This window comes from Equus asinus, chromosome 13 (genome assembly GCF_041296235.1).
Source record: "Equus asinus isolate D_3611 breed Donkey chromosome 13, EquAss-T2T_v2, whole genome shotgun sequence".
NCBI classification, from domain to species: Eukaryota; Metazoa; Chordata; class Mammalia; order Perissodactyla; family Equidae; genus Equus; species Equus asinus.
In genome coordinates, this window is record NC_091802.1 from 41,044,687 (window position 1) to 42,155,853 (window position 1,111,167).

General features: G+C 49.9%; 58 protein-coding genes, 6 long non-coding RNA genes and 1 other non-coding gene across 155 annotated transcripts in view; 29 read left to right on the top strand and 36 right to left on the bottom strand.

The window, feature by feature from the left end:
• Positions 1–1,866: 1,866 nt before the first annotated feature.
• LOC106826300 (keratin, type I cytoskeletal 13) lies at positions 1,867–6,175 on the bottom strand. Its single transcript, XM_014833549.3, has 8 exons — positions 5,592–6,175; positions 4,413–4,495; positions 4,070–4,226; positions 3,724–3,885; positions 3,510–3,635; positions 3,197–3,417; positions 2,497–2,522; positions 1,867–2,200 (listed from the first exon to the last, which is right to left on the bottom strand). The coding sequence occupies exons 1-8, from the start codon at positions 6,108–6,110 to the stop codon at positions 2,139–2,141; spliced, it is 1,356 nt and encodes a 451-aa protein (XP_014689035.3). The 5' UTR covers positions 6,111–6,175; the 3' UTR covers positions 1,867–2,138.
• A 7,261-nt stretch (positions 6,176–13,436) lies between these two features.
• Positions 13,437–18,046, bottom strand: KRT15 (keratin 15). The gene is made up of 8 exons (XM_014833541.3): positions 17,353–18,046; positions 16,371–16,453; positions 16,099–16,255; positions 15,473–15,634; positions 15,261–15,386; positions 14,862–15,082; positions 14,378–14,403; positions 13,437–13,676 (listed from the first exon to the last, which is right to left on the bottom strand). Exons 1-8 carry the CDS (start codon positions 17,890–17,892, stop codon positions 13,582–13,584), a joined length of 1,410 nt encoding a protein of 469 aa, XP_014689027.3. The 5' UTR covers positions 17,893–18,046; the 3' UTR covers positions 13,437–13,581.
• A 5,185-nt stretch (positions 18,047–23,231) lies between these two features.
• KRT19 (keratin 19) lies at positions 23,232–46,680 on the bottom strand. The gene is made up of 7 exons (XM_014833547.3): positions 46,556–46,680; positions 26,802–27,373; positions 24,869–24,951; positions 24,473–24,629; positions 24,011–24,172; positions 23,771–23,896; positions 23,232–23,645 (listed from the first exon to the last, which is right to left on the bottom strand). Exons 1-7 carry the CDS (start codon positions 46,569–46,571, stop codon positions 23,358–23,360), a joined length of 1,404 nt encoding a protein of 467 aa, XP_014689033.2. The 5' UTR covers positions 46,572–46,680; the 3' UTR covers positions 23,232–23,357.
• An 11,295-nt stretch (positions 46,681–57,975) lies between these two features.
• Positions 57,976–64,169, bottom strand: LOC106826266 (keratin, type I cytoskeletal 9). The gene is given in 10 exon segments (XM_070483924.1): positions 57,976–57,989; positions 58,945–59,492; positions 59,898–60,121; positions 60,245–60,310; positions 60,313–60,369; positions 61,083–61,244; positions 61,526–61,682; positions 61,803–61,885; positions 63,470–63,616; positions 63,853–64,169. Coding segments are annotated over 10 exon segments (1,461 nt in total). The 5' UTR covers positions 63,856–64,169.
• Positions 64,170–73,433: 9,264 nt separating this feature from the next.
• KRT14 (keratin 14) lies at positions 73,434–79,394 on the bottom strand. Its single transcript, XM_014833540.3, has 8 exons — positions 77,295–79,394; positions 75,962–76,044; positions 75,252–75,408; positions 74,934–75,095; positions 74,715–74,840; positions 74,400–74,620; positions 74,259–74,305; positions 73,434–73,690 (listed from the first exon to the last, which is right to left on the bottom strand). The coding sequence occupies exons 1-8, from the start codon at positions 77,835–77,837 to the stop codon at positions 73,593–73,595; spliced, it is 1,437 nt and encodes a 478-aa protein (XP_014689026.2). The 5' UTR covers positions 77,838–79,394; the 3' UTR covers positions 73,434–73,592.
• A 25,497-nt stretch (positions 79,395–104,891) lies between these two features.
• KRT16 (keratin 16) lies at positions 104,892–108,029 on the bottom strand. The gene is made up of 8 exons (XM_014833542.3): positions 107,257–108,029; positions 106,701–106,783; positions 106,401–106,557; positions 106,126–106,287; positions 105,906–106,031; positions 105,395–105,615; positions 105,256–105,302; positions 104,892–105,143 (listed from the first exon to the last, which is right to left on the bottom strand). Exons 1-8 carry the CDS (start codon positions 107,764–107,766, stop codon positions 105,043–105,045), a joined length of 1,407 nt encoding a protein of 468 aa, XP_014689028.1. The 5' UTR covers positions 107,767–108,029; the 3' UTR covers positions 104,892–105,042.
• A 6,966-nt stretch (positions 108,030–114,995) lies between these two features.
• KRT17 (keratin 17) lies at positions 114,996–122,344 on the bottom strand. Of its 2 annotated transcripts, none has more exons than XM_014833552.3 (9): positions 122,288–122,344; positions 120,365–121,149; positions 119,207–119,289; positions 118,641–118,797; positions 117,873–118,034; positions 117,142–117,267; positions 116,829–117,049; positions 116,713–116,738; positions 114,996–115,246 (listed from the first exon to the last, which is right to left on the bottom strand). In XM_014833552.3, exons 2-9 carry the CDS (start codon positions 120,794–120,796, stop codon positions 115,152–115,154), a joined length of 1,302 nt encoding a protein of 433 aa, XP_014689038.3. In that variant the 5' UTR covers positions 120,797–121,149; positions 122,288–122,344; the 3' UTR covers positions 114,996–115,151. The 2 variants fall into 2 exon arrangements, with proteins under 2 accessions (XP_014689038.3, XP_070338150.1); XM_070482049.1 differs by lacking the exon at positions 122,288–122,344 and adding an exon at positions 121,400–121,534.
• A 390-nt stretch (positions 122,345–122,734) lies between these two features.
• Positions 122,735–152,868, bottom strand: LOC106826299 (keratin, type I cytoskeletal 42). Of its 2 annotated transcripts, XM_070482048.1 has the most exons (9): positions 152,392–152,868; positions 129,426–129,703; positions 126,989–127,071; positions 126,705–126,861; positions 125,403–125,564; positions 124,739–124,864; positions 124,254–124,474; positions 123,169–123,218; positions 122,737–123,056 (listed from the first exon to the last, which is right to left on the bottom strand). In XM_070482048.1, exons 1-9 carry the CDS (start codon positions 152,594–152,596, stop codon positions 122,959–122,961), a joined length of 1,380 nt encoding a protein of 459 aa, XP_070338149.1. In that variant the 5' UTR covers positions 152,597–152,868; the 3' UTR covers positions 122,737–122,958. The 2 variants fall into 2 exon arrangements, with proteins under 2 accessions (XP_014689034.1, XP_070338149.1); XM_014833548.3 differs by lacking the exon at positions 152,392–152,868 and having other exon boundaries at positions 122,735–123,056; positions 129,426–130,810.
• A 78-nt stretch (positions 152,869–152,946) lies between these two features.
• LOC123276193 (uncharacterized) lies at positions 152,947–155,196 on the bottom strand. Its single transcript, XR_006512473.2, has 3 exons — positions 155,065–155,196; positions 154,830–154,932; positions 152,947–153,074 (listed from the first exon to the last, which is right to left on the bottom strand). It is a non-coding gene; the product is annotated as an uncharacterized lncRNA (long non-coding RNA).
• Positions 155,197–179,805: 24,609 nt separating this feature from the next.
• Positions 179,806–182,529, top strand: EIF1 (eukaryotic translation initiation factor 1). Its single transcript, XM_014833771.3, has 4 exons — positions 179,806–180,068; positions 180,780–180,943; positions 181,087–181,188; positions 181,652–182,529. The coding sequence occupies exons 1-4, from the start codon at positions 180,038–180,040 to the stop codon at positions 181,694–181,696; spliced, it is 342 nt and encodes a 113-aa protein (XP_014689257.1). The 5' UTR covers positions 179,806–180,037; the 3' UTR covers positions 181,697–182,529.
• Positions 182,530–201,819: 19,290 nt separating this feature from the next.
• On the top strand, positions 201,820–202,504 carry GAST (gastrin). The gene is made up of 2 exons (XM_014833534.3): positions 201,820–202,211; positions 202,320–202,504. Exons 1-2 carry the CDS (start codon positions 201,992–201,994, stop codon positions 202,421–202,423), a joined length of 324 nt encoding a protein of 107 aa, XP_014689020.2. The 5' UTR covers positions 201,820–201,991; the 3' UTR covers positions 202,424–202,504.
• Positions 202,505–208,259: 5,755 nt separating this feature from the next.
• Positions 208,260–217,375, bottom strand: HAP1 (huntingtin associated protein 1). 8 transcript variants are annotated; one of them, XM_014833931.3, is made up of 14 exons: positions 216,837–217,337; positions 215,694–215,773; positions 215,182–215,298; positions 214,869–215,056; positions 214,556–214,661; positions 214,411–214,477; positions 212,935–213,065; positions 212,475–212,549; positions 212,031–212,165; positions 211,789–211,880; positions 211,456–211,494; positions 210,309–210,700; positions 209,721–209,928; positions 208,260–209,060 (listed from the first exon to the last, which is right to left on the bottom strand). In XM_014833931.3, the coding sequence occupies exons 1-14, from the start codon at positions 217,312–217,314 to the stop codon at positions 208,727–208,729; spliced, it is 2,442 nt and encodes an 813-aa protein (XP_014689417.3). In that variant the 5' UTR covers positions 217,315–217,337; the 3' UTR covers positions 208,260–208,726. The 8 variants fall into 8 exon arrangements, with proteins under 8 accessions (XP_014689417.3, XP_014689420.3, XP_070339348.1 ...); XM_014833934.3 differs by having other exon boundaries at positions 209,721–209,945; XM_070483247.1 differs by lacking the exon at positions 212,031–212,165 and having other exon boundaries at positions 209,721–209,945; positions 216,837–217,375.
• Positions 217,376–235,693: 18,318 nt separating this feature from the next.
• On the bottom strand, positions 235,694–258,180 carry JUP (junction plakoglobin). Of its 8 annotated transcripts, XM_070483250.1 has the most exons (15): positions 249,642–249,781; positions 249,306–249,467; positions 247,516–247,731; positions 245,559–245,818; positions 245,084–245,322; positions 244,118–244,319; positions 243,349–243,493; positions 243,119–243,222; positions 241,560–241,898; positions 239,877–240,032; positions 239,546–239,665; positions 238,101–238,251; positions 237,846–237,967; positions 237,224–237,263; positions 235,694–236,957 (listed from the first exon to the last, which is right to left on the bottom strand). In XM_070483250.1, the coding sequence occupies exons 3-15, from the start codon at positions 247,721–247,723 to the stop codon at positions 236,806–236,808; spliced, it is 2,238 nt and encodes a 745-aa protein (XP_070339351.1). In that variant the 5' UTR covers positions 247,724–247,731; positions 249,306–249,467; positions 249,642–249,781; the 3' UTR covers positions 235,694–236,805. The 8 variants fall into 8 exon arrangements, with proteins under 8 accessions (XP_070339351.1, XP_014689171.2, XP_014689172.1 ...); XM_014833685.3 differs by lacking the exons at positions 249,306–249,467; positions 249,642–249,781 and adding an exon at positions 257,881–258,180; XM_014833686.3 differs by lacking the exons at positions 249,306–249,467; positions 249,642–249,781 and adding an exon at positions 257,881–258,061 and having other exon boundaries at positions 247,516–247,728.
• Positions 258,181–258,202: 22 nt separating this feature from the next.
• Positions 258,203–268,045, top strand: LOC123276084 (uncharacterized). The gene is made up of 3 exons (XR_006512346.2): positions 258,203–258,380; positions 260,864–260,951; positions 267,911–268,045. It is a non-coding gene; the product is annotated as an uncharacterized lncRNA (long non-coding RNA).
• P3H4 (prolyl 3-hydroxylase family member 4 (inactive)) lies at positions 267,999–273,976 on the bottom strand. Its single transcript, XM_014833512.3, has 8 exons — positions 273,431–273,976; positions 273,183–273,335; positions 272,900–273,071; positions 272,022–272,150; positions 271,033–271,178; positions 270,293–270,376; positions 268,735–268,879; positions 267,999–268,434 (listed from the first exon to the last, which is right to left on the bottom strand). Exons 1-8 carry the CDS (start codon positions 273,908–273,910, stop codon positions 268,412–268,414), a joined length of 1,332 nt encoding a protein of 443 aa, XP_014688998.2. The 5' UTR covers positions 273,911–273,976; the 3' UTR covers positions 267,999–268,411.
• Positions 273,977–274,983: 1,007 nt separating this feature from the next.
• Positions 274,984–282,987, top strand: FKBP10 (FKBP prolyl isomerase 10). Its single transcript, XM_014833857.3, has 10 exons — positions 274,984–275,320; positions 277,732–277,877; positions 278,201–278,390; positions 278,508–278,653; positions 279,026–279,215; positions 279,371–279,516; positions 280,035–280,227; positions 280,712–280,854; positions 281,107–281,270; positions 281,618–282,987. The coding sequence occupies exons 1-10, from the start codon at positions 275,076–275,078 to the stop codon at positions 281,801–281,803; spliced, it is 1,749 nt and encodes a 582-aa protein (XP_014689343.1). The 5' UTR covers positions 274,984–275,075; the 3' UTR covers positions 281,804–282,987.
• A 1,370-nt stretch (positions 282,988–284,357) lies between these two features.
• On the bottom strand, positions 284,358–292,807 carry NT5C3B (5'-nucleotidase, cytosolic IIIB). Of its 5 annotated transcripts, none has more exons than XM_014833873.3 (9): positions 292,725–292,807; positions 292,423–292,521; positions 291,721–291,790; positions 291,588–291,653; positions 288,903–288,988; positions 287,948–288,037; positions 286,853–287,015; positions 285,786–285,986; positions 284,358–284,862 (listed from the first exon to the last, which is right to left on the bottom strand). In XM_014833873.3, the coding sequence occupies exons 3-9, from the start codon at positions 291,745–291,747 to the stop codon at positions 284,728–284,730; spliced, it is 768 nt and encodes a 255-aa protein (XP_014689359.1). In that variant the 5' UTR covers positions 291,748–291,790; positions 292,423–292,521; positions 292,725–292,807; the 3' UTR covers positions 284,358–284,727. The 5 variants fall into 5 exon arrangements, with proteins under 5 accessions (XP_014689359.1, XP_044600955.1, XP_070339359.1 ...); XM_044745020.2 differs by having other exon boundaries at positions 291,588–291,634; positions 292,725–292,786; XM_070483258.1 differs by having other exon boundaries at positions 291,588–291,634; positions 292,624–292,762.
• A 732-nt stretch (positions 292,808–293,539) lies between these two features.
• On the top strand, positions 293,540–299,258 carry KLHL10 (kelch like family member 10). The gene is made up of 5 exons (XM_044745018.2): positions 293,540–293,853; positions 296,327–296,816; positions 297,524–298,141; positions 298,453–298,602; positions 298,814–299,258. The coding sequence occupies exons 1-5, from the start codon at positions 293,660–293,662 to the stop codon at positions 299,186–299,188; spliced, it is 1,827 nt and encodes a 608-aa protein (XP_044600953.1). The 5' UTR covers positions 293,540–293,659; the 3' UTR covers positions 299,189–299,258.
• A 134-nt stretch (positions 299,259–299,392) lies between these two features.
• On the bottom strand, positions 299,393–310,752 carry KLHL11 (kelch like family member 11). Of its 3 annotated transcripts, none has more exons than XR_006512343.2 (3): positions 308,959–310,752; positions 303,199–304,861; positions 299,393–301,255 (listed from the first exon to the last, which is right to left on the bottom strand). XR_006512343.2 is itself a non-coding variant. In XM_014833840.3 (2 exons), the coding sequence occupies exons 1-2, from the start codon at positions 309,501–309,503 to the stop codon at positions 303,280–303,282; spliced, it is 2,127 nt and encodes a 708-aa protein (XP_014689326.1). In that variant the 5' UTR covers positions 309,504–310,752; the 3' UTR covers positions 299,393–303,279. The 3 variants fall into 3 exon arrangements, 1 of the variants encoding a protein (XP_014689326.1); XR_011493840.1 differs by having other exon boundaries at positions 299,393–301,258; XM_014833840.3 differs by having other exon boundaries at positions 299,393–304,861.
• Positions 310,752–351,358, bottom strand: ACLY (ATP citrate lyase). Of its 4 annotated transcripts, XM_044744342.2 has the most exons (30): positions 351,122–351,294; positions 350,110–350,176; positions 346,513–346,694; positions 345,213–345,335; positions 343,151–343,213; positions 342,481–342,671; positions 341,992–342,071; positions 340,748–340,878; positions 339,825–339,943; positions 338,837–338,973; positions 338,021–338,082; positions 336,251–336,368; positions 334,176–334,330; positions 333,603–333,693; positions 332,431–332,460; positions 329,678–329,819; positions 329,206–329,374; positions 327,279–327,383; positions 326,279–326,475; positions 324,207–324,288; positions 323,467–323,577; positions 319,761–319,888; positions 319,048–319,141; positions 316,785–316,939; positions 315,403–315,553; positions 315,059–315,202; positions 312,915–313,028; positions 312,499–312,581; positions 312,134–312,210; positions 310,752–311,743 (listed from the first exon to the last, which is right to left on the bottom strand). In XM_044744342.2, exons 3-30 carry the CDS (start codon positions 346,669–346,671, stop codon positions 311,649–311,651), a joined length of 3,306 nt encoding a protein of 1,101 aa, XP_044600277.1. In that variant the 5' UTR covers positions 346,672–346,694; positions 350,110–350,176; positions 351,122–351,294; the 3' UTR covers positions 310,752–311,648. The 4 variants fall into 4 exon arrangements, with proteins under 4 accessions (XP_044600277.1, XP_014689148.1, XP_070339358.1 ...); XM_014833662.3 differs by lacking the exon at positions 350,110–350,176 and having other exon boundaries at positions 351,122–351,358; XM_070483257.1 differs by lacking the exon at positions 332,431–332,460 and having other exon boundaries at positions 351,122–351,236.
• Positions 351,359–360,930: 9,572 nt separating this feature from the next.
• Positions 360,931–381,892, top strand: ODAD4 (outer dynein arm docking complex subunit 4). 7 transcript variants are annotated; one of them, XM_070483261.1, is made up of 13 exons: positions 360,976–361,173; positions 361,661–361,792; positions 362,850–362,981; positions 363,234–363,384; positions 364,070–364,131; positions 364,435–364,600; positions 365,927–366,151; positions 366,319–366,526; positions 370,857–370,943; positions 372,592–372,788; positions 375,938–376,038; positions 377,883–377,967; positions 380,312–381,892. In XM_070483261.1, the coding sequence occupies exons 3-13, from the start codon at positions 362,913–362,915 to the stop codon at positions 380,866–380,868; spliced, it is 1,908 nt and encodes a 635-aa protein (XP_070339362.1). In that variant the 5' UTR covers positions 360,976–361,173; positions 361,661–361,792; positions 362,850–362,912; the 3' UTR covers positions 380,869–381,892. The 7 variants fall into 7 exon arrangements, 6 of the variants coding, with proteins under 6 accessions (XP_070339361.1, XP_044600845.1, XP_014689373.2 ...); XM_014833887.3 differs by lacking the exon at positions 361,661–361,792 and having other exon boundaries at positions 360,933–361,173; XM_070483260.1 differs by lacking the exons at positions 361,661–361,792; positions 364,070–364,131 and having other exon boundaries at positions 360,931–361,173; positions 363,307–363,384.
• Positions 381,893–382,090: 198 nt separating this feature from the next.
• On the top strand, positions 382,091–389,330 carry CNP (2',3'-cyclic nucleotide 3' phosphodiesterase). Of its 2 annotated transcripts, none has more exons than XM_014833604.3 (4): positions 382,091–382,471; positions 383,742–384,411; positions 386,398–386,537; positions 387,823–389,330. In XM_014833604.3, exons 1-4 carry the CDS (start codon positions 382,469–382,471, stop codon positions 388,270–388,272), a joined length of 1,263 nt encoding a protein of 420 aa, XP_014689090.1. In that variant the 5' UTR covers positions 382,091–382,468; the 3' UTR covers positions 388,273–389,330. The 2 variants fall into 2 exon arrangements, with proteins under 2 accessions (XP_014689090.1, XP_014689091.1); XM_014833605.3 differs by lacking the exon at positions 382,091–382,471 and adding an exon at positions 382,521–382,651.
• Positions 389,331–390,465: 1,135 nt separating this feature from the next.
• Positions 390,466–417,403, bottom strand: DNAJC7 (DnaJ heat shock protein family (Hsp40) member C7). 3 transcript variants are annotated; one of them, XM_070483265.1, is made up of 15 exons: positions 416,596–416,851; positions 408,629–408,827; positions 405,836–405,924; positions 404,991–405,115; positions 404,485–404,598; positions 403,733–403,807; positions 400,187–400,305; positions 399,368–399,521; positions 398,677–398,841; positions 397,742–397,833; positions 394,244–394,317; positions 393,729–393,875; positions 393,345–393,497; positions 391,243–391,305; positions 390,466–390,800 (listed from the first exon to the last, which is right to left on the bottom strand). In XM_070483265.1, the coding sequence occupies exons 4-15, from the start codon at positions 405,111–405,113 to the stop codon at positions 390,763–390,765; spliced, it is 1,317 nt and encodes a 438-aa protein (XP_070339366.1). In that variant the 5' UTR covers positions 405,114–405,115; positions 405,836–405,924; positions 408,629–408,827; positions 416,596–416,851; the 3' UTR covers positions 390,466–390,762. The 3 variants fall into 3 exon arrangements, with proteins under 3 accessions (XP_070339366.1, XP_014689086.1, XP_014689087.1); XM_014833600.3 differs by having other exon boundaries at positions 408,789–408,827; positions 416,596–416,697; XM_014833601.3 differs by lacking the exon at positions 408,629–408,827 and having other exon boundaries at positions 416,596–417,403.
• A 1,802-nt stretch (positions 417,404–419,205) lies between these two features.
• Positions 419,206–423,445, top strand: NKIRAS2 (NFKB inhibitor interacting Ras like 2). The gene is made up of 4 exons (XM_014833702.3): positions 419,206–419,344; positions 420,344–420,451; positions 420,872–421,113; positions 421,731–423,445. The coding sequence occupies exons 2-4, from the start codon at positions 420,358–420,360 to the stop codon at positions 421,968–421,970; spliced, it is 576 nt and encodes a 191-aa protein (XP_014689188.1). The 5' UTR covers positions 419,206–419,344; positions 420,344–420,357; the 3' UTR covers positions 421,971–423,445.
• Positions 423,446–424,459: 1,014 nt separating this feature from the next.
• On the bottom strand, positions 424,460–474,773 carry ZNF385C (zinc finger protein 385C). 16 transcript variants are annotated; one of them, XM_070483270.1, is made up of 10 exons: positions 465,922–466,111; positions 465,000–465,185; positions 450,837–451,088; positions 431,954–432,102; positions 429,952–430,062; positions 428,399–428,564; positions 426,492–426,782; positions 425,763–425,959; positions 425,327–425,437; positions 424,460–424,914 (listed from the first exon to the last, which is right to left on the bottom strand). In XM_070483270.1, the coding sequence occupies exons 2-10, from the start codon at positions 465,130–465,132 to the stop codon at positions 424,591–424,593; spliced, it is 1,734 nt and encodes a 577-aa protein (XP_070339371.1). In that variant the 5' UTR covers positions 465,133–465,185; positions 465,922–466,111; the 3' UTR covers positions 424,460–424,590. The 16 variants fall into 16 exon arrangements, 14 of the variants coding, with proteins under 14 accessions (XP_070339371.1, XP_044600841.2, XP_014689186.2 ...); XR_011493842.1 differs by lacking the exons at positions 450,837–451,088; positions 465,000–465,185; positions 465,922–466,111 and adding exons at positions 433,746–435,050; positions 436,147–440,923 and having other exon boundaries at positions 424,460–424,827; positions 425,342–425,437; XR_006512308.2 differs by lacking the exons at positions 450,837–451,088; positions 465,000–465,185; positions 465,922–466,111 and adding exons at positions 433,746–435,050; positions 436,147–440,923 and having other exon boundaries at positions 424,460–424,827.
• Positions 474,774–476,381: 1,608 nt separating this feature from the next.
• Positions 476,382–484,952, bottom strand: DHX58 (DExH-box helicase 58). Its single transcript, XM_014833837.3, has 13 exons — positions 484,809–484,952; positions 484,423–484,591; positions 484,041–484,242; positions 483,488–483,678; positions 482,645–482,761; positions 481,944–482,070; positions 481,614–481,805; positions 480,635–480,885; positions 479,940–480,089; positions 479,688–479,849; positions 478,511–478,701; positions 477,355–477,451; positions 476,382–477,044 (listed from the first exon to the last, which is right to left on the bottom strand). Exons 2-13 carry the CDS (start codon positions 484,588–484,590, stop codon positions 476,859–476,861), a joined length of 2,034 nt encoding a protein of 677 aa, XP_014689323.3. The 5' UTR covers position 484,591; positions 484,809–484,952; the 3' UTR covers positions 476,382–476,858.
• A 390-nt stretch (positions 484,953–485,342) lies between these two features.
• On the bottom strand, positions 485,343–492,959 carry KAT2A (lysine acetyltransferase 2A). 2 transcript variants are annotated; one of them, XM_014833742.3, is made up of 18 exons: positions 492,478–492,959; positions 492,215–492,338; positions 491,724–491,869; positions 491,529–491,618; positions 491,057–491,238; positions 490,773–490,964; positions 489,783–489,889; positions 489,473–489,583; positions 489,244–489,380; positions 488,949–489,157; positions 488,608–488,734; positions 487,623–487,733; positions 487,046–487,189; positions 486,664–486,778; positions 486,535–486,571; positions 486,392–486,455; positions 486,171–486,255; positions 485,343–486,010 (listed from the first exon to the last, which is right to left on the bottom strand). In XM_014833742.3, the coding sequence occupies exons 1-18, from the start codon at positions 492,814–492,816 to the stop codon at positions 485,817–485,819; spliced, it is 2,514 nt and encodes an 837-aa protein (XP_014689228.1). In that variant the 5' UTR covers positions 492,817–492,959; the 3' UTR covers positions 485,343–485,816. The 2 variants fall into 2 exon arrangements, with proteins under 2 accessions (XP_014689228.1, XP_014689227.1); XM_014833741.3 differs by having other exon boundaries at positions 489,244–489,383.
• A 445-nt stretch (positions 492,960–493,404) lies between these two features.
• On the top strand, positions 493,405–495,460 carry HSPB9 (heat shock protein family B (small) member 9). Its single transcript, XM_014833745.3, has one exon. It carries the CDS (start codon positions 493,996–493,998, stop codon positions 494,641–494,643), a length of 648 nt encoding a protein of 215 aa, XP_014689231.1. The 5' UTR covers positions 493,405–493,995; the 3' UTR covers positions 494,644–495,460.
• A 27-nt stretch (positions 495,461–495,487) lies between these two features.
• Positions 495,488–517,116, bottom strand: RAB5C (RAB5C, member RAS oncogene family). 2 transcript variants are annotated; one of them, XM_014833743.3, is made up of 6 exons: positions 516,918–517,116; positions 499,910–500,163; positions 498,219–498,370; positions 497,886–498,008; positions 496,929–497,022; positions 495,488–496,385 (listed from the first exon to the last, which is right to left on the bottom strand). In XM_014833743.3, exons 2-6 carry the CDS (start codon positions 500,073–500,075, stop codon positions 496,270–496,272), a joined length of 651 nt encoding a protein of 216 aa, XP_014689229.1. In that variant the 5' UTR covers positions 500,076–500,163; positions 516,918–517,116; the 3' UTR covers positions 495,488–496,269. The 2 variants fall into 2 exon arrangements, with proteins under 2 accessions (XP_014689229.1, XP_070339378.1); XM_070483277.1 differs by lacking the exon at positions 516,918–517,116 and adding an exon at positions 512,739–512,837.
• A 1,538-nt stretch (positions 517,117–518,654) lies between these two features.
• On the bottom strand, positions 518,655–537,911 carry KCNH4 (potassium voltage-gated channel subfamily H member 4). Its single transcript, XM_014833970.3, has 17 exons — positions 536,691–537,911; positions 534,601–534,834; positions 534,139–534,285; positions 533,885–534,012; positions 532,813–533,056; positions 532,316–532,473; positions 529,009–529,216; positions 527,773–527,967; positions 527,119–527,318; positions 525,186–525,435; positions 524,346–524,590; positions 523,654–523,692; positions 523,108–523,460; positions 522,726–522,832; positions 521,779–521,852; positions 519,894–520,600; positions 518,655–518,857 (listed from the first exon to the last, which is right to left on the bottom strand). Exons 1-16 carry the CDS (start codon positions 536,764–536,766, stop codon positions 520,205–520,207), a joined length of 3,054 nt encoding a protein of 1,017 aa, XP_014689456.3. The 5' UTR covers positions 536,767–537,911; the 3' UTR covers positions 518,655–518,857; positions 519,894–520,204.
• A 1,540-nt stretch (positions 537,912–539,451) lies between these two features.
• On the bottom strand, positions 539,452–541,019 carry HCRT (hypocretin neuropeptide precursor). Of its 2 annotated transcripts, none has more exons than XM_014833533.3 (2): positions 540,733–541,019; positions 539,452–539,910 (listed from the first exon to the last, which is right to left on the bottom strand). In XM_014833533.3, the coding sequence occupies exons 1-2, from the start codon at positions 540,751–540,753 to the stop codon at positions 539,539–539,541; spliced, it is 393 nt and encodes a 130-aa protein (XP_014689019.1). In that variant the 5' UTR covers positions 540,754–541,019; the 3' UTR covers positions 539,452–539,538. The 2 variants fall into 2 exon arrangements, with proteins under 2 accessions (XP_014689019.1, XP_070338277.1); XM_070482176.1 differs by lacking the exon at positions 540,733–541,019 and adding an exon at positions 540,199–540,354.
• Positions 541,020–542,598: 1,579 nt separating this feature from the next.
• On the bottom strand, positions 542,599–547,033 carry GHDC (GH3 domain containing). 3 transcript variants are annotated; one of them, XM_014833890.3, is made up of 10 exons: positions 546,912–547,033; positions 546,643–546,726; positions 546,153–546,445; positions 545,741–545,862; positions 545,092–545,593; positions 544,487–544,679; positions 544,309–544,380; positions 544,094–544,227; positions 543,647–543,732; positions 542,599–543,387 (listed from the first exon to the last, which is right to left on the bottom strand). In XM_014833890.3, the coding sequence occupies exons 3-10, from the start codon at positions 546,430–546,432 to the stop codon at positions 543,169–543,171; spliced, it is 1,608 nt and encodes a 535-aa protein (XP_014689376.3). In that variant the 5' UTR covers positions 546,433–546,445; positions 546,643–546,726; positions 546,912–547,033; the 3' UTR covers positions 542,599–543,168. The 3 variants fall into 3 exon arrangements, with proteins under 3 accessions (XP_014689376.3, XP_014689375.3, XP_014689374.3); XM_014833889.3 differs by having other exon boundaries at positions 546,845–547,022; XM_014833888.3 differs by having other exon boundaries at positions 546,643–547,031.
• A 7,256-nt stretch (positions 547,034–554,289) lies between these two features.
• On the bottom strand, positions 554,290–621,723 carry STAT5B (signal transducer and activator of transcription 5B). Of its 3 annotated transcripts, none has more exons than XM_070483279.1 (19): positions 621,666–621,723; positions 578,281–578,418; positions 574,963–575,119; positions 573,741–573,830; positions 572,426–572,600; positions 569,554–569,684; positions 569,128–569,279; positions 568,485–568,640; positions 567,908–568,087; positions 567,444–567,531; positions 567,243–567,365; positions 566,324–566,416; positions 563,722–563,928; positions 562,443–562,537; positions 562,210–562,340; positions 561,185–561,355; positions 557,843–557,894; positions 557,414–557,521; positions 554,290–556,897 (listed from the first exon to the last, which is right to left on the bottom strand). In XM_070483279.1, exons 2-19 carry the CDS (start codon positions 578,406–578,408, stop codon positions 556,771–556,773), a joined length of 2,364 nt encoding a protein of 787 aa, XP_070339380.1. In that variant the 5' UTR covers positions 578,409–578,418; positions 621,666–621,723; the 3' UTR covers positions 554,290–556,770. The 3 variants fall into 3 exon arrangements, with proteins under 3 accessions (XP_070339380.1, XP_070339379.1, XP_070339381.1); XM_070483278.1 differs by lacking the exon at positions 621,666–621,723 and adding an exon at positions 611,984–612,198; XM_070483280.1 differs by lacking the exon at positions 621,666–621,723 and having other exon boundaries at positions 574,963–575,091.
• LOC106826425 (signal transducer and activator of transcription 5A) lies at positions 621,663–641,965 on the top strand. The gene is made up of 19 exons (XM_044746085.2): positions 621,663–621,800; positions 622,597–622,734; positions 623,076–623,232; positions 624,359–624,448; positions 627,612–627,786; positions 632,144–632,274; positions 632,549–632,700; positions 633,188–633,343; positions 633,742–633,921; positions 635,079–635,166; positions 635,265–635,387; positions 635,771–635,863; positions 636,607–636,813; positions 637,439–637,533; positions 637,628–637,758; positions 638,213–638,368; positions 639,041–639,092; positions 639,414–639,521; positions 640,576–641,965. The coding sequence occupies exons 2-19, from the start codon at positions 622,607–622,609 to the stop codon at positions 640,736–640,738; spliced, it is 2,385 nt and encodes a 794-aa protein (XP_044602020.1). The 5' UTR covers positions 621,663–621,800; positions 622,597–622,606; the 3' UTR covers positions 640,739–641,965.
• Positions 641,966–643,329: 1,364 nt separating this feature from the next.
• STAT3 (signal transducer and activator of transcription 3) lies at positions 643,330–706,967 on the bottom strand. Of its 4 annotated transcripts, none has more exons than XM_014833598.3 (24): positions 706,611–706,967; positions 673,760–673,910; positions 672,463–672,607; positions 671,754–671,852; positions 662,284–662,379; positions 662,035–662,116; positions 661,721–661,815; positions 661,399–661,550; positions 659,393–659,551; positions 659,149–659,241; positions 658,266–658,325; positions 654,911–654,940; positions 654,718–654,811; positions 654,570–654,617; positions 652,606–652,689; positions 651,761–651,859; positions 651,491–651,626; positions 650,707–650,759; positions 650,375–650,469; positions 650,112–650,251; positions 649,398–649,610; positions 646,410–646,452; positions 646,021–646,083; positions 643,330–645,384 (listed from the first exon to the last, which is right to left on the bottom strand). In XM_014833598.3, exons 2-23 carry the CDS (start codon positions 673,885–673,887, stop codon positions 646,059–646,061), a joined length of 2,169 nt encoding a protein of 722 aa, XP_014689084.1. In that variant the 5' UTR covers positions 673,888–673,910; positions 706,611–706,967; the 3' UTR covers positions 643,330–645,384; positions 646,021–646,058. The 4 variants fall into 4 exon arrangements, with proteins under 4 accessions (XP_014689084.1, XP_014689085.1, XP_014689083.1 ...); XM_014833599.3 differs by having other exon boundaries at positions 649,401–649,610; positions 706,611–706,869; XM_014833597.3 differs by having other exon boundaries at positions 646,021–646,133; positions 649,401–649,610; positions 706,611–706,869.
• A 326-nt stretch (positions 706,968–707,293) lies between these two features.
• On the top strand, positions 707,294–715,254 carry LOC139040052 (uncharacterized). The gene is made up of 3 exons (XR_011493846.1): positions 707,294–707,416; positions 708,180–708,244; positions 715,183–715,254. It is a non-coding gene; the product is annotated as an uncharacterized lncRNA (long non-coding RNA).
• A 1,478-nt stretch (positions 715,255–716,732) lies between these two features.
• Positions 716,733–730,324, bottom strand: CAVIN1 (caveolae associated protein 1). The gene is made up of 2 exons (XM_014833737.3): positions 729,283–730,324; positions 716,733–719,203 (listed from the first exon to the last, which is right to left on the bottom strand). Exons 1-2 carry the CDS (start codon positions 729,751–729,753, stop codon positions 718,502–718,504), a joined length of 1,173 nt encoding a protein of 390 aa, XP_014689223.3. The 5' UTR covers positions 729,754–730,324; the 3' UTR covers positions 716,733–718,501.
• A 19,613-nt stretch (positions 730,325–749,937) lies between these two features.
• Positions 749,938–803,227, top strand: ATP6V0A1 (ATPase H+ transporting V0 subunit a1). 11 transcript variants are annotated; one of them, XM_070483284.1, is made up of 24 exons: positions 750,063–750,191; positions 751,240–751,364; positions 752,390–752,553; positions 760,729–760,807; positions 761,963–762,060; positions 762,742–762,870; positions 768,769–768,872; positions 769,207–769,333; positions 771,974–772,056; positions 772,658–772,751; positions 775,748–775,960; positions 778,169–778,319; positions 779,211–779,350; positions 779,695–779,852; positions 780,305–780,395; positions 782,957–783,075; positions 783,624–783,840; positions 784,224–784,331; positions 785,141–785,215; positions 788,932–789,039; positions 789,981–789,998; positions 794,718–794,835; positions 795,148–795,319; positions 801,595–803,227. In XM_070483284.1, the coding sequence occupies exons 3-24, from the start codon at positions 752,437–752,439 to the stop codon at positions 801,686–801,688; spliced, it is 2,613 nt and encodes an 870-aa protein (XP_070339385.1). In that variant the 5' UTR covers positions 750,063–750,191; positions 751,240–751,364; positions 752,390–752,436; the 3' UTR covers positions 801,689–803,227. The 11 variants fall into 11 exon arrangements, 9 of the variants coding, with proteins under 9 accessions (XP_070339383.1, XP_014689093.1, XP_070339382.1 ...); XM_014833606.3 differs by lacking the exon at positions 785,141–785,215; XM_014833609.3 differs by lacking the exon at positions 785,141–785,215 and having other exon boundaries at positions 768,790–768,872.
• A 3,208-nt stretch (positions 803,228–806,435) lies between these two features.
• Positions 806,436–813,668, top strand: NAGLU (N-acetyl-alpha-glucosaminidase). 2 transcript variants are annotated; one of them, XM_070483285.1, is made up of 7 exons: positions 806,436–807,166; positions 808,013–808,160; positions 808,990–809,136; positions 809,313–809,398; positions 810,626–810,882; positions 811,856–813,044; positions 813,487–813,668. In XM_070483285.1, exons 1-7 carry the CDS (start codon positions 806,781–806,783, stop codon positions 813,527–813,529), a joined length of 2,256 nt encoding a protein of 751 aa, XP_070339386.1. In that variant the 5' UTR covers positions 806,436–806,780; the 3' UTR covers positions 813,530–813,668. The 2 variants fall into 2 exon arrangements, with proteins under 2 accessions (XP_070339386.1, XP_014689277.1); XM_014833791.3 differs by lacking the exon at positions 813,487–813,668 and having other exon boundaries at positions 811,856–813,307.
• Positions 813,536–815,973, top strand: HSD17B1 (hydroxysteroid 17-beta dehydrogenase 1). 4 transcript variants are annotated; one of them, XM_044745380.2, is made up of 7 exons: positions 813,536–813,602; positions 814,037–814,182; positions 814,291–814,458; positions 814,602–814,781; positions 814,914–815,007; positions 815,443–815,620; positions 815,710–815,973. In XM_044745380.2, the coding sequence occupies exons 1-7, from the start codon at positions 813,565–813,567 to the stop codon at positions 815,917–815,919; spliced, it is 1,014 nt and encodes a 337-aa protein (XP_044601315.1). In that variant the 5' UTR covers positions 813,536–813,564; the 3' UTR covers positions 815,920–815,973. The 4 variants fall into 4 exon arrangements, with proteins under 4 accessions (XP_044601315.1, XP_070339389.1, XP_070339387.1 ...); XM_070483286.1 differs by lacking the exon at positions 813,536–813,602 and having other exon boundaries at positions 813,952–814,182; positions 814,602–815,007; XM_070483287.1 differs by lacking the exon at positions 813,536–813,602 and having other exon boundaries at positions 813,952–814,182; positions 815,443–815,973.
• Positions 815,974–826,522: 10,549 nt separating this feature from the next.
• COASY (Coenzyme A synthase) lies at positions 826,523–830,523 on the top strand. 2 transcript variants are annotated; one of them, XM_014833522.3, is made up of 10 exons: positions 826,523–826,726; positions 826,848–827,567; positions 828,182–828,396; positions 828,651–828,782; positions 828,914–829,103; positions 829,188–829,252; positions 829,439–829,523; positions 829,702–829,799; positions 829,889–830,035; positions 830,137–830,523. In XM_014833522.3, the coding sequence occupies exons 1-10, from the start codon at positions 826,660–826,662 to the stop codon at positions 830,194–830,196; spliced, it is 1,779 nt and encodes a 592-aa protein (XP_014689008.3). In that variant the 5' UTR covers positions 826,523–826,659; the 3' UTR covers positions 830,197–830,523. The 2 variants fall into 2 exon arrangements, with proteins under 2 accessions (XP_014689008.3, XP_014689006.3); XM_014833520.3 differs by lacking the exon at positions 826,523–826,726 and having other exon boundaries at positions 826,868–827,567.
• A 455-nt stretch (positions 830,524–830,978) lies between these two features.
• MLX (MAX dimerization protein MLX) lies at positions 830,979–835,954 on the top strand. 8 transcript variants are annotated; one of them, XM_070483289.1, is made up of 8 exons: positions 830,993–831,480; positions 831,763–831,799; positions 832,295–832,384; positions 832,660–832,766; positions 833,028–833,127; positions 833,328–833,427; positions 833,777–833,978; positions 834,135–834,571. In XM_070483289.1, the coding sequence occupies exons 1-8, from the start codon at positions 831,028–831,030 to the stop codon at positions 834,150–834,152; spliced, it is 1,107 nt and encodes a 368-aa protein (XP_070339390.1). In that variant the 5' UTR covers positions 830,993–831,027; the 3' UTR covers positions 834,153–834,571. The 8 variants fall into 8 exon arrangements, with proteins under 8 accessions (XP_070339392.1, XP_070339390.1, XP_070339391.1 ...); XM_014833526.3 differs by lacking the exon at positions 834,135–834,571 and adding an exon at positions 834,784–835,954 and having other exon boundaries at positions 831,011–831,480; XM_014833528.3 differs by having other exon boundaries at positions 831,031–831,318.
• On the bottom strand, positions 835,949–841,071 carry PSMC3IP (PSMC3 interacting protein). Of its 2 annotated transcripts, XM_014833530.3 has the most exons (8): positions 839,992–841,071; positions 839,799–839,899; positions 839,519–839,608; positions 837,391–837,502; positions 836,692–836,837; positions 836,533–836,586; positions 836,339–836,398; positions 835,949–836,255 (listed from the first exon to the last, which is right to left on the bottom strand). In XM_014833530.3, the coding sequence occupies exons 1-8, from the start codon at positions 840,023–840,025 to the stop codon at positions 836,199–836,201; spliced, it is 654 nt and encodes a 217-aa protein (XP_014689016.1). In that variant the 5' UTR covers positions 840,026–841,071; the 3' UTR covers positions 835,949–836,198. The 2 variants fall into 2 exon arrangements, with proteins under 2 accessions (XP_014689016.1, XP_014689017.1); XM_014833531.3 differs by lacking the exon at positions 836,533–836,586 and having other exon boundaries at positions 839,992–840,232.
• A 404-nt stretch (positions 841,072–841,475) lies between these two features.
• Positions 841,476–862,175, bottom strand: RETREG3 (reticulophagy regulator family member 3). The gene is made up of 9 exons (XM_014833523.3): positions 861,716–862,175; positions 851,027–851,133; positions 849,021–849,051; positions 847,967–848,093; positions 847,235–847,319; positions 846,277–846,414; positions 845,111–845,193; positions 844,359–844,491; positions 841,476–843,670 (listed from the first exon to the last, which is right to left on the bottom strand). Exons 1-9 carry the CDS (start codon positions 861,952–861,954, stop codon positions 843,213–843,215), a joined length of 1,401 nt encoding a protein of 466 aa, XP_014689009.1. The 5' UTR covers positions 861,955–862,175; the 3' UTR covers positions 841,476–843,212.
• LOC123276532 (U2 spliceosomal RNA) lies at positions 852,554–852,744 on the bottom strand. The gene has a single exon (XR_006513037.1). It is a non-coding gene; the product is annotated as a U2 spliceosomal RNA (small nuclear RNA).
• On the top strand, positions 862,136–866,985 carry TUBG1 (tubulin gamma 1). Its single transcript, XM_014833524.3, has 11 exons — positions 862,136–862,377; positions 862,676–862,788; positions 862,972–863,139; positions 864,000–864,068; positions 864,342–864,421; positions 864,859–864,985; positions 865,220–865,306; positions 865,420–865,569; positions 866,001–866,153; positions 866,237–866,398; positions 866,585–866,985. Exons 1-11 carry the CDS (start codon positions 862,329–862,331, stop codon positions 866,780–866,782), a joined length of 1,356 nt encoding a protein of 451 aa, XP_014689010.1. The 5' UTR covers positions 862,136–862,328; the 3' UTR covers positions 866,783–866,985.
• Positions 866,986–871,752: 4,767 nt separating this feature from the next.
• On the bottom strand, positions 871,753–892,586 carry LOC106826283 (uncharacterized). 2 transcript variants are annotated; one of them, XR_011493848.1, is made up of 4 exons: positions 891,961–892,318; positions 888,164–888,316; positions 876,750–876,877; positions 871,753–872,637 (listed from the first exon to the last, which is right to left on the bottom strand). It is a non-coding gene; the product is annotated as an uncharacterized lncRNA (long non-coding RNA). The 2 variants fall into 2 exon arrangements; XR_011493849.1 differs by lacking the exons at positions 871,753–872,637; positions 876,750–876,877 and adding an exon at positions 883,506–884,101 and having other exon boundaries at positions 888,116–888,316; positions 891,961–892,586.
• Positions 892,587–894,851: 2,265 nt separating this feature from the next.
• On the top strand, positions 894,852–899,612 carry LOC106826279 (tubulin gamma-2 chain). Its single transcript, XM_014833525.3, has 11 exons — positions 894,852–895,183; positions 895,449–895,561; positions 895,745–895,912; positions 896,228–896,296; positions 896,647–896,726; positions 897,130–897,256; positions 897,913–897,999; positions 898,113–898,262; positions 898,694–898,846; positions 898,930–899,091; positions 899,218–899,612. The coding sequence occupies exons 1-11, from the start codon at positions 895,135–895,137 to the stop codon at positions 899,413–899,415; spliced, it is 1,356 nt and encodes a 451-aa protein (XP_014689011.1). The 5' UTR covers positions 894,852–895,134; the 3' UTR covers positions 899,416–899,612.
• Positions 899,613–900,492: 880 nt separating this feature from the next.
• Positions 900,493–909,391, bottom strand: PLEKHH3 (pleckstrin homology, MyTH4 and FERM domain containing H3). Of its 2 annotated transcripts, none has more exons than XM_070483294.1 (13): positions 908,770–909,391; positions 906,753–906,808; positions 906,318–906,397; positions 906,024–906,215; positions 905,780–905,937; positions 905,548–905,668; positions 904,459–904,765; positions 903,414–903,621; positions 903,052–903,179; positions 902,600–902,732; positions 901,935–902,393; positions 901,445–901,636; positions 900,493–900,878 (listed from the first exon to the last, which is right to left on the bottom strand). In XM_070483294.1, exons 1-13 carry the CDS (start codon positions 908,929–908,931, stop codon positions 900,702–900,704), a joined length of 2,373 nt encoding a protein of 790 aa, XP_070339395.1. In that variant the 5' UTR covers positions 908,932–909,391; the 3' UTR covers positions 900,493–900,701. The 2 variants fall into 2 exon arrangements, with proteins under 2 accessions (XP_070339395.1, XP_014689005.1); XM_014833519.3 differs by having other exon boundaries at positions 903,043–903,179; positions 908,770–909,119.
• Positions 909,392–911,439: 2,048 nt separating this feature from the next.
• On the bottom strand, positions 911,440–913,644 carry CCR10 (C-C motif chemokine receptor 10). The gene is made up of 2 exons (XM_014833878.3): positions 913,503–913,644; positions 911,440–912,671 (listed from the first exon to the last, which is right to left on the bottom strand). Exons 1-2 carry the CDS (start codon positions 913,524–913,526, stop codon positions 911,604–911,606), a joined length of 1,092 nt encoding a protein of 363 aa, XP_014689364.1. The 5' UTR covers positions 913,527–913,644; the 3' UTR covers positions 911,440–911,603.
• Positions 913,622–928,857, top strand: CNTNAP1 (contactin associated protein 1). Its single transcript, XM_014833876.3, has 25 exons — positions 913,622–913,761; positions 914,311–914,462; positions 915,317–915,418; positions 915,530–915,723; positions 916,193–916,340; positions 916,426–916,629; positions 917,254–917,438; positions 918,008–918,151; positions 918,811–919,072; positions 919,556–919,705; positions 919,964–920,135; positions 920,612–920,718; positions 920,868–920,987; positions 921,357–921,560; positions 921,762–921,918; positions 922,004–922,131; positions 922,432–922,617; positions 923,119–923,340; positions 923,600–923,839; positions 924,973–925,326; positions 925,487–925,614; positions 926,063–926,156; positions 926,337–926,582; positions 926,691–926,738; positions 927,508–928,857. Exons 1-25 carry the CDS (start codon positions 913,715–913,717, stop codon positions 927,804–927,806), a joined length of 4,293 nt encoding a protein of 1,430 aa, XP_014689362.3. The 5' UTR covers positions 913,622–913,714; the 3' UTR covers positions 927,807–928,857.
• Positions 928,858–929,126: 269 nt separating this feature from the next.
• EZH1 (enhancer of zeste 1 polycomb repressive complex 2 subunit) lies at positions 929,127–958,125 on the bottom strand. Its single transcript, XM_014833767.3, has 21 exons — positions 958,061–958,125; positions 949,247–949,338; positions 948,522–948,649; positions 948,270–948,398; positions 947,232–947,351; positions 945,770–945,890; positions 944,582–944,758; positions 943,506–943,608; positions 942,856–943,019; positions 942,378–942,469; positions 938,827–939,007; positions 938,375–938,571; positions 936,813–936,904; positions 935,812–935,852; positions 935,136–935,261; positions 933,939–934,117; positions 933,323–933,418; positions 932,823–932,904; positions 932,262–932,342; positions 931,762–931,846; positions 929,127–931,483 (listed from the first exon to the last, which is right to left on the bottom strand). Exons 3-21 carry the CDS (start codon positions 948,636–948,638, stop codon positions 931,423–931,425), a joined length of 2,244 nt encoding a protein of 747 aa, XP_014689253.1. The 5' UTR covers positions 948,639–948,649; positions 949,247–949,338; positions 958,061–958,125; the 3' UTR covers positions 929,127–931,422.
• A 10,830-nt stretch (positions 958,126–968,955) lies between these two features.
• On the top strand, positions 968,956–971,791 carry RAMP2 (receptor activity modifying protein 2). The gene is made up of 5 exons (XM_014833920.3): positions 968,956–969,084; positions 969,331–969,859; positions 970,319–970,384; positions 971,108–971,216; positions 971,346–971,791. Exons 2-5 carry the CDS (start codon positions 969,760–969,762, stop codon positions 971,599–971,601), a joined length of 531 nt encoding a protein of 176 aa, XP_014689406.1. The 5' UTR covers positions 968,956–969,084; positions 969,331–969,759; the 3' UTR covers positions 971,602–971,791.
• Positions 971,792–974,775: 2,984 nt separating this feature from the next.
• On the top strand, positions 974,776–980,002 carry VPS25 (vacuolar protein sorting 25 homolog). The gene is made up of 6 exons (XM_014833839.3): positions 974,776–975,343; positions 975,558–975,703; positions 976,632–976,685; positions 977,055–977,143; positions 977,912–977,987; positions 979,375–980,002. Exons 1-6 carry the CDS (start codon positions 975,291–975,293, stop codon positions 979,485–979,487), a joined length of 531 nt encoding a protein of 176 aa, XP_014689325.2. The 5' UTR covers positions 974,776–975,290; the 3' UTR covers positions 979,488–980,002.
• Positions 980,003–981,012: 1,010 nt separating this feature from the next.
• Positions 981,013–995,977, top strand: WNK4 (WNK lysine deficient protein kinase 4). Of its 4 annotated transcripts, none has more exons than XM_014833895.3 (19): positions 981,013–981,761; positions 983,190–983,362; positions 984,357–984,577; positions 984,895–985,052; positions 985,531–985,619; positions 985,707–985,923; positions 988,092–988,356; positions 988,593–988,714; positions 988,942–989,000; positions 989,099–989,216; positions 989,480–989,596; positions 992,838–992,975; positions 993,518–993,572; positions 993,679–994,301; positions 994,380–994,440; positions 994,540–994,948; positions 995,037–995,236; positions 995,402–995,499; positions 995,607–995,977. In XM_014833895.3, the coding sequence occupies exons 1-19, from the start codon at positions 981,150–981,152 to the stop codon at positions 995,607–995,609; spliced, it is 3,738 nt and encodes a 1,245-aa protein (XP_014689381.3). In that variant the 5' UTR covers positions 981,013–981,149; the 3' UTR covers positions 995,610–995,977. The 4 variants fall into 4 exon arrangements, with proteins under 4 accessions (XP_014689381.3, XP_014689378.3, XP_070339397.1 ...); XM_014833894.3 differs by having other exon boundaries at positions 981,072–981,761; positions 993,676–994,301; XM_014833892.3 differs by lacking the exon at positions 995,402–995,499 and having other exon boundaries at positions 981,018–981,761; positions 993,676–994,301; positions 995,607–995,974.
• Positions 995,978–996,527: 550 nt separating this feature from the next.
• COA3 (cytochrome c oxidase assembly factor 3) lies at positions 996,528–997,704 on the bottom strand. The gene is made up of 2 exons (XM_014833761.3): positions 997,409–997,704; positions 996,528–997,063 (listed from the first exon to the last, which is right to left on the bottom strand). The coding sequence occupies exons 1-2, from the start codon at positions 997,620–997,622 to the stop codon at positions 996,957–996,959; spliced, it is 321 nt and encodes a 106-aa protein (XP_014689247.1). The 5' UTR covers positions 997,623–997,704; the 3' UTR covers positions 996,528–996,956.
• A 198-nt stretch (positions 997,705–997,902) lies between these two features.
• Positions 997,903–1,005,575, top strand: CNTD1 (cyclin N-terminal domain containing 1). The gene is made up of 7 exons (XM_014833760.3): positions 997,903–998,174; positions 1,001,460–1,001,535; positions 1,001,763–1,001,931; positions 1,002,874–1,003,036; positions 1,003,519–1,003,663; positions 1,004,271–1,004,367; positions 1,004,933–1,005,575. Exons 1-7 carry the CDS (start codon positions 998,006–998,008, stop codon positions 1,005,101–1,005,103), a joined length of 990 nt encoding a protein of 329 aa, XP_014689246.1. The 5' UTR covers positions 997,903–998,005; the 3' UTR covers positions 1,005,104–1,005,575.
• Positions 1,005,576–1,005,720: 145 nt separating this feature from the next.
• BECN1 (beclin 1) lies at positions 1,005,721–1,015,378 on the bottom strand. The gene is made up of 12 exons (XM_014833757.3): positions 1,015,220–1,015,378; positions 1,014,825–1,014,953; positions 1,013,196–1,013,263; positions 1,012,246–1,012,304; positions 1,011,487–1,011,577; positions 1,011,245–1,011,381; positions 1,010,890–1,011,084; positions 1,009,838–1,009,984; positions 1,008,400–1,008,549; positions 1,007,828–1,007,888; positions 1,007,249–1,007,391; positions 1,005,721–1,006,512 (listed from the first exon to the last, which is right to left on the bottom strand). Exons 2-12 carry the CDS (start codon positions 1,014,949–1,014,951, stop codon positions 1,006,344–1,006,346), a joined length of 1,347 nt encoding a protein of 448 aa, XP_014689243.1. The 5' UTR covers positions 1,014,952–1,014,953; positions 1,015,220–1,015,378; the 3' UTR covers positions 1,005,721–1,006,343.
• An 8,367-nt stretch (positions 1,015,379–1,023,745) lies between these two features.
• Positions 1,023,746–1,031,154, top strand: PSME3 (proteasome activator subunit 3). Its single transcript, XM_014833656.3, has 11 exons — positions 1,023,746–1,024,265; positions 1,024,967–1,024,999; positions 1,025,119–1,025,181; positions 1,025,383–1,025,487; positions 1,026,649–1,026,697; positions 1,027,230–1,027,342; positions 1,027,574–1,027,642; positions 1,027,780–1,027,847; positions 1,027,942–1,027,996; positions 1,028,124–1,028,210; positions 1,028,860–1,031,154. The coding sequence occupies exons 1-11, from the start codon at positions 1,024,224–1,024,226 to the stop codon at positions 1,028,938–1,028,940; spliced, it is 765 nt and encodes a 254-aa protein (XP_014689142.1). The 5' UTR covers positions 1,023,746–1,024,223; the 3' UTR covers positions 1,028,941–1,031,154.
• A 675-nt stretch (positions 1,031,155–1,031,829) lies between these two features.
• On the top strand, positions 1,031,830–1,037,494 carry AOC2 (amine oxidase copper containing 2). Of its 3 annotated transcripts, none has more exons than XM_044746188.2 (4): positions 1,031,830–1,032,424; positions 1,035,607–1,035,892; positions 1,036,132–1,036,261; positions 1,036,605–1,037,494. In XM_044746188.2, exons 1-4 carry the CDS (start codon positions 1,031,977–1,031,979, stop codon positions 1,036,869–1,036,871), a joined length of 1,131 nt encoding a protein of 376 aa, XP_044602123.1. In that variant the 5' UTR covers positions 1,031,830–1,031,976; the 3' UTR covers positions 1,036,872–1,037,494. The 3 variants fall into 3 exon arrangements, with proteins under 3 accessions (XP_044602123.1, XP_014689139.3, XP_014689140.3); XM_014833653.3 differs by having other exon boundaries at positions 1,031,893–1,033,613; XM_014833654.3 differs by lacking the exon at positions 1,036,605–1,037,494 and having other exon boundaries at positions 1,031,893–1,033,613; positions 1,036,012–1,036,154.
• A 245-nt stretch (positions 1,037,495–1,037,739) lies between these two features.
• Positions 1,037,740–1,045,542, top strand: LOC123275624 (amine oxidase [copper-containing] 3). Its single transcript, XM_014833651.3, has 4 exons — positions 1,037,740–1,039,783; positions 1,041,297–1,041,582; positions 1,041,991–1,042,120; positions 1,043,700–1,045,542. Exons 1-4 carry the CDS (start codon positions 1,038,184–1,038,186, stop codon positions 1,043,973–1,043,975), a joined length of 2,292 nt encoding a protein of 763 aa, XP_014689137.3. The 5' UTR covers positions 1,037,740–1,038,183; the 3' UTR covers positions 1,043,976–1,045,542.
• A 7,924-nt stretch (positions 1,045,543–1,053,466) lies between these two features.
• Positions 1,053,467–1,060,552, top strand: LOC106826525 (amine oxidase [copper-containing] 3-like). Its single transcript, XM_014833902.3, has 4 exons — positions 1,053,467–1,055,225; positions 1,058,304–1,058,589; positions 1,059,296–1,059,425; positions 1,059,669–1,060,552. Exons 1-4 carry the CDS (start codon positions 1,053,590–1,053,592, stop codon positions 1,059,942–1,059,944), a joined length of 2,328 nt encoding a protein of 775 aa, XP_014689388.3. The 5' UTR covers positions 1,053,467–1,053,589; the 3' UTR covers positions 1,059,945–1,060,552.
• Positions 1,060,553–1,061,118: 566 nt separating this feature from the next.
• Positions 1,061,119–1,071,979, bottom strand: LOC123276488 (uncharacterized). The gene is made up of 5 exons (XR_011493850.1): positions 1,071,857–1,071,979; positions 1,071,246–1,071,371; positions 1,070,170–1,070,258; positions 1,066,519–1,066,700; positions 1,061,119–1,063,405 (listed from the first exon to the last, which is right to left on the bottom strand). It is a non-coding gene; the product is annotated as an uncharacterized lncRNA (long non-coding RNA).
• Positions 1,071,980–1,073,135: 1,156 nt separating this feature from the next.
• On the top strand, positions 1,073,136–1,081,522 carry G6PC1 (glucose-6-phosphatase catalytic subunit 1). 2 transcript variants are annotated; one of them, XM_014833904.3, is made up of 5 exons: positions 1,073,136–1,073,501; positions 1,075,824–1,075,933; positions 1,077,826–1,077,931; positions 1,078,543–1,078,658; positions 1,079,857–1,081,522. In XM_014833904.3, exons 1-5 carry the CDS (start codon positions 1,073,272–1,073,274, stop codon positions 1,080,366–1,080,368), a joined length of 1,074 nt encoding a protein of 357 aa, XP_014689390.1. In that variant the 5' UTR covers positions 1,073,136–1,073,271; the 3' UTR covers positions 1,080,369–1,081,522. The 2 variants fall into 2 exon arrangements, with proteins under 2 accessions (XP_014689390.1, XP_044602139.1); XM_044746204.2 differs by having other exon boundaries at positions 1,073,170–1,073,331.
• Positions 1,081,523–1,081,788: 266 nt separating this feature from the next.
• The window catches only part of LOC139040053 (uncharacterized), a 32,979-nt gene continuing 3,600 nt past the window's right edge, over positions 1,081,789–1,111,167 (top strand). Inside the window, exons 1-2 of the long non-coding RNA XR_011493851.1 lie at positions 1,081,789–1,082,141; positions 1,109,830–1,109,926. This is a non-coding gene — a long non-coding RNA (uncharacterized lncRNA). The remainder of the gene's footprint in view (positions 1,082,142–1,109,829; positions 1,109,927–1,111,167) is intronic.

The following is a 1,111,167-nucleotide window of genomic DNA, read 5'->3' on the forward strand; positions in this document are numbered from 1 at the left end:
AGAGAGGCTTAGGGTGGAGGAGGAGAAGGAAGACAATGAATGAGGGACTAAACTGTGCAGGGAGCTGGAGAGGGAGGGGAGGGTAAATGAGCAGGGAGCTGTTGGCACGTGGCAGAGCCCCGCTACCCTCTCGCCTAAAAGCTCATGACAAAAATCAAGTGGCATCTGAGAAGCATTCCCCAGTTCACACAGTCATCTCTTCCTTCCACAGGCATTGACAGCACCAGCAGGAGGCTGGGCCGCAGAGAGACAGACACAGCCCGCCCCTCCAAGTGCATGGTCGACACTGGTGCAGGCGGGCGCCGACATGCGAACACCTGAGGGCACCCCACACAATCCAGGTGCCACAGAGAAGGGGGTGTTCACCTCAGTCTGAATGTGGAATAAAAACCTGGTCATATCCAAAAAAACAAAGATGGGGGTGCAGAGAGAAAGAGGGAGAGAGGGGAGGAAGGTCAGATCAGACTGCGGTCACTCACTGAACAAGGGCCCAAGGCACCCGGCCACAAGCCTCAGTCACAGAGAGCAGTGTGGAGAGCAGGACCTCACAGCGGGCCAGGGCAAGGTAGAAGAGCAGGGGCTTGAGTAGAAACCAGGACAAGAGAGGCAGGAAGAGGCCAGCCAAGGTGGCCTCTTGGCCCGTGGGGAGTCTAAGCTTTCCTCTGTGGGGAGAACTCATGCAGCCTCTCTAAGAGGGAGGAAGACTTTCCATCTTCAGCTGTGGCCCCCACTGGAGGGTGGAGCATGGATGATGGGGAAGCTCAAACTGGAGGCAAGGAGGCCAGGGAGGAGGCTGTGGCAACACGCCCAGCAAGTAAAAACAGGGAGGTCGTGAAGACGTTCCAGCTAACAGCATCCACGGGATGGACTTGTGAAGGGGTGAGGGGGAGAGGAGGCCAAGAGGACTCCCAGGCTCCTGGCTTGGGTTTCCAGGTCCTCTGGGATAGGGGACCAGGAAGGCACAGATCTGGGAGAAGATGGGTGCTCCTTAGGAGGAAATGGATTTGAGGAGGCAATGGCCAGTGCAGTTGGGCATGTGACTCTGGAGAGGAGAAGAGAGCCCTCACTAGAGAGTCATCAGAATATATTGGTAATTGTGACCACGGACATGTCCCCAGGAACCAAAGGGGAGAGTAAAGAGGAAAAAGAGAAGAGCGCTTATGCCGGAATCCAGGGGACCAGCCAACATGGAAGGAACGAGCTGAGCAAGAGGAGGCTGCCAGTCTGAGCTGGGACATCCAGAGAGGCAGGGGGACAGGGATGCAGAGGGGGCGGGGAGGAAGGTCAGTGCAGACTGAGGTCACTCATTGAGTCATGACATGGCTGGTTCACTGGGTGATTTGGAATGGCAGGGCCTCGGGGTGGTGGGCACTGCCGTCTGGATGCCCATCATCTTGAAAGGCAGTGCTCTCTGCAGGAAGCAGGAGGCAGCAGGCTGGGGCTGGGGTAATTGTGCTATATCCCCTTCTCCCCCGCTCCCAGCCCCTCGCAGCCTGCCCCAGAGCACTCTGTACCTCTTCCCTCTGTCTCCCCTCACCTGACTCTACTAGAACCCCACTGCTGCCTTATTGCTAGACACCCTATAGGGTGTTGAGTTGAACTGGCTCGCTGCCCTGCGTGTCTCTGGTTGGCCCCATTTGCCCACGTTTGCTGGGTGCCATCATCTCTGAGCCACCTGTGTCCCTTGTGTTTGTCATTGCTGCACCTGAGTGCTGATGGTCAGCCCAGGTGCCTTGTGTCCTGGGAGGCCCCCAGGCCGGGCTTTGTCACGGTTGAGCCCCTCGACCCTGCTGCACCCACTCACCCACAACCCCAAATCAGGGTCTTGGCAGATGTCGCCCACAGAAACCAGGCCAGAATCAAAAATACATTTGCAAAAAGGCAAGAAACTTTATTGAGTTTTCTTTTCTTTTGAGTAGAGAAGCTGAGAGGTCAGAGGAGCTGGGTCAGGGGGAAGAGGAAGCCAAGCCAGAGGGAAGAGCATGGAGTGCCCGCTCTTGGGAGAGTGGGGGGCCGGGGTCCTGGGAGCAGAGGGACAGAACCTCGCGTCCTGCAGCCCCTCGCTCCCTCCTGCAGGGCACTGTCAGCTCTTTCCTCCTCTGGGCGCCGAAGACAAAGGCAGGGGATGCCGGGCATGTTCAAGGCTTACGGGTCTCCGAAGTGCGGCGAATGGAGGTGGTAGTTGTGGTGCTGGTGTTTCCTGGGAATGGAGGAAGTGAGAGACACTCAGGCTGGGGAAGACCCACCTCAGGAGGGCCCCAACCCCTAACTGCTCAGGTGGGGCTGAACTGCCAAAGGTGGCTTACTCCAGACAACCCAGGCTCCACTGGGCAGAACCATCTATTTTGAAAGAAAAACTAACAACTAACGAGCGAATGACCACTCCTGCCCCAGCCCCCTCCCTCCCTACACTGGGGGGCCCAGCCCTGCCCCCCACCCACCCCCCAGGGCAGTGAAAGGAGCCTGCCCACCTCTCACCCTGGGTGGTTTCCTTACCTGCTGAGGAGATGAAGCCGGTCATCCTGGGGGAGAGGAGAGAGGCAGCCATGAGCCGAGGGCAACTGGGACAGGTGCTTATCTGTCCTCCGGATGCAGTGACTCAGACCATCATCTGGAGCCCCTGGGTTGGGTGTTTTTACCTAGCTGTGTTCCCAGCCCAAGCGGCAGCAGCATCAGGTGCCTGCCAGGCCTGCCTGTCTGTCTGTCTGTCTGTCTGTGAGGCTTCGGGAGGAGATATTATTTGCCCCAAGATCCAGGACATTTGCCGGAAGTGTTGTCCTCCTCCTGGTTCGCTCAGCCTCCCCCTACCCCCCCACCCCTGGGCCCACAAGGATGGCCTGGTCTCTGCAAATGGCCTGAAGCAATTAAATCGCCATTTCAATAGCTTCGTTGGGCTGACTTGAACCAAGCGAATGTTGTTCCAATATGAGATGTCCTCTCCGTGGTCCCCACTCATGCCAGTCTAATCCAGAGGCTCAAACGAGAAAGTTTAAAGGTAGTGACTCTGCCTCCTGCTGAGGAAATGCCCCCACAGCCTGGTCCAAGGGGACAGCAGAGCTCTGGTCCTGGAACTTCATCCAGGCTGTTTAAGCCCAGACGGGTCCCTCCCCTCTGGGACATGAAGAGGCTCATCTCAAAGGCCCTTCCTGAGGGTCCTGCAGACACTTTCCCAAGAGAGAGGCCGGTGAGGACCTACTTGGCGTCCTGGCCCTCCAGCAGGCTGCGGTAGGTGGCGATCTCCTGCTCCAGCCGCGTCTTGATGTCCAGCAGCATCTTGTACTCCTGGTTCTGGCACTCCATCTCACTGCGGAGCTCGCTCAGCTGGTCCTCGATGCTGCTGATAAGCCCCTGGATCTGCTGCAGCTGCAGGGCGTAGCGGCACTCGGTCTCCGCCACCGTGCTCTCCAATCCGGCTTTCTGGTGAGGCAACGGAGAAGAAGTTATGAGGGGAGCCAGGCCATCAGGAGACCTAGAGGTGGTGGCCGCGGGGCAGGGGTCAGCAGGTGTACCATGCTAAGCTGGGACTGCAGCTCGATCTCCAGGCTCTGGAGAGTGCGCCTGAGCTCCGTGATCTCTGTCTTGCTGGTCTGAATCAAGGCAGTGCTGGTAGACACCTCTTTGTTGAGCTCTGCACTCTGAAATTCAAGCAGGAGGAGAGTGATGGAGGAGCCCGGCTGGAAGGCTCTGCAGCCCCTGGCTACGTAGGGTAAGACGGCCGGGTACCTTGCTGTGGAACCATTCCTCGGCATCCCGGCGGTTCTTCTCCGCCAAGGCCTCGTACTGCTCCCTCATCTCCGCCAGCACGCGGGTCAGGTCAATGCCCGGAGTGGCGTCCATCTCCACGTTGACCTGGCCTACCACCTGGTTGCTGAACTCCTTCATCTCCTGTGGGGATGGGAAGGGAAGATGTGTGAAGCCCCTCATCCTCCCTCTCCTTGGCTCTGAACGCTACTGGAGTGTTCCAGAAAGGGCTTCCAGGTCCCACAGTCCCTAAGTTTGGCTGCAGCAAAAGACTCCTCTTTCTCACTGGGGGTGACTCAGCCATGGCAGGCCCATGATCCCCTCTAACCTCCTCGTGGTTCTTCTTCATGTAGGCCAGCTCCTCGTTCAGGCTCTCGATCTGCATCTCCAGGTCGGTCTTGGACAAGGTCAGCTCGTCTAGCACCCGGCGCAGGCCGTTGATGTCGGCCTCCACGCTCTGGCGCAGGGTCAGCTCGTTCTCATACCTGAAGGATTTTTTTAGTTGAAAAAGCAACACAGAAATGATATTAGACCTTTCCCTTGCCCCTGCCCTGCACTCAGCTAGTTTTCCAAGACCTTTCACTCCTAGGATGCTCCAGTTTCATTGTTTAGATGAGCATTTGTATAAAACAAAAGACGCTGGGAAAGGTGAATGAGGCGAATAAACTCACTTGAGCCTGAAGTCGTCCGCAGCCAGCCTGGCATTGTCAATCTCCAGGATGACCCGGTTGTTGTCGATGGTGGCCGCCAGGATCTGCAAAATACAGAAGGTGGCTGCTGGAGTGGAGGGATCCACAAGCTTGGGGAGGAATCCACAAGCTTGGGGAGGAGGACCGAGAATACATGGGCAGGACTGGTTGTCGTCAGCCTCTGCCCCTTCGCTGTCCCCATGAGCTGGGCCTCGGTTCCTCTTCTGTCAAGTGAGGGGCGGGGCTGGAGCCCTTCCGTGTACTGTCACTCTAGCATTCTAGGTCTGGTGGTGATGGGGAAGACAGGGATTCACATTTCAAAGGAACAACCCCCCTGAGGACATCCTTGGCTACTCATGTCTCCACAGCCCCAGACTAGAACCTCTCCAGGCCACTGTCTTGAGAGCCTTCTCCTTCAGGTCGGGAGGGAGTCAGCCTTGCTCCACTGTTCATAATAACCTCACGGGAGCTGGCCTCCCAGCTGAGAAGAGGGGAAAACCAACAAATACTCCCATCCATTTGATTCCTTGTCTAAACTCTTATATTCCAAGGCACTTAAAATCCATCCCACATAGCTGGGACTCAGCCTAGGCAAGTGGACTTCTGTTCTAACAAGCTGGCATCACAGCGTGATGGACAGGCCCTGACGGAAGGAGTCTCCGTTTAGCGCTGCCTGAGCCCCCACCGCCATCTCCCCAACCTGGTCATAGCCGATTGAGAATATCGATTTAAATGGGGCCCCTACCAAACAAAATAGTATTCCCAGAGCCGTGCGTGAACATGTATCCCTTTCTCTGTTGATTTTAGACGTTCTTAGTGGCTTTTAAAACTGTCATGGTTTCCAAATAACTCAGGAGGTTAGGATTATAGGGATTGAGTCACTAATAACATAACTGTTTAGCAAGCAGTAAAAATGTTGACATGAGTAATAACAACAATAAAAATGAATAGCGAGAGGAAAGGCACTTAGGAAGTATGGGCAAGAGAAAGCCCATCAGAAGTAGAGATGCTCAGCAGTAAAAGGCTAGAACTTTCCCCAGCAGGAAGGGTGAGAATCCCATCCACACTGCCTCTTCTGGCCCCCTGGAATACTGTGTTGTCTCCTGGCCTTTGTGGCTCTGCCCTGCACAGAGGAGCCCTCCTTGACAACGAAGGTCTCACCTTGTCCCGCAGCTCCTCGATGGTCTTGAAGTAGGGGCTGTAGTCACGCTCCGGGCTGGCCGGGCTCTGCTTCTGGTACCAGTCTCGGATCTTCACCTCCAGGTCGGCATTGGCCTCCTCCAGGGCGCGCACCTTGTCCAGGTAGGAGGCCAGGCGGTCGTTGAGGTTCTGCATAGTGATCTTCTCGTTGCCGGAGAGGAGGCCACCATCGCCACCACGGAAGTCACCAAAGCCACCGCCAAAACCCCCACCACAGCCACCTCCAAAGCCACCTCCAAAGCCACCTCCAAAGCCACCTCCAAAGCCACCGCCGAAGCCACTGCCAAAACCACCGCCGAAACCACTACCAGCCCCTCCACCGAAGCCGCAGCTCACGCCACCCCCGTAGCCTCCAGCTGATCCCCCGGAGACACAGCGGGTTGAGCAGGTAGAGACACTGCGGCCCCCTCCCAGCTGGCAAGAGCCACCCCCGAAACCGCCCCCATAGCTGGCGGCAGAGCTCTGCAGGCGACTGGCCATGGTGATAGCAAGATGGAGAGCAGGAGTGGACACGAGCTTGGCTTGGCCTGGGCCGAGGACTGTGGCTCTGCCTAGAGCGGATGCCTTTTATACAGCCTCCACGGGGGGTTGGACAACTGCCCCATCTTCTCTCCTCCCTTCCCCACCCTCTGACTGGTGCCAACTGCATTTTTTTCTTTCCCACAAGCCCAGTCACCTCTGCTCTCCAGGGTGGGTTGTGCCTTTGGTGGGGTGGCTTTTTTTTTTAAGCCTTAACAAAAAGGATGATTCAGAGGGAACAGAGTTCTGCCTGAGACTCTCCTTTTGACAGGTGAATTCTGTTTCACCTCTCCACTTAGGGAACTCACTCCCACAGCCTCTCAGCCCAACCCAGTGTCCAAGGGGGATCGAGCTGCACGGGTCTGCCCAGGAGCCTCTCGAAGGAAGGGCTGGCTGCAAAGTGGCCCAGTGTTTGGCGAGGTCTCTGCAGCCCTCAGCCTCCCTTCTTTCTACTCCTAAAAGAAGACTGGAATGTTCTGCATCCTTCTTAGCATTTCGTCTACTCCACTGCTCCTAGAGACCCTGATGACAAATTTCACTTGGTCCTGTGGAATCAACTACCTTGAAAGTGTTTAGGCTGAGAAGAAAATGGCTCCAAGAACATCAGATAAAATCACAGTGGCAAGGAACCTTAGAGACCATCCAACACAGCTGGGGAAAATGAGGCATAGAAAGAGGAAACCCCCTGCACATTATAATAGCTATCCTCTCAGATGCCCCACTACAGGCAGACACTGGGCTCGAGCTTTACACGCACCATCTCACTTCATCTTTGCAGCAGCCCACTGGGGTCCTACTATCATCCCCATGTTACATGTAGAGAAACAGAGCCTTAAAGTATGGGACTGGAACCCAAGCCTGGTTCTGTCTGACACCAAGGCTCATGTTTTAGGTGTATGTTTCATACATGAAAATGTACAACTCACGTGTCCAGCTTAATGCATTGTACCTCTGCATGAAGTACTCAGCGTGTGTCCACCCATGAAACCACCACTGGGCACATTCCCAGCACCCATAAAGCTCCTTGTACCTTTCCCCAGTCAGTTACCCACACCCGAGGCCCCTAACATAACCCTGATTCCAACTTCTGTCACCACAGATCTATTCAGAGGCTCTCAGCCAGGGACTATTTTGCTCCCCAGGGGACATCTGACAATGTCTGGAGACACTTTGGTTGTCACAACGGGAGATGCTACTGGTATGTGGAGGATAGAGACCAGGGATGCCGCTTCACGTACTACCATGCACAGGACAGCCCCCAAAACAGGGAATTCTCTAGGCCGAAAGGTCAAGGATGCCCTGGTTGGGCAGCCCTGGATCAGCCTGACCTACGTGTGTAATCACCCCTCTACATCAGCTGCCTCAGAGGCACAGCAAGTCCAGAGAGAAAGTCTTGCAATACCTGAGCGGGGCCCCTTCTAGCCCCCAACCACATGACATCTGTCTTAGCTCATGCGTGTTTGACCAAGAGACCACGTAGGAGACTATGACCCAGGGTCTCTGCCGAGGAGCCTGGGACGTGGCTGAAACTCAGGCACTGCTCAGTAACCCTGCCAGAGGAGGCCTCAGCACTCAGGCAGGAAGAAAGGGGCCTAGAGGTGGCCTCTCAGAGCCCAGGATGGAAGGAGAAGTTTCCAGGGTTGAGAATGGGGGGCCTGGACTCAGGCTCCCAGTCTCCATTCACCAAGGGGGCCAGGGTTGCCATGAATGGCCTACCAGGAGCAGCCTTCTGGCCTAGAGCAGCCGTGAGGGTCCAGATGGGACCAGACCAGGGGCTGGGGTGAGGTGGCACAGGCTTGAGGTTATCCTAGAAACCACTTCACTGATTCAGCAAGCAAGACCCGAAAGGAGGGCTCTGAGTCAGGGCTTCCTTGTCCTTTGTTTTCCAAGGATAGAAAGCAGGCCTGTGCTTTGCCCCGCGGGTGTCAGCACCAGGACGAAAGCCAGGGCCTGCTGCGGGTGCTCAAGGACCACGGCGAGGCTGGGACTCGGGCTGACCCCGACCCTGCCCGGCCCTCCTGCTGCAAACTGATGGCTCAGCTCTCTCTCCAAAAAGCTGTGATTCAGCCCAAAGCAGGAGAGCTGTCTTTCAATAGAGGATCAAAACTGACAAGAATTGACAAGAATTTGATTGATGGAACCGGCCAGGCCTGGAGTGATGATCCTCCTGGGGCTGACGAGCAGGTTCAGGCCAACGCCTCTTAGAGGAACAATGCCACAGATCCTCTAAAGCCCCAGCAGTGCAAACACGGGTGGCCGTGACATGGCAGTACAAAACAGAGTGGCCGTGGCATGCTCCCCCTGGCGGGGTCAGGGCACGGCCCCTCCCCACCCCGCCCGAGCAGGGACTCGTGGTGCCTTGACACAGGAATGCCTTCCTCTGACCCAAGGTGAACCCCGGGGCCCACGGGGCTGGGGGACACATGCCAGGCCCCCTAGAGGGAGCTGGGTATAGACCGGACCTGGAGACCCAGTTCCCTTCCTCCGGCCCTGTCCCAATGGAGACAGGACAGAGGGCTGGGCCTGAGGCACCGCCGGCTCCTCCTGAGCTTCCTTCTTTGCTTTCTGGCAAAATCACGTCAAATGCAGTCCCCTCCACAATTTCCAGGGAAGGTGGGGGAAGCTGCACCCATGAGCACCCCCTGCAGAGGAGGCTGCGCTGAACACACTGTCGGCACCACAATGGAAGAGGGGGTTTGGGACCCATTGTATAGATGAGGCAGTTGAGGTTCGGAAAGGCCGAGTCACTTGCCCAAGATCACTGTGAAGTCGAGATTTAAACCCAGCCCCCAGCTCTCTCTTGCCCACCTGATGGTGTCTTGGAACCTTGCTGTGAATTCAGGGTACGATCTCTGAGCGTTCCCTCCTATATGTGCTAAATGATAAGAAAATAACCCTAGCTCACATTTCCTGAACACTGTGTTAAACGCTCTGCATGTGCTACTTCATTTGGTCCTCAAAACAACTCTACGGTTTTTATCATACCCTTTTTTCGGATGAGGAAACTGAGGCCCAGAGAAGTCAAATACATCGCCCAAACTCAATTGTGTCAGAGCCCAGATTCAGAACTCTGCGTCCGGGTCTGCGCCCTTACCTACTGCCCAGTAAATCCCGCTCAGGCCAGGGCTAGCACCATCCCCATCTGAGCAAGGGCGTCCTCTGTTGCCCTCTCCATTCTCAGGCCTCTTGTCACCACAGGCCTGGCCGATGGATGGTCCCGCTTCCCACAGTGGCTGGGTGTGCACAGCTGATGGCCTGACGGCTCAGCCTATCCACTGTCTGTCCTGGTGTTAGCTCCAAGTCTCGCGGGCTTGCCGGGGTACTCACTCAACACAGAACGTCAGAGCCGGAATCCTCGTAGAAATTCTCCCACCCAACCCTTTTATTTCCCATGTGGGGAAACTGAGCACAGAATGCCAAGGCCCAGGGCAGTGGGAAGCAAGGAGAAAGGCATGGATTTCTAGCTCTACCATCAACTCATCCTGGGCCTTGTGTTGAAATGACTTCTAAGTGTCCTTCAGCAATGCTTTTCTGAGTCGCTGCTTCTCAAAGATCTGTCCAGAGTCACCAGACTGTTCATCTGCGGAGCAGAGGCTTAGATCCTTGCCCCCAGCTCCTAACCCAGGGCTCCTCACTTGGATCTTGGATCAGGCTCCTCCCGCCTTCCCTCTCTACCTGGACCACAAGGGGCCTGGAGCCCAAGATGGCTGACCCACCTTTCAAAGGGTCTCAAAGCTCCCCCACAGGGGAGGGGCCTCTTGTGAAAGGCAGCACTCCCCAGACAGGGGATTCAGGCCCTCTGGGCAGCCCCCCACCCTCAGAGGCACCTGCTTGACACAGCTGTCCTCAGGAGCCTTCTCCAGAGCTGCCTCAGTGTCCCAGGTCCTTCCCTTCCCATAGTACCCAGCTTCCTAAAGTCTCTGTCATACCACCCGGGAGTCCTGAAACCCAGCAAGGTCAGCAAAGGCTTTGAATCAGGTGTTTCAACCCTACATATGCCATCGACTGGCTGTGTGACCTCGGGAAATTTACTCAACCTTTCAGTGCCCTGGTGGCAGCAACTGGGAAACAGGCACTAGATGAGTTGGTACTGGAAAAACACCTGACACACAGGAGCACGTGGCAGGTGGGAGGTTACTGTTCCCTCCCTTTTGCAGATGAGGAAATGCAAGCTCATCCTCGTTAAGGGGCCTGTCCAAGAATTCTTCTGGGCCTCCATCCTGTGCCAACTTGCCTTGCCTCCCTCTCTGGTCCCTGCAGCCGGCATGGTGCCCACAGCAAACAGACAAGTGACGAGTAGTGGTATTCCTATCTTATTTCCCCTACTCAGTTTTCCGCCCCCTGAAGACAGGGTCTTTATCTACCACCAAATACTGCTGCCGACAGAGGAGAGCTCTCCATGAATGCCGAGAAGCTACTCCAGGGTACTGTGTCTGCTGGCTCTGGGTGAGAAAGAATGGCAGACAAGAGTCATATCCAATGGGGTCGCCCCAGCTGCAAATCTCATGGGAAAAGCTGCCAACTCCTTATTTCCCCTTGTGCTGCTGGCTGCTCAGAGGGACAGGTGACCACCAGGAGGGCACTCGCCCAAGATGCTGGTGAACGTCCAGAGCTGTGCCTAGGGCAGGAAAAAGCAAAGGAGAAGTAAGTTCATGCATAATTCAACACATATTTACTTAGCTCCCAATCTGAGGACTCGGCAGCATGTGGAGTGACACAGCCCCTGCTGCCACAGATCTCAGGGCACAGGTTCCCCTCTGAGGTCCTGGAATACAGATGAACTCAGAGAGAACCTCGAGATCATCTCATCCAGCCAGATTCCTCAATTTAAAGATGGGGAAACTGAGACCCAGAGAAGCACAGGGACCAGCCAAAGTCCTCAGGGAGATGGCGGCAGGCAAGACCCATGCTTGCTCTGGGAAGCGCAGCCTGAGCAGAGGACACACCCAAGGCCCTAATCCCTAGTCCCAAAGCCACCCTCTCTCTGGGGCGAGAAGGGAGGCCTGCCCCTGCTTCCCGGATTGGCTGGAAACCAAGCCCGACCTCAGCCCAGGGGCAGGCAGAAGGCGGGCCTTCTCGGCCCAGAGACTATTTAACGGATCAGTCAGGTGTGAACTATTCCTGGGCGCAGGTTCCTCACTCCAGGGTCGGGAGGGGACAGGACTTGGCAAGTTCCAAGGACCTCTGTGCCTCTCTCACAGCCCCTGCCGGAAGCCCAGGAGAGCAGGAACAGGCACTCCTGAGAGAGAGCCGCTGCTCCCCCCTCCCCAGCCCCGGCTCCTGCCCTGCCTTCCGGCACCATTGCAGAGGTGGTTACTTTTGCAAACCGAAGCCTGAGAAAACCAACCTTTGTGGGCTGCTTAGAAGGCCTGAGACTCCTGGACAGAGGCCCGGAGGTCAGTGAGGCAGGAGCAGCGGCCAGGCCATTGGGTCCGAGAGTCTCAGGAAGGGGCCTAGCTGTTCCCAGGATGTCACCTGGTGCTTTGGGCCTCAGCAGGAGACACCAAGGCTAGATGTGCGGAGAGTCTTTCTGACTGTGATGGCCACATGATGTTTGTACAGGCTGCCCACACAGGTTAAGAAAAGGGTTTCCAATGAGCAAACCCTCGTAAGAAAGGTGTTGCCCGCTTCCGTCATCCTCATGACGTCGAGGGGAAGCACAGGCCCGGAGTCAGACACACTGATCCCAGACCTAGTCTCACTGTTCCCAGCTTGTGGCTCCATTCATATTATTTAACTTCCCGGGGACTCGTCTCCTCTTCTGGAAACGGGCGCTGGAGTCTTCACCCCAGTGCAGCTGCCTTCACAGAGCTGCAGGAGAGTAAACGAGATGCGGAGCGCTGAGTGCCCCGCCCGGAGCCTGGCAGACGTAAATCCGCTTCCTTCCTCCGGCCCCGGGGGAGTCTGGCTCCAAGTGTGGACTCAGGAGACGTGTTCTAGGTCAAATCTCCTCAGAAATAACGAGTGCCACCTTCTCTCCAACCAGGGCTGCTGGCAAGGAGTTTCACCCAGCGAGCGCCATGGGGGCCCTCTCAGAGGGCCCACTCTCCCTGCAAATGACCTCCTCCAGCCTGCTCTTCCCAGCAGGACTAAGAAACCGGTTTTCCCTCTCCCCTAGTCCTCACCCGAGCCCAGCCCAGCCACAGCACCCAGAGTTCTCCACTTCCTCCTTCCCTGCCCTCCGTCTGGGGCTGTGAATCCCAGAGGACTCAGCCCCAAACCAGGGGCCACCAATCAAGTGTGCATGGATGTGGCTGCTCCAGTGAGCCCGAGAGTGGAGAGGCAGGCGATGGGGAGCAGGAGCAGCATTTGGACTGAGGAGGCCAATAGGGGTTGGTGTTGCTTTGGATTTAAGCTTGGAGAAATCAGGGAGGGCTTCCTGAAGCTGGTGTCTTCCCCTCTGGGCACTTTAAGTGCCTTGTTGGGAGGAGATGGCAGCTTCGGGGGGATGGAGGCCAGCTTTGCAGGGATGGGAACAGGCTCCGCAACCCTGAAGTTCAGGTGTGCCCAGCTGGGAAGAAGGCAAGGTTCAAGGGGAACAGGTGGTGAGGGCCAGAGCAAGGAGGAGGGCCCTGGCAATGAACTGTGAAGGGCTAGGGCCTGGGGTCCTGGAACAAGCCCTGGTCTTGGAGTCATACAGCTGTGGGGCCCCGTCCCAGCCCTGCTGCTTACTATCCATCCATGAGGCCACTGGGCAAGTCACTCACCTCCCTGACGTTGTCATCTCCACGTTTCTTCATCTCCAAGATGAGTGTAATAAACCCTGACTGCCCACTGTCGTCAGTACTAAATGAGACCCATGGGGGGGTGTGCCGAGCCCGGTGCCGACCGTACAGTGGTGACCCAGCACCATCCATGTGGTCAGTCATTCGGTGAACAATTAGTCCACGTGTCAAGTTCTGTGCCAGGTGCGCCAAACTGCCTTAAGGAAATCCCCCGTCCCCTGCTCCCACGATCGCTGAACAGGGTTAGCCAGAGAGCAAGTCACCCGAGCAGCCTGGGTCTGTCCCAGCTGCCCGAGGCACCCCAAAGAATGAGTTATGACCACGCAGGGAAGGGGCCAAAGTCGGGGGAGACATCACGTGTGGGTTCTGGTCCTCCTCAGAGGGTGCCAACAAGATAAACGGGATGTACTACCAAGAGATATTTGCAAAAGGAAAAGCAATTCTTTATTGCATGGACAGACACGGTACAAATGAGCTTCTTACACGATACAGCTGCTTCCTTCACCTCCCTGCTCTAAAGGAAGCAGGAAGAGCTGGAGAGGGGAGGGAGGAAGAGTGGGAGAAGGAGGGACCCTCCTGAGCCTGACCGGGACACCCTCCGAGGGCGAGGGCGGGGACTGCAGCTTGCTCTCCCGCCCCTCTGGCCAGCTGTCGGCTCAGCCTGGGGAGGGTGGGGTGGTGAGGGACGTCTCTCCTGCCCTGGGTATTTAGACTTCTCTCTTGCGGGAAGAAACCACCTTTCCGTCCACTGACTCCTCAATGTTGATGCGGACTTTGCCGCCGCTGCCGCCTCCCAGGGAGACTGTAGAGAGAAGGAGCAAGCTTTAGAGTGGGGGACCCTCCCCATCCGCCCTCCCTCCCAGGGAGGCCAGGACCTTGGGTGAGTTCCAGGAGAACTGAACAGCATCCCTGAGAACGGCCATTGGCCAATCCTTCAAGAGCTGCCAGGAGGGCCGGTGTCGAATTACTCATCACAGAGATGGGTGCTGGCCGCGCAGGCAGCCCCGCAGTGAGCAAGAACCTCAGGGTTTTAACTGCACGCGAGCAGGCGGTAATTGTAGGCATCTGAGCATAAGTGCATGGAGGTGGGGCCTGTGGGGAGCGATGCCCCGGACAAAGCCTGCTCAGCCTGGAAGCTTCTCTATAAACCTTCAACCCCGGCTCTGCTGAAGCTGATAAGGAGCCCAATGGGGAAGAGGCATCGACTGGAATGGCCTGTCCCCGCCCTGCTGGGATGTTTAGCCTCTTTCTCCTTCCTCCTCTGAAGGCAGGGACTGCAGCTTGCTCTACCGGCCCCTCTGGCCAGCTGTCGGCTCAGCCTGGGGAGGGTAGGGTGGTGAGGGATGCCTCTCCTGACCTGGGCGTTTAGATTCTGTCTTGTGGGAAGAAACCACCTTTCTGTCCACTGAATCCTTGACATTGATGCGGACTTCCCAAGGGGAGTGGTGGCTTCATCAGCTCCGAAACGCGCCCCCCCCCCAAGAAAGAGTTAAGCTTTCCTACCTTCTCCAGTGCCAATGCCAGCCAACCTGAAAGAGAGGGGGAAGCAGATGTAAGCAAAGGGCAGAAACTCAGGCCTCTCAAGGGGAGAGCCCAGCGGCTGGCTAAGCGGTCCTCCCCAGCCTGCACACCATCATCACCCCCACATGTGACTTCTGTAGAGGCTGGGACATCCTGAGAGCCTGTCCTGACCGGCCACCCCGAGTAGGTAGATTCTGACCTACCTACAGTAACACCCTATCCATTTCATGCAGGGAAGGGAACCAGCATGAGCCCAACCACTGCCATTTACAGAAGAAACACAGGCCCAGAGAGGTGATGCGACCTGCCCAGGGTAACAGCCAAAGACAAGAGTGCAGGGTACAGAGCGCCTTCCTTCTTGCTCAGTTCTCTTCTCACTGTACCACACTGCCGTTCTCCTAAGATGACTCTCCATCCTGACAACACCGACCGCTCCCACCTTCCTCCCTCTGCTCCCTGCCCATACCTGGCATCCTGGCCCTCCAGCAGGCTGCGATAGGTGGCGATCTCCTGCTCCAGCCGCGTCTTGATGTCCAGCAGCGTCTTGTACTCCTGGTTCTGAGCTTCCATCTCACAGCGGAGCTCACTCAGCTGGGTCTCCAGGCCGCTGATGAGCCCCTGGATCTGCTGCAGCTGTGTGGCGTAGCGGCACTCAACCTCTGCCAGTGAGTTCTCCAGGCCAGCTTTCTGGTGGGGCAACAGACCAAGAGACACCACATCAGCTAGAAAGGAAGCCGCTGAGGGCATGAGGAGAGGCATTGAGTGGACGCAGGGAATCCCCTCTACAGGGGCTTGGGAACCCCAAGGCTTAACCAGCCATGGAGGATGGGAGAGGCTGAGGTGGGGGGTGTGCAGGTAGCCATACCATGCTGAGCTGGGACTGCAGCTCAATCTCCAGCCCCTGCATTGTGCGTCTTAGCTCTGTTATCTCCGTCTTGCTGGTCTGGATCATCTCTGTGTTGGAGGCCACCTCCTTGTTTAGCTCCTCCGTCTGTAGGACACACACAAGAGAAGTGAGCCCCACAGGCCTCCTGGGAGACCTGGGGAGCTGGGGCGGGGCTGGGAGGTCAGGCCCACCTTACTGAAGAACCAGGCTTCAGCATCCCGGCGGTTCTTCTCCGCCATACCCTCGTACTGCTCTCTCATCTCCGACAGCACGCGGGTCAGGTCCACGCCCGGTGCCGCATCCATCTCCACGTTGACCTGGCCGGCCAGCTGGCTGCTGAACTCCTTCATCTCCTGCAGGGTGGGTGGGGCCCAAACCAGTCAGAAAGCAGAAGAGAGAGCCGAGAGTCTGGGGCCCCACATGTCAATCCTGGCTCCATCCCTAACTCACTGCATGACCTGGGCTCTCCCCCGTACCCCTATGCCCAACCTCTGTTTCCCAGTGCACATGAACAGATTTGATCACATGGGCCCCTCGGCTCTGGGGGTCTCGCTTCCTCTCTAGGTCCTGCCAAGGGAGGACCTCAGACAGCAGGGCCCTTATGTGAGCTCATGTAGCAAATCGGGACAGCAGTTCACAGTGGCCACCTGGCTTGGCTATGGATCAGAGGACAGTACCCCTTCTTCCCCATGAGGCCCCCTGTTTTGGTGTGTGTATGCGCTGTGTTTCTGAACCACTAAGCCTTTCAGCCAACTCTGAGGAGACAGCAGCGGCCCCACTCTGCCTCCCACCACCCCAGGCCCTGCCCAGCTCTCACCTCCTCATGGTTCTTCTTCAGGTAGGCCAGCTCCTCGTTCAGGCTCTCGATCTGCATCTCCAGGTCGGTCTTGGACAAGGTCAGCTCGTCCAACACCCGGCGCAGGCCGTTGATGTCGGCCTCCACGCTCTGGCGCAGGGTCAGCTCATTCTCATACCTGGGAACAAAGAAAGAACTCAAAGTGAGGGAGGGTCAAGGGTCTGGGCAGCTTGAGGTGGGAGAGGGAGAAAAAGCCAAGAGAGAGGGGAATGCAGAAGAGGAGAGGAGCGCACTTGAGTCTGAAGTCATCTGCAGCCAGCCTGGCATTGTCGATCTCCAAGATGACCCGGGAGTTGTCAATGGTGGCCGCCAGGATCTGCAGGAGACAGGGAGTTAGTGCCTAGAGGACCCCTCTCTCTTCCCTGCTGCTCTCCCCACCTGTGCCCCGTCGGACCCCTCACCGACAATCCCCCAGCTGACACCACCAACGGAATCCTGTAGGGTCCCCAGGGCAGAGTCTAGCCTACCCTTGAGTGCCACTCCTTAATCTACCCCACACCACCCTCTCTGTTACCAGGGTGTGAAAAGCTCAGGAGCCAGGATTGCCTGGACTCCCCTGTTGGAACTGCCTGGCCAGGAGTGGCATGGGTGAGTTGTGAGGGTCTCTGATAATACCCCTCTGGGGGATACCCCCCCAGCCTCCCATGTGGACAGGTCGTGGTCACTGCACACTTGGACACAGCCATGAATCTACAGAACATTCCAGCCAGTAGGAACCTGGAGGGCAGCTGAGGAAGGCATTTAACAGCTGAGAAAACTGGTCCAGGTGAGTGAAAGGATGAATGAGTGTGTGGCAGAGCCTCTGACGAGTTCCAGGTATCCTAAGTTTCAGTAGTGATTTGGCACCAAAGACATGCTCAGACTTTGGCGAAGCAGGAGGTCCCCACACTCCGGGCGCCTGAGGCCACACTCACCATTCTTGCAAAATAAGCAGAGGAACACTTTAGGCAGAGCCCTGCAGGGTGTGTCAATTGCCCCCCTCGGCCCCCACGGGTCCCGACAGGACCAAATGCCCAGGATCCCCCGGCACCGCCAAGTCGAGCAGATGTCTGCCGGCCTCCGCACCTGGAAAGCATTGCCCACACTCCAAGTTTGCCGAGGTTACACCCCGACAGCCATCGCCTGGGCAGGAAAGGATTTCCTTGAGGCAGCAGGAACACTAACACTAGAGACGTGTGCAGGGCACCAGCCACCTGCTCCCCTCTCTCAGCTCACCTTGTCCCGCAGCTCCTCGATGGTCTTGAAGTAGGGGCTGTAGTCACGCTCCGGGCTGGCCGGGCTCTGCTTCTGGTACCAGTCTCGGATCTTCACCTCCAGGTCAGCGTTGGCCTCCTCCAGGGCGCGCACCTTGTCCAGGTAGGAGGCCAGGCGGTCGTTGAGGTTCTGCATGGTGGTCTTCTCATTGCCGGAGAGGAGGCCACCATCGCCACCACCAAAGTCACCAAAGCCACTGCCAAAACCCCCACCATAGCCACCTCCAAAGCCACCTCCGAAGCCACCTCCGAGGCCACCTCCCAGGCCTCCACTGAAACCACTACCAGCCCCTCCACGGAAGCCACAGCTCAAGCCACCCCTGTAGCCCCCTCCTGACCCCGAGGAGACAAACCTAGCAGAAGAAGCAGAGATGCTGCGGCTTCCACCTCCCCCATAGAGACTCCCACCACCAAGGCCGCCACCCCCAGCCCAGAGGGACCCCCCCCGGGTAGAGCCACCCCCAAAGGTGGAGGAAGAAGTCTGCAGAAAGGCGGTGCTCATGGCCAGGCAGCAGCTACGAGTCCTCAGTGAGCGCGAGAGAGGCCGGACAGAGGTGCGGGCTGGACAGAAACCACAGAGCTGCGCCTGTCACCCCCCAGCCTGAGGCTCCTTATATCCCCCTGGGAGGGTGTTGTGGGACCATGTCTCCTCCCCCAAAAGGAAGCCAACTCCTCTGCGTTCCTGACAAACCCTGTTGCCTGCACATCTTGACACGGCTGCTTTTTCTTTTCTTTCTTTTTTTTTTAATGCAACAAAAGAGATGATTCAGATGAACGGTGTTTTGCCCCAGGGCCATGATTTTAACACTTGGATTACGGGGTTCGTCTCTACCTTATGGGAGAACACAGAGAGCAGCAGGCAGCAGGCAGCAAACTGCATCACGCCCGGCTCCCAGGCCTCCACACGGTGCACTGGGGGAGCAGCTCCGGGCATCTCTGCCCTCGGCCGGGCTGCTCTGCTGCCCCCAGCCCAGGACCCCCCCCAAGGTGGCCAGCTCCCTGCTGTTAGTTTGGAAGTCTAATTCCCATCACTGCTCTGTGTGGGAGCCGCCATGTGTGAGCCTACAGGGCTCGGGGAGAGGGGCGGCCTCTGGGGATCAGTGGACAAAGAAACCTGGAGGGATGCAGGGCCGATGGGGACAAGCTGAGGACACGAGAGGGATCTTGAGTCAAGTTCCTGCTGAGGTGACACAAGAGGCCAGCATCTGTCAGCTCTCTGAACCTGCAAATGAACTCTCCTCCTCCATCCCTCCCCACTCCTCCCCGCTGCAGCCCCCTGCTTCTCCAGCTGCCCCCAGCCCCAGCCCCATTGCACTGGCACTCTCACAAAAGCCAGCAGGCTCAGGGCTGACAAGGAGTTGATTGATAATCCCGCCACCTGCCAACTGCACATGTCACCGAACCCTTCCTTGCTCCTGGAACACGTTGGGGCAGACTCTGCAGATAAAACCGGAGCGTGTTCCAGGAAGCCCCTGCCTTCTGCAGGGAGAGGCACGTCGCTGCACTGCAGGGCCACATTAACCCCACTCGTCCTGTCAAGCGATGCGGGGCTGGAGAGGGACCCAGCCCAGAAGGCTTTACGTGCCTGAGCATTGTGGGGAGGGAGGAGATAGGGAGGCCTGGTGGGCAGACTGGAACACACATCAGAGATCTTGAAGGCCAAGGCACCACGTCACAGAGTAGGATGCTGAGGCCAGAGAGGGGAATCGAACACTCAGGACAGCACTTTTCTCTGCCACCAGCTCAGGGGCCAGCTTTCCAAGGGTAGCTGGTACCTGTGGGCAGCGCCACATGGAGGCGTGAGGTTGGGGAGGTGAGCAAGATTGAGCTGGAGGTGGAGGAGGAGGACTCCCGGACCAGGGCTGCAGCACGGTGAAGCGGACAGGGCTCTGGAGTCTCAGGCCTGGGTTCGGATCCTGGCTCTGTCAGTCACTGCTTGTGAAACCTCGGACTTGTTACCTATACGTCTCAGCTTCCTTGTGGCAATGGGCACCCTCAGCTCTCACTTACGGAGAAGCCCTGAGGCCCAAGAGCCCCCAGCCTGCCTCCGCCTGGCTACCCATCTCTGAGGGGCTAGATAACGGGGTGCATGTCCAGGACCTGAGACTTCCAACTACCCTCACCAGGAGGGACTTTTGTCCTTAGGCATCAGAAGATGCCCTGTGAGCAACATTGTTCTTCCATAGTCTGCCACAGCTAGTACCCAGGTGGTTGTCATTATTGCTGTAATAACTAATCCCTTACTTCCACCCGCACTTCACAGTTTACAAAGCACTTTTGCATCCATTGCCTCCACTAATCTTCACCACACAGAAGATGATCCCAGCCCTTGTTTCAGAAGGAATGAAATTGGAGCTCAGAGAGGGGGAGCAATTTATGCAAGGTGGCACAGCTAGTAAGGGGCATCACCAGGGCCTCCAAAGGGTCCTCTGACCCCACTTCAAACAGGGTACAGAAAAAGAGGGTGCCTCCCACAGACCCTAGATTCCTGCGTCTGAGCTGGGGTGGTGGGAGGGGTCTGCAAGCCTAGGGGGCTGGGAGTGGACTCTTCCTCACCTAGCATCGCAGTGAACCGGGCCTCAGAGTGCTGGACCCAGACAGTGCTGTATTGTCTCATGGGTGGGAGGATATTGTGTTTTCCTCTGAAAGAAAAATAATCAAAGTCAGATCAGCCATAGCTCATTAAAGCCACTGTAGACATTACGGCCCCAGCAATTAACACGGAAAGAATTATGCCCATCACCCAGGAGTGAGGCAGGGCTGGACCCCAGCCAGCCCCTCTTCTGCACCCTGACTCCCCTCCAGAGGCCCCTCGAGGTGGCCCATGCCTGAGGCGGCAGCTGCCCCAGTCGCAAATCCCTGGCTTCCGTCCAAACAGTCCTGTGAGCTCAAGGCCTGGGCAGGGCTCCCGGACTGCTCATTAGCACCAGGTGGGGGCGGCTGCAAAGGCAGAGACCCAGCTCCGTTTGGCCCCAGCCTAGGCTGCAGGGCCTTCCTCTGGCAGCCTGCCCAGGAGGCTGTGCCAGTTTCTGTCCTTTGCCCGCTGCAGACAGACAGGCCATCCCCAGAGCCCGCCTTCTCTCCTTGGGATGGGACGATGCAGCCCAGTGGAAAGAGCCTGGGCTGGACCCCACCTCTGGGTTTGACAACCTCTCCGAGCCAGGTTCCCGACTTAAAAATTGCATCATTTTCCCACTTAGATAGGTACTTAGCGTAGTCAAACTCACAAAGACGGAAAGTGAAATGGCGGCTGCCAGGGCCTAGGAGAGGGAGTTACTGTTTAACAGGCAGAGTTTCACTTTGACACGATGGGGAGAGTTATGAGGATGGACAGAGGCGATGGTTGCACGACAACGTGAATGTTCTTAATGCCAACAGAACCGTACACTTAAAAACGATTGCACTGGTAAATTTTATGGTATATATTTTACCACAATTTGAAAAAAAGAAAAAAAACATGGTCACTAACACTGACCCCAGCTACAGGGCCACAATGAGCATTTGGTGGCACACGGGGAGGGTGTGTCCATAACGTGAGGATCCACCCTCCCCTCCCCCACTCCCCAGGGATGTGCTAGGGACAGAGAGAGGCCGGCCCCAGGGCCTGGAGAATTCCTCCTTTCTCATTTATTAGGTGTGGGTCCTCCCCTCTCTGAGCCTCAGTCTGCCAGTCCAGAAAATGGAAATAAGTCCTGCCCAGTGTGACTCACAGAGATGGAGCGAGATGCCGGACAGAAAATGCTTTGCAAACTGAAGCGGTCTCGATGACCAGCAAGGATGGAAAGACCTCACTCCCCAGTCCCCCCTCTCCTTTCCTCCCTCTCCCTTCCCTCTATCCCAGCTGCTTCTGTCAACAGAACACCCCTGGTTTCAGTCCTCAGACTGAGACAGGAAAGTGTCCTCGCCCCTACCCCACCCCCCGACCCACACACACACAAAGGAGGGCTTCATTCCTGACACCCAAACCTGGGACCCAGTCACCTGCCCCACCTGTGTGGCCCAGCGCCCGCCCCACAGCCACATTCCAGGAGCCTCTGGGGCAGAGGGGAGCGTTTCAGCTGTGACAACAGAGGCTTTCATGAACAGGGGACAAATATCCCTGGGCAGTCCCAGCCTGGCTGTGCGGCCGGGCCTCTGGCCTCCAGCTCCAAGGCCTCCTGAGAGGTTCAGTGGCAGAAGGAGGCTGTGGGTGCTGGAGGCCAGAGCACGACAGCTGGGGAGGTGGCAGAAGGGGCTCCGGCCCAGGGCTGCAGCGGGGAGAGGGCAGAGCTGGGCTCTAGGGTCACCCGTCTGATTTGGAGCAAGCTAATAAAGCTCTCCAAGGCCCGGGGAAACGGCAGAAAGAGCACCTCCTTCAGGACCAGCGTCACAGGCCTCCTTAGCACGGTGCTGGGCACACGCAGTGTGAGCGTCCATCTGTTCCCCTAGAGACCTTCTCAGGGCACGGGACAGTGTCCCTCACAGGGTCAGCCTGCTGTCACACACATCCGTGGGGCCTGAACAGACGCACTCAGACTGAACCTCTCAGGCAGGGGTAAGTAGGGCTTATTTACCTTTAATTGGCCTCAGTTCTTGGCAGCTGAGCTGTAAACCACAGGGGCAAGACCATACCCCCCAGGGCAGAGCTGTACCAGGAAGCTGGGACCGGGCCCAGGACCAGCCCCAGGCAGGCCAGTTTGGGGGTCTGTGTGGGAGGTCTGGGTCACAGCTGGGTCCCATTCCGGGCTCTGGGCCCAGGTGCGTAGGGGTTCACGCAGGGCTGCCAGGGTCGTGGATGACTGGTAGCGCACACACACAGACACACAGCGATGTGCTCCAGCCTTGCTCTGAACGGATGCCTGGCCCCCGGTTACAAGCTCTGACCCCAAAGCCCCAGTTTCTCCTTCAGTTAGGTGGAGAAACGTGTGAGGAAGAACTGCCTCAGGGGTTCCCAGTCCCAGATCTTCCCATGGAACAAGACTGGAAGGTACTGAGGACTGGCACAAGCAGTGTCCATCCAAGGAGACAGGGGTGCAGGTGGCACTGTGGGTTAAGAATCAGGAACCCTAGGGGCCAGCCCGGTGGCTCAGAGGTTAAGTTCACATATTCCACTTCATCGGCCCAGGGTTCGCCGGTTGGGATCCCAAGTGCAGACCTACACACCACTTGTCAAGCCATGCTGTGGCAGGCATCCCACATATAAGGTAGCGGAAGATGGGCACGGATGTTAGCTCAGGGCCAATCTTCCTCAGCAAAAAGAGGAGGATTGGCAGCAGATGTTAGCTCATGGCTAATATTCTCAAAAAAAGAAAGAATCAGGAACCCTAGATTCTGGTCCTGGCTCTGCCATACAGTCACTGTATGGCCTTGGACAAGTTGCTTAACCTCTCTGAGCCTGTTTCCTGCTCTCTAAGATGTAACTTGTACTATCTACTTTTTTGTGTTGATTAAATGGCACATAGTAGGTAGAGAGTAAACATTAATTTCAGACACACACAACACACCAACACTTGGGGGAACACAGTGTGAAGAAAACTAAATCTCGCAGTAAAAACCACAGCTTCAAATCCCACCTCTGCCGTGTGTTAGAACAGTTATACACACAACAAGCCACTTCACCTCTCCCACCTCAGTTTACCCCTCTGTAAAATGGAAGTGATGCTTATTTCGCAAGGTTGCTTTAGGGAACAGGTCAGATAAAGGAAGACTTCTGCCAACAGGAATTCCCCTAACAGTCAGAGTCTGTGAGCACACTCTCCTCCCTCTCCCGGGACAGGGTGGACTCTGGTACAAATGAAACCTGAACAGTGCCAAGGCCTGGCCCATCTCCATGGGCTGAAATAACAAAGCCAATGTCCTTCCTCCCTTGGGCCATAAAATTTTATTGGCAGATCAGGGGGAGAGCCAGGGTAAGGGTCCCTCCCCTCTATGCCCCTACCCATGGCCATCCTTCCACAGGAGGGCGGGAAGCCCAAGAGGCTGCTGGACTCAGTGGGCATTGGGGGGCGGTGGGTGGACGAAGCGGCCGTCCTTGTGCTCCAGCACGATTTGATGGGTGACGTCCTGGGCCTCCAGCAGGCTTCGGTAGGTGGCGATCTCCTGCTCCAGCCGAGTCTTGACGTCCAGGAGCAGCTGGTACTCCTGGTTCTGCCGCTCGGTGTCAGCACGCACGTCACTCAGCTGGGCTTCGATGCTACTGATCAGCGCCTGGATCTGTGCCAGCTGAGCTCCGAAGCGAGCCTCCGTTTCCGCCAGCGTGCCTTCCAGGGCGGCTTTCTGGGGGCAGGGAGAGGGAAGGAGACTCAGTGGAGCCTGGTTCCCAGAGGGGGCATGGGCACGCCACAACCCAGGCTGCCATGCAAGGACATGAGTGTGCATCCCACAGGACAGAGGGCACAGACCATGCTGAGCTGAGACTGCAGCTCGATCTCCAGGCCCTGGAGGGTGCGCCGCAGGTCGGTGATCTCCGTCTTGCTAATCTGCAGCTGCTCCGTGTGGCCAGCGACCTCCCGGTTCAGCTCCTCAGTCTGCAATAAGACATGAGGCAGAGGGAATGAGCCCTCAGCCACAACTTTGCCTGGGAGCATCAAGCCCTCCCTCCTTGCCACCTCCCCAAAGGGCACCTGCTTGCATCTTCATACCTTGGTGGTGAACCAGGCTTCAGCATCCTTCCTGTTCTTCTCAGCCATGACCTCATATTGGCTTCTCATGTCGCTCAGGATCTTGGCTAGGTCAATGCCTGGAGCGGAATCCACCTCCACAGTGACCTGGCCACCCACCTGGCCCCTCAAGACACTGATTTCCTGGAAAGATATAGCAGAGTGGGCATGTCAGAGCCCAGAGCCTGCTGGGTCTGGGCCAGGTCACTCCTCTGCCCCACATGCCAAAGGGGGCTGGTTTTTAGATACAGACCTAGGAGCCAGAACAGGGGGATAGACTGGGTTGCCACCATCCCCTGCTGGAACCCTGGGAGCCATGCTCCACACCCCAGGCCATGCCGAGGGTACAACAAGTGTGGCCACGGTCAGAGGACACAGGATAAAAAACATCGTCAGCCCTGGGAAGCCAGGGTGGAAAGGACAGAAGGCCCAGCTTGAACCCACCTCCTCGTGATTTTTCTTCAGGTAGGCCAGCTCCTCCTTCAGGCCTTCGATCTGCATCTCCAGGTCAGTCCTGGCCAGGGTCAGCTCATCTAGCACCCTGCGCAGGCCATTGATGTCGGCCTCCACACTCAAGCGCAGAGCCTGCTCAGTCTCGAACCTTTCAGAGGAAATGGTTGCAGTCAGGCCAGCATTTCCTCTGCACTTCTGAAGACTTCCCCACCTCCCCAGGGTTTAGGAGTTCCCGGGGTGGGGGGGAAGTTACTTCAGACCAGCTGGGGCGGGTGAGGGCAGAGTCCAGTCCCCCCGCTGCACTGAGCCCCAGAAGGGCTGGGATGGCCCCTCCCCCTGCCCTGCCCTGCCCTCACTTCTGCAGCCCTGCGGGGCACAGATGCTCACTTGGTTCGGAAATCGTCTGCAGCCAGACGGGCATTGTCGATCTGCAGAACAATCTTGGAGTTCTCAATGGTGGCCCCAAGAATCTGAAAGACAGGAGGCAGGTTTCTAGCACTGCCCACCCACTTTCTCCCCAGAAGAGGAGGGGAACAAATGAGTATGCCCTCGCTCCCTAGAGACCAAAGCCCCAGCTACCTCCAGGCTGCCCATCGGCCTGCTCCCTAAGAGGTCCTAGTGTCAGTCCATGCCCAGGGGCTGGAGCAGGAGGAAACACTGCCAGGGAGGCTGAGCCGGGGGTAGGGAATGGGCGAGGGAGGGCAGGGAGGTAAACAGGGGGAAAAGCCTCTGAGACATGTGCCCAGGAAGCTCTAAACGTCTTAAGAGAGGCGGCCTCAAAGTGGTCCGCAGACCCGATGCAGAGAAGTGTAGGGGTCGCCTTTGTCTATACCCCACTCAAAGCACACTCTGCCTCAGGGAAGGGAATGCCAGTCCATAGAATGTTGAGCATCTATTATGTGGGGGCACCCTGCACCTCATCTTTCATGCCAGGTCAGTGGGTGCCCGTGTTTTACAGAGGTGAGAACTCAAGTTCAGGATTTCTGGTCCCAGTTCACCCCAATCTGAGGTCCCTCTGACATGAGGGGCGTATTCACACCATTGATTAAGACACTTGGTTTAGTGTTTTCCGAAGAGCAGGTCATGACTCATTAGTCATTGTACTCCGTGGTGATTTGCATAGTTTTTTAATGAAACAGAACAGAATGTAAAATATCAGAAGGGATCGCACACAGGTAAAAATTGTTTCAAGCTTTTGCTTCCATTTTGTGTGTGTGTGTGTGCGTGTGTGTGTGTGTATGAGAGAATGTGTGAGGGTACATAGTAAAATGTGACTTATCGTAGGTCACAGTTTTAAAGGTGTGAAAGCAGTATCTTGGATGCTGGTTGTCATCTCTCGCTTGCTCTCCTTGTCTACAGGGTTCGGTTCCATCTATGCCCCCAACACCCAGCGCCATGCCAGGCACATGGGGGGCACAGGGCAATGTTATGGGGAGCTGTGTTTGGAGACCCAGCATGTGGGGACGTTAAATGTCCCACTGGCTTCTGTAACGGAGCTCCGAGCTGTTCCCTGTGGGTGGAGACCAAGTCCCCCCCTGCATGCGCCTTAGGGCCTCCCTCTAAGACCTATGGCTCAGCCCCAGGGTCTCCACCCACAGAGAACGCTGCTGCACCTGGTCCTCCGACGGAGATATTCACAGGCAAAGGACCCCCGGGGCCTCTGCCTAAGCCCCTCCTTTACCCGGCCAGGGGCCACGGCACATGCCCCTCTTTAACCGACCAGTGACACCGCTGGCCTCTCCCATTCTTCTTAGGGCTCCTCTTAAGTCTGGTGGGGCCTTCTGGGCGGGGGAGGAGGGGCTTCAGCCTGAGCGTGATGGAAACCAGACCTGCCCCGCCAGAGAGAAGGAATGCAGAGGGGTGCACGGCGGGGGCAGCAGGGGGCAGGCCTGGCCCAGATTCCTCCCAGGCCAAACTCTTGCATTTCACTGCTGCGACTGCGGCCCCCGGCCTAGACGGGTGGGCAGACCACAGCTGTGTCCCATCTCCGCCCACTCCTCCGGACCTCCTTCCCCCGATCTCCCCCGCCCTCCGTTCCCCAGCCTCCCAGCGCCGCCACCTGCCCCACCCCCTCGCCCGGGCCCCGCCCCCTACCTGCCCCCTTCCCGCCGCCCCGGCCTTCACTTCCTGCCCCATTGTCCTGCCCCTCCTCACCTGCCCCGCTCTCCGCCCCACCCTGCGGGCCTCCCGCGTCCCAGCCGGCTCGCCCCCGCCCGGGCCGGGAGGTGCCCGCCGCCCCCGCCTCGGCCTCGCCCTCGCCCGGCCCGCGGGGCTGGGTTTCCGCGGCAGGTGCACTTCCCGCGGCCAGGCCGCCGCCCACCTTGTCCCGCAGCTCCTCGATGGTCTTGAAGTAGTGGCTGTAGTCGCGGGCGGGCCCGGGCCCCTGCTTCAGGTACCAGTCGCGGATCTTCACCTCCAGGTCGCCGTTGGCCTGCTCCAGGGCGCGCACCTTGTCCAGGTAGGAGGCCAGGCGGTCGTTGAGGTTCTGCATGGTCTCCTTCTCGTTGCCCGCCAGCAGCCCGTCGGACCCGGCCAGGGTGCCCGCATAGCCACCGCCGTAGCTCCCGGAGGAGGACGAGGTCACGAAGCGGGCAGAGGACACCGACACGCCGCGGCCGCCCGAGCCCCCGTGGATGCTGGGCGCGCGGAAGGTGCCTCCGGCCCCGAAGCGCAGGGAGCCACTGCCCAGGCCCCCGAAGGACGAGGTGGCCGAGGACTGGCGATAGCTGTAGGAAGTCATGGCGAAGGAGGACGCGGCGACAAGGGTCGGAGGAGCTGCGGTTGGCAGGAGGAGTGGCGAGGCCCTCACCTGGCGCTTTTTATGCTTAAGGCGGGCAGGGGGCGGGGGCTGGTGTGGGGCGGACATCTGAGCCCCGAGGAATTTGCAGGCTCCTGAGTGCAAATACGGGCGCTTTCCCTATTGGTCAGTTCCTGGCAGTCCCGCTCCAACTCTCCGCTCCCTGGGGCCTGCAGAAAGCGGCCCCACCCCAGAACTCTCGGGAGCCGGGAGGCCCCCCCCCCCCATCACGCACTCAGACGCCCCCAATTCACATGCCTGTCCTCCCCCGTTCAGGTCTCCCAGAGTTTGACACCTCCGGAGATAGAGTCCCTCTGAGAGGACAGTCCACCCTCCTCCCGCAGTGATCTCTCTCTCAGAGCCGCCTCTGGAATCACTTTCGGAGCCCCTTCCTTGTGCCTATAATTAACACCCCCTAAGGCACATTCAGGAGATTTCTACTCCCCCTCAAATTACTGCCTCTCAGAGCCCGCCCCTTGAGGATCACCCACACCCTGACTCCCGCTAAGTCTGCCGGTGAGGGTGTTCTGAGCTGCACGCTTGCTGGCCTCCTGAGACAAAGCTGCCCACCGCCCTGCTGGGGCCACACAGTCCCAAGGTGACAATAGGCCCCTGGGAACAGCTGCTGGGAGCGGATCTGCAGCTGCACGACATACGGCACCTTCACAATCCCAAACTCAAGCCCGACCCCAACGTGGGGGCTGACCCCCCCCACCCCCACTGGGACAACCCCTACCCTCCAGCCCCCAAAGCGCATTCATTCAACATAGATTTATTGAAGTGTTTTAATGGTGGCCTGATCAGGCATCTGAGCCTGAGGGAGGCAAGTAACTTGCCCAGGAGACATTTGGCACCTGCCACCCGGAGACAAAAATGGGATGGCATCCCTCCCTCCTTGTAAGCGTCTTGAAGGAGGGTGTCAGAGGCTGAATCCTTGTGCCTCATGGTCCTGTACCGGATGAATGCGTTGCTGGGCAGGACTCCACAAAGTCCCCACGCACAAAGGGAAGAGTTTTGATAACAGAGGAAGGAGCCCCTCCTCCACACGCAGCCCCCAGCCCCGCTCTTCATCCAGCACAATTCCAGCTGCCTTTTTTGCTCACTTTAGAGGGCCAGGCCCCCTGCCAGACACCGCAGGGCACTGCAAACACCCGAGTTCCTGTCCCCTGGGCCCTCACTGCTCCTCAGAATCGTCCCCATGGTTCCTTCTTGTCCTTATGGCAGAACAGCCACCCACTCTGAGGACAGAGGCCTGTGTCCTTTTCAGAGGGTGTTAGGGAAATGGGCCAGTCACTCCCCATTGCCAGGACTCAGTTTACCCCCGTGAAATCTCAGCCCTCCTCTCTGCGTATTATCACGTAGGTCACCTGAGGCTAAATGAAGACTTGTCCCCAGCCTCTGAAATCTAAGTCCCAGTAAATTGTCTTCCAGCCACCAGCTTATCCAGTAACAGGGGCAGGAAACCACACACACACACCCCCCTAACCCACCAGGAGCAGCTCTGAGCCAGTAGGAAGGGCAGCTTGAGGCTGTTAAAACTAGTGAATCAGACCCACAAGCGGGCCAGGGGCCCCATAACGGGAAGAAGGCGTGACCCGAGGCAGGCTGTGAAAGGGGAGCGGCTAGGCCTTCACAAAGGTTGACATGAGTCACTCCCTTTATTTGGCCCTGAGGAGGAGGCTCGCTCCTTGTGGGGGAAGGGGGAGACTGGCCAGATAGTTGCTATGCACACAAGCCCCAGCCCGAATCTGGTTTTCTGACCCGACAGGAGGGTCTGGGAAGGGACATTGTGTTAGGAAACAAAGAACAGGATCAACAGTTCTCCCCCAAAGATTAAGGAGCTGTGAGCTCCCTAACATCAGAGGAACTTAGAGTCCCGCCCCCTCCCCCGGGGCCGTAGTCATAAGAACAATTGACTGTGGGGTAGGATGGTTTCAGATCTCAAAAGCCTTTTCAGATCTCACTGGGTCTTCACAGCAGCCTGGCAGAAAGGGTATTCTTATTCCCATTTTACAGATAAGGAAACAGAGGCTCCAAGAGGAGCAATGACTTGCCAGAGGTTCACAAACGGGAGTGTCCCATTCTGGCTTCCAGCCTCTTGACCCTCAGCCCCACGGTCTGGGTTCCTGAGTGTGACAGAGGCTCTGCTCTCCCTTCCAAGGAGCTCCCAGGTCCAGAACAACTTCTCTGAGTCCCTCCCCCCCAAATCTTGTGCTAACACCGAGGGCAGTCAGCCCCAGACCGAATGGCAGGCAGGGGTTGGGGAGAATCCCCAGCTCCCGCCCTCTGGCCAAAACAGTGCCTAGCACCTTCCGCCGTGAGCTGTGTGGCTTTTGACCACTTCTCTGGTACATCAAGAACTCAGAACAGTCTGTGCAGGCTGCCCTCCCCAGAGGTGGAACTGAGGGCTCAAGCTGCTGTTCCCACTCCCTAAACAGACTGCGCGCAAGCTGGAGGTTTCCTTCTGCCTCTGGCTGCACGAGGGCAGGACCTGACCCGAGGAGCTCCCTTCCTGAGGAGGATCCAGGTCTCCAGGGGAGGGGCACACGGGGCAGGAGGGACAGGAGGAAACCTTGGAGCACGACAGGATCCTAGAGAGGACTCTGCTCAGCCTTCCCCCAGCTCACATCTGCCCAGCACCACGAGATCCCTGGGAGAAAGGGGCTCTGTCATCCGATGAGATCAGAAACACGGCTTGTTCCTACTCCCTTGTGGAGAGTCACGATGCACAGTCCCAGAGGCTCCGAAGACCTCAGTCCCTCATTTGTAAAATACAGATACTAATAAAATGATAACCACAACCTATTTTGTGGAGTTGTTTCAAGGGGTAAATGAGATGGTGCTTATAAAGAGTTTATCGTGGTGCCTGGCAAATAGTGAGCACTCGTACAATACTACGATTTTATTGTGTAATGTCATTAGTGTTAAATATCGTGTTATTACTAGAACGATAAGTGTTATTTAACTTTGTTTAACCAACATGTCCCAAATACACTGGACCATGGAATCCTTTGTCGGGTAACACCTGTTAATAACCCATACCCTAAATTAACCCAATCCCTCTTACTGGATTTTAGATTGTTAGCAATTTTTCTACTATATGCTGTGCTAGGATGACCATCTTTATAGGTTAATTTTTCTTCACCTTTTAATATTTATTTTCCTATACAATAAATGTAAAATTCTTTTCCTAATATATGGATGTGGAATTACTCGGGGAAAAAAATAATCCTTATATTATAGGCCTATCCAGTCCAAGGAAGCTCAGAGAGGTCAAGTGACTTGCCTGAGGTCACATGGCTAACTGAGGCAGAGCCGGGGTTAGTTTCCAAGTCCTGAGGCCAAGGGCTCTCCCTGCAAGGTGGAGACCTTGACCTACACTAGAAGCCCCCCCCTTTTTTTTTCTCCCCGAAGCCCCAGTACACAGTTGTATATCTTAGTTGTAGGTACTTCTAGTTCTTCTGTGTGGGATGCTGCCACAGCAGGGCCTGATGAGTGGTGTGCAGGTCCAAACCCAGGATCCCAACTGACAAACCCCAGACCGCCGAAGCAGAGCGCACCATGGGGCCGGCTCCAGAAGCTTCTTACACTTAGCAAATGCAGCTTGCACTTCCCCGAGGGGAGAGGTTAAGAGTAGCGGAGTCTTTATCATCCTTGAGGAAATGACACAGGGGGTGGAGACCACGGCAAAGAAGCTGAGAGTGAGAGTCCTAGTCCCGGGATGGAATGAAGTGGTGCGATGATGCCGATGACGATAATGACAGAGATCATGATGACAAAGGCGATGATGATGATAGCCAACATCTACTCTGCCAGCCACCATGTTCAACACTTTGTATACTTTGTCTCAGTGATTCCTGTGAGTTATGTTATCATCCCCATTTTACAGACAAGGAAACTGAGGCTCAAAAAGGTTAATAACTTGACCAAGGTCACTCAAGTACGTGGTGGACCCGGGATTCAAGCCCAGATCTTTAACTCTCCAAAGCCACAGTCCCAACCACTAATGCCGTTCCTCCTCTCACGGGATGGGGGTCAAAGTGCCTTCCTCCATTGGCCTGGAGAAAGTCATCAAGTTGAGACAGGCATAGTGTCACCTACCACAGTCCTAATTTGTCCTCCCTGCTTGCACAAACAATTATTAATTTGGTCAGTCAGTGGGTCATTCAAGCAAGGCTCAGAGTTCAGCCCAGCAGAAGAGACAGACACAAGTATGTGAACAGAGCAGAATTCGTAAGCTGGAGGAGAGAAGGGTAAAAGTGTGCAGGACTTCATGAACTTGCTTGTCATGTACTGGGTAACCCCTACCTAGACACCATCCATCCCCTTCTCCAGGGCCCATCAACGCCAGATGCTCAAGGTACTTCCTCACCCGCTCCTCCACTAAGGGGCATGTACCAGCCCCTTCTCCTGGGGGCCGGGCCTGGTGCTGATGCTGGGGTCCAGAAGCAAATTCAAGCCCTTCTTGCTTCTAAGAGGCTGACGGTCTGCCAGGGTATTGTAGAGACATTCGTTTCAATGAAATATGGTAGATTGGATCCCCACATTAATTTTCGCTCCTTCCTAAAACCCTGTTATGCTGACTGTTAAGGAATACTTAAAGAGAATAAGAGACAACAGAAGATGAGAAATGTCCACAAAAATTTTAAAGCTCAAAAATGGCAACTAACGTCAGACGAGAGGAAGCTGAGACCTAGGGTAGAGAGGGGAGGGCAGGAAGCCACCACGAGCAAGCTGATTCTCAGCACAAACCCGGGAAGCTCAGGAACCAGGGCACCAGATACCCTGGGGGGAGAAGCAGAAGATGAGACTATGAACACAGCTGGCTGGAAGTTTCTACAAACAGCTCCAGTCTGCCCTGCCAGACCCCCAACTCAATCAAGGGCAGCCAGGAGAAGACGGGAGAGTCACTCGCCCCCATTAAATTGGCAAAATTACAAAGTTTGATAATGTCAAGCGTTGGGAAGCCATGGGTTGTAGGCGCCATCTGGCAGGGCGGTTTGGCAGTGTCTTCCGTAAAAAACCTTCACACACGCTATAAGCCCCTGCCCGCTCCTTCTTTCTTACCCCCGAAGAACCCCTTGCCCATATGTTCAGGGAGGCATAAAAAGGGTGCCCCTAAAGCTTTGTTTGTAATAGTGGAAAGATGGAAACAACCACTGGTGGGGGGACCGTTGAGTAAGCCATGTAATAGCCACATGATGAAGGGCTAGAAGCAGAAATCAAAGGAGCAATGTCAATATACGGTGACATGAAAACCCCTAAAGAATCAGTTGTTGGGTAAAATAAAAGCAGCAGGAGAGCAAAACACATAATACGATAAATTAGTGCCGACCTACACCTAAAAGGTGACTCATTTCTCCAGACACTGTGGCTGTGCAAGGAGACACACAGATGAGAAGGAACCAGCCCGGACAGACAGCAGAGATTTCCTTGGAGAGAAAGCTGATTGAAGGATAGTTGTCATGGGGACCCACGCTCCTCTCTGCTGTACTAGTTTTTACAAGAATGTATTTGTGTGTTACTTGTTAATTAAAACTAAATAATTTCTTAAGAAACACTACATGATGGACATTGAGAACTGGACGCACTTAACAGAGTGATTCCCCCTTCCTCTTCCTGCACACACCACCGACATCTTTGTCCCACTCACACACGCTCACCCTCCCGTCTTGAATTAGGAAAAGAAAGAGGATGTTGTAGAGAGGGGAGCGGCAGAGTGGAGAGAAGAGAGCCCCCCGAAAAGGTTTCCAGCCTCCTGCCCTAGCCCTGGGTCCTGTGCCCTCATTTTCCCTCTTGATGAAGTTTGCCCTCTTTATGAGGGAAGAGAAGGTGGCAAAACTTTTCCAGAGGGACTTGGAAAGAGTCTGGGTGCATGAAGGCTCCTTCAGCCCAATAACTTGGACCTGGGGGGAGAGCCTCTCCTGCTCTGATCCCCAAGGATTGGAAGCTTTAGGAGCATCCAGAGTTGGCCCTATTGGCACCAACATGGGCGTTCTCAGGACGGGCAGCGAGCGCCCCCAGGGTATACACAGGGACCAGAGTGGCTGGAGCAGGAGGGAGAGCAGAGTGTACCCCATGGTAGCCTGCAGCCAGCAGCCCCCTTGTCAGCACCTGGGAGGCATTCCCTGGGGACTTTCTGAAATAACTAGGGGATTTCTAAGGGTGCTGGAGCCAGTAGCCACTATGTGGACCACCATTCTACAATCACCAAGCCAGTAGGCGTATAGGCCTCAAACAACTCAGAATAATCAAGTGTGTAGGTACTGGGATTGTGTTTGCACAGGAGTAAGTGGGGGCAAACGGAGGGAGTGCTCAGTCCTGCCTGGAAGCATCCAGAGATGTTTCATAGAGGGTGTGACCCTCGAGCAGGAGGCTGAAAGGCCAGTAGGTGTTTATCAGGCAGGGGGGGCACAAAGAAAGGGACTGGAAGAGTAGAATTGAGGGACCGTTAGTCATTCAGGACAGCTGGGGCACGTGGGGGAGGGGCAGGGGCCAGGGAAGATGGTGTGGGGGCAGGGGGTGGTGGCTGTGAGCTCAGCCAAGGAGTTGGGCTCTATCCTGAAGAAAACTGAAAGTCATTTGCATCAGGGATGTGATGTGGTCAAATTTATATTTTAGAAATTGCCGTGGGTTCCGTGTGGGGAGTGGGTTGGTGGGACGAGAGAGGTGAGCATAGCGAGGGATCAGAGACCTGTTTAGGGTCTGCTGAAATAGCCCATCTTAGGGATAAAGAGGGTCTGAGCTTAGTCCTGGTAGTGAGGATGCGGAGTGAAGGACAGAGACAAGAAGTACTGGCCATGCTCTGAGCAGCTCATGGCCTTGCCCAGGTCGGGTGGGTGGTGTCATGGGGACCCAAAGCCAGCAGTGGGAGCTGGAGCTCCCCCCAGCCCAGGTCTGGCCCTCTCTGTGGCAGCAGGGATCCAGGAAAGGTGAGGCAGGGCTGGCTGGGTCAGGATGGCCACTGGTGTTCCTCTTGGAGTCCCCAGGGGAGGAAAAACCAGCCTGACGGGAACCAGGGCCAATCATTGGGGAGGGAGGGAGCACTGAGTCCTAGGCCACTGCCCCTTGTCCAGCCTGTGGGGGAAGGGAGAGGGTCAGCTTCCCCCACCCCCAGGGCCGCATTTCACACCAGGGAAGACAGGACTGGCCTCTGGCTCCCCCAGCCCTCCCTCAGCCCTCCCTCAGGGCTGAGCGTACGTGACCAGGCTCAGGCTCCTCTCCGTGCGGGGAGGGCCTGCTGGCCACCTAGCCAGAGGTGGCTCTCTCTGCCTCCACCCTGACCCTGGGCAATTTGGAGCCCATTCGAATCCCTGTGCCGAGCCTGGGCCAGCCGTACCACCTGGGCTGGGGCATAGGAGGGCCAGACACAGGACAGAGAGAAAGAAAAACGTCCCAGAGCCCGTCCTGATTGCCTAGAGCCCATCGTGGTCCCTGGGTGGTCCTTGCCCCCTTTCTAGCCAGCTAACTTCCCTCGCTCCAGGATCCTCAAGGGGAAACGGGGCTGCTTCCCTCAGAGACAAAGACTCTAGAACACCAGACTCTTCCCGCTGCATAACTCAGTCTGATCTGTGAGTCCACAGGTGAGCCCTGCAGAGCACTTACCAACTTCACCCTGCACGGTCCTTGTCCAGGACCTAAACATGTCTTCCTCAAAACCAGCCGTGGCTCCGGAACACTCGCCATCCCGACTGTTTTGCTGAATACCTACTGTGTGCCAAAGGCTGACCCATGACCATGAGGGCAACATCCCTGCCTTCCACAAGGAACCAGGCCCCTCCTCAGGCCTGCAGCATCCTCGCTCCTCACCTGCCTCCTCCCTTTACCTGGATGCCTGCAACTCCAGTTCCTCTTTGCGCCTCAGCTTGGGCCTCACCTCGGTACTCACCTCCTCGGGGATGTCCACCCTGATCCACTCAGGCTGGGCCAGTTTCCCCCACACACAGCCCCTGGACTTCCCTATCGCAGGCCACAGGTCTGTCTCCCCAACTAGACTTCAGCTTCACGGCTGTATCTAGCCCCAGGGCAGACTCCAGCACTGGGAAATGCTCAATCATTGCTGAGAAAGAGGAAGGAAAGAGAGAAGCCCTTTTGTTTCATTCAACAAGTAATTATGGACCACCCTCTATGTGCCAGGCACCTTTTAGATTCTGGGCTTCTAGAACAAACGGTCGAAAACTCCCTGCCCTCCTGAGCTATCATTCCAGGTGGGGCAGATGCAATGTAATTCTAGGCGTGAGAGGTGAAGGGGAACAGTGCAGGGAAGGGGTGAAGGGTGATCACCAGGGAGAGGCCTTTGAAGGAGAGCCAGGGAGGGCACCTGAGGAGGGGGCGCGTGGACAGAGACCTGAATGAGGCAAAGGAGCCTTCCAGCCCCTGGGGGATGCAGGCAGAGGACTCAGCAGAGGCAAAGTCCCTGAGGAAGAAGGAGCTTGGTGTGTTCCAGGAACACCCAGCAGCCCCAAGGCTGAGTGGGGTGTGCCAGGGCAGGGGTGCGCAGGGGAGGAGAGCTGGAGGAGGCCAGCCCAGAGCACATGGGTCTGCAGTCTTCCTAGGGAGCAGGCTCTATCCTGAGAGCACCAGGGCTTTGATGGAAGAACACTGGGGGCCTCTGGCCACTCTCTGGAGAATAGACTGGGGGCCAAGGGTGGCAGCTGGAGATCTGATAAGAGTTTTTGTAAAGTGCAGGCGAGAGACACTGGAGGCTCGTTCTGGGGAGATGTGAGGGGCCTCGGTGAGAAGCGGCCTGATGTGGGGTATGATCTGAAGGCAGAGCCAACACATCGAGCTGATGGAGTCACGCAGAGCACGAGGGCAGGAGCGGAATCCAGGGTGACTCCTAGCTTGAGGCCTGAGCCTGGCATTTGCACTGCATTCAGGGGACTGGTCTGGGGCTGTGATCCCTTCTGGAAGGATAGTGGTCACCCCCTGGGTCATCTCTGGATCTGCTTTGGAAGAAGTCCTGGCGGAATTAGGTTCTAATTGGGTTCTACTCACCAAGCACTCACTGTGCCCATGTCTGTTAGTGCTGATGCCCCCCAACGGAGGGGGAGGGACACAGGCTGTGTCCACCCACGCCTTACCCTCATGGAGCCCACAGGCGTGGGGGGAGTAGGAAGGTGACATCTGACTAGGACCTGTGTTTTCCAAATTTTCAACAAAGCAACAATGCACGTATGTCACCTCTATAACCGGGAGTGGAGGGTGTTTGTATATTTTCAATTCTGACTTGCCCCAGGCTGCACTAGTTTCAAACTGGCAAGTGGGGCCCAGTAAACTTGGGAGAGGGGTGGTCAGCTGAGCCGAGTTTTTGGAAAAGCTGCTTCTTCCTCAGAGAGGAAGGCAGGTAGAGGCTGGCCTGGAGGGGTGGGGGACATTCTTGAGTGCAGCTGGAATTCAGAGCTGCTCTGGAGACAGAATGCTGAGCCCCGGCCCCTCCTGGCTCCTCCTGGCTCCAACCGGCTGCAGGATAAACATTCATTAGGCAGAGACCGCAAAGAATCCCATAACAAGGTGGGCTGCCAGAAGCTGGGGACAGCAGGAGCACCCTGGGTCTGCAGTCTGATGGGGGAGATGCCCTTTACCCAGAGAAAGAGAAGCTGAGGCCCCACCCTCTGCCAGGGGCCTGGTATCCCAGGGGCATTCTGATAATGGGTGGTCGATTGGGAGGAAATACACACCCCGCCCTAGACACACACACACACACGTGCATGTGTGCACGCACACAGAGCATGAATGGAAGACAAAACCTTATTGGCTCCCCTGGGCACCTCATTGCCATTCCAGGCAGGACCTATCAGATGCCAGCCCCAGCCCTCCAGTGGGGGGTGGTACACGATTAGGGTGCCCGAGCACCAGTATGAGGCCTCCCAGATGTGCCAGCACCAGGGAGGGCTAGGAAATCAGCGATGGAGCCAGAGTGCCAGGAAGCCCTCCCTCCTCCCTGCCGGAGACCCAGCCCCCCTCCAGAGGAATGTGTGGGAGTTGGGGAGGGGGTACTTCCTCGCAGGCCTTGTCCAGGATTAGGGTGGGGGCCGCTGGAGACCAGAACAACCTAGCTCAGTAAACACAGAGCTAGGACTCGGCACACAGGAACCAAACAAACACCCTCAGACAGAGAGATCTGTATCTGGCATTTCAGAAGGAAGGGTCTGGGCTCAGCGAGGGGGAGGGGAGGCTTCAGGAACCCGAAACTTGCCATTCCTGCCAGGCCAATCCTACCTGTTCTTATCCTCCTCTTGACCACTAAGAAGCACAGTAAGCATCTACTCTAAGCCCAGCAGGATGAATCAGACAAAACGCCTACACTTGCAGGATGGGGGTGGAGAAAACTCCTTGCCCAGGGGTCTTCAAGCCTGGCCTGCCGGGTCCTCAGCAGAGAGGTACGAGGTGAGCAGACCTGCCGCTGGCCACCCACACGCACACACGCACACACTCACACGTGCACACACACACACACACACATATTCACACACTCCATCCAAAGCAGCTCTGCTCTCCTTGGCTTACATACCCAGCTTTCTGTAAGATTTCGCTGAAGCAGAGGGCTCTCCCTCTTTTAAAGCTCCGTCACTGGTGCTTTAGCCCCACTCTGCCAGTTTGTAGATCAGAAAACTGAGACAGAAGTGGGGACTCAGGCTGCCTGAGGTCACACAGCTGGTCTCCTGCTGAGCTGAGACCAGGAGGCAGGTGCGCTGAATCCTGGCTGTCTGCCCCCAGGGGAAGATCTGAGCTCACAGAAGAGAAAGAGGTGAACACTACAGGTTCCTGACAGAGCAGGTGGCAGGCCAGGGTCAGGGGAGGGACACGGAACTGAAGGCCAGAGCTCAGGGAAGGAGAGCACCCTGAGCGAGGCCTAGGGTGAGCAGGGAGGTCCTCCTGGAGGAGGAGGGCCTTGAGCAGAGCCCAGGGTGAGCTGCAATAAGTGGTGAAGGGAAGGAGGACATGGAGGTGGAAAGTTCCAGTAACAAAGGATCCTGTAAAAACAGTCCAAATGTATGGAGCCCTCACTGGATGCCTGGCTCTGTTCAAGTGTGTGGCATACACTAACTTGTTTCCATCATCAAAGCTCCCTGTGCTGGAGATACTGCTGCAGATAGCAATATCCCCATTTTACTGACTAGGAAACTGAGGGCAACTTGCTTAAGCTTAAAGTTTGGTAAGTGGCAGAGCTAGGATTTGAACCCAGGAGGTCTGGCCCTGTGCCTCATGGGTTAACCTCTGTGCCAAAGGAGAATCAGGGCAGCAGAGGCTGCAGAGCTGGCTAGACTCAGACAGGGAAGGCCTTGCAGGCCAGGACACTGGATTTGATTTTTTCTCCCCCCACTGCAGAAGCCAATGATGATTTTTGAGTCAGGAGGTGATACACACAAAGTGTCAGATGAGTCAGACAGCTCAGAGCGGAGTGCCCTGAAGCTGGGAACCCAGGGCAGTCATCCCAGCTGGGTGCCCCAATGCCCCCTTCATTCCTTCCCTCTGCCTCCCCCACAATACTGGCCTTATCGCTTCAAAACCAAACAACTTTGGTACCTCCCTCCCAGCCAATCTCCTGTGCTTTCTGAGCTCCAGGCTCATCCATCTCAAGCCAGCTTTCATCTCTCTGCTCACAAACCTTCAGTGACAGCCTGTTCTCCACAGCAGTGAATCTCAGCATGTGGAACACACTGTGGGACAGCATCACCCAGGGAGCTTGCTTAAGACTCTGATCCTTGGGTTCCACCCCAGGGTTACTGAATCAAATCTCTGTGGGTGAGACTACACTTTTGATGTCTGCATTTTCAATATGCTCCCCAGGTGTTTCTGGGGCTCACTAAAGTTTAAGAACCACTAGCCTAAGAATGAGATCTATCAAACTCCTGTGTTGAAACCATGCAGGAGGAGTGGGAGAGACACAAAGATAAATCAGCCTCAAGAAGCCTAGTCACAGGCAGCTTACCTGCTAGCAGGGGAAAGCTATGCTGACTTGGCCAAAACAACCTACACCTTTTATTAGCAGAAAGAAATTAGAACAGTCATCACCCTATATCCCTCAAGATTAAGGAATGAACACCAAAAAGGGGGTATTTGTGACCGCAGGCCCTCCAGGACCGGTTCAACTGACCCTATCTCTCATCGACAGAGTGATTAACAATTGTCTTTCAGAAAAACTGCAAAGTCACATCGCCAGGGCATGCGCAAAAGAAGAAATCATGACCTGAAATGACCTCCAAACCAAAGATCCTCCTCCTCACAGAACCCAAGGACCAGGACATGATCGGAACTTGAAAATCAGACTCTTATCACAAGTGAGGGATCCCTCGTTCAGGAAAATCTGGTGTTAAAGTTCCTTCTCTCATCAAAAATGTTTAGAACCCCATCATAAATGTTTAGAACCCTGTCGTAAATGTTTAGAACCTCACCATAAATGCTCAAAGCCCACCAATCAAAACCCATCCCACCACGTTTCCGTGTGCCAACCTGTTCTCCCTAACCTCTTAAATTTCACCCCAAATCCTGAATCAGGGAGACAGATCTGAGGGCACATGCCCCTGTCTCCCTGCAGATCAATCTCGCAGAATAAAAGCTGATTTCTCCCCACAAAGGCTGATGCCACAATTAATTAGCTTGTTTATGCACATTGGGCAGAGAACCCCAATTTTGCACAGTAACAAAAACTTGAGGTGCGAAGTAAGAGACCTAGTTTGAGGCCCAGTTTTGCTTCTTTCTATCTGGGTGACCTTGGGCTCAGGTGATCAAAGATTTTGCCCAGCTGCCAAACTGTCAAGAACTGTAAGGGTCTGAGATTTACTCTTTTTGCAAGCTAAGTTAGCCTGCCACAGTTTTATGGATGCTGGCAGAAGACCGGAGACCCCTGGGTCAGAGACAAAGGCCCTCACAACTCACAGGCACAGCAAGCAGCTCAAGCTTCCTGTTTGCATTGATTCCTCTTGGCCTCCCCCTCAAGTACTAAGGGGACATTGTAAAGCTGGACCCAGCTGGGAGCTACATATGCAATGGGTTTTGCATCACAGCTGAGAAACTCCAAGCTTTGGGAAACCAAATCTTCCATAATGAGCTGCAACAAAACCTATCTGATCTTTGCTCCAGGTGGAAGCATCATCATTATTATGCAGAACAGTAAAAAAAACAGCCTCTGCTCCAGAGGCAGACACTATCTTTCTCTTCCAATGCAGTTCACTACTAAAACACCCTCGAAAAGATAGACCAGAACAAAGCTGCCAGTGCCTCCGGTCAGAAGTGCAGAAATGCAAGACATCCGTGGAGAAGTCTGTCTCAACACAAATGAGAATATCAATATTCATCTTGCATGGAGGTGATAAGCTTTAAATAAGGTCACGGAGGGGAAGTTACTGGGAATATGGGGGGTAATAACAGAGGATTTACGACAAGCAGGCAAATATGTAGAGTGGAAGATGGCAGTGATCAGCAGGGAGCATTTTACAACAGAACTTGTGGCAACAAAAAGGGGAAAATATTTGCAACCTATATCATGGACCAAAGGCTAATAACCTTAACACCTATAGAGAGTTCCTATGAATAACGAAGTAAGAGACCAACAACCCAGGAGGAAAACGGGCAAAGAATATGAGCAAACAGTTTCCAGAAAAGGATATGCAAATTGCACTTAGACATATGAAAATGTTCAACCTCACTCAAAATAGGAGAAATGCAAATTTAGACTATCGTGAAATCTTGTGTTTTACGTGTCAGATTCGTAAAGACGAAAAGGGTTGATAACTTACTATTTGCTGGGAATACGGGGAACTGGGCAATCCGCACGTTGCTGGTAGCAGTAAAATCAATATAAAGTCTATGAATGGTGATTTCCAAGATCCAACAAAAGTTTAAATAGAATTCTTTCACCCACCAACTTCTCTTACAGGTATTTACCTTTCAGGTGTAACTGCACATGCGCAAAATGACGTGCTGTACGAGAATCTTCACTGCAGGGTGATTTATAATGGCAAAAGACTGGAAACACCTAAATACCCATTATAGGATTCCTCTGCACAATAGAATACTGTGCAGTCATCAAAAAGAATGAGGCAGTTCTATATGGGACTGATAGGAAAGATTTTCAAAATATTTTATTAAATGGAAAAGTAAGGTTGCAGAGGAATGTTAATAGTTTGCTACCATTTGTATGACTGCTCCAGGGAAGGCCGTGTACATGTGTACATTTACAAATGCACAGGATCTCTTTAGAAAACTACACAAGAACATGATAGCAAAGGATGCTCACTGGCAGGGGAGCTGGGAGACTGGAGTCCAAGGATGCAGCCAGATTGCTTTGTGGGGTGTCCTTTGTACTTTTAAATTTTGTACTGTATTATGGGCGTATTACCTCTTCCAAAAACTACATATAAAATACATTTGTAAGAAAAAAACCAAACTTGGGCATTCAGATCTGCCAAGAAATTTGGATGGACTGGGACCCCAAGCCTGAACCCAGCAGGGCCTCACAACCTGCTATATCTTGGTGGCTGCAGGTGGTGGCCCTGGGCACTTCCCCGCTTTGCCCAGAGCCATGCCCAGGCAGCATCGTTCATTCCCTCATTCACTCATCTGAGGCATGCTCTCAGAGCCAGGCCCTGTGACAGGTGCAGAATGCAGAGATAAAAGGGGCCCAGGCCCAGTCCGGAGCCAGCTCCCTGGACAGTGGGCAAGGTGGAGGTGGGGCAGCAGAAGATCCGTACAAACATCCACAAAACAGAGGCCAAGTGGCATAGTGTGGCAGTAAAGGTTAATGGGTGACCATGGAGTGAGAGGCCGATTGGCCTTTGAAACGAGCCACACCTCAGTTTGAGAGCCACTCATTAGCCTGGCCCAGTTATTTCACCTCCCCGAGCTTCGGTTTCCTCCCCTATAAAACGTGGCCTGGCTTTGATCCACGAATCCACTATCTATTTGAAAGCTGTGTCATTCAAGCCCAGTTAACCTCTCAGAGCTTCAGTTTCCTAATCTCTGAAATGGGGCTGATAACACCAACCTCCGAGGGTTTAGGAGGACAAATAAAAATCATCTGTAAAGAACAGTGCCTGGCCCTCAGTAGGTCTCCTCACCAACAGGATTTCGTGTGATGCGGCCACCATGCCCGCATGGGACTCAGCGGGTGCAGGTTTTCGTAGAAGCTCCCTTGGGAGCCTCTCACTGCCTCTGAGTTTGGTGGAGAGGAGGGAAGGGGGAGGCGTTCTTCCAAGAGCTCAGGATCAAAGGCTGAGGAGAGGGAGGGGGAGGCAGCGAATTTCTGGCCCAGAGAAAACTACATGTGAACGAATATGGGCACTCAGGAGCAGGGGGCGGTTTGTGTGGCTGGGGAGGAAAGATGGAGGGGAGAATGGGAGGCGTGGAGGCGGGGGGAGGCTGTGGAGGGGAGACGAGCCTAGGCCTGTGCCTCAGCAGGGGCGGGGGGCAGGGGGGGGCACCGACTCTGAGGCTGTCAGCAGAGGGGGTCGCGTGGAGCCAGGGCAGGGCTAGACGGAGGACACCACTGAGGAGACAATTACAAGGGCCAAGCCTGGCCAAGATGGAATACAGCAGCACAGTGAACGCTCAACAGGGATGCGTCCCGAATCCAGCAGGCCCCGCAGCCCCACCACCCCTCAGGGGCAACATTGGTTTGTTTGGCAATGGAGCAGCCCTGGCCTCTCAGCCTTCCCAGGCCTGTTCCCCAAAACCACACCTCCTGCAACCACACACCAGGTGCTAGCAGTGCCGCTTCTGTCCTCACAGCCTTGCCTCTGTGCCCTCCGGCTGCAGTGTCCTTACCCTCAGCCACCACATGTCGAAGCCCCACCCCATCTCCAGTGCCACCTGTGGGAGGCAGATAATGGCCCTCCAAAGACGTGAGTCCTAATCACCAGAACCTGGGAACATGCTCCTTCCAGGGCAGAAGGGACTCTGCATTTGTGGGTGGATTGAGTGAAGGCTCTTAAGACGGAGAGATTATCCTGGATTATCCAAAGGGGCTCAGTGTAATCACAAGGGTCCTCATAAGAGGGAGGAAGATGGTCAAAGTCAGAGAGAGAAGCCATGACCACACAACAGAGGCTGGAAGGAGGCACTTTGAAGGAGGAAGGGGCCACGAGCCGAGGAACGCAGGCGGCCTCTACAAGCTGGAAAAGAAGGAAACAGATTCCCCCCTAGAACTTCCAGAAGGAACACAGTTCTGCCAATGCCGTGACTTCAGCCCACAGGACCCATTTCAGACTTCTGATCTCTACAACTGTAAGATTCTAATATCATGTTGTTTTAAGCCCCTAAGTTTGGGGTGACTTGTTACAGCAGCCGTAGGAAACCAATACAGCACTTCTTCCCTAAAGCCTCTGTGACCCCTGCGCCCTCCCCTCCAACCCCTTCCCTCCTCTGAGCCTGTGCGGTGTTATCTGAAGCTCTCTGGGGCTGTCCTCTCCCCACCTCTGAGTTCTCTCTTATCTCCTCTACTAGACGGTGAGCTCCTGGAGGGCAAGGTCTGGCTATTTGTCTTGTGTCTCCATCACCCTAGTAATTCTTCTGGGTCCTTCCAGATCCATTCTCTACCATTCTCTGCCCTGCTCCGGGCCCTGGAGGCTGATCTCTGGCTGCCCCATTCAATCAGCCAATGGGAGGCAGCTGTGGGAGATGGGCGGAGGGTAGGGAGAGGCCGGCTGTCTATTCCCCCCCCCCACCCCCCCGCAGGGCAGCAGTCACTGCTCCTACCCAGCAGCCATCCCCGGCCACAGCCCTCACCAGCTGTGTCACCTGCTCCCTCCTCTGCTGTCCCTTCAGCTTCCCGTTGCTCCTCCCTGCATGCAACCCTATCCTTGCTCCTGTCCACACCTCCAAAAGCAATTCTTTCTCCAAAGTCCATTCAGTTGACCCTGAGAGTCCATCATATCCCATGGGGACCCAGGCCCATGCAGGTGTAGCTAAAGTGCGAGCGGATGGTCAGCTGCAATGGGCCTGGTACACGTGTGGACACTGCCTTGGTCTGTCTGTCTTAAAGGGTAACCCCACGCGGCCTGGGAGAGACTCAGGGAGCATTCTCCTCCACCCCTGGCCATACAGGGAGGAAGAAAGGCTTTAGCAAGGGGCAGGTGTGGTGCAGCAGGGGAAGATGACACGACAGGACCGCGGGGGGCAGACTGACCCTCACCCCCACCGGGTTCTCTGGATCCCACTCCCCACACAGACCCACACAGTGGAGGGTCCCAGGCCACATTTCTCCTTGGCCCCACCCCCGCTCCTGGAGCACACCTAGCAGGACTCCGGCTGTGTGGGGTTGGGGAGGCCACACCCTCTCCTCCCACAAGGCTGCCTCCCTACTGGGTATCTTGGTGCCTGGTGCCACCAGGCCTGGCCAGCCTCCGGCCCCCACACTCCTTGCCCTTCACTCCACAGCTTCTGAGCTGGTAAATGAGTCATCCCACATCCCTCACACCCTGCCCTGCCCCTGACCCCACCAGAACCGCCCCTCTCAGCTCTGTCTCTGCAGTGGCTCCAACAGCCTGAGCAATGCCCTCCTACACAGCTCACCCCACCTCAGGGAAGCACAGCAGGGCTCTGACATTCCCAGCCAGGACCCCGCAGCCCCCACATTTACAACACTCGCTACCCCAGACCAGGTGCCCAGACATAATCCTTTATGCCCATTTCTTACAACCACCTTCCAAGGGAGATGACTACCACCCATTTTGCAGATGAGGAGACTGAGAGGCAGAGAGGGTAAGTGACTTGCTTGAGGTCACATAGGCAGGTAGCGGTGGAGCTGACTCCAGACCACCCCCACCCCCAACTGCCTCAGGACACCTTCCCTTTTACGGGAGGCAGACCCAGGGGAGGCCGCCAGCGTGTGGACAAGGGTGCTGGGTGTAGAGTCAAAGCCCTGGATCGAGTCCGGTTCCATCCTTAGCAGCTGGCTGGCCTCCCCGAAACGTTTCCCAGCCCAGTACAGGGACAATGATCCTGCCTGCCCGCCTCCCCGCATCCCCGCCTCCCCGCCGTGCAGGGGCTCAGGGAGACGAGGCAGCGTCTGGAAAGTGTAGTTTCTCAGATCAGAGGCCAGGCATCCGAGGCACGGAAACAGGCGGTGCTGTCCGCTTGGAGCCAGCCACGGCTCTGGACCCAGCAGGTGCCACCCCGGGTCGGCCCTGCGCGCTCCGCAGGCCCGCTGCACGCGCACCCGCTGTCCGCGCACTGGGCTCGCTCGCCGTGCAGCGGCGCCACAGCGCCCCCTGGAGGCCGCACGGGGACTCGCTGCCCTGCCACCAGGCGGGCCCTTTGCCGCTGCCGCCCTCCTTTCTGTACCCCTGACCCCGCTCGATTCTGAGAGGAGAGGAAGGATCAGAGGGGGCCTGTCTGGGCAAGGGCAGGCCCTACACTCCAGACTACTCCCTGGCTTCCCTACAGACAGCCAAGGGGGTTGAGCTGAGAGTGATGCAGGAGAAAGAGCCCCAGGAGGGCTAGAAGTCCAAAGACCCGGATTCTAGCTGTGTGATCCTGGGCATGTGTCTTTCCCTCTCTGGACAACAAAGGAGTGGAGGTGGTCATCTCTCTATGGAAAGGTACTTCCCCTCCTAGCTCTAAAACTGTGATTTATCACTCACTTTCCTCCTGTGTAAAATGGCCACAAGGGGCCGCTGCAGCCACAGCTGTGAAGGGAGCTGGAGGCCTGCCCACACCTTCCCAGCCGAACTACCTGCCCCCGCCACGCCCCTGCGGGCGTTCCGCCAGCCTCCCTCCTCCCAGTACCAGGCCTGCTGGGATTGTAATGTAACCCAAATGTTTTAACACTTCCCGGAACAGGACAGTGCTCTCAATTCACAGTTCTATTGGGCGTGGAGTTTAGTGGGACCCTTGGAGATCGAGCTTTGGAAAGCTGGGCAGACGAGGAGCATCTATCCAGTGAGACCTAGAAACATCCCTAAATCTCTTGCAAGGTCCTGAGACGGGATGCCGAAAGGAAATCCCACCAGCCATGGAATCCCATGCATGTGGGCTCGAATCCAGGAAGGCAGAGAGACCTCCACTAGCTGTTGATCCTTAGACAAGTCACTGAGCCTCTCTGAACTTCAGTTTCCTGCTGGAACTCCCAGATGGTTGGGAACACTCTGAGGGATGGGTCAGTGTTTGGACTGCAGGCCATACAGCACCCTTCCTGGGTCCCACCTTTCCAGTATGACTTTCAAAACCCTTCATGATCCAGCCCAGCCTACCTCTCCAGCTCCACCCTCGGCACCCTCTCCCTCCCACCATTCCAAATTTCTTTCATTTCTTGAAAGTGCCCAGCTGGCTCTTACCTCCAGGTCTTGGCATGTGCCCTCTCCACCACCAACTCGGTCACCATTCCATTCCACCACCACCGGCACCTGCACTTTTCTCCTATCCCAGCTGCTTCTCCTTCAGCCTCTCCCTGATCCTCCCCCAAGTCCAGATTGTGTGTCCCTGCTCTGAGCTCCCTGGACTGTATGCCTCCCCCGTCACAGCCCTTAGCTCAGTGGACGTGGTTTCTGCTTACCTGTGTGTCCCTGATGGGGGTGAGGTCCATGGGGACAGGGACCATGTGCTCATAGAATACTGCTGGCTTCATGAATGACCTGGGAAGGGGACTAAGGGTGGGCTCGCTGGCAGGAGCAGCTTTGGAGACAGCAACTCTTTTTTTCCTTTATTTCTAGTCCCACAAGCTTCACTCAATCTCATGGGGTCTTACAGACTCTAAATACTCCTTGTTTATTTCCATAAAGTCTTCCCTGGGCTTGCCAAACTTTTCCTCTGGAAATGCCGAAGCCTCTCAGAGGTAACCAAGAAGAGAAGGGAAAGGAAGAAAACCAAGGGGAGAGAAAAGAGAACTTTGTTGTGTTAGTGTTTGGACCTAAGAGAAAGCTGGAACAGCTTTCCCCTGCGGCTGAGGGGAGCCGTGACACTGGAGAGAGACGAGAGGCCCCGCGGGGAGGGGAAAGCTTGAGGCATGCAGGTTTTCTCTGAGGCTGATGAGTCGGAATCATGAATCAGGAGAGCCAGAGGGTCCTCAGTGGTGGTCCTGGTTTTTCCATAGGTCACACTGGAACACTTGTGTTCATCAAGCACAGACCTCAGCCTCTCTGTAGGAGGGAAGGGGCTTGTTGAGAAGTTAGCACAGCTAGTTCTCGCCTGTCTGAACCTCCGTCATCTGAGAATTGATGGGAGGTCTTCTCTGCCACGCTGGAGCCAGGCCAGCCTCCCTATCCAATCCAGGCCCTGTCACTTACACACTGTGTGACCTTGGGCACGTCATTGAACCTCTAAGACTCAGGATCTTGAAACAGTAAGACCTTCCTCAAATTGTGGTTGTGAGCATTAGTGAAGCAGCATATCTGACGTGCCTGGGACCTTGCAGAAGCTCGACCAGTGGGAATCCTTAAACTCTGAATCTTCGTTATTAGTAGTACGGTTCTTGCAGCACACATTGCAAGGGAGAAGGTCTGCAGCCCAGGGGCATAATGCGCATGATGGTGAAGACATCAGTGAAAACAGGGTGTGATGAACTGGCACAGGCATCTGTTGGGACAGTGACAAGGCCCTGCCCTGAGAGTTGCTGGAGGTGGTCCTGGAGGCAGCAACTCTCCCTGCCATGCCTCGTGCTCCACTTCTCAGACCAGAAGAGAGACACACTCTGCTTTCCCTCCTCCCGTCTGCCCTGGGGCTGGAGCTTCTCAGAAACTCTGTGATGACCTCTGTCCATCTTCAGGGCCCCCCTCCCCCGAGAAGTTCTCTGCCCCGCTGAGGAAGGTGCGTCAGGGGGCCCCAGCCGCCGCGGCAGAGATCCCCAGCGCTCCCCACTGTGGATTCAGCAAATTGGTCAGGGAATTCTGGGGACTGTAGCCTCCTCTTGGAAACTCAGAAAGCACATTAAGAAAAGAAAGACTTTGAAAAGTCCTGCAAATAAAGAACATTGTTTGGCTTGTTTACTTCTCTGTTTCCCACTGGATTTGATCACAAGAGCTTTGGTTTTGAGAGACAGAAGAAAAAACCTAGGGAACCTATACTGGGAAATCCGGGGGCCCAAAGGATCCAGGAAGGCCTCCACTTAGGAGCTATTAAGAAAAAGAGGCTTTAGGCAAGCCCCCACACACTCACTCACACACACACACTTTTTTGTACCTCAAACATGATTATTTGCTGTGGATCTGGAATTGTTTGTGTGTTTCCTTTGCATTTACCACGGTGTCCAGCAGGGCTGACAGAAGTTCCCCTGGAAAACCCCAGCATGTCCTGGTCATGTCGAAGGGCATAGAGGGAAGGGGTTTGGTTTTGTTCGTGGGTGGGCCTGAGAGAAGGGAGAATGGTGTGGCCCTGAGGTTGAGGGGGCTGGTGACAGAAGAGGTGGATGTGAGACCCCAGAGGCAGACAAAATTCAGAGAGATTACGGATTTCCGTGGCTCAGAGAGTCCACGGAGACCGCCTACCCCAGCACCCTCATTCCTTCATTGTCACTCCATTTGTTCCACACACGGAGGACCTCAAGCAAGGAAACTGAGGCCCAGAGATAAGAAATAACTGGGATACGGACAAGTTCCTTCTGACAACCCTACACATGTCTTCGTCATGCTGAGGGGAGAGATGAAAGGGATCGTGTTTAGTGGGTTTGCTCAGAGTTGAGGTGAGAATGGCAGGTCCCTGCAGCTGGGGGTGCTCGTAGCAGCAAAGATGGATGGAAAGATTCCTGGGCAAGAGAGAGATTCTGGAAAGCTCAGGAAGATCAAGCCCCCTGAAGGTGTCTGAGTGTCCGAACCAGACAGCGCTGGGGCGGAGGGCTCCTAGGGACCGTGTGGTCCAAGGCCCTCATTCCTTCCTTAGTTGTTCCCTCATCCAACCCTCTAAGAAGCTCAAAGTGCCTTCATGGGGAAAGCAGAGGCCAGAGCTCACTCTTAGTTGTTTGCACGGTTGTCTCAAAACAGCTCTTCTCTGCTCTCAGAAGCCCGTCTCTGACCTTAGGAAGTGCTAACAGTTGTTAGAGGCCAGGTGGGTGGTGTTGGGAGGGCAAGATCTGGAGGCAGGACCACCCTGGTACGTGTGACTTGGGCAAGTCACTTCTTTTCTCTGGGTCTCAGTTTCCTCATCTGCCAATGGAATCAACAGTATCTACCTCTCACGGTTGTGAGAAATAAACAAGATGACATACGGCATCTGTCCCGTACCTGTCACTCCAGGAAGCCTCCACGGCCAAGTCAGGAGGCCCATAGGCTTTCCTGGCCCCCGTCCCCTCCTGTCACTGACAGCACTCACCACACTGTTCGACAATTACCAACATGCTTCTCTGCCTGCGGACTAGACCGTGAGCCCCATGGGGACAGACAACTCATCTGTTTTGTTCACAATTTTATTTATTTCCAATCCCTGACAGAGGAGGAAAGGCACCAATGAATATTTATTGAATGAATGAACAGATGAATGAATGATCTGAAGAAGGGATTAAAATAGATGGAGACTCCAGTTAGAGATTTTCGTCAAGAGGGGGTTTCAAGGACCCTCCACCCCCGCCTCTACTCTCCTTTAACCTCACATGGTACTGTTTCTCCTGGTGGTGGAGGTTCATTTCCTTGAACTTTCCTTTTGGTTTCATGAGGATCCCCGCAGATGGCCCCAGTGGCCTCAGTCTAGTAAGAGGAACATTTCTGAGCATGCTTTTTGCTCCTGTTTGGGCCTGAGAGAGGGAGAGAGCATCAGAGCCCCGGGGCCGAGAGGGCCAGCAGCAGCCTCGACACATCGGAGAGACTCGAAGGTGTGGCGAAACTCAGAGATCAAAGCGCTCCAGGTTTACGAGTGTTGGGATAATAAATATTGGAGCCAAAGGATTCTCAGAGACCATCCAGCTGTTACTGTCATGCCTCCACGTTCGCTCACTTGCCCATTCCTCCTTTTGACAAACACAGACCCAAGGCCTCTTGGGGGGAAATTAAGGTCCCAAAGAGTCTACATGTGTGACGTCACCTGTCTTTTTCTCAGCTCTTTGTAGAGTCAGCCTGGTACAGCACAGCTTCCCACCCAGGTCATGTCTGACAGGCCTCTGCTTATGGCAATTGCTTGTCTCGATTCAGTGGGGGCTCAATAATTGTTTGAGGTCAGAGAGGACAGGGAGGGCACCAGCTTTCAAGCCAGGCTGAGCTGGATTTGAATCTTTGCTTAGTCACTTATCAGCTGTGTCACCTCAGACAAGTTACTGAACCTCTCTGAGCTCGAGTCCTGTCATCTATAACAGGGGCATATTAACTCCTGCTTTGTTGGATCAGACTTCCTAGATTCAAACCCTGGCTTCACCGCTTAGGAACTGTGTGATCTTTTTGGCAAGTCATTTACTCCCTCTGAGCAAGTTGCCTCGTGTAGGAAATGAAAATATGAACAGCACTATATAAGGTTGCTGTGACAACTGCATAAGGTAATATTTATAAAGTGCTTCGCACCGTGCCTGGCACGTGGGAAGTACTCAGTAGATGTTTGTCCCTGCCCCTTCCTCTTGTGGCCAATTGTTCTTATTCTTGGTCACCCAGCTCCTTTGAAAAGGAGTTCTCCATCTGGTGGCTGTGCCTCCCCAGTGTAGAAGCCAGAGGTCAGCCTTCCAGCCTCCCCTGCGGCTGCAGCGCAGACTCGTGACCCCAACCACCCACGGCGCATGAACCGGCAAGCTGGGAGCTAGTGTCCTGGAGATGGACGTGCCCCATGGAACCCATTCTGGCAGGAGTGGCCACCGAGAACATGCAGCTTCTAGAAGCCGCAATGCCAGAGATCCATTTAAGACATCACGCAGCTGGTGCTGCCTCTCTGCTCGAAGCCCTGTGTGTCGGTCACGATCATCAACGCTGGCTCATCAATGTGACAACCTCAAAAACCTCAGGGGCCTAACACGATGACTTTGTTACTTGCTCACGTAAGGACTAGTGTGGTGGTTCCTGGCTGGGCAGCTCTCCTGACGGCCGCCCTCCAGGCAGTGAACTCAGGCATCTGGGCTCCTTCCTCCTCTGTCATCTGCCATCTTGGAGTCCTTCACTTTCAACTGCGCTTTCAGGGGCTCCCCATTTCACTGAGCGTAAAGGCAAGTTCCTTAGCGCCCCGCAAAGCCCTGTGCGATGTAGCCACTCCTCCCTCTCTGGCCTCATCTTCCACCACTTGGTTCCTCGCCCACTCTGCTCCGATGACACTGGCCTCCTTACTCGTCTTTGAACATTCCCAAGTGTTCCCACCTTAGGACCTTCACACACCCAAGCCCTGTGCCTGGGACCATCTCCCACACACACCTGCCTGACTTCCTCCCTCGCTCCGTCGGGTCATTGCTTATATTTCACCTTCTCGATGACCCCGACCTTGGCCACCATGTTTAACATTGCGGTCCCCCCACCCTGCCACAGCACTCTCGTTCCCCGATCACTCCCTACTTCTCTTTGCATTTATCACCTTCAAATATGTTATAATTTATTTAATTATTACACTTATTGTTTTCTCCTCCTCCTATCTAGAATGTAAGCTCCACATGGGCAGGAATCTTCATCTCTTTTGTTCATTGAATAGCGTCTGGTTAGAAAGAAATACATATTTATCCAATAAAGGTTGTTGTATGAGTGAATGACATGAGAATCAGAAGGGTTACCTGGCCTAAATGGGCCTGCAGGCAGCAGAAATATAGCTATTATTAAAATGTGGGATTCTAGAAGCCCATGGCATGCAGAGACAAAATAGGGGTTGTCTGCTTTCTTCTAACTGTGCTGGAGAGCTTACAGACAGAGTAGTATATTCAGAGTCCTCATTCTGGACTCTATGGGCAGACAGAGGACCAGGGACCTTGCATGATTATGCTAAAAAGAGGCCCTTATTTCTTGTACTTATAAGGCTGACGTAGCTAACAGTTCATCTCAAAGTTGAATTCTCCAGGCTGCCAAGTCACAGCATCAGCTGAAAGCGAAACCTTGCCATGTCCCTTACGTGAAAGTTAGACCGTTGATCAGGAAAGAGGGGCACCCACGGCGCTGGAGCAGAGCTATACGAGAGGATTTCATTGACTTATTGCACCCCCAAACTCCAAATTATCCTCACACGCCACCCTACCACCCATTATTGCCTCCAAAATTATAAATAAGTCAGATCCCTGGGAGAGGAGACTGATTACAAGATTGTAAGTCAAAGCTCAGAGAAGAAGGCCTCCACGCCAGGAGGAATTCAAGATGTTGCTAACCCGTATCAGCAGAAATGTGAAGACTGGGCTTGGGAGCGGCTTCTCATTTTTGATCAGGCTGAGTTAATCAATACAGAGGCATTCACCAGGGACCTGCAGTTCAGCCGGCGGCTGGAGTGTGTGGGAGTGGGCCTAAGTTTGTTCAGCTGGGTGGCAGAAACGGAACTCAGTGGTGGCCTGAACAAAATAAAGTTGAGTTTCCAGAAAATCCTTGTCGTAATAAAGAGGAAGGAATGCAACCAGCTAGGGAAGCAGGAATGTTGGAATAGAGTTATCGGGTGGAAGCCATTCAACCATTCCCCAGCTGCGAGAGCCCGGAAGACACTATCTAGACTCTGACAATTAAGAAATGCCTGACGAGGGGGAGCACGGCATCTTTGAGAAGCACAGCGGCAGTTGTTCTCTGGGGATGTGGATGGGAGATGCTACAGTTGATTTAGGCTCCCTGATTTCGGTAAACGTGGGCCCCAGGTGGCAGAGGACAAGCAGGGGCACTTCGATGCTAGAGGGCTAAAATAGTCAGCAGAATGATAAAATCTCTAGGGATCCGTGAGGGTGGTCAGTTGAGCGTGGGTCTCTAGGACCAAAACATATGAGCAGCACCCCCAGATCCTGATTCAGTCAGGATTCCATTCTAAGTAACAGAAACAAATCTCACTTTCTTAACAGAAAGGAATTTAATACAGAGCATTAGCTGCTTACAAAATCATTAGAAGGCCTGGGGAGCAGACTCTAAATTGGGCCTCTGGGAATAGCTCCCAGATTAATAGAACAGAACCAGGCCCAAGGGAACTCGTAGCTTGCCATGGTCAGAAAGTCCGGGAATCAGGAAGCCACTACCCAGCTGTTGGCCCCAGGACTTATAGTACCAGTAGATCAACACCAACAGAAACAATTCCCACTTCCAGAGGTCTCCCCACTCAACATCTGTCCCACAGAAGTGCATCTGCTTGGAAAAACCTGAATCACACCTAGACCCATGGCTGCAAGGGGGTCTGGAAAAGGTAGATTTAAGATTATTAGCCTCCAGAGCACAGGAAAGCTCACCAGAAGCGTGTGGAAACTGATACGAGTAAGTCAGTCTTCCATATCTGCCACAGTTCCCTACTCCACACCACATAAAGAAAACTTTAGGTCAGGAAGAGGCCTGTCTTAAGCCCTGTGATAGAGAATGTTAGGCTCTTATCCAATTCCAAAACCAGAATCAGCTCACGGACCCAGAGGACTTTGCATAAAGGGCAGTCCAGGTACCCTCGAGGAAGGACTCAGCAATAACATCTCGAGTGCATACTGTCCGTCTACCTCCTGACCTTCCCCGTAGAATCCTGTGGGAATTTACAAGAGTCACTGAGTACTGGGGAAAGGGAAATAGCCAGACCTTCAGGGATTATTGGATCCTAGCTCCAAATTAACTCTAATCTCTGAAACTTAGAGATTGGCCGAACAACACTGTGGCTCACCACTTAGACTGGAAGCTTATGTGGGTGTATGTTATATCTGCCGTTTTCACCACCATTCTTTCTTAGATAGGTCCCCAAACTATATTTCCCAGCCTCCTTTGCCACTAAGATGAACCATGTGATTTAGTTTCTACCAATCAGATGCACCATGTGAGACTTAATTTAGACAGGAGGTATGTGAGGAAGTGGACTCCATTTGGGGCATCCAGTTTGCTGGCATGGATGGCACAGACAGCGTGGTTCTCAAGTCCAAGCAGCAGAAGCTGTTTCTGAATCAGCAGGCCACATCCTGATGTGGAAAGTTCATAGTCTCAGCAGAGGCATCAGTTCCCTTGGCAGACCCATTCTGCAGTGTCATTCCAGGAGATGTTAGAAATTCAGCCTAGGTTTCATTTTTCTAGCCCTCCTAAGGATCTTTGAGTTATCTAGAACTTTTATGTATCCCTCACTTGTGAAAATAGCCAGAGTAGCTTGTGTTGGTTGCAACTCAGAATCTGAGCAATAAAGAGGAAGAAATGGCAAGTGGAGTTCTGACCTAAAGTCTGCCTCTCATGAGCCCCATAGTACCCGGGCCCCATCCTCTGGTTATTTCCCAGCATCCAAAATGGACCAGATATTGTCAATGAATGGCTCCCTGATCCATGGAGGAAAGATAGGTAAGAAGAGCCAACAACACTACATGTGGAAGAGAATGACAGAGATTAGCACCACGTAAAAGATCTGACAAATTCAGGTTGATGACTCTGAACAGTTCCCAATTAACTTGCTGTTTTTCCTGTGCAGAATACACAAGACGGTAGGGAATGATTATTTGACAAGTTAGCATGTGGTTATCCCAATAGCAACTACTGAGCCAAATTTGGTGTACTTACTAAAACAGATCACCATAATACCTGGCACCAGATGTGGAAAATTCTTTTTCCTCTATCCTGATAAGTGAAGACCACCAGAATATGTTTGCTTTCATCTACAGAGACGGAAGTACATCTTTTCCAGGATATGCAGAGAATCAGACTTGGGGGATATGCAAACAAAAACATTGCCCAAATCACACTAAAGCACTAATGCAGGAGGACCCCACTGCTGCCATTGCTGGCCACAGATATTACAGCTCAAACCGTTGGTGTTGGGTACTACCTATTCCTGCAGAACCACCACTACTGTTGCCTCAATAAACTGTGTGTCTCCACCCCAGCCCTGTTCCTGCCGTATTAATTCCCCTCACCACTTCCTTCACATCCAAATCAAAGTCTTGTGTGGGAGCACCTGATTGGCAGAGCTGTTCACATGCCCATGCCCTAGCTGCAAGGGATGCTGGGAAAGCAAGTTTCTGGCTTCTCCCTTGGTGAGCCTCAGACTCAAGATGGAGAATTCCCCAAATAGAGGTATAGAGAGGACACAGAGTAGTGGAAGGGGAAGACAGCTGGTAGCAGGAAGAGGACCAAAGAGAGTAGCCAGTTGTAGATTAAGGGTGGCACACTAGAGAAAGGATCACAAACTCTCACTGCTCAGGCATCGTGTTAGAGCCATCTTGGACCCAGAGACACCACCCAGCTTCCATCTCCGTAAATCCCAGGATCTTGGGTTTTCCTGAGTTTCTGTGTCACTTGATGTCCTAAGTTTACCCTTATGTAACCCCTCCCCCAATGATTTGGCCAATTCGTGGCAAATTGTGTTTTCCGAAGATCACTATATCCCGTTCCACGTGCTGTTCTTCAACATGACATTGACACTCCTCCATCTTGAGATGAGGTCTATATTTGTTTTCTATTTCTGCTTAACAAGTTACTGCAAATATAGCAGCTTAAAATAGCATCCAAGGGCTGACCCATGGCCTAGTGGTTAAGTTTGACGTGCTCCACTTCAGCAGCCCAGGTTCAGTTCCCAGGCGTGACCTATTCCACTCACTGGCAGCCATGCTGTGGCAGTGACCCACATACAAAATAGAAGAGAATTGGCACAGATCTTAGCTCAGGGCAAATCTTCCTCAGCAAAAAAAAACAAAAACAAAAACAAAAACAAAAACAAACCCAGCACCATGTATTAGCTCATGGTTCTTCAGGTGTGACTGGGTTCTCTGTGCAGGGTGTCACAAGGCTGAAACCAAGGTGTCAGCCAGACCAAGTTCTCATCTAGAGACTCTGGGGAAAAATCTGCTGCCAAACTCTTTCTTGTTCTTGGAAATAGTCAATTCTTTGCAGCTGGAGAACTGAGTTCCCCTTTTCCTTAGTGTCTGTCATCTCCTAGAGGCCACCCACATTCCTTGCCACATGCCCCCTTCCATCTTCAAGCCAGCAACGGCATCTCAAAATCTTCTCATGCTTCAGATCTCTGACCTCGTCTGTGACCAGCTAGAGAAAACCCTCTGCCTTTCAAGGACTCACATGATTATGTCAGGCCCACCAGATAATCTCCCTATCTTAAGATCAACACGTTTGAGACTTCAATTACTTCCCTAAAATCCCTTCACAGCAGCACCTAGCTTTGTGTTTGATCAAATAACCGGAATCATCTTAGAATTCTGCCTACTGCAAGGTGTGTTTCCTCCTCTTGAGTCCAGGCAGACCTATGACTGCAGCAGAAGTGACACTGCATGACTTCCTAGTCTAGGTAATACAGCAAAACAGCTTCTTCCTGCCTCTTCCTTACTTAGGATATATGTCTTAGGAGCTCTGAGGCGGCATGTGAGTAGTCTGGCTACCCTGAAGCTGCCCTGCTGGAGAGATCACACTCAGAGTCTTCATAGAGAGATGCCTCAGGAGCCCCTACAGGGCCAGCTCCCAGGTTTGAGTCCTTCCAGCCCAGGCACCAGACATGTGAGTGAGCGAGGCTTCGGATGACTCCAGCCCCAGCTTGTGAGGGGCAGTGACACCAAGTGGAGCAGAGGTGAGCTGTCTCCACCGAGCCCCCAAATCAAGGTTGTTATAAGCCTCTCAGCTTTGAGGAGGTTTCAAATGCAGCTGTAGTATCTGGAACACAGGCTGAGGGGCTGTCTGTCCCCAGTCCTAGCCCGGAGAAGGAATTTTGTCTAAGGCCCAATCAAATCCTTGGAGAACATTATTGGCTGCTGTCTTGTGGAATGTTCCTTCCTCTGCCTTGGAGCACTTTATTTGTGCCAGTATTTTTCACCATCTGTGAAGTCTTTCAAAGCAAAAACCACGTCAGTTTTGTCTTGTTTCCCTCTGTAGCTGACACATGACCTGCTAAGAGACTATGCCAGACTGTTTGCAAAAACTGGCCTCGATTATCATCCTCCCTATATTCACGTCCTTGCCAAGTGACTTGGCAGCTCCTCCATCAAGAGAAGGATCTATTCCCCCTGCTCTTGAATCTGGCCAGGGCTGTGGCTTGCTTTGGCCAATATGTTGCAGCCAAAGTGACTGCTCTGAGCCTAAACCTCATGAGGCCTTGCACGCTCGTGCCCATTGTCTTGGAACACTTGCCTGAACCAGCTAGCTGGAGGATGACAGTCATGTGGCCCCTTCACCCCCAGCCAGCACGCAGCCAAACCCCAGAGGCAGAGCCACCTAGCTGATGTGAGCTGACCACAGGGCCACAAAGGAACTGCCCAGTCTAAACTGCCAACTGCAGAATCTGAGCTAAAGAAATGGTTGTTATTTTAAGCCACTAAATTAAGGGTTGTTTTATTACACACAAAAGTTAACTGATAGAAAAGCTAACCCACACTTTTAGAGTGGATTCAATTGATTCTCCCTTCACCTCCTTTCTGTCCCTTCTTAATCCCAAAGAACAAATAAGTCAAAGTCCAATTTGGATTTGCAGTAGGAAGGCTTTATTAGGAAGTCGAGATAAGGCAGGGAGTGGGGTCACCCCCAGACCAGACAGAGGAAGAGAGGTCTCCCCAATCCTGCCTGAGGAGGGAGCCAATGGGCACCCAGAAGCACACCCCCCATCAGCCCAGTCCCAACTGGACCCTGGGGCTTGTGGACAGCTATTCCTGATGTCAGAATGCAACGAGCAGGCTTCATCCAGGGTCTGCCCATCTCGGGGATGCTTAGCTGGGGTGGGGCCAGGATAGTTGACAGGGGCTCTGGTATCACATCTGGTAGTCTGTGGAAAGATGGAAGGGAGGTGAGAGTGAGAAGAGAGGATTCAGAGCAGGAGACCAAGAGACTGGGACTTGGAGAAAGATGGGCAAACTGGGAGCAGGAAGACTGGAGCTCAAAGAGCTGGAGAATCCTGAGATGGAAGGACCCTGGGGTCCTAGTGGCCCCCATCCAATCCTGAAGCTCACCTGCAGCAGCCCTGGCCGATATGCTCCCATTTCTGAGGGAAATGGGGGCTCATGAGGCTGCACCCCTCTTCCATTCATCAGCTTTATTAGTAAATTCTTCAGATACTGAGGCAAAGATGGCCCCAGCCTCTCCCCCTAGATGCACATCCATGGCCCTGCACTGCTGCTTGACACAGTAAACAACACCAGATGCCCCGGAGGAGGACAGCTCCCAGGCCCCTCAAGGCTTCTCTGAGCTGAACATTCCCAGTCACATCACCCAGCCTTTGACCACAAGTTCATATTGAATTTTTGCTTCATAAAATTCAACCCGCACAAGGGGAAACTTCCTCTGACCTAGAGACGACTTCACCTGTGTGACTCTTTCTCTTACTTATCTTCTCTGAACCTCATTTTCCTTACCTCTAAAATGGGGATATAACAATACCCACCTCATAGGGTAAGGGGGGAAATATGTAAGATGATGCACAATTTCTGACCCATCTCCTATGCTATTGAGACTCAGGCCGTGTGTAGATTTGGTCCTAGCTTCACCCAAGGCTCTGTCAAAAACAACAACCAATCCAGAAACAAGGGCCATCCTATGGCACCTCACTAGAGGCCTCCCTAAAATCCAGTTCTGTTCAGAGAGGCTCAAAAATGCTTTAAAAGGGGTGGTGCCTTGACAAGTAACACCTGTGCCTCCCCTACCCCACAGCCTCAAGTTGTCCCTTACCGTGTGTGTCACCGCAGGCACCAGAGTTTGAGGAAGAGGACTGGGACTGGAATGACCTTCCACTTCCTCCTCCGTAGCTGCCTCCACTTCGCCCTCCACATCCTCTTCCTCCTCCGTAGCCGCTTCCACCTCCTCCTCCAGAACTGCTTCCTCCACCACAGCGCCCTCCACCTCCTCCCCTATAGCTGCCTCCACTCCCTCCCCCGGACCCACTTCCTCCACCACAGCCCCCTCCACCTCCTCCTTCATAGCTGCCTCCACTCCCTCCCCTGGATCCACTTCCTCCACCACAGCGCCCTCCACCTCCTCCCCCACAGCTGCCTCCACTCCCTCCCCTGGACCCACTTCCTCCACCGCAGCCCCCTCCACCTCCTCCCCCACAGCTGCCTCCACTCCCTCCCCTGGATCCACTTCCTCCACCACAGCCCCCTCCACTTCCTCCCCCATAGCTGCCTCCACTTCCTTCTCCAGAACCACTTCCTCCGCCACAGCTGCCTCCACTTCCTCTTCCGTGGCTACCCCCACTTCCTCCCCTGGATCCTCTTCCATGACTGCCTCCACTTCCACCTTGAGATCCACTTCCTGTGCCACCTCCAAAGCCAATCTGTCCAGCTCCACAAGATTCACTGAGAAGGGAAGAAAACACAGAGATAAAATGAGTGACTCCTCGTACATACACAAGGATGAATCTGGACAGAGTCAAGACCCAAATGTGATTCTCCCCAAGTTTTCCTTCCTGAAGAGCAGAGGACATAGACTGGGCTGGCGCCACAGCTGGGAGGGGAGAGCCTTCCTCTCCCTGGAGCAAGGAGCAGTCGCTTCTCTCATTATTACCGTCCTCCCTTCCCAAAGCCCAAACCTCCTGAGATTCCCCACAGGATGAACAAGTCCTCAACCCATCAGACCCTTGGGTTCAGGAACTTTCCCAGCTGCCTCTCTCCGGAGGGACAGAAGTAGTGTCAGGGGCTTAGGAATTCCTAGGGACTACACAGAGTCCCGGGGCACCTACAAGTCTTCCCGGCCTCCTTCAAGGAGGCTGCAGTAGGTCTCAATTTCCTGCTCCAGCCGTGTCTTGATGCCGAGCAGAAGGCTGTATTCCTGATTCTGGCACTCAGTCTCTGCCCAGGTCTCAGTGAGCTCGGCCTCCAGGGTACTGATCTGCTCCTGGACCTCCTTCAGCTGGCCATAGTAGCGGTTCTTGGTGTCTTCCAAGGACTTCTCCAGGCCTGATTTCTAGGGGCCGGGAGGAGGCTCTGAGAGGGACGCCACATCTTGGTTCCTCCCCTTCCCTCCCCTGGGGATCATGGCCAGCCTCCTGTGCCCCACCCTGGCAGAGTCTAGAGCAGGACTACCAACCGTGCTGAGCTGAGACTGCAGCTCCATCTCCAACTCCTGGATGCTGTGCCGGAGCTGGCTCATCTCCTGTTGTTGAGCTCCATTTCTTGGCTTCTATTCGTCACCTCCTGCTCGATCTGGCTCATCTACAAACCCAAAAGCTCAGTGAGGACCAGGCTTGGCCAGAGGCTGCAAAGGGCAAGGTTCTGCCCCACTCACCAGGACCTTCCCCTCCAGGGCCAAGACTGACCCAAAGACAAGTTGTTCTGACTTCTGGGTCCCTCCAGCCAGGCTGGGCTGTTCAGTTCTCTCAGCTTAATATTCCTTCTCAGCAGGGCTTCAGGACTCTTCACACTTTGTCCCTAAACCACCTTTCTCATCCTTTTTTGAACTGACCCCCAAAACACACACACACACACACACACTCACACACAGTACAGACCATGCCCTCACATGCCAGGCTCTACGCTAGGTGCTGGAGCCCCAGGCAGGAAGGGAGTCATCAAGGAGTTCAGTGTAGTGTGAGAAGCACACTGTTTCTCTACTAGAATCTGATAGCACATCACCTTGTGTAAGCTGTTCGTGCTCTGCCTTTGTTAACACTTGTGATAAACTGTGAGCTTCTCAAGGGCAGCAATCTTATTTGACTCATCTCTGAGACGTCAAGATTTCACCTAAAACCTGGCATTGAGAAGTTACTTAAGACTTACGTTTGTGGGCAATGAATGAATTGGAAGATGGATGACTGACAGCCGGCCTGAGAGATGGAGTGGTAAGAGAATAGAGAGGTGGGGTGGAGGAATGGAGGGACACATGGACAGAGGGAAAGAAGGTTGAATGGGCAGCCCACCCTGCTCACCTGACTCTCATATTGCAGCTCGATGTCCTCATGGCTCTTAGCACTGAGCTGCTCGTACTCCTGGCGCATGTCATTGAGGATCTTAGTTAGATCTTTGCCAGGAGCAGCGTTCATCTCCACACTGACATCCCCAGTGCTCTGACCAGTCTGCTGGCTCATCTCCTGCCAGGGAAGAAGGGGATATGTGGTCAGAGGAGTGGGATCCTCTCCACAACCTTTCAGCCCTCTCCCTCTGCTCCCCCCGGGGTACAAAAAAGGGACACAGTTATAGAGCCAAAGCCCAACCACCACCATAGGCCATGCTAAGGAGGTGCTGGGAGTGTCCTCAAGAGTAAAGGAGAGCATGCCTCCCAGACAATGCTCCATAGCCCCCCCATCCCCTGCTGTCTCTGCACTCCTGTTCCTCCCTCTCCCAAACAAGCCGTAAGTAGCCGGAACCCTACATCTTCATGATTCTTCTTGAGGGTTACCAGATCCTCCTGCAGAGACTCATACTGCATCTCCAGGTCAGACTTTTGCATGGTCAGGTCATCCAGCACACCACGCAAGCCATTGATGTCAGCATCCACGGCTTGTCGCAGGCTCTGCTCCATCTCAAACCTGCAGACCAGCCATGGGTAGGGAATGAGAAAGAGAGAACCAGTCCCTCGAGGGACCTCAAGAGCACTGGGGCATGGAGGAAGGATTGATGACAGGATAGGGAGAGAGAGCAAGACTCACTTCATCCTGAAGTCATCCAGTGTCATGCAAGTGTTGTCATCGTCCATGAGAGTTTTGCTGTTGCCCACTGTTGTGTCCATAACCTAAAAAAGAGGAAAGAGCATGGAATCTATGCTCCCCTGCTATGACCCACTGATGGAGGGCAAGGGGCCAAGCAAAGCCACAGGAAGTGAGGACTCAATCCAGGAAGATGCTCAAGAGGTAGGAAGAGCTTCCAACAACTGGTACATGATACAGACCCCTCACAGCCTTCAGCAAGGATTTTCAGTATGGCCTCCATGTTTGAAGATCCACTACACAGGACACTGTGGAGTTTAAAGGTCAATAAGGCACCGCTCCTCAAGGAGCCCACAGTTGACTACAACATCCAAAGCATACTAGACAAGTTCAAGGAAAGGAAAGATGATTTATGGCTATGGGAGTTCAAGAAAGACTTAAGGGAGCAGGTGGCAATTGAATTGGTTCCTGAAGGATGGCTAAGATTGCACTTGAATAAATAGATGAAAGAGGTTTTTGGTAGAAGAAACAGGATGTCCAAAGTCAGTTCACCAGAATGTGTGAAGGTAAGGAGAACAGGTGGGAACACTGAATTAGCTAGACTGTGAGCTCCTCAAGAGCAGAGACCAAGTCTGATATATCACTATGTCTGGTCAGAGCAACACTGAGGGTAGTCACTCATTAAACTCAGTGGATGAATAAATGGAAAGATGGAAACGTAGATGGATGGATGGATGGATGGATGGATGAGTGAATGGGTGGATGGGTGGGTGGGTGGATGGATGGATGGAGGGATGGAGGGAGGGGTGGGTGAATGGGAGGATTGGTAGGTGGATAGATCAGTGGATAGATGACTTCCATCCCCAGAATTCTAGATCCTCCCTATCATTTGAACAACTAGCATGTGTATCTGGGTCCAACAAAACTGAAAAGATCAAGATAGACCCCTATAGGAGCCCAGGAGAAGCAGGAAGGGAGAGATAGCATTTCTGGTTTTCTAAACTAGAAAACTCTGAAGTCCTAGTGGGTGAGAGGAGAGACAGGCATAGATGCTTTCCTCACCTGAGCCATATGATCCATCTGGTTTTGGCCCACCACACTCTCATCTGGTTTTGTTTTGTTTTTTTTTAATAAAATCACAGAAGTTTTAAACCAACAGTGACCTGAGAGCTAGTCTCCCTGTCCTCTGCATTAAATGGTTAGGAGAACAGGTCCAGAGAGGGCATCAGGTTTCCCAAGGTCACACAGTGAATTGGTGGCAGACCCGGGACCAGAATCCTGGCTCCCAAGAGAGCAATCCCCTCACTATGCTCCCTCCACACTGCCTCTGCATTCCTAACCTGAGGCCAGGCCAAGAGGAGGCTCCCACACCCAGTGCCAGGTCTGCCCATGTTAAGCCAGGCCTCTTCCCTGTTCTGCCTAGACTCTGAAAGTTGGGGATGTGGAAATGAAAGCCCAGAGCACAGGCCAAAGTCCCAGCGCTTGGACCATGAGGAGCCAAACATAAGTTTGTTTCTGATGGAAGTTTAAGGATTCTAAAAGATGGGTTCCCTGGCTATTGTCTAAGCCTGGAATCTAGCATCCTACCTTTTTATTAGATAAGGCACGTGAGTGCGTGTGTATGTGAGAGAGACAGAGACAGAGACCAAGATGGCAGTGCCCTCACCTACCCGGTTCTGGAGATCCTTGATAGTGTCGTAATAACAAGAGTAATCCTTGCGGAGGGTCCTGGGCCCCTGCCTGTCCTGCCACTCCCAGATCTTATCCTCCAGGGCCTTCACCTTATCCAAGAAGGACGCCAGTTGGGTGTTGAGGTCCTGCATGGTGGTCTTCTCATCAGCAGGCAGAATGCCACCATCCCCACCTCCAGCACCACCCCCGAAGCCCCCAGACCCACCGAAGCCTCCTCCAGCACCACCGCTGAAGCCCCCGGAAGCACCACCGAAGCTCCCGCCGAAACTACCAGCACTGAAACCACCCGCAGACCCTCTGCCGTAGCTGGAGCCAAAATTACTGCCGCCTCCCCACCCTCAGGCCCCAGAGCTCCCCTCACCATAGCTACCAGAAGAGCCGAATCGGTCCCCTCCTCCGGCAGCCCGTGAGGAGCTGAAGCGGCTGAAGGACGACCCCATGCTGTCCCCACTGCCCCCACCCGCCCCGCAGCTGCTGCGGCGCTGGTAGGACGCTGAAAACTGTCTGCAACTCACGGCGCTGCCCGCAGCTCGTCGGATGGGAAGCAATTGTAGGAGTGCTGCTGGCTCTGGAGTGCAGGATACAGAGCCATCCCCAGGGCTGCCTACTTATACCCCTACCTGCAGGTGGCACGCCTGGGTGTGCCCTCTATCTGTGCAGCCTCCCCCACAGACTCAAAGGAGGTCTGGGACACAGGAGGCGGCAGAGCCGCCCCAGGCTCAGAGTCCTTTGGTGACTGCCTGGAGACAGCCCGGCCTCTCCCCATTGTATGGAGTAATGTGATGATATCAGGCTGTCAGGGGCACCATAAATCAGCTCTGCTGCCAAGGGGGTGAACTAGATCCTGGGGTTTGGTCTCCTGCTGGCCCGACAGCAGGTCTGAGACTTAGCCATTCTGGGCTAGAAACTCCCAGGAGCAGTCACTCTCCCATTGATGATTATTACTGTCCACAACCCTCCCTGCTCCCGCCTCGTGCCCACTGTGGGCTGAGCTGGGACCGGGGTACCGAGGAGTTACTATAGACGATGAGGGATGCACAAGCCCTGCCCACAGGGAGCTGCCAATGCGGGTGGGAAACCCAGCCGCTGCCCTCGTGGAGCCGCACTCTGATGGGGAGCCCTGTCCTTGCTCTCAGATGCTCCAGTCTGATGGAGATGAGTGACATGGCAGAAAGACTGAGATGGTTACAAAGCAACGTGCCCACCAGCACACAGAAACAGCAAGCAGAGTCCACACGAAGAACTCAGGGAGAAAGTGGACTGAATAAATAAAGTGGCGCTAATACTGGCTGACCTTAGAGCAGGAACACAAGCAACTCGGCTGTCCTGGTCCTTCAGCAGCGCCCGGTGGTGGGTATGGAATTGACCTTGGTCAATTGCCTAGCCCGTCCGGACCCTGGGAGGGATACAGGGATGTGTGGTTTATCCTGCCCTCCTGGAAGTTAGAAGCCCCTTGCTCTTGGCAGAAACTCGGAACACATTCTAGTGAGCAAGGCCAGAAGAAAGTGGTAAAGAAGGCAGTGGGCTCTGGTGCCAGACTACCTGAGCTCCATCCCAGCTCCACACTCACTAGCTATGTGACTTTGGTAAGTTACTTAACTACTCTGTCCCTCTGTTCCCTCCTCTGTAAAAATGACGATATTAATAGTTTTGCCCATCTCCTATTAAGAGATGAGTGAGAAGCACTGGAGAAATGTTAGACCGCCTCTGATCATGCAACCCCCTGAGGCCCCTCTTGACTCTGCCCTCACCTGGACCACCAGCTCCTTGCTCTTCTCCCTGCCTCTCTCAGTCTTTCTCCACGCGAGAGGCGGAGTGGTCTTTCCAATCCATCTGACCATCACTCCACTGACTTCTTTTCACCCCCAAGTTAAGGTTACATTCCTGGCATTCAAGGCCCATCCCAGTCATTCCATCCTGGCCCCATCTCCCACCATTCCCCAGGCACCCTAACCCAATCATACAACGCTCCAGAACACCCTTCACACCTTGGAGAAGGCTCAGCGCTTGCAGTTCTCTCCACCTGAAAGGCCCCTGTTCATCTTTTCTTCCCAGAAAACCCCTGCTCATCTTGGCTGACCCCTCCATGCGCCCCCTCCTCCGTGAAGCCTTTCTGGGTTCTCTCCCTCTGAGTTTACACTTTGCTCCATTACAGTTTCTCAGATCATATCTCCACCCCCGCCCCCAACTCCATGTCCACACTGGGAGCCCCTCTGCCCCTGCGCCTGCTCATCTTGTACTCGCCTCAGTGCCCAACACCATGTCTGGTCCCAACACAGGGAGGATCCCGCCACAAATGGGATGAAGGAGAGAGAGCCAGCCATTCCAGTAGGAGATGCTAAGAGCCAAAAAAGAGCTACAGGTAAGAAGAGAGAGGCCAGAGTGGTCAACAACGACCGCTGGAAGGGGCAATGACCTCTGGGCTGAAGCTAAAGGATGTTTGGGCTTCATAAAGGACCAGTGTTTCCTCAGCTGCTTTTAGATGGTGCAAAGACTGTGTTAAATAATATTGAGTCACTTGGTGAGAAAAATATTTCCTTTCTCTGTTTTTCAATCTTCTGATCAGTCAAGGAGAAAATCTCAGTCAGACTCTGGAGCCTCTCCAGCGCCCCCCACACTGCCGATCACCCCACTTAACAAAACAGGAGCCCGTCTCGGGTTCAGAACTTTCAGGAAGCAACAGAATCTAGTTAGAAGTTAAGTATTTATTTATATCATTTCCCTCTATTTCTGGAAAATGGTTCTGATTTTCCTTTTTTGTTAGAAATAGTGTAATATGGGATTTCCTTCATAAATATATCTTTGTTGAAATGAAAGGTACACCAAACCGTGCTAAATAAATATTTAAACAGGTAGTACAACGTTTATGTTAAGTAAAAAATTAAACAGGTAATATGAAAAATACTGAAAGCATTTTGGGAATGCCTAACCCACGGAAAACTCTTGGACCAAGGTTGGCGGCAAGTATATTCGTTGTGAACCCTTCCCCAGGCTCCTGCTAGGCTAGGCGGGTGAGCCCAAAATCTGCCTGCGTGCTATTTGAGACCAGGGAAGCGTCAATCCTTCTCCTTCCCTGGCCCCCCAGTGCTGACGCTGCCACTCTGGGAGGTAAATCCGGGCCCTGGGTGTGTGTGCTGGAGAAGAAGTTGGCAGAGCCGCGGTAAGCCTGCAAGGGGGCAGCTGGCAGAGCAGCGTCTCTGGGGCCCCTCACGCGCCTTCTCTGCAAATGCATTCACGTGGGGGACCCTGAGGACCTGGGCCTGACTGCCTCAGGGCAGCTGAGACCTGCCTGCCTGACCAGAGCTCCCAGCTCGGGCATCCCTGCACCGCTGGCTGTCTGAGAGACGGCCCATTTCCAGCCCTGGTCCCAAGCCCTCCAACCCTGCCCTCAGCCACCTCCTCAACTTGCCCCCTCCGGGGCCTGCCCTGACTCTCGCTTAGCTCCCAACAGCAGGCTGCAGGCCTCAGAACTGCAGCTGCCCGGGATGGCTGAGGTGCCGGCGGGGCCCACTGCACGGCCGGCCCTCTCCCCAAACCTGCCTCCCGGGGGCCAGCGAGGTGAGAACTTGACAGTCCATGTGCTCCAGGTTGGTTGTCAAATCTGGCTCTCCCCTGAATTTTGGACTTGTCTGGCCCATTCTCCCCCTGGGTTGAGGGAACCCTGATCGCTGCCAGCTCCCCTCCCTTCTCTGAGTGCTAAGAAGGCACAGGCTTTTCTCCCCATATCTGCACATCTGCTCCAAAGCCTCATGGGGTCAGGGGCACAGTGGAGTGGAGAGAGAAGGGCTGCCTCCCAGCGCCCCCTCCCTGCCCCGGGGCCTTGATCTCAGTTTCCTCTTGAGAAGCCCCTTTGTGTGGAGCTGTCAGGGGCCGTAAAGATAGCGTGTGAGGTCTTGTCTGGAGCGGTCTCTGGATGGATGCCCCAGGCTCCCATGTGCGGCCGTGCTCCCCACATCTGCCAGTCCTCTCCACTCTGGCCCTGCTTCCAGTAGGAAGAAAAGCTTGCAGTGTCGGACGACTCCCACAGCCAGGTCTTACTCCAGTCGCACCTGGGTGCCATCCTTTCCCTTCCTCCAAGTTCTCTGTAGCACAGGGAAGACTGGGCAAGATGGGTTCAGAGATGAGAGGTCAATTTCTTCCAGGCCATGTGACACGGCTCCGTCTTCTGCCCTCTCAGGGCTCGTGGGCCTCCCTCTGAGCTGCGCCTCCAACACCTCCTGGGGGACCCCTGCAAAGCGTGAGTGAGGAACAGAGCGCTCTCTCCTGAGTGCGGAGAGCCAGCGCTGCCTCTCCGAGACCCACAGTGCCAGCATCCACCGTGCAGGCCCTGCCCGTGCAGGAGGGAGAAGTGGGAGAGAAGGTACCATGAGGACTCGGGCAGTCAGAGGAACACAGAGACATCTGAGATTCCACCCACGAGGTGTCCCCAAAGGGCAAGGGCACAGGGACGTGGCGGGTTAAGGACAGCCTTCCTCTGACCATGGAGTCCTGCTGCTTGCCTATAACCAGCTGCTCATCGCCCACCGCCCCGCACACCCCACCCCCTCGTGCTGTCCGTCATTGAGCCCCAGGTGGGGCCCTGGGAGGGTCCTGAGTCTTCATGTGACTGGCTGCTGGGGAAGGGAAGGCAGGTGTGGCGCGGGACCCACCCCTCCGTTAGCGATCTAGACAGATCTAGACAGTGCTGCCCACTGACTCAGGGCCGAGACGCCTGCCTCGCCTGTCGACACTGGTTCTTTCCTCACAGGATAGGCGCCTGCCACCACCCTACTGAGGCAGAGCCCACCAGACCAAGTGGCATGGGTGAGGGTGGGGGCTGAGGTGGGCCCTCAGGAGGCTCCTCCATGAGTCTGGACACCCCAGCCTTGTGTCTGCAAGGACACACCCAGCAGAGAGGTTCAGGGCACCTGCTTGGGAGCTAGACCCGTGTGAAACAAAAGCCAGGTTCTTCCATTTATTTGGGGAAGTTGCTTCCCCTCTCTGAACCTCAATTTCCTCACTTAAGTTTGGCTTCATCCTTTATTGAGCCCTACTATATGCCAGGCATGTACTGAGTGCTGGGGATAAAGTGACAAGCAAGCCAGACACAGCCCCTACCTTCCTGGACAGTTACGGGATAAAACAGACCCTCAAAAATAAATGTATAATTCAAAACCGGGGGTGAGCACTGTTGGTGGGAAAATGGGGGAGCATATAATGAAATTGTAGCCCAGTCTGGGAGATAAGGGAGGATCTCCCTGAGCAAGAGACACTGGAGTGAAAAGGGAGTAGGAGTGAGCCAGGAGAAGAGCATCTTGGGAGAGGAACAGCCAGCATGTGCAAATGTCCTGAGGTGGGAAGGAGCACGTGACTGCAAGGGCAGAAGGCCAGTGTGGCTAAAGGGCAGTCGGATGGGTGAAGCAAAGGATTTTAGTGGCAAAAAGTAGTTCTGACCTCACACGGTTGCTGTGAGGCTTGAAAGAGCTAATGTTGTAAAGTTGCTGGTGTGGGTCCAGCACACAGTGGGATGTTTTCCCAACTGTCCATGGCGTTGTGCCTGCCCCTGACTTCCTCTTGGACTGTGTGGACGACCTGGGTTCTCAGCCCTGTCACCTATGGTCAATCCACCCCTCGAGTCTGATGAGCCCCCATTAAGGTCGGGGACGGGTGCTCAATGGAGCTGGGGAGGAGGGCACAGAAAGGTGTGAGGACTATGGTTTCTTCCATCAAGGACCCTCCAGGGCTCCAGGCAAGACCCCCATTGCTTTGCCTGCTCTGTCGTATTTAGTCATCACAGTCATTTTATGAGGTAGGTACTAATTTTTAAATGAGCACTGAGGCTCAGAGAGGGTCGGTGTCTTGGCCACTGGCACAGAGGTAAACAAGCAAGAGGTGGAGTGGAGTTTGTCCTGCAGTGAGTGGGAGCGAAGACAGGCACGAGGCTTGGGGCATCGTCTCTCCACCCCCAGCCTCACACACTTTCTGGATCCCTCTCTGCTCCCCTCCTCCCTGTGTCTCTCTCCTTGTGGAGTCTGTCTCACTTCACCGCTAGGGTCCCCCACACCTAGAGCAGTTTGTTGTTGTTACTGCCATGGAGTCAATTCCGACTCCTAGCAACTCTGTGGACAGCAGAGCAGAACACTGCCCAGTCTTTTTGCGCCATCCTCTCCCCTTCCGGCACTGTAACAGACCATGCTTCGCTGCTATTCATGGGGCTTTCATGGCCAATTTTTTTGGAAGTGGGTGGGCAGAGTCCTTCCTCGTCTATCTTAGTCTGGAAGCCTTGCTAAAACCTGTCCGCCACGGGTGACCCTGCTGGTATTTGAAATACCAGTGGCATAGCTTTCAGCATCACAGTGACACTCAGCTGCCACAGCGTGACAACCAACAGACGGGTAGTGTGGTTCCCTGAGCAGGGAATGAACCCAGGCCGCGGCAGCGAGAGCGCCAAATCTTCACCACTAGACGACCAGCGCTGGGCACACCTAGAGCAGCGAGCTTCACTAAATATGTGAGAGTGGATAAACGAATGAAGGAATGAACGAACGGTCCTCACTGCCTAGTCCTAGCCCAGGGCCTTTACTCTCCTGTCTGTCTGTCTGTCTCTCTCTCTATCTAAATGCGTTTCTGTTTCCTCTCTCTCTCTCACCCTTTCTCCCGTGTGGAGTCACCCCAAAGCTCATCACAGTCCCTCAGAGGCAAAAAGCTTCCTTTCCAGCCCTGTCCCAACAGCTGATGGTGCCACACAGGAAGCCCCATCGGGAAAGTGCTGGTCCAGCACCTCATGCTGGTGCCTGTCCTGTGTCTGCCTGAGGCCAGGTCACCGCCCTGGAAGTCCCTGCCGTCCCCTTGTCCCCTTTGTGGCAACATCCAAGCTCAGTGAGGTGGACCCAGCCAGGACATCAGGACCTCCAGCCTCCTGGGTCAGCCCGCCTTGGGGCTGCCTCCTCTGACACCAGCCCGTGGGGCTAGTTGGCTACTTTACCCAAATCAGATCCTCCGTGGCTCTGGGGAAGAGCCATTCACCGGATCAGGTAACCACCGGGAAATATGCTGCTCTTGCCTATAGATCTCCCTGAACACCTTGGAGGTCCATTCACAATAAAAAGAGCCCCCAAAACTAAAGGGAACCAAGAATTTCATTGTGGGCCTCTTCCCATAAAACAAAAACATTGGAGTCAGCTAGGAAAAATTCATGTTGGTCCTGCTGGGCCCTCAGCTTCATCCTCAGAGAGAACAGCAGGAATGAAGCACAAGCCTCACCAGGCTGGGCTGGGCCACTTTCAGTCTGCATGTCCTGGAGCAGGCCCCGTGCCATAAGACGAGGAGGTTGCAGGAGGCGTCTCCACGGCTCTCCCAGCGCTGCTCTTCTGCGTCTGAGAGGGCGGGAGATGAGCACTCCTCCCAGATTGCACTGGGGCCAGTGGAGCCCCAGGGGCCCCATGACCTGCCCCAGGACTCTGACAGGCAACTTCTGCTCCCTCCACTAGACTGTGCTGTGGAGTCACTTTCCTGGTCTCCTATGGTGTAGAGCTGGGGTGGGGGTGGGGAGGCAGCGCTCAGTTGGGTGGTCGCTGTGCCAGGGCCTGTGGACGGGAGCACTGCTCAGCAGCAAGATCCAAGGTGTTGGCTCCACTCTTCTGAGTGGGGTGTGGAGTGGGGGTCCCCGAGGGGAGTAGACTCTATGTGGGACTCTGGGACAGCTGCCCTGTCTACTCTGTTCCTCTGGGGCCCAGGCACACACAGTGGGACCACCTCGAAGCCCACCCCTTGACTTCCTGCCCTCCCACTTCTGAGCCTGCTTTCAGCCAGGCGGCCCCTGGCAGCCATCTTTGCCCTCAAGCGAGCCCACTGTCCCTATGTTCCCTCCAAACAGTAATGGCAGCCACTTGAGCAGGGGAAGGCCACCTCACCACATCCAAGTCTAAGAAATCTCACCTTCCTATATTCCCCTAAAGCAGATCTCCTTTGCGGGTGGAGACTTATTCTGGCACCACCTACCAGGCAGAGCGACGCCTGGGGATTCTTCTGCAGTCCAGAGCATTCTAGGCTTCAGTCCTCACTAGTGACTCCTGACATGTTTCTCTGTCCTGGCCCATGTGGCCCCCCGAATGTGGACTGCCCAGATTCCACGCCACACTTGACCTCGTTGCCCAGCTGGGAACACTGGTCCCCAGGGTCCAGCATCCCTTGGGGTAACATGCAGACCCTCCCCACCAGGGTCCTATCACTCTGGGGCCACAAAACCATCCCTTCCCAGTGCCTGAGGAGCTCCTCTGACCTCCCGCCTCCCTGAGTTGTCCCCACAAACCTCCAAAACCCCAGTCATTCACCTCCAGAATGGCCCACCCTCACCCGGAGATCACCAGATCAACCCTCATTAATGCCTAAACTCAGATAAAAAGCCATCCTGGAGTTCTGGGGACACTAAGCAGGTCTCTCTTTCCTGGGGTGAAGACGGGGTCAAGAGGAACCAACATCATTTACTACTTTTCCTTACAACTCACCCTCTTACGCTGCCGTTTATAGAGCACAGCTATGTGCCAACACAATGCTAAACTCGTTGCCTGCATGAGATCATTTAATCCTCTGTTGGCCTACTGTAGTAAGGGTTTTTATTCCCCATTTTGTAAAAGAGGATCTTGCCCAAACTCTTAATGCCAGTTAGTGTAGGAGCCGGGACTCCAACCCAGGACGTCTGATTCCAAAGCCGAGGCTTTTGGCTCCCTTGTGCTCAAAGATTAAGTCATTCTTTACCCCAGTTCTACCCTTGACCCCCCACCCCCCCCCCACCCCCACAAGCTTCATTCATGCAGCCGAATGAATGAGCTGTTGAAACTGACACAGTGACTAGTCAACTCTTTCCTAGCTCGGGGCAGTGAGCCCTACCCACCTCTGGAATCTTCACTACTCACTCAGGTGAGTCCTCCCCTTCCTCCTCCTTCTCCAGCCCCCCAAAGAGAGGAGAAGATGCTCCCCATCAGAGGAGGCTCCTACCAGCCTGGTTCTCACTGTGCATTCACTCATTGGATTCCCATAGCAGCTCCAGGAAGTAGAGTTCACCACTCTTACTGGAAAAGTGGGGAAACTGAGACTCTCGAAGGTCACAAAACTAATTCAGAACAGAGCCAGAGTCAGAAACCAGTCAGTCTCTTTCCAAAACATCTGAAACCATCCTCATCACGGACGGAGAGTCACAAGAGGCAGCTCACCCAGGACGGCTCACACAGCCGCACCTGCGCCTGCGCCACCCCCACACCACGCCAGGGGCCTCACATGCGTTCTCCCCGTGAATCCTCACAGGAAGCCCGTGAGGGAGGTACTGTCAATATGCCCACTTTACAGATGTGGAAACTGAGGCTTGGAGGTGATAATCAGCTTGTCCTCGGTCAACTAAGAGCAGGAAGGATTCAGACCCAGACTGCTCTGGAGGCAAGAGCAGGTGAGCTGGAGGGAGACAAATCTCTCAATAAAGTGTGAGTTCCTACTGGGTCCATGGACCTCCACTGACGAGCTTTAGGGGGACTCATGAACCTCATGAATTGTATACAAATGTGTGTGTTTATTCAGGGGCAGAGGAGAGAATCTATAGCTTCTAATATATTCCCAAAGGAGTCCCCGATGACAAAAATGTTGAGACTCTTCACCTAGCACAGTGCCTGGCACAAAAGGCACTCCAGACTATCTGGCGAATGAAGGCAACAATGACTGAATAAATGAATGAGTGAGTGAAGGAATGAATGTGCCCCATGGCCTAGAAGTCACCACAGATGGCCTAGTACACACATCTATCTGTATCTTTTGAGATGGTGAAAGGCATCCCGGGACCTGAGCCCAGTCCACCTCCCAGCCCTTTCTCCCAGTCCCAGAGGCCACAGCCAGGTGCTATGACAAATTCCAAAGAATGCTTCCCAGGCTTTCTCCCCACCTCCACTCCTGACAATGACCAGGCAGAGGTAGGAGTTGTGCAACTCAGATAATGAAGCTTTATTGATTGCCAGGAGCGGGCAAGGGTGAGGCAGGGTTCAGGTATGAAGTGCTTGGGGGATGGGAGAGGGGATTCCCCAGTGACATGTGTGTCCACACGGGGGGCTTCCTAGGCCTGAGCAGTGCTGAGCAGCCTTAGTTCTTGGTGCGAAGGACCTGCTCGTGGGTAGACACCACCTTGCCATCGTGCACATCCATGACCTTGGTGCGGATCTGACGGCTGGTGGAGGTCACTGGGGAAGAGAGGAGAGAGGGCGTTACCAGTGGTGGACAAGCAATGGAGAAATCAGGACTGGGGAGGCCAAGGAATTGAGAGAACTTAAATGAACCGTCTTCCTACTGCCCTCTCCCCTAATGATCACTTCAATCCCTGCTGTTGCTCCAGCACTGATACCATCAGCATATTTCTTTCAGACTAAATCTCCCGAAGGTCAGGGGCAGAGTCTGTGTTCTCAGACTAGAGCCTCCTAAGAACTCAGATTGGACTAGTTCATCCAGATCAACCCAAATGGACTGGTCTTGGTGGGGAGAGCCATGTGGGGCCCTGTCCATGGTGCTGAGTGCCAGAACCATGGGGTCTGCCACATACACTGGGCGACAGAAGAAAAAGGTGGAGGCTGCCAGCTCCTAGCCCTAAGGAGGGTTTAGAAAATGGCTTCTTCTACCCAAAGACAGTTATAAGGGATCCTGGGTGAGAAAGCTCTAGCTCGACCCTTCCATACGTCCCTCTCCAACTCCCTAGACCTGCTAGGGGACCGGGGATGGTCCTGAGTTTAGCCTTGATGAGAAGGAAGGTCTTACCATCTCTGGACGACTGAGAGCCAGAAGAGAACTGGGAGGTGGAGAGGCTGCGAAGACAGAAAGGGGCAAGATCATTAAATGCATAGGGGGCCACAAGTGAACAGTAAGGGGATGGACTGGAAGGGTGGGTAGGGCACTCACTGGGCATCTTCTCCCTCCAGCAGGCGGCGGTAGGTTGCGATCTCCTGCTCCAGCCGCGTCTTCACGTCCAACAGTATCTTGTATTCCTGGTTCTGCTGCTCCATCTCGCAGCGCAGCTGGGCCAGCTGCTCCTCCACGCTGCTGATTAGCTCCTGGATCTGGGCCAGCTGCATGCAGTAGCGGCCTTTGGTCTCCTCTAAGCTGTTCTCCAGGGATGCTTTCTGTGAGGGAGGAGAAGAGGATCAGGGATCAATGAGGGTAGTCATACCCTCCCTTCTAGTCCTGGGTGCATCCCAAGCCTGGCGGTGCCCCTACCATGCTGAGCTGGGACTGCAGCTCGATCTCCAGGTTCTGCACAGTGCGCCGGAGCTCCGAGATCTCGCTCTTGCCGCTCTGCACCAGCTCGCTGTTGGTGGCCACCTCGCGGTTCAGTTCCTCTGTCTGCAGAAAAGAAAACATCATTCACACTGGAAGTTCCCAGGAGGCAGGTCTCCTGGGTCCTTTCTACCCAATGACACCACAAATGACACCCACCTTGGTGAAGAACCAGTCCTCGGCGTCCTTGCGGTTCTTCTCCGCCATCTTCTCGTACTGGTCGCGCATCTCGTTCAAGATGCGGCTCAGGTCCACGCCAGGGGCTGCATCCATCTCCACATTGACGTCTCCGCTCACCTGGCCTCTCAGGCTATTCATCTCCTGCACAACCAAAGAACAGTCCACAGTCAGGAGCCCCCCTATAGCAGCTGAGTGGGACTCCCTAGTTGGAGGTGTTCATGGCCCGAGCAATCCCATCTCAACTCCATCTCTTCTCCCAGCTAATCTTCTAAGCTGGCTTTTCCACTTAGCTCTCACCTCCTCATGGTTCTTCCTCAGGTAGGCCAGCTCCTCCTTCAGGCTCTCAATCTGCATCTCCAGGTCGGTCCTGGCCAGGGTCAGCTCGTCCAGCACCCTGCGCAGGCCGTTGATGTCAGCCTCCACACTCAAGCGCAGGTTCAGCTCCGTCTCGTACCTGCAATGACCCGAGAAAAAAGGAATGAGACACCCATCCCGGCCACAGTGAAGGCTTTGTTCTCTTCCCCCTGCAACTTCTTCCCGTAGCTGGCACCCTGTGGGCGGTTTAGGGAACCAATCTTGAAAATGGCATGGTTGGACACAGTGCCCATTGATGGCTCAGATCTGAACATTCCTGGGGGGTAGGGAATAAGGAAATTCATCATGCTACAGAATTCAGGGAGGGAAGATGCTTCCAGTCAGCCACCCAATAGCACACAAGACCTCCAAATACAACAACCTCCTGCACTTCAGGGCCAGGTGGGGAAGTGGGGAGCACAAAGCAGTGGCTCCCAAACCTGGCTGTGGATGAGAATCACCTGCGTAGCCTGTTGAAAATAACTGAATCAGAACTTCAAGGGTGGGGCTCAAGAATCTTGTACTTTTACAAGCACCCCAAGGGGTTTCCACATGGCCATCCCGGCACTCATCAGCCCTATTTAGGGAACGCTGTTCCAAAATTGCCCCACCCTGGGGACACTAGATGTTCTGGGCCACCACTGCAAACTCACTTGGTGCGGAAGTCATCAGCAGCCAGGCGGGCATTGTCGATCTGCAGGACAACATTAGCATTGTCCACGGTGGCCGTGAGGATCTGTGGATGGAAAGGGCACAGGTCACGGGTCAAATGGGCATCACTAGCCAGACTCCACTGCAGCCTGCATTAGGCCTTTGCTTTCAGGGGTCCCCTCTTCTCCCTTCAAGCCTTTGCCACAGCAGCCGAAAGGATAACCCCCAGTGGCCCAGCTTTGACCCAGGGCTTTGCTGTCTCATGGTCGACAGAGGGGGTAGAAAGAGCCCTGTCCTTAAAATCAAAAGTCCTTGAGTTCTGGTCCTGGATCCACCACTGACTTGCTGCAAAACCTGAGACCTGAGCCTCGGGGCCTTGGGTCCCCTGCCTACAGACCAGGGGCGCAACCTAAGGCTCTCTAGACCCCCTTCCTGATCTGAGCTCTCCTCTCTGCACAAGCCAGCCCTGCCGGTCCTCTGCAGGCACGTACATTCCTTTTCAACCCTGCAGAGCATGGGACCTCAGGTGGGGCTTTTCCAAAAGATGAGACTCAGCTGGCACACGGGATTAGAAAAGAGGAAGCCAAAGAAAAAGAAAATCCACTAAACCCTGAGCTGAGCTCGAGTTCCCATCTAATTTCCCTAATCCATGCAAAAGCATCAGAGCCAGACACCAAGGGAAGCAGGATCAGCAGGGAGGGCTTCCCGGGGTGACATGGAAGCAGGGAGCAGGGGGCACAGATGACACAGGCTCCCAGGCTCCCTCCCATTCAGGGCACATAAGGTAGGCCACCACTGATTATCTCTGTGGGTTTTCTGTGCCTGCCTGGCTGTGGGGAGGGGCGGGCCAGTGCCAGGCTCATGGGCGGCAGCCGCCACAGCCCAGACTAATGAGGTAATGAGCAGTTTGGGTGTCTAGCCTGGTCCCGTTACAGTCTTGCTCCTCCCCTGTGCTGAAGAACAGGTAGCTAGCTGCCTCCTGTACTGGCAGGTACAGCACAAGGGTTCTAGCCTCAGCTCTGCCATTAATTTGCTGTGTGACCTTGGGCAGGTCAAGGCACCTCTCAAAGCTTCAACTGCTTCCTCTGTAAAATGTGAGGGTAAGAATTCCTGGTCTCATATGGTCCAAGGATCTGCAGCACAGAAGGGCATGAGCAAGGCTAGGGAGGGAAGACCATCTTCCCACTGACCAGCTCTGTCGGGGCAACCCAGATCCCAGATCTGGGGTTGGAGTCTGTCCTGTCTAGGAATCTAAGGATGCCAGTGGCCTGGGGCATCTACTGCTCCCAGAGTGAGGTAGCTGGAATGGCACCTCCTGCTACCTGGTGCACACACCTTGTTCCTCAGGTCCTCGATGGTCTTGAAGTAGGGGCTGTAGTCCTTGGCCTCAGCGGGCCTCTGCCTCTGGTACCAGTCACGGATCTTCACCTCCAGGTCGGTGTTGGCCTCCTCCAGGGCACGCACCTTGTCCAGGTAGGAGGCCAGGCGGTCGTTGAGGTTCTGCATGGTCACCTTCTCACTGCCCACCAGGAGCCCATCACCGCCACCAAAGCCAGCACCAAAGCCAGCACCAAAGCCACCACCAAGGCCACCACCAAGGCCAGCACCAAGGCCACCACCATATCCTCCACCGAAGCCGCCACCCAGGCCCCCACCAAAGCTGCTGCTGCTGAAGCCGCCGCCATAGCCGCCCCCCAGCCCGCAGGCTCCCACGGAGGAGTAGCGGCTGGAGGAGACCGACAGGCCGCCCCCATAGGCGCTGGGGGCCCGGTAGGACCCTCCGGCCAGGACAGAGGACATGCGGCTGGAGCCACCACCGATGCCACAGGAGCCCTTCATGGAGCTGGAGGAGGTGAACTGGCGGCTGCAGGTGGTCATGGTGCCAAGGAGGGAGGCGAGTGAATGAGCGAGCCCACAGAGAGAAGAGAAAGGTGCTCAGGTGAGTTGGAAAGGATGCGGGTGCTTTATATTCCTGAGGAGGGGGCGGGCCTGGCATTTTCCATTCCCCTTGGCTTTCATCACCCACAGGCGGGTGCCAACTCCCAGTCAGATCCCTCCTCTCCTCCGCCTCATCATGTCTGTCATATTTTACTGGAAACTCATTGTTTGGGGTGTTTTTGGTTTCTTGTCCCGCCAGGCGTGATTCACACCAGGAGGTGTGGGCCTGCAGGCTACACTTTCCCGTGGGGCCCTGGGAACCGAGGCCCTCAGGAGCCCCCATGCTGAGCTCAGCCAGGTGGCAGGGATCAGGGCCACTCTGCACCTTAAACCTGGTGACCTGTTGCTTCCCTGTTAACTAGGTGGGCCTCTGACATCCACTTAAAGAAAGCCCACCACTTCAGGTGGCGCCTGGCTGGAGAAACACCAGCACAGCAAGGTCACGTCGAGCACGGGGATGCCCCCTCAGCATTACCATCTATAAAAGTGAGACGAGAGGGTCTCAGGACCCTCCCAGGACTGACCGACTGGGCTGAGCTAAGGAGTCTGTCACATCCCTGAAGCATGCCCAGCCAGCCCAGTGGCTCAGGTTTCCACCCTGACAGCGCCACTAAAGTGAGGTCCACGCAGCACTGCCTGACCCTGGGCACAGACCCTAAGATCCTCCACAGGCTTGTGGATAGACCCGTGGCATCGGCTGCTCAGTCTGGCCAAGGGCAGATGGCCTCACAGGCACAACCAGGGAAGTGGGGAAAGAGCATGGAGTCAGACTGAGTCTTGGCTCTGCTATTTACTCCTGCGAGACCCAGGCCCTGACACTTCCCTAAGCCTCAGTTTGCGCATCTGTTAAGTGGGAGTAAATACCATCCACCGTGCCTACTGCAGAGCCAGCCCTGAGAATGCAACGTTGGCGGAGTGTGTGAAAGGGTTCTGTAAGCCGAGTGTGGCACTAGTCTGCTTGGCCTTGTTGTAGCCCAGTCTGGGCCCCGAAAGAGGTGGAGCCACACGCCTGGAACAGGACTGAAGGGGCCTGTTGGCTTCCAGCCCCAGGCATCTTCTCAGGCCCCCAGGGCAACCTCAGAAGGAGAGGTTGGCACAAGCACCCTTATCTGGGCCTCTGTGGAGCCAGCTCAAGGGATTTTTTTTGAGGTGGGGGCGACCCTCGAGGATCCCAGACTCCTGAGGCCCCGAGGGTCAGGGGACATTTCCAGGGGTCCATTGTTTCTGCCTTGGAGGTTTGTGTATCGGGACCTCAGCAGTCCCACATCTCCCAGACAACTCCAAAGGCACCCCCTCCAGCCGCACCCCGCCCTCCTGCCGGCCCCTCAGCTCCACGGACCCCGGCAGGCATGTCGGGAGGAATGTGGTCGTGTCTGGGGCTGCCTGACACGTCCCATCGCCCCAGACAGGCCCCAACAGCCCCAGCTGGAGGCTCCAACGCTCTTCCTAGGATCAACTGCTCCCAGAAGGGAAGCGCAGCCTCCCTCTCCCCCTCCCCCAACCCCGCCCCGATTGCCACCAAAGCAGAAGTCTGGGAGCCGCCCCCACCTGGGGGGCTTAGGAGCCCAGAAGACAATGCTGAGACAGGCACTTGAGGCCGTGCGCTTCCCAAATCTGCCACGGGGAGCACTTGCAAGGATGTGAGTAAGCGAGGGCCCCGCCCCGCCCCGCCCCGCCCCGCCCCGCCCCCCACTGACAGACACTCCTAATCTTCCTCCAGAGGCTGGGCCCCCACCCAGGCCCAGCCCTACAATTTCCCCGGTGAGAGGCACCGCGAATTTTAGCTGAGGGACAGATGCTTTTGTTGGGAGGCATGTTGCTTTCCGCTGGGGTGGGGGGCAGCGGGTGCTCACCAGACAGAAAAGCAGCATTCAGAGGGACCCCCCCCCAGCAAGAGCTGGTGCAGAGCCCCATAGGGGCTCCCGCTGCGCCGCCCACCACCCTGTCTTCCTCCGCCACCGGGAACCTCCGATAAAGTCCCTGGAGCATAGGACTCGAGAACAGCTCTCCTTTCCCCTCACCTGATTCAGTGGAACCTCGAAAGAGGCTCCCTCCTTGCCCCTCCAAGGGGAATCCAAAAGATCAAGAGGGTAGGGAACCGATGACATAAACGCATGCACACAATCTAAGAGGACTTTGCCAGCCCTCCCTGCCCCCACGGACCATGGAACGCAGCGTGGAATACACGTCCGCCCCCGCCCCAAGATTGGAACCCCGGCTCAGATCCCGAAGCCAACTCCCTTCCCCCTGCAGACATGGAACTGGGCGCCAACGGCCCAGCCTGGTGCTCATGACATTTAGAGGAGAGGCAGCTTTCTGGGGCAGTGGGGTTAATGGGATGGGGGGTCGTCTGCTGGGGCCCAGAGTACCCCCCACTTCGGACTCCTAGGCACGTTTTGTGTGAGCGCCATTACCTGACCCTCGCTGCAGCTGCCTCAGGAAGGAGGGGGCGCAGGAGCAGCTTGGGCGGCGCTTCTTGTGGTCGGTGAGTCTCCCCGCCCTAGCCAGTGGGGGGGACCCACGCCAATGCAAACAGGTGAGGCAGCAGGGCCAGGCAGCCCCCCACAGAGCCCGTATTGTGTGCTGAGGACGGGGCGGGACCGCCCAGGTGATGGGATCCTAAGGAAGGAGGGGACCTCGGGGACAGCCCAGTCTGAGCCGCCCCCCCCCCCGCCCCCCGCACCCCGCTTAGAGCCCAGTCTAATGGAAGAGACTGTCCCTGTCTGTAGGAAGTCCGCAGCCCAAGAGGGAAGACAGGAGACACATCGAAATTACGTCAGAGGTGAGCAAACCTAAGAAGAGTGCAATCCATATGTATTAGTTTCCTGGGATGGCCATAACAAATTCCCACAAACCTGGGGGATTAAAACAGCAGAAAATTATTCTCTCACAGTTCTGGAGGCCAGAAGTCCAAAATCAAGGTGCCAGCAGAGCCACACTCCTTCTGAAGGCTCCAGGCCAGAATCTTGCCTTCCGTCTTCCAGCTTGTGGCAGCTCCTTGAGTTGGTTGCATTGTGGCTGCATCACTCCAGTCCCCCTGCCCCGGTCTTCACGTGGCCTTCAGCTCTGTGTGTCTCTGTGTGTCCTTTCCTGTCTCTCATCGGAACACTCCTTGGATTCAGTGCCCACCTAATCCAGTAGGATCTCATCTCAATTCTTACCATAATTACATCTGCAAAGACCCTATTTCCAAAGAAAGTCACATTCTGAGGCTCTGGTGGACATGAATTTGGGGGGGACGCTGTTCAACCTCCTACACCCTATAACAGACCAGGAGCTATCCATATTGCAGAGGGGATGGTGAAAACTTGGTGGGGAGATGGTTGTGATAAGATGTGGGCAGGGCCAATCTTGAAGGCTTCTGGGAGCAGCTTTTAGGTCAACCTGCTACCGGGGATCGGGCAGCAGGGAGGCACAGAATTCTCAGGTATCCGGACCACGCTTCCCACCACCCAGTTTCTCTGGCTCCTTCACAAACAGACAACTGCTCTGGGAGAGAGCTCTTTTCTTTTTTTTAACTTTTTATTTTGAAATAATTTAGACTTTCAGGAGAAAGTTGCAAAAATAGAACAGAGAGGGGCCAGCCTGGCACAGTGGTTAAGTGTGCACAGTCCACTTCAGCAGCCCGGGGTTCGCCGGTTCAGATCCTGGATGCAGACCTGCACACCACTTGTCAAGCCATGCTGTGGCAGGTCCCACATACAAAATAGAGGAAGACGGGCATGATGTTAGCTCAGGGCCAATCTTCCTCAGCAAAAAGAGGAGGATTGGCCGTGGATGTTAGCTCAGGGCTAATCTTCCTCAGAAAAATTAAAAAAAAAAAAATAGAACAGAGAGTTCATGTGCACCCCTCCCCCAGCTTCCCCTAATATGATCATGTTACATAAACATTATATAATTATCAAAACCAATAAATTTACATTGGCCCAATACTAGTAATTAACTACAGACTTGATTCGAATTTCACCAGTTTTCCCACTAATCTGCCTTTTCTGTTGCAGGACCCAATCCAGGATTCCACCTTCTATGAGTCGTGTGTCTCCTTTGTCTCCTTCAGTCTGTGACAGCTCCTCCGTCTTTCCTTGTCTTTCGTGACTGTGACATTTTTGAAGAGCACCGGTCAGTTATTTTGTAGACTATCCCTCAGTTTGGGTTTTTCTGATATTCTCTCATCATCAGATTAAGTTAAGCCTTTTGGCAACAAAAACAGAGAAATGCCGTGGTCTCCTTCTCAGTGCATCATCTCAGGTATATAAGACGTATGTCAATGTCTTATTGCTGGTGACGTTAACCTCGTCCATTAGCTAAGGCGGTGTTTGAGGATCTCTCCACTGTAAAGTTACTATTTTTTCCATTGAAATTAATAAAAACCTTGAGGAAGTTACCTTGAGACGAGGCAACTATCCTGTTTCCCCTTAAATTGTCACCCACTAGTTTTCCCATCTATCAGTGGAGGCAAAGAGCTCTGGACGCCCACCGGGCTCAAGAACCTCATTTGCCCCTTGAGGGCCTGTGGTTTTTAGGAGAGACTTTGGTGGCAGGAGTCCAGACCCAAGAAAGAACTCTTTCCTCCTATCTCGTCCAGCCCCAAAGCCAGCCCGGGCCTCCTCAAACCCTCTGCATGCCCTACAACTCTCCCATGCCGGCCTCCCTTGAACAGGGAAGTGCTTCTCTAATCATTGATGTCTAGAGTCTTTTCCTAGGCCCCCACCAGCCCTGGGGGAAAGGAGGGGACAGTCAGGATCCTCCTCCTGTCACAGGTAAGAGGTCTGAGGTCCAGAGAGACTCATAGTTAAGTGACCAGCTAGAACTCTCCTTGTGATTCTCAGACCCACAGGGTCTGCCCAGGGCTGGGCTTCTCTCCTCCTGGCAGAGTCCCGTATCTCCTGCCCTTCCTTCTCTGGCCCTCCACACTTGCCTCTGCCCAGCCCCTTCCCTGTGCCCATCCCTCTCCCCACCAAGTCCCAGCCACCTGTGTGTAGTGAGGATAAGGTCTCCCAGAGCTGAGGGCTGCCACTTATAGGAATGACAGGCAGGGGACTGAACTGAGCTGAACCTCAGCCTCTGCCACCAGAAAGGCAGGGCTGGCGTGGGAATTGGGAGCAGGCTGGCAGGCAAGATTGCAGGCACAGGAGGCAATCGGGAGCCTGGAGCACCTCCTTGAGGTCCGGGTCCCCTTTCCTCTAGAAAGCTCTGCCACCCGCTGGTTTCCCAGGCCAACCTGCCCATCTGGGCCAAACGTCCTTGTGAGAGCCTGGGCTGACACAACAGATGGGCTGAGCCAGGTGTTTCAGTGTCCATGGCCTTGTCTGAGCCCGCCAGCTGCTAAAGCTGTTGGAAAAGAGAGTGATCACCCTGCGTTATAGAAGCAGGTGCGAAGGAAACTTGAGGAAATTCCCAAGGTCCACAGCATGGAAGCTTCTCAGCAGGATTCAACCCCAGCTCTGCCTAGCTGCAAGCATCACTTTCCAATGACAGGTCCCCTCCTGCTAGAGGGTCCCCAAAAGTCAGAGCCAAAAAGGGCCTTGGGGGTCATCCAGACCAGCCTCTTAACTTTACTTATGGGGAAACTGAGACCCAGGGAGGGGACGGGTCATGTCCAAACTCATGCAGCAGAGCCTGCTTTGAAAGTGTAAAATGTTTTGTAACTGTCACCCAGGAATCTGAGCTAGGTAGGGTGAGGTTGTGTGGGATGAAAAGAGCTGTGCCTGCACCCCAGAATCACATTTGGGGTGTTAAGAACACAAATGGTTAGGTGGCCAAGGGCCAGCCACAGATGGGTTCACTAACTGTCTACTGGCTCCTTCTCAGAAAAGTAAAGATTAAGTTCTCCAGCCAGCTGATTTCCCATGATGCCCTCTGCAGACTGAGCTCCACCTCCAACAGCCCATCCCCTTGCTGACTCCTCCATACCCACCCATCTCCCAGCCTCTGCCTGGGTTTCTGCTTCTGTCCTCTGTTCCTACCCGAATCCCTCACGTTTTTTAAGGCTGAGCCTCAGTTTAACACACAGATTTAAGATATGATTTCTGCAGGCTGTGTGGCATAAAGTAGATGCTCAATGAAAGACAGACAATAGGAAGGGAGGGAGGAAGGGAGAAAGAGAGGAAAAGGAAGTTAGTAAGAGAATGTGGAAGGATGGATGGATGGATGGATGGATGGATGGATGGATGGGCAGGTGACTGGGCTGATGGATGGATAGATGGATGGAAGGATAATGGATAGGTAAATAGAGAGGAGAATGGAAGGAGGATGGATGGTGAGTGGGGAGGTAGGTAAAGGATAGATGGGACACAGAAAAAGGGCAGTCATCCCACCCATCCCAGGGTGGGCAAGCATCCTAGAGAAGTTCTCTTTTTTTGAGGAAGATTAGCCCTGAGCTAACATCTGCTGCTAATCCTCCTCTTTTTGCTGAGGAAGACTGACCTGAGCTAACATCCGTGCCCATCTTCCTCTACTTTATACGTGGGACGCCTACCACAGAATGGCTTGCCAAGCAGTGCCATGTCCGCACCCAGGATCCTAACCAATGAACCCGGGGCCGCCGAAGCGGAACGTGCAAACAACCACTGCACCACCAGGCCAGCCCCCCTAAAGGAGTTCTTAACTGAGCTGAATGTTGACAATGAGTAGGTGCTGAGGAAGCACAGACAGTGAGGATGGACATTCCATTTGCTCAGGGAAGCACCTGAGCAAAGCCGCAGAGGCGTGGAACACTGGTCTGACGGAAAACGCAAGCGCTGAAGCGCTGCTGGAGCACAGCTGGAGGCTGGATCTGCCTGATGGAACTGAGAGCAGAGGCCAGGTGGTGAAGGCCATGCTGAGGAGCTCAGACTTTATCCTGACAACACGGCGGGCACTGAAGGGTTCTAAGCAGGGGAGTGACACTGTCGGGTGTCTTTTATAATGGCCACTCTGGCATCCCTGTGGAACATATTTTGGGAGAGGGGACAGAAAAGGGAAACCCAGGGAGGAAGATGTTGCCATGTCATTCTGCAGGTAGGGATGGTGCTGGCTCAGCTCGCTCCGCTCCCAGGAAGTCCCACCCATCACCTCAGATCACCTGGCTTTCCCCTTCTCAGCCCTCCCACTGCCTCAATGATCTGTGCCCCACCCCTCATTATGGCTTACCCAGTGCCTTAGCGGGGCACCAAGTATTTCTCGAATAGTGGGTGCTCAGCATGTTAATTTACTGTGTCTGATGGGGAGACACAGCCCCTGCCCTTGGGGATGTCCAGTCTGATGGGGGAGGGCAAATGAGCCTAGAGTTTCCTCTGCTCTGTGGGCTGTGGGGAGCTGGGAACCGAGGAGCCACCAGGTGGGGTGGGTAGCACAGGGAAAATTTCTTGGAAAGGGTGTGTTTGACTCAGGTTTTCAAAGAAGGAAGAGCCCTGGGTGGGTGGAGTGGGGAGAGGGCATTCCCAGGCAGGGGCGTGGCTGTGCGAGTTCCAGCACCATGGTGAGTCGCAGGAAAGTCAGCACCTGGGAGTCACAATGGCTGTGTCAGGAGTCCTAAGCTATGGGGCCGGCAGGACAGAGGGAAAGGGAAAGAGGGGAGAGGGGTCCCCAGGTACTTCCAGCCTCGGCGGGGAGAAAGAAAAGGAGTGGTCAGAGGTTGGGGAGCAGAGACACTCCATAGGGTCCGGGAAGCTGCAGGGCCCCCCAAGTCCGTCAGACCAGGCTTCCAGTCTGGGCTCCCCAACTGACCGGCCACGTGACCTTGGACAAGTCACTGCAGCCCTCCAAGCCTGTCTCCTATCCAGTGGGCATAGAACAGTTCCTGCCTCGCAGCATTATTAAGAGGAATAGATAATTCATGGCAAGTGACCAGCATGGTGCTTGGCACAGAGTAACACTTGGTAAAAAGTTCCCTTAAGGGGCTGGCCCCGTGGCCGAGCGGTTAAGTTCGCGTGCTCCGCTGCAGGCGGCCCAGTGTTTCGTTGGTTCGAATCCTGGGCGCGGACATGACACTGCTCATCAAACCACGCTGAGGCAGTGTCCCACATGCCACAACTAGATGGACACATAACGAAGAATATACAACTATGTACCGGGGGCTTTGGGGAGAAAAAGGAAAAAATAGAATCTTAAAAAAAAAAAAAAAAAAATTTGCATGTTTTAAAAAAAAAAAAAGTTCCCTTAAATTAAGCCCTAGAGTTTGGCTAGTGGGGGCAGGGGATGAGCCCACATGCAGAACAGGTATTGAAAGTCAGGCAAAGACAGAGACAAAGAACAAAGAGGAGTCAGGACGGTGCTGGGGCGTTGGAGTGACAGGAAGAGGGCGGCCCCGGAGAGCTGCTGAGGCCAGCGGGCTGAGGCGATGAGCTGGTGCGTCCGTGACGGCCTGGCTGGGGTGGAGTCGACGGGAACTAGGCCCGGAAGCCTAGCTGAGGAGGAGTCAGCAGGAGGGTTTGGGTGTGAGGGGGGAAGACACGGGAGCTGCCAGTGGGGCCCACAACCTGAGGCGGGAGGCCCAGCACTGCTTCCCCCCCCCGCCTGGGAGTGAGGGATGGGGAGCAGCTGCTCTGGGTTCCGGTGAGGTCCTCAGGCTGGGGGAAGCCCCACCGGTCACTCAGCATCACCCAGCGCCTGGCTCTTCTCCTCCCAGCTCTGGCTGTCAGTACAGCGGGGGCAGCATCTGTACACACACACACTCTTACACACATGCATGCGTGCACACACACGCATGCACACATACACTTTCTATGCCACTCACTTCAAAGGAGTGGTTTGGGGCAGCTTATGATTAAAAAAACACGTGTACAATAAAACTAAAAATATCCAGCAAGGGTCCAATAAATTGAGGTTTAGGTAATAGGGTATATTGATGAACACGTTTTGGTTGCAAAAAACAGAAACCCAACTTGAATTCATTTCAAAAAGAGGTAATTCATTGATTTATTGTCCTGTTTCTCTCTCTCTCTTTCACACACACAGTCTCTATCTCTCTCTCTCTCTCTCTCTCTCTCTCTCTCACACACACACACACACACACACACACACACCCACCCTCAGCCTTGCTCTGCCTCCTGACTTCCTCCACAAGGCTGGAATCAGGCTGACGGCAGCCCTGAACTCATCCTTCAGCCTCATGGCCAGAGAGGATCAACTCGAATTTGAAAAACCCCAGGGAAGGCTTCTGCGTGGCCCGATAGGGGCCAGAATCCTATATGACCAACCCAGCATGTGCACACCCGCCACCGTGACCAACGAGGAAGAGTCTAGTATCAGAAGGAGGGGGCACAGCTTTGGCCCCAACATTTACGAACTAAGCGGTCACCCCAACGTGCGTCTACTGCAAAAGGGAGGTGGCAGTAACTATAGGAAGGAGGCTGCTATACCTGATATCTGGCCCTGGGTTTCCCAGCAGCCAAGACAAGAAGGGAAACGTGATGGAATATGAAACTCTCACTAACTAAGAAGGAGGTGATGCGGGGTCGGTGAGCCGAGGAGTCGAAAGAAAGATTTCTTAGACTCTCAAGATCTGGCAGTAGTGCTCTTTTATTTAGAGAATAGTATAGAATAGCATGGGGACAGGACCCATGGGCAGTCAGAGCTCCTGCTGCTGCCCCGAGTTGAGGGTTAGGGCTAAATTTAAGGCATAGGTATGTGAGTTATCTCTTTACAAGACAAAGAATATGTAAAAATGTTAAAATGGTATCAGTGCCCGTATGGTCTGGCCATTTGGCGGTCCCACAACTTTAGATAAGAATCAAACCGGATTGAGTAAATGGCAGAAGTCACCGCTTGAATTTTATCCTCGGCTAAAGACAAAGGAGGATTTGTGGGGGGGGGGGGGATCAGTTACATGAGGTTGCCAGACAGTAACCAACTTAAGTTCTTGCCTCTGGCATTGACCAAGAGCCTCTAGAGATAAGACCATCCCCCCCTCTTCCTGGCACAGAGAGGGAGGCATCTTCACAGATAGAGGTTTCCCTTAGAAATGTAAATGTTTCCCAACAAAGGGGCAAACAAATTCCACTCCTTGGAGCCTGAATCTCATCTGTAGTTTTAAAACTAACCAGCCTAAAAATCCTCATCATAAGCCATTTTAAAATTAAGCAGCCTAAAAATCCTCATCATAAACCCCCCCTGAACCCATTTTGGCCCCGAAATCTTTTGGGGATATGGACGATGGTCAGTCTTCTGTAACTACTTCCGGCTGTACAAGGGCGTAGAGCTGTCCCTAAATGGGGCCATGGGTACAGGTAGGAGGCTTAGCGGACCGGAAGGCTGCGCCCGTGGCGTCCAAGGCTGACAAGGTGTACAGATCCTCTGGCGATGAGAGAATCATTTGATGAGAGGTGGTCCAGGAGGTGAAACTTTGTTGACGTGTGGAAGACAAACAACGAAATAGACAACAAATTATAATAAGAAATACAAGCAAGATGATTAACCCAATGAATAAGATTTTGATAGTAGTCCAGAAACCTGGACCTGACCAAGAGTTCAACCAATCATTTAGAGATAGGGTAGGGTCAGACATGGACTTAACTTGGTGGCTTATATCAGATAGGAAGCCAGAGATATTTTGATGGTAGTCAGGAATATAAACACAACATTCAGTTTTTATAATGGCACAAGTACCCCCTTGCGCTGCTGTCAAGACATCCAGTGCCATTCGGTTTTGGAGGACTGCCTTACGCATTTGGGACACTTCTAAATCGAGCAGCGAAAGGCTATGTTGTGTATCATTTAAAGCTTTCATAGTAAGTTTGTTTAGAGCTTCCATGTGCCAGATGACACTTTCGATTCCTAATTGGGGAAGGAAAATTGAGGCAACATGGTCATACCAGTGGAAGACAGAGCGGGTCCAGCGCTGTTGCAGGTTGGGTAGGTTAGCAGGAGGAGATATAGTAAATGTAGTTCTACCTTGCATCCAGACGAAACCTAGGGTGCATCGTCCAATCCATCCAGGTGGCAGCCAAGGCCATAAGTTGGAGCCACATAACCAGTGAGTGCCATTAGGGGCTAGCCAACGTAGGCTGGGCTGTCTATCCCAGTCAGTCCCAAACCAATCAGTATTTTTTAAGCTTATGATATGAGAACACATATGACGGGGAATTTTTCCCATAGGTCGGGTGCTATTAGGCCACATATCACAGGTGTGATTGGTTTGTTCCCAACATAGAGTGGCCTTTTGACTGAGTTGAACACTAGTAGGAGTGAGCCAAATATATTTGTCCCAAATTTGATATAGTCCGTCCTGTGTGTATCCATAAGTTGGGGACTTTACCTTTGGAACTTGTTGTTTATGATCCACCTGTGACAAGGCAAATCTAGTTAGTATTTGGGCAGTAGTATTGAAGGAAAAGGTTTGATTGTGGCCAGGGTACTCCCAGGTGTCAGAGACAGATGGCCACAAGGAGACATTATGATTAGTAATAGATGAATCTTGTAGAGGAGAAGAGTCAGAATCTAATATCCATAAATGCGTACTATAGTTTCTAATGAAACATAATTTTTTCTCTCTAAAATCACCCTCATTTTCACAAAAAATAGCCAAATTAAGATAAACTGGTTTGCAAAATAAGTGTAGTTTCAATAAAACTTGGTCCAATTATTTACATAAGTGCAGCAAGAATGGCAATTGATTATACCGGCTTTTTAAATCTGCTTTGCTGGAATTTTTTTATGAGGAATCTCAGATTGAACTGTAAAGGCCTCGAGGCCAGAAAAGCCAAGCCAAGGACATGCTGTCAGATTTTGCCTGCAGTACCTCCAGATTTGGGTGAACTCCTCTCTCCTCGAGGTCCTCCAAAATATTCTGAGGTTCCTTGCACCTGCCAGATAAGCAAGCTTCCTTACTTACCGGGTAAGATTGCCAGAATCTCTGTAAACAAGGTACCAGGCCCATGATTCCAAGTGGCTGTATTCCAGAAAGTCCAATCTTTGTTCCTGAAAAGCTGTCTTGTCATATCTGAGCCTGTATGTTTCAAATATGACATTCCAGTCAAAGCCTTGGTAATATGTGTCCTGTTATAAGGAGAATAGGTTCTTATTGAACTTATGCAAATAACTATATTGCCATGAAATAACCATGCTCACTCACAAAGAGTTTCTAAATTCTGGAGGGATCAGGTAGGGAGAAAAAGAAATGTTTCAGTTTTGCTCATAAAGGTATAATTTCACCAAATTGCTATAAGTCATAGTTAGCATAAGATAAAAGAGAAAAAGATTTCCTTAAATATGAGAAAACAAAACACATCAAAACTCAAGAATATTTCAAACAGAAGTCATAAAAAATTATAATCATCCTCATCAGTTCACAGTCCTGTATAATCAATTCTTGAGCTTAATCTTCTGTTAGCAGATCTATGAGCTCAGTTACTGTTAGAATTCTGTAATTTCTTACCCAGTTCAGTTCTATAATCTGAAAGTTTATCAGAACCCTGTAGTTTAGAACCTTTGCGTCAGAATCCTTTCCAGGAATTTCTCTGAAGATGAAACATATTTGCAAAAGCAAAAAGTATCAGAGTAAAACAGCAACTATCAGTAAATGGACAAGACTCAAAAGGGCAATTGATAAAGAAACTTGACTACTTCCGTGACATACAACACTTCAAGAGAACAATTGGAATTATGACTGATAACCAGGACACATCAAAATTTTAGGAATGCTATAATTTTAAGACGCCTATATTAGTAGCATTTACCCACATAATAACACCTGACAAAGTTTATCATCACTTATTTGACAATGCTTCCCATGGAATTTAGTTTTTTCAAAAGAAACCCTTTTATTCAGGAATTGAATATTTTTGGGAGAAGCTTGTCAAAAATGTCAAAAGACTTTAAAACACTTGTTCAAACAACGCTCACTGTGAAATAATGCTCAGGTATCTATTCAAAGTGATAACATAAACAATCAAGATAAATCTTAAGAGTGACCTCAGTCATTTTAACAAAACAGATTTGTCTTTTAGGTAGAGTTAGAGCAGGCCAAAAGTTCAAGAAAATTATCCTTTGAGAGAAATCCAAATTTTAATTTCTGTACCAGCTTATTTTTAACATTAAAACTCATTCACTTAATTGAATTTACTTTAATCTTAGTCTGCTTCACCAGTCATAAAACTCCTTTCAGAATTTCTCCTCACGAACCTTCTACAACTTTCTTTTTGCCTTCAGAACTTGTCCCAAAGTCTTTCTTTTTCCTTTCTAGTACATTAGGACAAATTTATCTTTCTTAACCCATCAAACAAAAATACTTCCATTCTTTGTACCTTCTTTACTGAAAACATACGTTTTAACTTTCCTTGAATACAGAGCTGTTTTCCTTATTAATTCCCAGTAGCTTTAATTATATAGGTTACTTAGAACTTTTAACCCTTAACAGACCCTAGTAAACACTGAAAAGGTAAGCAATCTTTTATATCAGCATTCTAAACACTTCATAATTTCTAGAAACACGCCTCTTCATAATAAAACACAAGGCACACTTTTTAATAGACCCAAACGCTTTTAGCCTCTTTACAATAAGAAGCCAAAAGTAAATAACTTAGGTACGTTTAGCAATAATGTTTCAGTGTTCTATCCAATCCAAAAATGACCCAGATGCTCAGATTTTTATCATTTAACTTGGCAAAACTCAAGATTGTTACCAAAAAGAATTTCAAAGCTGTTTTTTTTCCAAGTATACAGACCATAAAACAGTTATTGTACCCACTTTTATCTATTTAAACCGTTTGTTTCCAACAATTATGTTCAGATTTACCTACGAAAACGTCATGAGACATTAGACAAAACTGGTCATCATTTAAAGCTATTATTTTGCTGACGAATTTAACAGACAACGTGAACTTTTTTGACTAGGAAACCCAGGCTGCATGCCTGTATCATATGCAAACACCGACAACTCTGACAACAAGACTGTTTTCAATCAAACCAACAAACTTAAATAAGCTTTCATTTGCCAAAGGTTAATACACATCACGTTAACTTAAAAGACATTGGATTAATTTCTACTACATTTAGAATTTATGTAAGCGCTTACTTTAAGCCAATTAAACAGAGCTCTTGATTTCTCAGAAACTGGCTTGTAACTCAAATTACATTCCAGGTTGATCTACCTATCCAGCTGCATCACAAAGGCACAGCGAAACCCCTCAAATTTTCTCCCAGATGGAGTTAGAATGCATCCACAGGGTGGGTCTCTGGGGATGCTCAGGGGCCTTCCCTGTGGCGGTAAAGCCAGTGTGTCTGACTGACAGCAGCTGGAGAAAGGGTGCAGAGGCCGATTGCGGGTGTTGACATAGCTATAAGATTTAGTCAAGTCCCGCTCAGCCTGGGCACTTTGTCTCCGAGCCAGCACAGTTGAGGCAGGGAAGCAGGAGAAAAAGGCCTGGAACTGGCTGGAGGCACTCCCAGTGCCAAGGTTGAGAGTTAAATCCCTCGCAAAAGGCTTAAGTTTTGATTTTACAGAAGGTCAAGGTTCTGCTCAGGTCCAGCCTGAACTTTAACCTCGACTTGGTGACAACAAAGGAGGTGATGAACAAGACAGACAAAAGAAAGGAAAAGAAGAGATCAGACCTCGCCCTCTTGGCCTCTTCCAGAGGGTTATCAAGATAAGAGTCACACAACAGTTCCTGTGCTGGGACACACTACCCTAGCACGACAGTTCACAGAATAAATCACAGGTCTCCTACCCTCATAACTGACTCAGTAGGTGACTAAAATACTCAATGAGTCAACCGTCAAGAGAGGGCACCCCCACTTAGGGTTGCTGGGGTGGTCAGGCCCAGAAACCCAAAGTTGGGGCTCCCAGGGGTGGAGCCTTTTACTCTTTAAAGATTTCTTTGTTTCCCAGTTGCAAAGCTCAAACGGAGACGAAAACGGCCATTGTAACTCTAAGAGAGACGAAAGAAACGGGTCCATTACCTTGAAAATCCCCCCTGAACCTAGGGCAGCGTCCTACCCGTCGTTCCTACTGTGGGGTTCCTATAGCAAGGGGTGATGGGGGCGTCCCCCGGCATTGCATCCCTTGTATACCTTCCCTGTTATGCCTGGCAGTAACAGGTGCCTGGTGGACATCTTTCCTATTCTGCCTGGCAGCATAGGCCTGGTGAATGGTCCCCGAGAGAAAAGGAGAGAGAAAGAAAAGGAGCCATTACCTTGAAAATCCCCCCATTGGGGTTCCTGTAGCAAGGGATGATGGGGGCATCCCTTGAACATCTTCCCTATTCTGCCTGGCAGGAATAGGTGCCTGGCGAATGGTCCCCAGGATAAAAGGACAAAGACAGTGAGAAAGAGAAAGACAGTGAGGAATTTTCCGCCAGTCTGGGGGACATTCTACCCAATTGCAGCCTGGAGCCATTCTCCCAAGAAGGGGTTCCCATACTCCACCAAAGGTTAGAGTTTGGTACTTTCCTTGAACTGGAGTCCTGAGTGGGACTTTTCTCCCAGTTCAGAGCATGGTCAGGTGCCAGAGGGAGGGATCCCAATCCAGCCTTAGGAAAAGAAACCTTCCACGGGAGTCTTGGAGATTGGCGGCCGTCCTAATGACTTAAGTGGCCGACCCGCGCCCACGTAAAATTTGTCTATTAGAGATAGAGTCAGGAAGGAATGGGTTAATTCATTCTTCATCACCCTGAGGCTTAAGGTACTGATTCTCTTCAAGCTGAATGCCACAGTTTGCCCCATAGAGTAGCCATGGGCAGCAAACGTGGATTCATACAGCCATCCAAGAAAGTTCCCGATGGAGAAGTGAATTTAGATCCATCCTCGAAAAAGAGAAAGGCACAAGGAAAGGAAAAAGGGCACTTACCAGAACTCGAGCTCACAAGCCGATGAAGCGAGATCCCCCTACGGAAGATCCCCTGAAGCAAGTTCCCCGTACGGGCCACCAGAAATGATGCGGGGTCGGTGAGCCGAGGAGTCGAAAGAAAGATTTCTTAGACTCTCAAGATCTGGCAGTAGTGCTCTTTTATTTAGAGAATAGTATAGAATAGCATGGGGACAGGACCCATGGGCAGTCAGAGCTTCTGCTGCCGCCGCTTCTGCTGCCCCCGCTGGCATGGGGACAGAGCCCAAGGGCAGGCAGAGCCACTGCTGCTGCCCCCGCTGGCATGGGGACAGGACCCATGGGCAGGCAGAGCTGGTGCATGGGGACAGGACCCACGGGCAGTCAGAGCTCCTGCTGCTGCCCCGAGTTGAGGGTTAGGGCTAAATTTAAGGCATAGGTATGTGAGTTATCTCTTTACAAGACAAAGAATATGTAAAAATGTTAAAATGGTATCAGTGCCCGTATGGTCTGGCCATTTGGCGGTCCCACAACTTTAGATAAGAATCAAACCGGATTGAGTAAATGGCAGAAGTCACCGCTTGAATTTTATCCTCGGCTAAAGACAAAGGAGGATTTGTGGGGGGGGGGGGGGGATCAGTTACATGAGGTTGCCAGACAGTAACCAACTTAAGTTCTTGCCTCTGGCATTGACCAAGAGCCTCTAGAGATAAGAGCATCCCCCCCTCTTCCTGGCACAGAGAGGGAGGCATCTTCACAGATAGAGGTTTCCCTTAGAAATGTAAATATTTCCCAACAAAGGGGCAAACAAATTCCACTCCTTGGAGCCTGAATCTCATCTGTAGTTTTAAAACTAACCAGCCTAAAAATCCTCATCATAAGCCATTTTAAAATTAAGCAGCCTAAAAATCCTCATCAGAGGCACATCTGACTGTCAAGAAAGACAAACATCTTCTAAGATCTGAGGTCTGAGAAGAGTCTGTCTTCATAGAATCTGAAGGACACTAAGAGCTTCAGTTTACCGAGCCCTGCTCTGTCAGGCTCTGTGCTAGGCACTGCCACAGATGTTCTCATTTAGTCCTAACAACCGCCTTGGGGAAGGTCTTATTGTGTCCCTGTTACAGACTTAGACAGGTAAAGGCAAGGAAACTCTCTGGGCCTCAGCCCCCAAGGGCTGAGCCCCTCCCAGCTGCCGCTGAATGTGCAGGTGTGGCAAAGGTGCCAAGGTACTCCAGAAAGCCAGGTCCCCTACCCCTGGTAGCATCATCATGGCTCGCCTCCTGTCACCACCAAGCTCTGGCCACCTCTCCTGGGCACTTACTGGCCAGGGTTCCAACTGTCAGCACCAGAGACTTTTGGCTGAGGACCTTCTCTGGCCACCAGAGCCTGGTCTGCCTGCACTGAGGGCAGGCTAGAGCACTGTGGAGTCAACGTGACTCCCCTGCCTGAGCACCCCTCCACCTGTGACTGATGGGGTCGGAGGGCACATATGCCAGCTCCCTCGTCGCTGGGAAGAACTCTGAGGTGCCTGATCTTCACCATCTGTTGGAGTTCCCGAGCAGGACTGAGCTACAGCTGACCGAGGTAATCACCTGCTTGATAACACACCCCCTGTGGGCTGCCTTCCCTTCTCTGTCTCACCTACCAGCTCCCTAATGACATTTCATGGGACACCGCCCAAAACACTGCTTGCGCTCGAATTTCTGTCTCAGAGTCTGCTTCTAGAGCCCAAACTGAGGCCCCTGAGTCTTTGAGTTTTAACTATATAAGCCAGTGATATACTGGTAAGTGTTTAACCACCAGCTATCCAGGCGGGAGAGGATATACATATTATATATACAATTTTATTATAAATTTTACTAATATAAGGGATGTATAGCGCTCAATTTACTAATCATAAGAAGTACTCTTTATTGTAAATTCCATATAATCAACTGATCTCATAGGATGCCTTCACTGTTTTTTGCCAAACTCTTGCAACCTGTAGCTGCAAGTAACAAACGAGTATAGTGCCGATGTGAATGCTAGTTGGAATTTGTGTTTACGGTAAGGAGTACGATAAAATGAAGCGACAAAGACCCATGCCCTAACTTCAGTCACTCATCGATGACGTGTGACTTCTTTCCAAATCAGATAGCAGATTTCGAATACTGAATGGATGTTTTCTTACGTTTTTTGCTATTTACAATGCAGTTACTACAGACATGACACACTTTTAAGTTTAATCTGCCTTATTTTTGACATTGTTTCTTCAAAGGTTGAAGTCTAGACAATCAAAGACAACAAATCAAGCCCCGATTTGTATCATTGTAAACGCCCCGCCACCCTCCCCAGGGGAGGAGGAGGGAAAGGGAGGCACCAGCCAAGGCCAGGCTGCAGAAACACCGCCCACCCTCCGCGCACTAGAGGCACCTAGAGGAGAAGCAGGACAGAGTGCCATTCTCTGAGCAGAGGCTACAAGTCCATGTCTCATATCAGGGTGGGGCAGCTCCTGGTTGATCACTGTAGCCCCGACCCTTTGCCCGCCCCCGAGCCCAGCACACCTGGCCCAGAGCAGCCTCTGAGGGGACGTGGGCTGAGTTCACTCGGCTCCTGCGGGAACTCGCCTTCTCTGCAGACCTGATCACGTCAAACAAGGCCAGCAGTCTGCCCATCTGGAAGATCTATATGCAGGTGGCATGAGGGGGGCCCATTCTGACACCCCAGTCGTGCACCCTCAGGCGAGTCACAGCCTCCCTGAGCCTCAGTTTCCTCACCTCTAAAATGGGATGAGGGCGGTATGGGGAGGTAGCGAGAGTCTTGGCAGAGAGCGGGCTGCGGGGAGGAGTTTGCCCCGGTTCAGCCTTAGCAGATGGACAGCCGCTTGTCCCAGCTTTGCTGCGAGAACCAAATGAGGTAATAACGGATCAGGCTGCTTTGAAAACTGTCAGAGGGAGAGGGAAGGAGCAAGCAAACATTTATTGGGTGTCTAGTTTGTACTTTGTCCAGCTTTTATCTTCTTTAATCCTCACAGGAACCCCTTCGGGTGGATACCAATACACTAAATTTACAGAAGAGGTAAGCGAGGTTCAGAGAGATGAAGGGACCAGCCCGAGGTCATGCTCAAAGTTCAACCTGGGCTGGCCTCTTGCCTCCTTCCACTATTCCGCATGACCTCTGCAAGGGACTACCATCTTACTTTAGCTTATTGTTTTTCTTTTGGTTATCACTTTTAATTTGTGTGGTCATATTATTATTTAAATACAAAGTGACTTAAAAATGTATTCTATGGTGTCACCTGCAACAACACGGAAGAACCTTGAGGACATTATGCTACGTGAAATAAGCTGGTCACGAAAAAGAGAAATACTGCGTGATTCCACTCATAAAAGTACCTGGAGTAGTCAAAATCACAGAAACAGAAAGTGGAAGGTTGGTTACCAAGGCCTGGTGGGGGGAGAAGAGGGAATTAGTGTTCAGTGGGTACAGAATTCAATGTCGCAAGACGAAAAAGTTCTAGATTTCTGTTGCACAGCCAAGGGAATATATTTAACACTACTGAACCGTACACTTAAAAATTATTAAGATGGTAAAAATATCTATTATATAGCGCTATAAAATTGACTGTCCAGAACATTAGGGTATGCAGTCTGTTTTTAACTAGGAATTTGATGCGATATTCAACAAAGTAACTGATTCTTTGGTTTTTACGATTTTTGCTTATTTTCTTTGCTCTTATACACACATACACAATTTTATGTATGTATGTAAAAATGCATGCACTCCTTTTTTCCTCTTTTGTTTTTCTTGGATCCCCTCTTCCTCTCTATTCTCCCTCCACCCACGTCAGCCTCCTGCCCTGCCCCCAAGGTAAGCCGTGCTGATAACTTCACAGGCACCCTTCCGTATCTTGGTGCTCACGTCATTATACATGCATGCACGTGTATTTACATAAATGAGGCACTGGGTTTTGTTTATTCACACCAGTGAGATCAATATGCTACATATGCTTTTCAGCATGATGCATTTCTTTTTCCCCGACACACTGAGGAATCTCTTCTTGTCATCTGACATAGCTCCGATTTATTGACTGTGATGGCTGCTTAATATTCCACAGTATGAGTGGATGCTAATTCCTCAACTGTATGCTACCAATGGTAGCCACTTTGTTTTCCATTTTCAGTCACTGTAATTAATGCAGCGATAAATACCCTTGCATATGTGTCCTTTTATACTGGCCTTTATTTCTATGAACTTATTCATTTCATAATGAAGTCCCTTAAATGTTTGAAAATCATCTTCGTCATGTACTCACACATGAGGCCAGAGAGGAGCCTGGGAGAATAAAATCCCTGGGGACAGAAAAACGGACAAATGTTTTTATTTTTTATACTTCCGTTTACATTGTCACACTATTCGTATGGCAGATAAAAGCTGGAACCAAACATATGTGTTTTATGTCTAACAATCTTATGATGTAGGAAAGAACGGGACCCTTGGACCCCAGCAATGAGTTCACAAGGACCCAAGTCAGAAGTGGACTCTCCTTCTAAATAGCTGCCATCTTTGCTTTAACATCCCGATCTGCTCAGAGCCTTTGAGGGGCCCCGGCTGGCTGGGGGGGTGGTCAGGCAGAGATACAGCTGCTCATGGTGGTGACCACACAAGCACGTCAGAGGAAGGCCAGACAAGGAGCTGCACTTGCTCTGTGCCTCAGCCCCATCCCTCCACGGCTTGAGAAGATGCTTGCTTCCTCTTCCGTGGCAGCTCCACTATGCCTACCCACGGCGGCTGCCTTGTACCAACGTGACCAAAGGCATGTGGAATTCAGAGAAGCCTGACCTCAACAAACTTGCTTCTGAGAAGCTTCCATGGAGACCAGAAAGAGCAGAGGCTTCTACACCAAACCCGTGGCCTTGACTTCACAAACCTTCACTGAGCGTCCGCTCCAGGCTGGGTGCTGGGGGTTGTTGGGGACGAGCAAAACCAGAAGCTTCCTTCATGTTTATGTTTCAGGGAGCTGTTAGAAGGTCTTCAACGACAAGCCACAGTGGTGAGAAGGCAAACAGGAGAAATTGCTTATCTCAGACGCCGGGAGGGACACTGCTCTTTTCATAGCTCTCAGAAACAATGGGCCCAAAGAAAGCAAACCCTTACGAGCTTACCACTAATTCATTTAGCTCAGCAGACACGCTTTATGGGCTATCATTAATTCTCACTCCAGCCATTGTTTTAGCACTTTATGCAATTATCTGAAACAGTATTTCACAAACTTTGACTCTAACTCAAGCTTAAAGAATCTGAGGGTGTGTTCAAGCAGACAAGTTACGAGGAACATTCCAGAACACTCAACCTCCTCATCTCAGGCGCCAGGATCTTAGGAAGTGGGAAAGGCCGCCAGGAGCAAAAAGCAGTCCAATCTGGGGCTTGAATCTTAGTTTGAGAGATCCAGGTGATGCGGGGTCGGTGAGCCGAGGAGTCGAAAGAAAGATTTCTTAGACTCTTAAGATCTGGCAGTAGTGCTCTTTTATTTAGAGAATAGTATAGAATAGCATGGGGACAGGACCCATGGGCAGTCAGAGCTTCTGCTGCCGCCGCTGGCGTGGAGACAGAGCCCATGGGCAGGCAGAGCCGCTGCTGCTGCCCCCGCTGGCATGGGGACAGGACCCATGGGCAGGCAGAGCTGGTGCGTGGGGACAGGACCCACGGGCAGTCAGAGCTCCTGCTGCTGCTGCTTCTGCTGCCCCCACTGGCATGGGGACAGGACCCATGGGCAGGCAGAGCTGGTGCATGGGGACAGGACCCACGGGCAGTCAGAGCTCCTGCTGCTGCCCCGAGTTGAGGGTTAGGGCTAAATTTAAGGCATAGGTATGTGAGTTATCTCTTTACAAGACAAAGAATATGTAAAAATGTTAAAATGGTATCAGTGGCCGTATGGTCTGGCCGTTTGGCGGTCCCACAACTTTTAGATAAGAATCAAACCGGATTGAGTAAATGGCAGAAGTCACCGCTTGAATTTTATCCTCAGCTAAAGACAAAGGAGGATTTGGGGGGGGGGGGGGTCAGTTACATGAGGTTGCCAGACAGTAACCAACTTAAGTTCTTGCCTCTGGCATTGATTAAGAGCTTCTAGAGATAAGACCATCCCCCCTTCTTCCTGGCACAGAGAGGGAAGCATCTTCATAGATAGAGGTTTCCCTTAGAAATGTAAATGTTTCCCAACAAAGGGGCAAACAAATTCCACTCCTTGGAGCCTGAATCTCATCTGTAGTTTTAAAACTAACCAGCCTAAAAATCCTCATCATAAGCCATTTTAAAATTAAGCAACCTAAAAATCCTCATCACAGGCAGCAAGGCGTTTTTGGGTAGAAAAGCTGATTCCCGTCCTGAAGGGGAAACTCACATTTCTGCTTTGATATTGTCCTTTTCTAAAGGGCTCTCATGCTTGGTTTCCACAGGATGCAGCCACGAACAGGACAAATGTGGTTTCTGCTCTCAGGGAGTTTTACTAACCAGCTGGGAGACCCTAAGAAATGATGCAGGGTCAGTGAGCCGAGGAGTCGAAAGAAAGATTTCTTGGACTCTCAAGATCTGGCAGTAGTGCTCTTTTATTTAGAGAATAGTGTGGAATAGCATGGGGATAGGACCCATGGGCAGTCAGAGCTGCTGCTGCTGCAAACATGGGTGGAGAGTAAGGCTAAATTTAAGGCGTAGGTATGTGAGTTATCTCTTTACAAGACAAAGGAAAGAATATGTAAAAAGAGTTAAAAATGGTATCAGTGCCAGTAGGGTCTGGTTATTGGGTGGTCCTATAACTTTTAGATAAGAATCAAACCAGATTAAGTAAATGGCAGAAGCCACCACTTAAAGACAAAGGAGGATGTTGGGGGGGAGGGTCAGTTACATGAGGTTGCCAGACAGTAAACAACTTAAGTTCTTGCCTTTGGCATTGATTAAGAGTTTCTAGAGATAAGGGCATCCCCCTTCTTCCTGGCACAGAGAGGGAGGCATCTTTACAGATGGAGATTTCCCTTACAAATGTAAATGATTCCCAACAAAGGACAAGCAAACTCTGCTCCTCAGAGTTGCTTTTATTAAAAGTAACCAGCCCCCTTCTCATCTGCAGTTTTAAAAGTAACCAGCCTAAAATAATCCTCATCAAGAAAGTTTTTGTTTTTTCCTTAATTAGTTGGGACCTCAGTTTCCCCATCTGTCAAATGGAGGCCTTTCTCAGGGAGCTTCCAGAGGGTCCACTGAGGGGCGTTAGGCCCTCTGAAGACAGTGGCACAGACAGCTTTGCTAAAATCACTCCCCACGCCCGGCGGGGGGTGGGGGGGGCGCTTCCAGGTGCTCTGGTCAGACATCTCTCACTGAACAGCTCAGGAGCATATGCCCCCATTCAGAGCTTTCGTCACCAAGGCCAGGACTCCATCTCTGTGTAAAGGTCCTTCCACACCTTCACTTTAAAAGTGACAGGTGAATCAATTTATAAAAGAGATTTTAAAAGATGATACTCAAAGTCGGTGAGCACGTTTTGAAATAGGCACTCCCATTCCCTGCTAGCAAACTATGCTAATTGGTACAACTTCTCTTTAAATCAATTTGGCAATCCAAATCAAGAGCCTTAAACCATTTGTTATTTTCTCACCTAGTAATTATACTTCTGGGAATCTGGCCTAAGGAAATAATGCAAAATATTTGTAAAAGCTTTATGGTGAAAGATGTTCATTGCTGCATTATTTCAAATGGCAACCCAAAAAACCAGTGGAAACAGCATTAAAAATGTATAACACTTTTAATAACCCAGGGAAGTGTTTCTCTTATGAAATTAATAAAAACTGAATATAAAACGGTATAGACATTCAGTGTGATTGTAGTTATATTTTATGTATATATAATTTGTAATATATATGCTTAAATATATGAAAGGAAGTCACCAAAATGTTACTGGTGGTTACCTTGGGGCATTGGGATTTAGGGTCAGTCTGAATACAAGCTCACCCCATGGCCCGGAGGACAGGATCAGTGGCCAGAAACAGGGAGACATGTATGCCAAACCACCAACAGTGGTCATGCGTTATAGAGTGATGGGTCAGCCTCAGCAGCCTGGAGGAATGAAAAATACTTTGCCATATAGGTCAGGGACTTCTGGTTAAACTAGCAGGTTACGTGGTTTATCTTCTCCCCCTAAACCCCACTAAAATTACTATAAGTGATAAAGCCCACATTGGACAAAGAGAACCGGAGAGGAGATGACAGTAATAAAATTTTGGAATCTGGAAAACAGACAAAAAGAAACCTAAGTGCTTTCCCAGGGAGAAGCAGAGAAGCCAGCAGATTCACACATCAGAACCCTGGAAAATCTCTGGAATGGGAGGCACCAAGCACCTCTGAGAGGGAGGTGCAGGCGGACTAGAAACGGGAGGATGGATGGGTTACAAGACTGTGTAAAGCAGGGGAGACCTCCATAGCTCCTCTCACGTCACCCACCCCTCCTTTACCCCAGGAGAAACTGGAACTTTACTCTGGAGGGTTTACCCAGAGGGACTCCAAACCCTGAGACACCGAGCACAGCCAAAGGTGGGATAATAAGTTGAAATAAGTCAGATTAACCGAGACTGAGACCCTCCCAGCCCCGCTTCTCCATGTAACTTCCCAAAAGCTGGCAGCTTTTTACACTTTTACAGAAAGGACATTAGAGGCATCCTCCCTGAGGAAAACTCTGCCCAAAAGAAAAAGCCCACAGATACTGACATTTGGGGTTCCCCAATGAAACAGTTTATTCTCCACCAGAATATTCTATATTGAGACTCACCAGGGGAAAAGCCCCCTTGCTGTACACACACACACACAAACACACACACACACACACATGTGCATGCGTTCCAATCAGTTTCTTAGTATTATTACCCTTAAATATTAGCAGACTACCAAGAACCACCAGACATTTGAGGAAAACCTCTGACATGGAGGATGGAGACAAAATAAATAGGAAAAAAGGAACCAAGAGGAAACTGAGACGATGGCAGAAACAGAAGAATTATTACATCCATGATTAATAGGCTCAAAGAGATAAGAGAAGATATTCCCTTGACACAGAACAAAAGACTATAAAAAAAGAGTTATAAGATATTTAAAATATATCAGATTTTTTTAAACTCAAAATAATAAGGTTAGATGGCAAATTTTAGGCAAATCTCAGAAAGTCAAAAAAAGACTTGAAAATAGAATGAAACACATAGGCAAAAGAGGAATTCAAAAAAGACAGAAAATAGAGGGGAGGAAATCATCAAATAAATAGCCAAGGAAATTTCCCAGAACTGAAGAACATGAGTTCCCACCTGAAAAATTCTGCTAAGTGCTCAATCCAACAGATGAAGACACAGCTACGTCAAAGCAGAACGTGTGATATTTCAGCCGGCCAGAGAGAAAGAGAAGAACCTAAAAGCTCCAGGGAAAGGGGTGGGGATAGGACAGTGCAAAGGATAGAGGATCAAAATAGCATGAGACTTCTCAGGGGCCACACTGAAAGTCAGAATGCAGAAAAGCAATACCTTCAAAATGCTGAGGGAAAATTCTTTCCAACCTAGAGTTCTGTACCCAGCCAAACTGTCGCTCAGGACTGAGGGTAGACTAACGATATTTTCAGACATGAAAGTCTCAAAAAACTTAACCCCTATGAATCCTTTCTCAGGAAACTACTAGAGGATGTGCTTCACTTAAATGGAGGGGAAAAAAGAAGAGGGAAAAAGAAAGAAAGAATGGGATCCAGGACACAAGGGCTGCAACAGAGAAAGAAGGGATGCCCAGGATGATGGTGAAGGGAGATTCCAGGAGGACAGCAGGCCTGGAGAGCACCCAGAACTGACCAGAACAGGAGGACAGAGGGCTCCAGGAGGGGCATCTCTACGAAGATGAAATTGATGGATGATATACAGTGTTTAACGTATAAAGACGAGATTTATACTTCTGGCAATGAATGAGGGAATAAATTAGTGGTAGGTACATAGAAAACAAGCAAATTGAAAAACAGATATTTATCCCAAGCATATTTAATATAGTATAAAATGTGACTCAACTGTGAATAACACTTAAATAGTCATAATTATTTCAGCCTTAAACATTTGTCTCATGAATATCTTGAGAGGGTGGGAAGAAGTGGGGAGGGGCTATGATGTATAAGAGAGCTAAATCCCTATCCTTCATGGCAGGAAGTCAAGTGGTTAAAAAATAAAACTGAAACAATCAAGAAATAGTATAAGCCTGTGATTTAGAAATAAGGAGAAAATACCAAAAGTAACAGCTAAAAGTTGAAAGTGGAAGGTGGGAATGGAGGAATGGGAGCCAGCCTAGGGATGGCTCTTTTTCATAAAAAGTCTTATTATTATGTTATACCTACATAACTTTGATTTTTTAAATTAAAATTTTAAAATATGGAAGGCACCCATGGCAAGGTGTGGGACGCTGCAATAGCCAGGGATGGTTGACTCGGGGAACAGGGCAGGGAAGGGCGGGAAGGCACCAAAGCGGGTTGAGACTGGGGCCAAGAGTCAGAGGGGAAAGGAAACATCTCGGGTGCTTAAGCAGAGGAGTCCTGATCATGGCTTTGATCTTGATCTTGACCAGATTCTTTTTAGGAAGATCCTTAGGCAAAAAAGGGAGTGGGAGAGATGGATGGCAAGGGGCTCTTGGTAGGCTGTGCCCATTTCTAGGGAGAGAGGACAGCTCTGAACATGGTGGTGGTTGTGGGAATGAGAGGAGCACGTGGGTGACCCAAAGAGGAGCCCAAAGGAAGAAGGCTCTCCCTTCCACCACCCAATACAAAAATCGTTGTGTTCAGATGTGAGGAGCCAAGAGGTAGAGTTAAGAGCTCAACCTTTGGAGCCTTTGGGTTAAAATATGGGTAGCTAGAGACCTGGGTGTGACCCTCTATCATGCCACTTACTAGCTGTATGACTTTGTGCAGGTTACTTGATCTCTCTGAATTCTGGGGGTTGTCTCAATTGCAAAATGGGCCTGACCACATCCATCTCACAGAGTTGCCCAGAGAATCTAAGGAAAGAACCTCTGTAAAATGCCTCTGCCAACACGTGTGAGCTCCCTCCTGTCCTGTGTCCCACCTTCCACTCCCACGATGGCATGAAAGTCTTCTAGGAAGACCCTACAAGCTCTTCTGAGCTTGATTTCCTGAATCCCTCAAGTGTGAGGCCCCAAAGGGTTCCTGGGAGGTACTGTCAACTCCCCTCCGATCAGCTCAAGAATAGAGACCACACATGTTTGCATCAACCAGAAAGTCAGCTTTATTAGCCCACCACCAGCGGAGGGGGAGGGGAGACAGCTGGGAGCCGCGCTGGGAGAACAAGGGCCCGACCCAGGCCTTCAGGAGGGGAGGCCAGCAGGTGGACAGGAGGCTCTGGGAGAGGCAACTCAGTGCTTGGAGTTCTGGCCCTGGCTGAAACTGGACGAGTCCATCTCCTTGAGGATGGACCGGGTCTGGCGACTGGAGGATGACGAGGAGGAGGAGATAACTGTGGGAGAGAGGAGAGGCGGTGAGAAGAGCTCTGAGAGCTAAGCAGACCCCATACATGGAGAAGGGGAGACTGGGGGCTCTGGAGCGCCCAGGAACCTCAGGAGCCTTACCATCGCGGGAAGAATAGGATTGGCTGGACATGTGCTGGGAGGAGAGGCTGTAGGGGAGAAGAGGCAGAGAGGTTAGATGTGCTGGGAGCAGTGGGGAGCTGAAAGGTCTATGGGGCAGGACTGGGGGCCGGGCACTCACTGGGCATCTTCTCCCTCCAGCAGGCGGCGGTAGGTGGCGATCTCCTGCTCCAGCCGTGTCTTCACATCCAGCAGGATCTGGTACTCTTGACTCTGCTGCTCCATCTCGCAGCGCAGCTGGGCCAGCTGCTCCTCCACGCTGCTGATCAGCCCCTGGATCTGGGCCAGCTGCATGCAGTAGCGGCCTTTGGTCTCCTCCAGGCTGTTCTCCAGGGATGCTTTCTGTGAGCAGGAGAGAGAGAAAAAAGAGTCAACAGTGGTGGTCACTCCTGTCCCTCCAAGTCTCTGGGTATGTTTCCTGAGAGGTGCATGGATTTTGACCCCAGCTGGGCTACTGAGGGGCCAGACAACATGGAGAAAAGTTACTCCACCATTATGGGCCTTAATTTGTCCATCTATATAATTTGTCCCACTCCTAGGAAAAGAGTGATGGAACTGTATCGTGGCAGTATTGAGGGGCTGGTGGCCATTACTGATGACTTGGGGGCTAGGGCTGGGCCAGGTCCTCATACCATGCTGAGCTGGGACTGCAGCTCGATCTCCAGGCCCTGGAACACCCTCCGCAGCTCAGTCACCTCGCTGCGGCTGGTCTGCACCAGCTCACTGTTGGAGGCCACTTCTTTGTTCAGCTCCTCTGTCTGGGATAGGAAAGAAGAGCAGAAGGTGTGAGGAACTGCAGAGATGCCCCCTGGCTGGGAAGCCCTGCAGGAGAGCTGATGGCCCAAGCCCCACCTTGCTCAGGAACCAGGCCTCGACGTCTCTGCGGTTCTTCTCTGCCATCTGCTCATACTGGTCGCGCATCTCGTTCAGGATGCGGCTCAGGTCCACACCAGGTGCAGCATCCATCTCCACGTTGACGTCCCCACCGGTCTGACCCCGCAGGGCAAGCATCTCCTAGAAAGGGATTCAGGGAGGTGGTCAGCTCAGTTGATGCCTTTCCTGTGCCCAGGCACATCTGCAACCCCACCGAATCAGCCTCCCACCCCCAACGCCAGCAGCAAACTCACCTCTTCGTGATTCTTCCTCATGTAGGCCAGCTCCTCCTTCAGGCTCTCGATCTGCATCTCCAGGTCCGTCCTGGCTAGGGTCAGCTCGTCCAGCACCCTGCGCAGGCCATTGATGTCGGCCTCCACGCTCTGGCGCAGGGTCAGCTCGTGCTCATACCTGGCAGGACAGACGTCAGGGCATCAGGTTCCATCTGTGAGGCTTCTGAGCCTCAAGACCTACTGGTCCACCCGGATGGACAGCCCCACTACCCGCCCCCTGCCTCTTCTCTCTGCCCTCAGCCCACCACAGCGGCTGCTCACTTGGTCCTGAAGTCATCCGCTGCCAGCCTGGCATTGTCGATCTGCAGAATGGGCTGAGCATTCTCAATGGTGGCCGCGATGATCTGCAGAGGGCGTGAGGGACAAGAGGCCTGGTTAGCCAAGACCCTGAGGTGAAGGAGAGCAGAGAGGGGAGAAAGGAGCCTCCCCAAACTTGAGTGCTGTCTGGCTGTCAGGTCAGGTCCTCTGCTCCCCCAGCCAGCCCGGGGTGCCTTCTCCACCCAACTCAGGGTGTGTAGGGAGGCACCCTACATCTCCCATCACCCCATCCTGGGCCAAGGCTGAGAGCTGAGGGTGCAGTGCAAGAACACTTGCAGGGAATTAGAGGTTCAGGGTTCCAGGCCCAGCTCAGACACGTAGATGCCGAAGAGGGACCCTCTGCCACCAATTCTGAGTGGACCTTGGCTGCTCCCCCAAGGCAGGCCTTGGTCTCCCTGTTTGTAAAGTGGAGATGCTAGCAAGCAGTTTTCTAAGAGCCACTGATGCCCTGGCATCTCTCAACATGCCACCCACCAGAGCAGCCCATCTGGCCACCCACCTTGTTCCTCAGGTCCTCAATGGTCCTGAAGTAGGGGCTGTAGTCCTTGGCCTCAGTGGGCCGCTGCCTCTGGTACCAGTCGCGGATCTTCACCTCCAGGTCGGTGTTGGCCTCCTCCAGGGCACGCACCTTGTCCAGGTAGGAGGCCAGGCGGTCGTTGAGGTTCTGCATCGTGATCTTCTCATTGCCAGAGAGGAGGCCACCATCACCACCACCAAAGCCAGCACCAAAGCCACCACCAAGGCCACCACCATATCCTCCACCGAAGCCGCCACCCAGAGCTCCACCAAAGCTGCTGCTGCTGAAGCCGCCGCCATAGCCGCCCCCCAGTCCGCAGGCTCCCATGGAGGAGTAGCGGCTGGAGGAGACCGACAGGCCGCCCCCGTAGGCGCTGGGGGCCCGGCAGGACCCTCCGGCCAGGACAGAGGACATGCGGCTGGAGCCACCACCGATGCCACAGGAGCCCTTCATGGAGCTGGAGGAGGTGAACTGGCGGCTGCAGGAGGTCATGGTGCCGAGGGAGGCGAGTGAGCGAGCGAGTTGGCGGAGAGAAGAGAAAGGTGCTCCAGGAGGCTGGGAGAATGCTGGGGCTGCCTCCAACCCCAGGAGCCTTTATATGCACCTGGGGAAGGCGGGGCCCTCCGAACTGCTGACTCCGGGTTCCCCTTTGGATTTCATCATTCCAGGTCCTGCCCAACTCCCCACTCCAGATTATTCAGCCCGGGGTGGACTCACTTTGCTGCATGCTGCTCGGAGTTCCCACCCAGCTTTGCGGGGTGTGGGGCCGAGAGAAAACATACAAGCGGGAGTCGGTCGTGACTCAGGCTGGGTGGTGGGGACCCAGCTCTGTTCCTGGAGCCCCAGGGACCAGTGGGGCCTTGGCACAGGCAGCTTCGTGGTGGCTGCATCCCCAGGCAGTGAGTCAGCCCATGGAAGGACTCCCTGCCCCACGGTGACAGCCTTGCTGAAATGGCCTCAGCGATGCCATCCCGGGGCTGTCTCGGGATGCAGCTGTGGGGATCCTAAATGCCTGGCTCTGCACAGGAGAGTTGGTTCTGTGGCCTCACTCTGCTTTGCTCACTGTGTGACTGAGGCCCCTCACAACCTCTCTGGGCCTCTGTTTCCCCTCAGTAAAGTGGCCTGGACTGGGTGATCTTGGAATCCTTTCTAGTTCTAAAACTTCTATGACTCTGTTTCCCTTATGGGATTTAATCCCAATGTCAGAGGCTGCCTTTGAGCCCCAGGACCTCCAGAAGTGGAGCGTGCCATGGACCCAGTACGCTCTGTGGAGCCAGACAGACTCAGCTTGAACCCCTGCTCTGCCACTTATAAGCTACATGGCATAGGCAGCCCTCTAGCCCCTCTGCGCCTCGGTTTTCTCATCTGTAAAAGGGGAGGACACACCACCAGCCACAAAGAACATGCATGAAGGACCCTGCCAGCCCTGCCCTTCAGCCTCCCCACCTTCCCTTTCCAGCCCAGCTGCCCCTCGCTTGCCTCCTCACGCCCACCTCTGTGCTCTGGCACCTCCCTACCACAACCCTGCCCTCTCCTCCGCACCCCGACACTCCCACCCCAACGCATTGCTACACCTCATCCCAGGCGCCCACTGTAAACTGTGGTGGGAGGGAGACCCGTCCTGCCACCAGGGCCGTGTGTGACCCCTGACTCAGCCATGGGCTACCCACACAGAAAACAGTCGTATCCAGTGCTCAAGTCCCCAACAGTTTCCTCTCACGTGTCCACAAATTCCAGGCTGGGCTTGGCAGCTTCATTCATGCAGTCCAGGAGAGGGAGAAGGCAGCTCTCTGGTCACGTGCCTCGCTCAGATACTGCAAGGAGTGCCCTGCTCATGCCACACGGCTCTGTGAGGGTCGTTATTCCTGCCACCAGTTCACAGGCGAGGGAGCTGGAAGAGTAAGTGGGCTTCCCTGGACAACAGTCACTGGGGAGCTGAGGTTTTGAACCCCTGTCTGTTGGCTCACCCAGCCCGGGCCCTTTCCACCATCCTGAACTGCCCTCTCTAGTGCCTCCAAAATATTATCATTGTCTTGAATTAACCCTGTGAAGGGGGGAGGGGAGAGGGAGAAACAGAGAGGGGGTGGTTCACCCAAAGTCACTTGGCTTTAAGCCATGAAGCCGGGACTAGAACCCAGAGCTCAGGCCATCTCCTCTCTCCCATGATGCCTTGCAGGCAAGTATGGACCAGGTATGTCCATTCTCATCTACCTCCCCACAGTGCCCAGGACAAGCTCCGCCCACAGTGGGCATGACCTTGGCCTGAGGGCTGGAGGCAGGATTAGGGGATGTGGACCTAAAAACGAGGCCTCCTCAGGGTTCTCTGGGGGTCACCCACATTCCTGGCTCCTGTCCTTGCTGTGAGGGGCCTCTGTGGAGGGGAGAGGAGCCAGGACAGGGCTTGCGTCAGCCTGAGCTCTGCCAGCCGATACCACCTGGAACCTCGGGCAAGAAATTCTCCATCTCAGCATAACCAGGGCTTTGTTACTGCTGCTCAGCATCCTGTCAGCTTGTAGGCACAGGGCCCAGAGGCATGAGCAGAACTGATGCCCAGCGACGCCTTCAGCGCCAGGCCTGGGAGAGAGAACTCGGCACTCCCTTCCTCCAACCCCCAAAGTGGGCAAAGGGGACTCTGGAATCTTGGACAAAAATCCCACCATCCCAGAGACCAGGATGGGCCTGGGGTTCAGGTCCAGTCACAGACTCATCACCCTCAGAACTGGAAATGACCTTTGAGGTCTCCAAAGGTCACCAAGCCCCAACCAGAGAGAGTGAAACACTTGTCCCGGGTTAAACAGCATGGAAGCAGAGGAGCAGAGACTCAACCCGGCTCCAACACCCTAACTGAGCTCCACGCCGACCCTCCCAGTGATCTCTGGGAGCTCCTTCTCTGTCCCCAGCACCCCCCGCCACTGGGATCACTGCCCCTCCTCCCGGTCCTGGAGGCGTCATGGGTGGGATTACACACAGGCCCAGCCCTGGAGGTCTAGGGGTCTGCCTGGGCTGAGAAGCTGCGGGAAGTTGCCAACCAAGCCATCAAACCACTCAGTCCACATGGCAGACCAAGCACCCACTGTGTGCCCAGCACTCGGGGTGTGGGGAGTTGGGGAGATAATGACAGAGTCTCTGACCTTGGAACTTATCACTTGACCCTGGAGGGAAAACTAAGGCTGGGAATACAGCACCACGTGGCAGGAAATGTGGGGGGCTTGGCCTGCAGGATGCAGCTGGGTAAGACTCTGAGCCTCAGCAGTGAAGGAGGGGGCTGCCCCTCAGATCCTCTTCAGAAGGGGCCTGGAGTAACCAGGAGAGGCTCCAGCGGGGCCTCAGAAGATCTGAATTGGCAGAGAAGGAGCAGGGGCAGCCTCCCACCAAGCTGGCACTCCTCCTCCAGGCGGTGGGTTCCTTCCCACACCTAGCCTCTTTCCTCTCTCCTTCGTCCCGCCCCGTCTCAGGTATGAGGTCATCTTGCCCCTGAGTTGGCTGGGAAATAGTATTGGCCAATGCCACGTCTCAACTTGCAGTGGTTCCCAAACCTGACCAAGCAGCAGAATCCCCATCCAGATTCCCGGGCTGTCAAACCCACTGCATCAGCATCGCACACAAGCCTGACTGTGGGGATGGTTTCCAAGCCCCCAGGGGATTCTGGTGACCAGCCAGGCTGGGAAGCAGAAGGCAGCTGGGGCAGGGAGGGCAGGGGAAGGAGGCCCCAGGGAGACTGAGGGGAGAGAGGGGGCTGCTGCAGGGCCCCGCCCCTGGTGGCAGCCGGAGCCACGGGCTTCGTGCAGGATGAAGAAAGAGAAGAGCCCGAAGGAGACAGGACAGAGCAGCCTGAAGCTGGGCAGGCGGGGCCAGAACTTGGGCAAGTCGTTCTTCTTCTCTGAGCCTCAGTTTCCTTCTCTGGGAAATGGGAATGTCAACACTGCTTCGCAGGCATGTTAGAGGATTAGAAGTAAAGTAAATGTAGTACCTGGCACAGACTGGTGGCTGCCATTGCATTTACTCACAGGTATTTATAAAGTACCTACTACATGCCACATGCTGTGCTGGGCCCTCAGATGCAGAGAAAGAGAAAGAGAATCCCCCAGGGCACAATGTCTGGTGGGGGAGACACGGTAATCCCAATACCGTGTGGTCAGGCCGCCATGGGGCCCAGGGGACCTGCAGGGAGGGGCCAGCTCCCTGGGAGTGAACGAATGTCCCCTGTCCAGGCTCTGGCCCCATGACCGCTCCCAGGATCTGGGTGAATCTGTGAGCACCAAGCCTGCCTTAGATGGTCCTCTCCCCTCCCCAGTGTTTGATGCCCCTCTTCTGAGGGTGGGGGCTGTCACAGCCCCTCGTACTGGTCTGCACAACCAGGGAGCCCTCAGGGGAGCCCGTGGCTGGGTCACGCTCGGTTACAGCCTCAGCCCTGTGCCTGGTGGCAGAACTGCCCCCCCTTTACCCCCTGTTCGCCTCAGCCCCCCACAGCCTGGGGTGGCACAGGAGACCCGCACTGCCTAAGGGCTGAGGGAGTGCCGCCAACCCCCCACTGTGTCCTGCTCACTGCCCCTACACTGGGGTTCCTCGGGGTCCCTGAGGGCCAGGGCCTGTGTCCCCTCCTCCCCCAGGGCCAGGTGCAGACCCAGGCACAGAGCAGTGCAATGCCGTGGACCATGCTGCTGCCGTGTCATCTCCCTGCAGGAAGCCCTGCCAAGCCACCCTTCCAGGGTGTGGGCGTGGTGGAGGAAGAGTCACAGGGGCTGGCTGCTGCTGGGCCAGGGCCTGGGCCTGGGAATCAGGTGTGTGTGTCCGTCATATGAGAGTGGGCGAGGCAGTGCCCAGGGCAGTTGCAGACCAGTCCGCTGATGGGGGTGAAACAGGCTGTGCGCTGGACGGGTGGGTGTGGACGAACTGCTGGAGAGTCCTACAGCTGGGTGCCCCAGTCCAGCCACAGGCACACGTCCCCAGCAGCCTGGGTCAGCTTGGGGTGCCTAGACAAAGCCACCAAATTTCCCCACACCATCCCGAGGGGGACCATGGGCCCCCACCCCTAGTCACTCCTCCCTGTGGATCCCACCTGCCAGGGCCTGGGCTGAGCCCTCCTGGAAAGGGTGGGGCTTTCCCTCTCTGGGCCCAAGACTATCCCCTGAGGACTCCCAATCCCAGCAGGCTGCCACCTCGCTTCTCCTCCATCATGGCCTCCTGAGCTGCCCACCCACTCTCTTTGTGGTCAGGGGCTGCTCCCAGAGCAGAGGGGCAAAGTCTGGGGCTGCTTCTGACCAGCCCCACACTCTGACCCCTCCTCACTCACCCCATCATAGGAGCGAACCTGCCTAAGAGCCGGGGGCGGGGCAGGGGGTGGGGCTCTCGACTCCTCTTCCCAGCACAGAGGTCTCCCTCCCACTCCTGCTCCACCCCTGACATGCCAGGCTCCAGACAAGGGCTGAGTCACTGCTCCTCGGAGCCTCAGTGTCCCCATCCGCACAATGGGGAGCTTCTTCCCAGACCCTCCCTGCTTCCTGGGACTGTTGTTCAGATAAATGAGATCAACTTGCAGGTGAGCCATCCTTGGCCCCCCGGGCTGGTTCTTCTGGTTGCAGCTGGATGTGCGGTGGGGGTCTGGTGGGTACAGTGCTTCCCTCCTGATTGCTGCCCAGGCAGCTGAGAGACGCCAGTCTCTGAGGGAGCCACCAGCCTCTGAGGGAGCTGAGCCCACACTCCCAGCCGGCTTTGAGTCTTGCAGTTGATGCTGCAGGCCCAGGCTCCTGGACTCCAGCCCGTGGTCCTGCCACAGAAGGGAACTCGCCATCCTCACCATCCCCATATCAGGGCCCGAAGGGCCGTTAGCTGGGGCTCCTCTCACCCCTCATTTTACCGCGGCTTCTGAGGTCGGAGAGGACTACGACCTGCACCAAGTGCCCACACCCAGCTGCCCACTCCAGCGACAGCGCTGGTGCCTCTGCCCCACCTGCCCCTCTCTGGCCTCTGCTAGTCCCAAGCCCGTCTCCGCACCAAGCCTGGGGCATGGGGGGCCTCCGGCTGCTCCTCCCCCTTCCTGGCCCGGGGCCCCACCCCCTGGTCTGATTCTGCAGCAGCAGACAGCCCCAGGCCTGTCCGTGAATTGGTGTGGGGGCTCCCCTCCTCTCACTAACCCCTTCCACCTGACAAATAAAAATGACAAGTAATAGGACATATTGGAATATATGAGGAAGCCATTTGGTGTAAACCTAATTCGGCCTGACTTTGTTTTTTCCAAAAGGGCCTGACTGGCCATTGAGCACGCATTGTATATCTGCTTAGACATTTTCTATGGCCAGAACAAAGGCTCTTGAGATAAAAGTGCAACTTCCCCCCACATTGGCATTTCCTGAGGGATAAGCATTTTTCCTTAGGCTAGGAACTGATTGCTGCACTCACCTTTGACCACCCAGCTCACCTGTGACCACTCAGCTGGAGACAACAGACTGCCACCCTGCTGTGGTCTCTGAGACAGAAGACCTACCTGCTGTTTCCATCAATCGCTGTGCAGACAGAGCAGTCTCGCGACTATTGTAAAAGGGACATTTCAATCATATGTGAAACACCCTCTTTGAGGGTATATAACCACCCTGTGTACCCCCACTTCTTTGGAGTGCCCTGTTCCTTTGTGGAAAGACTCTCCCGGGTTATAATCCTCAGATTTAAGCTCATAATAAACTCACCCAAATTTTCATTTATAGATTGGATATGGATTATTTTCGTCGACACACCCACCCCACTTCTTGGAGAAAACCAGGAAAGCAGGCCGGCCCCACCCAGTGGTTTCCGGATTTACTCAGAGGAAGACTTCCAGGTATCAGGGCTCCTCCCCAACTGGCTCATCACCCGCCCCGAGAGTGTAAGGGGCTGGGGCCCAGAGGGTCCTGGGCATGGCTGGGGCAGGACTGCCCCTCCCCACTCTCCCATCTCCAGGCTGCTGGAACGCAGAGGAGACAAACTGCCAGGAGGCTGGTGCCCCTCTTAACACCCCCATCCTGAGCAGCAGCTGACTATTTGAGGAAACACCCCTGAGAGAGGCCCCAGCCTTTCTCCCACTGCCCCCTGGGGTCCACAGTCTTCTCCAGAAGCACAGGCCTCCAGCTCATATTCCTGGAGTACCCCTGGGGGCCCACAAGCCCTCTTGGGGATTTCCTGAGACTCACTCAGGAACCTGGGCCCTGACTAGCCAGCCCGCCTCCCCTTCCCCACCCTCGTGCCTCTCCCAGAGGATCCTGCCTCCCCTCTCAGTCCTTGCTCACCCCCTGCCCCCTCTCAGAGGAGGGCACGGCCCCCAGGACCCTGAGAAGCACTCGGTTGGATGAGTCATCCCTCAGGGGTCTGGCTCCCACACCTGAGAACTTCTTGTCCATTTAGTCACAGGAAAAAGAGGCTTAGCAAGGGGGTGTGACTGCCCGAGGTCACAGACCTACTTATAGGGCAAGAAGAGGCCACCTAAGACCCCCTCTGATGTGGTGACCCCACCCTGGGTCTGGCACTGCCTGGACCACCTTGCCTTGGATCCCTGGGCCTTGGGAGATGCAAAGTGCCCCCTGCCCCCAGCTCTGCCCAGCCCTACTCTTTACTAAGATGGTCTGTGATGACCTGACCTCCAAGCCAACAATAGTGGGTGTCCATGGACTCCACCTCTGCCTCCTGTGCCCCCAGGTTCACCCATTTCTCACTGGGGCCCACCTCAGTGGCCACGATCAGGATGCATTCCGTGAGTGAGTCAACAAGCTTTATTGATCAGGCAGAGGAGTGTGGGAAGGGATCGAAGGGGTGGGGAGGGGGCTGTGGCTGGGGAGGCCAGTGGCTGCAGGGCTGACGGGGCTGCCGCCTCCCTGCCCCTGGGGGCTGGCTGGGGGAGAGCTGAGTCTTCAGTGGGTGGTCTGGTGGACCTGCTCTCGGGAGGAAATGACCCTGCCGTCCTGGACCTCTTCCACAATGGTGCGCACCTGGCGGGTGGTCACGGCTGCAAGAGACAGACATGGGAGGTGGGCAGGGGCCAAGAGACCTTCGCTCAACCCCCAGCCCCCAGATTGGAGCCTGCTTTCTCCCCCACAGCCGCTTGGTGTCCAGGCCTCTCCTGGCCCCTCAACATCACACTACACCTGTCCCTCCTGTCCTTGCCACTCATTCCCCACTTCTATCCTGTCCCTCTTCTGGTGTCCGGGAGTGAGTCCTGCCTCCAGATGAGTTGCTTGATGCTGACCCACTGAGTCCTTCTACAAGAGACGCACCAAGCAGCCTGGGCGCTACAGCAAACGGGGTCTACCTCCATTTCTCTGCAGTCCCGAGGGTGAGGACTGTGCTCCTGTCTCCCCCATCAGACTGCGATCTCCAAGACAAGAACCTGGTCCCCATCACCCCCAGTAGGCTAGACACCCCAGGGCTAAGATCTTATCCTCCCCCAGGCTGGGATCTGGAGGACAAGGACCTAGTCTCTTTCTCCCATCAGACTAGAGACCCCAGAGACAGGACTGCTTTGCTCATCTGTAGAGTCTCCAGTGATGAGGATTTTAGGCTGGTTAATTTTAAAACTGCACATGAGAAGCAGGCTCCGAGCAGTGGAATTTGCTTGCCCTTTGTTGGGAGGCATTTGCATTTGTGGGGAGAACCTCCATCTGTGGAGATGCCTCCCTCTCTGTGCCAGGGGGAAGGGGGATGGCCTTGTCTCTGGAAACTCTTAATGCAGAAGGCAAGAACTTAAGTTGGTTACTGTCTGGCAACCTCATGTAACTGATTTAGGGTGGTGGCTTCTGGCCTTTACTTAATCCGATTTGATTCTTATCTAAAAGTTGTGGGACCACCCGATGGCCAGACCCCACCTGCACTGATACCATTTTAACTTTTTTCCATGTTCTTTCCTTTGTCTTGTAAAGAGACGGCTCACATACCTATGCCTTAAATTTAGCCTTACTCTCCAGCCATGTTTGCAGCAGTAGCGGGAGCAGCAGCAGCAGCTCCTCCTGCCCGTGGGCCCTGTTCCCAAGCAGCAGCCTGACTGCCCGTGGGTCCTGTCCCCATGCTATTCCACACTATTCTCTAAATAAAAGAGCACTACTGCCAGATCTTGAGAGTCCAAGAAATCTTTCTTTCGACTCCTCAGCTCACCGACCCCACATCATCAAGAGCAAGGATCATGAGACTGTGTCCCTATCTCCCCATCAGAGGAGAGTCTCCAGAGCTAAGACGATGTCTCCCCTGTCAGACTAGGATCTCTAGGGTAAGGACCATCTCCCTGCCCCGCCCCCATCAAACTCCCTCATCTGGTTCCCCTGAGCATGGACCCTGAGCCCTAACGGGTCCCTTCCCCCCTCCCCACCCCTTTTGAGGATCAGCCATCATTTCCTGGAGCTCCTGGGGACCCTCCCCCAGCAATGTGCAGATGGATGGCCTGACCCATGCAGCCCCGCCCTCAGCTACCAAGATCCTTACGTTCTCTGGGCTTGTACTGAGTCAGGCTGCAAAAAAAACAGAGAGGAGATTAGATGTGGGTCTGAGAGCCCCACCCTTGCCCCTGGCCCCAGCCCTGGCCCAGGGCCCCCACTCACTGGGCATCCTCTCCCTCCAGCAGGCGGCGGTAGGTGGCGATCTCCTGCTCCAGCCGTGTCTTCACATCCAGCAGGATCTTGTATTCCTGGTTCTGCTGCTCCATCTCGCAGCGCAGCTGGGCCAGCTGCTCCTCCACACTGCCGATCAGCCCCTGGATCTGGGACAGCTGCATGCAGTAGCGGTTCTCTGTCTCTGCCAGGCTGCCCTCCAGGGATGCTTTCTACAGGAGGGTAGGAGGAGCAGAGGTGAGTGAGGGTGGTCAGGGCCCCCTCCAGGACGCTGGGCACACCCCACGCCTGGCTGCACCCCTACCATGCTGAGCTGGGACTGCAGCTCGATCTCCAAGGCCTGCACCGTGCGCCGGAGCTCCGAGATCTCGCTCTTGCCACTCTGCACCAGCTCGCTGTTGGTGGCCACCTCGCGGTTCAGCTCCTCTGTCTGCAGAAAAGACACAGGACAGTGCAGCATGAGCCTGGGATCCCTCTTCCAAGTCAGATGACTCCATGGTCTCCACATGCTCAGCCCCTTCTGTGCCCAGACCCAGCACTCCCCATAACACCCCTGACCATGGTCACCTTCCTGACCTCCCCTGGGCCCCTCAGGCCTCCTCCCAAACCTCACTGTGGGAGCCGTGCCTTCTCAGCAGCTTCCCACTTCCCAAAGCCCAGAAGCCTTTGAAATGATGTTGAGTTTTATCTTTCATCCCTACAAGTGGAAGGCACAAGAGTAGGAAACTCGAGAACCAGCCAGGACAGGGGCCCAGACCCTGGTGCTGGTTCCTGACTTCCTGACGGAGAGGCAGAAGCTCCCAGGGTCTTTACCCTTTGGCTTCATTCCTGAGGGGCTCCCCTCCCATCCCCCAGATCCAAGCTTTAGCCAGGCTCTAGGCTTGTAGATGCAGAGGGTGACACCAAAACCCCTGGGGTCCCTGCAGCTCCCTGAGGATAGGCCACCCCAAGATGCCAGGCGCTCGGCTGACTGTCAGGACTCAGTCCTTAAACCCCACACCCTGGGAGAGGACTCTGGCCTGCAGCAGCCCCCACCTTGCTGAAGAACCAGTCCTCGGCGTCCTTGCGGTTCTTCTCCGCCATCTTCTCGTACTGGTCGCGCATCTCGTTCAGGATGCGGCTCAGGTCCACGCCAGGGGCAGCGTCCATCTCCACGTTGATCTCACCGCCCACCTGTCCTCGCAGGGCGTTCATCTCCTGTGGGGGATGGAGATTGTGGGAGTGGGCATCTGGGCCTATCCTGACCTCTCACTCCCAACCCTTCCCACACAAGCTCTCCAGACCCCTCCCGAGGAGTCCTTCATTCTGCCTATCCTCTCCCCTCTGACCCTCCTAAAAACTTTCGTTGTCTGCTCTGTATGGGCTCTGCCTCCACCATCAGACTGGGAGCTCCCTGTGTCTCCCCCTTAGACTAAGGGCTCTCCAAAGATAAAATCTAATTCTTAGGTCTGTGCCCCCAAAATATCCCCTCTAATTTCCAAACTTCTACATAGGGCCCAGATTCGAGGATTTGAACTGAGACAAGGAGGAGACCACCTCGCTTATCCCCTGTCCTTGTGAGGGAGGCCAGATGGGCAGAAGAGGCGTTTGCAGGCCCCTGGGAGGTTCCCTGGATGCAGGGAAGCAAGGTGGCACATGCAGGAGGCTGCCCTGACTCTGGCTCTGCAGACAGGGCAGCCCTGTAAGGTGACCAGCTCTGGTGCACCTGCTCTGCTGTCTTCCCACGGCCTCAGCCTTGGCCCAGCCCCAGAGCCCTGCCACCCACTCCACAGCCTCTTTGACCTGCTGCCTGGGGTGCCTCACCTCCTCGTGGTTCTTCTTCATGTAGGCCAGCTCCTCCTTGAGGTTCTCAATCTGCATCTCCAGGTCGGCTCTGGCCAGGGTCAGCTCGTCCAGCACCCTGCGCAGGCCGTTGATGTCGGCCTCCACGCTCAAGCGCAGGGCCTGCTCCGTCTCGAACCTGCAAAGGGAACCAGAGACTTCAGACTAGATGCTTAGACTGGTAGAGCCAGGACCTGGCCCTCATCCCGCCTCCACCAGAGCTCTAAGGGCTTGTAAGGAATGATGAGGGGATGGAGTGGAAGCAAATTCTAGCCTGTCCCTGGGGCCCCTGGGACCCCGCAAAAGGCAAGGCCCCACACCCACCCGGCATCCTTGCTTCTCTCCTCTCTGCCTCCTGCCTCCCTCTCTTCCATCACCTGCCTAAGCCCAGCGACCATCAGAATTTGCTGCATCCTGGACTAAGAGGTAGGCTCTTAGCTCCTGGGACTTGCCCACCCCCAACTCCTGGACCTTGCCAGAAGCAACCGAGGAGTCCTGGGGTGGAGAGGGGTGCCCCAGCTCCTCCCTAGCCCACTGGTAGGGCTCACTTGGTGCGGAAGTCATCAGCAGCCAGACGGGCATTGTCGATCTGCAGGTGGATGCTAGCATTGTCCACGGTGGCCGTGAGGATCTGGAGAGAAGAGAGAGTAGTCAGGTCATTGGGTGTGGGCATCTCAGCCCAGACCAGGGTTCTGAGATGAGTCTTCCTGGCCCAGGGGCCAGGATGCAGCTGCCTTCTCCAAGAAGGTTCCCCTCCCCCCAAGCCTCTCCCCTTTACTGTGCTGCAGTGGTTGGCAGGGGCCAGGCCAGCAGGAGTCTGATGCCCTGAAACTTACCTCCCCTGCCCCCAGGACCTGTCTCCCCCGACACAGACCCCCAGGTCAGGCTCTGCCTTAAACAAGAGGAGGCAGTCGAGTGCCCAGCTGGGAATTCGGAGAGCCAGAGCGGAATGGGAGAATGGCCCCAGGGCAGAACCCCAGAAAGATGAGGAGATGTGGGCACCCCCTCCTTTTACAGTTGGGGAGATGGTACCTCTGAGAGGCTCCCCAAAAAGGAAGTTAAGGAGCCCTCACCAAAGAGCATTTCCAAATCAGAAGCCATGAGCCCCACTAAACCCTAACCCCGGGCCCCAGCAGGCAGCCCTGCCCCCCCCTCCCCCCCGAGGTTTGCTGAGCCCATTCTTGAGGAGGCAGCAGGAGGGATGGAGAAGCCAGAAATATCCCCAAATAAGGCACACAAGAGGCCTCCTGAGGGCCCGCCCCTTCTCTCCAGCCTCCTCCCAGCAGGTGTCATCAGGAGCTCACTCAGACCCTTCACCCCACCATCGCCCAGAATCCCCCTCTTACTCCAAGGAGAGAGGTGTCCACATATCTGGCCACCCCATGGGCCCCGCCTTCCACGTGCATTCACTCATCCTATAACCACACGAGGTGGCAAGAAGCTCTGTGATGAGGAAACTGAGCTCAAAGGAGCTCCTCAAAGCCTGCTTGTCCCTGGTCCAGGCTGCTGCCCACGAAAAAGGGAAATGTGGGCCACATAGTGCTGCCAAGGTGGACTCCCAGAGGCCAAGCTGGCGCCAAGCAGTCCTTGGCTCCCCAAGACCCTATTGCTGCCCCCAGGCTGGACTCTAGGCCTTGGTCAAGGGCAGGAGGTGAGGAAGGAGAAGTCCTGCCCCTCCCAGGCCCCCTCTCACCAGCAGGCCCTACCTTGTTCTTCAGGTCCTCGATGGTCTGGAAGTAGGGGCTGTAGTTGGGGGCGGGCCCCGGGGCCTGCTTCTGGTACCAGTCGCGGATCTTCACCTCCAGCTCGGTGTTGGCCTCCTCCAGGGCACGCACCTTGTCCAGGTAGGAGGCCAGGCGGTCGTTGAGGTTCTGCATGGTAGCCTTCTCACTCCCCGCCAGCAGCCCATCAACACCACCAAAGCTGCTGCCATAGCTACCGCCAGAGCCGAAGCTGTAGCAGCTGGAATAGCTGCTGCCCCCAAGGGCACTGCCCAGGCCACCAGCAGACCCCAGCCTGCAGGAGCCGGCACCCAGGCTGCCAGACAGCCGGCAGGAGGTGCGGGACGAGCCGCCTCCCAGGCCAGAGGAGCCCTTGATGGAGCTGGAGGAGGTGAACTGGCGGATGGTGGTGGTCATGCTGGCAACAGCAGGCGGCAGTCAGGCACGGAGCAGAGCAAGAGGGTTCGAGAGGAGAGAGGCCCAAGGCACAGGTTGCTGCTGGGGCTCGCCTGCCTCCTTTATAGGCCAACCAGTGGGCGTAGCGATTACGGCAGGCTCGCTCCTCTGTTTCCATTCCCCTGGGCTTTCATCACCGCTGGCTGCCAGCCAGCTCCCAGGTGGCTGTGGGCCCCCTCCCCTCCCACCATTAGGGCTTTGCCTCATTTCTCCGAAGCCCCGTGCTGGGCGTCTGCATGTGCATGTGCGTGTCTCTGGTCTCAGGCCCGTCACCTGTGATTCAGGCAGGCCCTCCAGCTACGCTTTCCCATGACCTAATACGGAGAAGAGAAGAAGGCAGGACGTCACCGTCACTGGGCCCTCCCAGGCAGCTGCCACCCCAGCCCAGCCCTCCTGGACCTTGTGTCTGATGGGGAAGCAGGTTACGGACCAGGCAGCCTCCAGGCTGAGGTTGCTCTCCTTCATCACACAGCACACCCCACACGGTGCTGGCCCTGGGCTGGGTGCTGGGGAGGCAGTGAGGACCAAGCCCCATCCTGCCTTGGAAACTGGCCCTAAACCCACCTGGCTCACCACATAACACCGTGACTCTGTCAAGTCTCAGATTACCACCCCATTTCACAAGTAAAGGAAATTGGGGCTCAGACAGGGTGGTGTCCCACGGCCCCACCTAACTCCAGAACTGAGCTGGCTGGCTACACCCTTTGTACCCCTGTGCCACAGCCCCCACAGCCCTCCCCCCGGGCCCTGGGCGCACCATCCCCTTCTGCAGAGCCCTGACCCAGACAAGCACTCCAGGGACTGTGAACCCATCTGGCCAGCTTTCTGACCCTGCCCCCATCCCTGGGACCACCGGTGACTCAGTCTCCTCTTCTAACCTTTCCCCAACCCCTCTTACAGGTGGGCGTCCTCGGCTAGGGTGGGCAAAGAGGAGCTTAGCTGTAGGTGGGGAAACGGCAGGCTGGGAGGGAAGCGTGGTGGTAAAAGGGGGCTGAAAGAGCTGTGAGGGGCACCCCCTTTCCACCCTTCCTACCCCTCCTGTACCCCAAAAGGCCTCAGGGCGAGGCGAGGGGCATACAGCTCAGGTCCCAGCCAGCTGGAAACTGCCCAAGAAGGGGGTCTTCCTGAGACCCCACCAGTAGTCCCCCTCCCCAGTAACCTCCCACAAAGCACACCCCCCCCCCCAGATCCCTGATGTGCCCCGCAGGACAGGTCGTGTGTCTGCCCACCACCCCCAGCCCAGCCCTGGGTCCCAGGGTCCCGGCAGGCCCACTGGGCAGAATGTAGTCGTGTCTCAGACTGCTGATGGCTTCCACTTCCCAGACAGGCCCAGACAGCCCCGGCCAGCAGCTGAGAGAGATTCTCCAATAGCCCAGCCGCTGCCAAGCCATCAAAGCAAACAGGACGCCCCCCACGCTCACAGGCACAGCAGCCACCCCGCCCCACACACACCTCGGAACCAGGCAGAGCCGGTCTGGTTTCCTGGGCTGGCTGTGCCGCTGCCACCCGCTCTCCTTGCCCTGGACCACTCCTTGAGAAAGCCCCCTGCCCAGCCCCTCTCCCTCTGATCTTGAATCTGGATCTGCCCCGGGACGAGGCACGGAGTGCTCTCTAACTGGCGTGGTTCCCCAGAAAATCTATGGGGCCCTCCCAGGGACCAGTCACAGGCCATGGGAACCCTGGGGACTGATTCTTAGAAACTTTCCCAGCCTGATGGCCTGTTCTAACCCTTCACCCTCAATCCTTCTGCCTCCTTCCCTCTGGGCCTCCCAGGAGCCCCAGGCCTGGAGGGGGTGGGCAGAACAGGGTGGCAGGTGACAAGCGCCACCCAAACACTCCACAGACCCCCCTCCCTCCAATCCCTCTGCCATATTGTCCCAAGCCAAGGACCAGACCAGAGCACACGAGGCATTGACCTTCTGGCAAAGCTTTAATAGCAGTCACTGGGGCAAATCCAGGAGGCCCCCTGGGTGAGGGGCTGCAGGAAGCAGGTACAGAAAGGCAACAGCTCTTGGGTGGGGGCCCAAACCGGTAGTTGGGGCACAGCAGTAGCACACTGGGAGCTGGAGGCGATGGCTGCCCCTTGACCTTCAAGGCTGGGGTGTTGCAGGTGAAAAGGGGCTTCAGTGGGTGGAGCGGTGGACCTGCTCGCGGGTGGAGACCACCTTGCCATCCTGGACTTCCTCCACGATGGTGCGCACCTGGCGGCTGGTGGCCGAGGCTGCGGGCCGTGGAGGAGGGGGCACAGGGAACCTCAGGCCAGAGCCCCTCCCGCAGTCTCCCACACTTAAGGGTCCTCAGCCTCTCCCCACTCCCTCTGGGCAGGCTCTTACCTTCCCGGGTGGGCTGTGAGGCCAGGGACGAGGAGTAATGGGTGGCCAGGCTGCAGGGAGAGGGGGACCTGTCAGCCAAGGGATGCCGGCAGGGAACCCAGCCCCTGGGAGCACTGCTGGGAGGAGGAGCAGCTGGGAGGCCAGGGGTGAGGGGAGAGAGGTCCCAGCAATCAGAGAGAAAGCACAGCTGGGAGAGCAGGGAAAAGCAGGGCAACCACAGGGTCAAAGGGCACAGGTCCAGCGCATAGGAGTAAGGAGAGAGCATCCCAACAGAAGACCGGAAGGCCGGGAGGCACTGCGGTTAACCAGGGATTTACAAGGAGAAGCTGAGCAAGTGGTTTTCCATATCCTGAAGGGCCCAACAAATAAACTCAATTAAAGCAGGAGATACTGTGTTTAGACTCTGGATGGACTTCACCATCATCAGGGAACAGAAGCTGGAATACGTGACTAAGCATGGAGACTCCAGGACATTCTCAGCCCCCTTACACTAGGGGCCCATCAAGCTTCCCAGCTCCAAACCAGATTACCACCCACTCTGTTCCTTATCCCTCCTGGGTGATAGCATCACCAACCACACAGTCATTGGAACCAGAAACCCAGGGTCAGCATCACCCACTGCATGTGCTCATCAACACTTACGGAGTCCTGCCCACGAGCCACGCTCGCCCCCACGCTCAAGCTTCCAGCCCTGCTGTTTTTAGCTATAACACAGCTTCTGCTGCCTCACCTCCCTTTCCTCGCCCTCCGCCCCCAGCCACAGCAGGACCTCTCTGGCCTGACGCTGCCACAGCCTCCTCACAAGTCTCCCTGACCCCGCCCTGGCCCTCTGATCCATTTCTCCCTCTAAGCCATCCTGAGGATCATAACCCTCCATGGCTCCCCATTGCCTACAAGCTCCAGTCCAGATGCTTTCATTTGGCCTTCAGTGCTCCTCACAGTCAGACCCCGCCAGGGTTCTCAGTTTCACCTCCTGCGAAACCCCACACCTCCTCCTGGCCTTGGTGGGTGCTGTCCCCTCAGCTCAAACATCTCTCCCTGGGTGAAGCGGCCCCCAGCCCACTGGAACAGGTGCCCCCACTCACTGGGCATCCTCTCCCTCCAGCAGCCGGCGGTAGGTGGTAATCTCCTGCTCCAGCCGTGTCTTCACGTCCAGCAGCACCTTGTACTCATGGTTCTGGCGTTCCATGTCACAGCGCAGCTCGCACAGCTGCTGCTCAATGCTGCTGATGAGCCCCTGCAGCTGGGCCAGCTGGGTCCCATAGCGGGCCTCAGTCTCTGCCAGGCTGCCCTCCAGCGATGATTTCTGTGGGCCAAGGCATAGGCAGCTGGCTGAGACTGAGCTCGGACCCTTCCTTCCCCACAGTGGAGCACCCATAGAGGGGCCCACCTGTGGGGTTGTGGGTTCTGCAGCGTGGCAGGGTCGTGACTGGGGCAGAGGGGGCCCCGAGCTGCCAAGTGTGAATGACACGCTGGGTGGGGACTCTCTGGTTCTCCCACTGGGGGGTCCAAGAGGCTGGGCCCATCCTGGGGTGACAGACTCAGGGCAGGGAGGGGACGGAGGCCCTACCATGCTGAGCTGGGACTGCAGCTCGATCTCCAGGTTCTGCACGGAGCGGCGGAGCTCCGTGATCTCCGTCCTGCTGCTCTGCAGGGCCTCGGTGCTGGTGGCCACCTCCCGGTTCAGCTCCTCCGTCTGCAAGGCAGGGTGGGCTGAGGGGGCTGGGGGAGGCGTGCAGAGGACAGGAGCCGCCCCTGAGCCCTCACCCCCCACAACTGCTGTCCCAGGACCTCCCTGGCCTCTGTGGGGCCCCACACACAGCGTGCCCCGCTGGACCTGAGCAGAATCACCTTGCTTCACCGTCATCTGCACCCCTTACTCCTGCCAAACTGCAGGCGCAGCTCAGAGCCAGGCGCCAGGCTTTACCCGTCCTGTGCCTATGACCATCCAGGACTGTAGATGCTCATGGGGAGTTTACTCAGGGCCGGAGTTATGCATCCAACACACACAGCCACACACAGCCAGCAAGGGGCCAGGAGACCTGACTCTGTTGCCCAGGCCCCAGTGAGGGTGTGTGACTTGAGGCCTCTGAGCCCCACAATCTGCCAGAAACACGAGAGATTGGTCCAACTGGCTTCCAAAGGTCCTTCCAGCTGGGACAGCCTGTGAGTCCACAAGTTTTCATTCAGCACACAGCACACGTGCGCACACCTGCTCACGCGTGGCCACCCACCTTGCTGAAGAACCAATCCTCCGCGTCCTTGCGGTTCTTCTCCGCCATCTTCTCGTACTGGTCGCGCATCTCGTTCAGGATGCGGCTGAGGTCCACGCCAGGAGCCGCGTCCATCTCCACGCTGACGTCCCCACCCACCTGGCCTCGAAGGGCGTTCATTTCCTGGGCAGAGAGGAGAGCGGGAGCTCACCCAGAGCCATCCTGGGGAGAGACCCTGGGGCCTGCCTTCTCTACCTCGGAGAGATGGGTGCAGATGACAGACAGACAGATACAGACAGACCAACAGCTCCTCACCCTGAAGGTGAGGCAGGTGTCATCATGTCCCAAACGTGCAGGCCTGTGGATATCAACGATCTCCCCAAAACACACTCAGGGTCCACCCCCAAGGTGTGCTGTGGCAGGAGAGATGGCAAATGCCCATCACGGTGGAGGACGAGCCAGGACAACCTCACTCACTGTCCTGACTGCCCACCTTGTCCCCCACCGCCAACCACACAGCACCAGCAGGGGAGCAGCCCTATGTCAGTATCGGCTGAGCCAGATCTCATCAAGAAATGATAAATTGCTGGGGGGATGCAATTCACATAACCGGCCTCAAAGCCAGGTGGAGACACTTTCTGGGCACCTGCTACTTAGGACTAGGCTCCCCCAGCTCAGGCCAGCCCAGAGGTCGACTGAGAAGGAAGCCACAAGGCTCATTGGTCCCCCTACAAGGTCTTGGATCCCTGTCATTGGGTTGAGCCTTGAGGTCCCTGGGAATCGGGCACAAGAGGTGGCAGACCTGGTGGAGTCAGACCTGGGTGTGTTTACGGGTCAGACAGATGGGAGGGAAGACCGCTGTGCAGCCTTGAATAAATCCCTTAACCTCTCTGATCGCCAGTTTCTTCTCTGGTAGACGTAGGAAAGAGCTCCCTTCTCCCAGTGCTGCTGCTGGTATCAGCTAAGATAATTGCTGTGAATCACTTGCAATGTGCTGGGCAGATGCTCCTTGTTGTTATGACTATCGCTATTATCATTCATTATAATAATTAGCATGCGTGTTCTTAGACTGATTCACTCATTAGATAGTTAACTGTCACCACGCAATGGACTGTGCCTCCAGGGACCAAAAAATGTATCTTTGTGGGGAAGAGGGCCCTCCAGGCCTCACCCAGGACCCTCTGGGGGTCTCCCAGGGTCAGACCAAGAGCCCACCAGAGACAGAAACTGGATTGAGAGCATGGCCCTGCCCAGGAAGTCTCGGGGGCCCCAGCCTTGCCTATTCCCGGGCGAGTTTCTCCTGCTTTCCCGAACTGGCCCCACCTCCTCGTGGTTCTTCCTCATGTAGGCCAGCTCCTCCTTGAGGTTCTCGATCTGCATCTCCAGGTCGGCTCTGGCCAGGGTCAGCTCGTCCAGCACCCTGCGCAGGCCGTTGATGTCGGCCTCCACGTTCATGCGCAGGGTCAGCTCCGTCTCGTACCTGGGCAGGAGGGAGGCGCGAGCCGTGGAGTGCCACGAGGACACCCCCTCGTGCACACAGAGGGCTCTGTGGTGTGCAGAGCCAGCCCCACTGCCAGCCCCCCAGGGCAGCCCCGAAGCCGACTCACTTGGTGCGGAAGTCGTCGGCTGCCAGGCGGGCATTGTCAATCTGCAGCACGAAGCTGGCATTGTCCATGGTGGCTGCCAGGATCTGGGGGACATGGTGGGCTCGGTGAGCAACACCCTCGGCAGCCCCGGGAAGGCCCTGCAACACCCCTCTCGCAGCCCTTTGGAGAACAGGCCCGAGTGAGGGAGATGCGGGTTCCTGGGGTCTCCTCCTCTGGGCACCCGGCTGGGGGGTTTCCCTGGGGGGCTCTCAGAGTGGTGAGGGCATGCTACCCAGGCACAGGAAACCATGATGCCAGGAGAGGGACCGATATGCACCCCTCTCCCACCATGGGGTCACTGCCTCAGCTGCCTGGACCTCACTCCCTCTTCCCCAACTAAATTCACCTCTGGGCTCAGTTGCCACCCCCTCCGGGAAGCCCTCCTCAATGCCCTGCCATACCTGCTCCCTGCCGGTCTCTCTTTCACAGCACTTCCCCCAGTGCAATATTTCTATTACTCTTTTGGCTATTTCATCCTCCACTGCACCCTGGGCTGCAGGGGGACAAGGACACGTCTGTCTCATTCTCCTCGGAATCCCCTGCCCTGGGCACAGTGCCTGGCCCAGAGTCAACCCCAAGGAAATATTCATTTAATTAAGAGCTTAATTAATTAATTAATGAGGTTGTGACTGGCCCCACCTCAAACCCAGGACAAAGTTTTCTTTTCCCACAGGGTCATCCAGGAGGTTAAATGGGAACACAGGAGACAGGCTCTGGAGGGAGCAGAAGATTGGTTATTATTATTGCTGCTGTTGTTATTATTGTGAGAAATGCCCAAGAGATGCTCCAATCTAGGGCCGCTGGGGGCGGAGGAGAGCGAGGCCCCTCCCCACTGCCCGGAGGGAACAGAGGGGAGGTCTCGGTGGAGGGGCAGATGAGCCGGGGAGAATCTGGAATTCTTGAGGGCCCAGGACTGAAATGTAGAAGGCAGAAGACGGGCAGCCCCAGGAGGCAGACGCAGCTCCAGTGGCTCCTCCTGGGCCTCAGAGCCCGCTCGAGGCCCTAAGTTCTGCGAAGTGACCCCGGGTCAGACCTTGTTGCCAGACTGAATCCGAGGGCCAATTTGTTATTGTCCTTGGGCCTCAGTGGGCCCATCTATGGCCTGCAAACCCGCCCCCACCCACCTGCCTGCTCAGGAGGCTCACTGGGCCCAGTGAGGGGCGGTTGTGCAAACTCCCGGGAGGAGGGGGGGGTGACTCAGAGGCGCAGAGGCCTGGTGCAAGTGCACGGGGCTTGGCAGTGAGGAGCTGGCTGACCCCGAAGCTGGAACGGTGACTCACCGGGGCTCCCCTGGGTTCCCCCCTGCCCAGACCCAGCCCCGTATCTGATCTGGCGCTCCCTGTGGCTCCGCTTCCGGGGGGAACCTGCAGGAATTCCCTGCCTGGTGGAGGCCCCGGGCAGGAGTAGGCAAGGCCCCTTGCAGGGCAGCACCAGGCCTGGTTCTGCACCAGGAAATAGCAGGCCTTGCTGTCTGGGGCCTCCCCAACCTTCTCCCAAGCCCGGCTCCCAGAGGTCCTTGACCTCTCACCTGCCTCTGGGGGCTGCAGCACTGTAGGACTCCCCCCCCACCAGGGGCAGGGTTTGTGCAGAAGACCCAGGTGCCACATTTACAGAACGCCAAGGCTGTGTTCTTAGAGGTCGTGTGCATGTGTGTATCCTGTCTTCTCCAGCAAACTAAGTTAGAGAAATTCCTTCCCTTGGGAGCTTCCAGTCTGAATGGGAAGACGCAGCTCCTTCCCTCAGGGATCCCCCCAGTCTGCAAGGGGAGACACAGCCCCTGCCCTCAAGAAGCCACAGAGTGACCATCGTGGAGCGAGGTGGAGGACCCACAACGAAAGCAGCCACGAGAAAATGCCAGACTATGAAACCAGCACAGTGAACAGGGTGGAGGCAGAACTTCAAAGTGTTGAAGGGACCCCAAGATCTGGGGATAAAGCCCAGTGCCATCCATCCAGGAGGACTGCCTGGAAGAGGTGAGGCAGGAAGGGGGGCAGACCCAGCAGTGAATGGAATAGTGAGAAGGAAATCTCCAGCCTCACCTCCCAGCAGCCACACCAAACTCTTTCCCACTTCTTTGCCTTTGCCCAGCTGTTCCAGACCTTCCAGGCCACCTGCAGCCTTGCCTGCCCACTCCTCCATCACCCACCCCACCCACACTCCCCCAGAAAGGGAGAACTAACTCCAAGTGACCTCCTTGCGTGGGATGTCCTCCAGGCCTGGGACCAGTGACTGGCCCGGGGCTGCGTTCCAGAGCAAGTGAGAGAGTGAATGGATGAATGAATGAATAAAGGATGGAGACCTGGGACGGGGGAGAAATGTTCGCAAAGGTCCAAAGTTGGGACAGGGTGAGTCAGAAGCAGGTACTAAGGACAGAGGGCAGAGGGCAGGAAGCTCCCACCTTGCTTCGCAGCTCCTCGATGATCTTGAAGTAGTGGCTGTAGTCGCGGGCGGGGCTGGGCCCCTGCTTCTTGTACCAGTCGCGGATCTTCACCTCCAGGTCGGCGTTGGCCTCCTCCAGGGCGCGCACCTTCTCCAGGTAGGAGGCCAGGCGGTCGTTGAGGTTCTGCATGGTCTCCTTCTCGCCGCCCCCCAGCAGGGCATCCCCCACGCCAAAGCTGGAGCCGAAGCCCCCGCCCAGGTTGCAGGTGTAGCCCCCACTGTAGCCGCCTCCCAAGCCTGCCGAGAAGCGGGACGAGGTGACCGACGTGTTGCCAAGGCTGCCAGTTCCCAGGAAGCTGGGCGCCCTGCAGGCACCCCCGACATGGACTGAGGACACCCGAGAGAAACCCCCGCTGGGCATACACAGGCCCTTGAGGGAGCCAGAGGTTGAGAACTGGCGGATGGTGGTGGTGGCAGCCATGGTGTGCACAAGTCAGGAGCAGGGTCCAGTCTGGACAGAGACCCCGGGCAGCCCTTTATAACTGGGCTAAAGGGGGGCTGGGCCCCTGGCCCTTGAAGTCAGAGCCAAAACTCCAGCTGTGTAATTTGCTTCTGTTCCAGCGCCCAGGGCCTGGGGCTCAGGCTGGACACACTGAGTGCATCCCCCAGGTCCCCTCCCATGCCCGAGCCTGGCCTGGGCCTGGTGGCCTCTTAGCTGCCCATTGTCTGTTCAGAAACAAAGGTGGTGTTGGAGCCACAGCCCTAGGGTGGGGTGATCCTCCATCCTTGGCCGCAATTAGGCGGCTGAGCTCACTCTTGGGGGGAGTCTGGGGAACCCAGCCCCAGGAGTCAGGAAGGGCCTGGAGCAAGCCTCCACAGGCCTAGAGCCCGGGGGCTGCTTTCGCCCCCCACCCAGCATTCCTGGGCCCCAGGGAGAAGGCGGAGAGATTCGACACCCTCCCCCAAGTACAATGTGGCCCTGAGGGAGCACCCCCCACCCTCAGCCTAGGGGAGAAAAATCAGTCTCTGACAGCAGGGACCCCCAGCCATCTTGGGATGAGTCCAGGACTGTGGGAGGAGACACAGCCCTGGCCTGGAGGGGGTCCCCGTATCTGAGGGGAGCAGACACAGGCACTGACCTGAGGGAGATTTGTTTCCAAGCCTTGCAGGAAGTTAATACACGAGCATCAGTTTCCCCATTTGTAAAGTGGGGGTAATTCCCGCCCCCCACGGTCTTTGAGGGGGTATGGAGAGACAGTGACATCAGTCAAGCTGGTGCCGAAGGGGAGGAAGAAGCAGCGGGTGGGGTGACCACTCCCACTCATGCCCCAGGGCTTGGGAAAAGCCGCCCCGAGGGGCCCCCAGATCTGTGTGGTGGGGTGCCCCTCCATGAGGGCAGTGCCCTGGGGGGCCACCCTGCGAGGGAGGGCGCCAGCCCCCATCCTGGCAGCTGGCACCCACCTCCCGACAACGAGATTACCAGCCTAATCTCCGCGGCGCTAATGACTTAGGTGCTGCCAAGATGTTGGTGTCTGCACCGGGCCTGTCTCAGTGCCGAGCTTCCAGCGGCGGCCACGGGCAGGGGAGGGCGAGCCTGGCCCGGGGCGGCAGGCGTGCGGGTGGCCCAGGCTCTGGAGAGGCCCACACACGGGGACAGGGAGGGAGTCAGACTTTCCATGTGGGCTGGAGCTCCCAGGCTGAGGCTAGACTGCCGGAATGACTTCCTGCCTAGCAAGTGGGTGGCCTCTCACCTGAAGGTGGCCCCTCGCTTGGAGAGTGGGGACAACATGATCTGTCTGGGAGAGAAGGGATGAGCCCCAACTTTATCCTGCTCCCACCCCAGCTGTGAAGTCTGGGGTTCCCAGAGCTGCTGGGAGTGGCGGGGCTCAAAGCCAAGGCTAGAGAGCCAGGGCAGACCACCAAGGCTCTTCCATGAGGTCAGATGTCAGGGAGGACTTCCGGGCACCCCAAGACCGTAGGAGAGGGAACCAATAGAACCTGGGGTCACCTGAGTGGGCCAGAGGCAGGCCCTGCCCCAGTCACCCACACAGGGAATGACAGGCGGTGAAGACCCTCACCATACCTGCCGGAGCCACATTCCCCGGAACCCTCTCCCCAGAAGCTGGCTGCCCTCCTCCACCAGGCAGGCCTCACTCGGCTCAGAGGGGATGGCCGGGCTTCCAGTGCTGAACCTGGCGCACAGTCAATTTAACCAAATTCAAATCTGGGCCTGGGAAGAGGGCCACCGCGCTCAGTGCCTCTCCCCAGAGCCCCCGCCTGCCCTCACCCCACCTCTAACTCCCTCAGACTTTAGTCTTGAGGCCCAGTTTGAAGGGGCAAAGAGCTTACGAGCCTGGCTTCCTCCCTCTAGAATCACCAAAGCCTCACCCTACGTCACCACCATCTGCCCCTCACCCCGGGCGTCAGGCTGCACACTGCCGGCTGGGCCTCAGTTTCCCCACACCAGTGACTCCCAGGCCTTGTGCCTCTGCTCTTTGGAGATGCTGCTGCCTGTGGACCCCTCTGCCCCTCAACCCAGAAAGGCCTCGCTTGCTGAAGGCCCGGCCCAGCTCAGCCCCCTCCCCAAGGGCAAGGGCAGGGTGAGGCCCTAGGAAGGCCTCCCCAGCTCCCCAGAGTGTGTGGCCATCTCTGGCAGGGCCGAAGAACACCTGGACTTTCCTCCTACACAGCTCGGGGACAGCTCTTGCCAGATCTTCCCAACCACGGTGGGAGGAAACCGAGGCCCGGTGCTCCTGGGCGGCGGCCAGGCAGCAGAGCAGGCTGGGGCCAGGCTCCCTGGGGGGGAGGAAGGCCTGGCAGGAGCAGCCAGAGGGCTGCACAGAGGTCCTCTCAGCCATGACTCCTCCTGCCCGGGCCTGTCCTCCACCCCCGGCAGGGAGAGGCCCCGGGCCCACAGCCCCCGCTGTCGTCAGCAGCTTGGCCCACATAGGGAACGAGAGGAAAAGGAGGAAGAGATCAGCCCCAGAGGTTTCTGGGAGCCAAGCACAGAAGGAGAGAAGACAACAGGAGGCCCCCAGGGAGACAGCGGGGATGGCTTCCAACATCCCCCGGGGTCCTCAGGCCAGCCCCAGGCTCAACCACCCCACAAGCCCTGGATATCCTCCAGAGGTTGCTGAGAAGCCCGTGTGCTGGAGCGTGGAGGGCGGACAGGCCCCACCTCAGAGCTGAGCAGGCCCAGGGAACTGGGGAGGGTCCCGGGACTACACCACCCCACAATGCTGACAGAAGGTGCAGGGTGAGGAGCAACCTGAGGTATACAGTGGATGTTCAACAGATGCATATTGACGTTGACACAGGTCATGACATATCTGCCCAGCTGACCTTGGCTCCTACAGATCCCCCAAGCATTGACCGTCCACCCCTGATCCCTTCCCAGAACCCAGGGCATGGCTTGTATGCAGCAGGCGCTCTGTAAGTGCTTGTTGAATTGTTAGAGACAGGGAGCCTGGGCCATGACTAGATGGCAACAGGGACCCAGGAAAGGAATACACTGCCACTTACCCTCCCCCCAAGGAAAAGGGTCCACATCAGGGGAGGTCAGGGAAAGCCAGAGTCCCAGGAGCCCAGAGGCAGGCTCCCAGCTTAGCTTGGCTTGGCTGATGAGAAGAGGACCCCAAATCCTTCAGGGGTCCCAAAGTCCCTCACTCCATCCCGGATCCCTGCCCCAGGGTGCCTGTCGGCTCCTTTCCATTCACCCCACAAACACGGAGCCCACTCTCACCTCTCACCTCTCACCTGCGGGCACCTTGCCCGGGATGGGAAAGGCAGGGCCAGCAAGGAACTCACAATGCCCTGCCGCCTACCTCATCCCAGAGCACTCCCCACCCCTGCCCAGCCATGCACCCTGCCCAGCCACACCTGCCCTCAGGGGGAATCTGCTTCTTCCTCTCTGCCGCCTGCCTAGATCCACCCACTAATGATTTGTGTCTGGCTCCAAAGGGGCCCCACCCTCCCCGGGGCAGCAGGAGATGCAGAACATTCCTGGGGCTCCCAGGAGCTTCCTCCAGAGTGGGAAGTCAGAGGCGGGGTCCCCCAGGGCCCCCTGCACACCCCAGGGGTTGCCAAGTGTGCCCTCCCCAGGGACAAGCAGACTCCAGCCACCTCCCTCTGACAGGTTTCCAGGAACCATCGGCTTGGGGTGGACACAAGACATCAGATACAGTCACCTGGGGTCACCCCACATCTCCAGGCAGGGCCATCAGCTGCCCCGGGCCCCTCTCCAAAAAGGACCCTCCCCTGATGGAACCCAGGTCAGGAGAGGGCAAGGGAGGGCGGGCAGGAAGCAGCGGGAATGGGCGGGGAGGAAGTCGGGGAGCCTGGGAAGGGGAAGCGAGCGCTGAGGGAGGCACCCGTGGGAACTCCTGCTGCTGCCCACAGGCTGGAAGACTCCAGCAGACAGGACTGCATTCCTCCCTCAGCGTCCCCTTCCTCTTCCCACTCCCCCCCTTCCTTGGCTTAAGGGGGTATGGGGGAGGGTGAGAGGCAGCAGCCCAGGTAGGGTCCTCTTTCAGGCTGGCACCCCCCCTTGGCCCTGCAGACCAGCTGAGGGGGCCCTGAGGGCGCCCCAGGATCCAGACCCTGCCTTCCGGACCCCGGCTTTCCAGGGTCCTCGGGCCAGCCCCACCTGCCGGCGCTGCTCTCTGCCCTCATGCCCTGCGAGGCTGGTGGCTCTGGCTCACTCACACTCATTGGGACCTGCTGTTTCTTCGGTGCCCTGGAGAGATTTCCTCCAGGGCAGCTGTGGCCCAGGTTCCCTGACAGAGGGGCTTGGTCTCTCCCCAGAGAGGATCCTTCCTCAGGGTAGCAGCTGTGCCTCCCCCTCACACTGGGAGCTCACTTGGGGTGGGGGCTGTGACTGCCCGTGTGAGCGTGGGGATGCTGAGCATGCCGGTCTCCCCTCCTTCACCTAACACAGCCGGCAGGAAGGGGGCTCTTGGCTCTTTGTCTCGGTGCATGACCACCCAGCCCACCACAGTGTGACCAAAAAGGGGGGAGGGCCAGAGGATGACCTGGGGACAGAGAATCAGAAGGAGGACCAGGGGAGGAGGATCAGGGGAAGGAGGATCAGAGGAGGGAGGATCAGGGGAGGAGGACTAGAGGAGGAGGACCAGGGGAGGGAGGACCAGGGGAGGAGGACTAGGGGAAGAGGATCAGGGGAAGGAGGATCAGGGGAGGAGGACCAAGGGAGGGAGGACTAAGGGAGGAGGACTAGGGGAGGAGGACCAGGGGAGGGTGGATCAGGGGAGGGAGGACCAGGGGAAGGAGGATTGGGGGGGAGAACCAGGGGAGGAGGACCAGGGAAGGAGGACCAGGGGAGGGAGGACTAGGGGAGGAGGACTAGGGGAGGAGGACCAGGGGAGGAGGACCAGGGGAGGGAGGACTAGGGGAGGAGGACCAGGGAAGGAGGACCAGGGGAGGGAGGACCAGGGGAAGGAGGATCGGGGGGGAGAACCAGGGGAGGAGGACCAGGGGAGGGAGGACCAGGGGAGGAGGACTAGGGGAGGGAGGACCAGGGGAGGGAGGACCACGGGAGGGTGGATCAGGGGAGGAGGACCAGGGGAGGGAGGACCGGGGAAGGAGAATCAGAGGAGGAGGACCAGGGGAGGAGGATTGTGGGAGGCAAGAGGAGGCAGAGTGGCCTGGATCCCAGTGTTCCCAGCTCAGGAAGTCCACACTGGGAAGGGAGTGATCCGTCCTTTCCAAGGGCAAAACAGGAGGCAGAGGCCTGGGCTTGGTGGCACACCTGCCCCAACACAGGCCCCCTTCCGGCTCCTCCCCTGGAGGCCTGCCTCCTCCTGAAGCTCCCAACCGGCCTCCAGGAGCAAGCTCCCTCCGCTACCCTGCCCAGTCCCCTCGTCCTACCTCTGCCTCAGAACCCGGGCCCTGGGGGTCGTAATCCAACCTTTCAGGTGAGGTAGCCTTTCCCCAGCAAGGCTGTGGGAGGAACCACAACTCCTTATCTCCCCCAGCCCCAGGTCAGGCACATCATCTGTGATCACGACCCTGCACCGCACGAGAAGAGCTCAGGTGCCTGGGGTCCATCTGGACCCTGCGTAGCCTGGGGCACATCACGTCCCTTCTCTCAGCCTCAGCTCCCTTGTCTGCAAAATGAGGCTACTAGACATCCATGCCAACTCTTCGTGAGGCTTAAACAAGAGAGCGTGTCACTGCGGCTGGCACCGTGCCTTGTATGTACAAGGGACTCCGTGAAGGCTCGGCGACTCCAGAGCTGGCTGGGCGAAGGCTCACGGGGCTGAGACACAGCCCTTCCCTCCCTGCACCAGGCAAGTAATGCCCCAACCACATCCACCTCCCAGCCCCCAGTACCCATGAAGGTGCACCTTACCCGGCAAAGGGAGCTTGAGGGTGTGATTACATTAAGGGACTTGCGATGGGGAGATCATCCTGGATTAGCTGGTGGAGCCCAATATAATCACAGGGGTCCTTATAAGAGGGAGGCAGGAGGGTCAGAGTCAGAGAAGGAGATGTGAGAACAGAAGCAGAGGTCAGAGTGGTGCAGCCATGAGCCAAGGAATGTGGGCAGACTCTGGAAGCTGGAAAAGACAAGGAAGAGATCCCCCCTCCAGAGGCTCCAAAAGGAGCACGGCCCTACTGACACCTTGATTTTAGCCTCGTAAGATGCATTTCAGACCTCTGACTTCAGAACTGTAAAATAATAAATGTGCAGCTTTAAGCCCTGAAGTTGTAATTTGTTACATCGGCAATAGAGAACTAATACATTCCACTGGCCCATTCTAGCATCAGTGAGTGCTAGCCATTCTCACTTGTGTTAGAATTATTCAGCGGTGGATCGGCTCCCCTTCCAGAATCATAATCCTTTGCAGCCAAAAGACGGCTTTCCATTCATCTCTGGGCCCACGATAAGGTCTCACTCAGTGCTTCGCACACAGTAAGTACCTGATTGATGCTTGGTGAGTGGACACAGGCAGGCAGGGCCCTAAGTTGGACACCATTCAGCAGCCATTCATTGCATCACTGTGTGACATTCCCCGGCTGGGTGCTGAGACTCCGGCACTGAGTCAGCCGAGCCCTGCCCTTAACAAGCGCAGGCCAGGGAGCGGGAGATGCACAAACAGTCCGTCACAGCACGGTGTTCTTTGTGCCGTGATAAAGGTATGTGTGTACAGCACCTGGGAGGAGCGGGAGGGAGCGACTCATTCAGACCAGGCCGCTGAGGACAGTTTCACAGGGAGAGACAACAAAGCTGGGTTTCGGAGCCAGGGTAGGGCTCTGCCAAGCCGAGAAGACAAGGTGAGAAATCACCCAGGCAGAGGCGGGGACACGCCTGGTGGGTTTGGGGAACCCAAGCCAGGAAACTTGTAGCTGGATCCATATTCCCAAGGGGGTGCAATAGGAATGCTAAGGAAAATGGATCCCAGAAAAAAATACATCCATTCGGCTACTGTTCATTGAGCGCCTACTCTGTGCAGGACACTGTCCTGGGCTCTGGGGACAAGGGGATGACCACAACAGACAACATCTTTGGATGGATGCATCTTTGGATGGAGCAGACACTCTAGCGGGAGAAATGGGCAATAACCAAACCAGAGAACCATACGTTCTCCATGGAAACATACAAGGGAACATGGGTGCCTCTGGGGGCCAGGGAAGAAAGGCCTCTCCTAGGCCACATTTATGGGGGAAACCAAATTAAGGAAGGAGCCAGTGAGATACAGGGAAGGGCATTCCAAGCTGAGGTAACAGCAAGTGCAAAGGCCCTGAGGCTGGACCAAGTACTCCTTTGCAGCAAACATAAAGAAGGGCCAGTGTGGCTGGGGTGGGTGAGCAAGGGAGAGAGGGGGCTACACAAGGGGAGATGGGGCAGAGCAGTGGCTCTCAGCCCTGCTGCACCAGAGCTGGGCCCAGGGGTGCTAAAGAGAGCCAGGCCCGAGGACAGTGCTCCAGAGCCTGGTAGGCCAGGGCAAGGCACCTCCTTGTCAGTTTTTGCTTGTTTCACTGCCTTTAACGAGCTAACGTGCACTGTGACTCTCCAAGGAGGGAACAAAGTGCTAAGCGTTTCCCAAACTTATTCACCCATGGAGCCACTTCCAGGATGAGCATGTGGACCTCGGGTTCCTTAGAACTCATCTTGGGAATCTCTGGGCCAATTCCTGTAAGTGGAAGAAACGGCCAGAATGAAGGTTGGAAAGGGAGACCGCCACGAAGGGCGTGCCGCAGGGTCTGGACTTTATCCTGTAGCAATGGAGTCAGCCAAGCGTTGCTGTGCAGTTTTGTTTTTAATGTGTCTGTTTATAGAGATTTTAATCATACAAAGGGATATTACTGAGCCTGTCAATGCCTCCGTGCCCCAGTTAATCATCTCTCTTGGAGAAGCACCTCATTCTTTTTAATCCATCATGACCATGAGCTATAATTTATTTACTCCTGTCCCTACCAACCACCTCTCTGGTCTCCAGGTTTTTCGGCTTTTACAAACAACTGCGTAATAAACGGCCCTGAACAGGGCGCCTGGGGAACTTTGCGAATACATCCTTAGGGAAATTTCAGCAGCGGGATTACGGGGCTAAAGGGTAAATCCATTTTTTACTTGGATAGCTATTGCCAAATTTTCTTCCAGAGCGAAATGAAATTATATCTTTGCTTTAAAATACTCTCATCTCCCCACAAAAGCAGGGGGAGAGAGAAGGAACAAGAATGGCAGCATGTTGACAATTATTGAAACTAGCAGTGGGCATACAGAAGTCCGTTTTGCTATTCTCTCTACTTTTGCGTATATTGGAAATTTTCCACAGTAAAAAAAAAAAAGTCTTCTTGAAAAGTTCTACAAATTTTTGCTCCCACCAACCGTAAATGAGAATAACTCTCCCCGGCACGTCCACCAGCACGGGTCTCGCCAAGGTTTGAAGGTTTGTCTGCTGTTCTCCAATTTTTGTTTCTGCTAGTTAAAAAAGGCTTCTCGGGGGCCGGCCCAGTGGCGCAGCGGTTAAGTTCGCACGTTCCACTTCGGCGGCCCAGGGTTTGCTGGTTCAGATCCTGGGTGCGGACATGGCACCACTTGGCAAGCCATGCTGTGGTAGGCGTCCCACATAGAAAGTGGAGGAAGATGGGCACGGATCTTAGCTCAGGGCCAGTCTTCCTCAGCAAAAAGAGGAGGATTGGCAGCAGTTAGCTCAGGGCTGATCTTCCTTTAAAAAAAAAAAAAGGCCTCTCTCTTGCTTCAGTTGTATTTCTTCAGTCACGAGTGAGATTGAAGCTCCTTCCTTAAATGTTTTGGGTCGCTTCTTGTTTTTTATGAACCAGCTGTTCCTCATCTTCACCTCTGTTTTCCGTGCGGTCTTCTCCTTCCTGTCTCGTGTGAGCTGTTGGTAAATGTGGGAAGAAGGCCTTTGGCACATGGGTTGCGAACGCATTTTCCCAGTTGGCCACCAGTCTTCCAACCTTGTTTATAGTCATTTTCCACATGGATGACCTCCCTTAGGTGACATTCGCTGATTTCTTCTTTCCTGCATCTGGGCGGCAGGTAGTTTGAAGAAGGGCTCGCTTTGGTAGCGATGTGAAAGCTGGATGGGCCCAGGGCTGGGCCCACGGCTGAAGCAATGGCCTGGGAGAGAGATGGTAGGACGGCACATGGTGGCCCGCTCAGAGGCGGGCCTGTGTGGCGGACACACCTGGATGACTCTGCATTTTTGGGGGTTGAGCAGGTGGCCGGGTAATGATGCTGCTGACTAGGATGGAGAAGCCAGAGGGGAAAGCAGGATTCCAAGGAAGAAAACAATTCATGGCTCTCAAAGCACTGAGTAGCCTGCGAGGTCACACCTGTTTGCCTGTCTCCTCCTCCAGACACGAGCAGGGACCCTGCCTCCTTCTTCTCTCATCCCCAGAAACAGACGTAGCCAATGGTGCTTGATAACAGTAGAAATGAATGAATAAGCGAACAACCTGAGTTGAGGGTGGCTCTGCCTGGGTGGAGATGTCAGGAGGCAGAAGGAGGAATTCACAGCAGAGGGGACTTTCTCCTCCCTACTTTTCCCCCAAGGAGTTGATGGTGTTGGCCCCACCTCGTCTGAGCCAGCCAGACCTGGCCGTGTCCACCAACCTGGGGCAGAAGACCCGGGTGTGTGTCTGGTCCCGAGAACTCTGGCATCCACCGGCTCCTAGGAGGTGGCAGCTGAGGGACCCTGCTGGACACCAGGTGAGGAAGTCTCCACCTAGAGGCGAGAGCGAGGGAAGCAGGGAGCCAGCGAGGTCAGGAGAGAGACTACAGAAGCAGAGCCCTAGGGCTAGAGCCCTGCAGAACTTTCTAGAAGGCCGGCTGGCCCCAGTAGACTACCGAGGCCCAGAGGAACACCTCCAGGGCAGGGCAGGCAGGCTGATCACATTTCTGGGGGGTAGTTTCCAGGTCACCACCTGGAGACGGGATGGAAACACTGACCAGACTGCTTGACCAGGGAGCAGGGGAGGGGGAGAAAGAGGACACCGGGGGGCTCCCCCCTCACGAGGTCGTCCCTCTCACCCCTAGGCTCCGTAGCTCCCAAGGGGGAAGCCAGAAAGCTTCCGCTCAGGACTGCAGGCCCCGGGGCTTTCCAAGAAGGATCCCCGTTTCCACCCGGACTCTCCAGCACGCCGGCTGGAGCCTCAAATTTGTACCAGGAGCGCCCTCTGCTGGCCACTCTGGGTCGCCGCCTCTGCTCTGCAGTCCGGGGAAGTGACTGCCTGGGGCTGGCGGAGGGACGAGGGGACTCAAGACGTCCTCCATCTCCGCTTCACACTGTCCCTCCTCCAGGGGCTTGGCTTCTCCTCACCATCTTCAGCTCCTCTCCCTCCAGTCCCATGACCTGCATAGCACCAGGGACCTAGGCTGGGCCATTGTGTCTTTTCCCCTGCCTCCAGGCCAATGGACACGAAAATCCTTTCTGAAGCTGGCTTGTGCATTACTCTCCCCTTATTCTCCATCTCAAAAAACCCTCCCCTGCCTCTGGCACAGAGCTCTCCTCCCCGCTCCCACCTTAGGTCGTTCTATTAAACTGCTCACCCCAAAGTCAACCTTCCTACTCAGCTTCTGCCAGCCCTGAGTGTGAGGGTCCCTGAGGCACTGTCCACTCCGTGGGGCCACCCTCTTCCTGCTGCAAACTCCTTACGGACTGCAGCTGCTCTTAGCTCGCTCTTGTCGGAGAGCCCCACGCAGAGTGTGGCACCCACTCCACTCCCAATAGATGGAACGTGTCTGTGTATAAGCCTTTGTGAGTGACCAGTGTGTGCATCTGTGTCCTGGCGTGCCCTGTGTGTGTGTGCACAGACAGGACAGTGCGTCCACCTCTAGGGGGTCTCTGTAGGATGACCCTGGTGGGACTCCTCGCCCAGGCTTCAGGCAGCTCTGAGCTGGAGGTAGGGGGTGTCCTGCGCCGCCAGAGGGCAGCACTGGGCCACTGCGGCATCGCTGGGCGACTTGACCCAGACGTACAGACGCCCATGAAGGCCTGGCGAGAATGACTTCAGAATAGCAACAAAAAATTAAAAATAGAAATACCATACGATCCAACTATCCCACTACTGGATATTTATCAAAGAACATGAAATCAATGATCCAAAGAGAGTTATGCACCCTTATGTTCATTGCAACATTATCCACAATAGCCAAGATTTGGAAGCAATCCAAGTGCCCATCAACTGAAAACTGGATAAAGAGGGTGTGGTGTAGATATACAAAGGAGTACTATTCAGCTATAAAAAAAAAAGACAAAATCGTCCCATTTGCAACAACATGGATGGACCTTGAGGGTATTATGTTAAGTGAAATAAGCCAGACAGAAACAAATATTGCACGATTTCACTCGTGTGTGGAAGATAAACACGTAGATATCAGAGAACAGATTAGTGGTTATCAGAGGTGGGGCAGGTGAAAAGGATAAAGGGGCACGTATGTATGATGATGGACAAAAATCAGACTACTGGGGGTGAGCACCAGGAAGTGTGTTCAGAAATTGATAAATAATAATGTACACCCGAAATTACACAATGTTATAAAACATTATGACCTCAATAAAATTACCGGGGGAAAAAAAAAGAATAACCCAAAATCCAGGTAGTGCTTTACAGTGCGTCCTGGGAAGGAGCGCTCCTCAGAGCTTCTGAAACCGGGCGGTGGGTTCACGGGTATTTGTTGTATCTTAATTCTCAAATCCTATGCAGATTTTGTAGATATTATTTTTATTATTATTTTATATCATATATAAATATAATATATATTATATTATATAAAATATTATATGTCTTATTATTATTATTATTTGTGGTATTACTTTTTTTTCTGGTAAAGAATGGCCTCCGAGCTCTCTCTAGGATGAGGAAAGACCACTCACCCCTATGAGTAAACTCTCCTGGGGCAGCACTGAGCCTCAGCGCCCTGGTCTCCCCAGAACTCCCGGGGAGGGCTCTGAGTTTCCCAGGGTTGACCGTGGCCTTGGGTCCTCGTCAGGCCTCTCCCCAATAAGCCACACAGCTCACACACATTCACACTCTCACACTTCAACAAATTCACACTCTCGCTCATTCATAGACTCCTACAAGCTCACACACATTTACATACACACTCCCAGGTTCACACATCCACAGCCTCCACACAGTCACACTCATAGACACACATTCACAATCACGGGCATACACATACTCACGCCCGCTCATAGATCCACACACACTCACATACATTACACACTCACAGACTCCCACACTAACACAATCAGCTCACGTGCACACTCATACAGACTTACACACATTCACACTCACAGACTGACAGACTTACACATACAGTCACAAACCCACACACACTCACACTCACTCACATCCATACTCTCACACATTCATACAGCCTTGCACAACCTCACACACTAGTACACATTCAAAGCCTCACACACTAATACACATTAACTGACACACTCATACTTTCACACATTCATGGACACACTGATGCACACACTCACACTTGTGCACATTTACAGGCCTCTCACTGTTCATACTTTACACACATTCACACACTCACACAAAGCAGCCATTACTACTCACACACTGGCCCATTAAACTTGAGTCTTCACAGGGGGAGAGAAGGAGCTTGTACCACCTTGATCCTAAAAGAGATTTCTGGAACCTTCCCAGGAGACCCCAATCCCAAGGTGGAGGGATGTCTCCTCAGACTGGAGGAAGCAGAAGCAGAGCTAGGATCATATGACAGCCTTTGCAAGTCCACAGGCCTCAGAGGAATGCCTCACACTTCCCGCACCCATTCGTTAGTTCATTCTGTCACTCCCTGAGCTCCGTGAGGGAGGGCCTGGGGCCATGACAGTGGACACACAGTCGACCCTGACCTTGGGGAGCTTTGTGTCCAGGAGACACACGTGGACCTCACAGGCTGACTGAGCAGGGCATCATGGAGGCCTGAGCAGGTGCGGCTGTGGGGGCACCTACGAGGGGTACAGGACAGCAGGGGACAGAGTCTGAACAGGGACCCGTACACAGAGGGGTCCCAGGTAGACCCTGGCTTTCCAGGCAAAGGCCGTGAGGCACAGGGGCCTGGTGCTTTCCGGGAGAGTGAGATGCTGTGCACAAGGCAAGTTGGCTGGGGACAGTGAGATGGAAGCTGGGCCTAGAGAGTCTGGCGGGAGCCCACCTGTGGATGGCCCTGTATGCCATACTAGGCATACTTTCTCTTGAAGGCCACAGGACACCCTGGTCAACTCTGCAGGACAGGAGACAAAGACACTCTGCAGAGGCCACCAGTGTGTGTCCAGAAGCTCCAGGACTGGCAGTTGCCCTCAGCCCCCCTCCTGGGAGCAGAGCTAGCCCAAAAACTCCATCCGCTGGTCCAGGGAACCCCCCAGGTGCAGCCATGTCCTTCCCTAACTCATCAGATTGAGTCCCCCATCAGTGACAGAGGGTCTGTCTGTGCAAAGGGTCAGAAACAAACACATGGCACCAAGAACCTAGGAATCTTCAGGAAAAGTTGCCAGCTCCTCCCAAACAGCCTGCCGCAGCCAGGAGGCTGGCTCTAGCCCAGCAAGGAGTGAGGGGGTGTGGGGTCCCCCACAGGAGGAGCAGGGGCTGGCAGGCATGGCAGAGCAGAGCTGGGAACAGCTGGGGGAGGGCACTGGGTCCTGGCTCCCCAGCTAGGGCCCATTCCTGGTTGGGGAAGGGTGGGGCTGCTCCAACCCACACATTCCAGCTGCAGCCGCACCCTTCCAGCCTGTTCTCACCTGTTCCCACGATTTCCCAGGCTGCCCTGGGCCAGGCTCTCAGGGCCAACTCCCAGAGTCCTTCCAGGGTTTGGAATCCAACTACAGGGACCCTGGTCCAAACATCCAGAAGCCCACTTCCACTGGGACAACTGCCTCCCCCCAGCATATACACACGAATGCACACATGCAAGCAGAGACATATACACACACACACACACACTGAACTAGCCTCAACCCCAGGACGCCAGGACACGGAGCAGGGCCTTCAAGGAGCTGAGGCACTTCCTTCCACTGCAAACAGCATCACCTCCCAGGACAAGGTGCTACCTTCCTGCCACAAGGCCCTGGACAGGGGAGGGGGGATGGCAGCCAAAGTCCCTAGAGGGTCCCCAGGAACAAGGTCACCCCAGAATGCCAGCCCTAGGGCTCAGTGAAAGGAAGGCTGGGGAGGAGGATGCTGAGGGTCCCTGCCCCAGCCTGACACACCCCAGGCCAGTCCTGCCCCCACTGCTCAGTGATGGGCAAGCTGGGGCGGGGGGCTGCACCCACTCTGCTACCCCTCTCCCCTGACTCAGGCCCCCTGGCTGCCTGGAGCTCAGGTGCTGCCCCTCACAGGTGCAGCATCAACATCTCGGCTCATCCCTCAGTCTCTCTCCCACAGCCCTGGTGTCACCCTTCCTGACCTTCCAGGCAGGACGGGATTCCCACGCCCACCCTGGGCCCAGGGCTGGGGCCGTTTGTTCCCACCAAGTGCTGGGAAGTGATTTCTGCAGCCCCAGCAGCCCAGGGCCCGCCCAAGAAACAGCCCTGCCCTGCCTGCTGCAGGGGCATGACGAGGACCAGCCCCGGCCCACGGGCTAAGCTCAAAACTGCTGAGGCTACAGAACAGGGTGAGGGGAGGCAAGGGCACCCTGCACCCATTCTACCGCAGACCTCAGAGGAAGGGGTGAACAGTGGGCAGGGTCCCCAAATCCCAGACTTGAGGGTACCTCCCCCTCCCCCAGCTGGGAGCCTGGCCTGAGCCACAGAGGCTGATGGGGAAGCTGTAGAGCTGCCATGGGCTGGGCTGGGGGTCCCCCAGTGGGGAAGGGGTGGGGTCTCAGCACAGCCCGTCTCAGTCCCAAAGCACTTCCTCAGTCTCCAGGTCACGTTCCCTCCACCAAGAGCCCAGGGGCCTTGGCAGGGCAGGGGCTTCTGTCCTCCTTTTACAGGAGAGGAAACTGAGGCCCCAGAGAGAGCAAGTGGACTGTGGGCAGAATTCCACCACAAGTGAGTAGTGGGGATGACCTGGACTGACACCCACGTAGGTCCCTCCCAGTCCCTGTGTCAATGCAGAAAGCCAGGGGTTGGGGGGTGGGGGAAGCAGGCCAGGGCCCACAGGCACAGGGCCCCACTCAGAGCCTCTGCCCCAGGACCCCACCCAGCACCCAGAGCTCCAGCTGGTGAGGATAAAGCCCTCCCTGAGAGACTGGGGGCAATGAGCAGGATGTGCCCCCTGAGGTTTCCCGGGCTTTGGGAGACGCTTGCCACCCCCAGCTCTCAGAACACCCTTCAGACTTCCACCAGAATTTGCTGAAAAGGAGCAAGTCCCAAACTACAGACTATCTTAAGCCTCAGCCTCCAGCTCCCTGAGTGCAGGGACCAAGGAGGGGCATGAGTAGGGGGTGAACAGGGGCACCCCAAATGCCCAGCCCATCGTGGGGCTGGGGCTCCAGCAGCCTGAAACCCCCACCAAGCAAGGACGTGCAAGGCAAGCACTTCCCACACCCCGTCCCAGGCAGCTGCCAGGCCCCGTCCTTACAAGGCAGTGGCGCTGAGCTGGCTGGGGCAAGCGGGGGGTCTGGGCGGGGCGCAGCACACCTGGCTTGGCCAAGCCCGGACGCACCCGCTTGTGAGGAATGTGGACGCCGCCCGGGCTGGCCTGGGAAAGCTGCCACCCCCTGGCTCCCGCCCGGCCCTGACTCAGCCTGGGTGGGCCGGGAAGCTGCAGCCTCAGCAGGACCAGTCTCTCCGCCCCACCCTCCCCATTGGCACCCAGGGATTGAAGCCTGTGACAGGGTGTGAGAGAGGGGCCACGGGCTGGGTCAGCGCCCACCGGGCCTCAGGACTTGGGGGCACAGCAGGGACACTGCTGGACTTGCCCTTCTCCTGCACAGCACGGGGTCTGCCCACAGCAGGTTCCCCCAAATGTCAGGATAGTGGGTGCTCCAAACACAGCGGTCTGCCCCATAGGACCTGAGCCCTCTAGCACAGGCCCCGTCCCTTCTCTGAGCCTCAGTTTCCTCATCTGTCAGAGGGGGCCGTGATGGCTCCTCCCGCAGTGCAGGACTCAAGTGGCTAGGAAGCGGCTGCTCAGCCTGCAAGCACTTGACAAGCAGTGGGAAATCAATGACAGCTTTGACCTGGCCTGGTGACTTTGGGAGGGAGGAGAAACGGAAAGACCCTCAGGTTCCTCCCCTCCCCAAGTTGCAGTGCCATCTGCCAAGCCCCAGGAGGCCCGGGTGATCCCGTGGGTCCTCTGTCTGTCCCCCAGTATGGATATCCCAGACTCCCCAGGACAGGGGCTACGTCTCCCTCCTCAGACTAGGAGCTCCCCGAAGGCTGGGGCCATGTTCCTCCCTCAGACAGAGGGCTTCCCAGGGACCGAGACGCCCCATCTTCCTTTCTCTGTCTCCCCACAATCCCAAGCCCTGGGCCAAGGAGACCAAAAGCCAGTGAGGGTCAGAAAAACTGTCCTTCCCTCCACAGTGCCACCCCCGCTTCCCCAGGCCTTGACATCCCTGCTGCTCACCCACCCAGCCAGTCCGCAGACCTGATGCTGGTGCTGACCCTGGGGGCTGGCGAACCTCCCATGCGTCCCCTGCTGTCCCCAGGCAGGACAGAGGGCCCCCTCCTGCCCTCCCTTCCCTGAACCCTCCCCACAGCTGGCCAGCCCGAGAGGGCTCTCTTCCTGGGACCCACACTTCTCTGCTGTGATTCAGGCACAGTGCCTCTCGCCGGCCGTCTCCTCTCCAGCCCCACCAAGACCAGAGGGGCTGGGAGCCGGGGCTGGGGTTGGGGGCCACACAGTCAAAGGGTGCTGGGACAACAGCTGGCTGGCCTGAGCTTACGAAGGGAGAGGACAGATCCCCAGGCCCACGGGGCCCTGCTGCCCCCTGCCCAGCTGCTCTCACTTGCAGCCAGGCTTCTCCTCAGCCGCCAGGGGTGCAGGCCCAGGTTGGGGTGTGGCGTTGGCAGGACAAACAGTCTCCAGTGTTGGGTGTTGCGCCTCGGTTACCAAGGAGGGAGGCTGGGGCTGGCTCCCTGCCGTGTTTGCGCCCCAGGCTGATTGAGTGGGTGCGGAGGGAAGGCGGAGGATTTGCGGTGTGGAGCACGGGCTTCCCACTCCCAGGGCCTGCAGGCAGGGAGAGCCAGCTGGGACTCGCAGCTCCCGAGCCGATTCAGACTTGCTCCCGCCCTCCCTTTGGCTCTGGGACACACCGGGCCAGGCTGAGTCTGCTGGGGGCAGGGCGGGCTCTCCTGCAGCTCAGATGGGGGCCTGGGGCCTGGGACCCCAACAAGGCAGCCACTGCTATGTCCTGACCCCCAGGACTGACCATACCACAGCCTGGCTCAGGCCACTTGGGAGAGGTTCCCAGGACACCAGCTCAAGTTACTGCCCCTCTCTGGGCCTCAGTTTCCCCATCAGTAAAGTGTCCCTGAGGAGCCTCCCTAGTTCTCTTCCCCCCATTGTGAGCTGAGAGGTGGAACAGCTGGGCTATGGTGGGGAACTGTGGCTGGCTGGGGACCCCTGGCCATGAGGGCTCCTTACACATCCCCACAGGCCCACTGCCCGGCCCGGGGCTGCCACCCATGAGATCCAAGGGATGGCTGAGTGCAGGAGCCCAGGGCTGTGGCCAGGAAGGGTGCTGGAGGGGAGGGGGCCTCCCTCCCTGCTGGTCCTGAGGGTGGGGGCTACTCTTTCCCCCTCCCCCAGCACTGGCTGAGCAATAGCCAAAAGACTCCCGGCCTGACCCCTGGTGACTTCTCACCAGGTCCCTGTCACGGCCCCAGCCCCTGCCTCTCAGACAAAAGCCAGCCTTCATTCATTAGACCATTTATTAAGCACCACCTGTGTGCCTGGCTCTGTGCTGGAGGCTGGGGAGGCAGGACCGGGGCCCTGACCCCACATCAGGGACACACAGCCCAGTGCAGGAGGCCATGGGCAGCACCATGGGGCCCCCACGAAGACAGGACAGGGAAGGCTTCCAGGACATGGAGAAGCTGGGTCTTGGGGGAGGGGGCTGGCAGGGGAAGAAAGGGAGAGGATTCAAGGATGTGGACAGCCATGCCACAAAAACCCCAATCAGTATGGGCATTTGCAAGTGGGGGCATGGAGGTGAGGCCAAGGGACAGGCATACAGGCAAGGTGCTGGTCTTTAAGGTCCTTGTCACCAGGCTGAGACACAGAATGGGGGTGATCGCAGGGGGAGGGGAAGGACCCGGCCCCGGGTGGGAGGGACCCAGCTCCCCACAAGCAGACACTGTCTCTGGCCCTGACCAAGCCTCTGGACACCCCTGGAAGCCCCAAGCCCTCGGCCTCTGCTTTGGATAAACACATGAGCTCATGGCAATCCAGTCCAGACCTGTCCTCTGAGGCCTCAGATAGGCAAAGCCAGAGGGAGGAGGCCTGTCCTTGCAGCTGCGCCAGCCACGGGGCCGCTCCGGGGGCCGAGCTGACGGGGCACAGAGGGTCCTGGGCAGGCATGGCCCCCTGGCTGGAGGGAAGCCAGCAGGCCACAGACTCAAATGCCTGCAGGGTCAAGCCCCCGGGGAGTGGACAGCAGGGAGGGCTGGGCCCCGGGGGAATGGAAGTCCCCTCCCCAGCAGCCACCCCAGGCTGCTGCCCACAAACGTGGGGGTCCCAAAGCCGCCTCACCTCCTCATGTCGCACTCAGGAAGCCAGACTCTGGATTTGCTGGGAAGCTGCCTAAGCTTTAAAATGTAGGTGCTGATTGCAAAATAACCCCCATGCAGGTCAAACAGCAGGGACAGGAGAGAGCCTCGGAGCTAGGGGCCTGAGGGACCATTGAACCCCATGGCCCCCTAGACAAGAGGGTAAACTGAGGCCCAGAGGGGGAATGGGCCTGCAGACAGTTAGGATCAAGTCAGGCCAAAACCCAGGCCCCTGACTCTCCTGTGCTCTCCGCAGCATCCTGTCCACCTCCCGAGGGATCCCCTGGAACAGTAGCACAGACCGGGCCCCCCCCCCCGTCACTGCCCCCACCGTGCAGACCCCAGCCCAGCTGACGGGGGCTGCGTGGCCCCTCACTCACCATCCTCCCCCCAGCAAGCCTTTGCTCCCTACACTTCTGGGTCCCAAGGTCTCCCATAGTCTCCAACTTGTCTGACCTCACAGCTGCCAGAATTGTTTTCCCACTCTACAGAAAAGGGAAACTGAGGCCAGAGAGGCCAGGCCATTGCCCAAAGCCCTTTGACGACAAGTTCCAGATGGTAGGGAGGGGCTCTGTGGTGCTTTGATGCCCCTGTAACTCGGGAGGTGGGGAGGCCCGACGCACAGGGCAGAGAACAGGGGTGAGTCAGGCGCAGGACTGGGCAGGCTCAGAGCAGCCCCAGCACAGGGCAAGTCCAGAGCAGCCAGACCTCAGCCTCCCCAGCCCGAGTCTGAAGGGGCCTCAGCAAAGGCCCAGGTGGCCTCAGGGTCAGGGGCGAACTCACAGGCAACAGGAGGTGCCCACCTGGGCTAGAGGGAGCAGCAGCGAGAGGCCAGGGGCTGAGGACCCAGATGTGGGCAGTCCCCCACACCCACACCCACGCCCATGCCCACCCAGGGACCCCTGAGTCCCACCCCTCTCCCCTGGCACCCTCTGCTGTCCCATCCCTTAGCCCTCTTCTAGCCCTGGACCGCAGCCAGGTGTTTCAGTGCTGGCCTTCTTGGGGGCTGGGTAGTAAGGAGAAACACTCCCTCAGGTTGTTTGGTACCCCAGGGCCTGTAGGGGGAAGACAGGATGAAGTCTAGCCAAAACTCAGGCCCCTGACTCACCTGAGCTCTCCACGGCACCCCTACCCACCTCCCAAGGGAACCCCTGGAACAGCAGCACCCACCAGTCCCACCCCGTCGCTGCCCCGACCCGCCCCACCCCATGCAGACCCCAGCCCAGCTGAACGGGGGCTGCGCGGCCCTCTCTCACCATCCCCCCTCCCCAGGAGGACTTTGCTCCCCAGGAGTCATCCATGTCTTCAGCATCTGTTCTGTGCCCGGTCCCATGTCAGGGGACACGGGATGAAGAGGACGTGAGCTTGCCCTCAGGGAGCCCAGTGGAGAGGAGGGCAAGTGAAACCAAAAATTACACGAGTGGAGCAGCCAGGGCCTTGAGAGCTGCAAAGGGCGGGCAGGAGGGAGAGAAGCAGCCAGGAAGGTCTCCTCACAGTGGAGTACGCAGAGGACTCTTCCCGAAATTTAAAGCGGATCTTTTTTCAACTTTTTGTTCATATACAGAAAAAAGCACCTATAATCCCTGTACAAGTGAACAAACTTTCACAGTGAACACACCGTATAACCGCACCCAGATCACAAAACAATCAGCCTCCCAGAGCCCCTGGTGCCCCTTCCAGGCACTAAGCCCCAGGGGACCATTACTTCTGGCAGCACAGATTCACACAACCTGCTTTCGTGCTTTCTATAACTGCACTCATATAATATGGCTTCCTTTACGTCTTCTTGCTCAGCATTACGTCTGCAAGGTTCTCTCACTGCTGTAGAGAAGAATCCTTCTGTGTGAACAGCACGTCCCAGGCAGGGGAACTCGGGGAGCCCGGCCCCAGCCTTGCTCCCAGAGCAAGTGTCCAGAGCTTGGAGGACCTAGCAGGTACACCCCTCACCCAAAAAGTGTCATCGCTTAACCCCAGACCTGCTCCCTGGATGGGCATCAGTGAGGGGCCAGGTCTAGGTGTGCAGCCCAAGGCATCCCCAACACTCCCAGCCCTCTGTCCTGTCCACTCTTTCCCCAAATCCAGCCCGCTCCCCAAATCCAGCCTGCTCTCCAAATCCAGCCCGCTCCTGCTCACGTAAGGGAGAAGAGGAAAAGAACCAGATAGATATGCTAATCGCATGCAAATGATATGCAGATGAACCCAGACTCTCTGAGTCAACTTGGACAGAGGCCAGAGTGAGTGGGGAGACAGATCTCAGGACTCCAAGTGGATAGACAAACCCCCGCCCCTCACCCCCCCAGCCAGCTGACCTCACTCCTCCCACCAGCTCCTAAGATACACAGCCCCGCTCCCGGAAGCTCTGGCCTCCTGCTCTTCCCTTCATCTACTAATTCAATTAGATTCCCTGGGGGCTGCAGGGTGGAGGCCCTGAGGTGGCTCAGCCCCTGCCCTCCAGGAGCTCACAGTCTGGGAGGGAAGAGGACACAATGCAGCCACCAGTCCCCAGTAAGAGACGGCCTCAGGACAGCGCTTCTCAGCCTTGAAATTACTAGGGGGCTTGGGGACTCAAGACTTCTTGGCGTAGCCTGAGACTCTGCATTTCTGGCCAGCTCCCAGGGCATGCGGACGCTGCTGGGCCCAGGCCATACCGTGAGCAGCCAGGAGGGCAGGAGCTGTGTGCACAAGGCCCCTGGGAACATGAAGGAGCGGGGGAGGCAGACAGGAGAGGGATGCCCTGGGAACCAGCAGGCCAGGATCAGATTGCAGCTCTGCCCCTGACTCACAGTCATGAGCTGGCAGGTGCCGGATGATAACACTGTCCCCATCTCACCAGGTTCTCAAGGCTTTGTAGTGACACAGAACTTGTCAAGCACCTCCGTGGAGCCTGGCACATTGCAAGCTCTGAATAATTGGGAGACATGTTGTTTTAAAGCCAAGGTTGACTAGGAAAGGGCACAAGGAAAGCTTTTGGGGTGAAGGAAATGTTCTGTATCTTGATTGTGGTGATGGTCCCATACATTTGTCAAAACTCATGAACTCTGTACTTAAAATAGGTAAATATCTCAATACCTCAATAAAGTTGAATTTTTACAAAGAGACCAATGAGACGGAGCCTTGGAGGAGGAAAAGGACAGGGGTGTCATTAGGAGGAGGGAACTGCCAAGGTAGAGACCTGGAGGTGTGAAAATGCAGCCAGATGCCAGGAGGAGAGGAGACAGGGGCCAACACTGGAAGGAGAGTGCCCTGCTGCACTCTCAGGGGGCGGAGACAGGGGCCCATGGAGCCACAGAGCGGGGCTGCGTGGGCCCCTGTCTCCGCCCCCAGATGGCTGACACCAGCTAGCACTCTGTGAGCGCCTAGCATACGCCAGGCCCCGGTTTGGGACTTCATCTAGATCAGGGGTCCCCCTGCCCAAGGGCTAAGAATGCTTGTTACCTTTTTAAGTAGTTTTTTTTTTTAAGTAAAAAAAAGAGCAATATTTCATGACACTTGAAAGTTGTATGAAACTCAAATTTCCACACCCACAAATAAAGACTTATGGGAACACAGCCACACGCATTTGTCCTGGGTTGTTTCCACTTCTAGGACACAGTTGAGTATTTGCAACAGAGACCATATGGCCAGCAAAACCTAAAATATTTACCTTCTGGCCCAATACAAAGAAAGTTTACCTATAAAGTAGAGGTTAAGACCGCACTGCACAAATGAGCAGGAACGAGGGTGCCACGCAGTCTTCCTCCCCTGCTGCGCCTTGGACCCACCCTACTCCTGGCCGGGCTGCTCCGGCTGCCTCGTCCAGCCGGTAAAACCCACCGAACTCACCTGCGCACCAGGTGGAGCAGCCGCGCCCCCTGCCGGCAGTCGGCGGCTGGCAGGCGCGCGCTGAGCCCCGACTCTTAGCTTCTGCCGTCACCTGCTGGCCTTCTCCGGAAACGCAGCCGGGAGCCCAGGACGGGTGGGGCCCGAGAGAGAGGGCAGGGCCGGTGCAGCCCGGGGTGGCAGTGGCCGAGACCAACGCGCAAACCATTCCAGGCAGGGATGGAAGCCTCAAGCTCGTGTCCACCGAAAACGTTTCCCCTCGTCCCTGTTCGTGATTTGATGGGGGAGAACACACGTGACAGTGTCTGGCCGGGTGCCAGGCACGTGTTAGATGCTGAACCAATGCTTGTTGACTGTGGCCCTGAGTCTCTAATTCCTGGGGAGTTGAGCAAAGAACGTCAGCTGTAGCCAGAGGGTGACGGGAGGGAACTTGCAGGTCTGCTGACCCCGGTCCCCCTGCCCGGGCATTTGGCTTTGCACGCTTCCTTCATTCTTTCTTGCCTTCATTCATCATTCACTCATTTTTCCAACAAAATTCTTGAGCACGGAGTGAGGCACAGCCCTGGCCTGCTGGACGCTGGAGAGATGCCAGAGAACAAGGCAATGCCAACCCGGCTGCACGGAGCTGACAGTCTAGAGGGAGAGGCTGTCACCCAATACTGTCAGGAAGGCACGACCAGGCACATCTAGGGGAGCAGAGAAGCCCAAATGAGCAGCACACAGGCCACCTGACCTTGTTAGGAGTGAGGGAAGACCTTGAGCAGCCTGAAGAATGGTGAGTTGGCCAGACAAAGAGGGAGTGTGCACGTGCAAAGGCCCAGAGGCAAGCAGTATGCCAGCAAGTTGCTGAAAGAAGGACGGAGAGGCAAGAACACAGAGGGGGCAAGACAAGGCCGGAGAGAGAAGGAGCCTGTGCCAGACAGAACCTCCAGCACTGGGGGAATGCCCCCGGCTCAGCAGGGAGCCACTGCCAAGTGTGGGGAGAGACACGGCACTTGTTGTCCTTGGACTCCTCCATTCTATGACTGGGCAACTCTGATTACTGGAAAGTTCTTCCTCATTCTGAGATGAAATCAGCTGCCCTGTAACCTCCCCTTTCCACAGGCTCCTGTCCTGGTGGAGTCGCCTCCTTGACCCCAGGGCAGGCCCTCATGCCATCGCAGCCTCACTGGCTGCTCCCTGGCAGAGGCAGTCTCACCGGGCAGGTGGGAGGGCACTCTGGAACCAGGCTCTGGGGGCAAATCCCAGCTCATCCCCTTACTGAATGTGTGGCCTTGGGCAGGTGACTTAACCTCTCTGAACCGATTCTCTCCTCTGCTAAAAAAGCATAACCCTGCTCACCCCAGGGTTGGTGCACGTGAGAGGGATGGTAGTGGGAAGTGCTCAACCCCTCCTCGGTGCTCCCCCAGCAGCCTGAGCTGGCCTCTGTCACCTGGATCACGTGACCCGGGTGTTGGTTATCAGGGCATGCTCCTGGCTTGCCACTTTACTCCGAGTACAGCGCTTGACACGAGCGGGGGTGCTTAGCAGTGTTAACTGAATGCATGATTGCTGGGGTGATTACAGGCAAACCCACGGTTGCCACTCGGGACACAGGCCAGCAATTACAAACGGCGACACGTCCCCAAATTAACCAGCATCGCATCCCCAGCGACCGCGCGCGCGGAGGCCTGCAGTTCGGGAAGACACGAGCTCGGACCGGAGCTGCCCGAGACCCAGGGCGGCCGGCGCGCTCGCGGCGCCCTCTGCTGGCCGGGCCCACGGCCGCGGGGAGGGAGGCTGAACCGCGCACCCCCTCTCCCAGGGATGACCCTCCTCGGACATCTTCGTCCTTCCTCTCTCCTCTCTCCTGCTCCCTCATCGAGCACATTTCAGGCATCCCTACGTCCCCACCATCCCTCCCCTGTTCTCTTGGTGGGTCTCAGGGTAAAGTTAGAATCGTCAGATGGGATTTTAATTATTAATGTTAGTATGAGTATTATTGCGGCTCCCACGGCCTGGACACTTGTGTTTGCCGGCCGTGTCACCCCACGACCTTCCACCCCCCAGGCAGCGCGCCCCTCCCTCTCCGGTGAGCGCGGCCACGGGTGTGGAGGAGCTCCCTCCGGGTCACAGGCCAGACTCTTAAGGAACATGACGTTTTTTTTCCTGCCTGGATGGGGCTTGTCCTGCCTCGATAAGGATGGACAAGTGGGCCTGGAGACGGAGGCAGGACCTTCTGGGGCCCCAGGGACCCCACCTTCTCCCTTTTCTCGGTCACACATAATCGCAGAAAGAGAGAGAAGGTGGGGAACGGCAGATGTCAGCGCGACCATCCATCATCGCGCCTTCGGGAAACCGGCAAGGGCCCGCGGAGGAGGACGGGGAGCGGAATCTTCACGGGCTGGAGCCAGGAGCTGGGCTCTGTGACGGCCCTTTCGTGGTACACAGACGACACTCACCCAAGGCCGCAGTGCAGACCCGGCGTCCAAACCTGCCGACTCCCTGCCCAGTGCTCCGTCCATCCACCCGGGTCTCTCTCGGAAACGGGACCTCAGAGTGGGCCTTGGTGAGGAGGGGGAAGGAGACACAGGCAGACACACTACAAGCCGCCAGCCCGCACCCCCACCCCAGACCTAACGCCCCCAGCCCTAGAGAGAGGCCCCTCCTCCACACACCCGGAGGGGACCGGGTTACCTCTTAGGGCTGCGGCCTCTGGGAAGGCGGGAGGAACTAGAGGCCTCGTCTGTCCCGAAGCGCGGTCTATGCTGCCATCTTGTGGCCACTGCAGGAAATGTGCCTATTCTGTGGCTCCGCGTTCGGCCTGAAATTCGAAGTAACACTTGGCTTGAAGGAAAGTGGGCGCTGTGCTGCGACTATCGGGGGATATAGAAAAGAACGCAGCACAGCTCAGCCCGTGTCCGGCAGGGTGGCCTCCAAATGACATGATCCAAAACTCAAGTCAGCACCAGACACCCACCAGAATAGAAGATCATGCACCAGGTTCCAGAAGACGGAGGGGGCGTGCCCGTAGAGCATACTCAGGAAAGGCTTCGGCTGCGGGTGATGCTGACGCCGGGCCTGACTTGGGGCAAGCAAAGATGCAGGAGGGCCCTCCAGGTAGAGGGGCCAGCCTAAGCAACGGCATGGAGGCGCAAAAACAGCGTTCTAAGGAATCCAGTTTGTCCCGAGCCTCCGTCACATGTAAAGCAGAGAAGGAAAGGTCATTCGGGAGCCTCGCGGGCAAGTCTGAACCCAGTCCAGGGAGTTTGTACGTAAATCTTACGCAATGGGGAGCCGGCAAAGGTCTTTGAGCAAGGGCGCAGCTTGACCAGGCATCTCTTCAAGAAGCAGCACCATAGCTGGAGGGGAGTGGACAGGGCAAATGGGAGACGTTTCGGGGAGAGGGAGAAGGTGCTGAGGAAAGAGAACAGAGGGAGGACAAGCAGTCTGATGGTGGCGCTACCCGCAGAGCTGGACAAGCCAGGGCCAAGCAGGAGACCCCGCCCTGGCTGGAGTCGCTATCAGGACATCCTGGGGAAGACGTCCTTCGGCCACTGGAAATAAACTATTAAAGTGGAAGCAAGAGCAATTGCTCACGTGTGTACAGACTTTGTCGTAAATAAAGCGCTTTAACTCACACACGCCTTTGACTTGTATTTACTGAGCCCGGACTCTGTGCCAGGCCCTGTGCTGGCTGGTTTGGGATACAGCAGTAAGTCGTGTTAGATGGCAGTGGGGGAGACAGACATTACGTAACAGCCCTAATAAGTAAATGACATGGCGTACTAGAAGGTACTATGGGAAAAAGGAGCGGTAACACAGGGAAAGGGGTGAGAGGCCTGGGCAGGGCCACCATTTAAAATCGGGTCAGGAAAGGCCTTGGGACAGAGGGGGCATTTAAGCAGAACCTTGAGATGGACCCGTAGCAGGACGTGCACCCCAAAATCCACTACTTTCCTGTGGTGATTATTTTGAGCTGTAGGCACTTGAAAAACAGCAAATGCGGGGAGAGGCTTTCTCTAAATTCCTCTTTTCTGCCTAAAGACAGGTTCTCCAGGAGGAACTCAGCTGTCATAAACCCCCTCCCGGGAGGGGGCCTCATCACCCACGAAGACTGACTCATCACGGGAGAGGAGAGTGGAAGTGACACCACAGCCAAACTTTGTCACAACCGTCACACCTCCCAGCTGTGCTTTCCTGAAAGTCATTTACTGTCCCCTAGGAGGCCTTTCTTTCCCCCTCCCTTTCCCTCTTATGGTGGATTTAAGCCTGAATTCTAAGCCGCCTCGAGGAGTCCCTCATTTGTCCTGAGTGTCCCCATGTTTCCATGAGGTATACATGTTAATAAACTTCTGTTTTTCTTTCTCTTGTCAATCTGTCTTTGATTGCAGCGGTCTCAGCTAAAAACTTAGAAGGGCAGAGGGAAAATTACGTTTTCTTTGCCTACAAAACTTTGGGAAAGAAAGCCATGCGAATATCTGGGGAGAAGCGTCCAGACCCCAAAGTGGGAGCATTTCTGGCATGTTCTAGGCCCAGCAAGACAGCTGGTGTGGCTGGATTAGAGATGAAGGATAGAGGAACAGAGGTGAGCTCAGAGAGGTAACGGATTCATCACGGAGGCCTCACAGAACACAGTGGAGACCGGCTTTCACCTTTGAGCAGAGGAGTGCCATGATGTGACTTACATTTCAATGCACTCCCTCGGCTGCTGTGTAGGGACCAGACGCCAGGGAGCTGGAGCCAAAGCCAGGAGACCCACCGCGGGCTATTGCAATAATCCAGGCCAGAGATGACGGTGGCTCGGACCTGGGTGGGAGCCAAGGAGGGGTGAGCCGTGGTCAGACTCTGGCTATATCGTGCAGAGAGACCCCTGGGGTTTCTAACCAATTGGATGTGGGGTGGAAGAGAAGAGAAGCGTCAAATGTTCTGTCTCCAGGGGATGGAGCTGCCATCAGCTGTGATGGGAAGGCTGAGGATGGGACAGTTTGGGCAGGGAGGGGACATTAGGGGCCCAGTCTAGGGCATGCTAAATTTGGGATGTTTCTTAAACACGTTGTTAACTTCATTCAACACACTTGGTATCTGTGTGTGTTTTATTGTGGCAAAATACACATACATAAAATTCACCATGTTAACCTTTTTTTTTTTTTTAAAGATTTTATTTTTTCCTTTTTCTCCCCAAAGCCCCCCAGTACATGGTTGTATATTCTTCGTTGTGGGTCCTTCTAGTTGTGGCATGTGGGACGCTGCCTCAGCGTGGTTTGATGAGCAGTGCCATGTTCGCGCCCAGGATTCGAACCAACGAAACACTGGGCCGCCTGCAGCGGAGCACGTGAACTTAACCACTCGGCCACGGGGCCAGCCCCCCACATTAACCATTTTTAAGTGTATAGTTCAAGTATATTCACATCGTTGTGCAACCATCACCACCACCCATGTCCTGAACTTTGCCCCAGAGATGTTTCTGCTTCCCTAGGCCACTGTGATTCTGACACCCGCTCCAGAGACAGACCTGGAAATAGAAACCCGTGAGAACTAAACTGAACCGAGGTACAAATTTAGGAGCTATCTTCATAGACCTGGTGGGGAATGAATTTGCCACAGAAGAAAAGAATGAGAGACCCAAGAGAGCAGGAAGCAGAAGTTTGGGACCATGGAGGAGTTCAGAGAAAGAAGGGGAGCCAGCAGAGAAGGCAAAGGGAGAGGTGCCCATTGATACAGCCAGTAGTTCCCAGGCCAGGTCCTCCATCAGGCAGCTATGTGAGCCAGTCACATCTTACTAGAGCTCTGTGAACTTGGGCTGGTTACTTGCCCTTTCTGAGCCTCCATCTCTACTAGAAAATGATGATAATAAAAGTACCTGCCTCGTTGGGTTAATGTGACAATTAAATATGATGAATGAGGATTTGTGAGGCCGACAGACGATCACGGAAGCCCAGGGAGAAAAGAGTATGAGAAGTCACTGGGAGAGAGGAGTAAGGACCTCCCTTTCCCGGGCTGCTGGAGGGAATGTGAACCAATTTGTCTCTGCAGGGCAGTTTGGCAAACACCTTAAAGATACACTTACCTGTTGACTCAGAAAATCCACTTAGAGGAATTTATCCTAAGAAATACTGAGAGACGTGCAAAACTGGGGGCCAACCTGCTTTAACTATACTCAGTTAGTTGTCTGTTTGCACAAGTAGTTAACGCATTACCAAAACCCACTCCACAGATAACGTCTCTGACACTTGGGTCACCATGGTAATGAGTGACTAAGTTTTTCAGGAACTGAGAGTTGACTCCTTGTGCAGTGCAGGCTGGTTAAGACCACTGACTCATCCACTGGGCCTGCGTGGATGACTGACAGGTGACCCTTTGACGTCAAGGAGCCAAAAACTCCACCCTCAGATCATGGTAACACCGCCATTTTATGAACGGGTCCTATGAAGAGCTGTGAAGTCTGACTACGCTTGTGCAGATTGTCAATTACCTCACTTCTCCTCATCTCCAATCATCTGTTCCCACACTTCAGACCACCCCACCCCTTTATCCCATAAATATCCCTTATCCCCATTTTTCAGGGAAGTGGGTTTGAGATTGGTTCTCCCATCTCCACGCTTGGCTGCCTTGTGAATAAACCTCTCTCTGCTGCAAACTCCTCGTCTCAGTAACTGGCATGACTGTGCATCAGGCAAAATGATCCTGGTTCAGTATCACTTACGTGTTGAATTATCCACAAGGATATTCATTCAGTGCTGTTGACGAGAACAGAAGATTGGAGCTGATTTAGATGCCCAACAAAAGGAGACTGGTTACGTTGTTTATGCTACATCAAGACAAAGGACAATTAGGTAGCCATTAAAAATGCGGTTGTAGAATTCTGTTTATCAGCACAGTAAGAGGCTCGAGACATACGTTTGTCACTCTTTTATTATAGAAATTTTAAAGCATGCATCAAAGTAGAAAAAATGATATAATAGACCCCCAGGCACCCATCACCCCAAAGTCAACAATTATGAACTCATGGATAGTCTCAATCTATCACCCCACCCCCTCCTCCCTCCTCCTACATATTGTTTTCAAACAAAGGCCAAGCATCACAGCATTTTATCCATAAATATTTCACTATGTGGCTAGCAGAGAAGAACTTTTCTTCTTTAGCATAACCACATCTAATTATCACAACTAAAATAATTAATAATAATTCCTTAATAAAAGAAAGTTGTTTCTCAACTCACAACCTTCTGACACCAAATGTGTGGGTTTTCCACACCAACCAGTTCTGACACAAACTACCCCAAAGTTAGCACAAACCCCAGGTTAAGGGCTCAGTCCCATAAGACTTGCCCCCACTTCAGACATCAGTCACAAGTCATGGGTCCCCAGGTTACCCACAGATCTGTCCAACTTGGCTGCAAATCAAGAGTTCCCACAACCCCTCCTCGGGCTTGGTCATTTGCTATCACGGCTCACAGAACTCAGAGAAGCACTTTACTTAGTATTACCAGTTAGTTCATTCTAAAGGATGTGATAAAGGATACAGGTGAGCAGTGAGATGACGAGGTACACAGTACAAGTTCTGGAAGGGTCCTAAGCTCAGGAGCTTCTGTCCCCGTGGAGGTGAGATGCACCACTCTCCCAGCAGACAAATGTGTTCACCAACGAGCACGCTCCCCTGAACCCCACTGTTTAAAGTTTTTATGAAGGTTCCATTATGTAGGTGTGGCTGATTAAATCACTGGCAGCTGGCGACTGACTCGATCTCCATCCTCTCTCCTCTCCCCGAGGAGGTCAGGGGGTGGGATGGCAAGTTCCAATCCTCTAACACACGGTTTGTTTCCTTAGCAACCAGCCCCCATCCTGAAGCTACCGAGGGGCTCCCAGCCTCCAGCCATCTCATTAGCATACAGAAGACACCGTCACTCCAGAGATTCCAAGAGTCTTAGAAGCTCTTGTGTCAGGAACGAGGGTCTAAGACCAAACATTATATAATAAAAGATGCTCCTAGCACCTCTGTCACTCAGGAAATTACAAGGATTTTAGAGGCTCTGTGCCAGGAACTGGGGGCAGAGACCACATATATTTCTTATTATATCACAATATCACACTTAATATAATCAAATATCTGGGCAGTGTTTAAATTTCAAAATCTTTTATAAATGATAATTATTTTTTTTTAATTCAAGATTCACACAAAGTCCACACAAAGTAATTAGTTGTATGTATCTTAAGTCTTTCAAACTACAGGTACCGCTTCCCTCTGTTTTCTTTCCCCTTCCAATTTATTTGTTGTAGAAAAGATCATTGGTCTTGTAGAGGTTCCAGTCTGGACTTGGCTGACTGCATTCCCATGGTGTAATTTAACATGTTCCTCTGTCCTCTGTATTGTCTGAAACCTGCTAGTGAGACCTAAAGTCTTGGCCAGATTCAGGGTTTCCTCCTCTTTCTCAGCAGGGGCAATTCATGTGTGGTGCTGGAGAGATGTGTTGTTTGTCTTTTGGTGACTTCAGTAGCCATTGATGATCAATGCCCGGATCCATTCATTGATTAGGGGTTGCAAAATGGTGATATTCTAAGTGTATCATTCCTTTTTTTTTTTTTAATTTTTTTGGTGAGGAAAATTGGCCCTGAGCTAACAGCTCTTGCCAATCTTGCTCTTTTTGCTTGAGAAAGATTGCCCCTGAGCTAACATCTGTGCCAGTCTCCCCCAGTTTGTACGTGGGATGGCACAGGATGGCTTGAGGAGCGGTGCGTAGGGGAACTAAACCTGCCAACCCTGGGAGGCTGAAGCAGAGCAAGCAAACTTAACCACTACACCACCGGGCAGGCCCCTGTATCATTCCTTCTTCATTCATTACCTGGAATATTTCTATAAAGAGAACCATGCCCCTCCCCAATACACACACACCTACAATTTGGTTCCACTGAGGCAAGTTCTTACAGGAAAGGTAAGGAAATAATTTCCTTTTATTTACCAGTTTTCAGTGTAAGGAGATGATTCTCTAGCATCCCGGAAAGACGACTAGTAAGGATTTTTTAAATTGTTATGAACTTGTGAATTCAAACGTATTTGATATAAGCATCTTTGATGTGTTTCAACCCATTGCAGTTATTACCCCTGTGATTATGTAAGATATTTACAGGAGTCCACTCTTATCTGCAGTTTCACTTTCCATGGTTTCAGTTATTCCTGGTCAACCACAGTCTAAAAATATTAAATAAAAGATTCCAGAAATAAACAACTCATAAGCTTTAAATTGTGCCGCATTCTGAGTAGCCTGGTTAAATCTCGCTCCTTCCTGTCTGGAACGTGAGTCATCCCTCCGTCCAGTGTACCCGCACTGTAACTGCTGCCTGCCCACGGTTGTCAGATCAGCTGTTGGGGCAGCGCAGCGCTTGTGCTCAGGTGACCTTTGTTTTACTTAATGATGGCCCCAAAGTGCAACAGTAGTGATGCTGGCAATTCAGATGTGCCAAAGAGGAAGTGCTTCCTGTAAGTGAAAAGCTGAAAGCTCTTGTCTTAATAAGGAAAGGGAAAAAAAAAAATCCATGCTGGGGCCAGCCCCGTGGCCGAGTGGTTAAGTTCACGAGCTCTGCTTTGGCGGCCCAGGGTTTTGCTGGTTCGGATCCCAGGCATAGACATGGCACCGCTCATCAGGCCATGCTGAGGCGGCATCCCACATGCCACAACCAGAAGGACCTACAGCTAGAATATACGACTACCTACTGAGGGGCTTTGAGGAGAAGAAGGAAAAAAAAGAAGACTGGTAACAGATGTTACCTCAGGGACAATCTTTAAAAAGAAAATCTATGTTGAGATAGCTCAGATCTATGATAACTTTTATTACAGTATATTGTTATAATTGTTCTATTTTATTATTATTGTTGTTAATCTCTCACTGTGCCTAATTTATAAATCAAACTTTATAACAGATATATCTGTAAAGGAAAAAACATAGTATGTATAGAATTCAGTACTATCCATGGTTACAAGCATCCACTGGGGGTCTTGGAAGGTATCCCCCACAGATACAGGGGGACTACTGTGCATGGTTCCAAAATCAAATCTGCAAAACAAGCCAAAGTCAAGAAAATTCAGTTTTTATCCCTGTCCTCTCCACCCTGTCTCCTCCTTCCCCTTACAGGTACCTTGTTGTTTTAGACTAAACACACACACACACACACACACACACACACACACACACACACACATATATATATCCCTTTTCTTATATAACAGGAGCATACTCCATTCTCTATTACATGACAAAAAGCAAGTCATGCACCAGTTTGTAGCATTTGATCCCAAACAAAATACACTGTTTAAGTGTGCAGTAATAGTAAAAACATTTTGATGTCTCTAACCGCATCTCTGCATCTCTGCTCCAGGGGTCCTACAAGCTGGCAGATCCCTTGTTGGCCCAGTGGAGATGGATCTGAAACTGAGGGTAAAGGACTCAAAATTTCCCTGGGTCAGGGTGAAACTGCCTTGTACCCACAAGGTTAACATGGGAAACAAAATAACCAAAGTTTCTGAGCTTGCCTTGCAGAACAGCAGGAGGACCACTGCTAAAAGAGGAACTTCCAGACGGCTCTCCCGCCTGACTCAGCATCTTGCAGGCACACTGAGAAGCTAAAATGACTGCTTGTAGATGTTAGACATCACAGACTAAAACTCCACCCCACGCAACACAAAGAACAGACAGTCACGCCTGTGCAGAGGACTCTTAGAACTGAAGCCCCCAAGGCCACATGCTACCCCTCCTCTACCTAAAACCCCCAAATAAAAACCCTTGCTTGTAGCTTTTTGGGGAGTTCCAGATTACAGCATTAGCTGCCCATTCTCCTTGCTCAGCACTTTGCAATAAAATTTCTACTTTCTCCCACTGCACCCAGTGTCATAGATTGGCTTGCTGCATGACAGGTGACCAAACTCGCTTCGGTTTAACACCAAATTTGGCAACCACGAAGGGACACAGTCCCAAGTGGACGTCTCATGTGTGGCACACCGGCCTCTGGCAGAGAGGCCTCTCTTGGAGGCTGTCCTGCAGCCCCCTGAGCCCTTTGTCTCAGGGACAGCCCCAAGCAACTGGCTGCTCAGCATACACGATTGGCCCACAGCACTATTGCTTTTGGTGGTGGAAGAAACTAGGTTCGGGCCTCGGGGAGACTTGATAAGTAGTGGGCAGTTTTTTGCTTTTATCTTTGCACCGACCTTTTCCAACAGCAGCGACTGGAAATAATGGGTCCTCAGAGTGCTATTACACCAGCCAGCCCTCTGGGCTCCATTTCTTTTGGTTTGCAATGGATGTCCTTTTGTTGAGTTTCCTTGTTAACTGACTGAAATCTTATTTTTCCTTTCGTTTGTTTGCCTCTGTTTCAAGGGTTTTATTCCAGGTACCTGGAGTTTGTTTGGGGGGGGAGGGTGCGGAGCTCGATTTGTTGAAAGGACTAGAAATTTTTAGCTCACAGAGGAACCCTTTGGCCCCATTTATTTTGATGTGTGTGTCTGTGTGTGTGCACACATGGGAGTGTGTATGTGTGGTGCCACAATGGGAAGCTCAGATTCAGTTCCCAGGGGCAGCCCTCTAGGTTGCATATTTGCAAAATCGGGATGTTTTCAGTTATAAACCTATGAAAAAGAAAAAGATGAAACTTAATCAAATTTGGGGTCTCAGCTTCCTCTCGTGATCTTAGAGATGCTAATGAAAACAAGTCAATAAAACAACAAGAAGAAGCTGAGAAAAAGAACAAAGGGATTCTTCTCAAAAAGTTGGAAATTTTTAAAGGTTTTAAAAAAAACTAAGGTAAATAAGACAAATATTAAAAGGGGGAAAAACAAAGAGGAATCAGAGAAGGGAAGAGTCACAGGGCTCATCTCAGCAGGATAGAAATCTTTAGCTCGTTATTAAAAAGAAAAAGTGGAATAAAGGTTAAAATGTTTGAGCTAATATTATATGAAGAGGTCATGTCGACTTTGCCTGAGGGTCTTTTGGGAACGGAGGTTGTGTCTAGCTGGGAATGCTTCCCCTACTCAGTATTATAAGACCAAGGCTTGCTAATGGACTCTTAATGGAAACTATCATTAGAGGTATAGGAGTTGGTAAAATTAAAATAAAATTTTGTAAAAAAAAATTAGTATATTTAAATGGGCTTTATGGGAAATGATTTCATCTGTTTTGCCTGATGGTATTATAGATTATGTTGTGGGGATAAGGACTGTGTCTCACTGGGGACCGTTTCCCCTGCCTGATGTTGTAAGAGCATAGAAATCCACCCTGTGGGCAGTGTTAGTTAAACACGCTAAAGGGAAGCTAACTTTACAATGGCCATTCTGGGGAACCGCTGTCTCGGATAAGTCCACTTTAAGGGTCACCCTTAAGAGAGCGAAATCAAAACCTCTCGCAGTAGAATGCTTTCTTTGATTAATACGCAGAAGCTTCTAAAAGACAAAATGACTCCAAAAACTGCTCTAAAAAGGATCCTTACAGCAAAAAGAAAGGAATTGATACTAAAAATCTTTGGCCATCTGAACAGGTTCATCTGCGAGAGCAACAGTTGGGATCCAACTCTTCCAGTTTTGTACCTGAGACATGGCTAAAACTTGGAAGATCTCTGTTTGTGTTTATCTGTATGTTTACATGTGCAAGGCTCTCTATGTATTTGTCTGCCTCTGAATGATATAATTTCTAAAGAACTCTATTAATCTGCTTGAAGTGCTCATATAAATTGTTTCTAAATGTAATAAAAACTAGCCCTGATGTCTTCAAGCTAACATGACATAAAATGAGCTTTGGTAAATAAGAGCTAGTTTAAATTTGTTGGTTTAACTGAAATAAACATGCTTTCACAATTGTCAACATCAGATATGATACAAACATGTTATCTCTATTACAAAATTTGTCAGCAAAAAATAGTAACTTAGAATAATAGCTGATTTGGTTTGATGTCTCATGAAGTTTCTGTAGGCCACCTAAACACAATTATTTAGAACAGGGAAACTAAATAGATGTAAAAAGGATGAAAGTTTTGGGGAGAACTTTTTAAGGTATAATGTGTTATGGTGTGTACATTTTAAACAACTTGTGATGGCTAACTGCTTTAATGTCACATGAAGTTTTTGTGAATAATCTAAACCTAATTTTGGGGAACAAATGATTTAGATAGATGAAAATCAGTAAAAGTTTTTGAGTACAGAGGCCAGCCCTGTGGTCAAGTGGTTAGGTTCACACACTCCACTTCGGTGGCCCAGGGTTTCACCAGTTCAGATTCTGGGTACGGACATGGCACCGCTCATCAAGCCATGCTGACATGGTGTCCCACAGGCCACAACTGGAAGGACCCACAACTAAAAATACACAACTATGTACTGGGGGGCTTTGGGAAGAAAAAGGAAAAATAAAGATCTTTAAAAAAAAAGTTTTTGAGTACCATAATTACGTTTTATTGTCTGTATACTTGAAAAACAACTTTCAAAATCTTTTTGGTAATTTGAAATTTTAGAATTTTGCCAAATTAAGTTAAATGATAGAAGTTTGAGTATCTACATCATTTTCACATAAGATAAAATATTAGAAATTGATTACTAAGCATAGATTTGTCTGCCTTTGGTTTTTTTATCTGAGAAACTAAAAGATGCTGAGGTTTACTGATAAACATGTTTTGTGCATGCTGGGGAATTTTCTACAAGAAAGCACATGTTTCTGTATACAAGGAAAGTAAAACGTATGTTTTCAGTAAAGAAAGTATAAAGAATGGAGATAGTTTTGTTTGTTTTGTAAAGAAAGATAAATTTGTCCACAAGTACTAGGAAGAAAAAAAGAAAAAAAACATGGGACAAATTCTGAGTGTAAAAAGTGAGTGACAGAAGGTTTGTGGAAGTAAAACCCTGAGGAGTTTTGTGCATGGTCAAGTTGCTGAGATTAAAATGAATCCAATTAAATTAATGAGTTTCAATATCAAAGGTAAGCTGGTGCAAAATTAGAATTTGTCTTTCTCTTGAAAGGGTGATCTTTTTGAACTTTTGGTCTGCTCGTGATAAAGAGATTACAGACAGTTTTTCTTTTTTCTTTTCTTTTTTTGAATAAGTCTGCCTAGGGGACAGAAAGTCTATGCTTTGTTAAAATAATTTCCCATGTTTGAAAAGACTGAGGTCTCTCTATTGAGGTTTCTTTTTACTGTTAAACTCTCTCTGTTTGCCTCTGACACCTTCTGTTGTCACCTTGATTGAATGGATAACTAAGCATTGTTTCCTGTTTTACCAAGTGTTTTAAACCCTTTTGATATTTTTGACAATCTTCCTCTAAGGTTTGAATCCTGGGTAAAGTCTTTCTTTTGACTTAAAAAGGAACTTTGAGAATTTCCAACGGGCCCTGGAACATCTCAAAGAATCTGTTCTCTTTTCATAGAGATATTAAACTAATTAGACTTATTTGGTATATTAAATTACATGGGAAGCATTGTCAAATAAATGATGATAAACCTTCCTAGGTTATATTGTGTGGGTAAACATTATTAATATGAGTGTTTTTAAAAAGTTATATAACATTCCTAAAATTCTTATCTGTCTTGGTTATCAATCATAATTCTGGTTATTATCTCAAAGTGCTGTACGTCACATAAATGGCCAAGTGTCTTTGTCAACTGCCATTTTTGAATGTTTTGTTATTTGCAGACAGTTGTTGTTTTACTCTGATGCTTTTGCAGATGTCTTTCATCTTTAGAGAGATTCATAGAAAGGACTCGCATGTGCTCTAGAATGCAGGTTTCTGATGAACTTTCAGATTATAAAACTGCGCAGGATATGAAATTACAGAACTCTAATGGAGAAACTGATGGCCTCATAAAACCACTAATAGACGATCAAGATCAAGAATTAATTATATGAGACTGAATAAATTGATGAGGATGTTTATAATTTTTGTGATTTTTCATTTGAAATATTGCCGATTTTCTTAATGTTTTGTTTTTCCAGATTTAAGGGAAACATTTTCTCTTTTCTCTGAAGAAACTACGACATTGCAATTTGTAATCAGAATTGAAGCATTTATCTTTTTCTCCTTATCTTATCCCTCTAGAATTTGAAAACTCTTGATGAGTGAGTATTCTTATTTTCATGGCAATATAGTTATTTGCATAAGTTCAATAACAATCTGTTCTTTTTATAGCAGAACACAATTGGAAACACTGGTTATATCACCAGGCTTTGACTGGAATGTCATATTTGAGAGAAACATGCATAAATTCAGATATGACCAAACAGCTTTAAGGGACAAGGATTGACTACATGGAACAAATAAAGCTACTTGGAAATATTGGCTTAGTACCTTGCTTACAGGTTTCCCAGCAACCTCAGCAAGTGATTAACAAAGGTCACTTCCCTGGCAAGTGCAAGAACCCCAGGATATTTTGGCAACCTCAAGAGAAGAGAGGAATTCACCCAAATCTGTAGGTATTGGAGGCAGAGTCTAATGACAAGTCCTTGGCTTGGCCTGGCCTCCAGAGGCCTATAAATTTCAATCTGAGATTCCTTATAAAAAGTTCCAGCAAAGCATATTTAAAAGAGCCTCTGTGATCAATTGCTATTCTTGCTGTACTTATGTAAATAATTGGGCCAAGTTTATTGAAACTAGACTTATTTTGCAAATCAATGAGTCCTCATTTGGCTATCTTTGGTGAAAATGATGGTGATTTTATTTATTTTTTTTTTGTGAGGAAGATTGTCTCTGAGGTAACATCTGTGCCAATCTTCCTCTTTTTTGTATGCGGGATGCCACCACAGCATGGCTTGATGAGTCGTACATAGGTGGGTGCCTGGGATCTGAACCCATGAACCCCAGGCCACCAAAGTGGAGTGTGCAAACTTAACCACTACACCACCAGGCCAGCCCCTGAGGGTGATTTTAGAGAAAAAAAATTATGCTTAAATGGAAACTATAATGCACATTTGTGGATATTGTATTCTGGTTCTTTTAATTGTCTTTGAGATTTTTGTTTTCTATCTGCAAACTGAAGCTGGACAACTTGATGTAAACTTAAGAGAGAACACCATGATAGCCCATGTTTAGACAATCTTTAAGCCTATTGCTGTATAAGCCACTCAAAAAGTTTACCTGAGCATCTGATGACATCAACAGAGACATTTCAAACTGCAAAAGATGCTTTGACCCTGACATTTAGAAATCTTCTTGAGGGGCCAGTCCCACGGCCAAGTGGTTAAGTTTGCATGTTCTGCTTTGTCGGCCCAGGGTTTCCCTGGTTTGGATCCTGGGTACAGACATGGCACCACTCATCAGGTCATGTTGAGGCAGCATCCCATATATCACAACCAGAGGCACTCAAAACTAGAATATACAACTAGGTACTGGGGAGTTTTGGGGAGAAGAAGAAAAAAACAAAGATTGGCAATGGATGTTAGTGCAGGTGCCAATCTTTAAAAAAAAAAAAGAAGGAAAGAAAGAAAGAAAAGAAATATTCTTGACTGGCTGTCCCCTAGGTTCAGGAATTGGTTTATAATTTGCTCCAACCATTAACTTTGTTTTCTTTTTGTTTCCCTAGAAATTCTTCTTATTAAATACCTGGTTACTTGCTTATACAATATAGGCCTAACTTTGGGGGACCTCCCTCTGTTCTAGAGATGATCCAAAAGATCCAGAGAGAACTCAAATTAGAGAACTAGACACTGTCAGATGTTCCTCTGCATCATCTTTGTTGTGGAGACTGGATCCTATTAAAATCCTGGAAACACAAGCACCCAGAAGATCAACTTCATCCCTGCTGGATGGGCCATACAAGAAGTGCCACAGGGAACAGGAAACATGCCACAGAAGTACATCACAACCAGGACCACCCAAACCATGGTTGGCTTCATACTCTAGACACAAACTTCTCCAAATGGACAAGTTAAACTCCAATAGACTTCAAGTTGCTGTATAGAAGACCATCTCCCTAAGATAATTAATGAATGACTCCCAGGTTCTTACCTTACTTGTTGGACTATCAGACAGCAGGCTAATTGGCTACATCAGATTTCACTTCAGATTCCAGGACCTAACCTTGATTGGTTTACAGGCCTCTTCTCCTGGATTCCCCAAGGATTAAGGTCCACTATAGAGGGGATACTAAAATTTGGGCTGTCTATTTTGCTAATATTTGTGGTGGGTCTGTGTAATTGTAAAACATAGACCTAAGTGTTGTTCCAAAGCCATTGATCAGGGTACTAAATATTAGTCATGCAGAATATACCTCACTCTCCCCCACCTGGCATTCAAGAATATTTTTAAATAAAGGTAGAACAATTTCATTCCTCTGAACTTGAACTTTGCCCTTTCACAGCAGGAAGCAACTAGAGCAGTCTTTGCCCCCATTCCTCAAGATTGGGCAATGATCAAAAGAGAGGAGGGATTGAAACTGAGGGTGAAGGAGTTAAAATTTCCCTGGGTCAGGGTGAAACTGCCTTGTACCCACAAGGTTAACGTGGGAAACAAAATAACCAAAGTTTCTGAGCTTGCCTTGCAGAACAGCAGGAGGACCAGTGATAATAGAGGAACTTCCAGACAGCACCCTCGCCTGACTAAGCATCTTGGAGGAGCATTGAGAAGCTAAAATGACTGCTTGTAGACGTTAGACATCACAGACTAAAACTCCACCCCATGCAACACATAGAACAGACATTCACGCCTGTGCAGAGGACTCTTAGAACTTTAGCCCCCAAGGCCACATGCTCCCCCTCCTCTGCCTAAAACCCCAAATAAAAACCCAGGGGCCAGCCCCGTGGCTGAGTGGGCTCTGCTTTCGCGCCCCAGGGTTTCACTGATTCGGATCCTGGGTGTGGACCTCACACTGCTGTCAGGCCATGCTGAGGTGGCATCCCACATAGCACAATCAGAAGGACCTGAAACTAGAATATACAACTACATACTGAGGGGCCTTTGGGAGAAGAAGAAGAAAAGAGGGGAAAAAAAGAAGATTGGCAACAGATCTTAGCTCAGGAGGCAATCTTTAAAAAAAACCCATGCTTGCAGTTTTTCACGGAGTTCAGGCACCCATTCTCCCTGCTCAGCGTTTCACAATAAAGTTCCTACTTTCTTCCATTACACCCAGTGTCATAGATTGGCTGCACAACGGTGATCGTTCACTTCAGGTTTGATATTAGATCTTGGCTGTACACTTTTGGGGAGGCATGGGGCAGAGCTGAACTGCAAAACTGAGGGGAGAAGAGTTTAAGGTCTGAAACTAGGATAGGATCAAAAGAGGAGATGAAGGAGCCGGGAAATGCAGATCCCAGAGGAGAAAGAGATGCCATCTGAGAGGTCAGGAGGGGTCTGAGCCTGCTAAGACTTTTGAGCTGTGTTGGGGGAGAGAGTTGTAAATGCCCTCCCCCACCTCCTTCTGGGGTCACTGGGTAAAGCTTACATCACTCACGCGTATTTAGTAAGAACGGACTCTTTGGGGAGAACTCGAAGCAGTGCTGAAGGCTGCGTACAGGCTAACATGGCACAAAGCAGTCGACAGCTTCATAAATATCCACATAAACAGAGGGAAGCACGCCAAAACAGGTTTTGGTCATCCCTAGGTGGTAACTGATTTAACCAGTGATTTTTTTTGGTCATTTTCATACTTTTTAAATTTTTATGCAATAAGAAGATATTATTTTACAATCGAGAGAAATATCGTTATTTTAAAATAAAATAAAAATAATATAATATAAAATAAATAAAACATAGAGATACCAAAAGATCTGAAGGAAGTGGGTTCACTCAAGGGCCACGCCAGGCCACCCTGCCCTGCGTGCCTCTACTAGCTCTGGGGAGAGAAGCCAGCAGTGACTCCGGGGTGCTGTGGGGCACACGGGCCAGGCACCGACAGCCCTCCAGGGCGGGTGCCTCTTCATGGTTACGAGCACAGGCTCTGGGCTTGAATCCAGCCCTGCAACTTACTAGCTATGATCTTGCAAAAATAATTCCACCACTCTAAGCTTCTGTATCCTTGTCTGTAAAAGAGAATAGCTATTCCCACTTGGTGCGGTGTTGGGAGGATTCAAAGAGGCAAATGGAAATTGCTTAACGCCGAGCCCGGCACTTGGAAGCAGATAATAAACAAGAGGTCTGCGACAAGCCATGGACTCCCTATAAACTAGCCAAGGTGTCACAGGGCCCCCATGAGCAGCCCTGGCCAGTCTTGATACAGAACTCCAAACCTCACTGTGTCCTTGAAAGAAAATCCTCTCCCCAAAAGCACCAGTGAGCTATCAATAATTTACTAAAGATTCGCAGGAGCAGTGAGGACGGGCAGATAGAACACAGCGCACAAGGTTTCCCTCCCTAAGACCCCGGAGATGTGTCGTTCCTCCCAGCTCCTCTGGCTGCTTCTGTCCCCATCAACTGCGGTGAGTTTCATCGCCCCCAGCCTCACTGGCTATGCCTCCTTCTCAGCTCAGGTCTCCCCCAGGGTCTCCAGCCTCCTCCAGCATCTTAGTTCTACCCAGGCTCTTCCCCAAGCCAGCTGAGGCCCCTCGGGGCACCTGAAGCAGCTCTCCTTAGAAGGGAGGCTGGGGGGTTACGGATAGTAAATCCAGTGGGTTTTCTCCTGATATATACAGGAAAGGAAACAGGCTCGGAGAGATTATCCAAGCTCCCTGAGGACACAGAGCAGACAACTAGCAGGAGAGCATCTCAAATGGTCCCTTGACTCAAAACCCCACTCACACCTGTAGGGCTCCCCTATAGGCTCCTGTAGGGACTGAGATGGTTCCCCTGGGCCTGGGCGGCTACGCAGGAAGTTCTCTGATCCTCGGGAGCATTTGGGAAGGAAGAAAGGAACACACACATGGTGCTGGCCCCATCAAGGAAATGGCTGACCCCTTACAAGGGCAGAATCACCCCAGAGGTGCCTCAGGGGAATCTGGTCGCTCCCGGGTGGCCATGCTGCCCAGCAGGAAGAGATCCACCACCACCCCAGCCCAAGTCCTGGTCCAAGCCGGCCGCCTCACCTGCAGAAGGGCTAAGGACCCTGCTTCGTCAGGATTCCGTGGGACCGGGGTGGGATATACCCCGCACAGGACCCAGCAAGCCGTGGGTGCTCAAGAAAATGAAAAAATCTTCCTGCCCCGAATTCCGCTCAAGAAGAGTCCCGGCTGCAGGAAAGAGGGGACGATCACTAAGCTGTTTGGGGCAAAGGATGAGGTCGGCGATATTCTTCAGTCCACAATCGTCTAGAGCAGCGCCGTCCAGTAGAAATAGAGTGCATGCCACCTATGCAGCTTTACATTTCCCAGGAGCCACGTTTTTTTAAAAAGTAAAAAGAAACAGGTGAAATTAACTTTAATATTTTATTTAATCCAATATACCCAAAATATTATTTAGTAATTTCTAAGAAAATTACTGAGCTATTTTACACTCTTTTCCATGCTAAGTCTTCAAAGCTCTGTGTGTATTTTACGCTTCCAGCCCACGGGCATTCTGACTAGCCTGAATTCCAGGGCTCGTGAGCCACGTGCGGCCCGTGGCTGCCACAGCCCTTTGGGAGCTGGATTTAATTTGCTGAAGGTGGGTGGAGGCAGGGAGAACAAAGGCCGCCCAGGGAGGCCCGGGCACCTCCAGGTGACATGGGCCTGCGGCCAGAGCTGCACAGGAAGGAGAACTGAGTGCTGGGGGCGGGTGCAGAGGTGTGGCTGAAGGGGGCCCAGAAGTGAAGAGGGGAGGGCACCCCACTGCGCGCTGTGAAAGCTCTGTGTCTCCTCTCCGGATCTTCAGTGCAAACCACCCTGCTCTCTCGAAGTTGGCAGGAGAGTTCTTCAGATCCACAGGAAGGACTTGAGCCTTGCTGCAGACTTGCTGCCGGGTGAACACAGAAGCCTTCCTGAAGATGGCCCTTAGGTGAGTTTACACTAGCTTTTAAAAAATAAAAATAAAATGAAAAGAGGTAGGGGCCAGCCCCATGGCGGAGTGGTTAAGTTCGCATGCTCTGCTTCGGCAGCCCAGGGTTTCGCCGGTTCGGATCCTGGGCGCAGACGTGGCACCACTCATCAAGCCATGCTGAGGAAGAGTCCCACATAGCACAACCAGAAGGACCTACAACTAAAAAATACACAACTGGGGCTGGCCTGGTGGCGCAGCAGTTAAGTGTGCCCATTCTGCTTCGGCGGCCCAGGGTTTGCTGGTTCGGATTCCAGGTGCAGACACGGCACCACTTGGTAGGCCATGCTGTGGTGGGCGTCCCACGTATAAAGTGGAGGAAGATGGGTACGGATGTTAGCTCAGGGCCAGTCTGCCTCAGTAAAAAGAGGAGGACTGGCAGCCGATGTTAGCTCAGGGCTGATCTTCCTCAAAATACATAAATACACTATTTACCCGGGTGCCTTGGGAAAAAAGGAAAAAAATTAAATCTTTAAAAAAAATGAAAAGAGTTTGAAGGAACTATGGTCTCAGTCTAAGGCAGATTGCCCTACCCAAACACACCTGTGAGCTTCTGCCGGGAGACGGCCGAGAACTGGGTCTGAACTGATTTCCACACAACACGTCCAGTGCTCTTCCCTCCGTCTGGAATGTCCACCCCTCCCCCGCCTAGGGAACTCCTACTCCAGGGCTGTCAGAATGCAGGGCCCTCTCTGCACCCGTGCCGGGCGCTTCCTCCATTCCTTCCGGGCTCCTGGTTCGTTGGGGCAGCGTCTCTGAGCTCCTCTGCTTCCTCCACGGGCCCAGGCTGCACTTTATCGTCGCACCCTCAGCAGCTGAGTCAGCACTTTGACCACCCAGGTGGCCCTGCCCCAGCGAGGGGAGCCAGGGGCTCTGACTTTTATCCCCCTTCCTAAACAAGGCCTCCTCCCCCTCATCCCATCTCCAGGGGCTCCTACAGGACTTCTCGGAGGAGGAGGAGGAGGAGGAGGATGCAGAAGAAGGGAAGGAGCAGAAAGCAGGATGGAGAGGGCAGACTCTCCGCCAGCAAAGGGGCGAAGGGGAACCGAGCAGGAGTACTGCTTCAGGTGGGCAGCGGTGAGTCCGCGGTGAGGGGATGAAGCAAAAAGAAAGCCTGGCTGTGCTGGGGGTGGAGAGAGGGGGCTGCAGATAGGTAAAGTATAACTAACAGATATGCGTAAAGCACACTAGCCTTAAGGGTCCAGCTTGATCAACTTCTATCACCTGGATCAAAACTGAGATCATTTCCAGCACCCAGAAAGTCTCCCCTGCGGCCTTTCCCAGTACACACCTTGCAAGGGGAGAGTGAAAGGGTGAGGTGTTGCCAGTAGAACCCCGGCTGATGCCTGACACGCACATCTCAGAATAACCCCACGCCATCGGGGTCAGAGCCCCAGCAAACCCAGGTCTGCCTCCGTTTCCACGGGGTAAGAATAGCAGCCTTCCACATGAAAAGATGTCCAACATCAGTAATTACTAGGGAAATGCAAATCAAAACTACACTGAGATATCACCTTACACCCATCACATAATTAACAAGATGAGAAATAACAAGTATTGGAGAGGATGTGGAGAAAAGGGAAGCCTCATACACTGCTGGTGGGAATGCAAACTGGTGCAGCCACTATGGAAAACAGTATGGCGATCTCTCAAAAAATTAAAAATGGAAATACCATACAACCCAGCTATCCCACTACTGGGTATTTATCCAAAGAACATGAAATCAACAATACAAAGAGATCTATGCACCCCTATGTTCATTGCAGGACTATTCACAACAGCCAAGACATGGAAGCAACCCAAGTGCCCATTAACTGATGACTGGACAAAGAAGATGTGTTATATACATACAACGGAATACTAATCAGGCATAAAAAAGACAAAATTGTCCCATTTGCAACAACATGGATGGACCTTGAGGGTATTATGTTAAGCGAAATAAGCCAGTGAAAGACAAACACCGTATGATTTCACTCACATGTGGAAGATAAACACACGGATAAAGAGAACAGGTTAGTGGTTCCCAGAGGGGAAGAGGGTTGAGGGGTGGGCAAAAGGGGTAAAGGGGCACATATATGGTGACAGATAAAAATTAGACTATTGGTGGTGAGCACGATGCAATCTATACAGAAACTGATAAATAATAATGTACACCTGAAATTACACAATGTTATAAACCATTATGACCTCAATAAAATAATTGAACAGAAAAAAAGAATAGCAGCCTTCAGTCGTGGGGGTGTGGCAGTGAAGGGGCTAGTATTCCAGTCATTTACATACCTGGGTGGTAGCTCCCAAATAAGGAATGCAAGAAATACCACATTTATTTGACTTTCTTTAAATCAGGTTAAATCCTGCGCCAGTTAACGTCTCACCTGGCTGCCCAGAAATCCGATCTTGGACGGGAAAGGGGCTCTAGCGCCCCCCAGGATCTCCTCTAGGTCACAGGGTTTTCTATAGCACCAGAGCTCCAGGGAGGCCCCTTGGACCAAATCATCCATCTGCCCTGGTTACCATGGAGATGCCTATTTCCCCAGAGGAATCTTCCTGGAGGGAGATTCTGCTGCTTCTGTGCCAAGTTTGGGGCCCTGGGGAATCTTACAGAGGCCGAAGGTCCCCAGGTGTCCCACACAGCCATGCCCTCACCACATCCCAAGGAGATCACCATGGAGAGGCGCCCACCTCTGTCCCATCCACCTTCTGAGGAGCTCACTCCTGTCCCCGGCTGCTCTCAGAGATTCTGGGAAGCTGACATAATCTATGTAGTGATTTAATGACTTTAGATTTGTATGCTGTCACACATGTTCTCCTCTTTAAATCCCCTCAAAAGCCTAAGAGAATGATATTATTATCCCGGTTGTACAGATGAGAAAATGAAGGCTGGGAGAAGCTGAGTCTCCCAGGCAGGAAGAGGTGGAGCTGGCACTCAGGTTCAGGTACCAGACCTGTGCTCTGTACCCTGCCCCTGGCTACCGGGACCAGAACCTCAGAACCGGGAGTACAGTCATGAATAAGCCAGCATTTAACAGCAGGCACAGATGGCACTTTCAGACAAATTCGTCCTGGCTCCATTGTTCCTCCATAAGCTCCCAGGGCTGAGACAACCTCCCACACTGGACAGTGGAGCCCTGCAGACCCTCCTTGGAAATGCTCCCAACCTAGGATACAGCTTCAGACTTTAGACCTGGCAAAGGCGTTAGAAATTACCCAGTCCTTCTTTTATGGGGGATAAAACAGAAGCCCTGAGAGGTGAACAGGGTGACCCAGGAAGCTGGTGGCAATCAAGAACCGGGTCCCCCATTTCCCTGGCCCCCCACCCCAAGCCTGCCCTCTCAGCTGCATCCCGCCCAGGGCAACGCCTGTGCATGTTTGTGGCAATAACTGTTTATAGTGCACTCAGGTCAGGTCTGGCACCGGGCACCAGGTCCCTGCAAGAGAAGATGGGGAATGTGGCTTCTCTAGGGCCACCCTCTGTGCTCTGCGGCAGGAGGCCAGGTCCAGTAGTGACCTTTGGAGCCCATAGTCAGACCTCTGAAAAGGATTTTTTCTCAATCCTCCACCCCAGGACTCTCTGAGAGGGTGGCAGAGGTTACAGCCTGGAGCCAGGGACCGGCCATTCCTAGGAACTGAGCACCTACAATGTATGTCCACATGTTCACCGGACAAGCACTGAGCTCCCGCGCTGGGCCAGGCCCCTACCGCACACACAGAGTAGAGGAGACAGGCCCGCACTCCGCTCTTTGAGCTCACAGCCTAGCAGGGAGACACACAGGGAAGGGCAGAGCCAGATTCTCAGACATGCAGCCGGTGTCAGTCACACAGCGCCCCGTGCTTAGAAGGGCCCTGTGCTTGGTTTAATGTGCTGCTGTGCTGTCTTGAAATTCTTAGCCATTTTGAACAAAAGGCCTCACGTTTTCATTTTGCACTAGGACCAGCAAATTATGTATGTCCAAAGAACAGGCAAGCAAAATGCAGTGTGCTACATGCCAAAATAGGGGAAGTGAGGGCACTGAGAAAGGCTCCAAACACAGGCTTCTCAGAAGGAGTCCTGAGGATGCGTGGCAACACCAAGTGAAGAAGAGGTGGGAAGAATGTACCAAGCAGAGTGAGAGCACGCACGGACACCCTGGGAGGGCAAAGTTAAGGGGCTTCACAGAACCCCATGGTGTGCCAAGTGGGGAGTGCTGACTTGTCATGAGGCTGAAAGGGGAACTAGCACCTTGATGAGCCAAGGAAATTCTGAAGAACAAAATGGCTCCTTCTATTGGACATCGAGACTTTTTGTAAAACTCATATAATTAAGAGAGTGTGGCTTAGGGATAAATAAACAGACCAGTGGAGCAGAATAGAGTCCAAAAACAAACCCACGCATAAATGGAAACACAATCATGATAGAGGAGGCACAAGCGTGTAAGGAGAAGATGTGTTACTCAATAAAGGGCGCTGGGAAAATTGGTTATCCACGGAGGAAAAAAAAAATAGCCCCCAGTCTCACACCACACACAAAAGTAAATTCCATGTAAAAAGCAAAGCTTTAAAGCTTTCAGAAGAAAATACAGAATATCTTGGAGCTGACTTAGTGGCGTAGCAGTTAAGTTCGCACGTTCCACTTCAGTGGCCCAGGGTTCGCCGATTTGGATCCAAGGCACAGACCTACCCACCACTTGGCAAGCCACGTGTGGCAGGTGTCCCACGTATAAAGAGGAGGAGGATGGGCACGGATAGTAACTCAGGGCCAGTCTTCCTCAGCAAAAAGAGGAGGATTTATGGCAGATGTTAGCTCAGGGTTAATCTTCCTCAAAAAAAAAAAAAAGAAAGAAAAAAGAAAATACAGGATATCTTTATAAACTTCGGGCAGACAAAGGGTTTCTTTAATACAACACGGAAAGGATCTTTTCCCAAAAAAGAAAGATCAATAAGCTGGACCACATTGTTATTTTAAAACTCAGTATAACAAAATGTGTGCACACTGGGAAGGATAGCTCTGACTCACCCACTGTCGCCCCAAACCCCTTTCAGGCAGAGCCAGGTCTGCAAGTGCCGAGGCTCCCAGGTGGAGGGCAGGAGGGCACTCAGCTTCGCAGACCGGGGGGATGTGAGACTGGGACGCCCATGTCATCGACGCCCATGTCCCCGCTTCCTGGAATCAACGAAGCCAAATTATTCATCAGAAGATTACTTAGTAAACACGGAATCAAACCAAACTACTGAGTCCACCTAGCTTCTCCTCCCTCAGGGTTTTCTATCGGACAGCCTCTCACCTTGCCCCACAGCAGGTTCTTTCCTACCCTCTAAATGACAGCTGGGATGTCAGCTCCTCAGAGGCCTTCTGAGGCCCCTATCATTCTCTCCCATCACTCTGTTTCCTTCTTTCTTGGTACCTCCCACAATCTGTCATTTTATTTGTTTACTGTCTCTCTCCCACTAGACTCCACGAGGCCAGTGACCCTGACTGCTAAAGGTCATAAACCAGCAGTCCATGGGGCCAACACACACTTTTTGGTTTGGCTTGCGCAGCGTTTTTCCAAAAATTCAATTTATTGGGAATATTTAAAAATCAAGAGATTTTATATAAAAACCTGGATTTCCAGGTTCCCTTGAAAAAGAAGATCTAGCGCAAGGGGCTGGAGGTGAGTAGCCGCTGCAGCCTCTAGCTCCAACCTAACACCCACCACACCCCATGACATCACACTTGGCTACGGTCTGCACTCCTTTACCTTACCTGCCTCGCCCCTGGAGGCCTGTGGCGTCTAAAACCACTCTTTTTACCCATGCAGCGGAGAACATTTCAATTAATAAATGCAAAGAACAAGAAAGGTTGACTGATTTGAAGGAAATATTCATCTACGCTCCGAGAAGGCTCCACCACACACGATTTGTAAGACACAAAGGACATCCTTCAGGCGCCTGAATTCTTCTCCGTCCCCCAGAACCAGCATTACTCTCTCTTGGCCTCGTGCTAATGAGCTAGGTGTCCTTTCCTTAGATTATCTAAATGGTAAATTTACAGACTAATCCATTTTTAGATTAGATTCATCTAAATGATAAATTAATCTAAATGCTAAAGTTAGGGTTTGGGTTATGTTATTCTAGGTTGATTAAATAAAGGTGCCGCCGTAAATCTGCAAAGAAAGTGGGAGTAAGCGTGTGACCCGGTGGGTAGGTGGGTGGGTATGAGATAGGGGGCATCTGTCATGTGCGGGACGCTCGGCATCTAAATCCCTTCTAAGGAGTGCCAATAACCCCCAGGAACAATCTTTCCTGGAGCAGGTAACGCCGCAACAGAGTCAAGAGGATGGAACGTGCCAGAGAACATAGTGCGCAGGCGCGCCCGAAACCTCCGCCAATTTTCTGCGCAGCCCAGACACCTTCCTCCCGCACTGCGCAGGCGCCTAGACTGACCAAGCTTTCCCTCCCCCTTCCAGCTCTCCGAGAGCCAGGAGGACGCCCTCCTGCAGCACTGAGCTCCTGCGCAAGCGCCGCGCCGCATCTCCGCCCCCGGACCAATTGGAAGAGGCGGCGCTTGGGCGCTCAGGGCACGACGCCGTGGGTGGGGCCGGGACGTGAGTGCAACGCGCTGGCGTCACAGGGGCGGCTATATAAGTGAATACAGGCGCCGCCCCTCCGCCCCAGTCACTGAGCCGCCGCCGAGGACTCAGCAACCTCCCCCTCGAGCCCCCTCGCTTCCCGACGCTCCGTCCCCCCCGCCCGCCTTCTCCCGCCGCCGCCTTCCGCAGGCCGTTTCCACCGAGGAAAAGGAATCGTATCGTATGTCCGCTATCCAGAACCTCCACTCTTTCGGTAAGCCGCGGGACGGACGGTCCGTGGGGGGAAGGCCCAGGTGGGCGGCGGAGCACTCTCGGCCCGGAGACGGGGCCCGGAAAGCTGCCGAGCGGCCCGGCCCTTCGTGAACTTGAGCAGAGAGAAGCTGTCCGGGTGCGCGGGCAGCGGGGCCGAGGCCTGGGTCCAGGAGTCGGCCCCAGAGCGCGACCGGAAGGAGCGGGCGGGAGGTCAGCCTTTGGGCGGGCCTGGTGGCTCGGGTGGCGCATTTACTAATGGCTCCCGGGCCGCCTCGGGCCACACCTGCCCCTCCTGCCACCCTTGCGTCACGTCCGTTACGTCACCGCTGTTGTCACGGCGCCGGGAGGGAGAGGCGGCGCCAGCCCTAAGTGACAAACGCGCACGCCAATGGGGCGGGAAGCTCGGCCCCGCCTCGGGGCTCGGGTTCCGGCCGGTTGCATCAGCCGGGAGGGGCGCTGTCTGCCACCCCCGGCTTCCCTGACACGTGATCGGTGTCCGAGGGCGGGCCCGGGGCAGGAGGCCCAGGCCTTCTCCGGGGCTGGGGAAGCCGGCCGTCCCGGATTGACCTGTTCCAGGAGAATCGAGAAAGGACATACCTGATCTAACTGGCGATTTCAGTATGAGTTTCTGCACCTGGAAAAGATCCAGTGGGAGGGTGGCAGTGGCAACAGAGCTACGACAGCTCCAAACGAGCTTGAACTTTCTTCCCAGACCCCTTTGCTGATGCAAGTAAGGGTGATGATCTGCTTCCTGCTGGCACTGAGGATTATATCCATATAAGAATTCAACAGAGAAACGGCAGGAAGACTCTTACTACTGTCCAAGGGATCGCTGATGATTACGATAAAAAGAAACTAGTGAAGGCGTTTAAGAAGGTGAGTCTTCGATGAGATCGTAGGGAACTCACATTTAACTTGCCCACGTGGCAGTGCTGTGTTGTGTTCTTTCCCAGAGAGGATCGTTGGCGCCTTGGTGCTGTTGCTTGACCTAATTTGCTTTGATTCCCTTGTGCTTGCAGAAATTTGCCTGCAATGGTACTGTAATTGAGCATCCAGAATATGGAGAAGTAATTCAACTACAGGGTGACCAGCGCAAGAACATATGCCAGTTCCTGGTAGAGGTAAGTTCAGTCGCTTTTTGATAATCCGTTTGTGCTCTGCCCTGGCTAATCTCAGATCCTGCCTAGTCTATTTCTGCTGGGGACATAGAAGCTCCTTTTGTACGACTATGCAGAAGAGTTGTTTGGAGGTATATAGACAAAGGTATTTCCAAAAACAGAAGGTACTTGTTTGCCTTAAGTTTACTGTTTTCATGGATCTACTTTAAAGATGCAAATTTAAATTGCACACAAATACTGAAATAAGATATCTAGTTGGCTGTTCCTAAGTGTTAGAATCTTGCTGCATTGGTTCTTAACTGCGTACCCTGAACTGAAAACCGTTGTGCTCGTGGTGGTGAGGTGTGCACTTGGCTCTTGGACTTGCCCGGTGTAGAAGCAGGAACACAGAATTGTCAGCATCAGAAATACAGGCTTTAACTCTCTCTGTCCCCTCTTTAAAACTTTGCCCTTTTTTTCTTTGCAGATTGGACTGGCTAAGGAGGACCAGCTGAAGGTTCATGGGTTTTAAGTGCTTTTGGCTCATTGAAGCTTAAGTGAGGATTTCCTTGCAATGAGTAGAATTTCCCTTCTGTCCCTTGTCACAAGTTTAAAAACCTCACAGCTTGTATAATGTAACCATTTGGGGTCTGCTTTTAACTTGGACTAGTGTAACTCCTTCATGCAATAAACTGAAAAGAGCCATGCTGTCTAGTCTTGAAGTCCCTCATTTAAACAGAGGTCAAGCAGTGGGCGCCTGGCAGTGTCCAGCCTGAAACAAAGCAATAATGTGATGTTTCGGCCAAGCCCAGAGCCCCAAGATCACAGACGGCTATGTCTGGCCAGAAGCTCCTCGGCTCTCCCTCTACAGAGTTCCCTGCCCTGAGAGAATGTCACCACCTGAGCAGCCCTTGGTGAAGCTGAGAGGAGAGGATGGGGTAAGGCAGCAACGGCAGCTGCACCACTAGGCGGGAGCCTTTGGTAGTCGAAGAGTGATGCCCTGGTGTCTCCAGCCTGCCCGGGTGCACAGAGCTTACAGTGGCCTCCTTCCCTCTAATGAGGTGATAGGACATCTGGCTTGCCAGCAAGGTCTTTTTGACCAGACATATCCTAGCTAATTGATGTCCAAACACCAGAATGTGAGGCCACCCTTCTAGCAGAGTTAAACTTTTGACAAGGGAACAAATCTCAAACTGATGTGTGTCAGTCACGTAGCCAGCTGTAGAACTTGCGGCTTGACTAGCAGCAGCTGCCCAATGCCATGTGAAGTAACAAACTGGTCGTTGGTTTTTTCCTTCCCTTCAGTTTTAATGTTATGTAATGTATTTAAACCCTTATTTAAATAAAACTTGGTTTTCAGAAACACCTGATTTGCAGATTCTATTTTTTTGTATAGCCGATCTTGTATGTGAAGAAACTGCAGAAATGGGCAGTGGCTGTTACGTCTACACCCGTAGCTTCTCAACTGGGGCCTGAATCTCTTGGCCAAGAAAACCTAGTGAGCTTGTCCCTTCCAAGTGCCCCATGGGTCAGCTGATTTGCGAGCATTTAGCCAGGGGTACACGATCCCATTAATCTGTCCTGAAAGACGGTGCTGCGTGGCTGATGGATGCTTGGCCAGTAGTCTGAGTGATCAGTGGTTACTGGGCTGTCACTGCTCTCAGTGGTTGTCGAGGAACTTGCCTTGTGAGGTGACAGAGCGGGTTGATTGGAAATCCCTGAGTTCCCTCAGTAAAGGGGCCATGGCTTAAAGCTGTAACAAAAGGGCAAACGTGGTGTGGGATTTGATCTAATCCACAAAGCCCTGGAAGAGATGCACAAGCGTGTACTTCTAGGGAATAGGTTTGCAGTATTAAAAAGTTCAGTGACTAAAGTGTTTGAGATGAAATTGAACGTTGGGAGGCCACCCCTTCACAAAGGATGATGAGTAGTAAGTATATAGAGGTCTATTCTTGGGGCCGTTGATTCTGTTACATAATAGAATTCTTCCAGCATGTGGATCACGAGAACTGGTACTAATTTCAGGTACAGAAATAAAGGCTTCAAACCGCTGAGAATGGTCATGAGGAATCAGCCCTTTTCGTGTTTGTTGCCAGCCCCTGTCTTGTAGATAAAGGCCAACCTGGAACCGGCTGAGGTGTGGGGGAGGGTGGGTGAAAGGCTGAGCCACCGGCATGTGCTCTGGAAATAGAAGATGATTCTAACCCCGGAGGTGGAAGCTTTATTAAGATAAGGTCCTACAAAACTGATCTAGTAAAAGGAAGAATTTACCACTTGACTCCAGACATAATCTTCAAACGTGTGGGTGATACTTTGAAATCAGTAAGATTTGACTGTAGACAAGAGTGCTTTTCTTGAGGCACTTGTGGAAGCAACCCTGGAGGCTGTCCCCACAGAAAACCACAAGCAGACGGTGGGAGGAAACAATCACAGGCTGTAGGTTGATGTGCAGGTCCTGTGCTGTGCTGTAGCTCAGCTTAACATCTTTTGCGCCTTTTAAGGACCTCCAATTCTCTAGAAGGATTATTCCAAGTTAAAGTAGCAACATCACTATTAAAATCAGCTGTCTGGAACCAAGCAAAACCAATTACCTGTGAACTAGGAGGTTTGTCGACACTGTAGTGCAGTTGATGTGACTTGGGTGTACCTCAGGGCTGAAATTAAGCGTAGTTCTCTCCACTTGATGATTGAGAAAACAGATGTGGGAATTTGCAAGGCTGGTAAGTGGTGGAACCTCATCTGGAACCCGGGACTCTCTGCTCTTCCGTCAGATGACGACATTCACAATCTTAGTAGCTCATTTGACAGATTGGTTGGTACGCGCAGTGCATCGTGGGGAATCAGCGCACAAAGGCGAGTCAAGCAGACACCCTGTGCTTGGGAAGCTGACAGCCTGAGAGGGCTGTCAAGACCAGCACAGAGCCTTGACGCGAGGCAGAAAGGGGCAATGCCACTACTGGTGTGGCCGAAGAGCCACAGGATCTCTGAGGATTAGGAAATCTTCCCCACCCTCATCTGTGCCAGGGAAGGCTTCATAAGGGAGGTGCCACTGAAGTGGGGCATTCCAGGTAACGTGGAACAGGAGTCAAGACCTAGAGGCGGAAGCACCCAGTGTGTATGAGGAATCTAAGCTAGGACCGTTTGGCTGGAACAAAGGGCCTGCATAGAGCAGAAAAATACAGTTCTGTTTCTCACTGTGTGCCAGGCGTGTGCCAAGGGCTTCAGGTGTACATCGACTCATTGATTTAGCAGTAGGGCCTCAGTCCCATGGTGACACTGAGACTCAGAGAGGTAACATAACTTAGCAAGTAGGTGGAGAGAAGGGAGTAGAGGAAAGTGAGGGCTGGAAGGTTGGTGTGAGATGAGAGCAGGCTAAGACCTTTAGATGTTTCTGTACAAAAGCATCTCTGACAAATGTCTCGCGGCTCTCTGCTCCCTCGTTCCTCTCCCCGACCTCCAGTCTCTTCTGTCTATGTCCTCATTCCCCTCTCTGTCCAACATTCACCCCTTCCCTCTTCTCCCGTTACCTCCCGTGTCTCCCCTCAGTCTGCCTGCCCCACCCCAGGCCTCAGCAGCCCTCCTGCCCCGGTGCCCACCCTCTGCAATAGGGACAAGCAGGGACAAACCGAAAATTCCTTACAATGGTGCTGTGAAGACAAAATGTGAACTGGTCAGCTAAAACTGAGCAGCAATCTACAAAAACTAAAGCCTATTCTAATTTTACCTAGAAATAGGTCAAAGAAACAGTATCTTCGGGAGCCACACATTCCATTCAGTAGCTCGACTTGACCCCGTCCTTGTTTACAAGCCGGAGTGGTGCCCTCTTGTGGCGTCAGTGTCGAAACACAGGTCACTCTTCACAAGAGCGAAATTAAGAGCTCCTTGACTAGTTTTTAACTTTTCAGGAAATACACATTATTTCAAAATTAACACAAAATCTGAGGCTTTGGTAATTTCTTCTCTTGCGCTCTCTTAAATCTTCCTAATTCAAATATTCATAAAATGCACTGTTCTTGGGGAGCTTGTTAAAAATTCCAGTTCTAGGCCCCACCCAGGACAGTCTGGCTCTCCTGGGTGTTAGCTGAACAATGCCCAGGTCCCACCCACTTCCCAAGGGCCTTCAAAAATGTCTACGAACTGAAAAGAAACGTATCTTCTCCAAAATTTGACCAAAAATCTGCAAAATCAGAATGAATAACGGGGACGCTTACAACAGGGAACATTGGCAGTAGCTGCAGCACAATTCTTACATAACTATATGGAAACGTAATAAGCGTTTTAGAGAAAGAACAATATTGACTATTTTTTTTTAAAGATTTTATTATTTCCTTTTTTCTCCCCAACACCCCCGGTACATAGTTGTACACTCTTCACTGTGGATTCTTCTAGTTGTGGCATGTGGGACGCCGCCTCAGCGTGGTTTGATGAGCAGTGCCATGTTCGCGCCCAGGATTCGAACCAACGAAACACTGGGCCGCCTGCAGCAGAGCGCGCAAACTTAACCACTCGGCCACGGGGCCAGCCCCAATATTGACTATTTTTAACAAAACTTAGATTTGTAAAATTTATCAACATCTTTTCAAAAATATTATGGAAAATACATAGTTGTTTGGCCCGTGGGTGCATTTTCTTCGTCTGGTACGAGATGTGACCGAGGCTCCAAGGGTCGAGTGCCCAGCCTACAAACTCCAGGGAATGGCCTGCCTTCAGGCAGAGATTCTGATCTGGAAGCTCTGATGTGGGGCCCAGGAACCGGCCTTTTTAACCAGCATCAGCCAGTTCCTCTGGGAGAGCCACAAACCACACCTGTGGAAACACTACTGTGGCTAATGGGGAGCTATCCCGGAAACTTGAGCAGGAGAGAAGCATCATCGAGCTAAACTTCCGGGAAAGTAATCAGGAGTATTATATTTAAGATGGTTTGACAAGGGGGCAGCCGAGGGTCAGAACTTGGTTACCAGCATCTGAGAAACCAACCCCTGAGAGTGAAATATCGTGTGTAATGTACGTGCGTGCATTTTCTTGGGAGACTGTCCATAGCAATAATCAGATTCTTTTTTTTTTTAAAGATTTTATTTTTTCCTTTTTCTCCCCAAAGCCCCCCGGTACATAGTTGTGTATTCTTCGTTGTGGGTTCTTCCAGTTGTGGCATGTGGGACGCCGCCTCAGCGTGGTCTGATGAGCAGCGCCATGTCCGCGCCCAGGATTCGAACCAACGAAACACTGGGCCGCCTGCAGCGGAGCGCGCGAACTTAACCACTCGGCGACGGGGCCAGCCCCAATAATCAGATTCTTAAAAGAGCCAACGACCCAAAACAGTTAAGAGTCACTGGTCCGTGGTTTCCTTCCGTGGCTTCCAGAGCCCCAGGGATTAACCAAGGTTTTCCAGGCACGTCATTGCAAGCAGTAACGGTGCATATTTCAATATCAATTTTTAAAATTAATAACTATTTAAAATATTTTTAAATATCTCCAAAACGGGGTGTGAGTCAGGCAGGAGCCATGCCTGACTCACTCGCTCCACAGCCACTGTCGCCAGCCGCCGTGCAGCTGCAGCAATCCGGGTCATTGCACAGTTTAAATTGTCTTTAATCTTAGTCCTTTATGGTTAATTTATATCCAGAAAGGACAATTGGTTAAAAACAGGAAGCACAGGGAACACAGAGGGTGAAAAATGTTAATATGGCAGTTAAAACATAAACACGACAGTCACTCTGTGTGTGTGTCAAGCCATTGATTCTCACTCCATTTCTGTGAGGCTGCGGGAAACAGGCGCAAGCCAGTGCTGAGACGTGGCTCGCCTGGTTCCGCGGTCCACCGTGGAGACAGAACTAAAGACTCGCTGCTCAGCATCGCCAGGGAGCTTGTTGGACGGGCAGAGCTTCCAGCCCCACCCCAAACCTACTAAATCAATCTTCACTTTAACAATCTTCATTTAACACAATTGGAGAAGCACTGGGTTGGACCATAAAATTAGCAGACCTCATAGTGTGATCTGCGAGCTGGTTAAAAAAAGACAGTAGCATTATGACTTTTAATGTTTTATAAGTACGTTTTCCATTTCAGTTTGAGATCTGCCCTGAAATGAACAAAAACAGGCTGTTGGAGTACGGAGGGCAACAGTTGTGAGCTGAATACGGACTGAGTAGGATTGCACCGGCTGAGAGGGGCAGAAACCTGGCTGTCCCGGGAATCAGCTGGGGAGCTCTTCAGTGGTACCAAGCCTGGGCTCAGTCCTCACATCCCCAGGCCAAAACCATTGGGGGTGGCCCTCGGGTGATGCTGACCTACCCATTCACCCCGGCGGAGCCCCACTAGACCTGCAGGTCCTGTTCATCCAATTAAGAGGTCTCCGAGGTGTCAAAAACCATGTTGAAGGAGAAAATATAGGGAGGGCTAGATCTAATTTGGCTTTTCATTCACTGGGACCAAAGAGAGCCTACATCTCTCACGTGCTATTTGCAGTGGGCTTGTGTGTGAGTAGCCTGGAACTCTCTTGTATCACCCTCTGGGAGAAATAATACAAAAGTATAACAAATGTAAGGGGATCTTAAGGAACTTTAGTTTGCAGGGGGTTTTCGTTTGCTTTTTGGTGCAGAAGATTGGCCCTGAGCTAACATCTGTTGCGAGTCTTCCTTTATTTTGCATGTGGGCTGCTGCCACAACGTGGCTTGATAAGTTGTGTGTAGCTCCATACCCGGGGTCCAAACCCACAAACCCCCTAAAACCCCAGGCTGCCGAAGCAGGGCACACAAACTTAACTACAGCACCCAGGAGGCCAGCCCTGAACTTTAGTTTTTTTAAAAATACATAATGAAATTTAAATCTGCATTTTAATATATATTCTTGTAACCAAACGTGATACAGTATCACTTTTTAATTTGTCGGAAGTCATGCTTTTTCTTCTAATTAAATATAAAAAGTATTGTGTTGCTTTTCTAATGGGGAAAGTCAATAATTATCTTTTTTTTTAAAGATTGGCGCCTGAGCTGTTGCCAATCTTCTTTTTCTTTTTCTTTCTCCCCAAAGCCCCCCAGTACATAGTTGTACATTCTAGTTGTAGGTCCTTCTGGCTCTGCTATGTGGGACACCGCCTCAGCATGGCCTGATGAGCAGTGCCATGTTGGCGCCCAGGATGGGAACCAGCAAAACCCTGGGCTGCTGAAGCAGAGCGCACAAACTTAACCACTTTGCCAGGGGCCGGCCCCCAGAAATTTGTCTTTAAATGGTATGATTATTACAGATTGTTTTTTTTTTTTTTTTGAGGAAGGTTAGCCCTGAGCTAACTGCTGCCAATCCTCCTCATTTCGCTGAGGAAGACTAGCCCTGAGCTAACATCCGTGCCCATCTTCCTCTACTTTCTATGTGGGACGCCTACCACAGCGTGGCTTGCCAAGTGGTGCTACATCCGCACCCGAGATCCGAACCAGCGAACCCCAGGGCACCAAGAAGTGGAACGTGCGAACTTAACTGCACCACTGGGCCAGCCCCAGATTGTATTTTAAATTAAACCTCAGAGAAGAACCTATCATAATTTGCCAACTTCCAATAAATTACCTTTTACTTAAAATGCCTGGTGTATCCCTGGTATATGTTGCAAATGATCTAAAATTCCCAAGTTGGTCCTCTAGATTCTTAACAGAAGAGAGAAAAGGATTGTTGAGGCCAAAAAAGTTGAGGCTCACTGAGAGAGATCTCAGCTGCTTTGCTGCTGGACGCAGGACAGAAGACATTCATGTGGGCAACTCTATGAGAAGCTGGCCCAGGCTTATGATAGTTCCCAGTGGGCTCAGGCAACCCAGGGTTTCTCACCCTCAGCATTATTGATGTTTGGGACCAGAGAGGTATTTGTTGGGGAGGAGGGGAGCTGTCCTGTGTATCATAGGATGTTTAGCAGCATCTCTGATCTCTACCCACTAGAGGCCAATAGCACCTCTTCCCTCACCCCCCGGACAACCAGAATTGTCTCCAGACATTGCCAAATGCACCTGGGGGACAAAAACCACACCCCCCTTTTGAGAATCACTGATTTAACCCACCTTTTCCCTCCCAGTCTACCAAATAGGATAACCCTGCTAATTTTAAACTTCTTATAGCATGAACCATGCATTCATTCAGTAAACATTTATTCTGAACATAGAATGTGCCAGACACCCTTTAAGGCACTGGGATGTAGCACCGAACAGAGATCCCCGCCCATGTGGAGCAAATGTTCCAGTGGAAGAAGACAAACAAAATCAACCTAACATAAATAAATAAGATTCTTGTCCAGACAGTGACTGCTGCGATGGAGAAACAGAGAGCCTCTCCCATCACACACCGAACGTGACCCCTTGCAGCAGGTGAAATAATTAGGTATTTCTACAGTGGTTGGTTTAGCATCTGACTCCCCAGCTGGAGTATAAACGCCATGAGAGAAAAGGTGTGGTTTGAACCCCCACACCTGGCACCATGCCTGCCCCGATTAAGTACTCCATAAATGTGAATGAATGCATGAATAAATGAATGAACACAGCAAAGAGGTGGCAATGGAGTCTGGACTTGGAAGAGGAGTTGTGGCTGGAGACAGCTTGAGGATCAAGAACACTGAAGGCGTAACCAAAGTCATGACAAAGGGAGGGACCACCAAGGGAGAGGGAAGGAGAGTCTGGACATCGTAGTAGCGTCTACATTTAGAGAGTGGAAGGAATGGAAGGATGAAGCAGGTAGAGAAGTACGTAGTAGGGGACCTTATCAGAGAAGCCCAGAGGGCTGGCCAACAGTGCCAACTGCTGCAGGAAACTATGGTGGGAAACTAAGAGAGATCCAGCGCCATTGGGTTGATGACCTTAAGGAGGGTCAGAAGCCCCACCCGGAGCAGTGAGCTGGGGATGAAGAGATGGAGGCTTGGGTGCACCCTGCTCTTCCTTAAAAAACATTTTATTTGACTAGGAAAATAATATACATTCACTGAAAAGAAATGGGAAAATAGCAAAATGTAGGAAAAAAGAAAATAGAAATCACCATAATCCACTATGTGAGAATTTCCCTGTGTCCTTAATTGTTCTTTGTAAACACCATTTTTAATGGCTGAATGATAGTCCGTCATTAAATCCTCTGGCCTTTAATCTTTATTAGAGGTAATTCTTTGATGACTCCTTCAATTTCTTCTTTAATTTTGAACTATTTGAGTTTTCTTCTTGATTTTGTAAATGTGTATTTTTCCCTTTTATTGAGAAAATTGTCCCTTTTATTGAGATGATCATGTTTATTAGCATAAAATAATGCATAGTATTTCTTATAATTTTAAAAATCTCTCTTTGTTAATTAAATCCTCTTTCTCACGTCTAACCACATGGGATTTCTGTTTTTTGAACAATTGGTCTTGCTAGATGTTTCTCTGTTTTATTGATTTTTCAAAAAAAAATCCATTCTCAGTCTTAACAACCCTATCATTTTTTTTGTTTTTCTCAATCATTGCTTTCCACTTTTTATCATTTTCTTTCCGCCCTCATTCCTTGGTTGACTTTGCAGTTCTTCTTCTAACTTCTTGAGTTTGAAGATTCACATGTTTATATTAATTCCTTAATGCTTTAACGCTCTAAATTGGATTTGGCCCCATCTCTTAGAATTCTCATGGCTATAATTTTCGAAGTACCCTATGGTTTTCATTTCCTTTTTAAGGGCTGTTTGAGAGAGTAGCTTTAAGTTTTGGATAATCGATGAGGAGAGAGAAGTTCTTATTTCTTAAGGTAATCTGTGTGCTGCCAGCTCTTTGAGCAGTTACTCACAAACCTCTTTTTCACTGGAGCTTTCATATGTGAATTTAAATTGGGCCATTTGAAATCACGTTTTAGGGCCCGGCCCCGTGGCCAAGTGGGTCAGTTCGTGCACTCCGCCTCAGTGGCCCAGGGTTTTGCTAGTTCAGATCCTGGGTGCGGACGTGGCACTGCCTGTCAGGCCATGCTGAGGTGGCGTCCCACATGCCACAACTAGAAGGACCCACAACTAAAATATACAACTATGCGCTGGGGGGATTTGGGGAGAAAACACAGAAAAGAATATTTAAAAAGAAAAGAAATCACGTTTTATAAAGGCCTGCTACTCCAAGTGTGATTGCAGACCAACGGCACTGGGCTAACATGGGAACTTGTTAGAAATACAGTCCCAGGGCCCATCTGAGCCGAACCCAATCAGAATCTGCCTCTTCACAAGACCTCCAGGGGACTCTGGTACGCCTGGAAAGTTGCAAAGCTGTTATAAAACACACTAATAAAACCTCACTCTACACATTACGTTTGAAATAACACAAATTCCCCCAAATTACAAATTGTCAGGAATCATCATATTTCAGTCTACTGATTTTCGACAAGGGTACCCAGACAATTCAATGGGGACAAATAGTCTTTTCAACAAATGATACTGGGACAAGGGGATATCCACATGCGAAAAAGTGAAAATGGACCCATACTTTCCACTGGATACAAAAGTTAACTCAAAGCGGATCGTAGACCTAAATAAAAGAGCTAAAAATACAGAACTCTTTTTGTGTGTGTGAGGAAGATTAGCCCTGAGCTAACTTCTGTGCCAATCTTCCTCTATTTTGTATGTGGGATGCCACCACAGCATAGCTGATGAGCAGGGTAGGTCTGCACCCGGGATCCAGACCCGTGAACCCTAGCTGCCTAACTGCAGTACAATGAACTTTAATCACTCAGCCACGGGGCCAGCCCCTAAAAATATAGAACTCATTTTTTTTTTTTTGAGGAAGATTAGCCCTGAGCTAATGTCTGCAGCCAATCCTCCTCTTTTTGCTGCTTGGTCCTGAGCTAACATTCATGCCCATCTTCCTCCACTTCACGTGTAGGACGTCTGCCACAGCATGTCTTGCCAAGTGATGCCATGTCCTCATCCGGGACTCGAACCAGCAAACCCCGGGCCACCGAGAAGCAGAACGTGTGAACTTAACTGCTGTGCCACCGGGCCGGCCCCTAAAACTATAGAACTCTTAAAAGAAAATAAAAGAATTAATCTTTATGACTTTCAATTAGGCAAAGTCTTCTTAGTTAGATAAGACACCAAAATTGCAAGTGACAAAAGAAAAATGGATGAATCAGACTTTATCAAATTTTAAAACTTTCATTTCAAAGGATGCTATCAAGAAAGTGATACTCAATAATAAAACTCAATAATAAAAAGGGAACACAATTGAAAAATGGGCAGGGGGTCTAAAGAGACATTTTTCCAAAGAAGACCTGCAAATGGCCAATAACCATATGAAAAGATGCTCAACATCGTTAGCCATCAGGGAAACGCAAATCAAAACCACAGTGAGGGGCCGGCCCTGTGGCCAAGTGGTTAAGTTTGCTTGCTCTGCTTTGGCGGCCCAGGGTTTCACTGGTTCGGATCCTGGGCGCAGACATGGCACCACCCGTCAGGCCATGCTGAGGCGACGTCCCACATGCCACAACTAGAAGGACCCACAACTAAAAATATACAACTATGTATCAGTGGGCTTTCGGGAGAAAAAGTGAAAATAAAATCTTAAAAAAAAAAACCCACAGTGAGATGCCGCTTCACACCCGCTGGGATGACTGTAGTCAAAAAGACAGACGATAATGTTTGGTAGAGGATGTGGAGAAGTGGGAACCCTCATACATTGCTGGTAGAAATGTAAAATGGTGCAGCCGCGGAGGAAAACAGTCCAGCAGTTCCTCAAAAAGTTAAACACAGGGTTTAACATAGAGAAGTGAACATATGAAGAGAGTTAAACATAGAGAGGTGAAGACATATGTTCAGGCAATGACTTGTACATAAATGTTCATAGCAGCATCGTTCATAACAACCAGAGTGGAAACAACCCAAATGTCCATCAACTGATAAATGAATAAATAAAATATAGTATATATGGGGCTGGCCCGGTGGTGCATCGGTTAAGTGCACACGTTCCGCTTGAGCAGCCCAGGGTTCACTGGTTCGGCTCCCGGGTGAGGACATGGCACCACTTGTCAAGCCATGCTGTGGTAGGCGTCCCACATATAAAGTAGAGAAATATGGGCATGGATGTTAGCTCAGGGCCAGTCTTCCTCAGCAAAAAGAGGTGGATTGGCAGCAGATGCTAGCTCAGGGCTAATCTTCCTCAAAAAAAAAAAATGTAGCATATCTATACAATGGAATATTTATTCAGCAAAAAATGGAGCAAAGTACTGTTACGTGCTTCAACATGAATGAATCTTGCAAACATTACACCAGGTGAAAGAAATCAGACACAGAACGCTACATATTGTATGATCCTGTTTATATGACATGTCCAGAATAGGCAAATCCATAGAGACAGAGAGTAGACTAGTGGTTGCCAGGAGCTGAGAGGAACGAGGAGTGACTGCAGACGGGTATGAGGTTTCCTTTTGGGATGACAAAAATGTTCTGGAATTAGATAATGGTAATGGTTGTGCAACTTTGTGAAGATACCAAAAGCCACTGGACTGTATACTTTAAAAGAGTGAATGGTGTGATACGTGAGCTATATCTCAATAAACCGGTTAGATGTGTATGTATACTTTTTTAATTACATCATTTCAAAGCTGGCTGGGTGGGCAAATTATGGGCAGGGTTTTTGCCCTTGCCGCATGGCAGCACCACTTTGGCCGGTGAATGAAAATGTCCTCTACCCTCTGCCAGGGAGAGTTTGGAATTAGGTGGGTTTATAAATGCAGAACTGCAGGAAAGCCTAAAGAAATGTGCTGCCCCTTCTCCCTTCCCTGAAATAGCTTTTTACAACAGTCAAGTGAGGTCAGCCACCAGAACCCCCCATTTCTCCCTGCCCCCACTGCCTGTCACTCCCACCAACCCCTGTCACTGGCTCGATAGACAGAGTGAAGGGAAGAGAAGATCTCTGTAGAGGAAGCAGAAATGCAGCAAGGAAAGACTGTTTTAATGTTCATAGAGTCCAACTGCCTAGGTTCCAGTCTCAGCTATGTGTCCAGTGAGCTGTGTCCTGGGCAAATCGCTGGGTTGAGTGTGGTATTTGATTTTACCTGACTTACAAGCCGATAAGTTATCCTAATACTGTTTCACCAATGCTGGCAGAAGACACAAGACTCCCGGGTCAGAGACAAAGAACTTTACTACTCACAACCCAACTAGCAGCATGATTTACATCAGTTCCCCTTGCCCCTGAGTTCCTTGGTGGTGACACAATATGGACCCACATGGATGCTATGTGGGCAGTAGTTGCTCGCAGATGAGGAACACTGAGCTTGGGGAATCTACTGCTCTTACAGCCAGTAGTAGCAAGCCTGCACTTTGTCCCATAGGGAGATATTACCTCATCCTTCAAGATTACTCACTTCAAACCCAACCCTGAGAAATGGCCGGGAGAAAGAGTGGTCATGACCTTGCATTTCTGGCAAACTCAGCAAGAACATTCAGGGATGCGCAAGGCCTGTGGTGGATTGCTTCATTGTTTCTCCCCAAAATCACCAACCTCTCTGTGCCTTAGTTTCCTTGGCTAAAGACTAGGGCCCATAGTGTTACCCTCCTCATGGGGTTGTGGTGAGGATTAGCAGACGTAATGCATGTAAAGTGCTTAGCAGGGGGACCTGCCCATGGAAGGGCCCCCTAAATTTTAATCAGTGTTATTCTGGTAAGGGGAGGTGAAAATGTTTTATAAACATCAGGCTTGCAGGTAGGAGAGCTTCAAGGTCCAGGGGGAAGGAGAAGTGTTCCCTGCCTACCTCCCCTCCCAACCATCCAGGGCACCTTAAGCTCATATCATACTCTCTCCCCTCCCAGAGAAAAGGAATGAAGACCCTGGTGACCAACATTGTGTCCCCAGAGTCAGCACAGTGCCTGACACAACGTGGGCACTTAGGAAATTTTTTGTTGAATAAATAGATGAATGAACGAATGAAAAAGTGAAGGCACATGGTCTCTAAGGAGGCAAGAGGGCTCTGCGATGAAGGGCCCTGGTGGAGAGGCTGACCTTGAACAGGGCTCCGCACCCTCCAGTGTTGGGGGAAAGGAGAAAAGGACGGAAGGTGGACTCAGACAACCGTGGTCATGGCGGGCAAAAGGGGGCTGACGTCAGACGACGCTAGGAGGGAGGGGAGAGATGAGTCACAAGGTTGCCAGGCAACAACGCAGCTGCAGAACACTAATCTGTAATTGAATCAACTGGTCACTTTCAGGAACTTTCCCGTTTGCAGGGAGAGGGAGACGGAGACAGGAGCTGAGGAAGGGGTGGCGGCGTCCTCTCCAGGAACGGGGGACCAGCCTGGCCGGTTCTGAAGCAGGACAGGGGCAGCAGTCTAGGTGCTGCACACGTACCTGAAATGACAAACTGTGAAGCCAGGCTGGGGAGGGAGGACCATGAGACCAGGAAGGGTGGGGAGGTTGTGGGGACTCGGGCAGGGGGAGGAACCAGAGGCTACCATGAAAGTAGATTCAGCGGGAGCTGGGCTTCTGCAGAGAGGGTGGGACACGAGGCTGTGGGCGAGGAGAGGCAGCAGTACAGGGAGTCCAAGAAATCCGACCAGGTTCACAGCTCAGCTCCCTCCTGGTCTACCTGCGGGCCTGGAGCAAGCAACTTAGGCGGGCTGGCCCTCCCCTCCTCACCTCTGAGCTGCGCCTGCGTACAGACTGCTCTCACATAGCCACTTTCAGGATTATTTTCCCACTTAAAACCACTATCAGATATTGCTACACAAAATAGTTTCTAATGTTTTATTATAAAAATGTTCAAACACACAGAAAAGTTGAATTTTAACGTGAACACTCATATGCCCATCACTAGATTCTGTAATTTACATTTTATTGTTCTCAACCTCATATCTATCCATCCGTCTGTCTTATTTTTCATGCATTTCAAAATAAATTCACAGTACAGTTTGCCCTAAACAATTCCTTAACTAGAGTTCAACATTTGTTACAGTTCTTTTCTTTTTGAGTAAAATTTACATACAATGGAATTCGTAAGGCTGAGTGTGCACTCTGTGGGTTTTGACAAAAGTGTGCATGCAATGGGTTTTGACGGTCTGCAAACAGGGTTCTGGGCTTGATTTTGAGTATTAAGCGAGATAATATGCCCTGGGAGGGCTCATTCAACAGTGCACAGGGTTATTGTTAAGATATGGGAGGGGACACCGTCCCAAGGAGGGAGGCCAGGATGTGACCAGGGCTGTGGGAAGCAGAAGGTAGGTGGACATGAGGAGCTAGTGTGAGGCCTGCACGAAGGAGGGGGCATTACCCTGTAGGGGAGGCCTCCAGGGACTATTGCAGGGATGAGTAGAGAGGAAAATAATCCAGGAAAGGGGCAGAATATCCTGGAAGTCAGCGGGATGCAGTAGCACGATGAAGTGCGGGTAAGACTGTGGTAAGGAAAATACCGAAAATAATAGCAGACTTTCACTTAGAATTTACCATGTTTCAGAGACCAGGTGAATGCTGCAGGTGTCTCATTTAACCCTTACCAGGACCCTCCGGTAAGTACCAGTATCATCCTCAAGTCTGTGACTTGCCTTAGGTGGCACATACAGTTAGGAAGTGCCAAAGCTCGGGTTCGAGCCCAGGATTGCAAAGCCTCCTGTCTTGTCCTGCACACAGACTCCAGTGATGCCTGGGTCTCGCTCCCCAGCTTCTGATTCCAGGGGACCTGGGTGTGACTTGGGCACAGGGGCCGGTTAGAGCTCCCCTGGTGACCCTAACTGCTCCAAAGGTACAGGTGGACTTCAGATGAGAAGGTGAGAGAGGAGGGCCTGGGAGAGCAGGCAGAGGCTGGAGTCGGGGGGTGCCCTCTGCTCTCTCCTAGACAGCCGGGCTGTCACCTGGCCCCTGAGGTTGGGGGGTGGCCTCGCCAGCTCAGCCTGGGAGCAGCTGTCCTCTGGGTCCTGCTAGCTTATCACTTGGGCAGCAGGTGAAGGCAGAAGTCACAAGTCCGCTCCCCCCTCCCCAGCCCCCTGCCCTGGGGGGGATGACCACTGGATACCCATACTGACTGGAACACCTCCCAGGTGTCACTGTTTGTCCCCGCACCTTCACTCCCTCCAAGGCCCAGTTGCCTGGGGCAGGGTGATTGAGTCCTTATCAGCTTCTCCCTTTTCCGCTATCAATAACCAATTAGGAAGCCAGCGTTTGCAGCTCTTCAGTGGCGATGTTTCCCAAGGCTGGCCTGGCAGGCAGGAGTGTGGTCAGGTGTGCAGAGTCGCCCCTGGGGAGTCTCCTCCCAGGGAACATTGTCCCCTTCACATCGTATTTTTTGTGTCCTCCACAGAGTCTGAACTCCATCAACGCAATGAGAGGGCCGATCACATTCACCTCCTATCCCCAGGGCCTCGTCCAGACCCTGGCTTCAGCAGGTGCTCAATAACTGGGGTGAAAGTGGACTAGACGCACGGCTGAATATCTCAACGAACACCTCTCTAAAAATTGCATTTGAAAAATCCCATGCGGACTCATGCAGGGCCATTCTTACTGACAGAAACCTTCAAAAGGCTGGAAACCCTTGTATTCGTTTTCCGTTGTCGTCGTAATAAATTACCACAAATTTACAAGCTTAAAACAACACAGATTCATTCTCTCGCAGTTCTGTAGGTCAGAAGTCCAGGTACAGCACGGCTCCCTGGCCGAAATTACCAGGCTGCCTTCCTTTCTGAAGATCCTGGGGCTGAATCACCTCCAAGCTCATCCACGTTGTTGGCCGAATTCAGTTCTTTGCAGTGGCGGGGCCTCAGCCCAGGGCCCCTCTCAGCTCCTTAAGGCCACATGCATTCCTTGGTCTGTCGCTCTCCCCGTCCCATCTTCAAACCAGCGAGGGCAGGTCGAGGCCTCCTCGTTCTTCAAATGTGTGGTTCATCCTTCAGCCACGTCTCTTCTACCTCTGGCTGAAGAATGTTCTCTGCTTTTAAGGGCTCATCTGATTAAATTGGGCCCACTCAGATAATCCAGGATAAGCTCCCCATTTTAAAGTCTATAACCTTAATTATATCTGCAAAGTCCCTTTTGCCGTGTGATGTCACATATTCACAGGTTTCGGAGACTAGGGCACAGACATCTTTGGGGGACTGCTATTCAGCCTACCACACCCCTCCTGGGATCCAGAAGCAGGAGGACAGAGACAAGTTTCAAGCTCAGCTCTCCTTCTTGGTCACGTGAATTCAGACAGGAATTGTGTCGCCTGTCTGAGCCTGTTTCCTCCTCTGTAAGATGGGGACATACTAGCACTTACATCCCAGGCTCATGGAGAAGAGTAGTTGCATTCACACGTACAAAGCGTTTTTGGGTGCCTGGCACCCAGAATTGTCATCGTTGTGGAGATAGTCAGGTCCACGGGGAAGCAGAGGGGCTGGGCCCCAGGGGCTGGGATCTGGTCTTCAACTTGATAGACCCAGAAACTGGACTTTCTGGTCACCCAGCTAGTCAAAGTGTTGCAGCCAGGATCCCACCCCAGCCTCACCAGTTCCAAAGCCCGCTGCACACCATTTGGTGCTGGCCTCTGAGAGGTCCAGCCTCCATAGGCTCCTCTTCCAACGGCAGCTCAGGGCAGGTGTCCCTCTGGGTCACGGCCAGCAGGGGGGAAAACCTTGGGTTCACAGACGATGGTTTTTAGGGAATTACCCTCCTTAATCCTTGGAGGAGGAGAAGCTCCCCATGTGTGCGAAGCATGTGCACAGACCTTGTCACAGTTCCCCTTCACTGCAGCCCTACGAGGTAGGAATAAATGATTCCCATTTCACAGAGGAGGCTAACTGAGGCCCAGAGAGGCCAAGGGGAGAAGGTGCAAACACAGTATGTACCCGCGAAGTTCTGGGCCCGGGCACAGCGCTCTGTGGACACCACATTCACAGGACTCCTCCCCAAGTTGTTTTCCTCATTTCCCGGAGGAGAAAAGAGCTCAGAGATGGCGAGAGATCTGCCCAAATCTCAACAGCTCCAAAGGGCAGCGCCGGAAACCTTCCGTTTTCCACCGGACAAGGTTCCCCATGAGGAGAACACGCAGTCCCTGTGGTTGTGTTCTCCTTGGGGCAAGGGCTGTCTCTCTCAGCTCTGAACACAGCCCTCCCGCGAGCCCGCCAGCGCCTACAGACAGCGGCGCCCCACCATTGCCTGTTGAATGGAAGTCCGCGCTTCTCTGATGCAGTCGGCCCCCTCGTGCAATCAGCCTGCGGAAGAACAGCTAAGGGGCCAGAAATCAAGTCTTGGGCTCCGGAAAAACCAGGGCTCTGCTGAAAGCTTATAATTTCCCGTTACCACGGCAACACGAAAGGCTCTGTCCCCCCAGGATGTGAGCAGAGCTGCTCCCCACCCCGCCCTTCCCCCAAGCCCCCTCCTAGTCCCTTCCATCTCTGAGATCCTGTGATTCAATTAATTATCACCACTGCCTGCGCTGTTTTTACCATTTTCATTTATCCCATCTGCCGAGTCACCGAGTCCTGCTCTGGATTAGAGTGGTTATTCACCAGAACATTCTGCCGCTGGTTGCCATGGACACCTCCCAGGCTGCTTCCCTCATCACCTGTTCATTCTCAGCAACACTGGCTGCGAGGGTGGGTACCACTGCCCCTTCTCCAGGACCCAAGGGGCATCAAAACTCCTCCAGACAGGGAGGGGCTCCGATGACGCAGAAACAAGAGCAGAATCTCTTGTCCTAGCTGAAAAATCAAAAACAGCCTGGAGCTGGTTACATCCATCCAAACGTGGTCGAGGCAGGAATTTACCAAATAAGTCAACAAGCACACCATTTGGTTTTCCGCTACGTCTTGGACAATTCTTTTAGTCTCTTTGCTAACCATTTTACAATGTATTTTTGTGTTGAAAAGTGGTGAACACATTATGCAGATTACTATCTCCCCTTGAGAACAAAATAAGGGAGGCTAGAAGTGCAGGAGCCTCAAGGAATTGGCTCTGGGCAGGAGGTTTGCAAGAGATGGAGGCTGAGGGGCAGACCTGGAGAGATGAGGGGTCTGCAAGCTAAAGCCAGCCCAGCACAGAGGGCATAAGGAGCGAGGGACGGTCAGGGTTTTCCAGGTGAGGGGATGTGAAGGGGGTTTAGAGGCAACCAGGATGCAGCCACTAGGCAGAGAGAACGGGGCCATCAGCCCACGGCTCATTGCTCCTGATAACTGCGACACGTCCTGTTTGCAGAGCCCGGCAGAGGGGACAGGGGGTCAATACATCACTCCACATTCACACACTCCCTGCTCTTCAAACATCAATGTGTCATGAAACACGCTTCTCTCAATCTAAGGTCATTTGGTCCATCTGCCTCACTTGCCCCCCAATGGGACGTGGTCCAAGGGATGAGCACCAGGCCTCTGACCCCAAGGACGTGGCGGGGGGCACTGCTCCTGACCCCAGGAGCCTGTCTCCTACCTGCCCTCATACTCAGCGGAAGAAATGCCCCACCTTGCTCCTGTCCCTCACTGCGGAGGTCAGCTCCCCTTCCCTTCCCCCACATCCGGATGACTGGTTGACTCCAAGTGACAGGGCGGGGCAGGGGCGATGGACCTGTGCCCACCCCATTCCTCTCGCTGTGGGCAGCCTGGCCTCATGGGGGAGGAGGGTTCTGGAGGGACCTTGAGAGCTTTATAAGGCAGGGCTGGAGCCCCAAGCAAAGCAGAGAACAGAGAGGCACCAGGCCAGCCGCAGCTTCTCCCACGTCCCAGCTCTGCAGGTGAGGCACCCACGAAGGGGGCAGAGGCTAGGAAGAGGGTTGACAGGACCCCTACCCCGGTCAAGGTACCAGGCTCACACCTCGGTGTCTCCAGGGCTGAGGCCCTCTCTTCAGCCCAAGGTCGGACTAGGCCTCAGCTCTGGGACCCACCCTGGCATTCCCAACCGTTGCCTTCCAGCTGACCTGCTCCTTCACCCAGGGCCCTGCCCTGCCCCTCTTACTCTAGGCTCACCTTAGCCCTGCAAGGTGAGAGGATGAAGGCTATTCTCCCATCTCGCAGGTGAGAAAACCGAGGCCCAGAGGGAGCTGTGACTTACCCAAAGTCATACAAATTATTGAGCAGGGCTGGGACTGGACCCCAGGGCTCCTGGATCCCATCTCAAGCACTTTCTTAGATGAGCACTGTCTAAAAGAACGTGCCACGATGATGGTGATGTTCTCTATCTGCACCGTCCACCACGGTATCCATCAGCCACGTGGGCACTGGAAATGCGGCAAGGCCAGGGAAGAAGTTTCACTTTAATTCTTTTAGACGTAAGGAGCCACACGTGGCTGGTGGCCACCATAGCGGACAGCATGGTCTATAGCACTGATTGCTCAGCTTTGTTTCTTTAGCAGCAAAACTCTTTCTCTCCCAAAAGAAATCTAACTGAGAACCCCACCACGAAAAACAGATCAAGGCAGCGTTTTATTCATACCAGTGTGTTCTGAGAAGGTAAAAATTCTTGTAATTTACTTTTGATAGAGCCAATCAGAACAACGAGGCTAGAAGAAGACAAAGGTGATGAATCCAGAGAACCGAAGTTTAGATTTGAATTTTCGGTTTGTGGGGTTTTACTATTGAAAAGTTCTTTAAATTACAAGACGTAAACATCTAAAGAGCCGCTCACACAACCTCAAATTCTGCAGGACAGTTTGGAAACCATTGCTCTAGGTTTTAAAATCCTCCGAGAGAAGCAGTTGCTGTAATTGGGGGAAGTAAGGAGGAAAGGCCCAGGCTCGGGAGCCGGGGAGCTGGCAGGAGCTGGAGGAGCTCCCTGGAGGGACAATCCGCAACCCAGCGCAGGACAGCAGACCTGTCAGCAAGGAGGGCCTGGAGGCCGTCCGTCCAGGGCCCCGCCTTCGGGTGCCTGGACAGCCCCACCTTTAAGGTCAGCCCCTCTCTCCTTTGCAGACAAGATGCGGCGACTGTGTGTGTATGTGCTGATCTTTGCGCTGGCTCTGGCCGCCTTCTCCGAAGCTTCTTGGAAGCCCTGCTCCCAGCTGCAGGACGCACCCTCAGGTCCAGGGGCCAATAAGGGCCTGGAGCCGCATTGGCCAGACCAGCTGGACAGGCTGGGCCCAGCCTCTCATCACCGAAGGCAGCTGGGGCTCCAGGGTTCCCCACACTTGGTAGCAGGTAAGAGCAGCTGACAGCCACCCCGGCCAGGTTTGGCCTTGGCCTCAGTCTCCAGAGGCCAGGCATCCTTCCTCCATCCTCACCTCCTCCCCCTCCTCTGACCGTCAGACCTGTCCAAGAAGCAAGGGCCATGGCTGGAGAAAGAAGAAGCAGCCTACGGATGGATGGACTTTGGCCGCCGCAGCGCTGAGGAAGGGGATCAAAGTCCTTAGAAAAAGCTTGGGAGCCCAGCTGGCTCCCACCCAGCCCAGCCCTGCCCTGTGAAAAACCAACCAAAATAAACTAGCTTCGGATGGATGACTCTGTGTCAAGTGTCGTGGGGCGTGGGAGGGGAGTTGGTTGGAGGCAAGACTGAAGCAGGGAGGAGAGTTGAGCACCCCTGGGGGCAGGGACCTGGCTAATTCTTCTCGGTGTCCCCAGAGCCTAACACTGAACAAGAATCTACATGGGTGAGTGGGAGAAGAGGTGGTGGGCTTGAAACTGGAGAAAGCTTTCTAAAAGACAAAGCAAATCATGCCACTCCAGCTTTTAACCCTCCAAAGCTTCCCATTGCACTTAGAATAAAACCTAAACTCCTGAGCGAACCCTAAGAGCCATCCTCAGGACAGGTGCCGCCGTGGGTACATTTCTTCCTCCTTTCTCCCCCTCCCCCTTACACAAATGCACCACGTTCTTTCCTGCTCAGAATCTTTGTCTTTGCTGTTCCCTGCACCTGGAATGCTTTTCCCTAGGCAGAAATGTGGCTGGCTTCCTTTTTCTCCTTGAGTTCTTGGTTGAAATGCTGCTTCCTGAGAGACCCGTCCTTTCTGCTCCTCACCCTCCACACACGGACCCCAATATCCTCTAATCACAGCCTAATATTTTCTATAGAGCACATTGCACACTCTGTAGTTGTTTGGTTTGCCAGTTTATTGTCTGCCTCCCTGGTGAGAAGGAAAACTCTGTAAGAATGGCGACCACGTGTCCCTCTTCCCTGCTGTATCCTCAGGGCCAAGAACAGGAGATACCCAATAAGTATTTGTCAAATGCACCAGCGAGTGGTGGCTGCAGGCCCTTGCTGTTTCGCCCATGGCCCCTCACCGTCTTTGTGCCTGTAGGCAGCCTCCCACCACAGGCACAGGCTACTCTCCACCTGAGGGCTTTCCGAGGGCAAAGCAGGCTGGGAATGCTGGGGAGTTAGCGCCTCCAGAAGCATCTCTCAGTCAATGACAGACAAGTGACAGGGAATAAATACCCCAGCTCCCTCACCCTTCGGGCAGGGTAACTCTGAGCTATATTCAATCCTGTCTCCCAGAGGTCCCAGCAGGACTGAGCTCATGGCCCATGGCAGAAACCTGCTCGATGACACCCTTTATTGGCTTCCTTCCCTTCCCTGTCTCACGCCCTCATGTTCCCACTGGTGTTTCTTGGGACCACCACCCGAAGAAACTACTAGCACTCAAATCTTTATCTCCGAGCCTGCCTCTGACTCCTTTCCCAGAGGACATAAGGAACACGTTAGTGAGGGGACATAGGCCTTGTTGAGAAGCTCGGCAGTGGTCGTCCTCTGTGGGCCAGAGTTGATGTAGGAGATGCTCCTATGGACCCAGGCTTCCTGGCACCAATGGAGATGATAGGGTTGCAGGACACAGGAGGCCAGGTGGCAGCACTTAACCATCAGAGGCAAGGTGGACATAATGAGGAGCAAGACCAAAACGGCAGCCAGGAAGCCTTGACCAACAGGATTTGCAGCAGCGGCTAATAGACCTTGGGGTTCCTAGACTTGAGATATATGGATGGCCAGTGAGGGTATTGTTTGACTTATGCCATCAGAACAGATCAAAAGCAGATGTGCCAAAGGCTGATGTCGGCTGCCAAAATGGAAAATCAGAATCCCTTGCCTGGTTTGCAAATTTGCATCAGTTCTCAGACTCGGCCATTTATCAGTGTAACTGTACACTGGGAAAAGAGGCAGACCCAGGTATTTCAAAAACTATTGTACACGGAGCCCAAGCTAACACATCAGGCCACTTGTATGGCCTACAAGTTAAGAATGGTTTTTATATTTTAAATGATTACAGGGCTTGCTAGGATTCTTCAGGTTTTGAGATGCTACCATACTTGGAAATACTGCCCTGAGTTTATCAAGTGAGTCAGGAGGCTGCCAGTGGGGCCCAGATCAAGAGAAAACTCTCTGGGCCAGCTCAGTGGCGCAGTGGTTAAGTGCGCACGTTCCACTTTGGCGGCCCAGGGTTTGCCAGTTAAGATCCCAGGTGCGGACATGGCACCGCTCAGCAAGCCATGCTGTAGCAGGTGTCCCACATATAAAGCAGAAGAAGATGGGCACGCATGTTAGCTCAGGGCCAGTCTTCCTCAAAAAAAAAAAAAAAGAGAGAGAGAGATAGAAAACTCTCTGACAGGTTCAGGCAGCCCTGCTGATTGGGCCATACAGCCTGGCAGCCCCCACAGTGCTAGAAGTATCCGTGGTGGACAAGGATACCATGTGAAGTCTCTGGTAAGTCCCAATAAGAGAATTCTAGTGCGGACGCTTAGGGCTGGCAAACTTTTCTTAAAGGGCCAGATAGACGATATTTTAGACTTTGCAGGCCAAGAGGAAAAATCAAGGATATCGTGTAGGTATTCAAATAACCATTTAAAGTGTAATCATTTAAAATATAAAAACCATTCTTAACTTGTAGGTCATAGAAAAACTGGCAATGGGCCATATTTGGCCCACAGGTCACAGTTTGCTGAGTCCTGTTCTCAAGCAAGGTCACGCCATCTGCAGAAGAGAATTATTTGCCGTTTTAAAAGCCACTCCTGGCATGCTACTGGGCCCCAGCAGGGAGTGAGCACTTGACCATTGGACAGCAAGTTACTACGTGACCTGAGTTGTCCATCAGGAGCTGCGTATTTTCAGACCCACCATGTCATAAGGTTGGGTGGGCCCAGCAGCAATTCAGTTTAGGATGGAAATGGCACATTTGAGATTGAGCCTGAGGAGGGCCAGAGAACACAAACAGGTTACTCAAACCAGCGCCCCTTGCTCAGCTCGTCCCTGTGGCCTCATTGGAGGTTCCCTATGGACAGCTCATGGAGGAGGAAAAACCAGGTCTGGTTCACAAGTGGGTAGGCTTGACATGTTGGTAAGAACTCAAAATGAGTGCTGCCGAACTACGGCCCACTCAGGGCTGGCCCTGAAAGACGGTGGTGAGAGGCAATCCTCCCAGTGAGCAGAGCTTCAAGCAGTAGACCTGGTTGTGAACTTGGCATGGAGGGAGAAGTGGTCAGGAGGAGGGATATACGCAGCCTTCGGGGCAGTGCAAATGGCTCACCTGATTGGTCAGGGGACTTGTAGGAGGAAGATTAGAAAATCAGAGACAAAGACTTCTAGGGAAGAGCAAGTAGATGGATCTACGGAGAGGGCACAAAGTGTGTGGATCTTTGCGTCTCATATCAATGCCCACCCAAGAGCGCCCACCTGAATAACCAGGCGGACAGGATTGTTTATCCAATGGAGGTGAACAGACAGTCTTCAGCCACTCCACACTTGCCCTGTGGATCCATGAATACAGTGACGATGGTCGAAGAGACAGAGGTTATGCATGGACCCAACAGCCAATCTCAGCAGCAGAGACCAACTGTGAGCCCTTAATATGGGACCATGCTCCCATATCAACAAGTCCAACAAGCTACTTACAGGTAAACTGATTGCATCAGACACCTTCCGCCCTAGAAAGTGACCCATCTTCTTGGGGATTGATACATGTTCTAAGTTTGCCTTCCTGCCCGCAGTGCCTCCGCCAGCACTACAGGACGACAGAGCGTCAAAGGACTTACAGTGTGTGAGTTGTCATCATGGATCCCATAAAACATGACCTCAGATAAGGGACCTACTTTACAGTGAAGGAGGTACAGCAATGAGCACACGACCATGGGATCTACTTGTCCTACCAAATACTGTGTCACCCAGAAACGGCAGGCCTGATAGGATGTTGGAATTAAATGTGAAGCCAAGGCATCAACTTGGGCATGCACCCTGGGGTTTGGAATGCAGTATATATTTTGAACCAGTGGTTACTATATGGTGCTGCGTCCCCGACAGACAGGACACGTGGGTCCAGGAACCCAGGGGTAGAGTGGGAGTGGGTCCTATCACCATCACTGCCAGGGGTCCACCTCAGGAGTTTGTGCTTCCTGTTCCCACAGTTCTAGACACCTCTGGACTAGAAATCCTGGTTGCTGGGGGAGGATGCTTTCAGCAGGGAATACGGTAAAGATTCCCCTAAACCTAAATTTACAGCTGCTGCCTGGCCATTTTGGCTCTTCCTGACATTAGACCAGCAGGCAAAGAAAGGTCAATTACTATCAGAGGTTATTACTTTGATTAGCATGAGGAGCCAGGATCACTGCCTCCTAGTGGGGGCAGGAAGGAGTACATGGGGTCTGGAACTTGGGGGGTTCACTGGGGTGCCTCTTGGCGCTTCCTATCTGATGAAAGCGAACAGGCAGATGCAGCAACAATGACCTGACAAGGACATGGTGATCAAGGACCTCTCAGCAATGAAGGCCTAGGTGATTTCACCAAGAAAACAACCTGGACCAGCTGAGTGCTGGCCAAAGATGAGGGCACATAGGATGGGGCTAGAGGAAGGAAATGAGAAATATCATTTAGGGCTTCAAGACCAACTGCAGCAGTGGGGACCACTCACCCTCCGGGCATAAGTTTATTGATTGACTGATTGATTTTAAGATATTGTGACAAGCCACCATGTTAAAGAAGCAATGCCATGGGGCCAGCCCTGTGGCTGAATGGTTAAGTTCACGCGCTCCACTTTGGTGGCCCAGGGTTTCGCTGGTTTGGATCCTGGGCGTGGACATGGCACCACTCGTCAGGCCATGCTGAGGCGGCATCCCACATGCCACAGCTAGAAAGACCCACAACTAAAAATATACAACTATGCACCGGGGGGCTGTGGAGAAAAAAAGGAAAAACAAAATCTTAAAAAAAAAAAAAAAAGAAGCAATGCCAGGCCAGACTGAAGTCCACATGGAGCTGGAGTGCATCTGAGGGGTGCAAGAGGTGGACCGTAGCAGACACGGTCAATGCCCTGCCCGCATCCTCGGCACTCACCATTCTATTATGTGCTGACCATGTTCTACTACAAGTACGGTTATTCTCTGCCAGGGACTTTTCCTCAGCCCATGCATGGGGAGGCCAGAGCGCCAATGAGTTAATGGCCCCAGGAGCAGCCCTCAGCCAAGGACGGATGGCAGTTGGAGGACGCATGCTCCAGCTTCCTCACCCCTGGGTGGGATAACCCAGATGGGTTCCATATTGGTGTCTCCATGCATGTGTATTGCCTGGGGACCTTGTTAACAGGCAGATTCCAGCTCTATAGGCCTGGGAAGGGACCTGAGATTCTGATAAACTCTGCGTTTCTGATAAACTCTCCAGGCAAGTCAATGATGCCGGTCCACAGACCACACTGTGAGTTGCAAGGGTCTACACTTCCTCCCAGAGTCCCCCAGTGGGACTGAGCCTCAGGTGTCTAAAACTCCCTTCCATTAGCTTCCTTCTGTTCTCAAGTCCCAACCCCTCAGGAGTGCTTCCTGGGATCCTCTCCCAAATAAACTACGTGTCTTCAAACATTGTTCCAGGCCTGCTTCTGGGGGACCTCTGCCCACAACAGTGGGTAACGCACTCCTGCCTTACCCTTCACAGCCGGGTACTGGGTCACAACGACTGGAGCATGAGGATCAGCGAAGGAAGCCTGTCCGAGCATGGGCTCTGCAGGCCCAAGGGCTTGGGTTCAAATCCAGCTCCTCCTTGGGAGGGTCACTTAACCTGCCTGGGCCTCAGTTTCCCCATTCGACAACCGTTTATCAGATCACTCACCACCCGGCTTATTGATATGATTATGTGTTTAATCAAAGCCCTTGGCACATCATTCAATATTGGAGCTCAAACTCTCTCTACAACTTTGCTCCACCAAAACACGCACACACACACGCACCAACACACACACACACATTCATGCTCCCTGAGACAGACGGCTGGAGGCTGGGCCAGGTAGCGCACAGGTCCTTTATTTCCTGCACTGGCAGGTACACAGGCTGACAAGCAACAGGACAGCGAGAAGCGCGGCGAGAAGCAGGGTGGTACCGATAGGGGTCCTGAGCCCCAGACTCCAGCTGTTTATGACGAAAGGGTGGGAAAGGGTGGGACATCTACAAGTACGAAACAAGGGGCACTGAAGGGGGGACAGTGGGAAGGAGGGGCTGGGCCTTAGGCGGGAGCCTGGACACTCACAGGCCACTAGGCACAGGGAGTCCTCACCCACGCGAGACACTTCCAGTTGCAAACAGTAATCAGAGACTGAGAAAAAGGGCCAAGAATTGGGGGAGGGGGCCAGGTCCCAGAAGTCAACAAGAACTTGGGAGCCACCTTGAACTTGGAGGGTGCCGGGGGGCATGTTGTTAGGAGAGTGCTCAGAACAACGTCCTATACCCAGCGCCAGAGCCCCGCCACCCTCTCAGAGCTGGGTCTGGTAGCTGGAGGGCCTCCCCCGGGGTTTTTCCCGCCCCCTGGGCCACCATGTGATCCAGGCCCAGCAGCCACAGCTTCTGCACCAGCTGCAGAATGAGGGCCGGGGTTCCTTCAACCTCTCCCAGAAGAGGGTCAAGGCTTGGGCCCTAAAGCTCCGGCCCAGAGTCATCAGGACAGAGGGAGGGCTGGTGACAGACAGGGAGTCCTGTTTCGGAGGATGGGAAGGAGGGTCTGGGGCAGGTGGGACTTGGCCAGGCAGCGGAAGGAGGGGCCTCAGGCTGTCTGTGGGGCCTCTGCAGGCTGCTGGGAAACAGCAAAGCCTGGAAGAGAAGGGGGCACGGACATGAACTGGGGGCCTGAGGACCACAGGCGTGGCCTGGGCAGCGGGCAGGGGCTGGGCCTGGTCAGCTATTTCAGAAAGAGACAGCCACCATTGGTGGTTATGCAGGCCGCCCACTGCCTGGCCATAGAGGTCACCATTCAGGTTACAAACTGCACAACCTTGCATGGCAGCCCTGAAGAGGGAAGCCACCCATTGGTGACCAAAGCGCCATCAGAGTGGGGGCGGCCACACACAATGATGAGGCTGGCAACAGGTTATCAACTGCATGGCTGACCCAGCAGGCCAGGCAGGCCCCAGGACAGGGTCAGAGGTGGGGATGGACCAGGAAAGTCTAATGGCATAGTAGTGAGGAGAAGAGGCTCAGGTCCACTCTAGCTGTGTGACCTTGAATGAGTTGCTTTCACTCTCTGAACCTCACCAAATAAATGGGGATGATCACACCTACCTATGGGGGGGTGAGGATTAAAGGAGATACTGCACGTCACTAAATCCTCTTTGATACTCCTGCAAGCTCCTTAAAAGCAGGGCTCACATGGCACTCAGCAGGTGCAGCTCCCCGGCCTTCAGGGTTTCAAGCTGGGGAGAGGAGACCCTGACCCACCACCCCCACCCTGTAGGAGCCCACCTTCAGACTCACCCAGGGGACTGGTCCGACCGTGGCCCTTGCTGGCGGAGGCCTTCGTCCCAATGGCCTGGGTGGCCCCAGAAGGCCCCTCTTCCTCCCAGGCCCTGGGAGGGTGGTTGACCCTGTCCTCCTCCAGCCTCCGAAAGTCCTGGGTGGGCACCCTGGGCTGCTGGTCCACGATCCCGCCCCCCATGTTTGTTTTGGCCCGCTGCTGCCACTGCTGCAGGGTTGGGGAGCCTTGGGGATGGGGGGAGGCAGGGGTGGGGGATAAGGGAAGGGAGTGGGCAGAGACAGGAAGCTGAAGTGCAGTGGGGGGCTGCAGCCCAGACCCCCAGCCCAGCCCCAGGGAGAAAAGGAGGTGGAGATCTGGAATCCTATGCAAATTCCATGTAAATTAGCACTGGGGTCATAGTTCCTGCTGAGGGGGACCTGAGGTGCCTATGCAAATGATATGCAAAGTCCATGCAAATCAGCACGCTGGGTGGGGCCAGCCTAGGGTAAGTGAGCACTTGGGGGGCTCACCTACCCTCACCTCTCATCGGCTTGACGATCTGCAGCTTGTCCGGCTGGCCGGAGGGAGGCCCCCACGGGAGCACTCACCTTTCTGGAGCATCTTCTGCCTCAGCTGCCGCCTGTAATGGGCGTCCTGCCAGCTGGCCAGTTGCTGGAGGACATACTTCATGTCCAGGTGCGCAGGGCCCAACCCGCTGGCCTCCAGGGCTGAGGTCACCACATTGGTCCGCCTTGTCTCATCCAGCTCCGGCTCCACCTCCTCCCAGGCCTCCGCCTCCTCTGACACAAGCTCTGCCTCTTCCGTCACCTCCTCCTCGGCTGGTACCACCTCCTCTGTGGCCCCCAGCTCTTCCTCAGGCACCAAGTCTTCCGCAGGCACGAAATTTTCCGCCGGCACAAAATCCTCTGCCGGCATCAGACCCTCCTCAGCCTCGAACTCCTGTTCTTGCTCCCGCACCTCACCGTAGCGCAGCTCGTACCTGGGCGAGGAGACGGGAAAGTCTTTGCATACCCCGGAAAGCCCACCCCAGCCAGGGCCCCCAGCCCCCTCTTCCGCTCCCCCTGGGACATCTCCAGCCCCTGGGACTGAGGAGCTCTCCTGCAATCTGCCCCAGTCTACACAGAGACCCTGGTGGTCACTCGCCAGTTCTGTCCCAGCCAGGGGAGAGGGGAGCTGGATACCAGCTGTGAGGCTTCCCACACCCATCCCACGCCCCTGGCGGGGAGAATGGTCACCAACTCTGCAGAGGCCCCGCCTTCCCAAAGTACACCTACCCTGCTGAACGGAAGAGACCAGCAAGGATAACATCCTCTCTGTCCCCTCCTTCACTGTTTAACCTTCACAACCCATCCCACAGCTAGCTGCCATAGGAACAAATCCATTTCAGTAAGGCTCAGACAGGTCAAGTGACTTGCCCAAGGACACACAGCCAGTAAAGGGGCCAAGCTGGGACTCAGACCCAGATGTTCCCAGCTCCTAGGCCAGTGCCCATTCGCCTCTCAGGCCCTGGTCAGGTGAAGGGAACGCTTTGGTCCCCATGTGGAGCAGCCTTAAATCAGACGGCCACCTATGGGGCAAGACTGGAATGAAAAGGGAGCAGCTCCTTCCCAGAACAACGTTCAGCCCAGCCAGCCCAGAGAGCGGGGCCGTCTCCAGAGTCATAGGGTCACAGAAGCTGCTGCAGGTGGTTATCTGGCTGCCGAAAGGTGAGGGAGAGCCCCTGGGCCAGCTTACCCCAGGTTGGACATCTCCTCTGTAGTCGTTTCATAATTCCTTCAACAGAGAAAAGGGCCTTTAGAGTCCCAAGGCAATGGAGGCTGAAAGTGCAAAGTCCCTGGGGCCCCCTCATGTAAAAAAATCCCAGGGAGAAATGACGGACCCAGACTGTGCGGATAGAAGAAAGGGTGGTGAGTGGAAGGGGCTGGGTGCTGGAGGAGGCAGGTGTAGGGAGGCAGGAAGAGGGCCTTAGGGGGAAGGAGGGTCAGAAGCAGGAAGGCAAACCCCCTCCCATGACAGGAAAGGCAAGAGTGAGGGGGTCAGGCAAGGGTCTGGGGTCCCGTTGCATACCTTTCCATAAAAAACACAGGGTCTGAGATAATTCTCCTTATAGACGTTCTGAGCTCCTCAGCCAGGGTCTCCTGGAAACTAGGAAGTGCCTCCTGCATTGGACATGGGGTGACATTAGCAGGGGACCCCCACAGCACCCCCGCCCACACTGCCAGGCACAGAAAGGGACTGAAGCTCGAAATCGGCCAGCAGGGCTGAGACACAGGGCACACGAGGCAGAGGCGGCAGCTGGGGGTCCTCACCAGAGGCACAGTGTATGTATAGTGGGTGACAGAGCCAGTGGACACCGGGGCTTGCTGGCGGAGGGTCTTCACCTCCTCCCGGGCCTCAATCAGCATGCCCCCACACTCCGTGTACTTCTCCCGCAGGTCCTGCAGCTGGGAACCCGCCCGCAGGCTCCGTTGGGACCCAGGTGCACCCAGCCCAGTATGCCCTGCCCACTCTCTCCCCAGGGGGCTGGGAAGCCAGATTCTGGATGCACCTAACAACATGCAGGGGACCCCGGGCACCACTCCACACAGACCCCAAAAGAACTGCCACCTGCCAGGCCCCGTGCCCGTCACTGAGGGCACGTTAAGGGACAGACCCAGGCCCTGCTGCAAGAAGCTTGTCCTCTCTGGCGATTCAGGTGGCCCCAGGGGCCTCGAGACCCCCAGCCTGGGGCGGGAACCCCTGGGGAGCCTCACCTCATCCTGGAGCTGCATCTGGATTTCTTTCTCCGAAGCCAGTTGCTGCTGCAACTTCTCAGTCTCAGCCCCGTACTGGAAGGACCCACAACCACTGAAGCCCCGCCCGAGGCCTCCCCACCCCGTGCACCCCCACTTCCCGCCAGTCCTCCCGGGCACATCAGAGAGTCTTTGGCAGGCCTTTAAGAAGTCACAGGAACTAAGGCCAAACAAGGAGGGGCAGTCACGCAGTCTAGTTCCTGGAAGACCCTGTGACCCTCTCTGGGCCTCGGTCCCTAACTTGGGGCAGTGAAGGGGGCAGAATGAGGGGCTCTCTGAGGTCTCCTCCAGCTCTGACTGATACAGGGAGGGGCCTTGGGCCTGGCTGAGCCGGGAGCTCCATGAGGTGGGGCAGGAGAAGGGGGCTTGAGTCCCACAGGCCGTGACAGGAGGAGGGAGCCCCGCACACAACCCGACGTACCAGCTGGCAGCGCTGCTGCAGCTTCATGACCTGCGTCCGCAGCTGGCTGACCTCCCTCTGCTGCTGGTCATGGTTCTCCATCCTGAGCGCCAGCACCTCCGACAGCTCAGCCATCTGCTGGCTGGCCTCAGCTGGGGACGAGTGGGGGTGAGAAGGTCAGCCCTGGCTCCCCCAGCCTTTGGGGAACAGTGTGCCCCTCCCAGATGCTTCTGTCTGTCCCCACCCCTCAGCTCCTGCAGAGTCCCCTTGATTCCACAGGGCTTGGCATTCCTCCCTCAGGTCTTCTTTTCAATAAATGTTCATTGACTGACACTGAGCAGGGCACTGGGTGAGCAGTCAACATGACCTGGTCCCAGCCCACACTGAACTCAAGTCTAGCGGGAGACTGATGGAAAAGGAAATCACAGTGGTGCACACTATGGGCTATGATGGGGCGCCTGTAAAGGGCGCATCGGAGGTCAAGTCTGCAACACACAACCCAGCCTTGCAAGGTCTGCGAAGCTAAGACCTCCACAGGGCAAGTAGGGCTCCACCAGGCAGAAGGACGGACGTGGCCCAGGCAGGGTGTGGAGAGGCCCAGAGGCATCAGGGGACCCTGGGAGGGGGCGTGGCTTGGGCACTGGGCAGGTGGCTGCTCATCCTTGGGCCAATGGGAAGCCATGTGGGGGTTTTAGGCAGAGGAGTGACATAGTCAGATCTGGTTTTAGAAAAATCATTTGGGCTGTGTGCAGAAGAGACTGGAAGGGCAGGAGGGAAGGCAGGAAGCCCAGTTAAGAGGGGGCCTGGGCCAGAGGCAGCCGGGGAAGGGAGGAGGAAGGACACTGAGGCTGTCCTAGGAGGTAGAAGGAACAGAACTCCAGGACTGGCTCCTCCTCCAGGCGCCTGGGGACCCATGGGGCCACTCAGGAAGCTGGGGAACCCCCAGGGAAGGAATGTCAGGTCTGGGGTGAGTGGAACAGCATGAGTTCAGCTGCCACCTTGAGTGGGCATCGCCCCAGCTAGACTTGAGCTCCTCAGGGACACTGTGCCTCGCTCACCTTCATAAATGCACAGTGCCAGGCACAGCCATCACCTAAAATACAACTCTGACCTGCCCCAACCCCAGTGCTCGGGGTACCTGGTCTCTGGCAGCTCACGGCTCCCTCCCTTCCTCGCTTGCAGCCCCCTTTCTCTTCCTGCCCCAAATAACAAAAGGAGACTGGCTGAGAGGAGATTCAAAGTTTCTGTATAGCTCTTTACAGTTTGCACAAAGTACATCTTCAGCTGTGCCCCTGGAGAGGTCAGTAGGACCGAGATTATCAATCCTCCTTCTAAAGATGAAGGTTCAGAGAGGTCAAGGAACTTGTCCAAGCTCACACAGCTAGGAAGTGCCGGAGCTGGGATTAGACTTGAACTCAGGCCTCCAGACCCCAAGACCTGAGTTCTTCCCTCTGCTCCTTGGGACAGCCCCCGACCCCAAGTTGCAATTTCACGTACAAAACTGCTCCACACAATCCAGAATAAGCATCTGCTCCTCCTCCTCAAGGGCGTCGAGCTGAGAGGCCTGGAGGAAGGGAGAGAGGAAGGGGCAGGGGAGTCAACACCCCCTGCCTGCGGGCGCACCCTCTTCCCCCATCCTCACCTCCTCTCTCAGCTGGTCGTTCTCCTCCTCCAGCAGCCTCAGCTGCTCCTGCAGGGCTTCCAGCTGCGGGCAGTGGTGCAGCGACTCTGACTCCGTCAGAGGTGTCCTAGGGGAGGGAGCAATGGGAGTCAGGGGTCAGGGAGTTGGGACCCAGGGCCCAGCACACCCTGGGCTCTCCCACCCAGGCTGAGTGTGGTGGTCTCAACTAGCCCCAGCAATCCTGCTGGTAGCGACACTGTCTGTGTCCCTGTTTGCAAAAAAGGAAACTGAGGCTCAGAGAAGGGAGCATCGGGTGCACAGGCAGAGCACTCACGGCTCGGGGGCTTCATAGGGAAGATCATGCTGCTGCTCTTCCTCCTCCTCCTCCTCCTCCTCTTCTTCCTCCTCCTCTTCCTCTTCTTCCTCTTCCTCATCCTCCTCCTCTTCCTCCTCATCATCAGAGTCTGAGTAGAGCTGGAGGAGGTCATCCCGCAGGCTCACCTGGTGTCTGAGGTGTAAAATCTGGCAGAGGGGAGAGGAGCCCTGGGTCAGGACACAGGCAGGGGCAGGCGCAGGTCCTGGCAGGAGGGGGAGGTAGGTAGGTCTGAGATGGCGTACCCCCCACCCCCTCCTCCCTGCCCAGTTACCTCCTCCCTGGCTGAGCCCAGCATGGCTTCCAGCTTGCTGTTCTCCTCCATCAGGACATTGTTCTGCTTCACAAGGGACTGGCCGATGCGAGCCGCCGTATTCAGGTCCCGCTCTCTCTACAGAGGGACCCCCCAACCATGGGAAATACTTCCCTGGTTTCTGAGATCTCCCAGCTAGGTGGGAGAAGCTAGGAAGTACACAGGGCTCAGGGGGAAACCCTCACCATCTCCCAGCTCTCCAGGGTACTAGACAAGAGTCTGCCATAACCCACTGTGGGGCCTGACTCAGTTTCCCCTTCCAGAAAAAGAACACATCAGACCAGATGGCTCTAAGAGCTCTTCCAGCTTGGATACCCCACATCTACCTGCCTTCCATAAGAGGGGCCCCCAGCTTGGCCCCCAAAGAGGCAGCCAGGCAGGAAACAGACAAGGCTCCTACTCCTACAGGACAGAATTAAAACAGGGGCCTGGCTCAGGCTCAGGCTGGCCCAGGGAGGGAAGTCAGCACACACCTCCTCCAGCAGATTTAACATCACTTTGACATCTTCTGGAGTGATCTTCTTGACTGGTGGGGGTCGGTCAGGACACAGCACTGCAAGAGAAAGCAGGGCCGCCAGTTCAGGAAAGAGGGGGCATACGGTCCCGGGCACCCCATTGATTCCGGCCCTATCCCCTGTTTTCCCCTAACAGCAGGAGTCAGCAACAAGGGAGGAGAAGACTGAGCTCCCTTCCTGCCCCCAACATCCTCTCCATACTACCGAGTACTCAGCACTCCTTTCCCTGCTCCCAGGGTCAACTGGACTCATTTTATTTCTAGAGGGGCCTGGGTAAACTAAGGAGATCACAATCTTCCCGGCTCAGGTGGAGCCGGGCTCTCAGGACGCCTGGGTCCCTGGAACCTAGGGGAATGGAGGCTGCGGGCGGAAGTACAGCTGCAGACTGACTCATCACCAGTTAGCCGGAGGGCAGCCTGGCCAGCTCACTGGAAGCCTCATGGGTCATAAAAACAGACGCAGTCACCCACCCTGCACCTGTTGCACGCGCAGAGGAGAAGAGTTAAGAGACTTCTCCAGCACTGGAAGAGGGGGGCACCTGAGCCTCCACACTCAATCCAGAGATGTCCCGAAACCCAGGAGAGGATGGGAGGGAAGAGGACCGGCTGATTCTGCCTGAGGCCCCGCCCACTCCCAGGCTCGGGGGAAAGCCCACCTTAACCCCCGCCCCCTAGAGGTTGGCAACCCTCCCTCCGCCCACCCACCTCCCCACCGCTGGCGCGGCGGCCCAGCGCAGGCTCAGAGCGCGCTGGGCAGCGCCCTCCCGCAGCCCCCCGCCCCCCTCCTGGCACTGCGGTAGACTGAGGAGGGGGCCCGGAGAGTGCTCAGATCTGCCGCAGCAACAGGCGCGCAGAGCCGGGAGGGGAAGCGCACAGGCCCCGGGACCTGGCCCACCCACAGAAATCGGGGAGCAAGAGAAGGGGAGGAGGAGACGGGGAAGAGGCGACCGGACTGGCACCGCAGACAGTGACATGGCGAGGGTGGGTGGGAGGGTGGGACTGAGTGTCAAGAGGGGGCAGGGCGCCTGGACCAGACGGGGCCCTCTCTTCCCTGGAGCTGTCCTAGTCCTTCCCGCTCCGGGGTCACGAGGACCCGGTTTACCTTCCTCCAGCTCCCGAATAAAGGCGGCGCGCTCGGGGCCCGACACCCCTGGCCGCCGGCCGATGTAGGCAGCTGGCGTCTTCCAGATGTCCGCAGCCTTTCCAGTACCCAGGCCAGTGGCCCGGGGACCAAAGGGTCCTTGAAATATGAAGCGGGTCCACGGTACATCCGAGTTGCCGGGCACGGACTGGGCATTCCCCTGGACTGCCGAGAATGCGGATCCGCGCTGGGCTCCTGCCTCTGATCCAGCCTCGGAGGCCGGGCGAACTCCGTCTGAGGGTCCCGAGACGGACGGGGATCCAGATCCCGCTCCTTGCTCAGCCGCCGGTGCCTGCGCAGGAGCGGGTCCAGGCTCGGCGGAGGGCTCTGGAGCGGGACCGGCTGCGGGCGGCAGTGCGGGGGTGACCGCTGCTGGATCCCCGGGTCCGGGTCCGGGCCGGTCCCCGGCGTAGCTCTGCCCGCACTCTTTCGGGCGCATCTTGGTCCGCAGTCGGCTGCCGCAGCCCAGCCTTTATAACCTGTGCCCGGAGCGCGCGCCCGCCGGGCCTTACCACGCGCGGGAGGGGCGGCCGAGGAGCAACTAGTGGTGCCCGGGACAGGGGGGCGCGCGGGAGGCGACCTAATAGTGGCGGGGCAGAGCGTAAAATCAAGAGAAGAGCAAGGAGAAGAGGCGAGTGCAGGTTCCAGCTGGTTCCGTGGGCTGGGTTCCGAGTGTAGCGTTTTCCGCCCCCTCTCCACCTCCGGAGAATGGTTCTGCCCAAAGCCGCCGCTTCTCGCGGATTCGGGTACCGCGATTCCGAGGTCCCTAACTGGGGGCACGCAGTCCCTCCGATCCCGCCTGGAGGTTTTTGGCTGCCCTCCCTGGGCATGATCCGGGGTGACCTGGGAGTCAGGGCAGTATCGTGTCTTTCCCCGTGGTCTGGGGGATCAATCCAAACTCCTGTACGGTTTCCGCGCGCCGCTCAGTCTGGCGCGTCACAGACTGATCCTCGCGCTCCCCCCGCCCCGTGTGGTCGAGCCACTCGACAGCTCTCTTTCTTGTTTCTTCATTTGTCTTATTGCCTCTTCTCGTGCTTCACCTCCAGCCCTCATTCACTTTGCCCACTTCCTTCCATCCAGGCGAACACCTGTTCTTCCGGCCGACACCGCTTAGATACCTCCCAAAAAAGACTCCTCGGACCCTGTCTCCCACGCCCCAGAGCATCCTTTATCCGCTGGCTGGCAGTGATCCGAGTGTGTCTGTCTCCAAGACCCGACTCCGCCCCTTCGGCTCGGGGAGCGTGTCCCTCCGAGCGCAGCACGGGACCGGACACCTACGAGCGTCGCGAATGAACTCTGGGCGGTGGCGGAGTCCACTGGCTGTTTCTGTGCCTTTGGACTGGAGGAACCTACAGGCCAAAAAGAGATGGCCGTGGCACTGATTCTTTTAAAGCCTTGGGATCATTCTCGGTGTCCCAGTTTCCTTCTCTTCAATACCCAATTAATCACCAAGTCTTGCTTAATTTACCTCCTAAATGTTTCTCAAATGTGCCCTCTCCTCTTCAGCCCTTCTGCTGGTGAGGCCTCATGCTCTCTTCTAGACCACTGTGATGCAATCCATCTCCAGTCCATCTCTCTCTCATACTGCTGTCTGAGCTAGGGAGCTCCAGGAGCCCCTTCCCCACAGCCACCACTCCAAGCCTGAGCCCAGGACAGGCTATTCACCAAGGTCTGCACCTAGGACAGAAGGTCCCAGTGCTGACAATGTGCCTTTAGGGCCAGATGTCCATGACACATCACGGAACAAGAGACACAGCCCAGGAAGGAGGACCAAGATGCCCCCTCCACCAGCTCTCCAGTGGAGAAGCATTATGATAAGAATGTTTCCTTCTATCCGGGTTCATTCCTTCATTTGACAAATATATGTTAAGTGCCTGCTCTATATCCCAGGCACTGTGCTAGACTCTCAGCTAGGGCAGGGAACAAGAGAAACCAGCTCCCCGCTGTCTGGAGTTTAGAGTCCAGAAGGGGAGGCAGATAAACAAGGAGACAAGTGAGATAATTACTGAGTATGGTGAGTCCTCTGAAAGAAACAAACAGGGAGCTTTGATTGAGAAAAATGGAAAGTACCCATCTGAGTGGTGTCTGAGTGGGATCTGAGTGGGAGGGCAGAAATCATTAATCGCTCAGGATTTTGCACCTCAACCCACATGCCCAGTCTGCAGTGTTTCTCATTCCTGAGTTGTGCCAATTCACTTCCCCGCCCCCAAATTCTCACACCTCCACCAGCCCTGCGGGGATTCATCTGTCTGTCAAAGGGGCAGTCCTCAGGAGCTATGTTGTTTCTGAAGCAGGGGCTCCAACTCCAGCCCTCTCATGGGCAGGGAAGCAAGAAGAGGCTCTCTGTGGGAGTCAGACCCTCCAACCCTCGCCCACCTGGCCCTGTCCCCTCTTCCTCTCCTGTCCTCCCATACAGACTCTGGGGCACTTCTGCCAAGTGGTTAAGGGTGGCTCAGGCCAGGGGCCTTGGATAAAAAGGTGGGACATCTAAGATCCACAGCTGCTCTCTATGCATTTCACATGCTGCCTTTTTTTATGGTTATAATGTTTAGCAGCCTTAATATTTGTTGGCTTCATTTCTTCTTTCATCTCAACTTTTCTCAGCCCCCTAAATTATCCTCCAATCATTATTCATTCAACAAACATTTATTAAGCACCTGGTGTCAGGCATTGTGGCAGGTGTTGGGGACACATCAGTGAACAAAACAAAGATCTTTGGCCTCATAGGGCCCATATGAATGGGAGCTGCAAATAATAAAGAAGTAAATCACATAGTATTAGAGGTAACAAATGCTATGGATTAAAAGAAAGCAGGGGGGCCAGCCTCATGGGGTAGCGGTTAAGTTTGTCCGCTTAGGTGGCCCCAGGGTTCGAAGGTCCAGATCCTGGGTGCAAACATATGCACTGCTCATCAAGCCATGCTGTGACAGGTGTCCCAGATATAAAGTAGAGAAAGGTGGGCACTGATGTTAGCTCAGGGCTGATCTTACTCAAAAAAATTAAAAATTGGGGCCGGCCCCGTGGCCAAGAGGTTAAGTTCGCACACTCCGCTTCAGCAGCCCAGGGTTTCTCTGGTTCGAATCATGGGCACAGACGTGGCACTGCTCATCAGGCCATGCTGAGGTGGCGTCCCACATGCCACAACTGGAAGGACCCACAACTGAAAATACACAACTATGTACTGGGGGGCTTTGGGAGAAAAGGGAAAAATTAAAAATAAAATCTTTAAAAAATAAATAAATAATAAAAGAAAGCACGGAGGAGGGACTGGGGGGGACTGTGGGTTGCAAGTTTAAATATTAGGGGGGTCAGCGGCTATCCCACTACTGGTTATCTACCCAAACAATTTGAAATCAACAGTCCAAAGTAACATATGCACCCCTATGTTCATTGCAGCACTATTCACAATAGCCAAGACATGGAAGCAACCCAAGTGCCCATCGACCAATGATTGGATAAAGAAGATGTGGGATATATATATATATATATATATATATATACAATGGAACACTACTCAGCCAGAAAAAAGACAAATTCATCCCATTTGCAGTAACATGGGAGGACCTAGAGGGAATTACGCTAAGCGAAATAAGCCAGACTGAGAAAGACAAACACCAGATGATTTCACTCATATGTGGAATATAAACAACCACATGGACAAAGAAAACGGTTCAGCGGGAACCAGGGGAAGGGGGATGGGGGGGCACAGGGGGTGAAGGGGAGCACTTATGTGATGACAGACAAGAAGTAACGTACAACTGAAATCTCACATTGATGTAAACTATTATGAACTCAATAAAAAAAGAGAACATGAAAAATGTTCAATTTCACCTGAAATCAAAGAAATACAAAAAAAATAGCAAAGATTAAAAGAAAAATTAGGGGGGTCAGGAAAGATCTCACTGAAAGTCCCTTAAGTCCAGAGCCGAGGGAGGGAGGGAGGGAGCAAGAGAGGATATTCACTGGGTGAGAAGCAACAGCAGATGCACAGACTTGAGGCCAGAGAAGGAGGTCAAAATGGCTAAAACGGAGCAAGCAAAGCTCCATTAGCAAAGTAGAGGATGGGGCGGGGAAGGTGGCAGCAGGGCTGATGGACCAGACCCTACCTGAGTCCCTGGAGGGCTTTTCCTCAGAGGAGTGACCTGACCTGACTTAAGTCTTAACAGGAAGGCTCTGGCTGTTTGACTGAGAATAGACAGACAGCAGGGGGCGGCTTAGTCCCTTCAGACTGCAGTAACAAAATACCACCAACAGAAATGTATTTCTCACGGCTCTGGAGGCTGGAAGTCCAAGATCCAGGTGCCAGCAGATTCGGTGTCTGGTGAGGACCTGCTTCCTGGTTCATAGGCTGTTGTCTTTTCTCCCTGTGTCCTCACATGGAGGAAGGGGCCCCCACCTCCTAATACCATCACATTGGGGGTTAGGATTCCAAAATATGAATGGGGGGGGGCACAAACATTTCGTCCATACAACTTTATAACTCTTTTTTGAAAATTAATAGCTTTATTGAGATATAATTCACATACCATAAAATTCACAATTTTAAAGTGTCCGATCAGCGGTTTTGGGTTTGTTCACAGAGTTGTGCAACCATCACCGCTATGTAATTTCAGATTTTCATCACCCCAGAATAAAACCCACATCCCCTGATAGTCATTCCCTATTCCTGTCTCCCCCGGGCCCCTGGCAACCTCTAATCTCCTTTCTATCGCGGTGGATTTGCCTATTCTGGACATTTCACATGAATGGAATCACACAATATGCGGCCTTTTGTGACGGGCTTCTTTCACTTAGCATAATGTTTTCAAGGTTCCTCCATGTTGTGGTGTACATCAATACTTCATTCCTTTTTTAAAAAACGGCTGTTTTGAGGAATAATTGACATTTATAAGTGTACATACCTAAAGTGTAAAATTTGATAAGTTTTTACATAATGCTCCTGACACTATCATCACAATCCAGATAATGAGCATTTCCATCACTCTCATATATTATCTTTTAAAAAAATTAAGCTTATATTTTAGAACAACTTTAGGATCATAGTAAAATCGAGCAAAAAGTGCAGAGAGTTCCCATGTACCCCCAGCCCCCGCACAGGCACAGCCTCCCTCATTGTCAACCTCCCCCACCAGAATGGTGCATTTGCTACAACCGATGAACCTACACCGACACCTCATTATCACCCAAAGTCCACATTTTACATTGGGGTTCACTCTTGGCGTTGTACATTCTATGGGTTTGGACAAATGTACAGTGACATGTATCCATCATTATAGTACCATACAGAGAATTTTCATTGCCCTAAAAATCCTCTGTGCCCCAACCATTCATCCCTCCCCACTCCCAACCCATGGCCACCACTGATCTTTTTACTGTCTCCTAGTTTCCCCTTTTCCAGAATGTCATATAGTTGGAATCATACGGTACATAGCTTTTTGGACTGGCTTCTTTCACTTAGTGATATGTATTTCAGGTTCCTCCATGTCTTTTCATGGCCTGATAGCCCGTTCCTTTTTAGCGCTGACTAATATTCCATCACCCGGATGTACCATGGTCTGTTAATCCATCACCCACTGATGTCCTTAGGTTTTTGAAAAAGGCCCTTATCTTTTAGCGATAGATACTGAACTTTTTGTATATGACGTGATGTCTGGGATTTGTTTCACAATAATGCAGGAGGCGGAAGCAGACGGGGACTTAGATGACACAAGGTTGGCCATAAATTAATAACTGTTGAAGTTGTGAGGTAAATACAGGGATCATAACACTGTTCTCTCTCTTGTGTATTTTTTAAGTTTTCCATAATAAAATGGTGTTTTTAAAGTAATAATACACAGACACACATTACCCCCCGATGACTCCCCATCCTCTGCAAGGATAGCTGAAAATCAGTTGTTGGCATCTCCCCTGCTTTGTCGCCCAAAACATTCCAATCTCACGTAGTTTTACTGTCATCGTGGCTAACAGGGGTCCAAGCTCTTGGCACCACATTCAAGCTCCTCCTGTTCAGGGCTCCCGTCTCACCCACCTGCACCTCTGCTATCCCCTGACGTACCCTCCACTCCAGCCACAGGGACTTCTCCGCACTCTTGGAACGGGTCATAGTTTCATTTATTCATTCAACATGTCTTTATGGAGCACTTACCTGGTACTGTTCTAGGCACTGGGGATACAGCAATGAGCAAGACAAGCCCCTGCCCTCAAGAGCTTCCACTCTAGGTAAACACCACCTATAATGTCATATGATGACACCACTTATAATATCCCATGGTGACAAACATGGGGGAGAAAGAGAGCCAGGTGAGGGGAACAAGGAGCAGGTGTTACTGCTTCAGACTGAGTGTTCTGGGAAGGTTTCCCTGAGGAGGTGACATCTGGGCAGAGACCTGAATGAATTAAGAGTGAGCCCTGCCCATATGGGGCAGAGCTGCTCAGGCAGAGAAACAGCAAGTGCAAAGACCTGGAGACAGGAGTCTGCTTGGATTCTCTTGGGATGGGATGCCCCTGAGGGTCTCCTAGCAGGCGAGTGACATGGTCTGACTTACTTTCGTAAAAAGATCATTCTGGCTGCTGGCTGGAGGATGGACTCTGGAGCAATGCTGTCCTGGAGAAAGAGAATGTGAGTCACAAACACAAGCCACACGTGTAATTTTAAATGTTCTATCTGCCATATTTTAAAAGCTTACTTTTTTTTTACCTAAAAAACAAGTGGAATTAGTTTTAATAATATATTTTACTTAACCTAATATCCCCAAAATATTATCACTTCAGCATGTAATCAGCATAAACATTTATTAATGAGAGTATATGTTAGATTTTTTATACTAAGTCCAGTGTGCATTTGTACTTACAGCACATCTTGCACCAGCACTCATTCTTGTCTTTATCTCCCTAAATGTAATCTGTCTTTTTTCCCTGCATGCTTTTAAATTTTCCTCTTCATCACCGGATTTCAGCAGTTTGATCATGCTGTGTCTTGGTGGGGTTTTCTTTTATCCTTCTTGGGGTTCACGGAGTTTCTTAGATTTGTGGGTGAACAGCTTTCATCAAAATTTGGACATTTTTCAGCTTTTATTTCTTTAAATATTTCTTTCCGAGCCCCCCTTCTGGAATTGGAATTAAGTGTACATTAGACTACTGGATATTGAACCACAAGGCACTGAGCTATGTTCCTTTTTTTTTTCAGCCTTTTTCTCTCTGCCCTTCAGTTTTAGTTGTTTCTATTGACTTATCTTCAAGTCCACTGATCTATTCTTTTAACCTCCTTTGAAGCGATCCAGTAACTTTTTCATGTCTGATCATGTGTTTTTCAGCTCTAAACATTCCATCTGGTCCTTGTTTGTATCTTTCATTTCTGCCCCCATTATACTCATATTTCTCATAATACTCCTATATTGTACTTAGCTATAATAGCTTTTTAGAAGTCCTTCTCCGCTGTCATCTTTGTCATTTGTGGGTCTGTTCCTGTGGACTAATTTTTCTCCTGTTCCTAGGTCACACCTTCTGCTTCTTTGTACGTCTAGTAATTTTTTGGATGCTGGACATTGTGAATGTTACATTGCTGAGCTGCTGCATTTTCTTATCTTCCTTTGAACAGTGTTGAGTTTTGTTTTCCCAGGCAATTAAGTTTATGGATCAGCTTGATCTCCTTCAGGCTTGGTTTTAAAGCTTGGTAGGGCAGATCTAGAAGGGTCTTTACTCTGGGGCTAGTTTAGCCCTATTACTAAAGAGTGATCCTTCTGGAGTCTCTACCAAGCGCCCCAAATGTTCAATGAGGACTCTCCTTGCAGGCTGGTCAGAACTTGAGTGTTTTCCTGCCCTGTGTGAGCGCTGGGAGTTCCTCACCTACAGCTTCCTGACAGTTTCTCTTTCTCCAGCAGATGTTCTCCCAGCCTGTGGCGTCTCATCCTGCACATGTAGAGCTCAGTATTCAACCAAAGACTCCAGAGGATCCCTCTGTGGATTTCTGGAACACATTCTCTGCATGGCTCCCTCCTCTTGGGAACAACCCTTCCACAAATTCCAGTCATCTCAGCCTCCCTGAACCCTGACCTTTATCTCTGTAAATCAGTGAGACAGCAGGGTCTGCTTGGGTTCCCCCTCCCTGAGTTACCCGTGGAAGTTGCCTCTGGACAGAAAGCTGGGTGATTGTAGGGTTAGTCTTGTTTGTTTCTCCCTGAGACCACAGTCCTGTGCTGCCTGTTGTCCAATGTCTTAAAACAGTTGTTTCACACATTTTTTCCAGTCTTCTAGCTGTTTTCAGCAGGAAGAGAGTTGTGGCACCAGTGACTCCATCTATTTGGATAGAGGCCAAATCAGAAGCATATTCCAAAGGTAAAGGCATAGGATTTACTGATGGATTGGATTAAGGATGTGAAGGAAAGGGAGAAATCAAGATGACTCTAATTGTTTGGGCTTTATAAAGCCCCTTCTCAGTCTCTCTCACCTCCACCTCTCCAGCGAGATCACTCTTGCCAAGGCTGTCCGTGACCGCCATCTTGCCAAGTTGAGTCTCTGTCCTCACGTTGCCTGATCTGGTAGCACTACTCAACACAGGGGCCACTCCCTCCTAGAAACAGTTTCTCTAGGACCCAACTCTCCTGCTTTCCCTGTCCTTCAGTGCCCCAATCATCTCAGTCTTCTTTGATGCTTCCTCCTTCTCTTCCTACCCTCTAAATGCCTGAGGGTTTAGCCCTGGGCCCTCTTATCTATCTACTCTCAGTCCCTCAGGGATTTCACCCAGTCCCATAGCTCTAAGTTATCATCACAGAGCAATGACTCCTAAATGTAAATCTCCAGCCCCCATCTCTCCCCTACCTTCAGATTTATATGTCTAATTGTCTACCCAACATGTCCACTTGAATACTTAATGAGCATCTCAAATTTAACTCATCTAAAACTAACTCTTGAATTTCCTTACCAAAAGTGATCTTTCCTCATTTTTCCCCATCTTGAGAAGGGGTGAGGAAATAATGGGAGGTGATGAAGTGAAGACAGAGAATATAGAAAACTCTGTTGAAGATGTTTGCAACAAAGGAGAGCTGAAAAAGGGAACAGCAGCTGAAAGATGACATGGGCACTAGAGAAGGTGTTTTGCCGATGGGAGATACCACAACAAGCTTACGTGCTGATGGAAATGTTCTAGCAGGGATGAGAAAACTGTTGCAGAAGACAGAACCCATCGCCCAGGAATGATTCTGGGAATGGAGGAACCCTGGCAACCAAATCCATTCTCTTCAGTGCTCAAAACGTGCATGTTTTCTATGGTTTCTTTGTCAGCAAAGTTTTAAGGAGACGCAACCCAACTGCAGAGTTTGCTGTGGACAGTGAGGTTGAACACCAGAAAAGGCAGTGACGGCATCAGCACGGCCCAGACTTCCTGAGGCTGCAGCTCTGGCGAGTGGCTCCCCCACCAGCCTCCAACTTCCCGGACAGTCTCACTGTGTCTTGGAATCTCTGCAGCTCCAACAGCAAGCACAGAACGGGACATCCAGTAGGGGCCCATTCAGTTCCTGCTGAACAGATGATTGTTGAATTGAATTATCCCTGCCCATGAGAAAGCAGCCGTTAGGCCCCTGTGAAGTTTGGGGTGAAGAAGAAGGAAGGGGGATGGAGAAGACAGAGACACGGGAACCCTGCAGGCTCCCAATTGACCCCACCCTCTGGGTCCTGGCTCCGGCGCCCAGCAACTCTCACAGCAGCCAGCAGAGGGCAGTGTTAGTCTACATACGCCTCCACCCACCACCCACCCCGCCCCCCCCCAAGCTAGCTCACCAGCAGGGAAACTCACCCCACAAAAGAGACAGTGTTTGGATAGTGACTCCACTCCATTTTACAGATGGGGAAACCAGGGCTCAGGCCCCCAGCGCCTCCACGGTAAGCATTCTGGCCTGGCTGATGAGGTCTGCAGCTGCCCAGGGCTGCCCAGAAGACCCAGCCGTGGTCTCCGGGCCAGGCCTTCAGTGTTTTGTTTGCCTCTCTCCTCTTGCTGCTGCTCCACCTCAGAGATCTGCAGAGCAGAGACCCTAGGCTCCCTGCCCTCCCTCCCGATATGCACCTTACGACCCTTACTGGACCAGAAAGAGGACAGGAGGGGGCACACCACCCACAGGCCATGAAGCCAGGCACACCCCCCCATGACAGCCATGAACCTGGGGCACAGTCACTCTGACACCCAGCCTTGAGCAGCACACAATCCGCTGAGGCCACTTCCCCTGGCTTGACCCTGGGAAAAGTCACCTGGGACAGTGTACCCCATGGAAAAAGGCCCTAAGGGTCGGGGCCAGAGATCCGGGCAGGGCCAGGCACCAGGACAACTTTCTGCACCTGACTGGGGAGCAAGACAGGGGGGCGGGGGGGGGGAGGGTGCTTTTTGTTTTACTCTGCCTCCCAGTACCCAGGCCAGACGCCTGGGGCACTGAGCTCTGAGCATTTCCCAGCCTGGGGTGAGGACACGGGGATGCACTGGGGGCCCCGTCTTCTGGTTTCTAGGCCCCCCTGCTGGTTTGGACAGGGAAGGGAGAGAAGGAAAGAGAGGGCAGAGGGGAAGTACCCCGGGTGATGACGAGGGGTTGGGGGCAGCCAGGATCCTGGGGAGAGAGCCATTTCCTCCACTCCGAACCCCAGCATGCTCTTTCCCGCCTGGGGCTCCCGTCTTCCTGGCATCCCCGCCCCGCAGCCTGCAGGCTCACTCCTGCTCATCTGTAGCTCTCCTTCTGAGGCTGGCCTCCTCCTCTGGGAAGCCCTCCCTGCTCCTTGTTCTGCCCCTCCTGACATCCCCTCCTGTCTCTCACTGTTCAGTCTAAGATTATGTTACTTAGGAGATGATTATTTCAATAACAATGAGGGTGGTGTCTGTTTTGCTGGGTTCAGCATCCTTAGGACTCTGATCGGAGTCGGCACTTGGTATTCGTTGAATGAACATGATGGATTCTCCGGCTGAGTCTGGGTGTGAGGGGAGTGACCCCAGAAGGCTCCAGAGAGGGCTGACTCGCCCAGGCAGGGCGAGAACCCAGGGCTCTGGACCCCCTGACAGTGCTCCACACTCCCATGCCTAGGGGAGCCCCACCAGGAAACCCCCTGGAGGCACCTGTTGGGAGAGGGAGAATTCCAGCAAGAATGGGAGCCACAGACGCTCTCTCACTTCTCACTTAGAGCCCCTCAGCCCAACCCCCAGTCACTTCCTTCAGGGAGCGGAGCTGGAGGCCTCAGCAGGATGCAGAGCTGTGTGCTGCCCGCTGGTAGGTCAGGGGGCGGCCCGACCAGGGAGGCTCTGTGAGAAGCAGCTGGGAGCGGGTTGGGGGAGACACAGCCCCCACCGTGAGGGAGGGTGGGCCGTCAGCGCTGTCCAGCCGGCTGGACCCACAGTGGGGACAAGCCCGGGAGCGTGATCTTTCACCCTTGGGCCTTTCCAGCAACTTCCCAGCTCAGGGACAAGACTGAGGAGCCCTTCACTCCCTGACCTCTGCACTGGGGGTCAGCAGCTCCATCTGATCCTTGGGCCCATGTCTAGACCCTGAGCCCTTGGGGGCAATTCGTGGGGTTAGGGGACAGCAAAGGAGGGAGAAAAACACATTCACTGAGCCCCAGATAGGTCTACACTTTGTGTGTAGACCTGGTTTTATTTCATTTTATCATCAATGGAGGGAAAAAAATTTACCATTTTATAGAGAGAAACAGGCCCAGAGAGGTCAAGAAACTTATCCAAGGCCACACAACCAGGAAGTATCATGTAGATCTGATCACAAAGGTTTGTCTTACCCAGAGCCCGTGTGCATCCACTGCCCCACACTGCCCCACACTGCCTCCTAGACTGGGGAGGGGGCTCAGGAATCTGGCCCTTCCCCTCCTTGGGGCTGGCTATGCTCATAGGACTTCCTTCCACATACAGTCATGCGCCACATAACAACGTTTCGCTCAACGACAGACAGCATATCTGACGGTGGTCCCATAAGATCGGTATCATATAGCCTAGGTGTGTAGTGGGCTACACCATCTAGGTTTGCGTAAGCACACTCTGTGATGTTCACACAATGATGAAATCGCCTCACAGCGCATTTCTCAGAATGTGTCCCCATCATTAAGCAATGCATGTAACAGTAGTTACAGGCCCACTGCTAGATCTTATAACTTGATCTATTAACAAAGACGCTCATCTATTACTAAACCACAAATTTCAACACACTTTGATCACTATATTTCAGTATAATAGGATGATATTATATATAATATAATAGGGCTCCTTTGCAATCTTACGTATTTTGTCTTAGGCACTTACACACATTAGTCTAAGAAGAGGCCCACAGGCTTCACCAGACTGCCAAAGGAACCTGGGCACAAAAATGGCTAAAGACCCCTGCGTTAGATTTTACAGGTGACATGACACAGTGTCTGATGTTTGCTTAAAGAGACAACAAAAGGAGGGTGGTAGACGAAAGAAGAATTGCAGAAGCTTAGGAGCCACTGAAGTGGGTGGTGGACCCATGGGAATTATTTGTTCTGTTCTCTCTGCTTTTATGTACTCTTGAAATTTTTCCTAATAGAAAGTTCTTTTGGATGTTTTCAGACATTTATAATATTCAATTCAATTTGAAGCAAGGTGATATTTCTTAAATGTAGATAAACAAGTTCTGAATCACCTGTAGCTCTCTGGTTACCCGGAGTAACCACCGTTGACTGTGCCAACGTGTGCTTGATGCCAACACACACTTTGAGTTTTGTTTGTAGTGTTTGTTTTGTGTGTGCCAATGTTTCCAGATTGATAAATGGATCTCTACCCTCACTTCAGTGCTCCCAGTGGTTGTGTAAATAAGTAAATAAATAAACAATGCCTTTGCAGATCTTGACCTAACTTAAAGACCCCCAGAAGGGGGCTTGGTCCCAGGACACCTCCCTCCAGGTAGCATGGACTGTTCTTGTCTCGGGGGTCACCTGTCCACTTCCTCTTTCCTCTTTGAGCAGCAGAGGCATCCACCGCTCCGGAAGCCAGAACCCCAAACAGCCCCAATGATGCCCACTCCCCCTGAGCCCTGAAACTCAGGCCCTGGGGAGGAGATGTGGGGGGTGGCCAGTGCGGTGGACGGGACCAAGTCCCTCAGCTCTCCCCAGCACACACTCCTGTGCCCTGACAGCCTGGAAGTCGGGGCCCGACACCCACATCGGCCCTCTGTCAATGAAAGGCCCCCGTCCCAGCTTCCACAGGGGGAGGTGGTGTCCACTCCTGCCCCGAGCTCTCAGCTCCCACTTAGCAAGGGATGTCACAGAGCCTTCCCAGAGAGTAAGATCTCTCTGAACCTCAGCGCCTCCATCTGTAAAACGGGGGTAACGAATCAAGCTTCTGCTCCGCAGACTTTGTGGCCAGTAGGCAGTAGGAAAAGCGAGTACTTGGCACGCTACACAGCAGGTGCTCTGCCAGGGGCCACAGGGCCGTCCCTCAAGGCCAGAACCAGATGGCTCTGGGGGAGCCAAGGGGCAAGGGATTCTCACCCCCTTCCCTCCAGGGGTGGAGAACAAGGAGCAGTGACATGGGCAGAGCCCACCAGGGGCAGGGGAGGGCCAGGCAGGCAGAACCTAGAGCCCCTCTCCGTGCTGGGGCAACCGAGGGCCCAGGCAGAGCAGAAACAGTGGGGCTGGTGGAGCCGGGAGGGCTGTGCTTGGGAGCCAGCGCTCTCCCCCGTCCTCCAATCCCACAGTTCCGCGATGGGAATTCGGCGGGTGTAATGGAAAGACCACGGACCAACCCAGGTTCTGATCCTAGCCTGCCACCTGCCACTTACTAGCTTCAACTTGAGCACACGACTCCTCCTGGCTAGGCTCAGTTTCTCCGTGTGTGAAACGGGAATAAGAGCTGCTCCCTCACTGGGTTGATTTGAGAACTAAAGCGATCACACAGGCAAAGCTCCATTTTGAGTGTTCCATTAACGGTGGTGACTGTCGCTGGTGGAGAAGACAGACCCAAACAGCCCTCCCAGCAAGGGCCCTGCTTGTGGGGTCCATGGTGTGCAGGACCAGGGTGGGGGGAGGTCCCCTTATCACAGGTGCCCCACTGCCTTCCATGGGGACCTTTGGCTGGAGACCAGTTGCTGCAGAATCTCTGCCATGACCTTGCACCAGGTGGCCCTCCAGGCTTTGCCTGAATCCCTCCAGGCATGGGGAGCTCAGGGGTCTGTGCCCTTCTAGACACCCTCATTCTAGAAAAGTCTTCCTCGAGACTTCTGCTTCAAGCAAAAATCTTCCTCTTTGTAATTCTCACCCCCACCTCCAATCCCATTTCTTGTGTCCAGTTATGTTCTCTGGGGGTCTTCCGAACGAGGCTGCACCCTCTTGTGCTCCAGGCAGGTCGGACAGGTCTTTTGCTAGTTTGCTCTTCTCCAGACCCCCCATCTTTGGCCAGGCATGACCTGCATCCCTCCTGATCTCATCGGGCTGCTCCGGGACAGCCCAGGGGTTACCAGTGGAGCCTAGGCTCGGGGGTCCCAACCTTGGGGGATGGGCAAAGAGCCCCAGGATTGAGAGTCAGGCATCCTGGATTCAAATCCCAGCCCTGGTGTTCACACGAGCTGTGCTGCCTTCAGCACATTTCCTAACCTCTCTGAGTCTCAGGAGCCTCACCTTGCATAATTTACCTTCATTGTGCACACCTCACAGGGCTGTGGGGATTAACTGAGGCTAGGCAGGAAAGCACTTAGGACCTACCGAGGGCTCAACAAATCATAACTGCTGTTGTTAATATTATTACTAAAAACTATTGCATTCCTAGGCAGGTCACTGGGGCTTTTTCGGCCTCAAAAGTAAAATGAGAGGCAAAGGTCTCCCACTCAAAGTCGTTGTGAGGAAATCGCTTAGCACAGGGTCCCACAGAAAGAAAGAGCTCCATCAGTGATGGGTCTGATCACTGACTGTCTCGAGGATGGCCTGTCCAAGAACGACCCCAGGGCAGAACCTCACCCTCCACGTGGGGTCACTGCTGCCTTTAGTTAAAACCTTTCACTGGCTGCTAGCCCCATCTTCTCCAGGATCAAGCTTCGGATTTTGCCTCTTTCCAGCCTGTTTCTCGCTGTATCGCCCCCTCCTCCCCTGGGCCGGGCATACCAACCCACTGTCATTTCTCGAACTCTCCACCCTGGTTCCCATCTCCATGTCTTTGCTGCCCCCACTGCCAGAAGGGCCATGCCCTCGTGATGCCCATCAAACACCTCCTCCTTATTCAAAATGTGGCTCAAACATCACCCACTCCCTCCTCTGGCTCCCGGGGACCCACCCAGACTCTAAGCACAAGGCTCTCTTCCACAGTCTCCCGCTAGTCTTGGTTTACGGTCCATTTTCCCACCGCAAGACGAGGGTGCCGGCCATCTCTATCCCCCCAGAACCTTGAACAAAGCCTGGCAAAGAGCAGGCCCTCAGGAAGCATTTGGTGAATGAATGAATGCACAAATGAATGAATTCAGCCAGTGCAGAGTGCCATCGCTTCCCTCCAGAGACATTACACTTTGACCAGGACAGACCAGGACAGACCAGGACAGCATTTGGAGCCCTTTTCCACAGCTTCATCGTACTAGCAATTTACTGTGAACTTGGGAGTCAAGCCAATTTCTCAAATTTTTCCCGCATGTCCTGGGCGTATGAATTTCCCCATACTTTCTATACATGAACAGAGGTTTTTCGATCAAAGTATAGGATTTAGGATTCCATCTAATTATTTCCTACCTATTACTTTGTCTTGATTATATCCTTTAAGCCAAGTTATATACTTTGGAAACCTCATGTAGACGTGTTTTAAAGTTTTTCTAGTGTAAGGCTTACTTGAATAACATTTTTTAGTTTTGAATAACTTTTTGGGTTTTTTAAATTGCCAGACTTTGAGAGTTTTAGGTTCACAGATGATCGCATTTTTAAGACTTAGCTCAACAACTTGATACTGAAACCCCACCTCGTTGGATTCTGCCTCTCATCCTGGCTTGTTGCCATTTCTGGGGAGCCGTGGTTCTGCCATCTTGTGAGTGACTCCCTCGCTGTCAGCGTGGCACGTGCTGTTGTGAATGGTGGCTCTGTCTCCATTGGTATTATTGATACCAAGGTAGACATGTTGACCATGGCAGGTGGCAGGGACCTTCCCCCAGACCTACAGGGCCAGGTTTCTTAGTCCTTGGTGTGGCTGCTCCGTCAGGTCTGCCCAGCTCACCTAAGCCCCCGTTTCCCTTTCTGGTCTGCTACTTAGTCAGCCCCTTTGCTGAAACCCAGACACTCAGCTCTTCTGCTGGCTCCCCTAAATAAGCCTACCTAAAAGGAAGAGGTTGGGGGACTGGCCCCGTGGAATAGCGGTTAAGTTTGTGCGCTCTGTTTTGGTGGCCCAGGGTTCACGGGTTCAGGTCCAGGTGCAGACCTATGCACCACTTGTCAAGCCATGCTGTGGCGGGCGTCCCACATATAAAGTAGAGGAAGATGGGCACGGATGTTAGCTCAGGGCCACTCTCCCTCAGCAAAAAGAGAAGGATTGGTGCCAGATGTTAGCTCAGGGCTAATCTTCCTCAAAAAATAAAATAAAAAATAAAAGGAAGAGGTTGGTCCAGGAGACTCATTCCTAGTCATGGCAGACACGGCTGGTGTCTACCCCACGTCGTCTATGTCTCTTTTCATTCTTACTATCAGAACCTGATTTTTATCAAGGGAGCACGTGTGAAGCTAAAATGTTCTCAATTTCCCAGCTGCGTTAGCAGTGAGGGAGGGTCATGTGACCGTTTCCAGCCAATGTCCAGATATGTCCCTGTGTGGATGGCCCCTCTGGAAAACAAAAAGGCACAGCCTCTGCAGGAAAAAGCCTTCTGCCCTTTCCCCCCTTTCCCGCCTGGAATCACTGTGCTTTCTCATTTCACTGTGTTTGGTAGGTGGAACAGGCATCGTCCCATCTTACAGATGAGAAAATTGAGGTTCAGAGAAGTGAACTGACTTTCTCAAGGCTACAGGGCTCAGACGGAACCCACACTAAAGCTGAAAAGGTAGCCAACTCACTCCTTTGAGATCAACTTGCCTTTAGTTCTCTTTCTGCCCAGGCTGCCAGGGAGCTCAGTATCTAACGTGAAGTCCAATCACAGCTAGTATTAACCCCTAACATGGGTGCTTTGCTGTCCCTTCCTTTCCCTTGTCCTCACTGCCTGTCACGAGGCTGGAGAGCAATTCCTTCCTGTAAGCCACCTCGGATCCTCTTTTGGGAAGACGGGGGCGGGGGAAGCGTGCTGAGCTAACTTTCATTGGCCTTTCCAGGTCTTCTCTCCACTCTGCCCTGGGAATGGGAGAGGACATGAATGGACCGCACTGATGGGCCCTCTGGTTTCCGGTTGGGTTTGGCCCACAGGGAGCACCTGTAGAAGGAGGGAGTCGAGGTCGCACCTCCCTCTGGGGCAGAAGGGGCCTCCCCTTGTCAGGAGCCTCAGGTCCTGTCCCCAGTAAGCACTCCCTCCCTTCGTGAGGCCACTGTCATTAGCCCAGGGTACCGCCTCGCCCTTGCTGTTTCCCATACCTGCCCACACCCTGGCAAACTGTCCCTTTACCAAATTCTTCTCAAATGACACGATTTGAGTGTTTCCTGCTAGGGCCTTGCTGTGGGCTGAATCTGTGTCCCCCTAAATTCACGTGCTGACGTCTTAGCCCCCAGTGTGATGATATTTGAGGTGGGGCTGTGTGAGCCGACAGCAGGATGGCAGCTCCCTACAAGTCAAGAAGTGGGCTCTTCCCAGACCCTATATTGGCTGGCATCTTGATCTTGGACTTCCAGACTCCAGAGCTGTGAGAAATAAACGTCTGTTAAGCCACTGTTTATAGTATGCTGTTCCAGCAGACTAAGACAGGCCCCGAACACAGGGTACAAATGAAGGGCATTGTTAAAAGACCGTGACCTCTGAAAACCCACCCTGAGCCTCCCCTCCTACAGTGCGTCAGCGTCAGCCCATCTTCTCTCGCCTGCGCCATCCAGCCGCCTCCTAATGGGGCTCCCTGCCCTGCCCCCAACATCACAGCCATCCCTGTGCCCTCGATCCTCTGTGAAGGAGGCCGTGGCCTCCCTCCACCACCGAGCTCCAGGCAGGTGTAGAAATGAGACAACGGGCCTGGTGAGAGCAGACCCACAGGTGCCATGTTTCAGGGGTGCTGTAACTAGCTCTCCCCAGGAAAAATTTGGGGACACAGGTGGGGGACCATAGATAAGCTGACAGTCGGAAACATGATGGGTGAAATGATAGCCATGCACAGGGACTATGTAGCAGAGAAGGGGCACCAGCTCAGCCTGGCCGGGACAGGTGGACGTCATGGAGGAAATGTTCCTGGAGTGAGGTCTGAGCTGGATCCCAGTGAGTGAGCAGGGACAGGCATTCCAGGCAGAGGGAATGGCAGGGACAAAGATCAGGAGGCAAGAAAGAGCATGGAGGATGCTGGCTGAGGGGACAGCGGGGGGGTGGGGGGACAGGGTCTGGGACGAACCACCACAGACCAATAAGGGGCCTGGACCCCAAGCTATAGGCCACGGGGAACGTGAAGCCCAGGAGAAAGCCGCTGAATCTGCATTCAGGCCGGACAGGGGCAGGGCAGGGCTGGGGGCTGAGAGGCCAGCAAGGAGGCTGCCCACTGGAGAGATGAGGAGGGCCTGGTGGCCCCGAAGATGGCGCTCCCTCCAGTTGTCTCTTCACCCCCCCAACCTCCTAAGACTCCCCTCTCTCTGTCTTTCCTACACACAAGGCGGCCGTGAGGACACGAGGGATCTGGCCAAGGAGGGCGCCGGGCTGCTAAGGGGTCTCCCCACCCCACTCCCCTAAACAGCCCCCACTGGATCTGTGTGTTAGTTTTATTTTCTTTGCTTTGGTCTATACAAAAAAACCAATAACCAAAAACATAAAGCGATAATAATAAAACTCTCCGCCGGGACCTCCCCAGCCCCCACCCCCATGTGCAGGAGGTGGTGGCGGGAGTCTGAAACAGGAAGGGGAAGAGAGCCCCTCACCGCACACCAGAGGGGTCAGCCAAGAGCACTTCTCAGGGGTCAGCTAGGGCAGTCGTGTGGGTCCACGGGCCCCCCCCCCCCAGGAGGGGGCCAAGCCAATCAGTGTCCTGGAAAGAGGCGGGCAGCATCCTGGAGCGAGCGGGGGACTCTCTCCACATCTCCACCCCATGTTCCCGCACGGTCCCTGAACTTTTCAGGAGAAGCTTTGGATTCTGGGACTTTGGGTCTTAACTTGGGTCCTGGAGACCCCACGGGGCTCAGGACTGTTGGTCAGGTGGAGTTCAGTGAAAAAAATCAGACCCAGAGCAGGAAACACAGCCCTGTGGAGACCGGGGCAGCCCAGAGGGCCAGCAGGGGACAACAGAGTGGGTGGTTTGAGTCTAAAGCTGTGGTGGCTAGGGCCACAGGACCCTCTGGAGCCCCCTGGAGGCGTGGGGCTTGGTAGGAAATCACGGCCCCACTGCCCCTGGCTCAGGCCCTTTTCTGTCTTGCCCCACCGCCTGCACATAGCCTCTCCGACAAGGAGCCGCACCTGGGGGGTGGGGCAGACGTAGCGGGGTCAGGGCAGGCCTATGTCCCCTACAGCTCATGCCACCCTGTGTCACCTGCCTGCTACCCACAGAAGGGGCAGGACTCCTTGCCACCAGCAAAGATAACAGAATAAGGCAGCCAAGGCACGCCTTGCCTTCCTCAGGGGAACTCACAGCAAAAGGCCCCATACTTGCTCCCCCCAAAAAGGAGCCAGGGTTTCAACAGAAACATGAGAGGGCCTCCATGAGAAGGAGGTTCTAGAAGGAAGAGAAGGCCTCCTAGAGAAGGAGGTTCTAGAAGGGAGGGCCTCCTAGAGCAGAAGATTCTAGAAGGACGGGAAAGCATGTCTCAGCAGCTCGCAGGCATGAGGGAGGGCTGCAAAGTGGAAGGCACCATACTGGGGCCAAGCGGCTAGGCCGGGATGTGGTCCGCCATGGTGTAGGGGGGCCGGAGGCCGTCGCTGTAGGTGTCAGTGGGATAGTCCCCGTCCACGTCCATGTGCATGTCCAGGCCATCCAGGGGCACGTCGCTCGAGTACATGGGGCGGTAGGTGGCATCCATGTCTGGGGAGGAGAAGGGGCTCCGTTCAAGGTCTGCAGGCCACGCTGCAGGGGGTCTGGACTCCTTAGCCTCCTCCTCTCCATCTGCCCACCCCCGGTGGGCCTGATCCCCCCAAACTCCCTTGTCAGGGGACCTAGAGGACATGGGGGTGCTGCATGGTGGTTGCCACTGGTCCTTTGGCCCTGGAGACGTGCCTCTCCCTCGCCCACAGCCACACAGCCCCTCCCACAGGGCTCTCCGGGGTCCTGAGGACTCGGCACACACTCACCATCTCCGTAGGGCTCATTGATGGGGATCATGCTCTGGGCCTGAGGAAGGAGACACAGAGAGACGTCAGGGAGGGGGAAAGGAGGAAAACGCAGGCTCTGGGCTGGGGGCAGCGCGAGCCGCTCCTGTAAAGAGGGCCGGGGCAAAGCAAAGAGCCGTGGAGGAGCTGAAGATAAGAGGGGTTACCCAGTGCCCTGATGAACTCCTGTCCTCAGGCACCTCCCTGAGGGTCGAGGGTCCCACTGCTCATGCTTGAGGGCACCCACAGAACTAGAGTATCGGTGGGAGGGGAGAGGACTGGAGAATGGGTGCCGGGAGCTGCCACACCCAGAGTCAGGGCAGCCACTGGCCTATACAGCACCTGTGCACAAGTTAGAAAAGAAACCCCAGCCTCAAACACTATATTACTTAGAACAAAATTAAATGGCCACTTCAGTAGGTCAAAAAGAGATACTACTACTACCCAGTCTACTACTTCCATCTGCTGGACATTGTCATAAATGATCCAATTATAAAATAAAAATCTATGAAGTTGACACGATTAGGAGCTCCCTTAAAAGTGTTGTCCTTATGCAGTGCGCAACTTGCACAACAATATGTTGCAGTCCAACCCAGGTACTCACAGCCTCCCAGGCAGCCGGGTCATGCTTGAAGAGGGAGTTGGTGAGTTCCACAGACACGCGCTTACGGTAATCTGGGTTCTTGTCCTCGGAGATGCGGAATAAGACGGCAGCGGCGTAGGTGGCTGAGCAGAGAGAAAAGGAAAAGCCAAGTCAGCACCTACCTCCACTCGGGCTGAGGGAACGAGGCCCAGCCTCCTCCCTTGATCCCTCGCCCCCTTGCCCCCTCGCCCCCTTGCCCCCAGCCCAGCCCCTCACCGGTGCCCTCGTTGTGTGAGTGCAGCAGCTCCATGAGTGGGGCCGACGCCCCCTCAGCATCAATGGCGTCGGCTGCCTCCTTGTCCTGGGCCAGCTCGCACAGTACCCCGGCGGCCACGCGCTGGATGTTCTCCACCGAGGAGTACAGGAGCTGGGGGAGGGGGCGCAGGGGGAGGAGGTGTAAGGCAGGCCGGCAGCGCACCTCACAGCCCTGCCCATCGCCACCTCCCCTTTCTAGACAACCCAAGCTCATATGAGAAAGTGTGGAAAGTCTAAGAAAAATATAAAGAAATGGAAAAGAAACCCAGCCACAACTCCCCACCCAGACACAGCTTCTGTCAACACACTGGCGTATTTCCATTGGATTTTCATCATAGTACAACATTAATTTTGATTCCTGTTTTTTTTCTCCTGACATTATAGCAGAAAGCATTTTCCTATATTACTAAAAAGCTTTTCTAAAAATCTTTGCGTTCATATTGATAAAAAACAAAGAATGCTAAAAAGCAAAACAACAACAAAGACAAAAAAACATCATGGATCACGATTGGCAGTGGCTATGGCACCAATCCCTCACTCTGAACTCTGGGACTTAAAGGGAAAAAAATTCAAAAGCCAAAAGTTCTTCAACATCATTGTATATAATGGATCATTCTTTGTTGAACCATTCCCTCATCACTGGACATCTTGTTTGTTTTCAATTATTATCAGTAACATGGAGATTGTTAGCTGTTTGCCCCTATTTTAAATTAAGCGATAGCATAAGGAGAGAGGTCCAGACGTGTTCTAATTGGTCAAAGCTTCCCTGCACAAATTGCAAACTTGCCTTCTGGAGAAGTTTTACGTCTTAGCTCCCATCAGCAGGGTATGAAACTGACTATTTCATTGCATCTTCACCAGCACAGGCCACTCCCATTTTTTTTTCTTTGCCAACTTGATAGTGGGAAATGGGCTCTCATGGGATGGTAGCAGGGTGGGGACATCATTTTTTTAAATTCCTGGATTTGAGCATTATTTGTTCAGGAGCCGCCTGGGGATTACTCCCAGCTCTGCCCATTAACTACGGGGTCTGGTATGAATGAGCTCTTTTATATGAAGGATATTAAACTCTTATCTGTTGTGATGCTCACAATTATTTTCCCAGTTTGCTGTTTACTTTTTAATACTTTTTAGGCTGTTTCTGACATACAAATGGCTTTAATGTTTATATGGTTGAATCTCAAGATTATTTTTTTCATTTGTGATCTCGTCCCTTGCTTTTGAGCTTGGAAAGCCATTTCCATGCGAGGTTTGCTAAGTGGTCACCCCTGGTGCGGCCATTTTTCTCCAAAGGTCTCTTGATGCCTGGTCCAGGCCCCTCAAGCTGTGGCTGCCAACCCTCCCCTGTCAGCAGTGGGGACAAGCAGGGGCGTGGGGCCCTCTCCTGCCCACCTAGCCAGACTCACCTGCACAAACAGGGGAATGGTGTTGAGTCGGAAGATCTCCATGCGGTTCATAGGATCCCGGGCGAGGATGTGCAGGGCTCCAGTGCAGCCCTCCACAATCTCCTCCATCCTCACGCCATCCTGCACGAGACGAGGCATTGGGGCATGACGACAGGTGGCTCCCTTAAACATGGCCACACGCCCCATGACACTCTGACAAACCTCGGTGGTCCCTGGAGTTGGCATCAGTTCCAACTCGCCTCTCTACTTACACACTCATGTGCACACACATTCACAAGGAGACACCCTGACCCCCAGGGAGAGCCGCCACAGGCACCAACAGCTCACTCACTGTGTAGGGCTGCTGTGTGCCTGCAGCCACATGGCGCTGGGCATCCTGGTGGGCCTTGACCAGCAGCTGGACGAGGCGGGGGATGACCGCGGCCTCCTGCAGTGGGGCGTGGTTGGCTGGGCATAGGGCCAGGTTCCTGATCAGGCCAATGGTAGCCTGGCAAGAAAAGGGACAACAAGCAGGGCGTTTCTTGGGCCTCCGGAGGATCCTAATTTCCCAGCATCATGTCCTCCCTCCCCTATCATCTCTCTGTCCCCGACGCCACACACAGACATGCTGGAAGATCTCCAGGGAGTCATTCTACTCCCAGCCCATGTCCCTGATTGCACAGCATCTGTGAGTCCTCATGTCTAATGGCCTCTGCTAAAATGATACCCCAGTCCAGAACATTCCACCAGCCCCCCCGCCCTGACCATCACCTCATCCCCTGTCTCAATTCCCCTTACAGATACCATAGTCTGGCTTGCTTCTCTGATACTCCCCAAACCCTGACTATCAGGGAGTGCTTGCTATGGTGACGCCCAAGCCTCCTGCTTTGGTGATGCTCATGTTGTCATCAGGCCCCAGCAGGGCAGCTCTGGGAAGAGGTCTCCTCCCCAGGTGCCCCGTCTCCCAGGAGCCACTCTGGCCTCCCAGGGTCCCTCAGGGTCTTGCAAAGCAATTGATCATTTCATTTGATCTTCAAAACAAGAAGCCAGGAGGGCAGGGGTGAAAATCCTGTGAGAGATGATGCCGAGGGAACAGAATATCTGACATGCCAAGGCCACTTATCGCTTAGGCACTGGGTCGGGATGCAAACCCTCCCCCACCGTGGGCTGGCAGCAGGGACCGAGCCCAAGGAGGGGCCACACGCTGCCCTTTTCCCCTCACTATGGATTTTGTTTTAATTCAATGTATATAATCACTTAGAGTCATTCTTATCTGCACTGTTAAATTGTCTACAACTCAGCCAACAGGAGCCCCTGCCAGCTGGCTCTCCTCTACCCAGGCAGCCTCCTGAGGAGAAGGCTTCACCCCTTCACCTCTGACCCCCCCATGGCAGACACTAATGTCCCCTAGAATCCCCTCTACCCTTTGCCTTTTTCATATCCCTCCTGAGTTTTAGCAGGACACACAGCCATCTGACACATAACACACTGCTGGATGTGGCCAAATGACCAGGCTCTGGGGTGTGGGCTGAGGTGATGTGTGCCTTTCTGGTCACTACGAGCCCCTTCCCCCTTCTCCGGGGCTAGAACGCATCTGTAGGGATGATACAGTCCCACCGCTTGCATGAGGACAAGCCTCTCGTCCAGACCCTCTGACACAAGAAGGATGCTCTCTGGACCAGCAGCATCACCTGGGAGCTTGTTAGAAATGCAGAGTCTCAGGCCCACCCCAGGCCCACTGAATCAGAACCTGCAGTTTAATGAGACCGCCCAGGGCGGTCACGTGCATATTACACTTGGAAGCTCCTCTCTGAGGGATGGCTGAGCTACAAGACGGAAAGACCCTGGGTCTCTCGAGCAGAGCCACTGTGGAGTTCTAAACCGTTATACAAGAGAGGAACCAACTGCCATCTTCTTGGAGCCACTGGATTTTAGCGCCTCTGCTACAATACTGTGCCTGTGCAGACACAGCTCCTAATCCTGCTGCAGAGGGCCCCTCCCCCTCCCCAACCCCCACCACAGCAGCAGTTGGTACCTTGACCAGCGGCCACTGGTTGGGCTGGTTGAGCAGCTTAACAATGGCCGGGATGCCGTAGTTGAGGCGCACAGAGTTCTGGGCCATCTCAGCCTCAGGGTGGCGGCTGGTGAGGTGGCGCAGGGCACAGACAGCTGGCTCCGTGATGTCGTCCTTGTCGCCGGCGCGCAGGATGGCGTGGATGAGCGCCTCCACGCCGCTGTTCTGCGTCACCAGCGTCTTGTTCTTGCTGTTGTTGCATGTCAGGTTGGACAGGGTGCCCGTGGCGCAGGTGAGGACGTTGACGTCGTCCACACTCAGCTGGTTCACCAGAATCTTCAGCACGCTCTCCAGGCCCTCCTAGGGTTGGGGGAGGCGGCGGAGAGTGAGGGAGACTCCCAACTCCAGGAAGTCTTCCCGGGTATGTCTGAGGCGAGCGAGATGGCCTAACGGGGTCTGAAGCCCACTCAGCTGATACTCGCTGGGGCCTCCCTGTGTGTGCCCGGGAACCTCCATCCCCGTGATCTTGCCATCCAGGAGGGGCAGCACCACCCTGTGGGGCAACTGAGGCTCAGAGAGGTTGAGGGGCTTGTCCCAGACCCATAGCTGGTGGGTGGATCTGAACCCAGGCCTGTGTCTAAGCTCCAGGCTCTTTCCTCCAACCCCTCCTGCCCCTCCTCTGCATCCTCAGATCCAGGCAGAGCCCTACTCAGGCCGAGGGAAGGCCCTGAGGCCAGGAGGAAGTTGTTGAGGAGGCCATGTGCCTCAGCGGCCGAGCTCACCCACTTTGACATGTTTCTCACTTTTCTGGGCCTTCACCACTGCCCCTCAGTATCCCCAGGCCAAACCTACTTTCAGGAAACATGCCTAATCCAGAAGCCTCATTTCTCCCAGGGGGTGCCAGTGGGCCTTGCGGTGGAACAGAAAAACCCTAGGGTCTGGGGTCAACAGTCCAGGGTTCAAATCCCAGCTCTGTCATTTACTAGCTGTGACCAAGGGCCATAACTTAACTCCCTGAGCCTCTGTTTCTTCATCTAACCAACAAGGCCCCAAACTCTACTTCCGCCTGTTGAAAGGGGTAAAGGAGCCCATGTCCGCAAGGGCCCAGCAGAGTCCAGCGCACGGTAGCTGCTCAATAAACAGTCTGCTGATGGGCGGCTCTTAGGAAAGGCAGTCAGGTTGGCAGGAGGGACCAGGAGCCTTGTCCTGAAACTGTATTTTTCCTTATATTGTGTTTTTACGTCACTGGGGCCCCCAAGTTGTCTCTTGGCACACGATAGCTCCCCACCCTAGGGTCTAGGTCAAAACTGCTTCCCTAGTACCACCTGAACTCCAGCTTAGTGACATCAGCCCCCTTCATCTAATCTTCTTCCCAAATCCCTAATAGGGAGTAGAGCCTTAAGCTAAAGCCATGAAGGTCTTCAGGGTACTTCCAGCCTCAGCCATGACAGGGCAAGACTGAGAGGTCCCAGGCCTCCTGTGGCACCTAAAGTCAGACTCCCGGACAGGAGGCTGGACGTGCTAAGACGGCAGGATGAGGCGGCTGAAGAGGCCAGCCCAGGCCAGAGCGTCTCCCTCACCTGCTTGGTGGCCACATCCGAGAGGTTGCGCAGGGTCCAGAGGCAGTTCTGCACGAGGCGGGGGCTGTTGCTCGTCAGATGTTTGCCCAGAGCCTGCATCCCACCTGGGGCAGGGGTCAGGGGTCAAGTCAGCCATAGGAGAACACAGTTAACGGAGCCTGGCCACTAGACAGGGACCCCATGCTGGCCCTCGCGGCCACATGGGCCACCTCACAGTCCATAATACTCACCGGCCTCCACAATGGCAGGCTTATTGCTGGGACACACGGACAGCACCTTGAGCACACGGCTGGTGGTCCAGAGCAGCTTCTCGTAACTGTAGTTGCGCATGATCTGCACGAGGACCTGGGGTCCTCCGTTGGCCAAGATGATGAGCTACGGGGAAGAGGGAGCATATGTGTAAGACGGACAGAGACTATGACAAGGGACAAGGAAGGGCGAGAGGGTCAACACAGCTGTCATTACTGAGCCTCAGCGAAAACCTGAATAGCTTTTGTGACTACTAAATAAGCCAAAATTTTGAAAAAAGGGTAATACACACTGCTGGCAGGGATGAGGTGAAACTGTCCTAACACACATCGCCACTGAGGGCACTGAAAACAATACAGTCCTTTTGGAAAGCAATCTGGTAATCGGGGTAAAGTCTAGAAGTATTAAAAACCCTTAGCCCTACAGATGAAAAATTTTCCACTCTTTGGGAAAAGCTGTGTACCCAAAGATGTTCATTACAGCATTGTTTACAAAGGTGGAACTGGGAGCAATCTAGATGCCCTCCCTCAGAATAAAGCCTGGGGCCTCCACTTAATGAAATGGGCCTTGCCATTACAGAGGGTGGTTTTGAGGACAATATAGCAAAAAAAGATTTTAAAAATATCGTCTAGAAAACAGATGCAAAGCTGTACATTTGCTATGGCCGCAGCTACATATAAATATGCCCGTGGATGGAAGGGGCCTTAATGGTGGGCTGCGGGTCCTGGTTGGGGGTGGGGAGGGGCCCACCTTGCTCTCCTGGTTGCCGTAGGCCAGCAGCTGCAGGCAGTCGGTGGTGATGGCCAGGAACTTGGGGTTGTTCTTGTTGAGCAGGGGCACCATCTTCTGCAGCCCATCGGCCAGGCGCACCGCCATCTTGGCGCCCTCCTGGTACAGCAGCAGGTTGTGCAGCGTGGTGATGGCATAGAACAGGACCGACTCCACAGGGGAGCTGGGACGGTGGCCAGGGGGTTAGTGTGAGTCGGGCCTGGCAAAAATGTGGGCCACCTCCCCCAGGAAGCCTTCCCCAATACTGATACCCCTATGGCAATAGCCCTTTGCTAAAATACTGTCCCTTGACCCAGCCCCGCTCTCATGCACAGAGCACACAGCACCTCTCCTCTCCCCCTGGGACCATGACTCCTCCTGATCCTCGGCTCCCAGCCCAGTGCTGAGCACATAGTAGGTCCCCTTGAACAGCAGTCCCTACTGAGCAAGTACCATGTGGAAGGCCACGTGCTAGCGAGGCCCTGCAAGGGGCTCAGAGGGGAGAGAGATCAGCATCTCCCCCTCAGGGAACTCGCAGCCTGGGATGGGGATGAGGAAAGAAGCTGCTCAACACTGCAGGGCTGGGAAAGATAAAGGTGGCAAGATACTTTGCACATGCTATTCCCTCTGCCTGGAAGGCTCTTCCCTTCATCTACGCTGGCTAAACTCCACTCATCTGCCAACTCCCTGCCATCAGAGTGAACAGCCTCTCAGCTCTGAGCAATCTCACACACCTCTGCCTTGGCCTACACCGTACCTGATAACTAACCTACTAATTACATGCCTGTCTCCCCTGCCAGGCTGTGAGCAGCTGAGCACCAGCACTGGGCGTGGTTCTGCACCTGGCACATGGTAGGGGCTCAATAAATGCATGGAAGCCCAGGGAAGGGAGGGGGGAAGCCCAAGCGGAGGAGGCCCCAGGCTCCCACAAGGAACAGGAGAGGGTACCTGAGCATGCGGACCAGGGCAGGAATGCCGCCTGACTTGAAGATGGCCAGCAGCCCCTCGCGGTGGTGGGAGAGGTTGTGCAGGATGCTGGTGGTGCAGCGGGCTGTGTCCAGGTCGCTGGTGTTCTGCATGGTACGCACGACGGCCGCCACCAGCTGCGGGGAGCCCATCAGTGCCCGCCGCGACGCCTCCTTCTTCGACAGCTGGTTGACAATCATGGCTGCCTTGGTCACCACCACCTTAGAGGGGAAGCAAGGATGAGAGGAAGTGAGCAGATGGGCTGGGCTGGCTGCCACTGTGAGAAGGGGGGGCCAGGAGACCCCCCCAAAGCTCAGGGGGACCCAAGTCAGACTCTTCCCACTGATGGGGCTCTAGGTCAACAACCTCTCTCCACCCCAGGGAGGGTCCTCCCCTGCAGACACTTGACCTCTCCCCTCCCTGCCCTGCCCCGACCCCAGCAGGGCCCCTCACAGACCGGGTCCTCATCGTTGAGCAGTTTGGTGAGCTCGGGGAGGGCACGGGTGGCCAGCTCAGCGTCGTCCTGGTAATTGATGAGATGTACGATGGCCGACTTGAGCAGCTGGGATGGCTCGGCCAGCCGCTGCAGGTTGGTGGTCTGCCCCTCCACCTGGGTGGCCAGCAGCAGCGAGTTCTCCTCACTCGGCACGCCAGGACACATGGCCTCCCGCACCCGCTTGGCTCTGGCCGTCGTGGACATCTGGTACTCCAGGTCACCTGGGGGCCAATAGGCAGAGACTGAGCAGCAGGAGGTGGACAGGGGATGCTGCAGGGCACGCCTTACAGACAGCCCACTTGGGTTCTCTGGGCTGCCTCCCGCCCCAGGACAACTCGCGGTTCTGCCTCTAATCAATGACCTTGGGGAGGTCACCATCACCTCAGTTACATCATCTGTAAACGGGGGAACACTTATTCTGTCCATCACAGGGAATTCTTATGAGAATTAAATGAGATAAGCGTTGTGAACTGCTCTGAAAAGAAAGGAAACACGAGCCTGGCACACATCACTACAAAAATGTTAGCGATTATTACTGTGAATAGGAAGAGCTGACATTTTCTGAGTACTTGTTATGTGCATAGCAGTGAATTAAGAGCTCTTCTTATATTTTCTCTTTTAATCTTACAACAACCCTATAAGGTAAGTACTATTATTACCTCCACTTTACAGATGGGAAAACTGAGGCACAGAGGTTAGAAGAACCCAAGCTGCGATCTGAACTCTGACAGCCTGACTCCAGAGCCCAAACCCCAACTCTCTGCCCCGCTCTTAACCATCAGGGGGATAGGAGGAGACAACCCAGGTCCCTTTCAACCCTGAAATTTCGTGATTATATATATTACACTCTCATCATCCCCAGAGGAAGCAACTCTCCCATTGTATGGGCAGGCACGTAGAGGCCCAGAGGGCTGCTCAGTATCAGAGGGAAAGCCAGGACTGTGGTTTCAGAAAGCAGGACCTGGGTGGGTCTGGGAGTCCCACAAACAGGTGCCCAGGCTGCCCTGCCCTGGCACCGATGCCCCAGGGGAGGGAGGCAGAGGGTCCACCCTGCAATTAGCCAGGAAGGAGGAGACATCCACATGGCTCTCCCACCTGGATGCTGCACTTGTAGCTACTGACACAATGCCCGGCCCTGCCAAGCCGAGAGGCTTCCACCTGCTGCCAGGGAGGAGCCCCCCGGGGTGCAGAGGTTGAGCCCATAGTGCCCCAGCCCACCCTGCACCTTCCCCAGCTCCCACAGCCCAACTGCTGCAGTGTTCAGGGCCCTGGAGGCATCTGTGGATGGCGTTGGGACCCAGATATGCCTCTCCCCCACAGGCGGGGTGCCCTGGGCTGGCGGGGCATCCCCATTCCTGACTAAGCCCCAGCACTGGGTCGGTCACCCCACTGCCTGGCCTTGGCCTATGCGCATGTCAGCATATGGTGGCCTAGTCTCCTCCCCACCCCCACCAGGAGCCCCCAGGCCTGAGAACTGCATCTCCTCTACCAGACTGGGGGCTCCCTGAGGGCTGGAGTTCTGCCTGCCCATCAAACTTGAGGCTCCTGGAGCAAAAGGACTGTGTCTTCCCCGCAGACCACGGTTCTCTAAGGGCAGTAGTAATGCCCCCTCGTCGTGCTGTAAGTTCATGGAAGGCAAGGACTGGGCCTCCTCCTTCAGACTGGAGGACAGGGTCGAGGCCTCCCCTCCACACCAGAGGCTCATGGAAGAGGAATCTGCCTCCCTCCCAGGTGGGGGGTCCTGAAGGAGCTGTGCCTCCTCCCTCAGACCGGGTGAATCTCTAAGAACAGGAGCTGTGCCTCCCCCCTCAGATTGGGAACCCCCTAAAGTCCGCCTTCTTTCTTTGGACCTCCCTCCAGAGCCCAGCCTGGTTTTCTGCTGGAATATTCCCATGGAACAGTCCCCAGGGATCCCGACCTTGGCTCTGGGGCACCCCCTGGGTGTAGGTGGTGGTCTTCTTGAGCGTGTACTGGCGCCCACAGGCCTCGTCCTCCTCCATCATGCCCTTGCTGCTGACTGAGGGCACGCAGGTGTTGGCGCCTGAGTGGATGCCCGAGTCGTAGGTGTACGTTTGCTGCCACTCGGTCACCTTGATGGGTTGTTCAATCAGGTTTATCATGTCCATGGTAGCTGCTGGGGACACAAAGGAGGGATGGGAAATCAGCCAGCCCCAGTGGGGCGTCCCACCGCCTGGCCCTGCCCCCAGCTTCAGCCCATCATCAGGCCCTGCCTGTCACCCCTTCCCCTACCACAGCCGTAAGGGCCCCAGTGGGCTGCCGTGGATGGAGGTGGGGGCAGAAGAGCACCAGGCCCAGGGAGAGACTGACCATCATGGGACACCCATGTGTGAGTCATGGGCTTGCGTCTCTGACCTCCTGCCAGGGTGGGGTGAACTCCATGGTGGGTGGGGCAGTAAAGGGCCAGATACCGCAACCCAGGCCTGGGCTCACTCACCTTGCAGTCCCTGCCCAACACTCCCAGAGCAGAAAGCACTCACGGCCTCCAGCAGCTTCTGGGGTCCCACAGACCCACCCCCACCCACTGGGTCTCCCTGGGAAAGGCTGTGGAGTGAGGCAGCTGCACCCCAGGCACTGGACAGGACACCAGGTCAGGCAGGGAAGCAGCCAGACAGGTTTCTCTGGGGAGGCGAGGAGCCTGCTGGAGTAGTGGAGGGCGCCCCAGGCTCTCTCAGAGACCCTAGGATCTCACTTTCCTGCAGATGGGGCAGCATCACCAGTGATCCCAGAGGCCCAGGCCCTAAGACCCCGGTCTCTCCAGCACCCCACCTCCTAGAAGCCCTTCCCAGAATTCTGGGTCCCACCGACCAGTTCAAATCTCAGCCACATGCTACTGGGACAATTCAGCTCTCCGGGGAGCCTCCGTCCACATCTGTATAGCGGGGTAGGACCACCTCCCTCGTAGGGTGTTGCGAGGACCATATTTGTAAGAACCCAGCACGGTGCCTGGCGCATAGTAGGTACTCCACAATGGTGGCCATGGCTGTGGCCACCAGTACTGCCTCTCCCCAAAGGCGTATTCTCCCCTCCTGGCCTCCTCGAAGCTGAGTGAGGGTATGGGGCGGGGCAGGCCTCAGCAGTGACTGCTCTTCAGGCGCCCCTCCCTCTCTCCCTGCAGGGACTGGGGGGACACTTGAGGTTAAGGAAGAGCTGGGCCTCACTCTGCACCAGGGAGGTGAATTCCCACTGGGTCTGTTCGGCTGCCCTGTCTCGGGAGCTGACCTCCGGCGTCCCACCCCTGGGAGGAGGGGCAGGGGAGCTGTGCTCCAGGGAGGGCCCTCCTTGTGCCAGACCTTTTACTAATGCTACCAGCCTCAAAAGCAGGTTTTGAGGCATGTGCTTGTTTCCCCATTTACAGATGGGGAAACTGAGGCTGCACCAGGTAAAGTAGCACAGTGGAGAAATGCCGGGCCCAGGCACAGGCACGAGTGACACCCACGTCTGTGGGCTTTGCACACCAGTGTGACCTCAGACAGCACGCAGACCCTAGGCTGGTCCAGCCATGAGGTGGCAGCCCCAAGCACCTCAAACCTGCTGTGTTGGGGGACGGGGTGAGGACAGGGGTGGGGTGGCCAGTGCAGCCTGGCCCCACCCCAGGAGCAAAGGTCACCAGGGATATGTCTTCCCAGTGCCACCCTCAAGGAGGAGGATGAAGGATTCTTCAGGTCTCCTCCCCTGCCGTGAGCATACCTGTAACAGGCCGAGGCAGGAGTCCGAGCAGCTCCAGCCATCACTTTCCTCCCCTCGCATCACCCCAATGACTCAGAGTTTCAGGCCGATAAACAGAAGCAGGCTCAGAACACCAGACAGCAGGTTCAGTGCCACCAGATGTGTCCAGCTGCTTCCCAAGCACTGGCCAAGTGTGGCTATTTCAGGAGGAGCTCCCCGCCCCCACCTTAACCACACACTGCCCAGCACCCCGCCTCCCTGGAGGGAGAGAGAGAATAGAGGAGAGTCTGGGAGGAGTAAGCCTGTCACAGAGCCGCCCAGGGAGGAGAGAACTCGCCCAGGGAGGAGAGAACTCACAGGAGGCTGGGACAGCCCAGCCGGGAGCAGGTGAAGCTGCCTCTGTAGTAAATACAGTTGCATTAACCCTTTAGATTCCACTTTGCCAGACGAAGTGGACGCTGTGCCTCAGTCTCCGGACGAACTGGACATCTGCAGCTCTGAGCAGGAAAAACACCCCGGGCAGGTCGTGCAAGTCGCAAGGCCCTCGCCAGGAAAGCCGGCTGCTACCCCCGGGGCTTCTCAGCCGCCAGAGGGGCGTGGGCCTGGCCTGGAACCTCAGGGATTATCTTCCCTCTGGCCCTGTGTCCAACATCCACCGAGTTCAAGGCTGGCCACAGGAGGGGCGTTGCCTCAGCAGGCCCCTCACCACCCCGCCCACCCAGGCCTGGAGCCAAGAGAAGCTGAGGGCTGGACAGCCGCCCAGGGGCGAGACAGAGGCCACAGGGAGGTCAAAGGGTCCACGGGGGAGGGGTGTCCGTGTGTTTACTGACAAATGAATCTCCTGCTTCCCCGGAAGCGACTCTGGCAGGCATTTGATTACCCCAATTTCTAGGTGAGGAACCTGAGGATCCACATGGAGAACATGGCGTCACTGCTCAAATCCAGGTCTGCTTCACTGTGTGAGGCAGGGCCGCCCCCTACTCCTCACTGGGGATCCAGGGAGAGAGGGATGCCCAGGGTCAGGGAGCGAGGGCCAGACACCCTGCTGCAGAGGAGAGCGAGGGGCAGGGTGGATGAGGGCATGGCTGGAGCTGAACCCCCTGGCCAAGGCGGGGCTGGAGAGGCCTACGGTGCTCACAGTGGGAGGCAGAGGAGGGGCCGGGAAATCAGGAGTCCCAGCTTCCAGTCCCAGCTCTGCCACAAACTTGCTGGGTGTCCTTGGGCAATTACTTTCCCTCTCTGTGCTTCACCTACAGAAAGGGTGGCTCAGGTGATCTCAGAGGAATGTTGATGTCTAAGACTCTAGGAATAAGGAAGCAGGATTCTCAGGATGGATAAGAGAAGGCGGAGGGTGGGCAAGGGCAGAGCAGGAAAGCAACTCAGAGAGGACACACACCAGAACTCTCCTTGAGGGAAGGACCATGGGGAGAGCTCTTCCTGCAACAAGAAGGCCAGAAGTTAGACCTCAGGCAGGACGGTCAACCAGCCCCACCTTTCTCCCCATCTACTCCCCAGGAGAACCAGGGAAATTCTCCCAGAAGAAACACAAGTGCTGTTTTTGCAGTTCCCAGGGTGGAGGGGGCCGCACCCAGTTTGGTCTCATCCCTCTCCACCCTGGACCTGAAGTAAGACCTGCCACAGTGTCCCTGGACAGAGCCAGGGTGGAAGCGGGTGAGACAGACGTGGGCCCTGCCCATGCACCCTGGCCAGGGACGGGCAGAGCCAGACACAGAGCGGTTGTCTGAGCTGAATGGGGGGCCTTTGTTTAGCACACGCTCTATTGTTGGCAACATGGAAGGAAGAAGCCAGTTCAAAGATCACAGGGTGGGGCGGAGAACAGCAAGGGACAGGAAGACAGAAGATGCGGACCTGGAGAGGGTGTGCAAAGGACCCTTCTTCCCCCAAAATGGTCCACACTGGGTAGGAATCTTCGAGCAAGCAACGAGGCATACCCTGCCCTTCATTCCTTCTTCCTCCCTGGCTCAGTCAACCAAGCGGGTTGGCGGTGGGCACCCTAAAGCCAAGACTGTCCCAGCAGAGTGTGGCCCAGCCCTAACGTTAAAAATAACTCCCACCAGAGCTACATCAGGCTCCTGCCCCCACCAGCACCCGCCGTCAGTGACGGGCACAGCTGGGCTGGGCTGCAGGGCGCCAAGTGTCAGTAAGACACCTGGAAATAGGGACAGGAATGGGCTGCCAAGAGGCATGCTGGACCCAGGCTCTGAAACCCTGCATTAGAGGATGAGAAGAGCAGGCAGGCCCAGGTCCCCCGAAGTTGCTTGGGCCAGAGGCCAGCACCCTGTGCAGACTTGGATCACCTGCTCAGACAGTGACAGGGGAAGGGAGCTATGGGCAGGGCGGGAGGGCATGGGAGTCAGAGAGGGGCTCCATCCAGGGCCATTACTCCCTGGCCCTGTGCCCTTGGGCAAGTCACTCAATTTCCTTATGGCTCGAACACACCCATGACCATGGGAGCCCTGTCACAGTAAAGGCCCAGGCAACCGTCTTTCTCTTAGAGAAGCAAAGAAATGACAGAGGAAGTGGCCGGCAGAGACAGGCCTGGCAAGGTGCCTGGCAGGCAGCCTGCTCTTTTGGGACCCAGGCCTCCTTTCCCTGACCTCAGACGAGGGCTAGGCGGGGAGCTGCCTCCGAGCCCTAGGCCCGAGTCCCTGGGGTGGGGTGGAGCATGGCTGGAGAGGAGGAGCTATGTCCGGGTCCTGGGAGGGGAGAGGAGGCCAGGTGGAGACACCGCACTGCCCTCACCCCAGTCATATGTGCTGCCTCCTGCAGCCAGGGGTGGTCAGGCCAGCCAGGCATGGACATTCCCCACATAGCAGCCCCCAGGGAGAGGCTGGCTCAACAGGGTCAGCCCCCACCCTTCCCCACTCTGTCTCTGGCTCCAGCTGAGATCTGGCCAGCGGTCCCAAGCACAGATGGAAACAGACTCTAGAAAAGTACAGAGACAGACGCCAGTTCTTCCCTTGGGAGCCCTGTCTCCCCCATCAGGCTGGAGCTTCCCAACTAGGCCTCTCCCCTCAGACCGGCGACTCCAGGAGGAAACTCCTGCACACTAGAGATTCCTTGGCAGAGACTGTGGTCTCACCCTCCCCGAGACTGGTCTTTCCAAGGGGGCAGAGACTAAATAAAGCAGGCGCCATGCATGGCCAGGGCCCTGGAGACAGTGAAGACAGAGGAGCCCATCCTGCACTTCCGGAGGAAAACCCTCAGTTCCGGTCTGGAGGACAGCCCAAGCTGTCCCCAGGACCGGCTGGGGGTGGGGGAGGCTCAGGTCAGGCTGACCCAGCTGCTGTTGGTTTTCTTCCTTCTGGGCTCCTTCCCAAAGCAAACAAACCAGGGTGGGAAAATGAAGGGGACCAGGAGGAGCGGAAATGTCCACCAGGTGGCTCGACCCCGGGAGCCTCTGGGCTCCCCTGGACAGGGCTCCAGCTGGAGCTCCATTACCAGCTGGTGACCCCGGGTGGGCAAAATCCCAAACCGGCAGATGACCCCAAACCAGGGCTCCCAGGAATGGAAAAACACTTCACCTAGTCTCGGGAAACAACAGCAAGGGGCTGACGTGTGTCAGTGACGTATCTCCAGCCACGAGTGCCCACTGTCCTCACCTGACCACCTCCAGGGAGCTTGGGCAGCCCTGACCCCAGCTGGCATCCACCCCCTAGCATGTGATTGCCCAGGGGTTCATCCTGCAGGGGTGGCTGCCTGGCCTTCTCCTGGAAGCGCAGAGAAGACCCGACTATTAGTTCCCTGTTCAGCATTTGCTGGAGAAAACTCGGATTTAGATAAAGGTTTGGATAGAATTTGTTACTGTATGCAGAGCATGAGATCATCGAGATCGAGGCTAAGAAACAAGAGGATGCTAAGAAAAGAGAAGGGAAAGAAATGTTAGCGGTAGTTGCCTCGACGGAGCGGCATCATGGGAGATGTTTTTTCTTCTCTCATAAACTTTTCTAAACTTCCCAACTGCTTTGTAAAATGATCAGATATTACTTTTTCAATCAAGAGAGAGGAGGAGTCGTGTAGTCCAACCCCTGTTCACCCTCAAATAAGCAGGTACCGATTGCCCAGCCCCGTTCCAACTCTCCTCCCCTCCCCGCCACTCACTGGAGACAATAAACCGCTGTCCCCATGGTGGGGACAGAAAGCAGGCCATGTAACCCACACGCAGGTCTCAGGGAGCTGACCTTCCAGCCCTGAGGGCCCCCAACGGCTGAGGTGCCAGGAGCAAAGATGAGTGGTCACAGAGCTTTCTCTTCAGGCTCGGCCAAGGAAATTGCTGGAAACTGGGGCAGTCCATGCCCCCAGACCTCCACAGCTTCAACTGCGTCCCAGGAGAGAGGCCTCACAGTGTCCCTTACAGGGACACAAACCCCAGTGAGCTGCCCCAGCCACACTGCTCTTTCTCTTCACAGGGGTCACTGGGCCAGCCTGCTCATGGACACCTGCCCCTCTCACTGCCCGGGCCCTCTTCTCCCAAAAGACACAACACTAAGAGTATCCCCAGGGACCCCAACAGACCTCAGACTCACCCCAAAGGGCACGGATCCCTGCCTGCCCTCTCTCCTGGGGCAGGATGGCCTCCCCAGCTCAGAGGGATGGTGCCCTCCTCATCCTCTTCAGAAAAGAGTCAGCTCTGAGCCTCCCTCTCTCCCCGGCTCTTCAATTCAAGATCTCCTCTCTCACAGGAGGGTCTTCCTCCTGTCTAGCCTCCGCTCCAACCACAGGAGCATCACTTCCAGATGTTCTTGTGGCCTCGGGGGGTGACAGAAAACTGCAAACCCATCAGCCTCTTGCAATCAGGGTGACAGCAATCAGCCAGACTGAGTTCATTCTCTTTCCTTCTCTGCCACATCAAGTCCTGCAGTCTTCTCTTCTCCAGGATCAATACTCCCCATGCCCGGGATCCCCCCCTGACTTCAAGGGACCCAGAAGCCCAGTGCTGATAGGCCCAGGACCCAGGTTGTGCCGACACAGACAGAACCCCGATTTTGGGGTCAGGTACCCCGTTGGCAGGTGCCAGAACCAAGCAGGTCAGAGAAGACAGTGACACCAGCCCCTCCCTCGAGGACCAAGGTTCTAGCTGACCCCATCCCCATCCCCAGAAAGGCCCCCCAGCAGTCGAAAACCCCTACTCCCAGCACAGAGTCCCCCAGGCTCCAAAGCAGAAGATGGCCGGCTCCCCGCCCAAGAGCAGCCTGGCAGCACTGGCTGGCACAATCCAGCGGGACGCTGGCCCCGTCCTAAATCTGACTCTCATTTCTCTCCGCTCCACCAGGAGCAGGCCCCCTTTATCTTGGCACAGCCTCAGACCCCAGCAAGGCAGACAACTCCCACTTCCCATACAGGGACAAGCCCAGAACAGCCCAGGGCTCTGCCCTACTCAAGCCAGGGAGCACCAGGAGCTTGGACCCCTGCCCTCTTCTCTGCGCCCCAACCTCCTCCTCCACAGCCCCTGGCCTTGGGGAAACAACTCCCTCCACCGAGCCCCAGGGGAGGTTTCAGAGTGCTGCAGGCCAGGACATGAGTCACCCTCACCTGACAAACCTGCTCCCACCTTCGCCACCCATACACACCTTCCTGGGCCCTTCTGAATTCTCTTCCACCAAACGCCCAAGCAGAGGCTCTTAAAAAGGGGTGGCAGAAAAATTCTTCACAGTGGGGGTGATACAGCAGGATGGGCTCTAGGTCTGGAGCCAAAGGACCCAAATGCAAGTCTTGACCCTGCTTGGGTCTCGCCGTGCAACCTTGGCCAAGTTACTTAACTTCCCTGAGTTTCAATTTCCTCATCTGTTGAATGGAGTTAGGATACCTGCCTCTAGGGACAGTCATAAGGATTCAGTGAGGACAGTTCATCAAAGTGTTTGGTATCTGAAAAGTCCCCCCCTTGCCTTTTAGGTAACCATGTGTCAAGTACCTACTGCATAGGTAGGTATTATTATTCCCATTTTGCCAAGGAGGTCACTGAGGCTCAGAGAGTTGAAGCGACTTGACCAAGGCCACATAGGTAATGAGTGACAGGGGTGGGATTCAAACCCAGCTCAACCCAAGCCCAAACAGCTCTTCTCAAAACTGCCTGACTATAATCTCTCTCTGAATAAACAGCCCTTCCCTCCTGCAGGTGAGCCAATTGCCTCTTCTCATTCTAAGGTAGCTCCTCTGCCCAACCCCTCCCAGGCCAGGGGAGACATCCCCTGCAGCCCCCATTTGTGCATCTACTCCCCGTGGCTGCCAAGCCTGGTCTGAATCTCCTCCATTCCTACACATTGCCTTCTCAAAGCCTCAGCCCCGGGGAAGCCCAAAGAGAGGTTCCAGAGGGAACAGGGTGGAGCTGGGGTGCGGGGCTGGGGCGGGGTGGAGGGGGTGGAGACGGCTCAAGGCACCCAAACTAGGGCTTGGTCCAGCAAGAAGTGACTAATTGGCCCCTGCCTTTTTTCCCTTCTCCCTCCTGTCCAGTAAGCAGCCAGTTTTCACCAGGCACCTCCTAGCAATACTTCCTCAGTATTATCTTTTCATCACAGCCACAAACCAGATTAGCTAAACTAATCATTGAACCAATGTAATTACAATGCCTTCCCCTCCTCCACTTTGGCAGAGAGGAGGGAAAACAGGTTATTTTTGCCCAAACTCCATACCCTTGTGGCTCCCCAGAGGTACCCCACCCACCAGAGCAGAAGAAGGATGGGGGTCCCTCCTCAGTCTCCCCCTAACCCAGGGCGGGGCCTGATCCCTGCCCAGGGGCACATGAGCAGGGAGGGTCTGACCCTCGCCCCCACTCTTCCATCTCCAACCACCCAAGAGGAGGTAGGGTCTTCCCAAGCGAGTCAGGGCAAGCAGCCCCGATTCCCCCTCAATTTTCCCTTCCCCCCAGGACTGAGGGAGAACCTGACACTTACATTCTCCCTCTGTTCCCCAAGGAGGCTGGGCTCCAAATCCCAGCAAAAAGACCACACTTCAGATTTTTTAAAACCTGTGTGAAAGCGGAGGGAGATCCCCAACTCTGGCCAGGAAAGGGGCTCTCAGGGAATGGGAGTGGGGTGACCAGTGCAACTCTGCCTGCAATATTCTCCCTAAAAGCCTTCCTCCTGTCCCAACGTTCCCCATCAAACTCTCCAGGAAAAGGGATGGGTGGGGGACGGACTGCAAAGCCTCCAGAAGGAAAGCACCTTGGGAATCCAGAAATCAAATGGAAATCAAGCCCCATTGCTCCTTGCTTTTGGGCCTCAACTGCCAGCCAGCTAAATAACGTGGGGGATGGGGTAGAGGAAGAAAAAGAACAATCGCTCCCCCCACCCTCGTCTGTTTGGCCCGGCCCTGCCCCACCCCCATTCCTGGGGAGGGGGGCAGAGCTGGGGAGAGAGCCACTCGCCGAGGCCTCAAGCGAGGGGGTGTGGTGGTCCCCGGAGGCCGGAAGAGAAGGAAGAAGCTGCTTCCCCTTTCGGCCCACCCCCCCCCACCCCATCCCGGCCCCCACCTCAGGCCTCAGGGGCCCAGCAAACAGGATGGAAGTGGGGGCGGGGAGGCAGGGTCAGAGCGCAGGCACTGGCCTCGGTTCAGCCAGGCTGGCTGGGGGAGGGGGCTTTGCTCAAGAAGGACCCCGTAAGCCTGGGGAAAGCCTTGGGCAAGGAGGCAGGAAAACCCCCAGAGAAAGCTGCCCTGAATACTTCCTACTGGAAAGTTTGTTTTGGGTGATTTTTCCGACAATAAGAGGAGAGAAGAAGGATGGGCTTGTTCCTACATCAACACTCTGGAAGTGGCATCTACTGGAAACTGGGCCAGTCAATTCTCTACCCATGCACGACCCCTCCGCTCAGACCCCCGTCCGAGCCACTGGTGCCAGACACCAGCTGGGCGTGGAGCCGGGCTCTGCGCCAGTCCCACTATCATCCCATCCCACCTCCCCTGGCGGAGCCCTGGCCCGGCACCCACCGGAGGGGAGGGAGGCGCCGCAGGCACAGAACCAACGAGGCTCCGGGAGTTGGGAGGGCAGAGCCTCTGGACTCCGTGTGCTCACCTGCTCGGCAGGTGGGGCCCGCGTCGCTGGGAAAATGTGCGCTCGGCCCCCACAGTTGGGCAAGCCGGGAGCAGACAATAGGGCCCCACCCAAGCCTGGGGGAGTAGGGAGGGAGGGAAAGAGAGGATGACGCGTGAGGTGGGGTGAGGGTGGCCCCAAAGAGACCAGCGGCAGCAAGTTTCCAAACAGTAAATTCCTGACTACAGAGTGAGCCCTGGGACGCAGGCGGAGCAGGTCAAAGTCTCCCCGCAGGACTCAGGGAGAGTCAGGGACGCGGCATCGGGCGAGCTCCGCGGCCCCGGGGGAGGCGCGACCCCGGAGACACCTGCCCTGATCCCTCTCCACCCTTCCCAGATCTCCGACTCACGGAGCCCCCAAGCGCACTCGGCCCGAAACCTCACGCCCCTTTAGTCGCCGCGCCCAGGACCCCAGCGCGCCCCCTGCCGCTGGTGCAGGGTGGCGCCCCCTGACGCCCGCCCTCACCTGCCCCAAGACGGCGGGGATCGGCCGCTCCGCCGCTCGCCGCCCTTCCCTCGCCCCAGCGCTACCTGCCCCGATCGTCCGCACCTGCGTGTGGAGCCTGGCCGGGCTGGGTAGGGGTCGGGCCGGGCTGGGAGCCGGCGCGGGCAGCGAACTGAGCTCGGCGCGCTCGGGCGGCGGCTGCTCCGGACTCTGGCCAAGGCAGCAACTCAGTAACCGAACAAAAGGCGAAGGGACCTGACAGCCAAGCCACGCCTCTCGCCCCCTCGAAGCTCCGCCCCTGAGGGAGACGCCCACCCGCTAATACCGGCTCACAGGCCGCCTCGCCTGACTGTCCCATCGAGGGGCGGAGCCTCGCGCCCAGTTCTCTTCCATCGCCACCTCTGTTTATCCGCTGGCCATTGGCCCCAGGGACTGCCAGTCGGCTCTGGGGACGGCCTCCAACTTGAGGTTTCCATCGTAACTCCGCACCTATTGGCAGATAGAAGGTTACCTCTTCCTGATTGGGCAAGGTGTTGTCAGTGAGACTAAGGAAAGAACCAATGGGAGGGACGGGGTGTGTCTTGCCCCACCCTAGCTCTGAGCAGGTAAGACTCACCACTCTCCCCTTCCCCCTACCTGTCCAACAGGTGAGTCAGGAGGCGCCATGGGAAAGGACAGACGCCTTCCCCAGCCAGCCAACTCAGCGTCAGGCATAATGCTTCTTTGGGCTTATTCACCCTTGCCACAAAGTGATAATAACATATTTGTATAGCACTTCATAGGCTGTTTGCTGGGTTGGGATTTTTTTCCCCAAAGAAGGAATGCTCATGAGATTTAGAATTAGAAGGCCTGGGTTTGGGTTCTGCCACTTAGCAGCTATATGATTTTAGGCAAGTTACTTCATCGTTCCCCCTGTTTCTCCTCATCTGTAAAATGGGTACATTGGCTCTCTCTCTCTCTCTCTCTCTTAACAGGGTGTGTGGGGATGACATGAAGTAAGGTTTGTGAAATCACTTGGACAATTGCTAAATGTTAGAATTTAATGATATGGTTTTTTTTTTTCATTCTCATGGTTGTTCTGAAAAATTGTTAGGACAACAAAATGATCCTCATTTCAAAGATGAGGAAACTGAGGTTCAGAGAGGTCACAAAACTAGAAAGTGGCACATCCTAAACTAGAACCCCTTTCTTCTAATTTCAAGGCTCACCAAACCACATGTTCTCCTGGTGGATTAACAGCACTGACATAAATGTCAGAGCAGTGGGGAGGAGCCAACAAAAAGGCAAAAACAAATTCCGGAAAGAGACAGGAGAGCAGGGATTTGGGACGAAGATAAAGTATTTGGTGGGTATGCAGAAAATCAGGCAGTAAGGAAATCAACACTGGCCTGAAAGAAATGGGGCAGCAGGCCCTTCAGTAGTGGAAGAGTCTGGGTTAGTTACCAGAAAGCCCTTCCCAACAGGCAGGTTAAGAAAACAACGGTCTGGGGCCAGCCCGGTGGCACAGCAGTTAAGTTTGCATGTTCTGCTTCTCAGCGGCCCGGGGTTTACCGGTTCGGATCCTAGGTGCGGACATGGCACCACTTGGCAAGCCATGCTGTCGTAGGCGTCCCACATATATAAAAAAAAAAAAAAGTGGAGGAAGATGGTGACAGATATTAGCTCAGGGCCAACATTCCTCAGCAAAAAAGAGGAGGATTGGCAGCAGATGTTAGCTCAGGGCTAATCTTCCTCAAAAAAAAAAAAAGAAGAAGAAGAAGACAAGGGTCTTTCCTTCCTGTAGTTGATGAAATGAGTGCTGCTGGTGGTTGTATTGTGTGTCAGGGGTCCTATAGACCTTCATTCATCAACACTTAAGTATCGAGCACCAACTGTATGCAAGGCACTGAGTTAGAGCCTGGTGACATGGAAAATCAAAATGATCCCAACTTTCAAAGGACTCCCAGAGGGCTAAGTGTAAACAGGTCACCTTAGCCAGTCTGTGTGTGTGCATGCGTGTAGGGGGAGGGGTTGTTCAGGAAAGGGTCCTCCCTCAAAGAAGCGTTAGAGTCCCAAAGCTAGCACATAGGTGAGCTGGGTGAAGGAAGCCCAGGAGCATCCTTGACCACTTTCCCCACCAGGAAAGATGGCTGAACAGTCACACTTCTGAGGGTTATGCCATCCAAGAGGTCTTCCTGGAGTGGGCCACCCCTGCCCACTCACCTACACCCCTGCTACACTGTGCAGTGACCAGCCCCCAGCTTGGGAGGAAAAGAGCTCACCCTCCTAGGCTGGGTTTCACTTCCTCCCTCTCCCACTTCCCACCTTCCCCTCCCTGTCCACTTCCCTCCTCCCCGCCACCCCCCAACACACACACACAGGCATATACCCTTCCCAGACCAGTGCCTGGCTCTACTCCTTCCTTTCTCCTGACTTCAGCATACAGGCAGGGTAGGGCTGGTTGGCTGCAGACGGGTTGGGGAGCCCGGGCTGGGTGGAGGGGCAGAAACAAGGCTTCAGAGTAAAGCCTGTGCGTGTGTGTGTCTCCCCAGAATGCTCCCTGTGTGTCAGCCTGGAACATGCTGCAACACACCAGCCCCAAGCTCAGCGCTCAGGCCAGCCCGGGGCTGGGCGGAGGCACGGCCACTGCAGCCGGAAAGGCTGGGATGAGAGCTGCGTCTCTCCTCCCAGGTCAAGGGGTTTTCTGCACATCTATTAAGCACCTACTACATGCCTGCCAGGTACTGAGGATTCATCTGTAGGATACAGAAAAGAATCAGAAAATGATGTTGACGAATCAGTTGTCCATATAGGGGATTTGGTCTCACAGGGCAGGAAGGTGCCTAGGGACAGGGATGAGAGTCACTGTGTGACAGTCTCCTCTGTAGCTAGAACTTGAAGGAAAGGCCACAAGACCATCTTACCCAGTCCCCTGCCTCCCAGCCTTTAAAGGCAGGGATTTCTCTGTTTGACAAATCTCCAGGAGAGGAGAGTCTCCAGCCTCCCTTACATGAATGTCCTTGTCTCCTTATTCTAACACTGGCAAGTTCCTTCTCATGTCTAGCCTCAATTCGTATTCCTGCAGTTTACACTCATTTCTCTTGTCCAGAGTTCAGTGGAAGCAGAGTCCTTGGGCCTCCAAGAACACATACAGTTAATTCAACACTGCAGCTTTCCGGGGCCTTGGAATAAAGAAGGTAAGGGCGCCCAGTGGCCCATTCCAAGCTGCCCCAGAGACAGAAGCTACTGGCAGACAGGGGTCCAAGGAGGGGCTGTTGGGAGGGAGGGGAGCTGGTGGCGGACGGGGAGGCGCTTCCCTGGGGGAAGGTGAACAACAGCCAAGTGCCCTCCCTACTTGATCTGGCTTCCCCTCCCCCCCAGGAGGCCTCTGGGCCATATAAGGAGGTGAGAGTTTCTGTTGTCTGTTCAAACTCAGCCCTTTCTCTGTGGGGCCCCTTCCCCAGACAGAGGCAGGCAGAGATTTAGATCTGCACAAGCCACACACAACCTTCTGTGCTCACACCTCAGGGATAACGCTCATGGGCACAGATTCAGATACACAAATGCCAGATGTGTTAGCGCTCTCTCCCCAACACACAAATACACACACACACACACACACACACACACCCACCCCTTCTTCCCTCCTCTTCGGCTGTGGTGGCCTCAGGGACACTCAGGGATGGCTACCTCTATCGAGAGAGACCAGGGTGAGGATCTGGGTTGCTAAACTTCAGGCTGAGGCTGGGCCCTTTCATCACACCGCAGCTCCCTCTCCCGTGGCGTTCCAGCAGAGGGAAAGGAAAGCCCACAAGCCGGGGTCCTTCCCAGGTGGCAGGCTGGAATCAGCTGGCAAGAAGAAAAGCGAGAAGCATCTTGAGCACAGGCCATCTCTGAGCCCGGGGGCAGAGCCATTGTAGATCCGGGAAAGGGGCCCCTGTGCTGAGTGGCGCCCCTCCAAAGGTCCCCTCTCCAGCCCTCCTTGGGTTGAGCCCTCCACACATGGCCAAAGGGATGAGCCTACACAGAGTTGATAGCTCTCCCCTTCAAGACCACACTCTGGGTACGGAAACTCTGCAATTCCTTGCCCAGCGCTGACGCGGCTTCTAGGGCTGCGGTCTCTCACTCCAGCCCTTCCTCCTGAGGACAGCAGCACCGTACGTAGTATGTGCACATTTAGGCAAAGTGGTGATGAGGGGCGGGGTGGACACAGCACAGACAAGCAAGCTGGGGTGTCCACACACATGTGCTGGAGGCCCTTTGTGGTGTCGGGGACCCCAGGGTTCAAAGGGAAGGGGAGATGGCCCAGGGGCTGGGGGCCAGGGGCCAGTGATCCTGGAGCTGCTGTGTTCTGAGGAGTCTGAGAATTCTCAGTTCCATCTTGGTCATTGCGGAGATGTACTTATCAAGCTATAGCTTATTTAACAGTTTGTTTGCTCGGTTTTATCTTTTTTGGACTACAGTGTGTGGACCTCCCTTTGCACTCCTGCCCCTGCCCCCTTGTGTTGCAGGGGACTTACTCGGGTGACCCCTTCAGGGCTGGGGAGGGGAGACTGGCTCCCAAACTCTTCTAGCGGGAGGGGCCCAAGCATCAGGGGAGCAGGAGCAGGGCAGGATGGTGCAAGGAGGAGGAGCGGGGAGGGGATGGTCCTGCCTTTTTTGCTGTCCTTTGTCCGGGGGAGGAGCCTGGAGGCCAGAGGCTGCCCACGGCCTGGTCCTGTGGGCGAGTGCCCAGCCAGCAGGCAGGGCCCTTAATTACAGAGGTAGCTCCAGCGACACTTCACTGCAAGGCGTGTGGGTGGGGATGGAATGTGGCAGGGAAAAGAGGGAGACAAGAAAACAGAGATAGGACAGGCCAGAAATAGCACAGGCCAGGGGGAGATACCAGGGGCCATGGTGGTGGAGGAAGCGGGTGGAGGAAAGTCAGGACTTCTTCAGAAAATGTCTATCCCGGGGTCACCCCCCCACCCCCACCCCCACCCACCCCAACCCCCTCAAGGTGCAATTCCAGGGCTTCAGGAGCCCAAGAGGGTGGGCTCCAAGCTTCAGGATTGTATTCTGGAGCTGGGTCTCCCTGGCTCTCTGAGCAACCCCCTCCCCCTCCTGAGTGGATTGGGGCAGGAGAGAGGGGGCGAGGCCCTGCCACCTGAGTCACCCCCCTTGCTGCTCCTGGCCTGGGCAACTCCACACACAGGCTGACACAGCTGGGGCCCCACCCACCCCGCCAGCCTGCCTGCCCCTCCCTCCCCCAGCAAGCCAGGAGAGATGCCTGCCCTGACAGGCGCCCTTCCCACTGAGGCCACCCCTTCCCACGCTCTCATGCACAAGCACACACACACACACACACACACACAGAGGGCAGGAATTTCTCCCTGACCTGTCGAGAGTCCTTGGGAAGAGGAAGAAGAAATGGTTGAATCAGAGCCCTACATGGGGAAACTGAGGCTGGAACCAGGAGAGCAACGTCCCTAGGGTTACACAACGAAATTCCTGGCAGAGCTGGGACTTGAACCTTTGTCACCTGCCCACCTGCCATTGGCCCACCACTCCCACAAATTTAGGTCTCTTTCCATCCCAACAAGATAAGGGCGGAGATGAGAACCAATTTTGTGGGAAGTCAGCTTGAGGTGTCACTCCAGGAAAACCTCGGGATTAGAGAGCCAGGGCTGGGGGAGGGGCGGCTGCGGCTGGCCAGCGTCCTCAGGGGTCTAAATCAATAACAACCTCCCCTCACTTCCTCTAACCCCCCTAGGCGAGCAAGGGCACCACCCAGAGCCACAGCAATCCAAGATGCAAAGAGACCCTTCCCCCACCTCCGCCCGCCCTCTCCGCCTCCCTGGTCCCCCTGCCTGGGTGGGGACTGGGGCCAGCACTTGGAGGCCCCCAGCCTGGTACATTAATCCCATCTTCCCCAGTGCCGTCCCTCGGCCACCAGGGAATTTGAGAGTTGAGATCCTTGAATATTTCATCAGCACTTCAGCCTCCAGTTGAAGAGGCAGCCAACTTACAGCTCATGGATAATTGATGGCCCCAGCAGAGAACCTGGAAGTGGTGAGGGGGAGGGGCAGGGAGCCTGGAGGCGGGTGAAGCCTGGACCCCACGTTTGATGAGGGTGCTGGAGAAAAGCCATCTCTGTCCAGAGTGTGTGTGTTGGGGGGCAGGTGAGGGACAGTGCCGTCTTTGAGGATGCCTATGTATTACCAAAGAAAACCAGGGTTATCGAAATAATTGTGCTAAGGTTAAAGTCACATGACAAGCATTTTCTGACTTCATTCCTGTCCCTGTGTCTCTGTAACTTGTACATAACCTCCTTTGGAGGTAACAAAAATTTTTAATAGGATGTCCTTCATGGCTGTGAGGCCTCCAAAAAGCCCCCTGCTCCCCACATCCACGAGGGTCTAGGAGAGAGGCCAGACTCTGCACTTAGATTAGCTGAACCTTGCTCCTTCCCAGCCTCCTCCTCCAGGAGGGCCACAAGGATTTAGCCAAGTGGTCAAGGGAAAAGGAAGGAATCTCGTGTGGCCTCCCTTCACTTTGCTCCGGGAACATAATGTCGCACTCTTCTTCTAAAAGGAAAAATGGAAAAGGTGACCCGAAATGGAAGATGTCAAGTTCTCTTGTCCTCTTCCTTGCGAGTGACCTAAGTTCTTCTGCCGATTCAGAGGATCAAGTACATGTGGAGGGGAGAGGGGTAAACAAGCAGGCACATCCTCCTTACCTCAGTTTCCCCACCTGAGTCATGGGCTCAGAGGCGCTCCACCCCAGGGGCTGTCTGGGGGACAGAGGAGATGCTATCCAGGCACCCTGGCGCCAGGTGGGACCCAGGCAGGTGATGATTATAGGGTGGCTTGTCCCCAGGTTGGCCTGGGGTCTGGGCTGGAGCTGGCTCTGGTGGGCAGCCCAGCCCGGCACACTCCCATCTAACCCCCCAGGCATCTTGGCGCTTGAGCGCGGGAAGGAGCCAGGCAGGGCTGCACCAGCCATGCTTAGAGTGACCCAGGCCCTGGGGCCCAATCCTGCCTCTCTGGACGTCAGTTTCCCCATCCATGAAATTGGAGCCACCTGCCAGAGCTGTCCTTGGAGAGAAGTTGCAGGAGAAGGCCTGGAGGAAAGTCCCAGGGTGGGGAAGCTGTGGGGGGCTTGGGCCCTGCGGCTGCCAGGACTTCCTCAGTCAGGTTACGCTGGTGGCCCCTGTGCCAGCTGGACACTGCCTTCTGACAGAGAAAGGGGTTGCTCTTTGTCCCCAGGGGAGACTCGACTCTTCCAGAGAAGGGGAACACGGCGGTGAGGCTTCAAAAACTATTTCTCAAACCTAAGGGGGGGAGTTTCTTCCATTGGAATTACCTGGAATTTGGGGGAGCCCATGGGATACCCCCCCTCACCTCCGTTGGCCATCACTTCTCAAGATTCAAGAAGAGGCTGGTCTAAGTGAGCCCAGCAAGTCTGACCCCAGGCCCCTAACATCCGGCCCAATCCCATGTTGCTGACAGTGGGGGTGGGACCAGGCCCTGGAATCAGGCCTGGCAGAGGGAGCCTGACTGACTGCCTGCTCTTCCTCCCCTTCCTTTCCCCCTCCCTTCCTCCCTACCCCTCACTCCTCCCCTCTCTCCCTTCTGGAACTCCTTGCCTCCCTCAGTGGGCTGGGCAGTGTGGGGTTTTGTCTCCACATCTGGCCCTCACCTTCTCTCCAGGCCCCAGCCGACAGCCTATAGGGACAAAGCCAACACCAGAGACCAGGGCACCTTCTCCTCTCTCTCCCTTCTCTGAGCAGCACTGATTTGGGGAGAAAAGGTTCAACCCCAGCTCAGCCCAGCCACCACCCGCCTTGAGGAACCTTGGGCAAGTTGTTTCTGATTCCCCAGCCTCACCTGTGGCAGTGGGGAATTGATACCTACAGTGCTGGACTCTTTGAGGGTGATGAGGAAACTGCTGAGTGCCCGGCACACAGTAGGTACTCAATACATTGTAGTCGTGATGTTCTCCTTAGGATGGGATCTTTCTGGGGCCAGGACACCTCTGGGGCATCTGAGTCTGGCCCTACTATGTGAGGCCTCCATCCCCAGTGCCCTTTGGCCATCCCTAACCTCACCTTCTACTCATTATCCTACAAATGCTACAAGGATGAGATGCTGGGTGGGGATGTTTGGGGCGGGGTAAGGAGGAGCCAAGTGAGACAGAGATGTGGAGGAAGCCAGGGCGTCTGGGCTGGGTGGGGTTGGGAGAATGGGCTGGAGGGCCCCAGAGGGCCCACGCTGGAACTCACTGGAACTCCGTCTCACCGGTTTGGGAAGCTGGCCTGGCAATGGGGAGACGCTAGCATCAGGGAGAGGCGGGAGGGGCTGGGAATGGGGTGCTGAGTAAGGACTGGAGGGGGAGGGCCTGGGCAACGGCCTGGATGGGGGGGTGAGTGCCCAGAGAGGGGCCAGCCTTCTGTTCCCAGGGGATACCGCCTCACACACACACACACACACACACACACACTCACCACCACACACTCGGAGATGCCACTCTCAGATGCACACTTGGACACACACATCAACACCCTTCTTAAGCTGCAACCCCTGTGCTCTTCCCCAGCTCTATTTTTCCATCTCACTTATCTAACATAAGCGGATAAGTTATTGATTATAAAATTTATTGTTTACTGCCAGTCTCCTGGCTGGGATGCAAGCTCCATGAAGGCAGGGTGCTCAGCCTGTTTTGCCCACTGCTGTATGCCCGGCTCTCACAGCGTGCCTGGCACATGCAGGTGCTCAGTAAATACATGCTGAGTGAGTGGACGAACCCCTCTAGAATCACCTTCACGGATGCATGCACACTTGGAGATGCACGTGCAGAGACACACTCAGACCCAAGACGCTGCCATGCCACACATTCTCAGACATGTGCACGTAGGCACACACTCACACCCAGACGAGCACACGTCCACACAACACACAAGCACACAGGCCTTCTCACTGCCGCACACAGGCACTTTCAGACTTACACCCAGCCGTCCAGATTCCAAAGCTCCTACTCACGGCAGGCACGCTGGAGCACATCCCCGCTCCCCACCCTCTGAAGTGCCAGCCCCAGGCAGCCCCTCCCAGAAACAGGGGCAGGGCCTCAGTGGAAGCTGTCTACACAGCAGCTTGAAAGGAGCAGGGTGGGGCAGGGCCACCCTGGCACCAGGGAGCTCTCTGCAGAAGCTACCACTGCAGACCCACCTATGGGAGAGAGGGAGAGTGAGGTCATCGATGCTCCCAGCCTGGATCCCGCCCGCGCCCCAGATTCAGACCCTGGCCTCCCCATCCTCATCATCACCAAAGGCCTAGGGGAGGGGCTTGGCATGGGGCAGGGAGTCCTCAAGGGCACAGAGATGGGCGGGGCCCAGGCCCAGTCACCTGGCACCTCCCGGGGGAGGGCAGGGGTGTGGACACTGAGACTGGGCTTCCCAGGTTCAGCTCCACTCTCCAGTAGGAAGAGAAGCCTCGTCCACTGCCGTCCCTGGCAGGCCAGAAAAGTGGGGAGTGAGGCAGAACTGTTACCTGGCTGGCCCTGGCCCAGGGTCCCTGCCCAGAGGGACCCCTTTTGCCCCCACCTCCCTGCTGTGGAACATGGTAGGGACACTGGTGAGTCACAGGGCTGGGTGGTAGCCGCTGGGCACCACCCTCACCCTCACACCTCCAGACTCTCTGCCTCCTGGAGCCGACGCAAGATTGGGCAAGCCGGTCTGGCAGTCCCACTACCACCATGAAGTCTCATGTTATCAAACCGTATCCCCAGGGTCCTCTGGCCACTGAGATGGGGCCCCAATCCCCGCCCACTGTGGAACAGAATGGGCAGAAAGGGCAGGGCATGCGCTCTAACTCTAAGGAACGTGGGTCAGTAAATGCCTGGAAAGTACAAACCGGAAGTAAGTGTCCTTGGCCCCCTCCCCACACTCCCACATTCCCTGAGGGAAGCGGTGCTGAACTAGGAAAATGCAGGACATCCCCTCTTAGAAATCCGAAACCACCGTCTTCCCAGCACTCGGGCGGGAACTGCGTCCTCACGCCCCCTGGCGGCAGGATGCGACTGCACGCTGTGCTCCTCGCTCTCACTCACAAACACCCAGGGTCCAGAGAGGGCAGCCCCGGCCCAAACTGTGCTCCCTCCCCCGCCTCCGCATTTACAGGTGAGGGGAGATGAACGCAGAGGGAGGGACGGAAGGGCCTGCGCCCTCACCACTCAGCCCAGAGGAGAACGGACCCCAGGCGCTGTGATTCATCCAACAAGAAATGTTTATTGAGCACCCACTGCTAGGAACCACTGGGCTTCTGGTCCAGTGCTCTTCATGACACCAGCTGCCCCTCTGCTGTCTGCAATTCAGGCTGAGACCTCATCTAGGAAGAGCTAGAATCTTCTCCTCCAGGAGACTGTCCAGGTGGGGAGAGCATGGAGAGGAGGATGGGCCGTCAGCAGCTGCAGCACCACCATCCTGTGGTCCAGAGACCCAGAGAGGAGGCACAAGGGGTCTGGGGAACAGCACCCACAGGTGGGATGGGATGGGGCCTGGTCAGCTATGTCCATTTTACATTTTTAATAAATAGTTCTTGCTGCTGCCCAGGCTGGTGAGGGTGGTGCCATTGGGCCAAGGTTTCGCAAGCTCTTGGGGAGTGCAGGGGTGGCCCTCTTCTCATGCTAGTTCAGGCTCCGGCTCTGAAAAGGAAAGGAGAGAGCATTGGGGTTAGCCCGCCACCCACTCTCAACAGGCATCTGGGTGCTGTCCTGGGGGGAGGTGGGGCAGGCCGGAGTGAGGCTCCCAGGAACGGGTCTCAGCTAGCCTCAGTTCCAGGAAGGATGCCATCCCCTCAACACAACAAGTGGGACAAGAGTTGCTAACAGGCTGGAAGCCCCCAGAGGAGAGTCCCAGCACCCACTGTGCATATTCTACGGCCCCTGCAGCCCAGGGCATGGGTCCTTCTATCCCCACCCTCCACCAGGACTCAAGCCACTGACCAGCCTCGGCCTCGTCACCCTTGGCTTCCGGCTCCTGCCACCAGTCAGCATACATGCCCTCCTCGTAGTCACCCTCCCCCTCAAACTCAGCATCGGACGGGGGCTCCTTGGGCTCCACAGGCAGTTCTGTCTCCTCCAGCTCCATCTAGAGGGGTCCCGGGGTGTGGGGAGAAACCAGGTCACAGTGGGCACAAACCAGGATCGGCTCCCTTCCTGGCCAAGGGCACCCCCCCCCCCCCCCGCCCCACCTCAGGCCCCTCCTTCCCCAGGCTCAAGATCTCACACAGGAATGATCTGAGGGCCTATTCCCAAACTGCCCCCTCCTTGAGCTGATCCCCGGCTCCACCAGCAGGGAGTCAGTGTTAGCATAAGCATCATCACCCTTTCCACAGCCCCTTTTAAGCATAAAGACCCCCGTGAATACTGCTAGTCCATGCCTACTGTCTGCTCATGAGCTTTCCCAGCCAGAAACGCCTCTGCTCCGCTGAGCGGGAGAGCTCCTGTTTGTCCCTCCCCCACCAGGCACCAGCTCCCGGATGCGGCCCTTCTGATGACCCCAGCGGGGTCTAGAGTCCTCCTCTGGTGCCCTGTGCTGATCCGTCCCACAGTGCAGCACTGTTGGGGCCTCCCCCACTAGCTGTGCACCTTTCATCAACTTAACCCCGCCCAACCACGGGGCCGGAGCACCTACTATGTGCCATCTCTACACTAAGTGCTTGACAGACTCAACCTCATTTCATTTTCACCACGATGATGTGAGAAGGCCACTCTTCTCCCCGTTTGATGGATGAAGAAATGGGAGTCCGAGGGCTACTTAAGACTTGCTGGGAGGCTGCCCAGCCGGGAAGTGGTGGAGCCAAGTCTAGCTGCACCAAAGCCCGGATGCTACTAGTGTAGACCCTGCCCCCGTGTGATGAGTGGGGGTCGGGGGGGCATCAGCAAAGGAGGGGATGAATAACTAAGCACTGAGCAGCAATATCTCGGAGAATTCAGGCTCTCAAACCCTCATTCAGAATCAATGTAACACGCCGTGGTCCTTCCCTCCTGGCGTCCTGCGTTCGTTCGTTCATTCCTTCATTCATTCACTGGTTTGTTCATACTCAGCTTCTGAGTGCCAGCTCTGTGCCAGGTTCAGTGGGAGAGCTGGGAATAACCTGGTCCCCCATCTTGGAGGACCCCACTCTAGGATAATGGCTGGAGAAGGGGACTGGGGGTGAAAAGGACCAGGGCTGCAAATAACTGTAGGTCCAGGGAGGCACGGAGAGTCAGAGTTGGCACCGCGAGCCCAGAAGACAGAGCCAGGGCATGCAGCAAGGGCTTTCTGGAGGAGGTGCCACTTGAGCTGGGCCCGGGAGAGCAAGATTCAGACATGCAGAGAAGGGGGGCACGAGAACACTGAGAGAGGAGAGAAGGCAGGCGTAGATAAGGGACAGGTGAATCTCCCCTGCCTCACAACAGCTGACTGCCAGGAGTTGGGGCTGAGCTTTGGCACAGCGGCCCCAGGAAAAGGACCAAGGTCCCCATCACTGCCCATCCTGGAGGGCAGGGTACCACTTACCTCGTCATCTGACTGCAGGTACATGTGCGCAAACTCCAGCAGCTCCCGCAGCTCAGCAGTCTGGTTGTGGTAGAGCATGGCCTCCTGGGAAAAGGGCAGGAAAGTGAGGTGAGCCAGACCCTGCTGCCAGACGGTGGTGGAGCCAGAGCTCCTAGGATCTGGGTTCTCTGGCTCTTTCCAGCTCAAGGAGCAGGGAACAGGTATCAGCTCACATGCTGATCCAAGGATCATAGCTGCCTGGAGTGCTGGGTTAGGAAGGATCCTGAGCTCTCAATGAGAAGGAGTTCCTCAATCAACTAGCAATGTCTGCCACTGACAGGGAAAGTGGCAGTGGCACCATGTGTCCCATATTTGCCAGGCTTGCCCTAGGGGCAAGACTTTCCAAGGGGTTTCCTCAGTTGGTCCAGACTAGGGGGTCCCTGAGGACGAAAGGCAAAGGCCAGCAGTGAGGGGGATGAGGGTGGGGCGAGGAGCAGGCAGAATGGACAGGTATTTTTGTATTTCCCACAGCCCAGGCACGGTGCTGTCAAGGTGGCAGCACCACCCCTATTTTGCAAGTGAGGCAACAGATCCAGAAAGAGTCGGTAATGTCCCCAGGCCCCTGCAGCTGGTGGGCCGGGTGTGAACCCAGGACTCCAACCACAAGCCATATTCCTTCTCACTTCCCCTCCTGCCTTCCCAGGAAGCCAGGATTCATCAAACCATGGGTCCCTGAGAGCGTCGCTGAAGGCGGTGCCCACCTCCCGGGGCTGGAAGTCATCCTCCTCCAGGCCCCAGCGAGCCCGGTGGAAGCGGTAGTACACCAGGTTCTGCTGCATGACACTGTCCTCGGGGTCGAAGAGCATGTAGCTGGCAGCGCTGCGGGCGGCCTGGCGCACATCGTTCACTGTGGGCAGGACAGGAGTGAGGAGCCCTGCACTCGCCCCAGCAGAGGGGTAATCCCCCAGCCCACCCCCGACCCCAATTCAGTCCACTGCCCCTGGCTCCCCAGCCACCTCCCGGAACATCTGTTGGGCGCCTCACCTGCCCCCTCAAGAATAATGCAAGCTAGAATGTACTGAGCACTTACCGTGTGCCAGGCCTGTGTAACTCATTAAGCCTCACTGTTACTGTCATCCCCATTTTACAGACATGAAATCCAAGGCACAGAGAGGTTAGGTAAGCTGCTCAAGCTCACACAGCTGAGCATAATGGTACTGCGGAATTAGAGGCTCGTGGCCTCGCCCTCAATCTCTTTGCCTAGTGAACCCATGAACGGTCTCCTGGCCCCTTGGTCCTCAGCCCCTCCACTCCAACTCCAGCGTCTGTCTGAATCTTGGCATCTCTGTATTGCAAGAACCCTGGAGATTGTTCGTCCCAGCCCCAGCTGATGCCAGGATCTCCCTCAAGCCAGGAGAGCCTCAGTTTCCTCATCTGAAAAATGGGTCCAGTAATGTCAGCTGCAGGGGGTTGGTAAGAGGATCAAGTGAGATAAACAGATGTGGCAGGGCTCTGTAAGCCGTCAGGCGCTGTGCAGTTGTTGGCTATCTAATCATTTACCCCAGAGACCCTCGAATTCTCCCCTGAGGCTGCTCTCTGTTCCCTCCTCTCACCTGGCCACCCCCAGCCTTCCCTCCCATCGCCCAGGGTCCTCGATTCCGATTCCGATTCCGAGGGACAGCTCCCCACGACTCTGCAATGCTGCCAGTGCAGCGCTCTCCCTGCCCCCCCGGCCCACCAGGAGGCTCACACTTGTAGTAGGCAAACTGCAAGTAGTGATACATGGTGGCCACGAACTTCTCCACGAAGTAGCCACCCACGTTGGGGGTCAGGTTGGCCTCACAGTCCACCTTGCACTGCAGGGACTCTGCAAAGAGATCTGCGGGGTGAGAGGCAGGGGTGAGGAGCTGGTGGCATGCTGAACAGCTCCATCCCACTGGTGCGGACCACGGAAAAGACCTCCAATCCCAGCTCTGCCCGCTGAGCCTGTTTCCTTGTCCGGAAAGTGCGTTGTGCGATCTCATGAGACAATGTGCGTAACGTGCTCGGTCAATGGTGAGGGATGCTGAGGAAGACTACCGGGGGCTGGGCTGACTTACCACCCCGACCCCAAAGCCACAGGGAGCTGACGTGAGGTGTGGACGTGTTTCTGAAGCCCAGAGAGAGCAGCTCAGGACAGCTCTTCTGCCCCAGCTGAGGGGACCCACAGTTAGGGATGCCAGGCCAGGTGTGATTTCTGCCCACAAAATGCTGGGCTGTTTCCCACCTGGGCACCTTGGCACCTGCATCGCCCTCTGCCTGGAGGGCCTGTGGACCCCACCTCCCAGACCCTTTGGGGATGTCGCCGCTTCTCTGTACGGATGCCCAGCACCTTGGTCAGTCCTGACTGCAGTGCAGTCCTCTACGGGAGCCTCAGGGGGTCCGTTAGCCTGTGTGACTCTCTCAGCCTACCGAAGGCTCCCCGGGGGCCACTGGGATAACACTTTACTCCTGTCTGCCTCCCAGGCCCTTAGCAGGCGCTCCATAAACGTGTGGTAAAGGAGTATTTGTGTTAAGGGGCCTTAGCAGTTCTGGGAAGCAGGGCCTGTGGGTGAAGGGGATGTCCGCAGGGTTCCGGGTGGGGGATACCTGCTATGGCTGGGTAGAAGTCCTTGAAGTCCACCTGCTCATGGGCCCCCTCGCAGCCCGCCAGACACCGCGCAAAGACGCCCAGGTACTCGGCCAGGGCCCGCTCCATGTCTTCGGTGCTGCTGCGGAAGTCCCCGCTGTTGTAGAGCTTCACGGCCCGGAGGAACACGGCCTGGAGGGGAGCGGGGCAGGGGGTGAGGGGGAGCCCAACGCCTCCCCTCCTCTACAGGCCTTACGGGGACACAGGGAGGGGCGTCGGGCCGGCCCTACCCCGCCACCCCACCTCGTAGGGCTGGGCCTCCAAGTCCGTCAGGGGCTCCTCCGCCGCGTCCAGCAGCCCCCGGTAGTAGCTGAGATACTTGGCCGTCAGCTCATGCTTCGGGTTCCTTTGGAGGAAAGTGTAGGCCGCGGCCACCGCCTTCTCCAGCCGGTTAGCCTGTGGGGTGGGGACGGAGCCGATCGGTGGTGCCCGAGCGCATCGCCCCTCCCGCCCCGACGACGGCTCGGCCTCGGAGGCAGGGCGGGGCCCACCTTGAAGAGCGCGTAGTGCAGGTACTGGTAGGGCAGGCGGCTCTGGAAGTCGCGCAGCAGCTGCCGCGGCGGGTAGGGCACCTGGAAGGCGGGCAGCGAGCGCTTGCAGCGCCGCAGGCAGGCAGCGCGCTCCAGGACGCGGCCGAAGAGCCGCAGCTCGCGGGCCCACTCGTCGCCGTGGCTGCCGTCGGGGCCGGGCGCGGGCCCGGGGGCCGCGGCGGCGGGCGGCGCGGGGCCGCTGCAGTTGGCGTGGCAGAAAGCCTCGCTGTCCCGCAGCAGCCGGTGCAGCCGCAGCGCCGCCTCGAGGTAGCGCGCGCTCTCGCGCCAGCTCTCGCCCTCGTACTGCTCCAGCGCGTGCCCGTAGGCCGCGGCCAGGGGCATCAGGTCCTCGGGCGGGAAGCCCCGGAAGCTGTACTTCTCGTACTGCGCCCCGGCGCTGCCCAGCAGCAGCCACAGCAGTCCCCACGCCGCCCGCCCCATGCCCCCGCCGCACCGCCGGCTCTCCCGGGAGGGGCTGCCGTCCCGGCCGGGCGGGCGGACCCGCGGGGGCGGGCGGCGCAGGGCAGGGCCGGCGCGCCCGCTGGGTCTTAGCGCCGGGCACTGGGGCAGCAGGGCTGGGCGGGGAGAGGTCTGGGTCAGGTCCCCCGAGGGCCAGAAGACTGCGTCTCCCCTCTTTTCAGAGGGCCCAGTGGTGTCCTGCGTCCCCTACTTTGGCAAGACCTCCTGCCTTTGGGGGCCTTCCCCTTGACAGATGGTGAGTGGGCCGGGAACGCTTCCCCAAGGATGGGGAGCCTGGAAAGCTCCTCTCCATACAAAGACAGTCCCCCGCGTTGAGATCGAGAAATTGAGGCAAGTGCCACCTCCTGCACCCTGCCCAGACCCTGGAAGCTGGTCTTCCTTCCACACAGCGCCCCTTCTGCACACTCCCCACCCCCAGCCCTGAAGAGGCCACTCCAAGTGCTCCCCCAGCCCGCGACGGGGAGGCGCGCACCTGGTGTGACCCTTCACACCCTCCACTTCCACCACCTCCCGCTCCATCTCCAGCCCCACGTCAGGAAGTCCTTCTGGCAGTTCGGCTTTCGTGGGACAAAGCAGCTCGTCCTTGAGGGGGCAGTCCCGGGAACGTAGGGTAGCGGGGAGCACTGAGATACCCCTTATTTTCTGGAGCCTCACCAGCCTCCTGAGAGGCCTTAGATTTGGGCGTACCAGCAAAAGAAGCCAGGGATGCCCCAGGCCGGCTTTAGGACCCGGAGGCTCTGGAAAAAAAAGACACTCAACTTTTTTTTTTTTTTTTTTGGAGTCTGCTCCGACTTCTCATCTTTCCCTAACCTCCCTCCCCCTCCGGGCCCCAGGTCTCTCAGCCTCGCGTGGGGTGGGGGGACGAGGGGGAATCTGGAGTTCTTTGCGGTGCATTCCTCGGCCTCTAACCCTCTCGGCCTCCCTCTCCTCCGATTCCACCCCACCTTCACCCGCCCCGCCAGCTCCGTCTCCCCACCCCCATTCCACGTGGACCAGCCAGGGCGGGGGTGGGGAAGGAGGACAGGAAGAGGGGGAGCCAGCTCGGGGAGGAGAGGGGTGGGGAGGAGGTTGGCCGCGGCGACTCTCTCCCTCGTCCTCACTGCCGGCCGTCGCAGCTCCAGGCACCATGTTCCGCGAGGGGCCCCCCAGCCACACCCTCCTTCGGCTCCCCCTGCTGCAGTTGCTGCTGCTGCTGGTACAGGCCGTGGGGAGGGGGCTGGGCCGCGCCAACCCGGCCGGGGGCCCCCTGGAAGATGTGGTCATCGAAAGGTACCACATCCCCAGGGCCTGTCCCCGGGAAGTGCAGAGGGGGGATTATGTGCGCTACCACTACAACGGCACTTTCGAGGATGGCAAGAAGTTTGACTCGAGGTAATGGGTTGGGTGCCCCCAGACTCGCCACTCCCCTTCCCTGAAGCTGGGGCCAGGCTCTTTTAGTCCTGGGGTTCGCTTGTTGCCTCATTTAAGCTGTGTGTGCATCCCTATACTTACTTGGTGGTCCTCTAACCCCAAACACGGCACCCTGGGTGGGGGGACGCCCACATATCCATCTCACAAAGACATCCCTGCCCTCAGCTTCAAACCTTCGCCCCTCCAAGGACCCCATTTTCTTGCACACAAGCTCCCCACATCCCCCAAAGTGCTTGAGAATCCAGGTGAACTGCTCTCTTTGCTTCCCGGTGCTTTATTTAAAGACCTGGGTTGGGGAACATTTTGGTCCACAGTGTTGGGGACAGGGCATATGAATCCTCCAGTCTCAGCCTGGGACCCCCCTACCTTCCTGCCACGCTGCCTCCCCTCTGGTTCCTGCCCCAGATTTAGTGCCTGTGAGGTGACAGAAGAGGGAGTAGGACCTTTTGTGGAGGGGTGGGGGTCATCCACAGCAGCCAGCAGGATAAAGCAGGGGGGCATTATAATAAGACAGCAGGGTGGATCGGGGCGTGTAGGGCCCAGCTCAGTGCAGGGACCCTGGCTGTCTACGTGTCACACGGTCAAACATGCCACCCTGGGCTCCTCGGAGGGTTCTTGTGCCTCTCTCTCCGGGTGTCCCTGCACCCCCACCTCCCTCCATCTTAGCTCTACCACGCCAGTGCTGCCGCCCATCTTGCCAGCCTTGGGGTTTGAGAGTCTGGCTTCTGGTCTGCTCCAGGCCTTTGGTCTGCTCCGGCAAGTCCGCTTTGCTTGGTGGGGGCAGAGCGGGGCTGCTCACCGGCCTCGGCTAAAGCTTGGGTCCCAGTCACACGCACAGACCCCCAGCCCACACCGCAGGCCGTCCATCCCTCTTAGACCCTTCCCCAAACACACAGCTCAGCCTGGGGAATCAGTGGCATGTTACCGGGTAAGAACGGGAAGTCCTGAGTCCGAGACCCGGGGTTCAGCCCCAGGCTGTGATCGATCACGGACAAGGAGTTTGGGCTCTTTAAGCTTCACTTTGCTTATCTGAAAAATGGAGATTAAAAATAATCTGAAAAACTGAGTCCCTACTTCCTAAGGCTGATGATAGGACCCAAGGTGATGAATGAAAGTGGACTCGGCACAGTGCGGGCATCTGTGAGCGGAGTCAATACACACTAGCCGGAGCCGCAGGCCCTGATGGTGTTGAGCTGGTAGAAACTTCGTGCATCGCTCAGGCTCCCACAACAGCACCGTGAAGGAAGCAGGCCAGACGTGAAGCCAGCTCAGTGGGCAGTAGCCAGGAGGACAGCCCTGAGCCCTGGACCGCCAGGAGTCGGGGAGGGGTCAGGAGTTGGGGTGCTTCCCTGGGGGGGACGCTGGGACCCGTTCCTGCAGGGCTGAGCTTGGAAAACTTTCACAACCCGTGGCCCCTTCAATCAAAAGCAGAATCTCCCAGCCTCCGTTAACTGCGGAAAACTTAAAATTAAAACTGGAACTAAAACCAAAAGTAAGCCCTGGCAATTTTAGAATAGGCCTTTTCAGAATTGAAAACTCGCCCTTAAAACCCCAGCCAGCTCGGCTTCTCCTTCCTTTCCTCGATGACGAATTGATGGTGCAGTGGCACAGACGTGGACTCTGGCGTTCCACAGGCCACGTTTTAGCTGTGTGACTTCGGGCAAGTCAGTCAATCTCTCAAGTCTCAATTTTTCTCATAAGAAACATGAAAACGGGGGCCGGCCCGGTGGTGCAGCGTTTAAGGGCACACGTTCTTCTTCAGGCGGCCTGGGGGTCCCCGGTTCGGATTCCGAGTGCGGACATGGCACGGCTTGACAAGCCGTGCTGTGGTAGGCGTCCCACATAGAAAGTAGAGGAAGATGGGCACAGATGTTAGCTCAGGGCCAGTCTTCCTCAGCAAAAAGAGGAGGAGGATTAGCAACAGATGTTAGCTCAGAGCTGATCTTCCTCAAAAAAAAAAAAAAAAAGAAAAGAAAAGAAACATGAAAACGATAATGCCCACCTCACAGGGGAGAAAACTAAATAAGACAACGAATGTAAAATGCTAAGCATTTAATCCGGCATATCGTAGGTCATTAATAAATGCTCCTTCTCCCATTTGTGCTGGACCTACCCCTCCTTTGCTGTGAGCAGATACTAGCAGCAGACAGACCGGCAAGCACCCCCCATCCCAGGCAAATAAAAACCCCTGGCCTCCTCAGGACTTCCCTTCTGTACCAGCCCATCCTGTTAAGGCGGGAGTCTGGCCCCCCCAGGAGGCTTGAAGGAGGGAAGGAGCACATGGCTCTACACGTGTGTACAGGGAGGGGCCTGTGCCTTTGTGTGCGCCGTGCATGTATGTGACCATAGGCGTCTGTGCCCTCCCCCCCCAGCTATGACCGCACCACCTTGGTGGCCATCGTGGTGGGCGTGGGGCGCCTCATCACCGGCATGGACCGAGGCCTCATGGGCATGTGTGTCAGCGAGCGCCGCCGCCTCATTGTGCCTCCCCACCTGGGCTACGGCAGCATCGGCGTGGGTGAGACGGCTGGGGCCCTGGCAGGGGATGCAGGAGACCAGCAGGCAGAAGCAAGGACCCCAAGGCCAGAAACCTGATGCTCAGAGAGGGAGAGGGACTCACCCAAGGTCACACTGCATATGCAGCGCAGGATGAATAGCGGCAGGTCTGGAACTAGAGTTTCGGTCTCCTGCCCCTGGGCTGGGAGGAAGGGAAATAACAGAGCCCTGGGTGGGATCCTAGCTTGATGAGGAAGAAGGGGAAATAGGGGTGGTGGAGGGCGAGGCCAAGCAGGAGGCTCAGACCTCCACTCCACCCCCACCCTGGCTGCCCGGCCCTCACAGCGGGGCTCATACCCCCGGATGCCACCCTCTACTTTGACGTGGTCCTGCTGGATGTGTGGAACAAGGCAGACACTGTGCAGGTGAGCACCTTGCTGCGTCCACCCCACTGCCCCCGCATGGTCCAGGACAGTGACTTTGTCCGCTACCACTACAATGGCACACTGCTGGACGGCACCGCCTTTGACACCAGGTAAGGGCTGGAAGGAGCCCTGGAGCGCTGGGGACTGTGGCATGGTTGGGGAGGGACTCCAGTGCCCATCCTGCCTCTCCCACTACAGCAGCATCACCTCTACCTCATTCTCTGCAGCTATAGTAGGGGTGGCACTTATGATACCTACGTTGGCTCTGGCTGGCTGATCAAGGGCATGGACCAGGGGCTGCTGGGCATGTGTCCTGGAGAGAGAAGGAAGATCATCATTCCTCCATTCCTGGCCTATGGCGAGAAAGGCTATGGTGAGGGCAGGCAGGGATTCAGGGGGATTCTCCACAAGTGGGTTGCCTCATGCAGTTGTTCAGGTTGTGCACTGCACAAGGGTACCCAGCCAAGGAGGCAAGTAGAGATGAATCTAGCCCTTGGTGATCATTTGTCTAAGAAGGAGTGCTTTATTTTGATCCACACAAAGGTTCAGTATGGACTGGTGGTGGGCCTGGGGAAAACTCACTGAGACCGCACAGGGGGAGCAAGAACCAGGGCTGCTCGGTGGCAGGGAACCGGGCTTTGGAGAGCAGGGTGGAGGTTTTGCACAGTGCACAAGGCCTTCCTGAGTCAAGAAGGAGCCCCTATCTGCTCTCCACTTGTATGGTTCAAGCCTGTCCCTTCCCCAGGGACCGTGATCCCCGCGCATGCCTCCCTGGTCTTCCACGTCCTACTGATTGACGTCCACAACCCGAAGGACACTGTCCAGCTGGAGACACTGGAGCTACCGCCCGGCTGTGTCCGGAGAGCCGTGGCTGGGGACTTCATGCGTTACCACTACAACGGCTCGCTGATGGACGGCACCCTCTTTGATTCCAGGTCAGGGTCCTGCAGAGGGGCGTGGGGGCTGGGCGGAGGCAGAAGCAGCTGAGGTGCGAAGGAAAGTACCAGGTGGTGGGGCGGCTCTGAGCAGCCGGGAGGGGCAGGGTCCCCTGACTCCCTGCTGCCCCCCCCCCCCCCCACCTGTATTGCAGCTACTCGCGAAACCACACCTACAATACCTACGTGGGGCAGGGCTACATCATCCCCGGGATGGACCAGGGGCTGCAGGGCGCATGCGTGGGCGAGCGCCGGAGGATCACCATCCCCCCTCACCTGGCCTATGGGGAGAACGGGACTGGTAGGCTCGTTCCCTGTCCCCAAGCCACCACCTCAGCTCCTCTCCTAAACTGCTCACTAACCTTCCCCTCAAGGGGGACTCCAGCCCACCCAGCTCCTGCCACACGGACTCCATCTTGTTCTCCCGGGGCAGTCCCCCAGCTCTCCCCTCCCACGCTGCCCTGCAGAGACTCCTGAGTCTGGGGAGGGAGGGTGGTTGTGGAAGAAAGAAACGGCATAGCTCTAGGAAGCAAAGGGACCTGGAGTTGAGACCCAGCCTCAGTGTCCTCACCTGTAGACTGGGACTGATCACACGGATCAGCGGGGTGAGTTCCTGGGAGGCTGCCAGACGGTCTGTGTGACGGCCTGTCTAATTAGCATGCGCCCCGCCCCCACCCCAACAAGACTGTGTTAGAGCTGACTGTGGACAAGCGTCCCGCCCCATCCCGTTCCGGGCAGGGAAGGTCTTGGGGCCTCCACGGAGACCCTGAGCAGCCCCTCCTAGACTGCGAGCTGATCCCCTCCCCCACTCTGGCCCAGGAGACAAGATCCCTGGCTCCGCTGTGCTGGTCTTCGACGTGCACGTCATCGACTTCCACAACCCTGCGGATCCCGTGGAAGTCACCACGCTGTCCCGGCCCCCTGAGCCCTGCAACGAGACCGCCCAGCCCGGGGACTTCGTGCGATACCACTACAACTGCTCTCTGCTGGATGGCACCAGGCTCTTCTCCTCGTGGGTCCGGGGCAGGGCCGGGGCTGGGCAGGTGGGTGGGCCCAGGCATGGGGAGTCCTCCTAACAGCACCCCCACTCTTGCTTACTCCCTAAGTTCCCATCTGAGCAAGTGTCGGGGAGGGGGAGCATGAGAAGCTGAAATTGTTCACTCTGCAGGCAGGCGGCAGGCGGAAGCTAGCAGTAGGGAGCTGCTGGCTCCCTTTTATGGAGGGAAACAAGCAAGGAGGGATGAGCCCTCAAGGCCACACTTCAAGGGCGGTGGCAAGAGAAGGGAGTCCCATCTCTGGACCGCTGGGCCCCTGCACTCTGCTGCGTGGGGCGGCGCCAGGAGTGACTCAGGAATTGAGGGCTTGTCCTGGGCCCGCCCGGGGCACAGTGGGTGGTGTGAACTGGGGTGTGTGGGGAGGAGTGGAGGGGGCACAGTGGGTGGTATGAACTGGGGCGAGGGCAGCGAGGACTGACCTGGGAATCTGCTCTCCCCCAGCCATGACTATGAGGTCCCCCAGGAGGCGACTCTGGGGGCCAACAAGGTGATTGAAGGCCTGGACAAGGGCCTGCAGGGCATGTGTGTGGGAGAGAGGCGGCAGCTCGTGGTGCCCCCGCACCTGGCACACGGGGAGAGCGGAGGTGAGGGCAGACTGGTCTGATTGGTGTTCTGTCCCCCTTGCCCCTGGCTGCCTTGGGCCTTGATGGCTGATGGGAGGAGTCCGGGAAGCCTTCTGGATGATTCTGTAAACATCCCATGCTCCACTCTCCAGCCCCCAACAGGGGAAACTGAGGCCCGTGGGCTGGGGAGCACCCTGGCCAGCCTTCGAAGTCAGGCCCAGACCCTGGCCTGACTAGGACTCTTCCCTTCTCTCCTCTTCTCCCTCCCTCCAGCCCGGGGGGTCCCTGGCAGTGCAGTGCTGCTGTTTGAGGTGGAGCTGGTGTCCCGAGAGGAGGGGCTGCCCGCAGGCTACCTGTTTGTGTGGCATGAGGACCCTCCTGCCAACCTGTTCGAAGACCTGGACCTTAACAAGGATGGCGAGGTCCCCCCAGAGGAGGTGGGTGAGGAGTTCAGCCCTTATAATAACCATTCCCACGCTGTCATCCAACAGGAGCCAGCTCGCATGGTGGCATGTGGCAAGAACGCCGTCCATGTCCACTGTCCTGTCTGTGGCCGTGCTCCTGCCCCTCTGCTGGTCACTGTGCCCGAGGTCCCTGTCTGCCTTTTCTTCGGGCGCACACGCAGCCCATTTCCCGCCGCGGACTGTCCCCAGCAGGCTCTCCACCCTGCTCTTCTCCCTCAGTCCTTACTGGCTGGTGTCCACCTGGGGGCCCTTCCTAAGGCCACCACAGCTGCTCAGGAGAGACCCTCACCCCCACCCTCCCCTTGGCTCTCCTTGCCCAGTTCTCCACCTTCATCAAGGCTCAAGTCAGTGAGGGCAAAGGACGCCTCATGCCTGGGCAGGACCCGGAGAAAATCATAGGGGACATGTTCCAGAACCAGGACCGCAACCAGGATGGCAAGATCACTGCCGAGGAACTCAAGCTGAAGTCGGACGAAGACCAGGAGCGGGTCCACGAGGAGCTCTGAAGGGCAGGGGCCTGGGCACAAACGCAAGGGCCCACTTCTGGGGGGACAGTGGGCAGTGGGGCTGACCTTCCAGCAGTCTCCCTACCCTCTGCTGGGATAGCGTCAGGGAGCGTCTAAAAAGTGGTCAGAGGAGACAACTCTGGTCTTCCCACAAGCCCGAGTAACATCCACAGCACAGACCTCTATTGGGCTTTCTCTTCCAACCCCAACCCCTTCTAACAGTTTGGAGTTACAGAGCCAATGTGGGCATTGGTGGAGCCTGGGGGTTGAATGAGCCATTGCTGGCCCCTCGCCCACACCTCCCCTCCATGTCACCAGACTCTGAGCAAGGCGACTTCACCACTTGTCTCCCCAAACTTCCCTTTATCTGTACTTCTCACCATCCCCAAACCCCCACCTCCAGCATCTTTCCTCTGTGGTGGCAGCTCCCCAGGAGCATGACCCAGGGCTGGCGGGACCCCAGCCTTCCTCCTGCAGCTCTGGCTGCTTCCTGGGAAGGGGGCAGCTCCAGGAGGGCAGCCCCACCTCACCTGTCCTGTCTCCCCTCACTGCATCCAGTGGCGGGTGAGGTGACCCCATGGTGCTACATTTAGGGCTGGACTTTGTGTCACCTTTCATCCTTAAAGAAAGCTGCTTGCTCTAAGGGACCGAGGAAGAGGAAGAAAGTGAGCAGAGGTGAGGAAACCTACTTCCATGGGCCTCAGGGCCACGAAATCCTTGGTTCAGGGCTGAGACAAACTTGGAAGAGGGGCTTACTGGGGGCTGAGGAGCAAGGGGGGGGGGGCGAGCTCTGCGTACTCAAAAGGCTAAACTGGTGCCAGATCCTCTTCTCCTTTGTGCCAAATAAAAGACAGCACCAACGGCTCAGGAACTGGTCTTTCTCGGGGGGAGGGCTTTAGACCCAAAGATTGGGAAGAAAGGGAACAAAGCAGGCTGTGTTCCTGCCTGTCACTCAAGACTCTGTGTCCCCAGGTCCTGGCCCCTTCCTCCAGGGGTTCCTGCCTCCCTGAGGCCCAACTCCGGGCCCTCACCACGGAAAGTGAGCCCCAGTCTGCTGGAGGGAGGATGGGGAGTGGGTGTCCACAGAGGAGTGGGGCCTGTCTCCTAACTCCCTGCTGAACGGAAAGACGAGGTCCCTGACCTCAAACACGACACGCGAAGCTCAAGGATTAAATTAAACCACACAGGGCGGTCCCACTCTTTCATGCCGATTTCCAGTGTTCCCACCTTCCCACCTCTCCCTGCTCCCGGCTACCAGCCATGACCACCTGCTCCATCCTTGTCCCTCTCATCAGAAGGAAAGGCAGTTGAGTTCAGGCCTCCAGTGTCTATGGGGAGGAGTTGCTTCAGCCACCACTCAGGCCATCTGCCCTCTGCTGCCTGGCTGGACTCTGGCCAGTGCAAAGATGACCTGAGCCATCAGAGGACGTCGGGGGGGAGGGGTGCTCAGGTTGGGACTGGACTCGCTGAACTGCCCCCACGAGCACCGATTTCATGCCTGGGACCCCCTGAGAGATGTGGCCTCTCCCCACAGCTGGTGACTGACACTCTCTGGTCCCAAAACATCCAGAAGACCCTGAGGGTCTGACAGTGGCCACAGACCCAGCCTCCAATGGTAATCATGCCCTGCCCAAAAGCCCACAGGACAGCCCTGAACCGAGCCCACATGGGGGCAGCGTGATGCGGAACAAGCAGGGCTCGGGTCAGAGACACCCAGACCCTGGCTCTAGCTCCTAGCTGTGGAGTTGGGACAAGTCCCGGTCCTTCCTGAGCCATCTGCAGATGGGACCTACACCCACTGTCAGGGTCACTGTGTCCATCCAGGTGCACACAGCAGGCATTCAGTCAACTCTCGCACTGCCTCTCCTTCAGCCGTGCAGCTAAACACAACCTCCCAACAGCCAGGCGGGCAGGAGGGTGAGAGAACGAATTCTCTGAGGGAGGGCAGGCGAAGAAAATGCCAGGTGAACTGGCTGGTCTATAGTTTTTTCTTCAATAGGTGCCCAAGAGAAAACTCAGTAGTTCCTGAGCACCCAAGTCAACAGGGAGGGGAGAAGGGAAAGGAAGTGAAGAAGCCCAAGACCGCCAGACGACAGCGGAAATCACCCCCAGTTCACTTTGCCACAGAGATCCTTCCCCCTCAGGTCCCCAGTCTCACCCCCTTCTTAAGGTCATCCATTTCAGTGGCCCTGGACCCACAGAAGGAGGAGGGAAAGGAGCCAAGGGCCCCAGGGAAGATATCCACCCAAACAGATCCCTCTGGGGATCCCAAAGTGGGGGCTCCACAGACAGGGCCAGCCAAACCCAAGTGAGCCCAGCTGAATTTCGAATTTAACAGCTGCATGGGAACAAAGGCAAACATTCCAGGTCAGAAACGCATCCTTCCCACCCCGCCTGCCCCCCTGATCCCCACAGACACACGGGGGCTGTGCTCGGGCTCTCCTGGGCTAATTCAGTGGTTTTCAAGCTGTGTTCCGTGGAGCCCTAGTGGCTTCTTGGAGGTTCCTGCGCCTTCGGGGCCGAGGGGTGCAGACTCCGGGAGCAGATCCGAAGAGCTGTTTGTTCCTTCTTTATTGTGATCTGTTTTGCACATTAGATCGGTTTGAAGGACAGCTTCCCATGTTTAAAAATTTTGCAAAAAGAATCCTGGACCAAATGACCCCTTGAGTGCCAACACCCTGCAGGTCCACAGTTCAGCTGGAACGGCTCTGGCTGCCCTCCCCCCAGGCAGGGCCGCCCTCGAGCCTTGGAGGACACCAACAGAAGGTGCTGGGGAAAGCAGGAGGGAGGGCGAGGGCCCAGCAGCTCGGGCGCCCTGGACTTTTCTCTGCACACACAGAGAAGAGCGGTGCTCCCAGCAGAGCGGCCCCTGCGAGGCCCCCTCCTCGTCAGGGCCTGCAGGGCCCAGCCCCACCCCCGTGCGCTCAGGAGCCCTGCATCTCCATCCAGTCCCTCTGGTGCAGGATGTGCTGCAGCAGACCGTTGACCACGTCCAGCGTCTCATCCTTCTCCAGCACGATGTCATAGGAGTCCATGTAGCGCTCCCGCCGCTCCTCCACCTGCCCGGAGGGAGGGGAGGCTGAGGGTCCCCCCAAGTCCCCAGCCCCCTGCCTCACCCACTGCCTCTGACTCTCTAGAACCCGGGGCTGTGGGATGAGGACATTCAAGCTGCAACTCGCCAGGAGTTGTTCAAGGTTCCCAGGACCTGCCCTTTGGAGACATGGATGGCAATGGGCATGGGCTGCCATAATTAACCCCTGGGTCAATGTCAAAAGGACAGTAAGAAAGATTAAATTTTAAAAACCAGATGCTACCTCTAATCTATCTGGATTGAATCTTCACAAGGCCCAAGCATCCTGTGGGACTTCAGCACCTGCTGACTGAGGATGCGGACTGGTGGCCTTCTAGCTTGATATCATACTGTGCCCCTTTACGACCACACTGCTTTCGCCCCTGGTCTGTTCTTGTATTTCTCTTCTCTAAATTATAAGCCCAACCCTGAATGCTGACACCTCCCATCTCAATCACGCCTTACAGGTATGATTTAGGATTTAGGATTTTGTCAGCCTCACCAATTCCTAAACTATGTCACCTTGGGCAAGTTACCTAACCAGCCCGACTCAGTTTCCTCAAGTGTAAATGGTGTAATGGTTACTCCTCAGAAGGCTGGTGTGAGGATTATATGGGTTAATGTGCCTGGCATGTGGTGGATACTCATTAAGTGTAGGCTCCAATTAAGTGCCTGGTGTTACCCCGTCTCTGAACTCCAGTGTCATGCCGTGTGGTGAGCACGCAGCCATAGTTACTGGTCTTGTTCTCCTATGAGAATATGGAATATTCTCCTGGAGAATATGGCTTGTGTCTTACTTCAGTACCTCTACTACTTAACACAGTGTCTAGCACATGGAAGGTGTTTGATAAGCATTTGTTAACAGGAATTGAGGGAGAAGCAAGCCACGAAGAGCCCTGGTCACCTACCTACCTTGTCATTTAGGAAGCCAATCTTGAGAATGTTCTCCACCCCAGGAACCCCATCGGCCATAGTGAGGTCTCCCATGGAGTCTCCCAGCAGGAGGATGTTGGTTTTGCCCTGAAGCTGCTGGAAGTAACCGGAGTTCTCGCACACGGAGCTGTTCTTGTTGTACGTGTGTATGAGCTGGCCCTTGAACCCCTGGAGGAAGCCCTGAATCATCAGGAGACAGACAGACGCGTTATGGGGACACTTCTAAGGCCAGTTTTCCATTGTCTCCGTCGCAGAGGAAAGGGAGTCCTGAAAGCCATAGATAATGCCAAAACTTCACTGTTTTCTCAACTAAAGGTTGGCAAGCTCAGGCCCATGGGCCAGAGTTGGCCACTTTCTGTAAATTAAGGTCTACTGGAACCCAGCCAGGCCCATTTGTTGATGTCTTGTCTGTGGCTGCTCTTTCGTGTGGCAGAGTGAGGAGCGGTGACAGAGATCATACAGCCCACAAAGCTCAAGACATTGATTACCTGGCCTCTTACAAAAAGTCTGCAACCTCTGGTCTAAACGAACAGGGACCATCCAATACGCTGATGCCCTGCTCTGGTGGAAGCATGAGGCCCATGGTACAAGCACTGTTCAGGCTACATGTGTCTTAAGCCTCAGCTGTGGGCCGCGTCCTGACCACAGGTCAAAGGGATGACAATTCCAGCCATTAGTTTTAAGGGCAAGAAGAGAGAACATGGGTGAGTTGGAGCAGCCCAACTCTGGTTCTAGAAAAACAAGTCAAAGTCTAAGCTCTTGAGTACCTGGGGTGGCACATGACCCATGACAGAGACGTGGGGCCTGGCTGACCCCTGAACTAGGGTCCCCCACAGCGAAGCCGACTATCGGCCAAACACCAAAGAGTAGGTCCTTCAAAAATAATGTCCTTAGCTGGCATAAAGAAATAAGTAAATGCCCGAGGGCAAAGAAGCGAGCATGTCCCCACCTCCCTCCCCGGGTTAGGGCTAATGTTTCGGGTGACGTGTCCTGGCTGGCAGTCCCCATGCCTCTTCCATTCCCAGCCCAAATGAGATCTGGCTTACATCTTCATCAAAATCCATGTAGTTGGACACAATATGGATGTTAGGGTGGAACACTTTCATCTGTTGGATAATTTCCTCCAGGATGTCACCGATGCCCGCGGAAAAGATGAAAAGGGGGACGTTGTTCTGGTAGAGGGTGTTGAAGAACGTCTTGTACCCCTCCCTGAAAAGAGAGGAAGAGGCTCTGAAATGGCTCGGCCTCTGCTACAGTTCTTCATAGTCTACTGGGGTTATATATTATTAAATTTTCTTTTTTTAAAATATTTTAAATTGATGTATAAAATGCATACAGCAAATGGTTAAAGTGCACTTATCTTACGCGTTCAGCTCATATTTACATATACATACACCCCTGCCATTACTAACCAGATCAAGGTTCCCGCATGTCCCCCCGTCAATGCCATCCCTCATTTCCACTTCACACCACCATTGGTTAGCTTTGCCTTTCCTTGAACTTCATATAAACGGACTCATTTTTGTTGTTGTTGTTTCTGGATTATTTAGCTCTAGCAAAACACAACCAGGCAGCTGTCCTGGGGCAGCTTCACTGAGGAACACCCCAACCCCGCTCCGGCATTCACTGGGTCTGCACATGTCTCTACTCTCTTGGCTTTTCACGAGCTAGCCTTTCTCCCCAGTTAGGACACATAATCCTTGCGGGCAGGCACCCACGTCGACCCCTTCCTCTATGTGTCCGCATCCCTTCTCCAGGAAAGAACACTCCAGCAGGGAGAGCTGTACGGTGAAGGCTGCCGATGATCAAGGGTCCCAGGCCAGCTGACACCCACGTCTGGATAAAGAACACCAGTCACCATGGGGCCGCACAAGTCTTTTTACCACTGGGAAAAATGATCTGGACGCTGTCTGCTCTAGGAGACAAAGTCCTGGTCACGTGCACGCTACGTCCACCACCAGCAGACTGCCTTAGCTGTATCGAGAGAGGAGAGCAAGACTTTCCACGTCAGCTGCTCACGGTGCTAAGCCTCTTCTGACTCTCCCAGCAACTAACTCCTTTCCACTCGTTCCCAGCCTCTTTTTTGCGAGCAAACTAGTTCCAAACAGTCTGGCAGAAACGTTTCCGAGCAGGAAGCTTACCTCAGCATCGCGTTGGACTCCCTGACCACCTGCGCTATCTGAGACTTCTGAATCTTCTGCTGACACAGGAGGTTGTGCGCCTTGGTCCACCTGGAAACAGACACCCCACAAAACCCTCAATTCAAATCGCTGAGTGAGTGGAGCACCCTGTCCCTTTGCAGGGCCATGTCCCCTCTGGAGGGATGACAATGGAGGGCTCATCCTTTTCCACAGAGCCATCTCCTGAAGGAGCTCCTTAAAAGGAGAAGGGTGAGAAAGCTACACAACAGGGAGACGAGTTGGGCACGAGGAGTGCTGACGTCAGGGTTCTTCAGGGGCCGGCTCCATGGCCGAGTGGTTAAGTTCATGCGCTCCGCAGCGGCAGCCCAGGGTTCAGATCCTGGGCGCAGACATGGCACCGCTCGTCAGGCCACGTTGAGGCGGCGTCCCACATCCCACAACTAGAAGGACGTGCAACTGAGATATATACAACTGTGTGCAGGGCGGGTTTGGGGAGATAAAGCAGAAAAAAAAAAATTGGCAACAGTTGTTAGCCCAGGTGCCAAAAAAAAAAAGGAAGATTGGCAACAGTTGTTAGCCCAGGTGCTAATCTTTAAACAAAAAAGAAAAAAAGGCTCTTCTGAATCCCTTCCCCCCGACCCGACTCTCGGGAGGACTGGGGCTCTGTCCAGTGACACTGGCTTCTGTAGGAGGGTTATCTCCCCAAAGCGCTATTCCCCCAAACCCAGGGGCTTCTCACTCGTTCCAAGGGTTCTTGGTGGGCACCCGCTCTGGCAGTAGCTATCAGTAGCCCCGGTGTGTCTGGACAATGGTTCTAATAACCGGGCCTGTGGCGTTCAGGTACACATCCAGTAAGGTAAGGGGGCTTGTCATCTCGTTAAGCTCAGAAAACAGACACCCCTCCCAGACCAATCCATCCTGAGGGCAGGAGCCTGTCACCGCCACCACCACTTACCATTCCACCATATGAGGCAACTTCTCTTTGATGGTCCGGTGTGGGTCAATCTCAATCGGGTAATAGTGGTGAAGGAGCATTTTGAGCTGGGACACCCAAATGAAGAGAAAAGCTGTTAGTCCACATGAGGTTTTCCCCAGCAAAGTCCTACAATTTAGGGGGAGAAGAAAATCACCCCGAAGACGCAACCTTGCGTGAGGAAGTGTGGGATCCGCAGAGCTGGTCACCCCTTGCACTCACCCTGAGAGAGCGAGCTCTGAGCATCAGGCACATAAAGAGCTTTTGCTATCACATAACCGGGTCACTAGGATTTTGTTGTTGTTGTTGCTGTTAATTAGCTCAGTCATCAGGCTTTAACCAGTAAGAACTGATTTAATGCCGTGTTCCCCAAAATGTGGTACACCTTCTCCGGCGGCAGGCAAGATAACTCTGAGGGTCACATGGATAAACACTTTTCGTTTTAGTAGTTTTTGATTCACCTTGACCATTAGAAATGTACATTAGAAGAAGAAAACTAGCACATCAAACTCGTGCTTTCACAAAGCTTTGTTTCTTTTCTAAGTTAATTGCATTTAGATTTTTAAAAGCAGGTCAATTTAAAGAAAATACTTAGTAAAAGTCATACACAGATATGGCAAAAAAAAAAAAAATCATGAAAGTGGAACTAGCAGACTGTAGTCTGGGACACAGCACGTCAGCGGACCACTCCCTCCCACGGCCAGCATCAGGTGAACCACCTCCCGAGCATCTCTATGAGCTCCTTGGACCAAGGTTTCCTTCCACATGCCAGGACCCTTGACCCTTTTGGGAGGCTGTGTTAGGGACTGTGTCACACAGGGTCAGTCAGTAACAGTGCCCAATAAAAATGGGAATTGACCTGGTAAAGAATCCTAATTTTAATATATGCATGGTCTTGGATATTATGAGATCAATGGAGTCCCTGACCATCGGTCCAAAGGAGGGTTAAATGCAAAGATCACACACGAATAAAGGCAGAAAGTGCCAGAAACGTATTAAGATTCTCAATGTGGGTGTTTTTTTGAGTGTGGTAAATTTTTCTAAAAGTATAGTAGAACTAGACAGAAAAGTATTATTTATTTATTTATTTATTTTGGTGAGGAAGATTGTCTCTGAGCTAACATCTGTGGCCATCTTTCTCTATTTTGTATGTGGGATGCCACCACAGCATGGCTTGACAAATGGTGTGTAGGTCTGCGCCCGAGATCTGATCTCATGAACCCACGGCCACTGAAGTGGAGTGTGCAAACTTAACTGCTAAGCCACTGGGTGGCCCCAGAAGAATATAATTTTTAAAAAAGAAAAAAAAGATTTTGAGCCAGCCCTGATAGCCTAATGGTTAAAGTTTGGTGCTCTCACTGCTTCAGCAGCCAGAGTTCCTTTCCTGATCGTGGAACCACACCACCCGTCTGTCAGTTGCCACGTTGTGGCGGCAGCTCACATAGAAGAACTAGAAGGACTTACAACTAGGATTTACAACCATGCGTGGGGCTTTGGGGAGAAAAAAAAAGAGAAAGACTGGCAACAGATGTTAGCTCAGGGCAAATCTTTCCCTGCAAAAAAAAAAAAAAAAAGAAAAGAAAAAAGATTGTATACATAAAATTGCTTTATTTATTTTTTGAGGAGCCCATCAACAGCAAGAATCTTAGTTTTCTCTAGCTTTTTTACACCAGAGAGGGCATCGAAAGCTACTGTCTGATTTGTGGATGCAACTTTCTGGAGGCTGATAAGATCAGGGACGTGAGGAACCACAAAAAGTGACTTGCCAAAGGCAATCAGTGGAGCCAGAACCTACCTTAAGCGAAAAGTGTCATCCCCAGAGAGAGAGGTTTTAGAAATATAAGCGCTACCCAGAATTCACCACCCAGCTCAGTAATGAGTAAGCCTGACAGAGGGTTAGAAGAGCTGACCAATATGACAGACCAACGACACCTAGGACGCAATTCAGTGAATTTCCTAACGAAGTGGAACTAAATGATGTAGTTATTCAGCAGAGAGAGCTCAGCAACCTGCAGAGAAACGCACGATGAGCACGGCTCTGCTCTGGCAAAGAGGCACTGACGGGAAGAACATGGAGCCAAGGAAAACGGACTCCAAGGCTACAGGGTTCCCTTTACAATATTTGCATGCATCTTACAGAAACGGGAGTCATCACACCTTGAGGTTAATTCAGAAGTTTTTCTTGATACCTGTAGCCTTGCCAAGGAAACGGTATTATCAAGGAAAGGGCATAAGGTAGTGGAAAGAGTTTAGGACAGAATCAGATTTATGGGAAAGCCAAGCTCTGTGCTTTGCCGTGTGACGTTGGGTAAGCTGCTCAACCTCTCCAAGCCTCTGTTTTCTCATCTGTTAAATGGAGACAATAATGGTTCTATCCGTCTCTCGGAGTTGCGGGAGGGTTAAACAACAAACACGAAGTCTCCTGTTAACTCTATAGCTAGTAGTGAACATAACTCCCATATTCCGACGATCAATCATCTTAAGTCTTGGCCAATAAGGGAAAGCTGCCTCAGTCTATTACGACTAGGGCCATCTGAGCACAACAACAACAGATTTTTAAAAAATTAATCTTCTCAGGTCTCTATCCCGGAATCTTCGGTCCTAACTGAGAAGCATTTGAAGCAGTATGTGAGAGCCGTTCCTGAGCAAGGCAGGGGAGCAACTCACCTCTTTCCGGCACTCCTCGCTGATGATCTTGCTGTCATCCAGAATATCTGCAAAAACATAAGACTCCTTTTACTTGCCCATTAGAAGCCTTCATCTTGTGGAGCCCAACAAAGCAAGCTAGTCTGTTACTCACTGTGAGAAGAAGGGCATCGCTTTCCATTGTATGCGAACCTGCTCAAGGTCATGTCAAAATCAGAAATGACCTAAAATGCAAGAGAGAGATGACGCCTAGACAGGCTCCTTCCTGCCCGGGGGGGGGGGGGGGGGGGGGGGGGGTGACTGGAAGTCAAAACAGGTCAGTGCCCAGCCCGTGGGCGAAGCCCTGGGAGAGTTAGGAAGGGCCCGAGAGGGAACGAAGAACCAATCCCAGCTAGTACACGTTTAACCGGACGCCCAGCCTCTTCGGGGTGGCGGTGGGGGCTGAACAATCAGGACCCCCTTGACTTTTTCAACTGCACCCATCTCAGTGCCCTGGGTCCTTCCTAAGGTGCTTCCACCTTTATGGCCCATCTCCACACCTGCACCTTCTTGGGGAGCGCGCTGACCGCGGCTGGTGTGGAGAAGAAGCCCCGGGGCCTGGTGTGGGGTGCCCTCTAACTAAAGAAAGCAGCATGACAGTATTGAGAATTTGAAATCCAGGTTTTCAGGCAGGTGGGCTCTTCCCAAGGCAAAACCGGCGAACCAACCCGCTTGCCCTCAGGCCGCTGGCCATTTCTAGAGGCTGGGGGCTTGTAGGTGTCCGCAGCAACGCGGGAAGGCTCAATGGGCAGACACCTCCCCAGGCCCCCCCAGAAACGCCCCCCGCCCCAGCCGGCGGCCTCACCCGGGTCAGTACCTGTAAGCGGTCTCCCCCGCCCCTGCGGAGGGCGCCCACGATCTCCTGCACCCGCCCGGGCTGCCGCATCAGGACCGTGGCCTTCATCAGGATGCTCACCTGTCCCGAGACCCGAGAGAACCGATGACCACGGCACCCCGTTGCGCCCAAGGGAGCCCGGGCTCGCTCGGAGCCCTGTGAAGACGGGCCGGGGGCACCTACTTGCTGGGGTGGAGCGGCGGGGCCGAGGCAACCCGCTGCGCGCCCCAGAGCGTCCCGGGGGTCGGGTCCCGCCCCACGCCGGACGCTTCCTCCCGCCTCACCTCCTCCGCCATGGCGCTCGCCGCCGGGTTGGCGGCGCGGGGACAACGACCGCCCCGCGGCCGCACTGCGCAGGCGCCGCCTCCCGCCGGGTCCCCCGCCAGCCTGGCGAGGCCGGGAAGATGCAGGCGCCGCCTTCAAGGGCTGCGGGGTCGGCTAGGAGGCCCTGGTTCAGGGCTCCGTGTTGAGGAGGGTGAGGGTCCCAAGGAGTTGGGGTTACTGGATGCCACTCTTTCTAGAGCAAAAACCTTGGCAAGAGTGGTCACTTCCAGACTTAACAGTTTGCACGACAAAATAGCGAACGGATGGGAGGGGGTGTGAAAGAGCCATAAAGTGAGTTCTGATAACATCCTGAAGGTGCTTCCTTAACTGCACCCACTCCTCATCCCAGAATAAAATGAGTGGCTGACTCTCAGTCCCGCGGGCAGGAAGGCCCTGGACAGCTGGGCCGGAATCAAATCTAATGAGCTTTCCTCTTGCCTTCTGCCTCCTCTGACTTGCTTTCCCTGAACTCAGTGTCTGGGGGCCAAGTGTGGAGAAGAAGACAGATGAATGCTGCAGAGATACGGAACTGGGCGACTGAAGTGGCCAACAGGAATCTGAGTTCATAAGAACTGACATGTGGTGTTGGTGGTCACAGTCCTGTTCCAGGTTCAAGGACACAGAAGGCGGTGTGGCGTGGTCTTCAGCCTGAGTGGTGTGGTGGGGGAGGGGAGAAGGAAGGAGGACAGGGACAGGAGAGAGTTCCAGAACCTGAGAACACAATCCCGAGAGTGATCTCACTGCGGGCCCAGGATTCTGGAACTTGGGCTGCCTGATGGGCCCTATATGAAAGATGTAGTAGGGAAAAGGAGCGACAGCTGGCTAAAGGGGCCCCCCCACAACCCTCCCCCATCACCCTAGGAGAGCAGCCTCTCTCCGCTGGTCCCAGGGTGCCATGGAGATGGAGAGCGCAGCGGCCTCCACACGTTTCCACCAGCCTCACATGGAGAGGAAGATGAGTGCGATGACCTGTGAGATCTTCAACGAGCTTAGGCTAGAGGGCAAGCTCTGCGACGTGGTCATCAAGGTCAATGGCTTTGAATTCAATGCCCACAAGAACATCCTCTGTAGCTGCAGTTCCTACTTTAGGTATAACAGGGTTGCTGAACTAAGCCGAAGGGGGAATTTGGCTCATTTTGCGATGTTTTGGTTCATTTCATCTTTCCCACCCCACCATCTTAAGTTTAGGGACACTGTCAAAGCTCTGGCTCCTGTCGCTTGGCTCCTTTGTCTTCTGAAGAGGCCGAGCTAGGGCCAGAGCCTCTTCTTTCTAGTTTTCAACCAACTGTTGGTGGGCCTGCTGCTTTTTTTCTTTGATTCTCACCCAAACCAACCTTTGGGAAGGTTGGACACCCGTACTGGATTTCCTACTTAAACCTAGATGACAGTGTCACTTCAGCCACCTCTTATGTCCCTATCCCGGTAGAGACTACAGGCATACCTCGTTTTGTTGCGCTTCGCAAATAGTGAGATTTTTACAAGACCCTCCACCAGCAAAAAAGATTACAACCCGCTGAAGGCTCAGATGACGGTTAGCAATTTTTAGCAATAAAGCATTTTTAAATTAAGGTATGTACATTGTTTTTTTAGAGATAATGCTATTGCACACTTAACGGACTACAGTATGGTGTAAACATAACTTTTATATGCATTGGGAAACCAAAAATTTGTGTCTCACTTTATTGCAATATTTGCTTTATTGTGGTGGTCTGGAACCGAACCCACTATATCTCCGAGGTATGCCTGCATCTCAAACGGGGTGATAAATTAACAAGGACTGAGGGGATGCAAAGGGGGATGAGGAGAAAGAACCAAGAAAATATTTATCAGATGAAAAAGGGAGTTTGGGCCAAAACCATTGTAACCCAGGAAGTGGAAGAGGGATTTTTGCTCATGAGCTGAAAATGTTTGAATGATCCGTTCCAGTGAAGATATGATAAACGCATCCCACCTGTGGCTAAAAATTCTCATTCATCTAGACCTATAGCAGAGTCTACAAAAAGACCAGACAGTGACTATTTTAAGCTTTGCAGGCCATACTGTGTCTGCTGCAACTCCTCCACTCTGCCTCTGTAGTGGGAAAGCAGCTGTAGAAGAGGCTGAAGGGCTTGTCTGTGTTCCAATACATTTATTCATGGACACTGAAATGTGAATTTATTATAACTACCAGGTGTAACAAAATCTTTTGATTTTTCCACCATTAAAAAATGTAAAAACGTTCTTAGTTCATGGGCAGTACAAAAACAAGAGGCAGGCCAAATCTGGCCCAGAGGCTGTCTGTGCAAATCTCTGCTCCAGGGAAGAATTTGATCTCTAAGCCTATATTCCCTTAAACTTCCTAGAAAAAGGAAGCAAAATATATTAGGGTAGGGACTTCCGTCTTGTTCAATATCTAGAAAAGTACTTAGCTACATAAGGGGACCCCAATAAATAGCTGTGGAATTGTAGTCACTCATTCTTTCAAAGATTATTTATTGAGTGCCTCTTTTGTGATAGGCACTATCCTGGGTACTGGAAATAAAACAATGAATAAAGAGATAAAAATTCCTGTTCTCATGAAGCTTACCTTCTAGTAAGAGGAGTAGGCATTAAGTAAATAAAATACATATCATAAGTGCTAGGGGAAAAAAGAAGATAGAGAACAGTGGGTGGCAATTTTAAATAGGATTATCACTTTGCTGACAAAGTGACATTTGAGCAAAGACAAAGACGTCAAGGGAATGAGGGAGTGAGAAATATGGAAGTATGGGGGAGCCTTCCAGGCAGAGAGGGAACAGCAAGTTCAAAGGACCAAAGATGGAAGCACCTCTGGTGTAGTCAAGGAAGAAAGCCTGGAGGGGCTGGAATGGAATGAGAGGGAAGGGGGAAGACGGGAGGAAGTATGGTCAGAGGGGTACTACTGGTCCAGATTTCAGAGGACTTTTGTAGCCCCTGGTAAGGACTCTGTATTTTACTGTAAGAAGGGAAGTCAGTGGAGGGTTTTGAGCGACAGATGAATACAAACTCATAAGGTGGCTGCGATAAGACTATAAACTCTGGAGGTGTCAAGGGCAGAAGCAGGAAGATCAGTTAGGAAGTTACTCCCAATAATCTGGGCAAGACATGGTTGTGGCTTGGACCAAGGAGATAGCAAGAAAAGAGGTGAGAAGTGATCCGATTCTGGATAGGTGTTGACTGAATAATACTTATTTAAAAAGTGTACTGCTCAAGTTTAATTTCCTTAAGCAAGGTAGAATTTGGTGGGCAATGGGTTGGGACAGAAGAGACCTGGGTCTTACTCCCAGCTCTCGATCTCGATCCCTCCATCCACAAAATGGGAAAAGGACCTAGTTATCCTGAGGATGATGAGAGTGACCGAAGTCAAGGTTCTTGGAAAGATTCTCTTGCTCAGTGTATAAAGTACAGTCTGCCCTCCCCCTCCCCACGCCAGTTTATTTCCAACATACTCGTTGTGCACTCCTTGGAAAATGTCCAAACTCTGCTCAACAAGAAGAGGTGGGGAAGAACAGGGGAAACTGGAGAGAAATGTTGCAGTGGCTGCTAGTTTCTTTCTTTTTTCCAGAGCTTTGTTTACAAGTGGCTGGAACAACACTGAAAAGAAGGTATACAACATTCCTGGCATTTCCCCCGACATGATGAAGCTCATTATTGAATATGCGTACACCCGGACCGTCCCTATCACCCCGGACAATGTGGAGAAGCTGCTGGCTGCTGCAGACCAGTTTAACATCATGGGTATTGTCAGGGGGTGCTGTGAGTTCCTCAAGTCGGAGCTGTGTTTGGATAATTGTATCGGCATCTGCAAGTTCACAGACTACTACTACTGCCCCGAGCTGAGGCAGAAGGCCTACATGTTCATATTGCACAACTTCGAGGAGATGGTGAAAGTCTCAGCAGAGTTTTTAGAGCTCTCAGTCACTGAACTTAAGGATATCATTGAGAAAGATGAGCTCAACGTCAAACAAGAAGATGCTGTATTTGAGGCAATTTTAAAATGGATCTCTCATGACCCCCAAAATAGGAAGCAGCATATTTCAGTTTTGCTTCCCAAGGTCAAGTTTAGTTGTTTTTTGTGGGATGCTTAATCGCTCACTTTTGATTCATTTATCCCAGAGGGATTGTCCTAAGAGCCATATTCAGATGTCTGAGAGTCCAGGGCTGTATTTACACATACTTATGCAGAAGGCATCTGCTACTATTCTCTGGAACTTTGCAGTTTTCTTTGCCCTTGCATTGCTAGTTCCTTCTACCCCAGTGACAGCCTTGACCAAAATTCTCCCTAGTAGTGGGAGGAAAGGGCAAGGTCTTCAAAAAAATTCTAAAGGTCTTCCTTTCCTATTTTCCATTTTGTGAGTCTCCCTAAACCCAAGATAGAAGTTGGACTAGAAACAAAACCACGAGTATTGCACTTGATTGTAGCCATTTGGTGCCAATTCATGTTATTTTACATAGAGAGAAACAGATACTCAATTACTGAACAATTACCACAGCTCCTTCTGGTCTAATAGTACATCCAGTGGCCAAGGGATGGGCTAGCTCTGTGACCACTCGAGGTACCTTCAATCTAGCTCATTCTCAGCCTCCAAATGTATACCACCTCCAAAAAACAAATATTTAAACTGTGAGTTTTAAATTTCAAAAACAAAACAAAATATAACCCTACTACAATTCAAAGGCAGACTATAAAACAGGCGGTTTGGGATATGGGTTTTCCAGGCGCCCTCAACTTCATCTGAATGACTCTGTATTTCCTTTTTAGGTTCGCCTGGCCCTAATGCATGCTGAGTACTTCATGAACAATGTTAAGATGAATGACTATGTCAAAGACAGCGAGGAATGCAAGCCAGTCATCATTAATGCCCTAAAGGCCATGTATGACCTAAACATGAATGGACCCTCTAATTCTGACTTCACCAACCCACTCACCAGGCCCCGCCTGCCCTATGCCATCCTATTTGCAATTGGTGGCTGGAGTGGTGGGAGCCCCACCAATGCCATTGAGGCATATGATGCTCGGGCAGACAGATGGGTGAATGTCACTTGTGAGGAAGAGAGTCCCCGTGCCTACCACGGGGCAGCCTATTTGAAAGGCTACGTTTATATCATTGGGGGGTTCGATAGCGTAGACTATTTCAATAGTGTTAAGCGTTTTGACCCAGTCAAGAAAACTTGGCACCAGGTGGCCCCGATGCACTCCAGACGTTGCTATGTCAGTGTGACAGTCCTCAGCAATTTTATTTATGCCATGGGAGGATTTGATGGCTACGTGCGTCTCAACACTGCTGAACGTTACGAGCCAGAGACCAATCAGTGGACACTCATTGCCCCCATGCACGAACAGAGGAGTGATGCCAGTGCCACTACACTCTATGGAAAGGTAAGAACGGGGTGGTGGGGGCAGTGGAAGCAAATATGCCCAGAAATAATGCTCTTCTTCGTTTTCTGGGGTGGATGGAAAACAGAAGTGGCAGTACTCACTGTGCAGTACTAACTCCTTCCTGAAAAGACTAAATGGCCCTTTGTAACTGTCTTTTCTTATTTTACTTAGTAAAAAGCAACGTGGAACAAAGAAACTCAGATTGTACAGGCTGGCATCAGAAGTGTCCCCCCACCGCTATATACATACCCTTTCTTTCTACTCCACAGAGGTAACAATTTTAACAATCTTGGAACTCTCTTTACACACAGGTCTACATATGTGGTGGGTTTAACGGAAACGAATGCCTGTTCACAGCAGAAGTGTACAACACTGAGAGCAATCAGTGGACAGTCATAGCACCCATGAGGAGCAGGAGGAGTGGAATAGGCGTAATTGCTTACGGAGAACACGTATATGCGGTGAGTTTATCTTGTACCACCACAAAAACCATACCCTTAGATTTTCAGCAGCAAATGGGTTTACACTACCATTGGGAAGCAGTTGAAACTTTTTTTCCCATAGAAGATAGTGGAAAAGGGATGTATGAAATCACTGGTCCCCTCGAAGAGGGCCTCCTGGTGCACAGAAGCAATGGCTAACGGCCAACCGTGTTTCCTTTGCCGTCTGCAGGTAGGCGGCTTTGATGGAGCCAATCGCCTTAGGAGCGCAGAAGCCTACAGCCCAGTGGCTAATACCTGGCGCACGATCCCCACTATGTTTAATCCTCGTAGCAATTTTGGCATCGAGGTGGTAGATGACCTCTTGTTTGTGGTGGGTGGCTTTAATGGCTTTACCACCACCTTTAATGTTGAGTGCTATGACGAAAAGACCGACGAGTGGTACGATGCTCACGACATGAGTATATACCGCAGTGCTCTGAGCTGCTGCGTGGTACCAGGGCTGGCCAATGTTGGGGAATATGCAGCTAGACGGGACAACTTCACAGGATTAGCACTGCGAGATGAAGTCAAGTACTCTGCTTCAACAAGCACCCTACCTGTATGAGCCTCTTCATTTAGCTAATAAAAAGTCTAAGCAATAAGAATTAATTCTTTTTTAAAATAAATGCAGTGTTTAAACCTGTAAGAGTACTGGAAAATGTTCAACTTAAGGGAGCCAAGGATTGGATGAATGAGGGAGTAAGAAGGAAGAAAGCAATTATATCTGACAGTGCAAATAAAAAGGAAAAATCACACAGTACAAACCAGCTCTAAAGAAATACGTTTATTTAAAACTTACACTGAGACAAGTAGTAGCTTTAACACAGAACAAGATAGCTTTAGGAACACAAAACAAGCTATTTTACAATGTAATGTCTCAAAGTGTCCTAAATTCTACATCTCCTCTGACTTCATAGGAGAGTCGAGATTTCACTTTCAGTGGAGTGGGGGCTCGGATAACACCAGCCAAAAACTCACTGGGTATCAGCTCCAACTAATAATTTATCTTACAGATAACTCGGCGAGCCCTAGTACGTGGATCCTAAGATCTTTAGACATCTAGCAAGCACTACTTCTCACGGGTGCGTTATGCAGGAGGATGAAGTTAACAAGCGCTCTAGTGTATGTGCTTCAGTATGACATTCGTAGTAATGGTCATACAGAGTAAGACAAAAGCCCTAACAAACATAATCGAGAAAGAGCAGTTATTCCGCTCCCCAGTTAAACTCCTTGAAGCAATATGACTACGACATCATGTTATTGTTATTGTATTGCATCACTCCACTGTGAGCGCTTTTGTTTCCAATCACCAGAACATGTTAGAATATAAGCATTATAACGAAAACAAAAATGGACTATTCTCAAGAATGTCACAAACCGCAGTGATGAACTGTGCCAAAACGTCTGACAGTTAAAAAAGGAAACTGAATGGTTTCTTAAATATTCTGCAGTTAATCAGCCATCTATAAGCACCCTACTTTTCTAGTGTAGGCAGAGAACTTGCCTCACACTTCTGTATACTTTCAAAAGACACAAAAGGTGGCCAATATACCCTTTTTATTTAAGCTTAATTTGAGGAAGTACAAAAAAAGTCCCTTTATTTATGCTTGATTAGGCCAAGTAACTAAAATATACAATTTAGCTTACCTAGCTATAGTATAGTGTTCATATTAGAGTTATGAAGCAGAGAATGAAGTATTTAAACATACAACATGCTACACTAGTCAAGAAACAGAGAGGGGAAAAAGTGTGCCCTGGAAACTGCCTTACCAGCAGCCCGAAGAGTTTAAAGTACAAAAGCACACAAGTCTTCCATAAACACTATCTTTCCAGCTTCAAACTTCTGTTCTATATTTTAAAAGTTAGTATTTTTACATTTTTTGGTCCCAGAAATACTATACGACACAAAGTGATCAAAACAAAACTGATGTCAATGAATTTTGAGATGTTTTTAGCAAAATATTTTTGAATTGGCACAGCAAAAGCAAAGTTGGATATCAAGATACACAAGACTAATCATGCAAACACCGCAAGTGAGACTTACACAGTGAGCTCATGACTGACATTCTCCAGAGACACTGATGTTTACTATAAACCGTGTGGGGTAGGTATAGTTAAAGGATATCCACTGTAAGATATAAGCAGCCTCACAAAAGATTATGTGCAGTTATTTTACTTTTTGGTATTATCAATTCCTCTCTTTTCCTTCCACAAAACAAAAACAAAACCAACAAAAAAGTTTGCTTGAATACACATTAAGCTGTCTTTTTAAAGCTGTATTTTTAACTGTTTAGATTACCAAACACAATCTTTAAGTTGTCATCAGAAAGGAAATTTCTTTCCTAAAGAGCCATCTTAGGCTGGTTATCATAATCAGAAACTTTCCAAATACTCTGGGAAGTTACTTCCAGTTCAGAATTTCAGAATGTCAGCCTTGAACAGATTTAAGCAAATCTGGTTTCTTTCTTTATTAACAAGTTAGTTAGGATATTTCAGAAACACAAGTTACTGATGTGAAATCACACATGTGAACTCCAATATGAAAATTAGAAATTCAGTAGTCAGGAAAACCTGCACACGTCATCATGCAAGGAAGGACTTACCCCTTCTTTTCAGCCATGGCCTAGGCTGCCTGCTGAGTCAAAAAACAACAGTTTCAGTCAAGTTTTCAAAACCAGATTATACCTAAATCTTATGAGTCATAATTTCTGCCACATGATGTGAAAAAAAGACAAGCCTACAAATAAATTGGTAATGATTGTCTCAGAAGACAACTCTGAGATACAAAACAACCCAAAACCTAACATCACGCCCTTGTGGAGAGAAACTGGTATCCTAGTGAGCTGCTAAATTATCACCACCACCAAGAAAAGGAAGTCTGCTAGCACAGAGAAACGAGAACTGTACTCAGTGGGTTTTTCTGTCTTACTTGCATAAACCTCTCACAACTAAGAATTAGCACTTCTCAGAACCCAAATGGCTGTTATTAAAATAACTAAAAGCAAATGGAAATTGAGAAAATGGTAGAGGTGGGGTAGGATATATATCCTCACATAGAAATATAACTTGCAGTTTCCCACCCCCACCCCAGGCTAAATTAAATTGTTTTAAAGCAGACTTTCAACACATTTTACTGAAAAACTTTGTCCCAGTCAGGAATACTAAGCTAGAAATTTCAGGAAAGTTCTTAGCATAGAGTCCAAGGGCTTAAACATTAATAGTCTTACAGCAAATTGAGAGCCAAAAATTCTGGTTGTGCTTTTTTTTTTTTGATGTTTGACACAACTAATAGGAAGGTAAACTATAATGGACTAGGAAAAAAAATAACTGCATTTGGAATTCAACTTCTAGAATGGCATACCGGAATGTCTAAGAAGGTAGAAACATTCTGAAAGAAACAAGAAAAATAGACTGGCCGCACATTGCAAACCATTAGAGCAGGAGTCTGTTCTGTTAACTGAATGCTAAGAGTCAACCTGAATGCTAATGTGTATAAAGCTTGGGAATACGTAAGAGAATCAGAAGGATGCATATGAATAAATAAACACTAACTACAGAAATATATTTTTAAGAGCCATAATTATGCACCCAAATTTGGTACTCTAGACTCAGGCAAAATTCCAAAGAAAGTCTAGGGCAACTGGATAAAACATTGTAACAATCAGGGCTGAGAAGTAAGAAGGCTTCTCTTTAGCAACATTTGTCTAAATTATTTCCTTTTCATTTTGAAAAAAGTTTCTTTTAAATTTAAAATTGAAGGCATTCAGTGTCGATTGTCATAGGCATTATTTACACTCATTAACTTATCCTCAAGTAAGCCTGCAACTCCCGAAAAAAGTGTTTTTAAATTTTTTAATGCCTTTGATTTCTTAGGCTACACTAATAATACTTTTCTTCTTAGAGAAACAAATTTCACATATATAACTTCCTCTGTATTCAGTCAGCTAAAGATCAATACTTTTGCCAGCGACATCATCTTGGAGTGATAGCTTGAAGTCTCTCACACAGTTGCAAAAGAAATGAAAATATTTAAAAATGCATGAGCCAATCACAAATTTCTCATCAGTCATCTCTTCTAGAAATAAAAATAGCATTTCTAGATAAACACATACAACAAAATATCAATGCAAACATTCTGAAATCTTGATGAAATATTGTGCTTTTTCCTTCAAATTTCAGTCTCACTATTGCACATACCTCCTGCGGATGAGGGCTCAGTGCATAAATTCTGATCTTGCCAAAACCAACCATTCAGGAAAAAATGAAAAGGAATATCAAAGTAAATGTGCAAATAAAATTGGTGCTTAAAGCATGTTCAAAACATAAGTCCCTAAAGACAAAGGAGTTAAAACTTGTTGGCAGAAAGACAGCCAAGTAACTACACCTGGTTTTTCCACTTGCCTTTAATAAGATCTTATTTAGCTAGCATACACACACAAACCAAAGTCAGAAAAACACCGCAAGTAACAAAAATTGCCACATATTGAATTGAGTTTCCCATTCTTCAGTTTTTACCTCTATTTCCTTTATATGGGGCAATAATTAGTTCAGGTAGAAAATAAGTTATCAACATACTTTTTCAAGTAACAGTCTGGGCATCTTCACCCTCACGAAACAGGTACGTATAACTGTTTTCAGCTGCGCGTATTAGAGAACCTAGCATTCGATCTGAGAGCTTGGCACTCGTCGCATGTTTAGGGCGTGCCGATGTATTTCTTGCATCTGTCTGATCCGGTCCTTCTGCCACATTAAGTTCTGAGGCATAGGATATCTCTGTGTGCCATGCAAGTACCGGTAGGGGATTCTCACGTGGCAAGCAGTGGCTCTACAACGAGGCTGCGGCATGGGAGGCAGAAGCATCCACCTCTTTCTTTCAGCGCAATATCGGTAGGCTTCTTTCCGATACTGTTTGTCAATATCATCACTGTTTTTCCAGCCTCCGATAATGAAAACGTCATCTTTGTAATAGCAAATAGCTGCTCCTTCAATGCTTAGGACTTCTGGGGGTAAGCTTTCAAGGATCTCATCAGAAACCTGGCTGGCGATTTTTCTTACCGCCTCTTCATTTTCTAAAGAATAACTCTTGGGACAGCATGATGCTGTCTGATAAAAGTTTGAATTGACCACAGACATTTGGAAAAAACAGTAATTGTCAATAAGTGGCAAAGATTCCACATCTTGCCACTGTCGAGTCTCCGTATCATAGCAAGTAATTACAGCCTTTAATCCATCTTCCGTGTCCCGGTCCACAGGGGTTCGGGCAGCAATGTACACAAACCGGTCTTCAATGGCTAGTGCTTTGACATCTCGAAGAATCTTTGGTGCCGATTCCAAGTTGTGCCATTTATCAATCTCGGGATTATAAACAGTGACATCCTTAAAGCCAGGACTAAAGTTGCCATGTCCTCCAATGCTGTAGAGCTTCCCTTTGACTTCTGTTAGCCCAAAAGAATGCTTCCTTGTCATCAGACTACAAACATGTTCCCACGTATTCAAATTTGGGTTATACTTTTCCACAGTCTTAGCAAATCCTGGTTCCATTGATCCAGCAACATACACGTAGGATTCTGTTACTGCAACAGCATGTCCATCAAGGTGATTATGAATATGGGGCAGGTTTACCCATCTGTCCTCATCGACGAAATATCCCACACATTCACTTAAATAGTCCCCTCCTTCTGACACCCCTCCAATAACCATGATCACGTCCATGTTTTGCCCATAACGAGGTAATAAGGAGACGTGAGAAGCGGGATGCTGGTATGTGCCAGACTGTATGTTCTCAGCTCTCAGAGCATGCCTCTCCACTGCATCGGCCACTAACTTGACGCAAACTTCATTACTGGCCACCAGCCTCTCTGGCTTGACATGCCGAGTAAGGTAAGTAGGTTTCATCTGGGACAACCTGAGCAATTTAAAAAGTTCTTCGAAGTATCTCTCTCTCTCTTCAGCATTTCTCTGAACCCACTTCAAAACTGTTTCAAAGAGAACCTCTTCAGAATCAACCGTAATTTCCAAGTCTGACAGCCAGTCTCGAATGAGATGGAAAGGTAAAGTATAAAATTCCTCATCCTGAATTACTTTGTGGAAATTTCTCCGGATCATATCGGCAGCTTTCAGAGCAAGCTGGCTCAGGGTATACATGTGAGCTAAGCTGTGAATGGCCACACAATTAGACAGGTGAAGTTTTTTCTTGAGAAATTCTCCACAAAATTCTTTTAAACGAATTAATAGGAACCTAAAACCAAAAGAAAGAGAAAAGATTAATTTTCAAAAGTGCATATTTTATGTGGGTGCATTTTGAGAGCATCTGAATTATACAAATTGAAATGGTAAGCTTTACCTCACTCGATGCACAGCATCTGAAGAAAAGCAAACGCTCTCAAATTGAGTGTGTTTAAAGGCATATATAAAATCATCTTTATAGATATTTTAAATTATTTTATATAGTTTATGCATAATCACATATCACACATAATATATATAACACACACACAATGGCGTTCTTAATTATTAAGGTTTTCCAGAACATATCCTTTACTAAAGTACAACAGTCCCATACTTTATTTTCACAAATCCCAGTCCGAACTTGTCCATGCCGTCCTACCCCAACCCCATGCCAGGCACCAGCCTCTTCTCAGCGAAGGGACTCTACTAAGCGTGGACTCCATGGCACAGGAACTGCGGCTCCTGGGACGCTCGGGGACTCAAACGTCAGAAGGAGCAGCAGTGGGGGCTTTGTGTCAGAGGCTTTAACCTCCTCTGCACCAGCTTTCTCCCTGGGCAGCCGGGGACGGGGGAAGGGCTGGTCCTTGGAGGCTGTGGCCTAAGTCAGTTCCCCTTAAGTAGGGTGGCAAGGCAAACTTACACATCTGAAGAAGCCAGGAAATAAAACGACAACAAGAAAAAACATGTGCAGGACAGTTCAGGTTGAAAAAGCGAAGAAGGGGGTTTGGCATGTGGCTGACTAGAAGTTGTCTGCTGACCTCAATTCATTTAAAGTTAAATTAAAACAAAACACCACAAGAGTTTCAGCCAAATCCATAACTCTGGCAGAATTCAGCCAGGGTGGCCAATTAGAGACCACTGCTTTAAAAAGAGAAGTCCCCAGAACTGAGAACCGTAAACAATATAAGGATGACTTCATCAGTGCGGGCCTCTCCCATTTCAGTAACCATTTGTTGTTATAGTTGTTGTGCTTAGTGTATAAAGATCAATGAGACAGGTTCCTTTCACCCTCTTCGGGGAACACAGCGTCTTAGAGATAAAACAAAGAAAAGGGGGAGTGGTAAGAGCTCTAGTGGCTCTCAGACATGTGTGGGTGCCAGAGTCACTGGATTCCCAGGCTGCCCCCACCCCCACCCAGAGGTCCTCTTTTTGGCAGGCACTCCAGGTAATTCTGACACACATTCCCTTGGACAGTGTTTGGAAACACTGCTCTATGAAAACAATAGCTATCACATCTAGGTATTTGCACGTGATGGGCATCGCACTGGGCGCTCCCTATGACTTCCTTACGTTGTAAGTGCCCTGCAAGGTGGGTGGCAGGGAGAGGGATCCTGCCTCAGAAGTGATGGTGAGATTTGATGTGATGGTTGCAGGGCACTTAGAAGAACACCTAAAAGTGCTGGGCAGCTGACAGATGGAGAGCAGTTAGAGTTTTACGTAAATTGCCTGGGGTGTTCTCTCCTCTCCTCGCCTGCAACTCTCCAATAAAGCAGGGACAAATCTAAAAACTCAAGCTCACAGGATGGAGGCCAGCACAGCTTGCCTAAGTGCAATGACTCTTTTCCATCCAGTTACATTCAACAAGCCTCCCTCCCTCAGCTCTACGCTCGCCCGGCCCCACACCACCCTCTTACAGGTGACCCAGCCTCATGCTTTGAGAAAACAGAAGCAATCAGGCAGAAACTTCATCTTCCCACCACCCAACATGCCTGCAGCTGTACCCTACACTCTGCCTTCCCCGTCCAACTTGTCCATTTTGTTGCTGTTGAAGAAGAGTCGCCCTGAGATAACATCTGTTGCCAATCTTCCTCTTTTTGTATGTGAGCCGCTGCTACCACAGCATGGCCACTGGTGAGTGGTGTAGGTCGGGGCCCAGGAACCAAACCTGGGTTCGGTTCCCTGGTTCCCCGGCCGCTGAAGCGGGGTGCACCGACCTTAACCACTAGGCCACCAAGGCTGGCCCCAGCTTTTCCATTTTTAACATAGATGGATTCTATCGCTTTCTTGGCTTCAAGGACTTTGCTCCTGCAAATATTCCCCTGCTCCTGTAACATCAATTTCCCTTCCACCGATTCATTTTTTACCAGCACACAAACATGCTCTATACAATCTTAGCGGGGGAGAGGAAGACAGACCTCCCTTGAGTCCTCCCCAAACATGTCCATGTGTATCATTTTTCTGATGCTCTTTATAGCAAGATAACTTAAATGGCTCTTGTCAATGTGCCATCAAAGACCTCTATTATCACCAAATCCAAAGATCACTTACCGTTGACAGAGTTGACATGATTGGTGACGCCCTCCCTGACACCCGTTCTTTCTAGGCTTCCTCTTTAACATTCTGGAGAACCCCAGGGCTCAGTCCTGCCCCTGCTCTTCTCGAGCTACCCTCTCTTCCTAAGTAACTTCATCCATCTCATGGCTTTAATTACCATCCCTAGGTTAATTTCCTCCCCATCTCTAGCTCCCAATGCTCTTATACCCAACTGCCTATTCAGACATCTCCTGGACCAAAACCAAACTCCTAAGCTTCCTCCCAAGCTTGCTTTCCTGCAGTTTTCCACATCTTAGTAAGTAACAACTCCATCTGACTGCTTGGGTCAAAAAACTAGCAGTCTTTTCCCTTATGCCTTACAGCAAATCCATCTCCTCTACCTTCAAAATATATCTAGAATTGGAGCACTTCTTATCACCTTTACGTCTCCCTCCTCAGCCCAAGCCTCCAGGACCATTGCAACAATCTCCTAAACTAGTCTCTGCTTCTGCCCTGCAGCCCCTTCCCCACTGCTCTGTCCTTTTTCCAACACAGCACAATTCTTCAAATCCGATTACACCATTCCTCTGCCCCAAACCCTTCCATCTCCTTCAGATCAAGGGCTCAAGTCCTTCCTCAGGCCTACCAGACCCGATGCCACCTGGATCCATCCCCATTACCACCCTGAGGCCTCTCCTTCTCCCCTCACCCTGCATCCCTTTGATGTAGCCACACTGAATTCCTGTTATTCTCTAACATCCAGACAAGCTCCACCTCAGGGCCTTTACACCAGGGTCCCCTGACCAAAACACTCTTTACCTCGCCTCCTTCAGTTCTTTGCAAAATGTCTTCTTGATGAGGCCTTCTCTATCCATCCAATTTTAAAAAGTTTCTCTCCACCAGCACTTTCTATATGCCCCACCATGCTTTATTTTTCATCATAGCTATAACAATCATCCAACACGCTACCCATTTCACTTATTTATTGTCCATCTACCAACAAAAATACAATGAGAAAAGGGATTTTGGTCTGTTTTGTTCACCAGTGAATCCCCAGCTCCTTAGAACCCAGTGTCTGATCTGATGCATAATAGGTACTCAATAAGTGTTTGTTAAAATGACACAGCCATAACATAATACTGCCAAAACAGACTCCTCCCCATCTCCATAAATGGCATTCACCTGCCTCCTAACCAGGCTCTGAAGCATCCATTCCTGCCCCCTACAATCCATTTTCCACAGTAGCCGAATCATCTTTTAAAATATTTAAGTCAGATAATTTCTTTACCCAGCTTCCCACCACCCAGTAAAATCCAACTCCTTATTCCAACGCATTTCACACACCTTCTCCCCTTCGCCCTACTGGATTTCTCTTTTAGTTCTTCTCTAAGCCAAGCTGAATCCTGCCTGAGGGCCGTTGCACTATCTGCCTGGAATGTTCGTTCCCTATCTTTGCACGGCCAGTTCTTCCTTGCCGTTTAGAGGTCGGTTTAAATGTCATCTCCTCAGAAACCTCTTTCCTCTACCCAATCACTATCTTTTCATCCCGTTTCAATGTCAACACAGCACTTATTACACGCAGGCTTTCTTTTTCACTGCCTTTGTCCCTCCACCTGGAATCTGAGCTCCCTCAGAGCAGGGCGCCTTCGCGGGACTGCCCGGGGGCGTCCTCAATGCGCGGCGCAGCGGCTGCCCCACAGCACCCGGTGGGCGCTCAGTTAAGTCTCCAGTGAAGGCAGTTTTTCAGGGCTCACTCGAGCCCACCCGTGGGCACTGCTCTCCCCGCCTTCTGCGCCCTCCCTGGAGCATCCGCATCTCCGCCTCCCGGCGCCGCGGCCCCCGCTCCCCGCCTACCTGTCGGCCAACTCCAGCACCTCGTGCACACTGCCCGTGCTGACGCGGATGCGCCCGGTGTACATGTACTCGATCACGGCTTCCACGGTGTCGGGTTCAGGCCCGGGCTCGGAGCTCCACTTGCGCATCTCCACCCGGCCCGAGCGGGACTCGGAGAACTGGCCCGAGAGCAGGGGCGTGAAGTACTCAGTGGCGGCGGCCAGCACCGAGCGATGCGCCCGGAACTCGCGGCCGCCGGCACCGCCGAAGCACAAGGTAATGTCGCAGAAGAGGCCCTGGCGCCGCTGCTCGTTCTGCCTCCACGACAGCTCCGAGCAGTGAGAGCTGCACTCGAAATCCTCAGCCTCCGGGCCCGGGTCGCCCCCGCTCGCCTCCATTGCAGACAAGCCGGGCCCAGGCCCGAAGTCCACCGTGCCGCTGCCTCTGACTTCGGCAGCCAGCCCCGCCGAGCCGGCGGCGGCCGTCTCCATGCTCTCCATCTCCAACACCTGCAGAGATGCGGCCGCCGCTGCCGCCGCCGCAGCCGCCACCGCCGCCGCCGCCATCTTGACGCCGCCGCGCCCGAGCGCCGTAGCCTCGGAACGATCCGGCCGTTCTGGTGCGACACAGAGGGATTCTGGGAATAAATAGTGGGCGCGGGGCGGAGCCGGCGGCCCCGGGTCTGCGCACGCGCCGCCGCGCCGGGCCCACCTTGGAAAAGGCTCGGTCGTACTGCTGGCCAGTTGTGATTGCGCCCCCCGAGGCCTCCCGCTAGGTGTCAGTGGAAGGATGGCTTGTTTCCTTCCCCTTAGTGGGTGGCATGCTCTTCGCGGTCGCCTTGTAAAGCAAAAGCCACCTTAGGCCATCACCCATTGTTGGTGTCTTGTATGGCAACATAGGATCTTTAAAGATTTACAGTGGCTTTGGAGTAAAATTTTAAAAAGAAAAAAAAAAAGACTTGAGACCGAGCCCCAGCTACGAGGATGAGGGTGATCAAGTTACTTATCATCTCTGAACGAATTTATCTTCTGAAAACGGGTATATTATCTGCGTTGGAAGATCGCTGTGAGGATTAAATGAGATGATGCTTGTCAAGTGTTTTGCATAGCGCTTGGTGCATAGTTACTGTTCCCCATATACTTGTTAAGATGACTAAAGCCACTTTTGGGTTTTGAGCAAGGAAGTGGCTCAATTAGATCTGTTTTGAAAAATATCACTGGTGGCTGCGTGGAAAATGGACTGTAAGGGTACAAGGTAGAACTAGGGGCAGAGTGAGCAGACCAGATAGGGACTTGGCGCCCAGATAGAGAAGTAGAGGGAAGGATGACTCCGGTGCCTTTGGTTTGAACATCCTGGTGGGCGGGGCTTTGGTTCCTGCTCACGGGGAAAGGGGAGGTGCAAATTTAGGGGAGAAGATAGAATGATTTCTGTTTTTTTGAAGATAGTGTTTTGTGTTTTTTTTAAGATTTTATTTTTTCCTTTTTCTCCCCAAAGCCCCCCGGTACAGAGTTGTGTATTCTTCGTTGTGGGTTCTTCTAGTTGTGGCATGTGGGACGCTGCCTCAGAGTGGTCTGATGAGCAGTGCCATGTCCGCGCCCAGGATTCGAACTAACGAAACACTGGGCCGCCTGCTGCGGAGTGCGCGAACTTAACCACTCGGCCACGGGGCCAGCCCCTTGAAGATAGTGTTTTGATTTTTTTTTTTTAAGAAGTGGATAAACATTTTAAAAACTACATGTAGTAAAACTATTAGAAAGTACAGTTCAAAGGAATGCAGATGAAAGGATATAGATGACACGAGACAGCAGTATGTCTTCACTGTTACTATATAGTTTATTTAAACCAAACTATGATAATATAGAGAAGAGACTGAGGTTGACAGCTGCCCAGAATCTTTGTGGATTACAGATGCAAACTGGCTGGAGCAGAGTCCTTAGACCCATATTTCAGTAACAGACAAATCAGTTGCATAAATACAGAGAACGTAAGACACAAGACATTTCACAGCTTTTTGCTTTGTGTTTCCATTTTAAAATATGTATGTTATAACTTTACATTTTAAATTACTAATCCACATATTTTGTGACAATGGCTAAGGATGCAATGGCCCCATCCATCCCACTGACATAGCAGACTTGGGTCTGCAACATGGAACATTTCAGCAGGATACCAAACAAATCTTTAACATATAACATACAAACATCCTAAAAAAAATAAGATTAATACAATGCTCTTCATGTTATATGGGGAGGAAGAGAGAAGTGGAAAAACAAGACATTAGGGGTGCTTTAAATGTATAGTATCTTGAGGTCTTAAAAGTTTCATTCTCTTCCTCCAAGGGAAGAAAAAAATTTAACTAAAGGAAAAAAGAAAGCAACATCATAACACCCTACAATGCGGAAAAACACTACCCTGACGTGCTTAGATACTTCCAGATAATAAATACAGCAGGGAGCAGAGCAAATGTCACAAGTATTGGCTTGGTTTTTATTTCTATGTGTATTAAAAAAAACCCCACAAAAAACATGAAGCTTCTTTGTGTGGAATGAACAGTGTTAGCCTGTGGATGTTGGTCCTCAGTTGCCTGTACACTGGTGGCTATTTACATCCAGGCTCATCCTATAGCAAACTCCAGGGCCAGCCATCTGAGCACTATTTCCAGGGGGAGGAGTTCTTGTCTTCACTTTACTGCAGGAGGATTCCTGTCTCAGTTACATGCTCATGTGTTCCGGAAGAACATATGAAATATCATCCCACGGGTGACGATACAGCCCCTGCTTCAGCCTCTTCTGATCAAGATAGTGTCCTAAAATGGAGCAAGTGCATCCTTTTGTTAAGAGTTGGTGAGTTTATTAAAGTTTGGTGAAGGAGAGAAGACAAAGAAGGGAAATCTTCCTGATGCAAAGGAATGGGGAAGTAAATCCAGATCCATTCCATAGGCAGCTGCCAGCCTTGGTAAAAGGAAACTGTTGAATTTGTTTTCTCAGGCTAGCAACTGAAGTCATTTCCAAAAACAAAGGGACAAAGATAAAGATAAGGGGGAAGTTAAAGGAAGGAAGGAAGGATTAGGAACAATGGTTAAGACAACGTGACATCTCTTTTGTAGAAACTCAACCACATGGGTAGTGGTACAGCTAAACCACGGGGTAAAAAAAAACCCCAAAAAACTCTTAAAACAACAACAACAACAACTCACCAATGAAGCCCATGCTCCTCCCCAGCACAAAGATGCCGTTGAGGGCTCCAATGTCAATATACTCATCAGCTTCTTCCCTGCAACACACCATCGACTTGTAGTTTTAAAATGGCTCACGCGACGGCCCTCCTGCCCACAGACAGTCTGACTTCCACCCGGGAACGAGAAGTTGGCTCTCTTTGGTTTCAAAGGAGAAAAAAGGGGTGTACCCAGTGGTGGGAGTAAAGGCAGTTTTCATTTTCTTCTTTCTGCCTCTCCCTATTTTCTAAATCCTCTATAATGAGCATGCAGGGCTTTTAGAGTTTGGAAGAAATAACAACAAAGTCAATCAATGTTCTGAAGAAGAAGAGGGTTGCAAAGCTCACCGAGTGAAGGACCCACAGTTTCTAAGCATGTCTACAAATGCGACTCCGATGAGGCCGTCTACATTCAGGATAAGATTTGGTTTCTGGGAAGGCAAAAAATTCAAGGCATTAACATGATTTGTCACTTTTTCCTTGTAATTTCCCACTATTACTACTACTATGATTACCACCAATTCTAACCACCATTTAAAAACCTCCCACCAAAACAACCCGGTTGATTAGGAGAGACCGTGTCTTACTCGCCTGGTTGACACTTCATATATGTCTGTTGAACTTAGTTATGCAACTGAAATAAAATTTACCAGAAAACCAGGTTTGATTTTAGCTGCACAATTAGAACATAACCTGGCTTTCATTTTCCCCAAGAAATTCACCCAAAACTGTGATTCGGGAACTAGGGACATTTTCTTTTTTACCTTCGAGGTGGTAATCTTCTCTACTTCCAGCGCGTAGTCGAGCAGGGGGGTGGCAGGGAAGTGCTGTCTGACGTAATCTTTGAGGATCTGCACTCGCATGTCTGGGTTGTTGATCTGGAAAGTGACCCAAAGTTACCAAGGAACCAACTCTAACACTGCTGTTAAGGGATGTGTTCATGGTCGTGTCGCAGGTGGACACTACTGTACGTAATGTATCCGGGAGGTGTGTCTCAGGGACCTGATCCACGTGCATGATTCCATGTGGCACAGATTATGACGCTGCTGTGGGGCTCAAGGTTTCTGAAGTCCTCTCATATCTCATTTGAGCCTCAGAACAACCTTTGTAGGTTCTCCCTTTTACGTTACAAGCAAGGAACTGAGACGTGGAGACATTACGTGAGTTAGCTGTGGGTCCTATGGTGCTAAGCAGCAGGGGGCTGGGGCTCACCCACTCTCCAGCCAGAAGTCTTAGGGTCTAGCAGTAGCCATGCTGCCCACCAACTCAGTAGTCAAGTTGAGCTGTAACAAAGTTCTCAGTGTTTTTTCCCTCCTCAAAGCCCCAGTGCACACTTATATATTCTAGTGGTAAGTCCTTCTAGTTCTTCCACATGAGCCACTGCCACAGCACGGCTACTGACAGACGGGTAGTATGGTTCTGTGACTGGGAACTGAACCCGGAGCGCCAAAGCAGTGAGAGCACCAAACTTTAACCCCTAGGCCATCAGGGCTGGCTCAAGCTCTCAGTTTTTAACTAAGCAAGCACATGGTGGCAGTGGGGCAGCAAAGCACCCCTGACATTTCAGGAAAAACTCTGGACCTGCATTGAATGGCAACGAACCATGTAAAGAAACCCACAGGAAGCAATAATCTGTCAGTGGGGGAGTGAGATGGTTTAAACACACGCCGAATCCCAATGCCACAGTGACCTCCCTTAGCAAAGAGACACGATCGGTCACAATGGACTCCAGAAAGGAGGGAGCCCAAAAGACTACGTGTGGCAGTGCAGGGCTGACGCTATCTCAGAAAGATGCCCTGCGCTGTGTGTGCACTGTCTGCTCTCGAGCTGGGGACGGCTGAGCAGAGTTCAGCAAAGCCAGGATGAAACGTCCCCCAGAACTAACCACGTGCCCTGGTTCTAATGCAGTCCTTGCTCATCAAGCAGACTCTGGAGGCCTACCCTGAGCTGGCCAGGCACTTGGATGCCTGGACGGGGGTGTCTCAGATCACATGCCTGGCCCTCTTCTATTAATGTGAGTCATACACCCTGCCTGGATCAGCGGAATGACTGACTGAATGAGGTTTCTGGAGCAACAGAACCAAGGACATCGAGGCTAAGGGACCTAGAAGGAGCTGTCCCTGTAAGGCCCTGAACAGCTGTACCTCTTCTCTTTCCCTTTGATTTCTAAACACAACTCATTCCCAGGACACACAGGGACTCCGTGCACTATGGGGGACTCTATTAGCCATTTAAAATATTCACCACGCCCCCACACCTTTCCCAATCAAGCTGACCCTGATATTATTGCTCTTCCTGCCCCAGTGATGGCATGCTTAACCATGTGACTTGCTGTGACCAATGAAATCTGAGCGAAAGTGAGCCATGCAACTTCCAAGCAGAAGCCGTCAGAGCTTTCATGGGGTTCTGCCATGGCTGTTGTCCTTCTGACATAAGGCAGCACATCCTGGATAGGGGCTGCTCCTTCAGCAGAGATGATGGAGAACAGAGCTGCAGCCAACCCACAGTGGATGTAGGGTGAATAAGAACCAAACCTTTGCTGTTGTAAGCCACTGAGATTTCTGGAGTAGTCTTACTGTAGCACACAACATCATCTAGCCTAAGGTGACCGATTTGTCCCTTTAACCCTGACCTTTGTCCTTTATCCTATAAGGTTCATTGGGCAGAAGCTAAGGTTACCAAATTGCCAGCTCATCATATTTTCACACCACAATTCAACAAGATAAAAACTGTTTAAGGGCAAGCTGTACTATCATGGAAAAAACAGCTGCTTTATATTTGGCATCTGTCAACACATCCAAACTTTTGCATGTTGGGACTCAAGAGCCTGGGTATTCCCAGCTAAGTCAATGCTCTCTCCTCACCATCTACCCTGTAGATCCAGTCCCGTAAGGGAGCAACAACCTACCGATTTCACTCGGTGACCGATGCCCATGATCAGTTTTCCTTCCTTCTTCATCTTGTTCACAAACTCCATGGGGATAATGCCACTGTCAAAGGCTTTGCTGAACATCTTGGCTGCGGCATCCAGGGCACCCCCGAACCGGTCCCCCTGAAGGAGAAGCAAGCCCATGTTACCCTGAGCTGTAAGAGTCTCCTTCAGCTTCACAGACCCACCTGGCAGGCCCCGAAGAGCCCCCAGCAATGGGGTTTTACACTCAGGGGTTCCTTGCAGGACCCTGCTGCAACCAAGTGGCATGATGCCAAAGCCCAGTGTCCCCGCTGTCCACCTCCCAGGATAACAGTACTCACAATGGTGAGCAGCCCCGAGGTGAGGCTGGAGACCAGGTCCTTCCCAGCCCGAGCACAGATGATGGTGTTGTGAGCCCCAGACACGGCTGGCCCATGATCAGCCGTCACCATCAGGCACATCTCAATGAACTGGCAGGAGTACTTGGGCAACCTGGAGGAGGGTGGGCAAAGGCGAGCTGCTGAACAGGAGGTTCACTGACAAGGCCATGCTTCTACTTTCTCCCATCTGTCCAGATAAGTCACTCAAAGTCAAGAAGGGCAGCATCTCCCAATCCAGGTCTAACACCCTCATATGACTCCAAGGCAAAAACCTCCTGATTCTGGAGCAGCTCTGGACTTTGCTAAAATTAAATTCTGCTTTAAAATAAGAGTTAGCAACCAGGGTTTGAAATCTCTTCTTTAGGCAGCAGTTTTCAGCATGAGTTGCTGCAACACGATTTGACCTCTATTTGTGGCTACCCTTCAGGTACCAGACAGAGAGGAGGTGAGGTCCCTGTCCCTTCCACAATGTAGGAGGCCCCAGGCATGGTCAGCCTCCCAACTGATAATTAAGAATAAAATCTGGAAGTGGTGCACCTACAACACGACTGACGAACAATAATGTACAACTGAAATTCACAAGATTGTAAACTATCATAATCTCAATAAAAATTAAAAAAAAAAAAAGAATAAAGTTTGGAGATGTGGGGACACAAAAGCAGAGTGAAACCTGCTCAGGTGTTACAGCCCATGAGCTCTTCCCAGGAAGGGCCCCAGACAGGACTGAGACCCACCTCTCTGCAGGTGAGGGCAGGACACAAAGCAAGATTTCAACCTGGCCTCTGCCCAGTGCCACCCCAAGCCAGGGCTCTGTGAATCATGTACTCGCTGGCCCCCCTGCCCAACTGTTGGTCCCAGGGGAGGGGTAAGCTTGGGAATTGAAAAAAAAACAGTTTTTTCTCACATTCAGGCTGACGAGACCCAAATTTGCAAAGGACACAGTACGATCAAGGTACTTTATGCCTGTTCAGCAACTCCACCAGGCCTGCACTCTCTGAGCTACCAGCTCCATCCATATCTCCCTGCTGACCCCTACCTTTCTCCCCAGAGGCCTGCATTTAAACTGTTCCATTTCTTTAAAAGTTCCCAGGGGAAAGGGGCTGATTCAGGATGTCTGATGAGGTCATTGCTTTCTACTTCTCTTGGCTGAGTCTGGCCTTGCTGTCTTGGGAAGACTTGGGAACAGCCTGTCTCTGTTCCTTCTGGCCTTTCAACTGATCTGAGGCCATAAAGACTGACCTTGGACATATTCCCCAAGGCTGCCCACCCCAACTCCCTTGTCAGGAGAAAATCATTAACTCCAAGTTGCAGGGCCCTACTATCTTCTGCCCTCCAGGCCTCACCTTCTCTGGAACCAGAGGAGGCCGAGGACCCCACCGATGCCCATCTCTTCCTTGAAGACCTCAGTGATGGGCATGCCCGCGTAGATGAGCTCCTGGCCTCGCTCGTCACAGATGCTGGTCATGAACGAGGCAGGTTTGCGGATCAAGCCCAGCTCCTGAGTAGAGGTGGGGACAGACAGAAGCAGTGCTATGGTGACCACAAAGATGTTTCCAGGCCTATCCCACTGTGCTCTCAGAACCAGTGTCACAAGGAATGTCTTAAATTCTGGCAGCCAACCAACAACTCTCAGACAAACACCTCCCAAGAAAGAGGCACAAAAGCCCTTTTCTTCGATGATTTCAGGCATAGAAAATAGGAGCACCATGCCCACGGCACTGGCTCAGCCTCAGCACCATTTCTGTTCAGTACTGAGCATTTGCGGAGCCAGGCAGTGCGCTAAACCCCTGACATCCATCAGCTCATTTTAACTCACAAAGGAGACTGATCCCTCGTGTTACAGCAGAGGAAACGAGACTCAAAGAGGCTCAGTCACCAGCCCAAGGCCACCTGGCTAAGAAACGGAAGAATGAATCCAAAGGGAGAATCTTAAGACACTCCACATCTGGCTGCCAACCCCACACCAAAATGTAATGAGGCCCATGGCTGTGGACATGGGGGCTCCCCCACTTTCCCCAGGCGAGGGGACCGAGCTCCTGAATTTCCTGTTTCCAGAGTTGGGGCACATGGGGGTATGTATCATCGGCCAACTCTGTCTAAGCCTATTTCTTCAGTTATCCGCTCTGAATCTTATAACCAAAAACATACCTTTTTTTTTTTTTTTTTTTAGGAAGATTGGCCCTGAGCTAACATCTGTGCCCACCTTCCTCTATTTTCTACGTGGGATGCCTATCACAGCGTGGCTTGATGAGCAGTGCATAGGTCTGCATCCAGGATCTGAACCAGTGAACCCTGGGTCGCCAAAGAGGAACACACAAACTTAACCGCTGCACCACTGGGCCGGCCCCAAAATATACTTTTAAATTAGATTTTAATTACAAAAGTAACATGAACAAATACACTCTCCTTTTTAAAAATCTATAAGAGAAGAGATAAAGTTATGTTGCCTTTGACCTCCACTCCATCTTGGTTTCCTGCCTTAGTGTTTGTTAGTTGAGTGGACACCTTTCTGGACCTTTCTTTTTCTACTTTTATTTACATACATCCATAGACACAGGGAGAACATACAACACTGTTCAGTGTGCATATCATAACAGATATACTGTCCCATAATACGCTGTTTACTCAGTGAATGTGGGCTCACTCCATAAATGTTGGCACACAGACAGATCTATTCATTCCTTTTAACCGCTGTATAGCATCCCACCACATGACAATACTACAAGTTAGCCATTCCTCCACTGATAACCGTCAACTAGAAAAATATGCTTCAATGTGTTTCTTTGTGTGTACGTGCATTTCTCTGAAGTAGCTTTCTAGACATGGAATTGCTGGGCCATGAGGTTTGAGCACTTTTAAATTTGACTGATGTGACCCAGCTGCCTTTCAGACAGGCTGTGCCAATTTCTACTCCCATCAACCACGAGTGAGCACAGCAGCTTCCTCACATCCGTACGAGTAGCATATCAAAGAATGTTTTTATTTTTGCTGACCTGATGGAGAAAATTGGTATCAAAGCTTTTACTCTGGTTCCATTTATAACGAGTGAGACTGAGCATTTTTTCATGCTGACAGTCTATTTCTTACCCATTTTTCTAATGGGTTGTGGGTCTTTTTAAAACTGTTTTCTAAGAGTTCTTGTAGATTAAGAAAATGAGCTCTTCATCTATGCCGTTCAGACAAGTAGGCAGAGTAGACTCTGCTTTACCCCTGAAATCCATTAGCGAGTGCAGACAACTCTAGGGCACAACGTCTGGCCTGGCCCGGTTCCCAGGTCAGGCCACACAGCTGTGAGAGATCCATGCTGTGCCTCGCCCTCCTCGGCCTTGTATCGGACCTACTGACCCACTGGTCAGAGGGGCCACCTTGCAAGCCCTGGCACACAAGGAAGGGGTGGGATCCAAGAGTCTGTCACGCAGTTCCTCTGAGGCCCTTGGGGAAGCCTCCGTCAGGGCGGGATCTGGAGCCCAGAGCTGGGGCTGTGTGGTTGCTCTGAGTAGTAGGGCCTGCCTGGTTTCTAGGGGTTCCAGCCAAATCAACTCAAAACTCCCCTCCTTAGCCCCCAGACCTCCCCTGCCCACACTCGGGGACACACACGGCACCTACCCTGGCCCAGGAGTAGTCCATCGGCACAGTCGGGGGCGGCACCTCCTGAGCAGGGACAATGACCCCTTTGGCCACAAGATCCTCGTACACAGACCTGGGAGGTGGGGGAGGGGCAGGAGAAAAGACATCCACGTGGATTTTATCCTTCTGGGCTCTTCTAAGCCATCCCAAGAACGCTCCTTCATCCAACCCAAACACTTCAGGTTTCTTCAGCTCTGTCCCCAGTCCTGTCAGAGGCTTATTCTCACTAGTGGGATTCCTGAGAACTAAATGAAGACAGGTTATGGCCAAGACCCCCCCACCCCGCTTCTCTGAACTAGGTTTTGCAGAAAGCCGAACCTGGAGGCCAGGCAAGGAGTGGGAAGTGGAGGAATGGGAAGAGACAACAGGAGATCCAGTCACTTCAACAATCACTCACAGGTGACCCTTTCTAAACGTTTCTATGCTCGTCTCTCGTTTGTGGCCAGGCAAGCAGATAAGCTCAGAAACTGAACGTGTTTTGACACCAGCCTAACAGCCTGTAACTATGCTTCTAGAAACAAAAAACAAAACAAAAGCCAAAGAGAAAGAAAGGATTTTGGACCATCGTACAGCTGCGCCAGACTCCCGAGAGGGAGGAGGAATCTCGACACACCCGTGTCGGCGAGGCTGCTGTCCTCAGGAGGGACAGAGTAAGGGAGGAGGAGGCTGGGTCCTGCCCAGGGTCCACTTACTGGATGATCTCTCCAAGCTCATCGAAGCTCCGGGGCACAAACACTCCTGCCTCCTTCAAAGCCTGGTTCTTGGCTACTGCAGTTTCAGACGCCTGGTTGGCACAAGCTCCGGCATGGCCAAACTGCACCTGGAGGGCGAAGGAGAGCACTTTACAGGACTTGTTAGCCCCCGGGACAAAGGCTCCTGGGACACGTCGGCACTGGCTATGGGCTGTACCCTGCTAAACGCTCTACATGCCCCAGTTCATTCAAGCCTCAAGCAGATTCACTCAATAGGTACAATGGATGACTCTCATTTACGGATGAGGAAACTGAGGCACTGAGCTGTTCAGGAGCTTACTCAGGGTCACACAGCTGGTGTACTGGAGCCAGGACACAATGTCTGACAGCCCAACTCCACAAAACCTTCATTCGGCCTCCCCTGGGTCAGTGGTCAGGGGATAGAGAATCGGGGTTGGTTTTGAGTAATCTGTGAGAAGGGAAGTTACAACCTGGCAACTTTAGGCTGAGCTGAGCTCACCGGCATGATCTGAATGTCCCACACATACTTTTTATAAAGTATGTACCAATATTTAAAAAACAAACAAACAGAAGATTTCATGTAAAGATACAAATTCCCAGCTTCTCTTAAAAAGCCAGATTTTGCACCAGTAGGCCTGCACTCCCACACAGCAACAACCACCTGCAGCCGTTAGCAACTGCCCCCTTACACCTGAGCGTGCACTGAGGTAAAATACCAATCCAGTGGAATGTGGGGCTTGACTGGCTATGGGAAGTGAGCGAGAGAGAAGAGAAAACCAATCAGAAGAGCTAAGTGTCAAGTGTCTTTGATCAAGCAAGGGGGAAAAGGAATTCACCTAATGAAACATCTGGGGCCCCGACCTACGGTGGGGTGTGGTGGGGCATCATAATGATACCAACCTTTTTAAATAACACTCACTACGTCCAGGCACTTTTCTAAGAGCTTTACTCATTTAATCTTTCAGTAGCTCTGCCTGTCCCCTATAAAAAAATGAAATGGAAGCACAGAGGGGTAAAGCAACTTGCCCAAGGCCACACAGGGTAGTATGCAGCAGCATTTGAACCTAGGGAATTTGACCTCTGTGCTCTCAATCACCATATATAACAAAAGGGGCCTTACGTGTTGAAAAGGTCAGGAACCACTGCTATGTTTAGCAACACTTGAAAACTCATGCCTCACAGTGGGTTCCCAATGCAGTCTCTGTAGGACATAATCGGGTGGATGGGGTGGGAAGAAGAGATTCTGCACTCGAATAACCTGAGATAACACTCGGTTCAAGGAAGTCAAACAAGTGTAACTCCGAGATTTCGCAAAACTAAAAGCAAAAATTTTAAAAGGGAAATAGATTATACTGCATGTTCATAATGCCTAGAAGTTCTCTTGTTTTCCTGTTTGTTCGGTTTGGGTTTTTCTGTTTTGTTTTGAGAACACTGCTACAGGACCAGTGTTTTGTGGAACACACTTCTGAAAAATACCACCTTACCGATACTCCCTTGTCTCTACTCCCATCCCCCAGTTCTTCATTCATTTTCCCCAGGAGCTGTCTCAGGTGGCCAATGAGTAGAGATTTAGTTGTGTACCTATCATATCTCCTCCAGGGGGCAGAAAGTCCTGCAAGGTCATGTGACCTGTTCAGAATTCAGAAATCACCCATTAGCTGAGGAGTTACCGTACTATTTGCATTTGTATCTAAGTATGCTTAAAATTTCATAAAGGAAGTTTTAAAAACTAATTAGAAAACAAAAACAGGGGCTGGCACAGTGGCGCAGCTGTTAAGTTCACACGCTCTGCTTCAGTGGCCCAGGCTTTGCCGGTTCAAATCCCAGGTGCGGACCTACGCACTATTCATCGAGCCATGCTAAGGCAGGTGTCCCACATATAAAGTACAGGAAGATGGGCACAGATGTTAGCTCAGGGCCAATCTTCCTCAGCAAAAAGAAGAGGCTTGGTGGTGGATGTTAGCTCAGGGCTAATCTCCCTCAAAAAACAAAACAAAACCACCTCTTGAGGACCTGCCCAACCCATGGGACAATCATGAGCACTCAGCCAGAAACAGAAGAGCAAGGTCGTTGCCCTCTTGGAGGTGATGTCCTCAGCGTGGTGGGGTGGGGAGGGGGAGGGCTGAGAAGGCACAGTTAGTTAAGAGAAACAATGGAGGGGGAGGAAGGAATTATTTTTGGCTGTCGGGGTAGAGGGGAAAGCAGTCAAGAAGAAAGAGAATCAGGAACAGCTTCATGGAACAAGTGGATTGAAGAATGGAAATGAAAAGTTGCCAAGACCTGTATGTGCTAGACCTTTACAATTACTTCCTTATTTAAGCCACACAACAACCCCACATCAGCCCATTTTACAGCCCAGGAAACTGAGGTAGAGAGAAGCTATGTGACTTGCCCTGGTCACACAGGATCACCAAGAGCTGATTCTCAAGCCTGTAAAAGCAGAGCTCATCTCTAAAGGATGGGCAGGACCCCATGACCCAGCCCCCCTCCCCTTTCACCTACTAGGAAAAAAAATACACACACATATACAGTTAACACTTACCAAAATGGATCATAATATAAGCATTTACTAGACCCCACCCTTTCTTAGATTTAATATACCTTAAACTCTTAATATACTGACATATCAAGATCCACCTCATTCTTCTCCTGCCTGCCTGGTTTTCTGTTACACGGCTGTGCCAGGGTGACAGTCCCCTCCTGACCGGCATTTAGGTTGTTTCCATTTTTGGCCATTACAACATTACAGTGAGGATCCTTGCACATATACTCTGAAATATTTTGTATGCATACCCATAGAGTAAATCTGTAGAAATGGAACTGCTGGTTTGGAGAGGTGTGTTTTACAACTGGACAAATATTGCCACTTAGAGGTGGGCAGGAAGCTGCAGGGGAAAGGGAAGCCTCCTAGGGAGAAAGAGCAGTGTGACGAGGCTCACTGGTAGGAAGAACTGAGGGTTTAAGCGCAGGGATTGTCATCGTTGCAGGAAGCCTTGAAGGCCAAGTTTTCCCTTCATAAATACACAGCATGAGGACAGGGCCTTCCACTCAGAGCCTGCTCAGCTACTGATGAACTGACTGGCGACAAGTGGTGGTTTCCTCGGTTTTCAAGGCAGAGGCTTCTCTAAGCCAGAGCACAGGGGCCAAAGTCTGGCTTACCAGACCCAGGTGGAGAGTGTGTGTATCTCCCATCTCTTACGTGCTGTACTTAGAATCTGCTGGCAGGCACTTCCACTGACGTCATATCACGTTAACACATCGAGAACAAAGCTCCCCTCCTTCTCCCCACACAGAACTTCTCACATGCCCCTCCCAGCTCTGTGCCTGGGGTGTGTCCTCTCCCCGCTCGGCCTCTTCACTCAGCAAACTCCTTCTCATCCCTTAAGACGCAGTTCAAGCATCACCCTCTCAGTGACGCCTCAACTCCTCCAGACAGTGGTTGCTCCCTACTCCGAGTAGGGGCTCAGGGCCTTGATCTAGCCTTAATCTGCTGATTAATTTGTCTCCTCCAACTCAATTTCAGCTCCTAGAGAGCAGGGCCCCAGCCGGACCTTGTAGCAACGATGCAAGTAACCAACATTTGTTGGAGGAACTAGCTGATAATATTAAGATGACCACACGGTTCACCTCAAATGCCCCTCTTGGCTTCTCAACCCCCGCCCAGGAGTGACCTGTCCCGGCGTACCTCGGAGGAGAACATGGTGGCACAGGTCCCGATGCACCAGCAGACCACCGGCTTGGTGATGCGGCCCTCCTGGATGCCCCGGCAGATCTTATACTCCTCAGTGCCCCCTATCTGCCGAGGAACAGGGACCGAGAAAGCCCACAGGTTAGTGGGGCCCATGCTGAGTGCTCCAAGAGCAGCAGTGCAGCAGGAAGGCCTGTCCCACATCGGGAGGGGCCAGAGTCAACAAGGGTCCTGAGTTACAACCTGGTTATAAACCAAGGGGACGTGGCTCTAGCAAATAATAGCCCGGGAGATTGAGATCAGATGGAAGGAAGACATGGGTATTCCAGGGGAGTCCCTGGGACCCCCCTTCCTGATCTCACAATTATTGAGGACTAGACCTGATCAGAGGCACAAGCAAGGGATGGGGTTATAGGACTCTCCCAAGTTTAAAAAAATGCACTTTTTACTCCAGCCAACTATGCACTGCCAGCCAGGCAGACCATGGCTAGCCAGTGCAAAGCTCCTCCTTTACTGGCACTAAATGTCCTGTGGCACTGGGAGGCACAATTCCTTTTTCAGGAACAAACAGAGCAGTGTTAACAGTGACAACCTCTAGGCCCCAGAGTCTAGGCGGTGTGATTACCAGGGACAGTCATTTTAAGTTATATACAACCAAAGTCCATGAATTTTTTAAAAAACTGAGGTCATACATTACTTTTGCAATCAGAAAAAAAAATTTTTTTTAAATAACTCACCTCTCCAAGAACCACAATCATTTTGACTCCTGGAGTGTCCTGGTAACGTAACACATGATCCATAAATGTCGAGCCGGGGTACCTGGGGAGAGCAGGGGGGCATATGGGATCAGGAGGAGATGTGGGGGTGTGTATACAGGTGTGGGAAGCACGCTTGTACTAGGAACACTGTGGGGTCTTCTTGGTGTGGATGCCCAGGGAGGGTCCAGAGATGCCTTAGGGATAACGGGGGGCGAGGAGGAGGCAGTAAATGGCGCACAAGGGAAGAGAAGGGTAGGGAGGGAAGAGGAGTCAGTAAGCCCAGAGAGGCTCGCTTGGAGTAAGAGGTCCTGGAGAGTGCATGTCCACAAATACTTTTTAAAAGGGAACCTCACACCTCTCCTCTTGAATATGGGTTGGATTTCATGCTTAGCTTCTAATATACAAAATGTGGCACAAATGATCCTGTGATATTGACTTCCAAGGTGGGGTTATGAAAACAACGCTTCTTTCTGGCACTCTCTCTGTATTGCTCACTCTGGGGGAAGCCAGCTGCTGAGTCCTTAGGACTCCAAGCAGCCTGTAGAGAAGCCCAGAGAAGAACCCTTGCCAGCCACGTGGAGCAGCCTCTTCCAGCTGAGTACGGCCCTGCTGACGGCTGACTGCAACCCCGAGGGTAGATATTTACTGTCATTTGAAGCTTTGTTGTGTTTTTTTTTTACACAGCAATAGATAATTAATACAATGTGCAAACTATGTTTTAGGAGGGCAGGCTATTGCTAGAAGGTTCATATATAGGTCTGTATATATATATTTTTTCCTACTGTCACATGAGTCTTTTTGTCTGCAAAAAGATTATTTAAGGCCATGCAAGCTTCTCTGCAGATCTTCATGTGCTTTTGATATGCTCAAGAGAAGTGGAATTAATGACTGACCACGCCTACATGAAGCCTCCATAAAAACCCCTCAGGTACGGGGGTTGGAGATCTTCGGGCGAGTGAACACACCAAGGTGCTGGGAGGGTAGTGTGCCCAGAGAAGGCATGGAAGCTCCCGGCACTGCCCCCCTCACCTGCCTTGTGCATCTCTTCCATCTGGCTGTTCCTGAGTTGTATCCTTTTATAGTAAACTGGTAAGCGAGTAAGTAAACTTTCCCTGAGTTCTGTGAGCCATTCTAGCAAAGGATCAAACCCGAGGGGGGGGGGGGGCGGGTCATGGAAATCACCGATTTATAACCAGTCGGTCAGAAGTACCAGAGGCCCAGACTGGTGACTGGCATCTGAAGCAGGGGCTAGGGAGGCAGCCTTGTGAGCCTCAGCCCTTAACCTGGAGGAACTGATGCTGGTCCAGGTGGATAGTGTCAGAGCTGAACTGAGTTGGAGGACAAGATTTGGTGTCTGCAGAGAACTGGAAAACGGCTTCATGTGGGAAAACTGCCTCCACATTTGGTGGCCAGAAATGTGAGTGTGCTGGCAGTAGAGAGTAAAGGAATAGAGCTTTTCCTTTCCCTATTACTAACTACACTAACACTTAGTGAGTACATACCAAGTGCCAGGCCCTGTGTTAGCCGCTTTGTATACATGACCTCATTTAATCCTCCCAACAACCCCATGAGGTGGGTGGGATTATTTTACCCATTTGATATGTGCAAATGATGGAGGTCTAGGGAGAGTAAGTCACCTGCCCAGGATGCACCCCTGGGTAAACAGGGAAACTCAGATTTCAACTCCTTTGGTCCCATCTCAGAACTGGTCCCGCTAACCACTGCACTCTGCTGCCTCCCTATGGCCACACCTCAGACAACAAACAGAATTACCCCCAAACCCCAAACACCTTTTAAAAGCATCTTTCCCTTTTAGCTAAGGGCCAATCTTCCTCACCAAAAAACCATACCTTAAAAAACAAAACATCTTTCCCTATATTTTCTGATTTTAGGCTCATGTCAATCCTGAGACAAAAGGAGAATTGCCCCACTTTATGGACTTCAGCAACATTCCCATGCGCTTGAAACCCAGCAGCAGCAAGCAGAGATTAGAGGACTCAGGGCCCTGTCTCCCAGCCTGCCACACTCGGTGTGGCCCCCTAGCTGATCACCTGTCCCCGCCAATGGCCACGCCCTCATAGACACCATCTGTGGTCCGAGAGATGATATTGTTGAGCTCGTTGGACATGCCCCCAGAACGCGAGACGTAGGCCACGCTGCCAGGGCGGTACAGCTTGGAGGCCAGGATGTTGTCCAGCATCCCACCTGTATTCCCAATCTTAAAGCACCCGGGCTTGATGCCTCCAACCTGCAGGGGCAGAAACAGCAGTCAGGGAGGAAGAGTGAGCTCCTGACTGACCACAGAATTCAGGGGAATCACAGAGCCCGGTGGGACCTGCCCAGCCCACGCCGGCCAGGCTGGGGAGAAAATGAACCAAGAAAGCTAATAGCTGCATTGGGTTTCTTGCTTAGGAAGAATCTCGTCTCCCCCGAGAGACATTACACAGGAAAAAGAGAGCCTTATTTGTAAAACACAGCTTACTGTTGCAGATTCAGATATGTGTACTCGGGGGTAAGGAGCCTCCTTTGCTCTAAAAGGGCGACAACTCCCAGGAAAGGCTTGTAACACAGGTGTGCACCTCTGCTCAAAACCAGGCCCTGCCTCTGAGATGAAGGGTCCCCTGGTTAGTTCAGAAATCGTAGCTTCACACAAATTTTTAATGCAACAACTGAATAGAAACACACAACAAAAAAGTATTCAGAGTGATTTCTTCTTACATGAAGACCTTTGGGTAAAAAAAGCCTCCACGTGGATTTTCCTTTGGTTTCTAGTCAGAGGAAGAATGGAAGACTACACTGTGGTTATATGAGGGGGGACAAACACTTAAAACTCGAATTCTTCTCATCAGCCGCTTGGAACCATGAAGGTGGTAAGGACTGAGCGGAGAACCCTTTAAAAAATTAACTGGAAATGGACAGACTGACTTTCAGCAGGTACTCTCAATCTTTTTAACCTAGGAGGGAGACAGAGGAGTCAACAAGGGGGCTTCCTGAGGACCAGACTTTATGAGAGAGCCTTAACGTAAAAGGCTTTCCAGAAGGCATGCTCACAGTGGCAGGTCCAATGATGGTCACGCCCTTCTGGTCCGCCTTCTTGATCAGCTTCCTCGTGAGGGCCTCAGGGATGCCTTCAGCTATGATGGCGATGGTCCGGATCTAAAGGATGACAGCAGTCCTTCCCCGTTAACTTTTTTCGCTTCAGGTGGGCAACAGGCAGCAACCATTCAAGAACCCACCCCCACCCCCTTCCCGGCTCTAAGGACAAAGTACTGCTAACGATAAGCACCCCCTTCTGCCCACAGGCCTCTGTTTCTATCCCGATCATGCCAACCCTCTCCCAAAAAGAGAGGCATGGACACCTGAAACCGATCTCCGTTGGTTAACACCGTGGTGACGCGGTGACCAATCAGGAGCCAATGTTCCGAAAACTTGCTACATACAGTCAAAGCTGCTATATTCTCTCCCATCCAAAAACTCATGAGACTCAGACCCACCTGTTCGCCCTCTGTCCTGGTGCCCGCTCACAAAGCATCTATCTACGGCTTTCTGCACTGTGCCCTCTGAGTGTCTGACTCTACATCCCCACAGGACCAGGCCAGTATATGACAGAAACAAGCTGCTTCCACACTCAGACCAGGGAGTGGGCTGGGGGAGGAAGCCAGAGCAGGTGGGGATGGAAGAGAAAGATCAGGGACCATCTCTGACTCTACACCAGGGGCCAGCAAACTTTTTCTAGGAAGGGCCAGATAGTATTTCAGGTTTGTTGGTCATGTGGTCTCTGTGACAACGACTGAACTTTGTCTTTGTAGCATGAAAGCAGCCATGGACAATCTGTAAATGAATGAGCACGGCTGTGTCCCAATAAGACTTTATTTACAAAAACAGGCAGAGGGCCAGGTTTGGTCTTTGGGCTGTGGTCTGCCAACCTCTGCTCTAGACTAAAAAAGCATCTCATTTTCAGCAGGTACACTTTTGTTTTTGCTTCATTTAGATGCCAAACAAGTTTATGTTTGCAGTCATAAACCAAACTAAGCCAGGCTGGGATCAGACAATAAGTTTGAACAGAAGAATCAGTATCTTAATCCATAAGGGCTCTTAGGAATTATTAAGAAAAAAGACAAGGAGAGGAGGCCAAGTCACAGAATACAAATGGCCAATAAATGTTTTTAAAAGCTCATCTTAGTTAGTAATCTAAGGGATGCAAATTACACAGAATGCCTATCATTTTGTCAAATCTGTTTTTAAAATCCAAACACTCAGCGTTGGGAAGGGTCCAGGGAAATGGGCATTCTCTCACTACTGATGGGCGTTTGCGTCCATACGACTTTTCTGGAGGGCACCTGGGCAAGATGGAGCAAAGCCTTGCAAATCTGCACATTCTGACGCAGCAGTCTGACTTCCAGACGTTTATGCTGGGGAAGTTATTAAGGATAGATGCAAATGTTAATCCAAGATGCTCAGCAGAAGACTTGAAAAAGCAAAAGTGATGTCGCCAATAAATACTTATTGACGTAGAAAGAGTAACTGAAGAAAATGGATCAGAAAATGGTTATATACGATATTATTCCATTTGTTCCAATCCAGGAAAAGGTGTGGAGAAGGATGCACTGAAACGTCGGCAGCCACGTTTCTGGGAAACGGGACTTGAGGTCTTTATACTTTTCATTTTACTTACCAGTATTTAAATTTCCTACAATAAATATGTAATAATTTTCTAATAAGGAATAAAGTGCTTTTGATTCTGTTTTTAAAGCCAGTCTCAGCAGGCTCAGAGAGGGTCTAGGGGGCACAGACAACCCTCAGCTGACTCTGCGTCAGCCCAGGTCAGCCCACCTGCCCTCGGTTACTACACTGCCTCCCGAAGGTCAAGTGTCTCCAACCACTTTCACCCTGATCACTGGCCAGTCCCGAGTCCCAGGCCCTTTGTCCAGTCAGGAGCTCTCCCTGCTCCCCCGCCCCCCAGGGCCCCAGGACCTACCTGCGCATAATTCATGGTCTCAATGGTACTGTCATAGGCAGAGCGGAGAGAGGCAAAGCTGATCAGCACGTCTACCTCTGGGTGTTTCTTCATGGCATCAGCCATGTTCTTGAAGACAGGGATCAGGATCTCCTTGTGACCCCAGTAAAACTTCTGCTTGTGGTCCCCGCTGTGAGAAAGGTGGAGGAGGAATCAGGACACCCTCAACCTGTCAGGGCTGGGGAGGGGAAGGCCAAGGGTACGAGCTTTCCCAGAGGGTGGAAAGGCAGGCCTCTGCCCTCTAAGAGATTCTATCTGTAGGAAAACACCCCCTGGAATACTGACTGCTCCCAGCAAATCCCAGCAACACTGATCTTTACCAGCAAAAGGGATAACCAGCTGCTCCCCGAGCTTAGGCTTAGTGAGGGAGGAGACTGATGGGGAAATCCCACCAGGCAGCTATCTCCAGCCTCCCTGCCGTAGTGTGACTCACGTGAAAGGGTAGACCATGGCAGCCACTGAGGGCTCATCTCGGGAGCACACGTAGTCAAAGTCCAGCATGCCCTGCACGGCCCGGGTCTGCATGCCCCACACGATGGCCTTGGTGTGGCGGCTGAAGAGGGTGGCGCTCTTTCCTGGTGGGCAGAGACACAGCGAGTGCACCCCGAACACACACCCCCTGGAGACCCACAGGGGCTACCTGCCAGACCCCTCCACACCCTGAGTCCAGGGAGGCTGGCTCATCAAAACTGCAAAGGAACGTCAAGAGAATGGAATCTGGAGAACCTGGGGGAGAGGTGCCTTGATTTCTCCTGGGAAGAGGTAGCAGGAGAGAAAAAAGAGCTCAGAAGACCTGCCTGGCTGGTAAATAGCTCAGCAATGAACAGAGAAGGGACTCCGTACACAGAGCATGGCCCACAGGCAGAGAATGCCTACAGGACCGCTCAGGTTCACAGGACGGCAGGTAATCAGCCTCCTGCTTACATGTGACTGGCGGCTTGATAAATTATTTTTAAAGTCACTGGAAAGAAACGTTAAGCTCTCCCAATTATGGTGGCCACAGGACTTTAATCAACTCCCCACCAATCCTTATAACCTGTAAATCTGGACATAAAACAGCTCGGGTCAGCATTTGAATTCTCATGACTGCAAGCCAGTGTAGGTCCAGGGAAGAGGTTTGCTGCAGCCTCATCTATAACTGAGGTTCTGGCCTGGGGTCAGGCAGGGGCAGGGGCAGCACGCTGGCCACTCCTCCTGTCCTCCTCCCTCTAATGGCCGGCTCCTTCCCGCTCAGAACCCAGCTCTTAGAGCTCTTCAGTGGCCCAGGAAGGCATTAAGGGAAGAAGGAGGGAACAAAAACAGCTGGCAGAAGTACACTCCTCCGCCTGGAGGGAAAGGCCCCTTCACTACTCTGCTGGGGAGACAGTGTACCCGCTTGGTGGCCTCTGGTACTAAAGAACCTACTGTACTAGTGCAGACTTCGCTAACCAAATTCGAGGTCCGATTAAACAAATTTAAGAGATAACTTTCCCAAGGTACGTAGGAGTCTCATCCCTCTGCGGGCTGGCCTCTTCCATCGCAGCCAAGAGCGTCTCATGACAGCAGGCTCCTGATGTTGCAAATACCTGAGATTTAGTGTCACCCAGACTCATCTGGATTCCAATGAGACATGAGATCACAGAACAAGAGAAGACACCTAATCCAGTTCCCTCACTTCCCGGTCCCAGGAGATTAACACCCAGAGATGCCAAATGATGGAGAGCCTAGGTCATCTAGCGTCAGAGCCAGGATCACACCCTAACCTTAAGATGCAACTCAATTGCAGCTGAGGAGGAGGAAGATAAGCCAATGTGGCACTCCCGCTCCCCACTCTCGAGGGAACCCACACCCGAGTCAGCATGGGCTTCTGTGCACACACACACCTCTGTCTACCCAAAAGGCTACAGAAATCAGAAAAGCCTGGAAGCTCTATAAATCCACCTGCACCTCCAGCATGAAAGGGGCAGACCTAGAGCGCTCACCACCTTGAGCACAGAGAAGCCAAAGCTGAAGGGGGCAACCCTCAGCCCAGCAGCAGCAGGGAGGCCTTACAGGGAGCCCCCGCTCCAGGGGCTAAGCACCTTAACCCAGCCTCCTCCTCCGGCCCTGCTGAGGGAGGCTCACCCCAGCAGTCTGTCTTCCCTCCCACTTCTCAGCCCAGCTCAGGGCCTGCGGGGAAGAATACCTCCTCCCGGGTTGGAAGAGCTCTCTGAGAGAGACTCGCCCCTGTTCTCTGCACAGGCCTCAGCCTCGTGTCTGGTCTTTTAGTAACAATGGATCTTACCAGAGGCAGAAAATGTAGGGATTAGAGGTAGATGGTCAGAGGGCTGCATTCTGGGCCTTTCTGGAGACATCAGCATGCTGCCTAGTTACTCATTCCCTCCCCTTAGCAAGGAGTCAAATGTCGTCATCAGAAGATTCCCCTGCCCCAGGGTGGAATTTCCCAAAGCTGCAAGTGTCAGAAGTTAAATGGAAGCCCTGATGCTTTGAAACGATGAATCTATTCAGCTCGGTCATTGGTGAATGTGTGTGCCTGTGCATGCAGGTGTGAGCATGCGTGAGCATACTCAGAAAACACCTGTCGTAAGCAGTGACCTCACACACCAGACAAAGCCCAGATCCCCTCTACAAACTGCACATCCTTCTGGGTTTCTCTCTCTCCTTCTCAAATCTGTCTTCCACCCAAACTCTAGAGAAATCTAAACTCGTCCCTGGTATTGGGAGTTCTGGGACGAAGTCGGCAGTGGTGAGGCTGAGGTGGTAAAAGTAAGCAAAGGAAGACATCATGAGACGGAGATGAGAATCGGGGTGGTCCATGACCCCCTCCTCGCCCACTGCACTCTGCCATGCCCCTTTCTGTTTCGATGGCTCCATCTTTCCCAGGACGATCCTCCCTCCTGGACACCACTCCACTCTCCGAGGCCGTGGGCCTGGCTCTGGCTCCTTCTGCACTCTCCACCCTCTTCCTATGTGGAGCCAGAGACAGCCTCATGGCCAGGAGAGCGCTGAGTCAGGGCTCACACTAAGCAGGGCTGGGAAGGGAGGGAGAGCGAAGACTAGGACTTGGGGGCAGGTAACACTGAGGCAGGCACAGAAAATATCCCAGACAACACTGCAACCCACTGGGGAGGGGAAACGAAGCACACGGTAGGACTGTAACCCGCTCACAAGCCGCACACAGGGCTGGGGCGGGCAGGGGCATCCTACCTTGCAGGGATCTTGGACTTGGGACTGAATCTGTCAAAGAAAATGACCAAGGCAACTGAGTGACCCGCTGATGGCTGGAGGTTTCAGAGGGACAGGGTGGGAATAGGGAAGGGTCCCACGGACAAGTCTTGTAAGGCTGACACCCTCACCATCTCCGTCTATTCCACAATAGACAGGAGTAAAGCCGACAGAAGAGGAGAGAGCACCGATCAGCAGAGCGGAAGCGAGAAAGGACCAAAGCGGGCAGAAAGGGGGCAGGGGGGCACAAAGGCTTGGAGGGTGTGCTGAACACCAAAGCCCCCCAGCCCCGTGGAGTGACAGCTGGCCCAGTCCCACCCTCCTAATGCCAATCTTGTTTTGTCCCCATGAAGCACAATAAGATGATTAGGCCAGCGTGGGGTTGGACCAGTCATTCTGTGCTATGGACAAAGCTGCTGGTTCAGGGGCCACAGGGCAGTGGCTTCCAATCCCAAGTGCCTGGAGCCAGTGGCACTATTTCACAAAATGCCTTAAGCCCGTCCTGTGTGTACCAGGAAGAGGTTGCACAAACCCAGCAGCCCAGGGCGGACTAACGCCAGTCGCCTAAGGCTGGCTGCAAGGGCCAGCTGCCAGGGATCACATCATTGATGAATCAGAGGACAGAGAGACCAAGGAGGCACAAATACAGAGGGGCTGGTAGACGCCGTGTGCTCTTATGGCAGGCTCGCAGGAAGGGAATGTCTTTGTAGGAGCCTCAGGATAATGGGGGTGGTGGTGGGGCGGCTCGGGAGCCACTGATATGGGTGCTTGCTCTCCCATCCAGAGCTCCGGGCTCCTGGCCTCCCCTTAAGAGGAGAGTCTGGGAGATCTTCCCATCTCCTGCTATTTCTGTAGCCCTGTCTCCCCCGCAGCCTCCCTGCCCAGCTCACACCCCCCCCCACAGGAAATAAGCAGGTGGCAGAGAAGGCAGTGGGGAGTGAGGTGGCCCAGGTGCAGCGTGGGTCCTCAGCACCGGGAGAGCCCTCGGGGAAGGCTTGAGTCATCACACCCACGTGATCTGTTCCCATCCCACGCCCCACACCCACTCTCACAGCAAAGCCCAAACTGCTTGCCATCCGCCTCTGCTGGCCCAGAAAGAGAAGGAGCCCAGAAAGGGAAGGGGCACAGGAAGGCCTGAAGCCGCTGGGAGTTACCTTGTGGCATGGCAGGCTTTGCCTTCTTTGCAGGTGCCACCTCATCAGCCCTAGACTCAGAAAAAGACGCTGTCCTGCTGGGGGCTGGAGTCTGGCGTGGGACAAGGAGAGAGAGAAAGAGTCACAGGTAGCAGCTGAGAAGAAAAGCCATTAGCCCTTAAGGCCTCAAAGAAATCAGGTTCCAAAAACTATGTACGGCACTGCTCTTTATAAGCTACTTCCAAAAGTACCATTCTAACCACCTCTTGAGACAGGAATTAGTATTGTCCCCACGCTATAGATGAGCAAACTGAGGCTCTGGGCAGGTACAATACCTGCCAAGGTCCCTCCCTCGCCAGGATTTGAACTCAAGTCTGATTTAAAAACTTATGGTCTTTTCATTATACATCTTGACTGGGGCAGAGGAAAACTGGCCAGAGATCCAGAAACCAGCCATGTAATACCTTCCCCCCAAATTTCCCCAAGGCCCTCAAATGGGTAGAGGAGGGACGTTCTGTCCTTGACAGGATGGGGGTGCAAGGGGCAGCACAGAGGGCATGGCATGCTTTAAGGCGGAGGACGGCCGGCACCTACCGATGTGCTCCCACTGGCGTTGAGGAGGAAGTTTGCAGTGTGGGCCGCCGTGGGCGGCTGATTGGGGATGGGCCGGTGGCCCAGGGCCATGCCCACAATGGCTGTCATGTGAGTCTCGGTGCCAAAAACATGGATGGGGATCCCAGTGGTCTTCCCTGTGAGGGAGGGAAAAGAATCATCATTCAGGTCTTCAAATAAGTGCCCAAGTTCCCAAGACTCTGCAAAGGTCCCTTTTGAGTCCTGCCCGATGTCTGGTACTTTCTGTGTCGACACTCTCAAGCAACCACAGGCATTATGAGAGTCTGCACTCCTTCCACACACAGCCTGGACCCTGGCTCCCAGACCAGGCCTCCTGGCCTGTAGTTGCCATGCTCCAGCCTTCTTGGCCTGGCCTCTGTTCCCAGACACTTGGGCTCATTTCCCCTGGGCTCTGACCCTGCTTCTTCCTCCGCATGCAGCTCTCAGCCCAGATCTTCACCCAGCTGCTCTCTTTCATCACTCAGCTCAACTCACCTGCCACCTCCAAGGAAGGCCTTCCTGACCTCAGCAGTCACTCTCCTCCCCATACAGATCCCTATCTGACAGCGTTTCCTCAGAGTCACTGTTTGTTTAAGGTCCCAGCCATGACTAATACTCATGTGTTGCCCCAAGGGCTGGACCCATGGCAGCTATGCAGTTTTAGAGGAAAACTAGGACTTTGTACCACTTCAAGTGATTTACATGGGTTAAGTGTTTGCCATGGATGCCAGATTTGGAAAAATGGAAAGACGGAAAAATGCTCAATCAGAGGACACGCTCACTGAGCAAGAGTGTCTTATGTTTGTCACCCCTGTGGCACTTCACGTGAAGCCCTGCTCCACACGCGACTGTTCTTTGCAATGGGGCCTGCACTTTTACTTAAGCCCAAAGCTGCTGGTCACGAAGTTCATGTGTTTCAAGTTCAATCAGGTCAACTTAGGGAGACCTGATTCTAGCCCTGACTGATGAGATGTGGTCCTAGACTTGAAAGCTCTGGTGTGAGGTCTCATGAACCTACAGGAGACACTCAAAATGCAGAAGGGAGAAGGGAAATCAAAAGGCATGCTGCACCCTCCCCCTCATCTCAGTGAGGGGCAGCCTTCTCCCATTCCACCAATTACCAGACCCTTCCCTGCTGATCCCCCACATCCAGGCCACCAGAGGTTGGGCCTGACCCCTTACCTCTGTCTCCCTCCACCTCTACCCTCAGTCCAGGCCACCACGCTGTCCTGGCCTGCTGTCACAGCCACCTAAGTGGTCTGCCTGCTTCTACCCTGGATGCCCTTGGGTCTCTTCTCCACCCTGAAGCCAAAATAACCCTTTCAACCCTAAGTCAAAGTGTGTCCCTCCCCTGCTTAAAGTCATCCAGCAGCTGCCAGCCCAGGGTCACAGCCAAGTGCTCCTGGGACCTGTACTTGCCCCACATGTCTGCTCCCACTGCCTCTCTGCCTCTGTCTCCCAACACCCTGCCCCTCGCTCCCTAGGCCCCAGTCCCAGGTCCTCCCCACTGGTCCTGCGCGCAGGCAGCTCCCACCTCGGGGCCCTGGAACTTGCACTCTCCTCTGCACACAGCCACCCCTGCCCTGCTCCCTCCTCTCCCCCAGGTCTTTGCTCAAATGTCACCTTTTTGGTCAACCACTCTGATTACTCCATTTAAAACTGCCCAGTCCCCTCCCACACATGCTATTTACCCTGCTCTTTGTCCTTCATGGCACTTAGCACTACAGAACAGTCAGTGTTCTCACCTGCACGAGGGCTTGCTGTCTGTCTGCTGTGCGTAACCCCAGTGCTTATGTAGCACAGAGCCCAGCACAGGGCAGGTGTGCCACAAATATTTGCTAAGAAAATAACTGAATGAAAATGTGTTCCTGCCTATTCTGAAGTTTAGGACAGGTGCTCTGTGTCAGAGGAGGGCAGAAAATGGAAGTAGAAGCAAGCTGGACATGCAGAAAGGGCAGCATGGGAGCACAGGTGTGCCCAAAGACGTGCTCCTTCAGGAATCCCAAGGAGGCAGGCCACCAAGACACAGGGTGGGAGGGAAAAGTCCCCCATCTTACCAACTTCTCCCATCACCCGTAAGCCCTCTTGATAGTTGGGGCCACCTCTTCGGACAAAGATCGTGACCTCGTGCTCCTTCAGGGGGCCCTGGTAATCTCGAATCGCTCTCACGATGCCCTGAGAGGGACAGAAAGGGGCAACAGACACGTGACTAAAAATAAAGCAGCCCTTTGGGCTGGCCTGGTTGCGTAGTGGTTAAGTTCACGTGCTCCGCTTTGGTGGCCCAGGGTTCGTAGGTTTGGATCCCAGGCATGGACCTAGCACAGCTCATCAAGCCATGCTGTGGCGGCATCTCATATACAAAATAGAGGAAGACTGGCACAGATGTTAGCTCAAGGCCAATCTTCCTCACAAAAAAAGTTAAAAGTAAGGCCGCCATAAATCAATTAATTATATCCCTGACAAAAGTACCAGGGACTGCTCCTCCTGAGGCGTGGCAGGCCCTGGCAGTCATAAATTTTACATGTGTGGACTGAACTGTGAACTAGCAACCCAAAGGCTAGGATATGTCATCACTTGTAAGGTTGCTGAGGTGAGAATTTGGAGTCCTGGGGAGTCACACGCCTCCATGGGGAGGTGCTGGGCCTCCAACGTGGGTGGGACTCTGGTCTCTCTCTTGTCCCATCTACAGTCATTCTTATCATCTGTTCTTGCAATTTAGGGGGAAAAATCTATGCCAGGCTCCTATGCAAGAGTTTTCAGATGTATCAGGACATGGGCTACTTAAATGTCAAAGTCCTACAAAAGCTCCTTCAAGCAGTTTAGGGGACTAGCCCTTGTAACGGGATCAACTTTGGAACCGCAGGAGAATGTACAGGTGTGCGCCAGTTCTGCCTCTCCAGACAGAGGGCTAGTTTACTGGGTCAGGAATCCAGCGCGCATCAGGCAAGGCATTTCACCCAGAGCTTGATACCCAGTTCCTGCTCCAGCCCTAGGAGGCCTTATCACCAGTGCTGCCTTTAGTACAGGATTGCTCAGAAATTAAAACAAATGTTGAGGTTGACCTGACTCAGATTTGTCTGTTGAATCAGGTCGAATTAGGGACACCGTGTTTTAAGCAGGACTGATGAGGCCTGGTCCCCCACTTCTGGAGAGCTTAGCCTTCCAAGGTTGACATTTATTTATTCATTATTCTCAAAAGTTATATGGAATGACCAGATGGAGCACATTCTTCTTAATAGCTTCAATGAGCATCTGACAGTGTGGAATAATAAACGGCCTCCTGAGGTGGCTGCCTTTTGAGACATGTCAGCTCTATCATCCTTCTTGATCCCTGACCTGTGCAGAGGGACCCAAGCACACGGGCCCCCGGCTGGATGAGCAGGAGCCCCAGATCATCAAAACACTGTCCTCACTCTGACCTTTTGGAGAAGGAGCTGCTGATGGAGAGACACAGTCTAGAAGCTGTAAAGAACCCAGAGAGTCTCACAACGGAGTGTTAAAAAGGAGGGTCAACTGAGCCAATTCTTCAAGACTTGGTCCTGAAAAGGAGGAAGGCAGAAATTCCCCTTGTCCTCACACTTCAGATGGGAGACTGATGGCCCAGCAAGCGTCAGCTACTTGCCCAGAGACACACAGCTTCTGATCCAGATCAGCCCCAGTGTCTTCTGCATCTCCACCAAGGGACCTTAGGGCAAGAGCCCCTACCCAGACTGGGTAACGCACGGGAACTTGCTTCTGTCTGAAACCTTGCTTGTGGGAACCTCCCTCCCCCGCTTCCCCTGAAACCACACTCCCCAGAAACTGCACTGTCCCCTGCTGCTGGTTACCTTGAATGTGGCAGCCACATTGGTGAAGTTTGCGATGCTGCCTCCAATGATGAGGATCTTGCCTGGGTTTGGAATAAGACAGAAGTCAAAAAAGGGTTAGTGCCACAACTAGAAGGACCCACAATAAAGAATATACAACTATGTACCAGGGGGCTTTGGGGAGAAAAAGGAAAAAAAATAAAATCTTTAAAAAAAAAAGGGTTAGGAAGGTAGACTTGAGCATCCTGCCAGAAATCAACCAGGAGAGTTCTCTTTCCTCTGAGCGAGGGTCCCCCAGCTGTTAGGAGGTATCAGTGCAGAGGCGAGGGGGAGAAGGCTGGTCTTTCCTGAGGTCTGCCAGCCTTATCAGCTCAACTCTCCATGACCTACACCACCGAGCAGGTGGTTAATTCAAACCCACAGACTCTCTACATCATTCCTACTGGCAACCCAGCCTGGTTTCTGGATACCCCTGGTGGGAATCTCTATCCAGCTTAAGGGAAGGGGAACTGGTATGTGTAGCCCCCAAATACTGGACAGGGAGTAAAGGGTGGCTGGACTCGCACAGCCCAGGTAACAAATGTCTAAGTGGGTCACGAAGAACGAAGCTTACAGCAGTCAGAGTAAGACGATGCTGCCACTGCCTCCCTTGCACCTGCTCATAGGGTGTCACATACACATCACCATTGTGCAGCCAGGCAAACTGAGGTCTAGAAGTTAAATGACTAGCCTAGATTGCAAAGGACCAGGACCACAACCTCAGTGCCTCCTAGCCCAAACCTCTTCCCACTGCAGGACGCTGGGCTGTCCTGGGGAAGGAGCATGTGTGCGTCTCACCATCTGGGTGCTTCTCGCGGGTCATGAGAGAGAGGATCGTCTTGGCATAGTCGTAGGTCTGCTGTTCGCTGGGGGCACCTGAGTACTCCCCGTAGTTGGCCAGCTCATTGACACCTCCTAGATCGCAGATGGTATCACTGCCGGGGAGACACGGAAGTCAGTGCTGGCTCTGACTCAAGCCGCAGAGGGTGGCAGCCTGGTGCCTGGGAGGACACGCAGACAACCCCGAAGCCCTGAAGTCAGGCTGTGGAACTGACCTCTCACCTCCCACCCTCCAGCCCCACATGCATCACCCTTGAAGGTTAACTGTGCTGCATCAGACTCTCCCGGGCAGTGCACTCTGCCTGCCCTGGGCCAGGGGAGGCCTTGGAGCGCCAATGGTAGGGAAAATGCACAAGGAGCACCTCCTGACAGAAAGGAAAAAACACACATTCCAGGAGTTGCTGCCAGGCTGCCCAATAGGGAAGGAAAACTGCTGCAGCCGAGGAAAGAGCCCAGCCAACCACGGGGGGACATGCCAGAAGCCAGCAGACGCTGACTGTGCCTCAGGTGAAAAACCCCCAACTACTACAGAGGGTGCAGAATATGATCCCAGTATTTCTATGAAGTGTGGAAGTATGAAGACTTATCCAGGCACTCAAACTCCTGGAAGGACACGGCAACGCAGCCACCGTGGTGCCCTGGTCGGGGAGGGATGGGGAACCGCCAGGCAACATTCACTTTGTCTCATTTTCTGTTTTTGCTGTACCTTTGCATGGAGAACACGTGACTAATTATAAGATCTAAAACTACTAACAATAACTTCATCTTGAAGTAAATAAGAAGGTGCAGGCCCTCACCAGCGCCCCTCAAACCCCCCTGGGATGCCCCACAAGTTCCTGCTCTGCACCAAGGTGGGAAACTAGAGACCTCCAGAAATGAAGCAACCTGACCCAGGTCACGTACGTGTGGACCTGGCTAGCACTCCTTCAGCAGCCCCCTCAGTCACCTGTACACGACAGAGGCACCACCTCCAGCCACCATGGTCCAGATCCTCCCCTTGGGGTTCAGCAAGGTCAGCTTCAAGCTTGCCCCACTTTTGGCATCCAAGTCTGCAATGTAGGCTTCCTAGGGACCACACAGCAACAGGTGGGTGCCCTGGGGACACCCCCTTCACCAGGTTCCAGATCCCAAGACCCTCTCCTCCCCTTTCCCTGGAGATGCACGAAGAGGTCATCAATTACCTTAATAAGGTCAGGGAGAAGGGGCTCTGCAGGGCCCTATGTGCCCGGAACATGACGGTGTCTTCAAGTACCAAAACCACCCACAGCCACAGTCACCGCTTGGGGACAAACTTCGCAACTCCTTTCTCTGACTTCAAGTCTTTGGCCCTCTGCCCAAGTCCTGGTCCTTGCAATATCACTCTGCTTCTATCAGGGCCCCCAGTCCTAGCATCTTCCTGCCTAGTTCATCACATACCCCTTCCCCCTCCCCAGACCCCACCCTGTCTCCTGGCCCAGCCCAGCCTCTTCTCTTGGCCTGGATTACATCACCCGGGTTTGATCCTGCTGTGAGGACCTCTCAGAGGACAGGGTGGGAAAGAGCAATTAAAATTCTCAGCAAGCGGCTGAGAGAACTACCTTCCCAACAGGATTGGGGGGGCCACTTGGAATTATTGAGAAGCAAGAAATCAAGTTAAGAGCCCAGGGAGGCTGATTGAGAGAGAAGTCTAAAAGGATTTCTGGCCAGGATTCAGAGGCTTGGCTGACTCCCACCCCATCCCCTTTGGGGTTTTAAGAAAATTAAATGGTTCTTGGCCTTCCTTTCCCTGCCAAATATACTGCCCGCAAGGGGGGGCCAGATGCTTATCTGAGATTAGTCACCCTCCCCCGGCCCCCATCAGTCTCCATCTTCTCCCCAAACCAGCCTTACCTCTGGGTAAGCCTCCCTCCCGAAGGGCGGAGGGAACTCTATATCGCCCCACTTCACTTTGCAGATGTAGTCGGCAGTGGCATCCACCTTGGCCGCCAAGTCAAGGACATAGACGCCATCTTTGGTCACGACTGAGAAAAGCAGAGGCAATCAGACACCGATCCACAGGCAGAAGTGACCACCAACATCCAAACCCCCAGACTTCCTCACACACCGCTCCCACGGGGTCCCACACAGGCCTAACAATTCCCTAGCTTGTCAAGAAACCAGAAGGGCCGTTATAGAGACAGAGCCTTCCCCCATTAAAGGGAAAACAAATCCTGTTAAGACCAGCTTCCCCTCCTTGACCTAAGGTAATATGATAGTAAAGTTTGTCTTAGTTGCCACAGCAATTTTTAAACATTTTTATAAAAGGCTACACTCCATGCCTTAAATATTCTAACCATTTACCCAGCCAGGGCCCTGCCGTTAAAAAAAAAGTATTTTGAAGACCCCCACTAGGTATGTACATCTGGGTTTCCTGGGGTCTGGCTAGGGGAAGCCTCATTGTCGAGGGTAGTAGGAAGCCATGGGTGCACTGGGCCCCCAGCCAGCAGGGTTCATTTACTGCCACCTCACTGGAATCCATCTTCCGCTTCCCCCAGGGCCATTTAGCTAATTAAGTTAGCACAGAACCATCTGGCCCATTAGCCCCAGCTGGAATCTAGAATGAGGACTTTGCCCTGAGAAGCCCCGGCCAGAACCAGCTCACGCCATCTGCCTCCTTCACAGCACACAAGGCTTGGACCAAGGTCCTCTCAGCCTTGGTTGTCAATGATTGACCAACTCCCAGAGGGGGAACTGCATGGGGGCCTCCGAGGACAGAGAGGTGAAAGAAGGGCCTGAAGGGTCAGACCAGTGCAGAGGCAGGCCCGCTCCTGGTAGAACAGGCTGACCCACTGGCAGGAACGGCCACAGAGCGCAAAATCAGATCAAAACCAGGAACTCCCCATCACAGAACCAATGAAGACCAAAAACAGGAGCTGGAGTTGGTTAAAGAGAGGAATAATCACTGTCTTCTGAGAACGCAGAACCAGGAGCCTGCACTCAAGGAGCCTGGAGAGGACTCTGCACACACGCCTGTCAGTACTGCCCTCTACAAGTGGGCGTCTGGTCCTCCGAAAGTCAAGGCCAGGGTTACTATAAGCACAGGGGCCCCATTATAACTGGCCCTTGCCCCAGCCCACCCCAGCAAAGCCAGTTACCAAGGGGGTTGATCTCGAGGTAGGTGAAGTACAGATCCTCATAGAAATTGAAGAGGCCAGAGATAAAACTTGCTAGAATTCTAAAGGCGGGGAGAGAAGGACAGTCAGTCTATCAGGGAAGCGGGCTGAGCAGCAATCACACTGCCACTGACAGCTCCACTTCCCAACACCTGCCAACCCCTCATTTTCTTCTGCAAACCCTGCTCCCTGGACATGGCTCTTCAGCCACTGAGGCAGAAAGAGCTGTCAGGCACAGGGCCAGACAAGGAGGTGCCAGACAGATAGGGGCAAGGAGGTGAGGGATGCTGACAGCATATTTCAGTTGGAGTGAGCCTCTCCCCTGTCCCCAGCTCCCCTCCTTGGGACAGGGAGGGGCTGTGCCTACTGCCTGCTCCCACCTCCCACCCTCTGCTTTCCCTGCTGTGCCCAGAGGCTGCTGGCCTTCCCTGTCCCCCTGCTGCCACCTCCCTACCAGCCCTCTCACTCAACTCTTTCTTGTCTTCAGGGGCGTGAACCAGCAGGTGCTTCTTGATGTCCTCAGGACTCAGCTTCTCATCCACAGCGACGAGCAGTTTCTGGGCTTTGGCATCCACATCACCCACATCCACACCCCCCTCATGGTGGAACAGGACGTAGTCCCCTTCTCGGGTAGCATAGATGCAAACGTAGAACTCCTCCGCCTTACAGGGGAAGAGAGCACCACACGGGTGAGGGGGACTGAACTGGGGATGAGTGGCCCAACTCCTGCGGTCTCATTTCTAAAACCCAGTAGAGAACATTCACGAGGGATGACCTGTTCACCAGCTTTCCCTCGGGAACAACAGGAGAAGAGAGGCCACTGCCTCGCCGGGGGACAGTCCAGACTGAGCCAGCACGACCTGATCTGGGGGATGGGGTCCTGCCTTCAAGCCTTTCTCATCCCAGCACTGGGAAGTCCCCTCTGTTACCAGCCCTGATTCCTCCCTGCTGCAAACTAAGCCCTCTCCTTCATCTCTGGACTCCCTGCTCCGTAGCATCCTCAGATCCTCAGCACAACTTCAGAAACTTTGGTCCCTTGACTTTGCTCCAGCAGCCTGATTTCTCCTCTCATCATTTTGGGGTCGAAAAACACAAAGATCCAGGAGGAAGAAAACCCAGCTTGGAGCCACCTCACATGTACCTGACTGTGGGGGACAAAGGGTTCGATCAGAAAGTTCTTGAGGAAGCCTCTGGCCTTGCCAACCTATGGAGATAAAGAGAGAGAAAGCTCAGATGGGCAGTGTTTCTCACCACCCAGGGCAGAAGGAGGGATGGCCCTGTGCTCCCTCTACCTCAGTGTCCCATCAGAGGTGCGACCCAAGCACTACCACAACACTCAGCAAAGAGATTTCTCCAGAAACCAGGGCAATGGGGTCACAGACCCCTAAGCCAAAGAAGTCCTCAGGAGAGCCCCTCTTCCATCTGCTTGCCCTTCTGCCAGCCACACTTCGACACGTACCGATCTTGCACATTCTTATTCTGCCTCCTCTGGAGGATGACAAATGAGCTGCAACACTGCCCTAACCCCAAAAGCAAAGATCAGGAGTCATCCCCCTGATGTCGTCACACAGACTAAAAAGCTCAGACGGGCTGGCCCTGTGGTGTAGCGGTTCAGTTCACACACTCCGCTTGGGCAGCCTGGGGTTCACAGGTTCGGATCCTGGGGGCGGACATGGCACCACTCATCAAGCCACGCTGTGGTGGCATCCCACATAAAACAGAGGAAGACTGGCACAGATATAAGCTCAGTGACAATCTTCCTCAGGGAAAAAAGAGGACGATTGGCAACAGATGTTAGTTCAGAGCCAATCTTCCTCAGAAAAAAAAAATGTTAAATTAAAATAAATAAATAAATAAAAAGCTCAGACAAATCAAGGCTATCTATCCCACAGCTCAGGCAAGGAGACCCAGCCCAAGGACACGAGTCCAGGCATGGGGAATTGGGGGCAGGGGGGAGCTGGACAGGGAAAACTTTTCCACGCAGACTTTCCTGACTGAGGACAACAGGCCTGCAGAGCTAATCAGTTTGATTGGATCCCTGGTGGCAGCCAAGGCCAAAGAGCCCTCATCCCAGCATGCCCTGAAGGCCCCACCCGCCCGTGCGTCATTGCTGAGTCAGGGACCAGACAGTGATCCATCAGAGGTAATGAGCCACTCCTGCCAGGGCGGACACTGCTGCCAGCTCAGATGTCCCCGACATCCCCCTCCCAACAGCCAGCTGAGGAAGAGGAAGCGTGATGACCTCCCTGGGGATACTGCTCAGCCCCCAACCCTGCTGCCTCTGCCCAAAGGCCCGGTAGCATGAAGGTCAAGACCCCTCTGCCCCTCGGCCCGTGTACAACTTCAAGGATCCCTCTTCACCCACGACAGCCAGAAACTGGGGAACTCACATAAAGAGCTGATTTGAGGAAGTTCAGTAAGAGATAAAGACAGCTCCACTGCCACCTTCATCCTACTTCTGGGGCAGCCAAGGAAGAGAACACCTCTCCCCTGGTCCCCGGTCACCCAGGATGGGACAAAGAACAGTGTGGATGGCACATCCTCCCCAGTGTAAGCCAAGCGGCAGCCCGTTCCCTCCCCTTCAGTCTCCAACTCCCTCTGGGAGTGAGAAGAAAAGGAAAGGCAACTTTATTTCTGAGCATCTCATAGCCTTCCTAAGCCATACTTCACTTCAGCTCTCTCATCTACAGAGTTGAAATTAATCACCGAGCCAGGAGAAGCCAGGAACTGGATTTACTCTTCAGTATTATTAACAGTCTCATCCTAGGTTCTTGGCTCAATAACATCTCTGCCTAAACGATTCTGCATCTCCCTTCTTCAACTTTTTTTACCCACCATCTTAGGTGTGCATGTCAGGACAAGCTACCATACGCTCTGCGGAAACTGGCAAGAAAGGAGTTCCCAGAATGGGCCTCAGAGTCCCACCTCCATGACAGTCATTAAAGAAACAGACCATTTCCACCTGGCTCTCAAACTGTGTTGGTGTTCCTTTTGCAGCACATCTTGCCATTTCCTGACAGGGAGAGCTGGCAATGAGCGCCAGGACCGGCCCTGCTGCCTCAGTCAGCTCTCAGCACTCCCACCTTTCCCAGGCTGCAATTTGATCGGTTGCGGGGGTGATCCACAGGGTAGCTGAACTGGAGGCGACCATGTTTGCTTCTGTTACCATAACACGTCCACCCCAACCCTATACCCAGACTCACGGTGGCCTCCTGTCCCAGCCGTGGCTTCAGCCAGGACTTGACCCCATCCAGAGTAAGGTTGACCCCAACTAGGCCCAGCTTTCCACGCCGTTTGATCAGCTGGTCTGGCTTGACCACCAAGCTCTGGAACGAGAGGAGGTTGTATTCAGAATGAGGAAAGAGAGGGTAGAGTAAGAGGTGATAGTCTGGGGACCCAAAGCACAGGACAGCCTGGGTGGCTTCCCATCCACTCTATTCGCAAAGCCAACCCCACCCGGCTCCCAGAAGCTTCTTCACCTATCCCAGCCTACATCTTCTGACAAGCAGAAATCTAGAGCCATCTGTGCCCAGGATGGACCTGGCACAAAGCAGGTGCTCACCAAATACCTGCTAAATGAATAAGTGATCCCCCACAATCCCTACATGGGATCTTAGCTCCATTAGACCATAAACTCCTCAGAACATGGACAGCGCCCGAGTTCCAAAAGGAAGAACAGAGAGACAGAGCGTTGGGGTGACAAAGGACCTTAGAGGTCATCTTGTCAACCCCATCCATGTCTGAAAACCATCTACAATCCTAAGCAGCCCCTAGCACTGATCATACACCTCCAGGGCCAGGAAATTCACTATCTCTGGAGGCAGCTTCGTTTGTGGTTGGGTTGCCTCATAGTGGGGGGAAATTTGCATCTCTGAAACCCCCACCATTGGTCCTAGTCCTGCTCTCTGGGACCTGCCAAAGATGTCTAAGCTTCCCAAGCCTTCCCAACAATGGCCCTGCAGGGATCTGAAGAGAGGAGCCTCTGCTCCAGGCTGGCCCTCTCAGGGCCATTAGCCATTCTACACAAAGTACAACGTCACACTTCCTCATGGCCCATTCCTGATATGCTCCACTTTGAAAGGGGGAGGGGGTACATACCTACTTTTTATTGAGCACCTACCAAGTGCCAGGCAGCATACTAAATGCTTTCCAGACATTCACTAATCTCTATGGCCCACAGGGTGAGTGTTATGAACATCTGACATCTGGGGAATCCAAAACTCAGAGGTGAAAGGCTTGCCGCAGGTCACATGGTTAATAGACAGAGCTGCAATGTGGACTCCAGTTTGTCTAGTTCCATGCTGGTGCTCTGTAAATCATGCCAGAGCGCCTCAAAATGCGGAGCCCAGAGCTGGACACAGAACTCTGCCCAGCTCATGCACTGCGCACTGATGCAGGGAGTCTGCTACCACGTGACCCACTCGGACATCTCCAACAAACTGACCCTTTCTCTTCCTCAGACTCCAGGCCTGGAAGAAGGGCCCAGGAGGTGGGAAGGCTCACCTGGCTGAGCAGCCAGGGGTGGTCCTGCAGCAGGTGGGCCCAGTCTGTGTCAGGGGTGACCCGGGCATACTTGAAGCGGTTCTGGATGGCTGAGGTGGTGCAAATATACTTGTAAAGGAGTTCTTTGCCCGTCTGCTCTGAGATCGTCTTGGCCGACATGGCTGCAGAGGCACCTGCTCTACCTGTCGGGGTAAGAGGAGCTGGTCAGAAGAGGCAGGGCAATAGAGACCCACGCCCAGCTGCCCCCAGACAGGAAAACAGATCTTAGCCCTTCTCAAGAGGGAGAAAAACAGCTGCCTCAGCAGGAGAGATAGAAGGGAGATCTCAAACAGCACTCTTGATAGCAAAGAAGGAGGATCAGGAAATGATGGGTGAGGGAAGATGGAGAAAAACAAAGGTGGTGTTTCCCCTGGGACTCTTCGCCTCAGCTGCCTCTAGGCAAACCAGTTCACCCATAACCACATTTGTCCTGGAGCAAAAGGTAGCTGGATGGGGACCAAGAATCCCAGTGGTGTGACCCAAACCTGAGTGTTGTCCCACCCAAGGCAGGCACACAGACACTGAAACACATCCTTTGCCTCTTACTGATGGGGAGCACAGCCAGAACTGTGCAATGCCAGCATTACTCCCCTCGACAGGTTTCATCCCCCCCACCCAGACTCACCCATTTCACATGCTTACACACACCACCAGTTGGAGGCCAGGCCAGCAATCTACTCAGCCTCAGGCAGAATCGAGCCCCCAGGAGCAAAGGGGAAGAGTCATCTCAGAGCTCATTTCTCCATAGACACTAGCCGTCCGGCCCTGACTTCAGAGTAGACACAAGGCTGGGCAACTGTGACCTTCAGTGCATCCCACCCTCCCCACTGAGTCACTTGGCTGCTAATTCAGAGCAAAACAGAGGCCTCTCTGGGGACGACTCTGTACCGGTCACTTTAAGTGAGCCAGGGCTGGGGGAGGAGGCAGAAACCATCCTCAGTCACATGTATACAGAAATTCATCTTGTGGGAGCCCTGGGAGGTACACTGAGATTCAGAACCCTATTTCTCAGATGAGAAATAAAAGCTCAGAGGGGTTAAAACAACTTGCCCACGAAGCCTAAGCAGGGGACTCAAGACTTGAATCCAAACCTTCTTATTCCTAGTCCCCAGAAAACTGCACACCTCAACCCAAGAGAAAAGACCATTTCTCCAAGAAATAGGCCATGTCCTCTCTTCAGCTCACAAAAGAGTCTATGATGACAATTTCTTCATCTTCCCTTCCCATTGCTTTGTCCTGACACACCCTTCTCCCACAGGTAGTGACAGGACAGTTGGGGAGAGGAATGAGGGAGGGGAAGGGAAAGGAAGCCCAGCAATTCATGCCAAGAGCTTGGCCAGATCAGGAAAAGTCAGTCCTGTCTCTCCCACAAACAAGTGAAGTTGTTCAATTTGCTGGGGGAGAAAAGTCAAGTGCAAATAAAGGAGGGTGGAATTAGGGAGCTGGCTAGTTTACACATGCAGGAAAGTTGGTGTCCATCCCCAGCTCAGGAAAGGCCAACATTCCAGATGCCACTCTGCACCTCCCTCTCAGTTGGCTAGGCTGGGACTCAGGTTCTAATGCTGGCTTGGCCAGCTCCCTCAGCCTCCCAGCTAGCCTTCAGCTGGGCACAAAGGGCACATTCAGTCTGGCGTCTGGCTCAAAGTAAGGTAGCTGGGAAGGGGCTCACAGATGTTCCCTTTTCTGGCTTTCCCCTGGGATGACTTCCAGCTGCTTCTGCACATGAGTTTCCAAAGGAGATACCTCCACCAGTGCCCGTGCCCCCAAAGTCCTCCACCCCCACTCACTTCAGCTCCATTTCCCAACCTTCTTGACTCAGACCAGAAAAACTGGTCTTGAAATCAGATGGGTATACCTCCCCCCACCCCACCCCCAAAAGAGAATGCAGCCCAGGGTGGATCAAGCAGAGAAAGGAGGGGGCAGCTTCTGACCACCCTCAGCAGTTTAGACACAGCAGGCACAAGTGATGACACACTCCAGGAGGCACGAAGCCCCTCAGATAAGCCTCTCCAGCAGAGAAGTCTAACAGACACTCCCAGAACAACAAACCCCCAAAACTGGCACCCCCCAAAAAAAACAGTCAAAGACCCAACTTTGGAAAGGACAAGGGTGACAAAAGGGATCTTCTGCAGCTGGAAAATCACAATTTTCTTGAGCCCCAGATGAAACCTTAGATCCAAGAGCTCATCTCCATAAGGTCCTCGGGAGAAGGGTGGGAGAAAAGACACAAGAGGGGGATGATACAGGATAGAAAAGATTTGCCAGTTTACCAAAACAACAGATTTGCCACTAGAGTACTTTGGCTTAGATGAGGAGGCCCTTATATGACAGAATAAAAGTTGGAAAAGAATTTCGGCTCTGCACATTCACCAATGTGGGCTAAGAAGGCTCCTGAACCCAAGGAGTGGACTTGGTGGAGAAAAATCGGAAGTTTAATTGTTCAGCAGGATCTTGAAGTCTCTTAGGGCAGTAGCTCTTGACCTATTTGAGGTGTCAGACTCTTTTGAGCATCTGAAAAAAAGCCCAGAAAAATGTGCACATACCTGACAGTGCCTTTCACTTCAAGGTGCTGATCTATGACTCTGAAGTAATGGCCCAAACCACCAGTTGAGAATATTTGCTCTAGGGGTGAGCCAGGTGGCACAGCAATTAAGTTTGCACACTCCGCTTCAGTGGCCCAGGGATCACCAGTTCAGACCCTGGGTGAGGATCTATGCACTGCTTGTCAAGCCATGCTGTGGTAGGCGTCCCACATATAAAGTAGAGGAAGATGGGCACGGATGTTAGCTCAAGGCCAGTTTTCCACAGCAAAAAAAAAAGGGGGGGGAGGATTGGCAGCAGATGTTAGCTCAGGGCTAATCTTCCTCAAAAAAAAACAAAGAAAAGAGTATTTGCTCTAGTGACAATGGGACTTAAAGTGTATACCAATCCGGGTTTGGGGAGCACCCCACTAAAGTCTTAGGAACTAAATGTACTGTCAAACTGGTGACAGATGTTTTCAGGGCACAGCTAAGACTCCGGGGGTCCACTTTGGGGCCCCAGGAACTGTTACCTAGTATCAGCTAAACGTGTAAACCATTTGGGGGAAATCATGCCAAAGAACCTGAAAATACACACATACACACTCCAAGGGAGGGACCTGATGAGCTAAACTGGGTCTTTTTTGCAGACAGGATAAGTGACCCAGGACTGAGTTCATCCACAGCAGCCACCAAGGGCAGAAGCAGCCCAAAGCTGAATAAAAGGAGCCTGTTTCCCAGGAACACACCCCTGGGACACAGCCAGTGGAGAGGAATCACTGGGGATGTTTCTTAGGGTCTCTCTCTCTGGGAAGCACAAAAAGCACTCATTTTAAGGTTGTATCTGTAGGACGGGGGTTTTCGAGAGAACAGGCATTCCCTGGAGTAGAGGAGAGGGGCAGAATTCTGTGAGTGTCCCCTACTGCAGCGAGCATGGTGTCAGAGTGAGGGTGGAGACACCAGTTGCCCGGTGTCTGAGGGGTCTTCCCATCACCGTCCCCCAAGTTGCTTAAAAAGCTCTCTAAGAGGTGATAATTACCCCTCTCGACAGCTGGGGTCTACCAGCTGTCCCTCACCCATTTCAGAAATCCAAGGAACTCAGCTGCCTGAAACAGAGAGCAAAGATAAAGGGCGGAGAGAGGAGTGGGCTGTGTGACCACACGGTGCTATGCACGGCTACCCACCATCCTCTCCAAAATCCTCTTCCCAGGCAGACTGCCGGGGACCACCTAATGGCAGAACACCTTGGTACTACACAGTATCTGCCAAGGTTGGAGAGGCCAGCAGGCGCTGGGACTGGCCCTCTGCCAGGCCCGACAGGAGGGCGGCGGCAGCATCCTCACGCTCCTTGAGGACCTTGCCTTAGCCAAGCTCGGCGTCAGGGATGAGGAGGGAGACGGGCACCCCGGTCATCTGTCGCTTGGAGGCCATCTCCAGAGCGAGCAGGGTCCTTCCAGCGCGGCCGTTCCACGGCCAGGTCTTCGCGGCGAGGCCAGGCCCCGGGCACCCTGGGGCAGCCCTGCCCGCATGGCCCGCCGGCCTCGCTCCCTCCACTTCCGCGGGCCTCAGTCGACTCCCCACAGAACTAAGAGGAAGGGCTTGAGCCCGGGTGGGGAGAGGCCAGAGTGGGGCGTGTGGCCACCGCTCTCGCTACTTCCCGGCCCCCGCATCCGGTGGGGGACCCGGATGAGGCAAGAAGTGGCGCGATGACCGCCCTCAGGTGGGGGTGAGGAGCGCCAGGACGGGGCAAATACAATTCAGCGGAGAGAGGAGAAGCAAGACACGGTGGCAAGCCCTATGCAAACTCCCAGGAACTGGAATGTGAGAAAGGGGGGTGGGGGGGACAGTCGACACGCGGCCACCGGCCGAGGTCCCGGGCGAAGGCTAATCTAAAGCAAAGCCCCCCAAAACTTCCAAGTAGGTGCAGGGAGGGGGGCGTGAGCACTAAGCCCGCGTCGGGAGAGGTGGTTCCGGGTTCGGGGCGGGGGGGAAGCAGGAAGCTCCTGGGGCAGGTGGGGGCCCTCCCGCGAAAGCAGCCGCCCCCCACTCACCTCTCCGCGAAAGTCCGTGCGCCGCGCTCCCTCCACAGGCCCTGACTCACGGCCCACTACCCGGAGCGCTCCAACCTCGCCAAGCAGCCCGGGATCCCGCTTTTGTCTGGGCTCTGAAGTGGGAGAAGGGGGGCTTCTCCCCGCCCCCATCGGCACACAGCGCGAGCCGCCCCGCGATTGGTCACACGCGTTCCCTAGCCTGAGCGCCAGGGCTCCTCTCAATTCGCTACTCGGTATGGCCCCGCCTTTGGGGGGGTGGCCCAGGGGCTGCTGGGACTTGTAGTCCAGCTGGCGCGTCCGTCCCTGATGGCGGGCGGGCACCTCCTCTCCCCAGTCCCCAAGGCCGGGGCGAGGTTGGGGGCGGGGCCTCTGATGGGGAGATGGGCCGGGCTACCGCGGGTGGAGAACGTACGAGGCTGGGGGCAGTGGTCTGATGTTTTAGGAGCTGCGTGGCCCGCCGCTCTGATGGGGGCTTTGTCGGGGTGAAGCGTTTGCCCGAACAGGCTGTGGCGCAGCTTTGGGGACCTGGACTCTCCTTCCTCTTTCGCCTTGGGAGAAACTGACGGCCGCATCCTGGCTGCCTGAAATCTGCCACCAGTTGCTTAGACTTGCTTTTTAAGCAGCCCTGGCAGACTGCTTTCCCATTTGCACATGAACCCTCTCCATTAAGTGGGTGGGGCCAGGCCGAGAGATTAGATCAGACCTCCCAATGTGGGATAGGGCGGGGGAAGGGGTGAGCTGGTGGGGTAGGAGAGTGCCAGGCACACCTCACAAGCGTTCCGGACCACACTTCAGGGAGGAGCTGAGAATTCAACGATAGATTCCAGCATAGGGCTGGGGCCATCTCTGCCAGTCTCCTGCTACCCCCGCCCTCCCGGCAATCCCACGCTTAGACACTGGAATGAATGAACTGCTGCCTCCCCTTTCTCCATTACTTGTGAGACAGACTATATTTTCCAAACCAAAAACTGGGACGGGACAACTCGGTCTGACAGGTGCTGGTAAACTCGCGGGGCAGAATATTTGAAATCAGACAGTCCTGGAAACCAGGACGTGTATTTACTGCTTTGACATTCTGGAGCTTCCTTACCTCTACCCCAGTCCTGTAGGTCTCTTAGCAGCTCCCTGACCCTAACAGCTGTCTAGCCCCAGGAAGAAGAATCATGGGCTGACCAGGTCAGGTGAAGGGGTCAGCCCACTGTGCAAAGAATCAGCACGCCTGTGTCCCTGCCAAGCACCAAGGGTCATACTTATACTGCAACAGTGTTTCAACATTCTTGTGGACAAAAACTTCCCCAAGCCCTCCTCCCCTCAATCCAGTTGTAGCAGTACAACTACCAGGAGTAGGGCAGCTAAACTTGCTGCTCATGCCTGAACCAAGTGATCCCTGATGATGTCACTTTCTGGTCCCTTCCCTCACAAGCATCCTTTTGAAATAGCAGTTCTTGGGGCCAGCCCGGTGGCACAGCAGTTACCTTCACACGTTCGGCTTCGCGGCCCGGGGTTCGCTGTCTCGGATCCCGGGTGCAGACATGGTACCGCTTGGCAAGCCATGCTGTGGTAGGCGTCCCACATATAAAGTAGAGGAAGATGGGCACGGATGTTAACTCAGGGCTAGTCTTCTTCAGCAAAAATAGGAGGATTGGCAGCAGATGTTAGCTCAGGGCTAATCTTCCTCAAAAAAGAAAGAAAAGGCAGTTCTTCACTCCTCTTTCCTCTCCTAGAAAATCTTCTCCCCCTTCATGGATTGGGCTCCACCCCTACCAAGAATCTCCCCAAACAGCACAATTTTGGAGAAAGGTCACCTCTCTGTAGGCAAAAAAAACATCTCCTAGAAGGTGCTCCATTTCTGGCCTTGGGGGACAGCAACTCAGGGTCTTCAAGGGTTAGCAGGGAGACGGTAGTCAGGAGGACTCACTTGAGCAGCAGTTTCTGCTTAGAAAGATGCACTCCGGCCGGCCCGGTGGCGCAGCGGTTAAGTTCACACGTTCCGCTTCGGCGGCCCCGGCTTCATTGGTTCGGATCCTGGGTGCGGACATGGCATCGCTTGGCAAGCCATTCTGTGGTAGGCGTCCCACGTATAAAGTAGAGGAAGATGGGCACGATGTTAGCTCAGGGCCAGGCTTCCTCAGCAAAAAGAGGAGGACTGGCAGTAGTTAGCTCAGGGCTAATCTTCCTCAAAAAAAAAAAAAGAAAAAGAAAAATATCATTTTAAAAAAGAAAAGAAAAAGAAAGATGCACTCATCGAGAAACAGGCGTCCGAATATAACAGAAACTGTAACAAACTCTTGGACACCAATTTGGCAATATCAGAAAAAAATTAAAATGCACGTGCCCTTTGCCTCATCAATTCCATTTCTAACAATTTATCCTTCAGATATACTTGCATGTATATGTGAAGATAGGGATCTTTTTCTGTTTTCTTCAACTGCTTTGTCTCCAGCACTTTGAATAGGTCCTGGTACATAGCAAATGCTCAATAAATATTTGCTGAGTGATTTGGTCCCCTATCTAGGTGTTGCTGGGCCCAAGTTTGACTAGTCCTGGGCAGGGGCAACAAGAAAGGAACTGTCCAGGGAGGGAGGGAGGGAGGAGACGTGCTGGCCAGAGGATCCATGAGCCAGCCGACCACTGAGATGTTTCAGTTTTCTCAGTGGTCCCATTCCAGGCCTCTACCTCTAACCCTCAACCGCCCCAGGAAAGACTCTCTCATTCCCCCACTGTGCCTCTACAAAGACTCCTCTGCTGTGAATTAACCGATCTGGGCCCCATCTTCTCATCTTTCCATTTTCTGACTTTAAAGTTCTAAACTCTTCTGTTTTCCCCCATTTGAACCACCTCCCCCCACCTCTAGACTGGGCCCATGTCACTGGACACAGAAGGATATAGGCACCATCTCTGTGCCCAGGCTTTGGGCATGCTACCTCAGTTTCAGAAGGCTTAGACTGCCTAATGAGTCCCTCCTGGATTATAATCCCTTTTAGCTAATATTCATTCAGCACCTACTATGTCAAAGGCCTGGATGCTAAATGCCTCACAGCAGTTTTTAAGAGAGTGAGGGTAGAGTTGGGAGTGACTTTGGGAAGAGGCCAACCCCTTGAACTTGGTGTCATCATCATTTTGCAGATGAGAAACTGACCCTCTGCCACCAGGTCCCTTGTCCTGTTCCCTAACACCTGCTGCAGGAGAGGAAGAGGGAAAGAAAATCACATCCAGGGGGTCTCCCACATTTGACTCTGAGCTCCTCAAGATCCAGGAGTATGCCTTGTTCATTTTGGCATTCCCAGTGTCTAGCACGGGGCCAGGTATATATTAGGCACTCACTGCATGCACGACTGAATAAACACTGAAATGAACATGTGAATGAAAAAGAAATTGTAAGGGAGGGAAAGGGGAGGAGGGTGGAGATTCAGGCAGGAGGAGGGTCTATCTGAGGGCGCTGTTCTAAATCCCCCCTCTCCTTGTGAGATCCAGAGGTAGGGGCTTATGGCAGAGACCCATCATGATCCACCCTATGAAGAACCAGGAGGGTTCTCACTTCTGCAACACTCACTGTTTGCCCAACACTGACCAGCCTCCAACTGGGGCCAAAGGGCCCGTGTGTCCTGGGGAAGCTCCCCAGGGAGGTGGGGTCACAGCCAGCATCTGTGCTTGGGGAAATATTCTCCAGCCAGACCAACTGGCTCCTGGCTGGCCTCTTCCCAAAGTCACCCAACTCTACCCTCACTCTGTTAAAAACTGCTGTGCCTCCTTCTGAAGAGGTATGTTCCTGTGAAATTCCTTGCTCTTTCATGAAGCCTTCCTTCCCCTAGGAAGGCAGTTGACCACTTCCTGTCCTAAGACAGAAGCTGCACAGCTCCTCCCCCACACACATCTCCTACCCTTGACTCTTACTTGACATGTAGAACCTTATCTCTGAATGAGGTTGGTTTTTCTGCTTCTTGTCTCTGTTCACCATGTTCTGTGTTTGAGAATTCTCTCAAGGGCAGGCAGAAGCAGAGGTCATGGTGTACAAATAAGCGTTGCTAGACTCCATCAGGGCCAAAGTCTCTCCCTCGACACCAATCTTAAGAGTTTAGGACAGTGCCCCACCTAGGACATTTGGAGGCCTCATCCCAAGCATGGGATGTGTTCACCTCTCTCCCTCATAACGTAGGTACTGCTTATTCAGGGCTCCTTGATCACAGATTCATACAACATTAGAGCCCAAACGGCCTCAGAAATCCCCTGGTCCAATTCTCTTATTTCACAAAGGAAATACAGGAGAAACCGAAAGAGGAGACCTTACTGCAGATGGGAGGGCCGACTGATGCAACCACTCGGGAAACAGTTTGGCATTGTCTCATAAAATGGAGAGACCCTGCGGCTCTACTCCTGGGTGTGTACCCCGGAGAACCTCACACACATGTGCCAGGAGACACATTCGAGATTGTCCAAAAACCAGACAGGACAGGGCCCAGACTTCAACAGTTGAATGGATGGATGGGTTGTGGTACATTCATACAATGAAAAACTTGACAGCAGGGTAAAATGAATGAATGACAGTTACGTAAAACAACATGAATGAATCTCAAAAACATAATGTTGAGCAAAAAAAAAGTGGAACATAAAAAAACAAATAGAGCATGATTCAATTTACATAGAGTTAAAAAAAGCAAAACTAAATTGCATTATTTGGAATGGGTACAGAGGTGGAAAAACTACAAAGAAAAGCAAGGAAACAATTATCACCAAAAAAATAGAGAGTGGTTCTTCCATTCACCACCTATTTACTGAATACCTGCAACGTGCCCTGTGCTATTCTGGGCACTGGAGCAATGACAGTGAATGAAACAAGCAAAGATGCTCACCCTTGTTAGCCCACATCTTATCAGGGGAAACAGCAACACGCAATCTATAAAATAAAGACAGAAGTTATATAGTATATCAGAAAGAGGTGCTGTGGAAAAAAGAAAACAGAGTAGGGGGTCGGGATTCCCGAATGGGATTGGGAGGGCAAATAGGTTGCAGTACTAAATAGGGTGGTCAGTGTAAGCCTCAACGCAAAGGACAGATTTGAGCAAATACCTGAAGGAGGGGAGAGAGTCAGTTAAGTGGCTGGGAGGGAGCGTTCCAGGCCAATTCAGGCCATCTGGGGCTGAGAGAACAGCCAGAGCAAAGGCCCTAAGCAAGGGGCATGTCTGGCATTTTCCTGTTCAAAGTCAGTAAGGAGGCCAGGTGGCTGGAGCACAGGGAGTGATGAGGAGGGTAGCTTTCATTCTGAGTGAAATGGGGGACTATTGCAGGGTCTTGAACAGAGTGACATGATCTGACTTGCTGTGTTGGGATGTTCTGACTGCTGTGTTGAGAAGGAAGGGGCAGGAGGTGAGGGTAGATTACAGAGACCTAGTTAGAAGGATACTGCAATAATCCAAGAGAGATGATAGGGGCTTACACCAGGGTGGCAATCAGAAAGATGGTGGTTACCTGGGGAGGGGTGGCGGTACAGGGATGGGGTCGTGGAGGGGAGGGGACGTAGAGAGAGCCTCCTGCTGGCAATATGTTTCTTGACTTACCTGTGTCGTGATTACATGGGTGTTCATCTTATAATTATTTATTAAACTGTACATGTATGTTTTATGTATGTTTCTGTACCTATGTTCTATTTCACAATAAAAGAAGTTATAAAGAGGTAACATGAGGAGCCCAGCTAGTAAATGGCTGGGACAGGTTGGGATACAATTCCCGTGCTTTTTACCCTACCAATCTAATCCAAGGCATGGATCCCAGCCCAACTCACCTACATCCTGGTGCTGTGGCTCGGGGTAAATCCTGTTACCTCTCTCAGCCTAAGTGTTTCATCTGTGAAACCAGGAAAATACTGCCTGGCTCCCTCCCTTACTTGGGTGCTGTGAAGATCACAAAGTGCTTTGCAAACTTTGTAAACCAAAGCACACAATATTATTGCTATTTTATTGTTTCTTTTAACAGCTTTATTGATATATAATTGACATACAATAAACTATATATATCAAAAGCGTACCATTTGATGAGTTTCAATATGTTTTCACACTGTGAAAACATTACCACAATCGAGATAATGAACATATCCTTCACCCTAGCGGCCCATCCTACCTCCATGTTCCCAAGAGGCATTGTTTTGCTTTGGGGGCTATACAGATTAAGTTTGCATTTTCTAGAATTTTATATAAATGGAAGCATATAGTCTTTTTCGTCTGACTTCTTTCACTCAGTGTAATTATTCTGAGATTTATCCATATTATATGTACATCACTAGTTCTTTCCTTTTTGTTGCTGAGTAGTTATTATATGGATAAACTACAATTTATTTATCCAGTTACCAGTCAACGGATATGTTTCCAGTTTGGGGCTATTAGAAATAAAGCTGCTATGAATGTTCGTGTACAGCTTTGGTTTCTCTTGAGTAAATTCCCAGGAGTGGAAGGGCAGGGTCATAAGGTAAGCATATGTTTAACTTGTTAAGAAGCTGCCAAACTGTTTTCCGACCATTTCACCATTTTACATTCCTACCAGCAGCACAGTTGCTCACATCCAGTTGCTCAACATCCTTGCCAACACCTGGTAAGGTCAGTCTTTTTTCTTTTAACCATTCTAAGTGGGTGAGTAGTGGTGTCTCACCGTGCTTTTTAATTTGTGTTTTCCTACTGACTAATGATGTTGAGCATCTTTTCATGTGCTAATTAGCCATCTGTATATCTTCTTTGATGAAGTAACTGTTCAAATCGATTGGTCAGTTTTTATTTATTTGTCTTATAGAGTTGTAAGAGTTCTTTATGTATTGTAAATACAAGTTCTTTGTCAGATATATGTTTAAATATTTTATCCCAGTCTGTGGCTTGCCTTTTAAATTTCTTAACAGTGTCTTTTGAAGAACAAAGGATTTTAATTTTTTTTTTTAGACAGATTAGCCCTGAGCTAACATCTGCTGCCAATCCTCCTCTTTTTGCTGAGGAAGACTGGCCCTGAGCTAACATCCGTGCCCATCTTCCTCTACTTTATATGTGGGATGCCTACCACAGCATGGCTTGACAAGCGGTGCCATGTCCTCAGCCCAGGATATGAACCAGTGAACCCTGGGCCACCAAAGCAGAACATGTGAACTTAACCACTGCACCACCCGGCCGGCCCTAGGATTTTAATTTTGATGATGTCAAATTTGTTTTTTCTTTTTCATGCTTTTTGTGCCCTATTATTTTCACTATTTTTTATAATTTTCCTCTTACATTTGTCTTTTGAATTAATTTTTGAATATGGTGTGAGCTAAGGGTCAAGTTTTGTTCTGTTTTGTTTTGGCATATGGCCATCCAGTTGTTCCAGCACTATGTGCTGAAAAGATTATCCTTTCCCCATTGAATTTGCTTGGCAACTTTGTTCAACATTAATTGATCATATTTGTGTGGATCTATTTACGGACTCTCTATTCTGTTCCATTGATCTATGTATCAATCTTTATGCTAATACCAGCACTGTAGCTTTAAAATAAGTCTTGAGGGGCCAACCTCGCGGTGCAGTGGTTAAGTTCATATGCTCTGCTTTGGTAGCCTAGGGTTCGAGGGTTTGGATTCCGGGCATGGACCTACACACTGCTCATCAAGCCATGCTGTGGTGGCATCACATATACAAAATAGAGGAAGACTGGTGCAGATGTTAACCCAGGGACAATTTTCCTTAGGCAAAAAGAGGAAGATTGGCAACAGATGTTAGCTCAGGGCCAGTCTTCCTCACCAAAAAAAAAAAAAAAAAAAAAGTCATGAAAGCAAAACAGAAGTTTCTTTTGTTCTTTTTCAAAATTGTTTTGGCTATTCTAGGTCCTTTGCATTTCCACAAAAATTTTAGAATCAGCTTGTCAATTACTAAAAAAAAGTCTCCTGGGATTTTGATTGGGAATGCATTGAATCTATCAATTTCCTCTTTGCAGGAGGTGGTTATGGGGTTTTTTTGTGCTTTCTTTGTGGGAGGTTTTTTCCCCCATTAACTGCTGGTGACTTCAGCAGCATTGTTCAACTTACCTATGTGCCTGTCTTAACAATCCAGAAGAGGATGAGTTTCCTTCCAGTGCATGGAGCTGCTGCTCCTTACACACCTTGTGAACTTACACACCTCTGGCCTTTGCTCACCTCCTTCCCCACTTAGGTCTCCCGGGCACCATCCCACTCCCCCTCAGCTCAAATGTTACCCCTTCTGTGAAGCTGTCTCTAATTCACCCCAGACCCTGACTGAATCCTCCATTTTTCTGGGCCTCACACCACTCTGTCCTCATCTCCCTCATAGGCACACGAGACTTGGAATAACTTAATATCACTTTGAGTAGCCATTATTGCTTATATGTCTGTCTCCCTGATTACATGGAACTCTTCCACGGAAGGGACTAGGTTCTTTTTCATCTTGGTATTCTTTTTTTAATCAAGCTTTTTATTTCGAGATAATTATAGATTCACATGCAGTTGTAAGAAATAATACAAAAAGTTCCCATGTACCCTTTACCCAGTTCCCTCCAACAGTAACATCTTGAAAAACTTTAGTACAATAACATAACCAGAAAACAGACACTGACACAAGCCACTGCTCTCATTCAGATCTCTGGTTTTACATATACTGATTTGTGTGTATGTGTGTGTAGTTAAGGATGTCTTTTTACTATTTAAACGTTAACAATGATTTACTTGGCTCCTACTGTATGCTAGATAGTTGAATTCTGGAAATACAAGGTTAAGACAAGGTCCCTGCCTTAGTGGAGGTCACAGTCTTGTTGGTGTTGGGAGTTGAAGTTCTAAAAGTAATGTATTAAGGGCGGGGTATTTGTTGGGACCTAGAACCTAGCTCACCTTTTTGGTGAGGAGAGTGAGGGAACGTGGAAGGATGTCAGGGAAAACCTTGGTCAAGGCCCGCCACTACTAAGTGCTGAATAAATGTGTTAAATTGAAGGTTGAACCCAACATTATTTTCCAAGTAGTCTCATGCAAATCCCCACACCTTGAAGGTTTTATTATCTTCACGTTCACTTCTCAGGCAGGAAATTTAAGGCTCAGAGCCTTTATGTGAGCGGTGCAGGGGTCACGCAGTCAGGAAGTGAAGACAGCCCAAGTACTCTGACTCCAAGCCTAGTGCTCTCTCCCCCTGATGGCGATATTCGGTACACAGCTCCTTGCACTATGCCTGTGAAGTGTGAAACAAAATGGAGTCATTCATGTCAATGGGTTTTAAAACGGAGCTGGGAGGCCATTAAGGAAATGAGCCTTATGCATATCCTCACAGAGTGAACCATGAACCTCTGAACTAGGCCAAACGCAAATAGTCCAAGTATGCTGCAAGAAAGTCTGCAGCTTGTTACAGTGATACCTTTTTGCTTAGCCATAGTCTTAGCAATCAATCATAATTAGCCACGATTAGCTTTCTGCCTCCGGGCCCAATTAAAATTCTTTGTAAGGACTTAAGCAAGCCTCCCCTCTTTTAAAAAAGGCTGATTTTCACTCCTTAGCGGGACACTGTTCAGGTTGCTACCTGAAGGATCTGTGGGCCCTGAATTGCAATTCTTTGATCCCAAACACTTCTGGTTCTATTTTTGCCTCCTAGATTTCTTTAGGTAGACATGCCTTATCGCTATTTGGAATTCTGCCCTTAATCCTCTTCCTGTTTTCCTGGCTGTAAATTCTGGACACGAGGCAGTCCCACAGAGAACCGATGGGGCGTGCAACAGCCAACACTATAGCGCCCCGCGCCCGCCACGCGCTCGTCACTCCCCGGCCTAGGGCGCGGCTGCTCCGGCGCATGCGCAGGCTGGCGGCTCGCAGGCGCGAGGGGCGGGGCCGGAAGTAACGCTCCGTCTCCCGGTTGCTAAGAGACGGGGCTTCCACAAGCCAGACGGTGGTTCTTCGGCTTCTTTTCCTCCTTTTTTCCACTTCAGCATCTCCGAATCCATGTCGGACCAAGAAACTGACGGCTTGCGAAGCACCTTTCCTTCTTACATGGCGGAGGGCGAGCGGCTCTATCTCTGCGGGGAGTTCTCTAAAGCCGCCCATAGCTTCAGCAACGTGAGTCGCTCTCTGAACCTCTCACTCACCCATGCCCGCTTTCGATTCCTGATAACACTGAGGTCCTGATGATGCCCGGAGGACCTCTTGTTTTTCTTATTCACTTGTTCCTGATTGACGCTCTGTGAATTCCCTGCTTCATCACCAATTCCCGCTTGCGACCTGATTGTTAATAACCATTCTCTGCATTAACAGTGACCTCTTCTGCTTTTTTACTTAAAAGTTTTGTGATTGACTGGCCACCTTCCACAGAGCAGCCTCAATTTCCCATCATTGGCCAAGAGATTGGCTAGGAGGCTGCGCGTAAAAGTGGTGAAATCTCTGGCACGTGATTGCTCACAGAAGATCAGTAAATAACATTATAATACAACCTTAGTATAAATTGCTCCATCCCACCCTAAGGGGATTGAGTGCTCTTTTACGATATCACACTGCTAAGCTCAGTACAAGCCTATGAGAGAGGTGCTGTTATTACTCCATTTTATAGATGAGAAAACACATAGGAGTTGAGTAACATGCCTGAGATCACTGGACTACCAAGTGGCAGAGGAAGGATTCAAACCCAGGCTCTCAGACTCCAGTGCTGAGGTGCTCACCACCATGCCATACTCCCTCACAAGTAAGCTATTAGATGTTCTTATGACAATTTCTTTTACAACAAATAGCCCACTTCTCATTTCAGATGCAGTGGTAGGCTAGCCCTCTAGCCAGTGCCAAGGCTCCCTCTAAAGTCAAACTTCTCAACTGCTGCCTAGAGTCTTTCGTCCCTTTTGATCACCAACCGCACCCTAAAACCAAAATGATCAACCAGATGGGCCAACAGTTGGGTTCAGGAGCCCTGTCCCCACCCATTCTCCTCTTTCTGGATCATATTCCATCCTACAGAAGCTCAGGCAGAGAGAAAAGAACACCCCGACGGAAGATAGCTTTGGGTGAGAAATGGCCTTTTTTCACAAAAGACAGTACCGACTTCCTCTTCCGGGAAGGGTAGAAAGGTCTTAGAAAGGGGCTGCAGTCTGATGCCTCAGGCAGGCAGTACCCCACAGGCTACAGTCATGATCTCAAACACAAGAAGACAGGATGGGAGTAGCAGAAGCTTTCTGCTCCCACTTTAGGGCCAAAATCACAGTTTCCGTTCTCCTGGCATTTTCATCTGAATGCCCTGAAATAGTGATGCATGCTTAGTAAGCTCTGTGAAAAGAGAAGGCTAGTGGAATGGGTAACTCAAGTTGTAGGTTTTCCTAAAATCCGTTTTGTCAGCCTTCCGAATGCTTAGCCTTTGAACTGTATTTTGAGCGTGTTGTGCAGCCCTTTCAGGTTTGTGGCTGAATTTGGTGTGTACCAAACATCCTAAGATTCCATTGCCTGAGTGGACTGGAGGAACCCCAGACATGGGGGGAAATTCAGTCTAGCCCCAGTGATATTCTTACATTTCAGCCAGTGGCTTCCACAGTAGCTTGTGATTTGACTTTGTTCAAGAAGAGCTGCATATGGATAATCAAGTTGACTGAGCAGAGATCAGTGTTGTGCTGCTTTTGGTCTGATAAGATCTGAAGACCTGTTTGCTGGCTTGAGGCCCCTTGAAATTCTGGCAGGAGAGTTTGGGCTGCTGTTTCCAGTCCAGCTTCTACCCTGCCCTGCTTGGGGCCTGTCAACCTGACTGCTTCCTCTCTCAGGCTCTTCACCTTCAGAATGGAGATAAGAATTGCCTGGTGGCCCGTTCAAAGTGCTTCCTGAAGATGGGAGAGTTGGAGAAGTCCCTGAAGGATGCTGAGGCTTCACTCCAGGGTGACCCGACTTTCTGCAAGGTGACTATGGGTGGGAGGGCTCAATCTTGCTTTCATCACTGCCATTGCCTGTAGCAGCCTCAGGCAGAAAGTGGTTGGAGAACCAGCCAGACTAGGTAGAGTTTGGTGTCATTTGCTTTTATAGATCAGTTGCCTAGCACCCTGCCCCTGTATCCCAACCTTGACCGTCAACCAAGGACGCTTCTGTTCCACAACACCTAAGTCCTGTAAGGCCTCATCTGTCCACTTCGATTTGACTCTCTCTCATTCCAGGGGATTTTACAAAAGGCCGAGACCCTGTACACTATGGGAGACTTTGAGTTTGCCTTGGTCTTCTTTCATCGAGGTTATAAGCTGCGGCCTGATCGGGAATTCAAAGTTGGAATTCAGAAAGCCCAGGAAGCCATCAACAACTCAGTGGGAAGTGAGTGACTATGGGGCCTATGCCCTTATCCAGGAAGGCTCTTGGAATCCTTAGATTTGAAGGAAGGCCTGAGGTGCATTGGGTGGGCAACCCTCACCAGGCCTAAAGGGGGTCCCATGCTTGCATTTGGCTGCTCTTGATTTTCTTGAGGGTTAGGAGCTGTCTACTGGGAGGACCAGTACCTCAAGCACTGTACTGAGCACCACAGCATCTGCTTCTCCTCAAAGCCGCCTGAGAATGGCTGTTTCACAGGCCAGTCTCTGGCCTGGTGTCATAGGGTAGAATGGGGTCCTGAGCCCAGCCTTCCCCAGTCCCTGGTTTCCTCCGTTACCATGTATGCACCATGGGCTCGCCCTTCCCATCAGCTTAGTGGCAGGAGGCGGAGGGAAGAAAGCAAGGCTTGCCACTGGGCAGCAGAGTGTGGAAATAGCATGGAATGGAGAGCTCACCTGGTGCCCAGGGCCTTCGTTTGTTTGGAAATCTGGCTGCCATGGCCTTGGGCTAGTGGGGGCTGCCTAGCTCCTAGAAGAGTGTTCTGTGAAATACCCTGTACCATTTGCCCTCTTGGCTGACTCAGAGCCAGTTCTGACACAACCTCCACATGCAGCCATTTCCACATAAAAATATGTGATAGGTTGTGCCCAGAGGCCCCTGCCGACCTGAGCCCCAGCTTCTATCCTTACAGGTCCTTCTTCAATTAAGCTAGAGAACAAAGGGGACCTTTGCTTCCTAACCAAGCAAGCTGAGGTAAGGGCCCTGGTTCTGACGCCACATCCCCCTGAGGGAAGAGGCCACATGTGGCTGCAGGGCACAGGTCAGAGCGGCCTCTTGCCTGGGAGCCATTAGCTCCTGCCCATCACGGACAGCCATGGGATTCTTCCCCAGCTCAAGAAGGGTCTTGGGAGTCCAGCTGTTCCTGCACCAGACACCATGGTCCTCGGCCGCAGAGAGGTCCTGGAGGAGGAGCCTGGGATTGTAGACCCTGGGGCTGTGACTGGGTAATCCGTGCCTCTTGTTGAGGCTCTGTTGGTTCTTGCTCTGTCTGCCTAGAGTATGAAAGCCCAGCAGAAGCCTCATCCCTCGAGACACCTCCTACATCACCCCAAGAGAGAGTCCAAGCGGAAGGGCTCACTCAAGAGTGAGAAGATTGTCCGCCAGCTCCTGGGCGAGCTCTATGTAGACAAGGAGTACCTGGAGAAGCTCCTACTGGACGAAGGTTTTGGACACTTTCTTTGAAACAGGGAACCTGTGGCAAAGGAAATCTGGGGTGAATGCTTAACGCATGAGCCAGGGGCAGAGCCTATCATATGATACTTGCCAACATGTTCCCATGGCCAGATTTCACTAGCATTCTCATTTTACAGAGGAGGGAACTGAGGCACAGAATGGTTAAGTAACTCACCTAAGGTCACATGTAGGCAAGCAGTGACATGGCTCTCAGACTGGAATCCAGGACATCCAATCTCAGAACCAGTGCTCTTGAGCACTGTGGTGCCCTGCAAGGGAACGCTGGAGCTCTGGGCTCCTCTACCACCCCATGCGGTCCCTGAGGGGTGTCCCCTGGGCCTTCAGTCTGTACAGAGGGCAAAGGAATCCTGCTGGGAGGAGCTAGAAGGGAACTCTTAGGATACGAGTACTAGAGTGTCCCGGAACCTCGTCTGGTCCAGTCCTTTGTTTATAGAAAAGGAAAGAGAGACCCTGAATGGGGAGTAACTTGTCCAAGGTGACAGCAATTTAGTGGTGGAGTTGACACCAGAGCCCAGGCCTCCTAACCTCCAGTCCAATGTTCTTTCTACCCCACTGTGCCAGCAGCGACAGGGAATAGGACAAAACCTTGAAACGAATGTCTCCCATAAACATCGGGGGTGGGAGGATTCCCCTTAGCTGATAAGCCTGAGCAGGGATCACCCTTGAATCCAATGCCTTTTCTCCAGGACTGACTTCCCAAGGGCGTCTGCAGGATCCCCTGCAGGTCAGGGTCACAGGTAGCTTTACTGCTGGCACATCTCCTCTGTAACAGGCCTGAATAAACACTGAAAAACTGTGGAGGGGAGGGGTGGCCTTGCAGCTTTGCTACCAGCTCTAACCTCTGGTCAGGGCGATGGGCAGGACTTGGTCATGCCACTCCACCTCCCAGCGTGCACTAGCCCACTTGGCACCTGGGGAATCACTTGGCGGTGGCAACCTGGGCCAGGTTGGGCATCTAGACTCAGTCTTCTCTGAGGACAGAACTTGAAATGGGGGAGCCCCGAGGCCTGGGGGCTCTCCTCCAGCCGCCCCTTTTGCCAGCTCCTCATATCTTGCCATAAGGGGCCTGTGCACTAAGCTCTTGCACCGTGGGAGTGCCTTAAAGGGGATCTGGCCTCATTTAGTCCCAGAGAGACACACCCTGCCACCCACATGCTCTCACTTTCCTCACTGTTTCTGCAACTCCAGGCAGAGATCCCCATAGGGGCCCCCGCAGCAGGGACCCCAAGCCAAGAGGAGGTGACTCCCTTAGACGTGTGTTCTAGTTGGTTCCTCCTCACCCCCTTCCCTACAGACCTGATCAAAGGCACCATCAAGCATGGCCTGACCGTGGAGGACCTCGTCATGACGGGCATTAACTACCTGGATACCCGCAGTGACTTCTGGAGACAGCAGAAGCCCATCTATGCCAGGGAGCGGGACCGGAAGCTGATGCAGGAGAAATGGCTGCGGGACCGCAAACGCCGTCCATCTCAGACAGCCCGTTACATCCTCAAGAGCCTCGAGGACATCGACATGTGTAGGTGTTGTTCTCAGAAGGGTGGGACCTTTGCCAGGTGGAGAGGGAGCAGCCCAGTAGCTGAGCCCCTGGATTCACTGGCCTGTGGATGGTGTCTGGGGGGTGGCTTCTCCCGTCAGCCATGAGGACGCTGCTCCTACCGCCACAGCCCCTCTTTCCCTTCCCAGTGCTGACCAGTGGCAGTGCTGAAGGGAGCCTTCAGAAGGCTGAGAAAGTGCTGAAGAAGGTGCTGGAATGGAACAAAGAGGAGGTGCCCAACAAGGATGAACTGGTTGGAAACCTGTACAGCTGCATCGGGAATGCCCAGATTGAGCTTGGGCAGATGGTAGCAGCCCTGCAGAGCCACAGAAAGGACCTGGAGATCGCCAAGGAATAGTGAGTGCCTGTGGAAGGCCAAGAGGCTGAGGCCGTGGGCCTGTGGGGGGGCTGGGGTCTGTCTCGGCCGTTTGCCAGGGCTGCTGGTTGCTGAGCTCCCATTTTCTGCCCTGCATGCCTGAGGTGGATTCCCCCAGACAGAGGAGCCACCTGCCCAGGACCGAGGGTAAGGGGAAGACCCAGACAGTCAGCGTTTTTTGCCACAAAGAGCAAGGCAGTGGCCTCAAACTCCCAAAAGCTGCCAATGGTTGGGCTCTTAGGGATATTTTTATTCTTACATCATCTCAACAAGCAGTCATCAACCCCAGACATGCCAGATGCGGCTAGCATTGGGAACACAATAGTGACCAGACGCCAGGGTCATTTTCCTGCAGATGTCAAATAAAAAGTGACATAGCTAATAAACTGCAATTGTGGTAAGTGTCAAGAAGAAAAAGTACAGAGCCCAGTGCTATGAGAAGTATATTCCAGGCAGACTTGACTGGGTGTTGGGGAACACACTTGGCCTGTGGGAAGGCCCTGAGGCAGGCAGGAGGGAGCTTAAGGCTGGAGAGCACAGAGTATTGCCAGAGGAAGAGTGGCCAAGAGGAGGCTGGACCACGTGGGTAGGGGTCGGGTCATGCAGGGCCTTGGAAACCACGGTGCTGACCAAGAGCATGGGCTCTGGAGTCGGGCCTCCCTGGGCTTCGGAATTGTTCCTCCTAGCTGTGGGACCTCAGGCAAGGCCCTTAGCCTCTCAGCCTCAGTGTGTCCTCTGTCAAATGGGCATAACAATAGCCCTGAGCTGATAGGGCAAAGGGAGCATGGCATGTGCAGGTACCTGGAAAGACCTCAGGATAGTGTCAGGTATCCACAGTAACAGTCATTTCAACTCTCGCAGGAACCAGCTCTTCCCGAGACTTGAGGGCCCCCTCTCAGAGGTACCATTGCTTTCTGGGAACCCTGGTTCTAACCTTGGGAGTCATTTGTGACTTTCTTCTGCCCAGTTTCCATTCACCCCACAGTTCTGAGTCTCCTATCATCCCGTTTCCACTCACAGGTTGGCCCCCAGCTCTCCCTGCCTCCACCTGCTCCCTCCTCACCTCCAGAGACACGCTGCTTTTCATCCACCCCCTCTCCTTCCCATACTGACAAACAGGGCTTGGCCCCTCATTGCCTGCATGTTAAAACCAAATGCCTTTGCTTGGCACTCAAGGTCCTCACAACCCCCTTCTGCGTGCGTCTCCTGAAGGCTGTCAGTCCTTCATTTGGGTCAAACTGTATTTCGCGAACACTCTTGCCTCCTGCCCTCTTCTCCTCACTCATCCGAGCCCACATGCCATCCATTCCCGGTTCATTTCTCACCCGCCTGCCCCGTGCTGAGCAGGAATGTCACATGCTGGCCACACAGCAGGAGAAACAAATAAGCCACCGCCAGCTGTGGAGACAGAGCTGTCTTGGGTTCCTGGCTCTGTCCTCGGAAGCTGTGTGGATTTGATTGAGTTGCTCACCTTCTCAGTCTCCTTACCTCTGACGAAGGCACACTGATACTGACTCACAGAGATTAAGAGGATTAAATAAAATATGTGTCTCCAGTACTTTGACTCCAGCCATGGCCCAGGCCTTAAAAATGTGAAAATCCTTACTTCGTACCACTCCTGCGTATCCACCTGATTCCAAGGCATTTCTACTTGGATGTCCCACAGGAACCCCAAATTTAACATGTCCAGAGTGGAATCCCTTATCTTCCTCCCAAGCCTCTTGCTCCAGCGTTCCCTGTCCATGAGGATGGCATTGTTGGCCACCCATCCCCAAGAAGAAGCCTGGGCAGCTTCCCAGACACCTGCCACCCCTCAGTGCGCAGGCCGGCGCACCCGTGTCCTGTCTATGCCTCCTCCTTCCTGTCTCCTGAGTGACTTCCCTTCTCTGTTTCCCTCCCACAGCTCAGGCCGGGCCTTCCTCACTTCTTGCCTATTTCCTCTGACCTGGGTTTCCCATAGCCCAGCTGGTCCTTCTGTGCAAAACAAATCCGGTGGTCGGGATAAAGTTCCAGCACCCTTCCTGACCTGACTTCTCCAGGCCCCTGTTGACCTGGCTCTCCCCGGGCCCCTAAGCATCCTGTGCCCCGGCCAGCACCCTGTGGCTCCTGTTAGTCCCTAAAGGGACTGCTTTCTCTTTCACTAGCACTTTTTTCATGAACCCCCCTCCTACCCATCATTCAAAATTGAAGTACTAAGTGTCTCCCTGCCGCTTCTGCTCCCTCGCGCGCCACCCCTGCCCTGTCTGCCTTCAGACTTCACACTTGGGAAGGAACTATTTTCTATTCCCTTTTTCTTGCCAGCACCTGCCACATAATGGGCGTGTGATCAATGTGTGCGAAGTGGCTGCATAAGGAAGCAGAGGTGTGCCCTCAGTTAGCTCCTTGTGAGTTGGGTGTGCTCCCTGGTGCTGTGCTTCCTCCTTCTAACCAGCCCCACCCCTCCCTGGCTGCCCCGCCAGCCTGCCATCTTCAAGGAGCAGCTCAAATCCCAACTGGTTTAAGCAGCTTCTTCCGTGACCCCAGCCTTCATTTCTTGGAATTCTCTGTGGATAATCTGACTATGTGCTTTCTCATTACTATTATGGTTGTTCCTTCTTATTGTTGTTACCTATTTTGTTATGAATGAATTAACTTATTACAACTTACTCCTTCATTCATCACACCACAGCAGAGCAGCCGCTCTAGAAGGGGAGGCCAACCCCAGAGGGGCTGGGAGCAGGAGCAAGGGATGGCCGACGGTCCAAGGAGAGAGGCAGGGCGAGCATTGCCGGGGGGCTGAGGCGGCCTCGGAGAGGATGGGCGGGTGCGGGGTGGGGGAAGGGCACCCTAGGCAGAGGGACGGGGCAGGGACGGAGGATTTGGGGAACTGCAGGTAGCGCGGCAGGGCCGGGGCCAGGACCTGTGGGAGCGGGAGGACCGGGTGCCATGGGGAGGAGGAAGGAGCTCCGCCTGAAGGTCCTGGGGGCCGACGAGGTTTGCTTCCACACGAGTACTGCAGTGTCCTGCTCGATTCAGAACTGTGTGGTGCTGAGAGCAGAACTTACAGGATTTCTAAAACAAAAGTAACTTGTTTCTGTGTTTTTTTAAAGAATGTGTCTCGGAAAGGGTCCCATTCTTTAAGTGGCTTCACGGGAAGGTCTTCAGCAGCAGAGGGGGTTATGTCACTCCACCCCTGTGGGCGTGGCCGCGGCGGGGGCGGGGGGACAGGAATGAGAGGAGGAGAGCTTCGCGGAAGAAGTGGAGCCCTGCTGGGCTGCCGGGGCTGGGGGTCCAGGAGGCGGGAGACGCTTGCCTGGGAGGAGGGAGTGAGAGGAGATGCTGGTGGCGGAGGTCTGGGATGGGGGGAGGGTTTTCTTGATTTATTTGCTGGGAAGGAGGTATTTTTTACCAGAGAGATCAGAATGTTCATATGGTAATGGTAAAGAACCGACATAGGAGGAGCAATTATCTTTTTCTTTATGGAAATATCTTAATCTTTTTTCTGATGACACGTGAATACTGCAAACAATTTAAATAATATGGATAAAATACAAGTTTCCCTCATTCTGTCATTTCCCCTGGGTAATCATCGATAATAGTTAATTCTCTCTGCTTCTTTTAAAAATGCCCACTTTTAGTTTATTTACTGAGTTTTTGGTGGCCTAAAACAACATACCTTTATTCTCTCACGGTCTGGAGGAGGGAAGTCCGCAGCGTCTCCCTGGGGCCACAGTCAAGGTGTTGGGGGCCTGCGCCCCCTCCCGAGGCTCGAGGGGAGCTCTCTTCCTGCCCTTTTCAGCTTCTAAGGGCTGCATTTGTCATGCTCCTTAGCTCGTGGCCCCTTCCTCCATTGTCAAAGCCAGGAGCACAGCATCGTGCATATTTATTTTAACACAAATAGGACAATACACATAGTATATGCACCTGTAATCTGACTTTTAAACTTAGCGTATCAGACTTTTTCTCATACACAAAAATTGCCGTGCCAGGGCACTGATGAGGTGTAGATTGTTTCCAGTGTTTATTGTTACAAACCATGCTTTAATGAGTGTTCTTGTCACATTATCTTCTTGAGTAAGTTCCTAGAAGAGGAATTGCTGGATCAAGGGGACATCTTTGTGAGCTGGTGACTGATTGCCCTCCAGAAAGGTCCCGATAAAAACACAGGGCACGAGACAGCCTGAGTGCCACAGCCTTGCCGGCCTGGGCACTGTCCCTCCACTGGACCCTGAGTCCCTGAGGCCAGGCCCTTTGCTCTGGCTTCTTTTCCTTCTGCACAGTGCCTACAAAAGCCGGTGTCTAGTGAACACTCTTCTTGCTTCTTCCCCACAGTGACCTTCCTGATGCCAAGTCGAGAGCCCTCGACAACATTGGCAGGGTTTTTGCCAGAGTTGGGAAATTCCAGCAAGCCATTGACACGTGAGTGACCAAGGACTGCCCCTCTCCCACACTGGGGCCAGCATGTCCCACCCTCACACCGGACTCCCTGCCTGGGGCCAGGATGCCAGGCAAAGAGGCACCAGAAGACCTGAGTTTGGCTCCTGGCTCTGCTAGGCGACCATGAGCAAGCCAGTTTGTAAACTCTGGGGCTCATTAGTTAAATTAGTTAACAGAATAGTATCAGCATTTTCTCAAAATTTCCCATTGATAAGAATCACCCAGAAGGGCTGTGAATTACTCTCCCCTGGGAATTCTGATTCTACAGCTTTGAGTTGGAGCTCAGGAATCTGTTTTTAACAAGCGCCCCAGGTAATCCTTACCTTTGGGCAAGTTCAGGAACTAGTAGACCGATTGACCCTGGGACCTCTCCTGAGGCTGTTCTGTGACTCTGTAAGGTCACGCAGGGTCACTGGGAACAGAGTCTGAGCTCGCCAGATGGCTCAGCTACTGGGCTCTTGGTGTCTAGCTCTGGGGCTGGTGATTGCTCCAGTGGAGTGACTCAGCCCCAGGGAGACTGGGGCGAGGGCCTGACCTCGAGACCGGCCTGCACTGGGAGAGCCGGCTCCTTGGGCCACTCGCTTAGCACAGAGGGGACTCATCCTTCAGGCCCCCATCGCTCGATTGAAATAGACTTGCTCACCAGTGGCCTTCTGCTACGGGCAGTTTGGTTTCCAGAATGGCCCCTGGTGTCTAAAAGACAGAGGAGTATGAGAGTTCACCCACCCTTAGTATCTTTTTATAGTAAAACATTTTATAGTAAGTGTGTGCTTATTGTTAAAATATTAATTTGGAAAATACAGAAAAGTAGAAGAAAAATTATTCAGTTGCATCACCCATCCTACTCTTTCTTATATTGATATTTTGTTCTTTTGTTCCAGTCTTTTTTGTTGATTTTCTCTTATATGTACTTAATAGTGTTTTTAAGCATTGTTTTTATGTTATTTCAAATGCTATTTTGTCAACATTATTTTCAACTGTTGTATCAAATTTGATCCAACAGATGTACCAAAATAGCTTTGGTAGTTCTTTTTTTTAAAGATTTTATTTTTCCTTTTTCTCCCCAAAGCCCCCTGGTACATAGTTGTGTTATTTTTAGTTGTGGGTCCTTCTAGTTGTGGCATGTGGGATGCCACCTCAGCATGGCTTGATGAGTGGTACCATGTCTGCGCCCAGGATTCGAATTGACAAAACCCCGGGCCGCTGAAGCAGAGTGTGCAAACTCAACCACTTGGCCACGGGGCTGGCCCCCCAGCTTTGGTAATTTTAAAATATATTAATGCTTATTAGCTCCACCCCTGTATCTAAAAGAACTGGTAGTTGAAGAACCTTTTTTTTTGATGAGGAAGATTGGCCCTGAGCTAACATCTGTGCCAACCTTCCTCTGTTTTTGTATGTGGGATGCTGCCACAGCATGGCTTGATGAGTGTAGGTGTGTAGGTCTGCACCTGGGATGCGAACTGCGAACCCTGGGCCACTGAAGTGGAGTGCGCAAACTTAACCTCTATGCCACCGAGCTGGCCCTTAGAAAACAATTTTTGTTCAACCACCCAGTAGGAAGCCTTGATCTCCTGTGGCCAAGTGCAGGGTTTGAGGTGATGAAGCTGACCCTGGTTCATCGCGTCCCCAGGTGGGAGGAGAAGATCCCTCTGGCAAAAACCACCCTCGAGAAGACCTGGCTCTTCCACGAGATTGGCCGCTGCTACTTGGAGCTGGACCAGCCCTGGCAGGCCCAGAATTACGGCGAGAAGTCCCAGCAGTGTGCCGAGGAAGAAGGGGACATCGAGTGGCAGCTGAATGCCAGTGTTCTGGTGGCGCAGGCACAAGGTATGAGCTCAGAGAGGATCACCTTGCCTTCCCCAACCCTCGGGCCCAGCTGCCACACTGGGGCTGGCCCTCCTGTGGGCCGGACTTACCATCCCAGTGTGTCCCTGCTCAGATTAGCTCTGAGTCTGAGAGTGGGGATAAACCCCTCCATTTTGAGCCGCACGAGGCAAGTTCCTACTTTAAGCTGAGCCAGTTAGGGCTTGGGCACCCCTGCCCTGAGGAGCTCAGCTGCAGACAGACCAGCATTGTGTGATCATCAAGTGGCCCCACTTCCTCTTGCCATGGTACTCTTTACACATGTGCCCTTGCATTTCACCGCTGCACAAGCCAGTGAGGTAGGCACTGTGGTCCTCTTGTGTCGATGGGGAAACTGAGGCACCAAGTGGTTCAGCAGATTGCCCCAGGGCATATGAGAGGACTTTTTAGAGTGATGGAAATGTTCTAAAATGTTCTAAAACTGGGTTGTGGTGATCACAACTCTATAAATTTACTAAAAATCGCTGAACTGTATACTTACAAATGGGTGCATTTTATAATATGTAAATTACATCTTAATAAAGTTGTAAAAAACAGCAGGGGGCCGGGGACAAGGAGGAAGAGATGAAGCAAGGTTGGTGATATTTTGATAATTATTGAAACTGGGTGATGAGAGTTCATTATGTTATTCCTTCTTCTTTTGTGTATATTTTAAATATTTCATAATACAAAGTTAAATAATACAAAGTTGAAAAAGAAGGCTGGGAAATGATGGAGCTGGGACTAGAACCCACTTTGCCCGACTCCTGCACTCCGGCTCTTAAACCCCGCACTGAGCTGCCCCCGCCCCGGGTGCACAGCGGACCCCAGAGAGGAGGAAGTGTGACAGGCGCTATAATCGGGCATAATCCTTCATTCATTCATTTGCACTACAAATACTTACTTGGGACCTTCTAGGCACCAAGTTGGTTGTAATTAGAGAGCAAAACTGATAAATATTTCCTGCCCTCACGTCTGAGGAAGTAACTTTTAAGCAGAAACTTTAGGGATGAGAAGGGGCCAGCTGTTCCAAGCTCTGAGGACGGAGCCTTGCAGCCAAAGGAACAGCGTTTAGGAGGCCGGGCAGGAGTTCGGCTTATTTAAGAAGCTGAAGGAGACCAGGGTCGGCTGGGCTCCTGGGGCCAGGGAGGTCTGGAGGGCGGAGGTTGAAGAGGGGCCGGATCTGCAGGGCCTCGGCCTCGTGGGCCCCATTACAAATTGTAGCTTCTTTCCTAAGAGCGTGGAGAAAACCACTGAAAACTAAGCTGGGGGGAGCCCTGATCCCTGAGGCCTTCCTTGGACCGCATTCCTGTTCTAGGGAGGGCACCAGATAAGCTGGAGGTGAGACAGGCTGCACCCTCAGGGTTGGTGTTGTCCTAGGCCTCTCTTGAGGACTTTTTAGGCCCTGAGGGCCCCTAGAGAACCAGGCCATTCCCTGTCAGTCTTAGTTTCCCTACTCTGGGGTTGAAAAGATCAAATGTGGTAGCCTGGGAGCCACTGGGCTGGCGAGGCCAAACAGCCTAGCTGGCAGAGCTTGCGCTCTGCACCATCCTGGCTTAGGGACCCTGGGCAGGTGCCAATCTGTGCCTGTCTCATCCTCTATAAGCAGAGATAATTATAGTACTTAGCTAGAGGGTTGGTGTGAAGAACTAAGGTAATACTTGAGTGCTTAAGCACTTAGAACAGGAACTGGCATATAGTGAGCGCTCGATATGTATTAATTTCTCTGCTCCTGCGCTCTCATCAACTTCCCATCAGTGTCTCTAACAGCGATGAGAAACAAGTACAGTCCTTGCAAAAGCCTATTTGTGGCTCAACAAAAATGTAGGTATAAATGTGTAGATTTGGGGATGCAGAAAGGAGGGAAAAGTAGAGGAAAACAGCTCCTAGACTCAAGATAACTTTGGGTTATGTACTCAGTTAAAAACGAGAGGAACAGTCTTTAATGTTTTACTCCCTTGAGTAAGTGTTATGACTCCTGCATAGACCTGCGTGTCAGAATGACACTGATGTTCGTTCACCGTGGTCTCTGCGTAAATACCGTGACTCCCCTTTTCAAATGTGTATTTGAAGAAAAGGTATATTTGACCTCATTTACTGTGATTCCACGTACTTTCAGAATTATTTGAATTGGTTTTCCAATAATAGCCTTTTGCAGTTTGGCTTACAGATACAAGGCCCTCCTTTCTCCACGGATCCCAACGCTTGGTGGGGAGTGGATCTTGTACTTAGTTATAGGAGAAAGTAGTGATGTGTGAAGTTTAGCCCTGAGCTAATATCTGTTGCCAATCTGCTTCTTTTCTTTCCTTTTGGTGAGGAAGATTGGGCCTGAGCTAACATCTGTTGCCAGTCTTCCTCTTTTCACTTGAGGAAGATCTGTGCCAATCTTCCTCTATTTTGTATGTGTGATGCCACCACAGCATGGCTTGATGAACAATGTGTAGGTCCATGCCCAGGCTCTGAACCTGTGAACCCTGGGCCACTGAAGTGGAGCATATGAACTTAACCATTATACCACTGGGCTGGCCCCAATCGGTCTCTTTTTTTGCTGAGGAAGATTAGCTCTGAGCTAAGATCTATGCCAGTCTTCCTCTATTTTGTATGTGGGTTGCTGCCACAGCATGGCTGACGAGTGATGTAGATCTGTGACTGGGATCTGAAACCACAAACCTGGGCTGCCAAAGCTTTTTTCCTCAAGCAAAAAAAAAAAGGAAAAAAATTTGAACATTTTAAAAATATGAATTTTCTCTTTTGGAACAATCTAAAGATGGGGCAAGATGGAGTTGTCCCCCTGCCCTGGAGACACATGATGTGTGCACAAGTCCCTGCCCCAGACCCTTTTCCCTTGCTGACCCGGTTGAATGGCCTGAGATCCAAGGCTCAGGTTGCCAGGTTCTGGTCCTTCGTGGCGAGATGGCCCAGGAATGTGCTGGAAAGGGTGGCGCTGGGCAGCTCAGGGATGCTGCCTGAGGCCTGGGCTTACTCCAGCTTGCACAGGCTTGTGACTGACCCTGGGAGTGGCTGAGCAGGCCAGGGGTTCCCAAGGGCCCCCAGCACCTTGAAGCCCCCTGCATTGTACTGTACAGCATCTAATGTAACAATCTGCCTGTGCCGTGCCTCCCCCTGCTCTCCAGTGAAGCTGAGAGACTTCGAGTCGGCCGTGAACAACTTTGAGAAGGCCCTGGAGAGAGCGAAGCTCGTCCATAACAACGAGGCACAGCAGGCCATCATCAGCGTGAGCCTCCCCACCCCGCTGGGCCCCGGCTGTGGGGAGCAGGGCGGCTGGGCCCTCAGCTCCTCAGCCTTCTCAGTTGGCCATTCCACACATCTTTATTACCCACCTGCCCTGTGGACGGCGGTGGCTTTCAAATGCTTGCTACTGCGGTCAGTTTATAGAGCAACCCCATACACATGTTTTTATTTCAAACGCAAAATAGAAACAAAAGTTTTACAAACATGCTTACCTTTACTAAGTAAGCTGATATTTCCTATTGTATCCTGTTTTATTTTTCATCTTCCTTTCTTTTACTCAATGCGAGTTGAGACCTTCTAAACTGATTTTAGGATTTGTCATTTGAAAAATGCTGCCTCCTCCAGGAGACAATGTGAAATACAGTGTGCCTGCGCTCCCTCGCACTTCTCAGTGAGGCGGCTGCCAGCCACAGGCAGCTATGTAGATTAAAATGAATTAAAAGTAAACAAAATTTAAAATTCAGCTTCTCAGTCACACTAGTCACATTTCAAGTGTCGATAGCCGCACGTGGCTTATGAGTGCCACCCAGTGCAGATCTGGAGGACTCCTATCACCGCAGAAACTTCTGTTGACCGGTGCTGGCCTCGACCGTAAGCTTCAGGAGGCAGAGAGCATGTCATGATGCACACATCGCTCCCAAGAGACCCCACCATGTGGCGGGTTCTGCCCTGCCTTCCCCCATCCCCCACTGAGGATCTTCCTCTGTCAAGGGGGTCAGCCTCCCGAGTGTGAACCCTGCCCCTAAGTCTGACGTCCAGGGGAAGCTCACGGTGTCTGCCTCGTGGAAGCCCTGCCTGCGCTCCTCGGTCCTCATGCCTGTCTCTCCCATTGAATCCTCTTCCACATGGTTGCCCTGCAAATATGTGGAGAGGATGGCATGGCAATTCAGTTCAGTAAATATTTGCTGACCACCGCTTGGCCTGGGCTGCCCAGCCCAAAGGTGACGACGTGGTCCTGGCCCTCAGGAAGCTTAGTGTCAGCAGGAAGGTTAAAACAAAAACCCCATGTTCACGACCAGTGCCATAGGGACCAGGGGATTCAGAGGGAGAGAGCCCCAGCGGGGAGGCACGGCTGGGCGCTTCCCATCAAGGAAGGTTGGAGGTCACCTTGAAGGCTGGGCAGGGTTTGGGAAGGTTGAGAGGTGGAGAGAAGTGCCTGTTGGGCAAGTAGCCCAGGGCCCTAAGCAACTCCTCCTGGGACCAGGTCCCTGACACTTAACCCCCTAGATTGGTGTCTCGAGGCAGGAAGTGTACCAGGGGGCAGACCAGCACTGCTCCAGGCCCCGTGGTCGTTTGGCAGGCGTCTCTCGAGTGCCTACTGGTGCTCTGCCCTGGGCAAGCTTCGGGACAGCAAGGAAGAAGGCAGAACCTGCCCCCAGGGGTCCCCCAGAGCCCCGGAAGCCCCTCCGAAGGCGGCCGGCCCCCGCAGCCTCACCCTGCAGTGTGTTTCTGAGCCCCGTCCATGACTTGCTGCCTTGCTGCTGCTTAGGGCCTTGAACTATCTCTTTACATTGGCTGAAGCAAAAGAAGCTTTAGGTAAAAATGTCGAAATTAGCACGCAGACACAACTCCCATTACACACCTGAGCCCAAGGGAAGTGAAGTCTGCGTTACCGCAGTCCTGTTTCTATATCTCTTACTGTGGGTAATTCCAGGTCCATAAGTATCAGTTAACCTCAGGACAGGAGCCTCCAGAGGAGCTGGGAGAAAACAGGGTGGCGGGGTTAGTACAGAGTCTGCCTTCTGGGGCTGGGGTTTGCATGGGGAAGGGAGAAGTGTAGGTGCTACATAGGGTTAAGAGAGGTCACCACTCCTCTTCTACCTGCAGGCCTTGGATGATGCCAACAAGGGCATCATTGAAGAGCTGAAGAAAACCAACTATAGAGAGATGCTCAAAGATAAGAAAGAGAAAGGTGAGCTCCTGGAGCCCCAAAGACAGCAGCTTCAGCATTCTCCCTCTGCTTTCTCTCCTGTTACTTCCAGCCACGCTTTCCTGCAGCTGCTCCCGTCGCGGGCTTGGCACTGCCCACCGAGCTTTCTGATTTCAGAGCCCCCAGCAGCCCCAGCCCGTCCCTGGGGCAGGAGAGGGAGACTTCTAGCCTGCTCTGGCTGGGGTCGGAACCCATGCGGCCTGCCTGGGAGCCCCCTCCTGTACTTCTGTTAATTCATCAAATATTTGTTGAGCATTTGTCACATGCCAGGAAGGTATGCGATGTAGGGGAGACAGAGGCCCGGCCCCTGCCCTGGAGGAGCCCCAGGCCCAGTGGCAAAGCCAGACAATTTGAGTTGTCAGCAGCTGGGTACCCTGCTCAGCGGGGGAGCCGAACGAGGGGGCTCTGATTGCCCGGGGGGAAACGGGGAAGGCTCAAAGAGGAAGAATCATCTGCTCCAGGCTCCAAAAGATGGTTCTCCAGGTGCGACGGGGAGGGGGCAGCATTTCCTGCATGAAGAGCAGGAGCCGACAGAGGCAGAGTGACAGTAACTTACCCTCTGGGGGCTCGGACTGCGTGCCAGACACAGGGTAAGCATGACAGAAGGATATCCCTTGGTCCTCACGCCCTAGGATGTGGGGACTGGTTTTGGGGCAGTGGAGGCTGAGTGGGGTTGAGTGATCTGCGCAGGTCACAGAGCAGTGTGACTTAGGGCCATGCTCGCCCACGCTGCATGGAATGGCCCTTGGGCCAGCAGTGGGTAGGGCAGGGGCCGGGCCTGGGGATACGAGGATGAGCTAAGGGGAAGGCGGCTCTGTGTCACAGCTGTGCTCCTGCTGGCCTTATCACAGTCTCTTCCAAGGCCTCCCGGAACTAAGGAGGCCTTTGACGCCCCAGCCCCGGCTCTTTGACTGGCTCCGCTGTGAAGGGAGTGAGGGAAGAGGAAGGGGCCAGGGCCATGTGAGAAGCTGCTCTCCACGCAGTGCTTCCTGTGCGCCAGGCGCTCTTCCAAGGGCCTTGTATGGACTGATCCTCTGAACCCTCCAAGAACTCTATGAAGTCAGTATTATTGGCTTGATTTTACGGATGAGGACACGGAGGCAGCATGGTTTTAGTCTCAGGCAGCCGGCTCTAGAACCCGGGCTTTTACCGTGGTTCTACACCGTTTCTGTCCAGCGCACTGTGCTGCCCTCACTCCAGCCAAGTCACAGCGAAGAGGCGCCAGGGCCAGGGCTCCATGCACCTGGGAGGACAGAGTCCCCTCCAGCCATCAAGGCTGAAGCCCTCCCTGACCCAAGCATGGCAGCGGGAATCTGGACGTGGGGTTTCTGGGCACCTGAGCAGCCACATGACATCTCTTTATTATCCACCGCCTGCCGTGTGGTGGCTGGGTCCCCTCAGAGAGGGATCTGCCTCTGCCCCCACGTGGCCTTGGAGCTGCTCTCAGCAGCCAGGGAGCAATAGACATGAAGAGAGCCAGGAGGGAAGCAGCGGGTGCTCCCAGCAGCCTCCCCTCCCCTCGGCAGGCGCTGTGCTGAGGAAGGTGAAAGTCCTGAAGACTCATCAAGCAGGCCCGGTGGCCGGTGGCGGCTGCCAGGCACTTCCCCCCTGGAACGGCAGGCGGCAGCATTGTATGTGTCTTCACCGCCAAATAGCAGCCTTTTCCCTGCTGTGAACCGAGAGCCCCTGTGGGCATCTTAGAGACCGGGGGCCTCCAGGAAGAGAATGTGGGGGAGACTGAGGCGAGGACTAGTGCCTTTTCTCTGTAGCTGGTAAAAGCAAGGAGCAAGGATCCCTTTGGCTGTAGAATAGCTCTCCAGCTGAACTTCCTGCTAGCAGTCTGCTCATATTTTTACAGGGAGCATCCCAACAAATGATGAGTCTGCTTCGCAGGGACAAAGAGAAATGCAGAACGAGGATGCTGGAGAAATGAACTCTTCTGTCCTCTCCCAGCACCTCTGCTGTTTCTTATAGGGAAAGAGAATGTGCTCTGGGGCAGACTGTCCAGGGTTCACATTCTGGCTCTGCTGTTTGTTTATTTGCAGTGTGACCATTGTGTGTGATTTTTCTTTTATCAATCTCAGGTCCCTTGCCTGCAAACTCGAATCAGTGACACTGTGCAATCTCATGATGGCCGAGTAGTGTGATCTGTGCAGCTCAGACGATGGCTGGAACAGGGCTGCTGCTCAGTAAATGATGATTTCCTTCCTTTCTTTCTGAAAAGCTGTGCCGTCTCTCAGAAGCACAGGCCCCCAGGCTGGGCTTCACCCCGGCCCAGAGGTGAACAGACTTTTACCTTTCTTCTCTCCTTTCTCTTGTTTTTCAGAAGAGGCTGCTGAGCTGGATGACACACCAGTGATGGCAAGGGAGAAGGAAACGACGAGAAGAGGGAGAGACGAACCTGAGAAGGTGATGAAGCAGTGGGAAAGAGAGCCAGTTGAGAATGACAGAGAGACAGAATACGAGTCGTCTAAGGAAGCCTTGAGGATCACAGTGAATGGACAAGAAGAAAACAGGTGGAGAGAAGTAGAAAAAGGCAGCTCCTTTAGGCAAATGGAACTGGGAGCGATGGGGAGAGATTCAGCAGACATTGCCAAGAGGCTGTCCGGAGAACTAGGCCTAAGGTCAGGAGAAGCAGGCAGGAAACTACCAGAACTGAGCAGAAGGGAATCAAGAGAAATTTACAGGAGGCCTTTAGAGCTGGATGAGAAACCCTCAGAAGAATTAAGCAGAAGGGAATGGGAGGGACCGGAGAGGAGACTTTCAGAAGCCGGCAGGAGAGAGTTAGAAGAATTGGGGAAAACAGCATTGGGAGAAACTGGAGAAATGAAAAAAACAGAAAATGGTGAAACAACGGAAAAAGACGAAAAGGAAGACGAATGAAGCCATCGCTAGCAGGCGCTAGCCTCACCAGGCTGGCGTTTGCAGGCACCGTGGGGATGGCAGGAGACCGGACTCTTAAGCTGAGATTTGTCTTTCATAGGAGAAAATGTGGCCCAGGCCCCACATGTCACCTCTGCCCCTTTCTGTCACTGTTCTCCCTCTAAATAGATCCATTTCACTCTCACAACCCCTGGGTCTGTCATTCTGCCTGCTCACCCCACCCATCTCCAGAAGAGCCTTAGAGGACGAAGGACCTGGCACCGGGCACCCCTTCCAGGCAGAACTCTGACCTCACCCTGGCTAGGGAGAAACACTGAGACCCCCAAACCAGGCTTTAGGGAAGAAATAATGATGGGACCACCTCAGCCATCACACAGAGAGGGAGACCTTCTTGTAAACCCCTAAGCCCTGAATGCAGAATGAAGTGGCAGCTGGCTTGGATAGGGCATCGTGCTCCAGCAGCCCACAGGAAGAAAGAAGTTTCCTGCCCGGAAACAGGGAGTGGCCTGGGAGAGGGAGCTGCGCCACCTCCAGGCAGTCCAGTCCCGTCAGTCAGGCTCCCCACGATGGTTTCCTCCTCTAGAATGGGCACATGCCTCAGGGCTGCTGCGAGGACCATATGAGGGCTCAGCACGGCACCTGGTCCACAGGAAGCTCTCGAAAATCCACCCGAGCTTCCAGTGGCTTTGCAGAGGTGTCGGCTGAGCAGCTGCCTCAGAGGATGAGTTAGGATTTCACTACATTCTTCATCTGTCCCTTTGGCCATTGCCATCCTGGTTCCTTCTCCACAGTTCCTGGAAAAGTCGAGGCTGAGGCTGACTTTAGGCTGGGACCCGGCTGGACTAAGCCGAGGCAAGGGAGGTATTTCAGGTGCAGCATTTCATGGGGCGCCAAAAACTCAGTAAGCAAGATAAACAGTATTTTAATGCAACATTGTAAAAAAAATTAATGCAAAAAACCCATGATGAATAAAATATCAAAATTTTAAATAAAGACAGGATCTGAGGGCCCTCCCAGTGGCCTAGTGGTTAAGTTCGCTGGCTGCTTCCCTGCTGGGCCTGGGTTTGCGGGTTCAGATCCTGGCGCGGACCTACACACCGCTCATCAAGCCATGCTGCCGTGGTGTCCCACATACAAAATAGAGGAAGCCTGGCACAGATGTTAGTTCAGCCACAATTTTCCTCACCAAAGGAAAAAAAAAAAAGGATCTGACTTTGCACTCGCAGGACCCTGCCTCCGTTGCCTCATCCTGATTCCGGCGCTGGGCCGGGAAAGGGCCCTGCTCCCCTCTTTAAAGAGGTCACCAACGCCTACGGGAAAAAAAAGAGACCAGTCGAGTCGCCAGCGGCCTGGCCCCCAGGGCACAAGTGAGCACACGGGTAGCCCGGGACTCGGCCGGCCCCGATGTCTGCTCGCCGCGCCTGCGCAGAGAGGACCCGGCCCGGCCCTCCCCCGCCCCCGCGCGCGCTCCGCCCCCGGGCTATGTAAGGCGGCCTGGCGGGGTCGCGCCACCGCTGGGCTCCGTGTCCCTCCGCGCAGGCGGGCGGCCCCGGAGAGCTGGTGCCTGCGAAGGCGGCCACGGCAGCGCCCCCTCCTCATCATGGTGAGCGGGCGCGGGAAGGCAAGGAGGGGAGGGGAGGGGAGGGGGCGGGCCGGGCTCGGGGTAGCACCCTAACGGACAAGGGGGGATTGGGGGATTTTCGGGAGGAAGTGGCATGCAAATGAGGACTCGCGTTTCCGGAATTGAGCTCAGGCTCGCTTGGCGGTGCGGTGCAGCTTGGAGGTAGGGGAGACGCGGGAAGAGGAGCAATGGAGAGGGCCGCTGGAGGAGGAGGGGGCTCCGGAGCTGCAGAAGCTGCTGTCCCCGCCAGACCCAGATGGCGTGTGGGCCGGGAACAGTGCGCCCGGGGCCGGTCCCCACTCCCCGCGGCCCGTGCTGGGCGGGCATTCTTCGCCTTCGCCTGCTCCGGGGCCTGGTCTGAGAAGACGCTGTGCCTGTTGAGCTCTCAGGGTGCTGAGGGAGGTGGAGCCAGTGTAGAGGAGAGAACGGTTTACTGTAAACGCTTGTCACTTGTGGCTTTTAGCAGGCAGGAAAACAAGTGGCTCACAGAGGTGCTGCTGACACACAGCAAAGTGTGGGCAGAGCTAGACCCTGAACACAGGTGGCCTGTGCCGCCCAGTCCTGGGGCAGGCACAAAGGCCACGACTCTGTGGGGGGCCGAGGGCAGAGGAGGTGGTGGCAGGCGAGTCAATGAGCCCCTTTGTCCAGCGCTCTCCTGCCCTGCCCCCCACCAGCCCTTCTGTGGGACCATTGTCCCCCCATCTCAGACAAGAGAGTATTATCTGTTGCTGCCATTGTTGGGGGAAGGGAGGCAGTCTTTGGGTAACCGTTCTCAGCCCAACCCTCTGCACTCAGAGCAGGACAGTTGTGGCTGTGCCCAGACATAGAGACTCCCACCTCCAAAGAGGTCATCCTTAATGGGTGCCAGAATATAAAGTTAGGGTCCACTCCTAGAACCACAGGCTTCAGGCCCTCCCCATGCAGGCACTTCCAGCACATTTTCCCTTTAGAGGTGGCAGCAGTGGGGTGATCCTTGCGGGTACAGCCCCAACTAGAGGAAAGTAAGAGTTTAGGAACCTCAGACAGGCATCCGTCTCCATCCTCCACAACCAGATGCTGATGGTACGCAAGGCCGGAGGAGAGACAGTCCACCACTCCACGGCTCTGGAAGGCGCCTTGCTTGGAATTCAGGGCTAGGGAGCCCCGAGCAGGGGTTCCTGGCTAGAACAAGGCCAGAGACAGAGACAGGAGGGCAAAGCTGGCTAGGTGGCCCCAAGTGACCTGGCTGACATCTGCTCTTCCCCCCTCACAGAATAGAGGCTTCTCGCGAAAGAGCCACACGTTCCTGCCCAAGATCTTTTTCCGCAAAATGTCATCCTCAGGGGCCAAGGACAAGCCTGAGCTGCAGTTTCCCTTCCTGCAGGATGAGGAGACGGTGTCCGCACTGCATGAGTGCAAGACACTCTTCATCCTGCGCGGCCTGCCAGGGAGTGGCAAGTCCACGCTGGCACAGGTCATCCTGGACAGGTACCGTGACGGCACCAAGGTGGTGTCTGCCGACAGTTACAAGATCACCCCTGGTGCTCGAGGAGCCTTTTCCGAGGAGTACAAGCGGCTGGATGAGGACCTGGCTGCCTACTGCCGCCGGGACACCCGAGTCCTTGTGCTGGATGACACCAACCATGAGCGGGAACGGCTGGAGCAGCTCTTTGAAATGGCCGACCAGTACCAGTACCAGGTGGTGCTGGTGGAGCCCAAGACGTCGTGGCGGCTGGACTGTACCCTGCTCAAGGAGAAGAACCAGTGGCAGCTGTCAGCTGATGAGCTGAAGAAGCTGAAACCTGGGCTGGAGAAGGACTTCCTGCCACTCTACTTCGGCTGGTTCCTGACCAAGAAGAGTTCTGAGAGCCTCCGCAAAGCTGGTCAGGCCTTCCTGGAGGAGCTGGGGAACCACAAGGCCTTCAAGAAGGAGCTGCGACAGTGTAGGTGGCAGGGTGGGCGGAGTGGGGGCACTTAGCCTCATTCATAAGCCCCCTTGCTGGGCACAAGGTGCTGCGCGCACAGGACCACTGTTGTTCTCAAAGCACTGGCAGTAAAGTGGGGAGGCAGGTGGCAGCTCAGTGGTATAGGCAGAGGCAGCCTTGGGTAGTGGAGGCACAGAGGGATACGGGAGAGGCGCTTCCCAGAGCACCTTCCCTCTCCCTGCTCCCTGCTCCCTTCCTTTCTGCCCTCTTCCTCCCACCTGCCCTCTCTGGCCTGGATCTTGACCACTGACCCTGGCTTAGAGGTGGGAAAACAAATTACTGTCATAACAGGAAATATGTCAGCATTTCATATAACCTTAGAGGGAGAATCTGGTCCAATGTTTTCAAACTCATTTTTAGCAGCAGAACCATTTTCTAAAATAAAATATTCCACGGAGTCCTAAGCTGCAAACAGATTTTAACTAGGACCACTGTGACTTCACTGGGCATGGTTCTCAGGCCTTCGGCTACTAAGTGCACCTCCTGTGGCATCCTGCCGCTCCAGAAGGCAATCTCACACCGAGTCCAAAGCCCTCATTTTGCAGATAGGAAGACAGGCCCAGAGGGATGTGCGGTTTGCCCAGAGCCAGTGAGAGCCTGGCCTCTGTGGACTCCAGCAAGGGCCTCCCCAAGGCTCCCTCCTGGAAAGGCCTGTGTGCTCCAATGAGAGGGTAGGTGTGGGATAAGGAAGGACCCTGGTGGCCCTCATTTTCCTACAGTGGCCTGTTGGGGATATGTCAGCTACTCATCCATCTGTTCCTTGAGTCCATTTCTAGTTCCCTCAGATTTTAGGTTGTCTTCATACTGAAGTATCCCCACCCATGTTTCTTCGTTGTTCAGAGGCAGGTAATCTGTGCCTATATATGTTCTCAGAGAACTCTTTTTCTCGGCTCCTAAAGCTCATATGCTGGGGGAACGGGACAGTGGTATCTGCAGAGATGCTGGCCAGTGTGAGCCCAGTCCCTGTGAATAGCTTGACAGGAAAGCACCCGAGAGGCAGGGCTCCTGGTTAGAGCTGGTGGCTGTGCCCTGGAGAGTGACTGCCTCTTGAAGCTGCTTTTACCATTAAAAACTGGAATCTTTTTCTGCCCAGGACGCAGCAGGAGAAATGTAATGGGCCAAAAACAAGGCCTGCTCTCAGAGTGGAGGCCTCCCTCTCCCATGGAGGGTGAGAGACATCCTCGCAGGGACTCAACTCTGGGAGTAAACAGGACAGACAGTGATTCCAAAGCTAGCTACAAGGCTTGGAGTCTGGAAATGGAAATCACAGATGCTCCAAGTCTCGAGACTACCAGCCACATAATGTCATCCCATTATATCCCTAGACCCTTCCTGCAGCAGGCCCTCCGCAGGCTCTCATCCACCACGCAAGCCTGCGAGGACTTAATATTATGGTGAGCAGGTAACTTCTCATCCCAGTGGGCCCGAGTGAAATGAGGCACTATTAACAGTTCCCCGGGTGGCTGTGGGAAAACTAGGGTATATGGTCACCCTAATTATTGTACTTGGTTGACAGATAAGGGTCAATCACTTGCCGAGGTCAAAGGGCTGGGAACTTAATTATGCTTTTTCTGGCTCCTTCCATTGTACCACATAGTTCCCAATCCCTTCTTTTCTTCCGCCCCTTTTTTCATGACCTGCTTCCCTCTCCTGGATGTGCAGCTGGGGAAGCTGATTCCTTTCGCCTATGCTCCCTACTCCTGGGTTCCAAGTGTCTTAGTTTTCAAGTCTGGGGAAGAGATGTAAAAGGCTACATAATGTAAAGCCCAGGAATTGAAGTGCTTGTTTATAGCTCTAAAGTTGCTCTTAGTTTGACCAACGAATGAATAAATTAACTATAGAGGATTGCTCAAGAGTTTATGCTTGAGGTCCGATTTTTTTCCTCTGGGCCTCCTGGTCTTGGTGACAGATGTTGGGATGGCCCCGCTCTCTCTCTCCCTGCAGTCGTCCCTGGGGATGAGCCCAGGGAGAAGATTGAACTGCTCACCTACTTTGGGAAGAGACCCCCAGGTGTGCTACACTGTACAACCAAGTTCTGCGACTACGGGAAAGCCGCCGGGGCAGAGGAGTACGCCCAGCAGGATGTGAGTCCTCCCTAGGGATGCCGCCGAGGTGGGGAGAGGGCAGGGTCTCCTGGAGGTGGGTGCCAGCTCAAGGCAGAACCAGAAGCCAGCCAGCCTCTCAGGAACAATGGCATCTCCTGCTCCAGCTCGCCTCCTGCAGGCTTGGTGGCACAGACCTCAGCTGCCCTTTCTAGGGAGTCTGTGAGTCTATGCATTCATCCCCAAGGCCTGCTCACCGGTGCCTTTCCTTCTGCGGACTCATGGAGAATGCTGGTCGGCAGCAGACTCCTGCTCTGGCCTAAGCCTGCATTCAGTCCCCAAACCAGGAGTCCCTTGCCCCCAGGGAGCCTGGTGCTCTGAGGTCGCTGTCCCTGGGTCTGAGGCCTGACCTTGCCCTGGAGTAGGGACGCTGAGAGATAGTGAGGCTTATTGGCTTAGGGGCACCAGACCCTTCCCCACCACAGAGCCCGTATCCTCCACCCACAGCCCCCCGCCACCACATGGTGATGCTTAAACATCAGGCATGTTGCCCAGATGCACATGGCTATCTCCAGCCTCCTTCAGGTCTCCTCAGCGAGGCCTTCCCTGACCCTCCGCCCGTCTCCCCCCTTCTCTGCCTAGGTTAGCACAGCCATTTGGCTCGGGTGCTCATTGGTCTCCTCCCACTCGAGTGGAAGCTCCTTGAGGGCGAGCATTTTTTACAGTTTAATTCAGCCCTGTATTCCTAGCACCTAGCAGAGCTGCATGAATGACTGTATAACACTTTCCACCACCGTCTCTAATCATTCATTCATTTAGCAATATTTATAAAGCAGCTGTTATGCAGGAGGCACAGGACAAGGGATTGTGAGCAAAAAAGAGCTTTTATGGTCGGATGGGTGAGATGGACTTTGAGAATCAGATACACCCAGGTGTGTTATCAAATGTTAATCCCCACACTGAGGTTGGTTCTGCATCATCCCCATTTTACAGGTGAATAAGCTAAGGCACAGAGATGCTAACTTGCTCAAGCTGTGCAAGCAGTAAGTGGGGGCGCCAGGTTCTGAGCTCAGGAGGTCTGGCTTTTAACCCTTGCTCTGTCCTGCGTCTCTGGCACCTTGGTTCTTTTCACATCAGCCTGAACTGTGTCAGTGGAGAGATGTCCTCCCACAACACACAGGCTGTGTGTGGCAGATGTTCGTGGATGACGCGCCTTTACCCAAAGGGCTCTGCTCAGTTGTGCTCACCTGTTACCCCACCCTTGGTCAGCTGTCCCTCTCTGGAGGCCACACCTCTAGCTCAGTCCTCTTGTTCTCACTCTCCGTAGGCAGTAAAGAAAGCTTACGGCAAGGCCTTCATGCTGACCATCTCTGCCCTCTTTGTGACACCGAAGACGACTGGAGCCCGGGTGGAGCTGAGTGAGCAGGAGCTGCTGTTGTGGCCAAATGACGTGGACAAGCTGTCACCCTCTGACAGCCTGCCCCGGGGGAGCCGTGCTCACATCACCCTGGGCTGTGCGGCTGACGTGGAGGCCGTGCAGACAGGCATTGACCTCCTAGAGATTGTGCGGCAGGAGAAGGGGGGCAACCGAGGTGAGGAGGTGGGTGAGCTAAACCGGGGCAAGCTCTACTCCTTGGGCAGTGGGCGCTGGATGCTGAACCTGGCCAAGAAGATGGAGGTCAGGGCCATCTTCACAGGGTACTACGGGAAGGGCAAACCTGTGCCCATACAAGGCAGCCGAAAGGGGGGTGCCTTTCAGTCTTGCACCATCATCTGAGGGCCCCTGACTCTACAAGGGAAGGGGGAGGAGAGGGAAACATGCCCTCTGCTTGATCTTTAAGATTCTTTTTTTTTTACTCAAAGTTAACTTTCCTATAACTTTTTAAAAACTTATAAAATAACTGCTCCTCTTTTCTTGCTGCCTCATCCCCTCTAACACTCAAGCTCTCAACACAAGGCGGGTGGGCAGACACCATTCAGGAACCTGGATCAAAGCTGATCAGGTTGGGCCTAGTTGGGCCTGGTCCAGCCGCAGCCACAATCTGGAACCCTGCTTCAGGCTGGTTCTCTCAGCCCCTGGCCCAGGTCCACTGCCCTGCCCAGAGCTGGTTAGTGGGGAGCGATACTTGAGAGCTGCATGTACCCACAGAGTGGTCACCATGGCCAGGGGAAACTAGTGGTGGATTTGCGAGGGGAAGATCCCTGGGCTTTGATCCCATTTCTTAATCAGTGTAGCCTTAGGAAGGCTGGGGCTGTTTACCAGGGTAGAAAAAGGGGTTTACCCACTTTTGGTCCTAAGCGCCTGTCCCCTCCTCCTTCACACTATAACTAGGTAACAGTTTGATAACTAGGGAAGAAAACAGAATAAGCAGCAGCCACATCCCAGCCTGGCTACTGGTCTCACCCCAGGAAGGGGATGGGCTGGCCATCCTTTCCAGTGGTATGGCTCTGCTGTGTGGATGGGGAGATCGAGGAAGACAGTACCTTGTGGGGAAGCTCCAGTCTTGCTGTCTTCCCAGCCCATCTTGCCTCCCCGGTGCCTCTGGAGGCCTCTGTGCCTCCTCTAAAGGGGGCTGGTGGGTACCAAGAGCCGATGGAGTGGACTCCTGGCTGGTAAGGGCCAAATCCCACATGGGGCCTCTGGGAAGGGGTTTTTAACACTGCTACATGTGCTTTGGTTCCTGGGGTACCCTCCACTGTTCTTTGCTCAGTAACAGGGCCTTGCTAATCAGGTTGTCACTCCACAAAAGTGCTTGGGATTTAAGTTCCCATCCTGGCTTTGCCCAACCTCAGCAACTTGTAAGACTGATAATGAAATAAATCATGTTAATCCTAGCTGTGTGCAGTCTCTCTCACCCTTCCGTGCCCAGCTCAGTCTTCCCTGGGGCGAGGGCTGGGTATATTAGGACTGGCTTTGTCCCACAGCTTGGGGCCATCGGTCCTGTCTCCCCTCTGCTGGCTGGTCACAGCTGTGGTGAGGTTGGGCAGCTGAACAGTGTTGGCTTTCATGAGGAGGCAGGAAGGAGAGAGGCTTGTCTTAGATGCACACAGAAAGTGGGGGTTGGCTGGGTCTGAGGGACATGGAGCAGAGCCTCTCGTCCCCCGTTAATTGTGGCAACACGTCACAGGTGTGCCCAGCCCAACCCAATCACAGAGACTTCTCAGCAAGACCCAAAGTGCTTGGTACGGGTTTCCCCCAGTTCTCTAGAGAAGGCCACCCTCCAGTCAGTGCTACTTCAAACACAAGGGAAGACCTGCCATTCAGGAGTCTCTTCCAGGCCAACAGGAGCCTGGACAGCTATATGGGGAACTTCCCAGGCCTAACTCAGTCCTGTCATTTCACCATGGCCTTGGCAGCAAAGGAGGAAGACTGGAAAGAAAGCAGGGGCCCCGAAGGAAGAGAAATCCAAGGTCTTTCCCCAGCCATGTCTACCATCGAAGCACCAAAAATCTAAGCTTCAGTAAAAGCCTCAAGTGTCCCTGCCTGGAACTCCTAAAAAGTTTACTCACCACAAACACTAAGCTTAACCGGAACAGCATGACACACGCCACTGCTGCCTTCCCCAGCCTGCCTCCCATACAAAATCAGGAAGGTGGGATTTTTGTCCTTGTCTGCCTTTCCCTCAAGCCTGCACTGGCAACAGGAACTGTGAGAGTCTGTATAGACCTCCTGTGTTTACGTTAGTCCAGCCTGACACTTAGCACCCACCCATGCTCTGTGTGAGCTTTGGACACGCAGCTTCTAGTGATTTCTGGTGGCTTCCACCATAAAATGAGCATGTTTTCTGAACTCACCTCCCCATGACTGACATCAGGCACTCACATGCTAAATAGGTTTGGGAGAGGCAGCCAGCATTCCACCTACCCCGGGCTCTGGGTGCCCACATCAGCATCAGTTCCATGGTGGAGGCTCAGCTTTGGCCCCCGACTCTGGAGTGACACAAAGCAGCTACCAGAGCAAAGTGCCAGAAAGGGTCAAAACATTTTATTCTCTTAATTTTTTTTCTTTTTTAATAAAGTTAAACAGTAAAACAAAACTTCACAAGCTGCCTCCCTGTCCACCCCCCGCCTCCCTCCCCTACCCGCAGTCTTCGGCGCTGGCTCCCTTTCCTTCACCCCACTCACGCAGACACAGGGTATCCAACTGAGAAAACAAAACTGCTCTAAGTACATGGAGACATGATGAAGGGAGGAGGTGAACTGTGTCCACATTCAAGGTGAAACTGAGCAAGTCTGCATTTTCTGGGTTCTAGGTGGTTTCCTTTCATTAGCCAAATTGAAAAAAGAAGTTTCCTGGCCCAGATGCTGTGAGGGAAAAGAAGAGCCTGTTAGTTGGCTCTGTGGGTTTTCAAGGGAAGATCACTTTGCTCTGATTACGGAAAAGTCTTCAACGGCTGCTTCAAACTCAGAGAAAAACATCTACAGGTATCAAACGGCCTGGGCGAGCATGGTGTGTGTGTGTGGCTTCTAACACCTTCACTCTTGCAGAGAAACCCTGGTACTAGGCCGCTTAGAGACGCCTCCCTGAGCCTGCAGAGGTGTGACGCTAATGGTCTCAAGGCAGGGTGTGCCTGGGAGCCTCCCTTCCTCCATCCTCAGCACCACCTGAGTGGACAGATGCCCTGCTAGCCGAGAATTCAGCTGCCTCCACTCCTGGGTCCCTCTGACTCTCAAAGGGCTGCCTAACTGGGGAGTCGCTGCATCTGCTTGTGATCTGGGAACTCCCAAGGGCACCAGGCATACCCACCTTCAAAGCTGAAGCCCCCAGGACCACCGAAGAATGCCTTGAAGATATTGTTTGCATCAAAATCTGTGGAGCAAGGCAAGAAACAGGGAAGGGACAAAAAGGTGAAAAAATTAGTGTTTGGAGGGGAACTTATCATGACACTGAGAATGGGTCTCCAAAGCTTCCCCAGATATTATCACTTCCCTCCTTTCCCAAAATTTCAGAGACTAGGAGTGAGCAAATCTGCCCCACGCTATGCGAAACTCGCTACTTGATCCCACTCCTAGGATATCTCCCTTCTCCTTCCAAGTGCCAAAGGAAAGCTTTCTTTGTCTCAGTGCACTTTGCTGGCCCTTCTTCTCAACCAATGCCATTTGTACTTAGTGACACACTTTCCCCACACTCTTGTTTCCCTACAATACTGGGGCTGCTACTGAAAAGGCTAAAATTTATCACTTAAATGCTACCAAGAATAAATACAAGAATAAGACCTATGATTTACTGTATTTGTTTGATTCCATGCTCTGTCTAGACTGTATGCCAGAAAAAAACCTATGGTTTATTAAAGCACCTACCAGGTGCAAACCCTGGTGCTGGGTACACAGCAGACATATCATTTCATCCTAATAACAGTTTGTCAGGGTAAGTGTTATTCGCAATTTATACTCAACAAAACATAAGTAGGGAGCTCAAGTAACTTGCCCAAGATCACATGGCCAGTAAAAGCAGAACTGAAAACTCCCAACTCCTGTGTGACCCCAGAGCTGTGCTCTTTCACCAGGCCACAGCAGGTCTGATGTACCCAGCTAGGCCTGACTTCCTAAGCTGCACAGAAAGATTGACCTCAACCACCTGATCCCATAAGCACATTGTGTCCAAAAGTGAATTCCTCCTTGCCTGCTGATCTGCTCATCTTCCTGGGTCTCCTAGCTCACTGAATGGCCCTATCGAGTCAGCTGTGCCAAAGCCACTCTCAACTTAGTCCTTTCCCTCTCCCAACATATTCAAGAGCCAACTCCTGCTGAGTCTATCAGTCTCCCAACTGTGCTCTCCAGTCCCTTCCTAGCAACTGTGTCTTCCCACCATCTCTATCCTCCTCCCCTTCCAAACCACCTCTCCTCACTGTCATCACAAATATATTTCTAGAGCCTAAATTTGGTCCATAGCTCCCCTACTTAAAACCCTTCAACAGCCTTCCACTAAGTATAGCTCTTCTCAACTGCTAGGCGTTTATTATTATAAACCTAAGTTTTTAAAACACACACACACACACACACACACACAACCCTTGAACTGGAGAGGTCAGGATTATCTATATAACATCATCAATCTTGTTTTAAATTTCAATAGATGTTCTTAGTGGAAGAGAATGGCTGGCATTAGAGACCGTGGCCTGAGAACTGTGGCTAGTTTAGGCCTCTTTCACCACAGACTGAGCTCACAGCGAGCAATGACACTGATAGTTGTGCTTTACTTCATCCTGAGTCTTTCGGGAAAACCGAGTATGCGAGGGCTTACAGGACCGTGTGATGCACATAAATATCGGTCAGCACACCCTCTGCACTGGGGGACAAAGGAACTTCCAGCCAATAGGAAAAAGTCCATATTCCTTCCTCTAGCCCCTAAGGCTTTCTGAGGTCTGACCCAGCTACTTTCTGGCCTTGTCTCTCACCACCCCCTGCCTTGAGCACCTCTCTCCTCCCAGACTAAGCCCCTTGCAGCTCCCCAGGTGCTGTGCTTTTCTGCACTGCCAGGCCTTCCCTCACTTGTGCTCACCTCCTTGGCGCCCACTTGGCACCCTGGGCACCTGCTGCGCTTGACTGCACTCACCGGATCCTCCATCCATTAGAGCAGGGGTCAGGTTTGGCCTGTCGGCTGGAGTTTGCAAACCCCTAGACTGTGGGTTCCCAGAGGTCAGGGAACCGGTCTGATTCATCTTTGTTATTTCCAGTGCCCAATACAAAGCCTCACACATTACAGGTATTCATCAATGTGCACTTCACAATCACTGCGCTGATTTGTCACTGGCTGATTACACAGACTCTCCCTTTGGAGTGTCTCTAGAAAAAACTCTAACATTCCACAGCTGCCAGATTTATCCCAGGCTGTCCCAACCGACTCACCACCCATATTCATGCCCTCCTCATCCAGGTCCTGTCCACTGTCATAGCGAGTCTTTTTCTTGGGATCAGAGAGGATGGTAAAAGCTTCTCCAACTTCCTTAAACTTTTTCTCCTCCTCCTTCTGAACTTCGGCACTGGCTCCACTGTGCCGATCTAAAGGGAGGAGAGTACAGGAGAACTCATCTCAGTCTCAAAGCAAAGTTTAAGAGGAAGACCACTTTATGTCTGATTTTAGAATTTGGCGCTTCCCCTAATTTGGAAACTATGGAACTTAGCAATGCCTTATCCCCAGCTGAAGAGCCTCCCTGGGCTTTCGTTCTGGACTGAGTTTGGCAGTGAGCCAGCGTGCTCTTCCCACAGAGTCCCCTCGCCTGCCCGCTCTACCTGGATGGTGCATCAAGGCCCGTTTCCGATAAGCTTTCTTGATCTCATCCTCAGAGGCATTCTTGTCCACTCCTAGAATCTTGTAGTAATCTTTCCTCTTACTCTTCTTCAGTTCCAGCTGTGCATTTTTTAGGAGTTGTTTGTGTTCTAGAGGAAGACATCAAGCATCAATGGAAAAATCTGATTCTAGCTTCCCTTCCCAGGTCCCACATCAGATGCCTTGGAGGAAGAAGCCTTGTTAACCAGACTAGGGAGTTTTACGGTGTTTTCTTCTGGGGATTAAAAAAAAAATCTACTCATACTTAGGTTCCTCACATCAGCCTCATCACACAAGAGGAAGTGAAAGTGACGGGGACCAGAAAACAGCAGCCTCATCCTGCACTCAGGATCTCTGTTCACTCCTTCCTGGCTGCTGATCACATAAGCTCCACGTACAACTCTGATCCCTCAAAGTACTGTGTCTAGTTTTAGGGCCTGCAAGTAACATCACATAGTTCCCTGAGAAATTCCTTTACCTTTTGTTTTCTCTGTCTGATACACTTTTTCATAGTCCCGCACTGCTTCTTCATACTGTTCTGTGTCCATGTAACTGAAAAGGAAATACAGGGCAATACAGCAACATAAATACCAATGGCCTTCAGTATCACTCTAGGGGAAGAGGAATGGCTCAAGCAAGAGACACACACTTTCGGTTGAGATGCTTCACGAAACAGGAGTCCTTAAGGTAGCCATGAGAAAAAATTAACTACCAGTTCCTCAAGGAAAAAAAAGAGAGAGGTCTCATGCCACTTGCACTCAACCAGCAAAGTGATACTCTGCTCTGAGCAGAAAGCAAACCAAAGGAGAAAGTTCCTTCTGATTTCACACAGCCACCAAGAGGCATCTGGCCTGCCTTAGGAAGGCACTTACTTGATGTCTTGGAATTGAAACACACAAGAGAAAAATTATCAAGTTTGATAAATGGATATGGAAGAGCTTTGAAATCTGCAGTGCCAGAAACATGCAGGGCCAGCTCCAGTCCAGAGAAGAAGTGGGATTAGTGAGCCACTAGAAGGATCAAGTTCAAGGTGGTGGCGGCTGGCAAATGCTTCCATTAAGACCAATCAATCTGAGAGATGTAGGTAAGTGAGATTAAAGGAGACTAAACACAGGCTTGCTCCTGTTTCGACAGTGCAGAAGAAAGGAGGGGCCCTGACTAAGACAGGAGGAATCTAGCTTGACAGGCTGATTGCCAGACCTTTTAAGGGTCTCTTCCACAGAAGCAAAGTGGCATTTTTCACATCTTACTAAGCTCACTGGTGCCAAGACTGGCCTACCGATTGAACAGGGCTTCCTAGGTGAGTCCATGCTTCGTCAAATACTCCACTATATTTCCCACTACAGGTGGAATGCCATTCTCAGTGAGCCCCTGCTGTTGAAGCTCTTGGAGACTGACTCCAAATAATTTTTTACAGGTAGAAAAGCTCTGCTTATTTAGTGGCACTGCCACTATCTCTTTCATGTCTTCTTTTCAGCCGAACTGCTGCAAGAAGGGGTTCCAGAGACAGACACCACTAGCTTGGCAGTGGGAAGTGAGCATGCTGTGCAGCTAACTGCTGCACAACGAAGATTCAGTTTACTTCACTGTTACAACACAAGCCCATCTTCACAAATGCCACAGAGAGGCCAGGGCAGGGGGACTGCTACTGATGTGGCTAGCAAAAGAGAAGCCCAACGTCTTAGGCATCTCTGATTTTCTGAACATCTTGACTTACGACTTAAAAAAAATGGTGACAAAACCTATGCCCTGCAGACACAGGGTACAAATGCTACTAGAAGCTCAGAGAACCCATTTACAGGATGAAGTATAATATAAACTGAAGTAAAAGAAAATTGATAACTGATAGCCCTGGGTGTAGAATGATCTGACAAACAAGCAATCCTGATGAACTTTCCAGGACCATATGTAATGTAAAAAGCTGATATTACATGATTTGCATTTTTACCTCTTTTTTTTTTCAAATTAAAGGACATTCTTACATTTAATTTTTTTTTTAAAGTTGAAGAAAAAGAAAAGTAGAGCTTTAAGGAAGATGGGAAACTCTAGCCCATGATGGGAGATGTAGCAAAGATCTGGCATCTCCCCAACTTGAGGGGTAGGTTGAGGCCGACTGGGGCAGCAGTCAGGCCTCTGGGAGGCTTTGGTCTGAGCTAATCTCCAGTACCTCTTGTCAACCCCAGCTGCTTACAGGGACTGCTGCCAAGTTCTCAGCCAACTGTGCCAAACAGTGCACGCTGTCCCCTGTGGTGGGATCTCAAAGGCAGACCCATTCAGAGGACAGTTCTCTTTCTACCACAAAGATAAGGAGCTGTCTGATCAAAGCAATTCTTGATTTTTGTTTATTGTACTTATACGATGAAAATAATCCTCCATCCCATTATCCTCCTAACAAATCAATTTTCTGTTCTCTCCTCATTCCCTGTTCAAACATTGCAGAGTATTCTGTTGAGTGATACAGTATCATGTAACTAGACATACAGGTGGATTCTCCTTTTTTGCTATTACAAATAAAACTGCAGTGAACACGTATAGAGCATTTTGTGTCTATTAAAATAAATCTTTGGCTGGGTCAAAGGTACTCTTTTGTTTTCCAAAGCTTCTACTTTTGTCTGCCAGTGGTTTGTGAAGATGAGATGACTAACAGTCTCACAGAATCTATAATATAATTCTGTGTATGTTTCTGTTTGACAGACTTAGTCATCTATTTAGAAATTCACTGACAAAAAAAAGTACTGCACACAGTAGCGATTATCCTATTTTTTTCTTCCTGAGAAAATATTCCCTGAGCTAACATCTGTTGCCAATCTTCCTCTTTTTGCTTGAGGAAGAATCACCCTGAGCTGACATCCGGGCCTATCTTCCTCTATTTTATATGTGGATCGCCACCACAGCATGGCTGCTGACAAGTGGCGTAGGTCCGCATCTGGGAACCAAACCCAGGCCACAGCAGCAGAGTGAGCCGAACTTAACCATTAGGCCATGGGGCTGGCCCCACAATTATCATATTTTTAAAAATGTGGACAATTTGGGGAAAACTAAATGGGAGGTAGGACACATTCTGCACCACTGACAAGACTGAGGAGCTTAAAGAACTACAGGCTCGTCAGGCATCAGTAACAGCACCTGTTCCTTAGATATGACATTTTATAATGTTACAGATCGAGTGTTAGAGATCGGTATACAACAAATAGGTCTTCCTTTAGGAACTTTAAAGACAGGAGGTTTTTCTCTGTCGGGGAAATAATCTGAAAAAAGAATGATGGATTTTTGAGAGGGGTCTCTCCTAGCCTTTGCTAATGTTCCTGTCTGGAGAAAGAGAGTCTAGTGGGTCCAAGAAAGAAGAAGTATGCTGGGGAGCACCTTGACTCTGAAGGCAAATCTGGGCACTAGAGGCAGGCATATCCTGGGGCTCAGAAATCACCTAGTGAGATGGGGGTACTGCAAAAGGGGGTTCTTTACACGGCTTGGAAGCTGAACCACATTAAATCTCTTCTAACCTCAAGGACTGTCTTTCCTAACCCAGAGCAAACTGGATAAGCACAAGTGTCTCCAAGAGATTTTATTTCTTCCTCTTCCAAGCGCCATACATTCATTCAACAAAACATTTATTGAGTGAGCACCTACTGTGTGCCAAGCACTGTGCCAAGTTAGAGCAAAGTGTACAACACAAAATAAAATCTCCAAAGGAAATGGATTTAAACTTTAACAAAAGGAATTTGGGTCAGGCATCAGAGGAAACTTACTGACCGTGAGGGGCGTAAGACACAGGCATGGGAGACTGAGGGAGCTTGTGCAATCTCCTCCGCTGGAGGTCTATAAAGATAGTCTAGGGCTGGAACAATCCCACCTAGAGGCAGGGGGAAGGACCAAATGACCTCACAACATCCCTGGGTCTGCTTCATCATCCATAATACAATTCCCCTGGCAGGCCAGCAGCAACTCCCTCTTCCCCCGACCCACCAGAGGCACTTACCACTGAGCTCTTCTCAAGTAGGCTTTTATGTAAGTGTCATCGAGCTTCACTGCATTTGTGCAGTCTTCTATTGCATCATCTAGTTTCCTAAGCTTCAGGAGAGAGAGAGCAGTCATACTTCACATCTTTGGTGATTGAGGGAGCCCAGAAGCTGTGAGCATGGCTTCAAAATTCTAAGAGGATCAGTCATGCTGGCCCCCTAACTATCACACTCATTCTTGGTCACTGGGGAGGCCAGTATCTCACAGGACTAAGGATATTAAATTTGAAACGGGTTTCCTGTCTAAGTGATGGAAGCCAGGCACACCTATCTGCAAGGATAAACCACCTCTACCACTCCAGGTCAGTGCCCAACCATGATACGGAAATAGTAAGGGTGGTTCCTGCCCTCCACTCTTCCAGAGGCCAACTAGAAGGATCAGAATTACTGTGATTTTTAACTATAGAACTCTGCAAGCGGGCAAGGAGCCTACTCTTTTGTTTCTTATGGTGTAAAGGACCACAAGGGCACACAGGCCACTTTCAACTGAGCATGGTGACAATCGGTTATGCTGGAGAAAAAAACTAAGCCTCCCTCATGCTCTCATTTCCTCCAAATCACTCCTAAAAAAGAAATAATCACTTGCTTAGACAAAAAGACTATTTGCTTAAAAAATTATCCCCAAAACTCTAGCTGTTCTCTTACTGGAGGAAAGGGACCTTGAGGTAGAATGAGTGGGAATATCTTTCCAAATTGTCCCCCAAGTGTCCCTAAATTCCATAGGAAAGATAAAAGTTTGACTCTCAGAAGGAAGTTCCTAACAAGCTGAGATATTAACCAAAACGACTTTTTCTCCTGTCTTCTGGTTTACCCTGATTGGGCAGCTTTCCCAAGACCTCTCTGATGTCTCTTAAAAATAGCTCCACAGGCCCCAAGACCCAGACCAAGTGCTTACCTTGGAATTAACCGTACCCCGATTACAGTAGAGTTTAGCATTTGTTTTTATATTGTTGGGGTCTATCCCCAGGGCTTCTGTGTACAGTTCATATGCTAGCTTGTAATTTCCTTCTTTAAAGGCTTTATTCCCATCTTCCTTCTTTGCTTTAAGTGCTTTGGCGTTCTACAGAGAAAAGCAAGGGAGGTCAGTTCACATCCAGAGCCTCAGACCACTGCACGGAGAGGCCAGAGGCTGTTTGCAATTTCTGAGATTCCAGTAGTTTAGCATCACACAGCCTCCCACCCCACCCCACCACCTAAGCTATTTGTTCCTCACTGGTGCTTCCTACAGAGTGGACAGGGGAAACCAAGATTTACAAAAGAATACCAGTGAGACCTGTGTTACCCAGAGTTTACCTCCACTCCCTAGGATAAGCATTACTATCTTTTCTTCACTGAAGGAAGAAAAAAAGAAAAGAAAACACACTTAGATATTAAAAAGAAAGATTTGACCCTATCTGATCACATTTACCTTTCAGGCAAATAAAAGTAGTCTTGAAATCATTTCTAAGGAAAGGACCGAGCATCCTGGCAAGGCAGGAAGAGGAGGCATCACGTTCCTTGTGATTCTAAAACCCTCCATTCTAACTCTCTTAAAGGCTCAAAAAGGAAGCTTTCTTTCCCACCCAGATCTGGTGCCTAGAACTTACTCTGCAAGCAACACAGGCCTTCTCGTGGTCAGGAGCCATCCTGAGAGCCTGTACAAAAAACTGAACCGCCTTCTCAATACAATCTTCATAATAAAGGCAAAGCCCTCGTACATACAGAGCATCTGCATTGGTGGAATCCATTCGTAAAATGTCACTGCAATAGCCAGAAAGGGGCACATTTAGCTGTGGGTTGATCTCCCCATCACTACTAACCTGTGGCCAGGTTTTTTCTTGACCATGTATCTAGTATGGAAAGTATCCAAAGGTAGAAAGATTCCCAAGAACTCTTCCCAAAATAAATCACCTATATTTAACATACTTCTTGTGTCTCACAATCTTCATTAGAACAGAGGTTGGCAAACTATAGCCGACAGGGCCAAATCCTGCCTGCCACCAGTTTCTGGAAATAAAATTTTAATGAAACCAAGCCACATTGTTAATATATCTATTATCTATGGCTGCTTTTGCACTATAATGGCAGAGTTGAATAGTTGCAACAGAGACCATATGGCCTGCAAAGCCAAAAATATTTACTATCTGGACCTTTACAGAGTTTGCAAACCCCTGGAATAGAAAGAAAAGGACATTTAAAAACAAAAAAACAAAATAATTCACACATCTGTTCTTTCACATACAGCTCAAGTTCCTACTATACTATACAAATCCAGTCTAACCTTTGGCTTTAAGTCCTAGGAAGGTCTATCAGCCCTACCTGGCCCACCTACAGGACATATGGTAGCTCTGGTTGTAGAGAGCCCCCAGACAGCATTCGTCCAGTGGTATCTGGCATTTCAATGCAGAACTGGCCTGACTTCATACCTGGCCACAGACTGTGCTTCTGGATAACGACCCAGCATTGCTAAACATTCTGCTTTGAGGATTTTGAAGCGATGGCAGGCAGGGGCAAATTCTAGGGCACGGTCCATGCAGAAAACAACCTATTTGAGGAAGAAAAGCAAATAAGGTTCTTCAGCCAGGATTCTAGAAACGTCTTTAGTTTGGTCACAGGTAAAAGAGGGATTCAAAGGAAAGTAAAATCAGAGTTTAAAAACATACCTAATTCATTTGATTAAACCACTGAAATGAGAGCAGTTGATCCAGATGAGAATGATGACAGCAAACATTTACTGAGTACTTTATGTATCAACCCATTCAATGCTCGTGACAATTTTATGACGTAGGTAATATTATTACCCTTCTTTTACTGATGAGAAAACTAAAGCACAGAGATCAAGTAATTTGTTCAAGGTCACCAAAAGTAGTAAGTAACAGAAACAGCAATTATCTTAGACGCTAAGACTCCAAGGCCTCTAACCTTAATCACCATGCTAAGCTGCCTCCACAGAGAATCATATCCATAGGAACTGTGATCAAAACTCACCCTGCTAGTGCAGAAATACTGCTATTTGCTACTTTGCATAATTCATCATGCTTAGCCTATTAAGACATGGAATACCAAAAATAACCTAGTATGAATCATTGCTCTCTATGTCACTCAAAGTGCTCACAGTTCCCTCCTTCCTGTGCCACAAGCCTCACATCTCACTGACTACCCTGCTGGCCATTCTTCCATTTCTGTTTTAGTACAGAAATATACCAATGAAATAGTTCATTTTAATGGGTTCTAAATAGACCGTATCAGATTACTATACCCAACATGTTGCTACACAAACCAAAAGCCAAGTATCTCTCTCTCTCTCTCACACACACAGTTGGGATTAGTTCAATCTTTCAGTTTCATAAAGGCTCTCCATATATTTCCATTTTCTCTTTTCAGAAGTTTGTTCTTTGAGCTCTCATTTTTGGTTTAGCTGCTATTTCTGGGAGATCCCTGCTGAATCATATTCTTCTCTAAGAATAACTAACTCAAAGGAGAAATATGGAGTTCAGGAACATCCATTCCCTCTGAGAATCTGGCCATGGCAATCAGAAAAAGAGAAAGTCTGAAAACTGAGAAGCAGTTTATAACTCAAATTCCATCAACAGGAGACTGGTTAGTTAAGGCAGACACTCACATAATGGATACTATGTGGCTCTAAAATAGAGGGAAGACGTTCTTCCAAGGTCTGTTAAATGGAAAAAAGCAAGGTACAAAACTACATATAGGATATTACCTTTCACGCAAAAAAAAAAAAAAAGAAAATTAAAAATCTATATTTGTATTTGCTTATATATGTAGAACAAAACTGTGGAAAGAAACAGAAGAAACACAAACGGTGGTTACCTTAGGCGCTAAGAACTAGGCAGATGAAGATCAAGTTTGGGGCAACACTTACCACTGAGTATTTGCTTATACTTTCTACCTTTTGAACCAGAAAAAGCACTTATTTGAACATTTAAATGTGAAAATATGAGGAAACAAGTAAACAGCATGAGCGGTTCTACTGGGAAGACTTTCTGCAGTCCCGACAGAGCAATGGGAGGGACGCCTCTCCTTCAACGGCACACGTTACTATCCTGGAAGTTCTAAGGACAACATGAAAATTCAGGTATAATGTAAAGTCAAGGTGCTAATTTTCCCCCTTAAATGGGAAAAGAAGGGGATGGGGGGGCAGCAGTCAGTCAAAATGTAAGCAGCCACACCCTGCTGCCTTCCCAGCATTCTGTACGGAGATGGTTCTGCTCAGCGTCGGGGGGTAGCAGTTGGAGGCTCAGTGCTTCACTTCCCACCCCCCACCTCCCCATGACTAGGGACAGCTGCAGGCAAAGAAGATCTTTGTTTCTTCCAAGTTCATCTGCTTCCCCTGCCAGGATCATAATTCTTCATTTGTGACATCACCATGAGCTACAGTGGGGGGGCTGGGATGTCACAAACAGAGGATTCTGTCACAAACTGGGGATTCTGGCTCCAGAGTGGGCAAGAGAGAAAAGAAACCCAAAAGACCGTCTTTGGAGACAAAGCTTTTGCCTGTGTAAACCTCAGAAAACAGGACAGGAGGCAGAATTGCTTTTCAAACACACACACACAAAAGAAACTTATGAATCACACTACAAAGACACTGTACTTATTAAAACCAATGGACAGAAGAGGGATGCTAATAAGTTAATGCTGGGACTCTGCATAAGCTAATCAGATATATTTATTACCAAATAAATGACCTTCACAGTGTGTGACTTCAGAATGATTTTTAATTACATCCTTTTATCAAACATTTATTGAGCACCTGCTACAGAAAGCACTGACCAAATTCCCACCTATGAAGTGACAACTCCATTCCCTGGATGGTACTCACAAACTTCTTTTAAATGATCCTAAATATCGATCCTAATCAGTGCTTTTTAGGGGCCATTCACCTCGCCTTTTGAAACTCTAGCGAAAGATACTTCCAAGTACCATCTAAAGAAAGGAGTTAGGAATTACAGAGATGAGGCATAACCACAAGATCTAGAAAGATACCTAGAACTTTTATACCTTTCTCATGTTTCAGATTTGTCAACCCTTTTGGCATGTAAATTTTCATGAACTATCACACAGCTCCATAAAGCAGAGTAGTAAGCTTCTGCAGAAAGGCCCAATATCAAAAGGGTAGGGACGAAAGGTTACATATGCTATTCAAAAACGTAAAAGGGGCCTCTCTCCATTTTAGATTTACAGCTCCATCCTGTATGCATAAAGCAGGAGTCAAAATTAGCTCTCGTTATTCAAATAAAAATGGATTATCCAAATCCAATATTTAATTCCAACTGGCTTTTTCTCTATTAACTGGCACACTTTTACACCACTATCTTACATTAAAAACAGGAACAAACTCAAGTAAACTCATTTTGCTTTTTTATCATAAAGTCAAATATAACTACGAAAATAAGTTAGCAAAAAAAATTTAAATGCTAGCAAGGATATAGAACAACAGGAACTCTCATTCACTGGTGGCGGGAATGCAAACTGGTACAGCCACTTTGGAAGACAGTTTGGCAGTTTCTTGCAAAACTAAACATACTCCCACCATATGGATCCATTAATCGCACTTCTTGGTATCTACCCAAAAGAGGTAAAAACTTACATCCACACAAAAACCTGCACATGAATGTTTATAGCAGTTTTATTCATAACTGCCAAAAACTTGGTTGTAACAAATGTACCTCTGGTGGGGCATGTTGACAAAGGAGGAGGCTAAGCATGTGTGGGGGCAGGGGATATATGGGAAATTTCTGTACCTTCCTCTCAATTTTGCTGTGAACCCAAAACTGTTCTAAAAAAGAAATTATACAGTCTTAAAAAAAAAGAGAGAAAGAACAGTCAAATTGAAGTGATAATTCACTAGTCTATTGCCCCTCTTAATTATCGTGTGTGCGCACACACACCCACCCAGAAAATAGGACTGTGTGAGAAAGGGTAGATGAGATTTCCTCATGGTCGTACTTTACCTTCCGAAAATCCCGCTTCTCAAAATCCGTCTCTGCTATTTTCTCATATTCTATGACTGCATTAGCATTCTTGAACTATACCAGAAAATCAGATAGGAAAAGTTTTAATAATAAAAAAAAAAAGTTGTAGATTCAACAACCACAAAAGTCAACAAGACTTCAGTGAATTTTTTACTTCAAGAAAATTAGAACCACAGACTTTTCACAAACCAAGTTGGTAAAGATGCAGTCAAGACTCCTTAACAGAAAGGTTAAGGCCCAGCTTTCACCCTCAGTTTGAACTTAAAGTCAGGAATACAAGCATCATACCTTGATATATACAAAATAAAGGTAAGGCACCATCAGGGATTGAACAGAAGTTTTAAGATTCTCACTAAAATGCATCCAGAGGTTAACTGGGTGTATATGGAGATGGAACTAAAACATGTTTTGCCTGCTACCAATTTAATCAGAATTTGAATTTACTTAAATTCTTTAACTTCATTTAAATCAGTTCCTTGAAGCATCTGCCTATCCACCCAGCCATCTCAGAAACCCTCCAGTTTTCACAGATTTCTAAAGCTATAAATCATATTCAAAACCCTTTTACAGATAAGGAAGCAGAGGCTCAGAGTCTATGAAACTTGCCTACACTCACCCAGGTGTGGCTTGCAGCAGAAGTGAGACCAGATCTCAGTTATGACTCTCAGGGCGCTATTCTTTCCCAATATACTACACTGCCTCTTTGGATACAAACAGGGTTAGACACATACCTCTTGTTGTGCCTGAGCATTTTTGTGATCCAGTTCTAGGGCTCTCTGGAAACTGCGACATGCTGCCATGGCATTCCCTAAAGATAGGTGGCATTTGCCCTCTCGTAGATGCCCCTATAAAAACAAACATGAAGAGGGAAGAAAAGGAGCATGATTGGCTAAGCAGAGAGAAATCAACAGCAGCCACAAACATCCACACAAAACCAACGTGGGAGGAAAACGACCAGAGCAATGGTTCTCAAGCAGGGCTGATTCTGCCTTCCGTGGGACAGTTAGCAATGTTAGAAACATTTCTGGTTGTCACAACTGACAAAGGAGGGGGTGCTACTGCTATCTAGTGGCTGAAGGCCAGGGATACTGCTAAACATCCTACAATGCACAGGATAGCCCCCCACAACAAAGAATTATCTAGCCCCAAATGTCAATAGCGTCACGATGGACACACCCTGGGCTAGAAGAACTCAACAGCAGCAACTGAGTCCTCCCCAAACAGCCCCATTACATACCCGGACGAAACTGTCATCCAACCTCACTGACTGCTGTGCATCTCCAAGAGCTTCCCGGAACCTTCCAAGCATCATCAAGGTGGCTGCCCGATTTCCATAATAGCTAGCATTTTTAGGACACATATCTACAGTAAAGGGAGAAGAATGTAAAACAAAGTTTAGCATGGGTCACTGCTTTAAAAACTCCAGGGCCATCTCCCTCAGAACTCTATCAAGGCAATCAAACTATAACAGGAATGCTGACACACTCTTCAAAATGCCATGGCTAAATTTTTGACTACCTGTGAAAATGGACAGCAGCAATGGTGCAACCAACTTAAAAAGAAAATAAGTTATTAAAAAATTATTTATACTTAGCTTTAAAGTACACTGATTATCTTTCGGGGGGGAGTCAGCACCCTTGTCTTAATGAATTGTGTTTTTATATAGTAAGATATGAAATGTATTTGCATTTGTTGATTTGGGGGGTGCGGAGCCCGTAAGCAAGTTAGGTGAGAAAAACGCTGACATGGGATTGAAATATCCTGGCAAATTGAGCATGGAGGTAACTAAGACTTGATAAAATTTACACAGACCATTTTCTAGGATAGTAAATGAATTGGAAATGGATTTAGGTGGGTATCTTTTTGCCATAACATCTAGAATTTCTGGAATTGCCTTTAATTTGCCAAAAGAAGAACTACCCACTTGGGCTAGAAAAGTAATTCCTCATGAAGTCATTAAGCCTGAAGGAGTTCACAGAGTAACAGTTATCAACCCACCAGGCAAAAGGCTACTTCTTAGAGAGGAGCTATTTATAATAGTATTTGGCAAATTATTTTCCAGCATAAGCACTAGGTCCTCACCTATGGCTTTTGTATAATAGTTATAAGCTTCATTGTAATCTTTCTTGGCATAGTATGCATTTCCTTGTTCCTTGAAAGACTCTGCTTCCCTGGAAAGGAAAGAGAAAGAGAATCATGTTACTTGACCTAGGGCACAACCTCTGTAATGTCATGGGAGCAATCTTTGGTCTAGAGCCCCTGGCACACTGAGCTAAAAGTTAGTGTGATACGTGAAAGAATTTATACATTTGTTCAATGGGCTGATGGACCAAAAGGAGGTTCTAATGAAAGAATCCAAGTTCTTCAGATGCTATTTTTTGTCACTTAGATATATTCAAACTAAAACAAGGAAACCTCTCTCATGCTGCCTGCCTTGCCATTCCCGCCTCTAGTCATTCCCCTTAGGACAGGCAAATTTACACATTCTCTCACAGAAACTAATCTTTATATTTATCTCCTTTCCATTGTGGCACAACTGCTGCCACTTTAGCAAACTTACAAAAAACTGGCTACAGGTAATTCCATTCAGGGACAACTGATTTCTCAATGTGAAATGGGTCACATTCTTAGAGTTTTGATGATTTATTCTCCTGAAAAGTGGCTCATGCATTTGTCACTGGAAGGACAAGCAGAGCAAAAGCAGGCAGCAAAGGAGTTAAAAGCACAGCATATTGGTGTTTAAGATGAAGGACAGGGTTGAGTGACAGCAGAGACCAAGAAGTTGAATGACAGGGACATACAAGGTATAGGCTGCCAGTGCCATGCTCTAAGAAGTACCCATCTACTGGTGTTCCCTCTGCCCATCAAGTCTAGGTGGGTACTTAACGCCCCCTCTGCCATCCCTGTAGTACCCTGTATAACCACCGAGAGGGTAATATCAGAATTTTTGTCCTACCCCAAGATCCATTTCTTGAAGCCGTGCCATTCAACAAATTATACTTTCCAAAAGGAACAATGTTATATAACTGAGAATTATATTCCTGACCAAAGAACTAGAATCAAAACAGACAAGGTTTTAAAAGAACAACAAACCAGTAACTTCTATCAAAGATATCCCAAATCATTCTTCTGACCAGCTTGAGTGACAAAGATAATTCTTTACCAAAATCAATACTGCAATGTATTTTTAATATAGGGAAGAATCTCTGTTTCTTTTCCTGTCCTCCACACATGCAAATAACCCAGTTCAAGGGCTCCCTGAAGTGAGGACAGAAGTACATAGTTCTTAACCTTGGCAATAGTATGGGAGTCTACAGCTTGATTCTATGGACATCAGCATTGGGGAGATTGGTGATTTATTTACTTACATATTTTAAACTACAAACCGGCAAAACCACCTTCCTTTTATTTAGGTGATCTCCCTTTCCACTTTTCATCACTGTCCTGACAAGCCCTACTAACACCAAAAGGCTGCTAGAAGAAAGGAGAAGGAAAATGGGAATAACCTATACATGGTGACAGATTTGAACTGTGATGGATATAAATCTGCTTGAGTAATTTTATTATACCAACTGTCACAATGCTGTAAACAGACCACCTGCTATTAGAAGTCCTCAAGAAGAATCCCTCAACTGCAAGACTTATGGGACCAACTGCAGTCTTTCTACATGGTGTACACCATCCTATAACTCTAAGCAAAGCATTATAAAACCCATGAGGAGCCTATCCTTTAAGAGTAGACGTGCCAAGAGATTTGAAGAAAGGGCTTCCCCAACACTGGATTTCAGAAGTTGAGTCAAATTCCTGTAAAGAAAAGGAGTAGTAAATTCAAAGGAAATAGCAGGCCCAAACGGCACCTGAGAAGATCTAGTCTTCTCTTGTTGGCTGGTGACTAAGAATACACAAATCCTTGAGGAAAACCAACAAACGCTGTCAGCAGCATAAGGCTTGTTAGTTAAAGGTGAAACGATCTGTAGAGCTACTGACAGGTGCCCTTTCTTTCCTGAAACACTAACCCCCAGGGAAGCAAGTGAGTTCAGCACTGGCTTCTAGCAAATATGCAAAGGATGATTTCTGTGGAAGATTAGTAATAATTATTGAGGCCAGGTACTTTCCATGCATTATCTTCTTACCAGGTGAGTTTCATGCTTGCCATTTTTCAAAGGAGGAAATTAAGGCATAGAGGTTAAAAACTGGCTTATGGTCAGGATGTTGACCCACACCTGTCGATTCCAAAGCTTCTTTACTTTCTACTCTGCTAAGTAAGCTTTCTAATGCTCACTTCTAGCTTTGCCTAAGACTTTAAAAATTAATCTGTACTGCTAGTAACAAGACATAGGCAATGAATATGAATTTCTTTAAACTAAGACACAAAACAGCCCCAGAATAAAATCCAACTCAAAAACGACAATCTGGATTTAAATAGCTATATGACATTCCTAACAATTAGTCATAGAGCAAGGCTCCTTTCTCTTTAAGATGCAAGACCTAGTGAACTGGACTTTGCCTCCCCCAAGAAATGCATTTCATTTAGTAAATGGTGAGTAGATTCCATTCTAGAGCAAACAAAGCGAGTAATGTAGAGTCAGCCCACAGCAGAAAGAACAAGAATTGTGTTGTGACAAGTTACCATGTTTTTAACCTCACTGCACAGCATCAGGCCAGAATTAGCTATTCCCACACAACTGCCTCATGAAAAAGGACTTATTTTCATAGAAACATGGTTGATTAACAGCTGCCTAAACAATGGGCACTTAGTGCTTTTAGAGTGAATGCTTATTTTTTGCCTCCAGGTCCAATGCCCAAAGTGGAGTCCCTCCTTCATTCTGAACCTCCCCACCAGATAGAAGACAAGCTTTAACCAATGGGCCTGACCCTGAGAGACCAGCCGAGGAAAGAGTGGATCTTTGGAATCCAGCATGGCAGCAGCAAGAACTGAACAAGGCTGCATCAGGAACAATTCCAGGGTCAAATCCATTCAAGTCCTGCCCTGGGAGTCTGAGAAAGGGCTGAAGCTTGTTCAAGTTGCCCTTACAGCAAAGGGACTGAAGGATGAGATGTCAAAGGCGTGGGACTGGAAAAGAAGGAGAAGAGCTGGTTAACACTGGAATTGAGGGCAATCTGGCGGTGGCATGTGTCACTCCACTCACTGCCAGGGTCAATTCATCTGATAACCAAGTGAGGTTATAACAGGTAGCTACTAAAACACATCAGTACTGAGAAAGGAAGAATTAGGATTAACTGGGTTCACCTGGACCACCTAAAAAAAGGAAAAGATTCCAAAATGGACTAAATTAAACGACAGATTATTTTCTATGACCATAAAATAAAATTCAGACTAAACCCTGAAATATAATACCACAGCAAAATATAGACTTGGCCATGACTGACTTGATGGGACTATTAACAGCTACACTCTAGTGCTTTTTCAGATTTTCAAAGCATTCCCCTTGAAGATCTCCACAATGCCCTTCTGAAGTGGTTATGGTGATACATGTCCTCGAACACAGGAAGAGTCAGTGAAGCACCCAAGGTGGCTGCACAGGTTTTCTAATTCCTAGAGTCCTATGTTTTTTTCCACTAGCTCCTGTTAGTGTTAAGCTTTTTAGATTAAAACTAATTTATCCAGTTTCCCACCCAATCCTTGAGTCAACTCTAAACAGAATAAGCTTTATCTCTCTGATTTACCAAGAGATGTTGGGAATGACTCCACCTCCACCAAACCAGCCCTTTCACTTTAATAGCAAGCAACAAATTCCTGTGAAAATAGCTACCTAAAAGTTTTCAAAAAACTCTGTTCTCTTTGGATGTATGATGGGAAGGTCTTCCACAACATGGTCAGTGCTGGAGGGCTGGCAGCAGCCTTCTCTCAGACAGAAGTAAGGAGAAGACATTCCCCTCCTGGTCTGCTTTGCTATTTTAAAATGTCTTTATTTTCAGAAATAACCTCATTAATCAGAAAACTGCAGCTCTGAAAATCTGGTCTTCTAGACTACGTGTTAAAAATCTATACATCCTCCAATCAGGGAGTTACATTCCCTCTCTCCTAATTTACTACTCATTCATCACAGACGCTAATTACTCCAACAAACACTGCTAAGGGAATCATTCGGTATCACACAGGTCTTAGCAGGGCTCAGCATCATGTGACCAAATCAGACAACCTGGGCTTAAGATCACCAGCCAACTTTGCACATTTACAGCTCAGCTAAATTAAAAACACATTAAAACACCACAGCTGACACCGCAATGTGCCCCAAATTAGATGCCCTATAAAAATTTCCATTTTCTCTCTAAAGACTTCCAAGTCGTACACTTGAGCAAGACCTTTGCCTTAGGCCAACTAGTCTATCTTTTAGCAATTACAGAGGTATTCAAAAACTTTAGTCAGCTTTCACTAATGCAGGACTTACTGGGTGGTAGTTTTTAAAACATGCTCAACATGGCTGGGTTCTCTGTGGAACTGCTTCACATATCACATATTTGCAGATTATTAAAATAGGGATGAGATGCTGCATTGTTTGTCAGTATCACTTTAAGCTTTATTCTACCTCAGTGCAGGAAAAATAAAGACCAGTATGGGTTCACTATTCTGCAACATTTGTAACCTAGGAAATGCTGATTAGGTTTTTCATGACAAAAAAACAAATACCACACTGCTTTTATTTATTTCAAGTATTTGGCTAGAATAATATATTTTTAATAAAGTTCAGCTCTTCCAATAGTATTAATAGTTTAAACCAAAACAGATGCAGCAGCTTGAATGAGGTCTTTTTTTCGTTTTCTTGATGCATTTTGCTACTTCTGTGTGGAAGACAAATCATCTAGCTTTGCTAAAATTACAAATCAGGATAAAATGATTTCTTTTGTTAGAGGAGAGGAGTGTTTAGGAGCCTCTGATTTTGGAGAATAATTTTATTGGCAAGAACTTCAGAAAAATAAATCTTTTCTTTTTTCACCCTCAGGCTATTAACAATAATACTTTATACTGCCAATGAGTTAAATATCCTTTATGCTTTCCTATTATTTTTACTACTTTCAAAATGTCATCCTTACTCTATGATTGTTGCACCTATTTCTTTTATTCAGTCAAATTTACTAGTTGCCCGTTGATCTAGAAATGTCCTCCACCCTTCAGAATTTAAGGGATCTTGGCCAGTTTCAGAGCAAAAATTCCTCCCTCCTTCCCACAGTCCAAGACCTCTTGTCCCCAAAGGCACGTCGCAGGGCCTGTTTCATGTGGTACCCTCTCTGACTTTCATGAGAGAATAAAGTAAAAGGTGCCCAGGAGCCTAACTTTTATTCTACCTTACCAAATACATATTATTCTTTTTTTCTTTTTTATCTTCTAACTAATCTAAGGATGAAATGACAATTTAAGTTTCACATAGATAGGTGGAAGCCATATATGACTTGGAACAATTCCACAGATTGAGTGCTTGCTAAATGCAAGGTACTGTATGCTGAGTGCAAATAAAGGCTTTATAATGGTCCAGAGAAAACAGAGGGTGGGCTCTGCTACCTGTTGGTAACGGTGGGCTACCCAGCTTCCTTTATCCAATTTCCTATATAACAGACAGCTGCACTTTCACATAAAGCACAACTGAAGCACCTGCTCTCTCCCCAAAAACAGGGAAGGCAAGGAAGATGAAAACTTACTAACATACCAGTTTGAATTGTTCTCTGGCTGGACATTCAGGGGGAAGCTCAACAGGGGTAGATCCCGAAGGGACTGAGAGGCACCAAGTGGAGTCACAGATACAGTCTACACAAGGCAGTAGCACTCTCTACTGCTCAAGGAGGGAAGGACACCAGGCAGCATGCTGGAACTGGCTACGTCTTTCTTACTCAATGGAGACAGCAAGCAAGCAAGCAACCAACCAATTTGGCCAGAAATCCCATCACTGCATGCAGAAAGATATTCACATGGAAATACCCACTTCAGCTGTGAGTTATAAACTTATGCTAGATCCTTAAATGGGAGGTGTCACAATCTGTGTTATCTACCTGACCTTCATTTACCCCTGGGGAGAAGACACCCAGCCACAAAGCTGCTCTGAGAGACAAGCTTCCGTGAAGCCACTCCGAGACACCAGTCACTGGCTTTTCAGCATGGGCCAGAGGCTTGTTTGCATAATGTATCCCCAGACTCACCATTTTCTGTGCCTTGGTTCCCCATTTTGTGAAATCTCCCACAACCCTTATGAGGATACTATAAAAAATCTAGCACCCATCAAAAATCTAGAACTGAGGAACTACAATTAAGAAAAAGGCTGCTTTCTGAGTGCTTTTTTGGGGGGAGGGGGGTGGAGATGAGAGCCAGAGTGGCGAGTCTGGATTGTCAACTGATATTTTGCTTCTAAAGTTCTCTTGAGTCCTTAGTTCAATGGGTGGTTGACTACCACCAGAGCAAGTTGTCCAAGGAAGAACTCTGAGGACAGAAACTCCGAGAATAAGAGAGGGTCTTGCTTGCCTCGCACTCCCTCCCCAAAAGTTTAATATTAGAATCAGAAGAGATGGTTAACACTTTGCTTATGACAGTATGGCCTTCTCACACAAGCTTTAAGTCACATGCCAATAGAATATTAGGTCTCAGAATCAGACTTTGAAAGTGAAATATTCCTCATCATATTACCATTCTCAAAAGCATCAACCTCATATCCCCGCCAATGGTGGGGTAAAACATAGTAACTGCCATTTTGATCTGGTTGGGGAAGAAAAAAATTGTCAATCCAATAAAACAAACAGGCTATTGGAACAACTAGCACTCTGAATCCTGCTCTCACTGCTGAAATTTGGACAGTTTAAAAGAATACCTGGAACGACCTCTAAGTAACTTCCACATCACTCAGCACTGGAGGAAGGGGACCAAACATTAGTGGAGTAAGGGAGAAATGGGCTCTCAGAGGGACTTTGCATCAGACCACAAGGCATCTAGGCAGCCGCTGGCCATTGTTCTCCAATCTTCTAAAGTCCTAGAGAAAGAAAGCAAAGGCAAGCGCCCAGTACTCAACTTTTAAAAACTTTTAAAATACTAGCTTGAATGGCTAAACTAATCCCTCATTGGCTGGAATGTACAATAAGGCTGGGCTTTAAGCCAATCAGAGCTCTGGTCGTTGGGAATGGACTAGACACTAGAGCAACTGCCACTCACTTGGCCCAACATTTTATTAACATTGCTCAATTTACCTCACTCTGGATAACACGTAGATCTGAATTAAAGCAGCAAAGAACAGAGAGACCCTTCTTCTATACTCTACCTTTCTCCAGTAATGATTATTTAACAATTTTGCCACTTAACATCAGGATTCAATTAATTTGCTGGTAGTCAGGATTCTGTATTCCTAGGTTTATTCCTTCCTTATCCGTGATTTTTCTGGCCCATCTCCCATTTCTTCATCTCTGACCCCACAGTTAAAGTATACCAAAATGAAAATGAAGGCTGAGAGCAGTGTTTCTCAATGATTTGGCCTTAAGGTCAAAGATGAATTTCCATTCAGCTTGCAGGCTTACTGAATGTCTAGATGCCTGCCCTGGAACTTTAAGAGAAAGTTCAGGGGGACAAATGCCTAAGAATTTAAAACAGGGTGAGGAAAAAGAGTGGGGAAAGCCATCTCCACAAGCTTTTCAATTAAGGCTACAAATTCCAAAGCTTCCCAAGAAGCTGCAGGAAACAAGTAGCAACTACAGCAGACCCTGGAACACAGATTCAGCGTTCAGTGCTACCCACCAACATGGATAGAGAAATAAAAGGCAAAATCCACAAAGAGTTTATAATAGCTAGGTACTAACAAAGGGCCTACTAATTACTGTTCTTGCTCACATCCATCAGGAAAACAGATATAGAGAAGTTAAGATTATCAGTCAAGGAATCGGATAAGGATGTCCTGGTTCCTTAGTCTATGGCTCCCATTGGTTCTTCAAGGCCTCATTGTCCAGTCATGCCAGCTATATGCTGTGACACAAGTGCTTCCTCTATTGATGAACAACTTGAAATCCTTCAATTTTACCATAAGAAAGACTACCTATGGAGACCAAGCTGCCCCCCAGCCCAGGAGAGTGACCAGAGAGCCTTCACTCAAGACAAGTATTCACATATTAGATAAAGCAATCAGCAACTTCCCGGGAAAATGTGAGGCCTTAAATTAGCTGATATGTAAAACTTCTGAAATTTAGCCCTCTGGCTCCCAAGTAGCTTTATCTGTTCTGGTGGGCAAAGAGAAATAATCTTCATGTACAGAACCCTGATCTATTTTGGAGTGCCAACTAATACATCTTTTATTTTAGCCTCTCAGCTGCTATGGGGGAAAAAGAACTTTGTCAAAGTGACAGGCAAAAAAAATTGAAGTCCATTTCTTTTCTCTCTAGAGATTCTAAAGCTAAGGAAATAAAACATGGAGCTATTTAAAATGCTGCAACCATGATGTCCAGTGTCTTGAAAGCTCCTCTCATTTTGCCTCCTGTGGGACTGTAACAATTTAGCAGCAGGAGCAGGATGTCCTTGAGCCAACATGCAAGGAAGGAAGGACTCCATGCTGGACTTCACAAAAACAACCCAAGAGACTCATCAACTCCCGTGTCCCCAAGTGAACTGGTAGTCGGACTGTAACAAGAGACATGAACTTGGCCAAATGACTAACCAAGGCAGAGAGTAAAGGGCACTTGTAAAGGATGTTCCTATCCCTGCCCTTTGCCACAGCTACATGGGAGGACCCCAAGATAAGTGTGAAATGTACCACCACCTTCCTCCAAGACTTTCAAATCCCCCACTCCATTTTCAGCATTGGAAAACTATAGGTAAACGAAGCTTTTCTTAGTAACAGATCCCAATGTTTACCCTCCTAAGGATGCCTTATATGGCAGAAAGTCAAACTGATTTTTATTTCACTACATTTTCCTTTTGCTTTGCTCACACCTAACTGGTAGATGATAAACATCTATGTTTTATTATGTCTAGAAGAGATCTGTATAAATATGTCTACATAATACGTCACATATAAATATGTCATATAAGTCTATTTGGTAACAATGCATTTTTTCAGTTAAATTTAGTTATTTTTTCTTGGTGGCAGACAAACAATTGTGCATTTTACAATCAATGACATCTTAAATTCCATGAAATAAGGCACTTAACATAAGTCAACACTCTCCTCCATTTTGTTGAACTGCTACCAAATACCATATATTTTTGTGTAACGTGCTCACACTACAGCATCACCTATTTTATGTTTTTTAATCTATCTTCAGGTTCATTTACTACAGTTCTATGATAAGAATATTCTCCAAGGCTGTAATTTTTTTTTTTTTAAGGAAAAGGATTTACTTTAAGATAGAGGGCTTTGAAGTGAAACTCAAATTAGGGACAGTCCTACTTCAGAGATTTATAACGGATGAGTTTTTTTTAAAAAATTACATATAGCCCAAGTCCCTATGTATAGCACAAAGAACCACAGAACTCCTTCCAAAGTAAATCCTTACAATTAATTTAAGCTCTGTGTTGAGATCTTTGTTTCCCATTCTGCAGTTCCTTAATGATGCTGATGACGTTAACTCTAAATACGTGGAAAGAACTAGGAATGATGTAAAAACTCAAAACTAAGAAGAGAGAGACTAGACTCTGATATCCTGACTTCTCTGATATCCCAGGGACCTATTACACTTTGTCCAGCCTCTCAGCTCCCAACAGGTCAAGGAACCTGGAACACTGGCTGCAGTCACTACCCTTAAGCTTGATAACCATTCATTCTGCTTCAATGAGTACCTCGTATTTCTGGCCTGAATAGTAAAAACCCTCAGAATCTTGATTTCAGATCTCATGTACTAATTCTACATCACCACCTCAATCACCCAGACTGAAGCCATAATTGGCTTGGTATAATGATACGAAATATATGGAAAGGAGACTGAGGAAATTGTAGTCAGTTACTTTGCAGTTGATAAAAAAAAAAAAAAAGGGCTCCAAGCTTCCAAAATCTGCTTGCTAATTCTGCTTCAGGATTAGAATAAGTATGACTACCCACAACTGTGTTCCAACCCCACTTCCAACAACCTGCCTTAGCTACAGCCAGAATCCAGAGTGTTCTCGAAAAACACTCACTCAGCAGCTCCCTTGGCTAGTCCGGACTGGCAAACTCGAGCCACTGCGGCTGCATAGCAGTGCCAACAGCGCCCAAGCAGCTGCCCTCCTCCTTGCTCCTCACTTAAGAAAGAACAGTCCTGGAAGAACGAGGAGCTTAGGAAGGAAGACGGAGGAAGGGTTTGACGTGTAGAGCATGAAACAAGCCCCTCACTCTTCCTTCTTTCTCTATCATCTTCGACTTCTGGCGTAACCGGGGGCGGGGAGGGCGACCAGGTCAATAATGGACACACAATCACCTCGGACCCAGACTAGTGCTCGCTGGGGTATAATTTCGGAGGGAAGGGGGTGAGGAGAGCACGGGCTTCGGAAACGTAAACTGCTGATAACAACGCACAGAAGTTAACAAGAGAGGGCGGGGGTCGGGGGCGATGTAAGGAAGTCGTCATCGTCGCCGCGCAGCCTCCCCCACCCCGCCACAGACCTCTCAGAGCCCCTCAGGGAACTAGCTTCCCTAGTCAGGACGACCTTCCTCTCTGCTGGGGAACAAGGCTGTGCCTCAGCTCCCCACCCAGGCGGAAGCGGGAGGGGAGGGCCGACCTCCGAGAGCGCCCCTTCAGGGGGTCCATCCGGACTTGATCTCAGATGGGGGGACGCGGAGGGCGGGGCATCGCCTCCACACCTAGGGGCTGTATCATGGCAGGGACGGGTTTCCCGGAGCCACGGAGCAGAAGCTAGCCCCTTCCACTACCCTACCACCCGTTACCTCTTCGCTTCTTCGTCGTGGAGAAGCTCTGGCTCGGTCGCCGCCATTACCACATCGCACCCCGCGGCAGCCGCCATCTTACCGCCGGGACCAGAGAGCCGAGTGGAAGGCAGACGGTGAAGAGCACTTCCGGTCGGAGCATCGAGCAGCTCAGCGGCGCTGCGCCCAGAGGGGCTCCCTCGAGCCCGTCTACCAACGAGAGGCTCCGCTTGGGGCCAGAGCGGCCTTCCGCCCCCGGAGGTCCACGGTGGTCTCCGCGCCGGGGCGGGGGCGCAGGGACGGTTCCTGTGCGTAGGGGGCGCCACTTTACCCGTGGGTCGGTACAGGGGGGATGTCGCCTCTCTAGGTTTTGGCTTTCCTCAGTATTTCAAGAGCTTCGTTGCCATAGCAACTTCCAATCCTAGAGAATCTCCTGTAAGGTTCAGGGGAGTCTGAGTTGGGTGGGGACCCAGTGACCCAGGACTCTGGAAGGAAAAAGCGCCCGGACTACTGCCTTCCCGACCTTGAAGTGTGTCCACAGCTTCCTCCCGGGAAAGGCAAGAAGAGACACTTTGAGCCCAGTTCCCCCGCGTCCATCGGCCCCTGGAAGCCCTGCCCAACCAAGCCAGGGGAACGCAGGGCGTCTTCATCCCGCGCCTTTCATCCCCTCCGGATCTCCAAGCACCAACTGGTTCATCACCCTAATGACGCTGACCCCTTTATGAGGCTGCTTTCATGTCAGCTGCCTGGGAGTGCCAACTCAGCATTAAGGCTAGGGAGGGTGGCACGGCGCCCCAGACCCTGCCCTGGAGTTTATAAGGCAGCTCACGGGGTGAGGTCCCTGCCCCAGTGTCCCTCGTTCTCCCATCCCTCGTATAAACTACCTGCTCAGCACGCTGGTCTTGCCGAATGCAGTCTGGATTGGGAACTCAGAGGGCAAGGACACAGCCTAACCGTTTTTGTAGTACTTCCCTCACCCAAACAATAATACTTGTGAACCTGAATTAAATTCGGGTTTTCTGAGGTTAAATTGGGCGGATTTGACGTTAAAATTTTAAAGCTAAGGGGAACTAAAATAAGAAGGGGGTGTGGGCACTTAAAAAGGATCTACCCTCTTCCTCTAGTAAAACAGAATGTGCCCTTGTCCGTAGGCTGCTTGCATGGTCCCTGCCTATCACAGGGCTAAGGGAACGAAAACACACCCAGCCCTGGGTAGGGGAAGGTGGGAGAGGCTCAGTGGGTTGGAGGAGAGGTCATTCATCCAGCCAGTCATTCAATAGCCCTCTTCAAAGTGCCCACTCCCCCTACTTCAGTGTGGGATGGCACAGACTCACAGATCACCTGCCCTGCCTGCCGATGGCTCACAGTCTACAGTCTAATGCAGGCAGTCTTTCACCATCTTCCCACTTTTTGCTCTCTGCATCTAAGGCAACTCATCTACTCTGACAGCTTTATCTGTCGATGACTCTCAACCCAGTTGACATCTCCAACCTAGACCTCTTTTTCTGAGTTCCAGATCTGTATAACCAACTATCTACTGGATAGCTCTTGGATGTTTCACAAATCCCCAAGGCTTAACATATTTAAACTGAACTTGTCATTCTCTCTCCACTCCTCAACAACAGAAAAACCAAATGCGGTACTTGATTCTCTTTTCCCGAATTCCTTATCTTGTTGATTGGATCACCATTCATCTGGTCACCAAATGAGAAAGACGGGAGACATCACGATCTCCTCCCTCTTTCTCACTCCTGACTCCTAACTTATCACCAAGTCTTGTTGATTCTCCTACCAAATGTCTCCCAAATCTATCTATCGCCTTTCCATCCCTTTCCAGGTTCTTGTAATTTTTTAAAAACTTGGAATACTACCGAAGTCTTCTAACTGACCCCCCAGTCTCATCTCTCTCCAATCTTCAGACTTCTGCCAGAGTGACCTTCTTAAAGCAAAAATTGATGTCACTTCACTGGCGTAAAACCTATCAATGGCTTTCCACTGCTATTAGGATACAGTTTGAACTTTTTGGCCAACCACCTAAGGCCTTTGGTTATTTGGCTCCTTTCCACCATTAATATTGAACTCACGTCTTTGTAGTTCCAGAAAATGCCATGACTCTTGCCATGCTTTCTCCACCCTTTCCTCCCAAGCCCTTCAAACCTCAACACAGACATGACCTCCAGGGAGTTCTCCATAATGCCCACTGCCTCCAAGTTAAATGCCCCTTTGCTGTGCTCCCATAGCACCTCTGTGATAGGTCTTGCCATGCTATACTGTAATTGTTGGTTTAGATGTCTGCCTCTTCTAGACGGTGACGTTCTCATGAGCAGCTACAGTGTCTAATTTGCTTTTTCTCAGCTTTTGGTCCTGTACGTGGCACAGAGTAGGTGCTCAGAAGACATCTGAGGAATAAACGATTGAATAAACGAAGTGTTACTGTATTATGGTACCCTTTAGAGACAGAACATTTCTCTATCTGGTGCATCAGACGCACCAGAACAGCACGCCGCGTCCGGCGAGCCTAGAACCGTGTGCACACAACCTCCGCCTCCAGGTCTCAGCCGTCACTTCCCCCGCCGGCCTCTGGGGGCGCTGTGAGGACGGCGCCCACTCCCCACCGCCGGAATTTGTCTTGCCGGACGAAGGCTGGGGGGCGGGGCCAGCGGAGCCTGGCTCGACACGGAAGGACGGAGCCCTTGCGACCGCCTTGCCCCGCCCGTGGTCCCCGCGCTCCTGGAGGGGCCCGGCTGGGGTGCTGCAAGGGCCCCGGGAGGTACGGAGCTGGCAGGCTGGGATCGGCCACTGCGTCTGGGCCGCTTTAGGTGGCAGGTTTCTGTCGCTTGTGATTCCCTCTTGGGGGTCCCGTCGTGGGGAAATCTGTGGCGGAGTCCCCACTGGGGGCTCCCTTGGGGTATCCCTTGATTGCAGGGCTCCCTACGTACATGGGGCCCCTTGCGGGGGGGGAGGAGGGTCTGACTCAGGAGTTTCCTCTGGAGAGGTTTCTGTTTAAGACCCTTGTGGGTGTGTTCTCTCTATCTCTGCTCTCCGGGGAATTCTTCGTCTGGGGCTCCTTCTGGGAAGCCTGTATTTGGGATGTTTTCGGGGAGATCTCTGGGGCCGCTTCGGAGAAGGAGTTTCTGTGTCTGAGCCTTCTCATCTGGGTCAGTCGAAGGGTAGCAAAAAATTATCTCCTTTCCGAAGCCTTTTTTCTTTAGATTCCTTCATTCCTTTCTTGTCTGTTGTTCTTAGCCATGGACTTGACTGGGAATTAGAGGTAATTGATTGTTGCCTAGGTAAGTCATACAGGAAAGCAAAATATCCTCCTTATTTGCTCATTCTCCCCAGGAAGAGTGGCTTAAGACAGATCCACACAAAGTAGTATTCCTGCTTATTTCTCCATGGAGTCGTCGTTAAAGAGAGGAAGCTGAGCCAGAGCTCCCTTCAGCAACTGGTCCTCCGCATCCTTTGCACAGAGAAGGACTGGCCAGTGGTTCCTTTAAACTAGCAATCCTCTTCCTCCTTTATGGCAACATATATTGAGCACCTGCTCTGTGTCACTTCCTGGCCAGATACTGAGAATGACAAAGATCAATAAGATACAGCTTCCTGTCCAGTAGTGGACACAGACAAATGACTTCAATACATCCTGACTAGAGTAGGGGACAGTGCTGAATCCCCGAGGCTGCGAATTCGGTTCAGAACTTGGGCTCTCAGTTATGGGAGGTCTGCCCTCTTTGACCCCACCTCACCCAGTGTGCTTCTGTTCTTCAAGGTTGAAGGCTAAGCATGGGGAAGAGCTGCAAGGTGGTCGTGTGTGGCCAGGCATCTGTGGGCAAAACTTCAATCCTGGAGCAGCTTCTGTATGGGAACCATGTAGTGGGTGAGTGTTGTTGGGGGCGGGGAAATGGTGGAAGAATTTGAAGAATGAGGAGTAGGATTTGATCACAGCACACAAAAGCTTTTAGCTGTTCCCAGTGGTTATTACATCCCAAAGAGTCACATCTACATCTTGACCCTCAACCCTACAACACTGAAGACATCTGAAGGAAGGAAACCCAATATCCTAGATAGGGAGGAAAAGCTCCCAAGTCACACTTTTGCTTAGGATGGTATGAGCATGACATTAATATCTGTTCCCTCAAATCATTCCAGTCCTGCCACTCAGTCTCTGGCTCCCTCTCCTCAGCCCCCCACATTTCTCTCTCTCCCTATCTGGTCAGGTTGTCAGGATATACTCATTCATTCAGGTTTCCCATCTCCCTCCTCCCTACAAACGAGTTTTCTCCTCATTTTATCCCAGGTTCTGAGATGATTGAGACGCAAGAGGATATCTATGTGGGCTCCATTGAGACTGACCGGGGGGTGCGGGAGCAGGTGCGTTTCTATGACACCCGGGGGCTCCGAGATGGGGCCGAGCTGCCCCGGCACTGCTTTTCCTGCACTGATGGCTACGTCCTGGTCTACAGCACGGACAGCCGAGAGTCCTTTCAGCGTGTGGAGCTGCTCAAGAAGGAAATCGACAAATCCAAGGACAAGAAGGAGGTGTGTATGGGATCCCCAGTGGTGAGAGAGCCTGGGCCCTGGGCTGCCTTGTGGTGGCTTGGCTAGGCTCTGTTTTTCATTCATTTGCCAGGACATGGGTTAGGAGCTAAAGGGGGATTGAAAGGCACTGAAAGGTGTCTTCACCCCCAGAGGTGGCCACATGTTGAGGCAGCTCAACCAAAGAGGTTGCTCTTCAGTTTAAGAGCTCCTTGACCTGAGGCATGAGCCCTACTTTCTTTATCATGATTCTGTTCTCTTAGCTATGAAGGCCCTGCTGTTCTCAAATCTCCCTTTAAGCCACAGGCATTCTGGGAGTGCTTCCTCACCAGTTGTTTAGCTAGAAACTGACTACTAGTAATGAATAAGCATGGGTAATATAGGGCTTATAATAAAACTCCTGGAGGGAGAGCCAGATAGAGGCCAAAATTTGGACAGAAAAAGAGAAAAGAGCAACCATCTCCCTCCCCCTAGTCTGTGATTTTTAATATAGGAAGAGATGAGACATCAGCCGTTGAGACTTTCCTTCTCCTAGGATTCCTAGGTGGTCACCAGCCCTCACACCCATTCTAGAGGTCCATGGTCCATCCACAGGCCTCTGCTCTGTCCCTCTTCCCTAGGTCACCATCGTGGTCCTTGGCAACAAGTGTGACCTGCAGGAGCAGCGACGTGTAGACCCAGATGTGGCTCAGCATTGGGCCAAGTCAGAGAAGGTGAAGCTGTGGGAGGTGTCAGTGGCTGACCGCCGCTCCCTGCTGGAACCCTTCGTCTATCTGGCCAGCAAGATGACCCAGCCCCAGAGCAAGTCCGCCTTCCCCCTCAGCCGCAAGAACAAGGGCAGCGGCTCCTTGGATGGCTGAATGGCTGCCATCCCTTCTTCACCTTCCCACCCCCATTCCAGCTGCTGGGGCTCTGGAAGATGGGTTGAGGGGAAAGGGGGGTTAGGCAAGCTGCCCTTCCCAAGCAGCAGGGGAGCCCCCCACTAGGACAGGCAGCTGAGCTGTCCCAGGATCAGGCTACTTTTGCTCCCTCCCAACTCTGAGAAGTGCACATAATCTAGGTTAGTGCCCCCAACCCCTACCCCCCACCCTCAGTTCTTATCCTGTCTGCCTTGCTGTGACCTGAGGCAGTTGTGGGTCAGTGTCCCTTCTACCTGTCCTGGACAGGAAGCAGAACTACCATGCAGAAGTGCCCAGTGTAGGGTCTGGTTCCAATCACAGGGGTCCCACGCCTCTGGGCTTCCTGCCAATGACACACACACACACACACACACACACACACACGGCACTGGCCTAGACTAAAGGGCATTCAGGTATTGTGTATGTGTGTACGTGTGCACACGTGTACACGTGTGTGCATGCTAGTGTTAGGGGTGCCCCTCATCCAGCGCCCTGACATTTCTGCTGTCCTTACCTTGGCTGGAAGAAGCCAGCCTCTCGGGAAGTGTAATTTTCTGTGTTACCTCTTGCCCCATTGTTTTGCTTCCTCTTCCTGCTCAGGGAGCAGATGGGCCTCATTGGGTGAGGTGGAAGCGAATGACTGGGCTGAGTCACCTACTGGCTTTGTGACTCAGCAAGGCCTTTCCCCTCTCCCGGCTTCAGTTTTCTCATCTGTGAGGTGATGGGTGTTGCTTAGATGACCTTCTAGATCCTCTCTAGCCCTGTGAGTTTATAATGCCCATGGCCTCCGGCTGGCTATGACTGTACCCTTCGCTTCTCCCTCTTCAAGGTGCTATGCCTACGCGTCCCGGAGGCTGGGACACTGCTCTCCACCAGCCACCAGGGGGCAGGAGCGCACTATCTGCTCTTGTTGCCAGAGTGGCTGCTCAGTGCCCAGTGGGGCACATCACACCCAGGGGGGCCGGTCTCCACCCCTTCCTATGGTTGTTTTCAGCTAATAGCTGGACTTGTATTTATAAATTACCTGTTTTAAATGAGCCTGCTGCCATGGTGAAGGCTGGACAAGGTGCTCCTCTGGCCCTTCCTTCTTACCTCAGATGCCTCAACAGAACAAGGCAAACCAGTAGCAGCTTCTCAGGAGCTGACAGATCTGTCGGGGCTCAGAAGGGTGGTGACACTCGCAACACGCTGCAAAGTGAGCTTATGACCCACAACTTCCTGTGCCCACTTCGTGCTTCTGCCACCATGCACACCTGGCACAGGTGAGACACTATAGCCAGGCAAGCTCCAGTACCCGTGCCTTCTCCCCGAGACGGGCGGTGAGCAGGGACAGGCGGCCAGGGCTGGGCGAGGCAAGTTAGGGCGCGTACAGACTGGCGCTTAAAGTTCGTTTATTGATGCATTGGATACAATAAAACCACAACCGTTATCAAAAAGTTTCCCTCCCCCACCCTTTTCTTGCTTTCCCATTGGAAATACCTAAAAAAAAGAAAAAAGATGATACAGGTGGATACTGGCAAAGTCCCATATTGTGGGGTTTGGGGGGCAGTGCTGGGCAGGATGGGGGTTGTGGCATTAACTTTGACGGCACGAAAATGGGTCTTGAGAGTGTATCAGACTGATTCCCACCGCTTAGCTTCACAGTGAGGGGGCTTGGGGTGGAGGTTGGAGGAAGGAAACCCCTTAAGTGCTAGGGACCAGTTTGGGGTGAGGAGCTGGAGGGGACAGCTCTTTGGGAGCCCTCGGGGGCGGGCGATCCGGTGTTAGCTGGGTCCATAGTCTGAGGGAGACCCAGTCCCCCCCTCCGAAGAGCTGGGGTTCAGGCAGAATCAGTGAAAGGCTAAGAGGCGAGTCCTTTTGTGGGATTCATCACTTCCTCTATTAAAACTCGGCCCAGCCAGAACATCCCCCTCACCTGCTCCTATCCTAGCCCCATCCTGTCAGAGCAGATGAAGCCCCCAAAGCTTTTGGCCCCACCTTAGCATTGCCCCCTTTCTCCTCCACAGACTTCCATCACGCCTCCACCGTCTCTGTCCAGATAGCCTTGCATCCACTCCAGCTTGAGACCTGTCCCTCATCTCCCGTGATTCTCCAGAGAAGCCAGTGAATGGGGAGGGCCTCCTTCCTGGGGCATGAGAGTAGAGGTCACAGCCTTGTACCCAGGCTAGAAGGAGTTTAGAGTCCTAGGGCCTCTGCTATGTGAGTATAGGTCTTGAGTAGGGGAAATGAGAGCACCGTGGGGCTGGGGCTAGGGTTTTGCATAGATCTTGGGGATTTCTCAGTTTGCTCCCCCTAAGCCAGGCTGGGAAGGACAGGGGAGGCCAAGACAAGCCCTGGAAGGCCAGGGAAAGGAGGGTGGGGATGGATGGTCCTTAGGTTGCGGGTGGGGAGGGGATTCGTTCAATCTCCAGACTCTGTGAAGGACAGCTGCCCTTAAAACTAGCCGGCTCCTCCTGGATCGGGCAGAACCCCTAGGCTGTAAAAGGGGGTCCCTAGTGGGATGTAGGAAACCGAGGCATCTCGCAGAGAGTTGGAAGGGGAGGGCGAATGCTGGGACATCAGCCCTCGCCTCCCCCAGGGGCTAATACGGGGCAAAGACGATGGGTCCTGTGGCAGGGCGGACAGCTCCTGTTGGGGTACGAAACAGAGCTGGGCCCAGGATCGGAGCCGGGAAGAGGGTGGTGGCTGCTGTAGGGGTAGGCCGGAGGGCCAGGGGCCCTGGCAGGGCACAGATGGCTGTGGCTGTGGTGGGGATCGGGCTGGGCAGGAAGCGGGCTGCCAGTGTCTTGGTCAGTTGTTTCTGCAAGGCCAGTTTAGACTGCAAAGAAGAGAGAGAGGAGTGGACACAGTCTCTGACCTCAGGAAAATCCTGCCCCCTCCCTGGGCTCCATCCTTGGGCTTTTTGCTGCAGGAAAAACGTGCCTTTTAGGGTTCCAAACCTAAATCCTCCTTTCCCACCCCCAAACATTCATTCCAGAGGGCTTGCTCCGCCACCTGTCTTCCTGCCCAGAGGAGGAGACTCTAAGGATGGGCGAAGGGAGGGGCTCTGGGGTGGGGTAGAGATGGTCTCCAGGAGACACACGCCCACCCTTGCTCTGGGCCCTGAGATTAGTACCCCAGCCCACCTCCCCGGAAATTCCTCTGGGCAGATGCCAAGACAGCCAAAGACTTAACCCCAGCTCTTTCCCTGCCCAGGCAGCCTCAGCGGGGTGGCTTCCTTCCTGCCCCACCCCTCAGCCCCCCAGCTGGCCCTCCCTTCCAGCCCACCCTCTCCGCTCTTGACCCGGGTCCCAGCTCTGTTGCCTGGAGACAGATACCTTGAGGATACTCACAGCCAGCGCTGCGTGCTTCTGCAGCTTGCTGTGCTGGCTGGAGGGCTTGGGGGGCTTCCCGGCCAGGCGATCTTTGTGCCTCCTGCTGCTCAGGTGCTAATGGACAGAAAGACAGACTGGGAACAAGGTGAGGAAGCCTGAGGACCCTCAAACTACCCTATCATCCTGGGCTAGCTCACCCTTCCTCTACCTACAATTCACACATCGAAGGCACATTTACTGGGTGTCACCCTGGAGTGGCCCTGGGAAGGGGAGGCAAGAACTGGCCTTTGCCCTCCAGGGGCCCACTGTCCCACTACCCTCGCTCCTCTCCACCCCCGACTCTGCTCTATCCACCTTCTGTCCTCAGGTTCCCTCCCTACTTGGCACTGGTCCCACCCCCTCACCCTGCTCCACCCCGCTCCATCCGCGCTTCCCCCACCTGCTTGAGTTGGGTCTCTGAATTGACCTGAAGCTGACAGAGTGCACAGTGAAAAGGGGGACTGGACCCCTGCTGGCCTCCCCGGCCCCCTGTCACTCTCTTGGCCTTGTGTCCGGCTCCTCCTCGGGGCACTGGGCGGCCCCGGCCTCTTCGGGGAGCCCCTCGCTGACCTTCCACCATCCACCGGTGCTTGGCTCCTGGAGGAAGGAAAGAAGACAGCCTGTCAGCACCTAAGAGGGGCTGCAAGGGCCATGGAGACCCCTCCAGACTGCGTCAGTTTGGTTGCCCCTTTAGCCTCAAGGCTGGTCAGCACATAGACTCCCCTCCAGCCCCAGGACATTTCTCTGTCTTATCTCTGAAAGGTCCTCCAAGCTTCTCTCATTCCATGCCAACCTCCCCCAAGGAAGGCCTTCTTGCAGGGTAACTGGGTGGCTTCCCTTTTGCTCTCAACAGACCTCTTCCTTCTGGGTCTGACCTAAGGACAGATGGAGGAGGTGGCTACCGTCTTCCCGGGAGTGATCTTCAGTTCTTGCGGCCTCAGACTTCTCTTCCCAATTCTCCCTCCTCAGGTGTTAGCAGGAGGACTCAAAATGCCCAATAACAGCTGAGTATAACGCCTCTGTCACCAAGCCGTTGAGCAAAGTGCCCAGAAACCCAGCCTGCCCAGACCTGGGGAGGGCAGCCTCCCTGCCCCCCTGCCCCGGACTCCAGCCGGTGGGGCACACGCACCTGTGTTGTGAGCCTGCAACTGGGAGGCGGAGTTCACTGTCACCTTACACGTGGGGCAGTAGAGGCGCCCCCTCTCGCTCCTGCCTTCCCCCCTCGCACCGCTGTCCACAGCAGCCGAAGGTGGCTCAGGCCCTGGTGCCTCTCTCCCAGGCTCTGGGGAGCAGGGTGGGCAGGAGGAAGAAGAGGAAGAGGAGGCAGCATCCAAGAGGTCTGAGTGGGCTGGCTCCCTGGGCGCAGGGTCTGGAGTCAGTGGTGGCTGGAGTTGGGGGCCAGGAGAAGGGGCTGCAGGAACTGTGGGGGAGATAGAAGGCTTCAGGTCTGCAATGATGAGGCCTGAGATGATTCTTTTTTTTTAATTAAAAAAAATTTTTTTTAAGATTGGCACCTGGGCTAACAACTGTCGCCAATCTTCTTTTCTTTTTTTTCCCCTGCTTTTCGAAACCCCAATCCTCCCTGTACATAGCTGTATATTTTTTTTAGTTGTGGGTCCTTCTAGTTGTGGCACATGGGACGCTGCCTCAATGTGGCCTGATGAGTGGTGCCATGTCCGTGCCCAGGATCCGAACCAGCGAAAGCCTGGGCTGCCGAAGGCGGAGCTCGCAAACTTAACTACTCGGCCACAGGGCCGGCCCCGAGATGATTCTTGAGACCATGATTTTAAGCACTGACATATTGAGGGTGGCCTGGCAATGTGGAAAGGTCCCTAGTGTAGGGATGACCAGCACTGAATTTGTTACCCCACTCTCCCACCAACTTACTGAGCAGACTTGGGCCTCTTTGGGCCTCAGTCTCCCCATCTGAAACCATAAAGTTGGACAGAGTGGTCTCAGAAAGCCCTCATAGCCCTGCTATTCTACAGTTATTAGCTAACTGTTAAATAAGTGGAAATCACCAGAAACTGTACTAGAATGTTCATAGAGCACTATTCACAATAGCATAAAACTGCAAACTATTCAAATATTCATCAACAGGAGAAAAGATTTTTAAAAAATTGTTGTATGGTCATGCAGTGGAACACTGCAAGGCAACGAAAAAGGGCAGACCACAGCTAGATGCAACAACACGGAAGAATCTTAGCGTGAATGCTGATGAATGTTCATGAAAGATGAACGTTCATGAAAGATGAACAAAAGCCAGACACAAAAACCTACATATTACATGGTTCACCAAAACCAGATGAAACTGATCTATTCTGAGAAAAGTCAAGACCGTAGATACCCTGGGGGAGGGGTGTAGGTGGTTGAATAGTGTCACCCCAAAATTCATGTCCATCTGGAACCTCAGACTGTGACCTTATTTGGAAATAGGACCTTTGCAGATGTAATTATTTAAGATGAAGTCACACTGGGTTGGGGTAGGCCCTGTTCCAGTGACTGGTGTCCTTCAAAGAGGACCACGTGAAGACACAGAGACCCACACAGGAGAACGAGATAGGAGGATGGAAGCAGAGCCTGGAGCAATGCATCTACAAGCTAAGGAACAGCCAGCATGGCCAGCCACCACCCGAAGTCAGAGTAGGGCTGGGCAGACTGGCCCTCTGAGTCCCCACCGAGGGACCGACCCTGTTGACACCTTGATCTCAAACTTCTAATTCCCAGAACTGTGAGAAAATAACTTTCTGTTGTTTTCAGCCACCCAGTTGGAGGTCATTCGTCACAGCACCCCTGGGGAGCTAACACAACAAGGTAGTGACCAGGGGGGACCCGAGGTAGGCTGCGGGTCTCTTGTGGCAAGTTTCTTGATCCCCGTACGTTCAGACGGAAAATTCATCGTGCTGAACATTGGGCGCCTTTTTCTGTATGTAGGAGAACTCCACCCAAGCAGAACCAGTAATGAGCAGAAATCGCTCAACCCCTCATCAGAAACCAGATTTGGAGTGGGGAGGGGGAGAAGAGTTCAGGACTGACCTTTGCTCTGTGGCTCTCCCGGGGTGTCGCTGCCTGGAGTCGGGGTTGGGGACACCAGCGTCCCCTCCTGGGACAGGGTTTGCGGCCTCTGCTTGCTCTTGGCGGCTTCAACAGCCTTGAGTTTTCTGGCGTGTTTGTGGCCTTTATAATGTGCTTCAGCCTGGTTCTGTGGAGGGGAGGGCACGGGGTCACCATTCATTTGCTGAGTCCACACATCCCATCCATGAGCTGGCGCTGGGCAGGGGGCAGGTCAGAGGGAGTCAGGGCTGGGGCCACACAAGGGAGGAATCCTTGTCATTGCTATCATCATCACAGTATGTGTGTGGCCCTAAGGTTTACAGAACACATCCCAGGCAAGCAGCCTCTGGCTTCAAATCCTGACTCAGCCACTTATTAGCTGTGCATCTGTGGGCAAGTCACCTCACCTCTCTGAGCCTCAGTTTCCTCGCTGGTAGACTTTGCGATGATAATGCTGGAGGGTGGTGGGAAGCTCACAGGATTGTGAGAATAAGTGAGAGCCTGAATGATAAGGGCCTAGTGCACACAGTAGGTGCTCAAGGAATGTTAGTTGCTAAGCTTATAAATGCACACATGGAGGACACAGAGTAGTCTCACACTTTGGGGTATGTGTACCCCAGAACATTCATCCCCTTGCTCATTTTTTTCAACAGAGTTCCCGAGCACTTGCTGTTTGCCAGGCACTGTGCCAGGGGCCTGGCATGAGGACACATCCCTCCCTCAGAGGGAAGCCTCCTTGTGCATCTCTTGCATGACTCATGGAACCTGAAAGCCTGGAGGGGACTCTCAAGTGTGGCCTGTCAGTGTCCTCCCTCCTTCAACCAGGGGTCCCTGCTTGTTGCTCCCAAACATCGGACAGACAGGCCCCCGTGGCCCCCCCGGGCCCTTTCATCAGAGGAGGTCTGAGAGAGCATCTCCCCAATCCCTAGAGTTGCCTGGACAGAAGGTTCGCCTTCCCTGGGAGGCCAGACTGAGGCTCCTCTGCTATCTAGGGGCAGGAGCCAGGCCTGGGTTCAAATCCCAGCTCTGCTACTTACCACCTGTATGGCCTCAGGCAAGTCACTTAACCTCTCTGAGGCTCAGTTTCCTCCTCTGACAAGTGGGGATGATAATAGTGCCTCTATCCACCTCACAGATGTATCATCAGAACCAATTAAGATGATGGGCATGAACATATTCTGTGAACTCTCGGGTGCTTTAACAAACTCAGGTCCAAACCAGGAGCTGATGGGGTGGCCCCTGGCGTACAGTGTGGCAAAGGGCAGTCTTCTCTCTTGCAGAAGGATCCAGAACACACGAGAGAGGCATAGGGGAGGGAAATGGAGTCCCAGGGGGACTAGAGAGGGAAGGGGCAGAGGAATCTGGAGAGAGGGGAGGAGGGGCTGGGTAAAGGACCAGGAGCACCTCTTCTTGCAACCAGGGACTGGAAATCCGGACCACAGTCCCTCTGCCACCCCATTCCTCCCAGAAGCCCAGTCTCCAGCTCTCTTCCTGCCCAGCCCCCTCCCCAGCCCATTCCCACTGCTCCCTCTCACCGCTGAGTTGAACCTCAGGTGACAGATGTTACAGGAAATGAAGAGCTTCTTCTTCAGAGGGGAGGGGACCCCAAACGTGTGGCTGATGACAGCTTTCTGGACCGGGTCCATCTGTGAAGGGAGTGGGAGGGCACAATGACTGGGGTGAGCTTGGAAGGGGCGGCAGTACAAAATGCCAGAAACTACTGCAGATTGTCGAGGAGGGCGGTGGTCCGTCCCTAGGAAGAGCTTTCCCATCCTTGTGGATGTCAGACACAGAGAAGGAAACAGCCTCTCCCCTGCCTGATTTTATCTGTCAGCCTGGGCTTCTGCTTGGAGGTGGGTGGCCAGGGTGACCTCTGTGATCCTGAGAAATAGAACCACGTCCTGGTGGTCACCTGGGCATCTCCTGCTGCTCCTCCAGTCTCTGTTTGTTTTTTTTTTTCTCATTCACAAGAATCACAACTCTTGGGACAGAGAGTTGGGGGCAGGGAGAGGCAGAGGAGGGACAAAGAGTCCCTCTGTTGGAATTTCCTCTCCCATAATCCAGCCTTGCGCTGATCTTATGAGCTCTGCCACTGTCACAGGGCCTGAGAGGGAGAGTAAGACCATGGTGGGGGGAGGAGGCGGGGGGGCTGCAGGAGTGGCAGGCGACAGCAGGTGGAGGCCAGAGGGTTCCCTGAGTAGTAGGATCATTTCTTTGGAATATTAATTTGTGTGGTTTTTTCTTTTCCTTATTTTAAACAATTTTTTTCTTCTATCAAACCAAGCCTTTATGTCCCCTTTCTCAGGGGCCTGGGTTGTTGGGCCCAAAGCAGAAGTTGTCTGGGCTTGCTTGTCAAGAGGAACTTTCCACACCTTCCTGAGGGAAGAGAACAGAGGCTTTGAGAGAAAAGCATGGTTTCAGAAACCTCCCTGAGAACAGAAGGCGGTCTTAACCCTCACAGCACGCAGGGCTGGTAGGACAGGCAGGGGACAGGACATCAGAGGATGGCCCCCAGGTCCCCAGTGATGGGGACAACGGTGACTCCCCTCACTCTTGAGGGGCCATGGGAGCTTGACTGAACAGTGGGCATGTCAGCAAGTGACAGTGGGAACCAAAGAGCTGACAACCCTCCTCAAATGTCTCAGGCTCCTGCGGACCTCTGTGCAACCCGGAGGGTGGAAGGGAGGGCGCCTAAGGGCGAGTGAAGCAGAATTTCCCACCATCTCGTCAGGATGGGGTGGGGCTCATCAACGATTACATTTGATTTTTCAAAATTTAAAAAGGCGGGTTATTCCTTCTAGTTCATGTAGTGAAGTAAAATTCATGCTCACTGCTTGTGGGTCACACACATACACACATAGATGACAGAGGCTAGTCTACAGACACAGAGGACATACGCTTACAGGCAGTTACCCATCACAGAGACGGGGAGAAAGATGCACTCTCACACATCGGCACTCAAACGGCACACAAGCACAGACAGCTCACTATCACCCAACCCACACAAGACACACACCTAGAGGTCAGGCACATGCCAAACACGTACATAATCGAGACAAAGACAAAAAAACCTCTCAAATGCAGAGGCACACACACATTTATTACATACCCAGACATGAAGAGTTGTTTACAAACACATACACACTGGACACCAACACACAAATTCACATCCACAAATAACACACAAAGACCTATAGAGACACAAACTAAAACAGAAAGGCACCCCTTAGTTGCACACAGACATACACGGACCATCCATAGAAGTCCCTATGCGAAAACTCAAGTGGAACCCATAGTTTAGAGCCTACAGGCCCTGTAGTTGTCATCCGGGGTGGAGGTGACAACATCGTCCTTTCTTAGCCCAGAGAGCTGGGCCCAGGGACCTCTATTTTGGGAACATCAAGTCACTAGTGGATGTTGGAGAATGAGCTTCTGGTTAGACCCAGTGCCTAAGAGCTGGTCCCTCTGAGCCCACCTTCCCTGCCCATCCCCAAGCTTGGCTGCATGCCCCCACCCACCAGCCAGCCCAGCCCGTACCGTGCTGAAGTTGGGGAAGAGACTGAGCGGGGTGGTGCCATTGAAGTGGAAGGCGAGCAAGTGCTTGAAGTCCAGCGTGGGCTGCAGAGGCCTGGCGGGCAAGGGCAAGGAGGCCAGCAGGGGGCTGGGGGCGCTGGAGGCTGGGCCAGCTGCAGGAGGAAGAAGGGCAGGGGCTGACATGGGGAGCCACAGGGCTCTCTCCTACCTCTGCAGCAGAACAAGAGGCTGATGGGCTTCTTGGCTGTGGAGCCAGGGAAGAAACTCCCGTCGCCAGCTTCACAAAGGAGCACTGGCCCAGCTGGGGCAATCACAGCCCGTTTCAGTGCCTCTCCTCTCCACAACTGGGGAGGCAGAAGCAGGAAGTCCACAGCGCAGGGTTCTCAGCCCAGAAGGGTGACCCTCGGCCCCTACAGAGGCAGAATGGCCCAAACGAACCCCCGAGGGGTGTCCAGCCAAGAGAGGAGCCGGAGGAGTCAGGGTAGGCTCCTGACACACACACACCACCATGGAGACTGCATGATGCACTGGGTTTCCACTTTATTGCAAATTAAACCCAAACCCAGGAGCTCTGGGGAAAGGCCTGCTGCCCCCTCCCCTCTCACTAACGACCCCTACTCCAGACTCCCACACCATTCACAGCAAGGGCTGACAGAAGGGACGGGAAACCCACTGGAATCTGAAGGGATATGTTGCCCAGCTCTGGAGAGGTCCCAAATGCTTCCCCCAGGAGGGCAGAAAGCCCTCGGACATCTCGGGGTCAGGCCTGAGGCCGGTGCTCACAGTCATGGCTCAGCATTTTGGTTTTCCAGTCTTTGGTCTTAAAAGTCTGAAGTGAGGGCAGGGGAGGGCTAGGCACCTGGGGAACAACCAGACTTCAAGGAAGAAAAATATTAGAAATAAATCCAGTCCATTTGGGACTTTTTTGGACCCTGTCATTGCAAAACTAAAAGAAGTCCTTTTAGATTTGCGTGTTAACATTATGAAGATAGATAGATTTATTTCACATTTGTAGATTTATGTGTCTATATACATGGTTATATACAGAAAAGCCTCAGGCAGCCTATTGGTGGGGAGGAGAGGGAGAAAACCACTACCCCCTTTGAACTGCTAGCTTGTAAACAGAGAGGGTGCTATGCTGTGTGTCAAAAACAAGGACAGTGCTCTTCTCTCCAGTCACATCTGGAGAAGAGATGCTGCCAGGAGAGTGGCTGAGAAAGAGTCAAGGACCCACTCTCCTTTCCCTCAACCCCTCAACCCAGTCTTCCTCCCTCCAACCAAGACCCCCCAAATTTTCTAGGGCAAAAACTTGGGCAAAGTCCAGAGGGAAAGGGTGAGCTGCTCCTCACCAAAGTCTGTAAAGGACAGGAGTGATATTTAGGGTGTCCCAGACCCTAGCATCTCTGCCCACTCGCGCAGGCTCCCATCGCCCCAGCCCCTCCTCCACAGCCTGCGGGGCGGGGCTGGTACTCAGCGTGGAGCGGAAGAAGCACCGGGATGGTGGGCGGGAGGCCACAGTTAGCGGGTCTTTTTGAGCGCAGCTCAGTCAGGTTCAGCTTGGCCCTGAGAGTGCCCAGGGCCCCAGGCTGGCTGGACCGAGAGGAGGAGGCCGCCCTCTTGTGAGCTGCGACCCCAGGAGCCCCTCCCCCCACCCACTCTCTAAGAACTCGGCGGCCAGCGCAAAGTCAAATTCGTGCAGCGGGGGCCCATCCACGGCGATCTTGACCGCGGGGCCGCCCCGGCCTTCCCCGGCCTCGCCCTGCCCCCACCCCCGCAGCTCCCGGCTGCGGCCGACCTTGTCCAGGAGGCCGGCGCCCACGGGCAGCGCCAGGGCTAGGGCGGCGAGGGCGGCGAAGTCGGGGAAGAGCTCATGCAGCTCGGAGCGCGCGCACGCCAGCCTGGCGCACAGCGCCCGCGGGCCGAGCCGCCCGAAGCTGCCCACCACGCGCTTGAAGAGCGCGAAGTCGCCCAGCGCCCGCTGGCGCACCACGGCCGGGGCGAAGGCGCGCAGTAGCACCCGCAGCGCCCCCTCGCCGTGCGCGCCCAGCTCCGCCTGCGCCTGCGGGTAGCGGCGCGGGTCGAAGATCGCCGCGAAGGCGGCCACGACGTCCAGCGAGGGCCCGGGGTACGAGTCCCGCAGCCCCCTCCGCATGGAGTCCAGGAAGGCCCCGCGCAGCCGCTCCAAGTCCCGGACCGCAGCCTCGGAGTAGCCGATCAGCTCCACGCCTCGGTAGGTGCAGCGCCCACCGCCCAAGTCGGGGCCAGAGGGCGCCAGTTCCTGCAGGAAGCCTTGGAGGCGCGCCCCACCCGAGCTGCGCTGCGCTTGGAGGGCGGCTGCAGCCGCCATCACCAGGGGCTGCAGCAAGGCCAAGTCCGGCTCCTCTGGCTGCAGGACAAGGGCGAGCTTCTGCAGGGAGGGCAGAGCGTCCAGGAGCAGGTGGGTAAAGGCCACGAAGGTGAACTGGCGCAGGGCCAGGGCCAGTGCCCTAGCTGTAGGCGAGGCGGGAGCAGAGGCCTCCAGGGCGCGCACCAGGCAAGGCCAAGCCTCAGCCACGGCTTCCACGACAGGCAGCAGGGAGGCCCAGGGCACTGGCCGTGGTCCTGCCAAGTCAACTGCTGCAAGGTCCAGTGCCGCCCGGAGCTCAGGGACCATGTGGGAACTGGGGCCACCGTGGAGGCGGAATAGGGCATCCAGGACACTTTCATATTCACCGAGGTAGGCAGGGGGCTTGGGATCTGTCCTGCCAGGGAGGCAGTGTAGCTCAGTGAGCAGTGGGCAGGCAGCCCGGAGCTGCCGGCCCACACTCCCCAGGAGGTCACTGGGGAGGCTGGAGCTGAGCCAGGCCAACTTGGGTGCAGACACGCCAAAAGCCTGCAGGATGTCTAGGAGTTGGCCAGCGGTGGCCTCGCCCTCCTGTAGCTCCACACTGCCCAGGAAGGTGGTGGCAGGCTGGCCATCGCAGGGGGACACCGAAGTGGCAAACAAGGCCAGACTGTGGGACTCAGGCCAGTCCCTGGTCTCGTCCAACACCAGTCCCACATAGGAGGATGCCTTCAGGCGCTGGCAGGCCTCTGTGTGCAAGACACTGGCAATAGCCACCTGGGACAGCCAGAGAGAGAAAGGGAAGGGGGACAAAGTTAGAACAGAGTTAGGCTTGTCCTGAGAAGGGGCAGCAGGCAGGAAGGGGTGATAGAAAGAGCACAGGCCTTAGAGTCAGACAGACTTAGGGACTAATCCTAGCTTTGCTACTTACTGGCTGTGTGACCTTGGGCAAGTAATTTCACCTCTCTGAGCCTGTTTCCTCAGCCCTAAAATCAGGCTAATACCTGCACCCAATCTCCTCAAAAAATTGTTGTGAATTATAAAAATTGTGCTTATAAATGTAAAAGTGCTTTATGAACCATAAAGATTCTCTAGCATTTTGTGTGTGTGTGTGTGTTTCTAGAGCATCGCCCCAGCCTGCCTTATTCCTGGGGGTCTCCCTCCGCTCCGCTGCTCAGGGATTAACTGAGACAAGTTCACTCTCAGCTCCCAACCAGTTATACAGGGCCCCAGTGGGGCGCTCTGTCTGTCTCTCATCTCCGTAGGATGAGCTCCACCTCCCCCACCCACACTAGCCCCCGGGACTCAACCAGCTAGTACCCAGGACAGAGCTGCAACCTGCATGCCCCCCGGGGCCACATGGAGGATCCTGAGCTTGAGTGGGCCAGGGATAAAGCAAGGGGAAAGGAGAAGCCCCCGCCCTGCTCTCCACCTCCACCACTTCATGCCCGAGAGCATCCGGACCTGGCTCCTCAGTGGAAGTCACAAATCCACATTTTTACACATAATCGCTCAGTATTTTTAACTTAGAAACTAATTTAAGTTTTTCAAAAACACTGTGAAAACTAACAAAACACATTTGTAGGCAATCAAGCCCGCAGGCCACCAGTTTGCAACGTCTGGCCTAGGTAGTGAGGGGAGTGACCCGGTCCCCCGAGGACAGGGCCTGGCTTGGCCTCTGCGCTGTCATGCCCCCAGCAGCTGGCCCAGGGCCTGGCATATAGTACTACGCCCTGGGTAAAGTTGTGATGCGTGAAGGTATGAATGAAGTGCTCTGGCTGCTGCCCGGGGGCCTGGCATGCTGGCGCTGTGCCCAGACAGCTCGATGTCCTCCCTCCTCATGCCCTCCCCCATACCTCTGGCTGCCACCCACCTGCATGTCCCTCACCCTCCTGGAGCTGTAGTAAGCGCCATGCTCCGTGCCCAGCAGCGCCTGGCACAGGTTGAACCTCTGCAGCTCGAGCAGGGCAGAGCAGCGGTCGTCAGGCACGTCTTCCTTGGCCATGCAGTACACCGTGGTCAGCACAGCCACTTTGGCCGGGTCCACCTCCACCTTGACGCCCCTGGAGGTGGGGGTGCTTGCCAGGCCTGGGTAGGCCCCTCCTCCCTCAGCCTGGCCCTCAAAAGTGGGCTGGCCCCGGTTGACGGCCAGAGCCTGGCGGTGGGCCCCCGAGGTCACATGGCGCAGCAGGGCATGGCGCTGGAAGTTGTCGGTGCCCACGGTGAAGGCGTTCTCAGCTTTGCCGTGCTTGTTCCGTACCAGGGCCTGGCGGCACTCGAGGCAAAACATCAGCTTCCGCTCGTAGTCAAAGTCCAGCCAGGGAAACTCCTCTTTCCAGTGCTCGTTAAAGTAACGCTTGCACTTCTTGTTGGAGTTGGAAGCCTCTCCAGCTGGTTTCTTCCCTGGGGGCACCATTCCTGCTCGAGGGGCAGGGCACCCCCAACCCCCACCCAAATGCTCGTGCCCCCCAGCCTCCCTCACACACAGAGGCACCTTCCTTGACAAGGGGAGCTGGCAGGGAGGCAGGAGGGGGCAGCCCGCCAGGCTAATGGGGACCATCCATCTAACTTAGCCAGGAAAGTTTATTCCTGCTCCGCCGACGGGAGACTGGAGATGAAAGAGACAAGGGAGAGGTGTTAGGGGGTCCATGGTGGGTTCACGCTGCCCACAGAGCACTCCCCAGTGGAGGGGTGGCCTGGACCCAATAGGGAAGGGCTACTGGGAGTGGGTGGGGTCATGCAAAGGGCCACAGAGTGTTATCCAAAGTGGGAGATATGTGGGCCCCAGCCCCCTCCCAGGGTCTCCCTCCATCCAGGACAAGAAGGCATGGATTGCTTTGACTGCTGAAGTATGTCAGAACTCAGAGCTGGAAGGACTGGCACTGTCTATGCAACCCCATTTTAGAGGGGTGGAATTGAGTCCTGGCGATAGACAGTAGTCCTCAGGGTCGTGAATAATTTGTGGCTGACCCAGGACTTAAATACCCAGACCTCCTGACTCCTTGCCCAAAGGGTAACTGGTCCTTCCAGCCCACAGGCATCTACTTCATCAGAAGGAAGTCAGCCCACAGCTGAGCTCCCGCAGCCACAGGACCGAGCAACGGGATTAGTTTTCTCTGGAGCTCCCTTCCCTGAACACACACGTGGGCACACTCACACGCATGCACACACACGCCGACAGTGTGGTCCTGGGAAGGGTAGCCCAGAGGTGGGGGCTGGGCCCCAGAAGGCAGCTAGCTGGTTGCCTCCCCCTCCCTCACTCTACCACCACCCCAGGCATGAGGTCAGGATGAGCAGTTCAGGACTAGAAGGCCATGTCCAGCTGATGGCCAAAACCTGCTAACTCTGTCTCCTAATTCTCTCAAACCTGTCCCCTGCTCTTGTGCCTGCTGATAACAACAGGGGCAACCACCATCGACAGAGTGTGAGCCAAGGAGTCAGGCCCCGTGCTAAGCACTTGGCAGTGACTCCACAGGGAGACCAAGGTTTCTCTTGCAAGAACTCTCCGAGGGTGGTATTACCCTCATTTGGGAGAGGAGGAAACTGAGGTTCGGGGACTTTAAGTGACTTGCCCAAGGTTTCACAAGCAGTAAGGGGCTCAGGCAGAATTAGAACCCAAGCCCTCCTACTCCCAGAGCCCACGCTGAGACCCTGGCCTGCACCTTCTCACCTGGATTATGAATTACCCCCCCAATTCATGCCTCATGCAGCAGCCAGAGAGCAAGGCCACACACAGATGCAGCTATGTCACTCCTTTGCATCCACCTCTCCAGTGGTGGCCCGTGCCTAAGTCTACATACTTCACAGGAGCCAGCGAGGCCCCCCCAAGCCTCTGGACCCCTCCCGAGTCTCTTACCACTCCTGGCTGCTTGCCAACTCCACAGGATTACCATCCCCCACACTGCTGTTACTTTTGCTCCCACCTTCATCCTCTGGGCCTGGAATTCCCTATCCCTCCTCTTTTCCCTGTCTAATTCCTATTCCTTCTTGGAGAGCAGCTCAGGCATCCCCTCTGCCACACTGATCCCCCCAACCTGGACTGGCACCTGTCCTCTAGTTTCCCGTAATTCCCCCGCCTGAGTCTCTGTGATACAGTGTGGGGAACGCAGGGATTCTCCATGCATCTCTGTGCTCGCTTCCTTGCATCCTGCATGTGGCCAAGATCACGTTTGTTCATTTTTCTATCTCTAAGTCCCTGTACGGGGCTGGGCATGTAGATGCCTCTCCAAAGAAGCTGGTTGTTTAAAAGAATGAAAGGATTTATTTTGATGGTATGAAAGACCTCACGGCTTCTGAGGCTGTTGGTTAGATGATTCTAAACTCTGAGAAAGCAGTGACTGTCTTATCTGCCTGACATTATACCCAGCACCCTGCACGGAATCTGGCACTTAGTGGGTGGGTAAAATAGGGGCAGATGAGTGGAATTCCAGGGCAGCCTGCTCAGTGTAAGGAAAGGCGCTCTGTGTTGCCTGATGAGGGTGAAACTCGTTGGTCCTCTTCCCCTGGACTCTCAGTGACATTTGGTACTGCTCGCCACCCCTCCTTGGAACATTCCAAGACCCCACATCATCCCCAGATTTTCCTTCCCCTCATCAGCCACTCCTCTGATGTCATCTCCTCCTTCTCTTCCCAACCTCAAATGGTTCAAAGAGTTCAGAGCCCTCTCTGCTGGCCACTCTGAAATATACCACCCAGCCCGGGCCACTCCTCTGGGCGCCACACCTCTCCACCCAACCGCCTTCCTGGCTTGTCTAAACAGAACTCTCCCTGAACTGTCTCTATAAAATACGCTCCTCGCCCAGTCGGCCCAGCTCAGGAAACAGGTACCCTGGCCAGAAACCTGCGCCTCCAATTTCGCTCTCTCCCATATCCAGGACCTGGTCCACCCACAGGTCCTGTTGATTCCACCTCCATAATCTACCTCTCCATGCTGCTGCCACTATCCTCATCCAGGCCACCTTCATCTTGCCTGGACTACAGCAGTCACTTCCTGACGGCACTCCGGGTTTCTACTCTAAACCCTCCCTCAGCCATTCAGACCCCCAGCAGCCAGAGGGGGCTTTTTAAAACATACTGCTTAAAACCCTTCCATGACTGCCTGTCGCTCTGAGGCCACTGCCAGAATCCCTTTCAAGGTCTGCCAAATGCCCAGCCATTGCTGACATCTCTGGCGGCCACTTATGCCTCCCTCCCCTTCCAGCTACACCAGCCTTCTTTTGGCTCCTCCAGGGTACCAAGTTCTCATCCCCAGGGCCTTTGCACATGCTTTGCCTTCTAGAATGTTCCCACTCTCCCTCCCAACAGTTGACCCATTCCACTTCCCCTCTGGTTCTATTGCTTGGCTCGCTTAGGCTCTCTCTCTTTCTCACATTCCCTGAGGGCAGGAAAGTTAACTAACTTGTTCACATCTGAACCCTAGAGAAGGGAACAGTGCCTGGCACCCATCAGGTGCTCCCCAAAATTTGGGGAATGAATGCATAAGGAAGCACGAGCTCTCAGGAAGAGAGAGTGATGGAGTGGGCCCTTGGGCACCTATTGGGTGGCTACACCAGCTGCCTTTGACATCCTTTCCTCCCAAGATCCCATGATTCTGTGACCTTGGCCAGCCCACCACCCCAAGGATCTTAAAATGGGGAGGAGGTGCCAGGCCAAGGTGATATCCTTCTGGAAGTTTGTCAGATCCTTTCCACGTCCCTAGAAGCTGGCTATCCTGCCCCATTCTGCAGAGGGATAAAATGACTATGAGACCTAGGATGTTTTTGATAAAAGAACAAGAGAGTAGGTAGGGAGGATGCACGGGAAGACGGAGATTCTGAAACTGCACTGTCCAATACGGCGGTAGCCACTAGCCACATGTGGCTGTTTAATCAGAATTAAACAGATTTTATAACTCAGTTCCTCAGTCGCACTAGCCACATTTCAAGTTCTCAATAGCCACATGTGCCTATGGCTATTGTATTGGACAGCCCAGATAGAGAACATTTACATCATCCCCAAAAGTTTCATTGGACAGCGCCACTCTAAAAAAAAATAGGCAAAAGCCATTGATATTCTCAACCTCAACTTGAAGGAACCAGGTAGGTGGGGCCGGCTGTAAATAAAACGGGACTGTGTGACCAAGACTGACCAGGAGGGCGTACCTATGGCAGACCCAGGTCCCTCCACCTCTCCACACCCTGGCCAGCTCGATGGGAGCCCGCACAGCTTAAAGGGCCCCTGGGGCGATTGTGTGTTCGTTCGTCTGCCACCCCCATTCCACCCGGCACGAAAGCCTCAAACACGGTGTTTATTTTGGTCCCAGATGGTGGTCCCAGCCTTCTCCTCAGGCTCCTTGGGTCCCTTCCTTTGGGGACCCCACTAAGAGGAGTCCAAGCTCCCGGCAAAGTAAGGCGGGGCGCCCCCTCCCCTGGCAGCCCGAGTGAGGTTGGGGCTCCCTGCATGCCCGGCCCATCCTCCCGGGGCCGGGACGCGGAGGGCTGGGGAACTTCCTCTGGAGGGCGCGCGGTGGAGGAGCCCTCGGAGGGGTCCCCCGGAGGCACCGGGCCTCCGCCCGCCCGCGCGGGCCCGCCCCGCAAGGCCCCCAGCCCCGTCGCCCGCCCCCTGCCCGGAAGCTCCGGGAGGGGGCGCCCCGCCGGGCCCGGGCACCCCGCCCGCACACACTCACGGAGCCACGGGAGCCACCATCTTGCGCGGTGGACGCTCTGGCCGCGGTCTCCTTGGGCTCCACTGAGCGACAGCAGCCACTAGCGGTAACCGGGGCGAAGAGGCGCCAGCCACCGGCGCGGGCCGGGGTGGCGGGCAGGGCAGTGGCACCCCCGGGGCTCACCTGGCCGCGCCCACCTGCCGCGGCTCCGGCCAGGCGCGCGCTGAGCCCGGCGTGGCCCTCGGCCTCCCCCGCCCGCTGCAGCAGGAGCGACAGAGGTTAGACCGTAGGAAGGATGTTCCCCGAGGGCGGGAGGGACAGGAGTCATTCATCCATCACCTGTAGCCCTCGGTTCCTAGAGGAGCTCACAGGTGAGAGCTCACGGGTGAGAGACAAACAGGTAGAGCCTCCGGAGGCTACCCTCTGGCAGGTGCTCCGAGAGTTCTGAACAGAATGCTTTGGGATCCCGGAGGAGCAGGAGCGGCGGTAAGCTGAAGGTCGCCTGGAGAGTCGATTAGGTTTCACAACAGGACGAGTGAAATGTACTAGGGGAAGGGCATTCCAGGGACTGGCAGGCATCGGGAAGTTGAAAGTTCAGCGGTGGCGCTGGTTCACAAAGGTCAAGGTAGAGTGCCGGTGTGCAGGTGGGGGAGCAGCGCTAGAAAGCTCTGCAGTGGCTGCTAGGGATTTTGACCTTCCAGGAACCTCAGGAGGGGTTTGAGCTGGGAGCTCAATGTTTTAATCTTATGAGTTATTTATAATGGGGATGCCAGAAATGGGTGTGGAGGGAGGAGGGACCTCTCAGATGCACAGGAGACCCTCACCCCTGTGTGGGTACCCCAGAGAGAGAGGGAGAGGGTGTGGGTTCCCTGTGGGAGGAATTCAGGGCTGTGGCAGCCCAACCCTCCCAGACCTGGAGTCCAGAGGCCTGCAGTGGAGCTCCAGAGATGTTGAACTCTGAGGCCTTGGGCTGGACACTTAGCAATGCGCCTCGGTTTCCTCATCTGTGAAGTGGGAATTACAGCCAGGTGAGGAGGAAAGGGCAGGACAGGAATGGGTTTGAGGACCAGATGAGGAGCTGGGTGTGGAGGCCATTTGAAGAGGGGGTGCTGGGGCTCTTGGTGACCCAGTCTCCCCTTCTAGTCAGCACAAAGTCGCCCAGAAATGCCTTCCAGCCCCCCATAATTGGGTACACTCCTCTCCCACTCCAGGCCTAGGGCACACGTTGATTTGAGGTCGGGGCCTCTGGGGTAGCTGCGGGAACGCCTCCCATCACCCTTCACAGGGCGCTCTGTGCCACCCACCATCTGCCTCTGACACTCACAGTGAACCCTGGCCGCCAGGGCCGCTGGGATGATGCATGAGTCATGGCACACACATGCGCACGTGTGACCACCTGGCTTGTGGGTACATTCAAGTGGAAGGAGACATGGCAGCCCCCAGACCTGCCCTAGGGTGGCACCATACAGCCCGACAGGCCTAAAATTCTCTGAAAGGGTTAGGTGTGGCGGGTCTTCTAGGATGGCATTTTGCAGCAGAACAGCCACCCTGGCTAAGTATGTCGGAGCAGTCCCTCCCCAACAATCCCCCTGGCTAGGGGTCCACAGCTGGGACCCACAGCTCATTGGACCGCTGCCTCAAGAGGGTGGGTTATTGCTCTGGTCAGACACGAGCAAACCAAATGGAATAGCAGAGAAGAGGCCACCTATAGGGGTCCACCTGAGGCTGGGGCAGGGGCAAAGAGCAGGTGTCTCATGAAATAACATCATCCTGTCTGCCACCCAAGGGAGAGGATCTGGGGAAACCACATCCTGCTGCTTTGCCATCACTGGGAAAGATACACACAGAAGAGCACAGGGGCACACACCCTGCGGTCCACAGGCACCCACACAGATGGTGACAGGCACAGATGCCAAGGCACACACTTACACGGATCTCCCCGTGATGAGACCTTCTACGCATGCTGATATGTGCGCATATGGAGGTGGTACCCATGCAGAGACAGACAGATACCCATGCTGGCCAAGAGGCAAAGGCAGGCACAGAGGCCACGCATGAGCATGCACGTACACACACAGGCAGGATCAACAAAGACCCCCCTCAGATCGCATACACCCAGAGAGACAGACACGTGAGGACACGCAGACCCCTACAGTGGCATATACAGACAATACAAAACAACAGGCCTACAGCGGCACATACCATCACAAAGAGATATACGTTCCCAAAGATCAGACACATTTCCGCAGAGATAGGTGTGTGCACAGACCCCCCCCCCTTACAAAATTAAATGCATCTGACTTACACACGAGTTCATGTAGCCAACCCCAGAATCTCTCTCTCTCTCTCTCTCTCCCTACCACAAGTCATAGGGGCAGATAGTAGGGTCCTCCCCGAAGCATACACACACACACACACACACACACCCCTCAAATAGTAAAGTTGCCGTTTCTATTACAGATAAATCCAGAACTCTGCAAAGAAAATGGGAGTCCAGGAGGGAGAGAGAGCCCAAGGGAGGTTGAACTCAGACCCCTGGCTTGCCCACTCCCTGTAGGATTAGGATTCCCACCACAGCCAGGGGGTCCCTCCACACATTCTCCAGAGCCCCCAACCCACTTCAAGGTTGGCTGGCATTCAAGATCTCCCGGACTGCCCCCTCCCCGCACTGGAGGAGGACCCCCAAGTCCAGTCATGATGGAACTCTGCCCCAGCCCACTGTCTCCAGGCCTTGCTGCCATGGAAGGGGTTCCCAAAAATGCCCCTTAAAGGATAGTGGATGTCTCCCTCAAAGAGGGCCAGGCGACCCCTGTGTGGAGAGGAGACCATGAATAAGGGGAGGCAGCATAGGTGTTGACCGCGGCGCAGTGGCTGGACCTCGGGTAGGAGTCCCCTGCTTTCTGCCTGTCTCCCTCTGCTCCTCTCTCTCTCTCTGTGGCTGTAACAACTCCCCCTTCAGCCCCCTCTCCTAACAGCCCTGGGGCCTCCGGGCAGCCCCTTAGAGGCAGTCGAAGGTCTGATCTGATGCAAGGAACCTTTGACACAGGCTCCCTGGACGCGCGTCTGCCCCAAAGTGCAGTGCACCTCATCCTGTAGGGGGGACCTGCAGGGTGGACCCCAGCTCCCCAACCATTCCTGCCACCCCCGCCCCACCTTTGTTCCCAGCCAGAGTCGGGACTCCCCTGCCCAGCCCTGGACATGAGAAAAGGTACCAAGAGTCAACTGGCTACCGTAGTCTCTGAAAGACAACTTTTGGGTATCGACAATAGCAGGAAAAGGATAGGGACCCACGCTCGTCTCTAGGCCCCCTCCCCACCCCCGTCCTCAGCACTCACCCAAGAGCATTCTCTGCCTTTGGAGGCTCTGCTGAGCGCAGAGTGAGGAGCAAATGAAACCCAGCCAGAGAGTGACAGAGGGAAGGGGTGGGGGTTGCCAGGGATAGGAGGGGAGGGCGAGAGGGAGGGACTCCTGCTCCAGCCTGGAAAGCAGCGGTTCCTGGGCCCTGTCTCCCCTGGCCAGGAAGGAGCTGCCTATTTCCTGGCTTCTCCCATCCCAACCATGGGTGGAAAGAACAGGGCACGTCCTTCCCCAAGGGCGGAGTACAGGGCAAATGCGGAGACTAGGGACACAGGGAGGCTGATGGGGGCATCCAATTCCTCGACTCCTGGAGAGTCCCTGCCCAGTGCCTCTTAGGCTGAAGCGAAGAGGTGACCTGCCCACAGAGACCTCCAGGAAAGGACATGCCCTGAGCACCTTCTCTGGCTGCCAGAAAGTACTTGCTGCTGAACTTTGAAGCCCTGCCTCAGGGCTTGCTGCTGCAGGAGCCCCCGTTCTCCTGTCCAGCTTTACTCATCCTCTGCCCATCATCATCCCCTTCTATTTACCTCTTTTTGCTGAAGGGGAAACTGAGGCTCAGAGAAGTGTTACCACTTGATCCCAGAGCATTGGCCATGGTGGGGGAAGGGGGCAGGGAGCCCAGATGCCCTCTTAGTCTAGTACCTGGACTATTGGACCTGCTGCCTGGGCAATGTGAGGGGTGGCCATCCGATCAGCTAGAACTTCTGACACCCCTCCCCTGCCTGCACCCTTCCTTCCACCCCTCCCCCCAGTCTTTTTTCTCCTCCTTTTGCTCCTTCGTCCCCTTCTCCCCCTCCGCTTCCTGAAAACAGGCAGGCTCTCTACTTACCTGAGCACCTGGTGGCTGGGAGGGGGTGGAACAGGGGAGAGGAGACAGCCAACCCACAGCTGGATCCAGTCTCGCATTCCAAGCCCGGGTCCCAGCGCTAGCCCCCCACCCCCGTCAGCATCCTGTCTCCACCAGACAATAACCTGTAATCTCTGGAGCAGCCAGTACCCGAGCCCAGCCGCAAAGACGGTCGGGGGGGGGGGGGGGGGGGGGGGGGGGGGGGGGGGGGGGGTTGGCAGCAGCAGCTCCTGAAAACAGGTTTGTTAAGAAGAGGCTCTAGGAGGAAGGACTTGCTGGGGTGGGGAGAGGAAGGGAACTCAAGCCCAGAGCTAATTAACCCACCCAGACACAGACAGAATCTTTGTCTTCCGTGGGGGCAGGGATCTGAGCTAAGCCCCCTAATTCTCCACCCAGAAGGCCTTGCCTTTCCTGGTGGTCCCTCGGGGGAGATGCTGATGGTCAGGTTCGCACTTGGGGGAGGGGGATGTGATGGCTGTCCAGGGAGAGCGAGAAGCAGTCCCATCATCTGCCACTTAAGGAGAACAGCAGCAGGAGGCACTGGTTAGATTTCAAAAACTTCTCAGTGCTCTTGCGGGAGCACAGTTTCTCTGAAACATGCACCCAAAGGCTTCAGGATGGGCTGGGGGGCACTGAGAAGGACCCAGCAACCCAGGGAGATTCTGAAGTGATAGGGGGACAGGCTGGAGGGCTTTCGGGCCTCCTGATGAGACTGAAATTAATCCATCTGTGGGGAGTGGGGGTGAGGAGCTCATCAAGCCGGTGACCCAGGTGTGACCTGAGCTCAAAGTCTTTGATCTCTGGGGCTCAGAACAGGCTTCTGCAGTCAAAGACTTGGAGAGGAGATGGGGGGACTGATTAGAACCAGAGCTAGGGGAGGTCTGAGGGTGCAGGGCAGGGGACAGCCTCCATTGCCACTCTGATCCCTCCCCGCCCCCAAAGGCATAGGGACGTCTGTCTGGTGCAGCTGCAGCCTCTTTGCCCTGAAATCCATTATACTCTGACTGCATCTCTGTTTTCCTGTCCCCCTTAGTGTCTACCCTGCACTCCCCACGCAAGTCGTCTTTGGCCATTTCAGTAAGCCAGGGCTTAAGTCATTTCTGAAATCCCCTTCTCTCCACTCTGGTGTCATGTTGCTGTGGATGGGGGGACAGTGGGGGTGGGAGGCTGAACTGGATGGCTGGGTCAGTCCTGCCAAAAGACAGGGGGGATCAGTTGACTTTAGGAGGCTCCCTACCCCCTCCCCAGCCAGCCTAGGCAGAGCAGGCCATGGCTGGCATCTCCCTATTTTTCAGTTGAGGACACCAAGGCACAGGGAGAGGAGAGGCCAGGGCCCTAAGCATTTGTGGAATCATGTGTCCTGGGAGCCAGGCTGCCTTCTCTGGGCCATCCCTCCTCCCCACTCTACAAACATTAAGACTCAGTGTCTCTTGATGTGGGCCGTTCTCCTCAGCAGCAGGAGTGGGGGGTGAAATAGGCTTTAGAGTCAGACACGCTGGCATCTGAGCCAGCTGTGTGGCTTTGGGTGTGTTGCTTAAAGTCTCTGAGCTCCAATATCCCAATCAGTAAAGTGAGGGCTGAATGCCATCATCTCTGCCTGGGATGGCTGTGGGAAGAGGGAAGGCCATGTGCATGTGGAAGTGCTTTGCCAACAGTTCAGCTCCCAAGCACTCAACTTGGTGCTGGGGGTAGGTCATAGCTCCTTGCCAAGGTGTCCCCCGTGTGCTGTGCGGGCCCAACATCCACACAAGAGGTTGGAGCTAGGAGGGTTGAGCTGGCAAACCTTTCTCTTTGCAGATGTTCAAGAACCACCGAAAATTATTGAGGAGGGTGTGTGTGTGACAGTCAGTAAGATCACTGAGTTCAGCCTTAGGGGGTGGGGGTTCTTGGTGCCCACAGCCCAATGGGAGGAGGGGCAGGGGGAGTGAAAGTTGGCTCAAGACACATTCTTGAAGAAGGAAAAGGCCTGCTGTGTGGGAGACAGAGACAGAGGGGGTGGAGGATGGGCAGGGAAAGGTGGGGAAGTGCCTGGAGGAGGGGGATGGGGAAATGTGGGGTACCTGCTGTGTCCCCATCCTGTGCCCCCTCCCAGGTGTTCCAGGCTCTCTCAGGCTGGCGGCTGAGTGTGGCTGAGGAAGGCAGCCTGTGACTCAGGCATTGGTGAGGAAGCTCAGAGCGGGAGAGCCACCCATGCGTCTGCCTCCCTCAGAAGGCCTCCAGGGCATGAGCAGGAGCGGGTCCCCGCCTCACTGCCTGTGATGGCCGGGCACTGTGCAAACCGCCAGCCCCACAGACCCCTAATCAAAGTGACAGCTCCAGGAGGCCTCCCAGAGAGGGAGCGTCCAAGTGTCTGCCTGGGCCTCCCACCCCGACACCGTCAGCACCCTCCCAGGTGCCACAGGAGCTGCCACAGGACCGAGGCCTCAAGAACAAAGCAGCAAGTGAAGCGCTCCTCATGCTTCTCCTCAAGCCTCCTGAAAGTAGAGGTGGCTCTCTGGTTCCGAGGCTGGAGGCTGCCCCAGCCAGCCGCACCCTAAGGGTCTCTGCCAGGCCTACCATAGGCTGGGAGAGACCTTCACCTGAGGTCCCCCACCCAGGGGCAGCTGCTAGCATCCTCATGCTGGGGGCTGCCTCTCCCACCCCCAGCTCTCAGAGGGCCAGGGAGACAGGAGAAATCCATCGGGGGCATGGCCTGGAGTAGGCTCAGAGATAACTAGGCCAGTGGACAGCAGGTTCTCCATCCGGAGCCCCAGAATTCCAGGGTTCCCAGAAATCCGAGGACACTTCCTCCTCACCCCAGGCACAACCACCACTTGCTATGCTCCCACAATGCCCTTGCTCCTGTCAGCATGGCAGTTGTAAAGGTCTGGCCCCAGGGCTGTCTCTCTGATGATGAGTGCCCACAGGGTAGGCACCAAGCACACTCAGGGCAGAGTCCTGGCATCCTGCACGGGGCCAGCACAGGGCTGGAGGGCTAGGCAATGGATGGACTGAAGGACAATGGAGGGACAGTGACTTACCAGGTCCCATTTAATAATCTGGAGAGGAGTACGAGGCATCGTGTCTCCTGGTGATCCCCCAAACCTACGCAGTACTTGGGGATGAGGACTGTGGGAAGAGGGAAGCCAGGTGAAGGGGGTCCTTATCCCTCTGGGCACCCTGTCCCTGGCCACAGGTATCTGGTGCTGTGGTCTTTCCTCCTCACACCCCACCTGCTCTCTCCACGTTGGCATGGTTGGGGGGGGCGAGTGCTTGTTCCCTGGGGACCACTGCCTGGAAGGAGTACCCAAAGAGGCCGTGTTAGGGGGAACAGGGTGGGATGCATCCTCAGGCCACAGGACTGGCCTTCCCCACCCAACACTCCCCTCCAGCCCTGCTTCCCTCTCGGCGGCCCCCTTACTAATAACGGAACTGCCCATCGCAACATCGCCTAATCTAGAGTCATCCTTGGCACCTCTCCCCCTTGGTCCCCACATCCCATCAGTCACTAAGTCCTGCGGGCCCTGCTACAGACAAGGCCCCAGAATCTGTTTCCTCTACCCCTCTCCCTTCCTTCTCATGTACCCCCAAGCCTCACCCTTACCCCTTGCCGGAGACCTCTAAAACCACTAACTACTCCTGCTCAAAAGCCTTCAGTGACACCCATCACCTCTGGGACAAGGCCAAACGCCCAGCACTGCCCGCTGCCCCTGGAAACCACAGCCTCAGGGCTCTGTGCATGCGCTCCAACTGGCTCCCAGCCTGGGACTCCCTTTCCCTCACCAAGATCCAACCTCAGTGTCATTTCTCTGAGGCTTTCCCTGACTTCTGTCTGTTCACCTCTCCCTCTGACTTCTCGAAGCACTCCGTACCCACCTCTACGAGGCCTGTTATTATCTCGGGCAAACTCGTCTGCACATGTAGTTCTTTAGACAGCTCTTTCCTGACAGGCAGCAAAATACGAATTCCAGACAAATACTGATATGTTCTTACTTATATGCAGAATCTAAAGAATGCTGAACTCATGGAACTCATGATGGTGGTTGCCAGGAGTTTGGGGGTGGGGGAAATGGGGAGATGTTGGTCAAAGGGTACAAACTCCCCCCTGTGAGATAAATAAGATCTGGGGGTGTGCTGCCCAGCATGGTGACTATAAGGAGCAATACTGTATTATATACTTGGAAGTTATGAGGAGAGTAGATCGTAGCTGTTATCACCACACACACACACAAAACGTGAGGGGATGGAGGTGGTAACTAACCTTATTGTGGTAATTATTTCAAACATCTACATGTATCTAATCATCACATTGTACGCCTTGAATTTACATATATGTCAATAATACTTCAGTAAAGCTGGAAAAAAATTAAAATATGAATCCCCAAAACAGCAGCTTGCACATAGTAGGTTGTCTCTGAATATTTGATGAATTAATGAGTGATTTTGAACTCAGACACAGATGCACATGTGCGCGTGCACACCCCCTGCCCCCCAGAAACATCCACACAGTCAGATACACTCATGCAGAGTCACACCCTTGGGGGCCAGCCCCAGTGCTCAGGTGGCAGAGCTGGTGCCAGCCATCAGAGCATGCCCTGCTTTGCTTATGCAGGGACCTCTGCCTGCCGTGTCCCTTCTTCCCTCACCCCTATTCCAAAGCTCTGTGCACCCCCCTTCTTCAGGAGGCCTTTTGTGCTGCCCCAGGTATAATTGCCCTTTCTCCTTTGTACCCCTGGGGGTATGTCCTGCATGGCACCCACAACACTCATCTGTTCTTTCTGTGTCTGTCTCAGCCCAAAAGATAGACTCAGTCTTGGGGGGACAGGGTGGTGAGGAGTGAGACTGGAATTTATTTGTCTCCAGGCCCCAGCACAGTGCCAGGAACACAATGGCTGCCCCACAAGTAGTCACCAAAAGAAGAGGCAGACGTCTAGGGGGTGTCTGAGTTCAAAGCATAGCCCTCTGGCAAAGCTACCAACCTGGGCTGCAAGGTAGGTTTCTGGTGGCCGCCCCCTAAGAACCAGGCAGAAGTTCCAGCCCTTCCCGCCTCCCACACTGCGCCTGGTTCTGAACCTGTTTCCCCTGCCAGCCAGCCTCCCGCCCCTCCTCACTTTGCTCATGGCCCCCATGTGCCTGTCAGCTGGAATCGCCCTCACGAATGCATTCACCCATTTCCTCCAGAAATCTGCCTTGCAGCCAGCGGCCCCCCTCCACGCTTGCAGCCAAACCTCTGCAAAGTCACCCCAGCCAGGGAGAGGCAGAAATCCTGGCCAGGAGTCCAGCAGCCAAAGGAAGAGGAACTTCCCCCTACCCTCCGGACCATCCCTCAGCCTGAGTGTCGTGCATCTTGCTGACTCCAGCCTTCAGAGACCAGAGGGGGTGCCTGGATACCCTGCAGCAGAGGCCCTTGTCTGAAAGACTATTCCTGCCAGGGGTCCAGAATGGAGAAATGCTACTTAGGGGTCCTGGTCCCAAAAGACCTCATCAGGAGAGCCCCCAGACCCAAAATGACCGCAAGAGGAGACCTCAAACCTAAAAACCCTCAGACCCTGAGAGAGGCCATAGAGGGTTGTCCAGATGCAAACACACAACTTGACAGCATCTGGGGCACTTCAGACCCTGAGACCCCATTGAGGGAACCCCATATCCAAAGACCGCACAGAGAGAGGCAAAGACCCAGAGCCTCTCTCAGGGGCCCAGAACCAAGTCTGTGGGAGCAGCGCCCCTGCGCACTGACCTGGCCCTGCGGGGGTCTTTCCCAGGCTGAGCTGCCGAAGCCGCCTCTGGTGGGCCCGCCCCCCACAGTGCACCTGGGCCTGGGCGGCCGAGTTCAGCTGAATGTTGCAGACGTCGCACAGCGTGTACGATGGCCGTTTTCTTTCTCGCTTGGGCTTAGGTGGTTCTGGGGGCCGAGGTGGGCACTCAGCAACTCCAGATACGGGGGGCTCCTTCTCACCTGGGGGAGATGGGCTCAGGGGCCGCTTCATACCTGAGCAGATAGAAGGAGACAAGGAAACAAAGGCCGTGTTGTGAACACATGGAAGGAGCAAGAGGGGTTCAAGACCCAGAGAAGCCTGAGCTGTGTGTCCTGGCCGAAACTCCTCTGCTTTCGGAGACCCCCCAATGCAAGGGTGGCAGAGGGGAACATAATGGGGTCAGTTTCAAACAAAGCAGCATTAGAATGCAGAGTTCCCGGAAGAGCGTCAGAAATGTCTGCACACTGGGCCACAGAGCAAAGTGCTCAGGGAGGGAGACCCGAGTCCAGGAAGCCAGGTGGGCACAGAGGGAGAGGCAGCAGCGAGCTTGGTGGAGTCACGTTCTGGGAAGCCAGAGTCCTGTTCTCAGCCCTGCAGCAGCGCTGACAATCCTGTGACTGGCAGGCCTGTGGCGCCTGCTGAAGACGCAGCAGCTGCTGGCCAGAGGGGTGACTGTAGAAATGCAACCTCCCTATGCCCAGCACCCGGCTGAGTGACATTCACAAACGGTGACAGTGTGTGGAGGCATCCCCACTCCTGCCCTGCATCCACCCCTGCCCCATGTGGCTCCAGATGCCCCCTGCTGTCTTGGCCGCCCAGGCTGTGCCAACAGTTGGTGTTTTCACTAGAGACCTGGGCCCTGCTGCCTGGGTCTGCTGAACACAGCCCCATCTCTCTCTCTCTCTCTGTCTCTCTCTCTCACACACACACACACCCCAGGCCCCGGAGAGCACACGAATCACCCCTCCAGCCCCTCATCTTCCGTAGACAGTCCTTCCTTTCCAGCTCACTTCTCTGCAACTTTCCTACCTGACTCCGCCTCTAACCAGGTCTATTCTGGGGCAGCCAAATGACCCTTCTCAGACTAAAGCGTGTTCATTTTCACTTCCTTCTTGAATCTATGTGCATGCTTCCTGCCTCTGCTTCAGACTGGGGACTTCCCAAGGGCAGGGCCTGTGTCCCCCCTCACCAGGACACGGAACTCCTGAGGTCAGGGACTGTGTCTCTTCCTCAGACTTCGGGACCCCCAAGCCTAGGGCCTCAATGAGGCATCACCAAGTCCATCTCTCTTGTTATGGGCTGAACTGTGTTCCCCCAAAATTCATATGCTGAAGTCCTAACCCCCAGTACCTCAGAATGTGATTGGATTTGGAGAGAGGGTCTTTAAGGAGGTAATTAAGTGACGTCATTAGGGTGGGCCCTGATCCAACATGACTGGTGTCATAAGAAGAGGAAATTCGGACACAGACAGTTCCAGAGGGAAGACCATGGGAAGACACAGGGAGAAGACGGCCACCTGTAAGCCAAGGAGAGAGGCCTCAGAAGAAACCAACCCTGCTGACACCTCGATCTGGGACTTTAAGCCTCCACAATCGTGAGAAAATACTTTTCTGGCGTTTAAGCCCCTCAGTCTGCGGCACTTTGGCAGCCTAGGCCCCACTAAGACACCCCCTAAAGGGCATTTCCTGTGTCTTCAGGCTCACGCTCATTTTACAAAATAGACCAAGTCAACTGAAGTGATGCCGTAATATTCTCATAAGGCCACACATCCAGTGGCGGAGCCCACCTCTGAACAGAGAACATGAATGTCTCAAGTCCACAGCCAAGAACCCTGCCTGCAGTCCCTGGACGCGGCCCCCTGCTCTCAGTAAGCTGCTTGTCCTTATTGTGGGCAATGGTCCCACATAAGTGTCTGCCATTACATGTGGGGACTGTGTGTGAACGGAACAGAGGGGCACAGCGGTTAAGAGCACTAACTCTGTATTGACTCATACCTGGTTTTAAATCCCAGCTCTGCCACTTCCTGGCTGTGTGACCTGAGCTTCAGTCCCCTCGTCTGTATATCTGTAAAATGGGGTGATAGTAACAGTTCCAAAGTCACAAGCTCACTGGGAGGATTAGATGAGCTGATCCATATAAAACACTTCTCAGCGTCCCATAAATGGCAGCTGTTACTAATCCGCAGTGTGTCTGTGTTTTGCAGCTTTGAGTAGAGTCACCTTGTCTGTCACCCTGTATGTCTGTCATGTGTACCTGGGTCTCTGTGAGTGTCTCTGTTACCCCATTGTTTGTTGAGGTGAATCTGTGTCACTCACTCTGTGTGCATGTCACAGTGCAGCTATGTCATGGTGTGAGTGTCATTGTGCCCATGTCATGTAACGAGACTCAGTGAACATCTGAGACTCAACATGTGTTGTGGGTTGAATTGTGTCTCCCTCAAAATTCATATGTTGAAACCCTAACCCCTAGTAGTTCGGAATATGAAATACGACCTTATTTGGAAATGGGGTCATTGCAGATGTTATTAAGATACAGGTGTTATTATGATTTCAAGATTTCTTATTTGGAAATAGGGTCGTTGCTGATGTTAGGTTAAGAGGAGGCCCTACCGGAGTAGGGTGGTCCCCTAATGCACTATGACTGTGTTCTTATAAAAGGGGGAAATTTGAACACAAGCATGCACGCAAGGAGAAGACCATGTCAAGATGAATGCAGAGGTGGGGGTGATGCTTCCACAAGCCAAGGATTGCAAAAGATGCCAGGGAACCGCCAGAAGCTGGGGGAGAGGCCTGGGACAGACTTCCTCACGGCCCTCAGAAGGACTCAACCCTGATCTTGGACTTCTAGCCTCCCAAACTGTGAGACAATACATTTCTATGGTTTAGGCCACCCGGTTTGTAGTGCTTTGTTATGGCAGCCCTAGAAAACTAGTACACCGTGGGTCCGATCTTTGTGTGGTCAGAGGTGCATGGTGACGTGACGGGCCCGTCGCTCTGCAGGTGGTGTAGCTGGGCTGCAGCACCAGAGATAACCTCCAGGTGGCGCAGCAAGCATCTTAGCGGGAAGACAAGAGGTGAAACTTGGTACCAATCGCTCGGGCGGACCCCACTCCTCCACACTCCCGGGGCAACTAGGCTGCCCCCGCGAGCCATGCCAAGCTCCTGGCTCCACGTATGGGGTCCAAGGCACAGCCCTGTCCACAGAGGGCACACTGGAATGTCACTCCACGGGGCTGGGTGCCCCTCACCAACATTCTGCACTCTCTCACGTCTAGATGGAGGGCATTATAGCTATCCTCTTGCCTTTATAAGTCTCCCCACCCTCCCAGAAGGAAGAAGGGGCAGGGAGAAAGTACTAGGGGTCGAGTGTTGGAGGGGGTTTTAACCGGCCAGCGGGGGGAGGCTTCAGGAGAATGAAATTTCCCCGACTTTACCAAGGAGAGCTGCCTGCCTCACCAGCAAGGGGACAGGGGTATTTTGAAATCTCGGTTCAATTTATGACAGGGAGGCTGAGGACATGGCCCAAGAGAGCAGACAAATATCTGCCACAGGGCTGATTAAACCTCTGTGATATACAGCCCCTGGGCTCACAGGGCCTGCTTGGATTCTGGGGCTAATTGTGTGCCCTCAGCCAGGCTGCTGGGCCTGCTGCAGCCTGTCCTGCCTGACCAGGCTTCCCAGCTGTCTCCTCAGGAGCCACACCACTCCAGCTAAGCCACGGCCCAGCCAGGAAAGGTGGAGGAGTGGGCAATTTTTAGGGCACACACAGGTCGGTCTAACCCCTGCCGTGAGCATCGGCAGGTCAGCACCCCCTGTGCTGGGTTCTGTTCACAACCAGCATGACTCATCGGAGCTGGACCTATCCTTGGACAGGACCTGGTCCACACGCTCTCCTTAACAGAAGAGGAAATTGAGTCCCAGAGCAGGGGAGTGCACTTACTTCAAAGCACATAGAAACACAGTGCAGGAGCTGCTTCTAGAAGTTTCCCTGCCTCCCTCTCTACCATCCAGCGCCCCAGGCCACCTCTTCTTTATAATTACAACCCCATTTATCAAGAGCTTACCGTGTGCCAGGTGCCTTACACACAGGCTCTCTTTTAAGCTTCACAACAACCCCATGAGGTGAGCACTATTATTAACCTATTATCCCACTTCATAGATTAGAGAACAGGCTTTGAGAGGACGATGGCCGGACCTGAACCTACACCTGTCTGACTCCAGAGCCCAAGTCCTTCACCACGGCCCTGTTCCACCTCTCCCCAGAGGCTGCCAAGCCCTGCTTTGAACTGCCGAGTGGTGAGGGGTTACAGATTCAGAGAAGGGCTCCCGCTGCCCAGCCCCGACAGACCAGGGTGCCAGGCAGGAAAGTGTCACACCTGGGCAGGAAGAGTGGAGGCCAGAGAGGCCGAGAGGAAGGCGTGTGAAGAAATGGGGAGAACTGCACTTAACTCTGGACAAAAAAGGTGAAAGCAGAGAAAAAGAGCACGCCCGTACCTGGTGTCTGTCTGTGACTTACACAGGAAGGGGCTAGAGCTCCCTCTGTTCTCACCTTCCCTGAGAGATGGGTTGAGGCTGCAGCAGGGAGGGCAGGGGTGGCACCACGGGAGGGACCCACCCACTTGAATACAGGCACGCAGCAGAGCTGGAGAGTTGATGGAGGCCATGGTTGCTGTCCGCCTGTCTGTCTGCATGTCCATCCATATGGAGCTGGAGGGGGCGGGGCGGGGCGGGAGCTCTCAGGCAGGGCCCCAGTGACGAATGGACTTCAGGGCCCCGGGTCTCAGCGGGGTCGTCGGCACTGCAGTGCGGTAGGATTCTCTGCCTACCTTATCCAGTGATGGAAAGGGACTTAGTACAGAGCAGAGAGTTGTTTCAGCTGCAGCCTGGGAAAGGCAGTCCTCGGGGAAGACTTTGGCCAAAGGGTTCACAGGAGATGAAGGTTCTAGGCCTGTCCCCAGCCTTTGGCAGGCATGAAGGGCTCCCTTACCAAACCCTTAATGAGCCCAATTACACTCTGGTATTTTCTCCCACATCTGCCAACATCTACCCTCCCACCTCCCCCAGCCGGGTCCCGGGCCCTGCCCCTGACAAGGGAGCCTGGCTGGCTGGCCAACCTTGGGCCGGTCCCTGCCCCTCTGGGCTTCAGTTTCCTGTCTTTAAAGAGGGGGTTGGGCTCGGCTAATCTCTTAGGTCCTTTGCAGCAACACAGAGCAGCTGCCTGTAAGGTGGGGGTAGGGGGAGGCCAAGTTGTATTTGTTTCTTTCAGCCGCTGCGCTGCCGCCGCCACCGCCAAGAGAGAAAGGCCGGGTGGGTATGGAGAAAGAACTGCCTGATGGTGAGTGCTGTTGCCTTCTGGTCACTGTAAAACATTGCCTCCGTCAACATCATAACAACCCTGTGAGGCTTACAAATGAGGAAACTGAGGCTGAGTCAAAAAGAGAGACAGGTGAATAGGGTCAGTTCTCTCCCATCCTATGATGCAGGGGCCGGGGTTGGAGACCCTGGTGAGTTCCCATCCCAGTCACTCACAGGGTCACAAGAAGGAGTGTGGGATCCCTCCCCTCCCCACCAACACAGCTGCAGAGAGGTGTCTGGAAGAAGAGAAGCCTCGTCTGTTCTTGTCCCAGTACAGTGTGAGCCCTACTGGGCTTGGCTGCCCCGTCAATGCCCCCGAGGAGCCACCACTGAGCATTTGGTCTCTTGTCCCTGCCACCTTCCCTCTCCCAAGGCTGACCCCTTTGCCGGGTGGGGAAGGGGAACAACCTAGTTCAGTGCATGGCCACCACAGACTGGCACCCATCCCAGTCATCCTGTGGGCCCAGAGAGCTGGAGTCAACCAGGGTCACACCCAAGACTCCCCAGATGAGCCAGAGACCCCCTAGCTATAGGAGTGGGATGGCCTGAGAGGGGCCAGCTGTGCCAACCCCCAGCCCACACATCTCTGCTTTGCCAGAGCAAGGGACCCTGGGACTGGGTAACAGCTGGTCCAGATGTCAGGGGACCCAGGAGGGGGGCCCACTGGGCAAACTAAGGCAGCCATGTCTATCTTCCCATCCAAAGTGATGACAGAGGAAGCCTGTCACCTTCTCCTGGGGACTGCTGGGTGCTGGGGATTTCAGGAGTGAGCTGACTAAGAGGTGCTGAAAGTCAACACTCCAGCTCCAAGGAAGGGCAAGAGAGGGCATGGGAGGTGAGGGAGAGCGATGGTCCAGAGATGAGGTCACCCACACTTCCCCTCCTCCAGTCTGTTCTGTCCTCACCCCCTATTGGAGGATATCCCAGAGGGCCTTCTCCCTTCCTGACACCCCCAAAGACAGAGACTGCCTCTCCTGGGCAGTGAGACTCCCCTAAAAGACCCTCAAGCCACCCTCAGGAAGGACGTCCTTCTTGCTATCTAAGCTGCATCTCTCCTTGAAGGGTCCACAGCGGCAACACAGAGCAGCTCCTCTAAGGTGGTGGTGGTGGGGTGTTAGCCTCACTAGCTCCTTTTCTAGCCTCTGCTACCAGGCAAGGCCTAGGAAACCTGACTTGTGCCACCCCCACCCCCCACGCCCCTCTTTTACACACACCAGGGCCCGGAATCTGGCACAGCTCAGCCTCATCCACGGCCTGCTCTCCAAGCCCAACTCCCCATAGGACTGAGCAGGAGCTCCCCCAAACCCCACTCCCTGCCACGATGGCCTCATCAGCACTTCCAAGTTGGGGCTGGGGGAATGAGTCCCGGGGACCAGAGGGAGGAGGCTGGCAGGTCCTGGGACTGTTTGCCAGCTGTGCCTCCTCCTCATGCCAGGAGGGCCAACCTCTGCCCATTGCTGGAGATGAGGCGGGCTGCTTGAAGGGGGCGGGGGCAGGACAGGAAGGCCTCCAATGACTGTGCATGAGGGAGGTGCAGGGGCCCCAGTGGCAAGTGTGCTCTTTGCACCCCCAAAAACACAATAGGAGATCTCCCCTTCCCCACCCCTTTCATTCTATTCTATCCCAGGGGCTGATAAGGATGGATTGATTTTTTGGATTCTCTGAACTCCGTAGGAAAAGAAGGTGGGTTATTTGGGCAAGGCCCCTGTCTGCAGAGAATGGTCCCCTCCCTAGGGTGAAGGTCTCACCCTCTCTGCCCAGCGGTCCCCAGCCTGCTTTCCCCTACCGGGAGCTGCGAGTCCTTCTTCCCATCACTCTTGTAGTCTCCACTCCCAACCTCGGTTTCTTAACCTCAGTAACTTAACCTCGGTTGTTACAGTTCTTGTCTCCCACCTTCCCCATACACAAGGCGGGGCAGGGTCCTGGCCGCTGCCCCCAGCCCTACAGAGGCACCCACCCCCGCACCCGCGCGCGGCCCCCTCGAGTGCTCAGCCCCGGCGGCGGTGTGTCGGTCCGCGATGGCGAGCCAGGAGGGCGGTCTCACAGCCGGCGCCCGCGCCTACCTGAAGGGCGCTCCCGACCCGAGCGGGGCCGCATCCAGCCGCCCGCGGCCACCCGGGGCGATCCGGATTCGCGGCTGCCGGAGGTGCGCGGCGAGTGAGTCCCGGGCCCGCGCGTCCCGGGGCAGCCACCGCGTCTCCCGAGCCCGCCCCTGGGCGGCCCGCGCGGAGCAGGTGCCAGGAGCCGCGCCGCCCCGAGCGGAGCGCGGGCGGGTGGCTGGGAGAGGGGCTGCGCGGCAGGGCGCCCCAGGAAGGGAGGCGAGGGGACACCCCAGGGCTCGCCCGGCGGAAGGGCTGGGCCCATTGGTGAGTATCCTCCATACCCCTGGCCAGGCAGGCCTGAGTGCCCGTGAGCTCCCGAGGGGTCCCAGAGCTCGGGGAAGGGACCCCAAAGTGGCTACCTCCCAGGGGCCTGCTGTGACCTCCTCCACCCCCTGCAACTGGTCCCACTTTGGGGGGGGGGCGGGGAAGCTCAGGGAGAAGGAGGACGCTGACATTCATGGAGCACCTACAGGGTGCCAGGAGGGATGGCATTCGATTTACAGGCCAGGAAACAAAAGATTGGGATGTTAAATAACTGGCCTAGTCACTCAGGAAGTGAGCACCAAATGGGAGACTCCAGACTGCTCCTAGGAACTGTTTCCGGAGGTCAGGGGAGACAGCCAGGGGGCCTGCCAGGGAACCGCCACCGGTGTGTGCGGCTGGGGTCCTTTCTGGTTCCTCCAGGGAGTCACTGCACAGGGTCTGGCCCACTGTGGGTGCACAAGGCAGGAGCGTGAAGCCAAGCAGGGGAGGGCAGGAGGCAGGGGCTGGCAGCGTGGTGTCCCACGAGCCCTGGCATCTTTCCATTATTGAGGAAACAGTAACAGGGTAAGAAAACAGAGGACTTTCTGTCCCCAAAGACAGGGGTCAGAAATGGCTCTTACATCCAAGGATGTAGCACTGTTGCTCACTTACCTCGTGCCTCACGTGGATCAGCCTTCTAGAGAGGAGGCCCCACTGTGAGCAGTCCTGGCCGCGCCTGCCCCACTGAGGCACGGTGCGGGGCCTGCCACTGGCCTCCCCGCGCGCCTCCCTGGTCCTCACACCCACCAACTGACACCTGTCTTGAGGCCTTTGCCCCTGCTTTTCCCTTAACCTGGAATGCTCCTCTGACCTTCACAGGGCTGTTTCCTTGTCACTCAGGCCTCAGCTCAAATGTCATTTCCCCAGGCCCGGTTTCCCCAGCCCCATTATTTTTTGTCCCAGCCCCTGGTAATTTCCCTCTTAGCACATCTCCCAAGATGTCATTGCTTTGTGTGGACACTCACCCATCTCCCCCATGAGGGCAGGGCCTTATTTCCCAGGGATCCGAAGCACCAGCACAAAGCTTGAGGCACACTTAATAGCTACCTGATAAATTGTTGTTGAATGAATGCATGAACTCATTTCCACTCTAAAAGTAAATCCACATCAAACTATACACTTTAAATGGGGGAATTGTATGGTGTGTGACTTATATCTCGAGAAAGCGGTTACCAAAACAAAAATAAATCCATGGTGGGGCCGACAGTCACGGTGCACCGTGTGTACCTCGCCGTCCCACAGCACACCCGTCCTCTAACTTGATCCAGTGACACCTCTCTCAGTCACAGTCCACATCCTGTGTCTGTCCGTGGAGAACTGCAGTTGCTCCAACTTGGAAGGGATCTGAGAGGTCATCCTGTCCCTTTTGTAATTCGTCCCTGACATGTTACCCTCTGGCCTCTGCTTGAACATGCCAGAGACAGGGAGCTCACTGCCTCAGGAGACAGCCCATTCCATTGTTGGGTAGTGCTCAGTGATAGAAATCACAGCAACCCGGGGGCTGAGAGCTGCTTCCGCGCAGTACCCATGCACGGGGGCTAGACCTGCTCCCTGGGAACGCAGAAAAAGCACATTTCACCTTCCACGGCCAGCTAAACATGGCCCGCAGCTTCTTCCTAAGAGGTCTCTTCTCCCAGTAAAGAGACGCATATCCCTCAACCATTCTTCCCCTGACATGGCCACCTCCGCCAGGAAGCCCCTCCTACGTGCTCCCAGGGCACCTTGTATGGGTCCCTAACACTGCGCTTACAATGTAATGAACTGTCTCCTCCAAGCCCTGCCCCGGCCACCCCACTGCACTGAGAAGAATAGTTCCGGGCCTGTATTCATTCCCTTCTGCCTGATACCCTGTATGGTGACCAACTGACCTGAACGAAGCGACTTCATAAAAGTTTCTTGACTAAATGGCCTCCAGGTGTTTTATTATCGCAATCACATCCCTCTAAATTTATTTAGGCTTTCAATGTCCTCCTTAGAACAGAACAAGGGGGAGAATCACCTCCCCCCATCCTCGACCCTGTCCTCTATTAATGCTGCCCACCCCCTAAGTTTTCTGTACTCTTGAGCAAGCTGTATATAGAGCTGAGGGTCCATGAAACCCCCCAGGTCTATTTTCATGTCATATGCTGGTGAGTTCAGCCTCCCCATCCAGTCTCCAAGAGAGCGATTTCTTGAACTGTGAGCATCAGACCTTCTATTTAGGCTTGCTGGCTCTCCCGGTCTGCCGAGCCTGCTGAAATCATTCAGCAGGACCACAGGTGCCAGCTTAGCACCACCAGAAAGACGTGGCTTCACCTAGATACCTAGGAACAACATGCCCCCAAATGCCAGCCCTGCACACAGACAAAACACTGCCATTAGTGGTGGGCTGTCTGTACTCCAGGCCCTTCCCACACTTTTATCCATCCATTTATCCTCCCGACAGCCCTGAAAGGCTGGTACTTCTCTCCGCACTTTGAAGACGGACGAGGAAAGAGAGGCTGTGAGAGGTTAATTTACCTGCCCAGGTTCACATGACTAGAAAGTGGGCATTGAACCCCACCTGGTTGACTCTAAACTCCAGGTTCCCGTTCCTCTGTGTCATGGTGCCCCTAAAGGCCTTATCCCAATGCGCCCCGTGACTTTTTTCCTATAAAAGTGGGGTGAGGAGGAAGAAAACACAGAAAACCTCTTCCTAGTAAGAGGGCTGGAGGTACCGCGGGTGCCGGTGCACCCTTGCCCAGCCACCGCTCGTCCAATGAGGGATTCAGGCCCCTGGTGATTGCCCTCTCCCCAGCCAGAAAATGACCCTTAGTCTAAATAAAGCCACTGAGTCTCTAGTTGGGCCATTCAGTTCTCACTGCTGCCCAGTCTCATCCTGTTATCTCCTCTTCCTCTGTTTTGTCTGTGATGAATCCCCAGCCCTAGAACATGCCTGGCACAGCGAAGGCAACCAATACATCTTGCTGGATTCGAGGAAGGAACCAGCTCTCGCTCTGGGTGCGAGAAGCGGAATGGGCTGTAGGGGCTTAGGCAAGTTACTCCCCGTCTCTGAGCTTCAGTTTCCTTACGTGTAAAAGGAGGCAATTAATAGACAACAACATCACAGAGGCTGCCTGCAGAGTGCCTGACGTCATATGTGCCAATTAATAAGATGGGCATCACCGATGGGGGGTTATGGTCCCTGTTTTGGAGCCAGGGACATGGAGGCTCAGAGAAGTGAAGGGACTTCACAACCCACATTACCAGCTTGGAAGGGGCCCATGCAGAACAGGAGCCGAGGTGAGCCTGGCCTTAAGGCTATGCCCTTTTTCCTGCCCCATGGCGCCTTCCCTGAGTGCTCAATAAATATAATCTCTGCCACAAAGATATGAGATGGTTCTACTAATGGTTCATACTAACAACACCAAGGGCCTGGCTGAAGCAAAGCCTGTAGGAAAGGAGCTCAGGCAAGGAGCCATAGACCTCTACCCAGCCAGCAGCTTCTATTCTGCTCATAGTCTGGACTGGGGTAGGGTGTGCGGCACAATTCTGGGCCCCTGGGTTCCAGGAGGATGGGTGAAGCCCTAACCTCAGGTCAGCCTGCCTGGTCCATCACAGGTCCTTTCTGTTCCCACTGAAAGGGCAGAATCACTAATGGCTAGAACAAGTCCACCGTGATCCCTTCCCCCTGTGAGGCCAGCCTTTTGCCTCCTAAAATAGCCCAGAGCCACCATGTGCCCAGGGCGGCTCCCCACTGCTTGCAAATCCCCCTGAAATTAAATCCCCATCCTGCCCCAAGCAGAACGGCACCACCTCCTGCCGCCTCTGGGCTCAGGGCTGGCCAGGCTCACCCCAATGGAAACAGGGACAGTCGTCCTTCACGGTGACCGAGACATAAATCCCCAAATAATGAGACAGGCGCTGGGAACACAGAGCCAGGCATGGTGCTAATTGGTTCACTTCTGGGCAGGCGTGATGTGGAGACAACAGCAATGGGCCTCGGTGTCCCAGCCAGTAAAATGGGGTGGGGGGACAACTTCCTGGGTCCCTGGCTGGGCTGATTTTCTGTGCCCTCTGATAGGCCTCACACCCAAACTCACAGCAGCCCCTTCCTAGAACTTAAATTCTCAGACGTCAAAGGGAAGGTTGGGGTTCCCCAATGGGTCTTGAAGTAGGGAGGCCTGAAACATCCCTACCATGACCTAGAAACACTTTCTTTCTACTGAAAAAACCCCAAAACAAACCAAGGCTCAGTCCCCTGAGGATGCATGAGGATGGGGCTGGGGAGGCCGGGAGGGCCTGGCGCAGTCTCCCTGCTCCTCTTGTGAGGCCAGTAATGGGTTCTTGGACGAGCCAGAGGACCTCAGTTTGCAGTAATCAGGATGAGATTATCACATTAAACTTTCAAAGTCTTTGCTCAAAAAGAAGCAGCAGCAGCTGACATCCTTGACTCCCCTGACTTTGCCATCATCGCCCTCTCCTGGACCATGGCCAGAAGAGCTCCAGATACCGGCCCCACGAAGGCCCCACCGCACTGGTGTGAAGCTGGGGGATGGCCAGGATGACCTCCAGGCCGGGCTGCTTCTGAGTTGCGGTGAGATGGAAGGGAGGAGCGGGGGACAGGGGTGAGCTGTGTCTGTGGGAGCAGTCATGCGCCACATAATGATGTTTTGGTCAATGATGGACCACATATACGACAGTCGCTCCATAACCGCATATCCTGGGTGTGTGGGAGGCTGTACCATCTCGCTTTGTGTAAGTGCACTCGATGATGTTCGCACAATGACGCATTTATCAGAATGTGTCCCCGTCGTTAAGCAGCACACGACTGTAATTTGGGTGGGCGGCAGCATGAGAACCCAAGTAACTTGGAATTGAGCAACATGAACTTACATTACGACTCTGCCACTTGCTAACCTGTGACTGGGAACACGCTCTTTTTCTCCACACCTCAGTTTCCCCAACTGTAAAATGGGGATACCAATAACAATAACTAATAATAACTCCCCTGACCCAAGGCTGACAGCTGAGAAGATTAGATAACACATAAAAAATATCCTGCCAGTTGTAAAGAGCCATTGTGATGTGGGGGATGACACTGCTACTTACAGCAGCAGAGACAGTGATGAGACTGCAGAAAGAACTTCCTCACAGCTGTGCATGGGAAACGGGGCAAAAAGAGGAAGACAAACGGGCCTGGGTGGAACCCCCAAAATCTCACCAACAATCCCCTCTCCCAACAGGGTGCCCATCCCCTTGTCCAGACTAAACCCCTCCCCTCCTGCCCATCATCTTGCCTCCCAAGGCTGCCGGTCGGTCCCCAATCTTTCCCAGCCCAGAGCTGTATCCAACTTATGTTTGTTGCCAATGCAATGGAAATTATTTCAACCTCCTCATCCAGCTCGGCAAAGCTACTGGGCTGTGTAGGAGAGGCCAGGGCTGGAGGAGAGGAGGCTGGGAACTGGGGTGCCCACAGCAGGGGTAGCCCCCTCCCCAGAATATTAGCTGCAATAGTAGCAGTCTAGAAGGTGGTCAGCTTACTGGGGGGACTGCCCCATACTGCCGTATAGAAGGGAAGGGGAAGGCTGAGGGCCCAGGGGTCCTCACTGGGACCTTGGCTACCTTCCCTTTTACTTAAAGAGCTGCATTCAGAAGAGCCCGGGAGAGGCCCTGACTGCCAGCCAGGATCAACCCTGTGGAAATTAAGCTCTTTGAGTCTCCCCAACCCACCTTCCATTTCCTGATGCTTTTACTTGGTTAGTTTGTCCAGCAGAATCCTCCCACCCCGGCCCACCCCACCGGACCTTGGGGTCCTTTCCCCCTTCCTCAGGATGAGAAACTGAACCTAACCCATCCTAACCTCTGAAGGTTGGAGGCAGGGGGAGGCTGCAGATGACCCTGAGAATCCCAGGTCACCTGGGGCAGGAGGGAGGGGAGAGCCTCCAAGCCCGCTGGCTGGGAGAGACGTAGGGTGGCCGTGGTCCACCTTGCTGGTCAGGGAGCAGCTGCCGACCACATCAAGGAGTCCTCCTCTCAAATTGGTCTGGCGGGTGGAAGCACATGGCCGTTGCAGGCCATGAAGGAGGCCTTTCAAAGACAGCCGAGAGCTTCCAAGAAACGCCCCGGGAATGGGCTGTGTCAACACGTCCTTTGCCCCCCAGGCCCTCTGTCCATCCTCCACGCTACTTCCCACAGCAGGGCTGCTCAAAAGCATTGGCGGGAGGCGGTACGGGGCCCAGGACAGAGTCCCAGGCTCTAGAACCGTCAGACCTTGGGCAAGTTGCTTCACCTCTCTGATCTGTAAAATGGGCCCAAGAGTATCTACCTGTTGGGATACTAACAGGCTGTTGGGAGAATTAAGAGATGATATAGGGAGAGTGTCTACCACTGTGCCTGGAACAGAGTAGGTGCTCAAGAAACTCACTCAGGGGCTGGCCCCGTGGCCGAATGGTTAAGTTCGCGCGCTCCGCTGTAGACGGCCCAGTGTTTCGTTGGTTCGAATCCTGGGTGCGGACATGGCACTGCTCATCAAACCACGCTGAGGCAGCGTCCCACATACCACAGCTAGAAGGACCCACAACGAAGAATATAGAACTATGTACTGGAGGGGCTTTGGGGAGAAAAAGGAAAAAATAAAATCTTTAAAAAAAAAAATCTCACTCAATAAACACCTATTAAACACTTAGGAAATGTCAGGCCCTCCATTCTACATCCAGGGGGTCCAGCAGTGAACAATGTCCTGAGGGGTCCTCAAGGAGCTTGCAATCTAGAGGGGATGGTCACAGTCAATAAGGAGACCAACACACAAGGTCGGGGGGACAAGCCACCAGCTAAGGCCTCTCTGAGGAGGGAATAGTTCAACCAGACCTGGCTGACCTGAGGGACAGGCCTGTCTGAGGGTCCTCAACAGAGTCACCTGGGCAGCTTTGAAAATTTCTGATGCCTGGGCACCCCCCCCCCCCCCAGGGACTCTCATGGACTGATCTGAGGTGCAGCCTGGAGCCCTGGACTTTTAAATTTGGCCCAGGTGATTCTGATGTGCAGCCAAGGGTGAGACCCCTCGCCCCGCTGTTTTCCCAAGTGCCTGGCCACGTGTGCATCACCTGGGGAGCCTGCCAGGCATCCTGGGCTGGGCCCCAACCCCCGAGGTTTGGATTCAGGGGCTGGGGGGAGGCCCTGCGTCTGCTTTTTTAACAAGCACCCAGGTGATTCTGAAGAGCAGACAGGTCTAGAGAGGCGTCTAGAAGAGCAAGTCTGAGCTCGGAGCATGGCACTCAGAGCCCTCCATGGCTGCCCCTACCATGCCCACACGGGACCACCTGCTGCTTCCATACACACTGACCCACCTCTTTGCCCTCCGGCGGGGAGGCCCCACCTCTTTTCTCAGCCACTAAACGCTGCGCATGCTCCGAGGCGTACCACGAAGCCTGAAGATTCCCACCGCTGTGGGCTGGGGCTTTGCTTCCCCACCGCTGGAAGACCCCATGCCGTTCTGTTCCACGTCCACGCTTCATGTCCAGCCAGACCGTGGGCTCCCGGGTGGAAGGCTGGCTCCTCCTACCACGTGGCACCCCAGAGGGAATGACTTGTCCCAGTTGAAGGAATACCAAATCTACCCCAGCCTCTGCTGGGCACAACTGCTCCCACAACTGGGCCAAAGGTAGCAGGGTTGTGACCTGCTCCTCGAGATCCCTGCTCCAACCTCTTCTCCTGCCCTGGGTCCCGGGACTCCTCTGCTGGAGTCTCACTTCTCTCCCTCCCGCTGCACTCTTAGCCCTACGCTAGGGGCCAGGCCCTGGGATGAGAGACATTGCACAGTTATGCCCTCCGAAGCAGAGATGCTCCAGAATACCGCCTCTATCCCTGCTGAAGAATCAGGGCCCCTCCTTAGCTGCCTGGCCTGAGGGACGCCCACCCCTTGCTTTTGGGAAGCAGCATAGTATAGCCATACTGTCTGGGTTCAGATCCTATCTCTGCCACTTCCTAGCTAGTGATTTTGGCCACCTCCATGCCTCAGTTTCCCCATCTGTAAAATAAGGATAAATAGTACCTCTCTTAAGGGTCGTTATGGGCATTAAATGAGTTAATATTTGTAAAGAGTTTAGTAAACACATACATGGTAATCACTACGTGTGGTTATTAAATAATCTTTAAAATTCATGATTCTAAGAAGGTGATGCTTTAATCAGTCAACAAAGTGGGCCCTGATGATGTGCTAGGTCTGGGAGGCTGGGATTAAGATTCCATTTTACAGGTGAGGAGACTGAGGACCAAGGAAAGGAAGTGACTTGCCCAGATGACACCCAAACCCTGGGTCTGTGTCACTTCAAGCCTCCTCTCCCCAAGCAGCCCCAGGCCCACTTTCCTCACTCCTCAGGCGCCTGGCCTGGCCCGGCCCAGGTGGGCTCCATGCCTCGCAACAACAGAGGGCCTTTTATACCCCTGCCCAGGGTCACACCCTGAGCTCGGAGCCACGGGCCGGACAAGCGCCCTGTGTCTGGGTCTGTTTCACTGCCAGGTCTGCGGTTGCCCTGGCTGCTCCAGCCACGTGCTCTGGGTGGGCAGACCCAAGAGCCACCCCCCACCTCTTGCAGTCTCCCACCCCAACCTCGGCAGGGCATCCCTGACTGTCCCTCAGCCCCATTCAGCCAGGAGATGGACCGGGAGGGAGCCCCAAGGAAAACACCCTGGTTCTTTGGCTCCATCCTGTGCAAACTCTGAGTGGCCAGACTTTGGGGTGTCTGGGGCCTCAGAGGAAGGGAGGGGCAGGAGCTGAGGGTGGGAGGTGACATCGAGGTCACTCTGGGCACATAGGGAGGACCATGCTGGGGTCCTTGGGAGTGGGACAGGACCCTAATCTTTCTTCAATCAGTTCACTTCTCTTTACCACCCAGATTAGTATCACAGCCTCCTCATCAGCGTCCCTGCCTCCACTTCTCCATTTCCAGCCCTTCCGGTCTGCTCTCCAATGGCCAGAGGAGTCTTTTAAAAAGGCAAATCTAATCGTGTCACTCTCCTGTTTAAAACCTCCTAAGGCTTCTCCTTCACTTTAGGAGGAGCCTTACCCCAGCCTGGAAGATCTGGCTGCTACCTGCCTCCCCAAAGTCCTTCTCTCCCGACTGGCCCCTCCACCTTCCCTCCCACAGATTAACTGAGATATAAACACAATCCTCCATCTAAGAACATCACTGGTAGAAGTAACACTGACGATGGCTAGAACTGGAAAAAAAAACTCATTATTCACTAAAATGGACAGAATTCAATCTTGACACACATCTTGTTTTAAATTTAAATGTTCCAGAATTGGATGCAATTGATTATCTGCCAATCAATCACAGAATGGCAGAGACTAGGGTCAGGAGCCTTGGATCGATCAATGAGTCAAATCTTGGCAGCAGAATTTATACAGAATTGATGCCAATGAAAATAATTTCTGTAAAATTAAAAGGGAATTTAAAAAAATGGAAATTTGTTTAACTGCACCATAGGGGAAAAACTGAAAAATCTGACTGCGGAATTCAGTTGGATGAATAGAGTTCGAACTGGAAAACACTTTCTAAAAAAGTCTTCAGTGTTGGTATGTTTTGGTTTAAAATGTTTGCATCCAAAACATTGTTGGGGTCAAAATGTCCAGGTCAACATATCCTATGCCCCTCCGATCTGTTTTCGAACTACTCCCTACCTTGCTTACATCCTCCAGCCACACTGGGCTCTTTCTCTCCCTGGAGCACAGCAAGCTCTCCCTCACCTCAGGGCCTTCCCTCGGCCTAGAGGGTGCTTTTCCTTCTGGCTCCAACCTCCCCTTCTCAGGATGATGCTGAAAGAGCCCCTCTGTGAGAGGCCTCCCCGGTTGCCCTCCTTAAAGTAGATTTCCTTCCTGCCTCCTCGTGTTCTCTCATATTCACCCTGTCTTCCTCCTCCTTGAATTCCCAGGGCAGGCCTAGCAAGTATAACACATAGGAGGTACTCAATAAATATCTGTTGAATGAATGAATGAGGCGGTGTCACTGGGTGAGGGGCAGGGGAATGGACTGGCGCTTACAAGGGCCCCTGGGAGAGAAAAGGGTCAGGCCAGAGACACATTCTTCTGTTTCTGCCTCCCCTTACTCGTGACACCAAGTTCCAGAGAAGCCCATTTCAGCAGGAGAGAAAAGTGGGACAATACCAGTCTTGCTCCATTTCTGCCCCTTGCCCAGCTTCCCAAGGTCCAGGTCCAAGTGCCAACTGGCCAGCTGCCCCCCAGCTGGGCTGCCCCCCTCCTCCCCCCACTTGGCTCCCACATTTGGCTGCTGGCCAGGCTATTTGGGGAAACTTCCTGATCTCCCCTCTGGCCTCTCCGCCCCCACACTTCATCCTGCAGCCCCGGAATAGCTGTCCCCAGCCTTAACCTAGGGACAGTCACATTCCCAATTAGCACCCAGATGGTTGAAACCATCTCTAAAAGGTTCTCGTGCCCCTCTCCCCTCAGGAAGCTGCTAACTAGCACAGCAGATCTTAGAACAAGGTCACAAGAATGTTACCTCTCCCTACACTTCCTCCCCAGCCGGAGACCCGGGAGGGAACCAGAGGTCTCCATGGCAGGCCTGTGAAGATGCAGGAGATGTGGGTGAGAGGGAGATGCAGGGAAAGCCAAGAAATGGCAAAAAAAAAAAAAAAAAAAAGGCTCCTTTTTGCCCAAGGAGCAGCTCTGGCTGGCCCGGGAGGAGGCCTGGCTGTGTGGAGTGGGGAGATGTGGGTTTAAGTCCAGACTCTGCCTGAATCGGGATTTCGTTCCCTCTCCAGGTGTTCATAGGGCAGGATGAGACAGTTCTGTGTACAGTACAGTACCACACAACATCGAATGGAAAGACCCTTGGGGTCCCAGGGAGATCATTCTGGGATGGATCCTGGGAGGGGCCCCAAACCCATCAGAGAATTATTCCTCTGCTGAAGTCTCACTCTATCACTGCCTCAAGGCTCAGCCACCGAGAGCCGGACAGGCAGGTGGGGAGACTTCTCCACATTCTGAAGACCACACCCCATGGGTTCCTCTTTGGGAATCCCCAGAGAAGCCAAGGGTTCCAGTTCCCAACACTTTCTCCCGTATATCCCCTCCACTAGGCAAAGGTTGGGGGGATGCAGGGCTATATCTTGTCTCTCCCGGTGCTGCCCGCCCAGTGGGAGGGGTCAGCTGGCATCAGATGTAGGAGTCAACAGACCTGAGATCAGGAGGGTTGAGAAATCAGGGACCTGAGGATGTTGAGAGGCACGTGGGGGGCTGGAGGGAGGGCAGCGAGGGCAGTGGGAGCATGGCGGGGCTGGCCTGGCCTCCTGCCGGGGCATCTGAAGTGGGGAAAAGGAGCTATGGAGTCGGTCCTCACCCCACCCAAGGAAACTTTAGTCAAATAAACAAACAGCCAACACAGCCGCTCCTGTGTGAGGAGCCATGGCAGTGAGGAGAGGCCCGTGGAGGTGGGGAGGCCTGGGAAGAGGGCAGGGAGGCTGCTGGAACAGGTCCGCAGCCCTGGGGCAGTTGGCGGAAATGTCTGGAACAGGGTGGGGAGCACGGCCGTGGTTTGGAGCAGGAAGCTGGGGCCTGGGCTGGGTGCGCCAAGCTCGGCTGCTTCGAGGAAAAAGAAAAGCGTCAAATTGCCCCACTCTGGTCAGTGCCTCTTCTGAAAGAGACTCACAGTCCCCAACACCCTTTGCTCGGCCCCAAGTCAATCAGGTCAACCACACAGACAAAGTGACCCCCCAGCCCTGCTCCCAGGCCTACGACCCCCGACCTTATCACTGAAGAACAACATTTCAGAGTCTGGAGTCAAAGTCCCCACATTCTCAAGTTCTCAGCAGAGGAGCTGGGGAGATGGGCCAACATCTGTCCTTGCCTGGAGTGGAGGGGCCCAGAAGTGGTGGCAGGCCCTGCGATGCTTTGTCCCCTTCTATGCACCCAGGGACATCTGGCTGTCCTATTCCCCTGGGGCACCTCACGAGAGTAAGACAGAGAGAGATCAGAGAGACACACTCAGACTTAGAGGCAGAGAGGGAGAGATAAGGACAGAAACAGATGCCACAGAATCAGAGACACAGAGAGACAAGGAGAGAGATTGAGAGTGAGGAGTGTGTGTGACAGAGAGACAGACACACAAGGGCAGAGACACACCCAGAAAAAGAGAGAGAGACAGAGACACACATCAGAGAAAGGAGAAAGAGAGAAAGACACACAGAAAAAGACAGACTCAGAGTCAGGGAGAGAGGAGAGACAGACAGAAAATGACAGGCACAGGGGCAGGGGAAGGACCAAGCAGAGAGCATGCACGGGACACAGAGACAGACACACTTACAGGATGAGAGGCAGAAAGAGGCTCAGAGAACTACACAGGGACAGACGGACTGAGAGACTCAGGACTGGAGACTCTCCTGTGGGACTTGGGGGAGCAGAGGTGCCAAATGTCGAGCCTGGCGGGGTTTGCGAGGAGTCCCAAGAGAGCGACGCTGCTACGTCCTGTCCCTAACACCGAACCAATGCAGGCATCTGGCCCCCAGCCACCCTCAAGTAAGCCAACCCCTGGCCACTGGAGCTGGCAGGTCACCCAAGGTGAATGAAAAGTCACTGACAGGGAGAGTGAGAGTGACGGTGGGGAAGGCGTGTGGTCAGCAGAGTGCATGTGTCAGGAGGGTGTGCAGGGGGCCCGTACCTGAGACTGCCCTTGAGGCAGCACTGAGGGGTATGCAACTGCGTACAGCAACATCTGTGAGTTAGTGTCAGCGGGCATGCACCCTGGGTGTGTGAGAGTGTCTGAGTGTGAGTGTGCGTGTGTGAGGGCATGCGTGAGTGTGTGTGTGTCCAGTTCCATCAAGCACTTCGCAGCACTAATGAGGCCAAGGTGGCAGGTGTGATCCTCAAACAGCCCAATCAGAATCCATGAGTGAGTCAGGGACAGCCACAAAAAGGCTGCGTGACTCTCTCTTCTGAACAGACGGTGTGTCCAGGTGCCACAGGGCACTCAACTATGGTTGAGACCGATATGCCATTCATTCCTGCCAGGGATGACTCCCACCATCTGGCCAGCTGGCCCCCACCCTCTTCCCCATCCAAAGCTCAAGATCCAAACTTACAGGAGGACCCACATTACAGACACATGGCCCCCTTCCTGGCGGCCGGCACAGCTCCTTCTGAGAAGGGCAGCTGGAGGGATGTGGGGTCCAGCCCTGATCCTCCCCCAGTCTAACTTCCATCTCTCCTGCTGCTGCAGCCCCATTTGGCTCCCTTGTTGCTCTCTGGGTCCAATGAGTGCCCACACCCTCCCCACACTCAGGAGATAAGCAAACTCTCTCCCCATCATCCCTTCCCCCTAAGCATCACAGGACATTTAAAACAATTGTCCCAATTTTGGGGTAGAGAATGAGGTCAGGAGGCCCAAGGGGGAACCGCTTGTTGGCGACAGCTGACAGTCTTCATTTCACCTTGAAACTCCTTCCTGGTCCAGGTGGGTGTGTCCTGAGACCAATTTTACAGGGGCGCTACTGTATCGGGGGACAGGGAGAGCAGGAAGGGAATGCACCAAATAGCAGCTTCGGTCACAGGTGCTGCCAGGACCACCCCTAACTGTGCAGGGACTGGGGCAAGAGGACAAATGGGGGCCCACATACATGTTTCTAAATATTTAAAAGTTATAAATCAAGTGAACAACCTGTTAATTAAAATATGTTCTAAGCTCCCACCTTGACAAATACAATTTCATAATGACCTGGAAGACCAGGTTCCAATTTAGAGTCCTCTGACTCCTGGGAGTTTTGCAGGAGAACAATGCTGTGTAGGGAGAGACACCTCCACTCCCACCCTGGCCCCGGCCAACAACCCCACTTCCTACTGCCAGCAACTTTCTGCACCCCAAGCGACTCATATCCACATATGTGTTCACCTGGCCTCACATCTGAGTTCCATCTTCATGCCTAGCAAACAGCTGCCCCTTAGCTGTCTTCAGTCGTCCCTCAAATCTAGGGGTGCAAGTACTAGTGGCATAACGTGCCCTGAGGAGAACAGGCCCAGGGAAGATGTTTGCATGGGCTGGGAGCAAGCTGGCCACCATCTGGGCAGGGAGCTCCAGAGTGACAGGTCTGGAGAATGTGGCCTTGAAGGGGATGCATAGCCTCATCCCCTTGGCCCTGCTTACTCCTCACCCTACAGGGAGAGGGATGGCCAGAGTGGAGCCCTTGAAAGCGCCCAGCTAGGGCACGGGCACGCCCTCCCTTGCCCAGGTTTAAGGGTGCTTACTAGACCCAGGCTTCCCTGGCAGCCTCCAGAGCTCGGGCCAGGGACTGAAGCTGTCTTTCCATTGGAGGGCAGCTTGGACAATCCCCAAACAGGACTTTCAGTCCCTTGCATTATTTATCTTCCTGGAAAAGTTTAGTGCAGCTCGACCCCAACTTGTGCGTTTCTGGACTGGGCAGGGCAGGGAGGTGATGACAACCAGGCATTTTTCTCGGTTGGGTCTCTAAGCCAGTTTGCTCCCCAGAGACACAGCCCCAAGTGGGCTCCTCCTGCCCCTGGTCCCTGCCCTGCTGGGGCCCCTCTGCTCACCCTGGAGACAAAAAAACAGGGCGATTAAGAGAGAAGGAGGCGAGGGGCCCTGGGCAGCCCAGATGGGTCCAGCAGAGAGCCAGGGACCAGCAGGGGGCAGGGGCTGGTGGGGTGATGTCGGTGAAGGGCATTGCTCTCTCTGGCCAAGTGAAAAAAAAACTTCCAACCACCACCACCACCCGCCGCAGACTGGCTTTGCTGTCCCACACATGAGGGGACACTTACACTGGCTGAGCCCTCACCCGGCGCCAGGCACTGGCTAAGCACTCTACGTGCATATTCTCATTTAATCCTTGCAGCCACCCTATGAGGCGGGTTCTATTATTATCCCCATTTTACAGGTGGGAAAGCGAGCTCGAAGAGGTTAAGTAACTTACCCAAAGTCACACAGTAGGTAGAGGAGACAGAACTCAAGTCTAATTGACCCCAAAGTCCCCACTCTTTCCACTATAGTGCATTGCCTCCCAGAAGCAAGAAGTTGGCATGGAAGCAGAAAGGATGAAGGGCAGAGCTGAGACAGAACTTACGATAGTGTGTGTGGTGGAGGGAGACAACAGAATGGGGGAACTAGATAGACAGAGCAAGCTCCCCGATCTGAGGTGGATCTTGGTCTGTCCGTAGGCTTGTGATGATCCCTAGGAGGTCCATGGATCCTGGATGAATCCAGATGGCAGCATACTGACTTCTCTCTGTTCTACAATCCGGGGCCCTCTGCTCTACCCAGACCCAGCACCCAGGCCCAAAGTCTGACTCTCCTTTGTGGCTCAGAGTTCTAAGTATCACATCTGAGCTGCCAGCCCAGGACCTCCTCTTCCAGGAAGCTTTTCTTGAGGTCCTAGGAGGCAGGACCCATTTCCTATAGCTCAAATCCCAACACAGAGGGTGCAAATGCACCCCACATCTACTATAAGGTCCGCTTCTGTGATCACCTCCCCCAGTTGGCTCTGGGACACGGACACAGAAAAAATCTACTCAGTCTCCAGGCTCTGTGGGTTCCCCAGGCCATCTGGACGATCCCCCTCTCCCTTACTCGCGCACATCTGTACCCAGGTGTAAATACAAGATGCAGGTGTCCTGGGGCTGACCAGGAAAGCCAGGCCCCAGCTCAGCTAGGCAGTGGCTCTTACCTCATTAACCCACAGCACAGAAGCCGTTTGGGCCACTTCATCACTCCCTAAGGGAGGCGGTAGGATGCTGCACTCGGATGAGGCACGGGGCACCGCCAGTCAATGAGGTTCCTTACCCAGCGGAGGACTGCAGTCACCACCCCCAATCTCTCCTCCAGAAAGCTGCGTGCCTGGGGCCCTGTCGCTTCCCATCCCTCAGAGCCCGCCCCGGCATCGGCGACAGCCAGCCGGGACCCTCTAAACTTCCCCAGAGTTTAGTCCCACCTGCTAGATGCCTAGCGTCGGTGCGCAGAGCCGAGAGAGATGTCCTTGCTGTCCTCTGGGGTCCCCCAGTTTTGAGACGAGGGCACAGGACAGGTGGAAGGGGCTGCCTTGTTCTCCTGCGCTGCCCTTGAGGTCCTCAGAGTGGACCAGCGCGCGTCGCTGACTTACCTGCGGTGCAGAGACCGAGCTCGCCGCGCCACCTGCTCTCGCCGCGCTTCGGAGCTCAGCGGCTTCGGGCTGGCGGGGGACGGGGCGGGGCCCTGCTCGGGGGCGGGGCCTGGGAGGGGGAGCCGCGGTCGAGCCCCTCCCTGAGTCTCAGCCGGGTGGGGTGGGCCAGTCCGTCCAGGTGGGCAGAAAGGGCGGAGCATCCGGGCCACGGGGGAGGGTCTGGAGCTCTGGCTTTTCTGAGGCTGGGAAGTTAGGATGCCTGGGTCCTGAGACCTCACGGAATCCCCTCTTTCGGGCAGCCTTGCCCAGAAGACCTGGAGGCAGTGGCTCCATGTGAAGATCCGTCATTGGAAAAAGAAAACCCAAGAACCTCTTCTTGCCTGAGTTCCCCCTTGCATCTGAACTCAAGAAAGCTCTCCCAGCCTGGCAAGGTGGGTGAGAGAGAGAATACTCCCTCTAAAGCGAGGGTCACGCATCCAGCGGTCAGCTGGCTATGTATGGGCTCAGGCCACTGAGGGGACCATTAGGTGCCCAGGTCACCTTTATCCTCAATCCATCTCTCTCCCTGCAACACAGCTGCCCGCTCTGCCCCCAACACCAGCTCAGGTCCCTCAGCTGTCACTGTTTAGCCCTGGAATGACAGGCGTCCGGACTCCGTGCGTCCAGCCGCATTCAAGGCCATTGAGCTTAGCACCCCTAGGCCCCTGCCCCCCTCCCTCTGCCCCCAGTCGCTAATTTTATTGAGCTGTAAAAGGCACGTTCCTGGCAGGGGAGATAACAAGTGAAGGCAAAGTGGGGAGCAGATGGGCAGAAGAAGGGGCCCCTGGAGGTGGAGATGGGACAGGAGGGAGGAGAAGGGTGACTCCTGGAGCCAGGGCCAAGGGACACCAGAGATCAGGAGGAAGAAGGGCCCTAGGGAAGAGGGGAACACTCTGGGGGTATGGAGACCCAAAAGACTGGAACTGGAACTTCAGCCCCTAGTCGGACACGAGGTGGACTGAAGAAAGAAGATGCTGGGGGAGGGAGAGTGCACTATTTCCCATCTACCCTGAGGCAGGACCACTGATGTAGCAGGAGGGAAGCAGGTTAGATGGCAGGAAGGACTGCCATCCTGCTCTCAGATCTCTGCCCTAGCCCCCTCTCTTCCTCTTGAAGGTGACTCCTGCCTGCTGGGCCTCTTACTACAGAAATAGCCTTTCCCTGAAGAATCAACCTAGATCTTGCCTGTCTTTTTCTCTTTCTTTCCTGTTAAAATGAGAACAGAAAATTTAGGCCTTTACAACTCCCTCCACCCCCATGCCTACCTGAGCCCCACCCCTCGAATCCTGGCTCTCAGCCTCTCCCCAGCCCGGGGGAGATGACCTGGGGATTAAGAGAAGGTAGACAGCAGGGCATTGGGGTTGGAGCCTATTATGGGGTGGAGGGGGCAGGAAGGCCTCATTCGTGATGGCTCTCAAATCTAGACTTTTGATGTTCTCTCCAAATAAGGTTACATGAGAGCCATAAAGTGGGGTGTTAAAAAAAACTTTTAACATTAAAAATATAGCACAAAGCAGATCAGTGGATGGGGGGTGGTGGGGTTACAATGGGAACAATGAAACTTTTGAGGGTGACAGCTATGTTCATTATCTTGACTGTGGAGGAGCATGCAAATGTTAAAACTTATCAAATTAGACACCATAAATATTTATGTACAGTTTATTTTATGTCAATTATACCTCAACAAATCTGTTTTTCAAATACCACATGTTGTCTACACCAATTTCCCACTTCTTTACTTTTAATTTATGGGGAGCCTCAAAAAATAGAAGTGGCCTTCGCAGGGAAGGAATATCGAGGGGCCGAGAGAAACTGGTGATTCCTCGTACAGTGTGGCCATTCTCCTGCCTCAGTCTCCCCTCCATCCAGTGCGTAGGAAAGGGTCTGTGTGGTGTGAGTGGGGTCTGGGGCTGAGATGTGGTCCTCCAGCTGCTTCACCAGGGTGGGGGCCCAAGCCCGCCTGGGCGCCCAGGGTTCCTCTGTACCTGGTCAGCATGGTGCCCCCAGCTGGTGACTCAGGCAGGAGGGGCCTGGACCCAGGCTTTGCCCAGGGGAAGATGGTGGCTGCTGCGGACTCTCCCGCCCCCTGCAGCCTGAGCTGAGCACTGCAGCGACAAGGTGGTCAGTCCAGGGAGAGGTCCGACAGGCTCTGGGCACAGTGCTGCAGGTAGTTGAAGTCAGGTACCGGGAAGGGCACGTGGGACCACTTCTTGGCCTGGACCCGCCCTCGCGGGGTCTCCAGCAGCATGCTGCGGACTTTGATCACTGGCAGCTTCACAGACTTGTAGATCATCTGCATACCCCAGGACTGGGGGTGGGACAGAGACGGCCGGGTGTGGGTCTCTGTCCTCAGACTGGGCTTCTCTCCTCAAGGTAGCGTCCATGAATGCAGGGCCTGTGCCTCCCACCTCAGACTGAGAGCTATCTCCCCCATCACACTGTGGGCTCCCTAAGACAGGGAGTTGGACCACTCTCCTCAGACTGGGGGCTCCTAGGGGAGGGCTGTCTCCCCCATGCCAGTGGGGGCATCCTGATGTCCTGATGGCAGAGGCTGCGCCTCCTCTCTCAGACCGAGTCTTCTGAAGACTGGAGCTAAGAGCCATGGCCCCAGCACTTACCTCCCCACAGTTCCTGCAGCTAACGGCGCCCCCAGGCTTCCAGTCCTTGAACTCTCTGTCGATGACCACAGCCTTCTGGGAGACTTTGTAGTAGATCCTGGAGAGGAACGGGAGTGGCCACAGCCCTCATGGACCCTCCGAGCCCCAGCTCTCATGCCTGCTTGCTGAGCCTCTGCCTGGGCCTTTCTACCTTTCAAGAGGCCCAGACACCTCCCAGGACCAGGAAATCTGATCTTCGAAAAGCTCTGCCTGCGCTGCCTCCATTGCACTCCCTTCTGCCCACGTTCAGGCCTCAGCACTACCCACCTGGGTGATTTCAACAGTCTCCCAAGAGATCTCCCTGCGCCATCCATCCTTCCATCCCATCTCATCCTTACTCCCAACCCCACGCCATCCTTCCGCCAGCTCATCTTCTAAAATGAGTGATCTTTTAGAGCGATCTCCTAAAAATGTAAATCTGGCCCTGACATTCCCTTGCTCAACATCCCTCCGGGAGCATTGAGTGCCTCCAGGACGAAGGCCCGACCTTCACGGTCCTCCACAGGCTCGGCTGTCTTCTTTCAGAATCTCATCCTTCACAGCCTTCTGCTCAGGTCAACCAGAATTATTCCTGTCGCATCAGCCCCGCCTATACTCATCTCACACTCCAGCCCGATCCACCATGCCAGACCTAGCCGAAATGCTGCCTCCTCAAATGTGAGCCTGTATGAAGATCCTGGGCACAGTGGCCTGCACAGAGTAGGTGCCTAATAAACACTGAACAAATGAATGCATGGAGGGAAGACAAGGGAAGCTTACCCTTTAGGGGACAGAGGAGGAGGGGGTGGCTCAGGGACAACTAGCCCCTCTTGATGTCTTCAGAGTAGGTAGGACCCAGGGGGCCAGCTTGTGGCCCCTCAGCATTTGGCTTCCTGAATTCCAGCTCTTGCTCAACCACATAGTTGCTGTGGGAGCTTGGGCAAGTCACTTAGCCTCTCTGAGCCTCTATTTCCTCATCTGTAAAATGCGATGGTGATAAAACCTGTCTGACCAGACTACTGTGAAAACGCTCTGTAAGTTCCCAAACCCTCCAAGCACCATCTGGATGGGAGGGATTCTTAGTCCCCCTGCACACCCCTCCCCCCGTCATCCAGACAGCCCCTTCCATAGGTCTCACGAGAAGTTGGGGTTCACGTTGACGTGGTGGGTGCCCTCCACCTTCCGCAGGTCACTCCCATAGCCCACAGCCACCATGCAGTTGATGCAGAGGAGCTGCACCTCGTCCGCCAGGAACTGCCGCCGCTGGCTCTCCCGCTGGGCCGCCTGGGCTGCCCGCTTGACCAGGGCTGCCCGCTGCAGATCCCGGATCTGGGGTGGGAGGGGACACTAGGCGTGATTGGGGCCCAAGAGACCCAACTCCAGGAATGCTCCCAGGGGACACAGAGCTCCCAAAGACCTCAGATCATTAGGACCCAGAAGAGACTTTCCTCGACCCTCCCTGGAGCTTTTAGAAACAGCTCTGGGGCTGGCCCCGAGTGTAGTGGTTAAATTCAGGCACCCGAATCGGCAGCCTGGGTTCGCAGGTTCCATTCCCGGGCGCGGACCTACACCACTCGTCAGCCATGTTGTGGCTGCAACCCACGTATAAAATAGAGAAAGATTGGCACAGATGTTAGCTCAGGGCTAACCTTCCTCAAGCAAAAAAAGAGGAAGATTGGCAACAGATGTTAGCTCAGGGCAAATGTTCCTCAACAACAACAAAAAAGGAAGCAACTCTGTGGAGAAAAATAATACAGGGGTGGGGCAAAGGTGGGGGCGGGGCAAGCTTTCTCATTGAATCTTTGGCCCTGCTTTGGAGGATTTTGTGCAAAGCTGATTCTTTGAGTCTAACACAAGGCATCATTAATAATTATGCTGGGACAACAGGAGTAAACAGGGACCATCCTGGGCAAGGGGACAATGGTGACCCTGCCTCACGGGAACTGATTCAAGTCCTGGTTCTGGGCTTATTTGTACATGTGTCTTGGTTTCCGCCCCCCCTCCACCCCCCGCCCCCCACCACCTGGCTCCAGAAAGGCTGTAAGGCGGCTCTCACAGATACACCAAGTATTTAGTAACAAGGATAAATTAAAAGCCCTGGACAAGGCCTGTTTCCAAGGCATCTGGAGAACAGCCATTGCCTTCCCTGGCAGCCCCACCCCTGGCCTCTACCCATCCATCCATTCACACCCTCCCCAGGTGGGCCAAGAGGGCCCTCAGAGGAAGAGGGGTGCGCATGTGTGTGCAATCAGAGAGCTTCCAGGCAGAGCATCCTAAGCCCCTCTCCCTGCAGGGCGCACAGGCTGCCCACAGACCTTGGCCTGGTACTCAGCCTCATCCATCTCCTGCACAGCAGCCACTGCCCGTTCCATCAGAGCCTCCAGCTCCTCATTGGTCAGCTCCCGCCGCAGCTCCCGACTGTCCTCAGTTGCCACAAATGAGTACACACTCTGACCAGCCCGGGCACGGCCCCTTGCCTGGAGAGAGAGAGAAGGGAGGGGCCTGAGTGGGGCTGGGGTCCCACCCAGGATCCTTTGAGGGCTGTTGAGAGCGGGGTGGTTGGGCACCTGGACCATGGAGATCTCGTTGGTCAGGAGCCCATAGCGCACCACCACATTGCACTGGGGGATGTCCAGGCCCTCTTCCGCCACACTCGTGGCCACCAGGAGGTTCAGGGTGCCAACCCGGAACTTACGGATCACTTCTTGCTGTTCCCTCTGGGGATGGGGGAGGAGAAAGAGGATGGTGCATGAGGTGGGGTCAGGCCCACCCTCCTGCCAGCCCAGCCTCTTCTGGTTCAGCCCTTTGACTCACAATCTTGGCCCTTTCCCTAAGGACCCTGTGTCTCCACCTCTATCTCCAAGTACACCCCATCCCCACCCCAAGATCTTGCCCGTTTTCCCAGGTGACCATCTAACCCCTCTCTCCCCTAGGGACTCCCTATGGGTCCCTGCCTCTCTATCCAGGAGCTCTCAGGACCTAGCCTTCTCCTGCAAGGGACCCCAGGCCCCTGATTCCCTGTCCCAAGGACATCATTCACCTCTTTTCCTGCAGCTCCCGAAGCCTCTGCTTTTCTGCCCCCAGGGAACCCCAGACTAGGGGGACCTTCAAAACTGGGGATTTCAGTGTCCATCTCTCTCCCCCAGCTCTCTGCCCTCTGCCTGGGGATAATCAGCCTCCTATCTCTCTGTGAAGACCCCGACCCATCCCCTTTTCCCCTAGGGAGTCCCCCAGCCTCAGCTCCTTTCCCCAAAGCCCACACCTGGGTCATATGGGTGCTCTGGCTGCTGTTCCCAGCCCCAATCAGTGTCTGGGCCTGGATGTCCACTGTCTGCAGGCCAGGCTGGTGCTGGAGCCAGAGCAGGAGGGAGCGAGCGCTCTGGCGGGTTCGGGTGAAGATGATGCCCCGGGGGCTCTCGTTCCTGAACTGCTTCTTAAGGATCTGTTCCAGCTTCTCCAGTTTAGGGTTCTCTGGGCCACAAGTTGCCAGGCGGGCCAGCTCATTCTTGTGCTCTGCCAGAAAAGCCCAAAACAGGGACAGGACTCAGGCCTGGAGATGAGATGAGATGGGATGGGGTGGGGTGGGGTGGGGTGGGGTGGGGTGGGCAGGGCAGGGCAGGGCAGGGCAGGGTGTGTGCTCACAGGGATAGGATTGCAGGAGTACAGAGGGGGACTGAGGATAACTGCTCCTGCCTAATTCCCCTTGAGCAGCACCAAGAGCACACTGAAGGACACCCTATGCCTGCGCAGCCTCAAGGCCAGCCAGCCTTACACCAGGGGCCTACCGTAGAGGACTTTTTGCCCACATACCTCAGGCCAACACTCCTCTTCCACCTAAGTACCAGGATGACCCTTGACCTTTTCATGTTGACCTCTGCTACCCAAGACTGACTCCACCTCAGGTCTCTTCAGAAAGATCCTTGCCCCCCCAAACCCCTTGTGCTAGGGCCTCTAGCCTTAAATTTCATCTCTGGCCACCTCATGTCCCAGTTCAAAGGTATCACACACCCCAGACTTTCAGGGACAGTCCCAATTAAATGGTTTAAAAAAAAATCTTTGTCAATAACATGAATTAGTTTTTACATCTATGCAAACCTTCACAAATAAGGGCATACATCTTTTGTCATATCCACAGCTTTGACTTTAGGTTAGAAAAATAGGGCGCCCGTACCCTCACTGGTACCTTCCAAATCCGTGTTGGCGCCCGGTTCTCACCCCTCCCGCCTCCCCGAGAGCCTCACCATCGAACAGCGCCAGCAGCCAGCGCTCGGCATCCAGGACCTGCGTCTTAGTGGCACGCTCCCAGTCGTAGAAATCCTGCAGCGTGGCCAGGGCGTCCACGGCGCGCACCGTGTCGTGGATGAGCAGCGCGTCGTTGTAGCGCCGCAGGTGCAGCGCGTACACCCGCCGTTGCTGGAGCCCCGCCGCAGCCGCTGCGGGCGGCAGGGGCGCAAGGGCTGAGTGGCCACGCCCCTCCAAGGTCCGCCCCCACCTAGGCTCCGCCCCCAGGCAGGCCCGGTCCACAGCGCCCCCACAGCCGCCTCGCCCTCCGCCCGGGCAGCCCCTCTCACCAGTCTGGCTCAGCTCCACCACCTGCTGCTCGTACATCTGCGTCCCGAAGTCCCGGCTCAACTCGGGCATCTCCAGATGGTCGTGGACTTGGTCCATGAGATTCTTCAGCTTGTCCCCAAATGGGTCCTGGAGAGAAGAGTGCAGGGATTCCCATACACCTCAGGGGAATGGGCACCCAGTGGGGGCGCTGATCTCCACGGGAAGCCGCGCCGCTACTGGCTACTGCCGTCACGTCGGTGTTGGAGAGCAGGGAGCTCCTGGCTGGAGGCAGGGGTCAGGTTCCTGTACCGCTCCTGCTCTGTCTGCACCTCCTATGTCCCCTTGACCTCTGGCCTGAGCACAGTGAGGTCTAGTCCTTGCCCAGCCCTGTCCTAGCAGACACCAGGCAGTGTTAGCATGGCAGGAGAGAGCTCCTAACAGCCTTGGCACAGAGAGCCCCAGCTTTATGGTTTGCAAAGCACTCTACAGTGTGCCCAGGGTTTTGACAGATGCTCACGGTGGCATCTGAGTCAAATCAAACAGAGGCTGTGGGCATGGGCTGCATGAGCCCCATTTCACAGAAAGGAGAAATGGAGGCTCAGATACATAAGCAAGTAACCTGAAGTCACAGAGCTCCTGAGGGTAGAGTCAGGGCTCAACCCTGGGGGCCCTAATTTCACACCAGACCCCACCTCCACCCCGTGCCCATCCCTTCACACACCTGGCTGCGCCTTTGGCAGACATCATACTGTTTGCAGGGCTGGGGGCTGTGTTCCTGCAGCTGGGGGTGGTGGTTCTGGGGTGACATGATGCGCCACGTGTCCAGATTGGCACAGAGCTGGGGCAACAGAGAGGGGCTCATTGGAATGGAGGGGGTCCCGTGGGGACAATGGGCAGAGCTCTGGGGCAGGATGGGTCCAGCTGAGGCAGGGCCATTGGGAGTGGGGATTCATATATTCAACAAATATTTATTGCCCGCCCTCTCTGTCCTGGTGCTGGTGTCTAGGTACTGGGGAGACAGAGCATCTTAGACTGGAGCTGGGGAGACAGAGGATAAACCATGAAGAGTAACAAGAGAATTTTAGTGTTAACGAGCTCTGAAAAGAATGAAATTGGATGGTACGATAGAGTGCAGGGGGGTGATCAGGGAAGATCAGGGAGAGGTGACATTTAAGCTGTTCCCTGAATAACAAGAAGGAGCCGGAAAGGTAAAGTGCAGGGGGAAGAGCATTCAGGGCAAAAGGAATGGCAAGTGGAAAGGGAGAACAGCCAGGCTGAGACGCTGGAGATAGAAGGCCAGTGTCATGGGAGTGAGGGCAAAGGGGGAAGAAGTGAGGCTGGAGAGGCAGGCAGGGGCGAGGTCACAGGGAACTTTGTAAGGCAGAGTAGAGAGCTGGCAGTTTATTCTAAGTACAGTGAGAAGCTACTGGAGCCTGGAGCTTAGGTGAGGAAGGGGCCCGTCCCTGCCTGAGGGAGCCTGGTAGGGCTGGTGGGCATGGGGTAGGGCAGGCCAGGGAGGTCCTAGGGGGTCAGGTTGGGGGAGGGTCGCAGGGACCAAGCTGACCTGCAGGATGTGGTCAATGGCCCCCTCGAGCTTGGAGGCCCCGCCAGTGCCTGGGGAAGCTGTGAGACCCAGCACCTGGGGCAAGGGCAGTGTCCTCTGGAGTTTATGCTCTAGGTACCGGCTCAGGATGATGTTGTAGACAGTGTCTTTGTGCGTGTGGTGACACTCGTCCACCACAAGCAGGGAGAAGGCTGGGAGCACAAGGGGAGAAGACTGTGACCCACAGACCCTTCCCCCCCCGATAAGTTTCGTTTCATGTATTCCCCACAACTCATCTACGAACTCCTTCCTCCTTTCACAACTTGCAGCCAGTCCCCAGAGAATGGGCCAGGCAGGGATAATTTATCTCCATTTTAGAGATTAGTAAACTGAGGCTCAGCTGGGGGACGGGACTCACCCAAGATCCTGCACTGTAGCCAGGTCTGTTTCTACTAGGGTGTATGCTGGAGTTTGGCAAATGGGGAACCCCTCACATCTCTACTACAAGTGCCCTGGGGGTGGCAGGCAGGGGAGCCTCAGGTGCACACCCTTTCCCCCTGCCCACAGCCCTCACCATTGAGCTCCACGTGCTCCTCTTCCTCAGAGCTTGTCAGCGCCATCTGCAGCAGCTCAGCTGTGCAGATGAGCAGGTCATGGTGCCGGGCCAGGTGGCCAAAGCCAGCTCGTGGCCCCATGTCCCCGCTCAGGGTTGTGATGGTCCAGCGTTTGTCCAGCATCCGGCTGAACTCCTCACAATGCTGGGTCACCAGGTGCACCTGGGGATGGAAAATGAGATGGGGAGAAGCAGCTGCATCAGAGGCAAGTGGGGTTGGGGGAGGCAAGGACCGGAATGGGTGAAGACAGGTGAGCTTAGAGTTGGCCACAGCAGCTCTGGAGTTCTGTCTTGAGGCACCCATGGAGCTAAGACCCCACTGAGGGGAGGGCAAACCACTCACCCTGTTGACCAATACGACCACCTTGGCTCCATCCACAGTCTCCAGATGCCTCTTGGCCACATAAGCAGCTGCCCGCGTCTTCCCAGCACCCGTGGGCAGCCATATGATGATATTCTTGCCCTCCAGGGCAGGCATAATCACCTCCCACTGGTAGGGTCGCAGCTCCATTCTGGGAATGGCAGGGGATTCAGACCTCCAGGCCCCACACCCCTCCCCACTCCCAGCCAGCCCAGTCTGGTACAGAGAGCTCTCTTTGCCCAGGACTCTATCCTGCCTGAGGGAGGTGGGGCAGGGCACCGCAGGGACCCACCAGGAACCTGATCTGGCCAAGAGGGGAGACAGGAGTAACAGAGACTACACCGGCCCCCTGCCCAGCCAGGTCTCACCTGCACCACCTGCGGAGGGCAGCCCCCCTGGGTTTGCTTGGTTTATTTAGCCCAGCCCGGATGCCGCTGGGCTCTGCTGAGATCGAAAATGGAAAGCGAAACTTAGGGGAGGAGCCAGCCCAGCCGGAGCTTGGCTTCAGGAATCTCCCTTCCCTGCCCCCCAGAAAAAACTCCTTGTGCACACTTTGGCAAGGGGACAGAAACACTGACAGTGAAGTCGAGTCTCCACACCCACACCCCTGCCCCTTCTGGAGTCAGCTGTAACCGTGTCCACCCAGGCAGAGGCAGCCAGGTAGAGATTCTGACCCCCGCCACCCTGGAACCTGGAGTAGGAGCAGGGACAAGCAGGGGTCTGCAGCCAGGCAGGTCCCATCACCCCAGGGGCCCAGGACTAGGCATGAGGCTTGCTGCACCGGGTTGAGGGGGGGTGTCCCAGCACCACCGGGGGCTTTACAGGCTCCAGCCTGCAGGAGGTACTGGTCAGGGTCAGCCTGCTATGTCCGAGGACTCTACCCAAGAAACAACTACACAGAAGAAAAAAAGAGCTTTATTGTTCCCTCCAAAGGATTAATGCCAGGAAATGAATGGTCCCCACGCCCCCCACCCCTGGGGGACAGACAGAACAGTGCAGGGGGGGGCAAGGAGTGGTCCCTCCAGTTCAGGTTGAACTTCCAACCTTGAAGCCCCCTCACTCAAACTAAAATTGGCAGTCCTGCCCCTGGGGAAACAGCGACCAGGGCCATGCCCTGGCCTCCCAGTCTCCACAGCTCCACAGGGACCAGGCCTGGGGACCACCAGCCACTCTAGCGGGGCTGGGTCTCACACCCAGGAGACCCCTCCCCAAGGTCAGACACAATGAAGGGTGGGACAGAGCTGCAGGCTTTGGGTGCCTGAGGGTCCCGAAAGGGCTGCAGGGCCCCTGGCTGGAACGTGTCAAGCTGAGAGGGCCCCGGGCGCCAGCTCAGAGCCCGAGGTGGAGATGTCCCAGTGAAGGTGGTCCAAAGTGGACTACTTGTCGATGAGCCCCCCCTCCTTGAGCTTGAAGTAGAAGAACTTCTCCAGGGCACTGGCGCAGCGGCAGTACTCGCTGTCCGGGGGGTTGTACTCGCGGCAGTTGGCGATGACCCGCTGCAGGTCAGCCACAAAGAGCTTCCGTGTCACATAGTAGCGGCTGCGCAGCCGCTCCGTCATGGTCTTCAGGTCTGGGCAGCAGGAGAGAACGGGCACGCCTTGAAGAGACTGAGGAGAGCGGGGCTGCCCGCCGGGGTGGGTCACCGGGGCCTGTGTGGCCCAGTGAAGGCAGGAGCAGGAGTCAATTTGGGGGCAGAAGTGGAAGGAGGGGATCGAATGGAGCGTCCTCACCGATGGGGAAGCGGATGACCTCGTAGTAGTCCGGGGCCTCCGACTTCTTCACGGGCTCCATGAAGGGCCAGGCACTGGGGTGTGACTGGAGAGGAGAGCCAAGCTGGGGCCAGGCCCACGCTGCCCCATGCCCAGCTCGTGACTGCCACCCACCCCACACTAGGCCATAAAGCCACAGCCACTGGCGCAGGGACCCCCAGAAGGGAACCTGGTCTCCCCACCTTGATCTGGGCCAGCAGGTTTTTGAGGGTTGTGTAGAGCTGGTCAGGGTCCTTCAGCTCCTTCCTGGGGTGAGAGATGCCACGTCTGCGGCTCCTGATCCCTCTGCCTCCCCCAACACCCTCTCCCGCCACACAACACTCACCCCTTCTCCTTCCCAAGCGGCTTCCAGCCCGTCTCTCCTGCAAAGCGGGCAGTGGGGAGAACATCCCTAAGAAAGCCTGATACACCCCAAGCAGCGCACCCTGCTCCCCCCACCAAAACCCCTGCTCACGGATGCCAGGGACGCTCTCCACAGGGATCTGCCTCACGCCTTCCTTGAAGCAGCTGAGCCCGGGATAGACCTTTCGGATCTGGGCCTGTTTGCGCTCAATCAGCTTCTTGATGATCTGAGGAAAGGAAGGGTCTGAGGGGGAACCCGGCCCCAGCCACAACCCTCCCAGGGCCACTGCCAGGTCCTGCCCCTCCCCTCCTAACTTCTCCAAGAGGCAGAGCAAGAAGCAAGGTCTTGGCCCGTCCCCACCTCACACACGCACATGTGGCACCCATCCACACGTGTGTTCACCCTGACTTGTACATTCACGAAAAGCCCCATGGACAAGTCCAAGAGTGTGCGCGCGCACACACACTCACACACACACACACACACACACAACCTCCTTCTGCTTCTTGATGATGTGGGACAGCTCCGTGTAGGGGATCCGAGGATTGAGCTCACACTCCATCAGTGTTGCACCCTCGTAGTCCTTGATATAACCCAGGTAGCGGCTCTTGGGCACCTTGATGTCCTTGGAGAAGCCCTAGGGAGGGGACAGTTATGGCCCAATCCATCAGCAAGGCTTTTCCAGCTTCAATGGGCCCCCCCGCAGGAGCACCTGAGGGGCAGGGCATGCCATGTCCCCTCTTCCCAATTCCTGGACCCCCTATGGTACCCAGCACAGAGCTCTGCACTGTGCAGCCTCGATTACTCTGTCCCTGGAAAGGTTCCAGGTCAGCTGCCCCTCCCGACTCACCCCTGGGAGCCTCCCGATTCTTCCCGCCTGCCCTACTGCCCGACAGGGCCCTGTGCTTCACTGGGGCAGCAGCAGCGGGAGGGAGACGGGCATGAAGGACTTCCCCACAGGTGCTGAATGGAACAGGGGACACGAAGGGACTCCCACTGCATCCACACCAGGGGGCTGGACAGAATGACCCACAGACCCTGGTAGAGGGCGGGGGCGGGCTGAGGGTCACCTGCTTTTTAAAGTAGCCGATGGCGTACTCGTCGGCGTAGGTGAGGAAGTAGAGAATGTTGTGTTTGATGTGATACTCCTTCAGGTGGTTCATGAGGTGAGTCCCATAGCCCTGGGGGGAGGGGAGCAGGGCTCAGCAGGGGGCGTGGGCCCAGCGCTGGAGGGGTCTCAGGAGGGCCCAGAGCAGAGGGGGCGGACTGGACGGGAGGTGGGGGGGGGGGGCAGCAGGTCCAGGGCAGCTAGGAGGAAAGGCGGCCAGAGGAGGAAGAGGAGCTTATGCGGAGAAGAGTGGAGGACCCCAGATTTCTAAGCGCCTCTTCTGGGCCAGGTGTGGTGCTTCACAGACCACTTCTCACATTACCCCAAGAGGCAGGTATCACTACCCCCACGCGACAGTAAAACCCAAAACTCAGCAATGTGGGAAATGGTCAGACGGCCAGCCACGGCAGGGCCAGGATCCAAACCCAACCAGGAAGCTCTTGTCCCCAGGCCACCGATTCCCAGTCCCTGAGCCTCAGAACTGGGGGAAAGGCCAAGGGGAACGACAAGGCCCTGCTCATCGCAGCGTCTGAACCCTGCAGAGACACTGTCTCCCACACACGCCAGGACCAGTGAGGCAGCAGCAGACCTGGATTAGGCTCAAAGGAGAACAAGGGACCCGACTAGTGAGTCCGTTGTGATGATTAAAGGGCAGAAACCAGGACTAGCACCCAGCGCAGGGCTACTATAAAAAGGACTAACTCCCCAACGTACGCGAAGGTTCTAGTGATGAAAGAAATGTGGGACCATTTGAGCGTGGCTGCTTCTTGGGCTCCATTCGCCAACAGGTGTTGCCTTAATCCAGTTACCAAACTACAACTGCCACCTGGTGGGGGTGTGAGGAACTGTCTGGCCATTAACAGGAGGTTTGAGGGCCTGCTGTTCTGACCTGATCCAAACTCAGAAGCAGGTGGTGGATGGGGCTAGGGCCACAGGCGTGCGCTCACCTTGACCTGCTCATTGGAGGTGACAGCACAGAAGACAATCTCCGTGAAGCCCTGGGTGGGAAACATGCGGAAGCAGATCCCACCAATGACCCGCCCGTCCTTGATCAAGGCCAGAGTCTTATGCTTCCTGAGGGGAGAGGGGACAGGTCACAGCCCTGACCTGTCCCCTAAATGCTCCCCAGTCCCCACGGCCCTGGGGGCCTGAGCTGTACTCAGTGCTGGGAACTGAGGAGCAAGAATTCCCAAAGGTTGGAGGAAGAGGCCAGGGAGAAATGGGGAGGCCAAGGAGGAGAGGCGCCTGGGTGTGGTGCCCTGGGGTTTGGGCTCTGCCAGGGACGCACGGGTCAAAGACGAGGCGGGCGATATACTCCTTGGGCATGCGCGGCAGCTGGTGGGAGAAGACATTCTGCAGCCCCACAAGCCAGAGCAACACCCGCCGGTTGGCCTTGGGCGTCAGCGAGTTGCCGATGACATGGAACTCGATGATGCCGCGGCGCTCCTCCAGGCGGGCTGTCTCGTCCCGGGCTGCGTTGGCTGACAGCAGGCTCGTCTGGATACCAGAGGAGGGGTGGTGAGCTAGGGTCTTGGTGGGTGAGGCCCCCTTCCCCGCATCAGTTAGCAAGCCAGGCCGCCCACCTCGGGCCCCAGCATGGCGGCAGGGTCAGTAATGGTGAGCATGACCTCGTTGACCAGCTCCATGGGAATGTCGCCCATCACACGGAGCCGCTTGGCATCCTCCAGGGTCAGGTTCTCTGGGAGCTTCCTCTTCTCGCCTGCTGGGGAGGTTGGCAAGGTCTCCCAAGGATGGGGAGAGAGGTCGGGGGAGGGGTGAATGAGGAGCAGATGTCAGGAGTCAAGTACCCACCTGGCATGGGCTCAGCCCCTCCAGAATCCAGACTCAAGGAGCTGTTGCTGCTCCCACCCATGGTGGGGCTGAAGATGGGGGCACTGGGAACAACAGCTGCGCTGACTGTAGCTGAGAGACAGAGAGAAAAATCAGCAGACGGGGTCAAAGGTGTTGGTGGGTCCTGAAAGGGATCCGGGCCCTCCAACCCCCAGGTGAGCCGTCCTGCACTTCCTCACTGCTACCACTCACAACCCGTCTTCCACAGCGGGGGCTGAGCTCAGTCAGGAAGGCCAAGCAGAGATCCTGCAGGGCCTGCTGTGGTACATACCTGGCCGGGGCACCAGCTGGGTCCCCTCTGAGGGCGGCATGGTGAAGCCCGACTCCCAGATCGGAGAGTTTGCCCCATAGATCTCCTCCTCCAGCATGGACAGGAATCTGTGGGGAGGGTAGGTCTGTCTCACAACTCTGTTCTCCAACCAAGGGAGCAGCCTGGGCCAGACACCAGAGGGACTGGAGGTGGGTCAAAGAGACAGACCCCGCTCTCAGAGAACTGGGAAGCTAAGAATGTAGACAGCCTCTGCCTTGAGACTAGGGGCAGGCACAGCCCCCTGCCTTCTAGGAGTCTGTAGTCACAGGTAGGACAGGACAATCCAGGACAGAGATCAGAGGACCAGTTTCCCACGGTGGACAGCACAGGGAGACAGGGTCTGAACTGACGCTGTCCTGTGCTGTGTGGTCAGGCAGGGCACCACGTCACCCTGGGTCTCAGAATCAAAATGGGGCTCAGAATCCACCCCTCCTGCCACCTCTTGTTCCCACCTGGTGGCAGAAGAGGAGCGCCAGAGGGCCAGGATTAGTCAGCACAGGCTTCTTGAACTGGGTAGCTACAAGCCAGGCTTAAAACGAAAGGAAGGTGTGGCAAAACAGAGGAAAATCTTACAGAAAGGACTAGAACAGGGATGGAAATAGGTTCCACCTCAAGTGTAAGCTCTGGTTTCTTGGAGTACTGTGGTGGGAAGGATTCTGAGGCTGTGTCCAGGCCCCGTGGGAAATAATTAGTAACATCTACCAGGGTGTGGGCAGGGGTAGTGTTAGCACTCAGGCCATGTACCTGCCATCCCCAGACTAGTACACGCAAAGGCAAATGCTAGCAAGGTGCGTCTGGGCCATGGGCAAGTCTGCCAGGTAGACGCCCAGATCCCAGAAGGCTCATGGAGGGAGAGGAGGGACCAATCCAGGAAGCCTTCCTGGAAAAAAGGGGACAACAGGGAGGATGTGAAGTTGGGGCAAAACCCTGATAGGCCAGAACGAGCCTTACTTGGGGAAGTGGGTGAGGATGAGGGTCCTCTTCTCGGGCACCAGCTTGTCTTTCTCCACCCGGAACTTCTCCAGCAGCTGCCGCCGGGTCACAGTGAAGATGGAGCGGAGAAGGCTTCGCCCAAAGACGTGAGTGGTCTCGTAGCGGGGGAGGCTATCGCAGCTCTGGGGCACATGGCAGTAACAGAGCCATCTGTGGGGAGTGGGGAGGTGGTGAGAGTGGAAACCACTGAACCCAGGTTATGCCTATGAGCCTCCCCCGCTGCTATCCCTGGCTGGGCCTACCTGGTATAGTTGACCTTGTAGGTAGCCACGTCCTCAGCCTGAGACCTCTGCCGAAACTGGGCAGGCGTCTCAAGCTTCCAGTAGTTAAGGCAGAGCAGGAACATCTTCGAGAGCTCGAACATCGTCTGCCGCTCCCGTGGAGCCAGGTGACTAAACTTGTACTGCACAAAGTTCAGCACACCCTGAGAAGGGGCAGGCAGAGACAAAACCAGGAAGGAGGGGTGAGCAGCCAGCTGGGTTCTTATCCAAAAACAGGTGTTTCCCAAGGGCAAGGGCCAGGCTCTCCGCTCACTCTGGGGCTCTCTGTGAAGAGAAACTGTGCCCTCTCCCCACTCCCATGCCCACCCTGAGGTTAGTGCAAAATGTCCTCTCTTCCTGAACCTCTCCCCTGTTCTCAGCTTGAGGATGGAGAACACAGGCTCCCCACTCTTCCAAGATGCCCCCAGTTCTCTTACCACCTTCCTCATCCCACCTGCTCAATATTAGGCTTCTCAAATGGGGGGCTGCCCAGGGAGCCCTCCACCACAGGCCGGGTCATCTGCAGGATGCATTTCCGCAGGAGCTGGAGGAAGAGGAACAGGGAGGAGCGGAGGTCAGCAGAACTCAGAGCTGCAGATGCCCCCAGCCTCGCCTCCTTCGCTCACTCACACTCCCGGAGGAAGCTCACCTTGAAGAGGTAGAAATAGACCTGTTTAGTGTCTGTGTCCTCCTCCTTGTGAACAGACATGAACAGATTCTCCACGTCCACCACCATCCCCAGAAGCCGGTTAATCTCATCCTCTGACACATTCTCCAGGTGGGACACATGGTCAGCTACAAGGACAGATGGCAGCATAGGGAAGAAGGAACAGAAGAGATCAACAGGGCTTCCTGCCTCCCTACATTGCCAGCCAAGATTCACCTTCAGTCCCTCCAACCAGGGTGACCAGCAACGAGACTGACTGCTCCTGCGTCAGCCCTTGGGTGGCCTCTTGTCTCTTCTGGGCTGGCAAATTTCCTTTCTCCTCCCTGGGGGATACACGCTCCCAACCCAATCCCTCCTTAGGAGGAATCTTTGGTTTTTCAGAGGTGAAGCTCTGTGACACTTAAGTCATCCTGTCCAAGCAGGACCCAGCACCTGCCCACCCTCCCCAGCTCCAAGGGCACTACCTGCCTTACCCAAGGGGTGTTCACAGCTGCGGCACAGCTCGCTGAGGTTGGCAGCTGGCTGCTGCAGGTCCATGCGAGGAGCAGTCGGGGGCTTGGGGTTTTTCCAGCCATTACACTTGCAGGTTTCATTGGCCTGGAGGCAGAAGGATCAGTCAATAACCCTGTATCCCGGGACGAGGAGCCGCTCCCCAGCCAGAGCTTTGCCACCCTTCCCACCCGAGCCCTAGGATGCCCCAAGCCCCGCCCCTTCTCAGCCCAGGCCCCGCCCCCACCTTGCAAGCCGAGAAGACCCCTAGCTTCTCAAGCTTCTTGGCGCGCGGCAGTCCCCGGACTTGCGCCTTCCTCTGGCTGGCGCGCTGCTGCTGGCTCAGGCCAGGTCGAGCCGGATCCCCCCCGCTCCCGGTCCCCCCACTTCCTACCCCGGGCCCCCCCGTCCCTGTGCTCCCGGCTGGGGCTGCAGCTGGGGCGGGGGCTGGTGCCGGAGTGGCAGCCGGAGTCGGGGCCGAAGCCGGGCTAGGGGCAGGAGTCGGAGTTGGGGCCGGGGCTGGAGACTGAAGGGTACGGGGCTGTACGGCCGGAGCCGGGGTCGACGCCTGGGAAGGTTCCGCCATGGCCTCCCCCGCAGCGGAGCGCAGCGCGGCGCGGCGCTCCCAGCCCTAGGGCCGCATGGGCAACGGGCGCACAGTGCGCAGGCGTCGCTGTCCCGGAGTATGATGGGAGTTGTAGTCTTCCACCGCCGGTCTCTTCGCCTCCAGCTTCCAGACTTTTCTGTCCTTTTGGTCCCAGACAACCAAGCAAGGCCCGAGTTAACACTCCAGATTGACCCCTCCTCACTTCTAGTCCCTCTTGAAGGCTTCCGACAGAGTCCAGATCGCTGTCTTCCTGGGGACAAGGAGAAGCGTCCCAGAAAACGGGCTTCTTTTTGGGGGAATCTTGGGTTCTGCCCACCTCCCGAGCCCGAGGGTGGAAGTGCAGGCCTGGGGCCTGAGGTGGCGTTAGCTCCTGTCACATCTCCCTCCCACTCCTACTCGACCCTGTCCCACATGTCCCCGGACACAGAATTGCAGCTACAGTGGAGATTAAGTAGCAACAGTTCTATTTCTTGACCTGTGAAGTGGTTTCACGGGTGTGCTCTTTTCGCGATAATTCAGCTGTACCCTTCTGTGCACTTTTCTGTATGTACATTGCATTTCAACAAAAAGGGTTTATTATAAAAGCCCTGAAAGCCAGAGGCTACCGAGGTGGGGTTGAGGTAGAGGCAGAGGAGGGCAGAAGCTTTCCTGCGTCTGGGAAGGCTCTCCTCCCACAGTGTGGGCACCACGAGGGCAGGGCCCGTCTTCATCTCTGTGGTCCCAGAACCCAGTCCTGAGCCTGGCACAGAAGGCCCAGGGTGGATGAATGAAGGAAACCGAGGAAGACGCATTCACTTCCCCATCCCCGTGTGTCACAGGATTGTGCATGGTCAGAGAACGGCATCACACTCGGATCGCTCTGTTCAGGGGACAATCCTTGCCCCCAGGCCTGATTCCTGGAAGAGCAAGAACAGGGAGACTCAATCTCATATCCGCTCTGTGCTGGTGACCACTCCAGGGTCGCGCTCACACACGTCCAGTCTCGTTTAGTCGGTCCAGTTGGGTCACGGCCCAGGGCCGCCTGGGCCCTCTGATGGAGAAGGGGGAGGGCCCGAGAAAGGGGCAGGATCCAGGATAAAAGCAGCAGCGGGCGCTCCAGGGCGGCTGACAACCTGACCCGTGCATAGCTGACGCCAAACTCTGCCAAAGCGAACCCTTATGGAAGCGAAGGAAGCCCGGCTGAACAAAGCCGAGCGGCGCAGGGGTCGCGCAGAGCCGAAGGGGAGCCGCGCGGGGCCACGTGAGGCCCCTCCTCTCCCGGTGTCCACGCCCCTGCCCGAGCGCACCGAGCCTCGCGCCTTTGAACAGCAGTTGCTCACTCGGATGCAACGGGTCGGTAGCGGTCTCCCCAATGGGAGCCAGGTGGCGTCCCGGCGTCCCAGCGTGGCCCTTGCCGAACAGAACCAGGTGGCCACACTGCCGGTGCGGCTGCTCCGGGACGATGTGGCAGCTGTGCCGGACGATGTCCATGCGAAGGATGGCTTCCAGATGAAGGTGGATGCCCGCGGCTTCACCCCCGAGGAGCTGATGGTGCAAGTGGACGGCAGATTCTTGATGGTGACGGGCCAGCGGCAACTGGAGGGCTGCAGCTCAAATGGCTACAGCTACCGCATGGCGCAGCAGGTGCACCAGCAAGTGCAACTACCGCCAGACCTGGATCCCACTGCCATGACCTGCTGCCTGACCCCCTCTGGCCAGCTGTGCTTCCGAAGCCAGTCCCCAGCGCTGCCTTCCCCTGAAGCCCAAACAGGACCGTCCCCAAAACTCAAGAGCCGCGGCTCTAAGAAGGGTTCCAACCTAGCCTGAGCCAGTAAACCACCACCGTAGTGTGCAGCAGCAACCTAGTGTCCGTGGTCTTTTCTCTGTGATGCGGTCAGAGGTAGAGATAGAACAAAGGTAGAGGGAGGCCAAGTGGTGGGCCCAGGGAGGCAGGAAAGGCACCTCAAGGTGGTGGTCCACCAAGAATCAGGGCTCTGTGGCCCTTGGAGGAAGCTGGGAGGGACAGTGTTGCCCTACTCAGCTCAGCTCACTGCCCCAGCCCTTGGCAGCTGAGAGCAGCAGCTCCAGCAGGGAGCAGCAGAGGGCCAGGAGGGCCCAAGCATCACCTGGCTCCAGAACCAGCAGAGGGCCGAGAGGCCAGGGACCAGATGACTGGACCTGGTATGGGGCTGCTGTCTTGGGCTTCTGACCAGTCCAAGGTTCTAGAGGTCATCGGTGTTCCTTCCTCTTCAGAGAAGAGGTTGAGAGGACTCAGTGCCTCATGGGCATGGTATAGACTAACCAAAAAACCCCAAAGATGTTGTTTTTGGTCTTTCAGAGACCAGCAATTTTCAAATGTAAACTGCACATCACCCCAATATAATCTGGAGGGGGTGGGGGAGAGGCAAATGCAGGACCCTCAACTGCAAACTTGGTGAGATTCAGGTCACTCTTACCTCCACTCCCACCCCATCAGAGCTGATAACAGTAAGGGCCTCTTTCTCTTGGTTACCATAACCACGAGCATCCCCTCATGGTGTGTGTGTGTGGGGGGGGGGGGGGGCTTTTGTTTAATAGGATTCAGTGGTTCATTTGAATTAACTTCAAGTAAGCCAGAGAGGATATGGTCTGATAAACTCTGCCAGAGAAAGACAAGGAAGACAAGCGGAAGGTCGATCGATCGGCTGACTATATTGACAAGATACTGATTGGTTACATGTTGAAGAAAACATACAATACAAAATACAGAAAAAGTTGGTTCCATCCCCTCCCACTCCCCCCTTACCCACCCACCCCCAAATACTCATCATCGTGATTTGGTCAGAACAGGGCTCAGAGCCAGAGGTCGGGGGCGAGGGGGTTGTGGGCAGTGGGTTCATGGCTGTCACAATAACGCTGTGGTAATGCTGTGGTTTCTCCCCCGGCTGAGTCAGGGGGTGAGAGGGGGCTACAGCCTGATGACAGCCAGCTGAGGGAAGAGCTGCCTCTCCCTTCTCTAGCCCCGGCACCTGCCCCACCACCCAGAACCAGCCCACTCCAAACACAGTAAGGATATGGATGCTCTTGCTGAGTCTGCTGATCAGCAAGAGGGAAAGAAGGGCAACTGCTCCAGCCCCTGCCTCCCCATATATAAGGGTAGGGGACGGGCACGTGGCTACTACCAGCAAAAGAAGAGTGGGAGAGCAGTAGAAAGGGCAGGAAGTGGGAAGAGCAGAAGATCATATATATTAAAAAAGTGACTAAGACTTAAAATTGAATTAGTATTTGTACAGAAAGGTGCAGGTGGAATAACTCACTCCAGCCTATGATCAAAATTATACGGAGAAATCATGGTGGACCCCTCCCCCTGCCCCCCCAGTGGTGGCCCGAGTTGTTAAGTGCGATTGGTTAGAGTGGATTCCAGTCGGGTCGTTCAGGCGGAGGAGGCGGGGGCAGCGGGCAGGCAAGGGGGGCTCAGTTGCTACAGCACTGGCTCCGGCTGGCTGGGTTGTTCTCCTGGAGGTCCACTCCTCGGTTCCGGCCTGGAGCACCAGCTGCATTCTGGGGCTCATTCTTGGGAAGCTTCTTAGCTGTTTGGGAGAGGAGGGAAAAATGCATTTGTGGGGGTACCCAGATACTCTCTCTCAAGTCCACTTGAGTAGACTCTGGCCTTTACCACCCAGTCAGTGACGACTAACATCCTGAGGGCTTCACTTCCAGGTACCAGGTGTGCTCTGAGTGTTTCAGGAAACTGAGGCAAAGAGAGGTTAAATAACTGGCCCAGGACCACAGAGTTACTAAGTGGTATAGTAAGGATTTGAACCTAGGCAGGATGACTCCAGAGTCAAATGAGCTAAAAGAATCCTAAGAAGTGGGCAAGGGGAGGGTGATGTGGGGTTTTCCGTGGGTGGTAAGCTAAAGGGTCAGGAAGTGAAATGCTGAGACTTTGGCCCAGGCTTTAGAAACATCCGGGCTAACTATCTACATCTGAGAGTCAGATGAAGACAAAATAATTTTATCAGAATATTAAAACTGGTGAAAGATCTGTCGGTGAAGGGACCCTACAGACCTCCTATGGAACAGCAGGCAGGCAGTGTACCCCTGGTGGGGGGAGGGGAGGAGAGGCATCTTACCTATTGCCATGAAAATTTCATTCACGTTCATTGCAGTCTTTGCCGATGTCTCCATGAACAGCAAACTGTTGTCGTCTGCATAGGCTTGTGCTTCCTGATTTGATGGAGGTGAGAAAGCAGAGGGGAGAGAAATGGTGACAGTTGGCAGGGGCCAGGGCCCAGCATAAACACCTTCCCTGATCCCGGTGCCTTATACACCAGAGAGACAACACGGGGGTTTTCCGGCCACAGGCTCTCCTGCTCTGAGTCCCCCTGAGACATCAGCACCATCCCCCCCAGCTCCCCACCTCATGCACAGCACCTCTCAGCTCACAAACATCGGTGCATGTCTTCCTCAGGTTTCCCTAAGAAGTTTTCCCTGCCTTCTTGCTCTTCAAGATCACTAGGCTAGAAAATACTTCTAGAAAGTTATCTTACAAATACACCCACACATTTGGACAAAAGCACAAAGAACGTGGTTATTGACTTCGGCATTGTTTCAGGCCTTTTGCTGTTACAAACCCCCTAAAGTCCGTCAGTTAGGGACTGGTAAAAACGAAACGAAATACACAGTATGTGGAGCATGCTCCCATCTGGGTGAAGAAAGGGAGTCATACACATGTGCAGGTTTCTGGAAAGACCAGAAACTGTGAGGAACTTGGGGGGAGATTGCGTTTCTAGAGTTAGAGACTTAAATTTCATTCTATATACCTTCTCTTATACTGTTTAAATTTTACTATGTGCATGTATTGCGTGAAAAAAAGTATTTCTTTTTCAATGAGTTTCATTAAGCAGTTTACAGAAAAAACAGGCAGAAGCTTCAGCTATCCACATGCACACATACCCTACTGCCAGCGACAGCAGGTAAAAGCTCCCCGGCTGCCTGCTATCGTGGGCCTTCCCAAGGCCCCAAGCAGCCTGGCGGAAGCCCAGGGGAGCTGGCTTGCTCGTTCCCGCAAGTCCTGTCCATGCCCCCACCTGGAATTCCACGGCTCTCTTGCTGGCCAGGTCCGCCTTGTTACCCGCGAGCGCAATGACAATGTTGGGGCTGGCCTGCCTCTGTAACTCTTTCACCCAGTTCTTGGCGCGTGCAAACGTATCCTGCGGAGACATGGCCAGAATGTCAAAGGGACAGAGGAGGCTTTCTGCCCAGGCCGCTCACTGGAGAAGCTTGAGCTGGCAGAGCCAAGCTGTCCAAGATGTCACCACCCTGGAGATTCTGGTGAGACACCCCCAAACAACAGAGGAAATCTGCCCACGCCCACACCCCATCCAGCAACAGAGAGCCAAGAAGCAAGAAAAAATCTTTACTGTGTTGGTGATGTCATAGACCACGATGGCAGCCTGGGCCCCCCGATAGTACATGGGGGCCAGGCTGTGATACCGCTCCTGTCCGGCTGTGTCCCAGATCTCAAACTTGACTGTTGTGTCGTCCAAGCAGACAGTCTGTGTGAGGAAGGCCGCTGTAAGAGGGAAGGTGGTGTTACCAGGCAGGAAGGAGCTGGAGAAGCCACCCCGCGTGTCTCCACTGCGGCATCCGAGCTCTGGCATTTACAAGCCTTTGGCTGAGATGGGCACAGAAAAGCCCCCGATCCAGGGGCCACAGCAGGTCCAGGCAGGGCAGGCGGAGTTTGTATTTTGCCTATGTGTCGAGGGGGCTGCGGACTGCACGGACTTTATGGCCCGACACTAGGCAAGGGCAGGAAGACAGGGAAGCCTGCGTGCGCTCGAGCCATTTCGGGAGCATTCTCTGAAGAGGAATGTGGCAAGGGGCAGGAGAGGGAAAGCCCAGGGGAACCCTGACTCCATGCTCAGAAGGGTGGGCCTGCCCACTCATCCGCCTCCCTCCCCTCAGAACAGTCCCACTGGAAACCACTAGTCCCTCAGTTTGTTCCAGCCCGGGGTGTCGCTGGCGTTGGGTTTCCTGAGGACACTCACACACTTAGCTACGCTGGGGATGCCCGTAAGTACATGCTGTTCCAACTGCCAGGCGGAGACTGGGTGGCTGGCTTCCCAAACACCCCTGCCACCTCCAGGCACACTGGCTAGCCACCACCCTCAGCTTTGACCTTGCGACACACTCCTGATTGGCCACCCTGTGGCTTGACCTTCAGGGAACACAGTGACCCTATCTTTGGCCTGAGGGGGCAGGGGAACCCAGAGTGCTTGTGCACATGCTTCCAGGAGGAGTCCCAGAACTGGGAGAGCAGGTGGGGACCCCTCTGCCCCAGGACCCAGCAGAGGATCCCCGAGGGCCCTGCGTAGACAGCTCGCTCTCCTTGTCTGCCCTCCCCCACGCCCTGAGGGGCCTAGGGTGCCGGCTCACTTCCCCCTCTGCAGCTCAGCAGCTGAGGAGGCAGCAGCAGACTGCTGACATGACCTGTTTTGTGTCCAGCTGCCTGGAAATCTCCTATCACCCAAGAGGGTAGAGAAAGGATGACTCAAGCCCAAGGTCGGCCCCAGCCCCTTAATGTTTACTGGCCACTGAGGCAGGAGGCTGAGTCCAGACCCTTATATCCCAAATGCTGACCACTGGGAAATCAATGACAGGCTCTGAGCTCAAGAAAGGATGACGGTCAGCTTCAGAAACGCCAGCCCACTCACAAGGCCATTTCCCCATTCTGGAAAGAGGGAGAGGCCAGGGCACACGCATTGCCTAGCACAGTAGGGAGGACCCTAGAGATTCAGACCCAGCATCTCCCTTCCCAGAGGCTGGGTGAGTGGAAGGGTCTTAGCCAAGGCCACACAAATAATAAAGAGGCAGGACCAGGAGGGAGGGCAAGCCAGTTTTTGACTCCCAGCTAATTCTTACCAGAGGCTTGTTGGGACTCTGGCATGGAGACCAGCTGTTGGAGTTGATTCCAGAGCCCAGATGAGGCAGAGGTGCTGCCACCTGCCCCAGGAGTGTTTAGTCTCTCTCAGCGGGCAGCTCCCTTCTCCTCAATGCCAAGGCATTTCTTTGCCCTACCAGAGGCCGCCCCTACTCCCTTGTGCTCGCTCACCTCCAATTGTGCTCTCCTGGTACTCGTGGAATTGTCCCTTGACAAAGCGGAGGACGAGGCTGGATTTGCCGACTGCGGACTCCCCCAGCAGGACCAGCTTAAATTGACAGATCTTGTTCCCAGCGGCTGGTCCGTTGGGTCGTGCTGCACCTCCCCGACCCGCCATGGCCCGTGCCGCTGTAGTGGTCCCAGTGAGCGTGGGGGTGGGGGCCGGTGCTATGTGAAGAGGCACTTAGTGGGGAGGGGGCCTCCAACTGCAAGGGAGAAATCAGAAGAACTAGGTCAGTCCAGAAACTCTTGCATAGTGAGCCCTTCTTCAAGCACAGGCCTCTCCCTCTGCCCTCTCTGATGGCCTGGCTGACTGCCTCCCCTCACCCTAACTCCCCGGCCCCACCCCAGAAGTTAGGAGAAGAGCCATAACCAGGCCTTACTACACGTCTGTTTGCTCTCCAACCATCTAAGTGATAAAGAGAAAAGTGGTCTCCCAACTTTAGGCTCATGCTTCTGAGCAAACACACTGACTTCCCAATCCTAAATATGTACATTCACATACAAATAAACACACACAGGAGAGGAATGGGCATATGCCATCCTGGTGACAGTCACGAACAGGCTCCTTAGGGTACCAAAATATCACCCAGGAAGACAGTAGGATCCAGCTCAACAAACAATGAACCTGCAGCGTGGTAGCTAAGATCACAGCCCTCTGAGCAAAAGCAGCATGGGAGGTAAGGCTGCCCGGGACACAGGGCGTCCCAGTAGAAAGCTCCTCAGACAAGGTGCTTGGCCAACCTCGTGGGGACTCCCGGACCAGGGCCTGGCCAGCGCAAGTTGTTATCAAAATAGCCATTTTGTCTCGTCATCTCCGGAGGACTGACCGACTTTCTCGGTCTGAGGCTGGACGGTGCACTGGAATCGAAGCCTCGTCTCACTGCCTCATCCTGAGCCTTTTCCCCCCAGTTCTCTCATTTTTGATGGGCCAGAAGTCTCACACACAAAACCAAACACACACAAAAAAGCAAAACACACACAAAACCAAACACACACCAAAGCCAGAGAGCTCTGCTGGCAGTCAGAACGGCTGCCAAATTTCCCTTTAGAGACCTCAGTTCCATTCTCTCGTGGCAGAGGCAGAGAACGACACACAGAAAGAACAAGGGGGAGGTATGGGAGGGCGGAGACACAGGGGACACCAAGACCTGTACTCCCAGCTGGTGTTCCAGCACTGACATCTTACTCATTTGGTCAGTGATAGCTTTGGAGGCGCAAACTTGCTTTTTTTTAAGGTTTGGAACTGCAAAGGAGAATGAGGAGCCTACCTCCAGAAGCCTCTAGAAGATTTATACTAAAAGATATCAGAACATACACAGAATGTTTTACAAATGAGTACTGCAAGTAGATATTACATCCTGAACACTCGGTACAGCGTTTGAAGCTAGGCTGGAAAGAAATGTTTGGTTAGACTGCCCTCTGTGTAACAGAGTCTTTGCAGGAGGGTCTTCAGAACAAGATGCCAGGGACAGCCCTGAGCTGCCCAAACAAGGGGAGTGCATCCCTGACGGTCAAAGGCAGGCGTGGAAGTGAAGAGACGGGTATCTGTGGGCAGCAGCGGCCTGTGCTCATGCTAGAAGCGGACAGCAAAGGGCTTGCTTTGTTCAACCTCAAAGTGTTCTTCACATCCAAGTTCTCCCAGCAACTTGTTTAAAAAGTGAGCTTCAGGAAGAATGATTCACTAACCAGGAACAACAGTTTCCGTTCTGGACAGCACCAAAGGAAAACAGGTTTGAAATGGAGGCCACCTCTTCCCCAAGAGTACACGGAAGGAAGCATGGGGGGAGGGTTTCAATTAGTGACAAGAAATGCCAGTTTTGAAATGTTTTATAGTTTAAGATGCTTTCTCTTTTCACCCCAGTCAATGATGTTTGCAAGAGTCTACAGACCTTGAAGCAAAGTCTGTGCTTTTGGCTTCTGAGATGCCTTCCTCGCAATGCTGATGTACACACTGGGAATGCAAAGCACGCTCACCAAATGAAATAACGTTCAGAGACAGCTAACATTTACAGAGCAACGCACAACCATTATCTCTTTTAAGCTTTAAAACAATCTTCCATTTTTCAGATAAACAGCCAGACGCTCAGGTGTTAAATGCCCTGCTCAAGGCCACCCAGCATACAGGTGACACAGCCTGGATGCAAACTTAGGCTGCCTGCATGCTCATTTGTCATCCTGCCATTCTCCCTGCTGTGGGAAGAAAGATGGAGGCAATGCCCACCCTCTGTGCTTGGTTTCAGGTTCCTGGGTGAATGACAGTCTCTTTTTGTTGCAGCAGCTTTACTGGCCCAGCAAGGTCTGGCGCCCACCGACAGGCACAGTGATCTTGCACTCCCTCAGTACTCCCAACAGTAGGAGGAGCCATCCAGTGCCAGGCAGGGTGACAGTGACAGAGGGAAACCACAACGGAATTACAAGTTGGTTATTACCACGAATCCATACGACACATAATCGTGGCAGGGCAACAGAGTGTGGCTGGGGCACCAGAGGAGGTATGAACGAGTGAGAAGAGAGGAAGAGAAGACGGAAGTCCCTAATTCCAAAAAAATCAAAGCAGCTGGAGCTAAGGGCTCCTGGGGCGGGGAGTCAGCAGCACCTCCAAGTCAAGAAAAACAGTAACATCTAAGTCTTGTCCCTATCCAACCAGTGGGCTTCCAAACCTGCCCAGATAGAATCTGATCTTTCAACAAGCCAGAAGGAGAGACAAATATGTCTTATTTGTGGTTCTCGACCCTGTCTGCACATCGAAATCACCTGTGCAGCCTGCCTCTCCGAACTGGATGAAGGTTTGGAGGAGGGTCGGGTATCTGTATTTGTTTAAAGAACTGTCGCTGCTCCGCCTGGCACCAACTGGCTGGTGATATGTTCTGCCTGGATGCTGGTCCTGCCTTCTAGAGACACCTGAGCAAGCAGACATGTGCTTTTTTTGTGAGGAAGATTGGCCCTGAGCTAACATCTGTGCCAATCTTCCTCTATTTTGTATGTGGGATGCCACCACAGCATGGCTTGATGAGTGGTGTGTAGGTCCACGCCCAGGATCCAAACCCAAGAACCCGGGGCCACCAAAGCAGAGCATGTGGACTTAACCACTACGCCACCAAGCTGGCCCCACACATGGCATTTTTCTTTTTTCTTTTTTTTTTTTTGAAGATTGGCACCTGAGCTAACATCTGTTGCCTTTTTTTTTCTTTTTTCTTCTTTGGGGACAAAGCCTCCCAGTACATAGTTGTATATTCTAGGTGCAGGTCCTTCTGGCTGTGCTTTGTGGGACTCTGCCTCAGCATCGCTTGAGGAGCGGTGCTAGGTCCACGCCCAGGATCCGAACCGGCAAAACCCTGGGGTGCCAAAGTGGAGCACGCGAACTTAACCAGTCAGCCAAGGGCCGGCCCCACATGGCACTTTTTGTAGCCTCTTGCCTCGTCGTTTCCCTGGCCCCATTTGGTATTCAGTGATCACATGAACAGAGGTGCCGAACCTCCTAGACAATAAAGCATGGAGGAAGCAGATTTTGCCACAAAGGGCACAGAGAGATATGGGGGTGTCTGAGACAGGTGAAGGCCACACCCAGAGCCCCAGGAAGCTTTATGCCCTCCCTCCCAAGACTGGGAAATGGAGCACATAGGCCAGTCAGGTGGTTAAGGTGAATTCATGCACCTGAATTCTGACCTGCCTGCCACCTCAGGGAGGGAATCTCACTGTGGGAGTCTTTCCTCCTGAAGCAAGAATCATCCACGGGTACAGTCAGGTGATGGAATTATAACCAAAAATGGCATAGCAAAAGTCTTTTTTCAGACAAAAATCAAATTCTCTTTAAGAGCTAAAGTTGTATAAGATACAGAATGAGCCAAAGATTTTTTTAATCAGTTTCCCCAGCACCAGGAAAAACACACAAGTAGGTTGAATTTCCTCCTGGATATTTTCATGAAGCTGCTGAAGTGGGTAGAGCTTCAGACCCACAGTCTCTCCTTGCTCTCCGTGCCATGACCTGCCCCCCCGCCCACCTTCCAAATCAGAACTCTGGTTTGTTCAAAGGCCGTCAAGAACGAGCACCAGTCCCAAACTCATGTCTTCACAGGAAATGGGAGAGGATGCAAGGACTTGGGGGCACCCTATGCATTTTCCCACAATGCACATGAAAGGGTGGAAGGGATCGAGCTCCTATACACTCTGGCCCCGGAGACAGGCATAATGGGCATATGCCCAGCCAGTTCTGGGGCCAAGAGTGGGAGACAAAGAAAAAGAAAAAGCAGGACACTGCTCTTCCTTGCTCTGGATTTCCTCTGCTCTGGACACCATATACAGGTGGGTCTCAAACTTTTTTCATCAGAATCACCCAAGGCGTTTAGAAAATAACCCTAACCAACTGAATCAGAAACTCCAGAGGTGGAGTCCTGCAATCACTGTTTGAAAAGTAAGTTCCCCAAGTAATTCTCGGCAGCTGATTTCAGTAAGCACAAGTGTTAGAGCTGACACAGGAAGGAGGGAGGAATACAAGGGACAGAAAGGCATCGCCCATCAGCGCCGTGGACAGCACAGGTGGATCAGATTGGCTTGGAACTGGTTCCTGGCTTCACTCAACAACCGATGCCTTCTCCAAGACACCAGAGGCTGCTGGAATCTTGCCCCTCCCCCTAGCCTCCACTCAAAAATTTCACCTTTCTCTTCTTTAATCCATGAAGTCACCCACTTGATATTTTTTGTCCTTTCTGGTAAAGTGTGAGCAATTCCAGTTGGTGGGTGTCTCTCATGCTTCCTGTTTGCTTCAGGGACTTCCTCTAGCTGACAGTCCCGACGCAGCCTGGATCAGTGAGCCGATTAGGGAAACCAATCAGAGGCTGGCCTAAGGCTCACTCAAGGTTAGCCCAGAGGCCCTGAGAACCAAGTGACCCTGGAGGTGGTTTTGGTGAGCTACACTTTACTCTGGAAAAAAACATTGCTGAACATTTACTACCACGAGAGTTGGGCAAGAGAAGATGACAGCGGGAGCAACTTGTTAGCTTAAAGAGAAGGAAACATGGGACACGGGAGGAGAGGTAATCAGGCTTAAAGGCTAGGTGGAAGACCTTCAAAAGCTCAGACCAGCCAGGGAGACGATTTACCCACAGACTCGAAAACACAGCTCTTCCTCAAAGGGGAACCCCCCACTACCGGCACACAGGACCAGAAGGCAGACTCAAGCAGGACTACCCAGACCTCTAGCTGGTGCAGACCCAGAGGGAAGACGAAGAATCTGAAGCAACACAAGCCATGAGCCACATGAGGTACCTGCTCGCCTTTTCTCAGCACGACTAGCAGGTTAGGACTTGGGAGACTGAACTGGGTTTGTTAAAGCCTGGCTCCACTGTTTATTAGCCAGGTGACCTTGGCCAAGCCAGACAAGTGACTGCTGTCAGCTTCCATCCCTTATCTATAAAGTGGTATTATTTAGTACTAATCACACAGAGTTGCTGTGAAGGTTAAATGAAACAATGCACAGCGTGCACAACACAGTGTAAGGCTAAAGGGAAGGTTCCAACAAGTGCCAGGTTTATTACACTAAAAGGTTAATGCCTTTTCACTCATTGGGCGTCAAAGCTCAAAAGGTCCTTGAAGACCTACTCCTTCTCTTCCCAATTACAGAGAAGGAGCTGAAGGTGAAGTGAGGAGACCTGCCCAGGGTCACAGGCAGGTGATGGCAAAGCCCATGCCCAGGACTCCTAACTCCAGCAAGGCTCCTCCAACAGAGACAGAAAACCCAAGAATATTAATAACGTCGTTATATCTACCAAGAATAACAGGGGCTACCACCTTCTATGGATGCTTCAATAAAATACGGCTTTTAACGATGGAAAAATGAGTTTATATCAAATTTAAAAACCACGCTGCTGGATGGAAAAGTTCTCTATCTTGCTTTGGGAGCTAGATACATGGATGTATACAAATGTAAAAATCCATCAAGGTGTCCACTTAAGATTTGTAAGCTTTACTATATGTAAGTTACATGTCAATAAAAAGGTAAAAAATGCTGCTGGTACAGAGTTTTACATACAATAATGAGTAATTAAAGCTTAGAAATGATATGAAACCAATCTAGCACCCCTGTATACAAAATATTTTCTACCTCCTCTTTAGTGTGTGAAAAAATTCAGAATAATAAAGACACTCAAAAAGATGATGCCTGACTTAGAAGAGGACGGAAAGAGAACAAAGATACCCAAACCAGCAAGGGGCAAGATAACAGGATTCAGCACAAATGCGATTGCTGCATATACATTAAGAAAACATTTACTGTTTGTAATTAACTGTGGGCTAAAGAATTTTTAAGTTGTTTAAAGCTTCATGATAATAACAAGAGAAGCTAAGATTTATGTCTTTTCAATGGAGAGAAAGGTTACAATGGTTTGATGGTCTGCACTCCCCAGCCAGCCCAGAGAATATCTGCCAAGGAAAAAGGGGTTTGGGGTGGCGGGGATGGACTCAAAGAGAGGGGTGTTTTCCTGTGTGACCAGGACTATGTGATCACTACACATCGGGCCTGTGTCTAACCTGGAGAGTATAACAGAGGAAGCTTGGCCTGGGAAGCAGGAAGCTTAACAGCTCAAGTTGAGACCTGGGGAGAATTCTGACCGGGTGTGTCAGGCCAGGGCTGGAGCTCCTCATCCCACCAGGAAGTAGGGGGCTTAGAGGAGATGGCAGCAGGAGAGGAAGGGGTGCTGCCTTTACCCAGCCACAGCAAGATGACTCCCTTTCCAGGGGAAGAGAGGGAAATCATCCCAGAGGGGGCCTCAGCATGGACTGGGTTCCCCACCATGGGGACAGCCTTGAAACTGCCCCAGCCCGCCCAGCTCCCTTAACTGGGATCAGTTTCATCTCACTCTCCTTTCAACAATAAGATTCTTCCGGGGCTGAGTGCCTAGATTTCTGCACCACAGTGAGGCCCAGCAAGAACACCGAGAAATCCCTCCCTGAACTCCAAGCTGCTTTCTCAGCTCTCGACAACAGATGGGTTCCCCGGAGAGGCCGAGAGAAGCGGAGTCAGCGCTAACTTTCACGGAGAGGGTGGAAACCTCCAGTCCCTGCTCCCTCTCTTCCTGTGCCCACAGGGAGGAGGACTGCTGGAGGGCGGGGGGCACATCTCTATGTATCTGCTGACACTGCTTGGTCAGTGTGGTCTGCCCATACTGTCCATGGAAGGGCCTCTAGGATTCTCATTCACTGTCCCTGCTGGCCAAGACAGGAGCCAGGCATTTGGGTGGCAGGGTGGTGAGGAAGGCCAGACAGACAGGGGATGGCCTGCAACTGCACCAGGCAAGGCTCATCCTGCCTACTGATTCTAACATGCACCAGGGGCCCCAGGCCATTCCTAACAGACTACTCTCCTTAAGAGAGCCTGGCCTCTGACTCAGAACTCCTCAGTCAGCAAAGTTGTGGCAGATCCTCTGGCCCCATATGAGGCAGCTCTCTAAAAAGCCTCAAGCAAAAGCTCAATTTGGAGTCTGGCACTTTCTTCAGCACAAATCCACGAACGTGTCTAGCTACAGGGCATGGTGGGGAAGGGACTGAGGCTGTGGGTGGCTCATGCCCCACCACTCTTCACCTGACAGTGCAAGGTGGGATGCAAAGAAGAGAGCCAGCCAAGGGACAGGCTCTTCCCTGGTGCCAACCTATACCGGCCGCAGTCCCAGGATGCAACTCGGGTCGCATGGAAGCCACTCAGGAAGGTGCAGAACACCAGCTGATCCACAAGTCTCACAACTACTCTGTATTTCATTTGCTCACACAGTTACTGTTTACTTAGGACTTCTAACTGGAATCTCATCAATGCAGGTCCATCTTCCCCTACATCTTGATACGGTCCAGGACAGCTGCCACTTCTTCCGCTGCCCCAGGCCGAGAAGGACTCCAAGAACCTCCGCTAAAAGTCAGGGTCATCAGCAGCACCTGTTCATCCAGCTACTCATACCAACAAGTACAACTGACACCTCTTACAAACTCTTCCTGTCTTTACAAAAAACAAAAGAAAGCCAATTTAATTCACTGCCCATTTTGTTTTGCCCTTAGCTCCCAATCAGAGGGAAGAGGTCATGTTTGAGAGGAGAGCAGGGGAAAAAGAGAATCAGATACTAGCAAACCAAATTCCTCTTGCTCAGACACCACGTACAGTGTGGTCAGAGGCTGCCCAACTAATGAGAAACAAGGTCAAAGTTCCCACTCTGGGATCTGAGGGATGACGGTTGCTCTCAGGAGCCTGGATGCCAAAGAACATTTTAGGTCAACTTTTTCTTTCTTAATTTTTGCTGAGCAAAATGTAGAAGGGTGCCATTCATCAGGCAATGAATGGGTCTCAACAAGTTTCAGTAAGTGAATCACACTTCCACTTCCAAGGCCCCAAATTTTCCTAAGACTGTTGCAGGTGGTAAGAGGTTGGAGAACTTGGGGCATGAAGGTTGGGAGTGAGAAAGCAAGAGAAACTACAGGCATTGTTGCAGATGATATGGGTTTCCTTTGTTTTTACAGCACATAACATCAAACCTGACAAACAGTAGGTGCTCATAAATGTGGTAAACTGAGCCTGCAATATAGGGACGGCCCGGTTGGGTTTGGAAAGTGAAGGGGGGCAGCTGAAGGCTTAAATACACACCCATCTGCAAGAGGCTCAGATCAGCTGACAGAACCATAGGCCAGCTGACGAGATGCCTCACCACCCCAGAGAGGGCCTCTTAGGTTCCTTCTGCACAGGGGTTAAGAGCACAAGTGCTAGAGCCAGAGAAACTTCAGTTCAAGTCCTGGAGCCACCACTTACTAGGGTGACTCTGTGTTGTGTCACTGAACCCATCTCCTTATGGGTAAAACGGAGAGACTAGCACCACCCATCTCCCAGGGCTGTTGGGAAAGGATGCAATGCAAGACTCTTAGCAAAGGGCCTGGCTCAGAGCCAACACTCAGTAAACGTCCTGAAGTCCCTACAAAGGAGGTGAATTCCTCAATCGGAAGGTTTAGACACTATTCGTGCATCGCTTTTGCTTCCAGTTTCCCTGGACCCCATTCTGCAGGGCCCTCATTTGGAGAGAATGCTGAATAGAACAACCGTTATGGCCTGAATGTGTCTCCCCAACACTGATATGTTGAAATCCTAAGCCCCAATGTGATGATGGCAGAGCCCTCATGACTGGGATGAGGCTCCAGAGAACTTCCTTGCCCCTTCCACCATGTGAGGACACAGCAAGAAATCAGCAGTCTACAACCAGAAGAGGGCCTCCACCAGAACCTGACTATGCTGGCACCCCGATCTTAGACTTCCAGCCTCCAGAACTCTAAGAAATAAATTCCCCCGTCTATAAGCCACCCAGTCTGCGGTATTTTGGTATAGCAGCTGGAAGAGGCTAAGACAACGACTTTCACCAGTGTTCTAGAAAAAGGACCGGCTCATACCTGATGTCCTGTGTCCTGTCAACAACCCTAACCTTGTATTCTCTGGAGACTGGCTTCTAAAGCCACAGGAACGGAGGGGGGAAACACCACCATCCAAAAAAATCAGCACTGAGTTAAAGCCCTCAACTGGCAAATCTTAATGCCTTAAAAAAAAAACCCACAACACGAAGCATCTTAAAGCCCAAATGCCCTTCCTTCCATCTCAAAGCCTCTTTCAGGAAAGGGAAGAAGTAGTTCAGTTGTGGAGAGGGGGAGGGGACAGGACTAGGACAGCTGACAAAGACACCAGAGTTCCTTTTAAAAAACCAGGCTGAAAATGCTAGAGGTTTGCAAAGTGGCGTCGTTAATCACCACAGCCTTCTGAGCAGTTCGGAGAGCAATTGGATGACTAGGAGAGCAGCCAGGGTTAGGGGCGCCACCCACGCCCTCCCCCACACCTGGGATGCTTCTGAGAGTCACCTGAAGGGGACACACATGAAGCTATGAATAGAAGGCAAGAGGTTTGTAAACTAACTCCTGTTAAGATCCCAAGTTAGTGTTTCCAGCAGAGCTCAGGTTACACATCTTCAGAAAGATGACAGTACAATGGAAGGATTTAAGTTATTCAATGATTCAGGATCGCAGCTCTAAGTGATAGCCTACCCTGAGCCCGCCTAGATCCATAAGCCCTCCAAAGGGGAGGCAGTGAAGAATGCCAACCTAGACCACATGGACTCTCTTATAAGACCTAGTGTCCTGGATGCTCTGGCTGGAGAACTTGGCACCTGAAATAGAGAACCATTATGTACCTCATCTTCCCGACTGGATAGTAAAGTCCAGAGTAAATACCAAATCTGACTATTTTGGGATCCGTCAGAGCATCAGGGAGGCATATGAGAAGTGTGAATGGGTGAGTGGAGAAGCAAGAGCCTGCTATCAGGGTCAACTGCCAGGATTCTTGCAGGGTGGATTTCCCAGGGGCATCTCCACCTCACCTAACTCTGGAGTCTTCAGTGACTATGACTAACCATCAAGAGAAGAAACAACTTGACCCCATCCACATAACTCCCCATCAACACACTGAAGAGGAAACGTTTGCTGCAAAGGCAGTGGCCCTGGAGAGACGGCTGATTCTAGGACGGGGACAGGAAATCCACAAGGTGAGCCTGGAGCATCTGAAAGAGCTCCCAATGACTGAAGCTGGAACAATTGGAGCAATAAAATCAACTAGTATTGGATTATAAACCAAAGTGTAAAATAAATATCCACGAGTCCATAGTAACATAAATAAGTAACTGAGTAAACAAACGGGGGAGAACAGACAAATCTCTCACGTACAAGAATTCCAAATACTTCATGTAGACAACCTGCCCTCGAGCAGAGCAGCGTAACTGCCTAATCCACGAGTGTGGACTACACAGAGTGACTTCCTTCCAAAGAGGACAACACGAAAAGGAGGAGGGGAGCAGCAATTTTACAAACATCGCCTCAGCCGAGTGACCAAGGATGGCATCAAGAGCCATAAGTCATGTTGATAGCGCGTCCCCTTGATATGATGTGATGAGAATGGCACTTCACCTCTGTGGTCTTCCCCCCAAAAACCCATAACCCCAGTGTAATCGTGAGAAAAACATCAGACAAATCCCAATTGAAAGACATGCCATAAAATACCTGGCCAGCACCCCTCAAAATTGTCCAGGCTATCAAAAACAAGGAAAGTCTAGGAAACTGTCACAGCCGAGAGGAGCCTAAGGAGACATGACAACTAAATATAATGTGGTGTCCTGCCTGGGATCTTGGAATAGAGAAAGGACATTAGATAAACACTAGGGAAATTGGAATAAAGGATGGACTTTATTTTTTTTTTTTCCTTTTTCTCCCCGAAGCCCCCTGGTACATAGTTGTATATTCTTAGTTGTGGGTCCTTCTAGTTGTGGCATGTGGGATGCCACCTCAGCAAGGCCTGATGACTGGTGCCATGTCTACGCCCAGGATTCGAATGGATGAAACCCTGGGCCACCGCAGCAGAGCGCACAAACTTAACCACTTGGACACTGGCCGGCCCCAAGGATGGACTTTAACTAATAACAATGTATCAAAATTGGTTCATTAACTGCGACAAATGTATAGTGCTAATGTAAGAGGTTAATCACAGTGGAAACCAGGTACAGGGGTTTGTGAGAAAATTGTACTACCCTCACAATTTTTCTGAAATAAAGTTTATTTTAAAAAAAGGCAGTGGCTCACCTTGTGACAAAATGAGATCCAAGGACTCCAGTTACCATAAACTCATGTTCGGAAAGACAAGTTAACTTTACATGGAGATGGGCCGAGGGGTGTGCGGGAAGGGGGCTGGTGGGAGCCACATCAACAGGCTCGAGATGAGCAGAGGATAATGCCCAAATTCCGCAGGCACGGGGCAGGCCTGTGGATTATACAAGGGAGGGCTGGCTCACTACTCACAGTCTCAACAGCTGCTGACCCAGCTTTCTTAAGCCCACCATCACTCAAGAATGAGCCTTGTGCCGACGTGCAAAGTAGCACCCATGGACCAGAGTTAGATTCACTTCCACTGATCCTTGCTGGTCCCAGCCTGGGGTCAGTGCTGCCTGACCACACACAGCTGCAGAAGGACGGCGACCAGACACACATGCTGTAGAAGCTGGTCAGCAGGGCTGTGGATGGCCAAAAGCATGGTCGTCTGTTCCTAGGAAACCCTTCACTGGGGGCCAGCCTGGTGGCATAGTGGTTAAGTTCACACCCTCCACTTCAGCAGCCTGGGGTTCACAGGTTCAGATCCTGAGTGCTGACCTACACACCACTCATCAAGTCACGCTGTGGCAGCATCCCACATACAAAAAGTAGAGGAAGATTGGCACAGATGTTAGCTCAGGGCCTATCTTCCTCAAACACACACAAAAAAAAGAGCAAAGGAAACCCTTTACTGGAAATGGAGATTCAGAAAGCTCCACCCTCTAGAAGTTTAGTTTGTGACCGTCCCTGACCCTTCTATGCTCCCTCTCTCATCGGTACTGTAACACTCATCCTGTTTACCTGTTTGCTCTCCCATCTGTGAGCAACTTTCTGGAGGATGGCCCAAAGAAATGGCCCAGGCTTTGGGATCAGATGGGTGTGAGTGTGAATGCCAGGTTCCCCACATCCAAGCTGTGTGAGCTTAGGGAGAGTGTGTTGAAGGAAATGGGCAGGCATTTCCTTCAGGGGCAGGTGAGAACATCTGCCCCTTCCTTTAAGAACCACAATGGGGGGCCAACCACCATGGCAGATACAGGACACGATCTGTGTCCCTACAGGACTCACACACTAGACACGGAGGAAGATAAGGAGAAATGAGCGGAAAGCGCAGGGAGGAGAGAAGCCCGCGGCCTACCTGGGGAATGGAAGGCTTCACTGAGGCGGCGATGTTCCAACTGAGCTTTGAGAGAAAGCAGGGAGATGTAGCTCCCAGGCAGGTGAGGTGGAGGAGAGCCTTCCATGCAAAGGGGAGAGCACACAGTTAGCCCAGAGATGGGGCAACGAGGCGCTGGGCTGCACAGGGATCTTTCGATTCTGTCCCCTGCTCTGCCACCTACTGCGGAGTTCCCCACCATACATGGGGATTAAAGGCAGTACCTTCCTCCTGGGGTTGTGGTGAGGATTAATGGAGTCAGTACACGCAAAGGGCTCAGGAGAGTGCCTGACACACGTAAGCAAAACTCAAAAAGTTTAGCTTTTACTTGTATTATTATTGCTATATATAGTAGATGAGGATATTTACTCTGAAAACTAACCTCATAATACAAACCATTAATGCAGAGCAGTCCTTAAGAAATATTCCAATTCTCCCCTGCCAAGGCTCTTGAAAGCATTATTACCTGGATTTGGGGACATCCTAGTTTATAACTCCTACCTGAAGCAGTGCTTCTCAAATGGCCTTAGCAACAGTCCCCTGATTCAAGTCAGGGAAGAGAAAATACAAAACCCCAGGAATTCAGCAATTGAACCCAAAGCAGCCTGTTGCAACTAAAATATTGTCCTCAAGTTTCCTGTCTTAGCTTAAATTCATGCAAACTTTGCATTCCAATCTATAACAGATCCAGGACTGTTTTTAACGTGAAAATGTTTACAACTGAGTAAGGCTGAAGTGCCTAGAAGATGCAAAGACCTCACCTAGTCTGTAGCTCTGAGTATCTACAGCACATGACCCCAGCAGGGCCTGAGAACCCCAGGGGGAGAAGCACAACCGTGGCCTTAGCATTCTCTTCTGTAAAATGGGAATACAGCCCACATCAATTCTGTTCAATATCTATGAAATGAGAGAATACGTGAAACCACTCAGCAGAGCACCAGGAATCACAGTGACACTTGGTACAAACGTTGAATCAGAATCCTAGGGATGAATTACGATGTACCTTCAAAAGCTCATGGACCCATAAAATGGCTATTTTGTGAGTATCTATTCTGTGCCAGGGACTGGACTAGCTGCTTTACCCTTTGTTTCTAATTCTGCAAGATATTTTGTATCCCCATTTTACTGGAAGAAACAGAAGTTCAGCAAGGTCAAGTAACAAGCCCCAGGCCATGCAACTGGTCCACGGCGGGGGTGGGGGTGGGGGGGGGGGAATCCAGATGACAATTCAGGTGTGGCTAACTCTAAAGCTCTCGTGCCTTCCACCCCACCACATCGCCTCTGTTTACTGGGCAAGGGTGTTAGAGGAAGATGTTTCTTTCTAAGAAGTACTTGCTTGGTGGGGTTGAATTTAAATTCATGACCCTGCTCTGTTTCCAGGTAAATTCTAGTGAAAGGAGCTCCTGGTGGAGTCACATCCTTCCTACCTGCAAACAGCAGGCAGCACCAAAGGGGAATCAGGCGGCTAAGCAGAGGCCGGCTCTGCTGCTTCCCTATGCCCTTAACCCTGCCCAGAGGGACCCCTGTGTCCACCCACTTTTACTTTCATTTTCTAGCCATCATGACTTTCAGGTTCCCAAGAAAATAATGGCATGCAGATGTCAGCAAATTCTTGGGCCCTGAAGAATACTGACTTGGGCCTCATAACGGTCATGGTCCCCAGAGGCGGAGGAGAAGGGGGTGAAGGAAGAGGATAGGAGGATGGGGTAACGGTGGGGAAGAAAATCAGAAGCAGAGGAGGAGTGTCAATGATGAGGAATGCTAAAAGGCCTGCACTTGGGCCACTGCTGGCTCACCCTGCATGTTCCCTGCTTTAAGAAACACACAAAGGAGGGCCCACTATTAGGGAAGATGAGGCACATCTAATCCCAAGTCCCAAGCCCCAGCTCCACCACTTTCTAACTGTATGATCTAAGGCAGGCTACTTAAATTCCTTCAGCATCATCTCTAAAGTAGAGATACAAATCCCACTATCTCCCACGACTCTCGGGAGGAACATGTAAAAAGATCTTTGCAACTTCAAAATGATTTATAAAAATCAGTTTTTGCCACCCTTCCACAGTACAAAGGCAGAAAAAGGCTCACCAGTTGTAAGAGGCAAGAGAGGGGAGGAAGTGCATCAGAGAGGAGGGGCTTATGTCCCACACAGAGCCTTCCCTCCTTCTGCCAAGCAGTGTCAGATCTCTGCTTGGACTCTATAATCTCTGGATGCCACAAGTGGCTGCCTAACCACCCGGGGCACTGGTGCTTTCCTGTCTCTCTGAAAGGGAGAGCTTGTCCTTCAAAAGCCTGTTTCAGAATCAGAGCTGGGAGAGCACGTCCAGACAAAGAAGGTCTGGCCAGCCTCGGAGAGCTGGCCAGCCTCATCCTGAGACTCCCAAAGAGTTCCAGAAACCACAGCCCACTACTGAGGCGGTAAGTTTGGTCAGAGACCAGTGGCTGGTGAGCAGTCAGGCCTCTCCGGCCCTGCTCCTCAGAGGCACAGGTTGACCAGATTAGAGAAGCTAGGTTGGCTGTAAAAGTCTCCAACAACCCTGCAGAGAAGTCCACACAGATAGAGAGCTTGTGATCTGACTGTTGGCCCTAATAAGGAAGGTTTTTTTTGTTATCCAGCAAAAAATGAAGTAAGTGCATCCCAGGTCTAGCTCAAAAGTTTGGAAGAGTCAGACACTGTTAACTGTGCAGAAGTAGTCAAAAAGATCTCAAGGCAAAACACCTTTAGCACTTGTAAGTAGCATCCAAGGGCAGTAAAGACGGCCCAGACCACTGAATAGCTACGGAAACTCCGAGAGATTGCATGGCCTTCCCTCCCTTCCTCCGCTGTAGATAGCAAGGGTCAGTCATGGCCTCAGAGTCAGGCTGCTCTCATTAAGGTAGTCTCTGGCCTGTACTTTGGCCACATAACAAAGAACTTCCCAGCTTGGTTTGAGACAGCAGCCATTTCACACACCTAAGTCCCAAGCAATAGACAAGGATCAGATGTCAGCACGGGCTGTCTTTTGGAAAGGCTTGGGGGAATCAGCACTTTCTGGCAAGTATGGGAATGCTGGGGGTTACAAAAATTAGCACACTAAGAACCCAGAGGTGCCATTGTGATCTCAACTTATTCCTCTGTGATCTAGAATTTATCTGAGCCCAGAAGGTCTTAGAGATAGACCCTGGGACTAGAAGTGGCATGGACCTGTTGATCAGGGAGGTGTGTATGTGTGTTTGGAGGTGTGAAAGGGATAGCCCAGGACCCTTCAATTCCAGTCTCCTCATTTTTGGTCTTTCTCTTCCTCCCTGAAGACCAGCAGACAGCAGTCCCAGGAGCAGCAGTCCTCTGAGGCAGCGCAAAAACCACTCACGTGCTCTAAGAGGACAGGACTGAGCCTGGAGCAAGGGGGAAGGAGGAGGGGAGACAGAAGATAATGAATGGGCAGATCCACCCTGATCTGTGATCTCTAGCTGGAATTGAGCAAACCTCAGCTAAATTTTTCAGAGGCAGGAAGAAAGATACACTCAAGAGAACAACACAACTAGAGAACAACATAACTAGAGGACAGGGCTGGGGGCGGAGGAGGGGACAAGACGAGGAGAATACAGCTCATTCCTAAAAAGTGACCCAGACTTTAAACTCTGCTGAGATCTTGGTTGGCTCTCTGGCTTCAGGAAAGAGAGGAAGTAAGGAGTTGTGGAAGCGTGTGCGTGTGGAACGGTCTCACCGAGGACCCCTCCACCCCCCCCCTCAGGAAATCGAGATAAAATTTCTCTAGGACTGGAGGGGACAACTGTTTTTGTGGGACGGGTGGAAGGAAAACGCCGACAGACAGCACTCCTGACCACGTCTAAAAGAGAAGGGGGACCGGCTCCTTCACATCTGGCAAAGATTCCTCCAATTCTGTGAGCGGAGGGAGCGGAACTTAGGGTCTTTCCCTCCCACAACTGGACTGGACAAGCCAGAGGAGAGCCACAGGGACTCCCCAAGGCTCACGAAGCACATGGAAGGGAAGGAAAGAAGGGGCCCCCGTTTGGCCCGACGCCTGAGGAGCCCCTTAAGAGGGGGCTACGGGTCGGGGGAGGGGTCAGTATCCCCTAAGCCGGGGTTGGGCGGGTGGAAGAGCTGCCCCGGAGAGGCTTCAACGCGAGCGAGACACTGGATCCCGAGACAGGCACACTCACAGCGGCTCCGGGGCGGCGGCGTTACTTGGGGCCGGGGCTCGGACAGGCTCCGCTCCTCTCCCCCCCGGCGGTGTCCCAGGCTCCGGCCTCCACTTCCGCCTTTCAGCCGCTCCGGATCCGGATCTCCACCTCCAACCCGCCCCTCAGCACTCCCAGGTGACTGACAGGGAGGAGAGACCAATGGGAGGCACTCTTGACTGACTCAAGAGAGACGCCGGTGGGGGGCGCGGGAGAGGCGGGAGAGCGCGCGCAAGGGTCGGCGGGACTTGTAGTTCTCAGATCTGGGAGGAGCCGGCGGCCGCCTGGGATTTGGGTTTAGGGTGGAGCCGGCTGCCGGCGAGGCGGAGCCCGACTGGGAACTTTTTAAGGCCGAGCCTGCCAACCGCGTCACCGCGGGTTGCAGGCGCCCCGAGGGGAGGCGGGTGGCGGAGCGTTGAAAGAGGGCAGAAGGCTGTGTGTGCAGAACTGGGGAAGGAAAAATATAGTGTGAATGAATATGCACATGAGGCCGCGTGGACCAGTCCTGAGCTCTCGCAAACCCAGAGAAGCCCCTGTCCGCGCTTTCGGGCCAAGTCAGCTCTGGGAACCTGACTGTTGGGGACATTCTTTGATGGGGAAGATGATGGAAGCACTGTGGGAAGGGTTCTCTGGAGGCTGCCGGATGAGATCAAAGGGAGACCTCTTGCCACTGCACAGCCTTAAAAAAGGACCCTCCTCCTTTGGCTCAACCCCAAAACACACCAGCACCACTTCTGCCTCTGCCTCCCCCGACCTCCAACCAGGACCAGCTCTTGTCTCTGATACCAGATGCAGAGCTGGGCCACGTCTGCACTGACTATTTGCCCCCACCTTGCCCTCCATATGGATGAGGACTATTTCTAGTTTTTCTGCTCCTCTCAATATGGATTAGGACCACTTCTGCTTCTGCCTACCCTCTACCCGCCAACACAGACCAGTATCTCCTCTGCTTCTGCAGCCCACCCCCTGAGATACTACTCAACACCTGTATGGAATTAAAGCTCCACCCCAGAGACAGCTGTGAACATTGTTCCTATGACACCAGCCAACACCAATCATACTCTGGAGCCTAAGCTGGAGAATCAACCTCTCTGGAACAATCTGCCACAAAACTGCCCACACCTAGTTCCATCTGGTCACCAGGGTGCCTCTTTCTAACGGCATCCACACACACACACCTCCCCCCACCCCCCACGCAGAGATCATCAGAGAAGTGAAAGCTGAGAGGCAAGAGAGGGTTTAGGTGAGCAAAGGGGATAGGGCAGAGAGGGATTCCTAGCAGGTTCTTGGCTGGTGACAGCTCTTCCCCAGACCCTGCTGTACCTAGCCTGCAACAGGTACAGGATGGGTTATACAGGATTGGTGGGGAGTCCTTTGGGCCACTTTTCCAGGACTGGAGGTGGGCCTGAGCCAGGACTTTGTCCCTCCCGCATACTGTGTCTGAACCTGTGGCTGTGACTGGGGTGGGGGGAGGAGAGGCTATAAGGGCCCATAGTGACTCATTAAGGTTTCTGCCTCATCCCTGGGGCCCCTGGTGGCGTGAATGTAGTGCCAAGTGGATTGGTTGGCGCCTTTGCCCTCTCGAGAGACAGCAACAGGGCCCTAGGGCATGGTGGGGGACTGACTGCTGTGCAGGCTCCTCCAAAGCCCTGGGGCTCTCAGACCAACCCCCAGAAATGTAAGAGCAAACAGCTACAAAAATAAAGAATTTATTTCCTATCCAAAAGTGAGCCCAGGTTGCTGGGTGGTGAAGGAAAGCTGGAAACCAGGGTGAGTTTGCAAGAAGTCAGGACCCTGAGTGAGACCATCTTGGAAGGAGGGAGAACAGGCTCGGCTGAGGTCTAGGGGCGGGGAGGGACAGGGAGTGCTGCTGGGACTGTTTCAAGTTGCTGACAGCAGAAGAGACCACCTTTGGTGACAGCCTGCAGAGAGATAGAGACAGAGATGTTGACAGGCCCAGGCCAGAGGTAGAAATATACACTGCAGGGCCCAAAAAGCACCCACTGGGGCACAGGAACCTGGGAGCCACTCTAAGGCAGGGATTGCAAACTCAAATACCCACAGAGATCAGACAAAGAATCCAAATGAGGGAAGCTAGGTGGGTGTCAAGAGATGATGGAGAAACATGGGGACTGCGAAGAAGTGGAGAGTACAGGCCCCATCTAAAGAAGACAGTGTGGGGCCGGCCTGATGGCGCACTGGTTAAGTGCGCACGTTCCGCTTCGGCGGTCTGGGTTTGCCAGTTTGGATCCTGGGTGCGGACATGGCACTGCTTGGCAAGCCATGCTGTGGTAGGTGTCTCATAGAAAGTAGAGGAAGATGGGCATGGATGTTAGCTCAGGGCCAGTCTTCCTCAGCAAAAAGAGGAGGATTGGCAGCAGATGTTAGCTCAGGGCTAATCTTCCTCAAAAAAAAATAAATAAATAAAGAGGACTGTGGCCATCCAACACCAGCTAAGTATTGCCACATGGGATGTTGGCCCAGGATTGCCAGATCTTCCAAATTTTTTTAGAGAAGTTGGAATATCTGGATTTTTATGTGAATTCTCCTGATTTTTAACATCAGCAATTCATTCATATTTTGAAAAGAAAAATGCTGTGAGAACCAAAGAACACATATCTGGGGGTCCTCAGTTTGTTTCCTGTGTGGACGGTGGGATGAGATGAGCCTCTCCAGCCTGGGCTGATAGTGGGAGGCCTAAGAAATCTTGAGTTGCTCCCATGCCAGTCAGGATCTCAAACCTACCGCTCTCAAGACAACAGCGCTTTAAGGTCTCCAGCAGAGACCCAGGGGCTAGGACAGAAGACCTCACAATATCACCGAGCAATCTCTGCAGTGGAATCTGCAATCTATCTCTCTTGCTCTAGACATCAAGAGCCTGCCTGCTCTTGCCTCAGTCTTCATTTCCCAGCCGGATCTGGGGCCCTTCCCCATCCCCTTGTCCTCCCCCATGTCTACCTGCCTCCAGGTCCTGGAGAGAAAGCAGGACATCTCGTCTGCCCAGCCCAATGGCCACCATGGTCCACCTCATGCCTGTTGAGTTCCACGGCCTCAGGTGCTTCCCCTCACAGAGGAGGAGGATAGGGGAAGGTTTGGAAAAGGGAACAGGGTCAGAAGTGACCAGGCTTTGTTAAAAAGTCCAGAGAATCCAGAGCCAACCAGGCCAGCTGGTGGCTGCTGACCCAAGGCAGAAGGCCAGGGGGCCCAGCCCCTCCCTGGATGGCAGGCGGCAATGCCTACCCCAGACAGGCCTGGGCCTGGGGCCGGGGTCAGTGGAAAGTGTCTGATCTGGACCGGAAGCTGTGCCTCCTGAGGCTTGGGGTCAGGGGTGAGGCCTCTGGCACTGGGGAGGGTACCAGAGGGTCAGGCTCTGAGGGGTAGGGGGACAGCACAGAAGGTCTCAGGTTGGGGGGTGCAGCCCCCGTCTCTGCTGTCCCCACACTGGCTGGGCAATGGACCTCGGCAAGAGTGGTATCCTGGAGGCTAGGCCGTGGTCCGGACAGACAGGGAGAGATGCATGGAGGCCTCAGCTGGGGGCAAGGAGGATCTGGGGGCCAAGCTGAGACTGTTGGGTGGCCTGGGGGACACAGCCTGGCCTGCAGCAGGCTCATCATGTGCCGAAGCTCCTGGCTAAGCTGAGACACTTCCTGGTTGAGACGGGAGATCTGTTGAAAACACATCAAATTGTTTCTCAGGTGCCACAACAATCACCACCCTCCTTGATGCACCCCCCTCTACAGTTTACAAAGCTCTTTCGCAACCACTCTCTGTTCATAGCCACCCTAAGAAGAAGGCAGGGTAGGGGTTATTTTTGTCTAGATGTAAATACCCCAGCCTCTTTCCAAAAAGGATTTGGGGCAGCAGCTATTACTATTTCCCCCTCATTTTTATAAGATGTAGAAAAATGTGCATTTTTCAAATTTCGGGGGAGTACAGAATCAAGTAAGAAAATTGTTAAAATGCAGATTTCTGGGCCCCACCCTACACATTCCAAATTCAGTGAGGCCCAGGAGTCTGCATTTTAACAGGTTCTCCAGTTGCTGATAGACGCTCAAGTTTGGGAACCACTGGCCTAGACAAAATGTGAGCAGAAGCAGGGACTGACCCCACCCCCAGCCCCAGGGCCCGCCCAGCCCAGGTCTGCCCCCGGGGATGCCTGATGTTTATCAGAACCCAGGGAAGGCCCTCCCCCAAGGGCTGGGCCTGGCTGTGCTGTGGCATATCTTTGAGATCCCTGAGGAAGCAGGAAAGCAGAGCCTCAGCGCACAGGATCTGGGCTCTTCCTGACCAGGAGTCAGACATTGGGGTCCAGGTTCCCCAGGCTCAAGGCCTCTCAGCCTCCCTGTCCTCAGCCCCACAGGTCTGCGTAGTGCTCATTTCCCAGGGCTGGGGTAAGGGAAAAGACTGGAGCATCCTGACTTGCTGAGGGGCCGGTCCCTGTAGGAGAGAATCCCATGGTGGTGGAGAGAGGAGAGCCCTTCTTTTCAGGCTGGACAAGCTGAGCAGCTAGGAAGGAGGGGAAAGCAATAGTCACTGAGCACTTACAGTGCGTCAGGGTACCAGAGGGTCAGGCTTTGAGGGGTAGGGTTAGGGACTGGGCCAGGCATGTGTGCACTCTCATTTCTTCCTCACAGCTCTGGGAAGAATGTATTATTTCCCCCATTTTTAGATGAGTAAATTGAAGTTCAGAGTGGTTGTAGGACTTGCCCAAGGTCACCCGCTAGTGTGAATATCTGAATTCAGGACTCTGGCTCTAAACCCTGAAGTGCTCTTATACGAGGCACAGCTCTGATCCCAACATGATATTCCCAATGCCGGAGGGGAGGATCCAGCCCCAACCCACCTCCTGGTTCAGCCTGCAGACCTTCTCCTTCACCTCCTCAGCCTCAGTGGTCAGTTCCCGGCTGGGCCTGGTCCCTGCAGGCAGAAGGGGGCGAAGGGATGCAGCGTGAGTGCAGGGAGCAGCTTAGGGTGGGCCCCTCCTGTCATGGGGCAGGCAGAGAGCAGGAGGAGAGGAAACTCCAGGGTCAGGATGATGGGAAACCCAAACCCCTCAGGCTGGTTTCAAGAGCCTATAACTTCCCCAGGCCCTCCCCCTGTCCCCCGCCCACCCCACCCAGTCCTAAGCACAGACCTTCTTTTTTTTTTTTTAAAGATTGGCACCCGAGCTAACAACTGTTGCCAATCTTTTTCTTTTTTCTTTTCTGCTTTATCTTCCCATACCCCCCTGTACATAGTTGTATATTTTTAGGTGCAGGTCCTTCTACTTGTGGGATGTGGGACGCCGCCTCAACGTGGCCTGACGAGCAGTGCCATGTCCGTGCCCAGGATCCAAACCCTGGACCACCGCAGGGAGCACGCAAACTTAATCACTCGGCCATGGAGCCGGCCCCAGCACAGAGCTTCTTTGGTATCTGAACACAAGGTACTCTTCTTGTCATGCCTCCATGCCTTTCTACAACTGCCTTGCCCCTCCCCTCAAACTCCTACCCACCCTTTAAGACCCACTCGAGTGTCGTCCCCTCTAAGAGGAAGAGTTAGGGGTGCCCTCTTCTACTTCAGAGCCCTGTTCTTGTCTTGGTCGTGGTACTTAGCCCCCTGTTCTGGAATGGTTTATCTGAGTACACAGGCATCTCCCCCACCTGATGGAGAGCTCACTAAGAGTGTGGGCCAGGTCTGGTTCATCTGTGTATTCCCAGCATAGCAGCTGGCACATGGTAGGCCCTTTCGACATGTGGGATGGATGGATGGATGGGTGACTGCAAGCTGAGGTCCACTGCGGGCCCTTACCTGTAGGAGGGGCCTGTGAACGGGGCCTAGGGTGCTCAGGCCGCCTGCTGAACCTGAATGTAGGGGCCTCTGCTGTGCTGCCAGAGTCCTCAATGCCATCCACTATCCTGGGACGGGGGCAGTGGTCATCAGTCCCATGGGGAGAGGGACAGGGCCAGAGCAGAGCAGCCGAGGGTGAACAGGGGCAGCAGCGCCAGGGAGCTGGGGAGGAGCAGCGGTCATAGAGGGTGGGGTTGCAAGCTGTGGCAGATCAGGAAGGGTGGGGTGGGCAGATGGGGCAGAGACAGGGAGAAGCACTGGCTGGAATGCTGGGGACAGAGCCCAGAGAAGGTTCTGGAAGCCAGCAGGGGTATGGGGAAGGCAGAGGAGGCTGGCGTCTCACCGGGGACTGAGGTCCGGAGGTCCAAAGGTTCCCAATGGGGGAATGAGAAGCTGGGGGGGCTTCCAGGCAGCAGAGCCCCTGGGGGGGCCAAGAGGGGAGGGGCTGTGGCCCTGGCCAGCCAGGGCAGGGGATGGGGACGGGGACAGAGAAGGGGAGGACACAAGGGCTGAGAATGGGGGCAGCTCCTCGCCCAGAAGGCTGACCAGAGAGCCCCGGAGCCGCGCTGGGCTGAGGTTGGGCAGCAGGATGGGCCGGCGGGGCCTGGAACTACCCCCGGGCTCTGCCCCAGCCTCAGCCTCTGTGATGGATGTCAGGGTCTTGTCAGAGGAGGAGCCGAGGCTTTCCGAGTGGGGCTGTGGGCAGAGGGGCAGCTGATGTTGCAGGACGGTGAATAACAGGCCTTTCATTAAGCGACGACCTTCACTGGTGGCTGCCGCTCCCCATCCCCTCTCCCTTTTCCCAGCAGCGGAGAAGCCAAGGAAAGGTGCCCCCACTCACGGCCTCTCCCCCATGCAACCTCAACCCCACCCAGGAAGGGAGTGTTACCTGGGAGAGACGAGGGGATCGGGAAAAGCGGCTGAGGCCCTGCGGGGACATAGGGGGTTCAAGCTGACTCACACCTCTGCACGCCCCTGGGACAGCACCTCCTAGTCCCACCCATCAGTGTTGCGGGGTTTGAGAATGTGGGGCCTTTCTGTGGACCTGAATCAGAGACACCTCCGACTCCGACTCAGAGAAATCCTGAGTGGTAAAGTCAGTCTGAAAAGCAGTAAAAGACAAAGGCCTAAGGTGTAAACTGCAGATCTGGCCCAGAGCCTAAACCAAAACAGGCTCAGGAAACACTTGGTGAGTGGAGAAGAGGAAGCCCCAGGAGATGGTGCCCGGTCTAGAGAGGGACTTCACGGAGGAGGGGCACACAAGGGAGATTGTTTCCAAAGGGAGGGTCCTTTGAGGTATCTGGAATGAGGCTGAGGTGTGGCCAACAGGAGATGGGTCAGTAGAGTTGGAAGTAGAGGTAGTGAGAGATGGTCCATGGGATTGGGTAATGGCCAATGGAGCAGAGTCAGTGGGGTTGAAAGATGTTAAGCATGGAAGGGGCAATGGAAGGGGGTGCCTGGGTTGACAGATGATGTTTTCAGGGTGGAAGGAGAAGCATGAGGCTCTCTCTGGGGCTAGGCGAGGTCTGCTTTGAAGGAGAGGACCTTGGAGGAGATGGAGGCCATGATGGGTCTACATACATTGGTGTCAGAGCCCTGGCGCAGGTTGAAGGTGAGGTCCCGGGGCAGGCCAGCCCGGAAGGCAGCCCCGTACTCAGGATAGAGCCTCAGGACCTCAGCCAGCCCTCGGCTGCTCAGCTGCTGCAGGCCACAGTAGGTCAGTGCCTTCACATCAGCGCTGGTCTTCAGCACGCAGCTTGGCCCTGCTCCTGACCCAGGCTCCTGCCCCGGCTCAGGGATATCTGCCCCAATCAGGTCCCCTTTCCCTGTGGATAAGGGATGGGGACAGTCAGCTTGGGCAGGGAACCAAGAGGATATCAGTGGGAGATGATTAATGGATTTGAGGGATGGCCAGTGTTTGGAGGATGGTTGAAGGTGGGTCAATCAATGGGACTGGGTGGAAATAATCAATGGGTTCAGAAAAGGTCAGTGAAGAATGACTGATGAAGTTGGGAGGCAGTCAGTGGGAGATGTCAGTAAGGCTGGACAAATGATCTATGGAATTAGATGATCAATAAAGAAGGGCCAGAGGGGTCAGTTAAAGAGTAAAGGTGAATGGAATTGAGGGTCCATGGAAAAAGGTCAATGGAATTGGGGGATGTGCAATGGGAAAGGATCAATTCAGTTGGGGGATAGTCACTGGGGAAGGGTTGATGGGTTAAGGGATGGCCAATGGGATTAGGGGATAGTCCCAGGGGAATGGTCAAAAGGGGGTGCTAGTAGGGTAAAGGGACCAGAAAGAGTACTCCTCAGTAGGAATTCCAGATATCCACTGGGGGTATCCCAGTCCCTGGATTCCTGGCCACTCCCAAGGCCTCTGGGGGAAGGTTCTGGGGTAGGTAGTGGTCAGGGGGTCCTCACCCAGGATAGCCAGCACCATGCTGTCACGGAGCACTTCAAGCGAGCCGGAGCAGACATAGTAATGTGCCTGCAGGGCATCCCCACGACGCAACAGGTACTCCCCAGGAGCGCAGAACGAAGTCTTGATGTGCAGGGAGAGGGCCCGCAGGCAGCCCCTGCTCGCTGCTCCAAACAGCGGCAGCTGCAGGATCTCCCGATTCAGGTGCATAGCAATGTCAGCTCTCAGCTCGTCTGGGAAGTCACGCAGTAACTGCATAAGGGGCATAGGTCATTCTGGCCATCCCCCTGCAGCTGCTACTTGAGTTCTACAAATGTGCTGAGCTGTCTCCAAGGCGAGAGCTCCAACTTGCCCTTTGCTTTGAAGTTACTCATTCCTGACCTTCAGGAGGACTTCTGTGTGTCTAACTTCAATTTTGCCTGTGTGTGGACCTCCCAACCCAAGTTCTGGGTCAGAGACTAGGTCTTCTGTCTGTCCACTGCCCATGGCTACACACACTGGTCTCTCACACACGTGTACTGGTTACTCAACCCCACACATGCAAGAACCATCCCTGGTGGGTCAGCCTTCCACAGGGAGTCAGGAGACTAGAAGTCAGTTCTGCTCTCAAAGCCCTGTGCACCTTGGGCAATCCATTTCCTCTCTCTAGGCCTCAGTATCCCTGCCTGTAAAATGCAGCATTACACTAGACTTTGAACATTACCAATGACCTCCTAGGGGCCAAACTTAGTGTTCACAGTTCCATCCTCATCTTATGGAGCCCCTGGGCCACTCTGGCACGTTGACCTCTCCCTCTGTTCTCCCACCTCTCTGACTGCTTCTTTCCCATTTCCTCCCCAGGCTCCTCTTCCTCAGTGTAGCCCTTGGCTCTCTTCTTACTTTCCCTACTCTCCCTGTATCATGGCAACCAGCTCCATGGCTTCCTTGCTCCCTGTGAGCCCAGAAGAGCCCTACATCTGGGTCCAGACCTGTATTTCAACTATCTAGGGCAACCCCACCTGGATCTCCCATGGCACCACCATCTCACCATGGCCCAACCCTGGACTCTCATTTTCACCGCTAAGTCCAATCTTTCTCCTGTAATGCCTCCATCCCTTTGCCCTTTGCCCAAGGCAGAAACCTGAGAGTCACTCCCAGCTCCTCTCTTGCAACAAGCTGATCACCCTGAGTCCCATGGCTCCTGCTCTCAAAAATACCTTCTAGATTCCCCAGGCCACTCCCCAGCCTAAAAATTTTGCAGGACAAACTCTAAATTCAAGACCATCCATGGGCTGGGCATGGCTGCCTCCCCAGCCCCATCTCTTGCACTCTTCTCGCCCTCCTCCCTCCACTGCGCTCACACACCAGTTCCTGAAGGCTCACTGAACTAACTTCAGTTCCCTGAATCTACTGTTTTGTGTCAACATTTCCAGACCTGTGTTCTCATTGCTCTTTCTGCCTGGAATGACCTTCCCGTAGCAGGCCGATTTCCTTCTTGTCTTTTCCTTCTCTTCCCCTCTGATGTGCCACTTTCCCTGACTCCTCTAGGCCTACACACAATGAGGACCCCACTGCACCAGCATCCCTCCAGTACAGTGGAATTCACTGCGTAATTGTTTACCTGTCTGCCTCCCTCACTAGGCTGGTGTCTTCCTGAGAGCAAGGGCTGAGTATGATCATCTCTGAGCAACCTTTGTCCAGCACAGAGGCTGGTCAAAAGCAGGTGCTCACAAAACGTGGGTTGCAGGGAGCATGGCACCAGCTAAGACCTGCGCTCCCTTTCAGCTCCCATATTCTAGTACGAGGGAAAAGGGATTTGGATTTGGGTGGGCTCCTGCCCTCGTGAACAGCACCTCACCTCCCTTGGTCCCATGTGCCCCATTTCAAACCCCGAGAGGTGGCGACCCTTTCCCCACTGTGCTGCCAGGCAGTAGACACAGGTGCCACGCGCCCTACCTCGTTGGCGTCGATGCCGCTGTTGACGGCCCACGTGGTCTGGAAGTACTCGAGCATGCGCTGCTTGAGCGTCCGCGGCAGGCGGTGCACGCGGATGAAGTCCTTGAGGTCCTTCATGCGGCTGTGGTAGAGCGAGCGGCGGGAGTACATGCGCTGGATGATGGCTGTCACGTTCCCGAACACCACTGCGTGCATCAGCGCTGCAGCGGCGGCAGCGGGCAGCTGGTCAGGGGTGGCCACCCCTCCCGCCTCCTCGCCCGCTTCCAAACCCACCCTGCCCTGGACGGGCCTCTGGGTTCCTGAGGAGGGCCAGGAGAGTCAGTGGGCTCCTGCGTGTCTACGTGGTACCAGAAGCTGGGTTGGGCCGGGGAATAGAGGGTGGTTCCGAGAGGGGTCAGAACTAATGCTCCTCTCATGCCCCCTACCCCGCAAATTAAGTCGTGAACTTGGGTTTCCCCACCCCTTTGCAAAAGGCCACGCCTGTTTGTGGCATCCCCCAGGGCCAGCATGTAGTAGGTGCTGAAAAAATATCTATGAATGAATGCACGACTGTCTGGACGTGGGTGGACACCTTGCCCTCCTAAGGCCTCAGTTTCCCTGTCTGCATGCGGGGCTTAGCAGAGCCACCCTGCGGCTTGGCAGGCCCGGCCTCACCGCCTATGAGCATAGTGCAGATGGAGAAGATCTTCTCCGCGTCGGTGTTGGCGCACACGTTGCCGAAGCCCACGCTGGTGAGGCTGCTCAGCGTGAAGTAGAGCGCAGCGATGTAGGCGCTGCGCCGCGACGGGCCGCCCGCCGAGCCATTGACGTAGGGCACCTCTAGCCGCTTGCCCAGCTCGTGCAACCAGCCTGCGGGTGGAGGAATGCAAGGAGCCCCAGCTGCGAGAGAGGTGGAGAATTGGGTTTCCCTGCACTGCCTGCGCTTAACCTTGGGCAAGTATTTAGAGAGGCAAGGGAGGTTTGCACAGGCTGGCACCGGAAAATCACGGTGAACTGGTTACAGTCGCAGTCCAAGAATTCCCTACACTGCCGACTGTTCAGGGGCCCCTTCAAGTCTCTAATAATTAGTTTATTGAGCACCTCTCGTGCACAGGGCGCTAGGACTTGACCCAGCCAGCCATTCTCCCTGCCCTGGTAAAATTACAACCGGAGGAGAAAGAGTTGTGAAATACATCATTACAGGTGGGAGACGAGCTACTAAAAGGGAGGTATAGCGTGTCCTAGGAGTCATCGTGTGTTAGGGTGAGCCAGCCCAGTGAGGGGTGGGGGTGGGGTGCTAGAATTCCTGAAGGGCTCCCTTAGGACAGAGCATTTCAGTTGAGACTACAAGGAATAGAAAAGTCGCCTAGGTGAAGAAGAGAGGGAAGACAAAAGGGAAAGGCTCCAGAAAGGAAAACATATTCAAGGGCCAAAGTGAGAAAGCAGCATCCCCGGGGTGCTGGAGGGAGGCCATTGTGGCTGTGCACTGGCAGCATGGGAGAAAGAGCAGCCAGGTGGCGACAGAGAGGGCTGCAGGATTATTTAGGGCGTGCACTGTGTGTGGACTTTATTTAGAGGGTGGTGGGGAGCCACCGGAAGGGTCTAGGTGGAGGTATCGCTCCCTCTTCCCAAAACACCCTCCTGACCATCAGTGTTTCCCATACTGTATTTTAATCGCCTGTTACTGGTTGTGCTCCCCTGCTAGGCTGTGAGGTCCCCCCAAGGCAGAGCCCTTGTCTTCAAATCAATATTCCCACGCCTGACCCGGAAGGAGCTCAGTGCATGTTTGCTGGATGAATGGTGGAATACGGGGTGGTGGGTGTGGCTCCTGGTGGAGGCATCTGCTTGGGGGCCTGAGTGGACAGGGCAGGTGGATGGGTGCTCAGTGAAAGCCTGGGGTCGGTGGCTCACCGATGTCCCAGAGCAGCGGGTCATTGGCCTCCATCTCCCGGCGCCCGATGACATACCAGACACAGGCCATCCAGTGGGCAAGGAGTGCAAAGACGGACATGAGCAGCGTGAGCACCACAGCGCTGCACTGGGAGTACCGCTCCAGCTTCTGCAGCAGCCGCAGGAGCCGCAGCAGCCGCACAGTCTTCAGCAAGTGCACCAGCGATGTCTGCAGGAGTGGAGTGGGGAGTTGTCAGCAGGCACACCTCCTGAGAGCCCTCACGGCCCCCATGTCCCCTCCCAGGGCCTGGCCACCAGATGCCCTGGAGCCAGGGGAAGCTGCAGCAGGAGAAACATCCCTGTTGTCCTGAGAAGGTGACCAAGAAATGCAGATGGGAGAGAATAATACTAACACTAATAATAGCTAACACTGAGTAAGTGCTTACTGTATGTGTCAGACCCTGGGCTAAGTATTTGTAGTCCTCATAAAATAATCTATCCTTCAGTCCAATTATCGTCATCATTCCCAGACTGCAGATGAGTAAGCTAAGGCTCAGAGAGGTCAGTGACTTGCTCAAGGTCACAGACCAAGGAAATGATGGAGCTGGGACTCAAATCAGGGCTGACAGGGCTGGCCCGGTGGCGCAGTGGTTAAGTGCGCACGTTCTGCTTCAGTGGCCCAGGGTTCACCCGTTTGGATCCCAGGTGCGGACATGGCACCGCTTGGCAAGCCACGCTGTGGTAGGTGTGCCACATATAAAGTGGAGGAAGATGGGCATGGATGTTAGCTCAAGGCCAGTCTTCCTCAGCAAAAACGAGGAGGATTGGCAGCAGATGTTAGCTCAGGGCTAATCTTCCTCAAAAAAAAAAAATCAGGGCTGAAAACAAAGTCTATTTGTTCTACTCTCTCTTAGCACAGTGAGCTGGTGGAGGTCAAAGGAGGGCAACAGGCTAAATGACCTCTGGCCCCACTCAAAGCCCTCAGGGCACGACTGGCAGTTGGATGAAAACTGGTTGTTAGAGATGACAGCAATTGTGATGGGAGTGGCCCCTTGAGGACTGGGGAAGGTTTAGGGACCTTTCCCCTTGTGGTCAGCTGCAGATGAGCAGGTCGTGCTGAAATGTTGAGGGAAGGAGAGTGGGGACCGAGGGAGCCTGGGCTGCGAGGTCTCAGACCTTGTGGGGTTAGGTGGGGATCAATGGGGCCAGTGGCACCCAGTAAGGGTCCTGCAAATGTTAGCTAATATTAACACTACAACTGTTTTCATTGTGGTTATTAATGCTTCAGTTAGCCCTTCCAATCTTGGAGATGAAGGGCAGGTGGAGGCTTATCTGCTCACTACTACGGGTGGGGGCAGCTTGAAGGCTAGGGCTGGGGGCTCTGGGGCAGCGCCTGGGGCACTTGGTATGAAGGTCCTTCACTGTCCTTCCAGGGGCCTCCCGGAGCATCCTCTGTAGCCCTAGCCCTACACGCCTCCTGAGCCACCTCATGCCATTTCCTCTAATTTTAGGTGAAGGAGCTGGACAGGAGGTGGTCCTGATTCCCCCACATGGACGCTCCCCAGGGCTTACTGCCTGCCTCCAGCTCCCAGAGCTCCTGACTCCAAATTTGAGTGCTTCAGGGCTTCCCCTAGTCACCTGCCCTTGGGCCCCACTCCCTTGGGGCCCTCCTCTCCTTCTCCTTGGACAGAATGTCCCCAGGGCGGGCTCCTTCAAGTCCACAGCTCTGCCAGTGCTCCCTCGTCCTCTGTCTTTGCTCTGCCTCCCTCCAGCCCCGGCATTGCTCCTCATCTTCCCTTATGGCTGACCATCCACTCAGGTACCCTGCTTTCCTGGGTATGTTGGAAGGAATACTAGGCTAGGAGTCTGGAGATCTGGTTTCGGTCTCCTGCCTTCCACTGCTAACTGTGTGACCTTCAGCAAGCCACTTAACCTCTCTGAGCCTCTGCATCTACCTCTGATAAAGAAGGATAAGAGAATCTGCCCTGAAGGGTTACTGTGAGGCTTCTTTGTGATGACATGTGTGAAAGAACTTACTTAGTAAATTGTAAAGTGCTCCTGAAGGTACCAGAGGAGGGGAACTGCCTGGGAGGTAGGAGAGGGGCTCTCTGCCACTCTCTCTCTCCCTCACGGACAGCTGTCTGCCTGGCTGACACAGCCTGGTGGGCACAGGGGTCTGGGGGCACTCACGGGGAGGGGTGGGGAGCTCTGCTGGGAATGGCTGGAGCCTCAGGGCAGACATACACACATGCACGTGTGTGGGAAAGTGCACACACGTGTACACAGGCAGGGGAAGAGGCCCACAGCCCGTTGGCGGCTAGTTAAATCCGGCTGCGTGTAGGTGGTTTCCCGCTATAGCTAAGTGTGGCAGAGAGCGAGCGCACAGGGAAACTGCTCTCCACCTCCCCACCCAAGAACCAAGGGGGCCTGGGGACACAGGGTGGCACTCTCTCACCCCGGACTTGAGAAGACCTACCATCTGCTGGCTGGGTGCAGAGCTGAGCACTCAGGGCACCTCTGGCAGCCCCAGGGAGCTGGGAGGACACAAGTCCTGGCCCTCTCTGCCTCCAAATCTACCTCACAGCCCCTACCTGCTTGTCTTGGCTTACTATGCTCCCCCAAATGCTCTCTCCTCATCCTGCCAGCCAAATCCTACTGTCTGTCTAAGGTCTGGCTCTGCTCTCTCCTCCCTCAGGAACGCTTCCCAGGCCACCTTAGCCTCTGCCTGACTGGGGTGGGTGCTCTGGCCTCCCAGGTGCTGGCCAAATTTCAGATCATTTTTGCGCATGCCCATGTTCCAGCCTGCAACTCCGAGGTCAGCTGCTTCGTGCCCAGCCCCCACGCAGCAATACCTGGACCCCATCTTCCACTCCATTTACCTCTTCTCTTTCTGCTGTGCCCTCCAGTAGTCCTGCCCCCTCACCAGCTTAGTGTTTGGCGGCTGAATCCTTGTGCCTTTTCCCCATAGTGACCATGCCCCACACAGTGCTTTGCAGACAGCTAAATGCTCATCAGTTGTTTGTTAAATAAAAATGTGAAAAGTACCACTCATTTGGCATCAGATCAACACCGCCTTGGTAGCCCTAGTTAGCTTTTCATTTGTCTCAGCTTCCCTCGGAGATTGGGAGCTGAGCTCCCCAAGAGCACAGACCCTCTCAGCTCCTTCTCAGCACCTCGCCTAGAGCTCTGCCCACAGCAGGTGCCTGACAAATATTCGCAGATGGATTGATGGGAAGGACTGAGTCTGGGTTTGAGGTCAGTCCCTTAATGGGAGACGCTGTGCTGAAGTTGGGAGGCTGGGCTGCATGGTGGGACACGAGTCACTCACCACCGTGATGTTGAAGACGTAAAGCAGGTCAAAAGGCAGAGCGGCAATGAGGTCAATGAAGAACCAGGTGGCCAGGTAGTGGAGGCCAATGGAACGAGGAGCAGAGACCACCTGGCCAGACTGGGACACATAGGTGGTACGGAAGTTCAGGATGATATCTGGGGGCACAAGAGGCTGTTACTAGGGGGCCTCAGCCTAAGAACTCCAAGGGGCAGAGGAACTGGGTAAGCCAGGAACCAGCCTTAGAGACCCAGAATGGAGCTGGAGGCAGAAATGGGGAAGACAGATTGGGCTTCTGGCTGGTCCTCAGGGAGAACAGGTCTAAAGGCTGAAGGCTTCAGGGTCAGGAATGAGGGCACATGGACCATTAGGACTTAAAGATCCAGGAATGGATGGGCTCTGAACACCTGGGTCCTCCAGGCCCAGCATGGAGCAAGGCTTGGGTGAGTGGGTCCCTCCAGCCCACCCACCAGGGTATGTAGGGCAGAGGGTCTGACCCAGGATGAAGAGCATCTCCACAACGATGTCGCTGACAAGGGTGTGTCGGGAAGTTATGGGGGTGTCATCATCATCCGAGAAGCAGACATTGTAGGGGACGGTGACAGCAACGTAGAAGGTGGCGAGGAGGATGAGGCCATCCCAGACAGCCTTGGGGACGCTGTAGTGGAGGAGGAGGCAGCGGGACCCCCCCACGGAGGCCACCTTGTACTCGGGCACTGATGGCTTTGGCTCAAACACGTTCTAAGGGGAGAGGGGTGGCGGTTGGGGACTCTTGGGGGAAAGAGGAGCCAAGGCTAGTGGGGAGGAGAGGCAGGGGATGGGGAAGGGGGGGTGGGCACTGCAAGCATGACCATGAGAGGAGGGAGAGGGTCAGGAGATGGTTCAGGGGCTGGCACCTGACACTTCCTTCCTCTGCCGAGCTACTGCTCAGGCCCCCTTCTGAATCAATCATGTTTTGTGGGGGGTATTTATAAGGCTTGACCTTCACCCTGCTTGAGAAGGAGATTATGACAAATCAGGCACACAGCCTAGCTTGAGAGGTCACTAACTTCTCCCTCAAGTTCCTTTTGGGTTCTGGGGGCCCAAGTAGAGGATGGGTATACCCCAGGAATAAGGGGAAGCTGGCACGGCACACCCCATTCCCTGTAGCCCTAACAGCCTCTACAGAGGGTTGGAGATGCGACCCTATGGCTTTATCAGGGTCCTAGGAATGGGACACAGGGCTGCATGCCACACTGCCAACAGGGGATTTCCCCCTAGGACCACTGCTTGTGATTTTACCCCCCATAATGTACCCTGACGACACAAAGGTAGGTGATGTAACTTCTGCTAGAACCCCACCCTTGCGACATCCTCAGAGCAGAGTAATGTCAATCACAAGGCAGCAAAGGAGACGGGTATGAAAGATGTGAGGGGACATGGGATAGAGCAGAGAGTTGTACGTGAGAAATGGGCAGACAGAGGAACAAGCCTCTGGAGGGAGACCAGACAAACAGGGAAACAGGGAGACAGTAGCAAGGGTGCCTCAGAATTAAGGCTGGGAGATGCTGGGGTAGAGATGGGACTCACATTACTGGTTTTCATGCTTCCCTGGCCCCGGCGGCCAAAGTGGCCAGTCAGTCGGCGTAGGACGGTACGGCTCTGCCTCCTGGCAGATCGAAGTCTCGAGCTGGCTCCCCTCCTGCCAAGGGAGTTTTCTGTTGGGAAGAAGGGTACAGAGATAAATGGGTGCTCATCTCATGAGGCTGGGTATGGAGAGGTCTTGTGTGACCTTGGGTGAAGACCTCTGACCATTCATGCCTTTTCCCCAGACTTGCAGTTACCATGATTACTGTCCCCATGGCCTCCTGGGGGACTAAGTCCTGGGCTTCCACTCTGAGAGATGTCCTTGAAGGAAAAGAGGAAAAGCACGATCTCCCCCATCTCATTCTTGATGGGCATCATATCCAGGAGGCACCAAAAGGCAGAGCCTGCAGGTGTGGGGAGATGGGGCAGAGGAGTGAGCAGCCTGTGGCATCCCTCTCTCATCCATCTTGGTTCCTGGCATAGTCTAAGGGCTCGGCAGAGGTTTAGAGCTGGACAGAACCCCCGAGATTATGTCAGCCAACTCCTTCACCTTCCAGATGGGAGAACCAAGGCTCAGAGAGGGTCAGGGATGCACTCAGTGTCACACAGACAGCTTGTGGCAGTGTGGAGACCAGCACCCAGGCTTCCACTGTGTTGGGTGGACTCTGGGTAAGGCATAGGGTCTGGGCAGGGCTGCAGGATGGGCCAGGCCCTCTCACCATCCTTTCGGTAGAAGCAGATCTCAGCCCGATGCTCCTGATGGCCCTCCAGGGCCTTATGCAGCCTCTGCAGGGCTGGCTCACTGGTCTCTGGACCATAGAGGAAACGGCAGCTGCAGGTTTTCTGCATGACCTCGGTGCGGCCGTAGCCTGTGAGCTCGCAGAAGCCGTCAGAGCAGTAGACTATGGGAAAGCCCTGTGGGCCCTGTGCGTTGGCCAGCAGGAAGTTGCTGTCTGTGGAAAGAAGAGGTAAAGGTCAGGTCAAGGCCAGGAGGAGAGCTCAGCCTCCAGGTGGGCAGTACCTCCCACGAGCTGTGGTCAGAGATCACAGAGACAGAAGCTTCCGAGGCTTCCACGTGATTCCTGGATCTCCCTTTTGTATATTCTGAAATGAGAGTAAGAAGAGATAGGCAAAAGGACAAGGACTTAAGGGTGGCCTGGAACTGGGACAGGGACTACTAGGAGCTTGGAGAAGGAATCCCAAGAGGTCGTGCTGTCTGTCCCCCTGCCTTCAAGCTAGTAGGAGGCAGCCTAGCATAGTGAGTAAGGGCATGGGCTCTAGCACCCCACCTCTGCCACTTACTTACTCTGTAACCTTGGGCAAGTTAATGAACTCGTCTGTGCCTCAGCTTCCTTATCTGCAAAGTGGGGGATAATGTATCTTTCTCACATGGTTGTTGTGAGGGTTACATGGGTTACCTGGGGAGAACAAGTCCTGGCACATAGCAAGTGCTACACTGAAAAAGAGAAATGATTCCCCTACATGAGCACAGCTTTCAAAGCACATCATAGCTGTTGTCCTGTCGTCCTATTAGAGAGTGGACAGGGCAGAGGTTCCAGTGATATCACACCCATTTTACTGATAGGAAACCAAAAGGCAGTGATTATCCAAACTCACAAATCTCCTTTGTTGGGGGAGGGAGACAGTGATGAGTAGCGTCCTCATTCCCTGCCTTCCAGGAAAGGTCTTCTTTTCAGCATTCCTTCAGCTAGTTTCAGGGGGTCTGTCCCCAGGACTCAAAGTCTAACAAGGTTGGGCAATGAAGTTGTGGCTCCAGTAACCCCAGCAGCAGAACCCAAGCTGGCTGTCTCCTGGGTAGGAGGCCACAGGGGGGCTCTGTGGGCCATCAGGGACAGAGTCTCAGCTGAGGGTAGGGCCCTGAGACACAACTAGTCCCTGGGCGCTAGGAGAGGTGAGTGTCTGGGGGTGCGGCAGCTGATGGGGACACCAAGGGTGCCTGAGAGGCGCTGGGCCCTGGGCAGCAGCCTCGTTCTTCCATCCCAGGGCCTGTTGCCCCGGTGATGGGCGCTATGGAAACAAGGGAGGTGTGGGGGGAAGGCGGGTAGGGCCCCGGGAGCTCGGTTTCCGCCCTCGGGTACCGCTCCCCCCACCTTCCAGATTCAGGGCACTGGCCCGAAGAGGGCAGGAGGAGATCTCTCGGCTCCAAAGTAGGAAAGGGAATGGCGAGAGAAGAGGCAGGGAAGGAGGAATGTGGCTGTCCAAGGTGCTGAACCTGGAACCCAAGCTAGGGTGGGCGAGCAAGGAGTTCCCTCCGTCACAAGGACCACCCCACTCCTCCTGCCTCACCTCTCTCTGACGTGGACGGGCCACGATTTGGGCTACGTGACCTTAAATTCAAGCTAGGTCCTGCCGAAGTCTGATCTTTTCTTTCTCTTTTTTTTTTCCGGGGGAAGGAGATGCTGGAGCCGTCTGGGAGTAGACCCCGGAGCGCCTGAGCCACTTACTCCCACCTCCGCGTCTCCGGAGACCCCCATACACGCCCCCAGCAGAGCTCTGTCTGGGAGTGGGCGGCTCCCAAGGCCTCTCCTCCGTTTTGCCGCACAAAGAGCCTTTCCTGCCTCCAGTCACACCCCCAACGTCAGTCCCCCGCACTCTTGGCCCTCTCCCCTCCTCCCCTCGCAGGGCGCTCCCAGTCCTGTGCCTCTACTGCAGCTTTGGGAGTTCCTAGCCCCTCAACTCCACTCTCTCTTCGCCTTAGGGTCTCACCACATGCAGAAGACCCGCGCCGGCGCCGAAGGAGACTTGGCCTCCAGTTCGGACCCCCAGTCCCAGCCTCCGCCCCACTCACGCGTGCCGTCGAAGCGGGTGGCGATGGTGTCCAGGAAGGTGTTTTGCGGGGCCAGCAACCCCTTCATGACCGGCATGGCCTCGGGGCTCGGGTTCGAGGCGTAGCGCCGGGGGCGTTCAGCGCGGCCAGGCCGGAGGAGGCGCGCTGCCGGCGGGGCCGGAGCGCCCCATGCGCCCGCCTGCCTCCTCCCCTCCCTCTCGGCGCCGCTGCCGCCGCCTCTCTGCTCCGAACCCCGCAGCTCTCGGCTCGGCTCGGCGCCGCCTCGGTCCCCCCCACCTCCCCACGGGCAGGGTTCTTTCCCCCGGGCTCGGCCCGCGCCCACCACGTGGCCCCGCACGGGAGGGGCAGCCAGCGACACCCTCACGCTTCTCCGCGGCCCTCCTCCGGGAGGGGAGCGGCCCACGCGTGTCTCTCCGGGAGAGAATTCGGGACACGCCCACCCGGAGCCGAGGCCTGAAGAGGTGGGGCGGGGCTTGAATGAGAGACACGCCCTCCTTCCAGGATGGCCACGCCCCCACGCGTGGTTCCCTGGCAGCTCCCGGTGGCTCCTCCCCGCGGGTTTCCCCGCGCGCCGCCTACGCTGGGCATGGTGTCGGGTTCACAGTGCCGCCTGCTGGAGTTCGGATATTTCGCAGCAACCCCGCTCTCTGTGCTCCGGTATGAGACAGCAAGGGTTAAAGAGGCTAGTTTTGCCAATGCGGGGATCTACGGGAAGACTAGGAACTCAATTTCCAGAAGGCACTCCTTCACCCTCGCCTGTGCCTCAGTTTGTGTAGGGCGCACTGGCGAACTCTGCCTCTGAGTACCGCAGGGTGGATGGAAAGAGCTTCGGAGTCCACCAGGTAGAATTCCAGCTCTGTCACTTGCTAATTGTGTGTCTTAGCCTCTCTGAGCCTCACTTTCCTCAACTGTAAAACAATTTTTACCCTCATGCGTTTGTGAGAATTTAATAGCACAATACATACCGTTGGCACACAAGTGCGTCGGATGGCATTTGTCTCCCCCAGTCTCCCCCTTCTTACCGTCTGGATTGAACTCTCCTTCTCTCTGCTGCCATTCAAGTGGAAGAGAGGCTGGAGGCAAGTTTGGCACCAAGAAAGATAGTTTAAAGGTGGGCAGGGTCAGTTTGCCAGTCTCCAAAATGGACTTTGATCTCCATCTTCTCCAAGACAGAACCAGTACAGCAGCAAGAAGAACCCAGGGGAGACCAGACATAGGACGTTTTCATTACGGAAGCAGAATATTACTGGGGCTGCTCACTGTGGCGGCTTAGGGTGGCTGCTTCCTGGAACAAAACAGCTGAAGGCAGTGAGATGGGCTGGGGAGAAGGCAGGCTGGTGCTCCTCACCCTCTCTCCCCATGTCCGAGCCCGACATTGTCTGTGATGTTAGATTGTGTAAAAGTGCCACATTTTTCTCTGCCTCTACTTTTGGGTGTTATATTAGTTTCCTAAGGCTGCTGTAACAAGGTAGCACAAACTGGACGGCTTCAACAACAGAAATTTGTCGTCTCAGTTCTGGAGACTGGAAATCTAAGATCAAGATGATGGCGGGCAGGTCGGCCGGCCCGGTGGCGCAGAGGTTAAGTTTGCACATTCCGCTTCTCGGCGGCCGCGGGGTTCACCGGTTCGAATCTCCCGGGGGCGGACATGGCACGGCTTGGCACACCATGCCGTGGTAGGCGTCCCACATAGAAAGCAGAGGAAGATGGGCACGGCCAGACTTCCTCAGGAAAAAGGAGGAAGACTGGCAGTAGTTAGTTCAGGGATAATCACTGGCCCCCGCCCCTGCCCCCGAAAAAAGATGACGGCAGGCTGGGTGGGTTCCTCCTGAAGGCTGTGAGGGAGAATCTGTTCCATGCCTTTCCCAGCTTCTGGTGGGTTGCTGGTAAACTTTGGGGTTCCTTGGCTTATAGATGCGTCTCCCTACCTCTGCCTTCATGTTCCCATGGGTTCTCCCTGTGTGTGTTTTTGTGTCCAAATTCCCCCTTTTTATAAGGACACTAGTCATACTGGATTAGAGGCCCACCCTACTCCAGTATGACCTCATCTTAACTAACTATATCTGCAACGACCCTATTTCCAAATAAGGTCACATTCTGAGGTGCTGGGCGTTAGGACTTCAACATATGAATTGGGGGCAGGGGTGGCACAATTCAACCAGTAACAGATGTGTTAGGCTAAAGTTGCAGGAACATTTTTCCCCATCCCTGCTTAAGAACTTCTCATGACTCCCAGCTACCTGCAGAATAAAGTGCAAAGCCTGGTGGTTTGTGAGGGCTTCCTCAATCCGGGGTGCAGGAACCTAACCGTCTCGCCTCCGACGCCTCACCGCTCCCCACCTGCAGCCACTCTAGACGATTCATGTTGAAACTCATATTCCCTGCCTTTTCGGCAGGCTTGGCTCCTACTTCTTCTCAGCCAGATTCTGCTCCTCTGTGTGCTTTCCTTGCTCTCCCTCCCCTCCTGTGTCTCTCCGTAAAGACCCTGATCCCGGACGACTAGTAGAGTATCGGAGGACATGTCTGTCCCGCATCCTCCCCTCCAAGCATGCACACGTGCGGTGCTCTCCGCACCCCAGAGCCTTGCACGGTTCCTTGCTCTGGGAGCTCCCTATCCAAGAGTGTCTCGGGTTCAACGACGCCCAAGCTGAGATGTCCTAGAGCCGGGCTGCTAGACCCTCCGGCTTTTTATAGTTCGCAAGACTCTCACGCCCTCTGGAGGGCAGGACGCAACCGCACAGGAACCGAGACCAGCCACGCTAACGGAGACTCGTCTTTATTGCCCTTTTTCTGGGGCTGACAACGGACGGGCAGAAGGGAGAGGGCAGCACAGGGCCCGAGCAAGGGCTTAGACCCCGGACCGCCCCTCAGGCGCGACAGACGAGGTGGCCGAGGCGGGACAACGGCGCCCGGTGCAGGGTCGCGGCGCTGGCTCTACGCCTGCGCGGCGGCCCATGGTCAGGATGCCGGCCGCGTGGTTGCCGCTGGCCTGCAGGAGGCGCTGCAGCCGGCCGTGGAGGCCCGGGGGCCCCGGCCGCCGCTTGCCCAGCGTGAGGATGCCGGCCGCGTGATTGCCCGCGCCGTGCAGCAGCTCGTAGAGGCGGCAGGAGCACGTCTTCTGGCGGCAGCAGTCGGGCAGGGGCTGCGCGGCCGCCCCGGGTGACAGCAGCGCGGGCGGCAGCAACAGCAGCAGCAGGAGCGTTATGGCGGCCCAGGGCACCTGGAGAGGCGGAGACAGGGCTCTGGGGGTCTTCCTGTCGCGCCCGCATCCAGCCCCTACGCCCAGACCCTGCCCCGCTGGCTCCGCGCTCCTCCCTCGCTGTCCCTTAGTTTTTGCTGCCTCTGCCCAGTGCTGTTTGAAGGGCTCCTGTCTGTCTCTTTTACCTGCTCATCCTTCAAGACCCAGCACAGCCTCTCCTCCAGGAAGCCCTTTGAGGCCCCCTGGGCGAAATGAATCCCTCTCTCCTCTGGGTACCCTTAGACCATTGTACCTCATTAGCGCGCTTACCACTCCACCCGAAAACAGGCTTGTGTGAGTCTGTCTGCGCCGCCAGTCTGTACCCTCAGGAGAACAGACGCCCTCGTTCGTCCCCTCCCCACAGCGGGCAAACACGTGCAAACCAAGGACTGGCAGGATCCGAGCTGTCATCTTGTCTGCCTGCTCCCTTTCGGGGGAAACCGAACTCTGGCTTTGGACCAGTTTCCTACCCTCTCAGGGGGCACAGCTTTCTCACCTTTAAACTGGGTATTAGATAATCCCTACTGTGCAAGCCTGCTGGGAGGATTAAACGAGAGGACAGGTGGAAACTCGGCACCTGATACCAGTAAGTTCGCAAAAAATACAAGATGGTAGGAGAACTGGACATAATCCAATGTTAGCCAAGGCAGAGTCTCCATCAAAGGTCCACCCGTCCCCTGCCTCAGAGCCATGCCAGAAAGGACCAAGAGCAGAGACACCTTCAGCCTTTCTTCCAGCCCCCTGAGCTAGCACTCTCATTACCCCCTGGTATGATGAGTCAGCCCTCCATCCCTGGGTCTTTACCTTCGTAGAGGGAGGGTTCATGGCTTCTGGAGCTCAGAGTAGGGAGCTGGGAAAGGTATTGTCTGCAGTGGTCCAAATACCCAGGAACTTTGAGGCCGTCGACTGCGACCCGCTACCAGGGGTCTGGGGTTTATAGTGCTCTGAGGTGGTGGGGGAGAGACGGACACTTGCGTCCACTCTGGGGCCAGACAAAGGCAGGTCTAAGATTAGCCTCCCACAGGGGGGCCGTCTCCAGGCTGGGCCCAAGGAATGGCCGCCAAGGCGCTCAGAGGCCGGAGCTGGATCTCTGTGCCCCTGGTCCCCGCCTTGTCTGTCTGCCTGCTCCCTGGAGATTGGGCGGTCTCCGGGCACTAATGAGGCCACCTTGCACCCAGGAATCTGGGAGCACAAAAGAGGCCTTGGCGGGGGCGCTGGCCTGGGACAATGCATGGGGGGCAGCTGCTAATTAGGGGCAGGAGAGGAGGCAGTCATGAGACCTGCTCTCCACAGGGTGTGTGTGTGGAGGGGGAGGGTGGCCAGGCAACAGGCCTCTCCCCCACTGCTCCTTGTCCCTGCCCCCGGGTCTGTCAGCCTTCAGGGCTTTCTTCCTTAATGGAAAAGCTTCTTAGCTGGCTCTCCATTCTCCTCAGCTCTCTCCTTCCCTCCGCCCCTTCCACCAACCTCCAAGATGGAAAATCTTGAAAACTGAACATGGGCAGGGGAAGGAAAGCAGCTGAACTTGGTGTTATCCTCTGACCTCCCAGCTTTCTCCCTGGTCAGGCTGCCTGGAGGGGAGGGATGGAGTCCCAGCCCACACCGGCAGGGAGTGAGCCACCCTGGGGTGAAGGAAACGTGCCATCTCTAGGCCTGCATCCCTCTCAGTCAGGGCACTGTCTATTGAGCACCTGCTCTGTGCCAGGCCCTGCACTGGGCACTGCAGTGACAGTGTCATGGGACATGGCCCAGTGTTCAAGGAGCCCTACAGTCCAGGTGGGGAGGTGACCCAGCAGAACGATAGCTCACTGGGAGAAAGGATTCTGAAAAGGTCTTGCATGAAAAGTGGATTTCCATCAGGTAAGGCGGAAGAAGGCACTCCACAGAAGGGACAACTTGAGCAAAGACCTGGAGGTGACAGTGCTGAGCTCACGTGGGATAGCGGGGTGTGGTCTTCATAGTCACGGCTCCCCTCAGGTCTAGGAGAGAGGTGGCTGGAGAGGTAAGTGAGAGCCAGGGTGGGTCAAAGGGTCTTATAGGCTAAGCTGGTCCATCTTGGTCCTGTGGGCACTGAGGAGCCGTGGGAGGATTTCAGCAGGAAGGACTCGTGGGCTGCTGTGGGGGCTGGGTGGGTGGGGGCGGGAGCCTGGATGTGGGGCATGGAATCAGAAGAAATTCAGAGGCAGAATCGGAGACTTAGCAACTCATCGGGAACAGGTGCCATGCTACTTAGGCGGAGCTGCAGGGCCGTGGGCAAGCCTCACAGCCTCCCGAAGCTGCACTTTCCTCACTGATAAGATGGAGAGTTAACCCTGATGGTCTGTGGGATTGCTTCCTGCTGTGATGCTTTATGATCTGCAGTACAGTCCTGCCCATGGAAGTGATTCGTGGGTGTTGGGCCAGGAAAGGGACCCGTGCTAGGCCAGGGCAAGGGAAGTTGGGAGCAGCCTCTCCACATTTAGGTTAAGTTTGGGATGGGGAGAGGTAGGAGGAGGGGACTCTATGTCTCTGGGTTGACCCAGGCAACGATAGGGGTCCCCGAGGGCCCAGAATGGAGCTTTGGGGGAAAGCCCTGATGTCTAGAGCTGGAGGGGAGGGGGAGCCCAGGATATGACAGGAGCAGAGTGAATGGGACCACTACAGTTTCCCCCAAAGCAGACCCTGAGGCAAGAATATGGGTGCAAGAGATTTATTTAGGAGGTCATCCTAGAAGGCACATAAGGGAGTGGGGACAGGAGGGAGGGGAGGAAAACCAGTAAAAACTGTATTAATGACAGGATTACTGCTGTGGGCAACTGGTGGGCATCCTCCAAGAGACGGTGCAGAACGCACTTCAGAACTGCGCCACTGAGGGACAATGAAGCTGAGGTCCACATTCACCAACTCCTGTTCCTTGCTGACTGAGGGCTGCTTCTGGGAGCATTAACTCCCAATGCTTCCAGCCTGCCCAGTGCACTGGGCTGAGACACGGGAGCCCAGAGTGTGTCCTGGAACTCCAGTATCCTCCGGGGCGGGGGCTGAAAGGGCTCCAGGCAGGCAGTGCTGGCATCTTCTGTAGCCCTGGAGTCAACTCCTCAGAAGTGGCCAACTAGGTCGGACCTCCCTAAAGCCCAGCAGCTCTGATGGGGAACTGTCAGGTGACACAGAGTCAGACCCTGGCCACAGGCTCCCCATCCAGAGAGGCCCCAGAGGAGAGAGTGAGGCAGCCTCTGGGGGTGGATGGGGCACTGGGCAGGCCTCGGCTCAGGACACCACCCTCTTCTGTAAGAGCTGGGCCAGGTGCCGGTGCCTGAGGACCCGGGGCATCTCAGGAGGGAACGGGGAGGAGGGGCAGGCAGCAAGGGCTGCTCGAAGGGCTCTGAAGGCCCCCTGCCCCACCAGGTGGACTCTGGCAGGGCCCACGCTGCCCCGGAACCGCAGGGACTTGTAGTGGGGAGAGGCTTCCTGAAGGCAGCGGTCAAGCTGGAAAGAGAAGAGCCTGAGTGAGGCTGGCGTGGGGCTGCATGGTGGGTGATGAGGTGCGCACGACTGCCCAGGCTATGTGTGGGTGGGAGTTCCGTGCATACACATGTGTCTGTGGGACTCATCCCTCCCTTCCCAGAGCTCCAGGAATGTTCTCCTCCCTGCCCCGTCCTCCCCACCCCTCCCCTGTGCCCCCAGCACCTGGGGACAAGCAGAGTAAAGGGGACATGCGGTCATATCCTGTCCCTGTGCCATTTACCTTGTCTCGATTTTCCTCCGACAGGTTCCTCAGTCCCCTCAGCTCCACAAACACCTCGTAGTGAGGAGCGGAGCCCTTGGAGGAATCTGCAGACAAACCCCACGCACACACACTTTTGTGCACAGGGAGACTTCCAAAGTCAATGCCCGCTGTCCCCACCTGTGCTTCCCCGCTCTGAAGGTTCATGGGGAAAAAGGAGTTTCTTGGTGGGAGTGGGGTAAATGGAGATGGAACCCAGAGCCTAATTCTAAATATGAAACAGGTCAGGAAAGGCAATGTCGAGACTGCAGCAGGAGGGATAGGGTTAGACATGGGGAAGGACTTTTGTTAGGAGCAGCAAAGGAGGCTGAGTCTTACCTCCTTCCTAGAGGTCTCCCAGCAGGATGGGTATGGACTGGTAGGCAGCCTACCCAAGAACTGGAGGCAGGAGCCGATGGAGATGCTTACCCAGAATGCTGTTCTCCACACAGCCATGGTCCAACAGCTTGGCCCCTGGCCACTGCCCCACTGCCCGGCCCAAGGCCTCAGAGAACATGTCCTCACCGATGTCTTCTCCTCGCACACTCAGCGTCTGGCCCAGCCTGGGGAGGAGAAGGGGGAAGGCAGAAGAGCCCAGGGTATAAGGATGGCCCCTCAGTGACCGGGAGGCGGGGGTCACCTACCTGTAGATGAACCTGACGACTGGACACTGATTGTGGGTACCAACCACCCGCACCACATCACCCAGGCGGCACCTGTCGGGGTGGGAGTAGGGGTGAGGTCCCATTAGCTGATGCTCCTGGCCCTCAACAGGATCCCGAAGGGCCTGAGGTGGCTGGGGCTGGGGGGGCAGGCGATTACCTGGAAAGGCTGGTGTGATCAGTCAGCACCAGCTCGTACTCCTTGCCCTCCTGGGCCTCAGCCAGCAGGACCGTGGAGGCAGCCTCTTCCTGAGCTCCTTCCTTGACTGGCAGCAGCTCAGTAAAGGGAGCTCCAGGGGGCAGGAGGTAGAGCCCGCGGGGCTGCTCTGGCCACAGGTTCAGGCCCACCAGCCCTGTGGGGAGCAAGCGGCCTCTTCATCTCACGGCCCCATTGCTTTCTGCTAGGCAATAGTCCCTCACCCGGACCCCAGGCTCCAATCCTGGGAGCATCTGATCCTACTGCTGCCCTTCCACTCCATCCTTGCTGGCTCCCCCAGGCTCAGCCCACTGCCTCTAAGGCCCTCATTGGGAAGAGGCAGTGGATCTGGAAGTGGCAGACCTGGCCCCGTGTGAATTTGTGCACAACTCTTAACCTCTATGAGCCTCAGTTTCTTTATCTGTAAGATGGAGCTGCTGGTGTTGGGGAGGATGTGCAGGGTGTTGGGGAGGATTGAATGAGATGATTATGTAGGGCTCACTACGTGGCAGCTAGCTCTGTGACGTCTGCCTCCTGCCCGCAGCTCACCGCCCTTCAGTCCTGCTGACCTCCAGAGGCAGCATAAGCAGGTGAGAAGAAGGCTAGCCCTTGGCACCACAAGGCCTCCAGGGCAGCCACCGCCTCCGCCTGGCCTCCTGCGTCCAGAGTCACCACCACCTGCAGCTTTGGCCAGAGCCGAAGGGCCAGTCCTCGGGGTCCCTGCTGTAGAGCCTCCCGCAGCTCTGCTGCCCGTCTCGGGAGAGGCGCTCCTGGGTTCCCGGCAGCTATGGCCTCAGCCAGCTCTTCGCCATTGGCCTCCAGGCCCAAGAAGACGTCCAGGAGTTCAACTGCTGTCCCCGCTTCCAGTGCCCGCAGCCCTGGGGACCTCAGTGCTGCCAGCAGCAGGGCCCCAGGGTCCTTGGCTCCACGGGGGCTAACATGGCCCAGGGCATGCCAAGGCCAGGGGAGGGGGCGGGGCCAGGGGGAGGTAGGGGTCACGCGAGCCGTGCCTCCTGGAGCCAGCACTTCTGGGTAGGCATTATTCAGGGCTGCCAGACCCAGCAAGGTGGCCTGGAAGAAGACAAGAGATGGGGTTGGCCCTGGGCCTGAGCCAGACCCTGAGCCCCCAGTTTGGGGGTTCTTTGCCCACCTTGATGGAAGGGTTTGGCTGCAAGTAGGGGTCTTTGGTGGGGCTGGGCTCCAACCTTCTCAGTTTACCTGCAGAGAGGCCTCCCCATGGTACTGTTTTGAGGTAGGGGGTGGGAGCTGCCCCCCACTTTCTTCCTCCTGGACCTGGCTGGCCTTGGTCAGAGGGAGATGATTCCGGAAGTCGCTCAAATCTATGAGACATCATTAACTCCTCATGACGCCACAGTTTCCCAAGAGTTTCAGGCAAGACTGGTGAGACCCTTGAGGAAGGAATCCAGACTAGGCCTGGGGGAAGAGGCTCTCAGGGCCAGGATGGGAAAATTCATCTTGAGCAATCCTGAGCCTGGGCGGGTCTCTGGGTCAGGCCCCTCTGTGTCGGCAGCAGAAAGTGGGGAGGGGAGGTCTTCAGATTCTGGAATCTGACTGTCCTTTGGGGTTTCTTTCTCTTTGGGACACCTCCCCCAGACCCTGGGAAACACACCTGTGCTCGCCCTGAGGGGACAGCAGGGACCCTGGGCTCTCTGCAGACACCAGCTCAGGGCCTGCTCCTGGCTCCGGCCCACGTGCAGTGTGCTCTGCTCCAGTCTCTGCTGCTGCCAGGCAGCTGCCCAGAACAGGGCCCTCCATGCCACACGGTACTGGAGGCTGGCAAGCCAGGACAGCCTGGCATCCTGGGGCTGCTGCTGCCGGAGCATGGCCAGTGGCGGCGGCAGCAGCAGCAGCAGCAGCAGCAGCAGGCACAGCAACAAGAACAGCAGCATCTCCAAGCAGCTCCTGGGAGGAGGAAGGGACCCGAGTGCTGGTATGGGGGGAGGAGGGGATAACCCACTTCCTGCCCCAGCCCACCCTAGCACGCACAGGAAAACCAAGGAAAAAGGAAGTTTGGGAAGAAGCCAGGACCCCTGTCAGGAAGGTGCTGTCAGGCAGGTGATTCGGAGGAGAGAACATCAGGGCTTCGGACTCACACTGACCTGAGTTCGGATCCTGGCTCTGCCACTTGATAGCTGTAGGACCCTGGGTAATTCAGCTAGCTACTCTGAGCTCCGGGCCTCTATCTGTAAAAGGGGAATAATAACAACCCCTCAGAAGGTACAGAAAGGGCTTGGCACAGTGCCTGGCACTCAGCGGCTGCTTAACGAATAACATGGCTTGCCCACTCCCGAGTGGCTCTACTTAGTCCCGGGATCCACACTGTTCCAGCTCCTGGGTCCCAGGCCATGGTTCCATGTCCCACATGCACCTGTCACAGCCCACTTGTGCCTTCTCCCAGCACCCAGGGCTCCCTTAGTGCTCAGGTCTCAGTACACAGCCGGCCAGAAAGATGGAGCCACGGCTTTAAAGGGCTGGGCCCGGATGGGGAAATGGGCCTCTGGGCCTGAGGGAGGAGCTTGGGGGTGCTCTTAAAGGGGCAGCTTGCCTAAGGGCCGACATGCCGGGTGTTGGCCCAAGCTGGCAGATGGGGGGAAGCTGGGGTGAGAGTAGCGAGAGTAGCATGGTCCTCAAACTTGTGCAGGTGAAGAAAGAGGAAGCTGAGTGTGGAAAAGAGCACCACAAAGTATCTTGAGCGGGGAGTGGGCTGCACCTCATCCCGGAGCAGGTTCAAGCTTGAGAACTGTTAAAAAACAAAATTTTCTCCCAGTCCAGAAATCCTCTCCTCAAAGGCAGTAGAGAGTGGGCGGGCCCCATGGCCGAGTGGTTAAGTTTGCATACTCGCGTCAGCGGTCCAGGGTTTCGCAGGTTTGGATCCCGGGCGCAGACATGGCACCACTCATCAGGCCATGCTGAGTTGGCGTCCCACGTAGCACAACCAGTGGCACTCAGAACCAGAATATACAACTATGTACTGGGCGGGGAGGGCTTTGGGGAGAAGGAAAAAAAAATGATTGGCAACAGTTGTTAGCTCAAGTGCCAATCTTTTTAAAAGAAAAAGGTAGTAGAGAAAGAAAACACTTTGATTATTGAATAAGCATTAAACCAGAACGTGATGCACATCACAGGAAGTCTACTACGAGACTGAGAGACAGGAAGACGCCTCACTCCCTTATGTAGCCGAGCAGATAGAACCCGTTACACACACGTTCTCAAGATAGACCACAACTAGTCCTCAAGTAAGAGGACTTGACAGCACCATTTGTCACATGCAGTTCCTCCTAACTTTCCCTGGTAATTGGGGTTACCATCTGGGTTAGCGGATCGGCTTTATCCCAAGGAAAAACAAATTTCTCCCATCTTTACGACAGGAGGTAGTTTTGCAACTTGGAGCCAGGTGGCCACCCAAGTTAGGCTCCTATCCTCCGACTGTAAAGTTTGAGAAGCTGTGCTCAAGAATGCGGTTCTCGGGGCCGCCCTGTGGCCGAGTCGTTGAGTTCATGTGCTCTGCTTTGGTGGCCCAGGGTTTCGCCGATTTGAATCCTGGGTGTGGACATGGCACCGCTCGTCAGGCCATGCTGAGGCGGCGTCCCACATGCCACAACTAGAAGGACCCACAACTAAGAATACACATCTATGTACCAGGAGACTTTGGGGAAAAAAGGGAAAAAAATAAAATCTTAAAAAAAAGGATGTGGTTCTTCTGCAGTCTGTGGCTAAGCCCTCCCTCCTCCTGTGCCCTTGACCCAGGCTCTTGGACACTAAAACCCCTCCCTTCAACCCCTCAGCCGCCTCTGGGTCTTGCAACATCTCTCCTCTTTTCACAGCGATGCTCTTTCACACAGGTCTGCTCTCACCATCTGGCTACACCACCTCATTTACACTCCTTTTCATTTCTAGTATAATCTTGCACTTGATTTGTTTTCAAATAACAGCTTTGTTAGATATAATTCACACACCATACAAATCACTCATTTAAAGTGTACAATTCAGTGGCTTCTAGGATATTCACAGATATGTGCAACACCAACAGTCAATTTTATTTATTTTTTATTTTTTTTGAGGAAGATTAGCCCTAAGCTAACACCTGCTGCCAATCCTCCTCTTTTTACTGAGGAAGACTGGCCCTGAGCTAACATCCGTGCCCATCTTCCTCTACTTTCTATGTGGGATGCCTACCACAGCATGGCTTGCCAAGTGGTGCCACGTCCGCACCCTGGGCCGCTGAAGTGGAACGTGTACACTTAACCGCTGCGCCACCGGGCCGGCCCCACCAACAGTCAATTTTATATTTTCATCACTTCAGAAGTAACCCCACACCCTTTAGCTGTCACCCCCTAATCCCTTCCCACCTCCCCACCCCCAGCCCTAAGCAACCACAAATCTACTGTCTCTCTCTATAGATTTGCCTATTCTGGACATTTCACGTAAATGGAATCTTACCACATGTGGTCTTTTGTGTCTGGCTTCTTTCATTTAGCATGTTTCCAAGGTTCGTCCATGTAGTACTGTGTATCAGTAGTTCATTCTTTTTATTGCCAAAGTAATATTTCATTGTATGGCTATACCACACCACATTTGTTTATCCATTCATCAGGTGATGGACATGTGGGTCTTTTCCACTCTTTGGCTATTATGTATAATGCTGTTGTGAACATTTGTGTACAGGTTTTTCTGTGGACATATGTTTTCATTTTTCTTACATAAAAATGGAATGCAAGGGATTCATTGCATTCCAATGAATGGAATGGCTGGGTCACATAGGAACTCTTTGATTAACTGTCTAAGGAACTGCTAAGCTGGTGTTCAAAGTGGCTGCACCATTTTACAACCCCAGCAGCAGTAAATGAGCATTCCAATTTTTCTATATCCTTGCCAACACTCATTAGTATCTGACCTTTTGATTATGGCCATCCTGGTGGGGTATGAAGTGGCTTGAGTCAGTTTTAATTTGCCTTTCCCTGATGACTAATGATGTCGAGCATCTTTTCATGCGTTTGGTGGACATTTGTATATCATCTTTGGAGAAATGTCTTCTCAGATCCTTTCTCAGTTTTTAATTGGTTTGTCTTTTTAATTATTAAATTGTAAGTGTTATGTATTTTACATACAAGTCTCCTATCAAATATATGATTTGCAAATATTTTCTCCCATTCTGAGTTGTTTATTCATTTTCTTGATAGTATCCTCTGAAGCACAATAATTTTTAATTTTGATGAAGTCCAATTATCTATTTTTTTTGTTGCTTGTGCTTTTGGTGTCATATCTAAGAATCTATTGTCAAATCCGAGGTCATGAAGATTTACCCCTATGTTTTCTTCTAATTGTTTTATAACCTTAGCTCTTATATTTAGGTCTTTGGTCCATTTTTTTATTGTGGTAAAATATACATAAGATTTACCATTTTAACCATATTTAGGTATCCACCTCAATGGGATTAAGTACATTCACCCTGTTGTGCAAACATCACCACCACCCATCTCCAGAAATTTTTCATCTTCCTAAACTGAAATTATGTACTCATTAATAACTCCCCATTCCTCATCCCTCCAGCCTCTGGCAACCACTATTCTATTTTCTGTCTTTATGAATTTGACTGCTCTAGGTACTGAATAAGGGGAGTCATACAATATTTGTCCTTTTGTGTCTGTCTGATTTCACTTAGCATCATGTCTTCAAGATTTATCCGTGTTGTAGCATGTGTCAGAATTTCCTTCCTTTTTAAGGCTGAATAATATTCCATTGTATGTGTATATCACATTTTGTTTATCCATTCATCCATTGATGGACATTTGTGTCTTTGTGTCTTTTCACCTTTTGACTATTGTGAATAATGCTGCTATGAACAGGGGTGTACAAATATCTGTTTGAGTCCTTGCTTTCAATTCTTTTGAGTATATACCCAGAAGTGGAAGTGCTGGATCATATGGTAAAACTATGTTTAATTTTTTGAAGAACCACCACACTGTTTTCACAGCAGCTGCACTATTTTACATGCTTACCTGCAGTGCACAAGGGTTCCAATTTTTCCACATCCCCTACAACAGTTATTGTTTTCTTTTTGTGTTGTTGGTTTTTTTTGGGTTTTTTTTGGTAATAGCCAGCTCAATGGGTAAGAAGTGGTATCTCACTGTGGTTTTGATTTGCATTTCCCTAATGATTGTGCATCTTTTTGTGTACTTACTGGCCACCTGCATATCTTCTTTGGAGTAATGTCTATTCATGTCCTTTGCACATTTTAAAATTTTTCTTGTTGTTGAGGAGTTCTTTATATATTTTGGATATTAATCCCTTATCAGACATATAATTTGCAAACATTTTCTCCCATTCTGTGGGTTGCCTTTTCACTCTGTTAATAGCTTCCTTTGATACACAGTTTTTTAATTTTGATTAAGTCCAATTTACCTTCTTTTGTTGTCTATGCTTTTGGTGTCATGGCCAAGAAATCATTGACAAATCCACTGTCATGAAGCTTTTTATGTTTCCTTCTGTATAGTTTTATAGTTTTAGCTCTTACATTGAGGTCTTTGACCCATTTTGAGTTAATTTTTGTATATGATGTACGGTGAGGTTCCAACTTCGTTCTTTTGCATGTAGGTTATCCAGTTGTCTCAGCACCATTTGTTGAAAACTATTCTTTCTCCATTGAATTGTCTTGGCACCCTTGTCAAAAATCAGTTGACCATACACACATAGGTTTCTTTCTGGACTTTGAATTCTATTCCACTGATCTATATATCTATCCTTATGCCAGTGCCACACTATGTTGATGATCTTGGCTTTGTAGTAGGTTTTGAAATTGGGAAGTATAGTTACTTCAACTTTATTCTCTTTCAATTGGTTATTCAGGAGTGTATTGTTTAATTTCCACATATTTGTGATTTTCCAGGGGTTATTGTCATTTACTTGCTTAGTGAGTGGCTGGATCATTTTAGTGAGTCTTGCTACTCCCCACTGCCCACTCCAACAGTGTGAAGCCTCTGATATTGCTCCTTAGAGGGGTGCAGACTGGAGTATGCCCAGTCACCCTGGTGTGACAGCGATTTTCACAGACCTTTTTTCCCTGACCACACCCAGCTGTTAACCTACACTAATTATTGGCCAATTGCTATGTTTTTTTTCAACCACGACCTGGGGAATAAATTGCTCCACAAACTGATCCAATCGAATTCAAGCTTCTTGGAAAGGACAGTTTCAAGATCAGTGTTTGAGATTTGTTCTGCCCCCAGAGAGCTCCTCCCAGCTCTTTTCTCATTTCTCTCTAGCACACTAGCCAGCACAGTTTAGCCTGTATCTCCAACGAAGCTATCTTTCTCCTGCTAATTGACTTTCACCACAACCTCTACTCTTTGTGAGAGCACCCTTAAGCTCGAACTTCTCTTGCAAATGAAGTCAGTTCCTTTGAGGAGAGATTCGAAGCTCTCTGTTTTACAACATGCCTCTCTCCTTTCTGGGGCAAAATCTCTGAGCTATGGCTCTGATGCTGGGGGAAGGGACAATGGCACACTTCTGAGTGATGTGCCCACTTAAAAAGCTGAGTGCTTGGTGGGTGTAGGGGGTGGGCAGTAGCCTCAGGTCTTCTTGGCTTGTCTCTCTCATTGTGGAACTACCACCTTACAGGCCTGGGCAAAGGTATAGGGCCCCAGGATTCTCAGTAGCACCAGGCCCAGGTAGAGCATCCATCCTACCAGTGGGGGCTGCGCAGAAGGGAGTCTGTCACCTTGCAGCGGCAACCACCCAGAACTTAGCCTCAGCAAGCAGTAGCTGGGGGCAGAATGAGAAATGCTGGCATCCTGCCTTTCCCAAGAAGACAATCCTCTGGTTGGGAGCTAGGGGCACAGGGAGCTCCGTGTTCTTGGCTGCACTGGTCTGAAATGGAGTTTCTGTCCTCCTGAGCTGGGAGACAGCAGCGAGGCAGTGGGTCTTAGCTCAAATACCACCCTCTCACTTTTCTTACTGAGTTTTAGATTTTCTTGAATAAGTGTTTCTTCATTTACTGTATGCCCTTAGGAGACTTTAAATGGTTGGCTTTAAAAAAAAATTTCATTAGTTTCATTGGGGGGTGGGTCTGCAGAGCTGCTCATGCTGTCACGCCAGAAGTGGAACTCCTTCCACTCTTCAGTGCTCTGCAACTCCACTGTGCGCCCCCCGCCCCACCCCATTCCAGACTGTTCTCATCAAGGTCATCAATAGCCCCTGAGTGCCAAACCCAGTGGGTGCTCCCCACTATTTTATTTGAGCTCTCTGTAGTTTCTGACACTGTTTGCCTTCCTTGGGCTTCTGTGATGCTGTACTCACTTGGTTTTCTTCCTCCTTCATCCATAATTCTTGTAACATCTTTCATAAGCTCATTCTCCTCTGCCTGACCCTTAAAATGAAGCACAGTATTTCCTCTGGTCCCTTCCTCAATTCTCTTTCTTTCTTCAAACGGTTGTTCACATCCATAGTTTCAATGCCACCTAGGCATGAACAGACTGCACGGCCAACTCTGCCCTGCCCCCATCTGTATCTCTCAGCCCTGATCATTGCCTTAGGCTTCACAACTACATGTCTACTTGGGCATCCCAGCTTACCCAGATTTGTACCCATAATCTTCCTCCTAACCTGACCCTACTCCTGTATCGCCCCCTCCCCATCTTACTGAGGAGCATCTCTATCCATCATTCCCCAAGCCAGAAACCTGGAATTACTCTAGACTCCAGTGCTGCCCCCTCACATTAGGCACTAAGTCTACAAACTATGCTCAGGGCCACTGCTTTGGCACCCTAGTCCAGACCCTCATCTACTCCTGGACCGCTGAAACAGCCTCCCAGCTGCTCCCTGACTTCCTGTTTCGCCTCCCTTCGATCCATTCTGCACTGTCGCTCCAGTATTTGTTAAATGAAAATCTGTCCATTCCCTTAAAGGTTTCATCACTTACCATCATGTTCTGGTGAAGTTCAAACTCTCAGCCTCGCACACTAGACCCTTGTGATCTACCCACTGCCCGCCCTTCCAGATCACCCACCACGGACCTTCTCCAAGTGCCGTCCTTGCACCAGCCTCGCCTGGGAACTTGTTAGAAATGCAAATTCTCAGGCTCCACCTCAGACCTACATACTCAGAAAATCTGGAGTGGGTCCAGCCATCTGTGCTTTACCAAGTCCTCCAGGAGATTCTGAGGCACGCTGGAGCTGAGAAGCACAAATCACCCTTGACTCCAGCCATATCCCACTTTGCTACATCACCAGGCCTCTACCCGTGGTAGCCCCTTTGGCTGAATGCCTTTTCCTTTCTTAACTCCTATTTGTTCTTTAAGAGTCAGCTTAAGCTGTTCAGTGCTCTTTTGTACTCGATAATGACCTCAGAACAGCTTTACTGCAGCATAAACCAAGATCTCCTCCTAAGTGATTGTTAGCTGCCTTTCCACTAACTGCAATCCTCTTGAGGGCAGGAATGTTTTCTCACCCCCCACACGCTGCCTGGCTCAGGGCAGGCACTCTAAATGTGCTGAATTTTAAGGATGAGTTTTCTAACAGGCAGAATGGGGAGTCAGGAGATAAAGACTATCATTCTAATTTTCAAAACATCACATGAACAGGAAGGTAAGAAATGCCCCCATCTGCCATCGAAGCTGATGACACACTCTCTGAGGCAGCCAACTCCCAACTAGTTCCCCTTTTCAGTCACGTTGATGATCTCAAACTTCTCCTTACGGAGGCCAGCCTCCCTTGCCGCCCAATGGAAGAGAATAAAAACAGGACTCAATATTGTCCCTTCAGAGGAAGGCTTTATTGTAACATAAAATACACAATTTTGTGGCTGCCCCAAATTTTACACAATATTTTTTTGGTGGCTATATACTAATCTGCCTCAACACTAAAATATGTATCTGAAATAATTTCACAAAGTTTTAAAAAGAAAAATTATAAAAAGTGTGCTTCCATTTTCAGTTAATATTCATTTTTACTCTCCCCCCGCCCCCGACAAAACCCTGCACATATCACACACTGAAACATTTTGATGACACGCGCGTGTGTATGTGTGTGTGTGTGTGTCTGGGAGGGAGCGAGAGGCTGAGGCAGTCAGGGCTTGCTCTTGCCTCTTGTGGTTAGGGAGAAGAGAGAAAACATAATGCAGATAGCAAGCGCACCTTTCCGTCAAAGCTCTCTCCCACTGACGGGCACAGCCTCAGGACGAGGAGGACAGCTCAGTAACTGTACAAGCACGGGGACCCAGGCTCAGGCAGCCACACTCTTCACACCTGTCCCCTCAAGCCCAATGCCAACTGTGAAGCGAGAGCTCTGCCCTCAGCCTACCCTGGGGCCAGTCCACTACCATCTGGAAGTGTGTCAATGCCCACAGGGGGTGCCACAGAGGCAGGCACTGGGGAAGCCTGAGTGACAGTAGGGAAGGACTCTAAGCGGGGCCCACAGCACACGGGCCTCCTCTTCGCCTGTCCCCAAAACTTCCATCCTCACGGGTAGAATTTAACCACATCTTGAGGGGTATGTAAGGGGCTCAGCAGCATCCTATGTCAACGCTGGTATCCGTGGCGGGGTCAGCCTGCTTCTCAGAGGCAGAGAGAGAGTCTACTGCCCGGCATAGAAAAATAAATCAGTGTATGAAACCAAGCCAGGGCAAACAGCAGCTTTTAAAAAGTCATCTTCCAATAAATAATTTACTACAGAGGAATATTTTCCTGTAACATCAAAACACTGATAAATTCAGAAGTTATTTTTGTAAAAAAAATATCTGTTTATTTACTCACATGTATAAAAATAAGGTTTTTAGGGCCATTCTCTCCAGGGTATGATCACGTCCTCCTTTTAAAGAGGGGGCCCAGGGGTGATCTTGTAGGCCTAACCCAAAAGCCACACCTGCGTACCCCTCTTCCACCCCACCCACCACAGCCCATTCCTTCCCTCTGGGGGAAAGCTACGGAAGAAACTGTGGACAAAATTATGCTGAGGCTTTTTTGTTTTGCTTTGTTTTCGCAGCTTCCCAAACTTCCCAGAAAACCTGCTGACTGCATTTCCCCAAATTAGCAAGGCCTGACACCCAGCACCCCGCACCAGGTGGGCAACGACACCCGCTGAGTACACTGGCCCTGGGTCCAGACCATACTCCCGCCACCCACTCCGCAGACAGCGTTGTGTGAACAGTGAAGGGAAACGAGGTGACCTGGGATGAATGACACAGGAAGAAAGAATTCTGATGTCAAATTCGGTGGGAAGAGGAAAACAAAAAAGTCCCAATTTGGAAGCAAAAACACTATTCAACATTGCAGAAAGCCGTTATCGGTAAGCCTTCGGAAAGCCTCGCTTGTGTCCCCACCAGCGCAGAGGAAGGACGGCAGACTGGACGGCAGCTTCCCTGGGTAACAAGCCAACACTCTCAGCGCCTGTGAGTCAGGACTGGGCATTCCACCCCAGCAGGAACACAAAGGACATCAACACAGAAAGCTTCGGCGCTGTGGCCCTCTTTTCTTTCCTCTAGTTCATCAAACGGGTCTGCACATGTGCACACACACAGGAACTGAGTGGCAATTCCACAGAGCGAGAGAAGGAGGGAGGAAGAGAGAAAGGAGGAAAGAGGAGGGAGGGAGAGAACATTTAGATGGGTTAAATGTTATCTAAAAAACCATTACCCATCTGAAAACCTAGGACTCCCCTTGCCCCTTTTCCCATGCCTTCCCAGGACAACAGGGGCGGGGAGAGGGAAGCAGGGAGGACTGGCTTTCTTTGTCAAAAGGCAGTTTCTACATTTCAGAAGAAAAGCAGACAATGATGGTTATATATCAATTGCTCGGCAGACACAGTGACAAAGACTGACCAGAGAGGAGGTGCTTCCCCGCCCTCTGTCCTTCTCTTGCTTGAACAGCCACCTGTCAGAGTTCAGCCACCCACAAGACACATGGCCAAGTTCCAGGGTTCATGGAACTAACTGCCTTTTTGCACAAGGTTAAAACAACCACAGTCTCTGCTTGTGGCCCCAGTGCTGCGAGCTCAACTCCGGACAGCAAGGGGGAGAAACACCACAACGTGCAAACTCACACGCACTCACACTCACACTCACACACTCACTCCCTTCATTGGTGCCACCATGCACAGAAACACTAAAGTCAAAACTAGTATTAACACTTCACATTATAAGTATTGTTTCCAAAGAGAAGCGATTCATGGAATTAAAACATCCACAAGAGTAACTCCTCTAGTGAGGATGAAGAAGCCGAAGATGGAGACGGGAGGTCACGACTGCGCATGAGGGATCCACTGACTGTCCATAGGTCGGCCTAAGAGTTCCTCCACCCGCCGCGCCACGTCCATGGTGTCGTCCAGATCGAAGTCCCCATCGGTGTCAAGGACAGGGTCAGGGCTTGGGAGGGAAAGAGAAGAGACGAACAGGAAGGGAAAGGTTGTCAGAGGCCAAGGATGAGGAGCAGAGACCACCCCACCAGGTGAGTGGCCCAAGACTGCCTGTCCCCTCAGCCTAGGCTCCGTGGGAAAAGAACCACTCCTGATCGGAACACTGGGGAGCAGAGTCCCCTGACAGCTAGTTGGACAGATACTCAGACTAAACTACCTACCCCAGCCGCCCCTAGCACTGACTGTCCCATCTCATCTAAATCCCACCTGGTCCTTCTACAGAGCAAGAAAAATCTCCACTTTGGGAGAGGCGAGCAGATGACAATTGTCCAACCCTACTCTAAACTGCCAATATCTTCTGGTCAAATCTCTCCCTTCCTCCCGCACCCCTACCAGAGCCCGGGCTGGGCTGGGTGGTCTCAGCCCTAGAGAAGCTCTGGGTTCCTTTGCCCACCAGCCCTCCAGGGGTCCAGCCTGAGGCCAAGTGCCCGTTCCTCCCCGCAGAGCCCAGGAGAACACAACCTACTTCTGTGGGTACATGTTATAATGAGCCTGGGGACACACGGCTGGGGAGGGGGCCTGGTCCATGTAGGTGGCGCTGCCCCCGGCAGAGTCTGCAGATGCGCTCACAAACCTGCGGGAGGAAGCAGAGCAGAGCCTCAGTGGCCTCAGGGCAGCAGCTGACTGGGGAGGGGCTAAGAGGGCATCTTCATGTCTTTTTTGGGTGTAAAAGGACAAAGCGCCCACTGGGCCTGGGACTCCGGCTGCAGGAGTGGGCCCCGGGTACTGGCCCCATCAGGACCAAGCCCAGTTCCCTCCTCAGGGCTGAGCCAGGTTTGGGGCGGGGAGGGAACGCTGGGCCCATGAACAGGAGGGGTTGGCAGGGAGGGGTGAGGAGAGCGGGGGGAGGAGAAAAGAGGCAGCAGGAGACCAGAGCTGGACCCTGGACACTTACTCAGGGACCACTTGCTTGATCTGTGGCTTCACGTATCCGTCCACTGCTTTAGCTGCCGAGGGGGGAACGGTGATGAGAACCAAAGTTCTCAAATGAAATAAAAACGCAATCTCCCTTAAGAGTCACATGTTCTCTTAGGATAGGACACAACCACCTAATTTTATCTTAGGATCTGATACAAGCACTTAATATTTCACCCTGTTAGGAGGACTGGGTAGAGGAGAAGCCTTAATACTAAAACTGCACGTTAAGCTATCTTCCAAGTTGGCATGCGTATGTCAATAAATTCTTCAAACCACAGAAAATGTATACTTCAACACGATCTAAATCAAGCATTCATTGCATACTAACTGTAAAACGAAAAAATATCTTAAAAAGTTTAAAGTCAAAAATACAGCAGAGGCACAGGATTTGCTCTGTCTCCCAGGAGACAAAATTAGGACCAACAGGACGAGGTTGGAAGGGGACAAATTCTCAGTCATATAAGGAAGAATGTCATCATCATCAGAACTGCCCCAAAAAAGCAATGGGCTGTCTTGGGAAGAACTGATTTCCTTGTCATGGGAGGTTTTCAAGCAGAAGGTGTACAAACGTTTGTCAGGGAGGCGCAGAAGAATCTAAGAAACAGAGAGGAATTAATTTGACTTGACAATCCGCAAAGTTACGCTGAGGATCGACTCTTTTCTACTTCTAGGAGATGGACTATGCCTCTGGCATCTGCATGCTCTTTGGTGCCCCTGGGGTTTCTGCATTTGGGGTAATGTGATGGTCGCTCCTGCCAGTGAGTGCTGTCTCTGCCCCACGGCTAGTTAAAAAGAATGCTGGCATTGTGTCTCTTTCTCTCGCCAAAGAACCCTCCCTGGGATGTGGAGGCTAGGGAATAAACCTGAAGTGATCTGGTCAGCCACAGTGACCTTTTTAAAGGCTGATTATGGAAGTCCAGTTAAGTACGTAGTACGAATGCGACAGCCTGAGGTCAGTAATGAAGTCTTGTTTCCTGGGTGTGAGTATGGGAATAAGTATAATCTTCACTGTATTAGACAATAAACATGACGCTAAGGTCAACAGGACGAAGAGCTTGTCACAGAAACACCCAAGGCAGTGAAATGTCACATGGTCACAAACTGCTTGTTACCCTAACCTGCTTCTCCTAGAGGCTTCAAATGTCAGGAGCTATATTTTCATAATATCTCATGCTTTTTGTGCTTTATAGACTACAGAGAACTTTACAGGTTGGCAGAAAAGATAAAAATCAAAGAAATGCTGTAAAAAATAGGATTTAAAAATCTAAATTATCTGTGCTAACCAAGAGAAGCAGGGACAGATTTAATCCAAAATACCACATCAATCTAAAAATATTTTGGCTTACTTTCCCACCTAGAAATAGAACTACAATCTTAGGGTGGGAAGGCATGATACAAAAGACAGAATCTATAAAGGAAGAAGGTTGATAGATTGGGCTATATAGAAAACATAAGTCTCTGCATTTCAGCAAAATAAACCTTAAATGTTAAAGGACACACTGAGAAAAATATTTGCTATATATAATAAAGGGTTTATTTACTATATAAAAATACTTACACATCATTAAGGAAAAAAGGAACTCCAAAAGAAAAATGAGCCAGGAATATGAATGCACTTCACAGGAAAAAATATAAATGGTCAATAATGTGGTGGTTAAAAAATACAGGCTCTGGAGCTAGACTGTTTGAGCTCAAATCCTGGCTTGGCCACTTCCTAGCTATGTGTCCTTTGCGAATTATTTTATATCTTTGTGAGTCAGTTCCTCATCTGTAAAATGGGGATGAGTAATAGTACCTACGTTACAGACGTGTTTTGAGGATTAAAGGAGATACTACATGAAAATGTGCTCAGAAAAGTGCCCAGCACCCAGTAAGCATCCAACAAATGTTATTACTCTATTTATTATTATTGTTATTATTAACACTACACGAAAAGATGTTTTGACCTTACCCAGAATCAAAGAAATGAAAATAAGAACTGAGATACCATTTTTATGTCAATCTTACTGGCAAACATGAGATGGATGAATACAGAATCTATGATTGGCAGGAGGAAGGAGAAGCAGATACTCCAACAGACAACCGTGGGAGTGAAAACGGACTCTGCTTTCTGGAAGGCAATTCTGGAAAGATGTGTCAAAATGCTTGAAAAGTATACACCCTTTGACACAAATTCTACTTTAGGAATTTATCCTAAGGAAATAGTTGAATAAGATGTATATACCAGGTTATCTCAAAATTAATCATAATAAAAAACTGAATAACTTAAATTGTAAGTATCTTAAATAACCGACATGGAATCATCATACAACAGAATTCTATGCAATCATTAAAATGATATTGTAAGATTATATTAACTGACCTGTGACTCTGCCTATGATATACGTTTAAGTGAAAAAAAAATCAGGTCACAGAAGATGATGGACAGCATGATCCAAACCTTTTACTAGACTCTGGCCCCTCCTACTGCTCTGCCCTCATCTCCCACCACTTTCTCCCCTGCTCATCCAGCTCTAGCCGCCCGGGGCCTTGTGAGGTTTTCCAAACAGGCCAATCTCACTCCCACTGCAGGGCTTCTGTACTTGTTCTCTTAGCCTAGAATGTTTCCTCTCCAGCTCTTTGTGTGGCTGGCCTCCTCACTTCATTCAGGTCTGTTCTGATGTCACCTGCTCAGAGAAGCCTTACCTGGCCACTCTAGTGAATGCTACTCCCCATCCTCCTCCTTGTCACTTCTCTATCCCCCTCCCTTGCTTACTTGTCTTCATAGCATCCACTACTAAATAAATACATTTATTTCTTTACTTGTTTATTGTCTTCCTTCTGCTACTAGGTTGTAACCGCCACACAGGAAGTACTTAATAAGCATCTGGTAACTGACTGACGGAAGAACACACACCTATATAGATGGGAAGAATATTCACCAAATTGTGATTAATCTGTAGATGAGAGATGTGTGATACCTAATTTCTTTTCTATCCTTTCTTGAAATTTAAAAATAAATACATAATACTTTTATGTTCAGAAAACAATAAAACCATCTGTTTTGAAAAATAAAATTTTACCTTCCTAATTTCGTTTCGTCTAAGCTCGTATTAAAAGCAATTTGTTCCCTTCAATTTGATATTTGAGGTTAGTGGCAGATGTGTTTTCTCTATGTCTGAAGACGACAGCCCAGGATTTACTTCTGCCCTGGATAAGGCTGAATAACTAAATGCTAATTGTGTAAGTTTTCATGCAAGACAGACACACGCACACTCACACAAAACTAAAACAAAACCCAAATCACAACAAAACCAAATCAGAATGCGAACATTGTTACCAGTGGCAGGCTCGCATGGAACCGGTGTGTAATATTTGGAGTACACTTCATCTTTTGGCCGATCAGGAAACACGTAGATAAGGTAATTTAGGTCCCCCAAGCGGTCAGCCAGGGACCGGATGGAGAAGTCTCTGGTGGTAAAAGGCATCAGATTCCAAAACATTCTCTCCTCTAGATCAATAAACAGAATAACCATATTCTAAACATGATTTCTGAACAGGAAGTCTTAAAACCAAAATATACTACAAATTAAAGCTCTCCATTAAAATAGTCCCAATAAAAATCTCCATTTAAAAATAACCACAGGTTGGCGATCCAGTAGTTTTTAAAAGCCAGGGGTGGATAAGCAGGTAAGGCATATACCACCTTCCTAGGGACCCCATTATCTCAGGTAGTTTCAAGTTCAGATGGTATTCGTCCCTCTCTAGAAGAAACAGTTCTTGCTGACCCTGTACAACAGTATATGGAGAGACAGGAAGCACATCCACAGCCAGGGGACGTGTGAGAGCTATTAAAAGCTACTAAAACCTTCAAGCCGCAAAAAAACTAGTAAGCTGCTCTTTTCTTATTGTGAGGGTCAGAAGAAAGAACTAACATTCTTAGATGGAAATGATCAATGGCAACATCCTTATGCTAATTAGAATAAAGGCATAATTAAAATAATATTACTTCCAGTCTAAATGACTGCAAATCATCAAAATAATTCTTCACTGAAAGAAGTTTAAGGTTGAGTAATAAGAAGGCAAACATTTCAAAAGGGAAGCAGCTGAGATTTTGGAGAGAATTATTACAGGTAGCCATGTCAGTGTGACACATTTGTGTTTCTCAAAATTAGTAACTGCGTTTCTCATGATAAGATTGTACACAGGCTGCGTATTATTAGCAGCTGTCTCACGGTTAGACATCTGTGTCCCTTAATCAGTACTGGCCCCATAACAAGTATTCAAACTGTTTGTTAAAGTAATTTTGCGACAAAAGCAGCTAACTAGAGCCAAGACATGTCTTAAAAAGGGAGGGGCACTCACGAGAGTCAAATTTCCAAGCAATGGTGATGCCGCCGATTTCAGAGTCACTGAATCTCAGCAGGAAAGTCCCATCGGGCTTGTTAATGAGTAGGTCGTGGGCCTGTTGCTTGTTCACGAAACCCAAAATAGCCCTGGATCACAAAGCCAAAGGAGCAGAAGCAGAGTGTGATGTTTTAACACCAGAAAGAAACCGTACATACTCTATCGCTGACTTAGGAAATGACTATTCTCACCCATCATTCCAATGCGGCTTGAGATGTTTTTTTAACACTTCCATCACACCATCAAACCACTGCCAGAAAGTGTAATTCCGTCCTGGTAAATTCTCCTGGTTGGAGATACAACAATGAACACAAGAAGGCAACAGTAACACTTGGAACATTATCTGTATATACTTTAACTGGAAAAATTAAACGGAAAACAAACATCTACGCTGTCAGAATCAGACAAATATACATGCCTGCCCGAGTTTTACCAAATGGTCCCACAACCAAAAAACCAGAGAGAAAAAGGGGGAATAAGGGAAAATACTACAGGGCAATTATACCCCCCCACATCCCCCCCACCACCAGTGGACCTTGCTACACACTTTCCCCTGGATCTGGGCTGATGAGTCCTTTGCTGTCATTGATATGTGGTCTGTGACCAGCAGCAGCACCTGGGAGCTTCTGAGAAATGCAAATTTCCAGGTCCCATCTCAGACATAGTGAATAAGAGCCTGCATCTTAACAAGATGCCCAGGTGATCTGTAAACCTGAACTGTATGAGATCACACGGTGAGGCCACAGAGATTGCTCCATCACACAGCTTTCACCAATAATTATCAGCAGAACTCGGTTATCTGATTCCATTGGAAGGCAGGAGCCTTAATGCAATGGCAAAGACAGACGGCCCAGGCCTCCTGCTTCCCGTCAAACAAACCTGTGACCACTAGCAAAGCTGCTGGCCAAGTGCTTAGCACACAACCGTTTAAAAGAGACTCAGAGACTATGAGATCTCTGAATTAGAGCACTTAAAATACTTGGGGGCGAGGGTGTAAGCAAAGATACAAAAAGTTAAATTTAAAATCAAAGATGTGCCAGGTGACATCTGAATTACCCGAGGCTGGAGGACAAGTTTCCTACATCAGCACCCCCTCTTGTGGGTTGAGGGTCCCATGGGAGCTGGCTTGCATTACACATCAGGGGACATCAGAGAGTCAGTGGGACAGAGCCATGGAGCTCTGATCATCACATAAGCTTGACTTCTCATGAGTTACGTTACCACCTGCTTTGCTCAGTTTCCTTTATAAAGGACGAAAATGCACTAGCTGTGCACAAAGCCCAATTTACTTCAATATTCAAAGATGTAATTTTCTCCATAAAAATGTAGTGGTCCACCTCTTCAAAGCTTCCTGTTACTCTGGGCACATTGTCTGAGAGACAGGAAGAACAAGGGCCTGGGGCAGGGAGCCTCCCGAGGCAGCTGGTTTGGAGGGACTGATCTAAGAGCAGCTGGCAGCGGGTCCCTCACCCTGTTGAACTGGGACCAGGACACGGACATGCTGTTGTAGTCCTCCAGGTGGCTGCTGCTGCTGTTGAACAGCTTCTGCGCCAGGAACACGAGGTTCTCCTTGGTCAGGCCTCGGTTGCTCTGCACTTCGGCCTTGAATTTCATGTTGAGGGCTTCACACAGCTGCGGCCACAGCACTTTGTCGGGCACGGCAAATGGCACCCTGCCCTGAGAGCGAGGGAAGCCAGAATTTAGGAGAAAATAGTCGCATGATTTATTCCCTCCACTCAAAGGAAAAACACTGATAGCTGGAAGTCGTTAAGACGTTTGTCTTGCTGAGCCTGAGGATAAATTCAAACTTTCTTGGGGTATGCAGTTGTGTGAAATTCAGAAGGTTCCACTTTGCCTTCTTCCCACATAACTTAGAAGGTAACCTCAGGCTATCTAGGGTGTTCTGTAAATAAGCTGCTGAACGTACCGTCCCATCCTGCGTTCTAACCAGCCACGAAAACAAAACATGACCACCGTCTGGCTCTTACACTGTCAACTCAATGGGAACAGAAAGCTAAAAGGCTGGCTCTCTAGGTACAGAGAGAGAGAATGTGTGCGTGCTCATACACGTGTGTGCACAAGCGCAATCCTCACCCTTGACACCTTCTGCCAAGACCTCTAGCTCAAAGGGAAACAACTTAGTATGGAAGAGTGGAAACTATGAGTTGGATGGCTTTATTGAGAAACAGGCTAGAATATGATTCTTTAATACTGCCTTTCACCCGTTCAGCCATAGCACTTCATTTTATTTATCATAAAAAATTTATTGAATAAGCGATCTCCTTAACAGGACATAAAATTTAAAGAGCAGAGAAGGGTATACAGTGAAGTCACTATCCTATCCTGTTCCCCCAGCAGCCCAAAGGCATGTAAGCTAGTTTCTTCTGTACACCTCCAAAGACTTCTATGCGTGCCAGCAAATAAATATAACTTTTCCTTTTTAAAAATATAAATAGGAGCATAAAATCCATATGTTCTGCATCTCTCTTTTTTCACTTAATGCTATATCTGGGAGACCTCACATCAGAACATAAGGAAATTCCTCATTTTCTTTTGTGGCTGCTAAATATTCTACAGTATGGAAGAACAAGAATATATTTAACTAGATCCCCACAGTCGGATATGTACGTATCAGCCTTCCAAACAACGCTGCAGTGTACTTATATGTTTGACACATAAGCTAACATATCTGTAAATTTCCACAAGTATATATTTATTTTAAAACAGCATAAGATGTACATTAGTCATTAAAATAACTAAAAATGTTAAAATGTTTATTTAGACAAGATACTTTAGCAATGACATGTTGCAGGATATGTCTAAGTTACATGGGGAGTGAGAACTGTGGATAGGCAGGGAAGGAAACGAGAGAAGATGATGCAATTCTATCCAGGAGGCTTATCAGGACATGATGTATGCAGATGTTTTTTAAAAGGAGTCTCAAACTCAGGGTTTGTAGCATAAGCATGGTAGAATTTCTGCTAAACATCTCACCTTTGCAGCAAAAATATTGTTCTCTAAAGAGGACTAGAGAATGCTAAGTAAGACTCTTTTTTTTTTTTTTTTTAAAGATTTTATTTTTTCCTTTTTCTCCCCAAAGCCCCCAGGTACACAGTTGTATATTCTTCCTTGTGGGTCCTTCTAGTTGTGGCATGTGGGACGCTGCCTCAGCTGGGTTTGATGAGCAGTGCCAAGTCCGCACCCAGGATTCGAACCAACGAAACACTGGGCCGCCTGCAGCAGAGCGCGAGAACTTAACCACTCGGCCACGGGGCCAGCCCCTAAGTAAGACTCTTAACATGAGAGTCACATTCAAGAAGGACATACTTTCATGTCCTGAATAAACAACTATAACCCTTTTATCACGCTTTTATGGACTAAGCTCTACTGGAAATACGCAACACGTAGAATTTCGCCTAGGGAAATGTTTAGAAAATGCCCATTAAGCAGCGCACTAGTGGTATTCAGATAGTATGCGGGTGCATAAACCCACAGGATCATATTTGCTCCTTTAGACAAAGCATCTCATTCTTCATGAGAGACCCGCGATGAATCACAAAATCTAAAATTTGGAAAAGACATTAAATGTCACCCTCATTTATTGTTAGGAAGAAGACAGGAAGCAACTTGTAAGCTAAAGTAACTTCCTGAGAGGTCTAACCTCTAAAAGGAAACTGGGAGTCCCAAATTCCATTCAGGGTTTCACCCAAGAATTTAAAATAATATTTACTATTGACTATGTGTCAAGCATTTCCCACGTTACCTAATTTAATCTTCCTAACACCACCACGGAGCATTATTATCCCTGTGTTGCAGACACTTCCGGGAAACTTAAGCTCAGACAGGTAAAGAGAATTTCCCATGGTCACAGAGTGAGGAAACGGTGGAGCTTGAATTCAGACCTTGGCCTGACTTTAAGGCCATGCTCTTTCCATTTTCCACATCCTCTTTATTCTGCCTCCTGCTAAGGAAAACAGCATTTTTTTCTATGCTTTTTTGGGGGATAACACATGAAAAAGATTCATGTTTACATCAAGTTCTTAAGACCCGCAGGCCCAAGGAATCCACTTACAGGCTCTGCAAAGGCATTGTCCCAGAGAACAGTGGCCGTTGCGTTGTTGTCCTGGCTGCCATGGACAATCACCACCACCGGGAGGGACAGGGTCTAGAAAGACACAGGAGAAGGGCTCAGTGTCCACAGCCACACTTTCTTCCCCTTTCCCTTTTTTTCTATCACAATACATTCATTCTCCCTTCAAGCTTCAGTAAATGTCACCCTCAGGTACAGAATCTGAAAGGCTCCAGGAATAACATGACTTTTCACATTGGCACACTCTTAGAAATTTTTGCTTGCTTGATTGATTCATTTTTGCTGAGGAAGATGCAACCTGAGCTAACATCTGTGCCAATCTTCCTCTTTTTGCTGAGGAAGGAGCATCCTGAGCTAACGTCTGTGCCAATTTGCCTCTGTTTTGTATGTAGGTCACTGCCACAGCATGGCTGAAGAGTGGTGCAGGTCTGTGCCCAGGATCCGAATCCACAAACCCAGGCTGCCAAAGCAGAGCATGCCAAACTTAACCACTACATCAAGAGGCGGGCTCAATTTTACATATTTTAAAAGAGATGTTGCTTAGATACTTCTGAAGGATGGAATAAGTTTCTGAAAGCTACATGGAGTACGAGAGAGAAAAGAGAAAGAGTATGGAGACATTTCTGGGAAAAAATAGCAAGTAACCAATGTCTAAAACTATAACCGTAACTCAAACTCATTTCTCTTGATTCCTTCTCCACCTGTATCTCCAACTATTCCAGTTTGTTATAATTTGTTCGTATCTTAAAGAGAATCTAAGAATCTAAGTTCTAAGGAGGAGGTCTCCTCACTTTCTGTTCATCAATAATCAAACAGAAGAGACTATGTGATCAAAACGATTCTTTTGTGACATAAAGTATGTACATACGTACACACACACACAACTGAGGGAGGCCTTTACCTTGACTTGAAAAACCAGCTCATTTCCACCAACACTGAACTGTGATTCAAACAGGATTGTAAATTTCTCTTCTGTCACTGACTCTGCTCCACGACGGTCAGACCTCTTAATTCGTTTCAGGGACTGCAAAGGAGAAAAATAAGACGAAGAACCCCTCAAACAACGGGGGAAAGTTTGTCTTTGCTCTTCTCCCATCCTCACCATGTTCCTGAAGTGGGCGCTGAGGGTGCCGGTGGCCTGGTGATACTCCATCACGCAGCAGTTGTTCAGGATCTCTCCACTGTAATCACTGCAAGTCAGAGAGACTCAGCTCTAATCCCACAGCGTCTCAGCCCCACAGGGAGAAAACATATTTGGGATAGAGGACGTAAGAAGGTTGTTAAAAACTTAGATCACTTACAGGAAATGTTAGTTACATAAAATATACAAGAAATAAATATACATAAAATACACAAGAAGTTTCCTTGGATGTATCCCTATTAAATGACACAAAATCATAACTGCTTCATAGAAAAACCCCTTTATAGTCTGAGAGCCAAAGAGGCCAGAAGGGCTAATGGGGTTCCCACACTGAAACAGCTGAGACCAGAAAGCTTCTTAGAGAATCTTTGTCTTTCTATGGCAAGGACGCGAAAAGAGGAGGGGGTGGGGGGAGGGGCACGTACTTGCGGGTGTTCTCGTTCTTGAGCAGTGACTTGGCCTGCTGCTCACTGATGATGGTGGCCTTCACCTGGGGGGGGTTCATGTGCACGTTCAGCTTCCCGCCCACCAGCAGGCGCACAGTGGCTGCGAACTTGGTCTGGGTCTTCAGGACCTGAGGGGGCTGCTTCTCGATGATGAATGTGCTGTGGGAACACAAGTGACCAGATGCTGCCTCAGGGGACTGCGCTCTGGTCCCTCTGCATGGGGAGGCTGCCTCAGCGGGTGACTTAGGAGCCCATGTCGCAGCCCCTGTTCCCAGGGAGGCTGCTGAGAGTCGGGGGAGATAGCGAGAGGGAGGCAGTGAAATGACCTCAGCAGCTGGCACGGGCTGCAGGGGACGAGGGCAGCCCTTGTAGTGTCCACAAGAGAAAATGGGCAAGGTCAACACCAAGAGGCCACAGCAGCTGGGGACGGAGGGGGTTGAGGGTGTGAGGCAGAGAGAGACAAGGACTCAAGCGAGAGTTCCCATCTGCAAAGCACCCCTCCCTCCCCCAGGCCAACCACATGGGGGGCTGGGTGTGGCCAAGACGCAGCCATCACCTGGTCACCAGGGCCGAGATGATGTCTGTGATGGTGGCGTTGACCTCGGCCAGCATCTCCTCCACGGGGCCGGGGATGGGCAGCTGCTGGCAGAGGTGCTCAGCTCTGCGGATCTGCTGCCGGTTCTGCCAGATGATCTCGGCCAACTTCTCACACCTGCACAGCAGCCCCAGGGCCAACGGGAGGACAATGGCTTCACCCCCATGTCCCACGCCAGAGGTGGGAGGCTCCCAGGCTGGGGAGAACCCCCAACACCCAGCTCCACCCTTCCCCAGGAAGACTCATGCCTTAGCCACCACTCTACCCACTGAGCGAGCAGACCTGCCCTGCCTTCTGGAGACACAGAGAAACACAGCAGGAGTCGCCCTGATTTGGGCCCCACCAGCACGCCCATCACTCTACACACCCAGCCCTGCCCTGCTCCCCAACACAGTGACTCCTTCCCAGGGGAGACGGTGTGATCTGGGGGCATCAAAGTCTGTATGAGGAACTGGAACCACTGGTGAAATAAGACCTGTCCCACGACAGAGCGAGCCCGCTGCACACGAAAATGCAGGAGGCAGAACAAGCAGCTGGTGGCACCACATTGAGCCCCTGCCCGGCCCCGCCTGCCCTCCCTGCCTGCCTCCCCCACACCCATTACCAGGACTGGAGCACGTCCAGGCTGCCCTCGGGGGGCCCTCCATTCCCAGCCAGCTGCTGCCGCCGCTTCCACTGGATCAGTTCGTCATCCAGAATGATGGTCTGCTGCTTCCGCAGCAGCTGCAGGGTCTTCTGGTGCTTCTCGGCAAGCTCCTGAGGGAGGTGGGGACAGCAGGCCCTTCTGGGCTCCCAGACAACAACCTGCAGGCCCTCACTAAGGAGGCGGGCCCGGGACCAGGCCCCAGGCACACGCTTTGCTCCGGCCCAGACCTGCTCTGCTGCACATGCCCCCACAGGAAAGAGAGATCTGGCCTCCTGTTCTCCCGGGTCCTGCTCTCTTCCTGGCTCTAGCCCCATTCCGGCCCCCTGGACAGCCCGGGATGTGGACCTCCGGGCCTGGGAGGAGAGGGACGCAGACCCCACTCACCACGCGGTACTGCTGCAGCGTCTGGGCCTCGCGCTGCAGCCAGGCCTCCAGGGACACCTGCTTCTGCTGGAGGGCCGTCTCCCGGCTCAGACGCTCCTGCGGGTTCAGCTGGGCCAGCTGGGCAAACTGAGCTGGAGGAGGGACAGGATACCCATGACCACGGCCTCCAGCCTCCAGCAAGAAGCCCAGAGGAACCACACACACCTGTTCTGGAGACAAGGCCTTCAAGGGGACACATCTGACCAGGGGCAAGTTGGGGTTCTAGCCGCCAAGGGTGCCCAGAGCTGAGTGGGCTCCGCTCCCTGGCCTCCCGGCTCTGAGCTCCCCTCCAGGGAGTGGGGAGACAGAAGCTTGGGGTACAGCCGAGGACAATCCTGCCCTGCGGCCTTCCGTCCCACCCGAGCCCACCCAGCTGGCTGCCCAGCCCTCCTCACGCCACACGGGGGTCTGGATGGGAGCCACGCTGCCTGGTTTGAAGTGTGCCCTCGCCGTTTACTAGATGGGTGATCTCGGGCACGTTGCTCTCCTGTGCCTCAGTTTCCCCATGTGAAAAACAGGAGAACCACAGCACCTGCTCAGTGAGTGCTGTGAGGAGTAAACAAGCGATGAGCCAGAAAATGCTCAAGAGAATGCCCGGCATGTGCAGCTCTGGGTGAGAGTCAGTCCTTCGCGGTTAATGGGTTACAGGACGGCATTAAAGGGTGACGGAGACGGCAGCTGCCCCGCCCCACCTCACACGGCAAAGCCTCAGCGGGAAGGCCCCGCTCCGCTGCTCCGTCCCATTTCCCGGAGCACACCAGCCCCTCCTCGGGGAAGAAGGCGTCTCTCCAGGTGCCGGCAGGGGCCTCACATGTCTGTCCAGGCTGGGCCCCCTCGAGGCCAGACGGCCAGCCAGGAGAGAGGGGAGACTCCGAGAGAGGGGGACAGAGTGTGCAGGGCCCACTGGGGACACAAAAGCAGCAAGATTCTCTCAGGAAAGGGAGCGGATTCCTTCCACAGGGGCTGACAGGAATCTCATCAACGGCAGGAACGGGGGTCAGTGCGGCCTCACCACCATTTTCAAAAAGTCCGTTATGACAAACTTCAGACACAGGGAGGTGGAAAGCATGATGCAGGACACCTGGGTACCAATAACCCAGCTGGAGGAGTCAAACATCTCCACAGCTAAAGCCACCTGTGCACCGTCTCCTGCTTGCAAACCATCCCTCCCTCCAACGGTAACACTGTCTTAAACGTGGGCTCACCACCTCTGCCAGGAGCCTTTCCAACCTCCCAGTGTCCTCACTCAGCTGCGTGAGAAGATGTGAGCGTCAGCATGTCTTGGTCGATCAAGTTCCTGGCAGGCCTCTGAGGGCCATGTCACACTGACGTAGGCCCTGCCCCACGGATGCACAAGCTGGGACAGACTAAAGCAACTCTGCACACCCAGGAAAAGCCCAGAACCAGAAGAGAACTGAGAAACAGGGTTCCAATCGCACCGCAGGGGACTGAGCAGGAAGAGAAGTGTCCAGGCATGGAACATGGCAGAGGAATCTGGACGGCCGCCTCGGGAATCCTGCCACCCACAGGGAGGTGGTGGTGAGCCCAACACCTGGGCCCAGCTTCCCCAGGCAAGTGACCCAATTAGTCTCTCCTGGCAATTTGCAGAAGCTTCTGGGAAGGATGCCAGCAGACGCGAGGCAACTGTCTGCTCCACTGGAGGGAGCTGAGCCTTTCCGTGCACAAACAGGTCAATAGTCTGGGTTTCTGATGGGTGAACTTGGATAAATGGGACTGAACTGACATTGCATAATGAGCACAAACCCAAACCGGAATCCAAACCCAAACTCATAAATAGGAAACAGAAAACCAAATATAGGATCAGAAGTACTGGCAACCAGTCCAAAGCCTTGGGTAGAACTAACAGGCTGAAATCTCCTGTTCCCGAATCTAGGAAGAGGGTCATCCTTTCTCTGGGGTCCATCTGGGGTGGATTCAGACGGAATACATGCTAGAACCATCCCACCAACATTCACTCAACACCTACTATGATTCAGGCAATGTGCTGGCCTCAGAGCACAGAGATAAAAGACACAGTCCCTTCTTAAAGAATTTATATTCTACTGGGGAAGACAGAGTTAATAAATAGTATCAATACAGTTCTAAGATCGAGCCCAAATGCACGGTATCAGAGGAGCAGGCGGTATGTGTTATGTGTATGTTTGTATGGAGGCTTCTCTGAGATTCTGTGGTGGAGGAAGGGAGAGGAAACCATCACACCGCCAACTTCCTACAAGGCCAATAGGGGGCGCTGGTGGTGCTCCACAGCCTCAAGACAGACTCTGAAGTTCTCTGTACCCAAGTACCAAGCAGGATTTACCCCAGGAAGGGGAGCCTTTGTCCATAGAGTGTAACTGAGGTGCATTAGTGTGCTCTGCCCCAGGACAGCCTCTCCGAATAACTGCACAAAACAACATTAAAAGTTTTTCACCACAAACACAGTCCCTTGGCCCTTATACTGTCCCTGCTTAGAGAGTTTAACATTTCAGTAAAGCAGCATTTATAAAATGCCTACTATATACAGAAGTACCATCTGGGACTGTTTACTTAGACTCTTTGCCCCTTCTCACAAGAGGAAACGTCCTCCCCAGCAGACCAGGAGCCACCTGGGTGCGGCACCCTGAATGGGACCCCACACTCCAGGGCAGGTGCTTGTCTTTCCCACTTAAGCCTCAGCCTCCCAGCACTGTCTTCAATGCAAGTGATTCCCTGCCGCTCCAGAGGAAGGGAAATGCCTTTGAATGGAAAAGTGGTTCTCTTCCAACCCAACCTGAGCTTCCTAGCCCTCACTCCCGTCCTCAAGACACACCCTGCCCACGCCGCAGGGCCTCACCCTGGATCCGCAGGCTCTCTTGATATTGGATGATGAAGTACTCCTGGGTCTGCTGCAGCTTCTTCAGTTCGTTCTCCGTGTCCTGTGTGACCAGTCGCAGCTCCTCAAATGTCTGGTTGATCTGAAGGTGTTTCTGGGACATGGCATCAGCAAGACTTCCAGCTGGGGACGTACCCTGGAGACAGATGGGTGAGAGTGCAGGCAGCGGTGGGCTGGGCAGTGAGGATGGGAGAAAGCCTCAGGCCTTAATCTCGAGAAAAAGCCAATGCCAGCACCTACAACTGAACTGAGACCCCCAGAAACTAAAGTTTGAGTCAGAGGAATTGCAAACATCATTTGTGAGAACTGGGGTAGAGTAGGAAAAGAGGAGAAACAAGTGACCTGACAGAAGCATAGTAGAAACTTTATTGCAGATCTTCCCTCCACCAGAGTTTCCCAGACGAGGTCCATCTGGATTCTCTTTGGAGAAACTAGAACTCAGCACATCCCAGGAGTTACCTGGGTTCTCCTACTTTGATGATGACCCCTCATTTCACATTCACTGACTGACCATCAGGTGATAGGGACACAGTGGGGAACAAGGCTGTGTGAACACACATCTTCTGTGTCCTCATCAAGACCTTCTTGTGACTAAAGGAAGAGAGAAGAGGCCGAACCTCTCCCATGTGGTGTCCTGGAGACTCCAAAATGAAGTTACAAGGGAGGCATCCACAAAGCCTTTATGGATCCAGCCATTTAAGTGATTTGGTCTGATCCAGTCATTCAAAACCTGGCTGGGAGGCAGCTAAGCAGAAGTCTTTCCTAAGTAATCTCACTGGAATATAAGGATGCCTTTACTCAAAAACTATTCAGTTGGGGGCTGGCCCTGTGGCCAAGTGGTTAAGTTCGCGGGCTCCGCTTCAGTGGCCCAGGGTTTCGCCAGTTCGGATCATGGGCACGGACATCGCATCGCTCATCTAAGCCATGCTGAGGCGGCGTCCCACATGCCACAACTAGAAGGACCCACAACTAAAAATACACAACATGTACCAGGGGGCTTTGGGGAGAAAAAGGAAAAATAAAACCTTAAAAAAGACCCAAAAAACTATTCAGTTGGGGTTAAACTATTTTGCACTTGTTTTGCGGTTGCAATCTCATCAAGGTTATAAATCAGTTAAGATCAATCTTCTATTTCTTTTGTGCCCCTTGGGACAATGCTCTGTTTATAGAGATACCAACAGATGCACACTGAGTCACCCTGACAAAGGTGGGTCCAGAGAGAGGTGGGCAAGAAAGGACTTCTCAACTCCACCCCCTATACCCACAGGACACTCACATTGTTGGCTTCTCGGACCAGCCTCTGTTCATTGTATAAGATGTGGCGGATGCAGCGGACCAGCTCCATGGGGCAGCGGTCATACGTGTTCTGAAAGAATCCAAGAGCAGACATCACTTTGCTCCACTCGGTGCCATGGGCCTGACCTACCTCAGAACAGCGCGAGATCTTACGATGGAGGAGACTCCTGCAGACACAATGCTGTAACCATGAGAAATGCCGCTCCTCCGATACCAATGGGGATAAGAAACACACACAGTAGGAAAGCCAATTACAGTAAAAGGGTTAGATTATTTGATTTCTTGCAACTTAATTTGCCTAAAGTACTAGGGCATCATGCTTGGAAACAGGATAAATAAATTTCAAAAAGGCCACATCAGAGAAGAAATTGGACACCACCTTGACTGGACAACGAAAGTTACTGCCACCAATGAGGGGAAGATGGATGTTGTATGTCTCCAGATGTGACACCCTGAGAAGGACACATCACTTATTCAGAACGCTGATCAGGCATATGTAACCTGAATCTAATCATGAGGAAACATCACACAAATCCAAAATGAGGTATATTTTATCCTTAAAAAATAGAGGAGCTGAACTACTTAAAAATGTCAACGTAATGAAAGACAAAGAAAGGCTCAGAAACAGTTCCATATTAAAGGAGAGTAAAGAGACATGCCAACTAGAAGCAATATGTCATCCTGGATTGCATTAAAAAAATGCCCTAAAGGACACTATTACGATGACAAAATGAAAATACAGATATAAGATTACCTAAAAGTGTTGTATCAATGTTAAATTTATTTAAGTTGATAACTATACCATATCTATGTAAGAAAAGGTTCATATTGTTAGAAAACACACACTGGAAGTATTCGGGGCAAAGGGACATGGTATATGCAACCTATTCTAATGTGATGAAAGAATGTGTGTAGAGAGAGAATATGATAAAGCAAATGTTAATAAGAGGTCAGTCTGGGCACATGTGGAGATTCTGTGTATCAAAATCTTGGAGATTTCTATAAATTTGAAACGATTTTCAAATAAAAAGTTAAAAAAGGTGGCTGCAATCACAAAACCAAACAGTACGAATTGATACACATAATACGGAACTCAACAATGCCGAGCTGAAGAAGAGAATGACAACCTCTACAGAAAGTACTGAACGAAGGAAGGGCCCCTCCTAGGGACGAGAATGCAGTGTGGCCCAGAGCACACCCACCTGCAGCTGCGTGGCATAGTGCCCCAGCTTGATCTTCAGCAAAAACCCATCTTCCCCCACTTGGTGCTCCGCCTTCTTCTGCAGCTCCTGCACCAGGCCCTCCAGGAGCTGGGTGGCCTTAATGTTCTCCTGTGGATTATCAAGATCTATTGAGTCCCTAGGGGAAAAAAATTACATACATATGTATACATACATGCACATGAGCCTGGACAAATGCAGCCTCAACGCATCACACCTCTCCTTTGGCTACACTGACTTCGTCATAATGCTCACTGCACATTTTCAGAAACAGTCCCATTCAGATTGACTAGATGCGTACATTCATCTATTCTGAATCCTACTAACTACCTTAGTGGACTGCACAGTAGCTTTTTTCTTTCTTCCTTCTTCCTTTTTTCCCTTTTTACAATGTACTCCCCTTTCTCCTTCCTCCTCCTGACTTGCTCTGGCACTTATGCTATCTGCTTCTAGGAATAAAAGGAAAAGGAAACTGCTTTGTGTACTGTGAAGGAAATAAGAACTCCGATAATTTCCTTTTTATAGTTACCCCCTCAAGAGTGTAAGGGGGCACCAGGTCAAGAATGTTCCACATGTTTTTTCCAGACTTGACTAGTTCTATGTATTACTAATTTCACATAGAATATTTCTTTTTTTTTTTTAATGTGTATTTTTGGCTTGATTATTTTTTTTAAAGAATTTTTTTTTCCTTTTTCTCCCCAAAGCCCCCCAGTACATAGTTGTATATTCTTCGTTGTGGGTCGTTCTAGTTGTGGCATGTGGAATGATGCCTCAGCGTGGTTTGATGAGCAGTGCCATGTCCGCAACCAGGATTCGAGCCAGCGAAACACTGGGCCACCTGCAGCGGAGTGCGCGAACTTAAGCACTCGGCCATGGGGCCAGCCCCCCACATAGAATATTTCTTAAGTAAAGACTGGTGAAGGAACATTTATTGCTATTTCTTTCTTTTTCTTTTTCTTTCTTTTTGGTGAGGAAGATTGGCCCTGAGCTAACATCGGTGTCAATCCTCCTCTACTTTGAGTATGGGATGCCACCATATCATGGCTTGATGAGCAGTGTGTAGGTCCACACACAGGATCTGAACCCATGAACCCCAGGCCACTGAAGCAGAGCTCATGAACTTAACCACTACAGCACTGGGCCGGCCCCATATTGCTATTTCTAAGGAGCCCTGGAAATGAGATACTAAGACAGAAGATGCCCACAAGTATTTACACAAGTCAGATATTTATATCACCAGGTGTAGATTTGGGACCTGTAGGAAACACTTTGTCTTTCAATGAACCAGAGAAACTGCTCTATGGACTTTGTATTAATTCATATCCATTTAACTGGTCACAGGGGTTGGATGGTCTCCCTCCTTCCAGTTCTCCCTTCCATCCTTCCTCCCTTTCGCCCATCCTTCTGTCCATCCATCCTTCCTTCCATCCTTCCATCCTTCTGTGCGCCCTTCCTCCCTCCCCTCCTTCTGCCCTCCCTCCCTTCCTTCTCCTAGTCTCCACCCCCCAACTCTCTTTCTTTTTTTAAACAACTTAGGCAACAATTGCTATTGGGCAGTGCTAAATTACTTAACTCGGCTCACTGAAGAAACCAAAGAGCTGTCAGATCGAAATAACATTCAATTACGGCTGACCGGGTCTGCAGCCAAAGAGGAGGTCTGGTGGAAGCTAAAAGCTCTGTCATCTCTAAACCCCTGAAGTCAGTCAGCAACTCACTTCAAGTGGAGGCCCGAACAGGTTGACCGAAACACTGATAACGTACTTCATCAAATAATATGCTCAAATAGGCACTTCGAGAAGGCAGCAGAGAAAGCCAAATTTTAAATACGTAAACGTTATGTATTAGATAAAAGCCTGGAAAGAGTGAAGCAGCCCTGCACCTCTGTTTCAACTGGCAGTTACGCTCCTCATCTAAAGAACGCACTCTTGAGAAGAACCAGTCTCTGAGCAAAACTCATGGAAATCAGGCACTGCTTCTTGTACTTGTAAACTTAATTTTCTGCTAAAAAAAAAAAAAAGCCTTTCTAAGCTTAAACATAAAGAACTGAAGATTTTTTAAATTAAGGTCGTCATATTCTTAAGAAAACCAAAACTAAGTAAATTCAGGTTTCCCTTAACATCAACACAAGTCTTTTCACATTTGTTCAGTAAGAAGAGTACATGGGAAATCTAAATGAATTTTAAACCAACAGAAACTTCCTGCTAATGTTTTTCTGAACCCTCCAAATCATTAAAACGGACAAGAAAATGAAAAGGAAATGGAAAAGCACTAAGCAAGGTGCAGGTGACATGCTCACATTTAGCTCCTTTTTTCCTCACTTAATTGCACGAGGCTGAGATTTTGGTAATTGCCTAGAAAATTGCTTTCCTTTGGTGCTCGCTAGTTTCTGAACAGAAATCTGCTACTGACACATGATTGCAATTATTCCAAGGTAACACAGCAGAGAGGCACACAGCCCTCCTCAAACGGTAGCAGACACGCTGGCTTCTTGCTGGCTCTGTCCAAGAGGAGCCCCCGGCCACAAGGGTGGAGGCCTGAGGTATCTGGGGAACATGTCAGATCAGACTGTAACCAGACGTAACATACATAACCAGCCAACACACTCCCAGGCCCTGAGCAGAGCAGTGACAGCCCGCTGCCCGTGTGCAATAACGTTGTCTACGAAAAAGCTTTATTGTCAGTCTACTGCATTGTACTAATTCTAAAAGAATTTAAAAACAATTTCCCTCCTGAGTATATAAATAGTAATTTGGAAAATAAGAAAAATAAACATGCTTGTTAAATCTGCCACCAAGACGTAATTATTGTTAATATTTTGGTGTACTGTCTTTTAGTCTTTATGTGTATGTTATGCAAATTAAAAAACGTCAATGTCTCCATCGTTAAATGTGTCAACAATACATTTTATTAAATTATATGCATACGCATAGCTTATCTGCCCCACTAAGCACTAAATTCTTTGTAGACAAAGGCTTTAATTTTTTCATATGAACTTTGCTGCCTACAACACAGCTAGGCACTGTACAGGCACTCAAAATATATTTGTTAACTGTTTTTGATCAGCAGCAATATTCCAAAGCTTTTAGCCAGAATTTACGATTAAAAGCAACAAGTCCCATTGTAAAAATCCTGAGTTATTCCATCTCCGTAAAATCTAAGATGGGGTTAAATATATTTTCATGGGTCACATATTTTTTTTAAATGTACAACTTTTAAAGTCTCCATCATATTATCTTTCCAATCAAACTTTAATATGCTTGTGCTTCATAAAATATGATAGAAAAAACCCTGTTCACTTACCAAGCTTGGCTTTCAATCCACTGGGATAAGTAATGCCGCACCTCAATGGGGAAATGCTGACCATACAACGCCTGCATCTGATGAAGGGCTTCGCCTTGGAGCTGCTGGGCTTGTATCCACACGGCCATGGTTCACAATCTGTCAAACAATCAGTGGTTTGGGGTGGATTTTTTTCCTTCCCCTTTTAAATCCACTAGAGTATAAAAGCTAGACACAAATGCTTTTAAGTTCTTCTGGTAAACTAAAGATCAGTATTCTTGAACTGAATTTCAGCTTTAAAATGTTTTCAAAATGCAAACATTCAGTGCGGCCGTGGAAAGGTCTATAACTGGGTCTAGGAAGGTCTGACTATAAAATGTACTGAAGTCCTGTAAGCAAAAGTGCAAAACCAGCACTGGGGAAGAGCGGCCTACAGCTCTGATATCATCGACGTATTCTTTACTCTTGTTCCAAACTTGAAGCAACAGTAAGCAGCATTTCAACAATAATGACAATCAGCACAGAGATTTTTTTAAAAATCAGTTGTTTTAGATGTGGTATTTTTGACTATATAGAAATGCAATAAACATACTGCCATCTTGAAAAAGACCCAGTAAAAGAAAAGTGAAAATATCTAAAACATGGATTGAATTCTATGTGTTCTAACTAGTTTCCTAAGCAGCAAGGCTTTGCACATAGAGGGCACAGATTTATCTGGAAAAATACCCCAAAGTTCACCTTCTGAGTTACTGCTAAGGAATTTAAGAAGCAATGTTCTGTTAAATTATAGCACTCAAAAATCTTTTAGACATAAAAACAATACATTCCAGCTAAGAGTTAGAAACAAGAACCATTGTATTCCAATAGTGGGTAGGTTTTTAAAACAGGCTCTTGCATTCAGAAACATGGGTTTATAAAACGACCGTGATGCCTTCTCAGACTCGCCTGAGGATTTCTAATTCCTATGGTAGAAACTCTGTAGGATTAACCAGATCGTGGCAGCAACAATATTTTCATGTACCCAGAGGGGACTAAAACTGAATCTTGGTCTAACAGTATGATCCATAACGTGGAATTTGGTATAAGGCAGGGCTATCTTGAATGCTATCTAAAAGGATTTGGCTACTGATTTGCACAATTCTCCTAAGAACTATGTTACAGTTAGGGTCTAGCGCGTTAGACCTTGATTTTGCTGAATACCAGAGACGACACATGTGTATTAGGAAACAAAAATCCCTCCTCTGTTGGTTGTAGTTGTCCGATCGCATAACACTGAGCTATTTATGGCACAAGTCAGTTAGCCAACAATCAAGCGCGGGGTGGGTGCCAGCTACCTATTTCAGACTTGCGCAATGCTATAGAACACTTCAGCGGTGTACAATTTTATTTAGAGCTTTGGGCATTAAGGTTGGGATCACTGTAAGATCACCCAAGACATCAAATTTCAATGGCTGAGAGTTTACTAGGAGAAAGACTTGGATAAAAGAGCTCCCTCCAAAAGGAATTCCATGTTACAATAAAAAATCTGGAAGACATTTAACTGTATAATTTTTAATCAAATTAATCACATACTAAGATTCTGGAAAACTGGAACAGATGTCAAAGCATGTTTTTCAGATAAAAGGTAAAGAGATGGATGAATGGATGAAGGTGCTTAGGCATTTAAGTGTATGGAAGAATGATAAAAGGAGGAAGGAAAGAATTCGGGTATTAATCCCTTTTAGTGGTAAGGAATTGGAAAGAAGAAGGACCCCACCATAGCTCTCTAAATGAATATGTGAACAATACCAAGGGACACAAAAATTATCTTGCATCCTGAATTCATTAACTGAATTGACTCAAGAGACAAAAGAAGGAAAACGCTGAGAAACCGTTTATCTCCTCAGAGACTCCTTCTCAGCCCACCCAAATAAAATAATATTCTGGTCACTCTCTGTCCTCTTTATATTTTGCTTCATCTCATTTATTACTTCCTGACATTTATCATATATTTGTTTACTGACTTCTCACTAGGGTGAAATCACCATGAACAAAATGGCTTTGTTTTGTTCCCAGCTCTTTTTCTTGGGGCTGGAATGGTGCATGGCACATGAGCATTCAGTAAATTTCTTTTGTTGCATAAATAAATGTATATACACAATTTGTTTGAATCTATCAACTCTTTTTAAAATTATTATGGAAGAAAATATCACTCTGAAATACAAAGGCAAGAAAACAAAACATTTTATAATTTGGACAGTCTATATTAATAATGGTCTATTTGATGCTTAATAACATATGCCACAATTTGTAATTTTTCCTTTTACTTTTTGTTAATTTGTTCTTGTCTCTCTTCCCTACTGAACTCTGAGAAGAGTCAATGAAGGGAGCACAGGCACTCACCACTGCGTTCCTGGTGCCTAGTACAGTGGCTTGCCATGGCGAGTAGTCAATGAATATTGGCTGAGTGAATAAATATATACCAAATACTTGGTAAATATTTCACATATCCTACTGGCTGAGCACATTACAGGAGTCTATTATTGTTTTAAGAAAGAAATACTATAGTGATATGCCACATATGTAGGGGTACTATATAAATGTCACACTATTTATTTTGTCTTAAGTTTTATATTAGTTCTTAGTTTTTACAAAAGAGTGGAATGTTGAGCTCTGAGAACTTGTCAGAATATTTTTTACAGTTCTAAATATGAACATGTCATAATAGTTTTTATTTTTTTGAGGAAGATTAGCCCTGAGCTAACTACTGCCAATCCTCCTCTTTTCGCTGAGGAAGACTGGCCCTGAGCTAACATCCATGCCCATCTTCCTCTGCTTTATATGTGGGATGCCTACCACAGCATGGCTTTTGCCAAGCAGTGCTGTGTCCGCACCCGGGATCTAAACTGGCGAACCCCAGGACGCTGAGAAGCGGAACGTGCGAACTTAACCACTATGCCACCGAGCTGGCCCACAATAGTTTTTTATAAAATGCCATTTGAAGAATAATAGCTGGTAAATATAAGGGGGTAAACACCTTATTTTGATAAATATACTTTAATTTCACTACGTAAAAATGCTCTGATAGAGCTGGAAAGTAGATTTTGCCTACTACTAGTTAAAAATGTAAAATAAAAGTACACTAACTAGTACAGAATCATTTTTATTTTGCTTTTTAACTAAGGGTTATATACACATGGAATATGAGACGACTTATTGAGATTATCATGTAACGATTTAAAATATGCAGTTGAGAAACCTCTTCCCCACACTGCATTAACAAACCTAGAATCCAAGCAGTGCTTTTCTTCATACCTGTCAATGCTCTTCACACCCATTACCACGCTACGCCCACACCTGGTGTAAGCGGACTCCCTGTCCCTTCTCACCAGGCTTTATCCGGCCATCAAACGCTGCTCCACACACGCAAGGGCCCGCCTGCCCCGCTGTCCTCCACACACGCCCTCTTCTGCTTATTTCCAGGCAGCTCCACCTTCAGTGCGTGCTGTTCTGACAAGGGAAGTGGTTTCTATCTTTGGTAAATCATCACAGGGGCTTCTCTAAAGACTGGGAAACGGATTCACAATCTGATTCTTAGCCAAAGACGAGAACTCTCTGAGCTCTGCTTAGTTGCACTCTTCGTGTTCATAAACATTCCAAACAACCTGAACCAGCCTTGGATGCAGAATAGGGTACTTTCTAAAAAGCATGAGGTATCTACATCGACCTCATATATCTGGATATATCCTAGGAGTTCCAAATAAAGTGGACCCTTAGGCACTTGTTTAAAAAAGGTTTCAAAGTCTAATAGCTCATAATGTTACAAGTTAAAGAAAAATCACAAAATGAATGTCCACTAACATAAATAAACGATATGAGTGGGTGGGATTTAGGGATAATTTTGTCTAAATAATAAATACCTTTTTATTAGAGGCTTCCCCTCACACCCCGTTTTTTATTTTGGCTGAGGAAGATTCGCCCTGAGCTAACATCCACTGTCAATCTTCCTCTTTTTTTGGATGTGAGCTGCTGCCACAGCATGGCCAATGACAAACAAGTGGTGTGGGTCCATGCCTGGGAACCAAACCTGGGCCACCAAAGAAGGTGTGCCAAACTTAACCACTAGGCCACTGGGGCTGGCCCTTGATGCTTTCCCTTTTAAAAGTAAAATATAAATTTTTGCAAAGAAAACATCTCTCTCCCTGAAGAATTCCAGAACCTTGTGGCCAAGGTCATGCCATAGCTAAACTGTAGGGGAAGAGAAGTATGGAGTACGTGACAACAGACGGCTCCCAACACATAAGCCTCGACTGAGAGAAAGAATTCCAGCTTGGAGGGGGTGGGAGGTTAAAATGTGTGCAGGGATTTGGTTTGCTGGATTCATGTGTATGGTTGAAAGCACTTGATAATTCCTATTCACCATCCCACCCAAGGGCTAAGGTCTTTAGATGTGGTTAAAGTTCTGGAGATAATGGGGAACTAACCTAAATAGAGTTCTACAAAAGGTTTAACCTCTTAACCCGCTCTGTGCCTCAGTTCCTTATCTGTAAAATGGGAATAACACCTCACGCATCCCTCAGGGGGTTGCTGTAAGAATGAAGGAGTATGTGTCAATGCTGAAAACAGTGCTTGGCTCATGGCAAGTGCTCAGCATTATTCTGACTTTTTACAACCTTAAACTTACAAAGGTGGCTTCCTTCTCCCCATCTCCAATTTTAACGCACTTCAATAATCTACCTTTCCAAAGTCAATCCTCTACAAAGAGCTCTTGCCATCCCTCTCCTGGACCAAAATCCTGCAGCATAAACTTTATCTGCCTTTTAAGAGACAGTATTCCCATTTCTTACTCAATTTCACTGGCGCCAGGACTTCTGTAGGTGAGAACTGACGGCTGGCCATGGTGGAGAGCCACTGGGAGGGCTGTTTTCTCACCTCTGAATGAAAGAAGAATGGGAGAATCAAGAATCCTGAAGGGCGGTGTAACAAGAGCAGGACCGCATAAGTATGCTAAACTCCAAAAAAAGGGAAGAGCACATCCATTCAGGTGTGCTTTTCTGACAGAGAAGGCTAAGCCAGCAGGGAACTGTGCCTTTTCCTACTCCTTTCAAGGACATATCTGACTCCTAGTCATGCAGGAATGAATTCTTAGCACCAAACATTTTGATTCATCTAATAAATTAAAATAAATTTCAGAAATACGATTGAAAAATGAATTCAAATAACATTAGTATTATTATCCACCATCCAGATTTATCATTTACTATCATTTATTGAACACTTATTACGTTATTTATAACAATAAGTGTTTTTATGAATCTACTCATTTAGTTCTCACAAAAACCCTAGGAGGCAGGCCCTCCTATTATCCTCACTTTATAGATGGGGCAATTGAGGCTCAGCAAATTAAACAGGATTGTAAAATGGTGTAACAACTTTGGAAAACAACCTGACAGTTCTTCACAAGTTTAAACATGTAGTTACTATATGATCCAGCAGTTCCACTCCTAGGTATATGCCTAGTATAACTGAAAACAAATGTCTGCAAAAATCTGTACACAAATGTTCATAGCAACACTATTCATAAGAGCCAAAAAGTGGAAACAACCCAAATGTCCATCAACAGACGAATGAATAATATGGACATGAATGGAAAAATAAAATGGAATATTATTCAGACATAAAAATGAATGAAGTGCTGATACATGCTATAATATGGATGAACCTTGACCAACATTATGCTAAGGGAAAGAAACCAGACACAAGGCCACATGTTGTAAATTCCCTTTATATGAAACGTCCAAAATAGGCAAACCCATAAAAATAAAGTAGATTGGTGGTTGTCAAGGGCTGGAATAATGGGGAGTGGCTGTTAATGAGTATAGGTTTCTTTATGGGGTGAAATCTTTGCCCTCGGTCCCACACTGCTGAGGGGCACCATTGGGGCTGCACCTGGGCAGTCTGGCCCCAGAGCCTGTATTTCTACCACTGCACCATGCTGCCTTTGTCCTGAGGACTTCGAGTCGTCTGTCATATTATTTTCTGTACTTTTCTGTATGTTTGTTATATTTCATAATTTAAAGAAAGAAAAAGAATAAGAAATTAGAGTAAGAAAACTAATATTGTGAGGCTCTGATTTGGGCAAAGGCTTGGGCTAGTTGGCAGATGAAACAGAAGGTGTATAAACATTGCTACTGATCTGAGAAGGATAACGAACCAGGATTCAAAACTGTTAACCAGATCAGCACTGAATGACTGAAGGACCTTGGATAGGATACACAGAGCAAGTTCCCTGGTTATGGTGACTGCTTTACTGTCAACACCCACGGCATTACATGTATTCCGTGGAAGCAGCTACCTAGTAGTAGGAACTTGGAAGGACAGAAAAATATTCAATAGTAGTAATAAAGAATTCAGACTTTGTCCATATTAAAATTGTCCTAACATCAAGTAAGAAGGTTAGAATAAAACTATCCCATCTAGAAGTAGGTCAATACCAGAGCCATCTGCTCTTTAAAAATACATTTCTAAACACTACTTTATAAGCAATCAGGAAGGCAATTCTCTAACAAAATCAGATTACTAAACAGATGGGAAGAGAACAGAAAAAATAAAAGTATTTGGCTTACAAAGAAACAAACAAGGAAAAATGTGCCCAGGCAACACAGAGATGATAATGTTCTGGGAAGACAACCAGTCCTAAATCTTTATGTCATTTATGTCAGCCAAATCATTACACATTACTTTGGGAAGAAGAGAGAGAGAAAAGGAGAGAGAAGGAGGGAGGGAGGGAAAGGAAGGAGGAAGGGAAGGTAGAGAGAGAAGGAGGGAGGGAAGGTAGAGGGAGGGAGGGAAGGTAGAGAGAGAGGGAAGGAGGGAAGGAGAGGGAGGGAGGGAAGAAAGGAGGGGGGAGGGAGGGAAGGTAGAGAGGGGAACGGGAGGGAAGAAGGGAGAGAGAGGGAAGAAGGGCAGAGAGAGCGATGAAGGGAAAGGGAGGAACTGACTCTAAGACCAAGTCCTAATTAGTGGGTTATCATATATTTAAACCTCTCACCTAAATATAAGATATCTTGGCCAAAAAAAACACAAGATGTCTTGGCCAAAAACACACAATCTCAAAATAAAGAGAGTAGACTCAGACAGGGAACACCACAGCAGCTAAAAGCCTTAGGTAATACTGTTCGGAACAGGATATTCACACAGTCTCAATGCATGACCTCACATATTACTTATTATTCACAAAGGGGAAAAGGTACATTTTCAGTGCAAAAGGCTGGGGGACAACACCTCAACCAAGTTAATTAAAAATCCCCAATCACGGAACAAACTGACATTACATGCCTCCAGATGTGACACACTGAAAAGAATACACAAACTAAATGTTTTACCTCTACTCACGAAGAAACAGACAAATCCAAATAGTGAGACTCATATAGAAGACAGAAAAACGTGGAACTGTTCTAGATTACAGGAGACTAAAGAGACACAACAACTAGAACACAATTTTTTTTAAAAAGCACAGCTCTAAAGGACATTACTGGGACAATTAAAAATTAAATTTTTAAAGTTAAATTTAAATACGGCCTATATATTGGATATTATTGTATCAATGTTAAATTTCTTGAGAGTGATAACAGCACTGAGCTTATATAGGAGAATGCTCTTTTTCTTAGTAGATACATACTCGAGTATTTAAGAGTAAAAGATCATGATGTCTGCAACTTACTTTCAAAGGGGAGGGGGGGCGGCTGTAAGGAGGGTGATAAAGAAATGTAACAATGGGTAACAACTGGTCAATCTGGGCAGTGTATGTATATGAACATTCAATGTTAAATTCTTTCAACTTTTCAGTAATTTAAAATTTTTTCAAAATCAAAATTAAGGGCAAAAATAAAATACAAAAAAAAAAGCAATGAGAGTCAAGGTTTGACTCTCATCTTGAAACTGTCCCTGGCAGTACACCACAATATGGATTTCTCAGACTTTGCACTGCCGCTGGTAGGATGCCATCACACAACTCGGGCTCCCTCGTGCCACACTGGCCCACAGCTTGAATGCACGTGCATTATCCTTATCTCTGTGTGGAAATCCATGAAGCAACTTGAACAACCCATCTGGGAAGAAGCTACATCAACACTATTTTCCAGATAAAGATAACTAAAAACATTTGCTGTAGCCTACAAATAACGATCATCTGCATTACAGAGAAGTAAGAAATGATCTCAGGCTGCCATACAGCCCTATGTTAGCCTCAGAACTTCCAAGGAAGGTTTCTATCCGTACCCATTTTTATCCTGTTAATCAAGACCAACTCATCTTAGAATGTGTCTCTCACCCAGTTTGAATTCTTTAGTTTAGGAAATAAAAATTCCTCAGCCACTACAATATACTGAGTTTCTGTACCATTTAGATGAAAGGTAATTCCTTCCCTCTTTTTCTGAAGTTAAAAAAAAAAAATGAGATTTATTCATAAATCTACAAGTGTTGCCAATATTTTCCTCACTAAAGTTCACAGCCTCCCTCTTACCACTGAGAATTACAATATTAAGTTTCCACTCAGCAAAATTTGATTTGAAGAGCACCTTGCATAGGTCAGCTCCCAGGGATAACCTGGTTAAGACAGCACCCTACACAATAGTGAGAAACTGGAAATAACCTAAATGTCCAAAACAGGAGAATGGTTAAACTATAAAATAGTAATCTGATGGAATACTGTACAACAATTTAAATGAAATATAAAGGTTATGTTGAAATATACAGCCATGTAACACATTTTTTTAAAGGATAAACAGAAGAATGTTAAATAAGAAGTGTACACAGTATGCATGCTCGAGGACAAATATCAGAGAAAGGTCAAGGAGAACCATAAACAGTTGTTGCATTTAGGTGGAGTTCTGGTACACTTTTTTGTAAAGTTTTTTTGCTGGGAAAGATTCACCCCTGAGCTAATATCTGTTGGCAATCTTCCTCTTTTTTTTTTTCTCCCCAAAGCCCCAGTGCATAGTTGTGTGAAGTCCTTCTAGTTCTTCTGTGTGAGCTGCCACCACTGCATGACAACTGACAGACAAGTGGTGGTTTTGAAACTCGGAACCGAACCTGGGCTGCCAAAGCGGAGCATGCTGAACGTAACCACTAGGCCATCAGGGCTGGGTCTAAAGTTTTTTGATTAAATTTTGCTTAAAATGTAAAACTTGAAATATAAATTTAATAATCATGGGCACTTGGTACCACGGACTATCCCACAGGAAGCAAGCATACAGAGACATGCAAAAGACATAGGAAGAAATATTTCCCAACACAACAGTATCCAGGTTAAGGCACTTTCTTACAAATTAGGTAGTCTTGATTTAAGTAGGACATGAAACAGTAAAAATTCAGAATTATAAAAAAATTTTGGGCCAGCCTGGTGGTGCAGAGGTTAAGTTCGCACGTTCTGCTTTGGTGGCATGGGGTTCACCGGTTCAGATTCCAGGTGTGGACATGGCACGGCTTGGCAAGCCATGCTGTGGCAGGTATCCCACATATATAAAAAAAAAAAAGTAGAGGAAGATGGGCACAGATGTTAGCTCAGGGACAGTCTTCCTCAGCGAAAAGAGGAGGATTGGCAGCAGTTACCTCAGGGCTAATTTTCCTCAAAAAAAAAAAAAAGTTAAGATTAATTTGTATGTTAACATCTATTGATAGATATTCATATTATTCTTTTGTTTTAAAAAACTCTTCTTTTAGAAGTAGTATAAAAATAAATGGCACAAAAATATATTTTGAAGCATTTTTTTTGAAGTCCAGAAGAAATAAAAAAGTGTATTATGTCGATAGTGGATGAAAAAAGATTAGCAAAATTTTGGTAATTTTTTCACTTGAGTGACGAATCTATGGAAATTCATTATATACTATTCTCTCTTTGCCTATGTTTGAAAATGTTCATACCAAAAAGTTTAGAATACCAAAAGAAAAAAAAAGGTAAACTAGAACGTAGACCAGTTTGAAGATGACTGAGCCCAGAGGTAGTGAAGTTTGAATTTAGGAGGTTTTACTGTGATTTCTGAAGGTAATGCGGAAAATAGAAAAAAAAAAAGAATATTTGGTAAAGTCATATTTCAAGACAAGAAATAATATACACTTAGATTCATATTTGGCTCTTTTTTCCTCTTTGATAGGACAAAGCAACTGGCCCTGCAGACTTGTACCAAGTGTAAATAGAGTAAAATACACAGCAAACCACTCGGAGCAGTGCAAGAACTCCTTCCCCCAGACTGCACTTCCCTTACCCCTAATGACGCACCTGAGCACAACGCCTAGGTGAACGCCCTCAACAGCTCAAGGGTAACAGCTCAAGGCCTCCAGAAGGCTATACTTACAAGATCAGACCCCAGAAAGCCTTAGCCATTGGTTCCTAACTTTGCTCCTATTCAAAGGCCAACAGAACTGGGGGGGAAATCTTCCTGTTTTTTTGTTGATAGCAACTTATTTGTGCCAAGAACCTATACCTAAAGCCAAGGCAAGGTTTGGTTTCCTCCCCCTAGGATCCTTCACTATCTAGGAAGCTTGAACAGATCAGAACAGTTTCCAAGAACAGAAAAGAAGACGGTAGGGCACTCTTGCTAAGGAAGCGCTGAGATAACTCTCCCAGGCTCCTCTCTACACTTTTTATGGACATCGACGCTAACGCTCACCCAATGACCTTTACCGCCAACAGTAAGTCTAGGAAAACGACCAATAATCCTTTGGAAAAGCACACTTACCCACCGAACCCAAACTAAATGCAGAAGAATATGGTATTTTGCCCCCTCTTTTTAGGTAGCCGTGTTCTCTGCATTTACGAATAATCATAATCTACTTCATCTTTGCTTAAGTCACTCGAATATAAATCCCTTCAAAAAACAAAATAAAAATGAACCTAAACGTGTTTTGGTTAAAACAATGGAAGACTACAATCTTCTCTTTTGAGAGAGAACTGCCTCATCGGCTGGTGCCTTTGTCTGCTTGCCGGACGGTATTCCATCTGCGAAGCCCGGGCGCAGCTGTCTGAAGATAACGCCATGTGTGGGGTATGATACTCACTGTGCTGAAGTAAAACAAGTCCCGCGGAAAAGGTGGGCCCAACAATGGGGAGCAGCTGTGTTAAGAAGCTAATTCTAATGCTAACCCATGCAAATAAGAGCTCATGTCTTAGAAAATCAAAATGTTTGGCCTGTCAGGAGAAAAGGTTACCCAGTATAAGAAGCAATATCGCTATCAGGACGTTCAATATTAAGATGAATTAAAATTGTGCACAAACTAATTGTCCATGTTTACCACAGCACCAACACTGGGACTTTCCAATAAAATACACCTACTTTTTTTAAAACAAACTACTTTTTCTGGAAGCAGATTCTCTCTCGCCATACGTCTCTGGGATAGTTACATACAACTCAGCACCGTGAACCCGAGTGTTGCTACAACACACAACAGGCGCACTGAAACAGGCCCACCTCCTAACTAACAGCTTATGCCCCAAGACATCAGCCAGGATAACGGCAGAAGCCTTCTGTGTATGTGTTCTTTCACAGGCTGAACTGTTACAGGAAGAAGCAAAGAGCAGCGATTTCCTTCCAAAAGGTCAGCTGCCTCAGACAGACCAAACAGAAAGCAGTTAATTCTTGCCAACTTCCCCTCCTGCTTCTGCAGCTAGTACGCAATAGCTTTTGGTTTCCAGTAAAGCTCCAAAGAAAAACAAAGCAAATGTGAGACTTAGAATCTATGCAATACAAAGTGTCTCACTTGACTAAACGAAAGACAATAAGAGCACATGGAGCTACATTCTTACACAGCAATGGAACTGTGTTAAAACGACCAGATTCAATGTGGACTTAAATATGAAGAAAAGGACAGGACTGGAACAATCACAGATTTTACACTAATGCTCCAGAAGTCTCCACCTAAAAATAAAATGGTATTTTGGCTATAATAAATGTGACAACATATAAGGGCCCTAGTTGAGTTGGATATAAAAATAAATCTTTAGGGGCTGGCCCCGTGGCCGAGTGGTTAAGTTCGCGCGCTCCGCTGCAGGCGGCCCAGTGTTTCGTTAGTTCGAATCCTGGGCGCGGACATGGCACTGCTCATCAGACCACGTTGAGGCAGCGTCCCACATGCCACAACTAGAGGAACCCACAACGAAGAATACACAACTATGTACCGGGGGGCTTTGGGGAGAAAAAGGAAAAAACAAAAATCTTTAAAAATAAATCTTTAGCTTTACTTTTCTCAAACTACATTGAGATCAGTCATCCAACTTGCTAAGGCACTGGCTGGGTTCAATGCCGACAATCAGTAGAAGCAGGTATATAATGAATATATAGTTTCTTAGATTAGACAAGGAGAAAAGACTGTACAACTAATAAAAAGGGAAAGAGGACAGAAAATATAATTTTAAATCTTCTTTAGGTAGTAACTCCAAATAGTTATAGAATAATAGTGAAGACACAAAGAAACAACACAGCATTCTTGCATAGACATCTTTAAGCAAGCATCTAGGTATTCAAACTTCCTAGAGGTAACAGAATTAGATGCCTTTGAGTATAAAAGTGAAGGAGAAGAAAGGAAAAATGAAGACTTTTGAAGTTTTCTCAGCCAGATCAGTTCCTCGCTTAGCTATCTATACACAACTTACAAGAAAATGTGATGGGTCCTTCGGAAGGGCTCCTACAGCAAGTCATGGGGCTATGTGGTTTCTAACTCGTTAGTTTCAGGTTGTGGTGGCAACAGAGACACGAAGCTTTTTGTGAGACAAGCTCTTGTTCTAAAGATTCTAGGCTTTGATGATGGAGAGTATGTAACCCTCTCTGAGACAACCTCCTTTGAAACGAAGACAGTTTGGGGTTCAAGGAAAAACTTAATAGTTTGTTATAGAAGCTAAATTACTGCTACCCACACTAGAAACTTTCATGTTGGAAACAAAACAAATGATTACATTTCCAAGCCTTTCCTATACTTAATCACCCAACCTTAAATAACAGCAGAGGAATTAGCACAGAAAAGGAGAAAGAGAGTACTAGCAGTAACAGTAATGGTGATAATAGTAATAATGCCATTCAAGGAGCTCTCACTACGTCATGCACTGTTGGTGCACTTTATATGCGCCCTCATTTAACCTCATGACAAACCTATGAGGCAGTACGATAACTATCCCCATTCTATAGATGAACAAACAAGCTTCAGAGTTAGGAAATTTGCCCAAAGCCCGCAGAAAGTAAGCAAAGGAGCTGGGATTAGCACCTAGGCTGTCCCCTTCAGGAGCACGCTCCTGCCCCCAGTGCTTTACTGACTAACAAACCCTCACGTAACCAAACGAGTTTTTCATGACAGTGCTACTTGTGGTTTAAGACTGCTTTATGATACAAGCTTCAGAGTGAATTAACACAAAATGCAACTCACAAATATATACAAAAAATTATTTGACAATCCAAAAATGCTTTAAATGGGATTCCCTACCCTAAAGGTCAGAGAACGTCAAGATGGCAAACCTTCCAACACAACCAAAGGAAGACATATTAGGGGTTTGCTGGCTCATCTTCATTCCCCTAAATCAATCAGAAATCATCTAAAAGCGTTAGGTTGTAAAAGGGAGTGGGAGGAGAATAACGAGAACCGCTCTGGGGGTGGGTAACTTTCCAAGAGGCCAAAACCTAGATCCTGACCACTTGTGGTCAGAATTAACACTGTGACATTTCCTATAAGAGGCAGAGTGGTTACATTTGTTATATTTGTTCCAAAATTCCTTGTTGGGTTTCTAGTAGATACACTATTATCCATCACCGACATTTACCAGGGATCATCCTAAACTCAGGTTTGTTGCAGACAGAAAACATTTCTCATTAAAGGGACAATAGCATTGCTACAAATGAGAAAACAACTTGTGAGATATCCTAGTGGGTAAGATTGGATAGTAAAGGATACTGAAGTCAGTTGTCATTGGATAAGTGTTCACATTTTATGAATAAGTGAACATCAGCTTACCTAATACTGATGTGCATATGAAGTTACAGACAACGTGTAAATGATAAATTCCTGCAATAATTGATAAACATTAATATGACAAATGTAGAAAGAACTGTTACTATGCACAGTGTACGTTAAATATTAGTTGAATGTTAGTAGATCATTCACCAAGCTAAGCCACTAAGAAGCAGTTACTCCATGTGGAAGACAACTTCTGAATTTAACAGTTTGTGCAACATGTCAAGGGAAAACTTGGGACAAGGACACCTGGGAAGTCCATACTCCTAAGAAAGGTGCCTCATACAATCTTTAACACCTTTAGCTAAAAAGAGAATCAACACAATACTTGTATCCTATGCCTTTTATCATTTTGATCATCTCATTTTTAAACAATGGAATGCTTTACCTCTCTAGAATTAGAATTTACCCTACACTCTGGGCATAAGAACCCAAGCAATTTTGAGTTATCTGTCATTCAACTACCAGACTGTAAGTTATCCCAGGGCAGGAACCATGTCTCCTTCATTTTGATTTCCTCAACACAGTACTCGGTACACGGTAGATATTCAATAATTGTATGTTAAAAAAAATACAATTGTGGTAGACCTCCATGTTACCAAAAGAAGCTAAATTGGGGGAAATGGATGGTAGGTTAGTGATTTCCTTTGAGATGTTATTTTTAACACTGTGGAAGTCATTAACTTGAATCCTTATTACAGGAATAATGGAACTGAATCATACTTTATAGAAACTGTGACGGACGTTTTGACTCATCATTGGTGCTAATCAAGGTAACTATAATCACAGTTGTACCATTCCATAAACAGTGAGACAAGTTTGTAAAATAGAGCTAACGCCTCATTTCAGCAATTTCAAAGAGGAGAATTACATGAAATATGATGATGCTAATATGAGCTGAAATTCCAAAGAAAGCTTCTTCTTTATGCAAACCAAACTGTTTCTTTCCTTTAATTATGTCTCAAGAAAGAAACTGAGTATAAATGGAAAGCACATTGTTTATCAACAATTCACTCCTTCAGTTACCATGTATACTACCAAATACAAACCAGAAAGATTTACTACTGTGCCAAAACAAGATGAGGAGGTTCTACAGCCAGAGTGTAGATGAACGTTAGAAGGATGACTCAGGATTAATGGCATCGGTCTGACAGACACTGAACCTATTTTTTATCTCTGGAGAGTTCTGCGACTACAGGACTGACTGAATGCCAACTCAGGAAGATATTTCAGTAAACACAGCCACCTTTGACTACAGACTATTTTTTATTCAAGATGTATTTCCATGTAGCAAAGCAAATTTAGCAAGTGAAAATATAGTCTTGAATTGCTATGGATGTCCCCTACCCTGCCAAAGATGACAAGCTGCTTGCTCAAAAGCTGTCACTAATTAGCAGCTGCTGCTGTAAAGAAAACCGAAGTAAGTGCCAATAAAAGCATATTGAACTGAAAGAGGGCCCTATGACAAGGAATGGGAAATGCAAGAATCTATTTGTGACTAGTAAACTTCATAAATACTGGCAATCTAAATTGGGTAGAAGTGGGGGCAGGGCAACAATGGTAATACATGTCCATTCATACTTAAACAGGAAGGACTGGAAGATTCTCCTGACACCCTGAAAGTCACAGAAATCCCGGGATACAGAGGTTACTGAATTCCATCACAACCATTTCCACCTTTCCATTAGGAGCCAATTTTGGTTTTGGACAATTTATCATTGTCAATACTTATATCTCTAGCATACTAACACCTGTATTTGTAGACATCATAAAGATTGAATTTTAAAAATACCTTTCATATTCTAACGGTTTCAGTCCAAACTCTTATGGTTGTGAATCTAATTGATGACACTTCATTTTACAGGTGGAGAAAATGGAGTCAAGGAAAGCAGAAGTGATCTGCCCAGTGAAAATGAGCAGGGATGTAGTGGTAGAAAATCTTTTTACTAGCCCCATGTTCAATGTTGAGTTTAAGAGACTCTAAAATAGTCCAAAGAGTAAAATCCTGCTTGAAGTCTCAACTCCACAGGTGACTTTTCGAATCTTTCTCCAAGGCTCTCCCTCTCTTTCTCTCTCCGTTTCTTTACCCATCAGGCCCCTCAGTATATTTCTCTTTTCCCTCAACAAGCTAGGTTCTGTCCTTTAAAAAAAAGATTAAGAATATTTCCCCCTTAGTTTTAGTTCTCTTACTTTCTTCTTCCCCTCTCCCTCCAGGCAGACTGAAAGAGAGGCATGACTATTTTATTTATATTTGGATCATAGGGTCAAGTTGTCTCTGTAGCAACTATTCAGAAAAATGAGAATGAAAAAGAAAGAAAAAAGGAAGGAAGGAAAGAAGAGAGGGAGGGAGGGATAGATAGACTGGAAGAGAGCGAAGGAAGGAGAAAGGTATAATGAGGATAGAAAAACAAGGAAAAGAAACAAGTAGGAGCATACAATTTCTTAATAGAGCAGCAATCAAAACCTCTTTTGTAGCTGTTGTCCCTTACGTGGAGTTTGTCTGAATGTCTGCACAAACAGTAACTTTCCAGTGCATAATCAGGCTATAGCAAGGAGAACAGTTTGCTTTATGAAACATGGCGAAAGGCTAACCTCTGATATTACTGTCAGTGCAGGTTTATCAGCAAGACTTGGAGGAGATAAACCTACAGACATACAGATTAGGAATCACACTGTCAAAGCTTTAATAACCCCCTAGTGGTATGCAACAAGCTGTGGAATTAACTTGTCTTTGGATACTTATTGTGTATGCATCATTGCCCAGGTCTAGGTACAAAACAAAAACTAGAAACCCAGGGGAAAGAAAAATTGTCAAGTCTCCAAGCAAAAGGGCCGTATTTAAAAAAAAGAGTAAGCCAGACACAAAGGGACAAATATTATATAATTTGTACCTTATATGAGGTACCCAGGGTAGTTAAATTTAGAGAGAGAGAAACTAGAATGGCAGTTGCCAGGGCCTGGGGTGGGGGGAGCGGGGAGTTACTGTTTAATGGGTACAGAGCTTCAGCTTAGGAAGACGAAAAGGTTCTGGAGATGGATGGTGGTGATAGTTGCACAACAATGTGAATATACTTAACGCCACTGAATTATTTATTGAAAAATGGCTAAAACGCTAAAAATATATATTAAATATATATAATAAATTATATATATAACTTTTTTAAATGGGGGGGGAAAGCAAGTTCTTGCCCAGTGAACTCACACTTCTTCCATCTTCAACTCTGAAATCCAAAGGAAACAAAGAGAATTGGCTTTCCTTTCTCTTTTCTTTTTTCCACAGTAAAATATTTTCAGCCCTTCTGAGGGTTGAAGTGGTCTCTGGATACACCCTCTATATTGAGATTAAAGAGGAATAAATGGAATTAAGGTATCTTCAACATCAACCAATGCTTATTATCAGAGATGAGCATCTGCCTACCATAAACAAATGGAAGTGGACCAATCCTCTAAAAGAAACAATTAGTATCTATTTAACAAGCACTTACTGAGCACCTGTTACACGCCAGGTTCTGTTCTAGGTACGAAGATACAGCAATGAATAACACAGACATGCCTTTTATGGAACTTAGATTCTAGGATCTAACATTAAATATTTTAAATAATAAAACCTATGCTATACTTTCTAATTTTTGCTTTTAATTTTCTTCTTTTCATTTCTGTTGGGGGAAAAGGATACCACCTGACTATTACAGAATCTTACAGGTAAACAACAAAGTCTGTGCATTCAAACCAATATTTGGAAAAAAGTTTTCAAAGCATCGCAACAAAATCAGACTAACGAAGGTGATGACTGGCATTTGTGAAAGGCTTGGCAATGTGAAAGCAATTTCTTCTGAAACCAGGACATCTGCTCATCCCTGCGGAAACTTGATCATCTTTATGAAGCTATGGTATGTGCAAAACAAATCGGCTCAAATCAAGGATTCCACAGTCGAGATCATTTCAGCGTGGTATTAGTCCAGCTTTTTTCCAGGATACACAGCTTTATTTAGAGGATAACTTTCATGCTCGCCACAATCAAATCAAATCATTTATCTTTCAAAGATGATTTGCAGATTCAATCTCCACAAGGTACCAAAAATAAAGAGCATGGAGTTAAAAATTCGCAATGAGACTGGAGTTTCTACCCATTAAGGCAGAGCCACATGAGGGGATAGGTGGCTAGGAAATGTTTAGTTTCTTCTTTTTCTCACAGAATAAAGATAGGTCTATTTCTACTAAAACAACAAATAGCATCACAGTGAAAACCTGGGTATAACAAAAATATTTTGAAACACTTGAAAATGCCCCACCTGTTTCTCAACGCACACAACAGTCTTTTATGGAATCAGTATAATGAATTTTAAAACAAAAGAATCAGACTCCTTGGAGCATAACAACTTTTGTATATGCTCTTAAATTTTCATCTTTAAGAAAACATGTTAACTATTCTAAGATAGGTTGTCTTATTCTATTTGGAAGAAAGAGATTTTCCCTTTTTGAAAATAATCCTTAATTTTATTGACGGATAATTTACATTCAATAAACTGTATCAAGATGTTTTAAGCATTACGATTAACCTATTTGAGGCACCATACTAAAACGGGGGGGGGGGGGTTCCTAAAGCCCACGCAGTAGTAAAAGCTACTGAGGGTTCAATTTAGCACTAAAAAGCCAACTAATTTGGCTTAGGTGTCAGGCAATGTTCAAAGCAACAGAGAAGTTCTATCTATTTCTTCACAGGTTCCTTCTAGAATCAGAGATCTAAAAAGACTATTAGGATAAACTAAGTAGGAAGGAGGCCTGAAGAATGGAGGGAAGTGGGGCTTAGGCATTACCAGGGTCCCAGAATTTCTACCAAGTTGGCCTTCTGAAGCTCTCTTCGCTCAGACTCCCACACACAGTTGGAGTTATCATCACCTCATCTAAGGAGAACTAAAAATTACTCTCCTCCCTTAGGTACCGCCTAAGGCTAAACTAACATGCGGGGGGGGGGGGGGGGGGGGGGGGGGGGGGGAGGAATCTTTCTTGAAAGGAAAAATTTCATCTGTAACTGGAAGATATCAAATTTGAAGCATCAACTTTATGTATACCATAAAAATGAATAGTAGCTAAGACCGAAAGATGAATAGCATTCTTTTCTAGGCAAACTCAAGTTTCAAAAACAAAACACACACTTGCACCCTGAAACAAAACAAAACACCAAAAAACACCACCTAAAAGTGATCTGATAGTTAGTTACACCTAAAACAGAATGGGTTGTTTTAGTTCCAGAGTGGTAAGCAAGGTGATATAGGTGACAAGAGACACTTTCGGCTGATGTCTCGAAATTCAACACTGAAGCCCCTATACCTTTCTATAACAAAAACAACAGGCAACCCTCAACCGCTTCCCAATCACCTTACAAATGCAATCACATCCCAAAATGTATCTGCACATTTGTTTGGAACATGGAACATCTTCCTGTAGAAACAAAGTCACAAAGAGATGAAAAATTCCTAGGTGAGCTCAAAAGCCTCAGTTGATCTACAATCCTACAAAACTGACTTACCTTTTGTAATTTTGTTTCTGAAGGGAATGATATTAGAATTCCTAGTCAGGAGTGCCATTAGTAACAAAATAATGCCTCCACCCGGGTCTGTTCCCATCCCACCTCCCACACAGCAGACTGCTTTTCTGCTCCTAAGAAAAGAGAAGCTCCTCCAAGGACGTGGATAATGCGGCAACCATGCCCTGGTGCCGCAGTCTCCAAAAAGGGAGTGCGTCCGTGTGTGTTTGGGGTGGGGGTGGGGGGTGTCTGGTGGGAGTCCCCGAGTAGCTGCTGCTCCCTTACAGAGCAGTGGCTTCAGTGCCCAGAGGGCAAGAGATCCTACTTGTATTTGAGTTGTTTGTAAACTAGATGTTAAAAAGAGACGGTCTGTATTTTATTTTATTTCTTTAGAAGGTCTTTAACTGCACTGTTCAATATGACAGCCACCAGTCACCCGCGTCATTGGGCACTTGAAAAGTGGCTAGTGTGAGTGAGGAAGTGAATTTTTTTTTCCCCTCCCCAAAGCCCCAGTGCATAGCTGTAAGTCTCTCTGGTTCTTCTACTTGGGATGCCACCACAGCACGGTTTGGTGAGCGGTGTGTAGGTCTGCGCCCAGGATCTGAATGGGTGAACCCCGGGCAACTGATGTGGAGTGGGCAAACCCAACTACATGGCCAGGGGGCCAGCCCCTGGATTTTTTACTTCAACTTAAATGTAAACTTAAAAACTGATGCTCAATTTAGTTATTTGGAACACTTTTAAGTATGTTTGGAACAACCTGGGTATGTGAATCTATTAACTAAAAGTTTTATAAAATCTGAACACAGTTCATGTATTTCTGGTGAAAATTTTGCATCCAAATTGAGACATGCTGTAAATGTAAAAAATAGACCAGATTTTGAAGACTTAGTACAAAAAAAAAAAGAATGTAAATTATCCCATTAATAGTTTTTATCCTGATTACATGTTGAAATGATAGTGTTTTGGATATACAGGGATAAAGAAAATATTAAAATTGATTTCACCTGTTTCTTTTTACTTTGTTTTCTAAGGTAGCTACTAGAAAATTACATTTATATATGTACTAGCTAGGACTCATTTATAATATAAATGTTTTACACGTTTCTATATAACTCTTGTTTACAGTTTTCTAGTTTATATATGTCCTATCTGTAACATTTATAACTGTCCTTCTATGTTTTGCTTAGGAGAAAATTTTGAAAGCAATCCTAAGCTTTTAAATTAAATTAAAAAAATATATATTGTCTTACTATATTACTGAAATGTTGGAATGAAATTACACTATTTTGAGTCAAAAGTATACAGAGTATTGTTTTTAAAAATTGCTATTCTGCTACATAATCTCTATAGAAAGATACATGTAAGACTAAATCTAGTGATTCTTTAATGCAACTACTGGTGATAATCTACCATCTGTTCAGAGAAGGTGAAATTCATTCTGAGTCACATTAAAAATCTATCCTAACGCATATTTCAAAGGAAGTCTATGCAAATTCTCAACTCTCTGACTTATTCTCTGAAAAAATTTTAATGACCCAAATAAAACATCCAATAATTAAAACAATGTAGCATATTCAGAGACACACTGATCTATGGAACAGAATAGACAAGAAGCAGATCTAGATCTGAACATATATGAGGACTTTGTACATGATAGACTTTCCTATCTGTGGGGAAAAGAGGGAGCTGGTGGGAAATGGTGGATTTTTTTGGATAACTGGTTAGCCCTTTGGAATTGATTTAGGCTAAAATTATTAATACATGTGAAACATTTAGCTCAGTGCTTGGCACACAAGTGAGTGATCAATAAATATTAACTGGGCCGGCCTGGTGGTATAGCGGTTAAGTGCACAACTCCGCTTCGGTGGCCCAGGGTTTGCTAGTTCGGATCCCGGGTGCGGACATGGCAGCGCTTGGGAAAAGCCATGCTGTGGCAGGCGTCCCACATATAAAGTAGAGGAAGATGGGCACAGATGTTAGCTCAGGGCCAGTCTTCCTCAGCAAAAAGAGGAGGATTGACAGCAGTTAGCTCAGGGCTAATCCTCCTCAGAAAAAAATTAAATAAATAAATATTAACTATTGTTATTTTTAGGAAAACAAAGCTACATTCCCACCTCACTCCTTACACACAGACAGATTCCAGATGGCTCGAGAGATGTAATGCAAAAAAACAGAACCATAAAATATTCTATAAGAAAATACAAATGAAAATTTTACAATCTTTGGGTAGGGATGGTTTTTCTAAGCATATCTTAATATCAGATCAGAGAAGAAAAGATTATTAAATTAGACTACATGAAAATTTAACATTTTTGTACTACAAAAAATAGTGTACAAAGTTGAACGCAAAAAAAAAAAACACCTGGAGGGAAATTACTTGTAATATGTAAGACAGAAAGATCCTTGGGAAAACTCAAAAACATCTATATAATAGAAAAACAGGCTAATTATATAAGAAGGCAAATCAAAAAGAGGAAACAAATGACCAATAAACATGTGAAGAAACGCCCAACTTTGCTAGAAATCAAAGAAATACGAAGAAATATGAGAGACTAGCAAAGATATAAAGGTTGTCCACTCTCAGTCATGGTCAATGTGGGGAAATGGCCATCCCCTTCGTGCAGTAGTTATTGGTGCGTGCGTAGACCGGGACAGCCTTTCTGGAGGGCAGTTTGGCATTATCTATGTAAATGACTCAGCAACTCCAGTTCTAGAATTCACACAAAGGAGATGGTCCAGTAAATGGCAAAAATTCACTCAACCTAAGAATCTGCACCAGGGTATTGTTTACACAAGTGAAAAACTGGAAACAGTTAAACATCCTTTGAAAGGTATTAACGGATTAACTAAACCATGGTAGGGTTATACAATGGAACACAGACCTAACAATGCTGAAGTAGACTGATATTTATTGAGTTCCCAGGGAAACAAGTTCCTGCTGAGCCCCCGGACAACAAGGTTTATTTGAACCTTAAATTTGGATTGCTACCTCTTCTCCATATTCACCCCCACCCCCACCCCACTCCCCACCCCCACCATTACCTGTGTTAATGAAGAGCTGGTAGTTTATATTAGGGGTTTGTAACCTGAGTCCATGAACCTCTTCAAATGTATGCAAAAATTTATGTGTATGTGTATTTTACTCAGAAGAGAATGGTTTCCCTTAGAGTCTCAAAAGGTCTCCTAATTCCCAAATGGTTAAGAACCACTAGCATATACAGTTTAACAAGTCAAACTGTTGTCTAACTTTGCCTTATAAAGCATACGTGATGGTACAGTCCATTCATTCACTAGTCAATAAATATTTACTTAAGTCTTATCTTGATTAGTAGCCCAATTACTACAAAACTTTGGCATAAACTTCTTTACTCGCCTTCGAAGTATTTTTAAACACACAAACACACAATCCCAAAAAGCCCTCTAGCAGCTAAGAGACAGAAAGCAGATTAAAGAGATTCAAATAAAATTAACTTTTTTTTCTTAAAGATTGGCACCTGGGCTAACATCTGTTACCAATCTTTTTCTTCTTCTTCTCCCCAAAGCCCCCCAGTACATGGTTGCATATTCTAGTTGTGAGTGCCTCTGGTTGTGCTGTGTGGGACGCCGCCTCAGCATGGCCTGATGAGCAGTGCCATGTCCGTGCCCAGGATCCGAACCAGTGAAACCCTGGGCCACTGAAGCGGAGCGTGCAAACTTAACCACTCGGCCACAGGGCCAGCCCCTATGTTAACTTTTAAAAGAAGTATTTTTTTTTTTTTTACAGTCATTTGAATCTTACATAAATTTGAGCTCCTTTAAGAGAGAACCTTAAGATTTATGGGCTTGGAAAAAGACATCTTTGTAAAGATAGCCAAGTTTCCAAAATCAAAGAAACACTAGAACACAATCAAGTAACTAGCTCTAAATGAAGAAAGCAATAAATCATTTTATATATTAATTTAAAAAATAAGTTCTGGGGGCTGGCCTGGTGGTGCAGCGGTTAGCTCAGGGATAATCCTCCTCAAAAAAATAAATTCTATAACTTACTGATGTCATATTATGAAACATATAATGCTAAATTTGAGGTCCCAAATTTACATGATTTCTAAAATGCCATGGTTTGGTGAAAATGATTCAGATATATAAGAGAAGACAGGATTATTTTAACTGGTCACAATAGTATCACAGTGATAAAGCAGATTACAGGAAAAATCGACAACTATAAATGAACTGAAACCAAAGGAAAGCATAATTGTGGATTAAATGAGATTATCACATTTTCAGGAGGCAGAGGAGGTAAGAAGTGATAAGAAAAAAAGAACCACAAAATCAACAGGATTTATTCATGAAGGTATATTGAGCAATATATGTTTATATATTTATATTTATTTACTGAGTTGAATTTTACATAAAATAACTAGGTCTTCTGCTGTGCTCAAAAATACATTATTTAAGATTGCTATTTTATTTGCTGCAAAGTGATAAGACCTACATAGCTGTGCTCCACAATTCTCCTAAAACATCAACTTGTAAATTTATTTTCATTTTTCTTCTTTAAACTCCTTAAAATGTTAAAATGCTTTTAAACACTAAATCCAGTTACAACAAAACTATTTAATGTGGATTTAATTAAGGCAGAATACAAGAGTCTTTTTATTAGCAATGACATATACCCAAGAGAAAGTATCTCTCGCTAGAGATTTCCTTTACCAGATAGTCCCAAACGAATACCATAATAAACACAGAGAAGTCATTAAGCATGACTAACGGAATTCCAAGAAAAAGAAATCCATAAACCTAGCAACCTTTGTAGGTATCATCATGAAAGAGAAGGCAGTACAAAAGTAAATGCAGAAAATATATTGAAACAATACAATATTTGGGGTTGCAAGAAATTAAAATAAACTAGACCAAATTTTTTTCAAAAGTTGGAAAAAACAAACTCATCTTCAATATGAAATGAATGGTAACTTAGCAGAGCACATACAGGAGTAAAACAATATAATTTCTTTATTATATTTATAAACAATATAATTCTCCATCAGCTTATATATAAAAATATGGAGCATTTCATCAAACATAGGAAATAACTCAGTCTTAAAATTCAAATTATCTTAACTCTGAAAACATTAAATACAGTTAGAATGATTTTAATAATTCTTCAACAAAAGATGTCATATAACCATACCAAATATTTAACAGACATCAAAAATTACTCATTTTTCTGCTCCTAAAAAGGAAACACTAACTGAAAACAAAAACAAGTTTCTTATTCTAAGATAAATCAATACATCACTTTAAAAATAACTTTTTTCCACAGCTTTACTGAGATATAATTGATATATAACATTGTGTAAGTTAAGGTATCAATGTAATGATTTGATAGAAGTATATATTGCGAAACGATTACCACAATAAGGTTAGTTAACACATCCATCAACTCACATAGTTACAATTTTTGTGTGTGTGGTAAGAACCTTTAAGATCTAATCTCATAGCAACTTTAAAATATACAATACACTATTGTTAACTACAGTCACCATGCTGTACATTACATCCCCAGGACTTATTCATCTTAACTGGAAGTTTCTACCCTTTGACCACTTTCACCCATTCCTCCCCCACTACCAACCCCTCCCCCCAACCAGCCCCAGCCCCTAGCAACCACCAATCTGCTCTGTTTCTACGAGTTTGTTTTTTTTAGATTCCACATATAAGTGAGATCACACAATATCAGTCTTTCTCTAACTGAAATTTCCTTTAGCATAATGCCCTTGAGGTTCATCCATGTTGTCGCAAATGGCACGATTTCCTTCTTTTTTATAGCTGAATAATGTTCCATTATATATCTCTCTCACATTTTCTTTATCCATTCATTAAAAATACCTTTTTTTCTTGACTACAAAATATTCCCTGTTCATTATTACCTGTTTATTACAGAGATACAGGAAGATACCAGAAAGAGCACACCCCCCCGCAGAATCCCCAAACCTAGAAGAAAAACATTCTTTTTTCCAAGCACAACTGTGATTATTTTGTAATTTGCCTTTCCATTTAGTAACATATTGTGGACTTTACCTAAGTCATTACATATTGTTTTATAACATGATTTGAAATGGCTGAATAGTATTCCACTGTACAGATATTCCTCCATTTAGCTCACTAGTTCTCTAATGCCAAACACTGAAGTTGTTTCTAATTTATTGCTGTTTTAAATAGCACTATGAGGAACATCCTTGTATAAAATCTTTGAAAATATTTAAGATTATGTCACCTAAATGGAACTGCTAAATCAAAGGGTATGCACATTTTTAAGGCTTTTAACACATATATCAAACTGCCCTTCAAAAAAAGCACCAATTTACATTCTGAAGAAGGAATATGAATGTGCCAGTTTCCCCACATTCCTAAGTAACACTTTTTATTTTTTCAATACTTTTAGTCTTTGTAAATCTGTTAACTGGACAAATTATGTCATTGTTTTTATCTGCATTTCTTGATTTCTAGTGCAGTTGAATATAATTTTATATGGTTATTGGCCATTTGTATTTCTTCTTTTGTTCATTTTCCCATTGGAAAAAAACATCTTTTTCTTGTTATTTGTATATACTCTTTATATATTAAGAACATTAACCAATAATCTTTTGTCACATATGTTAAAAATATTTTTCTTACTTTGTCATTTACCTTTGGTTTCTGGCATCTTGGGCATAAAGAAGTTTTAATATTTATGTATTCATATATATCAATATTTTCTGTTATGAGTTATTCCATAAGAGCCACTGTTTTTGTTTGTCATGTTCAAACGTCCCAATATAACTGGAATGTAATATTAAGTTCCATCCAAACTAGACTTCTCACACATAGTAATGAAAATTCAAAATCATACATTTTGACAATGTCACATTTCTGGGACAAAATTTAAAATGTATGCTTGAGGTAATAAGTTATCTTACTTATGGCCCATTCCTTTAAAATTACGTGCTCTGCTCTGGTGTTGCAAAATCAAGGGATCATGCTTCATCACCAACTCAGCATGTTAACTGTAGCCATGCCATTCGGGAAGCCAAATCTTTTCTATTTTGTTTTGATACCTTCAACAGTTGAGCAGGAAGGTCAATCTCTATACACATTACAATGAATTCAGTATTTTTACCTGATATTTAAACTCACTGCAAGATAAACGCATCTTTAAAATATGCTTAGGATATGCTTCAGGGTTTCCATATATCATTCCATAATTGAAACAATAACAACAGAATAAAAAGAAGGAATATTTGCATTGCATCCCTATATGTAAGACCTTCCATACCTTTTGGAGTAAGGCTTTACCATGTCCAAGTCTCACTACGATTCCCCCTCACTTTCCACCAAAAACAGATCACAAATCCTAAAAACATAAACTCACAGGGTGAACTGACTTCCATTTTGTAAAGAGCTGAACATTTCTGTAGATCTCTAGTTTGCTACTTTTCTCAAGCCTAAAAGATGACTAAAAGATTTTTAGAAACATGAAACAAAACAAAAAAATAGAATTAGCATTGTTTCTGAGAGAACATTTCACCTGGTTTAAACTATGAATGAATATCTGGTAGAATACTATATTACAAAGCTGGTAAATCCCAATTTTTAGCACTTTAGCAGATTAAGTGCTCAATGGTTTCTCTTTACAAACACTACAATGACATTTGTGAATGTAGCCTATTTAAAACATTTCACCCAGGTTTGATTTTTAAATCCCATTCTTTACAAAAACATGGTGATTTGCCACCAGCTACAGGCTCTGAATTTCAGACAACACAAGATAGTTTTTCGCAAACTTTCTAATTTACTCTCACCTAAAGGCTGGAAAACCCCAGTGAAGCCTTTTTCAACTAATCAGACACAGAAAAAAAAAAACAACAGCTTTAATTGTAGGATCTCACTGACACAAACATAAGGAAATTCTGAGTTATAGATACTTCACATTCAGCTTTTTCCACTGACATTGTAACTTCTGTCAACATTCAAAGAAAATTCAACCCTGGTCAAAGGTGACAGTTTGACAATCCTGGAAGCTAACATCCTCTGTTTATTTGAACAAGTTTATCCCCCCTGCTCAGGGAACTGAAGCTCTTCTTGTCCCTGACTTCATCTCTCAAATTCAAATCACTGCACTTAAAGGTTGTGAATTCTGTCTCCCAGATTTAACTTCACAATCCATCTCCAAGGCAAAGTGCTGGGAGAAAGGAAGCATCAGATACGAAAAGGGATACATTTCTGAGGCTAGTTTCCAAGGGCCTTTGCATAGCTCTAAACACAAAAATTAGTCCCCCCCCAATTAAAATGCTTAAGTCCTTCTATCTCAGAAATCATGATTAGTAGCTCTAAAAAGCTTCAATAAAACAAGAATAGGACCATAAGCCCCTTCAAAATAAAGTTGTGAATAACATGAGCTGGATACTTGCATGCTCAGTCAACAAACACATATGTTATACGCCCCACTGGCAAAAAAAGATTCTTTTGTTTATAAACAGAGGCCAAGGAGACAGCTTATAGGTCTTCTCCTATGATGCGTCTGGTAATGCTGGTAGAAGAATAACAAAGCACAACTTTTAGTGAAAATTAAGATGTTCTCTGTTTTAATATAATTTCCACTAGGAATATATATGTTAGTTGGAAAATACTTACCATCACCTTCATAAACTTAAAAACATTCCAAATACACATAAAAAATTTTCTATTAAAAACAAACAAGAACACAAATAAATGCCTTAAAGAAACCAGATATCTTATTGCAAAGCTGTAGTTGCCTGCTCCCCTTTGCAGTGCAGTGGTTAAAAAAGCAGCCTCTGGCATCAGTTTGGCCTGGGTCGGGATCCAGCCCTGCCATTACGAGCAAGGTGACCTTGGACAAGTTACTTAACTTGTCTGTGACCATTTCTTCATCTTTCATCTGAGGATAATACCCACCCCTTTAAGGATCATGAGTTTAAACACGGCAAGAGCTTATAACAGTGTCTGCTTGGCACACTGTAAGCGGACAGTATTAGGTATTAGTTTTATTATCTGTCTACTTTTAGGTTTGAGACATAATTTGAAGTACTTTTTAATTAATTTTCTGATCTGATCACTTTTTGAAAGATGGCCTAATAACTATCATACAGATAATGAGTACATCTTCCCAGATGAGCCCATGGTAAGCAGAACTACAGCCCAGAGTGGTAAACAGTTGTTTTTAATACAAATCATGGATGTGGCTATTACTGGTAAGTTTGGCTTGATTTCCCATACACAAAAAAATCCCCTACCAGGGAAAAACAAGCAGTATTAGAAAACACTTGGGTTTGCCCTGTCATCATTGCAGGGTAAAGTAAAGCCAAATTCACTCTTACTGGCCCGATGGGCATTGAAAATATTAGTCACCAAATTAATCCCAACAAATAAAAATAATTGATTGGCACATTGATGTATTTCCCCTTGTCTTCCCCAACCTTTCTCTAACTAGTCAGAAAGGAAAGTTTTCATATTTTCTGAGAATCTCATTACTGCTCTCAAACCATACTCTATATCTTAGTATAATTAAAAAAATGAGTCAGCACAAGCACCTCTAAAAACTAGCAGTGCATAGAATATGGAGATATTTCTCTTCATAATAGAGATCTGGAAAGATCTAAAAAAGAGTTAGAAGTTCCAGAGGCAAGGGAAGAATAAATGGAGAGAGTTAGAGCAGATTTCGCAAGCTAGCTTCCAAAAAATAAATGTTTTTTATCAATCAATATATGTATTTTTCATCTTAATAGGATTATAATACATGGGAAATGCATGTAATTATTATGAATAAATCCAAAGAAGAAAATACCCAGTATGTGACAGATTATAACTGCTCCTTCCTTGAATATTGGGGCGAAATGAGAGGTCAAGATACTCTATGTTTTAATCTCATTTGTAAATTGCATTATGCATAACTGTGCAGAATTCTGCATACCCGCGCAGTATTGTCTTTAGTAATGCGATCCAAAAGAAAATTTAGGAGAGAGAAACTGCCCTGAACTGCAAACATATCTGAATTCCAATTTAATTGGAGTCTATTTAGTCATTACACTTCTTAAAGTTAGGTGAAGGCCAGGAAAAGGCAACTTGCTTCAATCATGGAAACAATACTAAACATGCTCCTTTCGAGGATACACTTCTCAAGGATCCACAGAACTCAGACGCCAACGTCGACATTAAAAGTGACCTACCATGTAAAAATTATCCAGCACGGTCAAGGAAGAGTCTTCCGGCTGAGGGTGATTCCTCCAGAGTTCTACTACCATACCCTCAACTTCTCCTTGTTCTTACTTAACTCCTCCACCACATTCTGTATGGCCTTTAGGTGAAGGCAGAAAAACTGCTACAGCTACCGCTTACTACATGGGGTTCTATGTTATACAAACCCACAGCCATCTCCCTTTAAGGCTCTGACATTCAAGGCTCCGAATAACACGTTTCAACTCTATCTTAGAGGTACCTGGGAGGAAAGAGATAGCAGCAGGCCCATTTTTCTGTTAATTTCTCTGGTGTTGTTTTAAGATTCCTTCAAGGCTGCTAAACCTTGAAGAGAGTTGGGAAAAGATTCAGGAATGTCGTGCCTTCCCAATTGGGTATTCAGGCTGAACTCAGTAAAGCTGTCATGAAGCAGTACGACAGGTCAAAGACAAACCACATGACATCTGACGCTTGCGTTTATATGTTTAAATAAAAATGTGACACTACAAGAAGGTTAACATGTGGACCTAATTTTGAAAATACAAACAGGAAGCACCCCCACCCCAATATTACCATTTAAAAAAAAAGGAAACCAAACCTCAAAGATACCTTCCAAGGAAGTCATGGGTGTGACCAAAACTAACAAAAGTAATAAAACGTCATCTAAAACCCTGAAACCACCAAAACTGAGGGTCTCATTCAACCAACCAAAATTCAAACACCTGTAAATTACTCCTCCCTTTGATTAGTAAAAATAGCGTAGATTTAGAGATGTAAAGTCTTCAAACTGACAGGTTTTTCAGTAGTAAAGGATCATCATTAATAAGAAAACATGTCAATATTCTACTTAAAATAAGGACACGATAATAGAGTGACTGCAATTTTTCAAAAAAACCTTTTTATCACTTTGATGCTCGCGATTTAAATGTATAAAAAACTGTTTGATCAATGGAAACTAGATTGTTAAATCTGACTTTCTTATTCCCAGAAATAAGCATAAAACTGTTGTGTTTCCAACATTGCAGGGGAAAAAAATACTTCTGATTTTAGAACAGTTCTGTTAACAAAGCTCAGATTTAAAGAAAATTTTTTCCTTTAAACACCACACAAAATTGGGGACACTGATACTGCAGAGCTAACTTTTAAACATTATTTTTATTAAGAAGTTTCAGAGTCAAAGTATTTTGACACGTTATTATGCAGTAGAAGGATTTTCTTCTGAAGGGCTCAGTAACCTGGAATTGTCAGATAACTTTTTAAAAGAATAAGTTTCAAATGCTCAAGACAAATTAATAAAAACTGGAGGATTTTTGCTTCCTTTTGTAGGAATAACGTGGTGACCTACACTCTAAGAGAAGGGAAAAAATGTATCACTGGTAGTTAGAACTTCCAGAAATCTGTGAATACTTTATGAGAAGCGTACATGTTTGTAGGGCACTAGAATAATTAAGCTTCCTTTGACTACCTTCAACCTCACTTTAATCTTGAGCGTGTTATGTACCTATTTGTAACATCTCCCTTTTACAATAAGAAAAGCCTACCTGTATCACCTCCCTACACAAAAACAAGCCAAATGAGCCACCACAAGTGCATTCATAACTATAAACCTAACACAAATCACAAATAATTTGAATACAAACACTAATTAACTTGAAAAAATTGACGTAAGTACCAAAAGAGCAATAAATGATACCTTTTACTAGTTTTGCTATTGTTTTTTGCATACGTAAATTAAATTTTTAAAAATCAATTGAGAGCAAGAAAATGATGATGAAACGAGAAGTTGGGGCATAATAGGAAGTGCTGACCAAAATATTTATGTTGTAACACTCCAAACAATGAGAGCACTTCTTCCCCCCTTCTATCATATATATCACAAAGTACCCATTTAAGGACTATATCCACCTTAAATTTCTTAACACAATCCATACTAAGGTCCTGCTGGCAAAAATGTGAATACTGAAAAGGCGAGGACTCGTGAGAAGGTGGGATAATTTATTTAGCTGGGTAGATAGCAAAGATTTTGTGCAGTTTAGCTCTGGGTTATGCAATAACCAAACTACTGGTGATAGAAATCAACTTTTTTTCCCCCTGATGTTTTGCTTTTTTAAAACAAGATCTCTCCATTCCGTCCCTGTGTCTCAACAGGTGCTTGAAATTTTCATCTTCCAAAGGCTGGAGAAAACAAATAAGCTGCTAGATTACACTTACCTGACCACGGTGTGGTGGTATTTTAATTAAACATGACGGACATCACAAACTGTCACACATAGTAAATTTTTCTTAAAATCAGCAGCCCTGTCTCTCATTCACACTATCAGTTCTAACAACTCTGATCTTCCATGAGATGGAAATTGGTACCAAAACAAACAAAAAGCCCGAAGCTTTGAAATAAGGTCAATCAATAGGATTCCACCATTTGAAATGATCAGAACTATCCAGTTTTCATCGTGTTACAAAATGAAATGAGAGAGACATGAAAGGCACACTCAATAAAATATATCCTCTTCTAAGAACTATAGCCAAGGGATAGAAACAATATAATATAAACAAATGAACAACAGAAGAACGTTGAGGAAAGAAGGAAAGCTCTATTATCTTAATTGAACAATAACAAAATTATTTGAGAAAATACACCCAACAGCAGAAAGCTTAGTATGGCCCAGGAGGCTACGCAACCACTTTGGAAACCGAACCTACAAGCGACGACGAACACCATCTGAAGACTGAAAAAAATGACATGAGCTCCGTTTAATAATTTGGTGACACACCAGCCCTTTCAAGGGGCATTTCCCGAAGACATTCCAGAGGCAATTTACAGAATTCTATTTAGGCAAAGATCTACTGCTTCACTGAGCCTTGGGAAGGGCACCCATCGGACAGTCCTCAGACCGACATTTCACTCCCTGAACTACTAAAAAGCTGTGTGAACTGAGCAGGCCACTGACTCCATATATCTGGGCCTCAGTTTCCTCATTTTACAATAAAAGAAGGCAGCATAAACCCGGGTCCTTTCCAGCTCTAACATTCGAGGACCCACCTTCAGCACTATTTATTTGATACAAACGTATGACAGGCTCAGAGGGGACAAGAAGAAAAGGCCGTGGGCTATGGCTCTTTGGGAAAGAGGATCGGTATCTCTCTGCCTTTAAAATTCTTGTGGTTTTCATTAATCCCATCCTCCTAAACGCTGGCGCTTGTTTTTCTTCTTTGCCTTTTCCATCACTGCTGGCTACAAATGTTTGCAAACGCCTGTTGCCCCACACAAGTTCTGTCCTCTTTGATCACCCTGACCGTCTTGCCAGATTCCTTTAGCCTCAGACCAATTTTTGTGACACAACGACTCTCCTTCCGACTCTCCATATCTACCCCCGACACCAGGAGCACTTTTTTTTTCACTCTTTATCCCCGGCTAGAAAAAAAGAACACGCTGCATCCCCACTGCCACACGCACTAGCCGGGGCCTGGCAGGTCCTGATGTGGGATCCCGCACCCTGGAGCCTTATCGAAAGGTTCGTTTTGTTGTCTCGACTCCTTATAAGGCACTGTTCCTTGAAGCTTTGCTAATACCCCCTACCCCACCGGGCACCCCCGGGCACATCCCAGCCCCGGGAGTCGCAGATACCTCTTTCGAAAAAAGGAGGAAAAGCAAGGAGACGGTAGGAGCTGTTCGGCACTGCAACACAAGGTGAGAGGCGGCCGGCAGTGGCCCCCTCGGCTCGCGGGGGTCCGCGCAGGGGTCGCTCACACGCCCCCCCAGATCCACGCGCACGCACTCTCTCCACGCTCCGCGCCTCCCGCCTCGCCCCAGTCCCCGCACGGTGGGCCCCGCGCGCCCCCGCCGCCCCCTCCCCAGCGCGCAGCCCCCGCGCCGCCTCCGGCCCGGGGAGCGATGGCGGCGGCGCGGCCCTACCCGGCGGCTCGGCGGCCGGGGCGCGGGGCCCCGCCCGGGCGGGCTCCCCGGCCTCTGTCCCCCGGCCCCGAGTCCAGGGCTCGCCGCGCAGCTCCTACCTCGCTCGGCCCCTCGGGCGCCAGCGGCTGCCTCCCGCCCGCTCGCTCGCTCCCTCCCTCGCCGGGCCGCCGCGCCGAGTCGCCTGCGCAGGGTCCCCGCCCGGGGTGACGGCTCCGACCGCCGACTCTCCTCACGCCGGGGCCCACGGGGGCGCGCGCGCCTCTCCAGCGCGGAGGCCCGGCCGCGCGCGCCGCCCGCAGCCCGAGCGCGCCCCGCGCCGGCGCGCGCCGCTTCCTGGTTCCGCCCGGCGCGCGCCCGCGAGCCCCGCGCTCGCTCGCACCCCCTCCGCGGGCGCCCTGGAGGGACCCGGAACGCCCTCCGCGCGCCCGGGGTGGCGGCGCGCTCGGGGGCGCCGGCGCCGGGCGCAGCCCCGCTTTGCGCGGAGGTGAGGCGGCTCCCTGGCTCGGCTCCCCAGCCGGGCCTCGCGGGCCACGAGCACATGCCGCCTGGTTGGTGTAGGGTCGACCCCCGTGAGCAGGGCTCGGGCCGGACTGTTGTGGTCGTGTTGATTGGCCCCCCTCCGCGGCCCGCCCACCTTCCTTCCCCGGGCTGAGGCCCGCGTTCCGGGTCCTGTCTCAGGCCGAGGGCAGAAGTCCACCGCTGCCCCATCAATAATTATCCCGGGATTGCTCCCTGGAGGGCGTTTCGGCCAGGGCTCCTGCCCCTTACCACCCGGAGGGGCAGAGAGCCTGAATGGACACAGCAGGAGTTCATATTGGCCCATGCCGTCTGGATCCTTCCTCTGTTCCAGAGTGAATGTATGGGGACAGGGGCGTCTGAGACCATTTCCCTCCCTGGGGACTCTTGCTAGCTCCCACCAGTCAGAACTGCAGAAGGCACTGGCTCTCTCCAGAAAAACAAGAATAAGCAGCGTCACCTCTGTAAGATCCAGGGGGGAAAGGGCTCTCTGGGAGACTTTTCCTGTAATAGGGAGGGGGTGCGTGTCTGAGAAGGCAGCCAGAGTCACCCACTCTCCTCTGGCTACATCTCCTGAGCTGGCCAACGGTTTCCCTGGCAACCCTCCAAGGGCCAGCACCAAAGCAAGGCACGTCAGATCTCCAGAAACCCAGCGGCAGGGGCAGGCGGAGAAGGACCCTACTCATAGACATCTCTTCTGTACAGTCTGAAAATCGTCTCGTCCAGAGATGACCCAGAACTGCGGGAACCCTGGGTCTCCCACAATCCTCCTTTGGAAGCTCTTCCCAGCAGCCTTCCCTTCACCTCCAGAACAACACCAACCACAAAGATCTTTGTGTCTGTAGCCTGATCACAAAGTGCCTCTCCCCCACCTGGGCTATTGCTTCTCTCCCACACTCTGGGCCAACACCTGGCACGGGTGCACTTCGCATGGAGTAGATGCAGGGCGCTTTGAGGCCAGAGGAGGATAGGCTGGAGGAGGAAGCTGGATGGAAGCACCAGCCGCCCTGGGCTCTCTGGCAACCCCTCTGACGGTCACTGTTCATGATGGTTTCACACTTGGGCACACCACATTTCTCTTTCTTGTAAGTCTTTATGCCCGTACACATGCTGTTCCCTCTGCCTGCCCTCTAGGTGTCTACCTTTTGGTGACACTTGGTCCAGGCAGCATGAACCTTGCTCTCCCTGTTTCTCACCACACATCATTCATGCCTCTATTATGGCACCTCTCGTGTTGAAGGACAATTTCTTTTTCACATGTCTCTCTATCTCCAACACCATACAATATCCCATTTGCCTTTACGTCCCCCCACCCTGTGCCCAGCCCAGAGCAGACACCCAAGGAGCACAGACTCTAAAACCAAACTCACTGTCAACTCCTTGAGCCATGATCTTGAGCAAGTTTTCTGCCTCAATTTCCTCATTGTAATGTGGTGACAGAAATAGGACCTACCTCATAGCATTGTTGTGAGAATGAAGTGAGTTAATAGCGTAAAGTGCTTCGAATGCTATAAAGCGCTACAGGGCTGTTAACAATTACTTTGTTAGTTTTTAGTCACAGCTAAGATTTACACCCCACCTCCTAGGACTGGTCAGGTCTAGGACTCAATCTAGCTGCCTAGGCTGCTGGTGAGCAGCTGCTGCAGTGTGCTAGTGTGAATGCCCTGGAGGGTGGAACAGGTATGTCTCTTTGTTCTTGCATCTCATAGGACATCTCTCACTGACCACTAGGCACCAAGCTAGATCTGGCTGGCTGTGTGCACAGACAAGAAGGACGGAATGTTCTGGGTGACTACCTCAGCAAAACAAGAATGTTGTCAACCTGAGACAGGAAGGAAGGTCCAACACCTACCTCTCCTTACTTGCCAATTCAGATGAGGTGAGAGCCTCTGCTCCTGAGCCTCAGGGACATAGTCCCCCAAGCTGAGAAGACCCACACCGAGATATGACACCGAAGGAGTCCTAGAAAGAAAGAAACTGAATAGGAAGCTAGGATCCAGAAATACCCTGCAAAGAGCCCACACAGAAAGGTCCCAGAGACATACCTGCAGATGCAGAGATGTCCACTGGAGAGAGTTGGTGTCATCTCTTATCCCACGCTGGTCTGACCCAGGAGAGAAAGAAGCTTGAGGGGCAGCCTGGAAGTCTGGTGGGCAGCGCTTGTCCATCCATCCAGCCTCCTCTCAAGGAGAGACTGACTCCAGCCTCCTACCCTCACTCTCATGGACAGGCATGTAGCTACCACAGAGAACAATGCCCCCTCTTCACATCCTCCTTCAGCCCTGCCCAGCCACAGGGAGATCATGAGGCCATTTTCTGGAAACGTAATTGAAACCGCAACCACGATTCCCTCTAGCCAGAGATCCATGCTCATACGCTCATGTGGCTGCCCTCATCAGAACTCTCTGGACCCCGGGAATCAGGCTGGTTCCAGGGGACCACCAGCCACACAGTAGCCAAGGAAGGACACTTGCGGGAACTTCTCTTCTTCCATCGGGGGATGATTCTGCCCTGTGAAGTCAGTACAGGCTCTTGGCACCACAGGGAGGAGGCACCAGGCACTCAACAGGCAGGAAGGCAGAGACCCCAGATCTCCAGGGCCCCAGAATGGAGGATCGTCACAGCCAGTGGTTCAGGAGGGACTCTGTCCTTGCCAGGGCTTACTGCTGCCAGTGTGGGCAGTGAAAAGAGCCGAGATTTACCATTCGGTCTGCTTCCAAATCCCAGCTCTGCCACCTTACCAGCTGTGTGACCTTAGGTAAAGTACTTCACTTTTCTGAGGGCCTCAGTTTCCCCTCCTGTGTAAGTCGTAGGAGTAACATATAGCATATGTTCGTAAATGCATAGAATCTTTCTGGGAGTACACACCTCACCCTAGTATCTGTGGTTGCCCCTGCAGAGGGGACCTGGGGAACAGGAAAGGAGACAGACTAACTTTTCACCATATATCCTTTTGAAACTTCTGAGTTTTGTACCATGGGCTGTACTACCTATTAAAACATGAGGAAAATGAACACTTTTTAAAGGGAAAAAGAGAGAGAGAGAGTGTTTGTGAATAACTCAGCGTCATGCCTGGTTTATGGAAGGCAGTCGATAAATGAGCATTTTCTCTCTCTCTTTCCCTCACCCCAGCCTCAGCCAGTTTGCTGAGCCAGGAGGGGGCAGGCATGGTGGTGGAGGCTTGGGCGCGGGGAGTGGCGGGTGTGATGGATGTGCAGGTCCTGGCAGGACTGGCCACCTGGAGATTCTCCCACGCCTTCTATCCTGCTCCCACGTGCCTTACCTGCCCGGGCTCCCTTCCAACCAGAGCTAAAGGGGTGGCTCTCTGGAAAGCCTGAGGGGACTCTGTCTCTGGAACAGGGTCACTGTGCCCTCTCCACACAGAGTCCTAGGACGACGCTGCATTATCCAGAGGGCAGGAGTGACACGGAGGAGGGAGTAGAGTGCCCCTCCCAGCCATATCTTGCTGGCTTGCCAGGTGGGTTAAGAACTCAACAGTCAGGGGGCTGGCCCCGTGGCCGAGTGGTGAAGTTCGCGCGCTCCGCAGCAAGCGGCCCAGTGTTTCGTCGGTTCGAATCCTGGGCGCGGACATGGCACTGCTCATCAAACCATGCTGAGGCAGCGTCCCACATGCCACAACTAGAAGGACCCACAACGAAGAATATACAACTATGTTCTGGGGGGCTTTGGGGAGAAAAAGGAAAAAAAAATAAAATCTTAATTAAAAAAAAAAAAAGAACTCAACAGTCAGCCCAGCACCAGGCAAAGATGAGGCTGCTGCTGCTGCCATGGGCAGGAGAGCAAGTCAGTAGGACCAGAGCAGGCAGAGCCAGGGTGGCAGAGGAGAGAACCTTTTGGGTGCTGTGGGTCAGGTTGTATGAAAGAGAAACGAATCTGCACCAGTGCAAGGGAACCCCTGAACTGTCAGAGCTTGGAGAAGCCCTGTCCTCTTTAAGGGACCTTCATTAATCCAACAGATATTTATGAAGCCGCTATTAAGAGCCAAGCAGCAGCACACAGCCCTTTCTGCAACCAGTTACAGCCACAAGAAGAGGCCTGCAATACAGGATTGAGGGGCTGCAGGAGTGCAGAGGAGAAAACACCTAGTTCTGCTGGCCAAGGTTCCTGAACACCTACTATGTGCTAGGCACTGTGACTGAGTCTCCATAGCAATCCTGGGATGTGGGTCTTGCCGTTCTCCTTTTACACAGGAGGTCACTCAGTTCAGAGAGGCAGACTCACTTGCCCAAGGTCACACAGCAGAGCCAGGGTTGGCACCAGGTCCTTAGGACTCCAAAGCCTTTATGTTTTCCTCTATGCCACACTGACCCTATGAAAGATGAGGAAAATGTCAGCAGGTGGCCAAGGGAGGAATGGCATTCTAGGTAGGTGGAATAGGGGGGAAAAAACTTGCCATTGAGAGAGGTCAGCACACTGGCAGAACTGTATGGCTGAAGCATGGAGTGAACGGAAGGCCCACGCTTGGGGCTGATCAGAGCAGCAAATGAAGAACAGGCCAGTAGCCAGTGAGGAGGAGATGGGGCATTGGCCCTTCTTCATTTTGGTTTTATGTGCCCCACTGGCACCTGGAACTGGGGAGCCAGTTTTGGAGGTGGGGAGCAGGGGAGTGGACAGGGAAGATGTGGGCTTGTGCACGTGATAAACCAGGAAACAATGAGAAACAGAGACAGAGAGAAAGGAACCCCCTCCAGTCATAACAAAGGAAAGTGGCAGAGCAGTGGGGATGGCAGGAAGGAGCCCCACGGTCCTCTCCCACACAACCCCCAGAGGGCTTGAGGTTCGATACTGGGCTGGCTGAGGCACAAAAGATTTCTTGTTGGGCTGGAGAAGAAACTAGCTTAGCAGGAATAGGAGCCTTGTAGTCTCTATGGATGAGGATGGGAGCCAGACTGGACCCAGGGCTGCTCAGGACCTCAGTCAGTCCCACTCAGCTGCCCAGCTCTGGGCCTGTGGCCCCCCTCTCCTCTCCCTCACCAGGCCCAGCCCTGCGATGAGGAAGGTGGGCTCCTTCCTGCCCTCCTGACCCAGTAGGAAACATGCGCTCAGCACAGACGGTGCGCCCCTCCTCTCGGGGTCCTGCAAGCAGCTCTCCCAAGGCAGGTGGACAGGGCAGCTGGGCAGAAGAAGGCAGGATTTCCCCTCCCACTCACCGTCAGCCCTGCACTCCTCCCTCACCTGTTCCCAGAAACAGAGGACAGTGGCTATGCCTCAGGCTAGATGGCCTTGTGTTCTCTTGGTGACTTCACTGTAAATTGACTTCCCTGAAGAGTGGCAGAGGACAAGGGACAGAGGCAGATTGGGTGGACCGGCTTTACCTGGGAGCCAGCAGCTCCTTCCCCTCCCCCCAGTTCACACAGAATTCCTCACCATGCACACACACCCTCCCTGGGTCCTGCTCTGTCTTCACAGACAACAATGGGGGCAGCATTTCTAGAGGGAGGTACCAGGGTGAGGAGACTCCGGGAGAAGCAGGGACCGTGGTCCTGGGGTGCGGTATACGCTGAGCATAGACTTCTAGGAATCTTGGGGTTGGGGGCTGGAGTGGAAGTGGACAATCCCAGCAGAGGCAAGGTGGGGGTGAAGCAGGACATCTAAGAGCCCAAGGGCTTCAGCTCTCCTGGGCACAGGGCTACCTCCTGAATGCCTCCAGCTTGCTTGGGAAGGCTCTTCACCCCCACCCCACCTCCCCTCTGGCTCCCACACAACAGGAACTCTCCTTGAAGAAGGGACTTGGAGCAGAGGAAACAAAGGCATCTCTGTACCATCTTCCTCCGCCCCCCAGGGACAGTTAGGTCAAGGTGACCTCAATCTGTTCTCCCCAGGGTAGGGGCATCAGCAGGGCCTTCTCAGCTAACCCTGTCTCCAAGCGCAGGCCAGAAACCGGACCATTCCTCCATGAACTCGAACCCACCTTCGCATACCACACAGGTCACACTGCCTCATTCCGCAGAGCAAGGGTGTTGACTGGCATGCGGATGGAGGTGCCATGCTCCATGCCACAGAAAAATGGTGGCATGACCAGCCAAAGGAGGCATTTCCACTCTGCTGTGTGCTGGGGCTTCAGGAAGCCGAGAAAGTTATACAGTCATGCACCACATGATGTTTCATGTGAATGACATGTAGCCATATGTGAATGTGGTCACAGTGAATGACAGACCACATATAGGACAGTGGTCCCATAAGATTAGTACCATATAGCCTGGGAATGTAGTAGGCCATACCATCTAGGTTTGTGTAAGTACACTCTATGATGTTCGCACAACAACAAAAATCACTTAACAGCACATTTCTCAGGACTTATCCCTGTCATTAAGTGACACATGACTGACTGTACTGAGACCCGGCCCATAGCGCCAGGCGACTTGGATCCTGGTGCCAGTGGTGGACAGGTCCCTTTCCTGGACTAATTAAAGGGGATGATTCTGGCCCTGCTCTCCTTCAAGGCTGTCGCCAGGATGGGATGAGTTGCAAAGTACAACCATGTTTGCACACGAATGTGGCACAGTTCAGTTCAGGATACGTGCATGGTGTGCTAACTACAAACTAGGCTGGGAATTATTATTACTCTTAACAAAATATGGTCAGCCTTCTTTGGGGGAAGGTATTCCCATGAGATGTTTTTTAATCCTTCCTCACTCCACATGTAATGCTGTGACTTGGAATTGGGGATGAGGGGCAGTTAGGGGAGGCCAGCATGGGACCCCAGCTCAGTCCAGACACTAGACAGTTTCTGATCTTCCTGAACCCCATCCCCTATGCCTCAGTTTTCTCCTCTATAGTCTGGGCCCCTAAAACCACCACGGTGCTTTGTGGTGGGAAATAGCAGAGACCAAACCAGGGGACTGAAAGCAAAAAGAAACCCCAAATTTGACATTTCCGGGTAGTTGTGTTATCCGGAGCCACGACCACAGTCACCTCTGCCCCCAACCCAGCTCTGACACCTTTCCCTCCTCTGCTCCCTCGGGTGGCCTCTGCCCATCCCGGGAAAGCTTCAAGGCCCCTCTCCCTTCCCCTGCATCTCAAAGGGAGAACAGAGGCCCAAAGAAATGGAGAGAAACCCAGACAGAATCAGAACCAGAGAAACCTAGAGAGAAAGAATCAAAAGGAAGGAAAAAAGCAAAAAGCAAGAGGAGGAAACATGCAAGGAAGGACACAGGGCTTCAGGGCCTCCTGGATAGAGAGGCCAAATGGGGAGAGAGCCAGAGGTCGGCCGGGAAGAGCTGCTGGTACTGGACACAAGGAGGGGGCACATGAGGGCTCAGAAGGCACTGGGGCACATTCTTTTAGGCCGAACACTCCAGTTTTGGTCACCGGTACCTAGCTTTTTACGACGCAGGACTACTCCCCAGCCCAGCCCAGCCCCGCCCAGCCCAACCCAGCCAGATGTTTGGTGGGTGGGGCTGCCCGCTGGAGCAGCAGGCCTCTGCAGGCCCCGGGGAGGAGGCTGCCTGGAAGTGGGCAGGCAGGGCCCCTACTCTGGAGCCATCGCCCCCCCCCCCCCAGATGACCAGATATGGGTGCATGGCAAGGGTGGTCTTCTGCCCTCTAGACGTGGCTCAGAGGAAACCCAAGGAATCTGCTCCCACCGACTGACTTACCTGCTGGAAGTGAGAGGCTGGAGGGCACAGGTGCCAAGTTGGACCCACCCACCATGTGGCAGTGGGTTTGGATCCACCACTGACAGGCTGCATGACACTGGCCAAGTCACTTCCTCTCTCCAGCCTCTCTTTGCCCATTTGTAAAATCATCTTTATGGTCATTTCCAGCTCTGACACTTGACTCTCATTCCACGTGACCCCCAGCTCTGTGTGTCTGACCCTCCTCTGCCAAATTCCCTGCACAGAGTGGAGGAAGAAGGGAGGCAGGGAGAGCGTGTGCTTTCTCCTCCCTAGGGCTCCCCTGCAGAACATCTAACCTTGCTAAGGAGCAAGGTTTCTCCAGTCCTTCAAGAACCCCATTGTGGTTTTCAATTCCTTTCCTCATGATCCTGCCAACTAAGGGACTGAGACCACACGTGGCAGTGTGTGTGTGGGACCCAGACAGTCTAGCTTCTGCAGCTTTAAACTTCAGTTTTTCTCTGAAGTAAAAAGAATGAAAGTAGGGGAGGTAGTGGAGGGGCAAGAAAGTGGGGCAGTGGATTGGGGGAGGGAATGGAGAGAAAAGGGCAGATCCAAGAAGGCATTAGGGAGGGAGGGAAGAAGAAAATGATTCCCCCCCAGGACACATGGTCTTGGCCCAGCTGGGCCTTGACTGAGCAACCAGGCTGGCTCCTCTCTTGGTGCTGCCAATACCAGCTGCCAGGCAGAGGGGAGGCCCAGAGGAGAGGGAAGCTGGGCAAAGGGGATGGAAGGCTTCCAGTCTGGCCTTGCCCAACACCGCAGGCCCTGTAGGCACTCAGTGAGGGTGCTGTGACCCAGGCAAGTTTCAGGGAGGATGTTCCCTGCTCGGGCAAGGCCTGTAGGCAGTGGTGAGCTTGTGAGGATTCCAGACAGCCCTCCCTGGACCTTTGTGAGGGTAGGACCAGCCCCAAATGTGACTGGGCTAGGCGAACAGAGGGGCAGGATCATTTATGGATCATAGTCTGCCGACGAGGCCATGTGCCCACGGTGTGATTCTGGGCAAGCCCCTTCTCCTCTCTGCACTTCTGATTCTTATTTGCAAAAATTCAGGAGGTTGGGTGAGTGCGCGGTGGTGGGAGTACTGGAAGGAGCGGAGGGGAGGCCCTGGTGGTGAGCTGGCTTCTCTGGAATCCCCAGTCTTTCCCCTCCCAATGGCTTTGCCTCTGAGGTCACAAAAGCTGTGTCCCCAGCCCACATAAACACACACACGCGCGCACACACACACATTTACTTTTTTAATCTAGAGCCTCAAAAGATGACAAGCGCCAGAAGTGGAAGGCTCTCCAGCTAGTCCAGCCCTTCCCTCCTCCCTTTTTACAGATGAGAAAACTGAGGCCCTGGTTTGGGATTTCCAGAGCCTGGGATTTCCCGGCCCTTCCACCCCCGTCCTCCGGCCACTCCTGCGTCTCTGGCCCGCCACAGTCCCGCTGGGACTCCCGGGGGACCCCGCCGTCGGGGCAGCCCCACGCCCGGCGCCGCCCAGCCCGGCCGCCCCGGGGCCGGCCGCCGCGCACTCGCCGGGGAGCCAGCGACCGAGGGCGGAGGCGGGGAGGGAGCGACAGAGGCTGGGAGGGGTGTTGGCGAAAGCTCGCGCGCTGTGTATGGTCTATCGGAGGCAGCTGACCTTTGAGGAGGAAATCGCTGCTCTCTGCTCCTTCCTGTAGTAACAGCCGCCGCCGCCACCGCCAGAAGCCCGGGCCGGAGCGACAGCCGCGGGGCAGAGAGCCGGCCCCGCCGCCGGACGGCTCGGCGCCACCAGGTGGGGGGCCCGGCAGCGCGTCCCGGCGGCGCGTGCGGCGAGGGGCCCTCGATCCCGCCCCGGCTCCGCGCCCCGGGACCCGGAGCCCGACGGCCGGGCGGGGTGCAGGGAACCGTCCCGGGACCGAGAGGGAGTCTCGACGCAGCGTGCAGCGCGGACGAGGGACGAGGGACGAGGGACGCGGAGGGCGGGAGGGTGGGGGCCGAGGGTGGGCGCCGTCCTCGCCGGCGGTGGGCAGGGGGCGCTGTCGGGCTGGGCAGTGGGAGACCGTGGGGCACAGCTTGGGGGCGCAGACGAGGAGAGGGAGCGTCCGTCTTCCCAACCCTTTCTCCTTACAACCACGTGCCCTGGGGGACCGAGCCGTCCAGTGGAAGCCGTCGGTGGCGTTGCCCTAACTTTGGGCTGGGTTATCCGGCCTTCCCAGAAATTGGGGCTCGGAGTAGGGGGGATTCTTGCAGCCCTCCCCAGAGGGCCCGTGGGCCTCTGCCAGGTTTCTCTTTCAGTTTCTAGCTGTCCCCCCTCTGGGGAAGCCCCGGTGGGGCGAGGGGAGAGGAAGAGGAGGAGGGCACCTGACTTTCGAGAGCCCCTCCCCAAGCCTCAGCAGGTTCCTTGTTGGAGGGAAGGGCGGCCTTCCCCTCCTCACCGTCTTTCTTCCCGCACAGGAAAGCGTGTCTGTGGGAGGGGAGGGGCATGGCCTGACCGCGGTCCAGGGATGGATGGGCATGGCAGGGCCACGGGCAGGCCCAGGCCTCGCCTCTGCCGAGGAGGCGCCCGTTCAGCCCTCTCTTCGTCCTAGGTGAACGGACATGGCGGGCTGGATCCAGGCCCAGCAGCTGCAGGGAGATGCGCTGCGCCAGATGCAGGTGCTGTATGGGCAGCACTTCCCCATCGAGGTCCGGCATTACCTAGCGCAGTGGATCGAGAGCCAGCCATGGTAGGTGCTCCTGCCCTGTGCCTTCCTCTGCCCGTCCCTACCATCCAGGCCCCTTGGCCTTTAGGTCTCCTCTTTGTAGTTTGGTATGATTCTGGTTCTGTCTATCCTTCTCTGTCTGGAAGGGGCCGTGTCCTTGGGAAAGGGGAAGAGGAAAATGGGACCCTGGGAGGGGAGAGGGGATGTTTCTAGATTGTGATGCCTGTGGAGATGCCAAGAACAAGTCTTGTGGGCTCTGGAGCACCCTTAGTCAGGAGCCTGGGATTTCCATGTCCCTCGTGGTGCCTGACCTCCTTGCCCAAGGAGGCGCCACAGGAGGCTTCTCTCCCCTGTCTTGCCCCAAGGGATGCCATCGACCTGGACAATCCCCAGGACCAAGCCCAGGCCACCCAGCTCCTGGAGGGCCTGGTGCAGGAGCTGCAGAAGAAGGCGGAGCACCAAGTGGGGGAAGATGGGTTTTTGCTGAAGATCAAGCTGGGGCACTATGCCACGCAGCTGCAGGTGGGTGTGCTCTGGGCCATCTCCAGGGAACTTGTGTCCGCCTTCTCTTTCCAGCATCAGAACCCCTGGGTTTTTTCCTGACCTGGCCACTGACTCATCGTGTGACCCTGAGCTTATCGGCAACTTTTCTGTGCTTCAGTTTCCCCCACCCCCTCTTTTTAAATCAGACCTGTCAGATTCCTTTAGTATATTACAAAGCAAGGCGTGGGGCATGTTTGTCCCCAAGAGAAGGAGGGTGGGTGAAATGGCATTCTAGACAGATCAAGCAGAAGGGCTGGAGGTAGACTGAGTCAAGATTCCTTTGTTGGCGAAAGGAAGACTGACAGATTCTAGAAATGAGGGGATGAGGCAAACAGTCATCCCTCTTGGGGCTCTTTTAAAGGTAGGAGAGCTGCTGAAGTAGGGTGGGAGAAGGAGAAGAGGTGCCGTGGAGGCAGGAGCTGGATAAAAGAGCCTTGAATTCAGGGTTTGATGTAAGATTTAGCTTCTCCTTCACATGGAGGGCGAGGGGAAGGAGTACAGGGAGAGAGGAAGTTTTTGCGAAGCAGGAAAGGGGTGTGGGTGGTACTCATAGTCAAGCGCTTATTGGAACTCACTTGTATTTCTTAGAGAGCCCTTCTTCAATACAAGCAGCACAGTGCCAGGGAAATAAAGTCCATCCCAGAAGAAGGAGGAAGCAGGAGAAACCTGGGGGGAAGAGGGAAGCAAAATAAGAACCCAGGGCAGGAGTAGATGGGAAGTACCTTGACTTTGGCATTAGATGCCCTGAATCTTGAGTCGTCTGCTCACTCACTTGTTTGCCTCTGGACAAGTAAACCTCTCTGAGCATCAGTTTTCTCATCTGTGAATTGTGGATAATAGTTTCTGCTTATGTCGCAGGGTTTCGACGCTGTGAAACTCAAAGGAGATGGTAGATTGGCAGTGTTTCGTAAACTGTGGGTTTCTAATGCACTGAAAACCAAATATGAAGATCTGGGAGGGGAATTGAGTCAAGGAGGGATAGAGGCAGCTGGTGGTAGTTGCTGAGGCCTCCCGGGGAAAGCTGAGGCAGGGGCTGGAGGAGAGGACGGGGTGCGCATGGTGCTGCAGAGGGTGGCCACTGGTAGCTGCTGTTGGATTCTTTCAGAACACGTATGATCGCTGCCCCATGGACCTGGTCCGCTGCATCCGGCATATTCTGTACAATGAACAGAGGCTGGTCCAAGAAGCCAACAATGTGAGTGTCCCATAGGGATGGGGAGAGGCGTTGGGAAGTCCTTCCATATGCCTTTCTCTTCAGATGGAGCTGTGTTTCATTTATTTTTTTAATTTTTTTATCGTCTTTTTTTTTTTTTTTTTGAGGAAGATTAGCCTTGAGCTAACTACTGCCAATCCTCCTCTTTTTGCTGAGGAAGACTGGCCCTGAGCTAACATCCATGCCCATCTTCCTCTACCTTATACGTGGGACGCCTACCACAGCATGGCTTGCCAAGTGGTGCCATGTCTGCACCTGGGATTGGAACCAGCAAACCCCGGGGCCGCCAAGAAGCGGAACGTGCGCACTTAACCGCTGCGCCACTGGGCCGACCGCAGAGCTGTGTTTTATAAACACAGGCATGAGAGAGCACCAAAGAGATGAGAGATATGGGCAAGTGTAAGAGGCAATATTACATGCAGGTGTAGCGTGACCCCCTGGCTTCAGTCCCTGGCTCTACCACTTACTAACGGTGTGACTTGAGCAAGTTACTTAACCTCTCTGAGCCTCTGTTTTTTCTATTGTAAATGGGGATAGTAATAGTGTCTACCTTATGGGGTTATTGTAAGGATTAAATGAGATACTGTGTGGGCCGAGGATAGACAGACAAATGAAATGGAAGAGGAAGCCCTAAAAACACATATACACATCTAGAAATTCAATCTATGTCAGAGATGGCATTACAATCATTAGGGAAAAGTTTGTCATTCATTAAATGGGGCTGGGGCCAAAATAAGAAGTGTTCTGTGGGGGCTGGCCCGGTAGCATAGTGGTTAGGTTTGCATGCTCTGCTTTGGTGGCCCAGGGTTCACAGGTTCAGATCCTGGGCATGGACCTGTATACCCTTCATCAAGCCATGTGGTGGCAGGTGTTCCACATACAAAATAGAGGAAGGTTGGCACAGATGTTAGCTCAGTGGCAATCTCCCTCAAGCAAAAAGAGCAAGATTGGCAAGGGATGTTAGCTCAGGACCAATCTTCCTCCCGCCCCCCCAAAAACAAGGAAAAAGGAATATTCTGTGGACGGGTCTGTGAGGAAAATGGAGCCAAGGTCTGTGTCAGAAGAGCTAACAGTGGCACACTCAGAGAGGTGGAGCAGGGACCCATCTCCCAAGTTCTGATCATAAAGGCATTGAACATCTGCTTAGACAATGATACCAATGTTCTGTTATCTGCAATAAAGCAAAATGAATTTCATAAATTGATGTAACATAGGTAAAGACCACTGAATAGAGCCTGGAAAACACAGGTCGTATTTATTATTTATTTATTTATGTTGTGGACACTGATTAGGGCGATCGTATAGTTCATTCAGGGAACATTTCTTGAGGCCCTGCGGTACGTCTGATGCTGGGCTGGGGCTGGAGACACAGCTAAAGGCCTGGCACCCCACTAAAAGGGATTCAGGTGATGACAGATTCTCTAGGGGTGAGCCGAGTGCAGAAGAGGCATGTATGGACAAATAGCCAGCTCAGATTGCGGAGGCGGGCAGGGGGGTGTCCTGAGGAGAGGGATGTCTGAACTACGGGGGGGTTGGGGGGGAGGGTGGAGTTTTCCATTCAAAAGTACCAACAGTGCAGGGCTGGCTCCGTGGCCGAGTGGTTAAGTTCATGCGCTCCGCTGCAGGCGGCCCAGTGTTTCGTTGGTTCGAATCCTGGGCGCGGACATGGCACTGCTCATCAAACCACGCTGAGGCAGCGTCCCACATGCCACAACTAGAAGGACCCACAACGAAGAATATACAACTATGTTCTGGGGGGCTTTGGAGAGAAAAAGGAAAAAAATAAAATCTTTAAAAAAAGTACCAACAGTGCATGTGAGGGCAGGAAAGCATGAGCCATCTTATCACATTTGAAGACTTGCACGTAGTCAGTGCTACTGGTAAAGCCAGAGAGGAGGCAGAAGCTGGGTCCCAGAGGGTCTTCCAGGACAACCCTTGTGTCCCTTGACCTGTTGCAATCACAGAGCTATCTGTAAAAATACCAATAAACTTGGCCCCAATGAAGAAGTACATGTCTCTTGCACAGGTGTTGTCATGGTTGGGGGAAATCCTGCCTCCCCCAGCCAACAAGCTGTTCTGGAATGCCTCTGATGTCCTAGGGCTTGGGGCTTTTGTGATCCACAAGACAGTCCTGGGACTTAGGGAGCTCACATCCTAGTGCAGGGAGGCAGACAAGAAAGCAGTAAACAAATACAAGAACAAGACACTTTCAGATAAGAGTGGTGCTATTTTAAATTGGCCCATCAGAGAAGGCCACTCTGAAAAGGTGCCAGTTGAAGTGCCAGCCTCAGGAAGATTTGGTGCCAGAATGTTCCAGAGTGATGGAACAACAAGTGGAAAGGCAACAAGTGCCCCGAGGTAGGAAGATGCTTGTGTTTTCAAGGAACGAAACGTCGCTGGTGTGCTCGGCAGCAGCGGAGCTGGGGGCGGAGGAAGCAGAGGCTGTGTCCGCTAGGGCGGTGGAGCTGGGCGAAGGAGTTTGGATTGTATTCCGAGAACCATTCACTGGAAAGGCCCTGAAGACTTGGTCCCCTCTCAGCCAGGTGTTGAAGAATAAATCAGACCAGGTCACTTAAATGGCTGGATCCAAGGAGACCTGTGGATGCCTGTCCTCTGAGTTTGTTTTGGGGTCTCCAGCACACCGCCTGTGAGAGGTTAACCCTCTTCCCTCTTGTCTTAGTCACAAGAATGTCTTGAGTGAAGATGCAGACAAAGTGTGTTCACATAGCCTTGTTCCCCACTGTGTGCCCAGCACCGGGCACAGTCCATGGCGTCAGGTCATGTGGAACGTAGAATGAGGGGTCATCATATTTAGGAGGAAAACCCAGGTAACTCCTGAAATGTGTTGAGTTCCAGTTTCTCCAAAGAGAATTTAGATGGATCCTGTCTGGGAAACTCTGGTAGAGGGCAGATCTGCAATAAAGTTTCCACTATGCTTCTGTCAGGTCACTTGTTTTTCCTCTTTTTCCGCCTCCCCACCCCCCCAATTCTGGCAAATGACTGTCCGTCTGACTCAAATTGCCCTTCTGACTCTAGATCTGGAGTTTGGGGTACATAGTGTTAGCATTCACCGACGCCTGAGGCTTTCTCCCATCCTCACTGCCCAGCCCACCGCTGCCTGCACTCTCCCCCCATCTGTCTCCAGGGTACTTCCCCTGCTGGGATCCTGGTTGATGCCATGTCCCAGAAACACCTTCAGATCAACCAGACATTTGAGGAGCTGCGACTGGTCACACAGGACACGGAGAACGAACTAAAGAAGCTGCAGCAGACCCAGGAGTACTTCATCATCCAATATCAAGAGAGCCTGCGGATCCAGGGTGAGGCCCTGCGGCGTGGGCAGGGTGTGTCTTGAGGACGGGAGTGAGGACCACTTTGTGAGCTCCTGCTGGGTCGGGGCTAGGTCGGAATCTGTCTCCCCAGAGGCTTACCCAAAGCCTGGGAGGAGTAGTGACTCTCAGTGATTGAGCCCCTGCAGTGGGCCAGGCTCCAGGCGAAGGCTTTTGCATGCATTACTCAATTCAACCTTTACAACAGCCCTACAAAGTAGGTAGCTGTATTATGCCTGTTAAAACTGAGATTCAAAGAGAACAAGTAACTTGGCCTGGGCTCCTTGTATTAGTTGCAGAACTGGATCTCAACTAGAGATGCGTCATAAAACCCTTGTGCTTTACTAACCAACAGTCTCTCCCTAATGGTAGGTATTCAGTGAATATCTCAGTGAATGAATGGATGAATGAATGAATATGGACGAAGTATTCCCCAATCAGAGGGAGGACTCAGATTGGGAGTCCCCTGATTGAACCAGGCTAGGGAGAGGTGGAACTCCAGGAATGCCCCTTCTTAAGCCTCACTGATAGGAAGTGGAGCTGGAAGGAGGAGGTGACAGTGGAAAACTCCTGTTTCCTGGAACTGTAGTTGGCCAATGGCTGCCATGATAGAAGTGTGGGGGAAGAAAAATTAATTCAGAAGGAATTAACCCCAGGTACAATTTGAGGAGTCTTGAGACATCGCCCATCTTCCTCCCACTCACGACTGGCCCCAGAGCTGTGCCACCCCAGCCTAGTGAGAACAGGAGGTGTCAAGCTGCCTTTTCCTTTGCTCTTTTTTTTCCAGCTTCTTAAGGTAGACCCTTAGGTCATTGCTTTTAGACCTTTCTTCTTTTCAAACATAGATATACTCAGACCTATAAATTTCCCTCTAAGCAATGATTTAGCTGCATCTTATGATTTTGGATATGCTCTATATTCATTTTCATTCAGTTTGAAATATTTTCTAATTTCTCTTTTGGTTAATTCTTTTACCCATACATTAGTTAGAAGTATATTGTTTAATTTCCAAATATTTATTTTTTTCTACATGTCGTATGACTAGTGACTTCATTTTCATTTCGTTATAGAATGCTATTGTTGTCAGAGAACATACTCTGTATGATCTCAGTTCTTTTCCATTTATTGAGACTTGTTTTATGGACCAGCATATGCTCTGTCTTGGTGAATGTATCTTGTGGACTTGAAAAGAATATATGTTCTCCAGTTGTTTCATTCAAAAATAGCAACAATAAATTCAATAATGTTAACCTATATAGCATAATATATAATGTTTACATAATAAAGTGTTACCCAAAAAAACCCCAAATCAAAAAACCAATAACATCCATATTTTCCAAAACAAAATGTGGTGAGTAGAGTGGCATTGCTTTATATTTTTACAAATCTCTTTAATGTTAAACCTAATAGGAGACAGCTGGATCTTGCTTTCAATCTGTCGTAATATCTGATATCTTGTAGCCTCCAGAAAACTCTACTGTATACTTATAAGAGACTAAAAGAGAAAAGGGCAAATAAGGTCTTATAGCCTTAAGAAAATAGTTTTGACTTTGTGGACCCCCTGTTGGGGTCTTGGGAACCCTCGAGGGATCCCTGGTCCACACTTCAAGAACCACTGATCGGTGTCTTTATTGATTTTTTGCTTAATTGTTCTATCAGATGTTGAAAGAGAGGTATCAAAATTTCCTTATTATATTGTACAATTGTCTACTTCTCCAGTTATTTCTGTAAATATTTCCTCTATGTATTTGAAGCTTTATTAGATGCATATACATTTACGATTATGTCTTTCTGACTGACACCTTAATAATTATGAAATATCCTTCTTGATCCCTAGTAATACTCTTTGTCTTGAAGTATACTTTATCAGATATTAATATAACTATTTCAGCCTTCATATTCTATATTGACACAGCATATCTTTATCTATGCTTTTTTTTTAACTTAGCTGTACCTTGCATATAGTTGAGTCTTGCTTTTGTATTTATTCTGAAATGTCATTGGGGTTTTTTGTTTCTTTTTTTTGCTGAGGAAGATTTGTCCTGAGCTAACATCTGTGCCAATGTTCCTTTATTTTGTATGTGGGTCACGGCCACAGCATGGCCACTGAAGAGTAGTACAAGTCCACGCCTGGGAACTGAACCTGGGCCACTAAAGCAGGGTGCACTGAACTTAACCACTAGGCCACAAGACCAGCCCCAGAAATCTCTGCTTTTAATTGGAGTGTTTAGTCCATTAATATTTAATGTAATATTTAATACAGTTACATGAGGTCTACATGTAATATTTATTTTCTGTTTTATCCCTTTTCAGTTTTTGTTCCTCTGTTTCTCCGTTTTTGTTTTTTTATTATTTAAATTTTGTTAGAATTCTGTTTTTAACTAAGCTCTCCCTACTAAGCCAGCCCTGTCAGCAGTTTCTGTATCTATGACTAGCACATTGCCTGGATCATAGTAGGTGTTGAGTGAATGTTGGTGGGATGATTCTAGCATGTCTTCCGTCTGAATCCACCCCAGACTGACCCCAGAGAAAGGATGACCCTCTTCCTAGATTCAGGAACAGAAGATTTCAGCCTGTTAGTTCTACCCAAGGCTTTTGACTGGTTGCTAGTACTTCTGATCCTATATTTGGTTTTCTGTTTCCTATTTATGAGTTTGGGTTTGGATTCCGGTTTGGGTTTGTGCTCATTATGCAATGTCAGTTCAGTCCCATTTATCCAAGTTCACCCATCAGAAACCCAGACTATTGACCTGTTTGTGCACGGAAAGGCTCAGCTCCCTCCAGTGGAGCAGACAGTTGCCTCGCGTCTGCTGGCATCCTTCCCAGAAGCTTCTGCAAATTGCCAGGAGAGACTAATTGGGTCACTTGCCTGGGGAAGCTGGGCCCAGGTGTTGGGCTCACCACCACCTCCCTGTGGGTGGCAGGATTCCCGAGGCGGCCGTCCAGATTCCTCTGCCATGTTCCATGCCTGGACACTTCTCTTCCTGCTCAGTCCCCTGCGGTGCGATTGGAACCCTGTTTCTCAGTTCTCTTCTGGTTCTGGGCTTTTCCTGGGTGTGCAGAGTTGCTTTAGTCTGTCCCAGCTTGTGCATCCGTGGGGCAGGGCCTACGTCAGTGTGACATGGCCCTCAGAGGCCTGCCAGGAACTTGATCGACCAAGACATGCTGACTCTCACATCTTCTCACGCAGCTGAGTGAGGACACTGGGAGGTTGGAAAGGCTCCTGGCAGAGGTGGTGAGCCCACGTTTAAGACAGTGTTACCGTTGGAGGGAGGGATGGTTTGCAAGCAGGAGACGGTGCACAGGTGGCTTTAGCTGTGGAGATGTTTGACTCCTCCAGCTGGGTTATTGGTACCCAGGTGTCCTGCATCATGCTTTCCACCTCCCTGTGTCTGAAGTTTGTCATAACGGACTTTTTGAAAATGGTGGTAAGGCCGCACTGACCCCCGTTCCTGCCGTTGATGAGATTCCTGTCAGCCCCTGTGGAAGGAATCCGCTCCCTTTCCTGAGAGAATCTTGCTGCTTTTGTGTCCCCAGCGGGCCCTGCACACTCTGTCCCCCTCTCTCGGAGTCTCCCCTCTCTCCTGGCTGGCCGTCTGGCCTCGAGGGGGCCCAGCCTGGACAGACATGTGAGGCCCCTGCCGGCACCTGGAGAGACGCCTTCTTCCCCGAGGAGGGGCTGGTGTGCTCCGGGAAATGGGACGGAGCAGCGGAGCGGGGCCTTCCCGCTGAGGCTTTGCCGTGTGAGGTGGGGCGGGGCAGCTGCCGTCTCCGTCACCCTTTAATGCCGTCCTGTAACCCATTAACCGCGAAGGACTGACTCTCACCCAGAGCTGCACATGCCGGGCATTCTCTTGAGCATTTTCTGGCTCATCGCTTGTTTACTCCTCACAGCACTCACTGAGCAGGTGCTGTGGTTCTCCTGTTTTTCACATGGGGAAACTGAGGCACAGGAGAGCGACGTGCCCGAGATCACCCATCTAGTAAACGGCGAGGGCACACTTCAAACCAGGCAGCGTGGCTCCCATCCAGACCCCCGTGTGGCGTGAGGAGGGCTGGGCAGCCAGCTGGGTGGGCTCGGGTGGGACGGAAGGCCGCAGGGCAGGATTGTCCTCGGCTGTACCCCAAGCTTCTGTCTCCCCACTCCCTGGAGGGGAGCTCAGAGCCGGGAGGCCAGGGAGCGGAGCCCACTCAGCTCTGGGCACCCTTGGCGGCTAGAACCCCAACTTGCCCCTGGTCAGATGTGTCCCCTTGAAGGCCTTGTCTCCAGAACAGGTGTGTGTGGTTCCTCTGGGCTTCTTGCTGGAGGCTGGAGGCCGTGGTCATGGGTATCCTGTCCCTCCTCCAGCTCAGTTTGCCCAGCTGGCCCAGCTGAACCCGCAGGAGCGTCTGAGCCGGGAGACGGCCCTCCAGCAGAAGCAGGTGTCCCTGGAGGCCTGGCTGCAGCGCGAGGCCCAGACGCTGCAGCAGTACCGCGTGGTGAGTGGGGTCTGCGTCCCTCTCCTCCCAGGCCCGGAGGTCCACATCCCGGGCTGTCCAGGGGGCCGGAATGGGGCTAGAGCCAGGAAGAGAGCAGGACCCGGGAGAACAGGAGGCCAGATCTCTCTTTCCTGTGGGGGCATGTGCAGCAGAGCAGGTCTGGGCCGGAGCAAAGCGTGTGCCTGGGGCCTGGTCCCGGGCCCGCCTCCTTAGTGAGGGCCTGCAGGTTGTTGTCTGGGAGCCCAGAAGGGCCTGCTGTCCCCACCTCCCTCAGGAGCTGGCCGAGAAGCACCAGAAGACCCTGCAGCTGCTGCGGAAGCAGCAGACCATCATTCTGGATGACGAACTGATCCAGTGGAAGCGGCGGCAGCAGCTGGCTGGGAATGGAGGGCCCCCCGAGGGCAGCCTGGACGTGCTCCAGTCCTGGTAATGGGTGTGGGGGAGGCAGGCAGGGAGGGCAGGCGGGGCCGGGCAGGGGCTCAATGTGGTGCCACCAGCTGCTTGTTCTGCCTCCTGCATTTTCGTGTGCAGCGGGCTCGCTCTGTCGTGGGACAGGTCTTATTTCACCAGTGGTTCCAGTTCCTCATACAGACTTTGATGCCCCCAGATCACACCGTCTTCCCTGGGAAGGAATCACTGTGTTGGGGAGCAGGGCAGGGCTGGGTGTGTAGAGTGATGGGCATGCTGGTGGGGCCCAAATCAGGGCGACTCCTGCTGTGTTTCTCTGTGTCTCCAGAAGGCAGGGCAGGTCTGCTCGCTCAGTGGGTAGAGTGGTGGCTAAGGCATGAGTCTTCCTGGGGAAGGGTGGAGCTGGGTGTTGGGGGTTCTCCCCAGCCTGGGAGCCTCCCACCTCTGGCGTGGGACATGGGGGTGAAGCCATTGTCCTCCCGTTGGCCCTGGGGCTGCTGTGCAGGTGTGAGAAGTTGGCCGAGATCATCTGGCAGAACCGGCAGCAGATCCGCAGAGCTGAGCACCTCTGCCAGCAGCTGCCCATCCCCGGCCCCGTGGAGGAGATGCTGGCCGAGGTCAACGCCACCATCACAGACATCATCTCGGCCCTGGTGACCAGGTGATGGCTGCGTCTTGGCCACACCCAGCCCCCCATGTGGTTGGCCTGGGGGAGGGAGGGGTGCTTTGCAGATGGGAACTCTCGCTTGAGTCCTTGTCTCTCTCTGCCTCACACCCTCAACCCCCTCCGTCCCCAGCTGCTGTGGCCTCTTGGTGTTGACCTTGCCCATTTTCTCTTGTGGACACTACAAGGGCTGCCCTCGTCCCCTGCAGCCCGTGCCAGCTGCTGAGGTCATTTCACTGCCTCCCCTCTCGCCATCTCCCCCGACTCTCAGCAGCCTCCCTGGGAACAGGGGCTGCGACATGGGCTCCTAAGTCACCCGCTGAGGCAGCCTCCCCATGCAGAGGGACCAGAGCGCAGTCCCCTGAGGCAGCATCTGGTCACTTGTGTTCCCACAGCACATTCATCATCGAGAAGCAGCCCCCTCAGGTCCTGAAGACCCAGACCAAGTTCGCAGCCACTGTGCGCCTGCTGGTGGGCGGGAAGCTGAACGTGCACATGAACCCCCCCCAGGTGAAGGCCACCATCATCAGTGAGCAGCAGGCCAAGTCACTGCTCAAGAACGAGAACACCCGCAAGTACGTGCCCCTCCCTCCACCCTCTGCTTCTCCCTAACCCTGTCTGGGGCCCACTTCTATTCTACAGCTGGGGCCCTGCGTAATGGGGACAGCGTGGCCAGCCTCCCTGCAGCCTTTTGTTCTGGCATTGCAGATGTGGTCCAGTGTCTCTCCAGTTCACTGTGTCTGTCCTGGTGTACTCTTTGCTCCTTATGCTCAGAGGCCTTCCCCAGTCCCTGCCGTGCCTGGCACATAGTAGGTCCACAAGGACTGGGCTGCTGGGGTGTTCTAGGACATCTGCTAAGCACTGGGACACAACTGTGATTCAAATAGAGCTTGGTTCTGTCCTGGCCTAACCTCTTGATTTGCAGAGGCAAGCAGCAGACATGAGACACAATTGCTGGGATGTGACAAGGGAAATGTATAGGACACAGTGGAAGTGGGTCATGGTGGGGTGGAGCAGAATGACAAGTAGTCTCAGGTGGCAGGATGAATAGGAGGTGGCTACTGAAAGAGCGTGGAAAGGGAAGACTTTCAGGCAGAGAGAACATAGGCCTTGTCCTGAAGGAGGAGCATAGAAGTGTTTGTATAGAGGACCTGGGAGGGGAGGCAAGGTTCCAGGGGTCAGGGCAGGCCACCCGTGAAGAGTGTAGTGAATGAATGAATGAGGGAATGAAGAGTGAAGAGAGAGACTTGGTGTGTGTACTGAGTGCCTAGATCCATGAGTGTCTGGGGCTATAGGAAGGGCAAGTGCAAAAGTCCTGAGGTAGCACCAAGCTTGCATGCTCAGCAAACAGACAAGGCAGTGTGGCTCACTTGTCCTGAGTGAGGGGAGAGGAACCCAATGAGGCTAGGGAGGTGGGCAGGGGTTGATCATGGGGATCCTTATAGGATCAAGATTTTAAGTGTACTAGAAGCTGCTGCAGGCCCCCAAAGGCCCCCACGTCAATCTTGATGCCCGAGGAATTTTTAACCTAATGATAGAGACCCAGACCCCTTGAAGACTTTGCTTGGGTACTCTCAGGGTGTTGAGAAAGTAAGCCGAGAGACACACTGAGGGACAGTCTTAGGGGACAGGGCAGGGCCTTTCTGGAGTGAAGACCCCAGCCCAAGGTGCAGACAGGACCATGCTCCTGGCCTGGGGCCCGTGTGCAGATGGGGCTCCCTCTCCTTGGCAGCGAGTGCAGTGGAGAGATCCTGAACAACTGCTGCGTGATGGAGTATCACCAGGCCACCGGCACCCTCAGCGCCCACTTCAGGAACATGGTGAGGAAAGGGCCGGCCCTTCGAGGGAAGGTCTGCCCAGAGCTGAGTCCTTGTAACCAGACTCTGTCTCCCTGTCGCCCTTGGACCTCGCCCTATAGTCGCTAAAGAGGATCAAGCGCGCTGACCGGCGGGGTGCGGAGTCTGTGACGGAGGAGAAGTTCACGGTCCTGTTTGAGTCTCAGTTCAGTGTGGGCAGCAATGAGCTTGTGTTCCAGGTGAAGGTGAGGCCCCCTCTCCCATGCCCCGCGGATCACCCAGGACGGTGACGGCACCTGCCTGAGGCCCCCTGGCGGGTTGGGGAGCGCCAGAGCGCTGTGAATCCTCGCACAGTCTCGGGCCAGTTACTCCTTGATGCTGTCAGAAAACCTACTTTGGCTCCGCTGGTGCCCGTTTGCTAGGTTCTAATCTGGCACCAGCCCACAGAACTTAGGCAATGGGCCAAGAAGAAATGCGTTGTGTTTTTTTGTTTGTTTTTGCTTTCGTTTTGTTGGGAGGGGCTTGTGGTTGGGATTGTGGGTGAGGAATGAGGGTTGGGAGTCTTGCCTGAGTGGAGGGCAAGACGGCGGTCGTACGCCCTCAACTCTGCTTCCTCTGACTCCCACAGACCCTGTCCCTTCCTGTGGTTGTCATCGTTCACGGCAGCCAGGACCATAATGCAACTGCCACTGTGCTGTGGGACAATGCCTTCGCTGAGCCGGTGAGTCCCTATAGGACCCCCACCTTGGCACCCCCGGGCCCTCAGAGTCTCCCAGGGTCAGCCCCAATCCCTCGGGCCCTTGATGAGCTGTCCTCCCCGACCCCAGGACCAGACCAGAGCTGAGGTGAGGTGAGAGGGCAGCTGGGGTGAGCGCCCTGCCCTTGGCATGTCCTTGGGCTCTGTCTGGGCTCTGGGTCCCGGGACTGGGGTCTGCTAGGTTCGCGAGTTGGTCTTTGGGCTCTGGTCCCTGATCTTCCCGCGCCTGTGGCTCAGGTCCCTGGTCTCTGTCCTCAGTCCCCTGGTCTGGGTCCTTACCCCAGCATGCCCACCCCGCTGCCTCTGCCCCCCGTCTTTCTTTCCTTTGTGTTTGTATCTCCTTTTCCGGAGCTTTCTCAGTCCTCTCTGTCTCTCAGTACCTGTATGTCTATGTGTGTGTGTGTGTGTGTGTAAATATTTCCTACCCCTTCAATCTGCCTTTTTTTTTTTAAAGATTTTATTTTTTTTCCTTTTTCTCCCCAAAGCGCCCCGGTACATAGTTGTATATTCTTCGTTGTGGCTCCTTCTAGTTGTGGCATGTGGGACGGCGCGTCAGCGTGGTTTGATGAGCAGTGCTATGTCCGCGCCCAGGATTCGAACCAACGAAACACTGGGCCGCCTGCAGCGGAGCGCGCGAACTTAACCACTCGGCCACAGGGCCAGCCCCACAATCTGCCTTTTTTTCCCCTTTCATCCCTCACTCTCAGGGCAGGGTGCCATTTGCCGTGCCCGACAAAGTGCTGTGGCCGCAGCTGTGTGAAGCCCTCAACATGAAATTCAAGGCCGAAGTGCAGAGCAACCGAGGCCTGACCAAGGAGAACCTCGTGTTCCTGGCGCAGAAGCTGTTCAACAGCAGCAGCAGCCACCTGGAGGACTACAACAGCATGGCCGTGTCCTGGGCCCAGTTCAACAGGGTGAGGGACCCGCTGCCAGCTGCCCGCCTGGGACCACCTGCGTCCTGCCACCCCTCCCCCACCTCACAGACAGGTTACTGCCCAAGGTCAGCGCTCCGCCCTGTACCCCCAACCACCCTCTCCTACAATCAGGAGAAACAGGGGCTAGTGCCCCCAGGAATGCAGGCAGGGGCTGCAAGAAACTGCTCAACTACGAGAGCCAAAGCGGGACGATGGAAGGACCTGGAGCTGGCAGTCAGGATCCCTGGCTTCTTGTCCTAGATCTGTTAACTAGTTCTCCAGGCCCCTACCCTTCTCTGTGCCACGGTTTCCCCATCTGTGAAATGAAGGGGCTGGGCAGCAATGATTTGAGTGTCTCGTCCCGCTCGGACAAGGCTTTACCCCTCCTACCCCAGCCTGTGGGATGTCTTGGACTCGTGTCTGGGAGGGCAGGGCTGAGTTTACTCTGTGGTTCCCTAGGATGCAGGTTGGGGGCTGGGTCAGTTTGTGGACTTCTGGAGTGTGGGGCCCTCAGGGGGAGAATGGGAGGGGGTCTCGGTGAAGATGAGAGGGCACTGACTGTTCCCTGGGCCACCTGTGATGACTGGGACACAAGCCCTGACTTGGGTTTCTGGGGGGCTCGCAGGAAAACCTGCCTGGCTGGAACTACACCTTCTGGCAGTGGTTCGATGGGGTCATGGAGGTGCTGAAGAAGCATCACAAGCCCCATTGGAATGATGGGTGAGGAATGGGGGCCATGGGGGTTGGGAGGGCATGGGCTCAGGGGACAGTGGCTGCTGGCCCAGCAGTGACACCGTCTGCTCCGTGCACCCAGGGCCATCCTAGGTTTTGTGAATAAGCAACAGGCCCATGACCTGCTCATCAACAAGCCAGATGGGACCTTCTTGTTGCGCTTCAGCGACTCAGAAATTGGGGGCATCACCATCGCCTGGAAGTTTGACTCTCGTGAGCGCTCTGTTTTGCCCCCACTCCTGCCTCAGAAACCCTGTCTCGATCTCCTTGCTCCTGTTCTCCATCAGGCCTGCATCCTTAGAGGGTACCTGGTGGGAAAGGGAGGAACTGAGTATGGAGTCTGGGAGGAGTATTGCTCAGAAATGCATTCCCTTTCTATCATTTTCCATTTGGGAGAACCTAAAATCATGGCCCCATAGCCTCCAGAACTGCTGGGCGAGACCTTCCTACTCTGCTCTGACCCAGCCCAGTTGGTATCTACTCACCTAGTTTGCTGGGTAGAATGTTCTCGTGGTCACTTCCTTGCCCTATGCTGAGGAGCACACAGGGGGGTTGCAATGCAGGCTAGTAAAAGCCTGGGTGTTCCGCGAGCCTGCCCTAAAACCCCACACCCCCATCCTCCTCTTGGTGGCCATGGGTTGTGGAAATGAGATTGTCCTTTTCACAGCTGACCGCAACCTGTGGAACCTGAAGCCATTCACCACGCGGGATTTCTCCATCCGGTCCCTGGCCGACCGGCTGGGGGACCTGAACTATCTCATCTACGTGTTTCCTGACCGGCCTAAGGATGAGGTCTTCTCCAAGTACTACACTCCTGTGCTCGGTGCGTCCCGCCCTCATGCTCTGGGCAGACCCCATGGACAGAGCTCTCGGGGCTAGGCAGCAGGACTCCCCAGGAATAGCCCAGGGACCATTTCCCCTGTGGATTTTGGTTACTGGGATGATGCAAAGCACGTGCAGAGGATTTCAGGGCTCACAATTGAGAAGAGGGAAAATGAAGCCTCTGACCCGGCTTTCTTCTCTGCAAAGTGCAAAGCTGAGTGGACTCTCACTTCTGTGCCCTTGGAGGAAGAGGCTGCAGTTCCGGGGGAGCAGCCAGGATAGTTTAAGCCCACAGATACTGCACGGCTCCCGTCTGAATCAGCTGCTCTCACCACTCCCCACCCTCAAACCTGCCCCCAAGTTGAGTGTAGGAAGCAAAATGGACAGATTTTTCCTCCTCAACATGTCACCAGTCCATTGATTGGGTTTGCTCCTTGGCGTTTGGCAAGGGTGGGGGTGGGGAGAGAGACAGGAAATGGCCAGAAAAGGAAGCAGGAGGAGGAACGACACCGAAGCCAGGGTCTGAGTGGCCTCAGGCTGGACCTGTCAGCCAGTGTTTATTGGGAGTCTGTGGGACATCTCATCCCTGCTGAGGCCCCACGGCCATGGGGGGGAGGTGGACTGCTTGGGAGCTCCGGGAGACTGGTTCTCATCACCGTTCCCCCCTCGGCAGCTAAAGCAGTGGACGGATACGTGAAGCCACAGATCAAGCAAGTGGTCCCTGAGTAAGTGTCCAGGGTCCAGCTCTGGTCTCCTGCTGCCTCTTTTCTCCTCCCCCTGCTCTCCTCACCCCTCCCTGCCAACCCCTCCTGTTCATGGGCCCAGCGTTCCCTCCCCGCCCCAAACCTGGCTCAGCCCTGGGGAGGGAACTGGGCTTGGTCCTGATGGGGCCAGTACCCGGGGCCCACTCCTGCAGCCGGAGTCCCAGGCCCAGTGGGCGCTTTGTCCTTTTACACCCAAAAAAGACATGAAGATGCCCTCTTAGCCCCTCCCCAGTCAGCTGCTGCCCTGAGGCCACTGAGGCTCTGCTCTGCTTCCTCCCGCAGGTTTGTGAGCGCATCTGCAGACTCTGCCGGGGGCAGCGCCACCTACATGGACCAGGCCCCCTCCCCAGCCGTGTGTCCCCAGGCTCATTATAACATGTACCCACAGAAGTAGGTTGTGTTCTCCTGGGGCTCCGCGGGGAGGAACGGGCACTTGGCCTCAGGCTGGACCCCTGGAGGGCTGGTGGGCAAAGGAACTCAGAGCTTCTTTAGGGCTGAGACCACCCAGACCAGCCCGGGCTCTGGCAGGGGTGCGGGAGGAAGGGAGAGATCAACCAGTAAAAGCATAGAGCATTTTGAAGCTACACATAGCAGGGTCCTTGCTCTGGTGCCAACTAGCTGTGTGACCTTGGGAAAATTATTGAGCCTCTCTGATGCTCAGTATCCTCATCTGTAAAATGGAGGCAAGACTACCTACCACATGGGGTTGGGATTAGGATTAAGTGAGAGAGTGCAGCTAAAGCATTTAGCACGGCGAGGCTGTTGTAAGGGCTTGATACAGGGTGACCATGGAGGGGTGGTCCTTCTTAGGGAGGTGGGAACAGGGTATTAATTGCTCCTCTCTGGAGTTCCCAGGATAGAGAATTAATTCCCTCTGAGCTGAGGGTGCCCTGGGCTGGAAGTCTGGATGCCTGGGAGGCATAAACTGCAGTGGGTGACCACAGGCTTAGGAGTCACAAAGACTGGAATTCCAGTCCTGCCTCTGCCTGCCAGCCAGATGGTCCCGAGCGTGTTCCTAACATGGTCGAGCCCCAGTTTCCTCCTCTATAAAGTGGAATAAATGTCTACGTTACAGGTGGCTGTGAGGATTGCTGTGCTGTGGTTGAAAGGCCAGGCCCACTGTGGTGCCCAGTGAATGGTGCCTCTGGTTTAATGGAATGGTGTCGTAGGTGGACAGAGCTCACTGACCCAACCAGCTTGTTTTATGGATGAGGACAGGGACAGAGAAAATGAATTCCCTCAGATCACTCAGTGAAGTAGCAAGAGATGAGACGAGAACTTGGGTGTCCCCCATGGAGCCAGTGACTGGCGTATTCAACTTGGGGTTGGGGGGTGGGTCTGGCCACAGCTGGTCCAGTTCCCATGAGACTCGGGTCTGAGTGGGGAGCAGGTCAGGGGCTGTGAGTCATGCCACCTCCCTCTGACATCCCTCTCTCTCTACCAGCCCTGATCCCGTTCTCGACCAGGATGGAGAATTCGATCTGGATGAGACCATGGATGTAGCCCGGCACGTGGAGGAACTCTTACGGCGCCCGATGGACAGTCTGGACCCCCGCCTCTCCCCGCCTGCTGGCCTTTTCACCTCTGCCAGAGGCTCGCTCTCGTGAATGTTTGAATCCCACACTTTTCTTTGCAAACAGTACTCAATGCGAAGGGTTCATATGAATTGTGATTTTAGTATTGCTGTGCATCTTGATGCCTATGCAGGCAGCACATGTACGCGTGCATGTGTGTGTGTTTGTGCACAAGGTGTGCCTGCCTCGCCTTTGCCGTCCTGGGTATGTGGTTGCAGCAGCAGCAGCCGCCTTTTTCTTCAGATCAAGGTGTTCCAAGGGCCCACAGCTTCTGCCTCTGTTGTAGAAGAGACTGAGCTTCTTCTGTTGTCGCAGGTACTCAACGAGGGAAACCTATTCCTGCCTTTATCTGCTCAGCAGCTATTTGAATGAAATTATTCAGGAAGGGGAATGGAGACAGCTAACGTCTCTAAGCTGAAGTTTTACTCCTGAGCTAGAAGCTTCGCCTCCTGGACACACGTGTGCATTTATGCCTGTGAATCTGTTCTCAGGCACGTGTGTTGGTCTATCGAGTCTTTCCCTCAGGAGGGAGGCTGGGGTTCAGTTGAGTAGTATTTTATACTTTATCTGATGAATATGGACTTCAGACTTCTTGTGAAGTGAGAGCTTATCTAGACCCTGGCCATGTCCCTAACACAGCAGAAATGGGTCAGTTGGGCCTGTCAGAGCTGCTGTGTGTGGCCTCTTGGCCTGCAGCCAGGGGTCTTGGGCTTTGAGTCTATGATGCCGTTGCCCATGACCCTACTCCCTCTTTCCGCTCTATATCACCTTCCCTCCATCAGGCCCCAGGCTTCTTCCTTGCCTGTCTGTCTGCGAGCTTGCTTATGGGGGAGGCGGGAGCGGGGAAGGGACCGGTCTAGGACATAGTAGGTGAACAGGGGGCCTGGGACTTGCATAATTGATCCCCTCCCCTCCTGGAAAAAACTGCAGCCAGTGAGCGGCTTGCTGCATGCCTGTGGAATCTGGAGTGAGGGTAAGAGCTGATCTCGGTCCCCTCTGCTGGGAGGCGGAACCTGGAACAGGCCTCCACAGTTGCATAACTGCCTCTGGTCTCAGAAGGCCTCGCTCCCAAGCTCACATGCCCCTCCCTCTGAGGCCTATGACACACAGCCGGGGCCGCTGGTGGCAGAAGATCGCGAGTCTCAGGTTTAAACATCTCTGAAGGAAGGTGGGGATGAGAAGAGGGATTCTTTTGTACTTTGTACATACGCCACCCATTTGTGTAAACAGTGTTTTTGAATAAAATATTTTTTTCATAAATTTGCTGGTATGACTCCTGGTTTGGGGAGCCCTGGGCAATGGGGACCCCTGGAGTGGGAGTCACTTTGTTCCTTCCTCCTGTGTGGCTGACACTATAACGTGTAGTCTGAAGCTACAACTCTGCTCCTTTTCTGTGTTTTAAGGTGCCGACCACCCCTGGAATACTTTCAGTGATTCTCAGGCTAAAGCACGAGGACTCGAGGTCTGGGGAAAAGATGGGTCAGGAATTACTGGCGGTGGGGGCACAAGGAACGGGGAAGGACTGTGGTCCGGGTCTCTCCTTCTCAGCTGCTGCTCTAAGCAGTCTTGAAGCTGGCTGCTGAGGGTCAGAGCCACCAAGACTCTCAGCCCTTCTGGGCCAGGGGCAGCGCAAGCCTCAGTAGTCCCACCCACCCTGGCCTCTTCCCAGAGACCAGCAGGTGGCACCATCCCACTGCCACTGTGCTTTCTAATTGTTGGCCTGAGACTGGGAGGGCGGCTGAGGCCAAGAGGGGGACAGTCTCCCCATTTGGCCTCCCCTGGCACCAAGGTGCAGGTGCTGTCACTGGGGTCCTTGAGGGGTAGGGGGACATTCGGGAGCAAGGACCTGTTGTCGAGGTTTCTTCAGAGCTCAAAGCAAGGTTAGGGGGGCTTGCAGCATGCCCCAAGGAGCCGCAGGGGCCCAGAGCGGGGCTGGCGGGGGTGGGTGGGGAGGGAAAGCAAAGCAGCCGCCAGCCGCCACCGCCTGAGTGGCAGTAATCTGCCGTTCCATCTCTGCAGGGGAAGGCAGCTCATATCTCACACCCAGGCTCCGTCTCCATGGTACTCGGCACAAGGGGAGGGGTGGGGGGGAAGCCAGTGAGTGGGCGCACTGATGTCAGTGGATTATCACCACTGACTGCCCAGGGCACAGCAGCAGCCAGTTAATAACGTGTTTAAGTTCATCCCACTGGGGGAACTGAAGAGAAAGTGATAATGGAGCAACTGTGGAAGGGGAGGCCTCGGGGGTGGAGTGGGAGTATCTTCGCCCCAACCTCCCTTAGGTAGCTTATCTGACCCCAGACAGGACACAGCTTGCAAAGGCCCGGGCAGGGAGGAGGGAGGAAGGAAGAGGGAGAAGGGAGGCCTCCACGCAGACACCTTTGTACCGGACCCCTGGCTCCTCCAGTTACCCCCACTTGGAGGCTGCTGGCTAACGTAAGATGGGGGTGCTAGGAGGGCCTGCGTCAACTTGGGATGAGAGGCTAAGGCGACCAGCCGGGAGCAAGGGCAACCATCTCCTCTGAAGACTCAGACTCAGCCTGTGTGTCAGGCTGCCCTGAACTGAAGCAGGGGAAAAGGGAATCTCCACCAGCCAGACACAGAGCTGCCGCGCTATCAGACGGTTCCTATATAACTTTTATTTCTGGAAGTTAAAGTAGATACAGCAATATACAAAAAAAAAAAAAAAAACCCACAATAATATAAATTTTTACACTATGAAGTATACATTGGAATTTGATGCAGTGGCCAGGACAGCATCTTACAAACCGCCATACAGGCAGGTTAAGCCATCCATGGGAATCCCTGGGCTGGGCTGAGCTGGGGTTGGGCAGGTCCCGGAGGATTCGGTTCTTTAAGGGAGAGGCCAGGACAAGTCTCAGGTCCTCTCAGAACTTTTGTTACAATCAGAATTAAAAGCAGATACACACGCTACCTCAAAGCCGCAAACATTACAATACCTGCTCCAGAGAGCCTGGATCCTAGCGCCAGGTCCCTCTGATCTAAATCTTCTTTCAGTTTATGAGTTAAGCTTATTATGAACCAAAGAGTGTTGCTGGAGAAGGGAGAGCTCTGTAGCATCTATCAACCTTTCTAGGAAGGAGGACAGGCATGGCCAAGGGCAATCCCTGTTTGAATTGGAGAGAAGGGCCTCATCCCCTTACTTTAGAAACCGGAAAATTTGGGTATAACATACAGCATTCTGTAGCAATTGTGATCAGCTGAGACACGGTTTTGGCCCACCCAATCTAGCCATGCCTCTGGGTCAGAGGAGGCCCAAATATCAGAGACCACCTTGCAAGCTACTAAGTATTCAAAATGCACAGTAAATGTGAGTTGTTCTGCCTCATCTGCGGGGCCCCAGTGGGAGGAGATAGACACCAGCACTGGAGGGAGGCCGAGGTGTACACTCCCTCACGGGAAGGACAGGCCTCGAGTTTATCAGTGAGCCTTCGCCCCTGGGTCAACCAATGAAGAAGCGATTACAGGTGCCCCGGGAATCACCAAGAAACTGGGACAAGAACCATATTCCCTGAGCTCAACCAAACCCTTGGCTGGGGCCCCACTGTCTAAGTCACGTCCAACTTGTAACTTTCTCCCTCTTATTCCAAGAGGTCCTGAGACCAGGATTCCTAAAGCAAACAGGACAGGGAGCTTTAGACACTGGAAGGAGCCTCGCCACAAGGTGGGTCAGGGGGACGGGGAAGGACCCAAGGATCATCCCATCCCTTATAAGGCACCCACAGAAACAAGCCAGGCTCTGAAACAGGCGCGGAAGTCCAGGGAGAAACGGAGGACAGGCTGTCAGCGTCCCTCTGCCCAGCCCGACCTAGTAATGGGCCAACACATTAAAGGCAAAAATAAAAACTTTGTTTATAAAAAAAAGTCTAGAATGTTTAAGTTCTCCTTAAACTTTTCTATTTCAAAGCCAAAGGCCAAGCCACAGCTTCAGATGTCTTTGAAGAGTTGGATCTGAAGCCCATCTCAGGGTTTATATAAATTATCAGCCTGAAGAAAGCTGAATGCCTAAAGCACCAAGAAGGCTCTTAACTGAGTTTCCTACATACTGGAAAGGCTATGCCTGCACAGGGGTTTTGCCTTTTGAAATTTTTTTTTTTTAAGTTTAAAAAGAAACTTATGGGCTTTGAAAATCCTGTCTGCTATTTGGACATTAGCAAGGTTAAAAGTGCAACGCCAGGAGCATGCAGCCAGAGGTGGCCTGTGGCATCAGTGTACAGAAGAGGCAGAGGGATGCCACCGGCACCAGGAGGCACTTAGCCAACAACAACAACAACACAAAGCTGCTGAGAAAGGGGGCAGGGGAGCAAAAGAGACAAGATACTGCCTCTTTCTCCCTCTTGCCGCCCCTTCCACATCCCCTGATCACAGTCTCAGAGAATGTATTCTTACTTGCATTTAGATAAAAGCATATCACCCATATTCACTCATTTCTCTATTTTAAAAAGTGCCCAGATTGCTCAAAGATAGCAGAAGTAGGAGATTAAAAAAAATCTGGAACCACAAAGTTAGGAGTTCAGCTGCTCTGGGGTTTGGCTGTCTGAGGGGTGGTGAACACAGGTAGGCGCCTCCGGCATCTCGTGCTCGGCTTCCGTCCTTGGCTCCTCACATGGGGGAGGTAGCGCACTCCGAGGTCAACTCCATGTCGAATGTGAGGGACTCTGAGGAACAGGCAAGGACAGCGATTTCAGTTGCCTGAGCCCTACAGCTGGCAGGGCACACACCCTTAGCCCTTCAGGGGACAGAGGCTCAGACCACTGCTGCCATCCAGTCTCCTGCCCCTGTTGGCCAAAACAGGGTCGGATAATCCAGATTTACTCTCCTCCCTACAGGGTTTCGCCCTCTGGAAAGGCTCGGTCTCCTTCCTACCTTAACTCATTCCCAACTCTCCATGCTTAAAGGAGATCTAAGGCTGCCCTGTTGAATGCGGCAGCCTGGAGCCACAGGTGGCTACTGAGCACTTGAAGTGTGGCTCGTCCAGACTGAGATGTGCCGTAGCTGTAAGATACCCAGCAGATTTCAAAGACTTAGTATGAAAAAATCTCATGAAGTTTTTCTTACATGTTGAAATGCTAAATTTTGGATTTATTGGATTAAATAAAACATATTATTAAAATTAACCACACCTGTTTCTTTTTACTGTTTTTTTTTAACGTGGCTACTAGAAAATGTATACTTCCACCTGTGGCACACGTTCCGTTCCTACTGGAGGGCGCTGCTCTAGAACCTCCTTCTACCAATTCGTGTGACCAGCTCTTGGACACAAAGGGGACAAGGCCTGTCAACCAAATACTCACCAAACTGCCCTCCTGCTGAGGGCTCAGCACCTTCACCATTATTTCCAAACTGCATCAATGAATCTAAAGTGCGGGGGGACATCGGCAGGTCAATGGTATTACTGCAGGTCGTTCTGTAGGAAATGGGGAGCAGCGGGAGGGGAGAGGGCCGGGTTGACAAGACACAATGGAGAAAAAAAAAAAAGAACAAAACACACACACACAAGCCATCAAACTCTGGTCTCCAACAGAAAAGTAAAAGCTCAAGGTTTTAAACACACAGGTCACTCTGAATTCTAAACATCACCCAGGGACTTCCACCCTCACAGGGTGACTCTCACCCGTGTCCTCCTCCCGGGACGACTGAGGACACTCGAAATGAAGGCAAATTGGGAAAGGAAGCCACTTACGGTGTCACACAGATAAACTTGGTCTTCAGGTATGGGGCAGCACCTGGAAGAAGAAAACTGGGGCTCACTGATTGTGACCCCGAGCTGGGTCCAGGGCAGGAGGAAGCCGGCCACCTCCCCAGGGCTGGCTTGAAGCTCACTCCATCCTGAGCAGAGACTGCCTGGACGCCCAGGGCTGCCCTCCCGCACTGGGCACCAGGTGGCGTCCCAGGGCTGCCCTTGCACTCGGCACCAGCTGGTGTCCCAGGGGCCCACAGTGTGGAAGTCCAGTGCTTCCCATGAAGCTTTCCTGACCCACAGAGACGTCAGCACACCCTTGTCCCACCTGAGCCTGGACAAACGCCAGCCCTGTGCTCATTCTCTCCCTAGATCATGTAAACATTCAACTCCCTGAATGTGGTCTGAGGATTCTATTCTGGCTTGGTTGTATCTCTTCAATAACTTCTCTGCAGGAATGGGGCATATGCAGTCTGGGCTATCCTGCTTAGACACCAAAGTCACGGCAGCTTTAAGAGACTGCGGAAATGCTAATACAGTTCCAAGCAAGGGGTTATACCTTCTATTCTTATCAGCACTCATCTGCGTCGCTTACATTTTTAGGTGAGGGTATCAGTAACTCCCTGGCTGGATAACCACATCACACCCAAAGCAGCCTCGGTGTATAGGGAGGATGTCTTGTGGGGCGGTACAATTAACTCTGGACTGGAAGACAGGAGGCCTGGGCTTCCTTATGTCTTCAACAGTGAAGCGGCATGGGGCCAGGCACTTTGGCTCATGTGTAAAATAAGAGGGAGCAGGAGACAGAGGTGCCCATCTCTGTCATTTGTAATCCTTGTTCTACAGCTAGAAATGGTATGATTGGAATAAATGAATTTTAGGTGGTCAATGCTTATACCAAGAGGCCAAGGAACCTTGGAGACACTGGCGTGAACAAACCTCTTAGGAGGCATGGGGCAGGTGGGGTGGGCTGAGAGAAGTACAGTTAAAGCTTGGGGCTTACAGAGAAACTGAGGGATCAGAAAGTATGGAAATCAGAGAAAAGGCATCATCAAGGGGCCTAGACTGCCATCGGAGTTTATTTTCGGCCAAGAAATAGATTAATTCAGTACAGAATTCAAAGCAGCTACCAAGGCAGGCTTCTGGTGTCTTATAAATCCTTTTTGGCCTAGACCTGAGAGGAGCTGACACCCCAGGCAGAAAAGGATTTAATTCCCCAGTGATCAAAGAAGCTGAGAAAAATAGCTTCAGCCTGAGATGCAACAGCAGAAGCAAAGGAGAACTAAGACTAAAAGCCAATTTACGGCTCTGTACAAGAAAGTAAATGTACTTTATCCAATTTGTAAGGGAAGGGATTTGTCGTTTCTAAGAGGGGCCTCTCTCCCTCAAGCCATCAGGAAATACTGTGTGGGCTTCTGGTGGAGGAGTAAGGAGGAAGAGTCCTGGGAAGACGGTGTATCTCTGGGACACAATTAGACCTTCATGACGGAAAGAGAGGAAAGGGGCACAGACCTGTCTCCCCCAGGACTCCCACTCTAATACAGGGACTCCACACACCTCGCCAGGCCCTACACCCCTGACCCCAGCACCACGCTGACACCTCACCGAGCCCCTCAGAGCACACGGCTTACATGCGCCTCCCCAGGAGGCAGGCAGAGCACTCAAGTAATGAGGTCCTTTCTGGTGACCAGTGTCTTGCCCCTGAGGAAACACTGATGACTCCAGGCAGGAGAAGACCAGGCTCCCAGTCACACAGGAGGGTAATGGTAATGGAGGGCGCAGCCCAGACTGGGAACTTGGATCTCAAAAGCAAAATTAGTCTAAAGACCAGCACTTGAACCTAAAAGTCCTTTGCAGAAGGAACAAAGAGGAGTGTGACAGGGGCTGATAAACAGATCCCCCAACCGAAGCAGAACGTGGAAAGACAGATAAGGAGCAGACAGGAAGTGAGAGTTCACCTCTTCTAGAGGATGAGCAAAACTCAGTACCAGAACAAAGGAAAAGGGAAGGCCAATTGTCATTTAGCTCAAATTCCCTCTTCCACGTCCCATTCTTCCCATCCCAAGAAGCTCCTCAGAGGGGATTCCTAGGAAAAAGCGCGAGGGAAGCTGCTGGGTTTGTGTGTGTGAGTTATTTGCAGAAAAACAGGTTTTTTTCAAAAGCAACTGGGGCAGGGAAGCTAACCTCAAAGAATCGCTTTAAACCCCTTCTGCTCTTTGATTAAGTTAAATAAAAATGAAGACGGGCACATCACAGTCTCCTCACCAGGATCTGGACGAGGACCCAGAGAGTCCAAGCAACAAACGCTGATGGGAACAGACCAGCGGGCTCTGCGCCTCTGCGCTGATAACAGCGCTCGAGAGTACAGGCTGGACGTAAGAGAGTTTACACAGAACTTACATAAACACATATGCTCCTGCACATTAAAAAACATCTTATTTTCAACAGCTGCCCATTCTAAATTCTAATTCTGCACCCTCCCACCAGTTACTGTCTTCCCCTTCAATCACCACTCTCCCCGACTCTGGTCCAATGCTGCCAACCCTCGTTTCCCCCAGAAAGCCGTTCTTCATCCCACTTGACACTGCTTACATTGTTCAGTGACCGGGAGAGGAAACACGCTAGACTGAAGTCTGAGTCGCAAACCTTCTAGCATCTAATGTAAGAAGCACTGTGCTAGCTGGGTGTCCTGCTACTAAAGGATTCTGCTCTCGCTTTCTCTTCACAGCGTTGTAGGTATGTCTGGGGTGTGTGCGTGCTATTTCCCCCTTTAGACTGGTGTGTTCCCGGGGACAGAGACTGGCGACTCTGATTCCTCTCCTCTCTCCAACGCCATCAGCCACCTCGGAAGACATTCACTACCAAGTTCTTTCCCATAAAGAGGAATAAAGATCACCAGGTTCTTCAGGCAGTTACCTATCTGCGCTCCAAGGATCCTCCAGTTTCCCGCTTCTCCCTAGAATTAAGTGCCTGACGAGGAAAATCAACAACTACCTGGGTCGGCTTCAGGATGCTCCTGGCTCTCTGGCCGACAGTACTTTCCGAAGGCCTCCTCCTTTGGAATGTCGGGGTAGAGATAGACCAGCGGAGACACCAGGATATTGGTGGCATCCATGATCTTGTAGCCCATGATGATCTCAGCAAACGACATGTTGTTCAGCTGCTGCTTGGTATATGGTTCTACTGACTGGATCTGAGTCTTACCTGTCATGGGATATGGGAAGGGAAGATAATGGAACCGATGGCTAGGTAATCTCAGAGAAAACTACCTGATTTATTTTTCCTCAAAGGGTAAAGACTTATGCCAACCTAGTGCCTGAGAGCCTGAATATCCTGCCCTGTCTCCTGGCACTGTGGAAACGTTCAGCTGGCTTCTGGAGAGGCTATCCAGTCAGGTCACAGGTAATACACTTGAATAACTACTTGCAGGAGATTTATTAAGAGGGTAGGTAAGAAGGGAGATGAAGAATAAAATTTAAATTGCAAATTTCTAGGCAAATATTAGCCCCTGGAACAAGCAAAGCAAAATTGGCAGACCAATTCTCCAGCTGGTAGAATTTAGAGAAAAGAAGTCACTCAAATGTTTTACAAGTCTGAGCCAGGGGAGTGTGGAGCCATCTTTGACCACTAGGGGTCAGTAGGTGCTTGCAGCCAAGGCTGCAGCAGCAAGTGCCAGCACATGGGGTGGGAGAAAGCCAAGCCTACCGCTGATGTCCTTCTCCACCCAAGTGAAGGTGACGCCTCCTTCTTTGCTGCTTTCACTGAATCTCAGCAGGAAGGTGCCTGGGGGCTTGGTGCTCAAGATGGCCCGCTCCCGCTCCTTACTGATAAAGCCCATTATGTACCTGGAGCCAAAGAAAAGCAACGATAACGTTTGGCCTGATAGAGTACCCCACCAACAGCCTGCTGAGAGAGCAGGTGACTTGTTATACCTGTGCACTCGGCCAGACCCAAGAATTTCCACCTACCCTTCATTCCAGAGGGCCAGGATGTACTTTTTCACAAGATCAATGATATTGTCCAGCCAGACCCAGAAGGAGAAGCCCTTGCCAGCCATGTTTTCCTGGAAAAAAGAATAATGGGAAAGTCAAGCCTACCACCATCCCAGCTACTTCCTTCCTAGGGGCATGGTGCCACCAAAATCCTCAGGCCCATCTACACTCAGGCAGGCCCTACTGGCCACTGGACTAAGAGTCTAGGGCCTTCAGGCCCAGTGCCATCCACGACAACCTCACAGGTGAGCATTGCCTCCCACTCCCACTCCCAAGAGGTGGCCACAGGATTTAACAAGATCACTTACTTTGCAAAATTTAGCCCACGTGATCTGACACCCTGAATAGTTCACACCAGGTCCTGAAGGGAAAAAAAAAAGTAGTATAATTTTCAGCTTTGAATCAAGATCTTATTTCTTAAAACAGAACATACACTCAAACACATTTGTCCCACAATGGGCCATGAAACCACTGGTTTTCATGTATTTGAAGGGTGCCACTGCTGGATGTGTCCGTGTGCACATGTGCACAGACACACATACACCCAACCCCATCATTTGATCACCTGAGCTGTTGGTGGGCCCAGCAGAGGTGGCGGATGAGGTATCAAGTCCCCACTGCTCTTCCTAGCCTCGCGTGGTGGCTCAGGGACCAGCAGCACACACTAATAAGCTGACAGCTAGTGTTAGAGGGCCACATTTGGTGGCAGCACAGGACAAAACTACTTACAGTCCAGGCAGCACATAAAATATTCTACTAACATTTTTTTCCAGGGGAAAAATTTAAAAACAAGCCTACAGTTTATTGAAGAATGGACAGGGATGTCAAACCTCTAGCTCCGTCTCTGACGTGCACTTAAACCACCATCCTAAGGTTAGATAAAGCAGCGCCCTGGCGGGCGAGGGGACGGCCACCAGGAACAAGGAAATCTGCCTCCCACCTCCTACAATGGTCAACAGGAAGCCGACGTCTTCTGCGCCCTGCTTCTCCCCTACTGCAGCATATGTGTTCTGGCTCCGTGCTCAGTGAATTTTCCTGAATGAACGGCCCCTTTTCTGAGGACGGCAGGAGGGAGAAGAGGAAAGCACTGACCTAAGAGTTTCTCTGCCAGCGTGGTCAACTGCTCGATGCTCAGTCCCCGCTTGGTGGTGGAGGAGAACTGCCAGCTCAGCACCTCAGCCACTTGATCCCAGGTTCCAATTGGGGGCTTGGTGAAAAAGTTCACGTTCTATTGAAAAACGACACATTTGCTCACTTACACAGGAGGCGGTGCTCGATGACCTGCACTAGGTACCGCAATGACCTCCAGGCACGGAGAAGTCGGGGGCGGGGGAAAGGTGGTTTCAGAGGATGGGCACTCACCTTGGGGTTGTTGGTCAGCATGTTATACCACAAGATTGAGGCCCAGGCATTTGGCATCTGACAGATGTTGGAGATCACCACAACAGGCAGGGAGTGGGTCTGTGGAGTAAGTGGGAATGAGCCGGGAAGGCAGAGCGCCCTGAGGGCTTCAGAAATGTCTTGGCCTATATCTCCCAGGGTTCAGAATAAACAGACATGCCGAAAACCATAACCACGGCCGGCCTTCAGGGAGGAGTGTGACTGAGTCAGCTCAAGACCCAGAGTGGAATGAACACTCAACACGGGCCACGGGACCCAGGGTTGCTCTCTGAACACAACCAGGACCCTGTAAAACCTGACTTGCTCAAATCTGGACTCACAGTCCCCGGCTTTTCCATTTATAAAACCTGGCAGGCATTCTTCAAGAATTGAAGCTCTCTCTGCCCATTACACAGAGAGGTCCCAGAAATTAGACACTAGGATTCCTGTTTTTTAGGTATATCTTTTACTTAAAGATCAAGAAAGCTGGGAAAAGAGAATGTCAATCCCACGGTTTACTAAAAACACTGGCTATTTAAAGACTATTTTGCTCAAACTTTATAAAGTCAACTATAATCAATTTCTGAATACAGATTTTCACATCAAGTCAGCTGAAAGTTGAGTATACATATACCTTCTAAGCACTCAGGCAAGACTTTATTCTCGGATGGAATACTAAAGATTTTTTGGAGAAAAATAAGCCAAAATAAACACAGTGCTTAGCAAAGAGTCCTCGCTCCACCTCTTGTAGTAAAAATCCCAACTAGAAGCTCCTATCCTGAATCACCCTGCACGGAGCTCTACCCCAATTCTGCGGCAGCACCCACCTCAAGGTCAATCTTGAGGCCTTGGTGATACACTTCAGTCTCAAAGGTGATCAGGTGCAGCTCCTCGGTCACAATCAGGGAGGCCTACAATAACGAGAAGGACACTTCCTCAGGAAGAATGGCATTTGGCACTGACAGCCAGAGCTGAGGAGAGTGACAGCCACAGCCACACTGCAGGAAGAAAGGTAATGCACCAGGTGGCCACGGACAAACCGCCAGGGACACAGCCTAAGCACATGCTCGCTTCAACACTAAGACTCCAATGCTTTGATTCTCAACCTGATCTTTTACTGGCTTTATTCTAACATTACAGAGATCCAGTGGGTTATTTGTAAAATAGGTGAGACATAAAGCATAACGAAACAATGAACACGTGTGAACCCACCATCCAGTTTAAGGAAAAGATCATTTCCACTGAGATTCTCAGGGTGCCCTACCCCAGTCCCATCCCTGTCCTTCCTCCTTCAGACGTAACTGCTATTTTTGTCTTTTGGGTTTATCATTTCCTAGCTTTTCATTATGGTTTTACCATATTTATATCTCTAAACAATGTATGTATTGTTTAGTTCTGGATGCTCGTGAACTTTATACATATGGAATCACACCCTATATATTCTTTAGTGACTCACTTTCTGCACCCATGTGGCTGTGTGCATCTGCAATTTATTCATTTTCATAGCTGTAGAGTATTCCATCATATGACTATACCACAAATCATTTATCCATTCTAGTGTTGATGGGTATCTGGGTTGTATTTAGGACTTAGAATCAGGCTGTGACATTTGTACACGTGTCCTGGTACACACGTGCAAAGATTTCTCTCTTGTTAATCCTGGGAGTGGCACTGCTGATTTACAGGGTATGTTCATTTTTACAATGCCAAATTGTTTTCCAAAGCAACAATTTATACTTCTTCCAGCAATGTTACAACCGCATTTTGCATAAGAACGACCAGTTCTCAGAACTGAATTCTCAGAAACAGAATTCCAATTCATTTTCAAAACACTCTTTGTAATTACAAAAGTAATACATGTTCAGTTTAAAACACAAGTCCTACAGAGACAGTACAGAGTAGCCCTGGATACTGACAGCAGCATGAATACATAAGCACTGTTTGGTATATATTTCTCTGGAATTTTTTGATGTATATATGAATACACAAAAAAAAGTATAGTAAATTTTTTAAACAAATAAACTAATACCCTACTCAAACTGTTTTGCATCTTGCTTTTTCTAAACAAATATGCCGCATGTTTTTCTATATGATTGTATATCGACCACCCCACTGTTTAACTACTGTCAAATATTATAAATTCACTTTGTTTCTTCTTTTTAAAACATTTTAGAGAAGAGGGAAGGATGGCTCAGGGGACACTTACCAGAAAAAGAAAAGTGTCACAATTTTTTTAGAAGATTAAAAAACTAGTTTTTGGTCCCATTTACCATTTTTAATGTTTATTCTTGACACTAAAAGTGAATACTCTGAATCAATGGGAGGCAGAAAAGAAATAAGGGGGATAAACAACAAGATGGTTTTGTTCTTTCTCTTAAGTGTTTAACTCATATTTGTTACAACCTTCCATCCCACCTCAGAGAGAGACAGGTCACCAAAAATGGAGTCAAGCAGTGTCGGCTGGTAAAAGTTGGATGGGGAATTCGGAAAGCCCCGAGCAAGGTGGAAAGCTTCTCTTCTACTAAATGGGTGTGGTAACTTGGTGAGGGACTTTCCACTCCTCCTGAAAGATGAGCTCACTCCAGGGACAATCAAGGAAATACTCCAAGCCAGAGAACTTCATGGTGTCTGTGACCTGTGATCATGCCATTTTGGCCCACAGTGACTTTCCTGCATGACTCCAGCGGAACCAGCAGTTTGGTGTCTCTAATTCTGGGCAGTAAGAAGGCTCTTTCTCTCTCCCCCTCAAAGAAAACACTCCCACTTGGCGTTCATCCCCACCAAAACTTACGTCACAATTGGCTCGGCCCCCGTTCCCACATCTTTGCTCTCTCAGGGTCTGTAAGAAAAGCAAAGAGCACCTCTGTCACATGAGGCTGGCCTAACCTCTCCCTGTGCCAGAGGCTCTTGGAGAAGGGGTTCCGGGCTTCTCCACGTACCAAGTGTTTGAACTCTGCAGAGAGGCTGCCGTTGTTGGACTCTTCCATGTTCATCACTTTTGTGTTTGTGCCCAGAATGTTAAATTTCCGGGATCTGAATTACAGGAGAAAAACCAACCACACAGGTGACTGAGTGGCCAGAGGACAAATGTAGATTAAATAGAACAAATGGAAGCCTCTAGGCTGAACTCACCCTCTGAGAGCTGCAACGTCCCCGGAGTCTCTGTTAAGAACACAAACTGGTGTTAGACCCTGTGTTTCTTCAAAGTACTCTGATGGAAAAACTGCTGTATTCCCGGGAATTTCTTTAGACTATTCAAATACATTTTATATGCGAAATTTAACAACCTTGTACATGCTTAAGCAGTAAACACAGCTGGTTGCTTACTTAACATCTGCTCCCCCCTTCCTCACAGATCCTCAATTCTGCTCAGGTAGGCTTCCCATCCCCACCTCCAGGGGATCCTGATCATTAAGTCCATCTGAACATAGCATGCCCATGGTGCAGTGGTCCAGGGGTGAGGACCTCACCTATACTATCTCAATCAGACTGGGAAGAAATTATATCCCAGGTTCCCAGGTTGGAGATTTATATTCCACAGCTTCATCTGAACAGAAGCAAGGAAGCCTGTCGCCTTAACTACCACAAGCAACCATGCTGCAACCCAGAAGGGAATCAGGTGCATGCAATACTTATGATGGCAGAGAAGATTCTGGATCCTTGATGACATTCGTGAGTGACTGATCTCACTGTCCGGAACTTGCCCTAACTCTGCATTTCCAGTTATATTGGGTTGCAAATTTCTCACTATTTAAGCAACACTGGGTTTTCTGTAAAGGTTTACTGCTACCTGTAACTCAGAGCAACCCATCTGGTACAGCTGGAAATAGTCTTCCCATGTGTTCACTGTCTTTTAACTCTACGTGTTTGAATATATAGTTTTTCACATAGTCACATTTATCAGTCTTTTCTTTTCCTCTTTTATCATTTTAGTACTGTTTAGAAAGTCCTTCTCTATTGCTATATGTTCATTTATGATTTTAGAATAATAGCCACTATTTATTACATAGTGCATTCCATAGAAGTTTACAGATTAAAATGGATCAATTTTTAAACCATTCAGAACATATCTTTCCATATATCACATTTTAGAATTTAACAGTCTTCATCATCAGGAAGTTCTCTCTCATGTTTAACCTATCGTTCCTTTTTTTAGATTCCTTTTTTAATATTACAGCCTTGATATTTAATTGACAAACAATAAACTGCACTATTTAAAATGTACAATTTGATAAGGTTTGATATATGTACTATGCTATACACACCTGTGACTTCAGCCCAATCAAGACAGTGAACACATCCATCATGCCCAAAGTTTCGCTTGTCCATTTGTAACCTAATCCCCAATCCCACACTCCTCCCCACTCCTGTCCCCAGGAAAGCTTTGATCTGCTTTCAGTCACTATAGATTCATTTGCATTTCTAGAATTTTATATAAATGGAAACATAAAGTATGTACTCTTTTTTCTTGGTCTGGCTTCTTTCACTCAGCATAATTATTTTGAGATTTATTCATGTGTTGCAGGTATCAATAACTCACTCCTTTTTGTTGGTGTGTAATATTCCATTGTATGGATATACCATACAAATTGTTTATTCATTTACCTGTTAATGGACATCCATCTATTAATGGACATTCTTGTACAACCCTTTGTGTGGCATATGCTTTCATTTCTCTTGGATTAATACTTAGGAGTGGAACAGCTGGGTCATAGGGTAGTGATACGTTTTCAGGAAACTGCCAAACTGTTGTCCAAAGTGGTTGTACCATTTTGCCATTTTACCACCGTTACTACATTCACCTATGCTTTTAAGATACTTTTGTTTTAAATATGTAAATACATCTGGAATTTATTCTGATGGACAGTAAAAAGTAAAACTCTAACTTCTCACTCAAATCTTCCTAATACTAAGTTGTCCCAAAACCACTTCCTGAATAATCCATCCTTTCCTCATGGATTTGAGATATCATTTTAAACATACATTAATTCTTTATATAAACTTGAAGTCTATTTCTAGACTTAAGATTTTGTTTCAAAGATAAATCAGTTTATTCCTGCCCTAGTATAGTAACATACCATCTAATAACTGAAACTTTGTGATATATTTTCATGTTTGGCAGGGCAGCTTCCCATACCTCCCTCCATTATTTTTATTTACTAAAAAAATTTTTTTGCAAGTAGAATGGTGGTTGGCAAGGGCTAGGAGGAAAGGTAAACGGAGATTTGTTGTTCAATGGATACAGAGTTTTGGTTTTGCAAGATGAAAAAGTTCTGGAGATCTGCTGCACAACAGTGTGAACATAACCAACACTACCAAACTATAAGCTTAAAAATGGTCAAGGTGGCAAATTTTACATTAAATTTTTTTTAACCATAATTAAAAATAAATAAATCAATCCTTTTTTTAAAAAAGCTACCTTCGATTTTTTTTTTTCATCTAAGATACAACTTGAAAAGCCAAGTCAAGAGTTTAAAAAATCCTATTCACATTTTGGTTGATGCTGTATTAACCAGGAAGAATCAACATCTTTATAACAAAATAAAAAATCTACAGTTCAGGAACATGATTTCTCTCATCACTTTTTACAATATCCCTTCCTCACTAAAACTTCCTAGTTTTCTCCAAATAGAGCTTAAACATTTCTGTTATGTTTATCACGATGTATTTTTTACTTTTGTTGCTTATTGTGAGATCATTTTTCTATTATAATTTCTAACTGATTAATGCTAATATATGGTTGAAGTTATTAATTTTTGTTTATTTAATTATTAAACCTACCACTTTCCTCAAGTGCCTTATTCCATTAGTAATTATTTTCCAGCTCATTCTCATGAAGTTTCCAGATAAATATCACCTAAAAATAAGGATACATTTCTCTTTTCTAATCTCTTCAAAGGGTATGTGCATTTTATTTTATTTTATTTTGCTGAGGAAGGCTCAGGCTGAGCTAACATCTGTGCCTATCCTCCTCTATGTCGTATGTGGCTTGCCATCACAGTATGGCCTCCAACAAGTGGTGTAGGTCCACGCCTGAGAACCAAACCCTGGCCACCGAAGCAGAGTGCACCAAACTTAACCACTAGGCCATGGGGCCGGCCCCCATGTGCATTTTAATTTTTGAAAGGTAGTGTCAAATTTTGAAAAGTATTCCATTATGTGGTGAAGTGTGGAAAACCAAAAAAAAATCTATTTTCCCCATATATTCTAAGTTTTATATGCATAAATTACATTTACAAGTAAAAAATTAAAGAAAAAGAGGGACTCAAGGTCACAATAGCAATTGCAACTCAAATCTGTACCACTAGCTATGTGGTTTTGTTCAGGCACGTAAACGGCAACCCACTGCAAGGCTTTTGAAAACTTTTTGTTCAAAAAACGAAGATCTCTGAATGGAGATAAAGTCTCTAAGTTCACATGATGTCTGTCAAAGTTCTCATTTCTCTGTCTCCCATTTGAAAAAAAAACTAAGATAAGAAGTACTTACTTGTCAATGCACACTTTAATTTTAAGCTGATAATTTAATTCGGGAAATTTGACCAGCAATCTATGTCCAAAAAAGAAAAAAATAACAGTTTCTGAGCAGAGAAAAAGAAATCTAGTTTAAAAAAGAAGTCAGTAAGTTCCTCCAGCAACTTCTAGTTGAAGAAATATAAAACCACTAACTCTTCATTTCTAAGAAATGAATAAATCACAATCCCAAAATCTCTTCCTGCCAGTGCCATCTTTGATCCTAAATTGAGCATCACCCCTTCAGGCCAAAAAGCACTGAAAAAAGGCCTAAGAACTTGGATAAAGTTGTGAGAGACTCACAAAAGGATAATAAAAGCCATTTCATGAAAAATAGTACAGGAATACGCTCTCTGCACCTGGTATTCTTTCTGTTAAACCTGAAACCCAACACCATTCTGTTTCTGAAGAGGGAAATTTCTCTGCAGAAGGGCAAACCCCAGCATACCTATTCTGACTTGAGTGTGAAAGCAACACTCCACCCGCAGACCCACCACCCACCTGCCCTGTGGCCTCTTAGCTTCTAGACCACTAAGCCCTACTCTTTCCCTTACAATCCTCAGGGAAAAGTAGGCTCAAAGAAGAGAAAATAACTGGCATCATTTTGCCCCTTTTTCAGAGCAGAAGGAGACACGATGGCCTACAAATATGCCCAGGTAACCTCAAAAAGATTTCTGGTAGTTCTTTAGCTTTTGACAGAAGAATCAAAGAGCAAGTTGATATCATGCCAAGAAGTTCTATACCCACCAGAGTACTGCCTGTGATGCCTGTAAGGAACAACCCTGGCCACCAACTCTGCTCTTGTCCTAAGAGCATCCCTCAATAAAATATCCACCGGGAGTGGAAGTGCCATGGCCCACCTGACTTTAGTAGTAAACTGGACACCGGTCTTGATGACTAATGGCCGGTCGGGATGCATGGGCATGCAGGGCTGCCGCTCAACCACAAAGGCACTGAAAGGAGAGAGAAGGACAGCAGTTCATGCACTACACAGCACACTAGTCTGTCCCCGTGTCTCTGAAGTGGACTGATCTCTCATTTAAGGACATGATTTTTGGGTGGAGGTGGGGGGTAATGAGGGGAAGAGACAGGATTCTAAGCTACCTTTTCATTAAGTTTCTAAACAGCTCCACAATTCTCTCCTCGAGCATGGGCCGGTGCTGTACGATGGGGTCTCCTTTATAGGAAACTTTCTGCTGCAACTCCTCCAGTTTCTTAATTTGTTGGCGGGTCTGAAGTTGAGATTCTGCTAATGAGGTTATCCTGTCAATAAAATAAGACAGTTACCAGTTACCTACATGAGTGTACACGAGCAACTTGGAAGAGGGGAAGGAAATACCATAGATATAAACACGACTACACAGTCCCCTAAAATAAGAAAGGGGAATTTTTTTATTGTGGCAAAATATACATAACATAAAATTTACCATTTATAAGTATACAATTCAGTGGAATTAAATAAGAAAAGGGGAATTTATTTTGCCTTTTTTAAATAGTTCCTTCGCAAAATTTTACATTTCAAAGAGGGAACTAGCCATGAGGAAGAAGTGTCAAAACTTATACCATTAGGAGGCATTAACAGAGTGATGGTTGGAAAGTGACAAGCATTAGAACCCAGATGTGGAGAACATGAACTATGGAATTTGGTACTCACTCTCTTCATCCTAACGTGTCCTTGTACCAAAATGTGGGGACTAGGGAAACGCAGGAGATTAGACGGCCCAAGAAGACGGGTTTGAGTTAGCTCTGCCGCTGGCTATCTGTGCAACCTTGGCTGGGACCCTTCACCATCTGAGCCTTAATGTCTCCTTGCATGAGAGCAGGGATGAACTGCATGAACCCCATGAGCCCTGTCAACTTCAACCTTCAATGGATCAAAGGACATAACATCATGTTTCAAAATATTGATAACATGCATATAGAAAAAGTAGACATGGAGACAAAGGCCAATTAACTGTGTCCCCAGGAACAGAGAATATTAGTGTCTCTCCTTGATGGTCTGCCGCTAGTTTACTGAAGACTAAAGGCCTCAAAGAGAGAAGGGAGAAGACGCAGGCCCAGGGGAGGGGCAGGACAGCTGCCGGGACGTCGGAGCTCCCTGACCCCCTTTTCTGACACTTCGATTCTCCCCTTCCCAGAACTTAGGCTTTTTCGTTTCCTGATCAGAAAGCGTTTAAAACTGCTTTCAGTAAATCAGCAAAACTCAGAGTTAGTGAGGATATGAACAAGCATTCTCATGTAGAGTTGTCCCAAATTTCCAATTTCATGCTCTATGCTTCTGGGTTCCTCTTCATGTGAAGCTTCTCCTAGTTTAAGCTGGAGAAATATTCATTATTGAGCCTTGCGTGTCAAGGCTGCTCTATAAAGATTTGCTGGATGAATGAAAGTAAAAGAGCAGATTATAGAAAAGCATATAAAGAATGACCCCACCAAAGGGAAAATGTAGAGATTTCTATCTTTCTGTGTACACATACAATAACAGATGTCTAGATTGAGGGAGTCACCAAAACTTTAACTGTAAGCACCTCTGAAGGATTAGATTTTAAAAGACTTTTCTTCTCTTTATTTTCTGTTTTTGAACTTTTTTCCCTTACAAAGACAATGTGTCATTTTAAATTATTAAAATAACTAAAATGTAAAATTTAGTCTAGATGCTAAATACAGTTAAACCAAAAGCTTTATTTAAATTATTAAATAAAAAATATTCAAACTATAGTTAATATAAATACATTTTTACAGTCATGCACTGTATAATGACATTTTGCTCAACAACAGACCACATTTGCGACAGTGCTCCCATAAGATTAGTACCATGTAGCCTAGGTGTGTAGCAGGCCATACCACCTAGGTTTGTGTAAGTGCACTCTATGATGTTCACATAACAATGAAATCACCTAACAATGCATTTCTCAGAATGTATCCCCATCGTTAAGCAACAAAACTATACCAAAAAAATTGTCCAAATAAAGTAAAAGCCTTAACTCAGACTTAATTTGAGAATGCAGAAGTCCCCACCTTTGAGATCTAGTACAAACTCGTGCCTGCAATTATGACCATAATTTAGCACAGCTTTCTAGAAAGAAACGAAAAACTTCTCTTTCATCTTTTACCAGTTTTCTAGACGATCTAGGCAGATGTTGGGAGGGCCTCCGATGCAAGCAATCTGTTGCCGCCTCTTCCAGTCAGCCAGCTCTTCATCCGTGAGAGTCTTCTGCACATACTCCATAGCTGACAGAAGCCCCGCCAGCTCACTCACGATGCTCTGGTTGGAAACCAAAACAAAGTCAGAAAACATTTCCTCAGACTGTCTCTAACCACATTCTTTAGTCAATTCCAGAGAAGGAACTTATTAGAAACCAGGCAAGGTCTGCCACGAGATGCCGAAATCCCACAAGTGAGTGAGATGCAGGGGAAGGTGTCCCATGCTCTTACTCGCCGCATCTGGTCCAGCGCAGTAAGCATCTGTTCCAGCTGCTGCATCTTCTGCCTGGTCACTGACTGGTTGTTTCCATTCAGATCCTGCATGTCTGAGGAGGAAGGAAAAATTCCTTGACCTGAGGGAAGACTCCTATCCTTAATAACTAGGATCCCTAAAGCACCAGTAGTCCTGTGCCCCACTCCACACACACACACACACACACACACACACACGCAGTTTGAACAAAGAGTCAAAACAACCAACTCCTGAAACTCGAGTAACACAAACTCACTTTCTACAGATTTTAACATTTCTAATATGCACTTGCCTCCTTGACTCTTGAGGGTTTTATAGTTGAAATCAAAGTCATCCTGGAGATTCTCTACCACTTTCATTTTCTGTTCTAGATCCTATTTAAAACAAACAAAGAAACAAACAGAAGTAAAAAAGATTTCCTTGGGGAGAGGGAACAGAAAGTTTCTGAGAGAATTAAAATGAAGCCAAAACCTTAAGAAAGATCCACGCAGGACCCACAGGCAAGAGCCCCAAGAAAAGGCGTCCTGCCCAAGACGCTCACCTGTACTCGCTTCCGAACATCCTGCAGGTGCTGCTCCAGCATCTGCTGCTTCTCCGTCACCACGGCCGCGGTGGGGTGATTGGCCTGGCCCCCTTGCTGCCACAAAAGGGAGTCAACACACATGTGAATGCAGGAAATAGGTGAGAAAAATGCCTCCGTCCTGTCTCCATCCCACCACACTCCCCTTCCTTTTGGCCTGAGATGCTGCTGCCATGTGAGGGGAAGGGAAACAGAGGCAGTGTGCTGGGCACTGTAAAGGACAGTTACGCATCGGCCGGTGCTCTCCAGGTGCTATCAGTGCGGTGCCAAGGGAGCTCCGGCGGAGTTTTACCTGTGCCCTTGGTTTTTACCCCTAGGTCACACTATAAACCCACTCTGTGTATTGCATGAGGGGACCACATGTTGAGCTAAGACATGGTCCCTACCGTCAAAAAGCTCACTCTAGGTAAAGCATGTAAAAAAATCAGAACAATTTATGATAGTGGATTTTGGATGCCTATTTAAATGCACGTGGTGTTCAGCACATTTCTGCGGATAATAAAAAACCATTCTGTCCCCAAGGTGAAATATCACATGAGGAGATATTATCTCGGGCGGGGGGGGAGGGGAGGCTGCTGGTACCGTGAAAAGGTCAAATAGCACACAAAACTTCAAAGCACTAAGTTTTGTCAAAGTAATAGGACATCTTCTAACAGATAAAGACCATGTAAAAGCTGCAGTGATCCAGACAGAGGGCTACTGGTATAGGACAGAGATATCAATCAATGCAACAGAAGTGAGAGTCCAGGAAAGACATTATATACTCAGTTTTCCAAACTAGAAATGCTCAATTGTCTTTGATTTCACATTGAGTCACCAAGTCCTCCTAGCTCTATATTCGTCATGTTTCATCTCAATCTCTAGTGCCACTGGCTCAGTTCAAGCCCCAACTGTTGATCTCTTTGCCTCTAATCCCTCTCACTTCCAACCTGTTCTCCATACTGCTACCAGAAGTCTAAAAATAGATCTAAACATGCCAGTTTTAGAGGGAACCATTCTCTCCCTTTCCCATGGTCCCTATCCAAGCCCACAGAAAACAAACTTCCCTTGGAAGTTTCAGGAAGGCAACCTCCACCCCTGCTTATTCTTTTCATAGGAGGAGTGATTCATCAGATCAGTGAGATGAGAAAGACTGTGCACCCAGAGAGCTTCAAAGAACCCAGAACTCAAGCTGGTGTCTCTCTCCTCCTCTCTTGCCTTCCTGGGGCACACCAGGGGCAGAGCGAGGGCCTGGTTTCCAGAAGCAGTTCTAGAGGTCTAGTTTTCTGTCCCGTGGGTCTAGTCTATGATCTCGCAAGCTCCATAGGGATGGGTGGGGAAGTGCTGCTCTGCAGACCTGGTCTCTCCACTCCAAGATCCAACTCAGGGGTCAAGCAGCAGAAAACCACCATGGTTACCCGCCCAAGCCATGCTTTCCAGTCTTGTTTTACCAGCAATACAGCTGACATTGTACCTGTATTTGACTCCCATGTCTATTTCTCAATTGGTACGCACTTAAAGGGGGAAAAGAGATGTGATTAATTATGACCCGCAGAAACCTGCCTCTACTACCTTTGTAAAAATGACTGGCTCTCCAAACCGATTACAGCAATACATCAAAAAGATTATACACCATGATCAAGTGGGATTTATACCAGGGACACAGGGATGGTTCAACATCCGCAAGTCAATCAACGTGATACACTACATCAACAAAATGAAAAACAAAAACCACATGATCATCTCAATAGACGCAGAGAAAGCATTCGACAAGATCCAACACCCATTTATGATAAAAACCCTCAGTAAAATGGGTATAGAAGGAAAGTACCTCAACATAATAAAGGCCATATATGATAGACCCACAGCCAACATCATACTCAATGGACAAAAGCTGAAAGCCATCCCTCTGAGGACAGGAACAAGACAAGGGTGCCCACTTTCACCACTCCTATTCAACATAGTACTGGAGGTGCTGGCCAGAGCAATTCGGCAGGAAAAAAAAATAAAAGGAATCCAAATAGGTAACGAAGAAGTAAAACTCGCGTTGTTTGCAGACGACATGATCTTATACATAGAAAACCCCAAAGAATCCACAGAAAAACTATTAGAAATAATCAACAACTACAGCAAAGTAGCAGGGTATAAAATTAACGTGCATAAATCAGTAGCATTTCTATACACTAACAATAAACTAACAGAAAAAGAACTCAAGAACTCTATCCCATTCACAATCGCAACGAAAAGAATAAAATACCTTGGGATAAACTTAACCAAGGAAGTGAAGGATCTATACAATGAAAACTACAAGACTTTCTTGAAAGAAATTGACGATGACATAAAGAGATGGAAAGACATTCCTTGCACATGGATTGGAAGAATAAACATAGTTAAAATGTCCATACTACCCAAAGCAATATACAGATTCAATGCTATCCCAATCAGAATCCCAAGAACATTCTTCACAGAAATTCAACAAACAATCCTAAAACTCATATGGGGGAACAAAAGACCACGAATTGCTAAAGCAATCTTGAGCAAGAAAAACAAAGCCGGCGGAATCACAATCCCTGATTTCAAAACATACTACAAAGCTACAGTGATCAAAACAGCATGGTACTGGTACAAAAACAGGTCCACAGATCAATGGAACAGAATTGAAAGCCCAGAGATAAAACCACACATCTATGGACAGCTAATCTTCGACAAAGGAGCAGAGGGCCTACAATGGAGAAAAGAAAGTCTCTTCAACAAATGGTGCTGGGAAAACTGGACAGCCACATGCAAAAGATTGAAAATCGACCATTCTTTTTCACCACACACCAAAATAAACTCAAAATGGATCAAAGACCTAAAGATTAGGCCTGAGACAATAAGTCTTTTGGAAGAGAATATAGGTAGTACACTCTTTGACATCAGTTTCAAAAGAATCTTTTCGGACACTGTAACTCCTCAGTTGAGGGAAACAATAGAAAGAATAAACAAATGGGACTTCATCAGACTAAAGAGCTTCTTCAAGGCAAGGGAAAACAGAATTGAAACAAAAAAACAGCTCACTAATTGGGAAAAAATATTTACAAGCCACTTATCCGACAAAGGGTTAATCTCCATAATATACAAAGAACTCACACTGCTTAACAACAAAAAAACAAACAACCCGATCAAAAAATGGGCAGAGGACATGAACAGACATTTCTCAAAAGAAGATATGAATATGGCCAATAGACACATGAAAAGATGTTCATCATCGCTAATCATCAGGGAAATGCAAATCAAAACTACACTAAGATATCACCTTACCCCCGTTAGATTGGCAAAAACATCCAAAACCAAGAACGACAAATGTTGGAGAGGTTGTGGAGAAAGAGGAACCCTCATACACTGTTGGTGGGAATGCAAACTGGTACAGCCACTATGGAAAACAGTATGGAGATTTCTCAAAAAGTTAAAAATAGAAATACCCTATGACCCAGCCATCCCATTACTGGGTATCTATCCTAAGAACCTGATATCAGATATCTCAAGAGTCCGTTGCACCCCTATGTTCATCGCAGCATTATTTACAATAGCCAAGACGTGGAACCAGCCTACATGCCCAGAAACTGATGATTGGATAAAGAAGATGTGGTATATATACACAATGGAATACTACTCAGCCATAAAAAAAGACGAAATTGGCCCATTCACAACAATGTGGATGGACCTCGAGGGCATTATGTTAAGCGAAATAAGTCAGTCAGAGAAAGACGAACTCTATATGACTCCACTCATAGGTGGAAATTAGTATATTGAGAAGGAGATCTGATCGGTGGTTACCAGGGAAAAGGGGGGGTGGGGGGAGGGCACGGAGGGGGTAGTGGCGTACCCACAACATGACTAACAAAAATGTACAACTGAAATTTCACAAGCCTGTAATCCATCATAACATTAATAAAAAAAAAAAAAAAAAAAAAAAAAAAAAATGACTGGCTCTCCACCGCTTCCAGGTATAAACATCTCAGCCCAGCACAGACAGATGTTTCACACAGTCTGATGACAACTCAAACCTTCCCACCCCGTACTTCAGTCACCCCAAACTACCCACTCTTCCCCGCATAGAGCATGTTTTCACACTCGACCTCCCCACACGCTGTGCACTCAGCCTGGCACACGCTTCTGCCCAAGCACACCTGAACTCGTTCACCTTCAAACTCAGCACAACTGTTTGCTCTCCTGTGAAACCTTACTCAGCTGCCCTAGGCAAAATTACTCACATCCTCCTCCATGTTTTTCTCACTTTGAGTGTTTGTGGACCTACTATACTCCCAGTTAGACTGAGAGCCCTGGTAGCAGGGATCACCTCCGCTCAGCTTCCTATCTCCTGGTACTTCACCCATAAAAGACACTTATGAATATTGTCAGATGATGTAAACAGAGAAAATAACAGTGAGGCCTGGGCTGAGGCGTCAAATATCCAACTTGCAGCTCTGTATCAGGGGTTGCAAACTTTTTCTCTAAGGGCCAGGTGGTAAATACTTTTGGCTTTGTGGATCAGACAGTCTCTGTCATAAATACTCAGCCCCACAATTGTGGCAGGAAAGCAGCCACAGAGAATGCATACATGAATGTGTGTGGCTGCGTTCCAAAAAAGCATCATTTACAAAAACAGGCAGCAGACTGGATTTGGGCCATGGGCACAATTTGCCAACCCCTGATCTACGTGACAGGGAATATCCTTGGAACACCGACTGCTTTCCTACCTCTCATGGTAAAGTCAGAGCTTCTATCTAATTGATTTAAATTGAATATTGTTATCTTATGAAACAGGATGAAAACATAAGAGTCGTCCGCAACAGAAAACCCTAGTGACGCACAGACAAGTGCCTCTTTGCCAACCTCTCTGTCTCCAGGGTCTTGAGCAGTGAGTGTTATGTTACCCCTCACCCACATCTGAGCATATCAGTTATCCACTTAAAATTCTTCAGTGGGTCCCCATTTCTTACAGCAGTGGTGGTGATGATGATGATGATGATGATGACAGCAGCAGTGGAAAGCAGTTAACATTTATTTCACATTTATATGCCAGGTACTGACTGTTCTAAGCATTTTATACATAGGAATTAATCTAATTCTATGAAATAGGTACCATAATCATGCCATTGGAGGAAGAGAGTAAATGGTTTGCCTGAGGTTACACGGCAAGTGGCAGAGCTAAGGGGTTCAAACCCAGGCAGTCCAGCCCCTAGGCCCTTGTAGGTAGTAACTGCTCTTCCAAGGCCCAGATGGTAGGCACGACTAAAGAGATTTTCTTGATGTGGGCCTTGACTAGCTTATCTTCCCCTCCTCAGCCAGATGCTGGACTTTCCACACATCTCCCAAGAATATACGCATTTCTGTTTCCCTGCCTGAACACGATCTTTCTGCCTGGAGAGCTCTCTCATCACCTGCCTGATGCAGACGTAATCAGCCTTACATCTCAGCTCAGACACAACCTCTCCTTTCTCTGTGACTGACGCCTTCCCCAACTCCCTCACTTAGACTCAGACAGTCCTTCTTCTATATTCCTGCTACATTCTTGTCTTTTAAAAGAAAAAATTGTACACTCATGTTCATAGCAGCATTCTTCACAGTAGCAAAAAGGTGGAAGCCACCCGGGTCCATCACAGACAAATGGAGGGAACAAAATGTGGCATAGGGGCCAGTCCCATGGCCGAGTTGTTAAGTTCAATCGCTCTGCTGCGGCGGCCCAGGGTTTCACTGGTTCAAATCCTGGGTGTGGACATGGCACCACTCATCAAGCCAGGCTGAGGCGGCATCCTACATGCCACAACTAGAAGGACTCACAACTAAAAATACACAACCATGTACTGGGGGGCTTTGGGAAAAAAGGGAAAAATTTTAAAAATCTTAAAAAAGAATGTGGTATACATACACAATGGAATATCTGAAAGAGAAGAAATTCTGACACATGCTAAAACACGGATAAACCTAAAGGACATTATGCTAAGTGAAATAAGCCAGTCACAAAAAGACAAACACTGTAGATTCCACTCATATGAGGCTCCTAGAGTAGTTAAGTTTAAAGAGGCAGACAGAAGAATTGTGGCTGCCAGCGGCCATGGGGAATGGTGATTTGTAGTTTAATGGGTACAGAATTTTAATTTTGCAAGATGATAAGAGTTCTGGAGATTGGTTACACAACAATGAAAATGAACTTAACACTACTGAGCTATACACTTAAACATGACTAACATGGTAAATTTTGTGTTGTGTGTATTTTATCACAATTTTTTAAAAAGAGGGGAAAAAAGAAGAAAAACATTTCCCTGATTAGAGGATATTAAAAAAATAAAACCCCTCAGATAAAGTCAAAAAGTCTCCTTTAGCCAACCACTTTAATGATTTGGCATATATCCTTCTAGACATTTTATCATACATATCAATAATATATGCATATCATATACATTTGTTTTTACTATTATGAATCAGATCTTTTCTTCCATTATATCATCTAACAGGTTATTGCCGCTATTGTATAAAAGAACTGCTGATTCCGTTTTTTTTGCTGAGGAAGATTTGCCCTGAGCTAATATCTGCTGCCAATCTTCCTCTACTTTAGATGTGGGTTGCCACCTCAGCATGGCCACCGACAACTGGTGTAGGTCCATGCCCAGGAACCAAACCTGGGCCGCTGAAGCAGAGCACACCAAACTTAACCACTAGGCCACTGGGGGCTGGCCCCAAGAACTACTGATTCTTAAAAGATTTATTTTGAATACAATCGCCTTTCTGAACTCTTGTTAGCTCCAACAGTTTTTTATAAATTGCTTCTCTTGGATCTGGTAGGAAAACCTATCTATGTATAAATAATGACAATTTTGTCTCTTGCTTTCCAACATTTATACTCCTATTCCTTTTTGTCTTATTTCATTGGCTGGATCCTTTGGAAAAATATCAATGGCAGTAGGCATTTTCAATCTTGTAACTGTTTTCTTTGAAGAAGATTAGCCCTGAGCCAACATCCAATGCCAATCCTCCTCTTTTTGCTGAGGAAGATTAGCCTTGAGCTAACATCTGTGCCCCCCTTTCTCTACTTTATGTGTGGGACGCCTGCCACAGCATGGCTTGATAAGCGGTACATAGGTCCGTGCCCAGGATCTGAACCTGTGAACCCCAGCCCGCCACAGCAGAGCGTGCGACCTTAACTGCACTGCCACCAGCCCGCCCTTGCAACTGTTTTTTAATGAGAATACTTTAGTGTTTCATCATTGTGCATCATCTTTCCTTTGGTTTCTGACAAATATTCTTTATCGCATTAAGAAAATTCCTTATTTTTTATCTAGAATGGACACCAAATTTTGTCATTTAACAAAAATATGGTTTTTCTTCTTCAACTTACTAATTTAATGAACTACACAAATAGCATTCCTAATGTTGAGCCATCCTGGCATTCCTAGAATATAAACCATGCTTTGAACACTAAGCAGGATGCAAAAATCCTAACCATTTTCTTTACTTACACTGTGTTTTTCAGATTTTGTTCTTAGGATTATTCCAGTCTCATAAAATAAGCTGGAAACATCTCTTTTTTTCCATACACTTTGGAAGAGCTTAAATGATAAGGAAACAATCTGTACCACAAAAGTTTGTTAAAACAAAATTTATAAACCTTCGGGCCCATTGACTTTTTTGGTGAAACAGGGAGTGTAAATTTTTTAAAAGTCTGCCTCAATATATCTTTATTGTTATTGATCTACTTAATTTTCTTCTTTTTAATATATTTTAATAATTTGCATTTTATTGCATTATAAATTTATTTGATTTTCCACTTCTTCTAGGCTACAACTTCCTCTAAAGTAGAGGGTCATAATAACTAGCACATAGTAGGATACACACATACATACACACATAATAGATTATATGTTCTAGATATAGATAGATATGTCTATCATACATCAACATAAGTGATGAGACCAGGAGCACAGAACTGCTCCCGCAATGGGCTAGTTAGTGTCACATTATCTCTATTCCCTACATTGACTGTATCTCTAGCTCTAGTGAGGATATTCTCAAACTTAGCCACAAAAGAGAAATACACATGAACCTGAATGATTCAATCCCGAACCAGCTCCCAGGTGGCTCCCAGGAGTAGTACATTACCATATCCTTCTGGTGCAAATACAAACTGTTACAGCCTTTGCAGAAAGAAATCCAAAACTATCTATAATATAAAATATATACACCCTTTGACCTAGCAATTCCATGCCTGGAAACCTATCATAAAGAAATCAAAGCACAAATACATAAAGATAAATAGGGAGGTAATGCAGTAGTATTTATAATGGAGGGGAAAAAACCCAGAATGAAGTGAATGTCTATCGAAGGCGGGATAACTGAATAAATTACAGCAGATCTACACCACAAAATATTATGCAGTAAATAAAGAAAATGAGTTAGCTTTACACTACTTGACTTAGAAGGATTTACATGATATAATATTAAACGAAAAAAAGCAAGATACAGAGAAGTAACCCCATTTAAATAATGTGTGTGTGTGTGTGGCCAGCCTGGTGGCATAGTGGTTAAGTCCATGTGCTCCACTCTGGCAGCCCAGAGTTTGCAGGTTCAGATCCTGGGCGCGGACCTAGCACTGCTTGTGAAGCCATGCTGTGGCAGCATCCCACATAAAATAGAGGAAGATTGGCACAGATGTTACCTCAGCAATAATCTTCCTCAAACAAAAAGAGGAAGATTGGCAACAGATGTTAGCTCAGGGTGAACCCTCGCACACACACACACAACAATAATAATAATAATATGTGTGTGTGTCTATTTTCCACAGTTTATATGAGCCTGGACTGGAGAAATGTATGAAAGGATATATACCAGACTATTAATTTGGTTTCTTGGGAAGAGACAATAAAGAGAGGGATTGAGCAACATTTCAGATTTTTTTTAAAACTTTATTCCTTCTACTTTTCTGTAATGTTTTTGTTTTGTTTTGTTTTGTTTAAAGATTGGCACCTGAGCTAACATCTGTTGCCAATCTTTTTTTTTCTTCTTCTTCTCCCCAAAGCTCCCCCAGTACATAGTTGCTTTCTGGTTGTAGGCCTCCTGGTTGTGCTATGTGGGACGCCACCTCAGCATGGCTTGAACAGTGGTGCCATGTCTGCACCCAGGATCCAAACTGGCGAAAGCCTGGGCTGCTGAAGCGGAGCACACGAACTTATAACCACTTGGCCACAGGGCTGGCCCCAATAATGTGTTAATTAAAGTAAAAAAAAAAGTGAAGGCATTACATACTCAGGAAAAAAATTAAGTTATTTTTATTGTATAAAATAAAAAACCCCAAAACACCCACTTCTGTCCTGGCAGTCAGTGTACGTCCTAGCGACTGTAAAGAGCAAGCGCATCTTTGCACACAAGAAGGAAAGCTCATCCCCAACAGCACTGTGCTTCTTCCCAGGTCTCACCTGGGCTGCAGTGGCTGCAGTCTGGAGGAGGCGGGACTCTTCCCACAGGCATCGGGCCACAATTCGGGCAATCTCCATTGGCTTCTCGAGATACCTGCTCTGTAAGTAGGAGAGAAAGAGAATGAAAAGCTGCAGTACACTACGGAAATGTGGACCAAACTCTGCTAACTTCCTCATAAACTGAGGAAAGCATTACATTTACTACACAAAACAACAGAAGGAAGGCCTCAGAGTCTGGCTGCAATCGGTGGGAGACAAAGGGAAGAAGAGAAGAAAGGCAGTCATGATGAGCTGTACTTCTGGGAGAGAAGGCACGGCAGTCTGAGTCTCTGGATGATACGTTATCCTGGTCTTATAGGGAAGTCACCAGCTTTGTCAAGGGGCATCCAATTATGGTCAAACCTTTAACATTTAAGAATAAGAGTCTTCTTCCTATGAGGGGACCTAGTTATAATCATGTTATTAACATGCTAACATAATGATTAACATAACAATCATGTTCTTACTTCAACTCACCAAAGAAGTGAATCTCAGGTAATGATGCACACGGTGAGTACACAGAGATTTGAGAAAAGGATAATTATTTCTCCTTTGAGAATTACCAAATAAATTCTCATCACCCAAATGAGAAAAGAAATACTTCCAGGAAAGAAAGCTAAAACTCTAGTCTGCAGGTTCAGTTTCTCCTCCACTCAGTTTCTCATCCCACCTGAAGGAACTGCTTGATTCTTCGCAGATTGTGCTGATAGAGGACATTTGACTCTTGGAGGAAGCGGCTGTACTGCTGGTCAATCTCACCCAAGAGATTATGAAACACCAAAGTGGCATGTGATTCTTTGCTGGCCGCATACGCCCTAGGAAAAGGAAGACAGACAAAGAATGATTCTGAAACCCATACACACACACGCAGAGAAATCACCACCAAGAAGGAGGCAAGGCAAACCCAATGCTTTAACCTAGTCATCCTTCTAGAGTCATCGTGCTCAGCAACAATAAATATCATCAGTTTAATAGTTATTATCAATTATTCCAGATATTATTAGCCACTGTCATAGTCTATACTTATAAAATAATTTGAGTGAAATGGACAAATATGCTGTTTTGCTTTAAATTCTCAGTCAACTCTATGGTCAGATTATTAGTAGCCAATAAGCAATCCCAGGCTAGGATGGCCTATCTCCAATATCTCTGAATCATTTCCCTGGCTCACCAAATTCTGGCAAAACTAGGTCACAGGCCTGAATTAAACCAAAATTAATAGGTGGATCTGAATACATTAAAGTGAAGCAAGTATTTGTTGGAATTCTGTGTCATTATCTCCTCTATGAACGAGCCTATTTCTCTTATTCTGTGTCTCTTTCCTTTAATTAAAGGGGAATCAGAAGTATGGACCCAAACTTCTACCCATGACAGAATTCTCATTCAGACAAAAAATATTTATAGCACATCCCTGAAGTGTCAAAACACACAGAGGATCTCACCAAGGAAATGAAATCCAAATCAGCATTGAAAACATCTACCACCAAGAAGGCATTTCTTTTTTTTTTTTTTTGAGGAAGATCAGCCCTGAGCTAGCTACTGCCAGTCCTCCTCTTTTTGCTGAGGAAGCCTGGCCCTGAGCTAACATCCGTGCTCGTCTTCCTCTACTTTATATGTGGGACGCCTACCACAGCATGGCGTGCCAAGCCGTGCCATGTCCTCACCCAGGATCCAAACCGGCGAACCCTAGGCTGCCAAAGCAGAACATGCACACTTAACTACTAGCGCCACTGGGCTGGCCCTCAAGCAGGCATTTCAATGTGACAAAAGACAGCTGCACTCCTAATATAGAAAATGTTTATACAAGACTAAGAGTAGCTCTTTATCTCCTGATCTCTTTTACCCCATCACCGGTACCCATAAGTTTTTTGATGAAATAGTTAGCAAAGAGTTAAGCTAAGGCAGATCATGTCTCTTGACTTAAACCAAAACCTAACAATTTGTCGAGTTTCTCAGAAAGGACTTACCAATCTTGACTCTCAATCCAAGGGGCCAGAAATTGCCGCAGCTCCATCGGGAAGCTGTCACTGTACAGCTGATGGAGCTGCTCCAGGTACCGGGTGTCGAGCTGCTGCAGCTGATTCCATTGGGCCATCCTGCCGGAATCAGGGGTCCCAACTGTAAAGCAAAGTGTTTACAGGGTCACTACAAGCCCTGGTATGGGTAAACAATCTAGAAATACCCCATCTACCCAACACAGGCATCAGATGTGTGATCAGGGATAAAGATGCTTTGGAAAGGATCCAGTATGTTTTTTTCCAGTTTAGAACAATACATACACATTCACAAAATCTACCTCTGGAATCACATCACAGCTTCTTCTAAACTGGGATGACAACGCAGGCAAGATAACAAGTTCTAGAATCCATTATCAACCAGAGGTATGTGAAGAGGAAAAATGACTTAACTTCCAGATTTCCATGTCCTCATCTATAAAGTAGAGATCATAAGTGCCACCCCTCAAGGCTGCTGAGATGGTATTTCTAAAGCACCCAACTCACTGCCTAGCACACAACAGATGATCAACGGATGTCAGCTTCTTTCTTTCTACCCTACACCCCTTGTAGGTGAACTTGGATGTACATACAGTAAACCTGAACTAAAAGCAAAACATGAGATGTGGATGTTCAGGGAGAACAGACAGCGAATTCCAAGACTACAGATTTAAAAGTACAAGCAAGGATCTGCCTGGGATTCTCCTACTCAGTGAAAAGTAATTTTGTCTTTTAAATTTCTCAGTCTGGGATGAGAAAGAAGAGAAGGTAAACACTAAGCACAGAAGTTGTCCCCAAGTTCATGAACACCCCAGAGAAGTGCTCAGGTCTGAGAAACCAACCTGGCTAATCATCTTTAGTCCTCTTTCTGAATAGCTTGGGTCATGAAAATATCAATACAGACCAAGGAGTCTTAAGAAGTTGTAAAAATAACTACGAGTAATAGCCAAAGACTAAGATATGTACAGATCAAAGTATACTGAGATGGTTCTTTTTTTTTTAAATATTTATTTTTCCTTTTTCTCCCCAAAGCTCCCCAAAACTGAGGAAGACTGGCTCTGAGCTAACACCCGTGCTTATCTGCCTCTACTTTATATTGTGGGTCCTTCTAGTTGTGGTATGTGGGACGCCGCCTCAGCATGGCTTGATGAGCAATGCCATGTGCGCACCCAGGATCCGAACCGGTGAAACCCTGGGCCGCCGAAGCAGAGCGTGCGAACTTAACCACTCGGCCACGGGGCTGGCCCACTGAGATGGTTCTTTGGGATAGTGAGAACATTTCATGAAAGTTTGAATACACACAAACATATAGACTTAACTAGAGTTCTTGATTTATTTCTCAAAGAAGGCATGAAGAAGCACTTAATTACTGGCCCTTTGACAAAAATGGCTCAGCAAACTGGTGACAAAACCAACAGGTGTTCTACTCTCAAAGCAGCAAGTTTAATGGTGGCTAAGTGGTTCAGGATCAGGTTTTGTTACAGAACCTGAGAGGGCTGTGCTACAGCTGTCCCTCCCTCTTTTGGGGGAACAGACACAGAATACCCCCCTTGCTACTACAAAGATGGCATCAATTGGTCGGGCTCTCAAGCACATATTCAGGAAAGCACAGGTAGTACCTTCCCAGCAGTCTGTTACATTGAATAATTAACAATCCAAGGCAGCATTATCCATTAGAAATGTAATGCAAGCCACACACGTAATCCTAAATTTTCCAGTAGCCATATTAAAAAAGAAAAAAATACAGGTAAAATTAATTTTAATTATAAATTTCACGTAACCCAATATATCCAAAATGTTACCATCTCAACATGAAATCATACAAAAATTGTTAATGTGGGGCCAGCCCGGTGGCGCAGTGGTTAAGTTCACACGCTCTGCTTCTCAGCGGCCCAGGGTTCACCAGTTCGGATCCTGGGTGTGGATATGGCACTGCTTGGCACACCATGCTGTGGTAGGCATCCCACATATAAAGCAGAGGAAGATGGGCACGGATGTTAGCTCAGGGCCAGGCTTCCTCAGCAAAAAGAGGAGGACTGGCAGTAGCTAGCTCAGGGCTGATCTTCCTCAAAAAAAAAAAAAAAAAATTGTTAATGAGATGCTTTCCATTCTTCTTTTAGTACTAAGTTTTCTAAATCTGGTGTGTACTTTACACTTATAGCACAGATCTAAGGTATTTTCCCTCCTCAGGTAGCAAAGGCTTAAATTCCACTGGTAGAAAAGTTCAGTAAAGCAAAGAAATGAGATTGCCAGAATGAGGTATTTGCCCCATTATATGGAAGATCATGTTAATTTCCAATAACATTAGAGGAGGATAAGTAAGTTTCCTGGGTGCTTGGGATTTTCCTTTTTTTTTTTTTAACACTGCCTTCCTTCCTCTTAGGTACCTCCCAAACATTTCCAGCTACGATTTCTTTGTAGTTACCTGCCTCCTCCCCATCTCCCACCCCAAGACCAACCTGCCACACAACCAAGGCTGCTTGGGCAATGGTACAGGTACATTTTATTTTTTTTATTATTATTAATTTTTTTGAGGATTAGCCCTGAGCTGACATCCATGCCCATCTTCCTCTACTTTATATGTGGGACGCCTGCCACAGCATGGCTCTTTGCCAAGCAGCGCCATGTCTGCACCCGGGATCCGAACCAGTGAACCCCGGGCCGCCGAAGAGGAATTTGAAAACTTAACCGCTGCACCACTGGGCCCCAAACAGGTACATTTTAAACACTGGCTGGAATGAAAGCAATAGCTGAAGCGTGTGCTACAAGCTGGAGCATTGTAACCATGGCATGTATTATCCTCAATAAGAAATTAAAGGCCATTAGAACTCTGACAACATTCGCATTAAGGCCAAGTTAAAATCTCCCTCATAGGCTAAAAGCATCAGTCAGGATCTCAGGACCTGATGCATATAGAAATCTCTACAGTATGTCAATTTATATAGCTTCTACTGCTTGTGAATGTACTGAAACTCTAGACCTACCATACCATATTGAAACATGGCAGCCACTAGCCACACGGGGCTATTGCGCTGGAAATGTGGCTGGTTCAAACTGAGATATGCTGTAAGTGTAAAATATACACTGGATTTTGAAGACTTAGTACTAAAAAGAAGTAAAATATCTCATTAATATTGAAATAATAACATTTTAGATATATTGGGTTAAATAAAATACATTTTCAAAATTAGTTTCACTCATTTCTTTTTACTTTTAATGTGGCTACCAGAAACTTTAACGTTACATATGGACTTGCATTCTATTTTCATTGGACAGTACCACTATAGACTATGTAACCAAAAAGCTATGGTTCTTCTAATCAAGGATTCAAAGAAAAAGACACCCACTTTTCATAATAAACTCCAGTGCTATAAATTAATAAAAAATAGACTAATTATTTAATTGCTCATCTTACTGTAAGATACAAATGTAGAGCCATCACAGTCTTCTCCCTGAAGTTCCAAGTTAAAGCCATAAAGCAGCAACACACTAGACTCGGTGCTCAATTATAGGTTAACGCTGGGGTCATACATGAATATTTGTATTTTCAAATTAATGTACCATTAAAAATTACAAGTTGTTGGAAATTTTCCAATTCACTTCTAGTCTATAACTCACAAGGTGTTTTGTTGTTGTTGTTGTTTTGGTTTTAAATTGGGGTTTTAGTTAGTTTTAATAAGTAGTACAATAATTGTGCTATTTCTTAAACCAGAAACCAAATAGTGATCTCCTTACCCGCTGCTTAGCTACAAACCATATCCAACTAACAGGAGTCACAGGGCAATCAGGCCGGCTCTTCATAAGAACTGCATATCCTTAAGAGAGCCCCAGCCAAACTGTTTAGGGAAACCATTGCCAACTAGCTCTGTGGTAAGTGTTTCACTGGAAAAACATTTTAGAAGAGCCCACTTTATTTCACAATCTCAATTCTGGTTTTTCAAATTACAAATTAATGTGAAGAATTCCACTATGTTCCAAGTAAAGTATTTCTTATCTACAGAATAATTCTAAGGCTGCGACTCAACAGCCACTTTCACTGACCTCCAGAACACAGAAAGTGATTTGCGCAACAGTTTGAGTGCTGCGTACCATTCTGGCCCTCAACTCTGCACAGGAGAGAAGTCAGTTCATCCCACACAGCGGTGGGCTTAGGGCAGAACTCAGACCTTAATTCTCTCAAGGTGTTTACTACGTTTATGTTAGCAGATAGTGAATGAAAGGTAAGTATGATCCTGGTTTCTACAACTGAAGAGAAAAGAAAAATAAAAATGAAACAGCAACTCACCAAAGATTTTCTGGACTTTTCAAAACAGGAATTTCTCAACCCCTTGGGGATAATTTACCAACAACAAGTCATAAAGCAAACAACTATTGTCTGATGGGGAACTTATTACTGTAAAGATCACTAAAAAAGGTTGTTCAAAGTCACAGTTCTCATTTGTATACTTCAATCTAAAGAAACCAAGGGATGCTGAGAAACCCAAGTGAGGACCACTTATAGTGACCACTTACTCATTCCATCATTTCATAGAACTTCTTTTTAAATTAAGACGTATTTCACATCCTTGTACCAGTGGAGTTACGATAGGGGTGAGGGAGTGAAGGGCGAAAGTGAGGAGCGGGAAGAAAACCAGGTGCAAACAATAATCCAGAACAGAAAGTGATCTAAAGATACTTTCTGTTCCACTTTGCAAGGTGTCATAAGACTTTTCTTTGGGTGGCAGCCATAATCTATATTAGAAATACCTATGTTTTAAACAGAGCATACTTGTATTTTATCTGTTGCCCACATTAAAAGCTCCTCTTTGCTGTCAGGAAAGGTCCAGCAACTAAGGCCAATCAAACTAGAAAGTAACATAGAAATACATTTGCGCTAACTTCTATAGAAACCAGTTCTTTTAAGAAGACACTTTAAAAAGATTATAAAAGTAACAATGTTCACTGTGGAAAACTTGGGGGGGAAACCTCAAAAGATAAAATCACCCATATCCTACCATCCCACTCTCTAGCAAACACTTGACATATTGGTGTAATTCCTTTTAATCTATCTCAAGTGTATATATATATGTTTTATTACTTTGTAAAAGTTGGCATCATAGTATTTTTACAGCTTTGTATTCTCTTTTAAAAATTTATTATATAGTAAACATTTTTCTATACAAAGAGATTTTTGTTTAAAGCCCGAAAAGCAACTATTTGGTTTCTAGTAGCACTTTCAATATAATCCTGCTAATCCCATTGAGGGCCATAGAATTTATTTTTTTATATTTACAAGCTCCAATTTATTTGTGCCCACCATACCACATTTCAGAAATAATATGAGGTAGCTGCAAACTCCTTAAAGTAAATTAGGGAAGTGAGAAAATGAGAAAAAGTAAAAGTCAATAAATGGTAGACAAAGACTCTCAACCTTCATGAAATTTTCACTGTAGGATAAACGTGTATGAAGAGCAGGGAAGTCACATTTGACTATTACAGCTTTAACTATTTAACCAGTGATAATTTAACCATTCATAATTACTCTAGACATTAAGACTTTGGAATTTCAAATTTAAAAAAGGTAATTCAAAATAAGTACACTTGTATCATAAACATATAACTGCATTGCTTACAAACCCAAATAGTACCCTTATAAGGTTCAAGACCAGATGTTTGCCTTCTCAATAAGTCTATATATAAATCTAGTTTTGATTTCGTAAAAAGACAAAAAATTAACACTTGAGTGCCCAAACTATACTTATTGTAATATTCAAATATACTCAATTACAAATAATAGGATTTTCTTTAAAGTCAGAAACCAACTCTTCCTCGCAAAAATGGACATTGAGATATAAGAGAATTTGAATTACAGTTCCCTACTAAGGTGGCAAAATTGAATATATGAAAGAAGTACTAAATTACTGGGGCCTAGAGCTCAGAGAAATGAGGGAAAGAACAGATTTTAATGACACTCTGGAGTACTCTCAACCCAAAAAACTCTACTATCCCTCATTCTTCTGATCTCACTTTAATTCTTCTTGGAAGAGTTCAAGACTCTTGAGCCAAGCACATTATTTTTTCCATTCCAAATCCTAACATGCATATAAGGTCTTATCACTAGCACTACCTTTGTATAGTTATCTAATTTATATCCAGAAATATAGAGAACAAAATGTGTCAGATTTACAGTAAACTTTAAGAGGTGGAGACTACCAGGAATATGAACAGCAAAAATGAAAGAAAACCTAGTGCTCTGATCCATGAAGGGCAATCAGGATTTTTAGAAAAGAACTACCCCAAATCTAGTGCTCAACCAGCTATCTTTGAGAAAAAGATTCTGAAAACTATAAATTACCAAGACCTCTTACTATTTCAAATCTAATAATGTTAAGGAATTAAACAAACACACTGATGCTTTCTCTATACCTGATTTGGGACAGGCACCATATTTGAAGTATTTCAGATTAAAGGAGCAAGAACCAACAAACATAATTCCCTCTAAATTGAAAGTAACACAACCAGACATGTTTTGTCAATTACTGATTGCGCAGTTTATGGTTAAAGCCGCCTGAGAACAGGTCTGACTCTAGATAAAAACCACAAAACTGACCAAATTTGTGCGTCACACAGCCTCCCACTTTGTGATACTTCCACTCTCTCAACCAGACACACTCCTCTGAAGCAGGGTGGTGTGAGGCCAAGGACACAAGAGAGTTTACACTGGATGGGCCTGGGTGCAAACCCTGCCTGTCATTTATCAGCTATTTGTTTGGAGGACACTACTTGACTACTGAACAGGGTTCTTCTTCAGTAATATGGGGAAGTATTCCTCTTTTGAAGCATTGTTGTAAAAGTTAAAAAAATAATGGGTGTACAGCATCCGTCCCATACAGCACAGGGTATGCCTTACTGCTGTAATGCTCCTCCCCCTCCCCAACACCAGGCAACTCTTTCATCAACATTTCTTATCTAAATCCACTTCCTCAATGCCCTGGGAAACATAGATTAATTCATCAGATTAGTCATGTTAAATGATAATGCCAGCTTTCCCTGCTATGTAAAATGCATGCATTTTAATGGGCCTTTGTATCATATCCCAAGGGAGGGAGTTAGTAATGCTGGGATTTGGTGTTTGTGTGTACAGGGAGAAGAGGAGGACAGGAGGGTTGGGTGGTGCCCTGATCAAGTATCTCCATACATAGTTCACCTAAGGATAGCTCCAGGTCCTAGAAGGACTAAAGGTGAAAACACTAACTGATATCCAAAACAAAGAAAAGATGAAAAATAAGAACCTTGGTTTAAGAGCAGTCCAAATGATTATCACTAATGTTTATATAGCATTTACTGTGTGTCTGTTTTAAGCACTTGACATATATTTACTTACTCATTTCATCCTCACAACAACTCTACGAGATAGATACTATTTTTGTCCCTATTTAACAGAAGAAACTGAGGCATGGAATTTTAAGTGATTCACCCAAGGTCATACAGGTAATAAAGGCACGGTGCTGGAATCAATCCCAATAGCCTGTTTTCAGAATTCCTGCTCTTAACCACTATGCTAGAATGGGAGATTTTACTGATTTTTAAGTAACCCATGAGTCAACCATGATCCCAAGCCAATGTGATCTTACGGTACTTTAACAGACATATATAGTGTTGGAATTAAAGGATCTATTAGTCCTGCTGTAACTGGCCTACATCTAGAATGGTATTCTTATTGTACCACAATTTCAATGGTGCAATAAAACCCAAACACATTCAGGGTGGGGCAGTCAGGGTATGAGGAGTCCAAGAAGTTGAACGTTTTGCCCAGTAAGAAGACTTGAAGAACAGGAAGTGGGGTTAGGAGAGAAGAAGATAAATTACAGAAGAGTGGCTCTTCAGATAGTTGGAGATCTGGACATGAAAGGGGAAATCACTCCAGAACCAGAATCTGTTTCCCCACAACATCTATTCCCGAATTCTGCCCTCTGGAGTAATTCCCTCTGTATGCAGAGGTTCCCCACCCTGGCCGCGGATTAGAACCACAAGGGCAGATATTTAAAAATAAATAAACAAACAGAGATAAACAGAGATACTTGGCTCAGGGTGGGAACCAGGTTGTGATATTGAAAAGCTCCTAGGATGATGCTAATGTGCGGCCAGACTGAGAACCTCAGAATAAGAGCAGAGATCAGGGCTCAACTCTGAATGCACATCAGAATCACCTGAGGGGCTCTTAGATGCCAGATGCTGATTCTTACTCCAGATGTACTGAATATTAATCTCCAGAGATGGGGTCCAGGCAGCTGGAATGAAGCAGAACACTGTAGAGATGCATAAGGAGACTACAGCAGGAGATGAGGCTGGAGAAGGCTCTCATGTAAGCCATACTAAGAAATAGGAACTCTCATCCAAGGGCAATAAGGAGGTCTGAAAAGTTATGAGCAGACAAGTGACAAGTGACAATTTGATCTACATTTCAGAAAGATCCCTCAGGCTGCAATAATCAAGGTGAGAGACGGCAGTGGCCTGAACTTGGATAGCAGCGTCAGAAATGTTTTGAAGCTGACATCTTCCAGAGATATTAAAGAGGGAGATGTGACAGGGTTTGGTGACTTGCTGAAGGGCAAAAGAGGGGTAAGGGACAACCTCCCAGGTTCCTATTGCACTTGGTGCTCAAACAGAGGTTAAATGTTCACCCTGAGAAATGTCACAGGAGTAATTCCAGTATCGGTAGAACAACTGGGCCAGATGGCCTCTAAAGACTGTTCAGTCTATAAATTACAATCAGGCTCGATTCCCTCAAGACATTAAGGTTACTGCAATCCAAGAACAAATGCTGCAGTAATAGTAAATTGATATTTAACAAAAAAAGTCCAGGGTTACTAAAAAAGTCCAGGCTATTCCCCTACTTAAAACCCCAGTGATGACTTTGTATTGTTCTTAGGCTGAAAAACAAAATATGTAACATTAAGACAGAATAATGTGCTCAGAGCATGGGTCCTGGAGCCACAATCCCAGACTTGAATCTTGGCTCCACCACGTAGATGGATGTGAGCTAGTGCCAGGTTACTAGCCCCTTTGTGCTTCTGTTTCCTCATCTGGAGATGAGGAAGAAGGGGGGAAATAGGACTTACCTCACAGGGTCGCTGTAAGAACTAAACGAGTTAACATACACAATCTTAGTGTTGTCAATGTAAGTAGTGTCAATGTGACTGACAGCGCGGCTAGCCCTGTCTTTCTTGCCTCAGTTGGCCTCAGCCTGCTGGCTGAAGTCCCGACACTCAGTCTGCTCTTCTTTCAGTTGCTCAAAAATACCAAGGCCTCCCACCACAGGTGGTCCACATGCCTTCCTTCTATCACCATCACCATCGCTTGGACCCGAGCACCATGACTCCATAGCTTGCACTCCGCTGGATTGCCAGCTCCATGAGGGCAGGAAAAGCCTTGGCTTTTGCTCACTAGTGTGTCCTCCCTCTCCCCTGCCAGGATCCAGTAGAGAGCTCAGCTCATAATGGGTGCTCAAAAAATATGTATGGAATGAATAAACCGCAGGTATGAACTACAACTACACTGAGTGAGCCAGATTCTCCCAGGCGAGGACACTGCATCCACGAAGACGAGTCTGAGGAGCAGACTACCTCTTTTCGGTTTTGCTGTTAGAAAAATTCAAGGATGATTCAGTGACCTTCCAACAAGAGTAAAGCAGCACTCCCCCAGCTCAAAAACATACGCTAACTTCTCACTGTCCAATTCAAAAACTTTACCCCTGGCTGAGGCTCCCCAACTCAGTCAATTTTGGCCACCTCCAGCTCCTCTCTCCAGCCTCAAGATAACTTTAAAAAATATCCTGTCTTTCATCAAGTCAACTTATCTCCCGTCACCCCTGCCCCCCAAAGACTTTGCTTCTTTCTCACAGATGTCCTTGCCTAAAACATTTTTCCCCTTGGTGGCATTATATGTCCCTTTCCTTCTCTGTTGGAGAGGCTTTCCCTAACCACCGCTCTGGTCCAATCACTGCTTTAACTCTGAATGCCCACAGCCCTTACATATGAGGCTGAGGCTTTTTCTTGTTTTGATTCCATCTCCTCCATTTGAGGAGGAGCTCTCTGCTGGCAACCCTCTTTGCATCCTTCTGATCTAGAGCTTCCAACCAGATCTTAGATTTAGGACATCAAACCAACATTTCCTTTACTCACATTTGCACACACACATAAATACCACCTCCACGGCAAAAGTTGCTACTCAATAGTTACTTATGGTCATAGTACTTAAAAGCATTAAAAGCACGGCACTAATATGGCAACTGCATCTAGGAAAACAAGATTAGCTCTACCCTGCGTGATTGGTTACCTAGAATTTGGAGGTTTTTCTGGAGAGAAGCAAAGCATTCTCCCAATGAGCTGTGAATGCTAAGGGACTCGCCCTCATAGGAATCAGAGGTGGGCTGCCAATTTTTTAAAACAGAAGGAGTACAGCCCTTGAGAAACAATTGTAGGTTGGGCAAGCAAATCATCACATCAAAATTTCCAGGCTTGAAGGCAACTGAAGGGAGGAGAAATTCCTGGAAAAAGCCTGTGGGTACGGTTATCCTTGGCCAAAGCCCAAATAAAAGAGTCATAAAAGTATCCCCCAATCTAGAATGCTATGTAAGTTACTAATATTCTTTTAAGTCAGGCAACTGAAACAAAGCAGAGAAAGGGAACTTAAATTTCAGAATCTCGATGTCACAGACCCACGATATACTCCGCACTTATCGAAGAGAAAGAAGAACCTTTTCTCAAATTTATTCAGGTCACTTTCCTTATAAGAGATATTAAGGTAATCCTGGTCACATGCCATGCAGCTATGTATAATTGGGGCTAAGAATCCATATCCGTGGATCCTGTGTTGAACTCCTTCCTTCAAAGTAAATATGGTTTGGGCAGAACCTCAAATTCAAAGGGTACTTGTGGTGGTTGTAAAATGTGGCCCCAAATTCTTTGATACTCTTCCCATTGACAGAAGGGATCTTTGTTCCCTCCTCTTGAATCTGGCTAAGCCCGTGACTGCTCTCACCAACAGAGTATGAGGGAAGTGTTCATACGCAACTTCCAAGGCTATGTGCTTCCATATGATTCTCTTGGAAGGCTCATTCTCCAGAACCCAGCCAACATCCTGTGAGAAGCCCAAGAAAGAAGATGCCACGTGGAGGTATTTGGTCTACAGTCCCAGCTGAGATCAGCCTTTGACTCATCTCAGCCCAGGCTCAGCTATGTGAATGAAGCAGACTCCAGATGATGACTGCCCCCAGATGGTCAAGTCTTCCCAGATGAGGCCCCAGACACTGTGGAGCAAAGACCAGCCATCCCTGCTGTGCCTATCTGAATTCCAGCCCACAGAATCTGTGAGCACAATAAGATGGGTGCTGCTTTATGCCACCAAATTTGAGATGGTTCATTGCATTTGGTGACTGGAACATTTCTAACACAGTGATGAAATACTGTCTTTATAGAAAGTCCAACTTGTTTGAGAAAAGAATTCGTAGTTTTAAAGGAAAAGACTTTGCTGTTAAAACTTTTAATAATAGTAAACATCTTCTTTCCCTCTATGCACTCACATTCTGATTCATCCAGTCCCATTCTTTCAAAATAATATCTATACACTGACAGTCTCCACATTTCCATCTCCAGCCCCATCCTCTCACAAACTCCAGAGTGTATATCCAACAGCCTACTTGATATCCCTCCTTGGATATCTAACAAGCATCTCAAACTTCACATGCCCAAAATAACTCCTTCGTTAAAAACTTCTCCCAGACAGCTTCCTCTCCAATCTTCCCTATTTTAGCAAACGGTAACTCCATTCTAGCACCTACTCAAGCTAAAAACCTTGAAAATAAGTCTTGACTCCAGTCTCTCTCTCTCCTCCTTCTCCTTCCTCCCTCTCTCCTCCCACATCCAATCCATCAACAAATCCTGTTGGCTCCACTTTCAAAATGTCTCTAGAATGTGAGCACTTCTCCTCCCTTCTGCTGCTACAATCTTAATCCAAGCCACCATCATCTCTGACCCAGACCTACTGCACTGAACTCCGAACCAGTCTTGCTCTCCCCTTTGTCCCTCCACCATCAACTCTCCACGTTACAGATTGTTTCAAAACACAAGTCAGATCATTTCATTTCTCTGCTCAAAATCCACACAGAAAAAAAATCCAACTCCTGCCACAGCCCACAAGTAATCCATTTTGCCCCCGATGGCTCTCTGACCTCCTTTCCTGTGCACTCCCCTTTGCTCACACCTGTCTCCTTTCTGCTCCTGGAACCCACCATGCTCATTTCTGCTCCATGCCTCTTGCACTTTCTTCTCTGCCTAGAAAGCACTTCCCCTAGATAGCTACCTCTCTCACTTCATTCAGGTCTCTGCACAAATGTCCCTCGACACCACTCTATCTAAAACCACATATCTACCACTGCTGTATTTTTCTTCACCATACTCATCACCCTCCAGTATACCATATATTTCTTTCAAATCTCCTTCCTCCACCACCTGCTAGGGACGTAAGCACCATAAAAACAAAGACTTGTTTCTGCTCAGTGCTGCTTTCCCAGGACCTCTAGATGCCCAAATATGCAGTGAATAAATGAATGAAAAGCAAAAAGTTTAAAAAAAGAAATCTGTAACATGCTTTTAACATGGAGAAGACTGAATTACCTCGAGCTAACTGACTTCATACAATGGCAGAAACCGGTCTTTCTCAAACATGCAAATTTACTGTAAGTGACAAAGCAAATATACAAAGTTTCCCAATAGAATAATTTATATTAAAATGTAAACCTCATAATAAAAAATTTTAAAAATATACGGCTTTTCCTATAAAGCTAAATTGTTATATAGTAAACTTGTTTCTCCTTAAATTGCAACAATGAGACTTCAGCACCGTCTCGTCATCTAAAAGAAGACATTTCATGACATGTGCCTGTTGGGAGTATTTGAGAATCTAAGATATTATACCATAACTAAATATTGACATGTAGATGCTAAAATGAGGCATCTCATGAAATATAAAACCACTTGGATGAGTAAATTTATTCTGAGATATTCCCAAAGTGAAAGGTCTAAGACCCAACCTAGTTCAACAGCAAATCTTTTCACACAGTACTTCTATTGCCTACTTTGCAAGACACTTGGGCTCCAACTCAATAACAAAAAGCATTTTTGTTGTTGTCGTTTTTTTAAGAGCTCTTAAAACATATAAAATCCAACCTCCTCGTTTTACAGACATGGAAATAGACCACTGACATGAGCATCAGGAATGTCCAACAGGCAGCCTCTTGACTGAGTCTAGTGTTCTTTCCACCACAACATGACTTAAGAGGCAAAGAGTAGATCAAGTATCAACTTTACAATAGAAAAACATGGTTAGAGGGGAAAGTCTGACTACAAACAGAAAATCATCTATCCAGGCAGAAAAACAGGGTCATAGTTGTTATTCTCCTGAAGAGAAGTGTTTTGTTGTTGGGATTAAAAAAAAAAAGATGTTGGGCTGGCCTGGTGGCATAGTGGTTAAGTTTGTATGCTCCGCTTCACTAGCCCAGGGTTTGCAGGTCCAGATCTCGAGCGTAGACCTGCACACCACTCATCAAGCCACGCTGTGGCGGCATCCCACATACAAAATAGAGGAAGACTGGCACAGATGTTAGCTCAGGGACAATCTTCCTCAAGCAAAAAGAGGAGGATTGGCAAAAGATGTTGGCTCAGGGCCAATCGTCCTCACCACCCCCCCAAAAATGTTTCTCACATAACTGTGACCTCAGTAGATAAAAATGCACAGAAGTAAAATATATCATTTCTCAGAGGTTTCCTCTTGTTTTCTTTGCCCAGTTTTTTTTTTTTTTTAAAGATTTTATTTTTTCCTTTTTTCTCCCCAAAGACCCCCGGTACATAGTTGTGTATTCTTCGTTGTGGGTTCTTCTAGTTGTGGCATGTGGGACGCTGCCTCAGCGTGGTCTGATGAGCAGTGCCATGTCCGCGCCCAGGATTTGAACTAACGAAACACTGGGCCGCCTGCAGCGGAGCGTGCGAACTTAACCACTCGGCCACGGGGCCAGCCCCTCTTTGCCCAGTTTTTTTGAGATACAATTGACATATAACATTGTACTAGTTTTAGGTATATAACATAATGATTGATATATGTACTGTGAAATGATCATCATATTAAGTTTACTTAATATCCATCACTTCACATAGTTACAAACATTTTTTCTTGTGATGAGAACTTTCAAGATCTACTCTCTTAGAAACTTTCAAATATACAGTACCATGTTGGTAACTACAGTTACCATGCTGTACATTACATCCCCAACTCAGAGGTTTTTAACCAACCTGTGCCATTTAGGAGGCCGCGTGTAGAGGTGTCAATGGCTCATTGAACATTTGAGTGCCTCTTTACCAGCTGTTTTGCTATGCCCTGAGGAACACGGGGTCAGAGAACTCAGTCCCTACCAGGGCAAGAGGAATGCATGACTCCAGGAGGTACACAACTCCAAAATAAGGTGAATGGTGCTCCTGGGAGTTGTGCTATCTGGTCCCCACTGTCAAGGAAGATACAGTTTTGAAAGAAAGGGAGATATGTAACAAGATAATTACATGAAAACAGAACGGTGCTACACCAGAAGGCGTACTCTTTACAAGGTATAGTGGCTCTACAGGAGAGGTGGTAACTCTAGAGAGGGAGGGGCAACCAGTCTGCGTAGAGGGAACAGCATGTGCCAACACAGGGAAGCTCAAGAGAACATGACATAGATCTTCTGCTTAAAGATGACCCAAAAGCCTACTAAAGTGACAGTAAAGCAGGGGCAATGGGGACAAACTCACAGGGAATGGGAAATGAGACGACAGGGGACACAAGATGTCACTAAAATTCCGGAATCCAGAAAGTGGAGAGATGGTAACTGACCCAGCACAGCTGAGAACCCCAAACAGTTAATGTGTGCAGAAGGGGTCCCAGCCAGAAGCACACCGTGCACCCTCCAAGAGCTCCAGCTGGAGGCAGTAGGCATGGCTGAAGGCAGGAACAAAAGGTTTAGTTGAAAAGTCTGTATAAAGAGCATTTAGAGTCTCCAGATAACTACCTCCCTTTGGACCCAGCAGGACACAGAATGCTTATTCTCTGGAGAAAGCCAAGTCCGGACCTGAGGACACCAGCTGAGGTGAACTAAAGCACAGAGAGCAGGTGAGAAGCGACATCTATCAGCTCCCACAACCCTGGCAGCCAGGGCCTCCCTCAGTCACCCCACCGTGAAGCCCAACAAGCACAGAAGAACAACCAGCTTTTTACTCAACAGAACTAAGAACTATCACGCTTTTGAAGAAAACCTCCAATATGAGACAGAGAAATGAATACAAGAAAAAAGGAGTCAGAGAATACTAGGAGCAGACAAAAATTTGACAAAACTATACGGAATATCCTCAGAGAGACAAATTATACCCATTAAACAGGAATCAAATAAAAAATGAAGATGAATATGAAGATGGCAATGAAAAAGGGCTCTTGAAACTTAAAGTGAGAGCCAGAATTAAAAATTAATGGGGGGGGGGGGGCCGGCCCTGTGGACAAGTGGTTAAGTTCACACACTCTGCTTTGGTGGCCTGGGGTTCACTGGTTCACATCCTGGGTGCAGACCTACACACCACTCACCAAGTCATGCTGTGGTGGCATCCCACATAGAAGAACTAGAATGACTTACAACTAAGATATACGACTGCGTACTGGGGCTTTGACAAGGGGAAAAAAAAAAGGAAGATTGGCAACAGATGTTAGCTCAGGGCCAATCTTCCTCACCAAAAAGCATACTTTAAAAAAAAATTTTTTTTAAATAAATAAATAAAATAAAATTAATAGATGGGTTGAAAGATAGAGCCAAGGAAACCCCCTAGAATGTAATCCACAACAAAAAAGATGGAAAATAGAAGTGGAGAAGCAAAACAAAACACAACTTAGATGATCTGTCCAGAAGATTCTGTATGTGACAAAGAGGATTCACAAAGAGAAGGGAAAATGGTAAAGTGGGAATTATCAAAGAAATAATAAGAATTTTCCTTTCTAGATTTCCATCTAGTACCCAACCCAATGAATGCAAATAGACCCACATGAAGGCACATCCTATGAAATTTCAGAACAGTGGGAATAAAAAAAGTTATACAGGCTTCCGGAGAAAAGAAACAGAAACAGAAAAGGATCAGAAACCAGAACAGCATCAGATTTTCAACACAAATGCTGAAGGATTCAAAGACAATTGAGTCAACAGTGCTTTCAAAATGATGAGCAAACAATTCAATGCCCACCCAAATGATCATTCAAGGGTGAACAGAGAATAAAGACATTTCAGATAAGCTGCAACTCAAAAAAGTTACTTCCCATGCGTCTTTTCTTGACAGCATGTTACTAGAACATATGCTTCAGCAAATGAAGCGGTAAAGCCAGAAAGAGGAAGACACAGAATCTAAGGAAAAGGGAATCCTGTGTAGGAGAGTGGTAAAAGGAGGCCCAGGTTGCAGCAGAACCAGGGGACGTTGGCAAGAAAATAATGAGTCGATTGTCAATGCATTCAAGTATCTGAAGTAAACTGCCAGGCATTTGAGAAACCTGCTGGGACATTTGGGGAAAGTCAGCATAGGTATAAGAAAACTAAACAAGTTTTTAAAAATACAAATAGTAACTCCAGGAAAAAAATAAATATTTGTATGTGAAAGGAAACATAATCATAGTACACCACTTGGCTTATCAGTGAATATTTATTCAGTCAAAATAAAATGCACTAATTAGTGGTTTGACTAAGGTGGTTTAAAAATTATGATAATTGGGGCCGGCCCGGCGGCGCAGCGGTTAAGTGTGCACGTTCCGCTTCAGCAGCCCAGGGTTCGCTGGTTTGGACCCCGGGTGCAGACATGGCACTGCTTGATAAGCCATGATGTGGCAGGCGTCCCACATATAAAGTAGAGGAAGATGGGCACGGATGTTAGCTCAGGGCCAGTCTTCCTCAGCAAAAAGAGGATCGGCGGTAGTTAGCTCAGGGTTAATCTTCCAAAAAAAAAAAAGATTTAGGTAACATTCTATCTTCTCTCAGAAGAAACCTCCTTATTTATTCATTCAAAAAAGAAAACAGTCTAGGACCAAGGGCAGGGTACAGAGTGGTGAACAGGAAACAGGCCTCTGCCTCCTTGAGATGGAGGAAGACAGACAAATAGGAAGGTAATTACCACTTGTGATAAGAACAGTGCAGATGACAGGCTAGCAGTGACCGGGGTCAAGTTGGTGTACTTTAGATAGGGAAGGCATCCTGGAGGAAGTAACTATTTGCTCTGACTCCTAAAGGAAAACAGACCTTTTTATGTTCAAATCTCACTTTGGGATTTCCAGGACCAAAAAGATAGTGTAAATTCAAACATTAGAATGGGCAGGCCTAGGCTTAGGAATTCTTTTAGGAGACTTGCAGTTCCAACTTCTCACCGAAACAAGGCCTTGTCTCCTGCCTAGAGCAGCTGCGAAACTAAAAATCCTTAGCAACAGAGATAGGCATATGCTCCCACCTCCCTTCTTACAGGCTGGCTGCTTCGCCCTTTTTGGTGAGGTTCCATTTGATTTTTGCCTGGTGAGATTTCCCTAATTTTCTCGAGAGCCCAGAATACCCAGCATCTCTTGGTGTTTTGTACAGGAGGCTTTTCAGGGTATCTAGTCAGCCATAGATCAGATGTAGAAGTCAGGATGAGACAAGTAAAGGAATTTAAGAAACTTTAGAGGTAGAACCAACAGGACTTGCTGATGATTTGAAGAGAAGCAGAGGCATGCGAGAACAGGAGAATTAAGGATAGTCCTAGGTTTTTGGCTTGCACAATGGGGTGGGTGGTGATGACATTTACTTAGATGGGGAAAGCCGGGTGGGGAGAACAGCACAAGCTTGTGGTAAGAAACTTTCAGAGCTATGGCTTGGACAAGATAAACAGGAGACAACTACAAGCTGTCCAAGAGAAAAGTCAAGTAGGCAACAGAATACAGGAATTGTGAGCCCAGAGACCCTGGGCTGGAGATACACCCTTGGTAGTCACCAAGATGGAGATGACAGTTAAAGCCAAAGTAATGGATAAGCTAACCTAGGGAGAGAACATAGAAAAAGAGAAGAAAGGGAGCCGGCCCAGTGGCGCAGCGGTTAAGTTCACCTGTTCCGCTTCTCGGCAGCCCAGGGTTCACCGGTTCGGATCCCGGGTGCAGACATGCCACCACATGGCAAAAGCCATGCTGTGGTAGGCGTCCCACATATAAAATAGAGGAAGATGGGCACAGATGTTAGCTCAGGGCCAGTCTTCCTCAGCAAAAAGAGGAGGATTGGCAGTAGTTAGCTCAGGGTTAATCTTCCTCAAAAAAGAAAGAAAGAAAGAAAAAGAAACAGAGAAGAAAGAGAGCCCCAGACACAGGTCTGAGGCACTTCACTATTAGTGTTCACATAGAGGATGAACCAGGAAAGACCAGTAGGACTGAAGAAAAAACAGGGGAATATGTTGTCACAGAAGCCAAGAGAAGAGAGCCTTTTAAGAAAAAAGAGGTGTTCAACTATGTCTAATACCACTAAAAGGGTGAGCAAAATGGTGACAGAGTGGCATCTATTCAATTTGGTAATGCAGAGATCACTGGGGACACTCCAGCCCACCATTCCCATTCCTTCCTTCAGTCAGGTTAATGCTTCGGAATCCCAAGACAAATCAACCAAGAAGTCCACAAAGGCACTGAGCCACTCTTGTTACTTTTCTACCTAGGTAGGATTCATCACCTTAGAGGCTCTCAAGCCCCCCTGGAAAACTATCTTCTCACTTTTTTCCCTTAATCTGACAAAAAAAAAGTTATTAAAAAGGGTCCAAGAAGAACGACACCTAGAAAGAATGATTCTCCACCTTCAAAAGATTTAGAAATCTTCAGTATTTCTCCACTATTCCAATCCCCCTAGGTTCAGAAATGTTCAGAACCTAAGGAAGAGCCAATACTCGACCCAGCATATCATATGTAAGAGCAGAGAAACTACACATGAAGATCAACATCTAAGTCTGTACTCTGGACTGTGGCCCGCTGGCCAGCCTTATCTAGACCCAGAAGAGTTTGAAGATTAAACTTATGGGGGGAAAAGGTAAGCATTTCATTTCCTTGTCCCCAGTATACTAACCACAAGCATCCCAAAGTTTGTTCCTACATGAGCTTGAATTCTAGAAGAGAATTTTACGTCAGAGTAAAAAAGTTTTAATGAGAAAAAATTAAATATATCCAAAATATACAAAGAACTCTTAAAACTCTCTAAAAATAAGAAAACAAACAACCCAATTAAAAAATGGGCAGAAGATCTAAACAGGCACCTCACCAAAGATATACAGATGACAAATAAGCGTATGAAAAGATACTCAACATCATATGCCATTAGGAAATTGCAAATTAAAACAATAATGAGATACCACTACACACTTATTAGAATGGCCAAAATCCAAAATACTGACAACACCAAATACTGGTGAGGACGTGGAGCAAGAAGAACTCTCATTCATTGCTGGTGAGAATGCAAAATGGTGCAGCCGCTTTGGAAGATAGTTTGGCAGTTTCTTAAAACTAAGCATACTCTTAACATAAGATCTAGTGATCACACTCCTTGATATTTACCCAAATGAGTTGAAAACTTATGTCTACACAAAAACCTGCACACAAATATTTATAGCAGCTTTATTCATAATTGCCAAAACTTGGAAGCAATCAAGATGTCCTTCAGTGGGTGAATGGATAAACAAACTGTGGTACATACAGGCAGGCAACAAAAAGAAATACAGTATCAAGTCACAAAAAGACATGGAGGAATTTGAACAAATGTTGCTCAGTGAAAGAAGGCAATCGGAAATGGCTACACACTGTATGATTCCAACTAAATGATATTCTGGAAAAGATAAAACCATGGAGATAGTAAAAAAGATCAGTGGTTGCCAGAATTCAGGGAAGGGTGAACAGGTGGAGCCCAGAGAATTTTTAGGGCAGTGCATCTATTTTGTATGCTACTGTAATGGTGGATACATGGCATTATACATTTGTCAAAATCCACAGAATGCACAAGAGTGAACTCCAATGTAAACTACGGACTTTAGTTAATAATCAGGTATCAATATTGGCTCATCAATCGTAACAAATATACCACACCTAATGCAAGATGTTAATAACTGGAAAAACTGTGGGGGAGAGAGAGGAGGGGTACATGGGAATTCTCTGTACTTACTTTTTTTTTTTTAAGGATTGGCACCTGAGCTAACATCTGTTGCCAATCTTTTTATTTACTTATTTTATTTTATTTTTTTAATCTTCTTCTCCCCAAAGCCCCCCAGTACATGGTTGTGATTCTAGTTGTAGGTCTTTCTAGTTCAACTATGTGGGATGCCACCTCAGCATGGCCTGATGAGCGATGCCATGTCCACGCCCCGGATCCCAACCAGTGAAACCCTGGGCCACCGAAGCAGAGCTCTCGAACTTAACCACTCGGCCACAGGACTGGCCCCTCTCTGTACTTTCTGATTAATTTTTCTGTATACCTAAAACTGCTCTTAAAATATATCTAGGGGCCGGCCCCGTGGCCGAGTGGTTAAGTTTGCTCGCTCTGCTTTGGTGGCCCAGGGTTTCGCTGGTTCGGATACCAGGCGTGGACATGGCATCGCTAATCAGGCCATGGTGAGGCAGCGTCCCACATGCCACACTAGAAGGACACACAACTAAAAATACACAACTACGTACCAGGGGGCTTTGGGGAGAAAAAGGAAAAAAATAAAATCTTTAAAAAGAAAAAGAAAGGAAAATGAGAGAGCTTTACCTATTTTACATGTAATAAGTGAGAGTTTACATTATCATAAAGACATGTCTGAAATAGAACAATATTTCTTATAGAATTTAAAGACATTTCTTTGCCAGAACTGTCTTTAGAAAGCAATCCAAGCAGTCAGAAACTGTCTTAATATATTCATGGATAGTCTGTCAATAAAACCAGACTGAACATTAATTCAATAAAGTCACGACTCTCTTGATAGTCATAATCCATCTGTGACTAATATTTGGGTCCATAAATACCAAGAAGAATAAGAGAAATCTCCAAACCATTTTCCCTCAGTGGACTACATGTCTACTAGACCATTTACCTCCGTCTCCAAAACAGCAAGGATTTCTAAACTCTGTGGATGTGACTTCACTAATCCGAAGATGACTTTATAGCTTATGGTCCTTTAGAGCAGCATTTTTTTTTTCTTTTATTGAGGTAACATTGGTTACAATATTATATAAATTTCAGGTGTACATCAATATATTTTGATTTCTGTGTAGATTACATCACGTTCACCACCCAAAGATCATTATACACATGCCTAAACACCCCTCTCACCCTCCTCCCTCTCCTCTTGCCCTCTGGTAAGTACCAATTCCACCTCTGTCTCTATGTGTTTGTCTATTATTGTTTTTATCTTCTATTTATGGTGACACCAAACAGTATTTGACTTTCTCCCTCTCACTTATGTCACTTAGCATAATACCCTCAAGCTACATCCATGTTGTTGAAAATGGCAAGCTTTCATCTTTTTGTGGCTGCGTAGTATTCCATTGTCTATATATACCACATCTTCGGTACCCATTTGTCCCTTGATGGGCACCTAGGTTGCTTCCAAGTCTTGGCAATTGTGAATAATGCTGCAGTGAACATAGGGGTGCATACATCTTTACTCATTTGTGTTTTCATGTTCTTTGCATAAATACCCAGCAGTGGAATAGCTGGATCATATGGTAGTTACGTTCTTAATTTTTTGAGGAATCTCCATACTGTTTTCCATAGCGGCTACACTAGTTTGCACTCCCACAAGAATGCCTTTTTCTCCACATCCTCTCCAACACTTGTTATTTCTTGTCTTGTTAATTATAGCCATTCTGATGGGCATGAGTTGGTATCTCACTGTAGTTTTGATTTGCATTAGGAGACTCAGAGTCTCCTAATAATTGGTGACACTGAACATCTTTTCATATGCCTGTTGGCCATCTGTCTATCTTCTTTGGAAAAATGTCTGTTCAGATCTTTTGCCCATTTTTTAATTGGGCTGTTAGTTTTTTTGTTGTTGAGATGTATGAGTTCCTTATATATTTTGGACATTAACCCCTTAACAGATACAGAGTTTGCAAATATCTTCTCCCAACTGTTAGGTTGTCTTTTCATTTTATTGATGGTTTCCTCTGCTGCGCAGAAGCTTGTTAGTTTAATGTAGTCCCATATGTTTATTTTTTCTATTGTTTCCCTTAGAGTAGCATTTTTCAAACCAAGGTCCACCTGCTACAGAATACCTGCCTGCCTATCAAAATGACCCTAGATCTACTAACTCAGACTCTCTGGGGGCAGAACCATAGAATCTTTTCTTTTCTTTCTTAAACAGATACCCCAGTGTTTTCTTATGCTAAAGCCTTTAGACTAGCAGTTCTCAAACTTTTTACTTGCAGGACTCCTTTATATCCTTAAAAATTGAGGACCTCAAAGAGCTTTTGTTTATGGAGGTTATATCTATCAATATTTACTGTTTTAGAAATTAAAACTGAGAAATTTTTAAAATATTTATTAATTCATTTAAAAATAATAAACCTATTACATGTTAACATAAGTAACATTTCTATGAAAAATAATTATATTTTCCAAAACAAAAAACAATTAGTGAAAAGAGTGGCATTGTTAAGTGTTGGAAATTTCTCTCATGTCTGGCTTAATAGAAGACAGCTGGATTTCCTCATGTACTTTTGCACTCAATATGTTGCAGTACGTTGTTTGGGTTGAAGTATATGAAGAAAATTTGGTCTCATATCGATATACTAGTTGGAAAGGGCAGGGAGCATCATAATAGCCTCTTCAGATAATTTTGGATATTCTTCTTTAATACTACACCAAAACTTGACAAGTGGTAGTTTCTTAAAGGTGAGGCACAAAGTGGAATCTGAAACCATAACAATGAACTTTTCATACTCAGTTACAATAAGATCCATTAGTCTATCCCGTACTTTGAATACAATGTTTTCCCATACATGATTTTGTAATATCATGCACTGATCACTTAGAAGACAAACACTATTTCAGAGACATGCAGACCTTCCAAATGTCAACACACATCATTAGACACTATCAAAAACATCACATTTGTTACCATTAAAAAATTACATTCATTTATATTGGAAAGCTGTCAAACTCATCATGGTGGATACAAATTTTCTCACATTCTAATTTTCACTTGAAAGCTTAAATTTTATCATTGGCGACAAACATTGTCAGTTGTTTTCCTTGAAGAGACAGTTTCCCTTCTTTTAAGAAGTAATGTCTATCAGTATCCCAGCTGGCGTGTCATTCTTTCAAGTAAAAATGGTGTTCCATGAAAAAAGCAGCTAGCGTGAGACTGCACTTCAAATGTTCCACAATAGCTTTTCCTTGAGACAACCATCACACTTCTATACAAGTCCTTTATGCATGTCTCCCATTTCATTATAAAATATCAAAAGCCATATCCTTTGGGGCAGGCCTGGTGGTGTAGCAGTTAAGTTCACACGCTCCACTTCAGTGCCCTGGGGTTCACTGGTTTGGATCCTGGGCATAGGCCTACACACCGCTTATCAAGCCATGCTGTGGCAGGAGTCCCACATATAAAATAGAGGAAGATGGGCACAGATGTTAGCTCAGGGCCAATCTTCATCAAAAAAAAAAAAATCAAAAGACACATCCTCAAGAGTTAAGAGATAATGAAATTAATATCATTTACGATTTCATTATGGATATTCTTTTTTTTTTTTCCCTCCCCAAAGCCCCAGGACATAGCCGTATATCCTAGTTGTAGGTCCTTCTAGTTCTTCTTGTGTGGGATGCCACCTTAGCATGGTTTCATGAGCAGTGCTAGGTCCGTGCACAAGATCCAAACCAGCGAACCCTGGGTTGCCAAAGGGGAGCATGCAAACTCAACCACTACGCCACTGGGCCGGACCCTCAATGGACATTCTTTTTTTTTTTATTTTTACTTTTTCTCCCCAAAGCCCCGCAGTACACAGTTGTGTATCTTTAGTTGTGGGCCCTTCCAGTTGCGACATGTGGGACACCACCTCAGCATGGCCTGATGAGCGGTGCCATGTCCGCGCCCAGGATCCGAACCAGCGAAACCCCAGGCCCACGAAGCGGAGCACGAGAACTTAAGCACTCGGCCACGGGGCCGGCCCCTCAATGGATATTCTTAAGTGAAATCAGTTTTTTTTTCCTGTGAGTGCACTGAATACAATGAGTACCAGTGTAAGTGCAAATGCCAACTCACAAAAAGCACAAATAACGTCATGGAAATAGTTTTGATCTCAAAAACGCCCCCCCCCACAAAGGATCTCAGGGACCCCTAGGGGTCTGTGGACCACACTCTGAGAAGTGCTGCTATAGACAACTCAAAGAGAAGGATCAATGAGCAACCCACGCACGGGAACAATCCAGAAAACCAACAACAACCCCTGCCCACAAGTGCCAAAGGAGGAACAGAGCTTAACACCAAACAGTCTGTTGTGTTTTAGGGATGGAGTGGTTGAAATCAATGGAAGCTGGGCTTTTAGAAGTTGCACCAATTCCTACCTGCCCAAATGACAGACTCACACTGGGGTTTCACTTAATGAAGTAGCTAAACTTCTCCCCAGAATTAAAGTTTGAGGGGCAAAATGTGCACTATGTTAACCACAAAGCTACATTTCTAAATACTATGCATATTATGACTAAAATATTAAAAGCTGGGGGCCCGGTGGCACAGTGGTTAAGTTCACAGGTTCTGCTTTGACGGCCTGGGGTTCGCCAGTTCGGATCCTGGGTGTGAACATGGTACCACTTGGCACGCCATGCTGTGGCAGGCATCCCACATATAAAGTAGAGGAAGATGGGCACAGATGTTAGCTCATGGCCAGTCTTCCTCAGCAAAAGGAGGAAGATTGGCGGCAGATGTTAGCTCAGGGCTGATCTTCCTCAAAAAAAAAAATTAAAAGCCTATACGTACAGATTTATTCATATGTGCCCAAAGACAAATATGAGCATACTTACCATAACATTGTTTTCTGTCTTTAGATCTACAAACAATTTATGCCTATCATTAGCAGATTAATTAAATAAATTATGCCATCCACAGCCTGGACTACTACTATGAAGATCTTAAAAACATGAGACTGATATAAACATATTCCCATGGAGTGTTTTCTAAAGTAAACATAAAATGACAAAAAGCAAGATACAAAGTTATGTGTATAATTTGTTACTATCTGTGGAAGGAAAGAAAAGGAGAACAATATATTTGCATGTCTACATGCATTCACTCTGGAAAGATAAGTAAGAAATAGGTAACTAGCTGTCCTGGGAAAGCGAGTGCAGAGGATAAGGTAAAGAGAAGACGTTCCACTTACTACATAACTCTTTGTACTGATTAATTGAAATTTTTTTTCCTAAAATATTGCTTTTATAATAAAGAAAACGAGTCTGGAACTGAAAAACAAAACTGATACAGTCTCGCTGTAAATCTGTGGTTGAGACCAGCATTGATCTTGCCCAGGGAAAGGGGAAGCAGAGACTGCTCCAGTCTTTATCCTCCACCTCCAATCTCACTCTCCATTACTTGGAAAATATTCTCACTGGGTATAAAGGAATGGTACTCTCATTGCAAAGCTTCTACTGAGGCAGAAGTCTGGGGAACCACACAGCAGTATACACGGATGGCACTTCTGACCCAGGACACTGTGAATATTTCTGCAGCAAGGATTTTTTTTTTTAAATAAACTTTACTTTTTAGAGCAGTTTTAGGTTCAAGCCAAAACTGAAGGGAAAGCACACAGAGTTTCCATAAGCCCCCTGTTCCCCAACAGGCACAAGCTCCCCTACTATCAACATCTGGCACCACAGTGGTACACTTGAGAAACAGAACTCTTCAATGGCTCCACGAACCTAGGATTCTTCAACAGAGTAATTAGGACCCTAAGTGCCTCACACGCTTCTACCCACTTACGGTCACTCTTATTTATGCACTCAAATGGAAAGGGACAATTACACATGGAATTAAGAATAAATATTGAGGGGCCAGCCCCCTGGCTGAGGGGTTAAGTTTGCACGCTCTGCCTCGGCGGCCCAGGGCTTCGCCGATTCGGATCCTGGGCATGGACATGGCACCCCTCATTAGGCCATGCTGAGGCGGTATCCCACATGCCAGAGCTAGAAGGACCCACAACTAAAATATACAACTATGTACTGCGGGGCTTTGGGGAGAAAAAGGAAAAAGTGAAATCTTTAAAAAAATAATAATAATAAATAAATATTGATATTTGGCTTCAGAATGCTTCAATTATTCCACCCGCCCCTATGCATAACACAGTTACCATCCTAATTATGTCTTATTTTGGTTAATGTTTCAATAAATGTGCTTTCCCTAAACATACTGATAAAGAGAAGCCCATATACCAAACTGATTTGTCAGGCAAAGTCAGTCTGAGATTAAATATTTATTGTGTCTAAACCACAAGTATAAAAAAATTCAAAGGCCGACTATTTTAATGCTAACTCGATGCAACAGTGCACTTTGGTTGGTTTCTAGGAGAGGTAATTACACAGCTAGCATCTGGGCTCTGAGGTTTTGAGGATTACATTTAGGTGGATGAGGGGGAAAGGAGAAACAAGGAAAAGTCTAAGGCCCTTAGATTCTGTCAGAAAAAGTGTCTGCTAAACAGCAAAACAAAATTAACATTAGAAAAGATGTGAAAAGCATGCATTTTAGGAAGCTTTCACCTAAGCAGGTGTTCAAAATCAGACTCAAATCCTCCAGTTCTCATAATAAGAATGAGAGGTCAGGAGACCACAAACTAATAAAATCAATCAACAAAGCGGGAAAACAGGTGGTTAACACCAAACAAGGCAGGGTTTTCCTAAATTGGGCTCACCTTCGCTAATCTAAACCAGTTTTCAGAAATGGCTTCTACAAAAACTACCCAAACATCCCCCTAATAATTTGCACTCCTCCTCCACTATAGGGAAGCCATTTATTTACCAGAAGGTTTACTTTCTCTTTCAAGCTCTGCTGGCTTCCTCCTGCCCCACATACGGCCAAGAAACAACTGGAAGGCCTTTTCTTTCCTGCCTTCTCCAAACTGGAAAGCTGGTGTGCTGGGGTGAGAGAATCTGTTTCATGGAGAAGCTGAGTGGTTCTTAACCACAAGGCAATTTTCAATACAGATTAGCTTGCAAAGGAAAGTTACAGGACAGGAAGTAAAGCTCTACTCTTCCAATGAAAACACACACACTCATACACATACACACATGTGCACACACACAGATGTGAAGGGACAAATCACCTCCCAGCCTCATACAGATCATTCACTCCACTTGGGATGCGGCCTCATCCCCAAAGTGTATGCTGTCCCACGTTCCTTGTGAGACTCCTCCACCCCTCAAACCTTCAATATTATCTGTACTTTTTGAGTGTGAAGAACTCCAAGGGACTGTGCAAATTCCTAAGTGGTAATAAATTTTTAATATGTTGAATATTACTTAAAATAAATGGGCCGCAATCACAGGTTTTGGAATATGCAAACAGGCTTATCACAGGGCATTGGTGTAAACAGGAATTTATAGTTCGCCTTGCCTATTCCTTTCATGTGAGAGCCTCCATCTCCTCCACCACAGTGTAAATCCCCCTGGTCCCTATTCACTTAGTTTTTTCCTGTTAGGTTAGAATCTCCCAATCACTCCTTCTTTCCTTTGGGTCATTAATAGCTACCGTGAATCATAACGTGCCTGACTTTATAATTAGATACTGCAGTTTTGAATAATATTAATTAGCACTCAAATTTTAGCTATCTGCCAAGCACTGTGCAAAGTAATTCATATACATTATGTTGCTTAATCCTCACAACTCCCCTACAATCAGACTTGGTATCCACATTTTATGGGTAAAGAAACTGAAACCCAGAAAAGTTAAAGCAACTGACCCAAGGTCTAAGCAGTGGTGGATGTGGGATTAAAACCCAAGGAGCCTGACCTCATAGCCCATTCTTTTTAACTCCTACAGCAACTTAGGACCATGAAACCCTCAAAAACATCGCCCAAGCATTCTGACACCACAATAATAGCTACTTAGAAAAGCTCAAAATAGAAGCTCCTTGTCTGATGTAGATAAAAAGTCAAAGGTCAGGGAAAAGTTCAGTGATTAGTAAAGTCATTTATTCTTATGGATGGGGGTAGCAGAATGGAAAGCCAGATAATCCAAACCTTATTTTATTTTAGGGGTATATTTGCCTTCCTCATAATTCTTTTATTACGCTGTTAAAAGGAATTTGCAAGAAATATGTCCAAGACGAACTGCTAAGTAGAAAAAGCTGCAAAAAAAAATCTGGAGCACTAGACTATTCACAGGATATATATACTTAGTTTATATTTCTACAAATTTAAATCTTTTTTTACAATCGCATGTATTACTTTTGTAAACAGGACACAACAACTTCTTTTAATAACATTTGAACCCAATTATTAACAGAAGAGAAGGGATAAGTGATGTGGCAGCTTCCTTTCCTCTCAGTTTAGTTCTCCTACACTAAGAACCTCCACTTAGAGCTCCCCGAACACACCATGCTGTACTAAGCCTCTGCACACTCATGTTCCCTCCACCTTGAATGCAACTGTTCACTCCTCAACTTTGTCGGGAGAATTCCTATTCATTCTACAAAACCCTCTTCAGGTGTACCCTCTATGATAAAGCTTTTCCCTCACCCCTGAAGAGTTCATCTCTTTTCCTGGACATTTAATAGAACTTAGATTTATGGAGTTCTTACTGTATGCCAGACATTCTGCTAAGCATTTTACCTGCATTACCTCACCGAATCTTCAACAGCCCTAGGAGATAGGTACTATAACCCCTACAGATAAGAAACCTGAGGCTCAGATTCTGACTAGGAAGTGGTACAGCCAGGATCCACTTCCAAACCTGCTTGACTCCAGAGCCTGAGCCTTGAACCACTACCCTGTCATCTGCCTCGTCCTATGTCCACAGTGGCACGGCACACCCCATGGTCCCCACAACAACACCTCCAGTTCCCTGAAAACAAGGACCATACTTCATTATCCTTGTATCCCACCTAGCACAGTAATTGGCTCTCAATATGTAATGTTTGCTGATCTGAGCTGAGAGTTAGGATAATTCTAACATGATAAATGAGAACTGGCCATATAGAAATTCATTCTTCCATATGCTATTCCTTAAAAAAACTGGAAACATTTCAAACCATTTACCACCAAAGTACCATCTGCCCATCCCGACTAAAGGGCACCATAGTAAGCCAAGGTTTCTAGCAACAAATGTGTAACCACAGTATTAATTCTTTTCACCATAACCAACAACAGCACAGCAATGTCATCTTGCTGGATCTCACCAAGGCTGCTCCAGGACACCAGGAGCTCTTTAGGATTTGAGGATGTCCCTCAAGTGCTTTTGTGGTGGTTTTTATGAATGATCCAAAAGTTACAGTAAAATTTTTTAAGTATGAGAAACATAAAATGTGACTGGCCATTTGTAGCCAATTAAAAGTCCTCAAAAAACACTTCCGCACTTAAGCATGTCTGCTTTTTTCACCCAAAGCACCAAATCCGGTAAGTCAAGACACCCCTCTCTGGGTGCTGGCCCATGTTATAGGGTCAGCCTCAATGACAGCTCCCCTAGGGCAGGGACCATGTGCACTGATTTACTGTGTACAAACTAAGCAACACCAGGCACGTGCCTGACACAGAGTAGGCACTCCCTAATTAACACGAGTACTCAGCCTGAAAAACTTTTTTTTTTTTTAAGATTTTTTTTTCCTTTTTCTCCCCAAAGTCCCCCAGTACATAGTTGTGTATTTTCAGTTGTGAGTCCTTGTAGTTGCAGCATATGGGATGCCCCCTCAGCATGGCTTGAGGAGTGGTGCCATGTCCGTGCCCAGGATTTGAACTGGTGAAACCCTGGGCTGCCGAAGCAGAGCGTGTGAATATAACCACTTGGCCACGGGGCCGGCCCCTGAAAAATCTTTAAAAGCTTCCCCTACTAAAGGACAGAACTAAAATTCCTTGGTCTTGCATTCAAGGCCTCTTATAAGGAGGCCCTCCTTCTCCTCCACTTACCTCCCTAATCTACCAGGAATCTGTTAATCTTATATATCACCATACCTCCTCACCCAAATTCTTTATACCTATCAAATTCCAACCATTATTTGGGACCCAGATCAAATCTCTCCTTTGGCAAGAAGACTTCCTAGACAACTCCAGGGCTCATAATCTCTCCTTCCTCTGAAGACCTGTACCTCTTAATGCAGCACTGTCCCAAGAGAACTTTCTATGATAACAGAAATGTTCTATATCTATGCTATATGTTTTTAATACATAATAGCTACTTTGTTGGACAGCACAGACTTAACGTCTCCCCATCTCTTCGAGGACAACATGTTGCATTGTATGGATAAAGCAGTTATTAAGTCGTCTCAGCAGACTGCAAGTTCTGTGAACAAGGCGTCTTATTCTTCATAGCAACTTTCACAAAGTTGCAAAAAGTAAATATATGTTGATTTGTACACCACCTCTGAAAAAGCCCTAAGGTAAAAAGGTACTGGACTCAGTGGCTGGAATGATCGTCACTACCTCTGCCCCATTTCACATCTCAATGTCAAGACACGCAGAGGCAGGGAGAAGAAAGCAACTTTCAGGGGACACAAATGACCACTTATCAAGCCACAAGACACTTTGGTTTAAGTGACATTTAGTTCACGACTGTCCTTCACCTACAATCTTGCCTAAATAAATATCTCTTTCCATTAGCAAATAGCTAAATTCTGATGGTAAATTATGCTGCCTAAAAAGTTAGTTACTTACCAGTTAAGACAGACAGCAGTTAGATAAGAAAATAACCTTAAGCAAACCTGATTTGTACTCCTTTTTTCACCTGTTTATTAAATATCTCCCTTGGAGTCTTACAGCCTATTGGTAGTATTTCACTGTCTAGGTATATGTCAGAATTTCACTAACACTTTTCCCAGCAGGGCCTCACTCACCCTAAATCAACACCTAATACTTAAGCACAGACAGTTAAAGAACACAAAATATATAGAAGGTATGATTTCCACCACTATGGGTTTCCGCTACCTTGGGCAAGGGTCTTGTTCCTTTGTCTTCAATTCCCTTATCGACAAAATGGGGTTAACGTTACATTAATTCTACCTTTTGTGGGTCAAGTCATAACTGGATATTTCTAAATGGTTATTCTTCCCAAAAGAACTAGATATAAAAATACTCATGAATTTGCTCGTGGTTCTTTGTGGTAGATGTGCTAACAAATATAGAGACTCAGATCAACCCTCCAACATCTACAACAATGTTTTTTTATATTGCAGACTTCTTTCCCCCATCCCACTATACAAATATCTGTGCAAAAATTCTGCTAGTACTCCAGTCTGGCACGTGTAATAAGAAAATTTTACTTCCCTTTGACTCAGGGAATACACACGTTTAAGATAAAATAAAATAGAAAATTGGGTGAATCAGGTCATAACAGTCTAAATCCACATATAAAAGACTGAGATGATTTACTGTTCTGATTTCTTCAAATCAATGCTTTATCAACACAGCCGGCCAAAAGTTACAAGCCATACACAGAATAAATACCCACTTTGGATGCACACACAATAAAAACCAGCAGGTGCACGTTACATACATTTTTAATAAGAAAAAGTGTGTCAACACTATACCCCCATTTGATACAACACAGAGGGATGTGTACTAAACAAGGAAAAAGCAACTTGGATGACAGTGGGAATTTTGTTAACTTAAGCCCAACCACACCCCCCAAACACAGGTAAAGTTTGCACGAATGGCTTTGCCAAGGCCAGCCTGTCTTTGTTTCCCTTTCCTCTGCATTTGCCCAAGATCTTGGCTCTGAGACAGAAAACTCCCACTCTCGATTGGTTCATTCTGTCCCATGCAATTAAGCAACACCACAATCCAGTAAACGCAAGGGCTCAATTATTTATCTTCTGGCCGAATGTACCAGGTGTTTATAAAAGAACAATGTCAAGGAGGAGAGAGGTTTATTTCTCTCTAGAGCTGGCTTGATTGGGGTTTTGTTTTTTTAGAAGGGGGAGGAGGGCATCACGGTTTAACCTAGAAAAAGACGGGAGGGAATTTAGAAAGAGTTCGAGACTGTCAATTTCCCTACAGGAAACTCGATTCTTATGCAATAATCCTACGAACAACCAGCCAGCCCGCGAGGCTGTCGGGGAAGACACCTATTCCCACCTCCAGAGGGGCACAGCTGGCTCCCGAGGAGCGGGAACTGGGCAAGGCGGAGGAAGTGGCTCAGCCGGGAGCCGCCGGGGGACGGGAGGAGGCTCTTTCCAACTCCCCCCCCCGCCCCCCCCGCGGTGATCTCCGCGGCGTGACAGTCGCTCCTGGGGCCGGAACGTCCCCAGAGCCCCAGGGAGCAGGAAGTCGGCGGCTGTCCCTCACTCCTGCCACCCTCACCCTAGATGCCCCTCGAGTCCATTCTCTCTCTTCCTCGGCGTCCCCCCTTTCTCCGAAGAACGAAACTTCCTTCCAGAGGCCCGCTCCTGTCATCCTGGGGAGTTGTCCCTTCAGAGCGACCCTCCGTGTCCCCTCGTAACCTCCGCTCCCCTGAAGTTTCCATCCACAACTCCCCCAAACACCCCAAAGGCTCCCGGCCCCTGCGGCGCCCCCCGGGATCCCCAGGCCTGGGGGCCGTCGGGGGGCGGCCCCACCCTTCACCCCCTTCACCTGTTTCTCGGGCTGAGGCCCGACAGGCCGGGGCTGCGCTTGCGCCGGGGTTCGGGCCGCGGGGCTCCCTGAGGCCGGGGGCCTCTCCTAGCAGACGTGGAGAGAGACGGCCGTGCTGGGGCGCTCGGCAAGGATCCGGTTCGGGCTCGCTCCCTCCGCGGCAACGTCGGAACCCCAGGCTCCCCCTCCCCGTCTACGCCGCCGCAGCTCCGGAAACCGCTGAATTACAGCCCCTCCAGCCAATCCCCGCCCAGCCCCCGCCTGGCCACGACACGCCGGTCCTGCATAATTCATGAGACGGCCAGTTTTCTCGGCCACCCAGAGGCCCTAGTGCGTGCGGCGGACACCCAAAGCCCCACCCACCGACCAATGAGGAGAGCCTCTGGGAGAAGGGGCGGAGCCAAGGCAAGGCTGGGAACGCCCCCGTGCCGGCTGTTCCGAGGCTTCAGTGCTCCTCCCTCCGCAACAACAGGGAAGAGCAGAAGCCTTGGGCACAGAAGCCCGGGGGGAGGGAGGGAAGATGACCGGAATGTCCTGCTGAAAACTCAGCTGAGTTCCTGGCAGTGCGTGACGTCAAGGCACTTTAAATGCCCCTGGTGCGGCGCTCCTCTGCCTGCTCTCCCTTCTCCCGGCCCTTGGCACCACGTGGGGGCAAGGTTGGGAGCCACTTACCACGTGGGAATCAGCCAGTTAGACAGTCCCCAGGTATCGCCAGATACTCATGGGGCCCAACGCGTGAACTGGGTTTCTGGGGACAGCAAAAAGGACATGGGTGACTCCCGCCTGCTTTGAACTTCAGTTTCTGCGTGAGTCGGGACACACACACCCGGAAACATGACGTGGAAATAGAGTAATTACTAGAGTGCGTGGGGAGAGGGTAGTGGATTTAACCCTGTCCTCCGTTCCGTCGCTTCAAGCATCAAACGCCAACGGCTGGCACCTTGGCCAGTTCAGGAGAATGCCAAAAACAGTACATATGAAGATTGACACGTATACACATTATTTTTATGCGTCTGAGTTGAAATACTTGAAATTGCCTGGGTTTTTCTCTTTCGTCTCATCTACTTCAAATGCAAGTTTTACTGCATTGAAGTCAGTATCGGAAATGTAGACATTTTACCTTACATAATAGAGGATGTACTTTGCATAATGGAGTGATTTGTGTGTGTATGCTGATACTATCAGAGTTTAAAAAATAATAATAGCTATTACTATTTGTTGTGTTTGTTTAATACAAAGAGGTATAAAGATGAAATCTAGAATGAGCCTGCTATCTCACCACCCAGATAACCCCTGATGGCAGTCTTTTCAATGAAACTAACACATGTTGGTTGTTAGAAAAGTCAAACAGTGCAGAACAGTCGAAAATTACAAATGAAAATCTCCCTCCTTCCCCCACCAGTCTTTCTCCCCTAGGATAGCTATTCTTATTAACTTCTGATGAGAAAATCAATGACTCAATCTTCGGGGAGGTCACAGATCCTTCTGAGAGTCTGCTGGAGCCTGTGGATTCTAGCCTCAGAAATATACAGCATGAGCTTTTAATCACAAATTCTGATGGTTCCCCAGATACCTGAAGCCCCGCCAAAGACTCCAGAATTGGACCTTTGGACCACTTCATATGCAAGTGAAAGGTGAGAGTGTCTATAGGACAACTAGTAGGGTTGCTGTTGGTGGGATTAGGAGTTTCTAATTGCCCTCCTGTAGACCCAGCCCAGTGTAGAAAAGCCATATTTATCTGTAGTGTGTCTGTGTGTGTTTGGGTGTATTGATCGCTGTTTATCTTTATCTTCACTCCAGGACAGATATCCCCCACCTTCCACTTCACCTAAACTCTGCTTTAGCTATGCTATTCCATGTAGTTGACTGCGTCCCGAATAGCATAGGGCCTAATACTTGTTTGGTTATTTACTGCTTACAAAGCACTTACACACTCACTACCTCTCTTTCTCACAACAATTATGTGTAGCAGATAGGAAAGGCCGTATTATTTACCGATAGGAAACTGAGGCCAAAATAGTATGACAATCTCAAGATCATGGAGATACTCAGCAGTATCTCAGGTGAGTTCAGAGCCAGGTTTTTAGACTTTGAATCCCAATAACTTTGTTCCATCCACTTAAACCCTGTCCTCCTCCCCTGACTCCTCAGCAGCTGGCCTTTGTTTCCCTCACTGCCCTCACCCACATTCACACATACAGTCTACCCCTGAACCCATCTGTTCCACCTACAAAACCTCTCTCCAGTCCAGCCACTGGCCTTTCTCTACACTCTACCGAGTGTGGCTTAAAGACAGCAGTTTCTTGAGCTAGTATTTTGACCAGAACTCCCTTTTCCAGCCTTATCCCCTCCATCCCGCACACTTTATACTCCCACACTGAATTTATCACCTTCCTCCGAACATGTCAACACCTTCTGTAACTTCATGCCTTTGCAGATCTTCTTCCCTCCACCCAGAATATCTTCTCTTTTCTCATTCCCTACCCAAAAACTCTTACTCATTCTTCAAAGCCCAGTTCCAACATCATCTCCTCTGGGCTTTCCAAGATTCTTCCTGGCAAAGTTAATCTCTTCTGCTGGACTCATTTAGCAGGTTGCTTCTGCATCTAGTATAGCATTCTCCACCTTGTAATATATCCATTTATTAGGCTACTTCCTGATTAAATGAAATTAATAATTAACATTTGTTAAGTAATTACCATGTTCCAGGAACAGTGCTAAGCTTTTTACATGGATTATCTCTTTTGATCCTCACCAGAACTCAATGAGGTAGGCACTATTATAATTCTCATTTTCAACTGAGGAAATTATGGCTGAGAAAGTAAAAGACTGGTCCAAGGTCCAACAGCTAGAAACTATGGGCAAACTCGTAATGAGAATCTGCTCTGGCTGACTCCAAAGCCTGAGCTCTCTGCCCACAGGCTTGAAAACATCTCCCCCTAAGCTTTAGGTTCCTGGAAGCTTGAATCCCTTCGAGGTCATTTTCATAATCCCAGCATCTAGCCCAGAACTCACCAATGATCCAGTTAATTAAATATTAATAAACGTGTTGAGTAATCATATCAGCAATAAGTAACACTCGTTGAGTACTTACTATGTACTAGCCACTGTTCTAAGCATGTATTATGTAACTTGTCTATTAATTCATTTAGTCCTTACAATAACCCCATGAGGAGGATACTGTGATTTTACAGATGGAGAAGAGACTTGCCCAAGATTAAATGACTTAGCCAAGAACACAGAGCTGATAAATAAATAGCAGAACAAGGATTCAAATTCAAGTGTGTCTAGTTCGAGAGCCTGAATAGCTGCTCTTCCTTGGCTATATCTCTAGACGTAAGCTTCTTCTTGGATCTCCAAGGAAAGGTCTAAAGGAGGGGAAAAAGTGAGGTCCCCGCTCTCCACCCATCAAGTGAATAAAGGCAGAGAGCGGAAGCCCCGTGAGTTTATGGTGGTTTATAAACATGTCTACAAATTCTTTGACCAGCTAGAGGTAGTCTAATTCCACTCCCTGAGTGGCTCACTTCTAATAAATAGAATACAATGGAAATGACGCTATATGACTTCTGAAGTCAGGTCATAAAAGGCCATATGGCTTCCTACTGACTCTTTCTCTTGCAACACTCACCCTTGGAACTCAGCCACCATGTTGTGAGGAAGTCCAAGCTATATGTAGAGGTCATATGAAGGTGTTCTGGCCAACAGTCAAGCTAAGGTCCAGCTGACAGCAAGCATCAACTGTGAGTGAGCCAGCCTCCAGATGATTCCAGCCCCCAGCTTTCAAGCCACCCTAATGGAGGCCAAATGGAGCGAAGACAGCTATTTTTCTTGAGCCTTACCCAGATTACCAATTCATGAGCAAAATAAATGTCGTCATTGTTTTAAGCCACTAAGTTTTGAGGTGGTTTGTTACTCAGCAATGTATAACTGGAATAGCTTTCCATTTATCACCTCAGAGAGACTCAGGAACAATGGGTTAGATCAGGAACTAAGTCTCATCAGATTTTGTAAAGTTCTAGAAACTTTTTATTTACTCCCTCTACCCTGGAGGAATTAGCAGTAAAACTCTAAATCAAGAAGAAGGCATGACAAGGAAGAGAAGATTTGGAGAAGAACCTTGGTGGTGGTAAATGGGTAGCAAGTCCCTGCAGTGACCAGAAGAGGCAAAGGGCAACTTGTGTGGGTGATGGGACCCCCATGAGGGCAGAGCAACAGAAAGGCTCACACAGGGCTGCCCAGCTGCCCCTCACTAAAATCGCAGAGAAGAGCAGGTCTGTGCAACATGAACTCCTTGGACCTCTACTTTCTTTCTGCAAAAACTCACTTCTCAGGCTTCATCATGCATCTCTCTTTCCTCCTGTCTGAAGAACAGTCCTCCCTATTCAATATTTTCAAGGCTAAGCTCTTTTCCTATGCTGCTGAAAACATCATTCATACCATGACATTCTGTTCCTTCAGTGACTTCCCATGGGGCTTGGGATAAAGGAATTCTCCTTTTTCTTATCCCTTTCAAGGCCCTGCCTATCCCATGAACCTCCCTCCTGCCCACTAAATTCCACTATTTCCCACCTAAGGGCCTTTGCATATACCATTCGTCTTCCTTCTCCAGCTTTGGCATGGCTAGTTCCTTCTCACCCTTTTGGTCTCACCTGCTCCGAAAGGCCTTGTCTAACTACCCCACCTAAAGTTGCTCCCAGCCTGTTAATTTCTATCTCTATATGCTGTTTCCTGTGGAACTCTTGTCACGATTCTCATTTTATTTATCTGTTGACAGTTTCTTATCTGTCTGTCTTATTATACTGTCAGTTCCAGGAAAACAGAAACTGCCTGTCAGCTGCTGCCTTGTCTCCCCAGTGTGGGCACATGGCAGGTACTTAATAAATACTTATTCAGGGACTGGCCCCATAGCAAAGTGGTTAATTTTGCACTCTCCACTTTGGCAGCCAGGGGTTTCACCAGTTTGGATCCTGGGCATGGACCTAGCACTGCTCATCAAGCCATGCTGAGGCAGCATCCCACATAGCACAACCAGAAGGACCTACAGCTAGAATACACAACTAGGTACTGGGGGGAGGAAGAAGAAAAGAAAAAATCGGCAACAGATGTTAGCTCAGAGCCAATCTGTAAAATAAATAAATAAGTAAATACTTATTGGAGGGAGGGAAGTGCTCTTGGTCCCATCCTTGCCCTCTCTGACCTTCGTCAATTCTCCTCTCCCTCCTGACCTTCTCTACTTATTCCCTCTCTTCTGTCTCTGAAGATACTCCTTCCTTCCTATACGTTAGCTATTATTATCTTATGCAAAAAAAACAACAAGGGCGGGGTGGGGAAGACTTATTGGAAGGAAACTGAGGTCTCTCCCAAATTCCAATAAAGAGTTGAACAACCACACCTTGGGAAGGGCAGTTCCAGGAACCTCCCCGGAGGGAGTTTGTAGACAGTCCCACTAAGGCTCTGCCCTTCCCTTGTCATGACTTGACTTGGGGCTGCTACTGAAAATGTTCAGGCTCTGTGGTTGTCAGCTCAAATCTCTAAACTGCTGGCAAAGAGGATTTCATTGGCCCAGGTGGGACCAGATATCCATTCTTGACAAAGCAGCGGTGGACAAGGGTGGAGGGTCCTGGTCACCCATCAGAGACAAAGCCCTGGAGGGAGTGGGCAGGGGCTTTTCCGAGCAGAAGGACATCCAGTGCTTCAGAATTACCTGAGATAATGTTATTCAAAGTGCCCTGCCCCCAGCAAGATGTCCTTCTCCCTCTCTGACCATCCCACAGTCTGCTTTGCTGCTCTCCCCAACCCCCATCATCCCCGAAAGGTGAGCACTCCTGCCTTTAATTCTAAACTCCATCCTCTTCTCTCCCTAACTCCCTCCCTTGGCAGATTCACCTATTCCTGGCGCTTCAAGGGCCACCTCTCTTCTGATAACTCTTTTATGCTGAGTCTTATTAGGTGCAGATAAATTGTTTTCTCTCCCGAGTCCGCAGCAACTTCCTCTGTAAAATGACTCCTTTTGTTTCCTCATCTATAAAGCAAGACTCCTTTTAGTTCTAACATTCCATAATTCCATTAACTGTTCCTCAGCCATGGCTTCAGCGTTCCTGCTGCTTTGTTTTTTCGCACACTGTTCCCTTTGCCTGGAGAACTTTCCCTGTCCCACACCACTGCTTCCGATTAATTCATGTGCATCGAGGACCTACTATTTTAATAGATAGCTCTTGGGTCTCACCTGGCTGAAGTCCTCCTTTCCTGGGAATTGCTCCTCCCTTTTCCAATCATACACCAAAATAGATCCCTTCAGCCATGTCTCTATTACATGATCCCGGTCTCCTGGCCACAGATTATTAAATCCAGGGTGAACACTGATGTTAACTGGCTTAATCAGATTCTCTCTGCCAGGAATTTGGAAACTGAAACTGAGAGGCACAGAGCCTGGGAGCCCTTACAGCTGAGTACCACTAATGTCAGCACTTTAGAAAGGGCCGTCCATTAACTCCCTCTCAGAAGTCTCTGGAGATCCCCTGATTCCTACTCTTCCTAGCCTGGCTGCTCAGCAATTCCTTGGAGTCCATGGGATATCTTGGCAGCCTTCCAATATAAGTTTCTTTTTTCCTTTTGGCCAATGTCCTTTTCTTATACTTTCAACCAAAGAACGTTAACCAACACAATCATATTTGAGACACTGTTATGCTCTGGTGACACAAAAATCAAGTAAAATACTCTCTCTGCCCTGCAGTGACATCTATTTGAAATCCTACCCTGGCTTAGAATCACAACTTAAAAGCCCCCTTGCTCCATGAAATTTCCCATATTCCCCAAGGATTAATCCCTCACCAGTGCCTTGCCATTGCGTTTTGCTTCCCCTCTCTTACAGTCATCTCTTTGAGCTATTTTGAGCATCTGCCTCTCCCACTAATTGCAAACTCTTTAAAATCAAGAGCAGGATATGTTGTCTTTTTAGTCTCTTGGCTCCTAGCACAGTATCACAAACAGATCATTTGGAAAGAACATCTGTTGTTGTGTCTGCCCATCATCCTCTCCCCTTTCTATTGAGAACAGCAACCCAATTTTCCTTTGGGAAATCAGCCTTCCTTCACTCTCAGTTCCATTCTTCAGCTGGGTTCTAGAAGTGGTACACCACCTAGATTTGGTCAGAGGCACAGTGATTTGAGTATGTTGACCACTCAGGGCCAGTAGGCATCATATCTGAGATTCTGACTGGAAGAATTTGGAAAGAAACCCTCTTAACTGGGGTTCTTCAGTCATAAGCCTGCAGCTATGGATGGTCATCTTTGCCAACACATGGGGAAAACCTGATTAACAATGAAACAAACAGACTGGAAAAGAGAAAATAGAATAAGAGATAAATTCCTAATGATATTACATCAGAATTTGCTTCCAGACACCCCTGGACCTATTATTGGGAACTTTTTCAATTGCATTAATTCCCGCTGTGTTTCTTTTCAGCTTTGGTTGGTTTTGTTTTTTCTGCAAAAGCCAGTTTGAGATGAGTTTATAACACTTGCAATGGAAAGAATCTTGTAATTTATTCATTCTTTCAGTCGACAAATGTTTATTGACATCAAGTTCTATGGGAGCCCTTAGAAGGGAATGATGAGTGTGACTGGGGTAGAACTGGAGAAGAGGTTGGTTTAAGAGGGGCAGTGGAAAGGAAGAAGCCATTTCAGACAGAGGAAATACCCTGAGCGAAGGCCCACAGGGCTGAAAGTGTGTGCTCCATTTCTGGCCAGCAGATTCCCTACAGAGCATGTTGTAAGAACTGGGGCAAGGACCAGACTCTTAAGGGAGCTTGTGAGCCATGCCAAGGTTAACTCTTTGGTCAAAGAAAGGCAGTTAAACTGTAAAGTATATTTTCTTTAATATCTGTAACTATCTGCCAATAATGTGGGGAATGGCTTGGAAACAGATTATAAAGTCAGTTCAAATGCTCCAGGTGAGAGCAGATGAGGGTCTGGACCAGTATAAGACTAGCTGCAGGGGCTGGCCCCGTGGCCGAGTGGTTAAGTTCGCACGCTCCGCTGCAGGCGGCCCAGTGTTTCGTTGGTTCGAATCCTGGGCGCGGACAGGGCACTGCTCATCAGACCACGCTGAGACAGCGTCCCACATACCACAACTAGAAGAACCCACAACGAAGAATATACAACTATGTACCAGGGGGCTTTGGGGAGAAAAAGGAAATAATAAAATCTTTAAAAAAAAAGAAAAAAAAAAGACTAGCTGCAGCTGTCTCCTCCTGACCCCAATGGAAAGTTACCTCTTAGGGATCAGGACTTTGGGGGTACCATTTAGAGACCTGAAAATTCAATCTGAGGCCATAGAAGAACTTCCTTCGATCCCAGGTAACATTTGATGGGATCCTTTGAGAGACAATACCCCTAGTTTATTGTCTGATTCTAACCCACGGAAATAATGCTAACGATGGGTGGGCAAGTTCATGACTGGTTGGTGGAAAAGATGCTTTGTGACTGTGGGACCGTGGAATGCCCATCAAATCCTATTGGTAAGCAGTTGACTATTTCATCCATCCTGAGACCAGCCCTCCTTCTCCCCTCAGCTTCGAGAGAAGAGGAAAAGGAGTAATTTCTGATTCTGGGAGAGCTTCTAGAGCTGCGGCCCACACTGCAAGGTAAAGGAGCGATGCCATGGTGCAAAGGCCAGCAGAAAAGTGCCTATTCAGAGAATTAGGACCACTCTTAAGGTGGTACCAGAATAGAATTGAGTAGGAAAGATACAGCAAAGTAATTTGCCTGGTATTGAAAGTGTGGTGGACCAGTGTGGGGGGCACTTGTGCGAGGAAAGGGGGAGGGGCCAGGAGCCTTATTGCTGTGAGTAAGGGAAGTAAATGATGGCCTGGAATCCCAGGGCCTTTCCTGGTTTCCCTCGGGCTTATTTCTCTGCAGCTGGGGTCCTGATGTTGTTCCCTGCTTCTCACAGCTGTACGTCTGGATCCCAGAGGAAGAAAGATCTTTGGTATGTCTACCCTGGTGGGAGGCAAGTTTCCTGACTCCCAGGCTCTGAACTTTCAGCTTCAGTTTTCATTCCTTTGGGTGGGAAGCTGACGCTTTCTGGAGGATTTAGAACTCTAGAATCTGCTGTGCTTGCTGCTGGGGGCAGGGGCAAGGAAGTCAAGAGAAATGCATGACTCATGAGGAAGGACTCAAGCTTGTTTGAGGTAGTGGCAGGACGCTGGGATAGAGCCTCAGAAATGACATTATTTTCATTAGGGACACCCCTTTCCCAGGTGATTCCTTTTTTTTTTCTTTTTGCTGAGGAAGAGTCACCCTGAGCTAACATCTGTTGCCAATCTTCTTCCACGTGAGCCGCCGCCACAGCATGGCCACTGATAGACGAGTGGTGTAGGTCTGCACCCAGGAATGGAAGCCGGGCCACCAAAGTGGAGTGCGCTGACCTTAACTACTAGGCCACCAGGGCTGACCCCCCAGGTGATTCTGATGCAGGCAGAACCCACATGATGGTTTGAGTCCGTTGCTGTAGGAAACCCATAACTTGTGGCAGTTGGGGCAGGTTGCTCATGGGGAAGAGAGGCTGCACAATGAAACAGGTGCCCATCCCAGGGTCGTGGGGAGAATTAAATATGCTGTGTGGCTACAACTCGCATATATAACATGCACTGGAATCCTTTCTCTATGACATTCAGCCCTCTGAGTTGGGGCTTCTGACTTTTCCCCTCCCCTAGACTGACTGCCTCCTCTAGGCCCATGATTCCAAACTGTGTATCTGGGGAAGCTCAGGCTGAGAAGAGTAACTGGGCATGTCTGAAGGGCTAATGCCCTGACAGCAGGGAAGAGGTTCTAGACAGTACAGGGTTACAGACTAACAGTTAAACAGACTGTGGAGCCAGGCTGCCTGGCTTAGAATCCCAGCTGTGTCACCATCAGCTACCAGCTGTGTGACCTTATACAAGTCACTCTGTATTTCTTCATCTTTAAAATGGGGATAATAATCCCCCACCCCTATTCCCCACCCAGGCAAATGAGGCAAGTTTAAACCAACAGTCCTTTCTCTCTTTCTCCCCCTGGCTCCCTTCTGTCCTCTCTAACGCATCCTACACAACTGCCTTCGGAGAATACAATCCAACACAGATCCCTTTAGAAAAGCAGGTTTATTGGTCGGGCTGCTCACCAGGACACAGCAACATGAGAGGCTCCCCAGAGCCCACAGGAAACTGTATCTGCCCACAACTCAGGCCCCTTCAGCCCATCAGCACCAAGGGACCTCGTCCCACAATCCCCATCCTCCCTCAGCTGATGTGTCTCCAACCATTCAGAAGAGAGAAGGGAACCAAGAAAAGGGGAGGGGGGAGTGCAAAGCTTTGTATTGTAAAAAAGGTTTGTGTCCCCAGGCTCCCTCCCTCCACCCCTTAAAATAATTAGCTGCAATTCTAAAAAGCAGAGCAGGGAAGATGAGGCAGAGGAGGTGGGGGGAGAAAAAAGAAGGCCGCAGCCTTCCTCTTTCGACTGCGAATGGGGTGGGGGTGGGGGAGTTGGCCTTGCTTCTGACAAGCCGCCTTTACTAGCGAGGAACAGAGGGACTGAAGTGTCCTTAGGAGAACCTGGTCAGTGGACTACAGATCAGGCCTTCAGATTGTACGCAGCCCCCAAAGATTCAGGAGAGGAACCCACAAGGGCAGGAGGTCTCGGCAAGTTCTTCTGCTTCCTGACACTAGCTCTAGGGAAAGAGCTTGAGAAAAAAACTGCCAAGAGCGAGCCAAGGCTGCGTTGCTCTCTACACAGGCATACTATACTCTCCTCCCCTCCCCTCCAGCTCTCAGCTTGGTGGCCTGGCCATTAACACCTTGCTCTCTTTCCAGTCAGTCTTCCTCCTAATTCTCAGCTCTCCGCAGCCTGGTGCTGCCCCCTTCTGGGCCCCTAAGTATCTGGGCTTTGAGAAATGGGGTGTCCCTAGGGGCAGCCACCGTCCAGATCTCAGTTGAAGAAGGGGAGCTTTACCTCTCTCTTCTCTTTGGATCATCGCTTTCTCACACTGTCCTCCCTCCTTATCCTGAAAATGGTCCTGCTGTCCTCTGAGAACCCCAGTAAGACAGGATTCTTGTCCTGTTTCTCTTGCTGCTAATGAGGAGAATTCTCCTCTCTTCACCCATTTCCACCTTCTACTATTTCCCGTTCTCCTTCCCAAAGCCATGGCCATGAGCTCCTGTGTGCAGTTACATGAACATTTAAGAGTACCCTTCCTCCCACACGTATGTATTCATCATCGTGCTGCGCCCCCTCCCCTTTCCCCAGGGCTCTGCTTGGCTCCAGCCGTCCTTGTTGAGACCTTTTGCAAATACAGCCTGTGCTACACCCTCATCCAGGGTCACGGCTCACTCTGCCCTCTCTCCGCCATTGCCTCAGGTTCTCCCAAAAACCGCTTCCGAGTGCTTCCAGTATGCGGCCTCCCATGTGGGCAAGGGTAATTTTGGCCTTGAAGCTTCCGGGGATCAGGATGAGAAAAAAGAGCTCAGTGAGTAGGAATGACAGCAGCTGGGTGAGTGTAACGGGGAGACTGGGGGGAAGGCAGCCTGCCCCAAGGGGGGCCCAACCATGGAAATGACAGCAATTTCTTCTAGGATCCCCAACTTGGACAACCAGGACACAGATCACTCCCCTCTCCATTTCCACCCAGACTGTGCCCAAATTGGGTCTGTCCATTGTGGAAGCTGCCTCCCCATCCCGTCTTAACAGCTGTAAGACTTGGAGGGGTGCTGGGGGTGGGGGGCGACGGTGTGTGTTCTCAGTTTAGAAACATCTCAGCCCTTCTGGGGCCGAGAGAGAAGGCAAAAGAGAAAGTCTGGAGAGGCAAAGGAATCTGGGGCGGGGGCAGGGAGAGGCGGGGCGGGGCCTGCGTCCCGCTCAGTCGCTGTCGCTCTTGTCCACCAGCACGGCGTCCGACTCCTCGGTGATCTCCAGCAGCGTGTGCACGTCGGGGCTGCTCCCGCGCAGCAGGTCGGCGGCCTCGCCGCGCTCCGCGCCGCCCTCCTCGTCGTCGGGGGCCACCTCCACCATCTCGGTGGCCTTGAGCACCTCCACCTCGCCCTCGCGGATCTTCTTGACGTGGAAGGTGAAGGGTGGCACCTTGTAGACTGCCGTCTTGGAGCGCGCGTAGACCACGTGGTCGGGCGTGAAGGACTTGCGCAGCTTGTCTCGCGAGCTCTTGAGCTTCTCGCGCCGCTCTGCGGGGACTAGGCGCGTGCCCAGCTTGTTCATGCGCTTCTCCAGCGTGTGCCGCGTCTTCTCCAGGTTCTCCTTGGTCTTGAGGCGGGTCTTCTCCAGGTTCTCGCGGGTGCGCACCTTGGTCTTCTCCATCTTCTCCTTGGAGAAGGCCTTCTTGAAGTCGTCCACTCGCCGCAGGCCGCTGCGCTTGATGCGCTCGGCGCGCGACTCCTCGATGACCTCCTCCACCTCCACCGCCTCGTCCGATGACAGCTCGAGCGCCCCCGCGTCCTCCTCGGGCCGCTCGCCCTCGCCCAGCTCGTCGCCCTCCTTCTCGGGCAGTGCCTCAGACTCTTTCAGCGACTTGCTGATGCTCACTTTGGACGGCAGTTTCACTTCATCCTAAAAGGAAAGCAGAGCGAAGAGATAAGGGGGACAGAACCGGAGGGCTGAGCAGGGACGCTGGGAGAACCCAGCAGGGCGGTGGTGATCCTGGAGAGTGCGTGGTACCCGTGAAATTGGCCTTGATTTGTTCGCCGTTGTATCCCTAGCATCTGGCACAGAGGTGAACACCTCGTGGGCGCCCAAAAAATATGTGTTGAATGTACGGTAACTATATAGACAACGCAAGGAGGGAACCGAGCATCGGGTCGGAGATTGGGCGTGGTGTAATTGCACTTCGGTTAAATATCTCTGCTGCCCTCCAACCCTGTCCTTGGACCCTGCATCCACCCATCTTATATTAAAGCAGTTCTTACCCTTTGCGTCCCAGGGAACACAAGGTAACTTTGGAAATGAGCAGAGCGCCCTCTGGTGCACTAAGTCGCACACTGCCCGAACCAGGCCAAAAAGCGCTTAGGAGTTTGTTTAAGTTGAGGGGTTGGGGGTCGGGGAATTAGCTCACAGCCAATATCAGGCGACCCCCAAGTAGGGTAGCTTGAAGGCAAGGTAGAGGGAGTTCGTTTCCCAGACTTCAGACCGTTTCAGAACCAGTCTTAGGGAAGGAGAGCTGTGTCCCACGCCCCCACTACTTGACCTCCTCGTACTGTTTGGCTCCACCAGTGGTCATTCCCTCCTCTCTCCCCATGCAGAAATTGAGGGAGAAAAGAGGAAGAAGCTTGCTGGCAGCCAAGGGCATGTTTTCTTCCCAACATGAACGTTTCTTCTGGTTCTGACTTCCTTGCCTTGGAACAGAAGGGAGGGAATACTTTCCATTCTTGCTTTTTTCTCTAGGGAGTTCAAGGGACCAGGAGTAGGATGGTGGTCCCAGATTCCCCATGATCCTGGAGCTCAGAGCCAGTTCTTCCCTCTTCCCCTGGGAGGACCTAGCACCAGCACTGTTTTGCATTCTGGGAAGGTTTTCCAAGATCCTGACTGTGGGCCAACATTTCAGAAACTCAGGATCAGCCCCCACCAGAAGGTAGGGGAGGCTGAGCACAGAAAGGGAAAAGGGGCATAACCCAGAACATAAACAGGATCTTCTCTTTGGCCCAGACTCTCTTCAGGGATTTCAGACAAATGAATGAGAGACAATAGTTTTTCTAAAGGGTTTTCTGAAGATTGTTACCCAGAACTGTAAGAAAATCCCATCTGAGAAATATAAGGCAGGGCCGGCCCCATGGCCGAGTGGTTAAGTTCGCGCGTTTCGCTGCGGCGGCCCAGGGTTTCACCGGTTCGAATCCTGGGTGCGGACATGGCACTGCTCATCAGGCCACGCTGAGTGGCGTCCCACGTACCACAACTAGCAGGACCCACAACTAAAAATACACAACTATCTACCCGGGGGCTTTGGGAGAAAAAGGAAAAATAAGATCTTTAAAAATAAATAAATAAAAATAAAAAAGAAATATAAGGCAACATGAGCCAACCTCTCTCATAAACACACACGCGTACTATATATATTGGCCCCTTGGTATCTCTGCACCACCTGCTGCAGAAATTCCTTCCCCAGCCCCCAATCTCTTTCCTCTTCCCTCCCATCCACATCCCTGCAGAGTTTCCTGGTTTACATTGAAAACTAGGAACACCCCCTCCCAACTTCCTTCCCTCCCTGTCAATAGCATTAGCAGGGACAAAGAGGGAATGCTGGTTCCACCTCTTCTCCTGAACTGGGCACCAGCTCTACTGGGCACCAAGCCACCTCGAGCTCTCATTACTCAACTACACCTCCCAGCAGGCAAGGTGACCTGGGCACAGGGCATGCTGGGACTTGTAGTCTCCACCTGCCATAGCTGGCTTATACTATCATGGGCATCCTATGGTATTCTGTCCATCTTTATGCCTCTTATCATTCACAGAGGCATTGAAGGGATGTTTTTCTTGTTAGGAGTGTAAGAGGTCCCAGCCCCTCTTAGCATTCCCTTTGACTTCCAGTTGTATCCTTCGGGTATCCTTTTGTAATCACTTCTATCCGCCTCCTACTGGAGTCCTTTCTCTTACACACCATTTTAGGATTCGCTAGGGTCTAAACACTCCACTACCTCTTCATCCATCTCCACCCAGAATTAATCTGCAGGCCCAGTATCAAAAAAATTTCAGCTCTGATCTCTCCTTCACAGCCTCCCAAACTAAAAAAGCCACCCACCCTCCACCAAAGGGTAGAGGAGTAGCCCTCTTTTCACTAAGCTGAGACAATGTGGATGAGCTAGGGAGGGATTAAGAGTCATGGGCGGGGAATAGTCAGGAAGCAGTCCCAGCTGCTGTAAAACAAATCCACATTGTCTCCCTGCCCCACCCCCAGCATCCCTGATTCTCCCCCCTGTTCCACTCCACCCCCTAAAGGCTGAGCTGGTTGGTTTTCCTGGCCTCTGGCTTCCTAGATAAAGGTCTTTGCCTGCTGAGCTCGGAAGTGAACAGGGCTGGGGCAAGAGCTGCAGATTTCTTGTAGCCAATCCCATCTTCCTAGTGCCTGGTGAAAGGTCTCACATACATCAGGAAGCACTCCCAGTGAAGGGAGGTTTATTCTGGGATTTGGGGTCATCTTCACCAGTCCAGAAAATAACCCCATTGAGAATATAACCCTATTCATTGTAGGCTTCCCCAAGGGTGATGGCTTATACCAGAGGAGCTGGCCTCTTGGTGGAAGGTCAGGAGACAGAGGAAAAACAATTTGACTTAAGACCCTGGACAATGTCCAGTAGACTGGCTCTGGAGAGGGCATACCACTGTGACTTTAGCTTTTCCCCTCCATTAATGGATTTTCTATTTCCTCCCCCTTTTCAAGCCAGGTTTCCCCTATGACTCACAGCCTTGGAGTGCTGTCTTGGGCCCACCCAGTTGGCCTGTTGCTACAACCACCACCAATACAATCCCAAAGTACCTCCCCCTACCCTGGGCACATGGGCCAGGCACCCTTGTCCCACCTCTACTTCCCTGGCAGAGTTCCTAAACCAAAGGAGGGGCCTCACTTGTTTTCATGTTTTTATTAAACAAAACCACCACTCCCAAAAGGCTTGGTTTCCAGAGTTACCTTTAATGACCAGGTCTGAACAAAAGCATGCACAGCTTCCCCTGCCCTCCACCAAGCACACACAGCTCCCCAACCCAGGCAGGCACTAGTCCAGGATGAATTTAGAGGAGCCCCAGGGCAACTCCCAGCCCCTTCCGCTCCACTCCCCAACCCTTCTATATAAACTTACGATCCTCTGGCTTAGGAAGAAGATTTTTATATTATATTTTAATTGAGCACCAACTATGTGCCTGGTCCTTGGTCAGGCATTTCACATTTCTCAGGGAGAAGGGACAAGTATCATATGGCTCTGGGTAGGAGCCTCTCTTGACTTAGAGCTAACCAGCTCTGTCCCCAGCCACTGCCTGGGAATGGCCAGAGAAGACACCGGAGAGGAAATTCAGAGACCCAGGAGCCGCTCAGAGAGACGGTAGAAGAGGGTACAGCCTGAGGGAGAGGTGAAGAAGGAAGTCTTGAACACTCGGGGCCTCTACTTTAGGTCGCCAAGACAAGTGGGGAGAGACACCAAAGGCAGAAGGGTCCTTCTTTTCTGCTATAACACCATCCTCAACAGGGGTGACATTGCCTCCAAGAGGGCAGAAATCGATTCTCGCGGGAGGGAGAGGTCTTAGGTACTGCAATAGTTTGTGGTGCTCCAAAGAGTCCCAGTAGATAAACAGATATATAGTAAATCTGTAGTAGTAAAATTTCATGGGAGAGGGGACAATTAGGGGGAAAATGTCTAAAAGGACTCCTTAGGGGGATGATCAGCAAAAAAAAAAAGTTGAGAAATGTGCTATAGGGAGGCCAGACAATCCAAACCAGAGCCAGCTAAAACGTCCCTCCTTCTGGCCTCTCTGAGTTGGCAGCTTTTGGGTGCCCCGCCCAAGGCAGGATCTGGCAAACACAGGGGATCTCTTTGCAAAACATTTTCTAAAAAAACTGGAAAAAATAAGTGTAAATGTTTCCCCCAGCTACAGGGAGGGAGTGGAGAGGGCACAGAACCGACCCCAGGCCTTGGCCTCATGAGGGCCCTCTCCAAAGAGGCTTTCAGCCAAACTGGCCTGTCCCTGAGGAGGAGGCAGAAGGGAGAAGGGGCAGGAGAGTCAGAAGCCATGGCGCAGTTTCATGCAGGGCAGCACTGAGTGCAGCTCAAGTATGTGTCGGGAGCGTCTACCATTAAGAGAGAAACCAAGAAGTAGAGGAGGGCCCCTTCCCTTCACCTCCCACCCCACTGCACACACCACATTCCCCTGAACTCTGCATGATGCGAGTGTTTTCACAATACCCACACCCACTCACAAGCGGCAGTGGCTTGGAAGAGGCTGGTCATCTCAGTACTGACCACCACTAAGCAGTGAGCTGATGGTGGACGGAGCGACACCCCATGCCCACAGCCTCATGGGACCCAGAAGACCTTAAGCGCCCCCACCGGCTGTCGGCTTCACAGGGGTGGGCAGAGGCACAGGTTCTGGGTAATAGGGCAGTGCCCTAGGCGTCTGGTCAAAGGGTGGGAGCTCAGGCACTGTCTCAGGCTTCAGGTCAAAGGGCTCAGTCTCAGGCAGAAGGTCAAAAGGCACGATCTTGTGTGTGGCCAGGTCAGAGGGTGCATTCAGCTTCTTCTTGGGCTAAGATGAGGAAAAGGGGTTTAAATGGGACTTGGGATGGGTGCGGATGGGGTTGAGAGAAAGAGGCCTTGATGGGCACGCAGATTTGGGGCTGGTGAGTAGGGACGGGAAGGGAGTACACAATGCATTAGGATGGAAAGAAACCACATTTTAAATGCTTCATCAAGAGGGCCCTGGGGCTGAAAGGAGTGGAACAAACCCAGGCCCATGAATTAATAAACAATTTAAACGGAAACCCTCTCCTTTCCTCCCTCTAGAATCTTCCAAGTCTCATCCTTGGCCTCCTACCTTCTATCCCCACCCAGCTGTGGTTGTGGGATGATACTATTGGGGGTTTGGAGTGATGGGGAAAGAGGCTGCTGGGGGTAGAGGAAGAGTTTTCTAAGAGGGCAGTTGTTGGATTCCAACCAGAGAGGCTCTGATGAGTAAAAGAGAAGGCAAACAGCTTCACTGTCTTGAGCCAGATGCTGCTAATTCCAGTTCTCGTCATTCCCCCCAGGGAAGGTGGGCACTGGGTGCTTCCCAGGATAAGGAGAGGGACAGGCATGGAAGAGGGACATCCTGGCTATTTCCCTTTGGCCAAATCCCCACCTCCTGCCTCCCTTTCTACCCCTCCCTCCATCCACACTTGGGATATCAGACATCAAGATGCACAGAGAAATCAGGATCAAAAACCAAGCTGTTTTTATGATGGGTGGGCCTATGTCCTGGTGCACCAGCAACAGCTCCCAACTCTCCCTCTTGAGGAGCTGAGCTGCCACTCTTGCTTTGGACAATCAGGAGAAGTCAGGAGAGAGGGACAGTTGGGAGCACAACCAGACTTTGGCGACAACAGTGTTGAGTAAAGGCCTGCAGCCACAGAAACACAAAGCAGCAGGTGCCAACCTACCTTTGGGGTGTAGGGAGAAGATGGAAGTGGCAGGGAGGTTAAGGAGAAAGAAGCCAACGTGGTCCTCTCCTAGCCAGATGCGGAGTCCGTGCCAGGGGACACCCATGCTGGCCAGGGAGCTCCACTCCTTACACCCTGCACCTGCCTTCCCACTGTCGTTGGACCAGGTGACCACACGCTGCCTCTACTTCAGCACCTCTGAGGCTGAGCAGCTAATGGCCAGCAATCTTATGCACTCTCAGCCAACACTGCACACCCACCCACACACACACACAAAGCAGCCCCAGTGCCAGGACTGTGCAACCAGCTCCCTCAGAGAATGGAGGAGCCAGAACTAACCCTCCATTAGGGCTAGCCTCTACCCTGACTTCTGACGCAGAGCCTGGGATTGGAAGGAGGAGGCGGGGAGCAGACAGTGTAGCAGAAGAAGGGGTACACCTGGGTTCTGGCCCCAGCCACCTCCAATCACTTGAGTGACAATAGGCAAACGACTTCCCCTCTTTAGGTCTCAGCTTCCTCCAAAACAAAATGAAGGAGCTGAAGATGATTATCTCTAAAACACCTTCCAGCTCAAAAAGTCTATAATGAGCAAGTGATGAAATATTCACAATGGTATGGTTGAAAAAAACGGAACAAACCACCACTCATCTCTGAGGTTGGTTGCCTAGCAACCGTATTCCCGCTCCTCTGCCTATCAGTTGCCCACTCTGTGCCATCTCTTCCCTTTCTGATTTTGACCTTTACAATAGTCAGATTGTATTTACTAAAAAAGAGGAAAAAAAAAAACAGAGGGAGGAGCATGATTTCCTTTGATCTTAGGAATACCCCTAAAAATACCCTACCTGCTTTGGATCCAATGACCAAGAAAAACAACCCAAACTCAGTTTTTTGGAGGAAGGGCATGGCAAGCACTCTCTCTACTAGGCCACCAGGCTTAGGAGGTAAGAGGGACCAGAGCCCCAAGTTGGGAATATGTTGAGGCAAAGGTTTGGGGTTCTTCTGGAACAAGGTAGCCCTGACTTGCCTCAAGGAAGGAGCTATGGGTTGGGTTAGGATTTGGGGAGGAGAAGCTAGCAGGCCCTCCTTCCGGCCCTGGTGTCCTCCCCTTTAATGCCTATGAGCCACCTAATCCCTTAAGTGCTTCCTGGTCCTGTCCTCAAGCACTTGAAGCAGGTATGATGGGTCCATGTGTAGGTTACTAACTGCCTCAGCAAAACCGCTCCAGAGGGGCCAGCCTGGTGGCTGAGTGGCTAAGTTCGCACACTCTGCTTCGGCTGCCCGGAGTTCACAGGTTCAGATCCTGGGCACGGACCTAGCACCACTCATCAAGCCATGCTGAGGTCGGTTCCCACATACAAAATAGAGGAAGATTGGCACAGATGTTAGCTCAGTGACAATCTTCCTCCAGCAAAAAGAGGAAGATTGGCAACAGATGTTAGTCAGGGCCAATCTTCTTCACAAAAAAAACCCAAAGGAATAATAAATAAATAAACAAAGTGAATATCACAATAAAGCAAGTCACAGGAATTTAAAAAACAAACTAATAAAACTGCTCCAGAAAATGTTTATTTCCATTTTAGCCCCTCTTTCTGGATTCTAAAAGAACTCTAATAATATCCAAATCATTGACCACTGACCCCCAGCTACTAGTAGAACTCACTTCTCTCACTGACTGTCTGTTACTTAGTTAGGTGCTGCCTGACAGGGTGGTATGCCAAATTGCTAGTTTTTGTTTAGGAGACGGGAGGGAATGCCAGAGAAGGACAGTAATGATTCAGAAGTGAGCTCAAGGTGAGGGCTCTGATATCTTGGGGTAGGAGGTGCTGAATTTCGTGTGTGTGTGTGTGTGTGTGTGTATGGGGAAAGGGGGTCAAATGCAAACTTAACCTGTGAAATCATTATGTCTAGCAGCTCCCTGAATCTGGGGTGGGGCTGCACAAGGGATTCCCTCCCTTATTCCCCAGGAAGAAGATGTGGGAGGCCAGATGACCTGATCCCACAGCTGGGGCCTTCCCAGCCTTTCATTCTCCCCTCCACCCTGCCCCCCTTGCCACATCATCACCTCCCACATCTGCAGCGAGGAATATAGCATTCCCCACCCCCGCCCCATGCTGGAGAACTCACACCATCCCAGGAGGCCTTTCTCCAGATCTCTCTCTGCCTGGACACCCAAGCATCCTACCCCCCCAGCCGGACTTGACCATAAATGTTGCCGCCCCCAATCTTCCCTATTAGGTCTGCCAAGGCACAGAGCTATTTTTACTTCATTCTCTTCCCAGGCCTGCAGACCTCAGGGAGGAGCAGCCTCTGCTTTCCTCCAGCAGCTGAGTACCCCACCCCTCTGCCCCCACCTGGAACATCTGCTCTACAGCTCAGGGAAGTTCTGCTTCCCTGAGCCCCACCCCATTCTTGTAATCTTTTCCTTCCCTCTGAGCTCCTCTCCTCGTTAAGACCACTTCAGTTCTTAGTTATTTCCTCTGTGGTTTGGGGACTCAGGGTCCCCATCTTGAGCCATTCCTTCTACCTCAACCCTCTGTCCTCTATGCACCCTGGTTTAGTACAGATGCAGTCAAAGCCACCCTGTGATTAGACCCCCCCCTCCTGCAATGCACAATATACAGACACAGATCCCTGCCAACTGCCAAGAGGGAGTAACGGCGGGATGCCACTGGCCTCTGCATGGAAGTCTTTCTCCCTCCATACCCATCCTTCTCTCAGAATCTCCATCTTTGGTACAAGGAAGTTTACCTTGAGGCTGAGAACTTTCCCAGGTTCTGTGGTCTGGGACACTCATCCAAGCCCATGATAGCAACCCTCTACCTCACCAGGCTCTGGAGAACAGGCAGAGCTAGCTGGCTGTCCCAGACCCCTGTCTTGTTCTCCTTCCCTCCACGCACCCCAGGGCTAGGCAGATCTCTTTAAAAATCTCACTCACCCCCCCCCCCCTTTGCTCCCGCCCCCATCCAGCTTCCTCCACGCAGTTAGATTAAGTGGAAACAACTCTGGGCAAATATTTTCTGCCAGATAGTGCTGTATGGGGGGAAGCAAAGCTTCTTAAAGGCCAAATGCCTCTTGGGGGGAGTCCCTGGGCATTGGGGAGAGGGGGAGGGTGCCGCTTCTGTGCCACCACCGCCTCAGCTAAGTGCCAGCTCACCACCTCCCTGTGTCTACTGTCCTCAAACACTTGTCCCATTCTGCGTCTTTCTTAGCCTCCCCTGGAGAGACCAAGCCAGGGACCTCACTGCATCCCAGGTGGTCACTCAGAACCCAGCTTGACCAGGCCCCAGAGCAGTGAGTGAAACCACAGCTCGCTGTTAGGGGTCCTCTCACCTAGGGAGTGTGGGAAATCTACCTTCCTTTTCTTTCCATTCCCTTTGGTACGGAGTGGAAGGGGAAAATGGAGCATAGACTAACTCCTCCGCCCCCACAATCTCACCTTCTTGGGGTAGGAAGATCAACCAGACCTCCTGGAAGCAGAGAGGAGGCAAAGCCGGACAAAAGATCACCAAGCCCTTAGCTCAGACCTACCCTTAATGGGATTGGGAGAGGGAGTGGAGAGGAACAGAATTACTGAGATTCTCAGGTTCATTTGGGTTATGATACAAAAACTACATTTTTATCCAGGCAGGAGGACTGGGGAGAGGTACAAAGGAAGCAACAAGCGGCCTAGGTGGAGCCTGGGGCGCAGCAGCCTCCTCCTGGCGTGCGCCTGCTCCTGGGCCACCCCCGCAGGCGTGCAGGGTGATTCACTGCGCCCAGCCCGCGGGACCAGGCAGGGGCTGTCCACTCCCCTCCACTAGCCCCTCTTGCACGTCTCTCGCGGCCCCCAGACTGCCCCGCCTGCTTCCATCAGGCAGAGGGTACAAGCGCGCCACCGGCTAGGATGTCCCCAAGGGCCTGAAAGTGACGGGAGGCCAGGGGCAGAGCGCAGTGAGAGGACAGGGTAGGCAGCCGAGGCTGATGCGGGGGCGCGGGGTCTGGAGGGGTGTGCTGGCGGTCGCGTCCCTCGCCTGGCGCAGCCCCCGCCGGTGCGTGCCTGAGCCCTGAATCACCCGCTATATCGGGCGGGCAGTGCCGGAGGCCCCAAACCCGGGCCGCGCCGCCAGTGTCCGCTGACAGCAGGCCCCAACGGCCGCCAGGGACCCCCGGCTTTCCCCAAAACTTCCCCCAAGTAAGACTTTGACAGAGCCAAGTTGGGAGATGTCTGAAAGGGCCAGTGTCCCCGACTCTAGCCCTCTAACTCGGTTCCGCCAAGAGTTTGACGCCGGAGGGAGGGGGCTTGGTGAGGAGGTGCAGGTCGCAGAGCGCACCCCTCTGCGCGCTGCAAGAATGCGCCGTTCGCCCCACTCCACCCCACCCTACCCCAGCAGCGCTCGCAGGAAGGAGGGTGGGTCCTCCCAGCTAGGCCAGGCTGGCGGGAGAGGCGTGCCGCGGGCAGTACCCCCACCCCAAGCCCCGGGCCGGGGACAGTGGGCCGGGCGCGGAGCTCTGGGCGCTGTCCGCCCCGCCAGCTCACCTGATAGATCATGACTTTAAAGTTGCGGCGCCGCAGCAGCTCGGCCTCATTGACCTCCAGCTTCTTGATTTGGCCGGCCTGGCGCTCCAGGCTGCCGCGCACGGTCTTCACGTTGACGCTGACCTTGCGCACCTTCTCCAGCAACTTGCTCACGGTGTTGCTGGTGGTGGCGTGTGCCTTGCCCAGCTTGCTCAGCTCGCCCTGGATGCTCTGCACGGCACCCTCCATCTCTGCCTGCCGCTCCTCCAGCTGGGCTTGGGTCAGCTGGATCTGGTCGACGGCGCCGATGATTTTGTCCAGAAGGCTCAGCACCAGCACGCCATTCACCTGGTCGGACTTGATCAGCTCCTCAGAGCCGGCCCCCGACGGCTCCTCCGCCGCTGGCGCCCCCACGGGGGAGGACCCCGGGTCCCCGGCGTCGGGGTACCCGGGAAGCGGCTGCTCGATGATATGGAGCTGGGTGTCCTCCATGGCTACCCGGAGCCGTGCGGGGCCGGCCGGGTGGAGCTGGAGCTGGAGCTGGAGACTCGGAGAAGAGGAAGAGCGGGAGGGGCGAGAGCGAGAGAGAGCAGAGAACGGAGGAAACTCGAGCCACGTCCGTGCGCACCGGGACAGCGGCCAGAAATGTGGGGCGGGGGATCTGTGAGCTCCCCGGCTCCCAGGCCAAACCCCGGAGTCTCCTCGCCCATTGGCTGGCCCCACCCCAGAAAGGGAGGGACCGGGGCAGAAGGGGAGACCGATGATGGGGAAAGGGGGGGCAGCCGAGGGGGACCCAAGAGCCGAGTGCCCCACCCTTCCTAGGATGATTGGAATAGTTGGAGCGGGAGACTAGGGCCTCGGGTGGCAGCGGGGGCGGCGGGAGCGGGACTGGGGCGGAGGAATGTGAGCCGTGGAAGGGGAACAGGTCCTAGAATGTTAGAATGTTGCTCTACTTTTCCCTGTTGGGTTTTTTTTTTTTTTTTTTTTTTGCTCACCTGCCAACTCAGCCTTTTAAGTTCTAGAGCAGGGAATGAGGTGGAACATAACTGAAATTATATGCAAAATATTGTATTTGCCTCCGCTCAGTTTTTGAGAGGGAAAGGATTCATGACTTCCACAATCTTTTCAACGGGCCGCTAACGCCCCCCACTCCCGTACCCCCAAGTTAACAACCACAGTTATAAAACCTTGAGAGGTTGTTTGGAGAAGGGCAGGAAGAGAGAACTTAAGTTAGGGTCACAGTGGTGATGAGGGGCTGCCAAGCTGCTCTAGGTTCCTCTTAGAATTATCCTCACAGCATAAGATTAAGCTGGGCAATAAAACAGAAAGTCATGCCTTTTACCGGCCTCTCACCTCTCTCTGACAATCACCTTCGCCTCCCTGTACTTCCCCTGCCCTGGAGGCCTCACTGACACTAACCTCAGAGAGCAGGATGCAGGAGCACATCCATCTCTCTTGATCTCAGAGACTAGCGCTCAGCAATCAGATCATCAAATCCAGCCTCCTCATTTGATAGAGCAGAACAGGAGGGCCTGGAGAAGGCAAGCGACTTGCTGGAGGTTACCGGCAGGTTAACATTGGCTTGGCACTCAAACCAGGTCCCTGGCCTCCTCTGTTGCTCTTTCCACCTTAGCACTCTACCTTTCCTTAGGACCGGGAGGGGCAGATATGGCCACTCACATGTGCTGATTTTGAGCCTGCTGGCTTGAGGATTAGCTTCAGACATATTTTCAACCATGATGGAGCAGGCAGTTCCCAGCAGGAGTAAGGGGGATCCTTAGCTCAAAAGTCCAGGGAAAGAGAGGCTGCTGATGCTCCCCCATTTTGCTCTCTAGCACAGCACTGGAGCTGTGCTTCCCGGGAGACACACTATACCCCTTTCCCCCAGAAAAAGCTGCAAACCTTTCCCCTGGTTAGGAAACCAAGCTTGGGTTTCCCCACTTGGATAGATGTTGGCCTTGGCAAAAGGTCACTTCTAATCTGGCACACATTATCATTACAAAGAGTGAAAAACTGCTCTGTGGGAACCCTGAGCCCCGTCAATCCAGTCAAAACACCCTCCAATCCAGAAAGGAGCTGGAGAGCTCACTGTCTGGGATAGTCTGGGGTAGTCCCAACAACTATTGGATAAAATATTTCCCCTCATACTTCAGTAGCTGTTTCCTCAGAAACAAGCGGCTTTCTTGTTTGAGATTCAAATAGAGTGAACTGGTATATAAAATCATATATATATATGTATACATATATATACATATCTGCTAGAACTGACAGATTATCAATTTGTTTTAGAATTTAAGAGAAAATGTAGCAGTTTAAGTTCCTTCCATTGAGTATTGATAAAACTTCTAGAAAAAAGAAGAGTGACAAGGGGCTGGCCCCGTGGCCGAGTGGTTAAGTTCGCGCGCTCTGCTGCAGGCGGCCCAGTGTTTCGTTAGTTCGAATCCTGGGCGCGGACATGGCACTGCTCATCAGACCACGCTGAGGCAGCGTCCCACATGCCACAACTAGAAGAACCCACAACGAAGAATACACAACTATGTACCGGGGGGCTTTGGGGAGAAAAAGGGAAAAATAAAATCTTTTAAAAAAAAAAGAAGAGTGACAATAGAGAACCTTATTGGACATTCATAAGATTATTTTTTAAAATTTGATTAGATTATTTTTACAGGTGACATACAAGATACAAATTTCAAATAGCACACAGAGAAATACAGTGAGAAGTTTTCTTTCTACCCTAGTCTGTGGCAACTAATTTCTCTCCCAGGAGAAAAGAATTGTTTCTACTTTTTGTGGAAACTTCTATAGAAAGTCTCTGCACATATGGTCAAATATATATATATTGCTCAGAACTTCGCTTTTTTTCGGTTACTAATACTCGTGGGACTGTTTCATAACACTACCTGTAGAGCTGCCTTTTGTTCCAATGTATGGATGTACTGTATTTACTTAACCAGTTCTCTATCAGTGGACATTTAGAGATTACAACTTAAACATCACTTGGTGGGGAGGAATGCTGAAGAGGAGTTTTACTGGCTGACTTGTTTTTGCTAAAAGGAATTAAATCCATACTATTCTGGCTTTCTCATTAGGAAAGTTTTCCTATTCTTCAAAAAGGAATGTCAGTATTTGTGGATGAGTCAAATTATGTCCCAGGGATAGCTTAGTGAATACATCTCTGACTCATTTGATGCTTCCTGAACAGAATTTTGCAGAAAGCGCCCTCCCCTTGCCTACTGTGTCCAAGAAATATTTGTATCAACAAGTTTCTCTCCTGTTCCTTTTCTTACTAAATGCCAGCTAAGTCCAACAGGGGGCGTGCCGAGTCTTTGTGCCCTAGCTTTATGAAAACCGGCACCCAGAAATGGTGTCGAACAATCCTTCCCAGAGGACTTCATTCCGTTTCAGTGAAAATCAGCAGCTTCTCTTCATTTGGAATTGCATTCAGCATGCCATTGCTTGCTTTCAGGGTCGATGCTCTGCATTTTCCATTGCTCACTCTATTTGCTGAAAAGCACACTGTTCCATTGTGTGCTTTCAGCTGCTGAGGCAGTCTGTAAAAGGGCTAGAGAGGTGGAAACAAACAACACTTTGGCCCAGGGAAATAACACCAGGATACAACCATGTCAGCAGCTGGAATTTCACAGCGCTCTATCGTATTTCTCCATCCATCTATTCATTCAACCAAGTGTGTGACTCCTTACCATAAGCCTGCTACTGGGCTGTGACTTCAAGGAGGATGAACCAAAGCCCAGTGCCTCCTGTTGAGAAGCTTATAGAGCAGCAGAGACAGATGCATAGTTTCTGATACAATGTGGAAGTGGCTCCAGCAGCTCAGGAAAGGTTGTCACTACTTCCTGGGAGAGTGGGGAAGGGTTCACAGGTGGAGGGTCTCTAGGTGTAAGAGAGGAGGAGGGGTGCACCCTTTCCCCCTCCCCGCAGTAACATGAGGTGTGAAAGTGCTGAGGTGGGAGTGGAGATAGTCAGGCATTGCTCCTCTCTTATCTGGTTCTGCCATAAGTCCTCTCAGTTTACATTTAGGGACATCCAGCAAGATGTGAGGGGCACAGCATGCAATATGTTCCATTCAGTTTTGGATGTGTGCTGAGAGAGATCCTAGGGAGACAGCGTGTTTCGTTAATAATAAACAGTTAGGATGAATGATGTGTCTTCACATCAGAGAAACCATCTGGCACGGAAAACCAGTCCTCAGCAGCTGGCTCACAGCTGCCACAGACAGCAGTGAGGCTTTTCTGGCAGGATTTAGAAGCACTATTCTTGTCCCTCTGACATACATGAAAAGAGCCTATAGTATTTGTATAGTTCTCTTCTTCAAAAATTCCTTCCTTTCTTCTCCTTCAAACATTAATATGTAGGGTAACTTTCCTAAACCAGAAAAACAACCACAATCACTTATTAAGTACTAGTTTATGCACAGTGTGGTGCTAGAAACCATTCAAAGGACACAGCGAATTTGCTGTGGGGTGAGAGAGTCTCAGGGAAGCAGCAATTTGGGCTTAAAAACAGAAAACATTAAAAAATAAATTAATGAAAATGCCATAAAACGTCTCCTCCTCCTCTGCCTTCAAAATGCACTGGTCTCTTTCATCCTAAAAATAAAAACAGAAACAAGCACACAAACAAACAAGAAAAGCAGTCTTAATTGGTTGTACCTTCCTGTCTCCTCAAGGTTAAGTCCATCTGTTTTCTCCTGTCCAAATTTCACTGTTTTCTAGAGCTGCTGCCATACATCATCCCTCACCCTCCATTTAGTCCTTAAACTTCTGCAGTTTACCCAAAAAGGTGGCCTCCTCTCTACTGAAAGAGCACTTAAAAGTCACTAATAAACTCCACATTCCACCAGCGATCTCCTTTTCCAATTCTATTTGGACACTGCCAGATTTAGCACTGCTGACCGATTTGTCCCTAAGACTCTCCCCTCGTGGCCTTTTGGGGCTGTATTATTTTTATTTATTTCTTGTCCCATTTGATAGCTTACTTTTTCTTCCTTTCATTTTCTTTAAAAAAAAAATAGCCTTTAAAACTACTCAAAAAGAAAAACAAAAAAAGACCCAGCTCTATTGAGATGTAATTCACATGCCATATAATTTACCTATTTAAACTGCACAATTCAATGGTTTTAATATACTCACAGAGTTGGCAACCACAATCAATTTTAGAACATTTTCATCACCCCCAAATAAACACCTGCCAAATAAAAAATAAATCCAGACTTGGTGAAGAGACACTTGATTCGAAAGGATTGTTGTGCGGGAAGAAGGCGACTATTGCAGTCAGGGGAGTAATTGTAACAGAGAGAATGCTGTGACCACTGTGACCATAGGTCTGGAAGGGTCTCAAGGGCCAGGCAGAAAGGAGTTTTCTTTCACAGAGAGGAGTAAACGAAGCTAGAGAGAACCAGGCGCAGGGGATGGGACGAAAGCGTGGCTTGATCGGAGAGCAGATGAGAGAATGTTTTTTCCTGCAGCCAGTCTATCCTCAGGAGGGTTTGTGTGCTGGCTCAGGCCAAGAGTGGGCCAAAGATCAGGGGCCTGGAGGAAGGAGAGAAGCTTAAACAAAATTTGGTTAACAAGCATTTTGTTCTGTGTGATCAGTGGAGACAAGCAGTTCAGTTAATCATTTATGAGGCAAAGGACGGAAACATGGACAGTCTGGGTCTGTCTCTACCACAGGTAAACAAGAGGGGCAGCCATGAGTCATAGGGAGAAGGGTGGTTCTTTGCAGTAAGCTATTTTCCAGAACACAAAAGAGTAGGGAAATTCCTTTAAATTTCAATGTTTTCCAGGCACACAGAGCTCAGGTAAAATTCAACATTGTCACCCCATACCCACTAGCTGTCACTCCCCATTCCTCTCTTCTCTCAGCCCTTAACAATCACTAAACTACGGTCTATAGATTTGCCTATTCTGGACATTTCATATAAATGGAATCATACAATATGAGGCCTTTCGTGTCTGGCTTCTTTCACTTAGCATATTTTCCAAGTTGATCCATGTGGTAGCATATATCAGGACTTCGTTCCTCTTTTTTTTTTTTAATTTTAATTTTTCCTTCTTCTCCCCAAAGCCCCCCAGTACATAGTTGTATATTTTAGTTGTGGGTCCTTCTAGTTGTGGTATGTGGGACGCCGCATCAGTGTGGCTTGAAGATCAGTGCTAGGTCCTCACCCAGGATCTGAACGGGCAAAACCCTGGATGCTGAAGCAGAGTGTGCGAACTTAACCACTTGGCCATGGGGCTGGCCCCCAACTTCATTCCTCTTAATGGCTGAATAAAATTCTATTGTATAGATATGCTGTATGGTATTTATCTATTCATCAGTTGATGGAAATTTGGGTTGTTTCCATTTTTTAGCTATTATGAATAATTCTTCTATGAATATTCATGCTATTTTTCTTTTTCGGGTGTTTTTATTTTTGAGGAAGATTAGCCCTGAGCTAACATCTGTGCCCATCTTCCTCTATTTCATATGTGAGATGCCTGCCACAGCATGGCTAGATAAGTGGTACATAGGTCTGGCCCCGGATCTGGGCCGGCGAACCTGGGCTGCCAAAGCAGAGCACGAGAACTTAACTGCTATGCCACTGGTCTGGCCCGTCCTACTATCCTTTTACATTAAGCTCCTGCTACTCCAGTTTGCTTGATAGACCCTATTCTGAAGATATGTTATAAGCATCATCCCCTTTGCCATCTTCTGAGTTATTGTTTCTCTCTGTGCATGTTTGTTCTCTCCAACGAACTTCTTATAGGCCAGGATTTCTTTGAAACTGATTCGGCACCTGGGAGAGTTTGATATAGTCAAAAGGCACTCGGTTTAGAATTATGGCTTGAAATCAATGAATTATGGAATGTTAGATCAGTAAGGGACCCTAGTGTGCAATGTTCTTCCAAAATCATGTATCAGCTTAGGGACCATTAAGTGTTTTTCAGATGAGAAACTAAGGCCTAAAGAGGTGGGGCAAATAAATGGATACTTGATTCAATGCGAATCATTTTAGAAAATGAGTTAGTAGAGTTTAAATTCTGGAATAGTAAACCATTTTTAAAAGGAATTCAACTTCATTATTTCCTGTTGTGTATAGTCAGTCTGGTCACAAAAGTTTTCCTAGTAGAGATTATGCTTAATTTTCCTGTAATAAACAAATAAATGGAATTTGAAATGAGATTTATTTGCATACTAGCAATACTTAGCCCAAGTCCTCCTATTAAAGAAAGATTAAATTTTTGTAATGTTCCCAGTATAATCTATAGGCAGAACTGGTGGCAACAATGAGCTTCTCCTAAGTAACTTGGAAATATGGCTATCCTTTGAGAGTTTAACAATTTTAATTAACACATAATATGAATATTCACAACGTCTCTAGACCCAAGGAAATAATGACTTGCTTGAGTCTAATCAGAAATATTAGCAAGCTAAAGACCAAGATAGCAGGAAAACTTTATCCCAGTTCTAACTGAACTGTAATAAACAATCCATTTATCCAAAAAGATAGAGGAGGGTACCTGTTAATTTAATATTTGGTTAACTGACTGCATAATCTGATTAGAGTAGATTGTGCATAATCTATTAGAGTAGGAAAAATCCATTTTACACTAACCATCTGCTGAACAGAATGTTTATTCATGACTCTGTCTCCAAATTGCTGTATGATTTCAAGCAAACGACTTTCCTTCTCTTAGTTCTTCACTTCTCTCTTAGCTCTTAGTTTTTCCATCTGTAAATGAAGAAATAGGAGTAGATGATTTCTTTTTTCTTTTCTTTTTTTTTTTTTTTGAGGAAGATTAGCCCTGAGCTAACATCTGCTGCCAATCCTCCTCTTTTTGCTGAGGAAGACTGGCCCTGAGCTAACATCCATGCCCATCTTCCTCTACTTTATATGTGGGACACCTACCACAGCATGGCTTGCCAAGCAGTGCCATGTCTGCACCCAGGATCCGAACCGGTGAACCCCAGGCCACCGAAGTGGAATGTACGAACTTAACCACTGTGCCACCAGGCTGGCCCCAGGAGTAGATGATTTCTGAAGTTCTTTCCTTCTGACATTCTTTGACTCTATGATTCTAATCTTTGATAATTCAGAAAGCCCTCTGGGCTCTTACAGTACTTCAGAAAAATCATTTTGAACATCATTTATTCAAGCAAACATTTAACAGATAGTTATCAGGTGCCTATAAAGTGTTAGTCCTGGTGCTAGGAGATGGGGACCAAAGGGATGGTCCTTGCCATCAGGAGCTTATAGTCTAACATGGGAGCTGGACATGTACCACAACAGCTACAATTTAATGGGATGATGGCCATGAAAGGCAGCATATAGATGGAGCAATGGGAGCACTTGGGAAAGAGTGCTTACATTTACATAAGGGAGTTGGGACATTTCAAAGGAGTTGAGCTGAGGCTCGAAGAATGAATAAGCATTTGCCAAGCAGAAAAATGTAGTGAAGGGTCGGGATTCTAAGCAGAGGAAAGATCTTGGTAAAGGCAAAAGGATGTCTGAGCCCTCATGGCTATTTCGCATGGCAAATAGCTTGTTTACTGAGGCTGGAGTATAAGATGGTTGGAGGCAGAGAGACTAAAGGTGAGGCTAGGCAGGAGAAAGTCACCCAATGACGGAGCATCCTGGAAGTCAGGTTAAGAGGTCTGGACTTTATCCTAAAGGTTAAGGATTTTAACCAAAAGAGGGAGAGGAAGTGATTTGCATTTTAGAAAGAAAACTGATTTGAGGAAATGTAAATGATAGTTTGGAAGGGGTTGAGACTAGAAGCAGGGAGCTCTATCAGGAGGCCGCTAAAATAGTCCCAGCAGCAGAAGATGACCATCTAACTAAAGCAGTACAACGTACAGAGAGGGAAGAGAATTGACGGGAGAGCTCTATAGGAGGGAAAATCAATGGGGCTTGGTGGCTGATTACATGTAGACAATGAGGGAGAGTGAGGAGTCTAAAAGATTGCAATTTTCATTATCTAGGAGTACAGATGTAGAAACCATAGCAGATTAGATTAAATATATACTAATCCTATTCTATTCTCTGGACAATGCTTTTAAAAAGAAATTCCTGATGTTAGTTTATTTATTTATAATTGATCTCTTTCTTTATATAAGTAGAAAAGCATGCATAAAAAAGTATTGTTAATTTACTTTTCCAGCTGTTCGATTTCAGGTAATACACATCAAATATGTTTAAATCCATGAGTGCATCATGATACTAAACAAACAAAACACTCCTTGGAAATCACCTTTGGAAAATACTAGCGAACCAATTTATTATTCTGAAAATTGGAAATAAAGGGAAATAAGTAAGCATTTATCCTACCTTTCCTGTTTCAATTGTACCTCAGGGAGACCAAATAGTTGGTGTGGGAAGGTTCTTAATTATAGAATAATTTCAGCTCACAAATGAAGATGGAATGATAGAGTGAGAAAGTCATCCTTTTGTAGCCTCCAGTGAAATAATGATCTAGATAATGGTCATTAATCCCTGCTAAGACTATTAGGTGGAAACTGATGGGGATTCTACGATTGTTATAGCAGATTAACAACACTTAAACTTATTCATTAATCTTTTTGGGGGGAGGAGGAGAAACAGTCTATTCCTTCTTTTGTTTATTGAATGCAGATTCAAGACAATGTTTTGTTTTGTTTTTTCCCCCACTCATTAATCTTAATGTCACAAAAAGAGAGAGGATTGACGTTATGTGTCCGGGTGTGATAGGAAGTACACACCAACACCTACGAAGTATTCTTGACAAAAAACAACAACAAAACAATCAAACCTGAACCTGATCAAGTGTCCAGCTTAACTATCAGTTTATAGGAAATATAGGGGTCAGAGAAATATGTTAAACAACACTGTAGGAAAGCAATTAGTAAAATCTGGAGGTGGGAAATTCTACAAGACAAACAACCCAGTTTCCCCAACAAACAAATTGCAGAGAGAGAGAGAAGGGGGAAAGAGGAAGAGATGATGACGATGGGGGAAGTCACAAAATTAAAAGAGAATTTAAAAGGCATTAAAAAAAAAGCAGGGCCAGCCCCAGTGGCCTTAGTGGTTAAGTTTGACTTGCTCTGCTTCAGTGGCCTGGGTCCAGTTCCTGGGCACGGACCTACAGTACTTGTCTGTCAGTGGTCACGCTGAGGTGGTAGCCCACATATAAAAAGAGGAACATTGGCAGCGGATGTTAGCTCAGGGTGAATCTTCCTCAGCAAAAAAAAAAAAAGAAGAAGAAGAAGAAAAGAAAAAGAAAAAACCAGTCAACCAATTACAACATATGGATGTTATTTAGATCCTAATTCAAAAGAACAAATTGTAAACAAAAAAGGTTTATGAGGCAATCAGGGAAATTTGAATACTGATTACATATTTGCTGATGTCAAGGAATTAGTAATTTTTTTTTTTTGGTGAGGAAGATTGGCTCTGAGCCAATCTTCTTCTTTTTGCTTGAGGAAGATTGTCCTGAGCTAACATCTGTGGCAATCTTCCTCTATTTTATGTGGGATGCCACCACAGTGTGGCTTGATGAGTGGTACTAGTTCTGCACCCGGGATCCAAACCCGCAAACCCCAGGCCACTGAAGCAGAGTGTGTGAACTTAACCACTATGCCACCAGGTCTACCCCAGGAATTATTAAATTTTAAGGTGTGACAGGGGCAATGTGGTTATGCTTTAAAAATCATCCTTATATTTAAGAAATACAGGGGCTGGCCCAGTGGTGTAGTGGTTAAGTTTGCGTGCTCTGCTTCAGTAGTCCAGAGTTCGCTGGTTCAGATCCCAGGTGCGGACATATGCACCACTCCTTAAGCTGCAGTGTGGCGGCATCCCACATAAAGTAGAGGAAGATTGGCACAGATGTTAGCTCAGCAACAATCTTCCCCACAAAAAAGAAAGAAAGAAATACTGAAATATTTACAAATGAAATGATATCACATCTAGGATATGATTTTAAATAATCCTGAGGGAAGTGGATAGGGATAGAGATGAAACGAAGTTGGCCATGCTTTAAACATTGTTGAGGCAAGGTGATAGGTACATAGGGATTTACTATTTTGTCTACTTTTGTCTACAACTCAACTTATTCATAATAAAAAATACTAAGGTTGTTTTGAGGATGAAATGTATTCGTATGTGTAAATGGACATGTCAGAATGATTGACACACCATTGGTGGCAAGAAATGTGCATGACGCTTTTCTCTTTCATGCACTTGAACAAATCAAGAACTGGTATTTAAGAAGACTTTCTGTTAAACCCATTCTGTTGCACATGAGAGGACCGCCCCCCCCTCCCCCCCCTTCCTATCAACTTCCTGGTTAGAACCGAGACCAGATCTTTAAAACAAGACACTCTTAACAAGCATGGTAAGCGTGTTTCGCAGCTATGCACATTTAAGCAAAACCATTTCATTTGTGGAATCTGGCCCCTTTCCCAGGAACAATGTTTCCATTTCACAATGTAACAGAACAGGAAGAGTGTGAACTCTTGTTTGGATATAGATTCCGTGTGCTCCACTGGGATTTCCTAATTTCCATTGTGCTCTGGGTGTGAGAGTCCAGCTGTGCGTTGGTGGAGTGACTCATTTTTCCACCAAGACACATATTTCTATGAATCTCAGGGCCTGCTGACGGTGTGAAAGAGCAGGCAGCACGGACTTAGTTCCTGGATCCATCACATGACTTAAGAGAGATGATTTAAAGTTTTTCCATGGGCTTAAATTGAAAGAGGCAATTCAACCATTCAGATAATTCATACTCCAATACCTTTAGTGTTTTAAAGTGGTTATTAAGATTAGCTACTCGATAGCACAAAGGAATATAAAGGAAAGAGAAGCATAATCTATGTCCTTTGGGTGTTTAATAATCTCATTGAGGAAATAAATACAAGAATAAATACAAGAAATAGAAGGATTCCTAAATAAGTAAATGATATCGAATACAAATGTATGTAAAATACATCCATCAATGTTTAGGAGCCCTAGGATAATAGAGTGATCAAAATGGGAAGAGGCTATCTGGAAAAAATGTCATTTACAACATTTTAAAATTATTTACAGACAAGTTGTTTTTTAAGGCAAAAAAGATTATTTTTTCTCTGAACCATTTGAAAGTAAGTTGACAACCTGAGGTCTCATGATCCCCAAATACTTCAGTATGTATTTTCTACAAACAAGAACATTCTGATACATAACCACAATACAACCATCAAAATCAGAAGATTAACATAAATACATACCACCATCTGGTTTTCAGCAGCCTATCAAATTTCATCATTTGTCTCAGTAACGTCCGTTATAGTTTAATGATCCAATCTGAATTAAGTTGTCGCATCTCTTTAGTCTCCTTCAATCAAGGGAATAGTTCCTCATTCTTTCCTCGACTTTCATAACTTTGACATTTTTGAAAGTTACAGGACAGTTGTTATGTAGAATGTTGCTTGATTTGGGCTTGTCTGATGTTTCCTTGTGATTGGATGTAGGATATTTATCTTTGGCAGGAATAGCAGGAAAGGGATGTTGTGTTCTTCTCAACGTATCCTATCAGGTGGTCCACGATTCTGATTTGCCCATTGCTAGTGATGGTGATGTTAACCTTGATCACTTGGTTAAGGTGCTGTCTGTCAGAGTTTTCCAATGGGAAGTTGCCCATTGTATTTTTGTCATCCATAAGTATTTTGTAAGGTGGTATTTTGAGGCTAAATAAATATTTCATATTCCAATTTCTAAAAAAGCACAAACTACCACAACTCACCTAATATAAAACAGTTTAGATAGCTCTATAACTGTTAAAGAAATTTAATTTGTAATTTAAAAGTCTCAGAAAAGGAGATAGCCACATCTAGATGGTTTTAGTGGAGAATTCTACCAAACATTTAAAGAAGAATTAACACCAATTCTACATAATCTTTTCCAGAAAATAGAAGACAAAGGAAGCCTCATCAACCCATTTTATGAGATTAATATTACTGATATCAAAACCAGACAGACAGTACAAAAAAAGAAAGCTATAGACCAATATCCCTTATGAATATACATGCAAAAGTTCTTAACAAAATATTAGCAAACAGAATTCAGCAATATGTAAAAATAAATTATATACATGACCAAGTAGGGTTTATTCTAGGGCAAGGCTGTATTCAAAATTCAGTCAGTGTAATCCACCATATTAACAAGGTGAAGAAAAACCACATGATCATGTCAATTGATGCAGAAAGTGCATTTGGCAGAATTCAACACCTATCCATGATAATAACTCTCAGAAAACTGGGAATAGTGGAGAATTTTCTCAACTTGATAAAGAACATCTTCAGAAAAAACCCTACAGCTAGCATCATATTTAATGGTGAAAGACCACATTCTTTCTCTCTAAGATGGGAAACAAATAAAGGAGGTCTGTTCTTATCACTCTTATTCAATATAGTGCTGGAAGAACCAGCCAGCACAATAAAGAAAAGAAAACGAAAGGGAGACAGTTTGGAAAAGAAGAAATAAAACTGTGCCTTTGTGCAGATGGCATGATGATCTATGTAGAAAATCCTAAGGAATGTATTTTAAAAACTTTGAGAACTAAAACATGAGTTCAGCAAGGTTACAGGATATAAAATAAGCATGCAAAAATCAATTGTATTTCTACACCGTAACAGTGAACACGTGGATACTGAAATTAACAATATAATTCCATTTACAATTCCTCAAAAAGATGAAACACACATTAATCTAACAAAATGTAAAACAAAGTCAGTTTTGTTCATTAATAACTTTTTAAATAAAATCACCCAGTCTGTTAAAATTTTATTAACATTTAAATTTATAATTTTTCATGATATTTTCCTGTTTTACATTTCTTCAGTATTTGTCGTTAAAACCAATTCTCATTCTTACTATATATATAGTCTTTCTCTCCCTAACTTTGCCAGAAGTTTTCCTATTTTTATTGATATTTGAACAGAACTAGCTCTTATGTTTGTTATCCTTGAAGTCATGTTGACTTTATTAATTCTTTTTTTCTGCTGTGTCCAGGTTTATTTTGTTGTGTTTTTAAACCTGTTGAGTTATGTTTATTTAATTTACTTTAATTCTTTCTTGTTTGATAAACACATTTAAATCTATGATTATTTTTCTTGTTCTCTGAGTGCAACTTTCGTGATATCCCCTAAAATTTGACATGTAATGTTGTCTTTATTAAAAGATGGATCTTCAACTCAGTCTTAAAAGAAACAATTTGCAGGGGGGTTGGCAGAGTCACTCTCAGTGGACAAAGCAGGCAGAGAACGGACCAAGTTAGTCACGAGCACGAAAACACCTACTCATCCTTTAAAACTCAACTCAAATTTCATCCCACCTGTAAAGTTTCCAAAGTGCAGTTAGTAACGCCTTCATCAGTGCATTCACAGTACTATCTATATTGCCAAAAAAATCCTGATTGTACTATAGATTCTGAGTTTCTCGAAGTTGGGGCCCTTGCTTAATTTCCTACACCTAGGCCTGAGTCATATCAAGTACAAAACTTCGTATTGAATGAAAGAATAAAAGAGAAGCATGTAAAACTTGACTGGAAATCTCCTAAAATTTACTTAATTCACAGATTTTACTCAAATCTAGTCTTGTCAATAGCTATAAATATTGCTAAAAAATGTTAGGGTCTCAAAGTATATTTTTTAAGTAGAAATAATTTTTCACCTGCATTCATAATCTCTAAAACGCTAAGCGAAAAGAAACTTGTGATGATAATAGGGCTCAAGGCAGCATCCAACTGAAAGTTCCCTCTTGGATAACTTTCTGCTTCCCCTAGGAAAATGTTTCTTCTCTGAAAACCACGTATACTTTCCCTGTAAGTTTCCAGCAGGCTCCCTTCCTCACAACTCCCCCCTTAAAATACTACACAAGCCTGGTAAACTGCTTTTATAAAACAAAAACAACTCAACTGTTGTGCATAGCGATCCTCAGCCTTAAATAAGTTCGTGATTACAAATGCAAATAAGTCACATCAGTCTGTCACAAGTTAAGGAACTACATTTCCAGTTTTGTTTTCTTTCTTTTAAAAATATTTACTAAGTATTTGTTGAATGCCAGGCACTCAACTAGGTCATGGGAATACCACAGTTCAGGTTAGATCTATTCCTTGACCATCAACTAGATCCTCTCTACTGGAATTTTCCAATGTATTTCTTTACTCCAGGTCTCACCTCCTTTCTCCAAGTCACTAGAAACCCAATACAGAAACATTTGCCGGATTCTCTACTTCAGAAATTTCTTTGAACTAGTTTCTTGTTTTCCTGGGCAAATATTTCTGGTCTCATGCCACAGAGAGGCTTCTCTGCCCTGTGTCACTAAATCCTTTCCTTTATTCTCCTCTCAAATTTTCTCAATTTTAATTCTTTAAGAAGCCTCTTTCCACGGCTTTCTTAACTCCCACAAGTTAAGAGGCTCCTCGCCTCATGTGTTGGTCACAAGAATCTTGAGGGCTGCATAAATATCACATGCCTTAGGCTCATTCATATCTCCTTGGGGATGTAATCAGTAGCAGAGGTAAAGAAAGCTGACATTCCTTAAGCTTCAAAGGAAGCCTCAAAATCTATTATGACGAGATTTTTACTTTTTACCAAAAGACTTTTAAACATTGACAGGCTTTGAAAGTAAACGCAGTGTTATTTTGAGGAACTCAGAATGAACCCACAAAAGGGACTACTTCTACAGAAACAAACCACCAACCAATCTTTCAAGAACGAGGGTCAAGGTGATTATATGTCACCTAAAGTCTGTGGCAGGAAAATTCTCCCACACAACATTCAAAGCAGATCCTTGGCAGAATAGTTTAATAATTAGAGTTCGTTTTTATGCAAAAGGGAAAAACAAAAGAAATTATTTGACTAGACAACCATTAAACTGAGCTATCATCATCTTAAAGCATGCAGACAAGTGGAGGTAAAATTTTAAGTCAAAATTTTACAGTTTGATGCCAACTCCTTGCAGGTAAACCGTAGGAAAATTACGCAGAGCAAAATTTCCTTCTCAAAATTGGTAAGGGAAATGTACTGGGTTGAATAATTTCCTCAAAAATTCATATCCATCTGGAACCTGGGAATATGTTCTTATTGCAGAAGTGGTGTAGATGTCATCAAGTCAAGATGAGGTCATACTGGATTTAGGTGGGCCCTGCTCCAATGACCAGTGTCCTTATAAGAAGAGGGAAATTTGGACACACATACACACAGAGAAAAGAACACCGTGTGAAGATGAAGGTAGCAATTGGAGTGATGCATCCCCAAGCCAAGGAGGGCCAAAGACTGTAGACAACCACCAGAAGCTAGGTAGATGAGTGAAGGACCCTCCCTAGAGTCTTGAGAAATATCCTGTCCCTGTGGACACCTTGATTTCACACTTCTGTCCTCCAGAATTGTGAGAGAACAAACTTCTGTTGTTTTAATCCACCCAGTTTGTGGTAATTTGTTTGGTAGCACCAGGAAATTAATACAGGAAGCATATGGAAAAGAGAGACACTTGAACAAATATGTATTTCAAAACACTTGGTTTAACTTTAATACCCTCCTCTAGGCCCCATCTAGGAATCTAAGTTGGATGAGCAAACATCAGCTGACCTTTCACTGGTGGAAATTTGGACAATTGCTGTGTATTCATTCAAACTAAAAAATGAGAGGAAAAGGAGGAAAAAATTTTATTTTAATCATTCTGATACAGTGACAATTCTAATAACGTTTTGAGACTGCTAAATCACTGCCTCTGTTCTCTGCTTTGTCTTGGTAGTGAAGCACTAGTTTGTGTAGCCGTTGTTTAGACATTTTCATGGATGCTAGGAATGGCTCAGTTTAGAGACCCAGAGCTGTAGTGGTGGCTAAGCCTCACGTGGACCTGCTCACGTCTTCTGGGGCTGTGTGGTCAACAGCACTTTATACTTGATCCTGTTGGACATAGGCTGTACTTGTTCAAGTGACAGAATGGTTTTAGCACAACCTCGAAGATCCTTTTTGTCTTCTTTCTTTCCTAGAGAAGTATACAGGTAACTATAGATAAAACCGACATAAATGCCTGGGTATTCTGGATCAAAATATTTCAATCAGTGTTGGGCTAAGTTAGTGTTTTTGCTACCAGGAAGAGAACAAAATCTGATTTTAGTCTAATATTAGTACTATTTTTCTTCTATTTGATTAGCGTTTGTCTCCTTCTCCTCTGAACAAACCTCTACTCATTTTTCAACGCCCTTCTCAAATGTCAAGTCTTCTTAAAGCCTTCCCCAAGGTCAGACAGGATTAATAACTCTCTTCTTTGGGTTTCCATAGACTTCTGTTCTACTTGCTGCCATGTTATGTATATTATAGTATAGATAGTTGTTTGTCTCCCCAATAAACTGTGAGCTCCGTGCTCATCTTTGCATTTCCAGTTTCTAGCATTATGCCTGGTATAAAGCCTGTGCTTAGCAGATGTTCACTGAAGGAATGATGGAATTTTTGAGGACTGAAAGCTATTTATAAAAGTATTCTACACTGAATTTAAAGAGCATTTTCCTCATAGGTGTGTTCCAATTTAGAGTAACTTTGAGAACTGCAAATGGAATTCAAACATCAGCACTACTATTCTACTGAACTTGATGATCCTGCGAAGTTTTCACTGACTCCACACACATTTTCTGATTCTAGCTTCTGCTCTGACCCTTTCCCAGCTGTCCCCTCTTATCCCCGTTACAAGAATACAAGCATCTATCACGAGCTCTCTGCCCCACAGAGAACGAAGTCCAAAAAATGAACCAAGTAGAGAAAGGCAGGATGTGATCATATTCCCTTTTGTTTGATATCTGTGTTCTTTTGTTGATCGTAGATTTCTATTAGGAGGCCCCCATTTCTTTCAGGATCATCTATCTACTCCTTGATTCAAGAAATGGTACTTACTTCTGAATGAATAGGCCCAATGCTAGGGAGAAAAGGAGTTTATAGTTTGGTAATAGAAAAAAAAAGTCAAGAAGTACTGTGTTTTATAAAGGAGATACAGAAAAGTCCCATGAGAGTTCCAATGAGGAAAATGAAGCTCAAGGAGATAAACTAACTTCTCAAATTTACACACCTTGTAAACATTAGAGCTGAGATTTATTCTTTTTACACTTGATATCAGATGGAATAAATGGAGGAAATGAAATTCAAACCTAGTTCAGCATGGTACAAAAGCCCGTGGTCTTCTGCTACACTACACCATGCTGCCTCCCATAGGCTACTGCTTTAGCTGTCTGAGATAGGCAAACGGACCTGTACTAGGTTATCAGCAATGAAAATAAGAAGGATAAAGGGGTAGGGGCAAGAATTAAATGCAGGACACACAATTAGCACAAGATGGCAACTGACTAAATGTGGAAAAAAAGGGAAAGAATGGAATTGAAGATTGCTTAAACTTGGAGCTGGGGTAACTAGGAAAACAACCATGCCATTAGCAGTATTAAGCATTTCAAGGGAAGGAACAGCTTTTACTCAGTGGCAACTCTAATCCCTCAAAACTCCGCTCGCACATCACCTCCTTAATGTAACCTTTTCTGACATCCTCAAGTCCACTATACAGTATTTTGTATCTCAAGAATAATAATGATGATGATGATACCAATTTTTCAATGCAGACTGAGTGCCATACTTGTACTAAGTTCCTTTTATTCCTCACTATAACCACATGAAATAAGTACTATTATTAACTCCATTTTACAGAGGAGGAAACTGGGGCTTACAGAGTCCTAAGGTTGCAGATATTAAATGGCAGATCAAGATCTGAATTCAGGTTGGTCAGAAACAGCACTCTTAACAGAAGCAGAACAGCGCCATATTTAAGAACACGGGAAATGGGGCCAAACTGGCTGGGTTTGAATCCTGCCCTGCCATTTACTAGCTGAGTGACCTTCGGCAAATTATTTTGCCTCAATTTCACCATATCAGCTGTTAAACGGGGACTATAATAGTATCTGCCTCCTACTATTGTTGTGAGGCTTAAACGAGTTCATTTTTATAAAGCCCTTAGAAAACTGCCTGGCACAAAGAAGTATTAGTCATTGCACTCATCTCTCTCTCTCTGTCTCTTATAATTATTGGAACTTTATTTCTCACTGAACTGTGAGCTCCGCTAGGATAGGTAGTGTGTCTGTGTCATTTTCCTACCCTCAGCACCTAGCACCATATCTGCCACACAGCAGGCCCTCAGCAAACATTTGTTGCCTGAATAGCATTATTCATGCAGCTTGAAATTCCATCTCTGAGCTTCAGAGACGGGAGGTGGATGGAAAAATAGGTATGAGTCCCACACATAGACATTTAAGCCTGGCAATAGGCAGAACTGTCAAGGAAGAGAGCGTGGAGGGAAAAGAAATAGAACACTGGAGAAAGATTGATGGCAGGAGACGAAAGGAGACAGAAAAGGAGCTCAGAGAGGATATTCTTTCAAGGAAGGCATGAAAAAAGAGACTTCAAGGGAACTGATCTGAGTCCAGAGGAAAGGCTGTCTTAATGGTGGAGTATAAAAAATTAGTGGTTAGCAAGCAGCTGACTCTGAGGTTTAAGAAAAAAAATTTTAAGTCTGAAAGGAAGGAAATGATAGTCATTGTGTAATGGTTTTCTTAAACTTGGCAGGCTTTCAAATGTGGGTCCCTATCTTCCTTGCCCGGGCGGGGAGTTGAGAGAGCTGGGGAGCATTCAGATCATCGGCGAAAGGGAGGGTCTGGGCCTCAACTAAATGGGAACGAAGACAAGTTCCAGCTTCACGCACAACGTGAGATAGAAAAGTCAAATAAAACATTCACTTTGCCCTTTATTATTGCGTTTAGGCTGGTAAAGCAGGACTGATGAAGTTTTTGCCAGGTAGACAAAACTATCAGCATCAGGTTTTTATCTGAAATATCTCCCTCATTACACTTGGATCTGAGTAGGTTTCCACCACCCACGGAGACTGAATAACCGGCTTTCCGAGTTATTCCTGATAGAGTTCTCGTTATTACAAACGACTCGGGATCCCTACTCCGCCTCAAAAGAAGGGCAAGAAAAGGGAATCGGTATCAGTATTTCAGAAAGACGTTTTTATAAATAATCGGTAGGCATCACTTTTGCGCTTTAAAAAACTTGCTATTCTTTCAAAAATTCTGAGGAACGGAAAACCTGCAAGTGGTCAGATGGGCCCGCAGCAATCCACCAAACAAGGTAAAAATTTACTTTCACAACAGACGGCTTTACGGGGTCTTTTCCACTGTTAAATGGAGGAAAATAGATCCTGGACAGTGGCTGGAGGGACTGCACCAAGTCTCTTTTTAAAGAAGGGTTTGCCATTCTTAAGTGAACAAGCCGCTGTTCAAGGCCCTACTCCGGGATCTAGCACCTTCAGCAAGTCGCTCCCCACTCTGGGGAGCAAATTTTCTCTGTAAAATAAGGAAAAAGGGTGTGCGTGTGTATGCGTAGAGGAGACTGGACTGGAAGTGCTTTTAAATCAGGTCGTTTCCTAACGATTTCTCCCCTTCCTGTGCTAGTTCCCTCGAGGAGAAAAACCTGTGAATTAATTCTTTGGATATGAAAATAAAGCAGGCACCCTTGCCTCGAGGGTAAGTGTTAGAAAAAAGGAATCCGAACAGCTGAGGAACCTGACGCATCCAGCACCTGCACCTCCCGCCCCACAAACCCTCCCTCCACGCGAAGAGACCCAGGAGCAAAAACAAGATGGCGTCAGCGCGCAGGAGCCCGCCCGCGCCCCCGTGACTCCGCACTGCGGCAGCGGACGGAGGCCGCACCGCATTGGCCGCCTGCGATGAGGTCATCTTAGGGGCGGAGCCCGGCGGCGGCGCGGGGGCGGGGCCTTGTGGACGCACGCACGTCAAGGCGCTGCTAGCCGGAGCCGCAGAGGCTGCGGGCTTGGTCTGCGGCGGCTGCTGTGGCGGCGTCCCGGCCCGCGGCTCGAGGTGAGCGGGGGCTGTAGGTATGGCGCGACAGGAAGCAGCCTCCGAGGGGCACAGGAAATCCTTCTAACAGCCGCCTCGCTTGTCAAAGGAATTAGCAGGGATCTTAGTTCTTCCAGAGGGAATGGAGGTTTATCCCTCTTCGGGGACCCCTCCTGTGGGCAGGGGAACCAGAGGTTCACTCCCATTCGGAGGCCCTGCTCCCTTCCCCCATTTGAGGGGTAGGCGGAGGAACTGAAGGTTATTGGGTAGGCAGAAGAATCTGGGGGGCTTTTTAAAGGGGCTTCCAATGTGAGGGTTCCCCCCTTTTATTCCCTGCTCCAGGAGGTAGGTGTGCCTGGGCTCAGAGAATTCCTGATTTCTCACGTAGTAGACAGGAACTGAAGCAGGTGAATTTGAATACCTATTAGGAGGCGAGGACTGGATGACAGTGGTGAGGCAGGGCGGGGAGGCGCTTTATTTGGACACATCTTGTGTAGAATTACTGTTTCTTCATTTTCTTTTGTCACACCTCTCTCCCCAGAATCGCTTTGGCCTATTTAAGTTTTCTGTTTGGCTCCAGTGGGATAGAGATGTTCTAGGGAGATTTGTAGTCATTAAAGAACAGAAGGAAGGAGGTAGCTCGTTGCAGACTGTCATTACCGGCAGCCTCTGAACTATGCTGATCGGGCATGATTTCATGTGTTTAGAGATTGTGGAATCTGTCCTTGTCGGGGGGTATGAGGGGCGGCGTATGGGGAACTGGTAACTGCTGTTTTGGATGATTCAGGTATAGACAGTCTTAAAGTCAAGCTACATAACGTCTTGAGAAATCCTTGCTATACCTGAGTGTGCTGTTTTGCTGCCTTGAACATCAAGTACACAAAGGTTTTGTCATTCCAGTTTCTCAAAATGTCTCCCAGCCTTTCAGAAGAATAACTCTTCCTTTGACGCCCGTTCCACCTATCATTATGTGTGCCCTCATGATATGAAAAATACTGTGCGTTTTACTGACGTTGGATACTGTACAGTCTGTGCCTTACAATAGTTGATGGAGAATAAATAATTGCAGTTTCAGGACCACTGATAGCGCCAATTGTCTTCCATACCCGGCAACAAGCCAGCCCTAAAAGGAAACCTTCATTGGCGCATGCATGAGAAGCTTGAACAGATGGAAGAACGTAATTAGTCTGGAAGGTGAGGATAAGAAACAGAAAGCTGTGGAGGTGGAACGCTTGTTCTCTGTGGCTTGATAAAACTGCTTTGTCATTATCAATGTATTCCTGTTGTGCTTGACTTGAAATTGAGCTTAATATGCAAGATGGTTCTTCTTATTTTGTTGTTGTTGTTGCTGTTTTAGATAATGCTTAGTGTTTGGATTCCTTGGGGAGAAATGGTGTTTTCCGAGACGTTTGGAAGGTTAAACCCTTTAAGGTAGCCGTAGCTTTAGGGTAGTGCTGGGACTTTGGCTGTTAAAAATGGGCAGTAGTGGGGCCGGCCCGGTGGTGCATCGGTTAAGTGCACACATCCTGCTTCTCTGCGACCTGTGGTTCGCTGGTTCGGATCCCAGGTGTGGACATGGCACCGCTTGGCAAAAGCCATGCTGTGGTAGGCGTCCCACGTATAAAGTAGAGGAAGATGGGCACAGATGTTAGCTCAGGGCCAGTCTTCCTCAGCAAAAAGAGGAGGATTGGCAGCAGTGAGCTCAGGGCTAATCTTCCTCAAAAAAAAAAAAAAAAAGAGAAATGGGCAGTAGAGGGTAGAAAACTAGTTGGGACAGAGACATCCTTTATGAGAGTGTAATTAACGTAGGTCTCCTCTGTTTCCTGACACAATAAAAAAAAAAAAGAGCAGTGTGAATGTCACTGCCTCATAATATTGTGTCCAGGATATTTAAAGAGCTGTTTGGGATTCCCAGTTCCTGTTTTTAATCTGGACACATTCTTATGTATTGAGATGTCCCAAAATATTGTCATTCGATCCTCATGTTGACTGCAGAGGAAGTGACTTTTCATCAGACGCTCTGCAGGAGAGGATTCAATAACAGCCTTTGTAATGTCTCCTTTTCATCTTTCTAAGCAGGATGTCAAAACAGTTGTTGAAGACCTGTCAGCATGGGGTGGAAGATATGAAGGGAAAATGAAAGTGCCTTACTGGGGTGTTGTTTTTCTTAGCCCTCTTGGTATTTTCCAAGGTCATATAATTTTCTCTTTTTGCCTTAGATTGAAGAGAAATCCAGGTCCTCAGCTGACTGCTACTTTCTGCCACCATGGGGGAACTTTTCCGGAGTGAGGAGATGACACTGGCCCAGCTTTTTCTACAGTCAGAAGCTGCTTATTGTTGCGTCAGTGAATTAGGAGAACTCGGAAAGGTTCAGTTTCGTGATGTAAGTAGTTGTGGCTGCTTCTTGATTACTGCTGAACTCTATTTTTCTTGTCTTGGCCAATTGCCTTATGATGAATGTTTTACTTTTTATTTGCAAAAATAACATTGTACTACTGGCTTACTATTGGTAGAGTGTGCACTTTGAATTGTCTTTCTAGAGCTGAGAATGTTTTGTGCCAGTCCTTCCATGCTTTTATTAGCTCCCCCTTTGGGAATAATCCTAAGTATTTTCAAGGTAATTGCTTGAGATGCAAGTAGAGGACACCAAACTAACCTGTTCAAGGCTTGAACTTTGCTTTTTGGGCTCCTTAACACCCATAGCAGGGTATTAAAAAGAAATTGTCATAGCTCTTCCATACAATAGCACATATTTATTACAAAATTTGGAGCATCAGTTACAAATATATAGTGCATAAGTAAGCATATACTGGATACCCATTATTTTGAAGCATTATGCTGGGCACTTGGAGAAGATATCAAAAGAAAATGGAGTCTAACAGTAAAAAAGTATGCCCTATGGGGCTTACAATCTGATCAGGAAGGCACAATATAGGCTGCTGAAAGGAGGGGGAGTTAACAGTTCTCTGTACACATTCTCAAAGCACCATGTGCCTCTCATTGGTAGCACTCATTATAGTCGTGATTTTACATTCACCAGTGTGACTGGTTGATTAAAGTCTCTCTCTTCTACTGTGATCTAAGCACCATGAAGACAGACATTCATTGTTGTATCCTTAGTGCCCACATACAAGATATTCAGTCAGTATTTGTTGGAATGAATGAATGAATGGATGAAGTGGTCAGAAAGGAGTGAGATTAATCAATATTGGCTTCCTGGAATTGGCAAGCTTTCAGGAAGTTCTCAGTGTGAGCTGAAATTGCACAAATATAATCCAGCGATGTGGTCTTATTCCTCATTGTCTTTGAACATTTTTGTGCTGTCTCTCTTCTGATTTTCTCCTACCTGAGTCTGATTCTTTCTCTTACTTTTCTGAGAATTCATTTTTATTGTCCACGAGCCTCTCTTTTATCTTCCCCACCCCCTGCCCTCTGTGTCACTGTTGCCCAAGCTCCCTTCTCTGCCTCTCCAGATAGGCTTCTTAACACCCACATCTTCCTTTGTCATCTTTTCTGGTGATCTCATCTATTCTCAAGTCTTCCATCTTTATATAGTGAGTCCCAAATCAGTATCTCTGGCCCTGACCTCCCAAACACCATCCTTGAATTTACAGCTCTCTAACATTGTTGTCATGTCTGCTTCTCAAGTTCAGTATGCCTAAATTCCAACACCTTACCTTTTCACAAACTGTTTTTTCATGCTGACTTTCTAAATTTGTGCTAATGCATTGATATTCTACCAGTTTTCTAGACTTGAAACCTGTCACCCTTAATTTGCAATCCTTCATCTGGTGTTATAGTTTCTCTCTTCTTAACACCCATTGTGTCTATTCAGCATTCTTAACTTTTACTTATGATGTATTTCAATGATACAAAAAATTATAGGGAATAATATAGCGAATACCTCTGTTTCTACTATCTACTTAAGAGATAGGCATTCCACATACAATTGAAGGCTCCTGCGTATCCCTCCTCCATGCCGTTTCTCTCCCCTCCTCCCCAGAGGTAACTTCTGCAATGATTTTTGCTTTTAATCATTCCTGTGTGTTTTTATTTTTTACTTTTGCTATGCATGTATGTATCACTAAATAGTAATATAGAGTATAATTTTTTATGTTTTAAACATATATAGAGAGTATCATATAGTATGTATCCTTTAGCAGGTGCTTTTTAAATTCAGCATTTGTGCGATTTGATCATGTTGATGCAGGTAGTGCTAGTTCATTGCTTTAAATTGCTGTGTAGTTATTGTGAGAATATGCACAGTCTATCTGTACATTTTTTCTTTCTGATGAACATTTAGGTTGATTGCACCTCTTTGCTATTGCAGTGTTGCCATTGAAGATTCATATATATATTTGTCTCCTGGTATACGTGTGTGATAGTTCCTCCAGGAGAGCAGTTTTCAAACTTTGTGGCCTAAGGATCTCTTTACACTCTTAAAAAATTATTGAGGACCCAAAGGGCTTTTATATGAGTTATAGCTATCGATATTGTCTGTGTTGGAAATTAAAATTGATAAATACTTTAATTATTTATTTATTAAACATTTAATACTTGTAATAATGAACCCACTACATGTTGTCATAAATAACATTTTAATGAAAAAAATTATATTTCCCAAAACAAAAAAAACATCAGAAGAGTGGCATTTTAAAAAATTTTTTAATGTCTGAATTCATAGAAAACAGCTGGGTTCTCATATTTGCTTCCGCAGTCAGTCTGCTGTGATGGACATCATGAGCCTCTGGAAAGCTTTGCTGAACACTCATGAGGGAATGAGAATGAAAAAGGCAAATGGTGTCTTAGTGTTACTGTGAAAATAGTATTAATCTTGCTGACCTGCTGCTACTCCAGAGATTGTAACTAGGAGGGACATTGCTGAGTATCATGTGCATCTTTAACTGTTAGATGTTATCACAGTGTACTCACACAAATATACCTGTTTGTGCTCCCGTTGCTGGTTGAGCATTCCTCTTGTTCCACAATTGGGTCAACACCTCTGTGCTGAGACTTAAACAGATTTGCCAATATGCTGGGTGTGAAGTGATATCTGATTGTTGTTTTAATTTTCATTTTCTAGATTAGTACATTTGGTATCTTTTTATCTGTTAAAAGGGCATAATGGGTTTAATTTTCCATGAATATCTACCCATATCATCTGCCTGTTTTTCCGTGGGGTTTGCTTGTCTTTTGTTTATTGACTTACAGGATTTGTAAAAGTTCTTCATGTATTCTGGAAGCTAATCTTTTTCTAATCCTTTTCTGATAACCTTCTGCAGTCTGTGGCTTGTCTTTTCCTTTTGGCTACAATTATCATACAAAAAGCTTATTTTTCTTTTTTGAAAATAAGTATTTTCTTTTTTCCTAAATTTTTATTTAAAAAAACTTCAAGCCTGAAAACTCTTATGTAAATTCACTAGTTGTTAACATTTTGCTACATTTGATGTGAACTTTTTTTACTGTACCGTTAGAGAGTAAGCTGTTTCTTCCTTTGAAGTCCTTATCCTTTTCTTTCTTTTTCTTATTTTACCATACACATTGGGACCTTCATTAACATGCTGAAGAAGAGTAACAGCAAGCTAATACTGGTTAGGATTATGTTTAGCTATATGTAACGGAAAACCCAGGTGATAGTGATGTACTTTTCTCACATAACATGAAGTCCAGCTTCATGCTGCCATCAGTATGCTAGGATCATTCTGTATTTGTTTGGCCATCCTTGAGCATTTAGCTTTTGTCCTTACAGATGACCACCTCCACAGCTCCAGGAATTTCACTCGTGTTCTAGGCAGCAAGGAGGAAGTGCAAGGAGGAAGGAGAAGTACTTCTATCAGGATAAAAAAGACTTTCCCTAGACCAGCCCAGTGGCATAGTGGTTAAGTTTGCAGGCTCTGTTTCTGCAGCCCGGGGTTTGCGGGTTCAGATCCCGGATATGGACCTACACACCCCTTGTCAAGCCATTGTGGTGGCGTCCCATGTACAAAATAGAGGAAGATTGGCACAGATGTTAGCTCAGTGACAATGTTCCTCAAGCAAAAAAGAACAAAACCACCTTTCCCAGAAATCCTCAGCAGACTTTGCTCATTTATCATTGCCCAGAATTATGGCATACTCCAGCTGCAAGGGAGTCTGAGAAATGTAGTTTTTCAACTGAACAGTTGCTGCCCTGAACAGAATTGGGAAGTAGGGCAAAATGCTATGTATCTGTCACCTCGCATTTCCTGTCTTGCTCCTGACTTTAAGAGGAATCTTTTAATGTTTCACAATTTAAATAAGATATTTACTCTTAAGTTTTTGGAAAATTCTATTAGATTATGTAGATTCCTTTCAATTTCTGATTTCCTAAAGTTATTGTCACAAATGGTTGTAGAATTTTATTGAATGCCTTTTCTTCATCTGTTGAGGTTATCATGTTTTTTTCTCCTTTAATCTATTAATTTGGTGAATTACATATCCAGATTTTTTCCTACTATTTTTTTAAACAGCTCTACTGAGATATCATACAATTTTTCCATTTAAAGTGTACAATTCAGTGATTTTTAGTATACTCACAAAGTTGTACGACCATCACCACAATCAATTTTAGAAGATTTTCATTACCCACCAAGAAACCCTGTACCCATTAACAGTCACTCCTTGTTTCCTCCCAACCCCACTCCCTCCCTTCCAGCCCCTGGCAACCACCAGTCTACTTTCTGTTTCTGTGGATTTGTCTGTTCTGGACATTTCATGTGAATGGAATCATACAATATGTAGTCTTTTGTGACGGGCTTCTTTCATTTAGCATAATGTTTTCAAGGCTCATCCATGTTGTAGCATGTGTGTGTACTCTTTTTTGCATATTTTTAAAATATGAAAATATGCGACATATTAAAATGGGTGGTTTCAATGTAAGAAGTAGTTGTTATCTAGTGTCTCTGCAAAATATACCACTCTGGGTTTTAGAGCGACAATTGAGTAAGAGACGTTTCCTCACTCAACTTGTTCAAAATCTTCTGTGACTGATATGTCCCCTCATCCATTCTTCTCTACTCCTCAGTCCCTTACTGTCTAACACTTACAATCATAAAGACAATTTACATTTCTTAATAGGTGCCGTGCTGAGCACTGCACATTATTATTGCGGGTATCCTCACAACAGCCCTGAGAAGTAGAACCTACTTTGAAGAGTGGAACATAGTATTCTCATTTTACAGATTAGGAACCTGTGGCATAGATGAAAATAACTTGCCCAAGGACACACCGATTTGTACCCAGGATTGTCTGATTCCACTGCCTGTGTTCTTCTTTTTAATTGAGATATACCAAAACAGTCACCCTTTTACAGTGTACAATTCGGTGATTTTTAGTGTATTCACAAAGTTGTGTAACCATCACCACTAGCTAATTCCAGGACATTTCATCACCCCCCCCAAAGAAACCCTGTACCCATTAGCAGTCACTCCCTGTCTCCCCCTCCCCCTAGCCCTTGGCAACCACTTAATCTATCTCTGTCTCAATGATTTTTTTTATCATTCCATTCTAAATATTTTAAGATTTTTGTTATAATTTCTTCTTTGAGCTGTAAATTATTTAGAACTATTTTAGAATTTCCAAGTATGTTGTTTAACATGTATTTTTGATGTTGATTTCTAGCTTAATTGCATTGTACTCAGAGAACATTGTCTATATAGTACCAATTCTTTACTGAGACTTACTGTATGACCTGTTTTGTGGTAAGTTTTTATAAGTGAATTCTTCAAGAGAGAACTGTTGGATGTAGATACAGAAAATATACATGTGTGTATATTAGATTAAGCTCATTAATTATGTTCAAATTTTCTCTATCCTTATTGATATTTGGTAGATTTATGTGTCAGTAATTTAAAAGTTATATTAACTTTTCCCACTAAGTAGACAGATTTGTCTGTTTATCCTTGTAGTTCTGTTAATTTTTGTTTGAAATATTTCGAAGATGCCTTGCTGGAATATTTCAAGTCGCCTTTCCTGAAACAGGCTGTGGGGCGGCTTCAGTTGAACCTTGCCTCCGGATTATGAAACCAATAAAGTTAGCCGAAGTCTTGTAACTACTTTCACTTCAGAGTGTTGTGTTTATTGAAGTGGAAATTTCTGAATGAGAGGCCGAGATGCTGCCTGTTCAGTGGAAAAGAAAACCAACAACAAACATTTTATTATGGACCCACAAGTTTAGAATTGTCACATCTTCCTGGGAATTGTTCTTATTATGTAGTGATTCTCTTAATTTCTAGTAATGCATTCTGCCTTAGATTCCCTCTAATATTATTATACCAACAATTTCCTCACTAGTTTCTCTGTCAGCAGTTTCTCCCTCTTACAGTCATTCTTTACACACAATATTATTCTTAAAAACAGTAAATCTTTAAAGTATAAAAAAGGGACCGGCCCTGTGGCCGAGTGGTTAAGTTCTCACGCTCCGCTTCCGTGGCCCAGGGTTTCCCTGGTTCAGATCCTGGGCACGGACATGGCACCGCTCATCAGGCCATGCTGAAGCGGCGTCCCACATGCCACAACTAGAAGGACCCACACCTGAAATATACAACTATGTACTGGGTGGCTTTGGGGAGAAGAAGCAGAAAAATAAAAAGATTGGCAACAGTTGTTAGCTCAGGTGCCAATCTTTAAAAAGAAAAAGTATAAAAAAAATTCAGATCATTTGCTTCCCTATTGCCCATAGGACAAAGTCTTCTACTTCCTGTTCTTTATATACCCTTTCTCTTCAGCTATAGTAAATTTCTCCCCTTTTCTGAGTATGTGGTTTATTTCTGTTCCTGAGTCGCTCGCCATGATCTTACCGCTTTCATTCTTCCTACGTCTGCTGGGTGAACTCGGCCTTATCCCCACAGTCGCAGCTCAGGTGTTACCTTTGTACATCTTTTTTCTCTTTATCTCCAAGATAGAATTAGTTACTCCTTCTGTGTATGTTTGTTTGGGTTTTTTTTCACCCAGTTCTTTTTTATGGAGGTAAAATTTTTATTCAGTGAAATGCATAGACCTTAAGGGTACAGTTTGATAATTTTGGTATTTATATACCTTTGTAGCCATAACCCCAATCAAGATATAGAATACTTCCATCAGCCCAGAAAGTTACCTTGTGCCCACTTTTGGTCACTCCCCACCCGCTGAAGGTAATCACTGTTTTTATTTCTAGTATCATAGATTTCTTTTGCCTGTTCTTGAACTTTATGGAAATGGAATCATACATTATAAACTCTTACGTCTGACTTTTTTTCACTCAACCTAATGTTTTTGGGATTTATCTGGTTTTACATGAATCTGTAGTTGATTCTTTTTCATTGCTGAGAAGTATTCCATTGTATGAATATACTACAATGTCCTTATCCATTCTCCTGTTGATGGACATTTGGATCATTGCCAGTTTGGGGCTATTATGAATAAGGCTGCTATAAACATTTCATACCAGTCTCTGTGGGCATGTTTTCATCTCTCTTAAGCAAGTACCTAGTAGTGGAATGCTTAGTCATTAGGTGTATGTTTAACTGTGTAAGAAACTGCCAACAATACTTTACTTACTTTTTAATAGCTTTTATCACAACAAATTGTATTTATTGGTTTGTGTCTGTCTCTTCTGAGACTGGTAGCTCTTCAAATCTAGGACATATCTTATTCTTTGTATTTATAGTAGTGCCTAATACAGTGTCTAGCACATAAGTATTGAGTGAGTAACTTTCTTTAAGATTTTATTTTATTTTTTTTCCTTTTTTCTCCCCAAAGCCCCCTAGTACATAGTTGTATATTCTTAGTTGTGGGTCCTTCTAGTTGTGGCATATGGGATGCCCCCTCAGCATGGCCTGATGAGCAGTGCCATGTCCGTGCCCAGGATTCCAACTGGCAAAACTCTGGGCCACTGCAGCGGAGCATGCGAACTTAACCACTCAGCCATGGGCCTGGCCCCTATGAGTAACTTTCTTTTGTTATGTTACTTTTATGGAATTTATCACATGCTATCTTATTGGTTGTGTTCATCTTTCTTCTCTGCTAGATTGCAAGCTCCTTAATGAGTAGGAACTTGTTTTATTCTTGTTTCTATTTCCCAGAATATCTGTCACATTGCTTTGAAAATTACTCATGATGTGTGAATGAATAAACCAAGCTGTCCCCTAAAAGGTGAAGACTCTGGGACAGAAGAACAAGATAAGTTTGCCTTCTGTCTCTTCTGATTGGGAAGAAGGAAAGAAGGAAAACCAGGCAGAACTTCTGTTATATCCGTCACCCAAATTTTTGATGGGGGAAGCTCACTGAGACGTTTGGCCTGGGAAGAACATTTTACACCACAGTGCTTTGTCTGATTTGCCCCCATTCCACTAATATGTTGCAGCAGTAAGGGAGGGGTTTTTATCTTTAGTTGGTGTGACTGGCCCCAATGCAAATTGTGAGGATCAGTAGACACTTTTTATTGTTGTTACGTCTTACATTGACACAAAATTGGGTTTTCACTTTGCAGGATATGTTGCTTGTGAAACAAAGGAAATGGATGCAATATTCGAATGTTTGATATTCTGTTCTTATTTTGCAGTTAAATCCAGACGTGAATGTTTTCCAGCGGAAATTTGTGAATGAAGTTAGAAGATGTGAAGAAATGGATCGAAAGCTTCGTATGTGCATTTTGATTCTGTATGATGTTCCTATAATGAGTCATTTGTCTTAAATTAGAGACACTGGTCCTCTTAATAAAGAAAGAAAATTCTACAGGAGAAAAAAATCTTATAATCATGATGTTACAATGGTGTTTAGGCTAGGTGGTGCTTACTGGAAACCTTGTTTGAGATGACAGGGCTGCAAGCTGAAAACACTAGTTATTTTTTTGTGGGAAGGGTTTTATAGCAGTACTACATTATGGAATTCTGAGAGATAGGACCCAAACCACCATCAATTTTAGATGTCAGCATAGTCACCTTTTAATTTGAGCTATTTATGCAGGAAGAAACTAACGTTTACTAAGGTTCTATTGAGAGTTAGGGTGACCATATGTTTATTTCATTCATTCCCCACAACATTCCTTTAAGATGGGTGTTACCTCATTTAATAAATGAGGAAACCAAAGATCAGAGAGGTTAAGTGACTTGCCCAAGAACATAAGTGGTCGTGATGGAATCAGTATTTGAATCCAGGTTCTTCCGTCTGGCTCTAAAACCCGTGATCTTGCTACTATACCATGCCAGCTTTCCTTTAGCTGATAGGTGAATTTGGTTCCTGTCCTAAAAAAAGTCAGTGATTGTCACCTGAAACACTTTTCTCTTCTGGTGTTTTGGGGCCTTATTCTGTGTCTTGCTTTTTGGTTTTTGTTTTGTTTTGTTTCACTTAAAACTGACCTGATTGTTTTTAAATTTAATGATCCTTTTGATCTGAAGTTATCTTGTTAGTGTGCCAAGTCTCAAATGGAATTGTGTTCTTCTGTAGCTCTACTGTGCCAACCAGGTCTGTCACCAGAACCAGCGTACTTTGGGGTAGTAGTCACACAAGTGGAGAACTGAACGTAGATAAGGACCAGTTTTAAGGTCAGAAGAGGGAAAGAAGACAGCAGTGAGATGGTAACCCTTTTTAGGGTAGCTGTGCTTTAGAGAGTGTGGGGTAGGAGGAAAGGGAATGTGAAGAAAAAAGGATTTACATATTCTGCTTCTTTTACGTGAAAGTATCTTTCTTAGAATGGAGCCCTTTTTAGGCACGTTTTAGGTCCTATTATTATTTCCTCAAATATTGGTAATTCCAGGCATATGCTATCCATAAATGTTTTGATTCTGTTATTTTAGGATTTGTTGAGAAAGAGATAAGAAAAGCTAATATTCCAATTATGGACACTGGCGAGAACCCAGAGGTGCCCTTCCCTCGGGACATGATTGACTTAGAGGTAAGTAATCTTCTGAGGAAGTCGGTTAAGTCTCTCTCTGCCTAAGCGCAACAATCGCTTCCCGAGTGCATGGAGAGTAGAGGAACTCTTAGTGTCCTTGTAGGCATTGACTTAGAGGTAAGCAACTCTTCTGAGGAAGTCGGTTAAGTTCCTCTCTGCCTAAGCACAACAATCGCTTCCCGAGTACATGGAGAGGAGAGGAGTTCTTACTGGCCTTGTAGGCATTGTCTGTCGATTACAAGTTTCTTGTGGATGGGATTAAAATTAATTCTCTTTTTTATGGTATAGAACAGTACCTTGAACAGTACCACATGCCGCTAAATAAACTTTTATTGGTTTATTGGAACCTTATTGAATTAATGTCAATTTATCTAGTTTTTATTAATCTCATAGACTAAATGAATAGCCAGTAGACTTTTCAATAATTATTTTATCCATCCGAAGTCCCCTGAGAAATTTTACCAAGTGTGTAATAAAATATAAAGGCAAAGAAAGAGCATTTTAAGCAAAAATTTTGATAGAGAAAATAGCCCTGTTAAAAATGCAGTCCTTTCTGGGTAGATATAAGATATCTTTGAGCCATCAGGGTGGAAAGAATTCTGTGGGATGAATGAATTAATCTGTCTTTCAGAGCAAGCATACTGAGCTTAGTTTGAGTTAATAGTTTGATTTTTTCTGTAGGCCAATTTTGAGAAGATTGAAAATGAACTGAAGGAAATCAACACAAACCAGGAAGCTCTGAAGAGGAACTTCCTGGAACTGACGGAATTAAAATTTATACTTCGCAAAACTCAGCAGTTTTTCGATGAGGTCAGACTATTGTTTCTTTTAGTATTTGAGCAGCTGGTGTGATACCCGCACAAGTGGGCCATATTTTTCTTCCAATAATTATTTTAATTTGCTAGTTTGAAAGCAATACCATTTTTGCACCCTGTTTTAGTTGAACAAATATCAGATTATGTTCCATTTTTCATGCAGTACACAGCCAGCCATGGTTTTGTATATTTTTGCATTTTCTGCAATTTTTCATCTCAAGATGGGAAAAGGAATCCTAAAGGAGTTGTATAAACATAGTTAAAATTTTTACATTGTATTTTAAGGTAAGTAAATACTTAAGGTTAAAGTTGAAGCAACAAGAAACATTTGGTTATACATGAAATTATAACAAAGGCTAACTCTCCAAACCTTTTGTCATCAAATTTAAATTTTTATTTTCTGTTTGCTTATCAACCTTTGAGCACATTTTTAACTACTTCGGATAGCACATGTCACACTTTAATTTTTAAAGAGGTTTTCCTTATGTTGTATGGAAATATTGGTAGGAATTCTTGGATTTTCACATAAACACAACTGCATTACCTTATCGGGAAAAATGTTAATAAGCCCTTGGGTTGAAAATGTAGGTGACTAAGCTGCCAGTGACAGCTTGCTGAGGTGACCCCATGGAAAGGATTTGGAACAAGGCTTTTAGAAGGCTTCTTTCTCCTGATTAAACCTGGGGAGGAGTCTTACTCACCATTTTGGCCTGGATGTGCTTTTTCTGATAGCCTAGAATATGGATAACTCTCTTTTTTACAAATGTCTTTGCCGCCAGATTAGCAACATCAGGCACACCAAAGATTGTTCCAGTCACTGTTCGGTGTGCCTTTTCATAAAGTTCTTTATTTCCTTTGCTTGACAAAAAAATTGTGGCAAAGCTTTTAAAAAAATAGAAGGCCCTATTTAGTTAGCGTCTCATATGTTCTCAGTTCTACTTTTAATTTCTGTCTTTTGAGGAAAGAACAGCTCTCCATAGTACTCTAGACTGGAGCAGGGGTTTGCCAACCAGCAGCATTAGCCTCACCTGGGAACTTGTCAGAATGCAAATTATCGGTCCCCACCCCACACTTTTTATATCAGAAACTCTGAGAGTGGGCCCCAGCAATCTGTTTTTACAAGGTGATTCTGAGGCACCCTGGTTTGAGAAACACCGGGCTAGAGACAGCTGAAGATGTGCTACATTCCTCAGTAACTAAGGATTTGACTCAGAGAAGCCGTGATAATTAAAAAGATCTGCTGGGGAGAGGGAAAGGGGAGAAGCTCCTATGAATTTAATTGCCTGGTCCTCTTAAGAATCAGAATCTGGCTAAGTATCAAGAGAGGTTTGGTGTGAATATTCAGCTTGCTCACTGAGTTTTGAATTTTGAGACTGATGGTAACTTATTTGACCAGCCCCCAAAGTCACATTAGAGGGTGTGGGACAGTGTGATTAACTCTTTCGAAGTGTTTCAGGCCTTTTGCAACAGGCATGACCACTTATGCCATATGGTCTTAAGGAACAAATAATCTGGAATTCGAGTATGCTCACTGCCTAAACATTATTGTATTTATATTCCTTAATTCACTGAGCATTTGATGAACACCTACTCTTTGTGAGGCATAAGATGAGTAAGACGTGGTCCCCATGTTCAGGGAATATATCACTTAGTCATATCAGGAAATATCCCCGCACACAGTGCCTTCTTGTGCTCACAGATGGGTGCCTTTCTAAATGTGTCCAAGCTGCTGCCCACAATCCGGTGTAAACCTGGCCTCAAGATCAAAGCTTAGCTACTTTTTTTAACATCATGTGGGACTAAATTCTTTTGCTTTCTCCCGCTTTTTTCCCTTTTGATATAGCCTTTAGTTTACGGCTGGGATGTTGCTGACGTATATGAAAATGTCTTTCATAACCAACTGAGTTTAAGGATTGGACTGGCTTTGTATCTAGTTCATTCTGGGAGAAATTCTGAATAAAGACTAACAAATGGTCTCCCTTCAGGGAAATAGTTATTTAAATAGTTAATTTTAGAATTAAAAAAATAGTAAAAACAAGGGGAACCACTTGGAAAGATGATGTAAGGTTTTAAAATCGTAAGTTTTGGATTTAGGAATTTTCTTTGTGATTTTTAAGTCTAAACATGAAATGCCCATCCTGATAAGGTAGGCTTTACGTCTCCATGACCTTCTGTGCCCTGCCCTGGTGGGTTGTTTGCCCCTCCTACTCATGCAAAACTTTTGCTTTTTAATCTCCAGAAGTACTTTTGGACTAGAGGTCAGGCTGTGAGAGGTTCTGCTGCTGCTTTTGTCATCAGCCCCTCTCATTCCTAGCACCCTCACCACAGTGCAGAAAGTCTTCTGGCAAGAGCCACACTGCCTTGCTTTCCTCTTCTCTTCACTCTCACTGGCAAGAGTCCGTGTCTTGCCCTGCTTTTGCTGAACAGGAGACAAAGCCTCACAGAGCAGCATGTCTGCATGTGCAAGTGCGAGTGTTAAATAATGCAAAAGATAAGGAAACCTGGACTCTCAAATCTCAGGAACTTAGGTTTTTCATGAGATTTTCTTCCATGCCTGAAATTATGATATTTGCAAATGGCCTAAAACACTACCAATTTTAAATCCTTCTTTTTTATATGATTTGGTGAATATGATCACTAATTTCTAATAATGACTTAGCAGGAAAAGGCTAAATCAGAAAATGATTCTTTCCATCTTTAGGCATATGGGTTATGATTGGCAGGGTGTGTAGAAGGGGAAAAGTAAACATATGTTGAATATTCTTATGATTTAAGATGATTACAGATTCGACTTAGCCAATTCTTATCCAGAGCATTTCAAATGACTTGTTAATGATTATCCTTTTCTCAGTCTTCTTGCTTATGAAGAACTGTAAGAGCTGGAGAGATTTCTCTGCATCTTTTACCATAAGCACCATAGCATATGAGAACGTAAAGAAGACTGGAAAAGTAATGGTTAATGGCATGCAGATTCTTGCCTTACTTTCCCTCTGAGTTTTCCACCCATCTGCTTTCTTTACTTTTCTTTCCCATCTGCCATCTCCTTCCAGGCTTGGGTGAATACCGTAGGTGATGAAATGTAATTTCTGTCTAAAGTAGGTGGAAGTACAAGTGTTTGTTCTTGGTAATTAACGTAGCTTGAACTGGATGTGCTGCCTCTGCGTAAGTGTGGACATAGAGCTACTGAAGTTCTGCGACTTCCTTTTTCAAGGCATGGTTTCAGTATTCTGATGGGGGAAGGGGTAAGCCAAAGGGCATAGCAGGTAATTAGAGGAACAGTGGCAGTGTTGTTATTGTTATTAGAGGACCCAGATTAGGATTTAGATACTCGATGACGTGCTTTTAGAGATTGCTTTAAAGGCCCTCAGTTAGTGGCTCTGGTCATCTGAGTTTCCCATCAGGCACAATTATTTTATTTAAAAATTGTTTAACTTGGGGCTGGCCCCGTGGCCGAGTGGTTAAGTTTGCGCGCTCCGCTGCAGGCGGCCCAGTGTTTCGTTGGTTCGAATCCTGGGCGCGGACATGACACTGCTCGTCGAACCACGCTGAGGCAGCGTCCCACATACCACAACTAGAAGAACCCACAACAAAGAATATACAACTATGTACCGGGGGGCTTTGGGGAGAAAAAGGAAAAAATAAAATCTTTAAAAAAAAAAAAAATTGTTTAACTTTTTCTCTAAGATTTAGGGTTCTTAAGTATGAGGTAGTGAAATTAGTAATTAGAATATTATTGCAATTTATTTCTATTTAACTTTAATTCTGTTGGTTTTTTTATACCCAGAGAGTCCCAGATACAGTCTTTGGAGTAGTCTAGTTGCCAAGTGCTAGTTGCTGTTCCATCAGTTGTCCCCTTTAGAGCACATCTGTTTTGCACTGAGTCTGATCTTCAGGGTTTACTTAATCCAGGTCTTGTGAGCTGTGCACAGAAGGAGGCGGGGGTCTTGTGAGTAGCAGTCGGTTTCAGTGATTTGTGCCAAGGGATATCCCAAGAGCAAGTTGAAATGCTGTAGTCGTCTGCATCCTCAAAACTAGTTGCCTGTGGCTTGCGGTCAGATGATTCGATTTTAAGTAGAAACAAAAAGAGCCCCCTAAACTTCCATATGACAGCCAGTGGTAACCTGTGGCCCCATTATCTCTTCTTCAACTTTTCCAAATCTCATGATAGTATTTTTCTGCGTTTCTGGTGTATTCAGTGCCTGCCCTTCCCTTTTTTGTTTTTTTTTAAATCAATGTTGAGTCTGCTTCTAGAATTTGCTTCCCGAAACAATTGCTTTTCACTTTTTTAGGCTTTCAGACTTACCATCTGTTTGGTTGGTTGGTTGATTTACTTATTGAGGAAGATTAACCCTGAGCTAACAGTTGCTGCCAATCCTCCTCTTTTTGCTGAGGAAAATTGGCCCTGAGCTAATATCCATGCCCATCTTCCTCTGTTTTTTATATGTGGGATGCCTGCCACAGCATGGCTTGATTAGCGGTATGTAGGTCCCTGCCCAGGATCCGAACCAGTGAACCCTGGGCCAGCAAAGCAGAACATCCGAACTTAACTGCTGAGCCACCGGGCTGACCCCTACCTCTGGTTTATACTCAGTTTTTTCCTCCCTCTTCTACCGTTACATTAATGATTTTATCAAGTGAGTTTCCCAATATGGCACTTTTTGATAGCAGGGTTGACAGGAGTAGAATCAAATGGGAATTTGGAGTGAAAGTGATAGAAAAAAATTGTCCTAACTTTTTGTATAGTTTTGCTTTTGAAAAGGAAGATTGTTCTGGCTTACTTCTAGTCTTTGGTCAAACAAGGAGTGCGTTGGGTATTACAGTTGGCTAGATCAGGCAGTCGAGAAGTCAGTTGGCCTCTGTTTTGTTTCCTTTCTGCTGAAAATAAAAGGTGGTCAGATGTGTAGCTTAGAGGGAGACTAGAAATAGAGACCTACATCTGAGAAAGCCCCTCTCCTTCATTTCATTGTATAAACTGTCATGGTGGAAATCATTTTAAATCTAAACAAACCAGCCCGTGAGCTCTATATTGGCTTATTATCTGTTACTTTTCTTCACTTAACTTGTTTTAGATTGTTGCCTTAAGCTGTGTTCTCGAGAATCCTTAAACTGTAAAGCCTACATGAACATTTTAACGTTCTTAGATACGTTTTCACTTTTTCTTGCCTTTACGGATGCAGTGGAGGCCCAGGCCTGCTATTGTGTTTCTTATCCTTTTGGAGAAAGAAATACTCTTTAAATCTCATGATTTAGAGCATTTTGTATAGTGGCCATGCTGAAACTTGTCACGTTCTGAATTTTTAAGAGCGTCAAAAACCTAGGTGTCTGGAGATGCCCCTTTGGTCTTTCTCCAGATCACAGTGTGTTTAAGATGGTGATGGGGCCTTCCTTTCTTCCTTGGAAAGAGAGTCTCCATCTTTCACATTCTCACACAGGGAAAATTCTAGTTTGTAGCCACCTAGAAATTTGATGTTGAGAGTATTTGCAGAGCTGCCTTGTTTTTGCTCGGAAGGAAGGAACACTTCAGCTCATCCACATGCAGAAGTAGTTCCTGGTACTTTGATGGCTCATTCAGGGAAACCTATGAGGCAAAATGGCTTCCACCAAGTAACAGATTTATATATATCACCAGCATTTAAAGTTTTTTCTTTATTCCTTATTCCTTATTTCTAAAACCATTTCCCCAGATGCTTTACTGGGGCTGTTCTGCTTTCTTTACCTCTTGTTTCTTTCCTTTGTTTTCTTCTCCATTCTTATCTTTCTATTGTGGGTATGTCTTCTCTTTTGGTGTTTTTTTTCTTTTTTCATCTTTATTTTCTGAACTTATCTCCTGGTTCCTCGTTCCCTGCATGCCACTAACTATTTTCATTAGATATTAATTGATTTGTGAATTCAGGCTGAATTGCATCATCAGCAGATGGCGGATCCAGACCTGTTGGAAGAGTCCTCGTCCCTCTTGGAGCCAAGTGAGATGGGAAGAGGCACACCTTTAAGACTTGGGTAAGTACCACTTCTATCCCCTGTACACAGTGTGGTCATGCTCATTTTTGCTGTTCAAAAGAGCAGTGAGGCTGAGCATTCACTTGCTCCCAGGATACACTCTCTTCTTAGCCTGTTGAGAGGTGTTCCTAAGTCACTTTGGATTCAGTTCCTGAGTTGTTCTGTCAACCCTCTGCTGGGTTCAGGAATAAGACTTGACAGCCCTTTTGCCATAACAATGCATAGCCTCACATTTGTCATCTTTGCCCCCCTCCTCTCACTTGCCTTCTTTGTCTTAAAGCCTTCCATCCCATGGCATGGAATAGAGTTCCCTATCTGGCTCTTCTCCCCACAGCTTCGTGGCTGGTGTGATTAACCGGGAGCGCATCCCTACTTTTGAGCGCATGCTTTGGCGGGTGTGCCGGGGGAATGTATTCCTGCGACAGGCTGAAATCGAGAACCCCCTGGAGGATCCTGTGACTGTAAGACAAGGAAATTGCGTCCCATGGAGTAGGTCTTGTAAAGGGAGCTCAAAGCAGTAACACAACATGGTGCCACCTGAATCTGACCCTCCCACAGAGGAGCCGTTGTGTTTACCCCTGCTTTGACCTGTGAATTTGAAGGATTGTTCTTTCCCTCTTAACTTCTGTCATATGTGTACATATGATGTATATGTGACATATACGTTTTCAAGTCTTACTCATTAGGTATTATTTTGATTGGAAATATGTTTTTTCCAGTTATTTTAACTTTTATTTGGAAGCTTATTTTTAGCTTTATGTGTTTTCTGTTACTTATCTGGGACCAAAAGAAAATTAGCTTTCTATGAAAGTTAATTTAAAGCAAGACATCTGGTTCCAAGTTTGATAATATCCATGTGCAAAAAGAGGAGAGGGAGCCAACCCTGTGGCAGAGTGGTTAAGTTCGTACACTCCGCTTAGGCGGCCCAGAGCTTCGCAGGTTCAGATCCTGGGTGCAGACCTAGCACCACTCATGGAGTCACGCTGAGGCGGCGTCCCACACAGCAGAGCCAGAAGGACCTACAACTAGAATATACAGCTATGTACTGGGGGGCTTTGGGGAAAAGGAAAAAAAAGAAGATTGGCAACAGATGTTAACTCAGGTGCCAATCTTTTTTAAAAAAAAAGAAAGGAGAGATTTCCTAAACTGTGATCTTTATAAGTTGATGAAATTTTAGTTCTTAAGGCTTTTTGTCTACTTGTTTATTGGGAAATTTAGAGACTTAGTTTAAAAATATACATTGTGCAAGATAAGATGATCTTCCCCACCTGATGCTTTAGAAAAAAGGAATGGCTTAAAATCTTGGCATTTGACGTAAAGGGACAGAGTTCTTAACATAAACCTACGTTAAGTATGGTGAGTCCTGATTTCAGGAATCACAAGCAAAGAAGATTAAATGTTCTGCAAAAAATTTACTTCACTTTTTTTTTCCTTTTTAAGGACAATTAGCCCTGAGCTAACATCTGCTGCCAATCCTCCTCTTTTTGCTGAGGAAGATTGGCCCTGAGCTGATATTCGTACCCATCTTCCTCCATTTTTTATATGTGGGACGACTGCCACGGCATGGCTTGATAAGTGGTGCATAGGTCCGCGTCCAGGATCCAACCGGTGAACCCTGGGCCGCCAAAGTGGAACACATGAGCTTAACCGCCGTGCCACCAGGCCGGCCCCTACTTCACTTTTTTTATATTAGTATTATTTAGAAGCCTAGAGTTGGCTTTTTCTGTTTCAGATTATCTCTTGGATTTCTTAAATTAGTATTCTTTGCTCTACCTAAGAAGGAAGATTGAATTGTGAGACTTCTCAGAGTGGGTGGGTCATGCAGCTAAAAATGATGTGTCTGTATGGTTTTTATTCTCAGTCCTGAGCAGGAGTGTGGAAACACTTGGGTTACAGTGAGCCCCCTCACCGGAGGAGCACTTTTTCAGCCTTACTGAAAGCTGTCCTTGGGTGTAGAGACATTGCAGTCTGCAGTCACACCTCATGTGAAACTGTTCTCAGGAATATTCAGCCGAGTTTCTGGGCAACAGAAACATTATTTTATCAACAAATCAAGGAAAGAGGGAGTCTTGAGAGCTACAGCAGAACAGCTGCCCAAAGAATGTGCTCTAGTTTATTCCTAGACAATTTAGGAATTTAAGACTCTTCAGCCTTATTTTCTTTATTCTTTATCCCTTTTATCCCTCTAAAGTTTGTTTGTGACATCTTATTATAAATGCTCTATAGTAGTATGAGAAAATAAGGCAACTAGAGACAATCCTGATTAACACCCAGTGTAGCTTATTTTTCTGATCTTTCCATCTAGTCCTTGCACCAGACTTCAGGTGTAAACTTGGTATTCGAAATTGCCTTCCTCCTGTCGCCTAAAGTCTAAATTAGCGTGAATCATGATTCTGCGTCAGCATTCTTCCCAGCTACTCAGTTCCTTGTAGTTATTCAGTCCCCTTTATCTGGGAATTTCTAAGCATGCGACAGGCAGGAATGGCTTCCTTCTCCTTTCTGTCCTCTATACTTTTGTCATTCAGGCAACATAAGATTTGATGTTGAATTGGTAAATAGGGCCAAGTTGTGCTAAGAGGAGAATCATCTTAGCATCCATCTCAAGCTCCTCATTGAGTTTAAAAACAAATACAGGAAGATTTTTGTGAATTAGAGATCACAGGGCAAATGTTGTAGTGGAGCTTAAGAAATGGTTTGAGGATAGTGGTTAAAGTACAGGGTTGCCATATCCTTAAAGGATTTCTGTTGTTTGTGTATCACCAAGAAAGTTAAGTTATTTAAGAGGTTTTCGGGGGCTGGCCCAGTGGCGCAGTGGTTAAGTTCGAACATTCCACTTCTCTGCAGCCTGGGGTTCACCGGTTCAGATCCCGGGTGCAGACATGACACTGCTTGGCAAGCCGTGCTGTGGCAGGCGTCCCACATATAAAGTGGAGGAAGATGGGCACCGATGTTAGCTCAGGGCCAGTCTTCCTCAGCAAAAAGAAGAGGATTGGCAGCAGATGTTAGCTCATGGCTAATTGTCCTCAAAAACAAAGGAAAAAAAAATACAAGTTTTTTCCACATTAGAAGCCTGAACTCTCGGTTTTTGGTTTGGGGCCTAGGGTGACTACGTGCACAAATCTGTGTTCATCATTTTCTTCCAAGGTGATCAGCTGAAAAACAGAGTCAAGAAAATCTGTGAAGGGTAAGAGAAGCGTGCCTGCCCTGAGGGCACAGCCACGTACCTAACAGAATAGTGAAACACAAACCCTTTTCTTCTACCTGGACACAGTGAATAGATCTTTTAATAATGTTAGAGCTATTTTAAACAATTAGAAATAGCCTAAGTTCATTTTTTAAAAGTACCATCAAAACCACAGTTTCCTTTCCTTGGAAAAAAGTAATTAGGACTCATGGTTTATAAATACTATGTTGTTCTGGGACAGTGGGTCTGCACACCCAGCAGTGTGCGATAGGCACTGTTCTCTTAAGCTTTGCTGAAATTCTGCCCATAAGATCTTTTTTCCGTGCCATTTGTCTCCAATAATTTATGATATAACTTGTAATACTGGCTTTTTTTTTTTAATCTAAGGGAATTCGGTAGTTTCAGAGAATGTCAGCATAGTTCGAATTTTGCTGTTCTGTCTGTAGGCCACTTCCCATAAATAATGATTATTGATTAGTGCATCAGTCTGAACTAATCCTGTTTTGGTTCTTCTAGTAAATTAGGATTACTTTATGAGATTATTTAAATGGCATAGGTTAAGAAATTTCAGTGTTTCTCAGGCTGTGTCTGTACATTCCAGGTTCCGAGCCTCACTGTATCCCTGTCCTGAGACGCCACAGGAGAGGAAGGAAATGGCTTCTGGAGTTAATACCAGGATTGACGATCTCCAAATGGTACAGAGGGCTGGAGGGAATTTGTTGTTGTGAAATGCTACAACAGAAGACTGTTCCCCTTCCTTGAAACACTATCGCTTAGTCTATTAGGCACCTGTAGCAGCCCAGGGTACCAAGAAAAGAAATATCCATGGGTAATATGTCTATCTGGGAGCTGGGGAAAAGTTTCAGGGAATGACTGTTAAAAATAGCATTAATCAGGGCTGGCCTGGTTGTGCAGTGGTTGGGTGCGCACGCTCCACTTCGGTGGCCTGGGGTTCACTGGTTCAGATTCCGGGTGCGGACATGGCACCACTTGGCAAGCCATGCTTTGGTAGGCGTCCCACGTATGGAGTGGAGGAGGATGGGCACGGATGTTGGCTCAGGGCTGGTCTTCCTCAGCAGAAAGAAGGCTTGGCAGTAGATGTTAGCTCAGGGCTAATCTTCCTCAAAAAAAAAAAAAGGCATTAATCAGGGCCAGCCCTGGTAGCCTAGTGGTTAAGTTCAGTGTGCTCTGTTTCAGTGGCCTGGGTTCGGTTCCTGGGTGCAGACCTAGACCATTCATCTGTCAGTGGCCATGATCTGGTGGTGGCTCACGTACAGAAAGAGGAAGATTGGCACCGGATGTTAGCTCAGGGCAAAGCATTCTCAGCAAAAAAAAAAAAAAGCATTAATCATCCTCAAATGAGACAGAAATTCTATGCCTCTGAAATCATTGTTGACAGTATACAATTCCCCTCCTGGTGAATCTGAGATATTCTTTTTTTCCTTCTTTTTTTTTAAAGATTGTCACCTGAGCTAACATCTGTTGCCAATCTTCTTCTTCTTTTCCCCAAAGCCCCCCAGTACATAGCTGTATATTCTAATTGCGAGTGCCTCTGGTTGTGGCATGTGGGACGCCGCCTCAGCATGGCCTGATGAGCAGTGCCATGTCCACGCCCAGGATCCAAACTGGTGAAACCCTGGGCCACTGAAATGGAGCGCACGAACTTAACCACTCAGCCACGGGCCTGGCGCCTGAGATGTACTTTATAATTTAAAAAAATATGATTAGTTCAAAAAAAAATCAAGTAATACAGAAGTACATATAAAGTCAATTCTGCCCCCTCACACAGACTCTCCCCCTCCGGAGGCAGCCACTCCTAACAGCTTGGTGTGTATTCTTCTGGTCACCTTGGATCTTAACCACACAGGTTAGCCAAAGAGCCCTGGTGTAACTCTCGTACCCAAGAAGAGATTTCGTGCGATTTTTACCAGATCGCAGTGTGTGTGGCTTGCACGCACCATGGTTGTCACAGGGTTCTAAGGAGGGAATCATGATATATGTGTACATGGAAGGAAAAGGGTGGCCAGTTGGAGCTTTGATCCCTGTTGAAAGAATGTGATGATTGCCCCCTTGAAACAAAAATAAACATATTTAATCCCAAAGGCAGTTCTTTCCAGGAGTGGCAGAATTGTCAGAGATAGGTTGTAACTCCCATTTCAACTCCCTTTCTCATCTTTCCCTCGAACCTCTATTGTATGTGACCCACCGGCTTGACCTATTGCCAACTCCCTTAGATACATTTATCTGTTTAACCAAGGGAAGAGAGATTTTTAGAACTGCTGGTGGGTGATAGGCCATGTTAGTACATTCTGGCTTCTAGGGCTTTCTTATCCCTTCCCAGGCTATGGGTAGATTTTAAAGAGCATATGCAGTCGTCGTTATAAATGACCAGAATTTGACTTTTAAAACACCTAGCTGTGTGCACTGAAACTTTAAAAAGGAATTGAATACCAAGGAGTAAGATGTGGGGCTGGGAGACAGGGAAAGAGAAAAGCAAATAGAATGTTGCTTGCAAGTTTATTTAGCATCTTTCCAGAAGTTTTAATAGTAATTGTAAAATTGTCAGCCAGAAGGAGAGAAAGTAGCTTTGTTCCTTTATTCTCAAGTGATAGAAGAGTTTCCATAGCAGGCCGTGGCATTTTTTTCCCGCTATGGAAGTCACCTTCTACTGCCCAAGACAGTTTTTCAGGGAGTAGCTGCTGCTTTTTTTCTGTACTGACTTGAAGAGCCAGCTGTGATGAAGACTTAAGCTAAAATGATTAGCACATAGCTTTTTCCTCTTCAAAGAAATGTGGAGATTTAAGATAGATTCTCATGCAGAAGTGTGATTGGTGGGTTGCTTGCCCAGTGTTGGCTTAGCCCCTCTCCTGCTATTGAAATCTTTAATATTTAACGATAAATAAGGCAGTAGAATGTAAAATGTCCCTGCCCTTTCCTCCCACTCTAGTCTTGGCAGTGTGGTTCCTCTGCAGGAAATCTGTACTGCTTTCCAAAGGGTCAGCACTGAAACTTTTTCCATTTAAGAAACCTGACAGAAAGAGAAAGCCCTGTCCTCTCCGTGATGACAGTCTATGTGGCAGTCTACATCTCCTCTAGAGGCCATGGGTCCTCCTGACCCCGCAGTGTCTCCTCTCTCCTGTTCCCGGGCACGGAGTCTTTCTTCCTATCGGCAGACGATGGTGTTCAGCACTGCCTCTTTCCCACCGGTCTCTGATGCTGGCTAATGGTCAGGGGATTCTGCAGCTTCTGTTCTTACGTATGGATTTATTACTTTGTCAGTTCCTGGGCCGGTCAGTTCTGGGCTGACTTCTTCAAGTCTGAGTTACAGGCTCCATGTGGAAAGTCATCACTCTTTAATGATCCAAGTAAAAGCCAATGACCTACATTGTTGTGCCATGGATTTGGTGATAATAAATATAGAGAGAAAAGCTAAAAACCGTTTTCTCAGGTTTCTCTTCACCTTGAAGCTAAATGAAGATGAATGTTAATAGCTAGAACTCTAATTTCTTGTAATTTGGAAAAAAAAAAAGACAAAGAAAAAGAAAAAGCCCATTCTAGCCAGAGGAATTAAAAAACAGAAAACAGATCACTGGCAACCCTTTTCAGAAAGACGTGCCTCTTTGCCATTCATGTCCTGAGATCTAAGACTAATGTTAGAAGGATTCCTCCCTTGTTCTTTATCTCCCAAAAGGTTCTGAATCAAACAGAAGATCACCGCCAGAGGGTTCTGCAGGCAGCTGCTAAGAACATCCGTGTCTGGTTCATCAAAGTACGGAAGATGAAGGCCATCTATCATACTCTGAACCTCTGCAATATAGATGTTACCCAGAAGTGTCTGATTGCGGAGGTCTGGTGCCCCGTCACTGACCTCGACTCCATCCAGTTTGCACTCAGAAGGGGCACGGTGAGTCCCCCACAGCCAGCAGTGCAGCGTATGGCCAAGAAGAGAAGTTCCCATCAAGAGTAACATTAACCAGTTACATTTGTATGGCATTTTTACTTTCAGAAATATGCTCATCTTGTACTCATCTTGTATCCTGACATTACATTTCTTATATCCTTCTTTTCCAGATATGGAAACTGCAGTTAAAAAAAGTTTAAATGACTTCATCATCATATACCCGTAAATCTTCAGGGTAGCTCACAACCAGAACATCAGTTTCCTGATCCACTCTCTGTCCCTTAGACTACTTTTGTAATGTAACACTAGCAGTCCTGTTCAATAGTTAGAGCTGCTCTGTGCAGGGCACTGATCTAGGCACCAAGAGATACAGAGATGTAAAAAAATATGCCTTCAAGTGTCCTACGATTTACTTGCAGAGGCGGACATGCAGTTACAAGACAGTCTTTGCTAAGAGTGGTGTATGTGTGTGGAGGGAGGGTGCTAGCTTTTCCAACTAAGATGATCAGAAAAAGCTTCAAGAAGAAGGTGACGTTTAATTAGGGCTTTGAAGAACGAGTAAAATGTCCATTGGCAATGACAAGAAGAAAGCAATATGGACAAAGGCAGGAAGTACAGGGCAACTGTGCATGTTCGGGCAAGAACAGGAATTTTAATGGGTGAGCCGAAAGAGTAGGAGGTAAACCTGGATCAGGTAGATTGGAAGCTAACTATGAAGGGGTTTTAAGTACCAGGTTAGAAGTCTAAATTTTATTCTAGAGGAGGTAGAGAGGCGTTGAAGTTACTTAGCAGTGAAAGGACATGATCAAAGCGGAGTTTTAGAGGGATCATCCATTGATAGTGTCTAGGTTGGGTTGGGGATTAGAGAGTCAATAGGTGGGGGTTCACTTAGGAGGTTATTGTAAACGTAGAGTAGTAAGCGATAAGGACCCTAGGGTAAGACCTGACAATGGGGAAAAAAATAGTGATGAATTTGTGAGATATTCTGAAGGAAGTATCAATAGGTATACCTGGTTTCTAGCAACCTGCAGGAGAAATACAAGGAGAAAAATTTAAAATGTTTCTGAGGCATCAAAGCTGAGGTGCTGGTAGAATAATGGTTCCATTAATGGAAGTGAAAGTTAAGCAAGAGAAACTTATTGAGAGGGGAAAGATGGTAAGTTCGGTTCAATCACATTGAAGGGATGGATTGAAATTCACATGGTAGGGGCCGGCCCGGTGGCACAGTGATGAAGTTCGCACTTTCTGCTTCTTGGCGGCCCAGGGTTTGCTGGTTTGGATCCTGGGTGTGGACATGGCACCGCTTGGCAAAAAGCCATGCTGTGGTAGGCGTCCCACGTATAAAGTAGAGGAAGATGGGCACGGATGTTAGCTCAGGGCCAGTCTTCCTCAGGAAAAAGAGGAGGATTGGCAGTAGTTAGCTCAGGGCTAATCTTCCTCAGGAAAAAAAGAAAAGAAAAGAAAAGAAATCCACATGGTATTATCAAGAAGATAATGGGACGGGTTCTCAATAGAAAGGGCAAAATGAAAGAAGGGGGGTTCATGAGAGTGGGAGGGAGTGAGACCTCCAAGAGAGAAAGTAAGGAGGCTAAAGATAGAACCTTGGGAGCCCTACAGTGTTATAGGCAGAGGAGGAAGAGCCAGAAAAGGAGTAGTTAGTGAGCAGGAGGGGAACTCCTAAGGAAGACAGATTTTCACCAAAGAAGAGGAAGATTTCCAGTGTTGGGGCTTGTATATAGGAGAACAGACCTTTGGATCTGGTGATGAGCCAACCCCTTTCAATAAGCGTGCTCAGCTAGACTGCAGAAGTTTAGGGAGTTAAGTGTAGGTGGCGAAGGAGCAGAGTCAGAGAATAGCTTCGCTTCTCCCATAAGAGAAAGAGTGAACAAGGATATTTATAGAACAGCAAGTAAGGATGTCTCCCGAAAAGGAAGTACCACGTTTTCTTTGGTTAAACATTTTAGAATCAAATTTTTTTCATAGTAAGGAAATTCTTCCTAAGACTGCATTTAAATCTTTCATTGTAAATTTTGTACCTAGTTGCAGTTTCCCTAAAGACTGGGAAAGACTAAGATATAATTTACATAAAATGAAATACACGTATTTTATGTGTACAGTTTGATGAGTTTTGATAAATATATACACTTGTGTAATGACCGCCACAGTTAGGAGGATAAACTAATTTTGATATATGTGCTTAATGTTTCCCAGGAACACAGTGGCTCCACCGTGCCCTCCATTTTGAACAGGATGCAGACAAACCAGACTCCCCCAACCTATAACAAAACGAACAAGTTCACTTATGGCTTTCAGAACATAGTAGATGCTTATGGAATTGGAACTTACCGAGAGATAAATCCAGGTACAAAAGCTTGAATCTTTCCCTCTAGAGGTTTTGTTGTTTGTTGTTTCTTTTAATGCCTTACTTTAAATCCTATTGAACAACTGGATTAAAATTAAAGATGTTGTGAAGACCTCAGCTCCAGTGTAGTCCCTGTAAGAGGTGCCTGTTTGGACATGGAGAGTTGAGATTTCTCTTTGAGTGGCACTCCTGTAAGAGGAGGATTTATAGGAATTTTATAGGAGTGACCTCAGTACATTGGATTCTTCTGTGCACCCTCACTGCTAGGAAACACTTGGCCTTCTCTAGCACGCTGTTTGCAGGAACTGCTTTAAGCAGAAAGTTTTTTCCAAGATATCTGATATTTTAAGGTGGCTTCCCTGTTCCAGTTTGTACAGAGAAAATATAGCAGTTGTTGACTGTTTTAGGCACAAGGCAGATTTTTCCTCTGTTTGGAGAGTTAATCATTAAATCAAGAGTCTGGGAATTCATTTTCAGCTGGGCCTCCTGGGGGACCTGCTTTGCTCTTGGTTCTGGGCTTTCTCCCACTTAACCAGTAGCTTTATTCAGCTGGTTGCTGCACAGGAGAAGAAAGCTGGCCTGCCCCAGAGCAGTGTCCTGGGGGTTAGAAAAGAGGAAGAACCAACCACGCTGTTGCCAAGGCTCGAGACAGGACTTTCATTTCCTGTGTTCTTTGTTTGAAATGCCAGCAGTAGCTCAAATGCCGTCAGAGCTGCTTCGTGGGGGTATGCAGATCCTGCAGTGGAAGATTTTCTCGGGGGTCCGTCTGAACACCAGCTTGGGAATAGGTCACCTTATATTGATCTTAGAGTATGGAGGGGAATATGATCTGTGGGGGGTTGCTGCAGTTTTCTGTACCTTGTCTTTTTCTTTCTTTGTTTTTTTTTATAGCTCCGTACACCATCATCACTTTCCCTTTCCTGTTTGCTGTGATGTTTGGGGACTTTGGCCATGGCATTTTGATGACTCTTTTTGCTGTATGGATGGTGTTAAGGGAGAGCCGGATCCTCTCCCAAAAGAATGAGAATGAGGTAATGTTTAAGTTACATCTGAATAAGTTATGGACTGAAACTTTATAATTTCTCAAGCATTCATTATGAAAATTATGATCTGGAAGTCTTTTATCCATGAATCTATAGAGAAGGTATAGAGACTATTTAGAGAGTAGTGAAGTTATGTTCATTTTAAAACTAAAGAGGCCACACGCTGTGAAAGTGAATTTCTTGTTAAAGTTGTATTTTGGTCTTTATTTCAAGCTCTCTGACCCAGGATAGGATAAATTATGAGAGAAAGGGTCTGCTGTATTCTAAATAATATTGTCACAATGTGGGCTGTAGTGAGTTCATGTCATTGACTTCTTTCTTCTGGCTCCCAGATGTTTAGCACTGTGTTCAGCGGCCGATACATAATTCTATTGATGGGTGTGTTCTCTATCTACACTGGCCTGATCTACAATGATTGCTTTTCCAAGTCTCTTAATGTCTTCGGGTCATCCTGGAGTGTGCGGCCGATGTTCACTCTATATAATTGGACGTAAGTTGCAAAGAAGGTATAAGTCAAAGCTTAGTACTTTCATGTTAAGCTCTGATTTTCTGGACAAGAGGTAAAGCAACACTTCTTTAGGAAGGGGTTGACAGTGTCTCTGTTTTAGAAGAATGTAGTATCCCCTCTTATTTATACTCCAGCCTGGGAAGTTCTGTATGTTTTGTTCCGCAGTATCAAGGAACTGAGACTATAAATTAGGCACGTTGATTCTTTTTGTAAATTAAAAGCAGATTCCCCAAATTCCCTACTTGGTTGCGTATGTGTGTTTAATTTTTCTTTTTTGTTATCTCCAATCCCTTCTCATTCTCAGATGCCAGTCCCTTTTCTTTTATTGAAGAGACAAGATAGCTGTAGTAGTTCCTTTTGGCATCAGTTTCTGGATCCTAGAAATTTCCCTCTCTTGAAAAAAAATAAATGCAACTTTTCTCCTAACATGGTAGGGAGGAGACACTTCGGGGGAACCCTGTTCTCCAGCTGAACCCAGCTGTCCCTGGAGTTTTTGGTGGACCATACCCTTTTGGCATCGATCCAGTAAGAGCACTTCTTTTCTATATATCTAACACCAAATTTTTAAGCTGTAACTCTGAAGTGAGAGAGTTAAAGTGTAGGTGAATAGTTGTTTGGTTTTTAGTTAACATATTTTGGGGAAACCTTAGTACATCTGTCCAGACTACTTCACAGTCATAAGAGACCCAAGTGCCTTGGAAGCCAAATCATTTTCCCTGCACTCCTTATTTCTGAGGGAGCTAATAATATTGACTCTGGGAAGACTCATTTTTAAGACTCTTTCCCTTTATAATTTATTTCTCTTTAACTTAGTTTGGTTTTTATTTTTAGCAGATGTTTTAACAAAGCAGAAATAGCTCTTTCCTATGGGTTTTAGATTTTCATTCTTATCTTTATGTACTTGTAAAGACTTATCCCAGAGTTTAATTTTTTTTCAAATACTTAGGCAAATAAAGTGTGATCAAATCTTTTGTATGTATGCTTTAAAAGGTGGGGAGGGGAATTTAAGAATAAGCATTAGACAGTAAGGATTACAAAATTCCAGAGGAAAAGTGGATCATTATGGGGCTGGAAAGATTAAGGTTTCTTGTAAAAAATGGCAGTTACTCTGGCCTTTAAAAAAATTTTCAGGGGGGCCGGCCCTGAGGCCGAGTGGTTAAGTTTGCGTGCTCTGCTTCAGCACCCAGTGTTTTGCTGGTTCGGATCCTGAGCGTGGACACAGCACTGCTCGTCAGGCCATGCTGAGGTGGCGTCCCACATGCCACAACTAGAAGGACAACAACTACAATATACAACTCTGTACTGGGGGGATTTGGGGAGAAAAAGCAGAAAAAAAAAAAAGAAGATTGGCAACAGTTGTTAGCTAAGGTGCCAATCTTAGGGGAAAAAAAGTTCTTCAAACAAAAAAATTTCAAGGCCAGCCCTGTTGCGTGCGTAGTGGTTTAAGTTCAGTGCACTCGGCTGTGGTGGCCCAGGTTCAGTTCCTAGCCATGGACCTACACCACTTGTCAGCGACCAGGCTATGGCAGCAACCCACATACAAAATAGAGGAAGATTGGCATAGATGTTAGCTGAAGGTGAATCTTCCTCAAGCAAAAAGAGGAAAATTGGGAAGAGATGATAGCTCAGGGCAAATCTCCCTCAGGAAAAAAAAAAATTCAGATTGTTAGAGGTGAGGAATAGTGTATGCAAAACCATAGAGGTAGGGAAGTACAAAGTTAATTATTTTAATTATTGTAGAAGCTAATGTTATTGAAATGCTTACTATGGGCCAGGCACTGTACTGAGCCCTCAGCGTATCTGATTTATCCTCCAACAATTTTATCAGATAGCTACTGCTGTCCCTATAATACAGATAAGAAAACTGGGGCTTAGAGAGGTTTAATAACATTTCGCATGTGCCTTTAACAAATGTTCATTGAATCCCTATTGTCTGTAAGGCATAGTGCCTTCTGGGGGAAACACACAATTTTAAGACATAGCTCCTACCCTCGAGTATTTTGGAGTCTAATAATAATAATATTACTGCACATTTATATAGTGTTCTGTAGTTACAGAGGTTTTTTTTTCAGACATCCCATTTGATGCTTACAGGGTAAATGTTGAGTTTGAAGTGCCTGTGGGATATCATGCCCATCAGGCAGTTGGAGTTGTAGAACTGAATTTCAGGTGTGACTGGGGCAGGAGAGAGAACCAGTCACAGGTTTTCAGATTAGGGGTCTCTGAGGGTGAGCTCTTCATGAAGAGGCCAGTTCAGGAAAAAAGATGCTGGGCTCGATGGTGGAAGAGCTGGCTTATCAGGCTACCGAGTTTGCACCTTAGCACAGAGATGACAGTGGGGGTTCACGGGCAGTTTTGGCACAGGCAAATGACTGCATCAGTTAAGATTTCAGAAACATAATCTGATGGCCAAGTGGAGGCAGAAGAACTATCATGAAAATATTACAGGCATACAGGCCTTAGGTGACAAAGCTTAAGGCAATTAATGTTTAAATGGAACAACAACAGCACAGGGATACAATTGGCAAAACACAGGCTCTGAGAACATCTGTAAGAGGAGAGCTGGAGGGAGAACCTGTAGATCAGAGACTGAAGAGCTGCATCAGCACTCACAGAGCACAGGCCTTATCTGGGCCCGACTTTGAAAAAATGAATCACAAAGAAAAATTTGTAGACAATCAGGGAAATTCGAATCTTTCATGATATTAAAGAATCATTAATTCTTTGGGGTATGATAACTGTATTGTGGTCATGTTTTAAAAATGAGGCCTTACCTTTTAGAGATCTGTACAGGTAAAATGAAATATTTACAGGTAAAATGATAGGATATCTGGATTTTGCTTCAAAATCATTTGGAGGTGGGGAGTGGGTTGGGGGTATGATGAAACAAGATTGACCGTGAGTTGTAGGTTAATAGTAATTGTTGAAGCTTGGTGATAGCTCCATGAGCTTTTTAAATACTCTTCTCTTAAGTATATGTTTATAATGTTCCATAATTTTTAAAAAAACTAGTTTTTAGAATAAGTGAATATTTTTCCTTTTGAGAACTCTTTGTAATACCTTTTTGTTTTCTTGGGTTGTGACAGATTTGGAACATTGCTACCAATAAACTGACCTTCCTCAACTCCTTTAAGATGAAGATGTCCGTTATCCTAGGTATCATCCACATGATGTTTGGAGTCAGCCTGAGCCTCTTCAACCATATGTGAGTTGCTCTGTTTCTGTCATATGAATGCATAGTTTAGATAACGCTTTTGCCTAAAAAAATCATAACATCTTTGGGGGAGGGATTAACTCAGAACCCCGTTCTGCATTAAAGAAGTGCTTTTATAAAAATTTCATGTTCTTAAATGAGGTTTAATTAATATTAATCGCTTTACAATTTACAATTACAATTAAGATCTTTAAAAAAAAAAAGTGTAATTTTCATCAGAATGAGTGGGTTATTTTTTTCCTTGATGTGTAACTCACATAAAATTATGAACTGTGGTCTCAGAATGTACTAGACTTCCTATTCTCTTCTCATGGGAGAATGGTGGGGGTGGTCCTGGAGCTGTTTGAAGTCCTAAAGTTGGGAAGTCATAGTGAATCCTGCTTGTCTCTGTTGCCTCCAGGGCTTCTGGCCGTTGCTCCTTAGAGTGATAAAGAGAATTGAGGGAGCATTAGGTAGACAATCTAGTGAGTGCTTCACTTGGTGTAGGGGTGCCCCTGGGTCTGTGCTCCTTTAACACTTTTTTCTCTCTTCCTTTTTAGCTATTTCAAGAAGCCTCTGAATATCTACTTTGGATTTATTCCTGAAATCATCTTCATGACCTCTTTGTTTGGCTACTTGGTTATCCTTATTTTTTACAAGTGGACAGCCTATGACGCTCATACGTCTAAGAAAGCGCCAAGCCTTCTGATCCATTTCATAAACATGTTCCTCTTTTCCTACTCAGACTCTGGTAATTCGATGCTGTATTCTGGACAGGTGCGTCAACCCAGAGGTGGACTGTCTTAGGTGGTTATCCTAGGTCATGGGGCCAGATGTTTCTGTGACCCTAAAAAAGCCTTGAAAAATCCCTTTCTGTAGTATTTGGTTTTCAGTCTGTATATCCAGATCTAGATTCAGCCCATCCTCCTTATTTAGGAGGGTGTGCTATAATTTTTGTATCCAGAAAGGGTAGAATTTATAACTCTTATCCAAAGCTGACAATTCCTCAGCTTTGGCACAACATCTGCTAATTATTCTGAGAAACTGGCTAGTGTTATTCATAGATCAGTAAGAAAATACTGTTTTGGGGGAAATTGGTGCTGGAGTTAGAAACTACATGTTTGGTTAATGTGATGTGCCTTGTCCTTCTTACTTTGCAGGAAGGAATTCAGTGTTTCTTGGTAGTGGTTGCACTACTGTGTGTACCTTGGATGCTACTGTTTAAACCACTGGTCCTTCGCCATCAGTACTTGAGGAGGAAGCATTTGGTGAGTGTGTTTTTGTTGCTGAAAGTTACCAGATTTTTTTTAAAGATTAAGGCAGTTCCTTATTGGATATAATGAATTGTACATAAATCTATATGCTTTTAAAATGCATTTGTGTCATATCCCAGCATGAGCAGTGGACCTGCTGAAATCAAAAGAATATGTATGTGGTGATTGGACTCCTGGATTCAGCTTTGAGTAGCTGGGGTAGAGAGAACAAGTCACAAGTTTTTACCTTTCCTGGTCATGCTGTGCTCAGCAAGATCCAGGTCTGGGCCTGTCTAGCTGCAGCATCAATTAAGCAAGGCTGCGAGAGCCGCAGGTGGGTGAACCCACTCATGTGGTTTGCCTGGGCAACCACAGGGCTGACGCTGAGACATTTTCTTTTAAAATGAGACCATGATACTTTCACCAACCAAAACATCCGGGAAAAAGATTTGGTTTAAAGCTTATTGATTTTTTTTCTTTTTAGAAAGCAACATACATACTTGTGCTTACTTGGTGTGTGAGCGCATATGAAATCTACACGCACACGCATACACACACACACCCCTAAGTTGCCAAATGTTCCTTTCTGCTATGCAGTAATGCTTACTTATTACACTGCCTGGTAAAACCCAAAAGATCCTGTTGCATGACTGTCATACAGCTGTTAGACTATAATTCCTATTGGAGAGCAGCTGAGTTACAAGACCCTCCTTCTCCCTTTTCTGACCATCGTCATCCTTCCATGTACCCTCCATTCGTCTCCCCTTCACTCTCTCCCTCTTTTGTTTCTTTCTCCTGTTCTCTTTTCTTCCATTCACTATCAGGCAGGGCAACCTGTGGAGGCCCCAGTCAGCCCAACCCCAAGCCAACAGGGACTAGAGGCAGCAGCGGCTGCAACAGTGAGTGAATTAAACCCACAAACCATCATATGTTGTTTAAAGAGGTGGAAACAGTGCAGCAGAATTTTTTTTTAACTATATTGAGACCATGGGACATGTGTGCTCTCTTGGGAAGTATGTCCTTCTTACTCACTGAGATGATGACAGAAGAGGTTTCCACCTCTTATGAATAGATTCTGATTCCATCTTTACAACTGGTCTGCTAAGTCTCTATTCAAATATGTGAGGACATTCATGTCTATGGAAGTAGAGTGGCTGTTGTCCCCTCTCCGAGTCCCATCATCTTAATCCAAGATGGCAGCTCTTGGAGTCATCCACTTTCCTGTCTGTATTTTGTGACCATGTGTTGGATGATTTTTCAGCATGGAGCAAGAACATCTCTGTGACTTTTGAATTGATTTCCCTGTACTTTAAAGTTCTGCTCCAGAGCGATGCTTGGACATTTGGTCCGTTTTAGCTGTGACTTACTCTCTTTCCAGTGGAAGCTTATTCATGTCTACTTTTTTGTGAGAGACTCAGAAGCCCTCATGTCCTTAGTTGTTCCATTGAGACCTCCACGCTGGCCTGTGTCTTGTGTGTACCCTACATCTGGTGTAATAACCAAAGTCGTCTTTGTTTGGATCTTTCCTTCTTCTAATACTAACTCATGATTCAGTGACAGCACTTTGAATGTTAAGCATTTCAATATTTGTCCTTAAAAACATCTCTTAACCAAAGTCTTATAATGTGCCAATATCGAATTAGTCCAATCTATTCTAGGTCATGAATCTATGAGATTTTTTAAATCTCACCAATAGTGGTTACTCATGTACTGTTGTGTTCTAATAGCATCATACTCCTTTAAAAGAAAATGAAATGTTTAGATGGATAATCGTTTCCTTCATTAGGTGTTTCTGATCATTTTAAACTTAGAAAACTGCTATAACCATCCTTCTAGAATTAGTCTAAAAGGGCTGATATTTTGGGTCAGAAGATATTTTAATGTTGTCACTTAAAATTGTTTGCAAGTAGGGAATTACCCTCTCCTTTCCTATGAGAAATTAAAAAGAAAAACCGTTAAAACACATACTATCCATTTATTGACATTCTTTCCATGTGCTCTTCTTTCTGCAAATCTTAATATATTTAAGATGTGCTTCTGGTATGTCAATCTTGATGCTTTTAAATCTGGCATCCTCTTTTATAATACTATCCAAGTTAAAAGTCCCCAGTCTGGAAACCTGCACATTCTAGGGTCTTAGCCAACTGGCCAAACATCTGTTTCTAGAGAGCAGCCTGAAGGCTTGAGGATGATCATTCTACGACAAGGGCCCTGGATTCTCGACCCTAAGGCTGAGGATATGAAAACTCATGTGTCTTTGTTCTATTCTGTGTCCTCTTGGTTGTCTGTAAGTGGTGTATCAACAGTTTGATTTTTTCTTTTCTTTTTTCTGCTGATGTGTGTGTCTCATCCCTCTTCCTGTAACTCTCATTCCCTGTGTCTGAAGGGACACTTGTTAGTGTCTGGTTGGGAGGCGTAACCTGTCTGCATCTCACTTTATCTACTCTTTGGGGAAAGCTTCAGAAATGGCCTTCTGCTTTAGGAGTCTTGAAGCCTGAAGCCTGCCTTCTCTACCCTGTAACCTATCCCAGGATACGTTGGAGTCCTCTCCTATCAACAGTGCCTTTGTTACACTTTTGGTCTACCTTTAGAAGGTTGTCAGGTGTGATATTTGCATGACCTGGAGGTGCCAGGGCTTTAGTGGTTCCCAAGTCTGACTACACATCAGAATCACCTGGTGGACTTTAAATTTGTTTCTTAGGGTATTAGAACAAAACAGATAAATGGAAGAAGAAATAAAGATGGCCCAGAATTTCATGACTCAGACATCCCCTACAGACATTAAAAAATAAAATTAAAGCAATAGATGCAGTTGGTTAGAGAATGCAAATAGTACTGAAAGTGAGGCCTCCCTGTCTCCAGCACCCTTCTCCTCCACAAGAGTATTGTTATCAGATGGGAAATTTTGCCTCCAAATTTTCTGCATTTATCAACATATCTGTCATCTATTGATGTAAATATGTATATGTGTGTGTATGTATATATATTTAAAACACATTAGGGATTGTGTTTGAAACTGTAGTACTCTTCTGCCCCTTGATTTACTAGGTTTTTAAAAATTCAGTATATTTTGGAGATTGTTTCATAGTGATCCTCATTCTTTTATAGTTGCCTAGCATTCCACAGAAAGTTCTGTTGGATGTGCTAAAATGATGTACCCATTCTCTTGTTGGTGGCTGTGTTGGTTGTTCCCACTTCTTTGCTATAACTAATAACAATGCAGGGACATCCTTGTCCGTGTATCTTGATAAAATTTCACAAGCATAGACGTTCCCAGCAGTAGGATTGCTGAGTCTCAAAGGGTGCATGCATTTTTTATTTTGATAGACAATCAAAATGAACATACAGTTTGTACTTGGGGAAATATTTTCTTAAATACAGATCTCCTAGGCCTGACCTACTAAATTTCCAATTTCTGGGGTAGTATTTGAGAATTTCTATTTAATGAAATGCAGCTTTCAAGGTGATTCTGATGCAACTGGTTCTCTGCCCAGCATGTGAGAACCACTGCTAGAAGAAGAGGGAATTTGCCTAAACCCCGAGGCCTGATGGTTAGTGAGCTGTGTGTTGTGGTAAAAGGTGATCACCAGAATGTGAAGCTGTGACTGGGGACCTCAGGGCAGTTGGCCAGGCCTGCCGCATGTTGTTTGTGCTGCTGCCCAGAAGGCCACTGGCGGGAGAGCAGTCTTCAAGCTCTTGCCTTGTTTGGTCCTTGGACAAGAAAGTATAGGAAGTGGCTCTAAGGGCTGTTTCTTTAGCTCCTTTTCACTCTGTGGCAGGTTAGTGCTAATTGGTATCTGGGAGACTTAATGTGGTTCTGCCTGGTTTTTATACCCAAAGGGTCCTTTTGCCTCTATCAACCAAAGCTTTTCCAAATCAGGTTGATTTACACATTCTGGTTCTGGAGACCCTGCTGAAAACTATGCCTGGGAAGTGAGAAGGAGCAAACACCAGTCAGCATCTGCCACGTGCCTGTAAAAGAGTTGTTTTAATACTCCGGATCCTCCGTTGAACGAAAGGAGCCTCCTTTTCTTTTTAAACTCAGTATTTTGTAGCCACAAACTAATGTACATTGAATGTTTTTTCCTTCCCTGACTTAGGAGGTCCTTTGTTCGTGGTCCATTTCTGGGAGCGGTGGTTGGAACTCTAGGCTCCTGTTGAAAGCTTGTCAGACCAGGTTACGATCACCGTGCCATTTGGCTCCGCTCCCTCTTAGAAAGTCTAGTCTTTAGTTTCAGGAAAATTGGGGCCATTGAAGGCTTTACAGATAAAGCTACATTTGTTATGAGTCTGCTCGTGTTAAGCATTTCATTCACGCGGGAGTCTCAGGTGGCGTTGACCAAGGCGAGGTGGGCGTGTCTCGGTGCAGCAGACAGAGCTGCGTATTTCCTCCGTCAGGATGAGGTGGGGAATGTAGGTTGGGCCTGGGGTGGTGGTGGGTGGGGTGGGAACAGTGGTTTGTTTTTACTTAGCTGTTCCATCGCTGGGTTTTGTTTTTGTTGTTAGAATACATGCTTTTCTGAGGTTTGTATGTACTAACCATCGCCCTTCCCCACTTCACAGAATGTCACATTAAAGCCCAGGCAAATTCGACTCTTTCTGTTCATCTGTGTAGGGAACTCTCAACTTTGGTGGGATCAGGGTGGGCAACGGACCGACAGAGGAGGATGCTGAGATTATTCAGCATGACCAGCTCTCCACCCATTCAGAGGACGCAGAAGAGGTAAGATCCAGTGGTGTGGGCTTCCTCTCCTTCCACCTTGGGTCAGCCTACTCTTATGTACCTAAGTTGCCTCACTCTAGTCTTCTCGAAAAATGGAAATATGAATACTAAAGATCAGCCTGCCTTCCAGACCTCGGGCATCACATTGGGCCCCTGCTCTAAACTCCAGGTGCTACCTGCGTAGTCTGCTGCAGTTTTGTTCTGTTGTCCGACTTCTCGAGTTCCGAGTTGCCTGCAGTCCTCTGTGCGCAGATCTGTTACTAACCGCTCTCCTCGGGACCGAGCAGAGTCGGTCCCAGCTTCCAGCTCTTATTTTAGAAACATAGCCCACTTAGGGCAGCTTCGTCATCCCTTGCCCCTTCTAGGAATGTTCCACCTGGAACTGTAATCACTGGTACTTTGAAGTCCTGTCCCACTGATGTGCTCCTGTTGCAGATATTTTATTTGAGCCTTTTAAAAATGTTACTTGCCTGCTTTTTCCAGGGAGAGTGAAAAGTAGTAAGGCCAAGGTAGACTTTTCCTTAAACCGCCCCCTCCAAGCTCAGTTGTTTAAAATCCAGTCTCCTCGCCTGACCACTCATGCCACAGCACCTCTGGACTGAACTTTTGAATCTCATCTATTTATTATATTCTTTTTAAAGCAAATAGGAGTTGAGGACCCAAGTGACTAGACTTTTCAGTCTGACTGACCACCTCTACTATGTGTATGACTTTTTAAAAAGAAATTACGAGGGTTGGAGTGTCTTTTAAAAATATATATCTTAAGGCTGTAAATCCTACTGATTTGCTTTCCATGTATGCTGAGGAGGCCTGCCTCTAACATGTTAGACCCATTTACCATTAACAGTCCTCCCCAGGAAGCAATCAGTAGCCTTGTGCTCATGACTTGTGACCTTGTGTGTGACGTGACTTCCCACTAAGTGTAAATTTGTGTTTTCAAGCCTTCCGAGGACGAAGTGGTAAGAAACAAGCTGGCTTTGCCTTCATGTTTATCTGGGGCTTCTCTTCCCATCCTTGTGATCACTCTCCTGACCCTGCCGCATCCTGGGGACATGACACCTGCACATCCTGCATCTCACTGGCCGTTTCTAACCAGTTTGTGAACCCGTGTTCTGAAAAATCTCATCTCCATTAACTGCATCTCATGTTGATCACCTCTGTCTTTGTTTCATTGACTTTGCTGGTCTAATACCTCTGAGAATGGCTTTGAAAGGAGCTACAAGTAATGTCTGCATTGGCATTCTTGATGTGACTCCCCTTGGGGGTTCAATCCCATTGGCCTCCGCCTTCCTCTCCTGTGATGTTATGTATGGTCGCTCTGCCACTGGGAGTAGCTCTTTCCTCCCTGCTCCTCTGAGTGCTTATGAGTAAAGCTCACCCTTCCTCCCTGTCTGAGATGCAGCCAGCCTCTTCCTGCTTTCCTCATCAGCTTAATGATGCTTGAAGTGAGAATTGCTGGGCCCTTGCTTGGCGTCAGCTCTACCTCCATGTGACCCAGCGGGGAGGTAGACAGCTTTCAAAAGGAGGCTTTGCCTCTCAGATGCGTCTCAGAAAAAATAATCCATCTGCGTGAAAGGAGTTCATATTATACCAGCCACACAGAGAGAATAGAAAGAAAGTTGGCTAAATATTGAGCCACATCTGGAGTAGAAGGCCTTCCGACTCAGCAGTAATTCATTTAGCAACACACAAGCCTTGACTTGGGTTTTCAAAAGGCCTTGCTGCACTGTTTGCATCTTCCCCCAAAACTCTCTAAAATACCTAGACTCATGAACACTTCCTTTTCCTAACTCTCCTGGTCCTCTCTAAGGGGACAGTGGGGTGGGAATAGGGAAATCTTTGCTGTTCTGTGTAAAAACAGACAGTGCTCAGTCTTCCTGAAAGCTGGAGAGGCTCCTTTACTGGCATCCAGGAGCTTCTATGTTCCTCTGGACCGCTCATCTGTGCACAGTCGGTGGCAGAGCTACCTGGAAGGGCTGAGTGGGACTGTGTTTCATGTTATTGAAGATCCTAGCCCTCTCCCAGTAACACCACCTCTGACAATACAGCTCTTTCCAAGTGTCTTCCTAGTTGAGCACCCAATGCCGTGGTCATTGTCAGAGTGGCCCTTATTTGTAGCTGTGGCCCAGTGGAGCTGGACATCCAAACAAGATGGACTATAACTGAGCCTTCCCAATCTCTGGCCCCCCAGCTCCCTTGGGGGTTCAGCTTCCCATAGCTTCCTAAGTAATCATAACATTTTATCTTTATCAGGCACATACACATTCTAGTTCTCTACAGCCAAATTTAGATAACTGTCACATTATCTAAAGATTTCAAAGAAAACAGATTTTTATTTTTTAATCCAGCCTACTTTTCTAGAACTTTCCTATTTTGCTTGGCTGTGAAAACCTGTTTGCCCCTTGCAGGCCATTGCTCCAGCTTGGGGGAAGCAGCAGTCCCTCTCCCTGGGGTGGGGGTGGGGGGGCATCAGTCCAGGTACAAACCAGGGCCAGGCCAGTTGAATGTCTGGGAAGTCTTTGAAGGCTGTAACCATTCAGCAAGGCTCAATGGCACCTCTTCTTACTGTGTCATCTCGCCAGGTGTGTTATCCAACCCATCCAATTCATTCATTCCACCCATCCGTTCATTCAACCTCTATGTGCCAAGCACTCTGTTTAGTACTGCAGAAACTGAGAGAAGAAAAACATAGTCCTTGCCTTCAAGGAACTCCCAGACAAGTTGAGGAGACAGTCTGGGTGACAGATGCTGTGATCAAGGTGTGCCCAGGATGCTGTGGGAGTGAAGAAAGAGGGCAGCTGACAAACACTGGGGTCGGGGTGGGGAAGAGGAGAGCAGGAAACAATTCCCTAAGGGGTTATTGCTGAGCTTAGTCTGGTCAAGAGGAGTCTCTGTGGAGGGAGGGAGGGGATGCAGACCTATCAGTGTGTACAGGTATCATAAAGACAAAGAGACCTGCGGGCCCACTCCCTTTTGGGAGTAAGCAAATATTCAGCATGGCTGGAGCTCAGAGTCAGGAGTTGGGGAACGGGTGAGAGGCGAGAATGTTGGCAGAAACCGGCCGCAGCACAGTGTTCGGGTAACAAGGAGCCATCAGAGGGTGGTGAAGCTGGAGGTGACACAGCACGTGTGCATTGCTGAAATGCCCTAGTGGCCTGTTACTGGGTATGTTGGGTTGGAGAGGGGGCACAGTCTGGAGGCATGGAGACCAGCTAGTCCGATTTGAGTCAGGAAGGAATTGGGAGGCCTGAAGTGAAGTAAGGCATTTGCAGGGGGCGTTGGAAAGGAAGGGACCAATGTGAGATTAAGGGAGTAAAAGGTCCCAGGGCCTTAACGAGTGTAGGCAGCCAGAGTGAGTGAAGAGTCAAGATTGGCTTGCAACTTGGGTGCGTGGGGCACTAGCAGTGACACTCTGTTAGACATGGGACATGGAGTAGAAGCAGATCTCGGTGGGGTCAGAGGAGAGCAATTAATTAGTTTAGTTTGGGTAGTGTTGAGTTTGAAGCACCTGTGGTGCACCAGGAGGAGATGCAGCACAGCTAGTCAGAAGCAAGCAGTGCGGACGTGGAGGTGACCATCTGGGAGTCACTCTTAGAGGTGGCTGTTGAAGGCCTGAGTGGCAATGCTACAGGAGAAGTGTAAGGGCTGCAGCTGAAACGCCAGTATTTAAGGAAGAACCGAGATGGAGACTCAGGAACATCCAGACTGGTAGGAGGAAAGGCAAGGCGAGGTGTCTCAAGAGGGAGGAGGAAGGAAAAGGCCATGGTGACAGACACTGCAGAGGCTCAGTCAGGACACAGAACGTCTGTTAGGCCTCTTGACAGGGAGGTACGGGTGAGTGTGCCAGGAAGGGCCGGTTTATGGAGCAGAGAGGGTAGAATCCTGGGCGCAGTTGGTAAGGAGTGGATAGGCAGTGAGCAAGTGAGTAGAGTGTAGACAGGGAGTCTGCAGCGATTCAGGGTCAGTCATAGCTGACTCATGTTGGGGCAGTGACACACCCCTTCTCGGTGCTTGGCGGGGTTTCTCTAATTCTCGCCCTACCTTTACCTTCCCCCATTATAGATAAGAAAACTTGCCCAAGGTTACAAAGCAGGAAGTTAGGAGTGAAGGAGAGGAGAAAGCAAGGGTAATGCCTGAAAGGGAAGCTTCCTCCCCTTTCTCCTTTTTTTTTTTTTTTTATGGGAGAAACTCTAGGGGAATAAAAATGCCGAGAAGGGCTGGTTCTCAGGGAGCCCAGCAGTCGCTGCTTCCGTAGAGCCCTTAGGAGTAAAGACCTGCAGTCCTTGGAGCCGGGGACCTTTCCTTCCTCTGAGCATGGGCTTTGGGGCAACACCGGCAGTGGGGAAAAGAGCTCTTAACAGCATTGCTGGGATTGTGGTAACTAGGATTACCCTCGTTTTCAGGGTAACCAGGAGGCTTGAAGAGCCTAGTCCAGAAGAAGAGCCCAGAAATACTGAGTGTAGATAGTCAGAGGTGAGGGAAAATGAGGCTGTCACCCACCCAAAGATGGTGTGTTGGTGCTGGCCCCTCTCCCCACTGGCTGCACCTGTGAGGCCTCAGCTGTTAGCCCTTTTCTAGCCAGCCCCTTCTCTCGTCCTTCCCTCAGGCGATTTCCCAGGGCAGCTCTGGTATCCTTTGGGCGTGGAGTCGTGTGAGTCTCCAAAGAAACTGGTGGAAAATAGACTCTGACCTGAGGGCAGGGCAGGCTGGGGAGGCCCATTGGCCTCTGCTCCTGAGGTTCTGGTCTGGCTGTGTTGGGAGAGGCCCGGGAAGGGAAGCGCCTTCTGTTCTTCAGTGGCTGTTGATTGCTCACCAGGAGAGTGAGGCCGAGGAACATACCTGGTGCTTCTCCAGCATGCCTGTATTCCTCTCCAGCTGCTGGGAGCAGTCCTAAGAGCGAACTCCTGACAGCTTGTTCCAACCTTACCCCTTTATTCTGGAAATAAATTATGATGTTGAAAGGAAAACTGGGAGAAAAGGAGTGTGAGGAAAACAGAAACCAGTAGATGTTCTGTTTGGTCTTAATCAACTGTTTAAGTAGGAATTTGTAGAACTTTTGCCCAAATTTCCCTGTGTAATCTTTTCACAAGTCACAAAAGAAAAGCAGGTTATCTTGCTCCCAGCAGGTTGTGAAAATAGTAAGTGGAGTGGCTGTGAGGCGTCGCCTTCTCCAGGTAGTTCCCGGTGGTTAATAGCTTGTCTCCTGAAGCACAGTGCAGGGAGAGCCCTTCCTGCCTCGTGGCTTCCTCAGGGCGCTTCTCTCAGGCACCTTAAGGTGGCAGGCAGCCAGAGCGGGTCCAGCAGCAGCTCCTTAGAGTTACAGGTCCAGATAGTCATTTTCTCTGAGTGCTCTTAACTTGGCATACACTCCGCTCTTAAGCTCACAGCCTTGCAGGGAGAAAAAACAAACGTGTTAAGAAGAATCTCATTAAGATTTAGTTCATTAAAATGTAGTGTATTGAGAGGAATGGGGATGTCCCAGTTGGGGGCTAAGCCAGGCAGGATTTCTGGGGATGGCATAGTTGAAATCACTGCCTGACTTCAACACTGGGGGCTCCTGGCCCATGTAGCCGTTAGCATCAGCACTCATTCCAAGGCCCTAAGTGCCAAGTGGCCAGAGCTCACACTCCTGCATATTCCCCTCCTTATATCTTCCCTCTGGTTTCCTCCCATAACAGTTTGACTTTGGGGACACCATGGTCCACCAGGCCATCCACACCATCGAGTACTGCCTGGGCTGCATCTCCAACACTGCCTCCTACCTGCGGCTCTGGGCCCTCAGCCTCGCTCATGCACGTGAGTGTGTTTCTCTCAGATTGAAAACTGGTCTTCCCCTTCTCTGGGCGCTCTCCTGGGTAAGGGGCTTAAATAGAATGGAAATTACATAAAGGTTCTGGAATTATCCAGACTCCTGAATCCAGGGAGAATGATGTCCACATGGGAGGATGAGCACTTTTGCTAGGTTAGCTATGCCTGGTGGTCCCGCTAAGGTCGTGGGAAGCCAGGGCACAAGGAATACTGGAGGTGAGGGATGCCAGAGCAAAATGCAGGGCCCCCAGTACCTCTTGCAAAACTGAACTGGATGTCATGTCTCTCCCCGTTCCCCAGAGCTGTCTGAGGTGCTTTGGACCATGGTGATCCACATCGGCCTCAGCGTGAAGAGCTTGGCGGGAGGTTTGGCACTGTTCTTCATCTTCGCCGCCTTTGCCACCCTGACTGTGGCCATCCTTCTGATCATGGAGGGTCTCTCGGCCTTCCTGCACGCACTGCGGTTACACTGGTGAGGCGAGGGGCCAGGGGGTGGGGACATGTCCTTAGCTGCACTGAGGGTGGCTTTACTCTTATACAGAATCCAGAGACACTAGGAAGTGTCTGCTTTCACATCATTACACCCAAGGATCTGTCTTAGTAGTGAGCATCAGGAAGTGTCCACAGAAAAGCACAGCTCACTTTTCAGAGCCTCTGGGAGAATTCTCTGGTGGGTGTTGTCAAAGTCCCTCTCCCTGCCTTTAACATTCTTCAGTGCTCTTGATTATGGCTTAAAAGATCTCCTGAGGTTTTATTATTTGGTTTGTTGAGGTTGTTTTGCTGTGGCATATAATTTTCTCCTGTCTTCAGAGCAATGAAAGCAGCTCTGGAATAGATTCTAAGTCCAGGAAAGTGCTAGAGCACAGTGTACCCCAGTTTTATCCCCCTTGTTCTGTCATTGCCAGTGTCTTTGGGTAGGACTCTTGGCAGCTCCATGTGGGTAGGGGGATTCCTGGTCCCATAGTGTGGGCCCGGCCTGGTCGCGCAATGGTTAAGTTCGCACATTCTGCTTTGGCGGCCCGGGGATTGCTGGTTCAGATCCCGGGTGTGGACGTGGCACCGCTTGGCAAACCATGCTGTGGTAGGCGTCCCACATATAAAATAAAGGAAGATGTGCATGGATGTTAGCTCAGGGCCAGTCTTCCTCAGCAAAAAGAGGAGGATTGGCAGCAGTTAGCTCAGGGCTAATCTTCCTCAAAAAAAAAAAAAAAAAAACAATGAAAAAACCTGGTCCCATAGTATGAAGCTCAGTATACTGGAGCAGCTTCTTCCAGAAGGGTCGGTTTTGGACTTGTTTTCTTTAACATTGTTTGTGGCTGTTAATGGCTCTGCATGGAGAGAGAGAACTCGGTCCCAAGGAGTGGGAGAGCTGAGGTCTGCGCTGGGCTGACTCTGTGACCTCAAAGTAGGATTGCTAGATTTTGGCAAGTAAAATTATAAGACTCCCAGTTAAATTTAAATTGGAGATGAACAATCAATAATTTTTTTTTAGTTTAATTATTTCCCAAATGTGCATGGGACATACTTATGCTAAAAACTGAGCATCCTGTACTTTGTCTGGCCACCCTCTCTCAAACCCTACCTCTTCAAGTCTCCATTTCCCCTTTACATTATGACTTTCTCTTTTTGGGTCTCAACCCCAGTAGCTCTGGAAGCTCTGGACCTTCTTCCCCAGAGAAACACTGCCGCCTGCAATGTGTGCACACACAGTCTTACCAGTTGAGGGGTCAGAGACTCACCGACCCTACCTTTGGAACCCCTAGATGAGATGATCTGTGGTTAATCTCAAGGTCAGAAGAGGGCTTTGAATGTCTCTTTCCATCACTTCTCCAAACCCGATGAAAATCCAAAATCTGAACCCGAGACACCTCTTCCCCACTTCCCTTATCTTTGATTTTTCTCCTGGCCCAGTTACAGCCGAGCCTCCTCAAAGATTCTGCTGTTTGTTCTGAATTACAGAGGGGAAGAATGAGGCATGTCAGGGCGAGACGTGGCTTGGGCTTGCTCTTCCCTCAAAAGCTCCTTTAGAAGAGCGCCTGCTGCGTCAGGACACGGCGCTCTCTCTGGCCTGGCTTCCCTCCTCTTTGCCTGCTGCTCCTCCCCACCCAGCTGTTGTTTACTTGGAGCCTGGAGGTTAGGAGCGCTCTGTGGCTCAGACTGCTGGCACGCTACCCCGTTCTCGGCTTATCAGGCTTATCAGCCTCCTCTCTCCCCAGCACACTTCCTCCACCACTCCGTGTGAGGGAACGTCTCCGTTGCCAGCCCCTGGTGACTCACTTTTTCTTATCCTCTTGGCTTCCTTCCTTTCCTAGTCACTTCTTTGTCTCCTGGGCCTGGGCTAGAGGGAGCAGTTACCACCCCACCTTGATTCCAGCCCAAGCAGGGAGGCTGTTGCCTCCTCCGTGGGCCGGGTGGCGAGCGGTCAAGGTGCTAGACCAGAACTGTTGACAGAGCAGTGAGCCAGGCACACCACAACGTGAGGAACGTCGCCTGGGCTTGGGCCCAGTGAGCTGAGGCAGTTTGGGAGGTCGTGTTTTGTTGCCAGAAGGATTACTTCTTCCTCAGGCTCACGTGTGGCCTACCAGTGACGGTATCTTCCCATGTCCTAATGAATGAGCCCAAGGAAGTGATGCGTGACAAGAGAGCAGGCATCAGAGTCAGACCAACATGGGTTTGAATTCCAGTTCTGCTGGCACTGGCTGTGTGACCTTGAGCAAAGCACTTACCTCTCTGAACCTCACTGTCTCTCATATGAAAAGAGAGGATAATATCCACTTGGCAAGGTTGCTGCGATTAAATATGAAATAACACTCATACCAGTGACTGTCCCGGTGGCCTGGCACATCGTAAACCAATGTTCAAGTGCAGGTCACAGCTGCTTTTCTTAAAAGTGGGATGCCGCGTGGAGAGGGCATCTGGCTGTGGTCCCTTCTAAAGAAGCTGCATTTAGTCTGTTGAGAGAGAGGGGAGACCCCAGGGGGAGGCACATGATACCATCTGAATGCCTCTCAGATGTACTTTGCAAGGAACAGGCTCGTCAAACATTTTGTATTTATGGGGTTTTGGTTTTTTGGTAGTGGAGGTATTGGGTAGAAGAAAATAAAATGGTGAAAATTCCTTTGTGCAGCTTTCAGAATCCCATCACTGGAGGCATATTTGGAGGTCTCCCCCACCGCTAAAAGGGAGTGAATGAAATTGGTGTGCGTGCACCCCCTGCTGGCCGAGTGTGGATGTGCTTCAAGGATTCCTGGGTCTTCTCAGCCCGCTAAGGACTGCCGAAGTTCTAATTTGCAGCCTTCTTGTGAGGGGTGGGAACAGCTGGTCCTGCTGGAAATGGCTGCAGAGGTATTTCTGCTATTTTTCCCGGCATCCAGCCTGGGTGCCTTCATACCTGTCACTTTACCCCTGGTATTCAGCAGGGCTTTCCTGATTCTGACGCAAGAGCTGCCCTGTTATACAAGTTCTGGGTCTCTGGTGGAGATGAGAAGAAAAACATCTGATTTGATAACAAATATAAACCATTGGTCTGAGATTCATGTAGGGTCATAAGGAGGTGGTGACACGTTTGAAGACAACAGTGAGCAGGTTAATGTACCAACCTAATTCTGTCTCCTTCTGAGTTACATGTCTCTCTCTTTTCCTTCCACCGACCACGTGAGGTGTGCTTAGCTTTCTTTTCTTTTTTTTTTTTTCCGCGAAGAAGATTTTTTTGTGAGAAAACTATTACATCTGTTGCCAACCTCCTTTTGCTTGAGGAAGATAGTCGCTGAGCTAACATCTGTGCCAGTCTTCCTCTGTTTTATGTGGGATGCTGTCACAGCATGGCTTGTCGAGCAGTGCTGGGTCCACACCTAGGATGTGAACCTGTGAACCCTGGGCCACTGAAGCAGAGCACGTGAACTTAACCACTACACCACCGGGAAGTCCCCTTAGCTTTCTTGCCTGCCATAATTAGATGTCTTTTCTTCCTCAGACGAGGCAAAGGCAGGGATATGATTTGTAGTTATAACAGTGGACACCAAACTGAGAAGCAGAAAGACTGTTGCCCCATGGCCTACCTTCAAAGGAACCGAATCCCTTCGTACCTAGCAGATTTCACAAACATGTAGATGTGCACACTTGTACACACAGATTGGTTGATGGCTGAAAGGAGAGAACTGGAGACCAGCGTGTCATAAGGAATGCAGTGGTGCCACGGCAGGACACCATGAGATGGCTGCCCCAGGAGAAGGACACCTACAATGTAGTTCCATGTTGATGTGGTCACTCTGACATTGGGGCCATCCAAAACTGCCTTCCCTCAGTCACACGCCCGCCAGGAAAGGGAAGAGGCCTCGGAACTCCTTCCCCCTTCACTCACTCAAGGAAACAGAACGTTTCTGTTACATAGCAGAAGAGATCTCTCATGGACTCCCAGTTAGTCCTTCTGGGTCACAGGGTGGCCTTTGCTAGAGGCGGGAGCTGGAAGGGGTGACAGAAACCCATCGGACTGCCTGCGGCTCTCCCCACGACTGGAATTCTGAGGGGCATTTTGGTGGCTTGGGGCCTGGCAGGGCTCTGAAGGCTCCCTGAGCAGGGCCTAAAGAAGGAAGAACTTGTAGAGCAGCCGGCGCGCAGGCCTTCACATCTGCGCTTTCTCAGGAAGCACGCATTTCCCTCGCTGGGAAGGAGAAGAGGGCGGGGAGACTAACAGGGAAATTGCTTTCCAGCTTTGTGCTGGGGGCTTGGAGTGAGCACTGCTGAGAAGGGAGAAGTCAGGCTGACCCTGGCATACCCACGATGTCCCCAGTGGTGGCCACTCTAAGTCTCTCCCCTGCAGCAGCTGGTGGAAGAGGCGCTATCAGGCAGTGTGTCAGAGGGCCTGCCCGTCTGCTCACGCAGCAGAATTTATATGCCCCCATCCCAGGCATGGGTCCCCCCTTGCTGCCCACTGGTCCCCAGGGGTAGATGAGGCATGCCGAGGGATGCCAGGAGAAGGCTGGAGACTCCATGGGCATCTGAAAACTTCTGAAGCTTCTACTCCATTCGCCTAGTCTGGAATCAGAATTGTGTGATTAGCCAGCCAGGAGGTCAGAGTTCTGGATGCCTCATGGACCCAAGATGACTTGCCCAACTCTCTGGCTATATGTTGTTGAAGGAAAACGGGACAAGTCAGACTATTTTCAGTTGTTTAGAAATACCCTTGCCCTGTGCAAACACAGCCTACCTAACATGAAGAATTCAGACCTAACAGCAGTGGGAGAGAAGCAGGATCCTACCCCCATCTCCATTGCCTTCCCCAGAGGAGGCCTCAGTAGCTGTAGGGACTTCTTGGGGGTGCTGGGACGGGGGGTGAATCCAGGTCCCAGTTTGGAATTGCTCTCACTAGGAAGCCGTGACTGACTTCAGTTTGAAGCTCTCCCTCCTAGAGCCTTTTTTTTGCCTGAGGGGCTTGGCCCAGGCACTAATGGGAATCCTCCAGGGTCTGGGAGGCTTTGGGACCTTGGCCCAGCCCCTGTGGAATGTGAGGGAAGGTCACCTGTCCTTAAGCCCACACAGAAAATTCTGTTCACCTCTTCTCCCCAGGGGTGGAACTGGCAGCTCGCTATGCAGTCAGGGTCCTCAGCCAGCTCCCCAGGGCTGAAGAGGCGTCTGAGGACTTCTCCAGACAGTTATCAGTTATCCCTGTGATGATTTGCGGGCCACTTTCCACCCCCTTTTCGCCAATTCCTCCCCTCCAGGCTTGGAAGGAGGAGGATGCCCTCCCTGCCTCTGAGCCTTCCCTGAAGCCTGCCCTAGCCCCCAGCTCTGCCTGTTATTGCAGGGGTTTCGGTGCCCCCAGGGGTCACACGGCACTGAGTGGAAACTATTCCTCAGGGCAGCTCTCCTTGGCTTTTTTACCCTCTGAATCATGCATTTTTCTGCCCATATTTGGTGGTGATTTGGTTGCTGGGCAGCCATCCAGGCCAAGTTTGCAGCGGGAAGCACAGCCTGCAGGAGCGAAGCCTTCTTCCTGCCTCCTCAAGTTTGAAAGGGCCCCTGGGAGACCATCAGGAATGGATGCTCAACTGCCTGGGAGGGAGTTAAAGCTGTTCTTCCCTTCAGTCCCCAAGAGAAGAATTCTTTCTCAGACGTTTTTGTAGTTGGAGAATATTTTTGCCATGGCTTTGAGATGACTTCCCCTCCTAACTCCCCCTTCCTGAGAATTTCCTCCCCTAGATTGAAAGCCTCTAGCATCCACTTGCCACCCTCCCTTCACCTTCCTCCCCCGGAAAAGAAACAAACAAGAAAACCGTGGGCTTGCCAGGGTTCCTCACACTGAGCTCACAGCTGCGCAGGGCTTCCCTCAGAGGGCTGCTGGGAGGCCCTGCCAGGGTAGGGTGTTTGGGGATCTCTTCATTGTCATTAGAGACCCGAGCCCACTGAGCCTTTTTTGCACATGGCTGTCTGTGGAGAGTTGCATAAACACATTCTCTGCTCAGCAGGACAGAGCAGAAACTGAGGACAAACCAGTGCGTTGGTGTCTGCACTGTGGCTGAGGGCAGGCGCTGGGCTTCAAAAGCAGGAGCTTGTGTGTGCTGTGGGAAGTGGGCCGAAGCCTGGGCTTTGTGGGTGGGCGGGCAGGAGGCAGAGCCGCCTTCTCAAGCTCTTGTAGGAATGGGAAGCTTCGGGGAGTGTGGGTTTGGGGCATCTTTCTGACCCAACTGTGAAGTCCCAAAAGATTTCAGTTTTCTGTGGAATGATAACTTTCCTCATTCTTTCCCCCAGGGTTGAGTTCCAGAATAAATTCTACAGTGGAACCGGTTTCAAGTTCCTCCCCTTCTCCTTCGAGCATATTCGGGAGGGGAAGTTTGACGAGTGAGCCCTTGCGGGGCTGTGTGCCTGGCGCTCTGCCTGCTCCCTCCATGGTGATTAGCCGTGCTCCTCTTGCCTGTTGGTTGTGATCCCTGGGTATCGGGGCATTTGTGTCATCCCTGCCACCCCTCCACCAGCCGCCTGTGAGTCGTTTAGATAGATCCGGCCTCCCTGGGTCCCCCAGATTCCCAGCTGTGTGTGTAGTATAGTGATTTTCTCTAGAGAAGTTGGGCTCTGGTTGTCACTCACCCCTGGGCACCAGCCTTGCCCTCCTGGCCTCCCTCCAGTCAAAGACAGCCCCTTCTCTGCTTCCTGGTGGTGAACGGTTTGTGCATTTACACGTGAGCTCAAAGCCCATGGGAGGAGCGCCTTCGCCATCCACACCCAGACTTGGAGCCCCTGTTCTTGCCACTCTAGTCACTGTTTGGGGGTGGGGTGCTCTTTAACACACCCCACTCTTGGGTTAGCAGGGGCGGGTCCAGGAAGATGGTATTTCTGTCCTCTGCCCACCCGCCTCTGGTGTTCAGAGCACTTGTTAATCAGGAATTCAGCTGGACCCTGCTGTGCCATCATGCATGGCTTCTCCTTGTCACCCCTAAGGGTCCCTACTCAACACCACCTTCCTAATCCCCACCCAACACTCACACCCTCTCCTCCTCCCTCCCAGAATCCTCTTCCTTCCCCTTCCCGCATTTGCACCCAACTTAACATAGCATAGCTGGCAGTGACCCAAAACAGAGGTCCTGGCTGTGTCCTTTGGTTGGCACTTCTCAGTCCAAGCATGGGCCCTACCACAAGCCTGCCCTCTGGGCAGAGGGTTCACGTTGATATTCTTTGCTGGTGCAGACCCTGAGCCCTTCCCCCCCCCCCCCCGCCCCCCAATCATGAGTCTTCAGGGCAGGACTGTAGTCATCAAGGGGGTCCTGCCTGCAGGCCTGTCTTGCTCCTCCCCATGTCCATGCCGACCCCAAGTCAGACTGGGGTCCGGGCAGGGAAGGTCAGTGTCATTTACAGTTTGCTGACTGGAGGCAGCTGGCAGGGCTGCCAGTGCACGTGGTTGTGAGAGCTGCACAGCCCGGCCCTGTGGGCTGGTGGTGAGCCCCCCCAAGGGGCCCCTCCCCCGTCACCTCCATACTGGGCTTCGGATCTTCGGGCCTTTTAATCATGTGTTGGCGCAGTAGCCCTGGCTGCTTCAGCTAAATTGATCCCCGCCGCCTTCAGTGGTCAAGATAATCCCCTGAAATGGCCGGGCTCCTGCCCTCCTCCCACCCTGGTTTTCTCAGTGAGCTGCTTAGAGCTGCTCACTTGACTGTCCCGGGCTGGGCTGGCCCTGGGTGTGGGCCACTTGCCCCAGCTTCACTGTGTCCAGCCAGTGTGACCTGACCCAGACTTTGTGCAGAGCCCCCTCCCTCCTGGTCCCTGTGGTTTACATGATGATCTCTCCTCTGTTTACAGCGGGGTTTGAAGCAGAGTTCTTTGTCAGGAACCCTGCCCAAGGCCCTTCTGTTCAGACATTCCTGTGCTGAATAAAGTGTGTTTGACTCCACCAGGGAGGCTGCCAGTCTCTTCCCACAGCCCCTGTGTCACTCACCCGCTACCTCCTTCCTCCAGCATTTCTGTCTTTTTCTCTGATCAAGGGCAACAGCTGCGGTGGCCCTGGCCAGGCAGTTTGTGAAATTCTCACCTTCTCTCAAGTTTCCCAGGTGCCTTCCCACTCCCATGAGCCAAGGCAGCATTGCAGATGGTACCCATGGTGGGGAGGGGCCTTGGGGACCTGTCTTCATCTCCCCTTCTCACACTGCACCTCCAAACAGCCAAGGGAAGAGGGGGCCTGGGCACCGCCGCCCCCCTCCTCTCCCTCCTCTCCAAGCGTGCTCTCCAGGGCTCAGCAGCCTGGCTGTTTTGAGCCCTGATGCCCTTGGCCTTGGTGTTTGTGGAGGCTCAGCCTGGGGTTCCTCAGAGCAGCTGGAGAATGTGAAGTGCTGAGTAGGCAGGTGGCCAAAGAGCCAGCAGACTGGTCCAGGCAGGCAGGGTGGGCAGGGCAAGCACCTTCTCCCTCCTAGGTGCCATGTAAGGCATCCACATTCTTTCTCACTGCCCCACTCTCCCCTCCTCTCTCCTGGGGCCTCCAGGGCAGGGGCTGCACAGAAATGTGAGCAGCAGGCTGACAACTGCTGCCCCAGGAGGAGTGAGGAAGGGCAGGCTGCGCAATTCATGATCCTTATCCCCCAGCCTCGAACCCTGTCCCCTGTGACAGGCCACCTGCCTCAGAATAGGTGCCACACCCCCACTTGGCTCCTCAAATAAGAGCAGAGTGGAAATTCAGGTAAATGAGCTCTTTTAGCATCTGCTCTGTTATTGACTCAAAAAGGGAGGCCTAATAAGAACAGATACTTGAAATCAATGGAATAGAATTACACTGAGAGTCCAGAAATAAACTCTGACATTTATGGTCAACTGATTTCCCACAAAGGCACCAAGATAATTTAATGGAGAAAGAACAATCTTTTCAACAAATGGTATTAGTACAACTGGATTTCCACATGCAAAACAAATTTGGACTGTGACCCTGCCTCCTATATACAAAAATTAACTCAAAATGGATCACACACCTAAATGTAAGAGTTAAAACTAAAACTCTTAGGGGAAATCATAGGAGTACATCTCCGTAATCCTGGGTTAGGCGATGATTTTTAGATATGACACCAAAAGCACAAGCGATAAAAAAAGAAGATGAAAAAATAAGTTGGGCTTTAGCAAAATGAAAAACTTTTGTGCTTCAAAGGACAGAATCAAGACAACCCTCACACTTGGCAAAAATATTTGCAAATCGGGGCCGGCCCAGTGGCACAGTGGTTAAGTGCACTCATTCCACTTCAGTGGCCCGGGGTTCGCTGGTTCAGATCCCGGGTGCAGACATGGAAACACTTGGCAAGCCATGCTGTGGCAGGCGTCCCACATATAAAGTGGAGGAAGATAGGCACCGCTGTTAGCTCAGGGCCAGTCTTCCTCAGCAAAAAGAGGAGGATTGGCGGCAGATGTTAGCTCAGGGCTAATCTTCCAAAAAAAAAAAAAGGAGTGACTGCTAATGGGTACGGGGTTTCTTTTGGAGATGATGAAAATATAATTAGATTATAGTGATGGTTGCACAGCTCTGTGAATATACTAAAAACCACTGGATTGTGCACTTTATTTTTTTGTTTTTAATTTTTTTGGATCCGAACCAGTGAAACCCTGGGCCACCGAAGCGTGTGAACTTAACCGCTCGGCCACCGGGCCGGCCCCCATTTTCTTTTTTTTAATCTAATTTGCAGAACATTCTGAATCAGCACCAGCACGTCTTCCTCATTCTTTTTTTTTTTTTTTTAGCAAATGCTTATTTCATCCCCTTGATGTACCTTAATTTCTGTAACCAGCCCCCTGCTGTCCTCCAAGAGCTCTCAGCCTGGTGGGAAAGATGAGAAAAAAGACAGTGTGACATGCCCAGAGTAATCAGTGAAGCTCCTGCCCCAGCGTCCGTGAGCTCAGGCTCTGAATGTGCTACCAACCCCTGGATGCAGGTTCCTAACCTGCTGCCCCTGCCAGCAACCCCCCACCACTCTGGATGAATCCAGACCCCACAGAGAGGCTCCCTGAGCCTGACAGCGGACCTCCAGCCCAATTCCCCTGACCTATGTGTTCCCTAAGATCCAGAAACGCTGGTAAAACAGGTCCTAGGAGGAGGAGAGTCTGACAAACCTCACCTGGAGCAAGAGGTATTTGGAGGAGACATTGGAGGGGAGTGGAGATGGGCCTGGGGGCTACAGGATATAGCCCCATGAGGGTACATGTCTCTGGGCAGGTCTCGGAGCTGCTTCCTGGAAAGGCTGAGAACCTTCTGATCCTGGGAATGAACGGGGGCAGGGTCTGCACCTCCTTCTGGAGCTGCTTGCTGAGCCGGGAACAAGGTAGGGGACTGCAGCTTGTGTCTGCAGCTGGGGGCAGGCGCGAGGGCAGGGCAAGCTCATTGGACTCTCATGTTCTTTCAGTCCAGGCTCTGGATTGGCAATCCTCCTCTGACCCCTTCCCTATCTCTAAGCAGCTTCACACAGGCCTGACAATCTGCAAAAATCTACACCTGCCTCCAAAAAGACTAAGAATACTTTCAGAAAGCACAGTCTTTCTAAAGGGCCCACCACTCCCCGCCATCACACAGCCTCACTCAACCCCTCCCTGCGAGAAGCAGCCTGAAGCTGATATGGGGGAATAATGGCAAGGACGCTGACTGGGGGTCAGAGCGCCTGGCTCTAGGCCCAGACCTGCTTCCTACTTGATCTTGTCCAAGTCACTTCCTTTCTCTGACCCTCAGTTTCCTAGTATGTAAAATAAAGGTAACTCCTGTCCTCTTCTGCTGCTGCCACCCTTTAAAGATCACATGGAGAGCCCTTAACATGCCCACTGGACCTGCCTCATGGCCAGTCCAGGCTCACGTGGCCCATCCCTCCTTCAACTTCATGACCTTTTATTCCTCAAATCTGCCCAGCTCTTTCTTTACCCTTTTAGGGTCTTTGCCTGGAATGCTCTCCCCTTCCTCAACTCCTAGTCAATGCCAATTTAATTCAGATTAAATGTCACTTCCTTTTGGAAGCCTTTGGCTGGGTACCCTTGTATCTCTTCACAGCATCACTACTATCACGTAAATCTTTATTTAAAAGTATTTGGTTGTTTAGGGCTCCCCCATAGAGAAGTGGCAGTGCCTGATACAAAGTAAACTCCAAATAAATATTTATTGGATGGTTGGATGGATGGAAGGAAAGTGAATTGCACGTGAATGCGCGCTGTACCTGAAGGCGCTTGGGGAGGACAGTGGGTCACATCGGCCCTGGATTTTTAAGGTTACTGGGGTCACGCGCTCCCGGCACCACGTGTGATCAGAGGACACCCTCAGGGCGCTGGTCTGGGACCCGGAAACCGGTCTCCTGGGCGCAGACCTGTGCTTTAGCTTCAGTTCCACGTGACCTGAATTCCATAGCTGATTGGACGCGAGCCGTCCCGCCCCCTAGTCCCGAGGCCCGGATTGGTTGTCCGCGGGGCCGCCGCCAGGCTGAGATCGCTGGACCATGGAGGCGGTGGCGGTGGCTGCGGCTCTGGGGTTCCTGCTTCTGGCCGGGGCGGGCGGCTCGGCCGGGGACGAGGTCCGGGAGGCGGCGGCCGTGCGGGCTCTGCTGACCCGGCTGCTGGGGCCCGGGCCGGCCGCCGCCTTCTCGGTGTCGGTGGAGCGCGCCCTGGCGGCTGAGTCCGGCCTGGACACCTACCGCCTGAGCGGCGGCGGCGCCGGGGCGCGGGTGCAGTTGCTCGGCTCCACCGGCGTAGCCGCGGCCGCGGGGCTGCACCGCTACCTACGCGACTTCTGCGGCTGCCATGTGGCCTGGTCGGGCTCGCAGCTGCGCCTGCCGCAGCCGCTGCCCGCAGTGCCGGAGGTGCTGACCGAGGCCACGCCCAACAGGTATCGGGCCAGACCCACTCGTCCGGGCCCCACGCCCTCCCGCTTCCAGCCCACGGGGCGCCCACCCCTCACTGATGTCCCGCCCCACCCCAGCACCAGCCTGGTCGCTACCGAGCTGAGTAAGACTGCGAAGGAAGCGCTGGCCTGAGGGTCGCACAACTCTGGCTTCCAATCCTGCTCTGCCTCTAAAAGCCGTGTGTCCTTGAACAAGTCTGCCTCTCAGAGCTTCAGTTGGCCCATCTGAAAAATGGAAATAATGACATCTACCGTGCAGTGTTGGTTGTGAGGATCCGCAGGATGGGCGTAGACTTTGTGGTGCAGAATTGGTGACCAGTAAATGCTATTCCTTTCCTTCCCCGCCCTCTCTTCCAAGATGTTTCCTGAGGAATGACACTTGCCCTTTCACAGGCCTCTGTTCTAGCGCTTGCCCCACTGCATGGAGGTGATGTGTTCACACATCTGTCTCCCCATTAGACTGTGGAGAGAGGGACCCCCCTTCCAGGACAGGAACCAACTTTGCTGCATAGCACTTAAACACTGTGCAAAGAGTAGGGGCTCTGGAAGAGCAGAATGAAAATGGATTATGCTCTCCCAGATATCTGGGAGGCTAGGGGACCATCGACGAGGGCTAAGAGCAGGTGGGCTGGCCCTGCAGAAGCTCAGGTACTCTGCCTTAGCTCCACCTGGGTTGGATCCTGGAGTGAAGTGGTAGAGAGGCCGCGTTTGGAACCCTTTTCCTCTGGGCTAGATCTTGGGTGGGGCATGTTCCAGGGCAATGGACCCTTAGGGGTGGAGGACATCCTCTCTGTCCCAGAGACCAGCCCCAGCTCATGCCCCTGCCCACAGGTACCGCTATTACCAGAATGTGTGCACGCACAGCTACTCCTTCGTGTGGTGGGACTGGGCCCGCTGGGAACGGGAGATCGACTGGATGGCGTTGAACGGCATCAACCTGGCACTGGCCTGGAATGGCCAGGAGGCCATCTGGCAGCGGGTGCGTGCCCCCCCCACAGGCCACCCTAGGTGTCCCCACCTCTGCCGCATCTGCGTAGCATCTGGTGCACGAGAAAAAGGGCTCCAGAAGTGTTTGTGGTGTGCATGATGGCCCCCTACTCTGGAAACTAAAGCTTCCGTGGCCGAAACAAGCACATAGGGGTGCTTACCGTGGGCTGGACCCCAGCACCCCATTCTAAGGTTTAAGAAGCCAGGCTCCCCTCTCTCCCCACCTCCACCTCCGGCCAGTCAGCTGCTGCTGTGGATTCTATCTCATATCTAGCTCTTGGTCTGCCTTATCCTCTCCATCCCTATTCATGGCCCCAGTTCAGGCTCTTACTGCCTCTCCCTGGACCCCTGCAAGAACCTCTGAATGGGACTCCTGGCTCCCCGGGTTCCACCAGACTGTCCTTTTTGAAATGCACATGTGGTCCAGGAGCTCCCCATTGCCTTCAGGTTTTGTGCAGCCTGGGAGCTTCCCTCCCTGAGCCCTGAGGGCTCTGGCTGCACCTGGGGCTGGGCAAGCTCCCTTCAGAGTGTCCTCACCCATCTTTCTAGCCAGCCCTGCTCCATGAAGCCTTCTGAGGCCCCCTCCCCATCTTGGGGAGAGCCCCTTTGTGACTTACCTCACCCATGTGACAAGGGTGACATATTAGTAAACTCACCTGTTCACAGGTCTGTTTCTCTTGGACTGTAGGCTTCTTGCAGGCAGGGTAGCATTTTATCTTAGTAACCCTGGGGCACCGCACAGAGAGAGATGAATGGATGTTTGTTGAATGAATGGAGATGAATGTAATTATATGTATACAATGCATCGCCCTCCTCCTCAGGTGTACCTGGCCTTGGGCATGACCCAGTCAGAGATCGATGAGTACTTCACTGGTCCTGCCTTCCTGGCCTGGGGGCGCATGGGCAACCTCCACACCTGGGATGGCCCCTTGACCCGCTCCTGGCACCTCAAGCAGCTTTACCTGCAGGTGAAAGGTTGGGAAAGGGAACAGGCAAAAGGGACTGGACAGTCACCGGCCTGGGGAGGTGGTATTTGGCCTACTTCGGGGCTCTTAACTGGACCGTGGGGACTCTGTGGGCCGTGGGAGAGTGAGGGCCTCCTGCCTCAGTCCGTGCTCACCAGCTCCCCCTCCATTCCTACCAGCATCGGATCCTCGACCGGATGCGCTCCTTTGGCATGATCCCGGTATTGCCTGCCTTCGCTGGGCATGTCCCCAAGGCTATCACCAGGTGAGGTTTCCCTCTCACCTCCCACTTGGCTCAGAGAGGGAATTTACTTTCCCCTGAGGACGTGATTTAAAGGAAAACGGAAGCCCTGGATGTAGGCCTGCGCTTGAGTCTCAGCTCTGCCATTGCCTAGCCTTGTGACCTTGGACAGATTATGTGACTGCTCTGGGCCTCTATTTCCTCACTTGGAAAATGCATATGGCTTGGCACAGAGTCTTAGCAAATGGTAGCTCTTGTTAGTGGTAGTAGGGGTGCACTGGTCTCCTCTGTCCTTCCTGCTCCTCTGTGCTACCTACCCATCGTCTCCTGTGGCTTGGAACATTCTTTAAGGCCCAGCTGAGACCCTCCCCCTTCAGGAAGCCTTGCCCAGCATTGGTCACCACCTCCTTTATTCCCGTGAGCGCCTGGTTCCCGCACTCTCACAGTGCTCACACATGCTGCTGGCCTCACCGGCTGCCCCTTTGCCTCCCCCCGGCCCGGGTGGCAGGAGCCTCGTTCATACATTCGGTGAATGCTTGTCAGGCTGTCTGGGCTGCCAGCCCGGCTCTGTGCTGGGCCCTGGGGATGCAGCGACAAAGGAGCACTGAGTTCCCGCCCCTGGTGGGAGATTCGTTGGCAGGGGGGATGCAGTACAGTGATAAGGGTAGGAATATATTTGGGCCCACTTCTCCTCTGTCAAGGTCACTTCTGTGTGGGGAAGAGGGACAGCAAGGGCTCAGAGCAGAGCCAGTGCTGAGCCAGGTATTGAAAAACGAGTGTCACTTGTTTCAGCCAGTGGGAGGGGGAGAGACAGCAAAAGCTTTCCAGGTGAGGTGAAACTTAAAAGATGTCGAGGAGACATCCCACAACTAGAAGGACCTGCAACTAAGATATACAACTGTGTACAGGGGCGGTTTGGGGAGATAAAGCAGGAAAAAAAAAAAAAAGATTGGCAACAGTTGTTAGCCCAGGTGCCAATCCTTAAAAAAAAAAAAGGAAGATTGGCAACAGTTGTTAGCCCAGGTGCCAATCTTTAAAAAAAAAAAAAAGATGTCGAGGAGGAGTAACCAGCTGGAGAAGCAGGGAGGGAGGAGGAAAGCACTCCAGGAGCAGGGCACAGTGCGTGCAAAGGCACAGAGGCATGAGAGACCAGGATGAGTTCCAGGAACTGCAGATGAGTTAGGGAGGCTAGTGGTGAATAAGACTCTGTCAGCCTCCAATAAATGTCTGCACTGTCATCCCCCCCACTAGGGTGTTCCCTCAGGTCAATGTCACCCAGCTGGGCAGTTGGGGACACTTCAACTGCTCCTACTCCTGCTCCTTCCTCCTGGCTCCAGAAGACCCCCTATTCCCCGTTGTGGGGAGCCTCTTCCTGCGGGAGCTGACCAAAGAGTTTGGCACGGATCACATCTATGGGGCCGACACTTTCAACGAGATGCAGCCCCCTTCCTCGGAGCCCGCCTACCTCGCTGCAGCCACAGCTGCTGTCTACCAGGCCATGACTGCAGGTTCGCTGCTGGGGCAAGTGGGGCAGGGAAGCCCCCCAGACCCTCAGGGAGATGGGGTGGCCGAGGTCAGTGGGGGTGGGAGGAGGGTCTGGGAATAATAACACATGGCACTTTACAGTTTACCAAGCACTTGTAGACACACACTGTCTCATTCAGTCACACTGTGGTTGAGAGGTGAGCTCTGCAGCCAGACAAGCTGCTCAAACCCTGGCACTGCCACTTCCTGCCCATGTGACTTGCAACAAGTTACCTGTCTCCCAGTCCCTCAGTTGCTTCTTCTGTAAAATGGGCTACCTCATAAGTAGAATGATGCCCAGCCCAGAGTGAAGTGTCATTAAGTGCTGGCTATTGAAAATATTTTATTTGGTCTCTATCTCCATGCTAAGGTAGGTAACACAGGCTGGAGATTAGGGGATATGTCCAAAGCTGGAAGGTGCCCTTCCTGGTGCACAAATGGGCACCCAGCGCTCCTTCCTGCCACTTAAGGGCACGGGTAGAGAGGGGCCAGGTCTGGGATGGCGGGGCGAGGAGGCTTCTGGGTCAGCCAGGAAGGGAACAGATTGGCTCTGGCTCCCCTGAGCAGCACTGCTCCAAGTATGACAGGACCAGCAGCGTCAGCATCGCCCCGGATCTGTACATGTCAGATCTGCACATTCTCAGACCCCACCCCAGACTTCTGAATCAGGATGACCGGGGCTAGGCCCCAGGAATCCATGTTTTACCCAACCCTCTGGGTGATCGTGATGTTCCATAAAGCTTGACAACACTATCCTGGAGCTCCCAACTGGGAAGAGGAGATGGGAAGGGCATGTGTGATGGAATGCCCTGCTGGTTGGCATTACAGCAGGAGTGTCCTGCGATAGTCATTTAACTTCTCTGGACCTCTGTTTCCTCATCTGTAGAATGGGGTGAATGTCCCTCTGGCCCCTTCTCTCATCACCTCTCTTCTCTGTCCCCCCTGCCCTGACCACAGTGGACCCTGATGCTGTGTGGCTGCTCCAAGGCTGGCTCTTCCATCACCAGCGCACCTTCTGGGGGCCCGCCCAGGTCGGGGCTGTGCTGGGGGCGGTGCCCCGTGGCCGCCTCCTGGTTCTGGACCTGTTTGCAGAGAGCCAGCCCATGTATATCCGCACAGCCTCGTTCCAGGGCCAGCCCTTCATCTGGTGCATGCTGCATAACTTCGGGGGCAACCATGGCCTGTTCGGGGCCCTGGAGGCTGTGAATCGAGGCCCTGCGGCTGCCCGCCTCTTCCCCAACTCCACCATGGTAGGCACGGGCATGACCCCTGAGGGCATTGGCCAGAACGAAGTGGTCTATGCCCTCATGGCTGAGCTGGGCTGGCGGAAGGACCCAGTGGCAGATTTGGAGGCCTGGGTGACCAGCTTTGCAGCCCGGCGGTACGGGGTCTCCCACAAGGACGCAGAGACAGCATGGAAGCTGCTTCTCAGGAGTGTCTACAACTGCTCGGCCGAGGCCTACAGTGGGCACAATCAGAGCCCACTGGTCAAGCGGCCATCCCTGCAGATGGGTACCACTGTCTGGTACAACCGATCAGATGTGTTTGAGGCCTGGTGGCTGCTGCTGACAGCTGCTCCCGCCCTGGCCAGCAGCCCAGCCTTCCTCTACGACCTGGTGGATGTCACTCGCCAGGCAGCCCAGGAGCTGATCAGCTTGTATTATGAGGAGGCGAGGACCGCCTACCTGAACAAGGAGCTGGTTCCCCTGTTGAGGGCAGGAGGCATCCTGGCCTATGAGCTTCTGCCGGCACTGGACAAGGTGCTAGCTAGTGACAGCCGCTTCCTGCTGGGCAGCTGGCTGAAGCAGGCCCGGGAGATGGCGGTCAGTGAGGCTGAGGCCCATTTCTATGAACAGAACAGTCGCTACCAGCTGACCCTGTGGGGGCCCGAGGGCAACATCCTAGACTACGCCAACAAGCAGCTGGCGGGCCTGGTGGCTGACTACTACACGCCCCGCTGGCAGCTCTTTGTGGAGATGCTGGTTCAGAGCCTGGCCCAAGGCGTCCCCTTCCAACAGCAACAGTTTGACAAGAACGCCTTCGAGTTGGAGGAGACCTTTGTCCTCAGCACACGGAGATATCCTAGCCAGCCCCAAGGTGACACCGTGGACCTGGCCAAGAAGTTCTTTCTCAAATATTACCCCCGGTGGGTGGCTGGCTCTTTGTGACAGATTGACCACCCCTGGGCCATGTTCTCCCCAGACGCCAACTCCAGGCCTGGGCAGGTTCTCGGGGCCTAGAGCTGGACAGGCATCACAGAAGGTCCCAGGCCTAGGTGAAGGAACTCAAGACCTACTTGGTGGGATCCGGCATGGGTGGACCATGCGGAGGGAGATAAACTGCCCCCCCCCGGCAAAGTTTGGGATCAAAGTACTGTTTTAATACGCGTTAATAAACTGATGAATCACCTGGGTCTGTCTGTCAGAATGTCACTGCCACAATGCCTGGGAGGACTCAGGGCAATAGCGTGGACACTGGTGTGGGGCCAGTTTCCCCTGCCCCTTTGCCTCAGCCTCCCCATTTTTTTGATTGGCATCTGAGCTAACAACTGTTACCAATCTTTTTTTTCTGCTTTTTTCTCCCCAAAGCCTCCCGTACACGGTTGTATATTTTAGTTGTGGGTCCTTCTAGTTGTGGCATGTAGGACGCTGCCTCAACGTGGCCTGATGAGCGGTGCCATGTCCGTCCCCAGGATCCGAACCAGGTAAACCCTGGGCCGCGGAAGCAGAGCGCAAGAACTTAACCACTCCGCCGTAGGGCGGCCCCAGCCTCCCCATTTTTAATACTAACCCCTGGCCTTTGAACTGAGAATGCCCTCCGAAAGCATTTACTTTCACACCCTTCAAAAACTATAATTGTCCGTGTGAGACAGAGGCATGCTCAGGGGAAGAGCCATCCAGGGCACTCATTGCCCACAGGGGTGCCCACACCTTGCTTGCAAAGCTTTACCTTCCCTCTGACCAACTACTGAGGAGCCCGCAGGGTGCCAGCATTGGCCTCAGCTCTGCCTTGACCCAGAGCAGTGTCCGGAGATCAGGCCAGGGAGCAGCAGAAGGGCCTAGCCTTGAGATTGTGTGGCAGACACAACAAGGGGTGGGGACCCTGGAGGGCAGGGCGTGGTGAAGCACCTATATCCAGCCCAGAGACCAGAGCCCAGCACTCCCAGCCTCTCCTGGACCGCCGCCTCATGGACCGCACCATCGTGCTCATCACCGGCTGCTCTTCCGGCATCGGCCTGCACCTGGCCCTGCGTCTGGCATCTGACCCATCCCGGAGTTTCAAAGGTACGTGAGTGGACGGAGATGGAGAAAAGGGAGCAGCCCCGGGGCTAGCGGGGCCCAGGCAGGGGTGAGCAGGGAAGTCAGATCCTCGTCCTCTCCCCAAACCTCCAGTGTATGCCACGCTGCGGGACCTGACGGCGCAGGGCCCACTGTGGGAGATGGCCCGGGCCCGAGGGTGCCCTCCCGGCTCCCTGGAGACCTTGCAGTTGGACGTGAGAGACGCAGATTCCGTGGCCGCTGCCCGGGCACGTGTGACCGAGGGCCGCGTGGACGTGCTGGGTGAGTCTCCCCGCAACCTGTGTACAGGAGCCTTGCCCGCCCCGTGTCCAAAGCAAGATGTCCTGAGGTCCAGGGAACACCCAGGGCCCCCCCGGGGCAGAGGGCCGCGTGTGAGGTGGGCACAGCGGCCCCTCTCCCTGTAGTGTGTAATGCGGGCCGGGGCCTGCTCGGGCCGCTCGAGCTGCACCCGGCGGGCGCCGTGGCCTCTGTGCTGGACGCGAACGTGGCCGGGACGGTGCGGACGATTCAGGCCTTCCTGCCGGACATGAAGCGCCGCCGCTCGGGACGCATATTGGTGACCGGGAGCATGGGAGGCTTGATGGGTGAGTGGGAGCCGGTGGGACCCAGCGGGAGGGCCGGGCCTGGTGGGACCCCCCCCGGGCTGCGGGGGGTGCCGCGGGTTCTCCGCGGATCCCTGCCGCCACGCGCCTCAGCGGCCTCTTCTCCCCTCGAAGGGCTGCCCTTCAATGCCATTTACTGCGCCAGCAAGTTCGCGATCGAAGGTTTATGTGAGAGTCTGGCGGTTCTGCTGCAGCCCTTTGGGGTCCAGTGAGTCACCGCCCCGCCCCGTCCCCTCTGAACCCTGCCTTTGGGGACCCCAGCACCCCGTCTTGTTGGAGCCGCTCTCAGGCGTTCTCCCTGGCCCCTCCCTCCTGCGGCTCACATTTGTTGTGTGCCAGGCACTGTACTGGGCGCTTGGCACGCCTTATCTCGCTTCTCCTGCAACCTAGCTAGTGAGGTGTCGGTACTGCTGTTGGAGGCCCAGAGAGGTTAGGTGACTGGCCCAAGGTCACATAGCTGTAAGTGACGCAGCCAGGTTGGAATCCTGACTCCAGAGTGTCTCACGCCCTCAAAGGGATGTGGGAGCGCTTTTCGGGCAGTAACCCGCTTTTCAAACGCTCTGGTTATCCTGAGCGCCCTCTCTTCCCGGGTCGGCGGCGGTTCGCAGCCGCCCGCGCCCACTCGCCGCTCTCGGGCCCGCAGCGTGAGCCTCATCGAGTGCGGCCCGGTGCACACCGCCTTCCAGGAAAAGCTGGAGGGCGGCCCGGGCGGGGCGCTGGACGGCGCGGACGCCGACACCCGCGACCTCTTCTCCCGCTACCTGCGCCACTGCGAGCAGATGTACCGCGAGGCGGCACAGGACCCGGAGGCGGTGACGGAGGTGGGCGCCCGGCGGGGCTCCGGGAGCGGGCGCGGCACGCGGGTCCCCGCGCCGAGCCCCGGCCAGCGCGCCTCCTGCCGCCGCCGCAGGTCTTCCTCACCGCGCTGCGCGCCCCGCGGCCGGCCCTGCGCTACTTCAGCACCGAGCGCTTCCTGCCCCTGGTCCAGCTGCGCCTCTCCGACCCCAGCGGCCGCAGCTACGTCGCCGCCATGCACAGCGCGGTGTTCGCCGACGAGCCCGCCCAGGACCCCGACGGCGCCCGGGCCGAGGCCAGAGACGGAGAAGCCCGGGAGCCCTGAGCTTGGCGCTCGTCCTGCCGCCCCGCAATAATAAAGTCTTGGTCCACTGCCGTCTCCCACGCTCTCCTTTGCGCCCCCGGGGGTGTGCGGCTCAGGGATGGAGTGGGGCTCACTTGCGCGACAACTGGCCAGGGCCCTGGGTGGGTGATAAGGAAAGCTCCTGTTCTCTCCGGTAATGCGGTTTATACGTACTAGGTAACAAGCCTGGAAAGAGGAAGGAGCGAGCCCAGTGTCAGCCTGAAGTCCACCGCAGGGCCGGGAGGAGGGTGGTCCCTGGATTCTTGAAGGTTTTCTGCAGCAGTAGGAGTTAGGAGGACTTGGGTGGGGGGAGAGTTGGGCTGTGACTTGGCCCCCACTAGCCATGGGACCGCAGGCAAGGTTCTTACCCGCTCTGTTTTCTTATCTGTAAAATGGGTATAATACCTATGCCATGGATTGTAGCGATGAATAAATGAGAAGCAATAGGATATATTCGAGTATATGAGGAAGCCATTTGGTTTAAACTATTTCGGCCTGATCTTATCTTTCCAGAAAGACTGGACAGGGCCTGTTGAGCATGCATTGTAGATCTGCTTTAAATATTTACAATGTCTCAAAGCCAAAAATGCCCTTAACGATAGGCATGTTGCATTTCTTTAAGGATAAGTACTTCTTCCAAGAAACTAAGGATTTCTTGGATTTCCGACCTGCTGTGCTAGCAGAGACCTGCTGTACTCACCTTGTGACCATTGACCTGGTATCCCAGCTAAGCATCTCATGACAGTAGTAAAAGAGATATTCCTGTCATGTGTGACGTATACTCTTTGTTCCGAGACGGTATATAACCACTCTGTACACCCCACTTCTTCAGCGTACTTCCTTCCTTGGGGAAGGAGGGCCCCGGGAGATAGTCCTTAGACCGGGCTGGTATAATAAACTCACCCCAACTTTGATTTGTAGATTGATTACTGATTATTTGTGTGGACATTTCTCCACATAGTCGAGGCAGGATTTCAGAGAAACCGGTTGGAGACCACCTGGAATCTACACTGAATCGGTGTTCAGTACCAATAGGGGCCCACTGAGTGCCCCAGGGGTCACTGCATTCTTCAGGTGACCCCAGTGAGTTCTCCTGAAACCAGGACCTCCTTATTTTAAGTTGATGAGTTTATATGAGCTGTTTCAAGCCTTAAGAGTGGATGTCTTAAGGGAGTGATGATACATCCCCTAAATAAGAGGAACCTAAGGGGAATTCCTACGAAAGAGGAACCTACCGGGACTTCTCTAGGCCAGGGTTGCCTAGGGGGAACTTTGGAGTGGATGGGGCAGGCTGACCTTTTTAATTTGGCTTTAGGGGCCAGCCTAGTGGCGTAGTGGTTAAATGCCGCCTGGGGTTCACCGGTTTGGATCCTGGGCGCTAGCCTACACACTATTCATCGAGCCATGCTATGGCAGTGTCCACGTAGAAGAACTAGAAGGACTTACAACTAGGATATACAGCTATGTACTGGGGCTTTGGGGAGAAAAAAAAAGATTGGCAACAGATGTTAGCTCAGGGCCAATCTTCCTCACCAAAAAAAAGAAAAAAAGAGAAAAGCACACACCTTAAAAACATAATTTGGCTTTAAATTGGAAAGAATTGTGTTTATAAAGTCTGAACAAACTGCTTGACAGAGAAATGAGAGTCTGACTTGTTCAGCTCTGAAGAGAAGAGACGCCAGCTCCTTCCTGCCGAAAGTCTTCTCAGGTGACTGAGAACCACATGGACGTGTCCAAGGATCAACCCTCATGACTCCTAGTGGTCCCATAGGGAGCTCCATTATCATTCAGGTTAATTAATTAAAGGCTGGTAGGGGGATATGCAGATGAGGAGTGGTCTTCCAACGCTCCAAACCCCCACGGCAGTTTTAGACTGCCCATGGGAGAAACCGAGGTATGTAAGAGAATGTTTAAGACCTTTCTCTAGGGAGTAACACTCACAAGCAGCACATGTCTGACCCACTGCACTGTCCCCGGAAATTGTTCAGATTTTATAGTAAAATGAAACTAAAAGCAAAACGAGAAATCGAGCATCCAGAAGCCGGCTAGTTCCCAAATGGGCAGCCTCCCCTGGGAACTCTGGCTGGCTTCACGTGGAGACTTGCAAGTGCTTAATAAAATGAGGATAACTGTAAACGGCTAGCAAGACAACCTGGGATAATTTAAAATTACAGTGCCCACTTTGGGGCTCCTTTTTAAGAGCCAGATAATAGAGAAATTTTTTTTTAACATTATTTTATTGAAGTCATATTGGCTTACAACTTTGTGTAAATTTCAGGTGTACATCACTATATTTTGGGTTTTTTTTTAAAGATTTTATTTTTTTTCCTTTTTCTCCCCAAAGCCCCCTGGTACATAGTTGTATATTCTTCGTTGTGGGTCCTTGTTGTTGTGGCATGTGGGACGCTGCCTCAGCGTGGTTTGATGAGCAGTGCCATGTCCGCGCCCAGGATTCGAACCAATGAAACACTGGGCCGCCTGCGGCAGAGCGCACGAACTTAACCACTCGGCCACGGGGCCAGCCCCCTACATCACTATATTTCAATTTCTGTATAGACTGCCTCGTGTTCACCACCAACAGTCTAGTTTTTATCTATCACCATACATATTTGCCCTTTTACCCTTTTCGCCCTCCCCGAACTCGCACTCAAGAAATCTTTAAAGAGTCGAGCTCACCACCTTCTGGTACAATTGATCAAAAACTAAAGGTTCCAGGAGCTGTAGCTATTTACAAAGAATGGCAAAAATCTTACCAAGATTGTTTCATATCCTGAGGGCTTGACTTGAGAATCATCAGGTTGGTGTCCCAAAATAACAGTTGGACAAAAATGTGCTTTCACCCCATTTTGCAATCAGAGATAGCTGGACAAAAATGCAGGTTGCACTTCTTTTTGTGGTTAATGGTCCTGCCAAACTGCCACCAGCCTCAGGGGAATTACATTGGCCATTAGAAGGAACATTTGATTAGATAAGATTATTTGTAAGTGCATTTGAGAGCAAAAACTTCAGAATTCCAAAATAACCTTATTGAAAGTTTTATTGCAAAAAGCTAATAGAAAATTAAGTTACAAAATGTATCTAAAAGAAAAATATATTAGATCATGGCTTGACAGACACCCCCATAATCTACCTTCAAAGGAGGGCCCAACATAAAACCTCCTCCCAGAGTTAAGGAGACTCAGAGATTTTCTGGGAAATTGCTATGTTAAAGGTTAATCGAATTGTTCTGTACTGCCAAGTAAAGCTACTGTTTGTTCCAGCTGAAACCTGACAAGATATTTGAAAGGATTTAGCAACTTATGATCAGAAATTCAGCCAAACTGGAAGCTGATATTCAGAGCCTGATCAGAATTTTTTTTCCAGGCCTTCTTCCTTAAGTTAAAATAAAACTAAGCTCCCAGAGGGAAAGAAGCAAATTAGGGATGATGTAGTTGGACTGATAGATTGACCTATAATGCCATTTAAGTTGCAACCCAGATTTCTGAGGAATTAAGAGCAACTGTCCTCAACTTACAAACCTTTGCAACACTGAAAAGTAACTCTAGAGGCAGTTCAGATTCCAGGCATTTCTTGTATCTCAAAAAGGCTTATAGCCTCTCTGGGAACTGTTATTTGGCCCTTCACCAATTCCTAAGACTGAAGAAAAAACGAGAGAAGGAGCTTTGTATTACTGTACTTGATTCATGGCAGCAATTTTAAAACAATAGCTGTGGAGTCTCTGTGTATGTGTGTCTCTCTCTATATATGTGTGGTATTTTTTACCTCCAGATGTTATAATTCCTAAAAGAGCTCTATTTAATTGGTTTAAAGTAAGTGCTTATGTAAATGTAATGGAAACTAACCCAGATGTCTTTCAAGTTAACATGATATGAAACAATCTTTGGTGGGGCCGGCCCGGTGGCCGAGTGGTTAAGTTCGTGTGCTCCGCTTTGGCAGCGCAGGCTTTCACCAGTTCGAATCCTGGGTGCGGACATGGCACCACTCATCAAGTCATGCTGAGGCAGTGTCCCACATGCCACAACTAGAAGGACCCACAACTGAAAACATACAAATATGTACCATGGGGCTTTGGGAGAAAAAGGAAAAATAAAATCTTAAAAAAATCTTTGGTAAGTGAAAGTTTACTTAAGTTTGTTGGTTTGATTAAAATAAACATGTTTTCAGAGTTATCAACATTGGATATGATACAAACATGTTATCTCTGTTATGAAATTTGTCAGCAAATAACTTAGAATAACAGTCGATTTTGCCTAATGTCTCATGAAGTTTTGTAGGCAATCTAAATAATAATTGGGAACAAGTAAAGTAAATAGATGTGAAGAAGATCAAAGTGTTGGGTGAATTTTTTAAACAATAATTATGTCTTATGGCGTATGTACTTAAAATAACTTTGGAATTTTTTTTGCATATTTTGCATATTTGGAAGTCACTCTAGTCCATGCACTGTGATCACCCCTGGGTTATTGCAGTAGCTTTCTAACTGGTTTCCCTGATTCTACTCTTGTCCACCAATAGTCAAATTTCCCCAATTTCCCCACTGCAGCCAGAACGATTGTATAAAAATGAAAGTCCTATCGTTTCATGTCACTGCTCAAAATACCTCCTGTGGCTGGCGTCCTATCTTAGTCAAATCCAAGGTTTTCCCCTTCACGACCTTCTTTGACCCTCCTTTCTGACCTCATCTCTCACCACTCTCCATCATCTGATTCCACTCTACTGGTCTTCTGCCCCTGGGCCTTTGAACTGGCTCTGTCTGGTTCACATTCCCTAATCTTGATGTCATGTCTTCCTTCAGGTCTTTGCTGTTTTCCTGGATGACTCTGTCTAAAATAGCATTCTCTTCCCTCTGCTATAGTCCCCTTAGCCTGTTTTCTTTTTCTTCATAGCACTTCTCATCACTAGATGTGTATAGATTTATTTATTGACTTATTGACTTTATTGCTATAGATTTATTTCCAGTCTTCACCACTTCATCCCAAGACACACAGGAATCTAAGCTCCAGGAGGGTAGGGACTTTGTTTTGTTCACTGGTTGATCCCTTGTGCCTAGAACTATTCCTCATCATGGGAGGCACTAAATACACATTTACTGAGTAAAAGTGACTGTTGGTTTGCGACCTCAGCTCCCTGGGTGAAATCTGAAACTGGCCCCCGTACACGGACAAGGACCGATCGAAGAAAGAGGCAGCCCACTCCAGATGGGTAGGTGGCAGGTTTAATAAGCAAGGGGACTTACTCACGAGGCTTGTCTTGGGTGGTCACCATATGAGTAGATCTCCGCACCCACCCACCAGAATCTTAAAAGTTTACATAGAGGCCTTAATGGGGCTCAGTCATGCACACCATCCGGATGGTCTCAACTGCACATTGCTCTCTCAAGGCTGCGTCCTTGAAAACGTCCAGCTCAAGGGTCAACCAGGGGTCACGTCCTCTTGATGACCTCCTCCAACACGCCACCACTCGTGACCTGCACTTCCAGTCTTACAGGCCTCCTCTTCTGCAGTGAGCCCTGCGCAGTCAGCAGGGGGTTTCATGGAGCGGGCTCCTCTGGCGGCTGTCTGGCTGTGCTGGAGGCAGATATCACAGCAATAACAGGGGCACAGGTAAGAGAAAACACAGACTAAGATAATGATTACCAAAATAAGTACCAACTTTTTCCACCAACAGCCCCATGATTTGAACCACTGATTTATTAATCCCCTAGGCTGGGGGTGGGATCACTCAGGGCATGCACTTGTGTCCTCGTGTGATTTAATAAAGCTGATACATTAACAGACTCATCAGGTATGAATACACAACATTCTGCTTGGATAATGGCAGGTGCCTCCTTGCAAGGCAGTAATAATGTCCAAGGCCATCCTATTGTACAGGACAGCTTTTTTTTTTTTGCTAACATCTGCTGCCAATCCTCCTCTTTTTGCTGAGGAAGACTGGCCCTGAGCTAACATCTGCGCCCAGCTTCCTCTACTTTATATGTGGGACGCCTACGACAGCATGGCTTGCCAAGCGGTGCCATGTCCACACCCAGGATCTGAACCAGCAAACCCCGGGCCGCCAAAGCAGAATGTGCACACTTCACCACTGCACCACCAGGATGGCCCCCAAAGGACAACCTTTCTCATTAGAGACATTTCAGTGTTCAGTAAGGACAGGCTTTGCTGTGTCATTCAAGGTTTGCTGGGTGAATTTAGCAAGGGCTTGGATGTGTGCTATAACGTCATCCAGGCCAGTGAAGGGAACAAAGACAGCAGCCAAATGATCATACCAGCAGAAACCAGAACGTGCCCACCTGGCCTTGAGGAGATGGAGGTTGGCAGGTTTAGGAACTTGACCTGGTTGTGCATACTACCCATGTTGGCCAGGGGAGACAGCACGTCAGGCATGAAGAGATGGACTGGGCGCGTGATGTGCCAGACCAGGGCCCCCACCTTCTCCCCTCTTTCAATGGTGTGTGTTCCATTCTAGGTACCGTGTGTTTCCACAGGTCCGGCTTGCAGCAGGACAATGGGATCCCAGGGGAGACTGAATCGTTCCCCCTCACCCAGAGGTGCAAAGTAACTCACTCATCCTGGTGGGACGTCCTGTTGCAAATTCCAGTGGACAATGCCTTTCCCAGGTGTGATGGGATTTGGTGTTCTCAGCAGCATAGCCCGTTGATCCACAGTGACAGTCAGGGCACTGGCTGTTTCCCAGGACTTCCCTACCTTTACAGTACTGGGTTTCTCAGCAGGGGTCCCCAGTCTGGCACATGGGGCAACAAGCCCTGCTGGCTGATCATTCAAATGTGTTAATGCCTGGGATGGCACTTTAGTCCACGTGGCCAAGGTAGTTTGACCTGTTGGTAATTTAATCTGCTGTTTTAATACACCACTTTTTTCTACCAACCTTGCCGCTTGTGGGTTTCAGGGGAGATGCAACCTCCGTTCAATGTCACGTTCTTTTGCCCAGTCTTGTACATCATGATCTTTGAAATGTGACCCCTGATCACTGTCTACTCAACAAGGGTATCTGTACATGGTGCTCAGTTTCTCTAATCCCCTAATTGTGGCAGCCTGGTTTGCACGATGACAGGGGAAAGCTTGGAGTAGGCCAGACGCAGCGTCCACACAAACCAGGGTGTATTTACAACCCTCACTTGGAGGGAGGTGGCCCATACTATCAATTTTCCAATTCCTTACTGGTTGGGAACTCCAGTGGATGCCCCTAGACTCCTTTGGCAGTTGCCTTGGGCGTTGTTAAGAGCACACAGGACAGTAACTGCAGTAACAACATGTTATCTGACCCCTAAGAATGTGAAAGAGGTACAAGGCTTTGTAGGGATTTGGGGGTTTTAGAGGACTTTTATTCACACCTGGCATGGTGCCTCTGTCCCTTATACTGTCTGGTAAAGAAAGGGCTCATGTGAGACTGGGGGTCAGAGCAGCAAGCCGCCTTTGAGAAGGCAAAAATGCCAGTGAAGCAGATGAAAGCTCCTGGGCATCTCCCAAGCAGGGCTGCCATTTGAGGTAGATGTGTCTGTGACTCTGGAAGGTATGGGTTGGACGCTGTGGCAGAGACAACAGAAGGAGAGAATACCCCTAGGATTTTGGTCCCAGCTCTGGAAGGGGGCAGAAACCCGATATACTCCCGCTAGAGCAACAGCTCCTCGCACGCAGTGTGCACAGCGCTCCCCCAGGCAGAGACTCTCACAAAGGAACAGCATATCGTGGTAAGGACTTCCCTTCCTGTGGAGCACCTTGTCGACCAGCCCGCTGTCCCCAGAAATGCGGGTGCTACCAGGCCCTGTAAAGTACATAGATCCTCCAAATGCCCCCACCCCCGCTCCTGTGGCGGCCCCTGCAGCCTGTAGAGAGGAAGTGGGGCAGGTCTGAACTGTTGTTCAGGTTTTAAGGCTTTCCACAGGCCGACCAACACAGTGTTGGGTTGCCAGTCTGTCTGTTCAGGTGGGGTCCCAGCAGCAATGAGGTCAAACCACATTTACTTCCAGGTTACTTTTACCAGACCCTTTACAGCAGACTCGGGGAGCCTTTTGGCTTCCGGAGCTCCCTCTCTGTCTGGGCTCTTTTGCACAGCCAGCACCTGTTCCCGGGATTTGTCAGTGTCCCCTAGATCAGCGATAGATTGCCCAGGAGCATAAATGTCTTGTCCCACAGCTGGGCTCAGCATGGATACCAGCGTCCCATACCAGGTGCTCGGGGTGGCTTGGAGTATCTTGGCTCCAATGAGTGTGGCCCGATCAGGGCCTTCAAAGACAGGGGCGTGGATGGCCTGTCTCATTCCCAACTCCCTAAGAAGTTGTTGCACCTCCTGTATAGATTTCCAGGGTCCCATGTGCCCAGGAAATCCCCCTCATTGGGCCAAGCCTCCCCTCAGGATAGAATAATCCAGTCTCTAAGGGGGTGAGCATCTTGTACCCGACCCCTAGGGGGCCTTGCAGGTGCTGTCAGAGGGCAGGGTGTGTGGTGATGTTGCTCATTTTCTCTGCCTCCTGCCCACTGAGAGAAATGCCACTGCCCCCTACCCAACAGCCTGGATACTTTTCTTGGCCTTTTGCTGGAACTTGGCAGCAAGATCAATAAGCTCAGTGGGCATTTATTCTCTCATCATGAAGGTTTCCTGAATTGAGGGCTGCCCCACTGACCGCGGCTGTTGTTGCTGAGGTTTTGCTTTCCTTTGTATTAGGGGTCAGGTCAGATGGAGTGGGGTGCTTCATCTGTTTCACTGTCAGGCACCACGACATCCTCCCCTTTGCTCTCCTCACCTTCCCGGGCATTCCACCTCTTAGTGTCCCAATCAGGCTTTGTCATGAGCAGTCCAGCCTCAATCTGAGGCAGCTCGTGCCCTCCCAGCTTTGCAAAACAGCACACTGAGGTACAAACATTATCCCACTCCCCCACCTCGTCTGCCAGCCCTGAAGCTAGCAGAGTAGTGGACAACCACACGTCCTTTAACCTCAGCTCTTGCAACTTTCTTACTCAAGCTTTATAGCCTCTAGTTAAAGGTCAGTGGATGTACATTCCAAGCCAGGGTGGGGCTGAGGAGGCTCTAATTGCCCAGGTCCAGCTCAAGGGTTACATGCCCTCCATGACCTCCTCTACCAGTGTGACTCTGTGTAGGCATATGAGGCTGTGTGTCCAGATGCCTCAGGGCATTTCCTGACAGTCTTTGCAGTTTGCCTCTTCAAACTAGGTCCTCTCTTTAAAATCCAACTTAAGATGTCTCCTGCAAGAAGCGTGGCCTCAACGCCTTTGTGGCTCTATCTCTCCCATCCTTGACTCCAGGGGCAGATTCAGGTTCTGTGCGGCCACTTTTGGGGACCACTTTAAGAATACAAAAAACAGGGGCCAGTCCGGTGGCACAGTGGTTAAGTTGGCACGTTCTGCCTCAGCAGCCCAGATTCGCTGGTTTGGGTCTTGTGGGGACCTACACACTGCTTGTCAAGCCATGCTGTGGCAGGCGTCCCACATATAAAATAGAGGAAGATGGGCACGGATGTTAGCTCAGGGCCAGTCTTCCTCAGCAAAAAGAGGAGGATTGGCAGCAGATGTTAGCTCAGGGCTAATCTTCCTCAAAAAAAACAAAACACAATTAAGTATGAAAGTTAACGTTTATTTAGTTTGAGAAAATAAACCACAGCACATTACTGGAACCTAGGAGCTTGGTTCCCCTCCTTTTTGAGATCTCCGTGGGCAATTTACTCGAAATGTTTCCTGAGGGAAACCTGGCTTCCCCTCCCCAGACTACCCTTTCCAGCACTCGTTAGCTGCATGGTGAACCCTTGGCACTAGGTCTCCCGCCTTCGCCCCCTTTCCTCCTGTCCACACAGACCATCCTTTGGCAGCTCTACTGCGCTCACACGCAGAACTCTCCTCCTCCTCCTCCCTCCTGCAAACTGGCGCATCAGTGGCTCTGGGTGGTGTGGAGAGCATCCCATGGGAGCCCTGAGACACGGCCTCTTATTATCTCCCTACATGTCCTTGAAACATACAAGGCCTCAATTTTCCCATCTCTGAAATGGAGACTTGGACAGAGCTGTGCTGTGCCTTCTCACGTGAGGATCCTCGGCTCCACGAGGGCTCCGGGGACCCCCGGCCCTAATTGAAGCGCTACTCTGTGACCCTCACCTCCGTTCCCGTAATTAAGAAGGAAAGGCAGGTGTTAGTTCCGCCTCTGCCGCTGTCTCCCGGGTGATCTGGCTAAAGCCAGTCTCCTCTTTCAGGGTCTGAAAGGCATCTGTGGAAAGGGCTTTCAAGCCTGCCTTGCCCTCGTGCGCCCAGTCACCATACAGCCGGGATCTGGAAACAAGGATTCACTCACCTCTCAAGTCTCGGAGCCCAGGCCCGCCCCATCGGCAGGGCACACCCCACCCTTTGAAAGATCTCGCGAGAGTCCCACTTCGAACCAAAGTTGAGACGTTTGGCCTGTCTCAGTTTCCGTAGCTCGGAGTCGCAGTTGCTGAACTAGTGCTTCCGGTTCGCGGCGGGGACGCCTCCGCAGTGGTGCAAGCGGAACCAAAGCCCGGAGGTCTCAGTAAGTAGGGGACCGATCCGAGCCTGGGCGTCCCCCTTTGGTCCCCTCCTTCGATTCCTTGAAGACCCTGGTGCAGATTAGCAAGAGGGCCCAGGATTTCTGGATCCCCAGCCCTTTGACTCGCGGGCTCCTGTCCAGTTTCCCCCTCCCAGGATTTCGATTCAGTTCAGCGAATTCACCGCTCCGTCTGAGATGAGGAAACCGAGGCTTAGAGCGCAGCCCCGAGGCGCCGTTTACCAGGCCCCGTTCCCTCCCTCGGACTCCTCTCCATCAGCACTGAGACCCCGTCTCGGCCCCAGATCCCCTCTCTTCGGTCCAAGGCCCCGTACAGTCAGCCTCGGCCACATCCCCCTCGGTCACTCTCCCCTCGTCTCCCTGACTGTCTGCAGGCCTGGGCAGCATGGCCGTATTCCGGTCGGGCCTCCTGGTGCTGACGACGCCGTTGGCCTCCCTGGCCCCTCGCCTGGCCCCCATCCTGACCTCGGCGGCCCGGCTGGTAAATGATACGCTCTATGTGCACCTGCAGCCGGGCATGAGCCTGGAGGGCCCGGCGCAACCCCAGTCCAGCCCGGTGCAGGCCACGTTTGAGGTTCTCGATTTCATCACGCACCTGTACGCCGGCGCCAAAGTCCACAGGCACCTGGACGTCAGAATCCTGCTGACCAATGTCCGAACCAAGAGCGCCTTTCTCCCTCCCCTGCCCAGCTCAGTCCAGAACCTGGCCCATCCCCCGGAAGTGGTGCTGACTGACTTCCAGACCCTGGATGGAAGCCAGTACAACCCGGTAAAGCAACAACTAGAGCGTTATGCCACCAGTTGTTACAGCTGTTGTCCGCAATTGGCTTCGGTGCTGCTGTATCCCGATTATGGCTCTGGAGAGCTGCCTGTGGAGCCCCTGGACGTCCCCTTACCCTCCACCATCAGGCCAGCCTCCCCGGTCGCCAGGTCTCCAAAGCAGCCAGTGCGTGGCTACCACCGTGGGGCTGTAGGTGGCACATTTGACCGCCTGCACAATGCCCACAAGGTGTTGCTCAGTGTGGCGTGCATCCTGGCTCAGGAGCAGCTTGTGGTGGGAGTAGCAGACAAAGACCTGTTGAAGAGTGAGTGAGAGACACCCTGGATGAGGGCAGGGGAGGACCCCCAAAACTCCATGCCCTCCCTGCCACGCCAAGATTGAGGAAGGGTGGGGCCCTCCATTACTTTCCACTCTTCCCAAATGTCACAGTAACTAGCACTCAGTTGGTGCTAAGGCAATTTTGTTAAATGAATAAACGCAGCTTTCTCAGTGTATGCTCTAGTTACCACTCAATCAGAACCCCCTAACTGTGGAGCCAAGGAGACTGTGCTTTCAATAAGTTCTCCAGGTTATGAGCCCTAAGGTTTGAGACCCTGGGACTAAATGGATGCGTGAGTTACACATAGTAGTACTAGAGACAGTAGGAGGGGACTCGTGATGGCGTGGTTCTTGGAACTCTGACTCTGATGCCCACTGGCACTGCTAGTTCTCTAGACACGCGTCAGCCCTTGCCACCACTATTGTGCTTGCCTGCTGCCTCCTCCTCATAGCTCCTCTGTTACCACTTTCCAGTTTAGCTCTTTCTCCCTGCCACCCCCCTCTGCAGATAGGATGCTTAGGGACACTCTTCCTCAAACTGGCCCACACTCTTCCCCCTGAGTCAAAGGATCTCATTGTTCTTCTGGGCTCTTTCCCCAGGCAAGTTGCTCCCTGAGCTTCTCCAACCCTACGCAGAACGTGTAGCACATCTGAGTGAGTTCCTCGTGGACATCAAGCCCTCCTTGACTTTTGATATCATCCCCTTGCTGGACCCCTATGGGCCCGCTGGCTCGGACCCCTCCCTGGAGTTCCTGGTGGTCAGCGAGGAGACCTATCGTGGGGGGATGGCTGTCAACCGCTTCCGCCTTGAGAATGTAAACCCTGAGGGAGCCTGGCGGAGGGAGTGATGGGGACAAGGAAGGTCATTGTATGGGGCTGTTGGAAAAGTACTGTGACCCCAGAGGAGGGAAGAGGGCGCTCAGGCTGGTGGGAAGAGGCAAGGAGGAACTGGTTCCCCGCTGGCCTTCTGAAGTAAGCTCTCCCTCTGGGGCCGATAGGGTAGGAGAAGGGGGCAGGTTAGGTGTCAGTATTTGCCCTTCTTCATCTCACCTCTTCTCTTTTACCTCAGGGCTTGGAGGAGCTTGCCTTGTACCAGATCCAGCTGCTGAAGGACCCAAGCCATAAGGAAAACGAAGAGGACAAAGTCAGCTCCTCCAGCTTCCGCCAGCGAATGCTAGGAAACCTGCTTCGGCCTCCATATGTAAGCCCACCCTCCCTCTCTCCCCTCTGCTTGGGTGGGCTGGAAATGCTGGAGGGTAGAGACTGAAGGGTTCAGCCCACACGTGAGCCTGAGGACCCTAGTAACTGAGGTTCCTTCTCATCTACCCTCAGAAGAGGCCAGAGCTCCCCGCACATCTCTACGTGATTGGGCTGACGGGCATCAGTGGCTCTGGGAAGAGCTCAATAGCTCAGCGGCTGAAGGGCCTGGGGGCATTTGTCATCGACAGTGACCACCTGGGCCATCGGGCCTATGCTCCTGGTGGTCCTGCCTACCAGCCTGTCGTGGAAGCCTTTGGAACAGGTAATAACTGGAGAGGGCTGGAGGTGGCGTGAAGTGAGGAGACGGCGTGGCCTCCTTGCCGAGTCCTCTGTCTCTGTCATCCAGATATTCTCCATAAAGATGGCATTATCAACAGGAAGGTCCTAGGCAGCCGGGTGTTTGGGAACAAGGTAAACATACACCTCTCCAAGGGCTCCTCAGCTGCTACTAGACCCAGAGGTTGGGACCCAGTGGACCTCTCTGGTCTGGCCCAGAATGCCAATTTCCACTCATCTGTTCCTAACTCCCTCCACCCTTGGGCTGGCTCCATCTGTGAGGGACAGTAAACTGCCCACTTCCTCCATTCTTCTCCTCAGAAGCAGCTGAAGAAACTCACGGACATTGTGTGGCCAGTTATTGCAAAGCTGGCCCGAGAAGAGATGGATCAAGCTGTGGCTGAGGGTGAGTAGGAGGGATGATGGGAGCAGCCAAAGGGGACAGTTAAGCAGATTCTCTCCTGGGAGCTTCCCCACCTCAAGCCAGACCATCCACTTTCCCTGGATCTGCATTTCACTGGCTCTAATCTTCATTGGTAGCAAGTGGCAGGGTGCTGCTGGCAGTGACTGGGCTCTTCCCACAGGAAAGCATGTGTGCGTGATTGATGCCGCCATGCTGCTTGAAGCCGGCTGGCAGAACATGGTGCATGAGGTGTGGACTGTGGTCATCCCTGAGACTGAGGTATCTGGACCCCACCAACACCTCATCCCCAGTGTAGACTGCCTCCTGCTCTGAGCCAGTGGGTTGACACATGCCTCATCTGTGCCCAGGCTATACGACGCATTGTGGAGAGGGATGGCCTCAGTGAGTCTGCGGCTCAAAGCCGGCTGCAGAGCCAGATGAGTGGGCAGCAGCTTGTGGACCAGAGCCACGTGGTGCTGAGCACCTTGTGGGAGCCTCCTGTCACCCAGCTCCAGGTTGGTGCCCAGGGAAAGGCTGGGTTGTGAGGAGGGAGTCTCTAGTGGGTTCCTGTCTGACCGTGTCCTCTTTTCCTCCTAACATTCTGGCCTGCCCACAGGTGGAGAAAGCCTGGGACCTCCTGCAGAAGCGCATCCCCAAGATGCCATCAGGCCCATGAGTGACTCACTTCTCTGTGGGGCCAAGCAGGCCCCTGGAGCTGATGGGAGATCCAGTAGTGAGGAGGAGTGGGGCCTCTATGCTCACCCTAGCTTGGGCCTAGAGGGCTCTGAGCTAAGCTGGGCAGGGCAAGGCTGGGCCTGGTGGACACAGGAAGCCTACCCAGCTTGCTGGTGTTCAGCCAACACTGAGGATGTGGCTCGTCGGGGTGCAGGCCCCTCTGGCATTCCATCCCCACTCTTGCCCAAGGGTGTTTGATACCTATCCAAGGCTGCCTGGGGCCAGAGCAAACACTGGAACTTGACAGAATTAAAGGTGAAGGTTCCCAGGCGCTGCCTCCATGGTGTCTGCTTCCTGCTCCAATGCCCCTGGGTATCTCTGGGACCCTTGAGCCACAAGCGCAGAGCCCAGGCCTGAGCTGGAAGCTGGGAGGGCAGTGGTTAAGAGCATGGTTTTTGCAGCTAGCCAGACTCAGGCCAGCCTTGGCCCTACCACTGACTAGCTGTGTGCTTCTGGGTAAGCCGTGGACTGTCCAGGTACTTCAATTTCCTCATCTGTCAAGTAGCATAACTTGGCTAACAGGCTCTTTGAAAATGTTCATTCCCCAAGTATCCTGCCAGACGCCGAGCTGGGTGTTGGAGGACCATCCCTCAACAAGCCAGGCGGGGCCTCTGCCCTCACAGAGCCTGTGGCCCTGCGGGGCGGACGAGGTGGCCGCGACTGCCGGTCGGGTGGGGAGGACAGGCGCGTCCCTGGGAGGGCCCGGCAGTGCGCGTGCGCACTATCTGCGACACTACTCGGACAAGCTTTTTGAGGGACCTCATTTCACAGAATGTGCTTCGTGTCGCGGAGGCAGGGACCGACAGGGAGGACGTCCCTAAAGCCGCCAATGTTAGCCCAGCGCCAGGCCCGGCCTGCCCTCCGCCGTCGGGGGCCCCGGGCTGCGCACGCGCCGCACCCTCGCCCCGCCCTCCGCCTCTCGGCCGTGGGTTGGTGGGCTGGGGTCACGTGGGCGCGCCTCGCCTCGTCCTCGCGGCTGAGGGCCGGCCCGCGGGCTGGTTTCCGGTTCGGTGGGTCCGAGATGACGGAACCGGGCGCCTCTCCGGAGGACCCCTGGGTCAAGGCAAGCCCCGTGGGCGCGCACGCCGGCGAGGGGAGGGCGGGTGGCGCTCGTGCACGTAGGGGGGCCGGAGGACGAGGGAATTCCCTCCAGTCCCTAAAGTCCCCCCTGCTCTCCCGGCCTCGGGGCTGCAGAGAAGACAGCTCTCACCCCGCATGTGCCAAGGTGGGGAGACAACCGAGGCGTGTGTGCGCGAGTGAGGGGCCGGGGGCCGGGGAAGGGAGGAGGGCGGGCGGACGGGATCACGCTGGGGGGCGGTGCTCCACGGCCTATCCAGTCTGGGCTCTCCGGGGAATCCTTTAACCGCCTGCGCACCCCAGGGGTGTGTGTGTTTGCGTGTATGTGTGTGTGTATGTATATATGTGTAAACGCGCGCGCAGAGTGGACGGAGGCGCGTTCCTGCAGGGGCGGGGGTCTGACGGGCTTCTCCCTTGCTCGGTGCCACAGGTGGAGTATGCCTACAGCGATAACAGCCTGGACCCCGGTGAGTGCCTCCTCCACCGTCTTCAGCTCTGGAGAGACACTCCCACTCCAGACCTATAGATTCGCGTGGCCTTGCCAGCCACACCTGACCACAGTCCTCTGTCCCTGAGCCGAGTTCCTGGCCTGAGACAGCCAGGGAGGAGCTGGAGGACAGGGGCAGGAAGCATCCGAAGGTGACGCTTAGTTCCCTCTGCTCTGGATCAGGGAAGTGATGGAACTAGTGATAGCTGGTCACTCTCTCCCCATTATCACACCCAGATATCACTTTGTGAGCCAGGGGATATCACTGCAGGTCTGTGGAGCAGTGTAGACACTAGGGACAGGAGCATTGTGGCATAGCACTATAGCAAGTGGGTGGCCCAGTATGACTGGCTTTTGGGTTGAAGGGGTGAGGTCAGCATTTAAGAATCAGGAAGCCATTGTGCCCACAGGTGTCTGAGGGCCTAGCAGTGTCCCCCCACCCTACCCCTTAGTGACTGGGGCCTCTCTTTTCCAGGGCTTTTTGTAGAAAGCACCCGCAAGGGGAGTGTAGTGTCCAGAGCTAATAGCATCGGTTCCACCAGTGCTTCTTCCGTCCCCAACACAGGTAGGCAGCAACATTCCCCACCCAGGAAGACTCAGATATGCCATCATTTTAGTATCTTTCCTAGATAGGAAGCTCCAGCCATCCACAGAGGGGTGCTGGAGCCGTAGTGGTAGACACAGGGTCTCACCATCTTTCACCTCATCTAGGATATTAGGTCTTATGTCCATCTGCCATCTCTGGGCACCAGGTTCTTCTTCCTAGCTGGGGGAAGGTGGGCTAGCTGGGCCCCACTGGGCCCCAGGATGACCTCTTCCTGCCCCCAACTCTGAGCATAGATGATGAGGACAGCGATTACCACCAGGAGTCCTACAAGGAATCCTACAAGGACCGGCGGCGGCGAGCGCACACTCAGGCTGAGCAGAAGAGGAGGGACGCCATCAAGGTGATTGGGGAGGCCTGTGCCTCAGCCAGCACAGGAGGGCCCTGCAGTTTTCAGGTTCACTCTGCCCTGACCCCATGAGACAGTCCCAAGCAGCCTTGGGGGCAGCTAGTCTAGTCTCTGGACATGAACACCTCCCTCATTCCAGCCCCCTACCCCTTTGAGTTTGTGAGCATAGAACTTGGTTTGTGGAAGAAAAGGTTTGTGCTAGTCTGCCTTAACCCCTCAGAGATAAGGAACTCATTTCCTCTGCTGTCTCCACAGAGAGGCTATGACGACCTTCAGACCATCGTCCCCACCTGCCAGCAGCAGGACTTCTCCATTGGCTCCCAAAAGCTTAGCAAAGCCATCGTTCTACAGAAGAGTATGGCCGGGGAGAGCACTGGAGGGGTTGGAGCCAGGGGTCTGTGAAGAGGCCAGAGCCTCATCCCCACTTTTGGCGTGGCCCCGGTGGGGTGGTTGTCCTGGGAGAGTTGGGGTATGGAGGAAGGGGAAACAAAATCAGCTTTGTCCTTCTGTCGAGACTTCCTCTGTGCCCACCCCCTCTTCCCGCCTCCATCCCAGCCATTGACTACATCCAGTTTTTGCACAAGGAGAAGAAAAAGCAGGAAGAGGAGGTGTCCATACTACGCAAGGAAGTCACGGCCCTAAAGATTATGAAAGTGTAAGGGGGATGCTGAACTGGGGGAACTAGCGCTTCTGAGGGGACTCTGAAACTGACTTCAGCTCGTAACCGCCCCTTGTTCAAAGGCCACGTCAGATAATACAGTATAGATAATACTCTCACTCCCTCACGTGGCCACTGAGGCAGGACTCTGCACTCCAGCCGTCCCTAACACGTAGCGGATACGTAGCATTTCTCACCTAGCAGCAGTATCTAGCTGATGTTGACTGCGTCCCCAAAGCTGTCTGGGAATCCCTTTCCTGGGGGCGGGGGGTATGTAGGGTCACCCTATTCTTCCTGGGCTGCTAGAGCTGCTGCAGCACCTTAGCCCTGGCCTGCCCACTTTCAGGAACTATGAGCAGATTGTAAAGGCACACCAGGACAACCCCCATGAGGGGGAGGACCAGGTCTCTGACCAGGTCAAGTTCAACGTGTTTCAAGGCATCATGGACTCCCTGTTCCAGTCCTTCAATGCCTCCATCTCCGTGGCCAGTTTCCAGGAGCTGTCGGCCTGTGTCTTCAGCTGGATTGAGGAGCACTGTAAGCCTCAGGTATGGGGCAGCAGTGGTCACAGGGTCTGGGGTCTTCTTACCCTCAGGCAAAGTGGCCCAAGCCATTATTTGTTCCGAGAGGCAGGGTAGCAACTTTTAGATTTCTTGAGGTTGTTTCTATAACTTTCAATACTCATTTCCCCCTTTGCTTTCTAGCCCAGATTTTCCTCTTAGGGTTCTTGGCCGGAGGGACTGGAGCAGTCACTCCTGTGAGGCCTGGCTCTCGGCCTTGGCTTAGCCCACACGTGGCCGCCTCAGGCACTCCTCAGCTGCCCAGTATGTAAGCCCCCGTCACTTGGAGCAGAAGGACTTGGGGTTTTTGGAAAGATTCCTGGCCTCTTCCCCCCAAGTCCCGGAAGCAGTTTTCCCCAGGGCTTTTTTTTATTATCATTCATAAGGGTGTGGCGTGTTAATGGTATTGCGCTAATAATAAGTCTTCTGCTTTTTTAGGCCTGGTTGCTTTTTCTGAGGCTTGAACTTTATCTGAGATTCTTACTTTCTTTTTTGTTTCTTTCCCAACATTTTTATTGTGAGACACTTTAAATATACTCAACATTGAGAAAATTTCACAATAAACACTCATATACCCACCACCTAAATTCTACCATTAACATTTTCTGTATTTGCTTTATCACATAGCTGTCCCTCCCTCCATCCTGTTTTGGGGGTATTTCAAGGAAAACCGTAAACATCAGTGCTTCCCAGAGGCTTTTTTCACTGTACTCTAAGAGCACACCTGGTCTAGGCAGGTGTCAGAGACTGCTCTGTGCCCTGGCCTGAGCATCGTCTCTCTCTTCTCTGCCAGACCCTACGGGAGATCGTGATTGGTGTCCTGCACCAATTGAAGAACCAGCTTTACTGACTGGCTCTTGGAACCTTCGGAACATCCAACAAGAGGCTCTTGAGTCTCCTAATTGGCCATGGAGCTGCTGGGCTTATAAGATTGGACTGCAACACCGCACACTAGTCAGCTGGTTTCTCCTTAGTGTTTGGTTCCCTAGCTCCTCCCCCCGTCCTGTCAGTGGGGCTGGGGTGTTTATCTTGTGAAAGCTTCTGATTAATTTATTATATTGACCATAGAACTCAAACCTACCCAGTCTTCCCCTGACCCCATAAAAGTTCTTGGGATGGACGGGGGTCTGCTCTGGGTACCCCAAAGAGCTCCTGGCCTCTTCCCTTTTTCTAAGCCTCAGATTTCTGTTCATGAGCTGCACATATTTGGAAACTACTGTTTGCCTCTGTTTTGGTCTCTTGGGCAACATTTGGCCCAGGTTTGGCCATTTTGGCAATAGTTGGGTGGAAGGGAAGAAGTGAGAGAAATACTCGCACAGCCACGAAGGGCAAAAGGCCGCCTCGTGCCTGGGCTAAGGCTGCCTGCTCGGGCCAAGGTGAGGCCAGGGTTTTCTGGCCAGCTCAGGGCAGGGCTGCCCGGGTCCTGTGCTTGCCTCCTACTCTACCGCCTCTCCTTCCTCTCCTGCCCTGGCTGGTAGAGGGAAGCAACCTCCCCGCCTCCTCCTGCCCTCTGTCCCGAGAGGCAGTAAGCACTGCACAGCAAAGTCATGTGTGACACAGCACTACATATTAAAGATTTTTTATTTTTTAAACACCAACATGCAGTTTTGCTAAATTGACAATTTTGGAAAATTAACCGGGCCTCAAAACTACTCCCAGCCTTTCTGTCAGGTGTATCCGGGTCCACACCTCTGTGCTGCCTGCATTTCTCCCAGGACTTGGGGGTGGGGTGAAGGGGTAGAGAAGATATTCTAAAGGCCTCCTGGGGTCTCAAGCCCAGGAGAGTCCTGGGTGAGGCCTGGGGCTCCTTGAATGCTGTGTTTAGTAGCCTCTCTCTACCCTTGTCCCCCAAGCTCCCTTCTGCCTTCCTCAGGTTTGATATCTGGGAGGTTTGATTATCCAGAGGAAATTAAATATTTTTATATCGAATTATATTACAATAAATAGTGCTAAATGCTTTCCTTGAGCGTTGTTCCAAGTCTAAGTGGTAAGCTCAAGCAACTGAAATGTGGACAATGCAACGAACATGACAATCTACTCTGGCCCACCAGCGCTCACTCCCTCCACCCAACACTCTGGTTTATGCCCCTCTCCCAACGGCTCTGGTCAGAGGTGGAAAGCAGCAGGAGCAACAAAAAAACCCGACCTAAACAAGGCCGCCGGTCCAGGAATCTCTGTTCCCATCGCCCAGGCCTGCTAGAGGGCCTCTCAGGGGTCTGGGAGCTTGACGTTGTAATCTTCATCTGTCTCTATGCCGACTTCCTCCTGGGGGGCCGGGAGACAAGTGAATGAGACGTACCTGGACGAAGACCCAAGGGGAGCAAGGATGGGGGGAGAGAACTACTTACAAAGAACTGCTTCTTGCTCTTGGGGTAGCCTTCAAGGATTGCATCAGACAGCTCTGTGGCCTGACAAAAACCAAAACCACCCCTTTTGAGATGGGCAGTACTCAGCACTGCCTGATGGATCCATGATACTGGGCAGCAGTTTCTCAGGTGGCTGCCATTTTCCAGGCCCTGCCTTGGAGCTCCCATACCCTTACCATCCTCTTCCGCTTCCTCCACTCCTTACAGTATTTCTGCCTCTCTCTGTACACCTAGAAAGCGGAAAGAGGTTCCTCTAACCCCTCAGCCCCACAGCAGCCACTGGGGTCAACCCTCAGTCTCACTCTGGCCTTTGCTATCCCTCCCTCCCAGCTCACCTGCTCTTTCTCTTCTGGAGTCACATGGTTAGTGGCTGCTTTGATGTTCTTCAGTCTCTCTGTGTAGCCAGCACATTCCTTCTTTAACTCCTGGATCTCTTTCTGCATCTCCGGTGTGGTCATGGCACTAGTTAACTCCTTCAGCTCTGAAACCACATCTCCCTTAGCTCACTTGCCACCGCCTGAAGAAGGGGTTCCATCTTTCCCAGTGGGTGCCCCCTGAGGTAGGAGACCAGGCCTCCACCTTGCTCTGGGGGGTCTACACACAGGGTCCAGAATAAGTCCGATGTTCTGGAAGTGCTCAGGAGAGATTGAGGCTTACAGAATTATCAGTTTATCCTAGTTTTCTTTCCTCCTCCATCTACAGGTAGTGGTAGGATGCAAGGTTGAGCAGACTGTTAGCTATAGCCAGTTAAAGAAGCAGGAATAGGAGTGTGGGAGCAGGATACTGATAATCATGGTAGGGAAAGCAAATGTACATATGTCTGCTTGTATGGGGGACGTGTATATATGTCTTGTGCATTTGTATTCAAAAGCCATCACACATTTCTTCTAATGTAAAGCCTATGGCAGCCCCGCAAAGGGATCTGTACTGCAACAAGGTAACACTGCAGTCAACAAACCATTCACTTAGTAATTCCTGACCACTAGGCTGACCCTGATGCCAGGGGCACCTTCTGGGGGGCTGCCCAGTCCTACCAGCCTCCATGTGGCGACAGCTCTGCTGCAAGCTCTGCACGTTAGCAGTGAGGGCCACGATTTTGGCATCCAGGACTTGGAGGTCAGCATCACTCACCGTGTCAAACTGGTCCTGCCAGAGACAAAAGGAAAAACAAGTGGGCTGATGTGAGGCCCAGGATGGGAACACACATCTGGGAAAGCAACATTCATATCCACTAGAGAACCGAGGACTCCCCAACCCTCCAGAGGGCTTGGGAAAATAGCAGAGGGTACTTTTGAGAAATCATTCAGTTTGGTACTGGTCCCAACAAAAAAGTATAAAAGAAAAGTGGAAACCTGATGCCTGTCCTCAGGGGGCTTCTAGGTTGGCAGGATACTGAATGGGACAGAAATATCTTTCAGTTTAGTGGTAAAACCAGTCACCGGACTGAAAGAATAAAGGAACATTCTTTTCCAGGTGGTGATACCTAACTTATGGGTTTCTACAATAGGAAGAATCTGGACCGGTGAAGAGGCATGGTGGGAGGTATTTTGATAAAGGACTCCAATAGAAGTCTGAGGAGCCCCTGCTGGGAGAGACTGGCTGCTAGAAAAGGACTCTGTCGGGGCTCAGTGGGGGTCTTGTCAGTTGGGGATGGGAAGCAGGGTAGAAAGCATGTGAATGTCGGCCTGGGCAGTTTGGACTCTACGTTAAGGCAAGGTAGACGTTTAGAGCAGGGGCAGCAAACTATAGCCTGCAAGTCAAATCCTGCCAGATGCACGTTTTTTGAAAACAAAAATTTAGTAAAACCGGGCCACATCCATTCGTTTCCATACTGTCCGCTCCACCATGGGGGACGTGAGTAGTTGTGACAGCTGTGTAGCTGTGACAAGAGCCCATCTGCCCTCAAATCATAAAAATATTAATCATCTGGCCCTTTACAGAAAAAATCTGCCAACTTCTCCTTTAGGGGGGGTCTTCAACAGAGCAGTAACATAATGACTATTTTAGGAAAGTTAGCCCTGACAGTGGTTTTGTTCAGTTAAACGAGTATATAAAATGCTAGTCCAGGTGAGATACTGAGAGGCTGTTGAGTAAAGGAACATGAATGAGAAATCGGCTCTGCCCTAGAAGAGCTTCCGTTAAGTGAAGGAGACAAGAAAAAGACAACTGTAATACAGCATGCCTCAAAAGAGGCAAGCGCCTGAATTCAGAAGAGGCAATCAGAGCATTCAGGGAAGGTTTCTGGAGACGGTGATGCCTGAGTGAAACCCTGAAGGATGGTAGCTGGGCAAAGGTGCAGAGGAAGAAGGGACTAAAAAACTCCAGGCAGAGGGAGGGCAATGAGTAAAACATCTGAACAGTCCGGTATCGATGGACAGACAACTAGACAGGGGAGGCTGGAGGCAGGCGCGGCCTCTCCCAGGCCCTTTTACCTCTTCCAGGGAGCACGGGCGTTTTAAGTAGGTAAATGGTACGACTAGATTTCATGTCCATAGATCATTCTGGCTGCAATTTAAGGTATGTTTGGGGAAGCCAGGAGACCTGTTAGGAGGATATGGATGAGGAGTGCGTGAACTCGAGCAGTGATGGCATATGGAAAGGAGAGGAGGGATTCAAGGGGAAAATCAGCTGGACTTGATGGCTGACTAGATAGGTGAGGTAACGCAAGTCAAGAATGACTGCAAGTCTCTGGCGTGGGTGAAGAGTGATTCCTTAAGGGAGAAGAATTCGAGAGGAGCCGGCTTAGGGAGAGATAAGGCACTCTACGTTGGCAATACTGATGCTGAAGTGTCTGAAAGGCATCCAAGTGGAGACGTGGGCTGGAGATACTAAGCTGACATTGGGTGTGTCTAGGGAAGGGGATGGAGACACAAGGAAAGTCGTTTGGCAGGCGGTGGTGCTAATCCAGATGATTGGGAATCAGGGCTTCCAAGTGGAAATGGCTTTTCTGCCATTGTGTTTCAAATCTGGAGGTCTCATGCGGTGTGGATGACAGCAAGGGGGATACACACTTTGGTTTGAAGGATGTCTGAGGCCCTGTCATGGCATAAGACAGGAGACTTCCACAGGGTGCCTGAAGTCTCCCAAAGAGCTGACACTAGGGGTCGACTGACCTAACGTCGGGCTCCCACACGGGTGATAATCCGCGCAGATTCCCCTCACCTGGTTCGCAAAATAGATCTTCTGCTTGCCGTACGTCTTCTCTTTGATCTTGCCCTGCTGGGCCAGCTGCTCCAGCGCCTTCACCACCGCCTTGGGGGGGGGGGAGGGGGAGGACACAACCGGAGGCGTGACCCCGGGCTGGGGCGGGGGGATTTCAGCGACGGGGGCGCGCCCGACAAGCCTTAGGGAACCCAAGGCTAGAATGGCAGCCTCGAGAGGGCAGGACCCGAAGCGGGTTGGAGGGGTCCCAAGGAGAGGAATCCCAGGAGAGGGTCCTCACCGCCTTGCCCAGTCCGTGTTCCCGCTGCAGGTTCCCGAACACGTCCTGGGCGCTGTAGGGCCGGTTCTGCTCCTGCAGGTACCTCAGGAGAATGCCGGGGGCTACCGGGGGAGGAGGCAGGGCAGGCGTCACTCCGTCGACCCCTCACCCGCTCCCCGACCCCGGGTCTTCCCCGCGCGTACGGCCCCGTCACCTCCCGCTGCAGCTTCTGCCCGGCCTTTGCTCATTGTCTTTCCCGCCACCAAACTCCGACAGCCGGAGGTTGCGGTTGCTCGCGGCAACGGCTCCTTCCGGCGCCGGGAAGGGCGGGCTTCAGGCAGTGATTGGCGGAAAGGGAAGTCTTCGCGAGGAACGAAGCGACCCTCCCCGGCCGCCGTAGTTCATCTCGGCTCGGAGCTCGAGCGCCGGTCCGATTCCCTGCAGTCCTGGTGTGTGCGGAGGCGGCGGCGCGCTCGCTTCCAACCTCTCCCTTCCTGCCCGTGGAAACGAAGGCTGTCGTAAATCACGCCTTGAAGTTTCGAGACCCAGTTCCAGGGGCAGCTGAGCACTCGTGACAGTGAGCTGGGTCGTGTTCGAACGGGAAGAAACCGCAGAATTAACTTCCGCTGGGCAAGCGATTAGCTCAAGATCCCAGAGCTAGTTACCAACGGGGACGTGTCCTATCCCACGGTCCAGTGCGCTTTCCGTCGGTTAGTCTCATCATTTGTAAAATAGGAACAAGAAATGCAGAAGGGTGGTTGTGAGGCGTTAATAGCCTGCGCAGGCGCCCTGGAAAGAGCATAACGCCACCCTCCTTTGCCCGTTACCGGGCTTCGCACACAGGGGGCGCTCCACGCACGCTATGGTTTGAACACCAAGGAAGGGGAAGGTTGGGAGGGGGCTACTCTTAAGCCACAAAGCTTGTAGAAAAGTTTCCTGTTGGCCGAGTCACTCTTATGGCAACACCTGGCAGGTGCTTTCCACTTCTGCCCACAGTGGCCAATGGGACAAAGCCTGAAATAAGTATTTCTAGTTTCTGAGGTCAGCTGAAGGCCAAAGAGCAGCTGTCCCTACAGCTCAAACCATCCGGGAGGGGCATGGTGCTTTTTAAAGCCCTTTGTTACCGAAAACGTCTTTAGCCTTTGAAACATGTACTTGTCTTCACACGTTTAGGGGACACTATTAAGAACTAGAAATGATGGGGGGCCGGCCCAGTGATTAAGTTCCTGCGCTCCACTTTGGCGACCCTGCAGTTTGCTGGTTCAGATCCTGGTTGGGGACCAACACACTGCTCATCAAGCCATGCTGTGGCTGCATCCCACATAGCAGACCTGGAAGAACTTACAACTAGGATATACAACTATGTGCTGGGGCTTTGGGGAGAAAAAAGAAGAAAGGAGGAAGATTGGCAACAGATGTTAGCTCAAGGTCAATCTTCCTCACACACACACACAAAGAATTAGAAATGATGGAACTGCAAACTAGATGCTAGCCAAAAGTGCCACTTATGCTTATGCCTGGGCTCTCCTGGGGAAGGGAAGTGGCCTCACACCCTAAGGAAAAATAGGGATGGGCAAGTGGTCCCTCACACCTGGACTTCCTCTTCTGAGACTGTCACCTCCTCAAATTAATTTACATCTCAGATTAACAAGGAAGACCTATCAAGAGTAGGACACCATTCAACATCAGTCTCTTAAAGATTGTTCTCATACAAGATTTATTTCCCCAGTACGCCTCCCACTCGTATCCCCACCCCAGTTCACAGTGGAGGACTAAGGAGATGCAGAGCAGGATCCCCCAGGTACAAGAAACACCTTCCAAAGATTTTGCTCTCCTTCCTTCCCCCCCTCTTGCCAACTCCCAAGGCCTGAAGCTACACACACTCTTGCAAACACACAAAATCCCACTCACTTCCCACACCCTCCCTTTTTTTCCCACATCAGAGCTCACCTGTAAGACATCTGGGCTCTGAGGTGAGAGGTGTCCAAAGTCTGTTTGAGAATCCTAAAGTGGGGGATGCCATTACCCCTAACCTTCACACAAAGGTAAGTGACTATGAAACAGGCACCTAGCTCCTCTCCCTTCTCACTGGTAACTGTTTTCACTCCCTGACCTCTACCTTGTCCATCAGCCAAGAGCAAACATGTTAGCACATCCCACCTGCAGCACACGGAAACGGGCTCTGTCCAACATCCCTCACCCAGGCATGGGGATGTTGGGGGAGTGGTCCCTGAGGATCAGCAAAGGGTTAATGCAGAGGGAAAGAGGATAGAAGAGTGTAGTTTGAGCTCTGATTGGGGAGGTAGAGAGGGGCTGTAGGCTGGCATAGGTTTAGCGCTAATTACTATTTTCAGTTTTTGTCTCACATGATTTTACTAGGGGCAGTAGAACAGATACCCCTTAGAGGGGTCTCTGCAGATTACAGACACTTTCTCGCTAACTGGGCCCTGCCAAGTTGGGAAGCAGTTGAAAATAAAAGTGTTAAAGGAGCTGAACAGGAAGTGAGAATAGCTGGTGCAAGAAGAGCTGGTGGCTCCTGGGATGAATGCCACTGAGCCATTTGTAAAGTGCTACTTTGACATCCCCCATGGAATTATTGCTTCTCCAAGGGAGGAGCAGGGGAAGGAACAGGAATATGGAAACGGGTATGGTATGGTATTGCTTTGCTCATTGCTCAGGCTGATGGTCAAATGGAGCCAGGGGTTAACAGCACCAAAGATTACCAGGCAGCTCCAGAAGATTCAGTGAGACCATGAGATATAGAGACACTCACCCTCCCAGCCAGCTGTCCCCATGGCCCAAGGTAATGTAGATGAGGCCCACCCCCACATCGTGTTCACATTTCTTAAATTTCACAAGCAATATTTTGGAGCACTGGGGGTTAGGCCTGAAGAAATGAGGATGGGCTGGGGCAGAGGGAGCAAGCCTGCTCTGCAGAACCAAAGGACAAGCTTGCTTAGAAAAAGACAAATCAAATCATGGCTTAGCAAAAGAGGAGGAGGAGAGTGTAACTCTTCCAGCTGCTGCCTGACTTGGAGCTCTAGGGAGGTGAGGAAAGGAGGCAGAACAGAAAGGGCTCTTCTATCACTGAGGGCCCTCAAGCACCCATACCTAGAAGCAAACAGCAGCACCCCCTCAAAGGGGAACCAATAGCCCTGACTACTTTGTTCCCCAAAAGTACCATCCTGATGGAGAAAGCCTCCCTTGGGGGAGCACACTCTCACTTCAGTGACTGAGCTCAGAAATGGGTAGCCAGCTCGTAGCAGGGGAGTGAGTATCCTCTCTCAATAGGCCTCTGAGCATCAGCCAGGCCACCCAGCATACAAATATAACTCAGGGGATGGGACCTGGGTTCCTCCTTTACCCCTTCACCTTAAGTGGGATGGGCGGAAAAAAAATGCTAAACCACAGTGTCCCCCAAAAGGAGTCTTTGCCTCAGTGGCTCCTGGAACTGGCAGGGTCCAGCTGATTCAGCTCTGACTGGTCCAGGAGTTCAAAGTCATCCCCCTCAGCATCAGTGTCCAGGTCTGAACTGGGGGCCTGGAGTAAGCCTCTTGTTGCTCTCCGGGGAGGTGGGCCAGAAGGGCCTGGCTGGGAGGCCCCTGCCAGGGCCAGCTGGATCATGCCCTGGGAGACCAGGTTGGCAAGGTTGCTGGTGAGGTTGGATCCTGCAGGCAGGGCACCAAGCAGGAGCTCTGGCAGTGCAGCCTCCTCCCGGCTGGCAAGCGGTACCTGGGGCTCCTCAGCCCCTGGTGGGGAACGGTACATCAAGCTGGGCATCCCAATGCTGGTATCGTCCTCATCATCCAGGCCAGCAGGATCCACATTAATGGAAGGGAAGTCTGGAAGGTCTCTGGCAAAGGATTCCTCTGGATCACTGTGACCATCTAGGTCTGGGAGAATAGAGGGGTGTCTGAGACATGGCAACTGCCTGGCCCTCCTGTGCCCCAGCCCCATAAAGTCAGCCCCATGTAACCAGTTTTTCACCCTGGATTTATGAGGGTGAAGCAAAACCCGTGGGCCTGCCAGCTTTCCCCCTCCACTTAGAGATTGCTGCGATCTCTACTGGCCAGAGAACTCCCTGTCTTTTCCTCCACCATGCCCCCAGTGAGCCTAGAACTGAGGTTACTAAGGCACAGGTAAAATCCTTTCCTTGAGGATTTCAAGGAGAGCAGAGTGCCATCCTGGCTGTAGCCATTTCCCTAAGGCTGCTCTGCCACCTGATCCACGGCTCAAAAAACAGGAGAGGAGGGGAGCTGGCGCGGTGGTGCAGCGGTTAAGTTTGCACATTCTGCTTCTCGGCAGTCCGGGGTTCGCCAGTTCGGATCCCAGGTGCGGACATGGCACTGCTTGGCACGCCATGCTGTGGTAGGCGTCCCACATATAAAGTAGAGGAAGATGGGTACGGATGTTAACTCAGGGCCAGCCTTCCTCAGCAAAAAGAGGACTGGCAGTAGTTAGCTCAGGGCTAATCTTCCTCAAAAAAAAGAGAAAAAACAGGAGAGGGGCAGAATCCCCTCTGCCCGGGGAAGCTGAGAGGCAACAGTCAGAGCCATAACTCAAGTCCAAGGTTCCCCTCACCTTCAGAGCCTTCTGTTAGAGGTGTTTGGCCCCGTGAAAGATTGAATGTGCCATTGTCTGTACAGGAGACCTCAGCATCCGAGTGCTCAGAGTCTGTGATGGCCAATTCCCTGGCAACAGTAGAATCATCCAGCTTAGGAAAAGAAAAGACCAACAAGTCTGAAGAGATGATGCCATTAGGAATAGGTGCTATTCCCCATTTACAGCTTTACTAATTAGCAGGCCCTAAAGGCTACCCTAAGGCCATCAGCGGAATCAGACATGGATGAGGACTTTGTCAAAATCTTGACCCCTTTTAGGCTGCTCCCCTAAGGAAAACACTCTTATTCATCCATCTTGAGCACAGGAAGGAAGAAGTCTTCGGAGTTGACCAGCCACTTACTCTTAAACAAATAATTAATGGAGAGTATACTTTCACAGGTGGCCAGGACACACACATGGCCCGACCTAAGGTGGGCTGGGCTGTTTACAAGATGATCACACCAGTTCCAGAAGTTCTGCCATGATGGTAGGGGTTAAAAGGAGACATGCAAGAAAGTGTGCTGATCACCAGGCTCAAATTGAAATCTAGGTACAAAGTCCCAATATGACACTGGCTTCTCTCCTTGCTGCTCTGGTTGGGTAAGAGGGTGAGGCTTTAGAGAGCCCACAGTGAACTTGAAAACCTGGTTACTGCTTAAATGTGAGGTGCCAGATGGTTAAAAGGGAGCTAAAGAAAACTGGCCAGTGGTGCAGTTCCACAACCAAGATACCTGAGGACAGAAGGCAGCAAGCTCCTCTTCGCTGTCGCTGTGGTTGTCCATTGCACGTTCTGGGTGTAGGGCTCTGCGGCGCACTATGTGGAAAGAGCAGAAGGCCTTGATGCCTTCCCTTAAGGGAACTCCCCACCCGCTTTGGACTTCAAAGGCATAAGATCATAACATAAGAGACCGAACCCCTCTGACTATGGCCCTAAGCCTACATAACAATGCCTGAGGGCAGGGTTGCTGAGCCTAAGTGGCAAGGTAAGCTGGTAACACAGGAGAGAAAAATTTCTTCCAACATCCCTCCCTCCACCAGCCCCCCATCATTTTTTTCTGGTCATATGATCAACTACCAGGCTTGTCAACAACTCCCAGGATCAGCTAGGGGCAGACCGGATGTCAATGTAGAAAGTGGACACTATCATAGAGAGGGCAAAGGGAGATGGCCCCACCTTGGTTAAATCAGACTCTTAAGGACTGATACTATTCAACCAGCTGCCCCAGGGGAGGCTGGGCCTTAGTGACCAATGCAGGACTCTTTGCAGGCCATGGCTTAAGCAAACACCCAACCCAATCAGACCACAGAAGAGAGGAAAAAGTTCCCACGAGTGTTATTCGTGTGTTGGAGGATCTTGGGCTAGTAAGCGTCTGGCTTCTGAGGCAGCGGTTTTGAATTCCCTTTGGAAGGCAGCTTTCAGTAGAGAAAGACGTCTGGCTTAACAGTCTAAAAGACCTGCTCTGTCACTTACTGGCTGTGAGCTTCAATTTCCTCAACTGGAAAAGGAAGACAATAGCCCCCTCTTCTCAAGGTTGTTGTAAGGGTTAAATAAGATGATGTATGCAAGCAGCCAGCACAGTGCTTGGACACATGGACAGTGCTTCATAAAAAGCAGCAAACACTAGGGATGTATCTTCACTGTCTTTTGTTCAACTTGGGAGAACTTTTCTCAGATTTGTTTAAAATGGGAGTGTCTAGAATTCCAAATGGGAAACTCTGGTAAGCCTGCATAGATTTCCTTGGAATAGAATATCACTTTTACCTACTACCTCCTACACACCAACCAGCCCCCTACTTCTCCCACTTTCAAGGACCTACCCATTTTGTCAGACCTACAGGCTTCTCATTCTCTTCCCCAAATTGCCCAAGTGGAAGGAAGCCTCCCCTTGACACTTACATTGTCTCTCTCTCTGCTTGGACATCATGTAGCCACGGACACTGAAATCCAGCCGCTGCAGAGCTGGCTTCAGTCGTACATACGCTCGATCCCACAGTCGGTGGTACACAGCCAGGGGCCACATCATGACAGTGACAACTGAGGAATGGGAATAGTGGCAAATTGGAAAAGGGGCTGCAGGAAACAATCCTAACTGTCCCTCTATTATGTCCTTAGGGCCTGGACACTTAGTGAGGAACAGTTCTGTTTCATTCTGCTGGTCATCTTCACTAATCTCCCCTACTACCTGAGGGGGTTTTGGAGGGCAGAGACTTCTACAGCCACCTACAGGGATGTGCACAGCAGAGTGTGCTGCTGATATACTGAGGGAAGAAGCAGCAGTGTAGTACCTTGCATATGGGTGTCACTGAGCCATATACAAGGCCAAACGGTAACAATGCCTCAGAAACCACACAACAAATCATGTGAGTTTCTGATACATAATGGCCACAGCCATAACTACTCAGTACTTCCAGCCCCAAGCAAGCAGAGTTTATGCCAAGAGGACCTAACTAACTTTACAAAACTAGGCTCCAGGGTGAAAGAAAGTGATCCAGGGTACACAGAACCCAGTAGAGGATCCTCTAAGAGTTGTGTTCTTGTTATACAACACACTAACTCTAAGTTCCCTCCGTAAATAGGGACAGACAGCCCTTTATGGTGGGAATACAATATATGTTAGTGGACCCTCATCAGTTTCTAAAGCTGACACTATAAGAAAAGGACTGTATAAGTGGAGAGCCTGCTACACGTAAGAAGAAAGATATTTTCAAGATACTAAACAAGTCATGAAAATATAAAAAGGTCATTTCCTAGAGAATTGAAATATAAAAGTCCTCTCCCTAGACCCAGAGTTAGCTGTGGCTGGAAAAGCTACAAGTAGGGTAAACTCATCGAAGAACTTATATACCATACTTACGCATTAAGTAGGACAGCAGGAGCCCAGGGATGTAGCGGCCCAAGACGGCCAAAAAGGTCAATATCCCACAGCTTAGCAAGCAGAACTGGGGGAGTCAGGAAATAGTATTAAGTTTCTGCTACATGGCAGGGGACTAGGGTAGGGACAGAGGGTAAGATGGAGATGTGATTGAAATGATTCTTTATGACCTATGAGTAAAGCATGGACATGTCAGAATGACAAATGTACCTAGCCACTGTCACATCCAGTGGTGACTCTGGTAGGAAAAGGTGGATGTCCACTTCTATTCAAACTCCTTTTACATGGCCAAGCCCAGAGGGCTGCACCTTTCATGCTGGGAAATTGGTTTGAATAGGACTTAGCCAAAAATTCTCTCTGAAAGCAAGTGGTGGTGGTGGTTTTTTTTAGTCAAAGTAAAAAAATAATAAAAAACCCCAACAACCTATCACATATTTAATATGACGCAGAATGCACACAAGCAAGCTTTCTTTCCCATGCTGGGGCAGGAAGATGGCCTAATCTAAGTGGCAAGCACTCAAAGGAGGGGTCCTCAAGCGCTTGCCTTAGTCCTAGTGGCTGGTCAGAAGCCCCTTCCTACAACTTCCCTTTGTCTCTACAAACATCATGGTCTTTCCTTTCCTGAATGAGGATATGTAATAAAAGGGCTGTTTCAGTTTAGCATAAACTTAACTGAGAAGCCAGAAATGAAAGTGAGAAAGGGAAGATTCTTACCTTGCCCGGGTTTTGCTTTTTGAAAAGCAAAAGATTCCTTATGAAAATGGTCCCACTAACCCAGACTTCAGCTATGTGGTGGCAGAGCTCGGGCACGCTGAGCAACTGAGGGTGCACAAAGCCCCAGCTAAGGGAGAGAGAAGTGGGAGCTGTGAAAGGAGGGTGTTGAGGGTCCCCCCCATCTTGCTACGCAGGCAGTCAATCGTTCTGGGTTCCAACAGGGTCTGGGGAGTGGCTTGGCCTAGGTGCTCTGGAGGTGAAGCATGACTTTCTTCTTGGCTCACCAGGTTGAAACTTGAATTTAGCGACTAGGAGGGCAAACTTGTTCTGACAACTCCACCCTATATGCAAGCAGCCCCATCCACGTGTGTAAACCTGCCACCAGCTCTAAGGCCCTTTGTGCTTAGAAACATCTTCCGTGCACTCAGACCATTGCAATGCACTGTGATTGCAATCCACGGATGAAAGTAGTCTGACACCACTGCTGCTGAGAGGGAGGCAACAGTGGATGTGCCCCTCAGAGAAAAAATAAATAAAACAAAACCAAAATAAACCACAGCAGAGAAAATTCCTTGGATCAAACATATGGGATGAATGAACCGAGAAATGAAAGCAGGAGCTGTGACACACAAGAAGAATCTTTGGCTTGCTGCTGCCAGGAACCAATGTGTTTTCTGACCAGGAACTTTAAATAGCCAGAGGTCACAGAAAACACTAAATGACCTGGTATAAAAGCCAGGAGACAAAGGAAGTAACTTGCCTCTAAGTTTTCACACTAGGGCTGAATAAGGCAGCTAATTCCCTGGCATGTCAGGTTATGGGGCACTGTAATGCTTCTTTTTCATAAACTTCTCTTGTAAATATCAGAGGACACTAGCCATCTCAACACACTGCTGCCTGAACTTTAGGATTTGTTAAAATGATTATTTGGAACTGACTAGGTTCTCGGCTTATGCTTTGTGTCCAGAACATGGGGTTAACAACATGTAACCAGAATATTACAACAAGAGAATCAATCAGAGCAACAAAAAGGGATTTAATTAGTGTTCCATACCTCTCATTGTCTAATGCGTCGGCTCTTGGCACTACAATATTAAAACAAACACCAGCATTAGTTGGTAGGGAAAACTAAACATGAAAATGTTAGGCTGTTGGTCTGACAGCTCAAGTTTTAATAGGCTTGGGGAAAAGAAAACATAATAGCCAATAAAAAGGAGACGCCATGTTATATTGCCAGAGTTAGGGAACTGCAGACAAGGGAATGATGGCTGTTGCCTGCTCATTTTTCCAGCAGAGGTTGGGGGAAGGATCCAAATGGAGCATTAGGGTCCCTTCTAATTACTACAACTGAGAGCCAAGGTGCACACAAAAAATGGTCCATCCCACCCCTGAAGTGTGTCTGAGTTGCACCTACACATCAATATGTACCAGGTTACCAAGGCATGTCATAACTACACAACCCTAGAAATCTGCCTATTCTCTTTAAAAAGAGACCCATTAACTACAAGTAATGATGAAAGTCTTTTGATATTCACTAGCCATAAGACAGGTGTATGAACTACATGATTCCTTCAAGTCTTTGCAAAATAGGATGGGAATGTATTTAAAATCTGTATACTCTGATTTGAATATCCTGCCAACACTTCAAAATTAACATGTCCAAAACGTACATCAATTTTCCTTGCTCTCACTCCCCACCCAAACCGACGCCTGTGCCTGACATTGCCTGTATCTCCTAACTGTAATGCCATCTCTTACTCTCCTAGCTTTGAAATCCCAGAGTTGGCCTTTATCCCTTACTCTTCTAACCCCCTACATATCAGTCTTGAAGTGTCTTCCTTCTCCACAGCCCTCTAGGCCATCCATCATTTGTTTCCACCAACACCTCTCTAACTACTTCTCACACAGATACTGCCCTGGGCTCCTGTCAGGTCTCCCCCTTTCCTCTTTTTCTCCTTCCTTGTCATCTGTAAAATGCTATCAAATTAATCTTTTTTAAAGATTTTTTTTTCCTTTTTCTCCCCAAAGCCCCCCGGTACATAGTTGTATATTCTTCGTTGTGGGTCCTTCTAGTTGTGGCATGTGGGATGCTGCCTCAGCGTGGTTTGATGAGCAGTGCCATGTCCGCGCCCAGGATTTGAACCAACGAAACACTGGGCCACCTGCAGTGGAGCGTGCAAACTTAACCACTCAGCCATGGGGCCAGCCCCTATCAAATTAATCTTTAATATCATCTCAGCGTGTAGCTCTAATAAATAATCTTCAATGACCACCCATCACCTACAGTTTAAAGTCTAAATTTCTAAGCCTAACTTTAAAGCCTTATAAAATCTAATCCCAACATACTTTAAATCTTATTTCCTACCACTCCTTTTAATGACCTCTTCATTCCCAAGAAAATGATCAATTCCTTGCTCTCAGAAGATGCTCTGCAGTTTCTGGTTCCTCAGACTAATCAAGATACTGGCCCCTCTAGAAACACACTTTTCTCTCCACCTGTCCAAATCTTTTGCTTTGTTCAAGGCTTGAGCTTGGGCTGAAATACATGACAAACATACTGATCACATACTGCACCGTGACATCTCCAGTACTGTTCCATAACTGACATTTAACTTTTCTTATGCTTAAGTATGTATAATCTTTGAGAAGAGGAACCGTATCTTAGAGTACTTTATCTGAGTCATAATGCCTAGCTTAGTGCTTTGCAGATAAACAATTTAAAAGAAATTCCTAAGAGGCAAATTGATACCGCCTCTGAAAAGATGTAGCATCCAATGAGAATTATTTTTAAAAACCTAAGGACTACTTATTCCTCAGGCCAGTTACGAGGGTAAGAACATCTCAGGGGGTGGATACAGATTTCCTGAGCTTAGTAACAATGGGAAGGGCGGAACTACAGATGGAGTGCTAACTCTTCAAGTGTCTCCTAAAGCAAATAATTCAGACATCAAAAGACAGTCCCAGTTCCACATACTTCCTCATAAACTCCCAAAACTAAAGGTAAAAATTCTAGGAAAGACCATTTCCTGTTCAGATTGTTCTGAATACTACCAAACTCACCTTTTATTTCAGGCCAGATTTTGTTCTTCCATTGATCTATACACACAACGATCATTGAGCTGAACGCAAGTAAAAACACAAGACGAAGGGATGTCAGTGCAAAGAACCTATAGAGAAGGAAAACAGAAGAAAGATCATTATCCAGTTAAGCTAATTTCAGCAAAGACCATATGCATACTACAGGTTCTGTAGTATACAGACTTAAGTCCTAATTACATACCTTGGGAAAGTCACTTAAACTTTCTGAACTTCAGTTATTTTACCTATGGGGCAGAGAGAAGAATCTGCTTCTGTAAAGGCAGAGGACTAAACCAAATAAACTCTTAAAGCCTCTTTGAACTTTCAACTCTGTGATTCCATTAATTTCAGGGAGAAATTCAAGTTTGATAAGTTGTTATGATGAAAGCAAATATTTTTCTACCAAGTTAGACCCTAGTGTAGGGCTACAAACTGATAGAGATGAACTAAGGAGCATTTAATTCAATCGTTGGACAGATGAAGGAACTGTGGCCTAAAAAAGTAAAATGACTTGGTCAAGGTCACATAGAAAGTTAGCACTGAAGCTACGTCTAGAAGCCAGTACTTCAGAATTAACACCAATGCTTCTTAAACTCTTCCAAAAAATTCAAGAGGGAACCCTTCTTGATTCACTTTATGACACCGGCATTATTCTAACACTGAAGCCAGGTAAAGACACAAAGAAAACTACAGACCAATATCCCTTATGAATATAGATGCAAAAATCCTCAATAAAATACGAGCAAACTGAATTCAGCAACAGATTAAAAGGATTATACACCATGACCATTCTTCGGATTTATTCCAGGAACGCAAGGGTGGTTCAACATACAAAAATCAATAAATGTAATGTATCATATTAATAAAATGAAGGAAAAGCTAGTTACTGGAAAGAGTCAACCATAGATAGATATTTACACACAATCTGGAAAATCTGAACAGAAAGCATATCTGAAGATATGGAACTATTGTTAATTTTTTTAGGTGTGATAATGTTATAGAAGTTATGTTTTTAAAGAGTCTCTATCTTTTAGAAATACATACTAAAATATATAGGAATAAAATGATACGAAGTCTAAGATTTGTGTCAAAATAATACAGTTTGACAAGGGAAAGAGTATGAAAGATGATGAAATAAGACTGACCATGAGCTGATAATTGCTGAAGCTGGGTGATGAGTACATGGGATTCTTCATTTATACTATTCTACCTCTGTACATATTTAAATTCTTTCACAATAAAATGTTATAAAACAAAAAACTAGTTCTTCTAAGTGTTCATATTACACCACCCTAAAGCCCCTAAGGCAGTGCCTTGCAGAGTGTCTGTAGTCCAGAGCTGGCCCACAAGCTCATTTTACCAGTCTGTGGAGAAGTAAGTATAGAAATTGAAAGTAAGCATTTAGAAATTCTTACAGCAATCTGACCAAGTAATTTTTAATATAAGGATACATTTAGGCTTGCATATTCTACATCTTTAAATTTATTTTTATTTTTTTAAATGCCCCCAAGGGGGTGCACCGTTCCTGGAGGTACTGCAATACCAGGTCAATGCGCAGAGTGGACAGAGCAAGCTCCTATTCCATCTCCCTGCTCCAAAAATCCAGTTAATATATTGTCCTCGGATAGAAGACATATCAGATATTAAACGGGTAAGAACAGATACCACATTTGATCTTAGCCAAAAGGCCGAGAAGCAATACTATGCCTTTTAAAACTTATTTTTTCTAGTAATGCATTTATATTGTATTTTATAAAAGTATTGACTTGCAACAGATTGGGGAAAACAACACTAGTCCTCACCACAGATGGTTTGAGAAACACTGTTCTAAGATCTAGAGGGAAGCTGAATGCGTTAACCAGAGAGGTGGTTCCACAGGGCAGTAAGGCATGGCTTCTAAAGTTAGATTGGCTTGAGTTTGATTCTCTGAACAGCCACTTTTAGTCACGTGACCTTCAATAAATTAGCTTAACCTCTTCAAGCCTCAGTTTCCTCATCTTTAAGTGATGTTAACAATAACAAATCTTGCAAGATTGTTTGTAGGTATTAGAAACAACGCATAATCACCTATAAAAATATCACACTTGATCTTGCTAAAGAGACAAGAAAATACAAGGCACCTAATACATGCCTAACACATAGTTCTATTCAAGTTTACAATGTGGAAGTGTTACTAGCTATTATCACAGCAACTGATCAAATAAGGGTAGGGATGGGCCGGCCCAGTGGTGTAGTGGTTCAGTTAGTGCACTCTACTTCAGTGGCCTGAGGTTCGTGAGTTTGGATCCCAGGCATGGACCTACACACTGCTCATCAAGCCATGCTGTGGCAGCATCCCACACGGAAGATTGGCACAGAAGTTAGCTCAGGGACAATCTTCCTCACCAAGAAATGGATAAATACATAAATAAATGAAATATATAATTAAAAAAAAAAACAAGGGTAAGGATGATCAAGGGTTGGTTATAAATGATCTCTTCTCAACACGTGACCTAATGATTTGACATAATCACAGAATGATACTAAGAGTATAATCCTTATCATATTAAAAAAAAAAGCTTTATCTCTGTGTATGTACAAATACATATACACACACAGGGACTGGGAGAGGAACTTTAGTTTCTGTCTCTAGACATTTTTGTACTTTGTTTTTAATAAACATGAATCCATATTATAAATTTTAAAAACTATACAAACAATGAGGAATGGAAGTAAACAAGAACGTAGAAATCCAGTCCAATGACACCCTATTTCAATTTTTCCACTCAACCACTTAAAGGATACTGTAATTATATATGAGATTAAAGAGTGAAAGCAGTTTAACAGAATCAGCCTCTAGAGCTGTCCCAGGCCATTAATCTTCTCTCCAAAGTCAGTTCATCACCCCCCAAAACAAGCAAATTTAACAAGGCCAAGGATAAGGACTCCAGAGCTTCTTGCTCCCAAGTGCTGCTGCTTCCATGTCCCAGCAGCAGGATGTGGCACGACTGCTGCTTTCTCCAGAGCACTTGAAAGGGCTCTCTGGGGAGGCAATCCAGACTGTCTGCAATCTCCACTTCCCAGATCATGAATACTCACACAAAGAGAAACCAGGGTAAGGAAAGGATATTAACCTCTCCTAAGAAAGGTCAGCTTTTTAAAGATGATGGCAATAAAAATACTGTTTCTCCAAGACCTGGACTATTTTAGTAGCCTGTTATAGCCCCCAACTATGCTTCAACTCAATTTAATGAACACTTATTGATTGCCTATTATATGCCTAGGCCTTGTAGTAAGCAAACCAGTTACCGAAAAAAGACATGGACCTTACTCTCAAGTGTATTTACATGTCTGCATGTGTTTTCAATATAACACGACAAGGTAATGATAACAAAGAAAAGGACATCTAAGCTGGGATTTGAAAAATAAATAGTGAGAAAACAGGGCAAAAAAAAGCAGGCTGTGAGGAAGGAGAGGACATTCAGATAGGGAGAACAGTCAGCTGCCATGATATATTCAAGGAACTGACAAGTAGCTTGACAGAACTGAACCGTAAAAAACAGAGGGAGGGGATGAGCATGGGGAGAGAGGCAGGAGTCAGACCATGAAGAGCCTTTTATGACAAAGAGTACTTGTTTTATCCCGCAGATGAAGGTGGACCAGTAACGAGTTTTACAAAGAGTGTATTTTCTAGGGGCTGGCCCAGTGGCGCAGCGGTTAAGTTCACACGTTCGGCTTTGGTGGCCCAGGGTTCACTGGTTCGGATCCCAGGTGCGGACATGGCACCGATTGGCAAGTCATGCTGTGGCAGGTGTCCCACATATAAAGCAGAGGAAGATGAGCGTGGATGTTAGTTCAGGGCCAGTTTTCCTCAGCAAAAAGAGGAGGATTGGCAGCAGTAATCTTCTTCTTCAAAAGAATTTTTTTTTTAAAAAGTGTATTTTCTGGGTCATGAAGGCTAAAACAGTGAGTACCTTCTTGAACAAGATTAATCCTGGTCCATAAATCAATTTTAAGACCAGATTTAACCTTTTCTTGAACAGGCCAATGCAGGAAGTTGAAGAAGTTCCTGCAGAGGAAGAAGAGTTTTTCTGTGTGGTATAAAATAATATTTCTTGAGGGGCTGGGCTGGTGGCATAGCAAAGTTCATGTGCTCCTCTTTGGCAGCCTGGGGTTTGCAGGTCCAGATTCTGGGTGCAGACCTACATACTGATCATCAAGCCATGCTGTGGTGGTGTCTCACATACAAAAAACAGAGGAAGACTGGCACTGATGTTAGCTCAGGGACAATCTTCCTCAAGCAAAAAGAGGAAGATTGGCAATAGATGTTAGCTCAGGGCCAATCTTCCACACCAAAAAATATATATATTTCTTGGGGAAATAGCTTCTTTCATATAGACAAAAACTTAACTAATGAAAAGATTACTTCAAACCACTAGAGTTGACCCCTCCAAGGTAACTAGACAATTAATATCAGTGTTCTCTTAGGGGTCTATCAAATATATAAGAATATGGATAAGTGTGTGCTCCTTTCGTTCCAGGCCTTAATACTAAATTCCTGAACAAAAAGAGAATATCAATCTCAGATCGAAGTGTTTGGGATATACTGGGGTCACACTATGCTTGTCATTTTATGGAGGTCACCTGGAAACCCACCTGTAAAAAAACTCTGCAACTATGTGCAAGAACAAGACATAATTGAAGATAAAGTATTTTTGAGATTGGGATAGGTAAGGGGTGGGAGGAAAATAAGGCAGGATTTCTCTGGATTAATTTAGTCCTGCAATGTCTATTCATGCAGGCCCAAAAAATCACATGAAGCTGTAACAGTGTACAAGTTTGATGAGACAACATGCAAAACATTTTTCAGCAACTATAGTCAGCATGAGAACTTCCCAACTTAGCAAAAACAACAGAAAATGCAGTCAACTCTGGATATTCCCATGTGAATTATTCAATTTGGGGACTGCCCATAGCCTATTACTTCTTCTACCCATTGTGGGCTCATGATCAATTTTTTCTCAATTATCTTTTTTTTTTTTTTTCCTAAAGGTAAGCATGTTTATTTGGAGAAAGTTTAGAAAACATATGTAATAATTAAAAAAGAAAAGAAAAATGAAATTAGTACACCATCTATGAAACAGTCTTGCCAAAAAAAAATAAATTTTTTGAACCAGAATCTGATCAAGCCTCTAGATCCAACTACCAATTTACAGGAAATACAGTGCACCAGGGAATGTATTAAGCCATGGGGATGGAATCAGCAAAATCCAGTGTGTAGGACATTTTACAGGACAAACTGGTTTCTTCAACAAATAAACTGCAAAGAGAAAAAAAGATTAAAAGGGAACCAAAAGAGTAAAAGAGAAGTAAAAAAAGCAATCAGTCACAACATGTGAACTTCATTTGGATCCTAACCCAAACAATGTTTTAAAAACACAAAATGACATTTATGAGAAAACTGGAAATTTGAACATTAACTGGAATCATTAGTTTTTTACATGTGATAATGATAGTGTATTTTCTTAAGTCTTTATTTTTCAGAGACACACACTGATAAACTTACAGATTAAATGATATGACATCTGGGATTGCCTCAACACGATAAAGGATGAGATGGAAAAGAATTGGGGTATAGAAGACACAAAACTGGCCATGAATTGACAATCTTTAAAGCTGAGTATATGGTAGTACATAATATTATTTTGTCTATTTATCTGTTTTAAATTTTCCATAATAAAAAGTTTAAAAAATGACCCATTATTCATATACATACCCCAAAGTGTATACAGAAGTTATTCTCTTCATTAAAAAAATATCCACATACAAAAACTCCATGGAAGTATATGGCATACCTGGCTTAAAAACCTCCTTCTTCATTTAAGAATACATAAATGCCTTCCTGTATCACCAGAAAAGCATCAAAAACGAAAAATGATTCCATCATACATATATACAGTTAGTCTTTTACATCTTTCCCTAACTGAACTAAGACGTTTCCAACTTTTGATGTAATAAAGCTGAACCATGTATCACTGAGCATAAATTTTTGTCCTTACTTATGATTAATTATTTTAGGTGGAATTATTGAGTCAAAGGGCATTAACTTTTTCTTTTGTAACAGCATTATGGAGATACAGTTTGCATACCATAAAAGTCACCCTTTTAAATTATCTAATTCAATGGCTTTTAGTATATTCAGAGTTGTGCAACTAACACCATTATTTAATTTAGAAATTTTTCATTATCCCAAAGGGAAACCCATACCCATTAGCAATCACTCCCCATTTTCCCCTGCACCTGAAAAGGTATTAACTTTTTAAGCATCTTAATACATGTTACGAAATTACTTTCCAGAAAGGCTGCTGAATTTATATTCCTATCAACCATATGCCAGTTTTTCCTTATTTTCCCTAGAATTAAAATACTACCATTTAAAAAAACCTAATAAGCAGAAATCAGTAACTCATTACCATTTATATTAGAATTTTTTATTACTGATGAGTGAAATTTTATATATCCACTGATTTATTATTTTTTGGTTTCATCCTTTTGTAAACTGTCCATCCCCTTTATTAGTGGCTAAAATCCAATTAATTATCAGTCTAAATAAAATATCCCTTGGAAAAACACTCTGGTGTCCAGAAAAATCATGAGAAATTCGAAAACTAAACAATTTTTTGGAGGCTGACTATACCATGAATCCTCATTAACAGCATGGGTAAATTAGAATGTGCTATGAAGTTTACATTGTCATAAACAAAACAAAGATCACATGTCTATTTTCACAGCAGATACTGTTTCCGGGTTCCTTCGTTATTGCAGAGTAAGCTTGTCTCAGTGGTACTTCAGAACAAAGCACCCCATCCTACAGGGACAGAAAGCCCATTATTGTATCGAACTTGTGACTGTCTGGTTAATGAGCCAGTCACTGGTAAATTAGAATGAAAAAAAACCCAACCTTATAGTTGTTGCTTGCACAAAACCAGAAGTGAAACCAGCTAGCTGCTAATGACCTACCTTATGTTAACGGACAGAAAGCATCCAACCTTACAGTTAGGATAGACAAAAACTGTTTGCAAAAGAGAGGCAAAAAAAGTAAGCCAAGGCATCCTTTACCTTGATCCTTTGTCTTGATTCATTGCCAAGAGTCGTCTTGGCTACCAAAAGCAACAAGAACTCTCCAAAGACCATGATCAGAAACACCTGCTCAACAGATTGCATCTGAGATTTGATGTGTAGATTTTTTTCACAGAACACTACATCTCTACCTAAATGGGCCCTCCCCCTTCCTTTTCCTGTTCCTCACTGTTGTTTTTTACTCAAATTCTAACCTTTTAAATCAGAATTGTTGTATACCTTTAATCACTTCTCGGGTCATTTTTTTTATTTGGGGGGATTTTTGCGGCTAAGAGGGAAAACACCTTGTTTTTTTCAATCGTGAAAACAAGAAATTCCATAACATCCCCTAGAATATAGTATGGTTAACTCAGACTAATGACCGTAAAAGCAGATCCCAAAAGAGACCTCAACAGGGAATCAGTTTGTGGATTGCTCTAAATCAATATCCCTACTTTAAAGATCATCTAGAATCACAGAGGGTTAAAAACTGGACAGGAGCTCCACAGTCATCTAGCCCTCCTTGAACCATGTGCTCTTGGAAGCAGGACGGGCCTGGAGTTCACACACATTTCCAGGGCTCCTTTGTCCTTCCCCATCTCCTATGTATGAGTCAAACCAAAAAGTTACTCAAACCGGTTCGTTTCTGATCCTGTCAGGATACACTCTTGCTGACTCAGCTATTCTTCCCCAAATCACTCATTTACAGGTGGTGTTGAAGCTAATGAAAATACACGCTATTGGAAAGAAAGGCCTGACATTTCTGTTATTATCCTACAGATAATAACATATCAATGACTAGAAGCAATAAAAGTTGGAAGATCTCTGATATGATCACCATAATTTCTCTGGAACCTGAAAAAAAGAGCGTGAAAACCTTGAAATACTATAGTAGCAAGGCATCTACATCTATCTTTGTCTTTTATGTTGTTGTCTTTTTAAGATGTAAGAGGGCACATTCACAGGTACAGTTGACTAAGAATATAGGACACTGAAAGTTAAGAGCTACCTACCTGAATTCTGATGATTTTTTGTATTCCTATCCAATCTTCTAATACCTCAAAATACATAAAACACCTCAGTTAATGATTTATCATTATTCAAAACAAATCATGAAAGAAAAATAAAATACTTCAGATTTGATTTCTCTCAGACCTGAGCCAATGATCCTTCCATGTTTCCCAAACGTTTACAATGTCTGAGAACTAAACACTCTTCGACATTCCTAAATGAAACATCAACACCAATATTCAATATGATGCTACTGGAATGTGAAGTCTAACTTTCATTTTGAACCTCAAACTACCTTCCAAGGAAGCCCATTTCCTAAAACAATCCCATGAACTCCAATGTCAAAGTACCCTGGCCTCTGGGGCCCTAACACTATCAGTCACGCTGTACCCTTCACAGGTATGAGTCCTCTCCATAAATGGCACACCCAACTGCTCTTTCAATTTCAAGAGACATACTCTTCATTTTGCTGTCTCTCTCCCCACCTACTTCCAGTATGATGGGAATGTAACAAGAGTAACTGTGTTCTGGATACACAGCAGGCAAGCTACCAGAAAATGCCAGCGATAAAGACCAATCACAACAATGCTCCCAGAGACCCAGAGTAAGAAAAAGAGATCGGAGTGAGACTCTGAACATAGCATTTTAGTAAACTTAAGTAAACACTGTTGGGGGCCAGCAAATAAAACCTAACTGTAACATTTAAAGATGTATCTCACGCAGAGCTGCTCCTTATGTGCAGACCTCAACTCCACATTCCACTTCAAAAATCTCTCTCAAACAAGGAGCATGTGGAAAGTCCCCTCCTCAAAAATAACAACATACGTGCTACTGATCCATTTGCATTAATAAACCTTTGGTTTATCAGGATTCACTTAAATCCTAATAAAAGTTTTGTTTTGTTTTTTTTAAGGAAGATCAGCCCTGAGCTAACTGCTGCCAATCGTCCTCTTTTTGCTGAGGAAGACTGGCCCTGAGCTAACATCCATGCCCATCTTCCTCTCTGATAAACGTTTTTATATACCAGCCAGCCAAACTTTGATACAAACTGGTTTACTGAGAACCCACTTTTTGCTCTAGGACTACAATCCCATTGTAGGAAACGAAGTTTTGACTCGATGGTCCAGGGTTATGAGTTGGGATGGGGAGGTGGGAGGAAAGTAAGAAAAGGTCATTTTGGAAAACATTCCTGAATGAGGTGCTACAGTTAAGGGTCTCTGACAGAGAGCAACAGGAGGGAAGTAGGTAGGTACCTGGGGATCAAGGAAGAAGCACCACCAAAAACAAATGAAGAATGCTGTAGGAAAAATTCAGCATCAGGTTTGCTAAAGACTCTTGAAGAAACAAATGCCAGATACTGCTGTGACACCTTTCACCTGAGTTTCCTTCAAACTGTGAAAGGATTAACTTAATAGGCAAACATTGTGTCTTCCTGTCAATGAACTTGGAATTATTGGTTTTGCTCTAGCTCACTGAAAATCTTCTTTCAGACAAAGAATAATAAATGTTTTGGTTTTAAAACCAAGAATTTTAAGAGCAAAGCTATTTTCAGCAAAAACAATTTTTCTTGGAAACACACACTTTGTTCTGTTTCAGGCTTATCCAGGACAGTCTTATTTCATTCAGCTGTAGAAGCCCCCTGTACTTCAGCTCCCTTGGAATTTGATCAATAATACTTCCCTAGTTATGACTACATCCAAACTATGCTTGGCAGATCTTATCAAGACCCAAGTCCACTCCAGATGATGACAACTGAACGAAGCGGCAGTTCATTTTCACAGAGCATGACACATCCAGATTCTTAAAAGATATTTACAGCCCCACTTTTCCAGCTCAGGAAAACTCACACACTCTATTAGACATCCTCAATTTCCTTGCCTATAAACCGTGGCTGAGGATGCCTCGCTAATTCCTTGCAAGGAGGAGGAGGTGCAATGATAAGTGGCTTTGAAACGGGTGCAATCTCACAAATTTCCCCACTATTCTTCAAAAGCTTATAATCTTCTTCCAAGTTGCAGCTTTGGAGGCGCTTATTGACGCTCACACTTCACAAACTTTCTAGAGTGGAAGAAAGAAATACCTAACACGCTAATTGCGATCGTTAAGCCGGTTTTCTTATCCCACCTCTGGATACCTTTTCAAGACCTAACGCCTCACGCGTCTACCCCAATAATAACTACTAAAATCTAGGGACAGTCCTCAAACCACATTTGAGCAGACAAGAGAAGAGAGGCGATGGCCTTCAAGGGACACAGCTTTCCCTGGCTAACATGAGGCGCCCTCGCGCACTGCTAGCGGCTCAAGATGTAACCGGAGGCTCCCGCCTGGTGTGCGGGGCGAGGGCGCGGGAGCAGTAAAGCGGGGAAGACAACTGAAGGCCCTGGGGGCGAACTGCGGTGCCGAAGCCTGCAGGCGGGAAGGAGTGGAAGAAGGTGAGGCAAATGAGGCAGGTACAGGAAGGAGCCAGTGCAGCGAAGAAAACAGGGGAGGCGAGAGATAGAGCCCTAGAGAAACTTGACGAATCCGCGCCTCGGAGGGTTTCCGAGGGTCCAGTTCTCTCACCAGAACGCCGCGTTCAGCCCCAGGCACCACAGGGCGCTCCTGGCTGGCCGCTCCCACACCAGGGCTGCCTGCACCCGGCTCAGCAGAGGCTCGTAAGGCCCCAGCACCTCCACCAGGACCCGCTGCGCCGCCTCAACCTGCTGGTCCCGCTCCCAGGAGCCTGACATGGCGCGGCGGCCCCTGAAAGGTGGCCCCGAACTTGGGCCTGGGGCCGCGGCCACCACCTCTGCCTCCGCCATCTCCCCCCGGCAGCCACAACATCCGGGGCCGCGGCCCGACAGTCACAATAACACCAACTGCGCAGATGCGCGATTCGGCGGAGGAGGCCGCCTCCCTCCGCAGCGCGCCTGCGCACAGACTATAACTCGAGTCCATCCAGACAGAACGCTGCGTCAAAACACGTCTCGCGCCTGATCTGGAGCCGCGCACGCGCAGCCTGCATGACTGAAGCCAAAGGAATAAGGAAGTGTCGTCGCCAGCACTTAGTTCTCATTGGAGCGGAGAAAGTTCGTGGGCGGAGCGAGTTGTTTGGCGCCTGCGTCGTGCGGCGAGCGAGCTGGTGAGCGGCGGCTTTGCTGGCGGGAGCGGCTGCGACGCCGGTGCGTGAGGAGCGATGCCGAGGGAAATCATCACCCTACAGTTGGGCCAGTGCGGCAATCAGAGTGAGCAAACCTTCGGCCCCTCCCCTAGCCGGGTTCCACAGATTCTATGGGATCTCGCTGTGGGATCCTGGACTCCACCTCCAGGACATGCCTGACCCAGTGTCCAGTTGCCCAACGCCGAGGGGCCCTCCCCTGCCCAGTCGCGAGCATACAGCCCTTTTCTCTGACGCGGGAGACTCCTGAGGCTTGACTTCCTGTCCCTATACTCAGGCACTCAGTCCCCCAGCTCGTAGTTGGAACCTGCCCAGACCCAGATATTCTCTTTCTCCCCCGCCCATCTCTCCCCCACCCCGCCCAGTTGGGTTCGAGTTCTGGAAACAACTGTGCGCCGAGCATGGTATCAGCCCCGAGGGCATCGTGGAGGAGTTTGCCACCGAGGGCACTGACCGCAAGGACGTCTTTTTCTACCAGGTGCCCCCAGCGAATTGGCCAGGGGTCCTAAAGGGAAGGGCAGCGGCCTGGTACTGGGAAACCTGCTGGGCAGAGAAAGCAGGGCAGCTGGCTTGAGGAGGGAGGGCACGCAGGAGCCAGAGTTGGGAGGACGGAGGCCTTGGCCTTAGCTGATTTGGCCCCCTCCTGGACTCCCCTTGACAGGCAGACGATGAGCACTACATCCCCAGGGCGGTGCTGCTGGACCTGGAGCCCCGGGTGATCCACTCCATCCTCAACTCCCCCTATGCCAAGCTCTACAACCCAGAGAACATCTACCTGTCGGAGCATGGAGGAGGGGCTGGCAACAACTGGGCCAGCGGATTCTCCCAGGTCATTTGCTATTCCCCGGCAGGACCCACATCTCCCTTCCTGTGTTGGGACAGGCCCTATGACTTCCCAGAGAGAGATGAAACCATATCAAGGATGTATGAGTGCTAGAGAGAGATGGCTGAAGGGAGTTCTGTTTTCTAAGTCAACTATGTAATATTGTTAAGCGACTACACCAGCTAGTGCTGTGTGCCAGGCCATAGAAGTGCTTTACATATATTAACTTACATAAACCTCCCAACATCCCAGGAGCTGGGTACTGCAAGTCCACAGTCTCTTATCTGCCTTTCCGGAATCCCCAAAACTCTGAAACCAAAAGACAATTTATAACTCATTTAGCAGCAGTACCAAATCTCGGTAGAGACAGGCTATTTTATAATTTCTATCCAGCTTATTGTCATCACTCATACTTTTCACTGCAGAAATATTAATGTATTTGATTAGCACACTTCAGACCCCCAACTGATGTTTTACTTAGTATACATTATAGTTACCATATTACCTTTCTAGATTCTGAGATAGTTGAACTCTGAAACATAACTGGTCCTAAGAATTTGAGCTAAGGGCTGGTAGACCTGTATTATAACCTTCGTTATATAGTTGAGGGAACTGAGGTAGAGAGAGATTAAGTAACGTGCTCAGAATCACTCAGCTAAGAAGAACTAGGGCTAATATATGAACCCAGGCGGTCTGGATGTAGGGTGCTGGCCCGTAACCACGGTGCTGTACTGCTTCTCAATGCAGATAAAAAGCAGGGCCCCTGTGCTCCAAAAAAGGACTTTTAGGTGCTATAAGGAGAATTGAGGGTCAGAATCCTTGTCTCATGGTCCTGTCCCGCTCTGACCCTCCCCATGTCTGTACAGGGAGAGAAGATACATGAGGACATTTTTGACATCATAGACCGGGAGGCAGATGGCAGTGACAGTCTAGAGGTGAGTGTCTCTGGAATGGTAGTGGGAGCTGACATAGGGAAGGCTCAGCAACACCCTTTAGAAGCCTCTGTTGGGTACAAGACCCACCCATGTATGCTTTGCACTGGACATATGTCTTGCTGGAAACAAAGCAGAATCTCCTAGGCTGTATATGTTGGGAGGGAAGTGGAGGAGAGGGCTTGGGAAGATCAGAGTCCAAGAAATTGTGGGATGGTTCCAGTATGAAATCCTCACACTGGATACCTAGGTGCTGCCTGCCCCTTCCTCATGCAGGGCTTCGTGCTGTGTCACTCCATCGCTGGGGGGACAGGCTCTGGCCTGGGGTCCTACCTCTTAGAGCGGCTGAATGACAGGTAAGTCTGTTCTGAGGGGGCGGGAGGACTTGGTTTCCCAAGTGACTGGGAGGCCCTCCAGATATACCTTCCTATTCACTGGAGCAGGAAAGGGTCCTTCTGTTCCCTCCTGTAGTGAGGAAAGTCAAGATACAATGACTGAGAACCTGATCACACTCCCAGGGGTTGGAACTAGAGCCTAGAATCTGGGCTCTAGATGAAGAGACAAAGGTTCAGGGAGTATGACCAGTTTGGAGTTGGAACCCTAGATCCTGAGATGTCTTTCTGCCCTTCCTCCTTTGAGGTTACGGACTTTCAGAAGTCAAGTCTCCCTTCTCCCTGTGGCCCCATACCAATTTCCCCATCCAGAATTACTGCTTCCAGACAGTTGCTGGGAGCCCCATGTTCACCAGGCTGCCATTCTGTTGCCCTGACCCTCTTCTCCCAACCCCCACCAGGTACCCCAAGAAGCTGGTACAGACATACTCAGTGTTTCCCAACCAGGACGAGATGAGCGATGTGGTGGTCCAGCCCTACAACTCACTGCTCACACTCAAGAGGCTGACCCAGAATGCAGACTGTGTGGTGAGTCCTGGATTCTACCATTCCCTACCCCCAACCCCCTGTCTATTTCATCATTTTCACACATTTAAAAAGTCCATTTTGAGTCCTCCTGGGCCCCAGTCCTGTGCGAGTCTCTTCTGGATGGGTCTTTCTGGCTGTGAAGCTCAAGGGAAATTAAGCTTCAGAATCCAGGCTCAGGGAGAGCTCTTGTTCTTTCTATCTCCATAAGTCTGCCACCCTCTTCTGTCCCCCCAGGTGGTGCTGGACAACACAGCCCTGAACCGGATCGCCACAGACCGCCTGCACATCCAGAACCCCTCCTTCTCCCAGATCAACCAGCTGGTGAGCCCCCACTCCCGGACTCCTTTGGAATAGAACCCTTCCTTGCTGGGGTGCCATCTGGGGAAGGGAGGCCCCCCAGGCCAAGGCGCATGACATGGCACCCCTGTCCCCAGGTGTCCACCATCATGTCGGCCAGCACCACCACCCTGCGTTACCCCGGCTACATGAACAACGACCTCATCGGCCTCATTGCCTCGCTCATTCCCACACCGCGGCTCCACTTCCTCATGACCGGCTACACCCCCCTCACCACGGACCAGTCAGTAAGAGCAGCCCTCAGTGTGTCAGGCCAGGCTGGCCCTGGGCCCAGCAGGCCCTCAGCTGGCCTTTCTCTTCTCCCTGTGGCCCCAGGAACCGCCTTTTGCAGCCCCCAGAGGCTCTGCACTCAGGGACTGGCCCAGGCTGTAAGACTTCCTTGCTGACTTGCTCTCCCCTTCCCTCGGCCTTTGGCTCCCTGCAGGGCGTGGGCTGTACGGGGTCTGCTTCTGCTCCTGCACAGGGCCATGAGCTTGCTGAGCTGAGGAGGGCTAAGATTCCTGATCCCACAGCAGAGGCTCAGTATAGACCTGAATCGAAGGACACTCCCCAAAGAGACCATACTACCCTGAGTCTGGTGGGGGACTTGTGTTGTCTGCTTCTCTCTGGACTGTGCCCTGAGTGCTGGCCTTGCCCCTGTGGCCCACTCTCCCCTCAGGTGGCCAGCGTGAGGAAGACCACGGTCCTGGATGTCATGAGGCGGCTGCTGCAGCCCAAGAACGTGATGGTGTCCACAGGCCGAGATCGCCAGACCAACCACTGCTACATCGCCATCCTCAACATCATCCAGGGGGAGGTGGACCCCACCCAGGTAGGGGAGGCCCCTTCATTCCACCCCCGGAACCCACAGGGGCAGAGGGGAGGCTACTGTCATCGTGCCTGTGCCCTCCCCAGGTCCACAAGAGCCTGCAGAGGATCCGGGAACGGAAGTTGGCCAACTTCATCCCCTGGGGCCCAGCCAGCATCCAGGTGGCCCTGTCAAGGAAGTCTCCCTACCTGCCTTCAGCCCATCGAGTCAGTGGGCTCATGATGGCCAACCACACCAGCATCTCCTCGGTGAGTCTCACAGTTTGCACCTATTTTCCCATAATCATTTTCCTGGTTGTGCCTCACTTCTCTACGTTCCTGCTGCTCTGCTTCTGGCTTTTTACTGTGGAGACAGCCCAGCCTTGGTTCCCTGGCTCTCGGGGCCATATTGTTCCTGGAAGTTCTTTGTGACCCCTGCTTTCTGCACACCCCAAGCTCTTTGAGCGGACCTGTCGCCAGTATGACAAGCTGCGAAAGCGGGAGGCCTTCCTGGAGCAGTTCCGCAAGGAGGACATCTTCAAGGAGAACTTTGACGAGCTGGACACATCCAGAGAGATCGTGCAGCAGCTCATCGACGAGTATCATGCAGCCACACGGCCGGACTACATCTCCTGGGGCACCCAGGAGCAGTGAGTCCCCCAAGACAGGGACCCTCATCTGCCTTACTGGTTGGCCCAGGCCCTGCCTGACTGACCACTCCCTCAGAGCACAGATCAGGGACCTCACACATCTCTTTCTCATAAACACACACACACGTACTCTGTTGGCCTGGGGACGTGTTTACTTCTCCTCTTATGAGATTATTTATGTTTAATAAAGCACTGGATATAAATCAAGTCACTCATCTCTTTGAAGGCTTGGAGACCTGGGGAATGGGGATGCCTGTTCTTTCTCCATCACTCTGGCAGGGTCCTCCCCTACTTCCACATCTTCAACCTGAGCAAACAGCCTCCCCAGCTTTTCCTTTTCCTGCCTAGTTTTGGAGAACGTGGGTGCGGTTGAGCCACCTGAGAAATTCCTTACCAGTGTAAAAAGGCCCAAAGATTTGCTCTCTATCTGACATTCTGGGTCCCAGTTCCCACCCACCCCTCCCTGTATCAGGTCACCTTTCTGCCAGTTTCACATCCACATCAGAGTGTCCTGTTAGTCATCACAGCAGCTGGCCTGCGGCTACCACCCCCGCCACCAGACCCTGGGCAATAATAGAGTCAGCCCAAGTGCTTTTAATCTTGCAACTGGGGCAGTGCCAGAGAGCCAGGCCAGGAGAGCCACTGGTCAGGCAGCAGGGGTCTAGGACAGTCAAGTCAGGAGACCAAATCCACAGCCTAGCCAAAAGTGGGCCAGTAGCAAAGGTGCCATAATTCCATTCTCAGGTGGTCTCAGTTACTTAAAGGGCCAGTGCCTTCCACTTCTGGTGGAAGATTGCAAGGAAGTAGTAAATATGTAGGGGCCTAAATCTTCAGGATCAAAAGGGCAAAGCAGGTGATCCCTGACTGTGGTGGATTGTCAGGGCCCCTCTGAGGCCCTTATACCCCACAAAGGTGAGGACTGTAGTAGCAGCAGCTAACACGCCTGCAGACACCATGCTGATACTTCACAGTATTTTGTTTAATCCTCATGACAACCCTATGAGGTAGTAGACATTATTTTTTTTTTTTTAAAGATTTTATTTTTTTCCTTTTTCTCCTCAAAGCCCCCGGTACATAGTTGTATATTCTTCGTTGTGGGTCCTTCTAGTTGTGGCAAGTGGGACGCTGCCTCAGCGTCGTTTGATGAACAGTGCCATGTCCGCGCCCAGGATTCGAACCAACGAAACACTGGGCCGCCTGCAGCGGAGCGCGCAAACTTAACCACTCGGCCACGGGGCCAGCCCCAAGGTAGTAGACATTATTAACTCCATTTTGTAAATAAGGAAACTGAGGCCAGGAGTGGTTAATTTACCAAGTCACTCAGCTAGTAAATGGCAGAGTTGGAGTCAAACTCTGATTTGCCTGACTGGCATCCATGTTCCTAACCATTATACATCCTGCTTTTTGTGATACCTTACACAGCTGGTGTAGAATCGTCCTATCTCTGAGTCTTCTGGAGCCATTGGATGGGCCCATGGATTTGAGAGGATGTGGGACCTTGAACACCAGTGTAGATAGGGCAAGTGCAATCCCAGGGCAGGGAGATGTCAGCCTCACCTGGCTTCAGGTACACCTGCAAAGTGGTCCCATCACCCAGGTCAGGATAGCTGGGGACCTGCCTTCTTACCCTCACCACCCCAGGCTGCCTGGGGCCAAAGTCAGAGGGTCATGCCCAGTGTATGAGACAGATTTGGGCTGGCAGAGCTCAGCATGCAGGTGAAGCCCCAGCCCTAGAAATGTCCGCGGCTCCCCACAGCTGAAGGGTACCCAGGAACTTTGGGCCAATTAGGATTTTTTTCCTTTTTCTCACTGTTGGCCTGGGGACACACTTTTCCTTCCATGAATCTATTTGTCTTAATAAAGCTCTGGATGTGAACAGAGTGAGCAACATACAGGCCAGGCCTTTATGAACAAAGGGGACCCTTGCAAGATTGCTGGGCAGAGAACAGACAGAAGCCAGGCCCTGAGCTGCCTGAGGAGTGGCAGGGAGGCCACAAGCCTGTCACCACCACAGTCAAAGTATGAGCTTGTCAGTATCAGTTGCCAGGATCTGCAGGAGGCTGACTCAGGAGAGCCAGCCTGGTCAGTATCAACCAACTGCTTGTCCTCCCAGTATGGAGAAAGATGACTTCAGGGAAAACCAGTGTGCAACTGGTCCCTTCTCAGCTCCACCTCTGACCCCTGCACCACTGGGGACTTTGCCTTGTTCCTTCCCCTTTATCACCCTTGCCCCTGATGACCAACCTTTTGTCACTTGGGGCATCTGTACCAGTGGCTGGTGCTGAGTGGGGGGATCCTGAGCTGACAGATATGGTGGGGTTGCTATATTTGAGTGGCCGGCTGGCCTGGCTCCAGGCCACAAGTGATCCCAGGGCCCTCCTTTGCGGGATGCAGTTAGAATGTGGAGCCCCAGAAGAAGGGAACACCCAGGTAGTCCAGAGTAAACGTCTTATGTGGATAGTACTACGGTCACCACCCAGAGGGGTGAATACCCTGCACTGGTGTGCCTCCTGGGAAGGAGAACTGGATCTGGAAAGATAGCTCCTTTTTCCGACTGTAATAAGCGCAAACACCTCAATGCCAGCTTCAGAGCCAGGCCCCTCCCCCAGGGCTATTTCCAGATCCCCCATCACCCCACTGCGCAGCCCCTCCCTGTTCTTGGCCAGCAACAAACTCCAAAGTGTGTCAGCTAGAGGGCAGCCAGGAGGCCAGGTGGAAAGGGCAGGAGGCCTCTGGGAAGTGGGGCAGCAGGTGGTGCTGGTGGTGAAAAATCCCTGTGGTTGGAGAGACTGCAAGCCACAGAAGTAACCGGCGTGGACGAGAGACGAGGGCTGCTGCAGAAAAGCTAAAGAGAGCAGAATGCTCAAGCCCAGAACAGGAACCTCTTTCTGACTAAACGAATAAGAGAAAATGAGCCAATTAAAGGTAATGTTCCCAAAACAGTGCAGTGTGATGTGACCCCAGGGACCCTCGAACATGCGTGAGACAGAGATCTAGTAGCAGGAAGCACATAACCAAAACCAGAGTGGTGTAAATGAATCTGAAACAGAGGGATAACTGTGGAAAGTGTACCGAGATAAGGCGAAGAAGTGACGAGCACAAGGGTGGGTGGGAGCTCATGGTAAGCCCAGACGCTGGACAGAGTCGGTGAGTCAGTCTTGTAAGCCTTATCCCTGGTCTCCATGAGTCACAAACATTCTAGATCTTCCTAGAAGTGGGCACTCTGCAGTGGAGTCAAATAAAATCCAACATACGATACACCCTCCAGTAATGCCCACCTCCCCGACTTGCTCACTTTCCACTCCCTCTTGGGTATCTTAAGCAGAGAAGGAGCCACCCTAGGAAAGTAACAGGGGCGTTTTAAAGTGACATTCTGATTTACTAATTCCATCATTTATCAATTTTAATTTAATTCCTTAGGACCTGATGACTGCAGTGTAAATTGGTAAAATAGAGTTTCTTGCAAAGCTGCAGGTCTGTCGGTCAGGGCCTAACACCCCCATGAGACTCAGCTAGAAACACCCTCCTCATGTCTGGCATTGCTATATTAGTGGCCCTGGCCGTGGAATCCAGAGGGAGGCAGGTCTTCCCTCCACCCCTCAAATCCATTACTGAATTATTAATAGGTTGACCAAATCATCCTTGTTTTAGCACTGAAAGTTCTGAGTCCCAAGAACCCCCTCAGATTGTATTTTAAAACTAAAATTCCCACATTCCCTCAGCCCTGGGGAAACCAGGACAGTTGGTCACCCTAAATTAACGCTCCGGAGAATGATCCAAAAATCTCAGTGCAGTACCTATGAATGGTCCTGGCTGAATTACGCCTAGGAGACAGTTGTTCATTTGTTCATGGATTAGGCAAGCATTTATTAAAATGGGCACTACCTAAGGGGATTCCCAATTTTATTGGAGGGGAGGAATGTAGCATCGTTACCATTTGTATAGCATTAGTGATGCTATACACTTTGACATGCACTTTGACATGCATTAGTTATCTGGGCCCTTTGAGGTAGGATTTTTGTCATGTATCATTGTAGGGAAACGGGCTCAGTGAGGTTAGGTAACTTGTCCAAGATCATACAGCTGGTAAGTGAAGGACACACTCAACTCGGTCCCCGGGCTCTCAACCAGTGTACTCTTCCCACCACACCCAGTGTCTAAGAGGTGCTCCGAGGACTGCTGCTGTCTGGGTTACACTTGTAGATTCTTGAACTGGGAAGGGACATGATGAAATCTATTTTAGGATGGTGAGTCTGGAACTGGCTTGAAAAGTAAATTGGCACCATATAGTGTTAAATGAAAAAAGCATTCAGTAGTATTTCATTTTTTTTCTATAAAATATAGAGATAGAAGACTGAAGACAAGTATCATAAATAATAGGGGTTATATCTAGGTACTGGTATTACATGTGTCCTTTTGTGTTTTCTACATTTTCCAAGTCATCTACAGCGGATATGCGTTACTTTTATGATCAGAAAAAATAAATTTTAAGTGTAAAATGTTTCACTTAAAATGTAAATTTTACATTGTAAAGGTAAAAAATTACATTTAAGGGGCCGGCCGCGTGGCCTAATGGCTAAGTTCGGCATGCTCCGCTTCAGTGGCCCAGCTTCCATTCCCAGGCGCAGACTTACACCACTTGTCAGTGGCCATGCTGTGGCAGCGACCCACATACAAAAGAGAGGAAGACTAGTACAGATGCTAGCTCAGGGTGAATCTTCCTCAGTCAAAAAAAAACAAAAAACAATTATATTTAAGTGTAAATGAGTAGAAGAGTAAATAGGAAGAGAAGTCAGAGGTAAAGGGCCCACAGGTAGATGATGACAGTCAGGTGGGTATGAAAAACAGATGCCAATAACAAAAGAGAAGAAGAAAACTTATTTTCTGGGGGTAGAAACCAACACATTCTTATTTCTCCCAGATTTTTACTCTCTATCTGAAAACTATGGGAGACATGAGAGTTTAGGGTTATTTCAAAAACAAGTGGCTATATTTGATTTACACAAGAGTAGCAAGCAAGGAAACAAGTTCACTCATTTTTCATGTCATGAACAGCAAAAAAGTTAACACTAACTTAACTCTACAATTATTAATTGTATTAGTATATAATAAGTATACAATATATATTTATAATGTTTACAATATTTTAAATTAATATGCAATGTACATATATTAACATACAATATAAATGGATATGAAGTATTTTAACAAAATTCTTAAAGTAATGGACAAATACTCAAAAAGCGAGAGATGGACTGCTGAACACAAATACAATTTTTGCATGTGATCATATATTTTGTTTTTCTGGGGTTTTTCAATTAAATAAAATGTCTCAAAATATAAGTTGTCCAATTTTAATGCTCTATGTAGTATAATACAAAATAATATTGAAATTATTATTGAGCACTTAATATGCACCAAGCACTGTTCCAAGCACTTTACATATATGAGCTCATTTAATTTTGACAACAACTACGTAGTTAGGTACTGTTTTATCCCAGTTTCTACAAATGAGGAAACAGAAGCTCAGAGGAAAGTAAAGCTCAGGATTCCACAACTAGTAAATGGTCTTTCCTCACCTGGAAGGGAAAACTTCGGAGGAGATGCAATAGCTGCCAAATTTACGATGGGCTGTCAACCGCAAGAGGCGAGAGACTCGTTCTATGACGCTCCAAGGAGCAGAACGAGCACCAGTGGAGGCAACCATGGAGGGGGGGCTCCAGCCCCGCAGCAGGAAGAACTTCCACACCATCAGTGCTGTCCTCAGGTGCAATGAGTGGCCATGTGGACCATGAGTCCTCCTCTCCTGAACTCAGTCAAGCCAATTCTGCATGTTGACTTGCCTGGAACGGACAGATCCTAGGAGAGGAATGAGGTGACCTTTAACGTGTCTTCGAGCCTTAAGGATTTAGGAATTTCCTGGAAGCCAATTTCCTTTATGATAAAGCTTATTCGTTCTTAAAACAAATATATGAAGGGCTTACTGTGTGCCTGAACCCTTTCCAGGAACTGGGGATACCTCGGTGAATAAGTTAAGGTCCTGAATCTCAAAAAATTTACAGCCCAAGACATCTAACCAGGATAGTGATGGTCAAGTGGGAAGCATACATCAGTGGGATCACAACAGTGTGTGTTTGATAAGTAGTTGTTGAATGTTTGCAAGAATGAAAGGCTGTGGGAGGCCAGTGTGGGAGTCACACAGGACCGATCATTTGGCAGGGTCTGAATTCTGAGGGAAAGCTTCCCAAGGGGAGATGTAGAAGGTAGAGTGACCGGCATGTGCAAAGGCCCAGGCTGGGCAGGGGAATGTGAGGTGAGTTCCCTTCTCTTCACCACTCCCTTCCCATCAGCTGGGGAGGGGAAGCTCACACGGGGCAGTTGAGGCCCCCAGGGCCCACCTGGGGCTGAGGGAAGATGAAAGGGGTTGTGGCCCACCCCAAGTAGGACAGAAGGCTCCGCAGAGAGAAACCAGCAGGGCCTTGTAGGCAGGGGTGCAGTTAACGTGCTGACGTCCAGAGGGAATAGCATAGTAGGCAAAGGGAAGAGCACCTGAGAGAGGAGGGAAGCCTAAAAACAGCCTGGTGGGTTCTGGAAGCTGCAAAGGCTCAGAAGGCACGTTTCGGGGGGAGTGACAGGAGATGAGGTCAGGGAGGTAATCCAAGACCAGACAGGTCATGCCGGGCCTTTCATGCCATGTAGAGTTTGGACTTTATTCTCGGAGCAAAGGGGAGCCCCTGAAGGCCAGCTGGGAAGCTCCAGCCACCAGCCTGCCCTTTCTGGACTTTTCCCCCAAAAGGACACTGCACCCCCATCTCCACTCCCTGCTTTCTCTTCCTTCCTGTTCCCTAACTCTTTCTGCAACCAATATGGCAGAATCTGACGTCAAAACTCTTGTCTATGTCCTGCCACTCCTTTCTGAAGGTGGTTTCTTAGATGCTGTTGCTGGCATGCTGACAGTCTGTTCTTTATCACTTCTTTCTCAGGAACCAACCGTGGCCTGCCCTGCTCTGCCCTGAGCTGCCCCAGACCAGCTCTGCTCAGCAAACGGGCTGCTTCCTTCCCTCCCCCGAGGCCCTCGGACAGGCGTTCCTGACTGGGTGCAGCCAGGGCCTCCTCCCCACGCTCAACCACATTCCCCTTTCTGTGTCTAGTCCACCAGATGCAAAATTGCACATTATTTTGTTAGTGTTAGAATATACTTTTGTCATGTAATTTCTCTTCCTAATACTCTCAAATATGACCCCTTGTAGTCTATAGAATGCTTAGACATTCATGCAGTAACTGTTCCAAAAAACAAAGATGTTTTTGAAATGTACCCTCTTCATTAACGGTTAACTCTAAAATATATCAAGATAGCTTTTTTGTTCATTTTTGAAAGTAATCAAGACATATGGATATGAAACTTGGACATTCTCTTTCTGTTAAAAAAGAAAATCTAAAGGCAAAAGTAGGACTACAAACTCCGCTACAGACTGATTTTTTTTTAATTTTGAAATAATGATGGATTCACAAGAAAGTGCAAAGAAATGTACAGGAAGGTCTCCTGCACCCTCCCCCAAGACACCCATCATGTGAACATCTTGCATAACTATAGTACAGTATCAAAACCAGCAAACTGACATTGGCACAGCCCGCAGAGCATATGCACACTTCACCTGTTATATACGACTCACTCACATGTGTGTGCACAGCTCAACGCAATTTTATCACATGCACACCTTCACGTAACAACCACCACAGTCAAGATACTTAATTGTACCAACATCACAAGACTCCGCTGTGCCACCTTTTTATATCCACACTCGCCCTCCTCCCCGGAAGCCTGATTTAAATATGAAAAAATATTAAATGGAGCACAGAAAAATTGTTGAGAGAAAATACACAAAATGATTATCAATAGATATATGGATTGTAGGACAATGCTTGATTCACTTTTTATTTTTAAATTTTTCAGTCTTTTCCATTTTTCTTCAGTCAAAATGCATTACTTTCATGAGAAAAATATCTTGAAGAAACTTATATGCCATAATATCTATAATAGCGTGATTCAACAATATTCAAATTGGAAAAAGATCCGGTAAATTTTAACCTGCCTTATTAACTTAAAGTTTACTTTATCAGCAGATCAAAATAAGCCCTTCCATTCCATATGTAAAATTTTTTCATCTCCTGCAGAGCAATTTACAAAGTAAAACACCCAAGCATTGTTAATAATTCTATCTTAGCCTGCCTTTAAGGTTAAACTTGAACAAGGTAAAAGGACCTTGTTTCAGTTATTTATTGCTGCATAAAAATTCATCACAAACCACGGAGGCATAAAACACTGATTTATTGTTTCTCCTGATTCTGTGAGTTGATTGGGCAGTTCTTTTGCTAGTCTCCTCTGGCTCACTTGGGCTATTACAGGCGCCTGGAACAGCTGGAAGATCCAAGTTGACTTCATCCACATGTCTGGCAGTTGGTGCTGGGTAGGGAGCCTCAGTTCTCCTCATGACCTCTCAACGTTCAGTAGGCTAGACCTGCTTCCATACAGAGTGGCCCAGGACAGGGTTCCAAGAGGGCAAGCCCCAGTGCACAAGCGCTTATCCTCCTGTGCTGTGTCCTGCACACTGGCTGAGGTGAGTCTCATGGCCAACCCCAGAGTCAATTAGGGAGGGAGCTACACAAAGGGATCATACTGGGAGGCAGGAATCATTAGGAGCCACCAATGCAACAATCTATCACAGATATGAAGATGTGCCCCTTTATAAGAATTTAAATATGGATAAAATAAAATATTGCTTTGGGTCTAATGGCAAGGTTAAATCAGGAAATTATGAGGCAACTTCCAATCTGCATATAACCCTGGTTCAAGCAAGATAATAGAAAAGGCAATTTTCCCAATAGCTGGCTTAAGAACTAATGCCCTATACAGTGAGTTGGATAATGCAGTTATGCAATCAATTAGATACTACATTCATTTTCACATCATGGCCTAAACTTCATAAATCTATTTCTATATGTAGAAAATAATATAGATAAGAAATCCTCTTTTAACATTCCCCAAATATAATTTAGCTCTTTATTTAAAAAAAAATACTGTTTAAAAACAACTGTTTGTGAAAAGTCTAACTCCTAAAAGTTATCCAGCTTTTGCCTCAGAACTAATTTCTGCAAATAGAGGAAATATAAAAATGGATATGTTTAAAAAAATTTTTAATGGATATGTTTCTTTTACTATAAAACAGAATCAATACATGTAATCCAACTCATTTTTCTAAATATGTGTTCCCCTCAAAGTCTGACGGATCCAATGGCCCCCCAAAGCATATAGTACTTAGACAAATAAGACTAAGAGCCACTGGGAATTTGGGGAATCAAATGTTTCAGCTGTTCTTGAGACTGCAACAGCTCCTCAGACGTCTGCCATGACGCTTGCTCCCTCACCTGGAAGATGCTCCCTCCAGAAGAACTGGCCCCCTCCTGTCTCTGCGCCACACTTCCCCAGGGCTCTCTTCATTCCAACCAACCACCCTGGGCTTCTTCAGGTCCTTCAAGCAGTCACGCTACGCCTTCCCAGCTGTCTCCATGTGTCTCTTCCCCTGGGATCTCTCCTCACTCCATTTCCTTCATCTGGCTGGCTCCTTACTCATCCTCCAGGTCACTGAAGAGTCACTTCCAATGAAGATTTCTGATTTCTCCATATGTGTTCACCAACACAGTACTTTCCCTGCTGTACATGTCCCCACAGTTTATTATTTTATGGTTTTGGTTTGTTTTTTCTTCCTGAGGGCAAGGACTGACCTGTTCATGGCAGTGTCTCCAGTGTCTGACACATGGTGGGCACCAGAAGCATCTCTCAAATGAATGTAAATACCAGACAGAAAGAAAACCAAAGAAGAGGGCCCTCTGGAGAACCAAATTCACAAATTCAAGATTATGCACTTTACCTAGAAGCGAGCCTGTCAAGTCTTGATTTATAGTCTACTTACCCTTATTTTCAACAAAAGTCTGACGTGTTTAGATGTACGAATTCCTAGACTGACACAAATTCAGAAGAAGAAAGGAGAGGGCCATCAGGGACTTCGAGGTAAAAGCAGTTAGGACCAGCACCATCATCCTGATAAGGAGAGAAGAGACAAAAATTACAAAAAGCCACAAGGAAGAGGCCATTTGGCTTAGGGGAGAACAGACTCCATAGGAGTCTGTGGGCAGTACAGCCACATACAAAGGCTGGTGTTCATGCACATGCCTGGAGTCACCAGAAAAGAGTAAATTTTGTTCATTATCTTCCATTTAAGAAAACAGAAAGAATACATTTTACAAATATTTCCATCAAAAATAATTTTTAAATGTTTTAAGTTATGGGACCTAGAGAGATAAGCCTGGTTATCTGCAAAATTCCCTTATCTATACGGAAAACAACATTTTTCTTTTCTGATAAAAATGTAACAACGGTAAAAACAAGAGTAAATTACTGAGGGCCGACTACTCCTTCCCTAAAACAAGAGCGACGTTCCTCAGGGATTCCTGCGCCGTGTTCCTGCTCTCCTGGCAATTACTCCACTGTATTTCAATTAACAACTCACTTCCCTATCTTCCCTGCTGGGCTGTGCATTTCTTGTGGGCTGGGACAACGTCTTTTATCTGTGTCCCTGATATCTACCACAGGTCCTAGCACAGTGTAGCACATTTGCTGAACAAATGAAAGAATGATGTCAAGGCCACAGCTTCTACTCCCTGCTTTTCCTTTGACAAGAAGACATTAAAAGACTTGCCACACGATGAAATAATAGTGTACCCCAGGATAAATTCCTGTGTTCACCACATTGGCCTCCAGACCAGAAGTGTAGTGACTTTAATCCTAGATTACTTTCAAAGAGGAGGAAAAAGTGGGGAAGAGATGTAAATTTCTGCAACTAGAAATGAGTTTTTTTCAATTCCTTTTATGCATGACAGAAGAAAAGATATCCCAAGATTCTTACACAGAATAGCTTACGGTATCAGGAACCAAATGGCTTGTTGTAGCTGAATTTCCGATATTTGATCCTTTGGAAAACTTCCCAGTGGATACATTATACAAGCACCTGAATGGAGACAAACCAGTGACTACACGTATTTTACTTCCTACGAGATCAAATAATAGTCATGAATCATGAACTGGATCTGTAGACAGCTGCAGCAAAACAGAAAAATCAATGGAAGGTATGGCAGTTCCCAGCCCAGACCTGCAAAGTAAGTTGGAAAAAGGGGGTGATCAGAACTGGCATAGCTGGAAGGTCACCCACGGTGCAAAACAAAGCTGCCACCTGAATGTGTTCCTCTAAAACAACTTTGCAGAGGCTCATGTTGCTCAAGAAGCACAGCTGTGGTCAAGAGATGGCCGGAAGGAGGTAGTGAGGAGAAAGAGAGAGACTCAGGGAATCACCCAACGACAGTTTGGTCAATGAGGAAAACACTGGGCCAAACAGTCCCAAATCTTGCCCAAAGACTTGAAAATGACCCATCTTCCTTTCTCTAACCTTAGTCTTCCCTGAGAATTCCCACTCCCTCTGTGTCCCATTCTTGCTTAGGATTCCTGAACCTAGAAAGAACTACTGCCCAAAACTTTTCTCTTGCCCACTTAGATTCCAGTTCTGGAAATGGTACTGTTCTCAGTATCCATCAGCCTGGGCCTCAAAGATGGAAAAGAATCACAGAGTGTACTGGCCACAGGGATGGTATGAAAAAATACCAGGTCCCTGCTCTTCCATAGATTAGGGCCTTCTCCCATTCTAGTCTTTCCCAATCGTGGGAAAGACAACCAAGGTGGCTTCCTCTCCCCGCAAACATGTACCCATCATTCCAACCAGTAGAGCATTAGCAAGAAAAATAACATTCTAAGGTACCAAAAAAATACCTCTCAAGATAGACCTCAGAGTCAACTCTTGATGTTGTAGATTATCATGGGAATTTCTAATTCTGTGAATAATCTGTCACCAGAGTTTAATTCCAAGATCCAGTCCAATTCTGGTCTCTTACTATGTGCTTTCAAGCAATGCAATGTAATTAAAATGTTATCACAGCCTACCTCTCACAACGTTGTTACTAACTAGATTTGTGATGTTGGACAGGACATTTCCTGTCCCTGGGCCTCAGTTTCCTCATTCATTCACTCAAAAAATATTTATTGAGAAGCTAGTAAGTTCCAGGCACTATGCTAAGTGCTGAAGACAACGAAGATGAGCGGGATATAGTCCAGCTGAAGAATTTCTCACTCTATTGTTTGTGTGTTAAAGTAAATAACTCATCGAGGTACTGCGTGATTAGGGCAAGAATGGAGGTTGGACAAGGTAGGAGAGGAAAACTGGGAGGGGAACACCTGTGTCTGATTAGGGGCACAGGAGTCTGTAAAAATAAGAGGGTTGGACTTCTAGATAAAGAGCCTGTTATTCTAAGATCGTGGCGCATTCCAAAAGGACACAAGCCATTAGGATATTTCGCTTCAGGGAAATGTGTGCAATGCCAGCCCTCCACTAGCGCAGATAAGGAGTTTATCATTGGCGGTTTACCATTTGGCACCAATATCTCTCTTTCAAACTGAATAGAAGCCAGATTCTCATTATCAGATTTTTACATTATCTAATTTTAATGATCACCTAGGAGCGTAAGTAACATCTGGTAAAATCAAGTCTCTTTCAATTCAAAGGTCAGAAAACACATTCTGTATACTTGTGCCATACACACACTTAACCAGCTGATGAAACAGACACATCATTTAGAAGGGAAAAAAACAAACCCAGACACACATAAAGTGAATCCATGATAAAGTTTTCTTTCAAACCAAACCAGAAATAAAACCTATTGATCTGTTATTGCCAGGAACTCAATATTTACCCTGAGATGCTATTGAACTCAAATCTGCTCATTGTGACTTACAGTTAACTCAAGCACCAGCTCATACAATTTAAACCATCCAGTACTGAAAGAACTGAGTTATGAATTCCTAAAAGGTCAACATCAATCCTTTCAGGTTGCTATTTTCTCCTTCTTCTTACCTCTATTTTCTATATTTACTACAATAAATATGTTTGATGTTATAATGTTTAAAACCTGGTAGAGGTGACTTTACATAGAATAAAGTATGTTCTCTCCCATTAAAATATTTATTAGTTTTCTCCTGTCTTCCCAAGGTAGTGTGAGGGATCTGATACTGCCACATCCAGACTGGCTGGTAAGTCAGTTGTACGTATAATTCAGCGCTTAGATTTTGTTCTATCTTGAGGTTGAAATGAAGAAAAATACAAGGCTTCCCCATTCCATTTTCAATTCTTCATCAGATATATATAGATATATATCTACATACATCTTTATATATAGATATATATACCTTTATATATATATATATATATTTAGTGATCAAAAATTTTGTTAAGAAGACATCCTGATGGTTGCACAACAATGTGAATGTACTTAATGCCACTGAACTATATACATAAAAATGGTTAAAATGGTAAATTTTATGTTATTTATATTTTACTACTTTTTTTTTTTTTTGGAAGGTTAGCCCTGAGCTAATATCTGCTGCCAATCCTCCTCTTTTTGCTGAGGAAGACTGGCCCTGAGCTAATATCCGTGCCCATCTTCCTCTACTTTATATGTGGGACGCCTGCCACAGCATGACTTGTCAAGCAGTGCCATGTCTGCGCCCGGGATCCGAACGGGTGAACCCCAGGCCACCAAAGCAGAACGTGTGCACTTAACCGCTGCACCACTGGGCCAGCCCCTTACTACTTTTTAAAGAAAGTAATTTAAAAAAATTTTAGTTAAAAAAATGCAATTGACTTGTGTATAAGGACCTTGTATCCTGTAAACTTTCTAAACTCATATCTTAGTTCTAGCAGCTTTTTAAAAGCATTCCTTAGGATTTTCTACGTACAATCATGTCTTGTGTCTCCTGTAAATAAAGACAATTTTATTTCTTCCAAGAAAAAGACATCTCTACATCAACAAAGCAAAGGCTACCAGAGTATAAAATCCTTTTTTCTTTACCCTCAGACACTTCCGAAATATGCCAAGGAGGAGGAACCACGTCACACAGATGTCAACTCAGATTAGGGAAGATAAGATGAAAACTACTTTGATTCCAACACGTGAGAACAGTTTGAGAATGACTTTGCTTCGACATGTGATTAACAGAAAAACACCTTAAGCCAGGTACCACTCCTGAGCCAGGAGGAACGACAGCAGGGGAGGTGGACATAGGTTGTTTCCAGGGTTCCCTGGTTCATCGACTCCTTATTTGATCTCAGGGTGATTCAACCAGGGAGCACTGTTTCAACCTGTTTGGTCTTGGTCCATCCAGAAAACGCACTTGCTGACTTGCTTCTCTCGCTAATTTACAGATGGGGTTGAAGCAAGCAAGGGCAGCAACTCTGACAGTTCTCACTCGGGAATCCTCACAACAGTCACAGACCCGCCCCGAGAGCCTGCACAAAGGGACTGTCTGAGACCTGCAGGGCCCTGGAGTCAACAGCTAAACTGGAGAGGTAAGAAGCCAGAGGGGCAGGCAGACCAGGACTAAGAAAACAAGAGCTCCAAAACAAACAAACAAACAAAAACCATTAATAAAAACTGCTATAAGGTGAATATAGGGCAGGAGCTTCCAATTTTCAATTAGACTGCTAAACAACTATTCTTAAAATTTTGTGGTGTTGATTTAACAAACCAAATGACAGAGAGAAGGAAACTAAAACCATGTCAAAAGTTAATTTTTAATAATCTCCTAAATAGTTTTGATTAGCCAAATACACTAGCCTGGCACAGCTGGAGACATGTATTGATAGCATAAGAAACATCAATAGAGTCAAAATGGACCAAAAATTTCGACACACAAATAAAAATAACGGAAGCTCTCGAAATAAAGGAATAAGAACTTAATCCCAAATACTTAAAGAGATCGACTTACTAAATATAACATTTAAAGCAGCAGTAGGAAATATAATATCTTATTACCATATTCGAAACATTTTAAAATTTCATCTGAAAAAAAATCTGTGAAGGGGCCAACCCACTGTCTAGTGGTTAAGTTCACACGCTGTGCTTCGGCAGCCTGTGGTTGATGGGTTCAGATCCCAGGCGCAGACCTATGCACCGCTCATCAGGCCATGCTGTGGCCGCACCCTGCATTCAAAATAGAGGAAGATTGCCACAGATGTTAGCTCAGGGCCAATCTTCCTCACCAAAATAAATAAATAAATAAATAAATCTGTAAAGGCACAGAAACACAAATGGCTAGCACAATAGGATCTTAAAAAGGAACTCTGATGAAAGCATCAACACAAATAGATCATGAGTTAAACAGAAATCATGTTTACTGTAAAAAGGAGGAAAAAAATATGACTTTCACAATAAAATGAAGGAAAATACAGACCACGCACAATAATACTATTATTTTAAAATCATGCATATATGAGAATATGAGCCTTATTTAAGAATATGAGCCTTATAAAAGAAATGAGCCTCAGTTTCTTCCTTCATGAAAAGTTGAAATAGACTAGGGTGCCTAACACGGGCTATAGGTGTGCTGGTCTGCGAGAGGAGCCTCCAGGCAGCCCCTCCTGCGTGAACTGCCTCTTCCCTTCCCTGTCCTTGGGCGGCTGTACAACGTCATCATTTTCTATGTGAACACTGCGGGGAAAGGTTGGGAAGGCCTAATTAATAAATGATCTCCACGTCCCATCCAGCTCTAGCGTGCTGTCACTGTACCTCCAATAAGTCAACATCCTTCGCATCGGCAACATGGACAGTGACAACAAGGCAAATAGAAAGAACCTCCATTCTACAAAAAGAACTATAACAGATAATGAAAATGATAGGAACATTCCTATCATTCTAAAAGCTACTTTTATGGAAAGCACATTTAAAGTACAAGATAAAAAAGTTAAATAGAGGGGCTGGCCCCATGGCTGAGTGGTTAAGTTCGTGCACTCTGCTTTGGCAGCCTGGAGTTTCACCGGTTCAGATCCTAGGTGTGGACAGGACACTGCTCATCAGGCCATGCTGAGGCGGCGTCCCACATAGCCCAGCCAGAAGGACCTACAACTAGAATGTACAACTATGTACTAGGAGGCTTTGGGGAGAAGAAGAAGAAGAAAAAAAATGGAGTGGCAACAGATGTTAGCTCAGGTGCCAATCTAAAAAAAAACATATATACATATTTTTTTAAAAGTTAAATACATTTTAAGGCAAGCTTTCCTAGCAAAACGTCTTTCTGAGGCAGACTGAAATGAGAGCTAAAGTCATATATATTATGGCTGAAACTGTAGCTGTTAGCAAATAGGAGAATGGACATGGCAATTAGGGATAACATGGACATGAACAAGGACATGAAAATGCCATCAGGAAATACATATTTCCAATAAGCAGTATAAAAAACGGTGCAAAGGGGGCTGGCGTCGTGGCCAAGTGGTTGAAGTTCCACACACTCTGCTTTGGCAGCCTGGGTTTGGGGGTTCCAATCCAGGCATGGACCCGCTCCACTCATCAGCCATGCCATGGAGTATCCCTCTTACAAAATAGAGGAAGATGTGGATGTTAGCTCAGGGCTAATCTTCCTCAAGAAAAAATTAAAAAGAAGAAGATTGGCAATGGATGTCAGCTCAGGGCAAATCTTCCTCATAAAAACAAAAAAGAATGCAAAAAACATATAAAATAAAAAATTTAAAATTTGCCCCATCCTTCCTCCAATGGGTATAAAGATATTAAAACACATTTTTAAAAATTTTTATTTTTTTCAGATGTACATCATATTTCAAATTCTGGATACATTACATCATGTTCACCACCCGAACACTAATTATAGTGCATCCCCTCACATGTGACCCTAATCACCCCTTTTGCCCTCCCCCCTCCCCCTTCCCCAATGGTAACCAGAGTCCAGTCTCCAATGCTATGTGTTTGCTGTGTTTTTTTTTTGTCGTTTTTATCTTCTACTTATGAGTGAGATCATACGGTATTTGACTTTCTCCCACTGACTTATTTCACTCAGCATAATACCCTCAAGGTCCATCCATGTTGTCACAAATGGCTGGATTTCGTCATTTCTTCTGGCTGAGTAGTATTCCATCGTGTATAAATACCACATCTTCTTTATCCATTCGTCCCTTGATGGGCACCTAGGTTGCTTCCAAGTCTTGGCTATTGTGTATAATGCCGCAATGAACATAGGGGTGCAAGTATCTTTATGCCTTTGTGTTTTCAAGTTCTTTGGATAAATACCCAGAAGTGGAATAGCTGGATCATATGGTAAATCTATCCTTAATTTTCAGAGGATACTCCAAACTGCTTTCCATAGTGGCTGCACCTAAAACATATTTATTTTTAAAAATATTGTGTGATTTCTTTTATAGAGGCACGGGTGGCATACACAAATTTACCTTAGCATTCAAGTGATTTAAAGAATGGTCTCAAATTTATGCTTGGGATAAATTTTTCATTTAAAATCAGTTGTGAAGTACACAGGAGGCAATTATACAATCTTTGCTGCTTTTTATAAGTTTTTAAATGTCCAAAATCAAAAGCTTGCAAGTTCAATTGTGGATTATATCTTTCTAAATTTTAAAATGTTTAGATTTTATGTGAAGTGTATAACGGAATCCCGAGTGTGTAATTTCAGCCTGGTTAGTTATGTGTCTATCCTTTCAGTGCTCTTACTTCAATAAGAGAAATAAAAAGAGTCAATTCAGCATAGTGTAGACCAGTGCTCCTTAAACTTTACTCACATACAAATAGCCCAGGGATCTCCTGAAATTGCAGATTCTGATTCAGCATATCTGGGGTGGGACCTGAGAAGGTCTATTTTTAACAAGCGTCCAGGAGATGCTGATGTTGCTGGCCTAGGACCATACATGAAGAGCATAGCTAGAAAGCAGTGGCTCTCAAACTTAGGTGCATGAGCATTACCTGGAGGGCTGTTAAATCAGATTGTTGTTTCTTTCCCCGGCACCCGCCAGGGTTTTGAGTTAGAAGGTCTGAGGCAGGGTACCAAATTCTGCATTTCTAACAAGTTCCTGGGGGAGGCTGATGCTGCTTGTCTGGGAACACACTTTGAGAACCACTGCTGTCAAGGAAAGAATACTAGATTGTGAGAGAGAAAACCTGGATTTAGCCCCAGCTCTGTTACTAACTGGCCCTGTGACTTTATCAGGTAGAAATGTATTCAGCTGCAATTAACAGACCATCCAATTAACAGTAGTTTAAACAAACAGTATCCGGTTTTCTCACTTGGTAAATCCAGACGTGGGCAGTCCAGGGTTGAGGCACCTATTAGGAAGCCATCAAGGACGACACCTGGCCTTTCCATCTTTGTGTTCCACCATCACTAATGTGCGGCTTTTGCGCTCATAGGCACGAAACGGCTGCTGAATCAAGCTCCAAGTAGAAGGAAGGGAGGAGAGCAAAAGGGACAGGGACATCCAGCTGCACTTGCCCTTTTGAAAAAGTTTTCCCAGGAGTCTCACTCCATGACTTCGGCTGGCCAGAACTGAAGCAACCACAGGCCAATCGTTGGGAGGTGACTAGGGAGAGGGGGTTGGACTCACCAACCAACATTGTCTACCACAGTGACCTCAGATATGACTCTTCCTCATTCTCCACACTTTCCTCTCCACTCTAAGCCTTACCTTCATCCTCAGATATAGACACAGGTCTTACTGTAATAGCAAGACTACAGAAGCTCCAAAACCTCAGTACATATCTCAGCTCCCTGAACCCGAGTCTCCTCATGCATAAAGTGTACGAGATGCGCTGCCGGCATCTGGGGCAGGACAATTAATCACTGCGTGGGAGTATCCTGTACACCGCAGACTATTTAGCATCTCTGATCTCTAGGTACCAAATGCCTGCATCTCCCACCCCATCATTGTGATAAAACCAAATAGGCTTCTGCTGGTTTGCAAATACCTCCTGGTTGGGGTGGGTTCTGGGGAGGGGACTATCTTCTGGGATTGGAAACTGCTGTGCTAGATCATGTCCGGTCCAAAATTGTATGATTCTCTCCGGCCTCTTTAATAAGGGCTAGTTATTTTTTTTTCTTTTAAAGATTGGCACCTGAACTAACAACTGTTGCCAAACTTTTTTTTTTTCCTGCTTTTTTCTCCCCAAATCCCCCCAGTACATAGCTGTATATTTTAGTTGTGGGTCCTTCCAGTTGGGGCATGTGGGACGCTGCCTCAACACGGCCTAATGAGCAGTGCCATGTCGGCGCCCAGGATCCGAACCAGCGAAACCCTGGGCCACCGAAGTGGAGCTCATGAACTTAACCACTCGGCCACGGAGCCGGCCCCAGGGCTAGTTATTTTTTATTTTTATTTTTTTAAAGATTTTATTTTTTCCTTTTTCTCCCCAAAGCCCCCCAGTACATAGTTGCATATTTCTCATTGTGGGTTCTTCTAGTTGTGGTATGTGGGACGCTGCCTCAGCGTGGTTTGATGAGCAGTGCCATGTCTGCACCCAGGATTCGAACCAACGAAACACTGGGCCGCCTGCAGCGGAGCGCGCGAACTTAACCACTCGGCCACGGGGCCAGCCCGAGGGCTAGTTATTTTTTGAAGCCCTGGCTACACAGCTGGAGCATGAGTCCCCATTCTCCACTTCATGGTGGGTAGGCATTCTTTTATCTCCTTATTGCTACTTTTAAACAATTACTATTTTACCTTGTTGAAAAGGCTCTCCTCCTCCTTTGAGGCACATGTTACCCACCGCCACACTCTTCTACTACTTGTTCCAGTGATCTACCTGCTTCTAATCACTCTTCCTCATTCTCCACACTTTCCTCTCCACTCTAAGCCTTACCTTCACCCGGGGTGGCTTTTACATCCATACGGATGGTGCTGACTGGACTGGCTGTTCCTTGATCTCCTCACCTCCAATGCCCTGTACTACTTCTCTACTTGTCACCCACCCTATGGTCAGACCTCAGCACGGGCCATCCCACGAACTAATCCTTAACCTTAAACTTGACTGGTTCACTCCTGTACCACCACTTCCTGATTCCCTTTCTCCTATTCTTCTTCCTAATGTCGATTTCACTCCAAACTATCAGCCACTTCCTAGCTCCACATTCTTCTTCACTCAGCCTGGACAATATGATCCATCCCTCCTTTATTCCCTGATCTTCACCTGTCCTCCGGGTAGAACCCCAGCCCTGGATCTAGCTGACTTTCTGCCCTCTGACTCCCATACCCTGGCAGCCCAACACTGCTGGAGACAGAGCACACCCACTCAGACTGTTGCCATGACAACTTGACTTCTCTAACTGCCCCACCCCTCTCCACCCACTGGGCTGGTAGTCCTACTTGGCCTTATCAGCCTCTCTTCTGTTCCCTACCTTTATCACCTCCCCTCTCATTCTCACTCTCAGCAGATAGCTTCACTCCTACTTGACAGTGAAAATAGAAGCCATCAGTCAGAAGCCCAGTCAACTTCCTGCCCCCGACTCCCACCCCACTAAAACACTTATTTTTATCTACACTCATCCTTTCCTCTCATTTATTGTGGGAAAAGTTTCCTTCCTGTAGTTAATCCCTCCACCTGAGCGCTGCATCTCAAAAGCTGCAGCCTCCTCGGGGACTGGGTTCTCAAAATCCCCTCTGTCCCCTCCCTATGTCAACACGGAAGCCTCTCCTCTGTTCTAAAAAGCAGTGTTCCCAGACACTACGTTCCCATTTGCTGTATGTCTTCCTTTCTCTCTTTTCCTTTACAGCCAGAATTCTTAACCTTTTTCACACCACGATGCCTTTGGCAGTCTGGTGGATAATGTTTTTGAATGCATATAACAACATACAGAGGATGACCGTGAAACCAATTATATTGAAATACAGTTGTTACAAAATATTTTTAAAATTTGTGACTTAGTAATACATGTGCATCTTTATTTTTGTGTGTCCTTATTACTGCATTAAATAAGATCTTGAAGTGGGTCTGATGACTCCCACATTTTTAAGTAGTGATGATTATAAACAATATTTTACATCTGCAGCAACTCTAGTGTGATATAAAAATAGCTGTGATTTTTACAGATGATAAAGTCATGGGCACTGCTAATACTACTGAAGTGTGATGCCTATAGTCACAATTGAAGGAAAGGCTAAATTTTAGTTAGAAGTGAGTGAAAAATCAAAATTTTTTTCCCACCCAAGTTCATGGATCCCCTGAATTCTATCCATAGATCCCTTGCAGGGGATCTGTGAACCCCAGATTGAAACCCCTGTTTTTTAAAGTCTCTACTCCCTGCCCACACCTCCTTATCTTCCATTCATGTCTCAATTTTATGATTCCTCAAATGTCCATTAATACAAACTATTATAAGGTAAGTAACCTTTTGCAATCTGGTTTTTATTCTCATGGTCCAGGTCACTATCCTCACCAAAGTCACCAATGGGCCCCCAGATTCGAAGGACCCTTTTCCATCTCCATCTTACTCCATCTCCCTGCAGCCTCAGATGCCAAATCATTTCCTCCGTGGAACATTCTCCTTCCTAGGCTTCTGCAGGATCCTCCTCTATGGCTATGCCTTCAGCTGCAAGTAAAAAAAGAATCTAAATTAAATAGTTTAAACCATCAGGAAAAATATATCCCATATTTAAGAGGTCCAGATAAGGGCAGCTCCAGGGATGATTAATTTGATGGCTCAGGATTGTCATCAGGGACCCAGGTGCCTTCCATCTTTCTGCTCTACTAGCCTCAACAGGATGGCTCATCCTCAAGATGCTCTGTGCACAATTAAAAGACAACTATAGCAGTTCCAGGTGCCATATCCAAACGTGACAACGTGCAGCTGAAGAGGAGAATGTGTCTCTTCCTATATGTCTATTTTTAACCAGTGAGGAGACCTTCCCCAGAAACCCACAGAAGTCTTTCCACTCATCTCATTGACCCGAATTGAATCTATATCCTCTCCTAAATCAGTCTCTGGCAAGGAAATTATGATACCCATAATTGGCTTGGATTAATTAGGATTTACTACTGGACCACTTGGAAGAAGGGTGGAATGCAGAACAAAATCAGGGCTCTGCCAGGAGCGAAGAGGGCGGCCAATCAAACCTCACTCAGACACACTAGTTTTTCTTCTGCTTTTTTGCTGGCTCCTTTATGTTTCTTCGCAATACAATCTTCCTTCTTACCCCTTAAGTATTGTATTCTATCAGGTTCTATTCCAGTCCTCTTCCAATCTAGGACCATCCCACACCACGAATTCTTCCTGAGTGACCCTATTCATGCTGATGGCTTTAACTGCCACCTGAGTGTGGCTGGCTCTCCACATAGCCCTTGCCCCTTGGCTCTAGCCTGTTATATTCTCTCTTGCCTGCTGGACCCCTACTTCCATCTGGATATTCCTCAGGCCTCTCCAACTCCATCTGTGCATACGGGCTCCTCCTGAACTTCCTGTGTCTCAGTAAATGGCCCTACCTTTGTTGCAAGATTGCAATCTGTCGGCTCAGACTCCTCCCTCTCCCTCACTCCCATTACATGTTCAGTGCTCTTGAATGCCTGCAGACTCTCTCTACTCAGTGTCTCTAGAATCTGTCCCCTCCTTTCCATCCTTGAGCAGGGTCCTCCTCATTTCAGGCCTGGCTAGTAACCTTGCCTCTTGCTCCAGTCCAGCATGCCTCTCTCACTGATGCCAGAGGGATCCTTCTAAAACGCAGATCAGATTCTGTCCCAGCCCCGTTCAGGATCTTTCAGCGGCTTCCTATTCTGCAAGGCACATCCAGGTCTGGTTCCTGCTGACTTCTCCAGTTCACTGCTTGAAACTTTCCTCTTTCACCCTAAACTCAACATGCCATCTCCCACATCCAGCCTGTACACATGCTGCTTCTTCCACACCATAACCCCCTCAACACACACACATACACACACTTTTTTTCCCTTCACATGCACTCAAAATTACTTTCATTTTGGGCCAGCCCCAGTGGTCTAGTGGTTAAGTTCAGCGCACTCCACTTTGGTGGCCTGGGTTCAGTTCCCGGGCGTGGACCTACACCACTCTGTTAGCGGCCATCCTGTGCTGGCAGCCCACATACTAAAAAACACAGGAAGATTGGCACGGATGTTAGCTCAGGGCAAATCTTCCTCAGCAAAAAAAACAAACTTTCATTTTAATTTTGGCATAAGGGATGAGACCATGTGTATTGTTCTGTAACTTATTTTTGTCACCTACCATGTGTTGGCCACTTTTCCATGCTGATGATAGCTCTACCTTATATTTCTTACAAATGGATCCTTTGATTCCTTAATAGGGATATATGTAGTTTATTTAACCACACCCCTATTGATGGACACATGGACATCTAGGTTTTTTCTCCCCATTACAAACACTGCTGCAGCTGACATTCCTGTACATATATCTTTGTGCACATGTCCTACCATATGTATCATCAGGGACAAAGGCGATTCCTGGAAGTAGCATTGCTGGGTCAGAGGTTATATGCATTTTATACATCAAGAGTACTGCCAGTTTACCCTCCAGAATGTATCCATTTATACTACCACAAACAGTGTATGAAAATAGTGTATAAAAGCACCCATTTCTCCGACTCTTCATGAACACTAGATATGATCAATCTTTAAATTTTTGCTCATCTAATTTTTTGCCTTAAACTTGTATTTTCTGATTACTAGTGAGACTGAGCATCTATTTATATAATTTTATTTATCATGAACCATTTATCCCTTTACTCATTCTCTTCTGAGTGTTTTCTTCTTACTGATTTGTATCCCCCTCCACCTGTCCAGTTCCTACCAGACATTCAAGACTCAGGCCAGGCACCACCTCCTCCAAAAGTCGTGCCCAGTCCTCTGGCCTCTCCCTGCCCCCAACCTCAAGTTAGGACCCCAACTCTTCACTCTGTGCCAACCTTGCTGTGTGTTGATCTCCTCCACAAGACCATGAGTACTGGGCTCTGTTACTTCTTCCCCAGCCCATATTAGTGTGCCCTGCATACTATAGGTGCATAAGAGAATGAAAGCATGAGTAAATAATCCACAAACAGGATTATGTTAGTCTTATTTCCTTTTTCCTATTCCCTGAGAAAACAATACAGAACAAAACAGCCTGTTTTGTTCTATTTCATAACCAAAATATGAATTTAGCATAACTGCCTTCATTGTTTTCATTTCTCATTGGCTTCATTTTGAAAGTTAAACTCCCTGGGATCATAGGATTCCAGTCCCGAGACCTGAAGCTGTTCCTCCTCCCAGGCCCCGAGACACACCCTCATCTCCCCACCTCACACCTCTGCCTCCCTACCTCCCAAGACAACAGTGCTCCTGGCATACTGCAGCTCAGGCATCCAGAAAAGGCGAGAAATGAAGATGCATACAAAAAAATGTCTTATTTGACCTAGAATGTCCAATAAAGGCTCAGGAGATTTAACAAACTTGTTAGTTCACAAATGCTACATTTATTATCAGAGGCAGACCAAGGCCTCAGACAAAGGAATGCCACATCCCACTACATTATCGTGACCTGGATCAGAGAACACGGAGCCAAGCAGATTAAACGCAACACTCAATAACCAAGCCATGGGTAATGACCTTGAGACCGTGGATGGGAAACCCATGAGAAGGACCATGAACCTTGTGCTCAACCTCAACAGAAGAGTGATCTGAAACTGAATCTGTACGATCATCACAGATAATTAGGTTTTAACTTTTTCAAACTTATTTAAAGCAATCACTCATTTTGCTTTTACCCTGAATAAGATCTTTCATCTGTAGCAACAGCCAAGCTATACTTCAGTTCCGATTGCATCCAGTGATAATAACAGCAGCTAACATTTGTTGGATGTTTACTGTGAGTCAGGCACTGTGCTAGGCGCTCGTGCATCATCCCATTTAACCAATAGGGACAGGTCAGTTCTCAGCAGAAATGGAAAGCACAGCCTGCCAACAACTGGGAGGATTTATGTTCAGCTCTGCTCATGTACATGAGGATCTCAGTTTCTGACCCATTTCTACAGACTAGCAGGAGCCTCCAGCTTGTCAGAGACCGCTTCTTAGAAAAAACTTACATTGCAACTTCTCCAACTCAGACAAATTCACACGTTCTAACCTGTTTGCCTATAAACTGGGATTTGAAGGACGTTTTCCCACTTCTGGGAGACCAAAAGGAGGAGCAGGACACTGTTATTAATCATAAGAAAAGGTTGACATTAAACTTACGTTTTACAAGTGTTCATAAACTGCTTACAGCTTATTATTTTAAAGGAAGTAAACAGCCGTTCCAGACTCAGAAGGAGAGGAGGCCTGGCAAGTTGACTCTCATCTCTGAAGCCTTCCTCCTCACCTGGGCAGCAGCGGGGAGGGCCTGGCAAAGCCTCTGAAGACAGCCAGCTCTTAAGGAGCGCTTCTGTCGGGGGAGGGGAGCCGCGAGGAGCTCTGACCCCACCCTCAAACTTCAAAGGGAGCAGCCAGACCCTCCTTGAAAGAGTGAGGCTCCTGGTCTTCCTGGGGGACGCTCGCATCTTCCGACAGCCCCAGCCGGGCCGGCCGTAGCGGAAGGAAACGGGCCTCCCGCCCCGGGGAGGAATAAAGGGGAGGGAAACTGAGCCGAGGCCGGCGAGGGGGCGGGCGTGGGGCGAGCCAGATCCTTCTAAAGAAGCCCAGAGGATTCCTGGCGGCCAGCGCTGGAAGGCGGCCGAGTTCTCTTAAAAAAAGAGAGAGCGAGAAGAAAACAAAAAAAATTCCTTCTGAGCATGACTCTTGGTGGTGGTGCTTTCGCCAGCGCCTCTGCAGCGGCTCCCAGAGAAAGTCTGCGAGGCGAGGCGGGGACAGACAGACAGCCCAGTGGAGCGGAAGAGCGGCCAGAAGCCGGCCCACTACGGAGCGGGGGCTTGGAATGTTCCGGGGGTGGGGGAGACTGCACCAAGTCTTCGAGTCTTCAATAATTGGTTCAGAGACAATTGGCCATCCATATGGAAAAGATAAAGTAGATCCCTATCTTACAGCAGGCCTCCAAATAAGTTCCAGATGAACTAAAGTCCTCCAGGGAACAAGCGAAAGTACTACGGGGCATTTGGAAGAAAACATAGAAGGACAGCTTTACGATACTGGGAGAAGGGAAGGTCTCTTTAACAAGGTATAAAACGTGCAGAACAGAAAGGAAAAGATGGATAACTTTGTCTACGTTAAAATTAAATCTTCTCTATGCCAAAAGACACCATATGCGAAGCATAAAGATAAAACGATAGACCAAGAGACAATATCTGCAACCCATACAACCAAGAAAAAATTCATAAAAGATCTTAAAATGTCTAAAAGAAACAGCCCAATAGAAAAATGGGCAAAGGACATGAACAGACAATTTGGAAAGGTCAGTAACAAAGGAAAATCGAATCAACTTCACTTGTATCATAAGTGGAAATTACAACCATGAGATCCCATTGGGCATCCACAGGACTGACATAAGATCTGGTAGCCCAAGTGTGGATGAGTGTAGGGAAATGAGAACTCTACTGCTGGTAAGAGTGTAAATTGGTACAATCATCTAGGAGAAAATATTTGAAACCTTGTAAAGTTGAAGCTGCTCATGCCCCTGGTAGAGAGATTTTCCTTCATGTTCACAAGCAGACAAGTCTTTTACTTGTTTTTGTTTTGTTTTGTTTTGGTTTTTTGAGGAAGATTAGCCCTGAGCTAACTACTGCCAATCCTCCTCTTTTTGCTGAGGAAAATTGGCCCTGAGCTAACATCTGTGTCCACCTTCCTCCACTTTATACGTGGGACGCCTGCCACAGCATGGCTTTTGCCAAGCGGTGCCATGTCCGCACCCGGGATCCAAACTGGCGAACCACGGGCTGCCGAGAAGCGGAACGTGCGAACTTAACCAGGCCGGCCCCATTACTTGTTTGATGTAACAGGGAGTAAGTGGAAACAATCTAATTGTCCCTGCATAGAAATAGAATAGACTGGTTATATTCATTTATTCATATATTGAAATACCATAAAGCAGTTAAAAGGAACAGGATAAACCTACACGCGTCAACATGGCTAAATCACAAAAATCTAATGTAGGGTGAAAAAAGCAGGTTGCAAAAGGATATTACACGCTGATACCAGTTATATAAAATTTCAAAACAAAAAATATATAGTAAAAATACAAAATCATGCTTGTATGCTTAAAACTTTTTATAATTTAAAATAAAATAGAAACCACAATGAGATACTACTTCACACTCATCAAGATGGCTATTATTTTTAAAAAACCCCAATAACAGAAAGTAACAAGTGTTGACATGCATATGGAGAAATTGGAACCCTTGTGCATTGCTGGTGGGAACACAAAATGGTGCGGCTGCTGTGGAAAATGATACGGCAATTCCTCAAGAAGTTAAACATAGAATTACCACATGATCCAGCAATTCTACTTCTGGGTATATACCCAGAAGAATTTAAAGTAGGGACTCAAACAGATATTCGTACACTGATGTTCATAGCAACATTATTCACAGTAGCCAATTGTTGGAAGCAACCTCATTGTCCATTGACAGATAAATGGATAAACACAAAAGGTGGTATATACATACAATGGAATATTATACAGTCTTAAAAAGGAATGAAATTTAGACATATGCTACAACATGGAGTAACCTTGAGGACATTATGCTAAATAAGCCAGACACAAAAGGACACATACTGTATGATTCCACTTATATGCAGTACCTAGGGTAGTCAAATTCATGGAGACAAAGTAGAATGGTGATGGGCATGGGGAGGGGGGAGCGATATTACTAATAGGTACAGAGTTTCAGTTTGGGAAGAGAACAAAGTTGTGGAGATGAATGGTGGTGACAGTTGCAGAACAACGTGTGTACCTAATGCCACAGAACTGTACACTTAAAAATGGTTAAAATGGTAAATTTTATGTTAGGTATATTTAATTTAAAAAGAGAAATTTAAAAGAAGAAAATTGGCTTGAGCAGAGGCAGTAGAGTAGCTCACCTATCTATATAGCGCCGCTGACCCCATACACCTGGGCCGCCCCTCCTCTCCCCTCCCCTCCCCTCCCCCACAGCCCGTCGCCACCCTGCAGCTCCGGCGTCTTACTGAGCAGGCGCGGAGCTGGGGCGGGGGGGTTGGGGGGGGCAGGAGGGGGCGTGGCCTCACTCTGCGCCTGCGCTGAATTCCAGCTGCGACTGCTGTTAGGGAAATGATGCCCAGGTTGGACTCCCTGGCCCGCTGGCCGTGGGGAGGCCCGCACTGCACACGCGCAGACCGAGCACCCGCGTCAAAAGACGAAGAGAACGCGCGTTCCTCGCGTCCTCCGCACCCGGCTGCCGGGCATTCGTCTCTGCCGTGACTCCCGCCAGGCCAGGCTGGCGCGCCCACGTCTGGAGAGCGATGCCCCGGGAGATCATCACCCTGCAGCTGGGCCAGTGCGGCAACCAGAGTGAGCAAGCGAGCGCCGGGCCCCTCCTGTCTCCGGTTCTACCCCTTCGGGTCCCACCCAAGTGCTTGGCATCCTCCAGTCCCCCTTTTCCTTCCAATGAACCCCTTCCCGTACTGCGCATGATGAAGGAACAAGCCCCAGACCAAGAGCCGCGCCTCCAGCCCTGGGCTGTGACGGCCCCCAGACCAGGCGTGTTGGGTGCACCCTCTGAGTGTGGCAGCCTCTGAGCCTAACCTTGACTCAGGCATCTTTCCCCATCCCCTAGTTGGGTTCGAGTTCTGGAAACAACTGTGCGCCGAGCATGGTATCAGCCCCGAGGGCATCGTGGAGGAGTTTGCCACCGAGGGCACTGACCGCAAGGACGTCTTTTTCTACCAGGTGCCCCCAGCGAATTGGCCAGGGGTCCTAAAGGGAAGGGCAGCGGCCTGGTACTGGGAAACCTGCTGGGCAGAGAAAGCAGGGCAGCTGGCTTGAGGAGGGAGGGCACGCAGGAGCCAGAGTTGGGAGGACGGAGGCCTTGGCCTTAGCTGATTTGGCCCCCTCCTGGACTCCCCTTGACAGGCAGACGATGAGCACTACATCCCCAGGGCGGTGCTGCTGGACCTGGAGCCCCGGGTGATCCACTCCATCCTCAACTCCCCCTATGCCAAGCTCTACAACCCAGAGAACATCTACCTGTCGGAGCATGGAGGAGGGGCTGGCAACAACTGGGCCAGCGGATTCTCCCAGGTATCCAGGTGGCTGTCTCAGAGACCCTTGATGTTCCCTCCCCTGGACAAGGCAGGCTCAAGCAGCCTGGGGATATGACCAGATCAGACTGACAATAAATAAGAGACAAAGGGATACCCTAACAAGAGGGACAGTCAGGGAGAGGTTTATGCAGTGTGTGCAAATCATTTAGAAAGTAGCATCTCTGGGTTGAGGGCCACTGCTGAGGCTCTGCTTGAGAGCAGCAGCAGTGCCCCAGGATAGACTTCTTGGTGCTGAAAAGAGATGCTCTGCAGAACCTTCATCCTGACCCTCCCTTCCCATGTCTCTATACAGGGTGAGAAAATCCATGAAGACATTTTCGACATCATAGACCGAGAAGCAGATGGCAGTGACAGCCTAGAGGTGAGGTTCTGCCCACTGAAGAAAAAAAAAAGGCGGCTGAAAAGTGCTGGGGAAAGGTCGGGAGGTAGCGTGAACAGGTCGTGTGATGGGGGCATTCAATTCAAAACTCATTTATTGAGCATCAAATGTGAGATGTTGGGGTAAATAAGGAACAGCTCTTGTCATCAGGGAGATCCTAATCTGGATGGCATCAGCTCCTTCGGCATGAGCCTTCCTTCCCAAGGAGCCTCAGCCTGGATGGAGACACAGGAAGTCTTGAGACACGAGTGTGTTGGGAGTGGGGGATGAGACAAGCCTGAAGCTTCTCCCCCAGATCCCTGGAGACTGCCTCTCCATCCTTCCCCATGCAGGGCTTCGTGCTGTGTCATTCCATTGCTGGGGGGACAGGTTCTGGCCTGGGCTCCTATCTCTTGGAGCGACTGAATGACAGGTAAGCCTGTGTTTGGCGAAAAGGCATTAGCCCTACTTCCCTAGGTAATGTCTGTCTTTCTTGTCACTTTTTATCTTGGACTGGAAGGGCTGCCACTATCCTTTTGAGTCATAGATAGGAACAGAGCCTAGCTACCCAGGGAACATCTTGGAAGCAATAACTCTGGGAGGAGGATTTGCCTAGGGAGAGGAGGGGACCTATAGGGTTTGCTTCTTTAGGCTTATCCTTTTTGGCTCCTGGGCCCTGAAGACTCAGTTCTGCCCTCACCTCTTTTTCATAAGAGCTTGGTGGCACTTGGGAAGGAATGACTCCTGTTGACCCTGGAGAAGGCAGAGATGGGCAGTGATGAGGGGCCTTCCAATTCACTTTGCCACCTTCCCTTTTCCCTCTTCCTCACCCCCAGGTACCCCAAGAAACTGGTGCAGACGTACTCAGTGTTTCCTAATCAGGATGAGATGAGCGATGTGGTGGTCCAGCCCTACAATTCACTGCTCACACTCAAGAGGCTGACCCAGAATGCAGACTGTGTGGTGAGCGTAGGAGGAGGGAGTGGGGGCTTTGGTCTGCCTCCCTAAACCGATGAGACACATACATCCTGCCATTCCCAAGCCCCTCCCCAGAGAACACAGGACCAACAAAGCCATACCTGAAGGCCCAAGTTATGAAATAAGGACCTGACCCCAAGTTGCTTACAGTCTCTTTAGGCAGCCAGACTCTCAACAAAGTGAATACCCCACCTCCCTAAGTGCTCCCACTCTGCCTATTTAATGCCTACTCATGCTTAAATTCTCAGCCCAAGAGTCATTTTCTTAGCAAAACTTTCCCTTCCGCCCAATCAAGGTCAAATTCCTTTGTGCATATTTCAGGCTGTAACTGTCCTTTTCTAGTTAATGTCAGTCTCCCTCTCCTAGACTGTAGACCTGGTGAGGGGGAAGACCATGCCTGTTTTACTCTCCATGGTGTCTCCAGAGCCAAGCACAGTGTGTGGCACATGGGAACACTCAAATATTTGTTTACTGTACTGGATGGTAGAAAGTGTCTCCTGCTGCCCCAGACAGTACTTTTCCTTTAAAATTAACAAACCTACTTCTTGGATTTGGAGTTAAGAGGGGAGCTAAGCTAATAACTTATTTCTCTGCCCCTTTTCTCCTCAAAAAGGTGCTGTGACCCTCTTCTGTCCCCCCAGGTGGTGCTGGACAACACAGCCCTGAACCGGATCGCCACAGACCGCCTCCACATCCAGAACCCCTCCTTCTCCCAGATCAACCAGCTGGTGAGCCCCCACTCCCGGACTCCTTTGGAATAGAACCCTTCCTTGCTGGGGTGCCATCTGGGGAAGGGAGGCCCCCCAGGCCAAGGCGCATGACATGGCACCCCTGTCCCCAGGTGTCCACCATCATGTCGGCCAGCACCACCACCCTGCGTTACCCTGGCTACATGAACAACGACCTCATCGGCCTCATTGCCTCGCTCATTCCCACACCGCGGCTCCACTTCCTCATGACCGGCTACACCCCCCTCACCACGGACCAGTCAGTAAGAGCAGCCCTCAGTGTGTCAGGCCAGGCTGGCCCTGGGCCCAGCAGGCCCTCAGCTGGCCTTTCTCTTCTCCCTGTGGCCCCAGGAACCGCCTTTTGCAGCCCCCAGAGGCTCTGCACTCAGGGACTGGCCCAGGCTGTAAGACTTCCTTGCTGACTTGCTCTCCCCTTCCCTCGGCCTTTGGCTCCCTGCAGGGCGTGGGCTGTACGGGGTCTGCTTCTGTTCCTGCACAGGGCCATGAGCTTGCTGAGCTGAGGAGGGCTAAGATTCCTGATCCCACAGCAGAGGCTCAGTATAGACCTGAATCGAAGGACACTCCCCAAAGAGACCATACTACCCTGAGTCTGGTGGGGGACTTGTGTTGTCTGCTTCTCTCTGGACTGTGCCCTGAGTGCTGGCCTTGCCCCTGTGGCCCACTCTCCCCTCAGGTGGCCAGCGTGAGGAAGACCACGGTCCTGGATGTCATGAGGCGGCTGCTGCAGCCCAAGAACGTGATGGTGTCCACAGGCCGAGATCGCCAGACCAACCACTGCTACATTGCCATCCTCAACATCATCCAGGGGGAGGTGGACCCCACCCAGGTAGGGGAGGCCCCTTCATTCCACCCCCGGAACCCACAGGGGCAGAGGGGAGGCTACTGTCATCGTGCCTGTGCCCTCCCCAGGTCCACAAGAGCCTGCAGAGGATCCGGGAACGAAAGTTGGCCAACTTCATCCCCTGGGGCCCAGCCAGCATCCAGGTGGCCCTGTCAAGGAAGTCTCCCTACCTGCCCTCAGCCCATCGAGTCAGTGGGCTCATGATGGCCAACCACACCAGCATCTCCTCGGTGAGGCTAGTCTCCTGGTCTTATTTGGCCACTCTGTTCTACCAGCCACCTTCTCATTCTCTGCGTGTCTGTTCCAACTCCCTGTCCTGCACTGGCTCCCATCCTGGAGATTTCTATCTCTTTCAGCTCTTTGAAAGTTCCTGCCAGCAGTATGATAAGCTGCGGAAGCGGGAAGCCTTCCTGGAGCAGTTCCGTAAGGAGGACATCTTTAAGGAGAACTTTGACGAGCTGGACAGGTCCAGGGAGGTTGTGCAGGAGCTCATAGATGAGTACCATGCAGCTACCCGGCCGGACTACATCTCCTGGGGCACCCAGGAGCAGTGACTTCCTCCCCACTACTCCCCCTGGAATGTAAGCACAGCCCCCATCATGCCTGGTTCCTCTGACCCCAATTCCCTCACCAACAACCTTTCTAGGCTCATCTCCAGCTCAGGAGCTGGCCCTACTTCCTCCCTTCCATACCCTGACCCTTGATATGCTTGTTGAATCTAATAAAGTAATAAAGCTTGGTTGTGAATATAGTCAGGGCTTGGCTTGTGAATATGGCGGATGACGAAGGGATCTCCATGTTCCCTCCCATTTCCCAGGCACATGTTGGTAGAGTGGCCTTTACCTGGTCTGTTTCCACTGGCATCCCTCACCTAGAACCAGGCTGTTTTACTGGAGTAGCTCTATCTCAAGATCACAGAGGGTTACGGAGGTCTGTTGTCTCCTCAGTGCCTAAGCTCCTGCCCTAGGGCAGATCAGTTTGCCCCAGCTTCCTCCACTCAGGGCAGAAGCTGTGGGGGCTACTAAAAGAGGGCCTGCAGCATTCTGAGCAGGTCAGGAAGGCCGGGACTCTGGATTCCCAGTGCCCAAGTCCATCAGATCCTCAGGAACCCAACCCAATTCAACCCAACCCGATAAAACAGAAACAGAACTCAGGAGAAGGGCTGAGCCCATCCTGATAAGGTGTTCATCTGTGCCAGAGAAGTTCTTGGGTCTGATCCTGCCCCAAGCTTCTCTCCATTCTAGGCCCAAAGCAGTAGGCACATCAAAGATGGACCCAACCAGGGCCTGGAAGCTGGACACCAGGATAGGAACTGGGTAGTGCCAGTCCTGATGACTCACTGTCATCCGGCCTCAGGGACGCCAGGAGGCCACCCCTTTGCCACTCAAGGGAGAAGAGAGGGTGAGTAATTGCCAGCTTCCAAAACCACCCTCTTGCCTGCCCCACCCACCACCCTGTGGCAGCATACTGGCCAGGAAGAGGTTAAATCCAGAAGGTCAAGGAGGGTGGAGCCCTGTGGTATCCACTCCCCTCAGTGCTGGTCAAAGCCCAGAGTGTGGGTGTCCCCAGGGGTGGAGCTCTGAGCTATAGGGCTCCAACTTGTCCCACTGACAACACTCCCACAGGAAGAGTTTGTGTAAATAAGGATTTTTTTTCTTTTGCTTCTCTTCTACAAATAAATTAAGAAAAAAACTAGAAAATTGTCTGCACCCATTGCAGCCCTTGGGTATGGGGTGTGCCCTGTCCCTGCAGGGCCACAAGGGTCCATGGCTCCCTCAAATTTCAGAGCAGTCCAAGTCCAGGCTGGAGGCAGGAGGGAGGTCGTGACCTCTTGGCAGGCTCAGTCCTGCAGCTGCCCTAAACAGCCAGACTGTCCCTGGGGCTCGTCCAGGCCCGGGTGCTGGCTGCGAGGGGAGGTGCCTGGCAGGTCTTGGCCTGGAGGAGAAGGGCTGCTGCAGGGCCTCTCCGGGGAGGGGTTGGCCAAGTAGGCATTCACCAGCTGCATAATCTCTTCCACCTAAGAGAGGGCAGAGGTCAGAGTGCCACAGGGGCCACTGGGTTCTCTTCTTTGTCTCATCCTCTACCGAGGCCCCTACCAAGGCCTTCCATGAGCTATCCCCTGCAACCTTTCCTTCCTCATCATCACTCTCTCCCTCCCTCACTAGATGCCAGTCACACTTGCTTCTTTCTGCTCTGCTAATATGCTAAATTTATTCTTATCTCAGGGCCTTTGTACTTGCAATTCCCTCTACTTGGAATGCTGTTCCTGCAGATCTTCCTATGGCTAGCTTAAATGTCACCTTCTCTGAGTATCCTTTCCTGACCATCCTACCTAATGCTATGGCTCCCTCCAGTCACTTCCTATCACACTACCTTTTCCTGTGTAGCATTTATCCCTACCTTAAATAGTCTGATTCCTTGTGTAGTGTCTGACTCTCCTGCTCTAATGTGAACTCCCTGAGCTTGTGTTTGATCACTGCTGGATGCCCAGGGCCTAGAGCTATACCTGGCCCATGCTCAGTGTGTAATAAATGTTTCTTAACATCCTTTCCTTTCCTCCTTCTACAGCCTCTTCCTACTCACCTGGGGACTCTGCAGGAGGAGCTGGCTCTCTCCCATCCTCAATGCCAGGGTGTGGGGTCCCATTAGCTGGCAGGCGGCCACATGGCCATAGCTGACACTGTGGATGGGCTCTGTCTCACCCGGTCGCGAGAAGGACATGGCCTTGGCACCCAGGCCCAGGCATAGCTTCTGTGGAGCGCCCCCACCAGGCTCCTGCCCACAGACAGGCAGAGTCAGGGTGGAGGGAGGGGATCCTGCAGCACTGTTTTTGGTCTGGGGGAGATGGCTGTGAGCGGGGAGTTTCCGGGTCCCCGCTGTGATCCACAGTGCATGTGTGCAGGGGGCTAAGGCTCCAGAGAGGGAGGGCCCAAGGGCCAGTGACTTTTGGGGTTTGAGATGGGCAGCGGTGCTGGGTGTACGCAGTGAAGTGACCCTCACTGGGGGCCTGTGGCTCTGTGGCAAAGGTGTGGGGCTTGGGCCACCAGAGTCCCCTCTCCCTTCTCCCCCTCACCGTGCTCAGCTCCAGAACGTCATACCGAGCAGCGCCGAACCCTGGACACTGCGCCGCCAGAGCCAGGTAGGCAGCCATGGCCTCAGCTCGGCCCATGCCCCGTAGTCGCTTCCAGCCGCCCAGCACAGCAGCCGCCGTGCCGGCGCCACCTCCTCCCTCGCGGGCAGGGCTTCCCGCCGTGCGGCCGGCCCCACCGCGCCGGGCCCGCTCGGCCTGCCTCTTGGCCAGGCCCGGGCTCCAGATTGCCCCGGCCAGCAGGGCGGCGGAGGGGGCAGGCCTGGGGACCGGACGGGGAGAGTCTTCACGCGGCGGAGCCGAGGGCGGCAGCAAGCGGTCCAGGCGCGGCAAGGGCGCCCGCGGGGAGAAGTCCCGGTGCAGGCTCTGCAGGCGGAGCGCCGCCAGGGCGCGCAGCGTGTCGTCGGGCGGGGGCGGCCGGCCGCGCAACAGCAGAGCGTGAGCCTGCAGGTGGAGCAGCGGCGTCAGCGCGGGCAAGGCGGCTGGACCGCTGGACCATCGCGAAAGCACCTTGGGGTGTGCGATCTGCGGCCTGGGTTTGACTAGAGCCTCCAACAGGGTTGCCAGAAAGATTAAATGAGATGGCCTAGAAAAGGAGGGGTTCAGGCTCGGGGGTCTTTTTGAGAGACACGCATACTGGAGATCCTTACCTGCTCAAAGAGGAAAGGCAGTTCGTGACCGTCTGGGGACAGCCCCTCAGGGTGCAGAGGTCCGTGAAGACGCAGACACAGTCTCCAACCCGAGTCTGGCGAGTCCTCCAGCCCGGCTTCCTCAGCGGCCAGACTACAGAAGAGAAAACGGCGCGACGTGACGCAGAAGCAGGGCCCCCGAGGCACCGGCCGCTGGGGATCCGGCAGGACAAAACTGGGGGCGGGGCCACATATTTGGGGCGGGGCCCCGCCGGAGTGGACGGCGGAGGTGAGTCTGGAAGCCAGACTGCAACCCGCCAGCTCGCAGGGGTCCATCTGTGAACCAGCAACAAACATCACTGGGCAGGGTAGTGGCAAGCGCTCAATAAACGTTTGCTTAGGGATTGACCGAAACTGAGAGGCAGATGGGCTAACGGAGAGCAGGGCTGGGGCTGGACATTTACTTCTCAAACCTGGTGAGCACGTCGGCCACGAGAGTCCCCCCAGCCAGGGCTCGCTCCTGGGCCCCCCGCTGCTCGTACAGTGCGAACGCGTTACGGCTCCGGGTCAAGCCCAGCCGCCCCACCAGCTCCCGAGCAACCTGGAGGGAAGAGAGCGTGAGGGGGAAGTCAGACTGCGCAGGGGTCTTGCTAATACTTCTGGAGGGGCTGATCCAACTGGAAGGGTCTTTCAGGACTTAGTCCCGCCACAGACACCCATTACCCAAATGATGAATCTCAGACTCGGGCAAACCTAGGGCCCAGGCACCAGAAGAGCCGGGCATGGCAAGCTGGGAAGAAGGGTTGAGGTCTCGGGGGTCTTTCTGTGGCCTTACCTCCCCTGCCGTGGTGTGGGAATCTATGGCCACAGGGCAGGCACCAGCCCCTGGACAGTGCACGGTGCACAACAGCTCCTGCCGTCGGCTCAGCGCGGAAATCTCCGCCAGCGACGGCACCAGCTCCCGGCCGCGCGTCCGGCCCAGCGCTTTCCGGATGAAGCGCGCGAATTCTGCCAGTTCCGAGTCCGGGAGCGCCTGCTCCGTCCTGGGTTAGGGAGAACCCGAGGATCAGTGCTCAGAACGAACGCTTTCCTGCTCCCTGTCCCTCCTGCCTTCTTATTTTATAGTTTATTTCATCTCATCAATTCCCTCCTCTCCAACTTTAAGTTTCTTGAAGGCAGTGACTGGGTCCTATGAATCTACCCCTGGTTCTCTGTATGGAGCTGAAGTACTTTTTTTTTTTTTTTTGAGGAAGGTTAGCCCTGAGCTAACTACTGCCAATCCTCCTCTTTTTGCTGAGGAAGACTGGCCCTGAGCTCACATCCGTGCCCATCTTCCTCCACTTTATACGTGGGACGCCTACCACAGCATGGCGTGCCAAGCGGTGCTATGTCCGCACCCGGGATCCGAACCGGCGAACCCCAGGCCGCCAAAGCGCAACGTGCGCACTTCACCGCTGGGCCACCGGCCGGCCCTGAATTACTTTCTAAGCCCCCTGGCAGCTCTCTCCTAGCTGCCCCCTTCCATTTCCCAGTCTTCATGATCCTTCTTCAGGCTGAAATCCAAAATCCAGGCGCATTCCGATTTCCAACCTAAAAGCCCTGGCGCTGGACTACCTCAGTCCCGAGGAAAAGCAGCGTTTTAATAATTCCTTTGCACAAAGGGGGCGCCTTTTTGTAATTCCTCCGTCCACAAGAGGGATACGATCTTGTAATTCCCACAAAGGCGCTGTACATATTAGCAGCAGCCCTGACCTTGAGCAAGTCCCTTCCCTTCTTTGGTTCTAAGTTCTCCATCTGCCAAACGCCTTGGAAAGGCCTGTCGTTCTCTCCCAGCCTTGTGGCTCCCTTGCCTTGGCCTTACCCCACCCCTGCCCTCTCACCTCTCCAAATGACCCAGGAGGTGCCCCCGTACAGCTCCCCCAGGCCGGAAGGTGCAGCTCATGCAAGTGAGGAGCTGCCAGTACCGCAGGGCCGCGGGGTCTTGGGTAGCTGGGGGTCCAGGGGGGCCCGCAGGGCCCGAGGTCTGCTTAGCCAGCTGCAGGAAGAGTTCGTCGCGGAGTGCGGGCAGGTCCCGGCAGGTCTGGAGCACACCCTGCATCAGGGGCCCGGGGCGCCGCGCCCCCTCCAGCGCCTGCAGCGCCAGGAACAGCCGCACCGCCTCCTCACGCAAGGGTGCATAGCCTGGACCTGCGGAAGGGTGGGGGTGGAGGGACGGTTTGGAGAGGGGACACGGAGCTGGGCCCTGGGAGGAAGGCATGAACCAGGGGAAGGTCAGAGGGAGTATAAGGGGACAGGGGGTGGTAAGAAGGGGAGAGTTCGAACGACAGGAAGAATGGAGGGAAAGCAATGGTCCCCACAGAGAGAGCCAAACTCTCAACCCCTGCCTCCCAGGAATCACCCCTCCTCTGTTAAGGCTGCACTTTGAATAAGTAACCTAGAGGGATAGACTAAAGGACACAGGTTGAAACCCCAGATTCTGTAATTGGGGACTGAGAGTCATCACCATGGGCTAGAAAACGGGCTGGATTGGGAGTCAGAAAAGAAGGGTTCTTCTCCAGGCTCCCCTTAATCCTCTAGCTTTAGGATCTGGGCCAGTCACTATGCCCTTTTGGGGAGCAGTATAGCTGGATGAGGCCAGCTCATTCTCCCAAAGTAGTGGTTTTTCTACCACTTGTAAAGGTAGTATGACCTGGTCTTAAGAGTAATGAAAAAATGGAGGAGAATGTAAAAACCCATGAAGGAGCATCAATAGGCAGAATGAGACCCATAGAGAAGGTGGCCAAAGGGAGCCTTTTTTTCCGTGCTGGCTTCCATCCCTGCCATGCGGAACGTCAGTCTGGACAGCTTCCAGCTCACCTTCATCCTTTGAAAGGTGAGGGCTGGGTAGGTCCCCTGAGGACTCCTAGGTCCCTGTGAGGTGAGGCATTCAGCTTCCCCATCCGAGGGACCTGGGCCATGGCGCCACTCACCTGGCGCGCTGACTCCATAGGGCAGGGGCAGTAGTGGGGCGTACAAAGCCCCGCTGGTGTGCCTCAGAATCGGGTTCCGCCGGTAAATAAGGGCCACGGCCTCCGGGTCCCCACAACTCTCCTAGAGGCCAGGGAAAGGGTCACAGTGAAGGAGAAAGGGACTCTCTGTGAGCCCAGAAAGCTTCTGGGTCCACCACTCTCTTCTTTCTCAATGGAGTCCCCTCTCTCGCACCTGAATGTCCCTGAGCAGCAGCTGGGTGGGAGTCTCCAGCGGCGCTTTGGAGGCGATCACTTCGCGCAGCGCCACCGCCCAGCGCTCTGCTTCGGCCTGGCGCGGGGAGCAGAGCCGAACGCTGTGCTTCCGGCCAGACACGGTCACTGACCACAGCCCTGGGGGAAAGAAAAGAGGCGGAGGGCAATCAGGGCCGGCTGGGGCTGCCGGCCTAGGAGGTAGGAGAGTCCCCGCGAGGTCTCACCGGTTTCCTTGGGCCTGCGCTCTGGGCCGGTCACGGAGCACAGGCTGGTGAGCACGAGGCTCCCGAGGCGCCGCGCGCCCTTCCCGCTGCTGCTGAACTGGTCCAGGGAGTCCCGGGTGAGCACGAACCAGGCGCGGCGCGGAGGCAACCAGGGCCGCGCCCCTCCTCCGCGGGGCTCGCGGTACAGCCAACCTGGGGAGAGGACAGGGAGGGAAAGGGGATCAGCAGGAGACGACAATATCCCCTGGAGAGTTGGGATTGGGGGCCTCCAGAGTGCGTGAGATAGGTCCCCACCTTTCACGACGACGTCCGGGTCGTCCTCTGGGGGCCCTTTCTCCGGGATGAGGCTCCGCGTCTCCTCCCAGCTCTGCAGCCTGGGCCGGAGGGGAGGGAGAGTTGGGCGAGGCTGCCGGTCCTTCACCCCGCCTCCAGGGGGCTCCTCAGTAGGGGCTCCCTAGATCGCGAGGGGTGCCTGCTCCCGGGCTGGGCACCCCTCCCCCAGGCTGTGGGAACCGCTGGGCCGTGCTGACCTCGCACCAGAAATAGCCCCTACCCCCCCTTCCTCCCCGCGCCCCCAGCCGGACCGCCCCCCTGGGACCCCGGCCAAACCACAGCGTCCGGCGGTGTAAGGGCCTCTCCCTTATTTCGCAACAGCGGGAGGGAAGACGGCGAGGATGGGGGTCCCGGGAACGGGCTAGGGTCTCCGGAAGATGGGACGCAGGGGCTCACCTGTCTGAGACCGGCCCGCTCCTCACAGGCTGCGTCAGCGTCACGTCCAGGGGGCTCTGGGGAAACAGGCAGGGCAGTCCTCGGATCAGAGCCCTCCTCCGGGAATGCCCGTGGCTTCTCCCCCTAGGACAGCGCTGCTCAGGGGATTGAGGAATTAAGGAGTGGGGTCGTGACTGTGACAGAGCCAGCGAGCTGAAGCTGCTGGGCTTGCCCCTTTGGCCAGTCTCTACAGAACAGCCCTAGTTAAGAAGCCAAAGCTCTCTCGTCGTCTCAGTTACTCTTTGAAGATGCAATCAGAGGTGGGGAGGGTAGAAAGAGCACTGGGCAGAGAGTCAGGAGACCTGAGTTCTAACACCAGATGGACCACTAACTCGCTGTGGAACCTTGGCAAGTACCTTCGAGGCTTTGGGCATTAGGTTCCCCCATCTTTGAAAATGGAGAGGTGGATAAAGACTCTCCTGGCAGGCTCGAAGTCACCCCCCTCCTCGTTTTCCCTTCCTTGACTGATGGGCACAGACGTGAATGAAGGGAAAAGGGACCCTTTCAGTATAGGGCTTTCTCCAAGAACTTCTGATGCCCTCCCACAGACACCCCTGAGACTCAATGGTAAGCAGAGACCCTGCCCCTTTGCTGGGGCTCAGAAAGGACTGACCAGGCTGAGGAATGGCACACACTCAGCAGGGGAGGTGCAGTTCAGGACTTTGCCCTTCCCCCACCCACCCCCATGTCCTGGAACTTCAACTGTAGACTGGGGTCTGACAGAGGCTGCAAACTCCTCCAGGAGTCAGGTCAGACGGGAATCGTGCCACTGTCCCATTGCGCCCGGACTGCTAAAGCCAAGAAGGGGAGGTGGGGGAGGGGGCCAGGGACACCTGTCCCCAAGCTCTCGGGAGGGGGGGTGGAGGTGGAGCCTGAGGGAGGCATTGGTGTGGTTCACAGAGCCGACTCTGCCCAGGCTGGAAGCTTGGGTACGCCTGGGTCCTGTGCCCTCCTGGGGTGCAGATCCACCTATTTTCCAGAGGATCTGAGAGGGGCTCTAAGTCACACCACCACGGGGGCAGGTGCTGACCACTCTCTTAGACCAACCCCTAATCGCAGTCCCCTGCTTCCCTCCCTCCCCTCCTCTATATTTATCCGCCCTCCGCCTCCGCCAGGTGCTGGCGCCGGCCCCGGCGGCGCAGCCCGCCCCACCCGGGCACTGAGCCACTGGGCCTGCTGGAGACCCCTGAGCGGGGGATGGGAGCCTGACCCAGGCCACAGCACAATCGAATCTGGTCGCCGGTGGGCAGGGGCATCGGAGAGGATACGTCAGGGGATGGAGGTCTCCCACACCAATCGAACCTCAGTTTCCCCACGGGGAGAGTCGACAAAACCGGGGAGCCGCGTGTCTCTCACCATCCCCTCAGGGATTCCCCAGGAGCCTCACCAGGGAGGGCCGAGAGTTCTCTCCAGAGTGGCAGGGTAATGAGGAGGGGTCCTCGAAGAGTTGTGGCCCCCAGCTCCCTCTCCGTGGGGTCCCCGTCACGGACCCCAATCTGAGGATACCTTCTCCCCCTCGCCCAGGTCCCTGCGGCGGGAGCTCCCGCATCTGGCCCCAGTGCTCAGCGCTCACGGACTGGGAGCTGAGCGGAGCGGACCCAGGCGTCCGAGCCGCCCAGCCGGCCTCTCCACATTCCTCGGCGCTGGCGGAGGCGGAAGGAGACGGGATGGGACGCGGGCCCGGCGGGGAAGGGAGAGGCAGGGCCAGGTCGGGCCACGCGTGACGCCTCCCCTGCCTCAGGGCTCCCAGCAGGTGGACAGCGCCCAGCGTGCGGCGCGAGGCCCCCAGGCACATCCCGAGTAGGGCTGCTCCTTGAGCTTCAGGGGGCTTCTGGCCCCCAGGCAAAAAAAAAAACCTCTCCCACGTCCCCAGTCCCCAAGCACAGGGCGTTTGGCTGGAGTCTGGAGCAGGATCAGGCATGACGGCCGGTTGTAGGGAGAGGGATTGAAACAAGGCTCCAACCCCCCTGGGACTTACCCTCCCGCCGCCCGCTGGACTCGGGGTCCGTAGCTCAAAGGTCTCCTCGTCCTCGTCCTCGTCCCCGTCCCCGCTAAGCTCGCCGTCCCCGTAGTCCCGGTGCAGAAGAGTAAAGCCTCGACGGCAGCAGAGGAGCCACCACAATCCCCCGGGGAGAGGCATCTGGACGAGCAGCCGGAGGATGGGGGCGCGGGTAGCCGGGGCCGAGCTGCAGGGGGTCGGAGAAACTGGCGGGGCTCCGACCCGAGCGGGGGAAAGATGAGGCGGGAGGAGGAAAAGGGAGAGGGGGACAGGAATGGGGCAGTGTCTGCCGCTGGGGTGCAAGGGGTCGCTACCTAGAGCCTGCGGGGGGGGGGGGGGCGGGGCTCAGGGTCTGGGACCCCGGAGGGGGAGGGGGAAAGCGTCCAGGGCCCGGGGTGGGGGTGGGGGTGAGGAGGGAGCAATGTCCGGAGCTGGGAAGTAGTGTCCGTTGTAGTGTCCAGCCCTGTGGGGGGCAGTGTCCGGTTCAGTGTCCGAGGTGGGCAGCTGTCCAAGCTCCAGGGAGGGTCGTGTCCGGTAGGGTGTCCGGTGGCCGGGGCCCGGGCCGCGCGCGCTGCGCTCCCTGCAGCCCCGGGACTGGCGCGCTAGGGACGCGAGCACAGCGCCGGGACCCCGCCTCCCCAACCCCCTCCCCTCCCGGGCGGCCCCCCCTTCTTTCTCTCCTCCCTTCTTTACAGGGCAGGGTCCAGTTTTCGTCACAGCCTCCTCTGTCCAATCCCCGTACCTGGCGCCGGGCGCGGCCACCAATCAAACTACTGAAACCACGGCGGGTTGCATCATGTGCCTCTGGCTTAGTGACAGCGGGGAGGGGCAGGGCAATCGGGAGGGAGGGGGCGGTGCTATGTTAGCCACGCCCCCGCTTCTGAGGTCTGTCGCAGAGAGCTAGTGACGTCACGGAAGCCCGCCTTCATGCTCTTGTTTTAACTCTTGACTCACCGACCAACAGATTAAAAACCCTCTTGATAGGGAGCTTTGGAAAATGAAGGGCATAGGGCATAGAGGAAGGTGCTGACTGCTGCCCTCTGAAGTCCTGTCTCGTCTTAGGGTCCCTGAGAAAGGAAAGAGCCTTAGCTACCTGCGCCAGGCTCAGCTCTAGGGGTGGACCTCCGCCCCTGGATAAAGGAGTCCAATTCCTCGGTCTGAGTCACCTCCCTTTTGAGGTGAAGAAGCTGAGGCAGAGGCTCTGGGAAAGCGAAGACCTAGGCAGGAAGTAGAATCTAATTTAGAGCGCACAGTTCACTGAACTCCAGTGGGGAGACTGACTCTGGATTCTAGGGAATTCTGTGATCTTCCAATGGAGTGGAGGCCTCGCAGGGTGAATATCCTGCGGTTGTGTGTACGAAGGGGTTAACCGAGGGGCTAAGCGGACGGGGCGGGGCCGCGGACGGGGCGGGGCCAGGGCCAACGCGGGCGCGCGCGTGTGTTGCTGACTCAGCGGCGATTCCCGCGGTCTCCGGTGGAGGGTTCCAGGTTGGCCCCCAGTGGCTGGCGTGGGGGACCCTTTGAAGATCGGCGCCATCTCCAGGCCTTCCCTGGATCCTGATCCCTGGAGGCCGTGGCTCTCGGTTTTTGCCGCCGGAGGCTCTGGGAACGTAGGCTAGCCCGAGCTGGGAGGGGCGGGACAGGGCGGGGACGTCAGGCCAGCGCCTCCCTAGAGACCTCTCCGCCACGCCCCGCCCTTCGTGCCCTGGGTCCCCAGACTGCTGGCTGGAGTGGTCGGGGCAGCTTTGCTGACCGGATATTAAACTGCGAGAGTTGTCGCACGTGAACACCATCCTGCCTGTCGCTCGTGGTTGTGAAAACAAAGACCAGGAATCAATGCGACCATCTCTAGAGGCCATCCTGGCGTTGCCCTCGCCGCAGATGAATGTGGCCTGCACTGAGGTTTCCTAGGGATGGACACACCACAACCATATACTCTCTTTCCCGTCTGGATCCCAGGCCCTTGCCCGCAGGGAAGTTCTTTCCGATGTCTAACCTTTCTCTTTCCGGCAGGCTCAGTGCATTTCCTCTGACCCAGGGAAGATGGAGAACCAGCAATCGCCCCCACCCCCACCACGCCTATGATAACTATTCGGAAATTTGCAAATTGGTATTCTCTCCTTGGTTTTTCTCCAAGATGAAAAACTCCGACTCAACTTTTTAAATTACTTTTTTCTTTCCACCACAGAACTTTAGAAGAGACCGTAGGGTGGTAATCTAATCCAAAAGCCCACCCCAAATGGGAATCTCCTGCCCCCCACCCCCACCCCCACACCACGCACAGGCACACACGGTCCCCAACTGCCTCAGTCTGAACCTTCCAGAGGCCGGGAACTTGGTGCTTGCTAAGGCAGCCATTACTGGATAGCACTCTGGTTGTTAGAAAGCTCTTCCTTACGCTATTTCAAGAGCATCCCCCGCCCCCCCTCGCCCGGCAGCTTTCCCACCTCACCTCTGTTGCTAGTGACTGGCTGAAGGTGGAGGAGGTGTCAGTGCCTAGAGCTTTAGCAGGCTCAACAGCCCCCCACCCCAACCCAGGCTCTCAGCGCCTTCCACTCAGAGCCAAGCACGGTGGTGGTGGGGAACCCATCGGCTCTGTCCTGCTGCAAATCACTTCCAAGTCGGTGACTCAAAAATAGTAACAGTTGTTGGGTTGCATCTCATTTCCATGTTATCAATTTAATGTGGCAGAGTACAGAAGCAATTCCTTTAAGTTCCTACCTCTTTCTCAGTGTTCCCCCACCTACTCCCCTTTCCCCCTACCCTCCCTGGAACCGTTTCCTCAGCCCGCCCCTTCCTCTTGATTCGCAGCCCTAGTTGTCCCAGAAGGAGACGCTGTGGGTCTCAGTGGGAGCCGAGCAGGAAGAAAGGCGGGGCCGACGGGGGCAGCGGCCGCGGGGGTGAGGCCCTGGGCTGCAGCCCCCACCCCGTAGCAACCTCCGCAGGTCCTGGCGGAAGCGCAGGCCCAGAAAGGCGTAGAGCACCGGGTTGAGGCCGCAGCGGGCGAGGGCCAAGCCCCCGGTCACCAGCAGTGCCAGATCCTTGCGCTTGCTGGCAGGGCAGCTCCGCTCCCGGGCAGCCAGTAGGTCGGCCGTATCTAACAGCAGGGCGAGACTGTAAGGCAGCTGCAGCACTACGAAGGCCGCCACCAGGGCCACCACGACGCGCAGCGCTCGCCGGCGCTCAGGCCCCCTGGCGGCCAGCAGCGTGCGGCCCAGGAGGGCATAGCAGGCTGCCATGACGCTCAGCGGCAGCGCGAAGCCCAGGACCACCTGCGCCACGGCGCTCGCCCCCTTCACCGTCTGTGTGAGGCCCTCGGGGAAAACGAGTCGGCAGCGCCGCTGGCCTTCCCTCTGCCCGTCCTGGCTGAAAAGGAGAGCAGGCAGCGCCAGGAGCAGCGACAGCAGCCACACCATGACTGAGACCAAGTGTGCCCGGCCGGGTGTGGAGGGCCTCGGTCCAGCTGGGAGGGCCCGCGCGATGGCCACGTAGCGGTCAGCGCTGATACAGGCCAGGAAGAGGAAACCGGCGTGGAAGGAGGCCGAGTAGAGGCCAGAGATGGCACGGCAGGTGACACTTCCCAGACTCCAGCCCTGCAGAGCCCCGGCTGCGGCAAAGGGCAGGGTCAAGGCCAGCAGAAGGTCGGCCAGGGCCAGCTGGAGCAAGTGGGCAGAGGTGGGCGAGCGGGTAGCGCGTCGGGCTGCCAGGTGGGTGGCTAGGACCAAGCCATTGCCAGCCAGACCCAGCGCAGCCACCGTCAGGGAGACACTGGGTTGGAAGGCCCGACTGAAGGCCTGGACATCCGCCTTGTAGCAGAGTTCTGGCAACGGTTCAGCCGAGTATGCCTCCTCATCATCCCCAGAGTAGGGTCCCCAGGAGACCTGGGGAAGTCAAAATGAGAGGAAAGACCTTATGAGACATCTTCCCACACACCTCCTCCTCCCACACATGCCTTCCAAGCTGGGAGCTCCTGTGTGACCAGGTACATCGGTACACGGGGAAAAGACAAACTCTTCCTGACACACCCTCAACAGGCCTTGGCTTCCCTTGCACCCCTCCTGCCTTTACATCCAGTTTCCTGGGTGACCTTGAGCAAGCCACTGCTCTTTCTGGATCTCAGTTGCCTAATATGTAATGTCGAGATTAGAAATCCTGACAAGCCCCCCTAGCAAGATTGTTTGAAATAGGATTTTTTGAAATAAGGAAGATAATGCATGCAAAGCATCTGTGCTCTCCATAGGCCAAGCTTTTGAATTAATAAATTTTGGAGCCTCAGTATTTGCAGCGCCCTCTTCTGGAAGAACACCCACATGCAGGCTTTGCCTCAGACCTGATCCCTGGACTCCGTGCTTGATCTGGAGAGGGTTTCTGTCTCCTTTCTCATCTTCCCTCCCTACCGCACCTCTACTCCAGTACAGGTTCACTAAACTACTCGTGACAAGGGGGTCTCAAGGGTTGCAGTTCAGGTTTTCTGGGCTCGGTTGGAACCTTGGACCCCTAGGTTCAGCTCGCCCTTCTCTTCAGCTCCAGCCCCGGCCCAAAACCCCAGCCTCATTACCAGCGCTATCTATCTGGAGAACCCCTGGTCCCAGCTGGCTCCAGGCATCCTAGATAGTTCATAGCATGGCAAAGGCCTGTTGCCAGGTGGGGAAATCCCATCCCTTCACCTTCCCTCCCTCTCTGTAACCAGTCCCCCGCTGCCCTGCTCCCACCTGCTCTGCGGGTTCGGTCCCCATCTCTGGCTACACAGGTTTCTGAGGTATAACCACCAGGGAGAGAAGTTAAACAAGTGGGACAGGAAGGAAGGGGCGGGGAGAGGGGCCAAGAGGGCGGTGGGGATTAGGGTCTGTGGGCTCTCTTTACCTAACTTTCCCATTCCACTCCTTAAAAAATAATTTCTCTTTACCCTGACAGTGGAAAAAGAATGGGTTTTGGAATATCGCCATTTGCCAGCTACCTGTGTGATCTTGAGTAAGTTTTTTTTTACCTCTCTGAGCCTCAGGTTTTTCATCTACAAAGCGGAGTAAGGTAAAAATGCTGAATTCACAGGCTTCTGAGAGTGCCTAGCACAGATGACTGGAGCATAATTTGCCTTTAGAAAAATATTAGATTCTTTCACTTACTCTTTTCCCCATCTCCAGACTAGCCCCCCCTCCCCCTCCCCTTTCTTGGATTTTTCAGGACCTCCTGGCCGGCCCCAGCCTCCCTTCCCCCATCCCTTCAGCCCCAGTCCCTGCCGGCCTCGGGTTATTCAGGGTATTTCCCGGTGGCTGGAGGCTCTCTACCCCCGCCCTTTCTCAGCAGGGCTGAGGCGCGCGCTTGCGCGGGGTCCGGGAAAGCGGCGCGTGCCAGGAGAGAGAGGCTGGGGAAGGGGGGAGGTGAGAGGAGAGAGGGTGGAAAGGAGAGGAGAGAACAGCAGAGAACCAGGAACGACAGACAGAGAAAAGGGAGAAGGGTTGGGGGAGAGGGGGACAGAGGGAGGGGTGGGCAAGGAAGAGAGCCATCCGCTGCGAACCCCAGGAGGAGAGCTGGAAGCCGGAGCTGGAACTGGAGTCCTAGCCGGAGCCGGGCCCCGGGAGGAGGCCGCCGGACCCATCCGCCCTGCATGATGCGTCTCGCGCTCTTCTGCATCCTGCTTGCAGCGATCTCAGGAGCCTGGGGCTGGGGCTACTGTGAGTGCGGGGCTCGGAGGCAGGCAGGGTTGGGCCCAGGAGTCCAAAGCCTGAAGGGCGGGTCCCGCACCGCATTGCGGCTGGGTGGTCGCGGGTTCCTTCCCGGTCCGCGCGCGCTCGCTCCCATCCTTTCCTGTCTCTCCCCCGCGCTCCGCAATGCAGCTCCGAGGATGGCGCGCGCACCACGGGCTGGGGCTGGGCTCGGAGTCGAGGATGGAGTCGGCTCAGGGGGAGATTTGGGACTGGGATCCAAGCGAGAGCTGGTGCCCGGGTTTGAGGGTTGGGGACAAGGGTGTTACTGGTGACCCGGGCTAGGGCTGGACTTTGGAGCTTGCCCAGGGTCTAGAGTTTGGGACTGGGGCTGGATTTCGTAGCTTGGATCCAAGCAGGAGTTGGTGACCCTGGTTGATGCTAAGGTTGGACATGGAGCTGGTGATGGTCCTAGGACAGGCTATGGTTGGGACCAAGCCCTGTATCTGGGGTTGGTGCAGGTCTGGGGATGCTGATGCGTGGGATTAACGCTAAGGCTCCGGCTGGATTGGTGTCTTGGGCTGACAAGTTCTGGAAGATGCTGAGGTTTGGGATTGTGTTTGGGGGAGTACTGAACCCACACTGGTATCTGGGCAGGAACCCAGCTAAGGAGGGTCTCGCCTGGGGTTCCCCCAGAAGCAGAAGGCAGTCTCCCTGAGTGTCCAGCCGTTGCTGCAGCCCAGGTTGAGTAGATGGCTTTAAGTTAGGGCTGAGTCTGCTGCATGGAGGCAGAGAAGGGGGCGCTCTGGCTGGTCAGTAGGCCTGGCCTTTGGAAGGACCTGGGAGGGGCCGCCCTGACCAACATGTCGGTTCCCCCAACCCAGACGGCTGTGACGAGGAGCTGGTCGGGCCTCTGTACGCACGCTCTCTGGGCGCCTCCTCCTACTACGGGCTCTTCACTACGCCTCGCTTTGCCAGGCTGCATGGTGAGCTCAGTGACGCCCTCCCCACCCCGCCCCGGCAGGTGGGGGCGGGGGGCTCTGGAGGGCTGGGGATAAAAAGAGAGCCAGTGGTGAAAGCCCTTGACCCTTCTATAGGCATAAGTGGATGGTCTCCCCGGATTGGGGACCCGAATCCCTGGCTCCAGATAGATTTAATGAAGAAGCACCGGATCCGTGCCGTGGCCACGCAGGGCTCCTTTAACTCGTGGGATTGGGTCACACGTTACATGCTGCTCTATGGTGACCGAGTGGACAGCTGGACGCCGTTCTACCAGCGAGGGCACAACGCGGTACTCCAGGCCTCTCCTCCGCACACGCACATACTTGGGGAGCCTCCTCAGCTCCCAGACCTGGGCTGGGCACTAGCTTGAGGGGAAGGGGAGGAGGTGGTTGTGAGGGCACAGATGAGGAACAGTGACTCCAGTCCGGGGACTCAGTCCAGAGGGACTGTCACAGCTCATCATGTGTGCAAGACACTCTGGATCACAGGGTTTAACATACTTCAGAGTAAAATCTGGTAGAGCTTCTTGAAGGAGGTGACATCTGAGTTGAGCTTTGAGGAAATAATAGGGTGGTGGGAGAGGACGCTCTGGGCGAGGGAAACTGTGTTTGCGAAAAGGCACGAAGGCAGGGGAAATCGAGGAGAGTTTGCTTTCCGGAAGTCGAGATTGGCTGGGTGTGACAACGATGGGCCGGGAGGCTGTGAAGAAGCCAAGCAGAGGGTGGGGACCTGGTCACTCCTCTCCCCTCCTCCCTCAGACCTTCTTCGGTAACGTGAACGAGTCGGCGGTGGTGCGCCACGACCTCCACTACCACTTCACCGCGCGCTACATCCGCATCGTGCCCTTGGCGTGGAACCCGCGCGGCAAGATCGGCCTGAGGCTCGGCCTCTACGGCTGCCCTTACAGTAAGGGTGCCGAGGTCGTGGCGGGGGGCCCGGGGAGACAAAGAGTCTCCCCGGCCCCCCCGCCCACCTACGGTCCTTCGCGCAGAGTCCGACGTGCTCTATTTCGACGGCGATGACGCCATCTCGTACCGCTTCCCGCGAGGGGTCAGCCGGAGCCTGTGGGACGTGTTCGCGTTCAGCTTCAAGACCGAAGAGAAGGACGGGCTCCTGCTGCACGCCGAGGGCGTCCAGGGCGACTACGTGACACTTGAGCTGCAGGGGGCGCAGTTGCTGCTGCACATGAGCCTGGGTGAGTTCAGCGACCCCCGTTGCGACCCTTGAGGCTCTCCTGCCGAGCCCCTCGCTGCACCTGCTCTGCGAAGCCAAGCCCACCTGATCATCCCCTTCCTTACTGTTTGGACCAAGCCGCCTTTTTCGTATAGAATTTGGTGCTAGTAAAACACTGAACTCTGAGTCAGGAGAACAGGATTCCAGTCTCAGCTCTACCACCTACCAGCGGTGTGACCCAGGACAAGGCACTTCCCCAGTCTGTTTCCTCATTGTAAAAACGTTATATATACATAGACATATAGTATACACACACACACACACACACACACACACAAAGAGGAGTTATTTTGTATCTCATTAGCTTTTTATAACTTCCACATGATGAAGTAGAAGCAGCGATCGTGCCCCAAGTTCTACTGATAGGAAAACAGGCTCTGAGAGGTTAAATGGCTTACTCTAAGGCACACACTCGCCAATGGCCACCGCTCCATCCCAGGCTCCAGGCGGTCCCATCCCACTCTCCCTGGCTGCCCTGGGCCCCGTGCAGGCCCTCCTCTGCACTGCCCGCTGCTGCTCAGCCTGGGGGAGGGCTCGGCAGAGGTTCTCCAGGTTCGAGGTCTGACCCTGCTCACCCCACCCTCAGGCAGCAGCCCTATCCAGCCAAGGCCCGGTCACACGACCGTGAGCGCTGGAGGCGTCCTCAACGACCAGCACTGGCATTATGTGCGTGTGGACCGATTTGGCCGCCAAGCGAATCTCACCCTGGACGGCTACGTGCAGCGCTTCGTGCTCAATGGCGACTTCGAAAGACTGAACCTGGACACCGAGGTGAGCGGAGGGAGAAGCACCGTTTGGTTGAGTGGGGGTGCTGGGTGGGTCGGTGGGTGACAGTACTTCTCTCTACCAGAGGTAAGACCTTACTTTCCTGTTCCTGAACGGCCTAGCAGCTCTTGGCAAACTTGTGGCTTACAGAAAGGTCTGGGTTTTTGTTGTTGTTGCTGTTAGCATGCAGATTCCTGGGCGCCACCCCAGAACTACTGAGATAAGGTCTGGGAATCTGGATTTTGGAGATCAGGCAAGATGAGCAAATTGCCCCTTGGATCGCCCAACTCTGTGGAGTTGGTAAAGACTCTGGCCCCATCTGCAGATAAACAATCCCAGACAGATTAATTGACTTACCCAGGGGAATGCGGCCAATTTGTGGTGGAGTTAGGGCTAGAACCCAAGCTTCTGGAGGCCCAGAGAGCTTCCAGCTTTAAAACCGACTAGGGAAACGTGTGTTTCAAGTCTTTTATAAAGCCCTGCCTGGAGCTTGGGAAAGTGTATGGCGAGGGAGCGCAAGAAAGGCGTGCGCGCTCCCGCACCCAAGGAACCCCCTCCCCGCCCCTTGCCTGCAGATGTTCATCGGGGGTCTGGTGGGCGCCGCCCAGAAGAACCTTGCCTATCGCCATAACTTCCGCGGCTGCATGGAAAATGTAATCTTCAACCGAGTCAACATCGCGGACCTGGCCGTGCGGCGCCATTCGCGGATCACCTTCGAGGCTAGCAGGCCGGGGGAATCTGGGAGGATGGGGGTGAAAGCCGTTTGGAAAGCAAAGAGGTGGAGCGGGAAGAGATCTTGAGAATCAGATAAAAACCGAGGACCTCTCTCTCCCCAGCCAAGATGCTCAAGTAGGGGCACCACGACTCACAGGAGGTGCAAAGGCCACTCCCCCTACTCCCCCAGTTAATAAGCTGTGGTCCGGTCCAACCACCTCCTCAATTAATAGATGAGGAAAATCAAGTGCAGAGACCGGGAGAGGCTTGGCCAGGGGTCACGCAGTTGCGCAGCGGCTGAGTAGGGACTTGAACCCAGGGCTGTTTCGGTGTGCTCGCCCCACCCCAACTCAGGAGCGCGTAGTTAAGCGCTGCTGCCGGGAAGCCGGCGGTAAATGCCTCTCGACGCTGGAATGAAGGGAAGGAGGCAATCGCCCTGGAGACGGTGTAGATCGGCGATAGCGAGCGAATGGAGACCCCCTCCTCTGCTGGACGTGTTTCTGGGGGGGTGGGAACAGTCAGGGTCGGAGGTCTTACACCCCCCTACACACATCGAGGGAGTGCCGTGACATGGGCCTTAGACCAGTATGAAAATTGAGTTCCCAGTAGAGGCCGGCGGTGCGGCGGCTCGCGGGTGCTGATGGATCCTCACTTTCGCCCCCAGGGTAAGGTGGCCTTCCGTTGCCTGGACCCGGTTCCCCACCCCATCAACTTCGGAGGTCCTCACAACTTCGTGCAAGTGCCTGGCTTCCCCCGCCGCGGCCGCCTCGCAGTCTCCTTTCGCTTCCGCACCTGGGATCTCACGGGCCTGCTACTTTTCTCCCGCCTGGGGGACGGGCTGGGCCACGTGGAGCTGATGCTCAGTGAAGGGCAGGTCAACGTGTCCATCGCGCAGACTGGCCGAAAGAAGCTTCAGTTCGCTGCTGGTGAGGGGTGGAGGGTGTGGGGAGGCACAAGGAGGCCAGAGAAGGGCAGAGGAGAGCCTCGGGGGTTGTAGGCCTGGACTGAAGCCTTTGCATACTGGAGAGGGTGACCGGGAGAAGGGAGCAGGGCAGGACGTCCCAGGGCTCTGGGAAAAGGTGGGAGTGGCTGGTGGCAGCTGTGGGGGCAGATCTGGGGCTAAGGGTGCTGGGAGAAGCAGGAGGCTGAGAGTCCTGGTATTCTCCAGTTCTAGGGGGTCTCTGGAGGTGTTTTTCACTTATGACTTTGCAGACTCTGCGTCAGCTGCTGGGGTTATGGATAGTGAAGAGAGACATTCAGAGAAGTCACCCTCAGTGATAAGCGTAATAATGGGGGGCACAGAGGCTGCTGTGGGGACACAGAGTGGCGTTGCTTGTTCCCCACTCAAGAACACTCTTCTCCTAGACTGTGGTGCTCCTCCACCCACACCATCTTCCTTTCCTGTCCAGGGTACCGCCTGAATAATGGCTTTTGGCATGAGGTGAATTTTGTGGCACAGGAAAACCATGCAGTCATCAGCATTGATGATGTGGAGGGGGCAGAGGTCAGGGTCTCATACCCACTGCTGATCCGTACAGGGACCTCATACTTCTTTGGGGGTAAGTGGGGGCCAACCTGGCCAGACCCCAGTCTCTGAGTGGGAAGGCCCCACCTCAGTCCACCCAGATGGGACTACCTGGAGAGTTTTGTAGGGATAGACCCCACCTTCCCCTCTGGGGCCTTGGGGACTGGAAGGTGACAGCAATTGTCTATTGGCCCTCTTCCTTCCTTCATGTCTGGCTCTCCCTTGGCATCTCCCTGGGGGAGGGTCGCTGGGGTCTCCCCTGGGGAGGGCCTCACAGGGGTGGTTGCTCCAGGTTGTCCCAAGCCAGCCAGTCGATCGGGCTGCCACTCCAACCAGACGGCGTTCCATGGCTGCATGGAGCTGCTCAAGGTGGATGGTCAACTGGTCAACCTGACTCTGGTGGAGGGCCGGCGGCTTGGATACTATGCTGAGGTCCTCTTTGACACATGTGGCATCACTGATAGGTATCCAGAAGCCCCTCTCCCTACAAGAGGTGACCCCTCCAAAGCCCTCTGCCATGGTCTCCCAATGGAGTGGCCTTTCTTGATAATCTCCCTTCTCCTGGTCCCAGCTCCTCAGTCTCCCACCTGGAGATGATTCCTCCTTGACCTCTCACCTCCTATTTCTTCCCTCAAAGTGACATATGCTCAGAATGGAAATGAAGCATCTGTTTTTGGTTCTAGAGAGCTTCCCCTTTTTTGGTGGTGCGGGGAGGGGGAGAATAAGACATTATTTGTTCTTTTAGGAAAGGGGGAACAGTAGCACTTGAGCCCTGAGGCCTGCCTATGCCCCAGCATTTAGGCTTATACGTGGCTAGTTAGGCGGGGTGTGTCTCCAGGGGTTCTGGCCCTCTCAGAAGTGCAGCTTGCAGGGATCAGACCCCACTCCACTCTCAATCTCCCAATAAGGCTCCTTCATTGGTGCTGACCCCCTTCCTTAGGTGCAGCCCTAACATGTGTGAGCACGATGGACGCTGCTACCAGTCTTGGGATGACTTCATCTGCTACTGTGAACTGACAGGCTACAAGGGGGAGACCTGCCACCAACGTAAGCCAGCTGGGGTATGGGGAAGGGTCAGGGACAGGGGAGGTCAGGAGAAGGTTGCTGGGGATCATGAGGCTGCTAGAGATGGTGGGGCTAGCTGTCCTAGCGCTCTGATCCCATAATTGTCTTTTCCCCACACCACCACCTACCAGCTTTGTATAAGGAATCCTGTGAGGCTTATCGGCTCAGTGGGAAAACTTCTGGAAACTTCACCATTGATCCAGATGGCAGTGGCCCCCTGAAGCCATTTGTAGTGTACTGTGATATCCGAGGTAAGTGGGTCTGAAGGGGTAAAGGGGCAGCTGACAAGGCTATGCGGAGGTGTGGGGGAAACAGGGAAGGACTGAAGGGTGCATAGGGGCCAGTAAGATTAAACTGCAGGGAGAGTAATGGGAGGGACAGAGGGGAAAGGGGACACTCAGGAATTTGTAATCTAGCCTTCCAGATAAATTCCAGCTTCCTGATCCATTCCAGCTGTCTCATCTCCAGCCTGCAATGCCGAGGGCCCAGAGCTGGGCTGGAATGGAGCTGCTGGCTACATTTATTGGCTCTGAGTTGCAGCAATGATGGTGGAGGTGCACAGGGAGATGGGTAGAGAATGCCCACCTCCAGCCAAAGTTCTGTCCCTTCCCCTCCCCCAGAGAACCGGGCATGGACAGTTGTACGGCATGACAGGCTGTGGACAACTCGGGTGACAGGTTCTAGCATGGAGCGGCCATTCCTGGGGGCCATCCAGTACTGGAATGCATCCTGGGAGGAAGTCAGTGCCCTGGCCAATGCTTCCCAGCACTGTGAACAGTGGATCGAGTTCTCCTGCTACAATTCCCGGCTGCTCAACACTGCGGGTTAGGGCTGGGGTTGAGGAGGACAAGGTGGAGAGCAGGAAGAGAGACCAGTGGGGGCCTGGGAGAAGGAAACCAGAGGGTTCAGCTGGAGCCCTGGGTGAGAGGATTCAAGCAAGGGTCTGGGCTGGTTGGATGGGAGCGAGAGTAGCCCAAAGGTTAATGGAGAGACGGGGCCTGGAAGTGCCTGCACCTCTCCCCCAGGAGGCTACCCCTACAGCTTCTGGATTGGCCGAAATGAGGAACAGCACTTCTACTGGGGAGGCTCGCAGCCTGGGATCCAGCGCTGTGCCTGTGGTCTGGACGGGAGCTGTGTGGACCCCGCCCTGCACTGTAACTGTGACGCCGACCAGCCCCAGTGGTAAGGGGGGCAAAGGGACAGGGCTTTCAGGATTCCAGGGGCAGCTGAATGGCGGGGGCTGAGCCACTGCATCCTGCCCCCACAGGAGAACCGACAAGGGACTGCTGACCTTTGTGGACCATTTGCCTGTCACTCAGGTGGTGGTGGGGGATACAAACCGCTCCACTTCTGAGGCCCAGTTCTTCCTGAGGCCTCTGCGCTGCTATGGTGATCGTGAGTAGCAGACCCTTATTGTGTGCCCTCCCAGGGTTGGCTCTCCAGTTTCCAAAATCTAGGTCACCTGACCCACTGGGGGTCTCTAGGACACACTGCCAGACCCCCAGCTCCTCCGTGATATGACCCCCATCCATGGGTTCCTCTGCACCGTATTCTCCTTCATTACACTCCTTTGTCTCCCTTTGGTTGTCCCTAGCTGTTCCCCTTTGCCCTACCTTCCCCCACCCCACCCTAGGTTCCCTTACTCCTCCACCCTCCAGCCTCCCTGACAAGGCCTTCCTCCATCTGGTTTTGTAGGAAATTCCTGGAACACCATCTCTTTCCACACTGGGGCTGCTCTACGCTTTCCCCCAATCCGTGCCAACCACAGCCTTGATGTCTCCTTCTACTTCAGGACCTCGGCTCCCTCAGGAGTCTTCCTAGAGAATATGGGGGGCCCTTACTGCCAGTGGCGACGACCTTACGTGCGGGTGGAACTCAACAGTGAGCAGGCAGACGTTGGGACATGGGGCAGATGAAGATCTCTGGGGGGGGCTATGGGATAGGTGGAGGCTGGGGTGAGACAAGGGTAGACGTCCTCTTGAGAGGTGGCATGAAAAGGGATTAGATGACCCTCGGCTGTCCGACAGACCCAGCTGTCTTGATAGCTGGCTTTGTGACCTTGGGCACCCACCTCGCCTCTCGGGCCTTAGGCCCCTTACTTGTGAATAAAGAAGCTGGACTCCTGAGGTGTCTCCCAGCTGACTAGCTATGCTTCTAACCTGAGAAATGGGGCTGGGAAGCTGGCTCCAGGGATCTGAGAATTTGGGAGAGATCAGGGGTATGAGGTTTTAAGCAGTTTCTGGGTTTTGTCCCAGGCTGTAGACAAATTGGAGGAACATTCAAGGAGCTCCACAGAGTGAAGAAGAGAGGTTGTAGTGGGTGAGGGATCTGTGAGGGATCGCAGAAGTATGAGTCCTCTCCCCTACACCCCACATTGTCCAGCATCCCGGGATGTGGTCTTCGCCTTCGATGTGGGGAATGGGGATGAGAACCTGACAGTACACTCAGATGACTTTGAATTCAACGATGACGAGTGGCACCTGGTCCGGGCTGAAATCAACGTGAAGCAGGCCCGGCTCCGTGTGGATCACCGGCCCTGGGTGCTGAGGCCTATGCCCCTGCAGACCTACATCTGGCTGGAGTATGACCAGCCCCTCTATGTTGGTGAGCAACAACCCAGAGGCAGGTCTGAAGCCTCCTTCACCTTTCTACCTCTCAAGGCCACTCTCCCTGTTCCCAGGAAGCCAATGTCTTAGGTCCCAATCTCCCCTGCTTCAAAGTGAGCCAAAGGCCCACCTTTCCTCTCCAGTCCCTGGCGTCTATTTCATTTTTCTAGCTCCCTTGGCTCCCTTCCCAACTCCAATACTTATTTATCTCTATCTCGGGCTCTACACCCATTTCTTGACATGCCCACCATTCCCAGGATCTGCGGAGCTTAAGAGGCGCCCCTTCGTGGGTTGCTTGAGGGCTATGCGTCTGAACGGAGTGACTCTGAACCTGGAAGGCCGTGCCAATGCCTCTGAGGGTACCTCACCCAACTGCACAGGCCGCTGCGCCCACCCCCGGTTCCCCTGTTTCCATGGAGGCCGCTGCGTGGAACGCTACAGCTACTACACATGTGACTGTGACCTCACGGCTTTTGATGGGCCTTATTGCAACCACGGTCAGTGCTGCTGGTTATGGGAGTTCAGGGAGCCATAGGGCATAAGGGGATTTAGGGAAAGAAAGAGGGTGTCAAGTCAGCACCAGGGAAAAGTAGAGTTGTCCCTGGGTTCCTGAGCTCTGAGCTGAGGCCATCAGGCAGTTGAAGATGCTGGGTGGCTCCCAAAGGCATAAAGTGGGGCAAGAAAGTGATGATATAGCTAGCTGGCACAAAAGAACTCAAAAGCAACAAAAAAATAACTTCCCCATCTTCCCACTATCATCAACGTAACACAGGTGACCCCCTTGCAAGCATATCACTTCAGGCTGCACGATGCCCTCCTATGCCATTTCCTATTTGACAATCACTGACAACCTGGTTCTTGGTTAAGGTGAGCCTTGACATTCACCATAGCAAGATTCTGCACGTATACCCAGACCACATCCTCCCTAAGGCTGGTCTAGTAGAATGCGTGAACAGGTAGGTTACTGGAGGGAGAAGTGTGGTGGAGTAGGGAGAGACAGGGACTTAGGGACAAATAGAAGACCTCTGGTCTTGGTTAGGAAGTGTAAGTAGTGGCGAGTGTACTGGATGGAGTCATGACATCTCCATTCTAATCGTGACTCTCCACTTATTGTGTATCTTTAGGCAAATCCCTGTTTTTTTCTTTTAAAGGTATACTTTCTTTTCTTTTTCTTTTTCTTTTTTGGTGAGGAAGATTGGCCCTGAGCTAACATCTGTTGCCAATCTTCCTTTCTTTTCCCCCTTCCCCAAAACCCCAGTACATAGTTGTATATCCTAGCTTTAAGTCCTTCTAGTTCTTCTGTGTGGGAGACCGCCACAGAATGGCCTGATGAGCCACCGCTGTGTAGGTCCGCACCCAGGATCCAAAGTGGCAAATCCTGGGCCACTGAAGTGGAGCACGCAAACTTAACCACTCAGCTACAGGGCCAGCCCCCAAGATGATCTTTTACATTTCTCAAGGTTTTAAGATTCCATTCTGTGCCAGGGGCTCAAGGAGACCTAAAAGTGAATGGGGGTGTGTTGTGGTGGTGGCAGAAACTGAGGTCAAGTCCCAGACGGTACGTGTGGATGACACATACAACATCTGAATTTGGGAAAGGGGGTCCTGACCTCACCATCTCTGCCTTCAGATATTGGTGGCTTCTTTGAGCCCGGCACCTGGATGCGCTATAATCTACAGTCAGCGCTGCGCTCCGCAGCACGGGAGTTCTCCCACATGCTGAGCCGGCCAGTGCCAGGCTATGAGCCTGGCTATATCCCTGGCTATGACACTCCTGGCTATGTACCTGGCTACCACGGCCCTGGGTACCGTCTGCCTGACTACCCCCAGCCTGGCCGGCCTGTACCCGGTTACCGTGGGCCTGTCTACAATGTCACTGGAGAGGAGGTGTCCTTCAGCTTCAGCACCAGCTCCGCCCCCGCTGTCCTGCTCTATGTCAGCTCCTTTGTGCGTGACTACATGGCCGTGCTCATCAAGGAAGATGGTAAGCTTCCTATAGGCTCTCTCCCTCAACTCTAGCTTCCTCTAGGGCACCCTTCATTCTTATAACTATTGATTCACTGACACAAGCACCCAAGCACTCCTAGAAGATGGGGATTGTGGGAGCTGAAAGGAGACTCCCTCTTCTCCTCCCCACCCCACAGGGACCCTGCAGCTGCGATATCAGCTGGGCACCAGTCCCTACGTGTACCAACTAACTACCCGACCAGTTACTGATGGCCAGCCCCACAGCGTCAACATCACCCGGGTCTACCGCAACCTCTTCATCCAGGTGTGTGTAGAGGGAGGTGGACCAGTTCGGATCATAACCTCATGATCTAGGTTGTGGCGTCCAGGAAAATGTCAAATATTTAGTACAAATGTACAGCACATTCCAATTTACAGAGGATTTTCACGTGTATCATCTCATGTGACCCTCACAACTGCTCTGTGAGGTAGTTCAGGTAGGCAGGGTTCTTATTATCTCCATTTTACAAATCAGTAAATAGGCTTAGAAAGTAAAGTGCTTTTCCCAAAGTCAAACCACTATTAAGCTGCAAAAACAGGGCTCGAAACCAGGTGGTTGGGTTTTTAATACCAAATCCTACATCTGGGCCCAGGGGTTGCCCAGCTAGGACTGAGCTAGGACTCACCCAGTTTGAACAGACAGGAGTTCCTGCATGGTCTCGGCTACATCTGCCTCTGGTTCTGCCTCCCTCATTGCCTTTCCCTTCCGTCAGGTGGACTACTTCCCACTGACAGAACAGAAGTTCTCACTGTTGGTGGACAGCCAGCTGGACTCACCCAAGGCCTTGTATCTAGGGCGTGTTATGGGTAAGCTGTGGGTGAGAATGCGGTTTGTGGGTGAAGTCCCTGGAGCCTAGAAGAGAGTGAAGCACCTGGGAATGGCAGTGAAGGTGGTGATAAAGATGAGTGGGAAACCTATGGATGGTGAGGGGGGCAGGGCTATTGGTGATCTAAGCCCCTTTCTTTCTGGGCCTGCCTCTCCCTCAGAGACGGGAGTAATTGACCCGGAGATCCAGCGCTATAACACACCAGGTTTCTCGGGCTGCTTGTCTGGTGTTCGATTCAACAATGTGGCTCCCCTCAAGACCCACTTCCGAACCCCTCGACCCATGACCGCTGAGCTAGCTGAGGCCCTTCGAGTTCAGGGAGAACTGTCTGAATCTAACTGCGGAGCCATGCCACGTCTTTTCTCAGAGGTGCCCCCTGAGCTGGATCCCTGGTATCTGCCCCCAGGTACATCCCTGGCACACAGCAGGCGGAGGAGAGGGAGGGACGACAGGGAAGGGAAATAATTGTTAATATGGAGCAGGCTTCTCCTAACTGGTGCTTTCTCCTCTTCAGACTTCCCATACTACCATGATGATGGATGGGTTGCCATACTTTTAGGCTGTGAGTAGCACAATCACTACCCTGACCTCCCAATTCTACCCTCTGACTATCAGCGTTCCCTCCCTGCCCTGTATGCCCAGGGCTAAGGGGTGACAAGGGCACTAGGTGCATGATGGTGCAAAGAAGGATGAGATAGGCTATGCTGAATATATAATTGGCCAGGAGATGTTTTTTATTTATTTACTTATTGATTGATTTTTTTGAGGAAGATTAGCCCTGAGCTAAATGCTGCCAATCCTCCTCTTTTCGCTCAGGAAGACTGGCCCTGAGCTAACATCCATGCCCATCTTCCTCTACTTTATATGTGGGACGCCTACCACAGCATGGCATGCCAAGTGGTGCCATGTCTGCACCCGGGACCCGAACAAGTGAACCCCAGGCTGCCAAAGCGGAACATGGGAACTTAACAGCTGCGCTACCGGGCTGGCCCCTGGCCTGGAGATCTTTAAATGTTTGAGGATACTACAGACTTTTAATTGAAATGAAATATTCAAATGGGGTAATAGCTAAGGGATGAGGAAATGGGGGTGTAGTAACATAAACAAAGATGAGAAATTGGGGTAACTACCAGGGATGTGGAAAGAGAATATTAGAAACAGAAGATGGCAGGGGATAAGCCAGGAATTCAGAGCTACCGGACACTAGGAATAGCCTAATGTGGTCCTACATCTGTCACTGTCATACGTACATGGCCAAAAGCATACATGTGTGTCTGTATATAGGTGGAACCTCAAAGATCTCCCCTGAACTGTTCCTTTTTCCTTTTCAGTTTTGGTGGCCTTCCTGCTGCTGGGGCTGGTGGGAATGTTGGTGCTTTTCTATCTGCAAAATCATCGCTACAAGGGCTCCTACCACACCAATGAGCCCAAGGCCACCCACGATTACCACCCTGGCAGCAAACATCCCCTACCTACTTCAGGCTCTGCCCAGGCCCCAGCCCCTACCCCAGCTTCCACCCAAGTTCCAGCCCCAGCCCCAGCCCCAACCCCAGCCCCAGCCTCAGCCCCAGCCCCTGGCCCCCGGGACCAAAATCTACCCCAGATCCTGGAGGAGTCCAGGTCTGAATGAATCAGGAGAAGGGCTTCAGGGACCAAGTCCATCTCCTCTGTATTCCCCAATTCCTTCCTCTCCCCTGCCCTGTCAGAGACATTTGGCTCCTCTTAGCTGGTTCTGCTCATCCCGAGGATGCCCCTCCTGCCAAGTTTGGTGGGCAGAGCTACAGATGGGACCAAAGGGAGTGGCTGAGCCTCACTGCCTAAACCAATGCCCTGCCCATTTCTGTTTCTCCAGGCTCCTGCTTGTTTGCCTGCCCCAAAGGAGAAGCCTCACCGTGTTGAGAGGCCCTTCCTGCCATCCCTGTCCCAGCTGCTGCCAGGGATTAACAACAGAGTGCAGGGAGATTAACTGCCTCCCTTCAAATATTCAATCTCAGCAGGGACAGATGTGTGGGATTGCAGGGATGCACAGGGTATGGGGGGAGGAGGCTGCTAAATCGTATCCCCCAGCCTCCCCCCTGCCCTGCAGAATGTCTTCCATCTGCTTCCACTCATTTGAGGGTTAGGGAGGGCTTCATTGCTCTCCCCGACGCCCTTTTTTTGTTTTTTACAGAGACCGAGAGGCCTCAGTTTAGCACCTTAGTACCTCCACTGCTTCACACGCTTTAGCCAAAGCCATAAAAAACTTGCAATGTAGAGAATAATGCAGACACACTGACTAGCCAGCCCTCTACTCTTCCTTCCTCTTCCAAGAAATGCAATAGCCTTGGTGCCTGTCCAAAGGCTTAGCCCCCTCTCCAATGCATGAGGAGCCCTCTTTCCTCCGCTCAGAGATGCTGCTTCATTTGCCCAGGAGGTCATATTCTTTATATATATTTTTTGTTGCAAAGTCTCTCTCTAGAGAAACTCTATATATTACTCTAATTTTTTAATTATCTGTTTATATATAAAAGAAAAAAACCAATCGACTGTCCTGTCCTGTGCTGTGCCCATGGTCTGTAGTTTGCTTCTCCTGTGTTGGAAGTCTCATGAGGCCTGCTGGTCACTCACCCAGCCTGATGCAGCCTCCACTCTGAAGCTGTGCTCTCAGCCTCAGAGCCGTTCTAATAAAGCAGAGAGGCAGAGCCCGTCTGTGTGTGGTAGCTGGCGTCGTGGTTAGGGGCTAAGTGGGATGATTTTAAGGGAACTAATCTGAGGGCTTTGGAATTTCTACAGGGAGCCCTCAGAATCCTTGCATCACGTACCAGGAGCCTGACTGGCTCTTGCCAACCCCCTCAGTTCCCCCAACCCCAGATCTCAATGGACAAGTGGGGATCAGAATGCTAAAGCTTCAGTCCGAGCTGCCCCTGTACCACCATCCATGGATCCTCCCAGCCCCAAAGCACACAGTACATAACTTGCCAAAATGGATTCTACCACTTTATTCAGATAAGAGGTCACAAGCCACAGGACTTTAAAGTGCGTGAAATTCACTGGCAATAAAGCCGCACATATACCAGCCTCCCCCCAGTCCCCACCACCTTGCTCCATCCATCATTACATGTCTGGGGGAGAGAGGTAAAGACCCGTCATTAAAGGTGGGTGACAGGAGGGAAAAAGGATGGGAGTGCTGCAGGAACAGGAGTATTAGTGGTCTGAAACTGGGGAAGGAGGGGACCGACCACGGTGATTCTGCACACTGAGGGAAGGTGGGGTCAGTCTAGCCTCTCAAAGCCTGGATGAATTTTTTTCTCCACTTATTCCTCACAGCCAGCCACTGGCATTTCAGACAGACCTAACTCCTTCATCTGCCTCTGGTTTTTCCCTATGAGTAATTCAGAGCCCACAGTCCAGCTAGAGGGTGTCTCTAATACACAGTGAATACAAACCACAGCAGATGTAGATTTCAGAATCACAGTGGGGGTTGGCCCAGTCAGGTGGGGAGAGGCTCTGTCAGGAGCTGGCTGGGCGTGTGCTCAGTGCTGAGTGCATGTGTGCCCACAAGTGTGGTGAGTGAGAGTATGTGAGTGTGTGTACATGTCCCAAAAAATCCCTATGTGACAGCTTGGCCAGAGGGAACCCCACTCCTTGCTTCATGGGACAGCTGGTGGGGTTGAAGGAAGGGAGTGGTCAGCACAGACTGGGGAAGAGAGGCTCTGATTCCCCAGAGAGAAGGGAGAAGCCTGCTCCCTATTCTAATACTCCCCAGGCCAGTCTGTACCTGTCCATGTCCTTTTCACCCAGCACAGTGTTCCTTATTCCTTGCCACCTCAGCACACCAGCCAGAGACACTATTCTCACGCAGTTCTTCTCTGTCAAGGTAGCTCCTCTTGCCTCCACCAGGAGAGGAGACAAAACTGGAGAAGAATCTTCCATCCCATCCTTCCCCATCCCTCAGGAATGGGAGTGGGCAGGGACTCCAGAGACCTTAGCTCAAGCTCCACCTCAATCTACAGACCTTCTAAAAGAAATAAAGTGCTTTGCTCCACATGAACCCCAGAGACAATGGCACCAGGGACTGGCACAGGGGGTTGACCCGCTTCTTCTGGACACTTCAAACACTCTCTGCCCATCTGCACTGCATAGGTGATGCCATCCTAAACACGTGCAGTTTGGGAGCCCCTCACCCATCTCCAAACACTTACTGTCAGCTCACCCTTCCCGACAGCAGGTACTACAGACAGGAAAGTACGTGACACCAGCAACCTCCCCTTCTCTAGTCTAGGCTACTCCCATCTACCCGCAAGAGATTTGCAACAGTGCCCCGTGGGCCTGGCCTCTACAGAGGATGAAAGGCCTGAAAACAACTCCACATCCAGGGAACCGGAGGGTTGAGACCCAGCTCAGCACACCCCCCATGCTTCCTCAGTAGCAGCATGATGCCGGCCTGCTATCACTAGGCCAGAACTCTGGAAGGAGCCGATGTGACACTGGCACTTGCTCCCAGGAATTGAAAACTTATCCATCCATCTCCAGAGTATACAGAGAAGGATACTCAAAGCCTGCTGGGCCCCAAGCTTAGCAGTTTAACTACTATCATCAGGCTAGTTCTTGCTCTCTGTCCATGGCACTTAGCTTTCCTTCTCCTAGCACTGAACATCTATACTTAGAACTCACACTCTTTCCGTTTCAATCCTGCCAGGAGGTAAGAGGTAGTAAGGTGGCCCATCTCCCCCGTGAATTCAGTCTATGCTGCCCACCAGGCTTGCCTTTAACCTTGACCATTCATCAGGTCCAGGTACCAAACTTCATTTAGTCTGTCTTCTCCAAGTCTTAGGACCTCAGAGACATATACTGGCAACCCATTTACATAAGGACCCTTGATTTGGAAAGTTAGAATCATAGGCTAATGCTTGTTAGGAACTGCTCAAGTTGATTGCTGAGGCCCACAGCCTGGGCGGCTGACAAGAAACAAGCACAAGTCACTGATCCCCAGCCTGTGCTCTCTTCCTCTGAGGCCTGAGATGCAGTCTCCCACTTCTACAACTCTCTCTCCTTGGAGCCCAAGCCCTAGCTGCCTCTGTCTCCCCTCTCATTGGGACAGTTTTATCCCCACTGGACACAGCTCAGAGGCCTCACTACAGAGGGAGTGGGTGGGGGGTTTCTCGGTGTGGGAGACACATAGTGCAGGAAACTGGAGCAGCAGTGGTGTGTGCATGAAAGCAAAGACAGTGCCGCTACCATAAGCGCTGGTATGGGGCCCAGGAGGGCTAAAGGACATCGGTCTCCCTCTCGATCCCCACGTACTTGAGGGCATCAGCTTGGCTGTACCTGTCCCAGAGCAGGAGGAGGAACCAGGTTACTATCAAAGCTTTTGTGATTGAAAAGATAGTCCCCTCATTTCACTGCCCATCCCCCTCTCTAACAGCAGTTTATAATGCTCCCCCTTCTGAGGCAAGGCACCAGAGATCAGAACTAAGAAAAAGCCTTAACCACCCTGAGATCCTCTCCTTCATCCATATCCCCACCTTAAGCCCTCAAATCAATTCTAACAGCCACCCCTTTTGCCTCTAGGGCCACCTCCCTAGGACCATTCCTGGTTGTCTCACCTGTAATCAAAGAAGAGCTCTTCACCAGCTTGAATTGCCCTCTTGGCAAAGATCCCAATCCGATGATCCCCATTCACCATGACCACTGCAAAAAGGATAAGCCCAAGGCTAGGCTCCTAGCCAACTCCAAGTCAATAATCAGTAGTGATTCTGAGCTGAGTTTCTTCATAGTCCCAGTGAAAACATAAGTTAAGTGGAATTAGAAAGTAGTCAATGCAGGTAGTTGCCTCTATGCTTTTAGATCTGTTATTCTGGCTAGTGACACAGGGAAAGAATGATCTTTAAAAGACTCATGTTTGTGGTGAAATGTTTATAATGTATTCAGTGAAAAAAGCAGATTATAAAACAGAGAGAGAGGCTCAAAATGATATTAGACATTAATCATGCTTATTTTTGGACAAAAAATAACTCACACATGAAAAAAGCTGAATAATGGATAGAAATCACAGTAAATGAAGCATCCATCTCCCAGCCCACCTCCCAGGTCACTGGTAACTCACCTTTGGCATAACAGTTGGGGTTCACTGAATGGTTTGCAAATCGAATTTTGTTTCCTTTCCGGGTAGCATCCACTACAAAATCTGTATAAAGTAAACCAAGGAAGACTATGAGCTCACCAGGCAACTCCACAGCTTCTTGAGCCTGAATTTAAAATCAATTAAACAGTAATAGAAACAATACAATCTAGTGGGAATTTTGAAACCCAGCGTACTAACAGGAGCTGGAAAAGCATGCAGCATAAGAATGCAGCCTCATGTGGGAGGAATCCCTTTGGGTTCCCCCTTTTTGCTGATTATGGATCTCCTCTTCCCATCTCCTGGGTAGGGAGATTGCTGAGGTGCAAGTGCTCAGTGCTCCGATTACAAACACAACCTGGAAATGAAGGTTTTCCCAAAGCATGTGAACTGCGGCTCATGGTGGCTCTGAGTTCAATCTCACCACCTTGCTCTGTGCATCTGTCGGAAGATTCAGAGCTGATCTGAACCTGGACTAGAGCAAGGGAAATCTGGTAGGAAGACCTGTCCAAGACCGCCTTGGGATGAGAGGAAGAGACTCCATACCATTGTTGAGGTTGAAGAGGAAGCTGGACATGTATTTGTCATAGACCTTCCCTCGTCGATCAGCCTCATCTTGAGAGATGAGCTGCAGAGATAGACAGGGAACAAACAGGGAGATCAGGCTGTCTGCTCAGGGCATGGTACCTTGCCCCTAGAAAGGACTGGGAGGGGGCAGTGTCACACATAGGTGCTTACTGAGTATCAGGATGAGACTCAGAAGAGATAGAGCTTGGGTTATTTTGTTCCAATCCCCACTCAGGTTGACCAGTATTTAAGGCTGAAGAGAGCCCCTCTGCCTGCCCCCCTTGTGTGGCCTGAGCTGCCAAAGAGTCGAAGAAGAGTGGTTTCAGGATTGCAAATGGTTCTGTGGGATCCCCGAGAGGCCACATGAGAACTCAGTTGAGTTATTTAGAGATTACTTCACAGAAGTCTGGCCCACAGAAAAATCAAGGTTTCTCATCAGTATCTCAGATAAGAATGTGGGCCAAACCGATAGCACTCACCTCACCACAGTATTCAGAAATGAATTCGTTCTTCTGCACAGACTCCTTAATGAAGGTGCCCCATCCGGCCACATCTGAGGGGGCCAGCAGCAGGTGCTGGGGAAGAGGGAGTCAAAGCTCAGACTGCAAGGCATGTGTGAGTGAGGGGGTGTGCGTACTATACGTGCATATGTGCCGTGGGGGGCAGGGTGGAAAGAACTAGCAACTGTTAAGAGGATCTGAAAACAGAAAAAGGTCTAAGCCATTCTGGTCTCGTGGGAGGAAAAACAAAGAAGGGAGGTGGTGAAAGGAAACACGACACCCCTTCCTCCAGACCTGGGGACCTGCTGGACCTGAGTCTATGGGAACTCACTGCTGTGTGTCAAGTGAAAATAGACAACAGCAGTGACGTGTCCATCCTCTCTGCTTCTCTCAGTCTGGCCAGTTCAGGGGGTCACTTTTCCAACGCCTCGCTGGGACAGAAAACTCTATTAACCCAGTAAATGTGTGTCTTTCAGGATTTACCAAACACTTTCACGAACAAGCCCTCTAAGGAACCAGTAGAAAGAGACTGCCTGGATCTCTTCAGTCTCTCCCTCTCCATTATCTGGCCTGGAGCTCTGAGAAAAGCCCTCACCTTCTTGAGGCCACGCTGGATGCTGCAGTTCTTACAGGAAACCACTTTGCAGTCCCAGTGCTCTGAGGCCCCACAGGTGAGGCACAGGTCAGGGTCGCACTCTCGCACTGCCAGATAGCAAGGACACTGCTTGGTATTGCACTGGGTCTTACAGCGACAGCCAGGAAAACGATTCTGACCTGGGTGGGAAGACCAGTAGGATTAGGAAGAGAAGCAGGTTAATGCTGAGGCTCTGGTTTGACTCAAGACAACAGGGACGTAAATGTTATGTGTTCAAGGATATCTGGCAAAAGAGGAGAAAAGCTCCCTTCTCAATAATCATATACTCAAGTTCTTCCCAGAGAAAATGGAGTGCCTCCCAACATTCATGCCTGAGGATGAAAAAAGCAGATTTGACTACGGAGAAGTGTATCCTTGAGATTCCCCAACAATGCTCTCCTTCCCCCCTGTTGGTGGAAATTGGAAGGGAGGTAGACAGTGCCTCAGAGAAGATGAAATCAGTGCTTTTCACTGGTAAGTCCTCACCATCAAAACAAGAATCATTTTGAGAACAGAATGCATCCGTTCTATGCCACCCTCCTCCACCCACTGCCCTCCTAGCACAAGCACCCCTCCGCTGTGGCTAAGATTGATATCTGCTCTGGGCTAGGAGGTGTTATCAGCCCAACTGCCTGGGCACCAAGTTCTGCAAGCTCTTGGGGCTGCTATCAAACTGCTCAGCCATGAGTAGGTGAGGGCACAGTGGAATAAGTCAAAGAGAAGCACTTTCAGCCACTATCCTACCTTCTGCAGACATCCAGACTGACCTGATGTTAAAACTCCAGGTATTACACTAAAATAGACATACACAGAATTGTAACCTGTATATGTTGTAAAATAACATCCTGGAAGAGGAGGCTGTGTCTGCACCTTAAGGAAAAAGATTCTTATGTTTCTTAATTCTGCCCTGGAAGGCAAAGTTGGGAAAGCACCTGATTTCTTCACAATTGTTGCTTTTAAAGTCATACCCCTAAGGGTTTGTAAAAAATGACTTTTCCAGACCTTAAGTATCTTGTTTCCTCTGTAGAATACTTAAAACACAGCAAAGAGAATATCAGAAGGCCCATGAGCAGTACAGGGCGCACGAGGGGAGGGAACCTGAGATGCACCAAGGCCGACTGTTCTGGTAGGCTAGAGGGGACAATGCAGAAGTCTTACAGTCTGGGTTGCACTGGCAGAACTTCTCACAGAAATTCTGAGTCATGATGCAGGGGCAGGTGCTGTCACAGGGGCGGTCTGGGTGGTCGCAGGGTTGGTAGTTGTACACTTGTGTGGAAGAGTTATCTAGAAAAGAAAATAATAGACCAGGACACTGCTGTGCCCATGCTCCCTAGCTGCCCTCCCTCTCAAGTGTCCAAGTGCATGTCCCAAGTCCAGGAGCCTGGTTCTAACCATAACCTTGGACACACATTTAGCACCTGAAGTGGGAAGCAATCATAGGTGATGGTCGCTCATAGGCTACGATGGGGTGACTTGGTTTGTAGGGAGAGTGTGGAAATGGTCTTGGACCACAGGGCAGCTATTCTAAACATTAATTGAAGTCTAGAACCTGGGAAATGGCATACTATGAAAGTCAGAGACCACAAGGCCCATAACTCTACCTCCTAAGAGGCCGTCTCAGCTGCACAAGACACTCAGCTGTTTTCAGCTGCTGCAGAGATATCTGCAATCTGCGGAAGCAGTGCAGGGTCAACAAGTGCAGATGAGGCAGGGGTGTAGGTATGTAGGGGTGTGGGTGTGGGTGTGCATGTGTGTGTGTATGGTGCATGCGTTGGACGGCCACAGGGGTGAGACCTTGAGCTGAACTGCTGAAGAATACCTTGGTGGAACTTACCTTTCTTCAGCTGAATTTTCCTGCAGTGTGCAGCCCACAACCTGAAGGAGAGAAACAGGATGGGTCTGGGTCATGGCCCTGGGGAACTCTGCAAATTCGGGTAAACGACAATGTGACCTGCTCTGAGGGACTGCGGTTTGATGATAGGGGAGTATCCTCCCCAAATCACGTCATGCGAGGCCTCTACTCTGGTACACAGAAGCTAGAGTCCATTCTAAACCCAGAGGCCTATGTCTCAAGATTTAAACATACACGACACCACCCCTCAACAAACAAATATACATAAAAGAATAAAAAACAGACACAAAACAAAACTCCACCCTCTATATCTATTGTAATTCTAGTGCTTCTCACTCTCCCCTCTCCCTCCCTCTCTTTGTGGAGGAGGAGCTGTGAGGGAGTTTCAAGATGGGGAGGTGGGAAGGCTTTTCAGGAATCTGTTCTGAGTGAAGGGACTGAAAGGGAGAAGCCATAGGGATTTCCTTCTACATCTAGAACCAGCGTCAGTTTCTTCCTTCAATACACGTGTGTCATTAGGGAACCAAGCCAACCAGAATGTCAAATTTTTTAAAAAACTTCCAACCCTAAGCAAAGGCTAGCTAGAAAACAGTGTTATTATGCAACTTAGGAAAACAACATAAGTGCCTGCCCCAAAATAAATAAACAAACCCTGATCAGAGTTGAGAAACGAGTACAGTGGTAAGTAACCACCCAGCGAGGACAAATGGCCTCAGGGTGGAGCCATGAGGCCAGTTCATGTCCTACCGGCCAGGAGCTAAATGGAAAACCAGACAGTTAGCTCATGGTCCAGAGCATCTAGGGATGGGGGAAGGGCTGGTCCACAGCACAGACCTGCAAGGAGCACTGAGAAGGCTGGTCCTCAGTTGTGCAATGCCAAACTGATGGGCAGAGGCTAAAGAGGGAGGCAGATGGGAAGTTCAAGGGGAAGTCAGAGCTCAGGTAATAGCCTGGCCACACAATGTCCTTTATCTGAGCCTTGCCTGTGCTTTCTTTTCTTCTTCTGTGAGGGGTTCATGAGCTCATCTGTTGGCAGCTTCAGGATAAGCGACTCTTTGACTGCAAACTGAAAGACCTGGAAGAGAAATCCAACAGGAGCTGTCACATCTTCTTGAGCTGGGTGGTCAGATAAATGACCCAGCCAGGTGCTGGGCTTGGAAGGGTTCTGGAGAGCCTGTAGGCAACTGACTGAACATCTCTTCAGTCAAGGAGAGAAAGAGTGGGACTGAGACATCAGGTTACTGCTCTGAAGTTACTTCTTAAGTATTTATCCTGAATCAAGAAGGGAGAAATACTGAGCACAATTACAATTTTCCTGGTTTGTAGCTTTCATCTATTGCTCTGCCTACCAAGCCCTGAAGAGGCTGATTCTTTCCAACAGTATCTGTCTCTTCTCAGGAAGGGCAACTTTGTGTACCTTGTGTAACTGAGCACAAGCATGACACGACCAGTACAGTCCAGCTAAGCACTGGCTCCCTCTGTTGGTACAAAGAAGTCAGAACCTTGACTATTTTAGTAGGACAGCATTTCAGGAAGGCTGGTTACCTTACAACAGCTTCTTCCCTCACAGTATTCGTTTTTAACTTTCTTTTCCTTTTTCATTACAGGCCCTCTTGAGATTCCATGAAAACTATAAATCTTCTTCTCAGGAAAATACACACAAAAATTGTTTTGCACACAGTTCTGTAGCTTTTTACGTTAAGAACCTATGCCTCAGGGAAATAGGTATGAGCTCCAAATTAAAAGCAAAAGGCACTTCAACTCATGGTTCTGTTGCTTGTTCTAAGTAGAGCAAGCCTGAATAAGAGGCCACAGAGATTCCTCCAGAAGTCAGGGAGCTAAGCAAGCTTGGCTCAAGCTCTGGTGCTCCTTTCTCACTGGACAGATTGGCCCTAACACCCAACCTCCTGTTCCTGTCTTTAGTCTGTCTTCTCATTACATTCTTCCTGCCTCCAGAGCATCAGCAGCTGCTATCAAATTGTGATTCTAGCGACAGTATGAGTGAGAAGGGTGAGGAACAGGCCCAGCCATTGGGAGTGGTAATTAGAAAACCTAGTCATAGAACATTTGGAGAATAAAGTGACTGAGGAGACTAATGGAGGGAGTGACAGTTGCAGCTACAGAAGCAGGAGCAGGAATATGCTAGATAAGAAGATCCCCAGAAAGACCCGGGAGTCCTTTCTGGGAAACACATACACATTTAGAAAGAAAGGCAGGGACCAAAAAAAAAAAAAAACCCAAACAAAAAAACACATCAACAAAGCTAAGAGAGTGTAGAAACATCCAGAAGAGTTAGTTAGTGGCTAGAGACAGATATGAATTCAGCAAGGAGGGGAGCAGAACCCTAAGCATTGCTAGGCCTGGAGATTGTAGGAGGCCTTGTCTTTGGGGAACCCACTTCACAGCCCAGAACCACAGGCTTATGAGGGACTGAGCCTAAGACAGCTTCTCCCCAGACAGGCAGCCTTACAGGATGACAAAAGTGCTGACAGAGCAAAGGATGAAAGGAGGGCCCAGGATTGTTCCTGCTCCTTGAAGACAGTACCTGCTTGCATGTCTTAGTCCCCAGAAGCCTGGCTATTGAACAGAAGTTGTTGAAGTAGGTGCCATGAAAGACTCGAAAAAGAGATTCTTCAGCCCCAGTCCATTCCACAGGCTCGGAGGGTGCTTCCACTACACAGAGCTGAGGGGGGGCAGGACTAGCCTTCTGTTTTGTAGGGGTCTGACAGCGAGAGTTAGCCTCTAAGAGAGGAAGAAATAAGAGAAACAGAAGGTAAAATGCAGTTGTCATCAGTCATTACCACAAACTCAGAGGTACTTTATTCTACTTAAAAGGTAGACTAGTTAGGAACAAAAATATTCCATCTCTCCTGCTTATAGGCAAATCTGTGGAAAGAATTAACAATTTAAAAAGGTAGTAATGTTAAGTGTTAGGCAGTGATCCTGGGTTTACCAGCATCCTTGTGGAAAGAAAAGACCATTTTCTGTCCACTGTACCTGAAGAACTGGAGGCCCAGTCATTGCCTGTGTCCCTGTCACTGTCCCCTTCTTTAGTCTCAGCTACAGCAGAGGCTGAAGTGTTGGAGCAGGAAGCACTGACCATGTGGTGCCTTCGCCGGCGACGACCAGAGCACTTGGAGCGAGGGTTGTGAAGCATGGCGTACTCCTTTGCTCCCTCCTGAAAAGGACACGTGACAGACAGGAAACAGGAGCAGGCCCAGAGTCACTGTATTGATCCCATCACCACAAACCATCTTCTTCAACATCTGTGCTTACGTGCAATGATACGTTTTTTTTTTGCTTTGTACGGTTTTAAGTGTGACCATATAATAGCTGCTTAACAAACATTCTAAAACTTACAAAGTTATACCTCTTCATAAAAGAGCTGTCCTATAAAGTAGTCTTAAAAAAGACATATCTATGCATCTATGCATTTTCAACTTTCCAGTGAGTTTAAAGTTCATTTTGCATGTTAGCTGTTTGGAATTTGAGAACACATTCTCCTGCAGATGAAGAACCGAGTCTCAGAGAGAGGAAGGGACCTGCTTGAGAGTATAGAGCTGATCGTTCCAGGGTGGGTCTAAGAATCAGGGTTCTTTGTCTCCAGGCCACATTGCTCTTTACATCGACTGCACTGCCTCTGTTACAATAATAAAATGTGTAATCCCTGAATGTGTACAATATTATTACTTAATTTTGGGACTTCCCTCCAAATCAGTATATTAAATGTGTTTAATCAGTATAATAAACGTGTTTTATTACTTTATAGCTATGCCTTTTTTTTTAAGATCAAATAACTATCATTCAGCTTGATCATCTATCTTCTCACCAGACTTGGTTCCCAAAGGCTTCTAGCTGTTTCTGAAAACTAAATCTACACGCAATGGATAAAGATTTACCATTACTAAGGATATACAGAATAATATACTGTAGACCCTAAAGGAAATTCCAAAAGAGAAGTTTTGAAATTAATTGAATCTGATATTATGTGCCTATGCTACAATGCGACATACACAGCATCACTTATAATGTATTCTTACTCAAAACGTTTAACATAAATATAATTAAGCCTCCAGAGCTAATTCTAGCTTATGGGAAATAGAGGACAGAGGAACAAGTTAAATGCTACCAGGAGAAAACAAAGACAAATCCAGAATATGGGATATCCTACAAGACAACCAGCCTGGACTTTTCAAAAACAAAAAAATAAAGTGGTGTGATTATCTGAGATAAAAAAAAGACTAAAAAGACATAACTAAGTATGATGCATGACTGGATGATCTTAGTTTGAAAAAAAACTAGCTATTCTTGGTACAGCTGAACAAATCTGAATACGGAATGGATAGATGATATTATGAAATTCTTGTTAATATTCTTAGGAGTAATAATGTGGTTATATAAGACAACGTCTTTATTTTTAGGAGATGCATGCTGAAATACTTAGCAAACACATGTCACAATGTCTGCATCTTGTTTTCAAATGGCTCAGCAAAAGATGCACATACACAAATAGAGGAATAAAACAAGTATTAAAAAAATGTTGGGGTCAGCCCGGTGGCACAGCAGTTAAGTTCGCATGTTCCGCTTCTTGGCGGCCCAGGGTTCGCAGGTTCAGATCCTGGGTGCAGATATGGCATCACTTGGCACACCATGCTGTGGGAGGCATCCCGCATATAAAGTAGAAGAAGATGGGCATGGATGTTAGCTCAGGGCCAGGCTTCCTCAGCAAAAAGAGGAGGACTGGCAGCAGTTAGCTCAGGGCTAATCTTCCTCAAAAAAAAAAAAAAGTTATTGGGGGCTGGCCTTGTGGCGTAGTGGTTAAGTTTGGCAGCTCAGGTTCATGGGCCTGGATCCCAGGGGCAGACCCAGACCACTTGTCAGCCATGCTGTGGCAGCAACCCACATATAAAGTGGCACAAATGTTAGCTCAGGGCTAATCTTCCTCAAAAAAAAAAAATTAAATATTATTAAATCCAGGAAGAAGGTATCTTTCAACTTCTTTGCACAATTGAAAATGTTCTTTATAAAAGTTGGGGGAAAAATAGTCCAGCATTATTATATTTAAATACATACTAATTTCTGAAAAGCAATAAAAGAAAAACTGTGCATACACATTTCTGTTAAAGTTAACCACACACGAATACACACAAACACATTGCGGGCATTGGCAGCATCTTGGTAATACAGGTACAGGGTCCCAGGGTAACTACTGTGAGAAAGGCAATGTCCTTTTGAGTTATATAGATGCTGGTATATTGATGTAACATAGTATAACTGAAAAGAACATGGAGTAATTTAAAAAGCATGGACTGTGGAGTTAGACCAGAGCTTGAATTTCATCACCGTCACACCACTGACATATTAACAAACTTTGGGCAAAATATGTAACTTCTATAACCCATAATTTCTCCACCTCAGGATATTGTTGTAAGCATGAAAACAGGATAATATATGTTAAGGGCCAGCATGGTACTTGGTACATAGGAAGGGGTCAATAGGTATTAGGGAAAAAACAAATTGGATAAAGTCTATTTATTCTTTCGCTATTACCATATGGCCCATTTTCCAGATGTATACCCAATGGCACTTTCTACCATCTTTCTTCTTATTATCCCACTAAAGACAGCCCCAAGGCACTTGGCTGTATAACCTAATTTGATTTTATTATTTTTTTTTAAGATTGGCACCTGAGCTAACAACGTTGCCAAATTTCCTTTTTTTCCTTCCTCTTCTTTTCCCCAAACCCCCCCCGCCCCAGTACATAGTTGTATATTTTAGCTGTAGGTCCTCCTGGTTGTGCTATGTAGGATGCCGCTTCAGCATGGCCTGATGAGTGGCGCCATGTCCACGCCTGGGACTGGAACCAGCAAAACCCCGGGCTGCCAAAGCAGAGTGCATGAACTTAACCACTCAGCCATGGGGCTGGCCCCTCTATAACTTAATTTTGATTGGTAGCAGAAATTTTATCAAGGTATTTTATTCTTTACTTAAGCTTTCCCTATCATGTAGAAAGCAAAACTGTGTCTTTGGCAAGTCCAACTGAACCTATTCCCTTCCAGCTCTCGGTGTACTGCCTCCCCACACAAATGCAGGAGAATTTATGCTGCCACATAAGGTCTGTCCATAAGGAAAGGGTTCTTCTGGTCAATTAGCTCACAATAAGACATTAGCACTTCATGTGTTATTCCTCCTAAGTATGCCTTTAAGGGAAGACAGCAAAGAAAATGATGTAACACACAAACACACACACACAGCTCCAATTCAAACAATACAGTTTCAGATTCTGAAATCTGAGTAGATGATATTTAAAGCAGGCAAGACTTTAATACTCTTCAAACCTCACCCCATAAGAATAACTTCACAGTCCTACTGCCTCAGTACCTGGGGGCTCGTTAAGAGCAGAAGTAATGTTTTCTTTGTACTTTACGATCCCTAGAGTCCTATGAACTGGCTCACTTGGTTTGTATTCCAGCGGCAGAAAGCCCAAGGACCATTTCCTGCTCAATTTTCAATAAAGTTAACAATGGCAGAACAACTTAAGAACATACCAGCAAAAGGAAGCAGTCTGTACCACATGGTTCTGGTTCAATCTTGATTTCTTTGTTCTTGCGTTTATATACATTAGGGGTGGCATGAAAAGCTGGAAAACACAAAACTGTCCTGTTTCCAATGGTTCCTCCAATGATAGGATGGGGAAGAACAAAACTGAATTAGGGAGCTATTGTAGGAGAATTGAGATATAAACAGCTACCATCAAGGTGCACACAATTTAATCATTTCTGATATCAACACAATCCTTTCAAAGCTAGGAGGTACTGAGGGACAATTATGTGTTGGTTATTCGGTCCCGACCATGCAAAGCACATGGCACTATAAATGAACAAGTGAAAACAGCACTGGCCCTTTGTAAAACCACCATCAGATCAGAAGCTGGGGCTCTACATGATAAACTAAAATAAAGAGAAGGAAATGGTGGCTGGAGAAGGAAATGGAAAACAGAAGAGCATTTCAGAGTAGCCCACTCACGGTGAAGGAAGCAGTCATATTTAAAGCAGCGCCGGCAAAAGAGGGTGTGGAAGGAGTGCAGAGACTGCTCCCGCTGCACAGACTTGGCATTGGGGCCATCGATGTTGGGTGTGCACTGAGGGGGAAGTGCATTGGGGTCCGACATCTCTGTTAACTCGCGATACCTATTTAAGAAAAGATAGATAAGAGTTCTTTCCAAGAGAATATGTCCACTGAGAAAACACAGATTGAATACTCAACAGCCATCCAGGTATAGTTGGCCAAGGTAGGATGGATGTTTTTTATGGGTCTTGTTGATGACAGAATGGTATATAACTAAGTGGGTACGCCACTGTAATTATGCTGGGCTGGGCATATGTCTGAAAGTAAGGGGAGGGAAAGACTTGATAAGTATGGTACTGGAGTAACTCCCCAGAAAAATGGAAGAATTTTAAAAATTCTCTGCCCAGACTTACTCAAAAGCCATCAAATGATGACCCTTAACATGGGCATGGGCATTTAGAGGTTAGCAAGTAAGCAAGAAATAATCAGAATTGCGGGCAAGTCATAATGCACTTACCATGAATAAGGCTTGTTATTACCATAAAAATAGGCTTGGGTAGGTTTTGCCCAAGCACTCTACATGGCCTGAGCAGGACAGCTTTCCCTACCTCTCCTTCATATCATCTGGAACACCATTCTCAGGGAACATTGAGGCAATTGCACTGAAGATCATGTCGTTTGGAAACTGTTTTTTGGAACTCTTTTTGTTGCCTGAATTGGACATGACAAAAAGTTGCTGAGTGTTATAATCAGAGAATGCAAACAAAGCTGTTTGATCATTTTTCCTTTTGTCACAGCATTTTGATTAGAGCTTTGTTAACCTAACCTTTGACTGTTTAGGAATACATAAAGAAGGTCAATGCTACCTGGACTTATCTAATAGGATACCAGTAAAAAAGGAAATCAGAGTCATCTACATATTAACAACAAAATCCACAGTCCAAGATAGAATCTGGAGGTGAAAACAGGAGTTTTCATGGAGATATCTGAACATAGAAGAATCCTATCACAACGGAGATGCTGAAGAACAAGAATGATACTGTAACTTTGCTATAACAAGAGAGAGACACTATGTCCCTGGACATACAGTATAATTAAATAACATATAGTATAATTAAATATTAAATCAATGAAATAAATACTAACAACATGGAAAATGCTCATGATATAAGATTAAATAAAAAGAGATGTAAAATTATATGTATGCACACACACATATGTGGCATGATCCCAATTTCACATAACATATGTAAACATGTTGACTCATATATGTATTTTTAAAAATTGAGCTATAATGACATATAACATTGTATTAGTTTTAGGTGTATGTATACATATGTATATACACACACACATTTTTTAGGTCTAGAAAGAAATATTAGTGCTGGTTATTTCTAGGTAGCAGGATTATAGGGTAATTTTATTTTCTTTTTCATAACTTTCCATGTTTTCCAAATATACTCTTTTTATAATTAGAAATGAACAAAAATTCTTCTCTAAGTTCTACTTTTTTCTTCAGCTAGGTCACAGCTATCTTAAACCATTAGTCAATGATCAAGTTTTCCTTTTAAATGGACCAATGAGAAGCACTAACAGCCTTTAATAAGCAATAAACCTTTCTGTTTTGTCCTTCTTCCCTCTCCCCATTACTTTCAAAGTGCAATAAGAAAGTTGTGCTACTTACCTTCCATAGCATGTCGTTTTCTCTTTCTTGTTACTGGCAGATCTTCTTTGCCGTCATCTTGCTTTCCATCTGAGGTGTCATTGTGCCCTTCCTCTTCTTCATCTGAGTATTGATTCAGAGCATCCACCAACTCCAGGAAAACAGCATCACTAATTAGGACAGATCCAGGGATCATCTCTGAAACATAAGGAATAGATGGATGAGTAGTGGTCCTTTCATACTCGATTAGTTCTCCTTGGAATGTTTTCTTGTATTCACTCCTGAGATCCAGAGAGATAACACGTGTACATTTTTATATGGACAACCTGGAAATTACAATAATTTAAATGGCTCTTACAACTGCAATAGTTCAGCTGGATAGTGTAGGAATCCAGTTATAGGCTTTATTCTTACTGGGGTACTTCACTTCCTCAGTCACAGATCAGCCTGTATTTATGGTCCAAAATCTCACAAAAATGTGCAAACAACACAAATTGGACAGGGAAAGAATGATAAAATGAAGTGTACTTGGTTGTGTTGCTGATGTGGGTCAGTAGTGACTTCTTTGAATCAGACTATTTTTTTCTAAAATTGTACCATATGAGGTTATACCATAACTTAGGATAAAGTCTTTGAACACTAGGGGGTGCTGTGGATAAATAATGTGTCTCAACAGCATCACAACAGCATAGCAACTGTCAAAAGAGTAGGTGAGGCTACTGGTTTGCAAACCCATGGGGGTCTCTCTTCATCTTCCCACTTCTTACACACTGACAGCCTTTTCTACAACTAGAACTTAATACAAATGACTTTCTTTTAGGAAAGTCAGAATATTATAAGCAATTTCTGGGAGATCCAGGGGATATCTGGATCAAAGAAGTAGGACAGAGAGGTTATGCTCATTACCATTCTCAGAGAAAGGGAAATGAAGAACAAAATGGTCTTGGAAGGATTTATGGAAAACTCCTAAGATCAAACTTATCTGTACACTGAGCTTTCTCTCTAGCCACTGATTACTATATAATCCTTTTATGTCCTAACTCGTTTTACAGTTTAACTGGGGTATTTTTAATATAAATTTTTACTCCCAGCCATGTGATGACAATGAAATATTCTTCAGTGTGTACACTAAAGCAAGATGATGCTGTACCAAAGGAAAGGCAATAATAGTCTAACAAAGTTTTCTCCCAAAGAGCCCAGCACCACTACCTTCTTCACCGTGGACTTTCCCATCGTAGTTATTGATCAGCTCCTCAATGAAAGTCTCATCTTCTTCTTTCACCTCATCTCCCATGTAGGGAATATTGCACAAAACTGTCTCATCTTCTACCTGAAATCAAACCAGATGTGATTCATTCCACGAATCCACTATGCATCTTCTCTTTCCTGTTTAATGGAATATTTGCAAAGCGTTTTTTTTGCTGCTTGAATTTCTTGAAAATGCCTTTGGTTACAGAGTTTCCTGCATTTTAAAAACTGACCATTTTGTTTTGCCAACAAGATCAAATGGAAAGGGACAATGCCACTCTTAGGGGAAAAAGAGTCAGTTTAACTACTTGAGGATATTAACTACTAAATGTTTAGTTTGATACTAACAACGATATTTCCACCAACACCTGGAATTTGACAGCACATTTATTTTTCACAGTGATTTCACCTATCATCTTGTTTTATCCACTAAACATAATTGTGAAATAGGTACAAACATCACCTAAACAATAGTCTAAAAAGTCTGCAATTCTAATTCTTCTCATAAGTAGAGAGACAGATAATAAAAAGGAAGGCTTCTAAGAGTATAAACTGCAAATAACTAGAACATTTAGAACAGAAACTGGGCAACCATAAAATTTTGGGATATTCTATTATACAGACTAAGACTAACCTCCCACAATCATAATAAAAAATTATGATTACTAGTCATGTCAGTCATACTCAATGGGAACCTAAAGTCAATCGTAGTATGGGCTATGAATATTTTCTATTAATAAACAATACTAATGGATTTTTGTGGGGGAGGGTACAGTAGAGAACACAGTCATTCTTAAATCCCCAAGTATCAAGCAAAATTACTCTGAAGTTTTATTTGAAGAAGTGATTCCCTTCTGTATCCTATTCTAGTCAGCAGAATTGTTATCTGTCACCAGGCAGATGATAAGCAATGGCAGTATTTAGAGAAGACTGATTATCAGAACCACAAATAATCCTAGTAGCAGTCAGCATATAGCACCAGATGAAATGATTGTAGATCTACGTGCACCTCTGTTATCTCAGCTGCTTTCGTAGCATCTTGCCTCTAGGAGATTCAGAAAGGAGTGCTCCATCAGCAGGGAGCTGTCAACCTGCTTAAACCTCAAGTATCCAATTTAGACTGCATTTAACTGCACCTATGTTAAAAAATTGGGTAAGGGAAAATTGGAGTCTTGTTCACTATCATTCATTCAAAAAAGAACCAGCATCAACTTAGAAGTACACTTCAGAGAGCATAAAATCTAACAAGTTAGAACAATTTGCAATATATATTTTTTAGAGTAAATAAACTACAAGAACATTCTGCCCTGCATGCCTAAGCTTTGTTCAGTATACTCAATCTTTACCCTAAGTGGAGAGCCAGCATATCAACATAAGAAAATCATACAGTTTAAACAATTATCACAGTGCTTTTAATACATACCATAAAGTTCTGCTGGAGAGGAGACCAGGAATACATGATGGGAACCAAAGCAACTGTGTTCAGAGACCTCATTAACATATGTTGGCTTGCAAATCCTGGGAAAATGCTCTCTATGGTACACTGAAATATAAGCAATGACATAGAGAGGGAAAGGCAAGCACACAACCAAGAGAGAATTGTAGTTTCCTTCCAAAATAATCCCAGTAGCCTTCTAATTCTTACAAATTAATAAGATGAGGATTTTGTAACAATCAGCTCCTAAAAGGAACCACTCAATCGTAAACCTGCGGAAAGCAGGAACTCTCTCTTATTCACCTTTGTATCCTCTACAGAGTCCAGCACAGTGCCTCCCACACTCAACTGATGCTTATTTCAATCTAAAACTGTTGGTCTCCTTGGGTTGTACACAACAGCAAAGGGCCTCTGAAAGTCCTAGGAGACAGGAGGAAGTTTTTCTGAAGACCTAAACTTTAAGACAGTGGACATCAACTTAGCTGCATAGGTGATGGGGACAGTACAGGGGGAAGCAAAGTAGTATAGAAATTAGTCATATTCTGCTTCGGGAAAGAAAATTGCTCTCAATATACTACCTGCTTTTAATATTTTAACAATATTATCTCTTTAAAAAACTAAAATGATTTTAAAATCTACAAGAAGGGATATCCTTTTGATCAATATACTCCTGTACATTATTCAGGGCAATTGGAAAAGCAATGGCTTTTCCAATAACAAGGTATGTGAGGTGCCAAATAAGATATAAAAATGGTGGCTTTGAAGCTTGTACACAGAGCCTAGGAAAGCAGACAGTAAATGTCTTGTTTTCCTATGGAAAGACTCATGATTATACTCATCAACTGAGGAGAACAATAGGCAAGAAGGTTATTCTTTAAGCTATAGATTTACCATTTGAGTTATTCAAAGTTGATTATAAATAGGTGCATCCATTATCCTTACTTATCTTCTAATAAATCACAAATACAGAAAAAAATCTTAAGCCTAAGGAATAGAAGAAAGCTGAGCTTCAACAACTGGAAGTACCTTTTTGAGGAAAGGATGCCCACTCACAGGCTTCATCAACTGGACAGGCTGGACACGAAGCTTCTTCCATTCTTCATTGAGGATCTGAGTTTTTTCTTGAACCTTTGCAAAATTTGCTACATACAGAGCCTAGCAAAGCCAAGGAAAAAAATTGTTAGGATTTCAAGAGAAGAGTTAAAAGAAAATATCCAGCCCTCCACGTTGGGTCAATATATTAAAATGTATAACCTTTCACTTGGGAATTATTTTTACCTTCGCACCCATATTTGCCTGAAGCCGTTTAAGTTGTCGAAGTCGCATGTATTCAGATTTAACTTTTCTTTTCCAGTAAGTGATACATTTGGAAGTTGGGGGATTTGGTATATCCATTTTGCTACAATCTAAGAGAGACAGATGAGGAATAGCATTTTACTGCCTGGAAACGAATCATTCCTCAAATTCAAATAAACATGGTCAGTTACGCTTTCATTCCCATTACATTTATTCATAAAAACATAAGTTCAAAGAATCCAAATCTATATGTTTAACAAAAAGTTTCAATTAAAAAAAAGACTTCACATCAGCAATTCTTGGTTTGATTACCAAAAAGCTTAGCCTCTGTCCTCCTGTGGTACCTTGTTTTTAATTTAGCACTCAAGAAGTTCTCTCACAGATATTTAGGAACTTGGATGACTTGGAAATTTGGAAACCCACTCGCTACCTTGATTAAGAGAAATGTTCAACAAGAATCAAGTTAATATCGAAGAGCTTTATGGAAAGCTCTACCCACACTACAGAACTGTACCTGACAAACTGTCAAAATCTACCACATGCCTAGCAATACAGGTCAGATGTGACAACAGCATAATCTCATCTCCAAGTCAACAGCAAGACACATGAAAATATATAACACCGCAAATCACTTTTTTTTTGGGGGGGGCGGTTTGAATTAAGGTTCAAAGATTTAAAGAAGTACTTCTGGCACACACTCTACCTACCTCATAGAAAGTGAGGGGAAGTGCTGGGTTTTATGATACGCCTTCTGTTCTTCAGAGGAATGGCAAGACACAAAGGCAAAACAAATGTTCAGCTTTTCAAGAGAAACGACAGTGGTTTTAAGTCAGTGGAGCATGTTTAGACCCTGATACCCTCAGCAGGATGCTCCCCCAGAACGACGAAGACTTTGAGGTCTCTGCTACCATTATTTCTACATGGAAGTCAGGTTCCCATAATACTTGATACCATTTGGGAAGGGTTCTTCATTTTATTAAATTCTATCCGTCCAGTCATGTGTACAAATATATTCTCACAATTACCAAGTTTGTTTTTCTGCTTTTCTGAACCAACTCCTACACATGGCCAACAGGTCCATCAATTATTTTAGAGAAAGAACAAATATTAAATAAAAATTCAATAAATTCTACAAGATTATGTTTTCACTCTGCATTAACTACTTAGGTTTCCTAGAGAACTAGTTCTGTTCATTTCACCTAACATTTTAAATTTTTGAAAACATTGCAAGGAGCTATGAAGAGCCAAAATTTGAAAGAGAAACTAAAGTTTTAGTTCTTGTTTTTTAAAATTTCTGAAAAACAATTTCTTTTGAAGTTTAATATATTTCTTCAAAAGAAGCATTTTTAAATTACCTGTTTTTCCCCATAAGAAATGACGGCATAGACAAGAAAACAGCAAAATTTAACCCATTGTCACATATATGTCACAACCCGATCATGATTATCTCACGCACCTGGACTTTAAGAAGACTATACCTGAATGTTACATTTGAAGAACCAAAAGGATTGGTGTAATGCTATGACAAATTTAGAGGATACATAAAGGAAAAAGGAATAGCAAAGAAGCAGATAAACTCACTGCGTTTACTGTTAACTCAATCGAGTGATTCAAGCTCTTAAAAACAGATTTCACTGCGAGTTAAATATTATCTCTCTGGGGGAATGAATGAATGAATGAATGAAACAACATCATCATCCATGAATGTGAATCCCAGAGTATTAAGGTGCTGGGTTATAAAAAAAATTAAGCAGACCTGAACTTCTTTCCTACAAATTGCACCATCTCTCTTCCTCCTACATCTTTTAAATACTTCTCATTCCTCTATGGAATGGGGTCAAACGAGGGACTCTTTTTTTGAATGATAAAACTATTTAAGAACATACACCACACTCACATACAATATTAAGTAGTTACTCATATAACTTCTGCACTGAACAAACTTAAAATAGTCTGCTCCAGGAAATGAAAAAATGGTTCAAATCTAGGACAAAAAACTGCCTCCCTCAGAAACCTTAGTTTACCCTCACTGAGACCCAAATGTTATAGATTACAATTCAGTGAGACATCATAATCTCCTAAAAAAGGGGGAATGGGGGTTTGAACTGCAATCTCTCTCCCATTCCTTTTGGAACTCATTTCCCTTTTTGAAATAGTAAGCTTAGGGCAGGTTGCTCCATCCATTTAAAACTGGAGATCAAATAATGGAAAAGAACATAATACGCAGCTGCTAGGGGAGGTGTGTGTACATTTCTTAGAGGAGACGGCCACAGAAAACTATCAATATTCTTACTAAAGAAAGGAGTTGTAACTGAAATGTGATCTCCTACAGTCTGTCAAAAGAGATGACAGTAAACACACCACAATAGTCCAATAATTAATGGCACTACTTCTAATTTACTCAAGTGCTGTTTTTGGCCACAGGAGTATATACATATACACAAAAATGCTACTGAGTTTTAATCAATCATAATGTAAAATAAGCCACATTTCCTCCTTTTACAATTAAAGTGATATTTGAATCTAATGTGACCATGAGCCAATATTTATTTCACTTGGCTTTTTAATGGGTCTTCTATGTCTCTAATAGTTTATTTGGCAGTAGGTCAGGCCCCACAGGGTGTAGAGGAAGATGAGACATACTGTTTGGAACAGATAGATAGGATTAAATAAACACCCAAAACACAGCCATAAGATGGGTTCTCATAGCATCTGGACACTAACCAACAACAATTACTTCAAAGACTAAAAAAAAAAAAATCAAACAAACAGAAAACTAAGCTTTCACTGGAACAGATTTGGAGAAATGGGTTCACTCATCTTGCGCAAAGGGAATGGCACAAAAACAATACTTCATATTTCTATTAGATCTATTCTTTAGCTTCTTACACATGCAAAACAGTATTTATATTCCAGGTAAGTACTAAGCCAGCATTTAAGAGCTTTTCATTATGTTCACTTATACATTGAAAATAAACTTCAAAACATACTGTTTTGGTCAAGAAATTTAAAAGTAATTCTTTATATAAATAACTCCTGTAACTCAATAATAAGATAAACAACCTAACAAAAAGTGCGCAAAAAATTTGAACAGATACTTCATCAAAAAAGATACAAGAATGGCAAATAACCATGCAAAAAGATGCTCAGTATCATCAGTCATTAGGGAAATGCTAATTAAAACCGCAATGATACACTATTACACACCTGCTAGAATGGCTAAAATAAAAAAGATTGGTAATACCAATTGTTGGTGAGGATGTAGAGCAAGTGGAATCTTCATACACTGGTGGTGGGAATGCAAAATGGTACATCACTTTCGAAAACAGTTTGACAGGTTTTTTTGGTTGTTGTTGTTGTTGGTTTTTTTTTTGATCACATGTCCCTTTATTCATAGATGCCACAAATGCAGGGAGAGGGGAGTTAGAAGGAAGAAATCAGGAGGCTTGAACTTCCTTGGAAGGGCTTGTGGTGTTTTCATTGTCTTAAGAAGAGTTGAGGGACCAGCTCCTTGGCCAAGTGGTTGAGTTCGTGCCCTTTGCTTTGGTGGCCTGGGGTCTGCCAGTTCAGATCCTGGGTGCAGACACAGCATCACTCATTGGGCCATGCTGGGGTAGTGTCCCACATAGCATAACCAGAAGGACCTGCACCTGGAGTGTATAGCTGTGTCCTGGGGGGGGGGGGCGTTTTGGGGAGAAGAAGGAGAAAAGAAAAAAGGAAAAGGAAGATTGGCAACAGATGTTAGCTCAGGTACCAATCTTAAAAAAAAAAAAGAAGGGTTGAGAGAGAGGCAAAAAAAATAAAGATTAAAAAAAAGAAAAATATGGGAGCTGGAGATATTTGAATGGTCAAAGTTATAAAGAGATGGTTGGGAAGGTGACTGAAAAATAGAAAGTAGAAAAAATCAGCCAACTCTCCACTTACTGACAGTGACTAAACCTTCTTAGCTAAACGATACTGGAGAAAAAAAATAAAATCAAAACAAAGAAGCAGGGAAAAGAAAAAAGATACTGCCCATACTAGTCTCTTAGATCTACCACATGGGCAGCCGCTAATCTGTTTTTTGCCGCTGTAGTATTTCCTGCTCCAGGAATGCATATAAACGGAATTATATAGTATGTTGTCTTTTGTGCTTTTTTTCTTTCATTCAACATGATGTTGAAATGCATCCATGTTGTGTATATCTTGTGTTCGTCCCTTTTTATGGCTGAAAAGTATTCCCATGTATGGGAATCACTACAAGTCATTCCACCACGTGACCTTCTGTGTCTGGGTCCCCTCACTGACAAGATCTTGGTGGAGATGAAGAGCAGAAAGAATTAGCGCTGATGCTTGTGGAGAGAACTTGGGATTCCAGAGTGGGAGAGAGACAGTATACGTTAGGGAGCAGCCAAAATGAACTATTTTGTGGCCAACAAAGTGGTCTGTGGGAGCATTAAAATTGGGGCACAGGCGGAGCTGGAAGGCATGCACTGGGTGATCTGTATAAACCGGGGATGCGGGGAGGGCCCCGCGAGGGGATCTGGGAGGCGTATCTGCATCTGTCTTGGAAGAGCTGGCCTTGCCTCCTGCCTCAGCTAACTGCTGCTGTTGAGCCTCTTGTTGTTTTTGCTGAATAGGCTTGTATTTGGCTCTCTTGAGTTTTGCTCTGTGGTTCTCGAACCAAACCTTCACGACTGTTGGATGTATCTCCATTTTTGAGGCCATTCTCTCTGAAGGCTGGAGGTCGGGTATGGGTTCTCATTGAACAGGAGCTGCAAATCTGCCAGTTGTTTCTGAGTGAACATGGTTCTTTTCCTCTGTGGCTACTTCTGGTGCTTTCCTTTAGGAAGGTCCCCTGGGTCAGACATCGTGTAACCTGGATGTGTTCCTATGCTCTGGTCCAGTGACCTGACAGTTTTTTTTTTTTCCATAAAGTTAAATATATACTTATCATACAATCTTGCATATAATTTCTAATTATTTATCCAAAAGAAATAAAAATATATGTCTCCACAAAGATCTGTACACAAATGTTCATAGCATCTTTATTCATAATAGCCAAAAAGTGGAAACAACACAAATAACTATGGATTGGCAAATGGACATAAAGTGCAGTATGTACATACAATGGAATACTACTCAGCAACAAGAAGGAATGAACAGTTCCCATACATACACAACTATCTCAAAAGCATTATGCTAAGTGACAGAAATAAGACACAAAAAACTACATACTATATGATTCTACTTACATAACACTCTACTAGAATGATTCTAGAAAGGGCAAACCTATAGTGACAGAAAGCAGCTCAGTGGTTGCCAGAGGCTGGGGGCTGGGGAAAAAGGATTAAATAGAAAGGAACATAAAAGAACTTTTTTGAGAGGATGAAAATGCTCTCCACCTTGGTGTGGTGATGGTTATATGACTATGTACTTTATGAAAATTCACTGAACTATATACATGAGTTTATTGTATGTAAATTTTTACCTCAATAAAGCTGATTAAAGAAAATATGTCTTTCTTGAGGATAGATCAATCCAGTATTTTCTAGAGAATTTTACCATTAAAAATCTTTAGGCAATTCCACCCTTAAAAAAAAACCTCTTGAGGCTGGCCCTGTGGCACAGTGGTTAAGTTCACACATTCTGCTTCATTGGCCCGGGCTTTGCCAGTTTGGATCCTGGGTGTGGACCTATGCACGGCCTGTCAAGCCATGCTGTGGCTGGTGCCCCACATATAAAGTGGAGGAAGATGGGCACAGATGTTAGCTCAGGGCCAGTCTTCCTCAGCAAAAGGAGGAGGAGTGGCGGCAGATGTTAGTTCAGGGCTAATCTTCCTCAAAAACAAAACAAAACAAAAACTCTTGAGTGACTTCAGAATGAATAATAAAATGATCAATATTGGTTCATTAACTGTAAAGAAATGTTACAAGTATACTAATGTAAGACATTAATAATGGGGAAACTGGATGTAGGGCTTATGGGAACTCCATGAACTATCTTCACAATTTTTTTGTTAATCTACAACTGTTCTAAAAAAATAAAGTTTACTTTTTAAAAAGACTGATAATTAGAAATAAGAACTACCCTATTTACATGTCAAAGCTCTACAAAAAAAGAAAGCTATAAAAACTTGGAAATTTTTCCCCAGAAAACTGGATCTCAATTTGCTTCAAAGACTAAAACTAGAATGTAGTCTGTCACTAGCTGGAAACGGGAAAACATTATTGAAATGTCGGGGGACAAACCATTTAAGGAAGAATATTCTTAAACTTAGAGAGATTGAGGTCAGAATATAAAAGTTCCGGTGCCGTTTGGGGCTGAGTGGTTAAGTTTGCGCAGTCCGCTTTGGTGGCCCAGGATTTCACCAGTTCGGATCCTGGGCACAGACATGGCACTGCTCGCCAGGCCGCACTGAGGCGGCGTCCCACATGCCACAACTAGAAGGACCCACAACTAAAATACACAACGATGTACTGGGGGATTTGGGGAAAAAGCAGGGGAAAAAAAAGAATACAAAAGTTCCATACTATGAAGTTCTTTCATTCACTTGTCTTAGGGGTAAGTTCAATGTCTTTACTACTTTCCCTTTTACAACAAATAATTTTATTAAGCAGCAGGGTAAGTAAGGCTTTGGAGGCAGGTGGCACTGCAGATTTTTAAGTTTTCCATCTCATTCTTTCCTTTTCAGTTCATGGTGGAGTTGAAACATGAACAGTAGGGATGACACCACCTCTGCAAAGAGCTCTAGTAACACACAATTGAGTCATTCTGGTGATCACCAATTTCATCAACATTCTCATGAAAATCAACTCCATGGCTAGGTACACAGCCTGATGGATCCTTCAACTAGCATCTATTAAGCACATCTTTATACCCTCCCACTTCTCCAAGGTATTTACGTTTGTTACAGTTTGAGCTTCTGGGCACTACACACACAGAAAGAACCTTACTAACAGGAAGCTGTGACCCTGAATTATTATTTAAAATAAAATTACAGCATTAATATTTTCTAGTGTTGCTTTATTAAGAGAATCAGGTCATATGAATTGCAGACAATGAGACACAAAGGAAAACACTGGCTCTTAGGATGTACAATGCTGATATAGAAGAGTTAAAGCAATATCCTAACAGGCTGGAGTCCTATCTTAGCTGGTTCTGTACTACACTGGCACAAAGCTTAATAGCTAGCGACTGCTCATTATCATTCAATAAAAACAAAACTTTTTAGCTATTCCATTCTGAATCGAAGTATTAGGACAAGTGTGTCAGAGAACATAACACATCAGAGGGACTAACTACCCATTAAGTAACTGTTGACTTTAAGGTTTGGAGCCCTGACGCCCCAGCTGATGACAAGCTGATGGACTAAAGAGGGAGAAAGGCGCCCAATACAGTTTGGACAATTTTTTTTTTAAGCTGGAGACTTTCCCTAAGAGCAGTTTTTCCTTTTTAAACCCTCCCCCTCAAACCTAATCTGTTATAATTCTCTTCACCTTTCTCCACCTGTTTTTTCTCTTTTCTCTTTAACTATCCCATGTAGAAATGTAGTGTGTTTTTAGTGTTGCTGCCTCAACAAAGTAGAAACTTTTTAAACTTAAGAGAGGAAAAGATATACTTAATGAAATGAATTGTTACATGTTTCATATAAGGCACAAACCAAGGGCAGGAACTGTTACCCACAGGACTAAGGAAGTTAGATTTCAGATCTCAAGAATTAAATAGACAAAGTTAATATTTTAAATAGTTTTTAAAAGGCACACTAATTGAAAGACAAGTCTAAGAGAAACAAGTCCGACTACATGTTCTCACCTTTTCCTTTCTCAGAAAAGTCGTCTTGGGAGTAACATTTCATATTTAATCCTGGGCTTTTTATTCTAGCACTGTTTTAAAGAGAATTAAATCAACACCATAATGAAGAGGTCATTTGCGCCTCAAGGAGTTTTAGAGCTGTGCCTTAGCATCAAGTTCCATGATTGATCTACAAGTACTCTGTCAGTCAGTGGTAGAAACCAGGATCCAGATCTCACAACTCCCAGTCCCAGAGATCTTCCCACCATTTATTCCACAAATATGTATTGAGCACCTACTGTGTGCCTGGCCCTGTTTTAGGTGCTTAGCATACGTGAGTGAATAAAACAGACAAACATCTCTGCTCTGGGAGAGTTAATTCACAGTGTCTGTGATACACACACTCAGCATAAACCTTGACAATAATACTATTATTACATTTTTATAGATGGTCCTTTTCCTCTACTATAAATATGTTTAAAAAAAAAAAAAGTACTTATCTCCTAACACACATTCTCCTCTACCTAAGTAAGAAATCTCTTATCAATGCCACCCCATCCCAGCCCTGGGGATTCCAAGGCTTAAAATAAAGCTCTCAGAGAAACCTCTGATAGAGTTGGCACCTTCTCAAGCTGGAAACTTCACTCAATGCCAGTTTCCTAAACCTAAAAGCATCGGGTAAGGAGATTCTTCTCTTCGAAGACATCATGGCAGCAAACGTGGATGAAGAGATCTACACTTTCAAAGTGGTCCTCGCCCACACCCGGTTGTTCGTCTACCTCTGCTCTTTTCCCTCATCCGCACCTCTCTAGCCCCGGGCTCCATACCTAGGCTCTCCATTTGCCATCCTAGATTTCACCTATCGAAACCCACTCTCAATATTCCACTGGCGGTACTAACATCCTTCCACATCCTTTCCCCTCCCCGGCCCCGAAACAATTTCACAGTAGTCACTTTTTACCGAAATAAGTTTGTCCCACATTTCCTAACAAGCATGTCCCATATCCAACACCTTGTCTTGGCTTTAAGGCGCTTTTCCTTCTCCCATTTGATCCCCAGGAGAATTCCGGGGTGGGCAGGGACTGGCGCGAGACCAAATTTGGAGAGCAGCCTCTTACTCAAGGCCGGGACCGGGGTGAGGCGAGCGAGGCGCCTAGCGCGCAAAACCTAAGGAAGCACGCGGCACCGGCACGACCCCGGGACGGTGCGCCTCCGTACATTTTGCGCCTTAGGAGCCTCGCTCGCCTCGCCTCACCCTAGTCCCGGCCCGGTTTTCACTGCCACCCCTTCCCCAACACTCCCCAAAGTCGTCGCAAGCTGGGCCCCCGTGCCTGGCCCTGCCCGTGCACAGCCCCAGGGCCCTGGGAGTCCACGTCGCCAAAGGCCCCCGCAGGTGCCACCGCCCACCCGCACCCTCTCTACGCTGGGGCGCCCGCCCACCCGGCCCACCCCGCCCTCCACCGGGATTCCCCGTCCCGGGCCCGCCCCCGCCGCTCCTCCTCCCGGACACACCGCCCTCCCCGCCTCAGACGCGGTCCTCGCCGGGGGCTCTCTCGCCCCGTTGCCCCCTTTCCCCGAGCCCTCGGAACGGGAAGGGGGCGCCCCGCCACCCCCGGCCAGGGAGGCAGTGTGCCCCTCCGCTTCCTCCCAATTCTCTGACCCCTTTGCCTCTCCCTCCCTGAGGCCGCGGGTGGCGAGGTGCCCAGGCCCGGCCCCACCGCCCGGCCCGGGCTTGTTTACTCACTCACCCTCCATCCCGAGCCGCAGGGACCCGCCGCTAGCACGCCTGCGCGCCGAGGCCCCGCCCCCGCGCCGCGGCCCCGCCCCGCGCCTCCTCCCGGCGCCTGCGCCCTGCGCCGCCGGCGTCCAGCCGGTCGGGCCACCTGGGCTTCCTTCTTCGTACGTCTGTCCTTTGGCGCCAATACCCCGAACTCAGGAGTCTGAGGTGGTGCAGCCCAAGCCCGACGGTTTCCAAGGCGGCTCTGTCAGGGTACAGGGAGGGCTCTTGGGAAACCTCCTGGAGCCACTAATGTCTTCTTGAAGACCTTATCCAACGCATGTGCCAGCCCCACACGCTGGTGACAAGTCACGTCTCACTTAAGCAGGTGAAACCAACGTGGAACCCCTTCATACTGACCCCTCACACCTTCAATACCCCCAAACACCTGTCTATGGGCTCTAAGTAATCCTTTTTGCTTTATTTCCACCTGACTTCCCTATTTCTGTCAATAGTTTTCCCAGTTACTTAGATTCAAATTAATAGCCTTGAATCAAAGTATCTCCTCACAAGGTACCTATAAGTTGCAAAGAGAAAAGTGGTAACTATACAGGAGAGAAATCTGGCAGATATCACCTTAACCAAGTAATCAAAGTCAACATCGCTAGTGATGAAAGATACTCTTACTAGGTACCACTCAATATGAGAGGTACAATAAGAAAGGCACAAAATCACTTCTGTAGTACTCTTGAAAAAATGCATAAGCTGAAATTTTAAATTATGAGGACGTATCAGACAAATCCAAAATATTGGGCAATCTACAAAATAACTGGCCAGCATCTTCAAAAATGTCAGGTTCGTGAAAGATAAAGGTTAAGGAACTGTCTGGGATTGAAGAAGACTGAGGAGACATGACAACTAAATGGAATGTGTGATCCTAGATTGAATCCTGGTCCAGAAAAAGGACACCAGTGGGATAGTTGATGAAATTACAATAAGGTCTCTAGATTATTTAACAGTATTTTATCAATCTCAATTCCTGGTTTTGGCAATTGTACTTCCACAACATTTGAGGAAGTTGGGTGAAGGGTATACAGGAAGTCTCTATCACTTGCAACTCTTGTAAATCTGAAATTATTTTGAAATATAAAGTTAAAAATTAAAACTTAAAATACAAAATAACGTTACCTTGAATTTGTCCCCAAGAATGTAATTACAAAAGCCTATAATGCTCATTTTTTCAAATAATCTTCTTAACCCTGTGAAGTAGGTAGGGAGGATTTTAGTTCTATACACAAGACTATTCTGACATAAAGAGTTAAAAGACTCACCTTAGATGAAAAATTGCTCTGTCATGTCTTAAATTCAGGTCTCTGGATTGAAGATTTAGTGTTCTTTTCCTTACATCAGAAACTTTGCTGGTTTTCTCCTGCCTATATCAAATTAAGTGCCAAATCAAGGCGAATATCCCTTCATACTTGGCAATTTGCAACGTGCTCCTTCCCATTCCTGCTGCCTTGTAGATCAGTGGTTCTCAAACTTATTTCACATTAAAATCACCTGGGGAGCTGTAATAACTACTGATGCCTGCTTTCCACCTCTAGAGAGTTTGATTAATTGGTCTGCGATATGGCCTGGGCTTCACCAGTTCTAAGAGCATCCCAGGTGATTCCACTGTATAACCAAGTTTGAGAACTATTACACTACATAAATAATTGTTGAAATAAAGAATATGGGTTAAAAAGGAGGGGAGCGGGGAAAAACAATGTGGGTTATCTAAGGAGAGATGTTCTTAAGACCTGAATGTCAGGACTGAGACTGGAGATTTAGGAATTATCAACATACTGATGGCGACTAACACCATGGGAGTGGACAATATTGCCTTAGAGAGTATGCCAAGTGACAAGAGGAGAGACACAAAGAAATTTTGTGACAACAAGGAAAATATGGTTACAGAAATATTTGGGGTGGAAAGGAAGGAAGGCGAGGGGATTTATGTCAAAGTTGTAGATCAGAGTTGTGCAGCTCAGCTCAGGCTCCACTTCCTAGATAAGCCTTCCAGCCCTCCTGGATCTTCCTGAGCGAGCTTCAACTCTGGTACCACTTTACACTCACTACCATGCCCTGTTCCTCTTTCATATCCATCACAATATGTGGCATGGGACTAAACCTAGGGTTTAGTAATCCTTGTTCACTGGAGGATTATGAAAACAACTTTCTACATCACAAATAAGTGCGGGGTTATTGGGGGAAATTTGCTTGCCACTTGGTTTCTCCTCATTGTGATGAGAAAGAGTTTTTCCTGAGAGTAGGCTCTTTCTTAGCTGATCATGGTCGGTGAGACACTATGAGCCAATTTCTGTTTGGCCAGTTCTTCCTCTACAACTTTTTCTTTTCCAACCCTTCAGGTCTTTGTCCTATAAATTCGTAGAAAAACTGTTGGCAAGTGGTCAGCAACTGGACCTTTGAAAAACAGTGCCATCACCCCTGCCCTACTCTTCCCAGCCCCACCCCCCAGGCAGTTAATAGGAGAAAGGAATAACTGTGTCACTCCTGGCTTCCAGTTGCTCATCTTGCTCTTAAATTGGAGGCCTCTGGGGCTGAAAGAAACTGGACAAAGTGTGCTGAGTGGCCTAATGGAGCTAGTTCTTTTTCTGAAAGTTCCCAGTTGCAGAAAAATAAAATTATGTGTTTAATTTTTGAAACTTGATGCCTGATTTGCCTTGGCAGCCATTCTCCTGGGTTTGGCCGAGAGTCCAGCAACACTAGTATACTGATTAATACCAGCTCAACTTGCTCCCTGGTGAAGAGCATTATTTACTTGGTCATTTTCTTAAATCCTTTTTAATTTGCATGTATTTAACATGATCTTATTGGCTTTAACATGCTGTATCTCTGACCACTGGCCCCAATGAAGCCTTAGGGAAGACTGTTCTGCTCTGTGCACTCACATCCCCATTACAAAGCAAGATTTTGTTCAACTCAGTGATTAGAAATGACATGTCACGTGTTTGGTTTCTTCTGGGATGGGCAAGTTCTAAGTGTACTTTTGTCCCCTGCTGGTCTTCAGGTCACTGGTAGAAAGAAAAGGAGATGACGCTTCCAGAATTCAAACAGAGCTTTCTGCACTATTCGTTCCTCCCTTCTAACATTCTTCCCTTCCTCCTTCCAGTCTTCTTTGGATGGTGACCCCTTTGCTCATTCTGCCCCTCCCTTGTGAAGCCCACAGGAATATCAAATAGAGTTTCTCTGAGGGGACACAGAGGACTGAAGAAAGGTTGGCCCCTAGACAGTCTCTGACATGGAAGTGTAAACACAGCTGTGGAAATGGGAGCAAAGCATCTCCCTTCCCCCCAGTTCCCACCCAGAAGCAGGGAAAGGCCACCCTGCTGTGCAGAAACAAACAACAAAACAAAGTAAAGCACAACCTAAAAGCCTGCATGAAGGTCACTAGAAACTGGGGCTGCTGCCCAGGCTTTGGTGGGGCCAGCTGAAGTGCCAGACCCCTCCCTGAACAGTTAGCGGCAAAGGCAGCTCCAAAGCAAGTTGAGGTCTGGACATTACCGAGCCTGGAAACGTGGTTGGATTTTTGAAGCCTCTCGACTCCCGGACAATTTGTTCTCTGATCTCAAAAACCCAGGTTTCCGCCCCAGGTACTTAGCTCCTGACCCCTAGTTGCCTAGGGATCATAATAATGCATTCAATTCAGGAAGTAAGAACAAACCCACAATAAACCCTTGTCCATGGTTGTTATAAGTTTAAACTCTGAGCCTCCAAGCCAAAATATTAGAAAGGGCCTCCTTAGCCTTTGTTAATTACAAAATAATTCCAGCAGAAGGGACTTTCTCTTTTGGGGATTACTTGGGTGGGATTCAAACCTTTGCTTTGCACATACTCTGAAAGCTCCAACCCCATAGCTAGGATGGTGCTGCCCATTCTCACTCTCTGAGCACAGTTAATGCAGGGCCTTGATCCCATGGGACACGCCTTTGGCACGGCCCTGCCTGGGAAGTAGCCCTGATCCGGTAGACAGCTAATGAGCTGCGCTTCCTTTCTGGCCATCAGGATCCCCAACGGTAAAACTGCAGAACTAGAAAAATGATAATAGCCTTCAAATACTAACCACTCAGTATGTGCCTGGCGTTGTGCTCAGTGCTGTTATAAGTTTAAAGTCTGTATCATCTCATTTCATATGAAGTCAGTAATATTATTATCCTCATTTTACAGCTGAGGAAACTAAGGCTTAAAGAGATTCTGGAACTTGCCCAAGGTCGTCCAGCAGGCAATGGGTGTGGTCAGGATTTGAGCCCAGTCATTCTGACCCCCAAACCCAGGCTCTGAACCACTCCACTCTACCTCCTCCTTTCTCTGAGGTCTTCTAGCTCTGATATCATGATTCTGGATCCTCTCCATGGCTTTCTGCTGTCACAGTGGCTCCAAAAAGAGAAATATGTTTGGGACGTTTCTCTGCAAGTTCAGAGGAAAACAGTTCCTGAAAGGCAAGGGGCTCCTTACTTCTGTACTGGAGATGCCAATCAAAGCCAGACACTCTACAGACCCCCATATCAGCAGGGAACAGCCTGTGTGGAAGACAAACAAATCCTAGCCAGGCAGGAAAGGGGAGTTCCCCTTGGTTCTGTGACTTCTCCTTCTCTCTGCCCTGGCTTATCAGCAGAGTCCCACACTGCTGGTGCTATGGCCCTTTGAACTCCATTGTGGCTAGGATGGGATACCAGACTACAGAGATCCTTTTGGAACAACAAAAGTATGATACGTACAGCTATAGATTATATCCATTACACTGTACATAAAGGAACAAAAATAAATTACATTGAGGGCTGGCCTGGTGGTGTCATGGTTAAGTTCTCTCACTCTGCTTCAGTGGCCCAGGGTTCACAGTTCAATCCTGTGTGCGGACCTACATACCGCTCATCAAGCCATGCTGTGGCAGTGTCCCACATACGAAAATAGATGACGATTGGCACAGATGCTAGCTCAGGGCCAATCTCCCTCACCAAAAAATAAAAATAAATAAATAAATCACATTTAGAGGCTGGCTCTGTGGCATAGTGGTTAAGTCTGGTGTGCTCCACTTCGGTGGCCGTTAGCAGATTGGATCCCAGGCGCAGACCTACACCACTCATCAGCCACCACGTGGCAATGACCCACATATAAAGAGTAGAGGAGGGGCTGGCCCCATGGCCGAGTGGTTAAGTTCGCGAGCTCCACTGCAGGTGGCCCAGTGTTTCGTTGGTTCGAATCCTGGGCGCGGACATGCCACTGCTCATCAAACCATGCTGAAGCAGCATCCCACATACCACAACTAGAAGGACCCACAATGAAGAATATTCAACTATGTACTGGGGGGCTTTGGGGAGAAAGAGGAAAAAAATAAAATCTTTAAAAAAAAAAAAGTAGAGGAAGATAGGCACAGATGTTAGGTGAGGGCTAATCTTCCTCAAGCCAAAAGCAAGGAAGGTTGGCAACAGATGTTACTCAGGGCTAATCTTCCTCAGAAAAAAAAAAATCACATTTATTTATATATTTAACAAATCACCTTTACCATTCACATAATCACTAGAAGTTGGACTGGGTGTGAACTTACATCATCTTGTATAATTCTTGAGAGATGCCTGGGAGGTAGGTATTGTTATCCTCATTTTACAGAGAAGGACATTGAGGCTCAGGGATATTCACAACATTGGCCATGGCCACAGGGCTGGTAAGTAGGAGAGCTGGAGTTCAAATCTATGCTAGGATTGTCTGATTCCAAAGTCTGTACTCTTTTAAATAAAAGGAGTTCAGTGTAATGAACAGAACAAAATTATAGAACTGGAAAGATCCCAGAATATCTTGGAAATATAGTTGGCATAACTATATATGTTACACATTACGATAGTAACTACTATTTGTCATATGCTTACTAGCTCTAGGCATTGGGCCAATGCTTTACATGCATTATCTCTACTGCTCAGTGAGATACACGCTAGTAACCCCATTTTTGTAGATAAGAAAACAAGCTCAGAGGAGTTAAGTAACTTGCATAAGGTCACATACAGCTAAATAAGCGATGGAGCTAGGCTTCAAACTCAAGTCTGCTTGACTCCACAGTGTGTGCTCTTAACCACTAAGGCAATAGAAACAATAATAATAATACTCATTAACTATGGGCCAAGTACTGCTCTAAGTGCTTTATATCTTACAATTATAGATATTATTATTATCCCCTTTTTACAGATGAGAAAAATATTGCCTTTTGTAGTGTTACTTAAGCTCATGTTACAGACACTACACACATGCGCTATGCACCACACACCCACACACACACACTCACACACACTTACTTATGTGCTAAGTGTCATATTTGCTTAACATATGTTGGATCCTCATTATAATCTCAAATGATTTATTTCATAATGTCATGGGTTTTTTTTCATTGTCCATCTAATGCATTAAGGTCTTGGGAGAAAGGATGTGAAAAGATTCTGTCTGAAGGTGAAGCAAGCATATCAGGAGAGGGGTCGTACTGAGTGGGTAAGGCTTTCTGTGCCACAAGGAGCCCTGTCTGGTTGCCCTTCTGGCCAGTCTCCCTCATCCCTTCGTATTTGGTTCTGTCCATTAGGTTGGCTAGCAGGTTGACTTCCATCAGTATTGTGGAACAGAGGTTAAGTGCTCAGGTTTCAGCATCAAAAAGACCTGTGTATCTGCCAATATTAGTTGCATGACCTTGGGCAAGTTACTTAACCTTTCTGAGCCTCAGATTCCTCATCTGTAAAGTGGGTTGCTATGGTACCTTATTCAATAGACTTGTGAGTTTTAAATGAAACAATTTGTGTGAAGCACTGGGCATACTGCCTAGCATCCCCAGGCAATCTCCATGTTATACAATATCCAACCTTGTGGGGTGCTGGGAGGGGGTAGAAGTGTTCCTGGGGATGATTTCATAGGACAGTCCTGAGGAATGGAGAAAGGGTGAAAGTAATCTTGGCGTCTGGCATTGGGTCCTGACAGCAACCATGAGTCAGCCCCAGGTGCCGAGGGACCAGCAGTGTTCTCAGTACTGCTGGGCGTGTGCTGTGGTCTCTTGGCCACAGTCCTTTTCAGTCACGCTGTCTGAACGCCGTTCTTGTAAATCCGGCCTGGGTTCTTTTCACAAAAACAGCCTCCACCATGTGATGTCATGGTCCAGCCTGGGTCAGGGAAGGAGCTGGGAGGAGGTTGTGTGCATGTAGTTGGGTGAAACAGAGCGTCTTATTTCTGGAGGGGTCCATCTGGTCCTGGAATAAACACTCTATCCATCTCCCCAAATTTCAAGACCCAGTAAGAAATCACTATTCAGATGTGAAGTGAGAGGAACGTGATAAATCATAATGGTTAAGACATGAAACTTAGCATCAAGCAGTCCTGGGTTCAAATCCTCACTCTGCCAATTACTACCTATGGGACCTTGGGCAAATCACTCCTGTTTCCCCATTTCACCCACGGACAAGACAATTCTGGTGTTACGGTAAGGTTTTAAGAAATGCATGAAAAGCACTCTGCATATGTGTTGGAGAACACACTATGCAGCACATAGTAATTGTTCAATAAGTGGTAGTTACTATTAAGTCCATAGCAATTGATGCGGAATATGGCTTGACCGTTTTCTCTGCTTTTTACCAACTTGAGAGCCAAAGTTTTCTCCAATAACCATTCTTCTTCCCTTTGCGAGGTGGTCATGCTCCTCATACCGAATGCGCCATCATTCTGGAGATGAGAAGGCTGGGGAGAGATGGAGTAATTTCATCCCTACCCCTTAGTCTTCTCTCCCTGGGCCAGCTGGCTTCCTGGTTGCAGCTCTTCTGGTTCTCCCTGCTGCCTGCCTGCCCTCTGAAGAAGCCTGTCTCCTCTCTCCAGTTTGGAAGAATTAGGCCCTCCCAGCCAGAACTTCTGCCTTCCCTGACCCTGACTCTCCCTCATGTCTTCTCCTGGGCTCTGCTCTTTATTTTGCAGACAGCTGGGGAGGAGGCCAGCATGTGTGAATGTCTCTGCACCATAGAGATGCTAATTCCAGGATGTTCTGCACATGTAATCTCATCGTGTAGGAGGCCCTCAGTGTTTTTTACTCCCCCCTGGGTTTTTCTGGATTTATGTGTGTGTAGGGGAAAAGCCAAGGATTAGAAACGACACTCTTTGTAAGGATCAAGTCACCTCTCTCCCTGCTCCAAGTAGGATGGCCCTTGGCATGTAATAAGAAGGGAAATTTACACGGCTGTAAGATCCCTACCCAGGAGAAGGCAACCCAGGTTGAAGCCAGAAATCTCAGGTCAATGTCTAGCTGGACCAGAACCAGATCTCTCTCTTCCCAAGCACTAGAGCTGGGAGTGGGGTAGGGACAGAGGAATAAGGGAGTGTGTAGGGAACTTGAAGATCAAATTCCACTGGATATAAGAAAAAAAAAAGACTAAAGACAATACTATACTACAGTTAAAAGGAAAGAGGCACATCTATACGTGGTATCATGGGAAGATACCCAAGACATTATTAAGCAAAAAGAGAAGTCACTGAACAACAGGAATATTAAATCCCATTTATGCTTTTTGTTTTTTTAAGTCCAAAATATGTGGGGACGTGAGTGAGAGGAATGGGAGTATAAAGTTTTCTGTGTTTAAATATTTTGCAACGAGTATATACTTACATATTGCTTGCAATTAAAAAGTATATTTTATAGCAAAAAGTGTGTGTGTGTGTGTGTGTGTATATTTTTTTTTTTGGTAAGGAAAATGGTCCCCGAGCTAACATCTGTGCTAATCTTCCTCTATTTTGTATGTGGGATGCTGCTACAGCATGGCTGATGAGTGGTGTGTAGGTCCACACCCAGGCTCTGAACCCACCAAAACCCAGGCCACTGAAGCAGAGCATGCGAACTTAACCATTACCAGGCTGACCCCAAAAAGTATATATTTTAAAGCAGAACTGGGCTTAGAAAGGGAAAGTAGGGGCCCCAGGGGTGGAAAATGAGACTTCTCATGAAAGAACCAGCCTCTGTCCCTAATGAAGCCCTTCTCTGTCTCCTTGCTGCACAACATGGGACTATCTCCTATGGCAACAAGGTGAGGTCTCTAGTCCCCATTCAGCCCCAAAGGACCACCATAGCAGACTCCCAGTTACCAGGATGCCCCCAGGGATCTATGAAACAGCCAAACATCCAACTGGTAAGGAAAAGTGGGAAGAGGAAAGTCAGGATGAGAGAAAATTCCAAGATTCTCCTCCAATGAGAGGGTTTGGACTCTCAAATTCAGGAACGACTACAACAAGCTCTCCTTTGGAAGTCTCCACATCATGATGCAAGCTTAACCACAACTCTAGGCTAAAAATAACACTGTCTATCAAGTCATCTGTATTTTCCCTTTTGATTCTAAGGTCATTTTGTATATGAAAATGTTGAGCTCCAAAGATGCAAAATGGCCTGCCCAAGGTTACATAGCAAGACAGAGGCAGAACCTGACTTCAGAATCCTAACCAATGTTTGTTTTTACCAATGATACCATACTGTCCTATTTAAAACCCAACATTTGATTTTGTCAACTTTAGTCTTTTTTTAATTTTATTTTAAGGTTGAGTAGGATTTGAAGATGAGCGACATAAGCAATTTTTTAAATGCTTTTTTTGGTGAGGAAGAGTGGCCATGAGCTAACAACTGTTGCCAATCTTCCTCTTTCTTTTTCCTCCCCAAAGCCCCAGTACATAGTTCTATATCCTAGTTGTAAGCCCTTCTCGTTCTTCTGTGTGGGATGCCACCACAGCATGGCTTGATGAGCAGTGCACAGGTCCACACCCGGGATCCAAAGTGGCAAACCCCGGGTGCTGAAGCAGAGCACGCGAACTTAACCACTACACCACTAGGCTGGCCCCTGTCAACTTTAATTCTGACCCCACCCCCAGTCCTAACCCATAGTGGGCTCAGGTACTTCTGGCCCCAGTCCAGTGGAAATGGCTGGTTTTGCTTTCTGCCCCTCCTTGCTTCCTTCTCCCATCTTATCACCCAGAAATCTCCCTCTTAACCCTGTTTCCTTCTTGAAAAGGGCAATCATAGGTAGGAGGGAAGGAATGGATTTTGTCCCTGGCCTGAAGTGGCTCTGAGGCTGCCTGACTCTTTTCTGCACACTGCAGAAGATGACCCTCACCAGGAGGGCTTTGGGGTTCAAGCCAAGTGAACCATCTCCCTTCTCTCTCCAGATGCCTTGCTAAAGCAACCCCTTGACCCTAGCTATGGAGGAGGACAACAGGTTATCAGTCACCATAATTAGACCCTAAGACCCTGAGATGAAGATCGGAAGAGAGATCATTAAATATAATTTGTGATGGGCAGGAATTAGTAAACTAGGACAACAGCAGCAGCTGAGTCCAAGGGTCAGTGTCTGGGAGTAATTTAGGAAAGTTCGGTGCTGACAGCTGTGTCTGGAGTGAATGTCACGGCCAAACCAGCTCCTGGGCTCCTCGGCTGCTTCAGGCTAATGAAGCTTTGGCTCAGGACACAGGAGCAGTTGTGATGCAGCAGACGCCCGGGCCCCTGGGGCCCCAGGCTCAGGCTTGCTGCTTCCCAGCAGTGTGACCTTAGGCAAGTCCTTAGGAAAGGAGGAAGGGAAACTAGCATTTGCTGAGTGAGTGCAGTTTCCTTTCACGTATGTATGTCGTAGTCATCTTCACCACAGTTTAGTGAGGAGGGTAATGCCCCTATTTAACAAGGTAGGACACTGAGAATTAGGTAACAGAAGTCATTCCAGACTATATAGTTGGGGAGTGGGAAGACAGAATTAGAACTCAGAGCTTCTGAACTCAAGCTCTGGGCTCTTTCCTCTGAGCTTTGGCTTCTTTCTCTGGAGACTGGGGATAATCATGCACCCATCTCATGAATGAAGTCACACATTGTAGGTTCTAAGCCCCTCCCTTCTCACAACTTAGGTCTTGAAGAGTTGTGGCCACCTTCTTCCTGGGAATGGAGTAATCCTACTTTTGTCCCTCCCCCCAATCCAGTGAGCGGGTCTAGGCCCCAGGAGGTGCCTCGAAGGGAAGGTATTTGGACTTCGGTTTCCTCTCTATCCCTTCCCCAGGTCTTCTCTCGACTCTGGAGGGCCGGTTCCCTCTTCTCCGCCTCCCGGGTTTCGGCAGGCGGCCTGACATCAGCGGGTGTTCCCAGAGAAAGGGAACTCGGAGCTCAGCTCCAGGCGCCCCCTCCCCCACGACCCAGGACAGCCCCAACCCCCTGTCTTAGATACTGCGGCGTTGAGAGGTCCTCTGAGCCCCCTCCCTCTTCTCCAGGTCCCCGAGAGCAGCTCGCTACCCACTCCCCACCCCCACCTCGCGGCGAAAGAAAAGGGGCGACTAGAGTCCGGGGAGCGGATGCTCCGAGACGCCGGCGAGTCTTGGGCGCCACGCGGCCGAGCCCAGGAAATGGATCCGGTTCTGGGGTTACTAAGGGAGCTGTCCAGCCCCGCAGGGTAAGCTAGAAGAAAGGGAGGGCCAACGCCAACCGGGCGGAGGGAGCGGCGGGCGCCAGGACCGGGTGGGGCAGCGACTCCCCCTCCAGCCCGCCAGCCCCGGGCGTCGCCCCCGCCCCCCACGTGGCCGCAGCCGTCCCAGCCCCTGCGAGGAAGCGGCGCGGCTTCCTGCGGCCCCGGCTGGGGATATAGGCGCCCCCGCCCGGACCCGGCTCCGTGCCGCCGGCCCTCTTCGCCTGCTCGCCGCGCGATGGCCTCGCTCCGGGCGGAGCGCACCCCCGGCGGCCCGCGGCTCCCTTCGACCCGCGCCGGGCGACCGGCAGTGCTCCGCCTCCTCCTCCTGCTGGGCGGTGAGCGCAGCGCCCCGGGGCCCGGGCGGGAGGCGCGGGAGGTGCGGGAGGCCCTGGAGGGGCGGGGGGCTGGACGGCTGAGGCCGAAATGGGCCCCGGGTGCGAGCGCGGACAGCTCTGTCCTTCGGGCTGTCCCTGGCCCCACCGCGGTGACCGCGCAGCGCGAGCTGCTTCCCACTTGGGGAAAGCCGGGGTGCTGGGGCCCGCGGAGAGGTCTTAAGAGTTCTTGGGCTGGCGAGGAGGGAGGGGACTTGGGTCTGGATGAGAGTGGAAAGGAGCTGGTACCAGCCCCTTTCTTCCTGGCACTAAGGTACCCCGTGGGGGCCTGGATTATTCCTCTTTCTCTTCTAAGTAGCCCTGACTTTCAAGGACCTCCGTCCCCAACCACACCCCCCCACCTCCAGGCTCCACTGCCCAGATCCCTGCCATCCCACCTCCCTCTCCCGTTTCTGCCCACAGCTGTCCTGAAGCCCCAGGAGTCCCTGGCTCAGCTTCTTCTCACCCCAGGCAGCTTGGAGTCAGAAGGTGAGTACCCAGCAGCTGTGGGAGGGTGGCCTAGGGCATGGAGAAGAGCCAGGTCAGTGGGGAGGGTCCCTTCCCCACAAGGCAGGGCCCAACCCCAATTGGCACCCCACTTAACTCCCCTTTGTTCTCTCTTGGGGTTCCTTGTCTTTCTCCCTCTCATCCCACAAAGCCACCTTCCAGCTCTGAGCTGGTCCACCTCACAGGTGGGTTAGAAGACCCCAGGAAAAGTGTATATGGAAGCTCTTGGGGGCGGGCCAGTAGCATAGTGGTTAAGTTCATGCTCTGTGCTTCAGTCACCTTGGGTTCACCGGTTCAGATCACTGGCACTGACCTATGCATTGCTTATTAAGCCATGCTGTGGTAGGCGTCCCACATACACAATAAAGGAAGACGGGCACAGATGTTAGCTCAGGGCCAATCTTCCTCAGCAAAAAGGAGGAGGATTGGCAGCAGATGTTAGCTCAGGGCTAATCTTCCTAAAAAAAAAAAAAAGGAAGCTCTTGTCAGGCTGGGAAGTGCTGTGCACATGGAAGGCATTAAAATTTTCCTGAGCTGGGACTCCCTCCTCAGCTACAAATGTCTTGCTTGGGAAACTTTCTGAGACTCTCCTCCTAGTTCCCATGTTTGAAGACAGGGACAGTGGTTCCTCAATGGAAATAACTGGACCAGAGGGCTTGGAGGGAGGGGCAGGGTGTGGTCAATGTGCAGCATCTGTGCCCACAGGGAAAACGGTGGAGAACTATGAGACAAATGTCCAACTTTGCTGGCAGGAATATAAGGTTTATATGGACTCTATCCAAAAAGATTGGTGTGACTGGGCCATGATTAGCAGGTAAGGGCAGTGCTGGAGGGTTGTTTGGGCCAGGGGTGGGGCCTGCTCCTTGCGGGTGTGTTGAGTGAGTGTGGGGCACTCCTCTCTGGGCCCAACCCCTCCCTCACTCTAGTCCTCTCCTGCCCCCAGGCCTTATAGCATCCTGCAATATTGCTTGGAACAGACTGCAGAAGGTTTTGGCCTGGGCTTCCCCAATCCCTGGGCAGAACGGATCATCTTTGAGACTCATCAAATCCACTTTGCCAACTGCTCCCTAGTGCAGCCCACCTTTTCAGACCCCCCAGAGGATGTGCTCCTGGCCATGATTATAGCCCCCATCTGCCTCATTCCCTTCCTTGTTACCCTTGTGGTGTGGAGGAGTAAAGACAGTGAAGCCCAGGCCTAGGGTGGCATGAGCTTCTCAGCAGCCATCTTACTCCTTTCCCACCACCACCAGCTCTCGCTCCTCCCCTCCCTACCTCTTTCTCCACTTCCACCCCCACCACAGATCCCTGGATTAGTGGAAATGGAAACTGGGTGGGATCATGGGACAAATTCTGTAATCTTCAAAATAAAACTTTTTTTTGTATACTGTCTCCTCCTCGTCCCAGTGGGGCCTGTGTCCTTCCCAGAGTCTCTGCCATTCCCACAGGCCCTCAGCTCTGGGCAGCAGAGCTGGAAGAATCTGGATAGCCCCATTGTTTTGGTCACTAACCTGCCCCCCACTCCCCCAAGGCCACACCCCTACACTTTTTCCTCCCAAGGAAGGGGGTGGGGAGTGCTTTCCTGCTCCTATTGAAACCCAGCTCCAGGAAACATGCAGGAAGAGACTCCCTTCCGGTCTGGACAACAGCTGGGGAGGTGTGGGGGGAGGAGCAAGGGAGGAATCTCTGCTGTGACTCCGGCAAGAAGGAAGGGGACCATCCAGGAGCCCTGAATTTTCCTCTTCTTCATGCCTCAGTTTACTCTCAGGGCCTGGGAATAGGAACCCTGATCTGACCAATAGGAGTCCATCCCTGAGGACCTCAGGATTGAGGATAAAGGCAGTGGGGGCTTCCTCTACTAGGTTCACTACAAGACTACCATTCCAGGTCCCTGGCCCTCATCCTACATTGTCCCGGACCCTGGGGAGTATGGCCTACAGCCTGGCCACACACTGCCCCCTGGTGTCCACTAAAGCCAACAACCAGAAGATGGACGTTAACTGGAAGAAGCCCAAAGCTGAGGAGATTGGACCCTGGGGTCAGACACCTGTCGTCTCCATAGCAACCACTAGTTCTTAGCTGGGCCCTTATATCAGCTTCCTGAGCCATAGTGATACTCCCTCAAGATTCTTTCCCACTTTCTAGTAACATACCTGGCCTCTGCAACTGGCCATTTCTGTATATGGACACTCCCATGTGTTTCCTAGACAGTGATGCCCAGTTCTCACCAGAGAACCTCTGGCTCCAGTTCTCCTTGGGACAAACCTGCCTAATCATCAAAAATACCAGAAAACAACTTCATTCTCCCTTGTGGCACCTGGAGCCTCTCTAGGGACTTTCCTTCCCTCCTTGTTGAAATATCTGCCTCCCTGAGTACATGCATATCCATTTCCTGGGACATGCTTGTCTATTTCAAAGATATATACCTATATATGCTTCCTGGAATGTATCTATTCACTCTCTGAGGCACACTTCTCCTCCTCTCAGGACACATCTGTCTCTCTAGAGACATACCTGTTCCCTAGGACATTTTGAATTTTCACATGAGATAAATCTTTTCTCTGTTTCCACGAATGCATCTGTCTTTCCCAAGGATATATCTATCCTCTTCTTGATCCATATGTGCCTTCATGCATTTTACTAACATACATCAAGAGTATGCTGGTATCATACACTGTGTATGGTATATTGTGTTAGCAAGGTAAGTTAGATAGAGCTTGCTTTTTGCTGTCAATGGCTTTCATCTAGTAGGGGAGCTGACGTGCAAAGCAATGTAACTCCATTGTAAAAACAATGGAGTATGTGATGAGAGTCATGCAAGGGATACAAGCCAAATATTATCTAAAGGCAAAGGAAGGAGGGGTCACATCTAGCTGAGGTGTGATCACAGGAGGTGAGATCACAGGAGGGTGACTGCAGAGTTGGTACATCAGTAGGCCTTAGATGGAGTGCATTCCCTCAGGGGAAAGAGTAGAAAGGGAAGTAAATTAGGAAATTATTGCAATAATCCAGGCTTGAGAAAATGAGGACATGGGCCAAAGGAATGGTGAACGGGGAAATGGAAGATAATAAAAAAAGGTAGGAGAGATGATTGAAAACAGGGAGGGTGTCAGCAGGATTTTGGATATGAAGGAGGTGAAGAAGAGAAGTTAGAGCTGACTCAGGCTTTGAAACTGTTACTAGGACAATGATGGAAGTAATAATAGAAAACAGCCATTAGAAGGAGGAGCTAGTGTGAAGAAAAGTATGTACAATATGAGGTAACAATGGAATAAGCTAGTATGTCCCACAGAAAGTTAGAAATGGGAGTAGTTGTTGTGGTAGTGGAAAGAGGTTGGAGCTAGAAATACAGGTTTAGGAGTCTTCCACACAGAAATGCTATGTGAAGCCTTGAGAGGGATGAGAGTTCTAAGAGAGAATGTGTATTGAAAAGAAGGCTAAGGTTAGATTCTTGGGAAAGATCCACATTTAAAGAATGAAAGGGAAAGATCAGAGAGACAGTAGCAGGAGAAGGATAAAGCAGTGCCATGGAAGCAAAGGAGATGATGTCCTTTGAGAGAACATTATTAATTGAATGGTTCATCCATTCGTTCAACAAATATTTGTTGGGCACTTCTATGGACCAGGAACTGCACAATGAAGGATGGACTTGAGTGGGGAAAAGGTTAGAGTTCAGATAGGAAATTGAGAGGGTGGCAGAGTCAAGGAAATTGGGCATATTTTCAAACAGGCATGACCTGAGCATGTTTTCAGACTAGGAGAGAGGAGCCAGGAGAAAGGGAAAGAGCGAAGATGATACACAGAGAAGTCCTGGCGGAAGTTGGAAAGGAGAGGCAAGAAGACCTGCCAAAAGGTTGGCTTTGTAAAGGAAGTGATGCTTCTTCGAGTCCAAAAAGGAGTAAAAGTGGAGAGACATTTTTGAGAGATGAATCAGGTGTAGTGACAGACAGAGAGGGAAAGATTAAGAGGCTCGTATACATGGCCTCAATCTCATAAACATAGAAGGGAAGGGGATTCTGCAGAAAGGGAGAGACAGCTGGAATGGCTTGACGAGTGGGAAAGTGTGAGGAGTTACCTTGAGGTATGTGACAGGGAATCAATGAAAGACAGTGTTGGGTTGCAGTGAGAGCCCAGCAGTGAGGTTAGTCAGGGAATCTGAGGCTCAGCTAGCAGGGTCTGTGATTGTTTTCCGGTGATACTCCCCAGCCCAGGAGCGAAAAAAGAGGATGGGGGTGGGGACAAGGAACAATTCTGGTTTGGAAACTGACCAGTTGGTAAGCAGGCAAGAGGACAGAATTGAGTAGTCTAGGCTGGGTAAGGAGTCATAGACCAAAAGGGGTCTGAGGACTTGAGACTAGGAAAGTGAGGATGTGAGAGAGAGATGGCAGTGGTCAAAGATGGCAGCTCCGAATCATGGAAGCAGAGCCGTTTCCAGTGATAAAAGCTACAAACGCGCCCTCATGGGTGCTGCAGGAGACTGAGGAATGGTGGAGCAGAAGGACATAGGAACTGAGGAGGGTTTAAGTTAAACGGCAATTGACACGAATGTTAATATTAAAAGAAGCCCAGCACAGTGGAAATAAGCCTAAACTGGGGTCTGGAGACCTGGGTTCTACTTGCAGTTCTACTAACAAACTGTGCTGCTTTGGGGAAGTCGCGTCCCTTCTCTGGGATTCAATCAGAAGGCTTCTGAGGGCTCTTTCTGCTCTAAACGGTAAGGACTTTTAGGATAATAGCAAAGGACTGGCTGACGAGAAATATCACTCCCGTCAGGCCGCCCCACTCCCGAGTGGGAGTCCGGAACCTTTCTGCTATGCTTTCTGCCCGGACGTGCTGAAGCGGAAACCGGAAGTCCTTTGCTGGGAGGTTCCGGGGGTTCCTGGCTACTACGATGGCGATGAGTTTCGAGTGGCCGTGGCAGTATCGCTTCCCGCCCTTCTTTACGTGAGGCTCAGACCCCGAGAAGCCCCGCTGTGCCTCCCTCCCCTCCCCCGGACCCTGGGCTCAACCCCGATGCTTCAAATGGGGAGGGGGAGAAAGGACCCGGTCGCCACCACCCTCAGTCCCTCACTTTGTCCCCCAGACGTGCCTCCGGCAAGTGCTGCCTCTCGCCCTCTCACACCCTCTAATTCCGCGCCCCGCTCCCTTCACCCGGCAGGTTACAGCCGAACGTGGACACTCGGCAGAAGCAGCTGGCCGCCTGGTGCTCGCTGGTCCTGTCCTTCTGCCGCCTGCACAAACAGTCCAGCATGACGGTGATGGAAGCTCAGGAGAGCCCGCTCTTCAACAACGTGAAGCTGCAGCGTATCCTCCCTCAGACTCTCCCACAGCCCACATACATGCACTTCCACACTTTACCACATGCCCAGAGTTCACACACTCTCTTCACCCACAGTGGGCAGGTTCCTACCTAGACTGGACTTGGGAAAGAGCCAGTATGTGTAGCTGACATCCATTTCACCCCCAACCCAAATGCAGCACCAAACCCTCTTGTCTTAGGCACTGATGAGTACCCAGCTGTCATTCGGGGCTTCGAATCTCTGCCCTGAAGCCAAGTCCCAAGCTTTTCAAGCTGAGCCCTTTGACTCTTTGAATCTCCTGTCCTCTTCTCTGTGAGGCTCAAACTCTAATACTACCTTTAGTAATTTTCTCCACCTACTCTCCTCCTCCCAGGAAGTAAAGGTCATTTGTTTTTGCTGCCTGATTCATATCTAAAATATCTGTGGAGAAAGGCTGAAGGAAGGGAGGACAGAGGGTGAGAAATGGTAGTACTTTTAATTTTCTAGAACTTCTTCTTCTTTTTTTTAAAGATTTTATTTTTCCTTTTTCTCTCCAAAGCCCCTCGGTATATGGTTCTATATTTTTAGTTGTGGGTCCTTCCACTTGTGGCATGTGGGATGCCGCCTCAACGTGGCCTGATGAGTGGTGCCATGTCTGTACCCAGGATCCGAACTGGCGAGACCCGGGGCCGCCCAAATGGAGTACGTGAACCCAACCACTCGGCCATGGGGCCAGCCCCTAAAGCTCTTCTTTTTAATTGGACCAGTTCCTGTTTACCTTCCTCCCCTCAATATCCAGGAAATGCCAACTTAGATTCTGTTGGGGAATTGCACATGCATGTGTGTGAGAAGGATAGGAAGGGGGCAGATGATTGTTAGCATGAAACTGGCTCTGAGAATTTTTAGCCCACCCAGTTCATCCCATTTATGCCATGCCCTTAGCCTTAAACCAGGGAAGCTCCCTGTGGAATCAATCCAGGTTGTATTAGAGGAACTGAGGAAGAAAGGTGGGTTCAGTTCCCCAGATTCCTCTTTTTCCCTCCCAGTTGGGTTTTCCTGAGGGCGGATTAGCACAAGTCTTTTCTCTTAATAACTTTTTTCTCTCCCCTGGTTTGAAACCCAGAGTATTCTGTACAGTAGACAGCCCAATTCCCCCAGGTCTTTTCCGCCATTGGTATACAAAATTGAAATCTCTGCGTCTGTGCCTTAGGACCTGAAGAGAAGTAGAAGAATGGGTGCCTTGCAGATAGTAATAGTAAAACAAATCTTGAATTTCTTTTTCTGAAAGCTCACTCTCTTCCACTATGTTCCACCTTGGTTTTTGCCTGTTTGTCCCTTCTTAGAGCATGCTGCTTTCATAAGTATCTATTTTGCAGGGAACCTCGAGTGGTTGGATAAGAACAAGTCTAGCTTCCTGATCATGTGGCGGAGGCCAGAAGAATGGGGGAAACTCATATATCAGTGGGTGAGACTATTCTGCCACAGTGACCCATGGTAAAGGAGAACTGTACCTGTGCTCAGCAGATACCTGGTGTTTCCAGATCCAGACTGAGAAAGTGGGAGGGGGCAGAAAGAGGAAATATAGGTCTTCCAAGCAAGCCTCTTTCAGTGACTCAATTTCCCTGGCTGTATAGAACTTCCCTTTCTTTGCCTGTAGGAGGCCAGAGGCTGTGTGAGGCCATGTTTGGAGAATGCAGTACTGGGAACCACGAGTACTATTGTTGGCTGGAGCCTGTGGCCACAGAAGATAAATGGGGAAAGGAAGGGAAAAAAAAAAAACCCTCGGGCCCCTCCCCCACCGCACCCTTATGGGGCTGTCCACAATATGAATGAGACATTCTGAACCAGTGTGGGTGTGGGGCCAGACTCTTTTCCCCAGATTCCCAGCCACCACCAGCCCTAAACTTTACCAAGGGGGAGAAAAGGGTAAGAAGTATCAACAACCCAAATATAACAAACACACACCACCCATTCCTGAACAGGAAAACAACCAGAAAGAGGTCACTCCACACACGTGTGAAGGCCTGTGGTTTATTGGCTCCAAATGTGTGTGTACACATATAAATATAGCACCTGTAGGGTTTGTGGTTTTAGGCCACTCCTCTGCGGAGGTGACACTGAGCCCTGGTTTGGGAATAGGTACCATTCCTAGGTCAGAGAGCTGGAGCTGGTGAGTTTACCTTCTCCCAGGAGATTCCTGGTCCTTATTCAGTCTCATTTTCTGTGTCCACAGGTTTCCAGGAGTGGCCAGAACAACTCCGTGTTCACCCTGTATGAACTGACCAATGGGGAAGACACAGAGGATGAAGGTAATGCTTTTCCCTTTCCCCTCAGTTTTATCTGAATCCTCCTCTCTTCGATCCTTGTTTAACTGACATTCAGACTTCCCATTTCTCTACCTCTGAATTCCAAACGCTACACAATACAAGGCTTCTTAACTCATGTCCAAGGTTTCCATAAACCGCCTGAATTCACATGCAAAAAAACTCCCAGATTTTGTTTGTGGAGGGGGTGTATGTACCTTTTTCTAGGGATAGAGTCCATATTATAAGATTGTCGGGCATCTGTGACCCACGAAAAGTTAAGAATTACTGGTGTAGATGTTGAATGAGGAACCAGGGCAGGAGATTAAGCCTGAAATCTCATTTCTTGCTGACTCAGGCTTTCTTTCGCCCTTTATTCTTATAGAGGGCTCAAGATCTGTGGGCGTCAGCTGAAGGGATTGGGCCAACACCTCCATCCCTTTTAAGTACTTTGGTTTCTGGCCAGGCAAGGATTTGTATACTGTTTGATTTTTATATGGTGTAAATACTCTCTTAGCTCTTTTATGTGTGACTTCATATTTTGATCTCCAGGATCACCAAAAGTTCCAAACTTAGGTGGGGGAAAGGGGGCACCTCCCCTTTCTGCCAGGCCCTGCCTGCCTCAACAGAGTTTACAGTTCTTGGCTGTTCCCCCCTGCCCTGCAGGCCTCTGCTTGCTACTCCCACCATCACCCATGACTTCAGTGCTGCAGCCTTGCCCAGCCCACCACTCAGGCTGGGCAAAGCTGGAGGCTTCCTCAGGAAGCAAGCTCCCTGATTCAAGAGCTGGGCCCCCGCAGAGGGTGAGGTGTGCAAGCCTGTTAGGGCTTGCCTCCTGCCTCTCACATCTCCATGCAGTATCTTGCCGTATCTCCAGATACTCAGCTGGCTCTGAGATCTTTTAACTGGGAAAGGGCAGATAATCTGTGCTAGACCTTAACAGTTTTGTGGCCTAAGGTATGGCTATAATACTTTGTAGTAGGACAGGTCCTCCTGATGGTTACAGATGTGCAACTAGAGTCAGTGTTAGTGACAAAGGCCTAGACCTCCTTAAGCTTGATTGTTAGGCCCACTCTTTGTGGCCCACAAGGAGATGGTGTCACTCTGTGCATCAGACACTAATGAGGGGGTGGCACGTGAGGGTGGATTTTGACAGAAGAACCAGGAAGGGGGAAATAGGCATGAATGCTCATTTCATGCTGACTCAGGCTTTCTTCCATCCCTTACTCCTAAGGAGTGCTCAGGAAGGGTGGGTGGCAGTTGCAGCAGTATAGATGGTACTTGTATACCCTGGCCTCACAAGGTCTCAGCTTCCAGCTAGACTGCTCTCCGAGGCCCTGAGCCCCAAGGAGCTGAGTGTCCCTGACTGCCCATATCTCCCTGTCTTCTGCAGAGTTCCATGGGCTGGATGAGGCAACCCTACTACGAGCTCTGCAGGCCCTACAGCAGGAGCACAAGGCTGAGATCATCACTGTCAGCGATGGCCGAGGTGTCAAGTTCTTCTAGCAGAGACCTGTCTCCCTTTACTTCTTACCTCCCACCCTTCCAGGGCTTTCAAAAGGAGACAGACCCAGTGTACCCACAGACTGGATCTGTGACTCAAAGGGCTCCAGTTCAGGGATGGGTTTCCTACTTACTCCATGTGTCTGTCCCCTCGCCTCACACCCAGCTCTTGCCTGGGATAGGGCAAGGCTGAGGCACCAGGGAGAAAAGATGTGCTTCTCCTTGCTGCACCTCCTCTCCCGCCCTAGATTGTCCCTGAGCCAGGGTCTGTAAACCTAACACTTCACATGTGTTGACACACATAAGTACATAGACACACATGCCTGCACAATATTCTGTCTCTTCCCCCTCCTACCCCCTTGTCCTCTCAGGCTGGTGCTGGATCCTTCCTAGGGCATGGGGTAAGCCCTGGCTGCTGGCAGCCTTCCAGGCACTATGAAGATAGGAGGCCCAAGAAGGGGCCTGGCAGTGAGAGGTGGGGCTAGACACTGATTTACGATATTAAAAAGCTAATCCCACTGCCTGCCTCTGAAGTTACTACTGAAATGGACATGGGGAGGGCTGTGAAGGGTTACACCTTGAGTGAATCCCAGCCTAGGAGAGAGGGGAGAGAAGTCCACTGGCCTTTCTAAGTGAAAAGGTCCTCCAGTGCTGGCAGGCTCCACTGAGTCTGTGGCTTTACATCTGCTGGGTGGGCTGTGTGGGGCAGTGCTGATGGAACCCAGCTTGGGGACAAACTGCTGTCTGTCTCTGAATTGGAGAACTTAATGGCTTCCCCTTCCCTCACCATCTCCCCCATGAAAGTCCTAAACGACTCTGAAGCCCCTCCCTCCATCCATCTGGTTTGGATGGGGTAGTTGAGGCCAGGGGGAGCTGAGGGGGAGTAAACCGGATATGGACTTTGGTTTATTGGAATCTTTGGCAAACAGAAGGGGGAGGAAGGAGAGCCCACAGAGCAAAAACAGCCACTCTAGCCAGGGCCAGGCTGAGGTGACCGGGTCCTTGGTTTGGGGGAGGGGCTTGTCCTGGGGTGCACACACCCATCCCTGGGCAGCTCAGAGGGGAGGCGGCGGCGGCGTTAGAGAAAACCAGGCCTTTTCATTGACCTTTGTGTTGTCGGCCTGGGGCTACTCCGGACTATTAGGAGGGGGTGGCGCTACCTTATCTGGGTCGTGCAGGCGGGTAGTAGCCTCCCCCTAACCACCGCCCTTTCTAGGGCCCAAGAGCCCGGGTCATGTTTTCTCTCCTAGTCCCAGCATCGCGTCGTTACCTCTCTGCCCCCCCGCCCCCCAATAGGTTTGCACACTCTTAGTGCCAGAGGACACATCACCGCCCCTCACCCGTCTCTTGCCTGGGAATGAGAGACTAAAGGCGGGTGCGCCGGGAGGCGAGGGAGAGGACAAGCGGCCGGGGGCGGGGCGGCGGCTGAGGTGGGGGGCTCCACAAGGGGATGCACGCAGCTCGCGGCGCGGAGGGGGCGGCCCTGGGGAGTAGGGGCGGGAGTTCGGCCGGGGGCGGGGCTGGGGCGGGGCTGTGGGGCCGGAGAGCTGGGGGCTAGGGCCCCAGGAGCTCAGCCGGGGCACTGCGCACCTAGCCAGTCTGCCTGTCAGGCCGCCTCCTCTCCAGCCGCCCGCCTTACCGCCCTGCGGTGCACGGCTCTTCCTTATGCTGGCACCTCCGGCCCCAGAGACAGCTGTCCCCATGTCCCAGGAGGAGGCCGACCTGGCCCTGCGGTCGCCGCCGCCTTTCGCGGCCGTGGGGCCGCCCCGCCTCGGGCCCCCTCCTCGCCGGGCGCGCCGCTTCTCCGGGAAGGCTGAGCCCCGGCCGCGCTCTTCCCGTCTCAGCCGCCGCAGCTCAGTCGACTTGGGGCTGCTGAGCTCTTGGTCCCAGCCAGCCTCACCGGTTCCGGAGCCCCCTGATCCTCCGGACTCCCCTAATCCCGGCCCCGCGAGGAGCCCACCGCCTAGCTCCGGAGAGCCCCCCGAGGGCACGTGGACTGGAGCCCAGGTGAAGGCTACAGACTCCGCGCTTCCGGAGCTCTCAGGATCCGCAGGGGGCCCCGGGGCCGGAGAACCGCCTAGGATCCCCGAAGCCGCGGCCCGGGAGCGGCGGCGGGAGCTGGAGGAAAAAGAGGACACGGAGACCCAGGCTGTGGCAACGTCCCCGGACGGCCGATACCTCAAGTTTGACATCGAGATTGGACGTGGCTCGTTCAAGACGGTGTATCGAGGGCTGGACACTGACACCACGGTGGAGGTGGCCTGGTGTGAGCTGCAGGTGCGGCTGGGCGCCCTCTCGGTAGCATCTCGGGATGGGAAACTTTGGAGGTCTCTGTTGGGAGACCCAGGGGGCAGGAGCAAGGGAGGGATGTATTTTTCCTGTCAAATGTCCAAACACTCCTGCCCGCCTTGCTGTGATGATCCATTAACCTGGCTGATTCTGGGCTACAGAAGGAGAAACTGAGGCAGGTGGTGTATGGTGGTTCCCCTTTGGTTTTGGACATTCTTACTTTAAAACTGAGAAGTGGAAAATAGGATGGGAAGTTGGGTAGACAGCCAGTTCAGATCTGAGGGGTGGCTGACCTCACCACTTTCCTGCACTGGTTACCCACTCTCTCTTACCCACTCTCTCTTCCTCTCCCATTCCCCTAAGTCCTCAGTGTGACCCTCGTCCTCCTGCTCCCTCACCCTGGATCTTTGCAGATCAGGAGGCTGAGATGATGGAGGCAAGGAAATAGGGCAGGGTCCTTGCTACTTCCAGAAGATTTCAGGCTGTTGTGACAAGATGGGGCCCTCCCAGATCCCTTCTGGAGCAGTCACACTTCTGGACTTCTCCACAGCTGGGGAAGAGGGAGACAGGGAGCTTCAGCCCTGGCCTGAGTCCAGTCCTGCTCCTCATCTCACTGCCTACCTGGGCCTTCCCTTCCAGGACCTAAAGGCACTGAGCCCTGTGGGCTTCAGGGGGATGTTGGTTCACGGGACCCTTCTCCCACCGTGGAGAACCCAGTTAGGTCTGGGCCAGCAGCTTCAGATTCAGGCTAGGGGATGGAGCCTGGGGGAAGGGTCCTCCCCTCCAGCCCTGGCACTGGGCTTGCCCCTTGCTCTTGCCAGTGCCACACCCCAGGCTCTAGGCCAGGCAAGGAAAGGCGGCCAAACTGGAGGGGTTGGGGGAGTGGGAGATGAGAGCGGGGCGGGACAGCCATGGGGCAGGGGGCAGTATCCTGGCGCCTAGTCCTGGATCATCTCTCACCTCCCGCTGCAGCCCTCCCGCGTCCTGTCTGGATCTAGCAGTTCCGAGTTTCTGGGGCCAAGTCTCTTACCGGCCCCAATTCCCTGCCTGCTGTCTGCCTGCTGCCTGCCTGCCTGCCTACCGGTTGCCAGCCCCCGGGCGCCTCCTCCCGCCCCATGGCCGGCCCGGGCAGCCACAAAGGCACTATTGAGCTCAGGGCTCCCGAACCGGCCTGCATAAAGGCGCTTGTGTCTTGTTGGGGGTCCAGGGGGTGGCCCCAGGCCCAGGATGGGCGTGTCTTTGGAGCAGCCTGAGTCGGCGGGCGGGAATTCGGGGTCTACAGACGGTTGGGCGAGTGATCCCATTGACGCAGCGTCATCTGTAGTCTCTCCCCCAGCCAGCCCCATGTGTCCCATGCCCCTCTCCGTGTGGGTCCTGGGCCTGAGGTGACCGTGACCCCCATCCCCTACCCCACAGACTCGGAAACTGTCTCGAGCCGAGCGGCAGCGATTCTCAGAGGAGGTGGAAATGCTCAAGGGGCTGCAGCACCCCAACATAGTCCGCTTCTATGACTCGTGGAAATCGGTGTTGAGGGGCCAGGTTTGCATCGTGCTGGTCACTGAACTCATGACCTCGGGCACGCTCAAGACGTGAGCTCCTACCTGGCAGAGGTGGTGGGTTGGTGGGAGGGCTGGCGATGGGAGGTCCCCACTGCTTCTGGAACTTCTCCCAGGTTTTTCAGACTCTTCGTCCAGGTCCAAAACCAGGCTCACTATCCCCCCCTTCCCCGCCCCCCCCCCCCCCCCCCCCGTGTCCCTGCCTTGGTGAATGACAAGGTCCACCCAGCACTGCAGCCAAAACTTAGGCGTCTCTCTTCAAGTTGCTCCTTATATCTCCCCACTCTGGCTTTCACTGCCCCATCCACGCCCCCACCTTGCTGCCACCTCACTGGTCTGAAGCCCTGTAGCCCCCCGCTAAAGGGCCTTCCCTCTCTGCCGTTTTCTTCTCCAAGCTATCTCATCTTTCTGCAGCCTTGGCGAATCTCTAGCCACGCAAATCTGACCTTATCACTTCCCTCCTTAAAACCCCTTCAAGGTTTCCCACTGCCCCCCCGGATAAAGTCCACACTTGCTGACCTGCTCACAAAGTCCTTACGATCCAGCCTCATCTTCAACCTAAATCCCAGACAAACAGATTTCCCAGCACCTCCTCCCACCCTGCCCTGCCACTTGCTGTCTCTGTGCCTTCAAGCACGGTATCTCCTCTGCTTGGAAAGTCTTCATCCCTTCCCCTTTTCACCCTGCAACTCCTACTCATCCTTCAAGACGCAACACAAAAGTTATTTCCTCTGTGAAGCCCTCCCCCACGCCCCGGGCAATTAGTCATCCCTTCCGGCGCTCCCACAGCACCTTGGCTGCGGCTCTATCTGCGAATTTACCGCCTGACCTGTTTTATAACCTTGTGTCTATCTACTACATCCCCGACTCAGTTTCTCCGTGGAGCCGGGCGCAGACCAAGGCTAGGAGAATGACCGCAGAGGATGCGCAGGCGGCGGTGCGGGTGGCGAGGGGGAACTTTTCAGTGGAGACCCCCTCCCCTGCCTACGTGTCCCCGCCGTGACCCCGGCTATGCGACGTTCCCCAGATACCTGAGGCGGTTCCGCGAGATGAAGCCGCGAGTCCTTCAGCGCTGGAGCCGCCAAATCCTGCGGGGGCTTCATTTCCTACACTCTCGAGTACCCCCCATCCTGCACCGGGATCTCAAGTGTGACAATGTCTTTATCACGGGCCCTACAGGCTCCGTCAAGATCGGGGACCTGGGCTTAGCCACGCTCAAGCGTGCTTCCTTTGCCAAGAGCGTCATCGGTGCGTCTCTCTAGGAGGGTCCTTGCCATTCCTACCTCCCCTACGTCAAAAGAGAGCCTGGGGGGCCCCCTCCCCCCAGGAGGGTCCTTAGAGATCCACAGGGTTAGAAGACCACGGGGGAGATGGGGAGACCTATGGCATCCGCTCTCCCCTGTGCCCCCCCACCCCCCACGCACACACGGTGGGGAAGGGTCGGTCACTTGCACTCCAGAACTCGTGGGGTTGCCCCCAGGCTACCTAGCCCATGGTACACCCAAGGGGAGGGACGAAGCCAGAAGAGAGGTTGTGCAGCCTGATGCCTGCTGTGGATCCTACAGGGACTCCGGAGTTCATGGCCCCGGAGATGTACGAGGAAAAGTACGATGAAGCCGTGGACGTGTACGCGTTTGGCATGTGCATGCTGGAGATGGCTACCTCGGAGTATCCTTACTCTGAGTGCCAGAATGCCGCGCAAATCTACCGCAAGGTCACGTCGGTGAGAGGGGGCGGGGAAGAGAGGGAATTCCAGGTCCCCTCCCATTTTCCTGTCCCAACCAGCCTACAGTCGAAGCCCCTTCCCTTATGAAAACTAGCTAGACACAAAGACGCCCCGGGGAGCACTGAAGGATATTGGATGCACACATGTCCCCCTTCAGTACAAGCTAGTTGGAATAATGATGTCTGTAGCGCTCCCTAGAGTTTACAAACGATTTCACATCTAATCTCTCATCCGATCCTTCCAGCCGCCCCGCGGGGTGAGCAGGGCCAAAGACTGGTTCAGCGGGAGACTTGTTCAAGGTCACGCTGTTGATATGTGTGTGTGTGTGTGGGGGGGGGGCTGGGATTTGAAACCAAATCTGCTAAGCAGCAGTCGCAGTGCTTTTGTGACTGCACGCGCCGCTGCCTCGAGTTGGGGGAGGGGTGTCAACCAGAGAGCTAGGGCGCTGAGGGCCTCCTGCAACCTCCTCCCCCAGGGCACAAAGCCGAACAGCTTCTACAAGGTGAAGATGCCTGAAGTGAAAGAGATCATTGAAGGCTGCATCCGCACGGATAAGAACGAGAGGTGGGGTACAGGGGGCAGATTGTGGGTGGATTGTTGGGGCAGGAGGCGGCGGCAGCGGCCGCCTCACCGCGGCGGCGCCGCCCTCAGGTTCACCATCCAGGACCTTCTGGCTCACGCCTTCTTCCGCGAGGAGCGCGGCGTGCACGTGGAGCTGGCGGAGGAGGACGATGGTGAGAAGCCGGGCCTCAAGCTCTGGCTGCGCATGGAGGATGCGCGCCGTGGGGGGCGCCCACGGGACAACCAGGCCATCGAGTTCCTGTTCCAACTGGGCCGGGACGCGGCCGAGGAGGTGGCCCAGGAGATGGTGAGGGAGGCCGGACTGCCCTGAGGCTGGGCACGTGAAGGGGGTGTGGGTGTCGACCGGAGGCGCCAGTACCACGCAGGTGTGGCGCCGGGGTGGTGGGAGACTTCAACCCACCCCTCTTGGCATCTCCTCCAACTGTCTCCTTGTGCCTTCCGCCTTAACGCACCCGCAGGCACACGCAGTGTTCCCAACACCTCGAAGTTTCGTTTTCCAAAACAAGCCCTGGGTCCTCCGACCTCCCTCTTTGCATTCTACTAATCCGATTTTCCTGGAATGCCCTTCTCTCCAATTTATTTTTCTCGTTTTCATCCCCCCCCCTTTATCTTTTTCTCTTTCCTCCTCTATGCTCACCACCATCAATTTCAGAAAGCCTATCCCTTCTACAGTCAACATTAAATGCTTCTTTCCACTTCAGCAGCTCCTCCATTACAGGACCCACCACCATCAATCTTATTTTATACCAGGCAGGAAACATTGCTGTCTTTCTCCTCTACTAGACTGTCAACTCCTTGAAGGCACAGATTGTGCTTTATTGATTTTTCTATCCCTGGCAGTGCTTGGCACATAGTAAGAGCTCATTAGTAGCCCACACCTGTACATGGCCTGGAGCACTTTCACATGCATTTGATGGTTATTACCAAGTCTGTATGAAATGATTTTATCCTGATTAATTGATGAGAAAATGAAAACTCAGAGAGGTTGTCCAAGGTCCCAAGCAAGTAAGTGGCAGAGCTGGATTTAAACTCAGGTCATTCAGATTTTGTCAGATCACCCTGCCCTATCTCCTTTACATGCCCAGCAAAGTTTGTCCTTAAAATGACTAAGGAAATGATGAACAGAAGCTGGCAGACCAGGAGACGCTTACATGGGAGGTAGAAAACGTAGGGGCAGAAGCTTGGGGGCTGGTTTAGGAAAGCCTGAGCAGGAAGAGAGAGAGTATGAGATTCTCCATAGAAAAATGGCAGCTGAAGGATGGGGATCATCTGTGGTAGGTGTAGGTCAAGGTGTTCGAAATTTGGCATAAAAGCAGGTCTCCATTGCACAGCCAAATCCTGACCTGAGATCAAATCTTGATCCATTACTTACAGGGATTCTTGACCTTGACACTACTGACATCTTTGTTTGGGGGACTGTTCTGTGCATTGTAGGATGTTGAGAAGAATCTCTGGCTTCTCATTAGATGCCAGTAGTACCTACCCACCAGTTGTGACAACTAAAAATGTCTCCAGATATTGCCAAATGTCCCTCCCCTCCTCCTTGAGAGCAACTGACTTACCTATAACCATGAACTGGTCACTTACTTTACTTATTCCTAAAATGGGGCTGATAAGACCTACCTTAGATGGTTGTTGGGAGGACTTGATGATAATATAAAGAGTTGCCAGTTAATGGACACAGTAACAATAACATTTGCTCCATGTGCCTCATATTTTCCAGTGGAAAGCTGGGAATTGCACCCCTGCTCTCTACATTTCTCTCGGGTGCTAATTCTGGGTTATGTCCCAACTGAATCTTTATGGTTCTTTCTAGCTCTGCCCTTCTCATGCCCCAGCTACACTGTCCTTCCTGTTCCTTGAACATGTCAAGCTCCTTCCTGCCCCACGCCTTTGGCACCTGCCTGGCCCTCTGCCTGGAGCATCCTCCTCTGATCTTCAGGGGGCTGGCTGGCTCCTTGGCACACAGGTTTCAGCTCAAGTGTCAGAGAGAGGCCTTTCCCACCCATCTGAGCTAATGTTGGGCCCCCACCCCAATCACTCTAATGCCTGGGCCTGGTTTGCTGCATAGCACTTGTCACCATTTGAAATTGTATGTATACATACACACACATATATCTACCTATATAAATTTTTTATCTTTCTATTTATAATAAATACCAAAATTCTATCTATCTATCTATCTATTCATCTATCTATCCATCTATCCATCCATCCATCCATCCATCCATCCATCTATGGTTGTTCGTTCGTTTGTGAGTCTCCCGTCACTAGAATGTGAGGCCCATGGGAGCAGGGTAGTGGGCTGTCTCCTTCATTACTGCATTTTTAGCTCTTAGGAGGAGCATAATTGGTAAATCTTGGTTCCCTTTCTCCCATATCTTGGAGGCCCGAAGATGGATCTTTGAGGGGGGTCCTCACCTCAAACTGTGTTCCTCACCCTCCCAACTCCAGGTGGCCCTGGGTTTAGTCTGCGAAGCCGATTACCAGCCAGTGGCTCGTGCAGTGCGTGAACGGGTTGCTGCCATCCAGCGAAAGCGTGAGAAGCTGCGCAAAGCTAGGGAGTTGGAGGCCCTCCCTCCTGTGCCAGGACCCCCACCAGCAACTGTCCCCATGACTCCTGGGCCTCCCAGTGTCTTCCCCACTGAGCCTGAGGAGCCAGAGGCAGACCAGCACCAGCCCTTCCTCTTCCGCCATGCCAGCTACTCATCTACCACCTGTAAGTCACCCCTGACCTTGTGACCTAGGTCCCAGAACCCTTGGCCTCTGCCCCCAACCCAGAAGTTCAACCCAGCAGCACTGTCACTCACCCTGCCTTCCCCATCTAGTGATGAAGTTCTTTCTGGGAAGGATCTCTCCTACAGCCCCAGGCCCCTCCTTGCTCAGGCAGCCCCCATCCTCTGCCACCACTCCCCTTTATATCCCCTTTTTTGATCCCCTCCCTCCCCCCACCAGCGGATTGCGAGACTGATGGCTACCTCAGCTCCTCCGGCTTCCTGGATGCCTCAGACCCCGCCCTTCAGCCCCCTAGGGGGGTACCATCCAGCCCCGCTGAGTCCCATCTCTGCCTGCCCTCGGTGAGAGGGGGTCACATGGGGGGCTACCAGCCATTCCAAGCCTATGACCTATCTCCCTCCTTGTGAAACCCAGCCCTGTGACCCGGCCCCATGTCCCTGGAAATCCACCACTCTTGTCCTCATATTCCTTAATTCCCTCTGCTTAGTACCCTAGCATCCTTGACACCATCTCCCTGGATCCCAGAAATTATCTTCCCCTGACCTCATGAACCCATATCCTATTTCAGGCTTTTGCCCTATCCATTGCACGGTCTGGCCCTGGCAGCGAGTTTTCTCCTAGAGACAGGTAAGTTCTGGTATGAATTAGGGTGCTAGGGTGAGACATATGAAGCTCTCGGGTCCCAGTGTCTACTCTGACACTCATATCTCCTTTCCCTTTTCCAGCTATGCCTCAGATGCAGCATCAGGCCTTTGCGACGTGGGAGAAGGGATGGGACGCATGAGGAGACCACCAGGGAGAAATCTCCGGCGCAGACCTCGATCTCGGCTGCGGGTCACTAGTGTAAGGAAGGGGCATAAGAGATGGCTAGTAACAGGACTAGGAGTGAACTGCCAGGGGGATAGGGGAAATCAGCCAGAAAAGGGGAGTAGCAGTGTGTGACCGGTACTTAAGAGGCAGCTGGTCTAGTAATACTGGACTTTGGGGGAAGAGTCTGCTTCTCTCCAATTCCAGCCTGCCACTGTCACTTGGTTGGAGTGGGGTGGGGACACGTTATGAGGACAGAGAGCTTGACCTCCTCCCCTCTGCTGACTTTGAATCTGAAGGTTTCAGACCAGAATGACAGAGTGGTTGAGTGCCAGCTACAGACGCACAACAGCAAGATGGTGACCTTCCGATTTGATCTGGATGGGGACAGCCCAGAAGAGATTGCAGCTGCCATGGTGAGAGGGAGAGAGATGAGGAAAGAATCTTTGGGTCCTGGACAAGAGCTTCCCCCTTTACATCTCCTGGTGCTGAACTCCCCCTCCGCCACATCCAACAGTAAGGGTTTTTAAAGCAAAGTGACACTGAAGACATCTCTGCACTTGTTTTGGGGGAGATTTCTGTTTATCCAGTGAGGTTTGGATCATCAACTGGAGCAATTTGAGACTAATGTAGGGTATACCCAAGTGCTACAGTGAGGAGCATGCTAGACACGTGATAGTATTGCTGTAAGTAAAGGATGGGCTGGCGGCAGCAAGTGGAAGAAGTAGGACTTATCAAGGTCTTGACAGATGGGTAAGAATGGCAGTGAGGAGTGGAAAGAGCATGTCTCGTGGAGGTAGAGCATAAGCAAAGGCATGGAAGTAGGGAGTGACTTGGAATATGGGATTGGGTGGGCTTTATAAGGAAACCACTGTCATTGGAATTAAGGGTTCATATAGGAGAATTGTGGAAGCAAGGTTGGGCATGTAAAGTAGGCCTGGATTATAGACGGTCTTAAGAGTTAGAGTGTAACATGGTGAGAATAGGTTTGAAGAAGACCATTCTGCCATGGAAGGTGGGAGGGGGTTAGGGGTAGGGAATCCAGTTGGCAGGTGGATACAAGAAGCCAGATGTGGACTGGACAGAATGGATTATGGGGGAAGGGAGAAAGAAAAGGGGTGAATCTAAGGGTTGTTTCAGGAAAATAAATTACTCTATAATCCAGTAATTTATTGACATAGTAAAGGCTTAAATATTTGCTGAGTTGATATGATAAGGAGTTAAGAAGAGGGGATGTCAAGGGCGATTTGTAGCTTGGAGGAACTAATGGGAGTAGACCATCAAAGGAGAGAGGAAGTTGGAAATGAAAGAAGGTTTTTTTAGGGGTCATGATGAGCTTGAATGACACAGGAACAGGCAAGATAAGATCGTCCATAGGAGCAGCATATGGGTCAGGCAGGGCTGGAGAGAGAGGTGGATTTAGGAATCGTCCATATAGAATTGAGTGAAGGGAGATGGGCCTGAAAAGCCAGAGGCATAGAGGGCCTGAGAATGTGTCTTAGTGGATACCCCCAGTTCTGGAATGGGAGTGAGGGAGATAGGTCATCGAAGGACACAGAGATGGAGCCAGAGAAGTAGGAGGAGCCCTGGAAGTTGTTAGTAAAAATCGAGTGAGGAGAGTTTCAAGGAGGTGGCATAGGGTGAAGCCTAAAGCAAGACCACACTGGCTTTTGTCAGGAGAAGGTCTTTGTGGGAGACCAGTTTCAGTGGAGTGGGGGTGGTGGATGCCAGTCCCTCTGGGGTGAAGGAGGGAAGGGAATGGGAGAAACATCAGCCTTCAGGAACTCTCTCTAAAGCCTCTCCATCATGCCATTCACCCTGTGTCCAGGATAAAGACAAAATATCACTTGGCATGCAGGTTTATCATCTTCTGTCAAGCCACATGACCCTTCAAGAATCTTTTCTCCAGCCACGCTAGTTTCTGAATGGTCCTCCAAAGAGGCTGGGCCCCTTTCCACTTCTGCCTCCATCTGCTCAGGGGTCTCTCGTCCAGAGTACCTTCTCTACTGGGCTTTCAAGCCCACTCAGATCCCACACAGCCAAACTGACCCCGCCTCCTGAACCCAGGATCTATTGCCCTCTTTTCTGTCCTTACCAGTCTACCCTCCACTCCTCTGCAGCACAATTCTCCTGAGACTTAGAGCTGATCTTGTTGCTTTTTACCCCAAAATCTTTAGTGGCTACCTGTGGTTACAGAGTAAGGTCCAAATTCTGAGGCATGGCTTTTAAAATTCACAGCACTCTCAGCTACACTCCAGTCTTCCCTATTTTGTGAATGTGCCATGCCTTTTCATGACTCAGAGCTATTACTCATGCTGTGCTCTCTGCCTAGACTGCCCTTCTCTTCCTGATGAACAAGGTGGAACAGAGCAAAGGGGAGGCTTTCATGTTAAAACTTGAGTTCAAATTTTGGCTCTTTTATTCACTATTTTGGTTAACATGGGCAAATTTAACCTCTCTGAACCTCAGTTGCTTATCAGTAAAATGGAGGTTATAATATTTATTTTGCAAAGATGTTCTGATATAACAAATAATTTGAGAGGTGATAGGATATGTATGAGAAGTGAAATAATATCATATGATACAATGTATGAGAAGTGTCTGCACGTGGTAGGCCCTCATTTTGAAGGGTTGCTTTTCTTACTCATCCTTCAAGGCTCAGCTCTGTGCCATCCCAGCTTCCTCCTGTCCCCTAGGGTAGTATGACCTGCTCTCTCTTTGGAACAGCATTTTTAAAAATTGTGGTAAAAAACACGTAACATAAAATTTGCCATCTTAATAACCATCTTTAAGTGTACAGTTCATTTGTGTTAAGTATGCTCACATTGTTGTGAAACACATCTCCAGAACTTTTTCATCTTGCACAACATCTGAAACTCTATACCATTAAACAACAACTCTTCCTTTCCCGTTCCTGGAATAGCATTTTTATCTATACCTCGATCATAAATGCCTTACCTACCATGGGCTGACTTGCAGTAGATTGAGTTATGTATATATTATGTGTCTCTTCCACTAGATTTCGGGCTTCGTCAGGACCAGGACCTTGTTTTATCCGTCCCTGTATTCCTCACAGTACTTAGCACAGTGCCTGGTACATAGTATCTACTCAACAAGTGTGGAATTGAGTGTTACATTTACCATTAATTACCTTAATTTTACTTAACTTTGTGGGTATGTGGGCCTGTGCAATATACTTTATAAGCCCTATGAGAGCAGGAATTGTGTCCAAAAGCACGTGAGGCAACAGTGGAAAGAACTCAGCCCCTGGCTTTAGATAGAGCTGGGTGCAAATCCTGTGATCTTGGGCAGACTGAACTTAACCTCTTTGAGCACTGGTTATCTTAACTCTAAAATGGGGATGTTACTGATGTTAATACAGACCCCAGAAAGCTGTTGTTGGTGTTAAATGTGATAAGATATGTAAAGCATCTGCTGTCTACATGCATCCTATGAATGTCGGCTTCTTTCCTCCAAGCTGTATTTCTTCTTACACCACACAGTACCTGGCACACAATGGACTTACTAAATACCTGTTTTAGCCTAGTGGTTGGCAGAAACAGTGGGGTGAAGAGGTGGTTTTTAAAGATCTGGCAGGGGGAGAAGGATGAATGGGGTAACTGAACCCTCCCACTCCTCGCTGCTGACCCTTGCCAGGTGTATAACGAGTTCATTCTGCCCTCGGAGCGAGCCGGATTCCTGAGCCGGATTCGAGAGATTATCCAGAGAGTGGAGACCCTGCTAAAGAGAGATACTGGCCCTGTGGAGGCAGCTGAAGACCCCCTGGGCCCCCAGGTCAGAACCCCCTGGGTACCTCAAGGGGGATCATACTCTGCTCCAGGTTTCATTACTCTCTGCCTTCACCATTCCCTTTGGATCTGTTTTTCATCTCTGGGAACCTAAAACAGTGGCTTTTTACTCCATTTGATAATCTGATGAAAGTCCTGGACCCTTCTTCTGGAAAAATGTGTTTGATGCATACTTTTCTTTTAACTCATTATTTTACAAAAATTTAAGACTTACAGAGACAACTTACAAGAATTGTACAGATCTTCTTTGTGTGGATTTGCCAGTTGTTTGCAGCATTAGCTTTATCATTCTCTCTTCTTCTCTCCTCTCTCTGTGCACATATTTTTTTCTGAACCACTTGAGTAAGTTGCAGACATTATGCCCCTTTACTGCTAAATATTTCAGCACGTATGCTTTTGAATCCCTCGAAACTCATCTATGGACTCCTGGAGGTTCATGAGTCCTAGCTTAAGAACCCCAGTCTGAACTTTTCATCTAAGACGCAGATCCTCCCCACTGTGACTGTGGGCCCCTTTTCTCTTCCTCAGGAGGAACCAGCACCAATGCCTGTCCTCTCGGGCCCCCTCCCAGAATCATCCAGTGGTATGTACTGAGTTCTGTCCCTACTCATCCCAACCCTTGGGGCTGTACCTGGGAAGGGCATAGGGAATGGAAGACTGGAATCTCAACACACCCTCCTCCCCAGCAGAGGTCCAGAGCAACACCTCCCAGGAGCAGAGGAGCTGGGCAGCCTTCTCCACGTCCCCATCTTCTCCTGGAACCCCCTTGTCTCCTGGAGACCCATTTTCTCCTGGAACCCCTGTTTTCCCAAGTCCCATCTTCCCCATCTCTTCTCCCCCATGTCATCCAAGCCCCTCTTCATTCTCCCCAGTTTCTTCCCAGATCTTTTCAAATCTCTCCCCTTACTCCCCCAGCTCTCCACTTCCATTCTCCCCCAGTGCCTCCCAGTTTCCCATCCCATCCTCTCAGTTTCCGCTGAGTTCTCTCCTCCCCAGTTCTCCACCTACCTTCTCTTCCAGTTGTTCCCAGGTCACTCTTACTTCTTCCTTTCCTCCATGCCCTTCTACTTCTCCCCTCCCCTCCACCACAGCAGCCCCCCTCCTCTCTCTGGCTAGTGCCTTCTCACTGGCTGTGATGACTGTGGCCCAGTCCCTGCTATCCCCCTCTCCTGGGCTCCTTTCCCAGTCTCCTCCAGCCCCTCCTGGTCCCCTACCTAGCCTGCCCCCTCTATCTCCCCCTCCATCTCCCCCTCCTCTTGCTCCTTGCGGCCAGGAGAGGGCTTCACCCCTGACAGCTGAGGTGGAGAGTGAGGTGAGTAGGAAACCAAGAGGGATGATTAGGGGGTTCCATTCTGGACCATTCATCTACTCATGGACCCACACTTTGTAGGCCTCCCCAAATCCTGCTCAGCCACTCCTGGGTGAAGCTAGACTGGCGCCCATCTCTGAAGGTGAGGCCTCTGACCACTGACTTTCCCCAGCCCATTATCCTCAATCCACTTTGTCCTGCCACTAATTTCTCTTCCTCCTTCCTCCATCTCTCTCTACAGAGGGAAAGCCCCAGCTTGTTGGGCGTTTCCAAGTGACTTCATCCAAGGAACCAGCTGAGCCTCTTCCCCTGCCAACAACATCCCCAACTCTCTCCGATATCCTGAAGCCTCCTACCCCTCAGATGACCTCGGAGAGCTCAGACACAGAGGACAGTGCTGGAGGCGGGCCAGAGGCCAGGGAGGCTCTGGCTGAGAGTGACCGTGCAGCTGAGGGCCTGGGGGCTGGAGTTGAGGAGGAAGGGGACGATGGGAAGGACCCCCAAGTGGGGGGCAGCCCCCCACCCCTGAGCCATCCCAGCCCGGTGTGGATGAACTACTCCTACAGCAGCCTGTGTCTAAGCAGTGAGGACTCAGAGAGCAGTGGCGAGGATGAGGAATTCTGGGCTGAGCTGCAGAGTCTTCGGCAGAAGTGAGTCTGGGGAGGATGTTGGACACAAGGTGGACTTGGGAGAGCCAAGTGTGTCACTAGCCCTCTCATGCTCCTGGTGTGTCCTCAGGCACTTGTCAGAGGTGGAGACACTACAGACACTACAGAAAAAGGAAATTGAGGACTTGTACAGCCGGCTAGGGAAGCAGCCCCCGCCGGGTATTGTGGCACCGGCTGCTATGCTGTCCAGCCGCCAGCGCCGCCTCTCCAAGGGCAGCTTCCCCACCTCCCGCCGCAACAGCCTGCAGCGTTCTGAGCCCCCAGGCCTTGGTGAGACTGCAGTCACCCAGCTCCCATGTTTCCCGAGTCCCCTTCCCTAGTGATCTGGCTTTCTTCCAGGCCCTGGGGGTCTGCCCCTCGGTTTGGGGGGACTAGCCCCCCTCTCCCCCAGCCCCTTCCCTCTCTCAGTGCTCTCCCTCCCCATCCTGCACCCAGGCATCATGCGAAGGAACTCCCTGAGTGGCAGCAGCACCGGCTCCCAGGAGCAGCGGGCAAGCAAGGGGGTGACATTCGCCGGGGATGTTGGCAGGATGGTGAGGGCGGGCCCAAGGGAGGGAGAGCCCAGGGAATAGTAACTGGCTGCAGCTTCACCCTCCTCCTACCCTGGATGTTTCTTCAGTGCTTTTTCTTTTCCCTCCAGTGAATTCGGAACAGAAGCCATATGTCTCCCCCACACCAGGGTCCACCATGGAGCTTGTGCTCTCAGAATCTGCTGATCAACACAACTCTGCAAGGAAGACCTTAGCCCTGAGGGAATAGAAGGCCAGAGGAGCACGGAGAGTGCTGCTCCATTACAGGGAAGAGCCAAACATGTGGGAACTATTTGTTCTGTGTAGGTGTCAATTCTGCAGCCTACCATCCTCACCCCTGCCACCTCTCCAGCCAAGTCAACCACTAAGCAATCCCACCCAAGCCCAGAGGCTTCCAGAGGGCACACTCCCAGCTGGGCAAGTGAAGAGGGTGTTCTCACACCAGAATTAGCAGCAGCCAATAAATATGTTGGAAACTAGGACTCTGTGAATTTGTATCTGTTTGGGCCTGAAGAACTTGGGGCAAAACTTTGTGGGGTGAGGGAGGGGAGGATTTAGAAGGGACTCTCCTCTCACAATGGCAGGCAGGGGTGGAAGCTGCCCAGACTTCGGGCATCCTGCCAGGAGTTCATGAGGAAACTGCAAGGTTAATGATCCACTTGACCAATCTAAGATCCCATCCAGACCCCACCTTTGGCCTACACAAGCAGGCCCCTGTGGAAGTTAAAAAAAGCTGCTTGTCTCTCACCCGTCATCTGCCTCTTTCTCTAGGGATGGGAAAAGGTAGTAAAGTTGGAGTAGTGTGTTGTTCTTGAGAGTAGAGGACAGAAGAATGACCTTCCTTCCCTCAAGACATGGTTCAGTTGCAAACAGTCCAGTGACCCACCATGATCTCTCCCTTAAATCAGGTGGAAAGATCTCATGGAAAAAGTAATTCTAGTTAAACATTTACAGCTGCCTGGGGCAATGCCATTGCTGCAGCTACTGCTCATGGAGCTTTCCAGCATGAAGTGTCAGCCCCAACACACTCATTTGACTCCAAGAGAGAGGACTCAGTTTATTATTCTCAACTTGACCCCATTCTTCCCACTTTAGGCTCCAACACTGCAAAAAGCTGCCATGCCTACCCCCCATTAACAGCCCACCTCTTATCCTCCATCCTCCTAGCCCCTGGGAGGTGAAGGGGATAAACAATAAAGTCAGAAAACTTGGGAAAAGCTAAGGTCAGATATCTCTCAAACAGGGAAACAAACTACAAGAAGGCTTCAGTTGCCACGTACAGTGAGTGTGAAGTGGGCAATGTTCCCTTGACGACGGCCAAATGCATAAATCCCTGGCTTCTTGGGCTGTCATCATCCAAGCAATGCTGTGAGAAGGCTTCAATTTCTACAGAGCGATGGGGCAATATCCATCACGTGAAGGGGCTCCAGCAGGTTGGAGACGCGCGCTGCCCATCCGGGTCAGGGTCCTGATGCCCTTTCCAGAGCCCGGGCTCGAGCAGCTTTGACCTCATCCTCCAGCTCATCCAGGAAACGCTCCTGGGACACCGAGTAGAAGGTGTAACCATCTGGGGGGGTGGGTTCAGGAAGCCACTTAAAATATGTATGCACGTTCCCTTTTCCTGGATTTGCTCCACCACCCTCGTTAATCTCTCATCCTCCCAAATGACTGATTCGATCTTCTGCCCTCTGCTCTTCTGAGCCCTGACCCCGACTCTCTTCTTATTAATAAATTACACTAAAAGAGCACCTTAAAAGGAGATTAAGTAAGGTACATTAAACGCTTGGCTCTGTGTTAGACTTTAACAGCTCGGGCTCTTTCTATCACCCCCACACCGCCCGCCTCCATGCTTCTGCTCCCCTTCCCGTGCCCGCATACGCGCTCTCCCTGAGTCTACAGCAGGGACGGATACAAATAGCTAACACCAGGGCCCCAATGCCCAGGCCGGTCACGATGTTCCGGGTCCGCCGCTGCGGCAGCGTCTTCTGCCACTGGGCGAGCTGCACCTGCCGCATGAATTGCAGTTGCGCGGGAGTTAGCTTCTCCCGAGTAGGGTCGATGCGCTGAGCCGGAGGGGCCTCTCCACTCTTAGCATCGACAGGGTCACCAGATCCCGACGCCGCCATGTTGCCGCTCCGCCCCTCGCAGTCCGAGGACGCGAGGCTTGCTGGGAATAGCAGTCCTTGGCCGCCGCAGGGGACGCTGGGAGTTGCAGTTCGCGTTTCTTTAACAAACAGAGCGCGGCTCTCGGCACTTAGGAAGGGCGGGGGAGACGGGTAGCGGCCGTGCTTTCTGATTGGCTGAGGGGTCCGCGGCCGTTGGGGCGGGAAAAGGCGGTGAAGGGCTCGAGGCCGTGGTGGGACTTGGGTTTTCCTCAGACGTGAGGCGAGGACAAGCACACAGAAGGGGACGAGGAACCCAGGGTGTGGCAGAAGATTCTGGAGAGAAGCTAAGCGGGACGGTTTATGGATCCAGTGAGCCGTCCGGGTGCCCAAAAAGGCTTCTGAAAATGGACAGACCTGTGCGGCCAAGCTTGGCCTCCCTCAGCGACTTTCAGTTTGGAGCTGTGACCACTGAGACGATTGAAGACGCTCTGCTCCACTTGGCCCAGCAGAACGAGCAAGCCGTGCGGGACGCTGCTGGCCGGCTGGGCAGCTTCAGGGAGACCCGGATCGTGGGTGTGGACGCAGGGCGGGGAGCCGGGTCTGTGGGAGACCGGGGACCGGGGCCTCTGTCTCTGAGGCACCGACCTGGACATTCGGTTTACTTTATTCATTCAAATAAGTTGTGTTAGTCCCTCTATGCCAGGTGCTGGGGAGATAGTGACGAGCAAGACACACCAGCACCCTACCCCTGATTTCAACATGAGTAGAGTACTGAGTATCCACACTGTCTGAGATGGAAAGAGGACACAGAGATCTAGTTCCTGCTTTCAAACCGTGTATAATCTTTGGAGGATATTAGGACGAAACTGCAAGTGACTAGGTACAAGCATGGTTAGATAAGTGACCTACCAGATCAAACAAGCTTTTATCTGAGAAAGCTTTTATCTGGATTGAAAGGAGTGATGGAGTGAGGCGGGGGTAGGAGGAATTCAAGGAGTCCTCCAGGCATCACGGCATTTGAGGCAGGCCTTCAAGGAAGGATGACGTTTTGGTTGGAGAAGGTGCAGAAGGGGGAGAGTGTTTCTACTGAAAGGGGATAGCGGGACTAAAGCCATGGGAATAGGGAAGTACAATAGGGCGAGTACGATGCAGTCCAGGTTGGCCAGAGCTTGTGGAAAGGTAGTTGAAATTAAGACCAGAAAGGTAGTCTGGAGACATTCCATGTGGAACTTTGAACTTGGCTTAGTAGGAAAACAAGAAGGTGCTGAAGCTTTTTAAATATGGGAATGATATGACCGTAAACTTTTCCTTAGAAAAAGTTTTTTGGCTCTGAGGTAAAGGATGGATTGGAGTTGAGAGAGACAGGAGGTAGGTAGGCCGGTAGAGTCTTTGTTAGTAGTTTAGGTGATAGGGCAGAGGGAATGACAAGGGAGGATGGATTAAAAACATTTCAGAGGTAAAATCTAGGCTTCTGCAATGGAGGGATTTAAGAAGTGAAGAAGGCAAAAATGACTATGCCAAAGGGTCAAGCCTAGGAGACTGGGTGTATAGTGGTGCCATTAAGAGAAACATACACATACATTAAACAAAGAAAACAGGAGGAAATGTGACTTTTGTTTGGGAAAGATCATAGCTTTGGTTTTGGATCTACTGAGTTTCAGGTGCTTGTAGAACATCTAGAGGAAGGTTTCTAGAGGCTGTTTCTTTTTTTGTTTGTTTTTTGGGTTTTTTTGAGGAAGATTAGCCCTGAGCTAACATCTGCCACCAGCCCTCCTCTTTTTGCTGAGGAAGACTGGCCCTGAGCTAACATCCATGCCCATCCTCCTCTACGTTATGTGTGGGACGCCTACCACAGCATGGCTTGACAAGTGGTGCCATGTCCGCACCCGGGATCCAAACAGATGAACTCTAGGCCCCCGAAGCAGAGTGTGTGCACTTAACCACTGCGCCACCAGGCCAGCCCCTAGGAGCTGTTTAAAAAATCAGTCAGAGGAGAGGTCAGAATTAGAGATAGAGATTTGGGAGTTATCTCCATAATGATTCTGTTGAAACTGTGGCAGAGGTTGAGCTCCTAGAGGGAGAAGAGAGAAGCAGGTGAAGGACAGCTCCTTGGGAAACATTCTGTGTTCGAGGAACTGGAATAGGAAGAACCATGAAGGAAATAAAAGGAGTGGTTGGGGAGACAGGAACAGAACCAAGAGACCTTTGGAAGCCAAGAGGAGAGTTTCAAGAAGGATGATGGTCAGCAGTTTCAGATGCTTCAGGGATATGAACAACAGGAATGAGGACTGCAAAAGGGCCATGACATTAAAAAATCTGGACATATTTACTGACGTTTCAGATAATCATTTCAGCAAGTTGGGAAAAGTAGAAATCAAACTGCAGAACGTTAGGGAGTGAATGATGAAGTGTAACCTGCAGGTATAAGCTAGGCTTTCAAGAAATTTAACATTGAAGGGAACTAGTGAGATGCAGGCCTAGCTTAAGAGGATAGGAGGGGAGGGTCTTTTAGTTAATAGTCGATCTGAGTATGTTTGTAAGTGCAGGAGGCGGAGCCAGCAGTGAGGGAGAGGTGTAATCCTTATCCATTCCTCCTAACCCTAGCTCAGTTTTCTTGGCAAATTAAAATAGAAAATAGAAAAAACTGCCCAGATAATTGAGACAAAAAGCAAAACAAAAGCAAACAATACACACACACACACAAACAAAACAAAGAAATAAGGCCTAAACTCTAGCAAATAAAAGAACTGGCTAGTAATAGACAATTATGTGTTCTAGGGTATTTTGCTTAATTGCTTAAACTGATTCTCTTCTGTGTTGGTCACTGCTAGCAGAGCTTTAGTCTCTGTAATGATGAGGTTTTGTACATGTATCTATGTGTAACATGTCAAGTAGATTGTTAAAGTGTCTTGTGCTAGCTTGACTTTTATAGTTTTGTTTTTTCCTAAGTCAAATTTTCTCTGAAAACATATGGTAATTGGGCTATGTGCAATTCTTTGCTGGTCAGTACTAAAAGTTCCTAGTTCTGTAGGAGCTTTCTTTGTTGAGAACTAACATTTACTCTTGTTTCCACCCTCTAATGACATTGCAAACTAAATAGAATACTATCTGGGGCTGTTCTTTCAAAGAGAAACAGAGGCGGCCCAAAATCTTGCCAAGGTATCTTGCCCTTCCCACCTTCCCAATGACCCCCACCCCATGCAAGTTTGGCTATGTTCCCCAATTTAGTGGATGTTTCTTCAAAACAAACCATTCACGGTAACAAACTTGCTTCTGGGGAGAGGCTCGGCCACCAGAGACTTACCCAATAAACTGGTGGTGAAGAGATAGTGTCCAGCTGTAAGGCGAATGATGTTTGTAAAGCAATGGGAGTTCTCCAGAGGGTGGGTACTAAACAAACAGTGTTATAAAGAATATTGAAGCTCCAGGAGGGACCTTTCTGTTCCTGTCAACATTCCACTGAAAACAGAATATAGGGGTTAGGGTTCTTATCCATCCAAGAGTCTCCCTTGAAGCTTGGGGTTCCCAGCATGATGTAGAGGCCAAGTAGACCAGCTGGTATGTTTGTGTGTAGCTGGCCAACCCTTTTATCAGCTGAGACCCACAGGAAGGCTCAAGGGCCACTGAGGGGGCTTGGTAAGCCCTTGTCTTTGGCACTCAGTCAGCCTCCTTTTCATACCTCTGATCTGCCTATTGGCAGCATAGGGAACTAAGCTCAGCTTGAGTTGTTTCAGTCTCATCTATCTCACCTCCTGACCCTCTTCCCTTGGCCCCATCAAGACTTTTACACAATGCCAAGAGTTCAGAGTGGTTTTGGTTGCATCTTGTGAATTAGGCTATTCTTTCCTGTTTTGGCAGAATTTGTTTTTCTCCTGTCTGAGCAATGGTGTCTGGAGAAATCTGTGAGCTACCAGGCTGTAGAAATCCTAGAAAGGTAAAGCCCTGAGGACACAGTCTGTGTGAGTACTAACCCTCACAATGGCTAATGTACCCAAACCTTCAAAAAAACCACTAGTTGCCCCTTCCCATGAAGCCTGGTTTTGCACCTTCTATCACCTGCAAATGTTAATTTCTTAGGCAGTGATTGATACCGGAGAGGATAAGGCACAGCATAGTTTGAAGCACTGTGGATTGTTTACACTCCCCTTCTCTTCTTTATAGGTTTATGGTCAAGCAGGCAGAGAATATTTGCAGGCAAGCCACAATCCAGCTGAGAGATAAGACAGAGCCTCAGAATTGGAGGGCTCTGAAAGAACAACTTTTCAACAAGTTTATCCTGCGTCTTGTGTCATGTGTTCAGCTGGCAAGCAAACTTTCCTTCCATTACAAAGTAAGGAGCTGGGGTCACTCATGGGCACCTGAGGGTTAGAAAGAAACCAGCTCATCCCAAGGTGACTGTGAAAAACCTAGGCTAGGTGATACTACTCATGTGGAGATTCCAGAGCATAATTATGCTTCCTAAGCATAGCTCATACACACACGGTCACACACACACGGTCACACAGAGGTAGTTATTAAATAGCCTGAAGTTCTGTTCCCAAAGTATAACTGCTGGACAGATGCCATCATTCATACAGGTCACCTTTCCTCCCCTTGGACTCAAGGACAGTTTACATAAGGTGTCTAAATTGCCAACATACCTATCTGTATTAAAGGCAAACTATTACATTTATAAAAGGTAAAATGTTTCCACATCACTACCCCATGCTTATATAGTAAAATATCATTCATTCAACAAATATTTACTGTCTTCTATGGCCAGATGCTGCACTAGGTGTCATGGCTACAACAGTAAGAATATTGTCTGTGCTCTCAAGGAATTTTTTATCTAATGGGAGAAGAGATAGGCAAATAATGTGAGACAGGCTTGGATTAGCGTAAATTCAGAGGGCTATGAATGTACCTCTCAGTCTTGGAGAGTCAAGGAAGTCTATTTAGAGAAAATGACTTCTTGAAAGGGTGGGTAGGTGAGAGATGGGTGGATCCTAAGGGAAGAGGGAGCAGAGGTAAGGAAAGAGCAGAGAGAGGAGGGGGAGGAAAGGGATACCCAGAAACAGGAAACAGCATGTACAGCAGCTTGGAGAACATGGTGGGTTTGGGAACTGCAGTAATTCTATATGACAAGCGTAGAGTGTAAGGGGGAATTACCAAGAGAGAAGACGAGATGAAGGCATGAGCTGGATTGTGAAAGGGCTTTGTATACAATGCCAAGATGTATGACCTTTATTCTGACATCCTTCTCTCCCTCTCACTTGGTTTTTTCTTTGCTCAGATAATCGGCAACGTTACAGTCCTGAATTTCCTCCAGGCTTTAGGGTATCTACACACTAAAGAAGAACTGCTGGAGTCAGAACTTGATGTTTTGAAGTCCCTAAACTTCCAAATCAATCTGCCTACTCCCCTGGCATATGTAGAGATGCTCCTGGAGGTTTTAGGTACTTTATGAAGTGTGTCAGGGAACGTGGATTGAAGTCTTCCATAGAAGGCAATAAGAATGTGCCCAGGGGTTTGGGGGCAGTGAGCAGAACCCACCAATGAGGAACAGCAGGAAGCCTGGGATGATGGACGAAAGTGTTCCCTCTGGTACTTATCAGGGAAAGAAACTCAGGGCTCAGCACCTGGCTGCTATTTATACTCACTAGGCACTCTCTTATTGCAGGATCAAAGAGTTGGCTTTACAGAGCGGCATGAGATAAGGGGAACAAATATACTTTAAGTGAATAGATACTGTAGATGGAGGTTTCTCTACCTCTCCTTGTCCTTTAAAATTGACCTCCAGCTAAAAAGGTTTCTTACAGTAGAACATAGCAACCAGGAAGCACATTAACAGTTCAACAGCTTTATGTCACATGACAACCAAGATTATGACCAGAGAAGACCCACATAACGCTCTTTACCATGCCCATTCTCTGTCTAGGATACAATGGCTGTTTGGTCCCAGCCACACAGCTGCATGCAACCTGCCTGACCCTACTTGATCTAGTCTATCTTCTACATGAACCCGTATATGAGAACCTGCTGAGAGCTTCAATTGAGAACTCCACACCCAGTCAGCTGCAAGGGTAAGGCAGCTCCTTAGGGTAGGCTCCTTCCAGAAACAGGGAGTTGGGAACACACCACAAGAACCTGGGGAATGTAATTAACCTAGCAAGGCCTCCAGTCCAGATAATCTGCACGGGTTCTAATTAACTGCTTGAATGCAGATGACTGAGCCCAATCAGCAAAACCCTAAAGGCTTTTACTTTTAAATCTAAATGACTTCAAGTAATTAACATACTTTCTTTCCTAGTTCTTCCGTTACAGTTGTTTATATTTGAGATTATTAGATTGCTTTTATAGTGACTTAGGAAAAAAAGCCAGTCACAGGATTGCAACTCGGACAAAAGTGTTTGATTACTGTAAAGTCAGACTGGTAAAAAGCCTCACGTATATTTGTTAGGGTGACAGATGGGACAAAAGGCCTACAAACCATTCAGACATGAGGCTCATGTTTTAATCCCATTTGAGTTGGGAAGGGGGTCAATTAGCTATTACTTGCCCATTTCTTTCCATGTCTAAAAAATGCAAGAGGATCAACATAAACAACTCATAGCTGAAGTTCCATGACCCTAGGATTCGGAAGATCAAGTTTCATTCCAGCTCCAAAATAATTCCCTTTTAATCACTCAGGGAAAAGTTTATTTCAGTGAAGGAAGACTTCATGCTGTTGGCAGTAGCAATCATTGCAGCAAGTGCTTTCATCCAAAACCATGAGTGTTGGAGCCAGGTATGCACCACTGAGCAGGACCAGCATGGTCAGAATTCATTTAATAGAAAGCCTTCTCCCATCAGTTAAAGGAAAACAGAAACAACCTATAAAAAGATAAGTGCCAAGAACCAGGAGTAGGATGAATGAGCAGGATTTGGGAGACGAAAAACTAGGGTAGGACTGAATAGTGTTTTCCACTTATGAAATTGGAAATGGAGGCCCAAATTCAGTTTCGTTTTCCTTTATGATGACAATCTACTACTATGTTAAAGTCCAATGAGTATATCCTCCCAAATAGAGAAAATGTCAAGGCCCAAATATCCCTCTCATTTTCACAAAACTTATCTCCAGCAGAGTGAAATCTCTAGCAGAACCTTTTTTCCATGCCAACACTATCAGGGCAAAGGTATCTTAATGTAATTTGGCCATTGGCAAACACTGGAATCCGGATTTAATCTTCTAAATTCAGAGAAATGAAAAAACTTACATTTGGCTTTAGAGAACAGCCCAAGCAATGTATCTGTTTGTGCACGAAAACATTTTGAGATTATTTAATATAAGAAATCTGTCTCTATTTCTGAAGGTTGTAGGGCATTTGCACAGCATCACTGGCATTGCCTTGGAGAGCATTGCTGAGTTCTCTTATGCAATCCTGACTCACAGCGTGGGAGCCAACACTCCAGGGCAACAGAAGCCTGTTCCTCCCCACCTGGTAGCCAGAACGCTGAGGGCTGCTGCTGCCTCCAACTCATGAGGCAGGCTGAATCTGCCAAATGTAAACAGCCTTCCATCAATGCACTCATCCCTCCCTTTATTTACTTTCATACTCAGGGTACAAAAGTTCCAAGTATCTTTTGAACTGTGTTTTGTATTTCAAATTCATGCTTATTTTCCTGCATCAGAAAAGAGTTAAGGTAGACAAGAATGTCCTTTTTGTAGTAGCAGACTGAAAAGGTCAAAGAGCTGGGAGGAGTATTAGTAAAGTTGGTTCATTTTTGTTTAACATGATATTTAACGGCTTTTCTTCAACCGTTTATTTCACTGATAGAGAGGTGAGACCTCAAGATTAGTATTAATGAGGGGCTCAAAAACCAAGACCATCTGGGTGACCCTGACTGAGCATTATGGAGGCAGCCTTTATTTCCCCTTAAAAGTTAATTTAACATCTCTCGTCTGTTATTGAGATCTATACAAATAGGCCTTCCTCTCTAAATAGGGCTCTCTATTTTCACCAGTCTTTTTTAAAACAAAAACAAAAACTAACCTATCGCTAAACATGTTTCCACATACCTGCACTTGAATTCAATTCTCCCAGAATATAAAGTACTCTATTTTAGTTAAAGAAAAACTGAACAGTGCACCTCTGGGCAGTTATCAGACTGCAGTAAATATTTTATTACAAATAATTAAATCTCTCCATAATGTCTCAAACAGTATTAAATACCATTTCATATCTCTAATACAGAGCAGAGTAGGCATTCAGTACTAGAACCGAGGGAAGAGAAGTGTTAAATTTCAAGCTTATGATCACATCACATGGTGACCAAAGCTTATATGTCATTTTCTCACGTTATCCAACTGTGTGTCTCATGCATTTCGTTGTCTCAGTGGAGACAAAGTTTCTATTTCATATTCTAAGTTCAGGAAGTTGAGAGAGATAAAATCCAGTGAAAACACATCAATCTCAATTCAACTCAGTTAAAACAAAAGCAAACTTAAATTAGTTGTTTCCAGGGGGAGAGGAAAAGGAAGGCATAGGGTTAAGAGTCAAAACTATGACCAAGGCTAGTAGCTATACGTGGCATGTTGTAGCTCTGGAAACTATCTGTCATATGATATTTTAAAATAAAGTGGCTTTTGTGGATGTTTTCTTTTTTGGTATTGTAAACATGTCCTGTTTAATAATACCCGAATTTAATTTAAAACACGTTTTTTTGCAAACAAAACAAAATTCAAAGCCTTTAAGGCAAACATCCCCTAACAAAAAAGGAAAGTCATTTGTTATAAAACTGTGAGGATACCCAAGCAAGACCCCACTTAAGATTCGTCAACATGAACTTGAGAGCTTTTGTCCACTGCTCCTCAGAGTTAAACTGGGTTTTGATGGAATAGGAGCCGCCGCTGCCTCCTGTGTCTTCAATCTTACCTTTCTCTACATCCATCCTGCAAATGGACACAGCAGAGCTCATTAGTAACAGATCTGAGTTAAGTCAGTTCAGGCAAATGGGCAGGGACTTGATCATGGGACCATTCACGTCATTTTATCTATTTAAGAACTCTTGGCAAGGAACGGTAGTGTATTTTGGATTTGCTTGAAAGCCAAAAATCAAGAAGGCTGTCACAAGAGCCTCATTGTCATTGAGAAGTACAGGGACAGGACACACACCCAAACAGATGAGAAGCCTGGAGCAGAGGGTCAGTGAGGGTTACAGTACTCCTCACTGTTTTCCTAGGCATCCTTGAACCCATGGGGAGAGAAGGGAGGCAGAAGAAAAGAAACACTTTCTTTGGGGTGATAGAAGCAGCTCAGCCTTACTCTCTTGAACTCAAGTCTCCATCCATCACCGGGCTTCTACAAAATTTGACCAAAGGAAACATTCCTATATATTTCCGAGGGCTTAAGGGGAAAACCTTCCTGAAGTTGGAAAGCAGGCCTGAGCTCTGTGCCAAGAAAATCCCCCAAACCATCTAAGACAACATTCTTTTTCTCCAGGGACCAGGTGGTCACAGTCTGTCCTGCTTGCAATTAGTTCAGTCTTTGTCCATCAGTGTCATGTGCTTTTGCACCATTTTTTGCTTTCCCACCATTTATACTATGTTTTGCCTCCATTCTTACTGTCCCTTCAATTCTGCTCAATTTGGTCCTACTCTAGTTCATGCAGCATTAGGGGATACTGACCTGTAAGGAAGACAAAAACGTGTCTCGCCTTTCTCAACCTCTTCTTTAAACTGTTGCACACAGTCCAGGAAAGCCACCATTGCATGGTCAAACTTGTTGTCCCAGAAAAATCGCAACCCCCCAGAACAGTATAACGGCAGCTCCTGCCCAAGACGAGAGAACTGGCTGTGAGTGTGGCACCAGATAGGCTACCAGAGGTTATTCCCCATCCTGTCAATCTCTCAAGTCACGTTTGTCTGTATTCCACTGGAAACAGTAACCCTGGGCAAACAACAGTGCACTAGAATTGTTTTACTATCAAAGGAAATGCTTTAAACATTTACCTCACAGCGATTTCTTCCCCATCCTAGGGCACATATTCTCCTCTGACCTGCCCATATCCCTCCTCAACAGACAGTAAAAACCTAGTTTTCTCAACTGGCCTCAAAGAGCTAATCTTGAACTAGACAAGACACTGGCTCTTCAAACAATATCTCAGTCTAAAAAAGAAACTGAACAATGCCATTATCAAAGGTAAACCATTTCATTAGGAGGTACAAGAATTCTGTATTCCAGTGAAAATGGAGCTTCCTAGAGTACCTTAGATTTGTCTGTCAGAGACTCCAGATATGAATGGTTTCCATAGGGAACAAGTCGATACCTAAAATGGAGATGCAGACAGAGATGGATACAGGACTCCTCCTAAAATGATTATTGGGCTGTTATAACCTAAGGATTTCCAGTCTTCACCCTACCCAAGAAGCTTTGTTATTATTCCCACTCCTCTCTTTCATCTCCAAAGAGGCTCCATGTTTAAAAGATTTTGTTTGCTGAACCAATTACAAATAATTGTTTGGGGGCCTTTTATAGACAAACATATGTTTTGGTTTAGATTTAGAAACAAAAAAGTAGCTTGAGGAACACTAAGCTTCTGGAGCTGGTAGGTTGGGGACGACTGCTATGGTCATGCAGCTCAAGGGCTGCTCAATCAGCGGAAAGAGCCCTGTGGTGAGGGGAAAACCAGAAGCAGAGAGGTCTCCACAGACAAAAAAACGACGACTCCTAGTCTGTTGGGAGCAAGGGCTCCTGCCATAGTGGAGAGCAGTAACAGGCTGGCGATACAGATTATATCAAAGACATATCACACTCCAAGAAAGAGCTGCATTTCTTACCTCTGAAATTTCAGACCCATCTTATTGGCCAGGGCGTGGAGCAGCAACACAGTCTGGCCCCAAGCAGCATTAATCTCATTCCATTCCACAGGAACACTGGGGAGGCGACCCAGTCTGAAGTTATTGATTGTGCCAAATTGTCCACTGTGCCTACAGAAGAAAGCAGAATGGCAGAGAAAAATATAGGAGAATTTAAAACTTAGCAAATTCTGAAACTTCCTGCTCTCATCCAAAACCTAGCATAAATCTCTCTCCTTATCTCCAGATTCATGTTTCCTAGCTCTACCTGGTACTTTAAATACACAGCTAAAACGTGAGTCATCATATTTCCCTCTGCTGCTCAGAGGCCAAAGCAGAAACCTGGGTGTCATCCTTGAATGGTCTCTCTCAGCTCCTTCCCCCAAAAAACCATCAAGCTCTGTTGATTCTCCCTCCTAAGTCTCTTAAATCTGTCCACTTCTCTCCAAACTCAATGCCACTACTCTATCTTTTCCTGTTTAGATGCCTGCTGACAAGTCTCCTTACCAACAATACTGCCCACTTCCCCCAAGTCATTTCTCACATTGCAGGTAAAGCTATCTTTCACAAATGTAAATGTATTTATGTCACTTCCCTCCCTAAAATGCTTCGGTGGCTCCCACTGCCTTTTAGATAAAGTCCAAATCCATTAATAAGGCCTACAACATCCTTTAGGAATCGGTAACTCCAGTTTCACATCCCATTACTCTCCCGTTTACACTCAATCTCCACGCACAATCAGCTCCTTTCAGTTCTCTGAATTCACCACTCCCGCTTTCCTCTATTTCTTTGCATAGGGTGTTCTCTCTGCCAGGACCAACCCCCATCCTCTGCAGACTTCTACTTTCACGTCTCAGCTTAAATGTCAACCTCCTATGGGGAAAACTTTCCATGTGGCCTTCCCAAATTGGCTAAAGTGCCCTCATGTATTCCCACAGCACCCCAGGTTTACCATTATCACACTGTATTGCAATTGCCTGTTATTATCCATCTCTTCCACGAGATGATAGGTAACTAGAAGGCAGGGTGCACGTTGTTTGCTGTTGCCCTCCTAGTACTTAGCATAGTGCCTACCAAACACTAGATGGTCAACAGATACTAGTTAAATGGATTAAAAAATCAAATAAATTAATACATGAATGACCCAGGGGGATGAGAAATCAGGCAGATGACCATATTTTCATGTGGCTGGAGGGCTCAGAGCTTTCCCTTTCCTTGGAAGAGTGGGTCTCACCAAGCTCTCGAATTCCACTCCCCTGATTGTGCCTATCCCATCACAAGGAATGAAAGAAACCTGGATGGGGTGAAGATGACTACAGTCCTATTTTGAGGGAGGTGAGCACCCTGGCTTAGTGGTCAACGGCTAAGGTCCAGATATGCAGTGCTTCCCAGATGCTCCTCACCCTCCAGCCCTCATTACCAGATGTGGAAGGTCGCATTAAAGACATTGGTTTTCTTCAGCTTGTCCAGCTGCATCTGGGCATAACGCATCTGGTTTTCTACACTCTTCAGCTCATCATCCAGTTCTAGCTGTTGTCGTTTAAATTCACTGTATTCTCTCTGATACCTGTGGGCAGCCAAGGTGGCCATTGAAGGCTGTTAGTTTGGGTGCTAAAATTTTTCTCTCACCACCCCTCTTAACAATTTATTCTAGTGATTGGGGTTACATCTAGTTATAGCATCTTTTATATTTGGCCTAGATCCCACTCAAAGGAACACACATGTGCTATTTGTTTTGCCTAGGAAGGACAGAAATGTCTCAAAGCTGTCCAAATGCAAAAGATGGAAGAAACCAGGGCTCTCCCAACCAGGACTAAACACTTCTTGAATTTCTGATCTTTTCCAGAAGTGAGGTGAGTGGATTAAGAGAGACTTCTTCCCTGAATTGGCAATAATTAGACTTCTCTAACTTCACTTCCATATGCTTACTATCCTTCAAAGAGTTAGTATACACCATTTCCAATGGAACTTGTTACACTACTCTGTGAAAAACTTAACTTTTTTCTTTGTCCTTCACCTCCTCAACTTTAACAGTTAGTGTTGACACTGGTATCTCTTCCATTAGACAGAGGGTTCTCTCAGGTCAAGAGGACCAATGAAATTTTTGAGCTGGGAAAGAATGAATGTAGACCAATACGCTCATCTTTCCAGAAAAGAATGCTGAGTTCAGCAGCTGACTTACCCAGGTGAGCCCAGTTCCCTACAGGATAGAGCTGCGACTAGAGCTCTGACTTCTCCACTCTCTATTTAACCAACATGCTTTTTTCACTTAATCATGCTGACCCTTCATACCTAACCCTCCCGACAAACCTCTAGGAACAGGGTCTGGAAACAATATGCAGGATCTGGGGCAGACATGCTGCTGAATGACAGCTGACTGCAGCTTACAAACTAAGCAGACAAATTCAGCTGGAAGTCATCTCCTCCCCTGGAGCCCTGACGGCAGGCAGAGAGAACAGGGTGATCACTCACTGAGCTTCCTCCTGATCCAGTCTCTCAGCCTCTGCCTGGACCTTCTCGAGATTTTCTGCCACTATCTTGCGGTTCTTTTCCACATCTTCCAGCTCCCGGATCAGTCTCTCCTCCTCCAGTGCCAGCTCTTCTAGCTCCATTTGTAGCTGTTCACTGTCATCCTCATTCATTTGCTCTAAGATCTCCAAACAGCGTCTGCCAAGGACACAGGCAGAGTATACTTACCAGAGGGAACCTGTTATTCTGTTTGCCTGGGTGGAGCCTAGCTCCTGGGTAAGGGTCAAGCAGTCTCAGAGCAGTGACAGCTCTAAGACCCAGAGCTCAGTTCCTGGGCCCTGGCTCTGGAGGCACTCACTTGTAGTTCTGACACTCATTTTCAGTGACGTTGAGCTGAGTGTCCAGCTGGTCTAAAAGAGTATCTGTGCATTCCTCACACAATGGGTGATCCACATCTGTCTGGCCTGACATGATGTCAAAAAGGTCCCCAGTGACCTGGAAGTGTAAGAGAGTCAGGGTAGGACCTACCCCATGCTTTCTACCCAGCCACGCCCCCACCAGCCAGGGCCATTGCTTGATGCTGGAATGAGGCTGACTCGCCTTCAGTCTTCGGCTGAGGTTCTCCATGGTGCCTCCGTCGGATGCCTCCCCAATCAGAGTGAAGCTGTTGGCACTTTCTGTAGACATCATCCTGCAGACAGCCCCCCGCCCACGGGCCACATGAGGGAGCAGAGAGGCCTTCTCTACCTACTGCAGTGCCAGTGGCAGAGACTCTCAAGCACCGGCTGGAGGGGCCTCAAGGCACATACCCATTCCTAGCCCGATTGACCTCCCAAGGGTACCTCTCTCCCAAGGGAAGGCCATGCTAGTCTTCCACAAGGGCACTCAGCACGAAGGTTGGCCTGGATGGACTAAGGAGGGAGAGGGGGCATCAAAAATTGATATGTGTGTGTCTATAGTAGAAAAGGAAGGAGAATCAGGAAAGACCATTTTTTAACATTACACCCCTCACCAGCCACCTTCACATGCATCAATAACTCAGAACATGAATATCTAACAACATTTGCTATTTTAAAACTTCTCAAGAGCCCATCTCTTTTATCAGTCAATCACTCCCTGAATTTTTCTCAATTCTTTATCAAGAGAGCTATTGTCCCTTCCCACTGCGCAAATGGCTACAGAAAAAACTCAATAGTGGAAGGTGATGGGCCCGGTATAAGGGAATATATCTTTTCTGGAAGAGCCAAAAGGCTAGGTGACGATTCATCTCTATCACCTGGCTGCAGGTCTCAACTCTGGGTTCAATTAAAATTCTCCTGGCCTTTGGCAAGTAACAGGGGGCTGAGAAGGAGTAGGCACCTGGCTGGGGGGATGAATCTGCGAGAGACACCATCCTGGCAAGTTTCAATAAATGGCTCCTGGGAAGAAAATAAGAGGGCATTAGAACTTGGGCCGCTTAGAGGTGGAGTCTATTTCCCAAACAGCCCAGAAATATTTGGCTTTATCCTTGATTGATAACCACATGACTTGATAAACCACAGAGACTTAAGAAACGGGTGTTATCTAGCCAAACCTTGGATACGTGCACTAAGAAAGGACCCCTGGTACAGACACACCCCAAGTCCCATTTGATTTTTTGTGGGAAACAGCATTTCCTAACTATGTTACACTCTATTCTAGATAAATCTGCATTTTCTCAATACTTATCAGTCAGGGGTAGGGGAGAGAATACCCTAAGTCATGGCACAAGTAAAAAGCCAGATCAGACTGCAATGAAGTTTGTCATAGCATAGAACAAGGTAAATAATTTACATGTTTTCAATACTTTGATATAATTTATATGTCAAAATCCTATGACATCTATCTTTGGCAATGAAAATTATTGCTGACGTTATCACAGTTTAAAAATGACATGTTCTCTAACACTGACAATCCTTCCTGTCTAGGGTAACCACACAATTCACTGTCCAAACCAAGATACTTTTGAGGATGTAGAGGAATAGATACTAATAATTAGCTAGGATAACAGACGTAAACCAGGAATGCCTTGGGATGACCCGGACATATAGGTCATTCCATCTCCCACCTATAATTCTGCTTCAAATAAAGAAGAGCCTCTCTCCATATTTTTGAATGGATGCCTCATTCAGTGACCTGGTGACCTTGGGTGTACTTCTGTACCTCCAATGATTCACGGTGGCCAGATCATGTAGAATGTCTCTTGTTAACCAGAGAACCCAAAAGTCCGAGGGCTCTAGAAGCACCAAGTACCCTGCAGAAATCCAGTTTGCTTTCCAGCGTTTCCATACCTCTCCTGAGTTAGCCTCTTCCTCTTGAGTCTCTCCTGGTTTCACCTGGGCTGTGGCAAGTAAAGGAGCTACAGGCAAGGAAAATATTGAGTCAGAAAGAGTCTTATCAAAGTAGGAGCATGTATGAAAGTATGGGAAAAGAATCATGAATATCCTCATCACCACCTTTGTTTTCTTAAAATACCATTTACACAAAAGAAGAATCTTTTGTCTTCTTTCCCTTCTTCCCCTTACCCATAATTGAATCAGATTATGGAATTGTTAATTTTTTCCAGTATAATGGTATCGTGATTCTGTTTTTAAAAAGACATCTTATTTAAAAATACTAAAGTATCTGTGGTATTTATATGTTTGAGATTTCCTTCAAAATAATTCAAGGTGGGAGGGGAATGGATGGGGCTGTAGATGAAATATGATCAAATAAGCATTGATAACTGTCGAAGCTAGGTGATGGGTAAATGGAGGTACATTATATACTATGAAGTTCTCCATAACAAAAATTAACATCCCTTTTCCCCCAGAATAACTGGGAAGGAACATGAGGGAACTTTCTGGGAAGATGAAACCTTTCTACATCACAACGATCTGAGTTACATGAGTATATCCATTTGTCAAAAGTGTATAGCTAAGACTTGTACATTTCAATGCATGACAATTTACCTTTAAAAAAAGAAATAAAAACAAAATAATTGAGTGGAGATGGGAGGTGAATGGAGGTATAGAGAACAAAAGAATGGCAGAAGTGTTGAAGCTGGGTGATGGATACAAGGGAGTTCATTATGCTATTCTCTTGACTGCATGTTTCAAATTTTCCATAATAAAAAGTTAAAAATATTTTGAGAGTTCCCCTCAAAAAAGAGAAATCAGGTAGTAATAATAATAGCTAACATTTATTGAGTACTATTTGCCCAGCATATTCCTAAGTGTTTATGTTCTTCATCATATTTGATCCTTACAACTACCTTGAGGTCCTTTTACATTTTACAGATAAAGAACCAAGAAACCAGGGCTTAGAGAGGTGAAGTAACTTGCAACAAATCATTCAGCTAGTAAATGACAGCCAGGATTTAAATCCAAGCAGGCTGACTCCAGAGCCAGGAGCTTATTTAAACTGCCTATTCAGGCTTTTCTGTTTTTCTAACTTCATCTCACTTCTTAGGACTTTGGGACTTTGTTCCTCCATTTACCGGCTGTTGGCCACTGGGTAAGTCACTTACCCTCTCTGAGCCTCAATTCCCGATCTATAAAATGATAATGAAGGTACTACTCCATAGTATTGCAGGGACTAAATCAAGTAATGCATGTATTGTGCTTGGTATATGGTAAGCCCTCAACAAATGCTGTTTATTATTTTATATACAGATATATATATGTATTCCTTTAATCTGAAACAGCAGAAGCAGAAAACTAAAGATCTTTCTTTGCTATAAAAAGCTCTCAGAAGCACTCAATGTCAGAACTCCTTTATGCTCCTGATGAGAAAACAGGGAGCTGGAGAGATCAAGTGACTTTCCTAGGTTTACACAGCAAGTCTGTGACGGACTACACAGACAGCACCTTAAGACCTACACCTCCAAAACTGCCCACTTTCCACGATCTTGACCACCTCCCTCCAAGGGTCTCGCTGACCTGTGAGCTCCTGGATGGTGACACGGTCCAGGATCTTGAAGCTCGTGTCCAGTTTCAGGGGCTGGCTGCAGCGCTGGCACACGAAGCTCACTTGCATGGTGCTGCTGGACGTCTTAGACCCCTCCATCCCTGCGGCGGTGGAGAACGTTAGGGAGAATCGGCGCCCCTGAACCCCCGGCCCGGGGCTACCACCTGCTTTGCTGCTGTGGTGAAAGGGGAAAACCCCGGCCCGCGCCATTCCCTCTAGGAGCGCTACGATACCCGGTGGACCTGCTTCCGGGGCAGCCCCGGCAAAGGCAGTTTACAGCCCAGAGTCAGGGAGGGGCTGCAATAGGGGCCGTCGGGGTTCCCAGGCTCCCTTCTAAGGTCGCGGTTCAGCCTCTGACGCTCTTCACCTCGGGACCCGGAGCCCGCCACCTTGGTCCGGTCTACCGTGGGGGCACTGTGGCCTCGGGTCTGTCAGGGAACGACGCCTCCAGGACTGCCATCACCCAGTCTTAGGTACTTCCCGGTCTGCCCGCGGAGGACTTCCGCCCGGGCCGGACGTGACGCCACGACGGCTGCAGCCCCTCTGGAGGCCGGTCCTAGTCCGCCCGTTTACGGGCCCGGCTGCGGCCCCTAGAGGCTGAACTGGGAAGCACGGCAGGCGGGCAAAGGTTACGAGGGGAAGTGGAAGGGCCAAGTTAGGAGAGAATGAGCTGACTCCGCCGTTCTCTAATTCAGTGACTTTTCCTCAGATCTGTCGCTTCTGAGCGGAGCCACTTTAATTCTTCCTGCAGTATCAGTTTTAAAAGTTTCTCATTGGGAGAGCTGGGCTTTCTTACAAACACCCCTGAGTGGTAGACACACCTGGAGGGAAGGTGAGGAGGTATATGTCATTGTGTTTTATTTTATATTTTAAAATTTCAATTATTAATTAGGGAAAGTCGAGCACTCTCAGATATTGAAACGTAGTATAAAGTTATAAAATTAAAACATGTTGTCTTGGTGCAGGAATATACAGATCAATGGAACAGAATGGAGTTCAAAAATAGACCAACTCTTTAGGAGGATTTGGTAGTATAAAGCTAGTATTTCAAATCGGTGGGGAAATGAACTGCTTAATAAGTGATGAGCTTGGCCAAAGAGCCATGTAGATAGTGGTGAGCTGAATCTTCTACTGTTTACACCAAAAGAAATTCCAAGTTGGTCATAAAATTAAGCATCAAAAATACAATGATTAAAGGTACTAGATGACAGCATGAGTGAATATTTTTTATAATCTTGGAGTGGAGAAGGTCTGTCTAAGCATAATATGAAAATCAGAAGCCAAAAAGGAAAATAGTGAATTTTACTCCTTAGAAATTAAAACTTTCTGAACTATCAAAGGCACTGTAAAAAAAATTTACAAAAGAAAAATGTGGAAAATAGTTGCAGCTCATAAGATAGAAGGTAAATTTCCTTAACATACAGAACTCTATTCTGTCAATAAAGATACCAATAGGCCAGTAATGAAATGGGCAGAGAATATGAAAAAGCAGCTTGCAGAAAAACACATGCTTGATAAAGAAATAAAAAGATGTTTTATTTCACTTGTAATTAAGTCAATGGAAATTAAACTTAAGTGAGGCAGCATTTCTCATTTATCAGATTAGTAAAGGCTGACCCAGTTGATAACATCCAGTGTTGATGAGCATTTGGGGAACTCCAGAATACTGTTGGCTGGGAGTGTAAATTAGTACAATCTTTTTGGAGGTCAGTTTGGGAATATCTATCAAAATTTTAAATGTTCATATTCTTTGACTTGTAAAATCTCTTCCTAGGAGTTTTCCTAATAGAGATGCAGGTGATCAAATATATATGTACAAGAATGTTCACTGCTAGATGTCCTTCAGTAATAGGGAATTGTTTAAAAAATTATGGTATTATTCATTCAGCAGAATACTACACAACCATTAAAAAAGATACAGTAAGGAGGGCCGGCCCAGTGGAGCAGTGGCTAAGTGCATACGTTCTGCTTCGGTGGCCCAGGGTTCACGGTTCGGGTCCCAGGTGCGGACATGGCACCACTTGGCAAGCCAGGCTGTGGTAGGCATCCCACATATAAAAAAGTAGAGAAAGATGGTCACAGATGTTAGCTCAGGGCCAGTCTTCCTCAGCAAAAAGAGGATTGGAGGCAGATGTTAGCTCAGGGCTAATCTTCCTCAAAAAAAAAAAAAAAAAGATACAGTAAGACAGCCCTGATAGCCTAGTAGTTAAAGTTCGGCAGTCTTACTGCTTTTGGGGCCTGGGTTCGGTTCCCCAGGTGTGGAACCACACCGCCCATCTGTCAGTAGCCATGCTATGGTGGTGGCTCACATAGAAGAACTAGAAGGACCTACAACTAGAATATACAACTATATAATTTGGGGAGGAAAAGAAAAACAGAGGCAGATCAGCAATAGATGTTAGCTCAGGGCGAATCTTTCCCTGTCAAGAAAAAAAAAACACAATACACTTGCTTTTTACTTGGTTCATTTGGCTACTTTGAGAATAGTCTGAAGGAGGGCAAGGGTGGAAGCAAGGAGACAATGTAGGAGGTTTTTGCATGAATTGAGGCAAGAGATGATTGTCAGTTATAGGTAAAGTTATAGGTAGTAGACATGGTATGATTCCAACTGAACAAAAATTACATACATAGTATATGATATGACATGTTATATGTTATGTTGCATGAAGTGATACGCAGCAAGCAGTGTCTTTCACTGCACAATGTGACAGAGACTTTTTCTTTCGTACATTTGTATTGTTAGTTTTTTTTAATAATAAGCCTATAATTCATTTACAACAAAATTAAGCTCTTATGGAAAGATAATATAATACAGGAAGTTAAGGGAATAGTGTCATGAAATTACCCGTAATCTCACCACACTATAATTTTTGTTTTCCGCTAAAATGCGCTTTTCCTATGTATTTTAACACAGTTGTATTTGTATTTGTAATCTATATGCAATTTTTGATTCCTGCCTTTAAAATTTAACATTACATAATAAATATTTTTCCATCTTGCTACACACTTTTCATAATTGTCATTCTCATGGCTGCATTACATTACATCAAGTGTGCTACTTTAATGTGTTTCTTTGTTACTGGAAATTTCCATTGCTTTCAGTTTTGGTGATTACAGTAATGCTTCAATGAAGAGCTGACTACTTCCTTCTGATAGAGCCTCACAACTGGAATTACTGAATTAAAAGAGAATGGCTATTTCATGTCTCTTGATTAATGTTAGCAATTGTTTTCTACATTTGTTGCACATAACTACATTCTTCCTCCAGTAATGTGTGAGAAAGCCCGCTTCACGATGTCTTGTCCAGTGTTAGGTATCATATATTTGAGGAACAAGGGAACTTGGGCAAAAAAATGGCACTTCTATGTTATTTTAATTGGCATCGTTTGTTACTTGTATATATATTGGCTTGTTGTAGTTCCTCTTTTATGAATTTTCTGTTTCCATCCTTTGCTCACTTATCTATTAGGTTCTTAATATTTTTCATCAATTTGCATGAATGGTCTATTTAATTAAGGTGTCTTCCAGATGTTCAGAAGTTTTAAATTTTAACAAACTTAAATCTTCTTTTTTTTCTTGGTGACTTATATTGCTTAGAAAGTTATTCCCACTTCTGGAAGTGACTTTCCTATTATTTAAAATGTATGTGATCCTCCTATAACTGTTATTAGATGTGATATATGGAATTAGGTTGATTTTCTCCTGTAATGGTAATTAGAGATAGTCTTTACTTCTTCCTCTTGGATCTTTCAGCATGAGACCCCTTCTAGAGGAGGTGAATGGAATCATCCCCAAAGAATTCTCACCCAGGCCTGCTGTAGTTGGTATATAGTCCTACATTTCTTCCTGCTTGGCCGTCACTAATACCATCTCAGAGAGGCCTACAGCCGTAATGGGCTTCTAGAGAGGTAGAATGTATAAGAGATTACAACTGAGGGTTTGGAAGTCTAGACTGCTTGGGTTCAAAACCTATCTTTGTTGGGGCCAGCCCCGTGGCTGAGTGGTTAAGTTCGCGCACTCTGCTTCAGCGGCCGAGAGTTTCACCAGTTCGAATCCTGGGCGCAGACACAGCACCGCTCCTCAAGCCATGCTGAGGCGGCATCCCACATGCCACAACTTAGGGTATGTTGTTGATTATTCACAATCCCTCAAGCACTATACATACTGACATCATATATTCTCCAAGTAGCAGGGCACACAGAGTTTACCAGGTGCCAGGCATTGCTGTGCCTAAGTCATCAATTCAACAAATATTTATTGACGACCTACCATGTGCCAGTCACTCTCCTAGGTCTGGGAGGATACACTGGTGAACTGCTCTAATAGTTTATATTTTAAAGGAGAGAATTTGACAATAAACATGTAAACAAATGAATAAGATAATTTCAGATAATGGTAGGTGTTGTGGGTTGAATTGTGTCCCCCAGAAAGATGTCGAAGTCCTAACAGCAGTACCTGTGAATGTGACCTTATTTGGAAAGAGGGTCTTTGCAGATGATGAAGTTAATGAGCTCATTAGGGTGGGCCCTAATCCAATATGACTGGTGTTCTTATAAAAACAGGCAAAGACAGACATGAACAAAGGGAAGTCATATGACGAGAAACGGTTGTCTCCAAGCTAAGTAACACCTGAGGCTACCAGGAGCTAGGGGAGAGGCCTGGAACAGATTCTTCCCCAGCACCTTTAGAAGAAGCGTGGTCCTGCCAACACTTTGATTTCAGACTTTTAGCCTCCAGAACTGTGAACCCATACATTTCTGTTGTCCTAAGGCACCTAGTTTGTGGTACTTTGTTACAGCAGCAAACCAATATAGTAGGTGTGATGGGGAAAATAAAAGAGCATGATGTGATAGAGAATAAGTGGGGGCAAGGGTGGGTGCAGTTACTTCAACTGGGAGATTCAGGAGGGCCTCTGTTAGCTGGGAAACCACTGAGGGTGAGAAGCAGGGAAGAGACATGATCTGGCTGACTTTTAAAAAACTGTTTACTGAAGTATAAAATACATAAAGAAAAGAACACAAATCCTAAGTGTGCAGTCCAAGAAATTTTCACAAGTGAACACACCCATGTAACCAGCTCTCAACTGCCCTCCCCTTCCAGTTGCTACTCACCCCAAGGGGAAAAAATATCCCCAGTTCTAACACCACAGATTGGTTTTATTTGTTTTTGAACTTCATGTAAACAGAATCATACAGTTGATACTCTTTTGTTTCTGGTTTCTTTGACTCAATATTATGTTTGTGAGATTCAGCCATCTTGTGTGTAGTTTTAGTTCATCCATGTTCAATACTGTCCTGTATTCCATTTTGTGAATATATTAAAATTTAGTTATCTATCCAATTGTTGAGAGACATTTGAGTAGTTTCCAGTTGGGGCTATTGTGAATAGTGTTGCTATGAACATTCTTGTTCATGTCTTTTGGTGAATTTATGCATTTCTGTTGGGTATGTTCCTAGAGTTGGGATTTCTGGGTCATGAATATATATATGAAAGAAATTTATTCAGCTTTAGTAGATACTGCCATTCTTGTGGTTGACATTAGAAGTTATTTTAACTTTGGGTGCTGAGTAGAGAATAGAATGTGTGTGGGGGGTGGGGGGGTGGCAAGAGTGAAAATGGAGAGAAATCTATTGTAATAGTCCCAGCTAAGGATCACAGTGGCTTTGACTAGGATAACAAGTGAGGAGACGGAGAAAAGCATACTCATATACGATTCATCATACAGGTAAAGTGGACAGGACCCAATGAGGGATTGAATGTGGGGAGATGAGGGAAACAGAGGAATCAAGGTTGACAGGTATGTGTTTGGTTTGAACAACTCGGGGGACAATTACATCAGTTACTGAGATGGGGAAGAGCAGGAAAATAACAGGTGTGTGGGAGAATCAAGAATTCTGATTTGGCCACGTTACATTTGAGATGCCTATTAGCTATCCAAGTAGAGATGTCATATAGACAGTTGGAGCTCAGTGAAGATGTCAGGACTGGAGATATAAATTTAAGGCCATCAGCATACAGATGGTATTAAAAGCTATGGGTAATACCTCTTAGGGAAAGTATAAAGGATACTTTAGTGGAGGAGAATAATGGATATAAGACTGAACCCTGTAGCATGCCATCATTCAGAATTGGAACAGTGCAGGAAGAGCCAGCAAAGGAAATGGAGAAGTCACCACTGAGGTTGGAGGAAAATTAGAAGAATAGGTTGCTGTATATGTTTTAAGAGGGGGAGTGGTTAATGTGTTACAGCAGCAAACCAACAAGAACTATCTCAATGAGAACATGGGGTGGGAAAGCCTGATTGGAGTGGATTGGAGTAAATGTAGATGAGGAATAGAGTAAGAGGCAATCATATTGTTCAAGAAGTCTTGCCATGAAAAAGAGCACAGAAATGGAGTGATAGCTAGAGAGGAATTTGGGTTAAAGGCTGTGTTTTTCTGAAGATAGGAGATATCTGTCATGTTTGGAAATGATCCAGTAGAGAGGGATAAATGTAATATATTGAAAAGAATGGTTAATCACTGGAGCACAGACTTTTAGAAGGTGAAAGTGGATGGGATCCAATGTACAAAAGGAAGAGTTGAGTTTTGATGGGAACAGAGATGTTTCCTTCAATGAAAGAGGAAGAAAGGCAGAAAGTATTTGCAGGCTGGCAGATTTGGTGGTGAGATGAAGTTCTCATTTGCTTCTGTTTTCTCCATGAAGACTGAGCCAAGACCATAAATTGGAGGTGGGAGGGGAGGGATATTGGAGGTTTAGGGAGATGAGAATGTATGACAGTCATTTGGAATGTGGGAGAATAAACTTGTCAGGAGCATGTAGTAGGATCTCAGGCAGTGTCGGACCCATTTGAGGTTTGTGGACATGAATTTAAAGTGAGACCAGTCATCAGTGATCACATTTTGATTCATAAGGACCCTGGAATGAACAAAATTTATTAAATATAGTGGTGCCCTCAGCAATTGTTCACTGAATAAATAAATGAGCAGAGTATTATGTAAAATGTTTGGATAAGGGAGGAAGAAGAGAAATAAAGAAGAAATGTGTATCTGTCTTCTTACAACCTACTTGAGGAAGACAAAACTCGATTATTTGAGAACAAAGCCATATTTCAACAAGCACAAACATATTAAGTTTTCAAGTTGAAGTTATTAATTCTGAAAGATATGCAGGGTAATGGTATACTTAAAATAGGATGAAGTTAATTTAGGAAAGCATTCCTGAAGTTAAGTTCCAGATCAGAGTTCAACAGTTATTAAGGGCAAGTGTTAACAGAAAGCAGAGGTACAAGGGGGAAAACTGTTACATGTTAATAAGCAAGGTGGGTAGTATAGGCTATGTTGTATTCAGCCTTGAATAAGTGGAAAAGGACTTTGAGTTTGAAAGCAGGGATGATAATAATTACATAGTTTAAGGAGTAACCTTCTCATGCTAAGCACTAATAGGTAGCTTATCTGACAATGGCTACTATTTACCTAGCGCCTGCCACCTTGTGTCCAGGCGCTATGCTAGTACTTTTACATATATATGATTTCCAATATTCACAACTCTACAGAATTCTATATTATTTATTTACTAATAATGATTAAAATTCCATTTTACAGATGAGGGAATTGAGACTCAGCATTTCAGTGGTTTTCCCAAGATATTACAGTAAGGAGCTGAGGTGGGATTTGAAGCCAGGTCTCTCTGATCCAAAGACCATGGTCAGTCGCACTTCATTTAACCACCTATTCCCACCATCTCCCTTGCACTTAGCACAGAGACCTGCCCAGGATAAGTGTTTAACAGCAAGAGTCACCCCAAAATGTAAATCAGATGATGTGCCTCTGTACTTAATTCAAGCTGTTTCCTAACAACCCTCCCCACCCCACTCCCACCTCCACCCCTAGCTCACTAACTAGTTTTTCAATTTCTTCAACAGGACAGCCTCTTTCACTCCCCAGGGCACCTGCCTGTGCTGCACCCATACGTTTGAAGGCTCTTTCCCTCACTCTTCCCAAGTGAATCCCTTTACATCCTTTAGATCTCAGTTTAATTGTCACTTCATCTGAGAGGACTTCCTTGGCCATTCTACCTAAAATAGACTCCTAGTACTCTCTACATCAGTTATTTGTTTCCTAAAATTTATCAAATTTTGCAATTATGTTGTCAGTTTACTTTCTGATGTCTTTCCCCAGTATTAAGCCCCGTGAGACCAGAGAACTTGAGTCTATTTTACCTTTTGTTTCCTAGAGCTGTGCTGTTCCATGCAGGAGCCACTAGCCACATGTGGCTTTTGGGTACTACAAATGTAATGCCTGTGAATTGAGATGTGCAGTAAGTGTAAAATTCATACCAGATTTCGAAGACTTGGTATGAAAAAAGAATATACAAGACCTTATTAATGTTTCATATTGATTACATGTTGAAATGAGAATATTTGGATAAACTAGGTAAAATATGATTAAAACTAATTTCACCTGTTTTACTTTTTAAAGTGGCTACTAGGAGGTTTTAACTTACATGAGTGACTCACATTATAGTTCCAGGCTCTGGGACAGTCCTGGTCCATTATATTAAGCGAAATAACCAATGTTAAGAGACAGACCCAGTGAATGGGTGAGTGAAGAGAGACGGTCTCTGCATTCCATTAGGAAAAGGGATACAGCATTGTCCTAGAAGTCAGGAGATTTGGGTTGCCTATCAGGCAGTCGATCTCCGAGATCTGGAAGTGTATGAGAATAAGTGGCGGAGAAAGGTGGGGAAGCCTGGTACAACAGAACTTGCCGTCTTCTGTTGGGCTCTAGCCTAACACTAGAGCTTTGGCCAACAGGAGGAGACAGCGGGAATCGCAGACTAGACCCCATGAACTCAGCGCCAGGCCCGCCGGCTTCCTCGGGCCGACGTCATTGGGGCGCGACGGCGCCGTCGGTCCTGTCAAGGCGGCTGCGGCTCCGGCCCCCTCGGTGAAGGAGAGTGCCTGAGTCTCTTTAAAGCTCAGTTCTCAGAAAACCACCTTCCGCCGTCCTCCCTTTTACCTCACGCCTACCGCAGATAGACCCCGGGAGATGGGAGCCTGGCCCGGCCCGTCCGGGAGCCGAACCTCAGCGCGGCTGCGCAGGGCACGTGCGCATTCTTGCCGGAGTCCCGGCGATTGGCTGTGACGTAACTTCCGGCGTGAGCGGCGAAAGCCGGGAGGGCTAGCGAGAGAGCGAGCAGGCAGCGGGCGGGCGGCCGGCACGGAGGGAGGGAGCGAGACAGCATTGAGTGAGCCAGCGAGGGCGGCCGCGTCCCGAGAGCAGCTGAGATTCCTCCCGTCCCTCTGACCCTGTCCCCGGAGCCCACAGCGCCTCCGGTCTCCATCGGAACGGACACGGCCCGGCCCGGCCATGGCCTCGTTGCTGAAGGTGGATCAGGAAGTGAAGCTCAAGGTAGCGGCACCGGTCCGGGCCTCCTTACCCCTCGCTTCGATCCTGGAGCAGTCTGACCGGTTCCCCACTCCCCATGGGGTCTTTGTCTCCCTGGGGACACCAGCTCCGAGCTTCCGCTCTGCTCAGCCCAGCCCCCCACTCCCGGGGACGCCATCGGTGATAGAGGATAACATGGGATGGTCTTCTGTATCCCGTCTGGTGGTCGAGAGCCCCAGGGAGACCTCCGCGAACACGTGGTGGACTCAGTGCTTTAGACCAGTGACAGCTGGAAGTCCCCCAGCCTAGCAACGTCCCCGCCTCTGGACGCTGCCGCTGCCCCTGCCCTTGGCGTCAGGCCTGCCTCCTATCATAGGCCAGGTCTGGATGGGGGTTGGCACGTTTGTGAGCTCACATCTCTCATATCTACCTGTCTTTTGTCTGCTCTCAAATTCAGACAGCTTCAGACACAGGGAGGGAGGGAGGGAGGGAAAGAGGGAGGGAAGACAGGTGGGTGCTGCCTTCAAGCCCCGGTTCCCTCTCCTGAGATGGAGAAATGGATCGTCAAAAAAATAAAGTATTTGCAGTCTGGGGGCCTTTCAGCTTCCCATTGCAATTACAAGGTGAGAGAAAGACAGCTGGATTTGGGTTTCCCCATCCTGTCCTTACCTCTGTTGCCAGGTACTGACTTGCTTTTACTGAATTGCTGTCTTTGTTAATTTTAGGTTGATTCTTTCAGGGAGCGGATCACAAGTGAGGTGAGTGAATAAATAGAAAAATGAGTATTGGTTAATAGTTGGGAGTTTCCCAAAGAAGAGATATCAGAGAGGGGCCTTCCCACAATTATTAATTTAGCTGTATTTTCTCTCATCTTTAGGCAGAAGACTTGGTGGCAAATTTTTTCCCAAAGAAGTTGTTAGAACTTGATAGTTTTTTGAAGGTGAGAGACTCCTTTTCTTTTCCTCAAATTCACCAATTTTTTTGCCCCTAATATTTCTGTCAAATGGGACAAATCATGTGTTGATTCTATTTTTTTTTTTGTACTGTAAGGCACTCTCATTTTTTGCCCTTCAAGTGAAATATTTCTTTGTTCATCTTGAAAAAACTAATGTTGTTTTGGGGGTGGGTGTCTCTCTTTCAGGAACCAATCCTAAACATCCATGACCTAACTCAGATCCACTCAGACATGAATCTCCCAGTCCCTGACCCCATTCTTCTCACCAATAGCCACGATGGACTGGACGGTGTAAGTGTCCTATATTTATCTTTGTGTTCTAAAGCAATAGGTTATCTGTCCTCTATTTCCTGGTCAGTCTGAGCAGGTACAGAGCGGGCAGTGGGGTTTGAACCTGGAATGAGGACTCTTACAGACCTTATGACTCCAGTAACATCCCCTTTAGACCCTGACTTTCATTTATAACATGAGGTGAATATGCTAATGCTACTCCATGTTAGAGTGAGTTTTAATTAGGACTAATAGCTACAGGTTCCCTCAGGTTATCTGGTCTGTCCCCATGGCTCTAAGTAAGACTTTTCTTACCTGTTTCAATGTCTTGAGTCTTGCTATGGGGTGAATAGTTCTTGCTCTATAACTGCAGTCTCTGTCTTTGCCGTGTATCCTTAGCACCTAATCCTTATCAGTCGTACGTCCATGTTCTATTATAACACCGATGACACCAAATTGTGCTTTGTCTGTATTACTGTCTCATAGGTAGAACTTGCAATTGTGGAAAGCAGAAACTGTCTTAATCATCTTAGTATCCCCAGTACCTAACATTGTTCCTGGTACATAGCAGGTGCTAAATACATTCGTTAACTGAATATTGTGCTTCTTTGTGGAACCAGCAGATTTGTACATAGTCCCTTAATTATCCTCACCCTGCATTGAATGGTTCATTTTTTGGGGCCAGCCTGGTGGTGCAGCAGTTAAGTTCGCACTTTCTGCTTCAGCGGCCCAGGGTTCACCATTCAGATCCTGGATGTGGACCTGTGCATTGCTTGTCAAGCCATGCTGTGGCAGACATCCCACATATAAAGTAGAGGAAGATGGGCACAGATGTTAGCTCACGGCCAATCTTCCTCAGCAAAAAGAGGAGGATTTGGTGGCAGATGTTAGCTCAGGGCTAATCTTCCTCAAAAAAAAAAAAGATTCATTTTTGCTATTGTTTATAGTATCCACTCCTCTCCCCTATATGCTTAATGTGTTATATTTCTTGAAAGGTTGGTCTTCCTACCAGAGTGTAAGTTGCTTTGTAGAAAGAACCTTTTCTTGAAACCTTGAATGTGTTTAGTAAAATGTGCATCAATTAATAAGACCACCTATGGGGTTAAGGAAGGGATGAAACTTGCTTGAAGGGTAACTTGTGATGGGGATGTGGGTGTTGAGGCTGTCTTTCTGTATCCTTAGCCCACTTACAAGAAGCGAAGGTTGGATGAATGTGAAGAGGCCTTCCAAGGTAAGAGCCACCCCCATTCCCTAGTTTGCAGCCCTGAGAAGCAGGATGGATCTGGTATTCTTCTGGCCAGGAAGCAGGATCTGATTTTATTTCCCAGTCTTAGCATTCCCAAGTTCTCCTAACATGGCTGTCATTTAGCTCTCTAAACCTAATTTTCCAATAAACAGGAAGGGTTTGACTTAGTGTGGACTACCAAGGGAGAGAGATTGGAGGTGGCTACCCATTGCAGATCTTTCACAGAAATTCCAATTCCTTATTTTTTCCTCTTCAGTAATAATTGGTATAGTAAGTCTCTAGAGCATATTTTAATTTCCTTATTTTCCAGTCTTTTGGCACACCTTAGACACTCATTTGTTAATGTGTACATTCTCTCTTTTTAAATCTGTTGGTGGTGTCATGGTTTGTAGATAGAGATGTGATAAAAAGAAAAAAAGGCAGAGGTCATATCTCATGGGAAAGAAGAGAGAAAGGTGGGGCATGCTATGTCTTGCCCTCCACCCCAGTCATTTGAACTTCCTTGCGTCTCTGCCAGGAACCAAGGTGTTTGTGATGCCCAATGGGATGCTTAAAAGCAACCAGCAGCTCGTAGACATTATTGAGAAAGTGAAACCTGAGATCCGGCTGCTGATCGAGAAATGCAACACGGTGAGGCACGGGCTAGTGACCTATGGGCTGACCCCAAATAGCCTGGCTTGAACTTGAAAAATGATGGGTGGGGGGCTGGAGGCATGGAGGTGATGTGGGAACTGGCAGGCTAAGTATCTTGGCTTCTGTGTTCCTGGCATCTGACCCCAGCAACCTGAATTGTATACTTCATGGCTTCCGCAGGAAAGGCCAACATCCTCATATATATGTTTTGGTCCCCTTACCCTTTAGGTCAAAATGTGGGTACAGCTTCTGATTCCTAGGATAGAAGATGGGAACAACTTTGGGGTGTCCATTCAGGTAACATGCTTGCATTATAAACTGGAGGGGAAGGCTTGGGAGGTAATCTCATCTCCCCTGCTTTGGCTGTTTCCTTTTCTCTTTAGTCTGCTGTAAGGTAACATGAAAGTGACTTTTGACTCACTTGATTTTTTCAGGAGGAGACAGTTGCAGAACTAAGAACCGTTGAGAGTGAAGCTGCATCTTATCTGGACCAGATTTCTAGGTAGGGCTACTTGGGCTTGGCCCAGGAAATGGGGGCTGGTAAGTACTGTCATCCAGAGTCTCCTGCAGCTTCCTGCTCTTCTCTCTCCTTCCAGATATTATATTACAAGAGCCAAATTGGTTTCTAAAATAGCTAAATATCCCCATGTGGTAAGTAAGGGTTTTGTGGCCTGAGGGTGGAAATGGTAGAATAGGGAGGAGTGACTGTTAGTGGGAAAATGCTGTCTGTGGACAGTCAGGCCTCGCAAACTAGCGTTTTCTCTGCCCCTCCTTTCAGGAGGACTATCGCCGCACCGTGACAGAGATTGATGAGAAAGAATATATCAGCCTTCGACTCATCATATCCGAGCTAAGGAATCAATATGTAAGTAACCTTGGTCCCTGCCCACAGTGCCCTGGCTTCTCTTAGTTCTAGTGATAATTTTCTTGCCACTCTCTAGGGGCCAAGATAGGGGATGAAGGTATAATGAGTAGAGCAAATTCTGCTCATCAGCTGAGTGTTAAGAACTATGAGATCATTGAGGGTGTCTAGCTGGGTATCTCCTTTCTCTCTACCTGAATGGGAGGGAATGTAGTATAGTATAGGGGTGAAGATGCGCATCAGACAGACTCAGGCACAGAGCCAACTCTACCTGTAATGTGTGGCCTTGGGCAAGTTGTTTAACCTCACACCTCAGTTTCTACATCTCTGAAATGATATTTATAGTCAAGTATCTACTGCACAAAAATGGTTTTTAAAAACAAGCGAGATACCACATTAAAGGACCCCAGGCAATTCTTGGTATGGTAATTGCTCAATAAGTGTTAGTTGCTATTAGACACTCAGGGCATTGGAAATACCCTCTTAAACCTGGTTTGGAGGATAAGAGAGGCGGGGGAGCCACTTTGAATTCAAGTTCCCTGAGTGAGATTGGGATTATGTGAATGGTTGCTTGAGGATTTGGAGGGGTCTGGTTTTCTTCGTGGACTGGGGGTAGAACAGAGGTGTGATTCCATGAATCCTCTTCTCCCAGGTCACTCTACATGACATGATCCTGAAAAATATCGAGAAGATCAAACGGCCCCGGAGCAGCAATGCCGAGACACTGTACTGAGGCCAGGGCCAGGGCCAGGGGACTCTGTGAGTCTGGCTCAAGACCGACATTGCCTTGGTTTGTTACATGACTATCGTGATGGGGAAACTGGCTGGAAATAGTAATCACACCTCTCTCTGTTTTTAGTTAGAGTCTAATGAAACTCTCATGTAGTTCTGTGACGTGTTTACCTCTTTTTTCAGGCCTCAGGAACTCTTCTATTTCTTTTCCTAATAACCCACACCCGACCTGTCCTAATTTCTGGAGAACTCCAGGTTTGTGTGCACAGGATGTTAGCACAAGAATACTTGTATTCTCTCCCCCGCCACCCTCACCCTGTGTCTTGGGCTTTGTGTTTTCTTCCTTTTGAAGATTAGTTGGTTAGAAGCTGAGGGAACTGGAAGGAAAATGCTAGGTGTTTTTTAGGAACTGGGATTGGAGGTACCAGCGCCTCTCTTCCCGACATAAAGTTAGTGTCTCTTTCCGCTATGGGATGTTGGATCCTCCTTGCCACAGTTGCCCTGGTGATGACTTAGGATTTCCCATCTGCACACATCCCACCTTGAACCTGATCATGACAAGAAACATCTTAGACCTTCAGCCAAGTCCCTAGCTTCTTTAGATGTTTTTACAACTAGGATTTTCACATACATATATGTGCGTGATATACACACACATACAGACTCACACGAACACGCCTTCCTACTTCTTTGCCTGACCCCCACCTCCCCTCACGAATCCTGTCTCATACACACCATTCAGAGGGTGATAGTTGTCTTAGTCTTCAACCACTGGGCCCCCGCCGTCTCCTGATATTCCAGCCTCTTGGTGTCCAGAGGTTGGTGAGTTGGAGGAGAACCGACAGATGAGAAGCAGAGGGATTGGGGAAGGCCCCATCCTCTGTGATTCAAGTCTCTTTGGGCGTTATTGCAAAGGCCAGTCCTCTGACTCCTGGTTGCCTCTTCCCAGGCCAGTTGTAAATTGGGATGGGCGTGTGTGCAGCTGTGAGGGCCAGATGCTGCTTTTCCTGTTGGGCTTTCCCTTTGGGAAAAATATTTCTCTTATTTATAGTATTGTGCTTCCAGGGAAGGCAGTCTCTTGTGTGTATACATGTGTGTATGCACACACATGCATGTACACATTTTGTGTATGTGGAAAGCTGCTGGGCAAGTCAAACCATAGAAGAGTTGCCTCATATCTCTTGAATCTTCCAGAGATGTCACTTGTGAAAGCTTTTGTGTTAATCCTCATCAACCCCCACTTTTTTATTCTACCGCTACTGAAGAGTTGATATCTACAGTCAGCCTGCCGGTGACTCTCAGTGTCTGTTTCTGACTTTTATTCTTCCCCTGTCTCTGTCTTCCAACCCCCAATCATATTTCCACCTGGATGCATCATTTTGACTCCCAATATTCTATAGAGAAGGAGTGAGGATGCTGTCTTCCCACGAATAGTACTCAGTAACAAACCAATTGCATTTTAGTTGGGGAGTGCCCCCCCTACCCATCCTCCAGATCCCTTCCAGCTAAAACCCTTCCCTCCTCCTGCCACATGTTTCTCAGTTTCCCTTTTTGTTTGTTGGATTGTTCCCACTGCCCCTTCTTCTCACCCTACCACCCTTGGATCGTAATGTAAAATTCTTTTACCATGTCAAGAAATTATTAAAAATACAGGTACTTTGATCTCTTTCTAAAGCCACAGACCCTGATGCGATGCTCTGGTGGCTAGGGACATTCCCATACTCATGTGCGTGCACATTGGGACACCCACCTCCACATACACCTCCAGCCACCCTGTTGGGTGTTTTTATACCCTTTGAGCTGCCTCTTTTCTCTGGAATAATGGAAAGACTCAGGCTTCTGCCTACCAAGAGGCAAGAGTGGGTCCTTCATTTGTGTTCGGTCTGAATTATGTGAAAGTTAGCTGTTCCCAGACCTAAGCTGCCTTCTGTCCCTACCCTCACAAGATCCCAGTTCCTTCCTACCCTACCTCCAGTGATACCCATGAACTGCCAGTAGAGGCTGCTCTAGTTCCGTGTATGGGGAATCACCTGGTTCAAGGCACACCCTACCCTGTCGTTTTCTTTACCTTATACTAATTCTTCCCTCTGAATAATGTCTTAAATTTCTTGAGGATATACCAGGGACCCCTGGTTTTGGTTTTCAAATGACTTGGGGGCTGTCTAGGACCCTAGCTCCCTCTGAAATAAAGTTTCTTCAACTTCCACCTTGCAAAGTCGCCTCTGGTTTCCAATGATCCCCTCATTGTCTCTGCAAAAAGAGATTTAAGATTAAGATTGAACAATGGAGGAACATCTGCTCTATTCTGTTTCACAGGGCAGTACCAGTAGCTAAGGATTTTTGAATGCCTAGCCTGTATCAGGCTCTGTTAAGCACTTTGTGTGCATGATCACATTTAATCTTCATGAAATCTATTGTGTAGTTTTATCCCTTCTTTATAGGTAAAGGCACTGAGGCTCATGATAAGTAACTCCCCTGTGGTCACCCAGCTTAGGGACCTGGGATTGGTATATAAATCTGATTGCTAAGTCCAGGTCCTCACCACTCCTTCTTTCTCACTGACTATGTAGAAGAGGCCTGAGACCACAAATCAAGGGCTTGGCCTTAGGCAACTGGCAAAACACAGTGCATATTGCTGAACTGGGCAGTGGATCCTGGAAACATTAGGAGGTGGTGCCTGCCAGGAGGTAGGAAAATGGACAGTTATAATTTCTGCATGTAGCACACAGGACTTGATTGGGCATCTGAGATTTGCACTCTTCCTCAGACGCATTTTGGGTGGAAGGTAGAGGTTAGCATTAATCCAAATGCCCCCTAATCTGGTCTAAATGATGGAAATCAGTAGTGGGATTAACTGTGCTGGCAGGTGTTCAGTGGCAGGGGAGGCTATGCACATGGAAGTAGCGCCTTGAGCCAAACCACAGAACAGAAAATTGGAGCAGAATTATATAAATCAAGGTCAGAAATTTCCTGTCCAGCCCACAGGGTGGAGTTTTCTCCATTCCTGTCCATCCTACTGAATATAAACCATGATTTGATGTGGAAGGGGAAGCTGGTAGGACTCTCATTTCAGCTCAGCATTCACCATGAATCTCAAGGTAGTCCTCGTGTTCCTGGCGCTGTCCCTCATTACCATCTTTGCCCTGACCTATGTCTTGCTGACCAGCCAAGGTGCCTCCAGCCAGCCTCCTCGCTGCCCCTCTGTATCCCACAGTGCCCAGTCCTGGACACACCCTGGCCAGAGCCAGCTATTTGCAGACCTGAGCCGAGAGGAGCTGATGGCTGTGATGAGCTTTCTGACCCAGCAGCTGGGGCCTGGCCTGGTGGATGCTGCCCAGGCCCGCCCCTCGGACAACTGCGTCTTCTCAGTGGAGCTGCAGCTACCCCCCAAGGCTGCAGCCCTGGCCCACCTGGACAGGGGGAGTCCCCCGCCTGCCCGAGAGGCACTGGCCATCGTCTTCTTTGGCGGACAACCCCAGCCCAATGTGAGTGAGCTGGTGGTGGGACCGCTCCCACGTCCCTCCTACATGCGGGATGTAACAGTAGAGCGTCATGGGGGCTCCCTGCCCTATCACCGACGTCCCTTGCTGGGAACTGAGTTTGCCCAGATGGAGAAACATTTGAAAGAGGTGGAGCTACCCAAGGCACCAGTCTTCCTGGCTTCTGTCTTCAACTACAATGGCTCCACTTTGGCATTTTTGCACGCCACCCCTAGGGGCTTACGCTCAGGGGACCGTGCTACCTGGATAGCCCTCCACCATAACATCTCAGGTGTTGGGATTTTCCTTCACCCAGTGGGGCTGGAGCTACTGCTGGACCACAGGGCCCTGGACCCTGCCCACTGGGCTGTCCAGCAGGTCTTCTACCTTGGGCGCTACTATGCAGACTTGAGCCAGTTGGAATGGGAGTTTAAGGCTGGCCGGCTGGAAGTGGTTAGAGTTCCTCTACCCCTGCCAAATGGGGCTTCATCCCTGAGATCCCGGATCTCCCCAGGTCCTCTTCCCCCTCTTCACTTCTCACCCCAAGGCTCCCAATACAGAGTACAAGGGAACCTGGTGGTATCCTCTCTCTGGGCATTTACCTTTGGCCATGGGGTGTTCAGTGGCATGAGGATTTTTGATATTCGGTTCAAGGGTGAGCGGGTGGCCTATGAAGTCAGTGTCCAGGAGTGTGTATCTGTCTATGGTGCCGATTCACCCAAGACAATGTTGACCCGATATTTGGATAGCAGCTATGGACTTGGCAGTCACAGCCGGGGCTTGGTGCGTGGAGTGGACTGCCCCTATCAATCTACAATGGTGGACATCCACGTATTAGTGGGCAAAGGGGCAGTCCAGCTGCTCCCGGGGGCTGTGTGTGTATTTGAGGAGGCCCAGGGACTCCCCCTTCGAAGGCACCACAATCACATAGAGAGTCATTTCTATGGTGGTTTGGCTGGCTCGGCCCTTGTAGTGAGGTCTGTGTCATCTGTAGGCAATTATGACTACATTTGGGACTTTGTATTGCACCCAAATGGGGCGCTTGAAGGGCGGGTCCATGCCACGGGCTACGTCAATACAGCTTTCCTGAGTGGGGGAGAGGAAAGCCTCCTCTTTGGGAACCGTGTGGGAGAACGAGTGCTGGGGGCAGTGCACACGCATGCCTTCCACTTCAAGCTGGACCTGGATGTGGCAGGTGAGTTCTTGTGGGATGAGGATTGAGAGTTGGGGTGGTGCAGAGGGAAGGGAGACCCCCAAATCAAGCCGGAAGAGGCAGGAGGGTGGCGTTCCAGACCACAATTTATTGTGGCATCAGATCAGGGACTGATTTGAGTGTGTTTAGTTGCTATCAGCCTGAAATACTAGGCTTACTGGGTATCTGGTAAAAGGTAGAGAGAGCTCCCCCGCCCAGCTCCCATCACCCAGCCCCTCTGACTTGCTGCAATTGTGAAATTAGTTGAAATGTAATGGCTGTGCCTTGCTGCCTTAGCCTTGAGTGACTCCGTGGGTGATGAATTTGCCTTATCTGAAGCTGCATGGGGGGCTGGAGTTGGGGCTGTCTGAGTTCTTCCTAACTAGTTCTGAGGGTCAAGGGAGGTGGGCAAAGCAGGGACCTTAGCAGAGGTAGGAAGCAGTATGTCTAAAGAGGTTTCAGAGTAGAGGTGGTCCAGGGGGTTACTATCTGGGGGTTGCGCCACAGGATTTCAGACAACTGGGGATACAGGATGGTGGCCCCATCCTCCTGGGGTGGGCCATCCATTCCTGACAGCACGTGTCATCATAATGGGCTCTCTGGTGACATGGCAGGCACACAGTAGGCTTACTCCAAGTGTCGAAAGGGATTTCTCAAGTAGGGCTCAGAGCACAAAGAGGACTTGCTGCTCCTGACAGATTTTTGTCAAGGACAGAAAATGACTAACTTATCAAATCACAGACTGTTAGACCCAGAAAGAAAATTAGAAATCCACTAGACACTCTCTATTTTACAGTTAGGGAGACTAAGGAGGGTGGGGGAAGATGGGACAGGAAGTGACTGCCCAAGTATAATGCACTGCATCTAAGCTTATTTCTTGCAAAACATTTTCTTATCTTCGAGTATAAACACATGGTGTGTGTGTGTGTGTGTACTGGTGGGGGGGGGCGCGGGGTGCAGGTATAGAGGGGAAGGAGAACTAAGAAAATGCGTGATTGAAATGAGCTTATTAACTAGGATGATTCTTTGACATATTTGGGATATGACTGTTTTCTGATTGGAAGTTTCTCTTCAGCATTTTTGGCATTAAAGAGCCTTGTTGGGAAGTACAATAAAAAACATTTATTGGATCCTTAGAGTGTGCAGCACAGGCTGGTGCTGTGGGCCAGAGGACAATAACTGGCAGAGGCACTGACTCCGGTAGAGCCCTTCTGTATGTCATGTTTAAAGGAACTAACAATCCGAACCTACAGAAAGAAAGGGTATATGAGCCAGTGCTGAGTGGGGTGCTGAGTGCAGGTTATGAATGCAGTAGGGTTCCAGGGAGCTCCCAGACAGCTTAAAGATAGAAACTACTCACTTCTGAAAAAGATGGAAAGTGGTCCCCACCTTGTTGAGAAAGCAAGTCTCAGAGCTGGGAGGAGTGTGCAGGGCACCATGGAAGGGGATTGGGTTTTCCCAGCCAGCTTCTCCAGGACAAATGTTATCCCTTTCGTAGTTACAAGAATGTTACCAGCCACCTGCATGTGCTTTTCCATTTACAGAACTCCCATAGAACAGCTTTTATTATGCCCAGTGCAGAGATTCAGAAAGTGAGAATCAGTGGAGCTAAGAATTGGTCCAGGGTCTGTTGGGCAGGCCAGTGCTAATAGAACTATTTGCAGTGTTGGAAATGTTCTATATTTTCATTGTCCAATACATTAGCCACTAGCCACATGTGGCTATTGAGCACTTGAAATGTGGCTAGTGTGACTGAGGAACTGAATTTTTAACTTAAATGGAAATAGCCACTTGTGACTGACAGTAACCATATTGGACAGGGCAGGTGCAAAGAAGGTGGGCTAGCGCTCGAATCCAGGCCTTCTGCCTCCAGCACAGACTGCTGTCTGGTGAGCTCTGCTGCCCTTTGTTAGGGCAGTGCAGTGGGCATCCTGGGGAAGATGAGAGACCTGTCTCACCTGGTATGGAACTCCTCTCCTTCCCCTCACCCTGGCAGGGCTGAAAAACTGGGTGGTAGCGGAAGACGTGGTGTTTAAACCTGTGGCAGCCCCTTGGAGTCCGGAGCACCAACTGCAGCGCCCACAGCTGACTCGGCAGGTCCTGGGAAGGGAGGACCTGACAGCGTTTTCCTTGCAAAGCCCCCTTCCCCGCTACCTTTACCTGGCTAGCAACCAGACTAATGCCTGGGGTCACCAGCGCGGGTATCGAATCCAGATCCACAGCCCCCTTGGCATACACATGCCCCTGGAGAGCGACATGGAAAGGGCCCTCAGCTGGGGGAGGTGAGGAGGGCCCTGGGCACTGGGTGGTAGGGAAGGACTGGTCCCCTTCCCCTTTCCAGCTCTGGGAGACCCCAACTCACTACCCCTGGCTTACCATTCACCCCTGTCCCTCCTCTCAGATCCAAGTAGATAATGGGAATGGGAAATAGTCTCACACAGAATCTGATCCAGAGGACTTCTGGACTGGTAAAGGCCCTTGACGTTTTCTGACACCACCTTCCTACAACGTTCCTGGTCAGATACCAGCTCGTGGTGACCCGGAGGAAGGAGGAGGAGTCACAGAGCAGCAGCATCTATTACCAGAATGACATCTGGACCCCCACTATGGCCTTTGCTGACTTCATCAACAATGAGACTCTCTTAGGAGAGGTTGGTAGCCCTAGGGGCAGAGGAGAGGAGCTCCTCTGTGCCTGGCATCTTGGCTGCCCAGCCCCTGGCTGTAGGTTGGAGGGAATGGTAGGTTTCCGTGTCTCAGATTCAGAGACCAAAGAGTTCTCTGATGACCAACATGGGTCATCCCTCCTGGAGTGCGATTAGCCCTGGGACATGGACTACCCTACAGCTTCTCACATGGATCACCACACCTGTTTTGTGGGCCTGGGGCTGGGCGGAGGTGGAAGCAGGGCCGAGCCTGGAGATTGGGAATTGTGGCTGAGGGGTGGTTCTCTGGGTGTCACCTCCAGAGTCCTCCAGCTTCTCCCTCTTCCTGCAGGACCTGGTGGCTTGGGTTACGGCCAGCTTCCTGCACATCCCCCACGCTGAGGATGTCCCCAACACAGTGACTGTGGGGAACAGAGTTGGCTTCTTGCTCCGGCCCTATAACTTCTTTGATGAAGATCCCTCCATCTTCTCCCCTGGCAGCATCTACTTTGAGAAGGGCCAGGATGCTGGGCTCTGCAGTGTCAACCCTGTGGCCTGCATCCCTCACCTGGCAGCCTGTGTCCCGGACCTGCCCCCTTTCTCTTACCAAGACTTTTAGTCCTGAGGATGTGGTAGGACACAGAGTTGGGGTGCTGAGACATATGTACCTTCCTCTCTCTGTTCCCACTTCTTGCTCCCCTGACTCTCAGCCTCTTAATGTTTCTTAGGAAACAGCCTCCTCCCACAATAAACCCCCATATATCCTTTTGGTTAATTCTTATTTCCAGTTCATTTTTTAAAATGATGAATTTATACAAATGATATTAAAGTATTCAAGCAACACCACCACACACCTACCACTTAGAAATAGCCAGTGTCGGGGCTGACCGTTAACATTCAGCTTGCTCTGCTTCAGCAGCCCAGGTTCAGTTCCCAGATGGGGACCTACACCACTCGTCAGCAACCAGGCTGTGGTGGCAACCCACATACAAAATAGAGGAAGATTGGCACAGATGGTAACTCAGGGACAATCGTCTCCAAGCAGAAAGAAGAAGATTGGCAACAGATGTTAGCTCAGGGTGAATCTTACTCAGCAAAAAAAAAATTAATAACTAGTGTTCACATTTAGTGGACATTATACCAGACATTTCTTTATGCATGTGCATCGAAATGGAAGAATAGATAGGATTTTGTAAAAATAGATGGTATATGCAATTTATAATAAAAATATTACAAGATTTTTATTTGAATTTCTTCTATTTGACTTGAAGGATCTAGAATCTCCCAGAGAATATTAGGGACTCTGGCCAAGGAAATTAGAAATGGGAGAGAGAAGGCAAGGGGGACAGACTAGGCCAAGAAATGCTGTTTGGGAAGCTGAAGGGCTGGGGGTGGGGATTTCCTTGGAAGGAAAATAATAGTTGCAAGTTACAGGAAAGGGAACATCTGTCCCTGAGCACATGGGGGCTGGGCAAGAAGCGGGCTGAGGGAGATGAGGGGCTGCTTTGCACAAACTCGGCTCCTGGCTGGTGGTGCATTTCCATGCTCAGGCTAGCCAGCTGTATTATCTTGAAAACTGCCGCCCTCTCTCCCCCCACCCCCCCCACTTCCTCTTACTCCAGCTCTCTCCAGCTCCAAACCTGACCCAGAGAGCAGAGTCTGATTTGGAGCCTGGAGGACAAAGCCATGTAAGGTCTGTGGAAATCGCTGCTGCCCTGCTTCAGACCCGCCCCCCAACTCTGGCCCGCCCCACCCTCTCCCCAGCCTTCTCTGTTCTTCCCACTCTCAGTCTCCTATGCATCTGAAGACTGGGAACCTCAGCCAGCATCCAAGATCCCCCAATATAGGAACCAAGAGAGACCCTCTTCTGCTGGCCTGAGAATACAAGTCTCAACTCTGGCTCAATCTTCTGTCCCTCTGCTCGCAGGACAATGAACCAGAAGACCACCCTGGTGCTCCTTGCTCTGGCTGTCATCACCATCTTTGCTTTGGTGTGTGTCTTGCTAGCTGGCAGGGGAAGAGATGGGGGTGAAGTCAGCCCACCTCCCCACTGCCCCTCTATATCTCCCAGTGCCCAGCCCTGGACACACCCTGGCCAGAGCCAGCTGTTTGCAGACCTGAGCCGAGAGGAGCTGACGGCTGTGATGAGCTTTCTGACCCAGCAGCTGGGGCCTGGCCTGGTGGATGCTGCTCAGGCCCGCCCCTCAGACAACTGCGTCTTCTCAGTAGAGCTGCAGCTACCCCCCAAGGCTGCAGCCCTGGCCCACCTGGACAGGGGAAGTCCCCCGCCTGCCCGAGAGGCACTGGCCATCGTCTTCTTTGGCGGACAACCCCAGCCCAATGTGAGTGAGCTGGTGGTGGGACCACTGCCCCAGCCCTCCTACATGCGGGATGTGACTGTGGAGCGTCATGGGGGCCCCCTGCCCTATTACCGACGCCCCATGTCGATCCGAGAGTACCTGGACATAGACCAGATGATCTTTGACAGAGAGCTGCCCAAGGCTGCTGGTCTCCTCCACCACTGTTGCTTCTACAAACACCAAGAACGGAACCTGGCGACGATGCCCACAGCCCCGAGTGGTCTGCAATCAGGAGACCGGGCCACCTGGTTTGGCCTCTACTACAACATCTCAGGAGCTGGGTTTTACCTGCACCCTGTAGGGTTGGAGCTGCTGGTAGACCACAAGGCTCTGGACCCTGCCCACTGGACCATCCGGAAGGTGTTCTTTCAAGGCCGCTACTATGAGAGTCTGGCCCAGCTGGAGGACCAGTTTGAGGCTGGCCTGGTGAATGTGGTGCTGGTCCCAGACAATGGCACAGGTGGGTCCTGGTCCCTGAAGTCCCAGGTGCCCCCGGGTCCGGCTCCCCCTCTGCAAGTCCATCCCGAGGGTCCCCGCTTCAGTGTCCAGGGGAACCGAGTGGTCTCCTCATTGTGGACTTTCTCCTTTGGCCTGGGAGCTTACAGCGGCCCAAGGATCTTTGACATCCGTTTTCGGGGAGAACGACTAGCTTATGAGATTAGCCTCCAGGAGGCCTCGGCCGTCTATGGTGGAAATTCGCCAGCATCAATGCTGACCCGCTATATGGATGGCAGCTATGGCATGGGCAAGTTCTCCACTCCCCTGACCCGTGGGGTGGACTGCCCCTACCTGGCTACCTACATGGACTGGCACTTCCTTTTGGAGTCCCAAGAACCCAAGACAATGCATGATGCCTTTTGTGTGTTTGAACAGAATCAGGGCCTCCCCCTGAGGCGACACCACTCAGATTTCAGCTCCCACTATTTTGGGGGCCTTGTAGAGACAGTGCTGGTTGTCAGATCTGTGTCTACCTTGCTCAACTATGATTATGTATGGGATATGGTGTTCCACTCCAGTGGGGCCATAGAAGTCAAATTCCACGCCACGGGCTACATCAGCTCAGCATTCCTCTTTGGTGCTGCCCGAAGGTACGGGAACCAGGTTGGAGAGCACACACTGGGCACCATCCACACCCACAGCGCCCATTTCAAGGTGGATCTGGATGTAGGAGGTAAGCCATCCTGGGGGGGCAGGGATTCCAGAAGAGGGGGCTCAAGAGTTATCTCAATTTGCTTTGGTCTTTATGGAGGTCATCCAGAAAAGGAAGATTTGAGCATGAGTCTGTGGTTTTGGAGTTTCATGCTTCCTCCTTTGCTGGATGGGAGAGAGTTGGCTGCTGAATTTTATTTGGATGTTAGCTCGTTGGCTGGGTGCACAGCTACCACCCTCCCTCCGTGTGAGTCGTCAGAAGATCTTGGGAAATGGCAAAGCTCAGTGAGGAGGCAGGATCAGGATTGGGGCTAACATGGTCCCCTTTGCCCTCTTCCCTCCCTTGCACTTATATGGGCCCCACAGAAAGGAGGCAGCCATTTGTCTTTCTGCTCATCTCTCTGCGTCTGGCTTGTGGTGCTGGTGTTTGGGAGGATCCCATTGCATTCTGTGAGTCCCTGGCATGCAGCCAGTCACTGGAGCACCCCAGGCTGTACATTTCCTGGGGAGATGGACCCTCCTCCTCCCTGATTTTCCACCTCTCTCTGGGCACAATACACTTAAGTGAGAGGGGTAGAATGGATACTGTGGAACATTCTGGATAGTTCCTGGAGTTGGTGGTCACAGAAAGAGCCAAGGCTACATGATGTCTTGGAGTCTTTGTCTCTTCACTTTCCTTCCCCACATTGAGTTGATCACTGGATTTTTTCTGTTCTGCCTCTGAAATACCTCAACCCCCTTGCCACTCCTGGTTAGTGCCAGTTCTCACTCTGCTGCTTCCACTCTGCTTCCTTTCAGAACGAGGGTCCGTGCTGTACCCAGAGAGACCTACCAGCCAGGCCAGCCTGCTCCCTCATGCAGCTCCCACTTTCCCCATCACCTAGAGGATGCCATAGGCAGAAGAGCCTACAAGGCCCTTCCCGTTAGAGCACAGCTCCCACAAACTTTCAGATTCTTCCCTGAGGACTGCTTTAGCCACACTCCACCCTTCCTGTCCCTGGACACACACATCACATGTTGCAGTGAGGCTTCTTGGCTTTTTCTCAGGTTTTGCCCCTGCCTAGAATGCCCTGCCGTGTCATCTCTACTGGTGACATCCTGTAAGGTGAGGCTGAAAAGCTGCCCAGGAAGGCCTCCTTTTCCCACCTGCACATGTGTTCCTATAACCTGGACCCTTGAATGTGGTCCTCTCACATTGCATGCCAGTCAGGGCTTTGCCTTCTGTGTCCTCTGTGAGAGCAGGAGGGGAAGGACAATGTTTCATTCATCTGTGTGTCTTCAGAGCCAAGAATAGGCCTCCCTGCTAATGAGTATGAAAGGATGAATGAATGAAATCCTTGAAGAAATATTTTGCAGGTCAACAGCTGTGTCTGGAAGATTGGGAGTGTTTTGGAGAGAGGGGAGTGAAACAGGGGGCACACTCAATTCTGGGCTTCCTTTGGCCTCCACTCTGAAGTCAGGTGGGGGCAGGGTAGCTGCATGACCAGCCTGCCCTCCCACCCTTCCCCTCACCCACATCCACCCCATCCTGGCAGGACTGGAGAACTGGGTCTGGGCTGAGGACATGGCCTTTGACCTAACCTCAGTACCCTGGAGCCCTGAGCACCAGATACAGAGGATGCGGGTGAGCCGGAAGCTGCTGGAGACAGAGGAGCAGGCCGCCTTCCCCCTGGGAGGCACCCACCCTCGCTACCTGTACCTGGCCAGCAACCATAGCAACAAGTGGGGTCACCCAAGGGGCTATCGTATCCAGATGCTCAGCTTTGCTGGGGAGCCGCTGCCCCGGAACAGCTCCATGGAGAGAGCCTTCAGCTGGGGCAGGTGAGTGGCAGGGTGTCAGAGAAAGGCTCGGGGAGATGAGAGTGAGAAGGGAACATTGAGAGGGCCAACCGGGAACTCAGTTCAAACAGTCTGTGAGATGAGGTAAGACTCCAGAAAGATTTCCTCGCTATCAAAAGGTACACAGTGGGCACATGGTCCCCATGGAGTACTAAAGCACAGGCCTGAGAATTCTTTTCTCTTTAGGATGGGGGAGGGGCAGTGCCAGGAAATGGCAGGGAGATGAACAGGAGGACCTGGAAAGGTGTTGGGTGACCCACTGTGGTGACATCAGAGTCACTGTGTGAATGAGACAGGAAAGCTGAAGTCCCTGCGATCAGCTCCCTTCCATCATAATCAGGCAGTAGGACAGAGTTAGTGACCACGGAGAGCTAACCAGTGCCTCCCTAGGTACCAGCTGGCTGTGACCCAGCGGAAGGAGGAAGAGCCCAGAAGTACCAGCATCTTTAATCAGAACGATCCTTGGACCCCCACTGTGGATTTTACTGACTTCATCAACAATGAGACCATTGCTGGAAAGGTCAGCTAACCATGGGAGGGCCGAGGGAGGGAGGGGGAGGCACAAAGATGAGCCTTACCTTCTCTTTTCTTTTTTAATTGAAGTATAGTTGACATACAATATTATGTTAGCTTCAGGTGTGCAACACAGTGATGAGACATTTGTATACATTACAAAATGGTCAGCACGATAAGTCTAGTGACCATCTGTCACCATACAAAGTATCATAATATTATTGACTATTCCCTATGCCGTATATTACATCCCCGTGACTTATTTATTTTATAACTGGAAGTTTGTACCCCTTAATCCCTTTCACCTATTTCACCCCCCATACCCCTCCCCTCTGGCAACCACCAGTTTGTTCTCTGTATCTATGAGTCTGTTTCTGTTTTGTTTTCTTTCTTTCTTTCTTTCGTTTTTTAGATTCCTCATATAAGTGAAGTCATATGGTATTTGTCTTTCTCTGTCTGACTTATTTTGTTTAGCTTAATATACCCTCTAGGTCCATCCGTGTTGTCGCAAATGGCAAGATTCTATTATTTTTTATGGCTGAGTAGTATTCCCATTATATATATATATATATAAACCACATCTTTATCCATTCATCTATTGATGGACAATTAGCCTGCTTCCATGAGCCTCACCTTCTCTTGGGGATCCCTGAAAACCTTCTGTTCTCCTCAGGGGTGGAGCTGACTCCTGCCTTCTATACTTTTGTGGATCTGAGCATTACCTCTTGAGAGAATCTTCCCAAGCTAGGAGTTCATATGCAGACTCTGGCTGAGGCTGGCCTATCCTCAAGAACCTACAGCCCTCTAAGTCTCAGATTTGTGAACTGAGTCCTTTTTGAGCTCGAGGACTCAAAGAGGGCTGTAAGTCATCAAGGAAGACCACATCTCTTGTATTTGAAGCTTCTCCCATTCCTGGCTTGACCACTAAAAGATTAATTTCTGAATGTTGGACTTTTCTGCCTCCAGAACCCTGATCTTCCCTCCTCCGTCCTCCTTCCTTCGGCTATAGTTTGGGAACTCTCCAAGAGTTAGGGGGAGAGGAGCTGAAGTAGCCTGCGGGTGTCATCATCCCTCCAAGGGTGGGTAGGTTGATGGTGGTGTGATGGGACATGTCAGAGATGGAAGACGCAGGCTCCAGATAGGGAGGCAGGTGTTGCTCCCAATATGAAATTGACTATTTATGCTTTGACTTCTGTACCAGTAGGAAAAAAATATTTAAAGACTTAAGATCCTGTGGCCAGCCCCGTGGCTGAGTGGTTAAGTTCACACGCTCTGCTTCAGCAGCCCAGGGTTTTGCTGGTTCAGATCCTGGGCGCGGACATGGCACCGCTCGTCAGGCCACACTGAGGCAGCGTCGCACATGCCACAACTAGAAGGACCCACAACTAAAATATACAACTATGTACCAGGGGTCTTTGGGGAGAAAAAGGAAAAATAAACTCTTTAAAAAAAAAAAAAAAGACTTAAGATCTTTTTGAGGGAAGATGGGCTGGCAAGGCGAATCCTTACACACAAGGCCACTGTGGGAGGCAGGCATGTCCTTAGCAAAGCCAGGCCTCATGATCCTCTTTCTTCTCCCCTGCTAGGACTTGGTGGCCTGGGTGACGGCTGGTTTCCTGCACATCCCACATGCAGAGGACGTTCCCAACACGGTGACCGTGGGGAACGGTGTGGGCTTCTTCCTTCGACCCTATAACTTCTTTGACCAGGACCCCTCGTTCGATTCTGCTGATGCCGTCTACTTCCAGGGGGACCAGGATGCTGGAGCCTGTGAGGTCAACCCCCTAGCTTGCCTCCCCGAGGCTGCTGCCTGTGTCCCCAACCTCCCTGCCTTCTCCCATGGGGGCTTTTCTCACAACTAGGTGGTCCCCAGGATGGGGAATGTGGCCGGGGCCCCGGGGCCAGGGTGTGTGGGGAAGGGGAGCAGTGGGCACTGGGTCAGGTACCCTGGTGCCCTCTTCTCCTTCATCACATCCCCCTCCTCACCTTCTCCCAAGGTCCTCTCTCTCCCATCTCCCTCCCTTGGATTCCCTTCTCTGCTGGGAACATTCCGAGCCTGAGATTCTTGACACAGGGGGGACTTAGCTTTGCTGATCCCAGACCTGCTGGGTGCCCATCGCATAGAGGAGAATGGCCAGCCAGGAGACTGAAGTGATGGCCAAGCTTGTCCCCAAAAGACTCCCTGCTTTTTGTTTTTTGTGTTTTCTGGCTTTCCCAAATCTTTTTAGGCCACCTCCAGGTCTCTCCTGGGCCTCCCCAGTCCCTCTCTTGGGAGGTGAGGATGGGGGCTCCGCAATGGGGATAGTCCCCTAGAGGTCCCAGGGCAGCATTCCTTTCAAGCCTACACATCCACAGATGAGTGAAGGGGCTTCTTGGCCCACATTCCCTCTCATCCAAGTCCTCCTCCTCTCCCTCTTCCTTCTTCTTGCCTACCACCTCTTACTCCTCTTCCTACCTGTTCTTCTGTCCTGGGATTTTCTCCCAGCCCTGAGAGGATGTTCCTCTGCCCCACGCTCTCCTAGTCCTCATTTCTCAACTTCAGTCTCCTCTCCTGGCCCTAGGCGTTTGGAAGTCTCAAAATGTAAGGGATATCTGGTTTGAGAGGAAAATCCCTGTCTGTCCCCCTGTGTCTGTCACATATGTGGAGTGGGAGTTGCCCGCACCCAAGTGTGGGGCAGGGTGTGCTCTCTCTGCCCATTTGTATAGTCTGCCTTGTGTTCTCTGGTGGAGGATGGTCACAGATACCGCAGCAGCTCAAGTTAGCATTTTAGGTGGATTTGTGGGTACAATGATAATAAGGAATGGTCACTTTGTCAGGGCTGTATGTGACCAGCCACGCCTATACTCAGCAGCAGCCAACATAGGAGGCTGGGTGGGCACCAAGGGTGAGAAGCAGGAAGACACAGGAACTCCAGTGATGGGCCAGGGGCTGTCCAATCACATGTGGGCATGTAGATAAGCCAGGACCTCTGGAGGGCGGGGCCTCCCACCCAGGCGTCCCTGGGACAGGGTTCTGGATTAGGGGGGAGTATGCAAACACCAAGAGTTTGGAAACAAAAGAAACATTCTTCCCTAGAGGACTGTTTAAATAAGTTCTGACACAGCCTTACAGTGCAATACTATATAGCTGTAAAAATAGTTATATCTCCTTATATACTAATAGGGAATAATCTTCCAGTGAAAAAGGCAGGGCACAGAAGTGTATAGGGTATACTTCCCATTTGTGTTTTAGGAAGGAGGAGAATATAAATAGATACTTGCTTATATATGCATATTCAGAAGAAATGGGTAACTCTGGTTCCTCTGCCAGGGGGAATCGGGAGGTTGGGGATTGGGGGGAGCTTAGCGCTGTATATACCCTTTTGTACATTTTGAACTATATGACTGTATTACCTATTCAAAGTAAATAATAAATGGACCCAAACAGGACCTGACTTTTTTTTTTTACTAACATGTCTTTAGGAAGGGGTGGGGGTAGAGGGAAGGTAAAGCGAGTCAAGGGATGGGCCCAGGGACTAAATTTCCTCGAGTTTGAGACCCAGAGAAATGGATGTGGCCTCTGGTAACTCCTTTGCCTTCTCTTGCTTGTACAGTGGTCCCTTGGCATCTGCAGGGGAATGGTTCCAGGACCCTCACCAATGCTCTAGCCCCTTATATAAAGTGGCATAGTATTTGCATATAACCTACACAGGTCCTCCCTATACTTTAAATCATCTCTAGATTACTTATAATACCTAATACAATATAAACGCTGTGTAAATAGTTATACTGTATTGTTTAGGGAACAATGACTAGAAAAAAAAGTCTGTACATGTCCAGTACAGATGCAACCATCGTGGGCCTTTTGAACCACAGTTGGTCGAATCCTCAGATGCAGAACTTGTGGATACAGATTGCCAACTGTATATCTCCGAGGAAAACATTAAGCCTCAGTCAGTCTCCCTCTCTGGCTCTCTCTTGCTCATGCTCCCCCTCTGTCTCTCTTAGAAGAAGGGACAATGAGAAGCAATGGGGGAGGGGTGACATCTGCCTGCTGGAAGCCCAGGTCAGGAGGTAAAGTGCAGCAAACAGATTTTGGATGCTGCTGAGCTTCTGATCAGAGCAAGGTCACATCCAGGGAGCACAGGCATCACGGAAGCTTCTACTACCTTCTGTGCTGCCCCAAGCCCAAATTCACTTTTGGGTCAATGGAACAGTGGATGCGGACAAGTCAGTGAACTGGAGAGAAACTAGTTTCCAAAGAACAGAGAGAACGACTTCAGTAAGAGAGGACCAATGATGGCTGGATTAATTTATCAAATGGCCTAGGGTGGAAGCAAGGGTGACAGAGGACAGAAGGAGACTGAGCACAAGGAGAGACTGAAGACTGAGAAAGGAGGAAAAGGGATGTCGTGGCCAGTTGTGGCTCTGATACTGACTTTAGACTTCCTCTTTCTCTGACCTGAGTAATTTAACTTCTCCATTACATACATATCCTTCTGTTTCCACCTGCTTATGGCTCCTTCTTAGGGTCAGTTGCACAATGGTCAGTGCTGGGGGCAGGGGGACGGAATAAAGGAATGCTGGTATCCCTCCTCTCCCCACCCCGTCTTACCAACTTGAAGCTCATTACCTTGAAACCCATCCCCAGACTGAAGAGTGTTACCGAACCCCAAGTGGCTTCACTCACCTGCTGCACACAAGCCAATCGCTGACACCACGTGCAGTGGAAGAAAGTAGAAATTTTATTACAAAGCACTGAGCAAGGAGAAGAGGCAACCAACGCTGTAATCCCAAAATCCCTGAAAAGCTGCAAGCAACGGTTTTTATTTGGGGTTTTAGGTAGGGGAGGGGAGCTTGTAGCCTTGGGGCTGAAGTTGTAAGAGTCCTCTCTGCAGGCGCGACTATCTTTCATATTTCTTCATGGGTCCCTTGTGCGATTTGGGGGGGACAGGGGTTCTATGTGTTGCATGCAGTGGATTTTTAGTCTGTGACGTCTAAAGTTTACAAGCGGTCATTTTAGCTTCTTAATGCTTGTGCGTGATGCTTGGTCAAGAGTGGGGCTGTCAGCAAGCTGCTTTCTTATCAACTGGCTTCCTGTTCTTCTGCAAAACAAGCTCAGAAACTTTGCTTACTTTGTTTGCCATATGACCCTTGTGGGTACGAGCACAATTTCATCCTAATCCAGGGAAATTTTAACTCCTTCGTTTCAAGAGTGTGAGTGTGTGACTGTGGTTGTGTCTCTCTGCGTCTCAGCGTAGGAATGACACCGCCTGCCTCAGGCCTGAGTGACACTGTAGATCCTGAGAATCCAGCCCAGGTGGGACCTGAAGGGCTGCAAGGTGGACCACCAGCCCCCTACCCCAACCCAACCTCTTCCTTAGACCACGGAGGCCGGCTGGAGTGCTGGCCTCAGACTTATGGTCAAGTGATAGGAGTGAATAGTGACCTAGGGACTGAGGATATCAAGTTCTGAAAACTGGTGCCCCCAAGGCTAAGATCTTTACGACTTGAGCCCACTGCCCTAAGAGTTGCTGGACAAGGGGACCCCTGAAGCTTAGGTCAGAGGACTTTTCCAGGAATGTAGACGTGGGAACCCGCTGTGAGGAGCACCACATGTGCTCCCTTGCCTCTGCTCTCCCCTCAGCCCTTGAGGAGGGCTCCACCTCCGAGTACAAGAGAAGGATTTCTTCATGCAGTCAACAAAGATTTATGGAGTACCTTCAAGTGCCAGGCAATGTGTGAGGCACTAGGATACGTTAGTAAATAAGGGACACAATTTCTCCCTCCAGGGACGAGAGAAGCAGGCAAGAACTGTTAGAAGGGAGGTGGAAGGAGGACAATAGCAGGGGCTTCTAACCCAGATTCAGGGATTGGGAAAGCTTCTTGAGGGATGTGATGTCTAAACTGTCCTGGCAGAGGAATAGAAGTTGGCTGGGGGAGAAGGAAGAGAGGAGAGAATGTTCCAGGCAGAGGGAACAGCATGTTCAAAGGCCAGGAGGTGACCATTCGAGTACTCAAGTTCATTGACAGGCATAGGGGCTGTGAAGAGAGCCTGGAGGGGCAAGCAGGGGACAGATGAGGCAGGTCCTTGCAAGCTATGGTTACCCTAAGAAAAATGGGGAGCCGTGGAAGGATTTTAAGCAAGGGAGTGACAGGGTCAGACTTGCCTTTGAGGACATTCCCTCTGTTTCAGATACAAAGAATAGAGTTGATGGAAGGCCTGGCCACAGGGAGATGGGTCAGAGGTAAGAAATGATGGTGGCCAGAAGGCATGGTGGTGGTAGGGGGGGATGACTCCTGTGGGAAATCTGGCCTGAGGAGGCCCTGTTTGCAGACAGCCCCGATCGGAACCCCACATCTGGATGCCTCCTTCCCTCCTCCCACCCTCTGCTGAGGTTACTGGGAAATGAAGAAGGATCCCTGGCCGCTGACTCTGGTCTTTGTCCTCTGTGCAGCCCACAACCTCCTGAAAGAAGAGCATTATATTTAACGAACACTTAACACATCACTTGGGAAAGTCAGTTGCTGATTAAAGTAAAATCCTACCCAACAATCAGTCTCCTTTGTAGTTAGTGCGGTTGTGCGATAGTTGGTCAGATCATCCTTGCAAACTTTATATAGTGCATAGCGGGCTTGAAAAAAGCTAAACTCATTTAAAAAAAAAAATGTCTAGGGCCCTCCTGAAAGTTTCTTTGACTGGGTTTGGCAGTGAGGATGGGCCCATTAATTCCAGTACCTCTTTACCTGTTTAAGGGGAACCCCACCCCTACCGGCCCCTCCCAGAAGGTTCTCTTTCATTTATCCACTCCCCTCTCTGTATTTTCCTCTCTCTCTCTTGAGTGGCTCTTTCCTCTTGACTCTCATCTTGCTAAGACTCTCCAGGGACCCTGCCTCTCCTGGGCAGGGGTCTTCTCTCAGCCTGTGCCTTCCCAGACGCCTTCCTGCAAGGAGTGCTCCACCCCTGCTGGGTGTGCTCCCTGCCCTCCCCTAGTCCCTCCTGGACCCACTGCTCTCCCTCTGCTGACCCACCGGCCACAGATACTGCTCTGACAAAGGTCACAGTGACTTCTAAATGCAAAATCAACAGGCCTTTCCGGCCGCCTACTTTCTGGACCCCTCAGTGGCATTTGACCACACTGACTACCCCCTTCTTAAAACCATCTCCTGTCTTGACTTCCCCACATTCTGACCCCTCCTCATGCATGCATATTTGCTGCTTCTCAGTCTTCTATGCTGGCTCCTTTACCTCTGCTCCACCCACCAGCCCACTTAGCCCCAAACTTTGGCATTTTCCAGGACTCTGTCGTTGGCTCTCCTCTCTCCAGAAGTGTTTTCTGGGTGATCTAAGCCTCTCTTATTTTAACTGGTAATATTTCTTGTTGGCCCAAATCTGTATTCCTAGCCTAGAACATCCCCCCTGCACACTAGGCCCGTAGAGCCCCTTACCCTTTTCCGAGGCATCAACACTGGGGCTTCCCATGAAGGATTCCCCCTTAAACTTGCTGCTCTTCATTTATGTCCTCCTTCTGGTGAAAGGCCCCACCATGCACACAGTCACCCAGTGGGAAACCTTTATGTCATCTAAGACATCATGCCCTGCCTCACCCACCCACATCCAATCCTGTCAACTCTGTCCTTAAACATCTCTCAGACTTATCCCTTCCTCTCTATCCTTGAGGTCAGTGGCCTCATCCTGGCCCTTTGCCTCCTACCTGGTCTCCTTACCTCTATTCTGCCCCACAGGTATGCCCTGCTCCACGCTGCACCCAGACCTGTCTCCCTAGAATGCAGAGCTTTGTGGAACCTGAGCCGGGTGTACGGGGCGGTCCAGCTGACTGCACAGGACCTCTGGGGCAACTCTGCTGAGGCCCCATGTTCTGGGGCCCAGTCCACAGCCTGCAGCCTTGGGGTGGACTCTGGCTTCCAGGGATAAACTCATCCTCATCAGGTTCACAGAGGCTGGGGCCAAATTTATTCAAAGAAAAATAAGACTTGGGGGGAAGTAGGATGTGTGGTCATGTCTTCTGAGTAATTCTTCAAAAGGGACACATTTTCAACAAGTTTTTAGGGATTTGACATGACTGTGAAGACTGGGATGAAGCAATATCGGAGGGAACAATGGGACAGCAAGACACTTAGAGAAGGTGAAGAGAAGGTGATCGGGGTGGCACCTTTTTATATCAGGTTCCCGCACCAGCCAAGGCAAAGGGTTCTGCCTGGATCATTACCCACCTCCCCATATGAGAGCCTGGCGATACCCCACCGGAGTGAACATTCTTGACCTCTGCTTGGTAACACTGGTCAGGACAAAAAACATTAGCATGGGGCCGGCCCCGTGGCCGGGTGGTTAAGTTCACGCGCTCTGCTTCAGCAGCCCAGGGTTTCGCCAGTTTGAATCCTGAGCGTGGACATGGCACCACTCATCAAGCCATGCTGAGGCGGTGTCCCACATGCCACAACTAGAAGGACCCACAACTAAAAATACACGACTATGTACCAGGGGGCTTTGGGAGAAAAGGGAAAAATAAAAAAATCTTTAAAAAACAAAAAACATTAGCCATCTTAACGATGTGTTCTTAGCTGGGAGCCAAGACCGAAGGGCTCAGACTCAAGTTCCCAGGCTGGCACGGTTGCCTTGTGGCCAAGGCTGGGTCTTGACATTAGATTCTGTTCCCCCTTATTCTAAAGGTCATACGGCCCCTTGCCAGTGGCCCCTTCCTACCTGAGCTATAGTAGTTCTATTTTTTGCCTTGACTGCAAGAAGCTCTGCAGTCTCTCGCTTCCATGTTGCTGCTCAGCTCATGAAAATACTGGCCGTGAATTGTATTCCCCAACACTCGAGGGTAGGTATTAAATGTCACGGTTCTTTATTTCTCTATATCAGATAACTGGTTTTGTGCCCTCACTCACCCGGTTGGCGGGAAATTCAGTTATGGGCATGCTTGCTGTGGGTGCTCACCTGTAGGGTTAGGTAAGACTCTATAGTCTGGGACTTTGGGAGACAATCGGCTAGTCTTCAGTTGACAGCAGTCATTGCCATTATGCTCACTTTCTGCTGCCCGGAGACCAGCCTGGCCAAGCGGGTGGTGGGAGGAGGGCCTGCCGCGCGGGTTGACCCACAGCCACTTTCTCCTAGTGCAAAAGCCCCATTCTCTCCTTTTTTTCTGTCCCCATGGTAGGGCTTGATGACCCATGAGACACTAGTGAAAGTGGTTGTCTCTGCAGAGAGGAACTGAGGGATCAGAGGGAAGCGTATCTGTCACAGTGCAGCCTTTATGTTTTCTAGGTTGTCCACCAAACGTTTTGTGTTTCTTCACCAAAGTGTTTTCAAAACGTTTTTTAAATTAAAAATATTTAAAATACTGTTTTCCATGAAAAGCTTCTACAGAACATGAAAACCAGATCAGCCAAAAACAAAAAACAAAAAAATCCAACCCGTTGCCAGTTTCCTTGAGGACAGGGAGGGCTTGCCTCCCTGGAGAAGGGGTTAGTATGTTTAAATTCCATCCTGGGGGAAGGGGGTCCTGCCTTATCACCACCTGGGAATGAGCCCCACTACTCCTTCTAAAGCTTTAAAGAACAAGGGAGGGGCCTGCCCTGTGGCCCTGTGGTTAAGTTCACACACTCGTCTTAGGCGGCCCAGGGTCTCGCCGGTTCAAATCCTGGGCGCTGACATGGCACCACTGGTCAGGCCGGCTGAGGAGGCGTCCCACATGCCACAACTAGAAGGACCCACAACTAAAATATACAACTATGTACTGGAGGGCTTTGGGGAGAAAAAGAAAAAATAAAATCTTAAAAAAAAAAAAAGAACAAGGGAAAGGGAAACCTGCCAAGTTTCCATTTCAAAATACAGCTGGTTGTATAAACATACCCGGATAATCTGGCTTTTCTGCATTGATTTTCTGGTTTAACTCTCCCAGGTTTTTTTTTTTTTTTTTTTTTTTTCCTTTTTCTCCCCAAAGCCCCCTGGTACATAGTTGTATATTCTTCGTTGTGGGTCCTTCTAGTTGTGGCATGAGGGACGCTGCCTCAGCGTGGTCTGATGAGCAGTGCCATGTCTGCGCCCAGGATTCGAACCAACGAAACACTGGGCCGCCTGCAGCGGAGCGCGCGAACTTAACCGCTCGGCCACGGGGCCAGCCCCTCTCCCAGGTTTTGAGATGTCTCACTGTCTTCCTGCAATTATTACCTTGCTTACAACATGTCCCCACAAGGCTTCCTGACCTTACTTCCTCTGCCTGCCCTCTTTCCCATCCCCACCTCACACCAAAGACGCTGGCCTTTGGCCCCTCCTTGCCTGTGCCGAGGCTGACTCAAGTTCCTGTACCTTTGCACCTTCTACTCCCTTTGGCTGGAACGTCCTTCCCATTCTCTGCCAGGCGAATGCTTTCTGTCTGCACGGTTGGTCTGCCATCTCTTCCTGGGGACATCTTCCTGGGCATGTCCAGGTGGGAAAGGATTCCCTCCCAGGCCCCCAAGGGAAGCATGTCCCTTCTCCAGAACACTCAGTCTCTCCTAGTTCCCCTCAGGACCTGGCTGCCCCGATGATGGTGGCCTCCTGCATGTCACCTGGCAGAGAATAGAGCCGGCTTCGCTCTCTGCCTCCGCAACATTTTGGAGGAGGGCTTCCTGAAGCTGAAGGTTGGCAGCTGCTAGGTTAATTCCACAGCCAGTTTTCCAGGCCCCCTGACCCATCAGTCCTACTCAAGGGAGAGACAAGGGGGTCTCTGTTATACTCTCCCGCACTCCCTCCAACTGGCTGGCTCCACACCCCACTCACTCCCCTCCAGTGATTTAGGGGCTCAGGGCCTCCATAATGCTGACCTAGCTCAGCCTGTCAGCCCCCCAGCTCCTCTCAGGTGCTTTGTGCTATTAGCATTACTCTCAGGAGGCCTCCCTTGGCTGCCAGTAGGGTTCCAGTTGACGGGGGGTGCTGGGGGGAGCAGGAGAGAGTGACTCATCAGAGGCTGGAGGGTGTCCCAAACTAGAGGAAGAGAAGAGGGAATTTGGCTGAAGTGGTGTGGGCAGGTGAGTTTCACTTGCGGCCTTGTAGCCAGGAAAAAGGTTCCATCCGGAGGGTGGAGGAAGAGCCCAAGGACAGTCCTTTTCTGCCCTTGTCACTTCTTCCTCTTGCCTCTCTCCAGCTGTGTTACCACCAAAACGCACCCCTCCCCCCACTAGTTCCCCAACTTTGACCCTGAGTGTTTGATTTGGAACAGGAGGACAGAGGCTTACGTGGGCCATTTAAAGTCCAGGTCCCTACCTCAGCCCCACCTCCCTAGCCTGGCCTGACCCCTGGCCCCCTCCAGCTCCACCTCTGCCACCCCTCTGCCCATCCAACCTTTGCCCTTGGCTGCCTGTCTTCAACATACCCATCATGCCTCTTGCCCAGTAGTACCACCCAGAGACCAGGAACCTCCAGAGACTGAAAGAGGCATCCTGCACCCTAGTCCTGTCTGTCTGTCTTTCTGTCTATCTCCCAATCTGCATTATGATTCAAGATCCTGACGGCGGCCCAGGAGCTATAGCTATGACTGTCTTCATTATTTTGTCCCTGTGTAGTGTTCTCATGGTAGGCGTGGGTGAAGGTGGAGCTGGGAGTGAGGAAGGAGTTGAGAGGGAATGTAAACCTGGCCAGCCTCCCCTCTGCCCCTCCATACGTCCCAGTGCCCAGCCCTGGACACACCCTGGCCAGAGCCAGCTGTTTGCAGACCTGAGCCGAGAGGAGCTGACGGCTGTGATGAGCTTTCTGACCCAGCAGCTGGGGCCTGGCCTGGTGGATGCTGCTCAGGCCCGCCCCTCAGACAACTGCGTCTTCTCAGTAGAGCTGCAGCTACCCCCCAAGGCTGCAGCCCTGGCCCACCTGGACAGGGGAAGTCCCCCGCCTGCCCGAGAGGCACTGGCCATCGTCTTCTTTGGCGGACAACCCCAGCCCAATGTGAGTGAGCTGGTGGTGGGACCACTGCCCCAGCCCTCCTACATGCGGGATGTGACTGTGGAGCGTCATGGGGGCCCCCTGCCCTATTACCGACGCCCCGTGCTGATCCGAGAGTACCTGGACATAAACCAGATGATCTTTGACAGAGAGCTGCCCAAGGCTGCTGGTCTCCTCCACCACTGTTGCTTCTACAAACACCAAGAACGGAACCTGGTGACGATGAACACAGCTCCTCGTGGTTTGCAATCAGGAGACCGGGCCACCTGGTTTGGCCTCTACTACAACATCTCAGGAGCTGGGTTTTTCCTGCACCCTGTAGGGTTGGAGCTGCTGGTAGACCACAAGGCTCTGGACCCTGCCCACTGGACCATCCGGAAGGTGTTCTTTCAAGGCCGCTACTATGAGAGTCTGGCCCAGCTGGAGGACCAGTTTGAGGCTGGCCTGGTGAATGTGGTGCTGGTCCCAGACAATGGCACAGGTGGGTCCTGGTCCCTGAAGTCCCAGGTGCCCCCGGGTCCGGCTCCCCCTCTGCAAGTCCATCCCGAGGGTCCCCGCTTCAGTGTCCAGGGGAACCGAGTGGTCTCCTCATTGTGGACTTTCTCCTTTGGCCTGGGAGCTTTCAGTGGCCCAAGGATCTTTGACATCCGCTTCCAAGGGGAGAGAATAGCCTATGAACTTAGCCTCCAGGAGGCCTTGGCTGTCTATGGTGGCAATTCTCCTTCTTCTCTGCGAAGCCGGTACATAGATGGTGGCTTTGGCTTGGGGCACTTCTCTTCACCCCTGACCCATGGGGTGGACTGCCCCTACCTGGCCACCTACATGGATTGGCACTTCCTTTTGGAGTCCCAAGACCCCAAGACAATACATGACGCCTTTTGTGTGTTTGAACAGAATCAGGGCCTCCCCCTGAGGCGACACCACTCAGATATCCACTCCCACTATTTTGGGGGACTTGCAGAGACAGTGCTGGTTGTCAGATCTGTGTCTACCATGCTCAACTATGATTATGTGTGGGATATGGTTTTCCACCCCAATGGGGCCATAGAAGTCAAATTCCACGCCACGGGCTACATCAGCTCAGCATTCCTCTTTGGTGCTGCCCGAAGGTACGGGAACCAGGTTGGAGAGCACACGCTGGGCACCATCCACACCCACAGCGCCCATTTCAAGGTGGATCTGGATGCAGGAGGTAAGCCATCCTGGGGGGGCAGGGATTCCAGAAGAGGGCGATGAAGTCTCCATGCCTAGGTTTAAAGATTGTCACTGAAATACTAAAAATGTAAAAGTATATGAAGTAAATATGAAAGTCATAGGATTTCTCAGAGATTTTCACCCTTCGTGATTGGTTATTCTTCTCTCCCTAAAAAAAAAAAAAATTCTTCTGTATTTTTAAATATTGCATCTGCAGGTACAGAATTTATTATATTGTATACTATGTATAAATATGATATACTGATATACGTATTTAGATTTTTTAATTTCCAAATTCAGTTGTAATGTACATATGTTTTGCCGCTTCTGTTTTTTCACATAACAACACATCACTCATACAAGCAACAAATATTTATGGAATGCATATTTGTGCCAAGCACTGCACTAATGTAATTTATCAAAAAAACCCAACATCCCTGCTCTCAAGAGGCTTTCATTCTGATAGAGAAGTGGAGAGCACATGGAGAGCTCCTGGAAAAATATTGTGATAGAAACATTTTTATGCTTAACCTGCCTGCACCTCAGTTTATCCAAGTGTAAAAATGGCGTAACAGTGCACTCCTCATACGACTGTTGTGAGGACCAATGACGATTACTTTAAAACACTTTTTCTTTTGAAGTAGCTTTAGACTTACAGAAAAGTTGCAAACATTGTACGGAATTCCCATATACCCTTCACCCAGCTACCCCAATGTTAACATCTTATGTAGACGACGATCAAAACCAGGAAATTAATATTATTAACTAAAGTACAGGCCTCATTTAGAATTTCATTAGGTCTTACACCACTTTTCTTTTCCTGCTCCGGGATCTGATTCAGGATCCCACATTGCATTTAGATGTTCTATCTCCTTAGTCTCCTCCAATCTGTGACAGTTCCTTCAGCTTTCCTTGTCTTTTATGACCTGACACTTTAGAAGATATTGGTCAATCATTTTGAAGAATGTCTCTCAGTTTGAGTTTCTCTGATATTTTCTCATGATTAGATTGAGACTGTGCTTTTTTGGGGGAGGGGGAGCAAGAAAACCACAGAAATGACTTTATATCCTTCTTAGTGCATCGTATCAAATGGTATATGGTATCAATATGTCTTATTACCAGTGAAGCTGACCTCAAGCACTTGGTTAAGGTAGTGTCTTCTGGCTTTCTCCATGGCAAAAGTTAATATTTTTCCACTGCAATTAATAAATGTCTTGGGGAAATTACTCTGATGCTATGCAAATATCCTTTTTCTTTTCTTCTCAATTCTTGTCCACTAATTTTAGCATCTATTGGATTTTTCCTGCAACGTTTATTACTGCAGTGTTTCCCTACTGGTCATTAAATTTTTTTCCTTATTCTTTATACATTTATTAGTTGGAATTCTCCATAAGGAAGAGTTATCCCTCTTTTATCATTTATTTGTACATGTGATTATTTATTGACAACTGTATGAATTTGTGGATATTTATTTTATTCTAAAGGTTATAACCAATATTGTCATTTATTTTGTTCCTTAAATTGCTCCAGTTTTGACTATTGGGAGATCCTTCAGGTTGGTTCTTGTGTCCTTGACATGACTCCATCCTTTTTTGGACACTTTGCTTTCTGGCACCACAAGATGTTCCAATTTCATCTTGTATTTTCCCTGCTCCAGCTCTAGAATTAATCACTACTCCGAGGAGCTCTGGTACCTTTTACTGGAGAATAGCATTTAGAAGCCAAGATCTAGGTACCAAGTGTGCTCATTATTACTGGGATGTCATTGCTTCTAGGTTCTCTCACTGGACTTAGCTAGAAAATACATCTATGTATTCTAACTGATGCACACATCGCTCTGTATCTCTGTATCTAAGTGGTGACAACTCTTAAAGCACTTGGAACGGTGTCTGACACATAGTGAGAAGCAACAGCTATTGTTGTTGTTATCTAAGGAGCTCATTGTGTGGATGGACCAGAAAGAACTCTCGTTAATTATCACCTATGGGTAGAGACCCTGGGATACGGGCTAGGTGCAGTGAATCCACAAAACAAAACTGAGGGTTTCCTTAGTCTCTGCTCTCCTCTCGTCCTTGAAGGTATGAAGGGAGCTTCTGGCATGTTTTGATTTATTGCTCTTTGGTCTCAGATCACTTAAGTTGCCTCCTATTACGGGACCTAGTTAGATGCTAATAAAATCGTTCGAAACCCCAAAGCTTCAGGGAACAGACTGTGCCTTTGGCCCTGCTCTTAATTCCTTGCCAAGTCCCAAATTACAGGAAACACCTCCAAGTTCCAGCAGCACTGGGCCTGGGGCTAGTGGCTAACGTATTGGACAATGCAGATACAGAACATTTCCTTCCCTCTGGCCTGCATGTCCGCTGTCCCTGTGTGGGGTCACTCTATGTTAGTCTCTTCTGTGTGCTGATGTGTGGACAGTGCAGAGCCGAACTAAAACCTGGGTCCCCAGCACTGCCATGATACTGACCATGTGCCCCTGGCGACAAACCAGGCCATGTTATTTAAATTCTCTAAGCCTCAGTTGTCCCATCTGTAAAGTTGGGACAACTGTAGTCCCTCCCTCTTAAGGTTATTGCACAAGTAAAGCATCGATGTAGGCAAGGCTCTCAGCACGCTGCCTGACAGAGCTCCTTCAGGTTCAGTAAACGTGGGCTATGGCTGTTATTATTTTCATGATAAGGCAGTTCTGGTGATGCCACAGGGCTTAGATATGAGGTGCGGATCCCTCCTCAGGTCAGAAAGAACCCAACTCTGTACCTGGCCTGCTAGGCTGCTCCGACCTCAGGTGGACCACACTCCCTTGCAGCCCCTCAGAAGGAGGTCAGTGGAGGCCTAGTCACAAGTCCTCTGGGATTATTATCAGAGATCACGTCAGGGAGAAAGACCTTCTCCAAACCTCTGGGTTAGGAATATCTTGGGGAGAGGGGAGGGACGCAGGGGACACATTCAGTTCTGGGTTCCTCTTTGGCCCCCAGTCTGAAGCCAGATGGGGGCAGAGTCCAGAGGGGCCAGGGCAGCTGCATGAATGCCTGACCTCTAACCTTTCTCCCCACCCATGTCCACCTCACCCTGGCAGGACTGGAGAACTGGGTCTGGGCTGAGGACATGGCCTTTGACCTAACCTCAGTACCCTGGAGCCCTGAGCACCAGATACAGAGACTGCGAGTGACCCAGAAGCTGCTGGAGACAGAGGAGCAGGCCGCCTTCCCCCTGGGAGGCACCCACCCTCGCTACCTGTACCTGGCCAGCAACCATAGCAACAAGTGGGGTCACCCAAGGGGCTATCGTATCCAGATGCTCAGCTTTGCTGGGGAGCCGCTGCCCCGGAACAGCTCCATGGAGAGAGCCTTCAGCTGGGGCAGGTGAGTGGTGGGATGTCACAGAGAGGTGGGGGAGGTAGACTAAGAAGGGCCCCGTGTTGCTGGGAACCCAAGCTCCACCCTCCAGGGAGGCTGCATGCACACAAACTCATGCACACACTCTCATATACACACATATATTCCTGCAGCCACAATCTTAGGCCGCTCCAAACGAAGCCTATTGGATGGATGGATGAATGGAGAGATATGTGCTAATCAAATATAATAAAATGTTAAAAGTAGTATGTACATTGTGAGTGTATGGGTGTTCACTATAAGATTCCTTCAACGTTTCTCTGTTTAAAATGTTCACAATAAACGTTGGAGGAAAAAACAAAGAGTAAGAGAGGAACGCAGATCTGAGGAGTATTCCCTAAACTTCAGGCGTATAAGATACTGAAATTGACTTAAGATGGCAATCGGGCCATGTCCGTGCATGTGCACCCAGGGCCCAGGCTCCGATCTGGATGAATGCATGAACAACCTTCCCACTTGAAATCTGAACAATGGGCCAGTTGATGTTTGAGATACAGGATATTGAACAAATGTGGGAACTCTGAAACAGAGAGCGAGAATGGGAAGCGGACAGAGAATAATTAAAGAGGCTTGATTCTCTGAGACCTTTGTGCTTATTGTGTTCCCTCTTCAGTGCAGCTTCAGGCAGCAGGACAGGTTGATGACCTGTGGGTCTAATCCAAATCTCCTTTAGGTACCAGCTGGCTGTGACCCAGCGGAAGGAGGGGGAGCCCAGCAGCACCAGCATCTACAATTTGAATGACCCTTGGACACCCACTGTGGACTTCACTGACTTCATCAACAATGAGACCGTGGCAGGGCGGGTCAGTTGAGAGGGAGGAGGTGGGGGTGAGAGAGAGAAGCAGGGGGAACAAGGGTGAGCCACTTCACTCTCTCCCAAGCCGGATTCCTTGAGAGTCTTTAGAATCCACTAAGAAAGAAAGCTTTATGATTTCACATTTTTCCTGGGCTAATGATCTAAATCCTTACACACAAGGCTACCATGGGAGGCAGGCGTGTCCTTAGCAAAGCCAGGCCTCATGATCCTCTTTCTTCTCTCCTGCTAGGACTTGGTGGCCTGGGTGACGGCTGGTTTCCTGCACATCCCACATGCAGAGGACGTTCCCAACACGGTGACCGTGGGGAACGGTGTGGGCTTCTTCCTTCGACCCTATAACTTCTTTGACCAGGACCCCTCGTTCGATTCTGCTGATGCCGTCTACTTCCGGGGGGACCAGAATGCTGGAGCCTGTGAGGTCAACCCCCTAGCTTGCCTCCCCGAGGCTGCTGCCTGTGTCCCCAACCTCCCTGCCTTCTCCCACGGGGGCTTCTCTCGCAACTAGGTGGTCCCCGGGATGGGGAATGTGGCCAGGGGCCCCAGGGCCAGGGTGTGTGAGGAGAGGGGGCAGTGGGCACTGGGTTGGGCAGCCTGGTGCCCTCTTCTTCCTCACATCCTTGAGGTCCTCTCCACTCCCTCCCCCAAGGTCCTCTCTCTCCCCTCCCATTGCCCTTCCTTGCATCCACCTCCCTGGAGGAAGGATCCTGAGCTGCGATGCCTGATACAGGGAGGACTGAGCTTTGTTGGCCCCAGACCTGCTGCGTTCCCATCCCAGAGAGGAGAGGATCGGCCGGCCAGGGCTCTGGAGTGATGGCCAAGCTTTTCTCAGAAAACTCCTGTTTTTTTCATCTTATTTTTTGAATAAGGCATAATTCATATATCATTACATTTACCCTTTTAACATGAACAATTCAGTCATTTTTAGTATTTCACAAAGTTGCACAACCATCACCACTAAGTCCAGAACATTTTCATCACCCCAAAGAGAAACCCTGTGCCTGTTAGCAGTCACTCCCTATTTCCTTCCAACCCCTTCCCAGCTCTAGGCAATCACTAATCTTGCTCTGTACACTTTGCTTATATTCTGGACTTTTCATATAAATAGATTCATGCAATATGTGGTCTTTTGTGATTGTCTTCTTTCATTTGGCATAATGTTTTCTTTGTTGTTGTTTTGCTGAAGAAGGTTTTCCCTGAACTAACATCTGGTGCCAATCTTCCTCTTTCTGTATGTGAGTCGCTGACACAGAATGGCCACCAACAAGAGGTGTACGTCTGCGCCCAGGAACCAAACCTGGGCCACTGAAGTGGAGCATGCCAAATTTAACCACTGGGCCACTGGGGCTAGCCCAGGCATAATGTTTTTGAGGGACACCCATGTTGTAGCATGAATCAGTACTTCATTCCTTTATGGACAAACAACATTCCACAGCACGGATGGACCACACTTGTTTATCCATTCATCAGCTGATGGACATTTAGGTTGTTTCCACTTTTTGGTTATTAAGGATTATGCTGCTCTGAACATTCGCGTACAAGTTTTTGTATGGACGCAGGTTTTCATTTCTCTTGGGAGTATACCCATGAGTGGAATTGCTGGGTCATACGGTAACTCTATGTTTAACCTTTTGAGGAACCGCCAGACTGTTTTCCAAAGTGACTACACCATTTCTTTTCTTGCTCTTGTTTATTGTGATAAAACACACATAACAAAATTTACAATTTGACCATTTTTTAAGTGTACAGTTCAGTCGTATTAAGCCCATTCAGAAAGAAGCTTTCTTAGGGTCCCTGCTCCTCCTCTGCCCCGGGTCTTGAATACGAAGATGAGGCCTCTAAAGACCAGCTGTTCTCTCAAGCCCCAGGCAGGTCCCCACCAGGCCTGTGCCCCGATCTTGGGAAGCTGCTTCTCTGTCTTCATTTCTCATTTCTCACCCTGGCACATTCCTTCTCCTTCCTCCTCCTCTTTCCCCTCCTCTTGCTACTTCAGCTTCTACTCCCTGGCATTTTCCTCTGAGGTCCTGGGGGGATGTCCCTTCTACCTCAGGTCCTGTAATCCATGCCCCCACATCGCTCAATTCTGGTGTCCTCCTCTGTCCCCGGGCTGGGGAAGCCTTGGACATGCAGGGGGCTGTCTTGTTGGCGAGAGGGACAATCCCTGGTTGTGTCCTTATGGGAGACATATGTCTCTGGACAGATTTCTTCATCTTGTCTCTCTACCTTTCACTATGAGAACAAAAACGTTCCTGCTGACATCTTGTCATCTGTGTGCACTGCCAAATAATCTCCCTCCGAGTTCTCGCCATTTACATAGAATAGACCGTGTGGAGTACGCTTTTGAGAGGGGGTGGGATGGTCAAGTGACAGCAGCAGGTCAGGGGAGTTTGTAGGGGAAACGTTGAAGAGTCATCTGTTCTCACGGCCATGGGTGACAGTGGCCTCCATTACTCTGCAGCAGCCAGCATGGGTGATCAGAATGTCATCAAGGGTAGGGACCAAAAAGCCTTAGGAGCTACGGGAACCACGTCAGGAGCTGCTCCATCAGGGGTGGGCACGCGTATGAGCCAAGGGCCTCCTGGTGGGCATTGGCCTCCAAGGCTTCAAATCCTTGCTGCCCTTCCTGAGGTGTGGACTTTGGACAGGCATAAAGAAGAACTGGCATATTTTCCAGAAAGGAGTGCGGGGCCAGCATAAGGTGGGGAGGAGGTAGGGCTTAAAGACCAAGCTGCCTCAGGAGCCTCCAGGCCAGGGAAACCCATCTGATAGGCAGGGTCTACACTTCTGCTTCTGTGGCTTTGCCACTTCTGTCAGCGTCTTTTCTGGAAGAGGGGGCTCCAAAGTCAGAAAGAGAGGGGGATTTGTCCTCAGTGGGAAGCCCAGGCCACCAACAGAGGCCTAGGGGAGGGCCCTGACTGGGCAGGCCTGGCAGGAGAGGAGTTCAGGGCACAGAGATTTGGGTCCAGCTTAGCTTGACCAGAGAGAAATGGCAGACCAGGGGCTCAGACACTGCGTAAGTCCTGTGGTTCCCTTGTGAACTGCTCTTACCCCCAGTCTCAACCAGGTGAGCTGGAAAGGAACTAAGTTCTGGCAAAGGGACCTTCATACCAAGACTAAAGGCCGTGGGAGCCAAATTCTTGATTCCAGAATATCAGCAGGATATGGTGGAAAGTGCCCAGATGGGGAAGGGGTTAAGGCAGAGCTGATTTCTTTCCATTTTGTTTTAAGGCTCAGTGAATTTGTGTCTCTTTACCCTCTCAGCCCAGATAAATATCATGTTTTGATTTCCTTGTGTTTTCTTGTTCAAAGAAATTTGGACCACGATGGGTGTAAATGCTGTCATCTTGCCCCCAAAACAAACACTGTGGGAGAGCCAAGGATGCTTCTCTGGGCTGTTCCACCTCTGCTTCTCCACTTGCAGGGATGGGGAGAGGGGACCTGTCTCCCGGGCTGAAGTCTGTGTTGGGGGCTCTGCTGTTGCGGCTCACCTGCTGAGCAATGAGCATGTGATGGGGCTCCCCACTGGTGTCAGAGGGCACAGCTCGAGCCACCCAAGGGAATGGTGCACAGGGAACTCTCAGGAAAAGAGTTAAGGCAGCCCTGTCAGAAGGCTATCCTGGGAATATATCCTTCCAGCCACAGGAAAGAAGCAACCAGACCCTGAGGACTGCAGCCCAGAGAGATCCAAAGGGTCAGAGTAGCAAAGTTCTGGAAGGGGCAGGGAACTTTGGGACTGTGGGCCCTAGGGGACCCTTGGACCTATACACCCCACTGAAAGGACCTCAAACACCACATGCACATATACACAGTATCGGTGTGAGCTCTCTGGCCTGGCCTCTTAGTGGCACCTGCCTGGTGTCCCCAGTCTGACACTTGGCCTATGGTCGATGGTTGGCTGTGTTTGCTCCATGCAGGCTCCGGGTGGATGTCTGCAGCTTCTGTAACATTGCTCCTCCCCACATCTGGAGCCTGTGAAGGGAAATAAAAGACTGTAGCCTTCTCGGTGGGGCTTGGATCTCAGACATCTTCCCACCGCATGTTTCTCATACTCATTGACCTTATGTCTCTGGGCCAGGCTGACGGGGGACTCCTCCTTTCTTGAGGACCCTCAAGGAACGTGATGCCTCAGTCTCTCCCACGTCTCCCATTGAAATGGAGCCAGTATGGTGGAGACTACTCTGGGCTAGCTGATTCCCGTCTATTGCCTCATATATTCCTCACAACAACCTTGAGAAGCAGATGTTATTATTCCCATTTCACAAGTGAGGAAACTAAGATTCAGAGGGATTGGGTAACTTGCCCCAAGTTGGCTGGTAAGCAGTGGGGCTGGATTGAACCCAAGTCTTGATGGGTTCATGGCTTCTTCTACATGACTGCCTTCCCCTGTACCGCTGCTCTTCACTGCCTGACAGGCCTGGTTAAATAATTAAACAAGGTAATGCTTGAAAAGCACTTGGCACCTGATCCATGGTAAGTGACCCTCTAAGAGCACAATCGACACTCAGTGGACCAGAGCTGAAATATGCACAGTTGCCTCAAAGCAAAGGCCCTCAACCTTGGCTGTACGTTGATAGCCCTGAGGAGGGGCCGGCCCCGTGGCCGAGTGGTTAAGTTCGTGCACTCCGCTTTGGCGGCCCATTGGTTCCATTGGTTCGGATCCTGGGTGCAGACTCGGCACCCCTCGTCAGGCTATGCTGAGGCGGCGTCCCACATGCCGCAACTAGAAGCACCCACAACTAAAATAAAAATATACAACTATGTACTGGGGGGATTTGGGGAGAAAAAGCAGAAAGAAAAAAAAAGATAGGCAACAGTTCTTAGCTCAGATGCCAATCTTTAAAACAAGTTAAATAAATTAAAGAAAAAAGAAATCCCTGAGGAGCTGGTAAAACTCCACATACCCGGGCTGCACCTCAGACCAGTAAAATCACAATCTATGATAGCGAGGCTCAGACATTAGCAGTTTCTAAATTTCCCCCAGCTGATTCTAATATGTAGCCAAGGTTGAGAAAACCCTGGAGCAGTAGTTTGGTTCCAAGCTTGCCAGAGGACCCTGACCAGAGTGTAACATACGCAAAGAACGTGTCCGTCAGAAGGCACAGCAAAGAAGCATTGCAGAGCCTGCCCTGGCAGTGACAATCCGACCATGTCTGGAGCAGAGGACCAGGCCCAAGGCCAGGACACATCAGCCCTGGAGGCACATTAGGCATGTGGATGGAGGCGCCAGGCCCAGCAAACCTATCTCATGAGCAACTGCTGATTCTGATTCATCAGTCCGCACATTGGTCATGGGAAGAAAATGGGCAAGTCTGTTACAGCTCTTGTGTAAATGAACTAATTGGTGTCCTGACAATAATTGCTTTTGCTTTGACAGTTACTGTAAATGAAGATTAGCCTGCAGGGGTTACTCTCATAAATTTCAATCTTCCCTGAAATATGATCCCATCCCCCTTGGTGAGTTAATGAATTCTGATTTAGGCCCCTCCCTTGGACTGTGGTGAATTCACCAAGAAACCATCGTGCGGTATCCTGGGAGGCGTCATCAGACTCCAGACACAACGCGCACCAGCCTTGCCCTAGACTTCATGTCTAACTTTCTGAGCAGAGACTGTCTGTAAGTGAATGCCCACCTTCCTTCCCTACCCACTCTATAGTTTTTCCTTGTCTAACTGCCCCCTAAAATCTTCAAAGCTACCCACTCTCTGCAGGCCGTATTAGGTGGTTCACAAACTGGTTTCAGCACCCCCCACCCCCACTGTGCTGTCCTGCACTCCAGATGCCCAGACAACGTGCCCTTCCCCAAACAGGCTGTTCCCACAGACCCATGCCTCTGCCCATGAGCTCTCCTTCTTCCTTCCCCTGGTTCCTTCCTCCCTTCTTCATCTGGTGACACTTTATTCATCCTCTAAAACCCGACTCAGATATCGCCCCACCCCAAGCAAAACTAGTTGCATTGTTCTCCCCACTCCCTTAGCACTTTGGACAGAACTCCACAAGGGAGGTTCATGTGCTGAACTCAGTTCTTATCTACATGTGTCCTCCCTTCACTCCTCATCAGAGAGCCTGAGCTCCCTAGGGCAAGAACCATGTCCTGTTGGCCTTGGTAGCCTGGGGCCCAGTATGATGTCATGCCCTTTTGGCTGCTTAGATATATTTTCATTGAAATCTGAACAAACAATAGTGCTTGTTACATTCAAGGAGTTCCTTGTCTTGTAAAAAGCCATTTCATACCCAGTTTCTCCTTTGACTACCTCAAAAAGGAAGATCTAAGGAAGCCCAAAGATCCTGAGTGAAAAATCACCCTGGAAGCACAGGTCAAAACAAGACACGAGGTCAAAGGGCAACAATGATATGCTGAGCCAAGCACTTGCTTTCCAGGCGAGACCTGCACCACTGGAACCAGCCCCTCAGCAAAGCTTGCAGGAAAGAGGAGAAGGGACAGTGAGGTTTCTGAGGAGGTGGACATTGGCAGGTCTGTAAGTCAGTTCCCCACACTGGGCTTTCCCTGAAACACACAGGAGGGGCCCAGAGCCTGGGGTAGACCTAGGGGGCATGGCGTGGGGGGGGTAGAAGCATAGGCTGGTGTTGGACCCCAAAATGCTATACAGTTGGGCATGTATGTGGGCAAGGGTGTTTCTGAGGCAGCAAATCAATGAATGAATGTTTTTGTCATTCTGCAACGTGGTAAAATGGTTTATAGTGTGGCTTCTCGAGCCAAGTTGCTGAGGTTTGGCAAGTATAACCTTGGGAAAGTTATTTAACTTCTCTGTGCCTCACTTTCTTCTCCTGTAAAATGGGGACAGTAATAAAATCTACCTCAGGACTTTTATGAGGATTAAATGAGTTAATCCATGTAATTTTCCAAAACTAGTTCTTGGCACTTTGTAAATGCTCAAAGAATGATAGCCAGTATTTAATATTTTATTAACCAGCATCTACCAGGTGTTTCAGTTACTACATAGTAAATCACCCTATAGCTTGGTGGCCTAAAACCATTTTATTTACTCCTTATTCTGTAGGATGGCCATCTGGGCTGGGCTCAGTTGGGCAGTTCTTCTGCTGGAGTCACCTGGGTCACTCACATGGCTGCAGGTATCTGGCAGATGGACTGGGGCTGGATGGTCTAAGATGGCCTCACTCACGTGTCCAGCAGGTGGGTCTGGCTGTCAGGTCACGTGTTACAGCAACGTGTCTCCAGCAGGTTGGTCTGGACTTCTCCCCTTTGTGGTCCAGGGTTCTGACTGTAGCCTAAAGAGGACGAGCCCTAGAGAACAAATGCTTTTCAAGCCTCTTCTTGCATCATATTTGCTAATGTCCCATTGGCCAAGGCACAAGATCAAGCTCAGATTCGAAGGATGGAGACATAAATTTCACATCTTGATGGGAAGAGAGGCAAACAATGCAAAGGGATGTGTGTCAGGGTTGGGAGGGACCATCACAGCTATACAAACCACACTGGGCACCAGACATGCAAGCAGAGCTCATTTCTGGAGGCAGGAAGGGATGTTTTCTTGGCCCTCAGGCTCAGGATAGCAGAAAAAAGGTTAAGACATACGTGTAAAACAACTGTAATGCAACGCTGGAACATGCCAAGTGCTCCAAGAAAGGAACAGTTAAGTTCTAGAAGAGTTCAGGTTAAAGTGATCCTTTACAGCTGACAAGGGCTGGGCTTCAGTGGGTGGGGAAGACTATATTAGCTTGGCCTTGAATATGGTTAGAATCTGGACATGTGGAGATGGAGAAAATGATATTCCAAGTGGAGAGAAAAGCAAATTTAGAAAAAACAAGTCATGTCTGGGAAATGCAAACCCATCTAATATATATCTGGAGTAAGAGGTCCACGAAGGGGACTGCAAGACATAAGGCTGGAAAGATAACCTGGGGTCTAATTGTGGATGAGCTTGAATTTGAACTTCATTCTGTAGGCAATGGGGAGCCTGGGTATTTTTCAGATGACAAGTGAAAAGAACTGTGTTGTAAGAAGCCTCCTTTGACAGTAGTCTGTAGGCTGGTTTGGGCAGGGGAGCCAAAAGGGGAGTAGGAGGTCACTAAATAATGAAAGGACTAGCAGGCCTAGGCAGAGGGATTGAGGAGAGGCCACAAGAGTAGAAAATACATGCTCAGAACCTGATGAATGACTGCAAATGGCGCGTGAGGAGGCGTCAAGGATGACGCGAAGGTTGCCAGGCTCAGTGCCTCTAGGATGGCAGAGAGGGAGGAGATGCATTTACAAAGCAGGGAAATCTAGAGGAAGAACAGGTGTGGAAGGAATTTGAGAAACATACGGGACGTCCAGGTGGTGTTCAAGCGGGGTCCGCCATCACGGACCCATCACTGCGGGAGGAGGAAGAGGAGAAAGGAGAAGACAGCGACATTGAACACAGCGAGGGGGGGTGTTTCAAAGCAGTTGTCTGTCAAAAGTGTCAGATGTGGCCAAAGATCAAGGAAGAAGAAGGATGAGAAAAGGCCAACTAGCAGATTTGACAGTGAGAAGGTCACCACGACTTCCCAGTAAAGCAGAGGAGGCTGAAGTTGCAGAGGATGGAGGAGGGGGCGACAGGTATCCTGCTTTCTGGAATTCAGAGTTGGAGAGATCTCCTGGACTTACGTGACCCTAGTGCTGCCTTCCTTCCATTTCAAACCTACTAAAGTGAAGAAAATGTTTAAAATCTTAAAAATAAAACAAACACCGCCTTTCCTTTCCATGCTAAAAGAGAGAGGCATGCTAGACTCTCCTTGCCTTCTCCCTCTCTCTCCCACCCCCTGGCTGGTGATCAGACATTGTCACGACTCATGTCCAGGGAGACAGGCGTTGGCGGGACAGACGGCTGTTTACTTCCTAGCAGAGGTCTGTTGTGTTTTCATAGCTCAGAATAGTTCCTTTGCCCTCTCCAGGCCAGTGAGGCGGTGGGGGAGTGCAAATCCCACTGTTTGTTTTCATAATTCCAGGCCTCACTTCATCCTCTTTCTCTGCATCACAGTCCTCATTTGGGAACTCTCAGAGGGGGTAAGGTTTGGGTTAAGAGGGTCCAAGACTACTAATTTCCTAGTTATGTCCCCTAGCTGGGCTCCAGAAGAGGGAAGGACTAATAACCGACTGCACAGCATGGGTGTTTTGGTTGGGATGAAAATTCCGCAGCTATTTAAGAAAGAGTTGATTAAAGAATTACAGGGCAGAGCTGAGGGAGAAAAAAACAAGGAGGAAGAGAAGAGGGTGTAAGAGATGACCCCCTCCCCCAATCTGGGTCTTGCCTGGGTGCCAGGCTCAACCTAGGGAGCTGACTTCCACTCGAGGACTGTGGGGGCCTCTCTGACTCCCAGGGCACCTCAGGTTGCGCTGGGTTCTGGCAGCACCGGTGTTTGGAAGGTACCCTCAGATGGCAGGAAGAATTGGCTTCACGGAATACTCTTCCAAATTCTTTGAATTTTTTTAACTAGGTGAATATATTACTTTTGAAAATGTTTTGATTAAAAAAATACGAGCACATTTATCTTTTCCTTCTGGCAATGATGAATCATTTACTGTACTTCTGTCAGGGAATCAAAAGTCAGACCCCACCTCCTTGGAGCTACTTTCAAAGGAGCACCAAAGACTCAGAGAATGCTAAAACTGAAAGGAGGATGAGGGTCACCAAGTCTTATTTTGCCATTAACAAAAGTAAAACCCAGAGCACTCCAGTGACTTGGCCAAGGTCACACAGCTCTTTGATCTTCCTATTTAATCTTTTGTTTTCCTTTTAAATCCTAGCCATGGCAGTGGGGAGGGGGGAGTCTCCTGGGCTGCCTGCTGGAGGCTTGAGGGTGTTTTGGAGAGGCTTCTGAGGAAAACCAAGATGCTCTTTCCTCCTCCACACCCACTTCCTACCCCCCCCCACCCGTGTCCCCACCTCACTCCACTCCCCACCAGGTTGAGCTATGGCTGAGCCGTTGATGACTTAGTTCCCTCCCCTCCTTCTTCAGTTGGTCCCAATTCTTCCAAAGAGTCCATGAGTTGAAGCTGGGAGGGATGGCAGTTGGGGCTGAATCCTTAGCTCGACTCACACTTTCCACCTCTCCTCAGACAGCCCCTTTTTGCCTCTGGAGTACAGACCAGGATGAAGGGGAAATGAGCTTTTTCCCAATAGTCCCCCCCACTATTTGGTGGTGCCTCTGCCTCTCCTGTGCACCGTTAACAAAATTTAACTCCTGGCAGGATGGATCAAATCTGACAGCAAGAATGTTTCCTAGCTACTAGAGCGGTTTGGCCCTGCCAAAGCGTTGATGGGAGGGTGGGAGAAGCGTTTACCATCTGGTCAAGAGAGAGCTCGTTAACCATTTGCAGAAACAGGCGTCTCTGGAGGGGACAACAGCTTCTTTGGGGACAGGGGTTAAGGCAGAAAAAGAAGAGGAAGAGGATGGTCAGTCTGTGCTGCCCACAAAGGCTCCCGGATTCATTTGATTGATTTGCCTCCTGGCGTGGCAGGAAGAAGGTAATGAGCGGGGAGTTCTTAACCGTTTACAGAGAAGCAAATGCCCTCTGATATTTTTCTGTGAACAAAATGTCCAGCCCATCCTGAGACGTGCAGCACGCTCCCCTCACCTGGTCAGTGGATGCACAGTTCAAGGTCCTGAAGCTGAACTTTCTCACCACCCTGGAGATAAGTCAGCCATTTTCACTGGCTATCAATGATTAATCCTCCCTCCACCTGTTTGTCTTAACATGTTTTTGTAAAAAAATCAACTGGATCACTCACTTAAAATGTGACAGCAGTTGATCCAGCCAGTTTCTACTGTCTACCCCTAAATGCCTCCTCTACTGATCACTTGGTAGGAAAAAAAGCACCTGAAAAGAAATAAAGAAAAAAATTAAAAACTGTATATCTTTCAGTTTGAGCTGTAATCCTCCAGAGAAATCTACCCTGCTGCTTAGACAAAGCATCGGATCGAAGCTGGGGTTCGCATCCTGACTACCATGTGCAGAAAAGACCCATCCTAGTGATAACAGCTGGGCAAAGTAAAGGCAGCTCCTCTCTCAACAGAACCCAGAGCCCGAGCCAGAATAGAGGAGTTGGCCGCAGGGAAAGTCAGAATTTCTTTTTGGTAATAAATGGAATTTTTGGATGAGGTATGTGGTGAATTATGGCTCCTTGCTCTTTGCTTTCCTGTCAGCAAATGAACTTGTTTGAGTGAATGAGTCAAATGTGCTCTGGGAGACGAAGGTGCCAGGACACTGGAACCAGCTGCCCTCATTTAACGGCAGACCAGCCTACTTTCTGGCACCTTTCCTTCCTGTACTTCCCAGACCAAGATCCTCAAAGCTCTGAATTTCTGTTTGTGGAGAAAGTGCCTTAGGAGTGCCTGGCTAGTGTACCTGTCGAAGAGGGGCCCGTATAATTTTCCATCTTTGTTGCTTCCCAGCCTCAGCTGATCGTTTCCCCAGAGAGCATTAAGAAGCCTTGAGTCACCTCCACTGAGGGCAAAATAATAGGGAGCTCACTTATATTTGTACAAATGGGTTCAATTTTGCTCAAAGGATCCCCCAGTTGACATAGTTAGTTAGTAAATGTCTGGCCTCCCTGCCACTAGAGTGTCAAGGTTCAGGAGGACAGCTAGGTTTAACTTTGAATTCCTCAGAGAACTGGGCGTGGTGTCCTGCTCAGGAAATGTTTGTCAAATTAAACTGGAGAACTTCTTGACAGGGAAAAAGACAGCAGTTGGAGGGAGGTGAGGGAATCCCCTCTCTGGAGATAGTTCTGTAAATGAGGGAATTCTCTCCAAAATCTCCAGGCGCTCAAATGCTTCGTCCACAATATTCACTTCAAATACGCACAAGTCCTCTGAGGATTTGAGAACGCCACAATTTCTCTCTTTAGTCAGCTTTCTAGCAGGCTCAGGTCCTTTGGGGCCTTCCTCTTTCCGCACATAATAAAAATTTGCTGGAGGCAGCAGGAAAGGGCTGGAAGGTAGAAAGGTGGAGACTAGCAAGAAGTCTCATGACATACAAAATTGCTCTGACCAAGAGGATCCCCCTGCCTGGCAGGCAGCCTGCCAGAGGGCCTCTCCCACTGCCCTGTGTGCCCAGAATTGAATATCAGCTCCATCACGACTCCTTATCAACACAAGCATTCTCGCTGAGAAGATGGGGCTCTCCATACGCTGCACACATGATGGAACCCCGCTCGACCCAGAGACTCTGGCTCCTAGCAGCCCTGTGGAGACGCATAGAAATTCCAGCCCCCAGGATCACGGCAATAGTTACTCAATACTTTCAAGGAAGAGGGTAGAGGGAAAAAAAGAGCCATCTCTTCTGGTGGGGTCCACAACCCATGGCCTAGCAGTCCTAGCATTGCGGAACACCCCCCCCCCCGCCCCCACCATGACAACACTGCCAAGTACATGCTTCATTTGCAGCCCACCCGCAGCCACCACCACCACCATTACCTGCTCCTCAGTCTGGAGGTGGCAAGACAGAGTTGCTTGGACCAGCAGAGACAATGTGGTCAAGGGCAGTTGGAGTCCACTTGAGCTGGGTGAGAGCCCTGGGGGGTGGGGGTGAGACTCCAGACCATACCTCCTGGAAGATGTTTTAATCATTCCCAGCATGGAATGTTGTCAACCTTTGCTACAGACTCAGCTCTGGGTTTCTTTTCCCTGTCCCCAATCTACCCCTCACAAGGCAATATGGACTTGCTGATGGGAAATGCAAGCAGGTTTTCAAAAGCTTTATTGCCACTAGCTCTTATCCTTGAAAATGTATCAGTTCGTCACCTGATTCACCCCCTGATCCCCTCAGAGTTCCACGTAACCCAAGTGTGTGAGGGTTTGGTCTCTGCACTGCTGCAGGATGATTTCTGCTCGTGCAGGTGAGCAGGCAGCATCGTTTCTCATAACCTGGCATTGGTTACTTTTACTTATTCCTTGTCTACATCCATGGCTATAGTAAAATTATATTGACTTCCTGGTGATTATTTGTGTGTGTGTGGGTGTGTGTGTGTGTGTGTGTGTGTGTGTACAAATGAAAGAAAGCTCCAAATACAGAAGCCCTTTCCAGAGTCCCTAGTCACCAGTTTGCTGGTGTTTTTATTAGAACCACATATTCATCATATTGTTTTTGCATGAACATACATTCATTCTAACGCTTAAACTTATGTGTTAAAACCCCACATGTCCTAACTTTAAGAGCATTAAATGAATTTAATCAGTGCATTCAGAGATGATTATTTTCTGGCCCTAAGAGATATGGAGCCAATATTGGGAAGAGGGTTTGATCTCCCAAACCAGAAGCATTTCCTAGACCCTAAGGCAGTTAAGAAAGGCCCGGCAAGGTGGCAGTTCCCAGTACAATGGAACTCACTGTATTTTAAAATTAGTGACTTAAAACTTGAATAGCTAGAGCATCGGGACTTTTCTTTGTACTAAAATAAAGCGCAGTGCAGACTTGGGAAACCAGGCATCTTTGCAAGAACCACGCTGGATCTAGACTCTGTCCTGGGTCTCTGGCCCAGTTTCGGAGCCAGAGGGCAGCCCCTTGCCCTGTCAAGCCGCATGCCAAGGTTAATAATTGGCCCTGCCGAGCACATTGCCGATCAGGCCGTTCCTGTGTGCCTGTTTTTCTATTTTACGTAAATCACCCTGAACATGTTTGCATCAACCTACTGATGATGCACCTTTGATCAATAAATTTTAGACAAAAGTGGTTTTTGAGTCCAAAGATCAGGGTTGGGTTGACCTGCAGACTTGATCCAGGGTGTATAAAACAGAGGCAAGGCACAGGCTGACAGCAGAGCAATCACCACCACGTCTGATATAACTACAAGAGCTCAGCTGAAGCCTTCCCGAAGGGCCAGAGAGTGAGGATGGAGGAAGGAATGAACATTCTCCATGACTTTGGGATCCAGTCAACTCGCTACCTCCAGGTGAATTACCAGGACTGCCAGGATTGGTTCATCTTGGTGTCCGTGATTGCTGACCTCAGGAATGCCTTCTACGTCCTCTTCCCCATCTGGTTCCATCTTCGAGAAGCTGTGGGCATCAAGCTCCTCTGGGTAGCTGTGATTGGAGACTGGCTCAACCTTGTCTTTAAGTGGTGAGTAGGAGCCAGACAGAGGAGGTCGGCAAGGGAAGAAGCTGGCATTCTCTCTGGAATTATCTGTCCATCAGAAGTTGCCTTCTCCATACTATTCAGGAAGCCACAGTTTACTCTCCTCCTGACTTTGGATCATCTAAAGAAAGAGGGAAGACAGAGGAAACCCTGTCAGTGAGTTGAAAATACAGGAAAGGCTATTTCATATGGATGGAAGGCCAGCTGGACACTGAAAACTCTGAATTACAGACTATAAGGAAATAAACATAGTTTTATGACTGAAGCAGGATAGGCAACATGAAGATAGACGTATGAAAGAAAGATGATTTATGAAAAAAGGAAACACAATGATAATTTAAAAACCAGCTGTGTGGAGTAGTGAGGAATAACCCAGAGAACTGGGCTCCAGCCTTATTCAGCTACCTACCAGCTCTGTGTCCTGGGCAAGTCACAGCAACTCTCTGAGTTTCTGTTTTATAATCTGTAAACTTAGGTTATCTCTGGGACCTTAATGATAATCGTAGTTAACACTTATTGAACATTTAATATGTGCCAGGCCATGTGCTAAGTGCTTTTCTGTGGGGTGGTTACCACTATATTACAGGTGAAGAGACGGAGGCACTGGGTTAAGTGACTAGACCAACACGGGTAGTAAATGTCAGAGACAGGATTTCAGCCCAGGCAGGCTGGCTTCAGAGGCAAGGCTCTTAAGAACTATGTTATATCCAGCGTTAGTGTTTGCCCATTTCTACTGTGTATATATTCCCCTTATGGCCACTTTCAAGCTACCAGTGGGTCCAGCTTGCAAAAATCCTGAATATTTTACAGTTATTAGCCAGTACCAGCTGACTCTAGCACATTACTGGTTTGGCTTCTATTTCCTATCTAGAAAATGAAGAAGTTGGACCAGTTGCCCTCTAAGACCTTTATCATCCCTAAAACTATCTGTGTCTACTGTCAGGTGATTCTTTTTTTTCCAGCTTTATTTATAAATAATTGACATACATCACTGTATAAGTTTAAGGCATATAGCACAATATATATTATGAAATGATTACTAGAATAGGTTCATCTAACATCCATCTTCTCACACAGAAGCGATTCTTAAGATCTTTTCCAGTTCTAATATTCTTTGGCCGTAGACAATAAAAGTTCTTTAGAGTAGGAAAAAAGTTGTTATTGGGCTCAGAAGCCCAAGGCATATTGATGGCATTCTGAAACTTCTGTTGAAAAATCTGAGTTTTGTCTGTAATGTCCCTATTCAACAGCACGACCCTAAAAAAATTAAAAAATAGGGGCCAGCCCTGTGGCCAAGTGGTGAAGTTCACGTGCCCCATTTTGGTGGCCTGGGGTTTGCCTGTTTGGATCCTGGGCATGGACCTACACACTGCTCATCAAGCCGTGCTAGCAGCGTCCCACACAGAGGAACCAGAATGACCTGTAACTAGGATATACGACTGTGTGCTGGGGCTCTGGGGAGGAAAAAAAGAAGAAGACTGGCAACAGACGTTACCTCAGGGCCAATCTTCAAAAAAAAATTAATAAATTAAAAGTTATTCCAAACAGCTGATCTCAATTAAAGCATCATGGATTTTCTGAGTTGGCAGAGGACAGAGCTAGTGGCTGTCCCGGATTTTGGTGAGAAATCACCATTCCACCACCACAGGGAAAAGGAGGCATCCTGACTGATCTTTGACCTCGACACCTGTTTCCACAATGAAAAACTTATCTAGTACTTTTAAAGAGGAAGTGGTTTGCCTGAGATAGCCTGTTTCAAAGCAGAGAGGATACAAAGCAAACACCTAAGGTTATGTATGTCCTTACAGAGAGCAATTCTGATGGCAATACAGTGGCCACGTCTCCTGGGGCGCTTGTCCTTGGGGCTGGGGCACATTCTCCGGTGTCAGAGGAAACGCAAGACTCACTGAGGCCTGAAGAAAGAGAAGAGGGACCTGGGAAGCTCTGTGAGTCCAGGCTGCAAACTGTAGCTCCACACGCATCCTTCCGGGACAAATTTGTCTTGGGGTTTAAAAAAAGTCACATAGCTGCCATCAATATGGTCTTGGGTTAGTTATTCATCCTCGAGTAAATAAGAAATTCAAATAATTAAAAATTCTAAAGTTTTATAAAGGCTCTATCGTAAAAAGTCTGCCCGCCCTCCCCCCAGCCACCCAGATCCCCTTCTTGGAGGCAACTGGTGCTACCAGCTTTCTGTTTAGCATCACATGGATATTCTCCTCGAGCTACTCTCTCTTCTTGAAGGTATGAGCTTCTGGCAAAAGGGTTCCCTCAGTAACTCCAGATACCGGTTCTACTTTTCTACAGGATTCTCTTCGGACAGCGCCCGTACTGGTGGGTCCTGGACACTGACTACTACAGAAACACCTCCGTGCCACTGATCAAGCAGTTCCCGATCACCTGTGAGACTGGCCCAGGTGAGAGTCCCAGCCCCTGCAGAGACAGAAACGGGGTGGACCTTGCACATTGTGGACACCTATCTACATTCGTTGTGGATGAAGCTGTCCTTGAGAGGACATGAGGAGAGCCACTCTGAGTTTTTGTCATGGTCTTCAATTTGGTACAACTGCATTTTAATTCGCTTCAAGAAGGCCTTTCTGAATAGCATATTACTACTACTTTGGAAATCTGCCATATGTTTCCAGAACCGAGATTGCTAGTCCAGAGAAGCAAAGACACCCTCACGGGCAAAGGGCTCCTGAGAGCAACTGTGCTATGGCCCTTTGTCCAGGGCAGGGAAAGCAGTAGAAGCCTGAGCACCTTCCCAAAGGCCTGGCCCAATAGAAGTGTCCTCCTGAGCTAACCGTCCACTCCCACCCCCAGCCTGTATTTTACTAGTTACAGCCAGACAAGTATGGCTCAATCGAATGACAGATTCCGTTTTCAGGAGGTAATAGGGATATCCAATCCCTTGGTTCACCCTTAGGTCTTGGTGCTCACATCCCTTCCTCAGGGACCTTATCCTGACTCCCAAACTCAGCACAGCCCATAGTTATATGTTCTCACAAACCCTTTGTTCACTTCAGAGCATAGTCATTCATTCGGATGTTATTTATTGAGCACTTACTCTGTGCCAGACACTGTTCTAGGTACTTGCAATACCTCAGTGAATAAAATGAACGAAGATCCCTGCCCTTGCAGAGCTGAAATTTGAATGGTGTGTGTGTGTCCAATATACAAAAATCATAATACAAAAGTAAAATATACAGGATATTAGAAGATGATAATTCACAAGAAGAAAGAAGAGGAGGAGAAGAACAGAGAAGAGAAGAGAAAAGGCTTTACCTATGGCGCTCCCTGGAAAGCAGACTCAGATGGAGATTAGCATGCAACGTGGCTACACTCAGGAGCAACGCTTGTGGAGGGAAGGGACAGAAGCTGACTGGGCAGAAGGAGAAGTCTGGCTGTGATTCAGTCTCAGCTGACCCCACGGGGAGCTCTGAAGGTGGAGATGGCCCTATAGATTTGCCCTGAGTTGGGTCAAAGGGGACCAGACCCTTACACCCCAATACAGACCAGTGACTGGGTGCAGGCCATCCCCAGGGAGAGGGTAACCCTGATCAAGGTGGCTCTCTTCCGCTTAGGGCAATGCTGGAGAGCTGAGGGCCATCTGTGACCACACGCTCAACAGCTAGGAAAATAAGTCCTTCAGTCCAGAAGGGGATCTGGGTGGTGCATCTCAGGACCCTCTACCTCTCAAGGTAGAGGGATCAGGAATGAGAACTAGTTGCAGTGTTAAATCGGGTGGTCAGTGTAGGACTCACTGAGAAGGTGAGATTTGAGCAAAAACTTGAAGGAGGCAAGGAATTAGCCAGTAAATTTCTGGAGGAAGAGATTTCTGGCCAGAAAGATTAACAATGCAAAGACCCTGAGGTGGGAGCATGTTTAAAGGAGAGCAATGAGACCAGCATGGCCAAGCAGAGTGAGCAAGGAGAGAGTGGAAGACAGGTAATGGAGAGCAGATCAGTTTGCGGTTATACATCCAGCATGCTGATCTTTCGTGTAATCTCTAGACTGTCTATAACCATAAGAACCACACTTGTCTGTTTTTGTGCTCACCACTGTACTCCCAGAGCCCAGCACAGTGCCAGGCATTTAGTAGGAGCTCTGTAGATATTTGTTAAATAAATGACTAAATGAATAAATGAATGGATGGCAGGATGGATGGATGGCAGGATAGATGGATGGATGATAAGATGGATGGATGGATGGATAGATGAATGGATGGATAAATGACACCCCCTAGCAGTCTCCCAGTTGAAGACTTTTCACCCTTAGTCCATTCATTCATCTCTTTTCTGCCTTTTAGGGAGTCCCTCTGGCCATGCCATGGGTACAGCAGGTGTATACTATGTGATGGTCACGTCCGCCCTCTCTATCTTTCGGGGAAAGAAAAAGGCAACCTACAGATTTTGGTAAGAACTCAGCACTGGGGTGTGGGCAGGAGGTGGTCACTCTGTAGCTGACATACCGCTTGCTCTTCCTTGCATTCCCCCAGCCCGTCCCATACCTTGGGTTGGTACAGATAAGAGTTGTGGCATTTCTGCTGAGGGTGAACGTTAGAGTCACAGAATGTCAGAGTTGAAAAGGACCCATGAGTTCAATGCCTAATTTTACAGATAAGGAAACAAGGTCTAACACAGTAAAGGGGCTTCTTGAGATCAGGTAGTGAGGTCATGGTAAGGTTTAAATAAAAACCCATTTCTGTACTGACCACAGAGTCCCCCCGTCCAGGTTAAAATAAACAGAGAAACATAAGACATTCCTACTACAGGAAATTCTGGGTAGGCAGCCACTGTGTAACTCCTTAATTATCAAACATATAAAATAAGGAGGTTAAAATTCACATATGCTAGGGTTTTCCACGTGCCACAGGCATCTTTGAGCTTCTGAGTAGGGATTTCAACTTACAAAAATTCCACTGACGGCACCTAAGTTTGCCAGGCTCCAGCATTCCTGCCAGGGCTATTCTCTTTGCTGAAGGATCTGTGTCTGTATTCTGTTATGGCTACCTCTTCCGTTGCAGGTGCTTGAACATCATTTTGTGGTTGGGATTCTGGGCCGTACAGCTGAACGTCTGTCTGTCACGAATCTACCTTGCTGCTCATTTCCCCCATCAGGTTGTTGCTGGAGTCTTGTCAGGTATCAGCTGCTCTGGCTCCCTCTGCCCCTCCCTCCCCCGCCTATCCCATTTCTCCCTCATCAGGACAAAATCCCAGCATTCAAGCCATGTTCTATGTGCAGTCAATGCTGTTAGCATTTCAGTGGGTTGAAAGTCAAGAGGAGGTGATTTGCAATGGTTAATTTCTATAGGAGTGCCCGGGTCTACACCATTAGATGTGTTCCAGGAAAGCTGCAAAATTAACACTATACAACTGAATTAGCTTGAAATCTCTGAGCTTTTTGTATTCTTTATTTCTTACTCATCTTCAATTGGAAGCAGCCCCTAGTTTGGCTTTAAGGGAATCTAGCAAGTTTATAACAAATGAACAATGTCCTAGGTAAACTCTTTAACTAAATTTATTTGCAAACCTAATAGATACCACAGTTGGTCTTTTTCACATGTTCCGAGTTTTGAATACTTGTGTTTTCTTAGATCCAGTTAATAAGGGGCAGGAAAGACAGGTTAAGGGTAAGAAAGAATTTCTTGGCTTTGTGGGAGGCACTGAAATATAAGACCTTAGAGAAATTGTAGAATTTTTTCGCCTGGAGATCTGTAAGAGCAGAATACTCACAGGAGCGTTCCAAGAAGAGTGTTGAGAACAAGGGAGATAACGGTTTCATGGCAACCACAAACTAACAGCATTTAGTACTGGGTTCCATGCTTGAGGAAGAGCCTGGAAACCAAGAAGCATGAAAGAGCTGGGAATGTTTAGGTTCGAGAGGAAAATAACTATCTTCAAATGTGTTAAAGAGGCTCTAGATTTACAACTTAACTCCTGTGGAAAGAACTGAGACCAACAGACGACATTAGAAGGGGACAGATGTCGGCTTAGCACAGGAAGAATCAATCCATTCAAAGATGAAATGGGCTGCACGAGTGGGGGTGAGCTCTCCACTGCTGAGGGTATTCACTTAGAGACATGAGGACCCCCTGACAGGAGACAGGCATATGGTGGGAGCATGTGTATGACATTACTCTTCCATCTGAAAGAGTCTATGGTTGAGGACAGGCTGGAGTCCCATATGGAAATGAACGAGGTGACCCTCTAATCTAGAGTCTGTGATTTAATGCTACAATGGCAGGACAGATAACATGTCACCCATTGCTCCAAACCCACCTCTAGCTGAAGGTCCAGAGTCTTCCCTGTTTCTCACAGTCGTTCTTTCTTCCGCTTAGGTATTGCTGTTGCTGAAACTTTCTGCCGTATTCAGAGCATCTACAATGCCAGTCTCAAGAAATATTTTCTCATTACCTTCTTCCTGTTCAGTTTTGCCATTGGATTTTACCTGCTGCTAAAGGGGCTGGGTGTAGACCTCCTGTGGACTCTAGAGAAAGCCAAGAGATGGTGTGAGCAGCCAGAATGGGTTCACATTGACACCACGCCTTTCGCCAGTCTCTTCAAGAACCTGGGGACCCTCTTTGGCCTGGGGTTGGCTCTCAACTCCAGCATGTACAGGGAGAGCTGCAAGGGCAAGCTTAGCAAGTGCTTCCCGTTCCGCCTCAGCTGCATCGTGGCCTCCCTCGTCCTCCTGCATCTCTTTGACTCTTTGAAACCCCCATCCCAAATCGAGTTGATCTTCTACGTCCTGTCCTTCTGCAAGAGTGCGGCAGTGCCCCTGGCATCTGTCAGTCTCATCCCCTACTGCCTCGCCTGGGTACTGGGCCAGCCGGACAAGAAGTCTTCGTGAGGGATATGGAGTCTTCAGTACTTAAAGTCAACGACTGTGCCAAGGATTGAGGGCGGCTAGGGTCTTCTGCAAGCCCATTTTGAGGCCAGAGGTGTTAGAGTCAGCTCAGGCCACCTCCTTCCTCCTTTGCAAGTCTAATTATATTGGGTGATATTTTTTGAAAAGCTAACATGGTTATTTGAGGAAGCCTCATCTGTTAGAAGTTGGGTTGTTCTGGATTTTTCCTGAAGACTTACTTGTTGTTCTTTCAGATATACAAAAGCAAGACGTCCAGGCAGGGCCAGCTCACAAGCCCAGGCTGGGGATCCCAACTGAGAATTTTCTACTCCTGCTCATCCTTAACCAGAAAAGGAGAAAAGAGCTGTGGATTTGATATGGAAAGAAGGATGGATTAAAGAGGATTTTTTTAGCATCTTGCATATCAAGCAAATTATGTCAAAGAATATCTAAATGGCTTTGATTATACTTGAATCTTTAGGTAAGGGACCCTCCATCGTGGGGGACCAACTTAAAGTACAACTAATGGGTGGTTAGTCGGGTAATTCTGCTTCTTGTATTTTTCTATTACATGTCCATGGCCATTGTACGGCTCCAGTGACATAGATTTGTGCTGGGTCAGAACATTCAGGCACGGTCTGCTTCCCCTTTATCGCATTAGACCTTACTCCTTATTAGCCCAGCTCGGCTTTCCCCAGAATTTTCCACTGGCTCCACACCCACCCTGCTGGAGCCTCAGATGCCTAAAGGCGACTCTGTGGTGGTGCTTTTGTATGTTTCAGTTAAGCTCTGAAATCTTGGGCAAAAAGGCAAGGAGAGGGTAAGGAGAGGCAAGGATTCCTCTCTCCAGACGGTCACTCCAATGTTACTTTTGATTCCCGGAGGGTAAATATGACTCCTTTCTCTATCCCAAGCCAACCAAGAGCACATTCTTGGAGGAAAAGCCAGCGCCTCCTTGCCTCAGTCTCAGCTGATTTGCAGAATATATCCTAAAAAAAAGAAATATATTGAAGCCTATTTATTTGAGAGTCCTTGTTTTTGTTACTAATTATATAGTTCACCACATATTGTCATTCACGCCAACCATCCTGGTCATAACATCTTTGAAAAGAAAAATATATGTATGCATTATTTTATTAAAACAACATCTTATTTAAGAATTGTCTTGTTGATTACTATATTTTAGACACAATGTGATGTGAAGCTTCTAATTCTAGCTCAGCTAAATTTCTAGCTCTTTCTCTATTTCCCTAAACAAATAATTTAGTTTCTGTGTATCTAGGATTTCCCCTTGGAGAAGGAAAGCGCTTTATCTTGGGTTGGCCAGGAGTCTCAGCAGGGGCGGGGAATCTTATAAAGTGTCCACAGGAAGAGCTGAGCACATCAACACAGGCACAATATCAGCACAGAACCAGAAAGATCCAGAGTTGGCCAAGACTGAGCATTAGTTACCAGACCACAGGTCAGCATGCGTTGCCCTATGGGATCAAACTGCAACTTGAGGGCAGACAGGCAGGGTCATTACCAAACTAAGCAATCAGGGAATGTAAGAAGTAGCAGCAGAACAAGACTGGGCAGCCTGTGGAATTCAGCAACCCAGTGTCAGCAAGGTTTTGTGTTATAGTTAAAGAAAGTCTGAACAGGGCAAGTCACAGCACCAAGGAGTGCTCCAGGGAGCTATTGCAGGTTTCTCCACTGAATGATTTATTCCATCCCGGATGCGGAGTCCCTCCTCTAAAGGCCTTGACTCATCAGCATAACCCTGGTCTGCTGAGGGTAAGATCTACTCACTTCAGAACCTTGGAATGTGTATATTTAGGGGAAGTTAATTTCTTCATGGGGCCGTCAGGCCCCTCAGAGACTCTAATGGTCTCACCGAGGGAGAAGGGAAATGGCCTTGTTCTGTCTGACTTGTGCCCCACTGCTTAGGCATTGCTCCCACTCTTGATGATTTATTTGCTCTCAGGGACCAAGTCCAGGTTCCTTGCAATAGGATTCTGGCAGAAGGTAAATGGTATCCCTGCCCCGGGCAGTTGGTGAGGTTCATAAGGGCACATAATAACAGACAAAATTTATTGAGTGCTTACTATATGCCAGGCTTTGTACTATGTATTTTATTTATTTACACAATTAACTAACTTAATTCTCCCACCATCTCTGTGAGGTGGGTGCTATAATTTTTCCTCACATTACATATGAATAGGCACAGAGGGGTTAGGTATCTTGCTTAGAATGGTGAAGCCAGTTTAAGAACCAGGCAGTCTAACTCCAGAGTCCATGCTCAACCCCATACCCCCCTCACACCCATACCCCAGGGAAACCAGTAAGACTGGTGGCTGCTTCAAACCGTCCTTCAGATACGAGATGTGACTCTTAATTCAGACCAGAAGAATTTGATTTCTTGTGGGCATTATAATCCTTAGGCTGATCCTCTCAGTAAACTAGTATTAGTTTCTAAATATGAAGATACCATATTTCAAAGGTAATTCTGTAAAATAACTATTAGAACAGGCATAACCATGTTAGTTTAACAGCAGTGTCTACAACAACTTTAGCTCTTTCTTTTCCTTCTTTCAAGACATAGTTTTGAGTCATGTTCAGACTATATGGGTCAGACAGTAAGTAACTTACTATTTCTACAATCAAGAAAGAGCAAGAAGATAGAATTACCACAAAGAACTTTTGGTATAGACCCATATACAGGGGTAGAAAATCAAGAGACATCGTGGAAGATTGTTTAGATCAGAGACTCCACAAATACAGGAGTGCTACCTTTCATTGGGACGGGCAAAGTCTAGAAATGGACAGCCCTAAAGGCTTAGAATTTGTGATGAGTAAAGCTGAGCAGATAGAGTGTCAGCCCATGCTCACTTCATCATATAGCCAATGTATTAGAACATTTTGATCACTGATCTGCTCCCCCAAGTTACAGTGGTATGTTTGCTTTGGAAATGACTTGTGAATCCTCAGGATAGAAGTCAGTCTAATGACCAATGACACTTTTAAACCCAAGTCCATGTCATATTGTAGCATAATTTGATAGATTGTTCTAGCAGTCTGTGAGTTTTGGGGAGGTAGGCTTGAGGATGATACACACACACACACACACACACACACACACACACACTATACAATTGTATTATTGTCCTAGGAAAACAGACCTGTTAAGAAAGTGCAACTTCTGCCTCCTGGGCCCATGCTGCTGCACCAGAGATAGACTAAAGACCTAGGGTTTTCATTTTTTAGCAAAATTCATAATAGCTTTTAAAATTTTTTATAACCGCTTTATTAAGATATAATTTACATAGCATACAATTCGCCCATTTAAAGTATAAATGTAATGGTTTTTAGCACTTTCAGAGAATTGTACAACCATCACCATAAACCAATTTTAGAACATTTTTTGTCATTCCATAAAGAAATCCCACACCCATTAGAAGTCACCTATAGGGGCCAGACCCCTGGCCAAGTGGTTGGGTTCATGTACTCCACTTTGGTGGCCCCAGATTTGCTGATTCAGATCCTGAGTGCAGACTCATCAGGCCATGCTGTGGTGGCGTCCCACATAGAAGAACTAGAATGACCTACAACTAGGATAAACAGCTATGTACTGTGGCTTTGGGGAGAAAAAAAAAAAAAAAAAGTCGCCTCCCGTTCATCCCAACCCACCCAACCCTAGGCAAACACTCACCTACTTTCTGTCTCATAGATTTGTCTGTTCTAGACATTTCCTATGAATGGTATCATACAATATGTGACCTTTTGTGTCTGGCTTCTTTCACTTATTATGATGTTTTGAGGCTCATCCGTGTTGTAACATGTATTAGTTAGCACTTCATTTCTTTTTATGGCCAAACAATATTCCATTGTATGGACATACTAAATTCTGTTTATCCCTTCATTAGTTGATGGATATTTGGGCTGTTTCTACTTTTTGGCTATTATGAATAATACTGCTATGAACATTTGTGTCAAGTTTTTGTGTGAATGTATGATTTCATTTCTCTTGGGTGGAATTGCTGGGTCATATGATAACTCTATGTTTAACCTTTTAAGGAACTGCCAGACTGTTTCTCCAAAGGCTTAGTAAGGAAAAGTTTTATAGCGTCTTGGTTTTGCCACCTCATTTGATTTCCTAGAATTATACCCTGTGTCATAACTTTCTTTGGAAGCGTTTAAAGCAAGACTGATCAGACGATCAGATTTTACGGGGATCATTTGATGAAATGTCAGTGGACTCCTCCTACTTTTGTTGGCAATGGCTTTATTGTTCCGGTATGTGTTCCAAGAGCATTTCATTTGAAGACATGTCTGGATACTTGAAGATCCAGCCCTAATCGATTGGCTGGCTGTTTGTAACCTGTCAAAATTTGATGACTTGTTTTCTGGAAACCATTACCTTATCTGCTGAATTATTGATATTTATTGATTTCTCTCTGTAGTAATTGCTGAACTAGAACAGATAACTTTAAGGCCCATATGTATAAATAAAATAGGACAATATCATTAGTATCCAAGAATTTTTCAAGAGCCTCTTGAGAATGGAAAACACGCTGGCCGAATAGCCTTCTAATGATGTTGTGAAGGTAAGAATTGACTAGAAATGGTATGAAGAGGCAGTCAACAAAAGTCATTTCGATTAGAAAACCAAGAACCTAATTAGTCTGGAAGAGAAACTAGCAATTGTCTAATCCAGTGCTGGGCAACCCAAAGCCCAAAAACTAATTTCAGAGTGGAAGATTAAAAAGCGGCCTCTGGGTTGCTGCTTCTTAGAAAAAAAGAAAAAAAGTCTATAAATGTGTTTATTTTTCCTGAATTGCCTTTATTAAAAAAAAAAGTTGCTCACTATTAATTCCATTCAAAAAAGGTTTTCATTTCACAGATACAGAAATTAAGGCATAGAGAGGTAAAATATCTCCTCTAAGTCATGGCCATAACCTGCCCCAGGTCGCCTGAGTCTTAGCAGAGAGCAGGCTCTCCTTAGCCTGCCTCCTGCATTCACCCGGGCTGCTGTGTTAACATGCAGCTGTTGAAACAGAAGTGAAAGACATAAGTAAACAGTAGAGCCAACTTATTTGAACCAGAACCACGTTTTGTTAACTAAATTAAAACCACAGCTAGACCAACTGTGTTCAAGGTAGCCTGTTCCCAATTACTTTATGCGGTCCTCTCTTCTTTGGCTTTCATAAATTTTTCCAGGGCAGAAGTGTAACTACAACAAGAAACAACCTGGTGATTTTATGGGTTTTTTTGGTTTTTTTAGCATGAGGGTAGTTTTCCAGTCAGCAAATTTTCAATGCTTTCCTTTATGCCGTCTTCTTGCTTTCTTCTTTTGCTCTGTGCGTTCCACAGTCTTCGCCTTCAGATCAACTCAACTCAATTCCAACAGCTGAAAGCTGGTAGGACTCCTCTCGTTCCACTCCATCTCAGAGCTGGGGATTCCAAGTCTTCATTAGCTGCATTTCTTTCTCTCCAGAGGCAAAAAAATGAAAATCTTACTCCTTCTCCTCTATGGGGGACCGTTTTGGACCCCTTGGCTGAGGCATGTCATCAGAATCCATCTTTTTATCTCCATCTTTCACTCTAATTTCCTTCTTCAACCCCAGCCCATCGGCAATGCTGCCACTGATCTCTACTTGATCCACCCTAGAGATGAGCTCAAGTGAGCCTTTTAGAGATGAAATTTGGCTTAATTGATTTGATAGCCCAAGTAGCATAAATCAGTTTTCTTTATTTTGGTCATGTCTTTAGACTGTCAATGCCCTCCTTAACAGTCCATTTTCCCCCCATACAATGACTTCAATGGAATGACAATGGCATCATCTCTCCCTAAAGACTGCAACGAAACCACCATGGACACTCTGCACCACAGCCTCCTCCTTTGCTTCAGGAGCGTTGGGTGAGGCCCTCGCCCCGGACCGGTATCAGAGTTGATTGAGGACAAGCTGATGCAGCAGCCCCCGTCACTGATCTGGCTCTCCCAGCTTCGTCAGCAGGCTCACTAGTTACAGTGGCTGCCAAACTGTTATCTCCTGACCCACGCCCTTTCCCATTCTCTACCTATGATGCTCTGCACAACTACACAATATGCTTTAAGAACTTCCAAAGGACAAATGACCTCAAACATAATAACTGTCAGACTGGTGAGTTCATTCCTCAAGTTGAGAGGTGGCTGAACTCAACGCATTTGAAGAAAAATAAAAGACCTGGGGGGATTTTGCTCACTTTGGGCTCTTTCATCTGAAAGAGTTCAAGATTTCCAATTACTTACAAGTTTTCTTTCGGGAACCCTACAATGCTCAATCCTTGAGGAAGAGTCATTGGGGGAACTGAATTTGAGGAAGAATAAGGAAGTGTTAGACAAGAGCTTGGCGGGGGTTGGGAAGAGTTGGGAATGGAAACAGTTTCTCCCTCAAGTTTTATTTCAGGCTCAGCCTGCTAGGAAGCTGAGGGGAGAGAAGATGAAGTTGTGATGTTCCATTCTCTTCACAGATAGGGGAGAATCTCACGTTATTGCCCAAATACCATTATTTCCACACAAAATATCTAATAAACCAATGGTTCTCAACTGGGGACAATTTTGCCTCCCAGGTGACATTTGGTGATGTCTGAAGACATTTTTAGTTGTCATACTGGGGGGATGCTGCTGGTATCTAGTGGGTAGGGCCCAGGCAGGCTGCTAACCATCTTACAATGCACAGCCCCACAGCAAAGAATTCTCCTACCCAAAATGTTAACAGTGCCAGGATTGAGAAGCCCTGTAATAAACTAAGGAGAAGAAGAGACTCAATCACACTTTCCCTGAAAGAACTTTCCTCCAGTAGATGTTTTGAACTCAGCATCAGTGCACTGCTGTGGAAACAGGTCATTCAGGTATGCCAGCAGTCCCCCCTCAGTTCTGTCTAAAGTGGGAGATTTATGCTCTAAATTCTAAAATCTTTCCCTCCAATGAGGTCAGCTTGTTAACTGGAGTCATTGCCTCCGGGTGTATGTAAGTAAAACCACTCTTGGCTCCAGGCCTTTTGTAGAGACCCCAAAAAGCTGAATGTGTTACTAGGTGTCCACAGATGTGGACATCATTAAACACAGGACAAAATGTGTAGACAGAAGGAAAGTTTTAGCCAAAGAGTTAGGGTAAGAGAGGCAGGGTCTGGCAGGGAGCCACCTATTGTAAGAGCTTGGTAGACAAACCGCCCTGCACGAAAAGGCTCTGGCTGTACTTAACATTGTTGTTAAATCACCAGGGAGAGGAATGAGTAAAACAAAACACACTCTTAGATGAACAAATAAAGAACGTAGTCAAGACACACTACATAACACTGGTGCCGAATCCCACTGAGTTTGGACTTTTCTTCCAAGAAGGCAGAAGAGATGACATACTTCTTTGGTGTCTCATTGCTACAAAACTCAGTGTCCAGTACCATTGGTACAAACTCCTGCTTTAATTTCTGTTTCCTATGGGAAAAATCCTAATTTGATTGTGTCTTTCTGCCCAAATTAAGACTGAGAAAGGAAAAAAAACAGTGCCAGGCCAAACAGCCTTCTGACGATGATGGTAGGGTCAGAATTCACTAGAAAATTTGACTTTAAATGATGTGTAAACTTTAATAATAGTTCATTCCAGGGAACATGTTTCCTTACTTTCTAGTTGCTAAATATTAACTGATAACCAAGAATTATTATTTTAAAAATACCCCCATATACCCCTGACCTTGACACAAATATCTATCCATCTCCTTCCTGTTTTTTTTTTATTTTTTTTTTAAGAATTTTTTTTTTTTAATTTTTTCCTTTTTCTCCCCAAAGCCCCCCGGTACATAGTTGTATATTCTTCGTTGTGGGTCCCTCCAGTTGCGGCATGTGAGACGCTGCCTCAGCGTGGTCCGATGAGCAGTGCCATGTCCGCGCCCAGGATTCGAACCAACGAAACACTGGGCCGCCTGCAGCGGAGTGCGCGAACTTAACCACTCGGCCACGGGGCCAGCCCCTCCTTCCTGTTTTTTATAATTCCTTGATTTAACGTCCCCTTAAGTTTCTTGATCTGACTGTCCAGTTTCCTGTTCTGAACTCTTTTGTTCCTAGTTTTTTAAAAAAGAAATGCAAGTCTACTGCAGGCCCGACTCTGTAATAGTAATTGAAGTGTCAGCATTACTTTTTTGTAAATGTTCCTTTGGCATCTTCGATTTATTCTGGCTTCTAAAATCGAATTTCCTCCTCTTTCCCCATTTAAAAAGTAGGTCCCTGGCACTCCGCTGGTTCTTGGTGAGCCCATGGTTGATCTGCCAGGAGACAGCGGACTGATTCCAAACAGGTTTTTCCCAGTATATCTTTTCTGCAGCTGTCGGGTCCCTCCTTGGTGTCTCTAGATTCTAGAGCAAAGAATTTTGATGCTAGAGATCCCATTTTCCCGTGCCTTGGCACATAACTGTGAAGACTTTTTAACACAAAAACCCACTGGTTGATTTACAACTGTCTACTTTGTATGCTCAAATAGCTGTTTTAGGCTCCAAATGGCCAGACCTTTGAATGTACTGCAGTAGATACTATAATCCACAGGCAACTTTCCAGAACAGGTATCAAACTCAAGTCGAAGCTACATTTTCCTTTCCTCAAAATTCACTTCCAAACTTCTTTGTGCAACATACGTTTTACATAGTTGTAAACTTTCCATTTGGTGTTTCTTCTCACTCAAAATCATTTAATCTACATATTCCCTAGGGCCAGCACAGGCTACTTTCCTGTCTTTTAAAATCGTTCACTGGTGTTTCCTTACATCACTATACCACGATTTGCTGAGCCATTCCCTTATTTGGCATTTGGATTATTTCCAATTCTTCACTCTTATAAATAGCTACGCATAAACATCTTTGTACAAATTACATTTTTTCCCTTTTGGGTTATTTCCTTGGGGTATAGTCCCAAAATTGGTATTCCTGGGTCAAAGGTTTGAAAAGTTTAAATGTTTAAGCAGATTTCCCACGATATACAGTAAGATTAATTTTCGTCTTCTCTTATTCTTCCATAATCTTCAATGGGGAAGGGAGTTACAAATTTCAAAACAAAACAGAGATAAAGACGGAAGACCTCTTTCTACAGCGAGACAGCTCTTTTAGGCTACCTTGAGAAAATGCTGCCCACAAGTGCTGGGGTGAAATATCTGTACTCCAGGCAGAATAGAAAATAACACCCAAGGTTCTGTGAGGTAGTGTCAGCTGATGACATCTGAGGCTGAGAGAGTTTCAGGGAGAATTTAAAGCTGGCAAGTGACAAGTGATTTGGAAGACTTGGTAAGGAGAGCGGGAAGAGAGGTGGAAAAGAAAAAGAAAAGATGTGTTCTCTTGTCATTGCTGCCTTTGGGGTGATGGCACCAGCAGAGGGAGAAATAAACTGGTCCTGTGCCTTTGAGATTCAGATTATCCACCATTCGTAGATGACTTCTAAGAGTTGTGATTGCTTGAAGACGGTGGTCTCCTTGGTTTAAGAATCAAAACCAAAATAAAACGAAACAAAAATTACCCACTGAGTCATCCTTACCATCTCGTTCCTCGATCTAATAATAGCGATGATGATGGCGATGATGAAGATGATGGTGATGGCCAACTTGCACTAAGTACTTACTACATGCCTGTCATTTTTTTAAGGGCTTTACATATATAACTCATTTTATCCCCCCAATAACCATTATTACCACCACTTTACAGGTGCAGAAGCAGAATCAGAAAACTAAGAAACTTTCCTGAGGTGACAGAGCTAGTAAATGTCTGAGCCAGAATCAAATTCAGGCGATTAACCATGCTACCTGTGCTCTGAGCACTGCGCCATATGCCTCAGGTGCTGTGATAGAAAAATGGCTCTCCATGGCTAGACGATGCACCAGAATACCTGCTTTTAGGTTCTTTGAAAAGCTTCTGAATGTTTAAAATTATTTCTATTTCCTGACTACTCATCTAAATTGAAACAATGTGTTATTCAAACGTCATTTAAACTTAAATTGTATGTGTATCTGTGCATACATATAATAATATCAAATATGGCTTTAAAATGCCTATGAAAGACTGAAAGGAAATACACTCAAATGTCAACATTGACTATCTTCTTAAAGATTGGCCCTGAGCTAAGATCTGTTGCCAATCTTTTGTTTTTTTCTTCTTCTCCCCAATACCCCCCAGTACATAGTTGTGTATTCTAGTTGTAGGTCCTTCTAGTTCTGCTATGTGGGACACCGCCTCAACATGGCCTGATGAACAGTGCTAGGTCCGTGGCCAGGATCCGAACCGGCAAACCCCAGGCCACCAAAGAGGAGAACACAAACCTAACCACTCGGGCCGGGCCAACCCTGACATTGACTATCTTTAGTTGGTGGAATCATGAGTATTTTTTTCTTCTTTTCTTCATTTCTATTTTTTCTCGATTGTTCTGTGATAAGCATGTGTTACCTTTTTTCCCTCTTTATTTTGAAAAAAGATTCAAATAAAAAAGTGCGATGAACTTCTATATACCCTTCATCTAAATCACCAACTATTCACATTTTGCCCTATTTGCCTTATCACTCTCTCTCGCTATGTATACGGACATATTCTTATTTTTTGATCACTCATGTAAGGGTAATTTGCAAACATCATAACTCCTTTAGTTCTAAATACTTCATGTGTCTCCTAAGAACAAGGGCGTTGTCTTACCTAACCACATAACCTAACAGTAACGTGCCTTCCTTTTTGAACCCAAAGAACCTCAGTTTAAGAAAAACAAATCAATATTTTTGGTTTCGATACCTTGCGCTCGGATTAAGTGATCTTTCCTTGCTCACTGGAGCTCACCTGCCCTGCCTAATCCTTGTCCACATGCCCAGCTGTGCCCCATCCTTACTGAGGAAACTTCCAGAAGACCTTTGACTCCTTGGCATGGCTGAACCCCAGTTTCCTGTCCAATCTATACACTTCTTTCCTTCTCTGAAAGCTAACAAGTTGATTGTTCAATTAACACAACACTTAGACTACTATTAGCTTAAAGTTAATATCTTTTTTTTATTACTGTAATGGAAACTTTAAACCGCTGAAGGTTTTAAATTATTTTTTCATAAAACCTTTGTTTTTTAAAGGTGCACCTGAGCTAACATCTGTTGCCAACCTTCTTCTTCTTCTCCCCAAAGCCCCCCATAGCTGTATATTCTAGCTGTGAGTGCCTCTGGCTGTGCTACGTAGGATACCCCCTCAGCACGGCCTGATGAGCGGCGCCATGTCCAGGCAAAACCCTGGGCAACCAAAGCGGAGCGCGCAAACCTCACCCCTCAGCCACGGGGTTGGCCCCATAAAACCTCTTATAATTACGACTTAGGTAAGCAGAGTCCATCTTTTCATAATTTTTCAACTTGATTAATTTATCCATGTAACAAATATTTATTGAGCATCTACTCTACCCCAGGCCTTGCTGGAGTTAAAATAACCAGCACTTTTAGCAATTACTATGTCCCAGGTACTTCACCTGGGATACCTGAATCTATCCTCACAACTATTACCATTCTCATTTCCCAGATGGTTAACTGAGAAGTTGAGTGCCTTGCCCCGAGGTCCCACGGCTGGCCACAATTCAGCCCCGGGCAGTCTGCTTCTGTCCAGAGCCGGTGCTCATGGGCAGCAGGCAATGCTGCTGGGGCCGCCTTAGGGGAGGATCACTTGTGGGGCCAGCAAGGGCACTAGCACTTGTGAGACAGTGGGGGTTCTTGCCTTAGATGGGGGAGGTTGTGGTCAAGAGAGGGACCCAAAAGGCAGTTCCATTTTGTCTGCTTCTGGGTTCCAGCAGATAAAATAGATAAAAGCAAGAAAACTACGCCTCTGTGCGTGAGTAATTATTTCTGTTAAAACTGACAATAGAGTCTTGGCCTTAACTTGGCTTCTAGGATATTCTTGTGTTTGCACTCCTTCTAGCCACTCCTCCTCTGTCTCCTTTGCCTGCTTGCTGATCCTCCTTCGCCCCAGCTTTCAGCGTCTCAAGGCCTCCAGGCTCTGTCTCAGGCTTCTTTTGCCCTCCCCTCCATCAAAGGTTTAACTCACCATCTGAGCTGTGCGTCTCATTTGGCCCTCCAGACGCTCTCCCCACCCTTCTGCTTCATGCTCGCTAGGTGCTTGCAGGCCGCCCTGGACGCGCTGCAGGAGGCTCCCTTTCCCAGGGCTTCCATTTGGGCTTTGCAGATGGGAGGCACAAGCAGGAGACCAGACAGAGAAAGTGAGGCCACGGTATCTGTTCCCGAGGGGTCACTGAGCTTTGGCAGTGTTCTTTGCCCACATCCACAGCTAGTATCAGGGCCACCCTCTCCACACAGATCTCTCTCCCTTCTCTCTCTCTCTGGCTTCCAGTAACCCTTCAGGCCTAGGAGAATAATGGCTCCCTGTTTGCTGGCCCCCGGATGCTGCATTCTTTTTTATTGATTCCCTTCAACTTTGCCCACACTTTTATAAACAACACCTTTCTTAAACTCTCCTCAAAGTATCCAGCTGGAGCATGTCATCTGTTTCCTGCAGGGGCCTCTGCCTCTCTCTCAATGACTGTCAAATTCATCTCTCCCATCCAGACCAATCTCTGCTGTTTTCTAGAGCTGCACATTCAACTATCCATTTAACCTCTCTACTTGGATTTCTCACAGGTGCCTCAAACTCAAAGCATATCAAGCTGGTGTGCTATAATAAGAAATATATGCGATCTTTGTCCCCACTTTCTGGCACAGAGCTCCTAAGACCCTTGGAATTTCTAAGTGATAAGAGTGATAAAGATGTCCTAACATTCATAACAAATCTCTTTGAACCACACCTGAGTTTATGCTAATGAGGTGACTTTTGGAAAGCACCTAAGATGGGGGCTGTTTGCCGGGGGAACCAAGTGTGCGATTAGAGGACTGGAACGTTCAGTCCCACCGCCCTGACCTCTGGGGAGGGAAGAGGGACCGGACATTGAACGGCCAATGATTTAATCAGTCATGCCTAGGTCATGAAGTCTCCATAAAAACCCAAAATGACGGGGTTCAGAGAGCTTCTGGGTTGGTGAACACCTGGAGATTTGGGGATAGTGGCACGCCTGGAGAGGGCATGAAAGCTCTGTGCCCCTTTCCCATACCTTGCCCTATGCATCTCTTCCATCTGACTGTTCCTGAGTTATATCCTTTTATAATTAACTGGTAACCTAGTAAGTAAAATCTTTCTCTGAGTCCTGTGAGCTGCTCTAGCAACTTAATCGAACCCAAGGAAGGAAGGGGTCACTGGAACCTCCAATCTATAGACCTGTCGCCAGTCCATCCGAAGCTCAGGTGACAGCGTGGGCTTGTGACTGGCATCTGAAGTGAGGAGGTGGCCAATTCTGTAGGTCTGGACCCTTAATCTGTGGAATTTAACACTCTCTCCAGGTAGACAGCGTCAGAATTGAGTTGAACTGAGGGGCATCCAGCTTGTGTCCTGAGAACTGTTTGTTGGATGTGTGGGGAAACACCTCCCACACATACACATTGGAGTTGGGTCCCAGAACCCAAATAGGGCGGATTGGGGATAACCCCCAAAGGGTATAGGGTTTCTTTCGGTGGTGACGAAAATGTTCTAAAAATGAGTTGTAGCGATTATTCAATCTGTTGATATACTAACAACCAATGAATTGCATACTTTAAATAGATGCATTTACAGATTTGTGGTATGTGAAATAAAGCTCTTACCAAAAAAAAACTTTATATGACCCCAAGAGCCAACTTGATCTGGGCCTCATCTGCCTTACCACCTTCGCCTCGTGCCGTGTGCTCCAGCCCAGTTCCTCCAGTGTGCCGCACTCCAGCCTCCTCTGGGCTTTGGTATAGTCCTCTTCACAGAACACTCTTCCCCCACTTCACACAGTCAATTCTCTCCGTTCGCTAAGACTTCCTCAAGGAAACCTCCTTGGCCACCTACCCCCAGCCCAGATCAGGAGTCCTTGCTAAGCCCGTGTATAGCTCCCCCTTTGCTCTCCCTCTCCAGCAAGTGTCAGTTTGCGATTGTTTGAGTCATGTCTGTCTTGCCCCCTAGATTCTAAGCCCCATGAAGGCAGCTCCACGTCTGCTTCCATCACCATTGTACGTGACTTCAGGGCCTAACACAGAATGAGGCCTCAATAAGCCTTTGTCGAATAAGAAATGAAAAATACGCAACTATTCACTGCCAAGCTGGAAAACCAGCTAACGAATTACAGATTCCACTAGCTTAGAGTTCCACAAATGACTCAACAACAAGACATTCTTAGGCACTCCCAACTCAAAATTAGAAGGAGGCTGAAAACCCAGAAGACAGGGCAGGCTTCTATAGACACGTTGGCCTCTTCTCAGAAGAGCTCACTCCCCGGGAGGTAGGGAGCAAACTCTCTCAGCAGCTGATTACTAGGAAGTCATGACTAAGACTTATGGCTGTTTTTCAAGATAGAGATTGACTCTCAAAGGTTCTAGGGTAAGAGAGAGAGTGTGAACCAAATCCCGCTTCAACCCCATGAGCTTTCAGTGTGGGACTTTTGCTTTTTGTTGGCGGTCACAGACCTACTGGTGGCGTAAGCAACAATTACCGCATTGCCTCAACCCCTGTGACTCTCCAGTTCCCTGTCACCTTATGATGACCTTCAACCATCATAAAAGCAGAGAAAACATACACAAAACACCACAGTGGTAACAGAACTCATATTAGACAGTTATACTTAAGCGGTTACGTAAGTACTAGTGCCTTTGATGTCGCTCTTCATCATCGCCGTATATGTTTTTCTTACTTTCCCAGGTTCCCTTTCCAAGGCTATTTGACACTTTGCTGGGTTCACAGCAATTTTGTTCCTATATCTTCACAGGGTTATAGGAATATTCAGAACCAAGAGAAAAAAGAGTAATATCTCTGAGCAGCCAAGGTTCGGACTCTGCATTGTAAATCACTGGATTCTGGACCAAGATATGGACCTAGTCCCACTTTCCAATCCAAGCTCCCATTTTCTATTTAAACTTACTTCATACATCAATAAGATTCTTTAAATTCATCCCTTGGAACCTGATGACTGTCACCAAAATAGTACATTCTACAGTTTTGCTTAGCCATATCCCTCGGTCTTATCATTCAGATATGCAGTATTGACCAGATCTGTTGCAATTATTAAAAACGTATATATGCCTTATCGTATCTCATCATAATTAAGAGTGAGCTCTGGAGGTTTCACCTCTCCTCTATAGAATATTTGGGTAATTCTTCATCTTGGAAAACTCTGGGGTTGGTCAACTATGAGAGCCCCTCACGCACACATATTTTCTGTTTATTGTGTGTGGGCACCAGTCTTGACCAGTCTTTCCTTTTCTTGGTACGATTTCTACCTTTTTCCAGAACCATTCGTCTCATATTAATTTCTTAAATTCACACTTTCCTGGTTACACAGTAAAAAATGTAAGACCTATTTATTTAATTTTGAAAAATTCATATTTATTGACACTCTTCTGTTAATTAAAATGAAAGTATTCTAGTCTATTTGTCCTTTGAATAAATCATATATCAACTTTTTGGTTTTGATGTCTTTCACATGTTCATCTTATTTCAGTTACTCATAGTTATTTTTTCCTCTTTTTTTATTTTTATTTTTTAAAGATAGGCACCTAAGCAAACATCTGTTGCAAGTCTTTTCTTCTCCTTCTTCTTCTTCTTCTTCTTCTTCTCCCCAAAGCCCCCCAGTACATGGTTGCATATCCTAGCTGTAGGTCCTTCTGGCTCTGCCATGTGGGACGCTGCCTCAGCATGGCTTGATGAGGGGTGCCATATCCATTTTATTTTTTAAGGATTGGCACACTGAGCTGACACTGTTGCCAATCTTCTGTTTTCTTCTTCTTCCTCTCCTTCCCTTTTTCCCTCCCCTTCCCCTTCTTATTCTTCTCCCTGAAGCCCCCCAGTACATGGTTGTATATTCTAGTTGTGGGTCCTTCTAGTCGTGGCATGTTGGACGCCACCTCAGCATGGCTTGATGAGCGGTGCCATGTCTGCACCCAGGATCTGAACGGGCGAAACCCTGGGCCGCTGAAGCGGAGCATGCGAACTTAACCACTTGGCCACAGAGCCAGCCCCTATTTCTCCCTTTTTGATGTCAAAATTGTTGCAGTTTGTTCAGCAGCTTCCTTATCCTTCCACCACTACCTGCCCGAAATCTTCGTTTTCTAGGTCCATTCTAAATTTTCTTTGCACCAAGATGCAGAATCATTCTCCAAGATGTTTCCATTTCTTTTAGTGAGAGGGAGTTGGCAGAAGTGCTGCTGTGAATGGGCTGCAGTCAGGGTCAGAACCAAGGAAACGTATTTCTGCTAAAGGTCATGAGTTCACAGTAATTTTTCTAATGGAAACTTACTTTTTTTTCCCAATATGTCTTTTAATTTACCTTATCTACAATAGTGTATTTCTGCTTAAAGTTTTAATCTCTCATCTGCAATGTAATTGTATTTCCTTCTCTTGTATTCCTCATATGTCTTGCCAACTACCATTATGCCATACCTTCGTTGACAATGGTGTCTGTTGGGTTGGTCTTTTTTTTTTTTTTTTGAGGAAGATTAGCCCTGAGCTAACATCTGCCACCAACCCTCCTCTTTTTGCTGAGGAAGACTGGCCCTGAGCTAACATCTGTGCCCATCTTCCTCTACTTTCTATGTGGGACACCTATCACGGCATGGCTCGATGAGAGGTGCCATGTTCGCACCCGGGATCCGAACCAGCGAAGCAGAAAGTGCGAACTTAACCGTTGCGCCACTGGGCTGGCCCTGGGTGGGTCTTCTTACTCTAGGTCATGAACCTATCCTTCCATAAACAGCAGGAAACACAACCCCCCAACACACCCACATACATGCAGATACACACACACACACACACACACACACACTGACCAGAGCCAGCATTCTTTTCATGTGCATTTTTCGAGGCAGCCTTCTGACAGCCAGACATCCTTCTAAGATAGTGAATTCTTCTGGAATAAAATCATAACTGAGAGAGTTTCAAGGAACATTTTGTTTTTGTTATTATTTGCTGAGCTGACATTTGGGAAGCTGACATTTATTCTCGCAGGATATTTTAATTTAATTTGGAAAAATTATAGTTCTTGCCTTTTCTAGTTAGAAAAGTATCACACAAAGGAATTATAAAGAAGATCATTTCCCTAAGAAGTGTTGGAAACTCCTGAAAAGTGTAAGGTGAAAATAAAAATCAGTCCAATCTCATTTCCCAGAAATAACTCCTGCTTATATTTTGAAATAAAAAATATTGGATGTAACAAAAATAAGTCAACTTGGAACTGAAAGAGCTCCTGAACTTCAGACAAATATTTCATCAGAGACATTAGAGATTTCTGTAAAGGTTAAAAAAAATGTGAGCAATATGAAGAGTTTGTTGGACCACTATGCTTTTCTTTTCTTTTCTTTTTTGAGGAAGATTAGACCTGAGCTAACATCTTCCTCCTCTACTTTATATGTGGGATGCCTACCACAGCATGGCTTGCCAAGCAGTGTCATGTCCATACCCAGGATCCGAACCGGCGAACCCCGGGCCACCAAAGCAGAACGTGCGAAGTTAACCACTGAGCCACTGGGCCAGCCCCTATGCTTTTCTTTTTTAACCCCTAAGTTATAGAGTTTTAATGAAAAGTCATCAATGGCGGTTTAATTCTGATTTAAAAGTATGCATTTATGAGAAAATGTCTCCTGAGTTAAAATATCCTTACAATCAAAATGGCAGAGTGAAAATTGTGGGATCCCAAAGTCTCAGGCTTTCTCTAATTTTTTTTCTTTTTTGTTTACTATACTTTTTTTTTTAAGCTAATGTTTCTTAATGAGAAATATTTGTTTCCAGGTAGTTAAACTTAGTCAACTGTTCCATAAAAATCAGAAGATCTCTCTGATACAAACCAGATAATCAAAAGCCTATTTTTTAAAATTAAAAAGAAAAATTTAATAGTGCAGGCCCAGTGGCATAGTGGTTAAGTTTGTGAGTTCCTCTTTGGTGGCCCAGGGTTCATGGGTTCGGATCCCAGGTGCAGATCTACACACCGTTCATCAAGCCATGCTGTGGCAGCATCCCACGTACAAAATAGAGGAAGACTGGCACAAATGTTAGCTCAGCAACAATCTCCCTCAAGGGAAAATAGGAGGATTGGCAACAGATGTTAGCTCAGGGCCAATCTTCCTTATCCGAAAAAAAAAAAAATTTTAAGATCAAAGCCTACCTTTAGGTTCATTCTCCAAGAGAAAAGAATAGAAAAAACTGAGCCATAAGCACAGTTTCCAGGGCTGCACCAGAAAAGACACATTGCCTGCACAGAGCTCCCCAAGTGCCCCTGCTGTCCTGGCGCCTCCCTCAGGACCCTCCCAACACAGCCACAGCAATGAAGGACCTAGCAACGGGCTCCCAGGGCCCTGCTCCAGGGCGTCAGTTCCAGCCGCTCCCTGATTGGCACCACCCTTCAAGCCCAGGAATGGTCCTTCACTCCTCTCTCTCTCACTCCCACATCCCATGGGTCAGGAAGTCCCAATGGCTTTATCTTCAAGTATATCCAGGCCCACCACTTCTCACCTGGATTCAAGCCATCAGCTTCTCTCACCTGGATTATAGCACTAGCCTCAACAGAGTAGTAGCAGCAATTATTTTTAAATGAAAGTCAGACCCTGGCCCATGTGCTTAAAACACTTCAGGAGGTGGACTGTCACTCAGAGTAAGAGCTGTACTCCTCACAGGGGCCCACAAGGCCCCTTACCTCTCTAAGCCACTATCACTCCAGCCATTCCAGCTCATTGCCTTCCTAGCAGGCCAGGCACACTCCAGCCTTAGGGCTTGGCACCAGCTCCTCCCTCTGCCCCCAGACTCTGCCCTCACATCCCTCCGTGCCTGCTGCCCTCACCTCCATCATCTTGCTCAATTCTCATCTCCTCAGTAAAGCCTTCCATGATGTCCCTATTTAAAATTTCCACCCGCCCTACCACCTTCCTCTCCCCTCCGACCCTCTGCATTCCCAATTCTCCTTCCCTCCCCTTCTACCTTTTTTCTTTTGTGTTTACTTATTGATTTTATTTATTGTTTATCCTGTGCCTGCATCACTAAAATATAAAGTCTACTAGGGCAAGAATTGTTGTTTTGTTCACAGATGTATTCCAAGCACCTAAAATAGTCCCTGGCATATGGTAGGCATCAGTAAATGTTGGTTGAAAGTGATCAGTGTTCTAGCCATAACTGTTGGTAAATAATTTGAATACATCTAAAAATATCCTGTTGGGGCCGGCCCCGTGGCCAAGTGGTTAAGTTCATGCGCTCCACTTCAGCAGCCCAGGGTTTTGCTGGTTCAGATCCGGGGGGCGAACATGGCACCGTTCATCAGGCCATGCTGAGGTGGCATCCCACGTGTCCCACATGCCACAACTAGAAGGACCCACAACTAAAATATACAACCATGTACCAGAGGGTTTTGGGGAGAAAAAGGAAAACCAAAATCTTTAAAAATATCCTGTAAAACTGCCCTGTAAAAGGCAGTCAAAGGAAAAAGAAACAACAAAGCACATCATGGGGAAACCATTGTGATTAGCAACTGTTGTAAATCCAAAATGATTGTACACGAAATGAGAGCATCTGCCAGTCCCACTGCTCCCTCACCCCCACCCCAAACTACCCGACTAAAGGAGGCTCAGCCTTGGTGGTCTAGAAAATGCTGCTCCTTCTGTTTCATCATTTCTCAAATTCATTTCAACATTATGGCTTGCTTTGAGAAAAAGATATAAAAGGAATCCAAATAGGCAATGAAGAAGTGAAACTCTCGCTGTTTGCAGATGACATGATTTTTTATATAGAAAACCCCAAAGAATCCATCAGAAAACTATTAGAAATAATTGACAACTACAGCAAAGTTGCAGGGTACTAAGTCAACTTACAAAAATCAGTAGCATTTCTACACACCAATAACGAACTAACAGAAAGAGAACTCAAGAATACAATCCCATTTACAATTGCAACAAAAAGACTAACATATCTAGGAATAAATTTAACCAAGAAGGTGAAAGACCTATACAAGGAAAACTATAAGACATTACTGAGAGAAAGCGATAACGACATAAAGAATTGGAGAGATATTCCATGCACACGGATTGGAAGAATAAACAGAGTTAAAATGTCCATACTACCTAAAGCAATCTACAGATTCAGTGCAATCCCAATCATAATCCCAATGACATTCTTCATGGAATTAGAACAAAGAATCTTAAAATTCACATGGGGCAACAAAAGACCCCGAATAGCCAAAGCAACCCTGAGAAACAAGAACAAAGCTGGAGGCATCACAATCCCTGACTTCAAACATATTACAAAGCTACAGTAATCAAAACAGCATGGAACTGGTACAAAAACAAGTACACACATCAATGGAACAGAATTAAAAGCCCAGAAATAAAACCACACATCTATGGACAGCTAATTTTCAACAAAGGAGCTGAGAACATACAATGGAGAAAGGTAAGTCTCTTCAATAAATCGAGTTGGGAAAACTGGTTAGCCACATACAAAAGAATGAAAGTAGACCATTATCTTTCTCTATACACAAAAATAGACTCAAAATGGACCAAAGTCTTGAAGGTAAGACCTGAAACCATAAAACTTCTAGAAGAAAATACAGGCAGTGCACTCTTTGACATCAGTCTTAAAAGGATCCTTTCGAATACCACGTCTTCCCAGACAAGCGAGACAAAAGAGAAATAAATAAGTGGGACTTCATCAGACTAAAGGGCTTCTGGATGGCAAAGGAAACCAGGATCAAAACGAAAAGACAACCCACCAACTGGGAGAAAATATTTGCAAATCATATATGCAACAAGGGGTTAATCTCCATTATATATAAAGAACTCACACAACTGAACTACAAAAAATCAAACAACCCAATCAAAAAGTGGGCAGAGGGGGCTGGCCCAGTGGTGTAGTGGTTGGGTTTGCAAACTCCACTTCAGCGGCTGGGGGTTCACCAGTTCAGATCCTGGGCACAGACCTACACACCACTCATCAAGCCATGCTGTGGCCACGTCCCACGCAGTGGGGCTGGAGGGACTTGCAGCTGGGATGTGCAGCTGAGTGCTGGGGTTTTGGGGAGAGAAAAATGAAAAAAGAGGAGGATTGGCAACAGATGTTGGCTTAGGGGCAATCTTCCTCCCCACCTCCCCCCAAAAAATGTAGGCAGAGGGTATGAACAGACATTTTTCCAAACAAGATATACAGGTGGCCAACAGGCACATGAAAAGATGCTCAACATCACTAGTCATCAGGGAAATGCAAATCAAAACTACACTTAGATATTACTTATGCCTGTTAGAATGGCTATAATCACCAAGACAAAAAATAACAAATGTTGGAGAGGATGTGGAGAAAAGGGAACCCTTATCCACTGCTGGTGGGAATGCAAACTGGTGCGGCCACTATGGAAAACAGTATGGAGAGTTCTCAAAAAATTAAAAACAGAAATACCATATGACCCAGCCATCCCACTACTGGGTGTTTAATCCAAAGAATTTGAAATCAACAATACAAAAAGACTTACACACCCTTATGTTCATTGCAGCATTTTTCACAACAGCCAAAACATGGAAGCAACCCAAGTACCCACTGCCCGATGAATGGATAAAGAAGATGTGGTGTATATATACAATGGCATACTAATCAGCCATAAAAAAGACAAAATTGTCCCACATGGATGGACCTGGAGGGTATTATGTCAAGTGAAATAAGCCAGATAGAGAAAGGCAAACACCATATGATTTCACTCATTTGTGGAAGATAAACAAACTTGCGGACAAACAGAACATTTAAGTGGTTACCAGGAGGAAGGAGGTTGGGGGTGGGCACAAGGGGTGTAGGGGTACATTTATATGGTGACTGACAAATAATAATATACAACTTAAATTTTACAATGTTATAAACTATTATGACCTCAATAAAAAAAAGATAATAAGGGGGAAAAAACTACAATGAGATACCACGTCATGCCCATCAGAATGGCTATAATTAACAACACAGGAAATAACAAGTGCTGGAGAGGAGGTGGAGATGAGGAAACTCTCATACACTGCTCGTGGGAGTGCAAACTGGTGTGGCTACTATGGAAAACAGTATGGAGATTCCTCAAAAAATTAAGACTAGAACTACCATACCACCCAGCTATTCCACTGCTGGGTATTTATCCAAAGAACATGAAAACTCAAATGCATAAAGATTCATGCACCCCTATGTTCATTGCAGCATTGTTCACAATAGCCAAGACTTGGAAGCAACCTACGTGCCCATCAAGGGATGAACGGATAAAGAAGATGTGGTATATATACACAATGGAATACTAATCAGCCATAAAAAATGATGAAATCTGGCCATTTGTGACAACATGGATGGACCTTGAAGATATTATGCTAAGTGCAATAAATCAGAGGAAGAAAGTAAAATATTATATGATCTCACCCCTAAATAGAAGATAAAAACAACAACAAACAAACACATAGAGACAGAGATTGGACTGGTGGTTACCAGAGGGGAAGGGGGGAGGGAGGAGGGAAAAAGGGGTGATTAGGCACACGTGTGTGATGATGGATTGTAACTAGTCTTCGGGTGGTGAACATGATGTAATCCACACAGAAATCGAAATACAATGATATACACCTGAAATTTATATAATGTTATACACCAATGTTTACCACAATGAAAATAAAATAAAAATAAAATAAAATTACGGCTTGCTTTGTTTTCAGACCATGACTTTCTTGAACAGTGGATCTTTTTGGTTTTCTTCGAAGTTTCTAATTGTCTTTCCCTTTTCTCCTTGGAAGATATGACATACACCTTCAGCTCATCAAGGACTTCAGTGTTCGTTGTCATGTGACACAGCTGTTATATCATAGCACCTTCACCTACAGTCCTTGCTTAGCTTTGCTGTTTCTTATAGCCTATGTTGTCCTCTTTCTTGAACTCTTCTTTTGCCAGAGTTCATCCAACAAATCCAATCCAATCCAATCCAATATTGTTTTTTCTAGAAAGGGAGCACAGGCCGTAACCTGTCTGAGTCCTTGTCTGTCTACCAGCATCCCTATTTTGCTCATCTCTAGAATCATGTCAAGCTTTAAACTCCAGGTGACTGCTGATGCCATCAGAGGCCAGTCTTTGCAGCCACAACTTTCCTCATATGTTGTGCAAGCTCCCTCTGCATCCTCGTATCCATCTTCTCACAGTGGCCACGGAACCACGTAGAAACAGTTGAAGCCAGCTCTCCAAGATAGATACACTCTATGCTTTAAGAAATGGTGAACAAATTCAACGTGTATCCACCAGGTTAAATTAGGAACTCGTCAGCACATCTTGCCATGAAAGCCTATTGTGAGGATTTTATAAAAACAAATCACCCATTGATTTATGGGGGACATCTAGATTCTTATAAAGTAAATTTAATTAGAAAGCAAAGGATAACTAAATGAGCCAGAAATATGGAACGTCATTGTTCCACTCTATCAACAATCAAAAGTTGAAAGAGCTGTAGAGTCAAGAAGCTGAAAAAAATGAGTTAAACATGCATAATTTCAGGAAGACGGAGAAAATTTGAGAGACAGCCTGGAGATAACATTCAAGCCCCAGTTTTAAAAAAGATGAAGAAAATACAAAAATGTTGTCTGTTGTCTCGTAGCCATTGATAGAATCAGTACAAAGGAATTCAGAGAAAGCCTTGGAAATGGGAACAACAAATACTGTTTTCTGAATTGTTAGGACCCAGCAGAATCTCTGGTCTTGGTGGAGTTAAATGCATAAAATATGAAGCATCAATTTAATCAGAGAAGGGTTAAAACTCTCAAAAACACAAAAGACAGATCATTTCCAGAAGGCCACATCTCGTCTCTTGATCCTCTGCTTGCATTTTGGGAAACGTCTGATTACTCCACATCCCACAGACAAGGGAACAGGATGATTAGAAGCCTTCCTTCAGGCTGGCTGAATGAGCAGAGGCTCTTTTATCCTTCTTTTTTCTGGCAGAGGCCTCAGGAACCACAGGCTTGCAGCACCCCCTGCTGTCAAACTGCAAAAGACGGTGCCTGGATGCTGGGACTGAGGCTGCCACGGGATTCTGGTTTGGAGCAAGAAGCAAATTACAAGAGCAGAAGAAATTCAAAATTAGTTTTCATGTAAAACGTCAGGATGAGTTACTTTGGCTGGTAACAGACACCAAAGACAAAGCAAAGAAAAACGGGGCAGCTGAACTTTTCCAGAGAGGCAGTTTTTCAGCTGAGTGGAAATCACCAATTCACTCACACCAAGGTTCCAAAATAGGAAAAATACCCTTTTTCTAGCACCATTTGTGAAACACATGTAATACTGTCTCCATAGAGAGCGAGCCCAGAGTAACAGAAAATGCGGAGAAACGCAGGCTTAGAATTAAATGTAGGGAATCAGGAGCTTTCTTCTGGACCCCAAAAGGATAACCCCCCAGCTCTTCAGTTCCAGCACTATAATGCATGTACCTGCTCTAACAGAGGCAAAATTAAAGGCCACATGGCAACATCATAATGGAAGTTTTTCACTTCTATTTATAGCTTGCTTATTGGATCCTTTTTCCTTGCCAAAAACACCAGACAGCCTGAAGATCCTTAAATGCCCCTGTCCTGAAATCACTTATTTAACCATGAGAGAGATGCTAGCTTATGAAAGAAAAGATATTGGTCACATACATAATTTGCGTGATCTTTTAAAGTATATAGTAGACACACCAAGAGGCCACACAGCACAGTGATTAGACAGATGGACTCGGGAGCCAGGCTGCTGGTTCAAAGATATACCCTGCCATTTACTAGCTGAGTGACCTCAGGCAAGCTCTTTACCTCTCTGTGCCTCAGTATCCTCATCCGTAAAATGGGGATGACAACAAGATCTATCTCATGGGGTTGTTATGAGAATTAAACAAGTTGATAATTATAAGGTGATTTGAACAATGCCTGGAAGAAGTATATAAAAGTATTGGTTTAATATCAACCAATAATTTAACAATACCACACAATAATAAAATAAAAATTGTGCAGTGGCACTGAAGTTGGCTTTTCACTACTTGGAATTGCAATTGGCAGAGGTTTCTATCAAGCACACCTTCCCCGTGTTCATGAGGTCTTTTTCAGACAATTGTGTCTTCGTCACTCTCTTTCTGCTGCGGTGTAACACAGGGTTTGCCTTCTGATAACGGGGAGGCAGGTGGGCCTCTGGGAATCAGAAGAAATGGACTAGCAGGGGCAGGAGAGGCTCATTTGGATGAAGAGCAACAGGAGTTCCATGTCTGTCTGTTTGCCTCCTTGTAGCAGTCACATAAAAGGTGCCCAAAGCATGGATGACTCATAGATAAATCCAGCAGCCTCTTCAAGGCCATGGTCACCTTCTGGGCCTGAGGACAATTCACAGCTCCAGAATTTCTATAACGAAGGGTCTCAGTGATTACCATCTGGTTGGAAGGGAAACAAACTAGTTTTTTGTTTTGGGGGTTTTTTTGGGTGAGGAAGATTGGCCCTCAGCTAACATCTGCGCCAATCTTCCTCTGTTTCGTATGTGGGACACCACCACAGCATGGCTTGATGAACTGTGTGTGGGTCCACACCTGGGATCCAGGCCCATGAATCCCTGGCCATTGAAGCAGAGCACACGAACGTAACCACTATGCCACCCTGCAGTCCCAACAAACTAGTTTTGCTTGCCTAGTAAGCACACTGCTTCATCTGAGATGGCCTGGATGCTGGAGGTCATGAGGGGACTAAATTCTCCCCAAGCCTCCTTTGTCGCTACCACAACCCTCCCCTGCTCTCCTCCCCCCTTATTTTCTTTCATTTCACCCTGTTCTTTTCTTCTTTGACTTAACAAAATGTATAATTTTACATTTATTTGCTTGTCCCTTTCCTGTCTTTCTTCTGCATGGCCGTAAATGCCGTCAGAACACTGACCGCAGCCGCATCATTCACCAGTGTGGCCTCGTTCTTAGAACAGTGTCCAGAACACACCACACTCTCAATAAACATCTATTAAATAAATGAACAAATGAATTCTGTGATTTTTTATGCACAAGTCAACAACAATAAAAACAGATGATATGAAAGGAAGAGGGACTTTCATTTCCACAGAAGAAAACGTTGCCTCTTCCCTTATTTCTGAAACACTTGGCTTTGAGGTTGGTGTTTGAAGACAATATTTACCAGCAAGACTTGGCTGCAGGTCGCTCCTGCAGGGAGTTATGAAAGGGCTCAGCAAAAGCAAGAGAAGGCTGCCCTGTGAGCACCTCTTCCGCTCTGGACACAGGCCCAGGTCGGTTAACTAAGACTCGCTCTTGTTCCTTAAAGTTGAGAGCCTGGCACTCTGCCAGCAGTAGTCTGCACAGAAGGTGCAGACATTTCTAGAGAAAGAAGGAAACTTCTCTGTCATTTTTCCCAGATAGCCCTGGTTGCCCTCCATCAAGGGCGCTTTAGTCACCGTTTGGACCAAATTCAGCGAAGAAATGGGAGACACAGAAGCCTTCTGCAAGAGTTTTTCATTAGAGTGTGTTGAGCTGTCTGTTTTCCCAGCAAGGCCCTGGAGTTTATTTAAGTTCCTTTTAAGGAAAACACCTGGCATTCTAGCATAGCTTGGCCGACCCACTGGTTTCCACTCAGGACTGAAGGGTGGGATGGGGCTACAGGACATTGGGGCACAGTGCCTTCCTGACTTCAGTGTGTCCCCTGCTCTGTGTCTGTCCTTCATCTTTCATACTAACATGTGACCCACATCCTATCTGTGCACATCCGGTCACACAGGACACCCTCACCTTGGTGCAAGCCGCAACGTCTACATCTTCAGTGACTAATGGATACTTAAGTCATAAAACTTTCTTAGAAGACAAGAAGGTGCCCCTTCTCACTATTTCTACGCTGTAAGAGTGGGTTATAATAGCGTTCCAGAATACACAATCTATGTATGTATGTATATGTACATAAAACTCTATCACTTTTTGTGCGACTTGATAAAATATTTATTATTCTGTTTGTGCTCATTTGACGCTACTCTGACAGACGATTAAACTCATTCTGCTTTGTTTTCCGGTAAACCTCAGGAAGGACAGTCCACCCATGCCCTGAACACAAACTGCTCCTCTCCCCTCTCCCCAGGCTACTGGATTAGGGCCCTTTGACAGGCGTGAATGACATTACCAGTCCAAAAATGCTCCCTCATTTTCCCTTTGTTTACACAACTAATTAATGTTTTTCACATAATTTGCTCAAGTGTTTATATATTTTCCTAATTGAGTTATTTCGGAAAGTTCCATCTTTCTTAGGACACCGTGTTCACATCCTCATTTTCAGGTCAAGAAACAGAAGCTCAGGGGGAGTCTCCACAGGGAGACCAGACCCCTTGGTTTGCCTGGGACAGTCCGGGTTTGTGACTGGGGTGCTGGCATCATGTGTGGAGCACTCGTTTCACTCTCAGAAGCGCCCACATTTGGATCATACGTGATACGGTGACTCTAGGCCTACGTGACCAGAATCCAGCTGAGTGGTGGCAAGCAAGGGTGGCCTCCAACCCATTGCTCTGACACCCTGATGAAACAGAAACACAAAGGGACAGAGGGAGATCTCACACACAGAGAAAATGAATTCACGTGGGTCTCTGTTCAAGGGGATCTGCCTGAGTCCTCCTGTAAGTAAGGAACCTTCTATGAAGCAAAGACGACTTGCCCGCCTCCCACCGGTGAACCCATTTTGTCCTGCATGATTTCTATATTATGGTTTTGTCTTAAAACATGACACCTATTTGAGAAAAGCAGGATGCAGAGGAGTGTACAGTATGTGCCATTTATGTTTCAAAAGAGGCAAGATTGATACACATCTATGAAAAAATACTACCAGAGGATGCATGAGAAGTTGATAACAGTGGTTGTCTCCGTCAAGGGGAACTGGGTGGCTCAGGGGCAGGGTTGTGGGAAGACTTTTTTTTTGAGGAAGATTTGCCCTGAGCTAACTGCTGCCAATCCTCCTCTTTTTGCTGAGGAAGACTGGCCCTGAGCTAACATCCATGCCCATCTTCCTCCTTTTTATATGTGGGACGCCTACCACAGCATGGCGTACAAAGTGGTGCCATGTCCGCACGTGGGATCCGAACCAGCGAACCCCGGGCAGCCAAAGCAGAATGTGCGCACATAAGCGCTGAGCCACCAGGCCGGCCCCAAGGGGAAGACTTTTACAAAACACATTTTAAAAATCTCCTGATGATGCTTAGGCCTAGTGATGCAGCATCAATGCCTAAATTTTGCCTCAGAAACTCAAATTCCCCTTCCTTCTGGCCACCTCCTTGCAGCCCAGCTCTCCCACCAATCCATCTCCTGGACCCAGCTGAGGCCCTCCAACTCCAGGGTCCTGTCCTTCACATGTAGGCTGCCTTCTGGCTTTCAATCTTACCAGACAAGCTGTTTCAGCTTCTTTCACTTTCAGAGAAGACTCATTAGACCTTGTCATTCTCTCCTTAAGGTCCCTTGAAACATGAGGAAAAAAGGATTCCCCACCAAAGCTGGATTGTCCCAGAGGCCCATTCTATGAAACTTCACTTCTCTTTCAGCAAACCACGTTTATGGCCAGAAGCTCATTTCATGATGCTCCTCTCAGAGTTGGAGGAAGAATACGGAAGCAGCTGCCCACAGGCGCAGCCAGTTTATCCCCCCTAGGTGGCAGTTTTCTCCTTCTTTTTCTTGTGTCATTTCATCCTGGCTATCTATGCCTTGACTATTTGTTCTGGCTAAAGTTAACTGTGGCTGGATCTGAGTGTTAGGTTGATTTCAGCTTAAGATCTTAATTACAAAGGTTAGCAATTTTTGCCAACACCAACAGAGAGCTCATTCACCAGTTGAGGGGCTAAATATTTACCACCGAAAGTGGCAGCGTCGGATTTTGGCCCATCATTGACTCAGCTGTCTTAACTGCTCACGTGTAACGGGAGTTTGTGCACTACTTGGAGGATGGGTACAAGGTCACCCGGGTTATGAGTTTTGAGGCAGTGGGCTGCCGCAGGAAGAGGTTGCACAAAAGTTCAGGGACGAGACTCCTACTGGGGCTCTACCATTGAGTGGCATACCTTTGGACAATTCACTTAAGTTTATCTCCTTTAATGGTTAAAATGGTAAATGTTATGTTATGTTTATTTCACCACAATAAAGAAAAAAGAGTTTATCTCCTCATTTGTCAGATCAGATTGTCAATCTCTAAGTTTCCTTCCAGGCCTGGAATTCTGTTTTGACTCTGCGACCTTAGTTAGGACAGTCCTAGAAAGACCTGGAATCTAGTTGGAAAATTGGGAATTAGTACTGGACAGCTCCTAAAATTGGGATTGTGTTTAGAAAAGAGGTAATTTGTGAATAAATGTTTCCTCTTGCAAAGACTGAAAGGGATATCACTAATTTCCTGGTTTCACAGACTACATTTTTATTCATTTGTACCCCGAACTTCCTACCAGTATGATATCACAGCACGTGGAATCCCTGAACTTCACCAGAAGACCCAGGATTCAACTGTAAGTTTGAACGTGAAGGGTCAGCACAACTCCAAACATCATGACTGACATGCTCTGTGGGGGAAAATGCAAGGGCTGTTTGGGGGGATTTGCCTACATTTTGAAATGGAATGGCGCATTAAAAATTACTTGTTTTGGCGCTGGCCCAGTGGCACAGCGGCGAAGTTCGCACATTCTGCTACAGCAGCCCGGGGTTTGCTGGTTCGGATCCCAGGTGCAGACTTAGGCACCGTTTGGCAAGCCATGCTGTGGCAGCATCCCACATATGAAGTAGAGGAAGATGGGCACAGATGTTAGCTCAGGGCCAGTCTTCCTCAAAAAGAAAAATTACTTGTTAAATTTGAAACTAACCTTTTTAAGTAACTACCTCAGGAGCTTATTGCACTATGGTACTAATTACGCACCATTGGCACCTAACCTGCCAGAACTTCCTTATCTATAAAATAAGGTGGTTGCACTAAACCAATGGGTTTCAAATGGTGCCCTGTGGCTCCATGGGGGGCCTGAGGGTCTTCCTAAGGGCTCGCAAAACTCCAAGCCTCCACTCCCTGTTCCAAGCAGATCAGCGCAGCTTTCACCCATTTCTATATTGGGCTTCTGTATGAAGACCTCATGAAGAAAGGCTGCCTTCATTTAAACTGAAAAGCTTGGAAGCCACTGCACGAGGTCACCACTCAACTCCTTCCACCAAAACTCTTTGAAGCCATGCTCCCTGCCTGCCTCAGTTTCTCTAGCATGAACAGCAGCAGACTTCCTCAGGTGGGAATTTTACCTGAATAAAGTCCTTGTGTGAACAAGGAGATGAATCCCTAAGCTGAAGCTATTTGCCAGTAGCCGCTGGGCTCAAAAGCCGCCTCCCTTGGGCTCAATCATAGCTCCAAATAACTCGGGAAAGCACACAGGACGCCCGCACCCACAGCCGCAGCAGCACCATGCAGGGACGGGGCTCACCTGGGGGTGGAGGGAGGGCAGCCACTCTGCATTTGCAATCCAGTCCCAATCTGCAGGTAAACAGGAACAGAACATGAGGTAATTAAAACTTACATGTTCAGAGCAAGCCTAGGGGTTAAAGTTTGGCGCTCACCACCTGGGTGTCCCGGGTTCACTTTCCAGGTGGCAGAACCACACCACTCGTAGCCATGCTGCAGTGGCGGCTCACAAAGAACTAGAACGACTCACAGCTAGGATATACAAATATGCACTGGGGCTTTGGGGAGAAAGAAAAGACAACAGACGCTAGC

Coding starts and splice junctions, on each gene's coding strand:
- LOC106826300 (XM_014833549.3), bottom strand. CDS start 6,110: ATGGCCAGTCGCCTGCAGAGCTCTGCCGCCAGCTATGGGGGCGGTTTC. Junction 4,227..4,412: donor GCGGACGACTTCAGGCTCAA/GTGAGTTTATTC, acceptor AAAATCCTTCAG/GTATGAGAACGAGCTGACCC. Junction 2,201..2,496: donor CGGCTTCATCTCCTCAGCAG/GTAAGGAAACCA, acceptor CTCCATTCCCAG/GAAACACCAGCACCACAACT.
- KRT15 (XM_014833541.3), bottom strand. CDS start 17,892: ATGAGCACCGCCTTTCTGCAGACTTCTTCCTCCACCTTTGGGGGTGGC. Junction 16,256..16,370: donor GCAGATGACTTCAGACTCAA/GTGCGCTCCTCT, acceptor CTTTGTTCCCAG/GTATGAGAATGAGCTGACCC. Junction 15,387..15,472: donor AAGCCTGGTTCTTCAGTAAG/GTGGGCCTGACC, acceptor TGTGTCCTACAG/ACGGAGGAGCTAAACAAGGA.
- KRT19 (XM_014833547.3), bottom strand. Junction 24,952..26,801: donor TCGAGGAGCTGCGGGACAAG/GTGGGCGGCGGC, acceptor CCTGTCTTTCAG/ATTCTTGGGGCCACCATTGA. Junction 24,630..24,868: donor GCAGACGATTTCCGAACCAA/GTGAGCATCTGT, acceptor TTCCTCTGAAAG/GTTCGAGACTGAGCAGGCTC.
- KRT14 (XM_014833540.3), bottom strand. CDS start 77,837: ATGACCACCTGCAGCCGCCAGTTCACCTCCTCCAGCTCCATGAAGGGC. Junction 74,621..74,714: donor TGCAGTCCCAGCTCAGCATG/GTAGGGGCACCG, acceptor CCTCCCTCACAG/AAAGCATCCCTGGAGAACAG. Junction 74,306..74,399: donor CTGGAGGGAGAAGATGCCCA/GTGAGTGCCCTA, acceptor CTGTCTTCGCAG/CCTCTCCACCTCCCAGTTCT.
- KRT16 (XM_014833542.3), bottom strand. CDS start 107,766: ATGACCTCCTGCAGCCGCCAGTTCACCTCCTCCAGCTCCATGAAGGGC. Junction 106,784..107,256: donor TTGAGGACCTGAGGAACAAG/GTGGGTGGCCAG, acceptor CGCCCTCTGCAG/ATCATCGCGGCCACCATTGA. Junction 105,144..105,255: donor ATCCTATTCTTCCCGCGATG/GTAAGGCTCCTG, acceptor TCTCTCCCACAG/TTATCTCCTCCTCCTCGTCA.
- KRT17 (XM_014833552.3), bottom strand. CDS start 120,796: ATGACCACCACCATCCGCCAGTTCACCTCCTCCAGCTCCATCAAGGGC. Junction 118,798..119,206: donor GCTGATGACTTCCGCACCAA/GTGAGCCCTACC, acceptor TTCCCTTTGCAG/GTTCGAGACGGAGCAGGCCC. Junction 118,035..118,640: donor TGAAGAAGAACCACGAGGAG/GTGAGGCACCCC, acceptor CATCCCCCACAG/GAGATGAACGCCCTGCGAGG.
- LOC106826299 (XM_070482048.1), bottom strand. CDS start 152,596: ATGGTTTGCGCGTTGGTCTCGGCCACTGCCACCCCGGGCTGCACCGGC. Junction 124,475..124,738: donor TGCAGTCCCAGCTCAGCATG/GTAGGGCCTCCG, acceptor CTTGGCCCACAG/AAATCATCGCTGGAGGGCAG. Junction 123,057..123,168: donor CTCACAGCCCACCCGGGAAG/GTAAGAGCCTGC, acceptor CACGGCCCGCAG/CCTCGGCCACCAGCCGCCAG.
- EIF1 (XM_014833771.3), top strand. CDS start 180,038: ATGTCCGCTATCCAGAACCTCCACTCTTTCG. Junction 180,069..180,779: donor CCAGAACCTCCACTCTTTCG/GTAAGCCGCGGG, acceptor CTTTCTTCCCAG/ACCCCTTTGCTGATGCAAGT. Junction 181,189..181,651: donor TATGCCAGTTCCTGGTAGAG/GTAAGTTCAGTC, acceptor TTTTCTTTGCAG/ATTGGACTGGCTAAGGAGGA.
- GAST (XM_014833534.3), top strand. CDS start 201,992: ATGCGGCGACTGTGTGTGTATGTGCTGATCTTTGCGCTGGCTCTGGCC. Junction 202,212..202,319: donor TTCCCCACACTTGGTAGCAG/GTAAGAGCAGCT, acceptor TCTGACCGTCAG/ACCTGTCCAAGAAGCAAGGG.
- HAP1 (XM_014833931.3), bottom strand. CDS start 217,314: ATGCGCCCGAAAGAGTGCGGGCAGAGCTACGCCGGGGACCGGCCCGGA. Junction 215,774..216,836: donor TATTCGGGAGCTGGAGGAAG/GTAAACCGGGTC, acceptor TTTCTCTTGCAG/TGCTGTGTCCTGACCGACCC. Junction 209,061..209,720: donor CGGTCGGACCAGTCCCCTGG/GTGAGTCTGAAG, acceptor CTTCTCTTCCAG/GCTTTGCTGTTTCCCAGCAG.
- JUP (XM_014833685.3), bottom strand. CDS start 258,133: ATGGGACAGTCAGGCGAGGCGGCCTGTGAGCCGGTATTAGCGGGTGGG. Junction 245,323..245,558: donor TGCTCAACGATGAGGACCCG/GTCTGTGAGGGG, acceptor TTCCCCTCTAAG/GTGGTGGTGACCAAGGCAGC. Junction 237,968..238,100: donor CTCACACAACGAGGGCACCG/GTGAGGGGCTGG, acceptor CTCTCTGCTCAG/CCACCTACGCCGCTGCCGTC.
- P3H4 (XM_014833512.3), bottom strand. CDS start 273,910: ATGGGGCGGGCGGCGTGGGGACTGCTGTGGCTGCTGCTGGGCAGCGCC. Junction 273,336..273,430: donor TGCACTACGCGCTCTTCAAG/GTGGGCCCCGCC, acceptor CCCACCCCACAG/GCTAACCGGCTGGAGAAGGC. Junction 268,880..270,292: donor ACCTGCAGTCAGATGACGAG/GTAAGTGGTACC, acceptor GGACCCCTCTAG/ATGGAGCTGGAGGAGACAGA.
- FKBP10 (XM_014833857.3), top strand. CDS start 275,076: ATGTTCCGCGAGGGGCCCCCCAGCCACACCCTCCTTCGGCTCCCCCTG. Junction 279,216..279,370: donor GGCACCCTCTTTGATTCCAG/GTCAGGGTCCTG, acceptor CCTGTATTGCAG/CTACTCGCGAAACCACACCT. Junction 280,855..281,106: donor GGCACACGGGGAGAGCGGAG/GTGAGGGCAGAC, acceptor CCCTCCCTCCAG/CCCGGGGGGTCCCTGGCAGT.
- NT5C3B (XM_044745020.2), bottom strand. Junction 288,989..291,587: donor GCGAGGAGTGCCGGAAAGAG/GTGAGTTGCTCC, acceptor TGGGTGTCCCAG/CTCAAAATGCTCCTTCACCA. Junction 285,987..286,852: donor ACATGGATTTTGATGAAGAT/GTAAGCCAGATC, acceptor CTGATGATTCAG/GGCTTCCTCCAGGGGTTCAA.
- KLHL10 (XM_044745018.2), top strand. CDS start 293,660: ATGGAGATGGAGAGCGCAGCGGCCTCCACACGTTTCCACCAGCCTCAC. Junction 296,817..297,523: donor TTTCAGTTTTGCTTCCCAAG/GTCAAGTTTAGT, acceptor TTTCCTTTTTAG/GTTCGCCTGGCCCTAATGCA. Junction 298,603..298,813: donor ACGGAGAACACGTATATGCG/GTGAGTTTATCT, acceptor TGCCGTCTGCAG/GTAGGCGGCTTTGATGGAGC.
- KLHL11 (XM_014833840.3), bottom strand. CDS start 309,503: ATGGCGGCGGCGGCGGTGGCGGCTGCGGCGGCGGCAGCGGCGGCCGCA. Junction 304,862..308,958: donor GTGCTGGAGTTGGCCGACAG/GTAGGCGGGGAG, acceptor TTTTGGTTTTAG/GTTCCTATTAATTCGTTTAA.
- ACLY (XM_014833662.3), bottom strand. CDS start 346,671: ATGTCGGCCAAGACGATCTCAGAGCAGACGGGCAAAGAACTCCTTTAC. Junction 327,384..329,205: donor AGACCATGAATTATGCGCAG/GTAGGTCCTGGG, acceptor GTCATCCTTTAG/ATCCGGACCATCGCCATCAT. Junction 311,744..312,133: donor GAGGAGCATGGGCTTCATTG/GTGAGTTGTTGT, acceptor GCTCCATTTTAG/GACACTATCTTGATCAGAAG.
- ODAD4 (XM_014833887.3), top strand. CDS start 361,060: ATGTCGGACCAAGAAACTGACGGCTTGCGAAGCACCTTTCCTTCTTAC. Junction 362,982..363,233: donor GTGACCCGACTTTCTGCAAG/GTGACTATGGGT, acceptor CTCTCATTCCAG/GGGATTTTACAAAAGGCCGA. Junction 366,527..370,856: donor CTGGAGATCGCCAAGGAATA/GTGAGTGCCTGT, acceptor TCTTCCCCACAG/TGACCTTCCTGATGCCAAGT.
- CNP (XM_014833604.3), top strand. Junction 384,412..386,397: donor CAAGAAGGAGCTGCGACAGT/GTAGGTGGCAGG, acceptor CTCTCCCTGCAG/TCGTCCCTGGGGATGAGCCC. Junction 386,538..387,822: donor AGGAGTACGCCCAGCAGGAT/GTGAGTCCTCCC, acceptor CACTCTCCGTAG/GCAGTAAAGAAAGCTTACGG.
- DNAJC7 (XM_014833600.3), bottom strand. CDS start 416,672: ATGGCGGCTGCCGCGGGGTGCGATGTGGTAATGGCGGCGACCGAGCCA. Junction 399,522..400,186: donor GAAGCACAGTCTGTGGCCAG/GTATGAAGTCAG, acceptor TGGCTATTGCAG/TGACATTTTACGAATGGATT. Junction 391,306..393,344: donor GGAGGGCATGAATATGGGTG/GTGAGTCGGTTG, acceptor CTTGCTCCACAG/ATTTTGATGCAAACAATATC.
- NKIRAS2 (XM_014833702.3), top strand. CDS start 420,358: ATGGGGAAGAGCTGCAAGGTGGTCGTGTGTGGCCAGGCATCTGTGGGC. Junction 420,452..420,871: donor GTATGGGAACCATGTAGTGG/GTGAGTGTTGTT, acceptor ATTTTATCCCAG/GTTCTGAGATGATTGAGACG. Junction 421,114..421,730: donor AATCCAAGGACAAGAAGGAG/GTGTGTATGGGA, acceptor CCTCTTCCCTAG/GTCACCATCGTGGTCCTTGG.
- ZNF385C (XM_044744905.2), bottom strand. CDS start 436,833: ATGGTCCCCATTAGCCTGGCGGGCTGCCCCCTCCTGCCTCCCTGCCAG. Junction 435,051..436,146: donor GGAGGGTGAGGGACATGCAG/GTGGGTGGCAGC, acceptor TGGCTGTCCCAG/GTGGCTATTGCCAGTGTCTT.
- DHX58 (XM_014833837.3), bottom strand. CDS start 484,590: ATGGAGCTGCGACCCTACCAGTGGGAGGTGATTATGCCTGCCCTGGAG. Junction 482,762..483,487: donor CCATTGACCACATCCTGCAG/GTCAGCTTGGTC, acceptor CTGTTGCCCCAG/CTCTGTGCCAATCTGGACAC. Junction 479,850..479,939: donor ACGAGATCTCCATGGTCCAG/GTGCCCAACCAC, acceptor CTCTCTCTCCAG/GCAAGGGGCCGTGCCCGGGC.
- KAT2A (XM_014833741.3), bottom strand. CDS start 492,816: ATGGCGGAACCTTCCCAGGCGTCGACCCCGGCTCCGGCCGTACAGCCC. Junction 491,619..491,723: donor TCTATTTCTACCTCTTCAAG/GTGAGCTTCCTC, acceptor CTCTTCCTCCAG/CTCCTGCGGAAATGCATCCT. Junction 486,779..487,045: donor TCATCAAGAAGCAGAAGGAG/GTTGTGTGTGTG, acceptor TCCTTTCCTCAG/ATCATCAAGAAGCTGATTGA.
- HSPB9 (XM_014833745.3), top strand. CDS start 493,996: ATGGAAGCGAAGGAAGCCCGGCTGAACAAAGCCGAGCGGCGCAGGGGT.
- RAB5C (XM_014833743.3), bottom strand. CDS start 500,075: ATGGCGGGTCGGGGAGGTGCAGCACGACCCAACGGACCAGCCGCTGGG. Junction 498,371..499,909: donor CCAGGAGAGCACAATTGGAG/GTGAGCGAGCAC, acceptor TCCCTCTTACAG/CGGCCTTCCTCACACAGACT. Junction 498,009..498,218: donor TCTATGACATCACCAACACA/GTAAAGATTTTT, acceptor ATGTCTCCGCAG/GATACGTTTGCACGCGCCAA.
- KCNH4 (XM_014833970.3), bottom strand. CDS start 536,766: ATGCCGGTCATGAAGGGGTTGCTGGCCCCGCAAAACACCTTCCTGGAC. Junction 525,436..527,118: donor GCGGCATCGACGCCAACGAG/GTAGGGCGCGTG, acceptor CCCCTTATGCAG/TTACTGCGTGACTTCCCAGA. Junction 523,693..524,345: donor GCCAGGGCTCTGACACCAAT/GTATGTAGACCC, acceptor ATGTCCCCGCAG/GGCCTCAGCCGCTTTTCCCG.
- HCRT (XM_070482176.1), bottom strand. CDS start 540,339: ATGACAGCTCGGATCCTGCCAGTCCTTGGTTTGCACGTGTTTGCCCGC. Junction 539,911..540,198: donor GCCTGTTTTCGGGTGGAGTG/GTAAGCGCGCTA, acceptor CCGCCTCTCCAG/GTGCCCTGGGCCGCCATAAC.
- GHDC (XM_014833890.3), bottom strand. CDS start 546,432: ATGCTGCTGTTCTTGTTGCTGTGCCTGCTGCTGCTGCTGCTGCTGCTG. Junction 544,228..544,308: donor GTCGTCAGGTTCATCTACAG/GTAGGTGACCCC, acceptor TCTCCTCCCCAG/GCTGGGCCAGACGCTGAGTG. Junction 543,388..543,646: donor CGGAGGAAAATCGAGACAAG/GTAAATGGCACA, acceptor TTCTCTTTCCAG/CTTGACCGCTGCCTTCAGGA.
- STAT5B (XM_070483279.1), bottom strand. CDS start 578,408: ATGGCCGTGTGGATACAAGCCCAGCAGCTCCAAGGCGAAGCCCTTCAT. Junction 567,532..567,907: donor AAGAACGAGAACACCCGCAA/GTACGTGCCCCT, acceptor TCTGACTTGCAG/TGATTACAGTGGAGAGATCC. Junction 562,538..563,721: donor CCTGGTCCCAGTTCAACAGG/GTGAGGGACCCG, acceptor ATCTCCAACCAG/GAGAATTTACCAGGACGGAA.
- LOC106826425 (XM_044746085.2), top strand. CDS start 622,607: ATGGCGGGCTGGATCCAGGCCCAGCAGCTGCAGGGAGATGCGCTGCGC. Junction 633,344..633,741: donor ATCTCGGCCCTGGTGACCAG/GTGATGGCTGCG, acceptor GTGTTCCCACAG/CACATTCATCATCGAGAAGC. Junction 635,388..635,770: donor AGCTTGTGTTCCAGGTGAAG/GTGAGGCCCCCT, acceptor TGACTCCCACAG/ACCCTGTCCCTTCCTGTGGT.
- STAT3 (XM_014833595.3), bottom strand. CDS start 673,887: ATGGCCCAATGGAATCAGCTGCAGCAGCTCGACACCCGGTACCTGGAG. Junction 654,941..658,265: donor ATTAAAGTGTGCATTGACAA/GTAAGTACTTCT, acceptor TGTTCTTAACAG/AGACTCCGGGGACGTTGCAG. Junction 649,611..650,111: donor GGTGGAGAAGGACATCAGCG/GTAGGCTTGGCT, acceptor ATCCCATGACAG/GTAAGACTCAGATCCAGTCA.
- CAVIN1 (XM_014833737.3), bottom strand. CDS start 729,753: ATGGAGGACACCCAGCTCCATATCATCGAGCAGCCGCTTCCCGGGTAC. Junction 719,204..729,282: donor TTAAAGTCATGATCTATCAG/GTGAGCTGGCGG, acceptor CTTTCCTTTTAG/GATGAAGTGAAACTGCCGTC.
- ATP6V0A1 (XM_070483284.1), top strand. CDS start 752,437: ATGGGGGAACTTTTCCGGAGTGAGGAGATGACACTGGCCCAGCTTTTT. Junction 762,061..762,741: donor GGGACATGATTGACTTAGAG/GTAAGTAATCTT, acceptor TTTTTTCTGTAG/GCCAATTTTGAGAAGATTGA. Junction 762,871..768,768: donor CTCAGCAGTTTTTCGATGAG/GTCAGACTATTG, acceptor TTGTGAATTCAG/GCTGAATTGCATCATCAGCA.
- NAGLU (XM_070483285.1), top strand. CDS start 806,781: ATGGAGGCGGTGGCGGTGGCTGCGGCTCTGGGGTTCCTGCTTCTGGCC. Junction 810,883..811,855: donor CTACCAGGCCATGACTGCAG/GTTCGCTGCTGG, acceptor CCCTGACCACAG/TGGACCCTGATGCTGTGTGG. Junction 813,045..813,486: donor TTTCTCAAATATTACCCCCG/GTGGGTGGCTGG, acceptor TTCTCCCCAAAG/CCTCCCGTACACGGTTGTAT.
- HSD17B1 (XM_070483288.1), top strand. CDS start 814,086: ATGGACCGCACCATCGTGCTCATCACCGGCTGCTCTTCCGGCATCGGC. Junction 814,183..814,290: donor CCCATCCCGGAGTTTCAAAG/GTACGTGAGTGG, acceptor CCAAACCTCCAG/TGTATGCCACGCTGCGGGAC. Junction 815,008..815,442: donor CTGCAGCCCTTTGGGGTCCA/GTGAGTCACCGC, acceptor TCGGGCCCGCAG/CGTGAGCCTCATCGAGTGCG.
- COASY (XM_014833522.3), top strand. CDS start 826,660: ATGAGGAAACCGAGGCTTAGAGCGCAGCCCCGAGGCGCCGTTTACCAG. Junction 826,727..826,847: donor GGCCCCGTTCCCTCCCTCGG/ACTCCTCTCCAT, acceptor CGTCTCCCTGAC/TGTCTGCAGGCCTGGGCAGC. Junction 829,253..829,438: donor GCCGGGTGTTTGGGAACAAG/GTAAACATACAC, acceptor TCTTCTCCTCAG/AAGCAGCTGAAGAAACTCAC.
- MLX (XM_014833526.3), top strand. CDS start 831,028: ATGTGCTTCGTGTCGCGGAGGCAGGGACCGACAGGGAGGACGTCCCTA. Junction 832,385..832,659: donor TTCTTCCGTCCCCAACACAG/GTAGGCAGCAAC, acceptor CTCTGAGCATAG/ATGATGAGGACAGCGATTAC. Junction 833,428..833,776: donor GCCCTAAAGATTATGAAAGT/GTAAGGGGGATG, acceptor GCCCACTTTCAG/GAACTATGAGCAGATTGTAA.
- PSMC3IP (XM_014833530.3), bottom strand. CDS start 840,025: ATGAGCAAAGGCCGGGCAGAAGCTGCAGCGGGAG. Junction 836,587..836,691: donor CTCCAGAAGAGAAAGAGCAG/GTGAGCTGGGAG, acceptor TCCGCTTTCTAG/GTGTACAGAGAGAGGCAGAA. Junction 836,256..836,338: donor AGAGCAAGAAGCAGTTCTTT/GTAAGTAGTTCT, acceptor CCGGCCCCCCAG/GAGGAAGTCGGCATAGAGAC.
- RETREG3 (XM_014833523.3), bottom strand. CDS start 861,954: ATGGCGGAGGCAGAGGTGGTGGCCGCGGCCCCAGGCCCAAGTTCGGGG. Junction 849,052..851,026: donor AATCTGGCCTGAAATAAAAG/GTGAGTTTGGTA, acceptor TTAATATTGTAG/TGCCAAGAGCCGACGCATTA. Junction 847,320..847,966: donor AAAAGCAAAACCCGGGCAAG/GTAAGAATCTTC, acceptor TGACTCCCCCAG/TTCTGCTTGCTAAGCTGTGG.
- TUBG1 (XM_014833524.3), top strand. CDS start 862,329: ATGCCGAGGGAAATCATCACCCTACAGTTGGGCCAGTGCGGCAATCAG. Junction 863,140..863,999: donor GGGCCAGCGGATTCTCCCAG/GTCATTTGCTAT, acceptor ATGTCTGTACAG/GGAGAGAAGATACATGAGGA. Junction 865,570..866,000: donor CCCTCACCACGGACCAGTCA/GTAAGAGCAGCC, acceptor CTCTCCCCTCAG/GTGGCCAGCGTGAGGAAGAC.
- LOC106826279 (XM_014833525.3), top strand. CDS start 895,135: ATGCCCCGGGAGATCATCACCCTGCAGCTGGGCCAGTGCGGCAACCAG. Junction 895,913..896,227: donor GGGCCAGCGGATTCTCCCAG/GTATCCAGGTGG, acceptor GTCTCTATACAG/GGTGAGAAAATCCATGAAGA. Junction 896,727..897,129: donor TTGGAGCGACTGAATGACAG/GTAAGCCTGTGT, acceptor CCTCACCCCCAG/GTACCCCAAGAAACTGGTGC.
- PLEKHH3 (XM_014833519.3), bottom strand. CDS start 908,931: ATGCCTCTCCCCGGGGGATTGTGGTGGCTCCTCTGCTGCCGTCGAGGC. Junction 906,216..906,317: donor CCCGGACGTCGTCGTGAAAG/GTGGGGACCTAT, acceptor TCCTCTCCCCAG/GTTGGCTGTACCGCGAGCCC. Junction 904,766..905,547: donor CTATGGAGTCAGCGCGCCAG/GTGAGTGGCGCC, acceptor ACCCTTCCGCAG/GTCCAGGCTATGCACCCTTG.
- CCR10 (XM_014833878.3), bottom strand. CDS start 913,526: ATGGGGACCGAACCCGCAGAGCAG. Junction 912,672..913,502: donor GGACCGAACCCGCAGAGCAG/GTGGGAGCAGGG, acceptor TGACTTCCCCAG/GTCTCCTGGGGACCCTACTC.
- CNTNAP1 (XM_014833876.3), top strand. CDS start 913,715: ATGGGTTTTGGAATATCGCCATTTGCCAGCTACCTGTGTGATCTTGA. Junction 922,618..923,118: donor CGTGCGGGTGGAACTCAACA/GTGAGCAGGCAG, acceptor CACATTGTCCAG/CATCCCGGGATGTGGTCTTC. Junction 926,739..927,507: donor GGTTGCCATACTTTTAGGCT/GTGAGTAGCACA, acceptor TTTCCTTTTCAG/TTTTGGTGGCCTTCCTGCTG.
- EZH1 (XM_014833767.3), bottom strand. CDS start 948,638: ATGGATATACCAAATCCCCCAACTTCCAAATGTATCACTTACTGGAAA. Junction 933,419..933,938: donor TCCAGCGTGGCCTCAAGAAG/GTGAGGGCTTTT, acceptor CCTCTTCCCCAG/CACCTGCTGCTGGCCCCCTC. Junction 931,484..931,761: donor GAGCTCTTCTTTGATTACAG/GTGAGACAACCA, acceptor GCTCTGGGACAG/GTACAGCCAAGCTGATGCCC.
- RAMP2 (XM_014833920.3), top strand. CDS start 969,760: ATGGCCTCGCTCCGGGCGGAGCGCACCCCCGGCGGCCCGCGGCTCCCT. Junction 969,860..970,318: donor CCTCCTCCTCCTGCTGGGCG/GTGAGCGCAGCG, acceptor TTCTGCCCACAG/CTGTCCTGAAGCCCCAGGAG. Junction 970,385..971,107: donor AGGCAGCTTGGAGTCAGAAG/GTGAGTACCCAG, acceptor CTGTGCCCACAG/GGAAAACGGTGGAGAACTAT.
- VPS25 (XM_014833839.3), top strand. CDS start 975,291: ATGGCGATGAGTTTCGAGTGGCCGTGGCAGTATCGCTTCCCGCCCTTC. Junction 975,344..975,557: donor CGCTTCCCGCCCTTCTTTAC/GTGAGGCTCAGA, acceptor TTCACCCGGCAG/GTTACAGCCGAACGTGGACA. Junction 977,144..977,911: donor GGAAACTCATATATCAGTGG/GTGAGACTATTC, acceptor CTGTGTCCACAG/GTTTCCAGGAGTGGCCAGAA.
- WNK4 (XM_014833892.3), top strand. CDS start 981,150: ATGCTGGCACCTCCGGCCCCAGAGACAGCTGTCCCCATGTCCCAGGAG. Junction 983,363..984,356: donor ACCTCGGGCACGCTCAAGAC/GTGAGCTCCTAC, acceptor GACGTTCCCCAG/ATACCTGAGGCGGTTCCGCG. Junction 989,597..992,837: donor AAGAGATTGCAGCTGCCATG/GTGAGAGGGAGA, acceptor GACCCTTGCCAG/GTGTATAACGAGTTCATTCT.
- COA3 (XM_014833761.3), bottom strand. CDS start 997,622: ATGGCGGCGTCGGGATCTGGTGACCCTGTCGATGCTAAGAGTGGAGAG. Junction 997,064..997,408: donor GGCCCTGGTGTTAGCTATTT/GTATCCGTCCCT, acceptor CCACCCCCCCAG/ATGGTTACACCTTCTACTCG.
- CNTD1 (XM_014833760.3), top strand. CDS start 998,006: ATGGACAGACCTGTGCGGCCAAGCTTGGCCTCCCTCAGCGACTTTCAG. Junction 1,001,536..1,001,762: donor GCTGTAGAAATCCTAGAAAG/GTAAAGCCCTGA, acceptor TCTTCTTTATAG/GTTTATGGTCAAGCAGGCAG. Junction 1,003,037..1,003,518: donor GATGCTCCTGGAGGTTTTAG/GTACTTTATGAA, acceptor TTCTCTGTCTAG/GATACAATGGCTGTTTGGTC.
- BECN1 (XM_014833757.3), bottom strand. CDS start 1,014,951: ATGGAGGGGTCTAAGACGTCCAGCAGCACCATGCAAGTGAGCTTCGTG. Junction 1,008,550..1,009,837: donor AATGCGACCTTCCACATCTG/GTAATGAGGGCT, acceptor TTTCTTCTGTAG/GCACAGTGGACAATTTGGCA. Junction 1,007,889..1,008,399: donor ATGGGTCTGAAATTTCAGAG/GTAAGAAATGCA, acceptor TCTCCATTTTAG/GTATCGACTTGTTCCCTATG.
- PSME3 (XM_014833656.3), top strand. CDS start 1,024,224: ATGGCCTCGTTGCTGAAGGTGGATCAGGAAGTGAAGCTCAAG. Junction 1,025,488..1,026,648: donor GCCACGATGGACTGGACGGT/GTAAGTGTCCTA, acceptor CTGTATCCTTAG/CCCACTTACAAGAAGCGAAG. Junction 1,027,343..1,027,573: donor TGATCGAGAAATGCAACACG/GTGAGGCACGGG, acceptor CTTACCCTTTAG/GTCAAAATGTGGGTACAGCT.
- AOC2 (XM_014833653.3), top strand. CDS start 1,032,026: ATGAATCTCAAGGTAGTCCTCGTGTTCCTGGCGCTGTCCCTCATTACC. Junction 1,033,614..1,035,606: donor GCTGGACCTGGATGTGGCAG/GTGAGTTCTTGT, acceptor TCACCCTGGCAG/GGCTGAAAAACTGGGTGGTA. Junction 1,036,262..1,036,604: donor ATGAGACTCTCTTAGGAGAG/GTTGGTAGCCCT, acceptor CTCTTCCTGCAG/GACCTGGTGGCTTGGGTTAC.
- LOC123275624 (XM_014833651.3), top strand. CDS start 1,038,184: ATGAACCAGAAGACCACCCTGGTGCTCCTTGCTCTGGCTGTCATCACC. Junction 1,039,784..1,041,296: donor GGTGGATCTGGATGTAGGAG/GTAAGCCATCCT, acceptor CCATCCTGGCAG/GACTGGAGAACTGGGTCTGG. Junction 1,042,121..1,043,699: donor ATGAGACCATTGCTGGAAAG/GTCAGCTAACCA, acceptor CTCCCCTGCTAG/GACTTGGTGGCCTGGGTGAC.
- LOC106826525 (XM_014833902.3), top strand. CDS start 1,053,590: ATGATTCAAGATCCTGACGGCGGCCCAGGAGCTATAGCTATGACTGTC. Junction 1,055,226..1,058,303: donor GGTGGATCTGGATGCAGGAG/GTAAGCCATCCT, acceptor TCACCCTGGCAG/GACTGGAGAACTGGGTCTGG. Junction 1,058,590..1,059,295: donor AGAGCCTTCAGCTGGGGCAG/GTGAGTGGTGGG, acceptor AATCTCCTTTAG/GTACCAGCTGGCTGTGACCC.
- G6PC1 (XM_014833904.3), top strand. CDS start 1,073,272: ATGGAGGAAGGAATGAACATTCTCCATGACTTTGGGATCCAGTCAACT. Junction 1,075,934..1,077,825: donor CACCTGTGAGACTGGCCCAG/GTGAGAGTCCCA, acceptor TCTGCCTTTTAG/GGAGTCCCTCTGGCCATGCC. Junction 1,077,932..1,078,542: donor AAGGCAACCTACAGATTTTG/GTAAGAACTCAG, acceptor CTTCCGTTGCAG/GTGCTTGAACATCATTTTGT.